This window comes from Apis mellifera, linkage group LG6 (genome assembly GCF_003254395.2).
Source record: "Apis mellifera strain DH4 linkage group LG6, Amel_HAv3.1, whole genome shotgun sequence".
NCBI lineage: Eukaryota > Metazoa > Arthropoda > Insecta > Hymenoptera > Apidae > Apis > Apis mellifera.
Window position 1 is genome coordinate 5850522 of NC_037643.1, and position 1032408 is coordinate 6882929.

The 1032408-nt window shown below is 35.2% G+C and overlaps 25 protein-coding genes, 9 long non-coding RNA genes, 1 other non-coding gene and 1 pseudogene across 64 annotated transcripts; 16 read left to right on the forward strand and 20 right to left on the reverse strand.

The window, feature by feature from the left end:
* Nucleotides 1-15415: 15415 nt before the first annotated feature.
* Nucleotides 15416-519230, reverse strand: LOC408896 (semaphorin-2A). Of its 3 annotated transcripts, none has more exons than XM_016912661.2 (14): nucleotides 518488-519230; nucleotides 387912-388119; nucleotides 301384-301386; nucleotides 255562-255688; nucleotides 72200-72287; nucleotides 60363-60414; nucleotides 32612-32674; nucleotides 31007-31114; nucleotides 29479-29749; nucleotides 22343-22573; nucleotides 21761-22174; nucleotides 19967-20243; nucleotides 18134-18581; nucleotides 15416-16652 (listed from the first exon to the last, which is right to left on the reverse strand). In XM_016912661.2, the coding sequence occupies exons 3-14, from the start codon at nucleotides 301384-301386 to the stop codon at nucleotides 16578-16580; spliced, it is 2157 nt and encodes a 718-aa protein (XP_016768150.1). In that variant the 5' UTR covers nucleotides 387912-388119; nucleotides 518488-519230; the 3' UTR covers nucleotides 15416-16577. The 3 variants fall into 3 exon arrangements, with proteins under 3 accessions (XP_016768150.1, XP_006562541.1, XP_392426.3); XM_006562478.3 differs by lacking the exon at nucleotides 518488-519230 and adding an exon at nucleotides 413018-414019; XM_392426.6 differs by lacking the exons at nucleotides 255562-255688; nucleotides 301384-301386; nucleotides 387912-388119; nucleotides 518488-519230 and adding an exon at nucleotides 231831-233202.
* On the forward strand, nucleotides 275660-275732 carry Mir3734 (microRNA 3734). The gene has a single exon (NR_039523.1). It is a non-coding gene; the product is annotated as a microRNA 3734 (primary transcript).
* On the forward strand, nucleotides 280152-281703 carry LOC107964597. The gene is made up of 2 exons (XR_001703409.2): nucleotides 280152-280774; nucleotides 281037-281703. It is a non-coding gene; the product is annotated as an uncharacterized LOC107964597 (long non-coding RNA).
* LOC102655043 lies at nucleotides 365066-383268 on the forward strand. 2 transcript variants are annotated; one of them, XR_003304963.1, is made up of 4 exons: nucleotides 365066-368564; nucleotides 368643-368772; nucleotides 370423-371990; nucleotides 380319-383268. It is a non-coding gene; the product is annotated as an uncharacterized LOC102655043 (long non-coding RNA). The 2 variants fall into 2 exon arrangements; XR_003304964.1 differs by having other exon boundaries at nucleotides 371790-371990; nucleotides 380319-383266.
* On the forward strand, nucleotides 393595-398846 carry LOC113218882. Its single transcript, XR_003304965.1, has 2 exons — nucleotides 393595-396547; nucleotides 398043-398846. It is a non-coding gene; the product is annotated as an uncharacterized LOC113218882 (long non-coding RNA).
* Nucleotides 519231-580034: 60804 nt separating the features above from the next.
* Nucleotides 580035-585422, forward strand: LOC724260 (NAD kinase 2, mitochondrial-like). The gene is made up of 6 exons (XM_001120052.4): nucleotides 580035-580291; nucleotides 580993-581313; nucleotides 583768-583855; nucleotides 583950-584037; nucleotides 584415-584585; nucleotides 585196-585422. The coding sequence occupies exons 1-6, from the start codon at nucleotides 580035-580037 to the stop codon at nucleotides 585420-585422; spliced, it is 1152 nt and encodes a 383-aa protein (XP_001120052.1).
* Nucleotides 585423-595804: 10382 nt separating this feature from the next.
* LOC102654138 lies at nucleotides 595805-602740 on the reverse strand (annotated as a pseudogene).
* Nucleotides 602741-605168: 2428 nt separating this feature from the next.
* LOC724309 lies at nucleotides 605169-609678 on the forward strand. Its single transcript, XM_026441398.1, has 13 exons — nucleotides 605169-605599; nucleotides 605824-605908; nucleotides 605999-606111; nucleotides 606187-606241; nucleotides 606932-607032; nucleotides 607122-607271; nucleotides 607346-607394; nucleotides 607472-607611; nucleotides 607820-608057; nucleotides 608264-608326; nucleotides 608395-608619; nucleotides 608695-608745; nucleotides 609671-609678. The coding sequence occupies exons 1-13, from the start codon at nucleotides 605510-605512 to the stop codon at nucleotides 609676-609678; spliced, it is 1368 nt and encodes a 455-aa protein (XP_026297183.1). The 5' UTR covers nucleotides 605169-605509.
* LOC724390 lies at nucleotides 609139-612701 on the reverse strand. Its single transcript, XM_001120224.5, has 5 exons — nucleotides 612242-612701; nucleotides 611554-611840; nucleotides 610762-610964; nucleotides 610433-610673; nucleotides 609139-610266 (listed from the first exon to the last, which is right to left on the reverse strand). Exons 1-5 carry the CDS (start codon nucleotides 612371-612373, stop codon nucleotides 609693-609695), a joined length of 1437 nt encoding a protein of 478 aa, XP_001120224.2. The 5' UTR covers nucleotides 612374-612701; the 3' UTR covers nucleotides 609139-609692.
* A 902-nt stretch (nucleotides 612702-613603) lies between these two features.
* On the reverse strand, nucleotides 613604-624902 carry LOC100577552 (trithorax group protein osa). Of its 4 annotated transcripts, none has more exons than XM_006564066.3 (16): nucleotides 624796-624902; nucleotides 624384-624515; nucleotides 624180-624312; nucleotides 623955-624068; nucleotides 623750-623871; nucleotides 623481-623677; nucleotides 623247-623395; nucleotides 623105-623170; nucleotides 622874-623031; nucleotides 621832-622776; nucleotides 621535-621762; nucleotides 621399-621451; nucleotides 620079-620182; nucleotides 618508-618552; nucleotides 618203-618415; nucleotides 613604-614945 (listed from the first exon to the last, which is right to left on the reverse strand). In XM_006564066.3, the coding sequence occupies exons 2-16, from the start codon at nucleotides 624423-624425 to the stop codon at nucleotides 614677-614679; spliced, it is 2838 nt and encodes a 945-aa protein (XP_006564129.2). In that variant the 5' UTR covers nucleotides 624426-624515; nucleotides 624796-624902; the 3' UTR covers nucleotides 613604-614676. The 4 variants fall into 4 exon arrangements, with proteins under 4 accessions (XP_006564129.2, XP_026296920.1, XP_026296922.1 ...); XM_026441135.1 differs by having other exon boundaries at nucleotides 624659-624870; XM_026441137.1 differs by lacking the exon at nucleotides 623105-623170 and having other exon boundaries at nucleotides 622874-622968; nucleotides 624659-624871.
* Nucleotides 624903-626057: 1155 nt separating this feature from the next.
* LOC413971 (BTB/POZ domain-containing protein 1) lies at nucleotides 626058-629161 on the reverse strand. 2 transcript variants are annotated; one of them, XM_006564071.1, is made up of 6 exons: nucleotides 628349-629161; nucleotides 627473-628156; nucleotides 627164-627323; nucleotides 626924-627081; nucleotides 626614-626848; nucleotides 626058-626543 (listed from the first exon to the last, which is right to left on the reverse strand). In XM_006564071.1, the coding sequence occupies exons 1-6, from the start codon at nucleotides 628663-628665 to the stop codon at nucleotides 626382-626384; spliced, it is 1716 nt and encodes a 571-aa protein (XP_006564134.1). In that variant the 5' UTR covers nucleotides 628666-629161; the 3' UTR covers nucleotides 626058-626381. The 2 variants fall into 2 exon arrangements, with proteins under 2 accessions (XP_006564134.1, XP_006564133.1); XM_006564070.1 differs by having other exon boundaries at nucleotides 627473-628159.
* A 2009-nt stretch (nucleotides 629162-631170) lies between these two features.
* LOC724928 (tubulin-specific chaperone C) lies at nucleotides 631171-633629 on the reverse strand. The gene is made up of 3 exons (XM_003250367.4): nucleotides 633374-633629; nucleotides 632850-633066; nucleotides 631171-632536 (listed from the first exon to the last, which is right to left on the reverse strand). The coding sequence occupies exon 3, from the start codon at nucleotides 632386-632388 to the stop codon at nucleotides 631360-631362; it is 1029 nt and encodes a 342-aa protein (XP_003250415.1). The 5' UTR covers nucleotides 632389-632536; nucleotides 632850-633066; nucleotides 633374-633629; the 3' UTR covers nucleotides 631171-631359.
* A 2806-nt stretch (nucleotides 633630-636435) lies between these two features.
* LOC724976 (WD repeat-containing protein 26) lies at nucleotides 636436-642573 on the reverse strand. 2 transcript variants are annotated; one of them, XM_026441252.1, is made up of 11 exons: nucleotides 642111-642573; nucleotides 641522-642007; nucleotides 640768-640927; nucleotides 640496-640666; nucleotides 640033-640206; nucleotides 639230-639415; nucleotides 638891-639157; nucleotides 638664-638809; nucleotides 638371-638579; nucleotides 638097-638291; nucleotides 636436-637948 (listed from the first exon to the last, which is right to left on the reverse strand). In XM_026441252.1, exons 2-11 carry the CDS (start codon nucleotides 641752-641754, stop codon nucleotides 637893-637895), a joined length of 1797 nt encoding a protein of 598 aa, XP_026297037.1. In that variant the 5' UTR covers nucleotides 641755-642007; nucleotides 642111-642573; the 3' UTR covers nucleotides 636436-637892. The 2 variants fall into 2 exon arrangements, with proteins under 2 accessions (XP_026297037.1, XP_026297036.1); XM_026441251.1 differs by having other exon boundaries at nucleotides 641522-641758; nucleotides 642111-642558.
* An 845-nt stretch (nucleotides 642574-643418) lies between these two features.
* On the forward strand, nucleotides 643419-723876 carry LOC409898 (protein expanded-like). The gene is given in 16 exon segments (XM_026441439.1): nucleotides 643419-643498; nucleotides 643585-643894; nucleotides 666484-666535; nucleotides 682278-682930; nucleotides 687625-687754; nucleotides 687757-687852; nucleotides 697413-697512; nucleotides 708823-708902; nucleotides 715249-715328; nucleotides 718014-718254; nucleotides 719309-719584; nucleotides 719714-719879; nucleotides 720026-720331; nucleotides 720535-720813; nucleotides 721254-723100; nucleotides 723269-723876. Coding segments are annotated over 12 exon segments (3978 nt in total). The 5' UTR covers nucleotides 643419-643498; nucleotides 643585-643894; nucleotides 666484-666535; nucleotides 682278-682930; nucleotides 687625-687724; the 3' UTR covers nucleotides 723746-723876.
* Nucleotides 664339-669127, reverse strand: LOC107964603. Of its 3 annotated transcripts, XR_001703422.2 has the most exons (5): nucleotides 668552-669125; nucleotides 667760-668028; nucleotides 667059-667360; nucleotides 666741-666827; nucleotides 664339-666644 (listed from the first exon to the last, which is right to left on the reverse strand). It is a non-coding gene; the product is annotated as an uncharacterized LOC107964603 (long non-coding RNA). The 3 variants fall into 3 exon arrangements; XR_001703420.2 differs by having other exon boundaries at nucleotides 666741-667360; nucleotides 668552-669127; XR_001703423.2 differs by lacking the exon at nucleotides 666741-666827 and having other exon boundaries at nucleotides 668552-669123.
* On the reverse strand, nucleotides 671983-682372 carry LOC409899 (putative sodium-dependent multivitamin transporter). Of its 4 annotated transcripts, none has more exons than XM_016912674.2 (11): nucleotides 682211-682372; nucleotides 681528-681700; nucleotides 680893-681098; nucleotides 678576-679099; nucleotides 677953-678174; nucleotides 677489-677829; nucleotides 676619-676738; nucleotides 675393-675707; nucleotides 674434-674799; nucleotides 673462-673687; nucleotides 671983-673163 (listed from the first exon to the last, which is right to left on the reverse strand). In XM_016912674.2, the coding sequence occupies exons 4-11, from the start codon at nucleotides 678684-678686 to the stop codon at nucleotides 673128-673130; spliced, it is 1737 nt and encodes a 578-aa protein (XP_016768163.1). In that variant the 5' UTR covers nucleotides 678687-679099; nucleotides 680893-681098; nucleotides 681528-681700; nucleotides 682211-682372; the 3' UTR covers nucleotides 671983-673127. The 4 variants fall into 4 exon arrangements, with proteins under 4 accessions (XP_016768163.1, XP_016768164.1, XP_016768165.1 ...); XM_016912675.2 differs by having other exon boundaries at nucleotides 681524-681700; XM_016912676.2 differs by lacking the exons at nucleotides 680893-681098; nucleotides 681528-681700; nucleotides 682211-682372 and adding an exon at nucleotides 679704-680030.
* Nucleotides 723877-725793: 1917 nt separating the features above from the next.
* On the forward strand, nucleotides 725794-743870 carry LOC409897 (probable multidrug resistance-associated protein lethal(2)03659). 6 transcript variants are annotated; one of them, XM_006564073.3, is made up of 13 exons: nucleotides 725794-725979; nucleotides 726054-726193; nucleotides 738344-738493; nucleotides 738706-738957; nucleotides 739160-739415; nucleotides 739490-739664; nucleotides 739867-740023; nucleotides 740095-740297; nucleotides 740429-741752; nucleotides 741824-742038; nucleotides 742238-743316; nucleotides 743404-743511; nucleotides 743594-743626. In XM_006564073.3, the coding sequence occupies exons 3-13, from the start codon at nucleotides 738420-738422 to the stop codon at nucleotides 743624-743626; spliced, it is 3876 nt and encodes a 1291-aa protein (XP_006564136.1). In that variant the 5' UTR covers nucleotides 725794-725979; nucleotides 726054-726193; nucleotides 738344-738419. The 6 variants fall into 6 exon arrangements, with proteins under 6 accessions (XP_006564136.1, XP_006564137.1, XP_016768162.1 ...); XM_006564074.3 differs by lacking the exon at nucleotides 725794-725979 and adding an exon at nucleotides 728679-728785 and having other exon boundaries at nucleotides 725995-726193; XM_016912673.2 differs by lacking the exon at nucleotides 725794-725979 and adding an exon at nucleotides 732925-733152 and having other exon boundaries at nucleotides 725995-726193.
* A 729-nt stretch (nucleotides 743871-744599) lies between these two features.
* On the reverse strand, nucleotides 744600-757130 carry LOC409452 (maltase A2). Of its 2 annotated transcripts, none has more exons than XM_016912550.2 (9): nucleotides 756897-757130; nucleotides 756690-756738; nucleotides 755060-755163; nucleotides 753343-753553; nucleotides 751233-751369; nucleotides 747666-747859; nucleotides 746515-747502; nucleotides 746051-746319; nucleotides 744600-745876 (listed from the first exon to the last, which is right to left on the reverse strand). In XM_016912550.2, the coding sequence occupies exons 1-9, from the start codon at nucleotides 757116-757118 to the stop codon at nucleotides 745651-745653; spliced, it is 2400 nt and encodes a 799-aa protein (XP_016768039.1). In that variant the 5' UTR covers nucleotides 757119-757130; the 3' UTR covers nucleotides 744600-745650. The 2 variants fall into 2 exon arrangements, with proteins under 2 accessions (XP_016768039.1, XP_006564151.1); XM_006564088.3 differs by having other exon boundaries at nucleotides 745651-745876; nucleotides 757000-757107.
* Nucleotides 757131-761226: 4096 nt separating this feature from the next.
* Nucleotides 761227-763287, forward strand: LOC409451 (thioredoxin-2). Its single transcript, XM_003250360.4, has 4 exons — nucleotides 761227-761570; nucleotides 762596-762712; nucleotides 762781-762894; nucleotides 762982-763287. Exons 1-4 carry the CDS (start codon nucleotides 761547-761549, stop codon nucleotides 763042-763044), a joined length of 318 nt encoding a protein of 105 aa, XP_003250408.1. The 5' UTR covers nucleotides 761227-761546; the 3' UTR covers nucleotides 763045-763287.
* On the reverse strand, nucleotides 763124-769002 carry LOC725216 (DNA-directed RNA polymerase I subunit RPA1). The gene is made up of 5 exons (XM_001121092.5): nucleotides 768734-769002; nucleotides 764287-768641; nucleotides 764015-764170; nucleotides 763628-763931; nucleotides 763124-763547 (listed from the first exon to the last, which is right to left on the reverse strand). The coding sequence occupies exons 1-5, from the start codon at nucleotides 768915-768917 to the stop codon at nucleotides 763420-763422; spliced, it is 5127 nt and encodes a 1708-aa protein (XP_001121092.2). The 5' UTR covers nucleotides 768918-769002; the 3' UTR covers nucleotides 763124-763419.
* A 605-nt stretch (nucleotides 769003-769607) lies between these two features.
* LOC551431 (protein SHQ1 homolog) lies at nucleotides 769608-772579 on the forward strand. 2 transcript variants are annotated; one of them, XM_623824.6, is made up of 8 exons: nucleotides 769608-769820; nucleotides 769944-770084; nucleotides 770151-770532; nucleotides 770602-771006; nucleotides 771077-771200; nucleotides 771288-771603; nucleotides 771703-771750; nucleotides 772099-772579. In XM_623824.6, coding segments are annotated over exons 1-8 (1566 nt in total). In that variant the 5' UTR covers nucleotides 769608-769818; the 3' UTR covers nucleotides 772247-772579. The 2 variants fall into 2 exon arrangements, with proteins under 2 accessions (XP_623827.3, XP_006564149.1); XM_006564086.2 differs by lacking the exon at nucleotides 771703-771750.
* Nucleotides 772453-778442, reverse strand: LOC100577712. 3 transcript variants are annotated; one of them, XM_006564083.3, is made up of 8 exons: nucleotides 778422-778442; nucleotides 774945-775295; nucleotides 774441-774737; nucleotides 774107-774218; nucleotides 773409-773976; nucleotides 773098-773291; nucleotides 772808-772993; nucleotides 772453-772722 (listed from the first exon to the last, which is right to left on the reverse strand). In XM_006564083.3, the coding sequence occupies exons 2-8, from the start codon at nucleotides 775220-775222 to the stop codon at nucleotides 772540-772542; spliced, it is 1818 nt and encodes a 605-aa protein (XP_006564146.2). In that variant the 5' UTR covers nucleotides 775223-775295; nucleotides 778422-778442; the 3' UTR covers nucleotides 772453-772539. The 3 variants fall into 3 exon arrangements, with proteins under 3 accessions (XP_006564146.2, XP_016768033.1, XP_006564147.2); XM_016912544.2 differs by having other exon boundaries at nucleotides 772808-773020; XM_006564084.3 differs by having other exon boundaries at nucleotides 772545-772718; nucleotides 772808-773020.
* Nucleotides 776193-789448, forward strand: LOC100578434 (sushi, von Willebrand factor type A, EGF and pentraxin domain-containing protein 1). Of its 3 annotated transcripts, XM_006564081.3 has the most exons (33): nucleotides 776194-777059; nucleotides 777348-777635; nucleotides 777925-778180; nucleotides 778398-778592; nucleotides 779198-779362; nucleotides 780807-780989; nucleotides 781082-781294; nucleotides 781546-781746; nucleotides 781825-782073; nucleotides 782205-782453; nucleotides 782608-782823; nucleotides 782902-782996; nucleotides 783074-783338; nucleotides 783459-783671; nucleotides 783746-783907; nucleotides 784058-784354; nucleotides 784466-784608; nucleotides 784681-784780; nucleotides 784875-785088; nucleotides 785153-785310; nucleotides 785442-785530; nucleotides 785603-785712; nucleotides 785790-785962; nucleotides 786101-786315; nucleotides 786409-786616; nucleotides 786935-787108; nucleotides 787191-787282; nucleotides 787354-787490; nucleotides 787559-787833; nucleotides 788047-788453; nucleotides 788535-788688; nucleotides 788766-788954; nucleotides 789018-789448. In XM_006564081.3, exons 1-33 carry the CDS (start codon nucleotides 776760-776762, stop codon nucleotides 789185-789187), a joined length of 6555 nt encoding a protein of 2184 aa, XP_006564144.1. In that variant the 5' UTR covers nucleotides 776194-776759; the 3' UTR covers nucleotides 789188-789448. The 3 variants fall into 3 exon arrangements, with proteins under 3 accessions (XP_006564143.1, XP_006564144.1, XP_026297325.1); XM_006564080.3 differs by having other exon boundaries at nucleotides 776193-777059; nucleotides 787559-788453; XM_026441540.1 differs by lacking the exons at nucleotides 776194-777059; nucleotides 777925-778180 and having other exon boundaries at nucleotides 777498-777635; nucleotides 787559-788453.
* LOC102653636 lies at nucleotides 779378-780341 on the reverse strand. The gene is made up of 3 exons (XM_006564079.3): nucleotides 780145-780341; nucleotides 779948-780068; nucleotides 779378-779568 (listed from the first exon to the last, which is right to left on the reverse strand). Exons 1-3 carry the CDS (start codon nucleotides 780273-780275, stop codon nucleotides 779425-779427), a joined length of 396 nt encoding a protein of 131 aa, XP_006564142.1. The 5' UTR covers nucleotides 780276-780341; the 3' UTR covers nucleotides 779378-779424.
* A 169-nt stretch (nucleotides 789449-789617) lies between the features above and the next one.
* Nucleotides 789618-791536, reverse strand: LOC552645 (mesencephalic astrocyte-derived neurotrophic factor homolog). Its single transcript, XM_625020.6, has 5 exons — nucleotides 791344-791536; nucleotides 790914-791010; nucleotides 790706-790830; nucleotides 790445-790586; nucleotides 789618-790345 (listed from the first exon to the last, which is right to left on the reverse strand). Exons 2-5 carry the CDS (start codon nucleotides 790996-790998, stop codon nucleotides 790170-790172), a joined length of 528 nt encoding a protein of 175 aa, XP_625023.1. The 5' UTR covers nucleotides 790999-791010; nucleotides 791344-791536; the 3' UTR covers nucleotides 789618-790169.
* A 56-nt stretch (nucleotides 791537-791592) lies between these two features.
* Nucleotides 791593-793040, forward strand: LOC724399 (lethal(2)neighbour of Tid protein). The gene has a single exon (XM_001120233.4). It carries the CDS (start codon nucleotides 791714-791716, stop codon nucleotides 793022-793024), a length of 1311 nt encoding a protein of 436 aa, XP_001120233.1. The 5' UTR covers nucleotides 791593-791713; the 3' UTR covers nucleotides 793025-793040.
* Nucleotides 793041-793500: 460 nt separating this feature from the next.
* Nucleotides 793501-795923, forward strand: LOC412545 (zinc finger protein 277). The gene is made up of 8 exons (XM_006564089.3): nucleotides 793501-793795; nucleotides 793889-794111; nucleotides 794218-794395; nucleotides 794465-794667; nucleotides 794761-794923; nucleotides 795137-795346; nucleotides 795467-795609; nucleotides 795685-795923. Exons 1-8 carry the CDS (start codon nucleotides 793783-793785, stop codon nucleotides 795812-795814), a joined length of 1263 nt encoding a protein of 420 aa, XP_006564152.1. The 5' UTR covers nucleotides 793501-793782; the 3' UTR covers nucleotides 795815-795923.
* Nucleotides 795924-796692: 769 nt separating this feature from the next.
* LOC724323 (problable inactive peptidyl-prolyl cis-trans isomerase-like 6) lies at nucleotides 796693-799172 on the forward strand. The gene is made up of 10 exons (XM_026441547.1): nucleotides 796693-796949; nucleotides 797030-797218; nucleotides 797320-797382; nucleotides 797465-797612; nucleotides 797680-797866; nucleotides 798023-798173; nucleotides 798254-798437; nucleotides 798522-798712; nucleotides 798803-798948; nucleotides 799032-799172. The coding sequence occupies exons 1-10, from the start codon at nucleotides 796722-796724 to the stop codon at nucleotides 799150-799152; spliced, it is 1608 nt and encodes a 535-aa protein (XP_026297332.1). The 5' UTR covers nucleotides 796693-796721; the 3' UTR covers nucleotides 799153-799172.
* Nucleotides 799168-834614, reverse strand: LOC725405 (DNA repair endonuclease XPF). Of its 2 annotated transcripts, XM_026441546.1 has the most exons (23): nucleotides 833582-834614; nucleotides 810895-811392; nucleotides 810053-810733; nucleotides 804125-804209; nucleotides 803928-804055; nucleotides 803677-803793; nucleotides 803463-803605; nucleotides 803207-803282; nucleotides 802941-803120; nucleotides 802689-802869; nucleotides 802447-802599; nucleotides 802225-802338; nucleotides 802004-802152; nucleotides 801771-801925; nucleotides 801429-801651; nucleotides 801168-801333; nucleotides 800907-801074; nucleotides 800697-800834; nucleotides 800413-800631; nucleotides 800161-800334; nucleotides 799919-800059; nucleotides 799656-799847; nucleotides 799168-799576 (listed from the first exon to the last, which is right to left on the reverse strand). In XM_026441546.1, exons 4-23 carry the CDS (start codon nucleotides 804152-804154, stop codon nucleotides 799415-799417), a joined length of 3009 nt encoding a protein of 1002 aa, XP_026297331.1. In that variant the 5' UTR covers nucleotides 804155-804209; nucleotides 810053-810733; nucleotides 810895-811392; nucleotides 833582-834614; the 3' UTR covers nucleotides 799168-799414. The 2 variants fall into 2 exon arrangements, with proteins under 2 accessions (XP_026297331.1, XP_026297330.1); XM_026441545.1 differs by lacking the exons at nucleotides 804125-804209; nucleotides 810053-810733; nucleotides 810895-811392; nucleotides 833582-834614 and having other exon boundaries at nucleotides 803207-803391; nucleotides 803470-803605; nucleotides 803928-804001.
* On the forward strand, nucleotides 806707-1028936 carry LOC412917 (probable serine/threonine-protein kinase dyrk2). 4 transcript variants are annotated; one of them, XM_026441541.1, is made up of 13 exons: nucleotides 806707-807047; nucleotides 863724-865857; nucleotides 941763-941813; nucleotides 983998-984153; nucleotides 1016526-1016667; nucleotides 1017295-1017511; nucleotides 1019177-1019275; nucleotides 1019744-1019902; nucleotides 1020122-1020260; nucleotides 1020473-1020788; nucleotides 1020977-1021106; nucleotides 1021434-1021885; nucleotides 1026224-1028936. In XM_026441541.1, exons 2-13 carry the CDS (start codon nucleotides 864106-864108, stop codon nucleotides 1026277-1026279), a joined length of 3669 nt encoding a protein of 1222 aa, XP_026297326.1. In that variant the 5' UTR covers nucleotides 806707-807047; nucleotides 863724-864105; the 3' UTR covers nucleotides 1026280-1028936. The 4 variants fall into 4 exon arrangements, with proteins under 4 accessions (XP_026297326.1, XP_026297329.1, XP_026297328.1 ...); XM_026441542.1 differs by lacking the exon at nucleotides 806707-807047 and adding an exon at nucleotides 822364-822732; XM_026441544.1 differs by lacking the exon at nucleotides 941763-941813 and having other exon boundaries at nucleotides 806708-807047.
* LOC102654551 lies at nucleotides 870612-873063 on the forward strand. The gene is made up of 2 exons (XR_003304969.1): nucleotides 870612-870870; nucleotides 872754-873063. It is a non-coding gene; the product is annotated as an uncharacterized LOC102654551 (long non-coding RNA).
* LOC102654469 lies at nucleotides 877784-880290 on the reverse strand. Its single transcript, XR_409867.3, has 2 exons — nucleotides 880106-880290; nucleotides 877784-879119 (listed from the first exon to the last, which is right to left on the reverse strand). It is a non-coding gene; the product is annotated as an uncharacterized LOC102654469 (long non-coding RNA).
* Nucleotides 896599-901624, reverse strand: LOC100578667. The gene is made up of 5 exons (XR_001703248.2): nucleotides 900227-901624; nucleotides 898102-898866; nucleotides 897903-898040; nucleotides 897418-897724; nucleotides 896599-896985 (listed from the first exon to the last, which is right to left on the reverse strand). It is a non-coding gene; the product is annotated as an uncharacterized LOC100578667 (long non-coding RNA).
* LOC113218883 lies at nucleotides 967422-971669 on the reverse strand. Its single transcript, XR_003304970.1, has 3 exons — nucleotides 971117-971669; nucleotides 970284-970920; nucleotides 967422-970185 (listed from the first exon to the last, which is right to left on the reverse strand). It is a non-coding gene; the product is annotated as an uncharacterized LOC113218883 (long non-coding RNA).
* Nucleotides 1009603-1014993, reverse strand: LOC102655506. Of its 2 annotated transcripts, XR_003304968.1 has the most exons (4): nucleotides 1014343-1014989; nucleotides 1013069-1013612; nucleotides 1012217-1012589; nucleotides 1009603-1010957 (listed from the first exon to the last, which is right to left on the reverse strand). It is a non-coding gene; the product is annotated as an uncharacterized LOC102655506 (long non-coding RNA). The 2 variants fall into 2 exon arrangements; XR_003304967.1 differs by lacking the exon at nucleotides 1009603-1010957 and having other exon boundaries at nucleotides 1012058-1012589; nucleotides 1014343-1014993.
* A 227-nt stretch (nucleotides 1028937-1029163) lies between the features above and the next one.
* LOC551099 (coiled-coil domain-containing protein 43) lies at nucleotides 1029164-1030853 on the reverse strand. Its single transcript, XM_623497.5, has 3 exons — nucleotides 1030473-1030853; nucleotides 1029786-1030174; nucleotides 1029164-1029713 (listed from the first exon to the last, which is right to left on the reverse strand). Exons 1-3 carry the CDS (start codon nucleotides 1030635-1030637, stop codon nucleotides 1029641-1029643), a joined length of 627 nt encoding a protein of 208 aa, XP_623500.2. The 5' UTR covers nucleotides 1030638-1030853; the 3' UTR covers nucleotides 1029164-1029640.
* Nucleotides 1030854-1032408: the final 1555 nt, after the last annotated feature.

The window sequence follows — 1032408 nt, forward strand, 5'->3', positions numbered from 1 at the left end:
CTAAAATTCATGTAAAAATTTCTACATATAAATAAATAAAACTATATCTAAAAATAATATAATATTTCTTTCATATTTAAATTAATGCAAATACTGACTGACATGACTAGAATATTTTAATATTCAAAAATATTTACCAAAAAGTTTTAAAAAATCCTAAGCTCAACAAATATTATAAAATAATCGAATAAACTTTTCAACATTCAAGAAACAAAAATATTATTTCGTGAATCATATTGGAATAATTTCAAGGATTGAACAACAAAAAACTCGAGTAAAATTTTCTCTTATGGTTACCTGGCCACAAGGTATAAAAATAAGAAAATGCGTGAAAGATCACACTTATAAAAATAAGAAGAGGAAAAAGATGCGAGGATAATGCGATTGACCAGATCTTTCCCCTCTTCCGGCCGTTATGTGTCGCTTTGCCAAAACATTACAATTTCCAAACCGGCTCGCGAGAAAGAAAGGAATCACCTTGGCCTCGCTGGTTTCCTCAACTTCGTCCACCCTTTGGGAAATTACTTTTCCTCCAAGGACTACGCGCAGTAAGTAGGGAGAAGTATACAGCAGACGGATTTCAAACGACAGACATTTCTTGACAACGAATATGTTGAAGAAAGACGAGAGCCTAGGAAATTGATTGTTAATGGCTAATGGAGGAACGTACGAATTTTTTCTTTGTTTTTTTTAAGTGAAAATTAAACACTTTTTAATTGAGGAATTATTCATTGAAATTTTCAGGAGTTGAGAAACTGAAGAAATGGGAATATCACGTTCGATGAAAGAGAGAAGGGAATTAAAAAAAAGGGAACGAAAATAATATCTCGTTGAACACATATTTCATTTGGAAAATGTGAAATAAACTGTAATAACGAAAATCAATATGAATAATTAATTTTTCTTGTGGCAACAACGAATACAGTCACAAATCACGTTTTCAATATTTTACAAATTTTTTATATACTTTCCGATAAAATATGTGAAACTTTCTAATATTAAATTTTGTTACGCAAAAATAATGATTTGTGTTATTATTTTTATAATAGTCAGTTTATGGCATACAACATGTTTAACAAACTTTCCGGAATTTAATAGGGAATTTGAATTCATCAAACTTTCTCAAATATTCTATGACACAAAAAATTAATTCTTGTAAAATAATCGAAGCTTTCAAAATTGTTGATTTCTTGTCAATTTTGTCCTCAAGATATTTAAAAAATTGAAATTTTCACTAACGTACAGTTACAAGTAACTAACAGTTGTGTATTCAACAAATGAAGAAGAATCGTGTAATTATAAAAATTTTCAATTATAATATTACGAATAAATAATAATATGTAGCATTGAATATAAAATTATTTTCAATATTGTTCAAACTTGTTATCTAATTTACATAACGATTTGACAAAGTTTATTATTATTATATCTCTACTTTCTCCTTGTTATGAAAATTACCAATTTTGAGCACGTGCGTCATTCACCTATATTTCAATAGATTTATTACAACAATATTTTTTTATCCTATATTCCCCTCATTACTTGCACACTCAGACTAACTCAGCATGGAAAAGAGATGCTTTTCATCATATTAATTTATCCTTTTGTGCAATTAAATATTGAAGCAATGAAAGTGTATCATAAAGACATCAAGAATTATCATTGGACGTGATATCTGCTAAAATAATTGTACTAATTAAACACGGATTGATAATTGAATAAACGCCGAGTACACAAAACGTTACGCATTAACGCCACGTTGGAAACTACAAAATAAACTTTTATATTTTAAAGCAACTAACGATACGTTGTCGAGTGAATTACATTTATCAGATGAGGAATGGATTTATGGACTAGTTTAAAATTCGCCCGACACCGGTGCTATGGAATGTAACGTGAAACACCGGTAAATTTGTATTCGATTTTACCAAGGATTGCATAATTATTACCTATATAATTGCATTTATAAAATATGAACGAATTATTTCAACGAATTATCCGAAAAATTGATATTTTTAATAATATATCGATACGTCTGGAGTTATTTTCATGACTTTGTATAAATACATAATGAATTATGTGAACGATAAAATTACAATTATCGTGATGAACTGGTTTTCTTTATTATCTTTTAATGAAATATACACAATGAAAATTTGATAAATGCTTTTTGCACAGCAATTTCTCTTCAGAAATTGAAATTTAACGAGATCGAATTAATCTTGAATCGATTCCTAAGAAATAGTACAATATAATCAATGCTTTCTTCATGTAACACGAATGTGATATAATTTACATATATCATAAATTTCAAGTTGGACAACAAAATAAATTTACATACAATAATTTACAATATGTACGTGATCACGATTGTAAATTAAACGTTCTAATTTATTATAATTGAAGGGAAAAATCATTGAAAATTCTCAGTGGAATAATATATATATAGTTTTAAACGTGTCGTGGGATTATTGATTAATAATTAAATATTCTCGTACGATAGAAAACGACAGATAAGTTCGTTAAGCGGATTTCAGTCGTACAATACGGCTTTCCAAATCGTTGACTTATGTTAAAGGCAACTGTTTTCAGGATAAACTGCAGACATAGAATTTGCTCTTTTCTACAAATCTAGATCTCTGTATTCACTCTAATCAATAATTATCGCAGCTGTGCCCATTTGTAATATTTAATATTAAACAACAATCTCTCGAATGAAAATAATTTAATATATTTTATCAAATTTGTTTGAATTTCTGTTTCAAGTAATACTTATATTACTTAATTTTATTTGTTTATTCATCAGAATATAATCTTTCGCAATCAAAAATTTACAACTAATTTTTATTTTCTATCTCGACGAACCCACATTAAGCAGTTCCACTTCTCGAAATGAACCAACGATCAAAGAAATCGATGCTAAAAAAGACTTTGAAGGAACAGGAACGACCCTAATCCAAATTGGCCAGTTTTATTTAAGCGTTATTAACTCACGCACGAGGAGGATCGAATGAATATTCATACACGGCACGATACAATAAAAGGTTCGAGCAGAATACTCGAGAGATTCGAGACGAGCCATCAATTTCGAAGTTGCGTATTTGGACGAAGAAATTTGGATGGAGCACGAGGCTTGGTAACGAAACCCGCCTAATTAAAGCATCCGTTCAACCCTATGGATTATTTAAATCAATGTCATCCAGTGTCCTCCGTGGAGACTCGTTAGAAATACGGGCCAATTACCATTAAGAGGTCGGCCGATGGCCTGAAGGGGGAAGAAGACGTATTCCCATGCAGCAAAGGAGTCTAAAATTGCCGACGCACGGGTCCATCCCTTTCGGCAATAAACTCGAAAGTCTCGTAATAAGCCTTACCCCTCTAGTGTTGAGTTCCTCGAATTTCATAGCCGTATCCACTCGCAGGACAGAGAAGCGAAAATGCCGGAAGTTTACTCGGATTCTTCGTAATTAGTGCGAGAATAAGACGAAGGGAATTTTATTAATACCTCAGAACCGTAATTTCCACTTGAAATACGAAGCAATTTACCCCCTCGATATTTGTTTATAGTCGAGCAAAATTTATTTTCTTTTTTTTTTTTTAGAAGAATTTTGAGAAGATGTGTAGGGAATTATTTTGAAGAATATTTGCAATGGAATTACTATAGAAGATCTGTATAATTAAGACAACGAGAAAAATCTTCGTAATAAAATCACGTAATTTCTATTCTCATTCTTTCGATCGATCGAGTGATAGATTGGGGATTACGTGTCTTTCACATTCTAAAAAAAAAAAAAAAGAATCGCTATTCTACGTTTGATATCAGAAAAGAATCGTGCAATTTTCGACAATTTTCAAAGTATCGAATGAACGTTCGAAAAATGATATAAAAAGGAAGGTAGACAAATACTAAACAGGCATAACATGTGTACATGCGATGCATAACATTAATGGCCCGTTACACATAACTCCTTTACCCTACAATATCTGGTAGAAATTAGTGTCGCCCAGGATTCAGGGTTAAAGGGATTGCTAGACAACTGGTTAAAAGGATTATCCCCGCTATAACGTTACTCCGACCGACTAATGCTCTACACATTATTAAATCATTGCTCGAAACTGTTGCTGGAACTGGTATTCACCCTTGTAAAGACGGTATCCCTCCACTGCGGACTGGGGTAGGAGAGGGACACTAAGCATGAAAATGTGGAGAAATCTTCGGGAGTGGCTCTATAAGCACCCACGCAGAACACTCGTTCAAGTTCATCAATATTTAATGTGCGACTTGGAGAAGCCGTGGTAAGGGGTAAATGCAATTTCAATGGGGAAAAAAAGTAAGTTGGCAGACGAATTTTATTCTCTCCTCACGGATACTTCTCATTAACATTGATAAATTTTTTATAGGTTGAAATATCGTGATATAAAATAAATATCAGCATCCTTTTTAATAAATAAGATTTTTAATAAATGACGATTGGACAACGAAATGGATATTATCTGAGGACAGGATGAAAATATTGAAATTTGGAAGCGTATCATTGATACGAATGTGTAAGTATGAAATAATCTGTAGAAGAGATAATAGAAGAAGAAAAAAAATGTGCTATAGGTAATATGAATGGTCAAGAATTATGAAATATAAAAAAAAATATAATAATATTAGATAAAAATTACAGTGTACTTATACATAAAATGTTAACGTATAAGTTTTAATATTTATTAAAAATTGTTTTTAAATTTATTTAGGCGTTGTTTTGAAAAATATCACGATCCTGAATATCTCGATCAATTGTGTATATATTATTCATTGTTTCAGTTAGATGGAAATAATAACTCGTTACCACTGAAACTTCATATCTTAATTTTGTTCCTTGTGGCAATGTAAGCGCGTTACGTGCGAAGTAACTCAAATAATTAATTTCACGTTCCAGTAATTCTTGATACCGGTGTTCCCATGAACAACCTCACCGTGTTATATTCGCTTGCTTCGTGTAATTATTACTAGCGTATAAACGTAAAAACTTTATGCAAGAATTCGATTAATTTAAATATTAAACACTAACGCAAATGAATCGAATATAATTTTCTAATTTACGAATATTTATATACTCGTTTGATAATTGATGTTGAGTCTCTAATAAATAAATAACTACAATTTTTTTAAAGCTCAAGTTCAAAAATAGATATTATTAAATAGAACAAGACGACAAACGATTGATATGTATTTTTTCCGGGATTATATCAATCTTCCATTTTTATTTTCCTCATACATAAATAAAATAATTTATCGTATTTTGAAAATAAATAAATCTATATAATCTTTAAAGAAAAAGTTCTTATTTGCATAAAAAATTAATTTCTTGGGGATGCTTCATTACCCATTGTTCCTTTTAAAGCACAAAACTATATTTCCCTCACTTTGTAAAGCATAAGGTTGCTACTAATCATATTCTAAGCGACTGAAAAACTGAGAAGAAGTCATTTCGATGTAACAGTCTATAAAAGTTTCAAATTTTACTTGCACTTCCTTAACAGGTTAAGAATTTCTTGTACCTTCATTATCAAAGGGTTAAATATCTATCAACTATCTTCCTTGCTATCCCTAAATTCAGAATGTAATACCAAAGTGCATAAGGTACACTAACTCTCACACAACTAGATCTAACTCTATCAAAAGCTCAAACGAGGCTTTATCGAAGGAATAAATAAAACAATCAATATATCTTCATACATTTACACAAATTTAATTTTATCTCTAATTTCATTTGCGAATTAAAATACTTAATAAATAAGTCTCGATCCTCCTACTTTATATATTACCATGTTTCATGAAAATTTTAATTCCACGTTAAAATATTAAATCCGTTAAAACGATCATGCATTATATTTCTATCATACCCTACTTCGAATCAAAGAAATTATATATAATCTCATTCCCAGAAATGCACACTAGATGAATTCATCTTTTTCAATTAACAGAACTAATCACAATTAATATCACAATCTGCCATCTATCCCCTATTCCACGAATACCTTCAATCTCTGTATTTTTCCCAATTTGTAATTTTAAAGACTTAGAAATATAAAAAAATCGGGCAATTTCTCGAACCGCGACTTGGACAGGAATAAAATGTATCGACGAAATAATATCGGCGTTGGGAATGGAGAAGCGATGGAGAATCTGCGGGCGGAACGCGTGGCCGGCGTCAAGGGGGAAATATATTTTACCGTAGCTTAATCCGAATATAATTCGGCTTTATGGTGACATTTAGCCGTGGCTGCGGCTCGTTCAAGGGTGGCCGGCCTCCCATGTGCGCGGTTAATTGTTAGACGCGTGTGTTGGAGTCCAATTAAACCATTATGCGGGGAGGGGGGAGGAGGAACGCGAAAGGTGAGTCCACGGGGCGGAAGCCGGGAGAAATATAAAATCTCGGCGCTGCGCAATAATTCAGCTGGCGTCAGCTTCCCTTCCCCCGCTTTTAACCGGTTTTTACAGTTTCTCGCGTTTTACTTCCCCTCCCCGTTCGTCGCGAGCGGAGAATTCGCATTTGTCGCGAATCTCGATGGCTCGTTCTCGTTTCAAACTTCACGCCGGTGAATCCTGCCTGCCTACCCGTTTCACCCGTTGTCCTTTGTTCGAGATTCGTTCCCCGAGACTCTTGCGTGCCTCTTTATCCAACAGCGTTACGATTCCAGTGGTAAATTTAATTAATGGGATCGTTATTAATCCGTGACTGGATAAAATTTCTTTACAATCGTAACTGTAATTGAATACTATTGGTGAATCTGATCGATCAGATCGAATCGTTGGGTAAAATTAATTAACTTGATCGATATTTGATTGAAGTTATCTCGCAAAAACTTTAACACAAATTTAAGTTTTTACAACAGGATCTCTGTCGCAAGGGAAAACGATTTTATCTGTCGATTAAAGGGAAATTAAGAGAAGAATAGGGGGGAGAGAGAGAGAAAGAGAGAGAGATAAAATACGAGAGGGATAAAATGAGAAAATAGAAGCATCAGGTTTTAAAGAACGCCCTTTAAAAGAGATATCGATTATTAACGACGTGTTATCGGATCGATATCAGCGTTTCATCGTGGAACGGTTAGCAAAGATAACGCTGCGTCGCTTTTAACCCGTTAAAATTGTTCCTTTGTGCCCGTCGCGAACGCTAATTCGATGGAGTGTTGCAGGAAATCCTGTTACACGTTGCGCGTAATTGCGTTAGAGAATTTTTTTACTACGGCGATGATAGGTGGATTTAATCGAATGAAAAACTCTTAATAACGACATTTAAAGAGGTACAAAGAAGAAAAGCTTCTCTTCTGACGTGGCTGTTGAAAGCTTTTTAAATGTTATCCATTTGTGCGTTTTATATATATATATATATGTGTAAAAAGGAAAAAATTTTTTCAAAAAGACAATTAATTATGAAAATAAGAGATAAGAATAATATTCTACTACACTTCCGCGAATTTCTAAATGAAGATAATTCCATGGTTCAGGAAAATTAAAACGCATTATATATCTATAGTTAGCTGCCAAAAATATAAGAACGAGAAAAGGCAGCACAGTTCAAATAACTTGAAGACAATTCTGAATAAAAAAAGAAGCTATCGATCCTCTTCATTTTAAGTTTTAAGAAGCTTTTCGAATATAACTGTGCTGAAATAACATCATCCATAATTAAACTGCATGTATTTATGAAGAATTTAAAGTGTATATTATTATCATACTCGATGAAACAAATATTTCTCTCCATCTTTTAATCGCATTTTCAAAAATATCAATTCACGCTGAATGTAAATGGCGTAAATATTTTATCGAACTTGAACTTAAACCTCCAAAAATTTTTTCTCGATTGGTCGAACAATGCAAAAGGGAATACTGAGGAGGGGGAGAAGGGAAAGATCCGTAACAAGGGCGATAAAATACGATTCGATGTGAAATCGATGAAAGGTAATGGAAAGTGGTATACCCTCGACTTTTCATTCCTTCGGTATTCGAGTTCGATATCGCGTTCCATCATCGCCTGATTCCGCGCCTTGTTGACAATGTAAAATGTGGGGAGGAGGGGGGGAGGATCGAAACAACGTAAGGGCATGGGAAAACGCGATCCCTCCCCCCCAGGAAAAAGATAGGGAGCCAAGGTTGCAATAGGTGGCGCGGGGGGATGGCGGCAGTCGTCTGGGAATAAGTTATGAACTCTATGCATTTTAAATGACTAAATCTCTGGCCCGAACCTACTTCTTTGCCGGATTTTTCCACGGAGAAATGCATTATTGGCCTGACAATCTCTCCGGGTGTGTACGTGCAACGTTATCGCGCATCATAGAAATCTCTCGAAATCGCGTTACGAACCGCGTCCTCTCCCGGAACGTCCCTTCTTCCTGCTTCCCTCTCGCCCGCCGAAATTACTTTTCCCTTTTCCTATTGTCTTCTCGAAACTCTTCGCGTACGCCAAGCTCCCAATATTTCAAGGAAGACTTTCGAAAACGAGGAAACTGCACGCGACTTTCGAGAATAAGATGAACAACCGTATATCGTGTGTAATTGAAGTTTTTAATTTCGGTTCTCTAATTCTCCGCAATTTTTCTTTTTTGTCGAAACAAGTTTGATGATATCGGGAAATCTTTCTTGGGTTTTCGTCTGTGAATCGAGACTTTATGATTTCTTTTTGTAATTGAAGATGAATCGAAATATTTAATTTACCTTTAGAGGCAGAATTATTAAAAAGACGGATGAAAGTATGTACAAAAGAAATTTTAATAATTTTCAATAATTTTTTCATTAATGATACAACTTATCTAAAAAAATATATATTGTCACTTTAACAAGAAAAAACCACTGACACTTTATATCATCTTTACAGAGCAATCGCAACACAATCGAAACGAGGAAATACAAGAACAATTGGACGCGGCCTAAACCCGAAACCTTGATCAACAGTTCGAACGATCCAAACCACGATTTCCAATCTCTCTCTCTCTCTCATTAAGCTCCGCCAATAATCAACGAGGACTGGGCACATCATAACGTGAAACAATGCGAGAGTGAATCCTACTCCATCTCAATAAATTTCTCGCGATATTTTCCCCTGAAAAGTCGTCCCTCCAAAGATGAAAACCGAGTCTCGATGAAGAAAAGTCGCGGCTACAAGAACGACAGTGGTCGCAGAAGAGATAAGGAAGAGAAAAGGAAGGGAACGGAGTTGGTCGATGCACGAACCATGTTTCTATCATCTCCCGAAGCCGGCTTCCCCTCGTCAGTTTAAGTCGAATCAATTGGAAAAGTTCCATTTCCCCTCGTTTAAAACCACCGCGTTCCACCGAGATCGCCGCAGCTTTTCCTTTGGTTTAAAGTAGCGATAGATCAGAGAACGTTTCCGCGTGGAAGGCTGCGAAAGCCCGAAACTTCGTCGCTCCGGCATCCGGTTCCCGCCCGCTTCCTCCCCGCTCTGCTTTCCTTCTCTCTCGATGGAACCGCGGCCGTACCAGAAATTTCAACCAACTCGGACGATTGAACCTTCGTACACCAAATTTCTGCACCATATTTCCACGCGAGGAATCGTTGTTTTTCTTTTTTTCCTTGTTTAGGGACGAGGATTATTGGATAAAGGATTTAAGACGTATGTACATTAATGTACATTAATTACGTGATGAATATGTGTTAGAGAAAGTTAGAAGAATGAATTTTCTATCATTGTGAATAAGATAATTGAATAACATTGTTTGGAATCAAATGTGTAGAATATTGAATTTTTTCAGAATTTTTTGATATGAAATAAAAAAATAAAAAAATAAAAATAATATAAAAATTTGATAATCCATTTTAATCGTACAAATTACGTATATTATATTTACATATTGCGTCAAATAATTTTCATAATAAAAAGATGAACGGAGTGTCCGTTCCACTGTTTTTAATCGAAGAGGAAACCGTAATCTTATTCACGTTCAGAGGCAAGTATTACGCTTGATCCATATTACAGTACACCATTAGCCGAGGTTGAAACAAGATGACTTAATCCATTTGAAACCATGTGTCGTGACCTAGCCTAACCAGTGACGCATCATATGCGTCACGCGAAGGAATTATAATCGAGAAAAATATCTGTCTCTTTTTAATTATGGGTAAGTAATTAATGGGTTAAGTGAATGTGAGACGAATTTTAAAAAGGAATTTTATATTACTCATATTCCATTGAGGCGATAGATGTTGCGCGAACATAATTACACGTCGTCTCCCTCCACCTCCCCTTCCCCCTTGAAATTTAATAATCTCCATCAACATGTGAGCAGCTATAGTATTATTATTTCACTTTAACAAACGGTAACCAGAGTTCGTTTATTCGCTAAATGCGAAATCGGCTTTAAATGGTTTTATTGATCCCTTGGCACCCACGATGCATACGTGATATTACGTTGTAACGAGCTACGTGGGTGCCTTTAATTCTCGACGCAATTAGCTTTCAATTTCCTATATATACATATATATATATATATAGATATACATATATATATTTCCAAATATAATCGACACCATTACTACCCTGCGATGGACACTATGGAAAAGTCCGCCGTCGATTTAATTTCATGCCTGACTGACGTGCATATTCAACTCTGTCCCATGATGATTAATTATTTATAAGCTGTATATTTTAAATTTATTTATTACGTCACGTGTATTCGCGAGCCAATGCGTCGTGAAATTCTAACTTTATAAATTTATGATCCACTGATTATAACTTACAATCAGTATCATGACATATTGGATCAATCGATGTATCACGATTCTATTTATAAAAAAAAAAAAAAAAAATAATTTAATCATTCACGCGTCTATCTATGGAAACGTAAATAATATCGAAATGTCCTCTCTTTGAAACTTGATTTTTATCTGAAATAGGAAGTGTACTATTTCGCCACGGAAAAAAATAATGACGTAAATCAAGATGATAAAAGTGAGACATTCTATATTTTTGCGTTCATATTTCGAAGAACTAAGTGATATTATTTTATTCATTTTATATTCTACTTCGTAGATGTTGCAATTAATAAATCACACGTGCTATCATAAATGCATACATAGAAGAAGAATATAATATATAATTTAAAATATAATCGACTATTGGTTATAAAGAAAAAAACATTTTACAATATATTTTCGAAAGCTACTAAGTAATACCTATATGCATTTATATATACGACATATATATAGTTCGACATCTATTAATAGATGGAAACATTTCACTCACAAGTCACCGAAATAAAAAGCTCTATCTACTAAATATCCTCTTGGATTTGCATCCAACATTCCACCGTCATCGATCCCAAAGATCTCCAATTCTCATCACGGCGCCACTTTTCTGAAACTCTTCGGAACGGCCATCACAGCGATTTCCGCGATAGACCCATCCGATCGTTTCCCCTCACTCCCCGCGAGTGATTTGTGTCTTTCGAGGCGGCGTCTGACAAAACAAGTCGTTACGCCAATGTCGGCCGAGTCTGACCCGTGCCGGCCACTATCTACTGTCACTGGCGGCACTCGTAAAAGGGCGACGTTTATCTCGTGGCTCGGTGCTGCCAGTCGTCAAAAAGTTCAACTCGTTTCTCCCTTATCCCTGCCTGGCCATCGTTAAGCCATCTCTTCGTCCCTTTCCCCTCCTCCTCTCTCACGAGTATGCTCCAAGTATTTTCGCCACGAGGCGTTGCAAATCGCCGTGCGGAGAGACCTCTTCGTCTCTCCCCCTTGTTAAACGCCGCGGCAAGAAAAAGAGAGGTAATCGTACGCAAACTTTCGTACGAGGACGGGCCAGCTTTTTCCTCGACGCGTGAAACTAAGCGGTGGTTGAACGCCGCCAACTTTTCTCGGTGAATACTTTCTCGCCAAGAACGTTCCCGAGATATTTTCGACGAACACGGCGGACACGCCGAGGAACGGTCCGCCCTCGTAAACTACCTCTAGATGCGCGTCGAGAGACTGTGTGCATTTATCCAAAGTAAAAAGTTCACCGGGGGTAATTACATTGTACAGCGCGGCTGTGTTTAAGTTACCCGACGCGTAGAGATTATCTTTGCTCGATAATTACTCCTTAATCTTACGACATAATACTATCCCAATACTTGTTTTGAAGCTCATAATAAGTACATATTCGAGGATTAATTTACCGATTATTGTGTTCAACCTTACGATCCCTACGATCTTTCATTTCTCTTTTTTTTTTCTTTTTCCATATATATATATTTATATATCTCTTCGTTCTTTCTCACTCTCTCTCTCTCTCTCACGTCGTTCGCTCTATCTCTCTCACGCGCACAGTCCGCATCTCTTATCTATGTGACAGTACGCTATCTTTGTATGCCGGCGACGAGATGATAGATACAGAACAGAAAAATCGTCGAACGCGGCGGTTCCAAATCTCTGTACAAGAAAACTAAATGGTTCGCTCGCAATCCACGGTCACGATTAGTCCACGGTCCTCGTACTTCCGGTTCAAATAGAGGAAGGAGGAGGAACTGGCTCGCGGACCCTGGCGGCCGCGACGCGAACCACACGCAACAATACGAACGAGATTTATGTACAAACTTAAGGGCAAGAGCGAAACTATCACCGACGACACCGGTGCGTCGGTGTTTTCCTTTTTATTATTATTATTATTATTATTTATTATTATTATTATTATTCGTTTATCTCTATCCCCTTTCTCTTTTTATATTCACTTTATTATATTTACCTCTTTTTTTCTCTCTCTCTCTTTTCCTTTTACATTCTCGTCGTGCTTATTCTCGTTTTGCTTCATCCCGATCGTCGGTTCTTCGCCTTTGAGGGAACTTAAATCCGTACGTACACGCACACGCGCGCAAGTATACGCCCACGCTCACGCACAAACACACATAAAACATACGAAACGAAAGATGCGTCATCACCTTGCTACGGTCTATGTATTTTATAGCCTACACGTATGTATATACTGCAACGATGGCGAACTGGGTCTTCAGGAAACAGCGACCGTTCCACGAATTGTTTAATACAGCACCGGTTAGCATCCATCTCTGTTGTGTAGAAGCGATCGCGCGAGGGGGATATATATCACATCCCGCCCCTCGACGATCCCCCGTGTCCCTACCTGTTTAAAGTAATAAGGTACAAACTAATTCTACGTGTAAATATATGTATATATATATATATATATATATATATACGATACGATTTTGTAAAAAAGATTTAAAATACTACTGAAAGAGTGTCGTTTTAGGGAAAAGAGTGGAGGAGGAAGGGAGGGGGATCCGTGATAAGATAAAAAATAGAGAAGGTGAAAGGAAATTATCTCGCGCGAAGAATGGGGGAACGCTAATATATTCCTCGCGGTCTACGTTTGCGTCTTTCCGAATCAGAATTTTTATAAAAATACCATACGCTATTATGACGATCCTATATGTACACACAGACGTCCTCGGGCCGGAAGAGAAACGACTCTAATACGCGTTTAATACGTTGTTATAGATATACGAAGGGAGATGATCGGTGGATCGTGTTATTTCAACCCTTTGCGATTCGTTTTCGAACCGAATTCCATAGATTTTGGGTACACTATAGATACCCAATTACATTTGTTGTTTTAAAAATGTCTTAGAAAAAAAAAAAAATTGATATAAACCTTGAAATTAATCAGAGAATTAAATTCATAACGATACGAGAGGTTAATTAAAAAGAGATTCGTAATTCTTACAACTTAAATATATAGAATAATAATAAAAATATATTGATTAATAAACTCATAAAAAAAGTATCTCGATTATGGATAATTTTCAAACGAGGAATTTTAATCCTACCAGCATGAAAATATTGAAACCTCAAAGGGTTAATCGAACGACACGATCGAATAAAGGAACGAAAAGAAACGTGTGCCCGCCGACATTCTTCATCTTGTCGAAGCTGCACATTGCTCGAGGCGAGACATCCGAGCATCGATCCGCGATGATTTCGAAACTGTCTCGAATTTAACGATTTCTTGCTCGATCGAGACCCGATTCGATCTGGCAAAAATCGCAGGATTATTCTCTATTCTCTAGGCTCAGAGGTATATACGAAGATATTTTTCCTTTTCTTTTTCTTCATTCGAATCTTTTTCGCATCCAAGAAGATACTCGTGCAAAAACTCGAATGTAAAAATCGGATGCTGAATAGATTCGTACGAGAAATTTGTGTATATTTCTTCTATTTGTATTCTAAATGTATAAGAGTATGCTTTTTTCTTTCTTTCTTTTTTTCTTTTTTTTTTTTTTGTATATACTGTGTTTGTGTTCTATGTATCTCTGTATAAATTCGATGAGTGTATAAAGGATAAGGATGACAGGCCTTAAAGATCTCCATCACGCACCTGCGTAGCACCTTTAGAATTCTCGATGATGATTATGGTAACAGTTGGTATCGTTGGATGATCTAGTAAATGTCTGTAAATTCGAGTTTTATTATAGCGATTCTGGTGAAATTGAATCTTGTCCAGTTTTTAAAATTATCAAACTATATAAAATAATACCAAAAAGACTAAAGATTAAAAATAATTATTTAGACTAAATAAAATAATCAAATTTTGTTACGCATTCATAAATATTCTTAATTTTCTAAGTTTTCCAGTATTCGGGAAAAATTCTTGATTATTTACAACTATTTAGAAATGAAATATTTCGCTGATGTCGAAATATAACTAAAGATAAAGATTAAAAATAAACGAATAAAAAGAAAATGTTTAAAAAAAATGTACCACTTACCATTCTATAAATCAGAATTAATTCCCTCTATATAATCCTCGAGAAATGATAACAACTGATCCAATAATAAAACTAAATTCAACGTTCAAACTTTTAAGATATTCCATCAGAGTCGCTGAAATATAACTGCAATGCTATAAATCTATGGAGCGAGGAACAAAAGCGCATCGATCGATCGACGCATCTATCCTAAAGGAAAAAAAAAAAAAATAATAAAATAAAATAATAATAATAATAAAAAGAGGAAACACAGGAAACACAATCGATGAGGTTGAAAAAAAAAAAAAGAAACGAAGTCACGTCGAGTCAAGGCGAAGAAAGGAATCGTGCGGATCCGAAGACAGAGACGGCGGTGCACAACGCGAATTTGTTGATATGAAAAGCTGACAAGCTAATCCAGCAGCCGCTAAATAATCTCATGTGTAACCTGCGTGACGTTTTTCTTCAAAAAAGAAAAAAAAAACACGTCTCACTCTCTCTTTCTCTCTTTCTCTCTCTCTCTCTCAACCCTTTCTTCTCCATCATATCGAATCGATACAACACAACTCGCACAATACAAGATCAATCTTGACTCGGTTAAAACTACGTTCAAGCTCGAGCTTACGGTATATCTTATCCCTCTTCTCGTCGCCTGTTGTCTTTCTTTTTTTTTTTTGCTCCTGTATTTTGCAACCTCGCAAAAGTTAACCCGACAAAGCGACCAACCGAACCCGTTCGCTCGTTCGAGAAGCCTCTCCTCTCTTTCTCTCTCTCTTTCTCTCTCTCGTTTCGTCTCGTTCGTATCACAGATCTAAGGAAACAGGAGGATTGATTTCCGGTTTCTAAACGGGTTACTTTGCGGACGGACGCCACGATTCGAGCCTTATTTCAACCGAACAGCCTTCCGATCACCACGGCCGATCTTAACGATCTCTTAATTTTTTTCCCCGATCTCTTGTTCTTCCCTCTTCATCTCGGACAATCTCACACCGTGAGAAACGAAATTTTTAGGAACCGTGTGTGTATATTTATATATATATATATATATATATATGTATGTGTATATTATCGGCGAGCACAGTCCACGATTGCGTTTCCTCTTCCGGTCCGAGGCGCGTTTCCGTTCCTTCTCGTTCGCACTTTAAGCGCACTTCTCTCGAGACGATCCACGTCCTGGAATCGTATTCTCACTTCCTTTCACCGTGTCTTTCTATTTACACACGAATGAGGAGAAAATGTTCGTGAAGGAGGGTTCGATCCATCCGAAAAAAGAAAACGGAAAAACGGATTTTTATTTTAGGTATGCTCGGCCTTGCGTATATAATTACACCGGGATCTTGTTAAACGGCGTAATCGTTTAATAATTTTCGATGAATACCGCGCGTTTGGACAAAAACAACCTCGTTGCACTGGCAGAATTCGAATTAAATCTCTGTTGTGAGTATTCTCGGGTAAAATCCGGTTCGATTGGGTTTCGAAAGGGAGACGAGTGTCTGTCGAAAGAAACGTTCCAGGTGAGGGGATGATGAACAGTTGGAACGAGGCTCGTCCAACCGATCGAGGATGGACGTCGCGGTGATCGAGCTGTTTTCGGACGTTCGACTGCTTGATTCTCTCTTTTTTTTTTTTCTGTCTTCTTTACGAAGATTTCATTGGGACGAAAAATCGTCAGCGGCAAAAAGTACAAAGGCAGTGGTGTAACCGGTCAGAAGGAGAGTGAGGCTCGCCCAACTGATCGTGGATGGACCGCGATTCCTCGGCAGGACGCTCGTGCGTGGCAGTGTGTCCGGATCTCGGCTCGAAGAGGGCTCCAACGATCGGCTCCATCAGACCAAGGGGGTGCCGTACACCTCGTTTGTGTGCAGATTTTGATTGCTGTCGTTTTGCCTCGACGCGCATTGCTGGAACAGAGAAATGGACGGTGGTTTCCTCAAGCAGGCGATCGAGCGGACGTAGTTTATTTATAAATGGATGGCTTTTTAAAATTCTTTTAGTAAATTATCGTTAACGATTTAATATAATTCTTGATAATTGAGAAATATGAGAAACGATTTTCGCGTGGACAAAAAAAATTTTAAGAGGAACGAAATATATTTTTATGACGTAAGGAAATTTATTTAACGCGGACGATATTCGGCTAATTCAATTTTAATTCGATTGCACGAGAGGTTGTTTTATTGTATCGAAATTTACATGGTTGTTTGTGTATAAATATTGACTTCCACTTGATTCGTTACAATCACCTGTTGAGCTATAAATATATGGACATTTGATAAAATTGATAGAGAATATTTCATACAACATTTTGACGATATCGAATGATTAATAACCAGCGATACTAATAGCGATTATATCTGTATGTAATTTCATTGAAGGAAAACGTTGCACGTGTCTCTCAATACGTACAATCTGAAAAGTTATTTATTTTGAAAAATAAACTACTTTCAAAAGAAATTTTTATTCGCAATAATAATTAAAAGTTTTTCAATTGCTTATTTTATTTAAAAGAATATTTACACATACTTGATGCTACTTTCTCATACGTTTAATTAATAGATTGAATAAACTGTATAATAAGCTATTTTGCTTTAGATTATGGCTCCATGTATGGTACCATATTTATGCAGAGAAACATGAAAGAAACTCGAGTATTATATCTCTTTTTTTTAAATGGGAAAGATATACAGAATGGGGGAGATCTTTGACGGCTTTTATTTTCAATTTATATTTCAAGTTATATTAATCCTTTTGGATCGTAACCATCTGTAGTAAGGGAAAAGAATTTTTCATGTAGGAAGTAAATATTAGCCAACTACGCAGCTTTTGTATTTTTATAAATATAAAGGATGAATTCAATTTTGAAAGGTACGTTGCATTCAGAGTCAAATTACGTATTTACCAACGTTTATTTCTTCCTCAAACAAGTTTCCATCTTTTCTCCTGTTACCTTCTTTTACAAGTTTATTTTTTTCCTTCAGAATCTTTAATAAAAAAAAAAAGGAAACGGCAGAAAGAAAATCGATCCATTATTTTAAACGCTAGCGCGACATTTGCTTTAAATCGATGGATATCGAAAAAGAAAAAACGAGATTTTATTTTCCACCGAATAAAAAAACAGATCGATAAACTGAGGTTATATTTAATTTAACTGCAAATGATATTAAATGTACATTGAAAAATAAAAACGGGAGATTGATGATTATACTCGACACGTTTTAACGAATCGCGCAAATTTGATTTTCCAAACTACTGGAAATGTTTATCCCGGAAAATAATATGTTCTCTTAAATTAATAAAAACAAATTTGAAAAAAAAAAATCTGTTTATTTCGTCAAAAGTTTTACAAATATTGTACGAACAAAATGGGAATGTGCAAACTCACCGCTTGCTTCCTCTCCCAACTCTTCATTGCCGATTTATATTTCTCGAACTCGTGGCACCAGTCCGAGTATATCTTCTGATAGTCGTTGGACTTTGCAGGCGCCGAGCACCTGTGCGCGTCCACGGTGATGTTGTAGGAGCACAGTAGCGAGCCACCTAGCCAACAATCGTATCTTCCGGCGTCTTGTTCGTTCACGCCGACGATCACCAGCCCCTTCTCGGACGTCTCGATGAACTTGTCCCCCCCGGCGCCGTACTTGTAAGCTATCTGATATCTCCCTTTCTCCTTGCTGTAGTGGTACCACCTGACTTCCTGATTCGCCAACACTTCCGGCATCTTCACGAAGCAACCTAGATGCACCGACTGGCCCCAGGTGACTACCAGCTTCCGTTTGCCCACGCTACTGTCGCAAACGTCCGCCGTGCTGTTCGACACGTCTTGAAGGAGTCTGGAAAAAAGAATATAGCCATACGTTTAGTAAATGTGATTCTTCTTGCTAGTTTCTGATTATTAAATCTATGTTTATTGATTATTTTGTTGTATATTTTTTTAATATTGATTAGTAATAATAATTAATATGGATTTGAATAATTTTATCAGGTGTTTTGATTCATTCTTTTGTATTTTTTATGATTGCGTTCTTTCAGAATTAAGGAGAATCTGTGTTTTATCATTATTATATCTGAGAGTGATTTTATTGTATATATCGAAAAAAATTGCAATTCCTTTTTTTCATTCATAATCATCAAGCTATTTTATTAATCGTATTAAATTTCCTCAAAAAGTTTTTGATAAAAATTGAGGAATATTCGTTTAAATATGGTAATGGAATAAATTGAATCTTTGATTATTATTTGCAAGCGCAGCACGTATTGGTATAAATCCATTTCATTTCGCTATGCGATAGATATAATTATAGAAGAGAAATTTGTCTTTTGTATTATTATATGGGGGAGATGAATCGAATTGAATTAATATGAATATGTATTTAAATGTTTTATAAATAATATAATTGGATAAATGGATACATTGGAAAGAATTTTTAAAGCGATTTATGAAAATTTGAAGAAGAAGAACAGAAATAGATACCTTGAGTAAATCTCTCGAATTAAAATCGGATTAACCTAAGCGGGCCATTCGAGGCATTAAATTTCATCCAATGTGAAATATGAAATATTAGAAAAGAAGATAATATTAAATTTATAAAAGTTTTAATTGTATTAAATTTTATTCATTAACGTTTTATCATTCCATCATTCGGAATGATATAAATGAAGTAATAATTTCAGGAGGGGGAGTTTGAAAAAAATGTAAAAGATTCTTAAGATAATAAACTCGAAAAATAAAATTTCGTAATATTCTTCGCGAGCATTCATGGAGAGCTAAGCCTCTCGTAATTCATACAATTTTCACGTAAAAAAAACGAGCATTATCATTGAGCTTAACATTTTAATTCTAGAAGATTTATGACCTTCTCCAGATTCTTATTTTTACGTTATAATATTGCACAATTTTTCCTTTGTACGACAGTTCAACGCATCATTTGATTACTTTAAATTAACTCCAAAATTACCATTTATCAAAAAAGAATTAATTTTAATTTAATGATTGAACTTTAAAATTAAATTAACCCAATTTACGAGTGATCCAAATTACCTATAATTGAGAGTTAATTTCTCTGATTGCTTTTTAAGCTAACGTTGTACATATAAATCGAATTATTGATCGGTCAAGTTAAAAGTATCATAACATTTTGAATAATTATATTTATCTATACGTTATAATAATACTTTAATGAAGAGGAAAAAAAGAAAGAATGAAAATATAATTTACCCAGGCTCGTAAGGTTTACACGTGTTCGTGTCCTTGTCCCATCCGCAGTAAGGATCGTGAACGCAGCGAAGACAATTGTCGTATCTTCGTGTGCACATCACCAAATCGATCTGCTTTATTCGATGGTCGGAAGCTACGTAAAGAGCCTTGTGCTCCTTCGAGATTTCCATCGCCTGGATCGGCTCACCTGGTGTCACGTCAAAAACGTCCAACAGGATAGACTGGGACTCCCCATTATTGTCTATCCATTGAACAACTTTGTGCACGCGTCCATCACCTGCAACACGCAAAAGAAATGGATTTAACTTATATTCGTGGAAATATAGGTTAATAGAAAATTGTTCTATTAATAGAATCGAGAATAATTGACAGATAAGGTAAAACTTTTATTTTTAAATTAAATGTTATTATTATTTTTTGTAATTACTTTGTATTTCATTCTACATCATTGATATCTACATTGCAGATATAATTTAAGAATTAATTTTATGCAAATTAATAGTTTTGGGAATGTGTTTGAAGAAAAGAAGATCCATATTTTCTAATGGATTCTATAAAAAATTCATTATTTAAGAGAAGATGAATTTATAAGAAGATGAAAGTGTTAAAAATTAGATATAATTCTTATTTTTTCGTAATTAAGTATGCCAACGAAACTTTCTCATTTCGTTATAAAGTTCCATTAAAATTCAATCTTCGTACGAAACGTGTTAAATAGTTTGACGTAACTTTTTCACTCGGAAGTGAAAACTAAAAACTGAGTACTTTATCCTTAACACTGTACACGTATCAAGATAATTTTTTACAGATTTTTTTCCATACCATTGTACAGATTTTTCCCTATAAATTCTTCTTAATGATAAATAAAATAAAATTAAGGCTAATAAAATGTTATTTCATATCGGGGAAACAAGCATCATTCACGTCCAGAAAAAGACAAGATTTTATCAATGAAAAATCTGAATATGAGAAAAGATTGAAGATTTTTACTTTTAAGGAATATTAATTTGATATAATTTTCATAAAGAAATTTTATATTTTTTTTTCTACGAAACATTTATAGATTTTTCATCGAACTACATTTTTAATCTTATTTTTAAAAACTTCGCAAAATTTTCAAAGGAAAAAGTTGAGATACCTTATAAATAAAAGAGAGCGATCACGCTCACTTCGTATACAATTAGAAGATTGTATCTGCTATTGATCGATAATGAAAGTTTCAAAGTGTAGTTAGTCTCAGAGTTGTGACGTGTTTTCGCAACTCATTTCTTGTAGCTCATAGTTGTACAGGGGACTTCTGATTATATTAGTTTTTAGCGGTAATAGACACTCGACAGTTGGCCGGGAGACGAAAGCAGCGATTGCAATAGCAGATTGTACGAGTCAACTGCAAGAACTTTGAAGTTTCGCCCGTGATTATCTTGCCAAGTTTCACGACGACAAATCGACTGGCGGAGCGCAAAACGCATTCCAACATTGGTACGCGTCCCGAATTAAATTTCTTATCATAATTTCCCGGCTTAACCTGTACCTCTGTGACTGTAATATTATCGAGTCGGTCACAAAAAGAAAAAGAAAAAATAAAGAATTGTACTACAAAGTAAAAAAGAATCTACACAACTGGAAAAACGAATCTTGCGATACGTGAATGAAAAATTAAATTATAGTAATAAAATAACGGAGCAACGAATACAGACATCATTCTCTACTATTAATTCGATAGTTGGCAATAGTTCTTTTTTCTTCTTTTTCAAATTTAAAAATCATCCCTATTACTTTCTAGTTTCAACTTACTTGATCCAGCATAGTAGACAGTGTAATCCAAATCGAGGCCGACGAAATCGATACGCAGTTTGTCCACGACCAATCGTGTCAGCATCACGTCCCGTTTATAAAAGACGGGTTTTTCATTCTCGTGCGATATCGCCGAATCCATGAGGGGATGGGATCGAATGAAGTTGAGGACCGTGTCCGGGAACGTTTCAGTGTCGTTCACGCATTGACCGGGCCGCGGTTCAGGAACTTTGTTGGAGAGCACCGGAAGCCAGGCGCTGCTGCTCGTCGCCTGTTCTTTGAATTTTCCACGGAACGCCTCTTGAATCGCGTCGATATGGAACGAGCAAATCGCCGACCCCATCAATCCGTTCGTCGACGTGGTAAAAGTACCGTAAAAGTGAGTGTCGTCCCCTGGCACCTTGTAAATACTCTCTGAAAATAGACGTACATTCATCTTACAACGTTTGCATCGAAATTCGAAGGAATTAGAGAATTGAGATTTATATTACACGTAAAAAAAAAAAAAGTGGAATCGAAATAAAGAATGAGAAGATCACGATCATTGAAGTATGTTTCTTTTGATAATCGATTACGACTTACGTATTTCGTTGAAGTAGAATGGAAATTCGCCGGGTATCGAGCAATTCAACCTTGCCTTCAGATAAGTCGACCAATTCTGCGAGAGAATATTTTTCCCGCCTGTGTCCCTTTTGCAAACTCTCGCCACGCGGGAGTACACACTTTTCCCGCAATTTATGTATTCCACGGCCGTCTCGCGGAAAAAGAAGAACACGTGGCTGCCGATGTCGTAAGATCCCACGAAATTAGGTTCTGAAACAGTCACAAAGAATAAGAGTTATTCGATCAAGGAAACACTGTTATCCGAGAATTCTCGGGGAAAGTTCAACCAAGTGATAGCAAAGAGACGACGTTGCAAAACTGAATTGCAATTTCTTCGTTGTACGAAAATCTTTATTGTATTTCCATTTATTTTGTTTCAATTCTTTGAATAAACATTTTTTTTTTTTCAGAACAACGATTTTTGTCTCATTATACATATCAGTATGCCACAAGAATATTAAAGATGTATCGTAAAAATTTTATTAGGCACAATATAATTTAAAAAATGCGATTCACGGACAAGTTGATCAAAAACCATTATTCTTTCATATTAAAAAATTTGTTATATTTAATATGATATATGCATCATTTCAAATAAATCAAGATACTTTTAAAAATTACAATCAACTTCAAAAATCTATATTTTTTAAAATATGTTGTTAACAGAGGAAGGAAATGTAGAAATGTAGAAGAAAGATACTTGTTGTTAATTTATATCAAAATCAAGTGCATAAAATAGTGAAATAAATATATATTTATAACGTCGGAATATTAGGATGGAATTATGTTTAACGTAAGTATACCATGACAAATCTAATTCGAGTTTGAACATCGGTTTCCGGTCGTGGGGAAATTTATGGAAATACCAAGCGGGGCGTAAAAACGAAACTGAATTCCGTGTCAGATCCAGAGAAACAGTAATTTCGACGGAGACTACCGCTGTGCTAGGATTCTACCCTTGATGAAATTCCGCGAGAAGATTTCCTTCGAACGATTTCCTCTTTAAACACCGTCAGCCAAATAGGGATACAGATATTCGACGATGATCCACCGTTTGATTTTGCTAACAGATCAACATCAACTTATTAAAGATAATATAATTTTGTATGTATATAAAAATATCTTTTAAAAATGAATAAATAAATAAAATTCAAAGAAAAATTTGTTGTTTCATCTATCAGCATTAGTAGAATATTCGGATATATTTCTTTTAATTATTTTATATATTTAATAATATGTGAAACCCTTTATTTTCTGGACCCATAAATTTGTATAAATAAAGGAAACCGCAAAATTTAGTTGTATAAGTCGAAAATAAACTGAAACATTCCAAGAGAGGAAAAAGAAACTGATTCATTATGTAGTATTTCATATATATACATTAACAAGTGACATACCACACGTTTTTTCCGTGAATTTTCATTCAATCTACATGTATCATCGGTGGAACATGTTATCGCTTGTTTTACATCCGCTGAAAATTTCAATAGTTTGAATAGAAATTTCAACATTCACTGGAAACGGTACACGTTGTTGAATAAAGTCAATCATCTCGCTTAAACTATTGAATTTCGACTCATGACAGATCGAAAGATATTTTGCAATAAAATAGAAATTGAAAATTTTTAAAATAACGTAAAAAAAAAAAAATCGAAAGATGTATACCTATAAAAATAAAACAGAGATGGAACGTAAATTGAAAATAGTCATCATCCTGTTCCAACCATTGAATTTCAATTTGTCATATTATTTTCAGATTAAATGATATTTCATATGAAATAATAAAATGAAAATTTACTTAAATTTACTCGTATACTTTCTCCAAAGTAGAGTATAATATACAATATACTTGAAGGCTCAATAATTAGTTTTGATATTTTTACACGACATGGCGCGTCGAGTATCTTACGTCGAGTTCGAGGCGCTTGCTAGAGAAACAAAAGTTTAATCGCCGAAGAAATTATTACGAAAGGGTTACGATACGGTCAAAGCTCTCGAAAAACTTTGAAATTTCGAGGAACCAGCGGCATAACGAAGAGAAAAACTATAAAAACAGACGTACGAATGAAAAGGTTACGACGCGGCAAGTTTTACATTCGAAGAGGGAACGACTTTTCTAGTTTTTCATTTAACATTTCGTGGCGAAGCTTCCAACTTGAACGTATTTTTAACGAGCATCCATTTGTCGCTTTTATAATTTGTTACCGTAAAAAAAAAATCGCTTAACGATTCGCTCGTTATTGCTGGAGTATAATTTTATAGATTATGCTGGAGATTAAAGTACAGGAAACAAGATTTCCTTGTAATTTAAAAAAATAGTTAAATCATTCCTAAATTTTTAAATTATATTATTCTGACGAAAAAAAGTAAATAATTAAACACTATTGCCCTACACATTAAATAGATTTAATATTAAGAATAACTTTCTCAAACGAAATATTTTCCCTCCAATTAGCATAACATCTATTCCTCCTCCTCCTCCTCTCCACCAAAAAGAACGTCCAACGTGAAATACCTGCCCGTAAATTCCCCGAAAAATATCCGCCCACGCGTCGAATTTTATTCCTCCGATCAATTAGCCATGCATTCGAGTCACGCCTTCCTAATTGCCCCGTTTCACGATCCCCACGCGATACGAGCCGAGCAAGTAGTTTACCACGGACGTTTTTCGTCTAAAAACAACGATGCTCCCTTGCCGGAAATCGAATTTTTTCTTCCCCTCCGTGCTTAAATCGCGCTTTCTCTTTCTCTCTCTCTCTTTCTCGTCGATTTTACATTATGCGACCGTGAGGGGGGGTGGAGGCCGCAATCTCTTTCACAGTTCACCGATTAAATCGATTGTCTGACGCTTCGCCCGCTCCAAGTTTGATATATCGAGGAGCGGAAGTCGAAAAGAGAGGGAGAGAAAAAGAGAAAGAGAGAGAGAGACGATAGGGCAGAATGGGGGTGGAAGAGAAACGAAGCAGAGAAGGAAAAAGGAAATGTCTGGGATTCGGAGAGAAACACACAGAGCGAGTTTTGATTGGACTACTCGCCTCGTCGAGAGGGCGATACGGTGTATTGTACGGCGAGAGCGGAAACGGCGTTCTCACTCTCGATTTCGCGCGCCGCGCGAGGAATAATGAAATCACCCTTGGGGCCAGTTTCATAAAGTTTACAAGTGGCGTTGAGACGGCGGTGCGCGCGGGCAAATACGAAATTCTATTTTCCGCTGGTCTCTCGCTACCCATTACGGGCGACGCCTCGTTAATAAATATGCCAAATTACCCGCGGCCGGTTAATTTTCGGAAATGCTCGTCCTACCTCCGTCCTGTTCTCAATCCTAAGAGAGAGAAAATCTTAAACTTTACGCGCGGACGTTTATATAGGGAAAATTTGGTAAAGTTCGCTCCCGCGATTCGTTTTGACAATCCGTGTTTCCAAGTTTCGGGACAAGTTTATGGTAGTTGGACAGGTCTCGACGAAGACAAATGGGAAAGGGGGAAGAGGAGAATTTGATAGGGTTAATTGGACGTGACACGTTTCGTCTCGATTCTCTTCCGATGTTTGATCGTGTTAATCGAAGAAACGGAATATGAATCTGTGATTCTTGATGATTCTCTACAATATTTCGTCGCAGTTATAATGATTGATTTTCCTTGTAAAAAGTTTCACGTCACATTTCTGTATTCGTTTCTTTCGAATCATCTAACTCGTCCTATTTATCACACTACGATCAAGGAAAATATTAAATAAACTGTAACGCAAATCCAGCTCGTTCGTTTTAAACCGTGGATCTAAAATCCAAATGGCGGCTCTCAAACACTTTATACAACGAATTAAACGACGCCGAAGCGGTATAAAACCGCTGATCGCCGATTAAGCTGAATTTATAGCATAATTTAAAATTACGAACGAGAGAGCCAACCTATCCATTCCCATTTAATTATAAACAATCCTCGCGTAACGATCGGATTAACGAATCCAACAAACCAGGCTAATCTTCTCGGGATAAACAAACAAGGAACCGAAGGGAATTCTTCTCAGAATTCTGTCGAAGTACGGCGAAAGCAAAACAAATCACGATCGATCAGCATCGATAAAACTGGTCCCCGCTTATTCCTCGTTCAAACACCTCCGTCCACACTTTCCCCTTCGATCCCTATTTTCCGTTCTCCACCCGGTTTCCTTTATCACCCCGACCGCGAATCGCATCGATCTTCATTCCGCATACTTTGCCGCGTACGCGTGGAACGAGAGACGCTCGAGAGGGCGAGAGAGAAAGGATTAACAGAGAGGAACAACGAGCACGTGAACCTATCCGTCTCTCTGCCCCTCTCTCCTGCATTTAATCAACGCCTCTGTTAATAGACAAACTCGATGCGGGGAAATGGCTCTTGATGGCAGCGTCCCGCCCTCGAAAGCGGTGGTAAAAGAGCGCGAGGGGGCGAGGGAAGAGGGCTGTGAAAGGGATGGCTGCTTCAAATTAAACGATGAAACAAACGGCTAATCATGCATCTCGCCTCAGCTGATGCGGAGGGGATGGAGAAGTTCTCCTTCACCTTGTTTCACTTCCCCTTTCTCGAGACCTTGAGCGACCTTGGTGGGCGGGGAGGGAGAGAGAAGGTCGAATTTTACTCGCTGCCACCCTTGGCAAGATGGGGGCGGGAGGCAGCCGCCTCTAATGAGAAATATAAGGCAACTAGCAACTAGATGCTATTATTTCCCGGCTCGCCGCGAGAGACAAGATACACGGGGGTTGAAGTTGAAATTAATTGATAAGTTCGCGCGGGGATTTATGATTCGAAGGAGCAACGCGCGACGCAAATGAAATTGTTTCCGAATAATACGCGACTGAATTATTCTTAGCGGAACAATCGTTCATTCTCATTATTCGCTTTCACTTTCGTGTGAATGCGCATCCTTTGCATCGCGAGGAGCAGATTGAACCAACAACGATTTCGTGAAAATATTATCGAATAATTATGTCAAACTTATAATACGATTTTATTATATATATTTTCATGAATATTTCCTCGCATTTTATTAATTTATTCATTGATAATGATAATCGTATTTCATTCGGAAATAATTATTTGAGTAAAATGAAAGTTAAACTTGATTCTGTAGATACATTTGTCAATCGAAATAATGTGATATTTGATATTTAAGTAAGAATATCTAAATTTTAATATCCTGTTAAAATAATGCCAATTGCCTAAACGCTTCTTAAAAAATATTCCATTTCCTTCCCAGAATTATTAATAAAATTGCTTATTAATATTTATTTCCTTTCTTCATAATATTAAAGTTAATTGTATCAATTTATAGAATGAAAAAGATCATTAAATCAACGCTCAAGAGGTTAACGATGAGAACATCCGCATCAATGGAGAGGTTGATGACAGTTTAAAACCAGAATAACCCATGGAAGATCAGTCCAAAATCGAGGCGAAGTATTTCGCCATACCTTTGTACCTTTGCAAACACGAGCCTCCCCCACACCTTCGTGTAAATATAACGTCGTCATTACAACACACTTTCGCGATTACCCCCGCCGTGGTGTTGCCCGGGCATTGCAGAAACGTAATTCACAATCAAACGAGCCGAACAAACGTAATCCAAACAAATCAAAGCTGTTCAGACGCGTTTGAATCTGATTACCGCATTCCACGATCCGATACACGGAACACGTTCTAATCTACATTTTCCAATTTCCCCCGCCCGCTTTCGAATTCCAGCCGGTGTTCCACCGTTCGGTAACGAAAAAATCCAACGAATCGCAATAATCCACCCTCACCCTTCCAACGACCTGGCTGAAAACTGATTAAAGATCGGAATACACACAGGGCCGCCGCGTAAAGGGCCGCTCCTCTTTTCATTCCAACACTGGGTGAAAAGACAAGACCCCCCCCCCCCCCCACGAACGAGAATTTAGTCGGAAGGAAGAATTTTTCTCCGCTCGGGTGTTATTTTATCGCTATCTCACCGATTCTTGGAACCGAGACACCCTTGAACCCACACACCAGCCGATCGCGTTACCCCTCCCCTTCATCCCGTATAACCCCGTCCGTCCTCTTTATCGCGAGTTCCTCGTGAAAAGACGGAAAGAGCAGATTCAGACCGTTTCCGGAGAACAGAGACGCCGGCTGGTGGTATCGGCTTTATACGCTTACTATTTAACCAAGGTACACGTGTATTACACGCGTTTCTTGAGTCTCAAAGAGTCGTCTCCCTGTAACGAAGGTATTCTCTCTCTTTCTTTTTCCTTCTTCGTGTATTTCCAACGCGGGGAATCCGTATTCAGATTTTAATGAAAGTTTCTTTGTTGATGGGGCGAGCTGTAACAAGCGGCTTTAAGCGGTGAACGCTGACTTCTTCTTTGCCGGTCTGACGACCGTCACACGATCGATGAATATTCAACACGAGCGAGGAAGAATCGGTGGTATTTTCAATTTTACGGTTTTGTGCCGGTTGATGGAATTGCGTTCAAACAGGTAAGATCGGTTGAAGATAAGAATTTTAAATGGAAATTTATAGATGACCGGAAATGTAACTGATTTATTGCAGGCTTGGATTCAAGGAGAATCGTACTGTTAATGAAGATTTCGATTTTTCTTTTTCCTCGTCAAAAAAAAAAGATATACTTTCTATATGATAAACATAGAAATTAATTCGTAATAACGAAATTCATGCAATGATGATCTTAAAAATTCAAATAATAATAATTAGAATCGAACTGTTGCTACATAAGAAACAATTTTTCGAGACAGATACAACGTATAAAAGTTTCCCAATTGAGATATTTCGAGATCAGAGTCTCACGCAACAGTGAACCTATTTGCTACTAAGTTAAAAATGACTCGGCCAATAACGTTTTCTCAATAACGTTTTCCTCTACTCCAAAGAAAAATCTCGTTCTTCCTCAACTTCACAACGTTGAAAATATACCAATATACCTTCGAATATTGTAGCCGGATGGAAAACACGGTGAAATTTAAAGCGTTGTTACAACGATTCCATCTAGTTAGCTCTAGTATAAAAAGTTTCGAAGCACTAATTCTTTCTCCGAAGGGATATTGCCCCTCAGACTTAAAGTAGAGGAAGAAAGGGAAAGAAATTGCCGTTGCACTTACTGTCCAACCATTTCGAGTCGTACTTCAACGTCCTCTTGAAGCTGAACGCCTTCCGACCGGTCGTTAAATTGTACAGATCCGTGCGGAAGATTACGGTATCGGCTTTCGTGAATTCGGCGTTGGTTCCGGAATAAAGAGCTGGCAGGTCCCCAGGATTCCCCTTTTCCACCCACACGGCCGTCGAATTGTCCGCAGGATCGTAAGGACACTTGGCTATGCCCATTCCCACGCCTGGGACGAACTCGTGGCGAGGTAAATGGGTCAGATTGCTCTGTAACCGATATCCAACGTTTCGATAAAACATATAAAGCCTCGTAAACGAACACACAGTTCAGTTATTTTTATTATTCGCCGCGTTCCGTGTCGATTGCAATTCTAAAAGTGTTTCGTGGGATTCGTAAAATGATAACAATGTGTCAACCATGGGTTTTATTTTCTTTCGTTTTATTCCTTCGATGTTATTAACTTGATGGCGCGCAATTCAATTATTTGAATATCTTTTTATAAAATATTTTAGTTCAGAAAAATTATCAACAACATTTGAATATATATTGGACAAGATATATCTTTAATTCGAACTATTGTGATCTCTTATAATTGAATAATAATAAGTTATATAAATTGAATTATAAATTACGGTTGAAAAATGAATATAATTATATAATTTGGATAATTGTGGAATAATTATTAATTAAAATATACATTAAATTTTGTCATACTTGTGCTTTCGTGATAAAAATTACAAAAAGAAAAATTTGTGCAACATGTAAAATTCTAAAATTAAAAATTTAATATGCTCATAAAAGGAACACGTTCGTTGCACATGCATGGCGGAAAATTTGAGGTTAGAGTAGCACGTTTCTACGCAAAAGCTACACATTACCGAAACTCTATTACACGCACGGGAGTCGTAATCTTCGACAAAGCGAGACCAATATATTCTTTGACTTCATTACACGGGTACTTGAACGCACGATTCATTTACCTTGTTGCGTAACTGCACCACCGGTGAAATTGTGTTAGATTCCACGAGAGGAATTGATACCTAAATTGCACCAAGCACCAACGATACAGAGATTAGGGCCATTAAACGTTATCTATCTACTTTATACAATTTTCTCTTTCTATCTATAAATTTATAAATTTATTCCTTCTTGTATGAAATTTAACGAAAAGAATCAGTAAACATTTTTTTAAAAATATATATTAAATTTCAATTTTAAGACAACAAGCAAGTATCTACGAAGCACCATTCAAGTTAAGTCAAAACTGACTTGATAAACTTTACTTCGAAAAGAATTAAATTACTTTCTCTCTGAAATTATCCAAACCAATCGAAGAAAAACGTTAGAAATTTCGAAAACTCGCACGCTTATGCAAAGATTGGACGAGCCCTTGCAAAGTTTCCCTCGTGTGTTTACCAAAGGGCGTACGAAACGGTAAAAAAATCCCTCGACACGGAAACCAGCGAGGTTCGATTCGTGAAACAAACGGGGGAAATGAAGAACAAACACACGGAGATACTTACATAAATCACCCAATCCTTAGGCGAGTGGGCGTTCGTGCCGCACATGTACAGCCGATTTCCATCCCCCATTGGCTGGATCACCCTTATGTGATTCCGACAGTCGAAGTGCTGCGAAAGAAGGGGAAAGAAAATTGAATTTCCCACGGATACGTGCGAAGAAACGTGGCCACGGCCGCGTGGAGGGGAGGGGAGGAGGGGGCAAGTGTGCGTGGACACGGATTTTTCAGAAAATTATATAGAGCGGGATCGCGAGGCAAAGGGTTCCACCGTGGCCGATCACGTCGCGCCTCCCCGTATTTCGCCGCGAATTGGCGCGCGGGAAATAAATTGGTTTTGTCGTCACGTAGAGAGTATTTGCGTGGACCTTACACCTCGCCGATGCGTGCGCGATGAATACCGAATGAAGCCGCGATAAACGGCGGCGAATTGTCCGCCTTAAAATGCGATCGTTACGTCTGCAAGATGAACCGATAAAATGTGAAAGAGTATCATCGAATTAGGGATTAGAATTCCAATTTTCTTCCACTCGATTTTATTATTTTTAAGAGAGAGAAGAAAAGAGCGCAATAACTCTTACGAATTATTATCTAATTGTTTATTATGTGAGGATGATTACTTCAAGTAGGAGAAAGTGTACGTGTTTGTGAATGATATATGCACGAGAAATGTATACAAGACTTTATCTCGGAAACGGAAAAAATAAAAACAAACGGAAGACGATCGAATCGATATTTTTCTCGCTAGCTTATGGTTGCTACAGATGTCGCCGCTGTTAACAAATGACGGGTGAATTTCGCGCAATTTATCTTTCGAACTTTCCCTCGTCCGCATTACGAATTGTATAAAATAAACGACGTCACGCGCGCAAATATCGCGCGAAAAATTGCCAATTAGCGGGAGTGGGTGTTTCCCACCCCGGCTTGAAAATTATCGCTATATGGAAACATTATCACCGCCAAATTGGAAACGTCATCAGACGAACGAATCCGTTCTCAATTAAGGGAACGTCAACGCGGGCCGATCGATACTCCATAAAACGAATTCCTCTCGCGTGTGGAAACATTTCGATCTAAACTTGTTTCCCATTATTATTCCCGTTATGATAAAAGTTGCGTCGTTGACAGGTTTTAACGAATCTTTCCGATATCAAGTTTCGTTCAGACACGATTCCATAGGATTCAAAACACCCCCATTAAACCTTCTACTAGATTCCTCTTCATTTTATTTAACACGCAAAAAGGAGAAAGAAAGGATATTCGAGTAACTCGTACGCGATTCTTTTATTCTTCTACTCTATGGATTGTCTATGGATTAGTCGATATTTTATATCTTTTGACAAAGGAATGTGTCTCTTTTCTTTTTTTTCTCTTTATCTAAGGAAAGCTTAATTTGCTTCCCTTTTTTCCCGGATCGAGGCCGTTTTATCATAACGAAAGTTCATTCTTTCTCTCCCTATATGACGTCCCTATACTTGAGCTAATTACCATCTCCGCAGTTCCATTTTAAGTGACGCTTTAATTAGATTGCGCCGTTATTAAAATTCCGTTGAAAAGTGGCGCGAACCCGGCCCGGTAAATGCGATAATGAAATAAAGAAGTAATTCACCTCTGATTTCCCTTTGGACACACAATTTGCCACGTTGCTCGGCTCCAGATGAAGCGCGTCCCTCTGCAAGAAAAAAAAAAGGAAAGGGTTATTTCTTGCATTCTTGCGCCTCAACGTGTCAAGTATTGTAGACAAATTAACAAATTTGCATAATTGCTATTGTGAATTATACAGTTTGTCCTATTTTTTTTTTTTTTTAAGTCTAGATCAAAATATTAATTGTTACGTTATTGTTGTATTACAGATCGAAATCTCAGAAAATCATTCGAGACGTTAAAATTGTTCGAAACCTAGTGTCGATAAAAAGAATGTTCAGATCAACAATTAAACAGTTGCAACATTTAATTTGAATGATTAAAATCGTACAAGATTAAAACTTGCGATGTGGAAAATGGGGCAGGATCACAAATGGAGTACGATTAACGACGAATATTCCATGTTTCTTCCTTCATTTTCGAACAAGAAACAGGTGAAACAACTTTTTCCAAGAATATTATTTTGAATAGGAGCAAAAAGCTTCGAAAGTTATCAAAACTTGAACATCTAAACTTCAACCATATATTTCATTTCTATAAAAAAATAATATATAACTACCCCTATTGAAAGAACGATCGATAATGGAACTGTCATTTTCACTATGACAAACTTCTTTTCTTTTATTTACACTACGACAAACTTGCATCCAACAGATTTAAAATCTCAAAGAACAAAAATGATCAATAAGGTATTCACCGATCGAAATATAGATCAAAATTAATCCTTCCAGCTTCTACATGGTTGCTGAATGACTCGTCGCGAGAGAATTCTATTTCGAAGACGGCCGCCATAATTACGAGTCATTCTGGGACTGGGGCTCGAGATCTCTTTGGTTGGTGGCTCGAGTTCGTTCGTTTCACGTTCATTCGCCCTCAGCCACCGTCTCTCCTACTTTCCATACCTTTTCCTCACCTACGACGTTCTTGGTCCCGACCTTACACAACATGGAGAGGCGTTACGAGTGCATGCTCGACGTTTCGCGAGCGTGAAGAAGAGGCTGCACACTCGTGTCATTGTGCGGGTCGCGACGCCATGGCAGACGAACGCCTCGAGCTTTTCCAAAGCTCAACCCTTGCGAATGTGTCGGCCGGAATGGGGTCAACAGACGGAATTGAAAAAAAATGGGGAGGGGGAACGGTATCAAGTCTCGTGTCTTCACTTTTGAGAAGAGGAAGTGGCGGAGTCTTTGATGACTCCGGCCGATGGATTCGAGCAGAACGTTTCTTCGCTCGTTTCTGAATACGGTGATACAGGTTCGAACAGTGATTCCGATTCGTCGACCCAGTTTTAAGTAATAAGTGGTTTTGGAGAGGAAAAAGTAAAAGAATTATCCAATGTGATCGAGGCTTCGATAACGTGAGTTTGAATAAAATTCATTTCTTGAAAAATATTTGGATAAGGTTTATTTATTTATAATTAATTTTTAATTATCCAGGCCAATGAAAAAGAAGCTATTGACAATTTGAAGAAAATTGAAAACTAATTATTGGTTTCATTCATTGGTGTTAAAAAAAGAAAGTCAGTAATTAAAATTTTTGTTAGTGAGAAATAATGTAACGTATAATTTAATGATTTATTTTATTAAAAATATTTTCTGCGTGTAAGAGAGGATAGGATCAAATCTACATTATTATTATATTTTCCTTTAACTGCCTCTTATGAATTATTCATTTTATTTTTTGTTATTATCAAAAAATGTTAAGCACATGTCATATAATGGGAAATAATGATTCCCAATCGCTGAACAAACAAATAATTTAAATATAATTTGTTGAATGAGATTTTCCTTTCTCTAATTCACTTTATCGTAAGAATAGAAAGTAATATAATAAAAGTTATATGTAAAATAAATGAAATTCATACTTTGAATCATTACAGATTAATCGGATTTATATCTCTACATAGCCAAAATTCTAACTCTTATTAAATTTTAAAATTGAATTTCTAAATTAAGTCTTGAAACAAAATTATTAATACCATTCCGCTTGCACAATTTATTACAGCTGATGAATATCTAATAATAATTAAATAAGGCAAGATAATCCAGACACTTGGCAATCAGAGTAATTAGGTATCACGAAGATATGGAAGAGACCTTTAAGAACATCGTATTATCTTTGAAAGGTTGAGATTTTAGATGTCTATGTGTACATTGGAAAGACTAAGTACTGTCTGCGAATTTCTATGTGCGCGCATGTCGGTGACGATGAGTCTTCTCCAAGACGAAAAGTACATAGTCTACCGAGTTTAGAAAGAGCAAGTTTTAGCAAAGATCTCTTTCAAATTATTCTTTATACGTTCCTACATTCGCCCACCCCCACCAATCCTCCCTTTGCAATCATGGGACGAATTATTTATTTCTATATTTTAATAAATCACACTGTACGAAACATTTACACATCAAAATAATTGTAAATATACATTTACGACTTAACATTCAGTCAAGTAATATAAGAAAAAAGAAAATGAAATATATATTGAAATATTCAATATTTCTTTATTATTCTCTCTTTCAGAACGTTGTTCACGAAAGAAAGGAAAAAAAAAACGGATAAATCGTGATCCCTCGGCCATAGATTTCGACGCCTTCGAGAAATACAACCTCCCCCTATTGAGCTGAAGCCGGTTCGTGCGCCAGAGGTCGTAGACACGATCCGGAAAAGGAAGTGGTTCGTTTGCACGGTCAATCGTCCGAAACGCGTTGCCCTTAACGATCGATCTCCTGCGGACGTCGCGTGCCGTTCCCCGCTCCGGTGTCACGGCCAGAAACCGCGTTGATCCTCGAAATTGTCCTGGCCCAGGGACCAGGGGGAGGGGGGAAAGCCGAAACGCCGGTCGGCTGACAGTGATCTACGGCTAATAAATTAACGAAAGAATTGTTTTTGCTCGCGCACGCGACTGACCGTGCCGTGATATTTATTCGGACGATGCGGGGGACAGTAGCGGGAGCGTGCTCTCGAAAATCGGGGAAATTATATACAGCCTGATATTTTTAAAATCACCGATGATCAATTTTTTTCCCCTCGATCGTTCCTTTGGATCAACGATATGTAAGAGAGGGGATGTTGATTGTCTAGAGAAATACAACATCATTTTTCCAGTCGCTGAATAATTCGTAAAAAAAAAAAGGATGATTTAAATTACAAAATTAAAAAATAAGGGGAAAAAATATTCCGTTCCATTAACACGTTGGTTCAACGCGATAATATTATACGGAAGGAACTAAACGGTGGTGAAGGGTGGTGCATTGAAAGCAGCTTGACGTGGGAAAAGAAAATTATTTCGGTCGGAAAAATTACACGTTCCCGAAGTATGCGCGATAAATTGCTTTTTTGCGAGCTCGCATATGTTAGAGACAATATGTGGTATTTGATCTCGCGATAGGTTTTCGGCGAGCGTGGAAAATTATTTGTTCGGGGCGAAGGTAGAATGAATCGCCTCGAACGGGAATCGAATCGTCTGGCTCGCGGCAATGGCCGCGTAAAATGGAATTCCTGCGAGGAATTCTATTCTATGAGCTTTCGGAAGCCCCTCGAACTTTACGTATCCCGCGAGCGGGCCAGCGCGAATCTCGATTTTACGCGCCTCGATTCTCGAACCTCTCGATATTCACCGCGATTGCAAGCGATGGCGGGGAAACACGCCTGGGGAAAATTTTCCAACCGAGGACCAACTTGATGTTCTTCCTTCACTTCAGTGAAGGAAAATAATCCAAATTTATCTCGTTCGATTATCGGTCGTGTAATTTCCCCATTGATGAATTTGCATTCGTTTGAAATCTTATTATTTAACACGTTTTGATATGTACTTTTTAATTTTTCTTTTTTTTTTTTTCTTTAATTTTTTAATTCTCGTAATATCCTTTGATCTTCGAGCTTAGCTTTTTTAATAAGGGGATAATGGGTGAAAGTGTAATAGGTGAGTATAACCATTAACTGCTACGTTAGCTTTATTATTGAACTTTCCGCGAATGAAACGAGGTCGATTCAGGGTAGTTGAAAAAGCAAATTTACTTTTGATTTATGGGTGAGCTTTTTATATTCATGGCGTAATTTGGCGATTATTACGTTCCCGGAAATGAGGTGAATTAAATATATCTTTTAACTTCCTATTTTTACGAGATCTTCGAATTATTTTACACGCCCTTTGAGTGGAATTTGCGCTTCGATATCAAAAAGAAAATATATCATTTCTCGCGTAACTGAATTCGAACCGTGAAAAAATAAGTTTCTTAAAGTGGAAATAGAAATTTATAGATAATTAATACTCCTTCTCCGTTTTCCTTGACCCGCAATTGTTAAACGTACGATTCTTAAATATATCGTGAACATGCAATGCTTTCTGTCATATTTCTATTACTATAGAAATACATTAATTGAAACAGAGAACTTTTACCGTGTAATTTTTTACTTTCATGCCTGATAAAAACGTCCCTTTTCCCACTTAATTGTAAAGATTTTATCGTAGCGTCTTTGTAATAATTGTTTTGAAAAGGGGTTACAAAAGTAGTTCAAACTGTATTGTTTGAAAAAATAATTAAAAAAATATATTCGAACGAGCACGAAAATACTTCGACAAAAAGATATAAAACTATTAAAATTAACTCCCTCGATCGTCGTTTGATCGTGATAAATCATCAAATGCAACCAGAACAAAATGGATTAAACTAAGATCAAACGCGTATGTATTACGTATCATAAAGGGACCAATTCCTATCAACAATCACAACGATCCAACATATTCGTACAATCACGAGACGTTCGATCTCAACCGATCTCAACATCCACGACATCGAGTAATCACACGCGTACGTCCACAAACACGTTTGTCCGCAAATATTCGCACGCGTCTCTGTAACATACACACGTGGTATCCTCACGCGTATACGTGCGAATATATAATCGTGCACAAATACGAGCGTGCCATTATGCTAGGGATCACGCACGTGCACGTGGAACAAGGCTCATGAACGTGCACGCACACGAATGCTTAATTAACCTGCAAACCTGTCCTGTTTAAATAGAGAAGGAGCAAGAAGGAGCGTCACAGGATTGAGCTACGAACGAGTGTGGAATAGTTGGATGATCTTTGTTCTTTCCCATTTCGAATCGATAATTAACGAAATACGCTTGTAGAAAGATGTATAACAATTCCAATATTTGGAATATATATTATAATATTCTTAATAAAAAATTAAATCTTTTTTGTTGTAAATTTATATTCACTATATGATTATGATTAGTAATTTAACAAATTAATTAAATTATATAAAAATTGTAAATATTTCAAACAAAATAAATAAATAAAAATAAATAAGAAATAAACCTTGTCATTATCTTGTATTATAATTTATAACTATATTATATATGTATATCTTTAAGATGGATCAATTCAATTTGGTCCATACAAAATTAAATCCATTATTAGGATTTGTTCACAGTATATTTTCAACACAATTAAATTAAGGAAATGATACAAGATAATAATTTCAATTCAATAGAAATTGAATCAGAGTTGCAACAATTCAACAAAAATTTCAGTGCTTTTAATGCACTTCAATTATATTAAGAAATTAAAACAGACTCACGTGTCTCGAAGGGATGATGAAGCAGGGAACCAGATACGCACAACCAATCTCTCCATTATTTACTCTCACACACGCACTAACAAATGTTAATTTCTACTTAAATTTGTCTCACCGATCGGCAGTTATTATATATACACAGTGTCAAAATCGACAGCGAGAAACCGATCACCGCTCTGCGCCGCTTAGCGGTATCCGCGAATACTACTTTTCCACCATTTATCAAAGACAAAAATTAATTTTAAAAATTTCCAACTAAATGATGATAACCTTGAATAAATATTTATTTAAAAGAATATATAAATATATTCTTTCTAAAAACAAGAATTTTTTCAATTTCACTAAAGTTGGAAAAATAAATAAAAATTTTTTCACTCTCTGTACAATCATCTCGTCAAAGACATTCCAAATTTATTTCCACTAATTTTCATCAAAATCACTTTGTTTCTTTAAATGATAAACTTTCTAATCTAAATCTCATTGATACATTTTCCATTTGCAAAGAATAATTACAGAAAATTGAAAGAAAGAAAGCGAATAATTCTTGCGATATAAAATAATTAAAAGACAAACTACTGAGAGTGAAAAAAATAAGTATGTAAGCATCAAAATTTTATTACAGAAATTTCATTAAAAGCAGTAACGTTAAACGAAGGAAGACTACTAATCTACATAACTTCGAGAAACTTAACGTTTACGAAATATTTGTTAAAGGAGGAACGTTAGCAAGATGATAATTTTCAGATCTGGCCACGTATAAAGATAATCTACTTACGAACTGTGTACATATACATATATATATATATATATACGTAACATTCCCTCACTACAATTATTCTCGAAATACCAAGCACGTGGTTTGAGAACTAGTTTATCTCAAAGTCGCTGATATACGCCTCGCATTTCCTATGCAAAGCAACCGCTAAGTAATAACCGAATAGACACAGCATTGTCTTCTCGTTTGACATTTTCGAGTTTCCCTCAATTTAAATACTGTTCCCAACATTGATTTTCATCTACTATCATCTACTACTTTCGATATTCACCTTTCAACATCCCTCGCAAGAAAAATGTACGTACCATGAATACAATTAATTAATTTCCAGCAGCAACACATCCCCTCTTTACCCTCCCCTCGTTTATAGATGTGTGTACACACACGTTTCTCGAGGGATGAAAATCGTTTGCCTCGCGTAAACCCACCTCGGTGTCTCGTGAGCGCAACTATAACCGCACACACCCCTCTCCTAACTCCTAAAACATCCGTCTTTACCCCCCCGGTGGTGTCATCCACCTGCAAGTGAAGTTAAGCGTGCGCGCTTAGCCGATCAGAAGAAGGGGAGAGGGGGATGGAAACGAAAATCGTTTGCCTCTCGCGTAAATTCTACCGGTTCTGCCCCCGTTAAAATAATTTAACGATCCCAGCTTCGCAGGGGTACAGCTGCGCGTAGCCATTGATAACGACGTATTACTCGTTAAGCAGACGGGTACATTAAGGCCGCGATGTATACACACACACACGCACACGCACACGCGCACACACAGAGGCTCGTCTGTAATTAAAAGCGGAGCCATTCCCGGTATCCGCACTTAACTACAACTTAGCCAAGGATCTCCTCGTTACACTAATCATTACTATCCGTACGCGAGTTAGAAATACCGATGGGCTGTTGGAAAATGGAGGCAAGGGATCGAGGGATATGGAAGTATCTTTGAAAGGAAGAAGATAGAGAAGAGGAGGTTGGAGAGGAGGTTCTTCCTCCGTTGCCCCTTTTTTTTCTCCTTTCTTTCCTCCTTCCTTTTTTTTTCTCCTTCTTTCTTTCCCTCTTTTTTTTTATACACAGCGAAGGGTCGGGTGAAGCGAAACATGTTAATGGTATTGGCTACATGGAAGGGGCGCGACTAAGGGGAGTCCGTGCACCTAGTCCGGGCCAAGGATACCTGAATTAAAGTCATTAATCCAGTCGAAGGGTTCATTTTGTAGACTGTGTTTCTTCGTTGGGATGAGCATGAGAAAAGTCTGTTTGATTGTAATTAATATCGTGTAATGGAGTTCATGATCTATGAAAATATTGTTTCTCGAATCACAATCTTTGCTCAAATATTTTCTCTCAATGAAGAATTCTACGAAGTTATAAAAATTATTGAGCAGAAGAATCGCTCACTTAACAATGATAAGTCAATAGATACGTATATTCGAACGGAATGGATTACAGTTCTTTCGAGCTATAATTAAGCTATAATTTAAGTGAAATAAGAATAGGGGATGAAAATCAATGACGGGAATTAGTATTCGTTCGGTATCGATCTCGATCCAGCTGGTCACGTAAGCAGAGAAAAAAAAAGTCCACGCGAGGCGAAGCCGAGGCCGACGATTCGTCTAACGGTTCAATTTCAGATTACAACCCCCGATATCAGACCTCCTTCTACGTCGTTTTTCTAACGAACCTCTCGTATTACCAGGGACCCGTTAACGAGCTCGCGAAATGGGAACGCACCTTAATCTCGCTCGGTTTCTGATTAAAGGCTATGTTCTCCAGTCCTTAATTCACTAAAGAGCAGCAGAAAGTTCTCGAGCAAGCAGACGGAGACCAGGAGACGCGGAGAACTTCAGACTAAGAAAGAGGAAGGGAAACAGGAAAGATAGAGATAAAGAGAGGGAAGGGAAGGAGAGAACAGGTGCAAGTTACCAGGATAGTACGTATTACGGTTGCCTGTATGTCCGACCTAAAATGTATAGTTGCCTATAGGATCGGAAAAGGGAACGCGATAGTGGAATTAATGTTTTTATTCTTCTTAAAATGTTACTTTTAACGATTTTAAATAATTCCCTTAATGATTTGCACAACGCGTGGATATTCGAATTTTTGCATATCAAGAACGCAAATTTAAAAGTTTATTCGCGCATTTTTATATTATCAAAAATAATATTAAATATTTTTAATTGAAAGACGATCAGAAATTGATCAAACTTTGAAAAGATCTAATTTATTTATTCCTAAGAGGAATGATGGAACGAAGGAAACGATGAAATTATATTTCTTTTTCGGATGTAAGGTTAAGTCGGGTTGCCTATCTCAAAGGGCAGCGCATGCGCAACAATAATATCAACCGGTCAGATTGCATCGTTTTATCGCATTGGGTACGATGTCATTAAGTTGGCAGCAGCACCGGTGTGCCTGGCGGCGTGCAAACGTCTCGACTTCCATTACCGGCCACGATTATTAAACAGAAATATCTGCCGTCTCTCCGCGCGTCTGACCCAACCCTAAACTCTACAGAGGGTACCCAGTTTTCGCGAATTCGCTGCAGGCAGGAAAGTCGATGGGGATCGAGAGCTGAGCCACGGGGGTTCCCCAGCCACGTTTACACGCTCGGTAAGCAGTCTGCGAGGAAGCAGTCTGCCTGCCAGTCATCTTACAGACGATGAAAGTCGTTGACGCTTGCATTTTGAGTCGGCGCAACCACCCCCCATCGTGGCTCTATGCCGAAATGATGCGACACAGAGGCAGGCGATTTGCAAAGGCGCCAAATCTCGAGTTTAGGGATTTACGAGTGGAGGATATTCAGAGGAAAGGTTCAAACAATATTTTGTTGAGAATTGCATGGATTGTTATTAATTCTCTTTTCTTTCTTGCTTAGATTATTTGTTCAATTATTATAATTCTATGTATAATCAAGGTAAGAAAGAATATGGAATAAAATAGACGAGGATTCGAATTTCATATAATTGTAAAACTATAGAATTCTTGGATATTTATTAAAAAAGAGATAGGATAAATATCTTTTGAAATAAAATTATCCAAAAATTATTCATTCGTCAATGTTTAATTAATAAAAAAGTAGCAAGAGAAATATATCCAGATATAAAAGAAAAATCCTTTTAGAAGAAATAGAATTTCCACGTAAAAAAAAAAATCATTCCATTGTCATTAAAAACTTTTTACATTTTCCTAACGTAGAATCGAGTAACAAATTCTCAAATACCAGAAATAAAATTAAAAAAAAGAAAAAGAATATTGAAACAAAGAAAATCACTCATCGAAACACCATTTGTTCAACACCCTTTAAAAATCAAATAACCCAAACCCTATCTATTCAAATCGACAAAGCTCCAAAAACGAGTCAATCCTATATTTCCAACTCTCAACGATTCGTCGTCGGCCAAGTTTAAAAAAAAAAAAAAAGAATCTCTCTCGAATCCAGGGGAAACCAAGTCACACACTGGCGTCGAAGGCGATCGAAAAATCGGTCGTGGAATTTCGTTGAACTAGTTTTCGCGCAATCACGACCAGGATTGCGTCTTCTCTGTGTGCAGAGGATTGTCTCCAAAAAGATGCGACAGAGCGCAAGAAAAGCGGTCTGATTATGTAACAAAGACATGCGACGAGTTCGAAAGAATGTCCACACGTAATCATCTGCCGTGGCCCCAATTCGGACCGAAATCTCGCCGCTTTCTCGAATCGAGCTTCGAATCGTTTACGCTTCTTCCATTTCAAGGGGTGGGCGCATCACAGGCTGGCTTTAGAGTTTCGGCATCCGGGTTGATTAAGCTCCTGGCGAGGCGATGATGTCGCAGAACAGAACCCAGAAATTGTCATCTCGTCGTTAAACTACGAGGAACTCGTTGCTCTTTCGTCTTCTTCGCCCTCTGCTTTCTCTTTCTCTCTCTCTCTTTCTCTTCTGTTTCGACGGTTTAATCATCGTCGCGACAGTGTCGTGTCGTGTCGCGCATCTGCAAATTTCAGCAGGCCTAATAGAGAGCCGAGAATCGTTTGGTGAAAATCCTAAGACGCGTGCTGGCTTTTTGATTAATCTCGGTGAAACCTCGGCTCAGGTCTTGTTGTGGTCCCTTTACCAAGCCGAAATATCCCTTGATTGGCTTCCTTTTCAGAGAGGAAATTGATCGTAACGAGATCATCGCTCGAGGGACTGTTTTGCGTTTTGAAGGTTTGAAGTTTTGATGAGAGAGCGAATAATGGGTTGGTTGGACGGTCGGTAACGAGTGGATTAAATTTTCAGACGGTCCGGGGTTTATGGTTGCGACGTTCTCTGTTTTTCAGAGTAGTTGGATAAGATGGCGAGTGAATGAAAATTGAACACATTGATCTTACATTTACGATCTTAATGTTGTACATTATTTTTGGCATAGCAGTCCTGAAGAAAATCTTTGATTTCTCGTAGAGAATCATCTAATGCTAAATTTCGTTTTCTTAATATTGTGATTTAATTACAAATTTATCATTGTGAATTGCTCGATGCTTTCAGCATTATGATTTTTAAAAAATTCGCAATTCTGTTTAAAAAAGTGTATAACATTGATACTATCTCCGTGTTCCTCTTTTCGATCGTTGAAGAATGGAAAAATTGAAGATAAATTCGTCGATAAAACGCAACCCCCAACTATGTATAACTAAAAAAAAGAAGAAAACCAGAATTCAATTCCGTTCACGAAGAAGTGTGGCCGTCGTGAAATCGTAATGCCCTTTCCCCTCGTCTTGATAAATCATTCCACGGTTCGGGACGAGCTCATTTACACCCGAAACAGGTTACGATTCCATATAAAAGTGAAATCGAACTACATTTATGGTCAAGGGTGGGATGAAATATTTACGGTGGGCCGTCGCCTTTTTACAAAATGACATTTCGAACGGAAGTAAAAGAAAGTGGAGCATCAGTCTGTATATACACGGGGACCGTGTACAATTTACCGTGTTAAATTATTGAAAACGGCCAAGACCTCGTCGGTATCCTCGGGGGTATCGACACCCCCTAACCTTCGAAATTCGAGGCCTGTAATGGTACCTGGGAGGCATGGTTAAAAATTCATCGGGCCGAGCCACCGCGCCGCTTTTTATCTCATCAAATATTAATACGCGGCAGTGAGCCGTTAGAAGATAGAATCGTTCCTTGCTCCCACGTATATGCTATATATGATAATAACCATTTCCATGGGGAGATGGTAGTTAATACCGGGTGGTTCGAACAATTTCTATTCCACTATTCCTTTATTTTATTCTCAACATTCGTCCTCTCAATTGCGAACCGTGATCTTTATAAATCAGAACCTGTGTTCTAATATCACGATATTGATATCAATTTAATTTATGCACGAAATACGTGTAGAGGGAAAAAATATATATTTCAAATATCGGCTCATTTTTGGAAAATGCGATATTGTTTCAATTTTTTTCCTGCGAAGGAATGAATATCAGAGAAATTGATCTAAAAGTACCTGTTTTTCCCCCTTTTCAAAGGAACGTCTATCTAACTATCATCCGTTGACGGAAATTGTTAATCATTATTCCATCTCTCTTCTTTGCCAATATAAAAATAAAGCTTTAAAATTAAATAATCTCCTCTTTCTCTTCATCCTCGGGCAAACGATACTCCTATATATCCTGGCCATCGTATAACTAAACATTGGATCCCGTCATACGTAACTAGATCATAGAATCTAGGGAGAATTTTTACGAACGAGCACGACGAAACCGAAAAGTGCCTTTCGTTGTCGATCAACGCCGTAAGTCACTTTTTCTTAATGGAAACCCGTCAAACTCGCGCGCCCCTCTCGCGCTGATCCAGCGCGAAAGATAGAGATGGAAAGGAAGTGTATCAGGAAGAGGTGGAAAATGGAGAAACAGAGTGGATGTGAGTACACGCACATCGTGTGCGCACACCGAAGGGAGAAACAGGATAAGAGAATGGGTGTGATAGCAGGGGAGGGGAGGGGATGGTGGTAAAAGGAGCGAAAAACCGGGATTCAATCTGCATTCAATATTGATTTCAATCCGATATCGTGGATTCCAATTTTTGTGATTTACTTCTTACAACGCAGGAGCGAGAACTATCCGCGTACGTGAAAAAGGACGAGGCTTTTCGAAAGTCAACCCCGATGCATACCGATGTCATCCCCGTCATCGATCAAATGTTGATCCGTGAATAGATTCGGAGCATCGTGAGGGAATAGAATGGGGATGTTAGTTAACGATTGCACTGTGACTGTGAACTATGGATAATTTTTTTAGGAAAAGATAAAGCAAAATTAAGGGTACGTCCATGATGCAATAGATATTTTTAAGGATATATATTAGAATGAATATAGGGAAAATTAAGATATAATAAGAATTATTGTTTGCACGTACTATCATTTCAATTAATCGAATTTTATTTCACTAAGACATAAATTGATACTATCGAAGAGATTACGAGTTTATAATTTTAATATATAATGGTAATTATATATTAAATTTATATTAAGATGAAAATGAAGTTTAAGGAATATAGGCATATTAAATTATTTATACTCATTAATAAAAAAAGAAGTAAAAGTTGCATTTAACAAAAATACATATTCTACGTTCATTGTTCAAATATTAAGACTTTATGTTTTATGATGAGAATTAAGAAGATTGTAAGTAATGAAATTAAAAAAAAAAATTCAATTTTATCAAGTTATTAAATTGACTTTCCAAGTCTGAAACAGAAAAGAAAATTGTAATTTCTTCAACGAGATTCCCTTTATCGTTATAGTTCAACAATCTATGAAGCATATTTCAACTTCGTAATTTTGTTCTTATAAAACTGCGTACTTTTCAACCGAATAATCTCGCGCAAGAGTTTTTCAATAGGATCTTTAGAACATGGTTTTCCCTTCGTTCTTGGGAAATCCACGTCACTGTTACCATTCATCCAGTGTGATTCCGGATAATTTATCGAGATATATCGCGCGGACGGGTCCCCGTCATTGGCAAAATCAAGTTCGATAATTCGTTATCTATCTCCCCCTCCCACCCTCTAATGTTCTGGAACTTTGGTCGTTAGACGTTTCTTCTACCTCATTGACTTCCTATAATTGGTAGATGACACGAAGAATTTCATTCGCCTTTCGATCACGAAACATCAATCCTGAGAATGGTCATACGCTGGGTATATAAAGATTAAAATCTCCAACGTAATAAAAAATAATTCAACCATGAATAAGATAACTCCGATATCTCGATAAAATAATACAATCCAATCAGACGATTCTAAAATTCTAAAAAGAAATTTAATTTAAATGGATCAAAATATTCTCATTTCCCAAATTTCTCTCACACTCTTCCATCTCCTTGTCCGCATTAATGAAAAAACGAATTAAATATCGAGGAACGAGACGGTGTGAACGATGAATTTCCCAGAAAGCTCGATCCCAGCCCGTCAATAACCGCGGAACAATTACGGATTATCACGCTTCGGGTGGCGCTTAAGCGGGCCGCTGTCGTACGCGTCTTTTTTCCCTCCCTTCCCCACCCCTTCCACCCCCACCCCTCCGACTTTCGCGGTTTAGTAGCGGTCTGAAGCATTTTGCGCGGCGACGAGAGCGACGGCGACACAAGAGGAGGGGAAGGAGGGGGAGGCAGGGGTTGCGACGCGAGCAAGGGGTTGTATGGCTATTTGAACACTTTCGCCATAAATTCGCGCGAGAGGGTACTCGAGGCTCGTTCGCGGCCGCGCAATGCACCGATCCTTCTCCCTTTCCTATTCTCGTTTTGTCCTCGCCTCTCCTCTTCCCCCCTCCCCTCCTCGCATTCGCTGTGTTTGTACTTATGGTATAACGGTGGAATGGCGGTGTCGCGCCTTTCGGCCGATTCGAGGCTCGTTAGCGCGGCTCGAGTGGCCGTCGAGTTTGCTGCCGGTCTTCGAAAACGCGACGGAGCAATAATCTGGTGAACGGCGGCGACCGAGAGAGAGAGAGAGAGGGATCGAGATGGAAGGAGAGGACGAGAGACGAGATAAACGAGAGAAATAGAGGAGGGGGGGAGGTGGTAATTAAAAAAGTTAAGCCGTTAAGTAGCGATAGAATGGGGAAGTAGTGGCGCGAAGTGAAGGGCAAACACGGAAGGAGAAGTTGACTCGAGAAATAGCTGTGGATGTTGGACTAGAATGGAACAATTGTGGGGGAGGGGGATGAGGATATAAGCAGATATAAGGAGGGAGAAAAAGATGGACAAACTTGACAATCACTTCTTGGGATAATAGAACCGTTTTCATAAGCTCCAATTACCGACACCGTGGAGAACTATCTTAACGCGAGCTCCACCAGCTAGACTAGCAGTATCAACCACCACCCACCCCATCTGGCATTCTTTCTTTCTGTTTACAATTTCTATGTTTGCCCGGGAAGAAGGGTTTTGCTTGCCGCAAACTCGGCGTTCGTAGAAGAAATCTTGCTATTCTGCCCAGTCTTACATGCCCCTCCCCCTCTTTCTTTATCTATCTCTACGATGTTTTCTCTTCCCCCTTTATCCTCATCCCTTTTCTTTTTTATCGCCCTGGTCGAGACGTGGTGCGCCAGCCGCTACCAAGATCCTAGAAAACTTTCTAGACTTCCGATTTCTCGGTGTAGCGCGAGAAGAAAAATCTCCGCGAGGAAGGCGAGCCGGGCGACGATCAAACGAACGTCGCCGTGATTCCGTGTTTATCTTATATTTTTCCTCGAAAAGAGATAGATAATATAATGAAGTATAAAAATTGTCTCGATAAAATTTTCTTCCAATTCGTTCGAGAAATGATATAGCTAGAATGATATTATAAAGGTATCTGTGCTACTAAAGTTTAAAGAAATTTTTATCGAATGATTATTTGTCATTTTCGAATAAATTTTCTCCTAATGTACAGATTATTTTTGCGATACATTGAGAAATTTGAAACCGCGTAATGATCACCGCTCAAAGGAATTAATTTCTGCGGGAAACGAAAACGAAAAAACGGGAAATGAGAAGCGTAAATAAGTTCGTTTAAGAAGAAAAAAGAGGGAAGCCAGGATAAAGAGGATTCCGGGAACGGAATCGTGAGAATTTTTCATCGCAACTTTCGCGAAATTTTGTTTGTCTTTTCTCTTTCGCAATGCGGCCCAGTTGCCGCTGGCTTCGCCGTGATTATCCGCGGAACGGATTTAAAACTGCGTTAGCGCCGGCTCTACGAGCACTCGTGCACCACCGTAATCCATTTATTTACAAGTTTCCGAGAACAGCGTCGCAAGCGTGTCTAAATACCGGCAAGGTAAAAGAGAGGAAAGAGAAGGTTAGCGTAGGAAATCCTTCGAGGCTTCTTCTTTTTTCGAATTTATCGCTCGTGCATCTACGCGCAACACGAATGAAACGTATATCGTTGAAACTGAGACCCGTAAAGTTGAAAAGTATTTGTATACTTTAAAGATTTAGAGGTTTCAATGTTTACTACAAGTATACAGTCTTTGAGAAGAAAAAAAATTGATGTTACGTGCTGTATCTTCACTAGCGAATAATTATTATTTATCAATTTAATATTCTTAATAAAAAATTAAATCTTTTTCATTGTAAATTTATATTCATTATATGATTATGATTAGTAATATTAATTTAACAAATTAATTAAATTATATAAAAATTGTAAATATTTCAAATAAATAAAAATAAATAAGAAATAAATATTATTATTACCATTATCTTGTATTATAATTTATAACTATATTATGTATATCTTTAAGATGGATCAATTCAATTTGATCCATATAAAATTAAATCCATTATTAGGATTTTTTCACAGTATATTTCAACACAATTAAATTAAAAGTCAATTGAAATTTGAACATAATTTAAGGAAATAATACAAGATAATAATTTCAATTCAATAGAAATTGAATCAGAGTTGCAACAATTCAATAAAAATTTCAGTGCTTTTAATGCACCTCAAATATATTAAGAAATTAAAACAGACTCACGTGTCTCGAAGGGATGATGAAGCAGGGAACCAGATACGCACAACCAATCTCTCCATTATTTACTTTCACACACGCACTAACAAATATTAATTTTTACTTAAATTTGTCTCACCGATCGGCAGTTATTATATATACACAGTGTCAAAATCGCCAGCGAGAAACCGATCACAACCCTGCGCCGCTTAGCGGTATCCGCGAGTACTACTTTTCCACCACTTATCAAAGACAAAGATTAATTTTAAAAATTTCCAATTAAATGATGATAATCTTGAATAAATATTTATTTAAAAAAATATATAAATATATTCTTTCTAGAAACAAGAATTTTTTCAATTTCACTGAAGCTGGAAAAATAAATAAAAAATTTTCTTTTTACATTTTAATAAAATAGTTGTATTCATACGGATTGATTATATTAAAATATGTTTAAAATATTATTTTCTTAACTACTATTCCAAAAAAATATTATTTACAAAATCCTCTAAAGGAAATTCCTGAATTTACGAAATCAATAAATTTCAGAAAATAAGGCATAAATTCCACGAATTCGAAAGGAGAATGGACTTTTCCCTCGTTCGCACATTCGACAAGCAAGATTGTCACGAAAAAGGAGAAGAGAAAAAAAGGAACGATGTCTCGAATGCGATGACTAACGACGGAGAAGAGTCTCATCAAACTGAAATTTTGCCAGGATCTTATCCCAAATTCATCGTCGCAATAAACCCCGCGTTACACGGGCTTGTACACGACTAGTGCCTACTTCTCCGCCAAAAGAGGGGAGGGAGAGGTTGGTCGAAAAGGTGGCAGACGAGAAAAGGGAAAGGAGGAAAGTAGCACGAGGGTGAGCACGAGGCGTTAGGGATAAAAATTCCGAAGGCAAAGCAGGAGTCTCGAAGTTATACAGAGTGGCCCCGGCGCGAAATGTATATTTAATGCCATCATTCTAGAAAGTAACAGACCCACCCGTTTATATTTCAGTGCTTGGCAGAATTGTTTGCTACTTCTTCTTCCTCTGCCAACCCCTCGATATATTGCTATTTCATCTTGTACACGTACGAATGTAAAGGGAAGAGAGGAAAAGAAAAAAAAAGAAAAAAAGAAAAGAAAAGGAAAATATTCGTAGGTATTCTTCTTCTACGCCGGTATGTATTTTTTTTCTTCTCTTGAATTTTTCTTTTTCTTCTTTCTTCCAATTTCTCGTATAATTACAGAAGATTTCTTTTTTTTTTTTTTTTTTTGATAGTCTACACAGGCTTTTGACCTGTTGAAGAAAATTGACACTGTCCCAAAAGATGTTCGTTCTATATATTTTCCTCTTCTGGGCGCGATTGAAAGAAGAGTACACGGGATGAAAAGTATGGAAGATAGTTGGGTAAGACCTCTTAATTCTGCGTCGAGATAACGCTCTCGTCCTGCATCGTAATAAGGGCGGAATAAAAATAAGAGAGGGTGAATGAGAAGTTTTTAATCATACCCCCGTATTCCCTAGTCGTTGCTCTTTCTGAACGCTATATTTCTAGGTCAACGCGAAACTCGAGGAAAGAAAAATGATTATTTTGCAAACTCGTTGCCACGGTTTCCTTCTTCTGGAAACATCGTGTCTAGAACAACTTGAACCATTTCCCTTGATTAATGCAATACTAAAACACGTTCGATGTAATTTAGCTTAGTTTATTGTAACGTTTAACTTGAAGATTTAATAAAAGACAAAGGTGCATTGTGAAAAAGGAAAAGGTATAAGAAATTAAAAATGTTGGAAGAATTAATATCTCTAAAATTCTATGCTGTAGAGAGAGAGAGATTCTTTTCTATTCCACGTGAACTCGTCAGATAAATCATGATTAACGCGTCTGGTGCCGATGATACACGATATTCATCAGAGATACAATTTTCATTAAAACGAACAAGTGTACTCTTTAGCTTAAATCTGATATAAAATCATAGAGAGGTAACGTAACGAACGTGAGGAGTGACGTTAAATGTAGAGGATGGACCAACTTAATTATATTCGTCATTAGTGAATCCATGAAAATTTAGTTTATCACGAATGTGTCCTTTTGTCGCTTCACAGACGTTCCAAATGAATTTATACTAAAAAAAGAAGAAAAAAAAATTGTGAATCATTCTACGATTTTGCGAATCATTCTAATAACTTTTTTATTTTTTCGATAATCATTGAAAATTCAGATTATATCCTCGAAAGGAATCTTGTTTCGAGAAAATCAACGAATTGTAAATAATTGATTTTTGTTTTAGATAAACGTACGGTTCTAAATCACACACACATGTCGTTCCACGATAAAAATAATTTTAATCTTTTAATTCACGATAAAGATTATATATTAATAACTCTTTTGGAATTTCAGAATTTTTCCTTACCTCAAATTTCTAATTAAAGCAAATACATCTCGCGAAAACAATCATTAAGATCGATACACCCTTTTTACTCCTTTCTTCCATCGGTAAAATAACTTTCGGCCGGAAACGATCCTCTTGTCCTCCACGAGGAAATGAACAAATCAAATAATAGAAGACGATGAGATCGAAATAAACTCGAACCATTATTACCCGCGTTCCCGGGGCATAAAGGACGCATAAATCTGTCAGACTTGGCCAATACAATCCGGAGCCAGCGCCGGAAGCCGTACGCGGGCGCAAACCGGTATCTCATCCGCGGCTTTACAACCGTGTAAATTCCACGGAGAGCTTCTTAATACTTTACTGCCGTCATGTAAACGTAAAAACCGCCTCCGCGTCCAATCTTCCGGAGTTGCAGTCGTCGCTGGCTGCGCACCAGTTTCCTGACGCGATGCGGTTTTCACGGAACACGTTCGCCTCGATCCATCCCGATCTCCACTCGGGATTGGACGTTGTTTTATTGGGCGTACGGGTGTTTTATAGATTCCGATTTTCTCCGACTCCTCACTCGATCTTCGCCCTTTCCCTTCGTGGTTTTCCCCCTTTTTTCCATCTGTTTTTTCTTTTTTTTTTTTTTTGGCCAGCAACTTCTCTATTTTTCGATCGAATCTCGATCTCGTTTCTTCTTCCTTGTCTCGAGGAATCGAGTTTCTTTCTTCTCTCAAACTTTTTTGCTTATTTTTTTCTTTTTCTTGTAAAGGGGGAGAAGAGTTCTTCTTAGTATCCTTTGTCCTCGAGCAGAATATTTCGAGCACGCTGAGAAGGCAGGTTTCGATAAAGAATACGATTGGCTGATTTTGTCGTTCGATGTGCGTGTACGTCCGGAAACGACGATAAAGATACAAGGAGGTATCGAATCATTGGAAGGCTTCCTTTGATGCATCCTCTAAATCGCGCCCAATTCGATTCGTTTCAACGAGCGAGATAAGTTTCAAAAGGTTTTCTCGATTGATTAGAGAGAGAGTCGATATCGATCGAATAGTATATCCAATTTTAGAAATGATGACGTTATTATTGAATAATATTATTGTTGTATATTGTTATGATAATATCAATAAATTGATGTCTAATTTATACATACACATCGATTGTTCTTCGTGTTAAATTGTATTGGATATATTTGATCGATGAAATCACGATAATATTAGAATTATTATTTAAAACATGCGATAGAAAATTAACAGGAATTCAAAGTGGACGATCAAATAACTAATCGTCTTAATAAAAATCTATTAAAGATACGTAATATAAAAATATCTCGAATACGAAAAACTATAAACTCCTCATGAATCTCTCATACAACAGAAATAACTACCTTTCAACGTCTCGTAAAAAATTTACCACTCAATCTCGCACTTCACCAACACCTAAAATCGATAAAAAAAAAAAAAAGAAAAAAAGATACAAAACTTAGACGCGTCATTATTCCACAATCACCGAAGAAAGAGGGGAGAGAAAGAGAGAAAAAAATAAAACAACGAAAGATCGAAACTTGGACGATTCCTTTCCCAGACAATGACCCTACATCAATCTAATGCCTCGATCGATTCGGTTTCCACAACACCGAACTTCAGAAGTTCACTTGTGCGCTAATGGAAAATCCACGGCCGAGTAGTAAGAGTAGTAAGAAAATTGCCGGTTGCGGTTCATTTGTTCCACGTGTGTGTGTTTTTCGTAAGAGCGGCGCCAACGCTTGTGCAAGATGCACGAGCTCGAAGGCCGGGGGAGGGGGTGTCGTCCCCCGCCGTCCATTCCGAGCACCACGTGTTATAACTCGCCGGTACGGAACGTATGGGTCTGGCTCTCCCTCAGGACTGACGCACGGCCTCGAAACTTTTCTTCCCCCTTATGAAATTGTAACGCGGACACGGATTAGCATGGAGCCATTGTCTGGCCTTAGGGTGGAACGCGCGCGTTGTTCGCGTGACGTGTCGCGGGCTACGACACCATCGAATCGATCCGTGAATGCGCGAGATGGACTGTAGCATCGAATATATATATATTTTTTCCATTTACGTCACACATGAAAGGTTTGAACAGGGGTTTTCGATCGAATTCCTCTTTATCCTTCCTCGATAATTCTATTTCTACTTTGAAAAAGAAATCAATTAAATTCTATTTCTTACAGAATTAATTTCAACAACCCTAAAATCGTCCCCGAAGAGCGATCAACGCCCCCAACGAAAACAAGACACTCGCCCCTCGTCTTCCAAACGCCAATAATAAGACGTCCTACTTCAAATAGACGGGGAAACGAAAACACGAGGAGGCGTCTTTGATCAATTTCCCCATAGCGAATCTTCCAAGACCTACATGCGATCGCTATGCATGTATGCAAAATTGCGAAATCGCATCAGACCTTCTTATACGCTCCCTACATTCTCGTTTCCCTTTTTTCTCCCTTTTCTTCTTTTTTTTTTTCCGTCTCGCAGTTCACCGGTAACGGCCTCCCCCCTCCACCCCTTGGTTGGCTAGCGCGAAACACCCCTGGGGGTTTCGTCACAGGGGGATGGGCCAGGTTCTGCGGCCTGGCCGAGCCTGCGCTAACGTTTTACGGCTACGTTACCACGCCACGCGGGCAAAATCGAAATCCCATTCCCGTTAATTCTCCATGGAATCGAACTCTGCGGTGGCGACACCGGCCCCGCAATGGGATTTCATTGTAACCGGTGCCCGCCTGTTACAGCGACTGGCCAACTTTCGCGAAATTTTTCACGTTCACCCGATCCATGCCCTCGGCCAACCAGGGATCGAGTTAGTTAACCCCCTCCCTCTTCCTTGGATTTTTACTTTCTCCTCCGAGCGAGCTGTGCGAAGTAAGTTTTCGGATGGGGAGTTTCGATCTCCTCCTCCTCCTCCTCCACTGTTGTTTCGCTTCCTCGGATCTAAGTTCGTAATGGCACAAGGGAACACGGAAGTTTCGCGGAACGGATGGACCAAAACCCTCCACGGGACGGGGCAGTTTGCATTTATTAACGGGTAAAATTGAAATCGGAAATGGGAATTGGCGTAGAGGTATTCTATTGTTCGCTCGTGGGGCTCGAGACATTTTTGTAATTGAACGTGTCGCGCGAGGTTGATGGAAATTCGCTAAGATAAATGTCGTGTCTGTTATTCCATGATGATTCGTGTTATTATTTCTCTGTATCGCAATTGAGATTGGATCGAAATAATTAAAGAAAGTTAGAAAAAAGTTTGTATTATTGGATGAAAATGAAAATGAAAGTGGACGACGATATGGAGCATTGTTTCGAAGGATTTTGAAGATGAAAAAGAGAAAAGAAAAATAAAATGCCACGATAAATAGCGTTAATGTTTGGTCATGCCATGGCGGTGTCGCGGTGAACAAAGTCGAAACCACATTCGCTGGGAATTCTCCATGGAACTAAACTTTGCGGCAATGTCAACCTCTGCGATGGAATTTTATCGTTACCGTATCTAACCGTTCACCAACTTTGAACAAACATCGCGTTTTCTGGTTAAAGCAAGGATCATCTTAAACATCGAGTTCATTCATAAAACTTGTTTTTAATTGATCGATAATTCGTCGTTAAAATATTTTTGCGGATCGTTCGAAGGATCTGAATCTGAAAATTATTTTAAAATTCCGTCAATCAAGATCGTACAAATCGACGTAAATTCGTTATGAAATACGAGGTTTTATCGATCACGGAGGATAAAGCGGGATGGGAGGAAAATAATTTCGGTATGGCGTTATTCTTCCGCGCAATATCGCGCGAACACGCCACAATCCTGGCAAAGTGTCGGCCGACGTATCCAGACGACAAAGTGTGCAAAGGAACAAGAGGAGAGGAGCCGCGGTTATTGATGATAACTGAGAGCATGGAGCGTTATTAAATTTCGAGTGGATTGTAACCCTATAAATTGAAAAAACACCGACCAGAGAGAGAGAGAGAGAGAGAAATGGAACGAAAAATTCCTCAAGATCGTAAAGGATTTTCGAATTCCTTGAAATTCATTGTCGCGCAAAAAAAAAAAAAAAAAAAAAAGGGAAAAGGAAAGAGAAGAGAAGAGAAACTCCGATATCGAAGAGAAAAGAAAAACCGAAACGCAAAGAGGAAACGGAAATAAGGAGAGGAAAGGGGAGAAGAAAAATGAGGTAGACGCGGAGGCGGAGGGGAAGGTTGGAGAAAACAATTTTCGAGATATCGGACTCGTAGCCTCGAGTAGTAGCTTTTCACGTATCTTTACCTTCCACAGTCCATTGAAATCGGCCATTGAATTCCACCACCGGATTCCTCCTCCTCCTCCTCCTCCTCCTCCTCTTCCTCTTGGGAAGAGAAGGGGAGAGAGAGGAGTTTCGACCGGCGGGGAGGAAAAGAAAAAGTCTCCTTTCTCGATACTGGTTTCCACGGGCACGGGCACAAAGAACGGTGAAACGACGCTTCTCCTTCCTCCGTAGGGGAGGAAACGACAATTCGAAAACGCAATTATTCGGCTAGAACGTATCGTTGCCCGTGCCACCTGTCGCGAAACCGAAAACCACCCCAAATAGAGAACCCCAGAAGAAAAAAAGAGAGGAGGGGAGAAGAAAGAAATAACGTTAAAGGGTAGAGAAAAAGAAAGAAAGAGAGGGGGGACCCTCTCGATTTTTCCCCGTTCGTCTGTACGGCCAGATGTGACGATTGCGAGGACACGAAAAATAATTTAAAAGCGGAGAACAACGGCCGATCACCGGACGGTATATATACTAGGTGGAAAAAGGGTTGTTCATCGCTCTAGAATTTCGTTCTTTGGATGGAGCTTGCATGGCCATTGCCATCGCGGATCGTGTTTCCGGCACGGCCTTTTTTCTTTAATTATGATCGGCCGCCGGCCTGGTCCGCGAATGGTAAATTGAATCCACGTAAAACAGCCGCGTATCGTGTTTCTCGCGCCTGTCACACGCCGATGGTTCTTAATCCCAGCCCGCTTTGTGCGGGACGGGTTTGGAAATTGAAATTTTTCCAGGGGAAAATTGACGTGACGATTGGAAACGGCGAGTGACGGGGGAAATATTGTTTTACAAGATGATTATGTTACGATGGATATATATCGATCGTGGCTCGGGTGTATTTGTATTTCAATCCCGAAATGGCGGATAGAGATCTTTTCATAGGCTATAAAAGTTGTTTAACTTTTTTTCGGATACCCAACTTCGCAGCATATATATATATATATATATACGCTTCGATGAAATATCGATGAATTTCCCGAATTTTTCATACGCTTTTAGAAAATTCCGATACTTGTATTACCGTAAGATTTAATTTAAAATCGTAGATAGGAGATATAACGTAAAAAAGATAAATTAGATAAATTATCCGTGAAATTTTATTCATTTTTCCAAGAATAATTTTCAAATAATTTTGAAAATATCGAAAAGAACGATAAGAATATCGTTCACGAAATAATGCAATTCGACGCAACAACGAAACGGAACGAAGACGCTTCTCCAAGATAATTCAATAACGGTAAACAGTCCAATATCAATAACAATCGAGATGAAACGTCGTTTTGTGAGAAATCTATTCTCTCGGGCGTCGTCGACTCGGATTTCCCATCCCTCGAATCGAAAGTGAGACCGTTTGGTCGTTCGAGATAGACCCGATCCGAGTAGATGGACAAAAGGACAGGCGGAAACAAGAGGAAGAGGTCGAGAAACGAGCGGAATGAGAGTTAATGGGAATCTCGATGGAGACGTTTCGACGACGGAAAGAAGGCAAAAAAGACGCGCGAACGAGATTTCGGCCTTTCTGGAAAAAAAAAAAAAAAAAAACCATTGCAGCCTCACAAAACCATTGCAGTGGCGCCATCTCGAGACCCGCGCGATCAGGGTTGGACAGGGTTAAAAAGCAATTTTCCTTCCGGCGGGATCGGACTGCAGGTGACCACGGTTACTCTATCGCCTACCTCGGTTTCGACAAAGCAATTCCGATTCAATCTTCGTTCGAACGGACCGACGATCGTGTCCGTGGAAAACGAGCGGCGAGGCTTGGCCGCCGCTCAACAGGAAGCGCACCTGAGCGCGCGAAAAATTGAACGAGATGCGAACGGTTCCAGGCCGAACGAACGGGCGCGGACCCGATTTCAAAGCGGCGCGTAAAGGAGATTGCCACTGTTTCATTGGCGCAATTATGCTGGTTTAGGGCGCATTATTGCGCTCTTCTTTATTCTTGAGCGGAGATGGGAAAAATTTCAATTTCGTTAACTGGGAAGTTGGTTATTTGGGATCAGTTTTAGCGGGAGAAAATTTGGATTATCATGGATGTGCATAGATGGTAATTTTAAGCGATAATTTCTATTTCAATTGTAATTATACGGAGGATAAAGGTTTATTTTATAAAATATATGTCAAGATATTAAAAATTTTGTTTGTTTATTTACATCGAACGCAAATACGATCCAACAACACTCAACCGAATCAACTTTGCCAAAGTATCAAAATTCCCCTAAAAAAAAAAAATCCCTCTTCTTCCCAAACACACTAAACTTCCCTCTCATCGCGCATGTGATATCGGATATACAATGTAAAAAATCGAAAAAAAAAAAAGAAAAAATCACCATCTCCCTGGAAAAATAAAAAAAAAAAAAACAATTTTACAAAAATTTCATTCCATGACGTCCATTTTCCGAGCTGGCGTACATTAAACCGAATGTCGATTGTTTCGAACGTTTCGTTCGGGGACTCGCGTGTATTTATCCAACCGGAATGGAAGAAAAGCGTGGTGAAAGAGCGCGTGGAAAAATCGGGACACGCACCGTTCGTCTACAATGGATCGCTTAGAGGAGAGCGGAGTCGTCAGCTGTCGCGATGATGTAGGCGACGTTTCGACCGTTATGATTGACAGTTTTATGGGGAACACCGAAGAACGTTTTTCGGATTTACGAGCAGAATGAAGTTTTATCGTCATACACGGGGGAAGGAAGGGGTCAAGCGTTACACGACGTTTTTTTGATGCTAATCGAAGCGTGATGCCGCGACAGAAGGTGGTTTCGGTACGCTTGTTCGTTGTTTGTTCGAATTAGGAAAGTAAATATTTGATACAGAATGAATATTTTTTTAAAGAAATTAACGGAGTGTTTGTGGAATTTTAATTTATCGAAATATCGATTTCTTTTCTTTATTCTCCTTCTTAAAAATCTCTGTCCGATTCTTCTCCTCGAATAAAGTAAGAATCAAAAGATTTTTGTAATTATCGTTAAATTAATCGTTGATAAGAGATTCTAATCGAAACAACTCTATCAATTTTGTTGCAACAATATAAAGAGACGAATTATTAGAAGAAGTATCTACAAAAAAAAATATTCCAAAATATTAAAATTTATTCCCTCGAGAGGGGAGGGTTAGGCATGGTCGATTCGAGCAAAATGGCGCGCGAAGAATGTCTCGAATAAGATCCTGCATGTAGATTCACTTTTATTGCGCCAACTTGAATTCGAGGCGGACGAAGGTTATAAATGTAAATTACTACTTTTGTTGTTTCGTTGCCAGCTGTGCGATCCCTGCGTGTATCCATCAGGAACAACAGGGGGTAAAATGATGAGCAGTACAAAGGGATGAAGAGGTTCGTGAAAACGAACTTGATATCGTATTTGTTTTGAAAAAATGGCGCTATTCTTTCTTTAATTGATTCTTTGAGAATCGAAGATCAAATACGATTGGTTGCTTTCAATTTTTTATATTAGCATTGTCAATCAATCGCATTTTTGAGATTCGTTATTTGAAAAATTGAAAGTAACGCGGTAAATAATAAAGTAATTGTATGTTGATTATTTTTGTAAGATCGTTTAATCTTTAATTGTGGTATTTAAGTATACCTTTTTGTCGAAGAGTATCATTTTCGTTCGTAAGAAGAATTTTTTATAGGGCCCTTTTCATTTTCATAGCTACTATAGATAATACTTGATCACTCTAAGAGTGTTTTAAAGTTTTCACTGCAACTTACTTCCTTCCATCGTGAAACTTTTGAAACTGACTTTAAAAGTTATTAGACACTATGATCAGAAACTTTAATATCATATAAAATTCCAGAAATTGTCAATTATATTACCTGTAATAAACTATTCCAACGGAGGGGAGAGGATAATATTACAGTAAAAATGATCCATTTAAAAAATAATTCAACCGTGAATGAATCATTTACCAAAGTTAAAAAAAAAATAAGCAATCTTTGCAATCTATCTACTATCGAAATATGCATTAAATATTAATAATTTAATAAATTTGAAATTATCAGTATTATAATTTACGAAATAAAAATTATGCAATAAAAATATAATCTAATTTTTCAGAAAATCATAATTTTCATGAAAATTCCTTGCTATATATAATAAATACATAGAGCAATTTATTTTCAGCGGAAGATCTCTTTGAGGTAGTGAAATCTACTCTCAGAGTTTCAACAATTTTCCACGTTTTTAAATACAATTTCGCCTGAAAATATTTTTTTAACAACAGAATAATAAAGAACGTTAAATTCGAACATTTTACACATTTAAAGTTTTGCTCTATTTCATACCATCATAAAGTTTATACGCATTTAAAAAACGATGAAAACCATTAAAACTTTAAATATTCATTTCACCCTCTCAAAGTGAACAAAAATTTGCATACATAATCTCCCGTTATATTATTTAAAACAATGCTTTTAAAACTTGAATCTAATACTGAAGATATTTTTATCGCCAATTCTTTTACTTCACTTTCACAACACCCTTTTTTAATTAAATCTAATATTTTTCCCAAGATGTATATTGCAATATTAAAAATTCTACACAAAAATTCTTTTATCCTTTGAATAAAATTAATAAAATCGAATCTATCATAACAAATATAATAATAAGATCCAATTCATTCTCAAATATATAAACGAGACGCAAAAACTTGCTCGTTCCAAAACAAACAGATATAATTAAAGATTCTACAGAGAGGAGCAGCTATCGAATCAAAATATACAATCACTCACCTCGCAGTTAGAATGACTGATGTTGCTCAAATTCAGCCTGAACACTTTGTCCCTGTAACAAACAGAAGAAGAGAAGAAAAATGAAATGAAAATCGAACGAACAATACAAGAATTTAATTCGGGAAACCGAAACCCACTCGTGCCGTATAAATTTTCGTTCCACGAGAGAGGATACATTACACTTTACGCTCGCCTTATCTACACCCACGGTTATGTACGGCTTGTGCGGGGGCGTGTGCCACTTTGCTTACGGCGTTTTGCCCCATGGTGGAACGCCACGGAGAATTTCTACGAGCATCGAAAAAAGGGTGGAGCAACACCCTCACCCTTCCTCGTCTTACTCCCTCTCCAAGGACCCCTAACTTTCTTTCGTTCGTTTCCGTTCCATCGCTTGCTTTTTATTAGGATTTCCTCCTTTGAGGCACGATCCGGCTTGTTCGGAGGATATCGAAGGAAAGGAGAAAAAAAAGAAATACGCGTGCACGGCCGTGTAATAAAGAACGAAGGTAACGAGGGATTTCCTTGGCAACTTTTTCCCCTGTTCAGCGAATACGACTCGCTCCCTCGGCCGGATTGCGGGGTAGGGTTAGAAAGAGAGATAGAGAGAGAGAATCATTTCATTAGTTAGAATGTTTTGCTGATGGTATGCAACAGGCTAATGTCCGTTGAAATAGATAGAGTATCATGGAGTTTCTATCGATGGTTAATTATTTATTCGATTGACAATTGATTGAAATATTTTTGATTTGAATATTTTATTTTTATTTATTTTTAGGTATCAACGAAATTGTTATTATATATTTCTGAAAAGCTATAATATTTATCTCCTTGCTTCTCTTCTCTTTTTTAGATATTATTTGATAAATAATATTTTGCAAACTGAAGAAAGTAAAGTATCGATAAAATAATGTATATTTATTTTCGTCCACAGTGTGAATATTTGTAATTCGTTCGAATTGATGAGATAGCGGATAAATTATTTTCCTCATTTCCCTTTATAGAAGGGAATAAAAATGTCACGATCTAAGATAATGACAATAAAAAAAAAAAGAAAAAAGAAAAGAAACTCGTCGTCTCGATGATCTCACACCAACCTTTTCACATTTGTGTAGGTGTGAACGACGTGTTCCTTTGAACGACTCATCGCCAGGGAATTTAGAACGATCGAAGAGCAAGCTGGTTCGATTACACAGAGCTCGTAGGCGTGTTTAATCTTCCACCACGTTTTCCCGATCTTCTTCCTAAAGATCCTACGAATCATTCGAAACGAGGAAACTCTCAGCCGGTTGACCCAGAAATTGGAAACACGAAGGAAGAGCTTTGAGTTTCCTTCCTTTCCTCCATAACCACGATATTTCAGGGAAAAGGTGATCTCAGGAGGCCTATAGTTTATCAATTTCAAAGACGAAATAATTGATATTGTAAAAGGATCGTACGCTCAATCTATCAACATCGATTCGAATTTCGTTATTCAAAAATTAATATTTTTTTCATTTAAATAAAGCTGTATAACCAAATCCTAACAACAATTGAGGAATAAATAATTTTTTCCTTTCATATTAAAGCCACGATTCTGAGACTATTCCTTTTTTTGCACAAAATAATCGTGCACATAATCGAAAAAGATACACTAAGAATATTTTATCCAAACCAAATATAATCCTCACAAACGTTGCACTTGTTACACAAAGTCTCGATTCGTAACCAATACCTATCCTGTTACATTTAATCGACCAAACACGAAAACAAAAGTATTTTCAAACGGAATGGCACGACGTAGCAAATCGTATTCACCCAGTTTCGAAACGTTTCGCAACATTAGCATCGGCATGACTTTATTCCAATAACCATTCATCATTGAATTTCGATCGGGGAAAGAGAAACGCGCCCGTTCGAATGGAATGCGAGGCAAGGGAGGGGAGAAGGAAAGGGAAATAAAAGGAAAGGAGAAGAAGAGAAAGGAAGAAATAAGGGTGAGAAAGGCGAGCCGACGTCGTCGTCGTCGTCGGTTCACCCTTCGAGCTTTCCTTCCTCATTCATCCTGTGCACGCCGGCGTGAAAAAGTAAATAGCGACGTGGAAAAACAAATCCGCAGTTTGGAATCCCGGCCGCGTCGACTTCTTCCATCTTGGAGAAGAGGAGAGAAGAGGAGAGGAGAGGAAGCTTCTCGAAGGGCTGAGGAGGAGCGGAGCAGGTGAATGGGAAAGGCGGGTCGTGAGCTCGTTGTACGTGCGAGCTCGAGAACGAAGGGTGGGAAAAAAATTTGTACGGGGAGCAATTTGCGGAGTTGATCGATGGCGGCGGGTGGGCGAATGTGAAGTCATCGTGTTCTCGAATTAAAGAAAAAAAAAAAGAAAAACCGCCCAGTCAGCTTCGAAATCAGCCGGACATCATCCACTGATTCTTCCAGTGAACAATTTTCTAACCTTCCCTCCCCCTAAATTCTCTAAAGTAACTCTACTTTCAGGAATTTCGATGGAATCGTTGTTGGATACGATTCTTTTCGCTGGTTGAATTCTTTTTTTGGGAGGAGAGAGAGTTGTTATAGATTCAGTTGAATTGCATAGATTCGTACAATTGATAGAATTAATAGAAATTGTCAAGAGAGACAATATGATGGAAATATTGGCATGCATGAAATTTGTACGTCTATTTGTTTGTAGATTTGGAAAACTATTTGTTGTAGACAGGGAAGAGCAAATATTTTTATAAATTGTTGATTTTTAATTTTTCAAAAGTGAATGCTTGGAAATAAATATCGAGAATTTTTAGAATAACAGAAGGGAATGATAGGAAATTTTCTCTCTTAATTCTAAGCAAACGGAAATACGACAGGAATGATAATTTTTAATTCGCTTTAACTTGCCGCATTAAGTGATGAACGATAAAGGAATAAATATTTCAAGGTGGTTGGAAGAGGAGGGGCTAAGCAACGTACTCGACAAACTTGGAAATCTGTTAGATAGTAAATCAGAAAAGCGTCCCTGTCTGACTTGGTGTTGCGCGTGATAGACAGCACCGACCCGCGATGCATTATCCGACGCGTCGAGATCCACTTCCCATCTTCTCCCTTAAATTTTCGATGGTGAAACGCGTGTCAAGAAAGAGGGATCGTTGCTATTAACACCGAAAATTCTGCCAAGAATAATAACGTAATGCGTCGATTTTAGTAATTTTTAAGATACGAATCAGACAAATGTAATCGTATCCTTTATATCTTATTATGATGATGATTGTATATAAAAATGGCACCAAAAATTAAGCTTTTAAACTTTCGACGATGCAGAATCTTGTGTATTGCGTGAAATATATATTTTTTTTTAATAGGATTATACAAGTTTAAAATTGAAGAAAGATATTTTATTATAGAAAGGCTAAGAGTATGGAAGAAAATTTATGGAACGATGTAAAGTTACAAAAATCTCTTAAATGAATCAATTTCAATTTGAGAGTAAATCATATTACGCTTCGAATCGATTGATTTCAAACAGAAAACTTATAAAATTGTCATTAATTAAAAATGAAGAAAGCTCGACTCTTTATTGAATTCCCTTCCATGATATATTTCTCTCCTGATTTTCAAGTATACACATTGATTAATCTAATAACTTTTGCTTGCTTAAAAGAAGAAAGAAAGGAAAAAAAAAAACTTGGAATTCTGTGTTCATGACTGAAACGATCCAATATTCTTCGTCGTAACTTAAAATCGTATGGCATATTAAAACCCTCGAACTAAAAGACTTTTATCTCACGCAATCTGAATATATACGAAAAATTTAATTCAAACTACGAACAGAATGGAATAAATTTTAAAAGAGATTTACGTCTACAAAGTTACGTCACAATAATAATTCTCTTCCTTTAGCAATGACAAATATACAATAACGAATTCCATCGATAGATCTCGAATTTTTACACAAATATATTATATTTTTACGTGAATAAATACAGAGTGTTCAGAAAATTAGTGATTCTTCGAGCTAACGTAAAACGAAAATAAATCGATCCTGTTTCAAGTTATGAAACATGCGAAATATCCTAAAATTTTTTGCAAGCAATGCAAAAGAGAATTTATTACAGAAATATCGTAGAAGATCCGCGTTAATCTAAGTTAAGAATGTGAAATATTTAGAAGACAAGAAAGCGAAGAATATTTAATAGTTCATTGAAACGATCACCACGGTCCCTGACAATATATCGATCCCAATCGATTCGTAGGTGTATTACGGCGTATCAATTGCCGAAACGCTCGACTCCGATCATGCATGAAATCTAATCACATCCGTCGGATTTCGATTGATTCACTAAATGCGTTTACCGTGTTTCCAGAATCGCGCCGCGCCGTTGCCCGTTTAATTATGTAAAATATAGCAGCAGCATCGCTTAACGTTATGTACTTGGACGGTGAGAATTTTAAATCGATTAAAATCGATTCTATTTATGCTCGAACCTGTGTGCAAATATATACATTAATTATCATTTTTGTTATTAGAATTTTCATCTCGTCCTCGTTGATGATGAATTTATAGAAAAAAAATATATATGTATTGCCATAATACAATTAGTATAAACTGAAAATTTTTAAGAATAAAAATTTCCAAAGTAAGACTATTATTTTGTGAAAATTGTTAAATCATTCCCCCAATGATTCTACACCGTTTCGAGATAATAGGTATTTTTAAACCGATCCAAGAGGATCGGAATAAATTTCCATTTGTTTCAAATGTAAAATTGATTTCTAGAATATTATCAAGTCTTACTTTCTATTAAGAGGTGTTCCTCGTGTACTTCTAACTCGATACACTAATAAGATATGTTGAATTAGAATAGACGAACCGTGACGAGCCGGGGTGAATTGGACTCTATTCGATGAACGAAGCGCAATGCATCTCATTATTCGAACGACAAAGGAGTTTCAAATTAGCTGTGCGAAACGGAATTACGCGATCGTATCACGAAGTTTTATGAACAGAATACTTATGTATAAATATATATTTCTCATTCTTAACAATTTTTTAATAATAAAATATATTTGCAACGTGTTATACTGAATTTATAACATCCCTTGATAAATCAAAATCTCCCCCCTTTGAATATTAGATCTAGAAAATTAATCAATCACACTATATCTCTATCGATCATTTAATTTTTACGATTTCAATCTTCTGTAATAATGAAAATTTGCAATTATGGTAAAACGATCATAATGATCTTTGAAGTGCATTAACACCGCACCCAATGTACGTGGAAATATCATTAGCTATCACTAACGTTTATAGTCAAGAAAAATGGAACTAATCGATATCATCTTTCCACGGCACTCCAATATCGATAGTAGAAGCACACGGCAAGATATTCGCATAATTTCAACGTCCAATATCATTGATGATATGCAAAAAGGACATTTAAATTTATCGCGAAATATATCTTAAAGACGGGGGAAAAAATCAAAAACAAAAAATAATTAGGGACCTCGACTCTTTAAACTCTTTGTGTGTAATTAAAAAAAAGATAATTTATAGATCAGAAGATTTAGACAATCCATCTTTATTTCATTAATAATAATCTAGTTGAATTTATATTTAAACTTTTGATTTATTTTATCTTTCGATATGGTGATCCCTAGGAAAAACGTAAAACATAAAGGTGTAAAAATAACCAAATATTGTTATTATTAACCGACTATAAACCTGTAAAAAATTTATTGAAATTTTAAGCTTAAATGATACCTTCTTTCTTAAAAAGAAGAAAAATAAACATTGATTCAGATTCAAGAAATAAAGAAAAAAGAACAAAAATCCCCAGATAACAAATAATTTCCATAAAATCTCACGAAAAATAGGTTAAGGATCCACAAGTTCCACAGGTTGCCAACACGAAAGTGATTCAAAGATTTCCGTGTCACGGCACCGTTCCGCGAAGATAAGATTCGAGTGTTTTGTATCGCGATATCCAAACCTCGATACTCGACCATCTCCTTTCCTTTTTTCCTCTTCTCGGTTATCATAACTCGGCCAGAAGTCTGATAATTGGAAGCGTTCAATTAGCGTGCTTTAATTGTGGAACGAACCTCAATGTAGACGTCGATTCTCCAACTACAATTAATGGGTATCACCTTTCTAATTAACGATGCCTCGAACATGATATCGATCCTGTGTCGACGATACAACCGAGCAAAAAGAGATTCATAAAGGACAAAGGGTGGAAGAAGAACCACGATCGGATTAGAAACATGTAGTGGAGGACAACGATCCGAGCAATTTGAAACCAATGTGTCGATTACACATTTTTCTCTTTTCATTTATCTTTTTATTTTCTTTCCTTCTCTCTTTTTCTTTTTAACTATTTTTCAGCTTTATCCATCCTTCTTCGTTTATTCTTATTTTCCCTTCACATGCACTTCATATTACTATTGATTAAAAAACTTGAGTATACGTGTTCTGAAATTTTCATCGATTATTTTTATTAACGTAAATGATATATGCGTGTCAATATGAAGATATTGATTATTTAATTGCTTATAAACAGAAGCTGTTGATTCCTCACCATATTTATCAAGTTTGGAGAAAGTTAGATAAATATTGACCACTATTATTTGCATGAAAAAGTGAAATGCTTGTGATTCTTGCACTGCTAGGAAAAATTTATTATCGTGGACAACCAGAAAGGACCAGAAAGATCGAAGGCATTATCGAGCAATTTATTTTGACGTATTGATTTAACTCCATCACCCTTTAGCTCCATTATTCGCAATGAAAGCGTTTATCCCTTTTATTTTTCATTCCATCGACACGTTGTGTTGCCTTGTGTTTTTATGAAATTCGATCCGGCCGCGAAAACATTTCGTTTTCCTTTTTCGTTTCGATCCTGGCATTGGAAAGCTGATCATAATTCACGGAGAAAAAATTCTTTGATGGCGTCACAAAGAATTAATTAGTTAGAATGACATATAAATATTCTTCTTTCTTTAATTTTCATATAATGAAAAATCAATTATAAGATTTCCTTTTCCTATTACTTCATCACTTTATATATTAATCGTTCATTTTCACCTCGACATCACAGAAGCAATATTTCCTTAAATTCCAAACCGTGAAGAATTAAAAGATTCTTCAGATTCTTTCAGGTAAATCGTGTAAAAATATTCAACAAAAGAAGAACAATCAAAAAATGAATTTAATAACAATTTCACGTCGATCGCAATTATATCCAAAAAAAAAAAAAACGATCCATCGATCCAGCAGCCATCGATCCATCCCTCGAAATCCAATTAACCAGGTGGCGGACGATTAACAGTATCGCTCGATCAGAAATTGCGCTCAATTCACGTTTACAAAGCACGCTCTTGATTCGAATTCGCCAGGTAACGCGCCGCCGTTTTATCCATGGCCTTTTAATTAAACTACTGCCTCCTCCCCCTCCCACGATAGAAGAGGGGGGGGAAGGGACGATCGAGCCTTCCGTCTGAAATCGAGAGTCACATCATCGAAACGGCGCGTTCTCGAGGATTATAGAGCTTAATCGTTTCGCATCATTGGAAAAGGAATGTCGGGATCGTTTTCCTTTTTGCGCGAGAATTCTTATCGGAATTCGATATTGCGGAAGGGCGTTTGACTGCGTGTGCAGGTGGAGATATAGAAGGGAAACGGGGCCATGGAACGTAGCCAGGAAACAGGGAAACGAATTCGAATAGAACCGTTTCGTTCTCATCTTGCTCTCCCTCCCTCGTTAGAAAATACAATTTATCGTAAGTAGCGTTTCTTTTTTTTCTTCTTCTTCTTCTTTTTCTTCTTTTTTTATTTGTCTCGTTACGAAGAAATAAACGGAGGATTCGTTGTTTTAAGAAGATTATACGATCTCTTATTCGATTTTCTCTCACCCCTTATCCGATACGATACGATGAATCGTAACTTTGCAATCCCCTCTCGCAATTCTGTGTGTGAAATTATTATTGAGCTCGTTTGGAGATGTTTGAATCTTTGAATTTATCGCGTTTGATTGTGGATCATGTGTTAAATAAAATAGAATTTTAAATATAAAGATCGTTTAAATAATAAGAAAAATTATAAATGATTTATTTATTTCTTTTCTTTTAAATCTAACAACGTAACCTTACGTATCTAATTTTTAATAATATAAAATAGAATAGTTATATGGTTATCTGTATATATTCTGGCAATATCATACGCGTAAAGAAGGATTTATTGTGACGTTAAATTTGATAATTCGTTCGTCAATGCGTTTTGGAATTCAATATCTACCAGTTGTCCCGGAATTACCTATTAGATTAGCATAATGCTATTTTATTGAGCATCGCCAGGATTAAACCTTCATTATCCGGACTGTTTAGCAAATGAACCACGCAAGTATCGATAAATACCTTAAATATAAACAAAATAAATTGTCTCTATCCCAACGTTTATTCGTATTTGTAATCCGAAACGTAACACGAATCCGATAAAATGGTTCTAATAATAATAAAATAGCAAATCCAAATCGAGTATCTTATCGATCTGTTATTGTAAAGTGAAATGTCCTGCTGTTAATAAAAAAAAATAATAGGATATATCGTATTCTTTCTTTAAATTCAATTTCTAATTATCCCTATCTATAAAATTTCAAAATTATTTCTCTTATATTTCTTAAAGAAGAAATATTTTCACTAATTTTATATAAAATATGAAGAAAACATAATCTAGGATATATTCTTGCTTTATGTATGTTATGTATCCTCACCCTTTACTTGCTATTGTAAGCTGGATAAATCATTCATCACGTAAACGTGTATTTTGCAATTTGTAAACTAAAACGTGTATTTTTCTTAAGTATTGATCTATTGCTTCATGCAATTTTCTATGTGCATATGTATATTTGTCTATTTTTATTTTCAATCACTTGAAACTTTTTCTTTAATATATCTTTTTTTTAAAATTAAAGCAATCATTTTTAATGTGTAATTCCAAATATAATCCAAAATATATTTATGCACATATATTTCACATTTTTATGAATATAAATGTAATAAGCGGATTTATACATTTATAGGAAATTTAAATGTATAAAATATACATATCAAAAAATACAAAATATTTTCCATCAAATTCCACTTCTCTAACTATATTCATAAAACTCTTAATCTCTGTATAAATATTCTAATAATTAAAAAAAAAAAAAAAAAAAAAAAAAAAAAATAGAAGAGTAAAAATTTTATATATCCAATTTTATTTTGGATATTTTTTATTTTGTATTTTTAATATATATCCGTTATTTTCTTCAATATGTATAAGTAAAAGTATAGCTTGCAGATGCATAAATATATCCACAATCTGGAAATGACTACAATGTTTCATCCAATTGTCAGAACACAATTCACAGATATAATTTTTTCTGTCACGATAAATACGTTACACAATTCCTTACACTGTCATCTCGTACGAAACACTCTCCTTCTCTCTATCTCTCTCCTATAGAAACATCTCTCAGACGTTGCCCTCGTGGCCCTCTCCATTACCAGAGCCGCGTAGCATTTTGCTGGCATTTACCAAATTAAGAAGGGAGGCGCACAAAAGAAAACGTGAGTGAATAGCCGACCGGATAGTAAAGCAGGGAGGGGAGGAAGAAAAGGTTGGAACCGAATCAAGAAATAATACTTGCGTAGTAATGATGCAACGTTCCCTGTCAAAACCTCTCTATCCACCACTGCAGAGAAAACAACCCTCTGTTCCACCCTCTCCACGATGACCTTCATTGTAAAGGAGAAACGACAGCTCGCTACAAGGATATTAGATTACCACCCTAATGGGAGGGGATAATGCAAGACATTTTTATTTTGCCGTTTAAATTGGCAACGAGAAAAAACAGATTATGACTGGAACCAATAATAGATTTTTTTTTTTTGAAACACGCAATTTTAAAATTTTATTGTAATTGTTCTGTTCCAATATTTTCTTTTTTTTTTATTTCTTTAATCGAAATGATGTAATGTAATAAGAATACAACTTTAATTAAACAATGGTGACAGAGAATGAAGATTAATATATATTTGATTAATGACATAACGTAATGCATTATTAAAAATAATGCTCAATAAAGCTCGAAGGATTAATCAAATAATGAAATCTCGTTGGATTAATCAATGGAGAGGGTGTATCAAGAGGTATCGATTACACGTGTCGCTTATATATATTTTTTTTCATTCTTTCGATTGTCAGGATTAATCGAGAGCGTTCTTTAAAAAAGTTCCAAAGGAATTTAATTCGCTCCTTCGTCTCTCGTCCCATCGTTTCTATCGTGCCCCGAAGGTTTCAGTAAATTACCTTTCTGCAAATTGAAACGTTTAGCAAACGAAACCTGGTCATCCCCTTCGTGTACAGAGGAACGATTCGGTACATAAACCTGGATGTATATATATATGTATATGTATATATGTATGTATCATTTCAGTGCTCGAGCTAAGAGTGCATGCAAATATAACTGGTCTGATTAGCAGTACACGTGGGTGGAACTTGTGCAAATATATCGTAACAACGATACACGAAAGAAATAATTGATTAATATTTGTTTAAACAGAAATGTCTTCGTGTTTTCGATCGATCGAATTTTGACGTGTTAATTAAAGAATAGTAATAAGAGGCATAAAAATTTTACAATGAGAAATTAAAATTAATCTATATCTGTTTATTATTAATCATTTCTTTCAATTTTTTAAAAATCAATTTTATTCTTCTTTTATTTATTCTCAAATCGTAAATTAAAAAAATTTGTTTAGATATATACATATATATATATATATATCATTCTTTATAAGATCCTTGTAATTATTCTTCGTTATTATAATTAATTCAAAAGATTTCATAACATTAATTTTTATAATTCACTAATACTTTTTTTTTTACCTCTTCATTTCAGTTAATCTTTTAATGGGAATAATATTATTAATTAATTAAAATGGAACAGGTACGTTCCGTAAAATTTTACCAAAAAAAACTCATCATAGAAAAACCAAAAATTTGAAATATCTCGCTACTAATACCAAAAAAAAAAAAAAAAAATACACATACGTATATACAAAAAAGACGGGCGCAATACGGGGACACGTATTTCATCCAGACAAAAATTTTTACACGATCGCACAAACAACAGCCTACTTTTTCCTACCGAAAACGAGCAAACTTTGGATGGAAATAATCTAAAACAGGACACAGCCCACCCCCTTCTATTATTCCTAACTCACACAGAGACACAGTTCGAGCTCACGAAACATTTCACGCGTGACCCAGTTACCCCCTCGAACGTAACGTTACTTTTCATTTCAATCCAGGGATAAATAACGACGAAATTGTTCCCTCCATACTATTTCTATATAAGGGCCACGGAATAAAAATCGATCGATGAAATAAGAAATAAAAAAAATACACGTGCAAAATATAAAAGGAAATACACGAAACAGGGCGGAATGGATACGGAATGATAATTCGTCTGCAATCAGCGGGGGCGATAATTATCATCGCGAATCTCCGTGTAATGCACAGAGATGTATTTCAAAACACGGATTATCCGATCGTTCGACGTCACACCGAGAAATTTAATCAATCGACGCCCTTCCACCAACCCTTCTCCCTCTCTCTCTTTCTCGCCGCGCACCGTGTAGAATTTTAATCACGAGAATCATAAAAATCCGTTTCGTGGCACGTACACACTTCGTTCCACGAGTTCCGCTTCCGCCCCCGCTTTGATGAAGCGCAACTTTTTATCGCGAGGATTTCCATCGCGCGACATTTTATTATGCGAGAGAAATAGGGGGAGGGAAACGACGAATAAGAAGGAGTAATACTTACATCGCGCCCACGTATAGGGCGTCCCTCTTACTGTCCAGGTACAGGGTCCTGTAATACAGCATCCCGCAGCTGAACTCCCTCACGTGTTCTGCAAGCAAATGTAAACAAATAGATTAAACGAAGAACGAGGAGGAGGAGGAGGAGAAGAGGAATTCATTTCTCTTCCTTGACGTGGATCGTTAGATTTTCATTATGACTTTTATAATAACGGGTGAGGCCGTTTTGCGGTTGAGGGGTTCGTTTCATTCCTCGCCGTCTTCTTTCCGTGGCAAAACCGACTTATATCGCGGTCGTAAAACTCGTTAGAATTACGGGACACGTAACGACGATGGGTGACGTTTCGGCCGGGTGCCGTTTTTATTACAGGAAACGGGGATCATGTGAGCATCGACGAATGGATCTCAGATATTACGTACATTATTGATCGATGATTTAATCAAGGAGGTTATTACTTAATCTCAAAATTCGTATGTTTTGTTGATGAATCGAGAAACTTATTTTCTTGGTGACGCTTCGTAAGGAAATGTAACAAGACAGGTTTAGTTATTTTTATAAGTTATTTTTCTTCGAGCATCGCAAAAGACGTTAATAATTAAAAAATGTTAAATACACATCTTTCTTAAACGAATAAATAAAATTATTTGAAGAGGGAGCATTTGATTTATAACAGCAAGAGCCGAGAGATACTTTTTTTATCTCGCTTCGAAGAGCAATGTTACGAGACTCGCCCCATTCGTGATCGTAAAATCAGGACAGCATTAATTCACGAGTGTCGTGTCGCGGTGAGAATGCGCGCAGTGAAACTGAAAATTTCACAGGGATCCGAAAGCGAGCGGCGAAGAAATCGTTTCGACCATAAATACGTCTCCGTTCGATATTTAAATAACTCGTTTAATAAATATCGAACTAATCCCGAGCGATGCAAATACGTCGAGGAAGAGATGGAAGAAAAAAAATGTCTCCCTTCTCGAAGCCAAGAATAGATCCCGAGACGAATAATAAATCGTGGAGAATCGCAGCCACGAATTCAACCACGCGGAAAGCTTCGAATTATACGATGCTGAAAAATTGGATTCATCACTTTCCTCTCCCTCTTCTTTTTATAAAGAAAAATACCTGTAAGATTGGGCGGGAGTGCACGGCCATTTTTCACAACATTAAGTCAAGCCGGCAATCATTTAGGAGCTGCGCGCAGCGCGCGCTTTCCGAGAGGGAAGGGATAGAAATAGAAGTCGAGGGGTTCGTTCGCGCCATCCTCTCTCTCTCTCTCTCTCTCTCTCCTCTTCCCAACAACCCCTTTTCAACCCTCTATCTCGTAGCCAGACACTGATCTGCTTAACATATGAAAGAGAGCCGCCCTTTCCTAAATATACTCGTTCTCCACTCTAGACTAACAGAGAGCGAACAATGCTATTTTATGCAGTATCAGAAGAGGGGGGAGGCTGACATCGAGCGAAAGGGGTCCAACTGTCGTTGTTGTGCACCTCTCATCTTTCTCCCGCGTGTTTACATCGACTCTCTCTCTCTCTCTCCGTTATCTATCTCCCTCGACGAAATACTGGTATGTAACGACGCAGACCTCCGATTAATACGAGGCTAACTCGAATCGATGTCCCATTCGTGGTCACAATGGTAACAATGGCACTTTTAGTACGAGAGTAATAGGTCGCGTTATCGCGTGTCCACCACTTGGTCGATTACGATTTTTAATTCGAATCGTGAACATTCGGTTGTCACGGGGATTTGGGAGTAAATATTGGAAATATTGTACGCTTTGAAATGTTTTCATATTCGGATAATGGTCGTATATCAATCGTATTGTGAGAAACAACGTAGAATTAAATCGATGGATATCGAAAATTTCTCTAATTATTAATACTCTTGCCTCTAAATTGAATCTTAATTAAAATTCACCAATCATCTAATGTATAACATCAATAATCGATAGTCCATGCGTATAATAAAATAAATAACCGTGTCTATAAAATTCTGCAAAAAAAAAAAAAAGAACACGATTCGAATCATTCGATGCAACGTTATTTGCAATCTACATTCCGAAACGCAACATTTCGAGGCAGCCAGCCCAGTTCGTTAGATCGGGAAGCGGATAAACCGCGTGGCCCAGGAGCAGACTGTCCCCCAGGGAAGACTGAAAATTTATATTCCCTCGCAAATACGGCGGTTCGTTTTTCCGGCTCGTCAGCGCGGCCCGTTCGCCGCGTTCGTCGCGCGCATTATTCTGATTTTATTGCCGCAATAAAATCGTATCGCCTCGCCTCGTGCACGGAAGATGATGGCTGCACCTGCACCTCGTTCGATCAGTTGACATAACTGGCCGAGTTCGTTCGTTCGTTCGTTTCGGGTGCTTACTATTTTCGGCGCGACCGTATATAAATCCGTATAATCGGTGATCTTCCGCGGTTGATTCGGCAAAACTTTTCCTCGAGTTCGTCCAAGTTTGTTCAGCTACGTGTCGTGGGTAATTGCGGTTCACTCGGAACGAGTGCGTACATCGCTGTGGAAAATTAATTTTGCTCGCGCATAAAGAGGAGTCATGGCGAGGGACATCTATTTCCGTTCTCTCATTCAGAAACTTTATGGAGTTTATGGTCGAATGGAAAACAGCAGAAGTGAAAAATCCGAGTATTTCGTACTCCACGATTGTGAGTGAAAAGATTATTGTGTATCGTGTAATTTTAATTTCGTTTTTGATTTTTCGAGAGATTATTGGATGGAAATATTTGAACACATTTCGAGTCAAGGAATTGTACAAGTTATTCTTTCAATATTGGCTTCATTATTATCATCCAAAGTAATTTTAATACTTTTATAATGTTTTTTATGTATACAAATTTTCTTTTCTAGATCATATAATTTTTATCAGAATTTATTCTTCGAGGATAAAATATTCTTTTGTTCTGCAATTTATATTTGTAAATGATCTCTTAGAAGTTAAATATGATCTATTCGTCAAAATAATTGTTAATCACGCGTCTCTTTCTCTTTTGAGTCTTTCGTTGTTTGCGTATTTATCGAGACAATAACGCGTTAAAGCGACAAATCGTTAAATCACTAATTGCCAAATATTTGCCAACGCCTTTGCTTGTTGAAATTTCTATGACTATTTAGTAGGTTAATTCACTGAATATCTCTAATCATGCAATTATAATCCAAATTCAAAGCTTTAATGATTCTACTGTATACAAATCTTTCGATTAACACGGTGTATAAATTGAAACAAAACTATATTATATAGATATAGATGACAATTCAGAGAAAGATTAAAAAAAAGAAGAAAAGAAAGGAGGAAAAATATCGTTCTAACTAATTGGCACCGTAAAATATAAAATAAATTTCAAGAATTTCGTGGAAAATATTATTTCAAATTCAAATTGAAATCAAAACGAGAAACTAAAATAAATGTTTGAAATTTTACCTATGGAAATTATGAATATATGAAAAAAAAAAATGAAATGAAAAATAACAACTGGATAATTCCAATCATAAAATTCACAATTTTATAATTTATAATTAGATGAAATTAGAAAAAATTCAAACTTATTAAATAACAAATTACAAATATCTTTCTTATAAGAAGAAAATTAATAAAAATAAAAAAAAAAATTGTTTTATTTCGACATTAAACGTAAAAATTGAATTAACCAAATACTTAATCATCCTTTTTCAAAAAAATATCTTAACTACTTTAACTATCCACTGTTGATTTATTCCTAATAAAAATCATCACTCGAGAAATATAAACTAAAGTTGTTAAAATATTCGCTTGCCACTTTCTCTTTCCTTTCCATCCTATTTTAAAATACCAACCATCCAATTACATTCTCCAATAAACATTTTTCATCTTTCATAAAAGGGCAAAAATCATGAACGCGACAAGTATGATTCTTTTCCTTTCCCTCGTTTCAAATTCTCCTTATTAATTTAATTCTCTTTAAAGTTGCAGTTGACGATGTACCCTTTTCAAACTCCTTCCATCGCCCGCGCAATTCCCCCGTTAAAAACACCGTGGACGCGATTATTTACCGTAAATTGCCCTCGAACCAGTCGAAAAAGTTAGATATCCTCGCCCAGGATAACATCGTCCCTCCTCCTCGGTTGTTAACGCGTGGAGATAACGCTAAACGAGGCCGGGGACCGGAAGCTATCCATTTGAATTCGGTGGTTCCGGCACCGGGTTAATTCGCTCAAGCTGTATTTCTCAATTAACCGAGTCGATACTCTTCCATCCCCCACACTTTTTCGTACACTTCTCTCCTCGTGTTCGTTCGTTCTCGACTCGAAAGAAAGGGTGCTCGTGTTAACCACGACAAACGAGATGGTATCGTCGGAACAATTCATCCCTCCTCGACCTCGAAACGTCGACTCGTGTAATTTTTTATCATTACTCGATCCGTTTGGACATTCGTTACGTTCGTTGCGTACGTACAAGAGTTGGCGTGGCCAGGGATGATAAATGCTTTTAATGAATTGTTTTCCGAGTTTCCAGTGTTTCTCAACAACTATCTTCTCGATGAGAAAATTTTTCGAGAGATTTTGTCACAAGAAATATTTATTAGTGTTTTGGTATTGTTAATGTTAATTAAGAATACGTGGTATAGTCGAATATTGTTCGAGTTTCCTTTTCGAAAAGTCTTTCTACGAAATCCTCTTTTCTAATACATTGAAATACTATTAAAATTTTCCACGATAAATTCTTTCTAGATTTTTGAAAAAGTTCAAAATAGTCGGGATTTATTCGAACGAAAATTTAACCGGTTGAAAAAGAAAGAAGGAAAAAAAAAAAGAAGAGCGTCGAATGCAGAAGCATTCATATCCGAATGATTTCGCGCGTCAAAAAGATGGAAACTATTAAAGTCACTCGGACGTGGGGAAAAAAATTGTTTCATCGATTCATCTCTCTTTTTTCTCATCGTTAACAATACAAAAGAAAGGGAAAAAAAAAAGAAAAGAGAGAGAGAGGAGTGCACGCGTGTGCGAAATTTAAAAGGAAAAATTAAAAAGAAAAATTGGTGTCCAGGCTGCCTGAATTCTTTTCCAAGCTTTATTTTGGTACAGACTGGTCAGATGGAATATAGAAAATCCAAGTATGAACAATCAATATCCGCGAAAGAATGAGGAAGGGTAAAGTTTTTTTTTTCTCTCCCCCCCATTTCTCTCCAATTTCAAAGGATTCGATCCTCATGAGACATCATCGCGCGCGTATTTTACTTTTACCTTCGCTAACGCGTGAATAAATATTCAATGCGTTCGATACAGCGTGATTTATAGTAGATATATAGTGAATATCGCTCGAATATCTCGAAAAAAGATTTCAAACAATGATTTTAAGGAACAATGATTGTAAGGAAATGTATATTATGAATAATATTTTATAAATTTTAATTTTTTAAACGGCAAAACTCTTATTGCATCTCTTTATTTTCTATAAAATTGCTCTTGTCGAGAAATCTTTAGTTTGGAGGAGTTTCTATTGTAACTTTTATAAAATTTAAACTGCATGAAAGACAAGAAACACGCGATATTCGTTTATGCTTCTCTTTTTCCCAGATATTTGAGCGAGTCATAATAAAATAAAGTATACATTTTCAATACAGTAGCGCGTGAATACAAGCGGAACAGTATATTTATAAACAGAGGCTGATCATTGCTTGTTATCGCACAGAAATTCGAGTATTTCCTGCTTTAATTAAGAAAATCTCGGCCCTGCTTTCGACTCGAACGATTTTTCTTTATTTACAAACGAGAGAGAGAATTCTTCTTGAATTTTTTTTTATCAATTCAGATTTTATCATCGATACACTCGTATTTTGATTTGCTATTCTCTAAATGTCGAACACTTTGATTGGGGCATCGATAAGGAATAATCAATCACCTATATATTGCGGTTTCATTGGTATAATTACTAAATTTGTGTTAATTATTCCATGCAGAACATTGTGCTTTCCAATCAATATGTTTTTGTTGAAGGTTTACGAAAATGATATTAAATAAGTATTTAATATTTAATTATATTTATATAACAAAAATTATTTGATTATGATTGTGCAAAATATTGCTTTTATATAAGTTTAATATTTTTATACTTATTTAATGATCTTTTAAGAAACACTTTAATAATTAACAAATTATAACAATATATTAATATACGTGAAACCTAACTTAATTAAAACGATCATTAATTTTTAATATATAAATTTATAGATACAGGGGATCAAACTCAAAACAATTTCCTCGCATCCCATCTTTACATTTTTAAACTCAAATATAAATGAAGTAATGGGAGGAAAAATTTAGAATCGTTAAAGAATAGAGCGAACCGAGCTTGCTCGAAACAGTTTGAAGATCGTTGAAAAAAACAAAAAAAGAAAAAAAAAACGCTTGATCCACTTTCGAAAACATTTTTCGAAGGAGAAAAATTATCAGCGTTTCGTGGAAAAAAGTTGTTAACGGGTGGTGGAACGCGATCATGCGTTCGAAACGAAGTTACCACGATTTCACGGGGTGAATCTGGGTCATGCTCTTCCTTACGCGGCAGACCACGATATCGCGTTTAATTCCCGGAAGCGTCTATAAATTTCCCTCTGCACAATCTGCTGTTGCGCGCGACGCGCGCGCATTCTGGCGGCCGAAACGATTTCCGGAAAGCTTTCCTCGTGAATGATGGAAGCGAGATTGAATCTGGCAGAATTGTGGATTTTTTTTTCCTTTTCTGTTTTAAATGTATATTTGTACACACATTTTAAATATATTTGACACGGGAAAATTAACTCAGTGGTATGTATATTTTTTTAGAAGGAAAATTAGAATTTTATTTATGGATAACAATAAATATTATATATATATATAAATTTTCATTTTATTAAAACAACTTTCAATTTTTTTTAATAGTTAATTACAATACTCATATCCATCTTTTGTCCAATAAAATTATTCAAAACCATTATCATGGACAAGAAAACATTAAAAGAGAAAATTTAATTGAAATATCTTGTCGTTCGTTCAAATGTATCACAATATTTTTAAAAAAATTTTCGAGTATTTCTACGTCTAAATGAAATATAAAACAAATAATTAGACTATATATATATATATATATATATATATATATATATATATATAATAAATAATTCTTCTTTTCCTATTTTAAAATTTTAGTTTTGTCAAGCACATATATATATGCGTGGTATTAGAATAAAGGTACGATAAATCAGGAAAAAGGGGATGTGGAATTATACGTAATTCGTGAAACAATGTCGCGTACCAAATTGAATTCGATGAAACGAGGGGTTGGTGATGATAAAAAAAGATAGTCTCGAGGGGTGGGTGAACTGAAGATTTTCATAAGTTTCATTTCTCCATCTCGAAACGTCGCGACGTTTCGGAACGCCTCATTTCTTCGCGAACCGTTTTGGAATAAACGTCCCCCGGGGAGTGCTTCGAATTTAATAAATCGATTCTCGTAGCCCTCGAGTTATGGTCGGCATGATATTAAAATCGGTGGGGCGATACTTCCGTTAATAACCACTGCGGCCAGAAGCCGATGGAGAACGATTTATTTCCTTAATCCGCGTAGAAATAACTCTCTCCATCGTTCAAACGTAATTAGCTTCTGTTACTACGATCGATATCGAATTATACTGTTACTGAATTTGAAAATAATTCGGTTGTCTCGTGACTGAAAATTCTAATTTATCGAATGAAAGAAAAATCTCAAGAGTGATCTTGATTAAGATCATTTAATAATATTAATTAAATTGATAAGATTTAATTCTGAATTTTATTACTTATACTTATTGTGAAAGAAAATTGACTAGCGGTTTGTAATTTCTGATTTCTAATTAATTAAGATTGAATTAATAATATTACCTCGTTTATTCAAAGGATAAAAGAATCAATTCTTAATAGTAATTCTTTTTCACGATATCTTTTATTTTTTTCTTCCTAGTAAAACTTATTAAATCGATGATATTAGATTGAAGAATATTGCAATGTTTAATATCGTAAAAAAGAATTTCAAATCGAGAAACATACGCATTATTATTGTAATACTACTTTCCCAAAATCACCCGTGTTATTCATAAAACAGCTTAAATCCCCTCCAACGGAATTTTAAAAAAATCTACCGCCAAAAAAAGTCGAACGTATTCCCCATAATATAACCCATATTTCTCCTCCGTGCTCACATTTTCCCACCGTTATAGCCACACTAACAATCATCCACTCGTTTTCACCGCGTAACCATCAAATTCCTCGACTTATACACTCCGCCAACGATATATTATTATTTCACGTTTATTCCGCTTTATTACGTTGCTTCGCCTCGAATCTCGCGGGGAAAAATTGAAACTAATGCACCTTTAAAAGCGGCCGCACATGGAAACGTTTCGCGCATGCTCGCTAGATCCCCGTCATACAGATGCGAATGTTTCGGATACCTCTCGCCTACATTATTGCTCAAAGTATTCGAACGCTTATTCTACACGAAATGTAATTCGAATTTTATATAAAAAAACAGGAGGACGATCATTTTCTGTTTTACAATTGTTAATATCATTTATACGTAAAATATCACGTAAATATTTAATCTAATTCCACAAGATGGAAGCTCTTGCGCATGAGAAAACGTGTAAAGGAATTTTTATCATAGTAACAAAAAAATTGATCGAAAAATTAGTGCAAGCAACAATATTTAATCACTAAATACATCGAAGAAACACGATATTTAATTAAATTTTATATCGGTGAATGAATAATACGTGATTTATAAATAAATAATTTTGGATATGAAAAACAATCCTTAAAAAAACAATAAAAATCCTTTTTATTAATTTATATTGAATATTGTTATACAGTTAGATATTGGATAAGTAAATGTTATATTGAAATTTCGTAAATATACTTTCGAACAATAATACGCGCGCGCTCCATCGCCCGTGTTTATATACACGGCGCCTTATCGGCACGGAGACAGATCGCGTGTCGCTTTCGACGAGAACGGTTGCGACGCGAAATTTCTCTCGTTCGGCATTTCGAGTAAAATTCGCGTTCGATTTTTTAATATTTTTGGATATTCGATCGATATTTTCGGTGAATAAACGAACGACGTGTTATTTAGCCGCTGCTCTTTGTAAATGAGCGTTTATTCGATTTTTTATCGTACGTGCCGATTTCGTACGCGGTTTAAAAATACAAAATTTATTTCGAAATTACCGAGACATCGCGTTTAGGTAAAATGGAATACTTTTTTCCATTTTATACTTATTATAGTGGAAAGTGATTGAGATTCAATGTAACAAATCGATAGCATATAGCACGAATATCCGTTCTTTTTTAACAAAATTTGTATTATTCATTTCTTCATATTGTGTAAAAATTACACCCATATCTATCCACTTTATAAATTTGTTAAATACAAATGTTGATATTTCCAAATAAATCGCAATAGATTTTAAACCCTTCTTAAAAATATTAAAAATGAACGTGCTAAAAGCTATCGATGTTCATTGAATAATTAACATTATCCATTTTGAGATTATACCGAAAATTATCATTTTTTTTTTTTTTTTTAATATATTAAATACGCGCATCTACTTCCATAGTACATACATACGAGCTCCACATTCATAATTAATTCCTCGATACGTACACCATTAAATTCCATTAAATTCACTTTTCAAAATGCAAAATTACTCTTTTCCATCGAAACCTAACTCTCCAATATATACCAACGAACGTATAATCGACATTTTCCTAAATATAAAGACGTAATCTTTTATTACAATGTTTTTAAATTGTGATAATTCGTCTGGCGTAGCCAATTGTTAAGAAATAACGAACGACCATTCGTTGAATCCACAAGAAGGAAAGTAGAATAACATCGTAATAGAATATAAATCTCAAGATTCGTTACGGTTACACGATTGCACACATCGCTTATTGTTGTCGGACCCACTCGACGGCCTTTATCACCGCCATCTTATCGAGGAGTAACCGGATTTCGCGACACGTGCGCCAAGAATAAACCTAACCCCAGCACCGAGCACCCTTCCCATTCGTCTTTCTTCAAAATTCGAGACCATAACGAACGCTACAGCCGCGATTGAATAAAGTTAGGCGCCCTAACCCGGTCCCATAATGCCAGATTAGGTATGCGATCGTATTCTTTTTTTTCTTCTTCTCCTCTCCTTCTCTCTTTCTCCTTCTTTCACGTTCGCCTGGCTTCGTTCCAGCCGGCATATGGCCACCGAAGATTACGAGGGGTACCGTGTCCAATTTCCAACGTTATTATTATTTTAATCCCCAGAGTTCGGCAAGGTGTCTCCGCCCGATATAAAAATATTAGTCGAATGTGTACACGCGTGTGTAAAAATAATACTTTGAATTTTTTCAGATTCTTTGCGCGTTTTCGTGTTGGAAAAAGCGATGGAAAACAACGGGAGAAACGGGTGTGAACCCCGTGTTTCATTCATGCTCGTTAATAAACCAACCAATGTGGTATTATGCGTCGATGCATGATTGAAAGCTGTATATTTTTTTTTTTTTGTACATCGGAAAACCGACGATGCAACCATCTATCCGTTGAATAATTTTACGTTCGATCGTATTAGAAGGGAAATAATAAATCGTGGGTAATATTTACTTCGTTATTATTTAATCTCGAACGAAATATCGACGAGCTTGTGAGATTTTCTTTGAAAGAAAAATAGTCCATCGAAAATTATGCAATTTAAATAATTTAACGATAACTTCATCATCTATAATATTGTTTTTTTTTTTGCTTGTTTCAGTTCGAATTAATATTTATATGGCGAGGGCGTGCATATTTGGAATCGAAGCGACGTTACTCAACTCGAAGGTACTCGAATAATTGATGCTTCTCGACACGTTGCAATCAACCCGCTCGGACGAATGACCTCGTTCTTACGATATTCATTACGTATTAATTCATTTTCTCTGTATTTTGATTATAAATAATACAGAAGAAGCAGATAAGAAAATAGGATATAAGAATAAAGAATATAACAAATGAAGCTTGAACGAATAATTCCGAGTTGTTTGATCCGCGATACGCGTATTGCAATTTCTAAAAAAAAAAAAACTCGCACGAAATTTCGATTCTATCTTTAATTTTATCCCTCTCGGAAAATGACGAGCAAGGATAGATGAGGCGCGGGTAGTTTGCGCCAAGTTCAAATTAACTGAAATCGTAGGATGGATCGCGGGAGAACGATAAAAGATAAGGAAGAAGGGAGGAGGGGAGGAGGAGAGAGCCGAGGAGAAGTTCGGGCCTTCCGGTTATCTCCGATCGTTCGCGTCTGAGTTTGCAAACGTTCACGGCACTGCGACACTTCCTTCTGCAACGTGTGTTCGAGATCGTATCGGTGTAAATTATTCCGACGGTCGACGGTTGGAAAAGGATCGATTGAAACTTTCTTAAGGGAGGAAAACGCGGATTTTCCCGGCTGGAAATTTCACGCCTGATTCCGATCGAATTCACCTCGAACGTAATTATTGGAATTTAATTTATGGCGCGTTGTAAGAATATTTTTTTTTTTTTTTTTAAATTCCTTCGTAAATTTAGAAATCCAATTGAGAATTTATACAACGTCGTATGGCAATTTGAAAATAACCATAGTTTTCGTACTTCAGATGACAAATTTTATGGCAATTATATGGATATTATTACGTAGCTTTTATTATTTCGATATAGCATCTTAAAGTTTAAAAGTTTTCCCCTTAAAAGTTCGAAGAAACTAATATCCATAAAATTCTATAAAATTCGTTCATTTTAGAAATTCCAAATAAATATTCCTACATCGCACTACATTGCTTCGATCTAAATATCAAATTAAATTCACCAAACTTCCATCAAACTCCCTATAATTAATCCTGTCAACGGATCCAACTCTATTCTTCCATTCTTTATCACGAAAAGAAAAAAAAAGTAAAAAGAATAATCTCGCACGACATTACACAAATAGCATCCCCCTTCGCTTTAATGAACAATCTCAGAGGCGTCCTCCATATAAGCCGATTTAAATGAAACACCATATCACTTTTTGATCGGTGATAGTTCGATTCGTGGGATCTGGCCCTGCTGACGCGTTTCTAGGAGCTTTTATCCGGTCTGAAACGCAGCTCTCCTCCTCCTCCTCCTCCTCCTCCTTTCCTGTCCATCAGCAGTTTCAGGATCGAGGGTGTAGATCGCCGGCCAGATGTGAATGCGTACACCCTCGGCGTCTCTCCTCTCTATTCACGCCTCCTCACGGAATCGACATGTTTCCAAGTTGGCTACGTTGATTGCGGATCGGCCCGACCTCGACACGACAAAACACTCTTCATCGACGTACGACGGTGGTGGTGCGCATCCTCGGCTGAAGTTTCCAGCGCTCCCGGGGAATAGCGTGACATCGAGCAGGAGGAGGAGGATTCTCCTCTTTCGATTCGAATTAAAAAAAGAAGAAGAAGAAAGAGAAGTTTTAATTGGCGATGATTTATTTCGGTACATTTATCAACCGGTGGTGAAAAGACGAATACAAAGCAACCGTTTCTCTTCCACGTTCGAGTTTCGAGGAAACGAATGCATTGAATGCGCTCCATCTCCTCGACGTTCGAGTGTCTCTAATGAGAGGGAAAGTTATTTGATTACGAATGTCTGGGGTGTACTCGAAACGACGGTGGATCGAGAGGTAAAATATCGATTCACTTGGAGAGTTGGTGGAAACAATTTTATTGAGCTTCCAAATGGATGGAATTCCCAATTTTGCCATTCGTCTTCATGATGGTGAAATATCAAGATTGAGGTTTTGATCGTGTGTATATTCGTGTACATATGCGTGTACAAAGATCGGAGAAACGAAAAATCGACTGTCCGTTCTTTCTCGAAATTATTATTCTTAAAAATTGGACTGCATAGAAACGATTATACCTTTATATTTAAGAGAACCTTAATTCGCAATAACCATTTAACGAAATTGAAAGGTCTGACGATTACTTTCTACGAGACTTGGCCATCGAGTTGATCCGATTACCTAAAGGGGAGTCTTTAAATAAATAGGAAAAAATCTCCCCAAGGATCACACCTTGGTGGAATAAATCGAGATAAGAGTGGCCCTTCGACGTATCCCTACAATAAATTCGAAGGACAAGCGTTGAAAGGGGGACGCGCAATCTCGTCTTTCTTTTTTTTTTCCCCCAAGAAAACAGGAATAAAAGAAAGTAAGAATAAAACTTGCGTGGATGTATCGATAATGACACGTTAATTTTCAACTTCGTTTGCCTATCTGGCATACGATTATATATACGATTTGCGACACGAAACGGCGTAAATTTCAGTGTACCAAAGAGAGGGATTTATAAAAAAGTGAAAAAGGAACAAAAATTTGTGAAAAAGCGTCGTTATTAATTTTGTCGAGTGTACAATTTGTACTCTATGATGACTGGTCTTTCTTGACCTTAATAACAACAAGTTTTTATTTCTGTTACAGAAATACTCGATGGGATTATTTCTATTTGGTGCGCTATATGCAATTCTGCTAGCCGATCTCGCGTTTGCTTTTTAATACCATCGATTTGCTGATCTATGATAAACAAGAAGCGCGTAGAAATGATAGATTTTTTTTTTCTCGTTATTTAGAACAAAACGTGCATGCAATTTCGACAAAATTATTATAAAAATGAGCATAAATTAATAATTAAATCAACCGGTTAAATTGTCACGTAAAACAATAAATAAACGTCTTCATTCTTAAATCAAACGATAAGATTCTTAAATCAAATTTCTATGCACTACTTTGAACAATCTTTTCAAGACTTTCCAAAATTTATAAAAACAACGTCTCTCTAAAATTTCAGATATCACGTATTTATCGTAACGCGTTAATCATCCTTCCCATGAAACTTAGTGGCGAATCGATACTTCCGTTTTATTTACACACCGACAAAAATCTTCCGGGGGAAGAGAAGGAGGAGGAAGGAAGGAAGGGAAGAAAAAAGCGGCACGCAGACGAAGGCGCCACGATGCCAGGCGGCGAACGGGCCGCCTCGAACAAAGGAGTCACGAAGTTAAGCGGAAAAAAAGGAAAGGGGGAGGGGGAAAAAAAAAAAGGAGAGAAAGACGGAAACCTTTCGAGATAGGACGGAATTAAACAAAAGGAAAGAGAGGAAAAGCGGGGGGAAACAAGCTGGCAGGGTGGAGGGAGAACGAAACAGGGTGGAAAGCAGAGATGAAATGGGGCGAAGCGTGGCTGGTGCGCGGCGTACCGCCACGTCACTCCCTTCTCATTAATCAACCCCCTACCACCCTTCACCGTTAAACTATCTTTCTCTTGCGGAACCCCCGCCCCCCCTCTTTCTCTCTCTTTTCCTCCTCCCTCCCCCCTCTTCTCGGTTGCACTCTTGTTTTTCCGTCTCTCGGTTACCCTGTCGTTATCCTACCCGGATGAATTCGATTATTGGATATTTTAATCAAGGTAATAGGCTTACATCGGCCACGGGACACGGTTAAAGATTAATGGGGGAACACCTTTTTTCGCGAGGCATGTTACGTACGTACGTACACGGGAAGGAGGGGGAGGGAGGGAGGGAGGGCTGAACTGGAACTTGAACCTGTAATCTAACTACTTTCCATTAAAGTAGCGTGCAATTTATGGCACTTGTTACTTGTGAGAGAAACGAGATATCGATGCGATGGAAATGAAATCTTAAGTAATAAGTGTTATTGCTCGATAAATAGTTGATGAAAATTTGTGCGATATTTCGTTTTGGAAATTTTCAAACAATTGTTATATCTCGAAGATTGGGAAGATTTTTTTTTCATAATTCAAATTCTAACTTCGATTAGAATTTGAATTATGAAAAAGTGGTATATGGAAAATAAAATGTATGTATTATTATTTGTATTTTGTTTATTAATTAGTTTGAAGTTGTTTAGGGATTCTTTCATTAATTTGTCAAACGATTCATCGAAATTCTTACGTTAAACTCTCTTCAGTCAAATTAAATTACTTTTGGCCCACGTTTTTAATATTGGAAATATTTGGTGTCAAATTATGAAGTAATTTTTCTAATCAAATCGTTCGAAACTTTTCGAAACGAATCGAAGAAAAATTTATTGTGTTAGCCGAAGGACGGACTGTTCAACATTTCATGTTCTCTAGTTCTGTCCTACTTTCGACTTGTTCCCTCCGTCTCTAATTGTATTAGGGACTCGTTAAGTTAATGACGTGGCCACGCAAGATTTGGATCGAATTCGAATCCCTCTCTGTCGAACTTTCCCAACGAAGAAACGTTGGTTTCGGCTTCAGCAGTCGCCGCTGTCGACGCTGTAAACACGAGCAAACCCTTTCATAGTTTCCCACGAGAAACTATGAAACCACGGGCAAACTATTTAAGCCGGTGTCTATTATAATTTGCGAGGGCCTCGATGCGTCTAACTTTCAACAGAAAATTCATTTAGCTTTTGTTGAAAAGATTTTCTGTCGATAATTGAGAAAAATCTAATACAATAATAATATCCGAATACTGTCCTTTTTAGGATTAAGAGTCTAAATGTGACACAGATAATTCTTTCTAACTTTTTGTACAGATGTTTATATAGAATTCGAATAAATGATACATGAAAAGACAATTTTCTATCAACAAATGTTTTTTCTTTTTTACCTTTAATTATATTTCTATAAATTTGATTTTCCATAGAAATATAGGAAAAGGTAAAAACGAGATAGGAAGTGTACTGATGAATATATTCGTTTTAGGATGTGTCTCTAAGGGAGAATGTGCACGCCTCAAAAACTGCAAGTTCCAGTTCAGGAATTGGAGATAACTCTGCAACAGTTAAACAGGCAGAAAGCGCGACAGTTAACCGGCCACTGTTGTAATTGACTGACGTGTACGCGAAGTAGAGGATCATTATAGGATACAATGCACACTGTTACTAGAAACTGGGTCAGACATGTACAATTAAAAGCGGTGCTAAGCACGTTCTTGAAGAACTGGCATCAAACTGGCAAGCAGAAATGCTCGTGACATTTCGTTAAGCCTTCCAGAAAGTTGGTTTAACGTTGGTCCAATCTGGAATGCTGTTTGCACATCATTCTTGGACAATTTACTAATGTCGAGTGTTTCGCATGATGAAAAGAAACGATCACGAGCCGAGACGCGAGCGCATTTTGGAAAGTTAGACTGAACATCTTGCAAATACAAAAGATACGATGAACTAAATACTTAATTGACAATTGTCAGCAACGAGAGTCCAATTTTAGAAAATGATTTCTTAATTCGTTCACTCGTTGTTTCAAATTGATATCGATGCTTAACTTTTCACAAACGACGATAAATAATATTAATTACTTCATGTGTAGCGAAGAAAAGGCAGAAAAATAATAGAGCCTATCCTTAAAATACCCAATTCGATTCAGAATTTGTATCAAAGAGTTCATGTATCTGATTAAAAAAGGGGAGCAATCCTAGATAACGTTTCAATGAAGCCACAACCACCGTGTAATGGTTCGTCAACCGTGATCCGCGCTTTCGATCGGGTGGCGAAAATTCAATTTCGTTGGAACACGCGTTTCGAAGACTGAAACGTGCACGAAATCGTTGCGCAAAGTCGCGACACGTGAGGAACGTATATACACAGTCGCTTTCAAAAATAATCGCGCGCCTCGTGCAAATTTAATTTAAATTGCATCGTCGAGAAAAACGAAAAAGTTCTCAGGAAACAAAACGTGATAGCAATAAAACATCACAAGCTATAAAAATAGCTCCTGTTGCGAAGAAAAATTTCTGATCAAAGTTGCATGGGACGAAAAAGAAATCGAGGATTGATTTCTCGAGAAGATTTTCGAGAATAAATTTTCTTGCAAGCCGAACGGCTTGCATGAATAATTTTGCGTCCGACTGTATATGTACATTGATTCGTAACGGAACTTAGACACGCACATACATACATATACATACGCTTCCAGAAGGCAGTCAGCCCGATGACCCAAATTGCCTTCGGTTGATGCATGCGTTCCGTACACGAGGAGTTTGAAACGGGTCGTCGTGCAACTCAGACGATCTGATCCGAATAACGGGGCAACTTCTGGTATGTTAATCGTATCGCGCCCACCCTCTTGGAAAAGCGGCGAGGATAACGATGAATCGCGACACGCCAGAATTCCGGAAACGAGAACCGTGCGAATTTGGATTAAGCGCGATCGAGTTGAATTAGTCGGCCAGTTTGATTTTACAGAGCGGACAACGAATGAAATTTCCGCTCTTCGTCAATCTCGATGAAAGGAAAATTTCCAGAGAGCAAGATTTCCTAGTTGGAAAGGAAAATCTCTTTTCCTTTTTTTAGAGAAGGATAAATTTGAAATTACTTTCGAATTTATCGATCTACAATAAATTACCAGCTAATTGTTTTACAATTTTTTTGGTGACTTAAACGTGAAGAAAAGATTTTGAAACGAGACAATCAATTCAAGGTGTTAAATCGCGCGACGACTGTTTCACATCGCGAAAAAGCTTTAAAAGCTGTCCTTTTCAAAGAAAATCCGTGAAAAAATCGAGAATTTAAGATCTTATCGCAGTGGCGTAGAATGGGCGCGTTTAAATCCTCTACCCTATAATAATAATAATAAGAGTGGATCTTTAACAGGTGAGGATTAAGAGAAGGAAAGGAGAGGAGAGGGAGAAAAAGAGAGAAAAAGGTCGAGGCGAAAAGTGTTCGGCTACGTTTATACATCAGTCGGTTCATACACACGAGCCTGAAAAGGGGGAAACGAAAAGAGGATGAATAAAGGGTGAAATAAATTGCGTTATCTTTTCGTTCCACGCGTATAGCTTCCATCATATAGCGTAACACGTATATAATACATGGAATCTCGACCTACCATCGTTAATACCTCGGCTGCGTGCGCTACCGCGAAAGGTGCAGTCATTTTTAGAGAGCTCTCCAACTTCTTTCCATGGCAGCATTCTTGTCAAGATCTTATATATATATATATATATATATATATATATATATATATATATATATATATATATATACACACACGAAAACACGAGATCCGCTCGGGGGATGTTCTCTCTTTCTCCTCGACTCGATCCTTAAGGACCCTTCTTCCTGATTGACCCTTGGCATCTTCCTTTTTACCTTTCTCTCCTCTCCCCTTCTCTTTCCTCATCCTTTCTCATATTTTCAAACTTTCCAATCCTCCGCGTCCCTCATTTCCTGATCTCTGTTCCCTTCGCCGCCAATTTTCCACCGTGTACCTTTTACACGGATATCTCTCTAACGAGACAGGGATTGCCTTCTCGATTGCAATCGTTCTTACGAGAGAAGATCATCAATGATATTTCTCCTTTTCCTTTGATTTATTCCCTTTCGTTCCAGATAAACATTCATTTTATGAAATTTTAATTCAACTCAATGTCACTTTCATCTAAGCTTCCTTCAATCTAATATACAATCTTCTTTTTGATTACAGCTTCCAATAAAACGATTTACACTTCTGTTCGAGGGAACACGCAACGAAATGGTACATTTCTTTATCTAGATCGTCGAAAGGGTTATTTTCCTCGAGTCGGTGTTAAATCGTAGATCGACGTTTTCCGAGGAGACGAGCAAAAAGAGTCAAGGAGGAGATATAAGCAAAATGGAGAAAGAGGAATAGAGATAGGAAGAAGGAAGGGAGAGAGAGAGAGAGTCGAAGGGCATGATCTGCGGACCGGCGTTTATCATCGCTGGGGAATCTACTACTTCGGGGCTGTAATCACCACCTGCCCCTCTCTATCGTCTCTGTTCCTCGCTAATAACGAGTTACAACCCTTCCGCAGTCGAGAACGACGCGGAGAATGCGGAGGGGGAGGAGAATGGAAGGAGGCCAGTGGCCTATCCGGGGCCCAGGGGTGGGAGTAATTGCCAACGTAATCACACACGTTGCACAAACCAGCCCCTGTTTCACCCTTTCCTACGTCCACGCTGACCGAGGGTGAGGGCCACGCATCATCCCCTATCCTCCACCGTTTTCGAGGATGATCGAGGATAGAACGATAGGAAACGTCCCGCGAATTCCACCCCCCCTTCTGCATATCGGTATATAAATATCATTCCAGTAATTTGTAAGAAATATCTGTTTCGATATATTAGAATATATTTGCATCGTAAATAGTTTAACTTTCCAAAGATTTGATTTTAGATTTAGTTTGAGTTGAATTTTGAAGTTCACGTATAACGCCTAAGGGATGTGATATTGACTTAGTATTCAGCGCGTTAATAAGTTATTCGAAGTTACAATCTATCCATAAGATATCTGTAAATTAAATAACATTCCAATTTTGAATTGATCACAATCAATCTTTTCATAGATTGATGTTAATTAAATCGAATAAGAATTACGATTATTCTGTCTTCGAAGCCATAATTAATATCGAAACATTTATAACACGATATTTCAATTTCTAAAAAAAAAAATATTTCAAAAATCAACGAGAGGGCAAATACAATTACCGTATTCGTCTCTGGAAGAGAGGAGGGGGGACATCGCCAGAGATATTCGCAGTTTGCCGCCCGGTATTTTTTAATGGGGCGCCGGAATCACGGGGCGTTTTTTTCGCGTATCCCCGGGCGACGCCGTAAATCCCCGATTCCTTCCCCCCCACCCGAGCTGCTCGTCACCCCAGCCCGGTCTAGGGGGGCGAGGCACTCGTTGTCGGGCATAAATTATCGTCCCATTGTAAATTCCATTCGAATACACGAGCGCGGTACATGCACGGACGAGATTTCGACGGCGTGTATTATTTCGTTGCCTTCGACCCTTCGAGCGTCGCGTTCCACGATTGACGGAGCGGAGAGAGAATGGAGAGGTGTCTCGCGAGGATGGTAATTAAAGATTTCGGGGAGGGGAGGGAAGAAATTACAGGCTGGGCAAGACACGATACGCGCTAACGTCTGGCTAATGCGCTCTCGCTTTCCACTGCCGCCCACTCACCTTATAATAAGAAGGCGTTAACGCGAACGTGTTACAGCTTCGGTCACGCCGTGTATATGTGTATATGTGTATATATGTTTGCGGGGGAGGGTGGATTACAGCCGTGTTCATAAGTCAAACTATAGGATTCGGACGGTGGTGATTGATGTACGACGAGATACCGTTGTTGTGTTCCGTGTTATGGACGCTTCGAGACGAATTCGATCAATTTTGTCTCTGATAGGGGAATGCTGCGAACGAAGATGGAGGAATATTATTTTGATTTTTTTTTTAAACAATTCCCTCTTTCACCTGATTGAAGAAATTATCTTCGATGGTAGTTTTAAATCAATTAAAGAGTGAAGCCAAAAAAAGGGTTACGTAAATATTTAAAGGGAAATTTAAATCGATAAAAAAAAAAGGGGGGGATCATAACGCGAGAATAGGCAAAGCACTATCGCGCAAAGTCCAATTATACGAACTGTTTACCTCTCGACGGGATTCAGATAAACAGAATTCAACTATACACACACAGGTGACATCGCGAAACGATTCAACACACGGATGTACTCGGTGCACGTTCACCTCGACTCCTTTCCCCCGTCCCCGGCGGGCAAACACGCGCGTCTCGCTACCACGGTGCGTGTGCAGCCATTACGGTATTAAATTACATTGGCACTTGCGGGACAGATCCGGTGAACTTTGTGTGTAATCGCGTCGCGGAATTGGCCCATCGACGGTTAATAGCTTTCCCTATAAAGCATATCGCGATATGATTGCCGTGGATCGGGAATTGGGGAGGGAAGGGCATCGAAGTGGCGTCCCATGCCAGGTGGCAGTCGCGTGTTGACATGGCCGCTCGCACTCTAACTAACTCGCGCACGCCTGGAAAGGTAATCAAACAGTGGATGATTGTAATCCCTTTATAAAGCGGAAGCGATTCGGCCTCGGTTGATGAGAACGAGGCGATCGGTTTTGCGGCCAAGGGCCACTGGACAAACGCGGTGATTGACAGTGTAATGAAACATCGGCGGGATAATACGCCTGCCGGGGTGGGGGGCGATCGTACTTGTCACTTACGCTGCAATTGACAAAGCAATCTGTGCTCAAACGAATTTCGTCGCTCTCCTTTCTTTTCCTTTTTTCGCGTACCTTTCTCTCTCTCTCTCTCTCTTATAGTTTGTAGGATTGATTATCTTATTCGTTCTTAGATGGAGCAGGATGGTCTATGTTTCTTCAATTTTTTCGACGAATATTTTCATCTTCTTGAAATGAGTGTTGAATTAGTTTAATCTTCGAAACGATCTCGAGCAAGATGAAAATATCTTTAATTCTCCTTGCTTTTGCCTCGCATTAATTTACACCTGCTCTATTAACTGGATAATCGTTCTCTTTTATGGGTAAACGGCAACGGCATGCTTGAATGAACGTTCCCCGCCATACGATTATTTCTGTTTCCTTTAACGAACGCCGCGTAATTTAACTTCATAAAAGCGCCGACGTTCGGCGTTAATTTAATTACGGCGTTGCTTTACAAGAGTGTTCAGACGTCCACGGCACGGTGAATCATCGGGAAAGATTCGACAAAGGGTTCCGTGAACCTTGACCGTGTGCACGCGACATCGTCGTAATCCGGATCGAGGGAATTTTAAGCGACAAAGGGTAATCGAATAATTTTAATCCCTCGATCGATCTCTTTCAAAAGCTCTAGCAAAAGAAAGAGATAAACGAAGAAAAAGATGATCTAACACGTGTTTAAGCGTGTAATAGGAATTCTTTTGTTTTTAATTTCGAACCTTCGCGTTTGAAATCAATCATTTTTTTAATACTTTCCAAATTAAATATCACGTTATTTCTCGAGACGATATTTCACGCAAATAAAGTAAAAAACTTTTATTCTTTCGAAAGAACAATTCTAAATATCCCAAATGATCGTCGACCAATTTCATGCCTCTAATAGAACCGATTCTCATCGAACGAATTTGTAACTCGTCATCGACGAGACCGAGCGCATTCCTCTCTTCACTTTTCCCGCCCCCAAATTCTTCGCGGTGATCCGCGTGAACGCTCGAAACAACCGACGCTTGTAATTGGCCCGAAACTTACATAATCTGGATCGTTGAAATGAAATCGTGCACAATTGCCCGTTGCAACACGACACGGCTAACAATCGACCGTCGCCACACTGCGGTTCGAATTTGCGTTTCGGTCCATCACCGGTCCAGCCGCCGGCATAACTCTGAATTCGTAGTGTAAACTCGAAGAGGGGAGGGGGCAGGGATCGACCGCGGAAATAATCGTGATCCTCTTTATAAATTGATTCCGGTCGACGGTTTCCATTTATTTCTGAAATCTATTTAAATCTCGCGATCCCGCGATCCAGACTGGAAACGATCGAGACGCGATTTAGAGTGGTTGGAATCAATATGGCGATAAGTAGCGAGTGTGATCGAATTATATATCGATTATATACACAGAGTTGAATTTCTGAAAATTGATCTATCTTATCCACCGAATGAAATAAATAATACCGAATAGTTCGAGCAATGGTGTTGAAAATTAAATTAAATATTCTAGAGATAATTTTGAAAATAAGAGAAATATTCAATAAATGAGTAAACGAATAAACACACATTCTGATATAAAGTATCAATCCCTCGAATCAATTTTCCATGAAATTTTGACACGCGATACTTTATCAATCCTTCAACTCATTATTATGTATTGTTCATCAACCTATAAAAATTACAATTTAAAATGAACATCTTCCCTCTCCTCTCCAAAAAAAGAACAATTTCTCGAGTAACAATAAAAACAAAGAGGAGAAAGAAAAAAAGAAGAACGATCATCACGAATCGTGAATCCCGATCGCTTCTGAAAAGAATCGGCCCTTAAAACAATGAATCTCTCCAATGAATCTCAACCCTTACAACGCGTCTTTTTCTCTTTCCCACATTCACCAACTTCCTCCCGCGCAATTAAGCCCTCGAATGCGTCCAAACCGGGAAACGGATCAACGGAGTTAATCGTCGTCGTCGCCACGGCGAAAAGTCGCCAACCCGATCAACCTAACCTAACCTCCTACCAACAAACGCCACCACGCGAATAAATCGATCCTTTCATCCCTCAACGTAGAACAAACGCGAGCCTTCGCGACGACCGATGCCGGTGCCACCGTTCCTTGTCTTTCTCGTTACACGAACGAGAAAGAGAGAGGGAGGGAGAGAAGAAGGGAGAGGGAGAGAAACATCGTACATTACCTACTGCACGTAAATGCGTCTAAACAGATTGCAACCACGGAAGGGGTAATCAAACATCGGATAATTGTAATCCCCTTATAAAGCGATCCTAACAGGCCGATACTGCGGCCGGGATCGGGACGGACGTCTGGTGAAACTGAGGAGGCAGCCGCAGGCTGGAGAACTTGATTGACGGCCAGGGAGAAGCATGAACAGTCGGCTAATGAAACATCAGTATGCGCACACAATACCGTCGGAGCGGCAGGGTCGCCGCTCGCTATTACGCCGCCGTGTTTACACGTTGCAGAGCGGTGGACCCGGTTTCCAAGCAAGGAAGGGTTGGTGGAAGGCCGGTGACGAATGTGACTGGCCGCCCCGACCCGGGACAGGTTGCCACGGATCCCAGGGAATTCGCCAACGTTGGAAAAATTGATTTCGATCGGCGTTACTTCGAGCAATGATTTCACCATTTATATTCGTGTTTATTATAATCGATTTGAATCTTTTACTTCGATCGAAACTTTTTTTCCAACGTTATTAAATATTATTGCCATTGATAGACGCATAACAACGTGCTTTTCTTTTGAATTATATTAGAATGCTTGGAGGAAGATATTCCGTCTGGGTTGTTATATTTGGGTTGGAGAAGAGAGAGAGAGAGAGAGGGGAGGTGGTCTTTTGTTGGTGGGATTGTAGAACGCGGTCTGACCGATGAAACGAAGGAATGCTTTGATTCTGGAACAGTTTCATTCGACGGCTATACAATTATAGTTCCGGTCCGGGAAACTTGGAGTTTTCGAGATAGGATTAGCGGTGCCGAGCATCGATACATCGGAGAGGCCTGCGGCTTCCGTGTAATTGGATTCTAGGACGAATAATAAGATCCTTGCCAGATTTCGATTTTGAACGATAGTCTCGATATATTGTTGATCCTTGGAAGTAATTCAAATAGCAAAGCAACGAGTTATTTAACATCATCAATATCGATTCGTTTTCTAATTGAGATTAATCGATATACCCCTTAAAATTTTCATAGAATATTGAAATTGAAATTGTTCTTTTTAATTATAAATGGATAGTACGTGTTTCGAGAGGATTTGAGTTAGATGAAATTTCAATTTTGATAATCGAAAGCTTTACAAATAACTTGACAAACTTTGTCATAGTATTAACACGCACGATACTTTATTTTTCAATTTTCTCCAATATTTTAAAGATCTAACGCAAACATCTAACATCTAAACAAAGGCAAACCGATCATTCGATATTTTCAATTCAACCCCGATTACGATATTATCTCGCGATTTCTAACAAATCCTCTTGCTTTTCCAGGGATCACCGATATCGTGCTATTGACTTCATCATCCCGCCAGGAATCGGAAGTGGTCGGTTCCGGAATTATTATCACTATTATCATATATATTGGGTGGCGCGGTGCTAACGCATTTGATTTAGCGCTAATAAATAACCATTATTGTACGAGGTCGGAGTGGCGAATGCCGTATGCCAGCTTCCCCGGGGGGAGAGAAAATAGAATCGACAACGTAGTTTCCATTATTGAGCCTGATAAGGGGATGAGCATCGCGAGGGTCGCGGACAGGGTTGATTGCATCGTTATAACATCCAAGTCGCGAAACTTGGATTCCTCGATACAACGAATAATCAATCGACATCCCCGAGATTCAAGAATCAATCGAGATCCTCGAGAAACTTAAGCAAATCGAAAGGGATTGAATCAGAAGAATTGCAACTATCGGAAGAACCATAAAAATCCATAAAACTCTCATTCAACTTGGAAAAAAAGAAATTGCAATAATGTCTAATAATTGAGAAAATGGCTTGCCATCCCTTCAATAATCCTATCTTTAATTCGAAACAACAAAAATCAACATCCCTTCTCGATCCATCAAACTTCCAAACGATGAGATATTACGATGAAAATTTCTATGAATTATTCAACCAAAACGTTCCCGATAATTAGGAAGTTGGCACGTTTCGCGGTTCCGCAGCCGCCGCAAGATGTGACGGTTAATAATCATTGACCGAGAATCTCAGGTTGGAACGACAGGTAGCCTGTCCCGTCCTTGTCAAAACCACGAATAGCCAAGCTCGTGGTGGTTCCTTCCTCTATATATATATAATATATATATATATATATATACTCGTAGAAGGCGAGTGCGGCTTTCGCCGCATCTGCGGATACCCCAAAGGATCCACCGTCACGGCGTAGATGTCCCGCCACCAACTGCTGATACAATATACCACATCTGTCCTCCTGTTCTGCGGAATGTTTGCGGCGGATACGTTCGAATGCCACCACCTTTGACCCCTGGCGAATCTCCCTTCCCATCAAACCAGACTGTTCTACCAGATGATGTCTCGAGTTAACCTCTCGAAAGTTACTCACGTAACCTCCATGTTCCTTCCAGCTTAAAATTCGATGTACAATAATTAATTCCTCTTTCCTCTTTCTTCCTCGAAATTCTTCGAATCTATTCTCACGATTCACAACTGTAACATCGATATCTTGGACGATAATACTTGGACGAAGAGAGAGCAGATTTAGAAGAAGATGCTTCCTGTTTTCCTTTGTTCCCCATAGCAATATCCGTCTGAGAATTTTCCTCCTTTCGGGGTTACATGATTAGCGGCCGCTCGCTTTTCTCCGACTTTTCCCCGAGCATCGCGATAGCCGAGGTCAAACGCCGCCCCACCCGACGGCGGATAATTCAATCCGGGGACCTTCCTGCGGCTCGAAAGACCCCTATGACCGCCGCCGACCCTATATAATCCTGTCGACGTGTCGCCCTCCTCCGTCCTTTGTCTCTCTTTCCCCGGCCCCGGCCCGGGACAAGGTAGCAGTACAGGGCCGAACGAGGTTATCGAAGGTAACCATGCAGAGAGGCCAGGAGGTAACGGGACACCACGATCAGCCTGGCAGATTTCGCGTCGTGGATGCAATATCGTGCTTGGTTTACTAGGTGGACGCACAATGTGATCGGGAGAGGGAAGGGGAGGTAATGGCGGCGGGGGCCTGCCAACAAGATTGCCCCACGGGACGGTGGACAGAGGCCTGTCCGGAACACGCGTCGCTCGTGGAGAAGATGCTGCGACCGAGGCAGCCGCAGTTGCTCGTTTCAAACTGGCCATTCGATAATCGACCGGTGGGTGGCCTGGGGTTAAGGGTATCCCCGTATCGGTCGTAAAACGTTCTGGGATATTCCTCCTTCCGATCGACGTCAATTCCTTATGAAGGAATATATGGAGGGAAAGGGGTTGCCTGTTTAGGAAGGTAATGTAAGTAATTAATATAAGATAAATGATTTGTTTCTTTGCGTGTCTTCGAAGCGTGATTACGAATTTTCATGTAGAGATACATTGATACTTTTATTCAATATTAATCTCGATGAGAAAAAGAATTGGCATTATCTTTTTGTTTCGATAATGCGTCGATGTAGAATATGAGGATTCTATCACGATTCGAATGTTGTTCTTTCAATTGAAAAAAGGAAACGAAGAGGTGGGAGATTGCTTCGTTACGACAGAGATGATTTATTTCGGTATAAAGTCGAGGATTGTCCAGGTGGACGTCGTCGATATCACTGCAATGCCGGAATTTACGAGGTTGAGTTTCGCGGAGCGAAGGAAAAAACTCGACGACGTTTTATGCAAAGGCGTATTTTACACGCATCGTCGCGCATCGACGTATAATAAAGGTAAATCTTCTCTTTCGATACTTTCGACAAACCTTTACGCTCTCCCTCCCCCCCTTTTTTTACGATTCCTTTCCCGTATAACCTTTTTCCCGTCGAAGCTTTCGCGCGAAACTACTACACGTCCATCTTCCTACGAATCGAATGAATTAAACATGAACGATAAGTTCGGAACCGAATTACCCGCTCGAACCCGTCTCATCCTAACCCCTTTTCTCTTTAAACGTTGCACGAAACGTTGAACTTGGATCCTCGGACGATGAAACGATTCACGTGAAATTCGAATTAGATCTGAATTAAACATGATCGGCATGAATTAGGGCAGGCATCTCTTAGGAAAGCAGCCCTCGCGTCGCGGCGTATCGCTCGAACTCTCTGGTCTCTGCGGTCGAATCGATTATCCCTCCGATATCAGCCACTGGAACTTGTCGATTCCAGATACGGGCAGGAAATCTATTCACCGAGAATCGCGACTGTCTGACGTGGCGGGGTCAAATGCACGAGAAAAATTACGTCGAGTTTTTGATATCAGATGCGTTTGAAAGATGATGGGTCTGATTAGAAATGTGTATTAATTCTTAGGTAGGTTTTTTCTTGGGAACTTGTGGGTGGATAATGATTTTTGAAGGGAGAAAAGACATGGATTTAAATTCGGAGGATATGGGAAGCTTGGGATTAATTATATTGTTTATTTAAAATTTTTATAAATGAAGAAATTTTGGTCAAATTCCGGTGAATAAATTTTTGATCCGTTTCAGCGAAACCAGAATTACTGTTTCAACAGAATAAAAGAGAAATTAGACAGATAGATCGTCAGACATATATTATTATTTAACACAGTATTTTAAAATACTTTCTTACTTTTCTTAGTCGCCTAATTGTATATGTTCTGCTAATTAAAATTGGTCAAAGATGTCTTATAAACTTCACTGTCTCCTTTATAGCCTTAATATCTGTCAGAAACTTCACAAACTTCACATAAAATTCCATCATCTTCCCGATTTGAGGATCTAAAGATAAACAACTAACTATATCGCAAAGAAAAATTTCTGAATTTCTTTTTAAACGTTTGACACAAAGTGTATTGTATAATAGAATTCAATAACTAATTCAGAAATTTTTGACGACTCATAAGATTAAAATAAAAATTCAAAAATCGATCAATCTTCAGAAGCAACGAACGATGAACTATTAAAAGATAATAAAATACGGATTAAAGAAACGAAATCTTCCTCTCTCAAAAACTTTCTATCGCGACGAATATTTATTTAATATACGTAACCGTGCGCAGAAGATAAATAATCCTGTCCAGAAAGTGGAGAGAAAATGGATGGACTCGCGAAGAATAGGATTTTCTTGAAAGAAGGAAAAAGAGATATTGGAGCAGAAGGATTATTCGTATCGTTATTCGGGATGTATAGAAAACGTTTGGCGCATAGGATTTGTGGTAGGCGGAGGGGGGAGGTGGCCCTGCAAGCTTTGCAAATAATATATCGCGCCGCGAATTGAAATAAAAATCCACCGGTTGCTTTCGGTTTCTCGAAACTTACGATCCTATCTTACGTTCCCACGGTTTCTGAAAAAGACAGAGACAAGAGAATCCTATGCCAAATCTTTTCTTCTACCTCTAAACCTATCGTTTCGTGTTTTCAATCTTTTCGAGGAATCAGAGATGATTTCAGAGGCGTGAGAAAGTGACTAATATTTACTTTACCAAGAATTACCAAGAATATCGCATTCCGTTTATGTACATGGACAACACCTTTTTTGTTTGGATCAGGGAATAGAACACAAAATGTAAATTCTAAGAAAGACTAGTTCACGGAAGTATGAAATCACGAACGAGATAACAACACGTTCTCGAAACTACAAGGATAAACAGGGATAAACAAACAAGGTTAATTCTACATACTTGAATATTATCGTATGACGCAGTTATTAAAATTTATAGATATATAAAATATATAGAGATTGAACAAAATTTTGACGACAAAAATACAATTACTTTAAAAATACAATAACGTGATCAAAAAAGAAAAAGCTCGTCTCATTCGTACACCCCAATTCCATCTCACCACGTTAAATTACAACAAACTCGTACATTACACGTATACACACACACACACACAATACAATCTACGACAAAAAGAAATTTTCCACTCCCCCAAACACCATCCAACCCGACAATCGTCTTATTAATCCATCGATAAAATCACACATCATATCACAATTTGTTCTTACCATACTCCAGACAGCAATTCGATCCTTCCAACAGTTTACTACACTCTTATCCATTTTCCCATTTCCAGAGGTACTCGTGAAAGGTGTGTGTGCGTACGAAACTCGACGAATCCAATGCATTTTTATGGGATCAGGGGCACGAGAGTTTATTAGGGTAGCTAGCAGCCGTTCGTCTCGGTCTCACGATGTTATCTGTAACGCGAGTGTCGCTCTACTACGCCTCCCCGTCTAATATCTTGGCGATGCCGGTTGGCGAAAAGGAGGGGGAGAATGGAGAGAGAGAAGAGAAAGGAAAATAAAACGAGAGCGAGAATATGAAAACACTCGGCATAAATTGTTTCGCGACGACCTTACGCGAGTAGTATGACGAATAGCTGGTGTGTTACGTGCACGCGTTCCACGTCGCCGGATCGAGGAACGAAGTGGAAACGTAAATCAGCCCCCTTTCGTTCCGTTTTTCCTTTTTTTTTTCCTCCCTTTCCTTTTCTTTTTTTCTCCCTTTTTCCTTTTTCCTTATCGCGATGCCGTATGTTTCGGGCTCGATTGTACATGTAAATAGAAGGGTAAGTATCCGTTGAATAAATATAAGTGAGGGGATAGGTGATCGTTTGTTTCGAAGCATTTGGAAGAATTTTGGGATAATTGAAAGAATGATAATTTTAAAAAGAGGGAAAAAGTATTCGAATTATAATTTTAACAATTGTTCTCATTCGAACAAACTTACTTATCTTTTCAATTTAGGATAAGTATCAATTGCGTAGCTGCTGTGTACGATCTTTAGATTGCTTGAAAGGAAATTATTTTCAAACAACGAGTGTTTCTTCCCGTTATTAACAATTATAGTTACGATAATTTTGTTTTAAAAGCTTGCGACAAAAATATATTGCTTATGAAATACCTTGTATTTTCCATTTTGCAGAAACGTCTTATTAAGTCGAAACGAGGGACGAAGGGACGAAATGGCACGGGGACGTTGACCGTTGTATTAAAAATATCTCGAATCTCCATGCCCGGTTTCATTCGAAACAGCGTCGTCGGCGTAGCTATCGCGCAGACATGATCTCGTAAAAACGAAGCTAAAAACTTGAAGGGAGTGGGAGGAGGCGAAAAAAGAAAAAAAAAGGTAATACGAGGGATAATATCAGGATTCTGACAGTCGTGAATTTTGTTTTCTGCCACCCCTGCCTCCTCTTCCATCCCCTTGATTCGCCGAACTGGATGTTCCTTGCACGCTCTATTAAGACGGTACACGTTGAAAAAGGCTATCGCAGAAGCTGGTTCGAGCCCTTTCGAGCTCATCTTCTCGAGCTTCAGCACCGAAATTCGCAACGCTTTACGCCCTGTTCGCAAAATGTAACATGGGTATAACCGTTTCTAATTCTTTTTCTCTTCGGAGTGAAATTTCGACAAAGAATTCAGTATCTTTTATAATTTATAATTCATTGCAAAGTTAATTTTAGAATATTTATATTCTATTCCTATTTCGTATCCAATATTATTAAAATTATAATTAAAATAATAATATCTAATATTATTATTTTACTTCTCGTAGAATAAATAAATAAAGTTTTAAATTTTAAATTCATGATAATAATCTAATAATTCATACATACTCTTTCTATGAGATGAAAAAGTGCAAAATTTATGTTTCACCTCTTGAAATTTAAAAAAGAAAAACATTTCTACAATTTTAAAATTTGTGCATGACAGACTCCAAAAAAGAGGAAAAGAACAAGGAAAAAAAAAAAAGTTGAGAATAAATCTCAAAGAGAGATTCGGTACAAACGGCATCAAAACCAAATATTTCCAAAAAAACAAAAAATATCTCCCTCTTTCTTTCATCCTTCTCAAAGCACCTTCTCCCCCTCCCAAAAAATTACAACGTCCAACACTTTCATAAATACCATCCCCTCCCCCACCCATCATCCAACTTTTCTAATAACCCGCTCGAATACATTACCTAAACAACGTGGAGGAGGGGGAAAAAATTTGGCTTGGATATTGTTTCGCATAATTCACCTCCCTCCTCGCCTCGAGGAAACGAGAATCCATCGGGACAAAACGAATCCGTGTCCGGATAAATGGCGTCTTGCGGGTACTGTTTTAAAGGGTCGCGAATTCGAGACGACGATAAATCCCGGCCAACGATTAATTAACCGGGGGCCGAAGCCCTTGGCGCGTCGCGCCCGTTAAAGTACACTCCGTCCCACTTTTCGTAATGCCGGAAATAATTCACCGGAAGGAACGGTTTGGGATTTAGTCCAAGGTATGTCGGATGGATGGCGCATCGAAGAACGCCCCCGTACAATACCCCCGTATCTCCCCGTTCTACGTGCATGCCCTTTTCTGCGTGTGCACTCTGTCTCTCTCTCTGTCTCTCCTTCACTGTTTATTCGGTTTTTAGCCAGCCATGGCTGCGAGGAGTGCCGTGGGAGAGACTGCGGATGCAGCTGCAACCGGGCCACCCTCTGTCGTATATTTCAAGCTGATTCGCGCGGCCGACCGGGGACGTCGCTATTTCCCGGAGTACAAAACACAATGCAGTCGAAGACCTGCCTAATATTTCGCCAGGAGAGGCTACTCTCTCTCTCTCTCCCTTTTTTTTTATTTTTTGTTCGTTTGCTCTCGCATCGGGAAACGGAACGCACCATGCCCCTCGTTTTCGATACAACGAAGAGCGAAATGGAGAAACAAATTTAGGAGGGTTTTCCATAAAGGGTAATGGATGCTTCTTGGGTAATGTTCGATTTATTTTGGCGGGGAATGGAGATCGGATGGATCGAGGTATTTTGGAATCAAATGGTATGGTATGAATTATAGGTTTCGAGAAAAAAGAATTCTCGATGATCTTTTAGTTTAATTAATTTAAAAATTAATATTCCAAAATTTTAAAGTAGATCTCTAAATATTTCCTCCTTCCAATATATATATCCATTCTCAAAACATTAACTTCCATTTAATTAAAGTTCATCTTCTCGTGTTAAAGGGATAGAGAGAGAGAGAGAGAGAAAAAGATGTAATTTCACTTTGGATCGTGTTTTCCTCTCCCCCTCCAAGAAATATCCAATATCGAGGTTGGAGAAGTGAGGTGTACAAGCTCGAAGGAATAAACAGTAATTTAACCCCTTATTAAATTCAAATTAGACCGACACAAGGGCGAGGTGTAACACCGGCGGGGGTGGTTCGGTCTTCGGTTAACCCGCTTTCTCCGGGCAACGCAATCCATCAACTTCTGGCAGGTTTACGTCGCGCGTCAAGATTCCCTGGCGGCGGCTGCCAGCGTCGATCAGATAAAACGTAAGCGGCGCCCTGAATATGCATGCCCTTTTCGGCCCTTTTAATATCGTTAACCGATATATCACAAGATTGCCGGTTATCTAACTCGACCTCGAAATTTCCTATCGGGCCACGACCTGTCGAAAGATCATCGATCACCCAAATCCAAATCCGATCCGCGCGCGCCAGTCGAAAAATCCCGATAATAAATTTAATTTTCGATCGTGGAAATATGCAGCAAGATTGGGAGAGTAATTCGTGATTCGAGATTGAGATTTTTTTTTTTTGCACAAATTGCACGTAAATCGAAGGATTTAATATTTTCGAAAAATATTGACAAGAAAGTTCGATTGGATTTCGAAGGATTTTTAACTTTGATTCGTATAACAATTGACTTCTCTCGAGTTTTTCTTCATTGCATGAATTTTTATGAGTTGAAAAAAATATATATGGTCGTGAAATGAATAATAACAGCGTTCCTATTTTTTAAAACATTGTGCATACATATTTTGCACTCATATGGAAACATATGAAATTTGAAATTTAAGCCTCCAATTGGAAACAACGTAGAATGTAACAGAGGCTCGATTGAAAACTATAATAGGATTAATCTTTGCATACAGAAGTTTCTTTATCACTGAATTTCTCGAAAAAATCGAAGAGGAATTTTATGGATAAAAGGATCGTTTCGGTGAATCGATCTACCCAATCCTTCTGATTCTGTTCACGACGCAGAAGAACTTTCCAACAACCATGCTTCAACAAACTTCTTAAATCATAGTATCGTTTACGGGGGAATGGAGAGACGCGACACGGGCCAATAGAGTCGTGAAGTATTATCGTAAAGGAGGTTGATTGATTACACGCGACAAGGGGGCGATAATTTCGCGATAAATCTGAAATTAATCACGGTTGCCGGCCGCGCATGCAACCTCGCGGAACATATAATAATTATGTCCCGAACACGGTAATAGAATTAGCGGCGTGACTCGCGATCATCGTGATACCAGCCTCTCTCCTCCACATAAGAATACCTCCCTCCAATACCTGTAAACAATCCAATCAATGTTCAATCAATTACAAAACCACCATCCATACCGCCATCGTATCTGACCACTGTCAACAACGTGGGAGTGCCAATCTCCACCAAATCCACGAAATTTAAGTAATCATCAACGTCCTCAATCTCAATAATTGCCTATCATCGTCATCATCCAATCTTCCTTACCTCCTTCATCGTGTAAATTTTCTTTCCTTCAGAATTTACATCTCGTCGTCAAGTCTGTCGTGGTGCATGCATCGAGCGAAAACCCTCCCCTCTCTTATACGATTCGTACACGCACGCACGCACACCTCCAAGCGCGATCCCACGAGGATAACCCTGGCGCGGATGCTGCTGCAACCCTCGGCCATCTTTATTCCAGGACGGACAGGTCGAGAGGGTAGGCATCGGACCGTGGTAACTGGCAGCCCTAGAGGGAGCCGTTAAACCTCGTCCCCGGCCGGTCTACCTAGCCCACGTTTTCTCCTCTGATATACAACCAGCTCCGACCCAGCTCCGCCGAGTTCCGACACGGAGGAGTCGGAGGTGGAACGCTTGTCTCTCTCTCCACCCGCCACCCCGGAAACTCGCGGGCGAAAACTCGAATGAGAAGTAAAGGTCGACGGGACGGGGGGGGAAGAAACTCGACCGGCTGTCTTCGACGGTGAAATACGCCCGAAAATCTACTACTTTTCCAACGCGATACCTTCCAACACGAGGAGGGGAGGCAGATGTTCGAGGCAGAACGAACGGTTTGGAGGAGCAACTGGTCTCGCTTGCACAGTTTTTATTAGGCCATTGTCGAGAGACGTCGCGATTAATTTGATCGTCATATTCTTTCTTCTCCTCCTTTCTTTCTGGCTTACGTTTCGATTATTTTGAAAAATCATGTGAATATACGAGAGAATATAAGAAAGTAGAATGAGCAAGAAGTAAAAAAGTCAGTTAAAATTCAGTCAGTTTTCTTTTTCTAAAGAAAAGAAGAAGATAGGGATAACGAGCACGACGAAAATGGTGGAAATGATTCAATGGTGAATTCTTCGTTTCTGGACGGGGAGGGAGGGGGGATTTTTCCGAATAAGTCAACGCGCGGATCCAAAGTTATCCGAGTTGGTTGCTACCGTATTCGGCATTCCGTTCACAGAATCCAATAGCAGACACCTGGCTGACTCCCGAATATTCTGCGCTCGTGCACGTCCATCTAGTAGGTGATGCCTAGATCGACCCAACTGGGGCATAAATCATGGGTCAATGAACAAATATGTATGCAACACGTTCGCGTAAAAAGGAAACAGGAACAGGTGCATCACGTGTGGAGAATAGATCCAAGCGTTTCACTGTTATCAAACTATTCAAGATCCAAGTCTTTACTGAACGGTATTTAAATACATGTGCTTATTTCGTTAACTTATCGATATATTCGATTGTATTAAAATGTAATCCATCGTGACTCATAACAGTCCAGAAATTCACTAGTAAATCTCTTCCATTCATTTATTATTCATTCTCTCCATTGCAATGAAAAATTAATTATAATTGAATATATCACGTTCGATTGTTAATTCTTCAATTTCCACAATAATCTATCTCTAATAATTCCAAATTCAACTAGGAACAAATTCGAAAAGGATCGAAGGAAGCAGGGTCCAGTCGAAGGTAGCACAGGAGATAAAGAGGTATGCATAGGCGAGTGGACAGATAAACGAGCGGACGGGTAGCTTATCTATCGGGGCAAGGATGATCTCCGGTATCCTGAAGGAAATTCGCCTTCTCCTAGTCCCTCCACGACACTCCGCTCACCGAGTAAGATCGGATCCCTCCCCGCCGCTCGCGATATATCAAGACAGTTATCACCGAAATGAGATCATTTATTGCATTAAGACGACGTCGAGGCGTCGAGGACGAAAACGGAAAACTGGGGGTCGTGGCTCGGCTATATTGGAACTCGCAGATAAGAAGAGAAAGGCCTTAGCTCCTCTTTCCTTCGTCCCTCCTCTTTCTCGCGATTTCATCCTCTTTCCTGAACCACCCTCTTCGAGAATCTTACGCGAAACGTCCGCCCAATTTTCGATATCCTCCTTCCCCCCTCTTTTTTTTCTTCCTCCCCATCTCTCTCTCGAGGCCGCGCTCTTTAAGCTTAATTGCCGGTATTTATCAAACGACGAAATAAATAAGCTGCTTACGTTTCCTTTGACGTCGAGGAGAGAGAGAGCTCGGCTTATTTAGACGAGGGCGATAAATACATTAGACTTTCGTCGTTTATTAAGGATGAAGAGTGGAGGGGCAGGTTAATCCGCCCGAACACCTCTCCTACACGAGACACCCCTTCGAGGATGGGGAAGAGGGGAAGAGGGGAGTGTGATACGACCGGATTTTTCTACGGCGGTTTTCGTCTTTGTGACGGTTTACGGATTATCGGAAAATTGTTAGACACGGGTGCTCGTGTTTTCCGCTGTCTTTAACGTGCTTTTTCGATCCGGTTCGGGGTGTGATCTCCCGCGCAAAAAAGAGGGAGAGGGAGAAAAAAAAATTGAAAGGGAGTCGATAAAAGAGGAGTTTCGAAATTTATATACGTATATATAGATTTTAAATTTTGTCGAGTGGATGCACGTTAAGATATTTTCAATGCATCTAATGGAAAATAATAAAAAAAAAGATTGTTATACGATTAAATACTCCTATCATAATTTCAAAGTGGTGAAGTAACAAAATTTAAAATAATTTCATCGGAAACGAAGGAAAGCCGAAATATATTCCCTTCTTTATTCATCCAACATCCCACGAGGATACCACGGCTTTCATCCTCATGGTAATCGGCGCATTAAATCGCGGGGAACCGAAGGGTCGGGGGACTTTTCACAAAAGTCATCCCATTCGAATCCCGGAGATCGAACTTTCAACCTGTTCGCGCGCCGCGAAACTTGCCCAACACGAGAGGGGGGGAGAGGGAAGCAAGTTCTTGTAGACAGTGGCACGCACACACACGCGCGCGAAGAAAATCGAGCATTGTGCGCGTGTAAGAAGCCGAGAAGGATCCCAACCATGTCCCCGTCCAATGTCCCGAAGCTGCCCCCTTCCTTCCTTCCCTCTCCTCGAAGCAGCCGGCCCGTGAACGAACTGCAAGGGTGTAAATCTGAAAGTTGGCTAAACTGTCTACTCTCCCGGGTCTCGAGTCGGGTTTTGCACCCTCGTCGTCTCTTCCTTCCTCCATTCACCGCCGTTTGCCCCCGAGGCGTCGCCGCGATGTTCCTGCGACCACCCCTCCCAGTCCACTCCCCTCCCCTCAAAGCGTGCGCAAGAGAGGGCGAGAGAAACAACGCGAGAGTCCCTCTCCGTTGGTCGGAGGGGAAATTGGAACTTTTTTATTATACCGGTTCGTTTCCAATTTTACACGGGATCGCGTCCGCCAAGGGTGAAACACGTGCCATTCATCGTCGTTACCTCTGTAGGGGGAGGGGAGGAGTAGTCGTGCATCGATGACTCGGCGTCGACCGAGCGAAATAAGCCGCGACTGGCGAGGAGAGATTGCCGGCCAGATCGGCTGGGCTCCTGGGATAACCGTTATGCGTTTCTCGAGCGATCGTTTTCGAGTACGGGGGATGGAGCGAGGGGAGAAATGGTTTTCAGAGACGGAGGATGGAGGTTAGGTAATTGACGTTGAAATTGCCCGTTTCCTTGGCCTCGAATCTTTTTCGACTTGGTGCGTTATCGAAGGTGTGTTTGTGAATGAATGTTTTCCTTTTTGGATAGAAGTGGATGGAAAAACGTGCGCGTACGATGTTTAAATATTATAAAGATTTTGTGTAAGATGATGTGTAATTTATAATAAGCATAATTTTATTGCTTATTATCAAAGAATGTTCTGAGATGGAGAATTGATTCATTCAAAAGTTATCTTCTTCTGTCAAAATGCTCCTAAATCCAATTGATTTGTCATTGAAAATTAATGAAATTTTTCATCAAGATGAATACGAATATTTTATTTTGTTAAATTATTATGCAAGAATGATATTTATGGTTATTAAATTTGTTAGAAAAGAATTTGAAAGTAATAAGAGATATTTGTCTCTACGCAAGCAAAGATTCTACTTGGAAGGATTTTAATTAAAATTATCTTTTTGTCGTCGTTGAAACGAGAGTTGATACGAAATTAACATCGATATGTAATATTAATTGGATCATTTTGCGTAACAACATCACAACGGGAACAAGTACTCTGTTTGCAGTGTAAATATATACGATTACCGATCGATTCATTTTAATATAAAACGATTTTCATTCGTGTAATATCGCAGAGACGATAATGATATGCGTGAGCGGAATTTTCTATGGCTCCAGAAATATCATTCAGGAAATGGCGTTATTATTATAAAAATATCCACTTTACTTCTCTATCACGAATTCAAGTACAATATAACGCGAGTTAGTTATATTTGAAATATTCTCATTCCGCGTGACGCAATTGTACTTTCAAATTATTTATCTTCAAAACTTCGAAACTGAAATTATATAGATTTATGTAATATAAATCTCGAATTTAATGTATCCTGCATCTATCTGAATTTTTATCTTCAATTTATTTATTTTATTCGTTTACTTTATTTTGCAATATAATCTGTAAAACGTGAATGAATTATTCCTCTCATCTCAGAAAAGCATATATCTACATTCATTAATCCCACTAAAACATTGAAATAAATTACCAAACATTCTTACAATAAATACAATATATAGAAAAGTTAAAAATATATCTTACACATCATCATACATTTAAAAAAAAAAATCCCAAGAATTTCAAAAGATAAGACAATCCTACGCAACTTAACAATGCTTGTACCAACTCAAAATTTTTCAAATCGTTCCATTCCTTTCCCCTCCCCTCTATCGACTCTATCGCGTCAATCAACGATCGAAGAGAATCGCGACTTCCACTTCTCCATCGAAATGGCGAGGGGGAGAGGGAGGTCTAACGCGCCGCCGCCACGTCTGCGAAGTTTAATTATCCCGGCCGCAGGTGAGGGGTGCCATGGATCCACTTACAGCACTGGCCAGGTTACGATTGAGCAATTATACTTCTCCTCAGTGCGAGACGTATATCCAACGAGCTCACGAAATCCTCTTCCCCTTCATCCACACATCTACGTTATTACGAAGAAAATCAAATGAGAATCACGAACGAATAAACCCACCCCCGAACTGCATCGTCGTTTGAAGACTTCGAATAGAGTGGATCTCCTCCTCCAAGGTTTGCCACACTAATTCGCTTGAATTTTGATTTTCAATCAGACCACAGAAGGTGTGTGTGCGTATATATACATATATATATGTCTATCCATCTCTGTGGAGCTATAGTTATGCATAGATACGCAACGGTGGCCGTCTCGCGGAAGAGGAGACGGGGGTTGGAGACGCGCGTTGGGATTTAGCTTCCGTGTACAGCTGTACCGTGCCAGGGAGAGGGAGGGGGAAGGTTTGAATATGCATGATGCATGGGCATTAAAGCCTGCCTTCCTGCGCCTCGTCCACCACCCCCGCGCGCCACGTATGCAAATAGCGGGCCACCGACGGCACCGGTTCCGCCACCTCGAACGCCGCAGCCTGCCGATACCCGCGAAAACGCGAAATTGCGTGCGCGTGAATTTTTTTCTCTGATTTTTCTTCCTCTCCTTTTTTCCCCCATTCTTTTTTTTTTTTTTTAATTGTTGTTCTCTATCCATCTATCTATCTATCTATCTTTTTTTTTCCAGTCGTTCAATTCTGTCCCGCGCATCGTATTCCGGCCGCGAACGCAAAGCGTGTTCGGGTGGAACGGCGATTTGGGGGGGTAAGGGGTTGGGTTTTTTTCGAGCTTTTCGGGAAAATCCATGGGGATCGCGAAAAAAGGGGATGCAAATTAATATTAGCATGAATTACGATACGAATTGTTCTGGTGTGAATTTCGATGGATTGAACTGTGGATGGAATTTTGGAGCTGGTTCGAGCGTTGGTTTTTATCGTTTGTGGAAATGTTTGCGAAAAAATTGGAAATTTTCGGGGGTAATGAGGAGTATATTGAAAGAATTCTTATAATTCTTGTAAATTCTTATAATGCATTTTGAATTGAAATTTGGAAACGATTGTATCTTGTCAATTCACGAAAATTGAAACAATTTTTCCGAGCTCGATGTAAAATATTTTTGTTACTTGTTTAAATAAAACAATATCCTTTGGTATTTCGATTGAACATTTGCCGGGGATAATAGGGAATTTATTGCTGCAAGGGGAAACACGAATCAATAATAATTTCGCGGCGCAGATGTTATTATCCGCCTTGACCAGAATTTCGCGCTGATCTCCGTTAACTCGACGATCAAACGGTATTGTTTGCTTGTTGGAACGTTTTCTGGGATTATCCCTGTTAAATTTTTATTGCTGATCGTCTAAGTATTTCTCGTAATCAAAATATCCAACGAGGCAAACAAGATTTAAGAAAAAACCAAAGAGTTGGTTTGCAGTAATCGTGCAATTTAAATTTAAAAAATAATAGAAAATTTATAAATCACAATGATATTTTATGAATTTCGTATTGGAAATCTCTCAATTTCATACACAAAATGAAAAATGTTCGACCTACCAAATAAATTGCCGATCCCTTGTGATTCAAAACACTATTAAAGAAAAATGAAAGAAAGCTTTTCCACTAATAATATTCCAATCTAGATCAGCCACCTTAAAGAAGGGCACCATTCTAATTAATTTCGGCAAAAGCAAATAAAGGGAGAAGGGCCACGTAAGAAACTGCGTAATTGTTTGCAATCACGCCAATTGGTCCGAGGAATTCGAATCAGTCTTTGATATATATTAAAGAAGAACTACCCCAAAAAGAAGAAGAGAATCAAGAAAGAAGAGAGCCAAGAATATATATATATTTCCTCGCGCAATTATCTCAATAATTGAACAGAAGAAAGAAGAAATGGACGTGCATCGAAACGTGCTTCCTGAAATTAATTGACGGCCACCTAAGCCTCGATAAAATAACGCCGGCCAGCGGTATAATTGGAAGACTCTCCCTCCCCCTCTCTCGTTCGATTATTAATTCCGCGGCCACGGGACGGAAATGAAAACACAACTCGCGGGATACCACGACGAATTCAAACTCTGCCATCTTTCGAAACGATCATCATGGCGGATGCCAGCCGGAAACGCGTTGTTGTATCGTTATGCGGCGACACGCGTTAATTGGCTCGTTACCGACATTCGCCGAGCGGAGCAAATAATTTATTACGCGTGTATGATGTGACCGTGATTGGAATATAATGTTGATAATGGACGGATGATTATACCTGTCGTGGCCGGACGTGGTTTCGCGATTTCGCCAAGGAGCAAATTTCGATTCGTTTACTCAGATTCCTCCGTTTCTTTTTTTTATCCCCATTAATTGCAACTATATAAACCTGTACATATTTCCATTCAATCGATTTAATTCGCTTGGAAAAAAATTTAATAATCGAGCTTCACTTCGACGTGTTCACTTTTATAATTATTTATAATTATTCGATACGAATAAATTCGTTATATTCATTTTAACAAGTAATTACTCGAACTTAATCCAAAATTTTTTAACTTGGTCGACTCTTTTCAATGCCCAACTTTGTATCAATTTTCTATACGCGGCATTATATAATCGTTGCATTGAAAAGATTCGATAAAAATGTGAAGAGAATCTTCACGAACGAAAACAGTATTGCAAGTACAAGTATCGTAGTTGTAAATCATGGCGACGCGTATAATTATCCACGCATACAGAGATTATAAAAAGAAAAAAAACAAAAACTGGTACCCTGGACGGACACGTACGCCGATCACGTACAAAACCCGGTGTTTTCTCGCGTTTTCACGCCGCCCCGCGTAATATCCTCCCCCGGGTGGTGTACGATTATTGTTCTTCCACCGATGATGCAACGGCCGTACAGCGAAACGTCCGGCGGGAATGGGCACGCGTGTATGGATATCAGACGCACGTGTTTACCAGGGCGGCGTTTGTAATTACATTTCGGTTACACGTAGCTCGCTGATTTTCCGCTGACGCCGAACAGGCATGAACATAATTCGACAAAACGGATATTGATATCGCCGTACCACCGCTGTTCCGGACAAATGGCCGTGGCCCCCGTGTTGCCCGGACGCGAGATAAATTTTCAACCCCTCCCACCCCTCCCCTCCATCTCGATGGAAGGCCAAATTGCCCTGTAACGAGTCCCCGGCTGGTTTGCTTTCGCGCTTCGAAATCGCGCTCTTCTTCGACCAATTTTTTCCTTTCCTCTCCTTTGGAATAATCGTATATTACATCGCAATGATGAAGAACAAAAGTTATTTAATAAGAAGACTTGACTTGTTGACTCCTTATTTTTATCAGATTTCTATGCCTCAGAATTCATTAAGAGAATTTTAATTTTCAGAGAATGGAGAGGGATCAATCCACTAGCACAAGCTTGACTTCCTATGAGTCACAGTTCGGCGAATAAATTATTCGTCGGCGGGGGAGGAGAAAACGTTAGATCGAGAACGAGATCACAAGGCATTGGCGATCGCGAGGAAAAATTACAGGTACGAGACGAGGATATTATCCTATATTAAAGAGTTCGATTCGAGGAAGAAGAAAAAAATAATAATAATAATAATCGATAGATACAATCGTCTAAATGCCAGCCGTCACGTTTAATGAAACGTGACCCCGTCTAGGGTTTCGAAAAAAACAAAGCCGGTTGCTCCGAGCCACGCGTACAAAATATGAGTAATAGGAGAGAGAGAAACGGTTGGGGGTGATTTAGTATTAGGATTTATTAGGGCCGCTCGCCCTCGCCGCGGATACCTAGGCGAGGGTAAGACCTTATGATTTCTCCAGGGGACCCATACACACGACTTCGACTAATGCACCTGGCTATCTTTACTTTCTCGCAATTCTCCCCTCTCCTCGGTGTTGCGAGAAAAGATAAATTCGTATATATTTATATTTAACGGGGCCATGAACCGGCGGCTGTTATTGAAACGGAAAGAAGGGAAACGTTTTACAGATGGCGCCGAATTTAAAGGAATATTTCATTCTTATTTGAAACATTGCTCTATCAGAATTGTTTCTCATTATTAAAGAGTGTTATTGAAAACTGAAGGGAGCTTAAAATTTCCAAGCGTGCATTTTAATTACCGACAAGGGGAGTCCTATCTGGCCAACCATAGAGTCGAAGGAGTGGGCTCTGTCGGGAATTCCAAACTCACCTGAAAAGAAAAAGGAAAAATGAGTAAGTAAAAAATATGGAACAACAGTTAATAAATGGGATCGACACGACAAATTCGCGTTGAACGGCAATACGAGATAAGACTGGCTGTTATCATCCGAGGATATCGTAAACAGGGGTGTTTGCCGAAGGCTCGGCGGAAAGTGATACGTGACACGCATGCCAGTGAGGAGGTAAAGGCTGGATTCACGGATGGGCTTAAATTTCCATTAGTTACACGACAATGCCGGGCCCGACTACTCCGGACACATAAATGGGATCTAATGCGCTCACTGGAATTACCAAAAATGCAATGTCGACAAGGTTATGCGCGAACATTTCACACCATTGCCATTATTCAACGACACGGGGTGTACGAGTGGACGAGGAAGGGGATAGGGGAGGAAAAAAAAAAAAAAAAGGAAAAAGAAGTTTGATACGTATACGCGAAATTTAAATTTCGCTTTTGAAGTGATATCGAGGAAGGAAACCAGGGTAAAAAAAAAACTATTTTTCTAGCGCTTTGTTCGGTGAATAAAAGTTTTTTTTTTTTTTTAAATATTTTCAGGATGAAAAAGTAGAAGTTATTTACTTGTGTATGTAGGTTTCAAATATTGAAAAAAATATAGAAAACAGAGTATCGATTTTTTTTCTCCAATCATCAATTTCTCTGTTTAATCTTTATATTTCTCTGTTTCGTTGTAATAATTCTTTGCAAAAGTAACTGTTCTGATTTTATAATTAATTCGTGATTTGTACAGATATTGTATTTGAAATTACTGGATTATCCAAAGAGTAAGTAAATTGTTTATTACTGTTATTCATTTGACGATTTTTCTTTTTCTTTTGTTCTTCAAACGTTGGATATAAAGAATATTCTTGATAAATTTATCAATGTTTTGATATATTTAATTGTTGCAAAGCTAGCAGTAAACGATGCAAGTATCGTATATCAAGTTGCGCGACTTCAAGAGTCATATTGGTTCCCATAACAACAGAGTCGTCATAATCTACCCCTACAATTCAACTGACATCGGCATTGAATTACATCGGAAGCCGTTCTATTGATTTACATCGACTTGTAGTTATCGATATTGTATCGTGCAAACATCTAGTAGCACAATCAAGTCAATAGTCAATAAGTCTTGTTACCTGTCACAGGTATTAATATTCAAATTTGCGTACCACTGGATGATGGACACTCTTTGCTCAAGAGAATCGTGTCATCAAGAAATTCGTAATATTAATATAAATTTACAATTAATACAATAGATTCACAATTATTACAATTATATCAATTATATTGAAATTAATTCTTACAATATTGAGCAATGTCAAAGACACGTAAAAAGATATTCTAATAATAGAATATAATATTCCATAAAATAACCATATTGTTATAACATTTGAAAGAATTATATTTATTCAACAATTCCACTTCGTTGAAAGATAAAATCAATTCTCGAGACAACAGTCTACGACGTTTAAAATTACCAATAAAGGGGAATATAAAGAAAATCCTAGAGATTTTCATTTTTACAAATATCTATATATAACCCTTATCTCTATCGAGCAATTAAAAATTTTCTATTTTCAATATTTGCCAGTGATATAACACGCATAAACGTAAAAATGAGCTCGCGACTACGAAAGCGTTACGATAGCGTCTCTCTCGGAGGCCGAATAAGGAGTAACGAGTCGTTAAGTTTAATTAAAAAGAGAAATGGCGGGATAATGCGGCAAAGTGTCGGCGACGAAATGTGGCCAGTTTACGAGGTGGTTATAGCCTCGGAGATTTCATCGTGTGAACGCCTCGGTGTCAACCGTATATACCTTCCTCCAGGCGGCATTAATTTCGTGTATATCTTGGCCGTGTCGACTTGTTTCGAAAGTTTACATCGAGTATTACTTGTTATTACTTGTCACCGGGGCGAGCTTGACTTTGTTCAATTTCTGTGATCGGCTAAACCGCTCCGTTTCTAGTTGCCCGTTGCTGCAAGTTTCCGTAAAACACGGCGAAACTTTCGATTAAAACGGCACGAATCGTGTTGCAAGAGGAGGAATAATAGGGATGATCGTTTCCACGGATTGATTGATTTTACATTTAATCTTTTATTTTTTCAGCTAAAACTAAAAGAAGTATTGATCGATATTATTTTGGAAATAAATGGGAATAAAAAAATTATGATTCTATATATATACACGAAAAGAAAAAATTTATTCATATCATAAGAATATAATTCCAAAGGGGACGAACGAAAATTAATTTTCATCGAGAAGACATTTTCTTTTCCAACGCTTTGTTATTAGAATTGTCATCAAAATAATTAAACGAGAAGACACGTACACGTAAATTGTATATTTTTCTTTAAAACGAATTTAAATGACTCGAGAAATGTCAGAGGGTTGTTCTTTTTCTACAAAAGTCCATTTTCTCAGACAATGGACGCGAGGAAAAAAAAAAAAGAACGGTCAATAGAGAATCAGAATCTCTCCAGCCGAAGGGTAGTCAAAGTCTAAGGGTCACTTACTATCGGGACCCATCAATTTTCTTTCCAGAGAAAACTTCTATAACTCATCATCGACCGATTGCTTCTTCTCTCTCTTATCCACGACAAGGCTATAACGTATTGTTCGCCTTTTATTTCCCATAAAACTTCAAAACTCCATCCAAACATTACGACATACGAGAAGAATTCGTTAGTATCCATCGCTACAGAGGGGATAGAGAGTCTGTAAATGGCGAGTGGCGCAATATCGTTTGGGAAATATCGCATGCTGGAATCGTGTGCGAACGATATTCGATCGCCAACACGTGTCGTTATGCACGAACATTATCACGCCAAGATGCAAGCACACGGTTTTGCTTGTTGCAGTTATACAGTAAAGTCTTTGGTGAACCGTCCCTGCTGCAAACAGAATATCGGGACAGCACGTGGCGAGGCACGCAACAAATAGCCTCGAAAGCACGCATCCCCCCAGTACCAGTTACGCCTCGAGTGTGTATTCAACCCCTCCCCAGTTACCCTTCCATCACGAGTCGGACGCTAGACCGTGTACTTTTGCTCTAAGAAGTAAGTTTTTCTATGATAGATAATAATGGAATACCTCTTAATCGTTTTTGAATCACAATCTTTTGTAATGTTTAACTTGATTTAATTTACTTTAAGATGAGGATTTAAAAAAAAAATTATATATAAAATTATAGAAGTTGAAAATATAGTATACGTTTTCTTAAAGAAATAGGTATAATTTAGGAATTATTATTTTTTTTTCTGAACGATACATTGGATTCGAATTTATATATATGATGTTTCCTTATTATATTCTAATATTATCTTTTAAATGGAAGTAAAATTCTGTCACGAACAGGATCCGTGTTTTATTTAAACGAGTATCTACGGTTTATCGTTTGTCGAGTGTATCGATCCATTTGTCGAGGAGGATGATACTTTACCCCAATGTTATCGTATCTCTGTCGATCTTTTTCATTCTCCTTTTGTCTATCCTCCTCTCTGTTCTTAGTGGAACCAAGTTAGCGATTGCTCGTTGTTGTTCTTTGATTGTAAGTTTGTTTTCCTTTTTGCTGACTCGATGGAGCATACATACATCATATCCACGGGGAGAAAGAGTGAGAGTGAGAGAGAGAGAGATATCTTTGATACAATTTCTTCTTTCTTTTTTTTTTGTTTTATATTTTCGTTTTGAAACGAATATTGTGTGTGTAGAATACATGTGTCTGTTTTCTTTTGTAATTTCAACTCGTAGCGGCTGGTAATGACTGGAAATGGAATCGGTGATTGCGTTTTGGACGTCCGTTACATTTGCCTTTACGATTGGAAAAAATCGATGATTGTTCCAGTGAACACGTTCGACGCCCCTAGGCGACTTCGTAACTGGCCAATCGAATTCGTTTGAAATAAACCTGACCTGGTTTCAAAAAACCACGTTCCTCAAAATAGTACAGGGTAAAATTTATATACGAGGAAAAGGCACGAAATCATTTCTAATACGTATATTAGGATCATTTAAATAATTATAAAACTTCTTTAAGTAATCAGTGTCTTATCCTATTTTCTTCTTTCGTACTATCGGGATTAAAAATATATATGATATATAAACTTTTCAATTTAGTTACTTTATCTAAATCAATTTAAAATTTAAAACAATATATCATTAATAAACTCGTTATATAAGCACTATTGTTTCAAAAATAAATATATTTATCGTAGAATGTACTTTAAAACTTAAACTCTTTTTAATTAAATCCTATTAAAATTAAGAAAAATTTACAGCGCTGTAACTTCGAAGACAGTAACTTCCATTCAACGAGTGAAGAATGGTAGAAGCGTGGAACCTTCCTCTTTAAAACGCGCTTTCATTTATCCCGATACGACTTCCGGTTCCCGAGATATCACCGTGTAAAGAGAAAGGTAATTTTTAATCGTTTGTTTTAAATCTAATTAAACTGTATTAAAATTAGAAAAACTTTAAAGCGCTATAACTTCGAAGATAGTAACTTCCGGTGAACGAGTGAAGAATGATTAGAAGCAGGGAACCTTCCTCTTTAAAACGCGCTTTCATTTATCTCGATACGACTTCCGGTTGCCGAAATATAAACGTGTAAAGAGAAAGGTAATTTTTAATCATTTATTTCAAACCGAATGAAATTCTATTAAAATTAGAAAAACTTTGAACCGCTATAACTTCGAAGATAGTAACTTCCGGTGAACGAGTGAAGAACGATTAGAAGCGAGGAATCTTCCTCTTTAAAACGCGCTTTCATTTATCCCGATACGACTTCCGGTTCCCGAGATATAAAGAGAAAGGTAATTTTTAATCGTTTACCTTAAACCGAATGAAATTCTATTAAAATTAGAAAAACTTTGAACCGCTATAACTTCGAAGATAGTAACTTCCGGTGGACGAGTGAAGAACGATTAGAAGCGGGGAATCTTCCTCTTTAAAACGCGCTTTCATTTATCCCGATACGACTTCCGATTCCCGAAATATAAGGAGAAAAGTAATTTTTAATCGTTTACCTTAAACCGAATGAAATTCTATTAAAATTAGAAAAACTTTGAACCGCTATAACTTCGAAGATAGTAACTTCCGGTGGACGAGTGAAGAACGATTAGAAGCGGGGAACCTTCCTCTTTAAAACGCGCTTTCATTTATCCCGATACGACTTCCGGTTCCCGAGATATAAACGTTTAAAGAGAAAGGTAATTTTTAATCGTTTGTTTTAAATCTAATTAAACTGTATTAAAATTAGAAAAACTTTAAAGCGCTATAACTTCGAAGATAGTAACTTCCGGTGAACGAGTGAAGAACGATTAGAAGCGGGGAATCTTCCTCTTTAAAATGCGCTTTCATTTATCCCGATACGACTTCCGGTTGCCGAGATATCGTCGTGCAAAGAGAAAGGTAATTTTTGATCGTTTATTATCTCTGTCCTTTTCGCTTACTCGGATCTCTCGCTCGCGCCTCGTCTCACTGACCTATCCCAAATTACCAGATAAGCAACAGCTGCGATTCTTGGAAATAGCACTTCCAGGAAAGAAAAGTAGGTCAGTGGGTCGCGGGCCAATTCATAATTTCTTTCCAACGCGTTATACTTTAACTCCTTATATCTCGGCAACGGATTGAGATATCGGGATAAAACAAAAACGGATTTCAATGGTATGATTTCCTCTACATTCTAAGTGGATTTTGGTGACAAAATGTTTAATCTTTTTTATAGTTTTTTATACGAAAAATTGAAGTTTCATTTACGACTTTACGGGAATATACTGGTTTTATATAGCTGTGATATAAAGTATACAATATGGGTGCTTGAATACACGTTTAAACTAAATAAAAATTTATACTCTATATCGATATAAATATCTTTTAATTAAATAAAATCGATCGACTTTTCTATAGTCGATATTAAATTTATTTCATCTAATTGATCTTCAACAGTGTGATGATACATCGAAATCCGTAATTTATCGATTAAAAGAAGAAAAAAAAAATTGGAAAAAAGAAACAAGGAACAAACAGTCGTCGATATAGCTCGCTTCACATGATGTAAACCGTGAAAAATCCGTGTCCAACCTGTTCGACCTATTTCCGAGGGAATAAATTGCCGCTTTGCCGGTACACAGAGAGCTCGTTTCCAGCATTTTTCGCCAGAAAACCTGTTTATCGATTTATGCGCGCAAACGTTGCTATTAGAAATGTATTACCAGCCGGTTGTTTGCAATTTTATGGCAATCAGCGATGCTACAGATCTAGGATATATTTATCCTCCCATTTATCCTCTCCCCCTTTTTTTTCTCCTTTTCCTTTTTTCCCCTCTCCCCCTTGTTTATACGAGATATCCGCCACCTTTTCACCACAGGCAATAAGTTTTCCTCGTTGATGCATTCATGTTCGCGTGTAATATACCCTAACGTTTCCTGCAACAATATCGTTCCTACCGCTGGCCTCCAGTACTACTAATAGGAGTACAATTTCAGTATTTCTGTGCCTGGTTATGCCAGGACTCGGTAGTAAGTCGCGCGTTAACGAGGGTCGAAAACATGGGGATTTGGTTGCGTGGTGTCGCCCTTATCTCTCGGTCGTTGCCCTAATTTTCATGGATTAGAATAAAAAAAAAAAAAAAAAAATGGAGGAGAAGGAGAAAGGAAGGGGAAGGAGCGCGAGAGAGAAGGATGAAACAGGAAAGGAGGGTGGCTTACGTGTAACTGCACGCCGTCCACGTGCTCTTTTCATCCCTTCCTCTCGGGCTCGCGAGGCTTGCGAGCACAAAGGCTGCTCTCGAGGAAAAAAGCAATTTCAATATTTGGCACAAAAGAATTTTTTTTTTCCTCCCCCAGAATATCGATTCTTGAATATGTATTGGGAACGAGTCGAATGGGAATAAATTGGAAGACCAGCTATCCGCGGTGGAAAATAATTTTTATGAAACTATCTCGTGGATAATTCTATGAGGATGAACTTGATCGAAACGTTATGATCACGAAGAAGTGGAAAGATGGACAAATTTCAATCCTGTTTCCAAAGTTTACAACAGATTTCTAATCATGGAAATACTTTTAAATAGTTATATTATATTGTTTATTGAATTTAAATTTGTAATATTTATTTATAACTCTGAAAAGAGTTAGATATGTATGAAAGTAACGAAAAAATTAATAAAAAAGAATGAATAACGTTGTAAGTATAAAAATTATTTTATAACAAATTGATTTAATGTATCCATTACTTTATTAATAAAAATATTGTAATGTTAATATTAATATTAAAGTTTCTTGCGCAAGAAGGGACAATTTTTTGACGAAATGCACGAAGATAAACAAGAAGCTGAAACGTAACTGGTTCAGGTGACAAAAAGACAGGAGGACGAGGAACGAAAAACTGAAATGACGAGTACGAAACCGGGCAAAACGACAAAAGTTTACATATCTTTTTCCCGCCCGTCGAAGTCACCCTATTAAAATAAAGTTTATTGTCGGAAAAAATTAGAATTTACATCCCAGTTTCAGTTTATAACGAAGTTATAAACTAATAAAAGTGGAGTCATGGAGATGTCCAGAAAATGGGAAAACTTTTCCCCTCCCCCCGGCCGAAAAATGAAATCGAAAAATTCCCTTTAGAAATGTTCCCCCTCTCCCTTCCCTTCCTTCCTTTTTTTTTCTTTTTACAAAAGAAGAAAAAAAAATATCTACACGCATATCTCGGAATCGAATATAAGAATCGAAAAATTTAATCGAGATCCCTTCTTCGTTTCTTTCTCCGCAAAAAAAAAAAAAAAAAAAAGAAGAGGAAGAAAACAATCAACAGGACGAGCGAAAAAAACAAAGGCGAACTCTTCCAGATTCCTTCTAGAATTCCAGGGTAAAAAAGAATTTCATAAATTATCCAATTCCCGAGCGTAATTTCCACCGCATTCTATTACCCCGCCCTTCGCGGTAATAAAACTCGCGTTATCGAGCACACGCTTCCCGCTCCCCCTCCCCCATCTCCCCCTTTTTAATCTCCTCTCAATAACTCTCCTCGCTACGCAGCCAGGGCAAACTTTAAAACCAATATATCGAGCGCAAGTTTTCGGAATTCCCGATCGTATCGTCGCCTCCTTCGAGCCGAGCACGAGTGGCCCAATTTCTCCCCGTGGAACTTTAATGAAAAGAGTTCCAACTCGGTCGACAAGGAGGTAGATCTTCTCCGGCCAATCGAATTCTTGGCCGGATCGATATAGAACCCGGCGATAAACCGTCGCGGTTCTCTTCCTCTCTCTCTCTGTCTCTTCCTCTGTCTTTCCGTGGGGATCATCGTGCAACGTGTCACGAAAGGGGTGCGCGCAACCCCTGGCAGCGGCAAGACGATGGAAGAGGTTTATCGGATGGCCGACACGCGAGGGATCCTATATCGTCCTCCTATAACGCCTTCGTATCGGTTATCGCGTTGTAAACCTTATCTACAGCGCAACAGAGTATTACTCGTACGATTGAGCGCGTGAAACGCGGCATTGTTGTTGTTGTTGAAGGGTGATTGTGCGCCGAGGTGAATGGTGCAACAGCTTGTTAAGTCTGGCAGTAGGTGAATGGGAACGATGGGATCCATGGTGTGGTAATACGGTGTTCACGATGACGTGTAACGATATTGGAGGCGAGGAATTGAGAAATAATCGTTTTTTCTTCCGTTTCAGATTGATGAAAATCGCTTCTCAGGTGTATGGAATCGTATATGGAATTGTCCAGTGACAATGTGTAAATAAATCGAAGATTTCTGCGTAATTTCACGTAGAAATTCGCAAAATCTTTCTCTCTTTATTTATACAAGCGATTCGATTCATTCTTCCCTGCTCTATTCCACGGCATTAATGCAAATTGAAAAAAAGAATCGGCTAATTCAATAGCAGAATCGAGAAACCATTGGCGATATCATCCATCTATCCAGCCCCTCTTCCCCTCCCTCTTTCCTGGTTTTTCAGTCACAGGATTTTTCGAACAGCCTCCTGATCCTCGTATCTTCTTGTCGCCGAAAGTGTAAAAGTTTCGAAACGATCGCCGCGATATAAAACCGGATGGCGACGTCCTTGATAAATTCTTTTTCGAAAATGTCGAATTTCGACACGCAAATTTTTCCACGCTTGGAACACGTGATGTTTACGCAATCCCACGTAATTTCTAACCGATGTACGTATACAATGTCCGTTTGTAACGTCGTCTATAGTTCTAGAATCTAAATTGTAAATGAGTAGAGAGAGAGGAATAAATTTCAAGCGATTTGAAAAAGAAATTTAAAGATTCGTTGAATTTCTGTGTAAAGATTTCTTTGTAAAGAAGATTACATATACATATAATACACGAGTGGAAGAGGAAGAGGATTAATATTCGTTACACGAAGAAAGAATCGATTTACTTGAAAGGTTTAATCAACCGTATGGCGTTAAATCTATCGACGAGTCTGGAAAAAAGAAGGACGTCATCTTGCAGTTGAGAACATATGCAACCAGTGCAACCAGTGATTACCCATCGTAATTATGGAACGTTTCAACAGCCGTGAGTAACGTTACTTTCATTCGCGTCGTATTCAGAATAATCGAATGTTCCCTGTCAACATCGTGCACACCGGTTTCGAATAATTAGAAGCCGTTTAATTACCACTTTTTCCCTTTCTTTTCGCCTACGAAATTCACTTTCCATCGCGTGTTAAACTATTCGAAATAATCGTCGAGATAATTGGTCAAAGACGTTTGAGAGAATTTCGAGATCCACGAGCTCTTCGAATCGATAGCTCGTAATTTTAAAATTCCTTTCCAAGAAAAATCGTCAGATTTGAAAACTTTTTCATTTCTGTAATTAAAAAATATATTTATATATATTGACAAATATCTTAACACATGAATGTGGGGATGGATCGATTATTGTTCGAGGCACGTAAATCTAACACGAAAATGATCGTCTCTGTGAAGGATCTTTAATTAAACGTTTCATAAATCACGGCAGACCGCGGGGGGGATCGTTGAAACGCGGGGACAAATTAATAAGATTAATTGGTTGCCAGTTTGGGAAATGTTCGACGCGATCCCGCTTATTCGGACGTGGAATCGTTGGAGGGATGATATTACCCCTGCGAAGAATATTAATTTTTAGCCGGAGGCCCTTTGGAAAATATGTTTTTCTTTTCAGCTGAATGGGGCGGACCTTCGAAACGATCGGAGGAGGGATAAATCCCGTCGCGGACGGGAAACGCGAGAAGAGATTGATGGATTCGACCGATTTTAACGAGCGTTGCGCGACGATTAAGCCCCTGTCTCCGCTTTCGAAACCGTTATATCGGATATATTTGCATAGAGCGGCGTGGGTCACGAGGCACTCGTTGCTTCCTATGAGTATTGGATTAATTAAAGATCGAGGCTGAGGCGTGCCATTATTCTAGCCTATTACCAATTTTCCAATGCAACGTTATTGTAAAAATTAGAAGTATTTTAAATTTGGAAACAGGATTGGTATGGCTTGATTATTTGAAAAAAAATGAAAGTTGGAGAATAAAAATTTAATATTCGTTTCAAATCGAAGCCTTGAAGATGATAAGACATTTGTTCTCTGGCCTGATATTAAATTTATCTATCAAGTTTATCGAGTAACGACTTAATATTGATTAATAATGCACGAATTGGAAAAAGTGAATTCTATTTCTCTTCTCTCAATGAGAAAAGGATAAAATAATTACAGAAAACAATAATTAATTCTCTACGATTAAACAATCAATTTAAAAGGAAAAAAGCATAAACGCTTGAACGTGAATTTATTCGAGGAATTTATGGCCAGTGAAAGGGAAACTCGAAAGGGAAACTTCTTTTCGTGTTCCTTTTAGGTTCGATAGAAACTTGGGGTGTCGTATCTCGCATAGTATCCTCTTATCGATCAACGACCCCATATATAGGCAACCGGCATCGCTCTATCACGTCGCTGCTTCCACAGATAACGTCCCTGTATTACGACGGATGTCATTCTAAGCGTTAAACGAGTGCACGGCGATTAGTAATCAGAGACAAATGATAGTTGCCCCCGGAGCTTAGATACCGATCTATCTCTGACCCGAGTCAGCCGAAACAATAACTTCCTTCTGTTTGAAGAAGAAATTTCGATTAACAGGTAACCACGCGTTCCTCCTAATTACCTTCTCCAAAGATTATTTATCACTTATCCTTATTTTAACTATTCTTACTGTAAGAATGTTTCTTATTAAATCATTGTTTTAACGAATATTCTATTCCAGATTTGGAATTTAATGCATCAATACTTAAGATTCTAAATAATAACAAGGAAAGGAAACAACTGCAAATAATATCTCGTCCCTTAATTAATTAATTCTCGCGGGAGGAATTGTCAAAAAATCGTATAAAATTTAATATTTAATATCTTTCGATCCATTATTACAAATAAAAAGGAAAAAATAGCCCGAAACGCAGATGACAAACATTTTCCATTCGAATCGAACGTTTAAAACGTAAACGATTACGAGCAAGAACAATTACGAGGAACGAAAGGTGGGGTGGGAGGAGGACGAAAGGAAAAGCGGTCGCGATAAACGATATACAGTGCATCGATTCACCAGCCCGCATGCACCATCTCTCGCTCGATCTCTCCTCATTGTTCCTCAAAGCCCCTCCCTCCCCTCCTCCTCGCCAACACTTTTGTCGGCCGATGTACCTTTTTAACAGGGACACGCTACAATGTGACGCGTTCAGCCCGATATGCTCCAAACAATCTATTTGCCGGACCTATTGTGATCGAGGCCTCATTGTTCCTTGCAAACAGTGTGTTTTTCTGTACGCGCAAACGCGGCAGAAAGTCGAGGATACAACAACACGCAGGGATTTACACCGATCGTCCCAGCCCAAAAGTGGTCCCCGATATTTCCGGTTTGTATTTCCGCCACGGATCCACGCGTCACGGATCGTCGACGATCCTTCTCTCTCTCTCTCTCTCGTATTTCCACTTACGCACGCGCCGGGTGAGAGAGTATATAAAGGCCCGTCAAAGTCAAAACACAATTAACGTTGGAATTGAATAAAGCTTACTTAAACGAACGACACAATCGACCCGTTTCTATCTCGCGTAATTGGATCGATAATTGTATATATCGAGCGCGAAAAAAGCGGGCTACTACTCGCGTAATTATTCGCGTTCTCGAATCTCTGCGTTGTCTTGTTTCTACCTCAAACGTCCGTATCCGGACGACACCGTTCCTTTAATCGAATTTTCTCACGCAGTTACGCACGCCTCTCCATGGTGCTCGGCCAGGAGGAGTGGATATAGACGAGTGTTAATTGGTCGAATTCGAGAGAGATTCTTTTTTTTCTTTTTTTCTGGAATCGTTCGATTTTTGCGATTGACTTACTCGATTGACAGCGGGAATCGGGAATCATTGAATAATTGACGCGGGGAAAATGTGAGGAATAAGAGTGAGAGAGGAATTATTCGATGATAATAATTAAATGTAATAATTAAAATAATGACAAGTATATTTGTTTTTTTTTTTTTTTAGATCTTAATCAACGAGGTTTCGACGAAGTTTCGATTTTTAGATCGAGATATGAAAAAATTTCAATTTGAAATGAATGAGTGAAATAAAGATATTAATAATATTTTAAGAACACGGTTAAGAACGAAATCGAAAAAATGCAAAAGATTCGAACCTTTTGATCCAACGGTTTGACAAGATTACTACGAGGATCAAAGCCATCGTACTTTCTGTATAAATTATGCCGCATAAATGTTCTTATTATGCTCAGGCATCGGGCAATAATCGCGAATTTTGAATTGCAAACGCGAGACTCGACGAAATTCAATTTCAACTTGACTTGGCGAATGAATCTATAAAAAGTTTTGCTCTTCTTAAAGAAACTTATCTACTCCCTTTCAAGAATTAATGTCCAGAGTATGACAATTGCTGTTACTTCACCAATCTTTCTTCCTTCTCTTCGATAATTATTTCGATTTTATCCTCCCTTAAATTTTATCTCAAAGTCCAAAAAAGATATATATTAATTATTTTCTATTTTTCAGATGTATTTTACTCGTAAATTCAAATCGTATCAAATTAAATGATTAATTTATAATATAAATATCTGCTATTGTTCTAATTTATATCATCTGTGGAATATTTATACGCATACCAGAGATCGGTATTCCCAGTTCTAAAATATGCGGCACGCATTATATTTAAGCAGCCTCTATTATTGGCTGGTTCTACAACGAACCATATATATTTAGTTCGTTAACATTAGCAGACGGTTATAAAGTGTACGATCTGGCGTTAGCAACAACTTGGCACATTTTCAATTTGGCAACCCGTCAAAAGATATAGATTAACCATTTCCCGCAATTTATATTAATTCGGGAAATATGTTGAAATATTATTGGAGATATTGTCGCTCCCTTGAAACTCGAAACTCGGCATATTAAACGGCGATAAGTGAAACGCTTAGGAAATGCTTGTTATTACCATGTCACGAGGACATTATTTTTCTTCTTTCTTTTTTTTCCAAGTACACCGTGTAATACTTTTTTTTAAATTTAAGGAGGAATACGAAACCAAGTCGCGAAGTTGCTTAAGATTTCCGACGAAATGGTGGACTTACATCTAAAAAGTTTTCAAAGCACACTTCCCAACTTTTCAGCCCTCGTATAATCGTTTCTTGTACCATAATCGTAAAAGTATGTTACATCCGCGAAAAATTCCAAACCACTTCCACCTTGTAACATATCGTTCCATTTTTTTTTCCTTTTGATTTATCAAAATATTTTAATTTCTCGTTTTTCGAATCTTTGATTAATTGATATTAATATTTATTCTTTCTTGGTTATAAGTTGACAAGTACACTTTGATATAAAATTTATTAATCGAGATTGAGAGATTTTTTTAATGGCATTTTAAATATAACGTTTATTATGAATCGTATTAATATTGATTAATGGATTACCATTATTGAGTATTAATATTGGACGTTTAAATTAAGCTTAAAAAACGCTTCTCTATATGACTCTTATGCCATTAATTAATATTTCATTCTATATGAAAAAAAAAAAACATAATTCATATTATGTAAATAAGTTGAATAATGTAATACCAATAATGTTAACAAATTACAATATTATAATATATTTTTACTCGATTTTTCCAGACATGCATATACACGATCAATAATATTATCAATTTCGATAAGTATTGATATATATATATATATATAGACAAGTCTCTTAACATTGGCTATAAAAAAAAAGATATAGTTACATCTTCTCTCAAGGTTTCTCTTTGCATCGTTGAAGAGAGATAAGATAAAAAGCAAGCCCGTGTAAATAGTCATGGTACATAATCCTCGACAGGTCAAAGTACTGAACTTACGTAGAAAGGAATGCATGCAAGGCGTACATGGAATATTGGTCGTGTGCAAGCGTGTTTTAATAATTCAAAGAAGCCGCGGTTAATACCTGCATGACGTCACTTGGAAATCGATTCGATGAAACATGCATTACCCATGGGAGTGACGTCTGTTCAAATGAAACTTATGATAGGGCAGCGATGGCGGTCGTGCGTCGAACACGTTCGTTAAACTGTCGCCCGATCGAAATCGCGACCTAAAATAAAACTTTTACGAACGGGCGTGTGATTCGAGGAATGAGTCTGGTGGTAAACGAATACAACAGTGAATTAATCATCAATCATTCGTCATTCCTCGTCGAGATGCCTACACAATCGATAGAAGAAAGAAGCGTGATTTAATTTAAAAATCGATCGAAAATTTTTCGATTGATTTCGATTTGGGATAGAAAAATTTGTAAGATTTCTTTTTCATATTTTATATGTATTATATAATACAGCTACTTGAAAATTATAATTTCATAGAAAACATTTGATTAATTAGCATCGTTGTATCGTTCCAGAAACGATGAATCCAAAATTAAAATTAAGAAAAATTCAAATCGCTGTAACTTCGAAGATGGTAACTTCCGGTCAACGAGTGAAGAACGATTAGAAGCGCGGAAGCTTCCTCTTTAAAACGCGCTTTCATTTATCCCGATACGACTTCCGGTTGCCGAGATATCACCGTGTAAAGAGAAAGGTAATTTTTAATCGTTTGTTTCAAATCTAATTAAACTGTATTAAAATTAGAAAAACTTTAAAGCGCTATAACTTCGAAGATAATAACTTCCGGTCAACGGGTGAAAGATCGTTAGAAGCGCGGAACCTTGCCCTTTGAAACTGTCTTTCATTTATCCCGATACGACTTCCGGTTCCCGAGATATCGTCGTGTAAAGAGAAGGGTAATTTTTAATCGTTTATTATCGCCTTCTTTGTCTTTTACTCGGACCTCTCGCTCGCACCTCGCCTCACTGACCTATTCCAAATTGCAGACAAGCGGCAGACGCGATTCCTGGAAAAACGTAGTACGCATTTCTAGGAAAAAAAGGTAGGTCATGGACTCATTCATAATATCTGTAACCGCTACGGAGAAACTTTGAATCGTTATATCTCGGGAACGGATTGAGATATCGGGATAAAACAAAAAGGGATTTCAATGGCATGGTTTCCTCTATTTTCTGAGAGGATTTTGGCAACAAAATTTTTATTTCTTTTTGCATATTTTTTACGAGAAAGTCAAAGATTCTTTTGCGCGAATATAATCTACTGTTGTAGGAATATAATTCAGCATGTTTTACACAATGCAACATTTTCTAATATGTTTATTGACTTCTTTCAGTAAATGTGGTGCCATCTAGGAATGCAATTTAGAAATTCGATCACCAATATATATGGATGGAGATATAATTAGATGTAATAAATTTAATTTACCAACGAAATAATCGAAAAACATTTATGACGTGTTATTAATCGACGCATATATAGTTTTAAATCGCGTTAAATGTCACGTGATAAGGGAATAAATTGTTTTCAAAATTCTTAATGGCACAGCAATAATCGAATTGTAAGTTTTCGTTTTATATATAATACGGTAAGTCAGGAACTATCTCGTCAAACTTCGGCCTCGCTATCAAGAATGTCGAAAATTACACGGGGAACTTTCTTGGCGAACGTGTTAGACAACAAGATATTACGTGGGAGGAGCGAAGTGTAGAGGAACTAGGTGGCGAGAGAGAGGCAATTAATATGCACTGCTATTATGCTCCGCTTGTTTCGAGTATTACTCCGTTACTCGAAAATAAACGGTGGAACGCGATTGTAATTAAGAGTAAAAGTGGGTAGGATTGTTGGCACCGATTAAAAGTACGAATTGCAGCTTTACAAGTGCTTAAAAACTAGAGTTAGATTCATTTCAACATTGACAAACTGGGTGAAACCCATTCGTGTTTTTTTTTTTCACGTTATAGAAGTTTCATCGAAATACAATATTGTAAAATTGGATCTCTCTTCATGATTCTTATCGATAAAACTTTAACGTTGAATATAATTTATAGGCGAGACATTTATGAAAATAATTTTTAAAAATATTTAAACTTGAAACAATAATAATTGTATTGAAAAATTAATTTAAATGATTCCAATAAACCAGATGTGATTTATATTGGTTTATAGTTAGAAAATATGATAAATTTAATTATACTTGTTACGTTAAATTGTCTGGCTTATAATTACTCTTACGAAAAATTATAATTAAATTTAAATCATGCAAAGAATAATAATCATCACTTTCAATTATTATTCAGCTTTGTCTTCGTCCAGCGAGCGAGTTGAAAAAAGAAGAGGAAAAAAAAAAATCATAGCACGTCAAAGCGTAATGAAAAGCCAAACACGAAGATGATGTCGTCATAATATATATATAAGACAAGCCGACAGGTAAGCTTTAATCGTGGAGGCAAACATAACAAAGCCATCATAACAGGCGAAACATAAAATTGGCGGCGGCTGTAGGACGTGCAAAATATCGAGACCGGAGAAATTTATAACCGCAAAACGAACAACGTCTATTCTTCTCTCTCTCTCTCTCTCTTCCTCTCTTCCTCTCTCTCTCTAACCGTCTGTGGGTTCGTGGCCTATAGAAAATCGTTAATTGTCCGCGCGAACGCCAGCGTTAATTTGCTTTGATATACGAGCCAATTTATTTCCCGTAGACGAAAACGCAGATTTTTATGGCATTTTCTGCCCACGAGTCGAGACACGTTCTCTTCCCCTTCTCGCCTCGGGCAATTTTCGGACGAAAATGTGTGTGGAACGTATCGAAATGCTTTTAATTATATTTGCGACATAGAATGACAATTGATTTGATATCTTCATTACAAAAACATGGCAAAAAAGAAAATATTTCTTATATCCTTAAAATGATAATTATAAACAACTCAGAGAGAGAAAGAAAGAGAGAGAATACAAATGGATTCTCTGTTACATTTATCGAAAGATCAATCATAATTATACAAAGTTAAATAAAAACCTCATGGAAAGATGAAAGAAAAATTCGAGAGACGGATATATATATATATATACAACTAGTGAAAACGAGCGATCCTGTAAAAGGAAATAAAATCAGAAACACGTGACGCGACTCTCACATCTCAGAATTTCCACCCCCCTTTTTCACAAGTTCGCTTAAACGTATAAGGATTTATTTTCCGTCGCAATGCCTTTCGTTTCCCCGGCGTAAATTTAATACACGGCCAATGGCTCGAGGTAAGGGTATTATATAACGTTTCTCTAATTACTAGCATAAATCCAACGAAAGAATTTATCCCCTCCTTCTTCCGTCTATGTAGGGTGGCTCACGGGGCTATATTCGGGGGTATCGCCGAGGAGAAAGTTGGTTCGATATTTTCCACGCACATGCACGAAATATTTGTGCAGGTATGCGAATTTCATCCCCTCGCCGCAACCGGCGCGCCCCTACCCTCTCTCTCGTTCCCCCTCTCAAATCACCCCGTCCCTCTCTCCAGAACGCACTCCAGATTAACGTCGAAGTTCCAACGCGCGTGGTATTATCGGTCGTGCAACATGAACAATACAATGATAAAAGGAAAAAAAAAAAACAAAAAGAGAGAGAGAGAGAGAGTGGAAAAAAGTATGGAAAAAGCAAAAATTGTGCTCCCGATGCTTTACAACGGGGTAAAGAGTAATGGCGTGTGACGGGATTATGAGAGCGATGACGGTTTGGATTATCGATATGTTTCAACTGGAAAGATTTGATATTTTTTTGTACCGTGCGTTTGGAACGGTGGATGGCCGGGGAAATAATAATCTTCTGGTTGGGTATCGATAATTTGGGTCTCAGACAGCGAGGCATTTCAAGTGGGCAGCCGGTCTCTGAAATTCTTCCCCCTCTGCAGACCTGGCAGGGGTGGAAGCTGTCCCCCTCCCCTGAGTTCAGCTGAGAGACACTCACCCTCGCAGAGGAGTAGGACTCTTTAAACGGAAATAATATTGGCTCGAAAGGGCGGATATTTCATCGCGATTGTCTCGTGATATTGCTAATTAAACGAAAATGTGGGCATTGAAATTCGTTTATTCGCGATGACAAGGAGGGAGAAGGTTTGAATTAGGAAAGAATTTCTCAAGGAACTCCCTTTCGTTCTCTCGTAATTGTGAGAAGCAAAGAATGTTTGAAATTTGTATTTTTCATATCACGGATTTACAATACGATGAAAGATGATATAAAAAGTGATTTTAAACGTAGAATATATTTGAGATAGAGTACAGTTTGTACATTCAAACACGGACTGCAATTGCAAGAAGAAATTCGACTGTTTTTCGAGATATTCGGGAAACTGGGTTATGGAACAAGCTCGGTTCACAACCCGAGCATAATTAGACCGGCTATTATCCCTAAATGATCATGAGATTATTTTAGCCGAGAACGTTGCATGCTGAGAGAGGAGGAAGAGGGATAGATAAGGGGAAAGAAGCGAAATGCAAAAGTTTAAAGATAATTTAAAGATAATTCTACGTGCCAATATCTTAAAGATAATTCTGCGCGTGTTGGTAGAGTTCAATACGAATTTTTAAAATGAAGGAATCAATTGCTTTCAAGAGGAAATTAATGAAACTGAGAAGAAAAGAAAAATTCAGAAATTCATCTTTGATTTCCTAGTTGTTTAATAATTGCAAGAAACTTTATTCAAGTTTTATTCGAGAGAGAATCTTTCGTTTAACTGCTTGGCTTACAAAAAAAAATGTATTAATGCAAATATATGCATTGAATATTAAAAATATTGAGAATATAAAATAGAAAAATTTCTGTTCAAATTCTATTTCATTTTAAATTGTACACATATTAAAAGGATCAAATTATTTCTCTTTTAACAAAGATAATTCGTTTATAATTAACACGTAGATAGTTCTAAATAGGAAAAGGAAAGGGGGGGGGGAAAAAATCGGGAATAATCTAGCACCCAGTGAGCTTCGTAGTTGGCTAACTGTAGCCAGATATATCTGGCGGAATCAGCGGACGCAGGAAGGAAAAATATTCGCGAATCAGAGCGAATTTACAATTTTAATCAGGACGGAAGGTAAGTGAGTTTCCACCGCTGGGAAAGAATGGAAACGAAATTATATTATTACGAATTTGTTAACTCCTCCAGAACGAAATTATTTAATAATTAATTAATCAGGTAATTAAACTATAGCATAACTCGGAAAAATAACGCTTCGCTTCGATTCAAGTGTTCAATTCCGTTTCAAATATTTCGAATTCCCGTATTAATCAGTCGATCCGTTATTCCTCCAATTCTCTTACATTTATTTATTTATTTTTTACGATTTAATTGTAATCTTCCTATCGTTCAATCTCTTATGTGCAACGTGAACTTTTTTTTTAAATATCCATAGACTTATATTTGAAAATATTAATTTATTCCACATATTCATTGACACTGATGAGAATTAAATTAATAATTATTCAATCATGTGTAGAAAAAATAAAATTAAAAAAAAATAGTCAAAAGGCTGATAATTGATATCACTTGCTGTGTAAGAATTTTCTTATTTTTCCATCATCGTAAAAAAAAAAGAAAGATTTTTCTTGATACGTGTAATTAATTTAATATTTATTTTCAGAACCAGGGACACGACCAAAAAGAATCTCAGAATCCCAGGAATGCATATGTGATTAAGAGGGCACGTTTAAACCGATTCCAAGTTATTCAAGAGTACACCGACGTGTGAGAGATTTTACTGTTGTCTTTCCAAATAAGTAGAAGAGATATTCCATCTCTCTTTTGAATATAGCTGAATATATATCGTGAACGTAATATTCGCGATATCTTCGTTCAAGTTCAACGAACCAATTGTCGATGGTTCACGGATATTCGACTCCTCCTTTCGATAATTCATTCACTGGATATAAAATAAAAAAACGAAATAAGGAAGAACGATGGAAATGATCGTTTGAAACTTGTTTCTTTCTTTTCCTCAAAAATTTTTACGCGATGAACGAAGGATTTTTTTTGAAGAAAATTTTCACGAGATAGAAGTTTCCTTTCCTGTCCCTCATTTTCATATATATATACTCGTTTCATATTCTGGACACGGTGGCTGGCCACGTTGCCGAGGCTTCAAACGAAACGTTGTTAATTGATTTATTATTTAGCGCAGGGATATTATACAGAGACGAGTTTAACAAACGCACATCGTAATGAGGAAGTGATACATTTGTTATTTACGTAGCGTGTTACGTATCAAATTACGAAATAATCGACTAATTGTAAGTTGTCGATTTAATTCATCCCGGATACTCGAATTGTTGTTTAAATATTTGTTTATTTTTGTGCGTATAATTTACGATTCGAGCGTTCAAATTCATTTCCTTGGGAAACTAATTAAATGATGATGTTTGATTCGTTCTTTAAACAGTGATTATTTTGATTTAGATAGATTTTGCATAATATTTCGTGTACGACAAGTGTTCTTCAGAATTTTTTTTTTTTTTTTAAATATCTCATATAAATGAACGAAGTCTATATTATTCATGTACCTCTATAATATTCATTTCTACATATAGAGTAATATTTTTGGAATTTTAAAACCAATCGTAAACGAATCATATTCGATCGAAAAAATTTCATCGGGGATTAATGCTCGAGTTCAGAGGCCTGAATAGCTAGAGTTGTTCGTTTAAATGATCGTTTTATCAAATCGATTTATTCTTTATTCTCTCGTCAATGTTTCTTTTCATTTTGCAATATAAGTAAAATATTGGAAACGGTACAAAATCACAAATATCGAAATGTATTAAACAGTATTTTGAATTATTTTATTAATTAAACGTTTAGAGATAAGATAAATCCCGTGAATGAAAATTCATAAGAAACATCCAATTTCGTGGAGAGATCGAGAGGAGAGGCTGTAATGAGTGTACAACATTGTTGATAAACAAAAAGAAAAAGCTCGTAACAATTTATCGCGGGGCATGGTAAACGCCGGTTTTATCGACGCTCGCGTTCACGATGATCTTCGAGCATGGTTGTACGAGTTTCCAGGTGGTGGAAAATATGATACTAATAAAAATAATGGAACGAAGGTATCGCGATCAAGAGGGAATACGAGAGATAAATACTTTGCCCGTGAAACTGTGCACGGACGAGAAACGAGAAGCGTTTTTCCATTTTCTTTTTACGCGTAACAATTAACAAGAAGGACACCCTTAACTCGATTATTATCGCAGCGTCTAAATATTTTTATTTCAATTTTAACATCGTCGTCGATTGAAAAAAAAAATTCGAGAAGAAACAAAACGTAACAATTAACAAGAAGGACACTCGATTATTATCACAGCGTCTAAATATTTTTATTTCAATTTTAACATTGTCGTCGATTGAAAAAAAAAAAAAAATTCGAGAAGAAACAAAACGTAACAATTAACAAGAAGGATACTCGATTATTATCGCAGCGTCTAAATATTTTTATTTCAATTTTAACATCGTCGTCGATTGAAAAAAAAAGTAATATATTTTCGAGAAGAAACAAAAGGGATAAAAAAATTACACGTTACGATATATTATATCAATGGAAAGAAAATTAATTTTTCCTGCAAATACTATAATTCGCGTACGATTCAAGATCGAATTTTTTAAATGAAAAATTTCCAATCAACGATTCAATCGGCAAAATACGAACCGTTTGATGCATAAAATTAAATCCCGAGAAGAAGATAGATATATATTAAAAACACGGAACCGGAAATTCCGTAAATTAATTGAACCGCGAATATCGAATTACAAATATCGGGATTATATAGTCGGAAGTCGGAGAAAAAAAATTGTACGAATTGGCTCAGAATTCTCATAAACGGGGAAGGGGGGGGGGCGAAATTTTTTAATTACAATCGAAACAACGAACGACGGGGGAAAAATTGAATTAGCCCCCTCTGGTATTTGTCTCGTTTCACCAAGTCGACTCGTCGTCGGCTGTAAAAATCCATCGTGAATACGTTAATCACGTATTCGTGAACATAAATCAGATTGATTGAACGCTTTCGACGCGAGATTCGCAAGCGTTTACGTGACTTCATTAATCACTTGAACAAACTCGAATCGAATCGTGTGTTCTCTGATCGAGCTTAAATATTTCCAAAATCCTCCTCTCTCGTTTTCGAAACTCTTGCACAATAGAAAATGCAAATTACCGAGAAATCGTTGAATTAAATTGAGAGGCAAATCGTGATAGAAGGATAACGAAGAATAATCTTTAAATTGTAAGAGATTTTGATTTTTGTCTTTTATATCTGTAATTGATCTCGAATTTTTGAGACAAGATGCAAGATGAAAAAATGTTAAAGACGAAGAATTGTGGGAGTTGTAGATATAACTATGACACAAGTATCGAACGAAATTCTCTTTACTTGTTCAAGAATCGATTCGAATATTCTCGCATATTGGAAAAATATCCAGTTTTATTAGCAAAGAGAATATGAAATCGGATAGAAAATTTGTGACGGAAGGAACAAGTTTTCTGGGAGGGAATGAAAAGAAAATTTTCTAGACACTCGTTCCATTACGAATTGTTCCCTCATTCAAGATGATATTTCCTCGATATTCCTCCCCCCGAAACGATACGTTTAACAAACACTTCGGGAGCAGATACTTTGGAGCTGCGCAAGAGGTATGATTAAGCGTGCAAGTTTCTATAGTTTCCGTGTCGTGCAACGTATACAAGCAATGAATGTACTTATATGCAAACTAGTTTCTATACAAAATTATAGCTCGACGAGTATAAGTACGTATCATCACCGATGAACATTTCCACGAATTGTCTAGTTAGACACGCCTCTACTTTTCTTTATTCCTCGAGAATACTTTTCAAAAAAAGTTGTCACACGTCGAAAAGTACATAAATTACTATCATATACCGGAAAAAGAGAGAGAAACGTACGATCGAAACACAACAGATTTCCTTTCTACGATAATTTTTAGATTCGTTCCAAGATTTTTATCACTAGAGAGAAACGATCAAACCAACCCTCTTTCCCCCCTCAACTGGTCGGGCACAATGGCCCAAGGACACGCGTGCGAGGACGACGAAAAATCGGGGAAATTCGGGGCGTCGCTCACGATCGACATCAAAGGGAGATCGGCCAAGATTTGTGCGGATATCCGACATGGATTATGCAAGTCGGGCTGGCCGGTTGCGCGGATCCATCCGCGCATATATCAGCCATTGTGCATAGCTGCCCTCACCTCAGTTATCTTAATTACATCTGTAATGCACACCGCATAACAGCGGCCGCCAACGCGGTTCTCGCCCTCGCGTGTTCGCCGCGGCTTATTTGCCAACGCGCCCCCGTTAATTTCGGGAGGGGAGCAGGAGGAGGAGGTTGTTGAGGATACGCTTGCGCTGCAACGAAATGGAAATTTCCCAGCCGATTTGACGAACGAACGCATGAAAGGTAGCGAAAGTGAAAGAATCGAGGAGATTGGAATGGACGAAATTTTTGGATTGAAAAAGCAGATTGGAGAAGCGTTTGCGTTTAAGGAGTGAACGAAATTTGGACGAGTTAATGGGATCGTTTGAAATCTGATCTAAAAGAGGAGCAAACAAACGTCGTCCAACAATTTGGCTATCAATGGCCTCCTATTGACACTCTCCCGACCGACATTTCGATTCTCTTCTGTTCTCTCCAATTTCAATCCCCATTGTCCCATCCTCTTTGTTTCTTTTTTTAATACAATAATTCGTAGCATTCTTTAAAAGCTTAATTTGTCTGCATCTCATAATAATATTGATTAATTACCAATACGAATATTCATCATTCAATTCTTGTATATCGACAATACATTCGAATTAAATGCGTTACTCCATTCATCTTCGAAATATCTTCATTCGTTCTAAGCTGAAGAACTTGGATCAGTTTCGCGAACGATGGACAAGTATTGGAAAAGTAACGTGGATCGATCGACAGAGAAAAGTTAACAAGCGATTTCACGCTGCGACGCGTGTCGATCGACCGTTCGCATTTTTTTTTTCGCCTCGCGTTCTTTCCCTTGCCACCTCGAATACTGGCGGTGCTGATAAAAAAAAAGAAGAGAGAGGGAGGAGAAAAAAATAGAAACAGAAAGGTGTACCTCGCTCGTTATACGCTACACTTGCTCGTTTTTGTCGGACATCGCCGCGACACGTTGCAGAGAGGGCGGGAAAAAAAAAGGATTTCGATGAGCAAAACAAGTCGATGCCATAGTTGAATTGGATTCATTCCGTCTCTCTTCTTTCCGCCCTCTTCTCGCGCGAACACGTCGGATAGCTACACATCCTGTGAAGCCTAGTTCCAAAATATCGTGTTCCTTCTTCTCTCTCTCTCTTTCTCTCCGTTTTGCGGATTCGTGTAACGAGTTTGATTTATTAAATCGATTAGGAACGAACTGGAATTTGGAATTTGGCTCGTTTCGTGATTGCTTTTGATGAATATTGCTGTAATATTGCATGGAAGTATGTAAGAAGATTTTTGAAGATGATTGGAAAGTTTAAGAGTACAAGTTGCAATAATGAGTATAATATAACAGATATCTGATAGGTTTCCTTTTCGAAAAATTTGATTGGATTTTTATGAGGATGCAGATAAATATTAAAGGTAAAAGTTTTTATTCAAGAGTCACAATTAATCTAAATCTCTATCTTTCTTGTCGATTTTTCTCTTTTTAGAGTTCCAAAATCAATAAATTTATCCTCCTTGTAATAGATGCCGCTTATAATTAATTGTCGCGTTAAAAATAAATTATGGATTCGATTATTTCACACGCGAAACGATAATATATATTTCTTCTGAACGTGGCAAGGTCGTGGAACCTTTAAGCTTGATCTACGATCTTCCTAAATTTTATTTTTCGAAGGGAACATTTGGAAATCAGATAAACGGGCTCGCTCCCGGTACTTTCGGTCTGAATTGTCATTGTAATACGAAGAGGACAAAAGCGATTGTTCAACCGCATAAATTTTATCACCGTCAGAACGAGTGCGGGTGAAAATGATGAGAGAGAAAGAGAGAGAGAGAGAGTAGGGATAACTGGGACTGGAGAACGCACGATTCCGATTTACAAATGGAAACCTATTCCCCTGAACTGTACTGAATTTTCAATGAACATTTATTTTCACCCGCGGCAGCCACGGCTCGCCGTTGGTTGTAAATACATACCGTATTTTTTAATTTCGTTTACTTCTCCCGGCTGCAAATGTAAAAGTCGATACGCGAACACGGGGCCAGGTTTAATTGGATATATAATTAAAAATATCGGTTACCCGGGAAAATTTGTCGGAATACGAATAAACGAATAGATTAATTTACAAACGAGAAGATTTCCCGATTTGTTATTATTATTATTTTTTTTTCTTCTTTACACGTTTCTTTGAAACAACGAGAAGAATTAAAACGAAAGAACGAGATTTCGAAATTATCATTCGATTCAATTATTATATTTTATTAATTAAAAAAAACTTTCTCGTCTATTTTTCCACTCCAATATAATATCACCCTTTGGAACTATGAATATCAACGAAAGGAAAGATTTCAAAGCAATAATTGTGACAATTAAATAAATTTTACAAATTAAATTTACAAAATGAAACGAATTCCTCCAGAGATATGCTCCTTTGAATCGTTACAACAATTCTATTGTTATAACAATTGTTTGAAAATTTATAAATTTAAAAAATTCTATCTTTCGAACATTTTTTATATATATATGTAAATAGAAAAATGTCTGTAAATTTCGAATTCCGCGATCACTGATTTCCACGAATATTTACGCGAATCGATTAAAATGATATTCTCCGCACGATATTAAACCGCACGTATCGAGAACAGTTCTCTGTCCATTATTACTTCTCTGCCGCGAAACGAGACCTCCATTCCACGCATATGTTATCGATATAATTTCTTGCAATGCGACCCGACGCAATTTCGGAAATAGAGTGCATTGCATTTGCTCCCGTAAATGTACGGAAATGCACCGTTTAGCACGAATACCTGCAGGCTGTCTGTTGTAGTCATTACAGTAGCCACTGTTTCCAAAACACAGCGCGATATTATAATTGCAAAGGGGAAGGAGGGGGGAAGAGAGAAGAGGAGCCATGAAATACCTGTGTGATTCACTAGCGAAGACGTCACTTCGTTTAATGGAACGCGAAATTTCATCTTTCATCGATTAACTTCATAGAGAGATCGTAGAAAATTAAATGGAATTAAGTGAAAAATTATTCAGGCAAAATTGGAAGTAGAAAATGGAAACTTTGAGATTTTCAAATCGAATAATATATTTTTTTTTTTTTTGGAGATCGAGTACTTTCGAGTTTACTTTTTATTTCGTTCAATTTTGTAAAAAAATAGATAAATGAATAATAAAGAGATGCAGTTCAATTTTTTCAGATCTTACAGATTTCAGGAAAGCTAAATAAATCTCTGTCAAGAGAAGGGAAATAATTTAGATTCTCGTTAAAACTATATACAATTTGCTTGAACTAGTTAAAACCTCATTAGAACCGTTCCCAACAGTCAATTTCGCGATATTTTGAATATAACGACTTCCAAATTGTACATACCTAGGAAATTAGTAATTATCAATTCGCTTATTCATCATACGCTAAGTTTAAATCCAACTTCCTGGATTCCTGAAATATGGCACAGTGCACTCGTTATACGAGCACTGTCCAAATAGTTATATATTCGACGTTTAACTTTTCATATTTTCGCATGATCTACAATGTTCGAGAATATGGGTTAAAGAATTAAAGAAAAATGGAGGGAAAAAGAAGAAAAAGGACGATTGAGAAAAATTGAACGACGATAATAAAAATATTGTGTTAAAAATTCATCTTTAAAATCTGTTCTATTAATTGTAAAGAATATCGTTAGACTTTTTTATCATTTTCCTCGACTTAATTTATCACGTAAATATTTTCTTTTTGTTTAGAACGAATAAAAGGATTTCTCTTCCCCGTGAACAAGAAACACAGAAAATTGTACGCAACAGGATGCTCCAATATTCCAGAACTATTGGAAATCGGCCATTTGTTTTTGAACAATTAATACAACCATGTCGGTTCGATTAACCAACACCAGAGGTAATTATAGAGCAAAATTAATGGTAAACAAGAGTTGAATTTGTTGAGATAATCGGTATCAAAATTGTAACTCGATGGGAATATCGTTTACTCTACCAAACACTATCTATAATAACATCTAATTTCACGAAAAATTCCTTGTTACCCGAATCGCTATAATAATTTTTAATCTAATTAACATTCGTATTCTTCTAGCTATCTTTAACGTTTGAAAACGACTTTCGCATCATCGCATCTCTCATCCGGAAATATTCGAGAATTAAGCAAGTGTTAATTAAAAAAACACAAATGAATTAAATGCCGCTGCAATTGATCCGATAATCTTCGATATTTTTCTTCACGATTGTCGAGCAATTATCACCCTATTATTCCTCTTATTCGAAATGTTTAATACCATGTTTCGTTTAATTGTTCAAGGGGCGCAAGATAAAGGGAAATTACACGTTTGTTACCCCACTTTTTTTCTTTCTTTTTCTTTTCTTTTTATATCGAAGCTACATCTCCTTCTTTGTACTCTCTTCAGAAGTGGAATTACGGAAGAATCAAAAGTACAGGGATGAGGATAAATTATATGCAAATAGATGGAAGTGGAGGGCTGAAGAAGGGCTGTTTAGTTATAGTGAATATTTTACGTTTTCGTTATCACATACTCACTTTCCACTGAGCTGCTATCTCTCAGGGCGAAAGCTTACCTGAAAGAAGAGGAAAAACATTTTAATTCCTTCGTATATATAATTCTAGGATTATTCTCGACTCGAAGCAGTTTCAATTCATTCCTTTTTTTTCTGTACTTCGTGTGCACTTTTATTCAAAAGTCTTGAGATCGTTTTAATTATAATTATTGAAAGAATCCTTTCAATCTCTCTTTCTCTTTTATTCTACGATATTCTACATAAAATACAAATTAATATTATTGAAAGAAAAAGGATTCCATTCTATTTATTAAATATATTATTCACACTCAATTTGTATTTTTATAGAGAAATTTTTTCGTAGACAATGTAAATATAATTAATTAAGAAAGTTAATTAAGAAAAATTCTATCGTTCTATCTGTTTACAATATCCTCCTTTTTCTTTTAATATATTCAAAATCTAGCTTATTAACGATTTCAAAACAAGTCTACGATACACTGTTTCTATACAAGAATATACGAGGATAATCCAGTAGAAGCCAGTCTTACGTTCTCACGGCAGTGGGTCATATTGCAAATCGTTCCATTATAATGGAACGAAACGCAATTACCGTTATTGCCACTGTCAGATCCCGCAGAGAGAAAGATCAATGCTTGGAGAATCGTTCGAGACATGTGGCAGGGGATAATTGTCGAAAAGAGTCGGACGGATCCTTCGTTTCTTATATCGAATCGACCCTCCCTCTCTGCAAGCGACAACCTCTATTTAAACGATGATTAATCACTCTCACCCGACTCAAAAGCGAGTTAGACGATGTTATAAAATATATATCTCAATAAGGAATTTATTTAAAATTACGAATCGAAAGAAACGTGGGATAACAACTTTATATTTTACATCCTACATCGAAAATTGACCACCAAGTTTAAAGGGAGAAATCGATCGAGAAGTTGGATTCTCCTCTTCCAACTTGCCTCGTCATCTTTATTTCTTACTTATTTACTTTTCTTTTCCAGGAGGAATCGTCCCCTTACAACTTCCATCACCTCTCCGTACAATATTTGAATGGTCGAAAATGGGTGGCGGTAAATACAGTATAGTTTTCAGCTATAATAAACGTATTTCGTTTTCATCGCGTAGCAGCGAAACCCCATTAAAGTGAAACAAACGATAAAATCTACCTATCTGCCCGTAATGAACCCCCGGCTATCCTGGTCATCGTTGCAGCTATTTCCCCTTCGATTACGGCCGGCTGTGACCCGTATTCAGAGTTTTGATTGCATCTCTCCAAATTACTTTTTACAACCATCACGCGATCCATCAAATTTTTAATTATCGCCTCCCCTCCTCCTCCTCCTCCTCAACACAGCTCGTTACCGTGAAAGCGGCACACAAAGGGGGAGGGGGAGGTGGATGGATGGATGAGCGACAGGGAGACGTATTAGAGGAATGGAAACAAAAACGACGCGGGGGAAAAAAAGTGGAACACACATCCGGAGGAAAAATTTCGGTCGAATGGGGGAGGGAAAAACGAACGAACGAATAAAAAAAAAAAAACGGGCGAGCTCCACGTTATAAATGTTAATCTCACGATCCTTCAATTTCCACGGTTGATGGAACACCGAAAACGATAATCGGCGGGGAATCACAGTGCACGAAAACGTCGTTTCACCGCAATTACGCCGGATCGAAACCTCGTTTTGCATTAAATACCATTTTCAATGGGCCGTTGATGGATGCCATTCGGGTAAACACGAATTCCGCGAGCGTTTTAAATTTCGTGCCCGATTATTTTATAACCGGCGGTGATGGTGGTGGCCCCGCGCATCACCGCAGAACAATTTCCATCGAAAGTTTCGTGACGGGGCGCGAGCGATCCGGGAATGTATCGAATTTTCCACCGGAATTTTCAAGTTTCCTCGAGTATAAAGGTTGTTTTCCACTTCACGAGGATTTCCAGTGGTAATAATTTTATTTATCATTTAACGAATTATCGGATCTTTCTAACAGATTTCATTTTTAACAATTGTTAAACAATTTGTAATATTTTATCTATTACACATTTCAATCCATCTATTCGAAAATATAATATTCATGCAATTTTCGATAATTACGCGTGAAAAAATATAAACTCTATTCCCTTTTGTGTCAGGAATCTTGATCCCATGGTTCGTGATTCATCTTCCACGTCCGTGGAATTGTCAACAATTTCAGAAATATATCCAGACCGTACAATACAATAAAAATGGCCGGTGATTATTTCAAAGAAATAACTGGAACGTAACCGAGTATTCCTGGAGGTAATTTCAAATTTGATGCAACGTTAATCATCCATCGAAACTCCTTCCTCCTGATTTACACGCGCGTGTACGCCACACCCGCGATAATATTTATAATCGAGCTCGACGACTTTAACTGCGGGGACAATGAGGCGCCGCATAAAGGAGGTAAAAGCGCGGGAACGCTGCAATTGAAGTGAATGCGCGCCTGCATGAGATATGCGCGAGTGCGCGAGGCATCCAAAATATATATATATATACATATCGAATTATATATAATTCGAATGATCCTTGTGCAAGTTTCGTGTAGCGCTGTGTGCGGTTCGTCGAAATTGGAAATCGAAATTAGAGGAGGATTTGATTGGATTTGTTTACGGTTTGGTACGGAGGATGGAAACTTGTTCCGGTAAATTTGATAATATTTGGAAAATCGCGAGAGACATTGGAATTAATTTGTCGGTTGGGCATTTATTAAACATCGACCGGGGGGAATATAATCCGTTTTATTCGATATTATCTCGATTGTTTTAGATATGTAAAAATATAAAATCCCCCCCGGATTTTGTTTATTTCGTTTCATTTTTAATTGCATCGCGAATTAAACCCGACAAATTTCTTCTTTTATATTAATTCGTGATTTCGTGGCCCGAGATATCCGTTTATCTTTAAAGGGATCGCTCCAGGATTAATAAATCACGCAAAATAAACTTGTCATCAGGATTTCTTTTAAATATAAGAAAGTTCTCGTGTAAATCGTAAGATTCTTAGATATTGTATAAATTATTGAACATTATATACTTTGTAGAATTTTCAATGGAGGATAAGATGATTCGAAGAGGAATTTAAATATCCTCCTCTATGAGCAAGACACACCTATCCATGATACTTCCAACCAAGTATAACATTTCTAATGCAATTCGCATCTATGGTTTCTATCTGCTTATTAATAGCGACGTGTCTGCAACTCCAGTTTCTAATCTGAATACAATACAGAGGAATAGGATTGAATCGATCATCCGGAATTATTGATCATAATGCGTTTAAAACAACAAACCGTGTGTTAGAACGCTTTGAATTTCATTAAAATTTTTCGAATCGAAAAATCATACGGGGTTTATCTCACTCGAAAAACGTGGATACAAATTTTTCCGATCCATTTATCTCGAAAAAAAAAAAAGAGAGAAAAATCCAAACTCCCACGAAAAATATTAATCACGATTAATCGGTCCATTACACGCAGCGCTGAGCGGAATCATTTCAGGGTGTGAAATCACGCATTCCAGCAGCTAGAACTGTTATAAACCGACCACGGCAGAGTCATCGTGACGCAATTACCGTGTTCCTAGGCGTGGATACGTGGGTCATTATCGCGCCCCACTTCGTCCTAAAGGAAAAGTTTAATTTCGAGTTTGCCACGTGACAATGATGCATCTAACGTGCGGGCATATTACAACTCGTTAAGTTGATACGCCCTAGAAAACGGGGCCACCGATGAAAATTGAAACGCACTCGTGGATAAAATTATTTCTGGGAAATAAACGCGCGTGTGTGTGTACGTGTATGTGTGTGAAAGGTCGGTATCGAATAATTGATGCTTCGCTCCTATCCTCCTTGATTCCGTTCGAATCTATTTCCGAATGGAAACCGTGTTTTCCATACGTACGATTGAAACGTGTTCAATCAACCCATTTCTTCTTTTCTCTCAGATAAAACACAGTAGCGACCTGTTAAATTTCTCCTCGTTAATTCTTCTGCTCCAGAAAGATTCATTTAAACAAATTATTAGATTATATCTATTTTAACAGAGTTGAAAAATAGTTGAATTTCCTCTTTAAATCGATAATATTTTTGGCGAAATATATATAAACCGTTCGACAACATGGAGCTAAAAAAAATTCCATCACGAAGAAATTAAGGAACTCTAAACCGCGCGTCTCCACCACAGGCGAAAGCCTTTAATCCCGTGGAAGGGGGGGGGGTGGTTGTTCCTCGAAATTTCGAACGCCGCCATGCCTTTCCTTAATGCCGGAAGCCCGTGGCGGCCCGCTTCCTTTCACGCTCACGGGAACAATATGTAGGCAAAGTTTGGCCCGAAGTTGGACGATGCTCGGGCGGGCGTTTCTGAACAGGTGGGGGAGGGGGCCGAAAGGGGGCGGCTCGAGGGTACGCGGGTCTCAGGTTCTTGCCGCGGTTTAAGCAAGGCGTTAAATAGCTCGCAAGTTTGCCGCGAGCGGCAAAACAATGTGGCTCGGGAGTGTGAACCTGGCAGCCGTGCCTCGTCGAAAGTTGCGGGGGCCCACCTACGCGCCTCTCGAGTTCCTCCTCTCTGTCTCGTCCTCCACATGCATACGTGTAGAACGGTTGTAAGATCGGTTAACAGCTGAGATAAGCGTGGCTTCGAATGCCTGAACGATGATGGAAATATATCAAGAGGCAATGTATGCGGAGAGACAGATTTTCCTAGACTATAGATTAATCGTGTTGAGAAAATCAACGTTACAAGACGAGATGCTTTCGTTTCTTGCGAGTGTAACAGTCTTTTATAATTAGTTAGTTGTAAAAAAAGAAATATCAAAAAGTTTAAGCTTATTATTACTTTTATTTCCATATTCTTCTTTGAAGAAAAATTTAGAAATGGTGCTTGAAGTGGAAAAGTTTGACGACCGTTCCATACACTTGCTTCTGATTTACGTAGAATCACTTTTCCTCTAGTTTTCATAACGTAACTCTGGATGCCACTACAGTTACGTCAATGATGACGCCATTCACGATTACGTTATACCATGCAAGGTTTTTTTTCCAAGAAATAAGTTTCGTTCGATGTGCACGGATATATCGCGTGCCAGCCGCTGTTTCCTCGAACGTCAGCTCGATCGAAGCCCAACTACCTCCGTAGTTCCGTAGCCGGAAGCCGTGCCCCTTTGATTTCCCGCCGTTTTTATCCAACTCGATAGCGGATACATCGATGTTTCGCTTCCTCCCGCCAAGTTTCTGAGAAAAAGAGGCTGAAGAGAGTCGTTTCGAGAGTGGGTCTCTATACACTCGTAGAGAGATATATATCTGGAGAGTCTTAAAGCAGCGTGGCGATCGTTCCCCGAGGAAACGTAGATAAGTTTTTTCTTCCGGTTGTGTTTGATGCGGCGCGCGTGTCTCGAATCCGAATTCGAGCGATTTCATAAGATAACTGTTGCTCGGGAAAAGTGGCACGAATGTGAATAACGGAGAGGGGGAGAGAGGATGGTGCATGTAATTGCAGATGGAAACTGGTTTGTACCTCGAGTAACATCGTCCGAGTTCCGCGTAGGAAAACGTGATAAATTGCCACGTTTTAGCAAGTATTCTACGACGAAGGTTAATTCCCGGGCCGTGAGTGATTTATAATTTGAGAAGTTTCGCGAAACTTTCGTAGCGGGAAGGGACTCTAAAATCTTCGTGAAATGGATTCTAGAGACGGTTAGATTGAATGTTGAAACTGCAATAAACTGGTTATGTTTCCAAAGTACACCTTACGCCGAGTTTCGTGTATTTACAGAGTGTGCACGTCACGCACAGTATTTCAAGTATTTTCTGATAATTAAGAAGTAAAAAAAAAAGATACGATTGTCACGATTTCGAAATGTAATTATAATTTCCCATCAAAAAGATACTCAAAATCTAAGTAAAAAGTAAGTTTCTCTTCGTCATTCATTGGAAAATAATCGAACAATTTCTCCATTTCTCCATCTTTTCATCCCCAACCCCTACATTCTACATCTTTGAACGCCTAAGTAATATCTCCACCTAATCTAATCACCCCATAGATCGTTTCGATCGAGCCGAAAATTCCAAGGATCGCCGCCCGTCGCCGCGGTCGCATACGTTACGTGCATCAAAGGAAACAGGACACTTGGCGCGTCGGCCGCGGCATTGCCGGCTTCTCGACAAAATTATGATCCCGTTCGGTTTGCGCTGCCCCGCGGCATAACGTGATTGCATAACAATGAGCAGGATTCCGGGAATTGCTTTTACGTGTCTGGAATTATTGGGGGGGCCACAATGGTCCGCGAATGGCCGCATACCTGGTAGCCGGGCTACGACGATGGCGTGGTGAAAGGATGCGCAGAGAAGTGCGGAGGGGGAAGGGCGAACGAGGATGAGAGGAGCTCGTGCTACCTCCCCAAGTGCGTGTATGCGTGTAGGGCAGCGCAAGCGGCGGGCATTATGCGTCATTGGGTAATCTGGCGAACGATTCAATTGAAACGGGCGGCATGTCGAGCATGTGGACATAATGGAGCATCCGTCTCTGTACGATAAGCGCGTATCGAGCGTTCAAGCTCGGGGCCCTCGAGGTTCCGGCAGAGAGAGCGCGCGTATCGCGAAACCGATGATTTCGAGATTTGAGCATTCATGATCATCATCGTCGTCGTCGTCAGATCCTTTATCCTTTCGTTCAGGAACCAAATAGCTAGGAGTTACTTATCTCGGTTGACATCGTCTCGGGAAACATTCTGATGCGATGGCAATTTTAACCGAGTTATTAAGATTCTAGCTTGACGTGTATTATATCTCGGACAATTAGGCAGGTATTTCATGCGCGGATAGGGATTACATTGTTTTGCTCGTGGTACGATAATAATTAAATATGGTAATGATTCGTGTGGAAGTTGTCACGTTAATTTATCAGTGAAGTTGAATATATTTTAGTTGAGATTGGAATGGTGTTTTAGTATATTCTTTAAGGTATTCTGTTGGTTTCTCAATACCTTGTGTACAATAGTGAATTGAAAAATTCGATTCATAAGAAAGGGTACAAAATAGATTTCAGAGGAAATGTTTAAAAAGGAGAGCATTTGCCGGACGATTAGCTCACTCAATGGGGCTAATCCCTGAGCGTGATAATTCAACGCTTGTTGCCTGCAAAAACAATGTCCCATGTATGATTCAGTATGTCTCGTGATCGGTCACGAGCGTAATTCGCATTGTTCAAACTCAAGCAGTCAATCTGTGGAGGCTTGTTTGACTAACAGATTACCGTTCTAGCTGTTCTCTATATCAATCACAACGACCACTTATTCCAAATTATCATGACAATACGCCGTTTCCGATTCTTCGAACGAATTTTCCTGAGAAAAATTAAAAAAAATTTCAAATATTCGTTCGAATAAATTTAGAAAGAATTATAGAATCTTATAGAAAATTACAACGTAAGGACAAGTATGAATATTTTTTATTTTTTTTTTTTGTTTTATTTATTAGAAAGAAGATTAAGATCTGCATCTAAATAAAATGTATAAATATTTTTAAAATTTATTGATCTATCTCATGATTAATTCATGAATTTTATCGCGATAAAAAAACACGACAGTGCTATAAAATATACTCTTCTATTCTTCCTATTCTCCATTGACTTATTCCATAAAATACACAAACAATTTATTTCCCTCCTTTCCGCCCTTGCATTCTTCCGCTTTCCACACTTTTTCTATTCTCAATTCTTCAATTTCCCTTTTTCTATACCTTCGAAAATACACTTCTTCGAATTTAAACTCTAAATTCAAGATGTAACGAAAGATTTCCATTCAAGAATAGATCGTTTCATTTATATACTCCAGAACGGTTTAAACATAGATTTTCGATTTTACATCTCTCTCTCACTTTCCCTTTAACAATGCACGTTAAATTTATCGAACACATCTTTACACTTTATCCCTCCCTAATCAACCTGAAATAATATCCAAGACAATCAGAGATTTAACACGTTTTTCAATCTAATTTAACAGATCAAGATCTCGACAGTGGAAAATGGATTAATCATTCGATTTTTCTTTCAAGTTGGAATAATATTATCGCGAGACCAGTTTCCATTTTCGCAACAATCGTTCGAGCAGAGAAATAATCCTCCAACATTTCCGGTCAGAGAAGTTGGAGAATTGGTCCACCGATCGGTCGATTCTTGGAGGAGCCGATTCGAATGCATTCGTCTCGATACGGCGAATCATAAAACTTGGAGGGAAAGGAGGGGGCTACTTTGGTATTCGACAAGTTGTTTCTCCTCCCGTTGGCACGTCGGCTCGACCGTAGATTTTGGCACGTCGAATATCTTGTCCATGCCTTCGCTAACGTAACGAATTTCAATTTTTACTTGGAACCGCTTCACGTGTCGCGAGATACGAATTTATTGCGCCAAGTGGGACGTGAATTTTCTTGTTTTTCTTGGAACGAAAACGGGAATTTCGAAATTTAATTCGCTTCGAGTTTTGCTTAATGTAGATAAAGATCAGATGTAAAAATCCTTTCCATATCCCGTGATAGAAAATCCTAAGCGAATGTAAAATCCAATTGAGAGATCAGATCACCATCCTTTATTCACCAACCGGAATAATACTCGATCGAAAAAACCTAATTTCTTCAAAGAAAGATGGTTTCACTAAAAAAAACCGAGTAAAATTGCCAGACTTGACTCGCGATTGTTCGTTATCCGTTATAAAATTTCATTTTTTTTCTTTTCTTTTCGAGAAGTTGGAAAATTCGTGGCCGAATAAAGAGGCGGCCCCTCCCCCGAAGGTGCTCGTCGGCACGGAGTTGCGCTGTTGAAATTGAACTTCGCCGACCCTTTGGAGTGGCCGTAGTAACTATCGGAAATTGAACACGCATAGCGGCGCTGTCGTGGTGCACGTGCACGCACGCACACACACACACGCGCGCACACGTCATACACACGGGAGAAATGACGGAAGCCCCGCCACTCGTATCTAGCCGGCGGAAACGCAATTCTGCCGAAGCGGCGTCCAGCCCGAATTCACGGCCGATCAGGCCGTTTCGTGAAATCAATAACGCTTTAAATCGCGGCGATTAAAATCTTAGCGGGGGAGAGGGGGTGGGATTGGTTCCTTTTACGACGATTTTCCACCGGATGGAACCCTTTCCCCGAGATGGAAAGGGTTGTTTAATCGCTCCTTTCTCTCGTCGGATCGAAATGGTTATTCGATGAAATTTATTAAACTCGAGTAAGTTTTATTACGACCTCTTCCTTTTTTTCATCTTTCTTCAGCAATTTTCTCCCCGTTGGAATGTATAATCGTTGATCCTTTTTCTTCTTTCAGTTTGGAATCATAAGAGGGATTTATATAAGAATCTGTTTCTTTTTTTCTGGATTTGATTTTTATATCGTTTGTTCGATACAAAATTGTGTGACACTCTTGATACTTGTAACAAGCAAGTTTTTCATATATCGAGATGAAAATTTATTAAAAGTCACACAGATTTCATTTTCACGAGTCTTCCTCTGATAACCCGCCCATAAAAAGAAGCAGGAAATAGTCTTGGATAAAATATGACGGATCAATAATTCTCCTGCCCTGTTGCAGGGAGGTCAGAAATCAGCAAGATTTCAATCAAGAACCATTAGGGGTGGCCGGTTATGCCGGTAGGTCGAGGGGTTCGATGGGGTCAATAAAAACGGACGATCTGCGACAACGTGGCCATATTGCCGTTGTTATTCACCGTTTTCGAGGCCTCGACGAGCAGATATTTTCAAGCATTTTCCACGATCCTTCTCAAAACGAAGATCGTCGTATCCACTCACCATGGATTACGGTTGGTTTCGACTCTTGGAATTCGAGTAATTTAGATGGTTCAAGACTCGTTCCATTCTCAATGGAAGAATGATTCTGAGTGTTGAATGCCGCGCGATCCACGACACCTCAAGTGCTTGGCCAAGAAATTTCTCGCCAAGTCGTTGCCGTTCCTCCCAGAGTTCGATCGAATTCGTGAACGTGGCATCGAGATCAATCGAAGAAGATTGGAAGAAATTTTAAATAAATTTCGCCCTCTCGATATTTTTTTGAGAAAATTTTAAGTATATTCAAGCTTGAATCTGTACGAGGAGGATTCTTTTGGAGAAATGAAAATGTACTTGTAAATAGAATGAATATGTTCGATATTTGAATCTCGGTACAAAATGAAATTCGATACGAAAAATCGAATATTTAGGAAATTTAAATATGCACGTGTTTATTTTAAAATATTTAGTGAGGTAATGAACGCGTAAATATATATATACATATTTAAATATTCATTGCACGGAACGTAAAATATTTGATTGCAAGAAAAAAGGAATACAAATACATTTACAATAATTTGTAAATAAACAACGCGCAATAATAAAATATTAACAAAAGAGAATCGTATTTAATTACCATTGCCACGGGAAATATTCCACAACAGAATCATCTGGAAACAGAAGAATCTTAACAACAATTTCGCAAACTGAAATGAAAGGGGAAGAAAAAGAAGAAGAAGTGAAAAGAATCCTTGGAATCTTATTCAACGAGAGATCAAAGGTTCCAATTCAAACTGTTTTAAAAGGAGAGCCACTTCCAGTATCCATTACAGTAAGCGGATATCGTTTGAAGGGAAGTACCGCGAGGGGACAAAACTATCGGAGGAAAAACCTCCCCAAATAATGTCCAGAGAAAGAGAGCAGAGTGACAAACATCTCGAAACAGTCCTGACCCGCGCCATTTTCACGATTTACGGCCAATTGAAACGTGGATCTTGGTGAATATCAGGCAAAACTCAGGCTGGGAATCTCGGGAGACCGGTTTACATTCCCTCTCCGTCAAGAAACGGACTTCACCCCCGAAGGGTGAAGTCTGACAGCCACGCGCACGACACGTATCTATGTCTTCCCTCGAGAACACAGAGCAGAATTTCTAAAAAAAACCCTCACGTAATCGAATCGTTCAAAACAATTTATTTTCCTGGGCTATCTTTCCGGAATACTGAAACTGAAGATTAAATTAAACGCGGGAATTAGATTATTCCCGATCAGATTAAAACGGATGTTGTTCACTCGAATTCAACGAACAAATTAATTTCCTCCCCCGTATGAATCCATACATCGTTATTCATAAATTCGCTGTATCCTATATGGTTGCAGTCAATCGACAAGTTTCTTCCCTTCCATTGAAAACAATGTGCCAGAACCCGTGTGTTGATACACAGTGTTTATAATTCATTTATATACGAAAATTAATCGTGGCCAGAGATAACGTTATTTCCCTCGTTAAAAAAGAAGAAGACACAAAAATTCCTCCGTCAAAGCAGCTTCATTTTCATACTGACCTACAAAAGATGCAACGAATATTACGAATTTAACGAACACGATATATTTCGATTTTACGAGCTTTACGCATTTATTTCTATTTAATCGTGGATATACATATTTGCCCGGGGAAAAATTCAAACGAACCCCGCCGGCTATCCATGGGAGCGATTATTACAACCGATTACGGGCCGTAAGAAGAATTCTATATGACGAAATTAAATTACGTTTCCATCCGCGTGCCAGACTCGTCTCTTCCAAGATCCCTCCCTCGATCGAGGAGGGGATGCAGCTTGCGACCCTCGGTTCCGCGATGCTGGTCAAAAGGTCCTGGTGAACAGAGGGCAGTGGCCATAAGTCATCCACCTTCGATATTAGAGAGAAGGCGTAACCTTACGAGACCTGGTCGCTCCCCGATGTCCAGTTTCCCTATATTGATATCGACTGACCTCACACACGTAAATATATATATATATGTATGTATGTATGTATATACGCTTTCCCCAGGATGGGAAGAGAATACGAGGCGGGGTATTAGTTGGTGTCGTCGAGGCCCTGGAGAGCCATTTATCCGGCATTTGCGAGAGACAACAACGACGCGAGAAGAACGTCCGGCCATTGACTTTTATGGATAGCGCGTTTACCGGATACACACGCCGCGTGTATGGACTCTCGCAGGACACCTTCCGGTGAGAATGGCCCGGCCAGGTAGAAAATTGCGGCCCGCTCTTTGTTTACAGCGGCGGCGTCGTTGCGCAGGGCCCGAAGAGATCGTTTCGAACACCCTTGAGGGATTTTTATCCGTCGGTCTTTGCGCGCGTTTCGGCCGAGTATTCTCGACGCGATATAATTCCTTGCGTTTTCCTCGACGAGGAAGCGAGCGGAATGGGAATTACGAGAAGGGAGGGGCTGAGGGGTGAGGGCAGAGAATTTATTGGATGATAGGAGAATTATTTATTTATACGAAATTTTAATCGATTTGGAATTCGATTGATCGGAATTCGTATGGAAATAATTATTGTATTATTCGTTTCCCGAATTTTTTCGTATTTATTTTTCGTCAATGAACGAAAAAAAAAAGTTGTAGTAGGAATAAATTAATAGATTCTCGTTACACGCGGTTAATTTGATTCTGTTGTATCGTTTTTTTTTTTCTTTTTTATTATTCGTCGGATCACTCCACGCAAAACTTTGTTATTGACCTGTTGCTTTTGACCACACTTTTTTAACTTGATCCACGAGGGATCGTAAATGTATAAAAGTGTGTAATATTGTTACGCGCGAAAGGTTACACGTAACGCGGCGCGAGAAATAATAGTAATTAATCGTCATTGATATTCAAAACATTGAATTAACGCAGTCGTTCTCCGGACACGGAGCGGAACGAACGTGTTTCTCGACGCTCCTCGCAAGAATATTATATAATATAATAATTTTTAATTAATAATATATTAATATATTAATATTATATAATTTTTTGATATAATATACTATAATATTACTATAATATTATATTACAATACTGCATTATATGCCATTATATCATTGTACAATTGCAATATCGTTATCAATCCTGTTACAGTACAATACTGAATACTATTGTACTGACAGGCTATTCCATTATAGTATTATCGCACGTGAACATATCGTGTGCTCTCAAATTTTTCTACATATATCTTCCACGAAAAGAAAATCGAAAGGAATAAGAGAAGAATTAATCGCGCGACAAATTGCATTAACGAAACACGATCCAAATAGAGATAAATATCATTTCTCATTATTCAATATATGAAGTGAAGTTTCTCGTTGAGAAAAAACCTCCTCCACGCGATTTGATCAATATCGACAGCCTCTCCTTTGAGAAAAGTTTTCGAGTTCGCGGAATAGACTTATGAATAATTCCACGAAAAATCTATAAACGTCCGAATAAAAAGTTTGAAGCAGGAGGGCGAATGGATAACAAGGATCGTCCATCGAGAAGCGCATTGAACAGCGATTTTTAACCCTGCTATCAATACGAGGGAAAAAAAAGAAAGAAAGAAAGAAAGAAAGAAAATCATCATGGAAGCTATATGGTGGAATAACCAACGTGGAAACGAAATCTTTTCAATTATCGAAATCCCTGTGTTATAAACCTGTATTAAACGGAAGATTTCGTTCGATCGATCGAAAGATCGAGGTTTATATACACTATCGGAAGACCATCCAACGGAAATCCAATCTTTCTATCTCTCTGCTGCTACAAGAAACAGAGGTAAAAGGGGTTATTTGCTCTATAGAGATACCATTCTCGTTCCGGGAGACTATAAAACCTAAACAGAGATTTGAAGTTTGCGCAACGCCAATAATATCAGTAAGCTTGGAACGTGGCCATTTCTCTGTTACTCATGTTTAACGATCTAATTTCCTTTCTCTGTCTCTGAGAAATGTGACGAAAAATGGAAGAGGAAGCAACTTAATGAGAATATCAAGCGAATGAATGAATGAATATTAATTAGATCGAAACAAATAAAACATGATATTAAAATATTAAAAATTATATAAAATTTTATATTAAAAATTATTAAAAATATTATATAATATATAAATATATATAAATATATAATAATATAATATAATAATATATAAATATTATATAAATATTTATATTAAAAATTATATATTATTAAATATTAAAAATTACATAAACTATTAATTATTATCCCTGTTTAATTTCATTTCTTCGATTCGTTAAAAATCACCACGAAAAGCAATCCAATTGTCAACATAATAAAAATGAAAAATAACCTCGAAACCTTAAACGAACTTCAATTCGACGAATCCACGAATAAAAGAAATACCATCGCGCAAAGATGCGTCGAATCTCGTCGACCTCGTGAAAGATATCGAGGGATCGATAATCCTTTCGTGCACCGACCATGCAAAACTTGTAGTTCTTCCCGTAGGAACGCGTCAAAGCGGAATTCCGGGAGGAAAACTGGCGCGTGCCGTGTCTTCGCTGGTTGAGCAAAGTCCGAGACGAGTGGATCCGCGGGCAAGCGCGACGCGACGTCTACTTTACTCGTTCTACCGTAATAAGCTGACGGATTACGACCAGGTTTCCTTGGCACGATACCATGCCAGCTCTCGATCCCATTAATTTCACTTCGCATTAACCCGTAATGGTCTATCCAGACCGATGGGTGATTAACTTTCGAGATAACGAGCGGTGACGTTTCCACGATCATCGGGTTTGAGATAAGAAGCCGAGGGACGAGGGATGAATACAAAAGAAACGAGCAACTCTTGAGAGAGAATCCTTTCGGCGAGGAAAGGATGCGTAACACGTGAAGAGGAATTTCCATTTATGATAAGGAAGATTCGTGGAATTTTGTTACCATTTTTTTAAACCATATCTTGTTCAAGGAAGAAGATTTCGCATATTTGAATGTAATTGATCTGTACAGAATACTGTTTGAAATTAATTTTGGAATATAAATACATCAGCGAAAGTAGACCAAGTATTAAATAGCTCGATGTTAGCAGTCATTCGTCACGTTTCAGTTTAAATTATCCATCTTACACTTGATCTCTCATTAATAATAACATCTTGGTATCTCAATATTCAGATTTCTGAATTGAAATTTCAGAAAAGTACACTCTAAAATAAAGAAAATATATCAAAGTATACGCGTTGGATTCGAAGAGGGAACGATAAAGGAGCATGGAGTATCGTAAATCCACGGTTGAAATTGTACACCGGCATGGCGTAATGCGACGTAAATTAATGGTTTCTATATCTCGCTATTAAGGGAGGCACACTCTTTCCAAGAGTTGTTCGTGCTATCCACTCTTAATTATTGCATCCGTTCACGAAAGAGAGAGAGGAGCTACGCTCCCTTCTCGTTCGCGCAAAAGCGAACCTCTTCCCTTCTCCCATTCTACGACGAGCGGATGAAAACGGATTGCCTTTCGTCCGACCAGACTCACCAAAGTGATATTAATGGACCGTAAACGGCCAGGTTCGCGAGATGTTTCCACTTCCTCGTTGCGTGCACTTGAAGCGAACTTTGGACGGCCGAATTTTAGAAAACGGACTGCTCCACTTACTCCTCTTCTTCTTCTTGGCGTAGAGATATAAGAAATATCTTTCTCTCTTCAATATTATTCGATTCTGATTTACATCTATCCAGATTTCTCTCCCATTATCCCTCGATTTACGAATCCGTGATTAGATTTAACTTGAAATTGCAAGAATGCAAAGCCAATTTCTTCTTCGAGGATACAAAACCGATCCTCAAAGTTCAAGATACCGGTTTCCCTGTGCCATACACACACACAGAAGCCACGAAGCGACAGGGAAGTGCACGGTAGTAGAACAGGAACCGACGAGTATTTCATCGTTCGCTCGAGAAATGGCGTGATAACGTTCCTATGATTTCTCTTCCTCCACGTACATGTGTCTGCCGTCATCGTGCATGCACCTCCCTCTTCGTTATTTGTAGATTTCGTACGCAACGGGGATACACACGTGTGTGTGTATATATATATTGCTCCGTGTTAGTACGCTCGATCTTATCGTTGCATTCACACGAGCGCAATATTCGAAGGGAAAAGACGCGATACGTGGTGAATGGTTGGCACCAACTTTCGTAATCTCGTACCCGTGAGATCTCGTTTTCGATTCTTTTCGATGGGGGGGAGGGGGCGTTTGAAAGGGGACGAAATGCACGGGCGCAAAGTCTCGGAAGAAACTCTTTGATCGTAACTCGACAGTTTGTGGAGGGAGGATATTAGGCGCAATTTGAAGGGTCGAACGGTAATTTTAGCGACTTACTTGGACGAGCTTTCGGGGAAAGGTAGTTTTGGGAAAGGGGAGAGATAAAGCTTTCCGAGTGATTTTGTCGCGAAGGCGCGAAATTGTAGGATGAATGGCGCGTCTCTGGTTTCCCAAATGCGCGAAATTTTCGCTTTATGGTTCCCCCTTTGTCGAGACACTTTCAGCCGCTTAAAACCGGGATAACTTTTCTTGGGAATAGTTCTCTGTAACTTTAGTTCAAATTTGAGGTTAATTTTTATGGTTCGATGTATACATTTTTAATAAAAAATATTTTTTACGAGAAGAAGGGAATATTCTGAAGAAGAGTATCGTAACGATTTATACGGTAAAATAATTTTGTCCGAAAAAAGAAAAAAGAGGAGCGGAGAAAAATCCTCCAAAAGTATCGAGAAGGAAATGTCGGGCAGTTTTAAATTGTTCGTGACGGGGAATTGTCAAAAATTAAAATAAAATGAAAGAAAAAGAACAAAAATAAAGAATAAAAAAAAAATGGAGAATCGAAAGTTCTCGAAGCCGGTTTGTTAAACTTTCTTCTGAAACTTATTGCAAGAAAAATCAGGATTCGAGCTCTACTTTTAGCTTCGTAGAGTTATACTTTCTAGGATTAATAAAGAAAAGATCCGTAGCTCCGTATAATGAGGAAACTTTCCTTTCTAAAACCTGGAATCGTCAATTTCGGAATGGAACGAGTTAACTCTATTCTTCGGGTTCGACGAAACGCTGAATTTTCGAAAGCCAAGGAATACGTAGTATCATCACAGATAGAATCCAGCTTTCGAAAAGACCACCAAGGAAGAAAGTTCAACTTTCCACCTTACTCTCATCTCTTCCTCTCCCCTTTTTCCCCCCCTACCCGAAAGAATCAAGATTACCTTACCTCCAACCTTCCTATTTCGGATGATAATTCAAACGAAATGAAAAAGTTCCCGCGCGAATTTATACACCACGTGCATCTCAATCCTTCCACACTTTGTCTCTAATCTTTTCAAAAAATATTCAAACGAATCCAAAGACTATCTTTCTTAATAGTTTCTTAAGAAATACAATTAAATGAAAATATTTAGAAAGTATTATATATGTCGCCAAATTCGTGCATCTAAAACGTGCATCTCAATCCCTCCACACTTTCACTCCCTAATTTTTCCAAAAAATCTTCAAACGAATCCAGACTATCTTTCTTAATAGATTATCTTTCTTTCTAAATGAAACTATTTAGAAAGTATCATATACGTCGCCAAATTCGAAATTCGTGCATCTAAAATACATCTCAATCCCTCAGTCCCTAATCTTTCCAAAAAAATATTCAAACGAATCCAGACTATCTTTCTTAATAGTTAGTTTCTTAATTAAAAATTAAAACAAATAAAATAACTAAATGAAACTATTTAGAAAGTGTTATATACGTCGCCAAATTCGAAATTCGTGCATCTAAAATACATCTCAATCCCTCAGTCTCTAATCTTTCCAAAAAATATTCAAACGAATCCAGATTCTTTCTTAATAGTTAGTTTCTTAATTAAAACAAATACAACTAAATGAAACTATTTAGAAAGTGTTATATACGTCGTCAAATTCGAAATTCGTGCATCTAAAATACATCTCAATCCCTCAGTCCCTAATCTTTCCAAAAAAATATTCAAACGAATCCAGATTATCTTTCTTTCTAAATGAAACTATTTAGAAAGTGTTATATACATCGTCTAATTCAAAATTCAATTTTCAATTTCATTCCAGAGAGAGAGAGAGAGAAAAAAATCTTCTTCCAAATCCACCCCCTTTCGCGTTGAAAAACCAAAGAGCTACGCGGTTCCAAATCTTTCTCCCTTTCCCTCCCTCTCTTCATCTCCTAAGACTCGAAGAAAGAAAGAAAAAATGTCCGCGCGAATCCATATTCACGCCTCTTTCTCCGCTCGATGGAGCGTGCACGGCCGCCCCATTGTCGTCCGGACACAAAAGTTGGGATCGATCGGTTCCCGATGCATGCACGCGCGCACAGGCACACCACGTCCAGGCACAAAAGTGGGACAATATTGGCAAATGAGACGGTACATTTGCCAGGCATTGTCGGCAGGCGTCGGGGTGACCCACGGCCGCGCCGTAATTGCGAGCATTGTTTGATGCGCGGCCGGACCCGTTTCCAATCCAATCGGCCGCCGTCTTCTTCGCGGCCCTGCAAATTCATCCGCAATGTCCGACACGACACCATAGTTCCGTCCATGGAGGCAGAGTGCAAGAATTTTGTCATCCAAGGGGGAATGGAGGGAACGAATTTATCATTACGATTATACCGAACAGATATAATTTTTACAAGGATCGAATATATGTGATGTTCTAATTTAAATATTCGATATCCGAATGATATATAGAATTTCAATATTTTATTTTCGCTATCTTCGTTAATTTTAATAGGCGAATTCGAGTGTAAATTTAATAAGGCAATAAGGTTGATTGGAGGATATAATTTGATAATTTTACATCAAAATTTTCAACGTTATTGAATATTTTAGTAATCTTCCAATAATAAAACTCGAAATTTTGAAATCAATGTAAAATTAATAGAAAATAGATCTAAAATTTTCTTATTTATACCAAGTAACGAGAGCATATAGGTATTAATATAACGGGTTAAATTTATAATTAAAGTTAGATTGTTCCAAAATTAATCTTAACAAATCTCAAGAACGATCGATCCAATTGTTGTTGCATTTCAATGAAACAATATCCTCCACTCAACTAGAAGCCTCAAAAAGAAAAAAAAAAGACAATAGAAAGGGACGAAAGAGAAGTAGAAATAGCCATGGTCATTCAGGGAAAGAGAAAATTCAGGGAGTCAGGATGCAAGGCTGCTATTGTAGCATGCCATAAGCGGGGGAGGAACGATGATTTAGCTCGGTCGACGATCCGCGACGGATGAGTCACCTCGGTGGTAATGGGCTGTGAACGATTATTAGTAAGAGGCAATCTCTTCGATCCCTTCTTTCTCCGTTTTTTTTTCTTCTTCTTCTTCATCTTCTCCCTCCCTCTCCTTCTTTTTCATCTTTCACGTCTTCTTTCCTTTCAGCGTTACCCTTCGTCCTCACGGGCGCGAGCACGTACCGGCGATTCGAGCCTTCGTGGAAGGAGGAACAAGGGAATTAATCTTGCTCGAATAAGATTTGCTCTGGAAGCGTCGGGAAGAAGCTCTGCACCAAGCGTCTCGAGACTCCCAAGTAGAGGAGCCGTCGCTCGGAACCCACAGACTTTATTTTTCTTTTCTTTTTTTTCCCCCACGGATCGCTCATTTTCTTTCTTTCCGTCACGTCGACGTGCGCCCGATTCGTCATAATTAGCCGATGATTCTCCGAGTGTGGCCGCTTTCTTCTCTTCGAGGGAAGGGGAGATGATCCCTGTGACGATTCCGTTGGATTTGACGTGACGATGAGAGAGGAGAGATAGTTTGGAGGAAATGGAATTTTGACAAAGGTAATGCGATAGTGTAGTCGTATAATTTATAAAGGCGTCTTGAGAATTTTTTTCAATTTGGAATGGGATAGTAGATGGCGAAAAATTGCGATACTTTTCTGGTATGTTCAATTATTTTCAATGAAATGTGTGACGCGTGCATTCTTCAGATTCGATTATAAGTTTGGAACGGGATTAAAATTATTTTCGACAAATTGAAATATTTTTAGAAGGAAAATAATTTATAGATTAATTTTAGAGAAGGGAAAGAAGTAGAGAAAGTATTAAATGTTGTTTGGTAACAATTTTGGTTAAAATTTTCGTTACAAAAGAATTTTCATATGCCGAAAATAAATTTCCACGTGTCGTGGAACATTCCTTCGATCCAATTTATACAGCAATATCTTGAACCATATTTTCCCACGCACTATGTAAATTCCAAGTTTTGTTCCCTTGGATTTATCTTTTCGTGTATTATTATTATGTTGGCGTCACACTGCGTTTTCACAGATTAAGAATGAAACTCTTATCCCGTGTACAAATAAACCCATTAAAAACAGGGCACAATGCTTGGTATTATAAGATAAAGATCAAGTATAAAACTTTATTTATATAAAAATACGTAAACAGAGACTTATTCTCCGAATAACAAGTATCCGATTAACAGGAAACGTTATTAATTCAATAACAAAATAAGAAGAGCGACAAGAAATAAATAAAAACGAATTAAAACTATGTCAACAATTTATTACTGAACTCTTCGTTACCAAAAATACCAAGAATTGTAAGTTAAATCGAATTCCATTCCTATTCCTGTATCGATCTTTTATTATTCAAATTCAAAACGATTCATAGATTAATTAATTCATAATCGAATTCATTATCAACTTGCAAAAAATAATCAATCAATCCTTTAAATTATAAAAAGATCCAAATTCAAGATAATAAATAAGCTTACTATATATTTCAAATTATTTGTTCCAGGTACTCGAATCAAGTCGGATTAGAATTTCACGTAGAAAAAAGAATAAGAAAAGAAACGTTCCATTCGCAGAAAATTTTCCATCTTGTCGCGGCAAGGATTGTTCGACCGGAACGCTCCTCGTTCCTTTTCGTTTCCCGGAACAGGAGGGCCGTGATTAACTTCGACCGTTCCTCCTACCCTGGGTGATATAAACGCCGCGACGATATCGCGCCGAGAAATGGAATTCCACGCCGCTAACCCTTTTCGACGTCATACTCGCTTGATTTACTCGCGCGGTCCGCGGTTATCAGTTTCGCCTTCTGCCATCGCGTTCGGCAGATTTACACGCTCGACCGAGATCACACGTGTCTCAGGATCTACCCAGATATCCCAGATCTCGAGAGTCGATCGCGTGACTCGCCGATCTAAATCCCCATTTTGTGACCAGCGATCCTAGGTCAGGATACAGTGACTCAGAGATCGTTGAAATCGAGGTATCCAAGGTATTTCTTTACTTGAACTCTTTGCTATGATTTTCTTCATTTCTTTTGTAATTATTGTACTTTTCATCACTGTTTTGTACAATTTATTTAGAGATAGATAAGAAAGATCGGAAGCTTGAGTCAATATCACTGTGCCTAATGTTTTAAATTTTATTTTCTTCATACGTTATTGATATTTTGAAAAAATCTATCGATATTGAAATGATTCTAAAGTTATCGTCTCTTCATTCTTATCTACGTATAACTTAAGCCTTTTATCTTTCTTTCCAATCTCGTTCATTCTCAATTCTCCAATAATGATCTCTGCAATAATTAAATAACGTTTCAAACTATGTAATAGGCGTGTCACATAAGGAAGGAGGAAAAAACTGGAAGAGAGCATGATCCCTACGAGTCACGCAGAGCAACAGAGGACTCCCTCTTATCACGAAGTCGTTATCACGAGGTTGTTGTTCCTGCATTCACTGAAAGCGGAGTAAACAGGGTCGACAGGCAAAAGCGAAGCAACCAGTGACGCGTCGTCGTGACGACGCGATACGAAGGAGGCATCCGAGGGTTCAGGGTCTCTGAAGCAAACGAGGCAAACTGGTATCGGCCAGTCCATCTGTATTCACGACATTTCTGACCTTATCTCTCGCGTTTTCTCGGCCTTTCTTAAACGGACCACGCGAAGCTGCGTGGAATTCTCTCCCTCGTTTCTCCTTTTTTTTCCTTTCTCACTTTCCTACTGCACACTCTCGCATCAGCATCTCTGTTTTCCACTCTATCACTTCGTCACATCTCTCTCTCTTTCTCTCTCGACCCTTTTATCCTCTCGCTTTCTCTCTCTCTCGTTCCCTCCTCTTTCGCATCCGTCCACACTTTTACTCCCCGTAGCCTCTATGGAACGTGTGTACACCGGGAAAAAGGAAGGAAGAAAAACGAGCACGGGATGGAAAGTCTTGCCACTCATCCACGGCTAATCCTCCTTTTCTCTCTCTCTCTCTCTAGAAAGTCATCGTTTGCCCTGAATCTTCTTCTCTCGCGAATCCCAGTTTCCAAAAGAACTGGATTAAGCTCGAACTGAAGGGACTCTTCTCGAGAGAGTGTAGTGAAATTCGTGAAAGTCTTGACCGGTCACGAGATGTGACTTTTGTTATTATTCTCTTTGTGGAAATTCTTTTTGATAATTTGGAATTTTTATCTTCTAATAAAATGTAGATAATTATTTTCTCCTCTTTTTAAAAAGTGTTTGGTTTAATTAGGAGTGATATTTTTATTAATGCCAAATAGGTTCAAAATTTTTATACTTTTATAGATTTAAGCTAATTTTCCTTTCTATTTTTTTGTCATTTGGTCAATTAAAGGAGAACGTTTTGATTAATTCAAAGTTAGGTTATAAATTTATCTCCTTTTAAATATAAATCATCTGTTTCTCTTTTTTTATATAGAAATAAGTATTCGTATCACTTGACGGAATAAAAATTTGTGAAAGAGTTTATTTAGCGTCGAATTAGGTCGATTCTTTTTTCAGGAAAATTAAGTTAAAATTTCCACGAAGGCAGGAAGGGAAAAAAAACCAACTGCTCCCTGGTTGAACGTTCCCAGAACGGTACAAGAATATTCCTACAACTTATGTAGGACAATCTGGAATATTCAGCAGCGACTGACGAGGAGTTTATTAGCGGTATACAGAAGGCGCAAGCGTCGAGCATCTTCCTTTATGGAACCAGGATTACGAGAGATTACCAGGTGGATATAATCGCTTATGTTCTTCCCGGAGACTTAAATAATACTAAGCCACCGGTTACCATCGTGAGCTTTTTAAAAATTTATCTCCGGCCGGAACTTTTAACCGACGAACAGCGCATACAAATATTACACGATGTAATGCGAAAATTTTGATTTGAACGAAAATTGAATTCGATTAGATTTGTTAGTATTCGCGCTTTTGCTTCAAAATTTTAACAGAAAAATTGGAACAACGAAATGGATGATAATTTCTTAAATTTAAAATTACAAAACTTCACTTGTTTAACAACAATGATACGATGATATTTTTCTTTTTATAGAAATAGTAATTGAAAAGTTACCAGTGAACGACGAAAAGGTTCGTGTAAAATATTATACATTGCAAAATATATCTCATTTTTTCTCTCCCTCTCTCCTTTTTTTTTTATCGTTTCATATATAGATAAATTTACTCGCCAGACCCGATAGTTAAAAATTTTAAATGACGAAAAATAGTGACGGTATGAGTAAATCCAATATGAATCGCTAACGCTCCAATAATTTTCCATAAACAATTTTTCAACTCGCACATCGTCTGTCCAATTTTTTCCACATTTATTTTTCCCCCAGATATCTATTTAATCCGAGCCGAAACTAATATTTTCCAATATTTCATAAAGCCATGAAAACAAACCCCCCTTCCAAAAAACGGTTAAAAAAATCTCGTTACGAAAAAGTACTCAACAACTATACTTCAATTCAACAATTTCCAGCAGGAGAATCCCCCGAAAACTCACCCCCATCGTCACGAATCATCATCACGTAAAGAATAAGAGGAATATCGCGTTGGAATATCGAAGAGGGGGCCAGGAAATTCGACCACGAACCAATTTACCACTTGGCCAAATCTTGGCGAACGAGGGGGCCACTCGCGCGTCCATCCTTGGAGGCGAAAAATCTGTCGCCCTACTTTCGAGAGATCGAACGCTCTCTCAGGAGGTCGAGGGATGAAATTGCCTGCTCGAGAATTCCGCGATTAGACGGTTCGCACGGGGTTGGCCGATCTTCGATTCGATCCTTTTCCTCGCCTGGTGCTGACGGTGCTTAAGAACCCGATCTCTTTGTTCTCGTTCCGCTTCCCCCCCGTGGAGAGGGGGGCGAGCAGCGATGGTGGGATAAAGGAGGAGGGTGAGGAGGAGGGCGGGTAGCGTGTACCTGTGCTCCAGACCTCCCGTAAGCGGAGGAGAGATCCGGTCTGACCGGTACGTGTATTCTTAGTCGACCACATTGTCGAATCTGGCCATGGGCGATCGTCTTCTCGAAGAAACGGTGAATTCTCGCTACGTGAGATGCTCGTCTTGATCCCTCCTCGCTTCTCCCTTTTTCGTTTTCTTTCGAGAATAGTTCAAGAATAATTTCTATGATTTGGAAAGTTTCACGTTTGTTTCGTTATGTTAATGGATCCGATATTTGATTCAGAATCGTAGAAATTCGAAAAAGATGTAGGACGTTATAGGATTCGCTTCCTTCCTTCGAAAATCGCTGTAGGATTAATATATTTGTGGGAGTATTTTTGGAGAGTTGATGCAGAAAGTTCTTTCTTTCTTTTTTTTTATAAAAGAGAAACACGTAATCAAGATAAAAAATTATCTATGGGATGCTGTTACAACGAGTGCGAATTATTTTTGAAACTTAAAATTAGATGGTGGATTACGTATAATGGTATATTTTAGTTTCAGAGAAAAGAACTGGGAGAATATCGTGTATATTGCATGTTTGAAATGGAAGTTGAAAATGGAAGATAAAACTTGTAGGATATGAGCTGGTTATTTTCAAAAGAGCACGGTTTTTTAAAAATTCACTTTGATAGTATAAACGTGATCAAAGTGTGCGAAGATGTGAGGCGATAGATTATAAATAATTTAATTTTTAATAATTGTAAAAAATCCTCGATATTCTTGTATAAAATTGCAATCGAGAAGTTAACATTAAATTCTTCGTTATATATTTTTTTCAAAATATATAATGCTAAACTTTTGTATAAACTTTAACTCTGACTAAATTAGAATTATTTCAAATTCCTATTTATTACTTACACACAAGGAACACCAAATCCAAGACAGAAACGTCTCAACTTACCTGAAACAAAAAGATAAAATACAATTAGTATTAATATTACAACGAATTTCACAGAGATACGAAAAAATTTTCGTTAACAATTTACTTTACTAATACATTCAAAAGGAGAACAATTTATTATACTCAAGAACCAAAGGAAACATGTAAATTTTATCCAAGAATTATCGTGTGCCTTTTAATGAGTATACAACTTCCATTTGCATATCATTAACCGCTACAAATTTCACGATTAGCATAATGCGAAGGATGTTTCTCAAAGGCGGTGAACGCTTGATTGAGACGTTTAGTCGAAAATTGGCCGGTTTCGCAATGACAATCGTGAGACGAGGATGGCGAGCGGGATAACTGGTTTTATCATTTTCTTAGACGAACGTGGACGTGTCATTTCAACCGGTTATACCACGCCTCGATATCTTTATTCGCTCGATAAATGTCCCTTCTCTCTCTCTCTCTCTCGCTCCTCGTCACACTAATTTTAATGCACGATTACGAGATACACGGCGTTAAAATGCAATGGTGACATTGAATTAATTAATAACAGTTTCGTGTGAGCGTGTCAAAACGATAAATATCAGGTGTGAACTACACGTATATAACCAGGCGGCCATTAAATGTTTCTCGTTTATTAGCAACGTTTAAAGAACTTTCTAATATCGCATAACGATTTCGTGACAAATTAAATCATCCTTAACCGGAATAGCTCGACGATTAACGATAATCCTCCGCGTATTTACTAATAATGGATAATGGTTTCGAGGAAATAAATATTGTCCAAGTAATCTTGTTACGATGAAATAACAAACGTGACGCATCTCGAGTCGTAAATTCAGGATTATCAAATTTAAAACTTCTTTTCTCCCGTTCAAAATTTTTTTTAAATCGTAAAACGAATAAATGCTCTCCAATTGTGAGCATTGCCTTCGAAGAAAAGCGAGAGTTAATCACTTATCAATATAATACAACGAGATTAATTCATTTTCCTCCACGTTTTCCATAATATCCTCTTCTGCATATCTTTCTTCGGTGTAGGCCAACTTTATTCAGGATCGTTTTCCGGTTTCAATAAATAAATCGAAATGGATCATCCATTCCAGTTATCCGTTCGACGTGTTCCCTATCGATGGCTGCATTATGAACGACCGTAGTCACGCCAGTCGTCGGTTAGTAACAGATTTCACTCTCGTGCATTATCGAGTGGGCTCGTCGGAGGAAAGCGGAAGCGAAAAAGGGATGAGCATTGGCGCAAGACACGCAGACGATGAAAAAGATTGGGGGTTAACCTCGCGGTTGGCTTAATTATTCAGGCGAAGCGTGCGGTTGCATCGATGCCATCGATTCTCCACCAGATTTCGAGCCGATCTCCATTTCCTCGAACCTGGTCAACGACCAGCCACGTTCCAGCATTGTCGTTCGAACGGCGGAAAGTAAAGGTTAACGAAAGACTCGAGGCCTGTCATTCCATTCGATGCCTACCCATTTCGTTGAAGATGCCTCGCGATCGATAGTGGAACGCCAAGTTTATAGTTGTTTCATTCTATTGAAATTCGTAAACGATGAAATTGTTTCTAGATCGAATTATTATGAAAGATTGATTCAATGTGTTTGTTCTCCAGAATTGATTCCGCGTATATCAAAATAAATGCACAGCGAATCAACTCGAGGATATTTATCACGTATTCATCGATCTAATCTGATCAATTTCCACAGGTTTAACCGAAATTAAAAGAGCCAATCATTTACCTGGCCCCCTTGGCAATACTCACACGCAAGGAACAATCGATTTTCGATGATGGGGAGAGTGGGTCGAGAGGCGTCATCAGCGGTCAGAACTCGTCGCGCTTTGACGAGTTTCGAAGGAACGGAAGACGAGAGGTCGGCAATTTCGCCGCGCAAGAACGCAATTACGGATCACCCGACGAAACGTGGCTCGCAATCGGGGCTGAACCCCGTCGAGCCCCGCCAATTTTAACAGAGAGGCGCGGCGGCCTCTCTTTTCGCCGGGTCGTAGACGACATGCGGCTGCCTCCAACGGCCTGGCGGGAGGATTTAATTAAGGCGTTAATTGGAAAATGGCGAGACTTAATCGCCCCCCCTCCCTTCCGTTTCCTCCTCGTGAAAAGCTACGACGATAACGACGACCAACTTTCCACCCGCAACTTCTGACTCCTCTGCCTGATATCGCGTTATCTTTCCTATATCTTTGGCAATCGCATCTGTTCCCGATGGGTAGCCAATCTCGTAATGGTTTCTCTCGTTCATTTATTTAATCGTATTATTTTTATTATCTTGTTAACTATATCGGAATACAAATTTTCTTACAGCAGTTAAGGAGAATTTATCCAATTGATGGGCTCGAATCGATGAAGTCATACGTTTGAGAAGAAAATTGAGAATTTTAAACATTTGAACACTTTGGTTTGGATCGAAAAAAAGATGCATGCAATCATAATCGTTGGAATTGGATGCTTCGATGGATGACTCGACTAAATCGTGATTTTTTTTCACATTTACTTGAGAATTTTTCAGGATCCTCGAGGTTTATGCGAATCGAGCACACCTTTTAATTCTACTCGAGGACTTTCTCCCCCAAAATCGTAACCCTTGCGAGCCCTTATCTCAGTCACTCTCATTCCTTATATATATATCTCTCTTTTTCAAATGAGTCTGGCTCAGCTCGCAATATTCTTTTTAATCTCATTTGACAGCCAAATTGATATACCATCCTTTACATCGAAATTAATTTTCAAATTTCTTTCAGAACTTCAAGATTCAATACATCTCCATTACTGAATTTTATTGTCATTATCTGCTGTAAAAATGCTCCCTCTTTTAACAATATATTAAGAAAGAATAAATAACAATAATCACCAAGACACGCAATTTTTCCAAATCAAAGAAGAAGAAGAAAAAGGAGAATAAATCCCACAAATCTCGGTCCATTCCACCCTCGGCTCCACTCAATATTCCCCGCATATTCCCCTTCCCATCCCCTGTACACACGAACAGATTGGGCGAGCCTCGAACAAGATATCATATTCCGGGTGTGTACACTCGGTGATCAACGTCGCGACGCCAGGGATATTCTATTCTATTTCTGGCCGAGCATTTCGCCATCCTTCCCTTCTTATCTCCGATTGATAGGGTTCCCGCCGACAAAAAGGTTCGCGACGCAAGCGGACGCACGGATATCGCCGCCACCCGATAACGTCGCCCTCCTCCCCCCCTTTGATTGATACACGCGTGTTGAACACGTCGCGTGATTGATGCCACCAATCGACGTCAATACGCTGTCGAGTTATCTCCACTCGGCATCGAACGTGCGGAGATCTACTTAGATCTACTCGCGAGAAGGATCGAATTGCCCCCGAATCAAGGCACGAGGCTTTTATTTTTACCATTTGCACCATTTTTCTTTTCCATTGCGTATGCATCGTCGAGGAAATGAAGAAAAGAAAGAATTGGATGGCGGAGGATGCAAGAAATCGATTATGGAAACTGTGTTAACACGAGGTGTATCAAGTGTTTTGACATCCAATATTTCGTGTAAACGATGGGGGTGAAAGTTGGACGATTTGACGGGGGTGAGTTATTGGTGAGTTATATTATGGTATTTGGGATTTTTTAAATGGATCTTATCTAGGTTAATAATTTATATTTATATTATAGATAAATTAGAAAAAAGAAAGATATTCGTAGAGCACGATACAATAATTTGTTTGAGCATAGATATAAAAATATCAAACCGTACATTTATTTATTTATTATCTTTGATACTTGAGAATTGAGTTATTTTTAAATAAATTGTAGTTGTATAATAAGTGATTAAAATTTTCAATGTACGGTCTTTGAATTTTTCTATCCACGTGTATCGATTTTTCAACACATTCATTTATATTTGGCCCACGTTTCCCAACTTCATAGGTATTATATCTAAGTTGGAAGGGTTAGAAGTTAGAATATTAATTAACAATCCTAACGCGTGTAGCATAGACTATGGGCATCAGCGTGACACAGTCGAATTCAGCAAGGTCTAGACATCTGTTGCCACAGAGTTTAACACGATTTATGTATTTAAAACTTTCCTCGTAACCCTGAACTTACACCCCCCTTTTATATTATCCCTCTGTTTCTAATTCCACGTTAACGTAAACCGTTTAAAAAATCGAAATATTTCTACAATGGAAATTTAAGGAAAAATCGTAGCTTAGGATTTTTTTAATATTCCAAAAACGACGAATTTTAAATTATTCTAAAAAAATTCGATTCTGCACGAATTCATAAAACGTTTATCGATGTAAAGAATATAAAAATATCTTGTATATTCTTCTATATAGTTTATGCTATGTAACATTTTCTCGTGCATTCCATTTAAATTGAATAAAAAATATTCGAAAAGACGACAACCGAAATGAAATCTGAGCTTCCAAATAAAAAGATACGTATATCTTTCCATACATTAAAACTACCATCTGAAAACCCTCGTACAATTTTTATTCTTTCGATTAATATGAATGATTTGCCGTGCTTGTCTTTTCTTTTCGAAAAAATTGCACATTTGTTCATAACTTATTCACCAAAATATGATACACCTTTTGAGCACAAAAATTAGAATCCCTTATTTTAACGTTTCGATTTTCTTTAATCACAATTCTCAATTTATATCACGCGTTTAATCGATAAAATCAACAATCCATTAGCACATAAAGTGAGAATATAAATATTTATATATTCAATCTGATGAAAAACAAAAACCTATGAAATATTATAACCACTTACCACACACACACATACACGAATATTAAAAAATCATCAGAATCAAAAATTACAATCAAATTACAATCAACGCACCTAACCTGTCCGATTACCATTCTCCCATAAACCAATCAATTCCGCCATTCAGTCACTCGAACAATCACGAACCATCCACCAAACTCGTTTTCTTTCGAATCGTTCCCACAGGATCTCGACAGAGATCTCTCACACTTTTCGTATCCTTGGCACACATTTAATTGCCAATTATAATCCCCATTAATTAACCTCGAAATGGATCCCTTCTCGCCCCTCCCCTATTAACGAGGAGGCCCAATAACAGGGACTCGATTCATTTTATCCTACGCAATAATTCGGCCTCAAGCCTCGCCAGGATTATCGCAACACGGCTATTTTCGCCTATAAACATCCTTTCCTTAGTAATTGCTTCGTTGCCTCGCAGGAACAGCTGCGCTTCCGGGGGAGGAATCGACTTACGAATACGCGCCCCTCGAAAACTCACCCCCTCCTTTTTCGGTAAGCCTTTCGGCAAACGCGTTTGCTTTCTTTGGGACGCTTCTGGCGAACTGTTCTCGTTGTTTGGATTAATTAAAGGAGAAGGAGAAGGCTTGATTTTTACTAAGATCGAATTTTCAGAGAAATTTTCAGAGATCTCGAAACTTATTTTTTGTTGATTTTCTTCTTCTTCTTCTTTAAGAATTGGAATCATTTACATCCGGATCTCAAAGCGATCATCTTGAAAATACTCAGTGAAATTACGGTACACGTGCTTTGTACAAACTTTTTATTTTTATTAAACGAATAGGATGATTTTATGGTTCAATTTTCAGACGAAAGGAGCGACGATATTTCACATGGAAAAATGAAAACGGTCAATGTTACCGCCGATATTTTAAAATATTTAAACACTTTAACGATATATCGTTATCAAATATTACTCAAACACGATGGAGGCCAACGCGAATCCCTTTCGAAATAATTAAAAAGCTATCACTCGAAAAATTTCGATTTTCATTCAACCCCATACACGCGATATAATCCTTCTTTACCCGTTCAACAACGCGCCATTTTCGATATTCGAGGCCGTATGTATATATGTATGAGAGTGAATTTTACACAGGCATTAAAGGTTCTCAACAACATCAACGTTGTTTACTTGTTGTAAACAGTCAAGCGCGTGTATATTTTTCCCGGAAAAAGATTTGAACGGGAAAAAAAGGGGGGATTGGATAATTCGCTGGGATTTATTAGCGTTTACCAATCTCGATCATGACACGTATTTCACTCCCTCCTGACGGATTATCGCGCGACTTTAAATCACCAACTTGGCACGCGGATTACATTTACGAAAGACTAATTCATCCGACTTAATATACGGTTTCGGATCAATCGTCGAATTCGAAACATTCCGCCGTCAACGAATGATTCGGATTGAGTCGCAATGGAAATCGTGTTCAATGATAATTGAATTTAAGATTTATTAAATTATCGATTGGTTCGCACGAATTCGTATCCTCTCTATGAATGTTGATATTATTAGAATTATAAAAATGAATTGGATCAGAGGAACAATGAGTACGAATTTGTTTAAGATTCATCAAGAAACAAATTGCACGATTTTAAACAACTTTTGGGTCATTTATCAAAGAATTAATCTTCAAAATTTCTTACAAATAATATATTAAGATACTCAAGTATTTTTAAAAAGAAATCTAATCACAATAATCGTTTTCTGAAAATTAATAAAGGAAGAATGTTAAGCCATCGTATGCCTTGCATATTTTAAATCCAATTCGTTCGACATCCCTGAAATTTCCCCTCTGATAAGGGACGATGTCGATTGGTCGATTATCAAAGAAAAGAATGGACGAGCGAAAGACAAACGTTTCGCTCTTTCCAATTCGAATCTGCTCTTCAATTCGAAGATTTCAACCGGCCATTCCAGACAAAAGGGGCAACGCGACCACCGCCACTCTGGAAATGGGACCTTTCACGAATTTTCACGAGCGATTGATCGTTTTTATAATACGTAATCATATGGAATGCGGGGGGGGCCTCTGCTCGCCGATGAACCAGAACGGGGTTCGTTATCGATTCGTCTCGTCTGATGCACGGCCAACACTTTAAACCTTGCTAAAAAAAGCGTCTCTGTTAAAATACGGTGGAGTTTTTTTTCCTCTCAGAAGCTTATTTCAAAGACTAGACTATCAATCTGTTTATTTAGATGCAATTTCTTGGTAAAGAAAAATTATTCTCGTTTGCTCGTGAGTTATTAATCACTCATAGCGTGTCATTTTAAATATATTTGCAATTAGGATATTTAACAAATGCATTTTCATCCATTTAAATGAAATATGGAGACTGTATTAAATGGAAACTAAAATTAAAATCATGTTGAAAACTATCGTCACAAGATTCTACTTTCAATACATTTCAATATTCCCTTCAGTATGCCATTCATTATCATAAACAACAATTTCTCGCGCTTACTTTTATTTATATAAAAACTCTCGTTAAAAGCGTCGAACGCAACTCGAATCTTTCGTAACGAAGCTGATCTCGATACGTAATTGACTTCAATTACTCTCAATTCCAAGGGAAACGTTAACCTGGATCGCCTCGAGTTGGCAGCGTTTCGCTAAGAAACCTCTTATCGAAAGAAATCCTTACTATGAATTCTTTCGATCCTCTCAATTTGCATATACACACACTCTTTCTTTCTCTCGAATCAATAAAGAAATTTCCTTCGAAGAAGGGAGAATCTTCTGCAGAATATTTCCCGAAAACCTCCCATTTCGACGGTAAATTATTTATAAACTCGAGTCGAGAGACGAGAACTGTGTTAAAAGTCTCTTCTTCCCGATTCACGCGGAGAGTTTTTTGTCCACGCGCCCCAATTAAAACGGCAAACGAAGAAGTTTCTCCCGCCACGTTGAATCGACATTTAAACATCTAAATGAAAATGAAAACGGCGTCGACCCGTCATCGCGAAACGATCGAATTATTTTAATTGCGGTGTAATCGGACCTCGGTAACAAAGTTTAAAATTGGCGCGCATGCGCGCGCATCGAGGCGGATAACGCGGGCGCGACGAAATTCCCCGACGATAAAAGCGAGCCGCGAAGCATCGATTTTCAAAGGCAAATTGAGCTTTGTGCAGCGCCAGTGAATCGCGCCAACGGGACAAGGGATGGAAAAACAACACGTTCTTGCGCTCTAACGAGATTTCTCGACGCGTTGTTTCAATTTTAAAATGGGACGTTCCTCTTTTTTTTTTCCCTTGTTTGTCTTTTTAAACGACGCGACTTTGATTCCCATTACTTTCTCCTTCTGTTTTTAGATCGATCGATATTTATCAGACCTTCAAAGGTGGATAACATTTTCGCACCCGACGCCATCCCAATCAATTTCCACTTCTTAACACGCTCTTCCAGTTCATCCTTTGTGAAAAAAAACAAATTCTAACCAGGATGATACACACAGCCAAACGTCCAACGAAATCATCTTCCGCCCATAGCAGTTTTATCAGCTCGACGAACAGGAAATTTTTCGATCGCTTTGTGCCCGAAACCCCGTCGAACGCCGAAAGCTTCTAGAGAGTTTGCCACGGTGAAAACTGACCGAACCGTTATGTGTTTAAAATAAAAACGAAAAAAAAAAAAAAAGGAGGGGGAGAAAAAAAAAACAAACGAAAATCCCGCGATTTGTAGCGCGGCTAGTGAAAAAAAAAAAAAAGAAAAAAGAGGGTACGCGCTGATCCTACAACCCCGTGTTTATCGACACCGTACAACGGCAGAGCGCGTAACCGTTGTATAAAATGGAACACTATCAATTCGGGTATCAAGCGGCGCGATCGGCGATGACAGTGCAAATATTTAATTACACGGCCGTGTGGAGCCGCATCGTCGTCCAACCTTGTTTCAAATAACCGGCCATTCATCTCGTCGAGATTCTCCCTCTCCCCCTCTTTCCAACATAATGGAATATGCGAGAGTTTGTCCTCCTGCGCTTTGCTCCTCGCGCCTTTCGTTTCGCGAGTGGATTCCCCGTAAGTGGATTTCGAACTCGAGCGCTGATCATCGAGCCGGAACGAGTGAGAGTGGTATATGTCGGCGTTGAAAAAGCGTGGCTGAACATTTGTATCGGTGTGAAAGTGATGATTAAATTACTCACTTTTCACGGATTACACGATTCAGATTGTATGGAGAGAGAGTACGCAAAGTTGTAGTCGAAATGAATTTTCCCATCGATTAAATCAAGAACGATCAAATGATTATTTGAATTAATATTTTCTATGACAATTATAAGCAATTGAGAAAAAGTGTAAGTGTATAATTATAATAATTCTCTGGATGATTTTTCTTTTAAATTAACAAATAGTTCATACAGAAGAAGGATTGAATAAAATATTTGCTTTTATAAATACGTAATAATGTACGAGATGCACGTATTATTAATCGATCGATACTTGATAAATTTATTCATCATTTATTTTATATCAACGATTCAAAATATGTATCACGTGTATTATAAGAACCGTTCGCATAATTGAATCGCCAATTTATAATTATTCAAATACACATAATACGGGGAATTTAATTAACATTTCTAAAATTTTCTTCTGTATAAACGCATATATTCCATCGTATCACACGTATCATTCCTTTCCACACCCCTCCCCTCTTTCTCTCTATCTTCAATAATATTCGCATAACGTTAATAATACGTTAATAATTTCAAGTATCGTCGATAAAGAACTCACCAACGAACGACGACTCGTATTAACGACTCGTACCTGGGCAACCATACCGAATATTCGCCAAATTTATGACACACATCATAAACAAAGCCGAATTGACGACCAACGCGGACAATCGGACACGCCAGACAGACGGATGGCGCGGCGCAAGGCAGATTCGTAAACCAACTCGAAACCAACAACTGTTGGTTCAATAAACTTCTAACAGACAATTCTGAATCCTCCCCCCGTCTCGATACAGGTAAATCTGGCCTCCGTTCGGTTTGATATACAAGACCAGGGGGCCCCATACAGATGACCCCGCAAGTACCCGTCAAGCGCGGCTAAGCTTTGGATCCGTGTCAGCTCGGACAAAGAGAACATCGAGATCTATGATACGGACGAGCGCATGCATGGTTCCATTGCTGCTCGATCCAGACGATCGTGCAACAATTCCATACAGATAACTCTCCATTCAACTCTAACAAAAATGCCATCGCGCGTTGAATGTACTTTCCGATCGGTCCAGAGTCCATCGTCCCGTTTGGTTTCATCCAAATCTGCTCCGTAAATTTAATAAGCAACATTTGAATACTGATTGAAACTTGTGATATTCAAATATCAGACAATGAATAGTCAAATATTAACTCTTCTTCTTCTTTTTTTCGATCGAGTGAAACGTTATTAAGTATTCCTTTATCGAGGTACGAGTTCGTAGTTTTCTTTACTGGTATTAAAAATTTCAAATATTTTGGTGATTTTGCTTTTAAGGACTCCATATTTTTATTTTATATTTGCAGGACGATTTTTAGAATATTACGCTGAGGATTAATGCAAGCAATAAAATTTCAATACGAAGATTGAGCATAGCAGTTGAGTTTATCGAAGGAGGAATATTCTTATTGTTTTGGAATCAAAGTAAAATATTATTGACGAATGGATCGGACACGCAACAGGGAAGAATAGAATCTGAAAGAGTGATACGAAACATTTTCATTCGAGGTTTCGTTTTCGAGAAAATCTATCTCGAAAATTGGTGAGATACGTTTGCGGCTGACAACAACAAGTACGACTTGTCATGTCATGCACCGCCACTGATTGTTTCTGTCCACTGCTAGTGGTCGCGAACAAATTGACAGTACCATGATATCTCGAATATTTGTGCATACTATATTTATAACGAGTGAAAAAGGAAAGGAGGGAGGGAAGAAAAAATAGAAAATATCGAATTTATGGAAACCGTATTCCAACGTCGTTGGAAATATTATTGGAACAAGCTCTTAGTAAACTGCATTAGAAATACAAGTAGCTTAAAAATAACTTTATCTTTGGAAATATATCTCCAAAGATAAGTGACAATCTCGAAAAAGGTACAAAAAAAAAACGATCTATCGAAAACGATATCTACGTTGGAGACAGAAATTATCATTTTTTTGCTGTGATGGAGTGATCGACATGTTTCGCACAGCTTAAAGTGGTTTCGAAGCTGTGATATTTCAAGTATCGAAACAGAAAGGAATAGCTTGATAGATTTGATGGCAAGTCTGGGAAAGCTTTTAATGCTAAATCGGATCAAGTTTCCAAGAATCCAAGTAACGGAAATTCTATCTATTAATATTTTTCCTCTGCCCTTTCTTCTTCTTCTCTTTTAGAAAATTTTTAGAAAATTCCCAACAACTTTTTCCACGGTCCATTAAGAGAGTTTGCGTGACAAGCAAGCGAACCTCGCTGCTACATATGTTCCTTGAACGGAATATGAATATTTATATATTTACAGCGCGATGCTTTCGCTTGAATCGTTATAAATATTCAAGCTCGGGGAACCTATCGAACTTGGAAAACCGTCTAAATGACGAATGGCGACGGGATAACGTGATTAAAAATCAATATTCCACCTTCCACGAAAACTACATTTTAAACAAACGTTTCGTTTAACGAATTATTAATCTTGAAAAAGATTACTACGCAAAGGTTTTCTTTGAAAAGATCTTTCTTTGGAAGATCGAGGAAAATCAAGGGCGGCGTATCAGCATCCAACGGCAACGCGACACTCTCCAGGCCGATAATATCTCGCGAGAGGAGGGGGGGGGAGGAGGGCAACATTTGCGCGAGATTATGACGAATTGTCGGAATTTCATCGTTGGCCCGCTCGGCGAACGATAACTAATAGGTTGTTGGCCGCGCGGCCGAACGGAATTGAAATTAATGATTTAATAATGCCGGCCGATGTAATTATTTATATGAATGCACTTTGATGGAGTGCTTGTCAGCCGGAGCTGAATAATTCGCGATTGAAATGTGGTCGGGCGGCACGGTCGCATAAATTGTCGCGGAATCAACAATATATTCATCGGAGCCCGGTGCAGCTGTACTGTTTGCGCAATAACGTCAATATGTGCTCGCTAGTGAGAACCCTGTGTGCGAAGGATTGAGCGTAACAAAGAAGGGGGAGGGGAGGGAAAAAGAGGAGGGAGAAACAACCAAAAAAAAAAAAATAAAAAAATAAAAAAAGACACGGTGGAAAAAAAAGAAAGGAGAGACAAGCAAAGCCTACCAAGATCGGTATAAAGTTTTATTCAACCGCATAAATAACTGGTAAAATGAGATCCTTGCCCGGATGCTCTGTTCCTGCGCATTGAAATGTTTGCTCAACTTTGCCGCGACAATAATTTTTCTTCCTCCTCCCCTTCCTTCGTTTCCTTTTCTCCTCTTTCTCTCTTTCTCATTCGGCGAGGTGGTACGTTTTTCGAGTTATTTGCTGCAACAACAGCAAATCGGGGATAGGGAATTAACAGTGGCGCTTGTTTGGGAATATTCGGGTGATAGATGCAAGTGTGCAAAACGTCAATTATGGATTGTCGAATTGTTTCGAATTCGACAAACGATTCGATTAATCATCGTGATCATCCCCCCCCCGGATAATGTAACGTTTCGAGCCTCTAACGATAGGATAGAACAGTTTAAATCAAGCAGATCGATTACCAAAGTTTCCTCTCCATCTCTTTAATTCCACTTTTTCCCAGTCTATAGTCGATCTACGATAATTGTAATTGAAATTACAACGTAAATCTCGAAATCAATCCATTTTATTATATTCGAAAACGGGGTGAAGAGATAAATATCGCATCTCCCCCCTTAACCCCGTCCGCCCAATTAATAATCGCTCCCTCTCCTCGCCCTCTAACACTCGCCTGCATCCAATAAATTCAAGCTCTCGACGAGGTGTATAGCTCTCTCTCGGTTGACCGATCTCGGTATAAAATCTTCGTCGAATTTGCAAGCAGTCAGCGCATCGTTGCGAACGGGCTGAGAAGAGGAGGGAGAGGGGACAGGTTTCCCTTAATTAATGAAATTAATGACCGTAACCGTTGCCGGCGCGTATGCACGTTGGACGTAGACTAATCTACACGGGCGGAGGTACACACGGGTCCGTTGATCTAGTGCGAGAGAAACCTAAGGCGTATCTGTATGTAAGACGGACAATGAATAGACGCGGCCACGATTCGACAGAGAGAGAGAGAGAGAGAGGTGGTTTACGTAACTAAGGGAGTAGTCGAAGCGGTTCGATCACGTTAAGTACCGTGGATCCTGGCAACTGACGTAATAGTCACCGGAACGTTGTTACGATCGGGGTCGTTAAGATCGACGTTTCGAACCTCCTAATCTAACTACGATATCCACATTGGGATTAGGAATTTCCGTGCTTCTTCTTGTCCAGATATCGTACTCTTATGATTTATCTGAACCGATAAAACGAAAGGATATTGGAAGACGTTGTTGCACGAGTTGTTGGACAGTTTTGATTTAAAACGTTTCTTTTTTCGAAGCGAATGAAGACGAAGATAAGATATTGGAAGAAAGGAAGAGATTTAGAAATTTAGGGGAAACTAAAAACTTTAATTCACGAAACACGCTTCTACTATTTCTTCCCTTATGAATATAATAATAATTCTCGCCATACAGGTTTCCCTTAATTAATGAGAATTAGAATTAGAGCGTTACTTGATCCTTGATGATAAATTGCCGCTTCGATTTCATTCTCCCTCGCTCAAGAATTTAATCTACGCGAATTTGTCAGCAAGAAAAGTCAACGAATTTTCGAAACGTATCGATGAATCCCTGATAGATCCCTTCTTCTCCCCGAAAACGAAATACTTGTTGACGACAGAGAAGGTTGACCGGCAGTAACCTGGATTTGCGAAAAGATTGCGAAAAGATTGTACGGTCCAGCGATCCGGAAAGAACAAACGGTGTTCGGTGAACCGTGCCTCAAACCCCATCTTCCTCGTTTTTCCACGATTTTTACTTCTAACCCGTGCCACACACAATTCTTTTCTTTTCATTCCACGACTCGTGCTTCCAGGAAACGCGGCTCGAGAGAACCGGCTGTGCCAGAGATGGATAGATAGAGAGAGAGAGGAAGAGGAGAGGAAGAGGAGAAGGAGGGGGATCTGTCTGATAGCGTCGATACAATTATCGCGGTATGCACCGCCGACTACGCCGACACGACCACCCCTCCACGTCCCGACGAATACGCGCTAATGACGCAATGATGATGCAAATCTCGGGAGATACGGGAGCGTTCCAGCGGCCAAAAGCCATTGGAATCGGGTTCGTTAACGCGTCGATACGCGCAACGTTTCCAGTTAATGCTATATGCTTGATAATAGTTGGGCGGGAAGTTACACCCAGGTTAAAGACGCTTGCGGTTCGATTGATCGTCAGAGTATTCGCTTGAAAACTTGTGAGTACAACTTGGGGAACGTTTCGTCTTCTTAAATCCTCTTTTAACTGTTTCGTATATATATAAATGTATATTGGGTGGGTGAATGATTAGAAATATTGATTACTTCGTTTCGCATCGAAATTTGTGATTAACTGCGATCATCAATCCTGGAAGAAAATTAAAGTATGATGATTGATCGTTTAACGCGATGGTGTTCTATCATAGAATCTGTCTGTTATTGGAAAAATGTAATTCTCCAAAGTATTTGTCTTTTTCTTTTTTTTTCTTTTTTTCTAGAAATGAATAATGGTATTATAAACATAAACATATTACATTATTATTGTTTTACTATTTCTTTCTTCGATTATGTCAATTATCGCGATACATACAGTTATATTTTCCATCCATTTATTTATTAGGAAAAGTTGATCCATCATCATACGCTATCGACAAGTAAAACCCATTACGAAGCAAGACTACAAATTTAACTCGTTCGATATCATCCCCCCTTTTTTACTAATATTATAATTCTTTTAATAACTAAGAAATCTTCAAGCTTACCTAATTCAATATAAGAAACTAAAATAAATCGAATTCAAATCATTTACGTGTCGAATAAAGCCTCAATTTTCACATTCACTTCAACTTCATTCTAGAACTCTTGGAAAGGACAAGAATTTCATCCCCCTCGTCAATAAAAACGAGTGTGAAACGCGTATGAACCAACTTTCCCTTCTCATTGTTCGTAACAGTTGCGCGCCCCACGTTTTTTTGGAAACTGCATGTGTCCCGTGATCGTGGCGAGCGAATATTCCCGGAGGAGTCCTTCGTCAGGACTTTCCTCTTTCGCGGTAAACCGGAGGGCTCCCTGCACGATTCCCAGATCGCATTTCGCAGAGGGGGGGGGGGGGGGCTAAGCGTAATCGATCACCGTGAGAATTCATGTTCTGTTGACCTCCCCCGCCCGATTCCACGTTGAATCCACGGAATCTAAAGCTACAGAAATGTAGCTTTGGCGTCGTACCTCCCCTCCCCTCCCCTCGGCCGGGTGTATCGCGCACCAAAAAAGTTAAAAGCTATCCTGACGGATACACGGGGATCGCAGACAGGCGATAAAGCCTTCGATTAACCCGGCTAATAGAAGTTTCACCCGTGTTGAGCGCAATTGGATTGGAGAGGAATCTTTCTCTGCACTTTGCTTTTTCTCGAGCAATCAGCTGGATCCGAGGATCTAATTAAGGTAAGCAAGTGCGGATGATGCTTGTTGATTTTGTTGATCGAAGAGAAACATAAATGGGACGTAGAATTTGTTACGTGAAGCTAGTAGCTAGTATCTTATTCTAGTCACGGATAAAGTCGTTGAAATAAGGATTTAATTCTTCTTTATCGTGTGAATTCGAGATCTATAAAAATCTTTATACTGTAAAATTCGTATTTTATCATTGCATTATGAGATTCCTAAATCTCGTAATTTCACTCGCAATTCGCAATAATTCTAGAAACGTTTCACGAGTGGTGCAGAGCTAAGCCTGGCCGAGCAAAAGAAAAAGAGAAAAAAAGAGGGGAGAAACTTGTATGCCTGTACACATATTTGCAGAGAGCTAAGCCTGGCAAATTTTTGCCAAGGAATTTCTGCGAGAGAAGGAAAGAAAAAAAAGAGGGAGGGGGAGGAACTTCCATGCCTGTACACATATTTGCAAAGTGGAGCACGGCACGCGAGGTGGCCACTTCCGGTCGATGGTATCGAGAGAAGTGTTACATCGCCGGGAGAATGATTTCCTTATCCAATCTCGTTGTTTAACGAGCATCATGCGAGAGTTAAAAAAGAAAAAAATTACATATATAATCTTGTCTATGTTCGAAGGACTTCCTGTTGTAAAAGAGGATCGATCGTGTAAAAAAAGTATATAAGCACGAATTGCAAAGCTCGATCGACACGGTTTTTTCAACTGCACCCGCTTTCTTCCAACTGTTTATACTCATTGCAAACATTTTTTACGCCGTTTGCTTGCTTGTACAATCACGCCACGCTGAAGGAACAAGGTTTTCTTTCTCCCGTTCGTTCGCACGTAATTATCACCCGTTTTTATCGAGGGAAGAAAATTAAGTGTAAAAAACTGGCGAATAACTCTAGAGCTAAAGTAGTTTGTTGAACGATACGAGATATTAAAAACGCTGTTTAATACTTCTTTCCTTAATTTCCACCGTCTCCAAGATTATATTGTAATTTAAAATAATGGAGATGAATGGAGATAAACCATTTTCCTTTCGAGCAAAGTATTACTCTCTTTCACGAATATTTCTTCGCGGGAGAGGAGAAAGCAACGAGGAATTAAAAAGTACGTTCCGATTATTCGAAAAATTTTCCCCAAGTATATTCTAACTCCATTCTAATTCCATTAAATCGTAACCATAAAGGAACAACTTAATCGTCTTCCCTTAAAAAAGAAAAGATACGATCCTTTCTGATTACATATCCAACCAACAAAAACGAATATCGTATATAGAAGCGTGCAAGTGGCGAAAGGGATCCGCGCTCGAAACAACCATAAGCCTCTGTCGAAAGAGGAAAGGAGTGGGGAAAGGATGGATAGAGAATACGGCATAAAAATCTCTAGAAAATAAAAATCGGCCCGCGGAAAGCGTATCGAATTTTTCCTGCAAACAGGAGGGAGCAATGGCACGGAAAAGGTAATGCAATCGAAATACGCTGCAAACAGCGGCACATACACACACACACACATATATATATATATGTATATACAGGGAGGGAGGGTTGGCATGAACCGAGAATTGGCATGGAGAGAAAGAGGGATAGGCGATCGGCCGCGCGTCGAATACAAAATCGCTATCCGCGCATACGTTATACGCACGAGTGGGTATATTTATCGCGCTACCGATCGTATGCTCGTGCAAGCTTTTCGAGATTTTCCAAAATCCCGACAACATCTACCCGCCACTCGCCTCCGATACGGCGAATTGTTCAAACGCCCGGGGCCAATCTCGATAAATGTTGTTCCACCGATTCTCGACTCGTCCGAAATCCTCTTCGTTTCTATATAAGCGAGAGGAGGAGCAGTGGAGGAGGAGGAAAAAAGGGCAAAACGGGCAGGGCAAACAGGTCGAGCTTGTCCCATTATCCGCGTGATGTATTCATTCGAAATGAACGAAATTGGAAGCGACAGCATGATCGTGTAAAAGAAATTTGATATTATCCGAGCGGAGGAGGAAATCGTTGGGTAAAGTAAAGTAAAGTAAAGTGATTACTTCTGTTTCTTCTCCTTTCCCCTTTCTTCCCTCGTTACTTGATATACACGAGTAAGAAGAAGAATACGAGAAGAAATATACGCTATATTTTTTTGAACAAATTCTTCTCTGCACTTGGTAAATAAATAAAGATACCGAGTATTTCCTTTCGTCGCAATTTTTGACCTCGATTCAAAGAAAGATCTATTTTACATAATAACGAGCAACTGCAACGTCCAACTTTTCGCTTCGTGAATCACGGTCGGAGAAAAGAAAGAAAAAGAGAAGAGGAGAATCCCCCCTGCCCCGCAGAAGGATTTTCCAGTTGATCTCGATTTAGCCATTCCGAACCGCACAATCACAGGAGTCAACCTGCATTATTATATACTCGGCGAATTACGAGGCATTATTTTTGGACCGGCTAAGATTCTTTCGTCCAACTTTTTTCCACGATCCTTCCTTTTCAGATCCCAAGCGGGACGTTTTCTGGCGCCGATCCAAAAATGCTTGCCCGTCCTCTAAGACCTCTGCCCTTTCCTCTCCTTTAACTTCTCTCCACCGATCCAGGCTTTGCTTTCCTTCCTTCCTTCCTTCCCTCGTCGAGGAGAGAGAGAGAGAAGAAAAAAGAAGAAGAATAGGGGAAAGAAAAAAAAAAGAGAGAGAAATCCAGGCAAGACCGAGATTCTGAAATTCGTTCGTCCATACAAACGCATCGCGGAATTCATCTTTTGAAAAGTTGCAAAGAAAAATTCCGCCCCGAGCGATGTATCGCTCGGACTGAGGCGAATAGAGAGAGGAGAGAAAGAGAGAAAGATTGCCGCTCGATTCAGAACCGCGATACGGTTCCACTCTAATCAGGATTTATTCGCAAATGAGGGCAAACACAATACGGCGAGCGTGCTAAAGGAGCGCTTTCTTTCTCTCTCTCTCTCTCTCTTTTTTTTCTTCGCGAACGCGCATTACCGCGAATGAAAAAGAGTCTCCGCGTTAATTAAGTGAATGGGGAGCCTGTATTAGACGAATCTCTCGAGGAAGTCTTTCGATGATTCTTTTCGATGATCGTGAGTTGATTCGCGGGCAATTTATTATTCATCTTTCCATTCCCTCTATTTTCCCTGTGCACAGTTGTGCGCACAATGGTGGAGAAGATACCAGCATCCGGTAGAAAATTGTGGTAAATTGGATTTCTCGAATAACTGTGCGTCACGCGATTTTAAACGTCGATAATTCTTCCATTGAGAAGTCTAGATCGCGGTTTCCAATGGGAAGATATTTTATATATAGATATATTTTTTTTTATCGAGCATATTAATTAAACGCGCGTGATATCGATTTCGTTTGAATTTGGTCGTTAAAATTTCAATTATTCACTTTATTGGCTATAGATATATTATTTCTGAATTATTCTCAATAATATTTACGTACGTTGAAATAAGGGTAGGTTGGAATAATAAAATATATACGTATATAATAATAAAACGAAAATATTATCGGGGTAATGAAAATATTATTAAATATGAATATTACCAGGTAATGAAAATATTATTTCCCCTAATGAAATATCAGAAAAGTTTAAAGGTTAAATAAAAAGGGATAAAATACGCGTGTTTGACTATCGATAAGATTATTTTCAAAGACGTGTGTAATTTATCACAATTTCAAAAGTCAAAGTTTAAAACAATTTCAACGAATCGTTATTATCGGAATAAAAAATTTATTAAAAGGAATATCTAAAAAAGGAAAAAAGAATTTCGCCTCCACGTTTCATTTACATCGCTGGGATATTCAAACCCAACAAACTATCCCCCTATCGATCTTTAACACTGCTTTCACGCGACCATCATCTCCTAATCCCATCACTTAAAACCATTTTACCCGTGAAATCGATTCGAAAAACATCGCCTCGCCTCGGATCGATGGGGGATACTCCATTAAAAACGTTGAATTCGGAGCGGAGAACTCCGCTCTGCCCTCTGTAATTCCAAAATCCGTCATACAACGTCAATTACAAAGGGTGGATCGATCCTTCCTTCGAAGGGAAAAATCGAAAAAAAAGGATGGACGACAGTGTCAAAGAACCGACCGACTCGTTAAGGAAAATTTATCCTCGAAGAAAATCAACCGAAAAGACGACTAAAGAAGAACGTACATATAACGGGACACAAAGTGTGGAGGAGCCAGGTATATAAAGACTGATATCGACGGTCAGGCAACGTCCACACGTTCTGTAACGCGTATACCCCATTACGATATCTAATACTGGCTACCAGCAGTCGTCAACCGTATCTCGTTTCTCGCCCCATTGCATGGAGCACGAATGTAGAACGGTGAAAAGAGACGCGTCGTAGGTTGTCGATAACGTTGCGGGAAGAGACGAGCCGAGAGGAGGGGAAAAAAGAAGAAACATCGGGGGAGGGAGGAAGCATTCGAAGGAGGTTATATCTGTATAAACGTCCAACACGTTTTTGGAAGGTATTTGACATCTTCGTCGAGAATGTTCAAAGGGATGATTGGATTCGATTTTGTGATACGTTGAAAATAATCGATATTTGTTGGGAATATTTGCGTAGGTTCGAGAGAATTTTAATTAACAACCGTTGTGCGTGCAATAACTCTTTCGAACAGATTTATGCAAATTTTAAAATTATGTGTTTTTTCACCTCGCAGAGAGGAAAAGTGAAACCGTCGAAACTATTTATATTATATTTATTCCAAACACGATGTTAATACATGTGTTCATGAATATTCAGATTCAGTATTATAAATTTCAATTTGGTTAAAAATATGAAATCAAAAAATAATACGACTTTTAAAAAGGTGTCGGGTAACAAAATTTTCACGAGATAAAACGTCGCTCTAGTAACCTCGAAATAAGGACAGCGTGTAATATCTCGTTCGTCTCATATTATTGATACCCAACGATATCGATAATTTGAAAAGTATCTAAAAAAGTCTTCAACCTATCAATCCAAATCAATAAAAAATCAAATAAAAATACTTCGTGAAAGAAAATTCGATGGATACAATCTCCAACGCGCTGCACAATCGCTCAACAATCCCTCTGTCCGTCTTCGATGAAACTTCGTACAAATATAAATCTCCTTCTACGGGTAAAATCATTTAATAAAGGTATCGTCGCGAATCATAAAGAGAAGAAGAAGAAGAAGAAAAAAGAAAAAAGAAAAACAACTTTACAGTGCTGCAACGAGAGAGAGAGAGAAGGAACTTATCGTCCCCAAAGAGGCGAGACTCGGCTTTCTTTCACGGTAAATCACGGTAGCGCGCTTTTCATCGTGTCCCCAGCACCACCACGGTGAAGAATAGTTAAGATTCGAAGCTCGGTTCGATGGCGAATTCATAAATCCCCGGTTCTCTTCGTTTCGAGTCTGCAAAAACAGGAGGAGGATCCTCCTCTTCTCGAGACCTGGCGAAGCGAGAGATGAGACGACAGGGGAGAGATATTCCGGCGACAAGTTGCGCCGGAAGATGGGAAAAAACGAGGAAGAGAAAACGCGGATGGAAGACGACCAAGGCAGCCAACTTTTTATATACGTAAACGCTCGTCCTCCTGTTATTACGTCTCTCCAACTTTGTGTCGCCCCACCGCAATATACAATTATACAAATAATTTGAAAGCAAAGGCCGAGATGTTCGGGCGTGTTTCATTCTCCTTCGTGCAACTCGACGCATCCAACCCTCTTGTTCTTCTCGAGAGCTTCTCCTCTCTTTCGAAACAAGATCCCATCCTGTCCATCTCGTTCTTTCGAATTCCAAGGGATAAAAAAAAGAAAAATAGCGAGAAAAGTTCGAAGAGGTGAAGCCTCGAATGCTCTTTTATTTTTGTTGCCAACGGTTATGCAACATTTTCGTCCCATTTCCTCGCTCCTTAACGGCCGTAATTAACGATATCACTCTCCGTTTCCTTCTACAAGTAGAATTTCCACGCTCTTTCGACCTGGTTCTCGAGGAGGAGTTAATGATCGATCGAGATCGATGGAGAAAGAAAAGAATTGATCGAGTCATTTATATTCGTTTTCGTTCAAATAAAAATATTCTTTACTTCTCTTTGTAGCTAAACATTTACTAAACTTCTATTTCTTGCGTCGTCGAAAAATTATTCTAATCCAAACTAGATTTAAATTCTTGAAACGTTTGCTGACGAAGGATTAATCAGTGAAAAATAATTGATCCGCGCATCATCAAATGCACCCCCTTTCCGAGTTACAGATTTGGAAAAGTGGAAATTGTGCAGGAGGGAGGATAAATAGGAAAATGAAGTGTAAACACGGGATTACAATGGTGTGTATTTATCTTTCCTAGGAAAACTATCGATCCCCCTACGAAGCCTGGCACACGGTCTCTTTCAATGGCAGCTCGTATCGACATCTCTGCTCCCCTGACGATGGACTCGGAACCTTCCCCTCCTCCCCCGCCATAGAAACGCAGATTAAGTATCCACGATAAGAGGACATCGAGGGTAAAATCCGAGTATACGGGACACGTGTACAAGTGTTCTCTGTTCTGTAGCTTGTGTCAATATGTAGCTGTTCGAAAGCTTGGTATCATATTTTATATCTTCCTTCCCATAAAGTTACGGTGTGAATCTGAGCGAAGTAAAATCTCTCGAGGATACAGCGAGTCCAATTGCTCGAAAAAATACTCTCGAGAAGGTATTTTATTTTTTTATTTTTTATTCCACGTTGTTCTAGCGTTATTCTACTTATGATACATTTTACGCAGACAAGAATCAAGTGATTTTGAAAATTTATCAGATGTGATTCCATTGTGTGTAGCTTAGGAGGACGGTCATCTATTAATAAATGAAAATAAAAATACGTACGAGTAATTTTTATCATGTGACAATAACATAATAATCGATAAGATTTATAAATTTATCTGACTATATAATCCACGTATGTTCCACGAAATAACATACAACCGGATTGTTGTTTTTTTTTTTTAAACAATAGCCACCAGCGCAACACTCAGTTATAACCCCGAAAAACACATCGAATATATATATTTGTTCAAAATGTTACAATTTGTTGGAAAACCCTCCCTCTATTATTTCCGCGTTCTACATTCCCTACTTTCCATGTACAATCTAGATAGAAGTTTATACGTAAAAAAAAAAAAATGTTCACTAATCAAAATCGAACGAAAAACATATCAAATACACAGGCACATACTTGTTCTCCATTATTTGCTTTCCATGCGTCCAAACGGAATCGAAACTTTGTAAACACATCCCTAATCGAAATCTAATAGAAAATCCTAGAATCGTCCAATTCAAACGTGCTAAAAATATAATTATCCGAACAACAATCGACTCACTTTCAATTTAAACCTTTCCCTCACCGACTATATTTCTTCACTAAAAAATTTCTAACTTTACAGGTGATAATACCAGTTAAACTAATTGCCATCCACATTTCGAGCGTTAAACAATGCGCCGATCGATGGCCGAGGAGAAGAAGCGTGCCGAGTGGACCTCGAGCGAAAGGAAAAAGAAAATAATAGACGGAGGAAAGGAGGCTAGCTGGAGGGCAAGCAAGGAGGAGTACAAGGGAATCGTTAACCGGCGTATAATCGTTAGCTTTGAGTCGAGGTTCGAGGGTGGGTTAAAAAAGAGATTGCAGCGGAGGATGGTCTTCTCTCCTGTGCGAGTGCCTTGCGAGGCTTTCACAAAGCCTCGATACACACGATCGGCCCCCGCTTATCCGCAGCGTATCGATGCACCTGCACAGGGAGAAAAATTCAATAAAGGGAGCGCACGGACCATCGACCGAGGGTCGGGGAAAAAGGATCGAGGAAGGGCGAGAAGAGCGAGTCGATTGGGTGCAGTTTCCGGTCGTCTTGGAGCGAGATGGCCGAGCGAAGATGGAAGATTAATGGGGGTGGTAAACGTTGCGATTGGGAAAAAAGGTGATGCGATATCGACGAGAAGATTTTTAATTGAACACACGAAGTCCAGCATTTCGTTTATATTCTCGAGTTTAAAGTTAAAAGTTTGAGCTTATCAAAAGCGAAAGATCAAATCTCAAACATTTATTACAGCATCCTCTTCGATCGAATAACAAGTTTATATTCGTGATAAAAATCAGATATAATTGCACAACAAATTATCTCGGAACTTTCCCTCGTTCCAAGGGTTGAATCGATACGTGGATAAAATAACTGGATCCTTTGTCGCGTGGGCCAGTCATTAATCGGCACACGTTACTGGAACACGTCCTGGTAATCTGTGTATTTTCTTGCCCGTGGCCACATGCCGGCCCAGCACAAGCTTTAGGGAGGTGTCACGCTCGTACGAGGTTACCCCGCAGTGACGATAATTGGCGGGGTTTGATCAGAAAAACGAAGCGCCACATCAGCCCTCCTTTGACGTGGACATATGGTTTCGGGTTTAGGAACAATAGCTCGAACGGCAATTAACGTTATTAAGGGTTACCGGTTGGAACGCAATTGGAACGCAGAGTGCTTTGTTTCTTTTTTTCGTCCGTTCTTTTTGGTTTTTCGGTTCGAACGACGATGAAACAGGTTGACGTTTCGGGAACAAGAATTTTTATATTTCAATCAAGACGTGTTCGGATGAGATTCTTGAGATAATGGTTAATTATATTAATGGTAGAAGAGGATTTATTATTTTTCGTTTAATTTTTTAAAAACGCGTGTTAGATTCGTTAACGGATCTAAAGCATCGAAATTAATGGACGTAAATTAAATAAGCAGCTTTGCGTTTATTTAAAAAAAAACACGGATATTACATCCCTCCAATTCATAAAGCGTTTTCGTATTTATAATTTATCTCTCTCTTCGCGCGATTTTACTACAAAGCGTTTATTTCTCGCTTTTTATTAAATTTATCAAATTCAGCCGCGAATATTTTTCAAAACTGGATAATAATAAAACATTCGGATTTAATATATTTCAATTTTTCGATCCATTTCTCTTCCCCGGCACGATTATATTTCGTTCAAAAAAAAAAAATCTCGTCAAATAAAACCGCGTTAATAAAAAAAAATATTCCACAGGGAAAAAGACGCGGACAAGGATCTGAAAATTTCTAAACGGGGATTCGCGACGCATTTCGAGGCCGAAATGGGCATCGACCCCTCTTACGTGCCGCCATCTCCAAGAGTCCGGAGATCTCTCCCCCACAAAGGAGAAAATCTCTGAAAAGGGTTGAAATATCGCGGGCGCATACGCCATTCAAACTGACGTAAATCCAAACGGTTTACCTTCTCCTCGTGTAATGCCACCTATCGATACACGCCACTTTCGCGTGAACAGAGGGCGGGGAATCAAGAGCTATGTACTCTGCCTCTTCTCCTCGAAATCTGAACAAATTGACGCGGCCGCTTATTGAACTCGACCGCAGAATTTCTCGATCGCACGAAACAACGAAAATACGCCAGTCTACGTTCTACGTTCCTCTCTTTGTCGCTACGCTACGTTAATTAATAAACCGACCTTTCGTTTCTACAGCGCTGATTGACGTTGAATAATTTTTTTTCGAAACCTTCCTCCACAAAGGAAGAAGAAATTTTTTCAAAAAGAGGAATTCGATAATATTTCCAGAGTTTTATCCGAGGAGAAAAATTTATTTTGGGATCAATTCCAATTTATAATATTTCATTGGAATCAGAGATATTCGAGTTCTAAAATATTAATGCTTTGCAGAATCAAATTCTTGACGATCAAATTTTTCTCTGAATGAAAGAAGAAAAAGGAAGGGATACGAACAGAGCGATATCTTAAAGATAGAGACTCTTGGATTCATTTGGAACTCGTAAATAATCCTGTCGCGGTTTAGCAACATTCTCTCGAGATCAAAGAAGCTGTGCCCTGTAACGCGAAACACGTGTTCGTAGAGTAGTTAACGAAGCAGCCGTGGATCGCTCGTTATTTTCTCGATCGAAGGAACACGAAGGTTAAAAATATACGACGGATGAATAATACGATCGATCGCGCGGGCTTTCCAAAAATTGATTGAAACTTTTAATTTCCACGTGACGGGGATTTTCCACAAATTCCCCATAAACGGGCTCGATTTTAATTTGCCGATTTTCGCCGAATCGAAATCCTTTCTAGCGTGTAATAGAGTTTGGAGCATTCGTTGCTGCAGATTTCGATGGAGCGATACACGCGGATTAATTGATGTTTAAAACCGTTTCGACCGTGTGTAATAAATTGTAATAATTAAGTTTCGTATGCATTGCACGAAATAACGTCAAATCCCGTGAAATTAATAAATAATGTAAAAACAAAGGTAAACGTTTTTGATGAATAATGTTTAATCTAAATGATGAATTTTATTTTCCAAATTTCCGATTAATATTTTTTAGATTGTTAAATCTCGATTCATCACTCTTCTTATCGTTATTTTTCCCTTTGTCGAAAAGAAAATAGAGAATTTCTATTAATAAGTATATATTTTTTAATCAATACACAATTTGAATATATCTCTCTCGATAAAAATTTTACGAAGATTTGAACAATATTTAAAAAAACTTATCTCTGTTATAAATTTCACAGAATATCCAATCGAATGAATTTTCAGTAAAATTCTCACCAGCAATAATAATTTTCACGGTACACGATTGTTCCGCATAGTTTCAATTTTATTTTTGATTCAAAGAAAATTTAGCAATAAAAAAAAAATAAATAAATAAATGAAACTCCGTTTAAATTAAAAAAAAAAAAAAAATGTTAACAATACAAAAATTTCTACTTTCCAATCCATTCCGATCTCTAATCACACCTTGCAACGAACTCGATCAATTTCCCTCGACAAAAGCAATTTTAATTTTTCCGATTTTCGAAAAATCGAGCAAATTCCAAACTTCTTTTTATCGATTCGTCAGAACACTGTCTGTGAAAATTAATATGCATTTTCAGAGGGTCGACGAACGACCAGTTCAAACAAAGAGGGAGAGAAAGAGAAAGAGTTTCCTGTCGAGCGGAAATATCGATATGACGGAGAATCTCGGATGATCGAGCAACGTAATTAAGGATTAATTGGAGTTCTTCGATATGCGATTATCCCCTCGTCTTCTTAATAAACGTCATACACGTCGCGATGCCTTTGGCGACTTTGCAAGTTTCCCGTTGATCGGTTTTCAAGAAGTTCCCGGAACTTCTCTATTATTCACGTTCCCGCGATCCGAAAGACGAGGCGAGAATACAGCATACTCGACGTCTGTCGGCGAGTGTGTGACGCGGGCGGCATCGGGAATCAGTCGAAAATGATGACGGGGGCCGTTTAATTGAAATTACAAGTATTTCGAGAGGAAGCTTAATCGAGAGATTTTTCCAATTTCTACGAACGGAATCCATAGGGAATATAATTAATAAATTTAGATCACAGAGGGATTTCTTTAAAATTGAAAAGTCGAGGAATTATTAAGATTCGTAAAATATTTAAGATCCTTATTTCTGTAAATATCACGGGAGAAATGTTAATCGTGTAATTCTGGCATTTTTACGAGAGTAAAAGAAATTTAATATTGTAAATTTGATCGTGGATGATTCTATTGTTGGATTTGGAAGAGAAGTTAAGAATATTATATTCCACGAGAAAAGAAAAAGGAAAAGGAAAAAACTAACATCTCGTGGGACAAATTTAATCTTGGAAATCCAAATTTATAAATAATTCCGTATATCAAAAATTCGATAAAATAAAAATTAATTTCATTCCTCCTGAAAACTGATCGAGGAACAATTTCTCCGAGGAGGATAACTCCGAATCGAAAGGTTGCTTAATAAATAAACGCGGGCCATCGATAAATTAACCGGCGTCGAATTGCCTTCCTTTCTTTCTTCCTTCCTTTCGACGAGAATTCCTGACCGTAACACACGCCCTTCTCACTTTCGCGCCCCGATTGCACGCAATATTTATAGCACGCGTTCGTAATCGAGCGTTCTCCTACCGAATCCCGTGGCCTTATATTGCCGTTCGCTGATTTGTGACAGCCACGATTCTTCCGGCCAATCCGCCTCCAATATTGCGCCGGCGCCCTCTTAAATCAGACCAACTTCCCGGATATTTCGAACGCTCTTGCTAATCATCGTCAACGACCCTTCTCGCGCGACCATTCTCCAGGGGACAAGCAATTTTTACGGATTTTTCACGGATTTTGATTTTCACAAACTTACAAACTGTTGGAAAGGATAGAGATAATTTAAAGCTACTTTAATTGTATCGAAATGGCAATTAAAATTCGAGGAAATTTTAGAATAATAATAAGAAGAAGAGAAGAAGAGACGTGTGTATTTTTGCACGAATGATTTTTCTGAATGATTGTATCTTTGGAATAACGTATGATTCATGTATCTGAGTAATGATTCGACTTGATGAATAATAAATGATAATCGATAGTGTTGGAAGAAAATGATCGAAGCTATAAGAAGGATAAAATTTAAAATCAATCATCCCGATTCCTTTTTGATAGTTTCTCGATTTAATATCGTATTGAAAGAAAATATACGATTAAATTATTCCAAGGGATGATTAAAACTTTTCTCCGCCCGATTTATTATTTATAAAATTAAAAAACTCTAATTTTTAATCACTTCCTCCTTATTAGTCGTCCCTTGTTTTCTCGTTCATCCACAAGTTGCAAGAAGCGAGATCATTAAGGCTTTCTATTTTCCAGATAACTTTTTCAGCCAATCAAGCTTAACGATCCTCCACGATTCTAAATAGAGGAAATCTATTTCCATTGGTTTTATCACGCGATTAATTGATCGGCACAGCCTCCATCTGTCCAGCATTCTGTTTGTGGCGTGGTTGATGGCAACTCTCAACACAATACGGATGACCCAATGTCTTCCCCTCAGGCTGATTCATTTGCAGCTCGGATCCAGTCCCTCCCTCCCTCTTCCTCTTTCTTACCCACGCACGCACACCAATTCTCCTTCCACCGTTTCATCGAATTATGTATTATATATGTAATTATATATTATATTAATTACTCGTTCAGATATATACCGTTTGATATGCAAATTATCATTCGAGATGAAGATTTGCATAATGTTTAAGGAACATAAGATATTGATTTTCTTGGAGGAACGAAAAAAGTTCTCCCTCGCCTTTAATCGACCTCACATCGAAATCACACGAATCATTTTCCCTTTATATTATAATTTTCTTCCATGTATTTCTCATCCATAATCTCTCAACTTGTATTTTAACGAAAATTTCCAAGTTTCATAGGAAAGAAAGAAAGAACCAATCTCCTTCTTTCCAAACCCTCGAATTTAATTAACCACGAAACTAAACACGAACTACCACCAGTTTCGAAACGAAAAGAAAAAGAAATGGCGGGCCCCAAAAATTTTTCCCGAACCCAGCGAGAGGGAAAAGAAAGGAATACAATTTGGAAAGAAGAGGGAAACAGTTTGCTCGCAGTGTTAATTGCGAGCGTAAATAAACTATATCAGCCGGGTCGAGGCCAGCCTCCTCCCTTCCCTCCCCCGCTAGTTAACAAAAATGCAAGGCCAGCTGGCGGGAGTTGAAAGAACGATGTCGAGCCCCCCCCCGACGCACACGGGTTGCGTGCGCGAGGTGGATCGTCGCGGGGGATGAAAAGGGTATCCTCGTTACGGGAAAAAGCGTGGGCGCAACCCTTCCCCATCAGAAAATTCGACGGCCTTACGGGGGTGTCGGGGCTACTAATTATGCGTGCGCCGATACGCGCTGTTTACTCACTGAAAATGCGGACGGGCTCGGGACGCGTGCACGATTCGCTTTGAAACTGTCTGCAGGGGGGTGGGCTTACCTGAAACAAAAGGAGAACAGTTTGTTAGTCAAACAGCATAATTACTAATCGAGTTGGGTGCTAAATAAAGGAGCCATGAATCTTTCACGACACGCAAATATCCTTTCATTTCAGCTCTCTCTCTCTCTCTCTGTCTTTGGTTATTCTTTTTTTTTTTTTTATTCTCGATGCAGTATAATTCGGAGAGAGAGTTACGCGATTTAATTTTGAATCGAGATGGTGGGTTTATTTTTTTAAATATGGTAATGTGGAGGGATCAGTTTTGAAAGAAATATAACAGGTATGTATATGCACTTTTTCTGAAGTTTCTTTTTTTTTCAGCCAAGTGATAATTTTTGTGTATTGATTGCGTAAATTATTGTGTTTTGTCTGGTGAACAACTTGTGTTTTACTCTCTCGTGAAAAGGAATTAAAGAAGATGAGAAAATCTTTTCACTGCGAGAAAAAAATTAATTAAGTGCAACGTGCATTCACGTGTTTCTAAAATAATTTCGAAAATCTAAGAGATATTGAAAATAAATTTTAACCATATATTCTACATAAAAAATTTTCAAAAATAAACGCAACGATAACAACATTACAAACATTACGAACAATCGAATATTCTTTAATCAGTCGCACTTATTTCACGGCGCATTGTTCCATTAACATTCAAACGAGAAATTTGAATTGCAAAATGCGGCGACGTCCCGCAAATCACCATACTTTAACCGACTCAAAGAGTGTAAAAATTAAAAAAAAGAGAGAGAGAGAGAAAAAAAGAAGCTCCATTGTGCCGGACGAATAGCAGGCCTGAAAATGAAATACGTTGGGATTCGGATTCGGATGAGGAGAAAGTCAATGCGTGTTGATTATAGTAATGGCGTGGGTGGAGGATTTACACGGCGCCCAGCTATCCGGAAACGTTGGCAAACCCCGGGCCGGGATCCGCGCGATTTCCGTCCCATCGTCCGTGTACGCGCAATTATGTTCATATAAATTTTAAATCAGATGCGTAACACGCGATGCCCCGTTATTAGGAGTCAATTTTCATGGACGCGGGCATAAATCGTGTTCACGGGAGGCCGCGTTCCCGATAAAAACCAAATGGAACGTCGAATCGATCGGTCCGCCTGTCTGGAAACGGTTTAAACGGTGCCCCTTTTACACCGATTCCCTTTGTCGATGAAACGTAAAACGATCTCGACTCGGCCCATCGAGTCGAGGAGAAGTTAAATTGCGCTCGGTTATGATGATTGAAAAAAATGGCCATGCAATTTTCGAATTCTTCCTTCCAGAGAAGATTCCATCCCGTTCCCGTTGATTCGTTTCGAATAGAGAAAAGATAAAGCAACTTTTTTCTTCGTTTCTTTATTTTCGACAATTTTTATATCGAGTTAAATCATAATTGCAACGATGATAACATTGGAAGATATCCAGCTTTTTATCCAACGAAACTTATCGCTTGAGGGAGGAATTTTTCGTTTCTTTATTTTCCTTTCTGTTTTTCGAAAATTTTTATATCAAATTGCAACGATGATAAATTTGGAATCCAGCATGCTTTTTACCCAACAAAACTCATCGATTGAGAGAGGATTTTTATTAAATAGGAAAAACGATACGAATAATCGTGATCTGAAAATGCATGGATCAATTAAAAAATTGATTCGTCCATATTTCATTAATTTTTACTCTATTCGTTTCATCAAATTTCTCAAATAATCCCTAAATCTTCAAAAAGACTATTCTTGCACACTCGCAAAAATGCTCGTTTCGATATTCCTTCTTCTCCTTCTTCTTTTTCTTCTTCTTTTTTTTAAACTCATTTCGATTAAAATGGACTTCGATCAGAGGCAAACTCGAGTGTAATGCGGTGCAAATCTGGCGAGATAAAATGGAAGCCGAGAGTAGGTTGATGAGTTGTCGTATTAGGTCGAACGATCGCGGTTCAATCGAGAGATCTTCTTTCCATTCGCATCCCCCCGGTCGTCGAGTATTAACCGAGATTGCAAAAAAGAAGCAGGGCCCTGCCATCGACAGCAGCCATCCGTTTTAATTTTCTTTCTTAAGCAACCAGGGGGTGAAGAACGAGGGTGAACCACTCCTGTTAGCTCGCCACCATGCTGTATACGATCTGCCTTTAATTATCTTATCAATTTGTCGTCGAGGATTTTCACCGACGTCTGCGATTTATAATTATTTTCCATCCGGATGATATCAAACTTCACTTGATAATTTATACACATTTGCTGAACGTAGCGAGTGCTTTCTTTTTTTAGAAAAGAAACTTTCTTCAGTTCCTCCAATTTTTGTACAAAATTTTCTCGTCCAAACTTTGCCTCTGATCGAAGAGTTCTCGAACTAACTTGCTCAAATTTGTTGGCATTGGCAAGTAATAAGGTTAATGTTACAAGTTATTGGTTAATTTGTCATTATTATTGGAGTCATTAGCGAACGAGTTATAACTGGAGATTACAAGATTTATCGAAACTATCGTAAGCATTCGATAAACAATAAGCGATAAATCTTTGGAGGAGGAAGAAGAAGGAGAAGAAGAAGAAAGGTTCGATCGATATTCACAAGTTTGCATTAAGAGTCGAATCGTGACACGCCACCCTTCCTCGTTTCATCCCTTCTCGAATATTCTGTTGTTCTTCTCCCCCTCCTCACATCCAATATGCAATAATGTACGAGGAACAATTTTAATTCGCTCGTAAAGTAAACGCGAGTATTATGATTCTACGCTTTCCTTAAAAAAAAAAAAAAGGGAAAGAAAAAAGAGGCGCAAGTAAAAGGTTAATATCTCAAAATGTATTTACACCGATACACCGTGGATTGTGTGCGCGCGAAAGCGATAAAAACCACAACAGCGTCGCTCGTTATAACAAACCTCCTCGATGATAATGGAAAAGCCGCGTTATTTAATTAGGTTAATGGGCACGATAGAAATAAAAAGTATCGAAATGATACCTCAACGATAAAATCCGAAATAAAAATTACGAGTCGAATAATTAATTTCTCCTCCTCTTCAAATATCTCCCCTTTCTTTTTTTCCTACAACGAGACGTACGAGGTTGAGAAATCTTTCAATTTTGAACTCGTCTCAAATTTTATTTATCATCCCAGAAATAGTCGAACCGTTGAATTTTCTTCGCCTATTTCCCAAATTTTCCTCGATCATCAGAGGCAATTTTTATTTTTCCACCCCCTTTAAATTAAATTACAAAGAGATTAAAAACTCCCAGTTGAAAATGTAACTCGGTAATTTGACAGGTGTAGATTAAACAGCATCCATGCTTTAATTCCCGAAGTGTCCATTAATGTTTCATCGACGCCTCTTCTCTTTGGAAACGCTTTCTCCCGCGTCTAATAATTAAACTCGTACGAAAACATTTAAACGAATTATTCATTCGCGAAACTCGGTTCAAAAACAGTGGATGGCTGTTCGACTTGTTCCCTTGTTGTGTCTGGAGGGAAAGAGAGGGAGGGGAGAAAGAGAGAGGGGAAAGTCTCGTTTAATTAGGTTAACACGGTGAATAATAGAACAGCTTGACTCGTCTCAAAGGATCATAAACGTTCGACGGTCGTCGGTTGATTCGGCCAATTTATTTTCGACTTCGAACGCCCTAGTTTGCCTAGGTCCGCTTCCGCCATCGTTGTTTACCGAAGTAATCAACGGTGGCACACAGGAGAAATTAATTTCGTGGGATTGAATCTCATATCCGTTTGGATTGTAATTTTTTCTCCGTTCTTCCTCTTCTTTTTCTTTCTTTTTTTTTTTCTAGGCAGTTAAGGAAATTAAGTATAATTAGTATAGTCGAATCTTTATTCATTTTTCGCATCGACGTTTCTTCTTGAGATTTTTGGCAACGAATTTCGAAGCAGAAAAATGTTTAGATTTTAAAGAAGGGACTTTAAAGTTAAATACGTGGAAATATTATAAACAACACAATTTTGAATGGGTGAAAATTTATCAAATTCGCCGTGTTTGTTAGATTTACAAACAACTTGAACAAAATGAAAAATGAAAAAAAAAAGAAAAAAAAATAAGCTTTTTATAGCACTAAAATAAATACAGTATTTAATAAATGTAGATATGAAATAAAATAAATAAAATAAAATTGTTACAGCATTTAATTACTTTTACTTTTTAATAAATATTTTTTTCAACTCGTAACTTATATATATAAAAAAAAAAAAAATTGTAAAATAATCTACATGGAATTATATCGAATCAACGGAATCTGTACCATAAAAGTATAATGGTATTATATCAATATTTCAAAAAAAAAAATATATGAATTTACAATATAAAAACTCTTAATGGAAAATTAAATTAAATAAAAAAAATTTTAATCGATTTAACTATCTATTTACCGATATTTAAAAATCTACATTAAATATAAAATAAATAATCGCGTGCTTTAATATTTTTAATTTTTCTTTTTTAATCCAATTTTAATCCAATGAAAAATTGAAAGAAATTCTACGCGCATACGAATGTAATATAAATTATCCTGAAATCACCGTGATAAAATTCAATTACACAGAATCCGAATAATCATTTTATAAGGGAAGCAAGATCATTCCATAAGAGTCGATCCAACTCTCCACGATATTGATAAATCTCGTATAAAATAAACGTCGATTCTCGATCTCGAAATCACATGTACGAAAGCATGTCGCGCGCGGAAATTATCGCGGATCAAGAGCAAAGGCGGCCAAGCAACTTGAGACTTATCCAAGGATTTCCCGGTTTACCGTGTACATTCGAGATCGATGCTCATGGACCAGAAACGCGCGCGATGTGTGTCACTGTTTCGACAACGGCGAACTAGTTAACAGCTGCGCCACGAGTATAAACATAAACCCTAGTTAACGCTCGTGCATAAGCTCTGGTTAAGCCGTGGGTTGATCGTTTGTTTAGCTATGCGCAGTCTATATTTAATGCTTTGCCTTGGCGTGTCGCTCGTACGAAAACACCTCGGCATAATCAAAATGTTGGGCGCCTGACCCCTTATACCCTCCACCTTGTCAGATCTTGACGCGACATTTTCCTTCGCGATTCCTCCCCGATCCTTATTATCTTTGAACGAAATGAGACAAATTTACCATTAGTATAATTTGCAAAAAAAGAAAAGATTTTTATAAATCTTATACTAAATATTTTTATACGATATCCTCAACGATGCAACCATCTTTCCATATTCCAAATTGATTTCGTTTAAGAAACTCTTTCTACTTCATCACTATTTTTATCCAACTTTATCCACATACACACACACGGTCAATTTACCGCAACGAAGAAGAAACACGATCGAAAACGTAGCTGATCGAATACGTCGTTAACCGGGCACCCCGTTAACGAAGCCCGGCGGACACGAAAGAAGTCGGCTAACTAGCCGAAGAACAGCGAAACGGGGAGGGGAACGGAGGAAAGCGCAAAACAAACTTGAAAGCAACGTACGAGCGTTGCATTTCTTCCGCGTCGAAACAATTCCTGGATTCGGTCGGACGCGCGATTGAAATCCACCGGACCGAAGATCCTTCCCTCCTCCCTTTGGAAGATTTATGGATCCTGATTTCCACCGTGACGGGCGAGAGTTCGAGCGAGAAAAATTGTCGAGATAAAAAGAAGGAAATAAGCTGATTAAGATACTAGAAAAGTGCCTCGTTAATATTTAACTTCCTATAATAATTAATTTGGAATCGATCTTGGAATCGAGTTAAATTTTCCTCGAGGAAAATCGTGCGGTATTTGAGCAGGGGAAAAAAATTTCGTCCACGAAAACGAATCTGAAGATACGAAGGAGACGCTACGGCCGTGATAAGAGGCGAATATCGGCGCGTGAACATTGCTAGATGGCCCGTGAGCCATCGTGATACATACATGCAACTACTATCGGCCCACTCCAGCCCCCTTTGCAGCGCATGCGAGCCCTCCATAAATATCCTGTTAAACGGCCTCGATTTACTGTTCAATAATGGTCGAATACCAGTCGGCTGCATGTTCGTTCGTTGATAGTCCGCGCCATTATACGCGCGGGCCGGCCTGTTCCGCGTAAGAAGACCCTCATTGTTGGCCGCAGATAGCGAGCCGCAGCTTTACGAGGCGACGTAACGGAACGCGGATGTGGACGTGTCACCGGAAATGGACTCCTCGCCGTAAGCCATTTGACGGCCGGCCAAGGATTACTTTTCAAGATTTTAATCTGATCGCATTTGATTGATGTTTCAGTCTCGTTTAAATGTTTAGATGTATATCGTTACTTTTTTCATTTTTTTTGGATAATATTTTTACGAAAAAAATTAGTTAGTTAAATTTGTTGAACGATAGATGTTTCTCGAGATGAGAGAAATTTCTCATATATCATAATGAATTTAATATTTTTAATTTTTTTTATAAAAAGATACATTTATTTCGGTTGTTAAATGTTTTTCGCAGAGTGGGAACCTCCTTGTATCCAATTCAAATAATAAATCAAATAAAAATGAAATAACTTCAAGTTTTTTTTTGCAGGGGAGAAGAAAAAATTGATTTACCGGATTCTTTGATCTAAGTAATTGAAGTGCAGGAATATCGAAGAAATCTTTCGATACAATTGAACATCTAAGTACCACGAACTATTGGAAAGCAATCCCAGACGCAGATATTAAACGACGATACTACTTCGGAATATATTACAATCCAGATATTTGAATAATTAGAATAACAACTGCGTGGAAGGAATTAAATAACAATTATACAAATATTCTTCAAGATTGTGTACATTTTATCGTTCCACTTAAGAAATTTATCCGAAAAATTTGAAATTCTAAGAGAAGGAAGAAAAGAAGAAGGAAGGAAGAGAAGAAACAAAATTCTAATACTTCTCTTTCTCTTCGAGAAGGATTAAAAAAATTAAAACTAAGCTAACTAACTAAATAATGCATAACTATATAAAATACATACAACTTAGCTTAGCTTCAATGTTGACTCAAATTCGATAAATTGTACAAACAACTCTGCAAATTAAACGGTTGAATGGAACGAAACAAAATGTTTCTTCGATATCACATTTACACGTATCGAATATAACGATCCAATTAACCAGGTTTGCAACAACTTTCTAAAAAAAAAAAACTCTGCTTCACTATTCTTCTCCCGTCAATTCCAAAGAACCGTACCTGAATCATCGTACCTGGCCCCCCGTAGACAACTGCCTCGTCCGACAATAAATTCCAGCTTTCTCTCGCGATGAGAAAACCGCAAATAAAACCGGGACGCGAATAAATAAGACGTCAAACGATTCAGAGATCGGTCGTCAACAACCGAGGTTCCAAGCCTCGACCGCAACGAGATTGACGAGGCTGACGAGGTTGCGGACGAGGCCTGGCGTCGTCGTGGCCATCGACTACGAGTAGGAGAGAGGCGGTTACGAGGCTCTGGCAATCCGGATAAGGTAGAGAGAAGTGGAGGAGAGGAGGAGAAAGGGCCAAAGCCACCGCAGCTCACCTTGTTTTCCAAGAAGACAACAACTTAATTAGGCCGATACTCTCCGCCTGTTTCGACTCTCTCTATTCCAACTTCATGAATATGAATGGCGACCGTCGCGCATCTATGTATATATGGACGTCTTTCGTCACCCTAACGAAACATCTTCGCCCCAAAAGGGCGAGACAAAACGTGGCCAAAGGTCCTTTTAATCGTGGTGTGTCGAGAATTATCGGTTGCATCAATCGAATATAAGTTTGGTAGATTTAATCTTACATTGCACGAGGAATATTTTTCGTGGAGTAAACTCGTTTGAAAGATGGGAAGAGGAATATATTTATTTGCAACTGGTATGTACGTTTTGTTTCTCAATGTTGCAGTACATGTAAGATTTCTTGGAGCATGTACTGCATGTATACGAGCGAATATGATTTGGTTAATTTTTTAGGGAGAACGAAAGATTCTGGTACAAGTTCAAATACGATGATCTGAGTATATCTGAAATAGATTGGACCTAGCAGAATCTAAATATTGTTTCTATTATTGGAATTTATGTTACGTTGGATAAAATTTTTATATCCACACGATATAGAAAAATTACTTTTATTTTTTATTCTTGGTGAACATGTGAGTATATGGATTCGAAGGAATATGGAAAAATTTAAAGATCCTGGCTCTGATCTAACGATTAGGCTTGCTCCTTTTCTCACCACGTATTCTCTTCCATATCCAAACAGTGTTTTAATCAAGATCGAAGTTGATGTACAATACTATCGATACAACAACACTTTGCAAGTAAAATTACACGTATTCCCCGTTTTTCGACCGTTTTTCGTCGGGTTAAAAAATTTACAGATACGCGCAGACTTGGAAACGTTCACGATAGATTTGACAAAATAAAAAAGAATTATTATTTACGCGGAAATATAACGTATAACGCGTCCCGTTTGAAAGAGAAAACGTGCGTTTCGACAAAAAAAAAAAAAAAATGCCTCGATTTCAATGGACCAACCAGGTTGCTTTTATCCACATCAGTTTTGTATTTCCACCCGCGAGAAATGTAATCCGTGAGAACGATGTGTGTTGAAAACCGATTGTAGCCACCGAGCCACGCCATTCCGCGCGCGGAATTGGATGTTAATCGAGCAACAACAACTCGAAAAATTAAATTGTATATCGCGAGCAATTTTAATATCCCGATCTTACCCGCAAAATTCTCGATTTAACGGATAAACGCTTTGCATATCTATACCTCCCCCCTCCTCCTCCACTCATTTTTCCGATACTAATTACCGGGATACCGATAAAGATTCGAATATACAGATTTAATTCGTACGAAATAGCACGATAATTGTTTCCTTTTTCTCTCCGCTCCTTTCATCGAAGCAAACAAATATTTTCGATTGTTTCAGGATCGCTGAAGGTATGGAATTTCTTGTAAATCGACCTTTTAATATTCATTCTTAAAATAAACCCATGGAGGAAGCAGCCAATGAAATAATTAAACATATAACATTCAATTCACTCTCGTTCGAGACGTTCCTTTCTTTTCTTTCATCTTCAATGATCGATGAATCTGAATACTCGCGAGGGAAACAGAGGATTCCTTTGGTGCAACAAGAAGACGAGAATCGATAGAAGAGTCGATAAACCTGCAGTCGAGTAAGCCGTGAAATCCGTGGCCCAACCGACTTGCGCGGAAAATTATGTTTCGCAAACGGGGCAAACTTTGCACTCAATCGATAAGCCGGAATGCTTCTCCTCCAACTAAATTCGGAATTCGAAATGCGCCTCTTTCTCTCTTCTTGTCTCTCTATCTCTCTCCACGGATATATCCACACACACACACACATACTCTGAGAAAGCAGGGAGTTTCTCGAAATCGTTTCTGGAGATCTATCGGCTAATCGCAGCGCGATCCGTTCGTGTCACGGCTGTCTCCTTCGATTCGATAAGAAACTCGGATAAAGAGCTCTGGGCGAAATCTATCAGGATCGTTGACAGCTCTCGATTGACCCACATTCTTCCAGAGAGAGAAAAAAAAAGGAAAAGGCGGCGTCAGCCGTTGTATCTGCTTCCTCGAAATGCGTGCAAGCGTTCTCGTGGCTTCAAACCCGTTGTTCCCTCATCGAAAGAATTTTCTTTCCCTCGATTTGAAATCTGATCCGACTTATTTTATTAAGGGAAACTTTGAGACTCATTTTTAATCTCGACCCCCTTGAGAATAAGGATCGGTTCGCCGATTTGTCGAAGTTTTTGATAATTGATCGAGGAAAGAAGAATTCTTTTCCTTTCACGGAACTTGGGAATCGAAGGTTCCTTCGAGTTTTTTAACCCGGTGATTAATAGCCTCGGCTAAGAAGTCAAGGTAACGGGGCGAACTTTGATTTTTTGAAAAAGCTTTCGTCCCACTTTGGCAGAGATCTTATTATTCCCGGAAATGAAACTCGAGTCCAATTCTTTTTCTTTTCTTTTTAAATATCAATGCCTCGTCAAGGTAACTCAATAATGATATCAGAATTAAAAAAATCCTTCTTCGTCGCATATTCATAATTAAACTTCGTGCGATTATTAAAATAAAATAAAGTTACCATTCTATAATCTTCGTTGAACATCTAATCCTCCGAATCCTATACCAGATATAATTTTTTAACAACTTAAAACACAAGACTCGATTGACTTTATAAATGATACTAAATTGATCAATCAAACAATCATTTTCTATTTACTCTACAATGTGATAATAAATCTTAGAAGTTGATTCACACGACCGATTAAAGACAAATTAATAAAAATAAAGTTGCCAATATTGTAAAGACTACGAAACAGACTCAAGACTTAAGACATATTAGAAGACGAAAAATTCGGCCACGCGTTTCGTAATCACGGAATTATTCCGTGGAATCCAGGTGACTACGTTTAACGACGAAAGCCGTTACGGAGGGCAAACGGATGATAGATCGGCAGCATGTGAAGTCCATTATTCAAGGATGGAGTTTTCGACGGGGGCATTTTTGTTCCGGGGTGAAAGGTACGAGGTCTTATCGAGGGGTTCCGTAGAATTATGATCGTGCTATTATCGGGAAAATTATATGGACCGATTAAAGTCAGAATGATGTAAGTCGTGTTCCCAGAATTTTTCCCAGAATGGCCAACTTCTTCCTTTTTCTTCTTTTTTTTTTTTTTTTCACGGACGGGGAACGAATTTTTAGGTCACTCGGATCGCATCGACTCGAGAGACGAATAACGAGGTAAAAAGGTTAACCCCGCGCACGTGTGAATCTTCCAATGGAACAGGGATTCTCAATCCGGCGATAATAATTTAGAACAACAAGTTGTGAAGAATTTTCTATATTGATTTCTAGATCATATCGCGATTATATCTATTTTATTAATGCTTTCGAATCGTGAGAGCCGAGATTCAATTATTGGGTTGTGTTTACGTAACAATGTTGACGCGAGGATATTAAAAATATGTTTCGAGAGAGGAAAAAAACCAACTAAATTTCGTTCTTCTTCCCCTTAGACTTTCTATTTTATTAAAAGAAAAAAAAAATCCCTTCCCTGGTTACAAAATTTCGAGGAAAATTTATCGCCGCTAATCCCAAGAAATTCGAATAACTCGAAGCAGCAACTTTTACTTAAATATATTTTCCAAGGATACGTAAACTTAAGAAATTTCATAGTTTCTCGCGAACAAATGAAATTCCCTCTTGAAAATCCAACGGGATAAGGGGAGCTGCTGGTCCAGGACTTCCGGTAACGCTTTCGACATTACCCGTGCGAGGTTTCTGTCTCGTAAAAGGATTGTTTGTAGTCGGTTGAAAGCTTTTGCATTATTATGTGAGCAAACTTAGTCGAGAGCAAGAACGTGTTTCGTTTCGAACTTCGAGTCGCGTGAACGAGAGACTTTGTGCCGTGACCGCAAAAGGGAGATTGCCTCTTTCTCTCCCTCTTCTCTCTCTCGCTTCCGCTCGACTTCAGAAAATCGTGGCGGAAGGCGGCTTTTGCGCCTGTATGCACACACACACACATATATATATATACACGGTCCAGGAACAGATTGGAAATCTGTTAAGTGGCGAGTTTGCTTTAGAAATTAGTGGCCCATTCGTCGAGTGGAAGTCTAACGGAACCGAGTCTCCTCGCTATGGAGACTGGGAATATCAATACTCGTCGATAAACTGAATTTATGTCAGCTGCGCGAAAAAAAGAAAGGATAGAAATTAACGGTCTAATCTTTTCCTTAAAAAAAGAAAGGTGTGCTTAAACACCTTCGAGCCACAATATTTTTTTTTAGATTAAGATCAAGATCCTCCTACGTAAACGTTCGTTCAGTTCCTCCTCATCGTCCACCGCGTGCTACTATTCATCCTCGAGTGCTCTTACTTTCGCGTACGTACTTCTGAACCACCACTCATACAACATACACGCACGTATATCCCTAGAATCCTTCTTTTACAGGCAACGTAATCGAAAAAACAACTCCATTACGAGAATCTCCTCGGTGCGTTTTTGAAAACTGTACAACTTGGCTCGCTTTTTCATTCCTCGACGGGATTCCGACGAAACATGGACGATATAATTATAACAAAAAAAGAAAGAAACACGTGATTATAGCTTCTGTAATTTTTCTTTCTTTTTTTTTTAGAAATAATATTGGAGAACATCTTTAATATCAGACAGATTATACGTCAGGAATGTACACGTAGGATTATTGCCGCTTCTCATTCGCGAGATACGTTCCCAGGAAAATATCCGAAACGAAAAGATGCTCGATCGTTCGCGCTCGATATTTCCCATTCACGGAAGGGAACTGGAAAACATCCTATTTCCGAGGATGGATACCAGACGAGTTATTATTAAAAGGGCTGCCGTTAGTATCTATCCCGACGTGTGCAAGGCTATTTCTGTAAGGGAGGAGGAGGAGGAGGAGGGAGTCTGGTCCTCCCCAAGAGCGAATACGAGCAAACGGAAACGCCATCGGCGTATGGGATCGGTTTAAAACGAAGAAGAAGCTTTAATCGCGAAAAAGAAACTTTTCAAAAAGCAAAATAACAAGAACGAAAGAAGGAAAAAAATAAAATTTCCTTTAAATTTGTTAATTATCGAACGATAATTATTTTTTAAATCTTGTTTCGAATAAAAATTGGGAAATTTTTTTCGCAACGAATCAACGCGTGAAAAATTCTCGTTGAGAGGAAATTTCTATAAACATTTTGCGATCGGCGTGGGTGTTCCATTACACGGCTCCGCGTCGTTGAATCTGCTGTTCCTTATCTCCTCGCCACGGAGAATTACTCGGTTCGTAAATTATCGCGCCACGGGATGCCATCTCGAGGATCGATGCTAATCTTTGTCGGCGTTTTCACGCTCTTGATACGGTGAGAAACGTGAGAACGATTAACTGGCCGCGATTTATTCCACGTCAAACCACGCTCCCGATGGATTTTGAGCGCGTGTATATATTTTGTGTCGGCAAGATTAAAAGGGATGGAAAAAAGAGTGAATTTGGTAAATGAATTGAAATGTATATAACGATTATTAGAATGATAAGTTTCGATTCTAAGGTTAGAAATATAAGTCGATGATAAACGAGGATCTAACTGGAGTTTGGAAATCTTTTGAACGAAAGATAAATTTTTAATTTCATTTTTAATTAATCGAAAGAGCGTTAATTAATTTGATAAATCAATCGTATTTTTTTCTTCTTGCAGAAATTTTCGCCAATTGTCGAGTATATAACTTCTTTCATTCTTCGCCTCATAAATTTCCTTGGCAATTAAAAACGATAAGATCTCTTGGAAAAGGTGAACTCGAACTCGATGAAAAAAAAACAGTTTCAGTTTCAGTTTCGAAGGAAAGAAAAAACCATAAGAAATTTCAATTACTCGACAAAATTCTTCCCTCTGAATTTCTACCTCGATGCGGTGCCATTCGTCCCAATTTTTTTTCAAAAAAAAAAAAAGAATCCAGAGTTGCAAGCTAACCTCTCGCAAGAAGAACGAGAAGAGGTTCGTTTTCGCCGAATTCTCGAAGGACTCGTCACATTCATCCCTGCCTGCAATGCAACATCGACCAACAAAAGCAGGGCTTGTTTCGGGATTTAACGATGATCGCGACTGGGTTACCATTGGAGGACACGAAACGTGCAAGTAATCGAGAAAAAAAAAGAAAAGAAGAGAAAAAAGAGGGGAGAGGGAAGGAGGAAAGAGAGGAAAATAGGTCGCTTTGTAGTGGGTACTTCATGTACGAGGCCAGCCATTTCAAGTGGCCGGAACGCGTTTAAAGCTTTTTACCATGTTGTTACTCGATCCCCTCCCTCTTTTCCCTCCCCTGTTTTTCCATAGGCAGCAACGCGAACAAGAGAAATGATTCCGCGGTATTAAAACGGTCGCCGAAAAGAAAAAAAGGAAAAAAGAAAAAAAAAAAGGACGAGAAAAGGTGTGCGCCGCTTGCCTCGACGAAACGCGGCCGAAATGATAGGCGGCTGGAGGGAAATTTCGTTCGTTTCCGTCGTCGAAACGCGCGACAGAGAAACGGAGGGAGAAGGACGGAGAAGAATCTCTGTACACGGCGTACAGTCGGTCGCAAAAGTTTTCGATTCACGAATTTTCGAGCACGAATGGATCGCGTCTCTAAAACGTATATTATCGTTTTGACGTGATGATCTATTCTGTGGACGATTATTGCAATTATCTCGTTATATTTCCGATTTTAAATTAGAAAGAAATTAAAAGTCAAGTTAAAACGATGATTTTATACTTCATATTACGTGATATCAAATGGCGAAGGAAATATTTCGCGTAGCCATATCTCGCGATAAATAACAAGAAATTATTTTTATTAATGGAATATAATGTAGTTTAAGGATATTATATATCGTTGTCATTACTAATTTTGTAATTTCTCGATTTCAGATTCGATGGGAAAGAAATATGTGCTTTTCAACGAATGGAAAAATATATATTTCTTTCGCAAAGAATAATCGTTCCACGAGTACAACTCTCTGTTAATCTCTGTTAAAAATTTCGCGTTCGACTGTACGTACTCGTGCGGTGTACGTCGGTGTACAGTGTTAAATACGTCTATTTAATGGAATTTTAATGTTACTCGCTTTGAAGGATCCGACCACATCCGAATCGTTTCTATTCCATCCCTCTGTTATCCCCCGTGCTTGCTTGGATTTTCCTTGGTTTAGGCGATTGTCGCTCGCCTAAACCGAGATTTTTATTAATTAATTTTGAAAAGAAGTTTATTTGCGTGCAATATTCGTTAACGATCCTCCCATTCTTCCGTCTCATTATTACGCATCGAGCGGATGTGTTTCAACGTTTTTAGAACTCTTTGTACTTTTTTTTTTCGCTTCCTTTCTTCTTCTTCCTCCTCCTCCTCCTCTTCTACTTTTTCCCTTTTCTTTTAATTTTTTCGCGTGTTTGATTTTTTGCAGTGTTTCCAGAGAGACGCGTAAAGGCCTTTGTAAATATAATTAATTTATATGCGTGGACGTTTCATTGTTTTTGCACGCCAGCCACCGCAAGACCGATTTAATTTAAGTCCCCCCGTTGTTTAGAGCCCTGTTGAATTTAATCACGCTGACGTCAACTGCCTTCTTTCGTTATTCCATTTTTCGGGAAATAATATGCATACGAGGGATCCTGTGGGAATTTCGACCTGTGTGTGTGTGTGTGTGTCGGCCACGAATATTCGAAATCCTTCTCGTCGAGGAAAATTGGAATTAAAAGCTCTTTCACTTTCACGCGTGGAACACGCGATAATTATTCTTACAAAGGTGCATTAAAGTGTTCTCCATTACGGTACAATTACTCATTTTTCTTATTAGGTGTAAGAGGTGTATATACTAAGAGATGTATAATGAAATGCAAATTATCTCTCGATGGATTGAAATAATAGTAATTTTAAAAAATTAAAAAAAGAAAGACGATTATTCATAAATCATCCTTTAACTTTCCAATATTTTCTCCATATTAATAGCTCTTCTCTATACAATTTTCATCGTTTGTCTCAGCCAATTCCATAATCCAAATTTTGCAAATTATCTCTCGATGGATTGAAATAATAGTAATTTTAAAAAATTAAAAAAAGAAATACGTAGCTTTAATTGTATTCGAAATAATTTTTTATTCCACCGATTATTTATAAATCGTCCTTTAACTTTCCAATATTTTCTCCATATTTATAGCTTTTCTCTGTATAATTTTCATCGTTTGTCTCAGCCAATCTTATTCTAATTCAATTTTTTTTAACAGTAACAAAATATCCCCTTCAAATTCTTGACGAGACGAAAGTCCAAGAATAATCTACAGCCAATAATTTTTAACGAGTTTCCTAAACATCTCTCCTCTCCCCCGACAACAAATTTTAATCGTGCCCAGTGGAGGGCAAGGTTGACACGAAACGTCTCAATCCCCGAATATGCGTATCACTAAATTACCAGAGTCTCGGATCCCGTTTTCTTGCGCCCGTTCTTAGCGCTCGGTGCTCGTAAATCCGGGCCCGTGTCGACGATTTCGCGCTTTGCCGCAGAACCGTGGATAAAACGTTTGTAACCGTGTGTCTCCGCGGGGCTGACACACGGCTGCCAACATTTTCAGCCCGGCTTACACGTACTCGAGAAAACGTTATGGCAATCGCATGTAACTTGTAGCCAAGTTACACGGTTCATATATTATACGGTGGAACGGCTCACGCTCGCCGTGTGCCGAACGTGTCACGCTGGTAATCTCGCGATGCGAGAGAAAATAAAGAATCGTGCATCGAGGCTGTGCGCGTTTTGAAGGAAAAAATCTTGAGATTTTTAGGGGAAGAATTTAAAGAATGCAAGACGAGAGAGAATCGTTTAATAAGAATATAACGATCTCGTAATTTGAAAAAAATCTTTACGAGGGAGAAAAAAATTACGATTATGATCTCGAATAACAACAATATCCATTTCTGGAAGATGATCGTTCATGATTCATAATTCTGATTTTCTGGGCGAACAAATGAACCGTAAATTTGAAGAAAAATATATTTATTTACTGGGATAAATTTTTCCTCGAGCTTTTTTTTCTAAATGGATGGGATTCACGATCGATTTGCAGCAAATTTATCGCTATTTTGGAATTTTGGAATTTTTAGGGGAAGAATTTAAAGAATGCAAGACGAGAGAGAATTATTTAATAGAATATTCGTAATTTGAAAAATTTTTAAAGGTAGATAAAATAAATTATAATAAAATTACGATTATGATCTCGAATAACAACAATATCCATTTCTGGAAGATGATCGTTCATGATTCATAATTCTGATTTTCTGGGCGAACAAATGAACCGTAAATTTGAAGAAAAATATATTTATTTTTCCTCGAGTTCCTTTTTTTCCAAATGGACGGGATTCACGATCGATTTGCAGCAAATTTATCGCTATTTCGGAAGACAATCCAAAGCGAGGGGAAATTTATTGAAAAGTGCGTATATATCTGACAATTGCACGGATTTGCAAGCGTCGCGACGCCTCATTTGAATACGCTCGCCGGATTTCGAAACGGTTCGACCGTGTCGTACGTGCGTGGAACGTGGTTGCGAGCTACACGGAATATCGAGAGAAACGTCTCGAAACGGAAGCCAGCCGCCAGAAGCCAGTGGTTGGAGAGGGATGGTGGAACGCGATGCTCGTCACCATTCAATGCGATATCAGGACGCCAATTCGTTTTCGAAGGTAATTTAATCCCTCGTCAATTAACTCGATATTACTCGAAAGCGTTGATTTTGCCGCTATCCCTTCGCGCTTGACGTTAATGCGAGCTCGTCATCCAACAGCTAGATTTTCTCTCACCGTCGAGAAATTTTGCAACTACTTACTCGACATACTCGTTGTATCGATTATCTTATTATAATTCTTTTATTATACATAATTCTTATTTTATTCCCTATCTAATTATACAATTCTTTTATTTTATTATAATTTTATTATAATAAATAAAACGTAAAAATGATATTTCCACGGTATATAATATCTTTTGTTTAATTGTCGTTGAATTTTTAAACGACTAAGAAGACAATACGATACGATATTTATTGTAATGATGTTGGCTAATAATAATAAATATCCTCTAACATATATAAATATATATATAAAACCGAAGAAATCATTTACAACATCATTAGAACGTGTGTTTTTCTCCGTAGAATAAATATGCACTTCGAGGATAAAACATTAACGCATTAATAATAAAATACACGATTTCGATTCTCCAACTGATTCTCATCGAACGCCATTTCTCTTTAGAGGCGACATTATTCAAATTACTGTCGAACAAATATATATATATCGATTCTTTTAGCTTGGAATCATTGGAAAGATTGGAAATACCTGACGAACGCAAGCTTTTTCTCTCCCTGTTGAGACGCGATTGTTGTTTCAAAAACTGGGCGAGCAATGATTCCTCGAGGAAAACAAGGGGTACCATTGTTGTACGCTCGGGACGAAGTTGGCCGAGGCGAGGCGGAATTACACCGCGGGGAAATCGATTGGAACGAGATCGAGGTGGAGGCGTGCATCTTCCAGCAGGATCGTTAAAATAATCGAACAGAGAATTCTCTTTCTTTCGATCCGGGTCCGATAATCGCCGACCGGCCGGAAGGAAGTTGTTCCTCGAGCAGAGCAAGGCGAAAGTTTAACGAGCAATTGCTCGTTTTCACGCCTGCCAACTGCATCAGGAATTTTTTTTTTTTTACCAGACTCTTACAATTCTACAGATAGCGGTTGTAAGAAACGTTACTCTGTTTTTCCAGATCCTTAAATGGCAGTCTTCCAACAACGACAAATGAGGGAGCAGATAACTTGAGGATTTATAATTTTTACTCCGAAAATGTTGTTGCAATCTACATCTATGTTTTGTTATATCTTTAAAAAATTGGATTAGAATTAGATTTCATCAAAATTTTCGAGAGAAGAATTGATTCTGGTTAAAGAATTTTGGAATTCTATCACGTTTCAATACATTTCTTTTTCATATCGAGATTGTAAGAAAATTTTCATCTGTTATTTCTCAAATAATCTGGATTTTTATTCTAGGAAGCAGTAAGTGCAAGTTAATACTTCGGGTATCCGACGAATTCGGTGGAATTGCAAATAAATCGGGAAGAAGTTTAAAATAAATTAAGCGGATCCGGTACAAATCGTGAATATTTTCATCATATTCAGCATTTTGTTACGTTTAATACAAGTATATATATATTGGAGAAGGAAAAAGAGCAAAGCAGGATTCGGAAACGAGTAACAACTTTTCATCGGTGTAAATGTGTGAAACAAACGTCGCGTTTGATTTTACACGGGGCCGACAAAACGGTTTTCGAGATCGTGCCAGTATTTTTCGCGATATTCACAACACGCTCGACTTTTGCGGAATCTGATACACAGCCGCAGGAAAATGATTCGAAATTTAATTAAAACCGCTATTTACTCGCTGCATCAAGCATGAAAGGGAGAAGCGGAAACCGGTGAATATTGCAATAAAATTTCATCCCCTTGAATTTCTCCTCTCTTTATCATTAGCCAAAATTAAGACTTTTAATACATCCACTATTTCTTCTTGCGTTCGATCGAATTCTTCTCATTAATGCATCATCGACGAATCGAAAACGTATTTTTGAAAATTTTAAATCTTCTTCTATTCTCTCCACAACTATATACGTTAAAAAATAGGATAAGTAAAAGTATATCTTGATTTTGTTAAAAATTGTATTCGATATCGAATTAATTTTATTCGAAAATTACAAGATTTTCGAACGAAAGAGAATTATTTACGAAATATTTCTAGGACATCGAGATTGATAATTGACAATTCTCTGTAGCTGTTGTTCATTCTATGATACTCGAGTAGCATTCGTAACAGGAAATACGAGATTAACGCAACACGCTCCCCGTTTATTCGCGATGATAATCAATCTGATTGCATTAATCTATTAACCGTTTCGACGTGAGCAAATTACATGCAAACGCTTAATGCTCGCGCGAATAATGCGTTAAATTATCATAAATAAACGACCGCATTTTAACGCCAGACGGCTGGCAATTTGTATCCCCCGGACAGAGAGTTTACGTGTTACAAATGTTTCGCGTAATTCCCCGCACAACGTTTTATAATTTACACGTTCCAATTTTTCCTCCGTTCGAGATTAATCTCCAAAAATGGTAGCTCGATTTGGAAAAATTTGGAAAAATTAAATAACATTTTTGTAAATTTTAGTTAACTCAAATTTGTCACTCGATGAAATATCCGTTAAGAATCTCTCGATAAGATTTGTTATTTTTATTCCTTTGAAAAGAAATTGTATGATAGATATTTTCCTTTGTTAAAATTTCATCTTGGAAGAAATGGAAGGATGGAAAAGTGTCAGCACGATGTTTTGCATAATTCGATGTATCGCATTTTTTTTTTCCTTTTTTTTTTTTGATATCCATTTTTCATTTCAGTTGACACGCTAAAAATATCATCCACCGGGATGAATGAATCGCGTTGCATTCGCGTTTAAACGGTTTAAAACGCCACGCGTCGCGCCAAATGGCAATACTTGTTTGTTTACCGTGCACATACCGCTCATATAAACAGAAACATCTAAAAAATGTTACAATTTTTCCCTCGACAAAGAATACCAGTTTCATCTCGGGCGCGCAGAATTCTCCTTTAAAAAAAAATTGATCGCGCCGTTTTCTCAAATTAATGTCAATTTTATTCCAGATTCTCTTCAACGAACTTTATATTACCAACTTCTGGAAACCAAGAAAACCGCTCATTTCCCTCTTAACCGAACCGTACATAAAATAATTAATCCACGTCTCCAAATCCCACGAATAAAGAAAACTACTCCTCTTATTTTCGAACCGACACACAACCAACTGTTCCGTAATAACGAAACAATTCTCGTTCCAGGTGATATCGTTTCATTTACCTTAAAAAGGGAACAAAAGAAGAATGGCGCGGATCACGGCGATTAACACATCCACCGACGCACACCGTTTCTATTCCCGGCCGAGACGAGACGAAAAGGCGGGAATAGATGCGGCCATTAAGGCCCCTTTTTACCCCCTTCTGTGCAGCTACGTGCCTTTTCCAAAGAAGGGGCGTCGCGTTCCACTACACACGGAATAACTACGATATAAACCCGTTTCATTCGTATGGAGTTGTTCGCCTATTGTGTACGCCATCGAAGTTCACCAACGAGTGAAAAGAGAGCGAGTGGAGAGAGAGAGGAGAGTAACGAAGAAATGTGTGAGTATATATAGAGAGAGAGAAAGGGAAGAAGAATGGCGAGAGAGAGCGAAAGATCGGTTGGAGAGGGTGGTTTAACGCGACACCACCCCCAAACAATTAAATACCGACTTGGTAGCTGCTTACCGGCCAAATTTATTTCCGTGCCAGCCTGCTAATTATCCGCTCGCCTTATTTCGTTTCGAACATCCTCCGATGCCGGATGCAATCGCTTCGAGAAAGCTTAAAACCGCTGCGTTCACGGTTTCGCTCCCTCGAAATTGTCGCCCCGCCTTCTTCTTCTTTCGCTTCTTCGTTCCTTTACTTGCGTCGACAAAAATTAATAGCAAGAATCTCTCTATCTTTCTTTTTCGAGATCCAAGCAACCCTTTCGATGCTTATTTTTTCTGGGTTTTTAAAAGGTGATAATACCGATTTTGATATTTTAGATAAGAGAAGGGAAGCGCTGAGAAGGCAGGTATTTATTAAAAGAGGGAGGGTGGACGAGTAACTCGCTTCGAGTAAGCTGATAAAACTTTCCTCGTTGTTTCTTTTTTCGAGAGAAAAAGAAGAAGTGGATCTTGTTCGTTAATGATATTTCCACTCCTCCCTCCCCCTCGTCAATTCTAAGAATAATTACTCGTTATCTTGGAATCGTTTAACGAAGCATTTTTATCGCCAGATCCTTCGATGCAATTTTACATTTTATGTGTATGCATATCAAAAACAGCATTTTCACAAGAGAAAATTAACAAACGTTAGAATGCAAACGATTCCTTAAACGATTCCAACGATATCATCGCACGTTCTATCCAGAGTTAATCTGCACGTAGTTTCGAATCGTTTTCATGTCTTGTTTCACAGTTCCGAAAGCAACGGTCGATCGAAATATAACCAAGAATTCCACCAGCTGCACGGAGGTGGAATTATTCCCACGAGTGTGTCCTATCTGGAGGATAATAGGAAACGCTAGTTGCCAACCCGATAAAATGCTATTCTATATTTGGCCTGTTGCTCGCGATTTCCAAAGAATTTCTCCATCTCGAAGAGGCGGCAAAATTTGAAAGAATACAGAGAGTGTTAAATTCGAAGTCCAATTGATCTACGAATTTTACAAGTATCCTAAAATAATTTCCAATTTTAAATATTCCACGATCATTATACTAATGGAAAAATTTTATTAGGTTTTTACAACACTTCCTTTCGACGATTCCTCTCGAAAAAGGACGCGTGATTGTTATCCAAAATTGTCCATAAACAGGACTCAATCCGAAACGAGGAATAATTTTCTCCGTTAAACGAGGTAATTATTTAAACATACTTCTTTGTCGCAAAACAGCCGTGAAATCGTATCGATTTTTAACGTTGCAGAATTTTCTGCCGGAATATCAATCGTTGGCAAAAATACCGTCAGAAATTTTATCATCGTATCATCGTATCACGGAAAAGTGTAACGAAATTTCGTGTATATATATACACACATACAAACACGTGAGTGTAATATCGGAACGAGAGAGTAGAAATTCGAGACGCAAAATGAATACGCAACATTCGCGTCCGGCGAACATATGTTTCGAGCGTGTGTAACACGGCTAGCGATCATTAAAAAATTAATTTTTCCTGGGCCGAACCGGCAGAGCGAGGAGAATGCGAGGCACGCGGTCTCCGGGGATCCAATCTCACGGCCAATGACAGCTGCTCGTAGGAAGAACGGTGTGCACATCCGGCGCGCGCTACAAACTCCATTCTTTTTCTTTCCTTCCCTTTTTTCCCTTTCGAAAAATGAATTCTCATCCTTCGTTTTAATTCGATCTTATCGCGAGAAAGAAAGGAATATAGGAAAAAGGAAAAGAAGATTAAAGAAGGGAGGAAATATATTCTAATTGCAATTATTGATATGTTTGTAATCAATTTCGCGTTCAATAGTGAAGTATTGGAGGAATAAAACACGAGGTTATGTAATTAGAAAGTTTATCAAAAGCGGGTTGGAGGATTATAAAGGCCTTATAAGAATTTCTGGGATACAGTTTCGTTGGTGAAAATTATACAAATGCGTGTACGTCAAATATACGTACGAATACATACGTACGCTTGGGAAATTTCTTGCTCAAACAAGTTTCCTTCTATACGTGTATCTAAATGTGGATCTAGAATCTATTTGAAATTGAAATGAACTCATTACAACTGTATTTTACACCGATCAACGTATGACGTAACCCGTTAATAAGTTAATCAAACCTTCGCGGTTGAACCAATCTTACGTAATCTTGATTTTTATTAAACTATTGAAATAAAATTGAAAAACTAATTCTTAACTTGAAGCATACGACGCTTCGAATCTAAGCAAGTCTAAACATTGAGAAGAAAACCAGGTTACGTTTAATTAAAACTAATTAAAAGCACTTTACTTTAATCTCGAATGCTCGCCTAATGTAAGTTTTCATCAGAAATAAAAGAAAGTGGGAAGCAACGAACGTCTGGATCATTTCACCGAAATTACAGAGAGACAAAAAAGAAAGAAAATAAATAAAATACGTATCAACAAGGGGGGCGTAAAATTTTTGTAAAAACTTGCCGATCGGTTTTCCATATCGCGCGAACGTTGCGAAATTAACGAAATTATCGTTCCTCGGAACAAATGGAATGGCCGAATTAATTAATCAAATTGAATCGTTGGCGCAAACAATTAATAAATTTATCGATCGTTCGAGCCATTTACATTCGCCCTCCCAGCCCTTTGAATCATTCATACGGCGGAACCGTGTCCTCGCCGCAGCGCCCACGTGCGCGCGATACGCCTGTATAAATAACATCGCGAACGTGGAAATAATTCAGCCTAAACTGCGTCGACTATTACAGCCGCGCGTCGAAGGTGGTGAGCCGTGCGTGAACAACTTTTCCACGCGCCGTTAACTCTTAATGAAATTCTAACAAAGTTCTCGCAAGTTCGTCAAAACGCGGTACAAAAATCTTCAAATCATCAAACCGTTGTTGCGTCGAAGATGAGCCATCCAATTGCATTGTTTATTTATTCAATTTCGATAATTTCGGAATTAAGAATAATTAAAATGATTTCTGTATCATTCTTAATTTTCTGCATCGAGGAAGAAGCTAAACACGATCTCTGTTACTCTCGATTAATATTACATTTAGTATCAAATATGATACTAAATTTAAAGAGAAATTCGAAATGAAAAAATATTAGAAACGAAGGATGACTGACTTTGCCTAAATTCTGCTCTAAAATCTGCCAACAGTGGACACGATCCAAAGTGTCTGTCCAAGTTTCGAAGAAGCCACGATAACAAATCCTGCGGAGCATTAACGATACAATCGTTGCAACTAATCGCTTTGTAACGCGTTCGTAACATCGGGCAAGCGGAAACAGGCGAGGAGCAAACGTTGGGAAGGAAGGAGGAGGAGATCGGTTTTGGCCGAGGTGCGAGCGGAGGAAGAAGCGCGCCGGAAGGAGCCGTGCCCTGTCCCAGTGGGTCGAGAGCCCTGGAAAGAGGCGAGGCAGGCCAACAAACGGTGCCAAGTGCCAACTCCTCTTGTTAGGGAACAATTAAGAAATGCAGCGCGCTGCAACTAGCGTCGCGCGAAAGAGGAGCAGCGAGTTTTCGCGCGAGTTTCGCGCACGTACCGAGCTGCTCCCCCCCCTCGTCCCTTCCACGGCTCGTTCCGTTAAAAGCTGCCGGCAATTAGAACTATTAGCAGCGGGGGAAGATAATGAACCAGCGGTTTCGCGGTCGAGCCGCGTTCCTTTCCTCCGTGAAAAATTATATACTCTTGCTCCTGTGTCGCCCGATTTTATATTTTTATCGACGATCCTTTTCGAGAAAAATTAAATTTCATCCGTCCTCGTTTGTCCAGATTGTTTTGTTCGCAGGATTTTTATTAAGAGAATCTCTCTTCGCAAAAATAAATACTTTTTCTAATTTTTCTCTAGGATAATAAAAATATATATATATTCTTATTCCCAACCTAATTGCCAAACACGATTTTTTATTTCTGCCGACACCGATCCCCTCGATGAAACCTCGGCCGCCGAACACATTATTATTATCTCCCTCTAACAGCTTCGTTCCAAATTCGAGCGCCCACTTCTTCTTCTCTCTCTCTCTATCATTAACCTCAAGTACAAATTACCTATCCTCCCGCGATATGCGCACGAAAGCAATCTGCGATGCCCGTAAAGTTTCGCACGAAGCCCCCGCCGAACGTGTTGTACACACTTTTTTCCCCCCCGACTACCCAACCAGGGAGGGGGTGTCTCGACATGTTCCCAACACGTTCCCCGATATCAGATTTGATGGGGCCACGCGGTCGTGTTACACAGGTCGTTACTGCGGCCCGATCCTGGCCCTCTTTCGTTACACCCATTACGAGGCATTAACCGGCCCTGTCCACCATCATCCCCCCAAGCGGTTATAACACACTTCTTCTTCGATTTTTCCGACTGCCCTTCGACTCGAAACGAAATTTCGTGATTTCGCGATGAGTGAATGTTGTGCAAGGAAATTAATCGATAATCGACAAATGAGAGTGAATAATGAGACGACCAATAGAAAATAGAATCGTGCTGGTTTGAAAATAACCTTAATGTTCCTCTCGTTAAAAAATAAATCGATTGACGAAAGAATGCAAAAGGAAAGGAAATTGAGTTCCAAGCGAATATACGATACTCGAAACGCATTAGGGGGAAAGGATGACGGAGAAGGACGTACCTGGAACGTAGCAGGAATAATTAACCTACCACGACGAGTGTTTCGTGTTCAAGGAACCCTCCCTTTCGACGACTTCATTCCTCCGTGCAGTAATAATCGACTGGAAAGTTAATATCGGGACGCGTACACAGCTTGTGTTAAGGAAGAATTGCGAAAACTTTTCTTCCCCTTTTCCTTCTCTTTCCCGCGCGTCAAGGGTTGAACGAACTTGAACGGTCGGAAAAACGCGAGATAGTTTCCTTTCTTTGCACGCACGCACTCCATATGATTACAGCTGTCGGTACATTAAGATGTTAATAACACGTGTTACGCCCCTTTTTATGATCTCTTCTTCATCGAACACGTTGTGTGCTTATGCCGGAGTGAGATAATCAAAGGGATCGAGCGATGAGAGGCGAGCGGGATTTAAATTCACGATATAATGCGGATCATTTACTTATTTCGATGGATATTTTTCTTTTCTTATTAAGAGATTAAAAGAAATCATGCATTTTCAATTTTCTTTCTAGTGTGAAATGAAATTTAAAAAAAAACCAATCATCCTTTCTCTCGTCCTCAATCGTTCATCTGCAGAATAATCACGAGATATTTCGTTATTCTATACGATTAACTTTCAAACAATACTGCAATACATAATTTCTCTTAAATCTATATTAGCGATCCTCCTATTAACCTTTCCAAACTCTATTAATGCGTGCTTCTAAATCAACATCGAACCTTTCACAATCTTTTACTAGATCAAAATCTACATAAGCTAAGAGATGAGAAGAAAATGATACTTTCTCTTAGAATAAAGAAATTGGAAAGCGATTGAAAGTTTAAAAGAGAATCGGACAGATAACCTTCTTCCCCCAATTTCTCATCTCTAAACGACTGTTTAACAAATTATTCTTTTTCTCATCGATACAGTTCCTCTGCAGCCTTCTAATCGGCGCAATTTCAACGTCCAGCACGAGCGAACGAGTAAACGCGTCGTCGAGACGCACGCGATTCCCGGATGAACGCGCACGCGATTACTCAGGAATCGGTTAAACAGCTATGACGACGAGAGAACAGAAGGGTGGGAAGGAGTTGCTTAGAGTGGCCGCTAAGTGTACGCGATGCTTAAACCCCACCCCCCCCTTCTTCTCTTTCTCTCGCCGATCCTGCGGTAATTGCGCGCGAATTCCGCGACGTCGCCGCGTCTGCTCGCTTTTTATTGCCGGTCGTTAGTGTAATTAGGTCCCGGGCTCGTGAGCCGCCGTACGTAATCAGGGACAGACGTATACGGGAAACGGAAGCACACCCGTCGCGACACAACCGGTGAGAACCGTATATATATATGTATATATACATATACGCATGTATATGTACACGTTCGTTACGTAAAGTTAATTTACACGCTGCGTGCGCTTGAAATTTTTCTGATAAGGGAAAAACCGGGGTGGCCCTTTTTAATTGGCTTCTTCAGAGACGGTGGAAATTAAGAATGTGAATGGGAGGAATGTGCGTTGTATTATATAAAGATTTCTTTTGTTGAGTAAAGAAGTAAAAATGAAATTTTCATTAATGGAAAGAAAATATTCGGTTTCATATACGTTCTTCTTGAAACGAATCAATCTTAAATTCAATCCAGAAGAGTAAATCTACACTCGAGGAGGGATCGAAAGGGGCAATCGGCGGTCCAAAATGGAGACGAGTGGATGAACGTGGGTCGATCGAATCGGATGTGTCGATCTGAGAATACCGAGGACAGGGGTGAGAAGATACGTCCGTATCGCGTGTTGATAGCGGTTGTAACAATTTATTCAGTCGAGCGACACGGGCGAAGGGAGCGCGGCTGATCCCTTGCGAGGAAGGACCCCGCCTTCCCCGCTCCAATATCTCCGCTCGAGATAAAGCGCGAGATTCAATTTTACCTTTCTCTTGTATTAACGCCGCGCCACGAAGGAAGGGCGGACAAGATCTGAGATCCCTGCACCCGGCCTGATATCGGCTGTCGGGAGGACGCGAGATAATTTCGAACACGTGAAAAGATTTTTAAAGAGGTTTCTTCGAGAAGAATTCCAATCCCAGGTGATTGACTCTTTATTAACCACGTTAATCGATTATTTGAATCGTCGAGGGTTAACGTGCCTCGATAAAAGAAAATTGAAAATGGCTGGTTGCTTGATATTAAGATGGGATTTTATATATTGGAACATTGCTTGTAACGATGTTTGAAAATTCTATAGATGTACGATAACGTATTTTCCTTTCCTGCATACATTCTTGTGGAAAAGAGGGCGAGAAGGGGAAGGAGAAATTTTTCTTTCATAAAATTGAAATATATCGACGGTGTGTCCGAAAAATTGGCCGATTTTTCCAGTTTCGACGAGACGCGCACAATCGAAATAACGTCTCGTTATTTTCCAGATCCACGAAGCCTCCTTCTCTCCTTTTCTCCCTCGCGAAATAATAAACAGATGTGATTTGCATCCGGGGAAAACTGTGTCGAGCACACCCCCTCCCCATTACAGAGCCGCCTATTTTCCACGGCCACGGTTCATCGAGGAATACAACCGGCCGATAGAATCAAAGCCCTCTCTGTGAATCGTTTTCAGGAGAAAGAGAGATTCTTCTCCCTCTCTCTCTCCTTTCCTTTTAGCCGATGGCAGAGGCAAAAATTTCATTAAAATTCCACTCGTCCGTGGTGGATCCTCGATGCGCGTTTTCCCTTCCGTAAAAGCCCAACTGTGGAATAGAAGGAGGAGGAGGGAACGGGTTACGCAATCCGATGCTCCTCTTTTTTCCTCCCCTTCTTCTCCCTTCTCCTTTCTGCACGCTCATTACACCTTACACCAAGTGGAGTGCGATAACGCGCGTTCCGTCTAAACATCCGGAACACTAGCTCGCCACGTTATATCCTCATTATCCTTTTTATCGCCGGGACACCGCTTCCTTCTCTCTCCTTCGAGTGGCTCCTTGACCGATTCACTTTACACGCCGCGGTGTAATACGAAAAATCGTTTCCCTATCGAAAGAAAAAGGATGGCCTCGATCTACTCGTTTCACGGGACAGGAAGCTTAATATCTCGCGGGACGAAGGAGGAAAAAGAAGCTCGTCCCCGATATCCGATAAGCAAGCCGTGGTGTTGTTTGGACGAGGTAATAAGGGAGAATCGAAAGGTTTAATTCGACAGCGGCGAATACAAAAGGGGACGAGGTTTCTTTGTGGGTTAATTAAAATTCTCGTGCCGCTCGCTCCGGTTGAATGTTAATTAGGGGAAATTATTTTTTAATTGCCGGCCCGGCTCGAATTAGGAGGATTGCCCCGGAGCAAATCTCCCGTTTAATTTAACCAGATGGTTTTCGAAACCACCGCCGCGTGAACTTTGTTTTCCACTTCGGGGGAAGTTGTGTTTAAAATCGTTGTGGAAATCGTTTTGTGGATTTTTAACCGTAATATCTTCACTTTCGCATCTTTTTTTGCGTACAATCTTTATTTTTCTTTCAGAAGATGAAGGAATTCGATCAGAGATACATCTTTTTCAAAATGTGAATTCAATAAGATAGGAATAGTTATGAACAAGAAACGAATGCCTATTTTTCTCAAGCAAATAGAATAAAGACAAATTGATAATATTCTATTCGAGACATCTTTCTCAGAAAGAAAACCTCGTTCCATCTTGGTCCCCAACCCTCAAACCCTTTCGCCAACTTTCGCGACACACCGCCCCCTTTTTGTCCCCGCGGATTTCGACAACTTCCGGGAGGAAAAAACCCGCGCCGCGCCGAACTTGGCGCAGAAAAGAGAACGTCGCTAAATACCCTAAAGAACCATCTATCCATCCACCCTCCTCCTCCACCCTTTTCCACCCCATTTCTCGGTAAAACTAAAAATCTTCCTGCTCATCAAGCAGGTCGAACGAGTCGAACGAGGAGCAAGAAAAGTTGAAGCTAATGATCTCTCGGATGAATACGTGTGGGGCCGGGCAACCGGGCAACTCTTTCAATGGGATATCTCAGAAGGAGGCGGTGGCTGGAACAGGGTTTCAAAGGGGATAATTCGACCGCGATAGGGGCGGCCGGCGCCCAAAAGCTTCGACGAGGAGCCGTGTGTTCCAACTTCCGGCCTGCAAAGTCAATGTCTCGGCATTGATGGGGGAGGAGGAGGAAGAGAGAGGGTGAGAGACCGCAGGAATGCGCGGTCTTTCGAATACCGCATGGCGGATGAGTCCCTGCTATCATCCTTCATTAGCAAGTCGGTCTTCGCAGCGAGCATTCGAGAGAGGGTTACGAAGACGAGGGGGATGAAGAAGGAGGGAGGGAAGGACACAGCCGATGTGCTAGCTTTTAATCTTGGAAATCTTTAGGACGTTTGACGACGGCCAAAGGGAAACTCTCTCGTCGGTCGGTTTCCCTCTTCCCTCCAGACTTCTCGAACCTCCCCCTCCCTCCGATAATTCCGTTTCTCTCTCTCTCTGTCTCTTCCTCACTTCCTTTCTCTCTCTCTCTCTCTGCTCGGCTACTTAAGCAAACATCATTCGTAGATTTCTAGGCGGAGGAAAAGAAAGTATCCCGGCGAGCTCCTCGAGTTTACGGTCGAATTAAGGATTTACGCGGGGTAAAATTCAACGGTTGGGGTTCAAATCTTGCGCGAGTGTCGGGTGAAAAGGGAGGAGAGGAATGGAGAAGGAGAATAGGGAAGAAGGAGAGAGAGAGAGAGTGGCTCTCTTGCGTGAGGAGCAATTATCGAAGTCGGGGATCAGTTTTTCCAGTTTATAAAATTTTTCGGGACGCCAAAGTTCGCGACACGGTTCGTTAAATGGAACGATTATGAAAATTTCCATTCGGTCTAGCAAGTTGGCGCGTTCCAATCCTTCGATTCGACAATCGGTTTATTTTCGAAAATTAAAAAAAAACTCGAGTTTCCCTTCTTTGAAAGAGTCCACGTTGATTGTAAACTAATTATAATCTTATAATTAGATCTAGATCAGAGGAAAATTTCTGTACTATTTACTCGTGTCGTTTAAATTCCTTTTTGTCAAATTCAGAATATTAAAACGTTTCTTTGCGATTCGAATATAATAATATCAGGGTTGAGATAAGTCGTGCAACTTATCTTCAGCTAGGAGAATAAATTTATTTTTTCACTTCTCTTACGTTTTTCTAAAATACACAGATATAAAGTTTCTTGCATACACATTATAAATATTCAATCGAAAAGATAATATTGGAAAACTCGAACGATATTCCAGTTTCTTTATATTTATTTTTTAACGAAACAAGAAACCGCTAATCGAAGAAAGAAAGGAAAAAACCTTGTTCCCCGAGGTTAGACGCGTGAATTTCATTACGTATATCTTACGTATATACACACAGATACCCGTTATACGTCAAATGTGCGTGCAAATTAGATCAATGGATCAGTTTGAGAAGCTCGTCGAAATTAATATCCGTTCTGTTAGTTGCCAGAGAGACACGATACCGGCGGCTTACGATTCATGATCCGTATCGTGGCGTACAGTCGCAGCCACAAGTGTGGATTAAATTAACGTACATACGGTAGGATAACAGAGAGTCGTGATCTGCGGTTTTGCGATACCAGTTCCAGTTTTTCACCCTCGATTAAGAAAAAGTAGACGTGCCGCGAATCGCCAATTTCCTGCTCGAAAAAGCTGCTCGTGTAAAGCGTACTCATAATTGTAAAAAAAAAAAAGAAAAAAGAAAAAAACGAGGTTACGGTTTAAAAATAACTCCCCCCTGTAAATTATACGCGTTCCTCGGCCGAACGAAAATTCTCCATACTCCTCCGCTTTTACGTACATTTCGTTATAAAATTTAGCCGATCGATCGAAGCCTTGCATTCGAAAAATAAAATTCGTCAAACGTTTCGTCAAAATAAAACGATAGATGTGCGCAACGGTTAACCGGTTACGACGGCGTTATCATTATCGATTCGTCTGCGAAAATCGGCACGTAACGGCTCCCCTTATCCCCTATCTCGCGTTACAATAACTCGTGTTCAGCAATACGCCGCTTCCACGGTATTTACGGTATCTTCGGTTACGGTTTAGCAGCACGCAGCGTGTATCATACTTCGAACGCAGGTTCCGATTAGACGAGAAGGCGTGAGTATACACGCGTGTAGTATATATCGAGCTGGGGAATACACATGGTTGCGAGGAACGAACCTGACGTCCATTTCCTGCCCGTGTGCACCGATAATGAAACAAACCCCTCCCGCGCTAGAAACAACCGTCGGCGATAAAGCAAGCAGCGTGGAATCAACGCACGAACAAATGGGGAACAGATGGGTGGGGAGAATTTTCGTTTCGCCGTACAAACTCGCACGCGAGAGGGGCCAGAAACCTCGACGAGGTTTCTCCCTCCTCGGCATCAGCAATTTCCCGTGGAAACGAGATGAAAAAATGGCGCGCGAATTCGCATAACAAGGCAGACAACCGCGCAATTAAAATTACGTTCGCGCGACCAAAGAAAGCGAAACGTAACCAAAAAAAAAAAAAAGGGGAGAGAAAAACGAGAATTTCGCGTCCCATCCCTCTACTTGGTCACTTGGGAGCGCGAGTTGAAAAATTTCTTCTTTGCGGAAACCACCTTCGTTCCACCGTCGCTCCTCCACGCGAGAACGTGTAACACGTCGCCACCCCTCTGCCCTTTTTTTTTCGGCACACACGCATTTTCCAAACACGAGTTTTACGCATATATATATAAAGAGTGATACACGTACGTAGGAAGAAAGAGAAGAAGAGTGGATCGGTGTTGGTCGGTTCTCGACTGAGGCAGCCAAGCAACCAGCCAGCCAGCCAGCCGGCTGGCCGACCAACCAACCATTCCACATTCCATTCGACGGTTCTCTCTTTCCCTCCCCTGTGAACGTAATGAAGTCAGTCCCGGCGTTCTAAGCCCCGGTAATATCGTGTGGCAGGGCCCTCCCCGAGATAATATTAGTGATGTATGCTAACGGGCTTTTCGGTGCCGGGCTACGTCGTTTTTACGTCCCTTTCGTACCTCGGTGTCCTCCTAAATGATTTACCGGGAAAAAGAGAGCGCACGAAGGTCGGTCACTATCTCCCTCCCCCCCTTCCGGTCAAAAGAAAAAACTTGGTTTTTTAATCCCCCGTTCCGTGCATCCCCCGTGTGTACCGGTGGCGAAAACTGTTCCCTTTCTTTCCCCTCCTCCTCCACTCCTCCCCCTTTTTTATCCCTTTTTTCACGCGCGAGAATTCCGCGAGTAAACCATGGAACCACCGGCTGCGGGGACTTCGTTAACCTTCAGCCACCAAGGGTGTCTGCGAGGTGGCCTTTTACAGGCCAACCGGACTCCAACGAGGAATGTTTGAAAGTTGGCGATTTATACGGGTTGCGGGTCATATTGTTCCGCGTTGGGGCGGCGGTTGGTATTTAGAAACGGCCGACAGAGGCGAAACTCGTAATATTAATTAATGAAAGGGGTATTTACGCGGCATTTACGACACATTGTTCCGAGGGAGATTTCCTCGGTGACGAGTGGACCCGAAATCGTCGCCCCACGGTAATTAATGAAAAGTGCATTTATATACGAATCGGATTTTGTCGTGAAATTAACGCTCGAGTTAAAAATTCTACGAGACGAATTTCTACGAGACGATAGGAGGGAGGAGGAAATGTTGGAGAGGTACAGGAAGGTACGTTGTAGGTCCTGTGGATTTGGAAGGGAGGGAGGGAGAAAAGTGTGCGGCTTACTGATGAATTCTGAACACGAGTCGGTAAACAGTGATGCTTGAACTGAAACTTTAACTCTCTACTTTCTGTAGAGCCAAGGGATTTTTCCAACTTGGTGGAAAAATTACGAGTATTACGTTTCACGTTGACGTCGCCACGATTTTTATCATTGTACACCTCGATTGTTCCCCAAATTCAATTTTTCGTTTGTTTGCAAGGTCCCCGTTTTGAAGGATCTACTTCTTCGAGGGTGGGTTTAATGCGATTTAACACGTTCTACGAGGTCATAGGAAATCACGTACTACACGGTGGAGGAAGTTTCCGTCACGTGCCGATAAATTCGTTAAAACAAAGATTTGGAATTTCCAAGCCAATTGTTGGCTACGAGTTAAACATTTTTCCGAGTCGATAAAACGACTTTTTCCCCAACTTTAACTCAACGCGAATTCGTTATTTCGGATTGAATTAGCGCGAGTTTCAATCGTCTGTTTAGATACTTTAAATACGTGCTTCCAAACGTGCTTTCCAATTGAATCTTTACTTAGAGAATTAAAATTTTAAATCAACCGTTAGAGCGGAATTCAATTTTTTGCGTAGTTAATATGCACGATCTATATATTGTATTTTTATCACTAGTAACCTTATTTTTAATCTTATTGTTAATCTACGATCCGTTGCATAAATTGTTGCATAATAAATGGCCTTTTCGAGGCCTTGCTTCAGTCATTATCAATCAATAAAATACATTCAACGATTCTCTTTATAACTTTGATAATATTTCTTCGAGCGACTACTTTTACTTACTTTTTTTTAACAAAAATGCAAATGCCAGACCAGTTTTCTTTGTGAATTTGAAATTTTGAAGCCAGAAATAAGAGAATAAATAAAACGATGCATCTTTGCACGATTGAAATAAAAGAAACTTGATAAGATGGAAAGCGAAGATGCATCATCTTATTTAAATTTTAATCTTTAATTACACTTAATAATAAATGTAATTTTATTCTAATAAATCAATTGTACGATATATAATATCGTAATACGCAATATATTTTAAACTCTAAACTATAAATATAAGAAACGAATTCTAAGAAATTCTCCTTCTGAATATCTCGCTACACACGTGGCGAAAATTCCGAGAACCTTATGTACAAAAACGCTAAGCCTCGCAATAATATTATTCTTCGCAAAACAGTTCGATACGTCGAACTTGTCGTCGCACGAGTCGCAATATACGTCGCAATTTTATCCGTGTAAACACAGGATCATTTCTTCGAAAATAACTTAACCGTTATCCGAGCTAACAACACAAATCTTATCTCTATCTACGCGCGGCCGATAAAATGGTATGAAAAGCCATCATGGAGGATTCCTACCTTTATGATGCCTGAGGTGAGAGCGTCCGCAGCAAGGTTGCTCGTAGTACGCGTGGCCGGGATGCGCACCGGCAGGCCGACTTGCATGGCTCGATCCCAGGAACAGACCCAAGACAGCTGCTAGAACAGCTGCTCTGACCAGCACCAACATGGCATCCGGTAATCTTCGTCGTTCCATCCTCGGACACGATTCACGGTAAGGGGCACACGCAAACACGGCACGGATCGTACGAGCTAACGCTAATCAACCAGAAACATTACACCGAGACGCGCACGTGTATCGGTTGAAAATTCTCGTGGATCGCGAGAGAGAAGCGAACAAGGTCAATGTCGATTGAAAATGTACGATTCGACCTGGCCTTGGCTAACAGCACGCCATACTCTGTGTTCACGGTGTGGTTGTTGCCCTTTGCCGTTGGCAACGCGCTGACGTTCACCGATGCTATGAGTCTCGTTTTCACTATCCGTCTCACTCTTACGCACGCCAGATATAACACGTCCGACAAGGTAGAATCTCGACCGCGTGCTTCCTTCTCTCTCTCTCTCTCTTTTCCTCCACACGGTCGTTTCGCCGGTTCTCGTCCACTAGCTTCACCACTCTGCCTTTCGAGGACAAAGGAATTCTTCCTGTGCTTCTCTTTTCTTCGAAAGAAAAAAAGGCGCTCGTGTCCTTATAGTCCTCGCAGTCGCAGGTAGAGGGCCTTGAGATAGGCTCGTTCGGCAAGCACCAAATATGGCTAACAATGTCGTTAAATATAATTGCACGATCCTTCACTTTCGCTGTTTTATATTTTCTGTTTTCTCCTCTTCACTTTTGCCACCCATACGAGCGAGATCGCGTCATAAAGGAACGAACAACTTCTAGAAAGGTCGCGAATGAAAACAGAATATAAGTGAATCGACATTCAAGGCTTTTATCTATGGCAAACGTTTAAAAATTCAACAATCCCTCCATGTCATTGACGTCCATGATACATTTTCGTTCGCGCCATATTACGTCACCGTTGGGATATATAATCGTGGCGATCGTTGAACCGACAAGAATATAAGAACGAAATACATGTACGTGAGTTAGGAGAAGAAACAACCGAGGAAATCGTGGGCAACTAAATATAAAGAGCACGTCTCGCGACGTCACATCTGTTGCTCGGCCCACGATCGAGTTGCGAGATTTTACTTCACATTCAAGCCAATTTTTCGCTAATCCCGTGACATCACGATTGTCTGAGCAAGTATCACAACATTGTTTCGTATTCCACTGTTGAAACAAGACAAAACACGCGGTTCACAACTTTCTTATAAAACGGATAGCACGAACGACACGAACTGCATAAACCTCCCTCTATGGAGGCCGCGGCACGACTGTACTCTCGTATACGAGTTGCCGCGTTCACAGGCGTCGGCAGCGCTCGGCAAACTTCGGCAATGTTCGACTGCTCGTGCCCGCGACTCTATGATCCACGCCAGTTTCTTCCAATCGGAATCACTCATCGTTTACTGGTTTGAACGAATGTCCGAAGAAGCGTCACCCCTGATATTTCTCTTAACCCTCACCCTAGGGGTTCTTTTTATAGCTCATATGAAAAATTTTCTACGTGGAGTCAATATGGACAATGAAACGGCTGTTCAGAGTTGGATTCTCTGGAGTAGCGACTTTCACTGTGAAGATTTGAATTATGAACTGTTCCCTAGTTAGTTTCCCTAGTTACTTTTTTATTTGCCTTCTGTTGGGGATTTTCTCTATGCTAAAGATTCCGAATTTCCCTAGTTACTTTGTTTATCTATCTTTTGTTGCAGATTTTCTCTGTGTTAAAGATTCCGAATCCTTGATATTCGTATTTTTAATTTTTCTTTTTTTTTTTTTTATATTCGAGTAATTTGTTTAAACGTTGAAAGCACCGGACATTTACTTACGATTAATGGTCGGTATGTAAAGACGATTGTAATCTATCGATCGTTTTTAACAGTATAACATGACGCAAACGCTATTATAAAGTTATTTTTATTTCCATGAAATTTAAATACTTACATAACCTTCGCTATAACAACGAAATTTATTCGTGCTATTTCTAAAGTACCTTAAAGTTTAAAGTTTAGACTGTTGACATACAATTGGAAATCACCTTATAGATAAACGGAAACTTCTAGCGAGTAAAGTTTTAGGAGAATAATTAAAACTCGCTTAATTATTGACAGCATTACAATTAAATATCTAAAATATACACAGTATATTCTTAGGCATAGTAGTTTCCTAAAGTTAAATAAAATGTTGGCAACTCTAAGATTCAGTTAAATAGAACGTGAAATGGGACGTTTCCATGTACAATAAATTAACAAGTCGGTGTATTTCTTCGATTTCACTATGATTTAGAATCATCTTTACTATTATTCAAATATCCTAATCGAGGAAGACAAAACATTGAAAAGAGAATATTTTAATTTTCCTGTACAAGTATTTCCTGTTGGTAACAAGTGAAAAGCATTAAGAATGATACAAATAAATTCATGTAGATTTCATTATTTTTCTTTATTTATCAAGTAATGAAATTTTGAAAGTGGAGCATAGACTGTGTAAAAGCAAGAAGAGATAATCTTGATGATAACAAAGGGAAAGGTTTTGAATAATGCTGCTTTGTGGTTTTCTTGGAATTCTTCTGTTACGTCCATTTAAATTTCTCTAAGAAGAAAAATCTTTCGACAGACTTATTTAAAACGTTAATATGGATCTATTTTTCTAATTAATAATGCGATAAAATTTATAAAAATTAGTAAAATCAGATAGAATACTTTTTCTACGACTCGAGATAAGACAAAAATCAACAGTGATGACGAAATTGAATAACAGAATCGTATTTCCCATGAACTATACTCAAACTCCACACCTTTTTCAAGCAATATCTTGAACAAACGAATTTTATTCTACGCGTTGTGACTTATCTTATGACATTCCCCCGATTATCTACGATTCTCATACAATCTAAAATAATATTTCAACCTATGGATCTCAAATATTAGGTCACGATAAATTTTTAATGTATCGAGCAAAGATAGCCGAATCACCGGAAATATATCTTGCCCAAATATATACACAATTTCCTTAATATTACACAATGATAACATCATAAAACCAAGTTTTTATTCATATACAATTGAAATAAAATATATACATATGCAAGTATCGGGGAAAAGAAACTGAAAAGAGAAAAATATCGTCTGATTCTCGAACCTTGGATCAAAAATCAAAATCCTTTTTGCCCCTCTCATGACGATCGGGGCCGGCACTCGAGTTTAACGAAATCAATGCATCGAAACACGTCGTATTTCCCGGAGGGGGCGAAACAACGAAACTCAAAGCCCTTCGAAAAGAGGCTTGCCACGCCATCGAGGACGGCGTCATCATCGACGAATATATAGCCCGAAGGAGATGTGTTCATCCGTCACGAGCGGAGAAGAAGTAGCGGATTGTATGAATAAGTCGATATGCTAATGCGAAAACCCTCCAAGTTAGCTGAGCCAAGGCTGAGCTTACGGGGAGGGGGAGGAAAGTTGCAAGGCGTATCCGGGTATACATGCAAAAGTCTGTAGCCCGACCGAAGCCAAGCGCGAAAGAGGAAAGAGACAATTCCACGGTATCGTCCACGGTGCAGCCATCGTCGTGCAGCACCGTCATACTCGATACAAGGACGCAGCTCCCTTTGTTGTTTCCACGGAGGAGAAGGGAGCTGGCGAAAAAAGGAAGTCGTAAGAATTTTAGAACAAAGGAAGAGAGACGAGTCCTTGCCTTTTCTTAATTCATCTCCCTTCCCCCTCTTGCCTTTTCTAGCCGCGAACGAGGAGCACCGCACGACCAACAAATCTGGCCCGTCCCATTTCATTGAAATAGTTTAGAATTGCATGAGCCACCCCCTCTGTCCCTTCATCGTTTCTTACCAACGAATCTCACCCCTTGTGTGGCGAAAGAAGCGGCAAATCGTTGGAAAAAAAGTGTAAATTGTTCGTATATATTTGGTTAACATCTGAAATATAAATCCGTACGACACAGCCAGAATCTTGGAAAAATCGTGAGAAATCCAGGAGGAAATGAAAAATTTGTCCCTGAATCTTCCAGATTTAACTTCTCAAAGGCAAGAGTTTCGAAATTTTTATTTTAAGTATTGTACGTATATCATAATATCTTCTCCTTTAGATAAATCTATATAAATTTATTTTATTTATATTCCACGTATAAAATTCATTATGTGGAAACTGGTTCCAAATTTCAACGAGATTACAGATAAAGTGACGAGGATTGTGTAGAGCAAACGGAATGTGAGAACACATAGTATATATAATAGGTCTTGTCACGTTTGCATGAGTGGCACATCCATGAGATGAAAGGCATTCTAACTTGGGAACTTCTTAGGAATGATGGGATAAGAAAGAAGGCATTATTATGTCGGCTGTATTTCGCGGCATTCATAGCTGGACAGTGTTTCGTGATCGTCTGACGGGGAGAGGCCTTGGTGAATTTCCTGGCGCCTGGTTAAATTTCACCAAGTTTCCCATAGAAGTTCTGACTTATGGAACGGTCTGAATGGACCTCCGTGCAAGGCAGAAACACGCGATACGGGGGAATGAGGAGCTGATAAGTTTCGGTAAAGTTAAGTTACCGTTTAATGTTTCGTGTTTGATTTATAGACGTGTGAAATCCAGTTAATAGGATTTCGTCCCTACGAGGAGGGAGGAACGACGTTTCGTACACGAGTGGGAGTATATTTACCTTTATGCCAATAGTCAAAGTTTTCCACGTTATCCTGACTCTAGTCATTTTTTCCGCCGATACGATTCTAAATTCGGATAAAATGTGGATCGATAACGGATGCATCAATCGGATGATTTCATTGGATCTGAGAATAATTTGATTGCGAATTTTTAATTTTTACGAAAAGATATTTTGGTATGTGGATGTATTATAGAAGAATCCGTATTCAATTATTAATTAAATTTCACATTTTGCATTTTCGAATGCTAAATATTCTGATTATTCCGATGATTTTATTATAATTTTTTGTTAAATATCCATACGAGAAGATTGACACATCGATTTACGTATTAAATTTCCTTTATTATTATCCAATTTTATACCCGGGAGCAGATTTTATAACAGTTGAGCAATAGATGATATTAGTACGAATCGAAACGGAGAAAATTTCACCTGTAATACCTGAAAGTCCCGTGACGCGAACTAAAAAGTACGAAATTGTGTGAAAAACTTTCCTAATAAATACAAAGCAAATATATATACGTATATATATACACATGAAATTATACACGCGGTCGAATGAAAATTATTTCTTGCTTCGTGGGAAATATGCGAAAAAGCCAATATGCAAAGTTAAACAAATTTCCATTGGAAAAAGGAGAGAGAGAGAGAGAGAGAGAGAGAGAAAAAAAGAAAAACTGATACCGAGTTCATAAGTGATCGGATGAAATAATAACGGTATTACGGTATTGACTTAAAAATCATAAACACACGGTTTTTAATCGAAAACCATTTTTCGAAAGCAGTACAAGTAACAAGAATCACCGTTTGTGTTTGCATTTCAATTCCATCCGAGAGATTAAACGTCAAGTTTCGAGAAGAACACGAGTGAAAAGTTAACCGCGTACTCGTATAATCGTGCTCGAATAAAACGATCTCGTCCCACGGTTCGAGTCCGTATTTTCACTGGAAATATTTTTACGTTATTTCCATATTCTTTCCCGCCCCCGTTTCCTCTCTTTCTTTTTTTCTTCTTCTTTCTTTCTCTTTTTTTTTTTACGATTCTTTGACAGTCGGAAGACCATAAAATCCGAGGGTATTAAACGACTTCTCGAGCATCGCGAGGACAGATCAATCGAAAGAGGAGGGTGGCCGATCGCTTATGCCTCTTCTACGTGTTCCTCCGCGTCCAACATCCCTTCGTTTATCTCCGCCTCGACAGGAGTAAATGGTCGGTTTGTCGTAAAAAAAGAAAAAAAAAAAGGCGTTCGCCGCGATGAGTCCTCGCGAGATATTAAATATTCAAGAACGTCCAACGTTATCCTCTTATTCCTTACACTTGGCCGTGTTTGAAAACGCGCCACGCCTCGTTGCTCTCGAAACGCGGAATCCCTTTTCAGTGCGTGCGATTCGGGAATATTTGTCACCGTCGAAGATCAACAAAATCCAAGACGGGGGAGCGAAGGGATGGAAAGATGGAAAAGATGGAAGAGGCGAGTGGATCTCTTCCTTTTAAGTAGTCAGAAAATTTTCCTACTTTCACGCTTGTTTTAAAACGCATGCTCCACCCTTAAATGCTGCAACGTGACACTCTAATTTCCCTCAGTTTCCTGGGGGTGTAATATTTCTCAATGAAAATAAAAATGATTTAGCCGGGAGCCGGGAAACGGATCCCTTGCCCTAATTGAACAAACAGCACGCGCACTAGTGAGAGAGAAAGTGCGAAATAGAGAGAGAGAGACTGTTGACTTGAAAGAAAAAAATCCAACAATTATCCCCTTATTTCCTTTTAATCGTTGGACGTTGTTACCCGTCACAACGGGATGAAATATTATAACCACGTTCTCTTTGAAACCGGTGCTAAGAAACGCGATTCACGGGGATCATTAGATCGTCATTACAGAGAGTCTAATTGCGACAAACTAAACTGCGTCCCAATTGCTTCTCATGGCATCGATCCACCATGGGCTGGAAACTTGCCGTGCACGCTATCCATGCGACTTGCCAACTTAATTGGCGCTCGCCTCGACTCCTGCCTTTTTATTATTCCCGCGCGTCTCTCGGCCGGGAATGTACTCGCGTTTCATTCGACCGGAATAATCGAGGCCCCGTGATACACCTGTCACGATAACCACGACTTCCAATCCCCCTTTCCTTTCGAAAGAAGATCAAGAAATACAGGCCGACCTGCTAAATTATACCCGATATCCGCGATAACCCTCACTTATCCAGCGGAAAACACACGGTGCGAGCATCCAGATCTCATCATCGGAAGGAAGTCGAAGGATGTCGAAGGAACGGAGAGAATTCCGACCGATTCCTCGCCTACTACTGGTTCCGGATAATGTCTTACTTTGCGAGGGCCGGCGCCGTGGTGTTCTTTTATTCGGCCAAATCCACTTAGATCCTCCGCGCCTCCTTTCTGGTGGCGGCCCGATCAAATTAGAACATCAAAGCGAGGGACGCAATTTCGAAAAGGTACACCGAAAGGATGATCTCATTTAATTTCCTCCCTTCGAACACAACGGCTGCAAACAGAATGATATTTCCGCCCTCCCGTCTCCCCGTTTTTCTTCCTCGGATATTATCGGATCGGAAGATTTACGGAAGGGGGAGTGCGAATAATCTTTCGCATATAGGGGATAATTTTGAATAATTTTTCGGATACACCTTTTTAAATTTATTTTAAATCATCTATGGGAAATGAATAGTTTAAATTATTTTGAAGTTTGGTTCCTTTGTGTATTATAATTTCGTGAGAATTAAAGAAAAGATTCGAAGATTTGTCGAAAAATAAGGTAAATTTAGTTAATTTTAGTTATAATTTTACGAATTCTCACAATTATCGTAACAGTCCGAGTTTGAATAGTTTCCAAACGTTCTTGACATCGTGTTTCAAATTACTTTAAGTGGTATTACATAAGAAATAACCTTCTAAAGTAAGTTGGAAAGACTTTAATGACCATATATTTGTGATTCATTCTCAATTGAATTCTCGTCCCATTCTCCAGACGGCCTTGAAGAGAAGCACGTTTAAAAACCTGAAGCTATTTTCACAGAAGAATTACCCCCGTCACCGTATTACAATCATATTCTTCCTTTGTCGCAATAAAAAAATCGTGAGAACGAGACTTCAGAATGACTTGGCTTAAAAAAGACGAAAACACAAAAATTTATAAAAATAGTTACAATAATAGTCATTCACTCTCCAGATACCACCCCATTAAATCTAAATAAACTTTCCTGGACGATGTTGCGCTTCATTCTTCATTCAAAAGAAGAAACGTCCGATTGCCGATACGTAATTGACTTTATCCAGGGGAGGAAAAATACATTTCGCGGTTTGAATAATCGCCTCGACCTCTCTCCTTCCCCCTAACAGGCTGTGATATTCAAAAATCCGCGCGAATAATCAATCCAAACGATCGATCGACTGCGAGGGAAATTACTTTCCGATAGGAGGAGGAGGAAGAACCTCCCCCATAAACGAATCACGATCAAAGGGAAGCGGTGAACAGAGGCGCACGAAATTGTGCCAAGGCTCGATGAACGAACGAGCGAGTGTACAGGTCCGTCCAATAACGACAAAAGGATCCGCCATCCTTGCTCGAGCACTCTCGCCGGAATCGTATCGCGTTGCGGCTTAATCCGAGGCGTGGAGGGCCTCGATAGTTAAGACGTTCGTCGCGACGCCCGTCCAAGGATTCGAAGGGGAGGGGTGTACTCTTCGTTAGGTCGAAGAGGGCCGAAGGCGGGAGGAGCACGGGAAGGGAGGTGTGCTGTAATCATCAAAGTGACCCACACCCCGTTAAACGGCTCACGCCTCGATCACAGACGAGGTGCTGTAGCCGCCGAGTGATACCAAGGCTGCCGGCCTAGGGTGTCACGGTGGATTTAATTAATGCAATTTAGCATCCATCCATCATCTCCCGCGTTTTTGCGTTAACGAGGGCTCGCCGCCGTCCCTCTCCCGCCGCCACGGGGCACTTTGACGACGGCCAAGCCTCTCGATTGTATCGACACCTGGACCACCCTCTTCTCTTCCTCTCCTCCAGCGGTTCCACCTTCCTCCGGGGAGGCTTTACGGTCACCCGCCCGTATTAAACCCTCTCTCTCTCTCTCTCTGTCTACGATGCAAGGCGTGCGTTAACCTAGTCTCTTCTCCACGTTTCATCGCAATGAGTGTGTGTGTGTGTGTGTGTGAGGGTTAGGGGAGGAGGGGGCGACAGCTGCCGATACATCCTCCATGAGACGCGATGGACGTGCAGGGATAATAAGAAAAATATTAGACAAGGCTTTTCCCTCTGTTCTTGCACGGATTCACGGATCGGGAGAGGTCAGGATATTCGTTTATACAGGCGGATGCGGGGTGGAGGAGGAGTCTAAAGGAGATGGATCACGCGCCAACTCTCGATAAAATGAACGACGAGGGTGGGAGAGGGGGAGGTTTCCCCCAGTTTTCAACAACGTTCCTTCCTGTTTGGAACGTTGCTCTCCTTCCCGGATAGCGGTTTCATAAAGCCGAGGCTCGTGTGAAAGTTTTCGCTGTGAATTTAGACGCCGGGACCGGTGTCTTGAGCGGAAAATCTGATTTATGAACGAGTTTATTGGAAAATGTAATCGATGCCGGCGACGAGGTGCCGTTTAGACCGGGCATGGATTTTTCCAGTTTCTTTAGTGGGGCGTTATCGGGTTTGTTGAGAAATTGATTGGAGTTTATGTGGTAGTTTTTGAAAAATTGAAAGGGATAAAGGATTATCTTCGATTTTTTTTTCTTTATTGGAAAAGATGTCGTCATTTTAATGAAACTTCCTGCACGATAATTAATCTTTGATAATGAAATGAGTATTAAATTTTTCTAGATACTGAAAATAAAATGTTTTCTATTGGATAGAAGATTGTAGAATGTATTTATTATGGATCTAAAATTAAGAAAGTATTATTTCATTTGTCCCAATACCTAAATAAAATAGCTGTTAATTTGGATCTGGATAAAGTTTCACAACGATTCAATTGAAAATATAATTTCAAAAATAAGCCACAAATCATCACGAAGTAAATAGTAAAACAACGTGCCAATACTGTCTTGATTGTTTCTAAATAATTAAAAAATAATCTCAATCTCGTAAGTATTGATTAGAATAAAAGAAATACGATAATGTCAATCTTTCGATCGAATCCTATTTCCCTAACATAAGAAATTCAATTTCTAGGACTCAATACATTCGATACAAGACATGCAACTACACGCGTACTATCGATCTCGAAAACAATTCGTCCAAGCGCATTTACTTTCTCTTTCCCGACCGAAATGCCAGAAGGCAGTGCAAAACGTTCAATCCGAATCGTTTTGTAACCACGTCAAGAAGGAATCATGCAGAAGATCGATCAAGAGGCAAAACTGGGGCGTGTAAAGCGTGGATGGATCCAGCTATCCTATTTGTTCTTCGCGGCAACGAAAAGAGTGAAATGGAAGCCGAAACGATGTAATCGCGAGAGGTGAGCAGAATCGTTCTGGATAAGGCGAACGAGAGGGAATCTTCTTCTTCTTTTCTTCTAGATCCGGCAAACCTTGGAAATGACCGCGATCTCGCGCAATAAGAGAGCTTCTGAGCTTGTGAATTATAGCAGATGAGATGTAGTTACCGAAATAACGTCGACGAGGGATAGCTAATGTCATACGTTTCAACTGCAGAAACCGCGAGTTTGAAGTGATAAAGTGCAGTTTCATCCAAGAGAAATCCAATTATTTTCATCGAGTTTCTTTTCTGTTAACTTGTAAGTTAAGATTGATAGAAATTTGGACTTCTTTTCCACTGATAGCTCTTAATATTTAAAGAAGTTTAAGCTGAAAATTACAAATATTGAAATTAAATTGAAATATTCGTTTGATCTCGGTTAAATTTAGATATAATTTGATATTATTGTAATTATTTTATCAAGAATATCAAACACGCTGTTAATTTAAACATTTTCCCCTCCCCCCAAATTTACTAGATTATAATTCAGAAGGAATTTATCATCATATGTGATGGGAAGACACAAAATATTAAAACTTAACCAACATTAAAAACTTTGGTTATTCATCCGTTTACTGACACTCGTGTAATATGCTCGTAACTAAAACGAAAAGCAAAACTGAACTTGGATGAAAAATTTCCATCTCGAGATTCGTAATCCGAGGATTGACAGAGGGCAAATTAACTATCCCCGTTTCATGCTGCCACAATTTCCACAGAAAATAGCTGTCACGGAATAAGTAGCGGTTGCACAGAAATCGATAATATCGCATTGAATGACAGGCTAATCGAGATTGCCTGACAAGAACGAAGAATAATCATAAATTGTTATTTTGAGAAAGATAACCATAGATTATTTTTAATGTAATTTCATGATTAAAATTAAGAATTATTTCAAGGTTAGAATCTCGAAAAAACACATTTTTATTCTTTTTCTAGAAAAGGAAGAAACAATTATATTATAATATAATATAAATCAATCGTTATACGATGTTGATTTAAATCTACACTTTGAAATATTAATCACTCGTAATAAATAATCGTATTCTTTACCACAAGCACAAGAAACAAAATTCGTCCGCCATTGAACACTGTCCACCGTGAACACAAAGCAATCAAGTTTTTCCTCTTGAAAAATTCTATTTGATGACAACGTGATGTTTCATAAGAACCGGCCAAATAATCACGATGTTCGTAAAAAGCAGATTTACGAACGCGCAGTAGCTATCGAGACGTTTCTACCCCCACCATTTTTATCCCAATCGATAATCGCATCGATATCGACCGAATCGATACTCGTCATTTTTCACGAGAATCGAATCAGTAATGGCGTCAACGACAGTGTTAAGTAACGTTTAGTGAACGTGGTGTGTACATTTTTCATGGCAATATGCTTACCGCGATGGGTTAACGATCGGTTGGAATGAATACGGCTTAATTGGTGGGCGAGGCCTCGCTAATTATATAGCTGATTGTCGATGCGCCCATCGGCAGACCGCCATCTGCATTACCAGTGATTACAGTGAAATGTCCATTCGAAACGATCAAGCCGTTCTCCCCACCGTGTATTTCGTCTCTACCCTTGATCGTGCGAGCAATCCGGATTGATTATACATTCTGTTTCAACGGATTCGGCCAGTAGTGCATTTTTCACGAGCAGTTAACCGAAGTAATTAGTCACCGGGCCGGCAAGCAACCGGAATAAACGGCCTAACCTAAAAAGCGTTTTGCGCTGACGGGACGGATCGATGCGTGCCACTGTGATAACCACCAGGCTTTTCCGGCTCTCCAGACGTCAATTACCCGAGTTTAACGAGAAAACGAAAAATCGTGAGTATAACAAAGATCGAAGAAAAGATTTATCTTATTTTTCTTTTTCTTTTTCGATGTATTGGGAATATGTATGTATGTGTAATGTATGTATGTATGTATGTGATATATGTATGTATGATTTTCGAGCTCTTCGATTAGAAGTAAGGAATAGAATGAAGTGAGGTTAGGAGTGAAGTTGTTCCATATTTCGAAATCGAATTATATCGAAACATATTCGACAAAGCTAATTATAATATAAATACGCGGAGATAATTTTCCACTCGATGTTGTTACATCTCATGAATATCTTTAAACAAAACAAACGAAAACACTCGATTGTACGATAATCCATTTATTTACGTATCGGTGACTAACGAACGGATAAAAATTAAATTTTCGTAGATAAAGTTGTTATTGAAATCCTGCAAGTCTGGTCGTACGATCCGTTTGTTCTAATGCAGGAACATTAATTCTCAGTCGCATTGTCGCAGCCGCACGCACACACACGCTCGTAACAATTGCTTTTAATTGCATCGACCGTCCGGTTAATTGTCTAGACAACGGAGCTTGATTGAAGGCGGTACGGTAAAACGAACAGAGACGGTAATGATTCTCAAACTTTCCTTCGCTCTCCACGTCCGTTGTAATATCATTAAGGACATCGATATTGAATAATTTATAACGAAAAAAAAATTTTCCTTTCGTTTCCATCAATATTTCTTCGAAATAGTCCCGTTCATCTCGTATTGTCATCCGACGTACACTCAAGCTCAAAAGTCTTGAGATATCTTTTCCAAAAATACTTTTATATATCATTATTAGATTTATATAAATTTTTAGATAATTGTTGTTAGATATATTTTTTAGCAAAGAAAAAAAATAATTAATTGGTATTTTGATACCATGAATTGTGGTATTTTTAATTAATTAAGAATAGATAATTTTTTCCAAATTTTTTAAAAGAGAAACAGTTTGTTTCAAGTGGATATTCAAATTAAAAATGATTTTTTCTTTTTTCTTTCTTTTTTTTTTTTTGTAACAATTCAATCGATATTCTTCCACGAAAGTTTCGTTCAATTCAACGCTTCACCGAAATCAATTTAGCTCGAGATATTCGGTATATAAAATATACCCCACCCCCGCTCGGAATCCGGAACAATAACTCGACATTATACAAATCAAACGGTGATATTCATGAGGCAGAAAGTCAGAGGGTTGAGATATAATTGCATTAGCCGTACATCCCGAACTACATCAAGGCCCTCTCCACCGAAACCCTTCGCCGTTTCGATTCCTGCCGGATAATCAGTCGCGTTTTACGCGTTTCCACCCCGGTGGCTGGCAAAATTGCGTTACCTCGCGCGTCTACGGCTGAAAATCCCGCAGTAAGATGCGAGAGCGCCCCGATGTAAAACAAAAATATCGGCGGAAAGTGCTGTAAACTTCAATTTAAGTAAGCTCTCACCCCCGGTGACAAATTGAATTTCGACGGTAAAAGAGAAACTGAGTGACAGAAAAATCGATAAGTGGAAATGGAACGCGTTACCTGAAAAATGTAAGCGGAAAAATATGTAAACGTACGTACGTACACAAAGAAATATCACGCGAGTTGGAAATTATTCCCCCTCTCTCTCTCTCTCTCTCTCCGTTTACTTTTCGATTATCGCTGGTCGAAATGATATTTTCCACTTGATTTCGAAGTTGTGCCAACTTTATATCATCGAGGAAACTATATATAAAAAAAGTAAGTTTTTAAAAAGGAAGCTAACGTGAGAGGTTTCTAAAAATGGCAAAGCGATTCATACCGAGTTCCGTCGAATCAACTGGCCATTTACTTCAGCCAGACGATCGTTCCACGGGTTTCGTAGTCGAATTGCCCCTAAGCACGAACCGATAAACAGGACAGAATGCTGAAACTCGTTCGAAATTCTTGGAAAAACCGTCGACGAATCGGCGAACAATCGTTCTCCGCGATGAGCGAACAACTTGCCAGACATACATCGAGTCTCGTTTAATAATTCGAATCTCAAAAGCGTTCTCTTATAATTAATACTTTTTTGAGATTGCGAAGAATTCTCTTAATTCAATTCAGATGTATCCTATGAATAAAAGAAGCTCGAAATATGGAATAAAATTGATCGACAAAAATATATAGATTAAGACGGATCACAAATCGAATTTAGACTTGAAGATATCGATGTACACTTTTCAACGAAAAGAAATACGAATATACCCGCATCTATCCAATCCAAAACACTTTACTTTACATAACGCATTTCTTTCACTCGTCATTCAACAACATCGTATCGAGAATCAAACATCATTCGCAGGATTAATCGAAAGAAAAGAATACATTTTCGACTCGTCTTATCGGGCCGTGGAAACGTTTTACGAGCGGGTGGAAGATCGGATTGAGCTCGAAGTTGGGGGGCAGGGGAAGCGAAAAGTAGAAGCGTCGTGGGTGGATAGGACACGGCGGATGACGGGCACGCCTTTCAGTTTTGCGAGGCGAGGGGAAATTGAAACAGCTAACCGCGTTCGTGTCGGCGGAGGGTGGAAACAAGAGGAGAGGGAGGCCTGTATCGAAGAGAGACGGAGAGATAATAGAAGGGGAGGGAGGAGACGGATAAAGAGACGGACAGGGTGGAAATCTGGGCGAGAAGGAGAAAGGAAACGTCGCGGAGGGGGGAGATTCAATCAAACGAACGCATATAAATGAGTCGTTTCAGGGTAAAACTGAATTATACGCCCACGTTGGTATAACCAACGTGCACACGATCCCCTGGACGTGTACGTGCAAAGGAAGGATCGCGAATAAAACATATATATATATATTCCTGGACCCCTTACGACGAAAGATTCGTTTGGATAGCGCGTTTGAATGGGTTGGCGAGAAAGGGGGATTCTATAAAGTGGGCAAAGGGAGATCCTTATCCTTCGAAGTCGAGGAGAAGAAGCTGTTCCCCGAGCGGCGCGAGTTTCGAAAACGGCAAGGACGACTCCCCCAAGACCGGATGTATCGGTTCTTTCTCCTTCTCCCCCCTCTTTTTCTTCCTTTCGTATCGTCGTTTGCATGATAACGAGCGTTCAAAGGGACCGGTGGAAAGGGGCCAGTTCCGGGAAATCGTTGCCGGCCGACTTCGGTCGCGTGCGAGCTCGCGTAATCGCGAGAAGCTGTGCGTGACGACGCGTTATTTTTTTTTACAGGGTGTATATGTATATATATATATATATCGTTTGATGTCGGTGTCCCTCCGGTATCGACGTCCACTTTTTCAAACGCTATCTACAGCCTCGTTCCAGGTGAAATATTTCTGTACGGAATTCGGAATGCGTTACTCGTCCTTTTCGAAGAACTTGGCGTGATGCTCGCGGAATAATTTTTATGCTCCTTCACTCCGTAATAACCATCGTATATTAGTCTAATGGATCCTCATCCCTCGATAAGATAAAAAAGAATCTTACTTTATCTTAATTGTAATAATATTTTTAATACTCGTAAAGCTAAACAATTGCACGTTTTCCAGTTGAACAGACGAACTTTTCGTTTCGTTGATATCACAGGGTTTATCGAAAACGGCACAATAAAAATTCCTCGAAATGGAAAAGTTTGGGGTGAACGATATCATCCCCCTCCCGAGCTGATCAATCAGCTGGCCGGTAATCTGTTCGCGGGAAGCAAAGCTCGACAGTCATCAGCGTCACGCGATAAGAGGGTTGACAAGGGAGGAGGAAAAAATGTTCATCCGGCGCCGAGATGGACGTTTCCTCGAGTAAGGGGGGGCGGGGTTCTCTGGCTAGGAAATTAAATAACCAAACTTTTCCAGAAAGAGATTCCCCGACCGAGAGAACTCCCACCCCTTCTGTGGAGGGTGGGTAGTAGATGGTAGATGGATAGAGAGGGGAGAGTAGAGAGGTGGACGAAGGTGGTAGTTGTGAAGTGACTGGAAAGAATCAAAAGAACAAACGGTGGCAACTGAGGGGGAGGGGGTTGAAGCTCGGCATTAAGCCTCGCAAGAACTCTAAGACAAACGCGACCATGTCCGCCATTTTCTGCCCTCTCGTACACGACGTCGGAGAGTTGGCCTCGCTTCAACGAATTTTCGAACTTTCCACACGGAACGGCGTCTTTCCGTTCAACGCTCGCCATTCTTCTCCGTCCTTCTGGCGGCCTCCATCCTGAATAGTTGGGAAGAGTTTTTTTCTTCCTTCCTCCCTGCTTCTCCTCTTATCCTCTCTCCCCCTTGGAACTCGATTCTTTGTCGGCCAAGTTTCCTTCTCGTTATGCCAATGACCGGATATCGCCGCGTAGGGAAATTTAAAAGTTGGTTGGCTGACCTGGTAACGCGGTCAGTCGGGTACAACTTGGAGCGGAAATAAGATGAAAATTTGGTTGATAGTGAAATATGAATTTTGATAGGTTTTCGTTACGCTTTTTTTTCTTTTTTCGATTGATTTCGTTAAACATCGTTCGAATTTCCGGCTATGTAATTTTTACACGTGTCCTCTCAGTATTCAACTTGACTTCGAAAGTCAAATCGAAAATTTACCTCCCCTTTTCGAAAAGTTTTTGTATGCCGATATGCATGACGGGTGTTTAACTTTTCAAAAACCGAATGATTAGTCAGACAGCGGGTGGTTTTTCGGCTTCTGTTTGACCTGTGAAAAAATTGTAGCGACTTGTAGCACGCGTCGTTAAAAAATCAGGAGAACGAATTTTCACCAATTTTAGAATATCGATTAACTCGTCGTTGCCTTTCATTTCAAGGATCACGGGGTTTCTGTCGAAGAGAAATTTGAAACAGAATTAATAAATTAAAATTAATCATACCAGATCTGGAATACATTTTCATTTCTTTTTATACTGCGATCTATCAAAAAGTTTGAAACTTTTAGATGGTAGGATATCATCTAAATTTGAAAATTTTCTTCTTCTACAAATTCTTTTACCCTTTTAATAAAATAACCATACAATTTTGACTTCCAAATTTTAATTATTACTTATTAAATTCCTAAATAAATCGAATATAATTGCGAAATAAAAGAAGATCTCTTATACTTCCCTTCTTGGAACTACGAGATCTTGAGCAAAGAATGGATGAAAGAACACGTTTCTAAAATCACATCGAACACAAAATTAAAATTTACACATCCACTTACATATCCAGCCCTGAAAATTCTCTCGAAAATAATTTTATTTACAACAAAGAATTAAGCCCTTTCTAAAAATCGCCCTTCCTACGAGAGTTTCGCGCGAGCATATACAACTTCTCGAAGGGGGTTAAACGAAATTTTGGTATTAATGCAAGCGAACAGAGGGAGGAGGAAATTCAGATATGTTTGGATATCGAGTGCTTCCACATAAGCGAAGCTACCTTCAGCAAGCGTCGTCAGCAATCAGTAAACACAATAAAGGAACAACTGCTTTGAGCCCTGTAGACGCTGATAATTGGACGAGGCTTTTGCAATACAGGCTTTAACAGATCCCTCCTCGTTCGTTCCCCGTGCAGGCGTTGTCCAGAGGTGTCCAGAATAGCTCGAGGTAACGAGGCAATCTAGAAATGCGATTTGGCTTAACGACAAAAGCGATTTCCAATCACCAGGAACAACAGGAGGGAAGGCAACTTGCATAACCTCGCACCTGGCACGATTTCGACGAATTCGGGGGAAAGGAGGGGGGGGAAAAATTACACGGGAACTTCTAATCCACCGATTGAAACGCGAAACCAAATTGATTTCTTTTTTCCCCCCCGATAGATTAGGCTTTGGATCGAGTGAAGTTCCGGATAGACACGACGACTTTGTTGTTAGATAGACAGATGGAAGTATTTCTTTGATTTCAATAATTCTTTCACGATTTCTCTCTAAAATTGTACGTTCATTTATTTCAAATTAATTGTCAAATATTTATCATATACACGTTTCAAAAGTTCGAAAAAACAGTATCGAAGAGAATCGAGTGAAAGATCATAAACAAAATTCGAAAAGAAACTATTTCTCTAAAGAAAGAATATTTTCATAATCTGGTCACGTTGCTTGGTCTCTTCTCTCGTAAGAATTCGTAATTTATTTAAATATCGGTTGAGACAACAACAGCAAAAGATATTTCTTAATGGATCCATTTAATGGACGGCAATAAAGGAATTCCTTCGCCCTTGTATTTCTCGTGTATCGCAAAGTGCGTTATTGCGATAATTCGAGACTCTTCGAGCCTTTCGTTACGTCGTGTTATTATCAAGAACGAATGCACTTTACGACTGCGCCGATAAGAAGCAGCATAAGAGAGAGAGAGACCAGCGTTGGCAAGAGGACAGCCCTGGCTTCTTGCCTCGCTGGCGAAAAAACGAATCGGAGGACATGCACCTTGCATTTGCGCATACAATCTGCAGTTGGTTTTACGGTGTGCACTGGCCCCGTCAAATTTATGAGACTCTCCGCGGCGAAATTCCCTTCCCACCCTTCTAACTCCACCCTCTTCCCACCAAACTCCTCGTCTTTCGATCGATAATCTTCTAATAACAATTCATAATCCATGAGAAACATAGAGATTTTTCTCTCATCATCATTTTCTTTATTTCTTTAAATTAAGACAAATTAAAGATTCTCGACTTTAGAAACGAATAATTAAGATAATCATAGATAAATAAGTTAATCATCGTTGGATGAAAAATATCGATCGACGATCTTCTAATACATTACTATCCAATAACAATTCACAATCCACGAGAAAGAGACAAATTAAAGATTCTCGACTTTAGAAACGAATAATTAGGATAATCATAGATAAATAAGTTAATCATCGTTGGAAATGAAAAATAAATTTTAAACGGATTGTCCGGATAGAGAAATATTCGTACGCACAAAAGAATGGAGGACAACAATGGGGCCTAGTTTCCATTTCCCCGTTTAAAGCCTGCCATTAAAATTATCTTCCATCTTCGCAACTGTCTCTCCTCTCCGCTTACTGAACGCATAACGTTCGGTATATAACAGGTATATAGAGGTATCACGAGGGACAAGGGTTGCTGAGATTCAGTTTTCCCGGATGATGGATGTCGATGCTTCCTGCGTGTCGAGGATTCCTCGAAAAAAAAAAAAAAGAAAAAAAAGACGAATGAAAAGACTGGGATAGGATGGCGGAAATACTGGTACTGGATCATGTGTTGATCGGATGCGAGGAAGAAAAGTGGCAGCGAGCGAGAAATGGGAAATGGGGACGCGAATAAGAAGCGAGATTTCATCGTGCGCTTGCATCATCGGTCGGCGTAACGCGCCTCGACAAGCAGAGGCGGACGAGACGGCAATTTTTCACGGACGGGGCCGGCGGAAACCGGAAACGGGATTGGCCGAACACGCGGAACGAAGCTGTTCCACGCGGACGATTGTCTACCGAACGCGGGAAAAAATTGCGGATCTTAGGGACAGAAAGTGATTAGATTCGTCCCTTCTTTGTATATTTTTTTTTCTTCTCTCTCTTTGCTGTCATTTTTCATTTTTAATTACGCCTCTGTCTGGAAAGATACGAATCATTCGACGTTCGAGTACGAATCATTAAGACCTCATGAATTAAGACGATGTGTGAAACAGGTCAGTTTTTTAATTAAAATTCAGCGGTGAGAGAAATGCACAAGGATGCAAGAGTTATTAGCAAAAATTGTTATTATTACATGATTGTTTGATTGTTGGAATTCTGAATGATTTTTTTAAATCGACGAAAAAATAATTAAAAGAATACTTATTTTATCTTTTGTCTAAAAAAGTTAAGAAGGGGTGGAGTCGAAAGATTGGTTAATATCGTTGCATGTAATAAGAGCGTCGATTTTTCTTGATCTCGTTCTTGATGCCATATCTTGTCCACGATTAATTGTCCAGGGATTAAATTGTTTCGAGAGGATCGAGCGAGTGATCTTCACTCGCAGATATCGAAAACAGGAGGGAGATTCAATTTTGAATCTCCATGGAAAGTTTTAATAAAGCGACAACAACGGAACTTCCGCGGGAAGTTTGTCTTTGATGGAGTAGAAAACAAGAGGTTCGATATTTGTATTCCGCGAGAACCGTGAGCAATGTTTCTTCTTGACACGGTAGAATTTCTATTTTCGAGCCGGGGATTGAAAGCAAATTGGTGTTTCGCGTTGAATTAAATTAACATTTTCGCGATATGTACGGCGAACTTTGATGGTTGTAATGCGCATTCTCTGACAGAGAATGGATGAAACGAGACATTAATGGATATTCCATCTTTATTTAGCCGTTCATAATTCGGTTTAGAGAATCATCAACTCCGATAACTCTTGGTAACGTAAAAAGTAAAAAGAAGCATTGCTGGGGAATAATATGTCGTACGTCGTAGACATATCGAGACTTTAGTTTATTATTTATAAAATACTATGATCAAGATTTACAATTGACTTTCCAAAAAGAAAATTTCAAATCGAGAAGATTTAGAATAATATACAAACAGAATGATAAACAATTAAATTACCAAACCTTGCTGTATGCTTCTCGAAATAAATATTCATCGTCGTTTAAAATTAATCTAAAATCTAAAACTGGAATATAACAATAAGCGCGTGGAGAATGATGAAGAATTTCCATTAAAACGCGCCACCTCCTCGTAAACTCTATCCGTTCCATTTCGAGCAAGAATCCGAAGAGTGTCGACGCAATACGATAAAAGAAAAAAAAACCTACTATCCTTTAATTAATTTCTCCAATCCTCGCGTAAAGCGAGGGTAATAGTAGTCAAAGGACAAAGAGTTATAAACGTTCTGTGTTTCGAAAACGAATGAAACCAGTTTAAAGAAATATCAAGGAACTATATTCACAATTCAGAAGAAGAACAAGAAGCGTACTCGACAAGCGTAACGACAAAGCGATTAACTCGCTCGAAAGAGTTAAAAAAAAAAAAGAAAGAAAAAAAAACAAACAAGTAAATAAAGTCAAAGGGATATCGGAGGGGGTTTAAGAGAGAACGCAACGTGAAAAGTTCGATGAAAGGAAATATAGAGGTATTAAAGGAAGAGGATGGAGGAGGGAGGGGGAAGAGGATGCGGCAATAATGGTAACACCGCAAAGAATAGTTTCTCTGGATCCATAAAGAAATGCAGAAGCGGGACCGGAAGAGAAAGGGAAGTATCAAAAAGGAAGTAGATATGGATGCTTGGTAACCGAAGAGAAAAAGAGAACGAGAGAGAGAGAGAGGGAGAGAAGAGGAGTGGGGAGGGCGTACGTATTACGTCAAAGGCTACATCGTCGGAAACGGAAGTGAGGTGATGCTTATTCAGTCGGAAGTTGCAACGGAGCTTGCTGGCTTTCACAGAGAGGAGGGGCTCCGGCGGTGGAGAGAAGCGAGGAGACAGGAAGGAAAAGAGAGAGGGGGGGGCTATAGAGGAGGACCTATCGGCCGGAAGGCGTAGATACTCTATCTATCGTGGTCGCGATAGATAATTCTCTGGAAAACTCGATAAAACGAGTTTCGACTGTCGCTTGTTCATCGGCCGAGCACGAACATCGAAAACCCTCCACGCCACACGATCCATCCCTCCCCCTCCCTGATTTTTCTAATTATAATTGGCCATGTACTCGATTTTTCAGATATATATTTCTCATTCGATTTTATTCTAGTCTTTGGATTAATCGAATCGAAGATTTAAGGGGGAGATGTGATTATTAAAGTGATAAAGATACAGTTTTATATAAAGTTTTAAAGGATTTTAATGCTACTATATTGGACGTGATCGACATTCCACGAATAAATTTATATGTAGTTTGACTATCATTGACTCGTCGACGATTTTTATTTCTCGAGTCGATCCATTCCTCCCCCTCTCTGGTTTTTCTAATTATAATTGGCCATGTACTCGATTTTTCAGATATGTGTTTCTCATTCGATTTTATTCCAGTCTTTGGATTAATCGAATCGAAGATTTAAGGGGGAGATATGGTTATTAAAGTGATAAAGATACAGTTTTATATAAAGTTTTAAAGGATTTTAATGCTACTATATTGGACGTGATCGACATTCCACGAATAAATTTATATGTAGTTTGACCATCATTGATTCGTCGACGATTTTTATTTCTCGAGTCGATCCATTTCTCTCCCTCTCTGATTTTTCTAATTATAATTGTACTCGATTTTTCAGATATGTATTTCTCATTCGATTTTATTCCAATCTTTGGATTAATCGAATCGAAGATTTAAGGGGGAGATATGGTTATTAAAGTGATAAAGATACAGTTTTAAAGATTCGAATGGTATCTATATTCCATTATTAAGGATTTTAATGCTACTATATTGGACGTGATCGACATTCCACGAATAAATTTATATGTAGTTTGACCATCATTGACTCGTCGACGATTTTTATTTCTCGAGTCAATCCATCCCCCTCCCTGATTTTTCTAATTATAATTGGCCATGTACTCGATTTTTCAGATATGTATTTCTCATTCGATTTTATTCCAATCTTTGATTAATCGAATCGAAGTTCGATTTAAGGGGGAGATTATTATAGTATCTATATTCCATTATTAAGGATTTTAATGCTATATTGGACGTGATCGACATTCCACGAATAAATATATATATATATAGTTTGACTCATTTCGTCGACGATTTTTATTTCTGGAGTCGAAGAACCGATATCCACCAACATTCGAATATAAATAATAATTATAAGTAAATAGGCTGAGGCTGTCTATTTCGTGGCCAAATATCGACGATACTCGAACATGTTGGCTATGATACAGATAGATAGAATAACGTTAAACATCTCAACGGACAGAGATTGAAATTTCCGATAGTCATGGAACGAAACGAGTAGACGGCGCGAAAGAGACGTTTCACTGGCTGACGGAGGCGCCAAACTTGTGTGGCGTGGCGAAGCGTGATTAATATCGAGATACGATTTATTCATGAGGGATCGTTTTGTTATGCCGATCGAATTTATGGTTAAATCGTGTGGCGTTCACGTGTCTCGTCGAAATCGAGAGAATATATAGCTTAAAGATCGCATTACAAACGTGACTTAACGTAGCTTCTTGTCGCGAGAAGATAAATGTTTTATCGTTGTTTTTCTTCTTTATATATTCGATGTCTTTTTATTAATAAGTCGTATAATTTTAGAGAACTCACGATATGAGAGTCTTGGCACGATTCGCGTATTGGAAATTTAATGAATTTAAATGTATGCATGACATCGTTTCAAAGATAACATTGGTGAAAATTTTTATTGCATTGCGAAAGATTCTTTTAAAGGGAAGGAATTTGAAAATTCGTTTATCGGGACGATGTTATCGATAAAGAGTGATTTCCAGCTATTGTAGACGTATATAATAAATCTCACGTTGGTGTTCAATACATTAAACAGAAATTTATCATCGTCACTGGAACACTGTCAGTGACGCCGCCCAAAGGTACGCGTCAGAGACAGGAATGATAATGACTTTTCGCTCTATACTTTTCAGACAGGGATAATGGCGTTTCCCCGATTGTGCGATAAAAATTACGTAAATCGAACGAGATTGTTCGAGTATTGACGCATTGTATTATTAAATCTTTCCCTTTTTTTTAAATCAACTCAATTACGAAGTGGATATATTTTAAGTTACGAAATAAACGAGAGGAATTTGAATAAAAATTGGGGACGACTTACCTTCGTGTAATTTCTCCAGAGTTCCGGCCGAAACTCCGACAAATAGGAAGACGAGCCAGAGTAGACCAGCCATTCTTCTCAGCCACGTTCGATTCCTTGACGTATCCATCGTGCTAACACTCAAACACTGAAACAGAATTGAATTTTTCCATGTAGAAAGAAAGGAGGATCTTTGAATCCAGTAGATATCGATATTTTCTTGCGAAATATCTTACAACTTTACAAATTAGAACAAGATTAAAAAAAACTTTTCTTCAACTATTCGAATACTTCAAGCTGTCGTCAATTTTTTAATAACAATAATAATATATTTAACGACCAAAATTCCGAGAATTCGAGAGAATCTTTCGAAAAAGAGAGAGAGAAAACGAAAGAGTCGGCAATCGGCCAAGACCCACCCTCCTCGACGCAGTTAAGACACCGTCCGTGAAATCACAATTCATCGGTTCCGAACGGTGTCAAAACCCCTCCCCTCCCTCTTTTCCCCAAACTTTTTCCCACCACACCCTCCCAGATCGAGGTAACGGCAATAATGACAAACGATACGAGCGCTAGGTTGTTAACATCGCTTGGCCCCCCTTGGCAAAATATGTTTTTATCGATGCCCACCACCCAACACCGGAAAGGGATGCACGTGGAAACTTTCCCTCCCACCCTCTCTTCCTCTTCTTCGAACGAGTTGCGGTATCAATAACCAGTTTTCGTTTCGGCGAAAAAGCGAGCCGAGTGTGTCTCTCTCTTGAACCGCGAACCGGATATCCTTCGAGGTGGGTGGAGGAGGGGAGGAGATCTGAAGGATATTTCTTATTGGCCAACTTGCGGATGTTTCTTGCGCCGACCAACGAAAGAAAATAACGAATGGTACTAATAGAGCCGTTCTCGGTCGCCGGCAAACTTTTCCCTCCCCCTCCCTCCTCCCTCGACGAACTCTCGTATCGTGGGGACGAACCCGCCCCTCGTAAATCAAAACTTTCTCACCTAAACGCCGCGCCCCGCCAAAGGGGATTATTCGTGCTCGTCGAACCTGGGGGAAGAGGGGAGGAGGGTATATTTACCCCACCAACCTGAGCTTTTCTTTCTTTCTCTTCTTTTGCTTCTATTTCGTCCGTTTTATTATTCATTCGACGAGCAATATTTTCTTCTGAAGTTTCTTTCTTTTTTTCTTTTTTTTGTTCTTTTTAAATTGACAGGGTAGTTGATTGAAAATGATGACGATGATGGATGGATCCACGATTCTGTGACATTTTACTTAAATGATATTTATTTGATGAGAAAATTGAAAGGGTCGTTCTAGGTTTCTAATTTTTCATTGGTGGGAGAATGATAAATTTTTTGGTTGTAATTGAATAGTATATTGAAACGAAATATAGGTTATATTACTTTTCTATTCTTAAATTCGTAACACTAAGTTATGTAATTATTATTTTGGAGAGAAATTTGATACTTTCTGTTCATTGAAGAGGGGAAATTTTAATTTGAAACAGGAAAGAAGTTAATCAATTTAATTTTAGAAATTCATAATTTATATATTTCGTTAAAAACGATTGTTAAAGATATTTTTAGTTACAATATTTATTCGTTCGTTGTCTCGTCGAAGCTACAAGCATGACAAAATTAAGTTTCAAACTTGGCGCGACAATGTAGCTCGTTTTTAGTTGCTCATCAGATCTGATTCAGGTCTGAATCAGAAATCCTCTTCTCCGCCACTGGCGTTTACCTCAATTTCAAAATACGCCCCTACTCGACAGTCTAAGAAGCAGTCTACAGGCAAAATTCGCACGTGCAACTTGAAAGCGAGAAAATGCGCCACTTGCGAATTTTTTATTTAGCTTCTTCTTCTTTTTTCAATACCAATAATATCTTTAGATTTCACCCGATGATTTCGAACAACAACGATTATCGAATAATGCAAAGTTGGATGGACAACATATTCAAAAAATAGAGTAAATTAGATTGGAATTGTTCGAGAGATAAAATTCGATTGTTCAAGGATTTTAAAAAGGAATATGATGAAGGCGAATAAAATTTAAAGATAAGAATAATTAAATTCTAAATATAACATCATTATCGGAACCGCCATTTTTTGACGTCAAAAAGTAGACGAAGTGGACGACTAATGAACGTAGAAATATGGAAGAAGGGAGGAGTACGCATCGAATTCATTATTATTAATTATAACTAGCCCGGAGATGGTAATTACTCTACTTCCTGAAGGTGAAATCGGAGTAATTGCATGCGGCGAGAGAAGAAGGTGAGGATGGAGAAGGATGAAGAGAATGTCCACAGCATCGCTGAATAGATGAAGTAACGTTTCACACGTTTCTCTCAGAATCGGGAAACTCGATTGCACTTTGAAATCCTGATGCAGACTCAGCGTACTAAAACCGATCCGCACGATCGATTCAACTTAACATCATTTATGGAATTTCTACAACTTGGAACTCATCCTTGAAACTGTGACTTTTTTAATTTTCGTGGAACAAAACCGTGTATTTTTACTTGACAATCATGACATTAATCTGAAGAATGAAAGAATCTTTATGTAATAAGCTCGATTGAATACATTTTAAAGATTTGTATTTTGAATTATTTCAAAAGATTTATTGAATATATAAATAATTTAATTAAGAAATAAGAAAAGCAAGTAATGTAAGAATTCCTTACAAGGAATTAAAGTGGTGATGATTTCATTGTCGAAAATGAAAATTGAATTCTTTATCTTTCATTTCAGCAACTCCTGAAATGTCGGTATATCTTGTCGTCGTTTTATTGCATTCCAATGAGAAATATGCCACCGGTATTACATACATCTCTATATTCCTAATTCTATTAAAATTCTATTTAAATTCTTCAAATTTCTATAATATCCGAGTGGATTAATATTAGAAAAATCGGCAAATAAAGAAGTAAATTAATAACGACGATAATTGTTCTCGATAATGTTTTACAAAAATTTCCAAGAACTATAAAAATGTTTTCGAATGTTTTCAAGAAAATCAGTGTCATAACGAAAAGCAGTACCGGTCACTCTGCCCTTCTCGACTTGAAAGCACGTCTCTCTCTCTGGGAATGAACTTACGTTAATTGATTAATCGAATCAGTACTTTGGCGGTAGCAAAGTAATTGGAAAAGGATGCGAGCCTCGAAGGCAGTCTAGCTCGAAGTAGCAGCCACTTAGCTACATTGCAACAGGCATTAACGATAACCAAGTTAACGAGAGCTCGATTAAACCGATTTAGAGACGAAAGGACGAACGGCCTAACGTCCGCCGATCCTCCAGACTCTGCCTTTAATCTTGCTCCATTGGCCTTCGCGTATAATCTCGTTGCTTAATTTTTATTTGCCTCATGACTATTCAAAAGACACTAAAATTTCAATATTATAGATATATCTGAGTACGTATATTATCTTACAATTCTTCTAATTGTATCCTACAAACATTTAGATGTTTAAATCGACCAAAAAATTATCACGTATTTATATTTATATGAACCCATCGATATTTTTTATACGTAAAATAAAAGTAGAACACGCATAGTGTTATTTGCAAGACGAAACAAATCTATGTATATATCTAGATTCAATTTTAATATCGATCCTCCGCATCTCCCGATGGTCCTTTTTCCGCCCTTTAACGCATCTCTGCGGACCTTCTCCCCCCATAAAGAAATGCCACCCCTGACGATTTTCTTCCTTGCAACGTACAGAGGACTAGATGATCCGTGACCGTTGGCACGGCCATCAAAGGCCAGTTGTCCACGGGCATGCCCTACAATTTTAATTTGCCCGAGCGACTTTGACTCTCTTTCTGGCGGAAGGAAGGCGGAAGGGCAAGAAGAGGGACCTCTCGGATTTCAATTTCGCCACGAAGAATCCCCCCCCTCGACCCTCCGGGATAGTATAGAAATGCGGGACAAGAGGGAACCTCCTCGAGTGCACTCAAAGTTGAAGGACGCTCAGGATCAATATTTATAATCCCGATTCTGGACCGGCCTGTGCAGGATCCGTGTCTGGGAAGACGAGATTCGTTCGTTTCCTTCCGGCCAAGTTAAATTATCGCATGGAGAAACTATTTATCCCGCGACAGTCTTTGTGGCTAATGAAGAGATTTGCAGGGAGGGGAGGGTGAAATGGTTAATTACCGTTTTATCAAAGGAACAGTTTTCATTTCCGTGATTTTCCGACCGAGGCTTTAAAATGGGGAGGATTTCTGCTGATATTTAAGAAATTAATTAGCGGAAAAATGCTAGCTTCGCCGACGAATTCTTAAATTAATATCTGGCGCGAATTTTTTAGTCGAGGAATTTTTTTTAGAGGGGCAGTTTTTATGACGTTTGTTGTTCAATCCATGTTGCTTAGTATCTCGTGTCAAAGAAATAAAGAAGTTGCGCGATGCTCTTTGTTGGATTAAAAAGAGCGTTTTCGCGAGGTGAAACGTTTAATATTTAAATTATTTTTGCAACACGCGAAAGCGACATACGAAATATGATAATATCGTAATCCACGTTCTTTCTTTCTTGAATTTTTGTTGTTTCATTCTATTCATTTCTTATTCTCTTCGAAGTCTAATAAAAAAAAACGCTGCACTTCTTCAACTATTCGTCTTACAATTTAATTTAGAGGCGTGCAAAAAATCGATCAAATAAATAGTTTAATACACGAACGAAATTTACAATAGCTTCTTTGATAAAATTAACAATACAATTTTATCCACTCGCAATAAAGAAGAATTTGGAGCAATCGACCCGACTATTTCAACTTCTGCATCTTCGAAAAATTACCAACAAACGAAATTTATTAGAAAGATAAATTCGCTCGCTAAAAAAAAAACTCTTCTCCGCCCCAGTTGTTCTATTTATTCTAGCAAAATGCCATTTCCATCCCGGCTTATTAACCCGAAGATCCAAATTCTGCTTTTCGCATCGAGGCCCCGCCTCGTTAACCCGATTGCATCGAGTGGCGTGAGAGATCAACGTCTCCACGGCCGAATTCGTCCTTTGTGCAATTCACCGATTGTCGAGTAAGACGTTCCAGTCCGATCGGTGGATTGCAATCAGTATGTTGGGTTGCGGTTCCAGCGGTTCCACCTTGGAGCGGAAGCTCTCTTGGGGGGGTGGAGGTGGCAAGGTGCGCGCGCGCGCGCGCCACGTTTAAAAGAACGTAAAAGGACAAGGCTGGCAGTTAAGTGACTCTTTGAAGTTTCTGAAAGCTGTGCGGTTACGCTCGACGTACACGGACTTTCATGGGGCGTGAGGTGAAAAGTGCATAAAAAGCAAAGTAGTGGGAAAGCATCTCCTCGAGGATAGACAATTTGCCGTCCCTGTTACGATTTTATCGAAGCCGGCAACCATTTTGTTACGGGTATTGTGTCTCTCGGAATTTTTGTCTTTCCTTCCCTTCGACGGAAATTTTCTCGAGGCGAACTCTTTTTTTTTTTTTTTATCTTGCGTACGATGAAGAACGAGGAAATTCATTTTATTCGAGTTATTTTATCAAGCTTTTTTTTTGCAATGAAATTATTTTGTTCGCGTTTGAAATAGGAACGAGATGGAATGGAAATTTTATATATAGGGGAATGATATTATTTTATTATAATCGTTTGAAACGAATCTGTAATAATTTTGTTTTATAGGTAAATATCTTTCTAGGCTTGAATTTTTGTCGGTAAATAATGATTAGCGTGTCTTGGGTTAATTAACTGTTAATGACGAGTATGACGGGCGCAAACATAACTGTGGGGATATAACGTATAAACATGCCGCAAAGGATGAAATACAGTTATGTTGAGATAAATTATTTATCTGCAGCCTGGCTGAGGTTTATTAGCTTAATACAAGATTAATGAAAGTTATCTGTACGTGGCATTAATAATATCCCGAATTTATTGCTAATTATTGCTAATCTTCGTTATGATCATCGTGTACAAACTAAATAAAGTAAAGTAAAGACAAATTTTAGATATTAAAAAGGGGAAAAAGAATATCAAAATAACAAGACATTTATTTTAATCTAATTTCAAACCACTCGTCTTCCTCTTAAGTCCATTTCAATCACTAGATTATAGGCAATTAAAAAGAGAAAACATTGAGAGATTTGATACAATACCGAGATTTTATCTTCCAAAGTATTATGCCATGTCATTATCGAATCTCTTTACAAGGGATTTCTTACGAAGTGGGAGCATCGAGGAAAAGTCTCGGATTTCGAGCGAACAAAAAAACAACTTTTGTTTGTAAGGATTTTGAAGCACGTGATTCGTCGTTAAACGAAGGGTCGTCGTCTTTTTCCCTGAAATCGCAACGAACCAGCTCTCCTTATTACAACGATTCGAGGGTGTGGTTGAAATCTCGAGGAACACAAGGGCTCCTTTCTTCTTTTTATCCCTCGTCTTCGACAAATATATATATAAACCACCTTAAAAATCTCGCTGACACGTTCAAATTATCCCCAAATTATTTACAACAAGCTGAACCCTGTATAAACTCAAACAAATTACGAATTACTTGAAGAAATGAAAGTGAAAGTGCAAATACAAGTTCATCAATCTCTTCAAACTGTATAATAATCTAACCTCGATGCGATACGCAAATTCATTAAGCAAAAACAGGCGTAACAGGTGAGAAACGATCTCTATTTCCTCCTCCTCGAAACGTGGAGGATCGATCAGGAACCCCTTCTCCACCCCTCGACGGGACAACTCGCGCTGTTCGACAAGTTCGCGGTAAGGCTGTTAGCGGTGAATTTTCACTCGGCGTGGCTAATGCCGGGGTAACGGCGGTGCTCTTACACTGTCAAAGGCCCACGGCATTTTCAGTTTTCAGCCACGCGCGACGACGTGATAATCGAGTGTGCTACGCTTTTAGCCATAATGGGCAGGTACACGCGCCCCCAGCACCGCCGCTGCAAAGAGAGCGGCGGCCCTCGAGAGAGAGAGAGAGAGAGAGAGAGAGGGTGGAGGCGCGTTGGAGGAAGGGGTTGGTGTACAAGTGCGCGGTAACCGAGTTAGTTACTCGGTAGATTGCGTTCACCGGTTTGGTGACGAGATTTTATGACGATCCAACGTGGCGAGCTGTGTCACCTTCAGAGACACAGCCACGACGCCTCGAGCCTCGAATCGGGGGATGGAATTAATTTTGGGAATCGAATCTGTCCGTCTGATTCTATTCTCCTTGCACGATCGGTGTTTTATATTGGATGCAGCGGCTGAGGAGAGTTTGCAGTTTGGGGAACTTAATTTTAACGGTCCACGGGCGATAATTGCGAGTTGGGGGGAGGGGGTTGTTCTGTAACTAAAATAGTTTCGAGAGGGAGGAGTTTTACGCGTTGTGAATATTTCGCGAGAGTTGACGATGTCAAAGCAATGCAGTTCTGGTGGGCGAATTTTGAGCGGTTATAATATTCTGCTCCCATTTATTTTTGGTTATCGGATATTTTATTTGAGCGTAGATATAAATGTGGTAAATGTATTCGTGAGATGTAGACTTTTCGAGTGCAAATAATATGGATTATGAAATTGCCAACGCATTTTCAGATAGATAGTTTAAAATATGTATACTTATTGGATAGATGATCTAATTGTGCTAATATTGGTGAATTTTCTCTATTTAAATCTTCTTTCGAATAATTTTTTTATTTACCTTTGATTCGACGTCGAAAATCAAGTTAATCTTTCCCTGCAATTGCAATTTTTTTTCTCGAGCGTTATTGTTGGAAAAAAAAGAAAAAAGAAATGCTAATTTCCATATAGCAGGTTATTATAATCCATGAAAATTGAGAAACACGAGAAACTATCGAAAACGCGGACGAGCAACGGGTATTTATCCACGTCGTAACTTCACAATCCATTTATATAACGAACATACCCAATTTAATGACTCGCAGAGGCGTTTACGTTTATTAAAAGCCAGGGAAGAGATGATAAACCATTAATTTCAATTTATATAGGAAGTTTCGCTTCCATTTGTCTGGTAACATCTGTCGTTTCTCTCGAAAATACTACTAATCCGCAGACATTTCTGAACATCTGCTACGGACACCAAGACTTTTCAACTATTGAAAATGCTCTTCAACTTGCAATCGTTAATCTCCACTCTATCATCGTACCTAAATGGCGCGAACTTTAAACTTTATGTCGTTCCACTGTTTTGTTATTGCGTTGGAAAAAGTATATATATGTATCGAAAGGGAGAGGAATATTTGGAAGAAAAAAGTGTCCATTTGTAATGATTTATGATATCACGAAGATGGCAAAAGAGAAGAAGAATTTCTTCCTTTCTTTCCTTGTAACTTTGCACCAAGTAGTTGTTATTTCTTCTAACTCTTCTGACTCTTGTTACGATATTAATAACAATTTTAAATCTAAATTGAATCGAGGCAATTGTTTAGAATATCTTTTAAACTACTTTTCTATCGATACAAATATAATATCAATAAGCGATGATTTAAATGAGAAAAATAATATTTTTATAAAAATTTCGTTCAACTGTATCCACTTTGCCTGATAAGAAATGAGACAAAAGGATCGGTGGTTCTTTTCATTAAATCAACGAGGAAACTGAAGGAGATAGGCAATATAAAAAATAATTATACTCGTAATCTTCCCCCCCATTCCTCAAGAAATGCAGGAGAGGAAAGAAAAGGAACAGAGATATCGTATTTCATCAACAAACAATTAAAAGAATTTAATATCGAGAACGGCGGATGACCGATCGCAAGGGAGATCGCAAATGAGTTTCCGCTCCTTCGAGTGGTTTCTCCCCTGGAACGGGGCAACGAAATTACAATACGCAAATAGTCACGCGTAATTGCCAATATCGGAGCCAACCCCGGTATTTTTTAAATGGAAAAATATTACGATAGCCTTTTATAATTGAATATCCCGCGAATGTTCGAGAATCAATCGATGGAATACATTTTCGAAGCGGACGAGTAACAATTGAATTTAGAATTTTTCCCTCTCCTCCGTTCTATTTTTTTTTTCTTCCTCCACTCGTACGCGTCAACGATTATTAAATTCTCTTAAACAATTCTCGGATTCTCTCGAATATTCACAACACACACACATACGTTCTTTTCTTTCTCGTACCATCCCTCGTTTCTATTTTCTCTTCTTCTTCTTCTTCTTTTTCGTTCCCTCTCCTTCTTTCTTTTTCCTCTTCTTTTCGTCAGACTGATTCCACTGACAATATAATTTGATTGCTTCCGCGCAAGAGGGTGGTTAATCCTCGCGGGTCAGTGAAAAAGCGGTTTAATCCGCTGGTGTCCAAAATTGCACGATAAAGACACAAGGGAGGGGGAATGAAAGAGGGATGATGGACAATGCTGATCGAGAATTTCAAGTTTTGATGTTTCGAAAATCTTGAAACTCCGTCTGATAGGATTCTATTATTGATACTCGAGAAAATAATATTTGGCAAGCATTGAGAGGAACTAGGAGAATAAAATAAATTTCCGTAAAATTTTTATCCTATCGTTCATCCCTTTTTTGAAAAAAGATCATTAGTCATCGATGCAAAGGTTTGGAGAAAAAATTTTCCATGAAATTTTAATAAGAAGTCTGCAAATTTATCGATAATAAATTTTTAATCGTTATAAATAAATTTTTCACTATTTTATTCCATTAACAACTTCTTCTTTCTTCACTCCTTGAAATTTAAATTAATTATTACTTTGTACTAATAATACTGCATTAAACTGTTACTCTTAATTCCATCATAATCTCGGCTGCAACTTTGCATAATTCAATCATCGTGTTCTAAATAAATCAAGTTGGAAAGTCATACGCACTATATAATCTGATACGTGCATTAACCAGATTTACACGTCTCACGTCTGCGATTTATAGTAGCCGTAGTAGTTTTACTCCCAACAACGCGAGCCGGTTCGCGTGATCTAATTATGCAATCATCACCTATAAACAAATTTCTCCGAGCGAGCCGGCAATAAGCGCAACAAGGCGAAACTTCATCCCGATAACTCACTTTATGGAAACGGACAGCAACGTTATTAAAAGTTCGTGGGACGAGTCGGTCGCGAATAAACGCGACCACGCTCGTCCCACGATTTATTATTATTCGAAATCTATTCCCAATGATAAACAAGGATTTATCTTGACGCTCATATCCTCTTATAGAAGAATCTTTTTACGAATCTTCTCCCCTAGCTTCCATTAGAAACAGTTCATTTGTAACGTTCTATTAATTTAAGGAAAAATTTAAAAGTTAACGCAAATTGTAGATATACGAACAAAATTTCTCTCTCGAACCAATAAATATACTCAGAGATGACAGAACAAAAAGAAGGAAATCCATCTCGTCGTAAGAATCTCCATGGAAAATGGATGGAGAGGGGATGATGACGAGGACAAAGGGTGTTGGAAGCTTCTCAAAGGAGCGAGACCCATCTCTCAAAGGGTTGTTAGGGGATAACAGGATAACGGAGCAAAGGTATGTATCGAGGTAAAGGGATCGTAGGTTCCACCCTCCTCCCCTCCCCGATGTCAGACGATGCATTAACGCGATTAATTTGCAAAAACTCGATTCCTTCGATTCCTTTTCCCTTTCCATCCACGTTCGCGACTACGTCCTTCCCTCCAAGAAGACTCTCTCTTCTCTCAGTTTCTACGTTGCCTTACGACCTGCCCCCCTTTCTTCGCAACCCCTTCCATTTTCCGGCTCGTCGCTTCGATTCTGCTTCGTTAGCGGAAGACCCTTCATAGAGGATCGAACGTACTTTAAAAATATTAAAAGTGTACGCTCGCTGCTTGAACGGCCTGCCTGTCCTTTGTTACTCGCTGATAAGCAGCTCTTCCATCCCTGGAAAGTAAGTTTTCCTCCTCCTTTCCTTTTTTTTCTCAACGATCGCATCTTCGTTACGTGCATCTTCGTAGCATCCCCTTTTCTTTTAATTCGTTCTTTTCAGAAAAGATATCGACATTTTCATTTTTAAAAAAAAGATTGTTAAATTAATCTGATTATTGTCCGTGATGATTGATGATCACGGATCATTTCTGGAAGTTGAATTGAAAAATATATCGGTCGAATCTGCAGATTGATTATCAATCTGGGCAATCGAACAAGCGCACGCCGATCGAATTAGCTCCTTCGGATTGCCGCTTGGGATTTGGGGGTAGGGAGGCGTTTTGCCTCGTGGCCACGTGGTGGAGGATATTCGTTTATCATTCATGGAAGGCCTCCCGACCCGTGTACATATTTGATCGGGTCGAAGAACGCCCGTCAAAATTGCCGTCTAATTTCGGTCGGTTAGCTAATAGGTGTTTAAACATTCATGGAGGAATTTTGATGCGGTTGTTGCACACGTGAAACATATCCTAACCGGTTTTCCAACTGGTTGGAATTGCCAGGTGAAATTGAATTTCAATATTCTATGAAATCTATGATCGTGGAGAGATCGGTCGCGATACAATATACCTGGGACCGTTTATCGCCAGCTCGATCGACTGGTGATGATCACTTTCCAAAACGTTCCAACAACGATGCGTGACAAGTTTTAGAGTCGCGCAGTTAATTGATCGCTTGCCACGGATTGGAGAGAGATAGGGGAGAAATGGTTGGAGAATTGGGTCAATATTGTCACTAATAATCAGGCTTGAAATTGTTAAGAAGGTTAACGCGCCGGTAAAGGAGATTAACTATTAAAAGCGTAATTGGTAATTATTGGTAAGGTAATTGTTAGTCAGGCTTTGGTAAATATGAATTAACGATGGATGGTTGTTCCGACAGGAAAATTAGGATTAGATCGTATTTATCCTGATGATATTGTAAAGAATATTGGAATATTATCAAGTTATCGTATGTTTCTTAATCTACATTCCGCCATATTATAATGTAATATTAATCCTTACGATGCGTGTCATTTCTTTTATCGCACCAAGCTGCATTTTAAAATAACGTTAGCAAACCATTTTATCATCGAAAATGATTTCCACGCGACTTCTACATTGCTCCCTTAAATAATTATCTTAAATAGATTAACTCAAAATCTCTTTCTCGATTAATAACTTCCATTTTCCTCGAAAGGAAGAAGAAGAAAAAGAAAAAAATAATTCAACGCGTTATCACGTCTAAATTATATTCAACGCGGAGGGTTGGTGGATCCCTCGTCGGAAAAATAATACGGGACAAAAGCCGCGGAGGACCAGAGCCGAACGAGAGCGCATAAAAAAAAAGAAAAAAAAAGAAAAACGAACGAGGCGGATCTCGATTCGACCCCGTCGTGTCATCCCCATTATTCCTTTCCGGCGGGAAAATAATTCCGCGTTAATTTATGAAAACGAGTCGACGCGCGTCAGTCCGCCGACACCCAATATTCCTCCCTCCCCCTCCCCCGCTTTATCTCCAATTTCACTCGGGCTTCGAGTGGGCGGCCTCGTATCGCGGCTTCAACGTCGACGCCTCCGCCTGTTTTTCACAAAAAAAGGTGGAAGCAACCGGGGACGGTAACGATTCCGTTAACTGGGTCGTTTTACCGCTGCGTCTCCGCGCCCGATTTATGCCCTGTTACGTTTTAAACTTTACGCCGGCGATAACGTTGCGCTACGTGGAGGGCGGAAGTAGGGCGATACCGGAAACGATTCTCGGGAGGGAAGGGGGCGAGCGCTGTGGTGATGCGCTTTTGGAAATTGGATTCTATCGGTATGAATTGTAACGACGCTTTTCGTCCGCGTTACAGTTTGCGTGAGATAAAAGGAAGAAGAAGAAGAAGAGAGAGAGAAAAAAAAGAGAATTTTATTCCACGAAATGAAAAACAATTTCTTTTTTTGAATGAAGAAATTAAATATATTTTGGTATATTTGTCGTGAACGAATGTTTATTTAATTTAGTTTTCTTGAGGAATGAGAATCGGTAAAATTGAGAGACAGTTACAGATTCTACATTTTTAAATGTTTTAATAATTTTTATGAAACAAAAAGAAAATAAAAATATCTATATTTCGTACCATACACATATTAATGCCGTTAAATATGTTTATGAATTTCCATAAGGAAGTAAAACTTAATGGCGTCGTACATACACCGTATAAATACGTAATTTCCCATCATTCGAACCGTCTCTCCACCTCCAACCCTCTTTCCCTCAAACATCCGCGCAATTCCGCGACATCTGTAACGCTCGTCGTGCTGCAGTCTCGAGCAGCTATTGTCGCCAATAGTCGGATAATACCGCAACGGCGTCATCGCGAGCGTTTCGTGTATACGAGAAAAGAAATCCTTGGGATTTTAAACGGCGCGATAACGGAAGGGAACGACGATCTCTGGAAAGTTTACGTCTGGGATGGTAACGTCGACGGCTTCGTTCCGGAAGTCGGTGGAAAGAGGGGCGCGCAGTCAACAGGGCTGTAAACTTATCGGCCTTGTTGTCTGCCCGAAAAAATTACATTTCTCCTTTGAGAGTTTGTTGAAAATTTATTTAATCGTTAGAGAAGGAATTGTTTATTGAACATATAATCCAAGGAAAATAACGTGACTTTTTGTAATTAATTTTACAGTACAGAAATTTTTAATACATATTCCAATGTAATTTATAAATATTAATATCATATTTATAACTAATTATTAATTCATCGACGAAGAATTGAAGATTCTTAAAATATTTTCTTTTAAAGAAAGGGAAATTGATGGCTCTCGTTTCGATATGAAATTATGTAATAATTTTTCAATTATTTGGAGATAATGAAAAGTCGAATTTTTCCACCCAATCCACGCGCGAGCTTCGTAAATCTTTTTACACCGGCCAGCTTTATTTCGCATTTATCGTTGCCTCGTATAATTCGTCAATGATGCAGTAAACAGAGAACGAAATAAAATGGCCAGCCACTTCTTTCTATCATCGTCGCACGAAACATCTTCGATTCTACGTACGTAGAAAAATATAAGATTCATGAATTATTTTTTTCACTTGAAAAAAAGTTCCTAAAATAAATGAAAACTAATATTTCAAACTTTGCTTTTTCAGAAATAGAATACGATCTTTGTCAAAAGTCGTTCCAAATACCACTGCAAACATCCTAAAGTGATACACTCCCTCCGTCAAAAGAAATCCACCCCCTTAAAGTAGAAAAACGTTTTGTACATATAAGTATTACAACTATAACTGAGTGATGGTCGAAAAATCTCTTTCATAAAATGTCCATCGTGTCCATTCGCTGTTGATCGAATTCAGGGTTTCTGAATAGCCCAACCCCTCACGTGCCCGGCGGCAGTCAAATCTGATGGCATGATTCATCCCTCGACTTGTTATTTTCGCATTTACTTGCTCGTCCTCCATCCTTCCGATTTCTTCTCGCCGTATTGTATAATACGAGACGAATATCAAGATATTGAAATGATGGAGTATTCAAGATATTCGCGCGATAATGTCTTTGTTTATGAACGACTAGAAAACTATCGATCAATTTGCGTGGCTGGTTAATTTGACGGAGTGGCAGCCGACGAATTTTTGCATTTCTCTCGTAAACAAGCTAGTGATAGATAGACTTGACGATATTGTTCCGGCCTGAAATTCTCCCCGCCGACTCTTGCTCGATTCATCATTTAATCGTGTGCGTCACCACGTTTCGTTTCGTTTCCTCTTCAGTAGAGGACGCGATTGTTTCGAGATATCAGTTTTATAAATTTTCTATGGGATGGAAAATCTTTTCAAAATTTCATGTATCTGATACACGATGCATTATATTTGAAAATTATAAACGGAGAATAAAATAAAATACTCGACAATTTATGAAGCATAAAGTATATATAAAATTTTGGAATTTTGATTGAATTGAAAATTTAAATTTTCAAATATATATTTGTCAACGTAGAGTTACAGAACAATACGATTTTTTTACAGAACTTTTGTTTGCTCGAACTTTTTTTTTTTAATGTTGTAAAATAAAAGAAATGGAACGGAATATAATCCAAAATTCAAATGAACGAATTTACAATAAAATTATCAAAAATTTATATATTGTAGTTAAAAGCATATATAGAATTTTTTTTTATAGAAAGATCTTCTATAAAATATCGATATATTGATAATGCACAGCAAGAGTAACAAATTAAAGATGTCGCAATTTTCAATGTTACCAATCAAATGCCAGCTAACATCCAAGAATTTTTCTCTTTCCATTAAAACGATCCACTGTGCATAATGGACGAAAAGATTGTCCTCGAGCTAGTGGTAAAAACTTGAGGGAAAAGTCTTTTGTAAACTAAGCTCGCCTCTTTTCCACGATTAAAAGAAACAATGAAACGATCGAAGGGAAGGGAACCATCCTGTCCCTTTCACGAAAAGATTTCAAACGAAAGGTAAATCGACCTCTCTCTTTTTCCAAAAAAAAAAAAAAGGAAACTCTTCTCTTTCGCGCATCTCATTTCCCTCGCGTCGACTTTTATACGCGTCACCCCTAATTGCGCCATCCTATCCTATCCTCCCTCAAATTACCCCTCCCTCCTCGCCAAATCCATTAGACGATAAAACGGACAATACATTTTTAATTAGCCCGGCCCATCCTTGTCCAACTTCTATCCCTCTTGGATCTTATTATTCAATGAATTGTTAATTCGACGTCTGTTACGTCGAAAGAATAATTCGTTAAGGGCGGCGGGAATCACGAGCGTCCCTCCAAAGTTCGAGGAGGAAGAGGAGGAAGAGGAAGAGGAGGGAGGGAAGTGCGGAAAATAGTTCTTCCCCGAAGTGAAAATGAAGTTCAAAGGCTTTAACGCCACCCCCCTGGAACTTGTTCCTTCCCCGCGAGTTTTCGTTTTGTCTTCGTTTCCTTTCGTCGGGATACTTCTTCTCCCGTGCAGCCAACCTCAACTTCTCCCATCGTTACGAACTTTTTCCTCACGATCTTTCCCCCAAAAAATGGGAAACGTGCGTTCTTCCATCGATGAAACATGAATACTTTTTAACTCTGACCAAGAAAAGCATATTCTTTTACGTCTGAAGAGTGTCGAGTAGATGTAGATGATCCAAGTTAATTATACGTGGATGAAATTGAAATTTCTTAAAGATACTTCGAAGAGAAAAATATACGATATATTAAAATAAACGAAAATTGTGTACAATCTTTCTCTAAACCGAAAGGAAGCCGTCCAATCTCATCGCGCGTAACGAAGAGAAGAAGATCGCCGCGTCCGTTATCGATTTCTCGAAAGATTTCATACTCTTTATTGTCAGCCACGCACGGATAGGATTCCCGTGGATCGCAATCCCGTCTTATTTCTCCGTGGAGAGGAGGAGGGGGAGGAGGAAGTTCGAGGAAGACGTAAGTCGACTCTACTTCGAGAGTCCAATAAAAGCGCAGCGCGTGTAATTTTCAGAATAATTGAAAATATGGGGGCAGGCCTGATCCCAAACAGGATCAGTGCCGATCCTGATTCGAACGCATAACTTTCGACTAAAGGTCTCCATTTCCGTTTTATCGGCGCATGTGTAAGAGAGAGAGAGAGCGAAGTGACAGAGTTATGGATTTTGATTTCGATGTTGGGCAAACACATTGATTTCTCCTCGAGGATAACGTGTCACTCAGCTCGCGATTCGTGGAACTGTTTAGATAAACAGTTAGAGACTGGCCATTATCGATTCTTGCCCCGTAATTTGTATCGTATTTGGAATTGGTGAGAAGAATGAAAGCACGATTCTCTCTATATTTTTAATTTAAATGGAAATTTGAACGGATGTAAATTAGAATCTCGCAATTGCACGGGATCATGAAAGATTTGTAAGCGAGAGATGTTGAATCTGATTGAAAAAGAATTTTTATATCAAAGACAAATAATATATCGAAGTTTAAGTTTCTCTCTATAAGCGAGGGGAGGAGAATAATTCGATCTTTGATCGAAAAACGAAATTCCAAAAACGGAATTTGAAATTCACGCTGTTCATCAGCATAAGGAGCAGAGTTTAATAACCGGCCAGTAATTCACGATAATTTTCACTTCACCCCGGGATGAAGTTTAACCGAGACTTCACGCTCGAATTTTCTCTCCTTGCAGAGAGATAACAATCGGGTCATTACACGGTGTAAGATCGTTCTCTAGGAGAGAGTCTGGGAAACCTTAACCGCGGAAAAATTCTCGGGACGATTGCTAATCAGGAAGCAGAAGGGTGGAAAGCGGAGGAAGAAGGGGGAGGAGCAAGCTTGCTCGCTTAGATACCCAACGTGAAATCCCAACGGGGCGTAAAGTAAGCCGGAACAGCGCCCAGCTTCCCAAGATCATCTCGCCTAGGATCGCCCCTTGGACGCTTTGCTTATTAATTGTAATTAAATTCGGGGAACCGTAGGCAGCTTTGATTATTTCTTTAAATAATATTCAGATTTCGAGACGGTGTTAACGAAGCAAACACATTGTTGGAGATCGAGTATTAATTAAAATTAAATTAGATATTCATTTTCTTCTTCTTTTATATCATTAACAGAGAAAAATTTATTTGATTTCTTTGCAGTCCTAAAAAAATTAAAAATCTTGCGTGAAACGTGAATTATTCGCGAATCATCGAGTTCAAGAGGTTTTTTTTTTTTCCTCTCGCCATTCCCCCTTCCAGTCTCGCCAATTTCGTAGCGACCGCGATACGCAGGTAGCCTAAACCCATCCAAAACAAGCGGCAATCACGATTGCGGTTAATAATTCGGGGCCGCAAACGGTGGAAGCGAGATCGAGGCGAGCGTGGCCGCGACGTGAAACCGCGGACCCGGTAAAATCCGGACGTTTCCAACGAGCGAAATATTCTTGCAGTGAAACGGCTCACGCGAAAATAACTTTCGACGAATTAATTCGACGAAAGCGTTCATTAAGTTCCTTTCTTTTTCTCTTCCTCTTCCTGGCAAATCTTCCAGAACTGAATCGTTTCTCAAGGAGCTGAGAATAGAATGATTATTTCGATTCGTAATAATTATATATCAGAGAGGATAATTTGAAATTGGTGGATTTTTCGTGGATGAATACATTGGAAGAGGAAATTTTAATTGCATCTAAAAAATAAATCGTGGTGGTGGTTATTAATAAATCGCGTTAAATCTGATTTAATCGGCGAGAGAGTTAAATATCGTTGACTCGGCGGTATCGGGTATCGTAATAAAAAAATTTCGAGAGGGAGATAAATTCCCGTTGTCTGTCGATAGTTGAGAGTTGAAATTCGTTCCCCGATAAAGGAAACAAATGTGGCAATCTGGAAATGCAAGCCCCCCCCTCCCCCCATTTGTATTATTTAAAGGGATGAATTTTTCATCCGCAAAGAAATATGGACGTTTAAGCAACTTTATCGAACGGATATTATTAAGTTCAATGTTGAATCGATTTTCGTGCTTCTCTTTCGAGCCAAAACTTTCACCGTTATAGCAGAGTTATAGTCAATTCCATTATTGCTGTTATATTATTCAGCCGGTGAACGTTTCCCCGATACTTCGATACATTAGTAACTTCTTCTCACGGGATATTATATTTATTAAACCAACCGAAACTGTTACGTTTTTTCCTTCTTTTTTTTTTTTCTAAGAGGAAATTTTATTATTTACCAAACAAAAATAATTCACACAGATAACAATATCAATCCAATCCTTTTTTCCTTTAACAATTAGAGAGATATATATATATACATCATCTATATACAAATTTCCAAAAATTTCTTCACAAATCAATCTCGATAAACGTATGAATCAGGAATAATCATTTTTTCTCCATAGCTTCAATCGAAAGTATTGAGCGCGGTTTGAAATTCCTCTCTGGAGAAAACTCTGGTTCTGATATAACGAGGAGGGGAAGGGAGGGGGAATTCAATCCTTTTTTCCTTTAACAATTAGAGAGATATATATATACATCGCCTATATACAAATTTCCAAAAATTTCTTCACAAATCAATCTCGATAAACGTATGAATCAGGAATAATCATTTTTTCTCCACAGTTGAATATTCCAATCGAAAGTATTGAGCGCGGTTTGAAATTCCTCTCTCGAGAAAACTTTGGTTCTGATATAACGAGGAGGGGAAGGGAGGGGGAATTCAATCCTTTTTTCCTTTAACAATTAGAGAGATATATATATATACATCGCCTATATACAAATTTCCAAAAATTTCTTCACAAATCAATCTCGATAAACGTATGAATCAGGAATAATCATTCTTTCTCCACAGTTGAATATTTCAATCGAAAGTATTGAGCGCGGTTTGAAATTCCTCTCTCGAGAAAACTCTGGTTCTGATATAACGAGGAGGGGAAGGGAGGGGGAATTGAACAGCGGAGCACCGTCTCTCCAACGGGGGGCTTACGATAATGCACGATTCGTATAAATAAAAGTTTGAATTAAAACTTGGGCGGGCAAGTTTTGGAGGGGAGGCGCGGGTGTGAAGCACGCGAGCCGACCCTCGGCTTCGGTTTGCGGTTTCATACTCGGCGGCCGCCGGCTGGATTATCGTGAGTAATGTACCAGACACACGGACGCTTTATGAAAATTCGAGATTGTCCCGGCCGAGCGAAGGTTTTGCCGGGGGACCCATCCTTTCCCTCCCTCCCCGTTCCACGAAACTTGGCCGGTGGGGGCTGAAGTCGGCCGCTTTCTTCTCACTAAATAACAGCCCACGCGGCCTCGGGTTCGTTGATTGTTTCTTTCACGATTACGTTTCCACCGATTCGAAGAAAACTCGAGATTAATATTTGCTCGGCTATCGTAATTTTAATAAAAGATAAGCGACTCTGCGCTGTCATTGGAAATGCCTTTAGGAAAAAGGAAAGAATGGAGAATTTAATTGATTTATTTGCAAGAAACTTGACGAGATCGAAGAGGAGAGGAGAAAAAAAATTATAAGGAAAGAGAAGATTATTTGATCTCCTTCAAGAATATCGCCCTTTCAGTTATCAGAAGACAGCGTTATCCAGGCTTGAAAAAAGAAACGCGATAAGAAGGAAAGGCGTGCGTCAAATGGCGGAGGCGCGAAAATCGGATTTGAGATTCGCTTAGTGCCAGTGTTCAAAATCATTGAACGTAATTAACAGGGCGGTCGAAGAGAGAGAGAGAGAGAGAGAGAGCTGAGTGGAGTACAGGATTCTCTCCCGGCCTGCTCCGTTCCTCTGTCTGCACCTCTCAATGGGGTGGCAGAAAGGTTAATGCAGTTAGCCGGTCCCCCTTTTGGTGGCCCTTGGTTTCGCACGGGAGGACGTTAGCGCTCCTCCTCCCGGCGAGACAGGCGCCAGGGCCGAGCGTTTTAGTAAAATGGCCTGAAAATGCAATTATCGGCTATAGGTGCGCGGTAATGAATTGCCGACGTTATCCATATAGACGCCTCCTCCTATAGAGGCCGGGAAGGCGGGCTGATCGCGATCGAAGAAGGTGACAATCGTTTCTCCCCAGTTTCGGACTCTTTCGTGGCGAGTGGAATGAATTTCTGATCGATTGAAATCGCGAATGCTTCTAAATTATGGACTATTTCTTACTGTTTTATACGTACAAGTGAACGATTTAGATACGATTTCTGTATCTTGTTGCTTGTTTGAATTAATTTATTTGGTAAATTTCATTGAAAGATTACGCATTAGGAAGAAGATGTTGTTAGATTAGGAAAAAGAAAATAGATATTGTAAAATTGTGTATGAAATCGTTAGTAACAGTGAACAGGTGACGAGGAATTTAAATAATAAATTGAGAATTGAAATAAAAAGGATTCATTCAATTGGATGGATTCGGTAGATTTCATTCTGAATTTTCAATATTAGATGAAAAAAGATCCAGGCGGTGGTAGAATATTAGATTCGAAAACGTCAGAGATGATCGAGAATTTGTGAAATTCTATAGAGATAACTTCGGTCTCGAGGAATTCGATAGAGATTATTCTGAAACTCTTGAAACTCGGAAAGAGACTAGCCCGAATTCGAGGAACTTGACAGAAGTGACTTTGATCCCACACAATTGAACAGAAATCATCTTGGACGCGAGGAATTCGATGGAGAAGACTTTGAGCGTGCAAGATGTGATAGATTTGATCTTGAACTCGGTATTCGATTCAGGGAATCGTGAATCGGATCACAGAGATCCTGGGAAACTTAGATTTTTTAAAATCAAACTTTTAAACTTTATACTCGCGTTCGAAAATTTTTAATTTTTTCGAAACTCAAAATGTATCAAGAATACTAGAAATTCCAAAAGAAAAAAAAAACAATTATTTGAAAAGAATCGAAATATACTTAAATATATCGAACATGAATCTTTGATATTCTCGAAAAATTCAAACCGCTATAACTTCGAAGATATTAATTTTCGATCAGTGAATCGAAGACTGTTGGAAGCGCAAATCTTGCCCTTTAAAACGCGCTTTCATTTATCCCGATACGACTTCCGGTTCCCGAGATATCATCGTGTAAAGAAAAGAATAATTTTTAATCGTTTACCTTAAACCGAATGAAATTCTATTAAAATTAGAAAAACTTTGAACTATAATTCCGAAGATAATGACTTCCGGTTAACGGGTAAGCGATCGTTGGAAGCGCGGGACCTTGCCCTTTAAAACGCGCTTTCATTTATCCCGATACGACTTCCGGTTGCCGAGATATCGTCGTGTAAAGGAAAAGGTAATTTTTGATCGTTTATTATTTGTATCCTTGTCACTTACTCGGACCTCTCTCTCGCGCTCGTCTCACTGACCTATCCCAAATTGCAGACATGCAGCAGACGCGATTCCTGGAAAAATGCAGTATGCATTTCTAGGAAAAGAAGGTAGGTCATGGTTCGTATCTGCGCTACGTTAAGCGCTATTGAAACTTTGAATCCTTATATCTCGGGAACGGATCGAGATATCGGGATAAAACAAAAAGGGAATTAAACGGCATGGTTTCCTCTATTTTCTGAGAGGGTTTCGATGACAATATTTTTAATTTCTTTCCATGTTTTTTACGCGAGAAATCGAAGTTCTATTCGTGACTTTACGCGAGTGCAATGATTCGTTCCTGTTTTAGGATATGTTTTACGTACTATGACATATATTTCTGTAAATATGCAATTGTTTGATATTTTCCATTCGTGTTACGTTAATTTGTTACAAATCTCTTATACTTTTCTAACTTTTGTAGATATAATTTATATCGGAGAATTTACGTGAAAAATTTGGAGAACGCGAAAGAACGTTCAAGATTGATGAGTTCCCTCGGAAATTGTGTTTGGCCCGTTTAATAAGCGAAAATGTGAAATCGCAAGGGGTAGTACGGGCGACGAGGCAAGCGGTTATAATGCTGTGTAGTTTCGGGGAATTAATTTACGGATTAATAAGGAACTCCAGGGACGTTAGGCATTTACGTTGATAATTTGGGTAGCATCTGGCTCCGACAACTCCAAGAATTCTGGACTTCGCCCTCCTCCCTAAAGGCATCGCTGATACTTTCGGATTAAAAAGATCTTTTCCTGCTTTCCCTTTGCTGTTAATCGACCCATCTGAATTGTTTAATACGCCCAAAATGTTCGCAATTATATTTATTCTTCCGTGTGCTCAGAAATGCATTTTAATTGTCAAACAGACTTCTGAAGAAGCTAGAACCTGAAACCTGTCTACATAAATTTATCACTTTTTTATCATTTCGTAATATTGAATTATGATTTGAGACACTTTCGCATACTATATTCATAATTTTTTTTTTAGAAGATCGTGAATAAATATTAGAATTTAGATGCATCAATATATAACAGAACAGAAACAGTTAAATCAGTATAATTAATCAATCGAAAAATTCGAAACTTTTTTTCGCTTCAAAGCATCCAAACGTTACAAAACTTTGATTTTCATTCATTACATCTTCGACGTTCCATTCCATTTCTTTCCACAACTTTCTTTTCATTGTATAAATCAACGAAAACTTTGCTCCTTAATGAATCATCAATCAAGCGAGTATTTATTGCAACAATTAGAAAAGTCGAAGCGGAAACGGATAAAGTTAACAAGAAGAACGAAATCAAAGAACGAAACTCTCCGAGGGAGAGATTGACTTAACATCAACAAATCCCTCGTTTCCCGAGAAGCCATTCCACAACGGAACGATTCTCGTCACAGAGAGCGAGCTGGTTGAATCCACATCCGATCTTGACGGCCGTTTCCGTTCCTGTAAATGGAGAGCACTGTTTACGTTTCGACGTTTTCATAATAATCCATCATGCAACGTCTTAACGAACTAACGAGGGTACAAAAGCTCGGGTATCCGACCTCGTTTACCCGGATTTGTTGCTTGATCTCCGTATCTCTGCCGGCCTCTCTTGCGGAATCACAGCGTGAAAGCTCGGTGAATAGAAGGAGAGGCATCCTGTACCCGGGGCAGAGGGTGGAAAGCTACGAGTGAAATTTGAATAGGGGAAGGGAGGGTGAAGACTTGTTGAGAGAGAGATTTCTGGCATGGTCTGCTACTTGCTTTGTTACTTTGGAGATTCAGATACGATTCTCTTGTGCAATTGAATTAATATTATTATTATCATTGAATGTCGTGAGTTTGAAATATACACCACTGGTTTCTTTTCATCGATTAATTTTGCAAAATATATACGTTTCTCGTTACGATTAATATTTTATTGATGAATCTTGGAAAGGGAAGAAAGACGTCTCCTCCATTTCTCTCTTCCTCGATCCAATCCAGTTATCTCCCCTCATCGTCCCTTAATTTCACGTTATATCATCGCGTTCGATAACTGCGTATGAGCGAACATGGTGCCATATTATCTCTCGTATATTTCACCCCTTGTTATCGCGCCATTGGCCCCTGAAACATTTCGTCCACGCTCGTAATCTCCTCCTCGAAACCTAGAGACGTCTCTTTCCTCTCTTTCATAGGTGGTTCCTTTAATTAAAGCCCATCCCAGCCCATCCTGTTTATACCTCGAGCCTTAAATACCCCGAGCTTAAATCACGTTATAAGAATTCATAGGGCAATCGCGGTCTCGTCGATCGAGAGAGAAAGTTTCGCTCCACGTGTAATCGTCGAAGAAAATGTTGCCAGGTCCGCGGAGAGAAATGAATTTGTCCCCTCCCTGCTCACCTCCCCGCTAATAACGCAGATTTACGGGATAGAAACTTGGTCGATAACTTTACGCGGTTGGAATAAATTCTCGCGTGTCCTCGTGATTCACGGCACGATTCTCAATCGGGATTAACTTTGCAAATGTTCACGGCTATTGCTCGGCCGAATTTTTACAAGTTTCCATCCAGATATTTGCCGATGAAACCGAGGAAACGTTCTTCATGATTCCAATTGGCTCGTTTATTATTTAAATCAGATGAAATTATGAATTCCATTATGTACATCGAACTATATTGGATTTTTGCTTCGACTTTAAATTAATAATTTTTTAATCCTTTTTTATACCATTGAATGGAGAATAAGTAAAATGTAAAAGAAAAATATGATGTCTGTATTTTTGAGATTGGATATATATAAAAAAAGAACAAATTATAATCTAATAATCTAGCCAAAATCTTTCTAAGATTAATTAGACGAGACTTGCGAAGGAAAAAGAAAGAAATGCTATTTTTTTTTGATTAAGACACGACTATAATTGATATTCTCTAACAAAACTTACTTTCCAGGTGTCCATCTATCGACATAACCCGCGAGAATCGCAATTTCCTTCGTACGTAAATTCGAAAAGGTACATCGCGCGCCATCTATCGTCGAATCTCGAGGCGCGAAGTCAGGTGAAGTCCCTAATGACGGCCGATTCACGGCACGGTTAAATCGTTTAACGCGGCTTTACATCATAATGGTGGGATATAACTGGCGGCACAGTTGCGCGACAACCGTGGCGGGGATTAAAACAGCGTGATATCCGCGGAAATCAACAAGCTGTCGGGCACAGGTGACAATACGAGTGGCTCGTGTTCATTGTTAGAAACTGAACGCGATAAAAATCGTGGCGGCAAAAAACGCGGGCACCGGCGAGACAATAGCACGAAAATTCAGCCTCCCTTCCTCTCTCCCTCTCTTCTGTGTAATAAACCCGGTTACAATTCTGCGTGAACTTCCCGTGACTTTTTTCCACCGCCTGTGTTGACCATCTACACCGTCGCGCGATCATTTTTATGCCTGTTGAAATCGCATTTTTTATCCCCGCTCGTAAAGGGAACCACGTGTAACAATTTTGCCGGAAATTTCAATCGTCAACCAGTTTTTCGGAAGAATTTCTGGTAAATTATTTATCTTCTCTCTTCACGCGGAGATTGCGGCTGCTTGTTCCATCGTGTGAGAGGTATTTTTTTTTTCTTTTTTATATAATATTAATTTGCAATTTCGTGGAAATTTATTGGAACGTTGATTTTAATGATATGTTTCTTTTGGATTTTTTTTATTTAATTCTTGACAAAATTGCTCGCTGATTGAAAACATTTTATGATTTCGACTATAATCACAGATTGGACAATATCGATAATGATCAATCGTTCGAACAAGCGAACTTAAATTCCAATATGTACAAATTTCTAATAAAAAATTCTAAATTTAAAAAATCTCAGATTGCAGGAATCGGATCGATTATGACGCTTTTGGTAACAATTTATCTTCGCGAAAATAATAAGAAGTTTTGAGAAATCAAAGGAAGAGACGAGATCTTTCAGATTCAGAAACGAAAAAAAAAAGAAGGAAGGAGGAGGGGGTTTATCGTTGCTGAGATTAAAATAAACTTTATTTAACGTTATGTTGTATCCATTCACGGGGGAGCGGGCTTACACCGGGAACTGTCTTCGTCGTTGGATAAAACTTGTTAGAAGGGAATGAAAGAGCGACAAAATAAAACCAATTATTTTGAAAATGCGCCAGCCTCGTCGGGACACTGTTATTTCGCTCGGAGCGTATCTGCATAAATGCATAATGATTCTATTATTTTATAATTTCCCGGTCCTCGGCCCCGGCTGCACACCGAGAAACTCAATTTGTAGAATTATATGTAAATTGCGTATGAAGTTATATTGTTCGCGCATTCGCAAGTCGAAGCATGATTACTTTTAACTTTGGCGTTCCTTCCTGCACGATGGAGAACGTTAAGTACAAAGTGTTATATACGTGAAAACGTCACTCGCTGCGAGGAAAGTGGAATTTTTCACGTTATGATCTAAATGATCTATTTAAAATTGGTGAAATTGATCGATGGTTCAATGAAAGAATAAATAAGGGATATGGATATTTGGTTTATTTTTTCTTTGCATTATTTATGGTAATATTAAATTAGAAATAGAAAATATAATAATGTTAAAATAAAATTCAATTATATATGCATTTTAGGATTGGACGAACTTGGTATTCAAAATTTTAAATTTTCTAGATATTGATAAACAAGGATATGATTTAATTCTACATCTTAGTTAAACCTATCTTGGTTCTTTCACGAGTGTATTCTTTAATATGTCCTTAAAATAATCAATGGAAGTAAAATTTTTTTCAATTTTCAGAATAATCCCAATTTTTGTCATGGAACAATTACCTGGAATGTAAGACGAAAGATTCATAGCCATACCGTATCTTTGCACCTTACATTGTTTTCCTCAACCTGTCGCAGTAAATGTCACTCTCTATTTCAGTCGAAACAATGAATCGTGGCCGAATAGAACAAAAACACACAGCCCATTGAACACGTCCCAGTATTGTCGGCGAATACGAATTCTAGGAGGAAAAAATGGCGGTTGGGGGCACGGTTGTACATTTTGCTGTGCGGTCAAGTCAGTCATTCATTCATTTGCACCCCTCGAGCTTCCATCCCTTCTTGTCTACCCCCCATTCATCTTTCGCAACCACGCGTCTATGCACACTGTCCTCGCCTCCTTCCTCCATCTTAATTTCCTCCCATTATCCTCTCGAGATATTTCAATTTATTTTCTTTTTTTTCGCAATTTATTTCAAAGGAAGCGGCGAAGAAACGTGAAACATGTATCAAATATCTCCTCCTTTTTTTTTTAGAATATTTTTATTAATTGTATCATTTTTTAACAGGATGTTGCGCGTAATTTTTCTTCATAAATTTATCTGAAACTGAAAACTCCAGCAAATGCCACGAAAGAACGATACAGATCGACACGGTTCCCCGATAATTCGATCCCGTGTGATAAATTTAACCAAACACATGCCACAACACCATGCAAAACCCATGCCGTGTATCATTTCGCTCTACCTTTCCTTTCCCACACGCGCACAATTTGCATTCGACGGTCCCCTCTTTTTTTCCAATTCTTATTCCGTATTCGCGCCAGATCTCTTCCAGATCCTTATCGACCCCTTTGTCCCTTCGAAGATGCAACGTAGTTGTACTTGCTCCTGTATAAATTCCGCGTTAATGGTCCTTTCTGTTCCTGCGACTTCCAGGTATGTTGAAACAACCGATTGTCAAAGTGTTGCGAGCTAACAAGACTCCTTGACCATAATTTCGAATAATAAGGAGTGTGTAAGGTAAGGTTAAGAATTTTAATAAGAACGTGAGAATATTTTATAATATATCTTTATTTATATTCTCGACGTGGAAAACAATAATTGAATTTCTAATAATATTATAATACGATAAAAATTATTTCAATGCTCTCGGTTTTCTTTTTTCTCGCCATTAGGAAAACGATCGTGATTCCTATTAATTCTCGCTCGGTGTATCTTCAATTTTCAAAGTTTTCACAGTGTCCTCGGTATTAAGGATGGAACAAAGCCGTTCTACACGCGTCAGGTTTGAAATCTTCTTCCGCTAAATCCTGTTGGATCCGTTCCAATCCCCGGCGACCCTCTTCAACCCAGCCTCCAATTCTGGTCCTTCTCTTATTCGCGCGAAATTAATAAAACATCGACACACGCTTTGCTTCTTCGCGCGTTAGAACTCGTAGAAATTCACGAGGATCGAAGGAACGATGGACGACGTTTAATCATTGGATTGTTAAAATTATCTCGAGCTCCAACGGCCCTTTCAAGTTGTTTCAAGCGGTCTCTCGTCTCGGGGATAGTTTCTCTGATTTTAATTCGATATCGATGCAACACTCGATGATAATTGATAACTACTGGAGGTATCTTGGAGAAGTGGAAAGCCTTCGCCCGATTTGTTTCGTTTCGAGATTTCTTTCGGTTTATTTCACCTCTGCCTCCCTTCCTTCTGAACTTCGCTCGTAACTTAATTGTTGTCCGCGGAAAGAGGAGGAGGAGGGAACTTCTCGAGAACAGGATGATTCGATTCTTTTCTTCTTTTTTTCCTTGGAGATGAAATTCGATCGAATCTATGAATATCTATATGGGTAATTAACCGGTTGTCGTTTCTGTATCGATAATAAATGTCCATGCTTTGAATAATAAATTGAGAAGAGAGAGAGATTGAAGATTGTTATCTTGTCGTTCGAAAAAACGAATTCGATGGATCAATTTCTTGATGCAATTAAATGGGAATTAATTAATGTCAGAGTTGAATTGAAATTCTGATTTCGAAGAATTTTTGAAAATTCTCGCGCAGTTGCAGGTAGAAGGAGCTTTTAAAAAAAATTAATATTGATATTCATACGCATTTTCAGTCTGAAAAAAAGTCTCCACTAACTAATTGTACAATTAAAGTCAACAAAAATTCCATTTTTAATTAAATTTTCCGAGTATGTATACAGTACATGTATGGAACAATTTTTTTTAAATATCACTTGGAGGAGATGAAATGAATGTTTAAAATTTCAGTACTTTTTTCTTTTCGTTCTTTTTTTAAAAATGTAACTTTGTAATGACACGAGATAGAGAAAATTTTCAAATCGTATAAAATATCACCCTGTTATAAAAAATATTTCCAGATAAAAATAAATATTTATTTAAAGGAAACATCGAAGGTGGATCTCACCCTCTCAAAGACTTGTGTGAAAAAGAAAAAAAATAATTTCTCTTCACGTATATTCTCCATTATACTTTCCACACAGGGAAACTTTTATTATAAAATCAGAATTTTCGGGTTAAGTGAATTTCCTTGTAAGATAATGTACGAAGACTTTTATAACTGATAAAGGAAATGCCTTAACTCGTAAAAATTACGAAACTTTGAGAATATAAAGAAGGGTATATAACATAATTTTTATCCAAATTCAAGATATGGATCCTCGAAAATTTTACTATTATATTTTTAAATTACGTCCACGAAATCATAAAAGATTTAAATCAAGTAACAAAATAATTTTTAAAAAAATATTAACAAAATTTCTTCTTCAAATTTTAAACTATTCCTCTTCCTATTTTCACAATTACTTTCACTCCAATTTCTCTCAAAAAGCTTCTCCATCCATCCATTCATTTAAAAAAAAAAAGTGCAAAATCTTGAGTAAATTTTCAATTAACGTGTACACGTGCAAGAACAACGTACCGAAAGCCGAGACACGAAACTCCAACAAAGAGCAGACAAGTCAATTATAACAAATCTTCGAATCTCGCCACCAGTCCCGATACGTACACCACGTTTAAGACAATCCGCGCATCCGTGGCACGAAGTTCGTCGTGTCTGCTGCTAATTGGCATAATTCCGCGCCGACGTCGATGAATCATGTTCGCGAGGGGGTGCGACGACTGGTGCCGCCTCGAAATGGTAATGCACCACAACTTCTATTTCCGATATAGGGAGCCAGACACTTTGTGGCAATAGTGGATGACACATTTACCTGTTATTCCACGTGTGCAGATTCACGCACGAACGAATTCACGATGCAATTCTCTATAATTCATCCTTTGGTGATACGTATATTTTGGGGAACAAGTTTTGGAGAGAAAGAAGGATTGATTCGTAACAAGTTTGTAAAATTTCAATATTGCTCTAAGAATGAAGAATATCTTGGAAAATATTAATATTTTAAATATATAATTATATAATTATGAGTTTTTATTTTCTTTTATAGTATTGCAGTTGATAAGAAACTGTTCGACAAACGCGGTGATAATAATTCCATTGATTATCGTTAAAGGTTTACCTGGAATACCGTAATTTGGTTTACGATTTATATTAAAATAATACGGTTGTAACTTGATAATACCATTACGTCAGAGATTGTCTCGAGAAGCGTACGTTACATTAACAGTGTAAGAGGTTACACATGGGAAATGCTGTTGCGTTATGCCACTGCTAAGTGCCGTAACACCTAATATACAACAAAGAGAAATTCTAATAAGGCCTCGCGTCACCGTTAAAGCGAATGCCATTTACACTGCGCGAGAAAGATAGCAGACCGGAAATTCCTATTGCGTTTATTAGAAAATGCGATTATTTCTGTAATAACAAAAATCAATTGTTGCCAATAAGGGAATGGATAATTATGGATATTATCAATAACTCGTAAAATAGCAACATTCTTGAGCAGTGAAGAAAACAAGGATATTCAGATTTGATATTCTATTCCAAGATTTCTGCTTGATTAAAAATTAATTACAAATTCTTTATCCACATCGTTTAATTTCAAGTTTTTTATTAGAAGTTTATTAGAACAATCGATTTCACACGAACGATATTCAATTTGATTAATCCTTATAATTTCTTGAATTCACGTCTAACTTTAAAAATATTGAGAACAAATAATAATCCTATATTTTAAGCGAATTTCTCTTCATACACAATGATCTACGAATAGTCTGGATGTATCGACACGTGTAGTTCACATTCGACATTTGCCTTCCTCGGGGAAAAGACAATTTTGGCGATGACGCGTTCGCTCAAACTTTAGGCCTTCCCCACATCGGTGCGGAACTGGGCCAATAACCAGTGATCGGTAAAAATAGAAATCGGCCACCGTGACATTGTTGACAGACAGGTTGAGCGAGCATCCGTTGAAAAATAAAAACCTTAGAAATCGCGGATCTATCGATGCGCGATGCCGTGCCAAGTTATTTTCGCGTGTGTGTTACCGGAAATAAATATTTATCGACACGTGGAATTACTGATAACTGATACGTGTATACGACAAGAATATAATTTATTCGTTCTCGAGTTAATTTCGTAGAAATATTTCGTGAAATAATATAATATTATCATTGTAGCCATCATGTCATTAATTATAAGTATTCTCGAAGTCATGACTGATCAAAGGAGCTAAATTGCTCAAAAGGAGAAGTTTTGAGTTGACATTATAACCGACGAAAAGAGATAAATAAGAGTAATAAAATTAATTTAATAAATCTTCCTTTTCAGAAATTCACATTCGCAAACTTTGCGAGTGATAATTGTTTAAAATCGTCCGATTCGTCCCGATTTTCGAAATTCAATAGACTTCGCCGCCATATCATAGGCCGATATTCCATTCGAGCAAGATTACTCGAGGCAATTTAAAATGAAATGCCGCGAATTTATGGACTCGTGAATCCGGCGGGATTCTCCCTCGCGGATTTCCACACCTCGGGGGATCGCCGATTCGCTGACACCGTGAAGAGGGTGGAGAAGGAAGGAAGGCGGCCGTGTCCCGCAAATGCCGGAATTCACTTCGAAGGGGGCATAATACCCGAAATTTCGGAATTAGCACTGGCGGCTGCGTTACCGCACAATGGAATACATTAAACGGTATGCGCGTACCGAAAGCTAATAAAGTCTGTTACCGCTTATTACACCTCGGGATACGCGTGTGCCGATCGATACACGCGTGCAACCCATTCCAGATAATCTGTATCGTTTTTCAAATTTTATTTCAACGATTGATTTTTTAGGCGAATCTGGAGACGAAGGTATAGACGTGAGAGTTGGTACGGACACAAAAATGTTTATCGAGTAATTTATCTTGGATGAAGCGAGATGGAGAATGAGACAAATTATATTTTCATAATTCCAATAATTTCTTATTATTTACTAAGTAGCAATCAATATTACGTGCATAATTTATTTCACAATCCACTTCAAATTAACGATAATCATTCACAATTATATCCAGAATTAAATTAAAAAAAAGAAATTAACCCCTGGAATATACGAATTCTAAAACAATTTTCCAAGAATCAGAGGAAAATTTCTTCTTCGAAAAGAAGAGGCCTCGATTGAAAATAAGAAAAAAGAAATTAACCTTGCATCATCCAGAGATACGAATTCCAAAACAATTTTCCAAGAATCAGAGGAAAATTTCTTCTTCGAAAAGAAGAGGCCTTGGATTCGATTGAAAATAAGAAAAAAGAAATTAATCCCTCGAATGCATTCATCCAGAGATACGAATTCCAAAACAATTTTCCAAGAATCAGAAGAAAATTTCTCGAGAAAAGAAGAGGCCTCGATTGAAAATAAGAAAAAAGAAATTAATCCCTCGAATGCATTCATCCAGAGATACGAATTCCAAAACAATTTTCCAAGAATCAGAAGAAAATTTCTCGAGAAAAAGATTCGATTGAAAAGAAATTAACCTGTCGAAAGATACGAATTCCAAAACACAACATTTCCAAGAATCAGAGGAAAATTTCCCGCGTTCCTCGAGAAGAAGAGGCCTCGGATTCGATTGAAAATAAGAAGAAAAAAAAAATCGTCCCGTAACCCGGCTTATCGTAACAATTTGTCGATAATCAGCGCCGCTCTAGCGTGATATCGAAAATCCCATCGCCGCCCTGTTCTTCACCCGTAAGAAGGTATTTCCGATAAAGCTTGGCCAACCGTTTTCCAACCCCTCCCCTGCTACCCCGTACTCGTCCTCCCCGCCGGTCACGCCCACGTACACGTGTCCAGGCTGCGAAAGGAGCGGAGACGAATACTCGTGGATGGAAAAGAAGGAACTGGTGGGGGAAGGAGGGTTGGATTCTTGTGAGAGCAAATCTTTGTCGTAGGAAATCGAGCGTCATGCTCGAGCGAAAGCTTTCGAGCACGTCGCCACCGGCTGATTCCGGCCGATCCGTGTCAAACACTAAGTGCGGTCCCTCCGTTGGAAACGATTTAAGGTTATCGTCCCTTGGCCAACGTATCACGTCCTTCGCCCTCCTCCCTGTCTCGTAACCAGCATAATAACGAGCTTTGTAAATGTTGCACAGTGGAAACTGGTGGGGGATATTGCGTGGAAGATGAAGGGTTGATTGTTTCATCGGCTCATCTGTTGTTCGAAGGATCGATGCTTCATTTGATATTGTTAGAAAGAAATTATTCTAGTTTGTTGGAGATTGATGAGTTTAATTAGATCTGTAATTAATATTCTTTTTCTAGAGAAGCAATAATTGGAAAGTAACAAACAATTTTTGAACGTTCATTTATTCCATTCTATTTTCAGATAAATTGATATACATGCAAAGAATTAGAATTAAATTTGCCACGAAAGAATACGACGAAACAGGGTATAGTTCGAAAGGTATATTAAATATCCTATGAATCAAAAGATTATATTAATTAAAGTATACAATTAACAAATTAACAAGACAGGTAATTCGTCGGTGAAAACGTTTGCACCTTGGTTTTCGGCAATTCCTCTTATTTCCTCCTCTTTTGCCACCAGACGTAGGCAAAGGAAAAAAAGATTTAAGCGGTCGGGGGATACGCAAACAAATCGTGTGTGTGTGTGTGTGTGTGTGTGTGTCAGGAGCGCGCGCACGTTGCTCGATGCGCCGCATCCGGCACCCTGGAATTAATGCACCGAGTGCTTTTACAAATCCCGACAAAGAGGGCTGCGGTAACAATAAGCCGCGGGGTAAGTGCTTACAAACACCGGGAAGGGAAGTCGAGCTCTTCCCACCTCTTTCCCTGACCCTCTTTCTCTTTCTCGTCCTGTCCTCTCGATCCTTATCCCTCTCTTTCTTTCTCTTTCTATCTTCATCCGGTTCTTGCCGACCCTCACCTGAGACGGAAACTTTGCGTCGTGCGAGCACCCATTTCCTTTTAATTTTTACCGTTTCTTATTTTTTTTTTATAAAGAAGAATATTCAGCAAATCACAATCATAATTTTTTTACCAGTCAATTTGTTGAATATTAAAGAAATGGGTATATAATTTATAATTTGAATTGTTTCATCGTTGTACATTGTTATGTATTATGAGGATAGTGAATTTTGAATAGTTATTGAGGTCTAGAAAGGGTTGAATTATTTTATTTGATTTCGGTGAATGAAATTTGAAAAATTGATTCTCATCGTTGTTTTGATTCAAAGAAATTATTATATTATATTATAAATTTTCTAAAAGTATTTTAATTCCAGGGAGAGGGGGAATATTTTCTGAAGAAAGATATCTATGGATAATAAAAAAAAAAAAAGGAAGAAAAGTTGTATTTATATAAATATAATATTAATCTTAAAGCTTAAGAGAAAACTTAATATATGTAATAATGATGATTTATGGAAGAATTGAAGTAATTATAAAAGCAATTATACTTGCTGATTAATATTTTGATTTCTATTAATATGAATATATATATATATATAATTGTTACATGTTTTATACATGTAATAATACAATGTAATATCATGAAATAAATTATCATCATCGAGTTATTCGTTTGTATAAATGCCGAATTAAAATATTAATATGATTACATTGTATGTGCATTACCGTTATGAATAATGAAAATGAGATTTCCTAGAAACGCATTCGGTTTCGCAGAAATGAGATAAATTATTCGAATTGTGATTAATAAATATCTTGCAAATTCTGCCTCTACGTTGAAACGAAAAGTTGTTTGAATAATTGCACAGAGTTTGTGTTTTGATTATTTGTAAGCAAACTCGATTTCCGAAACAAAACATCGGATTAGCTGTCCATCAAACACGTTTATACATACATCAAGTATCGAATCGACATTAATCGTTTAATTCTGAATTTTTAAAGACGTGACAAGGATTGAAAGCAAAGCATCTGTTATCTTTTGATATAAATTGTCCCAAATTTCATTAGAAATCTTATTAAATCGATCTTTCTAAATTTGAAAATAGCATAAAAAGTAAGTGGCCTACATGGGTGATCATATTCATATTACTCAAAGTTTAAAGATAGAAAATTGAAGCGTAAGTTGATTAGTAAGATCAAGAACTTAAATTAATTTAAATATCTCTAGAAAGACTTCTAAAAATTTCCTAAAAGTCATATTTAATTCCAGGGGGAGGATATTTTCTAAAGGAAGATATCTATGAATAATAAAAAAAGAAGAAGAAAAATTCTATTTACATAAATATAATATTAATCTTAAACTGAAGCTTAACAGCAACAAATGAGAGATAAAATAAATATTCTCTTCGACGTAAAAATCTAACATCACAAACAATTCGAATCATCCCTCGAATAAATTAAAAAAACTCCATCTTCACCTTATCCTTTCTCTCTTCGTACAAGACAACGATCCAGTTCAATTATACAATAATTTTTCGCATTCTCACTGTCCAGCCACTCCTCCAATCCGATAATTATTCCCTCGCCGATGATCTCTCCATTTCCCTTGATTCTCGCCTCCACCAAGAACCGAGGAATTAATTTAAAGCTGGAAAAGGTGAGAGGATCCTGCGGTGTCAGAGCAGGCGAACTCGATGGGCGCAGAAATATTTCAAAACAGTGATCGTATTATGAATGTTGATTAAATCAAAGGATAACCCAATTATCGCAACGATATTTCTTTGCGCGATATAATACACTGGAGGAATTGGTTAAAGGAAGAGGAGGAAGGAGATACCATCGATCTGTCGTTGAACACCGTGGAGTAAAGCGGGATCATGCTCCCTTTCTTCGTTCTTCTATTTGGGGGACATCTGCTCGATGATAAATTCCTCGGTCTCCCAGGTTTGCCAGGCTGAAAATATGACCTACTTAATTCACAGGGTATGCAAAGCAGGAATTCATGCGTGTATCTCGTGTGTGAAGAGGGAATGACGATGATATTTTTTTCGAGGGAAGAGTTGTTGGAGAAATAGAAATTGAGAACGGTTGATTGTTAGTTTGCAGGAAATATATCAATGTTTTTTTTTCTTTTTTTTTTTTTTTTACGACGAGGGAGTTGATATTTCGTCACGATGGTTCTTAACGCTTTTAACCTTATTATTTTATACACCGAGAGAATTAAGTTTAAAGTTGGCCAACTTTAATGCTATAACGGCAGAAAGTTGCGAAATAATCGTAATTATTCTCCACGGCCGGTTCGTACTTCTTTATATATATATATAAAGTCACGTGACTTTATGAAGCAATATCATTAGCATTTCGGAGATACGATTATTATGGGAATAAATATGGAAATTTTTTTCCTTAAAAGTTTCGCGTTGATTGGGGATAAATTTCCTGGAGGACTTGATGGAAAGAAAATATAAAAATTTATAAACACGATCATTTACCTTTTAATCTTTCGATTTTAATCTTTAGATTTTAAAAGGTAGTTTTTTTACCAAATTAAAACGATCGTGCTTTTAAGATATCTTTAAATATCCAACGATCAGAGAAGCAACGATAATGTTCAATTTTATATATAAATTTCAATTGCACTTTGTCCCATCCCTTTACAAATCGAAAAAATAAACAGTAACTCGAACAGTACATTTAATTAAAATTCTGAATTATTTCTGAATTTATAGTTGGGATGCGCTTGAAATTACCCGGGCACGTGGCTTATTAATGGTCTCGATGAAAAACGTTTTAATATATGCCAGTGAAGGCTGGCTTTTCTGTATATTAATTTTACGCTAGCATCTTTTTTCCTCGATGTTCCGAGACGCTCTGTATTTATCAAGTCTGTGAGAAAAATATCGCCAAGTAGCTGATAATCACGTTGAGCGTGTCGACGTGTTAAATCTCGATGTCCAAAAAAAAAGAAATTAGTAAACATGACTTCAACTCAGCTTCTTTTTTCAAGCCATTCCTTCCTCTAAAATATCTAAGAAAAAGAAAACAATATTTATTATAATTTTAACAAAATACAAAATCCAAGATTACAGATCCATATTAACTTGAAAGAATGGATAGAAATTAAAAGAATTGTTGAATCAGCAAACGAATTACTCAAAGAAAAGGAAGAAGAAGGCCATCACGTGCATCAAAGAGAACGACTAATTCATTAGAGATCATACAACAAATTCACGCTTCATCCCTCTCGGTTGCTGGATATCTCGGATTAATCGCGTCTTATCAGATTAATTCAGCAACAGGGACGAAAACATTCTTGCCCGATAGGCAATTAGGAAGAGTATTCCGATGCTTTCGAGCGGAACGTTGTAACGATAGTCGGAGGCAGGCTCGACGGGTGTCATTAATCCCCCTGGTGGCTCGTCCGTCTTAATTAGCACATCGACCAGCGGCCGGAACGACACGCGAGCACCGCTTTTCCGGGGATGCGCGTGCACAATTTTCGCCCCCTCCCCCGCGAGGAAAAGACAAAAGCTTTGTTTCCCTTTTTTCCCCCCTCCCTCCCCTTTTTCTTTTCCCTTTCTCCATCGCTGCTACCCCTCCCCATCGCGTTTCACCCTCCAATGACTGGCCGTGTTCATCTTGCTATTATTCGACGCATTGTATTTCTGAAAAAAATGTAAAATTCCTGACGAAATTATTTTATGGGACGGTGGCAACGAGTTTGAGGAGTTGAAGGTATTTTCGAAAGAGGAATTAAAAAATTCTTACTTCTTGAATTGAACTGGGATGATTAAATTTGGATTGAAGATTTATAACAGGTATTTATTAACGTTCGAAGATATTTAAATATATTCTCGCGTTTACCGTGTGTCCATCTCTCTATTATTGGCGCTAGATTTATTTTAAATTAACAGCAAGGAAACAAGGAACGCAACGTAATGAAAATATGATTGTTCAATCATGTATAATTCCCTTCGATAAAATAATCACGAAGAGGAAACTAAATGCATTTCATACGTCTAAGCATTATAAAATTAAACGATTCATACATATTGCATTTATTCGGTAAATTAGTTTCACGAAATTCTATATTTGTTCCATATCATCTCTATTTTCAATTAATTAGATATATATATCGAGCTGATCGTTAATTATTGATAAATTCTATTTCTCTCGAAATTTTCGACAGCTGTTTATTTTGCGAGAAACGTTTGAAAATCGAGTAAAAAAATTTTAAATATCCAATTAAAAGGAAGAAAGTTCGAGCTATAATAATGTACAATATATTTGTACATTTTTAAAGAATTGATGCATAAACATACCGGTTAAGATATATTTGTTAAGTTATAAACCAATGAAACGGAAGTAGAAGTGATGGAGATATCTCGCTTTACGAATGAGAATATACGTTCTATACTTTCACGAATATAATACTCTAAATATAATATTCTACCACGTATTATATTTCATTACGTGTAACAATATATTTCTCTATAAATTATTCTTGTTAGCCTCTCATCTTATACATCTTGTAAATATTATACATAAAGATTCAACGCTACGGTACAATATTCCATTCGTAACTGTTTCACAAACTCTGTACAATACTTAAAAACTCGACGTTAAAAAGAATATTCTATTAGGGATAATTTTACAATCACTCAAACCCTTACGATACAAAAAAATTCATTTCGCGAACGAATAATTAATCACACGAATCCTTTTCAAACCGCAGAAAAAGGAAAAAAAAAGAAGGAAAGAAATCGCCATCGATCGATCGTTACGTAAGACAGGAAGGGATACACACCGACACGAGAAATATTCCATTATCGAATTCGCACGCAGCAAAGCTCGTTGAAGCGTGACGGGGCGTGCAACCGCGCGGATTTACTTGCGGCCGAATTGTTACGCCGACCGGAAACCCGGGTGGCGGGCCTTCGAAATTGCACGCGCGCCCGTTTTCGATCCTTTTCGAAAGAATATGTGCGCGGTGCCCCGAAAACCGAGTGTCGCGAGTGGACCAGCGAACCTAAGCGGTTTTGCATCGTTCGAGCGTAGCCGCGCGTGAAAACGCGAGCCCCGCCAATTAGGCCGCGTTTTCAATCGGCCGAGTGCGTATTTATTAAAACCCAACGTTCAATTAGATTGAAAATGGCGAAAGAGATATTGTCGAAGATTATGTTAATCTCTTCTTCGCGATCGAATGTCGATCGAATATACGCGATCGATCGTCGATTTTGGCCAACGGCCACTGAATATACGCGATTTTGCTCCATAATTATCGAATACGCATTATCAATCGTCGATTTTGATTAAGAACCATCGAATATACGCGATTGATCATCGATTTTGTTCCATAATTATCGAATAGTATTATCAATCGTCGATTTTAGTCAACCAATCCACCGAATTTTGGCCAACAGCCATTGAATAGCTCCATAATTATAGAATAAGTATTATCAATCATCGATTTTAGTCGACCAATCCACCGAATATACGCCGATTTTAGTAGATGATCGTCGATTTTGGCCAACAGCCATCGAATATACGCGATTGATCATCGATTTTGCTCCATAATTATCGAATAGGTATTATCAATCGTTGATTTTAGTCAACCAATCCATCGAATATATGCCGATTTTAGTAGGTGATCGTCGATTTTGATCAACAGCCACTAAATATACGCGATTTTGCTCCATAATTATCGAATACACATTATCAATCGTCGATTTTGATTAAGAACCATCGAATATACGCGATTGATCATCGATTTTGTTCCATAATTATCGAATAGTATTATCAATCGTCGATTTTAGTCAACCGATCCACCGAATATACACCGATTTTAGTAGGTGATTGTCGATTTTGGCCAACAGTCATTGAATAGCTCCATAATTATAGAATAGGTATTATCAATCATCGATTTTAGTCGACCAATCCATCGAATATACACCGATTTTAGTAGATGATCGTCGATTTTGGTCAACAACCATCGAATATACGCGATCGATCATCGATTTTGCTGCATAATTATCGAATACCATTACCAATCGTCGATTTTGTTCAACAACTATCGAATATACGCGATTGAACATCGATTTTGCTCCATAATTATCGAATAGGTATTATCAATCGTCGATTTTAGTCAACCAATCTACCGAATATACGCCGATTTTAGTAGATGATCGTCGATTTTGGTCAACAACCATCGAATATACGCGATTGATCATCGATTTTGCTGCATAATTATCGAATACGCATTATCAATCGTCGATTTTGATTAATAACCATCGAATATACGTGATTGAACATCGATTTTGCTCCATAATTATCGAATAGTATTATCAATCGTTGATTTTAGTCAACCGATCCATCGAATATACGTCGATTTTAATAGATGATTATCGATTTTGGCCAACAGCCATCGAATATACGCGATTGATCATCGATTTTGCTGCATAATTATCGAATACGCATTATCAATCGTCGATTTTGTTCAACAATCATCGAACATATGCGATCGATTGCCGATTTTAGTCGACAGTCATCGAATACACCGTGATTAATCGCCGATTTTCGATCCATAACTATCGAGTACGCATTATCAATCGGCATTTTTGATCGATAATTACCGGATACACGTGATTAATCGCCGATTTCGATCCGTAACTATTGAGCACGCATTATCAATCGGCGATTTCAATCGATAGTTAACGGATAACCGCGATTAATCATCCGTTTCGATGCATAATTATCGTGTACGCGTTACGAATCGTGGATTTTAGAAAGAGAACGACCGATATAAACACGATATAAACACAATCGATTGTCGACTTTGTATTATAGTTCGTAACTTCCAAATAAACACACGAGCGATCGTCGAATTCAGTATACGTACGAACGTCGATGCGAGCGGGTTAAATGTATAAATTGTTTGTCGGATCGATTTGTTCACGGTTTGCATTGTGAAGCGTTCTTAAATGAGAAACGAGCCTCCCTCGTTAATTGGTACAGGCGAGCGTTTCCGGTCGATAACGTATCGCGATCGGGCCGTGCCGCATCTATGAAAATTCGTGTTCTTTTTTTTTTCTTCTTCTCTCTCTCTCTCTCTCTCTCTACTTTCGATTGCTTTTCTCTTCGTGTAGCGAGGGCAGCGTTTGATAATTCACTCGTTAACGATGGAAAAAAAAAAAAAAAAAGGAAAAACGATTGTTCCAGGGCGAAAATGGGTTAGAACGAGCAAATAGTTCGCGGGGGAAGCGAGGATTTCAATTGTTTGACGCGATTCCGCGTTTCGAATAAATTGACGGATTTTTCTGTAAGTGTTGTTACGAAAACGCGAATTTTGATTGCTCCAGCTTGCTTTAACGAACCGGGACCAGTGACCTGGTCAGAATTTCGTGAACGCCAATTAGGATGAAAGTTAGAATTATATATAATTGATTTATCGAATTTTAAGAAATTTTCGAGGGAAGATTATTTTTATATATATATATATTTATAATGCAGTCGATAAATTACGGTTCATAAATAAGAATATCCATGGAATGGTATGGTGAGAGTTCACCGGAATTTTGTAAATTTGCCAAACCGCAGAAATGTAGGTTGCTTAACTCGATAAATTAACTTCGATATTTTCTGAATCAATATTTTCTCGAAACGGGGCAAACTATTCAAAATTATTTTTTCCCATTATTTCCTCGAAATTTTCATTAATTATCGTCTGTAATATTGGATTAGTTTTTACAAAGAAATCAAGTTTGAAATTACACGTGATCTTATTACGTAAGCTTGTTTCAAATTAAACTTTGTTTCGAGATAATTTATTTTACAAGTTTATTTTCGGTATATTAATAATTTTCATTGAATTTTCTTTACGTTTCAGTTACGAAACAAAGGTTCGTGATTCTTCATCAGTGGTATTCAATCGTATTATTCCTTTGACACGACTGGATTACACTTACTTTCATTTCATTCTAGAACTAATAAGAAGAAACAATAATCAATTTCCGGTATTAACAGGAACAAGAATGACCTAGTAAATCCCTTTCCTTTGTACAACCATGTAACGAATTAAACAAGTTAGCTGTAACAGGCAATGTTCGAGATATCCTGCCCGAGGCAAGTTACGTTTCTTGTACAATTCTAACAACTTGAATCTCAACTTGCTCCATGATACTAAACATAATAATACAATTATTTAGTTACAGTAAAAAAATATAGTATGCCTGAAACGAGAAGAGAGAAAATACCTTTTCTTTTTCGTCTAATGGAAAAGTTTCAATTAAGATTTTCTAAATTATAAAATAACGGATAAATAATTGTTTCTAACTTATATATATATATTTCTTATTTAAAATGCGACGTGGAAAATTGATATTTAAGACGCTTAAATAATCAATAAAACTGAAAAAGAAAAGGAAGCAAATCAAAGAAAATCTTTCTCACCGATTTTATTTCATTTTATTTCAGCTCGTCCCTTAAATCGAAAACATTCTGCATACGGTATGACGTTATTAATAATAATTATTCACATTAAATTGATCTTTTCCATCTCCTTCAACCATTCCTACCATTTCTCGAATGTCAATGCACTCTCGAGCGCATTCTGGAAGCGCGAGTATCATCAAGAGACGTGAGATTCTCGTGATTTCTTTTTCTCTTTTTTTTTTATCTCCGTTTAATCAGTCGGCTCGCTTTCAAAGTCGATACGAAACGATGGAAGAACGATTCCAAGAAGCGGCGTAATCGCACGCGAGCCGTGCGTGCACGAAGTGCAAAACGACTCGCGATATCGGGAGATGGCCGGCAATCGGAAGGGAGTCTCGTCGAGTCACGATAGAACTTTTTCCGCTTTTTTCATTTATTCGTTCAAGTATTTCGATCGAGAATTCCAGACCGCATCTAATAATAATAATAATAATAATAATAAGCTTTATGGATATATACGATAACAGTCGGCGGATAAAGCCTCACGCGAGGCACTGTCTGTAAAACGATGCAGAATTATTTTCAATCGCGTGAACGAAATGTGACGAATGTATATATCGATGGGTGAAAAGGGGAGATCAAATAGAAAAGCTCGTAGTTTTCTCTTCTCTTCTCGCGTGAAAATTGGCAAAAAATTAACGATACTTGTGTTACTCTTTTACAACGTGTTATTTTTTTTTTGCTCTCTTTCTTTTTCGAGAAACGTTGACCGATGTAAAAATTGAAACGGAAAAATTAACGAAGAATATATATCCTTTTTTTTTTTTCGCCTGTAAGTTAACGAACGAAAGTTACGTAACGAGGCGTACAGTTGCTCGGCCGAATTTAACTTTATTAGCGAACACTAGCTACCTCCCTCCTCACCCTCTGTACACTCGTTATATTCTTGTTGTCCGTGTATTAAACCTTTATCGGTCGATTGAACCACTGTTTTACAGACGCAAGCCGTATGATGAATGAACACAACACGATACATCGTCGATACATCGATTTATCGACGTGGCTTGTATTATTATATTAACAATTTCGAGTTGCCTCGCCTGGCCAAGCATTCGAGTATTATTCAATTATCGAATTCGAGGATGAAAGAGGATGAATTTTCCGTTCCACGTGTTCGAAATTAACATTATTTGTACGATAAAATCGATACCTTTATGATGTACAATTTTATTAACAACTTTACCCTTTCTGTAACACAGAAAAAGGACAACAAACAAGAGGAAGCATCCTTGATCTTTTCCACCCCATCCGTCGAAGCGAACGAGCGTCTTATTGGACGCCAATAACAATATGTCCAAGATATATCGCAATTATGGGAAAGGTCCGGATAAAGGGGGGGTCGGTGTTCGAGATGGATGAGAATCAGAGGCACGCCGGGGCGCAAAGACGGCGTTTAATTTCCGAGGGTAGCGCGTGTTGCACACCAACCGCCGAGAATTAATATAGATGGATATGAGTTATCTGCGAAACGGACCAGGCCCGGTGTATGCCGGTGACGTGTATGACTCTCGTGATGGGGATCACAAAGTCCTGACAGGAGATTCGGCTGGCCAGGACGATAGATATCAACCGGTTTTAACGTAACTGTCGAGTGGACGCTTTCAGATCTCTGAAACTGACACTGATGGCTTATCCGTCCTCGTCGAACCGCGGTTAACACGCATCCTCCAAGATGCGCCCCTCTCCGATACTTGGCGAAAACTTGAAGTGGCTTGCAATTCGTTTTCGAAATTTTTCTATTGATTATCAATCGGTGTTATGAAGATATAAAAAAATATGATACCGTTATCGATGAAAATGTTAGAGATCTTTATCGGATGAGATCGAATTATTACGAAGTTTTACGAATATATTCGAAATGATTCGAACCAATAGAATTCTATTCAATTTTCATTCGCGTAGCTCTTTGCACGATCGTAAATTAAGGCGGCCACTGGTTTTGTAATAGAGAATTTGGATTCAGAAATTTAAAGACGCAAGGGTGAACAAATGTATTGATATTTTATTCGAAGTTAAGGAAATTACATTTATTTAAATACAAAATTTATTATTATATTACGTTTTTACAAAATTCAAACGAACTTCATTTAAACGTTCAGTTTCGGATTTTACACGAGTTCGAGGAAGAATATCCGCATTATCATCTGAAACTGATTACCCTTTAATTTGCAGATCCGTAAATAGAAGCTGGCAAATACAAACCGTTTACCAGCCTACAACCGGTGAGGCAGAGTCTAAGATTAACTACCCATCCAAACCCATCCTTGACCCGCCCCTGCCAATCCTTTTCCCCATTACTTCCCAATAAACTTCCACTCCACCGTTGGTATTCATATATGCAGCCAGGCCGCGAGTGCACAGACCTCAGATTGCCTCCGCGTCTTCTCTGATCCGGGGGAGGTTGTGGAGAGAGGGAGGGGGTGGTTGATCGCAATATCGTCAGGGTCAATCTGCGGATCTCCGTCAAACGGAAAGCAAATCAAATTCCCCGGGATGCAAAGCATGCACGCGCCAATTAGAGTATTTCGCCGGGAATCCCCCGCTTTGATCAACCGGCACCGGCCACCTGAGTAATCCCCCCCTCCCACCCTCCTCTGTAACCGACGAATTCGGGCCCGGTTGATTATTATCAATCATCGGCGCGTACGAAAATCGCGAGACAGGATCAGCCAGTTTCCTCTATCTCTGTCAATTACTTCTGTGAGAATGTTTACACGCGTGGTTGATGACGATTTGGAGGAGGAGACGGAGGAAATCGATAACCGGTTCGGGGGTGGAAGGGGATGGAAAAGGATTAAGATCGTACGATTATTCTCCTTGATTTTTTACGTATTTTCGATATACAGGTAAACAATTATTAATTCTTGCCAAGTTTCGTTTAAGTAACTGTATTATTATTTATTTCAGATATTCAAGACAAAGTGAAAATTTGTAGAAAAGATGGTTTGAAGCTTAATTATCCAAAGAAGAGAATTAGAAACTTGATTCCTTCCATTCCTGTAAAGATAAATTTACAATTTGAAATTAATATTTCTTTTTCCAATTCGAATGATGTAGTTCTTTCTTTTTTGTAACCATTTTGTAATTTGAGAGGAAAGGAAGTAACAAGTATATATGTTATAGTTATTGATACAATACGTCTATTAATATCAGTAATGATCAATCCATTTATCGATATTGCGCACGTAAAATATATATGAGACGATATATTTGCGAAAACGTATCCAGCAATACATTAATTTCCATCGATCAATTTAATCGTATTTCTTTGGTTAATTCATTTAAAACGATCGATATATCGTAATTATCAAAGGTTGTAACCGCCGTACAACGCATGCATTGTTCTGGTCAGTGTATCGTGTTACGGTGGTCACTAGCCGCACTGAGTTATGTTGATCAGATAACCGAGGGGAACGTAATACCATTTGTTAGGGGTTCAACGCGTTCCCTGATAAAATTCATTTCTGCGGACGGTATTTGAAAAGTTAATCTTCGACGGCCTTTCGATAACCTATTCATCGAATGCGTGAAAACTAAAGTGGAAAATTTCGTTTCGCGATAATCGTTTACCTGAACATTGTAATTTCTCCTGTGGAATCATCTGAAACTGCGTCTCGAATACTCACCATCTGAAACAAATACAAAATGATTGTCAAATTAATTAAATTTATTAAAATTAGATAATATGGAGATTATAGATTATGGAGGAATTACGTGAAATTGGGTAACGAAAGATTTCCACGTCGTTATATACATCTATTCTCACATTTCTATAATTAATTAATTAGATTCGTACGAAGAGTCATAGTGGAAATTATTTTTAGAGAAATTCATATTTACAACATTCTTCTTTTTATATCTTTTCATACCACTATGATTCTCCAGTCTTTCATATATTAATTTCTTATCATAATATTTTTAATACTTTCGTTCATCATTTAACAATCCAATCAAATGAACGTTATATTTGATAAAATATAAAGGGATCTAATATAAAGATATCTCGTAGAATAATCTTTTGATATACCTAAAAATTCAGGTTAGAAAAAAATACATTCTTATACTTTACTATCATTTACAAAAAAACATTGCTTCCAATCAAACAATTTTCTCACCGAAATTTTCGAGATTTTATATTAAGATCCAAAAACATCTCTGTTTAAATCGAGCAATAACGCAATAAAGATCCGTGAATTGATTCGTGAATTTCACAGTTGTCGATCGTCGTCCCATCCAGAGGAGCCAATCGTCTGTTATCTCCATCTCATCGCTGGCACGATCTTCAGACGCGCGGAAATAAAAAGAGATTCTCTCCGCGGAGAGACGGAGCCACGTTAAGGGAGGAAAGAGATGCCGCCCCTAATAGAGACGGAGAGCCAATCTACCCTCTCGAAGCGCATATACCGCGGCCTCCTCTAATCTACAGGAGAACCCTTTCAGGTTTTTGGATAGAGGAGGGCAAACATCGTCGTCCCCTCGGCGTCCCCGCCCCCGTTATCCGGCGGGGATCGTTCGTCGTCGTCGGCGAATGGGCCAATGGCGGCGCGTTCCGCTCGATCTCGCGCGGCCGGAAAGTTTCGCCTTGTAGCCGAAATTAAACCGCGACGATGAAGGCCCCGCCGAGACTTTAACGACGGGTGAAAGCGGGTGTACTCGAGCGGACCGGAATTTTCACGCTGAGGGCGAGCCGACCGCGGTGTTATCCACCACTCCTCGTTGGATCCGGTTATTTTGCTTACGACGGGGCTGCTTGCATTCGTGAATACGCGGCGAGGTGGTAGAGGTGAGCAAGGTTTGGCAAGTATGTTTGGAATACTGGAGTTGTTTGATCGAGTTTTTTTTTCTTTTTTGAGGAGGAGGAGGAGGAGGAGGAGGGTGGGTTAGAGATTTTGCGAGGGTTGCGTGTACTTTGTGGATGATCCTTTTGGACGAGCAGTGTTTTTTTTTTTTTTTGGAGAATCGATGATATTTGGAAAATTATTTTAAGCTTCTATAAGCTTCTTCCTTTTTCCTCGTTTCATAATTCAGTTTATTGAAAAGTTTATCGAGATCAACGCGAATAACGGAAATAGTTTAATCCTTATTTTTCCAAACTTGTAAATTTAATAAATGAATCTTTTATATTTGTCTCGGCCTCCGGAATCAAAGATGTTTCATGAATAAATTAATCCAATATTTCGAAGTGAAATAAAATTACCAAAGTTCGAATTTAAATTCTGAAAATATCGAGTTATCCGAGAATTGAATTTCTCATTGGAAATAACTTCTCAGAAAATATTTCCAGAATAAATAATAAATAATATCTGTAATAACAATATCGTCATTTACATTACATCATTTTTTTTCTCCAACGAAGTTTCCTTAAAAGCCGAAATAATTTCTTAATCATCCCTCGATGCACACCGTTAATCCCAACCCTTCTCTTTATTTCACGTCCCATCAAACATTTCCATCAACGGCGGCCTCCGCAAGATGAACTTCGGCCTCGAGTTTCTGCTCTGTTCCCCGTTACTCTACTTTAGCGCCGATAGAACGCGTCGCTCAACCACTTCCGATTAAACGCAAAATCGACGAGAACGAAAGGTAACGAAACAATAATTCGTGCCTCGAAGGGAGGAGGTTCGACAACAACGACAAGAAATTCTTTCTCCTCCCCTGCAGAAACGCTCTTATCGTTATTACGTCGTTTGACGGCTACAATACCCCGCCTCACGGACAGAGATAGAGATAGAGAAGGAAGCACGATAAAGAGAGAGGAAGGAAGAGGAATTGCATTCTGGACTGTGAACGCTAGATATAACGGGAAGCAAAAGTGCGCGAGAGAACGAGTCCTTTTTCGCAGTTTATTCTTCTCGAAGTCGGTTGAAGAAGGGAGGAGGAGGGGTACCACCGTCGCGAGTACCATCGAGTCAATAGATAGAGGACCTCTCCCGTTATTCCTCTCGTGGCGTGTTTCTCGAAGGGCGAGGCGTGGCATAAAGGCAACGATGAATAATTATCGCGAGTGCTTCGAGCAAAACAAACAACTAACCGCGCTCGACTTCACGGCTAAGTGGCGTATTTAACAAACAACCGGCCCTCCCCTCCCTGAATACGCTTTGGAAGTCACGGTGTGTGTGTGTGTGTGTGTGCACGCACGAACCGAAAACGGAAAGGGGGGTCCTTCCTTCCTTCCTCCACCTCCTCCTCCTTCTCGCGTGTACCCACCTGATTAACGGATACTCCCAGGAGGACGAAATAAATATGAGGGGCCGTTTGATTCGCTTGCCATTGTTCTCGAACAAACGCTTGTCGGAACACGCTTGACGTTTTGGATTGTCGATGCAGCATTGTGCCGGACCGAACGATTCTGTCAGCGATGCAGGCCAGTTTTGGTTCACTGGTGAAGAGGAAATGGGAGGAGGAGGAGGAGGAGATGCGTTATGTTAGACGTGCGTCATTACGATTTCCTGTTCTAATAATAAACGTATGTATAAACGTATGTATAAAAGTTTTTCTTTTTTAGAAGAAAGAAAATTATCCGAACTTTGTTTCGCGTGTCCGCGTACAAAATTTCGAATTCCATTTTGAATGTTTCGTTGCTGATATTTTTGTGTTTATTGAAAATCAATATCAGTTACCGATTATCAAAAGAGTTGAAATAAATTGAAATTTGAAATGTTGAATAATTGAAGCTTGTTCTCGTCTTAAGAATATTCAAATTCGATATTAATTATTACTAAATTGTTTTCAATGATTCCTTTTAATTATACGTGAATGAAATAATGCTTAATCATTAATATTATTTTTATTATTGAATCTCGATTGAGATGATTTTTAAAAGAGTAGATTTTTACAAGCAACGGAGATTAAAGAAAAATCTTTGTGGAAAAAGTATTCAATTATTCAATCCATTAAGGGGAAACCGAGTGAGAAACCAATCCGTTATTCGGTAATTTTTCTAAATCTATCTAGAAAAGAAAAACAAACGTTCTTTTAATTGGTTTAACTAAAATTTAAATTCCAAAACTTGATTTACCACTCGATTTGACCTAAATTTGAAAATACACATTCGCATTAGAAATGTAAATGGGACGGAAAACGTACGACCTTTTGAACCATCGGCGCACGCAGACAGCCGAAAGTTACATAAAATATCGCAGTTCAATATAAGTCGGTCAATTTCCCGCTTCCCCCCTGAAAATTTGAAGAACTATCCTCCATTGAATATAAATCACATGTTGCCCCTCCCGTCCACTCTCCACCCCCTCGATTTTCGTATTCTCCTCTCAGGATATTCCAATTTTTACTCGTCGGATATGCATTCGACGAGCACAGCTCCCATCTATGCCACTTCTACGTACACCATTTACATCGCGGCCTACATCCATTGTCAATTGTGACCAACAGGGGCAATTTCCAATAGAGGGTTTGCGGAAAGTCGAAGTGCTCCCATTCTCGAAAGAATCGAAGAAGAAGAAGGAGGAAAGGAAATGAAATACTTGTATCTTGAATAACGTGTTTATTCGACTCGGTTGTATTTTGATTTTTTTCTTTTTTTCAAAATATATAAAGAATAGTATAAATTATTCTGATAATCGTTATACGTATTTTAAATATTTCAATGGTATTTCAATTTTGAATATTGCACCTAATAGATTATAGATTCGCTAATAGATATTTGGAACGATGTTTAATTATATATATGGATAAATGTGTATCGCGCATTGCGGTTAATTGAATCGTTTAACGATTCAATAAATGTTATCAATGATTTTCCAAAGACTCAAAGAATCGATATCCCACCGTGTATAATTAAAATGTCTTTTAATCAAGAAAAAATCTCGAGCACGTTCTCAGCTATAAATACAAATAGGGCGGTGTTCAACACCCTTCTCCGATGGATGAAAATAACCTTACTATAAAAAGTAACTTCTTATCCAACAAGCTGAAACCATTGATTAACAATTAGTTCCAAGTATAAAATAGCGATGACGAACATTTATTTTATAAAAATCTTCCCAACAATCAACCAATCCACTCTCCTGCTACATTAAATCCCAAATTCCTCTTTCAAAACTTTTCAAACCTCCAAAGAAATATATATATATATATACACATCTCCTTCAGGGAAAAGCAAAAGATCATAAAAACGTGGATCCTTCTTCAGGGTTATCCCCATAAAATTTTATTCGACCTGCCTACACCGCACCTCCATTAGCCAGGTTCGCGCCCCCTGTACGCAGTGCACCCTTTCACGCTTTTCCCACCTGTCTCTGCAATACGAGGCACGAACAAAGGGATGGCCACCACCGAAGGGTGGCGTAGGTGGTCGCTATTTTTTCCCTTAAACCGTACATTGTACCATACATTGTATTCCCACATTACGGGATAATACGTGAAGGGAGAGTTCAACCCCTCTCTCCTCCTCTGTAATGCGTGTTTTAAAACGCGCGCCCTGTAAGAATGGAAGGAAAGGCTCGAGAGGGAGGAAACGGACAGGGCGAAGATGGGCTCTGGAAGGAAAGGGTGAGCTGGGATAGAAAGGGGCTGGATGTTAAGGGCGCGACCCGACCTGACTCTGAACCTTGTGCATCCCCTTTTGTGTCGTTGGGATGAAATACGGTGGTGGAGGTTCTGATAAGAGTCTATGGGTTTGTATAAGAGTAACATTGGTCGTTTGCGATTGATATTCTTGCGTTAGATATTTTTAGGTATTTTTGTGAATAAAAAGCAATTGAGAATCTATTCTTGTCAATAATATAGTTTATCACGTATCAGTGAGTGATAGAAATATTACAAATATTATAATGTTACATTATATGGTTTACAAATGTATCATCGCGTAATCGAGGAAGGTATAAATTGAAATGGATGATGTTTTCCAATAATTAATTCAGTAAAAATATACGCGCGTTGAATAACGTTTATTTCTGGTATCGTATGTGCTATAATTGATACAGTGCTTTCAATTTCAACGAATCGATTGTTCATCGGGCTGTTTGATGACCGTACGCAATGATACATTTCTTCGGATACTTTTTTAGCCTAAACTGGAGCATCAGCTGGAAATACGTACGTGGATTCTATTATTCGTGGATTCTCGTGTTCGAAGGGGGCTCGTTATTTTTGCGCATGTCGATAATGTCTGCGCATCGAGCAACTCGACACCACCCAAGTTTTCCATATAGTATATAACGCCTTTGTCTTGTAATGTCAAAGTTAAAATCCAATTGTAATCGAACATAATATATTATTGGAAAGAATGTTATATACATAGATTCTAGCGATAGTTTAAATGTCTGTAAAAGAAAGATGAGATAAGAATGAAATAATCGTGGAATAACATTTTTTCCTCGAAGCTTTCGAAAGAAAATAAAATATACACGTGTCTGATCAATCGTTAACTATTCTACTATATAAATATCCAATTAAATACTAATTATTCAACGTGCTCTATATATTCTAATCTGATAGATGACTATCTCTATTGGCTATTCGGTAATTTATACATTTCATAAATTTTCAAAATTAATTTTTCAAACTCCAAATTCATCCTCCAAAAATAATCTAATTAATTCCTCAAGAACAAAGTCCCTATAATATTATTTTATAATTATATATATTATCCACGATCCATAATCATTTCAAATCTTTGGATGCAGGATCGGTGCAGCGGCCGAAAAGTGGCAAGTGGCGAAATTACAAGCGATGAGAAGGGCCAGTTTGCAAGAAGGGGTGGCTCGAGAGGAGGGAAAGTTAGCGACACGTCCAAACTTATCTCCCCCTCTGTTTAATTTAACGTAGCTTCGAGTTAGCCGTTAACGCGGATCCGATGAAACTCGGCCGACAAGCGCAGTTTCCTGGACCATTCCATCTCTCCTTTCCACTTCCTCCTCCTCCTCTTCTTCTTCTTCTTCTTCTTCTTCTTCTTCTTACATCCTTGTCGTTGCCAACGATACGAGCTTCGCGAGTTGGTTCGCGTTACAGTAATGCGATACATCGCTGCAATATCCTATCCTGGAATACAACGTAAGGCAAGTCGTTTCGCGCCATTTACCCTCTAATTTGTAGCTGGTACGGCTCCGAGCGTGTCGACTCGAAAAAGGGGTCGAGCACGAAATTTAAATGGAAAGGTGTTCTTTTTTTTTTATTTAAGAAAGGAGATTTTTTTAATGCATTCGATAATATTGAAGAATTAATTGTGGAAGTGTAATAAATATTGGAGGAATTGGAGGTGGAATGAGTTAATTGTAAAGAAATTTGGTGTTAATAATAATATGCATTGAGATATATCGAGGGTTTTTTTTTTGTAATTTGGTAAAATAATGTATAAAGTTTTTAGATTTTCACGCTCTATTGCACTTTTATAAAATAATGTTTCCAAGGGGAATTATATGAAAAAATGAATGTTTGAGAGTGGAAAAAATTAATCATCGAAAAATTATATTTGTACATATACATTTTTTTAAAATCTGGATTTTCATATAAGCTGATGTTCAAATACTCTCGTGACCTATATATATATATTTGAATCTAATTAAAGTTTCAAAATTTTCAAAAAGTTCTATTGTACGAAGAATTTAAGAAGGAAAAGAAACAAGTTAACAAATCAAATACATATATAATATGTTATAACATAAGCTTGTATAAATCTTCACATGATCTCTCAATGGCAATAGAGCTGGTCCATGGAGAATGCAAAAAAAGAAAAAAAAAAAAATCAGGAAAAAATTACGTAGATAAAAATTTTGATTGTACTCGAAATTTCTCAGAAGATGTATTCCATACGTGATACGACGAGGCGAATTTCCATATTCGCGTGCAAGCACGAACTTGCGTTTTGCGTCTGCATAAATTTATTTAAGGGGAAAGCGGCGTAGAATATTTGATACAAGGTATACATGTTGCCATAATTACTAGTTCCGATCTCGGTTGATCGAGCCAGTTGTATCTTTCTCTTGTAATTTAACCGATAATATTAGTAAATATAACAAATTATAAATTTTAAATAGGGCAATTTTATTAAAGTTTCATACAAATTTCTCAAACGTACTCGAATATTTTTATACAATAATAAAAATTCAATACAAAATTATCTGATTTCTCGATCCCATTTTCAGTGCATCATTCGCTATATATATTTCCTCCAATACCTTCCTCGCCCAATTTTACAATTTTCTGCGTTCAATTACACAGGTAAAGCATCCATTCCCATCGAGATACCCGAATAAAGGAAAGGGGATCGCTCGCCAGTCAACGATATCTGCAACGATCGAATAAAAAACCGACAAAATTTGCCTAGTAGAGAGAAAGAGAGAGGGGAAAAAAAGTATAAAAATGCTCTTTGAAGGCACGCGTACACGAACCAATGTTCCGCTGATTTCCGCATGGACTACGAAAACACGTCTCCTCGGCCTGCTACAACCGATTCCACTTGAACGATCGCCTGTGAACACCATACCGTGTCTGTACATCATTTCACTCGTGATTTTACAAACGTTGTGAACCTGTAGAATGGTTTAGAACGAGGGAAAGAGGGGAGGAAAAATTAAATAGAAAAAGGAGAAATCGCACAGGTAACTGATTCGCATTCCCGTGGAGGCAAATGGCGCCAAACCAACCCAGACTCCACGGATGAACGCGTTTTCCATCCATCCATTTTTCTTGTTTCCTCGAAACTTTCACGCTCGAGGATTTTATTTTAAATATATATATATATTTCGTGCACGAGAGGAAATACATCTCGATGGTCTTGGTTGAAGGTACGTGTAGGGAAATGTACGTAATGTTCTCTGCATACCGTTCCTCGATTAAATTAACGGATTATTTCATTCCAGGAGGATGGAACGATTCAGCGTGTAACGTTGGATAACGTTCTTGCGCGGGCCGAGGATCGCGTTTCGACGCTTCGTTATCGCGAATTCTCTCGGATCTCGATGTCCTCCATTGCTTAGGGGGGAGGAGAGGAGGGGGACACCTATTACCTGTTATTGTAATCGCGATTTGCCGATCGTTGCCCCGCCACTCGGTGATTAAGTTAGAGAGGATTGATTCCTTTGTCGATGGATTCTATTGCTTGAGGTTTAATGATCAAAGCGGGGGCGGCTTTTCGTTTGGAAAACGCATTCCTGTTTGAGGTTGAGGTATATATACGTATATATATACATACATACACACGTCTTCATTGGGGAATGATCGAGTTACGATTTAGTTAGCCGTTACGGATATTAAGCATCCTTCCATCGATCGATATCGGTGGAGATAATTTGATATCGTGGTAAGAATAATCAGAATTTCATTTATAATTTGTAAAAATCATTTGCAGAACCACGTTCGTCCATATCCAAAGGGAAAAAGGAGGAGAAATGATTGTCAAGTAGCGGGGGTTCAAACAACTTGCGAGAAATATGTCGAGTGATGAAAGATTGTGCAAACTGGGCAAAGCATTTTAAGAAGACTTACTGTATCCGACTTACACGAGGATGGGAAAGGAGATGAAAGAGGTAGGAGGAGAGAGGGAGGGATTGGTTGGAGTAAAGCAGAAGTGGAAGGTCTTAAGAAAACTCGCAATATTTACCCAACGGAAATCAGGCACGACGTAAAAATACAAATCGCCCTAATCATTATTTACTTTACTTTACCGACCACCCCCAATCCGATCCCCGCCTCGACTTGCTTCCCCCGACGCGAAAAGGAAATTTTTCGTTCGTCGATTCGGAAAATCTCACTGTTAGACGGATCGAAAAGCTTGATTGAAAGGAAATTACACTGTTGATTTCGGTTTTATTTATATCTCGAATATTAGAATAGAATATTAGTACAAGGAACATTTAATTTAAAAAAGAAAGAGAAAGGAAGGAGATAAACAATTTCAAATAATTTCGATCATCCAGGTTTTATGAAAGATGAATCGAATTTAAGTTTACTCGATCGGATGAAAATAAACAATTTCGTTTCTGTTTTGGATAAATATTCAACCGCGTACTAAAATTAAAATCCCTTTTTAAAATTTCGATTACTATTAAAGTCGATCGATCCTTAACTTCTTTTTTTATTCCAGACAATTCTTCAATTTTTCATTACCACGGACGGCATAAATTATAATTTCCGGGATATTAATTATTCGCATCGATCCAATATTTATCAGCCATTAACGAACGATGGAATTCTCCGACGTCCTCTTTCCCGATAAATTAAGCTTTCATAATACTTATCTGAGACGGAAATTCCGGTCTGATAAGCATGGTCGGCGTCGACCAAGGTAAAAAAGAAATTCAATTAGGTCTACATATCTCGAATACGTTCTTCTTTCTCTTCGATCCAGGAGATCCTCGGACTCCAGGGCCTTCGCTTAATCCAAGATAATCGGGGAAAAGGGCAAATCTCGATGGTAATTGCGAAATCTGGGCAAAGTGGAGAAGAGAAAAGGGCGAATCGAGCAAGGATAATTAGTTAATCTTCAAAAATTCGAGAGATTCGATTCTGTACATTGAGCACAGATCATCGAGGCGTTCAGAAAATATGAGGTTTTCTTTTTCTTTTTGAAAAGAGAATTAATAGGACACATAATTTATAATCAATAACACCAGAAATAAATTAGGAATCAATGTTCGTTTATTTTCTTTAACAATTTGTCCAAAATTTTATCATACAATCAACATTTTCATTCACGGAAAAATTTAAATGGACAGCTGAATATTTAATTATACGCAATTGCGTGTTTACAAAAAACATTTGAAGTTTATGTATATTGAAGAAAAACAAATAAATACCAACTAATATAATATAATAAATAATAGTGTTACTGCTGATAACATTCTATAACAAAAAATCAACAACTCATTTCATACACACTTTAACATCATCATTATTCTAATCTCAAATTTTTCTTCAAATTTCCAGAACACACACTCTCCTTAATTCAATCACATCTGGATCACACTGAAGCTCGCGCATAACGAAATTAATAAAAAGATTTCCATTACCATTCTCGTTGCACGATCGAAACGAGAGCAGCCTGCGCTCCTGAGGAGGAGAGAAGGAAAAATAAAGAGGGGTCGGAGAGCGAATGGCTCATTGGCCACGCGTTCGCCTGACTACGTTACCTCGCGGCGAGGGCCATTTCTTCTCGCTTCGACCCTCGAACGAGGGCGGAATTCACGGCCTGCAATCACGGCGCAGCGGTGTCGGATCGGATGGAGAGAGGAAATTTCGAAAGAGAGAGAAAAAATCGAAAGAGAAGAAATATCTCGGTGTCCCTTAGCCGCGATATCCGGGAAATTGAATAGTGTCCGCGAGATTGAAAGAGGAAATTCGACGAGTTTCGAGTTTGCTGCCGCGTCACCCCCCCTCGACACGAATTTTATTTCCCTTTCCTCTCGCGATCGTGACTCGCTCTTCCTCTAACTTTCTTATTCCCGCGATGTATTGTCGATGGATATGGAAAGAGTGGGGAAATTTTGCGCAAAGAATCGGTGAATCTTTGATGAGAAATCAAATGTGTTAATTTAGGAGAATTTAACGGTAAGCTTTATTCGATTTGATTAATATATGTATATATGTATGTATAGGAAATGTAATTTTGCGTGTTTGTGGATGCATTTGAGGTCGCGTTGAAAGTTCTCTCTTCTCTTTTCCCTTCCTTTTCTTATTATAGAAGCTTTCTTCCGTCTCTTTGAAAGTAGTAAAAATTTATAATTCTCCTTTGACCTACTTGCATATTACAGATTAAGCTTATTTTAGATTCCATTTTAAGAAACTAAATTTTTCAAAGGTAGAAATAAGTTACAAACGGGAAAGATATGCTTCGAGGAAGAAGAAAAATAAGATAAGAAATTTTTCTTCTGGTTTCTTCTTCTTCTTTTTTCTTTTTCGAGACGCAATTACAATTGAATATGCATAAATTCTAAAAATATATAAAAATATATACGATTTTCAATATAAAAATTTCTAATAAATTGAAATATCATTTCTGAAAAATTAATTAACAAACAAATTCATTATTCACTCGATAAATGGTAGATTACAAGCGGGGAAATTTTCGAGAATTATCGAGAAATTCGTTTGAAAACGACGAGGGTGCATCGTTCCGACTATCACTAATTATCCGCATTATCTATGCACGGCCAGCAAACGTCGAAAGCACATGTGACGTGGTACTTCACGTGCCATCCACTCGACATGTCGCTGGTTGTTCACGCAACCATCATTGCATAGAAGTTTCCAAAGTATGCACCATAACCGCCGGCTATCGTCTCCGATTGTCCATCCAGAGTTCGATATACAATTACGTTTGCTCGAGAACGACGATTTAATCGACTTCTTCTCCCTTCCTTCTTGTTACGAGCAACTGTGGACGAGGTATCGCATCTTTTTTATTTATTATAAAACATTTGAGTAATAACATTTTGAATTTCTTTTCATAGATCATTCCTTTCTAACGATGTTATTTAAGTGAGAATAATAAGTAGATAAAAATAGAAATAAATAAATTTTTTTCAAGGATAAATTGTTTGAAAAGTAAAAGAAATTATATACACATATTCAATGACAATCTCTAAAAATGCAATAATTTGATCAATCTATGTTCCTTTCCTTTCTCCAATTTTCGAGAAATTAATTAATTATCCACGACTTGTGAAACACTTGTGTAACAAGACATCCTATCCCGTTTCTGGGCAAAACATTAATCGGAGGAGCGAGGAGTGTTCGCGGGTGGATGTAGCACGATGTCGGGGCGGTCGTCGATCGGCAATAAAAAGGATGTATCGTTCGTGTAATCGTAACGAACGAGGGCAATTAAGAGGGACGGGGGAGGGACGGTTTGCTGAGGCGGCGGACGATTCGAGAAACCGCCATGGAAGGAAACTGCACCGCCGTTATCGGGAAACAGGATTATTCGACAGTTCTGATTACGTAGCCGTGTCCCGCGTCCGTTCCACCTCTAAATGTAATTAGCTGTGGACCGCGAAAATTATCTCAAAGTTATCGGATCGTGTTAAGTCTCGCCTCCCTCGTGGCAAACTCTCAGGATCAAAGGTAAAAGGAAAGCTTTCGAATAAATCGATCGATTAACTTTTTTTCTCGTATTTCGAAGTTGCTTGTGAAATTCGTTTCGAATGATTGAAACTGGATCAAGATTCAAGATTTTTTCCTTTTCTCGTTGGATTAGAAATTTCGATAAATGAATGATGAATGGAATTATCGATCGAATACATTCGTATATTCGTCATATCATCAAAAGTACGAGAAGAAAAAGAGCGGGTCGATTCCTTGAGCGATTCGAAGAACGTGGCGTAACGAACGGCTCATATTTTATCGGAATGGGAGTATAATTAGTTGGAATAACCGAAGATATAGCGACACCATTACGCAAGCGGCGCAATAAATGTAAATCAGGCGTCCGCGGAACCGGCAATAATTCCCGGCCCAAAAACAGTGGCGCGTCAACCGGCTCTCTATTATCGTGCTGCTTCCTCCGGGAAAAGGATATAAAGCTCCAAGGGCCCGGAAATAATCGGTAGACTCGTCTGCGGTTAAACCCAACAACCCTGAGATCTTATATTGATGCGAAAAATGAGCTACGATCCTTTCTTTCTTCTCCTTTTTTTGGAAATTTAAAAAGAGAAGAATTTCACGAGTTTATTTCAAAAATAATACGATCGATTGGAAAATTGACGTGAAAAAGATATTGTATATAAGATGATAAATTTATAACAATTTGGAAATGATGGATCATTGATCACGAGTGAAATAACACGTTATGGAAGGAACGGTAAATTAAAACTTAAAACTCCTCGACGTATACAATTCCTCTGAAAAACGTTTTCCTTCCCGTTTACCTTTCACCCCGCGAAAAGGAAACACCCAACACGTTTCTGGCCGCAAAGAGAGGCCCTCTCGTCAAACAGCGCCACATCAAAGCGGAGCAGGGACGACTTTCTTGAAAAAAGGGGGAAAAGAAAAAAAAAAAGAAGGCGAAACGATTTAGATGTTAATCGAGCCAATTCAACATCCCCCTCTCGAATTTTCGAGCTTCGAAATGCCTTCCTCGAGAGAGGAATTCCGGACATCCTTCGACTCCTTCCGTGATGGTGGATCATTTGAGCCAGGAGGTTGGCAACATCGGTGACATTCGCGTTCCCTTTGTCATCGCGGACATTAGAACGTGGCGACTCGAGGAGAAGAAGGAGAGGGGGGGCCACTCTGGAGATTTCGGTGCCAGGATCGGGGGCTGTTTAAGGTTCAACCGCTTTATATACCGGTGCCACAACGCAATGGTCGTCGTTATGGCCGAGCACCATGGCCATAAAGCGAGCGAGACGTTGATCGCACAAAGAGGAAACGCTATTTCGCCACCCTTAACCCCCTGTTGCTTACTTTTTCCCCAGGCTGTACACCACGCCCTACACACTAAGGTAACGCGCTCCTTTTTACGCGTTTCCATCTCTCTCCACTTCGACTCGTGCCATCCTTACCAACTGTCTCTCCTTCTTTTCTCCTTTTTTTTAACTTGTCCACACAACATATTGGCCTTCGTACGTTCGGCTGATTTTATTTTCTTCAAGGTGTCGAGATTGAGAGAAGATTTGTTTAGTTTATGGTAGTCTGAAGTTTGATCCAATCAGAAAATGGATAAAGATGGATAATGGTATTTGAAGAAATTGTGAAATGGTTATCAAGCCTGTACTTGTTCATGGATCATTAATTGCGTTACTCTTTTGGCTGGCGTCACGAAGAGATTCACCAAATAGAGCAATGGGAGGTTGAAGGAAGGAGATTGGGAAACGACGTGGCACTCGTAGACGTATAAAATCTTTGGCTTGGATCTTTTATGAATCTCATATAAAGGGATGGGTCTAACTGTTTGTTCCATGAACTATTATTATAATGTACTACTATTATAATGTTTCTCTTCTTCGTGGCAAATGACGTAATATTACTTTTTCTTACTCATTTTATAAATAAATGAGTAGTGAAAGAGAAATCTATCCATTCCTACATTTTTCTATAATTAAGAAATAACAATTAAATTGATCCCCTAAAACGTGGATCAATTTAATTATTATAATTAATTGTAACAAATTGTAGATTGATATATCAATTATTCCGTATTTAAAAGAATAACGTATTTAACCAGTGAGCAATAGCAACAAGAAAATAGAAATGACTCGAAACGATATTTTTCCAAGAAACGTATTCCTCTCGAAATAAATCCCCTGCCCCCCTTTAATTTAGACCACTCTTCCGCCAACTTTCGAATCACTTTACCTTTAAAATTTCTACCTTCTAACCGTTTGAAGAGAGCAAAGTTTCCAGAGAGAAAAATAATGTCACGAGTGACGGTAATATTCAAGCCAAGATAAAGAGAATTTTTCCTACCCTCCTTTTGACCCATATCCGATCCGAGTAGATACTAACTAAATACGTCAGAATTGTAGATCAAAAGTGTTCAAGCCCCAACCAGCTTCACTCGCTCACTGACCAACCAAAGATTTAAAAAGAAAAATACCTTATTCCTCGCAAATTCCAAATCCCATTGCACTTTCATCATTCGATAATCTCATTCGAATAAAATTTTCCACGGCCGAAAGAAGAAGAGGAATCTTCTCGGCGAGGATCCGATCGACGTCCCGGCCAAGGATGGAACAGGAAGTGCGGCGGCACGCCGTTACACGTGAAATACGATATTCATCGTGGTTTCATCGTGAAACCTATTCGACTGCACGGGATCCCGCGTAAGCCGCGTGTCGGTGAGGGAGGGGAGAGGGGCGAGATTTCGCGTAACAGCGCGGAAATATAACACCTTCATCGTCGGTGACGCGGTAATGCTTGCGCCGTAACGTTCACCCATATTTCAGGCTCGAGCGCATTGAATGCAGTTACACGGAAGGCTGGAACACTGCGTGAACGTGCAGGTTTATTCGCTGCTGTAAATCTTGGCAAATCCTCGAAGAATATGGCCGAATTCCATCCGATTTCGGGGGTGAGGGTGAAGAAGGGAGGAGGGTAACGTTTGACGTTTCTATTTTGAAAGGGAGGAAGGATAGAGGAAATCGCAGAGGCGATTTTTTTTAATGGAGTTTCTGGATTCGTGGAAATAAAATCGGGAATTTTACGTATTTTTCGGGACGAAGAATTTTAAAATGAACGACGTGATTGTAGTTTTAATGGAAAATGGACACGCTGGGAATTCTTTAATGGTATTCAGGTACATTCAACAGGCAGTTGATATTTTATTTATATATTTTTTTCACGAAGAATTCAGTTCTTTCAATATTGATTACGATTTCCAGGCGATTTTTCACAGCGATAATAAAGTTAAATTGGTTTTTCTTTCTTTGCGTTGCTTAAAAATTATCCTGCATCCAGTATATTTTTGCGATGTGCATATCAAATGAGCTAAAGATACAACAATACCTTCGCCTATAAATTCTTCAACGTCGCGATGTGTAACGCGTGTACACGTGTACAAACACACCGTATATACATCGTCCACAACGTAACCATAAACATAATTCATTAGCAGAGTGTCAAGATCTGGACCAAGATGTTGAAATTTTGCGAAACTCACAACCCTGTTTTCGAAACGAAATTTCGAGAACTGAAAAAGCTTGAAAAATCGAAAGAAAAAAGAATTTAAAATCATTAAAATCCTGTACTGTAATTCTAAAAAAGGACGAGGAGGATATACAACCCCATAATGGCGGCCGTTTTGTCGCAATCATCGAGCCGCGACACTGCATGCGACAAGCCGTCGTCACACCCCCGTCCTTTCACCGCTGAGCCACCCCTCACAGACCTCGCCCACCCCTTCTGCCCGACAATCATCGCCACCCCTTCTTCCGTGGCATCGAGAATCCCTCGTGGCTGCCACTTGACACTAGACGCTCTTCTGTCTAGTGGGGTGGCTGCAATGTTCAAAAAAAATCTCCCAGTGTGCACGATGCACCGCACAACATCGTCGAACCAGCCGGATGTGAGCGCGCGAACCAGACGACGCTTCAGACACCTTTGACCCTGGCTGTCTATAACTGTCGAACGCTTTGATCGCTCGTCCTTGGATCTGAGAAAGGGATGGAGAATGAAGGTGAAGGACGTAGATTGGAGGATAATCGATAGATTGATTATCTCGGATTGATGTTTTAATCTTTTCTCCATTTCTGAGTTGACGAGTTTTAAATGTAATTAATCAACGATTTGTTAGACAAGTTGCCATTCAATATTTAACATTCGTGGAGAAGAATATATTAAATAAAATTCCGTATGAAGGAATATAATTCCTCTTAATTTTCTCTTGCTGGAACTGCAATGAAGATGGAAAAATTTCTATACATAATTCTTCTTTCCCTAGAAAACGATGATTTATCCCGATGAACGAATCACATCCAAGATACAATAATTTCTGAATAGGCCACGAAGCGATTTAATAGCTGAATAAATCGAAAACGTTGAATAAAGAGGGGGAGTATCACGTGAGAGGGAAAGAAAAAACTTTTTCCTTTTTTTTTTTTCTTCAGAGAAGACCTCTTACCCTCGATTTTCCTATCCGTAGACGATCGTCGATCGAGGAATTCCCTATTCCTGGGTGAGGCGAGAGCTGGATATATAGGATTCGAGACGTAAAAGCGTCTCTCTTCCCTCCTCCTCCTCCCTCTCTCTCCTCCATTAATAGTATGCATTTATTCGGAGACGCGGAATTAGACCAGGGATTGCGGCCGCAAGCACAAGTGGGCGCTCGCCGTTTGAAAATCGCTGGGCAAGACGCTTTTGAATTATTCAATCTTCCATCGATGGAAAGGCGTCGCCATCTACTTCGCCCTCTTCCTTCTTTTCCTTCTCGCCCTTCCCATCCATGACCGCTTTCTCGCCCTCCTTCAACCCCCTCCCCTCCACCCCTTGGTGTTGCCAAGCTCGGTTGCTCGACTCTCGCGGAAACGATGAACCTAATATTCGAGGAGACTGTCCTCTCTTTTTTTTCCCCGAAAGGGATACTTTTTTTCGTTGGTTCTTTGATAAGAATTAAACTTCTTAAAGATCGAATTCGTATTTTGGATCAAAAATAATGTCATCGAGGAATTTTTAAAACTTCAATTAATCACAAGAATATGTACTTAAAGTTGCAACAAAAGTTGCAGCAATGTGGAAAATTTTATTATAACTATCTATTGCATTATTATTGCGTTCCCAATTGGAATTAAATTTCAAAAGTGTGTTCAAAAGTTTGCATGGATGGAAAATACAGATGCATCCTGTCAATGTTTTAAAAAATAAGAACACTGTTATTATTTATTTCACTAACCACATTTTCATTTTTCAAGTGGACTAACGTATATATATTTTTTTTCTTCATGAAGTAGAGGGATAATTTATTAGATGTATCTTTTGACAATTTTTTTTTTTTTTTGAGTTTAACTTTAGAAATGGATAACTTTTGTAATCTGTTGTATTTTTAACCGAGCGGAAAATTATATTCCACGTTTTCCTCAGAATTTTCAACGAGTCATGCTCTCGCATTTATATGTGTATTTGAATAAATGCTAACGTTGAAAGCTCTTTAAGAAGGAAGTTAGGATTACGGAGGGGGGAAAAACGGTTTTCAAAGCGGCATCAAATTTTAGAATAAACTCCCACGTTTGTTTACGTGCTCGGCACGTTTAAGAAAATTTCAAATGTGGTAAGTGAAAGAACATTTGTACGGGCGCATAAATCATGCACGTAATCGTGTTAGGCAAATTTTTTTTGAATTCGTAATTTTCCGTGCATTCATGCACACAGGACACCGAAACGATCTCGGTAAATTCATAAAATATTTTGCAACCCCACCAGTGAAACAACAGTCTTGCAAGAGAATGGCCAACGTGACGTTCGTACTAATGCTCCCCTCCCTCCACGTTAGAGTGAAATGTATTAAATCTCTCGTGCACGAACTTGTATCGAGACAATCTTTCTTTTTTTTTCTTTTTTTTGAATTCTAGAAAATTTTAAATTCTTATGTCTCTTCCATTGTTTTCACATTTTAATAAATTTATATTAAGTTGAAGGATAACAGAATAAGAGATTCTTGTATTTGATGTATGTAAAATTTTAATAAAAGCACGTTAGAATATTATTCTTTCCTTGAAGACTAAAATTGACAAGGATCATTTTTTATAACGAATCTCGAATCATTTTTAAATAATTCAACGTGGACTATAATGAAACTGGTATTCTGAGGTTAGCTACCAGCTTTTAATATTAAGTTTCTCATCCCCCAAAGGAGGACAAAAACTTCCTTGACTTCGGCGTTAAAGGTCAGATTTTTAACTTTATGGATCGTAAAAGTCAGAACTTCTTTTACATCGAGTTTTCGAGATTTAAATCCAAGTTTAAAGCTTTCAACAAATATTACTTCTTTCTTTTTTTTTCTTCGGTTTTCCATTCGTCTTCTGAACCACTATTTCCCATTTTTTTTTCGAGTTACAACCCTTTCCTTTCGAATCATTTATAAAACTTCGAAGCAATTATCTCACGTTAGAGAAAAATATAATTTTACAGGAAGCTCCTATTCTTCTCTAAAATATAATTGGACGATTTCTCTCTATTCTCCATTACGAAAGCATGCAGAGCATGCAGAAAAAAAGTAAAAGAAAAAAGATGTCATAAAAAGCCATCGACCGAGGTGAAATGCCGAGGAGAGATACGAATCTATCGATTCTACATGTGCAGACGCAGGGAGCAATAAACCCTTCCACATAAATTACAGAACGACAGACTCCACGTCTGCGGGACTATTCTTGTCTCACCGTGAGGAAGATGCTTCAATAACATATTTCACCAGTGACCAGCTCGATAAATGCCGCATCCTCGTCGCTCCCGATATTTATTCGTTACTCGATATAAATCACCATTGTGTGCAAGAAGTTGATGAAGATTCACACCGATAATATCGGCACGTCGCTAATTCTACCTTTCGAATTTTTTTCCCTATCCACCCAAGTTCATATTCATCTTGCTTTCATTTGTCTCTTAACACGATATAATAAAATAGAATAAAATTAGAATCAATTTTTATTCGAGTTTTAAAACAATCGAGAATTTAATTCGATATTTCTAAACAAAAGTTTTTTTAGATACGACGCTTTAAACCATTCGTATTAAAATTTATATCTCTTAGCCCTATTCTTTCTCGCCTACCCTTCCCTTAATAAAGTCGTCATTTTTTTTTCCATCGCTAGATTCTTCCAAGCAAATGCGCATCGCGCCTGTATCTAACACGTGTGTGTGTACGGGGGCAGAAGCGTGCACGGGGGAGGGTATCAACGGGTCCCATCTATGCGTGAAAAATGATGGTGATATATCAGACCGACGTCATTAATCATGGGCCGTGAGCGGTGTGTCGTTCCGCGAAATCCTTGGAGCGGAACCGGCGATGCGATGGGAAAAATCATATCCACGCCGATCTTCGAAAAACCGTCAGATTTCCCCGGACGAGGAAGAAAGAACGCCGGATGTTAAACACGAATCGACGCGAGTTTCTCCACGCGATAATCGAATCGTGAACAAGGGGTGAGAAAAAAATATGTTTGAAGAGGAGGAGATCGATGAGATTTTTCAGAATGATTTTTCCTTTGTTCAAAAATCGTGGAGGTGTTTTTTGAAAGATGATAAATTTGAAAGTTCCTTTCGAGAGACTGATGCTGGATTTTATGGCATTATGGAGAGAATATACGGGAGGCGAATAGCGATGAACGCTATGTTTTCAAGGATATTTTACTTGAATGAGGATATGAAGGGGATGAAGAGACGGACGAGGTATATATTTTAAAGAAATTGGAAATATTTTAATCGAAATTAATACATATTATCTTAAAAGATTATTCGATAGATTTTTTTAGGGATTTGAAAAAGCTGGATATTTTTTCCCTCCCCCCTTTTTTTCGAATTTAAATAGTTCGAAGAACGTTTCATCAAACGCGTATCTGCATTTTCATATATAGATATTTTTTTCGCGAGAGCTTCGCGCACCAACGCACAAAATCAATTTCACAAGATTATCTTCGGTTTTTATTAATGTCCCGGCGCGGACATTGGTTTTCCAAGGGGGTGGAGATATCAGTTGACCAGGGAAAATGGGAAACTATTCTATTAATTTTTCTACATCCACTGAAACAATTTCATTTCCAATTTCAATTCCATTTGGAAAACCGTATGCTATTTTCCGCTCGTTATAAAAACATGCTCAGCCCTGCTGCAATTTATATAATAAATATATTGGTACACACTTACCAATCGCGGTTCGAGGATGGAACACTGGTTATCTCACTCGTTCTCATATTTTGGAACGAGTTGGAAATAAGAAATAATCATTTGCTTATAATAAGTCGTGCTTGGAAATTATTCTTGTAATTACGTTTCGATGAAATTGTACAAATTTGCATAAGCGCAAAAATATACTCAATTTCATGATTTCTCATCCTTCATTACTCGACTTGTAGCTTATTATTTCGTTATCATTTAAAAAAGTGTGTTTTCGATCATTCGCATTACAGTGTAAAGATGTAATGAAACGCGTATTGTATAAAAATAATACGAATACCAGTATTATCCTCGCGACTCGTTAATATCTATTTATCGTTATCACCAATACTGTGCTAATGCTAACTCCGATAATATAAAACGGACATCGGTGTATTTTTCGATTTGCAAAAGGCAAAAACACAAATCGATTTAACGAATAAATGTTTGGTGGCCATGCCGTCCTATCCCGTTAAAAGGATAAATATTTATTCCAAACAAGAGCCGCACAAGCGCGTGGTAATAATAAACAATTAAGCGTAACATTTATAACTGTTTGCGAGCGTTAAATATACAGACTGCTGCTTCTATTGAAATCTCGTTACTCGAACTTTTGTTAAGCCCCCCCTCTGTCAACTGTTTCCAGATAGATATCTCGTCGTCGTCGTCGTCGAGATGACGCGTCACGTGAAATTGTCAAACGAAAACGCCCGCCGCTACATTTCATTAACCGCAATGCATCGCAATTAATGCCGGCCGCTTAACTATTAACGAGACTTGCTTTCGAGTATTAATACAAATTACGGGAAATAATCTCCTCCGTCGATAAACCGCGTACTGCGCACGCGCCGTGGATCGGCGCGCGCCTCGAACGATCAATTCGGCGAGATAATTTGTCCGCGGGGCGGAGGCGCGGCAAATTACGCACGATTTTCCGGCGATCGAACGTGAAAACGGAAACAATGCAATGCAACGAGAGAAATTGTTGGTAGCCGACGTCTCGTTTCGAAGAAAGAAAAGAGTAACGAATGGAAACAACCGCGAAAAACGTATTTTATCCTATACGCGAAAGACGAACCATGCGATGACGTTTCACGATTTTATATTGTACGTCGTTAATGATACGATGCGTGTTCAAAATACGCGAGATCGTTTGTGCATACACGAGAGAAACTGTGAAAGAGAAGAGACAAAAAAAAGGAGAATGGGGAAATGAAGGAGAAAATGATGGAGGCGTGAAACAGAGCGAAACAAAGAACGAAAAGAGGGAAGGAGATGGAGGACAATGGAGGAGAAGAGAGGATAGACAGACGCGTTGATATCATTATAAACGAGCAGACAACCGGATCTCCACTCAATTTGTTTGAGACCCCTACCATGTAGGATGGGGAACACCCTAAAAAGCTTGGTTCCTCTACCTCCCTTTTTCGACACAGCTCATTTTGTCATCTTAACACGTTCTCTGATCGAATCCTTTCGATCATTCCTGAGCAGGCCAATAATATAATAAGAACCGCTGCTTCCCTATCGGATCTTTCTCAGATCGCGAATTCTTTGATGTATATTTGGGTGGTCTGTGAAACGTTATTCTCGTCGCCACTTAAAAATCGTGATTTGCACATTCGACCCTCGATACCAGCTGCCGATCTTGCGATCTTTTCCTTCCTACTGTCACTGGTCTCGAGGATATTTAAAGGCATGATTCGTCGCGCTGTGAGATCTTTCGTTCTATCCGGAAACTGATAATGAATAATCCTGTTCGAAGAGAGATGAGATCGCGTTTTCAAGTGATGACGTTGAAAATAAGATTATCGCATTATCATTGTATTGGAGTAAGAGTGAAAGAAAACGTAACAATGATTTTAAGTTTTACAACAATGGCAAGTTGCCAAAATTGAATCGCTTGAAGAACAATAAATCTCATATCAATTCTTATTCTTATATAATTTAATAATTTAATATTTGTGCACGCGGTTTATGACAATCTTTCTCTTAACGTCTATACATCCCCCTCAAAACTCCTCTTTTATTGCTCAATTCAACACATCGCGCTTGAAATACATTAATAAAACGTACTCACTCGCTCATCACGCGAAACTAACGAATTCCCTTTTCGTACACTTGACGCACGTTAAACTCTTTACTCGAGCTTCATTTTCGATTTTCTAAAAACCGATTAGAAAGGCAAACCGTACCACGAACCGCATCACGATTAGAGAAATGGATTCCATCCCTCGAAGAAGAATTCCATCAAGAAGGGGAACCAGGGCTATTTCGAAGACAGCACGCCACGATAATGATCGCCGTGCACCTTCTCCCGCGCGCGGAATACAACATCCCCCTCCCCTCCCCAGGAAAAAGAGTAAGGTGGAACGGGATGGGCGGTGTAAAAACGGGGTAAATAAGGGGTATCCCGGCCGTTTGTTATCAGATGCCGGTCATGTAAACCGATTCTGGAGATAAAAGTGCGGCGTCCACCAGGCCGGCGTCGTTCAAAGTCCGCGCGGACACGGTGTTGCACACGTACCCTAGAAGGGGGAGGGGAGAGGAGGTTTAACTGCAGGTGCACAAACACCGACACGTAACGTCAGCTCGCGTAACACGAAATGAATGATGACTCATGCGGCACGCGAGCGATTTCACGTCGTGTTCCCGTATTCTTTGCCAACAGGGGGGGGTAAGTGGGGAATAATACGCCGTCATTTGGCCTACGTGCAACAGGGATCTGTGCCCTGTACCCCAATCGATACGTTCTTTCGCGTCGCGTGTACAACCAAGAAGTCATCCAACTGCTATTCGTGGGGATTTTACGTTCCAATGTTTTCCATTGTCCGTTGTAATTGTAATAATATTCAGTGAGATCGTAGAAAATGATAGAATGTTTAAACTGTCCTATAGATAAGTATCCGTATTTTTTATTTTTCAATCGTAAAACGATATCACGAGCTTCACTTTTCAATTGGATCATCGATTTTAAAATGATTCTACCGTGTCAAAGAGTATGATTATTTTATATTTCGTTTCAGATGAAATATTGAATATCCGTTTTAATGTCTATTGAATTATCTTATCATAGAATTCGAAGAAGTATGAGATATTGTTTTTAAAAATTAATATCTATCGTTTTTCATCACCATTTTTCCCATCCTTCCCTCCTCTGCTTTCCCTCTTGTTTCTCTCCTAATCTTCATCATCTTGATCGATCGTTTTCTTCCTTTCCATGGAACGGGATCGTCGAGGCTCACGGTTTTCCACGAAGCCATCGGTCTACGTCGCTCGTCACGTGAACATACCGCAACGCGGCCACGCCGATTGTAATTATCACGTTTAATACCTGATTTCTGACTCGACACGGAGGCCGGTCGAGGCCCCGCGCCGCAACCATCACGAAGAGACGCGCATGATTGACGCGCCGACGCTATATACCCTCCCCCCCCCGTGGATCGTGTTACACCTACGCCCGTTGCTCGAGAGTTTCGACGCATCTTCGTGGGATTTGCGGCAAGCCAGCGAGTAATCTGTCATTCAAAGTATTTGTAGAAACGCCGGCGCCGGTATTCTCGCCACACACCGTTGTCTACAGCAGCGCGTGCATTGCGGGGGATCGTTAAATCGTCGAGATCTGACGTTGCGGGAACGTTGCAGGTACGTTCGATATATTTTAAGCTTTAAAATTTATCGAATATCGTTTAAATATAATAATAATCCGTTTAAAAATCCTGATTTCGAGTCAAGTTTCAAGGATGGGAATAAGTCATGCAAATTGGAATGAATTTTCATAAGAAGAAGAGAAAATATATAATCGTGATATAATTTAATCTCAGCTACTTTCTTTTTTAAAGTCTTGCATAACCTGCGACATTCAAAGACCTGTTTTTCAAACGAGAATATATTATTCTTAAGAGATGTTCGAAATGTCGAGGTAAGGATATTACATATTCGATTCTTAATTAAAGAATTATTCTATTCCTATTTCCCAATCCCCCACCAAAAATTTCAGCAAACAGATGTAAAGATCGACGAGCAACATCATTGAACGAAATCCTTTGTCAACGAACAATTAAATCGATGGAAGTCGAAGATGATTCCTCCTCACGAAGAGGAGATCCCGTTACAAGACGTTACACCCGGGTTTTACCGATAATCTTTCGCCATCTTCGCGCGCATGTCGCCGCGTAATGTCATCACAATGTATAGCCGACACCAGGGGAGGGTAATTAATTACGAGAGCGTTGCCCGACACCGCAACCCAATTAACGTGGCTTCGAAGCAAGTGCTCGTGAGCGAGGCACAATGTAAAAAAAAAAAAAAGGGAAAAAAAAAATGGGATAGAAAATGCCTAATGAATGGACGAACGACAATGCACGCTCACTCTAAATTGCAACTCGTTGTGCATTGATCAACCGGTGTTAACCCGGAAAACGGAACGTGGAGGGATCAATTGCCTATCTTCCCCGTCCCAGATTTCCTCCTCCCTGATTTCTGTTCGATGGAAAAATTTTTCGAACGAATTGTTTAATTAACGCCAAGTTCCTTCATTCCAATTTTCATGATCTAATTTTAACAAATTTACAGATGGATCGTGGCAAATATATGAAGTAAGTAAGATAATTCTCGGGACAGAATTTGTGAAACGAACGAGTTACTTGTTTGCAATTGAACGTTGTGAAAAAGCGTAGAGACGAGAATCTCGCGACAAATGTTATTTAAACTGAGGAATTTTATAAAATTTTCAACAAAAAGGTGATTTACAAATAGTAATAATGAAAATCTGCAGAACAATGGCATTTTTTATCCCAATTAAATAACGAAAGATCGCACAATCGGCCAAAAGGAACGGTTGCGAGCAGCTCGAGCAAACGATCCCGATTAAAAGCGGAAAGGGAAGGATCATAGTTCCGATATAGGGAGGGAGAGGCCTTCTTATTGCTATTAACGGAGAAAAGGATCAAAAGGAAGGAGGAGTCGTTTGATGTCGCTATCGGATAAAGGATGAAAGAAAAAAAAAAAAAAGGGCGTTCTTTTGATACGGCGTCGCTTAATTACTCGCTCGAAATAATAACTTGGCCAATTAAGCGAGAAATAGGGAGAAGGGTGCGTCCTTCAAGGATTTATCGCTCGACGATAAATTTTAAACCGTGCATCTGTAATCGATCACGTATCGAAATACGCACGTTCCTTTCTTTCGTGAGAAAAAGAGAAAAAATTTAGAAAATTTATTTCTCTTTATCTCCAATCGAATCGTTCCTCCCAGAAGAAGATTTTTCGCGTAAAAGATATCGCAAAAAGTGTATCCAACTCCGAGGGTTGGATCGGTTAAATAATAATTGGCCTCCGCTGTCAGTCGTCTCACGTGCTAAACTTTATTGGAATTGGATCCGTAATCTCGGCACATTTCCCCAGATGCGGAGAGGGCTCTGTCCCCCGCCTAGCTTCTCCACCCCTTCTCGTAATGCAACATTACTCGAGAGAGAAACGAGTAGGCAGGCTAAAGGATAGATCCTAATCCTAGACGGCCTATCCTTGGACCTATCCGCGATACCTTTGCGTCCTCGTCTCGGTTGCTGTTCGAGCTCACTTGCGATAGCAAGAGGGGAAGTTGCTCGATTTCGACTTAACGTCACGTTACCTGTCGCATTAACCTTTCCTTTCGTACGGATGGGACGGCCTCCCCTTCCCATCATCGATTGTTTCGGGGTTCGTAGCTTCCTTTTAGCCATTTTATAGGAAGAGAGGAGGGAGAAGGAGGGTAAATCGCTCGTACGAAACGAGATTTTACAAGGTGTCGCCAGAGGATTTTTTCTTTTTCTTTTTTCCAAAGCTTCGAGGATTGCAGAAGGTTTATTATCGTGCAATAAGGGGGTGGAAAGGGGCTGTTCCAGATTTTTTCTCTTTGCCAGGGAAAAGGATTTGGTTTATGGGCGGTTAATTTAATTTTAGAAAAGTTAGTTTTGAAGTTGCAAGCACGCTCCTCTCCTTACAAGGATGGGAAAGGAGCAACAGGTTTTATTTGGACGTAAAAATTTAATTTTTATTATATTAAGTGTACAACGTAATCTGTGTGCCGGTTTCCGGCAGCCAAAGAGAATAATGGAACGCGTTTCCCTCGTAAGCGTTTATACATAATATATGAATAATAAGTACGGTAATTATTTACCTGTTATTACTTCCTCCACGCAAATACGAATCCCTCTTCGTCGCAGTAATTAAATAATTTTATCAGGCGAGCATTCATTCGTTCCACAATCTACGCATTCGCCATAAATTTACGTCTATCGTTCTTGATCCTTCTAAACTCTTCGCTGCCAGATCCATTGGATTTTCGAAAGGAATGAAAAATCAGAAAGGGAAGGGGAGGGGAGGCTATTTAACTCGAATAATCATATATAATTTCGCCAAATTCATCATCGATCCGAAAGTGTCCGTGGCACACGTGGTTGCGCGAACGAACACGTCCGACAAGGTTCGGTTAATGGGGATTTGCCCGGGTAAATTGCTGGCAGCAATTACCGAATACCGACTCGGATAATCCCTTCCTAGAACGCCTTGGACCCCCGCCCTCGATACTACTCGCTCTGTACTACTACTTAGTTTACAGGGAAAACCACCCTTCCTTGATCCCGTCCCCCGCGTGTCACGTGCACGCGCTCGCATCACGCACGTGCGCTTTCCTCCAGAAAGAAAGCTCTCGATTCGAAGGACAGGGCCCTATCGTCGTCGATTGATGGAATTAATGGAAGAATGATTGCCTCCTCGCAATTTTTGATCAGCGTTAAAATATTGTTTTTTTCTTTTTTAAATTGGATATATTGCTTTAAATTGGAAATAAATTTCTCTCGAAACTGTAATTCGTTTGTTTCAGCGTGACGAAGAGATGATATATTTTATTATCGATCGTTGAATTAAGAAAATTATATAGAACATTGAAAATATTATTTATATTATTAGCAAACGAAATTTAATAATGTACGTATCTGAAACAAAACATTACTCATTCATTTTTTACAATTTCAAATAGACGAAAGTTCAGCGTGATGAAGAGATGATATATTTTATTATCGATCGTTGAATTAAGAAAATTATTTAATTTTATAGAAGATTGAAAATATTATTTATATTATTGGCAAACGAAATCTAATAATGTACGTATCTGAAACAAAACATTACTCATTCATTTTTTACAATTTCAAATAGACGAAAATTCAGCGTGATGAAGAGATGATATATTTTATTATCGATCGTTGAATTAAGAAAATTATTTAATTTTATATAACATTTTATAGAAAATATTACTTATATTATTGGCAAACGAAATATACGTATCTAATAATGTACGTATTATCTGAAACAAAACATTACTCATTCATTATTTACAATTTCAAATAGACGACAAAAATTCAACCGTATAAATATTTTCATTCGAATATGCTTGCGGGAAGGAAAGAGAGCGCACGAACAAAACAAAATTCCCCTTCCGAGCGTTTCTCGGAACGATATAAGAACTTTAGAAGCTGACTCACACGAGACCTTGTACACCAGTCTAACACGTATCGTCGAACGGAACGGAAGAGAACGTATCTCCTCTTCTTTAGAAAAATAAAATATCCATCGAGGAGAAGCCTATCAACAAGACGCGGAAACTCGAGGAAATTTGGATATTGGAGAAAGTCGTCGTCGTCGGCCAACTTGGATGGAAACTACCAGGGTCCAGGAAATCTTGTTCCCGGATATAATTTAGCGGGTTGCCGTCTGTCCAAACAAACCGCCATCCCGCCGAGTTTGCTCAGTGTCCACGCTCTGTAATTCGAAACGACGACGAGGAGGAGGGGTGAGGAAGGTTGGAGACGTTCAATTTTCGCAAAGGAGGCCGGCCAAGTTGTTCTCGCGGCCGAGATCAACGTCTTGATACGTAATATCAAGGAGAGGGAGAGGGGAAGGGGATGTTGGGAAAGAGGAGACCAGTGTATTTCCTGCGCCAAAGCCTCGAAGGAGAGCAAGGTAATAAACGATGCACTGTGCACAGCTTAAACGGGGCTTTATGAAATCCCAAGCCGTGATTAATAATTTTCCTCCCTCTCCATCGAACCACCCCTTGCCCAGTACCCTCGTTAGGCACATATCTCCCATCCTTAAAGCCTCGCCGCCGTTGGCTTATGCATCGAGGTCTCCACGGTGACTAGCTACCTTTCTCCTTCCATCATTCATCTTCCTCCTTATCGCTCCCGTTCCCCTCCCTCTTCTCTTCCCTTCCTCGTCCTGCGGATCCACGTTGCAACGTTCTATGCAACGATCCTCGGATTATTAATCTCCGCGCCCTCTTTTTGCCGTGACACCTTTTTTTCCCCCCTCCTCCCCCCCACGGGAGGGCTATGAAACCGAGGAGGAATTAGGCGTGGGATTGATTGAGAAGCCAGTGATTCCAGTGAATTAAAACGTGATTTGTGGAAAATTTTCGCGTGGCAATTTTTAAGAATACGATCTCGATCGAAGTAGATGTATAGAAATCGTTTCTCATTGTTTCTTTTTTCTGGAAAGTTTTAACGCGGAATAAATTCTTTTTTCAGAAACCAGTGACTGTGATTGTGAGAGGATCAATCCAAATGGCGAAGAATTGCGAGTGAAGGAAATTATCTACCGTGCTGCTTCTTAATTAAATCAAGTCTGGACATTGTCCAAATTGTTCGTAAGTAATTATCGAATTGTTTAATTGGAGAGAATCCTTTCTAAGTTTTAGAGATATAAGATATTTAGATACGTAGATATTTTATTGAATCGTTATTTTGTTACAAATCTATGGGAAACAGGAAACCGCGTTAGGAATGAATCGATGATAATCGATTGTTTTATCTAAACTGGTGATCACGAAATCCAATCCGCGTAACGCGTTTCTAACGAACGAACGGTGAAACGTCGGTAAGAAAAAGACAAATGCGACGAAGAAGCGTAGGTAACGTCATTACTGCGACCTTTCACGCGTGAAACAGGATTATTCTCGTTTGCAAGCTCATTAGGGCGATGTTCGTGGGGCCACGACGCATTAAACAGATAATACACTAGACGCGTTTCTATGTTTTATTATCCCGTAACATGATGCAATAAGAATAGGACAATTTTTAGCGGCAATAGGGATTAATCAGGACAGAAGTGACAGAAGGTAAGGTGACAAATATTTTTGTATATCCGGTGGAATTTATATTGGATCGGATTTTTAGAGTTTTTTTTTTTCTTTTTTTAACAACGTAGTTATTCTTGACGAATATGATATATTATTATTCGTGATATGTAAAATTTTATCTTGTATATCAGATTTTAAAAGTTTTTAATTTGGAAATTATAAATGTAAAGGGTTTTCATTCAATGCTACGTTGTATTTTAAATTTTATTAATCGTTAAAATCGAAATTAAACGTAGTTTCTTTATTTTTCTCGAAAAAGTTTCTTTGTCAGGGAATCAACTAACGCGTTCCAAAAAAAAAACTATCTACTATTGAAAAATAAATCACGATTAAATTATTCCCCTTTTTTTATCGAACAAGCTGTCACTTTTTTTTGTTTTTCTTTTTTAATTAACCCGTATTTCCCGAGACGAATTTAGTAACGAGTAACGAAAAAAAAAAAAAAAAAAAACTAGCGCAAATATAGCCAGTTTACCGATACCGATATTTTCATACAAAAACTTTTATCGCGGTTAAACGTCAAACGATACGCCTCGTTCTTCTCGTTCTCGTTTACAAGCCGAATCGATAGCGCTAACTGTTTTAAACGCGGACATAGACTTGCCGGCTGACTTCACGTTGCCTGTTTTCTATGTCAACACGGCAATATTGAAGCAGGTCGTTCCCGCTGTTGCCACACACGTCAGTCACAGCTCCACCGGCGGATAATTAACCCTGCGGTTTACATTACGACACCTCTATCGTCTCTCGCGTCACCCTTCTTCGCCGTCCACTTTTTCAGGGATCGAGAACAGGGGCGTGCATCCACGAGGTCGACGCAATAATAATTCGTGAACACTTTGATATAATTTCGACTCTCGATCACGTTAATCGGATTCCTTTCCCTCGGAGAGATTAAATGGAGAGATTTTTGCGATAATTTTGTATTTCGTTTCAATTAACATTCGTCGTATGAATTAACGTGATCAAAGAGTTGCAAGTATATATATATATGTATGTATATAATATTATAATTCTATTGCAAGATTCTTCTTCTGTTTAAGAATAATAATAATAATAACGAAAAAGGGGGAAGGAAAGAAGAAAGGCAATTTCAAGAATCCTCTACTTATCTCCGCCACGGTTGACACGGTTTCAATCTAAAATTCTCCCAACTCCCGCCCCGTTCCACCGAATTTAATCTCAACCGGCGAGAGATTCGAGGCACCAAAAACTCCCGAGCGCCGTTCAACTTTCTCCCAAATCCTTCCACCGCCGCCTACTAATTTCCAACTCGTTCGAACACGTGGCGAACTGTCGTACACCGACAGTTAGCTAAAACAGTTGTCGTCCGTTCCCATCCGATGATCCGCATCTGCGTCTGACTGCCGCCTATTGCCGCCTCTGTCCCCTCCTCCCGCGAAACAAAGGAAGGAAAAAAAAAAAAAGAAAGAAAGAAAGAAAAAGGAAAAAGAAAATCGCGGTTGCGCATAGCGGAACTTTGCTCGCTTCGAAGTTAGGGGATGAAAGTCTGCCAATGGCAGACGACACGCGGTGCCTCTTGCTGATGGATTCTCCCTCCCTCTCTCTCTCTCTCTCTCTTTCCTCCACGCCCTCTGATTACCCTCGTATCCTGTCCCCTTGGTCCGATCGTGTCCAACCCCCGATCGGAGGAAAAAAAAGTGGGATCTCTCTCTTTCTCACGCATGGAAATTGACGAGATTCCAGAGTTGAATGAAAATCTCGTAAATTTTTTGATTGATGAGATAATGGAGGATAATAATTGGAAACAGTGAATTTATTATCAAAGTTTCAAAGAAGAGATAACTCTTTTAACGATACAATCTTATCAATAAATAATTGATATACGAGACGAGATATTATTAGAAATTAGTAAAAAGTGAATACATTGAATTTCACGATTCGAATTATTTTTTGATTGATGAGATAATGGAGAATAATAATTCGAAACAGTGAGTTTATTATCAAAGGTTCAAAGAAGAGGGAGATAACTCTTTTATTGATACAATCTTATCAATAAATAATCGATATAGACGAGATATTATTAGGAATTAGTAAAAAGTGAATACATTGAATTTCATGATTCGAATCATTTTTTGATTGATGAGATAATGGAGGATAATAATTCGAAACAGTGAGTTTATTATCAAAGGTTCAAAGAAGAGGGAGATAACTCTTTTATCGATACAATCTTATCAATAAATAATCGATATAGACGAGATATTATTAGGAATTAGTAAAAAGTGAATATATTGAATTTCACGATTCGAATTATTTTTTGATTGATGAGATAATGGAGAATAATAATTCGAAACAGTGAGTTTATTATCAAACGTTCAAAGAAGAGGGAGATAACTCTTTTATCGATACAATCTTATCAATAAATAATCGATATAGACGAGATATTATTAGGAATTAGTAAAAAGTGGATACATTGAATTTCACGATTCGAATCATTCCGTGTAAGGCTTAATTTGTACCGAATTCCATTACGAATCCGTGTTTCGATATTCCATTCCACGCGATATAAAGATACGAAAAAAAAAAAGAAAAAAGAAAGCAGCGTGGATGTAATTGGCAACGCGGATACGAATACGAAAGGAGAAGAGGTGAAAAGAGCAACGCGCAGGAACATTTCAAAGGGCAGGCCGATAAATTATCCGCGCGCAAATTGGATCCGCCAATCTTTTCGGCTGCGTATCGAGCGCAGGATCAACTTTTAATTAAAGCCAGGATCAAGCCGGATTTAAGATATTTATTTTATATTTCAACATCCCTCCGTGAAACCCGTCGTCGCTAGCCCAATTTTCGACCGACCCTCTCTTCTCGTTTTCCACCACCGCCACCACCAGTCTCGATTCAACCCTTTACAACCTGATTCTTCAATCTCGCAGAGCTAGGTAAAGGATTTCACTAGACGCGCGATTTCACACGCGGAATGCCGAGCGAGGGAAACGGGTCGAGGTTACTCTGCCTATCTCAGAGTCCTGGCAATATTCAACGCGGCGCGCGGGAAAGTTTCCACTCCAATCTTACGGGAATGCACGTCCGCACTTGTCGCGAATATAAAGCGCGCGAGAATTTGTCGCAATACATAAGGCTTCGATGGCCTTTCGAATCTCGACGGATTTTTACGGGAGAGGAAAAGTGGAAGGCGATAAGGGACTATACTTGTTCCCTTTGTTGAGATTTTTCTTTTTAATTTATCGTGAACAGAAATGAAAATTGTTATTAATATTTGTGAAAAAGAATAAGAATAGTAAGAGGATTGATATTTTAAGAATGATTTTTTTTTGAACTTTGAGAGGCTGTGACACGAGATATAATGAAATAGAATAAATCAATCACGATGGAATAACTATTCAATATATACTTCGATTCCAATCGAAGATTATATATATAAAATGCGAATATTTCGGGCAAAGATCGAGGGATAATAACTATTCTCAAGTTTTTGATTCGCGGCATTGAATACCCGGCGAGACATGCTTCAACAGGTATCCATATTCTCCTCGAATCTGTAGAGTTGGCCGAGCAGAAGGGCGACGCCATCATCCCTCCTTTCCAATTCTCCACGGAGCACACTTTCCAATCCGACGCGACGCGCGGGAAGAGAGGAGGGGTGGCGGCAGCGAAAAGAGTTAGATGGAGTTAGAGATGTGGATGTGGTAGGACGAAAGGAAATAGAGAGAGAGAGAGAGAGAGAGACTCTCCTTATATAACGCGACCAGATTGAAGGAATGGAACAGAGGCTGGATGAACGTAATGGCGGAACGGGGAATACGATTGTCGGGCCAGCGTTCCGGAAGAAAAGTGCCTTACAAAAGTAAGAGCGGGGAGGGGCAGGGGTTTGAGCTTCCAGGTCGTGAGTTCCTTCTGGAAACGGGACGAGAGAAAGGAAGCTAGCATTCTTTCTGTCGCGATAGAAGAGGAGAACGGCGTGGTCGATGACGAAGGTCCACTTCCTCTTTCCCTTCCTCTCTCCCTTCTTTCCTCCACGTATTCCTCTATCGAGAGGATCGCAAACGAATGGAAAATACATGTAGATGCCCCGGATTCTTCCTTCCTTCGAACGAGCAAACGCCTCCTCCTTGCACCACCTCCCCTCTCCCCTTCGTCCCTCGCCCTTTTGTATTCCTGGCGCGTATCACTTAAGGGTCAGGCACCCTCGAAATAGATCCGTTTCAACGAAATAACACGCGTAGCCACGGACACCCTTCCACGCATACCAAATGCCCTCCTCTTCGACCGATCAGAAACCATCGATAGAATCCACGTTCTCGAAATATCCGATCGGGGTGGCGAGGGGAAGCGGAACCTATTTTATGCGCGTGTGTGTCTCCAGCCTTTCCCGATCTCTCGCCAAGTGCAAGGAACCTCTTCTTTCCATTAGACCGCCATTCGTGTGTATAAAGGCACGGTAGCAGGCTTCTTCTTTCCATCACGGTTACCGTGGAATTTTTATATCGGCGATGAAGGATCGTGGACGTAGTACATATACCCTTGGACGGTGGATGGGATCGAGGGTTACGAGTAAGGTTTCAATTGCTGGATAAAATGTTGAATGGAAGTAGTCGTTCTCGAAGTGGAAAGAATACGAATTTCTCTACTCGCGTTTTGGAAATGAAATTCCTTTCTTTCCTATTTTCGTGGGAATGGAGATAGATTTTCGAGATAGATTTATCTATTGGAAATAAATAGTATAATTGCATTCCCAATCATTCGAATACATGCGTGTACATAATCCTTCTCGAACGTAATCTAAATCGTCAATTCGCGTATGCAGATTGAGAGAAAAGGGATCGAGATTAACGCGAGGGTTGCGTGATCGGTGCACAGCCACAGTAGTCATGAGAAATATGAGAAATAGTCGGAATCGTTAATCCGTCGCTAGGATAATCGATGAATAAAAACGGCAAGACGGTGCTCGCTCATGACAAATAAGCTCTGATTTAATTTTCGCTCGAACTCGTTGCTCGTAGATTAGCCCTGAAGGAAGAAAAAAAGAAAGAGGAAAAAAAGGGACAAAGAGGTAGAAAAACAAAGAGAAACGACAGAGGAGAAGGGAAAAAGTGAGAAAGAGAGAGAGAAATAGAGCGGAAATAAGGGAAGAGAAGACAAGAAGATCGAAGAGAGAGAGAGAGAGAACGAATGGGGTAGGTATGGTTATTAATTAATCCCGACTCTCTCTCTGCTCCAGATGCCCGGCACGGCAGCTGCAAAATAAAGCTCCCAGCATAAAGAGCTTTACTTCCTGCGGGCATGAAACAATTATCGCCATCCGCCGTTGGCACAAAGAAGAAGCAGAAGAAGGAGAAGGGACGAGGCAAAGGGGTGGCTGCGTGATTACACGGGGAGTCCGGCTTCGCGGCGATCAAAGGGGATCCCGGGACCGGTGTGGTCGTCGCTAATCGTAAGCTTTTACGTAATAGCCACCCCCTCCTCCTACGTCAACCCCTGGAAACCACCGTCGATCGGTTTCGTCTAGTTTTTACAAGGGGTTACCTCGTCGAAAAAGATAAATTCGAAACTCTCTCTTTTGCGAAACTCTTCTCTCCTCTCGTCTTACCACCCTCGTCGGGGATGATTAAGGATTTTAAAGCTGGAACGTGAACGGTGGCAACGTTCTTCGCCATTCTCGATTGAATAAATTCTGTCTCCATTTATTTATTTACATTCTTCAAGTGTCTTTGATTGAATTCCTTGGATGTATAGTTTTCTTTTTTAATTGGTTGAGATTATTGTTTGAGAATTAGGGGAAAGAAAATTTGAAAGGCAAAGTATTATCTGTTCTTTTCTTTCTTTTTTTTTCTTTTATTATGAAAATAACATTTTATTTTTTATCGTAGAGATATGTATAAATTGCATTGAATCGAGGAAAATTTCTACTAATTTAGAGGGAAACGGGGAGTGAGAATGTTATTGGATACGTTTTGGCGCCATCTAAATTCGTAAGGGTGTATTTTTCCGTACTGTACCCAAATCGATTAATCTTCCTTTCCAACAGATGGCGCTGTTAAGAGCGACCCCTAACAGCCGCTAACAGGCAAGGGATGAAGAAAACTAACCGACGGAAAGTGATTTTACCGACGCTTTTATCTAACCAGGATTAAACCCCCAACTATGCCTGGCTCGTCATAATCTCTTTCTACTTGTCCAATTACACTAATCTAATTGTACCAATGTTTCTCTCGCATGCATTTTGATCTTCGAATTGCAATTGGTTAAAAAAAAGGAAAAATATGCAAACAATGGTACGCACTTTATCATTTTTTTTTTCTATTTTCCATTCGATATTGATTTATAAATTAGTATATTTGTACAAAAAGTATAAATTACTAAATTAATATAAATTAATATTTGCACACATATTCGAATTATTTTTATATTTATCAATTCGAAATCGATGTAATCATATCATGATACGTTAATTTTTGTACGATTTCGATATTTGAGGCTAATCTCGAGAAACGAAGTAAGAGACTTGTTTCTTTCCATTTCGAAATAGGACACGCGTCCGTTAAACCATCCCCTGGGAGGACTATTGCAATCTGAGACGTGACCCTTTAAAACTGACATTTCTCCAGACCACTTTAAAACATCCATTCCACGTTGTATTGTGTTTTTAAAATATTCGTGGAATCTGTTTTTGTTATGGGGAATATATCGTGAAAAATATTTGGAACATCAGACGCATATCTTATCACAGCACGTTTTAATTTATTACATTTATATTCGATTCCACTTGAAAAATGAAATGGTTGCAAAAATTGAAACGATATTAAAAGTATTGTATTATGATAAACGCATAAAAGAAAAATGTTTTCGGGGAAAATGAAAAAAAAAATAAACAAATGAATATATATATATATTTTTTAAATCGATTCGATGTTATTAAAATTTATTTCCTTGGTTCGAAATGTGTTTATAAAAATAAGCAAATAATGCGAACAAAACATGCATGCAAATATAAATAAAACGTGCAAAAAAAATCGCATAACTATGAATAAAATGTATTACAAAATTTTGCAACTGTGTATCGTGTAAAAAAAATATCGTGCGAAAACCCACTAAATGAAAATAACTTTACTAAATCAAGCATCAAAAAAAAAAAAAAAATGAATCGTTATTTCTCGTCATTTCCTCGTGTTATTTCCATTTCCATAATTACAATCAGCAATCGTCAAATTTGTCATAAACCAACATTGCCAATCACAAGAAAAAAAAAAAAATACCTAAACCGACCCAGTTATTTCTCGATCTTTCTCGCAATTTCCGTTTCCATTAATTATCAATTAATAACCAACGCCGCCAAGCAAACGATTTCTCCGATATCGTTTATCAAAGAATCCTTTATCCCTCCTAGATTTCCTTCCATACAATTTCCATTTCCATAATTTACAACGATCGACAAAATTTATCATAAATATACGATCCTCTATTCATGATCCAGTAAAAAAGAGAAGAGGATCGTTTCGTTTCACGATCTTCACGCGAATCGTGACGACGAAAAAACATTTCAAGATCGTTGTTAATATTCGTCAAAAAACGTCAAATTTTAGATCCAGGTCGAGATCCAGCCGATGATGTGTCCATTTGGACACGGTTGGTGGTTTCCAGAACGAGGCGCGTCGGCGTAGGCGAACAACGGTTAATCAGGCCGAGTAAACAGCTGGCGCTGATTGTGCCACACGTAGTAGTATATGGGAAATAGGCGGCGGCACACAAAGCGTGAGGAATCTACGAGGGTGGGCCATCGATCGTCCCAAAAGCTGGTGTTATTCGGCCAGGAGGAAAGTGCTCGTTCAAGACCGCAAACCGAGCCCAGGGACCCTTGGCGCGGACAACGAATCACGCGTCGAGGGTAAATTCAACCCCCCTCCTCCCCTCGAATTCAGGTAAAATCGATGCCGCCGTTACCTTAACCCCTTGTTTCAATTATTTCCCATTGATCGCCCGCCACACGCGAAGCTTTAAGTTAGGGTGGATCGATGGCGCGAGCCTTCGCTTCATTTTTTTCGACTCTCTGATCCTTTTTCTTCTTCTTTATATATATCGTTGGAAACAAGGAAGCAATTCTTCAGGTTTTTCTTTTGGAAAAACAATGGGAAAAATGAAGTGAAAAAGTGCAACTTTCGAATTCGTTGTGTTATTCAATTCTTGTAAAATTGATTCGCGAATGAAATATCGAATTTTTACAGATAATCTATTAGGATTAATGTAATGATTTAGATATACGTCTTAGATATAATTTAGATATTAAAGAAGCATATATTCATGGAAAAGATATTACACTTAATTCGTAGAAATTATTTGCATAATTAATCTTAATTTTTAACATTTTTTCTTTTTTTAGAATTACGTTACTCCTCAATTGAACAGATGCTCGTGTATAAACAGTTAAATATAAAAAATATATATATATATATACAGAATTTGTATAAGCAAATTAAAGGTAAAGGAAAAGGATCGGTATTTTTGTTTCGCAAGATACACAGTTGAAATCTTCTTTCGACCGTGCTTATTCACGTTCTCAAGTTAAGAGAAACTTCCTTAAATTCAATTCGAAACATTTCAAAGCAAATCCTCCTTGGTAATTCTAGTGAAAAGTACCACTACGAGGGGGCAGATACCTGTAACCGTGGCTTCGATTCATCTCTCGAATAAACTGAAAAAGCCCCTCTCCTCTCCCCCCATCCTTGACCCTTGGAAGGCGTTCGTTAATATCGAATTATTTCCCCGCCCCCTCCTTAAAATAAAGAAACTTTATCAAATTTAATTGCGGATACTTTGCTCTCCTCTCGACCTTTGAGCGATTAAAAAAAAAAGAAAAGGAAAAGAAAGAAGAGAGAAACAAAAAGTACGAAGAATCCTCCTCCTATATATATATATATATATATATACAGTCGAGGCCTTAATAAATTGCGAAGACTTCTCCAACGGTATTTACCTTCCCACTAATCCCTCGAACGTTGTCACTTCTTAAAGGATCCAGGGAAATCTCTTAAATGCTTTAAATGGGTGCAAAGAGAAGGCGGAATAAGGAAGTTATCGGCTTAAGGCGAGTAGCGAGCGAACGACAGCCAACAGGCGAATAAAACCGATAGAGCTGACCACACCGCTGCCATTTTCCCCCCACTCCATTTTCGTCGATTGCTTTTTTCCCCTTTTTTCTTTTTCTTTCTTTCTTTCTTTCTTTCTTTCTTTCTTTTTTTTTTATTATCGCGACATCGAGATAGAGTTTGTTTTTCTTCGTGAATTTCAATTTCAACATTCTCCTCCCCTTCTGTTCAACTTTCGAAATTGAGCGAGAGAGAGAGAGAGAGAGAGTACACGGTTGTCCGAATTTTCGTTACAACGCAAACGTTTAAACTTCTCGAACGGTATTCCAATTCGGAATAACGTGAATTGAGAATTTCAATTGGCCGAGAAGTCAACGAAGTGTGTTCCTATTTCCTGCCATTTATTTTATGACTATAATATACGTACGATATATTTTAATTCGAGTGGAATAAAGGCTTGTCGTTTTCTTTTTCTTTTTCTTTTTTTTTTTAGGGAATATTTTATTCACCTTTGATTGCTCAAAGTTGGAAAAGTTAAATTGCGAATTTGGATCGATCGAAAGAGTCAATGGTATTATTATTATTATTATTATTAATGTGCTCATTAACATATTTCTCTCTTTCTCTCTTTGCTATCCATTTGGTCGTGAAATATCGATAGTTGGCATGTGGAAGAAAAGAGGAGAATTTTAAAAAGGAAGTTCTATTCGGAATAGTGCTGGCTCATTTTGAGATCAAAGATATGCCAGACAATAGAGAACTACTGTACATGTACTGGATGGGTCATTTGAACTGTATTGCTTGATGGGGAGGGTAGCTTTGTTGCGTATTCAGAAAAATAAAGGAATATCTGTTCTTTAATGAGTCCCTTTGAATAAAGAACATAGAGAATGATTAAATTCGAAATCCATTATTCGCTCAAGATGGAATATATCATATTCTAAATCTTTCGTTTAAATTTTATACGAATTGTGCTCGAATAACAAAAATTTTGTTATTTCACAGAAAGAAACCATTCCCTTCATTTACGACGAATAAATAAAAATATGAGAGAAATGAGGAAATGATTGCGTGCACAATGATAAATAAATTTATATCATTTAGAAGAAATGAAAATTATCAAAATCAGAATCATAATAATTTTTGCAGAAGAAGTATTCAACTCTAAGGAATTGTACACTCGAACATCTAAAATCGATGGAGCTCATTTCAATTAAGGAAGGCAATAAACTAACAGATGTAGAAATTAGGGAATTCGGTGTAATGGATTATCGAGCTATGCCTGGAATAATGTTCGTTTTTATCGGTTGATGGAGGCTAGGCGTGGCTCCCTGACGATCCTCGTTAATCTTTCACGCGTAGCTTCTTCGATTCTATGCTACAAAATCTTATTGCGAGCATCGAAACATCGTTTATGTATTTATCTATCTTTTCTGAATAATAGATGAATTATTTTTGATGAGATCAGAAGTTTAATACTCATATATCAAACAATTTATAAATGTGGATACAATCCTCTTGCAGAATATTCGATTTATAAGAATTTTATAACTTTCGAAATTATTTTCAAAATCTTCAATACTAGAAACTAATAAAATAAAATCTTACAAATGAATTATCACACATCTAAAATACATATGCTGTATGAAGATGATTAAAATTGAAGTTAAAAATAGTTGAGAATAATTAAAAATTTCTGGATCCTCGTATCTTATCACTTTCGTTTAACGACGCCAATATCAACTCGCCAAGGGGGAAAAAAAAAAATCTCTTCTCCGGATGATAAAATGTTTCCGTGGAATTTTGAGCAAGAGTACCGTCAAATAATGCGGTCGTCCCGAGGATTTGCGTTTGAGTTTCACGAGAGACGCGACAAGAGACGGAGAAAGAGGCGTCCAGGTACAGTTCCAACCTGGTTGTTTTTCAGCCCCGCATTTCCATACCGTCTGCAGGAGGCCTGTATGGAAATTCGACGCGGCGGGCACGCCTTCCGCGTACCAATATTGAGTTCGAACGAATACTGATGGCCGCATGCATTATCCTTCACCAATGGATAAACGGGGCTACAAGGAAACGAGGAACGTTGAAGCGAGGCTGTCTAGCCCGTGATCTGCTACGAATTAATACGATTAAAGTTTGCCTATTTGCTGGAAAAGCCGAATTTTTTCCAGATGAAACGGAGAGAAGGTGGAAGAATTAGACAAGGTAAGGAAAGGAATAGAAATTTTTAAATTATTCGTGTGGAGAAATGTGAATGACTTTTGAAAGTTTCCAGAATTAGAATTCTCAGATGTAAATTGTGTATTCAGGTGTCACTTCAAGAAATATATTGATATTGTATAGGAAAAAAATAGTAATTATCCGATTGAAATTCTTAGAAGAGATTTTTCTTTCACAGTCCCTAAAAAAATTTGAAATCTTTTTGTTCTTCTTTCTTTTTTTGTTTTTTTTTTTTAATATTTATTATCAAAGTAAAAGCAAAGTCACAAAAATCATAAAAATCCGCTGACAGAAAGGAACAAACGAGACTTCATAAGTCATTCAAAACGCAATTTCCCTTGATGTAACGCAATTTCCAATAGTAATTTATCATGCAAATGGCAATACACACGCTTGTTTCCAGCTTGTTTTCAAGTCTAAACAATCGTGTTTCATCGATTCGCGATAAACGTCTACGCGTTACAAGATGAATGCATCTGTTTTCATCGAGAGAGTGGTATAGAGTGGCGATGAAAACAAATTGTTACACGCTTTTCCTCACGGGAAGAAAATCTATTGACAGTGGTGTATCGTTTATCTATGTATTCTCGACGAGACGAGATGATAGAGAGAGAGAGAGAAAGAGAGTGGAGAAATTTTTGAGATAAATTGTGATCGACTGCTGCCATTCCCGTTTATTCCCGCCTCATTTTTTTGCTCTTCCCTCTTCTATTTTTTTCTCCTTTTCTTTCTTTCTATCGTTTCTTTTTTTTCCTTTTTTCCGTTTTTTTTTTCATCGAAAACAGCGTTATGGTAAACATCGAGAGGATGAGAAAGTTAATTTCTCGTTTGCACGGGGGAAAAATGAAATACAAAATGGGACCGCTTCGAAGCCAACTATTACAACTCGACGAAAAGGTAATCATCACGTTAATCGTACAGAGGGGAAACAAATAGCTAAAGGCAGTTTTGGCAATTTTTTTTTTGTTGTTGTTGTTGTTGTTGCATTTTTACGCGTACAGTTACACGACAGAACGTGTGTATTAAAAAAAAAAAAGAAAAAAAAAAGAAAAAAAAATTGATGATACGAGATATATGATATGAAATATCGTTCAAATTTAATACTTTATATTCTTTTCCTCTCTTCTATTTTAATTACAAATTTTTTGACCCATCTCTCTTTTCACCCTTTTGCTTTTACTCTCTTCAAACAAGCTTTGTAGGTGTATTCAAAAGTGATACGCGTTACACGTTCTTTGCAAATGTAGAGATATAAATCCAATATGTACATGACTTTCTTGTTTCAAAATGTAATATGCGATATATATAAAAATATATATATATACATCAGATTCTTCGTGATATTCTCTGTTATAGATTTCTTTTGTTTTGTTTCGTATTTTTTATTTGCCTACAGTTTCGCGTATATTTTCTTTTATCAAGAATTCCACATATATATTTTCGTGAAATTTATTCAAACATGTTTTTCGCTTGATCCTTCCTATGTTCGAAATCATCGTAACAATAGGTGGAACAGGTTTCGAAAACAGCGGCAATTTTATTAAATTAAAAAATTGTACGGATAAAAATAAAAATTCTTTTAGGGATGGAATTATCCATACGGATAAATCGGAAATTTTGCAATCGCCATTACAAAGCTTTTACATCGTTCTTCGTAACGTGTGAAATGAATGACGATTATTATAACATTCTTGTATCCTGGAACGTTATAATTTCCAAGGATTCAACGAATGTATCGTCTTTTATTTGAAATTTGTACAAATTTATAATAAAAATCGATGAGTTTGTTTTTTTTTTAAATATTCCAAGCTTTCAAAAGTAGTTCAATGAATTCTAAATGCGGATTAAATAAAAGTATCATGTAAAATTATTTTAGATAAATCGAGCAGAATTCGAATTTTTATTGAAGAAACAATTTTTCTTAATTGTATAAATAAATTAAATTCGCAACAACGATGAATAATATGTGTATCCATATATGCTCACGTTATAATTACAGGTGCTTTTCATAAATCATCCTCAGCTCCGTGAAGGATCAGAATGATAGGTCGTGCGCAAAGATTCTCGTGGTGAGCGGAGCATTTCGCACAATGGCCGACGAATGTCTAAAAAGCGGCCTGTTAATGGTCAAAGGTGCACCGGTGGTCGGAAAGGGTTGGTCTCGAGGACGTTTTCACCGGTCTGCCGACGCACAGGCACGCCAACAAAAGTCGAAAAGGTGAGTGGAAGATTCCCTTCTCCTGGCGCTCTGTTCCGCCAGGTCTCTTCCGCCCCCTCCTTTTTTTCTTTCCAGTTCCTCCAGTTGCTCTCTTCCCGGGGATTTCCCTCCTCCTCTTCGAGGAGGCTGCGCTACGAGTCTCGCTCAACCGAACTGCAATGGAATTTGCTTAAGGGTTGAGAGGAGGAAATGGAGGAGGGTTCGAGGAGTAAGAAAAAAAAGAGTGGAAACGTCGGTGGAAACTGAAAGGGAAGTAGAAGTGGGTGCAAGGTAAAATAATGAGCGATTAAGAGGGGAAAGCACGAAGGAGAAGAAGCATTGCGATTGCGTAGAAAGGATGTATCTGGTAGCAAATGGGATGAAATATGTCGATTTGAATAAAGTCGATACCGGGAGCAGAATAATATTTATTCAAGTGGAAGCCGTATCTTTTATTCTTTTTATTTTTAATCCGTGGTCTTGATAGATTCCTTTGTGGAAATAATAAACGAATATCTTAAATCAGCAACGAATCATTGCGCTCGCGTAAAATCATGAATAGAATTCCGATTTCTCGTGTAAAAAACATGGAAAGAAATTAAAAATATTGTCATCAAAACCCTCTCAGAAAATAGAGGAAACCATGCCGTTTAATTCCCTTTTTGTTTTATCCCGATATCTCGATCCGTTCCCGAGATATAACGATTCAAAGTTTCAATAGCGCTTAACGTAGGCGCAGATACGAACCATGACCTACCTTCTTTTCCTAGAAATGCATACTGCATTTTTCCAGGAATCGCGTCTGCTGCATGTCTGCAATTTGGGATAGGTCAGTGAGACGAGCGCGAGAGAGAGGTCCGAGTAAGTGACAAGGACACAAATAATAAACGATCAAAAATTACCTTTTCCTTTACACGACGATATCTCGGCAACCGGAAGTCGTATCGGGATAAACGAAAGCGCGTTTTAAAGGGCAAGGTCTCGTGCTTCCAACGATCGCTTACCCGTTAACCGGAAGTCACTATCTTCGGAATTATAACGATTCAAAGTTTTTCTAATTTTAATAGAATTTCATTCGGTTTAAGGTAAACGATTAAAAATTACTCTTTTCTTTAGACGATGATATCTCGGGAACCGGAAGTCGTATCGGGATAAATGAAAGCGCGTTTTAAAGCGAAAGATTTCACGCTTCTAATGATCTTTGATCCATCAATCTACGATCGCTATCTCCGAAGTTATAGCAATGTGAACATTTTCTAATTTTAATTGGATCATACGTGATATTCGAATCTCGAAAAACTCGGATGAAATGTACGACGTATTAAATACGATTCCAGTGCTAATATCGAGCGAAAACCTCCACAAAGGATACAGATGCGGCGGAGCCAGCGATAAACTCGTGGGCAAGATAGAAGAGAGGCACGTAGGATACAATTAGAGCGGATAACAAAGGAAGTAAGATTAATGGGCGGGTAAAAGGGCGTGAAGGAGAGCAGGACACACGCGGCCGCGAGGAATAAAAAGAAAAGACGCGCGAGGAGGAGGAGGGTACGGAATGAGCCGATACAGAGAGAAAACTTTTCAACGTGTGTGTGTGTGTGTATGTGTGCGCGGGGCCCGATGTGTGCCTCCACTCCGCGGTGAGATGAAAGCAAACGGAAGGGCGTAAATGTAAATTGGTACATTCCTACGGCGTTCTTAATTAACTTCTTTGCAATTATCATGACGGGGTGTTCCGCGCCGCGTGAGCGTGTCTGCAGTCCGCTTCGTGCTTGTCTCTCGGCGTGGAATACACGAGAAAGAGAGAGAAACAGAGAGAGAGAGAGAGAGAGAGATGTAAAAAGAAAAAAAAGAAGGAAAAGTAGATTCTTTCTTGTTCGGGCGAGCCAGAGAATTCCCTCAAAGGCGTGCTTTTCTCTCTCACGGGCCACGAGCGCCCTTTACAGGGGGTGTTTAAAAACCGCGTGTACTTTGTACGCAAGAATTGCATTCATTCGGCACTTCTCAAACGCTACCTGACTACGGATACGTGGTGAAGTGGGAACCGGGCTCTTAATGCAATTTTGGAAAGCGTTTGTTGCCACGAGACTTTGAACGGTCTCACGCACGAGTGCGTAAGGCCCGTGCTCCACGCGTTTCCGCGTCTGCTCACCCTCGCGCCCCTAGAACAACTTGATTTTCTTGGCAGGCAAGCGGACAAAAGTAAACCGGCTATTTACAACTCGTGGAGAATATCGTACAGGAGGATTTTCGGGGAAAATTTTATTTTCTTCTTGGATTAGCTTGAATTTTTTTTTTGTATTAGACTATTCTAATGGATGTCACTTGACGGCATAACATTTTTATTAATATGATTAATATCAGTTGTTCTAAATTATTTATATAACAAGGATGTGTCTAATTTTTGTGCAACGAATAATCATATAATTTTGATATCTTTATCTTATTTCCTCTGATTTTTTTATTTATTTATTGTTTAATCAGAGAGAGAAAGCAATTCAACGATTATCAAGCAATCGAAATTCGAATTCTACGATTTTCAATATGTTTATCAGATTGATTATCAGAATTATCGTCCGAAATCCATGACGCTCGATCAATATCAACGAGGACAGATCAAAGGATACAATGTGCTAGGTTCAACCAATAATCGTCACCTCGGATGGATATCGGATTTACGGCAATGTTCTCAGCCCGCCCACACTTCTCAGTACCAACACGCAACGTGCATTAGTACGCAAGTGCGTTATGCTCTTGACATGTTCATTTGGGCGGTGTGCATATGCATATGTGTACGGATGCATCCACCCTTTAACGATGGGAATGGTGAATGCATAAACAAGAGGAAATTTAGGATATTACTTGCACTTCAAAGTGCAACCCAGCCCAAACCTCGAGTAATACATTTCCATTTGTACGATGTAATATCGATGATCATGATTATCGCGTGTCATTACTATCGATTAAAATTATCTTCCCATTCACCTTGTGCACGCCCACGATATCGGATTAAATTTCGAGGGAGGGAGGGAGGGAGCTGCCGTGCTATCCAAATCGAAATAAAGTTATAATTATACGTATCTATCCCAATGAGACGCGAATATTGCATCAGATACACCTTTGTAAAATTTCGTTTGATCGTTAATGAGATATTTTTTTCCCTCGTCGTCGTATATCGATCGTCGTATCATTTGCCATACTACTCGATAAATTTCTCTCGACAAATCTCAAAATTGTACGAATTTTTCGCGACATCATTTCAAACACGGATGACAACAATAAGACACCCTTGAAACAATAATCAAGAATAATCAAGATTGGCCCTTGTTGCGACCCTTCGTATGGGGGCGCGAACACCTTTATCGGGACGTATTCGCGCAAAAATTAATTGTGGAGCAATGCGGATACGAATATTTTACCAAGCTTTCAACGCGCGCGTAGGAAGCGTGGGTAGAAAAGCCATTATCGTCTACCCTCTAGCGCGAGTTAATGAACGAACCGGCGCGCGGCGTCCAGTGCAAAATTCAAAGGTTCTCGCTCGCAAACTCCAATATACCGTAACGTATTTCTACGCGTCCGTTGTGTTTTTATTGGGGGTGGGAGGGCGCGCGATCGAACGTCTAACTACGAGCGAAAAGATTTAAATGGCTGTGGATAACACGATACACTGTGATTTTAATTTAGAAAAAAAGGGAGAAAGGAAGGGATACTCGTTTTCGAAAATTCAGAGAAACATGAGAAAGAAAGAGAAATTTGAATCATAAATATTTACGAAAATATATTAATATCTTTTTCCCTTATTATTTTCAATAAGATTTTTAAGACTTAAGATTTCATTTTCACGATCATTGGATTGAAAAATTTTGCAATTAATGAAGTGAAGAAATGACGTTGATAAGTGAATTTTTTCTACGCTTTTGAAATTAGATCTAATTAAAAAAAAAAGAAGAATATACAGGAATAATTTTAATTTTAGATGACGAATTTTTTTTCAAGATGATATACATAAACCATTTCTTTCTTAAATATATATTTTCTACAACATTTATAATTGAGCCAGAAATTTGATAAATTTACAAGTGAATATGTACCCATAAGAAATCTTCAAAAAGGTTAAGTTAATCTTCGCAAGATTCGCAAGTGTTCGAGGTTCCAACGATCAACGTGGGGATCGTTTCGGTCCAATAGACGGGGTCCAGGGATTAAAATGCAGCATTTGTAAGAGCGAGAGGCAAACAGAGCGGTCTCTGTGATGCTTATCAGCCCGATATACTGGACGTATTTATTAGCGAACGTGGGCAAACAGCAGGGTTTCCGCAATCTTGGAGTTTGTTTTACGTGGACAGGGCAAATAATTCATTAGGAGCATAAACCTCGCATCAGGCTGCAATTCAATTTACGACGGGACCTTGTCCAACTGCACATCCAACTCTACACATGATATTGACCACGGACAAGGTGTGGGCTACGAGAGGGGGATTTCAAAATTAACATTCTCTGTGGACACGTCGAAACGGATTAAAATACCTTCCCGTATCCCCGGGAAAAATGGAATTATTATTGAATCGTGATAACGAATTTTATTATCTGGGGAATTTGAAAGCATTTCATCCCGCGATACTGTTTATTTATTTTTTTTATTAACCCTTCAGACAGGCTTTTTAATTGATTTTCACATGTAAAATTATTCGAATAATTATCAACAGTGTAATATAAATATATCTGTTTTAGAATCTTTATCATCCTCCATCATCCCCTTGAAATAAAAAATTAAAAGTTGCGTTCCAAAGATCAATTCCATCCCCTCAGAAGAGATTCAAGAAGAAATCCCCATCCACGATTCGATATATATATATTATATATGCATAAATCATCGTCGAAAATCATCAAACATCTCAATCTTCAAAGATGATAAAGAATACATAGAAGAAGAAGAAGAAAAAACTTTTCTCCTTTCTCGAATTGATTTCCAAGTGATCGAAAAAGGGCAAAGAAAGGGAAGTTGGACAAACGACTGAAACAATCAGGCTGATCAAATTCCACGGTCTACCCCGTATTGACCAGTGTCGAAGTGCATGCGTGCACAGGTGTGTCGTCGAGGGGTAGGGGGCAGGGGACAGTTCGCCAAATATACGCGGGTTTGTGCGTATATGCGGGGAGGGGAGGGGTGTGCGCGTCTGCAGATTAATGGATAGCGGCGCGCGATTGGTTACAATGCCGATCTCGTCGTGCGAGCCCTCTCTGTGCACAGAGAGTGCACAGGCCGCGTAACATAATATCGGCGGATTGGCATTTTGCTTTCGCCACGATTAACATTGCACCACGGCCGAGGAATTTCGAATTTTACAGGGACGATTTCGTGCGGTTTCCTCGTCGCTATGAGCTATGCATATATATATATATATACGTGTACGGTTTGTCCGCTGCCGATTTGCGGCACGAAATTTACCGCATCGTGTGACAATATTATCGAATCGTGTGTTAAAGAGGGTGGACGATATCGTTTGGATTATCGAGATTGCGGGAATAGTGCAAATAGATACGATTGTCTCGATAAGGGTATCGATATTTTCGGAATGACAAGAGGGTTGATGGATGGAAACAACGGGGAGGAAGGGGTTAATTTTTCGCGTGGGATTAATTCAAAAGAGGGAAGTTTTTAATTTTCTTTTAGATAAGCAAGAATTTGTAAGCATTCGAATATATTGAAGGAAATCCACTCAAGTTTTAAACTTAACCTCGTTTTAAACTTTCAGGGAAATCTTGCGGATTGAGTAGCAGAGATTTCAGTGCGGCGGAGTTTGATCAACGGGGCGGAAAATTCAATTCTGCAACGATATTTTGGAAAATACGAGGCGACCTTACATTCATTTCGAGAAATAATGTTTCGTTAATTTCGTTAAAACGTTTATTGTATTAATCTTTGGTCGTCTCGCCGGTGGTATAGTTGACGGAGAGATGAAACTCGAGGCAAACAAAGTAAGTAAATCAAAGGGTGAATCAAAGGGAGGATCAAAGAGTCGAGATCTTTCTATCTTCGAATTTAAAAGTTTCTCTCGATATGGATATTCGTTCGTTTTGATAAATTAATCGGATAGATTTATAGATATAATTCTTTGGAAATGGAGCAAGATGGCGCGAGACAATGTGACAAATTATAAATATTAATTTTTGTAAATATGATTGAATGAAAAAATGAAAAATCTCTTTTTCGATCTTTTCTATTTTTAAGATTGTATCTAATTAAAAACATACACACAAACGTGTATGATTTTACACAAATATAATCCTCCAAACTTCTTATTCTACATTTATACAGCTACCTGTAGGTTTTATAAATACTTTTTATTATTATTCTATCTTCTATGATAAAAGAAACGACAAAGCTTTCTTAATTCTTAATTCTTTTAATATTTTTCGATTGAAGCTTGAGAAAAGGAATTCTTTTAACAGAGTGCAACGTCGTTAAATAAAGGAAAAAAGATCGCAATTAAGCAATGAAATTCATAAATTTTACTCGTGATCAAGAAATATCTTCCCTCCCTTAACAAGACTTTTCTAATTCTTGAATTACGATGTAAGTCGAGAGGAAATGAGCACGTGCACACCGTGACGTATTATCTTATAGCTTATTGAAACTTTGCTAGTAATCGTGTTACGAAGTTGGTACTGCGATCCTCAAGTATCAATAATTTCCCTCCAAGTTTATAACATCGTAAATACAATAGAATCGCGAGAAAAATTCAAAAAAAATATCTATCCATCGAAGAATAAATTTCGAAAAAGTTGATCAATTCCTAATATTCATCCATAAAAACAGGAATTAAAACCATCCATCCGTTTCAAAGACCGTGAGGAAAAATCTGTCGAAACTGTGGCAGCATTATCGTAACAACGCTGTTGAAAACAAATATGAATCTCATTTCGATCCGAAACTTCAGCTTTCAGTTAACCAAGATCCCCTTTATCGACGGGCCGATCATCCAACACCTCCGAAAATTAAAACAATACCTACTTGACGACACCCGTTCCACGTCACGCGTGCGTTTATCCATTGTCCGTTCACGCCGAGGTTAGTTTGAATACGATACCACCGGGGGTTGCACGACATATCAGGTGAAACCGCGCCACGTTCCAACTAGGTAATTCGACAGACATTCGAGTCCGGCCGCATCTCACGTTACCCGCTACGCTCGAACGACCAATCATATAGAACGCTGACTGACACCTCCATGCGATAACTTTCCCCTACTATGTTAAATAACTGATGCCCTCCTTGCATATTTTACGCTCCGGGCTGGCCGATCGCTTTTCGATAAACGTGCTAATATTATTGCGAGCCACGTATATCGCGTCCATCCGATTTAATTTCGGGGAAAGAAGAAAGAAGAAATAAAGCGATTTAGTTATCCTTGCTTGGAATCGGAGTTTAATTTCGGATGATTACGTTCCTCCTTCGATTTTTATAGATACGTGAAGACGTGAATATTTCTTTCCTCCTTTTTTTAATAAAAATTGTCTCGATCGAGAAATGAAATTTTGTTTTAAATTTACGCGATTTGAAAAATAACATTCTTTTTTAATTACTTCGTTTTACCATTTCTAAAATTCTCTTTATTTTATCGTAGGATAAATTTGTATCCTTATCTATCTTCGAATAGTTTATAGCTATTTTTTATATATTTTTTTAGAACGAATCTTTCACATTCATGGTATGGATAAAAGAAGATAATAATCTCATTTCTTTTTTTTTCCTCTCCCCGTCGAGTAATAGAACGCGTTTTTAACGTTTGAAGTTTCGTAAACGATCCCGCGCCGATCGGAATTGAAATTCAAATTAGACCTATGACGCAGAACGGCAGGGACTTGGGAACGAAATTTACGACGCTTCTACGTCCCGACTATTTTTTCTTCCTTTTTTCTCTCTCCTCTCTTTCTCTCCCTCTCCCTTTACATTAGACCGGCCAAGCGTGATAATAATTCAGGAGCGAAGCGAAGTTCCCGCGTGAAAACTCGATATTCGCGCCACGATTCCGCGACGAGTTTCCGCGAAAACTTTTTCCGTCGAAGGTGTCTTCGACCGGAAGTGGGGGGAGGGAGATCCGGCTTCTTTACCTCCCCATTCACCTGAAATAATGACTTTGCCCATAATAAGTGTGTATGGGATATATATATTGGAAAGAGAAAAAAGGAAGGAAAGAAATAGTTGGTTCTATTATTTTTAGAAATTTCTTTCAATCCCGGCAGGAATTTATTTCGATTCGAGTAAGCAGGCTAATTTTTGAAATTGATTTATGAATAGTGAGTATAATAGCATGTGATAAAACGTATCAGGATTCCATTAGAATAATACATTTTTAACAGACATTTAATTCCAGACTTGGCTTAATACTTGTTTTTGTCGAATCTGGAGATAGAATTGATGATATAATTCATTCCCTTTGTCGCTGTGAAAAAACAATCTTCGTCATCAATTAATCGAAGAGAAGAGCTTTTACACAATACGTGTAATTTAAAAAAAGAAATATTTGAAATCATATTGTATAAAAATATTTTTCCTATCTTCGACATATTTTTATCGTATTACATCTACAATCCACTATAAGTTATCATTGTAACAAAGAGAAGAATAAAAGAAAGAAACGTTATCGACATTTTCATTTTCGTTGCTTCACATACTAAAATACTAAAATTCACGCAGGGCAACGTTCAACGTTCCGCGTTCGCAGCCGTGACAAATGCGATTCACGTCACGAAGAACGCGATTCGTGCATAAAGGGAATAATTTATATGGACGATCATCATCGACGGAACACACTTCTGCTTCCCGTTTCACGGTAATTTCGAAATCATAATCGGACGAGGAGGTCCGATATGACGAGCAAGGGAGAAGGAGGAGGAGGAGGAGGTGGAGGGCGACGAGGTTGGTAAGGGCGAGAGAGCGAGCGCGATTATTATTCATAGGTCGCATTAAAGGTAAATAATTCGCAGCGACGGATTACAAATAAAATTCATTTCCCTGTTAAATCCACTGTACTAAATCAATTATGTCGTCCGCCCGATGAGAGAGCGAGCAACGATCGGTGGCGCATTAACCAAATGAAAATTCAAACCGTGCCCCGCCTGGGATAAAATTTAATTCTTTCCGTTTTTTATCCCATTCGTGGCTGTAATGATACGAATACAAGGCAGACAGAGAGAGAGAGAGAGAGAGATTTACAAAATTTGTAAATTATGGAATAATTCGTTGTTTCATCAACGAATGATTTTACGAGGTCGAAAAACGCAAGGTTCGAAGAGTAACTGTGCGTAATTTTTGTTGTATTTTCAAAAGTCTGGAGGTAGAAGTATATATTGTTATAAATTTTTTATAAATCGTGTAATCTTGTTTATTGAACTTTTTCCAAAATGAAGTTTCTGATTAATTTGCAACATTGTGAGAAATAAGATGACAAATTAGAAGATTCTATTGTTTTGAGAAGAAAGATATTTTTCTATATCTATGATAATAATTTTCAATTTTTTAAGCAGCATTGGTAAATTTAAAAATATATCATTGTGATTCCATCTTTCAAAATATTTATTCGAAATGATCGTTCGAGCAAATCGATGGTAATTTTTTTCAGATTTCTAAGGAAACGTGAAATTTTAAAAAAAGAGAGAAAATTGCTCGCTTCGTTCGTTTCTCGAATGTAATAAAAATTTGTTTACTTTCGTTTCAGAATACGCGTAGCAGTTCTTTTGTGTATTGATCCTCTACCGATCGAAGTAATTCATATTAATATACTTGCTTGAAATTTTCCAATAGAATTGTTTACAAAAAAAAAACATCTATTATTCGTTCACTTAACGATATGAAACGCGCTACGATAATTTTATTTTGACCAATTTAATTTATTAATCGTAAGAATAATTTATTAGCATAAATATTCAACTCTCCGCCGCTTTCCAATTTCGATCATACACATTCATATATTTTAAAATACCCTTGAAATAGAAATTCAAGTAAAAAAAGTATCTGTTTCGCGATCAGAAAACGGCATTTTAAACGAGGGAACGAATTTTCTTAATCACCACGAATTCCATTCAGTGACTACAAGTACAAAAAACACGGTTTTACAACTCTGTTGCAAAAGGGGAAGTTTGCGACAATATGCGACGGGTAAACGATGAATTAGAGGGGATGGAGAGGTTTATTCATTTTCTCTGATGAATTCTGCATGCACGATGAACTTCTCCCCGTGATAAACTTCCTACGTGACTGAATGCAAGTTGATGGGCGCGTAAGGTCTCCCGAGGGGGGAAGCGGGAGTCTCTGGCATGACAGAGATTGTCATACAAATTAATTCAAATATTTGAGGTTGCCTGCTTTAATTCTTTGCTTTACCTTGTTCCTACGATCCCCCTGTATTCAAACCTATGGGAAAACGAATCCGAATTCACAAAACTCTCTTGATTCAGCCTCATATATATATTGACAAGACGAAGAGGAATATTTGTCAATCTTTGATGATTCATGGAAATTTATTTCATTTGGAGACTTATATATACAACTAGATAGATTTCTCTTAACTAAAATCTTATAATTTGTACAAGCGTCTTTCGCATTATTTATTCCACGTATAATAATAATAAAAAAAGAAACATTCCTTCGAAGAGAAACGTCGATGCACAAGCTTCTTCTTTTTGCGAAAAGAAGAACATGTCAAAGTTGTTTCACGTATCAATGCGTAACACGAAGGAGAATGAAAACACGTCGGTGCTTGACAAAGTTTCGAGAGGAGAAATACGAGGGATCTCTTCAGCAATCTTTTTTTCCTCTCCTGAAGAGAGGAGAACTGTGAAGGATGGCGTTTCGTTACTCGAGCGACGATTCACGCTGTCACGAATTATGAAAAAAAAAAAAAAAGAAAAGGAAGAAAGCTTGGCGGTTTCCATCCTGAAGAAAGAGGATGAAGAGGAAAAAAAAAGGAGCAAACGATAATAAAGGCACGAGGCGTTCCCGCCATGATTTTCATAGCATTATGCTCTTATTCTGCTTGAGGAGGGGAGGAAGAAAAGTGAATAAAGCCTTGGATATCCATCCCCTTGCTCATTGGAACCGAAGTCGGATTCTACTTATTAAAAAATAATATTCCCGAGACTTATTTCGGGAAGGAAGAGGAAGTCTGGCTGGGGTGGCGCTTGTAAAGCACGTACAGAAGAATTCGATAATTAACGTCGTCGTCGTCGTCGTCGTCTCTTGGCAACTCGAAAGATTCGAAACCGCAACTGATTTAGAAATGAACGAACTAGATTAGCGTTGCTATTAAAAGGATGTGTAATTACTTGATCATCTTCGAAGAGTTTAATCATTTGTCTGATCTGGAAATTTTAAGATTTTCGAGATCCTCCTTCAGTTTTATATATATATATATATATATACAGGATGAATCTGGAGCAACTTATTTAATTGATACAATTTTTAAAAATAGGAAAGGATTCTATTTCATCTACGTCATTGCTTCACAGTTTTCGACGCTTAATCAAAGTAGTTTTTACGAGATAAGTTTCATAACGACTACACTGGATTGACTGTGATTCGCATCATCACCTGGTCAGACAAGTTGTGGTCCAACGACCATGAAGTTGGCCAAGGCACACTGACTTCCGCTCGTTCCCATGTTGCCTCGGCGAAAGTGACCACCGACTAACCGCAGAACGGGTGGACACGCGGTTCAGAAAGCTACTTGCTCGCAGTGAGATGGGCAAAACCTCTCTGAACACTATGTGCGCTTCGAGGAAGTCGAAAATAATTAAACTGCAGCGAAGAGCCGCCCTGATGCTTGCAACTTTGTTAAATCGTGGAAATAATTAATTTTCTCTTTTACGAAGGAGATTATAATTGAAAAAATTCTTTTCATCCTGAAAAATATTGCTTCGCTTTCGTATAACCGTAATATTATTTATTACAACTTGAGAATGGAGAATAAATGGATAAATAGATTACGAGCAACAAATTTCTTCTCTGAAAAAAATAAAAAGAGAGAAAAAGAAAATTCATTATTTCGGAAACGTGAATTGAAAGAGAAAAATTCAGGAAATCTTAAGAAATTCTATCGAGGGGCCTCCTCCCATCGTTGCGCCGTCTCGCAAGTAGAAAGGGTCTGTGTTTAGCCAGACGTCTGGCTAGTATACATTATTACCGACCTTCCTTTCACGCGCGAGGGCGGCCGAATCGAACCTCTATCAGTATCACTTCCATCCACTTCGATCGCTCCTCAACGAAATTTCCATCAACCAGCCCAACAAACGATCTTTCAAAGTCCAAGAAAAAAAAAAACCAAACTATCCTAAAAAAAAAAAAAAAAAAAAAAGAAAGGAGAAGAGAGAAGAATGGAGAGAATACTTCGCTCGAAGCAGGAGGGAATGGAGGGAATGGAAAGAAAAGATCGCGCGACTTTCACGAGACGATGGTGCATTCTCGCGCACGCCTCCTCGCGGATGAGCAACGTTGATAGGTTGATGGAATTCCACGATGATTTGAAATACCGATAAAAGGGAGCGCAAATGCGCGCCAGCGTAGAGTAGTGGGTGGCAAAGTAGAATGGAGGCGGCGAGAATAAAGAAAGAGGTGGATGGAAGAGAGAGAGAGGGAAATTCCTCCGCTCGCAATTTTGCCAGGCGATGCAGTTATGTATTCGCACAGTCATCCACCACAACCGACCGGCACAACAATGAACGTCGCCTCAAAACGTCTATCTATCTCGAACTGGCCCGGCCATGGTCGCGAAGATGTACGAGGCGTTGAGGGTAAAAATCGAAAAAATTTTTAAAAAAACTGATGGGATGGGAATATCTCGAATGGATCGTTTCCTCCTGTGGAATGGAATGGAAAACGGAACTTTGGACGAAAATCGATGAGGGCGGACGTGGAATAATTGCGAGGGGGTGAGAAAAATCGTGGAAACGATGTATCTGGGTTACGTAAAGAAAGAAAGAAGGCGGGCAAATGAAACGAGCTACTACCCCCGGCGGAAAGAAAAAATGTTAAGGACGATAATTAGTGTAATTATTACGTGGAGTAATATTCCTGTAATTTTAACGAGACCAATTGACTGGGATGTTAAAGAGGGGATGGAAGAAGAGAAGGAGGAGGAGGAGGAGGAGTGTTCTCGACGCAATGAAATCACCGGCATCGAATCGGTCGAGGATTTTTTAAAGGGTGAAGGGAAAAATTGCTGCGAAATTGTATAATTCCAGAGCAATTTCCCGGCACGATAATTACAAATGCATCGTGCCCTCCCTCCCCCTCCCCCTCCCCCTCCCTGGTGGCGATCCTTACGGTAATGGCCACGGAACGGTGTAAAATTGTAAAATTGCGTCGAGGATGAAATGTACGCAACTTGGGGAAAAAACGCTCGTTTTTGTCTATCATCAAACGATTAACCATATTTATTCGATTATAAAAAGTTGGTTTGATAATGATTCGAGTAGAAAAGAAGGTATTATAAAATTATTTTCACTTCCTCTTCCTTTCTAACTTGTACAATTAAATATTATAATTTATATAGTATCATTCTTCATCGATGAATGCAATGGATAAAAAGAAGAAAAACCAAAATAAAATATTTACTTCTCCTTTGAATGAACAAAACTTTTAGAAATGTAAAAATATACGGAAAGAATTAGAAAAAAAGAAAGAGAGAGAATATTTCACGACGCGTAAAAATCTCTCTCCACGTTTTTATCAATTTGCGAATACTTTCGCAAAGGAGGAATCGTTAATCGCATAATTTGCGTTAAACGATCGAGATCGATAATTACGATGGAAAGCAAACAGGACGAGTTAACGAGGGTGGAAAGGCGGCCATAATGGGTCGTCGTTCAAAGGGGCGGCGGGCACGGGATGAAAAATATTGAAACGCCACGTAAAAAACACGCGGGAAAGGGCATCGATGGCGGCTTCGAAAAAAACGATGGAACAAACGATGGTGGCGGTGGAAGGAAGGAGAGAGAGAAAAATCCGTCGTACGAGGAGAAAATATTTGTCGGCGGTGCTAATAAGTCGAGAAAGCCTTCGTAAAGAGCCCATCCCACTTAAATGTTACCCCTTACCCTTACATACGTATCTCGCATCCTTCTTCCTCCTCCCTAAGTCTCCATAGTTTCATTTCTGCTCGTTCAACGTTTACCTATTGCGACAGAAGAAATTCTGTTCGTCGCGCGTTTAAATAAATAAAGAGGGATTTCTCTTGTTCGCGATTGAAGAAAAGAGATAAACTTTCTTCCTCGGGAATTTTTCTGATTTACTTTTCTTTTTCAGGGGAGGAGAATTACGTTGGATTCGAAGCGAGTACGAGTTTGTAAATTACTTGTAAAACTTTCTTGGGATCGCTGTTATCTTAGAGGATAAGTATATGAAGGTATCTTCTGTCCGGACGTAAAATATCGAATTGTTGAAAATTGGAAGGAAATGTTTCTTGTTTTTCATTTCTGCCGAATTACATAACGTATCGATTTTCAGATGGAGAAGTTGTAATTAGACATAATTAATTAACAGTACTTCGAGAAAACGTTGTGAAATCATTACATTAAATTCAATACAGTACAACAATAAATAAATACAGATACAGCTTTTTAACTGTTTTCTATTGATCTTGGCATCTCTTCGTTATTTCACAAAATAATACCTTTCACTTTTTATAAAAATTCAAGTATATCCTCCTGTTTCTATTTTTACACAACAAATCTTCAAATCCAAGCTTCAAGAATCTGCTAAATAAGAATTAAATTTCGATGCCAGGTCAATTATTATAACAATTTCACGATCGAGAATCACCTAAGTGAACGTAATGGCCACCGAATATCGATTTACAATTCCATGCACGATGCCTCTCCCTCCTCCTCTCCCCCCTCATAACTTACTCGGCCCGCGAGAGATCGTCGTAATTAATTCGAATTCCACAACGTGCAAAACCGCGGCTTCCGCTTCCCGCGGAACAACGGGGGACCACCGTTTGTTTGCGCATCGACACGCATCCGAGAATCGCACGTTTAATTCGCGATCCGTTCCGGGCCGGATCTTCGTTCTACTTTTCCGACTCGGCCGCGAAACGAAAAAAAAAAAAAAAAAAAACGATGAGATCTGCTCGCCGCAATCGCGCGCGAGTCATTGAAATTCCCAATTTCCGAGCCGCGACGCATCGCTGCCCAGTTACTCGCCAGCGTCCAGTTTCATGCTTCACACGCGCTCTCATCAAATATAAAATCCCCTCCTCCCCACCGTAGAAAAGAGAGGATTGGAATAAAGGCCGATCCTCTGAATTCGAGGTATGCGACAACGGTCAGGTGGCGATCACGATCATAAAAGATGTACATTAACAGCGCTCGAATCCATCGTTCGGTTCAGTCCATTGTAATCCATTTAATCTTTTTTTTTTTTAAGGCGATTTAAATGGAGATGATCGATTTTTCTTTTTCTTTTTTTTTTTCAAACGCGATGTTTGGACAATTCGATACGTATATGATGGAAAATTTAACGTGATTAAATTATCTTTTCAAAAATAATATAGAGATAATATAAAGATATAAAGATATATAAGGATATATATAAAGATAATATAAAGATAATAAAGATATAAGGGATATAATAATATAAAGATATAAGGGATTGTATAAAGGGTAAAAATAAGGAAACGAAATGATACGAATCAATGTGCAGGATATTTTTATTTCTAATTTATATTTATTATTGTTACAGATTCCATCGACAAGTATGAATTTAAAACAGTTAGAAAATTTCCTCTTCGAAGAATCGAAAATGAATCGTTTCTCTCGTTCAACCAAATCGATTTGAAGGAGCCATTTCTAAAATTCTAGGATACTACTACGTTGCATTTAAAACGTAAACTTCTATCGAGCGTTCGATGGTAACGGCTAGAGTCCATCCAGGGCCTCCAGGTCCAGTTTCGACCGATCAAAAATTCAACGCTGATTCAACTTTCACCGCATAAGAGATGGAGACTTTGCTTTAAACCGACCCCTTATGCAATTTGCAGGGACTTGTCCACGAGAGGGTTCACGAGAGCAAATCGACTTTTGGCAACGGCGGAAGGAAGAGGAGGAATCGAGGGCCGGGAAGGAAGGAGAAGCAAGGGTGTGGGGAGGGGGCGGGGGTAAATAAAGAAAGAGGGAAATCGGCAAACAAGGGAATCTGTAGTTGGAAAAGTGTCAGCTTGTTGATCTTGACGGGAACGTGTTCCAGGAGAGTAGCGAGGCTTAATTGGTGACTTGGGAGATCGCTCTTTGGGGGAGGGAGTAGCTTCTCGAGGCTGAAAATATTGTCTCTCAGTTTTCTCCGGGTTTGTTTAAATTAACGACACCTTTCTATTACGGGGGCTATTAAGCAAGTCGCTCTTTCTTCAACTGTCAAGGTATAGATTTATTTATTCTTGAAGAGAGATCGTTTAGTTGTTGAATTTATATTTATGTTTATTCCCATTCATTGGAAAATATAAAATGTATGGCAGTTTCTTGGAATTATTGCAATTATACATATTGATACATCTGTATCAATTGATTCAGAGATTGATTCCATATTATTTAAAAAAACTAATACTCAAAATTACCAAATTATATTATTATTTTCGATGATTCTTAACATTCGACAAGTAATTGTTCAAATAAATTTTAAACATTTCTGTATAATACAGAAATATTTAAATATCTGGAAAAAGGAAAAGCAATCCCTTCGAGCTAAATTTCAAGAAATCTCCCACAGATTTATTTATCACGAGTTCGTTAACGTCATTTCTTTTTCTATATATTAACGCTTCACGAACAGATCCCTGCTCCGCAAAAAGGAGCCATCCAAGATCCAAATTTCAAGAGAGAGCTGCCACATTTATTTATCCGTTCGTTCGTTAACGCCGAGTCCTTCCCATTTTTTATTCCGCGCCGATGCTTCATGCAAGTGTCGTTACTTCCCCCCCGGACAATTCACCGAAACGATATTTCAACCTCGCGATATAACGCTGAGCGTACACTTTGTCACCCCTTTGAAACGCGACTAGCCGGTGAATGAACGGGCAGGGGGAGCGTGGAAAAAAAAAGGAGGAGGAAAAAAAAAAAGGAAAAAAAAAGTTATCAGCCCCCACCGAATTACCAATGATCCAGGGGGGACCCTTCTCCTTCGACAACGGTTATTTATTATTCGACAACGTTTCGAAAACGTTTCCGCGCGCGTCGTTCCCTCGATTATTTTAAACACACGCGCGGAACACGCGTACACGAAATGCGTGAACTCGCGGAACTGCGCCCTGTCCCGGAACAAAGCATTGATTTATCGACGCGTTTATTCGCGGGGAACGCGGCGCGAATAAATCGGCGGGTGCATATTATTTTCGAAAAGTCAATCGATCGAGAGCGTGGCCGATTGGTGGGGAATGGATTCCGCAAATTTATTTTCCAGTTTTTTTCGTGATTTTTTTTCTCTCTCTCTCCCTCTCGAAGAGCAAAAACGCGGGCCGCAAAAATGATATCGGATGGAGCGAATCGAAAGTAATTTTTGCTGAAGCTTCAAGTGTTTCCAATTATTGTTTGAAATTATTATTTACGCGTTAATTGTTATTTACAATATATTATAGTCTCCTATTATTCCAAACAACTATTCCAAAAAACTTTCAAAGAATTATTGAAAATACTTTTTCGAATACGTCGAAAAGTATTCGAGAAAGTGTTTCCAATTATTGTTTGAAATTATTATTTGAACGATATTTAATTGTTATTTGCAATATATTAGTCTCTTATTATTCCAAACAACTATTCCAAAAAACTTTCAAAGAATTATTGAAAATACTTTTTCCAATACGTCGAAAAATATTCCAAGTATTGTTTGAACGATATTTAATTGTTATTTACAATATATTAGTCTCCTATTATTCCAAACAACTATTCCAAAAAATTTTCAAAGAATTATTGAAAATACTTTTTCGAAAAGTATTCGAGAGAGAGAAATGTCTTTTATAACGTGATTACTTCTAATTTTAATAAAAATTATTAAAACTGTTGAAATAATTTTGAAATGTTAATTAACAGTCGAGATATAGGAACGAGTGGATATTCGGCATTTCCCTCCGGCTATGAGTATTCGAAGATTATTTTTCCAAACCGATAATAAGGGGTGGGCGAAAAGAGAGGGGGAGACTGGGGAAGGGATTTGAGCGGAGGTGGCAGTGAGGCGTGATATTGATACTACTCCGTCTCTTGAAGGGTGACGTCTCGTCCCTTTTCTCCACGCTTCGTCCCTTCCTTTCCCTCCCGAACGAACACCCCCAACGATTGCGGTGCTCGTGTCTCATACAGCGGATATCCCTCCTCTCTATACCTTTAAAGCCGGTGGCGCGCAGCAGTGAGCGGGCAGGATTTTTACGATAACAGATTACAGGATCCGGACCGGGTGGCGTGAGTGAAAGGAATCTAGGAGCTATCGTTCCGAAAGTCACTCGAGCCAGACCCCTTATTTTCACTGGACTGGCTTATTTTCGAATGGAGGGATCGATACCGCGATCCACGCGCTATCCAATTGGATTCTCTCGCATTGATTTTGTAATTGGAAAAAAATTTAATCGAGGGAAAATGTTTGTGTTTTGTTGAGATAATTGTAAATTCTGAGATAAGGGTAATGTTTAAAAATCAGGAAAATTTGTAGATCAGAATTTTAAATCAAACTTTATCTCCTTCGTTTATTTAAATTGTGACAATTTTTAATTAAAGTCTGATCAATTTCGTTTCAATAATAATACAATTCAATGTATTCAATTAAATAACATGAATGTATTACATTATGTGTACTTGTTTTCAGAAAAATCAAATACATTAATATGATCCCTCGACTGATTTCCAAAAAAACGCAAGCTACAAACGATGGCACGATTCCTCATTCCCAAAATTTAGATACAGATTCTCAGAGTAATTAACTGTCTCGTCATCCGATGAAGCCGAAATCGACGAGGTATCACGACGTTATCACTCAAATTTCACCTTTCAGTTGCAGCTGGATAGGAAAAGAAAGAAAAAAAGAAACGAAAGCCAAACAAAGTCTGTTATGGATTTAATTTTGAATCCCGTCGAATCGTACACCGTGCAACGCCGGGCCAAACAGAAGAAGGAAGAAAGACTGAGAGAGCACGAAAGAGAGAGAAAGAGAAAGAGAGAAAGGGGTGGAAAACTTTCATAATCGCGGTTCGCTTTATCGGACTTCAAAACTTTCAGAGCTGTTTCTGGATTACGGAAGCCTGATAAAGGGCCGTAGAGGGGAGAGGGAAACAGATCATCTTTACCTCCCTCCCCCCATGGAATTCGGATTTGCGGCGAAGTTGTATTTGCGAGTCGTCGACCCTGAAGAAAATTCATGTGGAAAAGCGCGTTGATTGGAAAATCCCGGGAACAAAGGTGTATTCTCTGAAGGCTTCAACTTCTGAATGATGATCCCTTATGAAGTTTGAGGTAATATTATATCACAGACAGATATCGCGTGTCGTAAACTTTGATGTGTACAATGATACGGTAGTAGTTTTGTCTGGATCTTTAACACAACTTTTTCTCTACCTGTAGGGGGAATATATATTGTTGGCTGTTTGAATTGAGATCAAAAATGACGAGGAAAAAAGAAATAATTGGTATTTTCGAAAAATAAACGGATGAATGGCTGATTTGTATCGCAGAATTCTTGTTAGAAAATTATTTTAATTCGATCATTAATACATTTTCTTCTTTTTAGAAATTGGAAATTAACGAGAAAGATTTTCCATCGTAATTATTCCATCCAGATGATATAAAATTATTATTCATCATGTCAAAATTACTTAATTCTAAGTATTCAAAGGATGAATTATTATTATAAATTTATACGTGTATATATATTATACATTTTGATACGTAGGATGATGAAGATGATAAATTTAGAACTAATTCATATTAGTTTTGATTACAATTTCGAAGATTAACGCAACATCGTTTAATGTAATTTATGCGAGGATAAAATAAACTAAGCTTCTGCAAACAGCTTACAAAGTATCAAATTCAGAGAAACAGGTACGTGAATAAGATTCTAAAATGTAACTACCTTGAGGAAGATCAAAGCAAAACGGTACGCAATCGAAATTACTTACTCGTGTCTACGGATTTTATTAAATGAATAATTCAATAAGAGATGCAAATATGAAGTACATATATTTATACAGGCTTCCTTTCAATAGTATCACCATTTTATAAATTCCAGAAAATTCAAATTACGTAAAATATCAATAAAAAAAAAAAGAAAAAATGAAATCTTATTTTAATCAAATATAATTATTCACAAATCTTAGAAGATTCGAATTAAATAATATATTAATCTTTAAAACGAAGCCTATATAAAATTTGCTCGCAGCGAAATTTCCTCCATTTTAATTTTTCCGAAGAATTGAACACAAAGAGTCGAATATATGTAATAATACATGAATGCATTTTCAGAATTTATCGCCAAGCTACGAAGAAATATACGATTCTTGGAAAATTAAATTATCTGCTTTAACGAAATCCTTCAGAAACATTATCCATCTTAATCAACACTAATTAATAAGAATATCCCACTTATCCATAAATATCTAAATACAACAAGCGAGACAACGAGTGAAAAACGATGATCCCCTCGACGATTTACGACGAATTTCCAGAATTTTAGGATCGCGCAGAAACGGTACAATTCCCCCTCCCCCGGGTGTTTCGAAAATTAAATTACACGATGGTACGCTCGATGCAATAAAGTGGAATCTTCCCTCGCAGGGCAGCGAGTACGTCTTTGCTCGTTTACATGTGCTTTCTCGCAGCCGTGGTCCGTCCACATGGGGCTGCACTGATATACGGCCAGAAAATGCGGCTCTGAATGTTATTTACGGCTTCGTAGGCGCGTTAAGGCGTCCGTGTACACCCCCACGCTCGCGTTTAATAAGTTAATTTAGAGGCTCGCGTCTCTACGACTTAATTGCACGCACGTATGAGCTACGCCCTCTGCCCGCCTGTAATCTCCATAAGAAAAGAAGCCCTTGGTGTATCCAGAGCTATTCTCTTCTCTTCTCGACCATTTCTTCTTTGTCAGTTCGTTGGCAGAGATTCAATAGGAAAATGAGATTAAAATTTCGATCGAGTACAAATTGAAACATTGAATTTCACGTGTGTTTCTTTTTTAAAGTGGAAGATCGAATTTGTAATATAATGTTTGATATGGTGGTATATTCCAAGATGTAATTTTCAATTCGAGGAAATAAGAGGATACTTATTATTTCAAAACGATGAAAGGAAGATGATATAATTAAATGTAAAATTTAGTATGAAAAATGTAGAGATTCAGTTTTGTCAAATTTCCTGCGAGTAAAACAAATATGAATTGAAAATTTGTGGTATAGAAATACGGAGCATACGTTACATAATGCGTATTAAATGTTAAATTACCGATTCTTTTACATCGCATATGTAACCGATCCCGATATAAATTCGATATAATATAACTCGTAAAATATTCACAATTAATTTGTCACGACGATTAGAGGTACAATGTACCGGATATTTAATACGGCTCGAAATGACGAAGATAATCGAATCTGTTTGCATAAATTACCGACGAGCTTAATAATCGAGTTCGATGCACCGGTATAATTAACATATTCCAGTCCAGTTCCAAATTAAAGAAAGAAAAAAAAAGAAGGAATTTCGTTTCTTCATTTTTACACGAACGATATTTACAGTGATATATCGATATTCGATATCAACTGTCAAACGTGGAACGATCACAATTTCACGTGACTTGAACGAAGAGAGAACTGGAGCAATCCCTTCTTCCATGAAGAAATTGCTGCAACGAAGAAATATTAGGTTGTCCCAAAAATTCTTTTTATTTTTACCTTTTTCATTGTTTTACACACTTGTTCTTTCAGGATTACTCACACGATAATTTAAACAAAAGACGTCCAAAGCATCAGAGTTTCATCCATGCTATTCTTTTTGAAGAAACCAATATTTTTTTTACAAAATAAAAATAGTTTATAATCCAATCAACTTAAAATTCGTTCTATATTATCATTAATTGATAAATTAAACAATCTAACTTGATCTAATTTATTTAATATAGATTGAATATTTTAGCTGTAAAAATAAATTGTGCGTTATGTTCTCGAATCAGAATCGTCGAACAGCACGTGCAAGAAGTGAACGAAACATTTTTTGGGACAAGGAAAATATTGCAATAAACAAGCGGCAAAGCTGTCTAACGCGCATTCTTCGGATTCCCGAAATTGCAATTCCATGATAGAATTTCGGGCGTTTTCGTCGACCAGTTGGTAAACTGGGTTCGGAAATACGCGAACCGAGGTTTGGGGTTGTATTGATCGGTGCTGGCTGCGCGGGCTAGTGACTGAAACAGTGGGCACCTCTAGTCACCGAACTTGTTACTTTGTAAACGAAATTTCGACAGTACGCATAATCGACCATTTTCATAACGTATCAATGTCTTTTCCGGGTTTTTTTATTTCTTTTTTCTTTTTTTTTTTTTTCAATGAACGAAAACGATCATACAATTACGATGAATTTGTGGCATAGAAAATTTGGATATTTGTAATTTAAATCATTCATAGATCGTTTTCGAAGGAAAATTCAAAGATTTTTATTTTTTTAAAACATTTGACGAGGAGAATCTTTGATATTGATATTCTTTTATTGAATTTTTCTAGGTTTTATTGAGAAACTGTAAAAAGAATAACAGTAATATAAACCACGAATGGATTGAGATCTCTCTTGAGAGAGTTAATTAATTAATTAATTAACCAATCATCTCGAGGATGGTTCATATATTCGTCTCATAAATTGAAATTAAAAAAGAGAATTAAATTGGAAAACTTGGTATATCTGTCTAAATAAATATTGCACACAAATTGCAACTTAATAAAAAGACACAGATAGATACAATATTGTATCTTTTACATGAATCAAAAAAAAAAAAAAAAAAAGACATAGAATTCAAAGGCAAAATTGACAAATCCATCTTTCTAATTTTTCACCACGATTTCAACTACGATTTAAAAAAAAGACAATTTTTCCACGATATAACAACGTTACTTTACACTATCCTTTGCACAAAGGATTATCTCGGCGTATTGAATTTTAAAATCGCTATCCTTATCAATCCTTCCCAATTCTCTTCTCTTCCAACAAACACTTCAAACTCGCAAAATCACGCAAACAGCTTCAAAGCTCCCCCGCAAAAAAAGGAAGGAACTCTTAACGTGCCATTACCAGGACTCAAAAAAACAATATAGATAAGATAAAATTTTCCAAACTGTTGCCAAAGATGAAATGCAAGCGATTCGAAACGAAATCGACAAATCGTAGCAGACCGTGCCAGAGATATCACTGCGAAGATGATACCGTGCGATTAAGTAATCTGTAACAGTTTACTCTGCTCGTGTCACGTCCACCTGTAATCGAATTAAAATCGAAACGAGGAACATTAAGAGGAAAAAAGAGGAGAGAGAGAAAGGGGGAAGAAACCGCGAACGGAGAAATACAGTGTCGGTGAAAGATTACACGTTCCATGATAGTCTGGCGAGGGTGGAAATGGGGAAGGCGGGTGGCGCGATAACCCGTGATTACCAGAAACGCGAGGGTAGAAAAGAATCGGATCGATGCTCGTCGTCGTCGTCGTCGTCGTCGTCGTCGTCGTCGGTTGAGCCAATTAATCTGTGAAGTTCGCGCAAGATTGCTCCATTCAGGTTTACATCTGGATGGAGAGAAAAGAAGAGGATGCTTTCCTCCCTCGTTTTCCTCCTCCAAGTTTTCGCGTATATCATAGTTATATTATAGGGAAAAGTATTTCAAGAGGTGCGATTTATTTTCTTCTTCTTCTTCTTCTTTGCTTCTTTAGTGTATCGTGTATCGTTTTTTTTTTCTTTTTTTTAGGGGGAGAATTTTATATGGATTCGATTAAAATTCGTAGTGAATGAGATCGCTGGATATCGCGCACGTGAGAGTTGAATTTATAATAAAACGAGTTTATAATGGATCATCCTTTGAATGAAAAATCATAAAGGTAAGGACATATTTATGCAAAAAGCTTCTCCATAATAAAGATACCGCTCCCCTTTATTTTTATGCGTGCGAGCTTCGTGAAAGATACATACAATTTTCGTTCTTTATTTTATTGCATCACTTTGGCGTAATTCAAAAATTTTCCAGAGAATGGATCTCTGTATAAAATTCTCTTCGCAACAAGAAAATTGGAAGCTTTATTGTTGCGCATATGTGTACAAGTTTCTTTTCTTGCTTTAAAAATTGAATATTAAATAACGAAATAATAATTACGTACAATCTTTAATTAAAAAACTTGTACATTTATAAAAAAAAGAACTTAGATTTGTAGACATTTTATCTCCTCGAAACTTGCCGCAATTTCTTTAAAAAAAACTCCAATTCCGCGATCCCTTATTTATCAAAAACTCGTGTCACGTTGAATATTTTATTTCCTTACACGTTGCGAAGTAGAAAAGTCTGAAAAGGATCGAGCAAGAGAAGAAACGGGAACGAAATGCAGAGAGAGAGAGAGAGAGAGAGAGAGAGCGAATCGACAGGATTGCAGCCCGATGCATTGCCTGCAGTGCAGATAAGGGCCTCTGGTCCCTCGAGAATATCACGTCAGTGTCAGTGTCTCCTGTATGCACTCATACTTTTGCGCCAATAAAACAATAATATATCGTGCGAGGCTCAACTTACACATACGCGATTCGTAATAAAGGTACTTATAAACAGTTGATAACAGCCGAGTCGTTCATAAATATTCCATTTATTATAACGCGGAAATCATGAATTTTTCATCGCATCTTTTAAAAGATATATGGATATATTTGTATTTTCTTCGCGACATCTAATTTCTACGTAGAGTGGTATTGGCCGATGGTATGGAAATTGTTATAATTAATCAATATTCAAATTCTTACACGGGAAGAGAGTGGCGTGAGAATATTTTCTACAGCTTCTATCCCCTCGCTTATTTACTATTTTCAAACCGAAGGTGGTTTCGCGGTGAATCTATTTGTGCCATGAATATTTAAAACAAACGGGGCGAGCGATAAAATAACATCGTTTAAAAGTTTAATAAACCAATTGTGTTTTAATTTCAATTGATTTTTGGATTAAACCGGGAACGCAACTCGAACACAATGCCGATAACGTGCAATTTGTTCGAATTAATTTTCTCTCCCCCATATTACCAACAGAACCGGCCAATTATGCGCTATCATTTCAATTAATCACAAAATTCGATTTCATTCGTTCGTCGTGCGAAAAATAAAAAAATAAAAAAAGGATAATTTTTTCGCCAAACCGACGAATACTTTTCGAGAAAATACACACGTTACGACTCGCCAATAATAAATAATATACACACAAAAACATATTCGAAACGTATCGTTCGTAATTCGACGAATTCCCGAAAATTAAATCCGGCAATATAAACACGCGTTACGCGTTATCGCTCGTGGAGCGATGAGTCACGTATAAACAAAGCGTGTCGTTCACAATTTTCGAGACGCAATTTCTTCAATCGTCGTTCGACAAGCATCGGGTTAAGACGCGAGATTTCAAGATTCCGGCGATTAATTATTGCCGTTTCCAATGATTTCATCCGAAGATAATTCCACCCCCGCATCTCGAGCATCTAATGGCAACGATAATTTCTCCTCAGCCGAGAAGGAATCGAATCATCCCATCCGTCGACACCAAGGATCTTTAATCCAGCTTTTATCGCGGCCATCGTGGATACGTGATCACGGACAAGAGATTTACCTCGAAGCGCTTCACCGTACGTGGGAATCCGTGACGATGATGGTGGTGCTGGCCAACCCCTATTCCGTGGAATCGGTAAGCTTTGGAACATCGGCGCAGTTACTTTTACCTTTACGCCACGGTCAACGTACGGTTAAGATGGTTTTAAACGAGTCGCGTTACAACACGAGCCGGTTCAGTGTTCGAAAGCTGAAAGAGGAGGCAATGAAAGCGGAAGCGATGTCACCGAGGAAGAGGAGACGCGCGCGCGACGTCGTCGAAATAATGGCTCCTTTGAAACACGATTGCCTTTTCCCTTTAACGACGCCTACGTGTCAATGGGTCGGTCATGCTGCACCTGAGACCGATTACGACTTCTCTTTCGCGTGTGTGCACGCGTGTGTGTGTGTTTGTGCGCGAGTGTACCATCATAGAGGACGTAATGCAACACCGGGGGCGCACGAATGCGTTTACAACGATAGGTATGCGATATCGGTATCGATTTGCTCGAAATCAAAGACTCGAGAAACGAGGATTTGGTGGGGTTGGGAGAAATACATGAGTCGGTTTAGAAAGTTGGAAATGGATTAGAGAGCATTAGGCCATTATTTTATTTCTTTTACTTTTTTTTTTTTTTTACGAATGGAAAATGAGTGGATGATTATTGATGATTCTTCTTGAAAGAATAATCAATCTATTTGTAATCTTTTGGATCAATTTTTTGGAGAAATTTTATAGGGATGGAATTGGCGAACGTTTAGGGTATAAAATTTTATAGGTAATAGATAATGATAGGTCGTTTTGTAAGGAACTTTTCAACCTGACTCGATATCAAAATTTTATTTTTGTATCGGAACCCATATATTGACAGCAGCTTGGAAACTTTAACATCGTATGGAATGGTTCAATATAAGGATGGTAGTTAGCCTAAATCGAATGCTAGAATCGTGTGGGTCTGTGTCTTTGGACTCGGTATACTAGCAAGATTCTATAGACTCGGAGTGATTCAATATAAATTCCATCACAAGTGAGCCAAGGCAGTCTTGATCACGAATCTTGGCAATAATAGTTCGGAATCGTAGTTGCACAAATCACAAGTCTCGATGTTAAAAATTCCACACAGTTATAAAATTAACACAAGTTATAAGTCTTTATATAAACTTCAAATATTCACTGCATACAAGACTAAATTTTCACGAATGTAATTTAAACAAAAGATTCGCCTCGTTCCTCGAATATTGTACTCGTTTCTCGAAAAACTGTTGAAAAGAAATTTACATTTGCCAGAAGCGTGGAGACATCCTTCATGGACGAGATGGAATAAAGTATTGATAGAGAACGTTCCAAGAATTGCAGACGGCAAAAAAGGAAAAAGAAATCGTATATACTGTGTGCAAATTGAACGTGGCTACTCTGGGGGAAAATAAATCCTTTCGATGTCCAAAGTGAGGAAGACACGCGTACGTAGTAATAAAAATCATCTTATCTGTAAGTATATAATTTCCAAAATTTTAAGAATTCTACAGTTCATAAGAAAAATAAAATAATATCCTCCCTAATTTTTCTCCAATTGATTCCAATTTTTTTTATATTGTGCAGTGCGAGCTTATCTTCAAATTCATCGAACAATCTCACAGAGTATACCTTCCTTACAATTTCCTTACTCAATAGAATCTCCTCCCTTTCCATTCCAACACGATACACAAATTCCACATCCCTCCTGCAAAATTTCACAAAGATGTAAAAAAGTATTCGTCCGAGCGTCTCAAGTCCAACCACTATTCTTCCTTCGCTCTCCAGCCGGGAAACGCAACGACGAGCATCGGCGGGCCGCGTCGCGGATTAAGGGCGCGCGTCAGGGTTAAATGTAAAGCGCAAACGACACGAGAGACCGGCGGAAAACTCTGGCAAGTGGAGCGTAACGGCGAGGACAAGTTTCGTAGCCTCCTCTCGTACGGATAAATATTAAATCTGCGCCTTGGGGATATTCGCCAAAGTCTGCCAAGTGGCCTGGCCCTCTCCGCTTTCCCTTCCTCCTCCTTCCTGTTGCGAGGAAAAAAGAAAAAGGAGAAGGAGGAAGAAGAAGAAGAAGAGGAGGAAGGAGGAGAAAAAAAACACGCAACTCGACGCTCATATGCAAAAAGCAGAACAGTGTCTGGGATAACGGGGGAACATTAAAGTGGGCAGGGCAGAGCAGAGCCGCTACACGGAATGAATATTTAAAGGAAACCTCAGTTCTAGCAAGGTTCTCTGCAAAGACCTGGGAGACATCGTGGTCTGCGCACGTGAGGCGCAGCCAGAGGAAGAAGGTTGGTGGAAGAAGTTGGTCTGGTCGTAGTGGTGGTGGTTACGTACAATTTTCATGTCCATCGAGGAGGGACCGAGTTCCTCGAGTTCCTGGGCCTCGAGTTCTTCTTCGTCGTCGTTCACGGCGAGATGCCTCGCCACGTTAATCGACTAACCTCCCTCCCTCCCTCTCTGAAAAAGTTCCCAACTCAGTTCCCCACGAGTTTTTCCGGCCCCTCGCGATCCTCTCCACTCCCCCCTTATCGAATTTCACCGATGTGATATATGTAAAACCATTTCTGCCGCGTACGCGCGCTATAAAGCGGCGAGGGTGCGTAAAAGTTATCGAGGCCTGGCCAGGAGAGGGACTCTCTCTCTCTCTCTTTCTCTCTCTAAGTTGGCCCGGTTTCGGCATGTTCCAGCCACTGTGACAATGCTTAACGTATGGCCGGGGACGGAAGATGTATTGCCGGGATGGGGAAAGCGGATGCGTTTTCGAGCTTCGATATCGGGTAGGGTAGGAATAGGTACGGGAAGGGTACTTGCTACTCTTCTTACCTTCAGTGCGTATAATCACTACGAAATTAAGATTAATCTCCATTCAAAATATTTTCCAAATTATTAACCAATTTCAACCTTCAAATCTTTATCTTTCGCGTGACAATCTTTAAAATTCTTTTTAAAGAATTTTAAAGATTGTCACGCGAATTAAGAAATTATCCGTTGAGAAAAGAATTAAAATTCAAAATATCTTCCAATAAAAATAATATTCCGATATTCGATCGAAATGGGGAAAGGGTTTCATACGTACAACATACATTTCGCAAAATTGCCAAGTATTAGCCCAGTTACCTTCATTTCTCAAGAGGAGAAAAGGAAGGAAGGGGAGGAAAAAACAAGCACGTCGTAAACCTAACAACCAAGCGCCAACACCCCCCTTCCTCGTGCCTCACATTCACCCGTTTCAACTTTGCGGAATTCAGGCCGACGACCCGCCATGGCCCCGCGTTATCGCGTCGATATTGCCGATCATTTCCCGGGAATTAATGCAACGCTATCGTCCTCCCCTCCTCCCCTCCCCACCCCCGTAATAATGGTAATGAGCGCGCTCTATGTCTCCTCGCGCGCGCATTCGTAGAAATGCCGTGGAAAAAGGCAGAGGGCAATTGCGTCTCGCGGAACGGCCATGCCAGGCCAGGCCGATTACCCTGGAAATAGGTAGTTCGGTTTTGCAAACGCGAGGCTGTTCGTTGTCCACGTTGTGGAAAATTGCGACGCGTAAATCGCCATCTTTTTTTCCACCCCGATACAGTCTCGCTCTTCAGACTCTTCCTTCCAATTGGGCAATCTCTTTGCGAAACGACTGTTTGACGACGACGACGATGGGTGAATAGGGGCAGTTTTCGAGTTTTGTTCCGTCGCGTGCCCCTTTTCAACCCGACCAAAACCTTGGTTACAAGCTTTGATGTCGTTGGCGATATCGGGATTGCGACGGGGCCATGGACGTCTCTGAGAGTGGAAATTCAGACAGATTTCAGTTCGGTTACGAATATTATATAAGGAAAGGAATCGTGATTAATTGGAAGATTGATGCCTGTCGAAGATGGAAATATAAATCGTGGAATCGTTTCGTTCTTCGAAGACGCAAATTATTTTTCGCCTGAATAATATATCGAAGAATAATAAACGAGAGGAAGTTTATAAGTTCGATTTACAAGGTGCATATCATACGCGATTGAAAGTAGGTTGTTAAACGTACGTCGTTGTTGGCCGAGAATGCTACGAATTGCCAGGAGAAATTTTCAAGTTTACGATGGAGCGTAAACTTGAAAACTTGTTTAGATTAATGCCGCAAGTTTGTATCGCGGAATGTAATTTGATGGACGAAAAGTATTTCATATTGGATGCACGCGAGGAGGGAATATGCTCGCGGCAGTGCATGAAAAGGGTTGGTTCGGGGAAAGGAGGAGGGGAGAAAGTTTTCGTTCGGTGAAAAGCCAGTGAGATTAAAAGGGCGAAAAGTTGAGGAAGCCGAAGAAACGAATAAAGAAAGAAAAGAAACTGGGGGAGGAAGGGAGGAGGAGGGCGGAGAACTGGGCGGAACAGGCCATACATGGTTGCAAATGAGGCCGCAGATGCTCAGAGTGATAACGGATGATGGAAAGCAGTTCGTGAAAAGAGCCATCACGGTGCCTATTCACAATACCGAAGAATACCGGTGATGTTGAAGCAGCGAGAAGCCGCTACTTATGGCGAATAAACATCTTGCCGGGAGATAAAAGAAGAAATACGTGGAACGAAAAGAGGAGACCGCTTCGTGCCCTGATCGAAATCAAATTAAATTTCTAATATATGCTCTTCGAGTTTCTGTTCCCTTTCTCTCTTCCACATTCGATATAAAGAAGTTTCAAGAAAATAATTATACATTCCTTGATTCAGAGGTGCACAAGATATCGTCAGATTTAAAGTCGAACGCATGGAGAGTAGAAAATATATCGAATCCATCAGGTTTTGTATATTTTCTAATCGTGCATCTTTTTCTCAATCAAGTTCTATAAAATGTTTGAATAATTCTGAACAACCTTGCCTTTCGAATCTCGTTTGGATATTTGATTTTTCGAAGGATGAAACATGGATTTTATCTTTCACAAATGATACGGGAATAATTTCGAACAATCTTTTTCGAATTCTATTTGAGGGACAAATAATGCACGAAATAATAAGATCTCGATAATACTATTCGTCTTACGATTTAACGCGATAGATTTCAAATTCGCAAGGTTTTTGTCGATGACGGTTCTACAATCCCCGAGTAATCCCTGGCGATCCTGTGTCTCGAACCCTGGGCTCCATCCTGGTTAGTGGTCGAAGTATCCGATCCTTGGGGGTAGTAGTTTGAGCCCAGGTTCTACGCATCGAGGGTCTTAGCGGTCGTGGTGTAGGAGTACTGTAGGCGTATTCCAAAGGTTTTATCGAACAAGGTCTCACGATCTTAGGGTAAGCAGTGGTAAGTTTCACTGGTTTCGAGGATTTACCGAGCTTCTCGGTCCAACAACAGGGGGAGGGGGGTGTTTCGAGGCACGTGTAGTATATTGATCGAGTCTGGTGGAGTCTCTTTGTATCTAAATAAATAAAAAAAAAAAAAAAAGAAATAAAAATTCCAATGCGTATTGTGATTCAAAGCAGTCGCGTTTGCTCGAACCATTACAACAAGTCAGTGTATTTGTATTGTATCGGCATAACATCGATCGAGTCTTGTTTTTATTACATGAAAAGGTATAATCAAAAGAATATGTAATAAACGAAACCAAGTTTCTGTTATCACGTGTATATTCTTTCTAATTTTTTCGATGCACAGAGATCGATCATGGGACGTGAATTTCGTTTGCTTGTTAGTTAAATCGATTTACGTAATCGTTGTTTATCAAAATTTTCGCGAACGGATAATAGAATTATCGGGGAACGAAACAAGACGAAACGAAAGTTGATTCCTTTTTTTTGAACGTTTTACGCAGAAAATTTTTACACTATATGTGTTCGTTTCATCATGGTATAAATGTGATTTTCAAAGTTCAATTTATAATACCTCGAATACACGAACCCGTCGTATAAAAGCAAAGATTAAATCGTACCACGAAGAAAGCTATAATTCGAACTGTAACCGAACCGCGACCGCAAATACTGCGCCTCGCCTTCTTTTCACGAACGAGGTGAAAAGATCGTATCGACGATTTTCGATTGTCGGCTGCTTCGCAACCCTTCAATAACGAGTACTAAAAAATATCGATCAGAAGCAAACGAAACGTCCTTAAAAATTATATCATATCGTATATACATGAATAAATACAAATACCGTATAATAAATATTTTCACAATCGAATCAAGGATACTCCACCATAGTCTAATCCATATTGGGATACTGAAAAAGAAAATATTTCTTTCACCACGCGTATCAAAAAAAATTTCACTAGCAAATATTCGAATTAAGTGAAAGGATATCTCGACAGTACACGTTTCATCACGTCCTAAAATGTCCATCCGGGCAACGATCGTTGGATTAGCAATAAGGGAGAGAGAGAGTGAATTGGAGGATTTGCCGTTCGAGTCGTAATTGAAAGCTGGCGTGAGCCTCAAGGCGCGGAACGTTTAATAGGCAAAGTTAGTCGCGTTTCTATGCAAATTAAATGCTTATAGCTATCGAGAGGTAGGCCGTGCGGAGGGAAGGGAGGAGAACGACGACGGCGACGACGACGATGGTGGCCGTCCCCTTCCCTCCCTCCCTGTTGTTTATCTACGGGGGGGTGGTTCTTGGTCGACTCGTAACGCAAGTAGTTAGTGCCTGTGGGCTGCGACGAACGGCCAACGTGTGCGGAATAACGATAAGCTCCTAATGCCGCCGAACAGGGGCCATATTTATGTGTCTCGCATGTTCCACGTTTTTCTTCGTCCCGTTATTGCCACTGAAAGCGATCCACAGTTTCGGAAAGGGAGAGGGAGAAGGGATCCCCCGCCGCTTTAACATGCGCGTCACAACCTTGAAAATATCGAATAGAATCTAACAAACTGGGATCAGCCTCCGAGATAAGGAGGAGGCTTACACGCATTCGTGATTTGTATTTTATTAACACGCACGGATGAATTTTGAACGCTCCCCGTCATTAATCCGACCTAACGCCCACCTCCACAGGGAAAATTCCCATCCCCAAGTTTCCCCTCAAGTTATGCCGCGCACATGTTCGAGATAAATCCGCCAGAAGTGGTAAAAATAAATGATCGTATCGATTCGAATCGAGCGGACGTAACTTATACGCGTAATAAAAGAAATTGAATCGAATCAGATCTCGCGGCAGCGACAAAGGGACGACGCATTCCTGCGCTATCGCGAGCCACGGGTCACGAGCGTTATATTTTTTCTCGAAGATATCGCCTCTATCGTTGGAAGAAGAAAAAGAAAGAAAGAGAGAGAGAGAGAGTTGCACGCGTGCAGTCGCCCCGTATCTGCAAATCCAAGGAACCCTCGCGTTAGTCACGATTAACGCATGAACACCCCCAGACACGCGTGTCACACGACACCGGAGAACGACGTGGAGGAGGAGGACGACGAAGAAGACACGAGAGAAAGGCGTAACCCCATCCGGCGGAGGGGTCGTCTGTGCAGAGGCCGCTGTGTTTACACTTAACTTTATTGCTTTCCGGCCAAATGCGTGCGGCTGAGTCAGCTTGGAATTAAACCACCCCTCCCATCCCTTTCGTGAGGCGCGGCTATCAGTTGTCGTCGATCAGCTCGGATGCGGATGAAGGAGAGGAACCTTGGAAGGTGCAACCGAGGGAAGGGCGGAAGAAAGAAGCTTCCCTCCCACGATGGATGCTAAGGAGCTGGCTGCGACTTGTTTAAGGGCTCGTACAGCTCGATATCTCGAGGTACGCCCCTTCGAACGTGCTGGTCGGCGAGCGATATCACCGGAAAGGATAAGAATCTCGTCCGAGTTCCGCTCTTTCGATCGATAGACACCGGATCGTAAGTGTGCACGTGCGAGGAACGAATGATCTTCGAAGACTTCTTGGAAGATTTGAAGAGACTCGAGATTATATAAGAATATACTTCGTGAAAATATTTAAATTAGTGCGAATATGGCGAGAAAGGCGAGTCGGATCTGTGTAAGTTGGGGGAAAAGGGATGACCAGGGCGGAGAAACTTGTGCAATTGTTAGAATCCAGACGCGCGGTAAACTGCGTTTTATATATATATAGGTAGCCAATTCGCAGGCCATTACGACCGAAATTTCTGTTTGATGCGGGGAAAATTTGTTAAGTTGTAAGGGGATTCTAATCGATTACGAGTTTAACGATGTTGAGAAGTAGAGGTAGTAATAATTAAACCAACCTGTCTCGTGGTTTGACAAACTTGGACAATTCTTCGTGGATAAATCGGGTACAAATTTTATCGTAAAGATATTATTGATATTTAATAAGATAGGAGGTTAGAGAAGCTACGTTTGATATCGGGTAAACGGATATATCCAGTTGGAAGTGTTGAACACGTACTAGTACAATATTCCATTCGAAAACAGGAAACCTGTGTAATAATCTCGAGGTTTATGCGAGCCAGATTGCCCGTTTCGTCACGTCGATGACGCGAATGCAAGACGGTCCTTCTATTATTGATAGCTGGCAGATGATAACGCGCACGTCTAACCCCTCAGCCTGCCATAAACGGCTGTGATAACCGTGCAAATCCCATGGAACGATCGCTCGTTCTATTGCTGACAATTACACAATCGCGTTACATAGGAGGGGAATTGCAATAGCACAGAAACCAGTGCTATAGCCTTTCATTATCCTCGTTTCGTTTCTAATTTTCCTCTACGCGCCAAATCATCGAATCGTTTCGTCATCTGGATCTGAATTTTCGATAAAAATTACGCGAAATGAGGAGCGAAGTGAAAGTGAGATCAGATTTAAATAATCTCCTTTAAAATATCGATCGGAAAGGTTCACGATCATAGTAATCACGAATAATTTCTCGCGGAATATGGATTTTACGTAGTTGCAAAATTGAGGCGCTTATTTAATCCTTGATTTCAACCATAACCGTTAACGCGATAGGATGAAATAAATTCGTGCTAATTGTAAGTTAAATTGCGCGTAAATTATCGAGAGCCGCTTTACACGTGATGCAATTTGGCGCAAAATGGAGAGGATATTATTATATCCGGCAATCCGCTCCGCATTGCAAATTTTCCAAATATGCATCAACTATCGTTCCCAGAGAGTTTTCCAACTTTCTTCGCCGCGAGAAAAAAAAGTAATATCGTATAGTTATATCGTAAATTAATCGCGGAATGAAAAAAAAAAAAAAAAAAATATGCATTCCACTTTCTCCATCCTTTTTCCATCCTCGTCATACCTTTTCACGCTCAATCCTTTATAATCCTTGTCGTTGCTTTTTCATCCTCCGGCCACAACTTCTCTTTCCCTTTTACTTTTGTTTCTCTCCTTTAATTTTCTTTCGCGATAACTAACCAAATCTCTTAGTGGTTTTTTTTTTATTCACAGAGCTTATCCGTTATCTCTTTTTCTTACTAAACATCGATTGTGTGCATTCATATATATTTATATTTATTCACGGGGAACAAGAGATAATCGCTCAGTTTCAATCGTTTCGATAATATCGAATCTATAAAGTTACTTTATGGAAGTTCTTTATCGAAAGATTTATATGATCTTCGATTGCTTTAATTCGTCTTTGTCGTCCATTGATATTAGTTTATTGATATGAATATTCAAAAAAGTATAAAGCTTGCACGTTTTATTACAAATTATTATCACAGCCTCGTTCGTTAAAATTATATTAATATTTTATAGAGAATTCTAAAACGTATATTTTCTTTTAATGTAAATTAGAATAGTAGAATTTGTTAAGGCGATTTTTTCTTCTTCTACCACATTTCTAATAAACGTGGCTCGCTACAAACTTGAGAAATTCTAAGACCAGCGAGATAAAAGTTGCAGTCCAGTTTCTTTTTAAAGAAAATCGGCAGGATGGAAGGCAGCGAGGCATCGTGTATAATAATGAAGAAATAAATTGGCAAAAGTGCGTGCAACAGCGGCCAGTTACGAAGGGAGGAAGGGTCGATGGAAAAAAAGAAGAGGAAGAAGAAGAAGAAGAAGAAAAAAGGAGAAGCACGCGGGCCACGAAAAAGGGTAGGCGGAACATCCGAGGCTGGGAAAATGCGCGCGTGCGTTTTTTCCACGCGCCTGGGTGTATATAGAGAGACGGGGAATCTCATTTGGGCTTTTTTACCGGCGATCGGTTAAACAGCGCGTTCGAGACCGTTCAATCGAACAGGATCGGGCAGAAGGGAAGTTTCAACGGCTGTGGCCACCACGCGAAAAATACTTTCTCCCGCGAGCGTTCTCTCTTTTCTGTACCCAGCCTCGAAACCTACCGATTGCTTTCATCGGCCGATTTCATCGTTAAAGGGGGGGGAAAGCGAATGTATCGAAGCCAAGGGGATGAGGATCGGTCAGCGAGCGATAATTTTCCTCGGCAGCGTATCTAAATTGAAATCGTTGTCGAGATTATTACTCGTCGAGAATTCGATCCCCTTTCTCGCCGATCGGCCGTCACTAATTACGTTTTTATTACGGGTTTGTTATTTCATTGATAATAACGATGACGATGACGACGATGAAGAGATGTACACGAAAGGAAAAATTAGTAGGAAAGGAAGGAATAAAAGCTTCTCTCGATAGAGATGGAATCGTAAATGCTTTCATCGATGAAAAGTGGTTTCGAGAACGCTTTTTAACACATTGAGATCGAGTTATATCGAGAATGTAATCTTGAAAAAAATTGTTCCACGCCATCCACAGTTTTTTCACGCGCAAATTTTAATCTCTTCGATTCGATTCCTCGAATCATCTCGCTTTCTTCCACCCCTTCGAGAATCTCTTCGATATATCGAGATGAAATAATTTAAAGATCGAGTAAAAATTTTCCTGGCAATCTTTTACATTTCGAAACTTTATTTCTCGTTCTCCCTCGTTCTCCCTCTTATCCACCCAACAATATTTTTTCGCGGTAAATATTGCGCGCATATATTTTCTCGGGGAAAACCCGGGTTTGTTAGCACAGCTACCGGGGATACCTGAGATAACGTGCCTATATCTCGGGAAGCATACATAAAGAATTACTTGATTCTCACGGAGAGCGACTTTTTCCCTGCTCCTCTTTTTATTTCCCTATCTGACACGCGTTTCACGGAGGCAGGCCAGGAATCGCTATTTTTAAAACGACGGGCAAACAGGGTTAGCGGCGTGGTGAATAAGAAAAACTTTAAAAAAAAAAAAAAATCTTGTATCTTTTAGCATCCGACAAGCCCAAAAATTATTCGAATTACGTTGAAGGAGAAAGGAAGAAGGGAGGAAAATTACGTAAACGTCATCGAATAGAATGATGAAACATTTGACATTCATCAAGAAGATATTGTGAAGTTTATTCATAGAGAATTTTTTTTTTATTATTAAAAAGTGTTCAAACAAAAGTGTATTGCGTGTAAAGTTTTATTAATTATATAGTTTCAAGAAGTCAGAGTTTTATATTAAAAAGTAGAAGTTAAAATTTGTTATAACGCTTCGATCACTCTTCTTTTCTCTCTCTCTTTTTTTCTGTATAAAATTTACACATTACAATTTGTAATTGTCGAGAGAATAATTTAGCAAAACGACGTGTAACAAATAAAAATCATTCGAATCGTTAATCGAGCGAAAGAAAATTATTGTAATTTGAAAATCGTGAAACGATTAAAATGTATTATAATTAAAATATAAGTATCGGGCGCGAAACTTAATCGAACTAACTTTTCAAATCGATCATTGGCAAACTTATCAATCACGAGAGAAATTTAATCGAAACGGTTCATAATTACAAACTTCGAATCAAATCAAAGAGAAAATTTTCGCATTAACCTATATATATATATTATATATATAAAACTGCATCGATCGAAAAGTGTATTTCGATATTAATGTAAAACTTAATAACTCGTGAAGCTAAAGAATTCGAATTTAATACAAAGTTGTGTCTGAAGCGGGGATCAATAGATCTTTCAACAGCGTTTCCAATTCATCTTGACAAGGAGAACGAGGAACGATATTTCCTCGCTCTTTCGTATCGCGTAAAGGAAGCATCTTCACTCGATCGGGAAATACTAAGTAACAGTAATGCTACGAAACGTAAAGGAAGCCCTTTTGTATGCAAATACACGCGACTACAACTGGTAACAAGAGGTTGGGGGAGGAGGGATGCGTAATGCGACCCGTTGCATTTCTCTCGTATCCTCCTCCTCCTCCTCCTCCTCCTCCTCCTCCTCCTCCTCCTCCTTCGCTTCTTGTTCACTTTCCACCACCACCCTCTCGATCTCGTCATCCAACGATCTCGATTCAATTCGCCTCGCGATAAAATCGTTCGTTTTTCTAAACGTCCGTTTTCGTGAGGGCAAACCCGGGGGCTTGGTTCTCGAGATCTCTGTGGAAAAAGGGGCTCGGCTATAAGGGGACGTCAAGCATCCTTGAAAATCCTTCGAGAGGTCTATTTTGTCGAATTTAATAATCCCAGTTTTTTTTTTCTTCTTCTTCCTTTTCTCTTTCTCTCTTCGGATGAAGAAGAGACGAAAGAAAATTACGGGGGTGGAAAAATAAGCGTGTTGTTAATTGCGAGATGTAAATTAGAATTGGCATTGTCTATAATCGATTGAATGTGAACGAGAGGAATTGAATTAGATACGTCGCGAAGCTAAAAATGGGATAAAATTAAAAAAATATATTTAAAAATTGAAATTGACGCTTTAATTATTATACCTCGGTTCAACGATCCAACTTTTTTTTCGATATAATTTTTTCCCTGAATTGAATTTCGTCGGAATTAGGAGTCTCTCGATTTCGTTTATTTTTATACGAATGAATTTTTCATTTCAATTTGTCGAATATAATGAGGGAGTTGAAATATGAAATGACCGATCGATTTTTCGAAGAAAAGAAAATTTTTAAATCTCTACGATATTTATATTTAATTAATCTTAATCTTATTTTCGATTAAAAATTATCTATTTTCAGGAATCAGGAATTATATTAAGTGGAAATTGTTTAGAAATTAAATATAGACAGGAAGGAGTGAAATATGAAGTAAGTATGGAAACAGTTCCGAAAACTGTTTAAAATCCTTTTTCGTAAAATTATGGATAATGAATGAATTATGAAAATCATATGGACTTAAATGTTGCGCGACGTAAAACAGTAGGCACGTTTATTGTGAAGAAAAGCAACGCTACATATCCATAGAGTCGCTAAAAACTGTGTCAGCAAACAACAAGGAGAAATTGTGCGGAACAAGAAGGAACAAACATTTCAACGAGCATAGCTCGAAAACCGCCCCTTTTAGAAGCATCAACCCCTTTTAATCCGAATAAAAACGCCGTATTGTTCGACCTAAAAACCAATAGCTACGCGACATAGGCGAAACATGTTAGGGAAGCCCGAAATTAAACGAGTTTTCGAAAAGATGCGAAAACGCGGGACGATGCTTAATTAAAAATGCGACGATTCTTTAAATGAAAATTTCGAATGATAATTTTTTTAGATAAACTTGTTTGTTGTTACAGTGAATACAAAAGTGTTTGCACAATTCTTATAACCGTGTAGAAATATTATTAAAGAGTATAAAATATTCTTGAATTTAATTAACTAATGTATAAAAATTGTAATTGTGCAAATATTTTTTTTATTTCCATTCCATTAGAACAACAATATTAACAGATATTGAAATGAATTCACTGTAATTCAATTTATCTTATGATTCATATTAATTCAAAAATATTGCCTCTGAATTTAATTCATCGATCCCTTCTTTTCCTTTTTTTCTCGCTTGTTTAAAATTTTACTCCCCTGCCGATTTGTATACCAATATAAATTTTTTTCAATTTTACATTTCATTTACTTCAATTTCAAAATTTACGACCTCTCACCCTCGACTTTGTACATAATCATTTTACACACACGTTCAATAAATAACGAAGTAAAATTCGATAAACTGTACTGTAAACTCTCAATGCTACAAAAATGAAAAAATTTAATGTATCATATTTAAAGAGAGGGGAGGAGGGGAGAGCAAAGATTAAAAGTCCCATTATAGATATTTACATAAATGATTAATGCTGTTCGATAAATTAGATACGCGCCCGATATTCGCCTATATACAACGAAATATATTTCCATTCGTGAAATAGAATAACCGTTTCCAACCGTGGAACGGTTAAACCTAATCGATACCGATAAATGCCGAGATTCGCCGAAAATTCAGATTTCGAAATCGTTTCGTAAAAAAAAAAAAAAAAAAAAAGTTTTTATCGCGCGGCTGGAGGACAGGATATTTTTTTTTCTTTTTTTTTTTTTTTTCCCCTCCCCCCGAACAGGAAAAATAGTTTCCATTGGGTGGACGGGGGAAGAGATTAAAACCGCAGGCTTTAATATTCATCAATTCGAAAATATAAAAATCGGTGAAACGATGGAAGTAATATCGGGGCGTGTATAACGCGATAAACGACGCACCAACTATTCCACGAGCGGGGACGGAAATGAAATTTCAAGGGGGAGACGGGGGGAGGGGGTGTGAGAGAGGAGGAGACGAGAAGTTGGAGACACCGGGCTGGATTTTAGCTTTTTCCAACATCCTGTCCCGGAATTTTCGGAACAGCTGGAGAAACTTGTGTCAAAACATAGGTATTGTAAACGTTCTCCCGTATAAAACATCAGAGAAGAGGAGGAAATTATACATACATACTTTATTGATAAATCACCAAACGTGATACGAACGTGTGTGATTTAATTAAATAAATTTCTCGATACTCGCTGTTTAAGATTATATCTCAGCGTAATACGTTTCCATTTAACAACAACGCCTAACAGATTAAAACAAAATAGTTCTGTTTCGATCCTCTATTCCAATATACAAATCGCATATATATACAAGTAAATGGGTTAATTTTAATCAAAAGCGGTTCGCAAGAGAGATTTATAGGAAACCGATAAATTCCCTCCAAAAAAAAAAAAAAAAGAAGAAGAAACGAGATCGATCGATTTAACAACGACACATGTCTCACTCATGTCTCGCACATGGCGAGTAAAAAGATGAAAAAGAAAGAGAGAGAGAGAGAGAGAGACGTAAATTGAAAGAAGGAAAGAAGGGATCCATCCCTCCTGTAGAGACCTGTGCTCGTTCCATGATTTATAACCGATTGCTCGTCGCCAATCGGAGGAATTCGTTTTTCGAAGGATCCACACACACACACACACACACACACACACATGTATACTTGCTCGTCGAGGAGGTGGTATCAATTAAAATTGGTCACGGAACGAGAGAGAGATCCGGTTGTCATCGAGAAGGATGGAAGGGGGGGCCATCGATCGGGCGGATCGGTCGTAAAATAAAGATTTGGCCAAGAGGGTGGCTCGTGGTCTTTACGGAGGGGTTACTTCGCCCCCAATGCTAACCCTGCGGCGCGCGCGCGCGCGCGTGTGTGTGTGTGTATCCGCACACTTCCAGCCGGTGCACACACGTATACCGGTTTCGATACCGTAGGGGCGGATCGGCCGTACTCGGCCTGAATACTGATTCTCCACGGGCGCATACATTACCGGGCGCGGATAAAAGATATTTGCATTTTGATGGACCGTGCCGAGTGCATTTGACGTTTCATATATGCATTCCGTCGAGTACGCGCAACACATCGGTGTCTGGGAGGCGGAGAGTGTGAAAAAAAAAAAAGAAAAAAAGAGAAAAGAAATCATCACCCTTGCCCTCGATCATCACCGAGGGGATGTATATTTGTATTATTTATTTCATCGAGACTTGAGGAATGCTCGTTTTCGAGGATACCTTTTGAATACTTTTCGTGCGTGATAAAGAAGTGCGAAAGTTTTTCTTTTGATCGACGTTTTTAAGATCAACTTAAACGAGTATTATATATTACGAGATCTTGGATGCAGGATTTCTCGTGTGCTTGTAAAGGTTTATACTTGTTTAACGACAAAACATTCGTGGACGGAAAAGAGAGTAAAGAATACGAAGAAGTTTTAGTTAATATAATTAACGGATTTCCACTCTCAACTTTCTACTCTTCTTTCCACTCTTTAAAGCGTATGACAAACAATTTATTTCAAATTATTATTCGACAAGAAAATAACAAATTTCGAAATATAAAAGAATAATCTAATTGAACAATCGATCCCACTAATTTCTTATTTTTTTCAATTTCACTGAAACCTCGAAATGGAAACAAATTACCGAATTATATTTATAAATCATCATCAAATTTCCTCCCGCAGGACGTTCCATGCGAAACCATACGAACCATAAATCGAAGTGAAACGTCGAATTAACGAAATTAAGGGGGAGGTGGAAAATCAAAGATGCACAATTTTTCTCTCTCCTCTTCGAGTGAACGTTTCCACTAACGTTATTGTATCGGTTTACAATATTGCCACGATGGTGCATAGCGCAGCACAGCTCGTCCGCCGATGGGATTCGTTTCGTTTCGTATCTCGTTGATCGTCAACTTTCGCCGCGTATAAACACACAGGTCTGTGTACTACAAATGGCGGGGGTGATGAATGTTTGCCATGAGCATCGGAATACGAATGTTGCCTAGAAATTATTCATGGTCGCCGATATTAAAAGCTGGCTCGGTAGGAATCAATTGCAAAGGGGTGGTGAGGGGGGGGAGGGGACGTCGATATTCGTTCCGGCTTGATACAGGAATAAACGGCGAGACTGTGGTCACAATGGGACGAAGAATGTGGGAAATTGAAAAATCGATCATCGATAAACGTAACGTAAACGCAGTCGTCCTGGTATGAATGAAAAAGCACGAGCTTTTTCCCCCCCCTTTCTTTTTTTTTCTCCTTTTTCTTTTTTTTTTTTTTTTTTTTTTTTTTTTTTTGGTTTTCCGATGGAATCTTCGATATCGAATGAAGGCCCGAATTTGTTCAATTTCTCCGGAAATAAAGGTGACGCGCGGCATGAAAAGTTTCTGCGAACTTATTATATCGAGAGATAAAGTTACTTTTCAACCTTCCAACTTTAATGTGTTCGAATTAAATTTCTTCGAGAATCATACTTTTCACATTAGTAGATAGTAGAGTAACGATTATGATATTTTTCAAGAAAGTTAAAAGAAACGGCCTCTAGAACCGTTTAAAAAAAAATCATTTTAAAATTGAAGTTTTAATCGACAATTCTCAAAATATACAAAAGCACGACTTTTTATCAGAGCATTTGATATCTGTTGCTGTTTCTAACCAAAATATTATGCTTCTTGTTTAAACGATAATTGGAATAATTTATACGCGTGATTTATTCGAGAACGAGATAAATATTTCGAGAAATATGAATGTTATATCTCCTGCGATTATTTTTTTTTTTACTATAACCAAGTATTATCATAAATATAACCGATATTTCGTTAATTCGAGGATCATTAGCGTTGCGATAGGATTTTCCTTAAGAGCCAATTATCGTTAAGAGCACGCGTCTTTAAAAAAAAAATTTAATATTTCACTCACCGTAAACAGTTGCACTACTCGGGTCGACCACGCGGACAAATTTCGAAATCTTGCTTCTTTGCGGTGGCCTTCCAGGATTTTGCACAGTCTCTTTAAACGGCCCGTTCCTTCACTTCATGTCACGGTAATTGCTGTCACAGAACACTCTTATAACCGAGTTGCATCTTCCTGACTTCCGACCGGCGACCTCGGTCCAGGGTTATCATTTCTGCAAATAAGAGAGAGGATAATATCTCCCCTGAAGATTCCGTTACAACGAATTAAAAAAGGGAGCAATTAAAAGGGAAAGGTAAACGGATCGCTGAATAAAAATCTAATTGAAAAATGAAGTTTTTAAGTTGAGTTAGATTATACAATTTTAAAATAAATTTCAATCAGATTACATATCTTCATCTCTTACTACATATCCAAGACAAGAATCGAAGAAATCAACATTTCTAAGTGTGAAGAATAATAAAAAATGTAATAAGGAAAAATATTGATGATGACACGACTCGTGCTGAGCGCGCAGGTGAAAGAAAAATTGGATATTTGAAAAAAATCCTACTATTTCTTGGAAAAGTTCACGTATATTCATCCATATTAAAAAAGAAACAGAATGTAAAACATTTCGTCTAAACTCTACACAAATAACAATTTCACAACTCTTTGCATAAAGCTAACCACAACTTCTTCCACAGGTGCATACACGTTATCAACCATTTATGAGGGAGTCGAATCGAAACTTGGGCCACGAGAATTACTTCTTCTACGTGTTGCGAGGTGAGGGGAGGAGGGAGATCAAATTCGAGTAAAAGTTGGGAACGCTTGAAAAGCTTTATAACTTCATGACAATCTTAAATCGACAGAACTATCGTGTCCTGCAGCGGTGAAGAGTAGTTGGATATAAGGAAATAGGAAGAGAACGTGCGGAAGAGATGGCCAAGGGGATGGACGAGTGAAGGAAGTAGTTAAGTATATTATAGCGTGGGTGACTACGCTTTGACACTATCCATTGTCTTTTTTCATGAGTTCGCATGCTCTCCCCTCCCCCCAGCGAATCGATTTCGTGAGGGAAGGCTAGGATAAAGGGATGGACGAGAATTACGTGGGGTGGACCACGTAACGTGGCAACTCTGTTTATTTTCGCAAAAAGTTACGTGGATTGAATTTTTAGAAAAAAATGGATTGTTGGAATATTATGATATTTTTTATCATATGCAACGAGATGGGAAATTGGACAGGATAAATGTTTGTTTTTTTACGACGGATTTCTAAAATTTCTGGATACAAAATGAGTAAATAAGGTAATGAAAAATAATTAAATAATTAATTAAAGTAATAATCAAAATAATTCTTCTGATTAACTTTATAAATTTTTGAATACGAATATATTTCACGATAATCTCGATTACATTTGATAGAGAAATGTTTTTCGATTTAACTGTGGTGGAACGGTTCCAGAGATTATAGGAAGAATTATTTGCAACTGGATGATAATATACAAAAGCATACTGTTTTTTGATTATTTTATAGATCCCGACGGATTATTTCACAGGTATCGATAATTCACAATATTTGTACGATCATGGATGGATACACAGACGTAGAAGAAATATAAAAATATTCGAAGCTTTCCCCAATCGTATCCAACGAAAACTAGCGTCATTAATTAATAGAAATAAGACTTAAAGTACGTATAATTTTATAATTCGTCCTAAACATATATCCTCGCAAAGAGAAATAGCCTCTATTCGGTTAAAACGATTCTCATTATCCTTCCTTACATTAAAAATTCCATCTGTAAAATAACAATGAACAATTAACGTCTCGATTACGAGGCCAGACGATATTTCTCTTTTTTTCCCTCGCCGTCAAAAGAGCACGCACACCCTCGCGAAAAAGTTTCTCTGCGCGACCGGTTTGGGAACCTCTGCCCTGTCTGCCGCCCTCACGCCGTGCTCACGCCATTAAAACTGTACGTGCGAGCACACGCGTCCGTCTGAAACGCTCCAAAATAATGAATACTTAAACGCGCGAGAGATGTCCCTTCCTCCCTCTCTCTCGTTCCTCGTCGCGAAGAACTAACTTTTTATCCGGGGAGGAGAGGGAGGAGGGGGTACGATCACCGGTCCGAAATCTGTCTGCCAAAAGAATCGACAGGCCGCGTTAATTTAATGAAAAATTCACGATCGAGCGACGATCATGGCTCGATCCGCGAGCGACGAAGAAGCGGCGAGGAAAAAAAAAGGAAGAGGAGGAGGAAGAAGAGAGGGGGGAAAAAAAGAGAGAGGAGAAAAGCAACGTGTAGAATTAATGACGGCGTTCTACCCCCTCGTCGTCTACATCCCTCCACCCTTTTTCCGTGCGAACCCTTCGGCCGGTATTCCGCCGAAGGCGCAACGTATCGGTAGACAAAGGGACCTGTCTCGAATAACGTTAAAACAGTGCAAGCAACCTGGGTGTAGGTAACAATCGGAAAGGAGGAGAGAGCGTCGCGGGTCCTCAGGGGGTGGAAAATACCTACGCACACCCAGCCTGCCTGTTTCTCGCCTGTCTCGAATCGAAGAGTCGCGTCGGGGGTCGCGATGCTGCCACCCCTCTCCCCCCTCTCTCTTTCTCTCTCTCACGCACTCGAGACTCGTCCGTTCTCCCTCTCCGTCCCGCCAATCGAGTTCCACCAGGCTTCCACCCCTCGAAAAAAAAAGGAAAGAAAGAAAGGAAAAAAAAAGAGAACTCGGCTTGCATTTCAGTAAAGAGCCAACCCATCCGCGTGCATGGACAATGGGACGAGACGCCCCGCTAGACGGTCGACAACGCCCTTTCTTTTTTCGACACACGCGTTCGTCTGCGTGAACGTGTGCGTCGCCGACGGGGGAGTGTACAGTGTCTTCTCTCTCTCTCTCTGTCTCCTTTCCCCTCTCCTCGACTCCCTTCCCTCTCCTCTCCCTCTTTCCCTTCCAACGTGAGTTCTCCTCACGTGTGTCTGACTTCCTTTTTAAGAGAGCTACAACGACGTCTCGCCCCCTTCCCCTTTCCTATTCGCGTGCTTTCCGGCACAGAAAACAATTTTCTGCGCGCCACCCTACCGCGCGGGGGCGGGTGTACCCCCCGCTACTCCCGCCGTAACTACACATCAACATCGCCCGTGTAAATTATACACGGAACCACCGATTTCTGACTTAATGACGCGAGCTGTCGCTCCCCTTCCTCCTCCCTCCCCACTCCTCGTTTACTTCTAATTACCGGCAATTAGTCTCCCCTTGGCGTGGATCATCGGGAAATTCGAAGCGATATCGTTCTTTTTCTTCCTCTTTTTTTTTTTTTAAATCTCGAGAAACGCGTACCTCGTTTCGTTTCGAGTTTTATTATTCATTCATTCATTCATTTATTTATTTATTTATAAAAAGAGATGGAACGAAATCACTCTCGACGCGTGTCACAATTCACATTCATCGCGATTCCGTATTTCAGCAAACTGGTACTCGAGTCGATTCTTTGATGAACGGGGAAGAGAAGAGTGTGAGTGAGACGAGGTTTCGCCCGAAGGAGTTGAAATGGAAAAATCACGAAGCACCGCCGTTGTACAAATTATGAACTCAACAATGGGCGGAACGTTACACTCCCTCGCCGCTCTCGAATTTCACGCTCGGCTCGGGTGTTTCTTATTCCTCGCGCCACGTCTCGAGACATTCGAAGGCCTTGTTCGAGCGCATTTACCGAGAGTGCCCCGTGCACAGCTTCCGGCGGTGAGCAGCCGCGGAGGGAAGCCTCTGAATTTCTTTTGTTTCCCGTGCCGCGGCGCAACTCCTTCCTTCCCTCCTCCCCTCCTTGGCTGGAGAAGGGTGGTGGTTGCTCGTTAAAAAACGAAAGGGGCCCGCTCGTTTGTCCGCGCTTTATTTTCATTTCATTCCTTCCTTCACCCCCGTTTTCTCGCGCCCCTCGAAAAATAATATGCCACCGTTTACCGACAATATTATGTCTGGATACGTGGACACGTGGGAGGAGGGTTGGAAACGGTTGGACGGAGGTAAAGAGGTAAACAACGTAACGGACGTCCAGGATTTTCACTGTGAAATTTCTCCTTTCCTTCAGTGTCTGCCGATGAAACAAAACTCTGTCGCTGAGGGGTTGAGGAGGGCTACCGAGTTCTCTTATCGCACGTTTTTCCCGCTTTTCCGCTCTGCGAATTTTCGCTGCCAAAACGGCCTTCGATTGAATGAAGTCTGGACTCGCGAGAGAGAGAGAGAGAGAGAGAGAAGATTTCGAATTTTTGAACAATTCGAGATGGCGATGTTTTGGAATGTCGACGATTTTAAAATTTTTTGAAACTTGTAATGAAATATCTTCGTGTTAAAACTGTAAAAAATTATTAAAAATAAGATCTTCCATATATAAAAAAATATAGGAAGAGAGAATTAAATATTAAGAGATTAAACAAAATCACGCGACTCGAGAGTCGTTTCAATTATCAATCCGTTAAGATAAGCAAAAAATTTCCATTCATTATAAATCGATTCACTCCTCATTCAAAAATCCATTGAGCGCGGCAATAATTGCTCCGAAATGAAATCGATATAACGCGAAAGAGACGGTCTCGATAAAGAAAATATCCAAGGGTATGAATGATCGAATGTGGATTCGAAGATCGAGTGGAAGGTCGTATAAGTACGACGAATACCCCATTCATCGGTTTCTTCTCGCAATAGAGCGGGTCTTTTCGCTTTATGAATGGCGCGGTATAAGAGGAGAGGCCGCCATTGTCGACGGGTCCCACAATGTAAAGTAATGAGTTGCTTGATTCAACACAAAAAGAGGGGAAGAGTGGAGAGACGTATCAAGGGTAAATATAATCTCAAAGAACTGTACGCAATCATCCTTCTTTCGAATATAACGATATTACATGCGCGTTCTGTTTGAAGATTACGATTGATTTTGCTTATCAACGAATATGGTTTCATTCAGCGATTACGTAGCGTGGAAATTAATATTTTCATGAGAAAAAGAAGATGGACAAAATGATCTACGATATATTTAAAAAAATCATCGATGAGGATATCTTAAAGTGCGAATGAAGAATGAAAGAAATCTCTTTATTGGCTCTCTTACAAATTCATTGTATGTAAGATATGAAATCTTAATTAACGTGTCAGCTCTTGCAACGTGTCCTATCATATCACATACGATTGTCAGTGTTCACGATTCTGGTGACCTCGATATCCACTTCCTTAGTTCCGATCTTCTCGATTATAACTTCTAGGATACAAGTACACCCATATTGGATCTCACGATTCCGATATTGTCGGTACAGTTTCCTCTCGCGCCCTGGAGAGTTTTCGATATTGAGTGCCACGACATAGACGTCTTCAATTTGGACTTTACACGAACAATGTAGAATCTTGAATACAGTTTCTACAGTTTCTACGGTATTCCACCAGTATTTGTTCTCATAATTTTGACATTACTCGATCCCAATACTGTTCCCAATACTACTCCACATGATTGTCCCCATAATCAATTGAATATTGCCAATCTAAACTGTTAAACGCGAAACGATAAATCTTCATTCTTCATTTTCAGATTTTCAAGATATTATCTCTTCCGTGTGATAATAATAATAACATTGCACAAATCGATGGAATACGATTTTAAATTTAAATCCGCGAATATTATTTATATATTCGAGAAAGAAGTATAATTAAAAGTAAAAAGAAATCATCCTCCAATCATTACCATCTCTTTTTCCATCAATCAAAACTTTCTCGATCAATCGTGAAATACCCAGGATGTATTAACGATTCCGCCGTAGTTGAAACGCCATTGTTCGCGTGGATCTATCACCGGGGATTTGGTGGTTCTCGGCCAGGGTATCGCTATAATACCACATCGCCCTCGCGTTCACCTCCTGCTGCCCCTTAACAAGAGTTCAATTAGTTCCGACTTAACGGCTCTCAGTTCCGGTGACTCGTGACTGGAATCTTGGACAATTATTCGTCGGGCGGAAACTGTGTAGCACGAATTTTCACCCCCCCCGGCGTATAAATCTTCCGCACGCCCGAGGAGGAGTCTTTTCCTCGGACGTGAAATTGTCCCTAGGTAGGCGAAGCCCCACCTAGGATGGCCATAATTTTCTCCCTATGATTCACGATTCGTCATATCAGCATATTGATTTATTCCATCCTTTATTCTAATCATTTTTCGTATTTTCAGGATTTTTGGAACACGCGATAAAATCCTAACATCATATTCTTACAATCGCCAATGCTTCGAATAATTTTTTGAAATGTTCACAGCGAAAGAAATGTCGACAACGACTGCTCCATACATCAGAAATTCTATATCATCATCGAATGTATATCGATATTTTATCAAACTTGGAACATGCACCCTTAACATTTTCTTAATAACTTGAACAACAACCCTCCCTATAGAATATTTACTATTTTTGTAGTAATTTAGTATTGGTTCCAGGTTTCCACACGAAACGATCGGCTGTTTTTCGAGATTTCGAAACGAGTTAGGGAGCAGAGATCGAAAATCGAAGAGGCAAGTGGAAGGATCCGAGAGGCGGGTAATGTGTTTTGCGGGGAGGGGTGGCAGAGGGAGCTATACGGAAGTGTCTAGGAAATGAAATACGTTGCGTGCGTAAACGAGCTGTCAGAGCTTCTCTCGAGTAAATAACTAACTTTCTTGGCTCGGCTCTTGGTGCCGAGCCTTAAACCGTCGTCACGAGAGGGAGAGGGTTCTCGTAACGTGCTCTCGATGTCCTCTCCCACCCCCTTCTAAGCTAAGAAAGCTAACTGCGCTGATTACGAAGCGTCTACGACTTTGCTGATTAGAATCGTCGAGCAAAGTTATAATCGGCACGCGATATTTGCACAATCGGATTTACAAACAACGGTAATTACAAACGGGTGGTGAAGGGGGAGGTTTGATGGAGATGTAACTAGCCGGGGTTCTTGTTCTATTCTAACAAGGGAAGGGAAGGGAAAATTTATATATACGGAAATTGTTACACGAGCACGACATTCTATTCATCGATTCGAAGGAATTTAGATAATTTCGAAGGAATTCCGTGAAATGAGAATAATTGAATAATATTTAACGGAGTGGATCGATGAATGGATGGTTTATTCATGGTTCGAGGTTAGTTAGAACAGAATGGAATTATCGATCCCGTCGAAAAAGGAATGTTTCTTCAATTTTAAAATTAAAACAAAAAGTTGATTATGAATTATGAATCTATTAAGTAATTATTTGTTTACGAAATATCTAAAGATAAATTAAATGGGACGATTCTAATTACGAATTATGCACGAAAGTTATGTTTTTTTAAATGAAATAAAGAATTAAATAATTAAAATAATTCGTACCGCGTAATTAAATGAGATTTGATATATTCATTTTTCAGGCAAAATAAGATGCAACGTCGTTTTTATGGAGAGAATATTTCTGACAGAATGAGTATTTTATGAAGAAACTCGGAGAAGGGCGGGAGAAGAGTCAACGATTTTTCTAGTGGCAATAAAGGGACTCTCTGAGTCAAGCAAGACAAAGATTTATGACGAGAACGTGATCTTATTTTGCCCGAGTCTCCGGCGAAAATTGTCCATAATGGGGAAAATGAAACGCGAGTGGGAAAGCTTGTTATCGAGCTTAATCAATCGAAATATCGCTCGCTTTGACCGATTCAAATTAACAGCCCCTCCCCCCTTCAATCCGGATAATGAAGGAGAAACACGTGTCTCACGTTTCATACTTTTAAATGCTTTTCCATGTAAACAGAAAATTCGAGATCGATCGAACTTTTCTAAGTAAAGATTTCGATGTAATTTTTAATTTATTTATTTATTTTTTTTTTGTCCTTATTGATTGATGTCCACTTGAAAATAATTAAAGATTAAACTCGCAACGATAAAATAACTTTTATCTTGTAAAATATCATTAAATATTGATAATTAGAAAAATACATGCTTAGAAGAGAGAAATAAACAGGGATTCTTTGCATATTTTTTCAAGAATCAAAACTATATTATTCAACGTGTCATGGAATACTATTAGAAAATAATAATCCCTTCTCGTTCTCGATCAATCAAGATCACCCAAGAATCAATCAATTACAAAACAATCGTTTAGAAATAATTTTTATTTTCGTTGAATCATATCAATATATTCTAATACTTTCGATATTTTCAGGTCTCTAAACAAGATTAATAAAGAGAATCAAAGAGATCCAGAACAGGATATATTAACTCACCCTTTGATGAATGTATATTTTGGTACACATGGATTTTAGGATATGGTAATCTCCGGAATGGCGTTCGATTCGATCGTAACGTAGGATTGCCATGACATAAACGCACAAAAAAGAATAATTAATATCGCGTCCACGTTATTATCCAAAGCTTTGTAGAAGCTTCTATTTTTTTTCCCCTATTGGAGCGGTTTTAATAACTGCTTTTGAGGGTACGCCATGTCCCACGGCTACGGATAAACGTATTTTAATACACTTTTATGTTTCAATATGTGGATAAAGTCGAGGGCAAAGGTTCGCAACCTGTAATTCTTGCTATTCTGAAATGGAGAACTTCTTCTCATCCGATCCTCTAAAATGATAGAATATTATGATAACATTGGGACAATCTGCGATTAAACAGGTAATTTTTAAAATTACTTCCATCCTTTATAGATATCCATCTCAAATAATAACTCTTCCTTCCATCTTATCAATCTTAGACTCCTCTTTATCTTCTTTGCATCGACGAAATAACTTATTTTGGTAATAATAAAATTGCCAAACGTTATTTCGACGATCATTCTTGGAAATTTCACTTAATTTCGAAGCTCCAGTAAAATAATGGATATCGGTTCGACAATTATTCTTCGAATACTTGGTCTCAACAACTTCGAACCTCTTTCCACGAATCGCGACCCGACAAAATCGTATTCTTTCGACCCGAAGAGCTTTTAAATATATATATACCAAGCTGGCGGGTGGTAATCCATTCCAGGACGCTTGATACCAGGAATCATAACTTTGAAACCTCTCTTAATTCGTCGCTTTGCTCCCTATCGCGGCCCCCTCCCCTTATTTTCGAACGTCGGGATCCCCAAACTTTGACCCGGCTCAATGAAAAGAAATTGTCCGGCGCGCGCGTGGCGAAAGGATTTGTTAATTTAATGATTCTGCCTCGAGTGACGGCGGCAGACGGCGAAAGTTTTCTCGAAGGAATCTCGTGCCAAAAGTTTCGTCGGTCCGGCACCGATAAGAAGCAAGCCGAAGCTAAAATTGGATTCATAGTTTACAGAGACCGCGTTTCCTTCCAACTTAACTTTTCCATTTAAAGGTCGCCCCCTCCTTTTCCTTTCACGGGCTAATTCCTTTCTAAAAAAAAAAAAAAAAAAAGAAGAAGAAAACCGTCGATCTCCTTCGAGCTTAACTCGATCTCGTCGAATTGCTTAGAGAATTAACCTCTCTCTTTCTCTGTCTCTCTTTCGAAGCGAAAGAGACTTGGCGAGATGTAAATGTTACGAAACGGCGAGGTAGATTCGTGTAATTCGCAAATCTGTTTAATGGAATTTTCGAAAGAGGGGGAGAAGAAACTCGTTGAGTAAATAACCGTATCGATTTTTTGGATGTTGCTTGCTAGAATGAATCTTTAAAAGAGGAAAGAAACATCGACAACTTTGAGAATTTATAAGAGACAGACTTTTATTCTCGATGGAGCGAACGACACTTTTCTTTTAATTAAAAAAAAAAAAAAAGAGAAGGGATACTTGATATCTAATTAATCCGGCCACAATTATCAAATGGAGTTGTACTCTAGAAAATTTCGAATTCCATGAGCGTCGCAAATTTTTTAATTTCCCTCGAGCATCCTGAAGTTGATAATTCTACGAAAAAAAATTGTACGAGGAGAAAAAAATTCGATCTGAAAAATTTCCCCTATAAATCCCGCTACCAACTAACGTTGGACTAACAGTTCCACCGATCTATAAGCTCCCCTCCACTGTTCCAATACTACTAACTCGTAACACCCTCTGTTGCACATCTGACAGACCAATCAATAACGATGAAAAATTCAGAGGAGATTCCGTTCTCCCTGTCATTGCGTTTCACGCATAATATATATATATATATATATATTCCAGCAATAAGAATCCACAAAGGAGTTTTTTAAAAGAGGATGAAACGAGCGAGTAATGAAATGAAACACACGGCACGAAGATGAGGATGAAAGACGATATCTGTCTCTTGGAGACAAAAATAAAAAAAAAGAGAAGGAAAGTAAAAGGAGAGGAAGTCGATACGCGATAAGAGATTGGGCGTAGATTTAGCAGACGCGAGATTGTAAGCGCACGGGGGAGGAGGAGAAGAGAAGGAGTCTATGCGCGTTTATGGGGGGGTGGAAGACGATGAATCCTCGGCGAGGATGGAAGGGCGGCTTATGGATTCTCCCCCTTCCCCTTGGTCCGAACTTTTGCGCGGTAACCCTCGGTATAAAAGGCTGGATGGTGTCGGGACAGTTAGGTCGTCGACGTGACCCGAGAGCTCGCCTGGAACAACCTCCATTTGTACGGGGAATTACATCCGCGTATATGAAGAAACTCGTATCTTTATATACCCCGAGCCCAAGGAAGGAAGTTGGCAAGGGATGGCCCCGAGATAAGCGAGATCAGAGATAAGGGATAAAAAATTGAAGCGATGGATTTAATAAGAGATTTCTCTCCCGCGAAAGTGTTAAGAGAGAAAAAAAAAGAGTGTGTGAGGATGGGTATCACGAATCGATTAATTGTAAAATAGGATAATTAAGAATTTTGTTTTGCGTGACTGTAATAATTCAATGATTAATTACGTACGATAATTGAATTCGATATATAGATAAAAAGGAACGTCGTGGAACACGTTTTTTGATTGGAAAGATATGATAAAAAAAAAAAAAAAAAAGAGAGATGTAAAGAGAACGGGTGAAGTTGTTACCGTGCAATGTAGAGATAGATATTTATGCGAGATTTATCTATATGAAAAATTGTTCACGATAAATTGCGTATCTGTACAACGCAGGGCGAGACAAGTTGCTAATCGTTCTGGCAAAATTTAAGGTATCGCGATATAATTGTATTATTAATTATTTATATCTCGTTTTTTTCAGGATGAATTTTTAACAAAGTATTGAGCAACGTGTTTATACACTTTTTCGTTTGGACAGAAATACAATATTATTTAACATGTTTAATTATTTATATATAGTAACTTCAATTTTTGAATTTTATATTTGATTTAATTTACATAGTATTAAATTATAATTTTATAAATAAAACATCATTTCCAAGATTATGAAAATTTGTAAAATTATCGATTAGTTATCAATTGGTAATCAAAAAGATCGAGTTGATTAGCGTAAAAGATCAATTTGTCTTCCAATCCCCAAAACAATGGAAGGAAAAAACCGCATTCGAAACATACGCGGACAGATTAAATAAACACGGACAAACTGGGTTAAAAATTCAATCGGGGAGGTTGCAAAATTTTTTACCCCGAAAATTTTTATCCATTCATATAAAAATATTTTAAAAAACATGCAGTTAGATAGAGATATGTTTAAAAAAAAAGAAAATCGATCGTATCGCGTTTTATATTGGCCAGCTAGCTTTTGCTATTTCGATTAAATAATTGTTTAATTTGACATTTTATCGCATCACACTTTTATGTAACCGAACCGCAACACGTGAAAACACGCGTCCCGCGTATTTTTTTCGTCACGCTGATTTTATATAAACGAGATTGTGCGATCTCCCTTTCCCGTTTCAAATAGAGGAAGCCTTTGAAAAATATTTTAAAATGCTCGGGTTTTTAAAGTACAGATCAGCACAACGAGATTTTTACGATTAAAAAAAAATCTCTTAGAAAGACTGAGTGAAATATTATAATATCCGAATCTAACAAACACGAATCTCGAATGTATCATCGAATTATTGATAAGCGGTGTTTAACGTAGTGTTGTATTAAAGTATGCAGAGCCGGCTTGACGCGCAATATCATCGAAATAATTCAAAACGGTACGGTACGGAAAATGATGTCCATAATCAGAGAATAGAGCGATCCGGTACGCCGGTGTTACGTAGGATTGATCACTTGCAGCGTGATATTGCGCGCTTATTTAGCATCCATCACCATTTGTTTTCTTTCGGTATAATTCAACAAACTGGCGTGTAGCTTGATAATAGTTACCAAATCGATGCACGTTATGCACGTTATCGTCCATTTGCACGAATGCCTGTTAACGCAGATTCTATTAGTTTGGCAGCTGGAAATTGTCCCCCATTACCGATCCTGCAAACGTTTTATTGTTAAATTTATTCAAGGATAATATAATGCATTCTCGTCTATAAAACGCACGCGTTGCAGAAAGGAAAATACGATGTCGATGTTTGTAGAATTTTTAAAGGAATATCCAAGCATCGTTCGATTATTGCATCAATTACATTATTAAAAAATCCTAGTCCCCTATTTTCCCAAGATTCTCGTATTTCGAAGGAATACAACCTTTCCACCGAATGAATGAAAAAAAAAATAATATCCACCTCCTCTATCGAGGTTCAACAGGCTCGAAAAACGTCGATGTGTATATTTGATCGATGATCCAAGGTGGCTGCATGATATATAAAAGCAGTGGATGGATAAAAAGAGAGTCGCGACTTCCTGAACCGGGCTTAACCCTTCGGCTCTTACAACCCTTTGTATCCAGCATGATTTTTAACGACCACTTTTGTCTTGCCACGCGAAAAATATAAGCGATTTATGAACGAGAAAGAGAGAAATATTGTAAAAAACAGGCGAGAGAGATCAACACGGATATATATATATATATATATATATATATATATATATATATATATATATATATATATATATATATATATATATATATATATATATATATATACATATAAAACATTTATTTGCATGGACAATACGTATGGCAAACAAACACGAGCCTTCGATAAACTTGGTTGCGCGTTATCCGGCCATATAACTATGGCTGCTGTCCATCACGGTTGACAGCATTATTCGCTCGTCCCCCGATACAACCGATATCGCTTCCATCTTTCGCGCCGCAATCGTCACCACCCATTGTTAATTATCAATCTATCATCGATCGTGCGAGATTCGAAGAATATCTGGGGGATCGAATAATTGAGAGAGCTGTGGATAGGATTTTTGGTGATGGTGGTGGTGTAAAAGGTGGCGGGAATGACGAGGTAAACAAAAGGGGGGAGGAACGTGGAGGGGGATGGTCGGTCGAGCGACGAGGAGAGAACTTCCATCGATTCGAATTCGGGAAAAGAAAGAAAGAAGGATGAAAAAAAAAGGAGATCGAAAAAATAGAATCGGATAAACGCAATAAGAAGGATCGAGCGTGGAAATAAAATCTCCAACCCCAGTCCAATTTTCCATTGTGAGCCCTTCAGAGCTCGCCGACCAGCACATGGCGTTGACATACGCTCGTAAACAATATCGGCTCCCGTCGCCGCCCCCATTCATCTTTCCAAACACAATTAGATCCTTTTCGGCCCGGTCAAAAACTTCGATCTTCATATATGAAGTGATATATGAAGTCTTTGTTGCGTGTGCGGGCATTAACCGTCTAATATACTGTTCGATATTGTTTCGCGGTGTTGAAATATAGGGCGAAGGGAAAAAGAGAAGGAAAGGGCGGAAGAGTTCCTTTATATTTCTTCGTAAAATTCCTCTAATATCGAATTGTTGAATATCTACTCGAAAATATGCAACTATTTATGAAGATCGAATTTAGGAGAATTGAAAATTTAATCTTTTTTTAGATCATTCATTTTTACTTTTATTTTCCAGAAAGAAGAGAGAAAAAAAAATATTCATGATACTAAGACATTTGTCTTGATATCTGTGACCACGAATCCTCTAAGATGCATCTTGAAAGTTGACCTATATCCCCCTAAGATGTTTGTAAGTCCAAGACCAAGATTCATCCGAGACATTTCCACGATGACACAGATCTGGAAACGCCATTATTTTACAGTATCAATCATAGAGAGCAATAAACGGGAAGATGGGGGTCCGTACAGGTTGCTAAGATACAGAGGCGGTTAATGGCACTATTACGTCTAGGCTGGCCAAACTCGAACGAAGCGGGGGCCCCCAAGGGGGCGGGCTGTAGAAGGGTGGCAAAAGGGGTGGATGATGTCGTCGCAACGTGCTACCAGCTGTGACTTATGACGTATCACGGCGAACGAACAACGTGCACCCCGTTGCTCCGCTTCAAAACTGAGCCTCGCGCGTTCAATAAGCCATGATTTATCGAGATACGCATTACGCGAGGCCTTTAAAACGTTTTTGCAGTGATAATGCGCCTACCAAGTGGTACGAAACGTCGCGATAAAGTTGCGAACACAGAAAATTATCCGACTGTATCGTGGAGTTAGTATTTCAAATAACCATGTATGACGAGTTAAAATTGTTTCTTCTGGATTTCAATTGTATTCAATTATATTTATTCTCGCATCGAATTGTCGAAATGGCTACCATTATATTTTATGAATTTATGGTGAATCTCGATCTTGGAATAGAGAATCAAAAAGAAATTATAAAGCTTGGAAACTTTTAATGCCGTCCAAATTTAAAAGATTAAGAGGTATTTTCTGATCTCATCCACACTGAAAATCATTATACATTTACGGAGGAACAACAAGATTGATCGTATTAATTAAATGAAAAGTTTCTCAGAAAGTGCGACTGATCGTTTCGATTTTTTTGAGACGACTCGTAATTTTTTCCTCCCCATTGTTCCATGTTCATTGAAAGAATACCTCAACGAGAGATTCTCGAGAAACTTTCACGTTTCACGTTCACTTTGATCACTTTGAACGCGATAAATTCTAATGGGACACATAGGACACATAGGAATTACGTGCTACGAAGAATCTGGTCAACGAGATTTCGGACTTCGAAGAATTCGTCGCGCAAATTTACGAGGCGACGTTAATGCACATACTTTAATTATGAGATGTATGTATATGAGAGAACGTTGAGAAACGTTGTGACGATTAAGCAACCCGTATTTCGTTATTACGATCCTAATGCGAAGAAACGTAGCGAGTTATACGAGTTCAGAGCTTGCATTACGTGAAAATCCCGCGATGAACCATGATAATAGGCAAGATTAATTATCATCCATTGCCCCCTCGCGGTTGAAATAAATGTTACGTGTGCGCATTTGATCAAATGATATTAATTTTCTATTCGAAAACGAGGGGATATATACTTAATTCTAAACGATAAATATTTTACAATTTAGACGACCGATTTACGACGTAAATGTAAAAGAATCGTGGAGAAAATCTCTTTGACAAGTCATGAAACTTTGAACTTGGAATATAATTTGAGATTAAATATTAAATGAAATTTTATACGATATTTTTCGTGCAACTTTTCAATACTTTTGTGATAATTCAAAAAATTTTTTTAAAAGAATTGAAGTGCATTCAAATGTTGCATTGAAAATGGATATATTGGATAATAGAAGAAAATTTGAACGACTAATTCAGATCACTGAAAGATGCAGATTTCATATGCAAATCATATTTGCCATAAAATTAAGTTTCGAAATACGATCGACTTTAATTTTTGAAGGAAGATAAAAAAGAATACTGAATAAAAGTCTACAAAAAGAAGCCTCGAAATTTTGAAATAATTTTAAAAAATTATCTGCGACATCATCGTGAAAAATTTAACGATCGAACAAATCAGCTTAAATAATACGAGGAAAGGATTACTCGGAACTAGCAAATTGCGAAAAAGAATTTTCTCCCTATATATTTCGTTCCATCCTAATAGGCATACACGTTCAAGACGGATAGCCTTGCACAGAGTAGAGTCGAGAGACATTTTCATTACGCCATATCATCTGGCGGCGCTCCCTGATCCGATTATACCAGTTCTCGCAGACGAATCGAATCACGAACAGAAATAAATTCGAGCGATCGTTACGATCGTCTTTGCGAAGAAGCGGGCGAAGAACGATGAAATGAAAGGAAGAAAGAAAGAAAAAAAAAATGAAAAAAAGAAAAAAATGAAAAAAAAAAAAACGGCAGCGAATATTATCGGCAGATTAAATCGCCGTTCATTTGCACGTCTGCTACTTGAAAAGTAATTACCTCGTTGTCATCGACAGACCACCATTGAGCCACGGGGAGGCTCAACAGCTGCGAGGGTGAACCTCTTCATTATTTTCCAATACCTCTGCACTCGAGCCCGTTATCTCCGTGGACATAAGTGGCGGCTTTATGTACGGACGAATGGGTAAGAGTTTCGAGAAATTAGCCGGACAATTATCTATTATATTCCCGTGAAGCTGAGACTCTATTCACCCACGACTCCTCAACTTCGACGTCTCTATTCCTCGTGTAATTAATAAGTTTTGATATAATATATAAATAACTTATCATTTATAGTTTTAACATTTAGATTTTGTTTGACGAATGGATCATCTCAAGACGTGTTAATTTTAGATCAAAATCAAAGTTTAATCTAGTTTAGTTTAACCTAACTTGATAATTTTTAAAATAGTAAATTAGTCTTTTTATCAAAATTAATCAAAGTTCGATAAATTCAATATATTTCGTCAAAATTACGATAAAAAATTTTTATTACTTAATCGTATCTTTGGATTCTTCCTATTGACAGATTAGAGGATTATTCTTTTATCTAATCTTTTCAGAAACCTTTTCAAACTCTTGTTCTTACAAATCTAACTTAACAAATTTTAAATTAACTTAGTTAAGCCGTGCATTTCGTCGTTGTTAAATATCTCCAAACAAACCCACAACAATTTGGACCGAACGATTCTAAGCATGATCACGAAGAAGCCAATATATTACGAGAAGCATACCCGATGGAATTTTAATATAAAGCCAGCGGGTTATAAACTGTAACTCGGGATTATCATCCGACCCGTTAATTCGAAAATATGGAGCGAAGGAACAGAGTATGGATGGAGGGGACACGACCTCCTTCGTACGAGCTCCTCTCGTTTTTCGCCTACGCTCGCAATAATCCCTCAGCAGGGATTATACGCGATATGTCCGTGTAAATCGCAACGTTTCTACTGTTCCCAAACGGCTCGTACCTTACTCGCCATCCTTCGTCTTCTCTCTTACGTTTTATCCCTCTCCCTCTCGCTCCAGCCCCAGTGTCCCTTCCCCTCTCTCTCTCTTTCTCTATCTCTATCCCCCTTTGCCCTTCCTCTTATTTAGCAAAGCTTGTCGAGCTTTCTCCCGTTGCTGAGTAAACGCTTCAAACATGCACACTTTGAAGTCGCTTGCCGGTTAAATAGCCCAACGGCCAAAGCGGCCGCACACCACCATGTTTTGATTCGAAACACCCTCGAACTGTATTTAGAAGTGATTGCGTGTTTGAGCGCCTCAGATTGCCGACTTCCCGATTATTATTACCACGTTTAAATAGAACACCGATAGAGCGTGGGAGGTGTAGGAAGTGAAAGGGTAAACGTGACCTATCGCTCGAACCTTATTGTTGCTACTACTTAACTACCGGAACGAAATAATGCAATTTCAAGAGAGAGAAAGAGAGAATTGTTATAATGTCGATTGCAATGTAAAAAATACTGGATACTGTCATTCGTTTTTGTCGAAGTTAATACATAGCAGAAAGAGAGAGATATATATTAAATGAGATTATTGATTTGTCATAGTTGAAGAGAGATTTGAAGAGAGAGATATTGTAATGCAATTTAAAAAATGGAAGTAAATTTGAATTTAAAAAATGGAGAAAGAATAGTGTGTCTTATTTTTCAAAATCTATAAAGAATATTGAGATGGAAATATGAATGATGATTAAGAAGAAAAAAAAAAAAATTTCTATCGAATCGAATATAGTAAAGTAACTAATTCAGCGGATAGAAGGGTGAACTGGTTTTCGTGCAATCGGCAAAGTTAAGCTACAGTGAGCATGGTTTAGTTTACGTGCTATAGAATTACATGGGTGACTATTTGGAAACTCTGTGTACCATTTAGTGGGCGGATCGAGATCCACCGTAAACTCTGTATTCTCGACTAAAACATCAAAGATAATTGATATCGATTTATTCAACAACACGGGAGGAAAATATGTTTCGAACGTGTAGAACGTTTCGCAAAAATGTTAAGATCGCTAAAAAAAAAGATAGCGATAAATTTTAAAATAAATTTTAAATAAGAAAAGGTAATAATTTTTTGCGACATATGATATATAATAATTCATAGATATAGACGCATTATCAATTTCTAAATATCTTTGAGAAAATCTCAAGATATCCTACAATAAATAAACATATAAAACAGTCATCAAATTTCATCGGAAAATTGTGGAAAATGATTATCGTTAACGAAGAACAATAAAATAAACAGTTTCGCGAAACATTAAATGATCTATCAATCTGATAATATAAAATAATATTTACATTATCAAATATTGCACGAGTTTATAATTTAATTCGGTGAAAATATCATTTACTTTTGCGAATGATTGTACAATCATACGTACCAGAGATTAATCCATAACACGTTTTTCGAAATCCTCGTTACAATATTAATACATTGCGAAGATAATGAAGCACATCGTGAGATAAGATCGAATGACGATGATGCATCCCAGCATAGCAGGACTATTGCATTCGAATTGCAATCACTGGCCCTTTATGCGTCCACTGATGCGATTAGATGAGGGCGAATAAAGTTGTTTTGCATAGAGTATTTCAATTGCGAGGGGCGAACCTCTTTGTGGGCAAGAGTTTATCGTGTAACCACAGAACGAGATGGCATTGCGAGTTTTATGAACACTGAAATTTCAGCATTCATGCTCAAAGTACAATTGTATATTTCGAGATAGGTGAGTATTTCGAAATAAGTAAACATAAAGGACATTTAGATTATTGGATTGTATTAATTATTCGCATCCTGTATATCTGAAATTGCGTTATAATTAATTTATAATTCAGATATCATTTAATTGATATTCGCAGTAAACAATCATTTCCATTTACCGCGTGCAAATGAATTTGTTATTAAATAACACGGTATAGAAAATTCAGCATTTTCAGTAACCGATTTTGTTTGACAGATAAATAAATAAATGAACTACAGTACAGAAAAATTTGTGGATAAATCGAAGGAAAATTTCTCTTACGGATAAAAGAAACGTTAAAAGAGGTGCTCGAAGATCACGTTCCGTTCAATGAAACAGGCTGTATTAACCCTTTCCTGCCATATTATCACTTGACCTCGTTTGGCGGTGCAGAGAAGAAAATCAATGACGCTGAAAACAGATAATTTTCGTTCTTCCGTTTAAAATGGGAGTTGGAGCGCGTTCAACGCCATTTAATTCGTATTTATTACGATTTATCGAGCATATTTTTTTCTTGCGTGTTTATCACTCGTCTGTCTATATCGTCCGCGAGTAAAAAGTTTTCTCGTTTGATTCATTCGTCTTTTATTATAACCCATTGAAGCGTGATTGCAACGAAAAGTTGTATGTATTCGATATGAAAATTATACATACATATATATATATAATGAATTAAATAATTCAAAACTTCCAATATTTCAATGCATAAAATATCCAAATGTTTCTCGTGGAAAATGTTATTATAGAGTATAAACACAGGTGCTAATAAATATTTTAAATATCATTAAAATGTGAAACAGTCCTGGGGATACAATTTATTAAAAACTTTTTCTTTTATATATATTATGCATTTGTATGAATTGGAATTGTCATAAATTTGCGAAGATTATGAAATTTATTTTCGAAAGATAATTATATTCAACAAAATAACTTACATCCCCGAATTCAGTAGCGCGTGTACACGTATAATAATTACAGTATAATCAATACGATGAGAAACAAAGTTCCGCTAAGAGCATTAAATATCCAATCGCGAACTTCTAAAATCTGTTTCCACTTGATCGAATTAGTCGTCTCGTTACGTGAAAATGTAATTTCCCTGGCCGAAGTTTCGCACGATTCGATACAGCGAAATTAAAAGTCGAATACTTATTTTTATTTCACTGCAAAATAACAAACTGATTGTAATTCAATACTACGGGAAACAATTATTATTATTTAAATACTCGCGGAATATATAATTTGTGACGAGAATGAATTATGAAACGAAAATAACAATAAGAAATATTGCTCGTTTAATTAAATTAAAATATTTGCAGAAAGAATCGTGTATTTACAACAAATTTCTAAGATGCACAAAATACAATACAATACATAAAAGCATGGTAATAGGTAAATATTACCTATCTAACATTATTTTTAGCTTTTTGTACACATTATATAACTTTTATATAAATTTAAAAATCCCTGTCAAAAAGGTATCTCTACAATTCCTCGAATTTATTCTTTTCAATAATAAGAACATCAGTGTAAAAAAGAAAAGCGTTATAAATAATTTTAATAAATCTATATCCTCGCAAAAAGCTTTAAAGGAGAGAACTGCTCGCATCTTTTCCCGAGACGTGATCGCCAGAATTTGTAGAAACGAATACGCGAAAAGTTGGTCTTTTCTCGATCTGAGGAAGGCACGAAAAGCAATTTGAAACGAGATCGAAACGAAGCCTTGATTACCAGCTTGACTAACGAGACTTCGTCCTTACTGGGAACGGTTCGTTCGTTCGTTCGTACCTACCCATCTCCAGAGAATCGATTTAGCAAGGCAATGCTGCTTCGCCGATTCCTCGACAACGAGGGATCGATTTCACGTTAGAAAATCGATTTCACATTTATCCAGAATAATCAAATTCTGTACCGAGATCTCGAAATTAATAGCTTTTTTTTTTCTAGGAACAATTTTCTCCAGCGTGAAAATTTTTATCCCTCCGTTTGACAGAAACTTCTTGCAATCACGATATTAAAAAAATATATACATATATCGGACAATCATAGCAAGGAATTGGATCGAGGAATTGGAGATTCCATATTTGGGATAAAAATAAAAAAATGTAATGTACGATTGTATTGTTGTTTATTGTCATCAATTGTTGGAGATCGTTATCGATTACACATTGTTCATAATGTTTCAAGATAATGTAGAGTTGAAATGTTTGCGGCCACTTGAAAGATGATCTCCCTTCTATTTGACGATGAATGCTACTTTTCTTCTGATCGATTTGATTCTTCGACTCTTTGTTTCGCATCATGTGGGGAAAAAAATTTTTTTAAAAGATAGATGTTCATTACCAGTCTCTGAAAAGCTCCCAGCAGAAAAATAGCTTTATTGCTGTTGTAAACGGAATATTATTTTTGAAACATTGGCCGGTGGTAAAAGTGGTTTCCAACGGTTCTCTTGATTGGCAATTAACTTGCATCGGAGAATCCATGATTTCTTGAACATCATTCAGCCATCATCTTGAAAAAAATCTAAAAAAAAAAAAAAAAAAAAGAAGAAGAAAGAAAGAAAGAGAAAATTAAAAAATAAAAATTAGAAAAAAATAAATAAAGGGGAATACGAAGAAGTTAATAACAAACCCCATTGTCGACTTTCGTGTAATCGGCGAAGCGGAAATTCGTTTCGAGAATTCGACGGCGAGGTTATCGATACCAATCGATACGTTTCCACCACGAGGAGAGAACAACTCGAGAGGAGAAACACTTGAAGATTTTCAAACGAATTCGCCCGACTCCCGTAACTCACTTACCAAGTCCAGGGTTCGATTAAACGAAATATCAAGGAACGTTTGCACGAGTATGCGTTTGAGTTACGGAATTGGGGGAAAATTCCCCTTCCCTATTAGAAAACTAACGAATATGATTCCCCTCCCCTCCCCTCTCACCCTCGAAAAGAGTTTCCTCCGCTCCATGAAAAGTTTCGTTCGACTCTTAATTGAATTCGTTTCACGGATTCGTATAAATATTGTTCCACCGATCCCGAACACGAGAAATATTTTCATATCTTGGATGGATATTCGCATAATTCTCGTTTTTTCCTTTCTCGAAATGACACGTTCTCATTATACATTGTTATAAAAACCACAGAAGAGAGAAAGAGAGAGAGAGAGAGATTTCCGGGGGAGGGGAAAAAAGTTTGTAACTTTTTGTCGTTAGTTGGCTCGTACGCGCCATCGTAATGTACATTGATATTGCATGTATAATGCAATGGTGCATGGCAGGTGTGTGTATCGATTACTTCGAACACTCGGCCCCCGCGATATTGAAGTAAAAGGATTATGCATATCAATGGCGCCAATATTCGGTTAGCCGGGTATTCTGACCTATGCGCGGGTCCGAATTCATGGATGAATCGGAAAGGGCTGTGAAAGGTACAAAATAGAGCAAAATTTCGGATTCTCTGATTATACGATGAACGATTTGAAAACGAGATCCACTATTTCCACTATATTCGAACACGGTGTGGTTACCGTGATGCCGTTTTGTAGACGACTTGCTACGCTCAACACTGTGAATCATATGTAGCAGCATCGATACGTTGTACTACTTAGAATTAAATATTTTAATTACGGATGCAATATCATTCTTATCATATTATATTAAAATATTGTTCAAATAATTAACAATTAATATCACACTAGATTGTCAGATCTCGAAAGATCAAACTCTTCTAATTCATTAACAAAAATGTTTCTAAACGATGAATCATTTTTGGAAAATTTGAACAAATTTTAAGAGCCATGGAATTTTAACGTCGTAGAAAATTGTAAAACTGTCGTAAGCTGTTAATCTTCTTTCAAAAAAGGAACTCGACGATTTGAACGCAAATTAGAAAAAAAAAAGAAGAGAGGGGGTTGGAGAAGAATAAAAGAAAATACACGAAGCAAAACAGTGATTAAATAGCGAATGGAGGGAACAGAGGGAGCCCCGTTTAAAGGATGTTGCGCCGAATAATGGAAAGTCTGTCGACGTTAAAGCGATCGACGGAATAAATAACTGATGGTGAACGTACAAAGCGGGTTGCTGCGCGACTTCACATGTCCTAGTGCAAAGGTATACGCGGTCGCGCAAGGACGCGAGGCTAAAAGGTAGTCACCGTCGGGATATATTCTTCTTTCCCCTCCCCCCACTTTTAGTATTCCATTCTCGGCGCAGGTTGTATGAAAAGGTTCGATGCACGGGATGGTGGGGCCATTTAATACATAGGTACATATGTCAAGCAATAAGCGAAGTAGATACACTGAAATCTCATATTCGCCCCGGAGCATCTCCACCCTTTCCGTTACTAGAAAGGATATCATTTCAATAGATGCTGCTACTCGCCGCTCTGTTCATTCCCTGACAATCTCGTCCACGAATATCGCCCCGTTACTACGTAAAATCAAACGAGAAACCTAGGCCATCGTTTTATATTCCTGGCCCATGTTGATGAATCATCCCTCTCCTTTTGTTATAGATGTGTAATATTGATAATATTCATTGGAATTTCATAGGATTATTAAAATATTATACGTTCAAATATTATTGTATAAATAAATGTTATCGTTACGAAAATTTTTTTATACGTTTGTGAAATGAAATAATATATATTTTAATATCTTCATATAAATAACGCGCGATTTTTAAATAATCCTTTCGTATATAAAATAAGAAATGATGTGTAAATATATTAATAGAATATATTATAAAAAAATGACATAATGAGGTAAAAATAAATTAACTCTTTTTTAATGAAGAGTTCTATCCATCTTGTTCATATAGTTAAATAAATTTAAAATTCTTAGCTCCTAATAGTTAGTGTTCCCAATATGATTAAATGCTAGAAAATTTTGAAGGAATAAATAATTAAAATCTAATTTCAGAGTCGCGAGAGTTTGTGAAATTATTTACACAAATAGCCCCATAAATGTGTGCATAACTCGTAACATAATCACGTAATACAAAGATATTTAAATAATGCATATGAAACGATTTAAAAGAATGCCACGTTTATTCATTTCACGTGAAATAAATATTCAAAGGAACACTTTCCTTTTCAGTTATCCGCTCACAAAAGAATCTCAGTCTGTCCCAGTTTTCAAAATCGCTCTTCACTAAAATCTAATCCACTCTGTCCGTAAGCGATGGAGATTCGAGATACAAAGATACAAAAGAAGAATGCAGAAATGAAAAAGACAAAAGGAAAGGAAAATGAAAAAAACGATACACATCGGAGAAGTAAACCAGAAGAGACTAATTCTGGTGGAAAAAAGTGAGAAATGCAAACGTGTCGCCGTAGGCGCACTGCGACAATCTTGAGTAAACACGCTGGTTATAGATAAAAGCTTTCAGTTTTCCCGGATGTTTTTAAATATGGGTTAGTCTCAAGCACACGTCACAGGAATAAAAGGCAAGAGACACGTCGTCCTTGTTATATTCGTGAATATATCGCTCGAGACAGATCAGACATGAAAGATCACGTGTCTGGGAAAATTAGATTTTCCGAAAATAAATTACTGTTTTCAGTATGAAACTTTATATTTATTATTTCTATTTATTATATCTATTTAAGCGAAAATATTATCGTATAACGAAATATTATAAGGTATAAAGATCTCAATTTTCGAACAGCTTAATAAAAACTGTATAATATCTATCTATAAATAATAATATGGAAATTTTATTATAATATGGAATATTAAAATATTTGTACAAGATACTTTGCAGCTAAATTTTCATTAGGAAATTTATAAATATATATAAATAAACATATTCATTTATGGAATTTAATTAAAAAAATTCTACGAGCAATGAAAAATAATTTTAACATTGAATAATAATTTTAAAAAATTCAATAAATCTGCTGCAATCTAATGCAATTATGCAAAAATTTTTGTTTAAAATTATAACACATTCCTTTAATAATTAAAATCCATTTTATACGGTACGTTAAAAAGATTATACATCAAATGTAGTGTTGGAAATCCTAAATGTGTGATCTCTTAATTATCTCTAGTATTCTGTACTTTACGCGTTAAAATGTTTCTCATTTAACCCCGTACAGAAGAATTATTCGAGCTAAATCTCTCCAACTTGTTTCACGAAGAAACGAAAGTGGACGTTAAAAGGGACTACGCTTAATTAGAAATTTCCATACCTTGAAGATGTGGTATTCAGTAACGTGTCCCGACTTCTGGCGGCTTCACTTAATTATACAACGTTTGTGAACTACTGACGGTGGTATGATTAATTAATTATGTAACGTAATCAAGAGAACGCGTTTACGCGCCAAAGCCCACTTCACTCGTGTACACTATCGATACTATATCGGATACACCGTCAACGTTTTCGATATATCGATGTCATACTAGCATAGCGTCGCGAGCCACGTTGCATCATTAAGAAACTGCACGTTCGAAATTCCCGCCACGCTCTCACGCGGTTATTTCTAACCGGCTGTCACGTAAACATCACACTCTTTATTCAACGAACACATTCACACTTAAATTAATGCAACCTCATTTCAATATCACGCGACACGCGTCCTATGCAAGTACGAGAAGGAAAAAATCCCTCCAGTCGATAGTCGCGACACTCGATCGATCGTCAATATCACGAATCAGCAGCGATCCTCGTAAAGAACGTCAATTTTATGTCTGTTCCGTACTCGCTGCGCATCAGATTCATACTCCATCCACGATTTTTTCTACAGATCCGTAATTTTCGTTCACACGGGACGTCATAAATCTTCTAGCTAAACTGCTTTAAAACCGTAATAGCGTCGTCGAAACAGCAGCTTGCACGAGTACCGCGAATCACACTGAACTTAACCTCAATTCGGATTCGTTCGAGAACACACATTCGATGTTCAGCAAATTTACTGGCTATAATGTCGCGAATATTCTCATGCCGATGATATTTCGTGATGACACGATGTACACATGTGGCCGTGTCGAAAGTGGGCCACTCGTTAAATTTGATCGGAAAAGCGATACACATAAACTCGCGCACTATTACTCGTCTCTTGATAAATCTTTTTCAATCGTTGTTTAAACACAGATGTAAAAATTTCACGACTTCCGCACAACTCGTCGAACGAGGAAAAAGCAAAAGACACGGAGAGAAAAGGCGCGGAAACTCTCCTCTCGCGAAACGGCCCGGTGACTGAATCGAGCAGTGGACGAGGGACGAGCGACGAGGAAAACAGGCGAGTCCGTTGAACGGGTGGGGGTAACGGGAAAGGGTAGTTGAAGATACACCCATGCTGCGCGCATGCGCATCGCGTTTCGTATCTTCTTTCCTTGTCTACCTGTCCTTTACATTCTCGTTCTCGCTCCGATTTACGCAGTTTCGCTCGTTTCCTCGCTTCGCCTCGCTCGCACTCTTCTCGTCGTTTCTTCCCGGATGATCTTTTCTCTCTCTCTCTTTAACTCTCTTCGTAGGTACATAGGAGTTCCTTAGGCTTGCTACGTGCCTTTATTACTGGCCATTATTTCTCCAGAATGCTGTTAACCGTAACACTACGAAATGATAAATTAATTTGTTCTCTTACCGGTCGAGGCGGGAAAGTGTATCACGCCAATGAGGGCTCTGCGCACGTTTTCATAGACAGGGAAAGTTATAAGATGTGCGGGAAGATGCAGTCGCGAGAAGGCTCGATATTGCCTGGTTAAGACTGAAATATTCCGTACCTATAGTGGATAGGTCGATTTTTCACCTTTATAGATGAAAATTCTACTGGTAAATCTCGATTATATTCGTTTTCGTTTTTAGACAAAAAGCGGGAAATTTGAAAATGAAGATTTGTCGTGTAGAATCGATATCTTTAATTCTTTAAATTGTACATATGAATTGATGGCTGTACATTCAAGATTAATTAACGTTTACACGAGACTATTAAAAACGTTCTGAAAAAGTAAAAAAGTTTTGCCTGGAAGAAAATAGGTTATTTAAACGAACTACCGCTTTTTTCCAAGGTAAATAAAGATAAGCAAACTTGAAACAAAATAGCTAAAGAAAAATGAAAATACCTACCTTCCTACCTATCCCGCTCTTGTTTATTAAAAATGGAAACTAGAACTGATTAAATTAAATTATACGATATAAAAATAATATAGTATAATTAGTAATTGTATTTGCAACGTAATGTATTCTATTCAATATCATAATATATTTAATATCTGTAACAAATTAATAAGAATAGTAAAATAATATTTCATAATATATTAGAGTAGATATTATAACTATAAAAGTATAAAAAAAATATTCTTTCCGATTAACGGTTATATAACGAAGTTAAATAATTTCCACGCGATTAATCAACAAAGAAACTATCTTAATATCTATTTTCTACAACACGTATTTACAACCAAGTCTCTACTATTACAACGATTACCATTATAAAATCTCCATAACAAAATACAAATACCATCCATCGTGATAAAATCCTAATTGATTCGACGACGGTATATATATATCCCCTTCCAACATTTTTTCCAACATAAGAGTACACATTTAATATCATATTCAACATATCCCCCATTAATAAGCACGAGCTTATTAAAACGTTAGCAGCGTGTTATAATAACGAAATAAACTCGACTCGCGTAATCTTTATTACGCTCGATTAAATCGCGCTTTCTATCAATAAATGAAGCCGATCAGATCAATTCATTTGCCTCATCCCCCCGTGATATCGATCAGTTTGTGACTCGGTAAATTGCACGGTACACCCGTGATCCCCGTATATAACGCGCCCAGTTTGTAGCAACAACCGGCTCGTTACCAACATGTCGAGCCAAAGCCCCGACAATAGGGCCTCATCCGACTGCGCCTCTCTATGCTACACCCGAGGCTCTTGTCCGCCTCGTATATATGAGCGTGATAATCGTAATACAACGGATGAAAGACCGGACGCATAATAGCGACAGGGCTGAGAGCGTTAGTCGCGGTTGACGGAACGTTATAGCGCGCCGAACGTTCCCGCCCCATCCTTGGTTGTAATCGATGGCTCGTGACACGATCGCGTTATCCCTTTTTCGTATATCGCGTAATCTGCACACACCGCAAATGTAGGAAATCGGTATCGTGAGGTTTTATTGCGGTATACCCGGTGCATATACGCAGTTTCGAGCGGAAGGTAAATTCGACCGCGTACGCTCACTGCGAATCGTTCGATTCGTCGTAGGATAAATCCTGTCGATCCAACTCCCCCCGCTGGATGCTCCCTCGACGTATTTCGTATATATATATTTACACCACGCGGGGCGAGGTGTATCCGTGGTCGAGTACTCGCTCTCGTTATCATTGGGCCAACAAGGGAACAAGCGATGTCTTTGGGGTAAGTGGTCAGAAAATCATTTACGTTAATGAGGTGGTCCGGCCACGGTACACATCTGGCCGGGGCTGCAGGTAATCTATCCTGTGACGGGGGATTTGGTATGGCGTAAATATTTCGCGGATTCGCTAGCTTTTGTTACGATAAATTGGATTCTCTTCTCTGTCTTTTTTTTTTTAGAATTAAATGTTTTTAAATCGTGATTTTATCTCCATCGGATTTAAATGAAGATGAAGATTAGTTGGTGATTATTAGTTTAATGTGTTCGTAGAAATTTGATTTCATCGTTAAATAATAAAATTCTCGTTCGTTTATTCTCCACAATTTCGTGTCTTTTCTATAATATTTACCGTATATATCGAAAGGTATTTTACGATATTTTACCACACATAGGCGAAAAAATAAATTTCTCCTTCGTCCGTAGAAACGAGGACAGAGTTCCATTCTGTGGCAGGAAGTATTTTGGATTTTATTTTCGTCTTTTCAATTTCTATTCCCGCCCCACCTCTCACAACTCTCCTACAAATCCATCGTGGCGCACAGCCAGTCCAACGATGAATCCTCCTATCAGAGATAAAACCATTCCCATCCGGTCTTTGTCCCGATACAAACGACATACGTGTACAGTTTCGATGGCCACGACGAATATAACGTGCAAAACGAAGAAACTCGACTTTCAATTAAACTCCAGTTCAATTACACTTGTCCTACACGGATCCCTCTATCTCTGATTGCCCGTTCGCGCGAGCACCGCAAGCGCTTTTCATCGTTCTTCAATGAAATAATGCGGTTAACCCCTTCCTTCGTGCGATCCATCTATATATAATAGCCGTGTACCGTGTTCCTTATAGATTCGAGCACTTCGTGTAACGCGTTATCATTCGACGATTCAGTGAAATTTCTATTTAAAACAGTCTCGAATTATCGTTTCGCGCGCTCACACGATTCGATCGTGCGAATGTCGAGAAACGATTAAATTATGCTTCGAAATCGTCCCGTTTATTCAACGCTTTCGCGTATATTTCCTCGAATTTATTACACGAGAATTTAATCTATTTTAATTCGAGTAATTAATCGAAGCGTAATCTTCAATGTATCGTGCCACGATATATTTTATAAGATTTTTGATTGAAGTTCGTGACTTAAATTTCTGCGATAAAAAGAATTGTATCGATTTAACGATAATACCTGTCCTACCCAAATTTATGCAGCGTAAAAAATGGAAACGAAATTGCAATCGAAGCGGAGGAACGCACCCTCCTTTGCACACTCTCGCCGAAACCAGCTGTACCGGACCCACAAACCGCAAACCTATCTGCACGATTTAATGCCGCTTGTCAGGAGTTTACGACTTCTGCCGGCCTCCACGGACGAATGGCCCCCTCCCTTTCCCGTGCCTTAACCCCTCGATCTTACCCCTTGGTCGCTGATTAGGTAAATAGCCCGAAGGTTCGACCCTTGGACCGCCGTATCCGTCACGATGGGTCACGAAGAGGAATATGATTGCATATGTATTGGCGGTGAATCTGGTAAACCGATAGCCTCTTCTTCCTTAGGGACGTATCAGAATGGGAGAAAAAAAAAAAAAAAAAAAAAAGGAATGAGCATGGGATCTGAAATAACGATTTCCAATTTTTCCGACACAAACCTCTTTACCCCCCTCCCCCCAAAACCCTCGTGAAATATGAACTGAAACGGTACGTAAAACAATTCTGCTTTTATCGTTTGATCGAATCGAATCTTATTTATTCGGATTGTAAAGAGATGCTTATTTTTTTATGAACGAGATAAAGCGTACATCAATCGTAACTTAAATTTGGTAATTCTTTAGGGGTAAAAAAATCAGTTTAATAACAAGATTGTTAGATATTCGAGAATACGTTTCTTCTGGATACGAATAAATGTATTGATTATAAATAATTAAATAAATAAATATATAAACGTGTACAATAATGATATTGAAGAAAACAAATTCACAAATCAATGCGTTGGATTAATCTTAAAATAAAAATGAATAATAAATGATAAACATTGTTATTATTACGTATTTACACGATATAAAAATCTGTCATTTATTCAACAACGGAACAACAGGGGAAAAAATCGATCTTCGAACGCTTCCTGCACAACGTCTGGTAATTTTTAACTCGAGGAAAAGCGTACCAGGTCGGACAAACGCAATTACCCACAACGAAAGGCTATAAGAATGTTGGCTTCACAGCTCATGAAACTCCATTTTTCTAATAAAAAAAAAAAAAAGAAGAAGGAAGGGATAAAAAAAAACCAGGTTCTCGTCCAGGAGACGGTCTGACATCTTTCTTTCTCTTCGGTCAAGCACCGGCTCCTTCCGCATCCCCTTTTTCCTAGCCGCCAACCCTCGGTGGTGTCGGTATTTATAGTGCGGAGGAACCGCAGAACACCGAGAAAGCAGCTCAGCGGGGTAGAAACCACCCCAAAATCCATGAGCCATTTCTTCTGGGCAACGTACAATGTAGTTCAGTTTCTGTCGAGCGTGGCGCGCATTATTGTGGAACTGGACACGCGGTATAGCCGCGGCTAAAAGCCTTAATCGTGGTCATTGTTTCTGTTCTCCATCAAAGAAAAAAAAAAAAAAAAAGAAAAAGAAGAAGAAGAAAAGGGAGAGAAGGGAATCCATCCCCCGTGACTCTGCAATATCGCAGACAAGAAGATAACAATAGCCACGCACGTTAAAAGAAACGAGATTGTGTGGTCATATGGTTTGAGAGATTAAAGACAATTATAAAAATAGAATGGTCGGAAAGTATCACATTTACTTGAATAAGTAATCAGAGAGAATTTTGGAGAGGAACAAATTACTAATGAACAATATTTGGTAAGTATACATACATTCTGTTATTTCTAAAATCAATTATACAATTTTATGTATGTGCAACCACTTCTTTATCCTTAAAGTATTCTCAAAGACATTTTCAAAGATAAAAAAAGAAATGGACTAATAAAATTAAACAAAATTATAATTAAAATACTTACAATTTGTTTCTTTTCAGAAAAAAATTCACTCAACCCAAGGATTAATATCATCTTCAAGTATAATCATTGAACCATTGGTTTTCTTTTGAATATTATTTCAAACAAGGAACACGAATATCGAACTTAATTCCATTCAAACAAATGAAACAAATCTCTCGTTTCCTGCTAAACTTCTTCTCGCCTGTCACATCTTCTTGTTTCCGTCGTCGTAACCCTTTAACCGGTAAAGGGCGTCGTGTCGATGCCCCACGACGCGTTAGATCGCCCCAAAGTCGTAGATCATGCAAGGGGGCCACCAACTTTCTACCGTTAAAAACTTTCACGCAGCTCGAGCTAAACTCTTCGAAACTCTTGCAGCTTCGAAAGTCTCTATCTTTGATAAATGTTCGAGCATGGTTTACATGCTTTGTATCGTGCGTTTGGAATGCAACGCTGTTTAGATGCAGGGGAACAGGGTTTTTGTTTTTGGCAGGAAAACCGGAAAAAAGGGAAAGAAAAAAGAAAGATAAAAAAAAAAAATTACCGCGAAATCGTCTCAGTTTTACACACGCGCAAACGAAACCCCCTCGAGTCCCGAATTTCGTTTACACGTTAACCCGGAAACAGATGACTGCGATAGTTTTCGAAGAGATTTTTCGGATTGGTTTTCAGCTTGCCTCGCGGTCGAAATTATTTTGCGTTCACCGTGTAAAACTCGTGTTTCCTTTCCCCCGTCCATTTTTCCCCTGTATTTACCCCAACACTTTTTCCCTCACTCCTTCTCTCCGACATACGATGGAATTTTATCGATACACCATGGGTATAGAACTGGTATTCGTCCCCCTTTTAATCCGAAATATCGAATTTTCTCGGCCGTCGGAGAAGCGCCATTTCCTTTTCCATTATTTTCGCGGGCATACCACCGGTTAATATTGGAATCCTTCCAAGTATTTCACAATTCAAATGGCATCTTAGGCCCTCTACTTTCCTGCGTCCTATATAAATGGTGTTTTGCATATCTCTAATTGCACTTTCATTTACAGGGAAACGTTGGAATGCCTTTAATGAATTAGTCCATCCATTATAGAAAACGAAAACGAGCAAAGAATAATTTTTGCCGCGACACTTTTTTGTCAATGATAACTAGAAAATAAACGACGCGGAAATGCAAACAAAATATTAAAGACTTACCTTAATTCACTTTACTTCATCTCGAACTTTTCTTTTAAAAAGGTAAATCAACCCTTGATTATAAAATTTTAATTCTTATTGTAACGTTATTATAATACGATAATAAATATTTTCAGCCAATATATTTAAAGAATACATTAAATGAGAGATCAAATGAATACTGTTACATTCAACAACAGCCGAGCTATTAAATCTATCAAATCGTTCAAAATAATCGAAGAATATTTTTCCTACCGCAAATCCTTCAACTACGACAAGTTCCCTAAAAATTTCTGTACGAAGATCGAAACGTCGCCCTCGAGTTTCCAGGAAATATGTTCGTCGTCAATACACTCGTCGTTGCTACTCCTCCCTCTCCCGTTTTTAAAATAGATTTGCATAAACGCAATAAGGAGTGGTCGTGAAGAGCGAGCAAATAAATATCAACGAAAGAACCGGTTGGAAAGGTTGGAGAGACGCATGCCCTGAAATTATGCACAAGCAACGAAAAATCGTCCCTAGCCAAGTATACATATTTTCGTGCCACTTTTCTCTTTTTACCAAACCGATATTGCTCCCTTTGGAGGAGGCGAGGTTTGACACAAGTAATACTCCACTCCCTGTATACATACACGTACACGTCTTTTTTAACGAGCAACGAAAGTAACCAAGATACGACGTCACGATACGCTTGGCCACGTATTGTGCCCCGATATTCATTCGGGGTGGCGTGTAACACACGTGAATCCAAGGGCGCGCGACAGTGGTGGGATGGCTCCAGACCACGTTCTCTCCCTCTTTCTCTCGTGCATACCCCCGTGGTACATGATCCCGTGGCCGGAGGAGTAGGTTGGCCGAACTAACAGGCCTTGGGCTATCGTACCGGCCAGCCACTCGAGACGGCTGTTAGCATGTTGGCTTAAGTGCCTACAAGGATTAACAAGCCAGCCAGTTTTTGTCCGGCTACTTATTATTTTTCTCCGCCCGCGCACTGTTCCAGGGATGAATCTTAATTATGGCCGGCCGCCTTTGTCGTGCACCATCGTTTCAATACGAAGAGTATCGTTCGAAACAATTTTCTTCCTCGTTCGATGAACCATCGTTCGATTCGAAGTTGAGATGTGAATAGCAATATAAATAGGAGGATAAATTTTTTTTATCTAAATAAGAAAATGACAATATGATAACAGTCTTGAGTGAATCGTTGATCACGATTATGTCGATAGCCATATTCAAATACTTGGAATAATAAATTATTCCAGCAACTTATTGAAAATTTTCAGTATATATATATAATTATTCCACACATTGTGAATACAAGAAAGCATTGGGCTCAATTATTTCCCAATCTCCATCATCGATCTATCTCTCGATCTCTCCTTCCCTTCCCTGCCCAACATATCACGAAACTTTTCCACTTAAGAAAATTGGTTGATAGTTAGAAGACAAAACGCCATTTAGGACAGCGTTTTTTTTCAGAATACAGGAAGAAGGAGGGTGAGAATAGGAGACAGCGAAGACGGGGGATCGAGGAAAAAGAAGAAGAAGAAGAAGAGGAAGATAAAGAAAAAGGAAACGTTGTTCAGGTGTACGATCGTTCGACACGCGGAAAAATGTAGAAGCTAGAGTGGATGGGCTGTCGGGTTACCGATGTTCCCTTCGGGACTCGTCAAACGTACGGGAAGATGGCAAACCTACTTTTCCACAACCCCGTGGATGTGGATGTCTCCACGTTCCCCCTAGGGCCAGTGATAAAAACCGAGACCAGTCAGCATTCGACAATGAACGCGCCTTACCTCCCGACCCACCCCTCTGTCCGAGTGAAAGGGCCCGGGGGTGGAGGGGGTGTACGGCGACAACTCGTAAACTCCCGTCAATTGTCGCCGATTCGTGAAACAAGGGATAGGGAGGGAGGGAGGGAGGGAAATGACAAAATCGAAAGTTGGGACCTCGACTATATTTGCCAGGGATCGCCGATGCAGCGAGAAGGGTGGGACGCATAAAGCGAGTGAATGGGTGGGGAGGGAAATTCTTGCCGGATCCCGGTTCCCAGGGATCCCCGGCGGTTCACCCTTTCATACACCCGACGCGACTACTTCCCAAAGATTTCAGCCCACAAAAGATTCCGCTCTCCCATTCAAACGTTACAAAAGACGATTCGCGACCATCCCCTCCCCCTCCGCGCTGTTAGCTTCGTTCCAAAACGAAACGCAAATCGTCGTCGAATTAGAAAATATTGTACGTGATTTTAGGATCCCGGGATGGTGTCCAATTGTGAAATCGAAAATGGTAGAGCTATTAGATATATATAGATCAGTAGAAATTTTTTTTTTATTGAAAGCAAGAACAAAAATTGTTGAGATGTATTTTATAATTTCAGGGATAAGACATGTTTTGAAGAGAAATTAATTTTATTCTTAACGAAAAGTGATATCAGAAATTTATATCAGAAATTTTAAAGAGTTTCCAATTATTAAACGTAGAAAATAAGACGCGAGCATCGTTTCGATGAAAACTGTATAGAATATAGAAACACAGTTGAAATGACGTTCGATCGTGGGACGAACACGGCGGCAACATCGGTGAAAGAGAAGAAACGTAATTTTCCACGAGATCGAGTCGTTAGACACGCGAAATGTTCGCGTTTTTTTCCGCTGACGATTCGTCCCACTCTCCCACCTTCGTCTATCACAATTCGTTTAATCAACGAACAATGGTGGTTCGAAAACGAATTGTCATGCAGGCGAAAGCGCCCGTTTGACGCTATCGAAACATTTCAGAACGGTAGCAGCAACAATCGTGTACTCAGCGGCAGAGCAAACATGACGGATTAGAGAGGCATTGTTGTAAGGAATTCGGGGATGAGATCGCCTCGTTCACTCCGCTCCAAAGATGGGATGGGAATCAAAGAGAGAGAGAGAGAGAGAGAAAGGAAGAGTTAGTCCAAAGAGAAGCGGATGGGAAGGCAGTTTGGGATTTTGATTGAGGTCGGAAGTGCGTCGAAGGGATGAACCAATATCCATTGTTGGGATTGTGGAAGTTCGATACCGTAGTAGGTTTGCCGATCACAGGTTGCTTTGCGCACACAACCGAAAACCTGCAGAAAACGTATTTACTTCGCGCATTTATTTGTCGTAGAAAATTACGTAGAAAGAATGACGGTGGATTATCGATCGCGAAACGACCAAGCTTTTACGAATAAAATAATAATACGCCGTATATTTACGTCGATATACAAACACGTTACGGGATGGACGCGAAAGAGTAAATGGAAATTCTCCGCTTCGAAAAACCGGTTTCGGTTAAACAATCGTATCGGCCGGGAACAATATTTAATTAATACCGCATTCCTCCCCGTCATCGATCTTTTTTTTCCCTCCCTTTTTGCGTTTACATTAAATCGCCAACGCGAAAGAATATAAATGACGTAAATCATGTTAAAATAAGATTATTGTTTCATATCGATACAATTTTCATCGATTCCAGGTTTTCTAGGTTTCTTTATTTCTCTTGCTTGAACACTGAACTGGTATTGCAATAAGAAATATCTGTAATTTACGAAATAAGTGAATTAATTTTATAACTTTTATTCGTTCATTCATTAATGAAATGAAATAAAAAAAAAGAAATTAATGATTCTTTTAACATATCGTCAAAAACATTAAATTTGATTGTTGTCATAGGATAAAATCTTCTTAATATTTATTAAGAATATCATTTTAATTACTCAATTTATTCCTCCACGCAAATTCCACCGACTTTTAATTCTATTAACGCGATCAGATTCAACTAATCTATACATTATTCAGCTTTTAAAATCTTTACTTCTGTTTCTTCTTTTCCATTCTCCAGGTATTTATTCCGAATACTCTGCTCTACGCGAGTTAATCCACGATACTCCGTTATCCACGGTAAGGGTAATTAAAACGTTATACGATCACGGTCTCGATGGTAAGATTAAAAGCACAAAATCCTGGAGCGAAGATACCACGGTATCTTACACTAATGCGTCCCGAAACTCACGCTACGCTAATATTCTTGTACGCCATACATTTCACCGTACACCGATAATCCTCAAGATAAATAGGTAATTAATCGAGGTTGCCTTCTATCACGCGACGTAGCGTTGCGCACGCTTAATGCCTCGGGTCAAAGCACGCCGATCGACGCCCACTGCTAACGTATTCACCCTATAAATAGCAACGCGAAAAGTGTTTCTCTCGAAACAATATTAACAACACACTGTGGAATCTCTCTTTCGAGTACACTCCTCGAGTAAAAAAGTTCGCATCCCCCGCTCGAGGAAAAATCTTTATTCATTTCGTGAGTATTGAATGTTCATTGAAAAAGAAAATTTAATCGATTATTATTTTTCTTTTTGTATTTCTGTAGCTGGTATAAATAACCAAAATATACAAATTTGATGCTTCGATGTGAACAGAGTAAATGGTAAATAGAAATCGTAGAATGATACGAGGAGATTGAGATTGAAAATTTGTAAAATATAATTGGTTGTATACTGAGTTGAATATTGATAGAGAATATTGTATCAATATTTAATAATGTATCATAAATAATTTATTAATTTATTGAATTAAAATCCGTATTTTCGATTTGAACGCGATAAAGAAGGATGCATGTAATATGAATTTTACAATTTTCAGATGATGATTTAAGAGATTGAATTTTTTAGAGGAATCTTAGAATTTTCAAATATCGAATTTGTATCGCTCTTGCACAATTATACGGCTGTTTAAAGAAATAGAAATACGGTGAAGAGTAATTGTGATTATTTCTTATTAAACTTTTTTATTACTACTTAACACTAAACTTACTTATTTATACGTATTTCAATTAAATATTAAACTTAATAAATTACAAACTCAGTTTCCCAAGTTTATAAAATAACGAAATTAAAACTGTTAAGAATTAGGACGACAAATTTAATATTCGTTGGACAATTTTCAGAGCAACTACGAACTGGCCAACTACGAGGTAAATCACTATATCTATAAACGAAGAATCCATTCGTAAAACGAGACGATAATATAAATCTCGATAGCTTCGATCATTTCACCGAACTAATATTTTATAATGCAGACACCGTTTTTTTCTTTTATTATACATTTATACTCGATAATAAATATTCCATCGATTTTCTTTAGCAATCATACCTAAAAAAAAAGAAAAACTCACTCTTACGTTTTTCTCCCGTTAACTAAATACCTTTCTTCGTTCCTTTTCCTTCCTTCTCTCTCTCACGAGGACACACCTTTATCCAAGCCAACGCCTTCTCGCCGTTCCAAAGGCCATCGCCATCGGAAGAGCAAAACAAAAACACGATTTAAAATTGCGACGCGACTTCCTTCCGACCAGCTTCCCTTCCCCGACATAAACGCAATGCCGATACATCACGCTTAAATTAAATTCGCTTTTTCCCTCTTTTCGAACGAGGGAAAAGAAAAAAGAAGAAACGTGACGAAGGAGAAGGAAGCACGCTCCTCCCTCCGGATACGCGGCCTCATCGGCGGCGCGACTGCGTGCTAATCGCGCGATTGGATCCGAATCTCTGTGGAGGACGAACGAAATGGGGCGTTAAACCGACCGTAAGTTAGCACCGTCTCGGCAGAAATTCGGAAATAAATCGTGACCCGATTTAATTAAGTTGGACCGTATAAGGAGAGCGCCTTGCCTGGACAAAAAGCCAAGGAAGAGGACTGTGACCGTGAGAAGGGAGACGAAAGGTTATCGAAACTCGTGGAGGACTCTTGGAGTGGAAACTTTCTCGATCGATTTTGCTGAAACTCCATTTCCGTATTCCTCTTCGTGGACGGATGAGCTCGAGGGGGGAGGAGTATTGTATCGAGAAAGCTTCGTTCGCTTGTTTCTTCACGTTTGAAAAATGTTTTGGTCGGATGTGATAAGTGAGAAGGGGTCGAGTGGAATAGAGATCTTCTTAATATTCGCGATTAATTAATGGACGAAGGGAGACGAAGAAGAAAAAAAAAGAAAAAGAGGAGAAGTTGGAGAATGAAAAGAGGATCTTAGTTATAATTTATTTAAATGAATATTAATCATTCTGGAAAACGTAAGATCCGTTTGAAACGTCTGACGAGTTTATATTCTAAAAATATGTCAGTATGGTTAATTAGTTAAGATGTTGAACGTTAGGAACGATGATTTGAAGAAATTGTATCGTTACGCGAGAAACATTCGAAGTTCTCGGCTCGTTCGTGATTTTCATTCCACGAACACAAGGGGCGAGAGAGGTAAGTAAGGGAGAGTTTTTAATTAGAAATGAAGAAATGTTTGATGGCATGCGGCATAGATTTTGAAACAGTGGCTAGTAGGTCGATAATATTCAACGCGAGAAAGTGAGCAGACAGATTTCAAGTCTCGATAAACAACTATCAAGTGCTTAGCATCAAACTGGTAATTTATTACAAACTACGGTATAATGTTCGTGCAGAGGTTAAAGTAAGTCTATAACGTGCCGCCACTTATTCATTATCAGCAATTTCGAGATTTATGCGAACTAATAACATGCGTGCTCCGAGCACTTAATTTGGAGCCAATTTATACGTCTCTTTTTCTTTTTCTTTCTTTTTTTTTTAAACAATTAAATTAATACCAATTAAAAATATTCGCTCGTTAAATACAAATTAAATACGAGCATGGTTACTTGATGAATTAACTATAATAAAAATTCTGCTAAACTAACCACGATTACACCCTGCGAGTAAAATGTTCGCTTCGAAATTGAACCATCTAAAAATATTAAGAATTCGAGAGATAAAAAATTCGAAATTTAAATTCCTCATAATTACAATAATATTTGGAATTTGATAAAAAATCGAAAACCAATATATATATATCAAAATTCAATACCCTTGGAAATGGAAATTTCTCCTCTCCCGAGAAGGTGGTCGGTGGTCTTTAGAAATTACAGCTCTTCGATCAAGTGATAAGCGGTGGAAAACTCAGCGAAATATGAAAATTATAGTAAAATCGATTCGCCCTTTCTTTCGGAAGTGGGGAAGGGGCGCGAAAAATTACAATGGAACAATTGAGCGGGGAAAGGAGGTGTTGCGACGAGGCCCGAGATTCACGGCGCGCCTTCATCATTCCGCTCAATGACGCGTCAAACGCAATCAGAGTGGAGATTACCCGGACGAGGCCTGGGGCTTCGCACTTCCCATAACCATATCCTACCGATAATCCAACCAATTATTGTAGTTCGTGCGAGAGCGCGAAGGAAGGTTGGATAGACAACGTCTGAGGCATTATTTCCGCTTTGTCGGGCACGCTGGTGTCTTCCTTTCGTGGCACTTAACGCGAAATCTCGTTGGTAAGTAGATCTCTCCCTCTTCGTCTCCCCGCCCTCATTGTCTCTGTCTCTGCCTTCCCGTCTTCCCTTGCGAAATACGCCCGCGAAAGGGAAGACGCACGAATCTCCTATCGATCCAACGTGTATACCGTATTAACCAATTTATACAGTTCGTTAAGACGAGTGTCGTATCCTAGATTGAGTGGGTAACAGGCTTATTGCCAGTTCCGTTAATTGTTAAACGTGACGAATGGAAAGGAAATGGATACAGAACATTGATTATTTTTTTTTAAAGATATTTCTATTTTCTCCCAGTCCAGGCTTCTATCTTCTCGTTTTTAATTTCAACTCGATGAATGAGCGTTAAATCGACTATTCTGTGTTTCTGTATAAAAATATGTCGTCTAAAAATATTCCACGAATGTTTTAACTTATACATATTCGTATTCGATTAATGTCTGAAACGAAATTAAACCGCACTTTTTTTAATCAAGTCGTTTCAAAATATTTCTTCGAATATAAGATGTACTTCTTTCCTTCGTTCTCTCATAACGAGGTTATATCGTTACACTCTGCTCTATTTTAGCAGGAGAATTCATCAGATGGATAGAAATTTCTTTTTTTTTTTTGCGAAAATTTTGGCCGGAGAGAGAAAAAAAAATAGGGTAATCGTCCCTCCATATATCTAATTTCACGGCTCAAAAATCCATCGCCACTTCTCTCGAGTGGAAAATTCAAACGAATAAAAAACGAGCCCGCCAAATTTGGTAAAATTTTTTTTAAAAATTTCGACCTCGCTGATGACCGTCCAATAATAGCCATTTGATATCCCAGCCGAAAATCCTTTTATCCCTCCCCCTTTTCCTTTTTTTCCTTCTCGCGACTCTAATATAAATGTAGGAAATTAGATTTATCGACGAGGTCGTGTGATCATTTCGTCGAGCTGTTTTCAATCCCGACCAGAAACCGGCGTAACCGTGTTAGCCAAGCTGATTTCTCTTCTTCTCTTCTGGGGGCCTAATTGATCAACCCCCGCCGGTTGATTGTGCTCTTCTTCCTTGCTCAATGTGTTGCCGCACTGGTTTCTCATTTTCAGGATCCACTTCCCATCCTTCCGTTATGTTTTTATTCCACCTCGCTAATTTCACCGGAAATTATTCGCCTCTCCTCCACATCTTTCTCCATGATTTCCATTTAATCCTTCACGTAGATGATACAATGATTATCGTACGTTGAATAATCTAATTTTTTTTGAGAATTTGTGAGTTCAACAATTTTTCTTTATCTTCTTAAGATATTAATAAGAACCAAGTGAGTGAGTAAATTTTAGAATGTTTAGAATACTTCTTGTTTTAAGGATAAGTTTTCAAGTATGATTAAAGGAGAGGAGCTTCCTCCTCTCGTGTTGTTCACGACTTTCAGAACAGAGCTAGTCACTTCGTCTCAAATTTGTGCCCGAAAAGGAGCAATTAATTTCAAAGAAATTCCATTAACGATGTTATTGTACAGAATAAAAGAACTCGCACGTTCTTCTATTCGTCTTCTGGATACAAGAAATTGGATATTGGATATAAGAAATGCTAGAAAGTTTAATTCGAATCGTTTGATTAAACCTACTCCTCGACTACGATGTTACTTCGACGGTAAAAATTTTCCAATTTCATTCTTTTCCTCTTCAGAGGAAAAAAGGAAAAGAAAACATTTATACCCTGTACTGTATGTGTCATTTAACTTTAAAATTACACGGTTTAACAGGTGACAAAAGGACGAGGCAGCTATCAAACGGGTTCGTTAAGAGGAACTTGGCCTCGGCCAGGTGAAGCTCGGTGATTCGAGGCGGGCAAATCGTTGGCGGTGTGAAAGAAGAAAGCCGCCAGCTTCGGAAGGTTAGTGGAAACTAACTCTCGTGGACAACCGAGCCAGGTCGAATTCAATCGTGGCCGGATTCGGGCGGAGTAATATCGTTGCGGAGTTCGGAATCGCGTTAACGATCGGCCTCCTTGTCGTTTCTTGCTGGTAACGACCGGATTGTTAGACCGAATGGGATCGATCGACAGGATCGGCTAATTAAATTGAACCTTTCCCTCCGTCCCACCCCTTTTTTCCTCGACATCCCGTGCTCCACCTATCGCGGTAATTAAAAGGAACTTCCTATAATTTCCATCGTAACCCCATCCGACGCCCCAGACGTCCGATTTCGCCCGAGCCCTGTCTCGCCCCTCCTTCCAGTTTGTTCTTCAACTTGCTAAAATTCACAAAAGGCGCAGGCCAGAGAAATTCTCATCTTTGAGTCAAAATTTTCTTTTTTCAAGATAAATAGGGAGATTAGGTGAATTTGAATTTGCTTTATATTATGTATAGGTACAATTTGGTGAATTGAAATTCCTTCTTCGAGAAGCGAGAGAAAATGTTTGAGATGAGAATATTTGATGGGATTGACAAAATACTTTCTTGTAAGAAAAGAATATAAAAGGAAAAATGGAGAACGTAGTAAAGTTAGCGTCTACGTGAAAAAATTAATGAACAAGCAATCGTGACTCGTAACCAAAATTTCTTCTGGCCAATCTTCACTGCATTGTCGTAAAAAAAAACTGTTCGACTTGCGTTTCACAAGAACTCGTCCGCAGGATGAGCTTGTTTCGTGTGTCCTGGTTCGCGTGCAGGCGTTCAATCTGTCACGTAATACAATATATATTTGGGCAAAACCTCGAGAAACCTCTTGCTTGCTTGGAATGTATCGTGTTGCACACTCCTCTAAAATCTCTCGAGATCTGGTCTGATGTTTTTTTAGAGGGATTTCGTATACGATTACTTTCATACAGAAATTTCGTTGCTTATGACGGACATGGAGTAATTGGGATTTTTTTTTCCTTTTTTCATTTTATTCAGAAGTAGTTACTTTTGTTAATTACTTTTCTGAAGTTCGAATTTAGTAATTTTAATAATCAAACGATATGGATTATTAATTTCTGAGAAGATGAAGAGCATTAGAGACAGAGAGACACGTATAAATCTTGCTATATTCTAGCTAATACATAACATATTAATTTGTACGATGTATCATTTATTTATAACGATTATTTATAAATATATTTTTATTATATTGTCTCTTCCAAGTGAAATTTTTATTCGACGATGTTAGAAAGAAAGCAATGGGGAAAGAAAGGGAAGAAAAATAGGAAAGAGAAAGAGAAAAAGAAAGGAAGCCATTAGAAGTACTACCCTACCTTTTCTCCCGTTCATTACCGAGTTCAAGAGTTATTAAGCTAGAGCAGAAATGAGCTCGCCTAACATAAAATTTTTATGCTCCACTTTCTTACTTCTCCGCCTCTTCTGTAACTTCAATCAAAGCTCTTAACTGTAAATTGTTCCTTCATCTTAACTACTTGCAAATTTTTTACAAATATTAAAATACATCAAAATCCTTCCTCCAAACAGCAACTTCCTCCAAACAGTAATTCTTGACTGTTATACTCGTTATACGGATGTAACTGTATATACCGCATTGAATAATTATTGAAATTCTATTTTTTAAATGGAATACGTGATATACGCCTTTAAGAGAAACTTAATGCATTCTGTCAAGCACGTGGACTGTAACGTTTTGCCGTCGTATTGCGAATGATCTGTAGGGTGTTGTACCTAGCAAGCATTGTTGGAAACTGGACCTAAGGGTTATAACTCGGAACTGGTGGTTATGTGCGCCACGTCAAGGGTTTATGACATATCACCGGTGTTGATATGTCATCAAGCGAGAAGCACTCGCAATGTTACGTCAAACAATTTCTGAATTAAGATTTTTTTTTCTCTTTATTTCCTATATCTTGAAATTATCTGTAATAATTTTGAAAATCGATAAGGATAAGCGATAACAAGTGGTACGAAGAATATCTATCTAATTTCTTTAATAACAATGGAAAATTGGAAAATTAACACATGTTATCGTTCTCAAGTTACGTAAAAACTGTCGTTTGACAGCCAATATCTGCACAATTATCAAAACCAATGGATAATTGTGGATAATTGTAGAAAAAAATTGTGAAACCATCCGAGCGAAACGAGAAACAATTTGCAAGCGTTCACAATCACGATTTCCATCCACGGTGTGGCGAAATTTAGGGGCGATTCTCCGCGTGGCCTGACTAATGTGTAATGGCTATCTTTGATAATCATTGCCACAGAAACGATAGTGTACGATTTCCGTGTCCGTGTCGAGACAAGAAAATTAATTATTCACCGGATCTAATTTCACTCTATGGGGGCAAATGGAGCCGATCGTGCGGATTTGAGAAATCGATTCCCTGAAATACATCCACCGTCGTTTCATAATATCACTGGTAACGGCCGAGATGCAAAGCTTACTAAGCAGATTTTCCTGTCTGAGCCATAGACTAGTATTGTTAACATTATGAGGGCCATAGTCGTTTCGCCTGTTTTCTAGACATCAGTTGGACTCTGTATCTCTCCTTATCGCGTACAACAAATTTCTTTTTCGTATTCGTATCGGAAATATACACGTTTCGATAGTTTCGAAGCAAGTTTACGTGCAAAATAATTATTCTTTTCTGGATAATTTTATTGATTAGTTAGATTGAATTTGTGTGTTGGAGATATTTTTATAAATATATATCTTATTGTTATATTTTTCTTATTTAAGACCAACGTTAGATTCATATCGTATACGTAAATGTTCGACATGTAATATATTTTGTTGTATAAATATAAGTGAGTTGATGTAATCAGTGACTTGAAAAAATACAATTGTAATTAATAGTAAGTTTAATTTTCCTCATGAATCCAAAACTGTCGATCTTCAATGCGATTCCTTCGAAAGCAATAATTTCAATTGTTTGATTTTGATTCGATTAAGTTTTATATTTCAAGACAAATCGCTCGTTACTATTATTATATCATTTAAACTGTTTAACGAAAAAAAAAAATGATTGAATGAAATAAAAATATTTCTTTAACGTGTTCATCGTTAAGCATAGCGATTCATTTAACGATAATATCACGTAATTAAATTCGTAAGTGGAAACGTTCTATAGAGGAACAGTCTGTCTGGTAGAATTATACGTTTATAAAGGGATTCATAAGAGAAATGGTTTTTTAAAAAAAAAAGGATTTATTAACTCTTCCAAATTAAGCTCTTCCGTGTAAAACATCGTTTTTTTTTTTTTTTTTTTACGTTTCGTCGTAATAAAGTCTGAAAATTCGCGCAATAATTCCTTCGTTGATACACCTATATTTATTTTATTCAAATATTTCACATATTTAAATCTGAAAAGAGTTATTACTTCGTTTATAATAAAAAAAAAAAAAAAAAAGAAAAACAAGAACGGGATTTCATTATGGCTTGATGAAAAAAAAAAAAAAGAGAAAAGACATACAATAGTGACTTTCATAAAGTCTTTAATTAAGATTCACGTTTAATAATAATAAACAAAAAAAAGAAACCTTTCAATTTATTATTACAATATCGCATTACATAAAAAAAAAACCCATTCTTCCAGACACGTTATTTTTCTCGGTTACAAATTTAATCCCCGCCACGCATACTCCATTATTCACAGTCGAAGAAAGGGGAACGATCCATCTCCGAGTCCTTTTTATCAACTTTCATTTTACAATTCCGCTTTTATTCTCCCTCTCCCTCGTGCCATGATTTTTCTTTCTCTTTCTCTCTCTGTCTCTCTCTGTCTCTCTCTCTCGTCAGCCGCTTTTCTCCACGTTCCGCGCATGGAGCAAAATCTCGTCGAGCATAATCACGTATAATCGTTCACGTGTGAAGTCCACGGGAGTGCAACATGTACGCATCGATGCTCGACTGCGTGGAACTCCCAATAGATATGCGGCCCGGTATCCGAGACGCTACTCGAAAATGCTATTCCATTCGAAGGTTATTCATGCGCTGCTAAATCAGTAATCGAGCGTGCGCTAGAGAATTGAAATATGAGAGCGTAATGCGCGTAAAGAGGAATAGACCATGCGCGATTTAATACCAACTTGCTTCACCATTCGTTCTAGCTCCGTCCTTAGAGTTCTTCTACACGGGACGGTAGAATACGATTATTCTGCTAATTGCGGTGGAAATTGGAAATTTTTACGTTGAGAATTTTCACGTCCGCTCTAATTGACGATCTATTATTATCCGTGAATTTAATTGATTATATCTTGTCTCGAAGATTCGTCTCGTAATTCTTAAGGATTAGATTCTGAAGATCGTCTAGGGTTCACTAGGAATACCCTAGAATCGAATTAGATGGACTTTGCCTGGCTGATCTGAATACGATCAACAGTAAGGGCAATTTTATTGATTGCAATACAATTGAAACGGAATTTAAATATTTTATTTGAATAATTTAGAAGAGATGATGAATTTTTGATAAATTTTCATCGATTTTTGCAAATAAACAACGCACATATTTAAGGTAGAATGTTACAGGTATATCTGGATTATTAACGTGTATACTTACGAGTAAGAGACACTATCTACCAAGTAAGAGACACGGAGAAACTCATTTTAAAGTGTAGAAACTTTATAACTATGTTATAACGACCACGATTAAGAGGCACAGATTGTAGAACACGAGTTCTACGCGATCATCACAGAAACCTTGGACAGTAGAACTAGCCGCAGACCATGGTGTCGTGGGACAAGTCGCGGCATGCCACAATGCCGTGAGACCTAGATCAATACGATTTAACGGACACAAAACCCATCCTGGACCACAACAAGATCGTGGGACTCGATCTCGATCGCCTTGAATTCACAGCTGTGAAGATTAAGAGGGAAATTATGAGACTTACATGTTCAGAGTTCCAATAGCCTCCTTAAAATACACAACGAACAAACTGTTGAGACCAGTCTAGAATTGTAAAAAATACTCGAAAAATTGTACGATCTTGATTCATTCGTTATCCTTCCTTGATCTTTATATCGGGATCTTGACAATAGATCAAGAACCAGAATCCTGAATACTTCGTGATCTTTCTTTTTCCTCGTCATATATCATCTATAACTTTATTCCATCTAAAAAATAAAATTCCTTTACAATAAATAGTTATAACTTCGTATAATAATTCGCAACTCAACGCAATCCATCTAATCATAGATACGGATAAAGAATGATTCTTTACAATGATTCTCTACAGAAATAAACATTCACTATTTTTTCACGCAATAATCTCACACTCTCTTATATATCCTTCTTATATCCATCATCAAAGGGATTTTGAAACGACAGATTCAATGATACGTATTCGAGAAGAGGGAAAGAGAAAGAGGAGGCGTCGAAACAGAGGCGAAAGTTCGATGACTTCTAAACTAAGCGATTATACGTGGAGCCGCGTGTATAACTATAGCAAACAAACCGTTGGAGTGTAAACTCTTGATGACTTTGGGCGCACGCTCGCGGCGTGATTACATTTTACACGAGTGGAGTGCACGTGAAACGTGATTAAATTCATCGTTACCTCCTTCGCGGATTCCTTACCAACTTACGTTTAATCGATTTCGAGTATAATTAGCGAAAGGGCGCGTCTACGCCTGATGATAATAATAATAATAATGGGAGGAGGAATTGTAATACCCCCCATCCCTTCAAGGGGGGTTGGAAACGGGGTTGGAACAATAACAAAGACGCGATAGACAGGTTCTAACGAGGAAATCTGGTAACGTGGGCGATGTTAATTAGCATGCCCGAGTGTCGTCTCATTCTACACGTCGCTGTTTCCACAATTCCTAATTCCATCTGCTCTAATCCTCCGACGCGTAACCCACATCCAATTAGTTTGAGATTTGTGCGGCGCCAGATTTGAATATATATTACGTGTGTGGAAAAATAATGGCATCGAGATGATTACTTTATTCGTTTTTCCTTCGTCTGAAAATTATTTATTTCTATGATCGAATTCGATTGAATAATTTCTCAAAATCGATCGATCCAAGTTTTATTTATTTCATGAAAATATCGTTAGTTGAAAATTGATGAAGATCGATAAAGATCTTCTATCTTTTGGATTATTCGTATTCTAGTTGCTGAATACTTAAATGAATTTATAAATAATTAATCTTAAGATCGTCGAAATTTATACTATTCGAGGCTATGCGCTTGAAAATTTCCAAGAACTTCGAGATTTCCCTATTAATAGTTTAAGCTAAACTTTCAGTCATTAAACAGCTATTAAGCTTTTAACATGCGTCATAAGAGTCTTTTTTCCGATATTTGTTTCCCTCCCTTAAAGTCAAATTTATCGTACAATTAGCTAAACTATCCTCGCGCTATTATTATGCATTTAATCTAAGTTAATTAAAATTAATTTATCGCGCACTGAAGGTAACTCCGTGAGACTACGTTTATTACGAAGCACGTAAGCATATACACTCACGAGTACTTTATGCATCATGCGGTTAGTATCGCGCTTTTTTAAAAAATTTACATCGTGATAACCCCGCAGGAATGATTATAAAAAAATTCGTATAATTATTCTCACGCTCGGTATCTTGATAAATTCGAAATAAATGTATTTCGAGAAACTATTGTAATTTATATTTTGATACGTAATTTTTTATCATATTTTTTCAACTACAATATACGAGAGTAGTATAGCATTGATCTGCGCCTAGAAATGATACAGTCATCGTGTCCTCAACTACTGGCAAGTGGTATAGCTCAACGAATAGGTCATCGATCTCGAATGTATTAAGACAAGTTTGCTAGCCAACTCTAGTAACAAAATTTTCATTCGTTCTCACATTTTCTTTACTTTTTATATTTACATAATATTTAAACACATTATTCTAACATTTCTAACATTGAAATGAAAAACAAAAAAAAATTACAATACTCTATCATTGATCTATAATGTATTTCTTCTTCTTTTCTTTTATTTTAGGACTACATCATATTTTATGCATACATTCTGTCTCAACATAATAATTAGATACCCTATATATTCCTCAATCCCTTAGAATTAAGTAAACTGTTAAAAAATGATAATTGGCTGAAAATATGGATGATTTAAAAGGTAAGTACAATAAGGTAAGTATGAAAGGTAAGTATAAAAGGCAAATAGAAAAAGACTATAAATTATATATGCCACCTCTTTCAATTATCCTAATAAAAATAGTAATAAGAAAAATATCAGCTTTGAAATTTTAGAAAAAATAAATACGACCTCCTATTAAATTATATTCTCCTAATACAAGATTAAATATTCGAATAAAAATTTTTGCTTCTCAAAAATTGGATTTTGTATTAGGAGAACATAACGTGATAGGAGGTCGCTCGAGAAATATTTCCAAGAATTTTAACAGTTCTTGGAAATGATGTCATATTCCTCGAACTTCTAAAATTTTTGGAAATGACATCATATTCTTAGACTTATCGAAACTTTTTAACGAACGAAATTTACAACTAATTTTTCGATTCTGTTTTAGGACAATATAAGTTGATAGAAGATTGCTCAGACATCAATCACTGTGAGAACAAGATCGATCAGCAACATGAATCTCAAGTTGACACATTCATCAGCAGCCCTTACATCGCTACCATCATTTCAACGGGATGCAGTATCTTTAAGATGAAACTACGTCAAGACAACGTATAATCAAGACCATTTCAAAATATATATATAAATACTGTATATATAAATGTAATATTATATACAATGTATTGTTAATAAATCTGTATACAATATACTAATATAATATGTAATATAGTCATATATGTAATGTAATTTTAATACTTAATAAAAAAATATATATAGCACATATTTTCTACTTTCTTTTTATTTCTTTTCCTACCCACATTTCCTAACAATATATCCAGCTTACAAACAATCTGAAATAATAAAAGATAAATATAATTGCAAGTCGAACAAATTATATAAATATTCTTAAATAAAATGATAGAAAAATATCATGTTGAAAATGTATATAAATTTGAGCTTGAAAGTTTTTTATTGGTCAACCTACTAAAAAAATGAGAGCGCCAGACTATAGCCCTTTCGAAACCATTCAACTTTTATTTGAAACATTTTTTAATATTCTGAATAATAAACGAGATATTTAAAAAAAGGTATTGCTGCCGAAAATCCCGGGACCGAAGAAAAATTTTTGGCCAAAAATTCGATTTTGTATTAGGAGAACATGATACGAGAGGAGGTCTACCTCCTGATACTTTCTAATTTTTGCTATATCTCTTAAACTAATGGTTTTTTGCTATAAGTGGGTTAATACTTTTTTGTAGCAAATTTAACGCTCCATCGATTGGTGCATTAAAAAATACACGTTATCAGTAAAAAAAATAAATTTGAGCTTGAAAGTTTTTTATTGGTCAACCTACTAAAAAAATGAGAGCGCCAGACTATAGCCCTTTCGAAACCATTCAACTTTTATTTGAAACATTTTTTAATATTCTGAACAATAAACGAGATATTTAAAAAAAATGCTGCCGAAAATCCCGGGACCGAAGAAAAATTTTTGGCCAAAAATTCGATTTTGTATTAGGAGAACATGATACGAGAGGAGGTCTACCTCCTGATACTTTCTAATTTTTGCTATATCTCTTAAACTAATGGTTTTTTGCTATAAGTGGGTTAATACTTTTTTGTAGCAAATTTAACGCTCCATCGATTGGTGCATTAAAAAATACACGTTATCAGTAAAAAAAATAAATTTGAGCTTGAAAGTTTTTTATTGGTCAACCTACTAAAAAAATGAGAGCGCCAGACTATAGCCCTTTCGAAACCATTCAACTTTTATTTGAAACATTTTTTAATATTCTGAATAATAAACGAGATATTTAAAAAAAGGTATTGCTGCCGAAAATCCCGGGACCGAAGAAAAATTTTTGGCCAAAAATTCGATTTTGTATTAGGAGAACATGATACGAGAGGAGGTCTACCTCCTGATACTTTCTAATTTTTGCTATATCTCTTAAACTAATGGTTTTTTGCTATAAGTGGGTTAATACTTTTTTGTAGCAAATTTAACGCTCCATCGATTGGTGCATTAAAAAATACACGTTATCAGTAAAAAAATAAATTTGAGCTTGAAAGTTTTTTATTGGTCAACCTACTAAAAAAATGAGAGCGCCAGACTATAGCCCTTTCGAAACCATTCAACTTTTATTTGAAACATTTTTTAATATTCTGAAAATAAACGAGATATTTAAAAAAAATTGCTGCCGAAAATCCCGGGACCGAAGAAAAATTTTTGGCCAAAAATTCGATTTTGTATTAGGAGAACATGATACGAGAGGAGGTCTACCTCCTGATACTTTCTAATTTTTGCTATATCTCTTAAACTAATGGTTTTTTGCTATAAGTGGGTTAATACTTTTTTGTAGCAAATTTAACGCTCCATCGATTGGTGCATTAAAAAATACACGTTATCAGTAAAAAAAATAAATTTGAGCTTGAAAGTTTTTTATTGGTCAACCTACTAAAAAAATGAGAGCGCCAGACTATAGCCCTTTCGAAACCATTCAACTTTTATTTGAAACATTTTTTAATATTCTGAATAATAAACGAGATATTTAAAAAAAGGTATTGCTGCCGAAAATCCCGGGACCGAAGAAAAATTTTTGGCCAAAAATTCGATTTTGTATTAGGAGAACATGATACGAGAGGAGGTCTACCTCCTGATACTTTCTAATTTTTGCTATATCTCTTAAACTAATGGTTTTTTGCTATAAGTGGGTTAATACTTTTTTGTAGCAAATTTAACGCTCCATCGATTGGTGCATTAAAAAATACACGTTATCAGTAAAAAAATAAATTTGAGCTTGAAAGTTTTTTATTGGTCAACCTACTAAAAAAATGAGAGCGCCAGACTATAGCCCTTTCGAAACCATTCAACTTTTATTTGAAACATTTTTTAATATTCTGAATAATAAACGAGATATTTAAAAAAAGGTATGCTGCCGAAAATCCCGGGACCGAAGAAAAATTTTTGGCCAAAAATTCGATTTTGTATTAGGAGAACATGATACGAGAGGAGGTCTACCTCCTGATACTTTCTAATTTTTGCTATATCTCTTAAACTAATGGTTTTTTGCTATAAGTGGGTTAATACTTTTTTGTAGCAAATTTAACGCTCCATCGATTGGTGCATTAAAAAATACACGTTATCAGTAAAAAAAATAAATTTGAGCTTGAAAGTTTTTTATTGGTCAACCTACTAAAAAAATGAGAGCGCCAGACTATAGCCCTTTCGAAACCATTCAACTTTTATTTGAAACATTTTTTAATATTCTGAATAATAAACGAGATATTTAAAAAAAGGTATTGCTGCCGAAAATCCCGGGACCGAAGAAAAATTTTTGGCCAAAAATTCGATTTTGTATTAGGAGAACATGATACGAGAGGAGGTCTACCTCCTGATACTTTCTAATTTTTGCTATATCTCTTAAACTAATGGTTTTTTGCTATAAGTGGGTTAATACTTTTTTGTAGCAAATTTAACGCTCCATCGATTGGTGCATTAAAAAATACACGTTATCAGTAAAAAAAATAAATTTGAGCTTGAAAGTTTTTTATTGGTCAACCTACTAAAAAAATGAGAGCGCCAGACTATAGCCCTTTCGAAACCATTCAACTTTTATTTGAAACATTTTTTAATATTCTGAATAATAAACGAGATATTTAAAAAAAGTATGCTGCCGAAAATCCCGGGACCGAAGAAAAATTTTTGGCCAAAAATTCGATTTTGTATTAGGAGAACATGATACGAGAGGAGGTCTACCTCCTGATACTTTCTAATTTTTGCTATATCTCTTAAACTAATGGTTTTTTGCTATAAGTGGGTTAATACTTTTTTGTAGCAAATTTAACGCTCCATCGATTGGTGCATTAAAAAATACACGTTATCAGTAAAAAAAATAAATTTGAGCTTGAAAGTTTTTTATTGGTCAACCTACTAAAAAAATGAGAGCGCCAGACTATAGCCCTTTCGAAACCATTCAACTTTTATTTGAAACATTTTTTAATATTCTGAATAATAAACGAGATATTTAAAAAAGGTATTGCTGCCGAAAATCCCGGGACCGAAGAAAAATTTTTGGCCAAAAATTCGATTTTGTATTAGGAGAACATGATACGAGAGGAGGTCTACCTCCTGATACTTTCTAATTTTTGCTATATCTCTTAAACTAATGGTTTTTTGCTATAAGTGGGTTAATACTTTTTTGTAGCAAATTTAACGCTCCATCGATTGGTGCATTAAAAAATACACGTTATCAGTAAAAAAAATAAATTTGAGCTTGAAAGTTTTTTATTGGTCAACCTACTAAAAAATGAGAGCGCCAGACTATAGCCCTTTCGAAACCATTCAACTTTTATTTGAAACATTTTTTAATATTCTGAATAATAAACGAGATATTTAAAAAAAGGTATTGCTGCCGAAAATCCCGGGACCGAAGAAAAATTTTTGGCCAAAAATTCGATTTTGTATTAGGAGAACATGATACGAGAGGAGGTCTACCTCCTGATACTTTCTAATTTTTGCTATATCTCTTAAACTAATGGTTTTTTGCTATAAGTGGGTTAATACTTTTTTGTAGCAAATTTAACGCTCCATCGATTGGTGCATTAAAAAATACACGTTATCAGTAAAAAAAATAAATTTGAGCTTGAAAGTTTTTTATTGGTCAACCTACTAAAAAAATGAGAGCGCCAGACTATAGCCCTTTCGAAACCATTCAACTTTTATTTGAAACATTTTTTAATATTCTGAATAATAAACGAGATATTTAAAAAAAGGTATTGCTGCCGAAAATCCCGGGACCGAAGAAAAATTTTTGGCCAAAAATTCGATTTTGTATTAGGAGAACATGATACGAGAGGAGGTCTACCTCCTGATACTTTCTAATTTTTGCTATATCTCTTAAACTAATGGTTTTTTGCTATAAGTGGGTTAATACTTTTTTGTAGCAAATTTAACGCTCCATCGATTGGTGCATTAAAAAATACACGTTATCAGTAAAAAAAATAAATTTGAGCTTGAAAGTTTTTTATTGGTCAACCTACTAAAAAAATGAGAGCGCCAGACTATAGCCCTTTCGAAACCATTCAACTTTTATTTGAAACATTTTTTAATATTCTGAATAATAAACGAGATATTTAAAAAAAGGTATTGCTGCCGAAAATCCCGGGACCGAAGAAAAATTTTTGGCCAAAAATTCGATTTTGTATTAGGAGAACATGATACGAGAGGAGGTCTACCTCCTGATACTTTCTAATTTTTGCTATATCTCTTAAACTAATGGTTTTTGCTATAAGTGGGTTAATACTTTTTTGTAGCAAATTTAACGCTCCATCGATTGGTGCATTAAAAAATACACGTTATCAGTAAAAAAAATAAATTTGAGCTTGAAAGTTTTTTATTGGTCAACCTACTAAAAAAATGAGAGCGCCAGACTATAGCCCTTTCGAAACCATTCAACTTTTATTTGAAACATTTTTTAATATTCTGAATAATAAACGAGATATTTAAAAAAAGGTATTGCTGCCGAAAATCCCGGGACCGAAGAAAAATTTTTGGCCAAAAATTCGATTTTGTATTAGGAGAACATGATACGAGAGGAGGTCTACCTCCTGATACTTTCTAATTTTTGCTATATCTCTTAAACTAATGGTTTTTTGCTATAAGTGGGTTAATACTTTTTTGTAGCAAATTTAACGCTCCATCGATTGGTGCATTAAAAAATACACGTTATCAGTAAAAAAAATAAATTTGAGCTTGAAAGTTTTTTATTGGTCAACCTACTAAAAAATGAGAGCGCCAGACTATAGCCCTTTCGAAACCATTCAACTTTTATTTGAAACATTTTTTAATATTCTGAAAATAAACGAGATATTTAAAAAAAATGCTGCCGAAAATCCCGGGACCGAAGAAAAATTTTTGGCCAAAAATTCGATTTTGTATTAGGAGAACATGATACGAGAGGAGGTCTACCTCCTGATACTTTCTAATTTTTGCTATATCTCTTAAACTAATGGTTTTTTGCTATAAGTGGGTTAATACTTTTTTGTAGCAAATTTAACGCTCCATCGATTGGTGCATTAAAAAATACACGTTATCAGTAAAAAAATAAATTTGAGCTTGAAAGTTTTTATTGGTCAACCTACTAAAAAAATGAGAGCGCCAGACTATAGCCCTTTCGAAACCATTCAACTTTTATTTGAAACATTTTTTAATATTCTGAATAATAAACGAGATATTTAAAAAAAGGTATTGCTGCCGAAAATCCCGGGACCGAAGAAAAATTTTTGGCCAAAAATTCGATTTTGTATTAGGAGAACATGATACGAGAGGAGGTCTACCTCCTGATACTTTCTAATTTTTGCTATATCTCTTAAACTAATGGTTTTTTGCTATAAGTGGGTTAATACTTTTTGTAGCAAATTTAACGCTCCATCGATTGGTGCATTAAAAATACACGTTATCAGTAAAAAAAATAAATTTGAGCTTGAAAGTTTTTTATTGGTCAACCTACTAAAAAAATGAGAGCGCCAGACTATAGCCCTTTCGAAACCATTCAACTTTTATTTGAAACATTTTTTAATATTCTGAATAATAAACGAGACATTTAAAAAAAGGTATTGCTGCCGAAAATCCCGGGACCGAAGAAAAATTTTTGGCCAAAAATTCGATTTTGTATTAGGAGAATATAATTTGATAGGAGGTAATTTGTTGGAGTAATTTTTGCAACAATAGGAATGATGAGATATGAATTAAACAATCCAAATTTTTTATCCATTTTGTCGATTTTGTAACAAGAGAATATAATTTAAAAATAACTTCTACTTATTTTGTCAAATTTTAATCTTTTTTTTACTTTTTTACCAATTTTTTGCAAAGCTACTTAAATCACATCATAGTTATGTTTTCAATTTTCCGTAAGGATTTTTCATTAACAAGGAAGATCAATTTTCTTGACTCATTAATCGTGCACATTACTATCGTATTCTCTGCGATACTTCTCTTCCTCTTAACGAGAAACTGCTTAAATTCTACCCTCCACTCCTCCAACCAGATGGCACAGAGGATAAAACTCGACCAATATGCAAATCGAATGTTAAGCAACGATCCCTCTCCAAGTTAATTTTCCTTTTTCGAGGTGTATACATCGAGGTTTGCCGATTAAAACCGTGAGGAGGCCACTTGTCGATGCGAAAAGTGCATCGGCACGAAACGTGCGGATGCGTACGAATGCAAGGGGAATCAACCCTTCTCGAGAAGGAAGGTAGTGGTAGAGTAGGGATGCAAGGAGGCCGATGTATCCTCGATGGAGAACGTGGACCACTTAGCAGACTGGCTATGGGCCAGCTGCAATCCTTGCACAGCGAACTGCGAGCTTCCTGCATTTTAAACGCACCTCGCCGACTCCGCCATTAATAGATTATGGAGGACGTTATTCGTCTCTTCACTCCGCTGCTGACTCGTGTTTTGTTCCAACCCGTGCGATTCGAAGTATTGGGAAAAGATTTGTCCAGATTCCTTGTTATTCCTTATTATAATTAAAAATAGAATATTTTTCAAGGGAGTTGTCGGAATAGGGATTAGGTTAGGTTGGAATAAAGGTTAGGTCAGGTTAAAAATTAATGAAACAACGTGGTAATATATAAAAACGATTTATTGATATATATATTTTTTTACAATAAAATATACAATAATTTTACATAAATATATAACAATATTCTTAATCTTCGATACAAACTTTTATTATAAAGTTACATATATTTGTCTTATATATATTACAATCCTTGTAATCCAATTTTTCGCTTCTCGAACTTCTCCATGGCGCTCTATGGTTTATTTATGCACTCGTAGCCCCGTGTAGGTGGAGGATATAGTTAATGCAATATTAAAGGGCGGGTATAACGTGGCCGTTATTCGCATCGAGAGGAGCGGTTAGTTTTTCCCACTTCCAAGGGCCCTATAAATTTTCGATGAACGGCCTCGCAACACATGCTTAATGTCCGTTAAAAAAAATGACATACCGCCTCACCTGTTGCGCACCGGAATAGGAACCGTCCACCATTTTACTTAATCCTACGGCTAAAGAGCTCGGGGGAAGGTCTTCGTGTTCGGGAACGCGGCCCATTTAATAATATTCCACGGCAATCTGCGGCGCAATGTATCACGGGCTTTGTCCTTCGCGATCTGATTAGCGGGATAAACGTCTCCCTTATGTTCCTGCTGGTTCTAGGTGGCGCAGTTTATCATGGTGGTGCTGCGATAAAAGAAAAGAGGATAAAAAAGATAATTTGGTGATATTTTTTCTTTTTTTCATTTTAATTTCAATTAAAAGGAGGAATTGGGAGGAATTGGAGAGAGAGGGATTATGTTGTTGTGAAGGGATGGGGAGGAAGGAAGGTGGAATTTTATTGCTGCTTTTAAGAGGTCACTGTTTCAAAAGCATCCTTATCATGATAAATTTAATCATGATACGCGATACAATATCCGCGTTAGTATCGTTAGTTAATTGATAGTGTTATTCCAATTTTCCTGTCGTGTATCAACAATTGTATTTGTACTATTATATTAATCGAATGTTACTCATGCTTGTATAAATTATACTCGTTCATTAGTGTAATAGCCCAAATTTCCATCCATGAGAAAATTAATCGCCGTATTCGTAAAGCGATTATATTATGGCATTATTAATCACATTGTCATTGTCAAGGAAGCTCGCGTATCTTTTCACAATATTTAAAACCTTATTAAATATCATCTTATTTATGGTATATTCTTCTCCAGTTCTCCATGACTTATAAAAAGTATAAGAAAAATCTTTTTTGCGAGAATAAATTAAAATCCAATTAATTATTAATTACCATCTAGAAGAAAGCTTGGATGAAAAAGGGAGAAAATGAGAAATAACTCGCAGAATATATTCTTCTGTTAAAAAAAAAAGTCCAAAACGTGAAAAAAATGAAGAGATCGAATCACATTCGAGATCCAATCTACTCGATCTACGATGCAGTGATTCTGATTCGTCGCGTGAGCAGCTTTTATTAAAACAGACGTTAAAGAGGCGAATCTTCCCGTTGAATAAACTTAAGCCGCGCCTATTACGTGACAATCGTGCACCACCTGGTCCCAATCGGACCGAGCTTCACCGATCCCTCCGCTCGTTTTTTCAGCTCGAGACGAAGGATAGAAAAGGAAAAAAGAGGGAAGGGAAGGGAAAGAAAGGGAAGGGAAGGGAAGGGAAAAGAGCGAGGAAGCCTGCTTCATCGCGGTTCCGCGTTTTCCCTTCCATCATCCTCTTTTCCATCCTGCTTTCCTTTGAGTCAACACGCGCCACGAGATCCCCTCCCCTCCCCCTTCAATCAGCCTCTTCCATATTTATGCCCCGGATGGCATTCCTCGCGGAAAATTTTCCTCCCGTAGTTCAAAACGGACTACATTATCATAATCTGTCGGATGGCACACCGACACCGCCTCGAGGACTCGGTGGCTTTAACGTAATTATTAATCAGAATCCAAGATGATGACGCTGCGGGGAGTAACGCACTTCCTTCTATCTCCGCCGATAATTTCATGGTTTCGATTGCAATTCGTATTTCGCAATATTTAGTTCCTGTATGTTTTATGTGTATCTCTTTTTTTTTTTTATGAAAGAGATAATTAGATTAAATGTTAGTTTGTTTAGTCTACTTACTTTAAAATCAAGTTTTTCGGAGAATACGTTAGTTGAATTGATTCGGATCTGATCTTTTTTCTTCTTAATCGTGAATATTTATACATACAGCTTCACGATTCCTAGGACGAGGAAAAGTTTGATCAGGTAAAATGTTTAACTTGAACTTGTAAGTTTGGATAACTCGGCCAAATAATGGTAAGTCTCACTGGAAGAATCGGGCAATCTTCAATCTTTACGATGCTCGAGTAGAATAAATTTTGGTTAAGTAGATACTCGAGTGGAAAGGAATTGTTCAACGATTTTTTTTATAAAATTTTCGGTGGGAAAATTCGTTCGTTCAATTTACGATTTTATGAAAAATTTCACCGGGCCAGTTATAAAATTTTATCTCCCTTATCTCCCGCGCGCGCAGACTTTTCACAGTTTTCCTCGCCTCCTGGCCTCCGCCACAACCACTTTTGCACACCGGCCGCGCTTTCTTTCGTATCTCGTAGCCACGTTCCTTCTGCTTACATTCCGCAAAAACTTTTCAGAATGCAATTACGCCGTCCATCCTCTAACGCTCTTATCGGACAACATATTTCCCCAAAACAAAGGGAATTCTTTCGTATTACAAAGTTCCGGAGTTTTGCATAGCGGTGGCAAGCAAATAGAAAAACCCGCAAACGGGATGCGAAAATCAGAATTGAAAATGAAACGATCGAAATATACGAGAATTTAACACCCAGAATAATCTGATCTTGCAAACATTCTTTCACAAATTTCTTTCAATTCTCCAAAAAAAAAAAGACGAATAAAAATTTTCTTTCCCTAAAAATTCTTCCTTCTTCGACTCGATTCTTCGAACAAATTGTATCCTATAAAAACAGATAAAAATAAAGAAGTGAACGATTTATATGTACTTGAAAAACAAAAAAACAAAAAAATCCATAAATAGAGGGTAGATGAGACGACTTATTATCGGATATACGAGACGTTTACCCGTGTAGCTAACATGGTAAGGCGAAGGGGGCACGAGATTACGCTGGTTGAGCTAATAAACGCGACCACGTCGTCCGATGCCTTTCGCGTCTCCCCCCCTCTTTCATTGTTATTATCTTAATACGATAGTGTAAGGACTAAAGCACCGTCTGACCTGCTCTCAGTTTAACGAGATTAGCATAATACCGCGAAGCCCTTCTCAGAAGTCTGGGGGGGCCCCTCGAACTCTGTCTCTCCCTCCCCCGCCAATCGCCACCCTTCCTCCACCACCGCCGTGGTGAAGTTTCCACCGTGACTCCGCCACTCCAGAAGGGTTGCGCGCACAACGTTTCTGTTTCACCTGGTGCTCGTTGAAGTTGCAGCGACGCGGATAGACGGATGGATGGGCGGCGGTCGGGCTTCATCGCGGCAAAAGATATTCGCGGGGCGGCTAGAGGAGAGAGGGGGCACGAACTGACATTAAACACTCCGCCCGTTTTTACACAGACGAGAGAGAGAGAGAGAGGGAAAGACTACCGGTTAAACCGGTGCTCGGTATTTAATTGCAGTTCTCAACTGTCGCTGCCAAGTTTACGCCCTCGAGCTAGACGTGGATTGGAGGTTAGGTTAGGTTAGGTTAGGTTAGGTTAGGTTCTTTTCTTTTTGCGGATCCGTACAGTAGAGTTAAAATCGAGGATCTTGTTATTGATGTTCGTACAATCATTTTCACGTTGCTTGTTGTATTTTACGTGGGTGGAGTGTCGTTCGAGTATATTCAGTTTTGGAAATAAAGAAACGATTACAATATTATTTATCTTTTGATTGAATTGATTGAGTTTATATTAAATGCTTCGAAATTATTAAATTTTTGTTAGCTATATTAAACTAGAATCGGAATCTTTTATTTTCGTCGTTTCAAATTTTGCAAAAATAGCTTCCAACCAAAGGAAAATTCGGTTACTTTTCAGTACAGATACAGGTATCAGAGGTAATTAAATTTGACCAGGTATATCTGATATATAGGAGACGAGTTCGATTACCATTTAGGAAGTGCACACGCGACCCAATTTGGGTTACCTTCGTCACGTGTCATCTTAATTCCCTCTGATCTATTCTAATCCTTCCAGAGATGCTACTGCTTGGATCGTATCGATCTGCTTAATCTCGAAAAACACGATACGGTTTCCTAGAAATCGAATCGAATCTCTGTCTTCGATCAACGGGGAAGGAAAGATTAGATTATCGCGAATTTCAATAAAATACGATCTCGAATTTTAATAAAAGTAGTAAGAGACAAGGAAAGAGAAAGGGGAAAAAATTAAATCAAAGGACGATCGACAAACAATTAGAGACTCGAACTAAATTTATCGTCGAGCTTGAGAACGAAATTGAAAGGAAGTTTAATCATCGAAAGTGCATATCATTACAAGATCCGTTAATTCCATTAATCCGAATAGATAGAGCATGATGGGAGGAAGGAGGGGAGGAGGAATGCTCGTTTGAAGTCGTTACATCAACCGATTCTGGACGGAAGCATCGACTGGCATGGTGGTCCCTGGACAAGCGTATTTAAGCGGATACGCGGAAATAATGCATGGAAACAGTGCGCGAGGCAGAAATTCTGTGGAGCCTGGTCATGAAATATATTCTCCGAGTGGCAGACCATTCCATTGTCTAAATTATTCATGGTTTGTGGGACACTTTCCTGAAATTAGCATGCCCGCCCCATAATGTTAATGAATTTTTCAAAATAAGGGAGGGAGAAAGAGCGGAATGGAACTAATTTCGGGAGGGAGGAGGGATGGTCACATCACGCAGGCGCGGGTAATTATAACATCCCCATGGCGCCACCATGGGGAGGAGGGAAGAGTTATGGATATAAACTTTACGAGATTTCTTCTTAAGATTAACTCGAACTTTTCATCAGGGACCTGACGTTTCCGTATTGGTCGGTTAATAATTAACCGGGCTATTGTTCCAGAGTATTTCGTTCGGGGATAATAAAGAGGATCCCTCCCTCCCCATTTTACGACTTTCACGGCAGCGGGGGAGATAGTAAGGTAGCGTCGTTGATTAAAAGGTGTAAAAATGTATGTGTACACATCCCTCCCTCGCAAAGAAGCGATGAAAGTTTGATTATCAAAAATTACGATTTTACTTAGGATAAAGGATATAAAAAAAAAAAAGGGGGGGGGAGAATAAAACGAAGAGAGATTTCAATGTGTAAATACGAATGGAACGAAACGAGCAAAAAATCTCGCCTCGAATTTTTCAGATTTAATAACTGGCAAATACACGTATAATTTCCGAGGCGAAATTAATTTTTCAGTCGCCGTAAGTACTTTTTTAAAATATCTATAATATGATTCAATATATAAAAAAAATATATATATATTTCAAAAGAAGCAAAAAAGAGAATATTCGAATTTAGTATTCGAAATACTAAATGTCATCTGTTCACCACCACTATCGATTCAAGAGACCACCAACTTTCCCCCTCAAATATATCACTCGCAATTACGAAACAACTTGTTAACCCTTATAAATTCCATAATCCAATTAACGTCTTTGAGAGTCTCGGCACAAAGGCTCTTTTCACGGCGGCGGCCGCACAATTAGAACTCGTGCGCGTTAACGAAAAGGATGCACGGGGCCATTCATCAACGAGCGGGATCCACGTTGAACGGGATTTCTGGGATAACGCGTGGAAGCCTCGCGAAATAAAGGAGGGAGGAGGGCAGAGGTGAAATTTTCATCGTCGACTTAGAGGGAACCACCACCGGCTTACGACCTTCCTTCCCCCCTGAAACTTTTAGCGGCCGTGAACAAGTTGCACGGTATTATCTTCCCCACCCTGAAAAACCCGCTTCTTACACGTCCGCCGTAATCTAACGCCGTAATAATTGATCGCCGTCGGAGGATAATCGAGGTGAGTTGAACAAAAGCGACGCGGATTCCCCCGTCGGGGAATCTTGGCCACGGTAAAAAAACCATGTAACACGGGTGAATCTCGTTCGTCGAGGGGAGGAAGGGGGTAAATGGGACGGCAATTTGTTCTCCAACGTTCTAGTCATTAACCTAACCGAGAGCAAGAGCAACCTTTCTTCGTTCGTCCACGGTATTAATAATTTTGTCGGATTTGGAACGAACAAAGTGTCGTTTCGATCCGTGTGATTTGATTATCGATTTCGTGTGGTATCTCTTTTATTGTACTTGTCAATTATACTATTCTCTCTCCCTTTTTTTCTTGTAAATTCTTTCTGCATTAATAATTTATAACTATAGTGTATTTACATCATTTTTGCGAAGACACGAACATGAGATACATTTATTAATTGGTGAACGTATGTAATTGTACGTAATTGCTTTATTCACGAAGGTGAAAATCTCTGTCATTTGTTTTTCGTTGAACAATAACCAACCCACCACCAGAGGGCTCTTCGAGATCTTGCAATGCGCGTGCTGAAAATTGCATCGGCTTAATTACGGCCCGTTTTCCAAAATGTATCCCAGACTCGCGGCCAACAGAAGGAAAAGGGGAGAGTCTCGAAAGTTTCGAGCCCACTTGTAATGTATGTAAACTGCCGCCGCGCAGTTTGTTAACTTAATGGTGGGACGGCGACAACTTGCAACGATTTAACCCACTATTAGTCTGTTTACGAGAAACCAGCCCTGTAATTCCAAAAATCCGAAAAATCCCTCTCCCCGTTTTTCTCTCTCTTCCTTTCTTCTCTTCTTTTTCTATCTTTTCAGAATCATCCTCGAAGTCCTGGTGATTAAGGGATACGCCTCCGGGATACGCGCATTCGAAGAGGAAGCGAATAATAAATGCGAGCAAATGAAAGGCGACCGAGGGTGAAAAGGAGAAAAGAAAGAAGACGAGAAACGCTGTTAATTACTGTTCACGTTCGCTCTTCCCTCTTCCTCTAATCCCGGGCAAATTCCCTATTTACGAATTTTTGCCCTCGAATCAGTAACGCGTTTTCTTCTTATTTATCTCTTCTTCGAATAATTTTCCCAATTAACCTGCCTCGGTGCTCGAACGGAGGGGGAGGAGACAGGGAAAGAAGAGGATGTTTTTCCGAGTTGAGGAGGGTAGGATGATGATTTTATTCGTTTCTTTTCTTTTTTCTCTCTCTCCTTCTTCTTTTTCTTTTTTTTTTTTCTATTAAGGGCGCCGTACTAATCTAAATCGTCCCTCGTTCTCGAGAGCGAGATTAAATTTCCGGGGTTAATCGTCTCGACGGACTCTTAATTCGTCGCCTTGATTCGTCGTTCGTCCAGAACGCGTTTCCAAGAAGATCTTGGCGGCGAATCTCTCTTCCCCTCCTTGTTTAGTAACGAGCGAGCGAACTAGGACGTAAATAATTGTGTAAAAGTCGCGAGAGAGGGACTTGGATCCGTCGACCGGATCGTTTAGCAGGGATCTCTGGGAGGAAAACAGAAGGATCGGTTATATCGTTTCGAGAGAATCTGAACAGGAGGAGGAGGAGGCGATAATATTGGCGAAAGTAGCAAGATTTATGATTTTGTTCGTCGTTTCGACATTTTCACGATCTTCTTTCCCGATTTTCATCGAACGATTTCGATCATCGGCCGTAATAATAATAATAATTTCCAATTATTTTCATCGATTGTGCATCATCGATCGTGCGCGACCAACTCTTTTAGAAAACGTTTAGTTCGAAGGGAATTGAAGAGAGAATGAAATTAATGGTTGTGTTGAACTATTGAGGTTGAAATATCGAGGAAGTGGATTGGATTGATCGGGAAATTTCTGTCTTTTCTCTCGAAAGAAAGAAATCAATCGAAGAAATCTTTATCTATCTCTTGGTTCTCGTTCTTTTCCTGTTAATTAAACAAGATACAAAATTCCTGGAATAAAAATACATTTCAATATATATATAATCGCTATAATAATTAAAAATAATATCCTTTTCATATAAATTCCAGTTATATCATTCTCATCGACCAAAAAAAAAATTTATATTCCAACAATGTTACAATGTCTGCAATGTAACATTTCTAATTTCAATCTGATTAAAAATTTGTATTATAAATATATTATTGTATTATATATATAATAATCGAGCATTTTCCATTTTGTCGCAATAAATACTCGCATAAAATTCTTCTCTGTGGAAAGGAGAAGGAAAAAGGAATTTTTCACGAGACGAGTCGACTTCGTACGATTCGCCATCTCTTTCCACGAGGTGCTCGTCCTCCCCCTCGAGGAAAAATTTCATTCAACGTCCTCGAATAACATGTTTCCTCCCATTCGTCCCTCCTCTTTCATTCTACAGGCGTACAATACAACCAAGAAGATAGACACTTCGCGAGCACACACTCACACAGGGAACTCACCGTGGAAATTTACTGATTTTTCGAACGGTCGAAAAATCTTTTGAGCCCCATTTCGATATCCCATTTCCCTCCCCTCGCACGAGAAATTTAACGCATCATTTCACGTACGAGCATCGCTGTGAATAAAGATTGTGCCAAGGGAAAGAATATTCCCCTCTCTTTGACAGTGACAGTCGATTTAAGGATTTGCCTTGTGGACGCAGACGCGCAAGGGGAGAAGAAACTTATCGAAGAAGAAACAGATACTCTCGAGAGGAGGGAAAAAGGAAAGAGAAAGAGAAAGAGAAAGAGAGAGAGAGAGAACAGAGAGTTTCTTCCCTTTCTTCCATTAGAGGGAGAGGAGGATACACTTGATTTCAAGTGCCATTCAGGACTAACAAAAGCCGTTTCACGTAAAGTTTTCCCAAACGAGTGGGTTAAGGTCACTTTACCTGTCTTCCTCGAGTGTCTAATATCGAATGATTCTCGTGATTGCTTCGGTATTTATTACTTTGGGATATTCGTGATAAATATAGTGAACGTGGATTGTATATTATTAATTCGCAGGAAATTATATTAAGGTGAGGCAAAATTGTGACGAGAAGCATATTTAAAATTTTATTTAATAAACGAAAAATCATAAAAGAAGAATTAATTGTATTGGGAGGGAGATTAAAAAATTGTTGAAAATATATTTGCAAATATAAATAAAAAAACGTGTTAAAAAATTGTGTAATTGGAAAAAGAAAGAAAAGAATGGAAATTAAAAGAATAAAATTATAGATATGTTACACTGCAAGAAATAAAAATATTATATGGAATTACAAATAAAATAATATAAAATTTGTCGCATTTATTTTTATATATTCGACTTTCGAAATTAGAATTCTAAGAGAGAAATTGTTTTTACAAAATGATACAACGAGATAATTATGAAAGTATTAAATTGATTAATAAAGTAACTAAGTGCATATATTAAATACACTTTATTTTAACTTTTATCATTCACAAACTCTCTTTGTTAAAAAGAATTATTCCTTTCGAGAAAATAATCAAAATTCGTACATAGCACCGGAGAATAAATTAAAAAAAAAAAAAGAAAGAAAAACTATTCTGAAAAAAAAGGAGCAACAATACCGTAAGCTTCGAAATTTCCTCGAGTATCTAACGGCCGACAACCCAACACTTGTATAAACGTATATAAAACGTGCCATCATCGCGACAATAGCAGCACGCTCGAGCTTACGCGTCAACTAGAAAATCGTTTCTCGTTCAATCGTTTCTCGTTTCCCTGCTCGGTGAAAAATGTAAAAACCTTGGATGGAATGAACGAGCGGGAAGTTACTGTATATACGGCCGCTCGATATACTTCGCTTCTGCATTACCGGGTAGTTTCTGGCGAGTGTTCCACCAAGTGGCGCGACACCGACTCCCACTTTCTATTCATCAATTATTTATCCCGAAAAGGGCGGCGGCAATGTCTCTCGAGCAACGTCTGCGAACGGCCGCGCGGGCATATGACACATAGTCGAGAACGACGGGAACGAGTTCAGTTTCATCGAGTCATTTCCATCCCGTCTTCACGAAAACAACCCCCGTAACACGACCACCGACAACGTTTAACCCATTTCCTCGTTTTCTGTTCGCGAACAGCTGCCAAATCTTCGGAAAAAAAATCGAATGCAATTTTAAATAATATTAAACGCATATTAAATAAATTGGTCAAAATCTTTTCAGATATTTCGATTGTATTAATATATATATGTGTGTGTAATTTTATGTAGATTAAGTAGATGGACTTGTGTATTATAAGAAATGATGAAGAGAAAACATCTGGAGGAGTAAAATATTCGTATCGTTTCTCCAGTCATATCATATTTCTTCCGGACATGATAAACACGATCTTCGATATCAAATTACTATATCAAGGATCGTATAAACGTATCTTGTATCGTTTAAACCTACAAATTTTTAAATTACTTTTAAATTTGAAATAACATAAAGATGAAAAAATGATAAACATCTAGACTTGTAATAAGTATCGTATTATTTTTCGAATAATATCATGTTTCTCATAACAATAATAATAATTCAATATATTCATGCTATTAAATTTCCAAATAATCAAAAACATAACTAATCGCTACTAAATCGATCCACAATCCACAAATCCTCGAATTAAAATTGAATTTGAATAACTTTTTCTCTTTTTGAAATAGAAAAAAAAAAAAAGAAAAGAGAGAAAGAACGAAAACGATACACTGTCTAGCTGCTCAGAGAGACGAATGTGCGTACGTTTACCCATCCAAACGATCCGCCCCAAAACGATCCGCACCCTCCGCAAGGTAGACGACACACACCCCCGTGATTTCCGGGAACGAAAGTGAAAATCGATCGGCATCCGCCACGCGTCTGCGTGTTTATTGGCCCACTTTCCTCTTTTCTTTCCTCTTTCTTCCCGTTTCTTTCTTTTTTTTTTCTTTCCCCATCCCTTTCGGTTTTTTTTCAAACCCTCGTCGAGGATGACGTATCACGTGCCCCGGATAATCGACAAGGTGGCAACTCCAGGCGAGAACTCGAGCTCCCCTCTCCCCAAATCTTCAAATCATCCCCCGAAAAAGCGCGATTCGCTTCGAAACCCGTGATCCTCCGATTTTTTTTCGTGTAAACTCGAGCAAACTTAGAGATTTAAGCTTCGTGGATCTCTTTTCAAAAAATTTCTCGTGTTTCAGTTTTTTATCATTCGTCAAGCACAACATATGAATTCTTAATTTTGCATTATCGCTAAAATTTAAATTTCAAGTCTTTAAATTTTTGTTTTAAAAAGAAAGAGAGAGAGAAAAAAAGAAAACGTTGAAAAGTGTTACTTAATTTTTTGATCCGCAGTAACGAAGACCGATGGCTTGGCCCGGAATCGAGTGAAACGAGGGGGGTTGGAAGAGTGTGTAAGTCGAGCTAGGCCATTCATCCTGATTAGATGCGGTCTCCCACGGGGACAGGCGAATCTCTGGGCGAACGTGCGCCGAGTTATTTGCAGACTGGTGGAAAAAAGAAGGAAAGGGTAACAACCTGTCTCCCTCTGATGCACTCTCTCTTTGCCGTGCACAAAGAGGGGGTGGGCCCCGTCCAGTTTTTCGGCAGCGATCAAACAAAATGGACAAGGTAATATTCGCTGGATTGTGCGTGTACCATGGTTCTTTCCCTTTCTTTTTTTCTTTTTTTTTTTTTCTCGTATGCGCAGTTTCGACGTCGGTCGCTTCGAGAGATCGCGAGCGTAGATTCGTCTAGATGGTCAAAATGGAGATGAGGGCGGGGTATCATTCGTGAGGAGGTTGGACCAATTTAACGTTGAATGTAACTGAGGTTGTTTGGACTATACACGGAGATCGTAATTGTTGTAAGTGTTATGAATGCATGGAATATACAATTGGATGAACGCTTGGATATGGATACTGGACTAATCTAAATCATTATGGTATCTTGGTAATTGGAGATTTTGAATTCACAAAAGAGAAACCTTTCTTATGTTCTTTCTACGATATAAAAATTCATATCAACATTTTATAAGCATCGAAAACCCATTCAAACATTATATTCGCACACCTAATGGACAAATATAGCATCAATGAGGCACGAATGAATTTAATATTTTACGAACGTTAATGTATTTTGTAAATAAAAGATCGATCGAAGTCGTTTCCCAGCCAACGAGTTGTTAAAAATTCCTCGAGCTCCAATTCTTAATAAAAAAGCAAAAGATTCGTTCGTACAAAATATCGAAGGGAAAGAAAGAATCTTCAAGAATTTACGATTTACCGATATCAACACAGTTTCGTTTCCAGCTTCATTTGCCGTTCTCGTCTCGTCGTATGGTCAAAGCGTGCATACACAACACATTGGCTCGCATCAATTTTCGATTCGATTCAACAAGCGAACGTATTTGCAACAAAGCCTCGGCCCATTACGGCCGTAATTAAATATCGCCGCATCGCGCCGCGCGCCATCTGGCGGCGCCTCGCTTCGATCCCTTCGCTTCGAAAAGCGCGACAAGGGAGTAACGACGTTTCGCCGCGACAAAGATGTCTCAAAGTAACCTCGGCCCGACTTGTTACCTCGACGAAGGTACAAAAGGGTTCCTCCTTCCCTCCCCCTCTTGTTCCCAGAATCCCTGTGCTCGGTCCTCCCTCCCCTCTCCCCCGTCTATATAGTCCGCTCGTTCATACCGGAAACTCTTGAAAAACAATAACGCTGTCGTTGACTCTGAATTTTCCGCGGTAGCGACTCCCCGTTATTTCGTCCCCGCGAGCGTCACCGGGGTGGTTAGGTGGGTAGATTTTCGACCGTATTATTTCCCCTGCGGCACTTTTCCCTTCCACTCCCCCGCCCCCTACTACCACCACATCGCCTGTGGCCGCATCATGCCGTTTGGAACTCGGAGAGAAAGAAGGAAGCGCGTGTGGGAGGAGGGGGATTTTCCCTCGTCGAGTCGAAAAGTTGGGGCGAAAAGTCTGTTTGAAAAAAATTGTTGTTACTTTGTTTCGAGTAAGTGATATAAAACCGATGACGATGATCAAGCAACTCCTTTCGTAGTCTAGTTCAAAAGTAGCGCGTCACATATATAAAAGATTTAAGAGGAGAATAAGAAATCGATAAATAAGAGGGTGAATTTTTTTTGGAAGAATTTCATGAACACAATAAAAAACTTCAAATATATTATGCATCCGTATCGTGCAAATGAACTTAATAAATGATCTTTGTTTTCTTGATAATAAGATAGATCCGCAACTATGTCTCGATGTTTATTTTTAATAAAAAAAAAATAACGAAAGTTTTCTTCGTTTGGCCTCAAACGAAGTAGGAGTAAGAGAGGCGCGGAATGTCTCGACGAAAAAAAGAAGCTTGAAGGAAGAAGCTGGCCGCCCAATTCGAGCAACGTTAACTTTTGGCACTTTCAACTTTGATAGGATTCCCCTCCTTTCTTCTTGCACACGATCTTCCTGGATATTGTATTCGGTGAAAATTGCGTCTTACCACCGCCCCTCTATTACAATCCGTTCAACCAGACCTTCACACGTATATAACGCTCACAGAAGTGTAGAAGTTTCGACACTTTCGCGCGGGGATAATCCGCGTATAAGTGAATTTTCCATAATTGTGAGATATTACCCTCCACTTGTGGGTGGGTGACTACGGCGTTAAGAAGGTGGACGACAAGTTTTGAGGAGAGGAGAGGGGTTGGTTATTGTTCAGCGCCGTGATTGTTTAATTTACCTCGCGTTTTCGAAAATTCGAATGTTGATTCTGCAAGTTTGGAAATTATCGAGGGACGCGGAAACGGGGTCGAAGTGAAATTAGAAGCGAAGAATAGGGGCTAATGGCAAATAAGAGATTCGTAAGGTGAAATGATCTCGAATTTGATGGAATTTGGCTGCGATTTACTACGTGGATTGTTAGCTTCGTTTCGTTAGAATCATGTACGTATTCTCGAAGAAGTTTGGTGAATTTCTAAAGGGGAAAAATTATAAGGGTTTGTGATGGAGAAAAAGAGAAGAATTGGGAATTTGTATCAATTAATACAACAATAAATGAAATAATAATAATATGTGAAAAATGAGATACACGAAAAAGATAAATATGATAAATATGCTAATAGTATATGATAATGATATATGAAATATAATACACGAAAAATTATACAATTGTTGTGAAAAGTTGTGAATAATAAAAGTTACAGTAATCGTATGTTCTGATAAAAACACGAATAATGATTTCTGAAAAGCTTATAATCCTTCATTAAAAAAGAGAGAGAGAGAAAGAATCAACAAATTAAAACAAGGATATATGATTTTAAATGAAATTCGAATTATAATGGAGCTATTTGAATAATTGGCGGGCATATCTGTAAAAGTTTCGTGTTTAACATTTATAACTCGAAAGCATTTGAAATCACGCGAAATGAAAATTTTCGAATTACTCATTGATTACAAGTATATCATTTGCAAAAATGTGATTCATGAATGCTAATTAAAAGTGTACACGAGTGTACGTACTTGATTCATAAATGTGTCCGCCGCTTAATTTGCCAGAAACGAATCGCAACGATATTCGCGCACACCGATTCCACCCGATATAATCCTAATTTGCATATATAAATTCGTAACATCGAACGATGTAGTTTCATTTTAATCAAAGAATCGCGATTCGACAGGGGGCTGTTGCTGCTGGATTGCACCAACTGCAACCCGATACCCATCAAACTTTTATACACGCGTTCCGTAATCCAATCAATCCGAATATTTGCGATTAAGATTATTCATAATTTAAATTAATTAATCGTAAAAGAGAGAAAAAGTAAACGTTCTTTTATTTATTCATTTTTTTCTCTCTCTCTCATTTTCATCATTTTATGAAGTTCAAGTTGAAATAATCTTCTAAATTGTTTTTATATAAACACTACTATCTATCATTATTCTATTCTACATTATGTATTATCAGTTTCAGAATCACGATTCATCCATCGTCCACGAATTCAGCCAACTGTTCAAACGCATAAATACTTCGAGAGACCGTAGCTAATGCCTGTCTGAACGATGCAAAATTTTGCTCCAACACAAAAGCGAAACACTGTGCCCCGTACTAAAAGCCATGAAAAGCCACCCCAGAGATGGGATCAAGTTCAATACGAATCAAAGTCAATTTCCAATGTGGAAATGTGAAATTTCGAATATTGCTTGGAAAATAATAATTTTATACGCGAAAAAGTCACGAGAATTCGCAAGTTTTGCAGAAAATATTTTTCGAGAAGAAGAATGGGAAAAAGATATTTTAAATTTTAATTCTTAAATTAAAATTATATATATTCGACACTTTAATGCAATTTTAATTTATGAAAATTTATGAAAAATTGAAATTTACAAAAATTTAGAAAATCCACGTATAGACATTTGATGAATTTAATTGTTTATAACTATTTAAAATTAATATCTCATTAATACAATATTCGATTCCATTCTTTTTCTTATTTCATCGATAATATACTATCCTATTCTTCAGGATACCTACTCTACAGCAGATTAAAAAATAAATATCACACAAAAAAGAATTGTAAAATTGAATAAACTATTATCTACAAAAAAATCTTAAAAAATCCAAACACTCTATTTCTGAATAAACATCCTTCCCCAATACAAATTTACCAATTTATTTGAACGTATTCGCGAGCCGCTCGATCCCATCCCTACGCGCCGTCCCCGCACCATCGACTCGCTTTCGTATTTTACATATCAGCCTGGCATTTTCTCGAATATTTAATATCAACCGTGTCCCCGGTACGCGTGCACGTACTCGGATAATATGCGCACCGGCAGTAAATCGCCAGGAACGAGCTTATCACGCTCAAATCGGGCGTAACTTTCCCCGGTAAATTCCAACGCCGATTCCAACGTGGAACCGGTGACGTGACGACGGTCGCTCCTCTCTCTCTCTCTCTCTCTCTCTCTCGCTTTCCCGTCCACCTTAAATCCGGTTTAAGAGCTTCCGGAAACTCGAGACTCGTTCACAGAAACTTTCATCATTAAGTAAACGGTGGGACTGGGATTTTCATGCCGATTCCCTTCCTCCTGACGGACCTCCATCCATCCATCCACCGTGTTCGCGTCTCGCTTCCTTTGGCGTCGTTCAGATATCCTTCATCCGGCAAATCGTCCCTGCTAACTGGTCTTCTCGCGCGGAGTAGGAAGTCCTCGTCGCGAGTTAGACACGTTAAATTAAATTTCGTTCGACGAATTTTTCATCATCGAATATGTAAAATGTTCGTCGTGATTCAATCTCGAGGAAAAAAAAAAAAAGAAGGAACATCGAATAATAAATCCATATAAAGTTGAAGCTACCGTCTCCTCAATTTCTTCTTCGACAAATCTTCCAAGAATCTTTCGCGAAACAAACGTTGAATAAAACAGTACGAAGTAACCGAAGTCAACGTCGCGTCAAACCAACTGTCGCACACCGATAAACAGAGGCAAGCCGTCGTCGATCGTGAACGAGCGCAGTACCCGCCGCTAATCGGATCATCGTTTCATCCCTGGCCCGGACAGGTGGAGAATCGGCTTTTCGGTTTTTTCGCGCCGGCCAAAAAATTTGCCTCCCCCGATTATACACTCTCTCTTTCTCTCTCTCGCTCTCACCCTCTCTCTCCTCGGATTACACACGGACGCCACCGGTGACAGGGACGGCTAATGTTTCCCGACGAAACGGGTTTAAAAATGCAGCGGGACGTAAATGTCGAGACTACGCCCTGGCGATGGAAAAGAGGACGCGGTTGTACAGAAAAGTTCGGTTCGAGGGGGAGAAGGGAGAGAGTGGAGGGTGGTTGGTTCCGTTCTGTTCGCCTCGTGTTCGCGGCGCGGACCCAGCGCGCGCGCGGGCAATAAATTTGTTTCAAAAAGCGCTTTTGTAGCGTTGTGCGCGCTTCGTGTGCGTGGCACGCGCGGTAAAAAACGAGCGGCGCGCTAAATCTCGGCGTAAAAAAGGAAAAAAATAGGAAAATCGAGGGAGAGATAGAGATGTAAAGAGATGGAAGAGAGGAGGAGGAGGACCGTATGGGAATTTTCGGCCAATATCGAAATTAATACTCCCCTCCTCTCCAATATGAAAATTCCTTCTTGGAGGAGGATTATATTTCTTCATATCGTCGATATTATATTCTTAGCATAACTATAATAATTCCACTAATCACGCTTCAACAAATTCGAAAATTAACAACCAGCTGAATATGTTTCACTAACATATTATATATATTCTCTCACGAGAACGCAGTACATTTTCGAAGAAAAAGAATCAGAATTCGGGTCAAAGAAGGAAACTTTTCCAAACAGTTCTCGACGATCTTCCACACAACGTTGTCTCGAGAACGTTTAATAAACGTTTTCCGCCTGTTTCGCGGATGTTCCTCCCCCTCCCTCTAATCCCCTCCCCTATCCCTCTCCTCCCATTGGTAGGTGTAGCCGCGATCGTTGCGGTGAAAAATGCGCTCGTGCTCGTCATCGTGCACGAACGCTCGTTACCCGTACGTCTGGCTTCGTCTGGGAGAGGGCCGCAAGCACAAATTGAGGAAACGGGTAGAGACACGTTTGCAGGCTTGAGGCGGACGCTCCGTGCGAGCTCACCTTCCGGTCGACTGGACTCTCGTTTGTACCGGGGTGGCCGAGGCAACGGTGTGCAAGCAAAAGGACACGTATACACCATTCCTTTGTGTATATATATATATATATATATATATATATATATATATAGACGTGGAAATACGTGGATTCTAACTGTCGCTTTGGGCACGAAGGAAAAGGGGTATTAAGGTGCACCCCGCATAGCAGCCCTTTCCAAGACCTTTGCGCACAGCGACGGGGAATTAGAGCGTGAACGTATCGTCCGTCTTGAGAGAGCCGTTGGGGACGTTGATGAGCGGGAGCGTGGGATAACGCTTGGGATAACCAGTGCGAAAACTGGAACGATTTCGTGGAAATTTGATTAAAATCGAAAGTCGAAAGTCTGTCGAGACACCAGTTCGGAACCGTGAATCGTTGCTCGTTCTTTTGGGAAGAGAAGAATATACACGTTGGATTTCGAGGTTAATTAATTATTTTAAAAGACTAGTACTAGCGAAGGTGAAGATCGATACGTAGGATCGTTCGTTTAGAAGAACTTGACTTGCATTATATCTCGAGTCACTATGATAGATAAGCGTTTAAATATTGTATAGGCTGTGCGGAGGATAAACACAATCGTTTTCGATTAACATCCGGGCTTAGAGAGATTGTCAGACAAATTTATTTTAAAATATCTTCTAGATTAAACGTGTCTTTCATTTGTCAAATAAATTTTACTCCTTCTTTTCTTCTCGCAATCGATACACCACTATTAACACGCTTACATACAAAGGAGAGATTAATGATACCTTAAGACGGTGAAGAAAAATTTCAGAGAATTTTAGAATTGAATATTTCATTCTCACGTATGTTCCATGGTAATTGAATCGAAGGGATAATTTGTTCTTCTAGATTATTTCATTACTATAGAAAAAATATAATTAAGTCGAGTATAAAAGCTGAAACGAGATTCGTGTTTCGTTTAACTCGGTACGCAGAATGAGAGTCGCCCATTGTGTACAAACACGTATGGACGTAACGTTTGCATCTGAATATGGGAGGCCCAGCTTAAGAAGAATATTTGAAATTTCTGTAGCCGTGTAAAAAGGATGCGAACAAAGCAACTTTATGCATGCACATCGTTACGATATTTCTGATATTCCTTTCGCCCGCCTCGATCCCATAGAAACTGGGAATTGGGGCGTGAACACGTTTGCACGCCCTCCAAGAATAAGGGAGAGAATACGACGGAGACGAAGGAATGGGTTAGGCGGTAATCTAGCTAGGTTTCAACTCAGAGCCGAGTGACACAGAGAAAACGTGGAATTGTCTCTTTTGAAAAATACTCTCTTTCCCGGACAGATATTTCAGAGTAGAGTTTCCGGCCGACCGATTATGAAGTGGATATGATATCGTTTTCGATCGAATCAGAAGATTGCCACGCGTTTTAAATAAAGCGTGGCGAATTACTTCGAGACTGAATGGAGAGAAGAAGAGTAACGTGTGTACATTTCGATGAATGGAGAGAATAATGGTAAAAACTATTATAATTTTATAATTTAATAATTTATAATTATTTAATTAATTTAATATTTTATAATTTAATAATTTATAATTTTTTCACAAGTGAATGTGACGTGAAGAATAGCTGAAAGGAAATTGGACTGGTTTAAAATATTTTAGATTGCCTTTCTATAAATCGCTAATACTTTATCCTAAAGACCGATCATTAGATTAATTTACTTACTATTATTATATAACGAGATCAAAAAAGAAAGAAAAAAACAAAGTGTTAAAATTATATCTCTTCAATCTACTTGTATACGATTTTTAATTCAACGATTCAATATCCGCGACATTCCGATTCGATAAACCCGGTGTGAAAATTTTGCCAGCTTCGTGTTTTCATATACTATCTACGAGCCGCTTCTACAGCTTCCAGTTTTCTGAACCGAAAGAAATTGGATCGAACAACTGCCATATGTTGTTCGGGGCAAGAAATCGGGAAATTGGAGGGAGCGAAAGACAATACGGTGGCAGAACGGTGGATGGCTCGTCGCGCCACCGTTAAAAGATAGAACTGGAAAGGAAAAATAAGGCGAGGAGGAGGTCGTGGAAAGCAAAAAGGGGAAGGGAATCTTCGCCCGTACGTGCCTCGCGTCCATCCATCACGGGCTGACAACTCGCCTAATCTGACCTGCCACTTCTCCATCACCTCGCGTTTAGATTATCTCTACACACATACACACACACACACACACACACATCTCGTTCTTTCCCGAGTCCAAGCAACTCATTTTTCCACCTTTCGTTATTTCGAGAACAACGAAGATTTCGAATTCGACGCGAGGATTATGCATTGAAGGGTGAATGAATCGTCGAATGTTTTTTTGGGATAAAGAAATTTGTATACGACAATAGAAAGTTTATAAGAAAATATTATTATTAGCATATAAAGATGTATAAGAACGTAACATCGAATCAATTTATTTAAGCAGAAAAATTGATGGTAGAATATTAAAAAAAATAATCGATATTTATATAATTTTTAATCATTTTCTCCGATTTTAAATATTTATTGTTACGTTTGCTCAGAAATAGAGATATAAAACGTATAACGTGATTACGCGAAACAGGAGAAACAAATTTTAGCCGAATGCAAATAGAATTATGAACGTAATTCATTTGTACGGTATAAATAGCGGAATGAAAGCGTTAGGAAGCCCAATGGGGACGACACGAGTCCAAACTTTTCTGTTTCCAAGTGGGAACGGATTTAGCTCGTAAATACGGCTTACGAGCTCAAAATGTGAGATAATAAGATGTCCTAGTTAATTCCTCGAAATAAATAGATACAAACGCTTCCCGAACTTTTCAAAACCTTGTTCAATTTCAATATCTAACTATAATATATATATCTAATAATTGTAAAATAACTAAAAAAAATAATTGTAAAATTGGATGCCTCGCAACGTGTTCTATATTCTTTGGAACATTTAGAATTAAGAGATTATCTTTTGATTCATTTGATACATTTTAAATTTCAGAGAAACCATTTCTTTTAATTCGAAAAAATAAAAATAAAAATAAAAATAACACGGATTACAATGGATCCATCTTGAAACAAATTACGTTTCGCTTTTTGAAACTTTTTGAAACAGAGAATATGTTCTTCTCAATAAAAAAATTGAAAAAGCTTAACAGATTCAGTTTCAGGAAAAGATATTAAACGCGTTTACTTATATAACAGATGGAGAAGACATAACAGATATTCAGTTGCTAGAAATAAAAGAGGAAGTAACGAGCGGTGATAGCCGAGAAGAAGAGCAAAGGGAGGTTATCGTCTGGTATTCCAAACAGTCGAGAGGAAAGGAAATTATACTTTTATTGGCCGCGATTAAAATAGAATTTTCTTGGTCTTAGAATGGAATCAAACAGGGGGGAGGGAGGCGGATGTTGTTTGTAAATATATAAAGGAATGGGTACGGTTAATAACGTTTCCTCGGTTTGAAAGGGCGATTATTAAAAATGCAATTTCACGTCGGAGGCGGATGCTCGTTAATCGCCTTCCCAACAATTTTCCAGATTTAAGTCGCCGGTTTACTTTAACAGCCGTTTGCTTTAAAAGCGAATTTTAATTAATTCCGCCGGTTCCACCACCGTATCACGATCCCTGGGATTCGTTCATTATTATTTGGATTGTTTCGATTAAAATGCTTCTTTTGATACAGCAAATCGTAAAAAAAAAATATATATATATATTGATATTAAATTTCAAAATTTCAAGACATTTTAATTTATTTCAATTCATCCATTTTGTTGCAAAATTTTCACAATGCAAGCGTTTTTTTTAATTTTAAAATACACTATATATATAGATAAATAATTTGAAAACTTTATATTATCACCGATATTACCGACATTTTCACGACTGTAAACCTTAAACTGTTTTACATCCCGACTTAATTGCGTGCTTTATACGGCCATGTTTATCATTCCATCCACTCTTCCCTCCCCATAATAACGCAAGAAAAGGCACGAGAGAAATTCGATTCACGTGGTTACGAAGAGCGGAGCAGTCAAGCTCTGGCTTTGAGATTGTTTGTACCTACATACGCGGAGAATCCGTGTTTTCTGCACGGAGCCAAGCTTGTGCAGAACCCTTACAAATAGGGTAGAATGATGGATATGATAAGCCGTCTAGATAGCGGACGAGGGTTGTTTTCGATACATCAACCCTGGTTAACCTTCGCGATTTGCTTGAAGAAGAGTTTATATAAGAAAGATGTGAGTGAGAAGGATGAACGAGAACAAGTTCGATTAAATAATTATAATTAAGAATACTTTGAATCGCTATAAACTTCCAAGATGAACAACGAACGAAGGATCATTATAGAGGAATGGATTTTCTTCTTCGAAACGATTTCTCGAGATATCGTATATCGTGTAAAGAAATGGACTCCTAGAAAATATGTAGGTTACCAGATCACTAGGGCTCTGTGCTATGAAAACTTTGAGCTATTATATCTCGGTAACTGGTTAAACAGAAAACGAGAAAAAGGGGTTGAATAGCAATTTTTTTTTTTAATTTAATTTCGTACTTTTCACTGCAAAAATATTTATAACGTTGTAATATAGCTTTAATATATATTCAGCATAATACGTTTTACTTATAAAAAAAAATTTGTAATATTACATTACTATTCTTACCAACTTCAACATATTCCTATCGACAAAGTGTCTTTGAAATTTTTGCCACACAATTTCGAAAGAGAAATTCATATATCCTAATAAAAGGTACGCGAAATGTATGCTGCACGTAAAAAAAATTATAACACGAGATATTTCATTCATACCAATTCACCTACATCATGAAATGGAAATATCTCGTTCATAATTACGAAAATAGTTGACCTACATTCGATCTTCCTCGAAACTTTATATAAGATGAACCGATAATCAGTCCACGAGAATCGCGTTCGTTTAAGGAAGATCGCGCTTAAAAAATGGGAGGAGAATCTGATTAAACTCTTTTTTTTCTCTCTCTCTATCTTTCCCATTTCAATCAACGACCTCTTTCAACTTCTTTACACACGTTTCTCTCGCGCGCACGCACGTGCTAAATTGAATTTGCGACCGCAAAAGCGCGACGAGGTTTTCCACCGATATTCGCGCCAATTCAAAGAAAGTACACGAGGAAAGGGACGTGATCGAAATTCGATAACTCGCGACCCCGTGTCGCGTTTCTTTGTCAAGTTCCGCCAAGGGGCTGGGCCTTCCCCCTTTTCCAAGTAGTACGAAAGTGGAACGACAAGCGTTTACCAAGAAACGAAATAAACATTTCGAAGAAATTTCACTCGGCTTTTATGAAAAAAAAAACCGTGGAAATTGTCTCTGCTCCACCCTTTCGTATCAATTGTGAACATTAATTAAATATTGATAATTGGGAATAACGATGACGATTATTCGTAAGATGCTTTCTCACTTTCTCTGTAAAAATTTCGACGATTCAGAATACAAAGTATGTTTTAATATTCGAGAAATTTTAAATCACATTTTAAAATCGATCATATACTTATGAGTATTACGAGATTATTTATAAATTTCTGGAAAAAGTTAAAAGTTGAAACTATCTAATTATATTCAACTACATAAAACTGCATTGATTTCTAACTTCGCTAGAATAATTCACAATAAAATTCCCGACACAATTAAAGAATCAAATCTCACGATTTTAAAAAATTTATACCTCTTCAATCGATCACCAAATACCTAATAATTTGTCACACTAGGAATTCGCCACGACACTTGGACCAATCCTCCAAGAAAAGATCGAGGGAAATCTTTCTTCTTTCCAAGAATGTGATCAAGGGATTTTCGATCACACGGCCCCCTTCTTCCCCTCCTGTTGTCGATCCAACGTGGAATAAAATTCCGGCAGGCATTCATACTTTCGGGATATTCTCCCGCGTCCAACCATTTTTCTCGGATCCCCTCGCAAGAGAGGGGAGAGGGGGCAGTGTATGTAAATCCCATGTCAGATGCGCGCGGTTGTACCGTGGTGGTCTGGCGACGGGCACAGACAAAGACAATGCGCACACCATCGTCCCTGGTCGTCTGCTAGTGTAAAGAATTTCCCTTATTCCCTCCTCCCTCCGCCTTATCTCCGTTGCTCTACCTTTCCCTCTCCCCCTTTCCTCCCCGATACTCCACACCTCGTTGCACCTCGAAGATTCTCCAGCAGCCGGAAGAAGACAGACACGTCAAGAAGAAAGTCAGAATCTTATTTCCCAGGATGTTCCTTCTCCAAGCTCCTTTTCTTCTTAGCCTCCTCCTCCTCCTCCTCCTCCTATCTCGCATCACCGGCGAGATCAAAACTGCAAGAGGACAAGGAGAGGGGAGGAAGAGAGAGAGGGGGTCTTGACAGTCTTTGCGGCGTGGGAGGATCACGCGTGGCCAGGATGGCAGACGTCTCGTGAGAATCCTGTTTCCGAAATGCGGCTAGGATCGTTTCTCATCCGTGGAACGGGAGGAGCGTGGAGGAGTGGAGTGGAAGCGGAAACGAGGGGATACGATGCCCTGTATAAAACCCGTCCACCACCTATTACGAGTGGAATTGGTTTGCTCGATCGAATGTGTATTACTCTACATCTGGTGAAACGAATATATACGATGGAAAGGGGAATGTTGAGGAGAGAAGATTTCTGAATTTTGAAGATATGAAAATAGAAAATTATTTACAATATCTGTTTCTTCGAAATATTGATAGATTATAGATATTTACTTGGAGGTATTGTATCGTAATCGAGATGTGTATTGTTTTCAATGTGATTCTTAGATGAGTGTATAAACAATAATTAGAGGAAGGAAAGATTGAATGATATTGTATATCTTATTTGCTTTAGTTGTGCAATTATATCTGTTTTTAAGAGAATTAATATTATGGAATATATTGTGTGACTTGTGTATCGATGCAATGAAATTTTAATATGAAATATATTGTTTCAGATAAACTTCAAAAATTAGGATTTTATTACATCGACGAAGTAAATAGATTAATTGATTAAATTTCAAATTAGATAAATATTTCATAAATCGCGCAATTTTTTTTCTTCCGTTTAATTTTTGAGATTAATCTCCTCCGTAATTTTCCTCCAGCAACACGATACAAAGATAAAAATAATAAAACTGGAGAGAAAATTCGTCGTGAACTCGATAATTGCAGCCCTTAAAAAAATCCTTGAGGAGCGATTTTATACTTGCACAAGATTTAATTAACCGGAATATTAAGGTTCTCTAGCGAGCGGGAGTATATTAAAGAAAATTATATCTCTTAGTCGCCGTGCATAAAGCGTTTTAAGTAAGCCCTCTCGTATTAAAGAATGGCTTCTGTATTTCTTTCTAACCGGCCATGGAACACATCGTAAACGTAATTTAATTTTCTCGTGAAATTCCACCGTCCCTTGGCTGGTGAAAATCGAAACCGCGCATTTTCAGCCGCATAAGTATAGCGTTTTCATAATTAAGAAACGTGATCAAGAGGTTATTATTTATGTGACACTTCATTCACGAGTCTCCCTCGTTCCATATTTTAAAAAAGCTTTTAAAATATGATTTTCTTGATCTTTCTGATATACCGAATTTTTCTTTGTATTATTTGAAGTAATTCATTCTCTTTTTGGGACGATTTTTTATCGACGATTCGATTTATTAATAATTCCTTAATAAATATTAGTTTGACTTGGTCGAATTTTGGTAATTGTTTAGAAATTATTTTGTAGCGAATTAATATATTAATAATTGAAATATTAAAAATTAATATATGAAATAAGATATTAATTATATAATATTCCCAGTATAATAAATTTATGAATCATGGTTACAAAATAATTCATAAACGATTAACGAATTTCTAGGATATTCAAATACATTATTACAAAATTAATATTTAATAGATTATAAATGGATATTATTAAATCATAAAATTACTAATAGAAGATACAATTGTTTCGTTGTTGAAATACACAACGTTGTAATGCTTCGTGTATATATCCTCTTCTTTTTGTCAAAATTCAATCGTAACTAAGATTTTTAACGCTCCAATGAATCTCACGATCTCCATCGAATATTAATTGCCAATTAAATGGGGACCATTAAGTAACGCAATTATATGATAATATAATAACGATAAGTTCTCTCTCTCTGTAACACTAATTAATTTTAATTAACTTCCACTTAATTTATTCGTTCGACTTTTGATATCATGATTTCGAATATCATCGAATCAGGAAACAGGAGAATAACTTTATCCAATATATTTCTAATTTTAATCAAATATTTATATCTCATCTTTTGTAAAATATTAATCTTAATATTCATATGTCCGATTAATACGTATTCTTTGATTAAATATCAATACGTATATTGCCAAATGATTTTTCCAACATCGTGACATCTTTATTTAAACAGATCTTTTTGAAAAAAACATTTCTCATTCGTCCAACTGTTGCTCTATATACACACAATTTCTGATAATAATAATAATAATTTATTAAAATAGATTATTCAAAAATTATGTACAAATATAAATTCAATCGATCTATCCCGTAAACCGTTTGATCACAAGGAATTGTCCGCAAATTAAACGATGTTCAATCATTGAATGAATCGTCGAAGCTGATTAATAGAGCGAATTTACCGGTAGATCGGGGCTGCACGAGCAACGGCGTAACACATTTCACGAAGGCCTCCCGTAGGCAAGACGTTGCCCTCGGTGTATCTGATCACACATTAATCCAGGACAAGCCGCGAGAGAGGCAGCAATTCGGCAAGTTAATTAAACCAATTAATATTCCGAGTTACCGGAATGACGACCGATCGCTATCGGCCAACCGTTTCCGATATCTCAGACCAATCGTGTCCTGTAGATTTCCCGAACGTGGTCTGCCTTTAAATAATTGTTACTCCGTTATCCTTTCTTATAATACGACGAGTATTAAAGGAAATATATGTGTGAACAATCGTTCAATTTCCTTCTTTTAAAAAGAATGAAATTTTAATCAACAACATTAAGATATTTTAAGAATATTATCTTTCTCGATGAAATCTTTCCATCGAGGATGTAAAAATGAATCAATCATATTTTCATCGAATATATTTATTTGATATTGTAACCAGATTCTCACACAACAGGTTTCGAACAGATTAATATAACGAAATGATGAAATAGAGGATAGTAGATAATAAAAATAAATTAGGGGAAAAAGTGGGTTCCAATGGCGAAGAACATACCAACAAACGGTTATATCCGCAACGAATCAAATTTACCTCGGAGTTAGTTCACGCTCCATCACCTCGCATTTATCATCCGTCATCACAGGACGGAAGAGGCCAATTGTACCGTATTAAAAATCAATGTGTAACCCATAAAGAACGATTTGCCATTTTTAGACGAGGAAAAAAAAAAAGAACGATGTAACGATTTATCGAGGAATCGCGGTATCGATCCGCGACAGCCTTTTCTCTCGACAGATCAAACGGGCGGGCAACAACTAGAAACCGAGGGAGGGGGAGAGAGGGGGGGTTTTAATTGCATTCGAGTCTGGATACCAGCGTTCACCAATTGCCGGTTTTGCACGGGTCAGATAAAATCCCTCTCGTTTTAATTATTTTTCGCTAACGATTTGCGCCCCGGTAATACACCGTACGCTCGCACGAAACCGCTAATAAATTAATAATAATCCACGAGACAGAACCGCGCAAACGAGATTACCCGCCTTTTTCCCCTCCAACAATCTTTCCCTCTCTCTCCCTCTCTTCTTTTTTTTTCTTCTTTTTCATCTCGTGGGTCGATTTCAGCAGCGCGAGAGAATCAGCCATTAGTACGAGATTTCGTTACTCAGCCTCGCTCTCGCCGATATTAAACTACGCGTGTACTTTAATAGAGTTGGAGGAGAGGTTGAATTATCGAGCTTGCCAAACGATTGATTAACTTTGCACGATTCCTGCTAAAGCGTTTAGCAGACCAATTCATTTCTTCCTTGGCAATTATCGAGCGGGGTCGATGCATAATCCCGTGTGTCGAGGTTCTTGCTTCTCGAAGCGGGGCAAACAAACCAGCTCGGCAATTCGTCGAAAATTATGGTAGATGGTGTGCTGATAACGACGATTGTAATCGATTATTCTGTTGTCTACGGTTGGCATGGTTGGTGAAGAGGAGAGAGAGAGAGAGAATTTTTGGATTTATCATTCCGGAACGTAGGAAACGAAAAATGTTGAAGCTCGATCGGGAAAAATGAAATAGCGGTATGAACGTTATGAACGTGGGCAGAACATCGATATACCGATCGTATAAACCGCTATCCAGGCAGTCATGGAAATTCAGCGCATCTTTCAATATCCGGATCTATTTAACTTGGACCATTCCTATCCGAGCTAACATAAATTTGAAATTATCGGCCACCGCTTTCTGCGACCAGTTCAAACTGGCGAACCTTAAATATACGTTTGAATTGGGGGAGGAGGGGGATGCAATAACGGCCAGAATGAGAGGAACGCAAATAAAATTTTGTTATGGAATCGCGGTTGAAGGCATTAGCTTGAAATATCTGAAATACACGAAGAAAAAAAATTTTTGCTTCCTTCTTTTTTCTTTCTTTCTTTTTTTTTTTTTTACGATAGAATCCGATATTTCAGTATAAATATATCCTCGATATTATCGTAAATCACAATTTCTCTCATCTTTGTACATTTTTCGCGTGTATCTGAATTCCTCAAACGTATGATAAATATCTAATTACTTCAATAAATATCCTTGAATCAATTCTCATCCACTTAAGATGAGGACTCCTTTGCGACCCAAGATAAAAGAATATAACATTCAATTATATCACGAAATAAACACCTCCATCGACAAGTGGTACAACAATAAAAAAAAAAAAGAACGAAATTAAAAGAGACTCAATTCGACTCACGGTTATTCAAGGCCCTCGTTAAGCTCCTCCATGTATATGATAAAATTAATTCGGAAAAGTTGACGGACCCCCGCACGTTTTGCAATTTCGTCTGTTTGCCCGGCAAACGCAATAAGCCCCGTTTCGGGGTCCGCGACTCGGAAACGGCCGATTAATAAATATCCCCGCGTAATTAATTGGATTGCAATCAGACAGGACGAACGTGCGTTATTAAATTTTCACCGGCCATATATACCACCACCTCCTCGTGGATCGTTCTCCCGCAATTTCGTCGGACGTTTGCACGCTTAATAATTTACGAGCCTCAACGTCCTATTAATGTATTTCTTTCATGACACGGCATACCCGGGGCGCACACAGGCTATAATTGCGCGGCTAACGTTAACGGCCGTCTCGTTGTTGCACAAAGGGCCGTTGCACACCGTGCAGGGCAAACAGTACGAGCAACCGTTTTCCACCGAACCTCTCTCTCTCTCTCTCTCCCTCCCCATTCCAAATCCAGGCAATTAAGTACACGTTCGATCCAATTCCTCCATCGAAATTCGAAAGAAAATCGCGCTCGTCGATTTTCAATCTTGGGCTCCTTCCCGAAGGAGGGAGAATGATCGTTTATTTTTAAAAATTATGAGAGAAAATTGCATTAAATCTTAAGCAGAGTTCGATGAACGGAGTGAATTATTAAATTTAAAAAGCTTAGATTCTCAAAAACAGTAGAATCGATTTTACAAATCGAGACACATGGAAGAAATTCTCAACGATCATTCTCCATTATTCGAAGAACATAATCAGATAATCGTGGAATTGTTTCACTGGCTCGTTAAAATATAAAGCGAACGGAAAAAGGAAAAGAATAAAGGATCTACGATTCCATTTTTTTCCAATTTGATATTGCGTGTCGTTAAAAACTCCGTGCATCTAACTAATTATCCGTGAGAAGGGGAGGCGGTTTAATCGATATTCGTCGCGCTCGTGGACGATACTTCAAGAACCTCCGTCATCGCACCAATGGGGGTGCGATCCGCCATTGTTGCGCGAACAGAAGAATTTCTCGTCGAGCTTTGTATAACGAGGAGGAAACAAATGGGGAAAATGGAGAATTTTTGCAATTTCGACGTCGGCGTTACGCGGCAACCATCGTCAAGGGGACGACAAGTGCAGGTAACGGCCTCGCCAGCGCCCTCTACTTTCCTCGTATTTTCTTTCTAATCGGCGGATGGTCGCCATGGCTCACGACTAAACGTTCCGTCCCGGATTCAGCGCTTAATTAGCCGGAAAATTAATTGGTTGAAATTTGAATACTTATAAAAGTAAAGCTTAAGTTAACGCGTTTGTTTAAAGTTATTTCAATTAGACGCGGAATACAATAATATCGAAATATAATTTCGCAGGTTTAAGATCTATTATTATCATTCATTTTTTAGAAATGAATGTATATTCTTTCGAGAATACGCTCGACTTAAAGCATCTCCACGACGAAATCTCTTCGAATAATCATCGATAAAATATATCGAAATTAAGGAATTTCGCTACGACGTAAAGTTAAAAACTGGTAAAAAGCAAAAGGGAAGGTAGTGTCCGATTCATCGAAGCGACAAATCGAACTTTCCTGAGTAGTTGCCGAACTTGAACCATTCGTAAACGTCGAGGAACAAAAGGAAGAAGAAGAAGAAGGGAAAAAAAAGAAAAAAAAATGAGCGGAGAGTAAAACGCAAAGGAGAGAGAGCTTCGAAAACCGATAAAAGGGGGAAGACGAAATGAAACACGATGGAAATCGAAATCGCGATAAATTAACTTTCAACCGGTTAAAATGCTTTCACGATCAGAACGCAACAGATAACGAGCAATCGAAACTTTTCATCGTCAAACAATTGACAAAAGGCTTCCGTTACAGCCAGTCGAGGACCATCCGAATCAAATCTTTCGAGATGGATAAATTTCTCGCCGAGGTCCGTCCTCATCTCCTAATAAAAATCCCTCTCGTCGTAATTTAACACTTGGATAGATCGATTAAGATCGATATAAGGAAGGATAAAAAAAGAAAATAGAATTCCATTCCTGAGGAAATTTCTATTTCGTTCTATCAGGGAAGATTTAATCCAGTTATCGATTATTTCCATCGATTTTATCAGTGATTAATAAATAAACATATATCTAACATTTTAATGCTATTTATATGAACGGACAGAGTACATTTTTTTTTATATTTAATTCTTTTCAGAAAAATATAAAATGAAAGAATTTCTTTTCATTTAATGTCAAGAAAAATCTATCTCCATTATTAAAAAAATATTATCCTTATTAATTATCACAAATTACGATTAATTTTGATTCGAGCATAAGGATACTTTCTCGTTTCATTCGTTAACCAAAGAGTCGAATAATAAAATGAAGAATGAAGAAAAAAAATAGAATCCAACCTACAGCGGAAACAGGTAAAGACACGCCAGGGAGGAGGAAGAGAAACGAGGGGGGGGTAAACGGTGGAATTGTTCGATTCCCGTAATTTCCATATATCTTTCGCCGATAAACGTCAAGCCATCGGGACAAACGAGGCCTAGGCTTTCTTTATCTGGGTCAATGAAAGGGAGGGTTACTCTTTGGAAGGAAAAGCCGATAGTTCGATAAGTCTCACGGCAACGAACGCGCTTTAACGAAACGTTGGCACGCAATCATAAGCTCTCGCTTTCTCTCCCCTTTTCTTTTTCCTTCCTCTTCCTCCTATTCCGCTCTCGTCGATCTATCCTTCTCGCTTTCGGCCCAACTTTTATGAGGTTCGATCGGGCGAACCCAATCGGTGTGCGCACCGTTTGATTTAGCGCCGTCCCATTTATGCAGGTATTAAAGTGGCGTACGTAGCACCCTCGATCGATGTACCTCCACACAAGTGTCGTGATAACACAACTCGCGTATCATTTCCAAATAAATAGGCGCCCCTCCAACGTCGATATTTTCACCGTATTTTTTTTTCTTTCGTCTAAAAATACGTTGCTCGTACGCCAAAATCGAAGGATATTGTTGTACTGTCGATCGCGAGAAAAAGGAATAAAAATTACGACGAGTACGAGAGACTGGAAAAACTGGATGTGGTAAATAAGGAATGTTTCAAATTCGAATAGCAAGTGTTATCGAGAAATCGCTAGAATCGTTAGAAAGTAAGGTGGTTGTATTTTATTGTAGAAAATTACGTTGCTGGAACGTAGCAATTTATTGTATTTAATCGTTAAATGGATAAAGGGGGCGAGCGAGGGGAATTTTTTGATTAAAATTCTTTCGTTTCCCTTCCCGTTTATAAATATTTTCGTTCGTCTTTCGTCGTGCGCGATTTGTAAAAAAAAAAAAAAAAAATGTTTAAAAAAAAAAAAGTGAAATTTTAACCGATGCACGGCCGCGAAACTGTGAATACGGCACTTTCATGGAAAAATAATCAGAAGAATTTTTCAGCTTCGACGTGGAAAAACAGTGGAGTGGACTGTCAGAACGAATAACGAATATTTTTGGATGGTGGTACAAAGCTTTCGCACATTTTACGTGTTTGGTTTGCTATATTCGTAATGCAGTTACACTTATTCGAGAATTGATTTGAATTTGGAAATAGTAAGTATTTCTTTTTTTTTTTTTGTTTAATTTATTATACGTGTCATTTAAAAATATATATATATTTGTATATTTAAATAAAGTTATTACGCGTCTAAAATTTTTTCTAAAATTCTATACGCGTATCCTATTAATTTAAGGATAATTCGAAAATGCAATCTCAAAAATAAACGTCACGTCAGTGGTAATAACCCGCATTGGACCGGCGTGTGATTCAGGGAAAATATACTGTCGGACTAATCAGGCCAAATCTCGATATCATTCAAAATGTTGAAATTTATGGTTATGAAGTTAAAAAACATTTTTTATGATATCGTATAAAAACCGTACAGTTTTAAGTAAAATCGAGCGGATTGCAAATATTCATATTCCTGTTTTTAACATAATAATAAAATGTAAAATGCTTTTTTCGATAATTCAAAACTTTTTGATAATATTAACATCAATACACGTCATTTCCATTTAATATTGCAACTAAAAAGAATTAACATTTCTTTTTTTCCTTTTTTTTTTTTATCAATCCCGTTTTTATCGTTAAAATGCTCGTTGTTAAATTTTAAAATACGCGAGATATATATACATCATCGTTACAACTTAACGTATTCTTCGCTAAAAAATTAATAACAATTTTCAACGTGTATATAAGTAATGCACGAATGAAGAAAACAAGAAACAAGCTGTTGAAAACAATTAAAACCTAATTATAAGATAATAATATATTGATATTCCAATAAACGAAAAAAAAAAAGAAGTCATTCACCACGCAGCATTTGATTTACAAAAGGATATACAGAATTATTGACAAAATACTGAAAAATCAAGCGTCGAGTAATATTGATACAACTAGATACAACTAGTGGTTACCATCTTCCATTTTATCGCGATCCATCAAAACTAACGATTAATTTCTCCGTGACAAACTGCGATCGTTCAATTTCAAAAACGTACGAAATCGCGACACCGGTCATTTTTTTTTCTTTCTTTCTTTCTTTCTTTCTTTTTTCATCCCCCCCTCCGATGAAATAGAACCGATAGCAAAGCTAGGAGGAAAAGTTGCACGCGGCGTAATAATGCCATCAATCAGAAAAGTGATCCTTCCGAGCAAATGGTTCCCGGCTCCGCGTGGCGGGGGAGGGGAAGGGGATGCATTTAAAGGCGCATAATCCTGTGATTAACGTCGGCCATTTCGCGCACCAGCCAAGAACGATAAAGTTTCGCGAAAACATCGAGGCATAATTTCGAAGCGTTATTCCATTCGGGCCGGAAGCGAAATACGAATTAAACGGACGCGCCACGGATGAACTCGTAAAACGGCGGAGCTTGTTCCACGCTGGAGGAAACATCTCCTTCGAATAAATTTGAATCTCGTTCGAAATGCCACTCGGTATCGGATCTGAAACTGTCATGCGGAGTAGCATGCGATGGAATCGAATTTTGCGATTGAATTTAATTCGAAACGAAAATGGTGAAAAAATTTATTTGACGACAGCCCTGTTTTTCCTTCCATTCGAGGGGGAGGGATTTTAAACGGACGATTTAATTTCGTTTTGATTGTGCGCTTTTGTACGATAGAAATGTCAAATTATCGAATCAAATTTGTATCACGAAAGAGCACAATATTTGGAAATGTATAATCGGAAAATTCATTTTGTAAAAATCGATTAGGAAAAAAATAATATTAAATTAAATTATTTTACGAGATGTATATATATATTATGAAATCGTGTATGAGAATTGGAATAGTTTACTTTCAAGAGATAAGCAAGAAAATTTAATTCCAAACGAACGAAGAATTTCTAGCGAAGTATTCGAGTTTCGAGCAATATTGGAAAGTTCAAGTCTTCAAGGATCGTCTTACACACATTTTCAAAGCTTTTCTTTTTTTCTTTTTCGAAATACAAAGGATTGAAATTTGATCAGTGAATGTTCGAATCCACTCGCGGTTTAATCCCATCACTAATCGAATACATTTATGCCAACAGAATGCGATCGAACAACTGCAGTCGAATTCGATAGTCGACAATTTCCGCACTTTTCGAGTGGAATGCGAGTCGATAGGGCGCCAAAAATGTATCGTGCACACCAAACGGAACAAACTGGTCGCGTGTTTACGCGAAGCTTTAGTAGAAAATTTAATATTTTTTTTTCTTTTTTTTTTTTTTTTTCATTGAATGATAACACGGTAGCTAGCGACAACTTCAATGCGCTCGTGAAACGTGCGAGATAAACGAACAAAATACAAGCTCTGAGGTAATGGTAGAACGATGTAAACAATTTTTTGAGCATAAAAAGGCAATTTGTGAAAAGATGATTTAAAATCTTGGAGATTTTTTATTACACCACCTTTAGAATTTATCATCGAATTTATATATAATATATACACTACTATTTTTCTTCATTATCTTTGAAACTAATTTTCAATACGAATTTTCAATAATAATACATCATTTACAAAAGATTGATCGATAATTACTTTAATAAAGGATAAATTTATTTGTGCGTAACATCTATTATTTTTTAAAAAATATCCTAATTTAATATCCAAATCTAAATAATAATAAAAAAAAAAGAAAAATTGCAATGATGAAGAAATGATACAATTTCGAACATTCACCGAAAAATCTTTCGTCCCCAAATCTTTCTCCATTTCACTTTTGATTACATTCCATGAAAGTTCAAATCTCAATCCCTCGATGAAATGAAAATTAAAAAAAGAAAAAAAGAAAAAAATTACGTTTCCATCACGCGATTTGAATAAAACAGAGGTCGAGCACGATGAAAAGGTGATTATTCGAGCCGATATATCCAGGAATTTGTTATTAATATCCGTTATGCAAGACGGCTCGAGTGCTTCGAGTTCGATTAAATTACATTTGACGGGGAATAATGAACACGCGTCGATTCATTTTATCTTCCACACACACACACACACACACATACGTACGCGCACACGCACGTACGATGACCCAAATAACACGCGTAACGATCCACCACGTTTGCATCGGTGGATATCGGTGTGTCCGTTCGTGATGACACGTATCGGAGAGAAAAAAAGGAAAAAAAAGAAATTAAAAAAACGCGTAGGTGGAAGAAAAAGAGAAAGAGAGATCGATCAACGCAACGTGGAACGTGCCACGGTAAACACATCTGAAAGCTTGAAAAATTCACGTCCCAGTTACGAACGGGTCCGCGAGAGATCGTTTAGAAGCCTCGTTGCTCACGCATTGTTTGCAATGGCGCATCGCGAATTTAACCGCGAGAACGCGTTGTGTACACAGGAGGCTCGAAAACAGCACGCGCCTCGAATATCCACGCTTGAAATATTCAGCCGTAAAACTCGCCGCGAATGCTTCTGACGATTACATTCACCGATCATCGCTTTTATACGCTACAAACCGGATGAAAACCTGCGTGCCCGGGCTTAAATTATTTCGTCTTTGTCGTGTACGCGTATATCTCTTTTCCTTTTTTTTCTTTTTTTTACTCCTGATCCCACGATTTTCTCGCCTCGTTATATCACGGATTGATTAATTAGACGAAATTGTATCCCGTCCAATTGTTATTATATTATATCAAAAGGAATTATTAATAGAGGAGTTGTTGAAAAGGAAGGAAGGAAGGAAGGAAAACTGGATCTTCGTGATGCGAACTCTTTACGAATTTTTGATCCATCCACAGATCGAGGGATATTATTTACTGTTCGAAATTCGATCACCGGAAAGATAAACCTACATTTCTTCTATTTTAAAAAATACGCATCTCGAGACTCACTATGATCCCTCGTCACATCCCTCAAATGGATCAACTCGTTCCCCTTACTTCCCAGCAAACCAGAAATCCTAAAAAGCAAAGACCATGTACTGACACCAGTGCCGAGAAGAATAACAGGAAGAAACGAAAAAATAACGAAAAAAAGAAGTACAGGATATCTCGTCATTAAATTTGAATATTCCCCATCCCTGTTTGCTCGTAGCACGGACCAAGTTCAAGCTTGGATGCATCCGCTTGGTCGGGAATTAACTTCGTCCTCTGAAGTGTTATCGAGCGTCGCGTGCGCACCACGCCATCTCTCAAAAGCGAGGGGGGTTTCCCCGCTTTTTATCCGCGGTAATGGTAGTGAAGAGTTGCGGCGGGAATGATGATGGCGGTAGCGGCGTTCGACGACGGTGGCGACGATGGGCGGCGGTGGGAAAGGCTGATATCGGCGGTGAATGCTGGCGGCGTTGGAATTTTTCCTTACCCCCTCCCCCTCCTCCCCATCACCGTGGGAAAAAGTAAAGAGCAAAAGCAAACAGGGCCACGGTCTACCCTATGCGCCACCCCCTCCTCCTCCGCCACGTGAAGATAGGAGAGAGAAGGAAAGGGGAAGGGATGGAACGGGGGATAGATCCCTTCGCCCCTCCACAGCTCTCCCGCCCCCGGCGCATCGGAATCTGTGCCAATGGATGCTGCTGCCCCGTTTAGCTGGTCTTATTTCGCCGGGAACGGGCGGAAAATGCGAAAAATTCCTATTAAAGGATTCCAATAGGGTGGCGCGGGTGGCCGGCGCATAAAACATAATATTATTTTCGGAAGGGCGGGGGCGCGAGAATTCAATTTAGCCGCACGATACGTAATATAATGCTCGCCTGGCCAGCTGCCGTGTCCCGTCGGATTTCCTTCCTACGTCTTCATTTCGGATTCTTGGGCCCCTTGCAATATAATAGTTGAATTTTTTTTTTTTTTCGAAAAATTCGGGGGCTTTTAATTTTTAATCTCGATCAGTGGGAAAGAGAGAAGACTGCTCTGCCAAGTATTCGATATTTCGTTCGTCGATTATCCGTCTTTCGTTCGGTGATCGAAGCTCGGAGAAGGGAACAAATTTTCCTTTACTTTATCGAAAAGCGCAAAGAGGATTGAATTGAATATACGTATTTCTCAGAAGAGAAATTTTAATCGGATCAGTTTACAGCAAATTACCTCTACCTTCGATCATTATTGATTTCGTTGATCCGAGGGCGCGATAGAGGAGCGCGAATTATCGAAAACTTGAAAAAGAAGGGACGGGTTTAAACTTGTATCTTTGAATAAACTTGTAACAAAACAACAGGATTTAATCCGGATTAATTCAAATCTCTCTCGCGCGTAAAGAGAAGCAATCACGTCGAGCAATCACATTGCACGCGGCGATGAATCCACTTAGATAGATCGGCATCGATGAGGAGAACTCGAAAGAAGAATCGGCCCTGCTTTAATCCAGAAAGGATTCAATCGAAGTTCGAGGGTAAACGCGAAAGGGCCGTTTAATGCCAACCGAGCCTCTCTCGATTACTCTCCCTTCTTCTTCGCCTCTTTCGCTTCATTCCAATGTTCTTCGAAATTGCCCAATTCTTCTTTTTCGCCAGAATTTCCCAACGTTTCGACGAGAAAAAAATTTGGTCAAAAAGTTAGAATAAAGATCGACGAGAAGATGTTACGTAAAATCAATTTCACTGATGTAAAATATAAATTATTCATAACTATCGTTGATATCCAGATCCAAACTGTAAAATTCTTTGTCGAAGCCAAAGAATGTACGAACGAAAACCTTAATATCTTTCTGCCATATCCTGTGTCCACGAATCGATCCCCGATTCGTCGAAACGATAGCACAGTTGGCAAACCTGGGGCTCGCCATAGGTTGGCCGCTGTGCGGAAAGCCTGATATCCGGCTCACAGTTATACCTGTGACCATATACACGCGTGCCTTTAACGTGACGTTCGCCCGGAGCAAGAGAGGTGGATTTGACGTTTAGCGACCGAACGACCACCATCTGTGGTCGCTGCGGCGTATACGGCCACGAGCTGGCGCACTCCGCTTAAATAACGCCCGCCTAATAATTTCGAAATTATCTAATGCGCGTTGTCCGATCATTCGTTGCTGCTGGAATTACTACGCCAACCGTTCTCGTAGATCCCGTTTTATCGTTGCTACAACAGTGTTTGCGAAATGTGTTCAAACGTTTATTTCGAACGTTTATCGCGACTCCAATTCGTTAATCGTCAATCGAATAATAATTCTCGATGTACAACGTAAATTATCCACCGATGATTGGACACGAAAATCGAATTTACATTATTCGTGGGATTATTATTCAATCAAAAATCGAGTAACGAAAGAAAATTTCACGAAATTCGAGTCCGAATTTCGAGAATGGAATATAAAAGAGAATAATCTGGCATTATTTCTATGAAACTTTAACTATCGAGTATTTTATTGATGAGAGGAGAATACAGGGGATTCCTTGTTTCGAATTCTATCGAGACCTCGACATCAAGAGGACTAAGGGAAGCTTAAACGTCCGATAGGGCATTAATAACGCGCTCTATCGCAACGCATCGTAAATTTCGATACGGAGTCATAAAGTCTGAAGCGGCTTAACTTGCACGGATACCGCATTATGTATTATTTACACGATTCTGGGCCAGGAAGCGAGATGAAGTAACGGCAAGTTCGAGGGCCGGGCAAACGTACTACTGGGAATCGAAGCCATTAAACCTTCCAACTAACCGACCCTGTGCGGCTTACGCACCGCTAAATAATTCCGTAGAACATCTAAAGACTCCCCCGGATCGAGAGCGGTCCGCGGTTATCAAGACGAGGATCTTTGAAGCGTTTCAAGGCCGCTCTTCCTTTTGGGGGATATTGTCGCACCCTCGCGGCTAATCTTTCATTTTCCCGTCCCATTTGCTCGGCCAATTCTCCTTGGGAACACGTACACGAATTCGACGAAAGCCTATCAAATATCGATAAGCTCCGTTTTCAGTATATTTCAATCCGCTTCGATAATTCGATATTTCGCGTTTACGTTAAATAAGAATTTTCTTCAGGGAATGATTGATCTGATTTTTGAATCTCTCGTCCGTTTATTTTTCTTTCGAATTCTTTCGATTAATCGAGTTTGCAAAAGCTAGCCTTGCGAATTATAATTTCAAACGCGTGCCAAAAATTGAAATTAATCGTCCACATTGGACGAATAATAAAAAAAAAAACCTGGTCTATCGATAATCTCGGTTAGAAATATATCACGCGAATCGGGGAGGGACGATAATCCATCAAAACACGGGTATAATGGTTAAAAGGTTAATTTCTCACGGGTAATTGGCGCCGAGACAGGCGCAAACAGGCAAACATTTAATTTCGCGTCGACCCCGATTCCGAGTCCATTAAAATGCCTTTATCGAGCCCAGGCCTCGGCGCGGTTTATCGGATAAACGTTCAACTCGTGCAGAAACGTGAAATTGTCTACAGACAGTATGCAGGCCAAGTGCCAAGACTGCTGTGATTCGGAGGAGATGATGCTGGTGATCGCGAGGTGTAGGAAAACTGGTCCCAAGGTGGATAGAAGGGGAAGGAAGGTAAGGATGTATCACGACGAAAGACGTATCCAAGTCTATTATTTTCAATGGAGAGCTCATTTCTTCCCTGGCTTCCCTTTGTATCGCCCTCCCTTATTTCTTTTCTTCTCTCTTCTCCTTTTTGAAACAAGACTCTTTTTTCTGATTCGATTTCTCCTCGCCACTACTGTCTACTTAGCCCCTTTTTCCTTACCAAATTGTTCCTTTCGAATCGATTCCACGATGAAAAGTTCTTGTCGAAAGAAATCGTATCTTCGAGATGGTTAAAGCAATGTTCTACTTGATATTTCGAATATTTTGAAATTATTCTTAATCATAAATTATCCTTTCATTCGTCCAATTAATTGATACATCTAGAAAAAAATTCACAAGATTCGTGCTAGACTTCGTCTACAAGATATTTGTTCGTATCTAGAAGGTATTTTAAAATTTCTGAAATGAAAATATTCTAAATGCCCACGAAATTTAAATTGAAAAATTGGAATAAAATAAAATGAGATACGTCACTTCTCCCTTCTGATTTTCTAAACTACCAATTCCTATCACAAAAAGTGTAATGAATATAAAACTTGCTACTCGTAAGAATTTCTTTCCATTTTTGATATTAAACAGATACAATAAGAGAGAGGAGGAAGGAAATCGAGCAAGCAATTTGACGTAAGATTCGTTGGACCAACTGGCCGAAAAATGGCAAATGTGGCCAAACTTGTAACGAAGTTTTTTAAATTTCTCGTATCAACTTTCGAGCATGGTGCTTTATATTGGCGAGAAGGTTAACTAAATCGATATAGTTCCATCCCTGGGATGGAAAAAAAAGGAGAGGGGAATGGAACACGGAAGAAGTCGATTTAAGTTACCAAAGTTCGCCTCAATTACCAAAGAGTAAAGCTCGATGAAACGTAATTTCCTGAGACTCGATGGTTTACGACAAAAAAAAAAAAGTATCGTGAAATAAAATATAAGACGAAATAAATTTTTATCATACATCCTTTTTCTATACCTGTGTGTACGCGTTTTTATTAAATTTATACCATAAAGTCATAAGAAAATATCTCTTCCTCGAATAATAATTCTCGAGTAATAATTCGACTTAAAAGAGTCCATCTCTTCCATTGGAAGAATTACTCTACGTAATATAAAAGCAATGCAAGAATGGAAACAGTGATGGAATGGATCATTGTTTGAAATATTCATATTCGCGAGAAGCATCCCCGGAATGGGATATTCCTTTGAGAATAATCGTGCAACCGCGTGAAAAAGAGAATATCGTCTTTTTAAACTCCCTCTCCCTCCCTCCCTCCCTTTAAACGTTCTCTGACCGTGAAATGCCCCTTACACTTTGTGCGGATAAGCGAGAAGAAGAAGACTAACGAGAAATTCCTGCGAATTCCAATTTTTACTGTCAAGCCCGTGAAAAACTTATCTGTGAATATTCACGTGAAAAAAAATTTTTTTTTTTTTCTTTTGGAATATTCACTCCACTTCTCCGTCCATAGTTGGGATCGTTTAAAAATCTTCTTAAATGTCGTTTCATTCACGCAAAAGGGGGGGGGCGACGGTTCACAATCCTGTTGCACTTTAACAGTTATTTTGCTCCTCAATTTCGACTGAATATCCTTTATGCACCGTTTCAACGGGCATCGACGCGAACGAATCCAACTTCCGCCTGTATGCGATACTTTTATGCAAGATTTTGCTATACACCCACTATAGAGCCCATAGAGCTTCCTCTCCGCGTCTGCTAACCGTGAATTTTTCAAAACGGTTTCGCCCATCTTTGTGCACGCGAATCCAGTTTTTAAATATCGTCAAGTATCTTTTAACGAAAAGAGAAAAAAAGACTGCATAGTACAGTCTTTTATAAACATGGTTTACATAATACGATTGAAAATGGAGCAAGCTGAGTATTATTTCGAATAAGTTATGCGATTTTTATTTTATTTTATTATTGATTTTTTTTTTTTTATTTATGGTATAGACGAGGATGTGCGTGGAATTTGAATTTTTAAACGTATTTGGAGGCAGGCCGGCGTATAATTGATGTAACGTAATGATAGGCGAGAATTTATAAACCGATGTTTTCGATTATCCGATTCGGTTTACTGTTCCCTAACCGAATTAGATTTTAAGTAGATTAAAGGATAATCGATAATAATGCCAGCCTGTGGAATTTAATTATCGATGATTGCTATTCACAATACTAATTTATAGTTGACACAATTTAATATTAACGCATGTTAAAATCAGAATACTGCTGCGGAATTAACTATTATGACGCGAATTACCACGTGATCAAATAAAAATTATATCTTATTGTGTTGATATTTTTATTCAACAATCTTTACCCACAAGTTCTCTAATACTTATAAAATAATTTTTGATGAAAAAGTATGAAACAAATTTGAATACAAACTATAAAAGCAAATATTTCTTTCACCAATGAAATATAATCTATGTACATTTTTCCAATTCATTTTAATATATACTTCTTGACAAAAGAAATAAATTAATCATTCCCAAATTTCTTTCTATTTTTCATCTTTTTGATCTCCTATCTCCTGCATGTATCAGTTTTAACTCTTGCTTTTCATCTCAGGAAATGAGATGATATAAATAAATTCGCAAAAGATTAATCCGTTTCCCATCTTTTATCGTTTAGATAAGAATTGTATAATGTACATGGTACATTCATAGCAAAACAATCGTATCGTACGTGCCTTGTATAAATGGAAAGTGGTTTGAAATAAGAGTAAATCGTGGAAAAACTGCGAGGACATTAGCGACGACGAGCAAAGGATACGAATATTGGTTTCTTTCCAGATTTGAAGAAATCGGCGAGATGCAGCTTTTACTTGACCGGAAAGGAATATCGACTTCCGATAAAAGGAAATCGTGCTTTGAGAGTCTTTCGCCTCGACGTAAACGATTCCAACTATCACCATTGAAGCAAGCTTTTTCCCGAAATATTCTTGTCTGTTTTCCTCTGATACAAATGTAACTACGTAATTTGATACTATTACAGTTTTATAGGAATTGCACGTTATCTCGCTTGTAATTTAATTTATCCCGTGTCCAAGATTACTCCAATATCTTTCCTCAAAGTTATCATTTATTTAAAGAAAAAAAAACCTAATTTTTATTCTTTGAATCTATCTGCTATTATTTTTGCAACTTTGTCTCTCTGATAATTTTGAAATTTCTTAACAAGAAAACTGATGGTTTTCAATGTTTGAGAATTTGTAATATTTTGTGAAATAAAAATAAATAATAATAATAATCACTTTATATCCTTGTAGGAGGATTTCTTGGATCAAATTCATCACTATTACCAATCACATAGAATCGAAATTATTTTCCTTCCACTGGAACCAGAATTATTGAATGAAATTCTAACAAAGTTCTTTCCAGAGGAAATCGACAATTTTGATTTCCTTTTATAATTAAATATCACCAAACTCTATATGTATATCAGAGAGACTTTTTCCCTTCCAAAAAAAAAAAAAAAAAAAAAAAGGAAACAAAATTTTCCCAACACTCATTCATCACGTAATTTCGATCTCGATAGGAAGTTAGAGCTTAACGATTTCAACAAGTGAAATACATCACAATTTGAGCCTCGTGGCATACGCTGGCCACCCACCGCTTTTCGTCTCCGCCTCCGCCCTTTCGTGTTTTACAATTACGGTAGTTTTATGAGTTTCAGCCGCACCCGTTCCCAGTAGACTTCTGCCAACTTGTGATTGCGCAAGTTTCTGGTTTACGAGTACGGGCTTATCTCTCCGTGATTCTCCTTTCGCAATCATTATTGCACGTGCGTGAGTGCACGTTCATCGTTTTATGTAAATCGGAAATCTCCTCTCACCCCCTCCGCTGGACTTTATTATTTTTTCAAATTTTCAAACATACTCCCAATATTTTTCTCTTTTTTTTCCTCTCAATTTAGTACGCCGCGATTGAAATTGTGCATATTTAATCCATCTTTCGCGATGAAATTTTTAATTAAAAAAATTTTAATTTTAATAACGTTCGTATCAATGATAATATTGAAATTTTTCATAATTCTTCACAGTTTCCTTTTCTCGGCCTGTTCAAATATCATAATGTCCACGTAACCGTTAATCTTGCTCGAAACACGACAGCACCTCTCGCGAAACTTTTATTATTAACGTGAGCCATCCAAGTTATTCGTAAACGATTTTCATTACAGACATATATTAATATTTAAACGATTTTAAAATACCTCAGTGGATTAACTGTGCAATTTTTTCTTACATACATAATTTAAAATAATTTTTATGAATTTTTCAATTATTACAGACAAGAGAACTAACGATTCGTATCAGAAATGAAAAAAAAACTAAATTTACTTTAGTATTCTTCCTCGTCCCAGCTAATAACTCCAACGCCAAACAATACCGTAATACATATATCGAGGAACATATCCAAGAACTTCGAAAACCGAGAATTAAATTTCAATCTCCATCCCGACGATTTCTCTCATCGACGTCTAGACCTGTCGTCATTGGTGCTCGAACACGATTGTTATATCGCGACTTTCCCTCTTCCATCGTCCGGAGGCAAAATATATATATATACACGAGAACATGAGAGAGGAGAGAGAGAGAGATTTGTTCGAGAGGAGCCGAATCTTTCGTGCCTCGCCGACAAATTACTCGAGCGTCGATCGCTGGGCTCTTTGTTCCCACGTCGATGATCCCGACGTCGGCCACCGACTAACGAAGCACCGGCGGCATAATGAGGTGTGACACGAGAAGGTGGTGGTACAAGCATATACAGGCATCCCGCTTTCGAGGAAGGGAGAGAAAGTGGAGGGCCGCTCTCAGACACCCCACGGCAGACGTCTGACGGGGGTGGTTTCGACGGGGGCGTATTTCCATTCTGGCGCAGCCAGACCGCCACCTCTCCCTCCCCTCGAGGCCGCAACAAGGCAAAACACGCCGGGCAGGCGTGTTGCCCGCGTAAACAAGATTGCGCGCTCGTACACGCGCGCAAAATCCCGGATCGAATTAGCCCGTCGAAGAGAGAAGCGGGAAAGAAGGTTAGAAAATTCAAGGTTATCGAGAAATAACGAGAAGGAAGAGGAGGAGGAGGATCCTCTCGTGGGGATTATTATGATTTTGAAGTATCGATGAGGTAACGGTATTCGATTAATACGCGAGGATAATTTCGAGGAGGGGGTTGTTAAATTTTAATATCGGGAATTTCGCGCGAGGCGAGGTAGAATATAGGGGGAGGGTAATTATAAAAATCGAGGGATTAAATATCGGGGTGGTTATCACGTGGCGTGTCAAAGTTTCGTGTATTTTGTTTCAAAGTGTGTAGTATTTATCTTGGTGTTATTTAAATTATTTTTTACAACAATTTCACGTTTATACCGCGGTAAAATCAATTTGTTCCATTGTTGAGGCAATTACTAATTTAACGATTAATACATGCGATGGCCAATCATGTGGCCAGAAATTACTCTTTCTGCCATTATCGTGCCCCGAACTGATGATTAGTTTATTTGAGCAGGTAATTATTAATTATTAGAGGTAATTAATTTTCAACGTGCGAGCGTGGATTAACATATTTGTGTATATACATGAATCCACCCCCGATGAAACGATTTTTGTTTCCGCTTTCAAAATTTTTTGCTTCGTTTGTACACGTATGCAAAATTTGGAAAAAAAAACTGAATTTTCCATACATCATCCAACGAACTCTATAAAAAACAACTAACTATTTTTTAGCAAATCGCTCGAAATTCTCAAAAAAATATACGAAAGCATCGCCCTCGTGTCCAACACGAGAAATATTCTCAAGAACAGGATGATCTTTCAACTATAAGCTCGAAACAACTTGTCCCCTCCCCTCTTGTCGCTACGTAGACACACAATTTCCAAAAGAGAGCCGAGGAAGAGAAAAAGGAAGAGAGAGGGTGAGATTCTTAAACAAGTCGTTGGTGTGGAGAAACGAGGAACAGTCTGTTCGACCGTTCCTTTCCTTCCCAGACTTGGTGGCACACTGGGAAGCCCCGAGGGTACGAAACGACTCGACACACATACATACACACAGCTTTAACACACTCTGCATCGATACCTTTCGATAACATCAACCTTCCGCCACCCTCGGCGTTACTCACCGGTGCCACTTGTCTCGCCCTCCCTTCCCTCCAATTCTCTCAAATCCTTTATCCCTGTGTCGTCGCGATTCCCCGATAAGAACGACCGATACTTGATCGATGCGATCGTTTGTCGGGACGTTTAATTAAGCGAACGGAATTTTCGAAGAGGGAGGATTTGTATGAGAAGTTTTTATAATAATAATCGCGGCGAAAGGAACGCATCGAGTGGACGAGTTTAATTCGAAGAATAATTGTTTGGAGGAATTGAATGTTTGATTATAAATACTATCTATCCCACACGATAAACGTGACAAATCTGAATATATAATTACACGCAATATCTTAGAAATTTGGTATCCATTTGGTTGAGATCGTTTATTCGGACGAAGAAGGGATTCTTTTGTGTGCCAATTCGTTAAATTTTCTATCCACTTCGTCCCAACATCTCTGTGTATATATATATAAAGAACAAGGAGCATCAACCCCGGTTAGCAATGAAAGTTTGAGCAAGAAACTTCCTTAGCTTCCGTCGCATCGAGCTGCAAACATTTTCTCGTCAAATGGAATTATCCGCCGCATCCGGACAGTTTCTCGATTTGCGTTGCTCCCCCAGACTTGGCTCCGGACACCTGAGACAAGGGAGCACACCTCGAGAAAATGCCAAGATACCTTTTCATTCCGCTAATGTGTCCGCGCGAACGCCGTAAACTCGATTTCATGTTTGCACCGAAGAACGGACACGGAGTGGAGAATGGCGGAGAAACGAACGCTTTTCCTTCGAATGATTGCAATCGAAACGAAATGCGAATTTTTATCGGTCGAAGCGAATTAATTTTCATATTTTCCGTGATTTCGAGAAACCGTTGGAAAGTTGTATATTCATTTGGAAGGGAAGATACAAATAAAGAATAATATTCGTCAATCAATCTCAAGAATCTACCTAATAAAGAATATTTTATTTTCGTGAAATTCGCTCCTCCCTTCTCTCCCAAAAAAATTTCAATCCCCGTTAAGATCGTTCACCGAATTCAACGACGCGAAAATTGGATAAATTCGAAAAAGAGAGAGAGAGAGAGAATCTATCGGAGCGGAGCTAGTTTTCAATTTCTTTTGCAGGATAAACGCAAAAATTGGGGAGGGGAGGTTGAGCGTGGGGGGTGAGAGTTGAAAAAAAAAAAAAGAGCCAGGCAGACGCGATTAATAAAAGTGGAAAGCTATTGCGGCCTCGGTCGGAAATACACGGGATCCAATCCTTCCGGTTTACCACGTTTCCACGTGGCGCAAAACAAGGACTTTGAATTGCAGCCTGTGCACCGGGGGCAGCTGAGCGTGACAAGAGCGAGAGTTTGCATTTGTCCCGCGGAATCGTGGACACGGGGGAGGGGAAGGGAGGGGGGAATTGTCTATCGATTGCTAGTAAAATTGACGACATCGCATCTCGTAAAATCAAGCCTGCGAGAGTTTTACGAGCGGACAAAATAATTGGGAACCGTGAAGGGTGAGATCGATGGCGATACGAAGGGAGGAAAGGGGAGGAGGAGGAGCCTATAACGAGGACCGCTTCATGGAATCCCATGCTCGATCTGTTATACTGTATCCGCGCCGTGTTACGCCTCGTCGTGTATCTGTATCGCGATCCCACACGACGACTGTTCCGGGTGAACGACGAATATTTGTACACACGATCGTCGCGCGTCACTTGCCGGCACTGTGTACCGGCACTCGTACGTAGAATCGAATCGCGCGTTAATTGAAAAACTTTCCTGGAATAATCGCGCTTCTTCGATACGTTTCTACGTATGTGTTTTGTCGATTTTAGAATTTTCTTCACACGTGAATTAAGTAAATAAGAAAGCGTTATATAATTTCGTATAATCGCGAGGAAAAAGTATCTGTTTGATCTTAGTCCTCTCTCTATAAAAATTTGTAGAAATTTTTATAAATGTCGTATCAATGAACGCAGAACAATCGTAGAAAAATTGTATCTGATCGATTCAATCAATTCTTTCTACTACAAAAAGAAAAAAAAATCGAAAGGATTTCTCGAAATTCTATCTCCAATATTTCTTTCTTTCGAGAAACAATTTTAATCGTCTTCAAAATAATTAACCCGAGTTTAAACAACTTCGAGTAAAATTAAATCGAGGAGGAACGTGTGCAGCGCGCGTGTTTCGACGAAACACGTTAAATCGATCAATATCGGCATCGAGAAGTTGTTTCAAACGGTACCAACAACGCTTTATCCCATCAACAGAGAACTATCGCGATATAATTTTTTTTTTCTTGCAAATGAATTCTCTCCTCTCGTCTCATAATTACACCACGAAAATTAGAAATATTATATTTTACGTCCCTCCCCTCTCCTCCTCCTCCCCCATTTCTACTTTTCTCATTCGTAACTCGTTCATTGCGAGGCCAAGTGGCGAAAGGTTGGCTTTAGTTTTGTACGTCGTTTGGTGCGTGTTAATTAAAAACTTCCGACTATCTGAACTTCCCTCATCCCTCTCCCTCCACGTTTGTTCCCTTTCTCTCCGCTTCCTTTCGCCGTTATTTGTCAAATTGCGAGGAGGCGACATTTATAAATCGGTAATTTAATTCATCGACCAAGGATGGCGTAGAGAGAGATGCACCTGAGAAGAGCTTGCAGTAATGAGACGCTTTAATTAACGCACCTTTGCACGATTGTCGCGACGCCCTTCATCCCAGAAAATACCTTTTGATCCGAGTCCCGCGAAATCGATCGAACGAGTATCGACCTTGGTCGATTAATTCTCGAAATCCGTCTTTTCTTTCGAAGAGGAGAGGGGGCAATAAACTTTAATTCACTCTCCGTTTCGATTAATGGAGAGTTTGAACGAACGACTCGAATTCGATTGAATGGGGAATTTCAATGGTTGTTCGAATAACGGGGTATGAATTTGGTTTGGATCGCGAATAATTTCCGAAACAAAAAGTTTAGATGTGTACGCGTGGTTTTATGATTAATTATGACAGATGATCAATATTTAAGGGAAAAAGATCGTCGCGTTTAATTTATAGTGGCGAATAGAAAATTTAATTATATAATTTATATAATTCCTATACTCTTCTTTCTCGAATATTCCAATATTCTTTGTTACAAATCCTGTTAAATATAATTCACTACGTACGATTCATACAGGAAATTTCTTCTTCTTTAATAATATGACGTAATTAATACAATTATAATTATTCTCTAATATATAATAATATAATTAATTAATAATAATTGACGGGACAGAATTTCACGAGTTGAAATTAACTCATTAAACTCAAAGTTGAGAGGAATAATTTCACATTTATATATAATAATAATACATAAATATAAATTAACTAAGAATGCATTTTTTTTTTACACAAACTGCCTTCCTTTTCACGACACTTTTTCTTTTACATTCGCTCGAATACTCGATAAAAAAGCACAATTCGATACAACTACCCTATAAAGATCACAGAAATATCACCATTATTAAATTAGACGAATTTCTCTTCTCCGGCGAATAAAAAGAAAAAGAAAAAAAACAACACGGATGGAATTTTCATTGAACGAGACACATCCCTTCCCCCCTCCTCCCTCTAGACCATACGGCGGAAACGAAGTAAAACGAAGTATTCGTGACACAATGGGAGCCAACAGGTGTTAAACGTCAGAAACGAAGAGAGCTAATTTTTTAAAGCTGTTCACACAATAAATTTCGCATTACGAGTCTCGTTATGACGGCTGACGACGCCGAGTCGTTACGAGCGGCTTTCCAGGGGCAACGAGAGGGGCTGCGAGACAGTGCATTCTACAGGTAGACAGACTTGTTCACGCGACACATGTCGGCCATAACACCGGGAACGATGGCATTACGATAACGCGTGTACGTCCGCGTATCTGCCGCGCAGAATCGGCCATTGTCGTCGTTTTTACTATCTTTTCACGACTGCACGGCACAAGAGGTAAAGTTTAAAGGAACGAAGAGAGAAATGAGGAATATACGGTCGGATTATCCACGTGACATGCATTCGACTTTTTTTTTTTTTTATTTCTCGAATTATATTTCGTTTTTACTTTATCTTCGTTCCAAGATATATTCTTGTAACTCTGAGAAAGCTGCGTTTGCTCGATAAGAGAATTTTTATTTTATTATTCTATCTCAGAGAATGTACAATATATATGTATTTAAAAATTTGGAATTGGAATAATATCTATCTTATTCGTGTTTAAAGGAAATTGAAGAATAAATAAGAGTCGAAGGATATAATTAAGTGACGTTGGAACAATAATTATTATATTCCAACAAATGTGTCCAGGTTGGGAACGAATTGGACAGGAGCAAAGAACGACTCGTTTTCATATATGACCACGAGCCACGCCAGCGAAGGCAGCTGACGCCTAGGTACGGACATCGTTATCTGCCACTACGTTATTAGCTAACTCCAAATTAGTACATAATTAGTAGTTACAGGCCGGCGATATTAAACTGCAATCTACTTGGTGAAGTAAATTCGCTGATGCCGGCACTGCTCTGTTTAAACATGATCACATAATTACGGGTACACAACGGTTGAAATTGAGTCGTTAAACAAGCTACGCTCGATGCGCAAGAAGGAAATTGTAAAATTAAGAATATTATATCTCTCTGGTGTTTATGACTCGATCTCCCTATCTCCCTATTTTATATTTTATCGAGAAATAAGAAGAAAGAGAGGATCGAAAGAATGGAAAAAAAATTAATTAATCAAAAATCGAGATTACCCGATTGAAATTCTGAATAATCCCTTTCTCCCTTTCTATCTATCTCTCTTTCTCTCCCTCGCTCGCTTTGAATTGCCTCTCGATTCGAAAGCACGGTAATCCTACCCTTGCTAAAACTATTCAAACATTGAATGAATAACGCGCGCGTATCGCTTTTGAACATGCACACACCTCTAATAAGGGTGAAGTCTCTCTCTCTCTCTCTCTCTCCAAAAACAAAACTCGGTCATTGGGGATTTTGATGGATTCGAAAGGTGAGCGGACGAAGAAGAGATTCGCCACCCGATTGGTCGGTTTAACCGCAGCCAAGAAATTCGCAGGAAGAATCGAAGAATTCTTCCTTCCTCTTTCACCACGACGTTTTTTAAAAGTCGCTCCAACCTCGAGGAATCCTCCTCCTTTTCATTTCTGAACGAACGATAGCAACGAAAGATCCGGGTCGCGCGTAAATTTCCGGAATCTTAGCTGATTTATTGCCGTCTGAAATATAGGTTGGCAGGGGAGAGAGAGAGAGACGATGCCAGTTTGCCAGGTCGTGGCACAGTTTATTCAGTATCGGTGGCACTACCCGATTGGAGAGCTGGTTATTTCTCGAAACGTTTTCGTTGCAAATGTTTGAGCAATGAGTAGTTTAAAATTTTACACGTGGATGATGCGGTATTCATTAATTTTCCATCGGAGTTTTAATTCTGTTTGATCAACAGATTTGAAAATATGTTTATCAGAAGCTTCTGAGATTGGAATTTTAATTTCGAATCCAGAATTACAGAGATTTCTATTTGAATCTCCTTCAAAGATTCAAGATTTCTAAAATTCAAAGTAACAATTTCTCAAATTTAGAAACATCGAATCCTAAATTTTCGATTCTAAATCAAAATCCTCAGATCTTAGATTTCAGATACGAATGATAAATTCCTGGATCATTAATCTTGAATCCCGAATTCGTTATCCAAACTTAAAATTCTAATTTAAGATATCGAATTATAATTTCTTCTTGAAACTCGATAAACAGATTTCTATCAGAAGATGTCAATTGATGGCCAATTTACGTCTACTCAAATCACTATTGAAATCCTTTTGAAAAAAAATTCGAAATCAAAGCAATATAATTTTTAAGATGATTCAAATACCTGATTGATTGAATCGCAAGATCTTCTATTGTTGCAGGCAATGATCCAAATTTCCAAACTTCGAACTGATCCACATTATCTTTCACAGTTTCAGGGTCGAAACGATTTAAGTTTCCAACATCTCATGTGATTGTTTCTGTAATTTTAACGCTGTCACTGATCATTGATCCAGCACTTCAGAATCGGATCGAGAGTTGTTTCCATATGTTGATTGTATCGCTTTTAACACGAATCTTATTATTGGAACAATTTTAATAAGAATCTTATTTACAAAATAATTCGATAAAGCAATTTACTGTAATCGATGAAAGAGCATAAATGTTTTCTTTCTGAAGATTAGATAATTTTTTTAACGCAGAAATAACATTTTCATTGTATAATACAGGAATAACGAAGAGACGCGATTAATTTCTATCCCTAATCCCGTGAAAAACGTCGTCACGGATCGTTATTAATCATTTCGACAATCCGTTTCGTAAAGCGATGCAGCTGATTTCTATCGAAGATTCGCTCGGTGTTTTTGCAAGGGGTGAAATCTCATGCCCGGAGCTGCGCTGTAGGTGTAAAGAGGAAGTCTACGAGGCGTAGACCTGGCTAAGGATTTGTTACGCAAACATCATCGTGACGTTACGATAACAAATCACTACGTGTTGACTTCCACCCGCCCATCGAATCCTGCGGCGTTGAGCCCCTTGTTTCTGTTTTCCCTACGAATCAGATTTCCAGGATTCCGGATAAAGCTTTTCGACGGTGTGCGGATAACTTTTTCTATTTTTTTTTTCTTTTTTTTTTTTTACTTTTCTTTTTTTCTCTCTTTTCTTCTCCGCCCCCGTTGTAAAGGGGGTTTTCCACTTTTTCCTTTTCGGTTTCTGTTTTTACAGTCCAGTCTTTCATTTTTCTTTCCCCCATCCGCATTCACGTTTTTCCTTCTTTTGCCTTCATTGTTTTTTCAATACTCTTTTGCCATACGTTTCTCCGTTAGTTTCTCGTTTTCAAAACTCGTTCTCATATTTCCTCCCTCGTTGAGTTGCGCGCAATATTATACAAAATTTCTATCTTAAAATTACGCGATAATAATAATAATAATATTTAGCGTAGCGATCATTTTGTCGCTCGTAAATATCTGGGAGAAAAATTTTTCGAAAATTTCTGGATAGATCATTAAATGAAATAAATTCTTTACTTGGAAAATTTTTTCGTTTTCTCAATTTTTTTTTTTAAAGATAAATCCATGAAATTCATAAAAATTGCAGGTATCGATCACGAATTTGAGAAAAAAATTTCCAAAAACAGAGAAGAATTCTTAAAACAATTTACGATATCGTCGCGTTTATACATCGTGTTTTTCCCAGGATCGGGAAGCGGATAATTGGGAAAATGGAGGAAATATCTCGTTCTCTCATCCTTATGCATTATTTTTTTCCTTGATACCTACTTGCTCGTCTCTTGGTAATTGAAACGACTAAAGAAGCTTAACAGCGCGCTCAATATCCGCTTCGATCATTTTAATATCCAATTACAAACGCTCAGCGAGCTTATAATAACTCCAATCCAATAATAAGGATAAACAATCGATCGTTCTTTCTTTCTTTCTTTCCTATATAACACCCATCTCGTATCTTTTCTCTTTTTCACACCGCGAATCGACAAATTTCGTGAAGGCAAGAAAGAAAAAGAGAGAGAGACGTGTCAACCACGTGAAAACGACGACGACGACGTATCATCCAACGAATTCGATTTTTTGACGGTGACACTGATCGGGGCCGAGAGGTGGAAAGTTTGTGTCGTCCTTATATAAAAAAAGGAGGAGGAGGAAGAAGAGGAAGAAGAAAAAAAGAGCCTGGAAAAATTTCCAGCAACTGGAAACCACGGAGTAGTCGACGCACGTATTCCATCAAGAGGCGAGGGCCGGAAGAAGGTGGCTCGCATTGGGTCAAGATAAATGTACTTTGACTCGGATAAGCTCTTATTCCTTATATCGAAAGAGGGCCGCCACAGCTATACGTGTTACTATCCCTCGATCGAGGTTATTCGATCGCGGTTTAGATCGATGCCTCTTCTCCTTGATAACGTCCCGGGGATTTGCCTCGCACGGTCGATGGAATCGATTCAACACTCCTTAAGGGGAGTTATGGGGTATTGAAAAGCTGCGCCTATATAATACCCCCGGCTAAGGTAATTCTATTTGCATAACGGGAGCCGAATAAGCGAATCTGATCTCATCGAATTTTCTTGAATTTTTTTAGCGCAATTTTTAACGGCGAGACGAGGGAAATATTTTGGAAATTCGATTATTAATCATCTTAATGGGTGAAAATTTATATTAGATTCTTCAGAATTGGCGATTGTTAAGGTAAAGCGTTGATGTGTGTTCCAGAGCTCGATAGAGGACGCAATATTTATCGTAACGAAATTTAGGAAATTTTTCAATCTCGTCGCAAACACGGGTGAAAATCCAAAATGCAATTATCATAAATGGAATTCTATTTAAATTTGATTCTTAGCTGTCATTTTGCATGAAAATTATTAGTAGAATGTCGTTCGCGAATTAAATATCCCCTGACGCGTAAAAAATTTTATAAAACGTTAATGTCGAAATTCTCTCATCTTCCATCATCAAACGAAAAATATATTATGCCGTCTATTATTAAACAGTGCAAAATTTTCTTCTTTCAATCTCGACCGAAACGAAATTTATATGTATATACTATACTTCAATTCCTGTACATTTCAACTTTCATTTACACTTTCTTTTATTCGTTTGCTCTACTTTATAAATTTATCTCGCAAAATCAGATACGAATTCGAGTATGTTTAGCGTCACACACAACGTGTTGATCGTTCCGTGTTTCGAGCGACAATATTATCGCATTTGAATGTAATAATTTATAAGAGCTGGCTGGTGTACGAATCCGCGTATGAGTACATACGTGTGTTTCGTCGAATTACGAAAACAAATGCGGAACAATTCCTATCTGGCTGCGTACGAGTGTTATATAACACGACAAAGGAACATATATCTCGCAAATAATAATTCATTATTTTAATGGACGATGAAATGACGATGATGACACGCTTGCCTTGTCTTTATTTTCAAATACAAATTAAAATTTGGCGAAAAACAACGCCTTTTAAAAGCGAGAAAAAAAAAATTTTACGTAAGAAAGACATCGAACAAAGCATTGGCAGTTTCCAATCGATCCTCAACTTTGATCGATCACGTAGTAACGCGTGGCCATTGTATGTATTCGAGCTATTAAATCCTTATAATTCTCTCTCTTGTCTAACGTGTTTACCCGTTTAATCGTCGTGCAGATTGGTAAAAATAATGCATTAATAATATCCATCTCCTAATTGTACAATTATTTCGAAAAGTTTGATGAAAATGTTACTCGTATCGTGCATTTGCTGCTCTGCTTATACTTTGTCACACGAGCTAATTTATTAATTAATTATCAGCGAGATGAAGATAAATCATAAACTTCTCTTTCGTGAATTTAAAATTTTAAACTCTATGCGCGAAATCGATCGAATTAATTATTTATTTTCTCGTCGATTTAAGATTTAAGAAAAGTATTTATTATCTGGATTTATATAAGTATCCAGATTCAGAAATTAAGATTAAATATTGAATAGAGAAGAATTAATACTGCCAATAATTTTTAACAAAAATTTTGTAACAAATTCGTAATTGCGACGAAAGAAAGATGCGCGCTTTTCTTTTTCTTTCGCGTATATATATTTCGTTAAATAAAATTATTAATTAAATCTCCATCAGCCACGTCGACGTGTAATTATAATTTCAGAATATGAATTGCGGCCCGTTATCCGAGGGATAAAACACACCCTCGCCACGAACAACACACACACACATAGACACGCATACTTTCGGTATTTTTCAAGCATTATCGAGTGAAAGAAATGTAAAGTAATATGTACAAGATAAAGTCCTGGTGGACTGATTGCATATCGTTAGCCCGTGTCACGCCACATCGCGTTAACTCTAACATTTTGCACGAGTTTCCGTGTCCCCGTATCGATATCTCGCTCGTCACATCTCGATTTATCAGCTTCGCGCGAGATCGATACCGTATTAAAACACAATAAGATCGGAGAAGAGAGCCGTTTAATCATCCGTCGAGCGTCAAGAATCAACCGATCCAATTTCACAGCATCCAATTTTCACCCTTTTGTTTCTTCACTCGAACGCAAAAAAAGAATCCGATTCCGCACGCATCGATAAATCCTCGACGTGTATTCATCATACGTAATATATATATATATATATATATATATATATCTTGATCCTCGAAACGTGACTGCCAGTTATAGTTATCGTTTTCAATGATCACGAGAGACGAGTCTCGATATATTCAGCCCGACAATGTCGTATTCTTCCCGCCGACACAAGAGAAACTGCCGCCACAACGGTCGCCCATTTTCCTTATTCACCCGGCAACAGATAATATTTCTCATGTAGCTCACCGTGCGAGGACAGGTCCCGAGGACGATCGTCGTCGAAGTCAATAGGGAACAATGCAACCTCGTTTTTCTTCGGATTTCGCGCGAAATGAGAGGGGAAATGAGAGACGTTTCTTCTCTCTCGTTCGCGATTCCAGGATTACCTGGGCGGACAGGTGGAACGCGCGCGAGGCACGTGCCTCTGTATTTAATCATCCTTCCTTTTCCTTTCTTTTGCAAGATTCTCTTCGCTCTTTTGAACGGCTTTTGATTGTCAACATCGTTGACAAATGTTGCGGAGAAGAAAACTTGTTTTCCAAGACTTTTCAAGAATCTTTGAATACAATGGATGATTAATAGTATCGAATCGAATTATGAAATCAAGAGATTTGGAATTGTAATAAAAATAAGCTTCGTAAAGATCAAGTCCGGTCCGATATTCGTCGACTATAACGCGTATCATTCGCTCGAGCGTTCATCCCGGGATTGAGTTGTTTGCCTTGCATCTGACGTTGCGTCTTACTCGGCTGCGAAGATAGGAGGATAGGCCCTAGCACTCGAGGCGGAGGTTTGCCAGCTCCGCGCTGCATGTGACGTCTAACGTAACGCCAATAACTCACCTACCGCACGCCGGCCCTCTCCGGAGAAGAGGGAGAGAGAGAGAGAAAGTCCCAGCTCGCTTCTTCTCCCTTCAACCGCCTCTCTTTCCTCTCCACCAATTTTCCACCTTCCCCTTCCTCCTCCGTTTCCGGAGCTCCTTCGCCGCCAGCCAACCAACCCCTCATCCACCACCGTCACCTCGAGACTCCTTCAGAATAACCCTAGGCACCGTCAAGTTTGCGAAGGGATGAACGAGAAATTACGAGGGGGAGAGGTTTGCTCGAATTCCTTCTTCTTCTTCTCTTGCTTTCTCTTCCTCTTTCCTCTCGCGTCTGTCTGTCCGCAACGTCTGCCTCCTCCTCCTCGTTTCTCCTTTTTCGTCTTCGTCTTCCTCCCTCTCGAGAGGAACACCCCCTCCCAACGGGATCGGTAATTACTGGTGGACGACTCGTTGCGATCATTAATTTACCTTCAATTTCAGTGGCTTATAGCACTACTCGAGTTCGAGATGGGTGGATTTTCTCTTATGGATTCGCGGACGCATTATCTCAGAAGATGGAGGAGAAGAGGGGCTGGACCGAGACGGGTCGAGGAGGCTTCTTATCTCTTCTTGTAGTTATTTCGATTACGATTGACGATCGGCGGCTTCCAAGTTTCGAAAGTAAAATATTCGCGATTATTTATACCGGGGTGAATATCGATGAGGCATATCGATCTCGACGTGTTCACGCGGTGTTATGTATACGGGGGGGGATGGGTGAGTTTTAATTTAAAATCAGCGGATCGACCTCATTTCCTAAAAAAAAATCTCGGGTCGTGTTATCCTGAGAGGAACTAATAACCAACTTTCCTTCCTCCCCCCCTCTCCCCTTCTTTGACAACGTGGCGAATAAATTACGGTTTAAGGTACGAGATTTACCGAATTTACGAGATTTTCCTTTTTTCCTTTTCTGCCGAAAGTTTTTCATCAAAGTTCGAAATGCAATTTTTGTCGAAGAATATTCTTCTTCCCTTTTTTTTTTCTTTATCTTTCTCTGCGTTAATCTACGCCATGTAAAGATTTTGGCGAAAGCGTAACATATAAATATCGATCAATTAATAGATTGGGCCAGATAAATTTTAACGAGTATAAATAATTTTTGTGTTAAAATAAAGATATAATGAAAAAAAAGTATTATCGAGGTGAATTTAAAATCTCGTGTGATCCAGAAAATGATCGAAATTGGATTGTAGAAAAATTTCAAATATTGGTAAACTTCTAACAATCCATCTTAATTTATTCGAGATTCAAATGGATATAGAAGAATAATCCTTCATCTTGCAAAATTATCCTGTATCTATAAAACATTTTAAACGGTATTTTCGAACAATGAAAGGGGCAAAAATCAAGAAAATGAAGCAACTCGCTCCGCTCATCTTTTCTCAGAGCGTATCATTTAACGAGGTCAAAGAAAGTCTCCTTCATTTTCTTTGCCGCGCTCTTTTACAGACCCACCACCACCTCTTTCCAGAGACGCGCTCGTCGATTTCTCAGGTAATGACCAGTTCTTCCGTGTACTTTCACGGACGAGCAAAGTTTCTTTACTCCTCGTTGAATTCCCGGCGAAAGATAGGAAAGGAAAATATCTTGTTGTGCCTCGACCGACTATCCTTCTAGAAATCGGTGGATCAAGTATCTTTGAAGAGCGAGAAACGTTCAACTGCCACGATCAAAAGAGGGTAGAACGATTTAATTTCGTCGATCGTTCGAAATATCGTGAAAAAAGTGAAGAATCGTATCGTGAACGTATAAAATTATAATTGAAGACCAGCAATGAGATGTTAACTGGTATATTAGCAACACCTAATATTAAGTAGTACAAGTATCTCGTTGGCACGACATGGCATCCCAAGTACCTCGAATTGAGGAATAAAATAGCGAGAACAAAAATTATAATTCAAGAATCATCGAGAAGTATTTAAATGAATGATGAAATTAATCGCATTTCCAAGTCGTATTAATTTTCCGATAGAGAACCTAATTGATAAGATGCTTCCATTCTTTATATAGAAATATAGAAACAGAACACTTTTCCAGCAAAAATAAATACAGATAAACGAGTGAATCGAAATGAATGGAATACGTCCAATAAATTCTTTGAATGAAATTTTCTCGTCATCATCATTCCTCGAACTCGCATTTCGATTTATAAATTAATCATCAACGGAGGAAAATAAAATCTGAATTACAGGAAAGAATTGAAAAAAATTGCTGGAAACGTTAGGGGAAATTTCGATTAAACGAGAAACGCGGTGGAAACGCGATTCGAAAAAGAAAAAGAAAGAGAGAAAAAAGACATTACACCCCTCTGTCTCGACTGAATTTCCATCCACATCGGATTGTACCGTTTCAGAGAGAGGGAAAAAAAAAAAAAAAAAGAAAAATCCCCGCTAATTACCGATCCGGCAACTGCTCAAATGCGCCGTTAACTAATCGACGTTCCAGGGAATTCACGCATTCGTGGAGATTGTCCGCCCATTTTCGTCAGTTTTTACGAGTGTCTGGAACAGATGCTCTTGCGGCGTAATTATTCACGTGCAAACATTCGAGAGAGCCGGTTCTCGCCCAACTGACAGTCGCTTTATTTCATCCACCGCTTCGACAAATCGAGTTAATCCCGTTGCCGTTGAGCCACCGTACGGCGGGAAAACAACAACTGGGATCCCGTATCCCCGTAAAACGCGCGTTTTCAACTGTGCAATGTAAGAACACTCGTCACTGCGAATGGGATTTAAACCAAGTGGAGTGACATTCTTATGGAGTGTCGTATATACGATTCGAATATTACAATTATTCTTGTTAATAATTGTTTAATAATTTGTTCATTAATAATAATGATACTTTAAAGTATATATATATATATATATATGGTTCGAGAAATATAAAAGTTATATTTTTTTTTGAAAAAAAAATAGGATCCGAGTCGTTAAATTTTACAAGTAATCGTACAAGAAATATGAACGCTGAATCCCCGCGAACAAATGACAATTTTAAAAAATTTATTACTATTATCACCATTGGGTGTCGTTCATCTCTTGTTATTTATTTCGAAAATAAAAAAGAAATATAGGGATATAAAAAAAAGGGGAGGGAGGGAAAAAGAAAAAATGTAAAAAAATCCACGAGCAATATTCTTCGCGAGCGAGTAATTTGAAAATTTACCATTATTGCTACTGTGATAACCATCATATTTATTAACCCTCCTCCCCCTCTCCCCCGTTATTTATTCCGAAGATTAAAAAGAGAAATTTACCAGAAATGAAAAACGCTGAATATTATAAAAAAATCGAAAAGTTTATGGTGGTTGAAAATGGTGGAAATGGAACCATGGTGATGTAAATTCGAAACGCCGTTGAAAAATGGACGCCACGAGGCATGTTTTCGCGTGTATACGTGTGTGTGTGTGCGTGTATACGCGTGGTTTCTCGTGGATCACGAGGAATACGAGGGGAGAGAGGGAACAGAGGACGAGCAGGGGGATAGAAAAATGGTAGCGCGAAAGGAGGCGAGAGCTTAATTCTCCTCGGTTCTTGCCCCGAAGCACCGACCTACTTCTTCCTTCACGGCAGGCATCAAAGATTTTTTTAAACGAGCTCTACGTATTTCCTCGCGCGACGACGAAGCGCAAATTGTTAACTCGTTCTAAAGTGGAGCACTTTCATTTCCATTTTCTTCTTCTTTTTTCTTTTCCCCCTTTTTTTTTTCTTTTTAGTTGATTTATCCGCGATGTCGCGTTAATCTTCCCTTCATCCATCCGCCCTTCTCTCTCTGTATCTATGTATCTCTATCTCTCTGTATCGCTTCTCATTAAAGGGAAACTGAAATTGGAGCGACGTTGTTTAACGTCGGATCAAACGAGTGCGAGGATAATTTTCAGGCGAATCGAATTACGAAAAGGGGAAAGGAATAGATTTGAAGAAAAATAATACGCGGCATATGATATGATTTGAGAATAAATTGGACGCCTTTTAAATTCGTATATTTTAAACGAGGAAAGGAATTTGGTAAATTTATTTTTATTTTGATGTTATGAATATCAGATTGATATAAGGAACATATATATATATCGAATATTTTTACACACTTTTCATTTCCTTGATAATATTTATTCGTTCTTTAATTTTAATAATGAAAAATCCTGTCTTTAAAATAGCCAATCTAAAAAATATTAAAGAAATCTGCATCACAGGATTAGATTTAATTAATTGACGATATTTTTTAACTGATCAATAAAAGCTAAAAGAATCAGCTGATTCACATTAAATGATATTTATTCGTTCTTTAATTTTAATAATAAAAAATCCTAGTTTTAAAAAAGCCAATCTGAAAAAGATTAAAGAAGTCTGCATCATAGGATTATATCTAATTAATTGACGATATTTTTTAACCGATCAATAAGAGCTAAGAGAATCAACTGATTCACAGGATCGATCTGATCGCGAGTACGAAATAGGGAGGAAGATATAACGATTAACGAGCTTTAATCTAACGAGGAAAACAACGATCCATCCAGGAAGTAGAAAGGCGTGGTCAGATAAAATGACCTCGATTCTTACTTTTACACACAGCCTTCTCTCGTTATCGCTCTTAATACCAATACGATTAACAGAAACCAATCGATCTTTATCTTTGTTACGATGTTATTTTTATTCGAAGAGAGAGAAAGAGAGAGAGAGATATTAATTCTGCAAATAATTATTCGAATAATTTCGATAACACCCAATAATCATCATGTTTAAAATTATTCACGACACGTCGTAATTCCAACACTTTGTGCATCGTCGTTATCAAAAATATCGATAATGATTGAATTAACCATACTGAATATTATTTATAAATATTAACAAGCATCGAATATCGGTATTCATTTCAATAAAAAAAATTTTAACAAAATCTCCAACGACACGTTAATGTATCAACGATATACACGTCCATTATTGCTCCAATATATTCCACATAAGAGGAAAACGTTCTAAATTTTAACTTCGAAATCAAACTTAACTTTGCCGAACTTTAAACTACATCCACCTAAACATTAAACATATCAACTAAATTGGAACTTGCTAACGAACCGGCAATATACACCCGCTTAAATTTCTATTAATTATTTACATGTGAATAATAACGAAGGGGAGAGGATGGAAATTCCGTCTTAAATCGCTACACCAGGAAATTACACCAGCCATTCGCCAATTCCACTTCAATCACTTCCTCAAAATTTATAAAACGTGTATCATTTTAAACCCGAAATTTCGAAACGAAATAATTCTCTCCACATGCAAATCCCAATTGCGAGGAGAGAAATCTCCTCGAGAAATGTATCATAGAAATGATTCTCTTTATATTCGTGAGATTTCTTTGGTTGTGGAAAAAAATGAAACGTCGAGAAATCGTGTTGTCGTTTTTGCTCGCGCTTTCGAAAACTCGCCCCCGAAATCGGAATTATATTGGCCGGAATGTCGAGAGGGACCACGTCACGTTGGATCGCTTTAATCACACGCGACGGCTCACAAAGGATCCCCTCCCTTGTAAGCCCCTCTTTGATCACGAGCATCGAGCCCTTGAATCATCGAGGAAATACGTGGAAAGGATACGTGCAATGTCTTCTCCATGCTACGCGTAAAGACACGCCAACAGGGTGGAATTAATACGTGGAAAGGAAAACGATATTGCTAATTCGATCAATTCCATTCGGTGAGTTGATTAATGAGAATAATTTGGACGATTGAATATATTAGATATAGAATGAAATAAGACTTTATTCAGGCATCTTGGAATATTTCGAAAAACCGGACAGACACGCATGCGAAGAAAGATCACTTTCACGAATCATTTACGAATGTTTAAATAATTTCAATTTTTACTACGTTAGAACATTAATCAAAATAAAATTGAATTTCATCGATCGATATTTGCAATCTCGTAAGTGGGGCCCGAATTGAAAACAACGATATCATAGAAATTTCACGATAATTTATCACTGCGCTACGAATATCATAAACGCGATAAAAGTTTCTCGGGGAGGAATTATGTGTATAAGAAATAAGACCATAAAGCAGAATTTAAGTCGCGAAAAAACGTATATATAAAAGTGGAGAGGGGGAAAAAGTAAGAAAAATGTGCAACAGAGTGGAAGCTAAATTGGCGACATACATTTTCTTCAACCTGTGAAACGAAATTCTCGTCGTCGTCGTCGCCCAGGATTTATGACTCGTATGACAGCCTATGACCCACCCCCTTTGATCAAATCTGATCCGTTCAACAATTTTATCCCCGTGGCGTGGCCGAAATTCGGTCAAAGAGGAATCGATTATTACACCACAAGGAAGAATCTTTCATTCCGTTCGAAAGAATGAGAATGAAAAGGCGAGCTAGATATTTTATCTACTACTCGATTTCGATCGCCTCGTTTTAATCCGAAATTGTACGATGATCCAAACTTATCTTCGAGCAAGATATTAATAATCCGGAAGAAGCTGAGAGAGCAATGATCGTTGCATCAAGCAGCACCCCTCCATCCGGCTATTAAGAAGGGCAAATAACAATGGCACGGAGTGAAAGATCGACCCGTAGGACCTTCGATGGATAAAGAATCCTGGAGCATCGAGATATGGAGGAAAAGTCTCTATCCTATAAATATAACGTTCTTTTCGAAACGGCGTGTCGAGGGTGGATTAAACTAATAATCGTTAGAGTTAAAGATGAGAAGAGATTGAAAAGAAGAAAAAAACAAAATTGTGAAACAATCACAATTTCCTGTACAGAAAAATCATTGAAATAATTTTTATTTAAAATAGGATATATTCAATTCGTGAAACCATCGATTTAATCAATTCAAATGAAACTTGCCAATTTTAATATTCTAAACTTGTACAAATGACATACATTATGTCATATGAAAAAGAAAAGTATAAAACTTCCTCTATTCACGTTCCTCGAATAAAATTTTGAAGATCATTCGAATACTTTAAAAATTATATTTTTATTTCGATATATCTAATCAAATCATCGTATAATTTATTACATCCTTATATAATTATCATATTATCGTTCAATTTAACTAAAACTACTTATCTTTCGATAACAAGTTCAGCTACTTCGTTAATAAAAAGAAAAAGAACCTAGAAAGACAATAGATAATAAGAGACGACGAATCCAAAGCGAGGATGGCCACCATAACGCCGATAACTCAGGAACCGGGTCAAATCTCGAGACCCTGTATGCGTCTGACATTAATGCGTGGTACAGAGATCCGTTAGGAAGATTCATAGCGCGAGTCGAAAGGGGGAAAGGCGAAAAAGAACGGTGGAACTCGATCGCGTTTCGGGGTCAAAATCGATAAGAATCGGAGGCTCGTCGGAGGAGGGGGTAGTGCGGCTAAGAGAGATGAGAAAGAAAAGGGGACGAGAAGGATGGTGGAGGATCGAGGATATTCCCTCGAGTTAGCCGCACACCGAAATACGATAACATCTTAACTGCCTTAGCTCCACGCATTGGTTTTTCGTTCAACCCTCACTGGTCGGCCAAGAAATTGTTGCTCCGCAATCGAATTTTCCTCCCTCTACACGGGGAAAAATTAACGATTGGAGAATAGGAAGGAGAAATATTGAGAATATATTTAAAAAGGAATTATTAATTATCTTTGTGGTTTGTTTGTTTATTTCACGAGAGAAATTGAGGGAATTGAGAGAATTCTTCAGGATCAAATTATTTCTGATGACAATTTTTTTTCAATTATATCATTACTGATTAAATATTACTAAACATGATGCCGTTTCTCGAATAAAATTTTAAAGATCATTCGAATATTTTAAAAATTATATTTTTATTTCGATATAACGAAATTATCTAATTCAATATATAATTTTGAAAGTATATTAAATCTACATATAAAACAAAAATAAATGTTCTGATTGCCTTGAACATTGCTGTTTTCAATTAATTATTATTTTCAAAGGTTTCAATCCGCGTATAATATAAATACAAACAAACGTAAAGAGAGAAAGAAAGAAATTTTAAAGCAGATTACAATTAAAAACAGATATCTCATCGTATATATTTCTCCTTGGCTTATCCAGATTTATGTTTCAACCCCCAATTCTCGCGCGAAATAGCCAGAGGAACGGAATAAAATTAGCGCAGAGAGTTTTCTCTTTCCTAATTCAACAACCTTCCTACTCCATTTTCGATCATCGTAAATTCGTCGTTTCGGCGAAAATACAACACGTATTTCATCTCTCGGTTGAACTTGTTTCAAAGAAGGCGTTTCCTGGTGTATCCTGATATATATATATATATATTTATAAAGAAGCGGCGAGGATACGAAAAGAGCATCGAGTATCGAGAGACCGTCACGTATCTTTCTGTCACGAAAACTTGTCCATCCGGCGGCAAGAAACGGCGAGAGAAAGAAAAAAAGAATTTATCGCGGAGGGATACGTCTATGCATCCGTTTCCCTCCCACAAAGAAGATTGTCAAACGTGGAGGGAAAGGGTTGGCACGTTTCTCGTCGTGAAAGACGAGACGGGTCCGCACGCGTTTCCGACTTCCGGTTTCCGATGGTGGAAATAAAAGAAGCTCGTTCGGGAAGCAGAAAAGCAGGATCCTCCGCGGATCGCAAAGTACAAGAATTGGTTTCTTTCTTCGCGGAGGAAAGGAAAGGAAATTGTGAGAGAATCGAAGGAGCAAGGGGAAAATGTAATTGATGGGAAAATTTATATGAAATATTGGATCGGTGCAGGTGTCTCGTATCTCTTAAATAAGAAAGTTCAACTTACTCGCGAATCACGACATTTCAAAGAAATGTATATTTTAATATATAAGAGGGATGAAAAATATTATTTTAATGCAATCGAATATATTAAATATCGATTTAACCTGCACGAATTTAAATATCGCGATTAAAAATTAAAAATTTTGACCTCACGCGTGAAAATTCTAAAATTAAATATGATTATATTATTGATAAGAACAAAAGTAACAAATAACAATAATTAAACTGATCAAAACTTGTTAAGATAAAGTGTATATTTTGATTTTAAAGATAGAAAGAAAAACAGATTGAAAGAGCACGCGTTATGTTTTTTTGTGTTCTTGGAAAAAAAAAAAATTAAAATAAACTTCCAACAATTGTACCTCCAAGAACTCTCATTGGATATTTCTGATCAAATCTATCGAGAGAAAATTGGAAGAAAAAGTAGGAAAAAGAGAAAGAGAGAGGAAAAATAGAGAAGAGATAGAGATCCATTAAAAAGAGCGAATAAAGTAAATTAGTACGGTTAAAAGAGACCTAAAATGTTGGGAAAATATTTCATTAAATAACTCAATTCACTAATGAAATTTATATTTCATTGGACAAGAATACTCTTCTTTTAATTCAATTTCTTCCATTTTTTTTTTCCATTCATTCAACGAAACGAAGAAAAAAAAAGAGAAGATAGAAATATAACCATTCTTTCAACGAAATGAGATTTATTATATATAATGGACTAAGATTTACGAATCCCAAGAAAGAGAGTTAATGCAGGTGATTCATATTCTTCTTCCTCGTCTCAAGAAAATAAAGAAATCAACCGGCAGATGGAGAAGAAATGGTGTTAAATCACTCGTTTCTATCTAATAGATTTCCGAGAGAAAAGAGATTTCGTAACAAAAAATATCTGTATATAAAAGGGGGAAGGGGAGGAGAAAGATATCTTCTAAATCTATTTATATAGAATTGACGCTGATCGAATAAATCTACTCTCATTTCCTCCACTTGCTCGATAAAAATTATTTATCGACTCCTCAATTTCCTTTCGACCAATTATTATTATTTCTCAACTTTTCGTCTTTCTAACCAAATTATCACGTGCCTATCGTCACACAATTTCTTCGAATCTTTTAACGAACTCGTGATTTCTCCAACTGAATTCTGAACTAATAAATTCATTTCAAACATTCGAAACCGTGTTAACTCATTGTCGGATCCAATGAAACCTATCCTCGATTCCGTAGAATTTCAACGATCATTCTCCCATCATTAATGATACATTTGAACCTATCAGTTTCATCCTATCTCTCTCTAAGGATGCATTGAGATTTCTCGAATCAAAGCTGAACAAAATAACGAAATTCGCAGCGAGGAAGGATTGAAAGAAAAAAGAAAGCGCGAAAAGATCCTCGATTCGGACGGAAAAAAATATCAATGCAGCAACAACGCGTTGCAGCGGAAGTCCGCGCGTCCGGATGCAACAAAGCGGAAGTGTAGAATGGAAAAAATGGCGGAGAACGGGAGAGTTACAACGCATTCCGTACGCAGCAACGCTCCTCCCTATAGGTCGTGTCTCTTTTGAAAGTTTCATGAGGTTCGCGCCAATTGGGGGGAGGGGAGGGAAGGAAGCTTTTTATTCGCGAGAGGAACGCTTTGCATTTTTACGACGGGGGAGAGGTAAGGTTACGTGTAAGGGCCCTGCGAGGGCTCTCCTTGCGCGTCACAAGAAACCGAATGGTGGGAGGAGGGGCGAACATCTACCGTGTCAATATTCCCCGATGATACGCTCACCGGACATATCCCCGAGAAATGAAGTCTGGAAAACTCTATCCACGTGGAAAATTTCGCGTGAAATATTCAATTGGAATGGATGAGGTGTGTGTACAGCGTTGAGATAAGGGAATGCAAAATTGACGAGTTTTTATGGAAGAAATAATTGTACTGTAATATTACGATAAAATATGTTGTTGAAATTGTTATACTTTAGAGAATTTAGAGGAAACGATTTCGAAAAAAGTAAGTACTTCAGTAGAAAAGAAAGAAATACAAGTATAATCTTCTCCTGTATCTATAAATTTGCATGCTATAAATAATATTGAAAATTTGATTTAAATATATATATATAAATTCCTAGAAAACTTCACTAGAAAAGAAAGAAATACGAGTATAATCTTCTCCTGTATATATCTCCTATAAATTTGCATGCTATATAAATAATATTGAAAATTTAATTTAAATATAAATTCCACGAATGAACTTATCTTTTTTTCTTTTTTTTTTTTAATTATCCCTTTTGGATTATTTGTGAAGCGAGTCAAATAGAGAATTATTTGCGGATTCAATTTTGTAGACGTGATGAAATGGATATATACGTTAAAAAATTGTATTAATAATAAAAAATTCGCTGTGTTAATCGTGCTATAATTTTAGAATCCTTTTGTTCGTACGATTACAAAACATATGTGCTGAAAACACAGGCAAATTTTTTTAATCATACAACATCAGCGTCCATCAGATCCGTTCGTGCCCCTTGAGGATAAAACCTGTTGAAGCATACATCGTGGACATCTCTTTCAAAATTGTACAAGTTTTTCAATTAACCAATTCAAATATTAACACGTGCTTCGTTCTATCAACATCGTGTTACAAATTTATAAATGCAATTTCGCAAACCAATTATTTAACCAGGGGCGATTTCTAATTTTCCTCCACTTACTCCTTCCGTTGCATTAATTTATTATTAAAAAAAAAATTTTGTTTGATTATATATCCAATTCACAACTCGTATACAACAATATCGAATCCATATCTAAAATATATTTCTAAAAAAAAAAAGAAAAAAAGACTTTGTTCCAATAGTTAAGCTGCTCGAGTTTCAATTTTCCAAAAAGATTGGAGACGAGCCACACCAACTTCCCAGATAACTGACTTCTCCCCCCTCGACTTTTCTTTTTCTTTTCTGTAACCGATATCTATATAGTTATAAACGATGGAGAGGGATAGTTGAATATTTAATAAAATCTGGAGATCCTCTTCGCGGCTCTTCTTTAATCTTTAATCTATTCGGCCGCACCGATAGCCAGGGGCCTTCTCGGCCGTATTCCTGGAATTCTTCCAATCTCACCGGAATATTTCCCTCTTTCTCCAAGCTTTCTAACTAACTTTATTTCCCATCCTTACCCCCTCGAGTCGACCTTGAGTATCCGGATCTCCTATTCTTACCTCGAAGAATTCGTATTCCACGAGACTCTCTCCTCCTCTCCGTCCCTTCTTCCTTTTCTCATCCACGAGAGAAAGAAACGAGAAGGAAAACGAGACGGAAAGTTGCGATAAGTCGATCCGTCAGGTGCGACCCCGAAAAGAAAGCTTTCAATGGAAAACGGTCTCGGCTAAGAACGCAGATTCCCGGACCTCTCCGGGGATCGGCCAACTTTTCGCTAACTTTTTCGCGGAGACCGAGGAAGAGGAGGAAGAGGAAAAGAAGGAGGAAGAGGAGGTGCCGCCCCCTAAGAGTTCTCGAAACTCGTTCCCCTTCAAACCAGTCACCCGCAAACACGAGCAACCTCCTCTCGTCGGCTGTTCCTCCTCCACGTGGAAGAAGAGCGTTGGAGGAGGAAGAGGCTTGGAGAAAATAGGCGATTCTTCGACGGGAGTTTCACATTTGGTAACTGTGTACTGTAGCAAGCAACTCTTAACCCCGATCGAAAAAGCCGAATTTGTTTGGAAGAAGTTCGTTGAAGGAAGGAAAGAAGGAGAAGAACACGTTTGTTCCAGTGTGCATCAAAAATGTAAGGAAATGATGTAAGGATATTCGAGATGATTCGAGAAGAGAATGAGATAGTGAAAATATTGAAATTAAGTAGAAGCTATTTTTCTTTCAACCTTGCTCTTTCCTTCCGTAATTAAAAATTTCAATGAGGTAAAATATAACGATACTTTATTCTTATTTCTAAAATTTCTGTGTGAATGATTATAAGTAATTATATAAGAATAATCGTCCCAAAAATTCTACGATCTCATTCGTTTTGATTCTCTTGGGTTCACAATTCTATTCAACGAATAATCGTTATTTCTTTTTAACGAAATCTTACCGACCTAAAAATCACGAATTTCTTTCAAATTTGACGAAAAATTTCGGGATCACGCTGGATCGACCGACTCGCCACCCCCGAGTAAAAATTAAGCGCTGCCATTATCGCAGAATTAAATGTATCCCAGTATTTAAATTTATTTAAAACTGCGCGAATTCACCACGATCTATCCTCCCCTTTCTCTCCCCCCCAACCTCTCTTTTGAAAGCAAAGAAAGGTCAGTCGCGGAATTATATTCGCGCGGTGTATCTCGGCACATAGTGGTGAAAAGCAAATTTTCGCGCTACAAAGGAACATTTCACGTCAAAAGGAAAGTAAGCGATCAAATAAGCCCGTGAATTTCAGCAGGCGTCTATGCAGCCGTGCAACCAGTTATATCGAGAGTTGAAAAGGTACAAAGAGGAAGGTGAAGTGGCGAGAAAGAATGGCCGGGGAAAACGATGAGAGAATGAGAGAGAAAGAAAGAGAGAGAGAAGGATTCATCGATTCTCAAAACGTGCATCGATATATCCTGGAAGACGTTTTACCCGGCGTGTAAACGGTGTTCTCTTTCGCGGATCCACTTTTTTCGGGGGTTGCTCGTAAAACAGTGAAAAATTTATCGTTCCCTAAGACGACGCTTACGTACGAAAAACTCGATCGATGCATATTTAAAGGCTCGATCATCCCTTCGATTTGAATTCTGATCAACGATTCTGACAGAACGATCGAGATAAATTTTTGAATATATAAGGTAAAGCATCTCTGTGAGGGGAGGGAAAGGTACCGTGCGTGTGTACATAAACCACGCGTGCTTGTCGATCGAATACGATGTTCAAATATTTTGGGCGCGCGTGTATCTTTATATCCTGGCGAAATTTATTTTGATAGAGATGATAGATAGAGATTTTGCTGGATAACGTAAATTTCGTAGAAATTTAATTCGGCTTAACGACGCCACCAAGTCAATATTTACTTTGCTCTGTTTAATAACTTAAACACGAGTCGATGCTTTCCTTTATAAAGACAAAAAAAGGGAAACACGAATATCTGAACTAGAATGTAATCACGTTATATTCGTCGTTAATTTATTCGATGGCTAAAAATAATTCGATCTTTTCTGGAGAAAAGAAAATTATATCATTTGAAGGATACGATTTCAATTATGCCTACTTTATTCGATCTCAAAAAAATTAGATCTAAATCAGATTTAAAAATTTCACTTTCGTGACGATATTATATATTAGAGATAACAAACTATCTTCGATCGAATTATATGCAGGCATAGATGATCGTAGTGTATACGTAGCAATTAATTTAGTACTACCTTTGACGTAGTTAACTCTTACCTCAAAGACAACTCTCTCTACTGCTACATTATGTATACGTGTGTACACCGGTCATTTTAATCAATCTCGAACTAAATTAAATTGAAAATAAATGGGTAAGTAGTAACAGGATTTAATTACAAGAAATCCTCTTTGTATAAATTAAAAAAATTTTCTATCAATTCGTTCTCAAATCGTTCGATCAAAACGAAGAATGAAAACACGAATTATACGCACGTGATGATACTTTAATAATCAATTAATCCTTATCGGACTTTAACTTTTCTTTTCAAATTTTATTAAATATCGAAAAATTCAAAAAGAATTTTTATTTAACCAATTGAATTTCTATTGTAAATCCTACTCATTTTAATCAACACGATTAATATTAATAATCATTGAAATGATTTATACAAAGAGGATATAACATTACATAAAAATTTAATACCCTGTTACTTGACAAACTTTCGAGTAATCGCGCAGAGATAACTAAACAACGAATTTCTTGAAACGAAAAGCAAAAAGTATTTAAAAGAAGAAAGAATAAAATCAAGTATTCGTCTCTTCGTTTGCAAGATTTCTAACAGAATACGCTAGAAAAATTTTAAATATCCAAGCACGTAATAACATCCGTACGTACAATCCTCCCCCAATCGTTCGATCTTCCTACGAATCACGATGAATCGTTAATCATGAATTCCCATCCCGTATGAATATTTGCTTCTAATTACCGTGGTACGAAGGGGGGCGCGTATGTATCTATTGAAAACGGGTCGGGTATCTCGCGGAACGATTCGCTTCGAACGTTATACACAATCGACGGCGGTGGTCCGTTCGAATACCGTGCACGCACGTATGGGGATGACGACGATGATGATGATGATGCCCGATGGAAAACAATAAAGATGCCATACTACGCCGAAGGGTGGTATGGAGGAGGAAGCCTCCCAGCATTCGTAATTTCCGATGACGCGATAATGCTGACCACCATGCCGGCTAAAACAATTTATAAGTCCGTATCTCGACAGGTCACTTTAAATTATGAACCTCTTTATTACCCTGGAAGACGGTGTAAACGCGCTGAGTCGTTGTTGTAAAATCCTCTCCTCTCTCTCTTCCCTCTTCCCACAGATTTTGCTCGCGTATGCACGAATTTCGCACGAGCACGAAATTCCGGGGATTAATAGACGTATAATATAAATCGTTAACGCGTTGTTAGTTTGGGCAAAATGAAATTTCGATCGAATCGAAAGTGGCAATGATATGACTTATGCACGACACACGTACAGGGTTGAGTTTCCTCTTTGGAAATTGTGTACGAATTGTGTATGAATTATATCGTGATTGAGTAGATTCTTGTGTATGGAGCGTGAATGTAAATTTATTCAGCCTCCTTCACGATACTCATACATGTTGAAATAGACGACTGTTCGATAATTGTGGATAAAAAGGGAAGAGGAAAGAGTGAATCTTTTTTATACTTAGGTAATATCAATGATTTTTAATATCTATCGCGTTAATTTTCATAAATTCCATAATTCGAGTTAGTTTTGAAGAATGTTGAGTCGTGACGAAGGGACAACAGTGTTAGAAAATTGTTACACATTTGTCTGACCGCGTAACAAAGCAATATTATTTAGACTGTCAATTTAATTAATGAACTTGATGTTTATTGGTATTGATCTTGGAATAGGAATATTGGACACGTATACAACACGAGTGATAATTTCACAATTTGTGTCGAATATAATAACAATAATTTTCATTTCCTATTGCTAATACGTGTAAATACGTTATTGAATACGTTGATTAAATACAATTGCTCGTAATACCAAGTAATTATAATATAATCACGCGACGAGTAGATTTTAGAAATTTTCCACGGGAAACGATAAACGATGATTCGACAAGAGTTTCGACCCTTGAGCGAAGCGACACTTGAAAATAATAGAAAGCTCAATTAGGATTCAATCGGATAATTAGCCACTACAAAAATCTTATTAATATTAATAAATATCCCATTTCAAATGGAATATTTCACCGTCCCATTTTACCTTACCCTATTATTAATCCTATTTCAAAAATTCGCGTCCACGTTACAAGAATAATAAAATAATATCTCGTCAATGATGAAGATAACTGATTTCTTTCTTTCAACAAACTTTTATCAACCGAAAAAATTTCCCATTTTCTTACAACCAGCTACATTCATCGTACGATAAGCTGATTAAACAAGATTAAGGATCGGATTGAGCGATATAAATATTATTATCCACGAGCTTGACGGCTCTTTTCCTAATCCGCAGCATGGCGAAGGCGGTGAAAGAGCCACAAGACATCATCTCAACCCTCTGGAAACGATCTTGCCCGTTTAATGGGCCAATTAACCCCCTTACCCCTTCCTTAGTGAACGCTCGCCAATCACTGTCAATGAACAACCGATCAAGGCTTAAACCTAATAATTATTATATTTCGATATTTGACGAAATTAAAAGGAGCAACACCCGTTCGTCCAACGAACGAACGCGTTATGGGCCGCGGGCAAACCGATAGAAAGACTATGGCGAATCGATGTGTACGGAGTGTCGTGGTAACATTAGCGAGGCATGAAAATTAAATTCCGCGTAACGATGTCGACAAAAACAGCGTTTTCAGCCCGAAGCAACAGTAGCCGTTCATCGATTCGTCCATTATCCGAATTTCAATTAGCCCGTCTCCCTCTCTCTCTTTCTCTCTCTCTCTCTCTCCGTGCCGAGGTACGATAATAACATGCTACTACCTGCGTGTCCCGAAGGTATGGAGAGGGGAAAAAAATGGAAAAAAAAAAAAGAGTGGAAAAAATTGCTCCGCGTGTCGTTGAAAAAACAAATGCTTCGTGTGTGTGGACTCGTTAATATCTTCGAGAAAAAGAAAAAAAAAAAAAGAACGCGTATCTATTTTCGTGAAATTGCAAACGTTGTTCGATTAATCCAAGAGATAATTATAAAGAGGAATATAATGGTAATAAAGGTGGATCGATGGAGTTTCATTCAAGATCCACTGTGGTGTGTAAGAAGGAAGCCGAGGTGTGGAAAGTGTTCCTTCATCGGAGAGAAAGCGAAGAGAAAGAGTTATGAATAACAATTTCTTTACGGGCTTTATCGGCAAATAGAATGTTTCTCGATGGGGGCCAATATTTCTCGATCAAACATTCCTTGGATATTCGTTAATTAAAAATATGTCATTATGGTACACACGCGATGTTTTCCAGAAACGATGTTTTATTTGTACATTGGCGAAGATATTTTATCGAGAGACCGTGTTTGTTCTTCCTTTAAAATAGTAAGAGGATACGATAAGAGAGAAGATAGTTTCATTAAAATGCAAATTCCTCGAATACGGCACAATTTTACGATAGTAATTTTAAATAAAGAAGAAAAAATTTCGTTTCTTACGACGAAATTATATAAATATTGTAAATCTAGATCTAATATTTTCGTTCGACTCACCACTGACGCGTTGAACAGCGGTTCCGGGGGCGCAATGATCCTTGTAATCCTTTCGCGTTGTATACGTGATCTTTAAAGTTTCCACTCGTAGTTTCCCATTACACGCAAAGTTTCGTCAATTCACACGCGTCCCGCGAATATATCATCGAATCGGAGTTAACCGAGTTTCTCTAAAACGTAACAAATTATATTTCTGCGTTTTCGAATACATGAACGAGCTAACTTTTTAACGATACGTTGTTATATCCACGAGAAGAAGAAAAAGAGAGAGAGATTATTCACAAGCAACTACGACTTTAACTTCGAAAAATCTGGCAAAGAAATTGTCAATATATTTACCAACACGTTTCTATTACCAACTACTAATTTATCAAATACATATGGAAACTCCGATTGTAGACTCGTGACAATTAAATATTTTACCATTTTAAATTTTCGATCACATTCTTACACATTTCACGTACTTGGACGTTCCCCTAATTCACCAATATCGTTAACTTTTTTCTTTTTTTAAAGCGTTTGATTCGCGCCAAAACGAGAGTGATTTTCACCGAAGGAAAAAATTTCGCGAACACACTTTTTTTTCCCCTCCCCCTGCCTCGAACGAATGGCACGAGGAGACGATAAATCACAGGTAGAACTGCTCGCCGAACTAATATTGCTGACGAGATATACTCGAACGATATACTTCAACAACGAACGAGTCGCAAAGAGATCCAAAACATCCGCACGCTTCCCGTCGACTGAAAGAGTGGCGAACCGTCTACGGCTCTTGAGGCAAATAGTGCGCATGCGACATAAACAAACCGTAAAGGAAAACTTGGCATACCGGGTGGGAGTTGCGGGCCCCGACGTATCTAACGAGACAATTGTGAAATGTGATAATAATGTGCACAGAATTGGACAATATTATATTATGTAATCGTATATCCATTATCCCCTATTATATATTATATATATGTATGTGTGTGTGTGTGTATATATAACAAGAATTTGTGTTTCTCGTCGCAAATATGAGATTCCAGCGTGGAACATTAATGAACGTATAGGAATAAAAGATATTTAACGATGAAAATATAAAGTGTATTAATAAAGGAGGAAATTAAATATTCAGGCTGAGAAATTGAAGGTAAAATTTAATCGCGAAACGTTATAAACATGGGCGTGCAATTGAACGGCAAATTTAATTAGCGTTAATTTAAATAGCATAATCATATTAATTACGTATATAGTAACTATGGAATCAGAAATTACGCTCTTATCGTGATTACGCGCTATAAGAGTTTACCGTGTTCGTAAATCATCGTAAAATTAATTACTGAAAAACGTATTAATGTAAATATTTCGTCGGTTGGGTTAATTAATGAATGAAATATTCGGCGAGCAAGAATGATTTTTTTGTCACGCGTTCAATTTTAGAAACGCATAATCATCTGGATGTTTTTCCATTTTAATGACGATACCACGATATATTTATTTGTTAAACAATTTATATATAAATCGATACGCGAATCGGGCGATGATTATTCCCAACGATTTTTAATTTTAACGTGTATTAAACTTTACGCTTTTCACTTCTTCCATAAACGTGTCATTATTGTATTTTATCCTTGCGCATATACAGTATGCGTTTAGCATATATTTAACATAATAAATAGCGAGCATATAAATTGTTAATACACCGAATCGATATATTAAACAAGATATTCAACGAAATAAAGAGGATTTAAATATTAATTTTAGCAAGCTACCTTGTAACACGTATATTGCCTGATATAACTCTTTCCTATACTACTGAGAAATCCCGATACACCCGCATCACCTGGATATATCTCTGTTTAATAATCACTTTTTATCCCAATTAAAACGTATCGTATTTAATGTTGCATAATATTAAATACGCGTAATACGATGAATAAATAAAACGTCAAACGCGGAAATAAAAAGTTGTTCGATTTCGCAAAGAACTATTGTACTAACGAGTCACTAACACGTTATAATTATTTCCATTTTACTATTTTACAAAAGTATCACAAATTTTTCAATCTGATTATAAATCTGTTATAAATAGAATTAAAAATTTAAAAATATCGAGCGATATTTTAAAATAAGTAAAAAAAAAAAAAATAACTATTAAAATTATATAAAATACAAATCGATACATTGCATATCGGATCTTCTTATATCAATTTAAAATCGTAAAAAAAAAAAAAAAAAATGTAATTTTGTTTCAATCTCTGATATATCTCCCCTATATATTCCAACGTCTGCCCATTTCTCCAAGCCTTTCCTTTGTATTTCCCCCCGTTTCTTTTCCCCCGTTCTGCCGTTTCTTTTCAATTTTTCACCTTAAATGTCCTCCCGTAGATCTCACTTGGCATTTTCATTTCTTCTTTCGTCAACGCTTACCCCCTCCCACCAATTGCCGAAGCGGTGGTTCGGTGAAAAGAGCTATGTCTCTGACCGACATAAATCCGAAATAATTTAACTTGCAAGTGGCTGGAGAACGGCTTGACAGCCTCGTAAAAAATGGAACGCGCGCGAATGGTAATGACTCGCCCTGTGATTGGCCATTAAGCTTAACATCATTACGCGACATGTATTTCCACGCTCCCCGTTCCCCAGGAACACAGCCATTGTAGAACGTAGAATAAAGGGATTTCAATGTACATTCTCACGATTTCATTCTCAAAGAGTAAAATTTTTCTTTTTTTTTTTTTATAACGCGTGTATAATTAATTTGTAATTGGTCACTGGATGAAGAGAGCAAAATTCTAGAAGAATAACAGTTTTAGAAATACTATATATGAGGAGAACGTGAAGAAACGTGAAGATATAATATAAGAGCAAAAGGGATTTTATACAACGAATAAAAAAGTAAAGGCTTACTAAACAAATTACGCGTGTAGAAACAGAAGCCAAAAATATAGAGATGAAATTCGTTCCGTCTAAATTCGTTTCATTTTTAATTTATATTCCACTTATCACATCCTCCCCTTATATTCTTTATCTCGTTATATACTCTTCTTTTATTCACGTTTTCATATACCTTTTTTATTCTATTTTAATCGTATCCTTTATACTCCTACTCGCGAATTACATTCGCGTTTTAAATACGAAATCAAACAACTCGATTCTTCGAATTTTCCGCTGCGAAACTGAAGAAAGGATTGCAAACAATTTCGAATATTTTGCAAGGCGTGCGAAACATTCGGTAACGCATTCTGGTTGCAAACGGCGGCGCATACTTGGCGTCTGCATTTCGCGACGGCCGCGAAATCGTTGAAATATTTTGCGCGATAGACACTTCCTTTCTTTCCCTTTTTCATTCTGCATCATCAAAAAAACGAAAACAAACAGACAAAGAACAAAAGAAAAATCGAATCAACCCCTTCCTTCCCTCCATCGATATATTTCTCCCGGAGAGAGATTGCAGAAATTATTCGCGTTGAAATTATTCGTCCGTTATCTAAATTTATTTTATTAAAAAACGCTATTTGCAATTCTTACGATTGCTTATCGGTCTACACGCGACGTGCTGGAAAATATAATTCGGCCAGCTATCTCGCTCCGCCACAGGGTTTTAAATGGAATTCAGTCGGTTATATCATATGGGGCCTGCTGGGATGAGTTTTATCGTTCCAATATAGCTATAATAAGAGCGTGGCGTGATAGATGAATCATCGCAATTGTTAACTCGTTGCTCTCGGCTGCCACGCACCGCCCCCGCCCCGCACCTGGCATCGATCCCTCATTTTTCCCGACCCGATCTCTCTCGGGGGTATCCCGAATTCGATCGAAAATCCCAAATATCGCGCAACACGGCGGTGATAGCTTCGCTAGTTATTTGGAAATAAATCCTCTGGTTACTTGAAAATTTGCTATATCGAGTTCTGATGGCCTTTTTTTTTTTTTCGAATATTCCACCGCGCGAATTTATACATAGAGGGATTATAAAATAATATCGATATAACATATTCGGATTTTTATATATCTTTCGATGCATTTTTTTCTCCCTCAATAATTTTAACGTCATTCGTTTGTGCGAATTATTATTCTTTCTCTCTTTTAAATGAAATTCTTTTTTTTACACCGATCAATTTAAAATTTCTCTTCTGAAATAGTTTATTAAAGAAACGAAGAATACCGCCCCTCTTCGAGTTCTCGATAATTTACCGTTCAATGTGATATAATGTATTTGGCTTATATAGTTAAATAGGAAACGAGTTACACTTATATCGGAATAATCTTGGAACATTTTTGACTCGTCGATATTCGTGCACGCAACCGAACCGTATGTGTAATTTTATATCCGTTAATACATCGATACGGGAACAAGCGGTTTGATTGAACGAACCACCCCCTTACAGAGAAATGAACATATGATCATCACGATTTGTTTATCCCATCTCGAATTTACGTAATTAAATATCGATTCGTTAGCCCGTGATTGGCCGTTTAAACAAACACAAGCGATAAAACGGTTGTTCAGGCGCGAATGAAGTTAAATAAATGTGAAAACACTTCTAACAGCGACGGGGAAACGGAGGGGGTGGGATGGGCAACGCAACGAAGGTAAACACGAAGAAAATCCATTGGAAAAATCAACGTAACGTCGTCGATGCAGGGTTGCTCGTTACCCTCCTACTACAGAATTGTTTATATTCCATAACTAGGGACGAGATTCCTCGACAAGAAATGTTAGCGTACAACTTCGATAAACATAGTTGTTCCTGAATTATAATTGAATAGTTTAAACTTTGATATCCTCTTTCCCCCCCCCTTTACACTTGAACCACCCTCTTTTATTTTCCCGAATTTCTCCTTGTTTTTCTTTCTTCGTCACTCAAATCAACCTTCTCTCGTTAATAATAGAAAAAAGAAATTCTTATACAGCTATAGGAAAATTGTGCAATCTTAAAATCTAACAATTATTTTATTTAATTGCTTCCTAAAATATCCATCTCTCCTACTCTATCCTACTCTATCCTACTCTTATTTTTCATAAAAATAATACACACTGAAGAAGAAAAAAAAGGATGAATATCTAACTATTTATATTGATTTACTTGATAAATCATTGCTCACTTAGAAATATTTAATCTACGATACGATGAAGGAGACTATATATCGATTTGACACAATTTCAAAAGGGAAAAATAATTGTCCCGCTTCATGCATATATCGAATCCGTGTACACACACACGGTTGTTAAAGTCGTTAGCTACGCGTCTTAATCGAGTTATTCGGTTACATTGGGCAACGTTGGTGTCTTCATTCAATTACAACTTAGACGGATCCACGCGATCTATACATGCCTAGTTTACGACAGGCGGATTAGCATGCAAATTCGATGCATTGAATTTCATAGTTTCGACAGCTGTAACAACCGAATAGATTCGTTGTGACGTGCCGAGGTCGTGGCCTCGACTCGTCGTCGTCGTCGTCGTCGTCGTCGTCGTCGTCGTCGTCGTCGTCGTCGTCGTCGTCGTCGTCATCGCTTCTCTCTCTCTCCCTCCCTCTCAACCACCGTCTGTTCCTGATAAGCGAATTGTTTAGTCGGTCCAAAGCCGCTACTAAGTAAGGGATTAATCAAATTCGGCTGCAATACCGGTGTCGGGATTGCTTCGCGGTTTCCAACAAAAGCAAGAATTACCGAAGACGCCATGACGAGGATTCGTAACTTTTAACTTGGTTTACGTGATCGTGAGTTTAAACGTTTTATTGAAAGAGCGTAAGAACAGAGAGCAACAGTTGTGATACTCAGATATATATAAAATATAATTTTGACATTTAAATGGGACGATTATCGAAAGTTTTACTAACCAATTCCGTATTATTTCTCGTATACGAGTTCACAAAACGAGTTACAATATCTCACGATAGCATGAAAATTATATTTCTGCTGAAAATAAAAGTGAAATAATAATTTTTCCGAAAATATATAAGAATCAAAGTAATCACTGATCTCTAATTAAAAAAAGAAAAGTCATTAAAAACCACTACAAGTAGCATATACGTATATTCGAAACGGAATCGGATCACGAAACATGGCATGTATCTAAAGCCGGCGATCGATTTAGAGCGGTAAACCGGTTCATAACATTAGCATTCGCAGCCAAGAAGTTCAGCTACCGTTTCCTGCGGCGCTCTGGCTACCGTGTAACCGTGTGAAAATTGATATCGGCCACGAGTAACTTCGGTATCTTACATGCGTTCAACTAGGCGTATGCATGTTCTCGTGCCAGCCTCGTCGCTATATAATCGTCTCTCTAAGCAGGTATTATCGCTTCCATGACGGGGGGGCTAGTAGCATGTCGCAATTTTTTCCTTCCCTTCCAGTTTGCAGCACGTTGCAGCGCCTACAATCTTCACACGCTGTCGAGCACCTATCTTTTGCACGAATCTACGATGTTCTCGTTGCAATTGCGTGATTATCGCGCTTTCCAAAAATTCGATTGCACACACGGAAGAACGTTATATAATAAAAAAGAAACACGAATGAAGAAGAGGTGAGAAAATATGTTCGAAAGATCTCACCTGCGTTATGGAAATTCATACCGCATTATTTCTTTTTACAACAAAAGAAGGATAACAATTGAAGAATTTCTTCGCATTTTTCCATTCTCTTGATAATTAATATGAACTAATCCAGTAGACAAGTCCATTGCTGTATTTCTTGCTGTACAATTGCAATCACCCCTTCTCGATCGAGCATCAAAAAGGCGGTGGCAAGGTTGGAAGAACGGGTATTAAAGCTCGTACGGCTCGATTTTCGCGGCACGAGTTATATGCTCACGTTCACGTTGGCATGCAAGGGTGGTGCAAGGGCCGCTCGTATATTTCGCAAGCGCCAGCTTTCGTGCCGTTACATTCGTGGTTGCGAAGCTGGATAGCTGTTGGTTCCAGAGAAAATAGCCGCTTGCCTGTCTCTGACCGGACGGAATACACACGGGGCTCTCTCTCTCCGTTTCTTATCCCAGCCGCAATCTATTCGCGCCGTGGCCCACTTTCTTACACTATCCTTCACCATCTCCCTTCCACCCCTTTATCTTCGTTTCCAAGCCTCCTCTCCCCTTCCCCTTTCCCTTCCCTTGCCTCACTTTACACGCTTTATTATTATATCGCCCTTTGTTTCACCGCTGAACTCTCAACTGGATGGCGGTAGCGATATTTGCTTGTCGGCGATATTGTGTGCAGCGTGTAACAGTGCCGAATCTTGCTGCTTTCAATCGTTTTTGGAAATCGTTTATACTTGGATTTTGATTATCGAAATATTATGACACGATGTTTCGTTTGAAAGAAAATTTATGTATAAATGAAACTTTCGAGAGATCGTATATGATCCAGATGATTGTATCTTGATGTGTAACTTGATTCATCTTCGATATTCTTTCCGTGGAACGATATCGGTTTCGTAACGAAGCTATGCAGATTGCATCGAGCGCTATTCCTAGAAGAAATGACAAAGAGCAATATCTGTGGCGGTGACTTCGGCCCCAAAGGACAAAGGATTGTTCTCCGTGCTTGAAATTCAAATTTTAATAGGGTTCCAAACCGTGGTGGTGGTGTAAGGGAAGATAGGGAAGCGCAATCATTATTTCTCGAAAGAATTTCGTTTCAAGGGATGGATAAGTTGAAACTGCAATGGGGAGGAATAAACACGGCAAAACGTTTCATTTCCATCGACGATGAAAATTCCTTGCTTCCATAAACATTACTCTTACTCTACCGTTCCCTCGGATAGTTCGAAATCCTTGAGCAAGTTTCAAGTTCTTTTCTAGAGATACTGCGGAGATCTCGTTTTTTTTTTTAAAGGTTTCTTTATTAATTTCAGAGCGAAATAATTCTCGTATTTTACGATATTAACTAAAAAAAGTTCTTCGTCGAATGCAGTACGAAATTTTCCAAATATAACTTTTTGTGATTTCATTTATAATTCTATGGTGTTGTTCAACAGCGATATTTAAAAATTTAATAATTTCGTAGAAATGGGGAATAAGAAAGAAATATATCTTGAAAGATAATACGCAAAATATTAACGGAAATTTTATACATGAAATTCAGAGCGTATCAAAATTCTAATGGCTTGTAAATTCTTATCAAGAGCCATGTTCTTATCAAGAGTACCATTTATTCACGCTGGCCCACTTTCGCCTCCCATTGTCTTGACGTTCCTCTCTTCGTGTAAATACCTGCATAATTCCTGTATCTAACATATTTGAGTTCGCAACACCATTTACAAAATAATACGAATCGTTTTTAAATTATGTAAAAGCATTTCATTAGAATGATGCTTGAATTTTATGTGATATTATTCTTTCTTCTAAATTTGTAAGCTGTAATGATTTTCACAGGGTTTGCAATTATTTGCAATCATTTTCATATTCAACAAACTCAGAATTCTACGATTTTCTTCTCGTTTAATATTATTCCTTTTTCTTCCAACACGGATTAAAATTAATTCCTTTCTTTAATTTTAAAAATATGTGTCAAAATCCAAAGATGTTCGTATCTTATTATCTCATAATTTCACATTGTTATTAAAATCGTTCCTCTTGAATGGATATTCTACATCGATCAGGTAACAATTATTGATCTAAATTTGTTCCATATTAAAAAGAAAAAAATTTCAATGTTCAGCATCTACTTTATACACGTTTCATTCAATTTTGAATCGGGGAGTAAGAATGAGGGAGCAGAGGCACGTATATTTTTGCGTGTTGTATTTTACAAATATTAGCCTGGAAACTTGTCAGACTTCCAGCTGTGTCTAACCGGTCAGACTGTACGCAGCCAACGCTCTTCTTGCCGGAGGCGCAATTTATTCACGCTGGCCCAGTTCTTCTTCTTCCATTTTCTCCTATTTCTCCTCTTGCTAGCTGGAAGCAGTTCTGCGGAGTCTATACATTCTACGTCATTCCTCTTCCACCTCCCTGGCACTTTGTTTTTCACCATAGTTAGACGCAATCTTTCGGTTGAAACGATACACAAGCGAACGATCATTATGGACTAACGAGAGCGAATCGGCGTAATTTTTTTAAGCGAAATATTCGATCCTTGGAGAGAAGAAAAAAATGTATAATGCACGGATATTTTATTTGGAATTAATGGAATTTTTAAAAAAAATCTAGATATTGTCTACACCGAATATCATAAAAATATGGAAAAATCCAAATATATTAAATATACCGATTGTACATTTTTCTCGAGAATATTGAAAATCCTAATATTAATAAATACTGGCTACAGAAGAGTTAATTCGAAATAAAATATTAGAAACATCGAGGAATCGAATAACAAAAAAGAAGAAAATCAAATCTAAATATTATATTAAAAATAATATATTCCATAAATTCGCGTCGTCTTTCCTTTACCGTATTCCTTGCTTGAAAATGCGAACGTTTGTGGGAGAAAATACTACAAACCGTGAAAGAGTCATGCAAAAATGCCTGCATTCTATATGGCCGGACGAAATTACAAAATAAAGTAATTATAAAAAAGTTGGCAGACAAAAGAATTGTACGGAGTTTCGTTCTGCTTGACGAACTGCAATCTATTTATATGATTATCTTCTTTCGTCTCTTCCTCGTTTCCCATCCCTACCCTATTTCTTCATTTGTAATTCCAGCCGTCCACAGCAGGGGAGGCAATGCATGCAACGCGAAATGTAATTTCCAGGTAAACTAGCCGGAAAGCTCCCCCTCCCCCTCCCCCCGCGAATGACCACGGTTTTAATATGTAGAATATAAAGTTCCAATGAAAAGTTAAGAATACGAAGGAGATTAATCTGAAATTTCACGTTTTCAAAGCAAAATTATTACGAGATTATCCGCGCCGTTGTTTTCTCTTATCGTTGATGACGCCTCGCTTGTAATATTTCTTATCATTATTATTAAAAAATTAAATATCTGCATTAAGCTATCGAAATGTATGATACTTTTTATAGAAGAAAGAAAAAAAATGATTATAAAACGATCGAAAGATGTTAAAGTATATCTACATTACTACCAGTAATAAAAATTGTAAGAAAAGCTCAAGTGCGAAAATATATATATATGTGAAATGAAAGTAGCTTTCCATTAAAATTCGCTTTAAAAGTGATTATGCAAGAGAAGCGCACTTAATGAACGAAAAATTAAATAGCAACCAACAACCTCTAACTCCACTTTCTGATGTTACAACATTATAATGAATTTTGAATGTTTGGGGGCCATTTATTTAATTAAAAACTTTACGCGAAATTCTACTTCATTCTCTCCCTTCCTTGTTAATTTTTTAATTCAATTTTAAACCGCACACTCGATAAAAATATATAACATTCGTGTAACAGAAGAGGGGAAAAAAAAAAAAGAAAATCTCGATTCAATGAAGAGGATTAATTTTTAACGCGTTTAAAAATATTATTCCACCGTCGTTGAATATTATTTATCGCGAAAATTTTTAACCTATGAACCTACGAAATTTTCCATCGACTCGCAGACTTTGTCCTCTGAATTTTTTTTCTTTTCTTTTTTCTTTTTTTTCTTCTTCTTTTTCTTTTTCAACCTGTCAAACTTTTGCGCGCCGGTAAAAATCGTTTCTCGTACTTGTCAAATCCAAGTCTCCCTGGAATATTGCGGGCCGGGATAAACGAAAGGAAGACGATCAAAGTCGTGTCTGTTAAGTTTCACGATGGAGTCAATTAAAAGTTGGGGAAACTTGGAGTCTTCTCTCGTCGTCGTGCATACGAATCCTCGTCAGCGTAGCACGCGGGAATTTTTCACTCCACCGGATATTACATCCGTCCGTGAATCGAAAAATTCTTTCCAACACGAATCACGATATTTCCGATATTAAACGTTTACTATTTTACAAAATATATATCTAAATATAATAAGCCGAAAATCCGAAATTATCTTCCGTTATCAATATATCGATATATCGTGTTACAATCGTCGTAGTATCATCGTATACGTTAATGAAAATTATTAAATTGCAATATAGTGAAATATATTAGTTGTCTAACTTCGAATCACGCTTCTTTTCACAACGAATATTTTAAGACCGACTAATAATATTAACTAAATCTATTTTTCTTTTTTTTTTTGCACTCAAAATATCATGCATAGACAATTTTCTATAATGACTGAATTATTATACAATAAATTATGGTCTTCGAAAACAAGAAAAAGGATACAAGTTAATTTTGAAAAATATCGTATCCCTCTCTTTCTACGATAAATTACAACGAAACGAGCAATCTTTACGTAAAAAAGAACATCATTAAAACCACTCACGAGAATTTTCAATACACGAATGAAATTAAAATAGAATACGTATTCCCGGGGGAGACGGAGGAAAAGGCCGAGAGAATATTTAAGCCGGTAAGACCCACACCCCCCCGCCGCCGCCATCCTATCATCCATCCGACTCTGAAACCCGACTCGCTATATCCACTCACCGTCTGGGAATTTCATCTTAAAACCGGGAAATGCAGTTGCAGATGCAGGAAAAGACCGATCCTCGAGGAAAGACACCGATACTCGAAGGGGAGAGGAGAGTGAAACGAGCGTAAGAGTCGGTCTTTCCCCCCTCGAACAGGAGGACGTTGAAAAGGGACAGGAAAACGAGATATCCGACGAATTTAATAATTTTCCCATCCACGACCCGTGGGTATCTGGCTATCCGTTTTTACCACCCCATCATCCACCCACACACTGGACAAGCTTTCACTCGCCAAAACGAGCATCATACGTGCAAATTGCAATACGCCCCGGTGCTCTTTATTAAGTTCCTCTCAGTCGAGCTGATATACACGAGGATACACACAAGGCTACCTTCCCCGATGGTAACCGTACGTATCCATACGGATTTCGCGACGAAAACAACGCGTGCTCGAAACCCTTTAACGTCAACTAACGGCTCGAAGCTTGTGGTGTGCGTGCACAACGAGTAAAAGAGGGGGAAGGGGTGAAACGACGGGTTTCGACGACGTTTTAAGGGTTTATATATATATATATATACACGTATCCTCGAGAGATGCGAGAGGACGTACTTTGCGTACGGGATGTATCAAGCGCGGCTCAATCTCATTACTTGCCCTTATGCGTATTATAATTAAACGGAGAGGGTCGATTCGTTAAAATTATTCACCGTTTTATTATACGGGCCGGTGAAAAGTGGCCGGCTTCGAGCGGAACAGGTAAACGAGGCGAATTTACTCTCGCGGGTGTGCCGTCAATTATGCAACGAACACGCTAACGGATGAAGATTTTCGTGCCTTTGTGAGAGGCGCGGTTATTAGAGAGAGGCGGATAATGAGTACGGTACGTGTCGATTCGGTGGTTTATTTGATAACGACGTTTTCTTTCCCTCCTTCTGCTCGCGTTAATTCCGTTTCTGCGAATTTAACCTCGTTCCTTTTAACGTTTCTTCTTTCTTTCTTTATTTTTTTTAAAGTTTTCAAAATTTCGAAATAGAGAAGGGAATAAGAAATTTTTCGAAATTAACACGATACCAACTCGATTTCGAATCGAGTAACGTAACTCTTGCGCGCCAAATATTATTCACACGTCTAAGAGGAGCTTCCCCCCCTCCTTTAGCCCAATTAACACAAGCCTATTCCATTATTCAATTCGTAAGAATGCAATTGAGCTAATGAGCGCGGGTCGAAATCGGATTTCGGACCGGTTTGGCGGCTATCATTTGTTCAATTATGCACCCGCCCTTATCTTTCTCTTATCCGATAAAATAGTGGGAGTGGACAATTTCGTCTTTGGGGGGGGGAGGGAGGGAAGGTCGTGGAGATCTGTGTGTGTACGCACACGTCGACTACCTGGTAAAGTCCTTAATTAAAGCTTTCCCCGGTGGGCGAAATCGCTCAAGAGTCGGATTAGTCCCGCGAAATCCCCATTAAACTTAAAATGAATTTCCACTCGTGGCTCGTGGATACGCGGAGGCCAACTATATACCACATATACGCCATACCAGGACACTTGCACCCTGTGTATACCTGTGTAAACCAGCTTATCCAACGTCTATACATACATACAAATATACATATATACAACCCTTTCGTCGTATTCCACTCTACGAGGCCGTGTTTGTACTTGTCCATACCTTCTAACCGAAAGCCCTAAATAAAACCGTGGATATCTGTATGCGGTGAACGTTGCTACTGTCGTTCGCGCTGATTGCCGTGTCCCGTCCAACAGTCCAAGGGGTCCAGGGGAGGGGGAGGGGGAGGTGGGTCGCAGGGACTCGCGACTGGACTCGACTGTTTTCCGTGGATGGGGGAGGGGAATGGTTTGTATGTTCCTGCTGGCCGTTCGGGGGTGGCTTGCAAACAAACCGCGTTCTGTTATTTGATTCTGCACGGCCATGCACGCCGCCATTTCGGGACCTGGGACCAACTTTTTGAATGTGTATACCTCGGCCGCGAATAACGACAAATCCACGCCTATTCCGCGTTTATTCCTCGATCGATCGCAGGGAGACGGAGGATTGGTGATCGGTGAGAGTGGCAATCGTGTTTTCACGGGGTAATTTTATTTATATCGGTTATCACGCGTTCGATTTCGATTTCGAGAAACAAGTTGGGACGATATTTCTGTTCGATCTAAATACGAATACGCGTGAAAGGATGATTAATATAGTTTTATTATTAACGATTGAGAGTCGGAGATGATCACGTATGGAGAGATAGGTTGTGTAATAGAGCTGAATATATTTGGAGAGCATTGAAATATAATTAGTTTTCCATTTTGGAAGAAGAGAGATGTTAAATTTTTCGTGGATTGACTTGAGAAAAATTGTAGAAGAATGTTTTCTGATTTTGTCCAAATTAAGAATTAATTCTGCCAAAAATATTCTGCTTCGAAATGAGACGAATAACAAATCTATTATGAGCTTGACGATTTTTTTTTAATGTTAAAGTGATAAATTTATTTTAATAAGCCAATTAGATTAAATGTAACAAACTCTATTTTCATTAATCGGAAAATTTTATGTAAATACATTTTGAATCGTCGTGATATTAAATGGGGAAAATTTAATCGCGACTCTCAATCGTTATACAGATATAATAGTTTGAATTTATTATAGTTCTAAAATGGATTTCATAACCTGATACGATAAACTTGAATTAATAGTGACAAGCGTATGCTTACTGATGGCGTAGAATTTAATATACGAAACTGGATGGTTCTAATCGTAAAACCAAGCATTAAACCAGCACGCGACAAAATTGTGCCTTTCATGACTGTCGGTGTATAAATTTTATATTTTTTGCGCACGCTCATAAAAGCTTCGTAAAGTTCTATTCTGTATCGGTTATACGCTGTCCTTTTTTATGCCGCTCGTAAATTCGCTAAGATTTCACGCATGCATACGCATCCACACGTGTGTACAATTGCGAGTTGAAATCACGAAAGTTTCGAATATTTCCTTTCATCGATATTTTTTTTTTAATCTAAAAAATCGAAACAAACCAACGAACTTTTAAACCGATTCCTTCACGCCCGTTAACCTGACAAAATTTGAAAATTTGTTCTTTATAATCAATTAAAAAGACATTCATCGATTTGCCAAAAAAGTATCTAATTACGTTTATTATTTTTACACGGCGAAAATTGCGATTCTACGAATTTCAACACGCGAAACTTTCTTTACCATTCATTTATTCTTTATGAAGAATGTGCTAAGAGTCTAAAAATATAAAAAAAAATATCTAATATTACGTCTAAAGAAAGAATATCGCGATTAAAATTAAAAAAAAAAAAGGAAAAATAAAAAAAGAATAATGTATACTACAATCTTGATGACACAAGCAAATAGTTTTTGGTGGAGTCTAACTACATTCCCATTTATTCTCGAGCAATATACGAATTGTATCTAGAGATAATAAGGTATTATTAATGTCGTCACGCCACAGCTCTCTAATAACTTGCTAACTTTGCAAACTATTCTATTTCTTGTCATATATATATATATATACCTATACCATTTGTCCGATTTCGAAATGATAATTATTTTTGCAAGCTATATCTCGTACAAACTACATTGCAATCGAATATTTTAAAAATTATTTTTTAATTTAACGCGGAAACTCGCTTATTTTTCGACTATAATAATATCCTAAACTTTTAGAGAATGAAAATTTTCGCGGCGAGAATATCGTAATTTCTATACGTTAACTCGATATATTAACAAGAATGAATAAATTTTTTTAAATAAAAAGTAATTGAAACACATTAAATTAAGACGATGCATTTTATTAATACGCTTCACGAATAAGAAAAAAAAAAAAAAAAAAAGAATTTTGTCCCATATACGCAATTTTATACACGAAAAAAATCAGTTCGTGGATTACGTAAATGTCAAGTGATACTTTTCCCTTTGACGCGGTCATAAGCAGCGTAAGATACGTTTATGAGAAGAGGAACGCTTTAAGTAACTCGATAACTGGTTGCACCTGACAGATGAAGAGACTTGGTCTCTCTCATCCTACCTGAACAACCCCTGAAAGGCAAACTTAAGTTCCAAGAATGAGAAACTTTCGAGAGACGTCGCTTTGACTCGTTCCTCACTTTCTTCCGTTACCCCTTTCTCGCTATCCACGCATAAGTGCCGTTTCGAAACTTTTGCTTTTAATTGCCAATTTATATTCGCGAGAGATACATATTTCGAGTTATAACAGCTATTAGCTAACGATAAAAAGTTTCGCGTGATAAAAATGTATAGGTTGTGTTATAGGAATGTACGTATGTTATAGGAATGTATGTTATAGGTTAGGTTTTCGGCGGATTGTGAAAATATTTTTAGTAAATATTCTTTGGAAATGATATAGAATAAATGATCCCGTTATTAAAATAAATGAATAGAAAATAAATAATTTAGACTCGAAAGATTGTTAATTATATAATAAACGTATATATTAATCGAATAATATATACATGTATAGCTATGAAACGAAGTATGTAAATGAATAAAACACAAATAATTTAGACTCGAAAGGTTGTCAATTATATAATATAAGCGTACGTATTAATCGAATAATAAATATATTATACGAATAATAAATAATATATAGCTATAAAAAGAAATATGTACTCACATTTTACGCAGCAGCAAACAAACGCACCTCAAAAGAAACATGGCTTCCTAACACTACGATTATCGATAATTACGCGTCATAATTTCGATTATCGAATGACGGATGAGCAAAGAGAAATGCGCAGTAGTTCGGAAAAATAGAAATATATCGAAACGATATATATACGACACGAATGTAATATGACGCATATTTCCAATTTTTTAGAAAGATTATATTATGAAAAAATAAAAAAATATGTACTTTTACGTATATATATAGCTAATAAATCACCTATCTCAAGGAAAAATACTAAATTTCTAAACACGAATATCGATAGCTGCCACGTCACAATTTCGATTATCAAATAACGAAGGGAAAAGAAATGCGCAGTTCGACAACGAGTCGAAACATGTCGAAACATGTCGAGCATAACACGAACGCGTAGTCGCAATTTTTTTTGGGAAGGTTACAACGAAAAACTATCACGTACTTCGACCAAAACATTGAACAAGAAAGAGAAATATATACAAATATTACTAATAGACGCAGTATCGAAATATGTAGGTCGAAATACGTATTAGATTGAAATGCGTATTAAATCGAAATACGTATTATTGTAATTTAATTTAATAAAATCAAATTGATTCGTTTCAATATGGATAAAAAGATTATAAAAATCTAATCTAAGCAAATGTTTGTTAAATTTACTAACCTTGAAGAAAAGCTACGTCATCAGCTACGAATCGTCGTGGCATGTGCTTGCTACAAATCATTTTTCTTTCGATGTTATTCCAACAATCTGCACAAATAAAAATCAAAATTGTAAAATAAATGTATAAAAAGAACTATATTAAGATGAAGCAACAAGTGAATTCAAACCCAGATCCAATAAAGCTACTACGAAGTATCGATAACCTCACAATCAAATACACAAATGATCAAAAAAAAACACAAAAAACTCAAAGCACTAATTAATTTCACTATTATAATGATGTTAAATGAATTATTAAATAAACAAAACTGATTAATTTACAAAATTTGGTAACAAAATATGAATAAAATTATACGAATCACCGAAGCCGATGCGATACACGTCCTCTCGCGATGATTATCCACAGGAGAATGACGTCGCGCGCCACAGTTTACTTAGAAGCTTTCTGATTGGTCGACATTATAAGCCAATTCTTGAGTAGAAATCGCGCGAAAAATTAAAACGTTAAATAATATATTTTAAATATTTTAATTAAAAATATATTAAAAATAGATTATTAAAACTTATAAAATAATAATAAATAAAATAATAATTTCATTCTTACATTAAATACTTAATATTATTAGCAATAATAAATAAATAATTCCAAATTTTTAATAATATCTTATTTAAAAATTACTAAATATTTTCTTTATAATTTTATAAAATTATAATTTTTAGAAAAATAGTTTCTAAGTATTGTTCGTTGCTCAGAATATAATAAAATTGCAAAAATAAAAAGACATAATAAATTATCGTAACAATCGATCATATTATATCTCGTAATATCAATGTTCAACAAACAGATTTATAATTAACACTATTCAAAAAATTTAAAAGCGATTAATTCGTGAAAAATATAGAATAAACTTCGGCAAAATAGTATTTCACGAGCGAAAAATTTTTTTTAATTACAAAATTATCCGAGATATATGCTTTTTTAATTAGAAAAATTGCAAAATTCAACATGCGACCTTATTTCAAGTAAATCTAATTAAAGAATTCGTACACTGTACGGGAATATTCGTGCTTTGAACTCTTATCTTAGATCTGGCTAGTATTATTACCGCCCTTTCTTCTATAGGAGCATAAGTCGTCCAGTAAATTCCTTTTTACGACACCATCCTCGATTTTCTTCGTATAGGGGAAGGATGTACTATTCTCAGGGGCGATTTCGAGTCCTTCGTCCTTCGTTCCTCTTACAACTGACGTTGTAAAAGTGGCCCGGCCCACATTCAGCGTTGGAACACGTTGAGAAGTTGGCTGGAGAAAAATATCGTGCCAGAGGCATCGCTGACGAGTTATTACATATTAGGCAATAGAACCTTATTTCTTTAAGAAATATTTGTAGTGGCGCCACGTCGTCACCTTGTCTCGACATATTACGTAATATGATTCAAGTTATAATTCAAGAAGATTCGTCGACGTATATAGCATAAGATGAGAATCATTGTGGAGTAAGTAAGTCACGTACAAAACATTTTTAAAAAAAACTTGTAATACTTTAAAAAGGAACAGCCTCTTTGTATCTATTCCCCGATTTTGGTGATGTGTAGGATTTCTATTATCCTGTTTTGTACGTTGAAATAAAAAATATAAGGAACAATTTGAAACAAAGTTAAATTCTTAATAATTAATGTAGCATATTTTATTTTATTTTTTTGTTATTCAAATATGATATTCAACTCTGTGCATGATAAATCTGTTTAACGTGTTAATTTAATACAAATAATGTAGTATCGTTCGAGCATAATGAAGTTTATCCAAATATTTATTTCATTTATACATTTTGCTCAATATCGAACGATCAATGTTCGGCAATCAATTAAAATTTATTTAATTCTATAAACGAGATATTGCCAATATTAAAAAGTTTGTTTATCACTTTTGTTTTAAACAAAAATATGCTTAACAAAAACGAGATGATTGTCCTTTTGTTAAACATTTCAATATTAAATTGTTTTATTTCATTTAATTTACCTATTTATTTCCAATGAATGTTATAAATTCGTAATATGACTATGAAATTACTACTAAACTTTTAAGAATTAATTAATGTTTAATTAACTTAATAAACACTCACTTTTTCACAAGTATATTTTCATTTATTATTCATATATGCATGCATTGCAACAAATATGGATATCTTGATCCTTTCAAGTTTACCATATAAATTAATTTACATTAATTTACACGATACGAGAATTGTTTTATATCGATGGATGATTTATTAATTCTGCTACCCTTATACGAGGCTTTTCCCTTCCCGTCTCACGAATTCTCACAGTGATAAAATGAAATGACGAGGGTTCATGGCATTGATTAGACGATGAACATGCCGATAAGCCCCGAAAACACACAGAGCCACGGTTCAGATTCACCTAATTATGGTAATGAACTAAATGGATATGTCGACAACCCTGCTCCCATGAAATGATTATGTAGATTCGACAGAACTGTTAATCATAATTCCATCCGTCCTGTAAATAATTTTCACGTATCTTATTATAAAAAAAAAAGAACTTTTCAACGAAAGAAGAATTTGAAACAGTATAGAAAATGAAATACAAATGAAAGGAAAATTCAAAAGCTGCTTCTTAAACATTTTCATATCCATCCAAATTATAGTAGAGTATTATTATTCATAATACAATATCACGCAATCAAGTCTTAACTAACTTATGGATCCAATTATTTTTGAAAATAGATTATTCGACACGATCTCCTCCTCCATTTATTCCATCGTGTCTCCAATAACCAATAAAAAAATCAAAATACACACAGCTTCATTTCCAAATGGGGGTTGAACTTGTTGAATACGATAAACGTTCCATAAACATTCGAAGAATCCGCCCACCGTGGTGAAACGTTCTCCGGCCAAAGTGATACAGCAAGGAGCGGCATTAAACCCGGCCTGGCAATCGTTCAGCCAGTTCAATTCGAAAAACTCCTTGGTAGGTATCTACCAAGATGCTGGAGAGAGATTCGAGGGGTTTGCTCGCAACGTGGCCAATTAAACGAGAAAACAATCGGAGGGAAAGACTTTTTCTCCCCCGATCCCGACCCACCTTTATCCCACCAGATCCTGGAATGGACTTCCTGGACGAGGAACACTGTGCCTGTTCCATGGCGCGCACAACCCGCCCATAAAATACATCTCTGGAGCGCGGCCGTCGGTGGAATCCAAACGGCGCATTTGCGCAATGGAACGTGCAACCAGTGCACGACGACGAGTGCTCCCTCGTATATACACAATGGGCGGGAGGGAGAGGGGGCGAGCGGAGCTGTTCGAGCAGAAGAGAGACGACCGCACGAGGCCAAATGTTTCCGCAGTGCGTACCGGCCGTGCCGCGGCTTCCATTTATGGGATTGCATGAAAAATTCCGCACGCATATTCCGCGATGTTTCGTTTCCTTTTTTTTCTTTTTTTTTCTTTTTTTTTTTTTTACCAGGGCCCTCCCCAAGCCTTGTTATCGTCGGTCGGCCGTCTCTAAACCGATTGCGCATTCAACCGTGCAACTCTCCGCGCCTCCTCCACACTTACCACACACAACCCAGTGTCTAAACTTTCATCCATCTTCCACACGGGGGGATATATAACACGAACCATTCCACTTGAAATGATATAGAAAACGCGTCTGAATCCAGATTTCTTCCTTCCTTCCTTCCTTCCTTTGATGTGCCGAGGATTCTTTAATGATATGGGGAGAATTTGATTCCAAGGATTTCTGATTTTACGCTATGAAATTTCCCCACGACGAAGGGATGATGGCAGAGATGATTCCGGCTAGATTTTACGCTATATAGGATATTCTACCTCCTTTTCAAGGAGAATGATAAAGTATTAACGTAATTCAAAACGGTTCGTGGTTTATGGAATGTTAATAATAATTCATTTCTCTCTCTATTAGTAAATTTTAATTTGCATAAAATGAATTGGAAGATAATTGTGAGAAATTAGTATCAGTAATTTATTATAAAATTTGTATTCGACGCTTTCAATATTTCTCATCTCGCATCCTTTGTCGCCGTCCCTCGAATTGTCCTCCAGTTTTATATTCCCATCCCCCGCTCGTACAACCCCTCTGCCGAACTCTGCATTCCATCCAGGCTTGGTTTCACGCTCAAGTACCATAGCCTTCCTTCCCTTTACCAACATCCAACTAATTTAGTTGTACAAATAGCGTCGCCGCGGCATCGTTTGATCAAACGCGCCATTAAGCGAAATAATGAAGCTAATACCACGTAAACGGGGTAAACGTCGAATCTAAGCTTTCTTTGTACGGCGTTTAAAGGTATGTGTATATATTTTTTTTAATAATTTTTTAACGATAACTTCAACGCACATTTTTGTATCGATCGTATCGAAACGTTGTGGAAAATTGAAATGATCCAGGATTAAATTAAGGATAACAGGGTATTCAGCGTAATGTAATAACCCGGGTGTCATACATATTATAATATTGCAGTGGCGATAATCTGCATTAAAATATCTTGTTAATAAATTATATTGTGGATTAAAATCTCATCGTTACACGCCGGTTTGATTTATCGCGTGATATTAAATCGACCGATAAATTTATTCGAAACACGCGTGTTTGTACGCAGAAATTTGATCCCGATGCGAAAATTTAACAATCGGCCAGGTTTTATTTTGTTTATTTTATTTCATTCTACTTTTTTTAGACAACCGTATATTTGAACGTTTGTAGAAGAAAAAAAAGAGAGAGAAAGAAATAACGAATAAAAAAGAGAGCTATTACGCGTTCGTATAATAGCTAAAGTATATTCATCTTGAAAGAAAATTCTTCAATGAAAGCAAATTATTTCCTTTCCATCTATCGAAAATTTTACAAATTTTTCTTTTATTTAAATTAATTATCGATTTCGTGCGACATAAAATTATTTAATATTTGAACGACAATAAAGATAATCTTAACAATTTTATTTACGGGGGCGGGGAGGGGTGGAATTTCGCGAGCCATTGCGCAAATCATATCACACGTTTCATTATCATCCGCGAATTGGCAACTCCCAGTTGCAGTTGGCCCACTAACTTCCGCAATTCTGGCTATTCAAAACGATCGTTCACGTTTATAGGAATGCCGGTGATGTAAAATGTCGATGGTGTCACTTTGGGATTGGCGTTGAATGGACTAAAGCTACACAAACGAGCTGGAATCCATGCACCGTGGATTCAACGATCCACGAATCCCTTTGTCCCTGATTGATAGACGAAGGTAACGCAAATAGGGTTGCTGGTAATGTTGTCGCTACTCACCACACTGCACTTGAAAGTGCTATTTCAATTTCATACCCCCACACCATCGCCGATCGTTGAAAGTGACCGACCAATCCGATGTGCAAAGCGGATACGAGCCGTCCTGCTTTCCCTTGTTCTCGAATCGGGTCGCGCTGAAATTTGATTAAAATCTGTTGATTTAACGCGCAAGATTACGTCGAAGGAAATATTAAATGCATGGATACACCGTGATTGATACAATTGAAATTAGTGTAGACAATTGGACTGTGTTATGGAGAATTATAAAGATTATTGATCGGAGCAATTGATCGGAGTAAGAAATTTTTAAATCCACACGCGTTGCACTATCGATAAGCAAATATAAAATGAATATTACTACGAAAATACGTGCTCTTCAACTATCAACTTTGTACACGATTCATAAAAGAGGAGGCAAAATGATCGAATCGCATCCATGTACGATGCTTCCTACACGAGTACAATAATATAGGAAGACCGTATGCCGTGTTACGTTCTCTCTCATTGTATCGTTCCACCCCCTCGCCGGTTATACTCGACGAATAATCCTCAACAACGTAATCCCATTAATAACCGCCATAAATATTCATTCGTTCGTTGATTTACGAGTTGACTGGAGGTACACGCACGATAATGTAGCCTTCCTGCTACCAAAAAATTGTTAATATCGCCCACCCTCCTCCATACGTAATTACTATACTTTACTTTCTTGAGAAGGAAAGAAAAAGAAAAGGAAGAAAGGAGGGTCGGCCCTCCAATAATCGTGGATCGTGGATCCATTTTTTAATAACCCATTTTCGGGGAATAAGAGCTTTTAAAGAGGGGTGAAAGTTCGGTTGCAATATCTTTCTACCAATCCTCTGATATATACGAAGCCTCGTTTACAACCCCCTTAAATCTTAATTACGACCGAGTTTAATACCTAATTTTTAATACGCCTTCACACTTTTGGTATAATAAAAAGGGAGGCGTTCAATTTTTGTCCATTGTATATCATGTAAAAATCGAATCAAATGTTCGCTATGTCGTGGGATAAATGATAAATGAAAATTTGAACGGAAAGAGGAAAAATTAATTTCAAATTATACGAGAATATATTATAATATTTCGAATGAAATAATATTTTAGTTTTAGTTTTCCAATTTGTGTAAATATTTTTGGAGGATTTTATTTTATTTTTTTTTATTAAATCTAGATTTGTTGAAAAAATTGTCGAAACGATGAATAACGTATTAATAAATATTAGAATATTTTTGTACACGGTAAAATTTTCACATCTGTGACACTTGAAATATTCTCGTGACACGTTGTTGTATCGTGATATGCAGATTGACAAACACTGATTTAAAAGATTGAAATGGAAAAATGTTCGAAACGAAAATTTCGTTACGAAATTTGCGAATTTTGACTCGATATCATCGGGACAAATTATCGATCAAACGACGCAAAAGAGATAGGGGGGGGAAGAAATTCCGATGCGGATCATTTTTTTTGTTCGCAAAAAAATACGTTAAAAAAATTACACAAATCCAATCGTAAATTTTGTTAAAAAAACGATCCTAGAAACTCGGATTGAAAGTTTGAGGAAACGAAATTTCGCACGATCCAAATGTAAACACGCGCGATACACGATCAATAATAGAAACTCCGATTCAATAATAGAAACAAAACATTCGTTACAAAGTAAGTACGATCGACACACAATAACAAATCCTCGTGCGAGAAACTGTTGTTATGAAATTCTCGACGCGCCGTCCTCTCCTCGAATTTATTAATCGATCGACGCTTGACGCGTTCGCATCGTGTGTCGTCCGTCGAGTCGAAACGAAATGATAATAATAATCGTCGTGTAACCCGATTATTCATAAAACACGAAGAGGGGGCGGAGGGTAATAAGCCGGAATCGCGTATTCAATCTGGAAATAGAAATAGTCCATTAATTGGCGGGTAATCAAAGCGGGAATCAAAGGCGTGCCATTTTCGGCCCGGGCGGAATTTCGTTGTGTATTTGAACCGGCACCATCCATCAAACACGAACAAAGCGGCTGATGAATCGTTCGATCCGGGAAATTTTTAGTCCGTGGCCGTGCACTCGACGCACCTCGTTATTCTTCCATCCACCAAACCGTATTGTTATTAATGTCGTCGTGTCTGCTCCCATGCAAATTACAATCATGGATCATCATTGCGGGAGAAGGTCGAAATCATCATCCTCGATCTCGTCGATTGGATCGAGAATGGAAGTTTTTTAACGATTGTGGCCAACGCGTGCGCTTGGAGGAGAGTATTTCAAGGGAGATGATACGAAAGTTGCGTTGAAAAATGGAAGAGGGAATTGCGGCGTAAAAGGCAGGGGTCACGACGTGAAATAGATTAATGCTTGGTATAATATGAAATAGATTGATGCTGTGAAAAAAAAAAGAAATAAACGTAAGGATGTACCTTAATCCGTATTATATTTAAAAATGTAAGTCGCTGCGAGTTTATTTTCGAATGTTAATCACGTTAAATCCTAACGATGCATTGTATAACGATAATTCGTTCATATGTTCGTATAAATAGATGGTAATTCGAAACGGTGTGAAATGATCAATTAATCAAAATATGTAAATTCAACTATCAGATTTAACACCCACGATGAACGTATAATAATATATACACGCGTATATAAAAGAGATAATAAATTCACAATATACGTATAATCAAGAAGAAAAGAAGAGAAAGAAATAAAATCACATTATTCCTTTACTTAACCTTTCTACTTCGATCCTAATGTGTTATGTATTTATCTTTCAGGAAAAGAGAAAGATTCACGGATCATCGTTGACCATTTCTCTCCACTTTTAACCCGATATACATACCCCTCCTCCATCCATCCACAACTTCCCATATCGCTCACGAGCATCAATTTATCAAGTTTATGCAAGAGCCTTAAGATAGAGAGCGCCTAACAAGTTGACTGCGCCTAATATGAACTTAGACGAGGCGCCTAAGTGCACTCTCCACCCGCCTCTCCCCAAATTCGAGCCGATATGAAAGTCATCCCCTAATCGAATCACTCGTGTAACCAAATATTCCACCCCCCATATTCCGATATTCATCCGACCGAGCCCAATTCCTTTTAATCCTCTCCCCAATTTCTCTCCACGCGAAAAGACCTTTAAAGATTAATTTTCTCCAAGCGTCGAACAAACTTTCGTTGACCGCACACGCGCGTACAGAGGGAAGCGATCTCATTTCACGGAAACGATCGACGAGAAATTTATCCGTGGGCGGAGAGGAATAAATTGCGCCTGCGAAAAACGAACACGGACAATTTTTCCGGGATGGATGGAAACGAGGTTGGTTGTACAGTGTTATACGTAGGTTATACGTAGGGACGTATTAAAAGTGTCAGACACCCTCTCTGTGGTGTCTGGGTCGTGGATGGAGGGATAAAAAATGGGAAGGCGGAATCAGAAAGGAGTCCATAACTGGAAATATCTAGGCTGGCTAGGCGTAACGGAAATTTAAAGCCACTTTCGAGGCCGCGAACGTGTCGTCGTATATTTTAAATTTTATCGTGTACACGGCCACCCCCCGTCAAACGCGACGCGCGTCGAAAAATTGTTCCAACTTTGACAGGGAACGTCCTGTCCAGCGGTTCGAAAAAAAAAAAAGAAGGTGAAAAATTTCTAAAAGTGTAAAACCTTTGATTTCGAGCGGAAAAATCGGAATAAGGCTACGAGTCGAGAGAAATTCTCCTTTTTTTGAGAACATTCAATTTCGATTATATATTCGTAGATTTTCTCGCATAATTGTACTTTTGATCCATTCTTTAAGAATTCAAGTAAAAGGAAGGAAGATAAGTTGAGAGACAAGAATAAAAGGAGAGTGGAAAAATTGAAAGGGAGGAAGTAAAATTGCATTCGTTCGATTAACGCGAATTAACCGAAGATTATCGGAGAGATGGAGCGCGAGTTAACAAGGAACGGGAAATAATCAGGGTTAATGCAGTTTCCACGGTCAGATTATGTCGTAGTTATATTCACAAATAGGTCGGGTACATAACGTCGTTGTTCGGCTAAGTGGATAGAAGATCTTGATGCGGGGATCGTAACGGAAGACAGATAATCTGTGGCGCCCTTCGTTAACCCAGTACGTCGTAATAGGACGCTTCGAGTAATGAGAGCCTAAGTACCGTTACTCGATAGTTCAGACGAGCGTCGTTTGCCATAAGGGTTGTTAGCATCGTTTGATTATCGCCCTTCAGCGCCGCGAGATATTTCGTTTGTCGAAAACTTCGTCTTCGAACCACTCAAAAATTAATACGAACAAAATGATCGTGATTTTTAAAATTGTTGCATAATTTATATTTTATTATTCTAATCTAATCGGCATCCTGTCTTTGATCGTTGTATTTATTTAAGTTTCAAAATCTCCCTTTAAAAATAGTAAAAAAAACTTTCGATCCTTGTCACGAAACGATTGGACGACGAAGAGACAAATTAGACAAAACGTATTAACAATTTATCAACAAAGGCGCGCAAGCGTGTGGGAAAGCAAGCCCGATTCGAAATTAATTACACAGCCCGAGGCGATTTTCTTTAGCGCCACTAATAGAGGAAGAGGGGGGGAGAGGGTTGGCAATTTGACGTGATGAGAGCGGCAGGATTCCTTTCTTCTCGGATTCCTTTGAGGGAAGGACGCAGGACCAAGTCCTTTAACGGTTGCCCTAACAGGTGATTCCGCCTCCTCGAAGGATTCAATCTCTTTCAACCACGGAGCCGCGTTAACGTTCATTTCCCCTCGATCTTCACGACCTCTCCCTTTATACCTCTTTCGCCGCTCCCCTTCCCCTGACTTTTATTAATTACGTAACGATGGAATTCGTTGGCCGAAACTCCATTATTATGAATACTAGACTAGGCCTCGATCTCTAAGAAGATTAAAGAAAATATACTTGACAATAAAAATCAATGAGGAATCTGAGTACATAAGTATAGAGACTCATTTGATATTATTATCATTTAATACTCCAAAAATTATTTCCAGAGATTATCGCTCGAGAAAGAAGAAAGAAATTCGTTCCCCCATCACGCACAAAACATTCCATCCAACAGTGGAAGAACGCGGACAAAAGTCGGCTAGGCTTCTTTCCGAGTAGTCGAGGCCGCAATTACAACCCCTGGGTGATGGGTTATTCACTGCGGCTGTGCACACTCTATCCGTACACTTATCGCATCATGGTCATGAAGTCCACAATCCAGTGTCGTCGCCTGTCTTTTTTTCCCCTTCCTCCCCCGAATTCAAAGACGGCGAGCCTCCTCAGACAGGGCTTGGAGAAAAATTTCCGTGGTGGGGGATTTGAAAAAGAGTTGTCGGGCGAAAGGGATGCCCTCTCCTACTCTTGATGACGAGGGTGTGAATAAGTATGTCTCGAGTGGCTCGAGTATCAGTCCGGTTTAGCGCCATGGGCGAAAATTAATCTCCTGTGCGTGTATCTCTTTCGTGGCCGTGTATCTCTTCCTCTTCCTAGGAACGCGTTGGATATATATGTATATGTGTGTGTGTGTGTGTACAGTGGATCGTTGGAGGCGTACGTGTTTCCGGGCGTATAAGCGGTCTCGTCGGAGCAGAAGATCACAGGGATCAGGGGGAGGCATCAGGGTGGTGGAAAATAGTCGAATAAGTGGGTGAATTGCTTGGCTTCGAATTTTCACCAGACGAGATATTTCGAAAGAGATTGTTGAACGAATTTTTTGAGATGTATGTATGAAAAAAATATTATTTGTGAATACGTTAAATGATGGTGAAAGATATAAAGTATATATATATTTCAATATGTATTGTGATATTCGAGGGATCGTAAAAATTGTTTTGTATAATATTGGTTCAGAAAAGTAGTTGGAGATTGATCTAATTTTCATTCAATATTCGAGATGCTTTGCGACAAGATTAAGTTTAAATCTGGATATACTCTTGAATGCTATATTTGTTCTTTTTAGAATATCGATCGAAAGATGTTTCACGTGTGGAAATAAAGTTTTTATTAAATATTTATTTATAAAATACAAACAAATCGTGTATCGTGTGTGCGAGTTAAATAAATTGATACAACTTGATAAATTTATTTTATATTCCATGTGATAAATAAGTGATAAATAAAGGAAAATAAAATGTGTAATAAATTTATGTTTGTTCGTCGTTTTTTTGCCATCTTTTTTTCGAGGAAGTATAGTCTTTTTTCTTTTTTTTTTTTTCAAGAATAATCGTAAGAACAAATATTTTTTCATGTTTTCGTTTTTTTATTTTTATGCACCAACTTCTCGAATATTGAATGGAGAAATATTTGTTAAAAAATATATATATATATAAATAAAAAAAAAGGAAAGAGAGTGATTATTTGGGAGGCACGGTTGCAAGTGAAATATTTGTATAAATGAATTCTAGGAATGCTGGCGGAATTTCGGGCGCAAAGAGATGCACGTGTGTATGGAATACCTTTAAAGACGTAACGTGATAAAGGAATTAAAGCCGGCGACTAGATGGAAATATAGAAAATTTTAAATGGAATTAAAATTCACATTTATTCATTATACAACGTAATCTCATTTCATTCGAATTTATCTTCAAAAAATATACCTGTATTTCCTTTCTTTTCATTCCAATGACAGAACGAAACACTTTCGATTTACGAAATTATCCTTGCAAAGATATCTCGTGTTGAATTAACGCGTTCATTGCAAAGAAATAAATTTAAAAATCAAACGAGATTAAAGTGTGTATTATTTACGAAATATATATTTTAAAAATACATTTAATAACCTTTGACGTCAAAAAACAAATTTTCCTATTACCATAAAATCGCGTCCATTTTTCGAAATTTATACACCCCCGTTTATAAATTATAACGATATAAATATGCGTGCAAGAATGCAAAATAGATCGGCAAATTTTCGAAATAACGTGAAACGTAATACATTCGTAAAATACATTGGATATTTCTGAAAAGTAACGTTATTATAACAAATTATTAAAATTATAATTTTCGAAGAACGAATAATTTCCAATTGTAATTGTAATATCTAGCTCGAAACGATTCGAAAATATCATCAAGTGGATCGAGTTTATAAATGCAAATGATTTTCCGGGGATGGAAATTTTAAAATATTATAGATTACAATAAATCCGTGGTAGGCTTAGATAAAGGGCTAATTATTTCTCGCTCAATAGGACCGTCAAGTAGTACAAACCTGTGATCTACAAGCCAGTGGACAGATCCGGGATCCTATTACACGGCAGGCCTCTAATTGTCCTCGCAATTCAAATGGACTGATGTACGTACCCTAAAATAGGAGTACAGGACGTGAAATTGATTAACCGGTTAGACAAGGTACATCGTACCATGCTAAAACGTACGTAAAGCTACGTGTTCCTATATTCCTTCCTTCTGTTTCCCTCGTTCCATTTCTATTGAAATCGCGGTTCAATTGACAAAGACTCATTCCGTTTCTAATGATAAAGAAAAAGTAGATGTTTCAAAAAAAAAATACCAAAAAAAAATGAAACGATTACGATTGGAACGATGGAATTTCGGTATTTGTTGAATAATTAAAATATTTTATCTTATCATAAAAACTTACAACTTATAATAACTTTCCTTAAATTAATTTTAAGGAAAATTATTAATCTTTAGTAACGATTTAAATAAAGAAATTACAACAAGAACCGAAGATCGGATGATTGGCAATTGGAAAATGGCGTGTCAAAATCTGGCAATTCCAAAAATGAAATAAAATAAAAAAACTGAATTCATTTTCAATCCAATTTTCATCCACTATTATAATTAATTATTTGCTGAAATTTTCAGGTACCAAATTTTCTACGAGTTTCACGGAATTTCAATCGCCCGAGCGAAATTTATTTCCAAGCGACATTTATTTCCAAGATGAAAAACCCTATTTCGAGATACACGCACAATACGCGCTTATAACTCGAGGATAATCTCATCGATCCGAAAAGGAGGTACGCTTTGAATCGGCTTTCTAATTCAAATTTCGATCAGCACATTTCAGGATTACGGATCCCCTTACGGAAATGAAATATTCGGATTCGATTTTGCGAAATCTCCCCTCCCCTCGGCCATTCTCGAGATTGCTCGAGATAGCGAGATGTGTATTCTTAGAGGAGGCGTCGTAAACGGTGGCGTAAACGGGCTAGAAAGCCGGTGTCAACACACACACACAGCGCGAAGGAAAGCCGCTGGGTCGGCTGTTGATTTAGGACCGGTAGACGACAAACTTCCAGCAAGGGGGGAGGGGAGAGGAAGAGAAGGAGGGAGGTTGACCCTTGCGATGCGTTATGTAAGATCAATATTTTTTTTCTCTTCTTTCTTTCTTTTTTTTTTTTTTCACTTCGATAGCAATGTTTTCTCACGCGTCGAGGGATTAGCGGTTGCACGAAGAAGGGGTTGTTTCAAATCGGTGCAAGGATTTAACGGTGTAAAACCTTTGTAGGAAGGGGTGGGGAAGGGGGAGTAATCGTCTCCGCCCGCTCTGTGTTTGTTCCACGTTTGTTGCACAGGATGGGATCGCCACGCCATCGGCGAAAAGTTTTTTGATCAAAGTATCGTCGAAATGTTGTGTAATAATTTTTCAAATGTAAAACGTGCATGTTGTGGTAAAAATTTATTGTCGAAGAAAAGAAAGGAAATATTGGAAAGTGTTATTTCAGATTTATTATATTTAATTCTGAATGGGATAAAAATTTGAATAGGAACGATTTGATTATGGTGATAAAAATTGTTGAGATTAATTGAGATGAATTTTGAGCTTATTATTTACGTTGGAACGGGAAAATAAGTATTTACAGAATGGCTATTTGTAGTTCGGTATTTCATTTCGATGTAAAAATAAATTCCACAAATAGATTCTACATCTTCTCGATATTTTCCATTTTCAGAAAGAGATTGATTTCCCCGTAGTATGTTCCCCTGTTTTAACTTCGATATGACTCTTGGGTCATTTTTGTCCCGATCGTGTCCCATCTCTTCTTTCTTTTTTTCAAATATTTTTCTAACTTTTCCTCGGATACGAAAGTAAATTTTTTATTATTATTAATAACGCGTCATTTTTCCAAGGATTCGTCCTTTTGAAAGTTGGGGAAACTTTGGAGAAGAATAAAAGCGTAGAGAAGAGAAAAAAGAAACCGGATATCACACGATTTTAATTTCCCTACAGTGTCGTGGATATTTAATATTCAGAATTGACTTGACTTTCCTCTTTCGATTCGTCCCTCGTATTGGAATCAATCGATGGAATCTTGATTAACTTTAGCTTTTTCCAACATTCCATAGTTTCGAATGATATCATGTTAATGCGAAAATACTAGCCTTAATCGAAATACAATCCATATAACAAAAATAATTCTATAATCGTATTGAACAAACGATTTTAATCCAATTAAATATTACATTAATTGTAATATAACTTTTATAATTAAACACGAAACCTTAATTTTCACGAATGTGTAAACTGTCAAATACTTTCACGAGTTTAAAAAGGTTAAACTATTAAATTTGAGGCATTATATTATAATTGTACACTTATAAACCACAGGTGATGGGAAGTTTCAGGAAAGCTTGAAAGGCCCGCGGGATTCGAACTTCCGGATGGAAGGGTGGAAAGGTGATGGAATCCGCTACACTTCTATCTCTCACAGGACTGGAGGATGATGTCTGACGGTTCAAAGGTTATTGGTCCAACCCCGAAACTCGTGGCGATGGATCATTTACCAAACGAATCATCGGAGAATACGCCACGGACATGGCGGGATGACGCTTAAACCACCCCCGAGTCGAGGGATCAACTACTTGATAATCATTGAAATTACATTTCGAAGTACAGTTGATCCAATTCGATGTATTAATAACACGTTTCTAATTTTTCCATTATCAATATCCTCGATACGAATGATTCAGGAAAATAATATTATTCTTAAGAATCTGAAAATTTAATCGAGCTTTGAATCTTCGATAATTCTGCTTGTTTATAAATAACAAAATTTAACTCCCCCCCCCCCCGTAGAAAACCTCAAAGCTGGCAGTAAGAATAAAATATTGACCGAGTAAGGACAAATCGCGAAGAGGGATAAATTCGAACGGAGAGGAGACGTTAGGAATTTTTTAAAGTTCCCGTAGGAGAACTGTTGTATTTTCAAAGAAAAGCAACGTTGGGGAACTAAGAAGAGGAACCGCCTGGCTCTTTGCATTTTTCAATTTCCATCAGGCCCAAGGCTGCTTTATCGCCGGTTAAGCTCTCTCTCTTCTCTTTTCTTTCTTTCTTTTTCTTTTTCTCCTTTTTCACGGAGGACAATCACCGCGAAACATCTGCGGCACAACGAAGGCGGCGAGCCACGAAAGGATTTATGCACGGTTGTGCAATTTGATTTCGTCCCACGTTTAAGTAGCGCACGGAAATAGATGTCATTCTTGTCGATATGAGGTGTCGTCCTTGTCGATCAATAACGTTATTCCCGATGGAGGGTGTACGCGCGTTCAATTCCAGATACAGCGCATCGGGGACTATGTAATTCGGCATTGGTTGCCGATCGAAATCGTGTAAACGTCGATCACCAATCTTCCGCCAAATCTTGGAGCGGATTAGAATTTTGCATTTCAACTCGATCGTGTATTATTATTACGGTTCGTGTATCAAAAAGTCTCGACAGTAGATTTAATTAAAGAGATATAAAATAAATAATCCTTACAGAAGTTGATCCCATTGGAGAATTTACGTTGCGAAAATTACATTACACGAAAATTCCAACAAGTTGTTTCGAAATGAAACTTGACGAGCGGAGAGATAAAGTACAACAGCAAACAATATCATTGGGGATGAAATCCGAACTCGATTGAATTTTGCTCGTCGAAAAAATATTCAATTTCATCCCCTTTAAACAGATTTTAAAAATTGTTAAATCCCACATAACTCGTTCTTAAATAAAATTATCTCCCTCCTTCCCTGTCATAATTATTACCAATACAGTAATTAACTCGATGAAATATTCGAAAAACCGAAATGAATAAAAAACATCCCCTTTCCATTCCCCTTTGAACCGTAAACGAGCGTATAATCCCCGTCTCGAATTAATTAATCCCCCTTCCTTCCTGTTAAGAAGCTTCATTATCGGCGAACAATCACCCTCTCCCTCCCCTTCCTCGTCTGGAACCGTCTCGCGCAGATACGCGATGCATTAAGCAATTTGGCTACACTCGCCTCGAAGAAGCCGCGGAACTCTCCTCGAGCACCCTTGTCCCGATTTCCGTGGGGTTGGTCGATTCCTTCCCTCTTCGAGCCGGTGCAAGGGGCGTTGCGCAACCTAGGTGGATGGATCGTCAAAATTTTGGCCGGGCGACAGGTGGCCAAAGGGTGGTCGAAGGGAGAAGAAAAGGAGCGCCTCGAAATCTTTGCGCACCCTGGTACAAAAGGGGGAGGCTTAAACCTGCCGCTGGCATTTAATGGCGTCTGTAAGTTATACCTCGATGGTGAGGAAGGGAAGGGGAGGAAGGAATTGTAAGGGTGGAGTTGTGGATGCGAAGATTGTAAAGATGGAGGACAAGGAGGGAGAATGGATGGGGTGGAGAAGAAGGGAGAGTGGAAGGAAGAGACACAGTTGGCGGCTCCCACACAAATTACCTAAGAAAGCGAGCTCTTCGAGTATCAGTTAGGGTTTAGTCCTCAATCTCTAGACCGTGGCGCAAGGCTCCTTTTCCTTCGGAAAAGGGATAAATTTCGTAACCTGTCGGGTTAAATCTTCCGGCCGAACCGCAAACCTTGGAAACACTTGCCACGTTCTATCACCGATACCTCCCTGTTTCCTTCTGTTGCTTCTTCTTCTTCTTATTTTTTTCTCTTTCTTTTCCAGAAACTTGGAATCGAAATCTCCCTGATCGAATTACGAGCGAGGAAGGGGAAAACGAGGGGTCCACTAACCTTTCGGGAAATGGTTCGACCCTCCTGGTCATCGAGAAATGAACGGTATTTCATTAGAAAGGTTAGAATCCAGAGGTCCAATCTTGTTACGATTCTTGGGATTGATATCTGAATCGAAGAAAAAATGGCAAAGCGATCTTCGGATTAAATTTTGGAGCAGCTAAATCTTTTTTATTTAAAAGTGACGTGATTTTATTGGACGAGGAAAAGGAATATTTGAGTCGTAAAAATATACGATTAAATTATTTTGAAATCATTGTATTGCCTGTAAAAGTTGATTCGTCTTTTTCAAAATATATCATTCTTTTCCTCGAGAATGCGAAATATCATTCGAGGGGAAGATGATAACTTGATCTTGCGTCAAGTTTCGCATAACAATTTAATCTCTTATCCAGGTATAACAACTCATCTTCTTCTCTGTGCCGATCAAATAAAGAAATAATACGTAACAACTGTCACGTTATCTCGAACGATTTCATTGATTTGTCACCACTCGAATCCAGTGGTGGAAAGGCAAGCAAGAAGGATCCTTGGACGATCACGTCCGGCTCGAATTTCGAGCTTTCTCCACTCGAGGGATGGGCCGCCGCTGATCAGCGGGATAAAGGACGTCCAAGTAAACAGGAAGAAAGTGCTTTTGTGGGGGCGAATAAAAGCACCACGCCGCTCCCATTCTTTCCTCTCCTCTCCTCTGTGGAAGATGCGCAACCATGGAGATTACCAGTTTTATTTCATATATATAATGCCACGTATGCGAGTGATCCATACGTGGTTCCCAAAGGCATGTACGAGTGTTCTTTTTCAGATCGATCAACCAGATGCTTTCAGCATCTTCTTCTTCTTCTGTAAAGAGCGTGAGCTTGAAAGGAATTCCTGGTTAAAGGCTACTTTTCATACTTTTTTTCTTCTTCTTCTTTCTTCTTTTAAACAGATGTGAAATGAAATTAATTTTTACCACATCGTTTGATATCTTTTTCGATAAAAATATGGAGTAATTTTCTGATATTTTTGAAAATTCGATATAACAGTGATATAAATTTATCCGTACTTATATTTCTGTTTAATTGAATATGTATACAGATTTGTATTTCGATCTCGAGAGAGTTGAGGAAAAATCGAAAATCGCGATAATAAAACCAATAACTTTGGTCCATCTAACGCAGGAAAGGTCACTCTCGGATCCACTCCTCCGATTCCCTGAATCTCTCCCATTTGGTTTTATCGTTCTCGTGCCTTTAAGCTCATCTGGTAAGTGGCGGGGCCCGCCACTCCGCCGTAGCACGCGAAAAACGTGGTCGAACGAGGCTTTCCATTCGATTCGATCAACAAGCTCGACCGTCAACCTCGTCCCTTTTACGACAAAAGGACGCGTGGCAGCAGAGGGAAACCCTGACTTCCGGTTCCCTTCCTATTCCCCCCATCCTTCTGCCGAGCCATCACTCCTTTTGTTCCTCGAATTCCATGATTTTCGAAGCTCGACGTTTAACCGCGGAGGAAACGAGTCGCCAAACGATCTTGGATAAAGATGACGCCTCCAGTTTTCGTTTAGAATGGAAAATTGGAACGTAGTATTGGTTAAGATGGCTTGTGCAGAGATTAGAAAGAGAAATCTCTCTTTCTTTCTGGGGAAAAAGAAAGAAGAAGAAGGAGGAGAATCAAATGTCGAGAGCGAGATCGAAGAGAAGAATTCTTTTTCGAATTATTTCAAATGATTCTCGAAATAATTATCCAAAAGAGTGGCGAACGATTATTAACCGAATTATCAGGCCGAATTATCGAATTACCGTTGCGGGGAGGAATGCAATTTAAAACGTCAATAATTAACGGCCACGTTCTGGACGGGCTTTTCGAGAGAGATTTCGTTGGAAATGAAGGAAACGTGACCCTTCAACCCCTTGCGCGCGAGTGTCGAAATAAAATTACGGAAATGGGGGATAAAAAAAGGGGGAAAGAGGAAGAAGAGGAGAGAAAAAAATAGAGGCGGAAACGTTTCGAAACGCTCGCGTCATCGACGTGGCGTCTGCGACCACGGTTAAAACCCGTTGGCAAACACTTTTAATCATTCCCAACACGGTTCCACGAGAGAACGGCATATCGTCGTATTAACACCCGTAATTGAATTAAAAAAATTTTAAATAATACCAGACGAGGGAAATCTTGCGCCACTCAACGATTCCTTCTTTTTTTCCCTTCCTTCGATCCTCGACGTTTCAACGACCAATCCGCTCGAAAAGGAAAGAGAGGAACGCAATCATTTCGTTTGCTGAACCGACATCAAGTCGGTGAAAAAAGGGTAATGAGAGAGAGGGAGAGGGAGAGAGATAAGGTGTTACTCCCTTCCTACGGAGTAATGAAGCGGATATGCAAAACTACGTTTGGACTTTCCTCCAACGTCCATCCCTCATCTCCTTGTTTTTCCCTTTATCCAACTGTCTCTTTCGCTTCCCCGTTTCATCCACCAACTCTCAAGACCAACTCTCCTCGGTCTCCTCTCGCCTTTTCGAAAGAACGAGAGGGAGGGAGAGAGTTTTCTTCGTCTCGCGCGAAGAAAACGAAGAATTGCACAGGCTTCCTCCCGGCCCTTTTCGCCTCTCCACCGGCCGGAACACCGGGATAAAAGAGGCGTAATGCCTCGCTATTTGCATATTAAATTTGCCCCTTCATCCGTGCCGCTCTATTCAAATGATTATTCTTCATCGCTCGCTCTGGACTCTGAGGAGGGAGAGGAGGAAGGCGAGAGGATGCCAATCTCTCTCTCTCTTTCTCTTATTTTCTCTCTCTCTCTGTCTGGTAGATTTTAACGTTACGATCAGAGGCAGCGAGCTCGACACCTCGACCTCTCATCGAGTAATCGCGCGGAAAGGGAAAATTTTACGTCCGATTTACGGGGGAAATTCGCAATAAAATGGGAATCCGAACACGGGAGGTTCTTACGTTCCGGTTGTATTAGACCGTATTCGACTAACATTTGCACGGATCCTCTGTTTCCTGTGGAGAATCTGGATCTCGTTCTTGTGCAAATTTGCCCCTGGACGAAAGATTAAATGATCTTGGATAATTTATATGCAAAAACAATGTAAAAGCAAATACCGCTTTGTCGAAATTTCTTGGATGTTTCAATTGCAATCGTAAACTACTTGCATCGTTATACATCAATTTTATATATAGAACAGATTTAGAAGAAGAAGATTGAATTTAGAATTTGGTAAGACGGATCAATTGTAATATATTTTGTAACTTCACTTTCGATTCGCAAAAAATGAAGAGATTTGTAATGAAAAATTCTGATTTAATAATTTTCAGAGATCATCCGATAAGCCACAATTTTCGACGAATAATTCACCTATGTTAAACCGATTCATCGAGACGTAAAAGTGACGTTCATTTAAACGTTGCATATTGGACAAAGCAATGGTGCAAATGGTCGAATTTGAAAATCAAAATCGAGGGATATAAAAAGGAACGCGTGTAAAAGCTTGGTACATACATACCGAATCGAGGAAACTTTTGCTACAAAATGGATTGGATATTTATGCAAATTGTCGTCACAAGCTATGAAAGTGGCGGTGCTTTTGCTGCGGGGGCCGACGGAATCTAGGTTAACGACAGTGGTATTAGACCGCCCGAGTCAGACGCGATATCCGGTTAATCTCGTGTCGTTGCCCCCATTGTGCTCACGAGTCGTATTTACATTACACCCATGTGTTATTAAATATCGTGTGTAAATTCTGCCCGCATAAACAACGTTTTCGTGGCTTCACGCCTACGTATTTCGAATTTCTTATTTCCACGTAGCTTGATAATTGCTCGACAATTATTCAAAGAAGGGATATCTTCTCAATTTGATCGTCTCAATTTAAATAGATATAATTCGATTGAAATTTAATTTGAGGGAACGTATCACACAAAAACTATCGACAAAATTTATAATAAATCTTCCATCGATAATCATAGCCAACCTATCTTTCAGACTCGTATAATACGTCGAATATTTTCAAAGAAAAATTTCTTCCTTCCCCAAAACTCTTCGATCTTCGATTAAAAATCGCAGAAAACTGTGAAATCTCGAAAATGCGTTTCCTCTCGTTTCTTTTCTCGCAACTTTCGAATTACCGCGCGCTTGTCAAAACGCGAGAGAGGGGTTTGAGAAGGGAAAATGGGGAGGGAAAACCCGAAGCGGAGGGATGTTAAGTCGTTCGTGCGGTCGAGTAATGCGATAAGATCACGCGATAACGTTGCAGCCATTCTTCTTTCGACCATCGTCTTCCAACCTTCTTAGATAGGTAGACGTTGTCGACGACGTCATCGTTCTGAACAACCCCTTCTTGCTCTCAAGAAAGAACAAAGGCCGTTATCGATGCGTCGCGTACCGTGAAACCGTCTCCATTGGCTATCACAATAAGATCACTCCTACAGGAATCCTAATGAAATCCCACTGAAAATCCCACTGATCGACCTATCAAAGTAACTCTAGTCGAGCCTCGTGTTTTCGGCGTTGATCTCTTCCTCTCTTCCTGTGGATAGGAAGAGGTTCTGGTCAAGTGATTTCCGATTTGGGAATGGAAAAGTGTTTCCGCACGATCTCGGTTTTATTTGATTTTTATCGAGTGTGTTGCGTAGGTAAATTTGATTTTTATGGGTGGGCGAGGGTTCGTTTCAGCTCGAGGGAAGGTTTAAATAGTTTCATAGATATTTTGTAAATTTGGAATTTTACGAATTATCGAGTCATTCTGTGAGCTACGTTTTGAATGCGTTTGATTGAAACGATAATAATATTCTTATCGATGTCGGTGATTAGTCTCTCTTTTTGTAAGAAAAGAAAATATTTTTTTTTAAGAATTTATAAACGAATTTTGGCAACGATGATCGTTTGATTTCGATTTAAATTTTAAAACGAGATTATTTATAAAATCATGGTATAATTATCGTTGTACATGTTACGAAATTCATAAAATTCTAAATATTATTTTCAGTAAATTTGTTGGTTTTTAGCCGATCACAATTTCTATCAATTGTATTTTTCAATTGTATTTCGTGTCCTGGGAAAATAAATCAATCGATCCCTGTCCTCCTCCTCCCCTCTCCCTTCCAAAATATGCAAATTTCATTAGCAAACACGAGAATAAGTTTAAATTCGTTTACAAAAAAAAAAGTCTAGTTCGAAAGCAATAATCCAATCGAAACTCATAATCGAATAAATTCATCGAGTTATTCGATCAAATCCGAATCATTCCGTAAAAATACACCAAATTTCCCCCCCCCCTCCCCAATTAATCAAACAAATATATCGTCAAAAGAGTCGACAATTTTATTTTCACTTTTTTTCCCCGCAGATTGAAATAACCGGATAACCTCTTGCGCGTGGAAATCAGGCAGCCGGCGGCAAGAAGCGTCGATATAAATTTCCAAAGCGTGTGCAACGACCGCGCCCCCGGTAATCCTATTGCACAATCCTGGCAATACCTTCTTCTTAGGACAAGAAAGCGCGGTGTGGTACCTGCTGGCCGACCACCCACCGGCTGCATCCTATGAAATGTAACAACCGTGAACTGTTGCGGGGTAACGGTATTAAATTTCCAGGGATTTCATTTATCAGCGTACGAGGAGGATATAATAGGAAGTGTAACGAACTGGACCATTGCACATTGTTCCTGCTTGTGATAATGCGTTAAGAAAGTCGGCCATTTTGAATAAGTCTAACGATGGTCGATCGATCGAGGGATCTCGATTCAATAAATTTATTTAATTTATTTAATTCCTCGATCGTGGACTTGCATTATGATAATTCGAGTGTAAATATATATTGCAATGTTATTATTATTGTTTATGTGTCAGAGATAATAAGAAGAGATTGATATTAATATAGGTGGTGTAATAAAGATGAAGCAATTGTGTACAATATCGTCTGAGGAATTCATCTTTTCAATATTAATTATTTAATATCCAATACGCGTTAAATTTCTTTACATGAAATTATTATTATTGGAAATAAACGTGATGAGTTGAATCGTTCGATGCAAAATGTGCATAATTTTAATTGTGCAACGTTTCATAAAGCTCATAAAGCTTTTTATGTAAGCTATTATCCTCGAAACTATTAGCATAATTCCTTTCTTTTAAATCATTTAAAAGGAAGAAGAAATTGTTGGAGTAAATTTCATAGATGAAAAGGATTATTCATTCGCTTTTATTATTATTTTTGATGTTCGATAGTCTGAATAGCCTTTATACAAAAAGATCGTGTTTAAAATATCGCCAACTTCCTCCTTTCTTTCTTTATCATTCGTCACGATTGTTCATAATCGTTCATACCGTAAAACGATACTTTTTACATCGTTTTTACATCGAAACTCCCCCCGTATTTTTTCACGAAACGGTACTTTATGCGTCGTTCGCGTGCACATTCGCGTAAGAAGATTGAAATCGGCCCGATAAATCAGCCGCTTTACTCGAAGGATCACGCTGAATTTCACTGGAGAAAGGAAAGTTTTAAAATCGCTCGTATCGCAATTGGGAAAAGGCCAAATTGTATTTAGCCCACAGGAAATTGTCGAATGGTTACAACCCTCTCTTTGCCAAACACCCAGCTACCGATCCGCTAATTGAATGTACGTGTTACATCTGGGAGAGGGATTGCATTTTCTCGCATTACCACGACAAAAAAAAAAGACACGAACATCTATCTTCGCCTTTCCTAGTCCTACGACTTCCAATTCGAAACTCTTCCCTCGTATTCATCCAATCTTCGCCTTTCCTAGTCCTACGACTTCCAATTCAAAATTCTTCCCTCGTATTCAACCTGTCGACAAAACGCAACAAATCTACGATTACAAATCTTTTGAACTTTATAACTTCTCGAAAAAAAGAAACAAAAAGAAGAACAGAAGAACGTCTTCGTCTCCGATCTTCGATCCGTGGAACGATGAAGGTGGGATGGCGATACGTGGCGCACGTGTCCCCCGGATAAAATCTGCCCGATCCAGGCAGACCGCCGCTTTTCGCAGCGAGCATCGATCACGTGCACGCCTAATAGCAGCACGTGTTGGTGATTACGCTCGAAGGACCGTGGGCTAGATCGGGTCTAGGTAATTGCCTGAGCATCGAGCACTGCCCCACCACCCCTCCGTACCAACAAACCCCCGGTACACACCAGAATCAACCCCGCGATGTAGCATCGACCATCGATGGGTGCAGGGCCGGTGCGCGATTGATTGGTTAACATGTCCGGCCTGCCCCCCGGTCTGCCCTTGATTATCTATCTCTCCACCCTGACTGCACTCACCTCGGCCCATCCTTTCTCCCCTCCCCCCTTTCCCCGCGACGTATCATTCAAATTGCGGTATTAAATCCCGTCCCTCGATCAACTCTTTTTCCCCAAAAACTGTTTCCGTCCTGAGCCTAGCCGCCAGCCAACGGATGGAAATTGCACGTGCATTTTGTTACGCGGCGCAGAGAATCCTCCTCCTCTCGTTTCTATATCGATTTGCGCGAGCTGTCTTCCTTCCTCTCGATTCGTCGCCGCGTTTTAATCATTCGTGAGGAAAGGATGGAAGGAATTTTTACAGGGCGATTTGGAGTAAGGATTTGGAAAAAAGAAATTGTATAATTATTAGCATAGGATATTCGAGCAACCTGTTACGTGAAAATAAATACAGCGAGGAAAATGATAGGTATTACGTTCTAATTGACTGTTTTATCTCGATTACTTATTGATTATTAACGAGTGATAGTGATATCTTGCTTATATAAAATTTAAAAGAAACTTTGATCGACAGAAATAAATGATAGCGTTGCCTGTATCAAGAAGAAAGAGATTCTTCCACAAACAAAATTTGAAACGAGACACGAACAAATGTTACGTAACAAATTAAACGAATTTTGAAACGATTACGATCTCCTTCTCTCCAAAAAAAAGGAAAAAACAAGCATAAACACATTTCAACCTGTGTGCGTAAAAGTTGAATACCCTGAAATTGTTTGCCGGCGGCTAAGACCTATCCTTTCCTATGGTGGTGAGCGTGAAACGAAGAATGGAAAAAAAAAAAAAAGGAGGAAGAAGAACCACGTAGACAGACTTACGTGTCCCCAGGTGTGCGCCCATGCTGAAAACCGTTATGCGAAAGGTAACTGAAAACGGCACGCAAGGGGCCCCCTTGTGGTGTCTCTTTCCTTTTTTTTTTCTCGCTAGAAGAAAGAAAGGAGGCGCGACATCCTCCTCCCTCGCCCCTCCTCTCGCCCGTTTTATTTTTTTCGGCTCGCAAAGGGAAGCATTTTTGCACGCAGCCTGAACACGTAGGCGTAAGGGGGTAGGTGTCTATTAAGGCACAAGAGTGACATAATACTCGCCACTTAAAAAAAGGGTTGCCGTGTGACCAGACAGCGAGAGGGTGTCTGGTGTCTCAAGAGCCCCACTCCTATCCATCCCGTGTATCCATCCGTCCTCCCTTGCGTGCAAGACAAATGCGTACGCCCTCCGGCGTATCCACCCACACGGGCATCGTATATCCACGCGTGTATCGGCACGTACACGCTTCCGTGAGATATATCAGATCGATCGGTCGTTGATTTGATCGAGGTTTAAACTGGAGGAACGATAGGCTCCTTTTCTTTTTTAAAACTCTTTTAAAACTTTCTCTTTTTTTTTTCCAGTTTAAACATTCCCTTTCCTTCGTATTGTCGAGAACGAGATTCTTTCTTTTTTTTTTGAGGTTTAAAGAAGATTTATGTGGATTTTGAAATAAGATTGCATAATTGTTTTTTTTTCAAAATTTATGTGCATTGGAAAAAGATGGAGAAATGAAAGGTAAGATAAATTATATTTTGTATATATTTTTTTTAATAATGAAATTGAAGAATATCGAATCGAGGTTTGAGAAGAGAGATTGCGGGACAGATTATTAATTTTTGGAGTAAAAAATTAGGAATTTTAATCTTAAAATACGATATCGATGAATGAAAAGAAGGAAGAGATAAAATAAAAGGAAATATCGATTGCGATTATAACACTGACCTTGGAATGAACGTAATATTGGGAAAAATTCTCCGTTACATTGCCTGATTTTGTATTAATAATTATGAGTTATTATTATAATTCGTTCCTTTTCAAAGGAATACACTTTCGCGTCAGGGTTGACGAGTTTGAATAAAATATCAGTAAATTTCGTGTTTATTTCACAGCGTGTATATTTATTTCACAAATTTTAGGATGTGATGTAAAAGCATTAATAACACCTTTCTCATGTGTAACATTAACATATCACTTTCAAATGGTAGAATTTCTCTCCAGTTTTTGGCATTCGGCATTAATGGCCGAATCCTCTCCAGAGAAAAATTATACTTTTTTTTCAACGTAATTAAACTCATAAATAATTCTTCTTCGTGTAAAATATTTCGGAGATACTTGAAAATCGAGATACCGATAATTGTTTAAAAAATTCCCAAATTTAAACGTTCGATCCGAAATATAACCAACAATACAAAATATAATACGAAATCATCGTATTCGACACGCGCGATCCCGCAACCAACTCCATTCCAATTCCGGTTGAATTACACCCACGTTACACCCATTATACCCTTCATAAAAATATATATATAAGCAAGGATTCTCACGTTTCGGATGCAAAATTTTCGGGGGATGAAATTTAGCCGGATGCTGCCCCGCCCACTCGAGACGTTTCATTCCGTGGATGAAAAGCGGCCACGGATTACCTTTACAAAATACATTCGGGGGGATTCTCAACGTTTTCGTTGGAAGGTTGCTCGATCCTTTCTTTCTTTTTTCCTCTCCCTTCCCTGTGTGTGGAATACAATTTTATGGCTCGTCTTTTGAAAAAAAAAAAAAGGAAGTCTCCAATCCCCTCTCCGTCGTTGTCTCGAGAAGGACGAGCGAGAAGACGATCGAATGGAAGGGTGGAAAAGAAAATGAAGAAGGGGAGGCAAGAAGTCTGCTTCTTTCCACGATGCGTGAAACGCGTCATCCTCCTCCCCCTGGAAGAGGAACTAACCAACCTTGAGTTAGCCCATCTCGAAGGGTGCAAATGTAGCGGCGGATAGATTCGCAAATATTACGAGAGAGATAGAAAGACGGGAAAGGAGAGAAATTTCTACGAAATTTTTAACCTCCAGACATCCATCACTATATATACGCGACAGCTAACCACCCCCTCAACCCCTGCCAGACTGCACTGAGCTTTTCTACGTACGTTTCGAGCCACGATTCGTCAAGTGATGATCCGTCATACTCGTCTCGCGCGATGCATCAAATTATTGTACACGTTATATACGTATAAGATACATACATAGAAGTGAGTCTGAAAAGTTTCCAATTCGTAAGGGGAAATAATAATGAACGAAACGATAATTGATAAATTTAATTTAACAATTTGAATTTTAATATTCAATAACTCGAAAAAATATTCGAAACAAGAAAAGGAGGAAGAGATTAATAAAATCAGAAATCGAAGTAGAAACAACGTGGAATATTAAATGATTGCAAGAATCGCGATAAGAACAAAAGAGAGAAGAAGAAAAAAAAAAGAAGAAAAGAAAAATTCCTGAACGACGGCTAATTCGAATTCACGCGTCCTCTCTTCCCTCCCCTCATCGCAGAGAGAGCGGAAAGAGTCGCAGTTTCAATTTCTCTATTAAAAGGGTAACTCACTTTCGCAGAGGCGCGGGAAGAGAGGGAGGGAAAAACGAGCAACGAACGAGCAACGCGAGGAAAACACGAACGGGGCAACTGTTAGGACGCAGCGGCGTCGAATTAAACGTGAAAAGCCGTAAATTATAATCCGGCTGGCTCTGAGAGCGGCGAGCCGCCCGTGTTTTTCATCGGGGGTCGGATTATCCGCGGGGTAAACAATGCAAAATTATAACGAACGTGGACCAAAAAAAAGAAAGAAAGAAGGAAAAAAGAGTGCAATGTTCCTCGATACTGGGAAAAAGCAGTGGGAATCGGAATCTCTTTGCACGGAGATCCAAGAGCAGACTATGTCTATGCATGTTGGTATTGTTGGACGAAGAGGAAGGCTTCGTTTTCGATGTAAATTTTTTAAATGGCCGGCCGGATCCGCGTGTTATCGGCCGGTTTAATTAGAGGAGAGGACCATTATTTTTCCCGCGCGAGCGAAAAAAACGGTAAACGGTCTCGAGCCGCGAAACCGTTTAACCTCCCTTCAATGATTTATTTCCTTTTCCAATTTGCGCGACAATGCGCATTGTGAAGCGCGCGCCCTTTGTGCCGCGAGAAATTGCGGCCACGTAACGTGGAAAAGAAAAAAATTTACAATGCAAACGACGAGGAAGGAGGGAAAGAAAGGCGGAGAAAATGTAAACGGACCTGCGAAGCGTTCAAAACTCGCTCGTTTCGATCGCGAGAAGATACCTTTCTCAACCGAATCGTGATTAATTAAGGAAGAATTCTTTTATTGGATCCTGAACGAATGGGAATATTATTGAATTTTGTTGTATTATCTCATCCGTTTCGAAATAATCGTTGAACAGCGTTATATTTCCCATTCAACGAACGAATGTTACGTACATATTCGTGTCGACGTTGTTGGCGGAAGTTGTAGATTTATTTTTTGATATTAAAAATGCGAGGGGGAGAAAAAAAAATGTGTATGTTGGGGAAATGTTACTCGAAATATGGTAGAAATATCGGTATCGATGTAACGATGGTGCATATTTATTTGAAAGATCGCGTTGAGGGATGCGTCACTCGAGGAAACCGCATCGCGTTTGAGGAATCGCGAACTTGACGTCTCTTGCCTGTTGCGTTCCCCGTAGAGAGAAAATTTTTCCCTCGGAATTATTCTTCGAGCTCGTCGCGCGCTTTTCGCGCATCGATCCATCAACATTCTACATTCTCATTTTCTTTAAGAATTTATTTAAGAATTATTATAAAAGAGAGAGAAAATGCATCAAAAACATTCCGAAACATTAACAAAATCGAGAAATGTATTTCAATGAGTTTATTGTAATTTATCATAGAATAATATGAAACGAATAATATATACACATATTTTATTTTCCATCGAATATAAAGTATCTGTATTGCAAAATAATCAATTAGAATAATTCAATTTCTTCGTTATCGTCACGATTTACCTCGAATCTCGATTTTCAAATCTCCTTTCGTTTCATCCTCTCTCTTTCAGCGCACAAAATGGCGGGGAGGAGAATCGGGAAGCATTAATCCGCAGCATTCGCGGAGACGGTAATGCTAATTCGAGCGTTTTTTTTCCAAACGTATTCGTATCACGTACCACCACATACATCGAGTCATCACGCCCTCTCCCCTCCCCCGATATTTGCCAAATATTCATAGAATCCTCTCTTTTAAGCCCACGAACGTATAAACATTCGTATATAATATTTGCCGAACGTGCTACGAAAATATGCAATACATGTATACATACACGCATACACGATTTTTGGCGGCTCGCGTTTGTTTCCAGGCTGGGCGGCGAAATATCGGGCGGACAAGCGGCCACGATCATGCTCGTACACGCGCGCTCGCGAGCGTAAAAATACACCGCGCGATAACTGCGCCACACGATAACAGTCGCGAATGTTTCTCTCATAACCAAACTTTCGGCCTCCCCTCGACTCGGCAATGACAACTAACCCCGGAAATTTCCAAATTTCACAAGTTCCAAAGTAAAAACATCCTTCGACATCCAGACCTCCTCCACCCCCGAAAATGTGACTTACTTGACTACGGCCATCGTCGCTAACTGTCCATGTGAATCACGCCAACTGGCCATTCCTCGATCACCGTCCTACGCAGAGGATCGTGGACATTTGTGTAAATTTCGATCCAAATGGTTAAACGCGGTATTTCCGTGGGTTTTCCTTTTCCTTCCTTCCTTCCTTCCTCCTCCTCCTCCTCTTCCTTCTCGTTCATATTTCTGATAACGTACTCGATTCGTTCCTTTCTCTTTCTCTCCGTTCCGAGGGAGAAAGTTTGTTTGAAACAATAGGGAAACAAAAAAATGGGCTTAAGTAAAGTAAGATATAATATATTCTGTGTATAGGAGGGGGGAAAAAGCGAGGTGAGAATTTGGTGAGGATAGAAAAAGAAGTTTTGAGCGGAGGGGAACAATTTTTTCGATGATCCGTGACAAAGAAAAGAAAATTTGTCCCGATTGGAAAAGATTCTCGTTTCATTATTCAAACGCCGAATTTCAAACGTGCAATCCGTTCGTTGTGTCATCTCGTTGAAATTATTGGAATTTGATTCGATTTTTCTCGATGATCTCGGATCATAAAGAAAAGAAAGAAAGAAAGAAGCTGATTGCAGATTGGAATTCGCGCCGTCCGCGAGAAAATACGAAATAAGAGTATTCTGCGCAACGGGAAAAAAAAAAAAAGTCATTGGCATAATTTGCACGATGATTGCCCGATAACAACAGGACTCGTTTAAACTCGATCATTTCGGGATCCCCCACTCGTATCGGAATCACCATCTCTAACCGAATTACACACCGCATAAACATTTGCAGAGCATGCTACCCATTTTACTGGACGCAATATGAGTTCGCACAAGGACAGTATAATCGTCGTAAATTGATAATATAATGCGCTAAAAAGCGAGGCAACGATATTCGACAATCAAAGCGAATCCAATCCATTGAACATTCTCCAGTACCGATTCATTCTCGATCGTCCATCGATTAATTTATTTACCAAATTATCGGAATCTGTTCGTGTCCCTTGGCCCGGTAATATTGGTAATACGCCAATAATATTGGTAATAATATTGGTATAATCCTCCGTCCATTCCAATAATCGTGCCCCACCACGTTCCACGCGAATAAAACTTTGTAAACTTGTGTATTGGCGTGTAGATTTGACCTCTGCCTGTTGCCTGATGGATTCCAGTGGAATTCAATGTAAGAAAGAATCGGAGGAATCGCAACATATCGTCACGAACGACTCAGAAAACAATAAAAACGAGGACAGCCAAGACGTTGACACGGTGTGTCAACCGTCGAATCCGAAGAGTTTCAACAATCCGGGACAACAATCGAAGAAGAGCGTCCAGCTTAGGGAGTGCGTAACGCCCGAGCGTATGAGGGACTACAAGCCCTGCTATACCGAGAGAAAAGAATTCACGGACAACAGAGAAGTAGAGAACAGAGATAATAGAGATCCGATTTACGATAATTATGGTGGGAATGGTGTGACTCACATCGATACGCACAAGAACTGCAAAAGTGGAATAAATATCAACATCGTCTCTCAACAACCCTGCGAGAACATCAAATTGGAAAAACCCTTGTACACCGTTTCGTTTAAAAAGTGCTGCGATAAGTTAGTACTTGATTTATTTTTATCATATACGAATAATGTTATCAGAGCAGAATCTTTGGAAGGATTGGAAGAAAGATTTTAACACGAATTTATACTTAGATGTATTTGAAAATTTGACAATTAATAGAAGAAGAAATACAGTAATTATCATCACTGATAGTAATTAATATTGAAAATTAAAATTGTTATTAATGGATTCTTCTGTAAATATTGTTTTTCTTGAGTTGAGTATGTATAAACATATTTATTATTCCGTGTATAAAATTCCTTATCTTCCAGTTCTTTCAATTCCGTCTGGAACATAAATTATTCTTCCACGTTTTTATTGAAATTATTTTTTTTTTTTGTTTTTCGATAAATTGTTTCACTAGTTTCTAATAACGTTTGTCGGAACGTTTTCAACGCGTACGAGATCGATGACCCAAACGTAGAATCATGCGATACCTCCTCGCAATAGCTGAAGGCCTATATCTGGGTCATCAACTGAAATCAATGGTATCGGGCAATTCTCGAATTGTGATAAAAAAAAAATCATTGCTCAGAGAAATGCATCGTGATATTAGCGTTTAAAAAACGTATAAATCGTACATTTTAAAAATATGTTGAAACAATTTAGATTCTCCTAAATTGTTAAAAAATATGAAAAATATTTTTTATATTTCGATATCATCAATTAAAAGATATCGCTATAAAAGATTTAACAAGACAACTAAACGTGGTGTCAATTTCTTTCTAATAATACAGAGAAATTTTCATTTTCCTTTCCATCATCCTTGCGACAATAAAAATTATTCTAATCTATGATCAAAAGTTATATCAGCTTTAAAGATTTTCTTAATCTTTATGCAACTTAAAACGTTACACAAAGATTAAAAAAAGATTATAAATTAGAAATCTGACCGATCTTGTCCATCCTTTCAAACAAACTTATCCAATTATGACAATTCTCTAATCTTCGTTATAACGAGAAAAAAAGAAGAAGAAAAAAAAAGAAATTACAAATTATCACATTATCTTATCTTATCCTCGTGATCATCACGTTCGTGACAGGGAGCCGGAATTAAAATCGAGCAAACGAAGAGTGGTTCACGCTATGTGCGGGGGCAAAACGAAAAACTGTGGCAACAGGATGGAGGGGAAGAATTTCCGGTGCACCTTCGAGAACTGTTGCGGCAAGTGCGAGTCGTACATCATGGAGATGCAAAACAACGATTGCAACTCGTGCAACTCGTGCAACGATTGCAACTCGGCGTGGCAAAACAACGAGGAGGACTGTTGCTGCCCCCGCGAGTTGGAGGTGGTCGAGGACTACCAGAACCCTAGCAAACAATGCCTGCAACACGTCCATTTCGGTAGCTGCCCGAAAGCGCAGAATTGCGCCAGGTCGGACCACTCCACGTGCTCGTTCTGCTCGAGGAAGTGCACCCCGTCCAAGGCGAGCCTGTTCGTGGAGATCGGGGAGAGCGTGGGGAACGTGTGCAATCTGAACTCGGCCCAGGCGTTCCGCTGCGACTCGATGGAATTGATCGACGATTGCATGAGGAGCGAGCATTGTTCCGTGAAGAGGAACAAGTCGGATTGTTTCAGGACCAAGCACAAGTGTAAGAAGAACGAGGCCAAGTTCAACCCGAATTGCCAGGGTAGGCCCGCCCCCATGGAGCGCAGCTACTCGGACGGCATGCCGCGTATGAATCTGTACGTCGACAATTGCACGGTCGAAACACAGGAAGGCTGGACCGAGATGAGGAACACACGCTCAATCACCTTCGAGGAGATGCCTGCCCGCAAGTGAGTCGGTTTTCTTAAAAATAAAACTTTTCTTTCTTTTTTGTGATAGGATAATCTTGAACGTACATATTCCACTTTTATCTTAACGCATTTTAGAAAATAATTTATTGATATTCCGTAAGATTTATTTAAAGAGTTAACAGAATTATCTCGAAACTTATTCCGTTATATTTAATTGCTTTTCAATTTGAAAGAAAATATAATGTTGAATATAACGATTCGTGCACGATGTAACATATACAATACATAACGTGATGTAAAAAGAAAAAAAGACGTATCGTGAAACGTTACTTGGCATTTGTCTCTCCTCGTTCCTTATTTGAAATGTTAAATTAATAAAAAAAAAAAAAAAGAAAGAAATAATTAAAACAAATAACGTTACGAAAAACTTTGTAGAATATCGACAGGAAGCGATCCGTACTTGAAGAAGCAAGAGCAATGTAGCAAGCATTGCGAGCACAGAGAGCATAGCTCGTTAACGGGGGACTCACGAAAGGGAAAGATTTGGACGCATCTGCACGACACGTACAAGTCTTTTGTGAATAAGGCGACGACGGGTATCGGTCAGATCGTAAAACAAACTTCCAACAAATTCAAACGATCGAAGACACTGCCGAAGGATAATCATTTGTGCAGTAAATGCGCGAGCAATATTATATACATGGACCAATTCAGTCAGTCGGAAAAATGCAATAAATGCGCGTACGATTCTTGTTGGCAAGACGTAGATATAGGCCAAGATTCGAACAAGTGCGAGCATTGCTGTAGAAGCATGTGTTGCGATGGACTTCCCGATTGTCAAACGCCCATGTGCCAAAGTACGTTTCCATTTTAATATCAAAGATAATTGAGAGATATGTGTATTATGGGTACCCATAAGCGAATAAGAAAATTAACCGTTTCAAACCACTCGTTTCGTTATCTTCATTTATCTTTCGCCATGTGTATATTTCTTTGTATTCCTTTTTCTATTAAAAAAATGTGCCAGGTACGGAGGAAAAGTATGGAACGAATGGGTGAATTTATTTATTTTCAAAATTTTTATTTTAAACCATCCTTCCTTAGATATCGTAAATTTTCTTTCGTCGAATTTGAACTTCGATCGACGATATCGCCTTCTTCCGAGGATTGATCGAGTCCATCGTTTTGTTTCGAAATGACAGAAAACTTCTTCTTCTTCCTCTTTTTTTTTCCTTTTTTTTTTGTTCACAGGTAGGAATAATAATGATAATAATAATAATGGATAAATGGATAACGAGAAGAATGAAAACAAAAAAAAAAAAAGGATCGACAATTTATGGGTACCCTTAATATTTTAACAACACCCTCACACTGCACGTGCAAGAATATTCCGTGACGGTTTTTCTGTTAATTTTTAAATATTTCACATATGAATTGTTGTGAAACACCTCGCAGTTTCCTTAGTTTTGGAAAATTTTTTTTTTTTTTAGGATACACGTAAAGAATTTGTAACCACTCGTTGCAGTTCGAAGAGAAAGGAAGGAATCACATGGAATCGGCCAGAGTTGCAGTGTGGGGGTTTAATTAACGCCTAAAAATGCGGTGAAACATATAACAAATATATATATAAATATATATAGATATATATATATATACGAATATATACATCAAAATATTTTGTAACTTTATGACATGAAATAAATACTTTCCTTTCCCCAACGTATATTTTAAATATCTTTTCGATATCCCTCCTGTGGGATAGTCACAATCGCATCGCCAATATCGATCCCCCTCTTTATTCCGCGAACAGGATCACGATCGTTCGACGATATAAAGATCGAGATAATTGTTTTCCAGATAATTATCCCAAACCTGAATGCGAGGAAACACAGGCTAACACAGATAATTACGTATGCGGAGGGATGCGAGACAATTTCTACGCTTGCGACAACGACCCACTTCCCGAACAATTGTTGGGCCTGCTCAAATGCAACAGATCCCGCACGAAGGGGGGCGGGGATTCGTTCAATCAGAGGAAGAAGCAGAACAGTAGTAACCCGGGTCGATCGTCCAACAACCGCGGCAACAGCGGCCAGAGAAATGCAACGAAACAAATCGTGATCAGAAGATCGAACCCGCCCCAGACGAACCCGCCCCAGACGAACCAGCCCCAGACGAACCAGCCCCAGACGAACCAGCCCCAAACGGTCGTGGCGCAACCGGCCGGCAGGCCTATCACCCGCGTGGACGTGAGCGTGCAAACGAGTTTCGTCGACACCACGATCGACCCCCTCGAACCCTACACCACCATCTACCCGCCCTCGTTGGACACTACGTATCACAGGATAACGATAAGCCCTGACCAAACGGGGATATCCATCACGACCGGGTTGGAGAAAAGTCAGGAGATAGAGTCGATCGAGGACGTATCGGACGAGTATCCCAGGCCCCCGTTCGTCAGGAGGCCCATCGAGGCTTTGATCGAGGAGATCGAAGACGTCGACGAGTCCACCGTGTACCGCCCCTTGCCCGATCCAAGGAGGAGGATGCTGCCGCCCCAGATAGAGCCGGTCGACGAGACGACCATGTATCGCGCCCTGCCGCCCAGGGAGGAGCCCAGTCCCCCCGTTACCCCCGAGCCGAGGCCGGTGAGAAGAAGAGTGGTGCCCAGCCCTCCGAGCCTGCCGAGCCCCGAGAGGGCAGAGTGGACGCCGAGATACGTGTCCACGCCTATACGCACGCCACCCCCCCGCAGAATAGTGCCGAGCCCCCCACCCGCGGAATGGACGCCCCCCAGGTATCCACCGCGCACCCCGCCCAGACCCGTCAGGCCGCCCGACGTGAGGACCCCGCCGCCGCCTCCCAGGAAGCCCGTGGCGAGGCCTGAAACGCCGAGGACCCCCCCGGAACTCATCCCCCCGCACGTACCCCCTGCCAGGGCCGTCCAATGCGCCCTGGTGAAAGAGATTCGAGTGATATGCACCCCGAGCCTGAGGGACGTGACAGGTAGGATAGGGGACGTGTGCGCCTGCCCCTCGAAAGAGAAGGTGCCACCCCCCCCAACTTTGCCCAAGGTCGTCACGAAAGAGCCTGGACCAGCGCCCAAGCCTGAACCCCCTCCACCGCCCCCCAAACCCGAAACGCCTCCGCCGCCCAGACCTGAAACGCCCCCGCCTGAAACACCTCCACCGGCCGAGGTGCCTAGTCCCGAGGTAGCCCCGCCGGAGGAAGTAGCGGAGCCTGCCGCCGTCGAGGAGGTGGTGGCCCAGGTTGAGGCGCCCCCCGCCGAGGAGGCGGCCGAGGTTGCGCCTGCCGAGGCCGCGCCGGAGGCGCCTGCCGCCGAGGAAGCGGGCGCCGCGGAGGAATCGCCGGCCGAGGAAGCCTCTCCCGCTGGGGGGGCGGGAGGTGGCGGGACGGAAAGAGGCGGGAAGGAGACGGGAGGAGGCGAGTCGGAGACGGGCGAGGAGAGCTCTATAACGGATGCGCCGGAGGAAGTGGCCAGCGCCACGACGGAGGAGGATCTGGTCGAGTCGACCGAGAGCGAGAGCGAGAGGGGGAAGAAGGAGGTTGCCGCGAGGAAGGAGGTGGCCCCCGTCTCGCCCAAGGAGGTTGCGGAAACGGAGGTTGCCCCTGGGCCCCCTGCGATGCTGCCTAGGATCCAGGTGCACACGAAAATACCGATTGAATTGGCGAGAGAGTTGGAGGGGGCCCGGACCCAAGTCAACGTGCAGATGCAAACGTCGAACACGATCCTGACCCAAATCCTGTCCGAGTTTCAAACGGGCACCCAAAAGAGGCAGCTGATGATGAGCATCAAGCTGCACTCGGACGTGAACGACGAGGAGGAGGACGAGGATGAATTTGATATCGAAGTAAGGGTCGAATTATTTGAATCATTGGCTGTAATAATTGCTCGCCTCATCGAGCGATTGTGATTAATTTTTTAAATTCATCGAGAGTTAGATGGAAAGAAGGAATGAAAAATGATTCCAGGAGCTGCCCGTTCGAAGACAATTGTTCGTGGATGACGAGGACGAGGAAGATGAACAGATGAGAGAGATAGAGCCTCGACCAGTGAGGCGACCGTATTCCTATCCACCGTCGGAAAGGGTTTATACACCTCGACACGATGTTTCCACGAACACGAGTAAGGGAAAGTTACATGTCTAGAGAAATGTATTTCGCGTTACAAAAGTTCTTTCAGTCTTCTCTCTTTGAGGAAGCCAACGTATCCTCCCCATCGAGAGAATCCTTTCTTTTAGGTATCCATGTTCGTCCAGCAAGCTCTCTGTCACGAATATTGTATGAAAGAATCAATGTTGTGTTTATTCCATTGATTATACTATTAGTTTGCTCATAGTGGAAGGTTATAGAAGGGAATATAGTAGAGAATTAATGGAGAGGGAGGGTGGATCATTTTTGGATTGCAATTATTTTTATTCATAATTATCGGAGAAAATTTTTAATTTTCTAAAGAGAATGTTTAATGAAATAGCGAAGAAATATTTGATTAAAGATTTTTAAAAATATTATGTTCACATTTCCTTGTAAACGTATCAAAATTTGGTGAATTTTATTGGACAATGTATATCAGTATTTTTTCAATTTTTCAAGGGAGAAAGATTGCAAGTTGTCATTGTCGTAAAAAGGAGGAAAGTTTCATAATACTTGAAATTTCTCTAATGCTAGAATTTTAATAAAACTTGTTAAAAATAATAATTGGGAATGATAATGAGTTTCTAATTTTCAGATGCAAGTTATACATTTTGCCAACCTTGCGGAAAATGGAAATGATGCCTTCGATAATGGTAAGAAATCTTTTTCGAAAAGATATGTAATATCCAATTTAAATTTTAATTATAACATAGACAACAATATATTATACGTTCGTTTAATTTTCTCTAATTTTTTTTTCACGAATTATAAATTATTTATTCATCTTCACATTTACGATTCACACACAATCATACACGATATATCGTACAATTATTTGATGGAAAAAGCCGCAATAAATATTCTATCTTCACTTCGTAAAAACGAAACAATATTCCATATTGAACATACTTCAGTTCGTTATTGATAAATGACATAAATACCCATAACCTGTAAACACGATGTAACACATTTCCAAATTAAAAGTGCGATCCCTCATTTCCACTCAACGTTCTCACAAAACCACATTACACGAACAAGAAAAGAACGAAGAGAAAAAGGGAACCGTGACCATTGGCGAAACCAACACGAATGATCATAAAATGGTTACTTAACCAAATATGCATCCCAACAAATTCTTCATTCTCTCAAAGAAACTTTTCTACATAAAAAACAACCTGCGCTTATAATTTTCACTCGAACTCTTCCTATCCCCCACCGATAGATCGCAAACCTGTAAAACAACAACAAGTTATCGTAACAGAGATTATATTATACCTCTCGGACAAAGAGACTAACGTAACGAAGTCGCGATGGAGTTACACGTTAACCCGTTCGAGAATCCGACGACCGTCATATCTCTCATGAAGAAGGCAGGCAACATTCCAATCCTGATAAACTCGGATAAGGACGATTGCGCGGAACCGTATTGCGTGATAACGGTGCCGGACAACAAAAATGCCTTGATCCAATCGATCGTGAAAACGGACAACGTGCACATCACCACGGAAATATACTCGAAGACGAAACTACCCTCGATCTTCGCCCACTGCAAATTGCCGAAACCACAGCTGGAGAACGAATGCGTGATACTTCACGCGGCGAGATCGAAGGCCGTCAACATACCGAGCGATTCCGAGCTGGTGAACAGCACCGGCTGCGACGACGATGGGAAACAATTTCGCAAGATCGCTTGTATCGCGCCCCAGATATACAAGATCATGTGCAAAAATTCCTGCCCCAACTTGATACTGACGCAATTTTCCCAATCTTCGCAAACCGTAAGGAGGACCAGGTCGATGAACGACAAATTCGACTCGGACGACGATATGCCGTTAAGAGATTCGGATCTCTCGATACACGAGAAGGTATTAGTGACGAGGAACGAGGTGAATGAAGTGCCGCCGAGAAATGAGGTGCCGAGGAGGAACGACGTACCGCCGCCGAAGAAGGAGGTATTGCCGAGAAACGACGTGCCCCCTAGGATCGACGTGCCGCCTAGGATCGACGTGCCGCCTAGGAACGACGTGCCGCCTAGAAACGACGTGCCCCCTAGAAACGACGTGCCGCCTAGAAACGACGTACCCCCTAGAAACGACGTGCCGCCTAGAAACGACGTGCCGCCTAGAAACGACGTGCCGTACAGGAACGAGGTGGCGCCTAGGAACGACGTGGCGCCTAGGAACGACGTGGTGCCTAAGAACGACGTGGTGTACAGGAATGATATACCGTTGAAAAAGGAGATATCGCCGAAGAACGAATTGGTGGCGAAGAACGAGATAGTGGCGAAAAACGAGATAAAGTTGAACGATAAAATGTTCATAAACGACGAAACTCTAATAAGGAAGAACACGACTGTGAAGTTGGTGAACGGTAACGACGTGGCGCCAATGATAATTACGAATGACGAGGAGGCAAAATTGATGGACGAAGAGGAGGATGCGATAGAGGAATACCCGGATGTGATAGAAGAGGTGGTGGACGAGCGGGTAGAGAGCACGCAGACAGAGCCCATCCCGACCAGGGACATAGCCATCGACTCGAGGGAGATGAGGAACGAGATAGAGAGATACGTGGCGAAGTACAAACAGTATAGGGATATATTCGAGATGGGGACGATGGGTACGGGGCATTCGTTAATGTGGCTCGACAAACCTAAGAGGCCTCCCAAGGAATGCAGACTGCTTTGCCCGCAAACGGGCAGATACATCTGCTCGGGGATAAGCGATCTGGCCCTACCTTGCGAGGTGTGCGATCCGCGGAGTCGATGCTATCGAAACGATCTGGAACAATTTGCGAGAGCCAACGGGAACGAATATTGGTCGACGAGCGCTTACTCGTTTCAATTCGAACATTACCTTCGGAGTTGTTGCTATCGTAACAATATATACAATTGTTACAATAAAGCGATCAATTGCTACAGGTCTTACAACAATATGCACTGCTGTGCCAGGACACAATCGAACCATTTATCCAATTATTGTTATACTTACAACTCTTGGGGATACTCTTGATATATACATATATATATGATGCATTAAATCGTTGTAACATTTTGGTATTAAAACTAATCTTAAACTTACGATGTCTTTCGGCCCTCTGTTGTACATAACGTTTCGAAATATATTAAACAAATGTGACATTAAATAAAGGAATTATTCATTTTAAATAAAGGAAAGTATAAATATGCATATGTGGTTTTTACTCTAAATTCTTTCTTTTTCTTTTAATATATTTCTTTTATATTTTTATAGTTTAGTAAATGTCAACTCGATGTGTGTAGACGTGTATCACATGATTCGAAAGATCTGGAATAATAAAAAAATTATTCTCCATGGATTTATTTTAAAGAAAGAAATTAAGGATAAATCGTTCGTGGATAAAAAATAAAAATTTGTGATTTTTAAACGATTGTTCATCGATGTACAGAAAGTAATTACAATAGTACAATCAAACGACGGTTAATAAATATGTCACTTGTTAATATTTTTATTTACATTAGTCGTCTACTTTCATGGTTAAAAATTCTTGGTGCAAAAATGAGTGTAATTTTTGCGTGACACGAGCCGAAAATCATCTTTTTTTCAAAATTTCACGAGATAAGACGATAAAACGAGAGAAACGATCTAGATCTGTTTTAGATTATTCAATAATTGTTATAATATATATTAATGTAAAATTAAAAAAAAATCATAACGAATGTATAATTTCAAGGATCTCGTTTAACGATATAAAATGATTTTACAATCCGAATTACCTTTTTATTTTGTATTCTTGATCGTGCAGAGGAAAAGATGGTATTTCGATCCCTTGTTGGTAAGTTGGCTCTCGTAATTTTCATATTTATAACAAACCTAACACCTAATTGCAAATGGTGCAACGTAGTTCGTATATTAATTATTTAAAGAAAAAAAAGGAAATAATTAATAAAATCGTAACGAATATAAATAATTTAACCTTAACTTTAATTCATAAATAAATTCACCTACCGTTACGAATTTATAAATTATTTAATCGTATATATTTTTTAATTATCGATATTTTACACATTTATTTGATATTTTTCAATTAAAAAAAATATACTGACCCCATAAAATAATAATCAAAAATAAATAAAGAATACGAACATATTTTCCAATCTCGTGGTCGTATATCGCAAATCACGAGAGAAAAAAGAATCATCCGTACGATTCTTCTGAAGAATAAAAATTTAAGAATCATTTCCTAATAATTTTTATTAAAATAATTTCACATTTATTAATTAAATTAAATTCGTTCGTTTCCTTTCATCCTTCTCAAACTGACTTACCAAAATCCTATCAATCCTAGGCAAAAATTTCGAACAATTTAAATTACTTGAGGAATCGGAGTTTGGATCAGGCCCTCTTCTTTTAATAATCCTCGAAAACGAGTGGACGGAAGAGGTTGGAGGTTAAAAGTTGGCCGAGCAAATTTCCTCGCCGCGGGCGGCGTATCATCATCGAGTGGCCCTGGTGGTCAAGCCTCAACCTTGCTCAACAACCTTGCTGTCGAGAGAAAGAGCGAAGTTCGTCGCGAAGTTCGCCGTCGCCGGCGTAGCGAACAAGAAGGCTCGAGTTGGAGCGAGTTAGCCCCTTCGAGCTAAAAACCTGCGTACGACGTGTAATTACTGTGGTGGGTGGTGGCTCGTTGTCATGTCGTGATAAAAAAAAATTTTTAGGGAAATACAATTATCGTGTCGACAAGCGTTGCCGACCTTGCCCTTTTAACAAGGCAATTTTAAAGGCCGTTGCATATGCATATGAAATTTAGAAAATTGCTAAAGGAAATTAACCTAAAGGTGAAAACTTGTGAGGAGGAGTGAAGTTCGAAAAGAGGGAGGGGAGGAAAAAAAAAAGGAGAGAGTAGATGCGCGCGTGTTTATAGCGAGCAACCCCCTGTTGTAAACGAGTAATTATAATTACGGAGGATAATTTTAATATATGGTCTATTATTGTATTACGTTTGTAGATATGGTACAAACTTTAAATATATAACTTTTCGTTCCACATTTCGTTCCACTTGAACAATGGAAAATGGATGTTAAATCTCTGATTCGAATTTGAATTGAAAGGTACATATATATCGTTACAAAAAAAGTAGATGAATTTTGTTGTAAGAATTATTATTTCTAGAAACTTTTTCAATTGTTGAATAATATTGACACCGATTTTCGACGAAATTTGTGAGGAAAAGATATTTGACACTTTTCTTTTTTATCGATCCACTTTGAAATCAGCCTTGGAACAATTTATTCCAATTTTTAACTTTCCGAATTTTCTTTCCCGATATTAATCAGAAACAAATTACCTTAGCGACTCGATTATTTCGCAAATATTTACAGATTACGAAAGGGAGAAATAAATCCCCAAAGAAATCTCTCGTACCTTCAACGATATATCATCCCAGCTCATACATGAATCCAACGGACGGCACGAATTTGAGCAAAGTTCGAAACGGCAAGTGTTCGCCCGTGGCTCGTAAAATATAAAATCGCTCGGATATTTCGCGACAACGGGTCTTAAGAGAACATTTCGCTATCGTAAATGGCTTTCGCCGGTCAGTTATCCACGAGACGGAAAACTTCCACCACGAGTTTACCACGAGCTTCTTATTCTTCTTCTTCTTCTTCTTCTATCCTCTCTTCTTCAATTGCGGAGGAAAAACCTCGTACAAAATGCGCCATCGAGAAATACACGCGTCACAATTTTTTCCCTTCTTTCTCTTCCCTTTTTTTCTTTCTCCAAAACGACACGTGGCGATGGTGAACAACGTATGGATACCTGTGTATATTCTGAGAAAATTTGAGGGGAGGGGAGAAAAATGCCACGAAGCTGTAATAAAAAACGTTGGCTTTCAAGGAAACTCGAGAACTCTTCGAGATCCCCCTTCCTCGGCTAAAATCTTTGGCGGTCGTTGTTGTCGAGAATATTTCGTGGCCGAGGAGACATCCCCCGTACGAGCGAGCTTAAGGGAAGATCGTGATACCTTAAGTGGCTTTAATGGTCAGTGTCCATTGAGACGAAAATTTCCGCGGAACTTTGGTCCCCAAGTTTGCCGGAAGCCAGGGCGCAGAAGACACGGAGGCCTCTCGGTTACCGGCCTCTGAGTGCCAAGTATCGCTCAGGACACGTGAGTAATCCTGAAGAACACGTTTCCCTGATGCAACCGCGTCATCAGTTTTAGATGCCTCTGTTCTCCGGCTGCCAAGTTGCGAAGCCGCAGGGACGGGATGCGATTTGCGAAGTTCGAGGAAGAGGAAGACGTTGTTGTTTGAAAAGTTGTCGAAAAGATACGATGAAAGATCGTTGTCTTGTCGTATTATTTGGAGAGAATTATAAAAATTTTTTGGATTAATATTGATTAATATCGTATGATGTATATTTAGAATAGAATTATTATTATTATTTATGTGATTAAAAAATAATCGCCACGGAATATGGATTTATCAAGCTTTTCCATCCTCGATGATTAAGATGAGAAAATAATATTTCGATCTAGATGACGTGAAAGTAAATTAAGAAAGATAGATCTATCAAATTTCCCCTTTTCTAAATCTTGCTTCGAAATGAAGATGTATAAATGAAATTTAATAAATGAGATTTTAACGTCACAATAATTATAAACAAACGTTACATCGTGAAATTAAAAATAATAATTCGAAAAAAAAAAGGATATATAGATACATAAATTGTGCAAATTAATCATCCCATCAAATCGAATTACGTTATCAAAATATAAATCTTCGGGGAGCAATAAACCGCTATCTCGCGGATTAATCGAGTAATAATTATAGAACGATTTGGAACGAAAATTTCCAAGTTAATAAACAAGAGAGGGAGGGGGGGAGGGAACTCGTTAACAATTCGTTAAAATAAAGTGAAACTTGGACGGTGTGTTTAAATATTACACGATACGCCGGGATGTTTGGTTTGAAAGCAACGAGAACCGAACAATCTCTTGGTTCAATATTTAATATCATAACGGAACCAAACTAATTTCCCCCGTTTAATTAGTATTGATCCGAGGTGACTGTGAGCCGCGCAACGCTTCCTCCATAAGTCCTTTTTTTTAACCCCCCTTCCCCTCCCCTCCACCCGTTATAATATAACCCCTAAATCGTCTAACCTTAAAACTCGTTTCTCATTTCGAGAAAGATTTCCCTTCTCTTCTTTTCCTTTCTCTTTCTCTCTTTTTTTTTCGAACCCCAGTTCGTTATTAATCACCATGAGATTCCTGAATCACGTGAACAACACGAGGCCTTGTCGGCCTCGAAGGATCTTGTGCGTGTCGAAATTGACCTCGTTGGAGTACCTGCGATCCCAGAATGCCGATCTGGACGTGGATCAAATATTGTCGAGGATGAAGGGGGAGGGCCTGAATCCGGATGATATCCTCGCCGAGCATCAACGACAGATTGCTTGCGAGCAAAATCTGATATCGGTCCTCAACAAGCTCGACATCAGTTTTCGTATCACGAAAAGGTATCGGCAAGAGGAGAGTTATTACGTAATATACTTTAATGCCCGATGAAACAGCTGGCTGCGCTTGTGTACAGCGACAAACGTAAGAAGAGAGAAAGATATATATATATATATATGTAAGATGGAACGTTACCCGGAAATGTTTCCTCCACTTCTCCTCCTCCTCCCACCCCGTTCTTACACGTTCTCCATCTTTTTATTTTTACATCTTCTTTTCGGCGAAATTAATCTCTCGGGTGTTAATTAAGGACAGCCAAGTTTAAGTAGATTTGTTATCTCCTATCTCTCCGTAAAATAAAAAAAGGGATGTAATTGGGAAAATATTCACGTTTCTTGGCCTCTCTCTCTCTTTTATCGTCTTTGGTAAAATTAATTCGGTAATTAACGCGTTGTTAACTCTGTGACAATTAATTAAGTCTCAAAATTAGAAAAGAAAAATTTTAATCTTCGCCTCAATAAACAATATATTTTATTAGAATATTCGAATATTATTCTCAATTAATTAAATAAACTTCTAAGAAATATATATAAAGAGGCTAATAATAATTATCCTTTAAAATGATAATCTTCTTTTCTTCCTCTTCTTCAAATTCACGACAAAACTTATTATATCTTTATTATTCTAACTTGTTCGTTTAATAACTTTCTTTCATTCTTCTTCTTCTTTATTCTAATACTTCTTCACTGTATCTTTTCCACAGAATGGGAACCGCGTCGAGATACGTGAATTGGGCAGACTTGGTGGTGACGATAGGCGGGGACGACATGTTCCTTCTAGCCTCGAAATTAATTACGAACAACACGAAGCCTGTGTGCGGGATCAATCCAAATATCTCGAAGAAGAACACTTTCACGGTCCCCTCGAAATACGTGGCAGATATCGAGAGCATGTTCGAGAAACTGTACAGAGGAGACTACGATACATTGATGAGGAGTCGTATAAAAACGATAATGGTCGGGGAGGGACTTTTCAGGCGGCCGTTTCATATACACGAGAAGAGTAGCCGGGATAGAAGACCCAAGTAGGTTATACTCGTGGATGGAAGAGAAAAACTTATTTCTCCACCGATCCAACTTTGTCCTTGATCAAAAATCAATATGCGCATTTTTATTATTCCTCGAATAGGAAAATTCATCCCTTTTTTCATATCGTGCATTTTCCTTCTTGCTTTGAGACAATCTCAGAAATTCGAATTCGTCCAATTGAATCGATTCAATATAGTTAAAATCATAGATCCATAGTTCGAACAATTAAAGAGGAATTCCATATTGATCCATCGTTTCGTCAAATCAAATCAAAGAAGAAAAGAAAAGAATGGAATCTGTCTGGATACTTGTTACTCTGCTCCAACGATAAAATTATAATTTCATGATATTATTAGCGAGAGAGAGAGAGAGAGAATTTAATATATTTTCTTATTTTCATCGACTCAGCTAGAGCATTTCGAGTTTCTACTTCCGGTTCCATTTCAAAGATTAAACTTTACGTTGCTTCAGCGGTTCTCCAAGACTTTAAATTACATCGGTAAAAACGATAAAAATTCCCCGGGCAAAGTATCCCTCCCTTCGTCCCTATCCCGGGACGAATCGCATAACGGGGCAATCTATTCTCTTAAGTTTTAAGCAGAGGTGTACGTATCGCCGATTCTGAATTTTCATAAAGGCCGTAATGCGTCTTCATTTCACGGCCCGGTCCTCTCCAACGAGCAGTTTCGAGTTATAACCTCTTGCACGCCCGGAACTTCGGCAGTTATAACTTGTAAATTACAATAACCGTGCAGCTACGACTCGTGCAAAGAAGTCTTAACTTTTTAATTATATATTAAGGAAATTTTACGAGAAATCGTAATTTATATACATATATATATATGTATGTATAAAAAAAAGAAAAAGGAGGGAACGAGAATTGGATTTCTTTTTGTTTGGAGGAAGAAGAGGGGCGAATTGTACATTAGTTTTTTATTTTGTTATACTATTCGCTGATGACATTTTGCCTGCTTGATAATTTTTTTTAAATCTTACTCGAGGAATGATAATTTACAGAAGAAAGTATATTTGTTAATTGATGTAAACAAATTGTTCAAAGAATGTGGAAATTTTAAAGTGAGTTGATTTTCCAAAGAAAATCGTAATTTACAAAAATTAAAAAAAAAAGGAAGAAGTTATTTTTAAGTTTAAAATTAAGTTTTGTCCTTTTGATTTATATGACTGTTGCATATTAATATTTGAAACAAAGTTTGTAAATTGCAATCTATAGAAAAGTCACCACGAAAAGAAAAAGAGCCAAGTGATTTGGTTTTTATTTAAATAATTTATAGAAGGAAGAAAAACAATTTTGCTTTCAATCATACTTTCCATTGTGATTCCGATGTAATCGTTATCGTATATATTTGATAATTGAATTTATCTATTATCAAACATAAATTACAATATAACGAATCCTCACTACGTGCAATGGCAGATAATTTACGAGGAACCATGATTTATAGAAAAACAAATTTATCAAAGAAAAATTGCGCGCGATTGTTACCGTGATAAATGTGATACATCAAAACATAGTTATCGATTGGCCAAGAAAAAATCTTCTAGCTTTATTCTATAGCCTAATAAATATACATATAATATCCAATACTTGGTTTGAATATCGATTACTCGCGTGCGTTATCTTAATCGAATTATTTCCGGTCAAAGCTTTTATTTGATTATCATCCATTATGTATTTAATCTAGCAGAACATTGGTCATACCTTTGGTAGAAAATTTTACGAAATTTAACGAATAAATATTAACAATAATTTATTATGGAATTTTCATTATATATGCACATATATATTTTTTTCAATTTTCACAACATTTTTCTCACTACTAATTCTTCCTTTTATTTCTACATCTTTAATAATATAATATCTTTTCTTCTGTAAAAACAATGTTGAAAACAATAAGTTTAAAATTATTTATTTAAAGAAAGATTTCATAAAATGGAAATGGCATTGATTCACTTACAAAAAAACTTATCGATCAATCTCGAAATATTCTCTCTGATATTTATAATCAATTTTATTATTATTATTATTATCAATTAATATTATCATCAATTATCAATTATTCATTTTACACGGGTCAAACCATTTACATCGATATTAATATAATTATATCATTGGCGCAATTTCGTTACTCCTTTGTTGTTCTTCGTTACTCCCCCCCCCCATCCCTCCTCGTTCCCTTTTCCTCCTTCATTCTTCCTCGTTAATGTCATTAAAATTAAATACTCATTTCTCTCGAGCACAGTTGCTTCGCACAGTTATTCTTATTCCTTGAACGAAACTCATTCTCTTCGCCACCTTCGTTTCCACGGTAAATGGAAGAAAGGAAAAGAAAAAAAAAAAGAGAAAGAAGAAAAAAGGAACGAATGTAAAACATCTCGAACCATTGATCAATCTCATTAATTGCTTTAATTAAAGTTAATTGAATTCTCAGAGTTCTTACACAATCGATACAAAGGAAAATAGAGGACTCGGACTTTCAACCCCGTGAGAGGATCTTGCCTTGGCTGGCGTTAAACGAAGTTAGTTTCACGATAAATTTAAAAAGGAAATACTACACGGTGTATAAATATTGAACAATTTTTTCAAGATTAATGCGCTCCCGATGTAATTCAGGTGTTTATAGGGGAATTTTTGGCAGCGAGGCCGATTACATTATTACTCGATATCGAGGAACAAAAATCGTACAAAATTCGATGTTCAGGTACGTAAATGAAAGAAAATTAATTAATTTTCCTGGATAAAACGTAATATTATATTGTGAATTATTTAACGAACTTTTGATTTCTTTTTCTTTTTGCGTTTTTTTTAGTTGATTTCGTAGAATAATTTTGAAGAATCGAATATTTGTTAAAAAAAAAAATTAAAGCAAGCTCCAATCTCTATATAATTTTTCTATAAGAGGAAAGTTAATAGAAAAAGAAAATAACATTTGGAATATTTAAAAGTTTAATTTTATGAACTTCTTTGAACGATTTCATTGATTCTTTCTAATTGAATTTTCTTCTGATTAATTTTATTTTTTTAAATAATAAAATGTTTTAACCGGTTTTATTCAAATTCCTTCTCTTTTTTTTTTAGGTATGTGCATTTGCACGGGCACGGGTTCTCGATTTTGGTATAAAACTATAAACATACAGTCGGCTGAAACTGTTGAAAAAATCGTGGAAATTGCAACCGGAGAAAAGCTAAGCCGCCAGGAAATTTACAAAATACTGAACAAATATCATCAGGCCCTCATCTATTCTGAAGGTAATATTGAATATTAGTTAATAACTAACTCGATGATAAGATTATAAGATGAAAATCAAATTTTGATTTGTCAAAATGATCAATTTAACATGTATATGAAATATATGTATATATTCAAATGAGTTTTACTATAAAATTTTTAATTCTAAAAATTTTCTTATTATCGAATAAAAAATATCGAATTTTAACAGCAAGATTTATCAATCAAATATACGTTTGATCCTTTCCTCGCACATAATGGAAATAATTGAATTTAATATACGAAATATTTACTAAACATTTAATTTCATTAAAATTAAAATATTTAATTAAATGAAATATCCTGTACAGAAAGAAGAGTTATTTTAATGGAGTTTCTATAATTTGCAATGTTTTCATTTATTTCCATTTTAATTAACTCGAGAATCCAATTAAAAGTATTTATAAAATCGAATTTATGAAACGATATTGCGCGATATTTATAGAAATTTGAGAATTGTATTTGTTTTAGAGAAAATTTTCCGCCTTGATTCGAGAAAATGTTAAGGAAAATTTAAAAGGAGAAATTCAATCGCTTCGAATTAAAAAAAATATAGATATCGAGAAAAATAATTTCAACAATGCTTTTCAGAGGATTTAAACATGACGTACATGATCCGCGAGATGTATCACAATTCACGTTGCGAGAGAAACAATTGCCCTAGCAAACAAAAATGCAACAAACTCTCCGTCAAGTCTTTTGGCTTTGACGCTGGCATCATGATAGACGGAAGCATCTCTATGCCTTTCAACGATGGGGTTGTCGCCACTTTCGAAATCAAACCTGAATATTCCTTGAAAACTATCGTTCTCACGTGACTCAATCACCCCTTAATTAATCGAACGAAGCATATTTAAAATTGCAATAATTTCGTAAAAATTAATCAAATTATAAATGTGGAGTATTTGTAAAAATTTGTGAATCTACGATTGTTATAATAAATTCTTTTTTACTTCATCCTCCAAATTTTTATCATTCACTTCAACAGATTATATTAATCTACAATCTACTTCTTCTCGTAAAGAGAAAAGAGAAAAAGGGAGACCTTTCTCTCTTTTTTTTTTACGATCTTCCGGTTCACCCGTTAACGCAGCCCGATTTCTTATTTATCTCTAATGACGGAGGCGTAGGACAAAGTAACAAGTAATTGCGCGCATTTGTTCCGAAAATGAAGGAAGTCTGAGGGCGAAAGATAGGAAGAGCCGGTTATTTTCCACGGCAAAGGGCAACCTGCTCTTTTTCTTTTTACAACAGGGAGGGAGAGTGAAAATACCTTTCCAGCTCCGTTTTCCGTTTCCTTGGAAGGAAGGAAGGAGGGAAGGAAGGAAGGAAGGCAGCCACGTCCAGACTTCCATTAACCCCGTAATTTCGGTTTCGGCTGAACCGCAGACACCCCTCCTTCACAAACCTTCGAGATCAGGTGTTCATACTTGCCGCTTGTGTGTACGAGTAAACATGCAGAGATACTTACACAATCCTCAAGGTATACAAGGATGGTTTACTTGCTGCTGCTACTCGTCCAATATATGTGTTCTTCGGTTTCGGTGTTTACCATTAAATTAATGATATTGGATTAACGCGAAATTTGGGGAGGGTTTGAATTCGACGAGCTCGTTTCTTTGACCGATGAATTATGCCAAGTTGAAATTTGATCTTAGAAAATGAATTCTCAGAAGAAGGGAAAATTTCGAGGCTCGTCGAAAGATTAAAAATTCCAAAATTAGAAAATGGAGAAGGAAAGATGTATCTAAACGGAAGTAAAGAGATACTGATGGCTCTGTTCCAAACTCCAGTGTAATACAGTATACAGTTTCAGTGATGCAATTCACAGAAGAAGACGACGATAAAAATAATTGAAGAGATTGCAAAAGTATGGAGAATAAAAGTCATTTTCTTCTTTCTTATTTAATTCCTTCAAATTTGCTGATAATAATTTTACTGCATATTTCAATTGCATTATATCAATTGTTAATAATCGAGAGAGATTGAAATAAAATCTAATAAATCCTGAAGTTTTGAAGTGAATTGTTTCTGAAACGCAAATTATACGTGGCTGAGACAGTGAATAAAGTAACCTACCACGGACATTTTCGGGATGGGCACGTAAAGCAAGCGTTGTAAAAGAGTGGAAAGGGTGTAAAGGTAGGCTTTTATGCGTATGCGGACAGGGTGTGCCAAGAACTTTACTGTTATTAAAATTGAACATCCAAAAAATTCCCATCCCGCGCAACTTGCGACGATAAATTCTTTGCGATATTAAAGTGCACACGTGCTCTTAGGAGGATATTTCGTTGGAGTGATTGGACAATCCAATTAAAAAAATCTATTTTACAACTAAAACTATAGAAAATCGTGTACAACCATGTTGAAAGGAATCAAGAAATTTGATATATCCAATTTGAAAACGCAAAATTACTCTTCAATACGCAATCCACATTTAGTTTTAAGGTTAATTTAAACGAAGGATAATCTACGAAAATCTCTGATTGCAGCACGATCTGATAATTTCATTTCTAGAAAATGGAGGATGAAAGAGGCGTAAGAAAGAGGCGTCGAGGATGTAATTAGGATAAATTTGGAAAAAGGGAAAAATTCGTACGATCGTTAAGTTATTGAAATAGATTCTGAATCGGGTGTCTGAGGGGCCAAGAGCCAGTCTCATTAATCCCTGCGAAAGACCCAATCCGTAAGAACAATGGAGATCCGCCCCAGACGGACTCATCGAGGACAAACAAACGTACAGCCGACCAAGAACAACGGACGACATCGGCCAATCCTTTGTACTTCGTAATTGAACGCCGTTGTCTTCTCGGCACAAGTTTTAGACGCTTCCAATCCTGTAAAGATTCGGCTAAGGGGAGGATCTCGACATTCCAGAGTGAAATTTTATATTGTTGAGAGGACTATTCGTAATCCTTTTCCTTTTTTTTTTCCTTTTTTGCTTGTTAGTTGCTCGAGAGAATAAGAAGATTTGTAAAAAAAAGTTTAGCTGTTATATATAAATATAACGTTTAGAGGGATTAAGAAACGAATCAGTCTCTCTCTTTTCTAATCTTCAATTTTCTTTCAGAAAAACTGAGTAAGAAGAAAAGGGGAGAAACTTTATCCATGAAGTACCAATGAACGTAAAAAAAAAAAGGAGGAAGAAGAGAAAAAGAAAATTAGTTTAGCTGTTATATATAAATATAATATTTAGAAGGATTAAGAAACAAATCAGTCTCTCCCTTTTCTAATCTTCAATTTTCTTTCAGAAAAACTGAGTAAGAAGAGAAGGGGAGAAACTTTATCCATGAAGTACCAATGAACGTAAAAAAAAAAAGGAGGAAGAAGAGAAAAAGGAAATTAGTTTAGCTGTTATATATAAATATGATATTTAAAAGAATTAAGAAACGAATCAATCTCTCCTTTTTCTAATCTTCAACTTTCTTTCAGACGAAGGGAAAGCTGAGTAAGAAGAGAAGGGGAGAAACTTTATCCATGAAGTACGAATGTAAAAAAAAAAAGGAGGAAGAAGAGAAAAAGGAAATTAGTTTAGCTGTTATATATAAATATAATATTTAGAAGGATTAAGAAACGAATCAGTCTCCCTTTTCTAATCTTCAACTTTCTTTCAGACGAAAGGAAAACTGAGTAAGAAGAAAGAGAGGAGAAACTTTATCCATGAAGTACGAATGAATGTAAAAAAAAAGGAGGAAGAAGAGAAAAAGGAAATTAAAATTTCAACACGTTTTAAAGTAAACGAGATGTGAAGGCATTATTTTCTCACGGTTTGAATATATATTTAATTGGGAACACCGAATAATATAATATCCAAAGTTTGTCGAAGAGAGGACGAAAATGGTCTTAAAGTGCACTCGTTGATCGCCCTCTCGACATTCCTGCACCGCATTAATGAAGCAGTATCGTATCTCGAGCATTTCGAGAAACTTTCTGGAAACTCTAATAACTGAAACGGAATTTAATAAAGCACAGTGCGAACGGCGTAATTGACATTTCGCATTCTATTTGCGTACGTCGGACGGAACATTCGACCCGAATGAACTGTACCCTCACCTCACTGCAAATTCCCCGTTTTATCTTTGTTTCGTCTTTCCCTCGAATTTATCTCCTTCTCTTTCTCTCTTCCCCTTCATTATAATCGTCAAATTTGATATTGTAGACTAATATGAATAATAATAAATCAAATTATAGAAGAATAAAATTTTGCCCCTTTCAAAATATGATCGGTTATTTCGTTAGTCGAAACAGATACGTGGAAATTTTTCTCACTGTTATAATGAAATTCCAAAGGATCTTTGGAAGAAGATGATGAGTGAAATTGTGCGTGAGTAAAACATAAACATTTTTTATTTAGTTTATCTATTCTACTCGAATAGTAGAATTGAATTCAATGGAAATTATAAATCTAATTGGACATCCAATGAAATCTCTGAGTTCCATTGAATTTTTGAATCTCTAATTAGAGAGATCCAATCGAAATCTTGATGATGTCAAATCCTTGAACCCGTTCCAACTTTCTTTTGAATCTAGAAAAACTCTCGACCTTAAAAATCTTCAATCTCTGTTAGAAAATGATCTGGCACATTCATATACATTCGATAGACAAAGGAACTTTTCAACGTTTTAATATGAAAAATATTGAACATAATCTCGAACAGAGTTTAGCGTACTTTAAAGTTATAAAAAAAAGCACGTTCAACTCGAAAGTTAAAAGGATCAACCTAAAATTCATAATCTTGCCTCGGATAAATTTCTTCTATCTCCAATTCTCCTGACATACTTTTCTCTCCCCCAAAGTGTGTTACATCACCCTTTAATCAACCCTTTAATTTCTACCCTCTAAACGTCAAAAACATCCCTTGAAATAGATCCTCTATAACAAAAGTTATAAATCTGTTCGCAGATCCCGATTCCTCGACCCCTCCCTCATTGTTCAAGAACAATTGATCAACTCTTGATCCAGTTACGCCTTGATTTCAATTTCTATCTCCTCGGTTAACCTGTCCACCGATACCGATACCTTCGAGAACCGGTTAAACGGACGTTTCGAAACCACATAAATTCTTCTTCCTCAATGATAACCAACCGGTTGGCCCGGAGAGTTCTCTTATCCGGAGATTTACTTCCTTTCCCTCCTCCCCGCCCCCTCCCCGGATAGGTAATAGTGGCCCCGCGAAATTTATTTGCGGATTCGTGGCGAAACGTTAATTCGAAAGGGTCGGAAGGAGGAGAAGGGTGGAAGGTGAAACTCGAGAGTCGAAGGAGGAGGGGGAATGAGAACGATGGAAGAGAAGGATGGAGGGAAGGACAGAAACAAAGAATGGTAGGCGGTAAAAAAAACGGAAAAAGGACCGACGGAAAAGGGGGATTTCGCTAATGTCATTTTTTTCAGGGCAATGGAAAATTCTTTCCTCTTTAGCGTTTTAATCCGCCTGCGTGCCTGTGTAATTTGATTCATTCCGCTTCTTCTTCTTCTCCTCCTCCTCCTCTTCTTTCCCACGGATGATGGCTTTGCACGAAAATTTGATGGTTACGGTAATCGGGGGGCAAAGGAGGAGGAGGAGGTGGATGGATAAAGGGAAATTGGAGCCGTCGCTGTTGGCAAGGAAACAAAAGCTAAACGAATCCCGATATTTGCTGCAACAACGCCCCTCCTTCACGTCTGATAACGGCATTCGATGATGCCACTTACTTGGAGGATTATGTATTTTAATGATCGGCCGGAATTTCGTATATTGGAAAACGAACGAAAAATATTATTTTAGTTTCTTAATATGGAGAAATTTTCTTTAAATGAAACATATTAGAAATTGTATTTAATAATCCTCTTTTAATGGATATATACAGGATTTTAAAATTCTTTTCCCTTTAAACGATACTTTTTATCATTGTTTATGTATGATTCTTTAACAGGATTATTTTATACACGTTTGTTAAAATAGTGATAAGGCAAGGGAAAAATATTTCGATCCAATTTGCTGAATGTATTAATTAAAATCCAATAGAGCGTTTGGACACGTTTCAATTCGGGTGATCTCGTGAAATCTCACGAGACAGATTATATACGCGCATATATATATATATATAATCCTCTCGCTTTTGCGAGACTCAGTGATTGCACAGCAAATCGTGGAAAGGAGGATACGAGGTTAACAGTCTGAAGAGATAGCTGCGAGATCGGGGAAAAAGATACGGTGGGTAAAGAGGAAAGAAAGAGAAAGGGAGGAGGCGAGGCTCATTTCCCTTTCGCGGCGCCGATCGATGAATTTTGAAGGCAAATCGTGGAGAGCGAATCGAACGAGGTCAAACGATATCCACCTCTTCTTTCACCCTTCGTTTCTTTCCCGAACCGCCGCCATTACCATTACCGCGTTTTACCATTTCTCGATCTCCCCCTCCCCTCCTTGTATTAGTATCGACTGCCCTCCGATTTTCGAACAGTAGACGACGAACTCTCTCGAGATTTTATCGAGGCGGAGACGTTCGATCGGGCGGAAGGAACCGGAGATTGTCACGCAAATGAATTTGAAGTATTGCCATTTTACATTTCCACCTTCCTCTCCCTCTCTTCTTCTTTCTGATTTTCCATTATCTTACCTTTCGTCTCGCCACCACCACCACCACCATCTTCTCCATAAACGATCACCCACCCGATTTCTCTCTCTCTCTCAAACACGCATCCTCCCCGTTGCACCGTCATTTGTTTCTCGTTCCCTTTCTTTTTATCAAATCCCCTATCTTCGCCCCTACCGACCAAACCAGGTGTATCCCTTCTCGCCCATTTCTCTTTCGTTCTCGCCCATCATTTCACCCCCACCCCCCTCCAAACGTTTCCCCAACGTTTTCCTCGCTCGTTTTCGCCGCCTCGTACAGGTGCGCCGCCACCTCCCTCCCCGTTGCACACCCTCGTGTCGCTTACCCTCGTGCTCACCCCCTTCCACGATCGATGCACCTGGCCGCATTTGCAAGTTTCGACTGAACGGAATCGGTGGAGACGACAAATCGAATGGAAATCGGAAATCGCAATAAGAAAGGGACAAAAGTAACGCGATTCCTAGGGGAGGGAAGGGGAAGGGGTGGCGATAGACCATTTTGTTTTGCTGCCTTATCGAAGCGACGGGGTATTCGAGGTTTGCCGAGGAACAGCGGCGGGAATATGGATCGCGTCAACCGTCTTCTTTTCTTCTTCTTTCTTTTTTTTATTATTTTTTTTTTCCTTTCTCGAGAGACAGAGACGGGGAAGGAATATCGGGCGACCGAGTTTTGAGAATAAAATCGAGCAGAATCGTGGTTTTGAAAAAGATATGAAATGGAAGGAAGAATCGTTTCTTCGATTAATGAAGAGTGGAACTAGGATTTTTTTAGGTAAAATTATTAGTTATATATTATCCTATCTCTTTTTAATCCTTTAACGATATTTATTTAATTTCTAATTTCAATAAAATCAAATACTGAATGAAAGGACGATTGGAAAAATATAATTTTAAATTTAATTGCATAAAAGATTATTATGCGCTAATCTCCTTTCGATCAACTTTTTATTTCTATATTATCGTTATGACATTTCACAAATCATTTCGAAAACTGATTATATCGAGAAAAGAAAGTTCGAATTTCTCGGCACTTGTACGTAATAATAACGGAAACAAGAATGACGTTCAAGCGTCCTCGAGAAATCAATTTATAAGCGGTTACCATCTTCGTGGCGGGGGCTTGCCTCTGCCTTGAAATAACTCGATTCATTTCAGACTTGCGTATTAAAACTTCTTTCGATTCTACGGAGTACAATAATATTATCAGTTAAGTCCACCTTCCTGTCCACGCAGAAAATTTCCAGTAAAAGATTTCAAAGGATAAAGGAGATACTTGTTCCAGAGAGAGAGAGAGAGAGAGAGAGAACGATCGGAAGAATACGATCGTTTTTTAAATTATTGGGAAAGATATTTTTCTTCTACGTTTTCTTAGATGTCTTTCCTATCTCTTGATCTGTTTGCTTATAAGGATTGATAAAAGGTTTATCGATGAAAGAAATATAAGATTATCTTAGACGATAAAATTATCATTCAATTTCTTCTTTTAATGTTTCTTCCCATTTCTTTACTTTTGTTCAATCATGGGATTGTTAATAATCACGACTCAAACTTTCTAACCAATATCATAATTTTAATTCCCAACACATTCGATACAACATATTTCCTATGCATCGAAATGAGAATTTTTTTTACAATCGAAGAAATATTTAAAATAAACATTCGAAACAAACTATCCTTAAACATCCCCTTTCTTTCACTAAGGAAAATTCTCAACCTATTCGATTTATTCATATCGTTTCTTTTTCTTCAGAAGAAAACTGATGCTCTCCAAGACGATTTTATTTCAATTTCATAAACATATATCGAAAATTCAAATCTTTCTTCCAACTAACCAATATATATATATATACACAAACATAGCTTTTTCCAAGCAATTTCATTTGCAAATAAATAAATAAATTCTTCTACTTTCTTCTTAAATAAATCACCAATCTTAATTTTCTAATCCAAAACATTCTCTGTCAAACAAATACGTTCCTTCTTATTTCAACATTCTCCCTCCCTCCCTTCTTTCCTTCCCCAATACGAAAATATAAATCGCAGACAAATTCTAGCTGCAAAATCGTCGTCACGCTTCGCAGGGAAGGTGAGCTAACGCTTCTCTCTCCTCGAAACAGAAGCGGTGGCCGAGCAATCGTTCCAACCACATAAATATTATATTCCCCGATAATACCGGCCGCTATAAAACTCGGCATTAATCACCGAACAAGAAATACCACCCTCCTCGCCGGCGTAGACACAAAACGACCACTTATCCCCGCCGGGTTTTCTACGTTTTCGAAGCCCGCGGCTGTTCCGAACCTCGTAAATCGTCGTTGCGCGGGAGACGAACGGGGCGCAAAAAGGAAAAGGAGAAAAACTCGGGGCCAGTGAAAGGGAGGGAGCAGCAGGAGAACGAGAATAAAAAAAGGGAAAGCCGAAGATAGGAAGGGGGAGGTTTGATAAAGGGAGGTGAAGTGGTCGAGGGATGTGAAAACGTGAGAGAGGGAGGAGAGGACCGTAAGTAGAAGCTTGAAGCTCTTTCGAGAAACGAAATGGGAAGAAGATCGCGGAAACGCGGTCAAAGGAGGGAGCGGAGGCTCCTTCGAGAAAATGGGGAAGTGTAGAAGGTAATGGGGAGGGAAGGGGGAGGAGGAAGCTAGCCTGTTTTGAAAAAAAAACGTTCACGAAATAAATTGACAGAGGTCTATTTACACGTCGGAGGGGAAATTGTGGGTCGGAAAAACGGTGAATAGGGAAAATAAAAGGGGAGGGGAGGGGGTTAGGTGTAACAAGGGTTAAGTTGTGTTTAATTAATGATTGATTGAAAGGCCAAAGAAAAATATTGCCTTGCACGCGCCTGCCAATCGACGCTGTCGATTATAAAAGAACTCTCATAAAGAATGGAGTTTTTTATGTCGTTGATTAACTTTTTAATCATCGGCATCTTTTTTTTTTAATTAGATTTGAAACACTTATTGTTTTGAACGGAGGAAAATAAACGTATTTTCAAAATAAATATAATTTAGCTTTAAAAAAAATACGATTAAAATTAATCAAACTTTAAACCTCTATAACTCCGAAGATAATAACTTCCGGTCAGCGAGTAAACGATCGTTAGAAGGGTGGATTCTTTCCCTTTAAAACGCCTTTTCGTTTATCCCGATACGACTTCCGGTTCCCGAGTTATGATCGTGTAAAGAGAAGTTAATTTTTAATCATTTGCCTTAAATCTAATCAAATTCTATTAAAATTAGGGAAACTTTGAACCGTTATAACCTCGAGAATAATGACTTCCGGTTGATGGGTGAAAGATCATTAGAAGCGCGGAATCTTCCTCTTTAAGACGGTTTTTCGTTTATCCCGATACGACTTTCGGTTGCCGAGATATCGTCGTGTGAAGAAAAGGGTAATTTTTGATCGTTTATTATCTGTGTCCTTGTCACTTACTCGGACCTCTCGCTCGCGCCTCGTCTCACTGACCTATCCCAAATTGCAGACATGCAGTGAGACGCGATTCTTGGAAATAGTACGCACTTCCAGGAAAGAAATGTGGGTCACTGGGTCGCGGATTCATTCATAATCTCTTAGCATTGTATTCAACGTAGACACTTTAAACGCTTGTATCTCAGCAACGAGTCGAGATATCGGGATAAAACAAAAAGGGATTTCAATGGGATGCTTTCCTCCATTTCCTGAATGGGTTTTGATCGCAAAATTGTTCAATTCTTTTCGTGAAAAATTGAAGGTTTTACACGAATATTTAATACAATATAATCTGTTTTTATGATATTAGATATATAGATACATAATTTAATATTACTTTACATAATATAGTATTTCTTTTCATATTAATTCATATTTTTTTTATATATATTATTTAAATTCCATTGACTTGTCTTGACTCTTAATCAATCGATCCTCCAAAATTGTTTCACGAATATGTTATACAATCGGTATTGTATTTCTCTTTTATTTTATTTTCCTCGTTTCCAATTAGAAGAAAAATATATTAAAGAGAGTGTATGAAGAGTTTTGATGTGGAAAACACATAGTTGGGGACAGCGTAGAAAAATAAGGATAATAAACATTAAAGTTTCAAAAGGAAATACTAACAAAGGTATACTTTGCGTCTCGAGGAATAAAAGTTACTTTCCATTTGTTGATCTTACTTCCTTCAATAATGTACCTAAAGATTACGAAACCAAGAAAATCCAGAATATCCCTTACTTCCTCTTTACATAAACAAACGAAAGAATTTTTATTTTCCCGTAAAAATTTTCGAATAAAGACAAAAATTAAATTTGGAATTTTAATAAGAAACGATTTGTATATATATATTCCACTTGTACTTTACTTACACAATATCTTTTATTACAGATAAACGTTACAAATATATAACGTTTGATTAAATATTTATGTATTTGTGTATAAATAAACACAACTGTAAAGATCCTTCTTCGATCTCGATATTATTATCGAATAATTCAGATAATAGGTTGACCCTTTATCACTGTAATTTTTGTAGCGTGTTCATCATATTGACTATCAAACTTTTAGTTGCCTCATAGGATGCGCTCATAATGCTGCCAATCCTGTGAGAAATGCCTTCTGTTAGTGTGCTGTAAGTCTGTGAAATAAATCGTTCACCTTTATAAGAAAACCTTCGACATAAAGGGAAAACCTTCGCCTATTAATCTACGATCTCAACATCTAAAAGTGCCGATCGAGTACGTGTCACCCGTGTTTTTATTACGTAATAAATTATCAAGGAGCAATCTGTCACACTTACTTCTTCTCGACTGAGAAAGAAAGATTCCTCGATTCCGTTATACCTAAAACATCGAGAACATCGAAGATCGACCAGATTGCCAACAAGCCGAAAAATATTTTCATTTCGTTTTGCATATTGCATTTATTTTACATTACACTTGCCATAAAGTTGTAAAATTGTCAATTGAATTGGCACTAAAATTTTTTTATTTCCTTTTTAAATTTAATGTGAAATGAAATCCTGTTCAAATATTTGATTTATAATAATTCAAATAATTGAGATAAATGTAACAACGCTGTAATTTGGTCTGAACATCGAAATTAATCATTCGTAGTCTTTTATTTCAAAATAGTTAATTTCTCGAATTCTTTGTTCATTTTTTTTTTTCTAAATCAATACACGATATTGCTATGATACATTGTGCGAAGAAGAAAATAATTTTTCCTTTTTATCTTTTACTATTTATTTGATTGTATCGTTTGCACGTTAATTAAAAAAGAAAAACTAAATTTAATTGATTAGACATATATATCTAATTGTTATTTCTATTTGTTATTTATTTATTTTTTTTTTATTTGCGTGCTCGAAAAACTCGTAACGTTTCCGTGCTTTTTCCATTAAACCTCTTATATAACAATAATTTCAATCATTCGTCAAATATTAAAATATCTCATCACGAAGATTACCATTCACGCAAACTTTGACCTACTACTGTTGATTTGTTACGATTTAAATGTATATGAACAATCAACATGAAAATTTCCCCAGACCGCGTATGTATTTAAAAAAAATAAATAAAAAAAAAAAAAATAAAAAATAAAAACGAAATAAAATAAATCGTTTTTATTTGCAATAAATTTCACTCGTGTTATCCATAAAACGCGCAAAGTTTTAAACATCGAGTATCAATTTTATCAAACAATCCATCTATCGTTTTAGCATTTGGATGGGATACAGTAAGCCTTCACAAATAGGCAAACACGTGTTAGCCATAAACGTATGAATACACAAAGCAAACGTCGATTGCTTGCAAACATATACCATAGGCCATATGAGATACATTCATTCAACATACGATAATTGCAAGCTAGCTAATCAAATAATTAATTATTATTATATTAAGTGTCAATGCAAACGGAACAAATTTCCTATGGAATTTGCAATCGAATTTTCATTGTGTTTTAAATTTAATTTTCTGTAATCTTTTTTTTTTCCATCGATCCTCTAAATCAAATACTATTTTTACACAGTAAAAATATTATTTTTTAATTATTGATATTATATAATTATTGACTTACCTATGTTAAAGAAGAATTGATAAAGAAAAAATTCTGTTCTCAATCTGAAGAAGAAGAAAAAGACATCACCAAGATCCATATTTCTGAAAAATAAAAGTTTCGAAAATAAGTTAAAAAAAATAACAATGGAGAAAATGCAAACTTGTAATATCTCGAATAATCTAAACATCCAACGATTCCATACGTAATTATTATCAGAGTCTCATGAAATTAGACAAGTTGAAAATATTTGACATCGTTCAACTTTCTATTTCATGAAATTCTCCAAGGATAAAAATTACAAATCGAAAAGCGGATCAAATAAAACGATTAATTATAAAAAATCCTTTTGAAAAGATCAAAGATATACTCGACCTTAAATAAAATTTATATTAACAGTTGAATAAAAGAAACGTGTATCAACACGTTCTGCAGTTCAATTTATCTTTTTCATGGATGGAATGGTGAAGGCCTGTAAGAACAAAAAAAGTCGTGGCGTGGATTACAGGTGCAGAACATCGTCGTAGATAATCTCGACACGGGTTGGGAAATTCCTACGGGAAATACAATGCATTGGAACAAAAAAAAAAGAAAAAAAAAGAAAAGTTCACGTCATGAATAACGGAGTCGCGATATAAATAACGAGGCAGTGCTAATTTAGATCCCTGAAGCGGATAGAGCCGATATCAAAGGTATTTGGCTGGTTGGAGGCGGGACGTGCCGTTTCACCCATCGTGCTTTCGTCGATGTGGATCAAACAGGATTATATTTCCTCTCTTTCTTTCTTTCTTTCTTTTGGCGAATCATCGAAATCGTCTTTGTGTGTTATACCCTCGTTTATCGCGGCTGGATATGCCGCATTCCCCACCAGGGGAGGGAAAGAAGTAAAATCATGCACCTGGAAAACTGAAACTTACGATTTATTACGATCGAGATTAACCGGTACGAGGCAACGGTGATTAACGCGAGGGAGATTTGTTGGGCGTGTGAATTTGGAAATTTCGAAATAATGGATTTTGTTCAATCCATGGTTTGTATATCGTTATTGGAAGAAATATTGGAATGCAATTAAATATTTTAAGATGGGGAATATCTCATTTAGACGATATATGATTATTTTGAGTCTGAAAGTTTTCGAGGATAAAATAAAAATTTGGAATATTTTCCTTTGGATTTGGACAAGTGAATTTTAACTTAATAAAAATATGGGTAGATTAATTATTTTTGTAATATAATAATGTAATTGTTAATTATTGATTTTGAAATTGATGGAAATAGCTATACGTATGGCTCTTTTGTTAATTTAATAATTATGTTTAATATGTATCAACATAATTATTTGAAAATTTATCGAAATGTATCCATTATCTTATCACGTTGTCAAAATATAATGCTGTAAAAGAAAGTCGAATTTTATTTACTTAATTTAATAAAGATCAATATTAATAATCAAATTGTTAAATGTTTATCAGAATAATAAATATTCTTACCCAAGATGATTTCTCAACTATTGGTCCGATTTTTATTTTAATTATTTGATATACGTTCAACCAGCACAGAAGTTATCAGGAATAATGTATCCTTAATTAAAATTATCAGACATTGAATATATGGAATAGATTGAAATAATTTCCTGCTTGAAAGATCCTCGATGAGTTTTACCTCAGCCAGCCAGCAACGACCTGCAATAAAAAAATCAATGTTAATATCATTTATTATATATCCACAAATGTGAGAGACGAAATTCTCTTGGCAAAATATGTGAATTAAAATAAAAAAAAAAAAAATTGAAATATCAAAAAAACAGAGGAGGAGTAGATTAATTGCTGGAATAGAACAACGTCGCTGCGAATTAATTACGGAAATATAATCCGGCGTGACTTAATTAGCCAGCTGAAACCAGTCAGAGAAGGGAATGAAAGTAAAAAGAGTGGAAATCTGGTGAGAAAGCAGCGTTCCAACGATGCAGCTGTGCGACAGCTGAAATTAATCAATGTAATACGTTGCGTCCAATCATTCGATATTTCTAATTGGAGAGCTCGGTGGAAAAACGAGACGATAATTTCTCAAAACATAATTGAATAGACAAATATACATACTTCATTCATTCGACTTTAATATTCGAAGAAATAGATTTCTTTTTTCTCATTGAATCCTAATTATAATTAAAAATTTATTAATTGTAAATCTTAAATTAATTAAAGAAAATTAAACACTTTACTTTATAACAGTCAGAGAAACTTTTAAATTTTAATCCAACTCCAAGCACAGTTTATAGATATTTAATATTATTGCAGTAGAAGAATGATAATAAAATAATTCAGAATTATAGAATTGAAACGTTTGAAAATCCTCCTAAAATAATTCAGAATTATAGAATTGAAACATTTGGAAATCCTTCTAAAATAATTCAGAATTATAAAATTGAAAGAAAATTCTCCAATACATTCTTTATTAATTTGTTAATTATTGATAACCAAATGAATACTTTTCTTACCTTTGATCTTACCTTTCCAATATTTCCTTACCAAGAGTTATCCACGAAGATCGTGATACCAAAAAGGGCGGTTAAGGAGAAGGGCAATGTCTTGGAGAATTCCATATATCGGCAACGAGATATTGGCCAGCATCGATTTTTCCACGTAATTCTCGCCCGCGTTCCAATCGCGATAACGTTTGCCCACAGCAACCGCGCTCTTCGATTTGTCTTCCACTTTGTTGTAAACCTCGTTGCAGAAACAGTGGGCGGCTATCGAGGCAACGTTTGCTTTCCTTTCTCTCCGATTTCGATCGATGGAATCCGTGAATATTAAATAGAGATGATCGTTCATTTGACGATGAAAGTGAACATGAAAGAATAGATATTAAGAGTATTATTAGCACGTTGAAATTGTGGATAATAAATTTTTCTTTAAATGTCTCGTTCAATATTTGAAATAAGAGATAATTATTTTTCTCTAACGGTCTGAGTGATGATGGACGAATCGAAGTATTTTTTGGATGAAACAATTTTGAAACTTTTTTAAGAATAGTAAAAATAATAAATGTTTGAAATCTCGCCTGTAAAGCCATTCGCTTTATTACGAAAATGAGGGGGAAAAAGGAACAACGAATCGTTAAAGGGATTTATGAAATGCAACAGTCAGACAAGTTCGCGTGACTCGAAAGCAAAAATTAATTTTCTCGAACGAAATTACCTGATACGACTAAATTGTTGCTTATATGAGAGCGCCTCCACAAATTTCCTCGTGCTCCTCTTTTTTCCTTCTGTAAATACCAACGTGCCGCCGGAAATACTCCGAATTCTGCGTCGAATCAGTTCACGGCCAGCGTGTTACCTCGTGAAATGAGTATTCCGCATTCTGAAACCGATAATAAAATAAATTAGAACGAAAAAAGAAGAAAATGGAACGAACGATATTAAACGAGAACAATATTAATTTATGAAATAAATTATATTATAATAGTATAAATTCTGATTCTAGTTCTATATTTAAAAAAATTTAATCTATCTAAAAAAATAAAAATATCTATATCTCTTTGAAAATTTTAATTTATCAAGAGAAAAGAAATTGTTGAAAGTAAAAAATATTTGAGAGACGTTTACGTATTTAATAATATCCGTAAATTTTTAAATTTATATTTTTGTATAATAATTAATTTTTGTTCAAGTTAGAAAAATAAAGTATGCAAAAATCGATATTAGCTGGAAGAAAAATTGGAAGAAACGATGATCCATCTTCGAGACAAGTGATTGCACGAAATGCTGGATCACCCGTCACAGGCAATTTGTAAGACGATTTGCACGACAAATTCGCTATTGTTCCAGGTTTCATTCGATTGGATCGAGATGCATTGTTCCCTCGCACGAATAAAATATTCACAAATGTTTTTTTTTTTAGATCGCGTGTTTCTTCCTTTAAAATTAAATTGAAGGAAAAATACGAAAAGAAAGCATCGTTAAACTGGCGTATAATACAATATGATTTAACTGGCGATATTTAAAATTTTATCAATTTAAACTACAGTCAAATATAATATTGGATTATTCATATACAGAAAAATTGAACGAATAATCCAAATAATATATTGAGGGATATAATAATTAATCAATTAATTCATGAAATACTAGTGAATTATATATATTTAATCCTGTTTAATTAATTACATTTTAATTTCGATGAAGCGAACAAATATTCCCGAATTTAAAATCAATTTTACGAAAATCTATGCTATTATTTGAGTCAGAAATTATTGGTAAACGGTATAGGATCGGTATATATTCGATATTGTATATTGAACTGATCGATCCCATTTGTATTGTAATACATTTCATTAAATGAATTTCTCTGTATTTCATAAAAAATTCAGTATTTCAATAAATGAATTCACGAGATTCGATATTCGTATAAGAAATACACATTGTTAAATGAATTACATACATCATCGAGTAATCTTTAATCCTCTACGCTAAATATATTTACTTATTTTTAATTCTTCAGATTTAAATCATCCGACCAATTTATATTTCCGCGTTAAATCTTTAATTAATTCCTGTTAAATCTTGATTTAACGAAAGACAAATTACTTTTCCTCCCACGTTTAGTTTATACAATTGCTCGTGCAACATGCAATTGTTTCATATATATATATATATATACATCTCTCATATTTATACAAAATAAACGATTCGAAAAATTGTAAAACCAAGTTAATTTCTCGTCAAATAATAAAGAAACATAGATTTCTCAATTCTTCCTTTATCATTAATAGAACGAAATGAAAAAGGAAAAGTTTAATTGTAAAATAAATTATTGATCAAGAAATTATATTTACACATTCTTTTTTAAACGCAAATCTTCTCAATTTTTTCTAACAACAAAAATGTTACCTTAATTATTTCTTCTTTTTTTCAACAATTCAAGGATCGTCGATTCAAACTTTTCATCGATCTGATTAGATCTAAAAATGAACTCACCCGAGACTCACCTATCGCGTACCATTTCATCATCGAACGCAGCCAGTTCCGTTGAAAACGTAATTTTCCCGACAGGTGTAAGTCAGAATACCGGTGTTTCTAGAAACTTTATCCCCGTGACGCTTGGAGCAAGGTTCACCGCAACCATCCAGTTTGTAACTTCCACCTTCAGGCTGCTCGCAGGAAGGACGCAGCCGTTTTCCGGTCCCCTACGATGTCCGGCCACGAATAATTAACGGTGTCGTAATTAAACGAGCGCAAATAAGAGAATAATTGAATTCGTTACGGTCGGTGATTGTTTCCTTAACCGTTTTCTTACTTAAGTTTCGCAATTGCCTCGTTTTCCGCCTCGTGATTTTTTCTTTTTTCTTTTTTTTTTTTTTTTTTCCATACCTCGAGGGATATTTCACGAAGGGATCTCGCTTAATATATATTCTTTCTTTTTCTTTTCTTTTCGTTAAATATTTTCTTCTACGATTTCTTGTATATTTTTGCGTTGAATTAACTTACTTTCTCGCAGTCGTGCTCGAAACATCGCTACAATCGAATTTATCGTCGCACCTCCTCGTCTCCTGGTAAACATTTTCTGTTTCCACGACTTGGAAAACTTGGTTTTTCCTGTTTTTTTTTTTTTTGAAATGACAACAAACGTTGATTACACGTTTGAAGACACGGTGTTTCGTCTCGAATCTTGTGAAAAGAATTTTGAACAATTTTGTTGGAAAATTTCTTATCTTATGAAAAAACTTGTTCTACTTTTATCTAATAATTTCGATAATTGAAATATCAAATAAACTTTTCATTTTCTAACAATAATTCACGATATCATTTTCTATGTTAAAATCTATCTTAAAATTTAAAATAAATAATTGTAATAAAAAAAAGTTTCAAAAATAATACTCATACGAGAACAATTCCGTTTACTCCTTAAATTATAGTCTCTAAACTTTCGTAACTAATTTTTTCTACCATTTTATACGATCCAGAAACATCCACTTCGTTCAATATTCTTATTTCAATAATTTTCAATAAGATTCACTTTTTCCATCGAGTTTTCACTCGAATACCCCAATTAAAGAAATTCCGAACCAACGAATTTCTCCAACAAAAATTTCCTATAACAAAAAATTAAAAGAAGAGAGATATTTCACGTGTCGGAAACGAAGGTAACGGATTCGCGGTCAAATTGCAAGCGTGCAACCAGGAGCTTCGTGTTCGTCGTGTAGAGTAGAGTTTCCCGCCGGTAATCTTGGCCGGGCACGTTTGTCACTTTTAATTAACTGAAATTCATTTGGACAATTTGTATCGTCGAATATATTTCATATAGGCGGAAACCGGAAACTGGCCCCCGATCCTTGGGAATCGGGTTTCCCAAAACGGCAACATTGATACCGTATCGCGTTTAATCGCTGCCCGTTTTATTGTTCATCTATTTACCGTCCCGCGCCACTGTTCATTATTCCAGCGATCCCTTCCAGTGACAAACGATTCGTTTAATGCAAAAATTGGCTCGATTGTTATCCGCGCATTTGCGGAGAGATTGCTTTTATCTTGCATCAGATTGATTTTATTTGAAATTAAAAATCATGCACGGAATATTCATTTTACACGAAATGAATGTTAATTATTATTTCCTGTCCTGAATTTTAGGATAAATTATAACATAATTATTACTTAATTATGAGAAGGAATTGGAGAAAAAAGAGTAGTATATTTTTGTATGATTCGAATAGAATACACGGTTGAATTATTGTCAAGATTTCTTTCATTTTTAGATTAATTATATTCTTTAGATGAGCAAGAAATCGTGTGGTGATTTTACAAGCCTTGTCTCTGTTTTAATAATTTTTGTTTAAAAGATTCTGCTGCAATTATCAAAATGAAAGGGAAATATAGAAACGTTGAAATACATCTTCATTCATTCGTAAGATAAAATGTTCAAGAAGACATTGACGCAATATCCAATATTCATTTCATGCAAATTATAGAATATATATATATAGGATAGATACGTGGCCATTTATTATACTTGAACTATTCAGACAGACTTATCAACCTGTCAAACTATAGACCAACCAACATTTTTCATTTTACGGTTAATCAGAAATTAAAATCTATCGTATATTGCGCACTCTTGCCACATCTTTTTTTTCTTCGATTCGATAATTTCTCTTTTGTACAAGATAAAATTTAATTATTTTGCCAATCGTCATATAACAATTTTTTCTTCTTTTTCAGGAAGAATACGTCTCAATACACGATATATTAAATAACCAATAAATTATGGGGGGAGAAAAAATTCTCTTCAAAACGAAACAAACACTTCAATATTTTCACGGTTTAACGGTAAATCAAACGGTCGTTCGTCTTTGGAGGATGGGAACTAAAAGAGGATCGCTATGTCGATGTTTCATCCCATTTCTGCAGTGGAGATAATATAACAATAACCGATTGCGGAGGATTCATCTACTAGGAATATGGAAACAGATGTTTATCGCAATGTTCCAGCATTTCCAGGGAAGTTATTAATTTCTGAATGAAATTGTTTGACGATAATACGAAATTTGTTGCGCAAGACGGATTGCGATTGCGTAATTCTCCACGCAAATCTCTATCTCCATTACACCACGTGTGCACTTGTGTCTATCCGTGAAGGGATTTGCGCTCATTGTGTTTGTTTGCCATAATGATTGCCATAAGCTTGAATACACGATCATCATAATGATTGTGTATATTCTTGTACGCGGATAGAATGTTTCAATGTCTTCTTTTTTCACAAATAAATTGGATATTAGTTAGTACAAAGAAATTGTAAAAGGAAAGAAAATTTAATCTTTTCGGAATTGAAGATACTCTTTTTTAGAAATATTTCGTAAAGTTTTCTTGATATATTGCGTTAAAATTTTAAGCTTATTTCATCATCGAAAATGAATATATTTATTTATTTAATAAATAATTGAAATATTAGAATACTGAATATTATTTTTTAAAAACCTAATTTATCATTTTAAATCAAATAATTGGATGATGGGCTTCAAGAAATTAATTAACATGCTATCAAAATCTCTGATTTGATAAACTAGAAGCTAAAATCTTGGTTAACATAAAGTTAATATAAAAATTTATATTCGAATTGAACGCAGTCACAATTGTATTTTGTACGAAACAAAAGAGAATTTTATTTTGCTTAACGGGCAACGATTAAAAAATAGAAAACGTTTAAAAAGTCGTAAATGACAGAAGGCCTCCTACTTTTTGAGACTGGTTTCTAAATTTAATCAGTGGATAAAAAAAAAAAAAGAAAATGGACCCGACACTTCAAAAGCACGGAGCTAAGCACATATACAAAGTACCGGAAGGACTACGAGAATTGTGCAGCGACATTTCACGGGAAGTAAGTTTAATATTTTATTGCCAAATGTTAAAGTTGTCACACATGCCTTCGTATAATTCAAAAAATCGTCTATTTCTCAAATTATATATAACACATCTTGCCTGGATAACCTTTCAAAACCATTCATTTTATTTCATTTCATATTCATTTTATCCACGCAACAAATTTCAATCGTCAATTTCTAATTTTCCAATTTTCTATTAATTCTATGATTAAAATCACAGGTTCTTCGCTCGCAACCGATCAACATTCTCGCCTTTATCGCCGAATACGTGGACACTCTTCTGATCACGCGCGAGAATACAAAAAGTACTGCTTCCTTTTGCTCTCTTCTTTTTTTTTTTTTAAAAATATTCAACGCATTCAGAACGAGTTATTAAATTCTCTCCATCCTTTCAGTTGCAGTCAAAGTCGTAAACAATATTCTACTCGGAAGCGAGGCAATTCTGAGCATACTTTACCGGGCTGGTTTCAGTTTGGAGCAAGTGGCGGTCGCCGCTCCACGGATTCAAGTAAATTTTATTTTTCTCGCGTGCGCCTAAACGTATAAATTTTTTTCCTAATTCTCGTCACATTTTTTTTTCCAGAAAGTATTCCGCTCGTACCTGGACGCGATGGATTTGCGACCGTTGATATGCGACGGTAAGGGAGGGAGGGGAAGGTCGTAAATGAATCGTAAAAATAAGAGAAAGGAGCTGGCAAGCGTTATTATTTTTAAACGGGCCGCCTTTACGACCGGCCTCGGGGGAAAAATATTATAAAATAGGAGGCGATACGAGTCGTGTTATCGATGGAAATTATTCCTCAACGTGGTTTTAGTCGGGATGATTAATGAGAATGCGTGCAAAGCCGGGAAATAAGTTGGCAATTGATCTTTGGCAGAAATTATTTTCCTGTTATGTTTAATATTATCCGTATATGTAAATATCGATGGACTTGTATATTTTTGTGGAAAGAATTAAATGATTCTTTTCGTAGAATTAATTTCTAAGAGCTTTGAATTTTTTTTTTTAGGAAGAAGGTTTAAATATATTTTTAATTTCTCAATTTGAAATAAATGTTTGTAGCATAATAGTATTTTTTAAGAATTAAATTATGGTGGACGTATTGAAGGAAGGAAATTTTTGATGTTAGAAATTAATGAATTTTGAAACATTATTCTTTTGAAACGAGACTTTTATAATTTTAACAAATTATTATACTATGTCAACTTGTATAGCATAACTTCTCGATGAAAATAATGATTGTTACAAAAGATAGCAACAAGTTAAAACTATAATTTTTTTAGAACTACACGCGATTTATAAAAAAATAATCTTTTCAATCGTTTAGAAGCAATTTGCGAGGAGAAATCCAAGATATCGATTCGAAATATTTTAGAAGCAACAGGAGCAACGCCCGAAGAAGCGGAGCAAGCTTCCGTAATAATACAAGTCGGTATTTCAAATTAAAGAAAAAAGATATTTCTATATATAACAAAATTAAATCTCTTAAATCCTCGAATATAAATCATCGAGATCAGGCTGCGTTCCGTGGCCACTACGAAAGGATGTCTTTAAGCGAGGCTCAAGGAAAGATTCAATGGCAAAGAGCGGTGGTGAACACATTGGATATTCTGAAGAAGGCTGGTGCTACGCAAGTGGAAATCGGTAAAGCCGCAAGACACGTGAAAGTAATGATTTCTTTATTTAAACATCGCGTGTTTGCATCTAATTGTTAAACCAACTTTGTTATTATATTAATCAGTTTGCCTATCGGGGATACTACAACAGAAGGAATCAGAAGATCGACCCTCGTAAGACGTGAATACGTTATAAATTTTGAAAGATTCATTGAATAAGAAAGTTTGAGATGGCTTGTTGATGCTCGCAGTGGAAGACGAGCCTCTCAAGAAGGATGAACGTATACTGGAGCCTGTGGAGGCTTTCCAAGCGGTCGCCTGGATGGACGTGATGTACGAAGATTCTGGATTAGAAATGCAAAAGGCCCACGAAGCTGCTAGAATTATTCAAGTAATGCTGGCGATCATTCGAACTTTAGATTAGAAAAATGGAAAAGAAGAATTTTTATTCTTTTTCAACGATCTTCGAAAAAAAAAAAAAGAAACGCAACTGCTATTAATTTCTAAAAATTAATTGTGAAATAACTTCTCGTGAACAATTAATCGAATGGATTTAATCCCTTTTTTTTTTTTTTTTAAGACGAGATTTGTTTTCATAGAACGCTTATAAAAAATATCGTGCAAGAAAACGAAAGTACGATTTGCAACAAATGGAGACGACGTCAACAATGGTCGCTGATGCCGTTGTCGACAAAGTGCATCAGAAGATTTTTGAAAAGATAACCGCCCGCAAAGATATCCCCGAAGAGTATGGCACTCGGGAGGAGATGATGTATATGAGTACGAAATTTCAAGTAGCTTTCAAAGAGCAAATGAAGATGTCACGTTTAGTAAAAAGTATTACACTTCAGTATTCACTTTTAGATAAAAATAATTTGAATTTAAACTATATTTATACATCACAATTTTTAAAAAAAAAAAAACCTACATAAAAGCCATTTTATATTTTCGATTATTAGAATTAAATGAAAAGGACAAAAATTACATCTAAAATCAATCAATGCATAATGATAACGATAATGCAATTTCTTACTCTCAATTAGAATTGCCGGATGACGAAGAGGAAGGGGAGGGCGAAGAGGAAGAAGAAGAAGGAGAGGAAGAAGGTGAGTGTAATTACTACTTTTCGAAAAAACGAATATTCCAATAAATAATTCAAAACTGTTATTTTTAGAACAAAACATAGAGATAATTAGACCTAAATACCGTCCGAACCCGATCGAACCAAAGATAAAAATCAAAAATCCCCCGATTTACGTGGAAGAATCATTGACAGAGGACGAGGATATTGCCCCGTCAGAGATCACCGAAAAATCAACCACGGAACCATTGACCACCAGCCCGGAATTGCAATCGGAACTGGAAACGGATCGTCCAGATTTACCCGAGGATGAGAAAAGTATAATAATAATAATAATAATTTTTCATTATTATTATTAACATCGTGCTTCACGATGAGATGGTTATATAACAGTGTTCGAGCTGGAAGAGGATGAAAAAGAAAAGGGAAGCAGCAAGAAAGAGGAAGGAGGAGGAGGAGGAGGAGGAGGAGGAGGAGGAGGAGAGGAGGAGGAAGAAGAGACGACGGGAGGAAGAACGACGGGAGGAGGAACGACGGGAGGAGGAACGACGGGAGGAGGAACGACGGGAGGAGGAACGACGGGAGGAGGAACGACGGGAGGAGAAACAACAGGAGGAGGAACGACGGGAGGAGGAACGACGGGAGGAGAAACAACAGGAGGAGGGAAGACGGAGGATGAGACGGAGGATGAGACGGAGGATGAGACGGAGGAAAAGGAGCAATACGATGCGACGAAAGACGAATAGAAAGAGATGGAAAAGGAGCCAAATGATGGCCAAGAGGATGGCGCGGTACACGTTAGCGCGCGTTCTTAGCTACGGGAATGATATAAACGCGCTCGTTTATTAACTTTATTAAAGCAATATACTTCCAAAATAAGTTTATCAAGTTTATTAGCGCAATATACTTTAAAAAATAAGCTTTCGGCGCGCGAAATTAAACTTCTTTTCTTTCTTTCTTTTTTTTTTTTTTTTTTTATTTCATCCGAATTATTCTGTGCACGCTGTCTTTTCTTAAAGAGAAAGAGAGAAAAAAAAAAAAAAAGATAATAAAACAAGAATTAAAACGGAAAATTCGTTTTGCTGAAAACATTTATAGCAGAGTTTTTAAGAAAAAATTTTTTTTTCACATATACAAAGCGTCTATATAATTATATAATTTTTGTGCCTCTTCTACTACTCGAATTTCTTCTTCGTCCTTTTTTTTTTCCCTCCCCCACCCCCTACCCCTCTGTCTTTTCTCTTTCTCAAAAATCGTAATCGATAAAAAAAAATGCTATAAATTCATCTATCAACTAGGTAATTGTGTATGAAAAAAAAGAATATATAATAAACATTTGAACTAAAACAATATAAATACAAAAACTTAGTAATGTAGATATTTCCTCGAATTTAAAATGTATGTCTCCAAGGTGTACCTTTAGCTGAACAATAATTACCAGTTTTTATCAAACGGGACTTCAAGTTTTTAAATTGATTCGCGTCCCCCTCCTTGAACAACTGACCGCAATCGCCGTATCTGCACGGCGGTTTCCTAATAGAGGCGCCCCGAAAACGGGGATTATCGTTGCCCGAATTATATTTGCTCCCCCCTCCTTGTTTCCCGTTCTCATCGAGTTGACACGTCTCCGAGCTGAATGATTTATCGCATTCGTCCCTCCGTTCATCAGTGAATTCGACCCCGTTGAAATACGCCTTGTGCTTGCACTTCTTATTAGTCTTGTACTTCTCCACCAAAATGCACAACGAGTCCTTGTGATTGATCGTTGCCACGGAATCGTCCAATTCCTCGTCGTTCTGCTCCTGCATAGCCAACATCTTCTCCGAATCTTTTCCATGACAATTATTGCAAGTCGATTCCCGGATAGTGGTGTGATCGTTTCGATTGCAACCTCTCGAGTTATTCGAGTTATTCGAGGAGCAGAGGCAGGTGTCCGACGCGAGACGCTTTTCTTTCGAGGAGTGTCTATATTTTTGAAAAACAGATATCGAAAGATTTTCATTCTAATTTTCCTAAAAGTTTGTTCTAGAAATAAATAATAATAAAATATAATAATAATATAATAATAATAATAAATAATAATAATGTTAGTTTTATAAATAATAGAATGAATCTCTCTCTTTCTTTCTACCTGTTGTACTCGTCGCAACGATGATGACAATGGTCGTGGGAGTGGCAACAATGACGATTCTGGCGACAGCAATCTCGATGAGGCTGTAGAAGATTTAGGGTCGAATGTTTCTCGCAATTGCAAGCGTGAGAAATACTCGATGACGATGGGTTGTTCTTCTGCGGAGTGAATCGCAAATTTCGATGGAACCCTTTGCAACCCCTCCCCTCGCCGTTACAATCGTGCTCGTCCCGGTTGCAATCTGAAAAGAAACGATGTACGATGATTATAAAATTCGAATAAAATTCACGAGGATGATTTAATTAATTCGACATCGAGGAGGGACTGACTTCGTTTCTCTTCTTTGGGCGGGCCATTATTAGATTTAACGTTGTTCGTTTCGTTTTGATCTCGATCGTAAAGAAGATTAACGGAATCCAATTTCGATGGGATTTCTTTCGAGTTACGTTTTTGCAAATAGGAGAATGCGCCGTGAAAATGATTAGAATTTCGAGACTCCGTTGCGGGATTTTTCATTGGCTTCGAGTCGCAACTGAAAATAAATGTAAGTATGATAATAGATCGATATTATTATATAATGGTTTATTTTTACGAAAGAAATACGATTAATAAAACGAGAGAAACAAGCATTGCAAAAGGTTTAAATCACATTTTCTCTCGTATTATTATTATTATTAATGAATATTAAATTTTTGAGAATGGATATTATCATTTATAATAATTTCCAACTTAATTTAACTTAATAATATTTACGAATTACGTGTATAGTTGAGTTTTTAATGTTTCAGAAAATTGTTTAAAATTTTTGGAAAGAACACGAGAAATTACGATTAATTTAACGTATTATCACGGCTTAAAGTTTCGAACGTAGATATTTCGAAGGAAAACCTTTATCTCTAATTATTCCAAATTATGAACATATATTCGTGAAACCATTGTAATTTATTTCAGGATATCTCTCTAAATGCGTGTGCATATAATCAAGTACTGGAATTCAATTTAAATTCCATTTTCTCGATACAATCGCAATATGTTTTTCCATAATTCTTGCCTTGCGATTGCCAATATCCTTTTGAATTAAACACGCGATAATCAATTTTCTTGCGCAAAATGTACCGTACCTTTCCACTTGTTCCAATTTGGAGAATTCGTTTTTCTGCGTGATTTCGTTATGCTCTTTACTTGGAACGATGTCGAGCGTGTCCCCAACATTACACTGCTCGTTACGTTTACGACAACAACTGCATATTATCGGCTTTTGGAATAAATTTTCCTTGGTCGAGCCATTTTCCCCGCACTCGTCGTTCCAATACGTTTTCACTTGGTTCGGCCTCGACTTCGAAGAATTCCTCGTTAACAGTAAATTCTCTTGATCATTCGAATCCTCATTCCCGCTAAGACTTTCAGTCTGATCCCACATATTGGTAGAAGAAATTTATAATAATAAAAAAATATTCATTACTTATTTATTTAGTACAATCATTTTTGTTTTTTAATCTATTTCATCATTGAAAAAAATGTCTCATTTTTTGAGAAAAATAAATAGAGGAATTAGTTATTCAACAGAAACAATTGCAATAATTAGATGAAAAAAAATTTTAGCAAAATTGAAATGAAGAAAATCATCAAAATTAGAAACCTTAATGTCAAGAAACATTACATGCAACAGATACGCTTCGATGGATTTTTACTGAATCTATCAAAATTAAATTTGAATTTATAAATTTATCACAAAATCCATCTGATACGAAATAAATATTTTTTTTTAGAAAATAAGTTATAAAATGTGTCGATGAAAACCATTTTTACCTTATCGAACTTCGTTGCCTCTTCCGTGTTGCAATACAGGCCAAAATTTTTCGGAAATTTACGCCGAGCTCGACGAAAAGCCATCGCGGCTGCGACCAACTGATGAGACGAGGACGGACAAACCTGAGACATGGCTAAGAAGTCGTATAAATCGAGTCGAATATTCTCCGGATTTAAAAAAAATAATTCAATTTGTCATTCGGAGTGATTGGTTAAGTTTCCTATAGGTAAAGGGCAATTGAACGTTGAAGTGAGCTACACTCTTTCACTAATAATTTACGAAGAAATCGAATTCGATTCTCCTATCGATGCTATTGATTCGAAACTAGTGAAAAATACAATAACAAGTAACAATTAATAACTAACGATAGTCTTCGCTTTAAAATCCCATAGAACATTGTGAATGATATCATTACAATTAGTAAGGTTTTTTTGTTACAGATTAAATATATTTTATATATTTTAATTCGTTCGATTAAATGTTGAAATTAAATTTTCAATTAAAATTTCTCGAAAATTTTACAATAATTATATTTTTACCACTCTGGGATTAAATCTTAAATTTAAATAAACGTGTATTCTATTATTCTTATAAAACATCTTAGAGTTTTCTGTGTTAATTGGCTACTTTAAGATATTCTATTCTAATCGTTTTTAGCACGTTGTTCTTATATAACGATATACAATTCAGATACCGTACAAATTCATTGGATTTGTATTACAGAACAGAATTTCGTTTAACAAATCTAAACCGACATCCTTCGTATCGTATGGAAACGTTTAACTTTGATTAAATAATAACAAAAATGAAATTGTTTTATTCACCGATTGTATTTAACAATAAATTTAATTTTTATTAAACTATATTTATATAAAACTTTAAACTAACTTTAAATGAATAATCGTAAAACAACACTTATTACTTCTTCAAAATATAATATCGAATAATTGTTAACTTTTTAATTATGAAATAAATTTGAAATAAATATAATTAAAGTATTCTCTGATACTGGTAATCTTAGAAGAAAAAAAAAATTATAATTAATTGCACAAAAATGGAGAAAAAATGTAATTCAAGAAGGAATCTTGAAATCGATAATTAACAGTTTTCTATTATCAGAATTTTAATTAATGTTGAAATAATTGGAAAATATTTTGTCACCGTAAAAGTTAGTCAAAGTTTTTTAATACGATCGAATGAAATAATTTTAAATTGGTTATCGATATAAAAACAGATAAATACACAAATAATTACACTACGATATAAATATTAATATGTTGTACAAATAGGCAGAGAAAAATGTTAAAGATATCATGGACATTATGATCAAATTGATGATTGAATTAAATTAATGCCCGAGATATCATCGAAGTTAAATTAATTTATTTCAAAAAATTGTTCCATCGGAAAATATATTTCTATAACTAAACCATAAAAATAATAATTTAACCCAAAGAGAAGGATTCCATACATCAGTCAAAATTCAACAGATTTCGAGCTCAACGACTCGTTTTTTTATCATAACAGTAAAATATCGTACTGTATCAAGAATCATCTCTTCGTGACAACTAATCCTAATAACTTATTCATTAAATCAAAAAAATATTATATTATAACAACGATTAATTAATTTACACTTTTCACAGATATATATGAGAATCACGACAATTTTTTACACGGAAAATTCCGGAGATTTTGATATTAATGTTTCATAAAATTATAGGTGACGATTTAATCACCTTATTAATTTTAAACAGTTTGTATACAAACTCGCATACAATCGTATGTATACTATTTATAGATGAATATACAATACGGATAAAGTATGCCGATAACAAAAAAAAAAAAAAAAAAAAATAGACGCCTATATGATAAGTTCGAGACAGGATTATATACTATGGATATAAAATATTATATTTCTAATATCTTCATATGATTATATGTGCGTGAATACTAAAAGCATTTCTTGGAACTAATTAGAATCATTTTTCGTTATACGCACCAGCATCGCACCTGATATATTTTCATTCTTTTTCACAAGTTGAATAATGAGTTTCTTCCATTACGTGTTAATTATGTATTACCGAAATTTTATCTTATGTATCTTACTCACTCATAACACAGCATTTGTAAATTTATTATTATTCGCTATCTTTGAGACGTTCATTATAAATAATTCATAACATATACACAATTTTTACAAAACAGCATCTTCGCAGCGACACATTTGCAACAAATAGTTAAATTATAATTAATTGTATCACAAGGAACAATTCAATGAAGATAACATAATGCAATACCATCCATTTCCTCATGTTCTTTAGAATTTAATATTCGCAATAAATGGATTAGTTAAAATCGGTGTAAAATCGGACGGACTGCATCAGCCATCTTTAAGGTACTAACGTAAGAACTTCAGTTTCATCATATAAGATTAATTCATCCATGGTGGGCAAGAAGTTGGTGGTTGATATGTTTGAGAAATTGGCACCTGATAATGCTGCACTGTTTGAGGTGGATGCTGCGGTCGCTGCTGATGATGCGGCGGTGGTGGTGGCGGTGGATTGCAAATGGATTGCATCAATGGGTGTGAATTATAAGGAGGAGGTTTTGTCGTATATGGTGGCATTTGATTATATTCGATATTCAACGGATGTTCCAATATCGCATTTTGTACGGGTGAACGATTACCTTCAACGTGCCCTAAATAAAAATCAACATAAAAATTCATTATGTTATATTTATATTCATATTTACAATTAACTTATAAAAATCCAAAGTTTGAGCAAAATTGCAAATTAATAAAAAACTACTTAAAAATTGGAAAATATATAATTACATTAAATAGTATATAATTTCGATTAACAAATATTTTATTTGAAAATCTTTATTTTTTTTCAAACAATATTAAAAATCTTTCTAAATACTTATTAGAAATAATCTTATATTTTATATTTTATTATGTATATTAAAATTACATTAAGTTAATTATGTGAATTTTATTTATAAATATATAAATATATATATATATATATAATTATTATATATATATATATATATAAATAATATTTATATATATATAAATAATATAATATATATATAAATATATATATAAAGAGTATTCCAAAATTAACGCAAGATTTGAATTAAATATAAAAGAGAGTTTTTAGTCTTTAGATATTTATCTTTTAAGTAAATCATAAAATATATAGGATAGGGTTATTTATGGAATAACCCATCAGGCCTCCATGGCTTTGCTGGCATATACGCACCCCTTTGTCAAAATTTTTCATGACCTTTCTGCATAATTGTAGCTGAATTTCGTTGATGCAGCGTTTAATTTTTTCTTGTAATGCATATGTGGTTGTGGGATTGTTGACATAGACCTTTGACTTCAAATAACCTCCATAAAAAGAAATCTAATGGTGTTAAATTATATGATCTAAGAGGCCAATTCTGATCACCGAAACGAGAAAATATACGATCAGGAAATATCTTATCCAGTAAATTGTTTCATTGGCTGTACGGCATGTGGCATCGTCTTGTTAAAACCACATATTGGCCACATCAATATCATCCAATTTCGGCAGAAAGAACTGTGTTATCATGTCGCGATATCGAGCACCATTAACAGTTGCTACTTGACCAGCCTCATTCTCAAAAAAGTATGGTCCGATGATGCCTCCTGCCCAAAATCCGTACCAAACAGGGTCACGTTGTGGGTGCATTTGTTTTTCGCTATCACACGTAGATTCTCCGAACACGGCGATTAACAAAATCATCGAGGTGGAAATGTGTGTGAATATTTTGTATAAAATTTTCGAAGTGCGGCCACCAAACTTTCATTATTTTTAAAATATTGTTCAATAACGAAGACACGTTATTGTATCGTATAACACTCCATTTTTACTAAACTTTCAAACTGTTCTTTTTCAAGGTTGCCAACAACTTAATGCAAAAATGGCGGCAAATTCAAATTCAAATTCTTGCGTTAACTTTAGGATATTCTATATATATATATATATATATATATATATATATATAAAGAGTATTCCAAAATTAACGCAAGATTTGAATTAAATATAAAAGAGAGTTTTTAGTCTTTAGATATTTATTTTTTAAGTGAATCATAAAGTACATAGGATAGGGTTATTTATGGAATAACCCATCAGGCCGCCACGGCTTTGCTGGCATATACGCACCCTTTTGTCAAAATTTTTCGTGACCCTTCTGCATAATTGTAGCTGAATTTCGTTGATGCAGTGTTTAATTTTTTCTTGTAATGCATATGTGGTTGTGGGATTGTTGACATAGACCTTTGATTTCAAATAACCCCATAAAAAGAAATCTAATGATGTTAAATTACATGATCTAAGGGGCCAATTCTGATCATCGAAACGAGAGAGTACACGATCAGGAAATATCTCATGCAGTAAATTGTTTCATTGGCTATACGGTATGTGGCATCGTCTTGTTAAAACCACATATTGGCCACATCAATATCATCCAATTTCGGCAGAAAGAACTGTGTTATCATGTCGCGATATCGAGCACCATTAACAGTTGCTACTTGACCAGCCTCATTCTCAAAAAAGTATGGTCCGATGATGCCTCCTGTCCAAAATCCGCACCAAACAGGGTCACGTTATGGGTGCATTTGTTTTTCGCTATCACACGTAGATTCTCCGAACACGGCGATTAACAAAATCATCGAGGTGGAAATGTGTGTGAATATTTTGTATAAAATTTTCGAACTGCGGCCACTAAACTTTCACTATTTTTAAAATATTGTTCAATAACGAAGACACGTTGTTGCATCGTATAACACTCCATTTTTACTAAACTTTCAAACTGTTCTTTTTCAGGATTGCCAACAACTTAATGCAAAAATGGCGGCAAATTCAAATTCAAATTCTTGCGTTAATTTTAGGATATTCTATATATATACATATATATGTATATAAAGAGTATATATGTGTACATAAAGAGTATTCCAAAATTAACGCAAAATTTAAATTAAATATAAAAGAGAGTTTTTAGTCTTTAGATATTTATTTTTTAAGTGAATCATAAAGTACATAGGATAGGGTTATTTATGGAATAACCCATCAGGCCGCCACGGCTTTGCTGGCATATACGCACCCTTTTGTCAAAATTTTTCGTGACCCTTCTGCATAATTGTAGCTGAATTTCGTTGATGCAGTGTTTAATTTTTTCTTGTAATGCATATGTGGTTGTGGGATTGTTGACATAGACCTTTGATTTCAAATAACCCCATAAGAAGAAATCTAATGGTGTTAAATTACATGATCTAAGGGGCCAATTCTGATCACCGAAACGAGAGAGTACACGATCAGGAAATATCTCATGCAGTAAATTGTTTCATTGGCTATACGGTATGTGGCATCGTCTTATTAAAACCACATATTGGCCACATCAATATCATCCAATTTCGGCAGAAAGAACTGTGTTATCATGTCGCGATATCGAGCAACATTAACAGTTGCTACTTGACCAGCCTCATTCTCAAAAAAGTATGGTCCGATGATGCCTCCTGCCCAAAATCCGCACCAAACAGGGTCACGTTGTGGATGCATTTGTTTTTCGCTATCACACGTAGATTCTCCGAACACGGCGATTAACAAAATCATCGAGGTGGAAATGTGTGTGAATATTTTGTATAAAATTTTCGAACTGCGGCCACCAAACTTTCATTATTTTTAAAATATTGTTCAATAACGAAGACACGTTATTGTATCGTATAACACTCCATTTTTACTAAACTTTCAAACTGTTCTTTTTCAAGGTTGCCAACAACTTAATGCAAAAATGGCGGCAAATTCAAATTCAAATTCTTGCGTTAACTTTAGGATATTCTATATATATATATATATATATATATATATATATATATATATATATATAAACTATATACTATTATCGATATTTATTATGAATACCTCTAGGTCTAATTTGTGGTGGTGGCATATTTGTTGGAGGTAATGTAGGACACATTCCTTGATGCTCTCCATCCCTTGGCATTGGTGGTGGTCTACCCCATGGAACTCTAACATGTGTTTGCCAAGGTGCTTGTGGTAAAAGTGAAGGGGGTAAAGGTGGACCACCTCCAGGATGTATGTTTACTGAATCTCCCATTGGATTTTGCTCATTTCCTATTACATAAATATATACACATAATGTAATCTGTTTCTCAATTTATAAAAAAACATAAAAACAACTGCATCAGAACAAATTTTTAATATACCTGTATTCATGGCAGCACTTTTTTGATCCAAGTTGCGTTTTTCACCTAAATAATGAAAATTCATGAAATGAAATAAAGTACATAAAATGGTATAAAACAACTATATATAAAATGTATTATAAAATTAAATATGGTAAATAACATAATGAAATATTGAAGTATAATTATTAATTCGTTAAATTTAAAAAAAAATCAATAAACAAAATAGAAATAAAATTATATTTTTTTTATATATAAAATTTATAAATATTTTTAAATATTTAATAATTAAAAATATTATTTGTGTTATTGAAAATATTATTATAGTCTTCTAATGACATTATTTTGTGTTTTAATCAATACAACATAGTAATTTTTTAAATATATTATAAAATTATAAAATAACAACAATATTTCATGTCATTGACCGTTTCTTATTAAAAAGAAAAAATAACAGTTATAATGCTAAATGCATCTGAAAACATGTAATAAATATATATTCATTAAATCAGCTATCATATCACGATTAATATAATATTTCTTCAGTTAATGTTTGTTTAATCTGTAAAATAAAATGTTATTAAAAATTGATTTTCATTTATTATTCAAACTCCAATTTCTTGTCATTTAGAATATTACTGGATTCACTGCAAAATAAATAATAAAATTAATCATATATAGTTGTTTAGCAAATCCCAAAATGTTTTGATTTCATAGGATTGTTTTGATTCTGTAAATTTTATATAATTTTATATATTATATATATATAATATAAAAAAAACTACATTAAATAATTCATAAATTATGAATCATCAATGTCAATATAACATTATACTGCTACTCCATGTATTCACATGCTCAGCTTCAGAGATCTGATTCCAAGATACATATCTTTGACATTTCATTTTATTAAACTTAAAATAGTAATATTAAAACATAGAACGCATTTCAACAGAATACGAACGATAATAATTATAGTTAATATTCATTAAAAGTAATCACTGAAATATAAAATCACATTATTACAGAGATCTGAAAATATAAAAATATACTTTAATTCAATAATAAAAACATATGAAGAAGCATTAAAATTAGGATGCTTAACTATTTTAATTATGTAATATAATATAGCGAAAGTCTTGTTAATTCTAAATAATAACAAATAAAGACAAATGGAAAGCAATCTAGCTGTAATATCACGTAAACGTCGTGGATAATTCTGGACATCTATCTGCAAAGTATCTGAATGAGTACATGAAGAAGCAAGTTGCTAACAATAAGACATGGATTAAGAATAAAGAGAAATTTGTACTGTTTAGTAAAAAATATATTTACAATAAATAATGTACTACAAGCTAAGAGTATTGAGAAACAATGCTAGATACCCATCTGAAATAAAAATATATATATACTATCGAATTGTAAATATATTATGATTAAATAGCATATTTTAAATTAAAATAAATATCTTTTCCATTACATAAGAAATAATTGTTTAATTAATTTTTATATTTATTAATATACATTATATTTGTATTAATTTTCAAAAGGTATCCAGCACTCTTTCATCATAAATACTCTTAGTTACAGACCTGGATGTGGAGGTGGCATTAGCAGCTTGTTTCGATCTCCATGAGGTAGACCCGCAGCTGTTGATGATGGACCATGTAAGACTTGCTGCTGTCGATCACCTTCTCTGCTTGAACAATTCAGTTTCAAATTATTAATTCACAATCAATAATTGTAAAGTAAACATTTCAAAACTTAAGCAAATATCACCTGATGCTCAGCCATGGATATTTCTGAAATGTTAAAAGCATCTAATATTTCCAGGTCATTGTATCACCAATATTACCAAACTTTTGTATAAAAAGAACTTATAATAATTCAGTTATAATGTAATAATACAAAATATTATAATATTATAATTAAATCCAATTATATTTTATGTATAATATATATATATAATATATAATTATATTTTCTAATTTTATTTTATTTTAATTAAAATTAATAATAGCCATTGATAACGAAATAACATATAATTTTTAATAATTATACACATAATGATAATAAAAAATTTTAATTTTTTTTATAAAAAAAAACTTATCTAATGAAATGTATAAATATATATAAATATTTTTTTTCAATATAATATTCTGTAAAAAAATTATTTATATATTCACAATCATTTACTTTAAACATCCTGATTATTCAAACATATTACTTTAATTTCATTATATTGATTCTTATTTTATTTTAATTTTATATTTTTCTATATAAATAAAACAGGTATTTCAAAATAGTTTGATTGTGAATATGTAAAATTTTAATTACCACATTATAACTTGCAAGAATTGAAATTGATGTTCCTTACTTCATAAAATTAAATGTTTTTTTTTCTTTTTTTTTTTAATAATAATAAATTGATGAGTAAGGAACAGCTAAAAAAATTCCTGCTTATTTGATTGAATTTGATACATCTTGATCAAAGCAGGTTTCTGAAAAAAATTTTATTTTATTGAAATGCACGTATTTAAGCTTACTATAATATAAAATAAATTGACTAAAATTTATAATTTTCATATCTAAGCAATGAGAAAAATTATTAGGCAGCTTTCACAAAATAAAAGATTCTGTTACAGTTAGTAATAACATACAATTGCAAACATTAGCAATTGTATATATAATATTCGCGTATACTTATATATATTTTAATATTATATTTCTTTTTAAGCTTTAATATCAATTAGACATTATAAATAAATATATTTATTTTGTATTTTAAATATCAAGGTTCATTAAACCTGCTTTATTCACCTAATAAATTTTAATTTTCTCGCATATTGCAAGAAAATTTTACTTCATGCACATAGAAAAACTATATTAATAGAAATAATGATTTTACTTACCCTGTTCCATGACGTTGAGCAGGCAAAGGACCACACTGATAGGGTGATGACTCCTATTATTCATAAGAGAATTTATTTAAATTTATAATATTTTAAATATAATAGCAAATATAAAAAATATATTTTAAAAACTAACCGGATTTGTTTCAACATCTGAAAATCTTCTTTTTACACCATGAGATTTTTGTTCAGGAGAATCAGGCTTTTGCTCAAATTGTTGAGGTGGTGATTGAACTGTATAATGTACTTGTGGAGGCATATGACCATTCTGATATTGCATATGCTGAGCATGATATTGTATCTGCGCTTGAACTTGTGGTGGAGGTACATTATGTAAAGGTATATTTGCAGGTGGCATTTGAACCTGTAATATTTTTATATTATTATCAAATTATATTTTAATTTATAAAAAATATATAAATATTCTCATTACCTGCAATTGACCCTGAGATTGCAACATCTGTTGTGGTTGTTGTGCTTGATATAACCATGGAGCATTCTGTGAAGGAGGTGCTTGCGTCGGCGGCGGAATACTAGTAAGAACGTTCATAGAACTTGGTATTTGAGCAGCAGGTGGTGGTACAATTTGTGGAGGTGGTACTGGTTGAGGTTGTGATCCTTGATCCACTGGTCCTTCTTGTTGATGTTGAACTTCACCTCCAGGAGGAAGAGGATGTTGTTGAGGATGTTGAGGCGATTGAGCATTAGGGACTAAAAAAGTTTGTGTAGACGGAGGAGGTACTTGTAAATGAAATTGAGGAGCATGACCTTCAAATTGTGGAGGTAACATATGCTGAGCCACAGCTTGAGATTGTTCATGGTTTTGTTGTAACTGTGGTGGAACAATGTGCTCTCCAGGTTGTAACACAAATTGTGTTTGAGATTGTGATGCAGGTGCCTGCACTTGCTGATATTGTATTTGATAAGTTTGTGGTACTGGAGGTGGTGGTTGATTCGGAGGAAAGTTTGGCGGAGGAAAATGAAGATGCAATAACGGTGGAGGTGGTTGTTGAGTTATATTAATTGGTGTTGCTGGAGGTGGTTGTTGTAAATTCACGTTGACAGCTTCGATTATTCCTTGTGGTGGTGTAGAAGGCCTTTGTACATTTGGTTGTGTATAAACATAAGAAACTGCACCACTAACTGGTGCACTACTACTTGTAATAAAGTTTTGTTGAGCTGGACTCTGTGGTGGTGGCTGACTCATAACATACATTTGGGCTACAGGTTGCGGTGATGATTGTGATCCAGGTTGAATTCCTTGAATTTGTAGTGGTTGTCCTGGATGAATTTGATATTGTACTTGACTTACTGTTGATGGAGGACCAATTAATTGCACTTGACCAACAGGTGGAGGTGGCATAAATGTTTGTATCTCCTTCATACAAAACATTTAATTATAGAAAAAATATTATATTTAATTAAAATTAATTTAATTAAATAATTATTGAATTATATTTATAAATTTATTTTACCTGTGCTTGTGGTGGTGGTACCAATGGTCCTGAATGAGGAGGTATATGTACTCCAGGTGGAGGAACTGTTATTCCAGATCCTGGTGCACCAGTTACTGTAGCAGTGAGAATGGTTGCTGGCAATGTTACTACATTACTTTGAGGATGTTGTATGATATCTGTTAAGAATGATTTGCAACAGTTACAGACAGAATTTCTAACAGCCATGAACTATTAGTGTATGTGCTCTACCTTGATGTTGTATAGTAACAACATTAGGCTGTCCCAAAGTACCAATGTTCATGGTTTGAAATTGTGCTATAAAAGATGAAAGTGGTAACAAATGAAAGTATATAATTAGACTTAATATTTATGAAATGTAATTAATTCATACTTTGTGGTATTTGCGACTGTTCTATAACTTGCTGTGATTGTACTGGTGGTGGCTGTTGCTGTATATATGATTGTAATTCAGATTGCATTGTCTGAATTAAATTAATTGCTAACTGTTTTGCATTTTGTAATGCTTCTGGTTTTGGATGCCTATATAAAACATATAATAATATTATATTATAATAAACTGTATTATAAAAATTTTCATTCAATAAAAAAATATATATAATCTTACTCTATGTACAAATGCAATGGTTCTGGAGATTCAGTGCCTAAAATGGGATCAATGAATTGTGATCCTCTACCTTTTAAAGTTATATTTGCACCTGTTTCACTTCTAATATATAATAAATTTGCTCCACCTGCACCTATGATTCTGCCTCTTAAATCAAATCCTTCTGGAGCATTTTCTATTCCAACACAAATTTTTTCCTGTAGAAATTATTGATACAATAAAAAATATAAATTATAATATGTATAGTTTTAAACAAAAATATTACATACCACAGATGTTACATTGGAATGTAAACTCATAAGAGGTGGTGGTGCATTAGTAAATCTACTTGGTCTATTTAAAGAACTTTGATGTTCTGTTTTAATAATTTCATTAATTTTTTGTATAGCAGCTGTAAAAAAATTAAAATAAATATTCTTCAATACTTACAATATTTACAAAAAAACAATATAAAAAAAAAAAAGAACAACATACAATCCACATTATGTTTTGCGTGTCCTTGTATATAAAGATATAAAGGTCGTTCATTAGGACAACGTAACTTTTCCTGCTCTGTCATAAAACGTCCACGTGTTGAAACAGTAGCACCTAAAAAATATGGAATATGTTGATGTAAATAATTGTTATATAAATACAAATAATATATATTAAATTAAAAAAGAATTATAGAAAATATAACAAAATATTATGAAAACATACCTGAATAGGAATTAATTTCATCTTGTATGTAACCTTTTGTAAGCAATGTACGAGCACTAGGTGGTATTTCATTAATTTCAAATTCTGATGTATATGTTTCCCCATTTTTAAAAGTTGCATTTGAAGCTGTTAACTATTTTTTGTAGAGTATTAAGAAAAGAACATATAAATATACATCAACATCAAATTATTTCATAAACATACCTTATTATTTGAATCTGAACCTCTCAATTTTCCTTTAGCCATGGAGATGAAATATATAGATCTTTGACAAATATATTTTTTTTCATAACGTCAAAGCATACACACGATTAACACTATTCAAATATTTTTTCGCTGTATCAAGAAAAAGAAATTAATATAATTTTATTATAATATCTTACTTTCTATCTACAATATATCATAAATTTTAGGTTATAACTAATAGTAATAAATCTCCAATTAAACGACAATGACATGAACTTTATTCCTATACATACCTAATTATTTAATAAATTAATAATGAGTTACAATTTCAATCACGATAAATACACAATCGAAATTAATAATGTATTAAATGGTTAATATTTAAAGATTTCACAAAAATTATTAATCGGTATTATAAATCATTTACTACCATTTTTTAAGACTATCGTTGTGTGTGACGCTCTGACAGTGACAGACTTGCGCGTATTAGATGAAGATGCCATGTTAATTTTACATATATAAAAAAACAAAAGATTATATAACGAAACAAGTAATGATTTTGATTTTTTCACACTTTTTGATTTTAATATTTATTTTCATTTTTATACATTGTTTTATATATACATATATATATGTATATATATATATAATACACACGATATCATAAAATTATCGCTATAAAATTTTAATTGTTATACAACGTTTGAAAAAATTTTATAATAAATTATTTTTTATTACGTATATAATTGAAGTTACAAATAAACTAATATTTTTTTATATTATATTAAAAAATTTTTAAATTACATTCTGAAAATTAAAGTTGAATTACAATTAAAAATTTTTTAAAAATAGTATGTACATTTATATTAAAACGAAATAATGACGTTTTAATAAAATTAAATAAAAATTTTTAAATTTTTAAAATTCATTTATTTAATTTCTTACTAATAATATATGCACTTTTTTATTTTATAATTAAAATATAAATTATTAATAATCAATAAAAATATCAAGTCATGCATATTTTCTTTATTGTGCAAATATAAATAAATCATATTTGACTAGTTTGCGCAATTAATCAATACATAAAACAAATTTGAAAAATTTATCATTAATATTGTAATAAAAAATTCTTTTAATATTATATTTATAGTTTATTCTAAATAACTTCTAAATAATTCTAGAAAAATAATGATATATTGCTATTGTATAGATGTATACATAATATATAATATGTAAATATGTAGTTTTCTACCAAAATTTATAGATATTTTACAATAATTTTTCTAAAAAATATTTGTTAAGTTTTCAATTGTATTATATTATTTTTCATGCAGAATATTAACAATTTTGAAATATTTAATTTTATTTTTTAATATTTTATATATTAGAAAGAAAAAAATTATTAGACAGAATAATTTTTTATAAACAATGACAATGAGACCACTATTTTTTCACGCAAATTTGTAAATATTATATGTAAATATACCACTCATGTACATATTATTTTAAGAAATAGAAAAATAGATTGTCCTTAGTCATAAATATTAATATTTATAAGTTATTCAATATATAGTTACCTTCTTCAAGCTTCTTTAAAACTTATTTGTTTTTAAAATTTTTGAAACCTTTATTTATGCTAAGGTTTGACAGGAAATTAAGTTTTACTTTTGAAGAAATTGACTATTAAAATAACTAAAAATAAGTAATTCATTTTAATTTTAATTTTACATCAATAACACGAATCAGTCTCTTCTCCTAATAAGGCCTTTGAAATCTTTTCAATACTTTCAAATAGATACAAGAGATACAAGATATAAAAGATTATTTTTCATTTATAATACAAACAAAGTTTAAAACTTTTTCAAACATATTCAGTTTTTAAAGAATTAATAAGATACATAATTAACAAAGAAACTGATATATAACATTTACATTATATTATAATTTAATGTAGTAAATTTTGAAAGACAATGAAACTGATAAATGGAATGTCATCATTATGTACATGAGTTCTTAAGTATAAAATATAAGCTCAGGAATTTGCCCTTCATCAGAAGACGTCCCATTATTATCTCCTGTTTCAATACTAAATTCAAATTTAACTTTCCCGTTTCCTGAATCACTATCTACCATAGCTGTTTTTAAGCCCTTACTTCCATAATGTGAATAAGGACCCTAAAACAAGTATAAAATAATAACAAAAATTAAATACATAAATAAACTAAAATCATATAATAATCCAAACCTTAAAAGTTGCTGATGCAGTATAAATCGTATTTGGTAGAATTTCCGCTAATTCTTTAAACATTAAGCGATAAGTATATTTTGAACCATCACAACTAAAATTTGTTGAATTTGTAGCAATCACTTTTCCAGAAGCAGTATGTATTAATTCAATTAATACTTCATATATTGCTGGGCCATGTATGCTACCATAGACTCCATAGCCAATAAGAAATATGCGTCGATCAACACTAAATCTAATAAAAAAAAAAAATTATATTATATAAAATATTATAAACATGGAACTTTTTACATTTTATCTTCACAATCACCTTATACGGTCACTTGTTCCATTATATCCCCACCCACTTTTAGTATGTTGAAATCTACATACAGTTTGTTCTTTACCAGTCATACAACAACGTGGCATTGTTTGAAATCCTACTACTGGTTTTGGATTTAATATAAAGTATGAAAACAAAGAAAGAACCTAAAATATATGATTTCTGAATAAATAATTTTATAAATATACATATAAGATATATACTGAATAATACAATTAATACTAAAACCTCTGAATAATTAAGAAGTCCAGATTGTGCTGGACCAGCTGTAAATTCTTCCTTTGACATCAAAGGAAAACGAATCAATGAAAAAGCATTACCCAAGACAAAACGTTGGTTTTCTGGAGTAACTGGTAAACGATGTCTTATACATTCTGCTTCTGACCATCTGTTTGAAATGAAAAATGAATTATACATATATAAGTTAAATATTATGTATTTTTTATATATAATATTCATATATAAAATTCATATATTTTATATATTTTATATATTTCATGAAAAATAATATCATATTAAAATATTATATTTATATACCTTAGAACTGCTTGAAATATTTTAGATTCTCTAACACGAAGAGTGTCTCTTTCCAAAACAATTTTCAATGTATCAATATCAATATCTGTGAATCCATCAGCATTCAAAGCTTCTGTAGTAAATCTGTCTATAGTATCCAAACATACTGCAGCCAATTGTGGCTCATCAAAAAGACGAGCTTGTGTTAGAAGAAGAAAGGCATTATCACTGGTTAAATTATTTTTCAAATAATCCACACAATGTTTTTCTAAAGCAGACACTGCATATTTTTTAGCTGTATATAATGTTGTCATTACAGTTTCTGGATCTATTTGTATTTCATCTGTATATAAAAAAAGAAGTACTGCCAAAAAAGCAGCAGGTTCTACATCAGGTACTTCTATTTCTGAAGAAGCTGTAGCAAGTGTTCCATTAAACATTGCATCAAAAACTGCACTTCCAGAAGACAAGACTAGTTTATGAGCTGGTATACGCTGCTTTTGTGCTCCTCTTCCTACTATGAAGCTCACATCTGATAATATTTCATTATTGAAAAGAAAAACAATTCTTTCACGCATTGTTGCCTTTGTACCTTGCCAATTATAAGCTACTGTTGCTTGACCATTTGTAGATGTATTTTCCAAAGCAACAGTATCTTGAGATCTTCCTTCTAAATGTAATGTATTTGCTACATTTGTTGGAGGCCTACTAAAAAATTTATTAAAAATATATCAATAGAATTATAAAAATAATATATATATAAACATGTATTTAAATTGTAATTATAATCAAAAATTTATTTTTTTTTTTACTTTTATTAAATATACAATTAATAAACAGTTATTAAAACAATAATAACAATTATTAATAATATTAATATACAATTTAAATACTTACTTATCACCATTTGAAGGTGAAGATTCTCCTCTTGCTGTTGATGAAGTTGGTTGATCTTCATCGCAAACAAAATTGAGCGCACGTCTGGCACGTGAAAGAATAACATTGCTAATGGGTTGAATATTTCGTACAGGTTCTGAAGACGAATCTCCAGATATAGTAAAATTCACATTTTGCTGCAGTTCATCACCATCTTCTTGACCTAAGCGTAAATTATGCAGTCTCGACACAACAGTTGGCACATCGCTCAAGGAAGCTTCCGAAGACATTTTTACACAATCAAATACAATATTTTTTGACGTATTGCTCTTTTTCATTAAATTATTGCAAATCGTGTCAACAAAAGCGGCACGATTGCTTGCATTACTTTATTCGTTTTGTTGAGTTCATTTAATATTCTGCACGTACGAATATTAAACAATTCAACGTAGTAAAACTAAAATAAATTGATGAAAGATATAAATTTCATTTTAAAAGGAATCTTTTCACCTGTTTTAGCAGCAGGTGCCACTCGAAATATCTACATGCGTGTATTTTCGTAAATGGTACTCAAAATGTTTTCTGAAATTAATTGTTCTTGCCATAGAGTATATATATTGTAGTTATTACCATAGACAAGAAATAAAATACAATACATTAATATATAATGATTCTGTATCACAAAATTTGATTAAATTTTAATTTAAGATACTAAAAAATTTTAATTTTCTTATGCTTTTGTATTTTATAAAATCTAAAAATAACATTATTGAAATTTAAAAATTATATGTTTCACGTTTTTTCATGAATTATAAACACCATATTGGATTTTCCTAACTCAATTAAATGGTAGTCATCAATGCGCGCTAAATTTAAATTAATTTTCGGTTAAAAAATTATTAGATAATGATTATTTTATAAATGAAATATAATAGGATAGACTTTGAATATCATTCAGCATTTGCATCCACAAATAAGGTAGAACAATCTTTTCATTTTCTAGGATTTTGTATTAACCAAAATATATTAATTGTTTAAAAAAATATAAACTTTATAACGTAAAATTAACAACACGTAAAAAGATCGTTTCGTTTTCTAGAAACGATTATTATTGTTTTTTGCGTGATATTTAAAATTCTGTCATTATATATATCCTTGTTCATTTTGCATATATTCTACACTTTGCATATATTACAAACTTTTTCGTAAAAAAGTTTCTTATAAAAAAGTCTTATTCGATACATGATATAGTTAATTTATATGATTGTGATAGTGATCACTATTTATGTAGTTTTTGATCACTTTTCAATTTCAATCATACTGGACAAATTTTCTGACATTATTCTTCTGTAGTTTATAAAAATCATTTGTTTAAATCTTATCGTCAATTGATGTCTTGCATCGAAACAATCATCATATATTAGAGTGCATTAGATTTTACGAAATCATTATCCTTGAAATATTTATGAAAAAGATAATATTTAAATTTTTTTATCATAAATTAAAACATTATAGTTTTGAAGTGAAAACATATTCATTCAGTATTTCATTTGTGATCATGAATCAAGAGTAAATAGATGAATAAAATTAGAAAACGAATAAATAACGAGAAGACAGAAATAAGATAAAAATTAGGAAATCAATAGCCATTTCTTTAATAAATGAAACAATATAAAAAAAAGAAAATAAGTAATAAAAATAAGGAATTGATCGTGTATACTATCTTACCTAAAATTAACAATTATCATTTCATTTAAAAAATAGAATAGAAAATAATAATTGAAGAACTTTTAAGTGTTTTTAGAAATATGTGTTTAATTTTCGTATTTAAGAAATGGTATTCAATTTCTTCCTTTTATTATATTATTTTTGGCATTTGAGAGATAGTACTGATAATTCATTCTCACTCTATTATCTTTTCCTTATTGTTTGTTATTCTTTTAAATTTGTTTTATTTGTGATTCTGAAGATAGCATTGATTCAATAATTTTTCTTTATTTCTATTCTTCTTTTATTTATTTGTTTTCCTTCTATAAAATCAAACTCTCATATAATGTAATATATATAATATAAATTGTAGAATAAAATTTCTTATTTTTATAATAAAGTTATAAATATAAATTTAATGTTTTTATATATATATATACATATAAGAAATATAAAAGAAAATATTTCATAACAAATTTTTTCTAAAAATATTTTAAGAAATTTAACTTGATTAAAAATCATTCAAAGATTTAAATAATTAGTTTTTTTTTTTTTTAATTCTAAATTCTATTTAAAAGTGGAATAAATTTGTTCTTTCTTTGTCTATAATTATTTATATTAAAATAATTTTAGCAATATTATTAATTACAATTTTTAACTAATATTTTATTGCTATAATTATATGTTTAAATTCATGCATGTGTTTAGGAACTATTATTATAAATAATAACACTATAATATTTTGTATCATATTTTATATTTAATTTTATAAATAAAAAATAATAAAATATTTTTAATATTTTTAAAATTATCAAAATAAATAAAATATTTTTACAATTATTACTATTAATTTTTTCCAATTTTTTAAAAATATTTTTATCTAAAATTAACTATTGTTAATTATTATTTGTTTTAATTATATATGTATATAATTCAATAATTATATATTATTATATAAATTACATTACAATATATATATTATAATGTACAATAAATATACATATATATTTCCTCTTAGATTCAAACTTTTCAAACTTTCTAAATTAGGCCATATAGATATGAGAATATCATACAACTTATGTACCATCAATTAATTACGTCTGACTTAGGATATACTAAAAATTGTTAAGACGTAATTCATAAACAGCAAGTTTATTAAACATTTTGTAAGTATACAAAACACTTACATATAGTATAATTTTTGTGAAAAAGCAGAATATGGACATAAAGAATTTATATATATAACAAAATAAGTATCTAATATTGAAAGAATGATATTTTTAGAACTGATTTTTAGACATTATGATTTATTTTATTTGTATTTATTAATCCCAACTTTTTACACGCAATTCAGGATCTAAAATGCTCCAATTTGGTGAATGCTTTTCATTAGATAACCAATTAAAGTCATCAACACAATTCCAATTATTTATTTTTGGATCAAGTCCAGCTAAATTAAAGTGATTTGCTTGATCTTCATAAGACCAATTATAAGGTGCTACACGTATTTTTGTACAATCTTCTATAATTGACCTACTTGTAACATGTATATAAATAGTACAATCTATTGAAGAATGTAGTCGAAGTTGTTGACATGCAAAAGCAAATACACATTCATTACAATCATGTGCAAATACAGATGATGTTACTGGTCCAACTAATACAGTACACTGTTTTAAGTTTACCATGTGTAAAGTACTAGGTGTGCCATAAATTCGTATTGTACATCGAATTAAATCAGAAAGTAAAATATCATTTTTATTCACATTTTCAGCATCCAAAACTAATTGTTCATTAACTTTTCCCAATAACATACATGCACTATCTCCATATTTACTTGATAATTTATGATTCTGCTTTGCAGAACCATTTACAATTCCTTCTGAAATTTTTAAATCTTTTAAACCATCTGTCATATCATGTGTCTTGTCAGATGTCTTTTTCACAACTCTTCGATTTTTGAAACCAAATTTCTTCTTAGGTAATAATTTTATTTCTAAATCAGAAGCTTCAGTTTCTAATAATTGTAAGTTTTCTTGTGCTCTTCTAATATCATAAACTTTTAAAAACATTTTTGATTGAGATAAATAATTCTTAAGCATTTGAATTTCCTTATTTATTTTATCAAATATTCCAGGAAGAGCTGATATGGGAGCATTAGATGCATCATCTAACATATCTTTAATTTGTTTACATGATGAATAAAATGTATCTTTAAAATAACTGCTTTGTTCAGATTCAACAGCTAAAGATTGCCTTTCTTCTCTTCGTCTTTCAATAACATTTTTTCTTTCACGATCTCTTTTAGTAATACGATCTGGTAAACTACCTTCTATTAAAGGAGGAGAATCCATATTGCACTTTCAATATTGTTTTTTCTTTTTTAAATTATATTTTGTATAACATTCAACTTTGAATATTTATTATTTTCAATGAAAAATTTATCTTCATTAATAGGTTATTTTAATAAATTTAAAATATTTAAAGGCTTTTACATAAAAACTGAAAAATATAAAAAAATATTCACAATTAATTTATGTTAATAAACATATAATTATCATATAAAATAGCACTTAACATATATTTAATATTTATTTAACATATCAAGTTAATAGAATGTAAATATAAATAAAAATTATTGACATAATTTCAATATATTTTATTAAATAATTTATCAAAATAATATACAACTTTTTAAAAAATATAAAAATAATAAATTTAAAAATAATTTTATAAAATGTTAAGCATGAACAAACCTGTTAAATACATTCTATATATGATATTTATATCATATTATATCAAAGTATACAAATACCTGTCTTTAAAAATCAATCTGTGAAGAATATGTTAAACCATCACTACCTATTAAAATTGATGAAAGTTTTACAAACTTCATAAAATTTAACTTTCATTTTGTTGCTGCCACAGTGTGAGATCCGTTAATTTGGTGTTTTCGTTATATATTTTTTCTTCCAGTTTGTAATAACCTTCTAATAGCATTGGAAATTTTTTATAAACATAATATCTGCAATCTAATATTTATGACATTCATTTCAATAATTTTCTAAAGGCATTTATAAAAATTTAATTAATTGTAAATTGTATATATAATACATTATTTTATAATAATATGAATAAAGTTTCAATAAAATGCACAAAAATTATATTATGATCATTCATAATGTTTTTCGTATGTCTTTTTTATATGTTTTCTTATGTTTTTTTATAATAGTTGTTATTATTTGTTACAATATCTAATTGTATTTCAAGTGTAAATAACCTATAGCGTTGAAAATATTACAAAATATATAGCTTATTTACCGGTAACATATAACTTACCTTGATACGTATGTAAAAATTTCCAAACTGTTGAAAATCCAAGAAAACATATAATTTCAGCACAAATAATTATTTTTGTTATATTTTTCTTCTTTGGATACTTGTGAAGCATACTAGCTAACTATACGATTTCCTAAAATGGAAATTATCAATACGGCAAAGAACGATGTATTTCTCGAGGTATCGAGGGATAGTTATTTCGATAGGAACAACTAAAGCAATCTTACATGTTTTACCCTCGTTATGCAACACTCGAAACAACAATTATTCTATTCGATATATTTTTTCGATATAAATAGCGGAAAATTTAAAGATACGTAAATACCTATTATATTAATAATATATAGATGATAATAAAACAAATGTTAAAATAATTATTTATAAGAAAATTATTTTTTATAATAACTGTCTTTTATTATGCGATAGGTATAAAGCTATATGCCAATTTTATATTGATATATTAAAGAATTTTATTATAATCAAATATACAGCAAGAGACATATAAGATCGCAATCTAAAATATCTCCATTATTTTTAGCGGTATGAAAAATATTTAAAGGAGGAATGTTTAATTTAAAGAGACAAATAATACAATAATTAGTTTTTGATGCCATAAGAAATAGGTTTAATTATAAATAAAATATATTTAGGACGGAAAAATTTAAAATATAATATAGTTTTTGTCTTATAAATATAACTTTATATATATTTGAACTTTAAAATACATAAATTTACTTTAAAATATTTAAATTTAAGAAATAGAGAAAAATACAAATATATAATTTTTATGATTATTTGCTCCTTATTTGATTATCGATTAAAATTTCTTCAAATCCTCCTTTAAAAATTTTTGTTCATTACCAAAAATAGTGTTCCTATCTTAAGTGACTTGTCTTATTTAACTAATAGTAGTAATTCTACTTATTTTTTATATCTGTTTGTCTAATAATAACGATATCATGAAATCGACCGTAAACTTATCAACAAAGGATAATTTACAATATAAAATATTGTTAATTCTTATATTTGTAATGAAATAAGTATAATAGGAAAATTGACAGCATGTAAAATTTATTTCGCCTTATTTAGGCCTTTTAAAAAAAAATGTTTTATTTTAAACGGATATTAAATATATGTATATGGTATATTTTTAAATTTAATATCGTGTATCATACATAGTTTATTCTTTATATTTCACTATGAAAATATATAAATAAATTTGAAAACATTAATTGAGAATAATATATTATAATAAACTTTTTTCATAACATAACATTTTATGTATAAAATAGCGATATAATTTGATAGTGTACAGATTATGTTTGAAAGTGCAGAGCATTGTATCTATGGAAATAGCCTAATTTAAAGACTGTAGAAGAATATTTATTGTACAGCTTTTCATATATAAGCATAGACAAAGTAGTGGGAAATGTGTTTTTAAAAAAATCATTAAAAGTGCACCTGCAATTAGTATTTGTTATATATATAGCAATAAAAAAATAATTGTCAAGATAACTTTTCTTATGATTTGTACAGGAAATGATGTAATTTCTTTTTATTTAATCTTCTTATATATCAAGTATTCAAAGTTAAGCACAAATTCTGTATCAAAATTTTGTTTACTTTTAACATTATTAATGCAAAATTATGATATTAACCTATTATTAAATTTATTACAATTTTTTAAATCTATAATAGTAATTAATGGAGTAATATCTTAGTAAAATAACTTGTTATACGATGTAGTTTATATTTTAAAAGATTATGAAGTACATATTTGTTTCTAAAAATAAGAAATGTCTGTTATTCGAAAAATAGAAAATATTCGTTATTATACATACTATGCATAAACAAATTCTTATTCACATATCTATCCGACTCTTTAAAGTCTAGTTTATTTAAAATACTTTGGATAAATTATAAGTAACACAAACAATTAATTCACACATTATTGGTCTCAAATCATACAATTAACATCTAATATTACGCACTTTAATATAACATATCTATATTAGATATTTTAAGAACAAACACACACTGCTATTATAACAAACGGCAGTTTTTTGCATAAAACCATATATTTATCATTTTATATACATACGAAATAAGAAACTAAAATCTAAAAATTTAAGAAATACAGGATAATAATGTACATAAAGTTTTGTCAACAAGTTTTCTTGATAAAATAAATTGATTGTAAATCTAAATGTAATAGCTGTTTTAACAAACAATTTCCATTGCACTGCAAAAACGCAAATTTGTATGAAGATATTATTAGTTTATACTTATGTGTTATTATTTTACTTAATTTTGTTAAAATTTCAATACCTGGTCCAACACAAGATAATACTATTCAAAAAATAGTTATTTTTAATTATTCATTTTATATTTTCTATTATAAATTAAATCTTAAAAAAACTTTTTTTTTTACATTGCAAGATTCTATGAAACATTTTTGCCCCTTATTTACATAAAATAATTTAAATGATTAACTTTTTATACAAATTTCTATATTTAATTTGTCAAACATGGCATATCTGGTATATCAAGTGTCATAAATATAGAAAAGAAGAATTTTAATAACTTCTTTATTTAGAAAAGCTATATTTATAGAAATATTTGACAACAAATATAAAAATATTTAATCATTAGAGACAATTTATTATCACTTTATAAATATTGCAAATAACTGAAAAGAAAAAATATTATTTATGACTGAGATTTATATTAAATTTGAATGTTATTTATAATTAACTTTTAAGTGAAATTAATTATTATTTATTTCATATTGCAAATTATATCAAATTATAAAAAAATTCTGAAAACTTTCAATTAGTGCTTATAAAGTGCTAAGGCACCACAGGTAAATGCAAATGATAATAGTGATTAGTATTACATTATCTTACTACAATTTTAGGGGCGTAAACTACAGACATTTCCTTCGCATGTAAACTTCTCTTGTAATGTAAACATTTTTATATTATCTGTTATGAATGCATTTGTACGCATATACTCTACATCTTCTGATACTGTGAGACCTCCAGTTTGGTTTTTATTATTTATCAAATTTATATTTATTCAACAAAGGAAAAACAAAAAAAAATGTAATTTGTATTTCATATGTTTTTTTTTATATTTATTCATGAAGAAGTCACTTAAGAAAAATAACCAGTACAATTTGCTATGAATAAAACAAAAATTTACATGTCATGTAAAAGCATAAAAACATAAAAGATAATAAAAATGCTATAATGTTTAATATATTCGAAACAACAATTATTCATAGCAATTTAGTTTTGATTTTTGATTATAATTTAAAAACATTATTTTAACTATAAAAAACAATTATCATTTCTTTGCAATAATAAAATTTAAAATACTAGTAATGAATGAAATGCGGCATATAGAGATACTTGAGCTATATTAAGGAACTAATGCTTTAAAATAAATGTTCAAAATTTATGTATACCGATGTTATATTAAAATTTTTATGAACGTGAAAATATTAAGGCAAATGTAATATTTATAAATTTTTTGATACTCAGTACATATATTTTAATAATATAAAATCACAGTACTGAATAAAGGTACTAATATCAGGATTCATGCTCAACTTTCAAATCCAGTTTATTTTATTTATATTAAAATCGTTAAATTTGTGAATTTCCGATTAATCTCGCATCAAACTGTACGTCTCATAACAGAGTTCAAATTTTTTATAAATTTTATAATTTATCTCACTTAGTCTCATTAAATTATTTACTGAAATTAAATTTCTCTTCATATATTTATATAATTTCTACATTTTTTATCATGTTTTACGACATCTGTATACAATTTGAAACATACAATATTAATGTAAGATGGCAGTTACATATATAGTGAAAAACGAGAATAGTATCACCTTCATCAATGATTAAAAAAATTAATTAGAAATTCATTAAGCATGAAATCGTTATTTACAACTTTTTTATTTTTAGAAAGATTAAATTTGACACAGTTCTGTCAAAACAAGATTTTTTTATAATGATCTCGCAAAATCACAAATTTTATCTTGTTGCAACGTTTTTTACTTTGTTTAATGCTTGTTATTGCACGTTAATTTTTCTTTTTACATCAATGCTACGACGGAATTTGATGAATTTCTATTTTGTCATAACTTATATTTACCAAGATATTATGCTGTTCTTCGTTTTTAAGAGTTTACATTATTATTTTATATTGATAAATCGTTCAAATTTAATTTTGACAAACAAATAAATCATAAGATTTCATATAAAATCTGTTAATAAGGAAAAAATTGATTTTCAAATAACACCTGATCATTAGTTGTTTAATCAATCAGCAGATGATGCTAACACATCTCTCATTTACTCTCAATAGTAGTCATTTACGCAGACTTACAGTAATGAGGCATAAAGAGATAGCTGCTGGGGGCAGGAAAGAGTCAATATGACGATCAATATGACAGTCTTTTGAACACCATGAGGTCATGGGAACACTGATATACTGTAGTACGCTACGATACCATTTCATGCCATCCACTACCATTTGAGGAGTTGCTTTCTAATGGAACTAAAATTTAAATAAACAATTTATATAAATTCATAAAATATTTATGATATTTAAGAAAAATATTTTTATTTTTATATTTATAAAAATTTTATTAAATTTACATATTTTTATATATTTTTGTATATTTAAAAAAGTTTAATAAACTTACCAGTCTTGTCACTATCAACTTTTTCTGGAGATGATGATCTCGGTCCCCATATTCTCACTGTACAGTCATCTGATACTGAAGCCATCATTTGATGATATACAGGATTCCATGAAACACAATTTACTGTTCTACTATGTCCTGTTAGAATTGCTATAGGTAATTCTCTTTTGATATGCCATACATATACTTTAGTATCTATAATAGAATTTATTAATATGATTATAAATTTGTATATAATTTTTAATTTTAAAACTATTTTTGTCAAATAAATTACCTTCACTACCAGATGCAATAAAATCTTGATTTACACCACCAAAACAACTATGAATTGTAAAATGTCCTTGAGTAACTCCTTGAAAACGTCTTACTAAACATCTATCTTGTAAATCCCAAAGATGTACACCCTGATTGGCTACATTAAGAAGCGCAAGTCGATCTGCTTTATTTACACTAAAGGACATCAGAGGATGATCTTCTTGTAATCTATAATATTAAATAGTTTATTGAATATAATATAATTTTCATATTATATAAAAAAATTATATATAATTATATATAAAATTTTACATTGTAAAGTCACATAATTCATCAAAATTATATCCCCGAATTCGATGATGCGAATCAGCAGCAAGAACCGTTTTTCCATCATTTTTACACCATAAACATTTTACTCTAACTCCTTCCCATGATTCTGAGACATTTCCTTCTATATCCTAAAATTTTATATTCAAATATTTAATATTCTATTTATTTCATTATATTGAAAATTATTATATTAAAAAATGATATGTTACAAATTGATAAAACTGCCCGCGAAGTCCTCCTGCTACAAATTTACGTGAATCAGGATACCAAGCACAAGCTGTAAGTGAATCATCAGTACTTTGAGTTACTGTTGCACGTAATTCATAATCAGGTGGGTCAATACTCCAAAGCCAAAGCTCTGGGCAATCTTCAGGACCACATGCAATTAAAAGACTACTATCAGGACTCCAAGCAATTAATGCTACTCCATAAGTATGACCTTCTAATGTTTTTCTATGAGTTACTCTCAATGTTTCCTGTCATTAATAGAAAATTATTAATTATCTAATAAAAAATTATTATTTCATTGCAATTAATAATTTACATACTGGATCAACATCCCAAATAATTACTGTCATATCCTTAGAACCTGTAGCAAGTTTACGACCGTCAGGAGAAAATTTACAATACCACACTTCATCACAATGATTATTGAGCACCTGAATAGTATGGCACGGGAATTGTTCTTTACTACAGCTGTGATCCACAAGCAGCGACACATTTTCTAAACTTGTCTAATTTATAACAAACATTAATCATAATTATATTAGATAATAGAATAGTTGACTATATAATATGAATTTAATAATAATTTAAAAAAATTAATAAAATAGTTTATTTATAGTTTTATTAATATTCAAAAATATTTAATTAATATTCAAAAATTAATGATATATATATATATAGAAAAATATAAATAGAATTAATATATAGAAATATATTTATATATTCATCTTTAGAAGACTAATTTTTTTAGAGATGTGAAAGAGTGAGATTATTTTATCATTTTATATCATTATTTTGCTGTCTCACTTTCCTTTCCTTTTAAAATTTAATATAAATTTTAATTGTTTATATAATTTAATAAATATATCTCAATCAATTTTTGTTTGTTAATTTTTATATTTATTTTAAATTGGTCTTGATCTTCTAAAAATATGCAATGAATATATCAATATTTTATATATATTTTTATACAATTATATCATTTTATTACTTAAATATGTATATATTATAAATAACGTATCTTATAATAACAAATATAAAGTAATATAATTAAAATAATAAAATGATATAATATTATGTAAGAATATAAAGAAAGTTTTAGAAGTTATAATGCAAATATTTTTACCTGAGTATGTGTTACATGGTATGTACACTGTTGATTTTGCATTTCCACAGCTTGGCACAAAAGAGAATGAAGGCGTCGTGGTGGTAACATAATGGAGGGTGGCAGATATTTCTGTAGTCTGTCCATTAAAGCAGCCCTCGAGACTGCACCTTTGCCATCCCAGCCTGCACGTGTCTGTTAACAAGTGTCTATTTGCTAGTGATCAAATTTTCAGTAACAGGTTAGTTTCAGAATATTTTTATATCTATACAAAATTCAATATCTTTGAATGTTTATTAGTATATAAATAATATTGCAATAAAATATTTAATATCTATTTCATTATATACATGTTTATATATATGTTTAGATTGGAATTAAAAAAATGTATAATAAAATGTATATAATATATATACATGTATATATGTATATACATGTATATATATATATGTAATGTATATATATATGTAAATATATATAATACCTGTAATTCATCACGTCCACTGCACATCATAAATGCAGACAACTGATGCACACGACCTGTATTATGCCCTAAAGGTGTGAGTTCGTTGCGTAAAACATGCAATGCTTCCATTACTAGTCCTTCTTCCAAATATTCTAAATATTTTTGTTCCAGTAATAAGAATTTCATCTCCTATAAATGAAAAATATTAATGAAATATATATGTGTGTGTGTGTATATATATATATATATATATATATAATTATACTTGAAAGACTCAATTTGATATTTACTATTAAACTTTGATTAGCTCCATTTAAAAATGTTTTAAGTTCACTAAGGTCGTGTTCTGCCTTTGTCCAGTCTCCATCCATAACATGTTGTCTAAATTTTGCAGCAGCTGGATGATCTAGACGACAACCTGATTCTTGCATGAGAAGATCAGCTGTACGACTGAAAAAGATGTTTCATAGTTTTAATTCAATAGAGAATATAGAGAAAGATTATTTAATTTTATTATAATTTTACTTAAAATTTAAGAAAACTTTGTAAATATCTATAATTTTTTTATATACAATCTGAATTAAACATAATAAAACAATAAAGATAATGATGATGCTAATAACAATAATCTATTAGGGATAAACTTATGTTCATCATGATGTATTTGCTTCTTTTTTAATGCCTACATTATAAAGCAAATATAACTTGCAGATACTGCTGACTATATTTCAAGGTTCTATAATTAGCTTTCTCCCACCACAGAGTATGCAGTCCAGATAGGTTGTGATACAATACTTCTGATAAATGCATGCATACAAAGAAAATTGAACAAACAAAGAAAATCTTCAAGATCTATTATAATAAAAGAAAAAATCTACTAAATTTAATCACTTTAACATAAATTTAACTCTTGATATTCACTTGATATTCAGCATATTTATAAATCCTAATCGTAATATATAAAAAATATATACTTTGTTTCTTTAAAATGATTCTTTATTACTAAAATTCAGCTAAATAAGAATCAAATTATGAGATACATACTTAAGTCCAACTGTCTTCAAATGTTGTCCAATGAGTCTCACAATATCTTGATTGGTTTTGTCCATTATTTTCGGCGGTCCCAAATTCTGATTTGTTTCCCCATTAACACCATTGATGTCATTATCCGATTCTGGTATCATGTTGCCATTTGCATGAGGTCCACCAGAGTCAGCTGTAGAGCCATTCTGCTGTAGCCCGGAGGAAATGCCACCGTTTGATGTCTGCTGTTGCATTATGCTGTCATGCACACGGAAATGTTACCCGTGATGGCAATAGTAGTCCAGAATATTAACAAGCATGTGTACTAATTGGTACATTCTATCTTGACTTAAGTATCTCTTCTTTTTTTTATTGCAAAAACTTTAAAATGCTATGTTTGTGTATAAAAGATCTATGACTATTCGATGGAAGGATTTCAAGAAATAAGAAAACCGCTTGATAGACAGCACATATGAAAGGAATCCGACGTCGATACGTCTTGAGATTCTGCAAGGAAGAAGATACACGTGAGAGCGTCATTACGAAGGGGGTAAGCCCCTTCGTTTGTTGACTACGCGCTCGCGATGATCTAGGGCCCTGATTGCGTTACCGATAGTTTTCCATCTCAGGATCGGTGTGGTGCTCGTCCGCTGGTCGTAGAGTAGTCGGGAGAGAACTACGAGACCTTTTGCACGGTGGCGGAGCGAGTCCACCGTCGTCTGACTCGCTGCTCGAGGCCAGGCTTATGCGCGTACCGCCCCGTTTTTCACACGATTATTGTCCCTAAGATCGTTGGTGGGGCTGGGGCTGGAGCACGCACGCAGCCACGGTTGCGTTGTACAGAAAACTCGTAGCCTCCCCCCTTTTTTTCCGCTTGTCTTCCTGACTAATACGTATGCCGTTTATCCCGTCGGACTTGCTGCCCGACGATGAGAAAACGAAGAAAAACAGAATTCTTGCACGCCTGCCAAAACGGATACGAACAATGACTGCTACACAGCTGATACTTGTTTAGATCGTCGTTTACGTCACACTGTGATCTTTGCAGATAGTTCCGCTGACCATGGCGCCCGCTATGTCCGCTCAGAAACGTTGATTTTCTAAGCTTATAAAATCTTTACTTACAATTATTACTGTAAGATGGCAGCACGTACCTGTTAAAATATTATGTAGCGGGTAATTTAATTTATTTTTAAGAAATTTTATTCGAAAAAAATTTTAATTATCAATTTAATTATTTATATGCAAAAAATTAAATGTATTAATCATTTATTATTGTTTAATTTTTATTAATTCATTGCATATTGTAATCCTTTTTTTATTTAGATAAATAAAGATAAATATATATATTTATTTTTATTTTCTAATAGAGATTAAAAGAAATTTTACAATTTATTTGAATAATTTAAAAATCTTAATTTAAATTTATTGATTATTATAAAAATGAATCTATTATTAATTTATTATTAAACAGATATATTATAATAAATTTTAAATTAATTAATTATAATAATAATAAATTAGAGATTTCAATTATGTTTCTTTTTTACTAATATATAAAATATATATATATATATATAATAAAAAATAAATATAATAAAACATTTATATAAAATTATTATTAATTATTTATATTAAATGTTCTAATTTACGTGGTAATAAAAATTATAAAATGTTATAAATATTAAAATAAATTTGATATATATATATAATAATTTTAACTAATTTATTTAAAAAAAATTATTTTTACAATAAATTTAATCTATACACATAAAAAATTATATAAATCTTCGAAATTTAAATACGATTTTTATATAATTTTTATATATTATATATTATATTATCGGCAAATTTCAATAATTTATATAATTCGTGAGTTTTATAAGTTGATTCCATTGTGAGGTTAGTTTGTCGATTATGGGAAGTCGGCGTGTGCCGCCAGTCAGTCAGTCGCCGGCCGCCGGTGCAGTATGTTGTGTTGGTGTTTTACTGCATCTTGTAAGTTTCGTATCACAAAACTGTGTCCTAAATTTCTGTAAGGTTACATCAATCATAATTACTAATAAAGTTAATAAATTTTATAGGAATTAAAATGTAGTAACGTTAGAATAGTTTTTCTGCGATTCGATTAACGTGTGAAAAAGAAAGAAGAATTCGTTTTATTCGCATCGAAGTTCACGTGAGATTACTGAATTTCGTGTATGCGGCGGCAAACGTGCGATTTGTGTTGTGCTGTGCATTTTATAGTATCTTTACACAAAAGTGTTTATTCATTACGACCACCTGTTACGCGTCTAAAACAGGCTTCTTTGTGTTACGTTGGATTAACCGGATTACGTGCATCATCGGAATGTTCTTTATGCCCAGATAAATCATTAGGAACGGAAAGAACAGGTAATCATTTTCTCATATTTTATGTTTAAATCATAAAATTAAATGTTTTGTAATTTTTATTATGATATAATCTCATATTTAAATATTTAAATATATGATGATCTTTTCGAATCCTTAATTGGCAGCATGTTTAAATATTAGGACGCCATTTCAAAAGCGCGGGTAATGAAACTGGAATAATTTTAAAACATAATTTGTATAGGACGTATCAATTTTGATGTATGTTTCTTGTTTATTAATGAAATGAAAAATTAAATAATTATTTTCTAAATTTGAATATTTGAGTATATACAATATTTGCAAATATTATATAATTCTTTTTATATTTATTTATAAAATTTGATCATTATTTTATTCGTTTTTTTAATTAAGTAAATCAATACGATTCAACAATTTTCAAAATTTACAAACTTATTTGATCATATTAGATCAGATTTTAAAATAATAATTTTATTGTAAAACAAATTGTAAAAAATATACACACGTGTGATATTCATAAAGAACTTTCTATAGCCTATTTATATATATATGTATTTATAAATATATAAGTTTATATATGCATATTTTGATGACTGCAACAATATTATCTGAATAAAATGAATAAAATAATTGTAATGCAAAAAAGATTTACAAGAATTAATAATATAATAATGACAATTATTTCTGAAGCTTTAAATTAATAATTTAAAAATTCAAATTTTTATTTTAAATATTCGAATTTAAAAATATAAAAATTATGAATTATATTTAAAAAATTAAAGTATTTATAAATATCGTATTCAAAAATGATTTAAATTATTAAAGGAAAAAAATTCTAAATTATTAATTCTTGAAATTAAATGGATAAAAATATATAATAAAATTTTTAAATTTATATTAATTAATGATATCAGAAATTTATATATAATTTTAATTATTTAATTAGCATAATTAGCTAATCGTTAAGATGATTAAATCAAAAATGATTTAGCTTTAGTTTCCAAGTTTTTTTAATTAATAATATACATTAAAATTATCAAATTTTTATGATTCAAATAATATTCGAAATACTTTAAAACATCTTGAACCTATCGCTAGTTTACGGGACGGGAAGAGGTTGTTCATGGGAGAGGGCACATTCCACTGTGAATGCGCATGCGCACATTCTGACTCGCGGCACCCGCGCATTCGACCGCGTGTAGCCAGTCATATTGTTGAGGTTAACTTCTTTTAGTTTATATCTGGAAAAAGTAATCTCGATACAAAACGTGAATCGTATCTGAACATATCTTTGGGAAATTAGGTAAGCATATGTATTTTTCGATAATAATTTTCACGAAATGAAACTTATAAGTTTCTTATTTTTGAATTATGATATTAAGTCTGTAATATCATGTATTTATTACAATTAAAAATAAATAATTTTTTTCTTATTAAAAATGAACGATATATATATTATTCACGAATGCGTATTTTTATTTTATTTTTAATTTTTGTAAAATAATTTTTTTTATAATTTTAAATAACAATTAACATTGATGAAATACAATTATAAAATAAATTTAATATTGAAAGATATTATATTGAATATGATTTTGATTATAATTTTTTTTATTATATATATATATATATATATATATATTTTAAAAACATATATATATATAATAATTCTATTATATTTTCAAAATTATTAATTATTTTTCTTTCTTATTTTTTATATTAATTAATTTCTCTTTCAAATAGTAGTTTTAAAACTGATTTTATTTTATTTTTCATACTACATATGTACAAGTTGAAAATATTTATCTTTTTGATATGATTTAATCTCTTTGTACAATCATTATAGTAAAATACTTGATTGTAGACATAGAACGGTTTTTCAACGCGGCATTCTTTTCAACTTTGGTTCGCCATATTGAATGTTAATACGTAGGAAACGGTAGCCGTGACTATCACCATAAATTATATATAGTTGAAAGTAGTTTAAACGCAATAAAACATTCGTCGTTAATTCTTTTTAATAAAATATTATATATTACATATCTATTTATTTAATATTGTATATTTTTGATTAGAATAAAGATAATAATTGTAATCGACAATATTTATTAGTATTGTCGAATCGTAACATTTCAACTATTACATTCTATATCGTATCGTCATTTCTTTCGTATATCGATATAGATACGTAAGAAAAAAGGGAAACGTGAATATATATATTCCTTTCATTTAATGCAAAACCGCAGAACGCGGTATGTGTTGACCAAGTGTTCACGATATCGTAATTCACGTTATTATACTACCCATGTCGAGCAACCACGTTAGTTTTGTATCTTTCGCACCACTCTCTTCTTGTTGCTTTGTGCCTTTTATGTGTTTATCCTGCGTAAATATTACCCGTGCAAAATATTTTTCGAGGCTACGTTGGAGGCCGTTGTGTGCTAGGGCAAATAATATTCAGGCACCTCTTTAGCCGACATTCGAGAGGTCGTCCAAACACTTTTTCACCTCGTACCAAAGCTGTTCGAACTATTCCAAGTATTCATGAGTTCGAAATCTTAACTTCGAAACGCATTTTATTGGATTCAATTTTTTATTATTTCAAAAAAGTTTCTCCAAATTTAAATAATCTAATAATTTTTTTTTTAATTATTTGAACGAATTCGATTCTTTTATAAGTTTTAGGTTAGGTTATTTATAATTTTGTATAACGAGAGAAGAAAATTTTGTTGTGCTTATATAAATTTAAAGAATTTTAAACTTGTATTTAAAATTTTGTCGACAATTTATACATGTAATTTCATAGAAAAATTCGAACATTCAAAATATAATCAGAAAATATATTTTTTTTTCTATTTCTTCTTAGAAAAATAACAATTCTGTCTAATATAGCAGCTCGTTGAAATCTCATCTCGATTTTACGAGCAGTTTAGCCTGGAATTTATCATTTCTAGGATCCACTTAAAGTTCCAATCTGACGATGTTTCCCGGAACGTGTGTATAATAATCATGTCTGTGATTCTTTCAACATATTTTCACTTCTTCCAATTCTATTCGAAAAGAAAGTAATGATACGCTAGTCGATACTACGGTCGAAGAACAAGAGAAATTCTTTGTCCCGGAAAAAATTAGCTTGTCCATCGAGATCATAAATTTCTTCGAAACCAAACGATAATGATCATCATTCGAGAAAGCCTCGAAGGAAAACGAAGGAATGATTCTTTTTTCTTTTAGTTTCTAAATTTTTCTTTCTTTCTTTCTTTCTTTCTTTCTTTCATTTTTTTTTTTTTCACAATTATTAGAATGGTATGGAAAGGCCGAACCGAAAGTGGCCAAGAATTCCGAGCTATTTTTCTCGAGGAAATCACAAAGAATGTGGCCGAAGGTAAAACGCGCAGGTGTTCGTGCTTCCCATCTCTCTTTCTCTTCCAGGTCCAGGTCAATTCTCCTTCATTCCTTTCATTTTCTCTCTTCTTCTTTCTTCCACGCAACCTTCCCTTCAGTTGTAAAAATTGTCTACGAAGGTCTAAATATTCGGAGGATACCGTGGGGTGATTATAATTCTTGGGCTGAAGTTGCCTCGGAACAGTGGAATGCCGAGGGGCGGCTAAGACAAAGCGCCATCTTTTGCTTCGCCCTTTATCTCTTCAGCACTGAAGATTAGTATCTATAGTCGGACGACAGATGGTGGTCGGTAGCTACACAATCCAGATTCTATATAAAGTCTGAAACCAGCGGTCTGAACTTCTTATTCTCTTTCTTTCCTTCCTCCTTTCTTCCTTCTTTCCCTTTTCTTCATTGTTTCTCTGTCTATGCTTTTTCTCTCTCTCTCTCTTTTTTATACATTTTTTTCTTCTCTTATATTTTAATAATCGATATCCAAAGATACAGAAGAACAAACGTATATACGTCGATATGAATTCACGAATCAAAATGCGAAATTAATTATATCCAAATTACGAATACCAAATTTTTATCGTGCTTATCATACAATATTATCCCGTGATTATTGCTTTTATTCGCGGATACTACAGGATTAGTGATCCGAAAAAAAAAAAAAAGAAAAAGAGAGAAAAAGAGGAAAAGGCTCGTTCGAAAATTTATGAGAGAGCGCCGTGAGCTATTATTGCTCAATAAGACGCTTAAATATCTGATAACAGTACCGGTAATCAGTGTCGAAGGGAACGGAATCGGGGCGATGTTTTCGAGTTTCGAAGCGTTTGAGATTGCAAGCAAGAAGGGCATTTTTGGTGGTACCGTGGTACTAACGGCTTTTGCGAATTTTCAGCCACGGGACAGCTGATGTATTCTGGCTTAACACATGCTTTCGGAGGCAGTTTGGGGGCTCGATCGGGAAACGTAATCATCGAGGGGAATATTGGGCCGGGCTAATCGGCCTGGACCGATCCTCAACCTCCTCTCTTTCCCGTAATAAACTCCGTTCCCGAGAAACTCGCGATGGCTACGAAAGGCGCGCGCGTATCGGGGTGTCTGCGATTATCATAATTATATCTCGATGCGATGAGTCATACTCGGCATAGGTGTGCGCACACAGAGGACGAGAAAGAGCGAAGAAACGAAGGATCGTTTCGTATCCGATGCTGTTGCTTGCACCGTTTCGAATCGCTTACACGAAACCAGTACGATCGTTCGTGCATTCTTTCATTCTCTCTCGCTGGCTGCCAGTATAACAGAAACGCGATCACGTACTACACACAAGGTGATACGATAGAATTTTGATCATTGGATGTCTGGATATTGGATGAAAATTACTGTTACTGGATGGAATAGTGTAGAAGAATTGGTTAAAATTAAAAAAATCAACTTTTCAAAGGTAAATATTTTATATTCGAAATTGAATCGAGGAGAAAATTTTTTTAGGATGAAAAAGATTGTTATGCGTTTGAGTTTGTGCTTGGAAAGCATCTTATCTCGAGTACGACGAGTTAGATTTATTTTAGAAATTTCTTTATCGCGACTGAAAAATGTGGAATCTCGTCGAGGAAAGGAAGAAAGATATTAATAAATTTCATAGAACGAGACGAGATATTTAGCTAATTGAAATTATTTTCGAAGAAGCAAAGAGAGAAAAAAAAAAACTTTATATTCGTGTAAATAAGTATATTCCTCTTGAATTTTTTGAATATATTTCGAAAATCACGAAATGAGAGTCGAAACGAAGGTAAACACTCGGAATACCTTATTATCTGATACTGAGCAATGAAATGTTAATTTACAAGCTTAACATTTCGGCTAAAAAAAAAAAGATGTCTGTTTCTTCATTATTCGACTCCTATTTTTTAAATGTAAATATTAATAAATATTTCATTACTTTTTACAAAAAGTCGATCGTTTCAGATAAAAATTAAAATAATAAAAACGAATATGTTGTACAATTTTTATCATCTCTCGTATCTTTGTTCCCGCTATGAAACGATCGACAATCGTTTGATATTCATGATGAAATGTAAAACAGCATTACACGTAGTACGTTCTATGTACGGAGTAGAATTTACAGATCGCCGTGTTCGACCTGCATAATCCTTGTGCACGATCCATAATGCATCGATGAGCACCGCCTGCCTGATCACAATTTATAATTTATTGCCAAGTTACGAACCATCTCCTGCAGCTTTTTCTCTCTTGCCTTCCCGGGCACGTTGATTGTTGTTGGAAGTCTGGTAGTTAGCAGCTTCTCTCTCTCTGCAGAGCATGCTGTGGAATTCCGTTGATTTAAATGGCGCTCAAGGTAACCGCTTCGATTGAATTTACGTCCGTGGCTTTTCTCCACGTCTTGTTATTTACACGAGAATATTACGAACGCGGAATTTCTTCGCGCTTCTCGTTTAACATAGAAACGGGCATAATTCTTTGTCGTTTTAAAAACAGTTAGAGAGATTAGAACGCTTCGTATAATTACGATTTTCCATTTTAATATATATATATATATAAAATATTCTCAAGGATTCGAAACCAATAATGAAAGAACCATTTGGATTAAAATTTTTAAATAGTTTTTTCAATTTTCTATTCAATACTTGAATTTTCAAGTGATGAATAGCAGGTTAAGAAATCGGATCGATTTGAGTTTAAATACGTTTCAAATTGACCGAAAATCTTCTATATATATATGTGTATACACATAGTTCGAGTCGAATTAAAATTCTTCTACTCATCTCTCGAATAACTCTCGCATCTATCATACACGAAACGCGCGCAAGGTAAATTATAATTTACGTTCCCCATCGAGCAACTTTTTCACTTTTTATTATCGAATAATTTACATAATCCGAAATGCATCGAATAATAACTCGGGTATATCCCGCATATATAATGCGATATATTCGATCGTATAAAATCCATTCAAAGTTACACGTTTCGGGTGGCGTGAACTTTACGCGGCGAGAAACCTTCGGGTATCCCAATCCCAATATTTTTCGGTACCCGCATGGAGCTGCATTGCATTGCATAGCGTTCGCCCGCGCCGCGTTTGTCGCGCATATTTCCATTTCGCGCATAAATATCGAACGGCGTCGAGTAAAAAAAAAAAAAAAAAAAATAGCGCTTTACGCGCGATGTGAATACGCTTCGCGGAAAGTTCGCGCGGAATAATTGGTCGTACACGCGGTGGAATAACTTACAAACACCTCTTCCCCCTCCCCCTCCTCCTCCTCCTCCTCTTCCTCTTCTCTCTCCCCGCCTGATAAGGCGATTTCTCAGGAGCCCATCGCGAAGGCATCTCTCAATTTATGTGGTACCATCATTGATATTCCGTGGAGAGCACGACTCCTCTCGGGTAAAGTTAGGGGAGAACGTGCCATAGAAAGGAATTTATGCGAAGGGCTTGCGGTGTTCCGACCTTCACGGTCACGTTGCAGCCGGACCTCAAACCGCACGAAGGTTATTCCGAACAATTCCACGTCTTGTCTCCGAGTCGCAAGGACCGGGTCACATATAGAATAGAACAAACACTATTGTGAACCCGCCTTTGGAGCACGCGCGCGTGCGCCGCGATTTTTATCGCGGTTCGGCGATACAAAAATTCCAATGGCTATTTAAAGCCTCTCTCTCTCTCTCTCTCTCTACTCTATTGTTCGAAATAATTTTCTTTTTCTTCGAACGGATGAAATATCGTCTTTTTTTATTCGTAGGTCGTAAATCGAAGGGAAAAGAAAGAGATCTTCGAGTGTGATCTTTGGAGAATTCACTGGAGAAAAAAAAATCTAGAATTATATAATAATTTTAACAAAAGATAAGGTGTAATTAAATTTATTACAAGATCTGAATCTATCTATTTTAAGAAGAGTAGAAAGATGTGCCGGTTCGGATGGCTCGGTTGAAAATCGACGAGGTCCAAACCCCCTCCCTTTCCCTCCCCCTTCCTTTTTCTCGTCTCTCTTCTCCCGATTACAATTTCAGATCGATTCATACATCAATGAGCGGACATAAATCGCTTTTACCGTAAACAGTGAACAATGGACATCGCGATAAAAATAATCCTGAGAGAAGGTTGGGGAGGCAAGAGAGCGCGGTCCGTTGTGCTCGCGCGCTTCGTATCCGTGCACATACATACACGCGCGCGCGTACGCGTACATACACAAAAGCTAAGGCATCTCCTCTCTGAAAGGTATACGCGTCTTTCTCGGTAGAAATGGCAAGGAACGCGAGAACTACTCGTTATGCATCCGAGTAGTGTGGATAGGGGAGGGCCTCGTACGATCGGGCCTCGGAATCGTCGTGGATTCTGTTTCTTCGTTCTGCTCTCGACGGAGGAAAAGAAACCCGCTGGCAAGCCCGATCGTGGCTCGAACGGGTGTGAATGCCCGTACGTGCCAGAAACGAATAATGAAGCCGCGGTACGATCCACGATAAAACCTGATGCCGTTGGAACGCCACTCACGTACGAATCCTTTACCTTGTACCCGATTTGCGAGCGAGCTGGTCAACATTGCCGTGCCTACGAGCCACGTTGCCCCGAGACTCGAATCGTTCGACTCGCTCCCCTTCGTAGTGTGTGTCTCTTCTCTACACCGGCTAAACCATATAAACTTTCACGCGTATACTATACGGTGTTTCCGTTTATTTTTTTTTTTTCCTCCTCCTCCTGGTTCCTTTTTTGGTTAGAGATGCGAGGGAATTTTGAAATAAGATATCTATTAAAATTAAGAGTAATCAAAATTGATAAAAAGAAAAAGTTAATTGAAATTTTGTAGGATAATATATTGGTTGTCAATCTATTTTTATATTATGGTAATCTTGAATTATTATGTTCTTTTTGCTTTTTAATGAAGTTAAGAAGAAAAAGTCTATATTGTATTTATATAATACTTGTTTGCTTAAAACATATCGACGAAATTTGGGGAAAAAGTTGTAAACAACATTCTACACACGATATGTTGAATTGTACAATTTTTTCCCATTAAAAGTGATTCAATCCTTCTTACATAATACATTTTGTCAAGTTTGTTTTCATAGCTATTCTTTTTTCCCTTGAAAAAAATTTTCATTGCCGCCTTTTTTATTCGTACATCGTAATTATTCGATATTTCCTGATTCTGTTTTTATAAAATAAGACATTCTCTTGAGAAATAAATAATAATATATCTTTTTAACATTTTGTCGTAGCAATTACGGTATTATTGAAATCAACTTTATTCTTACGTGGAATTCGTTTGTTAAATAAGGAGAGAAATCTGTGTATAATGTTTGGCAAGGAATTAAAAAAAAAATCAGTAGGATTTTGCGCGAAGAAACCTTGAAACTTCGACGAGTGATGAATAAAAGTAATTAAATATGTATAATGCAATGCCTTTATTTCGCGGAGATTTGAAGAAGCAGATTGAAAATTTGAGAACTGGAAGAATATTGAGAATTTTAATCTTACACGATATCTATGTGACAAGTATGTATAATATTTACAATGGTAAGAAAGGTGTGACACCCTGGTATTTTTTCTTTTTAGAGGCTATCGACTCTTATCGAGTCGTGTATGCGACTTTACGACTAATGCTTCTAAAATGTAGCAATGGTGAAAATTCGTTTGAAATTTATATAAATTTAAAGAAGAAAAATTTATTCTATTTTTAAGAGAAACGAGACAATGTGTAAAATTTTGTTGATCTCTGCAAACCAATCATTTATTCACTCGTAGAAGATTTAATATTTTCAGATATCCTGTTTATTTCAATATCGAATCTCGAGGACCTAGAACGTTTGAATTTTATATTTATGCGTTTATTGTAATATCAGAGAACATGAAGATCTCGAGAACGAGTTAATACGTATCCAATTACGCTCTCGTTCGTTCCCTTTCTCAAACACGATCGCCAGATACGGTTCGTAAAATGTTAAAATTGCTTCAAAATTAGCCAACTAACGCCCAAGTTTGGCTTGACAAAACGTGAGATACGATCGCGTGGCGTTAAGCCGCGTATTCACGGGTCGCACAACTGGTTCATGAATGTTTACGAGCTACTTGATCGGTCGATGGAGACGCGAACGATGCAACGCTGGCAAATGATCGTCAACATTTGTACGTGTTTCCAAATGGTGTCCACATATACTCCTCCACATTACATGAATCAAACCATGATATTTCTTATTTGTGTGCGCTCGAACGAGGAAGACGAAATAAACGAGAGACAAAAAATAAACAAAAAAATTAAAGAGCGCGAAGAATTTTTTATTTCTTCTGATGAAGAAACAAAGAAAAGTAGATCAGAAGATACTTCTCCTCGTGCAATCTCTACGCCTCTTCGCATTGTCAGGAGAAAAAGGATGATTTATCGAATAAATTTCCACGCGTTACACGCCCCGTTACGTTTCCGCTTTGCTTTCTCCCGTGGCCTTTTTTTTCCCCCTTCTTTTTCTTTTACAAAAAATATCCTCGTCCCTCCACCCGGAATTCGAGCATCCGGCAATACCGGATCGGCTCCCTCGTGGGCCGATACGGGCCTGTCTTCGAATTCAACCAACGTAGACCGGCCACGTCCGCAATGTCCACCCACGTAGCGGCAGAAAAGAAGGGAGGAGAAGGGGAGAGGAGGAGGGGTTGATTGTGCGTCTCCTATCTGCCCCTGAAAATTCATTGCCCCTTGCGCCGTTTTCCACCCGGCGGGGTTATTAACGGCGCACTCGGAGCGCCCTACGGAGTCGCGAGTTATACGATGGAATTTATACGTACTTAAACGCGCTATTATCGTCCTTTGCACGAGATCGCGTGGGCGCGCGTGACAGTAACTGCTGGACTTGCGGGGAAGACGTAACACACTGTGCATTCGAAAGTCCATGCCATCCTCCAGACTCCTTTTTTCTTCTCTCTCTCTTTCTCTTTCTCTTTCTCTCTTCCAGTTTCGCGCGAAAACCTCGCGTGCACCGATAAAACTAACGAGATTCGAGAAGAATCTCTTCTGGATGAAATTAATATAGTAGCTTTGAATAAATTGTAAATTTTAATCGCGTTATTAATCTTTTAATTCGTTCTTAAGAAATTTTTTTTCTTTCTTAGAAATATTCGTCCCTCGGAGATGGTAATATTGAAATGTATAAATCAAGAAAATATTGGACGTCTTTTTTTTTTTACGATGTATGATTAATAACGTGTGGTTAAATGGCAGTGTAGCAGCGAGCTCTTGCTTTGAGCGTAATCATAGGTATATCCATTTCTTTTTTTTTTTTTATTCGATCAACATCTATAACGTTAACCAGTTTTTATCGGTGTTTTATTAAAATGAATTTTTTTTTAATTTTTATGATCGGTAAATGATGGGACAGGAGAGGTTTAAAATTGTACCAAATATAGATATAGACGGCGCCAGAAACGCTGTTAGAAAATTAAAAGATCTCGGCTGTAAGATCTATGAAATATTCATGCGTGATATTCGTAACGTATCGTGAGTATCGAGAAACTTGGGTAGCCGGTGAAAGTACAGAAAGACTCCAACATGCCATTCTATACATGTATACGCATATCCTTTAAAATAATAATATGACATATAGTGTGTCAATGCACCATAGAATATCTTTTGCGTGCCAAGTGAAAAATTGGCATAAATGCCAAACATCTTTCCTAAATATCTTCTTTTAGAAACACAATCGGTTAGGAAATAACAATTTGTGATGAATGATTTCGAGATTGCGAAGATTACAATTACGCAATTTGAAGAAACATATTTACCTCTTTGTGAAACACGCGTATATGTATTTGCAAATTGCGTGTAAAAAAAAATCTTAATTCTGGATTTTGTTGACGAAAACATCCGGGAAACATCGGGTCTTTCGGTGTATTAATCCGAACCTGGGTACAGGGTGCAGTATGCACTCGGAATGCAGCTCTCAAAGTGGGCTGCTCTTGGCTATCGGCGTGCATCGTGGAACTTGGCTACCTGGTGAAAGTACCTCCACCTTCGCAGCGTTCTGTATGCATGTACATCGATGCACGTACAAGAATTGCTCGCACACATTCAACACGGCTCGTACGTATACTTGGGTTGCGTGTACGGGCACGAGGTGAGATACTGCCAGATAGCGTGGCACGTAGTGTCAATGTACTCCATTGTGTCATCCGTCACGGCCTGTGAGATAACGTGGTTCCGTAGCGATGGCTATGACCCGACCTATCCGTTCAACCAAATAAACAATCCTCCTACGAATTGGGAAAGAACGACCACGTGCCATTCGTTCTTGAAACTTTATACAAAATCGATAAGATGGGAGCAAGTTAAAGAGAGATCGATAAACATAATTCTATATAATTATAAACGAAATTCCAGTTTCTATGTTGTACATAAATCGATCGAGCATGTTACATTCCCGTACAAATATTTTTATCGAGATTATCGAGATTAGGAACGATTACACGTGGAAACTGTTACGCCGAGATTCCACGTACATGGATCTAACGAACGAACGTTTCTTTTTAACCAGGTTGAATGCGCGCATTTACACCGAAGAAGGCGCTCTATGGTCTAATTAACATCGTGGTTGAAGGCGCGATTATCTCGCGCCATCCACGATAGGTTATATCTATCTGTCGATTTATCGGCGTCTACTTAACGCGCCTGCGCGTGCACGTCCCTGTGTGCACGTGTACGACGCCTACGCATACAACCTTTCGCCGGGTAATGTACGCGTATGCGCGCCACTTATACGCCCGGCCAAGCATAATCGGGCATAATTCCCTTATATATTTTATACGACAGGCGTGTACACCACAACTGTGGGCCATTACGTGACTTATGCAATTTCTTGATCTTTAGTTATCTTTACGCATTCCAGCTTCCTAGGCGTGGACCGAGTTGTCCGCGTCTCCTACGCTTTTGTTCCATCATTTATGGTGGCGGTGTGTGCACCTTATTGGCGCCATTACTCTGTAATTAGCGTTCCTTAACGTTGCACGTTAAAGGTATATACCTTTTTGTTTATACAGGCCCGGGTTTGATTAACTTGCTCGCGGGTTATAATGGACGTTTACCATGCACTACCACTTATGGAATCCTCCCATTTATTTACAGAACCATTTTACGAAGCTTCTGTAACTCGTCGTTCTATTTTCTCTTTCTTTGTTTTTAATTAACGTTGGTAAACGTTAACCCTAATGCATCGATACCACCGCGTTTACGTTTATGAACGAATACCTCCGATTTAAACTCCACATTTTTATTTCCCTCCCTAATTCCATTTATACTACTTTTCGAGCAAATTAGCAAATAGAACTCTATTTTATTCGAGTTTTCACCTCGAAATATGTGGAGAATATGATACAAATCGTTAAATTGACAGATCGTTTCGTTTCACCATGATGCACTATAATGATTGGTCGTATCTTTTGAGTTCCAATAATTGAAAGGTATGGAGAGAATAGAACAGGGAAGGGAGGGATAGAGGATGCCAGGATGGAGGAATACGTTTTTTTGTCCGAAAGCACGTAACGCTGGCTGGTTGGGAAGGCGAGGGGGCAAGGCGACACGACCCCGGGCCCCTTGAGGAATTCGGCCCTTGTATCGAATTGACCTGCGTGCCTGCGGTTTCTTCCTGGCGTCGCGCTGTCGTCTGGCTCATTTTTTCATGTTCGTGCTTTCGCATCTCTGTTATTATAACTCGAATGGCACGAACGTCGTTATACGTTAACCGTATGGCTGCCGTATCCGGGAACTATCAAACTAACGACGCCTCGCCTGCGGCCGACCGGCCCAAAAATAGTCGGGGCCCCGCCGTATAATTACGATCACGGACTCCAGGATGTAGCCAGGCCGATTTAATTCGACTCTCTTCTCTCTCTCTCTGTTCTCGCCTGCGGGACACCAATCGACATATATATATATACACATATATATCCCGTGCGGAACACATTCAACGATTCCCGTGGGTTCGTTTAATTCGTAATCTGAACTTCGTAAAACTCGTTCGTTTCCCTGAAATCTGGTACGCGCGGTATTCTTTTTAATGGGGATGGGAGAATTCTAGGCAGGTTTTCGCTTAGAATCTTAACTGAGAATCACGTTTAATTGTACGCTCGGCCGATTGTACTTCGATAAAACGTGTCGATGGAAATTGTTTTCTAGGAAACCCGATTCGTTGGTTCAACAATGCCAGGTGAGCTATCGGTAATTCATGGTAATCGAGGGTAACAAGGTGTATACGAAATAACTATTATTTATACCGTTAAATTAAAGAGAATGGAAGGGATTGAAATATTACGCAGTTAAATTCTATTATACATTTGAAAATTCTTGATGATTTTTTAATTCACGTCTATCACTCTGAATAACCAAGCTTTCGTCATCGCTTATCATGCATCATCATCCAACCTTCTTAACTTCCAATTTTAAAAATAAATTTATTTCATTTATAATAAAATTCAAAGCCGCATCGTTAACTATCGTACACGCGTGTGCACTATATATAAATACAGATATAACGAGGAAATATTCGCCGTTGATGGAAACATTTTATTTATTTATGAAGCAATTTCTCGAGTAACAAAACGAATGAACTTGGCGAAATTTTATAACCCCGACAGGTAATCGCATCTTCTTCGGTCATTGTCTCGCCGAGATTCCTCTCCGATGAAATACGGTTATCGTACTGTCACGTGGCGTGAAGACGTTCCTCCATCCTCCGTTTAACCGTAAATTTCGAACGAGTGTTACCAACCCACCAGCCATTTAAAATATTATCACCAACTATGCGCGCGGAGCTAGATTAACACGGTAATTAAGACGCACACTGTAACGTTAATTTCCCTATTAGACGTGCATTACGCCGGCTAATTGAAGTATTATCCATCCCTGGAATTCGAATGCGTGCATCTTCTCTCCTCCGTTCCGTTTAATCGCCACGATAAAATTTCCTTTTCCCGCGTTTAGTTCGAAACCTCGTCCTAATAGATCGAGTTTAGTTTACCTCTCTCTCTCTCTCTCCTCTCTCGTGTACTTTTGATACACGAGCCTGACCGTGTTTTACGTCTTTCAAAGTCTTTTTAAAACGATGAACGGCCCTATCCGTTTCACGAGGCTGCATTAGGCTCGCCGAATACCATTCGCCTCGTGTCGCAGATTACGCAGAGTCCATTTGTGCGTTTAACACGACGCTGTTACTAAATTCCTGCTGATGTGTCTGATCACCGTATATGGTTTGTACCACCGGTATGCGCCGCGTGGAAAATGGATGAAGTAACCGTTGCTTTCACGCTTTCTTTTTGTCGCGATATCCTTTGATTCACGTCCCTCCCTCCTCGCCCTCCTCTATGTTCTCTCCATTAGGGGCACGATAGGAGCGCGATATAAAGTATGGCTGGCATTAGGTAGTAAACGAATCACTTATCAATTGTACCCGTTATCATTTCTTCGCGACGTGGTGAATTATTTTCTGCCTCCTATGCATTCTTTTTTTTCTTTTTTTTTTTCATGTTAGAAAGCATATGATAAACGTGTTTTTTTTTTTTCGTTAATAACATCCAACGTATATTTTATTCCTCAATTTTTTTAAAAAATGGTAAAACCATCGGATGTTATTTCATATTTTTAATATTTCTAATTAAATATTTAGTTATTAATTAGAAATATTTGCGGTATATTTATAAAACTAAATTACGTATTACGGAAAAATCTTTGATCGTACGTTTACATGTTAAAAGTATAAAGTGGTATGGAAAATTATTTAGATATATTTCTAAATATTTTCTATGCATTAAAGTTATTAATACCAACATTCTACCGTGGAGTACCCGTTCCTTCTCTTCCCACGTATTAAATAGCGTTTAAACAGTTTTTAACGAGTGCATTCTGCAATCCGTGCATTCGCGTGCATCCGCACCATTAGGGGAGCCTGTCCGTTGCCCTTTCTTTTTCTTTCTTTCTTTTTTTCCCCCCCTCCGATGCTCTTAAATATTTATCCAACGTTAATTACATTATCGTATAGCTTAATAAATTTGGAAGGACGTTAATATATTTCTTCTCGAGCTTAAATTCTTTTTTAAATTCATATTTACAACTCTCCCTCTCTCTCTTGGTCTAACTTAACTAATATTTAAATGTAATTTTCATTTAAAAAGTAAAACCTCTGTTTCATTGCACATTTGCACGTTCCATAAGACGGAGTGAATGTTTTCTATTGTCATAAATGAGTGGCGCCTGTGGCAATAACTATGGCCGATTACGGCAACAGTTATCAGTTTGTGCTTGTTAGCAAGCACCGTAGGTTTAATGATACTTTACATCGTGATGACGTGTTCCTGATTTGTCCTTGATATCCAAGCTTGCGACCAACTCTTCTTGGCGATGGAAGAAAAAAAAAAAGGTGCAACTTCCCCATTGATGCTTTCTTTTTACAAATTATTATTATTATTATTATAATTCGCATATTTTCTTTTACGTATTAAAAGGAGTAGATTTTTTTCTCTTTAATTATATTAGAGTTTTATATCGTTTTGGCATTTGTTTTCAAAAGTATTGGCTATTAACATTTCATACACGCGGGGATATAACGCGCCTGTTACACGCACGGTACCGTTAACGGCAAGCGTTCTAAAACATATTTGATTTCATTACGTTTACGTTTCTTTTCACTTCTGATCAGAAAAAAAGTAAAGTGTGAATTATAGCGAAATATACTTTGGATGTAATTGCCCGCTCGACCAACCAAGATTTAAATGAAACGCGCGAATGACCGGAAGTCATTAAGTTCATTCCACATTTATTTTTATACACATAGTTTTTAAGTGTTCTATTAATAATAGTTTAAATATCTTTTAGATAAACAATTTTTTCGTTTCAAACATTCCAAGAATTTTCCAAAATAATAATATTGTATTTATATATAAAATTCAAGCTTCAGTTATAATTCTTTCTTTTTTAGTTTTACAAACTTCGAGAGATAAAAATCGTCCCAAAGGATAATTATATATAATTATCAAGAATTCTTCATCTACCTCAAATTCGAAAAAAATACGATCTAACTAACGTCGTTAAATTATATCGATTTAATTAATCTGGCAATTAGAAGGGAAAGAAACTTGGAAGATAAAATAAATTTTCCAAATTGTGATTGATTTTCCTCGTGAATAGATCGCTTCGTATTCTCTCGCAATAGCATTTCCCTACCGTTATACAAGTGAAACACGTCCGTGGAATATAAATGAGGCTAGCGATCATGTGGCAAACATCGTGTACGATTGGTACACGAAATTCTTTGGACTTCGAAATTCTTGAGGAAACGCCTTTACGGGTACGCTCGTGAATGCTCTTACATAATGTCTTATGTACTCCTCTGGCACGATCGAATCGAATGGTCTACTACGGAATGGAATGGAATGGAACGGAATGGAATGGAATGGAATGGAATGAAATGAAATGAAATGAAATCGCTTGGAATGGGGCCACTCACTCTCGGCTCTAAGCCATTCGATCACCCGTATCGCTAGAAAAGGACTGGTAAGTGCTCCCTAAAAGGGAGAGAGAGAGAGAAAAAAAGCAAAAAGGGAGGGGAAAAAATGAGAGAGAGAGAGAAAAAATCTTTCTCTCCTTACGGCCATTTGGTGAACCGTGTAATTTGGCTACTCGAAGTGATTGGATTGTCGACCACGCTCGATTTCTCGGGTTCAAACAATTTATACGTTATTTAAATGTTAGATAATCATTTTTTAATCCGATCCACGCGAATGTTTCTCTCTTAATTGGAATTTACCAACGTGTAATTTCCTTTTTTATTCCAATCGAATATTGCGCCACTCGTGGTTTCTGAATGAATCGATCGACGTTTCTCATTGATTTCTTGCATGCGATAAGAACGTGAAGTAAAAATTTTATCCACATACATTATTGTAAGTACAATTTTTACTACACGTAACTTTTCCAATTTCACTTTCTCTAATCTCATCTTTTATCTTTCAACAGATCTGTTGGATTATACACGTGTGCATATAAATTATTCTTATTTATCCAATTCCAACGATAAGATTCAATACTTATTATCATTCACGATTGGCAAACACAAATATTAATAAATTAAATATCGACAAAGAAGTGAAGACTGTCAAAGAAGAGCCTTCCTTCATCTTTAACGATCAATGCAACTCTGTTGGCACGATTTTTCAAATCGACATTTTTCGAGTCGATCGACAAACGTCCCTGGAAACGATTGAATGAAAGAGAAGTTGTCGCTGGTCGGGCAGAAGACGCTGCCCCTGCGTGTAAACGGGGAAAGATGGGGAACGTACGCGCGCTTGTTACGCTGCGATGATAAATCAGCGTTTTGCCGCGTTTACGGTGCATCGCGGTGCACAGGGATGAAAGGAGCAACAAACGGCTTGTGTTGAAAGTATGGCCAAACCGGCTCGCGTGACACGATGAATCGTGTGCCTACGAAGGCACTGGTTGAATCTACTATGACGGTAAACGTCCAGCCATTTACTGGCGGATTGGCGCGAATGCTGATGGTAGAATCTGTGCGCATCGTTGATTTAATCGGAATAAAAATAATCTGCATTCATTCAATAATACAAATATTTGCAAAAATATATTATTTTTTTTGAATAAAGGAAATTTCATTTATTCATTTGGCAAATATTGGCACTTTAAAAAAAGAAAAGTATCGATTGATTACATCAGCCATCTTTTTTTTGTTAAAGGATTATCCGAGAGATGGAATCAAAATAAAGTAGAAGCGACGAAGAAATATTCTTAAGGAATGAAGTATTGCATCGTTTCAAATCATTTCTTTTTAAATCGAGAAACGTGAGAATAATCTCCACGGATTCTTACAAATGTGAGAACGATATCGAATGGATACGCGGCTTAAAGTTAGCCACGCATCCCCGTATCCAACAAATTGACGGACAAAATGAAGCGTGCGTTTGACGGTGATTTATCGTGCCATTGTGAGAACGTCGAACGCTTCGAACGTCGGATGACGTCGTAACTTATTCTCTTCGAATGCGTCCAAGGCGTGTACGCGTTGATTCTTGAATCGCGAACGGGGGTGAAGCGCAGAAAGTGCGACGAGGGAGATTATAAATCGAGCGTGGGCCACGTGGAAAAAGTAAATCGACCGGGTAAAATGTGGGGAGAAGCAGGGAGGAGGGTTTGATAAGTTCATCCTGTACGCTTTTCCTCGACGAAAAGGTATTGAATTTTCTTTGTAAAAGATGAAGATAAGAATTCGAATCGAAGGGAACAAGAATTGAATTACGTTCTTTCGATTTTATAATTATTATTGTTTCTAAAAAGAGTGAAAGATGATTGTGTTCATATCAGAAACGAAAAATTGTTAATTAATGAATATTTAGAAAAATGAAATTGAAAGTTTCATTTTTATTTAAAAGAAATGACGAAAATGTTCTAAGTTTCAATTATATTGAATTGTAAGCTCAGAGCCTTAAACTTAGAGAAAGAGAAACTATTTCAAAAAATAAACTGGAACGAAGAATTTTCAACTTTCCTCCAAATAAAAAACGATGTCACGTGGCATGCGACATGTACCTTTAGATTTACATTAATTTTTAAATGAAGCCCAACATTTCAAGGCTGAGGTATAAATAGGCAAATAATTTAATTACCGTACACGGTGAGAGTAAATATAGCAATGAGATTGGGAGCATCACGATTGCACGCGAACTTGCGTTCGAAATGTAATTAAGCATAAAACACGCAAAGACTGTGAATGTGTCAAGTTTGCAGGAGAATAATTTATCGTGGCTGTCCCGTTTCCTTTGCCCGGGCATAAAACGCGATCGAAGACGTATTTCTTAATTTGGTTTGTAATTTGCGATTTAAAATTCCCCGGCGCTTGGCCGGCATATTATAAATACCGATAAACGTGTGTTTCGAATTACGTCATAGGGTCGATCGATGGAAAAAAGAAGGAAGTATCGAGAGTCGCCGCAGGTGATCGTCGCCTCGAACACGAGAGAAATTGCGTAATCGACGAGTTTTCATTCTCGTGTGCGTCAAACATTCTTTGCTTACGCTTTAATACCGATCTACTTATATTTTACTTTTCTTTCAATCTGTTTTAATTATGCCGAAAATTTCTTCAACTGTACAAGTTTAAATAAATCGATTATTATCGATCGACGAATCCTTCATTATTTAAAACGAATAAAAATGAATCGAAGTATATTTTAATGATTGAATAAAAAATAAATTGTGACATCAAAGAATCGAGAAATATTTTGTGTTATCAACAATAAGTAGTGTTATCAATAATAACTTCGACCCATGTACATTTTAAAAATGTACATACTTTTTTAAACCTCGATTTCTATACGACAGAATTTTTGTAATCATAATTGTAACATTAGTATCCTTTGAGCAACGGAAGCAGGTTTGACCAGTTTGACTATCTAGAACTCATCACACTTTCATTCTCTTCTTCTCTTTTCTTTTTTTTTTTTTTTTGTCCCTCGTTCCCCCCATGAACGTTTCGCAGCGGCGACTTAAGCTCCAGAAAATCGTCGAAATAGTCGATTAAACTTTCAGACAGCGAAGAAGGGTTTTCGAAGGAAGGTTAAGGTATACCGCAGGAGTGGGAGATGAAAGGGTTGCGTAGCGCGGAAGCTCGCCATTATATTCACATTATAATCCCATCAGGGGACTCCTCTGCCTAACTGGACAGCTACGAATAATACGACGTACACGCCTCTACCTTCCACGTCTATTCGACTGTCCTCGGCTTTCTCCATCCCGCTTACCTCATCTATCCCTTACGAGCTTCGTTATTAATTTTGTATTAAACGAAATTTTATATTCGTCGTAAAAAAATATGTATAGCAACGTGCACTGAATTTAATCTTACGAGAAATTTCTAATATTTAATATATTTATTACATTACGTTATTTATTTTTCAATTTTGCGACAAATTGGAATAAGAGAATGAAATTATATTACTGCTTTAAATTATTTTGTCGTATTAAAATTGGGATATATTAATCTTTTATTGCCAAAGATATAAGAGGATACAAAGTATATAAAGCAAAAAGAAAATCGAGGCCAATTTATTTATAAATATCTGTTTCACATCATTAAATTCTTTCGCATTCTCAATCGTATTTTTAACAACAATCTATATTTTTCCGCAGATTTAATTCAAGCGTCAGATAGATCTACGAAATAATTATCCATAATTATTCATATATGGAAGAAAAATATTTTGTAAAATATTTTTATGTAAATTTTACGAAAGCTTTACGAGAGTTGAAAATATTGGTATAACAATTCTACGGGTCGAGGCAAGCGAGTTGTGTTAAAGCCCCGGCAGGCATCGAAATTCCACACCGCTTATCTAATCCGAAATCACGGGCAATCAGGGGGAAAAGAAACGGTGGAGGGCCCCGTGTAACCTTCCGTTTCTCTTGTCATCGTGACTGTCGGCGCGCGAGAGAACGCGACGTGGCCGGCAAAGTGGTGAAAGCCACGACTCACGACGGCGATAACCTACTCCAGTGCGGCTACCCAGTTGCAGCTGCCTGCTCGCAAAACGAGGAATCCCAGTTACGCGCTCTCGTACGAAGGAAGGAACGCCGGCTGAAACTGTATAGAACGCTCTTGTGGAGAGATACCAGCGTGTGCACGCTGTGGTGATTTACTTCCGCTGGAGGCACGCGGTTCAACCGAGTCCATACACGTACACGCACGCATACGCAAACAGTGGGGCGAGGAAAGAGGAACGAGGACAAAGAAAGAAGGGAAGACGAGGATGGGACGAAGAAAAAGATGAAAGTGGAGAAGGAACGAGAGGAAGAGATAGGGATGGATAAAAAGACGAGTAATAAAGAGTAAGAGATAAAGAAGAGACTAACGAACATGAAGAAGAGTATGTAGAAGTATATCGTGTATAGAGAGACTAGAATGAAACGAATAAGGAGATAAAGGAATGGAATGGTGGAGGAATGATTACGAGGGGAAAGCGGATGAAAGAGAAAAGAGAGAGAGAGAGAGAGAGGAATGATGCAGACACAACTCCTCGCCTCTCCTTGGTTGCTTCACTGTGATTCCTTCTCTTTTTCTATGTATACGTCTCCCTCTTTCATCTTTCTTCGTCTTCCTCTTCCTCTTTGTCTCGCTTGTGATCCGTTCGTCTTCTTTCTCCGATGCAGAAAAAGCCCGTTCTTAGCCTCTCTGTCCCTCTCTCGCTCTGTTCGGCCAATTCCTCGTATTATACCAGGTTGCGGCGTGGAATGCGGGCGTCCTTCGTTCGCTTCGAGCAGCGTCCAACCGATGAGCCCCGCTAGCGTTATCCTTCGCCGGTCCTTCGCATGCGCTCCTTAGGGCTCGGTAAAATTAACCTGGAATACTCGACCGAGACGCCCGCCTCACTCTCTTCTCTCTCTCTCTCCCTCCCTCTCTTTCTCTCTTTCTCTTTCTCTCTCTGCTTCAGATTCGTTAAACTCGCTCACGCGGCTTGCACCAACGGCATGCCATACTGCGCGTGTGTGCCCCCACCGTCTATGTAAGTCGTATATACGCGCATACAAGCGCATGCACAGCGGTCGCGTAACAGAGTCACGGTGTATAGAGACGGTGATCGGCATACTTGGCGCGGGTTTCTCGGGCTTATTGACGATGAAATTAAGGCGATTTGTCGAAGTAGAGCGGTTTTATTGAGAGTTCGCGCTCCTTTCAGATTGTGGATAGTGGGAGAGAACAAGCGCGAACACATGCACGTACATACACGCAAATACACAGTGCGTTCTTCTTCGATGTCGATATCGTTCGCCAATTCATTTTTCTTTTCGCATATCGAAACTTTATATACTTATCAAGAGAATTTGTGTACGCCGTTTCTCCTATTATTTCTAATGATATTTTGCAGGATATTTTTTCGTACTCGCAATCAGAAGATCGTAGCGCGAAAAATTATCGTCCTCTTTGTTGGGGATATTGCGGCAAAATTCAATGTTGCGGAAAGCAACGTGCTTTTGCACAATCTTACCGCATCCATCTTATTTGAACGCGAGTACGATTATTGTTCTTTTCAAATTTTTTATATCATTCTTTTGCATCCACACATATACAAGTATTCGCGTACGTTCGATTCCTGGTATTTGGTGCGGAATCAAGCCGCTCGCACAGGTAGAATACTATAATCTAAAGGCTTATTTGTGTTGTTGCAGGTGCACCTGTGTGAAGCCGGAGGCGGAGGATTCGGAGAACGGGAGAATCTAGGTATGATTACTTTGTGGAATTTCAAGCGCAAGAATGTGGCTTTGAATGTATCTATGTAAATCATGTTCTCGGTCACATTCGAAGAATTGATTGATTGATTATTTTAATGCTAAAAAAAAAAAAAAAAAAACAAATTTTATTTTAAGGAAATCTGAGTAACTTCGCATAATAAAATATTAGCAAATACATCTTTGGATATACTTACAAATTTAAAATGAGAATCGTTTAAATAAGAATAACAAAGATAATGTATAAGATGATCATAGAAAATCGAATAAGTTGATAAAAACATCTGATTAAAAAATATAATAAAGTGAATTATTTGGTTAAAATAATTAATCAATATTTTTAACATAAGTTCAAGCATAAAAAGTGATTGACGCCAATAATAAATTGTATTTACTTATCCACAACAATTGCTTCAGACTTTTTTTTTTTTTTTTCAAATACCCGCTTCCTCATACTAATAATAATTCAAGATTGTATTACTATGAGACATCAATCACGCTTTAATGATACTTACTTGTCTATCTTTATCAAATGACAAGAATATCGTTTGAATAAAAATACATTGAATGTATTCGATCCTTCGTGTTTTTAACATGAGACTTGCATTCCTCAAAGTCTCTAGAAACGCATATATTTTCAAACGAACAGGTTTTATCTATATAGAGAATGTTGCATCGAATGATTGAAATACATGAATCACATCTTCATTCGAATTCAGATCAACGAACCTGCATCATTCGTCGATGGGGAAAATTGTACGGTGGAAGATATTTCTTACTTTCGCGTGATCGTTCCGTACCGCTTGATCGATGGTATCTATAATAAGAACATAAGATACAGCAGCCAAGTTTTACCGATGTTAAATGGTTAGTTTCGCCGATCATTTTGTTTCTTTGTTTCCATCCATTATACGGCGTAAAGTTTAAGTTTCAATTACGAAGTCGCGATCTGCACGCATAGTTACATACACGAGATGCATCGTAATTGGCTCGTAAATTCCACGTATACAAAATGTAGACGTGTACAAAATTGAGCAACTGATATTTATGCAATTAAAGATGTCTTTTAAGTATACTATATATAATTGAGAAAGTCGATCATGAATATTTCAAATTTTTAGTTTTTTAGTTTGTTTTTTTTTTTATATTTGTTCGAGAAGGAACAAGTATTTTCATCCAGAAAAATCTAGAGATATAAGTTACTATTTTCACTTACTATTATTTTGTACAGTTTCGATCTATATATTTCTCAAGCTGAAGATAATTTTTTTTTTGCTCTTGCTCGTTCTTTCTTTTTTTTTTTGTTGTAACATTGTACAATGAACTTTAGCGTTTCACTGCCATAATCATTATCATCGTATATTAAGAATAATCATGGGAACCACTGTTGTGCATATTTATGAATCTTCCATAATATTACTTGCTCTATATAGCAATTATCACAGGTTGATTTAGTTTATTACTTCATTGTTATGCTAATATCGCCTATAATAACCGTGTTCATTATTTGATAATCATATAAGGAGGAGGTTAGAAGTATATAATATACATATAATTATATACATTTATTCGATGATATCTAGGTCACTTATTTTTAAATTAATTGAACGAACTGGCATTAATAAGGAACTAATTAACAACTAATTAATTAATATAGTTGAATGACTTAATATTAACAAACTCTTATTATAACCTCAAAATATAACGATCATCGGTCTTATTTTATCCTAATTTTGACTCATATTTAACAATTTACTTTAAAAAACATCTCATAATTAAGATATTTTATATTTTTATAAAATATATTAATAATTATTATGTTTAAATTTATTGTATACATATAATCGTATTAATGACGATATACATCGAATAAAATAAAAAATTTCAAAAATTCAAGATAGATATAAGTCTTATAGATAGATATAAGTCTATAATCTATGTCAATAAAATAAACTTATTTTTATAGATTATTCAATATTTGTAAATTTATCGTAATATTGTAACTTACATAAAAAACAGGTTATGAGGCTCGTAAACCATAAAAACTAGGCTTTAATCATTCAAAGTATAGGAGTATTTTCAAGTAAGCAAATTGTCACGTGTACGCACATGCGAAAAATATATATATGTATAAATCCATGTGTTTATCTCATCGTTGGTAAAAAATATGGTTCAGCATAAATTTTGCAAAGAATACTTCCATCTTCCGATTCGATGTATTCATGTAAAAGAAAATATATTAAAAGCGCGTGCGCATGAGCATGCGCACGAAATAAAACTGCGCACAAAACTGCGCACAAACTAATGTTCTTTAGTTAACGCGCGCGCGTGAATAAACAAGTACGAAGTTTATTTTAATGGTGTTATGTACATTATACTACGTTGTTTGTTAGATATGTTATGGTTTGTATTTATGGTATGAGGAAACGAAACGATCGTATGTTGCTCGAAACTATGTACGAGTTCTGGCGAAGTCGAAAATATGCCCAGTGGCTATCACCCACGTTTACGCCATAGCTATAAAAGATTTCTGTATAATGGTGGTTACAGTCGTCGATCAGTATTTAACGATACGATCAGGATACCAATAAGGTATATTATAATTAAGAAATTTATCTTGGCAACTTGAAATGAAAAGACGATCACGTAATATGTCTTCATTGTAATTTCGATGTTATTTCTACACATAGAAAAGATAGAACTTGTTATATATTATATGTCATATATATTATATATATATGTTATATATTATATGTCAAATTTTCGTATTTTATGAATTTATTTATGTAAAATTTGAGTGATTTGTCTTTTTATTTTTATTTTTATTTATTTTTTTTTGAGGAAATAACTTTGATTAATCTTTTATTCTTGGAATTCACTATGGAATGTGTAATTGGAATTTTTCCAGAATATAATTCTCTGAATTAATTAAAATATTTCCACTATTTTAGATAGCATGTTATTAAATGAATTTTATTTTAGTATTTTAAATATTATATATTAAACATATTAATATTGTTTGATAATTAAGAAATATATATAATATTTTCAATTTTAAATTAAATAAAACATTTAAAGTTTAGATGCTATTCTAGACGACCATGACAGTGGAATATTCTGATGTTTTTTATAAGATTAATACTGCATCATATCCATCAATATTTTAATTATATACCTTTTACATAAATTATTTATAAATGCTTTTATAAAAAGAAACGGTATAATCACTATTTCATATATAATTTATTAGTGTGAACAAAAAAAAAATATTTACATATTATATTTAAATCTCTAATAATTCGTTTAATTCTCTCAAATAAAAAACAATCATAAGAAAATATTTCTAACATTAATAGGAATGCGTTTGCGTAATCAAAAGTTCGAAAGTTTCCTTATATATCTCGTATTTCTTTGAAATTTTTGTTTTATCGTTTCTCCTCTATCTTCTCTTCTTTTATATCTGGTAACACATCGTTGGCTTCTCTTAACAACGATAGTTTTTTTGTTTTTTTCTTCGAAAGTATATATACACTGCATTAAAACCCGATAATTGAAATAATTAAAATGGAACGGTAGTGCGCGAACAGGAACGTAATACGAAGCGCGAATTCGCGTATAATCCATCATTCGTGTATTCCGTATTCCACGTAGATGGTGTACGTGCTGAGAGAAAGACTCGTTTCGTCTGAGGAATGCACGGCATTATAATGAGAACGCGGCAAGACCACGGTGCAACTCCGCGACTCGATTATTTTGTTTAATTACAGGGAACATTAGACAAGTCACATCCGCGGCGTTACATGCTCCTCGGAATTCTTCTTGTGAAAAAAAGTATCGCGGCTCTATTGTTCGTCTATTGCCACATACATAGCTATGTAATTATTCATACTATTCATAATTATTCACACAATAATTTTTTATATTGCATCCTGATTATATTACAAAGGATGTATAAATGTCTTTTATGTATATTATCATTAATACGGATGACTATTAGATTCTGATTAACTGCTATTTGTCGTTTAGTGATTATAATTGTATATTCATTAAGTTATAATTATCCAATAATGACGTTCATGACTTCTGAATTTGTTTGAATAATTATGTATAGTTCATAATTCTGTATTGTCAATAGAATCCTTCAGTTGAATCAGTTCTTAATTGAAGCATTCAAAGAAAAAATAAATCACAAAATTTTTAATTTAATAGAAAAATTATTTGAATTACACAAAAGAAAATAAATTTGTACCATATTTTCTATCTTTTTTTTTTCTCTCTTCTTTTCTATTTATTCGAAGAAGAATAATTATAGCGAGTAAATTATGAATAATGATGAAACATTATCCGATAGAAAAATGCGCATATTAAATAAATTTTAAAATTTTAATTTTAATTTTCTCGGAAAAAGCTTTTATTGTAATATAAAAAATTACACTTTATCTTGCATTCTGTACAAATAAAAATAAAAAAAAAATTTGTTCCGAATGCAAATATAATACGTTGTTATCATGAGTATTGTGGATAGTCGTTGTAATTTTACGATTCTCAATAGCTTTTTCAACTGATATGCTTATCTTTTTTTTTAATTTTTTCTAGAATAGTTCAGTTTTTTAGAGTAGTTATCTAAGCTTCAAGAAGGCAAGAGAAGAAAGGGGAGGAAACAAAAAAAAAAAATTAACTGCATTCCTTATGAGCTCAATTAGCGGAAATTTCTAACTTTATGACAGAAAATACTAGTCGTTTCTTCATTTAAAAGCCCAATATATAGATAGATTATCGCTGCTTACTGGATGATAACAGTGCAAAACATAGATTCCATAAAATAATAGTGGTTGCCTCGATTGTTGATTCGATTAATATTTGCCGCATATTCATACTATGATTACATGGCTAAATGTATATTTAAATATTAAATATTACTCAAGGATAATTGATTTAGGATCCTATTATTTGTAATTGTTTTAAATGCTTAGATAAATTCAGAAATGAATTTCATTATTTATAGTTATAAGTCTTTCTATAATATATAATATAATTAAAAATATAATAATAATATTTAATCTTTTGATACTTAATTTTTAAAGTATTAATTCAGAAAGGGATAGAATTAATTAATTATTTCTGTAGTATTTATTTATACATTATTTATTATATGTTGAATATAAAATTTATTTATGTAACATTAACAATAAATTAAAATTATGATCAATTATGATGTTTTTTAATCAAACTTTGATACATCTTGTGATATTTTTTTTTAAAATATTTGATAAATTTTTATATATTTTAAACAAAAAATAAATTATATTATTTCACTATATTAAGTACGCATAGATAGTTAATAGATTAATTTCTTCAATACAGATATTCTAATGATTTAAAAAAAAATTAATTCATTTTTTGTATATATTTTTTATATCATATATGTTATCATATATGTAATATTTTTTAGTTCAATTTATTATATATAATTAATAATCATTTACAATGTTCTCATTATTCTGTGTAACTTTCCACTTCAAAATCGTCTTTACAGTTCACTGTTCTTACATAATTCTCTCAATGTTCCACGTTAAATTAGTGGTGAACAAGCAAAGCATATGAGAGATGCGCGAATTGCGCAATGTAATTACACGGTCGGACGAAAGACAGTAGTGGTTGCTCAACATGGATGGCGGCGACCATAAAGGCTTCGTTTCAACAAAAGTTCAACGAAATTCGAATGCCGCAAATATTTAAAACAGTGACAGTCGCGCGTTCAGACACAATTTGTTTAACTGCGTATCTATTCATATTTGCGAGTTTCTCGATTGATTAATAAAAATGTACAGAATTTTAATCATTAGTAAACCGCACGCTAACATTTACGAAGTGTTTCCATGTCGATTCTTACGCGTTTAACGTAAACGAACGACTACTGTCTTTAAGAACTGGCCCTATCAATGCATCAACGACAAGTGCTCATAAACATAGCCCTTGTTTGCTAACATTTGTTTAGTGGAAGTGCTTGACAAATGTTTGTCACGGATTGCCTGCTATTAACATTTCAAAAAGCTCACAAACATTTGCAAGCATTCTACGTGACCGGTGAATACGCGGCTTTAGTAGTCGAAACAAAGCTCGAGGTGGTCCACTCGGTCTCTCCGTACCGCGTTATTTCCTTACGTAAGCGCTGCACAGTGCACGGGTCGTTGCTTCGTTCTGTATGTCACCGTGTGCCGCGCACGGGAACACCAGTCTGACGGCATTCCATCGTGATTTGCGAACGTTTCGGTAAACGTTCAGCACACCCGTGGTTCGCGCGGTGTTTACGTCTGCTCCTCGTTGCAGAGGAGGAGAAGAGGTTGGCCGCCTTGTGGCGATAATCGGAATTCCGAAAGGAAAGCAAGTTACGCGTAATATCGGCCACGATTTCATCGAATCGTATTTCTCGAGAGATCTTCGATTACAATTTTTTCCTCTTGTTTTTTTATTACTTTTTTTATTTTAACAACAGAGTTGTTCAGTGTAAACGTCGTTCTGGCTGATTTACGCGACACGTGTCTTGTTCAACGGATTTGGACTCTGCTCCGCTTGTTTTTAGGTTAAGGCCAATTACGAGAATTCTTCGAGTGGCGCGTCTAACCGTTGTAAATAAACGATCGATAGGTTAGGTCTGTTTCCTTTTACGATTGGACATTAAAAATATGGTAATGGTGATGTTGGAAATCATGCGATGATGAAATAATACTACGAGAACCAACGTTTAGTTGAAAATTGCATAATGGAATTGTAACTTGTTAATCATTAAGAGACAATTTAAGTGTTCGTTATTTTAAAATTATGTATGAGTATAAAAAATTCCTTTGTAGCATATTTATTATATCATTCGTGACATGAATTAATTAATTAATATCAAGAAATCGTATCCAATATTACCGTGTTATGATATTCATTTGAATTCTTTAATTGTTGTTTGTGTAATTTCGATGCCAAAATCGGTGTGAAGAGATTAGGATCTATATCCTGTGGTTTTTCATTTAGAATTAGGTTTGAAATCCAACTGAAAATCCAACCTACTCCGAAACTTAAGACACTTCCCAAGGGACAGTACCACATATATGAAATGCGATACAGATAGAAATATGAGTCATTGTTACTTTGCCTGTAACAGAAAAACCGCATATATAATTTATTGCCTCTTAGAAACCAATTATGTTAAATTGTACTACGTAAAACAAGTATTAATTTTATGATTAAGAGAAGCATTAGCAATTTGATATAATAGATGTGCGTGTAATATTATAATAAAAACATAATATCATCTTTTTTAAAACATAATTGTGATTTGGAAAATATATATTTATTTATATATATGTTTTTTATTATATATTTACTTGATATATATGTTTGGATAATGATATAATTTTTTTTCATATTAAAATGTATCTTATCGTTATTCATTTTTTGAAAATCATTACTTTGATATTAATAATTATTGAATTAAAATAAATTATTAAATTATTGAACAATAACAATCGTATACAATATATATAGATTTTTTATATAATGAATTATGTTTTTAAAAATAATCAGTAAACGAAATATTTAAATATTATAATAATAACAAATAAATAAATATTAGCTTTTTGTAAAAAAATAGATTATAAATTAAAAATATCACATAAGTAAAAAATAAACTTATGTTATTAAAAAATTGATATTAATAATTCTTACAATATTATATCATTATGAAAACAATATATATGACTTTCTAAATGCTATTTCTCACTAAACGTCAAAAAAGATCTCCAATGATAAAAACTAAAAAACAGTTGCGTGTATCAGAGAATGTGCGTGAACGGAGACTGAAAATGTGCATGGTCAATAAATAGCAGGCGAATTCCTTACTGGTATTCAAAATGCAAATTCGACGATTCCTCGTAATCATAATGCGTGGCATTGCTACAGTTAGACGTGACATCCACCTTGTTCGGGATTGGTGGCTTTGGCTGACCGAAACCAATCCACAGGGAGAAAACGAGGCTAGTTAGTAGACCGACGATCGCTCCTCTCTGATTTCCCAATCTTGTAAACATGCCTAAAGTGAACATGCCGAATACAGGACCGCCCACCACACCAAAAATTGTGAGAGCTGCCTGAAGGAGTCCACCAAGAAAATGTCCCACAAATGCCAATCCTATACAACTAATACCAACTATAACGGCCAAAATCTTGCTGATGACGATTGATCCCGTTGCGGTAATCTCTTTATTCCTGAAATAATATTAATTATAATATTAATATAATTATATATCAGTTGATTATATAAATCTTATGCATTTAAATAATTAATTGATATATACTGAAATAACCAATAATAAATATTCTAATTAGATCTATAAAGTTTTCTTTCGCAAAGCTTAACAAATTACAAATTATAGGTTATGTTGATATATTCGTCCGTATAACGATACCAAATTTTATATTAATAAAAATTCTATCGTAATAATCATTGCAATCAATGATATTTAATATGATTTCTGAATATAAATCGTAATATTATCGCTAAAAATCTTTTAAATACATACAATTGTAAATTCTACAGCAAGAAGGATCCGTTTTTATGCTACAATATAATAATTAAAAAATTCGAGAATGTACTTCTATTCCTTTCGCTGCAGGATTCCCAATTACAGTACTACTTTCTATTCAAATTTTTTGTCGAGAGTATCATCCAAGATAATTAAAAGTTTAAACTTAAATCGAACGAAAGAATTTCTCCTTGGTCACCGTATATTAATATTAGAAATCTAATACGTAATGACACGTTGGTTGACGAAACATTTATTAAATTCTACGAGGCTCACCAAAGACGACATATAGGTTTGATAAAATCTTCCAGTATAACGGCGGCCAAGGAATTCACCGTGGCAGAGATGGTGCTAAGTCCAGCGCTGAAGATGCCTGCTATAAAAAGGCCGGGCACACCTGGATACGCGGAAAGCATGTCCATCACGTAAAGGGGCATTAATTGATCATAGGATCCGATCCTTCCGCTCTCGAGGGGGTCGCAGTTACGATACCGTGTGTATATCGCCAATCCAGTGAAACAGAGGCCCAAGGACATGAGGGAGGATAATGGCCAGCTTATCCAAATGGCAGATTGTGCGTGTTTCACGTTTCTGTGAAAAGTATGAAAGTATGAGGGAGATGATTTTACAGACGATTATTATTAAAGTCGAATCGGCAGCCGTGGCGGACGAGGAACGATTTATCGAACGATCGCTACCGGCGGTATGCATGCGAGATGCGTGGCTGAGATAAAGTCCGGAGGAAAATTCCTCCGTCTCTCTGTCGTCACGCTACGAAGAAGAGAATCACGATAATGCGCCTCGAGATGAATACAATGCCGCGGGATCGGGATACGCAATATTCGAGCCATCTAGAGAAATTTCATTCGAATGCTTGGTGGCCGTATCGTCGTCGATTTATCGAACGTTGATTTACGATTCAAGACCCGGGGAAGAAAGATCGGCCGATTCCACGATCGGTGCATGCCTATTTGCTCGTTTTACCGATGCTTTTGCTACTATAAAATGGATTAGTGGAACAGTAGGTTGAAGATACTTGAACATGATTAAATTTAAATAAGAGTAATCTGGTTTTCTTTTTTAGATTGCATGATTAATAACATTGGTTATGATATATTTATGCACTTGTACACGTACCGAAGAAAATTAATTACGTTTGGCATTAATTTTTAATAAATTCTTTTATACGAACTTCTCGAAATAATATTCATAATAGATTTATCTAAAATAATTATTAAATTATGATTTTCTACAACCATTAATTATTTTAATTCGTATTTTCTTTTTTCCTTTTACGAATAATTCTTTTTTAAATCGTGAAACCAGTCTACGTTATTCAAATTCATAAGCGCCGAGATGAAATTCTTGATATTTTTTTTTTTTTTTTAAATATTTGGAAACGTGTCAGCAAGATGTTAGTTAATTATGAAATGCGTGGACGTGTATAATCCCCGATATCACGAGATACGTATGTATCGTGTAGAAAGTCGGCGTATACTCACTTGATGGTTAACATTCTCTGAACTTGAACTTGGTTGGTTCCGTACAAGGAGAGGTAGGTGAAGAAACCGCCAAATGTCAAGCTCCACCAGGTGTGTCGCACAGTTGGGTCCATTGAAATGCTGAATGAATGCACATGCCATTGTCAGTATCGATACCGGGCCTGAATTCCTCGTAAAATAAACGTTTCATGCCTGGCATGATATTTGAAAGTGTGTTAACTGCTCATGGCAATTTACAATATAATGCCAAAGAGAAAATTTAAGTAGTTGCTAGCACACTATTACTCGTGTTATACAACGTAACGGTTCATATTATAATGATAGTTAAAGAACCATGCTCTGATTGTTTCGATAACCCTAAACAATACATAAAACATAATAATATCGTAATATGTGCTAGTCATTGATAAATCGAGAATTTAAGTGATAATTTATTCAGAGCTTTTAACAACTTATTTAATAACAAAAATTGACAGAAATAATATTGATCAGTAGATTAAATAATTCCTCCTGGATAAGTAGATCCAATTGCTCTATTTCTTTAATTATATTCAAATTCAAATTATTATTTTCTTTTATCCATTCATTAATAATATTAATATAGTAGCCTTCATGTAATAGGATCATAAGGTACATCATTAGAGAGCAGCATTGATTGATACAATGACATTTTCATATTTAACTGGAATATTCTACCTGGTTCAAAGCTAATGTATATTTCATGTAGATTTTAAGGTTCCAGACTCTTATGTAAAATTTGACCTCTGACCAAATTGACTTCTGACCTCTGACTTGGTGAAATCTACTATATGATTAATACGATCATGATTGGACTTTTTTTTTTTTTTTCCAAGAAAATAAACGGTTCACCTGTCAAATTCTATCCGTGATCCTTGTCGAGCAATCTCCCAAATTTTGTCAAGGCCTCCGACGTTCATGGCTGCGGTGATGATCACCAGGATAATAGCTATCAGCATCAACAGACTCTGAAATACATCGGTAATGAGAACCGCCTTGATACCGCCGATGGTCGAATAAAACGTGCAGACCAATCCTATGCCGATTACACTTGCGGTCATCGAGATACCTGTGGTTGCTTCCAGGGCAAGTGCCGGTGCGTACAGTACTACGCCGCTGTACAGAAGCAGTTGAAGTATGAAAGCAAAGCTTCCTGCCATTCTAGCCGCTTTCCCGAAACGTTTGTGCAAGTACTGAAAGATATATTCCCATAATTCTTATTAGTTACTTTTTTTTTTTATTTTAATATTAAATATTTTTCTTTTCTTTTATCGATTAACATGCGAAGCGAGCATGTTGCCTCGTAACTCACTTACCTCGAAGGCGCTGGCTTTTCCAATCTTGAAGAACACCGGCATGTAGAAGTAAACAACGAATGGTGTAGCAAGTCCGTAAGAAATATTGATCACCGCGTATTGGGTACCATAAACGTAATTTTCTGAACTCACTCCTAGCAAACTGACCGCGGATATATAGGAAACCGTTAAGCCTATCGCGACCGGTAACATTTGCATCGATCTGTCCGCCATGAAATATTCCTGTTGTGAACCATGTTGAAATTACGTGAAATTATTGGGCTATATAATACTTTCATCTTTTACTTCTTTTTTCAAGTCAGTCAATTTTTAACAGAAATTTATTTATTTTAACATTCAATTCATCTTATAAGGATATTCAATTTAAAGTGATATATATTCAGTAGAGATAAATTTTTAATAATTTCAAAAAGCTCTATGAGAGTAAAATTTTGTTGCTCGAATATATCCCAAAAGAGACGTACAAGTTTTTCTTTCTTTAAGATGTTTGCAATTGGAAAAGAATGTTGTGCAAAGTCAAATTTTGGAAAAAGATGAAATCTTTATAATTTTAATTCTTCCATTGAGTATATAGTCTATATTATTTCTAAAAAAATAAGAGAGGATCGTTTAAATTGACTTACCTCCATTGATTTCTGTTTTCCTCCGCTAAGCCAGTAATATACACCAATTCCTGAACTAATGATCATCGTTATTACGATCACCGCATAATCTGCGGCTACCAGGTTAGCCATGTTCCACTTTTAAACGATATTGTCAGGCTGAATTCGACAGGCACACTAGTGCTTGGCCGCGATCGTGCTCGATCGCGGCAGTTTATTTATTTAATGTATCGCTTAGTCGACAAACGTTGCCTCTTTAATCATTGTTGGCTTCAACACATTTAACATTGATGCCATTTACGTAATGATTCAAACAGCCATCTGTCTGGCGAATTATACCATTCCTTTTCCCTTTCTTTTTTTTTAATCGTATTCTATTACAATTAATAAGTCTGGTTACAATTGAATGTTTTCTTTTTTTTGAATTTTGACAATCGTTAAACTCATTCTGAAATTTGATTTCTACTCGTTCTTCGTTTGTAAACATCACTTGTGATAAATACACATTTATGTCCATACATCTCTGTTGATTTATTAATCATCACCTGTAATTGGATTTTTATTTCCTTATGTGAATATAGAATATTTCTGTTTTAATGGGAAAAATAGGAATTGATATATTTGTCATAAATATAAATTGGTAATAGTAAAATGGTATTATAAATGGTGCAGTGATATTTGAATAAAGGATACTTAATTTTCAAATGATTCTTTTGTGATTGTTAATCACAAGTTTTGATAATTTTACATATGTAAAAATAAAGAATATTATTTTTTAATAAAGATGTTTAAGATAAATGAATTTAAGATAAGTGAAAGATTAGATAATATCAAATAGTAATACTCACATTAGCTTTTGTATGTATATACAAATTCATTCTTAAGTCAGAATTTATAGAGAATTTTAATTATAAAAAGGACATTAAATACATATTGAACATTTGATCACTTATTTCATTTTTTATTTATCTATTAAAAAACCTATCACTGTGACAAAATCACGCAAGGAAATGAACATTTTAAATACTGTACGCGACAATTGTACGTACTGATGGACGTCGTGATAGTAACTAACAGAGATATATTAATAATTGTTTCAATTGCTACGATTAAAGAAATACCAACACTGAAATAAAGATGAATCCTTACCAGTGAAAATTACCAGTGTAAATTTATATTATTTGTTCAGGAGTGCAAATGCACGTTATTTTTGATTTTATATAAAATGTCATGTTTCTTACTATCACTAAAAAACTCCTTAAGTTATAATTTTATCTGGGATGTGAAACTCGCATTAAAGTTCCAGAACGACTAAATATTATGAGAAAGAGTTTGAGTATTTAGGATTAAGATGACAGATAAGAATGATAAGTATGATAAGTTAAAGAACAAAAAATTTTTATCGTTCAATTTCGATTCTTTAATTGTACACATTTAAGAAGTACTATATAAACAATGGCACTTGTCAATTATAATACATCGCGTGACTATTATTAAAACAGTCAATGATGTCTACACATTTCAACCATTAAAAAGAAAAATTTTTACAAAAAAATCTAATATTTATAAAGAAATAAATATTAATAAAATAATTATCATTAGATTAATCAAATTCAATATACAGAAAAAAATATTTTAATAAAAACTAAATCATATATATTATTATTAATCTTTCATTTAAAAATTTTGTTAATAATTTCACGTCCTCGTGCATTCAAATATTATGCTCTTGCAACTTAATTTTTCTACGAGCTTCATCCCTGATATCATTTTACTCATCTTTATCAATTTCTTGTCATATATATATGTAATTATCGATTATCTTGATAATATCATACATAATTTTGATTAGAAGTAGTATTTTAAATTAGAACTATATAAAATCCAAATAAAAATCTTTTTTAAATCAATTTCTATTTTGAAATTACAAATCAATAAGATACCTCTATTCTTTTATTAATCAATATAATAAACTTTTTGATGAGATCTTTCTTTTTCAATATCCTCCAATAGATATATCGTCCCGTTATAGAACTTTTCTTTCCACAAAGTGAAGGTGTACGAAAAGTTTCTAACTATAAACGCACAGTTACATTATAAAGATTACAGTTATAAAGTATACATCAAATATTAAGTGAAAGACCATAGATATCGGATCTCGTATAGGTCTGTGACAGTGTTTACGGTACTGGCGACAAGCGTTTCCTGCGTACTATCATAGAACGCGTTGTTTGCACGACAAGCGCTTCTTACGGAGCTACGGTTTATGCACGTTCGCGGCTATACAAACCTACGCGTTGAACGTGCACGTACGCACTTCCGCGTTCTCGTATCCTACCTGAGAGAGCGCGGGTGTCTCTTACGATTATCATCGAAATAAATTCCGCGGTAACCTATGGGTCTTCTTCTCCTTAGTGATCTCGCTTCTCTATTCGCATTAGAATATGCACAACATGTTGGAAGGAGAAAGAAACATGCGTGTGTATATAAAATGTGTTCATCCATTTAAATAGATCTATTTATATAGTTCGATGGAATCAACGTCTGTAAAAGAATATTATTTTTTTTAGAAATAAAGTTTTTTGTAAATTATATTTTTTAAATATTTTTGTATTAAGTACATAGATAGATATTCTAAGATGATGAGAGATATTCTAATGATTCATGATATTTAAGAAATTAGAAACAAATTAGAAAATAATTTTTTTTTCCAAAAATATATCTAAATGAAAGATTTAAAATGGAACGATAAATTTATAAGAAAAAGCACTTGATCAAATATATAATTCAACATTTTCTCCATTCAACTATCAGTAGAATTATTTCAATAATACATTGTAAGATAGAAATGATAGGTAATTCTAAGTTAATTGAATTGATAATTATGCTTTTAGAGAGAAAAAGTAATTCGAGATATCGCGTTCAATTCAGTCGCTGAGCAAACTTGTTTGTTCGACTAAACAATTTACCTACACATTAGCGATTCTACGGTGGTGCCTGTTAGCGCCAGCTCTTCGTCACGAGTTGCTCGTGTAATGCGTTAATGTGTGTAGAACGTACGCGTTACTGGCAAGATGCTAAACAATTACACGAAGTCCGATGGATTATTATTGCCCAAGCTATGAAACAGGTTGCATCTTTTTGGTCTTGTGTCAAAATAAAATTGATATACAATTATTATTATTTTATTATAATTATTTAAATATATTAATTTAATATTACTAATTACTATGATTATTTATACTATTAATATTTAATTATATCAGTATTTATTCAACAAAAATATGTGTGAATATGTTTATAATTTGATTGTTTTTGATTTTCAAAAAATAAATATATAAACATTTATATAATTTCAATTTCTAAATTAATTCAAATAATATAGTCTAATTTAGTCAATTCTAATTTAATCTTTGTTCTAATTTTAAAAAAATCAATTTAGTTAAATTAATTGGATATTCGAAAAGGTTAGGTTTGATTCCATTAGTACAATGAAACTAACACAATTAATTTAATCATATTGAATCGTAAATATTTCAATTATTATTGACGAAAAATTATAAATACTTATTATAATTTTTTTATAATAAATTAAATTCTCATTTAAAAGACTTCTGTATAAATAATCTCATTTAAAAATGCCAGTTAAGTAGTACCTATTTTAAAATTGTAGTCCTTAACCTATGTACACATATACATGCATCAAATGTTTTTACGTTACAGTCTTTAAGAAGTTGGCAATAATCCTCGGGTGATTTTAACATACAAATCAGCGCGGAAGATAGATTGCATTATCATTGCGTCTAGTGAAGAGAACGTGCAACCATTTCGGCAAATATTCATTCCACGGCAGTATTTTATTGGTCATGGACGAGGTGCGCCCGTGCTGCGCGTTTCTCGTGCGCATTCTTCGTTCCGTCAGAGGCGTCAGTGTCGCGGATCTACGCTTCGAATGGCGGGTTTGTTGCCGCGATCCCCGTCACGGCGATAATAAATTTTCCGTATCAAAGCGTCGTTAAGTGGGAATTATTTTGCAATTAAGAACAGGTTGTTCCACGGATCGAATCGATTACGATCTAATCATCCACCGTTGCCGTTGCAATTTGCCTCTGGGATTTATTCATAAAATCGTCGATTTATTCGTAAACGCGTAAGAAAGGCATTCCAGCGCGGCTTAACGAGAATGTTAAACCGCAAGGGCAGGAGATCAGGGACTTTACTAGAATGCGCGGCGAACTGCATGCACGCATGATGCATTTGTTGAATCGTGGGTGGAAGAAGAAGAAAAGAAAGGAAGAGTGGGAGAAAGAAAGATGAAGGCGCGTAGGACGAATACGGTGCATTCTTGATGTATTTTTTAACACACTAACTGCCGGGTGAGTTTCACATATTTTGTTTATGACGTAATTATTTATATTATTAAACATCTATATTAATAAAAAATTCATTGTTCAATATTAGAAAAATCAGTCAAAATGATAAGAAATTTTATTCGATATTCCTATTTATTTTTTGATATTGCTATGTACTGTAAAAGAATATTATAAATATTTTTTTCATATTTAAGATATAATCAATATAAATAATAAAATAGTTGTCAAATAGTAGTATATCAAATAGTATTAATGTTTTAAAAGTGTAAAAAAAGTAAAAAGGTTAAATAGAATACTAATAAGTTACTATTTATTAGAAGAGGTTAAATAGAATATTTCTATTGATACATTATTTATAATATATATTATTATGTACATATTATAATTCAATATAAATAATATTATATATTTTATGAATAATAATTCATTCAAATATTTTAATTAATTGTTGCATCATAGGTAATTTTTTATTTTAACGGTACCTATTAATTTCCAAAGGAATAGTCATTTACATGATTTTGTCCCCCTCTATGTATTATCGATACAAATGAAAAGAGTTCAGAAAAAAACCAATAGATTGCGCGTATGTAGTCAAGAATATAGTCAAGAAAAATAAGAACAGGGCTTAAGGTTGCTTAAATATCGCCATTTTAATTAATGGCTAATATTCATATTTGCGACTGTTCTTAAAATTTATTTTGTTTTATTCCCTGTTCTATTTTTCGATTTTATTTTGTAAGAATAGCAAATGATCGATCAAGCAGAAAGAAATAAAAATAGGAAACATTCCTTTTTTTTGATTTAATTATTAACTTTTATAGATTCAAATGACGTAAGAGATGGTTCTTGTGCTTGAGACATTAACCGCGAGATCGCGCATCACTTCATTACATATTTTCCCGCGCATTTTAGTAGTTTGCTAGTGGTATAGACGAACGAATTTGCACGTTACGTGAAAATTAATTTGCGATGAATGTTATGGTAAATTTTGTGTTTTGTGATTTTTATGAGCATTGTGACATTTAAACCAACAGTCGTTGTGAAATATCTATGCGATAAAACCCGTTTGCGTGTAGGCTGCGTTACAAAATATGATAGCAGTGTGAAGCGTGCTTCAGTTTGCTATGTGGAATGAAGAAAAAAAGATGGAGGCAAAGAAAAAAAAAAGGAAAGGAAAGAAAAATGAGAAATGGGGTTCTAAGTAAGTACGATAGCGTAACATACTGACCTTATATTTTCATTAGCATACAATCAAGTCTAGATAAAGTATATATATCGGCATATCAGAAATATATATAGCTACGCGATCAAATCGTTGATAAATGCGAATAACGGTCCATTAGAAGATGCTCCCGGAAAGCTATGCAATAAATAGAACGAAATGATCGATTGACTAATATTTATCTTCGATCGATGACTGTTTTCTGTTACACGTTACTAAGGGATTTTTAAAATTAAAAAAAAAAAAGAAAGAAATTAGAAATTTAAAAATTCTTTCGATTTCGTATTCTTCTCTCTCGATGTAAAATATTAGAATATTTGAACAATCAGTTTTATTATTACAATAAAATAATATTTCTCAGAATTTTTTTAATTTTAATATATAGAATACTTTTATATTTTTTCGAACACTGTCATTGAATCAAGCGCCATATAATCAGCATATAAATCCAGTTCGAATTAATTCATTCGCTCTCATTCGTATAACGGAAAATTCATGAAATTCTGCACAATTTCACAGGCGCCAGTTACTAATATAAATTCGGTATTTAGAATAACTCATTTTTATCAAATTCCCATAAATTTTTCAGAATAAAATTTTCATATGTAATGTCAAAAGTAAAAAATTGTTTCAATGAAAGTGCAATATCAAATTCTTGTTATATATTAATTAATATTATATTTCATCTTATGAAATTCAATAATAAAACTCAAAATTCATAATATTTTTGGACAACTATTCCAATTAGAGAGATTTATTCATATATTTATGCACAATTGACGAATATGACTAAAAATGACAGTCTGCTTGCTCTTTCGTTATCTTTTGGTCGGCCATTTTTAGAGATTCGTTCTCTTTCCCCTCCAGATAGGTAGGTTGCTAGGTAATTAGATTTGTACGCGCGGGCAACATCGGCGCTTGAGAAAAGGACGAGAAGTGGCGAGAGTGCGCAAGACACGGTTACTCATGCCACTGGAATGTAGTTCACATTGTTTATATACCGCCTCCTACGTGCATGCACGTCGCACTTCGTCGAACGATAAAACCAGTCGCCGGCGCTCCCGTCGTGTGGATATCGGCCTCCATGCGTGTGCACATGCTTCGTCGATCCGCCACTTTCATCCCTGCCGATCCGTGGAATCCTCGTTCTGTTTTCGAATTCGCTACGAGTGGCTGTGATGCCGATCGGGAGAAAAGGCATCCACCCGCCATTCAAGTATGTTCTTTCGATCCGATCGAGATCTGCATACTGATGGCCGAGGATGGGCTAATTGCCGGAGATCGGTACCGGCACAAAGGTCGCCGGTGTCGCTTGTAAAACATCCTAGATCGTTTGACGAGGCGGTAATAAAAGACTGGTAACGCGGATGGCATTCGTTATGGGTGGTTATTCCGAATGGAGGATTCTTACGAGTATTCGTCACCCAAGGCTGAGGAAAATAAATTTTTGAAACAGATAAATAGAAATAAATATTTTTTTCTTCTTTTAACGATACAGGCCTTTACAAATAAATTTTTTTTTAAAAGAAATATCATCCTAAAATATATATTTTAGAATCAATTAATACAAATACTGTTTTGAAATGGATATTTCGTTGAAGTCATCTTTTATTACATTTCGATTAAAAATTAATATTTATTGAAGATCATTTCAAATTCTCTTGAAGTAATCCACCGTGAAAAAAAGTCCTTTTATATCTGAATAGCATCGAGTCTTAGCGTCGTATCCACAAATAATACACCTCTACGGTTCATCCCCTATCGTTGTTCTCCGCTCTCCACGAGCACCTATCGAGATCCGCGCGCAAAAATTGATCCTCCGTGATTTTCCTTCGAAGTCTTCGGGGTCGGTGATCGCGAAGAGAATGCTATAAGGACACAGGTTGAACGGCTGCAAAATGCATTGGCTATCGGGGTCCAAGAAGGGACGAGAGATAGAGGACGAGAGAAAAAGAGGGATAAAGAGGGAGGGTAAGAGAGAAAAAGGAGGTTGGATCGGGGGGAGGGAGAAGGAGAGACCGGCTTTTATAATGGCGCGGCAGTTATACCGGTAAGCGAGTAAATGCATCAACGTGCTGCAAACCGAGAGGCACCTGAGAAAGAGAAATAGACAACACGAGCGCGTGTACGGGATAAAGAAGGGATCAAGGGTAAGGGGGTGGGTGTACGGAGGGGGAGAAGAGGAAAAGGGACAGAGAAAAGAGCCGGGCTCCTCGGGGTGTGGGCGGATTGCACGCGTCTCTCGGTAATGGATCCCATCGATCATCCCTTCGCGGGTAGAGAGATGGTTTCTCTTCCTTTCTTCTCTCTTTCTCTGCGGATCGTCCATTAGTCAATTTCGTCGATTACCGTGGCGACTTGGTCGAATCATGGGACGACCCCAAAATAGTCGTGTCGAGGACGCGGAGGAGAAAAGAAAACGCCGCCACAAAAAGCCACTTCGTTGCGCGGATTCATGGTGCAAAGTATGTCAAGAATCATTTATGTCCTTGATGATACGTATATGCGTTATATAAAAGAGTAAATTATCGGCGCAAGATACGTTCTTGCTTGCTACAGAGATTGAAATTTTTTTCCCCCGAACGTAAAGTATAAAGAAATCTTCCAAAATTTTTCACACATTTACCGGAATATAACGTAACAGAGATTCAGATTAATAATACGTGCAGGAAGGAAACTCGGTAGAAATCGATACAATTAATCGGTTCCAGCGGGTTTGAAATTCCATTCCGGAATCTGGATCTGATGCTCTGTCCGCGTTGCATTTTTCTTTTCTTTCGAGAGAGAACTTATTGTCCGGCCGATTTACGAGCCGGTGGTTGGCTGGCTCGGCGCGAGCGAGAGAACCATCCCGTTCCTCCATCCACGCGACCGCCTCTTGTTCCACAGAGATGAAAATGGAGTAATGCCGGGAGCGATTCTGTGATTTACCGTGGACCAACATCCAGAAAGAGATTCAACACACGTGTTGTGAACCGTGTGTGCACAGGCCTCCCTCTTCTTATTCCTCCTCTTCTTTCTCCTCCTCCTCCTCCTCTTCTTTCTGCTGTTCCTACCGGTTGGGATCTCTGGAAATGCCAGTGTGATTTGTGCGACCGGTTACCGTTTTCATTTGCATATCCCTATCGGCTCTTTCGTACATTGTTATCTTCGTTGCCACGTGATTCCCTGGTCTAATAGCCTGACACGAAGTAATCCCGGTAGTCCTCTCCACTCTATTTCGAGGAACGTTGTTTTGGGTCATCGGTCACGTTATTTGGATAATCGATTTTTTTTTTTTTTTTAAGATTCGTTGGTTCTTTGAATGTAGAATAGAGAGGATAGAATCGGTGTATAAATTCATTATATATTATCTTTTCCATCCCCTCCATTGGCTTAGAATTACAAGCCGATCTGCACACGTCTCAAATTTCGCGCGATATTTTTCATAAACATCCGTTGGATGTAGTTTATTTTTCAAACTTTCGTATTTCAGTTATAGTTTATGATACAAACGGTGTCCACGTTGAACCAGCTTTTCTTTCTTTCCCCGCTGGTGTGATTGCAGTGAGGACGCTGGGCGTAGCGGCGACGAAATGAAGCATGCAGCATGCGTGGTAGCGGTGTCACGGCTGCGCGGTCCTGCCTTCAACCCCTGGTGTCCGCCAGCCGCTACCTCGCCGTTCAAGCCCTTCCTGGTGATCCTCTTTACTTCGTCGTTGAGGTGAGTACATTTACATTATTAAAAAAAGGAGGGAGGAGGAGAATAATAATTCACGATGCATATCCAACTTGTTGTTGCAACAAGTACATTCATAATCTTCTTTCATCATCTCACACGCGCGCGATAATTCCGTCTATTTTCCATACAACGCCATTTCCATTTTGGAATTATATCTTCTAATGAAAAAGCAATAACGTTTGAAAGCTTCTTGCTATATGTTTAAACACGATCGAGAGTAATTTTTTTCATACAACGATTCCCATAATCGCCACTATCATTTTATACAGGGAATGTCTTCGAATCTTATCCTTTATGAATATTATTAATTCTCGTTTGAAGCGTTTATAGTGTACGAATCGCTTGTTTAAACTGCCTGTAACATGGTTTACGGCTGGATAGATGAGGGAAAATGAGACGGAATATAAAATGATACGATGTAATAACAATGATAAGAAACTTATTATTGATAATAATTAAAATAATTCGAAAATGTCTATGCTAGATTACCATGATTGATGTTATTCATAAATAAGTATAATTTTTATTCTTAATAAAAAAAAAGCTTACAATATTACACACGATCGAATTGAAAATCACGCGTATCGTGTATTAAAAGAAAAATCCGATCTGATTATTTCTTCTTTCCTTCCTAGATTACCATGATTGACGTTATTTATAAATAAGTACAATTTTTATTCTTAATAAAAAAAAAGCTTACAATATTATACATAATCGAATTGAAAATCACGCGTATCGTGTATACGAAATTAAAAGAAAAATTCGATCTGATTATGTCTTCTTTCCTTCCTTTCTTTTTTTTTTTCGACGTGTAACATGTACCATCATCCGGTTGAAACGGAAACGCGCAACATGGCCGCGAAATACCATACTTTATCGGGACATGTGCATCGCGATGTCGAGGGCACGCCTGGATTTTCTAATCGTGGAATGCGATTAGTTACATCCGTGGCGCGCGTGGGCGTGCGAGCGTGGAATAACCGATGCGAGAGAAACCCGCGTATAGTACAGCCGATATATTAAGGCGTGCGAAGGTACATGCACCTGCCTTGTCCTCCCTAAGAGTCATTTACAACCGCGGGAGTGAAGAGGAACGCCCGATACTATGTAGAATGGCTAATTGAAAAAGTCCCTGCCTCGGTTTATTTTGTGTAACAGAATATGTGTGTTGTACAGAATTATGTTTCACGCGTGAAAAGTAATTTTATTTCGTTACGTTTTTTGAAACGATCCTGAACACGATCGATTTATCTTTTAGTTTATTTTATTTTATTTCCTCGAAAAATCTCTCGATGCTAGAACGCTTATTAAACAAAAGGAATATTCTTATTGAAAATAATATTTATATCAAAATATGATTTTTTTTTTAGTAAACTTTTGGTAAAATTATCTTCTAAATTCTATTCTGTACAGCTCTTGTTTACAATGATGGAAAAATTTATCTCGAAATTCCAAGGAATGTTATATTGTATTCGGCACAAAAGTTATATCAAATGCGGTGTATAATTGTATTAAAAAATTGTTTACGCGATCTCGGCGGAAGGAATTCGGTTGGAAGGAAACTGGTTGGAAGAAAGGAACTCGTTTAGTTTCGCGATATTTTTCGTCGATTCACGGCGTAGAACGCGTGCCCTCGTAAATTTTTCAATGCTTCGCGGTGAAAAATGAGTGATCTCGTTTTCGAGGGCCGCGTTTTACACGAATTATACACGCGCGATTCATCATCGTTTCAACGCAGTTATGATCCCTATTAAAACAGTTGTTGCCGATTAAATCTGTCTGAATAAAGGCGCGTTTGACGGTGGATTTTTTAACTCGACGATTCGTAAGATACAAGATCTTGTATCGCCATGTTTAAGCGTCGACGTGACTAATGCTTGTCGCATATAAAACTTACAGGTGTAAATTTCATTTTTTTCTTTTCTTTTTTTATTTATCGTTGTATCGATCAATCGTCGATCGAATAAATATCGGAAAGTAACTACTCATTGTGGTTAAATTACACGGTGGTTTTTGCAACGATATTATTGACTGAATTATATTATCTGTAATGGTAAAAATAATCGTTTTTTTAAATATTGATTTTTATTTTTTTTTGACGAAAAAATACAGACTTCATTGATTAAATCTTGATCATGTTTGCTTCTGCAACTAGCTCGTTAATACGCAGGTTCATAAATGAAGAAGAAACAATTGTATTCGTACCATTTTCTCTTCACTTTTCATGCAACTATGTAAAAATATATTATCGATTCTATCTTTTCTTCTTTATAATATCAGTTTTTTCCTAATGCATAATATATTTGTAAAAAATTTTCAATAACAAACTTATAAGAAAATCTCTCTTTCTTTCTCGACTCCAATCAATTTCTTAAATCTCAATCATATAAATTTCATATAATCGAAAATATCAACAAAAGAGAATTTTAGAAAAAAAAATAAAATAGAATAAAATTTTAATCTTTTCGTTTCTTTGTGATCGAAAAATTTCACATTTATCTTCGTATCAATCATTCATTCCTAAAATTCACTCGATTTCCTCCAAGGAAGAACAAACAAAGCGTGAAATGAAACAGTTTTATTACGTTATCGACGTATTTTTTTTGTTTCTTTTTCGCGCCATGATCGAAAAGATATTAATAAATATTGGGAAACACTGGAATAGGGAGAATGTATGGCGAAGGCGGTGAGCGAGCGTTCGTTTTTCAATGGCAAGGTTTTTCCGCGAGCAACGTCGATTTGCCCCGTTCGAGGCTATTGCCTTCTCGCGTCGTTAGACAAACCATCTACACAACAACAGGAGCTCGTTACACACACACACGCTCGTGTAGAGTGTTCTGGCGCACCTTCTCACACGATACTATCTACCTAATTATAGCCAGGTTCATTTGTAACGACGAATCTGAATTCCCCGGTTGCCAAGGAAATTCCTCGTTCTGCCTGCGTGGCCCCGCGTTGGCCTGCTGTGAAATCAACGGGGCTGATGCATTCTTGCTTCGTTATACCGAATCGAAGTAAGAATGTTGCACTCGCGTGCAGGTTATCAAGTTTGTTCTACGGATGCGGTAATATATCTGTTAAGTGGGATAATATCTGATTAATAACTCGTTTTTAGAAAAATTTAGAAAACGGATGTTACAAATTATTTCATCGTTCAACGTAGCGATGGATAAGTGGATGTAATGTAAGAAACGTACGTTAGTGTATCTGTGAAAAATATTTGAAATAAAGGGTTCTTTTGATATTTTCTGCGAAATTAACGCATTTTTGCAACTATTGATAGAAATGTGTTATGGGTAAATGAAAATTAATGGCATAAAAAAAAGAATACATTTGGATATATTTTTGTATATTAATTCTATTCAATTTTTTGTTGCATTTGAATTTCTTTATAAAAAAAAAATTATTTGTAGTTAATTCAGAAACAAAAATTATATGATATATATTTAATAATACGATTCGTAAAAGAGAAAAATCTGAGGGATAATTAAAAACGTGAGAACAAGAGGAAAACAATAAGAAGAAGAAGAAGAAAGAAAGATATTAGTTTTCTTTTTCTCCCGCGTGTAATTAATCTATTAACTGTGAAGGAAAAATGAGTAAATTCATTATCTCTCGGATCGGAGGTAATTTGGATGTATTTCCGCCTCGTAATTTCCTGGCAACAACAGGGAACGAAAGGAAGAATAAACATTTTTCCGATCTGAAACGCTTACGTGTTCCTGAAATAGACTCATTGTTACAAAATACGATAAGAGATACAAGAGAATTAAAAACGTTTCATTCCACGTTATATTTCCTGCCTTTAACACCCATGTTTTCTACGGCGTATTTCTGAAATGGCCGTGTCGATTCCTATCTGGTCCCGGTTACGTTTGTACCGATACTAATTTATTACAATGGCAGAACGGTAGCATAATAATTATGTAGATAATTGAAATGCCGATTAGAAAAGTGGAATGGCCAGGTTTCTTTTCAAATGGAAAAATACGTCCATTGTTCATTTCATCCGTAAGATTTGTAGAATGTCTATGAGAAATATTGTTATTCGAGTTTACGGTCTTTTTTATTTCTCTTTTGATTTATTCTCTTCTTTTATCTCTCTCCTCTCTTCAAGATAGAAGTTGAATTTTGAACTTAATCCAACAAAATCTTTGTAAATATCCTTGCATTCCTTTGCAATATCAATATCGATTATTCACTAATATTCATAAAAAAAAAACTACAACTTAAAAATATTTTCTCGATACATAATTTTATTAAAATTAAAATCAACGTCCTTATTTTTTCCATAATTATTTTTTCCACAATTATATTTTTTTTTTTCCACAAAAACCAACGATGGCCAAGTATTTACGATGATGTAAAAATGACGTAAAAGTGTTCGAAAAAAAGAGAGGGAGGAAGAAGATCCATTCGGACGGATATTTTTGTCAATCTCGCGAATCTATCGCGTGGCCGTGTCCTGGCCATGGACAGAATCGTGAAACGCGGGCCCGATAGGATCGACCGTAAATCTGAGCCGACAGGCTGTTCCAGGGGATATTTTATGGTGGCCCGTAGAGATTTGGTGCGGACAAGATCGGCGCCGGAATGCGTCGAGCGACTCGAAATATTCGATACGGGGCGATAAATTGTTCCTCTGCCTCGGCGCGTGCATTCCATGCCGAGCATTTATGAGGGACCTTTCCCTTCGGGCCATCGCTTAAAATGCTACACAATTGTAATAACGTTTCCGCGTACGGTCTCTCGATACACCCTTGTGAAATTTCTTTCGAGATAAAAATACGAAACTTATATATATATATATAATTTTTCGAAACAAGGAATATCGATATTTCAAATTAATATTTTGAAAATTATTTAAAAATTGAGAAAAGATAAACAATTTTGTTAATTATAAATCTTATTATTTTTTTTAATATTATACTTCGTTATCAAAATTTTACTCGTTCGTTTATTATTTAAAAAGATCAAGATCTTTTACCATAGCGGATCTTCAACCGGTTTCTCCGAAGCTGGATAGCTCACGTTACATCAGATAACTTTCTAATCGTGTAAAATAATATAAGCTTTTATATATATTAGATGCATCGGAAATTCTTTCGATGTAATTAATGGAGGAAGAGGTATATCGTGGATGGAAGAAAAAACGTCTCGATGGTTGTGTAATACGTTGTGGATACGTTTATCAATGGAAAATAATTCCGTGTTACGATAGGTTGTATAAATTGGAATAATTTAAACCTGTCGTAAAATTGATTTTTCTTCGCTTCATTTCGTAATGGTCGCAATAATTTATAAAAAAATCATGTAAGTTTTTAAGTAATCGTATAGCACGCTCTTGGAAATTATTTAAATTTGAAAATTTTTACAATTTTGACGATTCTTTTATACTTGTGATATCTTTGATATCGTTCGTTTTAAGATATGTCTATTATTTCCTCCGATGACATACATCTTCTTCATCGTGTGCACATCCCTGCTCCGTTAAACAGCGCAAATTATTTTCGTTCAAACAATTTACTCCTTGATGCTTTCAACGAAAAAAACAAAAAAAGAGAAAAGAAAAAAAAAAGAAAGAAGAAGAAAAAAGGAGCCGAAAGAAAGGAGCAATTTTCATTCAAATGATTCGTTCTTTGATGCTTTCAACGAAAAACAAAAGGAAAAGAAAAAGAGGATCACCTCGTAAATACGAAACCAAAAAGCGTCAGAGACTCGATTCAGCTATAAAAGTGGCGAGATTTCAATAAACATCCTCGACGTTTGAGCATTTGCAATTTATGCAAATCGTGACGACAGCGAATCCGTCGATGCTTTTGTCTCGCGAACGAGGCAAGAATCGGTCCTGGATCCGCGCGTCCATTCATTCTAAAAAGCCACCACGAGACGGCCACGGAGAGAAGTCGTGGGGCTCCGTACGGTAGGAAGCGAAGGGAACGCCAGATGCGATTTGAATATCCGTGGGTGTCTCTCCTTCTCCATCCCTCTCCTTCTCTCTTTCTCGCGTCCTCCATCGCGCGAATTCGCGCTCACGCCTGTTACCATTTACCATCTCCGTATATGTAATTCATTGAGCGAAGAAGGAACAATAGGAACGGTTGCGCCGAGGACTTTTCATGATTATACGGTGCTCAAGCTGTGATTACCGTGTACCGATCCTTGCAGTGTGTGTACCTCCTCGTCACCGCCGCCACGCCGCGATCCTTTTTCTCGGCAACGGTAAGAAAAGAATTGCCGTTCCTCGCATCCGCGCATGCGCAACAACGAAACGTCTTATCATCGTAACGCCATCCAGTTGGGAATCTATTTCGAGCAGCGAATTATCGCGATCTCTCGTGACGGTAATTGCCCTAATACCCACCTTTGTTTCTCGATCATCGCGTGATAACGAACCTTGTCACGGCTACGGTATAAAAATATACACCATTTTCAATTACACGTTTATTATTCTTCCTCCAACTTGAAGCTCTGAAGTTTAAATATATATCTTTCAGATTTTTCATAAAGATCTATACATAAAGGTTATCTACTATCCTCCTCTCTCCTTCATCTTTGCTCAACTTAAATTGCCCGCTGTTGAACAAGCGTTGCGACATTTTTCCGTTTGTCTCTCTGAAAAGTCTCTCTCTCACGAGCGTATCAACGTCTCGTGTTAATGTAATAAACATTTCCACAACGATTCTGGCATAATTAAAACAAGTTATTCCATCGAGTTATTCCTTCTCGCTTCCGGTTAAAAAAAATATATTTAGAAGGAAGCTCTCGTTCGAACAATGTTGCATGCTCGATGCGTTTGCGGGGGGAAAAAAGAGCGAAGGAAAAATACGCCGCGATACGAAACGTTGGCGCATTCCTATACGCTTTGAAGCGTTAAAACACGTCGGATTCCAACGTTTCCTTCGTGTATCGTGCACACACGTAATATATAATAATTGGTTGCGTTTGGAAATTCTTCTAAAAATTTACGGAAATAAACGGAATTCCTTTTAAACGAGGATCGCGTTAGATCGAAGATAGGATCGGCCGAATGGTAATTAATTAAAAAACCAGATTTTGCCGGCGGGCTGATTTTATTCCGCGCGCGGAGAAGAATTAAAAATTAACAACATCTATATCTCTCGCTATATTTACTTTAAACCTCTCTCTTCGGAGAGTATTTTTGATTAAGTTCCGCGAGAGGATCGAATAAACTGTGCATTATTGGCAAATAGGTGGAAATATCAGATGAGATATTAAATGCATACATCATATGAATTATTATACCGTGGTATAATTGGAAATTCTTGCACGTGTGGCCAACTTATAGATACAGAGCGGTTTCCAACTTGCGTTCGTTAACTCGTTAATAACTCGTTCTCCTATTTTCCATATCTCTCGATCACGATGCGTATCAAATAATCATTTTATTAATATCATAAACATTTCTCGATATTTTTTTAATTATAATTTTATCCAATCGCCAAAAAATTCGCGCGATAAAATCTAAAACGTGTAATTCGATCGATTCGAAGAGATTCTTCTTCTTCCCTTAAATCTTTTCGCATGGCGAATTGTTTTCGTCATATTCACGGTAAGTGAATATCGCGTCAATCTGATCACGTAGATTCTTTGGTATGGCACCACCGTGTATAGCTGCGTCTGCGAGAGCTACACCACGGTTGTAACGAGTCTGGTATGTGGTACGCTTTCACCGTTTGCAATATTCATACATCCACGCATTGTTATTACATGCTACGCGCGATGCAGAATGCCTGCATGTCGCGAATCGAAGTGATAAAATTACCGAGTGGTGATGATGATTCTTTTTTTCCTTTCTTTTTATTCTCGAAGCCCAATCGTATGGTTCTTGCGTCGCCGCGTCCAACCGCGAAAACGTGTCCAACTTCTCGATTAATCCGGCATTCGAATCGTAAAAAGCGTCTTGAATAAAAGCGTGTAAGTAGGATATCTTGGTTAGATTTGTTGTTCTATTGGGATTTATATCGTTTGGATATTTTTTTGTATCGCATTCATATACGAGGATTATCCTCGTTCTTTTCATTTCAGAAAATTTGTAATTCGATCTACGTGTTGTTTTATTGTTACAAAGTAATATTTTATTATACAAGTTGTTATTATGAATTCGTTTATTCGGAAGAGAAAATAAGATCGAACGATCGATGATTTTCTGAAGTAAGTTTCTTCGTATTATTCGATGCGTGATTATTCAAAAAAAATATTTTTAAAATTATTCAATACATTTTTACATGCATAGCTATTTGGATCTAGGAATTAATTATTCATGAAAGAATTTCGTATTCTGAATTCAAGAAGAATTTGCATACATTTATTAATATTTAAGATTAATTTTATATCTCTCTTTTTCTCTCGTCTCTATCCTTTTAAATAGAATCGTTCCAAACATAGATGAACGTAAACGTCTCTCAAAAAGACGCATAAAATGGGTTAACGTTAATGTCGTTTACGCAAGGGATTCCGGTTTCTCTCTAGAATGTGGGTTACCGCAAGTTTAAATCTATCCGTGTATAAACGGTACATAAATTTCCATCTCGTTCCATTGCTCGATCTAACCGTGAATCGCGCAATGATACTAATTGATCCCTGGATTTTCAGATCGTCGAAGAATGTTTGTCTCTTATATTGATTAAAGTTTTTAAATAACCACGTTGTACTTCATAGAAAACTATTCCTATTTTAATATCTTAATATCGATGAAAAAGAATTAATCAAACACGTCTCAAAATTATCTTCTTGTATTCTTATTTCGACGTATTGATGTTGAGAAGATTGTTTCTTTCGAGGCAAACGAAAATTTCGAGGAATTAATTTTTTTAAAAAATTCGGAAACTTGATCTTACTTTCTGCTTCTCTCCACTTCTTACTCGTTTTCCTTTCTTTTATTTCGATATCTGTTGTGCGCCGATACGCGTTGGCGTCCACAAGTCCACCTTGAAACGAAATCATTTGTGCACAACCGTCTCACCGATGTAAATTTGTAATTACATAAAGGGGTCGGTGTCGGACAAGGGTTTCGAGAACGATACAATCTCATTACGCGTGCTCTATTACCGGTCACGTGCGTAATCGAAGGCGACGTCTCCTCGACGAAGGAAGGGGAGGAACCTTTTCCGTTTCGCGGTGAAGCGTTTGATCGCTCCTCGCACGATCGATAGCGTGTTCGATACGTTTTTTCGCTCGAAATCGTTTCATATCGACGTCTTTTTTTACGCGCGCACGATTTTATCGATTTAGATAAAATCTGATGAAATTATAACGAAATAACGAACGATGAAAAAACGAGTGTTAAAATGGAACTCTATTAACTCTGATTTCCCATTTATTAAATATAATCGATGAATTCAATTATACGAATTTCCGCTATGAATAAATAAAAAAGAAAAAATATTAAAGCGGTGGTAAAAAGAGTAACTTGACTTTTCGTCAAATTTATTATCATTCCTTAAAACATTTATCTTTTTCAAATACTTTTCTCGAAATTTAATATAACTTCGCTACATCATTTTTTCTTCTTTTTTCAGGCGAAGTCGAGAGTGAAGGAGGTGTACGCGCAGACATGCATGCTTCTCGGCCAGCAGGGCATGCGAGACTGCGAACTGTTCGGCCTGGCAATATTGTCCGGTGAGTAAACAATGAATAAACTTCTCTTTCTTCTATATTCATAAGGGAGAAGGATCCGAAAGCAGGTAGAAAATTCAAAAAAGAAAAAAATTCCAAAACGAATGGAAAACTTTAATCTCCGTAGAAATCTTTCTACCTGCCTTCGCTTTCTAAATTCTCTACCTGCTTCGTTTCGAACACCCTGTGTATACCTGCGCGCTCCCGTTTCCGCCGTTCTATCGTTTAACGGACGAAATGCGGTCGGACGGGACCGGTGAGCATCGTGAATGACTTGCGGGGTAGCTGTATCCGCCTCGAATTACGGCACGCCACTTTTTAACCTCCTACAGAGTGGATCGAATTACCGAAGCTCACGCGAGTCATTAGGTGTTGCGTTTCGCGAGAAGAGTGCGCGAACCTTCCCCCGAATCACGACCCACGTTTCTCCTCTGCCTTCGAGAGATCAATATTGTCTCTGTCGTCCACCATTTCCATGAATGCTCTTGATTTTTTTTTTTTTAATTTGAAAGAAACAACTCGTGAATTAGATTAGAACGAGTAATGAAAAATCTCTTGTTCGAAAATTTCGTTTGAGTATAATTGGTTTAATTGTCGGTCAGTTTTTCGGAATTCTCTTCTTCTTTGTAAACGATTCGAGGGAGGAAGAATTGAAGAAGCTGATTCAAAAACGAAAGGATAACGATAAGAAGAAGGATACTTTCACTGACCGTTCTGTTGGATAACTCCGAGAGACACTCTATCCGATGAGAATCCAAAAGACTGTCCCGACCGAGATTCACTCGACCGAGGAGAAAGTATTCTAGACGTGCTATCGATAGTTCTTGTAGAGAATCGCGTTTCAGGGAATTAAAATAAATAAAGTGACGAATAAATAATATAAACGAGAAGGATGAACGAATAAGACTCATAAGTATATTCTTTATTCCTTTTTAAATATAGATAAAATGAACAAGTTATGTAGGAATATTTTAAATTCTAATTGTTTCCAATATCGTTAAAAATTGTTCGTACGATTTAGATATATTTTTGTATATCTTTTTTGAAATTGATAATTATTAATCGATCGGTTCTGTAATTACGATGTTTCGTGTATTTTTTATTAAAATTGTAAAGAATTTTTACAAATAATATCGTAAAAAAAAATGTGTCGTTTTATATGGCAAAAGTGAAAGGAACCGAATGAAATGGAATGTGGAACCAGGCTGGGCGATGCAGAGGGTTAAAATTTATTACGTGTGAATAGTTGAAATTACCTGCTTTTTTAGTATCTAGATAAATATCGCCCCAGCTCTCGAGCTTCTCCTTTTTATCGAGAAGAAACAACCTCGACGCGTCGATACTTATTGTAAGATTTAAAAAAAAGGAAACTTCCCAAACAATTATACATTCGAAGTTTAATAAAAAAGAAAAAAATCTTCTTTATTTAGAACAAAGCTAGATAAAATCTCTTTCTCTCACTACTCGATCGAAATGATCGAACGCTAAATCACTTCGATCGAAGTGATACTTTCGAAAAATTTTGTCTCATTATTTTCTTCACGACGTGACTTAGAACTTCGTCAAAATTTGAAACGAATATACAAAAAAAAAAGAAAAATTCGCATTCGCGAGAAATCTTCTCTAGGAATAGCAGGTTAATATCGCGCAAAGAGAGTGGTTGCCGAGTAGTCCGTTGACTAATCTTGAGATCTTTCTGCATATAGCCGTGGTCTTCTTGCCCTCCCTCGCCCTCTGGCCCCGGACACCATCCACGGAGCTCCTTCCCTTCCCTTCACCGAATATACTCGGCTGTGCAGCGCCTGCTACCCTCTCGCTCTACTCTCTTGCCTTTCCACCAGTCATGACAAGCCGGTCCGACTGGTACCCCCACCAACGCGGCCGGACGGACCCTTCTTGGGCCTCGCAAGGGCCCTGCGGGACCCCTCCCTCCTACATTCCAGCGGGGCCCCATCACGGCGAGGCTGAGCTGGCGGGTTTTGAGGCGCGCGAGCCATGCCACGACAGGAAAAAAATGCATCTGAAAAACGAAAACAAGTAGAAAAAGGTGGCTCACACCCCTGCATGCGTGCGTCGGTTTGCGTGAACGTTGCCCGGACCCCGTACCGAGGCCTCCTCCTCCTCCTCCTTTCTCCTCCTTTCTTCCTTCCTTTCTTTTCGCTCCTCTACCTCCTCTGCGCGCCTCTTTACGCTCCTCTTCTTGCTCTACGCTCTCGCGTACGTGCCCGCAAACTGCTGCCTGCCTGTTCAACGCTTCTTCTTCGTTTCCTTCTTCTTCTTCTTCTTCTTCCTCCTCTCTGCTTCGTCCTTGCGTTTCTCTCGATTCGCGTCACATCTCCGCTCCCCCAAATACGTTTCCTTTCTAAGATCGTTTCCTCGAGCATGGCCCCCCTTTTCTCCCTACGTAAGTTTCCGCGTCGTTTCTTATGGTTTCTGCAATCAAGATTTTTTTCCACCCATCTTTTTCTTCCAGTTTGCTCGCTCCTCTTCCTCTTCTTCTCGTTCTCGTTGTCCTTTCCCTTCGTCTCTCCTGCTGTTGCTCCTGCTCCTCCTCCATCTCCGTCTTTTCGTACTTTTTGTGCCGGTTATTTCGTCTTCGTCTTGTCCCTGTATCCCCGACCCCCACATGCCCCTGGCGGTAAAATGACACGGACCAATCGCTGCTGCAATTTTGTAATCACCACCGTCTGCTCTTCGACGCTTCTTACTAAAAATAGATATCGAGAAAGATCGCTGCGGGCGAGCCGAGCGCGACCAGCCGCCGAAAAATTCTTTGGTTACAACCCCTCCGCCTGGCGAACGTGATCGAGCCGAGGTCCAAGGCTTTTTCGTATCTCCAAGGCCTTGCCAAGGATGTTCCTTCCAATTTTTTTATCCGTCGCGATAGAATATAGTTACACGATTATTGTAATAAAATTATTACACTTGGCGCAATCACGATGATTTTCTAAATTGTTTACAATTTTATTATTCACGGTTCGTCGAAGATATTTCTTTTTACCGTTACTTTCTTATCCTTCTTTTCTTTTCCATGGAAAACGATTTTATAACAGGAATTATTACGCAATAATTAAACTTCGCAAATCGTTGAACCCAATCCTCCCGTTCGAGAATCAAGGTCCCTCGTCAAGGCCTTGCCAAACGTATTTATTTCTTTTCACGCTTCTTTTCCTTCTTAAAATTTTTGCCGGTATAATCAGAACGTGAAATGCTCGGCCAACGAATCGAATATTTTATGATCTTCGTCGTATATATATATATATATAAAACGAAAGCAATCTTGGCAATTATGAATTTATATCGAACGATTCGCAAACATCGATGCGATATTGAATTAAAAAAAAAATATATTCTCCACCGATGAAAAAGATCAGTCGCGGATGTGTCGCGACTAATTTATTTGAAAGGTCAAATTTTTTGGGCGTCAACGCATGGTACGTGTGCGTGACCGAGGGTCGAGGTGCGTGTTGTTCGCAACAGAAGAAAAAAAAAAAAAAAAAGAAACCATCGAAAAGGGACATGAAAGTGCACGAGGGGTGAGAGGAAGACAGGCTTAACCGAATGCTGAAAAGAGCGAGAGAGAGAGATACGCAACCCTTGTCTCTCCCCCATTATATAAAAAAAAAAAGAAGAAGAAGAAGAAACGGAGAGAATGAATAACGAGACGAGAAGAAGAGACGCGTAGGGAACAGGCGACAAGCCTCTCTACGATCTATGCCAAAAATTCAAAGAGGGAGAGAAGGAAAAGAAAACGAAAAAGAAGAAGCTTTCATATAAATGAAAGAGATATAACAAGAGTTGGCTTCGCGATTGAGAAGGACAGAGGCGAGGGATATGAAAAAGGAAGAAGAAACGAAGAAGGAGGGGGACAAAAGGCGAAGAAAAAGAAGTGGCGGAGGATGAGACCGGAGGAAGAGTGACAGAGAGGGAGAGGGGAGGGAGCGAGAAGGGGAGAGAAAGAATGAGCCCGGGTAAGACGGTAGCCCGGTGATTTGTATAGGGCCTCTCGTATTCCACCTCCCGCCCAAGCGTCTCCGCCGCACGGCGACTCGGGACCCAGGAATGTGGAAGGAGGAGGACTCCGAGGACAGGAATCGTCGACGCTGGCGCGCGCGCGCGTGAGCGAACGAGCGAGCGGGGAACGGAGAGGAAGGGAAGGAGGGAGTGGAAGCGAAGGATGGTGGAGGAGGAGGAGGGAGGCCGGCGCAAGGGCCAGGCGCGGAGGACCCGGCAAAGAGGGATTCAGAGGCGGAAGGGCGGAGGGGGGTGGAGGGAGGGAAGGCAGAGAATGGGCCTTAGCAGGTCCGTTGGATATATATGCCTTGGATGAAGCTAAGGCTGCGTCACAACAGGGCTTCAACGTCCTTCCTTCCCCTCCATTACACATGCCGATCTTTCTCCTTCGCCGGCCTCCTCTCGTAAGCAGCACCTCCTGTGCACCATTTGCCGAACGTTAGCGGACCCCTTTTTTACTCCTCGTTTTTTTTTTTTTCTTTTCTTTTCGTTTCCTTCTCTTTTTTTCCCTTCCCCTTTGTTTCGTTGTTCTTTTTCGAATTCTTTTCTTTCTTTCTTTCTTCCTTTTTTTTCTCTTCTTGCGATCGATTTACGTCGTTCCGTTTATTTATATTCACTTTCATCGTCTTGTTTCTTTCTTTCTTTTTCTTTTTTATTTTCGTCTCGTTCGTTTAGCTTTATCTATTCGAGTAATAGGGAATTCGGAGGGAAAAGGGAAATTTCTGTACTCCCTCCCTTTCTCTCTTCAGCCCGTTTCCTTCCTGAACGCCCGTTCTTCTTCCATCCTCGTCGTACTTTCCTTCTTTTTGCATTTCTTACTCGGCCCGACCCCCTGCCATTCCTCTCTCTCTCTCTCCCTCTCTCTCTTTCTCTCTCTCCCTCTCCCGCCCGATCCATCCGTCTCGCTCCATCTCCCTGGAGTCTCCCTTCGGCTCTCCCTTTCTGCCACTCGTGGTCGTAACAACGGGGACACGTGTCCACGAAGCGAAGCCTCTCACATGAATGGGTCATTCATAAGGTGTAATGGCGTTTTATAAATTAAAACGCGTCGTCGTTTGATTTATATTACGCGATCCCTAATGAAGCCCCGTGCATGTCGAACGATCGAGGGCGAGGAGAGGAGGAGGAGGAGGAGGAGGAGGAGGAGGATAGGGGAGGAGGAGATGGCGCGGTACGGGAGGCAAGGGGACGGGGAGGATCGTGGAACCCATCCAGGAAGATGCCTCGCGATTTTAGAAGAGGGTTCCTCGCGATATATCCAGCGATGGCGATCTTCTTCTTAGCTAAACTCCTTCTTTTCCCTCCCCCCAACGTTTTATCTCCTTTCGGATCGACGAATTCATTCCCGCTACCGATCAATCCCGCGTTTCTTCTCTCCTCCTCTCTCCCCCTTCTTTTCACTTTCTCGTCCTCTTCTCTGCTCTCTCGCTCTGCTTTATTTTTTTTTCTTCTTTCCTTTTGACTCCCCCTCCCTCCCTTACTTTCTTCGCGGCAATCGACCGTCCTCGCGCTCTTTTTTTTTTCTTCTTTCTTTTCTCCTCCATTCGTGCACTCCTTTCCTCCTGCACCTTTCCTCCTCCCTTCCTCTCTCGCGGGCTGCCGAAAGGCACACACACCGTCGCCGTTCTCACTCGGACGTGTACGTGGCGTGTTTTGTTCGTCGGAATAATTTGATCGGGATGAAATATGCGATGAGCTCCAGATAGTGGCCTCCGGTGGAGGAGTGGTGGTGGCGTTGGTCGGTCGGTACAGTGTGATGGTGGTGCTAGTGGAAGCCACATTTTATCCCCCTCGGTCTGCGTTCAACGGAACTCCATCTATCTTCCGTAATGCAACGCGAGGCCCGCTTCGTTACGAACGATGTAATAACCTTAAGAAAACTCTGGATACGATTTCTGGATGCGTATCGAAGAGCCCCGTGTTACTCGATTCGTAAGTTAGCCCTCCTCTTCGAACGGATCTGGCAATCGAAGTCTTTCTTTTCCAGACTTATTTTATTGATTGTTTTATAGAATATCGAAATTTTTTAAACAATGTTCCATTCGTTCCAGATAGATTTTGATTTTTGCTTTCAAGAAATTATTATTTATTTTTGTTTTAGCGAATGAGAATTTTCAAGTAAATTTTACGAGATGTGTTTTAAGATTAGTAGAAAATATAAAAAATTATTATTGAAACGTAACTATATGAAAGGAAATATATTTCGATAAAAATTTGTTTGCAAGTTTTTGGTAAGAATGAGGTATAATAATAAAATTGCCTAAGGTGTGAATAAATATTTTTCTCGGTGTCACGGTGTATAATAATCCGTAATATATTCTTCGTTCCTATATCGGATATTTTATGGACCTGTGTAACTTGGGATTTATGTAGCGCATTCCTTTTGAAAGATGACGCGTCGTTTGACGATGGAATGCCACGATTAACGTCGAATACCACTCGTATGACTGTCTATACTGTCGAAACTCAAGTTGTTCAATCATCACAAAGAACGAAGAGGAGAGGAAAAAAAAAAGAAAGAAAGAAAAAGAAAAGGTTGCTCGTCTATCAGATTTGAGAACATTATTCCCCCTCAAAGAATACCAGGTACAATATACGAATCTTTATCGCGCAAGGAAAAAACGATCCATCAAATGGATATTGTATAGATTACACATCTGTGCATTCCTTTAAAAAGTCTTTGTACAGTTTTGATCTTCAAGGTTGAAAGATACGTATGAAAAAAAAAAATTTCAATGCGATTATGTATGGCGAAAGGCGTACAATAATATCTTTGATCTGAATGATGATCGCGCATAACGGCGCGTGTCATTCTTTTTATCATTTTAAAAATGACACGAAGTGGGCGAGATTCGTACAACGTTGAAAAATATCTGTTTAATAGTTCTACGAAGCCATTTTTCGAAGCCAACGCGCAATATTATTTCAAGTATACGCGAAAGATTTATTATATTTACGTCTTAATTAAATCGTTAGTGTCTTTGCTCGTTAACGATTCAATTATATAAATTTTAATAATCGTTATCCCCTATGCAAGAACAAAGATTGTAGAAAATTTTTTTTAATTCAGAAAAATAGAATCTATAATCTATGATGCGTAAATATTTCGACTTCAGAAATATATCCATTTATCTCATTCTTTTGCAAAAAAGTTTTCTTACTTCGCTAAATCATCCACGTAACTTGAATTCGAAGTGATAATTTTTTTATTTCTTTTACCATTCATTCCTGCTCAATTTGCTCCACGATCTTCCTAGATCAACGAACGATCTGCTTGGATCCAGATTCCGTGAAAAAAGATTGGCGTTTCGCCGGACAGGCTGTGGCAAAAGCGGCCACTACTACTATATATACATGGTGGAAGAGAGTTGCTCGTGTAAAATATAGCGAGTGCGAAGGTAGTGAGGAGGCCGGGGTCCTCTCTCGGCAATCAGGGGTGATTACGGGTGTAATTACGGTTACGGCGCATTGCTGCGCCACGAAAAGAGAGAGGGAACATTGTTTCTTTCTGGGAAACCGACAGGTTTATGGGGATCGTTCCTTCGCCGTTTTTTCTTGTCCTGATGCGCGCGCTCGCGAATCGTTGCCACGACCGAACAACCGCTCTTTTCCATCGCTCTTATTTTCTTCTTCTTCTTTTTTTCTTTCCACCTCGTTTGTCCCTCCACGCCAGAGAATCTCACCCTTGGAAAACCGCGCCGTGTTCTCTTTTATCGGATACCACATTTTCCGTGTGTGATCTATTTTTATCATTACGGATAATAATGAATTTTGATTGATATGTAATAGTTCGATTTTTTTGTTCTTGCGATTCTGATCATCTCTGTGTATAAGAAAAAACGACGAGTAACAATTCTTACAACATTTTCTACACGATTCGTCCATTTATCCGTTCGTTCGTGAAAGAATTCGATTTTCCACCGACTGGTTTGTCCAGAAATACCATTCCTCCCCTGCACCCTTAGACGAGTGGTGAGATTCCTTCGAAAACTTAAACGGGACAACGTTCCCTCCCCCTCTTCTCTTCTCTTCTCTTCGTAACCCTCTTTCCCTCGCATCTCGATCGTAAAAAAGTAACAACGTTGCCTATGCTCGTTCTGGGCGTGGCGGTCGGGCAAAAAGGAGAGATGGAGAAAGGAGAGTGGTAGTGAGGTAGAGAAAAATAGGAAGGAAGAGGAGGAAAAGAGGAAAGGGAGACGCGCGCTCGGAAGGGGAGGGGAGGAGAGACGAAGGAAGGGGAGAAAGGAATGGGTTCGAGGATGGAGAAAGAGAGAGAAGAAAAGGAGGAGGATAGTAAGATCTCTCGGGGCTCCTCGTGACTAGAGGGAATCTCTAGTGGGATAAGGTTGGCCGGCGGACCCCGTGGGCCCCCGATCGTTGGTTACACGAGGGCCAGGATTAGCCCTCGGGCAACATTCCCCGGTAATGGCCGGGTTATACCTCGGGTAACACAGGTGCCCTCGGCTACGGAGGGAGAGATCGCGCAACGAAAGAACTTCGGGGCTGACTTACGGCTCTCTCTCCCCCTCCTCCTCCCTGCCTCGATACATCCATCTATCTCTTGGTCCGACGATTCCTATGGGCCATCAAAAACGGGGAATGTTATACTAGTAGCCGTTGGAAAGAAAAAGGAGAGAAGGAGGAAAGAAAGAAGGTGTATTACGAAGGTGGTGGAACGAAGGGAACGGGATTTCTCTCTGCTTTCTCAGGCATGGAAGGAAGATTTTTTTATTTTTATGGAAGCGTCTCAATGGGAAACGTAATATAAGATTCCGGAAAGAAAATGATTAGAGAAGAAAGAAGATGATGTAATCGGAGGGAATGTTGCAATTACGATTAAGAAAGGTATGCTTGTTATCTTCAATCTCGTGAAGAGAAGAAAAATCCTTTTATTTTTTTTTTTTTTTTTCTCTCCTTTCTTTTTTTAACAGAGACAACAACTGTATTATGGAATAGTACATTACGTAAATGCCGCGGCATTCTTATGCTGTAAAATAAAGAAAAATCGGGGGAAGGGGAGGAGGAGGAGGAGGAGGAAGGAACGCAAACGTTCCTTTTGTTGTTGGCAGAGGTTGGCATCCTCGTAATAAAAGTGGTATTCGCAGTATTGTCGAAAGGCCTGGAACGACGATAATTCGAGGTACATTTTTCATGGGTTTCGGGCCGCCTTACAATGCCCGCTCGAACTTTTCTTTTTAATGACGCTGCTGACTCTCTCTCTCTCTCTCTCTCTCTGCCGGCCACAAGAAATACGATGTTCTGACCTTCTTAGGTCGCCACCCCCAACCTTCCTCCTCTCCTTCCTCTTTTCTTCGTCCTTCGATTCCTTCTCTTCCTTCTTCCCTTCCTTTCCGCCTTCCTCTTTCTCGTCCCTCTTCTGCTCTATTCTCTCCTTATCCTCCTCGCTGTTTTCCTCCTCCTCCTCCTCCTCCTCTTCTTCTTCTTCTTTCGAAGGAAAGGGAACAGAAAGGAAAGCGGGAGAGACGTCGGGGCCCGGGTTGGGGCCTCTCTTCGCCGCGGAGAGTGCATTACATCCCCCCGGCTCCTTCTTCTTTCATCCTTGGCCGGCTCCACCGCGGAATGTGGCTCGATCCGCTCCTTCGTGTCTGAAAGGCAGCATGCCACACGTGGCACCGGACGTCGACGAGGTGGACGGCTCAGTGTATCTCGGGCAAATCGAAATATGCTAAATACAGGGTGTCCAAGAATCCTCGACTTTCTACTCGCTCCGCTGTAGGGAGACCAAAAGAGAGGAAGAAGGAAGAAGAAGAGAAAGAGAGAGAACGCTCGTTGCACGATGGATATAGAAAGAGGAGGAAGAGAGGGGAAGAGTGGGGAGAAAGAGAGAGAGAGAGGGAGAGCCGAGGGAAGAATCGAGGCGCGGCTGTTCGAACACGAACGACACTACCCGGACCGGCTTCACGACGTGGAGTTTTATTGAGGAGCAGATGTTTGAAACGTAACCTATAATGATTCCACACTGTATATACGAAACGCTGCTTCAGGTATATATATATATATATATATACACGCTCCCTCGTACGGTTTATGGTTTTACCGATGAACCAGCATCACGATAACATATTTTATTGCGGCTCCGCCGATAATGGTAGTCGGAATCATCTAAACGGGATGAACAGTTTCGGTCACTGACATCCCCCTGGCCACATCCTTTTATAGATCGCGACAGGGTGAAATCGAAATTCCGTGAAAATTTGTCTCTTCATGCGAAACACTGTCAAATCCCTGTTCGATCAAAATCAGTCATCGAAGAATGAAATTTAGATTTCTTCGTATCTAGGTTAGGTTGAATCGTAATTCAACGTAGTATCACGCGTAGCGTGAACGAGGTTAACCTTCGCGTTAGCACATTCCATCCCACGTGATACATCTATAAGGCAAGATCTCTAATATCCAGAGTTATAACGATGGAGAAAAATTATTTCCACGGAAATATTCTATCGAATACGTTGCATCTATTATTGTTACGAGTTATATCAACTCTTCAACGATCTCTTCCTATCTCTTTCGTATCCTCGCAATGCGGGATAGCGCGTCCCAGGTTGTTGCAGATCGAGTTCCAGTTCGGAAAGCGCGTCGCGTTGTCGCGCCATGAGGGTCTGGCAGGCTCTGGAGTGTCTGGCCCCATGTGGGCAGGACAGGTTTGGGGGCCCTCTCATTCACGAACGTCTCCTCTCCGCCGACAATCTCTTTCATTGTTTCGCTCGTTTAGGGGTATCGGCATTTCGGACCATCAGCCGTGCAAAAAGTCGAGCGAGGAGAATGAGTCCCCGGGCTCCACGCAACGACCATATCGGGGCACCGTGGACGCGTATGCGCGGCCCTTGTACGGGCCCATTTGGCCCGATCCCAAGCCCCAGAACGTCGCGGAGGACCAACCTTGTACGCTCGCCCCGCGATTATAATAAAGGAACACCGTCGCTACCGATAAAATTAATTTGTCACCCGTTGCCATTTCGAGAAACTCTCCTGAGAGAAAATTTTAAGGGAACTATTTTATCGTTCTTTCTTTTTTATTTAATTGCGTTTATGTGGATTACGTATTTATATCGTACGAGGAAATTGATTAATAATGCGGATAGAATTTTGATGCTTTGAATTGATCTTGGAATTGGAAATAATTTGGAAAAGTATTTGGAGAAATGATATTTGTATCTTTTGTAATTATAACTTTTCATCGAAATGATAAACGCTAATAAGAGGAATCGAAAAAAAGAAGAACGAAACACTTGATTTAATTATCACGGATTATTAATAATTATTATTTCTGTGTTTCAGACGGCGAGTACCTGTTCGTCGATCCCGAGAATAAATTAAGCAAATACGCGCCGAAAAACTGGCGGAGCTCTCATACATACGTAAGTAGCGGATTTCTTAAAATATTTTCGTTTAAGAGAACGATTTTTGAACAATTCTTAGGTAGATCGTGAAAATATCGTCTATTTTCTCCCCCTCCTTCGCTGTTTGTCCTACGATTCTCTCGTATAATGCATACTCGAGGAATTCAAAGATTTAGATGTGTTATTGGGCTAAATGTGATACGTTCTTACGGAGCAATTATCCGTTTCGAAAAACCAGGCGAAGGTTTCACGAAAGAATAAAGAAGCTTATCCTTACAGAATGTTGTTTAATTCCTCGTTCCATGGGAACGATATCCCTATATCGTTCAATAAAAATCATCGTTTATTTAATTCTTTTTAATTAATCCTAGTGTCGTCTGCGCGAGTAATAATATTCCTTTCATTGTAACGTTCGATAACGTTTTTTATAGTCGTCGTTAATGTCTCCGTATATCGAAATAACGTAAGCTCGTAGTCTCTTCTAAAACGAGTTTCTTATCGTGCTCATCATTTTTTATTGGGAGCCGAAACGGGGCAGTCGAAGTACAATTTCAAAGATAGGGGACATGTTCGACGCGTTAGATAAATGTGAATTGCATTGACATAAAGAGTCTTTTTTTTTTTTTTTACTATCTCGTCGATGAAATATCGCGCCATAAATAAATATATATATCGAAATTTAGGGACGACAATTTATGAAATCCTGATATCAAAAACTCTTAAAAAAAAGTTCAACTTATTCAAGATCCTTTATTAATACATATTTCTCGTATGCTTTTGGTATTGGAAAAAAAAAGAAGTAATCGAAACTCGTAGTCATTAACCGAATAAAAATACCTCCGTAAAGTTTCATCAATCACAACACACCGGAACGTATACGTACGAAAAGAGAATATTTCTGAAATTAAACCGAGTAACAAACAAGAACATTTAATTTCCATTTTACGTAGCGTGATATTTACGAAATAACGAATCCCCAAGCGGGAGACCAAGCTCCAGGCCTCTTAAATAATTTTCACCAAATTTCGTACGATTGTTCTCCGCGAGAAGAAAAGAGAACGAGAGAATAAAAATATCTATATATATCGGTGTCCAAATATCGATTTCACCAAAAGGAGAGTAATAATCCCTTCCCCGCGAGACGAAACCTTGGAATATCACAATAATTTCTGAATTTATATTACGCAAATACCCAGCTGTGTGCGTGTGTATATACACTTTCTGGGTCGAGAGCTTCGAACGGTACGTCTCGCCATAAGGAATCGAAGAAAAAGGCAGATTCAAGAGCGAAAAAGAAGCGAGCACGCTCACGGCGAAAGGGCCTCCTCTCTCTTCCTCGGTCAAATTAGCATTTCCATCCGCGGGTGCACGATGCTCCGGCCCTGCCATTGCCCCGAGGATAGCGCTAAACGAGCGTACAACGGCAGTCCTCCTCAACACGGGTAGCTTCGCAATATACACTCGTGGTCGCCGCTGCTCCCTGCTTTCCTCCTCCTCCGAGTGTTGATGCATCGTAGAAGGGCAGAACGAAAATTGGTATGCAGAATTGGTCGATCTCATCGTGACGACTCGTTATTCTCTTTCCCTACGTACGAATTTCGACGACGAGCTGGGGAAGTCCTTTCAGAGGGTTCAGAACCGCAGGAATTTGTCAACAGCGTGTGCAACGCAGGGGAGGAGGGGAGTTTGGAAATTACGGATCGAAGGGCTGGTCGGAGAGAGAGAGAGAGAGAGAGGTGGGAAAGAGACAGAGCGCGCCGCCTCGTGCGATATCTTCGTATCTGCTCGGAGCGGTGGGACCCCCGTTTCGCTAATGACGGTCCACACCAATAACCAATAAATACTGGCCCGGTAAAACCGGGCTACCGGACTACGTGCTTATCTCGAACGAATATCGGCTGTAAGGATTTTTCTGCAGCCGTGCCAGAGAGAGGTCCTCGGCTATTAAAACTGGGCCCCTCCTCTATCGCCGCTCCAACTTTATACACGTGTACGTGTTTCTTCCGCGGTGGGGGAGTGACACGGGAGGGGAAGTTTGGAAAATTATTTACAATTGTTACGTTGATTGAAAAATTGAAAACTCTATTGTAATTCGAATAATTGAAATCAATGTTGTTGAAATTTTGTAAAGTGAAAGTAAATTATTTTTTTTAATGACGATAATAAAAGTACGAGATTTATTTATATAAATTATTTCGGTATATATTTGTCGGAGCTTGCAAAACAAGATTTTAAAAAATAAATAATTTACGAAATCAATATGAATCACAATGGAATTGAATCGAACTTGATGCTCAACTTTTTGGGTCGTGTCACGCTGTTGGAATGTGATGTGTGTACGTAGCTGACCGTGTCACACTTTCGATTTTCATCGTCGATGGCCGGCGACATTCATTGCCGTGTGCTTTCACGAGTCACTTGTCTCCATCGGGATACGTGTTTAATATGACGATTAAGTTTAAAAATAAACTTCGACGAAGTACGAAGTACGTTTCTATTCGCTACTTCTTTAAAAAATACTCGAACAATCCATTTAAAATAATCCTTTTTCCAAGATATCATCTCCACATCTTACGTCTCGCGGGGAGGAAAAAAAGAGAAGAAGGAAGGAAAATTGAGATGTTTCTTGAAATGGACGATTGACGATGATTGATTATTAATGGGCGAAAGATTTATCGATTATCCATATACGTGTGCGACGCGCGATGCATAGAAATACACGCATTAAGTACTTACAAGTGGGCGATTATCTGCGATGGCAGCACACAAAGTGGTAATAAGTGGCTAGGCGCCAAGTAACGGCAGTAGTCAACATCAACAATAAGCCCCGAGTACTACTGGACCACGTTAAACGCGACTGTATAATCAATTTCACGCTGTCCGTTAACGGTGAAAATTGCCTTATCTATTCAGCGTATTCATCTCGAACTCCCAATCCATTGCGATCCGTTCAATTCCTTCATGTTTCGCGTTACCGAACGAATCAAACGCAAGAACACGTTACAAAATCAATCAGTTTCAAGAGCTACGCTTTTACACGTTTCGACCGAGAAAGACGTAATAAAAAGTAAAAACGTCTCTCTTACGAAAGTTTGAAAACGAGTCCAAGTTTTATCAAGTTTTTATCCTCAAGATATACAATAAAAGCATCTCGAAATCTCGTTCCTATAATAATCATCGCACCTTTCACGTACGAGTTTCAATGTTTATCATCCACGTATATATATACACATACTTCTCTCCTTACGTTATATCGTATGCAAATCGTGGCTCCGTGTGTTTGTCCCGAACTCTCGATTTTAGCGGCGACTGTACCCGCGGGCCATCCGCCAGAACAGTCTGTGTGGTTGAAGAGGGATTACGAGGGGGAGGAGGGAGGAAGGACGAAGGAGAGACGAGAAAGACGTGTGGTGGACGTGGAACAGAAGTGGAAAGATGGGAGAGGCATACACCTGAGTGAGGTGGATTAATATTTATGGTTCGTAAAATATGCGGATGGAGCCGACGGTATAATTTGCTACGATTTGACCGGAGGGTCTAGGTCTAGACATAACCGAGAGAGAAACCCTTCTCGGTTTAATTTTCGGCTACCGAATTTGGAGCGGGGGGGTTTCGTTATTGGTACCTGTCTCCCTCCTCCCTTCCTTTTCGTCCTTCCTCTCATCTTCGTCCTCTGTCATCCTCTTCTTCCTTCTCTCTCTCTCTTCTTTTTACTCTCCTCTTCCTTTTTACACTCCCTATTTCTGCCTCCGTCGGATGATGTATCGGTCATCCAGGACCAACGCTACTTTCGAAGAGGGAAGAAGTAATGGTGTGAGGAGGGGGGAGTTGCTAATTTCTATCGGTGAAACCCACGAAATCCTTCCGATTGTTGAATTTCAATGGATTGGACGGCATCTACCGTTATGTGATGGATCGAATAGGTATGGGCGAAGGGAAATTAGGATCGGATCGATGGTTCGTATAATGAACTGTGGTTTACCCGTGTATTATAGAGAAATGGGAGGCTACCGTGGCGCGGTTTTATGGTTATTCTCGGTTTTTTTTTCTTTTTTCCTTTTTTTACGATTTCATCATCCGATTTTCATCGAAACGATTCTCCGAAGTAGATCATTTTCTATTATTTTTTTTATTATTTCTTCGATTTGATTTGATTTTCTCTTTTTCTCTTCTCCGTATTTTCCGTTCAATTTTTAAAATTCGTTCCAAAAATAATGTTACACAACGTTATATAATTTACTTTACATACGAGACGTTTAAACGGAGAATAAAATTAATTATCTTCAATATTGGATCTCAATGGAGTCCAATTGATAAAAATCAGGCAGATCTTTATTTAAATTTATATCTAATTTTTGGTTTTGAACGGAATATAGGTAGCTACCTTGCTTGAAAACGCGTGGGCCCGCACGCGTGGGGACATATTCACGCTTTTAGTGGTTTTCCGCCTACGATTTTTCTTCCGCCGCCAAAGTTAAGCTCGATTCCTACTACTAGTTTACAAGATTCGCTCCATGTCCCAATAATGATTACATCTGTGATCAAAAGTTTCTCCTTTTAATATCTCGAAATTTTTTCGCTACTCATTCGATTCGAAGCTTTCAAATTCTAGTTTTTCATTCTAGGGAAATTTTTTCGCTACTCGTTCGATTCTAATTTTTCGTTCTAGGGAGAACATTCTAGGGAAATTGTTTTCGCTACTCGTTCGATTCGAAGCTTTCAAATTCTAATTTTTCTAGAGAGAACATTCTAGGGAAATTGTTTCGCTACTCGTTCGATTCGAAGTTTTCAAATTCTAGTTTTTCATTCTAGGGAAATTTTTTTCGCTACTCGTTCGATTCTAATTTTTCGTTCTAGGGAGAACATTCTAGGGAAATTGTTTCTCTACTCGTTCGACTCGAAGCTTTCAAATTCTAATTTTTCGTTCTAGGGAGAACATTCTAGGGAATTTCGAATTATACTTATTATGAATTATCTACCTAAGAGAAGCATCGCTTAGATAGCGGTCATCGGATTCTCGATATCTTCGAATTTCTATACGCGTGTGATCTTGTAACAGACAACAGTTGTTAGTTGGAAACGGGTAAAATCCGAGAAGCGTTGCAGTGATGATTTACACCACGGCTGGTAATCTGAATGAACACAATTAACGTTAAATTACGTCGTGAACAAAACGGTACCCAACGATATCGAGTGTTATCGATTCAACGAGCGGATAATACGAGCGGTTTCTTTTGTTTGATTTAGTTGATGGACGCGTCGTGTCACGTTACTTATTCTAGTTCGCGCGGAAACAATTCAATTAACAAAACAGGTCATTGTCTTGCTTACCTGTAGTGGCCTAGAAGGTGTGTAGGACTTGGATTATGACTAATAGGATGTATTCTGTTCTTGATCTAACGTATTGATGTCAGAATCTTTTCTAGGATATGCGATCGGTAAATTATAACGATACAGAATCAAAATACCATTTGTGTTTATAGATTATTGGATACTTTGCATATTCGATGGCATAAGGACGATGTTACACGATACAGATTTGATAATTAAAAATTTTTCTATCGCTGATAATATTCCAATGAATATGCAAATTGATATTTAATATATTAAAAATTTATTGTGCTCGATATTTATATACTCGTATATCTATATCGTGTAAACCCAATAAATAATTTAATTGGAATAAATTTTTTAATTCGATTCCTTTGACACGAAGGGATCGTTTTATCGATCAAATTATTTACGAGGCATGCCAAGTATCTCTTTAATATTATTATTTTATATTTTATAAATATAAAATAAATTTGCAACGTCAAGTAACATTAAAAAGTTTTAAAATATTCCAATAAAATCTGTATGCGAAATAAAAAAAAAGTTCTACCTGAAACGTGTCTTTTATATTAGTCAACCGATTAAAAATTCATTTGCATAGTTAATTAATGGAGTAGAATAATGTCGACATAGCAGAAAAAAAAAAGAAGAAAAGTATCAGTTTGTATATCAGTTTGATCGAATTCCAATAAACTTGGTCGTATATTTATAGGCGACAGCGTATATTAAAATATTTTTTAATGCAATTATCAGCGTATATTTTATTTGCCTTAATTTCATCCAATCTCTTTACACCGTTTCATATTCCACCCTACCCGTAATCTCCTTTCATCGATTATCAGATAACATATTAATCGATATTTATATTTTCAATATTCGATATCTCGTATACGTAAGAATTAATCGATTAATTAGAACCATATAATCAATTTTTTTTACAATGATCCCATAATCTAATAAAATTTTTCGAGTAAAGGATAACATTCGATCAATATCGATTGATAATATCTTTTTTTTATTGCACAACTTTCAGGGCTTGGACAGCAGCGGAAGGCCAGCTTTCGTCCTCTACTTTCGCGTCCGCTACTACGTGGACACACCGTTGCTCCTAAGGTAACAAGATTTCTTAATAGGCAGTGGTCACATTTCTGCCCGATTACATAATTTCCACGATTCGTTTCCACTATCGATATTCCAACGTCACCTTTACACCCATTTTATACCCGTTGCTCAATCGCCTAACTCTAACTCGTTTCAACATCGGGCCAGCGGAGGAGAGGTAAGGGCGAAGAGAGAATAAAAACTCCGGTAGTCGGTTCGAGGCTGACAAATTATTCGCTCGAAAGAGGTTGGCCAGTCGTAGGAAGCTAAATTAGCTTCGAGGACGCTCCGGCCATCGGACAGGCTCTCCCCCAAATGGATCGCAGAATTAATCGGAGTAATTAGCGTTCCGCTTCAAATACTATCCCCTTCTATCACCGTACGTGGCCAAACCCTATTACCGATCTTCTATCTACCTTTTGCTCTATCTTTTTCCCTAGGTATCGCGATTATAAGGGTTCTTTTGTTATGTATAAGGATCGATAAACAGGCGATGGAACGAAGGATAGGATTTATAAATTGAAAAACAGGCAAGAAAGGAAAGAAAGAAGGAAAGAATTTGACAATGTTGAATTGATTGAATATGTATGGCGTGTATAATAGGATGTTTATTAAAAGAATAAAGATTAATTATTTATAAATCACAGAACAAGAAATCTATTTTAATAGATATAGCATATTATTTAATTTTAATATAAATTGTTGTAACATGATACTTATACGTCAGAGAATTGCAATTGTAAAGAAAGAAAAGAAAAAAGGGAAGAATTTGACAATGTTGAACTGATTGAATATATGTATGGCGTGTATAATAGGATGTTTATTAAAAGAATAAAGATTAATTATTTATAAATCACAGAACAAGAAATCTATTTTAACATAGATATAGCATGTTATTTAATTTTAATATAAATTGTTGTAACATGATACTTATACGTCAGAGAATTGCAATTGTAAAGAAAAAAAAGAAAGAAGGGAAGAATTTGACAATGTTGAACTGATTGAATATATGTATGGCGTGTATAATAGGATGTTTATTAAAAGAATAAAGATTAATTATTTATAAATCACAGAACAAGAAATCTATTTTAACATAGATGTAGCATATTATTTAATTTTAATATAAATTGTTGTAACATGATACTTATACGTCAGAGAATTGCAATTGTAAAGAAAGAAAAGAAAAAAGGGAAGAATTTGACAATGTTGAACTGATTGAATATATGTATGGCGTGTATAATAGGATGTTTATTAAAAGAATAAAGATTAATTATTTATAAATCACAGAACAAGAAATCTATTTTAATAGATATAGCATATTATTTAATTTTAATATAAATTGTTGTAACATGATACTTATACATCAGAGAATTGCAATTGTAAAGAAAGAAAAGAAAAAAGGGAAGAATTTGACAATGTTGAACTGATTGAATATATGTATGGCGTGTATAATAGGATGTTTATTAAAAGAATAAAGATTAATTATTTATAAATCACAGAACAAGAAATCTATTTTAATATAGATATAGCATACGTGTTATTTAATTTTAATATAAATTGTTGTAACATGATACTTATAGAGAATTGCAATTATAAAATTGAAAACATTTTACATTGAAATTTTCTTAAAAGTTAATGTTATTCTTGCAACAATCTTATACTGTCTTAAATCTAAAACACACCCTGTATACAAAAGGAAAAAACGCGCCCCCTCCAGAAAAGGAGGAAGATAGGTGGTGAATAAAGAATAAAAAAGAAAATAGAAGAGGGGTGGCTGGAAAGGTCTCACGAAACGAAATCTCGACTCCTGTCCGGTAGCTAAGTGCTACCTACTCTTGTAATTATAAATTATTACGTGGCGCGTGATAGATAGACCGTATGCATTAAATGAAAGCACTCGTCCCGGTAATTATACTGACCCGTAGTTGCTTTCTGATTTCCACCTGAAACCCGTGATTTACATCCAACCAAGCCGTGTTCACCGCACGTCCACGTCGACGAGGGTTTAATTCGTGAAAGGACCCGAACGACTCGAATCGATCTTTCGTTAATTCCTCTACACAATTTTCATTCATTTTTAATCTTGTCACCTATCGTACGATCTTCCATCCATTTGATCCATCTTTAAACTTCTTCAGAAATAAATTTATCGAAAAAAGGATAATTATTGCTTTACTCTTTTTTTTTTATAGAAATGTTGGTTATATCTCTCGTGTTAAAAAAAGAGTATACGTGTTAATTATAGTTTGTTGCCAATTTTCGTTCACGATATTTCGAATACTTCTTAATATTTTTTAGATTTATGAACATCGCTTCAGTTTCTTGTAAAATCAGGAGAGGAAAGTTACTTTTTCTACGAATTTATCTCATCGATTTGTTAACATTATCTAAAATATATATATACATCTTTTTCTCCTGTTTTGTTCTTCGATATGAATTTTTTATTATCTTTCTTCTGTTGAAATTTTCTTGAAAAATCTTAGACTCGTTATAATGGTCACTTTATATGCAAGACTTTATACAACTTTTTACCCCATGTTTACGCATCGTATAACTAGAACATCTTGGACCGTACAAATTAACAGGCAGAAACTTGTTCTCAATGTATGGGTCCTGGGCGCAAAAACTTGCTCGATATAACCTAACTTAATCATCGATAAAACGAAAACGAAACTAACCATTTGATTACCATTTTAGCGATGAAACGACGCGTCACCACTATTACCTGCAACTGCGCGACAATGTCGTCAGGCATGGCGGTGGGGTGGAGAGCCTCCATCCTCACCATCCCCTGCATGAACCTTCTATCGTTACGCCCCTGCTCACACTCGCGGGTCTTGCCCTACAAGCCGATCTTGGGGACTATTCCGAGGAACGGCATAGACCACACGCAGGACCAGTGGGATATTGCAAACCTACGGATTACCTTCCGCCTCACGTGAGTTTTTTAATCAGATTTTAATATTGAACGATATTAAATTGAACATCCGTGTACAAGTATTCACCTTGATTAAAATTTTCCATCTAACTTTTTGAACGTATCTGAGAAAATTCAAGTTTTATTATTATTCATCTTGGGATGAGTAAATTAATCCAAAGTGTAACTGTAAGTATCTACCTTGATTAAAATTTTCCATCTAACATTTTGAACGTATCTGAGAAAATTCAAGTTTTATTATTATTCCTCTTGAGATGATAAATTAATCCAAGATGTAACTGTAAGTATCAACCTTGATTAAATTCCATCTAATTTTTTGAATGTATCTGAGAAAATTCAAGTTTTATTATTATTCCTCTTGGGATGAGTAAATTAATCCAATTTTTAAATCCCTGCAAAATGAATGAAGTTGAAAGTGAAATGTAAACTTTTTAATTTTAAAACTTAAAATGTTGTATGTATTTGGAAAATGAGAAAATTCTAAATTTTAATTAAGAAAAGTTTATACAGCATGTTATATATTATTTAGTAATTAATTTTAATATTGAACAGTATTAAATTGAACATCCGTGTAACTGTAAGTATCTTGATTAAAGTTTTCCATAAAATTTGAATGTATCTGAGAAAATTCAAGTTTTATTATTATTCCTCTTGGGATGAGTAAATTAAATCCAATTTTTAAATCCCTGCAAAATGAATGAAGTTGAAAGTGAAATGCAAACTTTTTAATTTTAAAACTTAAAGTGTTGTATGTATTTGGAAAATGAGAAAATTTTAAATTTTAATTAAAGTTTATACAACATGTTATATATTATTTAGCAATTAACTAAATTACTGTATACTGCAATGTCAATTATTAAATCTCACTTCATTTTACTTCAATTTTGTTTTTAAAATTTATTCACTGGAATAATGTTGATATTAAGATAAAATAAAATATCACAAATCAAACACTTCAATTCCTACATACATGATCGTACGTGCGGATCGAGGAACGCAATTTGATCATAAATCATATCTGATGAATTTAACGCAATCGATAATTATTTACCAGATGTGTCTCGAGTCGAATGTGCTCGCCGTGCTGGCGGCACAGCACAGGGACAATCGGGGCCTCTCGAGGGAGGAGGCAGAGTTGCAATACATCCGGGAGGCGGTGCTGCTGGAGGCGCCGCTCAACGCTCACCTCTATCGGTTACGAAGAAGCAAGAACGAGGCAGGTCCTGGACGTATACTCCTCGCGATTTGCGCTCGTGGGGTGCGAGTCTACGCCGAGGAGGAGACACCGCGTGTCTTTGCCTGGAACAATATCGGCAAACTTTGCTTCGACGTTAGTTTTTTTTTGAAATATTACAATAGCTGATATTGTTTCTTTCCAATTTTTCTTATCACTCTGTATAAATTCTGATCTGAATGACGAAATTTTTCTTCTGATTCATTGCGTTTTATACAACAACAGCGCAAGAAGTTTGAGATACGCGCAGTCGACCAGCCGGACAAGCTCACCCTCTATAGCGGATGCGATGACAAAAGCAAACTGCTTCTGGGACTCTGTCGAGACACCCATCAGTTCTCCATGGCCATAGCACCTAGAGTGAACGAAGCGAAGAGGCGAGAAGAGGAAGGTTAGTTGAAATTATTATTTATTTATTTATTGAAATGAGTAAATTCTAACGATTTATCTACGTTCAAATTCTTCTTTGTTACTTGATATATAAAAAATGAAATCCGTTCAATTCAGAAGATAAAATTTTCTGTTTTTCATCTTCAGAGAGAAAAGTACTTCGCGACTGTTATATGTATCCTGCGCGATGCAAGCTGAGTTTAACAGCGCGAGGGGCGCGGGGTGACCAACGGATTTCCGTTATCTCGAGCACATCGTCTAACACAACTTCTGGAATTGTTAGCGATCGGGTTCATAGCGAGGACGAGCCGGATACGGCGCCCGCTTCGACCGAATGTCTGCCACGTCTTACTGAAAATACTTCACACTCCGGTGTTCAATGCGGTGTAAATGGATCGAATGCAGACGTCGAGGATCGTTCCATGCCGTCATCCCCGGTCTCCACTGTGGATGGTAAACTTATTTCTAGTCTGAAAATAATAGTATTATCTTTTGTATTTTTGTCGTGTTAATTGTTGATTAAAATTATAGGCAATGATAATCAATTTTTAAAGCAAATTTTGGATAATAAAATTCTATTTTATTTAATAATATATATAATAAATCATGATTTTTAATCGTGTGTAGTCTTGTAAATAACCGTTAATAATTTTTAGAAGTTGATGGTACGGATAGCACTCCTACAACGGTTGCGTTACGATTAGCATCGAGTGCAGCTACGGCGGCTGAAGGGTCACAATGTAGCAGCAGCTGCAGCACGGTCGTGGTTGTGAATACACCTGCTGGTGGACCGCCGCGAATGCGGCGCACATCCGCGACTTCCAGTTTGGAGCTTGGTTATTCGCATACGGCACAGAATTCAGCAGTTTCGTCAGAAACAGCTAGCTTTCCTGGCGCCATTTACGACAGGTGCAAGAAAGGCGGTAAATACGCAGGTAAGTTAATGAGTTTTCTACTTTTGCTGGAAAAAAAAAATAATATACAATTTAAGATGGAAAAATATAATGAAATCTAAATTAAAAGGATTAAAAAAGAAATAAAAAGCAATGATGATATATTTGTATACTAAAAATATAAAATGAAGGTAATTATTTATGGAATAATAATACTTTATATTTATAATTGTAATATTTTACTGATTTTTTATATCTTGTTTAAAAATATAAAATAATCTTAAAATAATCTTTGATTCTTCTTAATAATTCTGTTTTATAACTTATTTATTAATTAAAAAACAATTTAGCAAGATTATCTTTAAAATCTGATTCTTATTTTTATTATAAAATATACAAAAGAAGTTTATCATTGAATTATTATTAAATTTAATATTATTAAATTAAATATTACTTATATTACTTATATAATTCTTTTTCAGGCACTGATATTGCGAGTGAAACTAGTGGAGTCTATACACTCAGGAGTAGTGAAATGCAAGATGAAAGAATGGGAGATCTATATTCACCTACCGGTGATGTCAATGGATCTTCCACAGCGAGTGACGTGTGTGCCTTAAGTTCCGTGCAGTCTACAACCGATGAAGCTTCCGTAACATCCGGTTTTTATACCATACACAGTGGTCTTAGATCTGAAACTAGCGACGTTTACACGGAAGATGTGGGTACAGAAGATCAAGAACCTATTTACAGCGTCTGTAAAGGTGATGAAGATGTGAATAACATGATGTCTACAATCTCGGCAGTCCCTCTGGATCAGCAACTCGAAGATTCTAGATCACGTAGCAATAGTATACTTAGTGCAGGAAGCTTCAGAGGTGACGGCAGTGATCCTTCCAGTGTTGGACCTCTGTTATCAGCCGATGAACTTTCTGACTTGATTGTTGGACGTTATCCCCCTCGAAAAACTATTAGCAATTCTATGGACTCTGATTGCGATTACGTTACTATGCCTCCACCACCTCCACCACCTAGGACCGATAGCGACAGACAACTTCCTCCACCTCCTCCTTACCCAGTGAACATGGATTATGCAACAATAAATTCACCACGATCGAACATACCCGATATTGAAAGAGAACCTCCACCTCCACCACCGTACAATGCTACTCGCGGTGAATTTATACCTTTGCCACCACGAAGAACTGATCCACCACCACCGCCACCATATACTTCACCAAGAGAAAGAATTCAAATACCACCGCCTACACCTCCAAGAAACGATGCGGTGACACCTAGAGAACCTCCACCTCCACCACCTTATCCTGAAGTCTCGGAGGTCACTCGACAAGAAGCAATTTCCAAGTTATATCCAAGCGAAGAAATCGTGTCGAGGGTAACATCGACGAAAATACAAACGGGTCTAACAAATAGCAAAATGAATGCCACTTTGACGGCTTCAAAGACTACCAACACCACTCAAACGAACGACATTGCGTCGATCGCACCGAAACCACCACCCAGAATTCAACCACCCACTTATCCTGGTGACAAAATGAAACCCACGCCGGTTCATGCTCCCGTCGCAGCTCTCGTTGTTGGGCCAAACAATTATTTGGACGTTCACGCTTCACGGGGTGGTCCCGTTTTGTTACCTTATTTAACACCACCTCCACCTCCACCACCTCCTCCACCACCCATGATACATCCCAGACAGCCTCCACCTCCACCACCCAGCTTAGCTACGGTTTACACGAGTCAGGTTGCGAGATCGCAGATCGAACAATATAAACAACAACTATATTCAGACGTTGATTACGTAATGTTTCCTTTAAAAGATCCCGCAGTATCGAAACAAGAGTACATCGACGCAAAGCAAGGATCACTTTTGGCAGCCATGGCTGCTTATCCTCCCCCTCCTTATCCTTCGTTTAATAATAAATCATTGGTAATGTATCGTAGCACACCATACCTTCCTGGTTCCTCGTTTTCATCACCCACGAAATACGCTTCAAATCAAAATCTCAGTAGCAGCGACACGAGCTCTAACAATTACTTACCGCATAGTAACTTGAGTAGCCACTACGCTGCCAGTACAAGTTCGTTATATAGTGGAGCTACTTGTTCATCGGCAGGAAGTCAAAGTCTTAGACGTGAACCATCAGCTGCAGCTCATACTCATACGCTCCACGCTTTCTCCAGAACAAGAAGCGATGAGAATATATTAAAGTGTTTCGATTCATCTACTAATTCAAAGCTGCAGTCTCTGCCACAATTGAAACATCGCAGACTTCCGCCACCTCCACCGCCACCACCTTATGAAATTCAGGTAAATTAAATGTTATATATTAATATATAAGAATTATATATAAAAGAATGTTGCTATATCTGCATAACGCATATGTTGTTATATGTATAAAAATTTAATATACATACAAATTCTCTAATCAAGTATTTAAACCAAGTATTTTATTTTTACTATTTTATTTGTTTTTAGAATCTTGAAAAGAATCAACCACTTCCGTCCGCTTCTTCGTCATCTTCTTCACCGAAAAAGACATTAAAAACAAATACCGTGGAGGAACGTGAAGAAGGGAAAGAAGACGGAATGTTGGATATTCGAACACTTCGCGAGAAAAGCCGTAATTTAGATTTGCCACTAATATCAGCGTTGTGTAATGATCGATATCTATTGAAACAAACGAAAGCATTCGTTATGCCCAAGCATCCTGCTGAGCCGACTTCCTCGACGTCTTCAAAGAACGGCACGCGAAGCAGCAATGGCGGAACATCTAGTAGAAATAAATATCCAGTTAGCGGTCTTTCTACAACGCAAATCACTAAACCCCCGAGGAAATCATCGACGAGTACTCACAAACACCCCGCAGAGGTGAAGGGCAATGCTTATAAGATCACGAATTCGACAGGTGTGTCGGCTGTTAAAAAGGATCCGACAAGGGCGTCACATTCGTAACAGACAATAAAGAAAAAGAAATAGAGTTTATCAGTCTTGCGACGCTATGAAAATTTTATACCTCGATCAAAGTACATTCCACAAAGCTGTTCAAACGATTCCATAACTGTTATATAACTCTATCCATAAAATAACAGATAGCAGCGAAGAAAAGGTCTTAACACCTTAAGTACTTAAATAGTGTTTCTAAATAAACCGTGCTTCTTCAACTCAGGGTGCCATTTTATCGTTTACAATTCTTTTGCTCGTCGCAAATACTCAAGGAAGAAAAAGAAGTTCGATGATAAATTAAACCTTCAAAGTTTAAAACAGCAACGTCGAAGGTGACTGTTACGTAATATTTTTTTTCTTAAATAATTTCGTTCTTATGATCTCTCTGATACTTCTTGAAAATTGTATTTCTTCTTTGCAAACAAAGCTTTTCTTTCGTACGTAGAATAGTTGAAATACACCGATAATAAAAATGTTTATTAACTTTTTTATTTTTGCTCAAATAAGCGATTAGCGCGAAGTGAAAAAATTGAATGCGAAGTTTTGTAAATCTTGATAACGACAAAGCGTGACAAACGCACTTGCGTATAGTTATTTGATATTAGGACAACAATTTGTGTAAGTACTAATTACACAGATATTTTTATACTTTGAATGAAAGCAAGTATGAATATTGTAACTATTGAAATAGTACCTTTTTTTGATGTCTACAAAAATAATATTTATTACAATCCAGAAGATTCTTTGTTTTTTTTTCTATATTTTCTTTTTTTTTGTTTTTTTTTTCGTTTTTTTGTTTTTTTGTTTTTTTTGTTGTTTTTTTTTTGTTTTTTTTTTTTTTTTTAATTCAATCAATGCTCGCTTTATGATACTTTTTCTATCAAAGCGTTTTTAAACATTTGCGTGTACGTAACTGTAAGTGTAGTCATTTATTTAGAAAAGTTTAAGCATTAAATATATTCGATGAAAAAAATTTTTTTTCTTTTTTCAGTAATTGAACATTGTTATAAGAAAAACATTATACGAATTCTCGAATTTTGATAACTGAATATCACGAGAAATCTTTCTTACTAAAATTTATTACTGCACTACAGAATACGTAATAAAAAATAACATGTGACAATTAAAATGATATAAGATTTGCGCGAAAATGAATCTTTTGAACATTAATATTATAGATCTTAATGTAATGAATAATAATTTAGTTGTAACGTTGAATTATGTTAATTAATATTAGACATTAATATTACAACATGACCCATGTCTGTAAATAGTGAAATCATAGGACTTGTTGTAGTTGAAAACCTCATGTATGTACTACGCGTCACCTCAGCTACGAATAATAAACTTTTTTTATAATGAAGATCGTTACGAAAAAATATTTTTTGTTGACATGAAACCAAATAAATTTAAGATATTACATTTTCATATAATTTAAAAAACTGACCTGATACAATCCTAATATTCAAGAAATGAAAACGAATAAAAGTTTTGAATTATATGTATTATTATGCTTATAGTATAATTTTTAATAAATATATACATATTCTTTATCTAATATTAGCAAAACTTATATTTAAACTATCTTATGTACGATTCAAATACTGTCATAGATTAGATATATAATTGATTCGACATCTAGTAGACGTTTTGTTTCACGTTTAGAAAACATAATTCCCTAGTAATTACTATTTTGGTAAATTTTTACTATTTTTAACGTTACTGATTCAAAATATATTGCAACATTATAATTAAAATAGCTGAAATATAAATTATAGAATAAAATTTTTTATAATTTTATATTATTAATATTATAAATATAATTAAAAGGTCGATATTTCAGGACATATAATATATTTTATAAGATATCATATCTATTTTATATTTTGTCTATGGTGAAAGTGAATGCTTCTGAATTAACTGAGCTTTAACCGATTTCATAATTTTGTTCTGTGTTCATAGATAGCGTTGTAAGTTTATTTCTGCAATGTCAGCACAAAATTTCAAACGTTCGATTGACTTTCGTCCAAGATGTATTCTTCAGTTGATGAATCGTTGCCTTGAAGCGTACAAAGAAAATTGTAACAAATGTGTTATTTTTAACTTAAAAAATTTACAAAAAACTAACGTGTTATTTACTGAAGAAAGCACATGCGCGATAGTAGTTATAAATGGCCCTGCATGTTGGAACATGTTCGTGCTGAAAGATTAAATCAAATAATATTTCAAACGATAACAATAAAGTAAACGTTTTACCTTGATCAATACCGTACGCCAGTCAACGAACGCGCGACCAAGTATATATAACTGTTTGTAGCTTTTACTCGTTCTTCAGTTGGCAAAACGCTACTCACACAGTGTAACGCGGAAAATTTGGATGTCGGGTAGTGTTTCGAAACTATTGGACAACGTTATTCATTGAACAGACTTCGTGATATTACCAAACGTTAGTTTACTGTGAGTACTGTGTTATTTAATTATTTTAACGTAATATTGATATTAATTTTAGTCTTTTGTATTATATTCATAAAATTTAATACTTATTATAAATTAAAAATAATGTTACGTTCTATGTAATGTTACGAATTTAATATTTAATATATGCACTTTCAAATAATTAAATTATCTAAATCATCAAGTGAATAACTAACCTAGTATACGATTGACACAATTTTCTCAATAGCGTTGGTATATAAATCTAATGCATCAATTATTTTATGTCAATGATTTCTTAACCCTTTCAATATTACGTAAATTATATGTTTAATAGATTTTATTGCAGATACAATTAATTTACAAAATTCTTATTTACAACTTTTAAAATAATATTGTATATAATTTAGAAATACATTAATATAAAGTTAAATATGTTATCCATAATTATAAAAGTATATTGAAATTAATTGTTATATTTCTAAATTATCTTTGTTTTAATACAATTTCTTATTTGCAAGTACATATATTTTATGTTTATATGTTTAGTATTATATTTATTTTATATGAAATTCATATTAAGAAAAAAACAAAAGAAAAAAACATGATTTAAGTCTATTAACCTTTATTTAAACGATAATTGAAAGTGTCAAATATGATAATTTATTGCTTTGAGAAAAAAATATTTATGTCCAACAAATATTTCGATATAATTTCCTAACATTTTTATAATAGTTTCATAGTAATTTAAAATTACGAAAAATAATTATAAAACGCTTAAATTATAATATTATTTCCAGGAAGAAAGTTAGATACTTTGTACGTATTTTGAAAATATTTAAAAGATCAATTCTTAAATGGTTTTTGTTCCTCTTTTATTTTGCTATTTAATTTAAAATTATATTATGTACAAACAAACAAAAGAATTTTTCAAAAACAAGCTTTTCATATAATTAATTATAATCAAAAAATTTAAATTAATTACGTAATACTATCATCTATTCTGTTTGCATGCTCGAATGAATACAAAGGACAAAGAAAAAAGAGAAATTGAATTGCTTAGTTGGAGTATTCACTCTATCTTTTAATATCCTTGAAACTTCTACATATGGAGTTTAAAGATATTCCTTATTTATGTTTCATACATATTTTGTTAATCAAATGTGTCTGATATTAATACATTTATATATATATTTTTTTTATAAAAAAAAATTATAAATTCTATATATTGTTATAAAAAATTGTTTATAAAAAATAATTCTTCTTGAATTCAATATTTTTTTCTGCAGACATTCTCTATTTCTTTTCTGTTACTTGTTGTATTTAGTTTTTATGCAGTTTTCTTCAGTAAATAATCAATAATACATAATATATATTTATAATTATTTTTATTCTATGTAATTTTAATATTTATATTTAATTATGTGAAACATAGAATGCACTATATATACAGATTAATTATTTATTTATTATTAAAGTTAATAATAAAAAAGAATGAATCCAAAATATGATAATATAAAAAAAATTAAAAAAAAAAAAAAAAACTGATATCATATATTATGACTCAGTAAGCATGTAATATCGTTTCACGATAACATATTTTGCAATAATGATTCAATTTAAACAAAACAATGTGTTGATACTTTAAATATGATATAATTTTTATTGATTTTTTAAGATTGAGATTGATTCAGAGATTCTCAGATTTAGACAGGTTTAAATCTGATCACAGATTTTCTCACACCGTTATAATCTAATAATGAAGATAGCATACCAATTTGGATGTTCCGAGATTATTTGGTAACGGTACACGAAGTATATTTTCTTTTTCTATTCTTAAAAAAGACAATCTTTCCATTTGGCAATATCTTTTCTTCTTTTCAATCTTGTCTTCTTTTCAATGAAAATTTTTATTATTTCACAAAAAGTAAACATTTAAATTTTATATTAATAATTTTATATTTTATTTATAAAATACATAATTATACAAATATTATTATTAGTGCAGACAATGTAGATAATAATATATGTTTGCATTTACTTAGAAAATCACGAAGAAAGAAAAATAATTGTAGAGATAACACAAAATAGCAATGTTTGTATAATAGCAATGTAATCTATTTTATATATCAGTTATTTAAAAAAAAAAATTTTTTTAAAAATAAGAAATTAAATTTGTTTGATGAAACAATTATACACAATTATATCATACACAATTTTAAGATAAAAAAATATTACAAAATATTAAAATAAAATATTATAAAAAGTTAATTTATTATTGAGGATAAGAATATTACTTATATTTTTTCTTAAAAGAGAAAAAAAATTTTTTTTATTTGAAATTTTTCATCATCTTTTCCTTTAATTATAATTTAACTATTTCTTCATTTCTAAAATGGATTATTTATAAAATTAATTTTTGTTTATATGTTATTATGTATGTATTTATCTATCTTCTTACCAATTCATTTCTAAGCAATTTTCTATGTCGTAACTTTATAAATTGCAGTTCCCTTTCACGTGGAGACATCAAGTGAAACATTATGAAATGATTACAAGAAAATAATTTGTTTTACTAATCAAATTGTTGGTCAGCTGTGGGAAATATTAGGATTGGTAAGAAGAATTTTTAAATAACTAATATTTATTTATATTGAAGAAAAATTCGCAATAGATAATAGATATCTATATAAGGATCAATTTACAACAGGATTAATTAGGATCACTATTTTAATGATAGATTTTCTATTATATTTATCGATTGTTTTAAAGCAATATCTCAATAAGTTATCAAATATTTTTGGAACAATTATTAATGAAATTTTTACATTATATGGTTTATAAATTAATAAAATACTTAATATAATTAATTAAAACAAAAATCCTGGAATAAATTAAAAGACAATTTATTAATATAATCGGTTAAGTTGAATTTCTTAAAGTTTTATATAGTTTATGTATTATATATACTCACTTCAATCATGTAGATGATTAGAATTATAAAGGAATGTTAATCTTATCATCTTATAAAAGCTTATAATCTTATAAAAACTAATCATTAAATTAAATTTGATTTTATTTATAAATAATCCTTATATTGCATATTTTCTCTTTAAATAAATTATAGAGAAAATTTTTTTCATATTTCTATGCAAATAAGATGTATATATTTGAATATATATTTCATAATTTATAATAAATTTTATTTTTAAAAAAGAAAAGAAATAATTTAATATAAAAACAAATTTTCTCAAGAATTGTTCTGTTAAAAATATGGCATTTTCGAGTAGATTTTTGATTCTTTTTCATGTTAGTCATCGAGTTCAAGATATATAGTTTACGTACAAGATTCTAAAAAATTCAGAGCTAAAATTAGTGCAGCTTTTTTTTGTAGTGGAGTATGAAGTTCAGTTCTCTTCAAACTAAAATTAGTTAATTTTCACGCGAAATAATTCGCAGTAAAAAAAAATTTTCTTAACGTTCTTATTTTTTAAAAAATGAATCATATTATTCACTGAAAATGAATCCATAGAAACAAATACTTTTACCAATTGCCAAAGTGTGTAAAATGAATAAAGTATAACGGGAAAAAAGAAAAAAGTTGAGAAAATTCTAGTAGATAAACACTTCTTATACAGAATCCTTCTAATATTTTTCAAATTTATCATAATTCGCAGAATTTGACTTCCTATGTTAAAGTTATCGCAAAAGTTAAATCACTGCATCCGTATTTATCGATAAGAAAGAAACAATATAACAGTTTAAAGAGTGATATTCTCTTGTCTGTTTACCACGTGTAAACTATATATTTTTGCGACACTGTTGATCGAAGAATCGGTAAAGACTCGGTTGATATTTGCTTAGATATTCATCTACAGTAAAAGTGCGTTGACATGAGTTTCATTTGAAGCGTACGCTATAAATCTATCTTGCAATAAACACTGATAAAATTTCGATTAACCACTTGACGATGGGGTCTGTCTCAGTACAGATCATATACATATATATTTATATGTATGTCACATGATGCTGACATCCAAAAAAAAAAAATGTGAATCAACATTGTTTCTTTAATTTTTAGTAACACGATATTTCCATCATTATTCGCGTTTATATATAAGAAGATCATCACTTTTAATATATTAAGTTATCTCTCTTTGTTATAATTGATCACATATTCTTTGTTACATTCGTTTCGTGAATTTGGAATACGAAATATAAAGAAAAAGATTCGACCCGATCTTTAACCATTACGAATCGATGACGCGCAATCTAAAGAGTTTAAATTAAAGAGATGATAGGAAATGAAAAAACAAACGGAGATGTATCAAATTTCATTCTATCAACAGAAATATTGAATCATTTGATAAGCTGTCGATTTCTGTTAATTGTTCGTAGAAATATTCCTATCTCTTCACGATATAGAAAGTTGAATTAATTTTATTATACCTTTTTTAAAACATGATACTTTATTGCCTCCTTAAGTTATTTTAAACGAATCGATATTTCTTATTACTAATTTTTATCTATTTTAAAATGTGCTATGCTTTTTTATATTAGAGAGATTATCTTCCAGACTCGTTTTTTAAATTATTCACTCTATCATCAAAATTCAAATCAAAAATTCTTTTATGCAAAAAACAAGGAATGATACATTTTTGATAAAATCGATATTTCTCTAATCTGAATAGGAAAACGCAAATGAAAATTCTTCGAGACATGCACTTTGCTATCACTTCCTTCTTATGAGAATCACAAAGGATCTAGTCGAGTCGAAAATTAGAAATTTTTCTTCCCATGTTGTTCGTAATAACGATTTAAGATTCGAGAGATCGTTTATTCTCTTAAATGATGTTAATAAAGCGAATGATGTCTTAGATTCGACGCGTTGCTCGGTCACTCAATCGAGTTGCAATCTTGCGATGGTAATTTCCAGTGCAATGCTGTTTCATACAGAGCAATCGATAAGCGGTAATCTTATATGAAAATTGATGCGTATCACGGACACACGTGCCCCATTACAGTTTTGTTCAATTACTATCTTACGACTAGCACTTGCGTTTAGCGCAATTTTGTTGGTAATAATTGTCTCGTTCATCATTTTCAACGTATATATATTTTAATTGATATTTCCTTTTTTTTTTTTTTTTTTCTCTACCTTCTTGCGAACTCCGACTTTTATATTTCGATGCATTAATACGTTTAAACATTGAGATAATGTCGGTTGTAAAATCTTTTGGCATTGTAGATGCATTTATTTTTATACGGAACAAGTTTTTTTTTTTTTACAAGGCCACTTAATGCACGATACTTGTTACTTTGTTACTTAAATGGTGAAATATTTTCAAATGTTTCAAGTATATAAATTATAACTATTTTGTAAGAGGGATATGTAAAGATCTTTCTTCTTGCATTTAATAGGATATTTTTTATTCAATTCAATAAATTGTTTATTAACTAACAATTTTATTTGTTATATAAATCAGGGGAAGGTATGTAAATTTGAATAATTTATATAAAAACTTATTTATTATTCAATAATTAATACTAATTATTATACAAAATTTTTCTAAGCTTATTACAAATGGATTTATTAATCCTTTTACTGCAAAATCTTCAATTTTTGTATGTAATCTTTAATTATTGTTGCAGCACAGTCCATCTATTACACAACAAACATATCTCTTCATTTAAGGGGTTAATAAGAAAAGAAAAAAATTGTTGAAGTTCAAATTATTCTTTCCACTGTTCATCTTTGTTCCTATAGGGCACATTGACGATTGATATGTTATATGGAGTTATATATCTATATTTATTGGGGTAATAGAGCGTGCATGAGTCTCCAATCGAGTGGAATTTACCGTATGGAGTCACGTTTAAAGCGAATAAGAACTTGTATCGAAATTTATAGTTATTGATTACAGTTGACCCTTGAAAGCAGCAGCATGGGTCCACTTACACGCTTGCAATCTTTTCTCTGCGAAATTTCAAGAGTTGGTTATATTATATTTTATAAATTAATCTATTCTATATGGGTCAGCTGTTAGGTATACGATACCAAAGTGTGGCTGTGTAGTAACGTGATTTAAGTTTCAGATAATCATCAGAATTTATATAAGCTTTTTTTCCGTGGTAAGAATTACCCCAATTATTTATCGATCACTGAAATGATATTATAAAACATTTCTTCCAAAGAAACACATGGAAGTTTCAAAATGAGACACTGATATTATATTGCATAATGTTGGAATATTCCAACAAGAAAGATTTCCCAGAAAGATTTGGCCAGTTATAAAAATCTTCATGTTCTTATCTTACAAGAAAGTCATCTAATCCAAAAATTTTTACAAAATTATGTATAACAGGAATTATAGCAATTTCCTTTGGATTTTAAATTTAAAAAAAGAAATTAAATACAAAGTAAATTTATATAATTGATAATTTATATTTTAATAAAAATCAACTTCACATTATTGATGAATTTAGAATAAATATTCTAATATTATTTTATGACAATTGCATGAACGTATATGGATATATACATTATTCTTCTTAAAAGAGCTCCCAACAGAGAAGTTTTCATAATCTGTTATAACAAAATAACATTGTATTCGCATATCGTTTTTTTCTTAGGGTCAGTAGTTGAAAATAAAACAGTCAATATTTATTCGCGTTCATCTTATCACGGCATCGCGTATATATTAAATTGAATATTTACTCACATCGATAAAACGAGAAGGTATAAAATTTTCCAGATTGGCAAAGTTCGTTGTACACGACGATGCAATGATCATGAGGAAATAATTTTTGATTATGGATCGATAGATTATCCGAATCGGGTGGTATAAAACGCTTCGCTCACTTTCACGTGGATTAAACATTACTTTATTCACGCCTTTTATACGATCATCACTTGCTTCGTTCGACGATCGTTCACCTATGAAGGAGTACAGATACAACATGGCTATCCAAGTGTATAAGCCGTAAGTCAAAGTGTTCGTTAAATTTCCTGAAGAAGATTCTGAAAATCATTGATAATTCAGAGATCAAATATTTCTTCTATATTCTATTAAATTCTATTAAAAAATTTTAAATTTAATTGAGAATGATTCTAGTGTACCAGAAATATCGTTTATACGAGAATTTCCATAAGAAGAAATATTTGTAATGCTGAATCGATGGAGTTCTATAAAAAATTATATTTTAAGTAACAATATCATTTAAGAATTTTATATTTATTTATAAATATAGGATATATCTCGAAGTTAATTAAGAATTGTGTTATTTGGAAGACATAAAAGAATTCATGGTGCAAAATAAAAATTATTGGATCAATTGCATGATGTAATATTGAAAGGTATTTTAAAGGTATTTTATTTAAATAGAATTGAACATTTTTCAATGTGCCAATAAATAATCTTTTCATTTTCTATAAAAAAATATCAATATACTTAATATTAATTCAAAAGGCATTTTATTTCTTTTGCAATATTTATTGTGTTTATTCTTTCTTTGTTTTTCGTATCAGAATATAATAATATTATAAAGAAAGTGATGGATTGAAAGGGAAAAAACAGTATTCACGCAATTAGTTTTGTATGAACGAGTTTTTTTATTGTAATTTGTTAATTAACACTTTATTTCGATACGATACGACAACATGGATAATTGGCTGCAAGTTAACTAACAAACTGACTAACAGAGCTTATATGGCATAACATGGAAGTGAAAACTGGTACACGTACATGACAATGAAGTTTTGAAAGTCATCCTGATAATCGATAAATGCATGAACTCGAAATGGCAAAGTATAAGCTTTCGATGATTCATTAACATGCCCTGAAATGACATTACATAGATACAGAATGACTTACTTTCATTAACTTAAAATAATACCGCATTCGTCGATTCATTTTTGCGAATGCGTGTTTAATTTATTCAAGCATACTTTTTTATCTTAATGATGAATCTGTCTACTTCTTAATTTTATCTGTAAATTTTATTTATTTATTATATTTAATTAAGATTTGTTTGTAACAAATGAAGCAAATCAAGGTACATAATATGCCAAATTTCAATTGAACAATATTAAATTATTAAATTATTCTATAAATACATAATGAAAAAAAGAAACTCATAGGCAAAAATTATATTTAATTATTAGTTATCGAAAATGAAATATTTAAAATTGATGATTATTTTCCAATAGCAAAAAAAGACTTCCAAGAACTGGTTGCCTATGTATAGGTGTTTTTTTTTAGTGCAACACTAAAATACATTTCTTAAAATAGATAAATTTATTTTTGATGTCTTTATGTTTGTAAAATTAATTCTTCATAACTTGAAATAATTATATCTATTTCATTATAATTGTAACACCACTATTAAATCTCTATTTTATAATTGAAAACACATTTAAAAAAGAAAAATTATATTACATGTATAGGACACAATCAGTTCTTCAAATTTAAGAAATTGTTCAATTGGAAAAAAAAGAAAAATGTGATTAGTTTCAAACGAGTCAAAGGTATTAGAAAAGAATTTACAAAAATTTCAAATTACTTTATCTTCCAAATTTTTTTCACAAATTCTATGAATTTTTTTCCAAGCAACGTGATATTATTCTTTATCTTATTGTATTCTTATACACACTACAATATTATCACAAATCAAACAATCAATTTATCAACATCCAAATTTTAGTAACACATATCTGTACCAAACTTGAACAATTACAACATAGGTGCCAAATACCAGAGAATTGGTATCATCGTTGTCGTTGAAATGGCGTATCTGCCAAACTTGTTAATAATATGATATACAAGATATAAATTCATTCTCGAACTTGCTGTTAGCAACCTCTTCTTTCACAATAATGATCCACTTCCATCAATTTGTTGAATCGAAGTAGAAATAATAAGTGGCTATGATATTTTAGCTTCGAAATTTATAGATATCATAGAATAAAGAATGTCCTCCTCCAAAAGAACAATGTCCCTATAGTACTTGATTAGATGTGCATGGCATGGTTGCCTGCGTACAGGCTGTTACAGTATATTTTTGATTATTATTTATATTTTTAAATGTATTAAATATAAATTCCAAATCGAATATATTTTTTAACATATAACAGATTTAAATCATGAAGAAACTTTTCTATTTTCGATGATTATCAAATTTTCGTCTAGTAAAAATTTATCACGACTTTAATAATAGTACATTATACATTTTCCTTGTCTTATATTAATACGTAGACAAACAATTTGTTATCTACATTCAACTATGTATGTTTTTATCGTCTGTACAAATAGACACCATTATTATTAGAAAATTATACCTATTAAAAAATCTATTGAAATAAATCTTGTGCATTTTGTAACAAATTAGACAAGCTAGAATTGTTAATTAAAAAGTAATTATAGCATTTATCTTTAAACAAAATAATTTTTATGAAAGATATTTTCATTTATTTTCAATTTCATTTTTCTTTGTACTTAAAATAATAATTTAATTTTAATAAATTCCAGTAAATAACATTAAAAATAATTATCAGAGATATTTCTTTCAAATATTTTTCAAAATATTTTTTAAAAAAAATAAAAATTGGCAAGAAATAATAACAACATATTACGTTCATCGTAATACTTTGTCGTTTAATCGAGCTATGATTTTATAATCACCCTGTCATAACGTGTTTCATACCAGTGATCAATTAACGATTATTTCGTTGTATAATTGATGCTTGCCTGGGACACCAGTTTATCTTACAACTGACAATTTCGCATTCGATGCAATTTAAACTGCCCGATTACTCTGTAATTCGATTAATTGCTTACGTTATTCTTTTCAAAGTATTCATTCACGACATTTTTTTCTCGAGAGAAGCTATATTAAGCTATATAAATATTAAATAAATTTAAACGCACAAACTTGTGTTGTTCCTGTGCTATGAAACGATTAACAGTAAAATTTGATATTCGTTACGTATTAACGAAGAGAAACTTTGTTCTCACAATGAGCGGTGAATAGGAAAATTGGATTTATTCAGATTAGTCTCGGTCGTTCGAATTCGAAGGAAATTGAGGAAAGAGAATCTGTGATGAAAGGATATTAAACGCGTGATAAAACCTGTTATTCTGTGATACATGATACATATAATAGGAAATTTTATTCAAGAATAAAAATTTAGAAATTGCAAAATTATATTGTGAAGTATTAATTGCTAGAGATGAAAAAATAAAATTGAAATGTATTTTAAATTTATAAAGTGAAATTTTATTCAAATTATCTCTGTAAAAATATGAGATACTTCAAATTATTTATATCTATTTTATTTTATTTTTTAATTCATCAAGGAAAAATTCTATTAAATTCTCTTTTGAAGAAGTTAAATGAAGTTAATGTAATATTTTTCTCAACGAATCGAAATTAATTATACCCATATACGTATTTAAAATATCTTTAAAAGAAAAATTTCTCAGAATAATTGATTTGACGAACAGTCAAGGTTTCAAATGTTATCGTCATACAACTTCAACTTCCTCGTTCCCAATCAAAATTTCTTAATGCTTTGTTTCCAACGACAAGAAATAACATAATGTGATACGTTTGATTAGTAGTTCAAACGTTTAACTCTTGGATTCAGGTAATACTTTTTCAATGACGAATATGATTCACCATTTGTATCATTGTCTTTTTTAAAAACATTAAAAGACATAGACATTCCGTAATTTCAAGATAAATCCTCGATTATTTTGTGGAAAAAAATGATCACGTAACAAATTCGATAATTTGGTTGCAAAATGATTGATTACTGTCGATATGTAATAGGTGAGTTTATGAATTTACATTATTTTATGCTAATTTTCTTTACTTTAATTTAATAATAATAATTTTAACAATAAACTATAACAGATCTAGAATCATAGGAATTATGGACAAATAAATAATATTATACATTTTAGAAATCGTTTCTTAAAAGATGGAAATTGATAATTAAGATGTTTTCTGATTATTAAATATTCATAACTTTCTTTTCATTATATTTCATTTTAACATCTTCAAAGATTTTCATTCAGGATATTTAAAATATCCTGTCAATTTGTATGAAATCGCAATTAAAAAATGCAAAAAATAAATTCTATAGGCGGAAGTGTAAAATTATCATTTCAGACGAAGAATTCGTTGGTATCGAGCTCGAAACTAGTCATAAATATTGTCTTATGATTCGTGTGTACTGATATATGAGAATAAGTAATGATGATAGATGAATTGTGCAATTGTCACTATGATATATGATCCCTTGGTTACATATACATATGTGAAAAAATTAAAATTGTTCTCCGGACAAGAAAAAAAGGAAAATCAAAGTAAATATATGTCAAAAATTTGTGATAAAACTTATCTTGTATATATCATTATCAATGATTATGTTTCATTATAATTTTTTTTTTTTTTTGCTTTATTTTTCTTTTATTACATATTAATGGCAAATAATTAAAAAAAAAATTATAATTTATTAAAAAATGGTTCTTCCCCTTTTTATTCTACTGCAATGTTCAATAATCGATTTTCAAATTTATAATGTTTTTTTATAAGAATCAGTTTCCAATATAATTCTAAAAATAGTATACACATTTTTTATTCGTTAAAACATTTTGTTACACGTCGACGAGCTCTTTTCTGCGTATTTAACAGTCTTATTTTCCTCTTTTAGTCTTATTTTCTTTATTTTAACATAGGATAAATGCAAGTTGTTCAAATGTAATCATTGAATAGCATTGATGAAATGTTATGAGAAATTAAAAAATTGATATAATATACAATAAATATATAGAATATATATAAAATTTATATAAGCATAAATTTCGAATAATTTCTTATATTAAAATATTTTTACATCTTATAAGTTATGTAAATATTATTAAAAAATATAGAGACAAAGATTGTTTTAGTGTCTGATATTAATTGTCTATATTTTTTTATTTCATATCAAAAATTATTACATATATAAAATATATGTAGGAATAAATTAATATCTATAATATGAAAATATATTAATCATTAATAAAAAATGAATAAAAAAATTTGTTAGATTATAAAAATTATGCTAATGTAGTAAAATATGTATAAATATTTGACTTTCTTGATTTGACATTTGATTTTTCATTTCAGGAAATGAGATAAATACGATAAATGCGATATTTTCCATAATAGTCTGAGATGACCAAAAACGGTTGCACTTGCGAAAATGGATAAAAATCAGAGGAAAGAAGTGAATAATCCGCGTCAAAATGCCAACCCACTGTCCATTCTTACATTTTGGTAAGATAGATCAATATGTAAATATATAAACATATATTATACATATTATAAATTATTAATTATATAAATTTTAATTTATTTTGAATTAATTGTAATTTATTTATTATATTTTTACACTTATCATTACATCTATAATTATATTTTATCAATGTATTTTACTTTTCAATTTATTTATAATTGGATCATCATTGTAATCTTAATTAATTATATAGGTGGATCCTCAAGCTGTTCATTATTGGTTATAAAAAAGAATTGGAAGAAGATGATCTGTATTCGCCATTACGAGAAGACAGGAGTAATTATTTGGGGCAACGAATCGTGAAAAATTGGGAAAATGAGGTGAAACGATGTGAGAAGAAGAAAGACAATTCAAAACCGAGCTTATTTAGGGTACTCTACAAGTGCTTTGGTAGACTAGTCATGAACACTGGACTAGTGCTATTTGTTCTAGAATTCGGCATACGGTATAGTAACAAATATAACAATTTAATGGTAATTTGATGCATTGTGCAAAATAAAAAATATAAATCGTCTAATTATTTTTGGATATTATTAAACTCTTTTCCTTTGAAAAAAATATTGGAAAGATATCATATATTTTATATATAATATTGAAAACATAAGAAAAAACTAGAAAGAAAAAATTAAATTTGTATTTTATTCCAGACTCGTGCACCCGTTTTTACTCGCTAGATTATTACGTTACTTCTCAGGGAACAGAAAAGACTGGAGCAACGACATACAATATTATGCCGCGGGTTTTTGTATTTTACCTCTAATAGATATTATAATTCTTCATTGGGCCTTACAAAATCTTATGCACGTAGGAATGAAAGTCAGAGTGGCATGTTGTACTTTAATTTACAGAAAGATACTTAAACTATCCAATTCTGTTCTCGAAAATGAAACATCTGCTGGACAGGTACAGATTATTTTTTAAAAGTTTAATGCACAATTCTATTTATAATATATTATCACTTTTATTTTAATTTTTAGATGGTTAATTTCTTAAGCAATGACGTTAATAGGCTTGATTATTTCGTATTTGGTATTCATTATTTATGGATTGGTCCACTTCAAATCTTTGTAATAGCGTATCTTATCTTTCGTGAAATTGGATGGGGAGCTATTACAGGAATGACGACATTTTTATTATGCATACCTTTACAGAGTTAGTATTTAAAATAACTAATCGTTAAAATATTTTAAGATACATAATTATAATCATTTTTAGCTTTTATGTGAATATTAACCTTACATTAATAATTAACAAATAAAATATATAAATTTATAAGTCAAATTAATTTATCATTTCTATAGTTTATATCTGTTTTTATAGTTTTGCAATTTTTTTTTATCTTTTACTTTTTTAGTGTATCTTGGAAAAAAAGTATCGCGTTTAACTCTTGTGACAGCACAAAAAATTGATAATAGATTAAGCTTGATGAATCAGATTATAGCTGGAGTAGAAATAATTAAGATGTATGTTTGGGAAATACCATACTCGCTTCTTGTGGAAAAAGCTAGAAAGTAAGAAATAATTCTCATTTATCATGTTTTCATAAAATAAATAATTAATCAATTTGTGTTTTTTTTTTTAGGAAAGAAGTGGATGTAATGAAAAAATATTCGATCGTTGAACAAATTGGTTTAACGTTCGATATCTATGTTCCTCGAGTCTGTTTATTTATTACTATATTAACATATGTTTTACTTGGAAACAATATTGATGCTGAAAAAGTATTTATGACTTCGGCATTTTATACTGTTTTAAAAAGTTCTATGACTATTGGTTTTGCTTTAAGTAAGTTATTTTTTCATTGAAATATATTTTATACATATATTTATAATATTATATATAATTTTAATAAATAAATTACAAAAAATACAATTAATTGCTTCAAATATAATCATAATATTTTGATTATTTTGCAGGTGTTCATCAATTAGCGGAAGCATTAGTATCCATCAAGCGTTTGGAGAAATTCATGATGCATCCCGAAATATCTAAATCACAGAAAATTCAGAACCAAGTGGCCTCACAATCTATTCCCATTTACTTAAAAAACGTCACTGCCAGATGGGACGAATCTAGAGAGTATGATACTTTACGAAATATTGATCTATCTGTACAAGCTGGTAGTTTCATAGCTGTCATTGGTCAGATAGGTTCGGGAAAAAGTAGTTTATTACAAATTATACTTCGTGAATTGGCATTAAAAGACGGAGTTCTAGAAACCAATGGAAAAATAAGTTTCGCTGATCAACGACCATGGATTTTCGCTTCCTCCATCAGACAGAACATTCTATTTGGACAACCGTGGAACGAAATCCGTTACAACGAAGTAATTCGTGTTTGTCAATTAAAACGTGATATAGATATGTTTACGCATAAAGATAGAACTATGGTTGGAGAAAGGGGAATCAATCTAAGCGGTGGTCAAAGAGCTAGAATTAATTTAGCACGGGCATTGTATGCTGATGCCGATATTTATCTTCTAGATGATCCTTTATCAGCGGTCGACACACATGTCGGTAGTCGCATTGTGGACGAATGTATATGCGGTTTTCTTAAAGACAAAACTCGGATCCTAGTCACTCATCAGATACAGTACTTGAAAGTTGCCGATGAAATAATTGTAATGAACAATGGTAGTATTCAAGCAAAAGGTAGCTTTGAGGAGCTACAAAATATGAATTTAGATTTCATAAAGATCTTCCAAGAGGTTGAAGATAAGCAAGAATCTAACGAAGCTGAAATTAAAATTGAAAAGAGGAAAACAATGGAGGAAATAAAGAAAAGAGAAAATACAGACGCGACTGATGAACCGGTCGAAGTGTCAGAGATGAGAACGGTGGGAAAAATTTCTAGTAAAATTTTTTTTGCCTACTGGAAGGCTAGCAAAAATCCGTTTTTACTTCTTTTAATGATAATTCTATTTATATTAAGTCAAATAATGGCTAGCGGTAGTGATTATTTGCTCGCATTTTGGGTAAATTCAGAGGTGGCGTCGCGAATTTTAAAGGATAATGGTACGATTGTTTTCGAATGGGTTGGTCCGTTGTCTCGTGATGGAATTATTTATCTTTATAGTGGTTTAACCGTGGGCATCGTTTGTATCTATGTGGTTCAAACGTTCACTTATTATGGAGTTTGTATGCGATCTTCAAAAAATCTGCACGCACAAATGTTTCGTAGTATTGTACGTGCTGCAATGTATTTTTACAACACGAATCCTGCTGGCCGAATATTAAATAGGTATTAAATTTTATCATTTAATTTTATCTCATTTACGATAATATCATTGATAATATTATTTCTGTATTAAGGTTTTCCAAAGACATCGGTATTATTGATAAAAAACTACCTTTTACCATGTTCGATGTTATCATAATGTTCTTAAATTTTATTGGAACCATAGTAATCCTTGGTGAAGTGAATGCTTGGTTATTAATACCCACGGGCATCGTTATACTTCTTTTCTATTATATGCGAGTTGTGTATATTTCAACTAGTCGTGCAGTTAAACGTATGGAGGGTATAAGTAAGTAATTACATTATTAATCTCATGAATTTTTTATAAATTGTATTTTTTTTAATATTATCAATATTAATTCATATGTATTTTACTTTATTTAAATATTATTTTATCATTCTACTTAATTTTATTTATACATAAATAATTTATTAATATTCAATATTTACTTGAATATAATATTTAAAATAATAATGATATTTTTCAGCTCGATCACCAGTATTTGATCATGTGGGAGCAACTTTACAAGGTTTAACTACAATTAGAGCGTTCAAAGCTGAAAAAATAGTAACAATGGATTTTGATAATCATCAGGATCTTCATAGTTCCACGTGGTACATATTCATCTCTATTTCACGAGCTTTCGGTCTTTATATCGAAACATTTTGTTTGATTTACGTAGCAGTGATCACAATCATGTTTTTGATATTTGATAATCTTGCCACTGCTGGAAATATTGGTTTAGTAATCACACAAATTTCTTCAATTACTGGAATGTTACAATGGGGTATGAGACAAACCGCTGAATTGGAAAATCAAATTACTTCTGTCGAAAGAGTATTAGAATACAGTAATTTAGAAGAAGAACCATTTTTGGATAGTATACCGGAAAAGAAACCACCGGAAGAATGGCCTACGAAAGGTCTAGTTGAATTCAAAAATGTCAGATTAAAATATGGACCTAAAAGTCCTTATGTTTTAAATGGTATCAATTTTGTGATTAATCCCAAAGAAAAAGTAGGAGTTGTTGGAAGAACTGGTGCTGGAAAGACATCTTTAATTAGTGCTCTCTTTCGATTAGCATATATAGAAGGAGAAATTATTATAGATGGTGTGCCTACAGATACAATTGCATTGCATGACTTCCGTTCGAAAATCAGTATTATACCTCAAGAACCAGTTTTGTTTGGAGGCAGTCTTCGACGAAATTTAGATCCTTTTGATGAATATTCCGATAACACTTTATGGGAAGCTTTACAAGAAGTAGAATTAAAAGAAACGATCTCAGAAATGGCGGCAGGTTTAAACAGCAAAGTATCGGAAGAAGGATCAAATTTCAGTGTTGGACAACGTCAATTATTATGTCTTGTTCGAGCACTCGTTAGAAATAATAAAATTATGGTCCTTGATGAAGCTACTGCTAATGTTGATCCCCAAACTGATTCCTTGATTCAACAAACTGTCAGAAAGAAATTTATAGATTGCACTGTCTTCACTATAGCGCATAGATTAAATACTATAATGGATAGTGATAAAATACTTGTGATGAACCAAGGTTATTTAGTAGTAAGTCTTATTTTATTTTAATTTTTTATGAAAAAATATAATATATTTAAATATATTAGATATGCTATTTGATATCATTTTTTTTAGGAATTTGATCATCCATATATTTTACTGCAAAAGAAAGGATATTTTTACGATATGGTACAACAAACGGGTACTTCAATGGCAAATAGTTTAACAGAAATAGCAAAGAACGTAAGTGATAAAATATTTCTTATATAAGAAACAAAATTAAACCAAATTAAATAAAAAATATGTTTTTATATTGATGTTTCAGTGTTTTTACAAGAACAAAGAAGCGTCGTCTTGATGATGGCCCAAATTTTAGCAACGTTCAAGTTAAATAATATTTAAGCAAAAGTCTTTTTGTACGTCCAATTTATATTTTACTATTTCGACCTAATAGCTTTTGCTAAATATATTAAATGTTTTCGACGACACAAATTTTGAACGTATGGTGCTTATAAAGGTATTATCTAAATTAGTTTATTATAATAAAAATAATAATGATCTTTTATAACAAAAATATAATTTCAATAAAATTCTACGATAATTTTCTTTTTTTTTTATTTTCATGAATTCAAATTTGGCATCCTTATTAATAAAATAAATTATTAATAAAATATATACATAAATACGTATCATATTTTCCATATCTATATATATCATTTTTATATATATCGATTCTTAATATTTAAAATTTAATTTTTATGAAAGAAAATAAAATAAAAAAAAGGAGAAGTCTCCTCGTAATGAGCCCTGTTTAGTTAGACAAATTCATCCCTTTTCCTCTCCGAAGAAAGGATTGTAAGGAAAGAATTTAATGCCTCAAACACATGACTTTTCTTTGACCAATACACTCTCGTCCTAACTCGAAAAGGATCTGCCGAAGCTTCTTCTCCTTAAAAATCGAGAAAGACGACAAGAGGCTAGTAAACAATTATGTTACGACACTTTCTGTCCAATTGTCCAGGGACTTTCCTCAGAGCAAGTTGAGAGTCACTAACGGACTCCGATTGTGGCTCCGCGGTGTTGCACGAGGGAACTCCTCGAAGAGCTATGGTATGGAATTCTCTTATAAAGCAACGAAGGCTGAAACGACCACTTGCGAGAAAGGTATCAGTGGTACTCAACCATAAATATATTTCAAAATCCGAATTCGAATTCTTTATTTTTTAATTTTATTTTCTTATTTTCTATTATTTTTATCATTATATAATAATGATAAAAAGGTAAGTAAACAAGAACAAATAAATTATTAATTTTTATAATAAAATAAAAAATTTTCAGATAACATTTTTTTTATTTTCGAATATTAATATTCACATCAAAATTGAACTTTGTTAAAGTAAAAATTTTAATACATTAAATATTTGTTATATAGATAATAAATATTATAATTCTTGTTTAATACTATTAAGAAATTTGTACCAAAAATTCGACCAAATGTATAATTAAGTCACATATAACATATAAAATTGGCGCCATAACACACAACGTATCATATTGAATAAGAATAGAAAAAAGATATTTTTGTCTAAGCACCATTTAATTCACACATCAGTAAAATATCACTCGATTAGTACCAAAATGATTACAAAAGAAGTAAAAATGACACGTTGCGAACAGTTATTTTTACGTGATAAAATTCATTATAAAAATATTTGTTATATATTTCAAATTGATTTGAATTTTAAAATCCAATGACATTTTCTTGTCATTCTATAAAATATGAAAAATATTTTCGATTTTTATATTGAATTTCTATTATGACTGAGAATAATCGAACATGATTTTGTTATTAAAATGATTAAAAGATATACAAAATAGCTAAACAATCTCTCATTCTAAACTTTGATTATTAAAATGAACACAGGCAAACGTGAAATGATCTGTCTTTTCTTGGAATGTGAAATATGCGATCGTTCGTTGTGCTCTTTCATTATTATTATCTTATTAAAAGATTAAAATTAATAATATAGAATTTGATCTCTTCATGAGCTTTTGATTTTAATTTCTAAACACATTTTACCCGTGTATATGAAAATCGTTGAGACCGCACAAACTTTTGCTTTCTTTTCTGTTTCTTTTTCTATCGTATGTATCATTTTTTATAAATATAATAATAAATTCGTTCTTTTGGACATTGTGGTTCCTCATTGATTTATGATTAATAGGAACTTTTATATCTAAACATTCGTTGTACAATGTTCGCAACGATATTTGTCAAATAAAATATCACAAATTCACGCCGAACGTATTAATCAAAGACATTAATATCTTGATCGTATATATAAAATGAATGTTGTAAATCTTTAAATTCATAACAAATTTTCATTTATCAAGTTTTATGACAAAAGCCTCTCCCGGAGGTATAGTAAGTTCCTTGAAATATACGTCTTTATTTAATCTGTATAATGGCCCAACTACAACTTGACCACCGTAATAAAGAAAGGATAAATCCTTCATTTGTGACTTGTTACCTAGATTCGCTAAAAAGACATAAGAATTCCGTCTTGGATACCACCTTTCTATTACAATTATTTCATCATCTGCATACCTAAAAAAAAAATAATTAGTAAAAATTTTAATACAAAGTCAATAATTTTTAATTTTACAAAAAATTTTTATTTTACTAAATTTTACTCTTTTAAATATAAAAACCTCAAATGTAGAATTATAAAAAATTTTCAAAATTTCATTATAATATTTAATTTTTATAAATTTATATTACCTAATATCACAGTTCGCCAGCACCTGATTTTCTTTTAGCACCGCTTTTACATAAATTGGTGTTGTTTCTGATCTAAGAGTAATCATTTCAGCAATAGTTCCGAACAAACTTGTCTCTAATGGTTTTGTAGATTCCGGAAGCCAAGCCGTAACACCAATGGACGCAAATTTAATATCAGAATCGCCGATTCCATCCCAATACATGGGAGGCAAATTATGCACGTGAGCAAGATCTTTATGATCCTCGCATTCGCAATCCATAATACCTATCTAAATATTAATCAATTAAAATCTATAAAATATTACAAAGTAAATTTTATCATAATACACATGTATATATAATGAACCATATTCCACATGGTTATTCCTATAAAATAACATACGCTTCTAAATTCCTGGGATCCTTATGACATTTTATATATTATAGTAGAGTAGATATATTCGTGTTATATTCTATTTGTATACCTCATCACCGTAGAATATATTTGGTGTTCCCGGAAGCATCAACCCTAACAATGTAGCTGATAAAGTAGCATTCTTCACGCTAATGGTAGAAGCAATCCTTTTAGAATCCACGCTACCTATGGACCAGTGTACCCAAGAATAATCAGGTTTCTCGAACAATATACCTTTCGTGACATCCTCTATTTGTTTTTTTATCTCTTTCGTACCATTCGCGATATTTAAAGGAACATCTACGAGATCTACTTTCATTAAAATGGAATCTTTTGCCGCAACCGTTTTGGCAGCATTCAAAGCATCTATATGACAAATAAATATTCTTTCAGACCCTAGAATCGATTTCCAATACTTCAAGATGTCTGTAAAGGATTCTTCGTTGATATAATGTTCCAGTCCTTTTAAGTAGAAGCCATCGACTCCTCTTTTTAGCCAAACATTGATGGCTGTTGTAACAGGATTATCCGATATATTATTATAATTCTGATATGTGTTAGATCTCTCAAACATTTGGATATTCTGTATTGCTTGTTGCGGCATCGAGGGTATCGTTGGTATTATTTCCTGCAGAATTACGGTATCGGTAACATTTCTTCTTTCATGCACGGCTTTGTCTGTTTTATTTTGTTTTTCAAATGGCGTACTTTCGCTATATAGAGTCTTTATGAAGGGATACAACGGCAAATCTAATATCAGACTCATATTTTGACGATGAATCTCTCGCACAAGCTTAGAAAAATCATCCAATGTTCCTAATTGTTTGTTAAGATCTGTCAAATTTTCAATATTCCTGTAGTATTCGGGATAATGGGCTGCTGGGAAAATAGAATTTAGACGAATTCCACGCACGCCTAATTTCTTTAAATAATCCAAACGCATCGTTATGCCTCGAAGATCGCCTATACCATCCCCACCTTTCGAGGAATCTTGAAAAGATGCTGGAAATATTTCGTAGAAGACACTGCCTTGCCACCATTGAACTGCCGGATCACATCTGTTGAGATAAATATGAATTATTTTAAAGATATATTAATTTCTTGAATTTTATTTAGATATTCAATTCACAAAAAATCTAATAACTAAATATTGAGAATGTTTGAACATAATTATCAATATAATTTAATATTTTAAAAATAAAAATATAAATTAATACTTACTTTCTTGGCATTGTAGCAATTACACCAATAACCAATGCTGTACAACCAGCAAGAACTGACATCAGAGACCAGAAACAAGTCTTCCTAATGAGCGGCCAATTCCATTTCATGAAACGATAATCCTTCGATGGTTTTGGTACCATCAATTGAATCCCAACCAAAGGTGGTTTTCCGCCATTCTCCTGATTGTAAAACTAAACAGTTACAGTTTATGTTCATAACGATGTTAGAAAGCAGGCAAGCGATTAGTAACATAACATAAAATGGTCGGTTTCCTTCACCATGATCAAAACGCCCAATTATGCGATACCAGTCTTTTTTCTGGTTTGTAATATTGCCATTAGCATGATTGTGCATTGATATTGAAATACAACAGATACAAATCATAGTAGAACAATTATCTAGGTCATTCTAAAGAGTAGTTTCAATACTCCATTTCGTATCAACGATTTCTTTGTTTCAAATTTTCATTTCACTGAGATATAAATTTCAAAATTATTATTATTATTGTTAAGGGAAATTCGATATTGATGAATGTGTAGATGTGCAAATAATAACGGTAATATTAAATATATAAATTTTCTTGCTGCTTATGAATAATCCACCTAACATAATTTATGTTAATATATATTAGCCTATTTATACAAAAGTGTTGAAATACTATGATTTATGTTAACATATATTACCCTATTCATACGTTTGAGGGTTCTAAATTTTTAATAATACCGACAAATGTCGTAAATGGTTTTTAAATAGTTCGTTTCTATAATTCAAAGTTTCTATGATTAAATAACATTAAACATGCCAAAACTAATGCAATATCTGAATAGTTTGTTTCATAATCAAAAATGAAGTAATTAAAACATCAAGAAATTTTTAAATTCATTACACAAAAAAAGAAAATGATAAAATTTAAATCTTATTATATTCAAATTGAATGAGACTATCATTTATTAGAAGATATTAATGATGATCTCTAAATGTACAATTACGTCATTTATTTTTTATTACTGTAAAGATTTATTAAATACGAATGGACATATTGCGACAAGAATATTGCGTTAGCGACGTTTGGCAAAGAATTTCTCTTATGTGCCAAACTGATCAAAACATTTTAAATACAGAACTTATATGTTTAATTTTCAAATAATTTATTTTTATTTAATTAATAACTAAAATAAGGATAGATTCAATTAATTTTAAATATTAAAAAAGTTTTTTTTAAATTTAATTATAATATTTTTATTTTTTTTTTTTTAATATATCAAAAATAATAAAATAATTAAATATAATAAAGTATAATTTCTAAAAAATTATATAATCTAGATACTTCATACAATACATAAAATTTTTTATGATAGAAAATATCTATAATCCTATCATTAAAATCCTTATCAAAGAATTACACTGATAAGATTAAATGAAATTATTAATGAATTAGTAAAAAATATAAATAAAATTGTATAATAATTGATAACTGCAATAAAAAAGTTATATTTTACTAAATATTAAATTCTGAATTAAATGAAATCTGGAAAAAAGATAGGTAAGTAATAAAAGTAAACTTGAATAAAAAATCTAAGAGAGTAAGTTCCTCTTCTTTCATGAGTGAGCTATCATATTCAGTAAAGAAGAGTATCAATTTTCATATCACTTAAGCATATTAAAGGGCTTTATAGTATTAATTTCGCTAACCATACTAATTTATGGTATCTGTAATCCTACAACAGAAGCCAATATTTTTAAAATTATTTTATAAAATAATTCTATAAATTAATTTTTTAATTTTAACACTTATATAATGATGAAAATGAATGACAAAAGTAATATTTTATGATTATACTCATATATTATTCATTATTTTATTGAATAAATTTTAATTCTTTATTTTTTAATCATAAAAGATTGATAAAAATGATTATTCAAAAAATTTTATCAATATTAATATAAGTAATAAATTCCTTTAAAATTGTTAAAAATAAAAATAAAAGTTATGAAAAGAAATTAATAATTTCATTATTCTAATATACATGTTGTCAAAATATTATAGAATTTTTTTAAGTTTGAAATCATGAAAATCATTCTTACATATAAAATATAAATAAAATCTTTTTATTCCATTCTTTAATCCTTTTTTTATTTATATATTATTTCATATATTTATATATTATATATTATATATTATAGATAATTTAATAAATCTATTTTTAATTTGTACTATTATTATCTTCTTGATAGTGGATTAATAATTGCAATGAATGAATGAAAACATGCTTAATCACGATAACATTTCGTAATTAAAGATATATAGAATGACATATATCAAAAATAAAGGTATGAAATGCGTAGATGCAATTGAACTTGACATAATTAGAACGATGATAGAACAGGTGATCGGCCGTGATCAAAACAAAGCGTGCATTAGCAAACAAATTGCAAAAGTGAAGATAATTATCAACGAATATACAATAATATACACAACTCTTCTATTATTTGGACATTATAAAATATAATAAGCTAATAATGATATAATCTCGTCATTTTTATTTTTTATTAAATTTTTTTATTAAAAAACACGTATGTTATCCATATACAGAAACTCAGCATTTTAACGGAATAATCCATAAATATGCAAAAAGCGTAATGGTATAGCTATTTGCAACATACTCAAATAATATAATTAACTCTGCTGGCTCGATGTCGTATTTCATCACATTCATCTTTCCATGTATTGAGTGGCACGTGAGAATTTGTTAGATCCTTTTATGTAATTAAGAAATTTTCGAAAACGTCAAAATTTAGATAATATATGACTATATGTGAAATTTTTTTTTTTTTATAAATTAATGTGAATTATTAAAGTGAATATTTACATGAAAAAATTTAAATCGAGCCATAGAGGGTTAAAAAAAAACAATTTCATAAATAGTTATTTCTGATGTAATCAAAGTTATTGTTGGTGAAACAAATGCAACGAGATATGCATGAAACTAAAAATTCACTAGATGTAAGATCTTACTAATAATTGCAATACATTTATTTGCTTAATAAAAACCTGTATTTTTTTTTAAATTTACGCATTAATATTTTAAAAAGAATTTCATATAAAATTTAACAAAATCAAATTATTCATTAAAAATTATAATCATTAAAATCATCCAAAATATACTGAATAATAAAAAAAGAAATTCTTAATTAAAGTGGATAATATTCAAATAAAAAAATAAAATATAATAATCAAATAAAAAATTCTAATAAATATAAGTCTAAAAATTAATATTTTCAAGATTATAAACAATATTTTATTTTAGTTAAAGTCAGAGATTTATTAGTTTAAGTAATAAGAACAATAAATTTATTCAAAAAACAGAATTAGCTTGTCATTATTTTGCATGAAGAACTATTTTAATAAATATATCTCTAATATTTATAGTTTAAAGAATTTGCATTCATGGTTAATCTGTTTCACATAATCTCGCTATATCTGTTCCATCAGGTTCATTTAATCATTTTCCAGTATCACTACAAGAAAATTTCATTAATGAGAAAAATTTATTGAATGCTTACCAATGCTTGAGCATCAGGAGCAAGGTGTTGATAGGCTGTGTTTAACTGAGTCAGTAATTGTGCACAAACAGGTCCATTTGTGTCACTGCTGCTTCCACTGGTCGTCGATTCCACCATTGGATCCCGTGAACTTGGTTCTGCAATTAATTAACGATCAAATAAAATAATGTACGTGTTTTTCAATTGCGTGTCATTGATGTTTGGATCGCGTTTCAAAATTAAAAAGCTTCTCTCTTTGCACTTGTTTCACAATTGTTCGAGCCTATCAAGCCATCAACAATAAGCATTCATTTTACTCTGAGCACGAGACACGCTTCGAGGATCGAGACATCGTTAAGATCAATAAAATTCGTCACTCCAATTGAAGCCGGAACCCATTAAGGCATTTTATCATTTAAGTGCCGTGCATATTAACGCGACGCCATTATGTAAGAGTTGATGATGATTGAAGTACTACGCGATTCGCGCCACTTGATGAAAAGGAGTGTGAATTTGTGTTGTTTCATTGCGTGCACAGTCACAGAGTTAAATATTATTATTTTTAATTGAGAGAGGAACAGTGGTGAATTTTAGTTTGCTGATGTGCAACTCATAATTCTTATTATTACATTTCTGGCCATCAAATAAACACCATCCATCTAAAAACTTTAATATTTTAATTATATAGAATTTATATTGTATAAAAAAGAAATCATTTTTAATTATTTTAAATTATATAAACGAACATGTGCATTATTAATTTATTAATGGGTATTTATCTTTAAAAAATGCAAAAATTTATCAATAATTGTAATTAGATAGTTACTGATTCTTATGTAGTTGATAATAATGTTTTAACTTTTATCTTATAGAAATAAAAAAATAAATTAATTTAAATATCAATCATGATAAAAAATTTTTTCTTTCTAAATAGTAAAGGTAAATAATCTCTTTCGAAAAATTCAATATTTATTATATGTATATTTATTTGATATAAATTAAAAATCAATATATCTACTAATTCTTTTCAAATCAACAAAAAGGATCAATTAGATTTTGTTTTAATTAAATTAAATATATATTTAATTATATTATTTTAATTATTGAAGAAGAATTATATTATTTTAATTATTGAAATTCATAAAATTAATAAAATTTGAAACTGCATATAAAATAGGTATACATTTGTAGGAACATCTGTTCTAAATTAAACATTCTAGACCAAGAAAGATACACATATTGTGAACTTTAACCAAAATAGCTATCACTCATTATCACTTCATATATAATCATTTTTTAAATAATTTTTTAAAAGAAATACACATTAATTTCATTTTTCTATTTTATTAATATGTACTTATTTTAAATATTAAGAATAAATTTCAATTTTAAAATAAAACTTAGAAAATGAATTTTTCAATTTTATTAATTTTAATTAAAATATATTAATTTGAATGTTAAAGTTAATTCTAATTCTTTACATAAATATGAATTATTCATAAAACATGTGAATAGTATAATAATTTGTTATATAGAATTATTTTAATTTAAAGTAAACAATATATGTTAGTAATTTTTATAGAAATAAAAAATGTATATCTTTTTTAAATGCAAAATAATATAAAATTTCTTAAATCATGATATTTAAGAAATTCATCAATTTAATTTAAGTTTTCATTTATCATTATGCTAAATCCTTGAATGTAATCATTTTGATCATTCACTCTTATGGTAATTTTTATTATAGTATTTTTAGTCTTTAGACTCTGATGCTAAATACTCTTCATATTTTTCTTGTATTATTGTACACACAAAAGTTATGACTCATGAAATGATTATATATGAATTTTAATTCATGAATATGAAATATGATAGAATATAAAGAAGATATAAAGAAGATCAGTATATTTTATTATGATGAATCCTTCATAATGCTTAAAATCATTATTCAAATCTCATATATTCAATAAATAATTAAATAAAACGATGCTTAACAATTTCTTAATAAAACATAAAATTAAAAACATATTTAGAATATAGAATTATAATTTAATAAGAAAGACAAAATCTTAAAAAAACAATATGATACATATGATTAACTTAAAGTATACAACTATTGAAGAAAACCTACCATCATTCAGTGTTCTGCTTGAACTGTTCACTATGTTCATGAACTCATTAAGGCCATCTTCTTTATTAATGTTTTCAAGTGTTGGCGGTGGAATTGATTCCACGGGATTTCCTTCCAGAGAGACGAAGATCGCGCTTGATTCCAAAGCATTGTTCACTTGAGTGGTCGGCGGACTAGGAGTTAAAAGTGGACAATCCGACGCTTCTTCATCCTGGTAAATGACGTATCCAATTTGCATTATATCATTATTTTTTGAGGAAATTTTTTTTTTCTGATTTTCTTCATTTTAAAATATATGTACATATTCTTTTTTTGAAAAATAAAACAACAAAATAAATATATTTAATTTAATATATAAAGAGGAGTGATAAAAGTAATTATATTGAATATATAATCGAAAGAATAAAATAAATATGATAAATTAAATTATATATAAGTTTAATTAAATTTTAATTATTAAATTAATATTTAATAAATTATAAGATATTAAATGTCTATTTATAAATAATTTTTTTAATGTTTATGTATTTTGCGATAGTAATATTTCTTTTTAGATTGACTAGATTAATAATTGTATTAAATAAGTATTAAATAAATATGATGATGATGAAAATGATATAATAAAACAATGAATAGCTTGTTTATCTGTTATATTATCTGTTATTTATTTTGTTTAATATTATTTATAATTTATAATTCATAATTTAAAGGTAATTTTTTTTTATTTTATCATTTTATTATATTTATAATATATAATATCTGAACTTTAATTTAATTAATAAATTTAAATAATTTTAATTACCTTATAATTTATAATTTTATAATTTAATTAATCATGTTATTATTTACAAGTTGTATATGTACTTATATCTTTTAAATTGAGATTTAGATTGAGATTAGATTGAGAAACATAAGTAAATGATTCTGAGAATTATCTGAAGAAATGAGTTTATAATTTAATATTTACATAAAGAAAGGTTGAAATTATTCAAGCTGTAAAAATTACATGCATCATTTTAAAAATTAAATAACAAATTAGTAAAAATGTTTTAAATTTCATTATTCATCATCTTTATAATCTTCAATATATCTATCTTTATAATCTATAGCTATTAAAGCAGAATTTTTATTCATTTTTTCGAATTTATTTTTCATTAATAGATAAATGATACATTTGCTCATTTTTATGTAAATAAAAATTTGAATTTTATAAATCCAATTATTAAATCAAAAATATTTTATATATAACTATTTATAAATTATATTTTAACTCAATTATATTTTTTAATTCAATTTAAAATAACTAATATTATAACTCAATACTATCTGCTTATCACTTCTGTCGCTTATCTGAAATCAATGTCAATATCTAAACATATCTTTTATGAAAAAAAATAAAAAAACATAAGTTATTAAGTTATAAATTTATGTTATATATTGTAAAGTTTTAGAAAAGCATATATAATTTTAAAAAAAATTTTTAAAAAAGCATCTGAATTATCTTATCTTATCAAGATTAATGTAAATAATATATATAAATTACTTATAATTACAAAATTAAAAGAAGTTTATATTTCATGATTTATATGATGATATATTAAAAAAAATTTTGAAAGCTGTTAGGATATTAACATCACATGCTATTAAATGTATGAGAAAAGAGAAAAAAAAACAAAAGAATGAAAGACAAAAGCTACGTTATTTATATCGAACACACCTGTTGGTCTTGATTTATAATGAGTTGTCGCGAACTCGGTGAAGACGCAAGTTCAGTTGGTAAAACCACAGATAGAAGACCCTCAGGCTTCTGGATATTCATCTCTGTTGGACAAATATAGAAAAATCTAATTGCTTCATCATGTTGATTATTTTAAACACCGAAATTAGCGAATTTACATCAGACTTCATTAAATTTGTGAAAGAAAAAAAAAAAATATCAAAATACTTTAATTTCGCTCATCAGAAATTTTATTTACTTCGATTCAATACTTCACCATTCAATAATCCATAACTTTCTTTTTACATAATTTTATTCTTCATGGTTTTACCTTATTTAAATTTTTTCCTTATTGAATATTCTAAGACCGGAAAATATATAAAAAAATTGGAAACAAAAAAATAGCCACGTGGCATTATTATTTACTCGAGTTTTTGCCCGACTGCATTTAATGAGCGAAATTATGACTGAACGTTCTCTGCTGAAATACGATCTTATAGATGTATTCATGAGAATGGCGTACGAGTTGCACACAGGTTAGTATATGTCATATAATACGTTCGAACAAAACGCAATCCAAACGGTCGTCATATTTACGAACTGTAAGCCGATTGTAAGTACGACGACGACTATTGATCGAAAAATTCTATGAACTACGCGTTTGGCCAAGCTGCGATTTTCTCCCCTAATCCATTAAACGGGATCGTTGAAAAGGGCTGTCCAAATGATTCTTAGGTTTCGTCATTGTTTCGTTCCCGCGTTATCCGAATGGACAATTCGTTATTACGTCACATCTCAACGATGCGTTAGATCAGGTTAGATCACCAAGAAAAAATTTATGATTATGCTTATATTATTATATGATTGAATGTATGTATATAAACGCGATATTAAATGCACAAATTAATTACAATTGAATAATTTTATGAAACATATATATGTTATAAGAATGTAAAAACAAATATTTAGAAATTTTTGATGAATTGAAGAAATTGAGGAAAAATATGTGCGTACGTCTCAATTATCAGTTTTCTGCGCATATAAATATACTTAAATATATCTAAATAAAAGTATATATCTAAAAAATGTATGAAAAAATCTATTAAAATAAGATGCAATTGATTGTATAATATATTCAAACAATATATTAATTCAAACATTTATATTTTTGAATAAAAGGAATAAATAACAGAATTTTTGTCAATTTTGCGATAATTTAATTTAAAACGAATGTACTAATTGTAAAATAAACATTTATATAGAAGGTTTATATTTGTTTTGTAAATAATTATTACGAATTCTAATATTAATTATGAATAAATCTTAAAGAACTTCTTATAGTTACATTGTTAAATAAATAATATAATAATTAAAAAGACAAAAAGACAAAAAATGAATATGTAAATTTCAATAAAATATTATCATTTATATTTATCATTTAGAAATGATTACAGAAATGATTAAGTTTAGAAAAGAAAAAAAATTATTATCTACTATCACACATATTTTACATCAATCATGATCATATTTGTCATAATGAGATCATTTAAAATGTTTTCATTAAATTAACGATTAATTTTACATTACTTAATATTGAATAAATTATGATTTATTCGAAACAATAGCTTACCTATAATTCGGTTGGTTATCACGTGACAAAGACGACATCGGCAGAAAACCTAAAACACATAGGTATAAGAACCGTTCTCAAGAAAGCTTAACCCCTAAAAAATCACGAAACTAAAAAAGATTTTCTTTAAAACAAGTTGTATTTTAATTTATTTGTTTCGTCACTGTTCACTTTTCTATACTGTGATTTCCGTTGTGAAGAACCTACCAATAAAACAACGATAACAATAAAATCACTATCGAGAACAATGTTTGTGCTTTTGAATGTTGAAGACCATCTTGCAGTCTCCAGCCGTAAGAGAATCGCGTACCTTCGCGTATTATATTTAGCAACTCCGTTTCGTTCCGTTTTATCCCGTCGTGTCTCGCCTTTCTGATCGAGACGTTCGCGCCCTCCTCGAGTCTGCGCGCTTGCGATGTAATCCATCATATCAACTGTGACGATTAGAAGCTCAATAACCTTGATAATCCTAATTATATCGATGTTAATAACAATAATTATTATTATAAGATTATTTCAAAATATTAATTTAAAAAGCAAAATATCGCTTAAAATATTAAAAACAATTCATTTGAAATATTATCATCATAAAAAGTTAAACTATAAACTAAGCTATAAAAACCATACTATTATATATATATATATAAATTACTCCAAATTAATAATCATAATTATTATAATAATATATATATATATTATAATAATATTATAATAATTGTATTAACATTTCTTTTTATAGCCCCTTTCAGGATGTTAACATTCATTCACATGTGTTGAATGCTTAATATGATGGTAATATCATATTTGATAATATCGATTAAATTTCATCTATGATGGCAGCACAAGCGATATACAAAATAGACTTAATAATATAATGATTAAAAGTGAAATTAAATTTCAATAACAAAAACATATATTATTATAGAATATCTTATATTTATATAGATATTTCATCATTATATTTGTATACATATTTATATATTTTACAAATTTTTCATTTTATTATATATATTTTATTTTAATTATAAGAAATTTCTATTAATTATAAGAATTCTATTAAACAAGAATTAAAAATAAATTTTTATTTTGCAATAATTTTAACAAAATATTTTTAAAAAATTTAAAATTATCACTTATATTATATATAATTTATCTTATAATCAATTCTCATCTCGAATCGATTATGATTATGATAATTTATGAATATTAATTCATAAATTAATTGAAAATTAATTAATATATTATAGATTATATTTTTAATAAAATTTCTTTAAAAATTTTAATCTAACAATTCCTAAATTAGAAAAAGAATAAATTTAATAAATGAATCTTTTTAATATTTTTATTTTTTAATAAAAAATTCTAAAATTCCTTTTTATTTTTTTTTGCTAAGAAGCTTTCGTATATTTAAATCTCTTTACTGAGCGGACAATTGACATACAATACTGTTTGTAGTTACACATAAAAGCAAGTATAGACAAGAAAAGTACATAACGGAAAAAAAAAAAATATAGAGTAAAAATTATTAAATCACCATTTTTAAATGAAATAAAATAGAGAAGAAAAACAGAACATAAAAGAAGACTAAAGATAAAAACAAATAATTATCAGTCCCATCTTTTGAATAAATTTTTTCAAAAGTAAAATAAAATAAAATAAGAATTGAATATTAACGCCATCTTTCAAATGCATCTTTCTAAAAAACACTTAAGAAATGGCGCTGATTCTCAATTCTTATTCTACTTTATCTTGTCTTTGAAGAAATATCTGTGATATTTAAAAGATGGCGTTAGTGGTTAATTTTTATTCTAATTCTATTTTTATCCTTTTTTCTATGTTATATTTTCTTTGTCTATTTTATTTCATTTGCGGCACTCTAGAGATGGCGTTGATTTAGTAATTTTTATTCTATCTCTTTTTTGCACATTTTGATTTTATTTATATTTGCAAAATATATATACTCATAACTCAATATCTTATTAATTATATTCGTAGTAGAATAAAACATTTTAATGACTTTTATGAAAGAATATATTAAAGAATGTTTTTTTAAAATGTTAATTGATTCTAAATTCTTGACTCTGCCAACTTTAGTGATTAAATATAATTTCTGCACTCACCACTTTATTTTAAGTCGTAAACTATAGAGGGCACACGAAGCATTCTAATTTTTTACTCGATTGATATTTCAGAATATTGAACACGAGTTGAGATGTAAGATGTAAGTTTTATTATTTATTTATTATATTTTTTGTCAATCTTTATGTGATTTTATGTTTTATCATTTTCCTTATATTATTCTTTTATTATTTGTTATTATTTTTGCATTACAAAAAATACGGAAAAAAATTACATGTCATATATACATCTTCTGTACAACCTCCTTTTGCCAAAAAATGGAAGAGATAGAAATAAAAAATGCTCTATTTCAAATTTAAATTATATTTTATAATCTCTCAAGTTTGTATTTTATCTTTAAATTTATTCTGTAATATATACTTAAATATCTCTGATATAAAAGCAAATAATTACATAATTTTACATTCATATTTTTTAATTGTTTAGTATTAATCTAATCTAATTCTTGATATAATCTAATTCTAAGACTAAATCCACGATTAAATCGATAATACAATATTAAATGATATAAAGCTATTAATACTAAAATAATACTAAATGATAATGAAACTTGATAAAGCTTAATAAAGTACTCACATGGTATCTATACCTTTGCTTTTATAGAATATATAGTTCTATATATTCTTCTATGATATTTTTTATAAAATATTTAATTTAACATTATAACAATATATTTGCATATTAAATAAATAAAAAATTATTAAAATATAATTTATAATTTTTCAACTAAAAAAATTAAATATTAAATTTATTATTATTTATTATTTTTTAATAAGTTATTTATATATTTCATAATAATTATTGTTATTAAAGTCACAAAAATAATAATAATAATGCTTTGTATGAATTATTATAAATAAAAAAATACGTATAATGTTTAATTGATATTTATATTATTTTTTTAATTATTATATTTATTTAAATATATTTAAATTCTTAAATAATCCATTATAAACGTTGCTTTTAATATTGTGATAACAAGCTTATCTTTAATTATATTATATAAAATATGTATTATATAGAATTTACTATAGTATTATATATAAATCTTTAATCAATACATGGAAAGTTTGAATAATAAAAGTTTCAAAATCACAATTATTAATGTTATTTATTTATTAAGTAATAATTTTATAATTTTTTTTCAGTATCTACTTTTCGATATATAATTTATTTTAATTTAAAAATATTTTATAATTATACATCAAAAATAAAAAAATGTAATTATACATCAAATCTTACGTTAAATTATGTATAAACAGAAATATAAACAAAAGTATAATAAAATTTTTTATTGAAAATATTATGATAAAATTCAATTGAAAATAATATTTAACTATTTGTTTTAATATATCGTACTAAAAAATTAAATAAATTCATATTTTTTAATAAATATTTAATAAATTTGATTAAATATTATTATATTATGTTATTTAAGTAAAAAAATATTAAATATTAAAAGCATTATAAATTAGGAAATATGACGTATCATATCTAATTTAGATATAAAAGGAAGTTAATCTCGATCAATTTTTGCATTGTCATTCAGATATTACTGAATTCCTATTATTGGTTTGCTAAAAATACAGATTTTTATGAACAAATACAACTTTAAACATAATAATATTTCGAAAAGAATTAACAATGCATTTATAATTTATTTGAAAATGTCATTGTTAGAGGAAATATGATATCATTTGAATATTACTACTTTTCATAAATGAAATCATCTGGTATATTTATATATTATGTCATTTTTAAAGTAAAAAATAATAGTTTATAAAAATGAAATTATTTTTTTTATTTTTTATTATTTTACATTACAAATATTTTATATAGTTAGTCTAAGAGAATAATAAAAACTAATGTAAATGTATTAATCGATTTCTTTGAGACAGTATTCTATGTACTATAATATATAATAGCTAAGGTTACTTGTTTATAAGAATATTACTGAGAAAGCTTTCTAATACTATTCATTCCATGAATGTGATCAATGTTTTATAATGTTTTAAAATTATAAAAATATAAAATATATCTTTATATATCTTTAAATAAAATATTTTAATTTTAAAGATTTTTTTTTATAATCTATACAGTATTAAATTAATTATTTATTGCGTAAATATTATTCTACAATGTCGAAATATATGTAATATCTTATCATTAATAAAAAAAATTATTTAATCCTATTGTGTCGTAATAAGACAAGTGTTTAACAAAATAAAAAATATAAAAAATATATTTAATTGCGTAATATTTTGCAATTTTATATACACATATCTATAACTTTAAAAAATGAATATACATACATGAAAACAAATATCCTTCGAAAGTGTGCACTATATCATTACGATATATATATAAATATAATAATTAGGAAGTACAGTATAATCTAAGCATTCGAAAATGTTCGATCTTTGAAAGCTTTTCGATAAACCGCGAATAAAATAAATACGTATGTCTAGTATACACCTCACTTTACCTTCGCCATACTTGTATCGAGTGACATCATTCTATGGAACCCAAATTTAAGAAAGAGAAAGAAAGTAAACGTGAAGGAGAACACGTTCACTAAGTAAAGCGTAAGTCAGAGAAGGAAGAATAGAACTACTGAGGATTCAGAGCACAGCGCTCAGTCGTTAACGAAGCATCGAAATTGTTGGTTCGGTAGTACTTGTGGACAAGCTTAGAACGTAATTCCTAGAATAAATAAAAATGGTTTACCAAATTAAGAATGCCGTAAGTAATTAATAATATATTTATTATAAAATTTCATTGTATTTATAAATAAAAAAAATATACGTACATATTTGATTCATATATGTTGAATAATCATATTAATTTTTTAAATAAAAAAAGAGTTAAAATTATATTTTTAATTTAAAATGGAATTTATTTAAATTTATTAATTACGAAATATTTTTTACGAAATAATTGACCTTGAAATAATCGATTTCATCTTGCTTAGTTCAGTAACGAAATTTCCTCATATTGTGACGAAAAAATTTCGACCCGAAGCATGAACTATTGCATGAAGTACTTGCAATCGTAGAATTGTTTCGATATTCATTTATTTATTTTAAATATATAAAATACATATATGTAATAAATATTTTCGAACGTAGTGTTCATTTAATATTACATCAATCACAATTCCAATTACCACATAATATAGTTTGTAATATTGAATTCATTGTATCTATAAGGTATGCGATTCAAGCATGCTTCCATGATAGATAAATTTTATGGGCGGGATAATTTAATATGACAATAATTTGTTTATTAATTTTAAATTATGTAATTGATTTTTATAAATTATTTCATATCGAATTATATTAAGTAAATATTATTTTTTTTTATTAACTTTTATATTTTTGAGAAAAATTTATAAGTTTAAAAAATCGTGAATTAATAAAAAATATATATTTTTATATTTTTCTTATTCTAAATAATTTAATTTATATTTTTATAATTTTAATAATATATACTTTTATTATAAAATATTTTGTTTTTTTTACTTTACTAATATCAAATGATAACCAGAAGTAGATAACTATATTTAGGACAAATATAAAATGATATAAAATCATTATATATATAACAGTATAATTTATTGTATTTAATTACTTTTATCAATTATGGTAACAAAATATACTAAAACATAATTTTATTTCAAAATTTAATCAATATTTAATATTTATATTAATATGAATATATTATATTAATAATATTAATATTAATATTTACTTATATTATCTTTACAGAGTGATTTAAAAAATCAACTTGAAAAAGCTGGAAACCAATTGGTTGTAATTGATTTCTTTGCTATGTGGTGTGGTCCATGCAAAATGATTGGACCTAAAGTAGAAGAGTTATCAATGGTTAGATATTATCTTATTTTACATAAAAAAGATTTCTATTAAATAATTTTTACATCTTTTTATAATAGGAAATGGAAGATGTTATTTTTTTGAAAGTTGATGTAGATGAATGCGAAGATATTGCTGGTGAATATGAAATTACCAGTATGCCTACCTTTGTTTTTATCAAAAATAACAAAGTGGTATGTATAATTTTAAATTAATATAAATTTCATAAAAGTAAAAAAAAGTAATTAAGAGTTAATAATTCAATATATTCTATGTTTTAGCTGGAAAACTTTTCTGGTGCTAATTATGATAAACTTAAAAGCACAATTCAGAAGCACAAATAAATAAATAATTTTAATAATAAAAATATTTTTAAACAGAATTATCTATTAATTAATATTAATCAACAAAAATGATTAGCAGAAACTTCTTATACTCTTATATTCTTACCTTTCTTATTAAGAAATAAAGCCATTTATTATTCGCAAAATAAAGGTAAAAAAATACATAAATTTGTGTTAATACATTGTCAATTTTATTATACATATTTTGTTTGCAAAATAAAGTATAATCAGCTTATAAAAATATGCATCAATATTTTTTATCTTATTATTTAATATAAAAAATTAATTACTAAATTTATTTATATAATTACATATAATTACATTATTAAATAACACTATTGATATTTAATATACATTTTGATATTTAATATACATTTATACAATTGCATTATTTTCCGATTGTTTATGTATTTTTACTAATAATGAACATATTCCAGTACCAGATTTGCAAGGTTGACCTAACATTAATCGACTAGAAGGAGATTCCAAATTATCTCGTTTTCCTAAAAAATAAAAATAAAAAATATTAAATATGTAATTTTTCAATCAGTAAATAATTTCAACAATTTATTTTCTTTTTTACCTTGTAAAGCTGCATTTTTTAAGAAATTAAGTGAACTTTCAAAACTCATTTGTTGTAAAGGAGATGCTGATTCTTCCATTCCTTTACGACTAAGAGGTTGAAATCTACCATCAAAAGTCATATAATCTGCAATTAAAGACAGATGTCTAGAATCAACTGTAATTCCATACATCTTGAATACATCTCTCACTTCTTTTATAATAACTCTGTTAGCAGCTTCAATACCATATGTTTGAGAAATACTATAAATATCATTAGAATATAATTGATTCAAATTTAAAGATTTATCATATTTAAACATTTCCTATATTAAAAAAAATATATATAAGTAAAAATAATAAATAATATAATACAAAATTATGACCAATATAAAAATTTTTTACTTACTATAATATTAATACCATCAGTTTTAAGAATTGTTTCTCCATTATTATTTTGAAATGTAAAAGCACGTTTTATACAAGGTACTTCCCATAAAATAACTCTATTTGCAACATTTTTAATTATTGTTGGTAAATCTAATTTTAACATTTTAAGAGGTAACTGAAAAGTTATTATTATTATAAATATTAATATAATTATTTATATCATAATTTAAGAAAATATACTTATATATTAGATTAAATTTAAATAATATATATATGTAGTTTCTTATTTACCCAAAATGTTAATTTACACCATGAAAATTTTTCTTCATCATAATCATATTCTAATGCATTAACATACATATTTTTAATATTCTTCTTTCTATGTATATTATATATTTCATTTGTAATATATTCTGATTTTTCTTTTTCTATGTCATCATCATCTTCATCTTCTTTTTGTTCTTGGACTTCAATTCTTAACTTTTCTGTTTCATTTTCTATAATATCATCTTCTTTTTCATTTATGTCTTCCATTTCCTCTTCTTCTGGATCTTCATATTCTTGATTTTCTCTATGACGCGAAATTGTTCGTATTAAAGTTGCATCTGCATCCTCTGCTGCTGCTTCTTCATCTGAAGATTCATGCATTTCTCCTAAATTTGTTTGTGGTTTCAATATAGATTCTGTTCCTTGATCAGGTTCTATTTGATCTAATAAAACATCATCTTCATATATAGATTTTTTTTCCTCTTCAACATGTAATAAAGCACCTGTTATTTTAGCAACTTTTTTAATTTCTTTAAATATTTCTTTGAAAAAAATTTCTTCAGTTTTTTTTAATATCTCATGTGGTTGAACACAAAATTCTCCTTTATAAGATTTATGTGGAAGATAATTAATAGTTATAGTATATATTAATTGTCTTTTAGGCCATTGTTCCATTTTTCTATTAACAATAATATTATCTAAAACATTTGATAAAATACATTTAGTCAATTTTAATTTTAATTTATTTGATCGTTTTATTACATTTTTTAAATCTTTTCGAAATGGTATTTCCATACTAGGTGTTTTAATATTTTTTGATGCCATCATTAATATTTCTCGTAATCTAGGTATACCCAAAGTAACATTCATTTCTCCACGACCGGCGAAATGGAAAGTATTCAAAGTCATTTGTGTTGATGGCTCTCCTATTGATTGTGCTGCTAATAAACCTACTGGCTCACCAGGTGGACAAACAACTTTCATTACTTTCATAGATAAAAGATCTCTTAAATCTTTTTTCCTTATAATAAAATTTTTAGATTTATTAGTTAGATATTCATCTATTAAATTTTCTAATCGTTCAGAAAGTACACCAAAATCTATATCTTGCCTATATTTTGACATTACTGGATCAGGACATCTAATACATTTGTTATATATCCATTTTTTATCTTCTTCAGTAGTTCTTATCCATTTTCTCATATATGAAACAGCAGCTTTGCTTCTTCCACTTTGTTTATCGATTTCTTTATATTTTGAACTCTTAATATTCATATTTTCCATTGAAAATCTTGTAAATGGACTAATTCTTTTCTTTTGTAATGTATTTCCGTTTTTACTTTCCCATTTTTTAATTTTTTTCACCAATTTTAAAATTTTATCTGTATCTGAATCTTCTTTTAATTTTTTTATCATTTCTTCATTTATAATCGCATTTTTATTATCTATTAAAAAATTTAATTGTTCCTTTTTTAAAAATCGTGAACCCGGTATATCTAGTCCATCTTCTCCATAATAAATCTGTACTAAACTACCATCTGAATCTCGTACTGTTGAATCATAATTAATAACTAATCCTTCAAGATGTTTAATAAGACATCTTTGTAAATATCCTGATCTACTAGTTTTCACAGCAGTATCAATGAGACCTTCACGACCGGCCATGCAATGAAAAAAAAATTCTTGAGGTTTAATTCCTGTCATAAATCTACCATCAATAAAACCACCTGCTCTTGGTGTTGGATCATATGCAGGAAAACTTGGAAGACTTTTTCCACTGATCATTAAAGGTGGTCTTTTTCCTTCTAATTCAATTTGTCCAAGTAAACAAGATATTTGCATAGTATTTACAGTGGAACCTTTTGCACCAGATTGAACCATTAATTGTAAATTATTATCTGGAAATTTTTTCAAAAGACCAGCTGGTAAACATATTTTATTTATATCATTAGTATAAATATCTAATGCAGTTTTGTATTTTCGATCGACTTGAGCGCGAAATTTAGGATCATTCCAATAAGATTCTTCCATTTTAGATGTAACTATATTCATAGGTGTATCATTAGGTAATTCCAACACAGATTTTTGAATATTTTCACCAATTTTTCTACAATTAGAAATAATTTCTTTGCGTTTCTTATCTGCTTTTTTTAATAATAAAATATCTTCAATGCCAAGTGTAAATCCATTTCTTTGTAAAGCTGCTTGAAACAATTTACCAAAAGCACTTAATAATTTTGAAGAACATGTTCCTCCATATAATTCAAAAATGCAATGTACAAGACCAAATGGAGTTGCACCATAATGTGTTTTATCAAGTACACCACATAATAGTTCTCCATTTCGTATTATTACCTCAGCTTCTGACATTGTATTGGGATTTGAAAATTCAGTACCACATTTCCAATGTCTTGTTTTTTCAATTTGCCATTGTTTTACATTGATCTTGGCATTTGCTGTTAAATTAATACGCGCTTGATTTGGTGGAATAATATTAATGATAACAGTTGATATAATTTGTTTACCAGACCATAAAGCTATTGGTTTTATAATACTAGGAGGAAGAAGAATTATATTATCTTGTATTGTAGATAAAGCAGCATAAACTAATTGCATATAATCTTCGCGTGAAAAAAATGTTCCTCTTACTGTTAAACGGACACCAGAAATTATATGATCTTGAATAAGGCCACTTAATGGAGTACCATCTTTAGGTACAAGATATTGATTAGATACATTTGCTATATTATAACCTTCACTTCTGGCTAGCTCATTTTGAGGGTGATGAGCATTGATTTCATCACCATCAAAATCTGCATTATAACTTTTACAATTAGCATAATGTAAACGTAAAGTTTTTTCTCCTTTTAAAATACGTGCTTTGTGAGCCATAATACTAGGTTTATGCAAAGTTGGTTGACGATTTAATAACAGAATATCTCCATTCTGTAAATGTCTATGTACAATTTTAATGCCTTTAAAAAATTTATTTGCTTTATCACTTGTTGTTAAAAGACGTTTTGCAATAGCCTCTCTCTGAATAGCATCTGAAATAGAAATACGTTGTATACTTCCATCTTCATTTTCAATCATCACTGCTCCAGGATGAATATTAGGGCCATTCAAAACTAATTGTCTTAATTGTACAACATTCCAAGGTGTAACTGGTGTTGGATATGTTAGTTTCAATGCAAAGGCTTCAGGAATACCAATTTCATCTATGTTCAAATTAGGATCTGGAGTAATAACAGATCGAGCAGCAAAATTAACTCTTTTACCCATCATATGCATTCTAATAATTCCCTCTTTTTTTTCTATAACTTGTTTTAGTCCCTGACAATTTGCAGAATCTGTAGTTCTATTCATGTCACGATCCATTAAATGATCTACATTTACTTGCAAATTTTGCCAAGCATTATGTAATTTTTCAATTGCTGTATTACCTTTTATGTGATCATAAACAACTTTTCCCTCTTCTGGTAATTGTTCTGTATCACCATCTTGAATTGTTTGAATAATATTTCGAAGTACAAGACAATCTTGAATGATACTTTTATAAACTTGAGATTGTGGATGTTCTATCATTTGTCCATTAATAAAATTAACTGGTCTTACTATAGGTGGTAGAACTGGTATTACTTCAAAAAAAAATATATCAGTAGGATATTCAATATCTACCATTCCAAAGCAAGGTATAATAACCTTTAAAAAATTTTTTTCATTTTGCCAAAGTTTTCTAAGATAATCTTTAGATTGATCAGGCATTATCATTATAGTATCCAATTTATGTATTACACCACGTGATTGAATTGTTTCATTAGATAGATTAGATATTTTAGTTGTCATTATTTTATTTTTTAATGTTGTGATTTTTGATATAGGTTCTTCACAATATACACAAATTTTTGGTGTTGTATATTGTTTAAGAACATTTTCAACACAAGTATGCCATTGTGTATTAATATTTTTAGTGTTTATATCAGTTTCATCGTATTGTACAAAAGACTGATTAAATCTTTGCTTATTAAGAAGATTTTCAATATAATTATCAATAACATTTTGAACAGATTGTATATCAACATTATAAGGATTATCTGAATTAAAGACAACAATCATTACTTCTTGTTCTAAACTTTCAAGATCACTGAGATATCCTTGTTGAAGTAATTTCAATTTTGCAGAAAGTAATAATTTTACATAAGATGGAATTTGTAAATTGAAACAATTTAAACATGCTAATTTAATTAACATACATAATCCTTTATGAAATAATGGATTTATGACTGGCATAGGTAATTCTATATGTCCAAAGTGACCTGGACATTTGAATACATTGCATCCACATGTTCCACATGGATCTGAACTTTCTAAAAGAGGACCTAAATTAATAAAAATAAATATATATTAATATATTAATTCTTTTTTTTTTCTATTTTATATATATATATATAATATTTATTGAATTATTTACCTAATGCTGGATCATATAAACCTCCTTTTAGTGGATGTCCCAAAATATTAAATGATAAAGGTGTTCTTATTTTAGCAACACTTAAGTTTCTTATATCATTTGCAGTAAACATAGAAAACATTAAGCATTTTGGATCTAAATGTTTTGGAGTTAAACGTGGAGTATGATATTTATGCTGTACCATTTTGATAAATGTATTTTTATATTTTTTTTCTAAAACACAAATCTATTTTTTTTAAATTTCATAGAAATTTCATTAATTTTTTTTATTAGAAAAGAGATATTATCTATTCGCGTACAATAATTTTTCTTAAAAAAGATGATGATTTTAATAATCTATCTATTTTTTATTAATTTTATTAATATTTTTTAAAAAATTTCACTCAATGTAATTATTTATAAATTATTTATAAATAAGTTATAGGTTATAAAATTTTTGTCACATGGTCTATCAATTCCTAATACTTAAATATATACAATTGTCGAAAAAATTCCCTACATAAAATAAAATATCAATACTCGAAAACACTATGCGAGAAATAATGATATTAATATCTTTACAAATCACAGATTTATAAATTATTTACAGTATAAAACTAATATAAAAGTATCGTGTTGTTATGTTATCAATATCTGTGTCATAATTGTTAATCAAATCCAAATCCTCATTAATAATTTTAATTTTTTCATCCCTTATTATTTCTTTTTTTTATTATGTAAAAATACATATATATATATATATCGTCATATTCTATAAAAATTTTTTTTTTCCTATTTCTAACATAAGATATATATTAAAATATTTATTTAACTGATTTTCGATTCTCGATTAATTAAAAATCGATACATATATCGATATTTTATAACTATCGTTTGTAAAAGCAATCTATAGTATGTATGAGTTTATTTGGAACATCAGTGAAATAACGAGTGAATTGAAAGAATTTCAATAAAAAAAGATTTTATATAAAATTATATAAAAACTTTAGAAAATAAATTTAATTCTTATAATGCAATTATAAATATAAATCTTTTATACTATATAAATAACTGTGATATATAAAAAAGCATTTATTAATATAAATATGTATGTTTATTTTTATATTTATATTAATATTGTCTAATTTTATAATTTTACAAATATACAAAAAACATTATTACGTAAACAAAAAACAAAAATAATACATATTTTCTATTGTGCTGCAAATAGGTTAACTCCACGATTTGAAATAAGTCAAACTGATACAGAAGTTGCAATAACTATTCATGCTCCATATGCCAATATTAAAGATACAGAAGTTTATGTTGATGCAACAGATTTTAGATTTTATTCCACACCATATTATTTAAGGTTAGTATTAATGTTTAATAATTATATTATATTTTATTATTTTTTAATAAAATATTTTTATTTCAGGTTAAAATTACCAGGGGAAATAGAAGAAAATGATTCATCATTTGGTTCATATGATTGTGAGAAAGGAGATTTCACTTTAAAATTTACAAAAGTAATAAAAGGAGAATATTTTGAAAATTTAGATATGATAAGTACATTGTTAGCTCCACCAAAGAAAAAAGGTACAATTGTACCTAATATTGAAGTAATTGGAAATCCATCAGCAAATTCTGAAGATATTAATGATATATCAAATGAACCTGATTTTATATCAAATGATGAAAATACTAATGGAGATGAATGGTATATGCATCAAAATAATGTACAAACTGTATCTCTTTTACCAACTTCTCCTAAATATGGATTTGCAAATAAAATATCTGGAGCATTAGCTGCTTTTGAGGTATTTTTAATAATAAGAATTAAATGTGTATATATATATATATATATATATTTATTTTTTTAATTTTAGTCAGCATGGATTAAGGAAATAATAGATCTTCCAATGCCAGATTCCACACCTCAATCTGAGAGAAAAAAATTACGAGAAAAACGTGAAATTTCAGATTTTAATGAAGAACATTATTTGGCAGATCTTATGCAACCAGATTGTATAGAACCATATATTTCATTTATTACAGAATGGGATACTTTAAAGAAAGAGAATGTTTCTTTCAATGAAACTGAAGTAGATCTATTAAAAGAACTTCCAAATAAAGAATATTTATTAAATAATGAAGAAACACATAAATTGCTTTTAGGTTTAGTGGATATTTTATTTGCTAGCTGTTACAATCACAGAACAACATTGGGAGAAAATACTGTTGAAAGTAGTTGGACTATTAATAAATTAAGTTCTACTTTATCTTGGTTTGATGTATGTAAAATTTAAAAAAAACAAATCTTAATTTCTTTATATATATTATTTTATATATCCATATTTTTAGGATTTTTCTGATTCAGAAGAAGTTATAAAAACTTGTTTTAGAAGATCTATATGTTATCCACTTTTTAGAAATTGGAAACTATCTATAAAAATTTTTGAAGATATAAAAAAAGTAATTAAGTTAGGTAAGTAAAAAAATGAATATAGATAGATTATGTAAATTATTTTTTCTTTTTTATGTTTAATTTTGTATCATTAAATTAAATTTGTAGGTAAAAAATATATCATAAAATGTTTTTGTGAAATACATAACTTATTTAACAATTCATGTGAACCACGATATATATTAAATCAACTTTATATAAAAGATTACCTAATTTGGTTACAACAAATTAATGAATCTTTGATAGAATCATTAGAGTCTCTTATTATATTTTTACCTTCTAAAGAAGATATGCAACTTGATTTAACAGAATTAGAACAAGCAGCTTATTCTGTCCAAGAAGAAGATCTTATTATAGAGAATTCAATTCATGAAATAGTGGACCAAATGGATGAATTAACAGTTAATGACAATAACGAAGATAAGTAAGTGTAATATACAAAAATATCTTATAATTTTTATAAAATTTAAGGCTTTATTGAAAAATTTTATATGTCTCTATGTTATATGATTTTATTTTAAAGGCCAAAGACTATATACTACATTAAAGACAAACATTCTTTAAAGTATTTGTAAGTATTTTATTCGAATTGCTTTGAATATTGATGATTTTATTCCCTAATAAAGCTTTTTCATTTAAATCTCTCAATAAATGATATAAATATTTGTACATATTATATACATTTTTATCCGAAATATGCTAATGTAATGTACTAATTAAAATGCACTTTCCTTTGATAAATCACATAAATATGTTCAATAAATGTTGAACTGTTAACTTATCATCAATGATATGTAGCAGTAACAAATTATCATATTTGCACATTGCGCATGGATGATATGCACAGTAAAAAATATTTGAAATTTACTAATTTTATCTTTTTTTTTAATAATGAATATGTAAATTATGTTTTATATAGATTATCGAGTTCAAGCGACAGCAGCGATACCGATTCTGAAACCGATTCAGAAAGTAGCACTTCAAGTACCACTACCACAAGCAATAGTAATAGTTTAGATTCAGACGATGTAAGTGAATCAGAAGAAATTGTAAATGAGGGTATTTAACAGTACCATGTAAAATCTTATTATATGTCTATCTTAAAAGATCTGTTACAAAAATCTTTGTAAAAATAATGTTTTTGAATGTTTTTATTTTACTTATAATATATAAGTAAAATTTAAAAATTTTATAATTCTATATCTTTTATGTCTTCATAAAAATATTTATACGTAAAATTCTTTATAAGATATAAATAAGACTTCGTTTCATCTCTCTCTTATAATTATTATGTAATTATCTGTATAGACATGTACATATTATTTATGCAGTATTCGTGTAAATTCATGTGATTGACTTATTAAAGAATATAATAAATCCACGTTAATAATTTATTATAATGTTCGATTAATCTTCGTTGTATAAAATTATCTAAATCATCGTTATTTTTAATATTCATATCTGAATCAATTATATTGCTTGGTCTTAATAAGGTACTTTCATTATCAAAAGTATTACTAACATTATTTTCTGTATCATCTGCCTAGAAATATTTTTAAAAAACTTATTAATTATAAATGAAAATTATCAATAGAAAGTAATCAAATTAAATTAAATTTTCAAATTACCGTAACATAATCATAATCTGTAAATTCAATATTTTCATTTTTATTATTGAATTCATCGTCGTCAATAGTTTGCCAATAATCTGCGATTTCTCCATATACTCCTGGACTTTCATTTACGCTACTTACATATTCAGTTAATTTTTTATCATCTAACATTATTGAATCTGACGTTTTCAATACTGTTGGCTTATCGTTTTTAAAATTAAAAAAGGTCTGTGTCATTAGAAAAAATTTATTATATATATATATATATATATATATATATATATATTTTATTATCCATACTGTACCTTTTGATTAGAAGTTGAAGTCTTACTATTAAAATGATCATGGTAATCAGGACTTCCTGTTTTCAAAATTAAATGTGTATATTTTTTGAATGTTCCATTTTCTTCATGCAAATGCGGAGCGTACAATATAATACGTAAAGGTAAACTTTTGTCTTTTTGAATTTGTAACTCTTCGTACTTAGTACTTTTGTTTACTATTTAGTGAAAAATAAACATTTGTTTAAAAAAGTAAATTATACATATTTATACATTTTAATATGCAAAAAATATTTTTTAATCAATATATTAATATTTGATATTTAATAAAGTACCTTCTTCTTTCTCTATTTTTGTATCTCTTAATATATTTTCCGATTCAATTTGTTGTTCTTCAAGATGTCTTGATAAATCAGTATTTAAATCGTTCGTCTTGGGATACGAATGATTATTTCCATTTATATGTTTATTTGAAAAATTACAATCTTGTGTTTCTTTATAGGCTTGTGTCGTTTCGAAGTTCGATATTATACGTGTAGTTGATATCTGAGTTTGTTTTTGTTCATACGATATTTCAGAAGTTATTTTAACGTTCTTATCTGTTAAAAAATTGTTTTTTCCTACATTCTCATTTTTTTTCATATTTTCTGTCGTTTGAATTACTGGCACTTTAGTTGTAATATCATAAGTTGTAATTTTATAATTATTTGAATCGAAAGGAATGACAGTGCTCGTGTATTTATCATTTTCAATTCTTGTTGATTCTTCGACAGGCATAGTTGCGTCAGTAAATATTTCTGGTCTTATATCAAGATTTTTATTTATCTTCTTCTTTTCCGAATTTATAGTTTTTAAAAGATAATCTCTGTAATCTATCGATTCGCGTATTATTGACGATTGTTCCTATTCATCGGCAAACAAATATATAAGATTTTCTTAAATATATTTACACACTTCTTTTTATATATACAATTAAATTAAAAATATGTATATAGATTATAGAAGTATAAATATGTTTAAATTATCCGCTTACATAACAAGGACCACATGGATCATCTTTATATGTAGAAAGTATGGCTGCTTTAACATAAGGAAAGTATAGTATACTCCAAGGTACAATAATCTGATAAGTTATTTTTCCGCAACTGTGATAACGATAATTCATATTTTAATAAAACTATAAATATCGTATAAATAAAGTACGTATGTGTAAAGTACATAATCATTTTATAAGAGAAAAAAATAGACATTTCTTAATTTTTAAATATACACACACACACATATATATAAAATTGTGTCAAACTTACTTGTAAATTAATTATATTTCACGATTCGATATAATTTGAATTAAACGATTAAATGCTCACCGATCAATAATTATCACTTCATCTTTCGAAGCACGAAAACTTTTCCAAATACCCAATTCGAAAGTATCTTGAAGAAAAATAATCCCTTTCTTTTCCTTTGCAATATCACTAAATATCATTTTATCCAAGCTTAAAAAGTGTTCGGATTCCTGTATATTTTTAGATATTTCCAACCACGCTTTTATCTCCATACTATTTTCTGTGTCATCTTCCGGCAAATCTGACGGCCGCGCAACCATGAAGAGCAAAATATTTGAAAATCCAGACTTTTCTAACTGCTTCTTTAATAATTCCAACCTTGTATCAAATGATTTTTTAATAGATATCATATCAAAAAATATTATTTCCTATTCTAATATCAAATTATTTTTTATTTTAATTTTTAATTACTTCTCTTTCCCTCCCCCTCTTTCTTTCTCTTATAAATATTTAAAGTATTTGAGTTAACAGAATTGTTGCTAAATGGACCAAAAAATATCGATCATTATTTTAATTACGACTTACATGACGGCTTGCCTATAACTGTAATTCCACGAGGGATCCAAAAACGCGAACACGTTAACGTGCCCCAATTGATCTTTTCGTAAATTCGTGGCACGGCATTGCTCGATATATCCTCGATTCTCTTGCGATTCCTTCGATTGTCGGAAATGACGAAAAACATCGAGCAATCGCGGCATCCTTTCGTAATCCTTCCCTTCGTAAGTTTCGCAATTTCCAATTATTATCATCATCGTTGTTATCATCGTCGTCGTTATCGTGATTACAATCGAAATCCACATAATTTTCGTTCACTTTCTCCGCTCAGAATCCGTTCAGTCAGGATGAAAAATCAATTGGAGAAATGATCGATCGCTAAATATAAAATGTTTGCATGAGCAAGAGAAGAAAAAATTAAAATATCGATAATTATTTCGTAACACTTTGAAATAATAATCCGTGTAAACAACATAAAATTGTTAAACCGGTCGTGAAACTTGGCACGTCACGCCGATCTTTGGAAGATGTTTGTTATCTGAGCGTGGGGGCCGATAAATCGTTGGAAAATCGTTCACAATTAAGCTTGTGAAAATACTAAGAATTCTAAATCATTGTGCAATCATTGACGGCCGATGTGTGCGCGTGGCTTCTCGCGATTTATTATTAGCCAGAAAAAATAATTTACGTAGCATTGATGCGATATGTATGCGGGTCACACGGAAACTGTAAGCCTTTTTCTGACCTCACATGTTGCTGCCGCGTACCACTGTTCAACATTTCTCCTACACGTGACATAAACATGACACCCTTCCTCAAACATTATCACAAAGAGACACATGGAGGCTGATTTGTAAAGAAAGAACAGGCTGAAAATTTTATTCAATATTTTAATATACAATGACCATAAAAATATTTGTCCATGTATTTATTACAATATTTGTTAATTAGTTAGTATATATTCTATTGTATAATATATTGTATATATATTTCTTCTGTAAGAAATTATTAATATTTTTCGATCTTTTAAATTTTCTTTTGGTCTATCAATTATTTGTTAAAAGAAAAATTATTAAAATGACCAATGTTAAGAAATGTTTAAAGTGTTTAAAATACATTATGATTTATAATTATTCACAGAGCAGAGAAAGTTTTGTGTCGAATTTAAGTAAAATTGCAATCAGTAGCATTCTCAATACTCTTCAGTTTAATTCACTATCGTGATCTATTTTCTAATTTTTTTCATTATTTGTTTTAATATTTTCAATGTGAAACTGGTATGTGAGGCAATTCAATTGAATTTGTTAATAAATCAGTCGAGATCGGATAGATGTGAGTGTATGAACACGTGTGCATAGTACAAGTTGAACAGAGAGTCCCTTGTTCTCAACTTTTCAAAGCTCGGACACGATTTAGACAGTTCACACGATATTCCTCGAAGCAGTAACAGTACAGTTCAAAGTACCGACAGTCGATCTTTCGATCTTCTCATACGGTGTGTTTTAATAATAAAATTATCGATAAAAAATAAAATGTAAAATAGTAACTTTTTCGTTACGTTTGGTAAAATTTTTTTGTATTTGAAGCAATTTTTTATTTAAGCCCCGTACCATTACAATTAATATTTAATACATTAAGAAAAAAAAGATATATTTTTATGATATGTGCAAACGTCGAAGAAAAAGACTCTACAGAAAAATTAAGAGTAAGTTTAAAATATTATTGACGTGAAAAAATTTGATATTTCGGGACTGAAGCATTTTGTGAAACATGTCTCGAAAGTATCGGCAAATATAAATCCTACATTACGTGACGAGTTTTATATGAACGTTAATTGCAAACATGATCAGTTCAATCGCGAGAATATACACGTTAATTTGCTTGTTGATATATTTATTGACTACGATTGCATTTTTCGATGGAATTAACCGACTTGATAAGTTGAAAGAAACGTATTTTGAAGCGGCTGAAGAGAATGAAGAATGGACATCACTTCTTAGCTTCATTAACAAAAGAAGTGTAGATCGGCATAAATTAAATGCCAGCTTGGAGAATGTTGAGAACAAGTTCAGGAAAAAAGCCGACATTTTATCGCGTATTTTAAAAACCCACATCGATCTTTTAAGAAACGAAACTGATAAGGTAATAGAACATTAAATTCATAAAGCTTTTATCTTAACAAATTGAAAATAATAAATAGATATTTTTACAAATGTAAAATTTTATGAATGAGAATAATAATATATATTTAAAAATAATAAAAATTTGTATGAATAAATTTTGAATGTTTTTATTAGCAAAGAATTATGTATGCAAGTAAAAATTTATTAAATTTTTAATATTAATATTTAAACATTTTTCTTCATGATATTATTATTATATTTTCACACAATGAAGATTATTTTTTATTTAATTTAAAATTTTCCCTAGGTGGAATTAGTGTTTTTGGTCGATTCTTCAGGATCAGTTGGATCAAAGAATTTCCACAGTGAATTAAATTTCGTAAAACATGTTTTGTCCGATTTTCCTGTGATTCCTTCTGCAACGAGAATCGCGATTGTGACGTTTGGTGGAAGAAGACACATCAGACGCAATGTCGATCAAATATCTCGCACTAATGAAAATGATAACAAATGTTATTTGTTGAATAAGCAATTAACTAACATTAGTTACACTGGTGGTGGAACATACACGCGTGGCGCGCTTTTAGAAGCTTATGTAAGCGTTTTAAATTTCATTTTTTCTTCAAAATTTAGATCTTAGATATGAATGATAAAGAAAAAATATAATATCATAGTAATAAAGATAAAAAAATAAATGAAATAAATATTTATCCATTAAAATGTAACGATATTATTTATACTATTATTTTTATTTAAAAAATGAAAGAAACATAAGGTAAAATGTGCTAAATTCAAAATTGCATTAAAACAAAATTCAAACTACATCTTGAACACTTCTTGAAATTTTAATTTGAACTTTTAAATGTTTGATAAAATTATATTAGAGAATTCTCGAGAAAGCCCGATCGAATGCAAAAAAAGCAGTGTTTCTTATAACCGATGGATTTAGCAACGGTGGTGATCCACGACCTGCGGCGAATCTTTTAAAAGGTGCTGGTGCAACGATATTCACTTTTGGAATAAGAACAGGAAATGTTGATGAATTGCATGACATAGCCAGTTCTCCTAAAGACACGTATAGTTATTTTCTCGATAGTTTCACGGAATTCGAGGCATTGATACGACGAGCTTTACATCGTGGTAAGAAGAATCGTATCAAGAATTGTATAAACAATTTGAGCAGATATTTATCGAAATATATTTATAATAAATCAATCTTTATAATTGTCAATTCCTTTTAAAGGATTAATTTACTATTTTTTTTTTTCCATCACAATAAGCAAATGACTCGACCGTTTATATAAACGTATTTATTTATACAAATGAAATAAATTTCGTACCATTTCCGTTGTTACAGATTTAAAAACGGGCAAATACGTACCAGTGACGTTTCCAGATAATTGTAATCTTTTATGCAGGAATATCAGTGATGTCGGGAACGAAAAGTGTTGCGATAATTTCGCGACTTGCGCCTGCGGTACTGTGACCGGTCATTACGCTTGCATTTGCCCCACAGGCTATTTTGGTTCCGGTTTCAAAGATTCTTGCCATCGTGAGTTTACTCAAAACATTTTTCCATTGACTTCTAATCAATTTTCTATCTCTTTATGTGAAACTCAAAGAAATTTTGTTTAATAATAAATTTATTTTAATTAAATTATTCAAATTTATAAACTTTTAATTATATTTCAATCTATAATTGTTAATATCAATTACAATCAAATAATTTTTTTATATAAAATAATTTTAATTTTTCTATCATATATGATTATTATATATTACATAAAATTAAGAAAATATAAAATCTTATGCATTTAATAAAAATGCAAACAATAATATTGCAACAATAAACAATTGTATTAAAAATTTTAATTATTAAAATGCATTAAAAATTTTATTATCATTATAAATTCTTTTATCATTTATGAAATAAATAAGTATTATTTATAAAATTTAATATTATTTTTAAAAAAATATTCATGTTAAAAAAATTAATAAAATATCAAAATAAATTTAAGATGAATTATTGTTTTCTGAAGGAACCATTATTAAATCGATTATCTTGAATTCTATTCTAAATATTAATAAAATTTACTACTCTAGTTGCGTAATACTTATAAAATTCATAAATGCATAATTAATTTTTTTTTTTTTTAGCTTGCCCAAATGGTACGTACGCATCTGGAGAAATTTCTGGTGATTTTACGTCAATGTGCATATCGTGCCCTGACGTAAATCACGTGACTATAAAAGTACCTGCAACTTCAGTTGAACATTGTGTTTGTGCTTCCGGATTCACCACAGATGGAAATAAATGCGAGGGTAATTATAAAATAAAATTCAATCATTAGGAAATTCATTATTTCATTTATTAATTCTATATTTTACCAAAAGTATCCTATACCCGCACCAACAGTAGGCATATTTTTGGTTAATGGCGTTACATCCTTAAGAGGATCAGGATATTGTGATATATAAGTTCCATATTTTTCTAATTGGAATTTTGGTTTTATTACAAGCCAACCATACTAAAAGAATATTTTATTTATTGATAGAAAATTCATCATAAATTAAAAATTATGATATTATATTTTAGCAATAAAAGATTAGATAGAGAACATTTTGTTGTTGCTTTTACGAAGATGCATAATGAAATAAAGAAAAATGTATTTAAAATCTAAGTAATTTTGTTCAACAAAGAGTTATATTAATGAATATTAAATATTTAATATTATTATTATAATTTTTTCTTCTATTAAACATTATAGTTATTTTAACGAATAATAATTTATTTTCTAATTCTATTATTATTTCTTTTCTTTTCACCATAAAAAAAAAGACAAGATTTTCTTGGTTACTTACTAATTTTATAATTTAATGAAAATTATATTGAAATATAATTGTTACCTCGCTATTTGTAGTAATTGGAACTGGTAGACATGTTTTTCCCTCTTCTGAAACGAATGGTTCTGTGGCGATAATTATCTGCTTTTCTTCGCATAATTTCTCTATTTCTTTCTTTAGTTTTCTATAAAATCGATCATTAATAAGAATTTATTGAATTATTATTTAAAAATTTTATTAAATTATTTTCATGTACATACAATTTTTCATCCAATAACCATTCGTATTTCTGATACCATTTCATTCGTAAATGTCTTACTTTTTCCACTTCTTCGGTTAAATTTTTATAATTAGCTACAAAATCATGAGGTTTATTGCTTCGCGGATCCATCGTTTTCTTTTTATATCTTAAATAAACAATTAAATTCTTTAAAAATTATAAAAACATATTTGACTCGTTTGCAATGAAGTTGAAAATGATAAAATTATCGAATACTAAATTGTATTTTAAAAACAAAAACGAAGCAATTAAATTTTATAATATTGATATTCCTCAATATTGCATTAATATTATAATATACATAATACATTATATTATATTAATTTTTATTTTTTTAATTAACAACTTTAATATTTATAAATATTAAAAGATTAATTAAAATATCAATGATAAAATTTAATTTTTCTTTTACATTGAGGATCTCGTAGATATCGCTTAATATTTATATAATTCTATGATGTTAAAATTGTATCTGCGTTTAGCTTATATTTTTCTTCTTTGATTCTATCTCTTATTGTTCTTATTTTTATTATTATTAAATTTTATTATTATTATTAAATTTTTATTATTATTCAAATTAATATTTCAAAAATTATTTTATATTTTAAAGATTGATAACTTATCTTTTTTATTCTTTCACAGTTGTAACATGCCCCAAATTGAGACTTCCTGAAAACGGATATTTGGTGAAAGCAAGCGCGTGCAGTAACGTTATCCATGCCGCTTGTGGTATAAGATGCAGAATCGGTTTCTATCTCACAGGTGACAGTATCCGCCTTTGCGGAAAGGATGGTAACTGGTCTGGAAACGAGCCGAAATGTTTGCGTGAGTCTTCAAAATTATTTTTCTTTAAATAATTTGTAATTATTTGTTTGTGGTTATTTGAAAAGGAATAGATATATATTATGTTTGAATAGCCAAGACTTGTCCGGCACTTCGAGTCCCTGCACATGGACGGATACGTTGTCAAAACGATGAAGATCATCATTTGATCAAAGAAGATACGACAACATATCCAATCGATACACGTTGCCAATTCAAATGTGAAACTGGTTATCAACTTCGCGGAAGTAAAATCCGCAATTGCTTACCTCTGTCCCAATGGGATGGTCTTAAGGCTACGTGTAAAGGTATATTCTTTGTTGTATAGAAATATAAATTTAAGAATCCTCAAAATTTCAAAATCTCACATTCCAATGTCCTTTGAAATTCCCAAAATTTCTCAAGATTTAATAAGATTCAATTTCAAAATTCTTATAGCCTTAACAAACTAAGGTTTTATAATTCTAAAATTATAATTTATCAACAATTATGTGAAGTTTAAAAGTTTTATATCTCAAATATATCCTTACTTATATATATTTATGTATATAACTTATAGCAATAAAATGCGAACCTTTGAAGCAAGTTACAAATGGAGAAATTTTGCCCGAAAATTGTTCTGGTCCAGGAAAGGTTGCATTTGCAACCAATTGTACTATAACATGCAAAAAAGGTTTCGTGCTCGAGGGACCACATTCTAGATATTGCGGTGGTCGTTCTGGAGTCTGGACACAACGTCGAACTGTTAATCGTTGCGTAGGTAATACGATACATTCATCCATTATCTTAATTTGATTAAATTTTTCTAAATGATTACAATTTTTTTTCTTTTTTCAAGATAAAACACCACCTTCGATAACTTGTCCATCCGACATTATCGTTGAAAACGTCTCAGGGAAGAAATACGCTTATGTAAATTGGACAACGCCAAATGTGACCGACAATGTGGATAAAACACCCACATTATGGAGCAAACCATACATTAGTTTTCCTTGGAGAGTAAAAATTGGAATACGTACAGTGGTGTACATGGCGCAAGATTCATCCGGAAATAAAGCAAAATGTAAATTTAAAGTTAAAGTTCTTGGTAAGTTGAGTATTCTATAAAACAAGATTTCTTTTATAACAGCGATTTTTATAAAATCTCAGCGAGATTTCAATTATAATATGAACATTTCTGTAAATATAATGTATTATACGTAAAATAAATTTCTTCAGATACTGAACCACCAATGATCGAGAATTGCGTAGATCCTCCGATTTTATTTACGGACAATGGAATTGGAATAAATAACGTAAGTTGGGATGAGCCTGGTTTTCACGATAATTCCAAAACACCCGTACAAGTAGAGCAAAATTATCTTCCTGGTGAAAATATGTTTCCAATCGGTGTAACACAAGTGGTGTACAATGCTATTGATAAGTATGAGAATAAAGCATCTTGCGTGCTAAACATTACTATAAAAGGTATTACATTAAGTTCAATTAATTTAAATATATTTTATATGCTTTATAGATAATTTGATTTGATTAATATTAAGTAATTGATGTTATATTTATATATATATATAAAATTATAGAAAAATAATAAAATAAGAATAATAATTTTCTGTTCTTTCAGACGCCTGTGAAGAAATTCCAAAGGTGTTAAATGGTCATTCAAAGTGTCATTCATCATCGATAAATGAAACCAATGAGTGCTCTATAATTTGCAATGAGGGATATGGATTCGCAACTGAGGAATCAAATCTCAGCATTGTAGAAGATATATTATTATTAAAATGTAATAGAAGTATATCAAATTGGTTTGAAGATAGTTATATTCCTGATTGTTCAGGTATATGATTATTTTTTATGATTATTAATTTATTTATTCAAAAATTAACTAATATTTTATTTTTTGTTGTTATTACAGAATCGACAATTCCTAAAACTGTATCCCAAGAAGGAAGTATTATATTAGAAGGAAATGAAACTAATGTTTGCGATAATTTAACAACCCTTCGTGAAGTAAGTATTAATTCTTTATTAGTATAATTATATATTTGATCGTATAAAATATCGGTTTTTATCGTTATTTAAATTAGCTGAGTGAATATATTACTGCCGATTTAAGATCAATCTTACTCGACATTTGTGGAAATGATATCGAATGCAATCTTATTACGTTTGATCCTGAATGCGAAGGAAATATTCCATCATCGGATACAGTTTATTCCAATATGTTAAGAAAACGAAGAGGATTTAATTATGACAATATTAACAAAAAATCAGAACGAGATGCCAAAATGAAAAACAAAACGAAAATGAGAAAGAAAAAAGAGAAAATTGAGATTAAATTCAGATTTTTAGGCAAGTTGTCTTTTAAGTAATACTATTAATGAAAAGTATCGTTATAAAAGAAATTTTTGATAAAAATTTGAAGCATTTCTGCATTGATAATCTTTGAACATAATATATCGTTTAATGTAGGAAAAATAATCGACGAATATTTGGATAATCCACGAGAAGGTATACAGAAATTGAAAGAAAAACTGGAATCGTTGTCAAAATCTGGAAAGTTAAACTTGTTAAATAATAAAACCAATGAAGAAATTGCGAAACTTGCGTTAAATTTACATGTGATTTTTAAAAATTTTGAGGAAGTTTGTGATCCAGGAAGCGTCTTAAGGAAACACAATTGCGGTGAATATGAATTAAAATTTTCTTCATGTTGGAAATTATTGAAATCATTCTAATCATGTTTATTTAAATTTTAGTAAAATGCCCATTAGGTACATTTTTTTCTTCCTCGAATAAAAAATGCCAATCATGTTCTTTTGGAGAATATCAAAATTTAACTGGATCTTTAAAATGTAAACGTTGTCCTAAACATACTTCGACGAAAAAGGTTCATTCAAAATACTTACGAGATTGTATAAGTGAGTAATTAATCTACTTTTATTTTTTACAAATATTTTTTCTTCTCATTTGTTACAAAAATTATTTTTCATTAAAATTCAAATCTATTATAATTTTTTTATTATATAAATTTATTCACACAAATATTCATATATATTGTTTCCATTTAGACTTATGCAGGCCAGGATTTTATTCTCGAAAGAAACGTTATTTAAATATAGGATTGGCTCTTGAACCTTGCCTTATGTGCGAAATTGGATTTTATCAACCAGAATATGGTCAAACACACTGTCTATCATGTCCATCTGGTACCACTACCAAAAATCGTGGAACTAAAAGTATAAATGATTGTCTACCGTTTTACAAAATCGAAACTAATATTTGCGACTCAGACTCATGTTTAAATGGTGGAAAATGTGTACAAGAAGAGGATAGCTTTAGTTGCGAATGTCCTGACTATTACGTTGGTAATTATTTAATTTTGCATACGTAATTACAAGTTCTTCTTATTAAAAAATAGTCTAAAATATTATAATTATATATAAAATTGTGAATATTAAATATTAACATTATTATAGGTTCTAAGTGCGAAACATTTCGAAATCCTTGTGACTCTTGGCCTTGTTTGAACGAAGGTATATGTAACGTGGAAATTTATACAAACAGTACAATATTATACACTTGTACGTGCAAAAATGGATATTCAGGTAGCAATTGCGAGGTAAAGCAATTATTATTTATTAAAAATAAAAATAGTCTGGATAGAAATAAATTAATAGAATCTAAAATATAGCTATACATTGATGAATGTATCATTAATCCTTGCCAAAATAATGGCACATGTATAAGCACAGAAAATGATTACGCATGCGAATGTAAGAATGGTTTTGAAGGTATATTTAAAAATTATTTTACATGTGTTAGTAAATAATTAATTTAAAAAAAAGAAAACAGAATTTTTTTACAAAAAAATGTATTATTTCTCAGGAGAATTTTGCGAAATTGTTGTCGATTATTGTAATTCTTTACCATGTATGGAAGGATCAACTTGTCGCAATATTAACGAAACCTGGCAATGTTTTTGTAAACCTGGTTTTCTTGGTCGTTATTGTGATCTATTGCCTTGTGATTGGCTACCGTGCAATGAAAATTCATATTGTGTGAATATCGAGGAAGAAAATGCAACGAGAATGAGTTACAGGTGACTACAGATAATAAATTGTTTATTATTATTAAAAAAAAATTAATAATTTCTTCATCATTAGATGCGAATGTATTGATGGTTACACTGGAGAAAATTGTACTACAAAAATTGATCATTGTCAGAATCACTCGTGTTTAAACAATGGAAAATGTATTAATAATATTTTAAATTACACATGCATGTGTCCTATTTTATTCACAGGACGTCATTGCGAGATCGGAAAGTATAGTCTTAATGAATATTCTTTATCATTTTGTCTTTTTGCACAGATTTTAAAGATATTTAACAATTAAAAAACATTTTATGTTGATTGATAATTTTTTCTTAAATAACTTGCCGTTTCTTTATAGAATTGTCATCCGATTATGTGATACATTTCACCAAATCGGGAACTACAGATTATGTCAGTATGAAAGGTCCTACGAAAAATTTGTTGAAGGTAATAATCAATATTAGGCGATAATATAAATAGGATTAATAAATATAAATTAATTTATTTGTATTTTATTAGTTAACTGCGTGTTTGTGGCTGCAATCGAAGAATACATTCAATTATGGCACTGTGTTATCGTATGCTACATATTATTACGATAATGCATTCACTTTGATCGATTATAATGGGTAATAAAATATCTTTTCAATATATATTAAAATATCCTTGATTCATATAATAAAGTATTATTATCTTGACTTTTTAGATTAGTAATATATCTCAATGGCGAGAAAATAATAACTGATATTAAAGTAAATGATGGCCATTGGCATTTTGTTTGTTTCACTTGGGAAGCAGAAAATGGTTCTTGGAATATATTTATCGATGGAATTTTAAGAGACAATGGCATTTATTTAGCGAAAGAAACTTCCATCGAAGGTAATTAAACATTTTACATACTTTAAAAAATAATATTTTATTATTTAAAAATTGATATATATTTTTTTATATTATTATGTTCATTTTATTAACTATATTATATTAAAATGACAAAAAAGAAGTTTTTAAATTATATAGGTAATGGAACTTTTGTGATTGGACAAGAACAAGATCGTATTGGTGGAGGATTTTCAGAATTAGAATCCTTTTTGGGAAAATTGACGTTACTAGACATTTGGAGTACAGTTTTGGCAGCAAAAGATATCAAATATTTACTTAATACCTGCAAGAAATATCATGGTGACATAATTGCGTGGGCACAAGTGCAACAACACATTCATGGTGACGTTACAGTAATTATATTTATATTTTTTTTTTTTAAATAAATGCTTTATATTTTAATCAAAATTCTATGATAAATTTCATATTTTTTCTAATATTCTTAGATATTAAACAGTCCATTTTGTCGTGGCTGTCCTTTACCAGTTGTACCATTTAAAGGTAATATAAATGTTAGTGAAAATGCATCGAATATCACTTATTATTGCGATAATGGTTACGTAGTTCGATATCATGGTAAAGAATACCGATCTTTGAAAGTAAAATGTCTCAAGCAAGGACAATGGGAAGGATATTATACACCTATTTGTACTAGTAAGCTGATTAATATAATCTCTATAATTAATGATTTTTTTTTTATTATATATAACTTAAAAAAGGATATACTTTTTCAAGTATATGATGTTAATAAAAAAAAATTTCTTCATTGGAATGGACTTATATATATTTAATTAAAAAAAATTTTATGTCAAAATAAATTATGCTAGTTAAATGTAAAAAAAAATCTTTATTTTATCTTATAGTTAGGATAAAATAAAAAAATTGATTTGAAATTAATTATTAAATTAATATTTTAATTATTTTAATTAATAAATTTAAATATTTTAAAATCTTGATTAATTCATACTTAAGGAAGAAAATGCGGATTTCCGGGATATTTTCCACGAGGTCGCATACATGGTAAATCATATTTATTCGGAGATGAAATACATTATTCTTGTTTAATTGGTTATGAACTTCGAGGAAATCCTCGTAGAATCTGTAACGCTGATGGAAAATGGAGTGGCTTACCCCCAGTTTGCATAGGTAAAAATTGCGGTCTTATAATTACAAATTTTAATGTTTTAATAATTTTAATAACTAATATCTTGACAATTATCTATAACAGGAAAAACATGTAAAAATTTACTGGCTCCAGAACACGGAGATATCGATTATGTGATAGAAGAATACGAAAGAGATGATCTTTCTATATTACAGGTATGATTTATTTGTAAATACTGTGAGAATAAATAATTTTTTAATTAATTAAATGTTATTCACCCAAATAGGTAGGGCAACAAATCGAATTTAAATGCGATCTTGGGTATCGCTTAATAGGTGAAAAATTTTTAACATGTTTGGAATCTGGAGTATGGGATTATGAAAGACCTACTTGTGTAACTTATGGATGCCCAATACCAAAAGAGTAAGAAATATACTCTTTTTCAAATTATTATAATTTTGTAATAAATAAATAATCTATATTATTTATAGGATTAAAAATGGTTATATAATTTCTGAAAATTCGATTAATCTACATGAAACTTTTATTACAAAACTTAATTTACAATCGATAAATGATACATTCAAGAAAAATTATGATTTTAATGATATCGTTAGTTATTCTTGCCATCCAGGATATAAATTTCAGAATAATCATAATTTGTTAAATGAATTTAAACTTCAATGTTCAGAAAATGGTACTTGGATTGGATTTGTTCCTGACTGTGTGCCTTTAAATTGTCCTTGGCCCAAGAATATGAATAATGGTAAATTATTATTTAGAGCACGAAATAACGAAACTATTGAACTTTTAGAAAGAAAAACAGTATCTACTAATACGAATGCAGAAATATCATTAGAAGATGATATTATCAAAGAAAACCGAAATTTGATAAAACAATTTGTCATTGGTTCTGAAATATTAATAAAATGTGATGTAGGATATAAATTAATCGGCAATAAATCTAAAATTTGCACAGATAATGAAGAATGGTCATCTACGTTATCGTATTGTGAACTTCAAGAATGTCCATTTTTAAATCATCCACTTTTTCAAATCCTTAATAAAGAAATAGATCCAAATAATCATACTATTTGGAAAAATGGTCAAAATAAAATATTACATAATGACACTCATGAAAACTTCAAGCTCTTTGTGGAAGGGTATACTTATATGAAAAAAATTATTCTTAGTTGTAATAACAATGGAAAAATTAAATTTAATAATAAAAATATTCACAACTCTATTTCTAATTTAACTTGGATTTGTAATGAACATGCTAAATGGCAAATCATTGATACAGAATTAAATGATACTATCATTAAAATTTTATTTAATAATGGAATAGACAATATTTGTCAGACATTTATGTGTGCTTTAGTTACAGTAAGTAATGCAATTATTTTCTGAATTTAGATAAATTTGAAAATTAATATATTATTATTATAAAATTAATATTATTATTAGATTCCAGAATATAGTTATATAGTTGAGACAAATTATACAAGAACTGTTAATAGTACAATTACATTCAAATGTCATCAAGGCTATATTCTTGAAGGGAATGAAAAATCAGTTTGCTTTCCAAATAATACATGGTCTTCTATTCCTTTTTGTAAACGTAAACTATTCTAATTTTATTGCAAAATAATTATTTTTAAAAATTATTATTAATCAATAAACAAATATTTATTTTAGCTGTAATATGTGATAAACCTCCAAAAATTGCAAATGCAGTGATAATAGAAGATAATATTAAAATAAAAAATTTTACATTTGGTAATATAATTACGTATAAATGTTTACCTGGATATTTAATGTTTGGTCAATCTAATGTGAAATGTCTTGCAAATGGAAAATGGTCTAGAATATATAGCAGATGTTCAAGTTAGTATTAGCACATAATATTATATATATATATATTTTTTTTTGATTTGTTAATATTTATAGAACTTTCGTGTAACAAACCAAAACTTCCATTTGGTGCAACAATTCGTGGTCGTTCTTATTTGTATCAAGATCAATTGACATATGTGTGTCCTGGTGGTAAAAAATTGGGATTAATCACATGTCAGGCCAATGGATATTGGAGTGATCCACCAAATTGCAATGATAATTAACAAAAGAACATATTAATAAAAGTAATTATACGTATAAATTTTAATAAACCATCATAGCAAATTTATTTAATCATTTTTTTATTAAATAACGACAATTATTAAATCTTTCAAATTTTATAATTCTATTTCGATTTACGCATAAATATGTTTCCACAAAATAATGTTATTGTACAAGTGAAATTGTTCTATTAATGATGACTTTGAATATTATATATAATATATTTTATATGTACTTAAATATAATTTCAGATCAAATTAAAACTAACTTTGATTAATTATTATTAATAACTCTTTAATACTGAACATTTATGTTTTCTTAATAAGAAAAAACAATATATTATAGCATATAATGCTTAAAAAATATTGAGAATGTTATAGAATTAATAGTAATTTTTTTCAATATAATACAATACATAAAAAAAAATATAAATACATATAACACATTGATATATTGATAATTTATCACAAATACATATGTGATTATATAGTACACGGCTTCTTGATATAAATAGGATTTATACATGTATAAACGCACTGTATCAGAATAGTTGAGGAAGAGCAATGAAAGATAAAAACATGAAAATAATTTATTATATGAAAAATTTGAGTTATTTATATTTGTCTAATATTAGTATGATAAAAACGGAGCACCTTTATGATATTTAATTTGTATTAGCATGGCTACATTAAAAGGAATTATCCTTTTTTAACAAATTTTCATTGCTCAACATTAATTTTAGATTTATATCTAACATATTCCATAATTAACATAAAAAATTTAATGAAATATAATTTCATTCACTGAAATTTAAATGTTTATACTGGCTTTTAAAAATTTAATAAAACTAATTGTACAAAATTATTGATGTATATTCATTTAGAAGGAAAAAATATAAATACTATTAATCACTTAAAAAAAAAAAAAATACCTGAAAGCTTAGCCACACTAACATAATAATTTATCTATATTTTTGAACATTTTTCAGAGTTCTGATTTTGCACTATGAGAATATTTAGGTTTTAGTTCTTCAATTCGTTTAATAAAATCCGTTTTTTCTATGCAACCATCACATGTTTCATCCCAGTCACTTAAAATCTTCCTTAAATCACGTACTTTAAGTTTTTTCAAATCAACAGTATTAATATCAATTTGTTTTTCTAAAATTAAATAATAATATTACATTTTAAATATCAGAAAAACAATTCAATTCAATAACATGAATATTTAAACATAAAATTAATTAAAAATAAACATACCATATCTCAAATCACATATTTGAGAATCTTTTTTTTTCAATTTTTCACATATTTTATTTGCAGGCATGGACCAAGATATAGGTTTACTCAATTCACTTAAAATACCTGTGGCAGATTCTTCTAGTCCACCTAAATAATAACACTAAACAAGAACAAAAATTTAATTCATTTATACAACATAAACTATATATTATATCATAATATATCAAATATTGTTTCATTGATTTATTACATTAATTATAAATAAATATAAATACTTACAAATCTATTTTCCTTAGATTTAGTACCTTTACAAAATTCTTTAAATGCTGCTTCTATTTTTTTTGTATCTATTTTCACATCTTCACTTAAAGTATTAACAAATCTTTCCACAGTATTTATACATACTAAAATATTATGAAATTTAGAAAATCAATCAACTCAAATTAAATAAAAAATTAAAAAAAATAATAAAAAAAAAATAATTTACCTTCACATTCATCATTTTTCAAAGCTATGACAGTATATATTAATCCAATAACAATAGAAAGAGTTAATAACACTGAATTATTCATTTTATTTATTTTCTGTAAAATAATAATTTTCCAATTTTATTTTTTAATTTCGTAAAAGAATCTGACCTTATATAATTTAATAAAAAAGAGCTTATAAAGATTTATTATCAAATAAAATGAATTTTTTCTTACGAAATAATTAAATATACAGATTAAAAAAATTAGTTAAATATATTTTTTCTATTTAGATTTAATTATATAATCTTTTAAAAACAAATATTGACATAAAACTATTTTTATTTAAAAAATTTATTAATTTAGGAATGAAAAAATAATAGGAATAAATAAAAAAAAATAATACTATTTTTAATAGGTTAAAACATATAATAACGAAATGCAACTTACATATTATTGTGCTAATAAAGTAATTTTTATATCACGTACAATATATTCTTAAATTGTAAAATAAACACACTAAAACTTTTAATTCATTTACTTTTTATTATAATGAAATTCTTAATTTAACTACATAAATTTAATCCACGCTTTACTTTATACACGTTGGATTCTGTCAAAAGCCCGGAATCCCAGCTGGCGCATTCTGATTGGTTCTAATATACCATGACTCACATTTAATATCGTGCTTTGTGATTGGTTGATATGATTGTTAAAAAAGAAAAAGGAGGATTGACCGATAGAGAATATACATATAAAAAACATATATATATATATATATATATGCAAAAACGAAACTAAAAAAACATATGTATGCAATATGGCGCCACGTAAAGAATTTCGATTTAACCTCAACTCAATTAAAATATCAAAGAAAAATACTAAAAATTGGTACGAAAATTATTTAGATTGGCGAAAATTCATTTCGTTATTCACAGATCCAAAAAAATTATTTTTGATCGGAAGACTATTTATTATTTTGGAAATTATTGTGAATATATTAGTTATCGAAAAAGTACCATATACAGAAATCGACTGGAAAGCTTATATGCAAGAAGTTGAGGGCTTTTTGAATGGAACATTGGATTATTCAAGATTGAAAGGTGATACAGGACCATTAGTTTATCCTGCAGGATTTGTTTATATATTTTCTATATTATATTTTATTACGGATCATGGAACAAAGATAAAAATAGCACAATATTTCTTTGCAATTCTCTATATCGTGCTACTTATGTTAGTTTTCCGAATTTACGCGAAAACTAAAAAAGTTCCTCCATATATTTTGATAATTATGTGTTGTACATCTTATAGAGTTCATTCTATATTTGTTTTAAGACTTTTTAATGATCCATTTGCAATGATATTGTTATTTGCTAGTCTTAATGCATTTTTAGATGATCAATGGTATTTAGGTAGTATTTTTTACAGCATGGCTGTGTCTATAAAAATGAATATTTTGTTATTTGCACCAGCACTTTTCATAGCTTATATATGTAATTTAGGAATGATCAAAACAATAATGCATTTATTCATATGTGCCTTAATTCAATTAATTTTAGGTTTTCCTTTTCTCTTTCATAATCCATTTGCATATATAAAAGGTGCTTTTAATTTTGGAAGAATTTTTGAATTTAAATGGACTGTAAATTGGAAATTCTTACCAGAACATGTTTTTATTCATCCATATTTTCATATATCATTGTTAATCTTACATATATTAACTTTAATGTATTGTATACCAACATGGATAAAATATATGAAATCCTATGCAAAATTAAAGTATATGGAGAAAAATTTACAATCTCAACTAAAAAAGAAAGAAAAAATAGATATGTCTACAGTGAGTCAGTTGTTCATTTTTCCAATATTTGCTTCAAATTTTATTGGTATGACATTTAGTAGATCATTGCATTATCAATTTTATATATGGTATTATCATACATTGCCATATATTGCATGGTGTACAGATTACAAGACTGTAATAAAATTAACTATTTTGGGTATAATAGAATTATGTTGGAATATTTATCCGAGTACCATTTTTAGCAGTATTTCATTACATATATGTCATTTGATATTATTATTTGGTTTTATGAATAAGAAATGTACTAATGAAAAAAGAAAATAAAACTTTTGATACAATATATTTTTATATACTTTCTTTTTCATTTTTCCTAATATTGATTTAATTTAAAAAATTAAACACAGTTTTTACTTTCAACTTAGATTTAAAAGAAAAAAATGTTTTTGTTTTATTAAAATTTCATTATTGTAATTTAAATAAAATTAGACCTTAATTTAAAGAATTATTTTAATCATTATAATGTTAATTGCAAAACGGTAATATATATATGAATTAAAATATGAAAATTTTTTTTAATAAATATGTTAATTATATTAATTAATTAATTAAAGACGTACTTACTATAAATTACATATATAATTAATCAAATATTACAATTTTTATAATTAAATTATTTATCTTCATATATCTTTATATGTAAAAATGAGATCTTATATTTAATAAAATATGAAAATAGATGCATTTATTTCTTATGTAAATGTTCTAACAAAAAATAAAGTTCTAATTTTATTTAATAGAAACTTTTCATTTTGACAGAACGATGAAGACGTGATTGCATAAATTTAAAAAAAAACAATTTTTTATTAATAAATAATGGTATTCATTACTTCTTTGAAATTAATTCATTGAAAATATTATATTTATTTAAAAATTTTAATGAAAAACTATAAAATTCCTATCTTTATAATTGTATATTAAATCAATGTCTATAACCTATTATAAAAATACTTTTCGAAATAATCAAATTTCATAAATTTATTTATTCGAACATTTTTTTATAATATTTTATAATTGAAATAATTATGAATACTGAAGGTATGAATTATACATATTTATATTTCATTTTTTATAAAAAATTAGGTATGTATGAAAATTATTTACAAATAATTGTATAATATTATATTATAGAAAAATATAAAGATTTATTGTCTACGAATAGTATTTTTAATAAAAATTATACTGCATATAAATCTCAATTTATAGAGATTGATGATAAACCTTATGAAACAAAATGTGTTCTGTGTGATATAAAATTTATACTTCCTAAAAATGAAAAAGAATTCTTGACTCATTTATTTAAAAAACATCGACTTGTAATAGCAGATGTTTGGAATATTGCAAGTCTGAAAAGGTTTTATTTTATTATTATTATTATTATTATTTAATTTATACATGAAGTAATATATTTAATTTCTGTTAATAATTAAGTTTTTATTAAAAATTTTAATGATTTTCAGCTATGTACATTATTGGGGTGTTAAATTTAAAGAAGAGCCTTTGACTAAATTCTGTACAACAATGTTAATGGATTGCACTCCAGATGGAAAACCAAGCAAAAATGAAAGATATTTTTTACTTTCTGATTGCATATCGGAAGATAAAATTTTAAGAGATGAAATACATCAAGCAAAATTGGTATTAATCATCTATATTTTATGTAAATTTTGTTATAGATAATAATAAAATATTATTTTTAATTTTAAGGAATGGATTTTATCAGAACAAACAAGAGAAAGAACAGATACTAATTTTAAACGTGGTTGTATTTTTTGTCGAATGGAATTTTCAGGATTACGTATTACATATATAAAACATTTAGCTCAAAAACATAATTTATATCTTGGTAAACCAGATAATTTGGTATTTATAGATGAATTTTTGGATAAAATTCAAACAACTATTGACAAGTGAGATATATAAACATATTTTATATATTATATTTCATATTATTAAATAAATACCAAACTATATTATTAATAATACCAAACTTTTTTTTTCAGTTTGATATGCATATATTGTGAAAAATTATTTAAAGATCGAACAGTTTTAAAAGAACATATGCGAAAAAAACTACATAAAAGAATAAATCCTAATAATAAGGAATATGATAAATTTTATATAAATAATTACTTAGAACCTGGAAAATCATTAAAATCTAAACAAGTATTTTAAATATATTGCTATATTATATTAATATAATATAATATATTAATATAGTCGCAATTTTGATTAAAATTGATTTTTCAATGCAGAATTTTAACATAATTCGGCTATACTATATATATTATAAATATATTAATACAAATTATATTAATGAATCCTTTAATAGTAAATTTCTAGAAAATGCATAAATATTTTAATTTTTTTTATATTTAGAGTAATTATAAAGAAAATAATGTAGGAGATGAAAGTAGTGAAAATGAAGATGAAGATACATGGTCAGATTGGAAAGATGAAGACATTGGTATATCATGTCTGTTCTGTAATCACAGTGATAAGCATTTTCATCTTATTCTTGGACACATGAAAACAGAACATGATTTTGATTTTGAAATTGCATCAAAGGATTTAACATTTTATCAGAAAGTATGATATATTATATATATCATATATATATTATATATATATGATATATTATATATATAAAATTATAAAATGTTAAAAAAAAATTCAAATTCTTAAATTATTCTATTATTCTTAAAATAGGTAAAAGTAGTTAATTATATCAGAAGGCAAATTCATTTACAAAAATGTGTTTTTTGTGAAATGAAAGTAGATAATATTTTAGAACATATGAAAAAAGAAAATCATTTTAAAATACCTTCTCCAAAAACGTGGGATCAACCAGAGTTAGTATTTTATATAAAAATATAATCATAGTTCATTAAATTAGTTTTTTTTATATTAATAATATAAAATTTCAGGTTTTATTTTCCTATGCATGAGAATGAATCCTTTTTGTATAATTTAGACACAAGTAGTACTAGTGATGAAGAAAATGATTTTGAAAATATTACAGAAGCAACATATGAAACAGTAATAAAAACTAAGTAATAAAAACTTTCCAAAATATAAAAAAAATATTACAGATTTTATTATTTGTATTAAAGGATGAATTTAGTAATAATAATATTGTAAACATTAATTGAATTACATCCTAAAGTATCCTTTTGTAAAAAAAAATATTTATTATCTAAGTATTGATAAATATATTGATAAAATTTATAAAATTTCATTTACATTATAATATATATTACAATATTAACTATATATTAAATAAAATAAAAATAAATAAAATATAGGAAAAATATAAGCATTATAAGAAAAGCAATTTTTTATTCTGAAATAGATAATACTAATCATCTAAAAGAATCTGAAGAGAATAGTCTTAAATATTTATAAATTAGTTTCAAAATCAAATTTGGATTGATTTATATACTTTATAAAAATTTAGTCTAACATTTATCAAACATTTGGAATAATAATAAAACATAATAATATTAGTAAAAATTTCGAGTAAACTTATGTTACTTATATAATTAGAAATATTAAGTTTACATACATTAACTAGGTAATTAAGTAATGTCCATTTATTCTATTTGTAATCCATAATAACAATTCTTCGTTAAAATATTCTAATTTTTCCGCTAGCACAAACTGAAAATATTCATGAAAACTCATTTCTAATACGAAATTAATTTTGTTATAAGTTTCGAGTGTAAATATAAATAAAAATGAATTTTTCATTAAATTTAAATGTGCTTTTCATTTTTTTATATTAACTTTGCATACTTCAGTTAAGAAATACTATAATATATACATAATTTCATTATACAATAACAGAAGAAAACTCAAATTATAATTTAAATATATTCATTTTTATATTTTTTACCAATTTAATTTTAATTACTCTAATCTTTCAAATAATTTATTTAATAGAAATTAAAATTTAATCATAAAAATGATGCAGTGTAAAAATAAAAAAAGATTATCAAACAAATATTTTTTAAACTCTTTTAATAATGGTATTAAAATTAAAGTAGTAGGCATTATAAATACTATTGCTTTTCAGAAAGCACGAATATGTGCAGAAAAATTATATCAACACTTATCATTTAAATTTTCTGTACCACAAATTATAGAAATGTTTCAAGTAGAATGGCATGATTATATTCATAAATTAAAAAGAGTAATAATAAACTACTATTAAAAATATTTATTATATTATAATAATTTAATTATATTTTATGTGTATGTACATATTTTTAGCAAATTGGAGGTAAAATATGGTCATTAACACATACTGTTGCTGTTTTTATAAATGACGAATATCTTGGTAATGAAATAGAATTTTTTTATTATATAAGTCAAGATTATATCTTTACTTTACCTTTTGAAATAGAATATTATGAAAATCTTGCTATTGAATGCTGTAAACGATTTATGGAAAAATCTAAAGTAAATTGTTCATTATTAATTATAAAGAATTTTATTTGTTTATTTTGTATGATTGAATTTAGTGATATAAATTGTATACTAATATAATAATTAAACTTTAGAGGAAATATGTTTATTTCACGTTTTCCATAAATAATTCGTCTATTGGTTCATTCTTGTTTATGGTGAGAAATTCTGTATAATTTCTACAATTTGATCTTATAGAAAATTACAAAATAATCTTATAAAATAAATATACCATTCTAGCTATATTCTGATTTGTTACCATTAACTTGTCAACATTTTTTAAATCTTTGTACTGGATATGATGAATTGAAAGAATGTTATAAAGATGCTTATTATATAAATATGCATTTACATCGTATAGTAAAAAATGGATGGATTCAATGTGGAGGTATAATCAAATGTAATTTAAATTATTCTTTACTTTATTTAAATATTTGTCAAATATTGCTTTTTAGGATATGGAGATACTGAAAGTAATGAAAATACAGAAAGTGTTAAAATATCTGATGAATCTTATTGTATTCCTCATGATCGCAGAGGAGTTCTTTCATTGGCAAATAATGGAAAACATTGTAATGAATCACAATTTATTGTATGTTTAAAATCAAATCCTTGGATGGATCATTTTTATGTTGCTTTTGGGTAATTATATATTTATATATATATATATGTATTTAAAATTATAGTTTAAAAATTTAATTTTAAGTATTAATATAATTAATATAATTAACTAATATAATTAATATTTATAATATTTATTAAAATGTAAATGCAAAATAATTTATGATTTATACAAAGACAACTTATAGATGGTATTGGAACTTTAAAAGCATTAGAAAATATATCAACATTCTATGAACGTCCTATTGAACAAATAATAATTTCACAATGTGGAGAATATATTTTTGGTGATGAAATTAAAATGGAAACAGAATCAAAGATTTTCCTTGTTAGTATTATTGTAAAATTAATAAATTTATAAATATGTTAATATCATTGTATTGTAATCTAATTTAGTTTTTATTTTAGGAACGTCAACCAGTATGCATGGAAGGAGAATATGTAATCAATGACAATATGTTTGATTATTATTCTATTACACCATGGTTTGATAATATTGTAGATGAGATAGATGTTCGTGATACTGCATCGCTTTTGATAGCTGAACGATATTTAAATGGCCTTTATTGTCTTACAACTGATTATGAACCAGGTATTTACAGATAAAAAATTTTATCATATATATATATATATATATATATATATATATATTAATATGTTATATAATTTTTTATAGGGATGGATATGCATATTTATGAAAAAATTTATTTAACTGATATAGCAAGATATGATACAATAAAAGTCAAACTTCATGATTTATTATTGAATTTTCAACCAGAAACAATGACAGAACAGGAAAAAATAATATTTGTTTCAGAAATTTCTAAAATTATTTTAGCTTATATTTTTCGTTATGAATATAATGAAGTAAATTAATTTTAATTAAATATTAAAATTTTAGTTTATTTTAATCAAAATTTATTATTATATAATAAAATATATTTATAATTTATTTAGTTTTGCCTGCAACATATTTCATTGAATAGTCATGCAACAATACATAAAATACTAAAAATTGCGCATGACATAGCATTAAAGGCTATTAAAAAGGCTGAAGCAAAATCTATCATTTCTTTGGAATGTCATAGTTCAAAAATTACGAAGTATGTAATTTAATTTTTAATAATTTATTTTAAGAAATATCAGTTTTTATTCTAAACTATATTTTTATATTTTATGATTACAGGATATTTGAAGCAAAACATGTTACTAACATATTAGTCTCAGAAAATTGTATAACAATATTAGAAAAAATAATAAATAAAGCTATACTATGTTTAATAAGAACTTTCGAAATACAAGAATAAAAAACAAATATTTTTATTCATTATATTTTAAATTCATTATATTTATAATAAATTTACAATAGAAATTCAAATATATAATTAAAAATTGTATTTTTAATACAAAAAAATAATTTATTTTTTAAAAAATTTATACGTAATTTTTCTATATCATATTTTTTATATAATTATATACAGTATATGCAAATTTTAAATATAATACAAATATGACAAACAATTAATAGTTTGTAAAAAATGCATAATAATGAAATATTAGTTTAAAATATTACTGTTTAATTTTAGTAAACAATTTTTTTCCGCGACCTTTAGATCCAGATTTTTTAACACTTGTACTTGATTTTTCTTCAAATAGAGAAATTTTTTCATGAAATGCATTATATAACATTTGTGCTTCATTTTTATTTCCAAGTAATTCAGTAAATTCTTCCTAAAATATTAAAATATATTATTCTATATTTTATATTTACATTCTCAATAAATTTAAATTATGATTTTATATGACATACTTTAGAAAGTTTATTAAGATGATCTAATGATTGTCCTTTACTTAGTATTAAATGTAAATTTTTAGTAGTAACTCCAGGTAATTTTGAAACAAAATCTTGAATACGAGAATTATATTTATCTACTGGTATTTCTTTATTTTCTTCAACTCCAATCTGTGCAGCTTTTATTGGATCTGGTTGATCTTTTCCTCCCTACAAATTTATATTTAAGAAATAAATTTAATGTATTATTTTATTTAAATTTTTAAATTTTATTTTATTACCTTTAATTCCTCGAATAATTGAGCTGTTGCATGAGGACCAGGTGACCATACAAGTTTTAAACGAGGAAAATGTAAAGTCAAAAGTTGAAGTTTTGAAATAATGAACATATTTTGAACATCTTTACTAGCATAGTAATAACCCTATAATTAAAAATTTTTTATGAATTTCATAAAAATCATTTAACAAATTAGAAAATTTTAATAATTAGCATTTTATGGTATATAAAAATATAAATATGTACTTGAAAACAGAATGGTTTATTTGGATCAAATTCTATTAGAAGCATTGGTTTGTTATAATAGCGTGTCATAGCAATAGCTTGATTATACAATCTTCCACTATTTAAAGAACCAATTAAATCAGAGACACTTTTTCTTTCAACACAAATATCTGGTGATAAAATATAATCTCCCACCTAAAAAATCTGATTATTATTTGGAGTAGTTAAGATTATATTCTTTAAATCATTTAAATATTTAAATTTTTTTTATACTTGTAAAGTTACTGGTTCAATTTTCATGCCTCGTGTATATAGTATAGCGGGTAGTTCACTTCGAAATTCTCTCATATCAACTATTACAGTATTAGGAGCTTCAGATATTTTTGGTAATCCACCTTTACGTGTATTCACTTCACTGTCTACATCCGATTGTATTGCAAGACTTAAACAATCTTCAGTTTTTCCATCTTGATCTTCAGGAATAACCATTGTCTATAATACAAAAAATATCATAATATAATTCATATGAGAATTCATTTGAAATATAGTACACATACAGTTTTACTATTAATTAATGCATGAAATGCTTCTTTTTCTCGCCTTAATGAAGTAAGGTATTCTTGTTCTTCCACAGAACCTCCATAAATTAAGAAATATACCTTTAAATCTATTGATGGATTGTTATTTTGATAAACCTATTGACAGAATATAAATTTATGTAAATATAAATTGTTAATAATTATAATTTTTTTTAATTTTATACATACTTCAATTTGTCGTATAGCAGACAGATCTGCTACATACATAATAATATTACTTGGCATATGTTCTGTTAAAGCACGTTGTAATGCCATTGGATCACCATTTTTTTTTAAAGATTGTATCAGAATAATAGGCATATTTTCATTTATACTTGTTAAATCTAAATCTGCAATCTAATAATAATAATTTATATTGAATTGCATTAATTTTATATTATACATATAATAAAGTAATATAATACATAACAAAATATAATAAAATTTTACTTGTGAGCATTCTTCAAATAAAGTTTGATGTTTGATTTCTTCTTTGCTTACAGGATCAGATTGATTTTCCTCTTTAACTTTTTGAGATAATGTTAATACATAAGTATCTTGTTCTTCATTATTATCTTCAATTGTAGATGTGCTTTCTTTTTCTACACTTGTTTCACTTTTTTTAAAATAAAAAAAATAATAAGAATTAAAATGTTTTTCCATGTATTTATATTTATTCCTTTTGAATTAAAGATTTTATTTTTAATATACCTTATATTTTGCATTTCTTTATGAGAAAGTTTTTTCATTGCTTCATAAAGTAAATATTCATTGGCACCCATAGTTAAATAATTCCTTAGTTGATAACAAATATTACGATCATGTACCAAAATGAGGATTTTTTCAGAATTATTTTTTTTTTTATAATCATTCTGAATTTCAAGTAATACTTCTGTTAGTGCTATCCATTTTGGAGTACTTTCAGGTTTCAATTCTATATAAAAATCAATTTTTACATTATAAAATTTCAAATATATATATTATAAATATATTATAAATGTATATTACATATATGCATTATAGTCATAAATCTTTTTTAACAAACGAACTCACCATTTTTTTCATTATAAACTCTTTCTTTTGCATTTTTAAATAAAGCATCTACAGAATCCAACATCAACCATCCACTATTTTTTATAGCATATTCCATAGTACGTAAGCGATTTAACATTGAATAAAATGACACACTATCTTCATATGTTAAAGACCTTAAAAAATTATATTTTTATTTTTTTGTATAGAAAATAAATAAATTATTTATATTTTTTGATTTTTGAAATACTTACGCAAGAAGAGCACGTAATGTTTTTAAATCAGATAACAATTGCTTTGAAGTAGAACTAAGTTGATGCCAAATAGGATCTAATTGCAATTGTAATTGCTTATGAAACTTTTTTGTTATTGCATTTTCAACATTTAAATCATCTAAATCTAACTATAAAAATAAAATGTAAATAAATTTTTATCCTTTTTTTTTAATTGAACATTTTTAATAAAACATACTCACATATTTATTAAGTCTTTTTAATTCTTTTACAATATAATTCATTATATCAAATAAAGAAATTTGAATGTTTAACATTTTAGGTGTAATTTTTACATGTAGTTCGATAACATCAGGCTAAAAAAATTTGTTGACATAATTCTTTATAGTATAATTTATAATATATTATAAATTAATGTTATATTATAAATTAAAAATTATATATTAATAATTTTAAAATGTTACCTTATGTTTTTCTAAACTATTATTTATAAGAGTATGAAAACGTGGCCATAAATATAATTTTTTAACAAACAAAGCTTTCATTACTCGTTCTACTTGCATAAATCCAACAGTAAATGCCAATGCTGAATTAGTAAAGGCTTTGATAAAACCAGTCTATAAGAATTTATGAAAATTTTCTTAAAAAGAAATATTTTTTGTAATTTTAGAATTTTAATTTTATTAATTTTTATTTTTATATTTACTTTATTATTTTGTCTATATAAACGAAGAGCAAATGCTTCTTGATATGAATTTAAAATATTATGTGCTCTATATACAAGAATTCCAGTAACTAAATGTAATGGAATTCTTTTTTTTAATAAATCTACTACAAGAATTGGACCCGACATAAATAATACACCACCTTCCAGATACATTACTTCCCTATAAATATTAAGAAATAATAAACCAAAAATTATATTAAAATTTTGATCCAAACAGAAAATATTGTATACCTTTCATCAGAAGAACATTCAGAAGTTACAACACGAGGTAATTGTTTTAATCCATAATTTTTTAAAAGATCAATAAAATATTGTTCATCATGATTTGTAGTTCCTAAAACTATAATTAAGTTTCCAGGATCTATATAAGCTCTTAATATATTTGCAAATATTGTTTCTATACCAAGTCCCCTAAAATATAAGAAATATAATTATATATAATTAATATATAAAATATATTTTATATATATATAATACATAAATAATATAATAATTACTTTGCTATAATAACTAATCCATCTTCATGGAGTATTTCCAAAAATATTTGGTTTTCGTATTCCAACATGATTAATTAAAGAAATTATTATATCATTATATCAAAACACATATGTTAAAATAAAATATGAAAAAGTAAATCTAACAAATACCAAGTAATGTATGCAGAAAATGATGATTCTTGTTCCTGAAATAATAAAATTAATTATATCAAAAAGTTATATATAAATTATTGTTTTTAATATTTCTATATTTTAATATATACCTTATTATTATGAATGTCTGAATCTTTATTATATGATATGTTTTCTGTATCTATTGTTTGATATACTAAAAGAATATATTTACTATTTTTATGTGATGGATGTCCATAAATTCCTATACTAACTGGTCTTTTAAAACTTGAAAAAAATATTGTTATTAAGATTTATATATAGATTAATTTGTTCATAGAAATTTATGTTTAATATACCTATCTGGAATAAGAATAGTATCTTCTCCACATGTAGCAGAATGAAGACAATATTGATCTGGTTCATAAGTTGGTTTTGTTATTATTTGTGAAGCATATAAATCTGCATCTCCAATACTATGAAGTATAAAATAAAAATAAAAATTACATCAATAAAAAATTATATTTCTTTTTTTTATTTATAATATATTAGATTTTATATAAGATATAAATGATTAATTAATATTATATTATTTTAATAGTTTACTTACTCAGATTTTAATATTATTTTAATAAAACCTTCATAAGCTAAACTGTAATATTTGTATGAACCTCCTGGAACTTCATCAATTATATAATGTAATAATTTATCTTCATGTGATAATACATAGGATATTTGCTAAAATAAAATAAATTTATTATTTTAAAGAAATTCCAAATTATATATATATTAAACAAACATGCTTACCAAAATAAGAAAAATAAAAATATTCCTCATAGTATAATGAATTTTAACATGATCAACATGCAATAACCATAAACTTTATATTAATCTGTAAAAATTTCATGAATATTTTATTTAAATAATCTTTTTCGCATATAATATTTGTATTAAATTAAACATAATAGTTAATAAAGTTATAATTTATAATTAGATTTTATAAAATCACATAATAACTATATACATTTTATTATATAAAATCACATATATCAATTACATAATTATATTAAAAAAATTATAATTTATATATTTTAAATATTTTAAATTAATCTTCTTTTGTAAATTTTGTTATATACCTTTGGTTTTGTAAAAGATATTTGAGGTTAATATATTTCAAAATGATTTTTTCTAAATATTAATATTTTTTGTAAAAATAACATTATGTATATCTTTCTAAATAAATTATAGAATATTTTATAAGTGATAATTAAATAAAATTTATTTATATTATATATACAATTTTGTAATTAAAATTTCATAAAATTGCATTTATCAAATAAAGTTTAATAGATGTCACTTAAAATATTCACGTAAGTGAATTTTTTAATTTTTTTTATTTAAATTTAAATAATAACATGTGTTATTTAAATTTATTTAAATTAAACTATGCATATATTGATAGTCATATATATATTTTTCATTATTTTTATTATTTTTCTTTTTTTTTAAAATACAATTTATTTTTATATTTTGAACAAAATAATTTCAAATATTTTTATATATTAATAATATTTCTTATAAAATATAAAAATAAAAACAAACATTGATATACAATATAAGACATAAAAAAGGATAATTTTTATTTAAAATTAAAATAATAAATTAACATAATTTTTATGCAATATAATATTTATAACTTTAAAAGCTTTAGATTGTTCTATAAAAAAATAATTTTCTTAAATTTAAAAATTTGTTAAAATTGACATCTAGCAATTCTAGATATATCGATATAGAAAAGATAGAAATTAATACATTCAGAATTAAATTAATACATTAAATTAATAATTATAAATTTTTTGAAATAATTTTATAAGGAATTAAAAGTACGTAATAAAAATACAACCTGTATATACATATATATAATAAATTTTTGCTATGATACGTATCAAAGTACTTTTTTAAAAATCTCTTGCTATATACTAGGTATTTTCCGTAATCAAATATGATATCCTTTATTGATATCCTTATTATTAGGAAATGAGATTTGATAATTATTACTTTATAGTAAAAATTACTAATTTTAATTAATTTTTAGAAAAAAGGATTCGTTTATTTAAATGAAAGAAAATATATTGTGTTTCCTAATGAAATTCTTCTTCTTTATAATTTATTATTTAAATATATATAATAATATATACTATCGATATAGTTTTTATGTTATTTAAAAGTAAAAGTAATTGTAAAATATATGAAATTATAAAATTATGAATATTTATATAATGATATATAAAATTTTATAATTTATTATTGCACCAATCAAAAAATTAATAATTTTACTTATGCTTAGTTTCTATTTAGCAAGTGAAATAATTTGTACTATTTTCATGGTGGAAAAAATTCATATTTTATATGCATTTTTTATTGCATAAATAATATGTTATCAGAAGATATTAAAAGATTGTTATCATATATATGTTTTTTGTTATTAATGGTCCATCGAAATACAACGCGGTTACTTCAATTTTGCCAGTGCAATAGGATCGGCCGGTATATACTTTTTCCTACATCGATATAAGCTACCAGACCGGTAATAGTCTCTCTTTCTCACAGGGTGTAAACAGGCCTATGACGAGTCTGCAGGAAGGAAAAAGAGGGGGTGAGGTAACGCGAGTGAGAGTGTCGACTAAGGACTCCTGGGTAGTGATGTGTATGGCGCCTTATTATATAGCGATGGGAGCAATATCCTCTTGATCCATTTTCAATACTTTGATGATTTAAGATCAATTATGAATATAAATAATAATATTTTATAATAATAATAATAACATTTTAGGAATTTTTCATATCTTAATAAATCACTTGAGAATCATATTATTATATTTAAGTTATTTTGTAATATAAAAGTCACTTTATTAAAAAATATAATTATATAGTAATATGTATAAATAAATGTATATATTATATACATAGCAATATATATATATATATATATATATATATAATAGCAAATAAAGCTATTTTGATAATTATATGTGTAATAGTCATTTAATTTATCTATCATACACTGAATATTATAACTACTTCAAATTCTTAATAAATATTATTAATAATATATTTAAATTTCGCAAAAAATAAGATTCAGTTATCGAATACCTTGGAAATACAAATTCCTCGAGGATCAACCCTATCACTAGGCAGTATGCCTGTGTGTACGAATAAAGAAACTTAGGTACGCGGTGAATCGAGCCTAAGCATGCTGGAGTGGGGACAAGAGGGAAGGGAGAATGGCGGAGGGTCAAAAAATGTGTAGGTGCGCGCGCAGCTGCTTTGTCTCTGTATCGTTGTATGGTGGGGAGTTGGCCGGACCACGAGGGGCCACAGGGGTCCGTGAGCGGACCATGGCGGACCAAAGGCGACTGCATCCTTTCAGTCGGCCGCTGAACCCGCGCGCCGTGCGGTTGCTCGTGTGTGTATTGCACTTGACTTCGATTTATCGTGTAATATTCTTTTTTTTATTCTCTACCGCAGGACTACGCGTGTGAGGTTTTTTCTATTTGCCGGTTATCCATCCATATCTAAGGTAACCAGACAAAGAGAAACGACAAAGCTTCCTTTCAAAGACCTTTCCTGATAAACAGGATCACGGACACACGCTTACGGATTTTTTGGTGTACATCTCTAGATTGTTTTCGTGCGCGGGCGTAACGCCGACGTGAAGTTCTTCTGCATGGTAAGTATCAAAAGTGTTAATTATTTATAAAATTTATCACATACGAATATATTGTGTTTCTTTTATCGGTTTCGAAATGTCATAACTTCTTATTTGTTAAAAAGAGTATACAGTTCTTGCCCCGCGTTTCTTTTGTCTTGCTTTATAAAAGAATATTTCATTTTGCTTAGAAAATTCACTTCAATTCGATATTGCCAACGAATTCGTTTAAAAGAAAAAGAACGAACATTGGGCAAGGTTTTCACACGTGTATGCAAGTATATAGCTTCGGGATATGATAAAGTGACGTAATGATGAGGAAAAAAGAGAATTCGAGGTAGGTTAGGATTTCGATTGAAAAACACTGTACTGTTTTTACCGCGAAAATACAACTTATTTCTAATTTCGCATATTTGTTATAAGAATATAACATAACGAAACTAACGAAAGTGATATTAAGATGAAACAATATCGTATATTCTTTGTTTCATTTTCTGTTCTGTAATATACTTCTAGTTGATTATAATAAACATTATAATAAAAATAAGTCAGTTTTATAACAAAAATAATTAAAGAAAATAATTAAAAATATAAACTCTGAAGGAATAATAAATAATTTTATATAATTTACTAATAGAAAATAGAGAAAAAAAATCATATTATACAAAGAATAAAATGCAAACTAAACGACTTATAAAAAAGATATCTGTTTCAAACTAACATGTGTACTTAATAGTAAGGATTTAGTAAGTGTGTAATTTTATATATGCACTATCGAAAGTGAATATTGTTATACATATATTTGAAAAATGGATATACAATTAGTGCGCTTACGTGTATGCATAATATTGATAGTACTTTTAGCAATAAAAAAGTGTGAAACTGTATATACAATTATATCATATAATTATATTATATAATATAAGGTACTTGGCATAATATTCGAAATGTGTCTTCAATGCAATGAATATCCGTTTCTTTATCCGCTTATTCATGTTATTTTCTATAGAGAAAAGTTAAAAAGTCTTTTTTCGTTGACTAAATGGTGAAGAGATAATTTGAAACTTGAAAGAAATTATAAATTATATTTAATTTTAGTTACCAACAAAAATATTAAGATTTTATTGATAAATTAAATATGAAATATTGGAATATTTCCAAAAAAAAGAATATATTATTTTTTTATATTTCTTTTTCTTGATTGATAATTTGGAATAAGGATAAAATAATAAGGAGGAAAAAACTATTGTATTAAAAATTGTAGATATTTTTATGATAAAGTAATAAAAATTATAGAATTTTATAAAATTGATGAAAAGTTTTCATTAATATTAGACAAGTTCTTTTTTTTTTTTAACGGACCGCGGCAAAAATTTAAAGATATAGCAAAGAATAAAGAAATAAAAAAAAGAGAAAAAAATAATTGTAAATTATCGAATCTTAAATTTTTAATCAAAAAACGTAATGGAATAATTATATATTTTCTTTATGAATTATTATTTGAAAAAAAATCATAAGATCTTTATTATTGATAAATTGATATAAATACAAAAAATAAAATATAAAAACCATAATTATAAAAATTAAGATAATTTGAATAATAATTTAAAAAATTATTTAAGAAAAGTACAATAAATTTCATCTAATAATGGAAATGTTAATAAAATTTCTATTGTTTTCATTTGAATGAGAATACTTGGAGTAATTTTAAATATCCTTTACAATTTTATTTTAATAAAACATTATTGTAATTATTTGAACGTTAACATCGATTTCTTGTTTTACTACGACGAAATAAAAAATGTTTGAATAGTACAGATTTTTAATAGTGTACATAAATTCTTTTTTAAATTATTTAATGAAAGAAATAAACAATGATGAAATGCTATCCAACTATTTATATTTTAAAATATATTTGTATGAATGAACAGAATGACAGATACAATCTTGAATTTAAATGTAATTTAAGTAGAAATATTTTTATTACCCAATATTTATTTGAATATCGATTTATCCTTTTAATTTTTTCACTTTCCTTCATAACATTCTTCTTATTCTTTTCTTCCTTTTTTTTTTTGTATTTTCTAAACTTAATTTTAATAGAATAAAAATTATATTTTCTAATACAATAATAAAATATCGTCATCCACTCTTGTGAAAAGATTTGATAGAATTAATTTTCACGTTTCTTTCAATACAAGAATATTAATTGCGAGTAGAGCTTTTCGAAGAGCGCGATTGGTACACGCGATCTAAATTTAATGAAACTGCTCTCGAACGAAGAAGGATCTCGGAAGATCTCGATAGTGATCCGGAGTTTGATCTCAGGGCTAGCCATGAACAGCAACTCTCGAGTTGTGCCAACTCTCCAACACTAGTGTCGCAGTACGACAATCGATCTCTCGGCTAGAACACGTATACGGAACGCATTTTCAGGTCTCGTTAATCTTATCCGTCGCGTTCGATGGATCGGTAAATTTCTACATCGTTTTACACGGGGGTAGAAACGAATAATTGGTGTTATTAACCGGGGAGATTTATTGAACCTGATAAGTAAAAGAAGAGAGTTGAGCAAACAGTCGAACTATTCTAATATTAAGTATATTAATACAATAAAATATAATATTATTTCTTTTCCTTCCTCCCTTTTTTGTTCTTCCTAATATAATTTATAATTCTCACTTTTCCATCGTTTATTGAAATCATAAGAAGAGATTATTTTAATTTTAATTATCAAAAAATTTGAATACCAGCTTTGATGAATCATCTCATATATGTATATCATATAAATTCTTTTCTTAAAGATTTAATCTTCCAATTAAATAGTACAAAATATATATATATATAATCCCATTTATTAGGTTCACAGTACTGTAAAGAGATTTTATCGATAAATTGAGATGGAAACAACTTTTACTTTGATATTTCTCACGATAAAAATAATCGATTTCACAAAGATATGAAAGATTTAAAGATTCATCTTAACCGATAATTCTCAACATTTTTATAACATTTTTCATACATACCATTAAAATTCAGAGATTCCAATATCATTCAAATATCTTGCATCTTGTATCTTAGGGATTTTGTAGCAGTTAAGTTTGAAGATCTTTTTTTCCCCCTTTAAAAGATTCATTTTCTTCCAGTATTTAATCGAAAGGGGATATAATTATATTGTTATTAAAATTTCCATTTTTCTTATTTTTTTTTTGAATCATAGGATTTACAAGGGTGACTGCACCGATGACCTTATTTCCCGCCATCTCAGTTTTATGACTTTTCCTGTGTATACATAAGATATACGGAGAATTACGATCGGTCGGGTACTTTACTACTTTCAGGATTGTGCACGCTGATAAAAGACAAAGCCAATATTTAGATTCGTTATCGATTGAACCTTAAAACTTGCAGGATTCATAATCAGACCAACGCCATAGACTTTCGATCAGTTTTCTTACGCTCGAGCACGATCCTATTCGATCTTTCCAAGATTTTTCATCCAATGATAAAAATCGTATTCGAATTTTTCACATTTTTGTATTTATTCATTATATAGATAAGAAAATCCTAAAGATATATTTTAGGTTAAAGCGTTGTAAGTAATTTATCCTCCAATCATCTAATAGCTCAATACTTTGTTGGATGACCAACTATCATCACCTTTGAACTGCAGAGAAAGTGACAAGGAATCCTGTAAATCATGTTATCTATATCGATAACATGTTATGAAAAATATTTATTTTTAGTAGTTAGTTAATGAAATATCAAGTCTGAATTTAATATATTAATTCTTATTTGATTTCAAATTCGCAGTAAATAAAAAAAAAAAATAATAAACTTCAGTACAACGAATCATTTTATTACTTACATCCCTTTTTTTTCTAAATATTTCATATATTTCTTTTTAATATAATCATATTCAGAACAATGTACATTATTGTACATTATTTTGAATATATATTAATATATCTATTTTAATCAAAGTGCATTTTTATTCTTGTTACATTTGATATTCTTCAATTAAAATATTACCAAGAATTCAGAGAGGTAACGATATAAAATGCAGGACTTCTTTTTGATCGAGAAGTTTATCTTCTTCCTCAGACTTGTTTTTCAACTTTCAACCGCGTATTTTTTTTTTCTTTTCTTTTTTTCCTTCCTACCAGTGGTTCGTGTCAAGTCCTGCAACACTTTGCAAAAATAAATTATGTTCGTATAACGCAACGCGACTAGATCTTAAATCTTCGAGACCGGCCTTAAATCTCGATCGTCCCACATGTTTTGTTGTGTGCGTATATGTAGATGGATCCACGGAGGACCGGAACATGAACGAAAACTGGTGCTCGAATGAAAAAGGAATCGGTCCCTGGACAGGTCAGAAAAATTCGTCTCTTTGAATAATTTATTCGGGTTGAAAACGAAAATACAGGCGATATTCAAATTAACGTGAAAAAAAAGCTGACACATCTCTTTGTATTATAAAGAAATTAGCTCGGAGAAGGAAAGATGCTGCGAATGAAAAGATTTATTTTTAAATTAATTGTTATTTTTATTATTTTTGTAACACAATGCTATAAAAATCATATCGATTTTTTATTCTCTTCATTTTAAATATATAATAATTGACATTCTTTGTTAACGTTATCAAAGAGTTGTTATTTGGAGAGTTGTTTCATTTAGTTATCATCTATTTTTAATTTCTACAACTCTTCTCTTATTAACTTGAGAGATAACAATTTCATTATTATTAAAGTATTATTAAAAAAATATTGTAAAATATGTTTTCATTAATTGAAGATTAATTTTTGTATTAATCTTTAAATTTCTTTTATATAATAAATTATAACATGATATAAATGGAAAATATTTTAAATTCAGACATACAAAAGGACAATCTGATAAATCTTTGAAAGAAATAAAAAAAAAGAAGAGCGGATGAAGAGAAAAATAAATTACAAAGATATTTCGTATTCAGAAGGAAACAAATGGGGAAAGTCGACGGGCCTGTTCCATCTCGGATTTGTCAAGCCACAATACGTTGGCCCTTGCATTCAGCTTTGTGTGGGTCTTTAATTGGCCATATTTTTAACTCCGAGCTGGGACTGGCTCACAGCGATAATTTTTTCTTTCGTTCCCTGCACTTACTACGCGTTTCTGTTTCTTCATCGTGAAATTTACTGCCTCGCCTTGCATGCTTAAGTTCATAATAAACTGCGAAACAGCTGGAAATTTGTATAAATGGAAATCGATAGAAAAATATCTCTAGAGATAACATTAATTTTTTTTCTTCTAAATTTGCATATCTCTTTCTTCTTCTCCTTTTTTTTTTCTGTATCATAACACACGATTAATCTTAAACAATCTCATGATTTAAAAGATTTTTCAAGATCATAATACAAAAAAAAAAAAAGATCGTTCTTCCAAAGAATTCAATTCATTTTATAACATTGGATAATTGTACACACAATTTTTTAATAATTATTCTATCATTTCTGGGTCACCCTATAAACTTAAAAGAGATCATTCACGGAGATCAAGCTCGATATAACAAAGGGAAAGAAGAGAGAAATGAAAATAGCAGAAAACCGTGTTTGTCATTGAAAAGGTATAGGAACCGTGCCAAAAATTCTGAAACGGCGTGGCGTCTACTTAACCGCAGGCAGACAAGAGGGGCATTGTTCCCGCTTCGGTGAAATCAGTTCCGAGTGTACCGGTGTATCATTGTCAATTGTAAGAGGGTTTCTTTCTCGCATGAATCCACCACAGCACGGAAATCCATCTCCTACGATTTATCCCAGTTTCTCGTTAATCGTCAACTAGCCTGATAAAAAATCCTTGCCAAATATTTTCAATACGTATCTCGTTTCGATCTATTTCTCCACCTGCATCCCTTTCATCTTGCTACTATCTCTGCGCACTATTCCTTCCTATATATGACGTCATATAGCGGAGTCAATGACAGCGGACTCTCCTATCGGCTTATCGATGGTGTACGCATGGCGTCTCGTTAATACCCTCGCAACACGGGAATCGGAACAGGATCGACACGATGGGGGGGAAGAGATGCATGGTTGAGCAGTGGTGGGAGGACGAAGCGGGATATTGTCGAGGCGTAACAGATCAGAGTGAAAGTTGAGGCACGACTCGAGTAAGGAACGGAACGGCGGCTGCTCATCGACATCTTTCGTTCTTCTCTTTCTCTTTCGTTTCTTCTTTCCTCATTGCGGCGTACAATGCGAAGAAGAAGGGAAGAAGAGCCGGAATCACGAGTTGAACCGGAGCCCGAAACGATCGTGTGCACGCTTTCGTGCCTTTGACTTCTCTCGACGCAACGATTACGCGATTATATCACGGCGTGTCCCGTTTCTTTTAAAAAGGAAAACCTCCCCCTTCCCCCTGGCCCTCCCTAGTCTGTATGCATGCAATATCGAGAGCTTGTCTTTCTCGCTCTCTTTCTATGCCTATCGCTCTTTTGACGCGCTTTCTCTTTCTCGCTCCCTCCCTCTCTTCCTCAATCGACGTTACATCCTTTCGTCACGATTCGTGCTGACGTCCCATCGAGCGGGTAGTGTGCACTTCCGACCAACTGGTCAACCACTCCACACGCCACTTACGCACTTAGACCCGACGAAAGGGTCCTCACGGCTGTTTCAGTCTATTTTTATCATCGGCATTTCTCCCCGTGTGTATGTATCTCTGATATATACGCATATCATTTCACTTTTTGCTTATTTCAGATTCAGGATCAAGCCGTGAAACTTTGACTCTCTTTTTCATTTGTGCATCTGTTAATTGAATTAATTGAACTTTGATCTTGATTCAATATAGGCAAGAATTTTTGTATATGGAAGTCTTTCAAGTGATATTAATCAGAAATATCATTTTCTATCTTCAGTTTCACAATTAAATAAATTTTTTATAATATATATTTTAAGAAATGTTATTTTTATTCTTCAAAAAATCATATTTTGAAACCTAAAAATTCAAAATCTGAATATAATAATATAATCAAATTAACATTAATCAAAAAAAAATTTCATAAAATTTGATAAATTAAAAATATTTATAAGAAGACTGTTAATAAAGGAATGAACTTAACCTCAATTTTTGCGTTGAAAAAAGAAAAAGGGTATTTAAATGAAAGCATCCGGAAACAGCTAAATGTTTAGTAAAATATCAAATTTCACAACGTATATAATTGCTGAATCAGAAATTGTACAACTGTAAAGTCAATGACTCACTGTAACTACATTCAATTTTGACAGTGACGCGACGCTGGTTTCGTCTATATCAAATTGGATCCATTTATAGACTAGGGAGAAGACAAGATTTATTTCAACCTTTTCAAGATGTCGTGAATTTTGTGTTTGAACAGATGTCACATAGGCGATGTAAAATATTAGGTAGAAATATTTTTATCCTCCCAAAATCAAGTAATCGTGAATCATTCACATATATCTTACAAATTGATTAAAAATTAAAAAAATTAATTAATATGGTAACTTAATTTATGATATAATTAATTTATAGTAAATTATTTTTACATATACGATGTTCGGTTATTCTATAAAAAATTATATTCAAGAGTTTGTTTAAAAAAAATTTAATAATAAATTAATATTATTTTTTCAAGTGATAAATATACTTTTTAAAAAATTAATAATTAAACTAATTTTCAAACAGAATTATTTTTATAATATAAAGATTTTAATTTTAATCGTATATATAGTTCTATTGTTAAAAGAATTTAAAAGATTAAAAATATAATTCTAAAAAAATATATCAATTTGTAATATAAAAGAAATATAGTTAGAGAAAACAAAGATATATTCATAACCTCAAAGTTTCTGAAGTCTCCTACTTCCGGAACAAACACATGCACCATGCTATTCATTTAATTGATGTATCGAAGTTTTTTTCAAGCATATTTTTAAATATATTTTTCGAAAATTTTTTATAAATAATTATGTGAATAAAAATAATTCTCCAAACTTTGTGGTTTTTGTTAAAAGCTGCATCCTATAGATTAAAAATTCATATTTTAATTTATTATTGTTTAATATTTAATAATGGAATTTCGATACATTATCATAGACGATACGTATTACGAATCAAAAATAGCAACGTCAAACACATTTCTAGAGAAAGGGATAGTGTTTTATTTTATTACGGGAACACGGAACATTTAATCGTATAAAAGTTCTCATAAGTAAGTCGTGTTGCAGAGTGAAACAATGGTTGGTATTCGGAACGCGTGCATTTATTTAAATCGCGGAGAGCAAGTGTTGCTCCTTACGTACGGTCTGCGCAGCGAAGAGATTAAATATATCTGGCCTGGCCTAACCGTTCCTTCTATCCTCATTCCTTTCGAATGGTCAACTCACTGCTATGGTACTACGTACATACTTGTATCGAAATGGATTTTGGTATATACGTACTTCGATTTACAACTGAAATTCGTATTGCTCCACGAATAAAACTTCGACGAAAGATAAACGAACGATCATTCGATTGGATGCACAGTCGTTAAAACATCAATCATTTTCTTTTTGAAAGGTTATAGTAACAAAGTTTCTTCGATTCCTTCACAATTTTTCGTGTTACGACTTTCTGTTAAGCGGCCATTTGTAAATACTTCTTTCTCTCTAATATCGACCGCTCGATTGAGAGGAATTGTATCGATTCTTATCGATTCTCGAGAAAAGAACGATAAACGACATCTCGCGTCAATGTTTTGTGTGAAGTTTGGCATTAATCGAATTGACGAAGCGTGAATCGATTGTGAAATTTGTCGATTTCTCGATATAAAGTATGAAAATTTATTTCGATTCACGTTTCGTATAGGTTAGTTAGTAATTAAGTAAGACAATGTGAATAAATACATCGAAAATTTGCAATAAATAATTATTCGGAATTTGATAAGAATTATATTATTAGAATATATTAAAGTGATTGAAAATATTCAGTTAACTATTAGAAAAAAGTTATTAAATATTTTATTTTAGTTAGAGTTTAATTTTCAAGTCTTGAAATCTGCAGTAATATAAACTTATCGAGTTAACCTAACTTTACAAAAAATAAATCGTGCATCGCTTGTGAGTTCAGTTTACAAATTTATTATCAGTGTAAACAAATGTTTTTAAATAGAATTATCGGCATTTTATAAGTAAATCACATTGAATAATTAAAAATGAAATATCAAATATCGAATGGAATATTCATTAAAAGAAAATACTTTCACTCGCGAGACAACTTTAATGATATCATAAATTTATAGGGAATTTCACTTTTCATTGCCACTGTGATCGCGTTAATCGAGATTTATTAGACGCCTTTTATAGTTAGATCTTCTCCACCGTAGCCTGAAAAAATCAAAGTGATTAACGTGTATAGCATCGTTCATTAAATATCGAGTTAACCACGACGCGCTTGTCGATCGATTTAACAAGGCATAAATAAGATTAATCCGCCGATTTGACGGATGCGTTGTTAATTCGTTTAATTGCCGTTTATATCACGGTATAATATGTCCTTTTAACGTTCGAATATTTAGGTTGAGAGATTACGACCAATATTTTTATAGCTGGTCAATAAACTAAGAAAGAAGAAGCCATCAATAGTCATTTTACATACAAACGTATAATGGCCGATAAATTGGCTCTGATACTTCGTTCGTGATATTATACATAGTTCCATTTCGCAATTTCGTGCCTCGTCTTTGTCTTAATTCGAACAGATCGAGAAAACGTTTTCTTCCAAGACGAATGGATTCGTCATTGGAGAAATAGGGCCACCGATTGCTGCCGGATATCTAACCATAAGCGATTTACGAATCGCTTGAAAGTTATTAATAAATACATGTCGATATTGTATCTTTATGTAGAGGGTGTTGCAGAAACCGAGATTTCAAATTGGAGATTGGAGACAAGTTAAATGACAATAGAATATTTTCTTAAGTTACATATTCCACTAGACATCTATGGATTATGTTCTCCAAGAAGATCAAAGATTTACCATTATTATCAATTGAGGTTTAATATTTTCTAATTACATTATTTTTATTTTTTATCTTATTTCCAGTTATTTCTACAACTTCCAATGCTTATTTATTTTAATAATTGATATATTACATTACATACCCATGTTGTGCGAAGTTTCAACTTTAAAATGGACACGTTATTTGGAATATTAATCAATGAGGACTGCTGTTATCAAGGTTTGAGGTAATACCAATTTACCGTACAGATATACTTGTTATCGACTGTTTTATTAAACGGTGTGAACGTTGCCTTAAGTAACTTCGCGTTACGCAAACGACTTGCACTTTCGTATTGCTTTTTTCTTCCCACATCTCTCGTATACGAATACACCCACTAGTGTCTGCTCACTACACATCTCACTTTCTTGCTTTATAATACATTTCTCCTCGCCACTTTCCGCAAATCGACATTTGCGTTACTTATACCTACGCGAAAAGTTATTCTCGGCACGACTTTCCGAGTATTGATACGCAATATCACTGCTTGTACATAATAAATTTCTCAGAATTCGCGAATCTCGAATTAATCGAAGAAAGTCTTGTAATATCTAACGTTGTTTAATTATCTTCAATTATTTTAAAGAAAAAAGTGTAAGATTAGTTTGTTACGTGATAATACGTTTCACTAAATCTAGAAAATTAAACATAACCTATACACGTACGATGACACTGAAATATTTTCATATTTTGAAAATTTAATTTTATTTAATAGTTAAATCATGAAAAGAATTCATATATATTATACTCGGATTTGATATAAATAGAATATTTTTCTCTCTATTCTGTTTAATCAACAAGATATGTATTTAACGCGATAGATCTCACCAATTCCATTTCAAGTCGGATGAATGAAAGTGCAGCTAGTAGTGAAATCAATATTCCTCTTTCTCGACCAACACACTCTCGCGTTATACCTCAATACACTTTCGTCGAATCTTGTGTCGAGGAATGGTTGATTAGAATAGCATCCGCGTTTGCCTGAAACCGCGTGAAACGCGTTTCATTAAACCATCACGATCCTCTCGTTAACCTCTCCCATAAACGATCGACGTTATCGCGCAGACCTCGAGAACGGGATTCGAGATAGGCGCGAAAGAAACGGATGTCTCATCGGTTTTTTCACAGGAAAAGGATTTTTTTAACGCAAAGAAGTACAGTAACGGCTTTTATGCTAATTTTTAACTGTTTCGATGAAAAAATTTTATTTCTTCCTCCACTTACTTTTCTACATAATTTAATCGAAGCAGAGATTTATATCAACAGTTGTACTCTGATTAATTTTTATCAATAAATAAAACGAATAATATCATAAAAAAGATATTTATAATTAGATTCAAAAGAAATGATGCTTTTCCAAGGCAGCTCTCGGTATCATTTTACGATATAATTTCGTGGATGAAGGGTTGCGTCGACACGAAGAATTTTTTTTTCCACTGGTATCGTTTACTTCCCACGATTCCCCGCGACAGTCGGATATCTTCTATTCCCAGGTGGAAAGCTGGGAAGAGGCCAAATAAGTGGCAGGATCCGTTTCCAAAGGAGAAGCGAGAAGCAATTCAAGTGTTGAACTCAATTTTACCAGGTTCAGACTTTCTTTCGAATCCACTGTACCCTATTCTCTTGTTTTCATTTCGGACATTTTGATAATATCGTTAATTCGCTTTTCGACGCTGGTACGTACGTCGTTTTTTTTTTTTTTGCACCGTCACTCGTGCATGCACGACGGACGCGTCGTGTCTTGTTCGTTTTCTCGAATGACTGTACGTTTCGCGCGAACGTGCTCGATGAAATAACAAGGAAGTAAAAGATGGAGGGATGATAATTCGTGATACAAGAGATGATGATTTCGATGAAGAAGAATAAAAAGAAAAAAAAATTTAGCAATTTATAAACAAACAGTAACGACGTCTACAGAATACGCTTTTCCTTTCCTTATTTATCTTTTTCATTTATATTATTTTTCAATCGCGTTGTTCGTCATATTTATCTTCGATGCAATTGTTTTCAATTATAACATAACTGTTGCAATCCGATGTTAGCCGAATGATAATTCGTTTATTATTTTCGATAAAAACTTGTTTTAATTTTTATTATCATTATCTCTTTAGTTCATCAAAGATTATCTTATATTCTTGTATTAAATTTTTCTTTTACCAATGAATATATATATATAAAATATAATATATACAAAAATTACATAGATTGAATTTATATTTCATTTTTATAATAAATAGATTGTACTTATTTTGAATATTTTGTATTTTTTATATCATGCATAATGCATCAACAATTGCAATCTTTAATAATAAAAAAATATATAATTTCACTTCTATGCTCTAATAGGTTCTTTTCTTTTCTTTTCTTTTCTTTTTTTTTTCATCAATAATAACAGAATCCTGTTTTATTGTTTATGTGAAGAATTGCAAATGATTCAGAGTCATAACTTTATCAAAGTAAGAAAGAGAGATGGAAAATCAGGAAAGGTGTGTGAGTCACTTGCAACAACCTTCGCCGGTTACCGTTAACTTTTAGCACTGATGACGCGGTATCCGTGAACACGTGAGAAAACATTCTTTTCCGCGGTGAACCGCCATCGTCGGCACGTCGACCTGGCTCTTTTTTTTTTTTTTCCGTGGACGCGAGCCACGACTAATTTGCGCGCCTCTTAATTAAATCGGCCGCATGACCGTGGACGAATCAATCAAACCTTACCGGGATAACGATGAAACCGAATTAGGGAGAATACCAGTTTCTCAGAGTTGAACGGGGAACTGTTCGCGATTGACAGACCGATGAAATTCATTTGTTTTCAGCGTGGCATTCGTCGAGAGAAGAAAAATTGTGTGATATTAATTGGATATAGGATAGGATAGGATTGTGCAGAACATTTGGAGTTGATCTAATTTTGATATTATATGTGCTATACATTCTCTAGGAATGAAGGATAAATAAATTTGGAGATTATTATTTTCCTGAGATGAGAATGAATATTGGATAATGGAAAGATTTAAAGCATCAAAAGAAAAATTATTATTATGTTGTGAAAATGAGGGAGATGAGAATTGATGCATAAGGTAAAACTTTTTAAAAAGAGTAAAAGAGAGAGAGAGTTAATTACATATTATATATTATCATCTGTAGAATATTAATCATCTGTAGAAATTATTTTAAGAAAGTTTTAAAAAAAGTTGTTTGATCAAAGCTTTATTCTATTTTAATACTATAAATATTTTGTTGAAATTAATCTATGGAAATATTTCTGAAATAATAATGGTAAATTTTTAATACATTTGATTAAAATAAAACCAAATAAGAGAAATATAGAATACTATATTGAAAGTAAATTGCAAATTGAATTGATCATATTGTTTCTAAAATCATTCTGCAACAAGATGCAACTAGTTAAAGTAATAAGACTCTATGAAGGAAATAGTCTCTTAGATTGAATCTTGGAACCATTCAATTTTCCTAAGTTAGTTCTTTCCAAAGTAGTAAAAAGACACTTTCATACAAACAAATATTAACTCAATAGTTAAATAATTTATTTCAAATTTGTTCGATTAAAAATAATTTCAATTTCATTATTTGAAACATATTCTGTTTATTAAAAAATTCGCTAAGAAGAAAATAAAGAATAAGATGTTATTATTTTTCAAAAAAAACTTGTTTCAAATTCATTCGATTTTACATTTTTTCAATGCTTTCAGAATAACTTTGATCAGAACTCAACTTATTATAAAACTTATTATTAAAGAAAGAAATAAAATGCAAGATTATAAATAATAATACACGAGCATTCCTTAGAGAGGAAGCTATCTCGCATCCAATGTGCGTGTCATAATCAGGAAGAGTAACGCCTTGTATTGACAATCGTCGCGGCAGAGGCTACTTACTACTACGGAGGAGGAGGAGGAGGAGGAGGAGTAAATTGCGTAGGACGTGAGACACTCGTGGAAATAATTGAGTGCGTGTCGCTGGGCTTGATGAGCAATTACTTGAGGATCTCCGTGAATGAATCGTTCCCCATAAAAATGTTTCTCTCGTGGCCGGTTCAGTTTCAGATCGGCAACAGGAGAAAAGATAAGAAAAAAGAATTGAACAAAAGAAGAGAGATGAAGAGAAGATGGAAGATATTCAAGAGATGATGTTATCTTGACGTCCCAAAGAAGAAAAGAGGAGAGTAGGAATGAAATGAGAGGAGAGGAAAAAAAGATCGAGGAGGAAGAGAGAAAAGGCAAAGGCGATGAAGAAAATGTGTATAAAAGATAAAAGAAAGAAAGAAAAGGAAGAGAATTGAGAGAGAGAAAAAAAAAAAGGATATTAGCACAGCGTCGTATCGTGTATCACACTGGTTGGACGTCGACGAACGAAACCAGAAGAAATTACATGATCGTTTCACTTTCGCACGCGGAAGCCAATCTTGACGACGCGACACGGCGTCGCGACGTCCATGAACAAGAATACGCGACCGAAACAGCACAGGATCGGTTAACGGTAATGTTCGTTCATGCTGTTTCATCGTGACGTTGAGAAGTTGTGAATATCTTTTAATGAGAAATTTTTTTGTACATCTTTTTTTACTTTTATATTTTTTTGAAGAAGTTTGTTCAAGCGTAAAGCGTGCTGGAATTTTATTTTTTGAATATTACTTCACTGAAGTAACATTAAGTTAAAATTTAAAGATTAAAGATTTAGATGATTGTGATTGTTTGAATGTGTGATTTTATTTAGATTGAGTTATATAGATTGAGTTAATTTCTCACGTTATAATTTCATTGCATCATGGAATTAATCATTTATTGTATATAAATTATATTTATTGCGATAATAAATAAGGGAATATTATTACTCAATAGTAATAGTGTATTCTTCTTTTTTTTTTTTTTAAGTTGAAATAGTTTCTAATATATAATGTTTTTTGTCAACTAAATAAATAAAATTTTCACTTTCAACATTATGCAAAATTTAAAATGAATTGTTTCGTCGAAATAAATCATTATTTTATTGTTATTTAACAAACATCAGATAGAAAAAAAAATATTATTTAGCTGGAAAGAAAATTATATATGCATCCCCTTAATAAATAGTCGAATTATTGATATGTGAGAAATAATTTTTGCAGTAGTTGTTCCTGCAACCGAATCTTTCTTGCAGATTTATAACGATTTCATGGTGAAAGAGGAAACGCGAGCTTGCTCTCGCGAGCCAAAAGAGGATTTATAATAATTGCAAATGCGCGGCGAAAAAGCTCGAACGCCTACGCATGCGTGCAATGAACATGCTGCGCGACTTATATGCGCACGACAGAGATCGGAACGCGTTCCGCAACACGTGCACATCATCCCGGTGTCGTTGATTAATATTCGTTCGTTAAGAATTTTTCTTCCTTTTTACTTAATTCTTTCGTTTTCTTCCTGCATAATTTTAAACTATATCCACGGTATCCACGGTAGTTTGTGAATATTTGTGCTTCTCCGCTAGTGGATGGAAACATGTGATGAACGCGTGTTCGTAAATGTTCGTTAAAACGGTTGATAATTTGAAATTTGTGCTCATGTATAATATTCGATGAACAAGAAAGAATATAATCTTCAAAATTGTCATTCTGCTGGATCAACGACAGGTATTTACAGATATACCAGATTTGATGTATCCAGATTTGATGTGGTGAGTAATTTTTTGCAAAATCGATCATATTATATTAAATTGAGATTCTAAACGATCCTTTCTTTCTTTGTATTTTTCACTTATTATTCTCTCTTATACTATGATAAAAATACATTATATTAATACTTTTTTCAAAATATTTATATCACACATTGTGAATGACATCAAGTTTTGTAAACATTTTATAAAATTATATTTTTATTACGTGCTTTAAAGTTGTATGTCGTACAGGAAGAGGAAAAAGAAAAATGAAAAGAAAGTTAGGTTAGGTGAACAATATTCTGGCCATGAAGCGTATATCAATTTAATTAATATCATGTTTGAATTATAAATGAATAGCTTCTTTGTTTTACGTTTTTCGCGAGTCATAATCTATAATGCTTAATTAAAATAATATTCAAATGTGAGAATTATTCGAAAAATGGAGAATTTTTATTATTTTTTTTTTTTCGTTTAATAAATTTGTCGAATGTTGTTCAAAAATTTTTATTAAATTTTTTATAATCAAATTAGAAGAAATTATTTTATATATGTGAAAATAAGCTCTAATTATTAAATATTCGAAAAATAAAATATATAAAAAAAAATATATAAATTTGAAACTTTTTTTTTTATATGTTTAGTTGTAAAACGAAAAACGAGACTGGTTTTAATAAATGATTTTAATATTAGAGTTTCATGAATGATAATTGATAATTTTATAGGCTTCTTTCATAGGATACGTATATATTACTTGTCCTGTGGGTAGGTTTAATTCATTCTACTTTAAATTCCAGTCATAGGTCAGAGTTCAGTCGATTACAGTTCCTTTGATCATTGCGTCTACTGCGGAAAATGTTCTCACGAAACTGGTTCTATATATTTTATACCCCAGACTTCATTTTGGTTTTTGGATATTTTGCTTTGTTGATCCAATTCAGCGTATATATTTTTTATGCTTTTATAATCATAGAAATAAATTTATTATAGTAGTTTTTATGATATATATGATTTTTCAAAAAAACATATTTTATCATTTATTCTATTTAATGTTTAAATTTATTATTTAAAATTGTTTTAATTTTATATTTTTTATCTTGTTTTTATATATTCAATTTTCTATGAGGAATAGAATATTTTATAAAATATAAACTTTTAGATGTCAAAATCATAATAATAATTTAATAAACGAGAAATTATTTTTGATTCAAAAATAAATTTGCAAATTATTACGTTTATTATATATATTACGAAAATTCTTAAAAGAGTTCCTTTAGAAAATTAATATATGGCATGTATTATCAAGATACCAGGTGTTATTGTCCTTAATTTATTGTGAGAGGTTTCCGTCAGGTTGTAATTACCTGCATTTCAGACACGCGTGCCATGTACTTGATGTTTACAGAATTCAGATATGTGTGCTACTAAAAATTCACCGTTTGTAAAAGCCGACATTCTTTAAATCTTTTATAAATTTGAATCCGTCTTGAATATCATTTCACAACAAATTAAAATTCTAAAGTGAAACATTTCTCTTCTTGATCAAGAAAGCTAAATATTCATGGAAAACGTATTTAATGTATATATATTATTCAATGAAAGATTTTATAATTTCAGTTATTAACGATTGGCAATTAAAATCATAGATTCTTTCAATTTCAATTGAGTGACAAATCATTTTTCTTCAACGATTCTAAACAAAATCTCTCAAAATGCAAATAGCATTTATAAATGCATAATAATCAATTGCTCGTTAACACTGCCAATACAACCTCATCATTTAAGTTAAAACATACAAAAGTTATAATATCATCTTTAATTCCTATGAAATGATCAGAGTCCATCTAGTTGCTTCATCACAAAAGGAATGGAAATATTTGACTTCTGCCCTCGGTGTGCAGCGAGAGACCGAGAACACCGAATAAGATAGAATGAGATAACGATAGGGGGCAGGATCCTCTGGCCGCCGTATAGCTCGCGATATATTCACCGTGTGGACTCCCTCAAACATGTAACATACAGATGAACAAATACTTGTGCGGGAACACAGGTATTGGAACTCACACCAGGTTGTCCAGTCGATGGCCGGTTGATGGTGTGGCTCAGCCGCGCACGCACGTATATACCTGTGGCTCGCACGTGTTGTGCCAGGGCTTGACTTATGTGTGCAGCAGCTGCAGCGCAGCAGTGTCATTGACATCACGCGACGCACACTAGTTTCCACAAGGCAGGCGCGCTCGCTCACGAAGAAACTCACTGGCTCTTGTCCTCCTACCGATCGTACATTACACGCGAGGACGATTATAGCCCCGGCACGCCAACCGACCATGTGTGATGTTCGCTGTTCGCGCGAGAAGGATTCCCCTTTCTCTCTCCCTCCGTCTCTCCCGATAGCGCGATAGAGACAGACTGAGAATCCTGCGTGGCGAATTAAGCCCATTACCGGCCTCTGGTGACAAAAATGAGAAATAAGGCGGAGGCCTTAAGGAGGGGAACATCGTCGTCTCGAACCGTTTCTCCATCGATGCATATTCAAAGGGATACGTTTGGCCAAGCGTGTATTCGTTCCACGAATCTGTCGTGTCGATTCTTTTCCACCTGTACTCTTTCTACAGTGAGAAAATATCCGGATGACTGACTGGTTGAACCAGTAGCTACCGATAATTCCACACGTCGCGTCGTTCGAGAGAAACTTGTAGTTAACTCGGTGTGTCGGCGCGGCCAATTTTCGAGCAACGAAAATTGGAGCTCGCAGCCCGATAAAGGCAAGCGCGCGTGCTCGAAACGACGGCGGCGCACGTGCTCGTTCAACTTAACGAGGGAGGAAGCTCGTTTTATGCGTTTAAAAAAATACACATGATGGGAAAATTTGACTTTTCGTATTTGATTGGTATATAGGTGGGTAGGTTTTGTTTTTAAAAATAAATAGGGAGATTTTTTTACAATCTGGCAATATCTGGTAAAACTTATGAATTTATTATGCATCGTATGAAGAAACACACGCGTTCTCTTAAGGATGCGGGAAACCGATTTCGAAAGAATTCCACGCATTTCGATTCACGGTATTGGCTCGAGCTAAAGAATTTATAGACAGTAATTTTTCAAGTTGTTCCGCGGCGTTACTCTCGCAATTGTATTTCTCTTCCATTTGTTTGAAATTTAGTTGCGTCTACTTGCTTTTTACACCTCTTCCCTGTCTCCTCTTTCAAAGAGGAGATCCTTCTGCTCACTTTCTTTCCTCTCTTGCGTTGCCTGTCTTTTTTCATTCGCCGCTTCTCTTTGCACTTATCTTGCCTCTCTTCTTTCCTTCTTTCACATTCGTGAATAATCTCTTCTCGTTTTCCTCTTCCGTTCCTTTTGCTCCTTTATCTTTCTCGCTTCTCCTTCCTTCTCCTTCCCGCGCAGCGTAATCTCCATCCTCCTTCCCTTTTTTGTTCCTACTTTCATCTTTCCTTTTTTCTCTCTGCCTCTCCTTTCCCCCCTCTATCTTTTTCTTCTTCTGACGCGCATCTCGCTGCAATCCTCCTCGTCTATCGCAGTGGCACTCTCCTTCCTCCACCCTATTCCTCTTATTCTTATTCTTGAGCGGACCCTCATCTTTCTCCGTTCGTCGTCCCTCTCCTAACCTTGCTCCTGTTTTATCCTCTACCCGTGCACGCGGCCTCTTGTTCGCCTTCACCCTCCGCTTCTCGCCATCTCGTCGTCTTCTATCTTCCTTCCCAAGTCTATTCCCATTCGCCGACGGCTGCACAGCGGCGGCAGCACTGCCGGAACTGGTCCATCGAGGAAAGATTCTTTGAAGAGGCAGCCAACACCAGCAACGCCAGTGGCGGCCGCTGTTACCGCCGTCCCCATCGACCTCCAACTTTGCTTTAATCTTGCCGGGTATACTCCGAATTCCAGTTCTCTACTCTCTAATAGCCTGTATAATGTCCAGGACCAGGGTCTTTGACTTTGCGAACTTTGGGACGTAAACGTACGACGCCGTTAAAAGAAAATTAGCAATGGACCGTGAGAGGGCGTTCCTCTTGCTTTCTTACGGCATCCGGAGAGGTTGAAATATACGTAAGAGGTTAACACGTTTAAAAGAGATTTTAAATTCGGAAGATAAAGTTTTTATTAGATTATTTCTACATGTTCGAACGGTATATATATATTTATTCGATCGTGGAGAGAGTGGAGTGGGTGGCAATTGCGTCGTTTAATCGGCTATTGTTGTAGAAAGGGAGAAAGAAGGAATAAGTAAATCGTCGCACGAAATGTGTCCTGGAGAAAGTGTGAATTGTCAGTAAAGGTTGTTTTGTCTGCGATTTCCCATCAAGCCTTTCGACCGTTGGGTTAATCGAAGGTTAAATCTCGTAATCTAGTTAATTAGATACAATTATGTGGCGGGGTGAAAACGAGCGAGGCGCATAAACACGTATTACCGTCGCCTTTGTTTCGTCCACGGTTTATCGATTCTTACCAGCCGCGATGGTAACGCTGGATATGGTTATTCGTTTGAAAATTATAGAACCGGTTCCTCCGCACTTTTCTGTTTGCCATTGAAAGTTTATCGGATCCTTGATGCGCGGTGCATTGTCAGGTGGGCCAATGGCATCGTATCTTTGCCCAACGAGAGGCCGTTCGCCCGACGACGAGTGCAGGTCGTCTTTGCCACTATTTACGGGGGCCAATTTTGGAATATCGTTCGCAGCCAAGCGGGCCATTGTGCTGTTTCTAATCGAAAAAATGTTGGCTGCATAATTGCACTCTGTTCTATTTCCGATGTGTCGATGATAAGTAATGGAAGTGATGAGTTGATAACTCGTCGATTGACAAAGTGTTTCAAATTAAAGTCAAGAGATTATTTATACATATGTTCATATTAAAAATATCTCAAGAGCAATGAATTTTCGAGAAAAAGTCTCGTGGTTTCCTGCAGGAAATACAGTTATCTTATTCATTTTTTTATCTATAAGATGTTCTCAAGCTCATTCAATTTCCCTTTTTCAAATGGAAATCTATATCATTCTTATTCTATGGAGAAAAAGAATTTTTATATTAAATACTTTTTTCGAAAATACACTTTAGAAATGTTACAAAACAAGAATTACATTTGATAAATTATACATTACGAGATCCTCGTTTGAGGTTAGGTTGTCGGATTCTTATCTTTTCGCGTTTTTTTCGCAACTTCTTTGATACAGCAGTTCGAATACCTAACCTATTTTACAACCTGTACATTTCTTCCACCGATTATACACGTACATATGACGATACATTTGCGTTTCTTGATTGTGTGTATAATTGCTGGGAACGACAAAATGGTTGCGACGGATGCTATCGAAGTACTGTCTTACCACTGTCATTATATATGACAGCACTCTTTCAACTCTCCGGCTTCTCATTGCCCTGAATATCGTATCAAAGCGTTACAATTGGATCTAACACAAAAGCGACGCGTAACTGTGAATTTTAAGTATCCTTTTTCACGAATTTTTGAATCGCGGTGTCGCGTTGTTGCGATTCTCTCCTAACGCGCATGCGCATGCGCGTTATCGTGCAAAAAGGCGTTCGTCCATTCCATATACGACGGTTAAAAGTAATCGTCGATCGATCTATCGCATCCGAATGATCGGCATTACTGCTAATGGTCCATTAAATGCGTTCGAGCATCGAGGAAGAAAATGGACGCCGAGAAGAACGTACAAACGCATAAGAGAAAAACTTATTCGTACGGGGAAATAAAAACTTGACAAGAATTCTTAATATTACAGTGCGTGGCTATAGGATCAGCTGATCTGATTTTGATACCAAACGCGTTTGTTTTATTCAGAGTATTTATATATATGCATATATTCATGTGTACAGCTTTAAAAGTTAATAATTTAGTAATACTTTAAGTAATAATTAGTAATTTAGTAATAGTTAATAATTAGTAATAATTTAGAATGGAAATTAAAAAATTTATTCAGCGTATACACAACAATTAAACTTCAATTCTGAAGCGTTCTTTCTCTGCATAATTTATTCGTAATTCTATCTTCCCATCGTATCGTATTTTCAATTGTTCTCTTTTAATTTTCTTCCAAAAAATTTCCTTTCTACAACACGGTTTTCCAGGTATATTTTTCTCAATTCTTTCGGACGACGGTTCACCGATCGCGATTTTTCTTCAGACTCGCGCAACGGAACACGGTTATGCTCTGACGGAAATAACTTTCCACGCTAACTAAACCCGCATACGAAATTCTTGCCTAAATCTGCCGCTGGGGTAACACGTCCCTTTCACATTTTTTTCCTTCTCTCTCTCTTCCCAATTTTTCCTTTTTTCTTCTTTTTTTTTTCCTCCCAGTTATTCGCGTTACTTTCCAAGCGAAGGACTACGTTTCCAACGGTGCGGGACTTTATGCAACTTTTTCCATTGATTCTTCAGCGTACGTATTAAAGGAGAGTCGTGGTCGAACGTTGGCAATAAAAATAGCAAAAATCCCTGAATGAGTACCGTAGGGCGCCAGACGAATCGTGATTAATAATGTCGTGAATTTGAGCGATATTATTCACGGGGAGCATAAATCATACTTTTTTTCCCCTTCTGTTTTATTTTTATTTCTTCATCCTCTCGAACGATCATTGTCAACTTTTTAATATTTGTAATTGTTGTTAAAAAAAAAAGGGATTGTATTTTCGTTACTCGATTGCAATTATCCGTCCCAAATTTTTTTTAATCCTTTTATTCATTTTGATTATTCATTCGAATACGAATTAACTTGACTCTATATAATGGATTCGAAAAACATCTCTGGCCCAAGAAGAAATTCGTTTTTGCTTTACGACGACAGTGGAATTTCACGGGATGTTTATTGCACGTTCACCCTGAAGACAGTCGTAAACCTTACCCTCGGCATTTTGATTGATAATAACCTCGAGTAACGTATTGTGAGGGATAGATGTCTTCACGGTGTATCTGTTTCTCGATTCAATGTAAAATATCTAAAAATATCGATGATAAGTGTTCCCTTGGACGGTTGGATGTTTCTATTAGAAATTAATGGAGGATCCTGCCGGTAGATCAAACAGAAATAATGATGTTACTACCAGATGTTTGAGCCACAAGTTAAATAATTGAGAATTTCCAGAAAGCCAATTTGAAGTTTTCCAAGGCATTCGAGAGAGAGAGGCAGAGTTGGCTAAAATTTGTCTCGAATAATTATTTCAACGTAATCATACTATAAATTATTAATATATATATACGATATAATAATACATTTATTCTAACCCATACTTTTTCGACGAGATCATCGAAAATGAAATTTTAATCGATTTTGTAATTAAAAATTTCCTCTCTACTTTTTTTTATCATATTTTTCTCATGAACAATATTTTGTGCATCTATACGCACTTAATATCTCTCCTAGTGAATTATTTTTTTGTTGTACCACTTTTATTGACACCTTTCCTCTATCGAGTTTTGTCATCTTGACAACTTATTTAGACCCTGCGGCTCCAATTCCATCTTCAATCTCTCTCTCTCTTTCTCCTCTCGATGTGTCAACACGGGGGAAGAGCGTGGAAAGTGTATACAAGAATAGGGGCGATCAAATTTCGGAAGCAGGTGGTTAAAACGTTTTCAACCGGTAAGGGAATCTGGCTTCTCCACCTTCAAGCTCGTTCACTCAGCCAAGAGCAGTCAACACAAAGGCTTCTGGCCGGATTTGCCCGAGGTTTACACCGTCGGTCCGCTTTCTTTAGGCTCGTTTCACACCACACGATGAAGTCTTCTCTCTAGCCTCTTCCTTTATTTATTCCCTTTCGTTGATTTTTTTAACGCATTTCTTCTTTAATCACTTTGGATTTATAACGCTTATTGGAGATTACGATCTGCTTGAATTATTAAAAAAAAAAGGATATTTTACCTTGACATAGAAAAGCAACGGTTTATTATCGGAACGATTGTAACATTGTAAACAAGCCATGTTTCCATACGTTGAGGTAGCAACCTATATATTCATTTCACCGTGAACAATCGGAGATAATGATGGAAAAAGAGAGAAATGATTTAATAATAGCGATAAAGTGTTAATACGAATAATATAATTTCTAATATGATAATTGAATCGTAATTAATTGTCGTCCTAAATTTAACATAGATAATAGATAACAGCTTGATTTTAACAAATCAATGTGAGCAAAAATATTATAAGAATCGGAGATTTCTCGAATATTTCCATTATTTATACGCTTTATCGCATAATTTTGCTTTCACAAAAATTAGAAAAAAAAGAATATCATCAAAACAAGTCCAGAGATAATTTTCCATCTGCATCTGGAAGAATGATGGAGAAATGAAATAAATGGAGGATAATACGAGATTGAAAGAGTGAAGCAATAACTTTTTTAAATCTAATTCAAAATTTGCAACTAATCCAGCAAATAATATTGTTAATCTAGAAATTAAATAAAATAAAATTTTTATATTTTAAATCTAATAAATCTACATATTGCTGTTACTAAAGTTGATGAATGAGCTAAAGATGAAACAGGAGTTGGATCTATTATTGCTATTGGTAGTCAAGTTGAAAAAGGAAAGAAGAGTGAAAGAAAAAAAAAATTTGGAAAACTGGAATCTAGAAAAATCCCTCGTTAATTATACCTATCCTATAACGACCCCTCCCTCTTATAAACATTTCAACTATTCCCTGAAAAAGGGTCCTCTCTTTCGATCGTATCCCGGTTTATATCGAGAAATCGAAAAGGAATTCGATTGGATCAACCGTCCCCTCGATTTTATCATTGTCGTTTCGAATTCACAGAATCTTCATCAAGGATTATTTTAATTCTCCATCGAGATCGAAAGAGGGATCTCTTTATTGGCATCCATTGTCGAGGATAGGCTCCCAAAGGTAGCGTGATCTATAACTGTGGACAGCGGTTGGAAACGCACGAAGGATGAAACTGTCTGAGGCCGAAGGAAAGGCTACACTATACCGTTCACGAAGGTCAACTTCTGTCAGAGCTGAGGCAACCGCCGGCGTTACCTCTGTGTCTGCGGTTACACACAATGCAGATGCTGGCGTGTTAAAACGTGTCCCAACAGATCGATTCAAAGTTAATATCGTAGAAATTTATTTTACGACCCCTGATGCGATGTTTCGGCGATATCTTCTCGAGACGAAGTCTTTAATCAGCGTTCAAAGTTGCGATATCCATTGATATATATATATATATATATATATATATATATATATATATATATATATATATATATATATATATATATATATATATATATATATATATATATATATATTTATATATATATATATATATATATATAGTAAGTTGGTAGAACAGTTTATCCTGTTAATGGAAATTGTGCCAAAGTTCTATGGTTTACTTCGCGTTGTTCTCGTCTCGTTTCCTCCTTATTTTGAATAGTATTAAATTTTCATAAGTAAGCAATTTATAATCTTGCATCTTCCGTGAAAGTTATATATATATTATGATATATAGACGTTCAGGTTTAAACAGGATGCGAGATGAATATTTATAATGTTTAATTTCGACAAAGGATTCAATGTTTGTTCAAATGTTATATATTTGATTAGGAAATTGTATTATATTTCAAGGTTGATCAGATTTTGTTTTATGGGAATTTATATTTAATCGCGTCTTCACGATGGATATTGAAGTACACGAGTGTATCAAGATAATAAATTAAGTTAAGATATTTTGCAAGATGCAAAGTGATCAACACCTAATGTCGTACGACGTGTTTTTCAACGTAGGATAATAACAGGTATCCCATCATTTTAGGGAAAATTTAAATATTTTTAAGATGTAGATCGGATAAATGTAGCGAGGAAATTTATACCTTTATACGTGGAAATTAACGAGGTCATAATTATATTATGATCGTAATTAAGGAATTTTATTTTGATACTTTGTCAAAATATTTTTAAAAAATCAATTTTTTATCTGTCTATATGTCTGTTTATAATGCCATGCAATATTATTAAGATACGTTATCGTTACAAGACACGATATCTTTATGTCTCATTATTTCTTGTCCCGATATGAATGATAATAGTTAACTTATTGCGCATCGTGACTGTTTTTTAAACAGTAAATCTGGATCGAACGGTAAAGTATTGCAACGCAGCAACGTGGCCAAGATGATGATCGATGGCCGGTGGGTCTGTAATTTCAAAATGAAATCAAATTACCCGCGTTTTTTTTTCCCCCCCACCGGATCGGCAATATATTCCGCGTTTCCACCGAACCAGTTTTGCGTCGGGACACCGTAACTCGAGGTCGTTTCGTTTTGTCACGTAATCGTTATTGATTAATGAAAATTATAAGATCGCGGATTATTTGAAAATATACATCGGGGTTAAATTAAGTGACAACAAAGTCTAATTTCGATAAATTTTACTTTTTTTCGCTTGCTCGATATTATATTTTTATATTATATTCTAATTTTTATTTGAATTCGAAATCTTCGAGCATCTTCGGTTAAAATCGGGTAATGTCGGTTAAAGTCGGTTAAAGTCGGTTAAACTCGAGATCCCGAAAGTATACTATATATATGACTCATGACATTAAGATTGCCAATTTAATTTCATATATTCTAAAAGAAATTTTGTTGGTTTTTTTTTATTAAATTGAAAATATTTATTTAATAAAAATTTATATCTGTTTAATCCGTTGATAAATAAATAAATAAAAAGATAGAAAATTCTGATTTGCAATCATAATAAATCAAATCGTGATATTTATTTTAAAAATTTTCAATTTAGTAATCTTCTTAGTATTTTCATATTTCATTATCAATACTTCAAAAGGGAAAGAGGTTATGAAGTATTAGTTATAATGGAATAATATTTACCTGCGTGGATCGATTATGCAAGTGGAAGCACGTAATCGTCGTGTAGGTGACTATAGAGATTGAAAGTTCCTTGTCGTGGGTCAGTAGAGGAAAATCCATTGATACCTTTCACCAGTCATTGACACACTCGCATCAGATGTCGCACGTTCGTCGAATGAGCATTGGGCACGCGATCGCGTCAAGAAAGTAATCGTCGATAGTCGAGGCGAAATACAATTCGACGTGTGCCGTGAGAGGTCGCGAAATGCGCGATCTAGCATCGAGTCGCGTGTTTGAACCTGTCTTAACGAGACGTGAGAAGCGAAACGAGTTCTAAAATGGAACTGCATCTCGGAGTCAAGTTTTGTACGGTGCCGACAATTCAAAAAAGGGTAGCCTATGTTTAGCACCCTGTATTTTCTCCGCCTAGATTCTGACGTTGATGTCTCCTCTGTTTTTATGAAGACGAAAGTGGAAGTTGAAAGCATGATGGAAGGTCTTATATTACCAATTTTAAACATAACCTAAAATACAATACTACGCATAAGACGCGTATATCGAACGGATATAAAAATAGAACGAAAGTATATTTGTTTTCTCTGAAGAACGAAAACTTGAAATTCGTCGTTTCGAGGTTGGTACGAGGTATTTCCGGTATTGGAGGTTATGTCGATACACTCTATACACTTTTCCTACGTTAATGATACAAAAGTGAAATTAATTCACCGTGAATCAGAGTGAAATCTGGGATCGTGAAAATTAAACGACAGGTTACAAAGATGAATAGTCACGTAAAGTCGCGTGGGCGACGAATATAAGCGATGATCAACGATCGTCCTAGCGATTCAACGCGGTTAGAGAAGAAAGTTATAACCTAACCTTAATGACAGTTGTTGTAAAAATAAAACCGTTGAAAGGCCGTTGACACCATGATTGGTTCGACGAATCCGCGAATGTTGGTAACCTTGAATTTTGGCAAAATACTAAATTTGTCGCGAATTTAAATCCATTCTGAACGAAAAGGACGTAATGTAGATTTTACAGCTGTACGAGATATTTCATGATTATATATTTATTAAAAACAAGAAATTATAAGATTTTCTTTTCAACATCCTTGTTTAAAAGATAAAGAAAAATTTAATCGTTGATTATATTTATCTTTAAAACAATTATTTCCAATGTAATTCATATTTTAAGATATTAAAAATGAATTTTAAGTATCTCACTTATAATTCTAGGGACTTTTAACACCATAATTTTCATTTCTATTAAAAAATACTAAAATATGCAGAAGAATGATGCGTGTATACATCTTTTTGCACAAAAAGAAAAAATATTGCATGACAAAAGTTGCACGCCATAGAAATCAATAATTTGCTATTATTAATTTTTTTTTACATATTAAAAAGTCCCTTGAAAAGACAAACGTGGCCTTCGCGTCTTTCTAAAAAAAAGAAATTAATAACACTAAATTACATCTCTTTTTTCCACCGTGCAACTTTCGCATGGCACAACAATAATTGTTGCATGATTCATCCCGTATAACTTGCAATGTCCGAGTATCATCATCATCATCGTCTGATGTGCGCGATGCTGAAGATATCATCGCAGTGAAGAGTGCGGGGCTCTCTAGATTGTGTCACGGTGACACGAGGATACACAAGTCGACCAATAATCAATCAGTCAATCAGCCAGTCACTCGGTCGGATCATCGGTATGCGCCCGTTTGAGACTCGTTCAGCATTCACCGCGCGTAATTCACGGCGCCGAGAGACGCGCGATCACTTAATGTCCAAGTATGTTAATGGAGTGCGTTTCGAGTTCTCCTACGCTGTGTTGGCAGATTAGAGATGAATTGCCGTAATATGCCCTATTATATATGATACGTTTTCTACGATCGCAGACAGACATACGATGCCCGATGGTATTTAAAGCTGACACAATTTCTAACACGATAATCGTTCCTTTGAATCGTATTTAACCGCCTAATTAAAATTTACGACCGCGTTCCTCGCAATCGGATCTCCTCTGGAACGGAAGAGGATCCCTTCATTTCTTCCCTTAGATCATCTTTTCACCTCGTTGTATTGAGCATTACAATTTTACTCAGAGTTATATTGGATTTTGAAGGGAATCGAGCTTTACAAGATTTTATTTAAAATTTCTAATATTGATTAATTTATAGTATAAGAAGAAAAGAATAAGGATGCAATAAGAAATTTTTACAATATTTATCATATGCAAGATAATTTACAACTTGCCAAGTTCTTCAGAAGAAAACCAATAATAGAAAAAGAAACATCAAATGATAAATAGAATAGCTATAAGAATCCAATATTAAGAAGAAGACTATTTTTTCACCTCATTGTATTATTATAATTCTGCTCAAAAGCAGAGTTATATTAGATTCTGAAGGGAATCGAGCTTTACAAGATTTTATTTAAAATTTCTAATATTGATTAATTTGCAGTATAAGAAGAAAAGAATAAGAATGCAATAAGACATTTTTACAATATTTGTCCAACAATAAAAAAAAAACATCAAATGATAAATAGAATAGTTATAATAAGAATTCAAATTTTAAGAAGAAGACTATCATCTTTTCACCTCATTGTATTATTACAATTTTGCTCAAAAGCAGAGTTATATTGGATTCTGAAGGGAATTGAGCTTTAGATTTTATTTAAAATTTCTAATATTGATTAATTTATAGTATAAGAAAAGAAGAATAAGGATGCAATAAGAAATTTTTACAATATTTGTCACATGCAAGTTAATTAATATACAACTTGTCAAGTTCAGAAAAAGACCATCATCTTTTCATCTCATTGTATTATTACAGTTTTGCTCAAAAGCAGAGTTATATTGGATTCTGAAGAGAATTGAGCTTTACAAAATTTTATTTAAAATTTCTGGTACAATTGATTAATTTACAGTATAAGAATAAGGATGCAATAAGAAATTTTTATAATATTTGTTCAACAATAAAAAAAAACATCAAATGATAAATAGAATAGTTATAATAAGAATCCAAATTTTAAGAAGAAGACTATCATCTTTTCACCTCATTGTATTATTACAATTTTGTTCAAAAGCAGAGTTATATTGGATTCTGAAGGAAATTGAGCATGCTTTACAAGATTTTATTTAAAATTTCTAATATTGATTAATTTATAGTATAAGAAAAGAAGAATAAGGATGCAATAAGAAATTTTTACAATATTTGTCACATGCAAGTTAATTAATGATAATTTACAACTTGTCAAGTTCAGAAGAAGACTATCATCTTTTCATCTCATTGTATTATTACAATTTTGCTCAAAAGCAGGATTATATTGGATTCTGAAGGGAATTGAGTTTTACAAGATTTTATTTAAAATTTTTAATATTGATTAATTTGTAGTATAAGAATAAGAATGCAATAAGACATTTTTACTTGTCCAACAATAAAAAAAAAACATCAAATGATAAATAGTTATAATAACAATCCAACTATTAAGAAATGATAAATTTAAGAACTACTGAAAAAGTATATTAAGCAATGTATCTTGATCATTGCGGCTAACTATCCGCGTTTGTTTTCATTTGCATGATATTTCACAAGATGCGCCTATTAATAGGTGAGCGAGAGCGGTACCAGTGACTTTGTCTAAACGGGATCATCGACCAAGTTTCCCTCCGCACAAATGATGTCAGTAGAAAAAGATTTCATTGTTCGGTTTAAATTGGCTCCCCCTCGATTCTAGTTCGGATACAGATTGATGTATTTACAGGTGGATCGGTGTTGCAATTGCCCCTTTATATATATATATAAAATTGACCGCTCTCACTTGCATAACAACACGCGCATGCACACACAATTATGACGTAATTTATCAGTAGGGCAAAGTTATCCAAATCGTAATTCGGGTTAAGTAATATCGCGGCTCGTTTCACAATTATCGATCCCGTTCTGGAACTGCATCAAAACGGCGACGTATCGACGTATCCGTGTCCTCGTGGCGTGAAACTTCTCTATAAATTTCCCTTTCGCAAGTGAGCAACGCTGCGGAGAGCAACAGGTAATGCGGGGTTAACGCGCAATATATCGTTGATAATTATTCGAGCGAGCGTGGTAGTTTCTTTCACTGTTTAATCATCGTGAAATTGTAATAAATATTCCGATTCGTCGGCACTTTCGTCGAAACAATTATCCGAGGATAGAAATTTATCCAATTTAAAGAGAAATTTTCAATTTTGTATATTAACGATTGGATTGAAAAGAAAGGGAATGGATACTTTTTTTCTTTTTATTTAAAATTGAAAGAGGAATGCAGAACTCGTTTAGATAGATAATTCTAAGCAGATTGTTTTTGTTCGTTGAGTATTTGATTATTATTTTAAGATAATAGGAGAGAATTAAGAGATAACGATTAATTAAGGTGATGAAAGTTTCGTTAAAATACCTCTAAAAGTAGCTAGTAAATAGTCTTTAAAGAAGATACGTATGAGATGATTGAAGCCCGTTCGGTATACGTAGAATAATTGGAAAGTAAACTTTGTAACTGAAATGAGCTTTAATGGATATTTAATGGATATTTGCCAATTCTGTATGCTCTCGGAGTTATATTCTATTTCGCCATAAATTCTCCTCTTGCGATGAATGCAACAGTGTTAAAGAAATGAAATCAACGCCAGCTATATTCGAAAATGTGGCATCTTATTGTAGCGATGAATATCATTAAACAGTCTTTAGGTTTATGGTCGCAATTACCACGGGATAACTCTCGCATCCTCCGGCGTCCAATCTCGAAACAAACTCGATGCCTCGAGCTCGAATAACCTGGATCCCTCCGGATAAAAAGCAGATATCGTTCTATAAATCATCCATCGGCATTAAACTGTTGATTCATTGCCAATCGTATTTACATATTTTTCTTCATTCGTTAAAGCTTCTTTTCATTTTTATCATTGATTTTTTTTCTCTTCTCGATAAAGATTTGATTTAGGTGTCGAATTTTTAAATGAAAATCGTTACTTATTCCTTAGAAATATTTTCTTCTCGATTTCTTTGTCACTAGATAGAATAATAATGGAAGAAAATTATTATTTCTTCTTTGATTATTTTATAATTTGGTTTAAATATAATGATTCGAGTTTCTTTTTTTCTTGCTTTCTGATTAAAAATTTACTGCATAGTATATTTTTATTCTTCGAAACATTTATCGATCAGATCAACTTTGAGTATTTTTTGCTTAAAATTGTAATTTCTTTCACATATGAAATTTAGAAAGGCGATTTCTCTGCTTTCTTCAATTAAAAACAAATATATTATTTTAGAAAATTATTTAAACGCTGGAACAAATGGCGGTAACTGTGCATCAGATGGAATTTCATCCTCGAGGTCACTCGGTTTTCATAACATGGAATTGTAACCAAATGTCATCATGAAAAGTGATGCGCTTTCTGACAATTAATTCTGAAAAAAAATAATCTACAGAATAATCTTACGAAATATAATAACAGTTCATAATTTTTTTTAAAATTATAAAACGAGAACGTTGATCGAAATTTAATAAGAAAGTCATGAATTCTCGAGAAATTGTTAAGATTAACAAGTTAATTAATTATAATAAATACTCGATTTAATTCCATGGAACAATAATTCCAAAGGAATTAATTGTTTAATATTGAAAAGCTTGTAAAAAGAATTCTTAAATTTTTTTAAGAAAATAAAGAAATTTTCAAAGAAGAGGGAGTCGAGTTTACTTTCTGAACAGCTCGTATCTCATCACATGAAAGAGTAGACACGAAAGAGTTAAGAAACGGAAGTCAAACTGCAATTTAACGCGTCGAGAAATGAAACATTGTGCGCGGCACAAACAGGATCCCTCACGCACGCGGGCAAACGGTGTCCATTTGCGAACGGATATTTCCTTCAATTTGCAACCCGTATATTATTATCTGGTTGCATCGCGTTTCGGATCTCTTCGCCTCTAGAATAATTCCGAAATCCCATCCCATCCGCGCGAACCATAAAATATCCGGCTTGGGAAATCTTACGTCCATCGCTGTTCAAATTTCCAATCTCCACTCTACACGTGGCCGTCCCATGGATAGTCCGCAATTACGTCGCCGGTACACAACACCGGTTAGCTGCGGGGTTAATTGTGCGATCGAGATAAATATCGCGATCTTATCAACGATTAAGCCCCAAAGAGACTTTAACCTTTTTCCCCCGATACGCAATCTCTCGTTGGGCAAAATGGCCACTTAAACACAGTTTCCCTTCCCCCCTTCTCCTCGCTTCTATGAATTCTCCTTTACCCCCTGTTGCTTCTCCTTTAATCCATTCCAGCCCTCGTTTCGGCCGCCGCGCATTCTCCTCGCGGGATCGCATAAGAATTCACGGCGCATGCGCGCGCAGCCACGAGAGTTGCCTCGACACAATGACTGCGGCGACCAAGTTCGAGCTCGTATTTTCAGCCTCGGCAACAAGAAGGAGAAACGGATAGTTAGGAGCGAGGGGGGAGAAGACGAGAAGGAACAAGAGGGTGAAAAATAGAGTTAACCGAGGAGACGGAGTCGGAGAAACAAAATGTGGAGAAAAATAAGCACACACGTTGAGGTTAGAAAGGGGGAAGATGAGAAATGCGCGGTAGAAAGGGAAGAGGAGGGGGAAAAGGAGAGACGGACGGCGTGCGAAAGACGCAGAGCACGCGTATGCGCGAACGAAGGTGGTGGGGGGAAGGGAGAAACGGGAGAGTTGGTGGGGGTAGGGTGCGCGAAGGATATAGCCGAATGCATCTGACTAATCAGGGGCTAACGGCCGTGGCACGAGCAAATGGAAAAGCGGCCGTTGCCCCCCTCCCCCCGACGAAACGCGACAGTGATTTACAGGCCGGAAAATTAAAAGAAACGCGGCGTGAAGCGGGACAATTTAAACTCGTTTTAGACACGTTCCTCTCTGCGTCCTCTGTGCGCCGCCAGGAATGTAGATGCGCTTTTACGAAATTTCGTTTATTTATAGCCCGGCTACATACTTGGTCATCAACTTTCGTTCACAATGCAGCTGCTCTGGTAGTATAATGACACTACCGAGATTGGTCAAGTTTATGAGGATGATTCAATTGTTTTGAATGCCAGCCAGAATGCATAGTTTGGAACTTGTTCTATTCGGAGAATAGAATGATGGAAATTCTTTATTACGTATGCGTGAAAATTTGTAAATATTTATTTCTAAAAGAAAAAAGAAAAGGAATTAATATTTTAAAAAAAGTTTTGCGTGAAAAATGTTTTTCGCGAATGATAATAAGAAGAAAGATAAGTTTCCCCTTTCGGCCTGAATATCGTAACAGGGTTTCGTAAGAGCGAAATGATACGAAGTATGAAACGTGCAGACGTGACCAACGTTGTTTCATTAACGTTGTTGGTGGGTCCCTTTCTTTCTCTCACGCTGTCGTTTGATATAGTAATTCCTCCCCGATGCCGCGAGGACGTGGGAGTCGTGGAACGGGCGTCGTCCTCTGCAACGTGTACCAGGTTACGACTACCCTATCTAGTTGTGTTGGCCAGTCATGGGTCAGTGAATCTCAATTCCTAGTCACGAATCCGAATACCGGTGGGCGTGAGCGCTCCTTTAAGGCCGACTTGCGTTTATACTAACAGGAAGTTCCAATGCGTTTAAAATGCATTCATGGGGTGGAAAATCTTCAGAAAAATGCAACAAGTTTTTCAATTAACGAGAACCGCGTTCAATTTCCTTCCGTTCCACTTGTTAATCACGTATCCTGTTTTCTAGATAAAGATTACAATATACATATATTTATTCTTTTAACCAATTTTTATTATTAAAAGAAATATTAATAAAGAAAATTGGTCACTATATCGAATAAAAATTTTTATTTTAATAAAATTCTAAGAAAGACAGATTGTAAAATAAGTATTATAAATTTATATATAAGAAATAATGAAATTCAATTCTCGATGAATTTCTTTTGCTCGACCTTCACGTCTCAATTTTTATTTCCTTCGTATAATGATCCAAGGAGAATCTGACAGAATTTTTCTCCCCCTGGATCAATAACTACTTCCGAGTTCGATTCTACCATGTGGTTAGAACCAATTATAACGAACGATTCCCCTCTAAAATGCACGTTGAATGTTGCATCCGCTCTGCACGCAACAGTTCTCGCGTTTTACTTACCGGACCATGCACAACCCGACGTTTACGTCTTCAAGAGTAATTGTTGAAACTGGTGGATTATTGAGCGTTAGAGCGTGTTTCCAACTACGCGGGATCAAATGTGTAATGTATAAGCACGTATATTTTGCGAAAGATTCTCTTCATGCTATCGGCACGAAGAGAAAAGTGAAACGAAAAAGAGAAATGTAATGAGCAAATGTCATAATTAAATCTGGTGCGTTGGAAAATCTTGCCTCTTAATTCGAACTTTTTTTAATTCGTTTAATGGATACGAGAATAGTTTTATACGTTTAGTTAAACGATTGAGAACGTATTATTACGAGTAATAATAATCATCATTATTTCTTTTTATTTTTATTAAACAACTTTTTAATTAGAAATCGTATTATATTTTATAGTTAATTATCGAGATTGTAATGTAACATGATATCTATGCTGTTTGTTTGTTTAATTATTTAAAAATGAGTAATATTAAAATGAGATAAAATAAAAATATTATCGAAGTAACTACGAAATGAAGTAGAGTACGAAATTTTATCTCAATTTCTATAGATCAAGAATAATTTCGATTGAAAAATGATCCAATTCTTTCCTCGATCATTTTTTATTTTATATCAAATATTTAAATTTTAAATCGATTGATAATTCTGGAAGAAGACGTATTACTAAATTCGATTCATTGCCTTTCGAATTAGGAAATTAGGTTTTTGATTCCTCTTTGGATATTAATTGCAATTCGCTTTAATCAAGTACATTTTATTAAAAAAAATCAAAAAGCTCTTTACATTTTGATCGTTCCATATTCATGCTTTCTTTTGTTTCCATTATTATTTCGATAACAATTCTCTAAAAATATAAAATAAATCCTCATTTTCAAACTCGGCAAACATTATATCTCCATAAATCTGTGCGTTCAATCTGCATGAAAAGAATCGTGAAAGCTCATTAATAATCCTTTTTAACGAATGTTATTAGTCTCGGCAGAAGGGAAACGTTAATAAAAACCGTTTACCTTTCCTTTTCTATAACGTGTTATATTTCCCAACATACGAAAGAAAACTCACTGTTGGTTTTAATAACATTTTTTTCTTTCCTTTACCCGATTTCATAAACTTTTGTTGCGCTTTTGTCGAAACTGTTGGTGGCACTATGCGTGAACAAGAGTGGTTTCTCGATCTCGTTACGGATCAGCGTGATCCATGTGTAACGAGCTCTCCGCATGGAAAAGTCAGGAAAGAGTCAGAGACGAAGCAGCCGCTCAAGGGAAAGATCTTGATATTAGATTCGCGTTTCTGTGCGCTCGTTAGATGCGGCATACGCACGCTGCGTGTCTCCTCCTTGAATTCCGCCTCAACGCTCGCGCGACCGTGTATATCCTCTAACGATTTCTACGATTTTCAGTTTGTTTCAGAAATTAGGATCAGAGACTTAGAAATCTCTTGAACACCGTCAAAAAATTCCTTAATTTTTCCCCATTAATTGGATTTAACATAAAAATGAGAATATTTTTTTTTTCTTTTTTAATATTATTAAAGATTTAATTGTGTACGATTACATTTTTTTTATTAAAGATATATATAATTATTTATGGATTATATGGAAAGATGTATTTTAATAAAAAAAGGTATTGCGAGTAATGGCAAGGAAATTTGGTTGGTTGAACTTGAAATGGTATATTTATATTTGAGTGAATGCAACAATGAAGTTAGGATTCAGGGAAAATGTTGCCAGTGTTCTACATATTGTGAGAAAGGAAATTGTTCATCCTTCTCTTGAATTCGTTATTATTATTACGTATTGTGTCGTACTTGAGATAAATAACCTCTTTGCACGATATTAGGATATCCAGATATTAATTCACGTGGAAAGTTTTTAATTTCTTTTTCAATAGATAATAGATTTGAATAATGATAATTGATATGAAATTCTATAGGGATTTTTTTTATAATAAATTCTTTTTAATTAATAAGTTTTTTCTTTCCTCGAAATTGTGCAATTTTAAATACATAAACAAATCAAAATATTTTCCATACTTATAATATATTTCCTGGATTAAGTTAATGAAAAAGAAGAATAATTATAGTAATAATATTTCACGGCAGATAAAAGAATACCATTCAACATAATATATGTTCCATAAAACAATCTTACGAAAATTAATCTGTAAGATAAAATCGTTAAAATACCATAAATGCAAAATATTCAAAGGTACATTCATCTTCTTCCCTAGTCTTAATTTGTTTCACAAACGCACTAGTCGTTAACATATTTATGTACTAGCCAATATATCACTATTCCTTTACGCTTTCCACGTTCCGCAATTAGTATTCACTTTTAGACGTATAGTAAAATCGCCCGAGACTCCTCGAAGGCAAGTGAATAGCTGAAAAACAAAGAAGACATGCAACGCATTACGGAAGTGCTTAACATCGCGAGTATCCTGTTATAGGGGTACACGTTTTTCCTTCCTTCGTAACCCACGTGTCACGGTCACGCACGTCTTCGACATCGTTCCAACATTTTCCTTGCAACATGTTTTATAGCAATAATGGAAAATATATATTTTTCCCTGCGCTTAATCGTTCCACCCGAGAATCCTCTATGCGCTTGCGCAAGCGCATGCGCCCTATTAACGTTCTCTTTGAACGATCTATTACAGTAATATCGGTAATTCAATAAGATGAACCATAAAATCACAAGTAAATTGAATAGTGTATGTGCATCGTGTATGGGACTCGAATAACCTTATATCTTACGTTTTCACTGTCAAGAATAACCGGATATTCGATAAAACCGATTAATTTTTCCGAATTCCGAAAATAACCTAAAAAGGAACAAACGTGCGTTCTCTCTCTTCGTCCATCTTACGAAATGCTTATATACAAACGACTGCATAATTTTTACTTCCTCCTTAATATCCTTTTTCAACAAGGTTTTTCCTTCTCTGCAAAATGCAAGGGATAGCAATTTTACTCGGGTCACGCTTGACCAGCCTCGCGTCGGTTAAGCTAGACAGACTATATACCGCCATAATACTCTTCCAGCTCGGACAAGACTTCATAACCTCTATAACCAGCATAACCATCATGACCGTCGGAACGCTAGTATATAGAGAGTCACTTTTCGTATTATATAATACGTATAAACTGAACAACGGGCCAAGATGGATCGAAAGTGGTGTATCACGAGCAGGTGTTGCCCCCCAGGGATGTATCATCAAGGGTTATCCGCGAAATTTTTATACATCGCTCGATCGAAAGTGAATCTCGCGCTTAACCTAAAAACCGCGATTAAATGATGTTATACGCAAAATCACTGTTCAATATATTTTCTTCTACTTATCGTTCAATTAACGTGGTAACGTGACGATACAAAACTGATACGGCACGGATATACAGTTTCCCAAGATGAACAAAATTCGAGTATATCGGATAAGGATAGCATTGCGGTATAAATCTATAGTGTAATGTGGATCCGGAATGGAAAAAGGGCGGTTGTTGGCAAGTGTACCGGGATTGTATCGCGCGGTATATATAAGCACGTACGAGGGAAAGAGATGGAAGCGTGAACGCGCGAGTGAGAAAGAGGAGGAGAGCAGCGGCGGAGTAGGGAGAAGGGGGGAGGAATAAGATAGGAGAAAGAGATGGGCGATCCGGGCAAGAAGGAGAGAAATAATAAAATGGTGGAGCGTACACCCTGGCGGGAACTGGTAAAGACTCCTACGCGACAACGTGGACAAGACCGGGTTCACAATATATCGCACCTTCCAACCAGAGATAGCATATAAGGCGCTATTTCACGTACAAATACCCGTGGTGCACTTAGTACGGGCACAGGTACGGGCTCTCGAACACTGTGACGCCCACGCCTTCAGTTCACTCACCGAGCCATATGCAGTAACTATCTTTGCTCTCTCTAACGTATCCTCCAGAAATCCTCCGATTCTATGATACACTGTCTTTTATAGATCCTTCATTTATTTTACGGAAATTCGAATTGTGGTAATATATTTTATCGAAGTCGCTTATTATTTTACCATTATTTTAATAATCAACAATAGCTTTTCTTTGATTTTATTATCTAAATAGTTTGCCAGAAATCGATTCTGATCTATCGGAAACAATGTCGCGAGTAATCTCAGATAGACGAGAGAGTGGTGGACTGGATAAACGGTGCAGTAGTGGGAGATTGCTCGTCAATAGCCTTGAGCGGTCAATTGATTCCGGATAGAATTTCTACGTGGAACGAAAACCTTTTATATTTTGTCTCAGACTTAGATAAGGGTGATCGAAATTCTTTAAATACGATTTTATTAAAAATGAATATCATCTTATCTCTATTCTACGATGTAATAAAGGAGTAATCCAAAAGGATTAATATTAATTGCGAAATGCCGTCAGATCACCCGGTACATAACGATAGAGAAGACTCTCGAGTATACCGATCGCTGGTACACATAGTAGTGGATGGACAGTGGATGTGGACGTTCGATGTACAGGCATGGGGAACTTTATGTGAGGACGAAGCCTCGCATGACGGCAATGACCCAGGACTGGCCTTGCGTTTCTTTCATCTTTCCGCCTTCTCTGAATTACATTCGATTAAACCGTCACGTTACGACGTGTTCCGCTATAAAGCCATTATATCGTACAACTGTTAGAATAATCTTTTCTAATCGGTCTATCCTCAACCTCGTAAATATCTTTTATCAACGAAATTACAACCCCTCGAATCAAATATATTTTTAATTACACCAAATAAATATAGAAACACGTTGCATTATCCATTTTGTCGATCTCTCTGAACATTTGTAAATAAATTTCGTTTCAACGAACACAGTTTATGCCTGCAAAATTTCATTTCACTTTTTTCCATTTAATGACGACGAAATCGTTTCACAATTATCATCAGAAAGATCTCGCACAATTATCCGGAGAATCCTCGATATAATCGTAAATTTTATTTCAAATTAATAAACCGTTTCGAGAATTGTTACGTAATATTGTATTATCGACAAAGCGAATCTCTCGCTGCTCTCTTTTACTCGACGACGAATTCAATATCGCTTATCAGCCGGGGTCGTAAAGAAACGATAGATCTAAGAGTTTTTATCGAATCCAATAATGTCAACAGACTTCCATACAGCCTGTGCTTATCGCGAGCATTAATCGTATTCGGCCCGAACGAATATGGATGATGTATAATCGGACAAGAGCCAATGTGCTTTCCACATGGTACAACGATCGACGAAGAAATTTCCATTGTCCGGCTCTGAATACACGTGATTTTCGATCGCGATCCGAGCTGCGTGACGTCATCGAAAGATAATCGCCAATGCTCGAAGAAAGGGGGGCGCGCAAGTTTCTTTTTCCCTCGTTTTTTTCTTCTCCTCTTATGAATTACAATTTAATGGAGGCAGTGGCGTGCCGTGCCCCCCTTCCAAAGGATTATAGCTAAATGAACCGCTGCCTTTCGGGTCAACCAGATACCGATCTCGACTTTATGACCACAGTGTAATAAACCACTGCGACAGATCATAGAATAAGATTGCTGCGGTTACCTCGAGCCAAGTCCTAGTGCATTCGTACAATATGCAACTAATTACACCGGCGCGCATAGTGGTACCTGACAGCTCTATAGAACTCTTCCATTCCCGGCTGATTATTTTCACGTTTATCTCCAACTCTTGTGCACCTTTGTATATTAATCCGTCTTTTCGGGAGTATCTGTTTCGTCTTCTTCTAATTGATTATATGGATATACAGGGTGGCACAACAATTTTGAAAGAAAAAGAAATTAAAAGAGATTTTTTTCTTTGATCGTAAGAATAATAAGTATTGATATATAACAAATTTATAAAGGCTCTATTATGTACAATAATGAATGTGATCTTTTAAGAGAAATGATCCAAATGATTCAGGAGTTTAAATCTACAGAAACTTTGTGCAATGATCGATATGAGAATTGAATATAAATTTGGAACATTGACAGAGCTTTATTTCGGGTCCTTCTCCTCCATCTTAAACGGTTTTGCTTTCATTTCGTCCTCGTAGCATTTCTCTCAACGAAAAGAAATTATAGAACAATGATCGAATCTCCAAGCTTCCAACGATTTGCAAAGCGACGATCTCTTTTTCTTTTATATATAGGATGTTCCAGAATTAAGAATACAAATAGGAATTTATAATAAAAAAGTTTCTCTTATTCTTTTTATTTAATAAAAATATACGTTTGATGAATATTATATTATATCAAAATCCATCAGGAATTCTTCATTTTTCATTCTACGATTATTAAAAGACGATTCGCAAGATGACGCAATCTTGTACGAGCAACGAGCAAACCGTTCCCTCTTTGCTTTATCTGTACTACTCAACGCACGTTGTACTCAGCCGCAGAAATAAGCTGACACGACTACAAGTGTCGAGTGCGAACGTCTCTCTGGGCATGGATTAAAATTGATCGATCAAAATCTGTCTGTAACCAGACAGAGAGGAGGGAAAAAAAGAAACGAAAGGAGAAGGAAACGGACAGAAAAAGAGGGACGGAAATAGTTGGCCAAGAGTACGGACAATTTAACCGAGTAATTTGCGCTCCCGAGGTCGATGAAACCTTCGACCCCGCTTAAACGTTTCTCGGCCACTGAATGGAAGCTCCCGTTCATTACTGGTGTCGCTATTGCTATTGCTTAGGCGAGCGTGGGCCGATAGATCCGACCAGACAATAGCTAATCCATTCTTGTTTCTTGCTCTCTCGCGTACACGAAGTTGCAAAGGATCGGTTTTGTAACTTGTAATCCCTTCCAATCGTGGAATTAACAGGCGGCGTCATTTCATATTCGAAGAACAGGATGTGTAATACGCGGATTGTTATTATAATATAAGATTGGATCGTAAAAAAATGGAGAAAAATTTCATCGATGGATTGTTTTTTTTTTTAAAGTCTTTTTATAGTTAAATTTGTTTAAATCGTTTCTTCGTGTCTCGTAATTTAAACAACTCGAAAACATTTATTTTTAATTCTTAAGCGTAGGCGAGCATTGATGTAAAGGTAAAGTTTCGTTGAAAATGATGTATATTTAGGTGACTTCATTTTTAGTAGAATATTATGTAATGTTGGGAGAAATTTGAAACAGTCTGTTTGTAAAACATAAATTCAAATATGATACGCAAAATTGTCCGAATAATACTTTCTAAAAATAGATAAAATATATATTTCGCGAATAGTTGGATAATTTTTTGCAAGATTATTTTTTCTTATTTCAAAAATATTTGAAAGTGATAAAAACAGTACAGATACTCGTGCATCTGGTCTGCCCACGCTTGTCATCCGTGCACACCTGCGGTGCATTTTCTCCTGATATAATATTATTAATATAAAACACTTCTCCTATACTACGTTACTTTCTACTTATAAAATTCGAAATCATAATTTCAAATATTACGATATTAAAATATTATATATTTATCTATTATATACTTATTTAATACTTAATCGTTTTTAAACCTATCCACAAAATTTTTATCCTAATCACCAATCGAAACACTCGTTACATCCGACGTATATAATTGGTACCGTAAATTTCTCCAGGTCGCGTAGTAACAATCGAGTTTCGTGATGTTGGCCGACCTGTGAAGTCATTTCGGTGTCGCAGCACGTGGATTAGGTTATTTTCACGTAGGTGGCGCGCTAGATGAATACAATGGCAGTGCATTACAACGTGATTATCTAATCGTCTGATCGTTTGTCATACAAAATGTAGCGTATATAACCAAGATGTGCTTCTTCGATTGGATCGTTTTTATCGAATTATTAACATCGATGTTCTCGTTTCAATGATTTCAATAATTCTTTTAGATCGTCTCTCTTGATCTTCAATATCATCCAGAACAAATTGTGTAACCGTTGTCGGTAATTCGCAATCTCTTAGAAGAATGATACGTAATTCCTTGCATTCTTGGATTCTTGATATAAAGTTTCTGAGGAATTGTTTATAAATGTGTAATAAACGTAGCTTTACTATAAATATCATGGAATGTTGTGTATCATATGTTTGTCCATAGTGTGTTGAATGAAGTAATATGGACTTTTTGCTTTTTCTTTCTTGAGCAATATTAACACGTGGAAATTTTATATATTCTAGTAATTTTGAAAAATTAATCTTAAATTCTACTTTTATCAAACTCGATTAACTTTTTTATTATTAAGTTTATATTACGATGATCTTTATTTTTTAACAGTTCAGTTTCTAAAATTACGAATTCTTATAATTTGAATTCGTAGTCAATTTTCAGCGGCGTGACGAGATTCTCACTTACATTACCTGTGTCAGAATCGGCAGCAATATAATTAACACGCCAATCAGTAACAAAGGGTCAGCGTGCTATGCACGCTAACGATCTTCGAAGATCCGGTAATTAATGATCGCAGTCCATAAAATCCTTAATTATACAAAATTTTACGCTTTTGTTTATTCCTGGCACGCGTCCCTTCTTCCGTTTCTTTTCGTTCTCCTTATCTTCCCTATCCATCTTATATATTTCCTTCTCCCTCCCTCCTTTCAAGAATAAGAAATACAGTGAACTGTCTTCTCTATAATTTCTCTCGAAAATATTCCAAATGAGATTATTCGAATAATCGTTCCTCCATTGCAAAAAAGTATCCACTCTCTTTTTCTTCGACTAACTCTCGATAGTTTTATGTGTATTCGTACATAACAAGCTCCACTTTCCTGTCCTCACCCTTCGAAGTGTTTCTTCTTCGTTCCGCTCGTTTCTCATCGTAGCCAACCCGTGAAGAAATCGGCACACGTAATTGGCTTCACCGGCCGGCATATTTGGGCTTGGTTGCGTGTCCGTTTTAAAACCATCTCGCGGAATATCGCGTCGATGCATCATTATCGGTTGCTAGAAAGGCAGACGCTGCATCCATGATGCACGGATCCCTTTGAACGCATCGCGCCATCGTCGTGCAGTGGAAACGCGCTTTCATTCGCGCTTGCTTTCTTATCCCGATTTGTACACCGATCTGAAGGGAGAAATTATTATCGGATGATTTTTAAACCGTGGATTGTTTTCTCATCTCGACAAGAACATGTATACAAGGATGCAATAACAGAAGTATTTGCACAATCGTTTTATCCATGTTATAATATTTATATATTTAATTAATTAAGTCTAAACACGTTTAATCTATTATTATTATTATTACTTTCGTAAAAAAAAATTGTTTAGAAAATAAATATACATATTCTGTTTGTAACCATTGCTTATTATACTGTTTTATTTTTATTAGAAATATGTAGATAAAATTGAAAGGTTGAAGATAAATATTTCTTCATCCAAGAATTAAAATTAAGATTATTTTTATTTCTCGTTCTTCTTCTTTTCATTTTACGTTATCCAATAGATCTCGATGGAAAAAGAAAGAGCATTCCTGAGTCGTTGGAAACTATCTTGTAACGAAGTACTTCAGGTTATGTTACAATGTCTCGTCTGCATCTTTGGATTAGATGGATTAGACGCTTGTTTACATATATTTGTATCAATTTTATCGCAGGGGAGATAACCTGTGTTATCTTCTTCCTGGTCCGTACCACAGTTAATCTCTATATTTATTTGGAAAGATGTAAAAGGGATAAGCAAACGAATAATTATCTGCGATATCGTGTTTCCAATGTTTGCAATATATCCACCGAAGATGAGGAGGAACCGCCTACACAACCGTTACGTGATCGCAAGGAAAACAAGTTGAAAGGAAACGATTGGCAAAAGAAATTGTAGGGATTTGTTGGCAAATGGCAACGTGCAATCTGTTGTATGAATTATGGAATTTGAATTTATGATTCGAGAGGTAAACTAAAAAACTAAAAAGATTTTAAGCGGAAGTACGCGTTCAAAGTTTCAGACAATTTTAATTTAAAAGAAATTCTCCATCTAGAAAACTTCACAGTCTTTTTAATCCTGAATCCTGAGTCATTAAATAATCTATTTATGATTTGATCCAAATCAATATGATAAATTAATTTGTTTAAAATCTCGAATCAACAATCAAAAGTTTAAAATAGATTTGAATTTAATAATCAATCGAATGTTGATTGAGAAAAGAAAAAGAAACTTAAAAAAAATATCGAGAGAAACGATAATTCTCTCTAAAGAAGAAAAAAAAATATTCAGACTCTTTTAAAATATCACTCTCTCGAAAAATTGCCTTCCTGATATAATTAACGGGACATTACATTGAAAGGATTAAAAAAAAAAATACTGGATTAAGCGTGCCACTTTTGCCTCCGCGTCGTCCCACTAGACCAACTTTCCAGTTCTACGTAATACACGAGAATACTTGAGCCTCGAACACGAGGACGCATCAAAGAAGATGTAACTCAGATCTGCCAGTTTCGCTGGCTGACTTTCGCAACTTGCTGATCTTCTTACGTTACTTCCGTTTCAACCGTATTTACATTATGCTTTGTTCGAGAAACCTAAACTCCATAAGCAAGCCGCGTTAACCATGACGTTTTCACCGACCAACAAACGCGTTACTTATACATATACACGTCCTTCTTACGAGACATTCTACCATTTTTCAGCCTCTAACGGCTACGCCGGCATAATATACGCTCTGCTTAACGAAGAAGGATCTCTACCGTATCGTGCCTTGCTGCCTTCGAATTACGAATTATTCTTCGCGTTCAACATTTTCCTCGAAGAGAGCCGGGCAAATTAAAAATAATTCAAAGTTTGGAATTGGGTCCAGGGCACGAGAGAGAGTCGACGTAGCTAATTCTTACGTGTAATGTATGAGAACCGCTTGTTTTGCCAAGCAAACGATTCTATGAATTATTCTACAATAAGAAGAACAATTTTAAACAGTTTCTTCTTTTTTTCTTTATTCAATTGTCTTCGTATTAACAGGCTTATATTAAAAAAAAAATTGCAAATTAATAATCTATTCTTCACAAAAGCATTCTTAATATCCTAGTTTAATAAATTTTCATTCCAAAATAATCGATTGGGTACAAATGTTTATGTAGAAAATTTTCGAAATAATCGATCGGGGTACAAATGTTTATATAGAAAATTTCCAAAATAATCGATCGGAGTACAAATGTTTATATAGAAAATTTCCAAAATAATCGATCGGGGTACAAATGTTTATATAGAAAAATTTCAAAATAATCGATCGGGGTACAAATGTTTATAAAAAAAAAATTTCAAAATAATCAGGGTACAAATGTTTACATAGAAAATTTTCACGAATTTTCTATCGTTGTTTCGATATATATCCATAAGTATACCCATAGTTTCCGGCAAACGATCGGTCAAGTTCGGTGACGGGCGACGACGAGGGGGTGAAAGAGGGATGGTTGGCTCGCCTCTCTAAGTTATTGATTAGCGGATACATCGTTGCAAATTCTGGCCGGCACGGGGACCCCGCATAATAATCGCTGCGGCGTCTGGCCGCGATCATTCGTATGCGATAACGTTTCGAGCCGCGTTAAAACTGGGGGATGAAAATTAGAGCAGCCTGCAACCGCGAATTTTCGGTTAACGATCGGTTTCGCGTACGCGGCCTGGATGGTTACCGATCATGAAGCGTAACATTATGGTGTCTCGTTTCGATTTATTTTAGACAAGTTTGGGGACTTTTTTTTTTTTTGAAGGGGTTCCAATATCCGTGATTATTTCGGAATTCATTGAAAACGTAAGGGGATTTAAGATCTTGTTTGATCTCAAATCTATTATTTATTATTCGAAATATTATTTTGATCCTCGGTTGGATTTTGATTATTGATCGATAGATAATTTGTAATTGAATTTTATTATTGTATCCAATTAAAAATTGATCGTGAATTAAATAAATTACGGTGATTCGCCAACTGATCGTCGTCCACGTTAATTCTAAGAAGTAAATGATACACAGTCAGCATCTTTATATCTTAGATATTGGTATATCCATTCCATGGAATAGAGAAGAGATTTCCTGGAGATCTCGAGATTTCTTATAGGTATCCGCTTTGGTCGAATATTTTGGCCAGATATGATTCCAATTATTATTTAACTAATATTCGTTCTACATAATTAATAAAATCAGCTGATCAATTTAATAATAATATATAACTTGTACGAATAAATTCCAAGAAATCTCAATTTCACAAGAAAATTAATTTGCAAAGTGTATCTTAATACCAAATTAAATTCGTATTAATTCGATTCACAATTGTTCACTGTGAACAATTAATCGATATCCAAGGCGAAATTTCGGCCAAATATGGTATTGCATTTCAGATTATACAGGATCGATCGTGCGTATCGCATGGACAGATACACCGGCAAACGATAAAATACACGGAGAAGGTTTAATCTTTGATCAGGCTGCGCCATGCGAACCCATAGAACCCGTTAGAATCCCGCTAATAACGAATCACACGCGTGATGTACACGTGTGCATGTACACCGGGTAAACCGAGTATCGATTTCGCGAATTATTTTCTCCTTTTTGCCGAGGACGTTTACCTCCCCCGAGAGAAGGAGGAGGAGAAAGGGAGAGAAGGGGTTTCTCTGGGGGGATTCTCAGGCGTTGAAGCGAGAAACGGGTGCGTGGGGTCAAAGTACGTATCGCTGGTGAAAATCCATTAACGTGGCTCGGTTAAATGAAAAAAAAAATATTCGAATCCCCCCCGTAATTAACATTGTAATTAACGTTATTACTTCTCGCCTCCTCGACAAATGTTGAGCTTGAATAACGATTTCAACTCGTCCGTATCGATGATGAAGAGGCTGGATTGTATAAAATACAATTTGATCATCGAGAGAAAATATAAAATGAACGAGTAATATGTACTCGAAACAAAATTTCTTTTGGATCTATTTAACAATTTTTAAAATAAATGTATAATGGCTTCAGTTCTGAGAACAATGAGGGTGATAGAAAAGTAATTAAGTGATAACTCTCCTTATGAAATGAATAGAATTATCTTGTATCGTATTTTGATTTAGTCTCGAATTTTTCTACAATATAGAATTTTTAAAAAAATTCTTAGCAATTTTTAAAATGTATATATAATGGCTTCAATTCTGAGAACAATGAGGGTGATAGAAAAGTAATTAAGTGATAACTCTCCTGAATGAATGAATAGAATTGAATGAATAGAATGAAATGAATAGAATTATCTTGTATCGTATTTTGATTTAGTCTCGAATATTTCTACAATATAGAATTTTTAAAAAAATTCTTAAAAGAGATCCTTGGAAAGATCTGAAACTCTCATAGTTTCATGATAACTCTCCTTGTGAAATGAATAGGATTATCCTGTATCGTATCTTGATTTAGTTTCGAATATAGAATTTTTAAAAAAAATTCTTAAAAGAGATTTGAGACAATTTCGAGATTCAGGATGCATAATCTGGGATTTTGATTTAGTCTCAAATATTTCTACAATATAGAATTTTTAAAAAAATTCTTAAAAGAGATCCTTGGAAAGATTTGAAACTCTCATAGTTTCATGATAACTCTCCTTGTGAAATGAATAGAATTATCTTGATTTAGTCTCGAATATAGAATTTTTAAAAAAATTCTTAAAAGAGATTCGAGACAATTTTGAGATTCAGGGTGCATGATCTGGGAAAGTTAAAAGTTCCATCGCTCAATTAACCGTGTTCTGGACGTGGTTGCGCTGCCCACACGTTAGGATGAAACGTGTGCCGACTCATGGTCGACGTGCCACCTCTGCCAGGACCTTTCCCATACTGCAGCCATTACAACCACCATTGTCTCTCCGCTTGATCGGGAGGTGTTTTTCAGGTGGGTGAATTAACGAGAACTGGGATAATAATATTCAACGATTCAAGCTTCGATAGAACGTGTGCGATACGATAAAAGGATGCACAATGGTGAATTTTACCTGGAACCAATCTATTCTTCGTGCGATCTTTATGCACGATAAGATCGTGGCACGGTTTATTCGTATCAGTTACAACTCGTATAATTTGCTCGACGTTTCTCCGCCTCTGCTCTGTCGATAACCGTTTATCGATAGAGTATGGAATAGTTTAAATCGGATATTAGTGATATTCTTTTTTTCCTACGCTTTGATAGTTATTTTCACTTTTTAACGTGGTACTCCGATCCGACACGATTGTGAACGTTCCTTAAACGAAAAATGTAATTCGTTGTAAACTATTCTTAATGTAATAAAACAATTTATATTTATGTGATCGAAAGAAAAAAGAAATCGAACTTGTAATAATCGAGGAATATTTTTAAAATTAGAATCGAAAGTTAAATATCCAAGGGAAGGATCTGATCAATCTTCAATATCTAAGTATACGTGAAATTACTCAGGGGGGAGACGTATCGATCGAGAGCCCGCATATCTGGCCGCGTATTACACATTCATAGAGGCCGGCCGAGGAATTACCTCGAAAGCGCGCGACAATATCGTGTCACGCGTTCAACATAATCAATCGAGTTCCACGAGGTTCGCATCGCGTGACCCGAGTCAACCTTTGTCACAACGTGAGATGGTTGATGGGTTCCTCGACAAGCTTTCGCAAACGTTGCTTCTTCCAACCACCCCCTCCCCTTCTTCTTACGTCGAGAGCTTTTACCAGTTACTTATCTAATAATAGTCGAGTCGATTGTACAAGATGCATGTAGTACAATAATTTTCAAAATATTATTTCTCAGATTTCTTTTCTCGTCGCGTTAATTTAATAACAATCTTTTTTATTTATTATAATATTAAAATATGAGCATCAAAGGGGGTGGTTTCATTCATCCTCTCTCATTTATTATTAATTATATTATACGTGTTATTTATCTCTATTATTATTTATATATATTATATATCTATTATTATTTATATTATACGAAATTAATTATACGTGTTATCTTTATCTCTTAAGTTTCTAATCGAATCTTAGCGTGTATAATATTCGCACGAGACCGTCTTTCGATAATTTGCTTGGTTTAACGATCGTGGCTGTTTCATTAAGAAAGGGAAAAATACGGTTTTGTACGATGGAACTGGTCGGTTCTTGCGTGTTCATCGGCCGATCCACTTTCCATAGGGATACGTACACGACGTCACGGCTCGACGAGTTGGAAATTCCCTTGTTGCAGTTTATTCGAAACGAAAGTGCGACAAAGAGTTCTCGTGTCGGGTATTGAGTCATTCGTAAGCCAAATTAGATTGCGGATTTTTGCGCGGTTGAGAGTTGCGTTCAAATGTTTGACCAATGTCCAGAAAAATATATCGTGTTACTTGAAATAGAATAATTAAATATTAGTAAATTTCGAGTAAATTAGTGTGGTTTATTCGAGAAAAATTAATTTTTAAAAGATGACGTATAATGTAAATTTTCAAGTTTGCTTCAGTTTACAATTCAAAATATTTTAGATATTTTAGGTTGAATAATTCTCATTAAAAAAAAAATGTAAATATCGATATTTTAATGAAACATATGACACGTTGAAGAAAACCATCCTCTGTGCGATTAATTATTTTTTTTTTTTTTTTAAGCAAATTATCGATGAGTGCTGAGTTGTCACACACACTTTCGAATTTCAATTTAATGCTTGATGAAATTTTAAGAGGGGAAGAATTACATATCGTTACTTCGAAGCTTTGTTACAAGGGACACGCTTAAATGGAATCGAAGTAGAAAATTGAGTTTCTCAGTATGGTTCCACCGGCCTTGATCAAATTAAGCGGGGGCTGTTCCCACCCTTGTATTGTTGTAACGAACCTCTGCTCAGTTTCTAATTATCGTTCCAAACCCCGTGCACGTTTTAAAAGGAACGGTACGTTCGTTATACTTCAAAAGAGGTTTCGATTTAGAGGGTGTGAAAAGTGTGATTATTTGTCAATTTCCTCTTCATCCAAGTAAAGGTATTCGTGAAACGATCTTTGGAAATTTAGAAAACTATCGATTTATCGATAATATCTCTTCAATTCTATTCTCATTGTCCCTTATTATGATTAATAAAAATGGCAATATTCACTTGGATCCAAAGTCAACGACGCATTATTATACACAGATTACATTAATCTGAGCGAGAAGAAGAAGAATTTCATTTCAATTTAATATATTTCTCCATATATTTCAGTTCGAACAAAAAATCCCTAAACCTGGGATTTCTAGATACCCCTAGTTAATAGCAGTGCACTCTAGCGATTTCGATTCGTAACAATAGGATTAACATTGAATCATCTCCTATTTCATCTCATCCAAACTTCGATTCAACAAATAAACGTCAACATTTTTGTTTCATTTCAATTTAATATATTTCAGTTCGAACAAAAAATCCCTAAACCTGGGATTTCCAGATTTCTCTAGTTAATAGCAGTGCATTCTATTCGCAATAATAAGATTAACAGTCATATTTCCATCGAAGATATCTCCTGTCCCATTTCATTTCGTCCAAACTTCGATTCAATAAATAAACTTCAATATTTTTGTTTCATTTCAATTTAATATATTTCAGTTCGAACAAAAAAATTTCTAAAACAGAGATTTCCCTAGTTAATAGCAGTGCTCTCTAGCGATTTCGATTCGAAACGATAAGATTATACACAGATTACATTAATCTGAGCAAGAAGAAAAAGAATTTCACTTCAACTTAATATATTTCTCCATATATTTCGAACGAAAAATTCCCTAATCCTGGGATTTCCAGATTTCCCTAGTTAATAGCACTGCACTCTAGCGACTTCGATCCATCGAAGACATCTCCAGTCCCCCATTTCATCTCGTCCAAACTTCGACTCCACAAATAAGCATTATATCATTCTACTTATTTCTATGATTCTCTGATAGATATCCCGCGGATGTACAACGTCTGGTACAAATTTCTCTTCTAGAATTAACGAAATCGCGCGGGTACGGCTATCGCTAATCTTCCATCGAGCCCCCTGTTCGTGAAAGTAGGAGGAAATAAAACGAATCGCCGCCTGTTTCCGTGGTGCAACGGCACGGTGATTGCGCGGGGAGCACGTTGCAAGAAGCAAGCAAGTTTTCCTCGACCGTTGTTCACGTAACTCGTCGCCTTTCAAAATTAATCAGCCCCTCCCCCTTCGAAGGAAGAGCTTTCAAATTTCTTTCGCAACCGTGGTTGGTATTGGGCAAACGTGCGACGAGAAGAGAGTTTTATATATACATTTTCTCGTGCGCGCAATTAGTCACGGCCCAAGATTCTGGCCAATTACGTTAACCAGGTTGACCAGGGGATATATCCAGAGCGCGAATGCGCCTATTATCGTCCGCATACCGTCGCGGATATTTCAGATTTGGTTACTGCTCGCGTTGCACCGTCCATTATATTTTGATACCATCTTGATATTTTGATTATTGGAAAGGGAAGAGAATAACGAGTTGAGGAGGAAAAAAGGGAGGGGATTGGAATTAAAAGATTAAAGGTATCGATCGTGTGCTTCCTCTGAAAGATTCTCGAACATATATAGTATTAAGTATTTAATAGAATTCGAGGGGTTAATCTTCAATTATAATAAAATTTATCGATTTACAAATGGAAGATAATAATGGATATATATATAATGTGATCTTGAAAGCTGGATGAACCGAAAAATTAAACGTACAATGCACAGTTGGAAAGTAGACGGAAAAGAATAAATGTTTTAATCGCGATATTAATACATCCATCGTGTTCAATCCAATTATCAATATAAATTGCCACTCTTCTATTTCATTCAATGTATATAACTTGTTAAATGGTATCTGAAAACGGAGATAATTAACATAAATTAATTATTTCGTAAACATTCTAAAAACAATCATTTTTATGTACTTACTTATTTAAAAAAAAAAAATTAAATTCTCTTCGAAAGAATTATTATTTCATTCAATGCAAAATTTGTTAAATAGTATTAAAGAATATTATTTCATTCAATGCACAAAAATATAAAAATATAAAAAAATATAATAAATAAATTGTTAAATAGTATCTAAAAAGGAGATAATTAACATAAATTAATCGATATTTTGTAAATAGAACATTCTAGAAACAATCATTTTTATATTTACTACTTATTTAAAAAAAAAATAATAATTAAATTCTCTTCGAAAGAACATTTATTTATTTAAATGACGTACTTAAATACTCTCTTCTTCTCGTCCCCCATTTTCCCACTCTACGATCCCACCCACTTCGATTTTCAATCGTGTATTATCCGACGATTTTCCTCGAGCCACAACTCGAACGACGATGTTCAACGCATTTTCTCGCTTCTCCTTCACGCACTGAATGCTATACGGTTCTGCGGTTTCTAGGATGATCCGCATCGCGCCGTTGAAAAGAAAAGAAAAGAAAAAAAAAAAAAGAAAAAAGAAAGCAAAAAAATTCGGGGTCAAGTCGTCGACGGATTAATTAAACGCCCGTTGCTTTACCGCCGTGAGAATGTTGATTTTTTTTCCTTTTTTTTTTCTTTTCTTTTCGAGTGGCCACGCGGCAGAGATTTCTCCGTTTAAACGGATGCCGGTTAACGACTGCTGCATTAGAATTGCAAGCGAGATGCGGTCTCGAAGGTAGCGGATTTACTCGGAATTAAGCCGCAGAAAGTTGTGCGTGTTCGAAACGCGAAGTTGCAGCCGAGGAATTTCTCGCGATTCCTTCCAACCAGAATTTTCGTTGCATTTTTTTCTGCATTTTAATTCTTTATAAGATCGTATGATTTGGAAGCAATATTTATTACACGCACTGTCAAATTTTTGGATTGTACAATAATTGCCAAAAAATTAATTAATCGATCCAAAGTGAAATCAAAAATCAATATTAAATTTTCAATTATAAATTCAATCATTTTCAATATACACAAATGATATATTGTACGTCCAAGAATGTATTAAAGCACTTATAGCAGTTATATTAAAAATAGTGCTGTAAAAGTAATTAAAACAGATATATTCGTATGTAAAAAGCAATTAAGCCTTAAATTAATCGAAAAAAAAATAAAAAATTTTAATCACGATATTATTCAAAAAATAAATTCTAAATATTCAATGTGAAAAAGAATAGATAGAGACACTCCTGCGCACTTATCATTATTCCAATTTCTAATCCATTTATAAACGTTTTATCGTTCCATCTCGTTCAATGGATTGCATTGAAAGCAATATTATTCCTCTCGATATTCACTTTATGGGCCTAATTGGGCCAGGCGGCAGGGAATAAGCGTTGGAATGAGCCTCCATCCGCCTGATACATCCTTTATCCCATTAGGCGTCATTGTTGGTGCAACGGAGATACACGGGTTTCGCAATAATACAGTGAACTTTTCTGAACGCGCGGACGGCCTTGCCTTTTTACATCGGCAACGGCCTGCGTGTGGGTGTCACTTACTTTCCTGCCTTGAAAAACCTTTCACTGTTTTGTTGCACCTACATAGACACGCGGTAGACAGCCCGCGTGCCGTTGCCATAAAATCAGAGAAATCTTGGGAGCCGTGTAACTCGTTCCATATACCGTTGGACGAATTCTATTTTCTTGCTCCGACATTGCGTTTTATTCCACCTGGTATGCCCGGTATTACGATCGTGGGACACGAAAGGGAGAATACAGTACGGAGATATTTAATAGGAGGATGTTAAATTTTTGTTTGAGAAAGTTGAGAATATTTGAGTATTTTTGTTTAACGTTTGGATTAATATTTATATTAGTTAATGGTTGATTTTTTGGAAGTTGATGTAATTTTCTTTCTGAGATAGAGAAAATATAATATAATCGTTATATATTATCCAATCTTTTTTTCAAATCAAATTCTTCGCGAGAAAAAAATTCTGAAATCTAGTTATCCCTAAATTATTCCCTAGGCAACGTTCCTTATTTCGAACGATCGTCTCAATTCACGTAAGAAACTTTCCGTTTCGTTGCAGAAAAGTCCATAGAACGTATAAATGTCACGTCATTTTAAGCAAAGAAGGGTACGATCGTCGTTTGTTTGAAGTTTATATGTCCCGCCCAATAAAATCTCTAAATGACACCATGTTGCTATTACGTAATAGTAACCAGTGTATAATGTGGTATATAATATGCAACATTCAACTTCGATGAAATTACAAAACTGCTGATTATGCAATTTAGTGACCTTTTAATTATTCAACCAAGGAGAATTCCAATAATTTGGGGAAAAAAATCTGATAAAATTATTATTTTCTCCTTATTTTATTATTTGAATTATCGTATAATTCAATTCAAAAACTAAAAATATATTTTTAAATTATTTTTATCCTGTTTCAAAGATCCTTGGAGACCAACTATATTTGTTTTCCATTACATATATACTCTAAAATAATGTAAAATTTATTAATTAAAATCTCATTTATTTATTTATTCGTGTATGAATATATGAAACGACAATTACAATTATTATAAATTGTTGAAATGAATTGTTCATCGATCAGGATAATCGACGTTTTAATACAAACTCGTCTAAAATCGGAAATTTAATAATTACCATTCGAGACACGTGACTCGAATACTGTACTGGAAATTTGATGACCAACGTTTCTCCTATCGATACGACGATTTAACCATTAAAAGTGGCGAAATTTTTAAACAGCCTTTTCGTCCGCCTCCTTTTTTAAAAGTTCCTCTTTCAACGACGACACGATTGCATCGTTAACTCCTTGCCTTATGACGTTGATCCATACTAAATTGTGAAACTTTACGGACTAAATGCGGACGTTCCGCTTCAATTTTCAATTTTAAAATATAATTGGTTGTTAAATTTAAGAACCGTGGTATATATTTCAACACTTTTTATTTATTTTATCCAATAAATAAAATTATTCTTAATTCTATAATTATATAACAAAAATCGTGATTATAATAAATTTCGTTCAAAAATAATTTTAATACAAATTTCTTTCTACGTCAATTTCAATCCTTTATCATTTTTCCATGTCGTAAAATTATTAAATGAAGTAACATTTCTTTATACTTTTTATTATTTGATTCATCCCTTCAGAGTTGAATTTGGTATGAACTATTCCTGGAGATTTTTGAGCGGGGGTGTATGTCTGATTTTTAAACGGTTATCAGACACGGTCCTTGAGCCAATGTTAATCGCGTTAATTACGGTCCAGACTACGGTTAAGTAGGAAACGATTATACGTTTAGATTAATATTACAAACCAATTCAACCAGACGACCCTGATATTTCTCTTTCGTCTTGAGTCACACTTCCCCCTTTCACCCTTTTTTATGATTATTCACGAATTTGTTTTACTGTTTTTGTCCCCCAATGCTTCTTTTTTAAACGTAGCTGCATTGGTCTTTTTTTTAGTTGATGAGAGCATGTCGCTATAAATGACACACACTTTTACGATGTATATATCACTCGTACATGTCACCACGTGCAAATTACGAGTGTCTATCGATTTACAAATCCTTCGAATATTTTTTTTAATCGAATTGTATATTTCTCGATTTCGAAATTTAAAATAAAATTTATTAAAATATACTAACTTTTTTAATTTCCAAAAATTATAGTAATTGTATTATTTTCTCAGAAACCCAATAAAAGTGATATTTTCAAACGGAGAATTCTCAAAGATTTTCTCTCTTTTTAAAAAAAAAAAGATATATAGAATTTTCGAAGGATATTTAGATAGACATCCCGATACCTGGCCTTAGGTATCGGCCACAGAACGACCTTCATCCTTCACCGATCTCTCTCTCGTTCCATCTCGCTTCTCCCTTTCTCTCCTCTTGAAGATTTTCTCAAATCCATCTTTCGCGTATTTCACAACTCTTCCTTTCCATTCGAAAATTCCTTCCTCGTCCTTTTTTTTTATCCTCCCATCGTCATTTCGTTTCATTTTTTTTTTCACAGCCGTTGCCTCACGACGCTTCGCATTCGTATTTCGTAGACGTTTTTTTTCTCTTCTCTTTTCGTTTTTTTTTTCTTTTTTTCTTTTGAGTTGCTAGCCCCTATCCTGTTCCTACTTTCTGTTCCAGATTTCGTACGAACCGTGGTTGCACGGTACGAAAGGCACCGAGAGCGACGAGGATGATGTAGCCGTCCGGCGGCTGCCGATTCACGAGAATAAGCATCGAGAGGATGTACACGAACGAACAACGTGCACGAACAAACGAGAACGAGTTGTTTGTCGCGATTCCTCGAGCCGATTCCATTCGCGTAACGCGTTAGAGAATAGAAAAATCGTGACCAAGAAAGAATCATAACTGCCAGATATATAATTAAAAAAAAAAATCCTTCCGTTCCATCCTGAGAAAAAAAAGAAAAAGAGCAGAAAGAAGAAGGAAGGAAAAAAGTATCTCTCTCCGTTCTCACCCTCTTTCGAGATCAAAAAGACTGAATATCAAAGAGAGGATCAAGATGTTGGGAGTGAGTCAACCGGGAAACCCACCCTCGAGCCTGCGACACTCGGCGAGTTTCTCGTGTCTTCAACGGGGCACGGCGAGCGAGGGACACAGGGCGAGGACCTCGACTCTGCTCCAAACACAGCCGAGCCTCCAGCTGAGCAACAGCCATCACCAGGCGTACGCGCCCGGCCAGGCGACCTCGTCCCTCCTCCAACAGTCCTCCTCGGCCGTGGGGACCGTTCAACACCGCATCGAGGCGTTGGAAGCCAGCACCGTGCAAGACACCGGCAACGACTACGGTTTCGTCAAGCTACGCCCACGCCTGCGTAGCACCAACGCCACCCTCCACTACGAGGAGGAGCTGGCCGCTCAGAGGGGCGCTATATGGGACCGGGACGCGTCGGCGTTCAGCGACCGCGAGTGCGACGGCAATTACAGGGGGGACCCGCCCTCCCTCAAGCTCAAGGACAACAGGGAGCACTCGCCCAAGGGCGGGAAGAATCAGAACCCGCTCAGGGGCGCCCTCGTACTGTTCACCTCGACCTCGTCGTGGTGGAAGGCAAGGCAACGGGAGGATCAGCTGAACGGCGGCGTGGCGGCGGCGTTCGCCTCCTCGTCCGAGCGAAAGTGGTCCAGCACCTCGATGGCGTCCCCCTCGAACGAGAGAAAGTGGCCCTCGCTCGTCACCTCGCCCACCAACGATCGCAAATGGTCCCTTGCGGCCAACAACAACAGTAATAACAACAACAACAACAGCAACAACGCTTTGACGTCGCCGGGTAACGAGAGGAAGTGGACGAGATCGTCGGTCACGTCGAACTCGGGCGGGCAGCAGCAGGACAGGAAATGGCGGTCGCTCGGCGCCCTGTTGAGGGCCCCGACCGGGGCAGCGACGCCCGCCTCGCACGCCGTCCAACACTCCTTGTCCCACAACATGAGCGTCTCGATGATCGAGGACCACCACTTCAGGGAGGACGCCCGGGGCTCGGCATCGTGCAAGTCGACGCGTTACCAACAACCGGCGGCCACCTCGTACTCGGCCCGGGTGTCGCGCGTCACCCGGGACGTTTACAGGGAGAACGGGTCGGAGTTCGGGCAGGCGGGGGGCAGGTCGAAGGTGAGCCGTAGGCTGTATCAGGAGGATTGCTTGGACAGGGACGGGGCGGAGGAGAGATCTCACCAGGCGCCGAGGCAGCAACACCAGTTCGACGAGGAGTGCAGGGGAGGGCGCGCGAATCGGGAGAGTGCAATCTGCAAAACGGAGCAGCAGACGATGAACGAGACTGCGGGTGGCACGCGCGCTTCCACGACGAGATCGAGCCGGGCGCAAAGCTTCTATCTCCTCGACGATTTCCTGCGGCCCCAGCCCCAACAGAACAACGCCACTAATAATAACAATAACAACAACAACAACAAGTGCATGCTGAACGTTTACCTGTCGCCGTCGCACGCCGCGTCCAAGTCCACGTGTGGCGGCAACGATCTGCTGCACTCGGGCAGATCGGGCGACCAGGCGAAGCACCAGGTCCCCCCGCAGGCAGGGAGCGCCAACGTGACGAACATCACTCCGCCGCGGCGCCACAACTCCAGCTCGGACAGCCTCGAGGTCGCGACCAGTCCGCTTCCGCCGCCTGTCCCGCCCCCGCCACCTCAGGTCGCCGCGACCCGCGACAGGGAGAGGGCGGAGAATTTGAAAGAGAAGGACGTGTGCCAGTGCAAAGTGTGCTGGACCAATATGCAGCAGCAAAGATGTTTCGTAGAAGAGGTAAGTGCTCCGGAGGGGGAGGATCTCTCGAGGTGATTTCTCTGTCGCCTTCCTTTATCGATATGTATACAATTTGCGCGTCTACCCTCCCCCCATCGCGTTCATTCTTTGGTTATTCGAAGAGGATAACTAAGGAAGGAAGGTTTTTCCTTGTTTCGAAGGGAACGAGTCGATGAAGCGAGAGATAAATGGATTTAGGGGGGAAGAGACGTAGAGAAGGAAATATTAGGTCGAGGATTTCTTAATTTTGTACTTAAAATGTTAGTTTCTTGGCTTATCGGTAGATGGAGCCACTTGGTCAATGTTTGATAAATTATATACTTTCGTTCGAGTATAAGTGTTTTTATTTTTATAATTGTATTTAATTATTCGAGTATTCGAATAAAAATTCGTATCCTTTTCTGATTCTTTCAGACTTTTATAAATATGGTGTTATTACATTAATATTAAAAGATATATAATAAGTAATAGCTTATTGTATTATGATATAATATTTAGAATACGTAATAAAATTTGACAAGCAGTACGTTTCTTTGTTATTCAAAAATTGGCATGGAAGATATTTCTTGATTCAAAATTTCGTCCACGAATAAATAAAAATATCGAAGTGATAGTACGAGGCCAATACACTTCCGCTAAGAGGGAATTTCTCCGAGGAAATATTTTCAGTCAGTTTGGAATATGCGGTCGATAAATCAAGCGACCCATGCTTTTGCTTTTCAATTTTCCGCCGGCCAACGAACCTGTGCGTTTCGATCCCCGCGTTGCATTTACATAATTGATATCACGTTTTATCGATCTCTCGTTCGAAGTTTTCAAATTTTATCAACTCGATTGTTAAAGAGAATTGATATTATCGATATTAGGGAACAAACCGAACTAAGAAAATTATAATTATAAGGAAACGAGGAATTCGAACAGTTTATTTTTTTAATAGTTAAAGTTGTAAAGTATATTTTTATTTCAAAAGTAATAAGTTAAATCGAATATAAAAAAAAAATATTGGAATATTTAATACCATGTTAAAGAATATTCTATGCTACTATATTTATAACCCTAGATGGAAGTAGATATTGATCTAACTTTTTCCACTTATATGCGGAGAATATTATTTCTTTTATTCAAACTATTTCAAACACTTGTAATTTTCAATTACAATTACATTACGACAAAAATTGTTAAAATTCTATCTTTTAACCAATCGTTCGTGAAATCTCATTTCTAAAGAGATTAAAAAATTACACACGCATCAAGATACAAAACACTCTCACTTTTAAAATTTTCACAAATGAATAAATAATCTCGAACTCGCAATAATTATCCCAACGTTAATAACGCGTACCACCTGTCTAGACTCGTCATTAATTAAATTCGAACGGCGATTAATCGAGCGAATCTCAACATTTCGCAGAGAGGAAAGCGGGAATGATTTAACGATCGGATATATCGATGACGCCCGATTCAGCTTTGGGATCACTGATTTTACGAGTTCGCACGCTTCACGGGTCGAGCGATACCCCGTCGTTACGCTTGTTGCACGAGATAAGGGACACGTGCTGTTTAGCGGCAGGGTTGATTCACCGCTAATGTTCTCTAACCCAATTTGCAGAAAGCGCAATTGTTAATCGAACTGGTATCGTGGGAGGCGAAACAATTCTTTCTAATTTATTCTAAATTGTTCAATTTGATAAAAAGTGGTGATGTTCTAATTTTTAGAATATTGAAACGAATTGAAGAATTGTAATTATGGTGATATTTATCGTGAATTTTTATATCAAGTTTCAATGTAGATGAAAATTTTTGACACAAAATTGAAATCACGCGTGATAAGAATTGTTTTAGAATTAGAAATAAAAATGATTTAATAGGAATAAATTATACGATTAAAATATAATATTAATGATGATAGTTACCGTGAATTTTTATATTAAGTTTCAATGTAGATGAAAATTTTTGACACAAAATTGAAACGAGAAAAATCACGCGTGATAAGAATTGTTTTAGAATTGGAAATAAAAATGATTTAATAGGAATAAATTATACGATTAAAATATAATATTAATGATGATAGTTACCGTGAATTTTTATATTAAGTTTCAATGTAGATGAAAATTTTTGACACAAAATTGAAATCACGCGTGATAAGAATTGTTTTAGAATTGGAAATAAAAATGATTTAATAGGAATAAATTATACGATTAAAATATAATATTAATGATGATAGTTACCGTGAATTTTTATATTAAGTTTCAATGTAGATGAAAATTTTTGACACAAAATTGAAATTGGAAATAAAAATGATTTAATAGGAATAAATTATACGATTAATATATTAATGACGATAGTTACGTTATATTAACTCTAGATCACGAAAGTATAATCGTTACTTCAAGTTTGGAAATTATCCAATCCAGAGAATGTTTTCTCTCCGAAAGTCTATTGTGTGTGAAAGTGGACCGTTTCGTATGGGGCATGGAATCCTAACTAGTTACTCTAGGTATCTTTGATATCCAGCCTTTTAAGGAGATAGCTCGCGTTTAGGATACGCTTTCACAGTCGCTCGCTCTCGACTAGAATTATCACCGCGATTAAAGTGAATGAATTTTCTGCGAAAGTGTAAACAAGCGGATTCTCGCGAGATATATTACGAGAATAAAGATTAAAAAAAAAAAAAATCAAACGAGCTTAATAGCGGTTCAAAGTTCTTCTTCTCTTCTGGGAAGAAAGAAAAATGACAGATACAGGAAATTTTAAATTTAATCTTAACAACGGAATAAAATTAATCTCCACGGTCGTTTGAAAAAGGGAATCTTTAAATAAATCCTAATATATCCTCGAGTAATAACCTGTATCGCGTGTGCAATCGCGTGGCTTCTCTCGTCTCGTCTCAGTCGTGTTAACTGTATCGAATGTTTGAATTAGGTTGCCGCCCCTGACCCCTTATTTTCGGTATCGAACGAGAGAGAGCCCGTTATATTCTTGGGACGCAGTAGGGTACAGAGTGGCGGAGGAAGTCGTATTTCTATCCTTCCAGTATCTACTCTATTATTAGCAACCGCTGCAATGGCGGTGGACGCGGCTCCACACTGGATTTCCGTTCGATTTTAAAACGCTGCCGCATCCTCGTGGGCTTCTGTATCTCTCTTTCTCTCTTTTCTCCATCTCTCTCTTCACTCGTCCCTTCTTCTTGTCTTTTTCCTCCTCTACGTATGCCTCTCTAGCCCTTGTTGCGGATTTTCATCACGTAGCTGTGCGGTGGCGGAGTAATTTTTACCGTCAAACTCTCTCGAATGCACGAATTTGCACGGCCACGGTTTTATGGCTACGTGTATATATAAAGCTCGAGCGTAGGTGTAGGTGCGCAACACCTAAGTGGATCGAATAAATCGATCAGCTGGAATATCTTACTCGTGTTTTCCACAGGAATGAAAGGTAAATGGTTTCGAGGAGGGAGAGAGAGATGTAAAAAAGTGGAATCGCGTATGACGATGTGTTCGAGGGATTTTTTTTTTTTAAATTTTGTATCGTTACTAAACAAGAGAAGATATATTCGATTTACTTTCTTATAATACTTTCGTTTCACTTCGGTGTTGTTTCTTACCATGGACAAACAACGGTGTTCGAGGCGCCGACATTTAAATTACCCGCCCAGGTATTTTTATCCAACTGTTTCCAAGTTTCCACTCGAGACATTGTACACAGAGTGTTAATATATATATAATATCTTTTGATAGATCGATTCAAACAAGTAGAAAAATTGATATACAAAAAGATTAAGTAATTTTTCTATTATTTCTCTTTCCATCTGTGTCTCATTTACAAGCAAACATATAATTGCTCATAACTTGATTTTGTGTTTGATCTGGCTCGATAAATATACACTCATATCTTTACAAATAAAATTGTATTCCTCGGAATTATTTTCAAATTGTTTCTTCAAGATTCTTTCTCCCTTTAATTACACACGATCTCTCTCGCGTATCCTCGATATCTGGAAAAAAAAAGAAGAAAATTTAAATCAGCAGATATAACTTAAATTTCATTTCTCCAAGCTCTTTTGTTCTCAACTTTTGTTCGTGCTCTTTGTTCGTGACGATTTCACCGCCGATGCGTAACCACGAACCGTCTCCCCTTCGTCCCCTCCCCTCCATTCTCGTTTACCCTCTGTTCTATTCCTTCTTTCTTTCTTTCTTTCTTTCTTTCTTACACATATATATATGTATATATTTTTTTTCTCTCTCTCTCCCTTCCCCTTTCGGTGTAATATCAAGACATCCTAGGTCAGGGACGCATAACCCACGTATCCGGTTCAAGCGGCAGCTACTTCCAGCCGATGAAAGGTGCGTAGACCGGTGCTACTAATTCGCTATCCGACGCGTTGAATTACCGCGTTCCTTCATTTTCTCTTTTTTTTTCCTTTTTTCTTCCCATCGTTCGTTGAGAATGCGGCGTTAAATTCGCGTTATTTCACCTTTCTCATGGTACGCGTTTGAATCCGAATTACAAAGAGTGAATCGATGACTTTATGGAGTCAGGAAGAAGACACGTTTATTACAGATTAGAGATTTTTTTCAGAGACTTTGGATTGTTGGAATGAGATCTGATCTTGTGTCTCGGTTTTGCATTCAGGAAGAAAATGATTTTCTTTTTTTTTTATTAGGTAGGATTTTTTTGAAGAAATCAATTGTATTTAGAAGACCAATGAAAAAGGAGTATTATGTTTAATATAGAGGAAAATAAATTTTTAACAAGTTTAGAAATGGTTGGATTATCTTGATGATGAATAGTAATTCATTTTATTAAGAGTTTTCTTATTATTATTTTATTTAATTTATTATTTGTTTTGTGTGTGTTATTAAAAATATATTTTATAAGTATATAATATTAATAATTTGTAGGAAATAATTTTATGTAAATGTGTTATCAATTTTGCTTCTGAGATGTGTTCGCTTTCGTATCTCGACGATGAATAAAATGAAATGTACACAGAGGATATAAATTGTACGAGACTAGGTAAGTTTCTAAATTGAGAAATATTTATTTTGTTTGAAAACAATGTGAAATTTGGTTCCGAGAAGTATTACGTGGTGCCACTTATCCGCTAGATATTTATTTACTTTTAATAAGGAAGGAGTAATAATAGTACATTAAAACCAATGTAAAAGTTTAGGTACGTTAGTAACAAGTGTTTTAATTTTAAAAGGAAAAGGAAAGTTAAATATCGATATAAATGCTTTGAAAAAAATTTCAACATCTATCTTTTCTTCCATTAAAGATAATAAAATCGTTCGATAAAAGTGAGATTATCGTATTTAGAAATGAATTAATCCTTAAAATATATTTAATATTTATATTTATTTTCAGAGAAGGCGATTTATTTATTTATTTATTTATGTAGACGCGATTGTGTAAAATGCAGAAAAAATTTGAGAAATGATTCGTGTCAGTTGTAGACTTGTATTATCAAATTAGGTTGAAGTGAACTTGAATTTGATATGAGGTACGGAAATATAGACGTAACTGGATCTACCAAATTACATCGAGCTCCGTTTTAGTAGGTCACTGAGAAACTTGTAACTTCAACAAACAAAAGAGCTAACATAGATCTTGTATTATTCCAAAGAAATTATTTTTCCATAAAGTAAGCTAATAAAATTTGTTCGTAATTTATTTAAATATTTTCACTCGCATAATAAAACTTTAATTTGCGCCATCTCTGTAAATACATATCTATTTATATGTTTTTCAAATTTTATTTTTTTTATTTTCAATAATCTTTAATTTTTAAAGTCAGATATTGTCAATAAATTTCAATTTTCATCTTTATAAACAATGAAAATTTCTCTATATCAAAATAAATTTAAATTATAAAATTGAAAAATATATTATAGATTAAAATATATGTGTATTTAAGAAATTATAATGGAGAATCACAAAAAAATTATTCTATTAGATTCTAAGCATAATAATTTTATTAAAAATTAATTCTATTATTAATCATAATTTTTATTATAACTATTCTAATTGGACAAACAAAATTTTCCAAAACTTCTTTCTAAACTGGTTTTATCCATCGAAAACAATAAATATATATCTTCATCCCTGCTCCATCCCTCAATTATACCTTCAAATTGCCTCAAGGATAATTTCCATTGACCTTAAGCTATGAATACGTTTTCAAAATATTCAATTATCCTGAGCTATCCAGACTAGTCTTTCATTTTCTGTTCCTATGCAAGACTTAATAATTCTGTTTCCATTGTCCTTTAATCTTCTATCTTCAGACGAAGAAAGAAATTACTCTCTTTTTCTTCCTTTCAGTGCAAAGGTAATAATTTTCTTTACATCATTCTTTAATTCTTTTCTATCTTTTCTTTCTCAATCAAAAATTATTTTCTTCTAATAATACTAACATAACACTTGAGACATGCTATCTTACTTGAAAACATCTCAATCTACGACGTATTATCATTGTATTTCTTTTTTTATTGAGTCATATCTGATTTATTTTTACATGTCACAAAAGTTATTTTCAATGTTTTTACTATGAACAGCATAGAGAATAAAGAATAAAAAAAGATTAAAGAGAAAGAAGAAGAAAGAAATTAACTAACAAAAATTTTTAAATTAAACTCATCGTTTAAAAAAGTTTAAAACTTTAACCATTCTGTCTATGAAAATATTCAATTATAAAATCAGATATTCAATATTTTTTTTAGGTTTCATGATTAAACTTTTATCATTACAAAGTTTATGAATGATATTATAGTAGTAAAACTTTTAGGTATTAAAATTTTTCTTTCAAAATTAAATTTTTTAAGGATATAAAAAAATTCCTTATTATTATAGATATATGAAAGAATATTTATTTGCAATATATTTCATTCCATCACTAGCCACGTTTGACGATCCCGCTCAGTTGACTCACGATGACGTGCAAAAGCCAACGACAACTGAAGTCGAAGAAATGCTTGCGAGTACGAGAATGCGCTCAGGTATGCGGCAGTCGCGCGTTGAAAACATTCGCAACATGGAAGTCGACCGACTGAAGAAAGATTGTTATTTTAATCTGTTTAACTCTCTATCTTAACGTCACTCAATTCAAAAATTACGCATATATATCGTACGTTTAGACGGAACAATAATACAACTACAAAAATGTTAGAAGATGATTGGAAAATAAAAATGTTATTAATGAAATAAGAATTTTTTATTATAAAATATCATTATTTTTAACTATATCAATAATTTCATCATATTTCTTCATCGATATTTAATCTTCCATCTAACGGTACAAATCATTCACCATTAGATATTATTTTTATTTCAATAATAATTGCGAATGATCGCATCGAAATTAATTTAAAATCAAATCTCGCTCTTATCCGCACGACCGAAATTCCATTGGTTATCCATTGCGCATGCGTAATCGATTGCCCGCCAATATTATAGCAGTATTGCACACTAGTTTCTAGTGACTAGAGGGACAATAACGAACGTTCCGTTGTCTTCGAGAAAAATTCCCACGGTTGCGAAAGGGAACATCGTCGTCAATCACTCAGAGTGTACGCGTTTTCAATCGATCTTTGCTTTCACGATATGCTCGCAGCTGAGTAATCCCCCACGTTTCGTTCGAACATATATCAAAGCATAATATCTTCATGTAGGAGTTATCTCGCGAATATTTCTTACGCCGCGGGAGCACGTAACACGTTGCTTGGTATGAAATTGGACGTTTCTGGAAAATTATTAAGGACGATTTTTAGACGTATGTATATATAAATTGTAGGCAAAGAACAAATAAAGATGATTTTTTTATGTGCGTTATTCAGTTAAACTAGTTGAAGGCTCGATTTGATATTGAGGTTATGTTTGTTATTTATTTGCTTAAGAAATTAATAGATATTTTATTTTGTTGTTTGTTCGTAATGTTGTTTGATTGTTAAATTTTTTCTGAACAATTATAATTTATTTCATTGTATTGAAATTATTGAAAAATTGATCGAATATCGAAGCTGAATTTTTAGGTTGATAGATATATTTTATTCTGGAAATGTTTATTTTATAAATTTATACTTTTGTTAAATTTTTGTGAATAATAAATGTTATTTTCTGGTTATATTAAAGAATTATTACATGATAAAAATTCAACATGGAATAGATATTATACTCTGATGTTTTTTCGTTAGTGATTTTATTGTAGGTTATGTATCGATCCTTGAAATTTAATCCAATTATATTTATTTATAATATTTTTTATCCAATTGATTTTATTTATTAATTAAATAACTAATTTAATTTTTCTTCAATCATTCTTTATTTAATAGCAATTAAAATTTTATTACGTATAATAGCTTTTTATTATTGTTGATCGTGAATATCTCTTGGTAAATTATAAATTTATAATTAATTGTTTAATTATATTATTATCTGTAATCAGTTGTTTTAAATAAAGTTCTAATTTTTGATTTTCATTTGAATAATGTTAAATAAACTAAACAAATAAAATAATAAAAATAGTAATTAATTGATAAAATTTTACATTGTGTTTCTTTTTTTATTTATTAATAAAGAAAATATTCATAATATTAATAATTTATATTCAATACATCGCACAAACATAAATTCATTCATTTATTCAACCTAACCTGTTAAGATAGATTCATTGATATTCAAATAAAAAAGGAATATATTCAGTTATACATTATTATTGCATCTATAAAGTATTAGTCATCTAGAATATCGTTAAAAATAGTTTCACTTTCATTCAAATAATTATTATTGCTATTATTTTGTTATTAGTATCAATAAATTATGTCAGAAAAATATATATCATAATTGTTCAATATATTCTATTCTCTTTTTTCTATTTTCTTTTTTTCTATTCTCATATAACTACATTGAAATAAATAAATATTAAAATTTTTTAATTACAAATAAAAATTGATTTTTTCTAAACTATATATATATTGGAAAAACTAGTCTGTTTTACGAGTTATTCGATATATATGTTTAAAAAAAAGAAAAGAAAAGAAAATAATCATATTAAAAGATTATTATAGATGAAATAAATAAAGGTATGAGACATATAATTTTCCAGATCGAAGGAAATGTATTCTTAAAGACATCTATGAAGGGATTCACGGTTAAGATGGATTTTGAAACGTTCTGTAGGGCATAAACTAAAGGAAACAGGGACCATATAAGATAGAAGACATAAGATAGACCCCTGATGGCGATATCTCGCGGCGAGATCTTCAACCGGTCATGTCTGTCGTTGCGTCGAACCATGGTGATTTATCATTATTGAAATACGGACCATTTGAGCCATCGCTGCCCACTCTATGCTTATGCACTATGGTTTTCCATTTGAATAGTTCGTGGTTGGAAAGTTGACTTTGTGTTTCCGTTTTTCGTTACATTAGTTTCTTATTTTTTATTTTTAAAGAAATTAAATAAATTAAATATTATAGATCTACATAAATATTACATAATATGTGAATATTATTTATAAGTATAATATATTGATTAAGTATATTTAAAAATGTATATAAATAGTTTTAATTTTAAGATAAGAAATATAATTTTAAATTTTATTTAAATATCAAAAATTAAATATTCAACATAAATATAATATAACATAATACAATGTAAGAAAAAAAAAATCTTCTAAAATACAGCATAAATTTTGATTGCATGGATCATAAATTTTTTCCTGGCCAGACAGATGGTGTTTAACCATGAATTCAATTTTGCCCAAACCGGATCTTGAGCACGTGGTAATGTTCCGCTACAAGTAGATAACACGTTGAAACGCATTTCCTTTCGTGATCAAATCCCAATTCTTTGCTTTATATAATCAAAAAAAGACAAACAATTTTTGTATAAAAACTTGTGTTTAAATATGTGTTTAATTTTATATATTATTAACATGTACATAATAATAATGATTTAAAATAATAAAAAAAAACATAACCTAAAAAATGGCAAATATTTCTAAATAAATATGTCTAGAAAGTTTGATCTATATTAAACGAAGTTTTGTTTGAAAGTTTCTTCCTTTATCGTACAAAAGTTCGAAGAAGTTTCGTTAAGATTTTAAAAGTTTAGGAAACGAATAATCTGTGAATTAATGAGTTGATGGTGTTGTGTAAAATTTATTTCGAAGCTTGTGTATGAAAATCGCGATAATATGTGAATTTGCGTACCGATCGAAATATTCTTGAGGTTATCAGCCTGCAATGCATTGCAATGGGGTAGCGGATGTTTTTAGAAAATAGCTCAAGTAGGTAAGAAATAGGAAGGAATGTATACTACGAAACGTGAGGTAATTCTAATTTATCAAATAACCAATTTCTGTTGCTACGGATGAATTTACAATTTACCAGAACAATAAAAATATTATAAAATTATTATAATATTATAGAAATATTGACATTTAGAAATTAATTTGAAATAAAGAACTGTTTTATATAATAAACATTGTTAAAAAAAACAATTTTAAAACTTCCCTTGAAAATATTTAAGAATTAAATGTATGAAATTTTTTTAAAAGAAAAAGATTTAGCGATTATAATACAAGTCTGATTTTCATGTGTATAAGAAATGAAATTTGCACGCTCGTGTGAACAGTTGCTCAGTCGACAAACCATGCGGGGAAATATCCTTTTAAGATTTTTTTAAATTGCGGTCAGTGCGTTAATCATCTGATAAACGAGACTGGCCAAAGTTCCACTTGTTAAACCGCAAAAACCAGTGTCGTCCTTGTTAGACAGCAGGATCACGAAAGAAAAAAAAAATAAAAAGAAATGAGTTTAGCAGCGAGAAGGGCCACGAGTCAACAGGCTACGACTTGTTGAGACGTGTTTAAACTTGTCGCGAATATTGTCGTATCACAGATGGTTGAAATTTGTGGTTAGAAATCCCCATGTTATTAATATCTTGTTTCTTTAGAATTTGTTATCTTTTTTTTTAAACGCTATAAGAATATAATTTTTATATAGTTGAAATAATTTCTTAATAATTTTATTATATTAATTTGATTTAAATTAATATGAATATTTGGTTAGAGAAACAATATAGAATATTATTTTTATTGATGATAAGCATTAAACATTAGAAAATTAATTTAAAATTATTTCAAATAAAAATTTTTTCTGGAATTAATACAAAGGAATTTATAAAAGATTTTTTCTTTTTCTTAAATTGTATTTTTTTTTATTTTAATTTAAATTCTAAATACAAATAATTTTTATTCAATATAACGTGTGAATCATGTTATATATAATAAAATCAATATGTGGTGTTTCTTTATATATAATTATAACAATTCGATAATCAACAAATTACATATGTATAGTACAAAATACATATATAGTATAATAAATCGTAAATTATAAATAATTGATTAAATAATAAAATAGAGAATAATGACATTAATCATCATAAATTAAGGAATTTTTGGCTTTTTTCCAATAACGTATATTTACTTTATCTACTTCCTTTTTCACAGCTATAGATGTAGCAGATTCCTGTAATGCGACTATATTATCGACGCACAGATTTCTGTATTACCGACGTCACATATAATTTGCTTTTTAAACCGATAAGATGACACCACAAACAAGATATAAGAATAATTGTGACAGGATATTTTTTCGTATTATGATTTGGAGGTTATCTATTCTCATAGTATAAAAAACAAAGCCATAATAAATAATTTAATGTTAGGATTAAAACAAATTTACATTAATTTCATTAATAATAATTCGTTAATAAATATATTAATAATATATTTATATATTAAATTAATTTTTTTATATGTTGTAAAGAATTTGTATATATTTATATACTTCATTTTTTTTAGAATCATATATTTTTAAATGCATAAATAAAATATTCTAATATATAAGAAATAAATTTCCTCTTTTAAAAGAATAAACATCTTTATTCAGTTTATTATTACCGTACTTTGACAAATTGTAAAGCCTTGTCTTTATTTCCTTTAAGATTATATGCCGGGCCCACATGGCCATATAAAAAATCGAACGTACAGATCATACGAGTTTATCTAAATGGAAATCGTGTGAAAACATGCAAACAATTCATGGATCATGTTCGTATGCCCGCATGTTCGTGGAATTCCTAGCACGTGGTTGAATGTTGGAAGAAAAATGCTTTGTTTGCCCCATGAAAATATACTTCGTACTGAGTATTTATGTAAATCGATGATTCTACATTCCAGTTGATTTGCAATTGTATATTAATTATGATCGAATGTTTTTTTCTAATAAATTCTTGTTATTGATATTGAAAGAATCGTCGAATTTGAAATACATAAATACATGAAACATACCAATCGTATTTATCTTCTCGATTCTATCTTCATCTTTTTTTATTATATCCTATTGACCAATAGTAGCACGTGGAGCTTTTACATAAATTTTCATATATCCAATAATCAATATCTTAAATAACGTTCCAAAGATAATTTTAAAAATTTTAATCTTGATCATTTTCACGACTTCATTATATCTTTTTCCATCAAATATAATATATATAGTGGAAATAGCGTCCCTTGAGCGTCTAATATTTCGGATTTTACCTATAACTTTGACCCATGTTGCATTGTGAACTGGCCTTTAATCGTTATACCTGCCACGTACAATGCGTACCACGCACACCCTTGTTGTACAAACTAATGTACACGTAAACATGAGATGCCGTACCACTTAATCACCGTGTCAATCTATCCACTTGTATTGGGAATGCGGGTACAAATACGCAGTTTCTCAGGTGAGTATATGGGTATCACGGTAAGATTTAAATTTTGGTTACAATTTGCTATTAATTTCACTACCTTTACTCTTCCTATATTTCTCCTTTTCTATTTCTCTCCCTCTTTTTTTTGTTTCTCTTTGACATACGTTAAATATAGCATGAAATCACGAATGGATTAAGTATAATGAAAATTCGTATTGTAGACAGAGATATTATTCAGATATAAATTTGTGCAACATTTTGTTTTCAACGAGTTTATCTAATTTATGTAAAATTAGAAATAATTAATAAATATACAATTAATAAAAGATTCTTATCATTTTTGTTTATTATTATAATAAATGGTATAATCGTGACGATTATTCTTATTATTCTTCCTATCTTTCCATCATTATCATGGTAATATTTTCAGACTGTCTTATCAAACACTGTATTTTAGTGCCTCGTATTATGTTGTTACAGCCCACTCACAAAATCTCCGCCTATAAATTAAAACACCCGTTCATGAACAATACAATGCAAACGAGAAATAGGGCATTTAATACGTAATACTCAATTTTAAATTTCGCGCAAAACATCGAATTCAATTGTGATGATGTTCACGCGTAATAAACACATTTTGATCGAAAGAGCATTGAAGCAACGACATATTTGTTTCGACATGGTGCAATTAGTTCGAATAAATTATAATTTGTTGCAATTACATTGATCACAATCGTCACAATAACATATTTCAATTTTTTGCATCCCATTTCATTTCGAGGAGTGCAAACTGATTTTTCTATTAATCATGATCGTGATATTTTGAAACGAATATTAACTGACAGGTGAGGTTAACTTTTTTACCAATTCATTTTGAACGAAATTTAACTTTGAATTATTGTAATTGACGAATATAAATAAATTATAAAACTATATGAAATATAATTTTGTAATTGCATTAATATGTTTCATCAAATTGTAATTAATCATGTTAATTTATCTCGTATTAAAATAAAATTAAAAGTTTCAGAGAAAAATGATAATTGAAGAAAATAATATAATACAATAACTATAAAAAAGTAAAAATAGTGTTTAATTTTTCGATATATTGGATGTCTCGTGATAATTTTTAATTAGTGACATAAAATACATGAAATAGTAAAATATAAACGTGAAATTAAATTAATTATTATTTTGTTAATCACTTTAAATGCTATATATTATATATCATCAATAAATATATTGTCTTTGTAATTCTTTATATTTATTTAACCTAAAATGCACCAAAATATATTAATTTTTGTACAAATAAAATAATTCCTGAATTATTAGTGATAAGATATAAAAATTAAATTGATACTCAAGTGACCAATTTAGTTAGAAAAACGATGAACGAGATTTGTCGGATAAATGTATAACTACGTGACGACTAATATCTTGGGATTATAGTAATAATACGATTCAACTCGAGGTAATTTTATCTTACCTTTTCATTTCTCATTTTTTACTCGTCGTTCCTTGATAATCCTCTTATAGAAGCGTAAAAATGCTTCATGACGATCACAAATCAACGAGATTTTTTTGCGTAGATTGTTACATATCATGGAGTATAAGATATATAATTAATATATAAATTTGATTCAAAATATGTAATTATGTTTAAAATTATTTATAAATTTTGAAGAATTTATTATATAAAATTTGTTTTAATTATACAAATAGATTCTTTTCAATAAATAATTTTTTATCGTTAAAAAAAAATATATGCAAATATTATATGTATAATATTTTAAAAAAAAAATTTTAGAAAGATAATTTTGTTTCTAGAAATCTATTTTTAAATTAATAAGTATATATATAAAATCCTATTAAGTTGTATTGCTGTACTATTCGCGCCAGATATAATATCAAAATCTCAAACTATATAACACACCAGACGATATTTGGCAACTTGCATGCATTAAATGTCCCTATTACATTCGATATCATGGTTTAAATTACATATATGATTATAGAACATTCAAAATTATAATATATTAATATCTTTGCTCCTTTTTGTTTCTTATTTACATTTATATGTATGCTTGTATAAAATTGAAATTAAATTTTTCTACTGTAAAATATATTTCTACGTCAATAATATTTTAATTTTATTGCATGTAATCATATAATCGCAATCAAGTTTTTATTAAATTCATTTAATAAAAAATAAATATTTTTAATATTTTTAACGAAAAGAACATTACATATAAACAAATTTATTTAATCACTTTATTTTCGTAAATATATTATATATATTATTAACTGTAGTATGAATAAACTAACCTATTAAACTAATGCTACTTCTTAAAAATTAAATTCAATATATTCTTTAAATATTTAATTTATTCAATTTAAATTTATATATGTTTAACTTGTTGCACATAACCACTATAAACGAATTTATTCCTAACACAATTTCCTAAATGATTCGAATTATTCTTTTCAAACTCTAATAATATAACATTAAATTGAATAATTTCATTATTGTCCAATAGACACTCCAATATCTTCTGATTTAATTATAATTTTTAATTCACTTCTTGTTAATATAAAAATTTATTATTTTATATTATATTTTAATGTTTTACAAAAAACAGATAGATGCCTTCAAAAAAGCTGCACTGTTCGACGGTACAGTAAAGGAAACTGCTGCTTCGTATCTAACCTCACTTATCAGACAAAGCGTAAGTGACGCCATTTTCGAGATGATCTGGCCTAGAAATGTTGCTATCTCTCTCAGATGATAGTCCAATCCACTTCTCACATTGTAGTAGGTTCAGGTAACGAGTTACATTACATATGTATATGTGTATATATGTATTCCGTATCCTATGTTCGATCGTTTATATATTTACATGCATTTATGTATATACATGTGTCAGGACGGACCTATCTGTGATAGACATTCGATGTATCCTGCAAGTTTCTTAATTAATATTGTTTTTATGGAGTTAGGATCATAAAAGGTAAAATGTCACTTTATTGTTTAAAAATTAGAATTGATTTGGGATATATATTAGAGGTTATAGACGAGATTGTAGATTGCCCATACATATGCAAATCAATATTTTTGTGAGTTCAATTAAAAAAGTGGTTATGTTTAGATATTTGTTTTATTTTCTACATATTATACGATTATTGTTATAATATTATATAATCACAGTACGTAATTCTGTTTTTGTTCAGAGGAATATCTTTATTCGATTCGAATCGATATAATCGTAAAATTTCTTTCGTGATATCCGATTATAAACCAGTTAATATCCATTTTTTCTTTTGCTGAATTGAACGATTCTTAAAAAAACAAAGCAATCCATTATCTATAAAAAATGCAAATCATTTAATTATATCCCGAAAGAGAATATCGAACTACTATAATTCCATTGCTTCTTAATTTTTGCAAATTTACATTTCTGTCATTCGCGATCGAAATAATATGGTAATCGGACGAGGCAGATGCTCGTCCACAACCTGTTTATCAATAGTTTACCTGTTATACCGATAACAGTGTATCGGGCAATGTAAATTCATCGGTGGTCGGTGGAATTCGTACGGGTTTCAAGCATGGCACGGCCTATTCCTATATTTGCGATCATAATTACGAGGGTCGTGGCGGTGGCCACAGAGATGACGTCATTAATTTGCGTTCTTCTGGCCGGATTCCAATTCACCGCCTCGAATCTCATCGTCGCCGGCATCGTTCACGGTCCGGAAGGGCTCATTTATCCTTCGAGGAGGGATCTCACGACGAGAAAGACTCTCTAGAGTTTGGAAAAAGTGTCTCGACCAAGTTGTGACTGATTGTTAACCTTTTCAAGATATACAAGAACGGCATTACGTGAAATTTAGTAGTGATAGCTCGGAAAATAATTATTTCTTCATTATTGAAATATATGAAAAGAATAATTTTTTTTAAATTATTTATTATAGTACTACACACAACATACAATGAATATGCAGAAAATTAAGAGTAAAATTACTGACCTAAATATTTTCCTAATAAAGCTTTCCAATTTCATTTATCTTCGCTCAAAAAACATGGAATAAAATTCACTCTGATTGAAGATTTCGTTTATTTTTCTAAAATTAGATATCGAACCATTAATTAATTCGATTCAAACAGTTTCCCTTATTTTAACCAAATAATAATAATAATAATAATACTTTATAATTCAATCAGTTCAATATCTTTCAGTAAGTATTTCAAAAAAAAAAAGAAAAATCTGAATTATTCCAAAATAAATATTTTATTGATACTCGTTTGGAATTCGTTTAATTCATCCAACTCGTCGAAAGAAGGAAAAATTGTTCGTCTAACTGCAACGCTGTTCAAACATTTGTTCGCAAAATAGTTGCAAATCGTGGCTTCAACTTGAAATTTTCACCGTTTAACGGAGGATTTTCGAGAAAAGGCATCTTCCATAAGAGCCTCTGGATAGCATAATAGCATAAACGTAATCCAACTTCAACCGATCGTCTCAAAGAGAAATTGCACACTCGAAAGGAAAAGGACACGGTTGGTGAAGAGTTGCGTGAAGTTCATAGTTCAAGTTAATATAGCTTGGTCGGATGAAATATTCTTCCGTTATATATAAAGTCATCTCGGTTTTGTCATTTATTCAGGATTTTATCCACAGTGATTTCGTTCGTTCTTTTCAACCGTCTTATAATTCATTCTTTTTTATTGTTAATTTCACACACAAAGATCTTTTAATATCTCTCTGGTTTTAGTACAATTTTTATTTCTAATCTTTGCCTGTATTTTCTTTTAGTTCATCTATTTTAGATATTTTTTTTCTAATTTAATCGTTAATCATTTTCTTTGGTTCTGATATTCTTTATTTTTACAATCTCGTTTTAATTTCTAATTGTTTTTTTTTCCATTTCAATATTTTTATTATATAATAATCGTTGGAAGAACGAATCGTAAGAATAGTTTTGGAGAATAAAACGAGGGAACACGATTGAGGAGTTAATAATTTTCGAGGTTAGTTCTTCTTAGAAAGAAACTTGAGAAACTTTTATAGAACTTCGCCGAAATATTCAAATATCGAGTATTTCGTGTTCTTTGAACGTTTAACAACATTCACCAAAGTTCACGACACGGGGAACGCGTAGAAATCGATTTTCTTTCTTCCTGGAATCGTATTTGCATCGTTGCATAAAAATTGACGAGATCAGGATCAAAGAGAACCACGAGAATATCGATCCAACGAATTTTGATATCTACTTTTTAAATAATAATTTGAGATTTGATGATAATAAAAGGTGTTAAATTATTCTTATATTATGAATTAATTTTTTGATTCTTGTTTACTCTCAATCAAAAAATGATTTTAATAATTTTAATAATTTTTTTGTTTCTTTAGTTTGATACAACTTTAAGAAAAAATAGTTATAACTTTATCAAGCAGTTATCAAGAAACAAACAAAAGGAAAATGTATAGAAACTAAAAATAAAATTTCTCAGAATAGAAAAAGAGTAGAACTCGTACTCGTAATAAAATAAATCAAAAAGATGGTCGTAAAAAAGACCATTTTTCACAAAGGTCTGTGAAATCAATATCTGCAAAATTATTCGTTCGAATCACACAACAGATTTTCCTTTCCTTTGATAACTCAGTTTTTTTTGTCATAAATATTTTTCCCTTCAAAGAGTCCAAATGAACGAAACATCAAACTCTCGTCAAAATCTTCTTTAAAAAAAAAAATAAAGGAATCAGTTTTATATATCCTACTATTACAATCCGCTTTGTACCGGGGAAAATAAAATTAATATTTTTAAAAGTTTCCTTTTCTATTTCATCTTTCTAATTAAAAAAAATAAAAATTTTTGTAATAAATAAAAAAAAATAAAAAACACGATGAGACTTTTATCAATTTTTTATCGTATATATTTCACGATATATTTTTAAAACAATTCCCTATGGAACTCGAGTATTTCATAACAGACATCGTAGATACAATTTCTTTCCCTTCTTTCTTTCTTTCTCTAGAATCGTTTTATTCGAAACGCACGGTATTTTTTTGATATTTCCCCAATTGAAAAATAAAACTTTCCCATATCTTCCACGTATCGAAATTAATACACGTAACACACGAAGTTTTCCCAAATACTTTGATATTTCCAAAATTTTATTGCAAAATGGTATCTCAGACTTTTATCTCTCTAAAAAACTTCCATCATTTTATTCCTCCAAAACGTAATATTCAAAGGGACAAACTTTCAACAAGAAAAATAAAATTACGAAAGAATACTCTGAACCCAATCAATTGTAAATCAATTTACCAATCTTCCAAACAAAATGAATCTACACCCGCAATTCTAAATAATCCGTAAAATAAAAAGCAGAAACATACAAATACCAGCGATATAGCAAAGTAAACGATACATTCCTCGAAACAAACGGGACAAAAAAAAAGAAAGAAAAAGAGAAAGAGAGAGAACTTTCTCGAGAGAATCCAATACGATTCGAAATGCGGCAAAGGGTTTACATTACCCGGCCGGCCGAATGTAGACCACCGCCGAATGTTGTCCACGATTCGTGCGTGTAGAAATCAGGTGAGGCTTAGAAACAGGGCAGCTGGTTGAAGAAGAGGCGAGCGAAAGAGGTGGGCTCTGGCCGCCTCGACCGCGAAGGGTTGGCGGGGAGGAGGAGGAGGAGGAGGAGGAGGAGGTAAACGGTGGCTGCGAAAAGGAGCGGGAAAAGCGCGAGGAGGAAAGAGAGGGGGCGAGGAGGAGGCAGAGCGGGAAAAGGACGGGCAGAGGGTGTGGGCAGAGGGAAGGGTGGTGGAGGGTGGAGAAGGACCTGCGCGCGAATTTCCCGCGTTCGCTCAACCTCATATTGATCCCACCCCAGTTTAACTCCCCGCATCCTACCACCACCACCTACCAGGCTGGAGGGTCGAGGAGGAGAGGGGTGCAGGACAGGGTAGAGGAGGTGGGTGGTTTATCGGCGTATACACAGTACGAGGGAGAGGACGAGGCGGAGTAGAGAATCGGAGAGAAGCTCAGTGGGCTCCTCCGGGTGGTCCAGCGCGAAAAAAACTCCCGTTTCGAGAGACGTTTCGCCTCTCTCGCGTCCTTATCCGTCGCGAGATACATCGAAGTCAATTCGCGTTCATATATATATAGATATATCGATTGATCGTAACGATTGTTGGTGTTTTCCTCGTTGGTTTATTTTAATTAAATCATTGGTTACGATTGTTGGTGTTTTCCTCGTTGGTTTATTTTAATTAAATCATTGGTTACGATATCTGTATAACGTGGTTCTCTAGGTGTTCGGTTTGGAGAAAGAGTTTCTCGGGTGATTGGTGGATTGGTGGTTTTCTCGATGCGGTACTCGCGACACCCTACTACTACTCGCGTCGACCTTCGTGATTCTTGCCACCCCGACGTGTCGCCGCGTCATCGATCGTTTCGCGGCGGTGATCGAATCACGGCATACGAAGGATGTAAACCCTGTGATACTTTGACGAGAGGAATATAATAGAAGAGGAAGGAGGAAGAAGGGGGGAGGGGGGAGAAGGAAGCGAGAGGAAGAATCGTTGGATACACAGGAAGGATAGAGGTGAAGAAAGTGTTTTGTGCGCGATACGTTTTGCCCATTTTTCTGTGATTTTTTTCCCCCGTCTCTTTTATTCTCAAGATTCTCTGTTCCCCTCGAGGGGGGAGGAGGATCTTTCTCGTGATCAAGAGGATTAGATCGCGATCGTGGTGGATCGGCGAGGATAATAGAAGGAAGGATCACGTGAGATATCTTATCGCACTTTCTCTGGTTCTCACGCACCGTTGGTCTCGGGATATATAATATGATAAAGTAATGATCGAAGGAAATAAGAGAGAGAGAGAAAGAGGATCATGCGCGAGGCCGATGCGAGTATAGGCCTGGCGGTGTTCCTTGGAAAGTGCGTGAAACGATCTCTGGAAATTGTGTAACATCCCCCTTTTTTCTCCTCTTGGAGAGGATTCGCGTTTCCTCGTTTGCTCGCCTTCCTCGTTGCAGGCTGCAAACTAATCTTGCCAATCTTGTTGCCGTATATACGTGTCTGCTGTGTCGGGTTAAGGCTTGGTCCAGAGACCAATTGTCCGCAGACACGTGTCCGCGATTAATATAATTCTTCTTCTATAGTGTTTTAATATTCGTTTAATAGTTGCGAATAATCTAGAGTGAATTGTATTAATACTCGGTCACCATTGTGAGAGAGAGATTATTCTTTCATGCATTTGTTTACGGTATTGTTGTTGGATTAATTGTCCTTTTTTTTTTTGATTTTCTTTATCATACATTGGGTGTAATAGATATATGAATTTTTATTTGTTTAATGCACACAAGGAGTGAGTCGAATAAATTACGTAATCTTATATATATATTTGTGCTTGAAAACGTTACAACAACGATCAAGCACATCTTTTAACGATAAATTTCGCTATTTATTTAATATATTGTATATTATATGTGCAAAAAATTAACGAAATTTTCTATCAATTACAACGTCTTAACGATAATCAATTTGATAACATTGTAAACGATGTATAAATATTAGATAATTTCTATTACTGCATAATAAATTCATATTTTGCAGATATTTCGCGTAATTATATAGAAACGAATTAGTTAGTTTCAAATCGATGATGGAGAACGATCGAATTACGTTTCTAAGCGTTGAATTTCATTTTTTTCTATTATTAGTTTCATTCATTAAGAAACGTAATAAGAACAAGCGGAGAGAGTAGCTACTGGATCTCTATTATCCGAACAATTTGATTATTGGAGCTATCTTATCTTCTCCAATATATTTAGATAAATGGAATCCGACTCGTTATTCTATTATAATTTAGATATTAATAAGACAATAAGTCTTAGAATAACTTTGCAACGATTGTTGTACAATTTTTTTTTCTTTTTTCATATCAATGAAAATAGATCTATATTGTCTATTGAGCTACGAAGAAAGAAAAGCAAAATAACCTTGCTTTATTATTAAGAAGCATTGAATAAAACAGAATAAAAAAAGCTTTTTTCTTTTTTTTACATTTTTCTTGCAATTACTTCTTCCATAATTGGAAAATATGAATCCTTCTTAGAAACAGTATCTTCCATTTTGGAAATTGGATAATTCTTTTCTTGGATTCGTTATATTCCATATCACATTGTCGCAAATTGGATTCAAAAGAAAAATCCACTCTGATAGGAAGAAGGTATGAGTTTGCAACGAATAGGATCGTATCTACGGGGCAGAAATAAAACCGTGGTTATGAGTATCTCTATTCCGCATAGTCTATGCCTTTATTCTTTTTTCCTATATACTTTCCTACGTAGATATTACATACTTCATGGATCCAGAAAATAAGGAAAGAAAACAAAGTTAGCAAAGATGTCTACATAGTTACACATCTGCGGATAATATCTCGTCTAAGATTCGTTCTAAAATTTATTGTTAGTCAGAGACATCGCTTGCAGATATTCGGATATCCAAGTCAGAACACAGGTCTGCATTGTTCAATATACGCAGTGTATAAATTGTCTTGCATTGTTTTATTATCCACCGATACGTATCTAGAAACGATCATCTACAGGCACGAATCTGTGCACAAGATTTCTAGATATCTATAACGATTCTCCTATACGATATGATACGTAACATACACGTAGGGACAGTCTACGTTGTATTCAGATATACGAAATAGATCCTGTTTTATTATCCGCGAATATCCACAGATATCGTCTACAGATTCGCATTGACAAGATTCCTGGATCTATAATGTAAGAATTTCTATAAAATATAACAAATAATAGAGCATACTTTCATTTCATTTGTAAAATATCTTATAATGATAGAATATCGGAGAGAATTTTTTGAATATTGACGCAGTATAATAATTATTTAGAATGACAGTCGGAAGGGATACAATTTTTGTTAAAAAAATCACAAATAGGAATTTCATCCTTAAGTATACACATACGTACGTATATATATATACTTGTATATACTGATCAGACCGCGTATGTTCGCGGATATCGTACGCAAACCGTTATATCACATTTTATTATCAACAGACACGTGTTCACGGACAATCACGAGTCCAGACAAGCCTCTACTCTTCACGATTCTCCCGTCACACGCCTTTTCTACTCGCGTCGTCTCGTTCTGTATCTACTTAAACGCTTCTCTTTACGCCTCTTTCACGCCTCAATGTATAAAACAACATCGTGTAAAACTCGATATAAACTCGTTCAAACGACAATTATCCGATGGATATCGTACACAATCGTACAAACTCGATAAAAAACCCGATCCCAAAGGAACCTATAGAATACCCAGGATACTTAGAAACTAATAGAATCATTCGAACTCGATAGAAACGATCAAACTGTTAACCTCAAACATCGAACATTGTTCCTATTTGTATTCTCACGCGCAATGTTTAATCGACGGATGAAAAGACAAGTGAAATTCGCAAGTAAGGATCCTTCTCTCGTCGCGTGAAACGGGCTTCAACTCTCCACGCGTGTTCACGTATGCATACCGTGATCGTGGCGATTTGGCTTCTCGCGTGTGAGAACTTGACTCTCGCGCGTATCGGCGATCCTCCTCGATCGTTCATCAGGTGCCGGGCGTCGCGATGGAGCGTCGTCATCGTTCGGGCGTGCTCGGTTGTTAATCTCTTTTTTCCTCCTCTCCCTTCCCCCCCTTTATACCCTATCGGCCGGGGATAATAACGGTAGACGTGATCGGTTGTCGAGATCTGTAAGATCGTTTAACGTGACTGATCCTTGTCGGATGGAAAATAGATCTTGGATGGAAATGGAGTTTGCCTTTGCGTGAGAAATGTATACCGGGTGGACGAAATGTAAATACGATTATTTGACACGTATATCTATATTTCGTGTGGAAAAAAAAAATTAAATATTTTTTGAAGATGTTATTAATCAGTTGATCTTTATCTTTTTTCACGAAATGGAACCGTAATTTTCTTTTACGTGTGCATTAATTAATACAATTTTTTTAATGGAAAAAGAATTAGAAAATTAAAATTAGCTTCTGAACTAACGATTTATTGCTTTTTACGCAAAATTAATAAATTCCACGTTATAATAACCACTTTCTATCTTGCGAGCATTTATAAATATTCATTGAACGATAAACCAGACGAGTTTAGCAAAGTGAATAAGTTTGTTTTGTTCGTCCGAGTATATATGCTCGAAAGAAACAATGGAGATGCACGATGTAGGTTAGATTTGAGTGTACAATCGGCCGGTTGAATCTTTCAAGCTATATTGTGCTGCTTGTTGGGGGAAAGATGGAGTGCAGGATTAGATTGTTGAAGATGGATTTGTGGAAATTAGACGAGTCGGGATCCTGGGAATAGATTTGACGTGGTTCTCGAAGGGGAGTCGAATGTGCGGTATTAGATTGTGGAATTGATGGAAAAGGGTTGTGTGCGAAAGGATTTCGAGTCGGAAAAGTGTATATTGGTGGATGAATGCGATCGCTTTGGGCTATCGAGAAAAGGGGATACCTCCTTTTGATGGATACTCGGTTTGTCAAACTTTGATTTCTGTGTCGGTTTTTTGTAAAAAGTGTAAATCTTGATCTTGATGAAATTAATGATACGTGTAATTCGTTCGATGAAAATTTTATCTTTGAAATCGTTCATTCGTATTCTGTCTAGAATTTTGGACGAGTTTCGATCAGATATAAATCAAGTCTTTTAAAAAAGAAATATGATTGATTAATCGAAATCCTTCATAATCTAGGCCAATTATTTGGGATTTATCGAAGTATATTTATTTTATTTTTAACTACTACAATTATTTTCAAATTTAAGATAGTTTTAGTTGATGTAATTAAATATTCTTGATCACTATTCTTCTTTGATAATTTAATACACATATACAGTTGAAGTCTTTTAATTAAAATCCAAAAAAGTTTTGCATGTCGTTTTTTAAAAAAAAAATTAGGCAATTTTTATACAAATTAGTGTATGTTCTACAATTTCGTAAAGCATTTTTTTTTTAATCTGTATAAATTAAACTCGAGCAAATCAATTATTCCAAATTGATCAATTTTTATAAAATCTGACTATTCTATTAATTTATTTCCATAAAATTAAATATTAATACTCTTTGACTCCAATGATAAATAAAATAAATTATCATTAAACTCGAATTGACGCGTATTTTCGTGATATCCAAGAATCTTATATATCGAAAACAAATTTTCTAATGTAATACAAAAATATATATTATAATTTCATACTTCATCATCCATCTTCTGTGATTATGAATTATATATCACAACAACGACAGATACGAAATTTACAAAAAAGGAAAAAAAAGAAAAAAAACTTAGAAAAAAAGGGAAACCGTCATCGTAACAATAAAATTTATTTATCTTCCACGCAACAATGGTTTCATTCCGCTAGTCTGGTCTCGTTGCACGGCAATGAAACGGCCATTCTCTAGATCCCTCTGCCCATGAAAGCTTGTTAAAAGCACCAGCAGCGATCCACCGTTATCGTGAAACGTTCCTTCTTTTTCTTCTCCTTTATCTATACAAAGAATATTCAACACGGCGCGGAGGTTTGATCGAAATTTCTGAATTCGAATTCGAATTCCCGCTCGAGGAATCGAGAGGGGAAAATTTTTCGTTCGATCGAAAGGAAGATACGTTCGATTTAACGATCCATGACGCTGGATAATGGAGGAGACTCGCGAAATGGTTTTTCGGTTCTTCTGACCGGATAAACTCGATTCGTCGTTGCAATCATGCGCTTTTACTGTCGTGTAATGATATTCTCACTTTCCATGCAATGTCGCGTGATACGTTTACTTTAGAGTTAGTCAAAGTGTCTTCTTACGAGCACCGGCTATTTTTACGAGAAAATTGACGAAAAAAAGATCGACCGTCTTTGATGAACGTTTCGTGTACGTGAAATAATTTTTCTTCTTTTAGCAAAAAAAAATTCTTTCAAGGTGGTGAAAAAAAATTTCAATCTTTCGTTGTTCCATTTTTTCTTTGTATAGGAATATTTTTCATAAGGGGATAATAAAACGTGAACATTCTTTAAAAGTTTCGCTCCACCTTTTTTTGTATTGTTATAAATTTATATTCATTAAAGAAGAAAAAAGAAAATAGAATAAAATATACTGGAACTTTAAAGGTTGATTTTTTTAAATCGGTCTGAAATTAATTGTACACAAGACAAGTAAAGTTTCGTTAAAAATAAAATTTTCTTTTATATATTATACAAGTTTTTTTTTTTTAATTGAACCCATTAGGTAGAAAATATTTATGAATTTATTATATGTGAAATCACATAGCGGGGATCATAAATTCAGTAAAGAGTTAATATTTACACGGGTAAATGATGTTTCAAGATATTTCTGTGTATAATGATTTATAATGCAAAGCGATAAAAGTATGAGCGCGGGTATAATGCAATTCTACTAACTGACCATACGTCTGGCTAATTAGCAAGAAAAGATTTATATCTGCAATATATATATATATATATATATATATATATATATATATATATATATACAACTGTGCAGTTGTAAAAAGAAGATATTCGAAAGAACTAGTTTTTAATAGGTCTAGTGTATGAAAATAACAACAAATCGGCGTCATTAATGCTCATACAGTAGTAATCTATCTCTTTTTATGATTTACGATAGAATAATCGAATATATAAGAATATACAACGATGATAATTTTGCTAAAAAAAAAGAAAAAGAAATGAAATTTTATAAATAGACTTATAAAATGTGAAAGAATGGAATTATAAAAGAGATTCTATAGTGTTCAAATTATAATTTATCGATTCTGTTAGCGAGATAAAATTCTGCAAATCAGTTAACAAGATATTGTTTTATCCGGAACTGTCACGTCACGAACGATTTGTTTCTCGTGAAGTGGATATAAAGATTTCTCTTCGAATATTTAATATTAATTGTAAGAATGTTTATTTGATCTTTGTTTAAACCAATCCAATAAATCTCTGATCCATTCTTTGATATTATTTATCGTATGGATACTTTTTCTTTGTTTTATTATTATTCATTTTCGATACGAAACAAAATATTTTTTTCGAAAGAAATATGGCTTTTTTATGTCGCTCTTTTTTCCCATCAAAAAATATATCGCCAACTTTCACAATTTCATATTCGTGCAACAATAATTCTATCTACGTTAAAATTGGAAATATTTTTACATGACTATTTAAATTCAACTGGAATAATTTCATTGCGGGAGGCAGGAAATGTGAAATAATTTTAAATAAAAATGTATAGATATTTCCAAAATTGGAAAAAATAGATTTTTTGAAATTGAGAAACAATTGTATTTTTTCATTTTTTTCATACATCTGCAATAAATTCTTTTTTTTTAAATAGTACTTCGATACGAATATTTCATTGAAATATAAGAAAAGATTCAATAATACTTCAAATAACATAAATAAATAAAAATAGAATAATTATCCATCCTTTATTCCATTTATATCGTTTAAAATATTTCAATTTCTTGTTATCATCTTGCCTCAAATTTTCATCTTACTTCACAATTTTTCAAAATACCTTCTTCTTTTTCTCGTATCTCGTCGCAACATGTTGCAAAACTCGATTCTCAGTAAAAAAAGAATAATAACGATAAGAGGGAAAGGATAACGAGAGGAATGCAATATTTAAAGCGTCTTTCGATCCACGCTGATCCCCTTTTAATGAAATTCTAACGATCCCTCGACCTCTTTCGATCTTTCGTAACAAAACTCGTTCTCCTAGAGCCATTTTCCACATCAACGTACAGGCTTATCAATTTTATCGAAACAGAATATTTGGATCGCGGCAAAGTGTTTCATTGGATGTTCTTATTTCGGAACGTAGACGCAAGGTTTGCTCGATCGAATCGATTTGAGAGTTGGGGGCCATTGTGAGCGGAGATCCTACCCCGCTTTGAAACCTCAAACGCAAACAATTGCCGCCATTTCAAAGTCAACCGGTTACCAAACCAGAGGATTGGCTTCCTTTTGAGGGACGAAATTGTACTTCTTCAAAAGTCGTGCTTTGGAATTAGCAAGTACATTTTTGCAAGTAGTTTTCATATATGATTTTTTTTATATTGTTTATCGATAATACATTTTCGATATTAATTATCAAGTGGCATAGAGATAATAATGAATTGTGATTATCGAAAGCTCTACCAAAATCACTTAATTAGAATAATTATGAATTAGAATTAGGAGCAATTTTGATAATAAATTTCAAAAAATTCATCAACAAAGGATCCTGTTAACAAGTAGTTAATTATAGTAAGCTTTGAATATTTTGATAAGTGAACACGAATCGAGAATAACTTTCAACTCTCAAATATATTTTATGGAATTTTAAAATTAGATCTTCCATATTTTCAATTCCTTCTTTTAAACCACTCCAGTTTTGTATCGTATTCGATTTCTGTACCAGCTTCGGTCGTGTAAAACCTACGTGACCCAATTTTTCAGGAACGTAAATTCAGTTCCCTCTCAAACGATTGGAAAGGATTAGAAATCAAGTCTTAATGGAACGTCTTCGAAAAATTGCCATTTCTTCTTTTCTAACAAAGTTTCTTCGTCCAAAATCGGTAAGGCCGATCGCAAGGTCCGATCGTTGTTGCCGATCGAGTCACGACCGATCGATCGCCGATCGAGATCGAGCATAAATTCACCGGCAGCCCAGAGATTTGCTCGAGCATGGCCAATAAACACGCCTGTTTAATGATTTATCGCGATCTGACGCACATACGTACGTACGTTCTCTATCGATATATATATATATTCAGATCGTAATTTTTATCCACATTGCCCCGCGGATCACCATAGAGAGAAAGAGAGAGAGAGAGAACTCTTTCGAGAGAGAATTCTCTGAGTCATAGTTATGCACTCGAATGCACCAGGAACCGAACTCCACAGCTGTACGCTATCAAGACCACTGATTGGAGGAATTAATTTTTTTCGTCGTCCATGCGTCTCTGCGTAGCTCGAATGTAACGCGCGTTATATAGGTCAGTGCGAAATATTCCTTTAGGCGGTGTTAATTGGTGTTGGAAATGTTGATAAGTGTATATAAGTATATGTATTGAAATGCTCATTGATGAGTGAAATTACGAGGTAATTTCTTTTTTTTTAAATAAAGATCGAGAAAGATGCGTGTCGTTTTTATGCATATTTGAAAAAAATATTAATAAAAATCGGATACGATTTATTCAAAGAAACATGATATTTTTCAAAGAAACATGAATTTTTTTTTTAATAATCGAGAAAGATGCGTGTCGTTTTTATGCATATTTGAAAAAAATATTAATAAAAATCGGATACGATTTATTCAAAGAAATGATCGTTAATTGTTTATCGATGTTGGAAGAATTTTTTTTTTCCAATAACGTCGAAAGTGTTTCGGTGCACTTATTGCATCCTGTGCTCTACTTCGCCTTTGTCGATATTTATGATCTCTTCGAATGTCACGGAGTTATTTAAGCGACTTCGTTTAAACGAGGTTGATTATTTTCGCCTATCGATGAATAAATCTCTTGGATTTTTCTTAGTTCTTTGAAACTTTCTCTGGTTAAAGGTCGCGAAACGTTTTTAAATCTCGTGCCAAGCGTAACCCACCACGTTACAACGAAAATTATGCAGATATATCAATCCAAGAATTCAATCCAAGAAATAAAATCCCTCTTGATAATTCTGGAAGTATCTGGAGTTAAAAATTTGTACACTCGTTTTTACTAGTTAATTTATTACCCCGAAAATTTTCATACATTATTCATACACGATTTATTTTTAAATTTATTCGAAATCGTTTCAAGAATCTGAGTTTTGAAAATTTACTTTTTTAATAAAAAAATACGTAACGTAATAAGAAATTTGAGTTTCACGCTTGAAATTTTTACGATCTATTTAAGCTTTAAATTTTATGATTATTTATATATATTGCATTTATAACAACTTGTTTTAAAATATCAGTATACTTCATACACTTATTATACGTATATCTATAATACACGCAAGACCGATTCCTTCAATTTGCAAAAATTATTATTCACGATACACGGTTGGTAATACGAGCGTATCATAAATAAATGGACCGTAAAACCCATGAATCTATATTCCCTCAAGATCGTTGCATTTTAATGCGATCTTCGATGAACGTAGCCGAAATATTGAACTACGTGTAGATGCATAGACCAGTTTTACGAAAGTAGTGAGAAAATTATTCCCGATTTTTCAGACTATTTTCATATATTTATAACAAAGAGCAAGAAAATAATTTTTTATTAACTAACGAAAAATTGTATGAAGTTAACTTATTTCAATCAAACTATAATTTATAATTCACAATTAAGTTTACACTTCATCAAATTTCAAAAATATTTATTATATTTATATTATTATTTATATTATTATATTATTTATATTATAATTTAACAAACAAAACTTTTTCTTGTTTCTAGAATTGATCCTTCAAATATATTAACAGTGTGTTAAACTTACGAATAAAATATCATTCTATCTCTCTATATATATATATATTTATTGCTAATATCGTTAGACTTTTATTAAAACGCGTCCCGCGTTTTTTTCGACAGACCTCAATTTCGATCTTTTCCACCAGGCGTTCCACAGGTTGCGCAATGTAAATCAGGCCAACCTGCTGTCCAATATCGAGGTTCTGTCCACAGCGGGGAACACTTCCAGGCTATCTCTATTCACTCTTGACGAGCATCCGCGATAAAGTGCACGCGATACCAGCTCTTTTCCGCGCAATAAAGCGATTTTTGCGAGAAAGGGGTGGCGGATATTTCGCGTTCCTATCAGAGAATGTGCGAGGGAATGTGTGACGGCAAAATGTCGACCGACATGTCGCCTTCCCTTTTCGTCTTCTTTTTTTCTTTTTTTTTTTTTTTCGTTGTAACACGCCAACATAGAATAGAATTTTTGAGATTTATACACGGCCACGAATCGAAATTGTTGCATTGGGCAATGTGATAGGCAATCAAGTTCACGGGTCGGGCAATTTGTATTTGTACCGATAGCAATGTTACTTCGGCTGATTATCTTGATACTCTGTGTTATGTTTTAGCCGGTGAAAGCGGTAAATCGTCCGGTTTATGAAGGTTCGATAAAGAAAATTTCGATGGAAAAGTAATTTCGTAAAGTAACTTCTTACGACAGGGATTCTTGTTCGAGAGTGGTTGTACGAAATGGTGGAAATGTATTTTGTTTTATTCGTACTCGATCTTCTTTGATTTCATCTTATTACTTCGATTTTGTGGAATCTAGTATTTTTAAGAAATAAAAATGCTGTGCAATTAATATATTTGAGGGAACATGTTTGAGAAGTTTTTGAGAGACCAAAAGAATGAGAAAAGTTAATATGTAAAAATTTCGATTGAGGCTTATTTCTTGAGTTATAGGTAATTTAAGTTTAAGAAACAGATTATCAATCTGTTGAAAGTTGTAAAACATAAATATAAAAAAATATTTTTATTCGACTATCGAAGTCGATGAAAGTCGATATTTTTTTCAAATTAAGAATTAATTCTTCTTGGAAGATTAATTTTTAAAAGAAAATTCTTGGATCAATGATTCAAGCCTCTTTACCATCTATATTTTTTTTCCAAATTTTTCTCATATCTGTTATTTTAAGTTCTTATGAGCCAAATTCTTTTTTCTCTTTCTTCTCATTCTTTTTTCTTCTTTTTTCTTACCATGTGGCAAAAGATGGAAATGAATATAACGCAGAAAGCTCGTGAACCAGTTTGAATATCTTTCAACTGGGTTTCAGAAAGCGTTACTAACTTTCGTGGTGCAATCTTCGTTAAGCGAGCTTAATATCTCTTATGATATGTCAGCCATGTTTGAAGGAAGTATCTCTGTGCTTTAATGTATACAGGGTGAATTTTAAGAAACGTGAAATTCCATATCCAACTTATAATTTGCCACTTGTAAATTATTGAGTATCATTTATAAATTTATTGTCGCACGTTTATTATTATTCCAGAGAATTCTGATCACCTAAAAATATATAAAACAATATTAATAATATTTTAAAAAATAAATATTTTTTTAATATCAAAAAATTAAATGATGTAATCTTACGTAACGAAAAAATACAAAATTCTATTTAAAGAAAATGGATAAGCTCATAATCCATACATGACATAACATTTCCTAAAGATATGTTCACATTTACCTTTCTCCACTAACATTTTCGTTCAATTAGAATCAGAAAATAGTCTGTTTCAACTTGCATGCATCATTCTGTACATACATATATACATCATAATTATTGTATAGTTCCATTTGAATTACCTGACCGTTTCTTTGTACTCTGAAATGCAATATTACCATTTGATTTCCTGTATCCGGTGACTCACCCTATATATACTCACATATTTACACATAGATTCTTAGACCTTTTACGCGGACTGCATGCAATCCTCTCACGTGCCGCAAATGCTACAATTTTCTCTCGCGTGTTTGTTACGGGGCTTTGCTATCTGCCGATTTTTCATCGTTTTCTCTTAGTCTGTACCTTCGTCATACGTCTACGTGGACAAAATTGAGGATCCGGCACCTAAGATACTTTCTCTCCTTTTTCATCTTTATTACTGTCATTTCTTTCATTTTTTATTATTTTCCTTTCACCTTGTCTTTATTTTCCTTTGATTTTTTCCATTCATTTTTTTCTTTCTGCTTCCTTTGTTCTACTTACTTCTTTTTTAGTTTCTTCCTCGTTTATTTTATTATAAATTCCTTATTTTATTTTATTTTATCAATCTTATCTTTATTTCTATCACCTTAACTGTCTCACCATGATTTTCCATGAAATGAAAATATAGCGTAGTAACGAAAATGTTCCATGTAAATCTTCAAGTATTGCTGACATCCCCATCGTTGCAAGTAAAATGCATAGTTACACTGCTTGTGATTTATGATCATGCACACGTTTACACGCAGTTACATGGGACGACAACATCGTATTTCCGATAATTTGCCAAGCTGCGGATATCTTTATCGTTCGCACTCAGAATCATTTTCTCCGGGCACAGAACACGGAAGTGTTCGCATAATCGTCCAGTTTATTCAAATTTAATTGATCCTTACAGAAACTTCGATAGTGCAAAATTATTTCAGTGATTACAGGTTAGAATATTCTGAAAAACATAAATAGTATTAGAATATGCGTAATACATACGTATAATTCAAATTCAATGCTATAGTATCAAAAATTTTTTTGCAAATAATTAAAATTACCTAATAAAAAAAAAGATTTGCTTAAAATTAAGATCATAAAATCGATGAAGAATAACCTAATCGATAACTAATGAAAACATGTTTATATATCTATAAATATAGAAATATTACACACCAATTTACATTTATATCTTATATATTTTATTGTAATAAATATTTATTACAATTATTTTTCTAATTTTTTAATCTTTTTTAATTTTAAATTGCACTTCAGTCTTATATAATTTATTACATGGACACAAACTGTTAACCATTTCGCACATAAAATTATCTTTCTAATATCAATAAATCACCCTTATAGTATCACATCAATTCCGAAAGACATTTATGCGCTTCTAACGTCTCAAAGAAATGACACCACCAAAATATCGGTTAACAACGTAATCGTATCATAGCAAAACAAAGCTCCATTGTTCGTTATCAAGAATAGTGGTTTTTCGTGTCGTTCCTACGTCGTTTCTGCCCCATTGTGCAATTTCTTTCCCTCGACCTACTCGAGAGGCTAATCGCAGCTTGAGCCGTCATTTTCAGAATCACGTTCACTCTTTTATCAGTGACCGAATCGCGTCCGACTTTATCTTCACGGCATGCTTCGCCATTTTCCCGTCGACTAGTTTTGCGAAGGCGTCCAAACACGAGAACGAACTTATGACGCTGATTAATGGCGATTATTAAATTACAAATTGCGGGGGTAATCGGAGACAAACAATGAAAGTTCACCGGTTACGCTATAGACGATGATATCGTCAGGTGGAATCGATTTTGATCCGTTGCGCGCGATTAACCTCAAATTTGAGATACGTCGGTGGTGATTTTTCTTTTTGCAATATCACTTTCGTATCGTATGACACAATAGAATTTTAATTTGTGAGATATATATTTTGTTGTTTAATTAATATCTTTATTGGTTATTTTTGTATCAGTGTGTTTTATTGCTATATTAATATTAGTTACTAATTTTTAAAATATATTGAAAAAATCAGTTGCAATTTCTATTCTAATAAATTTGTATTCTAAGAAATTAAATTCTATTTTTTAAAGAATTATTAATTATTTATTTTTTCCTATAATTTTTTTCTATTAAAGATTGAAAAAATTTAATGCATTTATGGACGATTAAACAGGACGTTTATGTAAATTATCATGTATAAAGAATTATTAAAACTTTACTTCAAAATTAAATATCATGTTGATTAATTACTAACAATCGTTTTTATATAACTGAAAATTATAGAATATTTACTTTGAAATAATACTTACCAATTACTCTACTCCTACATAACCTATTTCTTATCCTTGTAAAATCTTGTAATAACGTAGCAACGCCCCAAAATATATTGGTTCTTTTAAAATTACTTTCAGAAACGTTTAAACTATTCCGGAATACCCATTCATCGTGTATCCATTCAAAATAACGAGTAATTTCAAAAAAGATAGATTATAACCGATGTAGTCTGAACCGTGGCGGCCTTTGATACTGATCTTGTAGAATAACGCTGCTTCCGAAATAGATGGGTATAAGAGGAAATAAGCTGGTCGACTTTGTTATTATTCGATTATTGGTGTTGCAGGTCTAATCTCGCCAGTAACCTCGCAGATCTTGTACTTAACACTTACATGGTGAAGGATACACGTTGAAAGAATCTGACCCTCATCCGGTAACCTTTCTTAAAGTCCACAGTGAAGAGTAGTTGGTTAATTTTGTTCGAGAAAACGAAGAAAAGAAAAGAGAAAAATGAAAGTATCCGCCCATCATTACCGATCCAACATTCTGTAATGACCGAATAGCCTCGATGATTGTAACTTTACCTCTTGACGTCTGGTGCACACATTCATATACACGTACAGAAAATGAAGCAAGTTTAATAGAAAATCCAGAAATTTCGTTCCCATTTCTGTTTATCGATATTGATATTAGGACAGATAGTGTCTCGATGTATGTTCGCAATTTCTCAAATAAGAAACTACAGAAATAAAAATTGGCGGGAAAAGAGGCTAAGAAATAAGAAACTAGAGAAATAAAAATTGGCGGGAAAAGAGGCTAGGAAGAAACTAGAGAAATAAAAATTGGCGGGAAAAGAGGCTAGGAAATAAGAAACTAGAGAAATAAAAATTGGCGGGAAAAGAGACTAGGAAATAAGAAACTAGAGAAATAAAAATTGGCGGGAAAAGAGGTTAAGAAAGATGGGAAGGTGATATTTGCGAATAAGGAGAAGGTTGAGGATATTTGAAATGTGTGTTTGGAAATTCTGTTGAATTAGATTTAGGAATATTTGAAAGGTATTCGAAGGAAGCGTTTGTGAATTAGTTGATTAGGTTTCGTAAAGTGGGTTATGTTGACAGGAATTTTGTGTGATTTCGTTGATTTAACTTGATTGCTTGTGTATTTTGAAAACGAAAATCGTAAGAAATAAATCGTAAGAAATAATAAAAAATAGATATTAATATGAATTTTGGAAGAATAATGTAGATAATATTAACAATTTATGGAAAATAAATATTTTAATTGTACATATTTATCGACTTTCTTTCAATGCTATTTCAATTAATGAGAATTAAATAAAAGATTGGATGAAAGAAAAAAATGAATAAAAAAGTCCCCTTAAGTTAAGCCAATTAGTAATTGGACAAAAAGAAGTGGTGTTTATTGAATTCTCTTTTAAGCTTTGATTGAATAAAAGCTTTCTATAATAAACTTTTTTTCTTTTATTTGAAGAATTACATTTAATTATTATTTAAATTAATTTTAAATTCAAAGTTCATTATAATTATAATATTAATTTACATAATACTTGTAATGTATAAGATTAAATTATCAAATTTAATTTAACTAAAATTTAATTAAATTTAATATTGATTATTTCATGTGTATTTATACATATATAAACAAAAGTTTCGTTATTAAATTTCAATTAAAAATCAGTAACTCTTTGTTCTTAAATTGACATTCAATTAAAAGAGAAAAAAGTTAAGTATAATTATTCTTTTTCCATGCAATTAATTATATTTCAAAAAGAATCCTTGATTTAATTTGAAAATTCTATGTTATTAAAAATGTTAATTATTAAAATTATTCTATAATTTTATTTCTACAATTTACAATGTGAAATATTATATTATACTAAAATAACATAACGATGAAAATAAGAAAGGAGAATAATTTATTCTTTCATTAATTAATTTTGCATATTTGTAAACGATTGGTTATTAAAAGAAAGAGAAAGGTCTCGATTTGTATTCTTTTGCGACACCAAGTTTCTCACTATTGAGTGAAAATTTTCTGTGCTTACCATCTAGTATTATACACAGTATAGCGTTCTTTTCAATGTGCACAATATGCGACGCACTTTTCATCGTATCTGTGTCGAAAGAAAAAAATGGCCCGGTAGCCAAGCGCACAGCCACCTAGTTTCCACGCCCTTTAATTACCGCTACACGATTGGTCGCACTACACGAGAAAATATCATTACAGTTGCTAGATTATCGTGTTATGGTCTTTGTTTGGTTATTCTCTTTCTCTTTCTGCGACAAAGATCACTAGAAGCATCGAGAGCGAAAGAAGCCATTGTCCAGTTTGAGATCCTTTGTTTGGAACATTCAAATTAATCTCTTCATCTTTAACGATCAATTCAGCTTCGTCATCCGGGATATCCTGTGATTTTCTTTTCCAATCGGTAATTATATTCCTCTCGAATGGAAAATATAGGCGTGATCTATCTTTAGGCGTTAACGCGAAGACAGATTGTATTTTAGTTTTTGTCTGTTCGAGATATTAATTTATACTTTACAGTCGTGCAGGTTATAAATACATGTGGTTTCGTTGTGGTTCGTTTCGCTGTGTTCGTTTTTTCGAATTATATAAATCATTTTTGAGGTGAGAAAATAATTTGTTTAGATATTAAAATAATTTCTTGTAAAATAGTTTTCGATAACGATTTTTTCATTCTTCGAATTTATCAAACCTAACCTAAAACAAGAAAATACATAATGTTATTTCTTTTCAATCCATTTGAAAGTGAAGAATATCAATTTCATTGAAACTTTACAAAAACTACCAGACATATTAGATTGTCGAAAATAGATGTTACTGATTCTCTGTGGGCGTTCTTCGTGTCTCCAGAATTGAATCGCTTTTCAATGGTACGTTAAAACGATTTAGAAATGCGGCTGAATCGCACAAAGAAAACCATGGTGCGTTGACCGTCCTTTCGAGGTTCAGATACTAGTGCCCTTGGAATTCCTTTCACGAATACCTGCATCAAACATAAAGCAAGATAAAATTCCATAAAGCCGGTATAAAATTTGTCTGCTGACTCGTTCACGAATAGGTAATTCGTGGAATAGGCGCTTTTAATTGCTATTTACTTCAAGGACAACAGTGAAGATCTTCACAGAAAATGATCAAATGAAAGCTTAAAATTGTTTGGTTCATTGATTTTCTTTAACTTTTATTAATGTTAGTTCAAATCAAATAAAGATTTTTCTTCTCAGTTGTCCTTCAGAGATGTTCTTTTTTATAATTTTCTTGTTACTGCATAGGTTATGTAAAAATATATCATAATTAACATATAAGTGGGAAATCACCACATTTGAATGCAAACTATAAATTTTTTCAGGTTATTTTTTTCTTATTTTTTTTCTAGCTTATCGTAGGTTACATAAACTATCTAAGAAATATTTGTAAGTTATTATATCTTATTAATAATAATTAAAAATATAGGATATTTTTAATAATTTTTAAATTAATTTATAAATAAAATATATTAAACAATGGATGGATGACAAGTAATCTATATTGATTATATTTTTCTTTGTTATAATTATAATCTAATATAGATTTCCTCTTATCTATTTTATTTTAATAGCTTATGAGCATTTTGCATTCCTTTTGCCTTAATTGCCTTTTATATTTTTATAATATATTATAATTTAGAAATTTATATTTTATTATTCTCTTGATAAATTTGTTTGAATACCTTAATTATTGCTTTTTTTTGTAAACAATATTAGTTAGTTCACGCTATATAACAAATCCTCAGATTCAAAGTAAAAATTAAGCCATGTAAATAAATGAAAATATTAATCCCTTTTGCTTTACATTTGCTGCTTTTGTAATTGCATTTCCAATATTCTATTCTAAAATTCCAAGTATTAAATTTATAATATGTTATAATATATTTTAAAATCAAGTATAAATTATTTTAATCAGTAGTTTGAATTATCAATTGCTTGTAATTATTTTTTATATGAATTTTGTGGTTTACAATTCATAGCAACATAAAGTAAGTATCGTTGCTTGTTTGGTTGACCAGTTTCATCTCTTTTTTTCTTCACATACATGAATCATGTAAAATCACTTGAATCTCCATCAATCATATGTAAAAAATATCCATCAATTGAAGCTTTCCATTTCAGCTTTTCTCTCATTCACTCACTACGATTTTACCACTTTCTCATCGATCAGTGAACAGTGTCATAACTCAGAGTCATCAATTTTAATTAAATAAAAAAAAAGAGAAGATATTGACATAATAAGAATATTAAAAAAGATTTGAATAACAATGATATATTTCATTATTTTGGAAGTCTATAGATTTGGGTACAATCGCTAGTTTCATATTGCTTAATCCAATTTGTATCCTAATTAATTAATATTGATAAGAGATAACAAACCGGTTTATTATTGAATATTAATAAGGATATTAATCTGATCAATTAATATCCTTATATCAATAATCAGTATTTTTAAAAAAAATAAGATTTTGAAGAAATTAAATAATTTTGAATGAAAATAATGAATTAATAATATTTTTTATCATTTTCTTTTTCAATCAAATTCATTATGAACATTTATGATTATTTATCACTTTGAATCATATCATCTGAGTCACATTTCTATTCATTTCAACCGAGTTGGACAATTAATTTGAAAATACTCTTACATTATTAATATACAAAATAACAATATTAATTTATTTAATGAATTAATTTTAAACTATATACAATACAACTTTTTTTGATACTATATTTGGTCATTCTAATTTTATCTTTTTATTATTACATATTGTTGTTAAGTTCTTCAAAAATTAATTTTCTATATAATTTTAAAAATATTACAAAACTGTAATCAATTGTCTAACTCTAAAATAATTGCACATATTTCAAGAAGGAATTTGATTAATTTCTAAAACTTGAAAAAAGATTCATACATTGATTTATCAAAACATCATAATAGAATCATTTATTGAAAACTCTTTCACAATTCTCTTCGGTATCCGGATTTCACGTTCAAACAAAGTCCCAAGATTTAATCGGAAGGAGGCACTTTAATAACGGACCGATTAAAATAGAATTTAAATTCTATCGTTCCTAGAGATTGTATCTCAGTCTGTGCGAATTTTTAGAATTTTTCAAGATTCGTGGTAACGAGGCACAGGGAATAGCTAGCCTTTTTTTCATTTCATCCCATCTTATCTTGGAGGATAATCTTGTCCATTTCGATACGGCGTGCACGAGTATAAAACGATGAAATACAACATGGTCCCCACGTTAAATCTCGAGGATCGTTCAACGATGCGTAACGAAGCGGTCTCACGCGATCTCGCGCCAACCAGAATCATAATCGCGATGACGAGGCGGATCTTGGATGCCTACTCGAGTTGCTATTGTTCAGGATGCGTGTAAGTCGCGTGCAGCCTGCGACGAGAGCGTAGAAAATGTATTTTCAAACGGCGACGATCGATGTCACGTAAAGCCGAGGAACGAGTTATAATTTGTTCAACGAATCACGTCAGAGTTAAGATAATTGAAACATTCACGTACAAATTACGTGATATCATAGATAGATACGGTTTTAGCTATTTCCAGACAAATATTAGTTAATTGAAAATCTTGATATAATTATTGAAAAATATTTTTAATAATTTTTTACCCGTATAATAAATGTAAAAATTCTAAAAGATTGTATAGCGTAAGATAGGTATCGATAAAATATTTTCAATAACAATTTTCTCAATTTTTATCGAATTCTCGTCTAAGTAACTATAATTTAGTAACTCTAGTCATTTTTCCCTTCAGGAAAGATTAACTTTTTGATAAATTTCTGCTTTCTTTTCCCGACAATTTGATATATCAAAAACCATATATAAATTTTCTCTCGGCCTAGTCCCAAATGGGACACGTACTATGAAATATCGAACTGACTACTCGTTGGACAGAATATAGCGAACCTGATTTTCTCGATTTACGTGACCGGGAGCATCACGTTTCTTTCCTTGCAGACCTCTGTACACCTTTCGAAGTGGCGAAATCTCGTAAACCATCCGATAAATCGAAAAACGATCGCGTGAGTGATATCGCAGAGATCGTGAACGAAGGGAGAAGGGGGGGCGAATATTTATAAAAAATAAAGTGTCTCTCCCGTCGCGAACGAGGACGAGGAGAGGAGAGGAGAAAGGCGTGATCGTTCCACACATCAGCGTCCCAGAAACAAAATAAAAATAGCGGGCATACTTGTGTGATGATTCGTTTCCACGACGGAACGAGAATTCATGGGTGAACCTACTAATACTATTGGGCTTCCATAATCCTGCCCTCCCTCCCTCCGCTTCTCGAGATATCCATGCGAAGGTAGAACGTAGGTTCGTGTTGGAAAGAGGAGAGGCCGACGAGATAAGGGGGGAAACGTGGCCGTGTGGAACGTGGACGGTTGCCGCCTCAAATGGAAGAGGCAGCGTTTTCGCTCAGCGTCACCCGTTATCCGGCCGATAAGTCAGGGAACTGAATTATCGTTCGATCGAGTGTTGACGAATAGAGAAGCGACAGTTCTCGCCCGATTCGATTCGATTCGAAGATCGTTTCGAAGAGATTTCGCTAGGCTGGAATTATTACTGTACTGGCTCGTGATCTCGAGCGACGACATGGATGCCCTGGAATTGCAAGCGGCCCTGGTCAAGCTGGATCCAGCTACCACGGTGACACCGATCGGCTCGAACGTGAAAATGCTGCCCGCCCGCCATCGTATCGCGTTCACGGTCGATTTGGACGAGAACGATCTGACGTTGGAGAACGCGGGCCAGAACGACGAACAGAAAGGGATGGCGACGGGCAACGTGGTCGCCACCACGGGTACGATGGCGGCGGCCGGGAACGCGGCTAGAAAGATGCACAACAATTGCTCGGCCCAGTTGACGGTTCCAAGCCATCAGAATCATCCGAACAACAGGCAGATAGAGGTGGCCAAGTGCGAGATGGCCGAGGTCAGGTGACGCCAGCCTTGCTTCGACCTAATCTTTTATCACACTTATCCACCGCACAGGGGCAGCAAGCATCATGCCAAGCATCACGCTAAGGAGAAGAGACATCATCATCATCATACTATGCATCATCAGCATCATAGATCTCATGTGGTGAGTCAGTGACGTTCTATTCGTGCCTCTGATCGTTGTCATCCGATCGTCGTTGTTGTTGAGATTAGTTAATCGGTAATTTCGAAAAGTTTTTTTTTTCTTCTTTTAACATTTGGGAAAGGATTACGATTTCGAACATGTCTCGATACTTGAAATGTTTTCGAGAGGTTGATGGATATGGATCTAAAAATCTCTATCAAGAGGTTGCTTTCGAGAAAAATTTTAATGCTTATCTTTCGAGGGGGTTTATTTTTAAGTATCGAATCGTGTTCAAAATTCGAAACCATTCGAAATTTTTCCAAGGCGCATCACTAGGTACATGTAGATCATTTATTTTTTTTTCGTTTCTTGATAGCTGTGTAGATAGATACATTATGTTCTTTGATCGAATGTTTCTTTTGCTGTTGGTGTTCTAACTACGATTCTTTTCGATTAGAATTTTTTTTTTTTTGCCTTGCTCGATAGTTGTTTGATTAATCACTTTATCACTTTTATATCGATTACAATTTTCTTTTTTTTTTTTTCCAATAACTGTTTCGCTTAATTAGAAAAATTTTTTGTCTCGATACAAATTTTCCTTAAAATGATCCATATTTATTAATATTTTTGTTGAATAAATTTCATTCCGTTTAAAATTCTAAAAATTTCTAAAGGATACACTTTCTCTAAGATTAAGTTCGTCCTTTTAAAAATTCTTTATTTACGAAGATGGATTGTAAATTTATTCATAAAAGATTTCGAGAAGGTAGGATTGAAATCATTTTTCGAAATTGATTCTTAGAAAACAATATTATCATTTTTGATAACGTGATTATTTTGCAATTCTGGTATTTGTATTTCTGTGTAAAATTGATTATGTGTTACCAAGGCATGCATAATGTATATCGTATATTGAAAAATCGTGTACAACATCCAACTACTGTACATAACTTTGAAATAGATAGAATACCGTTACCATAGTGTAACATGATAAATATTTTATCACTATTACGTTATACGCATGATCGTAGGTTGGATATTTTACCGTACACTTTTCTCATTTTTTTTTATAAAACTCTATTTCAAGAAGAAAAAAAAAAAAAAGAACGATGGGTTATTCAAAACTTAAAATTCCATTAGCATGACTCAATAGAAGTTGGTACAAAAATTCCGAGGAATTCAGAGTCAGAAATTCGACTAAAATTGTCGTAAATAGCTATTTTAATTTCGAATTTGAATAGATATAAAATTGCACGCGACTGTAGATGTCACTTGTATCAAGTTGTGGTGGCGCCACTTGATGCTTCAATTTGAGGCCTCGTTAGATTTCTTCCACTGGCACTGCTCGAGAGTAAAGCATGTAATGGGCCTATCGCGAGTCACTTAGCCGTTTTAACATCGAACTATCGTTGATGGCAGTCAAGTCATGAGCATTAATGGACGTATTTCCGGGACACGAGGTTGGCCAACAGCGTAAATAAGATGAGATAGAATGACCGTGCACCGTGACCTGAATTTCTTTAAGGGCATCGATTCAAAGAGGTAATCGTTCACGTACGTAAAGTACGTCTTGCCGATCAAGAACAGAGACGCACGAGTTATTTAAGAACGTTGAAAAGGAGCTTTTCACGAACGTATAAATAGTGAAAATAGTTCCGTGTCCAATCGAATTCGTGTTCGATACGATGTAAAAATAGTTGACAGGATTTCGTTACGAAACAAACGAGAGCGAAGAAAAAGTTAGGTTATGTTACCGAGATAAAATTATTGTACTGAATAATTGGATGAAATTTGTCGAATATTAGTTGAAAATTAATTATTTAAATAATATAATTATACAATATTAATATCAATTGATAATTATACAATTAAATAATTGATTATTTGATAAAATTACGAGTAAAATATCAGAATAAGATTACGAATAAAACCCACTCGAATAAATATTTTACAACCAATCGTAAACCAAGAAGAAAGATCGTTTAGATCGTATCGGAAGGAATAATTTACATTTATCGCGATTTATTCGTACCGCAAGATTATTAAAAAAAAAAGAAAAGAGACTAGAAGTTCTCTCTCTACTCACCAGACGATCGGCTATCACGCGAAACACGTATCGGTTGAACCATGCGTACACCGCCGGACTCGCCTGAAATCGAAACCCAGTTCTCTGTTAGGTCGCAAATATTGTTGCATTCGCTTTTGACAAGCAGCACCGTTAAACCTTCGCCGCTGCAACGCCAGCCATGATTCATATCTGCTCGACATTGAACCATTGGCGTAACGTTATACTCGTATTCCGGGTGTAGCTCGCGCGGGTTGTAGTTCCATAAAATATACAGAAAGTGGGATTGCTTCTGGTTCTTGTGATATACAGAAAATGTTCACATGCGAATATCCATGATTTTCAATGAGACATTTTTCATTCCCACTTGAGATATAACCTTGTTGAATTTTTTTTTTTTCTTTTTTGAAAATGAAAAATGTCTAACTTCTAATTCATCAAATTCTAACACAGAATTCTATTTCAAAATTTGTTTCTCATAAATATATAACATTTTAATATAATTTCTAATGAAGAGATATTGTAAAAAGGAGTCATATTTATTAACGTTTCAACGAGAGAGATCGAACATATTTATAAATCGTATTAATCGTTTCCCTGTTTATCTGAAAATTGAAAATATCAATGCACCACATTGATGAATTTTGAAACGAATCGATTTATGCTTTCCCCTGCGTGATTAAGTAACCTGTACAGCTGTATGTGAAATTGTTTTTCGGTGGATGGATATTTTATTGCTTAATGTACGAGGAAATATTTGATGCGACAATCGAAATGTATTTCGCGTTTGATTTATCCGATTGAAAATCAAAATCCTATGTAATTAACTCAAGAGGGAGAAACAACTAAAATCATCGTTATATTAAATCAAATTTCTTACAAAATAAAACGAGGACTTTTTGTCAATTTATTAATTGAACTCTTACAATTAATAAATCTAATCTATTTCCAACGATAAAGTTTCATTCACAAATGGAAAGCAACGATGTGCGAATTAACACGATCGTTTCAATAATATAAAACGCTTATAAATTTCATAACGATCATGGAAAGGAAATCCGATCTGATCCCTATCAACGTTTGCAAACGAGCAACGAGGGTAGTCGAATCGATCGAAAATTACCAGTCAAGAATTGGATCAGGCTTGTCGTGTCTGGAAGCACATGTAGTACACGAAGAGAGACAATACTGCTGTCTACACTGCTACACATTTTCTCTTGTACAGCTTCGACAAATCGATAGCGTGGACCCTGGTAACCCAGCCACCCCCATCACACCCCCGCCCTTTTACACCTATACATTCTCCCTTCTCCCCTCCTTCTCCGATTCCAATTTCTTTAAATTCAAAAATCTACAAGCAAGAATCTACGAAACTTGCTTCTACTTTTGATTGAAATGAAAAAGATTCTTCTTTCCAATCTACTCAAGAATCCACTTTCCAAAAATGAAGACGAGAAAAGTTGGCGTATTTTCTCATTTGCGAAGAGAATGCACTTTCTAAATGGAAACCAAAAACCGTGGACCGTAAAAAGTTGCTTTATATATACAGGGTGTTAATATATTCATGGAATATCTTTGGAGAATCGATTCTAGAGATTGAAACAAACAAAGCAATTTCGAGCGAGAAATTTGAACAACAACAGATATTGCGATATATAGAAGGTTAAAGGTCAACGATCGTATTGGAGAAAAGTGAAAGAAATAAAAAAAATGGATCCAATCTTGTCCATTCTCTGCACCGTTTCTTTGAACGGTAACAAGTTAGTGGCTGTATCTACTTCAAGTTCTCGATGGAATGCAAATTGATTTCTTTCCGGGTGCATCTGCTGCCGGAGATCGCGTGATCGAGTCTCTAATCATATGCGCACACGCGCTGCGCTTCCACTCCTTCTCTCTTTCGGTCGTGCATTGTTTGCGATATAAGGTGTAACGTGCTCGATCGAGAGTGCGAGCCCCGTACGTGACGAGAAGTCAAAATAGGGGGACAGATGCGCCCTATCCGGGCATTGATTGACACGATCTCGTATCCGACGATATAATCGTGGCTATAAAGTCTTTGGAGACAGTTGGGATGACAGAAATCTGAAAGTTAAACGCGTTATCTTTCCTCTAATTTAATTGCCACTTGGCGTCGAAATTGACACGATGGTAAAAAGCGGATAAGTTAAATTTGTTTCGTTAAAAATGAAGAATAATAATTTTTTTTTATAGAAATAATATCATCTCATATTTATTCTAACGTGATTAGATTGATATAATGATTGATCGATATTCAAATTTTATTGACGAGGTTAATTATAGAGTTAATATTTATTTTTCTTCGAATATAATATTATATGGAGTTCATCTTTTGGATTAATTTCACGTTTTCCAAAATCGATCACGAGAGAAGCTAAATGAACCTCAGATATGTCCATATTCAGGCCGGAAATGGGTTTATTAGCAAATAACCACGAAAGGAAATTCGAGGCCTATCACATGTAGATCTAAATTTCCGGAAATTGGTTATCGCATAATCGATGTAAGAATTAAAATTAACCGCTTCAATAAATAACTTTGATAAAATAATTTTCATATTTAACTCTAATTTATATTTAACTTTATTATTATTAACGTATAAAGATAGGTCGATAATTTAAAATACCATGCCAATAAATGTGTACGTGACTAGTTTTACCGGATTTCTTTTTTCCTTTAGTTACTAGGTAGGTTTAGTTACTAGATTTAGTTACTAAGTAGCTCATAAAAGTGGGACTGGATTCATCTAAATAAAGAAAGAAATAAGTAAGACTTGATTCGAGTTTTCCAAGCTCAATCTATCGATATTTTTGTACTCTCTTTTTCATTTATAAAAACAATAATTCCATTAAAATCTCTCATAATTATAAAATTCTATAAATTATTTTTATTTCGATATTTCGATATTCGATCGATCGTATATTTCGATCATTTACGTTATCAATCGTATAAATTATATCGATATTCTTTCTAAGAATATTTATAAACGAGAAAGACGAGATAATTAATTGATTCTGTAATAAAAAATGAGTCAATACTAACGAATTCCTCGAATTTATTTTATTTGCGCGTTTGGACGAGAAACGAACACGATTAAACGACGGGTCATCGCATTATCGAGGTGCACGCTTGTTTCCGCATTTATACTCGGCTGTTTTCGAGATTCTGAAAGTGTAGATGGGAACCGAGTTACTTTTTCCGTGTTTTTTATGCGAATCACGCATCACCAACACGATCACGAACTGCTAACATGTTCGTATTCCGGGTGCAACAAAAGTCCGTTTCCCTTGTTATTTGTACCCCGCGAACTAATGCGGGAAGTGCACATCGTGACGTGACGTGTGCGCATGCGCGCATATAGTTACCGACTTCGTCGTATCTGATCAGTGGCGCTGTGTTCCGTACACAACTACAATCGTAAATCATCATTTATTATTTTTAAAAATAAATTTATTGAGCTTATTAATGGCTAAAACGTTAAATAAAAAAATTAAAACATTATCATTTCATTGACAAGTGATACTGTAGTGATTCCTTTTACTTTTCAAAGAAAATAGATGTGTCGTAAAGTTAAACGTTTTCAAATAATTTCAATAAATACTTTCACGAATATAATGGCAATTTCTACGCATTATGATATAAAAAATTATATATTAGTATGAAAAAGAGTTTCAATTTCAATATAATACAATTCTTTTTAGATGTACTTTGAAATTTTGTGTTTCTAAAAAATTATTAAAAAATTTTTTGCATCCAGATTTTAGATATTTATCAGATATGATATTTAAATTTTTTTTTAAATTCTTTTTTTTGATTTGTTGCATTGTAATTTTTGATATTAGATTTTTATCTTCTCATTACGTATATATTCAACAATAGAATATTAATTATTAAACAAATATTATTTTTTGTGTATTACATTAACTCAAAGAACTAATGGTAGCAAAAGGGTTAACTGACACAACACAAACAATTCAAAACTTCAATAGAACTTCTTCCTTTACAATAGACACATTTCTTTCTTTACAGCAAACACTCTTCTTTCTTGACAATAATGCTACTGCAATTGTTACACGTATTTCTTCAAAGCACTTCCCTTTGATTTTCTTTTTTAGTCTTGCATACATATATACATACATACATTCTTGCTTTAGTCCCTGGTGAACAAGCATCTTGTTTTCTATAGCTTTTTATCATACTCAGAGTTTTCTGCTTGAAATACCACCAATTCTTTCATCTCTTGACCAAAAGAAATATCAGCTACAAGAAGCCTATTAGTGTGAAAACAAGAAAACAATGCAATTTGCCTTTTCTTTTTACATTTTGCTGAGAATAAATTTTACATTTTTTTTCTGCTCTCCATAATTTTAACATTATTCTCAATAACATTCTTCACAGGATATTTACATTTATACATTTATCCCTTGTGTAATTAATGTAATGAAAGCAATAATAATCTTTATTTCCATAACATCATTAGAACCAACAAATAATACACAGCTCACCATTTTCATAATTCATCCTTGTCATTTCCAATTTATTCTCCTACGTCGATGGATCATACCTTCGTATCGATTTAGATTAACAATAGAAACATGACAATGCGAATAGGTTATTAGTCAGAAAAATATGAAAAATCAGTTAATCCATCATTTCTTCCTCGTTTCTTTTTTTACCCATAAATCTGTAACGTAGTGTACAATATACACTTGGAATATATATCAATTCAAGGCATATTCACATTATTACCACGCATCATTCATACATGCCCCCATAAACCCCCTTCTTCATCTTCTGTTCTTCATTTCCCATTCTCCTCGTCGAGCAACGTTACCTCTCCGAGTCCACCCTTGACACGTGCTTTTTCACGTAATTTCGTTTCACCAGAGGTGGTATATCACCACTGTATACACATGCAAACACATAAATTTCGAGGGATCCGTTCGTTACTGTTATTTTCACGCTTGGCGGTCTTTGCGGCGCGAGTCGTACAAGCAGCCAACAGAGAATTTAAAACCGCATCCTTCGATACCGGATTTTAAATATAGCGAGCAAACTGCCGGAATTACCGTGCTCATTTATCACGGGATGAATCATTCAGTTCTATTATTGAATTTTTCCTCGGCCGAATGGAATAAAAATTGTGCAGAGGATGGGAAAAATTGGAGAAGGGATGAGATTTTATTTTTGACAGAGTAATTGGAAGCAAGGATGAAGGAAGATTGCATTAAAAAGAAAAAAAAAAGAATAAAGGTAAAGATTCTGTTGCAATCTGAAAATTATATACTTTTTGTCATATTTTGTAGTAATTAAAAAAGAAAAAAAAAGAGAAAAGGGAGATGGTATGGAACAATTGAAATTTGCAAGAACTCTTTGTGCAATTTTGAGATGCAGCAATGAACTTTGCAATCGCTGTTTTATATTAGTCCAATTTCGAATAATTTATAATTCAAACTCTGCTTTGTTCAATCATTGATGCATTCAGCCTGTCCCTTTTATGCTTTCATTATCTTCTTTTCGTTACACAATTAATCATCTGAATGAATACTATACAATTTCAAACAATTATACTTTTAACTGCATCAGCACACCGCCACTTTTACCATTCATACCATTTCACCACTTCAACGATTACTTTAACGTCGTACATCCTCCGAAGTAATTGCACTTCAACTTTTACCCTTAAAACACATAACATACGGTGTTATATGCACTTTTGCGCGCGCTCCAATTTCATTTCAAACAATTATTCCAATCATTTCATTTCTTTCCATCCAATTATCTTATCGATACTACGATAGTGAATTAAACCAATAAAGATAACCCGGTGAAGCATCAATTTCGCTATTGCTACTAGGATCATCACTTGAATTATTAAAACTTCCCTATAAATAATCTCACAAAGAAGCTAATTTATACGTCATTCACGCACACACATTTTATTACTGTGTGTGAGACTGTGTATATACTCTATTCTCTTCATTATTGTTAAATCAATTAAATAAAATAATCCCTGATCCCTTGTTTTTGGTAGTATCTTTATATAAAAAGAGGAGCTTAGGCTTTCAATCAGTGTTAGAACAGATGATTCAACAAGTGGAGAAATAAGCTAATGTTAATGATTATCTAATATTTGAAAAGAGAGTATAGAAATTGAGTAATGAGTAAAATTTCTCAATAGTAATTTTTTTAGACTAATGAAATTTATCAAATGTTAAAATATTTTATTTTTGTTTTGAATGAATACATAATTAGCTTAGTCTTTCAATCAGTGCTAGAATAGATGATTCAACAAAAGAGATATAAGTAGAGAAATAAGCTAATGTTAATGATTATTTAATATTTAAAAAGTAATGAGTAAAATTTCTCAATCTGTAGTAATTTTTTTCATCTTAGACTAATAAAGAAATTTATCAAATGTTAAAATATTTTATTTTTGTTTTGAATGAATAATATATTGATTTGAAAGAATATAATATTTATGTTTAAGAATCTATACTTATACATAGAATTTATTTATTTCAATTTGATTTAATCAATATATTATTTTATAATATTCTTCAAATAATAATTTATTTTGAAGAATTATTACCCAAACTCCATTTTTAATTCTCTCTTTCTTAAAGTAGTCAAGCATTAATTGCTTAATAATTTTTATCCTAACTTTTTTTTAAACAAACATAGATCAAATAAACCATCGATACAAGACTCGATGAAAGTTTGAAGAAAGCCTCTTATTTCTAATCGAACTACCTTGAATTATGAATGCTGCACTATGACGTTATATACTATCAAATCCGGATCAATCGACTTACGTTCGATTACGCTCGATTCCGAGATTTTCCTTGAGAAATTGGGTGAAGGGATTAAGAAGGATATTCCAAATCGATATATGGATTATCCGCGAATGTTCCTCTCATATAACACAGAATTTATATTTATAAATGTGGTTCACGATAATTGTTTCTTTCCCTTTGATCGAGTTGATGCAATAAATAAACGATTACGATTCTTTTACAATTAAAGAATGATTTTAATTGATCATTCTCCCTTCTCAAACTCAAGCACTTGAGAAGAAAGACGAAATTTCATCGATATATGGAATTAAACAACATGATCCAGAACTTAATTAATCAAACAATGGAAAAAAAAAATGTTTGTTCATTACACCTGATGACTGAATAATTAATAACCTTTAAAGATTAAAGGATATTAAAACGACACAGATTATTACAGTTCGCTTGCAACGATAAAAACAAGATTTTCAAAGGATTTTTTTCGATATCAAAAGAATCTTTCGAGTCACGCAAAAAAGAAGAAAAAAAACAATCGTACCACTTTCAATCGTACATCATCATTTCCATCATCCTCCGTTCGCCTTCCATAAATTTTCACATCCGGTTTTTACAATCGGCGCAACAGGATGTGCACGTGATGCTGCAGGAATTCGAAACCCTTCACGGCGGCAAAAGAAATGAATCGAGGTGTAATTTCCAGCTGCAATTTCGTCCCTTCAGGATCATTGGCATGCAACGAAACGGGGATTCCTCAAAGGAGAGGAAACGCTTGATAACATTTTCACGCGCGTGTACACGATGAGGAAGAGGAGAGGAGAGGATGAAAGGGGAGGAAAAATGGCACCTGGAACCTTGACCAACCACCGAGTTCTGCATCGATGGTTATATTTATTCGAGAAGCATAGCCAGCCTTCGAAGAGAAATTGGTATTAATAGATAGCCTGTGCTCGTAGACTTCGATTAATTTCAGGTCCCTCTCCCTCTCTTCGTCATTTTCCAAGGCATTCGTGAGTGCTATTCGACACAGAGGGATCGAGTATCCGACCCCCTTAATAAGGTGGTCCCTAATGAATATTAATTATATCTTCGTGTCGCTTATACGTACGTATATACACGCACGTTTAACGTGTATGCATCGTTGTAATTTGTCTTTTACGAGACCCGTTTAATGAGATACTCGAGAAATGTTTCAGTAGGGGATGATCGGTTCGGGCAGAGGCGATGATTTTTGCAGCGAATATCTTCTCGATTTTCTTCGACGTTATGCATTTCTTCTTTCTCGAGATTAAATAAATAATTTATCGTTCCTAGGTAACGATATTGCAATACTGCGATTGTTTAATTATTTTTCTTTAGAAGTAAAGAGAAAATACTTTTCTTAAAATTGTTCCTTCGAGAGGATTTCTTTCTTTCTTTGTAACGAAATTAGAGTTCGATATCGAAAGGGTTGACGTAAATGAAAATATATTTCGATCGCGAGGAAACTGAATTAAACAATATACAGTAGTTTTAATTAATTGAGTTGAATAACCAAATTAGTTTCATTTCAGAAATTATACACGAGTAATTCATTGACACGTGCTTATTAACTTTATTATTTTTCTTAACTGTAGAAATTTCTAAAAGGAACAATTTTAAAAAAAAAATTATCATTCAAAACATTTCAATTAATTCCATCAATCGTCTAGCTTTTTAATTACAACTCGGTATAAAACTCGTTAAAAAAAAAAGTCTACGTTTTACTTTTTATAAAAAAAAAAAACTAAATCTGTCAAAGCGTGAATAATCCTCCAACTAATAATAACCAACTCTGATAACAACAAATTAACGATCCTCTATAGCTTTTTTAATTTGAAAATTAGAAAAAAAAATTAGAAAAAAAAATTACTTATCGTGTTTTATCCCGATCTTCTTTATTTACAGACGAGGTATCCACTATCTCGTCTTGTAACGATATTTATTTCAATATTTGCCCGCCATTTTCTTTCCACGATAATAGATCCGGTGTCCAGGTGACTAACTGTAAAAGGAACGCGTTTATCAAGTGAATGTACCGCTCGTACATACGCTAATTCAAGAAAGTGATTTAGATTACGGTATAATACATAAAATAATGTTTCGGGCGACAACAACACGATCATCGTTCGGCCAGCCCACGCACACCTCCATGCGTTTATATCGAATGCATAAAGAAGATTAAGCAAACAGGATTGCACGAAGCCCGAAACCCCTGGGACCACGTGTTGCGGTTCCGAATTGAGAACTTCACGATTTTATCGAGACCACGCTGGGATGTACGAAAGTTTAGAATTATTGTTATTTTTGTTTCTGAATCTTTTCCTTTCTTTCTTAAAATTTTTTTAATATTTGAGATCGAGGGAAGGAAGAATTTCTATTTCATATTCGACGAATCTAAGAAAACGAGATTAATATTTAAAAAAAAAATTCATTGATCGAATGATGGAAAGAATGATAGAGATTAATTTTTAAAGTGTCGATACTTGATTCATTACGAGATAGCTGTTCTGAGTCTAAAAAAACAATATTTTTCTTTAAAAAAGAAATTCATTGATCGAATGATTGAAAGAATGATAGAGATTAATTTTTAAATAAAATATCGATACTTGATTCATTATAAGAAAGCTGTTCTGAGTCTATAAAAAAATGAGATTAATATTTTTCTTTAAAAAAAATCCATTGATCGAATAATTTGAAGAATGATAAAGATTAATTTTTAAATAAAGTATCGATACTTCATTCTGAGTCTAAGAAAACGAGATTAATATTTAAAAAAAAAAAATCCATTAATCGAATGATTCGAAGAATGATAGAAATTAATTTTTAAAATATCGATACTTGATTCTGAGTCTAAGAAAACGAGATTAATATTTAAAAAAAAAATTCATTGATCGAATGATGGAAAGAATGATAGATTAATTTTTAAATAAAGTATAGATACTTGATTCATTACAAGAAAGTTGTTCTGAGTCTAAAAAAACAATATTTTTTTTTAAAAAAAAATTCATTGATCGAATAATGGAAAGAATGATAGAGATTAATTTTTAAATAATCGATACTTGATTCATTACGAGAAAGCTGTTCTGAGTTTATAAAAAAATGAGATTAATATTTAAAAAAAAAAATCCATTAATCGAATGATTCGAAGAATGATAGAGATTAATTTTTAAAGTATCGATACTTGATTCTGAGTCTAAGAAAACGAGATTAATATTTAAAAAAAAAATTCATTGATCGAATGATGGAAAGAATGATAGAGATTAATTTTTAAATAAAGTATCGATAGATACTTGATTCATTCACGAGAAAGCTTTGTATTCATGTTTTTGTATACATTTTAAAATTCTTTGAAATATTTTTTAATCGCGCAAGTATGAGATATAAGATACAAGCGGAATATAAAATCGAAGAAAGAAGGAAAGAAGCAATCGTTGAGAGATAATTTATAGGAGAAGATTTTGTTGCAACGTTCAAAATGCCATCCGTTTGGCCTTCGTGTTTCAACTTTACAAATTAAGAGGTGTATATATATATATATATATATATACGCGGTATACATTTATGACCGGAGGAGGAAATAACGATCGAGCTTTGAAAGCTTCGTTTCCGGTGATGCGGTGTATAAAATTTTATTGGAATTTCCGTAAATTTTGCTAATTGAAATATGAAACGGATATATCTCGAGATCTCTCACCAATTTTCTCCCTCTTATGCGAATTTATTTATATCCTCGTAGTAAATTTGACAAATTATGAGTTTAACTTGAACATTTTTTTTTTTTTTTACAATATTCGTCTTTCCTTTTTTATAATGTAGAGTATCTTTCAATTATATTACGAATTTTTTAATAATTTAATCTTCTATAATTAAATACATTTCCTGATATTTAAATTTTTATTATACTCTTTTGTTTAAGTAGTATTAATAATTATTATAAGAAATATACGTTGAAATTAAAAGAGAAATAAATCTAATAAATAAGAAATAGATATAAAAGTTCTCAAGTTTTGAATGTATAATAATTAATAATAACGATATAAAAAAAATATAGAACAGCAAATTTTACATCTACAAGACTATTAATTAATATTAATATATTCGTAGAATTCTTTTGATTTTACGTAAATGTTAAGAAAAAAAAGACCCAAAAATTAAAGAAGATAAAAAAAGACGGAAATACAACATTGATGAACCGCCATCTTGCATCATCTCGTTTCATCTTAATCCAAACTTATTATCAATTGATTGTAATTTGACAAACGAATCTCGATCCCAATATCTTTCTACACTATAATCTCTGTGTTTGTTTTGGCTTTTAGAATCAATGTCTAAAGAGTGATTGGCTGACAAATATATTAACACCTTGTATATATGATCAAAGTAAGTAGTTAGATCTGTAAGGTTTCCACGATTGGTAACACAGTGTTGTTAGCACGCGCATTTGATCTTACGCGTGAGTTGTCACGTGTTTCTTCCGGATTAATTAATCCGGAAACAAAAGAAATATAAAACACAGATATTTATTTTCCACGAAACACGTCAGACACCGTGCAAAGGTTTCGTAAATCTATTCGTTACAATTGTCATCACAGTTGCATTTGAATAAAATTTGAGGAAAAATCATTTCGAAGGTAAATATCTATTCTTTGTGAATAAATGGATTCTTCCTTTTCTTGCTTTCAGTGTTGCAATAATTATTATACATAAAATATAATTTTGAAGAAAAATCATTTCAAAGATAAATATCTATTCTTTGTGAATAAATGGACTCCTCCTTTTCTTGCTTTCAGTGTTGCAATAATTATTATACATAAAATATAATTTTGAAGAAAAATCATTTCAAAGGTAAATATCTATTCTTTGTGAATAAATGGACTCTTCCTTTTCTTGCTTTCAGTATTGCAATAATTATTATACATAAAATAATTTTGAAGAAAAATCATTTCAAAAGTAAATATCTATTCTTTGTGAATAAATGGACTCTTCCTTTTCTTGCTTTCAGTGTTGCAATAATTATTATACATAAAATATAATTTTGAAGAAAAATCATTTCAAAGATACGTAAATATTTTTTATAAATAAATGGACTCTTCCTTTTCTTGCTTTCAGTGTTGCAATAATTATTATACATAAAATATAATTTTGCAACAATTTGCAAAAGGACAAAAGTAATGATTTCCCTGTTAATCGAGGTCGTCCTGAGAGTGTACAGATACTTCTGTGACTACGGTCAAGGTTGGAAACTATCAATATGGACACACTGTATATTTACCATACATTTAGCGTTGTTTACATAATTCACATTGATCTCGCCAGACCTTGACTAATTCAGAACATTTTCTTCGCTTTATGAACCTATATAATTCTATTTAAATAGTTCAAAGCGTAAATTTTCACTGACACGTGTCCACACATATATATATATACATATATATTTTCAGTGTGTTTCATATATTCGCAATAATTTTCCAAATGATAATTATACAAATCGTGTAAATTATTACACATCTGGAATAAAATCACAATTATTAAATTATGTATCTATTCTATATTAATTCCATACATAAGAATAATTGTGACAAAATATTTGACAGAAAGGGATTCTAAAGGCAGACTGAATCCCCTCAAGTTACGAAAATCTTCTTACAAGTAGTTCACCGTTAAAAAGAAACTGACTTCTTAAGTAGCAATCGAAAATTAAAGGATACTTTCTCGTTCACTGAACTCCTGACAATCTTTAAAAAGATTGCCAAGGATTATGTACAATTTTCGCATCATTTTTCAAAATTCTTTTAAAAAAAAAAACACAACAGAACAGCGATGCACAATCATTAATTTAAACTTAACAACATTTTATATTATAAGAAGCAACGAGAGGCGAACCTTGAATTGTAAAAGATTAACAATTTCGGTGACTCGTGATCGTTGAAACTATTTATACTTTATGGAAACATCGTATTGGCAAAGCTCCGTCTGTTCGCATAGCCATCGAACGCTATAACAAGGCAGGCATTGGTGTGCAGGCGTTCTTGAAGGCGACTTGTCTTCCGGGCTTGGTCACGGAACAAAGACACTGCGCAGATGTGGTGCTCTCCACGTTTCGGGCATTTATTTCCTTATCCCCTATTTAAATCGGCGCTCCGCATTTCCATGCAAAATAACGAACACGGTCCTGTTCCGTGTTCGGGACGTTGAACAAGCTTAGGAAAGCTTGGTCGAGCGAGGAAAAAAAATGTGATCGGAATAATTCCAAGGTGGCTGGCTTCTCTTTAAGAGATATTTCCTCTTTTTTATTTTAATATTTAAAGAACCGGCTCGTGAATATCCGTCATGTACAGGAGTAAATATAACTAACAGGATAAATAAAGATAAAGGTCGAAAAAAGAAGAAAAAATGGTACCCTCGTGGATGGAAGAATCTTTCGGTGAAATCCTTGGGTGAATATTTGCTCTTGACGATATCGGCAAATATTGTGAAAGATTTAAAAGTTTTAAAATTATTAGATTAGTTGCGCGCGCGTGATGATATTGATATGAATTTTTAATGAAACCTTCGATGATTTATTTTATTTCTTTCGAAAATTCTATCGACAAAGTTCGAAATTGAATTCCACGTCGATTCGTTCAATTTCTCTTCTTGATTCTTAATTTGTTTTTTTTTAATAAAATAATAAAAATCGATCTGAAGTTTTGCGCTACTTTGATTCTATGATAATGATTTTATAACTTAATATTTTTCATATTTGTCTCGATATCGTAGCATTATACTTTCACATATGAAGCTATACGCTCATATAAACTCTGTTTTAAAAAGTAAAAAAAAATATATATATTTATAGTATCTTATCTCGATATTGTAATTTAAAAGTCAAATTTATATCTCTTTGCATATATTCCCTGTTTTATTTTTATCGAGTGGGATGAATCGAAACTGTGCAGCTTGTTTGAATAGATAAAGCAAATCGAGGAAAAAGTACGTACTTTTAACCCGTTATCGAGAAGAAATTCTGTCACAATTTCTGATTTTGTGAGCGTATAAAAATTGACAATAAGAATCTATATATCGAGTATTACGAAAAAAAAGAGAGAGAGAGAAAAATGTTTATTAAAGCAATTTAATCTGGTTGTCGGTTAAATTGAGCCAGAGTATCACTCATTAAATTGTTTAAGTGGGAAAGAGGTAGCTAGCTGGTACCTTATAATAGCTTCCTACTGTGGTACAACCAATAACATTCTGTTGAAACATCATAACGCATTTATATATTGGACTTCCCAATAATATTTCATTAAAATATATTTGAAAGTAAACAGAAAAAAAAAAAAAGAAAAAAATACAATGGAAAGAAGTAAAAGTAAATTTCTACTTAAAGAATAGAAGTTTCGATAAACAATTTTATTCGTTAAATTGGAAAGGAATCTTGTTCGTATAATTTCATACAAACAATATAAACTTGCATCGATTGGAAAACAAGTAAAATTAACAAACAAGAGAAAAAGTACAATCATTTTTAAAGCTATATATATCTACAATCATGATCCAATTTATATTCGTATAAAAAGGATCGAAAATAAAGAAACTAAGTATTAATCGTAGTCGCTAGTGCGAGACGAGGGTGGCGATGAGAAAATCGGAAGCCGCGAAACAATAGCATTCCAACGACGCGACTCGGTCAGAAATTATAATGCGCTCCAAACGGGGAGCAAACGGTATGGCGCGAGACGAGACCGGCGGATGAGCGGCGATATTCGAGGAGCGCGGGCCACGCATATGCACGAACACGCGTGAACACCTCAGAATGCTCGCACACGCGACACGCACTCGCGATCAGTGGCTGGCCGACCATCTGTCCCGAAACACGCGGTTCCTCGCGTCTCGTGGAAACATCGAAACGCTAACCCCTCGTCGTCTCTTTCCGCCGGAATTCGTGTAAGTTCGGAAGCTATTCGCGTTACGCTCGGTCTCTTCGCTACAGTTTATCCTTCTTTTGCACGTTTCTTTTTTCGCTGGGTAGAGTAGATGTGGAACGTGCGGAGCGATGGAAAACAATATCTATACCTTTTCGCCGCACAATCACGAAGATTTGTACACTTTTACACATACACGACACGTTAAGTCGATACGATAGTGTTATTGGTTTTATTGTTATTGGCTAGGTGATTTCAATACGGTTTACGAGTGTTCCCTATTTATTTGTTTGTAAATGGGCATCGATATCACCTTCAATCCTACCTCTCGTGGATACAATTCGTGCAAGTTCGTACACGCGTTATAGATGTATCTAATAATGTGAATTCTCGATACAGTTTATCGATGCTTTTTTTTTTCTTTTTTTCGTTCGTTTTTGCATATATTATGGGCTTCGAATAGTGAATGGTGGATTTATTTATTCGAAGAGTAGCGAAATGCAACGAGGTGAATTTCTATTTATAGAGCTGCGTGCGTGAGGCTAAAAGGTTTCTCTTGGTCGAAAGAGCTGGGCATTTAACGCAATTCGCACAATAAGAGTAGGTAGATGGATCAATAAATTGATGGTTGTCCACGGTCAGGCACAAAGGAAATATCTCTAAAAATAGAAATTATTTTAAACAATTTGTTATTTAAATATATGAAATATACACGATTTCTTATTTGCAACAATTAAGTGATTCTAAGATTATTGTTTATAATGTAATTTATTTTTTTTGTTGCAATTAGAAATTCAAAAATTATCACAATGATTTTTTGTAAAAATTTAGAATCATAATTTAATGTTTCTTTCTGAAACTTTAAAAATATTTTCAAACAATTCTTACTTATCAAGAAATTGAAATTTTTTTTTTATCTTTTTCCTTTTTTCCTTCGTCGTTTCAACCATTATGGCAAACTTATTAAAGAACGAATTATTCTCCTTTTAATTCTAACCTGTGTAAAGTTTATATTCCATTATGCGCAAAAAAGAATAAATTACAAATATTTACGTAGCACTCGGTGATGATTAAGCAATGCTTTCGTTCTTCTTTTTTAAATCAAAGAAAGGTGTATATCATACACTGTTCAAGAAGTTAAGAATAAAGAAACGAACGAATATCGTGTTTGAACAGTTCATACGATTAAAAGCGATACGTGTTCGTATCTAATTTCAAATAGAAATAATATGTTGGTTTGCATAAAGACATAAACAAGATGATATCATCGTAAGAGAAAAATTCATTGTTCAATGAAATTTAATTTTTCGATTAACATAAACTTTTGTATTTTATAAATTGTCTTATATTGAATAAATTGCATATAATAACACTGTATTAAAATAAAACACACATACAAAAAAAAAAAAAAGAAATCATTATAAATGTTAAGGAAGAAGCATTAAACTATAATGATTCTAAACGATCTCATCTTTCTTTCTATTTTATCCAATTTTATGGATATTCAAATTCAATAATTATTTACATAAAAAATTTCCTCTCCGCCATCTTTTTCTCTTATCTTACGGATAATCTGTAAAGTAATATTGTTAATAACTAACATGACTCGAACGCCATCTTCGTGCAAGATCGTTACTTGGATAAAAAAGAGAGTTTAAGAGATATTTTTCTATACGTGAAACCGGTTGTGGAACCTCAAACAGAATCAAACTTGTTTTATTTTTCGTTCATTAGCACGCGATACTTAAACCATAGGGTTTCCTCAGCATAAAAGCGGCACAGTCCGATCCTAACTCAGACTAGTTACTCGTAGTTAATGATTCGCAACGTGAAATTAAGTGGTTGCAACAATGTTGCGGATCGAATTGTTTTTCTCTATCTCTCTCTCTCTCTCTCTTCGACCGATCGTAACTCCCATGATTTCCACGAGAATTAAACGTATATTTAACCACATCGTTGCACACTTTTGAAAACTCGACTTTTTACAAGTGTACGACATTTAATTCGAACGATATCGCGTTTTTCAAGCTTTTTATTCCCTTTTCGTATCTGCCACGAGATCCATCCTTTCACTCGAAACTATTGCTAACGTGTATGTTGTTTATCATACACGGTGTTTTATTAATTCGTAAGGAAACTCATTTGATTTTTAATTAGCCCGAGAAAGTTTTCTCTTTCGCGTATTCTTACTCTATTTTATTTAATTTTGTATTCCCATATCACTCCAAAGAAACCAATTTCAATCTATTAACGATAGATTCCTTTATTTATTTTTCAAAAAATTTTCATACTTTCCAACCGCCAAAAATTCCTTCATTTCCTACAAAAAAAAAAAAATTTATCAAACTTCGCAATCGATAATTTCACGGCGCATGGAAATTCCACCGACCCACGTTCATTAACTCGGCAACAATTTGAAAAATTCCTCTCGATTCCATACGCACCACCATCTTTGCATATTGGCATCGTCAAGCTTAGATTAGCCTCGAAATATTGGATTATGGTATATACATACGGTCGATGAGTGTACCGGCTGGAAGTGTGGTTTAATTTAATATAAGGGGCGAGGAAGTCTTTCACGGAATCAGGATATACCAGTGTCGCGCCAGTCTTTCGATTACGAGGAGATCGGCTGTTTCGAATTCGACATGTCGCGTTCTCTCGTTCTTCGTGTTTCGCGCTCGTTTACACGATAGTGGGGCCCGTTTTCCAATCAAATTTTTCTTATCGCTTTGTTATTATATTTTCATCGTGATTTGTAGGAAAAAAATGTATTAAAAGGAAATTTTAAAAGGAAATTTTTTCAATTGTGAAAAGTTAAATCATTCTCGGCTATAAAATTGAGTTAAAAGATTGTGCGATATTCTGAATAAAAAAATTTGTTGATTCAACGTTGTGTGTTGAAGATAGTTTGTTTAAGTGGTTTTGGATTTTCAATGAGTATAGTGTCGGATATTGACTTTATAAATATTGAATTGTTTTAAATGTTAGATTGAGTTTGATGGTTTTTCTTTGAGATTAGCAATTGTTAATTTTGGTAAAAAAATCGGTTGGAAGATAGATTTTGTTGGTGCAAGGAACGTTTTAATAGTCATGTCGACGTGCTCACTGATGCCGGTGTCGCTTCAGGACATTTTGGTAAATATCAATCATTATTTCACGCTTTCTAAATTTTTAATTAACTTACATTCAAAATTTGAAAGAAGATATTTCTCAAAAAAAAAAAAAAAAGAATGTAAATATTCTAATCTTTATTACTAACTTTTATAACTAACACAAGTTGAGAAAAAAAATTATTATTTAAGAAAGAATACAAAGTGTTGTTAATTTGAACGGGATAAAAATATTATTTACGTATATGAATTTATTTATTTCAATTATTTTGTTCGAATTTCTCTCTTGAATTTCAACAAAAAATTTATTAATAAATTTCTCAATCACAAGAAGAGAAAGCAGAAGTAGAAATCGAGATCTTTATATATTCATTAAGGAGGTTTAAAAGGAACGTTTAATAATTTTTTTTGCTAAAAACAACTATGATCAAAAGACATTAAGTATTCATTGAATACTATAGGAGAGTGACTAACGAATGTAATCATTAAATCTTTCTTAAGACTTATACTTAGTTGAAATACACAACTCTCTTGTATCTAATTTTCCTTTTATACAGTTGTAAAAGTGTAAAAATTGGATATTTTCTAGATTAGATTGTACATCAACACACAATATATTTCATATTGCAAAAATTTATGTCCTTGATAATAATCGAGTTAGAAAGTTACTGTAAAAAAATTTAATCAAAAAAAATTAACTATTGTATTAAATTCTTAATATAGCGAGGATCATAAACATTTTTATTGTACCAATGAGTAATTCACTTTATCATAATAATGTTAAAATTAAAAATTGTTTATTCAAACTGCCCATTATTATTATTTAAAATAATAACTTTCTTACATTTCAATAAAATACTCATTTCAAAAAAGAATTATTCATATGATTTTTCCATATTAAAATATATATATATACATTTGAAATAATACATTTCTTCAATAATTCTTCAAAAATCTATTCTTGTGTATGAAATTTCCTTCGCTCTTGTACCAACTTAAACTTAAAAATGCTTAATTTAAAATAATATTTTCTTACATTTCAATATAATACTCATTTCAAAAAAGAATCATTCATATGATTTTTCCATATTAAAATATATATATATACATTTAAAATAATATTAATTTCTTCAATAATTCTTCAAAAATCTATTCTTGTGTATGAAATTTCCTTCGCTCTTGTACCAACTTAAACTTTAAATGCTTAAACTAAAAATGCTTAATCCATCCATCAATCAATTATCCGATTAAAGGCACACGTTTGTCCATGCAATTATATTTCGAAGTTAAGACAACATCTTGGATGGAACTGGCCCCCTAAAAGTCGTTCAACATCTATAGAAAGTTGTAAGCTACTTATCGTCAACCTCTCAGGTGAATTACCTGAAAGCACGCGCATACAGCACCGAAGAAGACAGTGTGGCATATTTCACGTGAAGATTACACGGGGCTTGCAACATTGAGTGCTCGTTGAGCGTAGGATGAAAACAGCCGCTTGCTTAAGGAGAATGTCTGTACCATTAACACCACCTGACATCCGCGGCCTTGCTGTCTCTGGCATTATCAACTTCGCTCGATACCAGTCATTAACGTCATGCGCCGATTACCTCGATGATGATGATGATGATGACGAATACGGTTCATGAGAATCCTCGCGAGGAGGATTGAGAAAATAATAGAGAGATAATCCGAGTGATAATCTTGAACGAGTCAAATAAGTGCATAGAAGGATTAGGGATACTATGAATGGAATAATATCGAGATTTTAATTTTGGAAGGATCGAAGAAATGGAAATGGAATTTGATATTTCAATATTTTAGTAATTTATGAATACGAGAATTATGAAATTTGGAATGAATTTTGAAATTTTGAATAAAGATGAATAATATTTTATAATACTTGATTCTATTTTCGAGAAAATATAAGAAAAATATCATTGAGCTTCCTTTTGAAAATTTTTCCTATTATAAAGAATTTTGGTATTGATTTCGTTACATTTGATCGATCAAGCAAATCTTCAGGCAAGTTTAATATTAATTATGAGAGAGAGAAAAATTGTTAATGGCCTAAATAAGTTAATTAATTAGAATAGTTATCTGAGAAAGAAGAATCAAGACTTTCTTTTTTTTTTAGCTATTTAATGAACCAATTTTTTTTTCTCTTCATATAAAAACTTGTTAATAAACACATAGATGCATATATATACACATATTGCATTTGCAATTTTAAATTTATGAAACGTAAAAAGGATGAAAATAGTTTATATGAAAATTAATTAAATATCCCCGTTTTTCCACATCTTTTCCACTTTCAAAAATATCTTTTTCATTCATGCTAATATCCAGCTCGTTTTATTTGAATATTTATAATAAGTGCTTCTTCGTGTCTCGTATTACTATACCTGATATTTATGAGCACTTTCATAACGCTTAATAAATCATTTTAATCCGTTCTCTTAATAGCAGTAGCATGCGTTGAAAATTTCTAACGATGCTTTTTCTAAAAGTAAGATAACACTTGATATAACATTGAAACAGCTGTAAGTCGTAAAAACGAGATCAGGGTAGGTCAAGCATTTATGTAAATTTTGTTGTTCGTGCTTTTATTTTCAATTACTTTTTTATTTAATTCATTTTTGAACGAATCACTTTAATAAGTTTTGTTGTGTATTTTTCGAAATTGAAAGATGATTATTTATTATCAAGCGTTTCAAAATAATTAAATACTTATTTTATTAGTAAAATAAGTTAAATGTTATTGGTGTAATATGAAGATATTAAATTTTATTACAATTATAAAAGCATTTTATTCTATGTCATCAAATTATATAATATTACTTCATTATTTATCTATTCTAGATTTTATAAAAATATTTTTTAATAATAAGAATTGATTTTAAAGTAAATAAGCATGAGTGTTTATAATTTGAAAATCTATTGTCATTATCTCATTTTTTATTTTATTATAATATACTTCCATAATACTCTTTGTAATTATACTTTACAACTTGTACAGTATAATTAAAGATCAGGAAAGGTCAGTCCCAAATTAAGTTATTCAACCTTAATTATGCATTAATTAGCCGCAGTACAGAATAATATGTGTCCTTAAACTTTTTATCCATATTATACATTTCTTATATCTTTTTGTTTCATTATTTTTGATGAATTTCCTTTACTTAATATATATATAGGTAACTATAATTGGTTTTTTAAAAAAAGAAACGTAATTTTTCTAGAAGAATTCAAACTAAGAGCAAATTAATCTACAGGCTAATAATACTTTATTCTTTCTTTTAATCTCATGCCTCTCTATAAGAAATTTCATTATATTTTATGTCATTGTAAGTCTAATAATTCTAACCCCACATAATCGCTCATTTCTACTGCGAAATACCTGCGAGGTATCCACAATAATTTTCGCCAGCACACGATTCACTTTCTTTTCCCTTACATGGAAAAATGTCTTGATATTCTGCGTATAAAGTATTTCAATAAAATCGTATCAAATTTTAAAAATACGTACTATTCAATAAAGTGCATCATATTCGATACAAGTAAAAATATATTTTATGAAATATCATAAATATTCCTTAAGAAAAAAATTGACATCACTTTTTCCCTAGAGAAACATAACCTCTACGCTTCGTATATTATTTCCCTTCTCTTCGTTCTTTTTTCTTTTCCAGTGTGTTCTTTTTTCTTTCAAAATGTATTACGATTTTGTGCACGTGCAATCACGAGATGCTTATCACATATGTGTACAAACACAATTTATTTTCGTTCGAATCGTACAATAAGATTTGATCGCGTTCCACCATTTGTTGTTTCTCAGTCGGCAACACGTGTCCCACGGCGTATACGGTTTCGCGGTTAAAACTATTAGATCCGTGTCAAACCGGCCTCCGGATGCAAACCGGAGGCCTTCCAAGATACTAATCGAGGCTGTTTCGCGGTTAATTCTATTACATGCTTACGAACCATATAGCAGCTTCGTAGTTTCTCGAGCCAAAGCTTCGAATCTTCTGCGACGACGCGACTGCGCATGCACTTTATTGCACTTTTATCGACCGGCCATGCCGTCACACTTCAGGGGAATACGCAATCTCCTTCGTGCGAAAGAAATTTTCGGCTAGTCTAACTTTTTGGTCATCTATTCGTACGATCGGTTAATGTGAGACCCAAAAGGGAAAGATTACTTTTTCTTTTTACGTTCGCCAATTAAGATCGTCGGCTTTGATATTGGTTAAATGAGTTAATACGGGTTTGGAGGTTAGGTTTCTTCACTGCATTGTGTCCCTTAATTGTCGAGATACGGTCGAGACAAAGTTCACGTGCAAGGTAATAAGTTAATTAGTTTTGAAGAAGTTAGGAAAGTGAACGAGAATCAAAATTCTGTTTTCAGTGGTATATATAATATACATATTGTAAATTTCGTGTAAAAATTTTATAAAAAAATATTTTTGATCGTTGTAAAGTAAATTGGGAAATTCGTACACAATTTTTTTAAGTCACAAAAATTTCACTTTATGAAAGTAAATAATTTGATAAAATCTAAATAATCCAATATTACACGCTAACTTGAAACAAATATTCTTATGCAATAAACGAGTAACGTAATCAAACGAAAATTACACTCAGGATTAAAATTGTATTCGTTAATTTAAACGTTCCAGGAACTGTTCATATCAGCCAACCATGTCTTCCTGATTAGTAGTAAAATAATACCATAAGATTTAATTTACTCTGTATTAAAATTACAGGAAAAAAAAAAAAAGAAACAAAAAAAAAATTTCTAGAAATCAGTGAAAGCCATTATATTTCGTTCTATTTATTTTAAGTATCTAACCTAATCCTCAAACTTTCTTTTTCTTTGTACATTTTCCCTCGCTATCACTGTAACGAGGAAGCATTACGTGTGAGAATTTCACGTAATGTTAACGCATCGACCTGTTTTAATTGGAGATCATTTATCTAAAAGATTATATTGCTGATTATAGAATATATTAATGAACATTTACAAATTTTCTTCAATAATTAATATGATATTTATACATTAATATTTATTATTCATAAATTTATATATATTGTGCTTATATTCCTTCGAAATAATTCGCGTATAATATTGATTATATTTTGTAAGAATAATCAATTAGAACTATTATTCAAACAAATAGCGTCAATAGTAAAAAAATTGATTCGATCCAATAAAGTTAAACATTAATCATTTCTTCGATCACATAGGTGTGAATATACATGTCATTTCAAACAATAGAAATATGACTACTCACTTCAGTTCGAAGAATTTCATTGAGAACACACATTTTCATATATGAAAATAAACGTCTCAATTTTAACTCGTTTACTTTACAAAGGATATCCAATATTTATATTGAAATATTATAAGAAATACACTTTAAATTATATTCAACTGAAGATATCACCGATTTTGAACCATCGAATAGAGATCTGTCCGGATCCCTGATCGTAGAGATATTTTCGTTTCTGGCACGTTGCTACGTCGAAATTTAACGACAGCATTATGCAACCTGGGGAGACACAACCTCGAACACGTCCTCTCTGGTTCACCATAACGATTCTTAACTTCTCTGTGCGTCGATTATATTTAAAAAAAATTCTTCCAAAAAATAATCATCGATCGATCGATCGATCTACAAGTAAATAAATAAATAAGCTTTCTCTTCTCTCGTTAGCTTTCTTCCAATATTCAACTTTTCTCTCGATTAATCGCGCGAACACGCGACTTTTATCGCGCTCGCTCATCAAATTTAATCTTATTTTCAACTTTCTTCGCGAATTTAATCCTCGGTTATGGACGAACATTGTTTTAAATAATTAACCATGTAAATTGTAGCCATCCGATAAGAGTAAGTCGAGGTTATATCTTTAGTAAGTTTAAGGAAACTTAATTCGCGATTCTTTTCTTCTTCTTGAGCAAGATTTATGCCACGATACGTGTAGTAGCATCGGGAGTTTCGACATTTATAGCGAAATTCAGGTTCGCTGAGTAGCCCAAATTGGATGAGTCTACTCCACTCAGCCTAAATGAGACGAGATTGGGTCACGACGAAACCTTTACTTTTCTCTCTATTTTCTCTATAATATGTTTCACATGTTGGTCTTTTCGTCCTCCCAAAATTCGACAATCTTGTATTTGCTACAATGATTATGATAAAAATTGTAATAAGAAAAATAATTTCTCGTACTTTTTAATCAGTACCCTTAATTTCAAATATTACAGAATTCCACTTTACGTGACTTACATTTTTTTATCATTTCAATAAATTCATAGAAAGAACGGTTTTTAATTATTTTAACGACTTATTGATTTAGATAGAACGTTGATTGAGTCGATCACTCGTTACGAAAATTTCAAAGAAGGGCAGAAGAGCTTACTTTCATTGACTTTTATCAAAAGATACAGATTGGCGAGCTGCAGATAAATCTGCCAAGAGACAGATTGCATAAGCGTGCTATACGCATTAGAATGTGTGCAAATATTCGTACGGTTCCTCTTAGATGAAATCGAGTCATTGCACACGAAAACACGCCCGTTGCATAACCGCGCTGTACTCGATCAGCTGTTCTTTTTCAACTATATCTATGGAACTCTATACTAGTTTATCGAACTAATCTAAAATCTTGGACCATCGCTGAATAATACTTTTTTTTACATGAATCTTTATATGCAAATAAGAGTTATTTCATGCAGGATTGTAATTGCAAAATATAAATAAATATATGTAACATTTGATGGAAGAAGAGATGACAATTTATGGATCTGATTAACTCCTTCTGATTTTTATATTATAATTATTATTTTTTCAATTTTAAGATTACGTGGATTTCCTTTTTTAGTAGGTTGTTATTCTAAAGATTTAATTATTGAACATTTTTTTTTAAGAAAGATAATTTATTTTTACTGTATCTTATTCGAATGATTTTAATCATGACTAGAAAATATTTAATAGTAAATGTATTATTTATGAAAAAGAAGATAAAATTATATATGTATTTCAATATTATTAATAATAATTTTTTAGATTAATTCGATAAATATTCATGAATTAAAAATTTCAAATTTAAAAATAACGTTCCATCAAGAATTATTATTAAACGATTTTATTTTCCATGCATCTTTTATTATTAAAAATTTCTACAAATCTTAAACAATTTCTAATACGAATTATCTTTCGAAAAATATTTATTATATCTGAAATGCAACTCCTCCAAACTGTTACAATGTCTCGAGGCAAGACATTAAAAGGAAAATGTTCTGTGAGAAAGAGTCGATCAATTTCTTTCCTTCCTTCGAAATACACCTCGATCGAGCATCGATCGAAGGATCGCGGTTTGAGGGGGCACGATCGAGCGTGGTTCACTTATGTGCAATTCACCAGGTGTAATTCACGACGAGACAAAGAATGACTCGTCGATTATTGGTGCGTGACGCTATTAGAGTCACTACCTGTATGAGAATGGACCGTGCGAAAACGCGATGGGAAAAATCGTTAGTCATCGCTTTCGCTCTAATCGCGTACGCTTTTGGATGGGTTCGAACGGTTTCCCTGAAACAACTGACTTGCCTTACCGTGATTGAGAAATTGTAGAGCATAATTGTGAAAATAGCGTGCAATTAAAGTTGATTTGACGAGAGAAATTAATCTTTTTGAACGTGATAAGAATAAGAATCGAAGACGTTATTATATCATATTTGGGAAAATAATCCTCTTCAAATATCTATATTTAATTATTCTTTAACGAAACGTTTTAATGAGATGAATTTATCTTTCTTAAAATTAAAAAGAAACAATATATTTTCTCCATTTATTTTAAATGCAATTAAAATGTTTGTTGATTTAATGAGAGAATCTTTTTGATAAGAATAAGAATCGAAGACGATATTATATCATATTTGGGAAAATAATCCTCTTCAAATATCTATATTTAATTATTCTTTAACGAAACGTTTTAATGAGATGAATTTATCTTTCCAAAATTAAAAAGAAACAATATATTTTCTCCATTTATTTTAAATTAACATATGAAATGATATCATTCGAAAGCAAGATTCTTCAATTCTTTGTATCAAATTGTACATCGCGTGTGACGAGCAGCATGGAATATAATAGAAATTCGCCCACGCGCGGATATATCCATTTATAAAGAACTCGAGTATCTCCAATATTTTCCAAAACTCCATTTATCTTAACAATCATATTTAGTCGAACAGTCTGCTTCAAATTAAATTTACGCCGTCGATCGATGGCTAATCGCGAAAACAAAACTACGACACAATAATTCCGCGATTTCTCGACGATTTCGTAAGGAAAGAGTCGATGATAAAATATAGGATAAACCTTTCCTTCTTTGGCGAACGTGTCTCTCCATCTTTGTCCGTCGAACTTTATATATAATAAAGAGCGAAAAAGAGCGATCTTTGTATCTGCACGTGCGACGACGAGAAACAGGAGAAACGATTATCTCCGATTCAACGAATGTAAATTACAATTCGTTTTGGTTTTACAAGCGTGAACGAGCTCGGCGGCGATGATTAATCGGTTGCTCGTTTTAATTATTCGCCGGGAGCAGATTAATGCGCGATTTGGTCTAAAAAGTCGTATGTTTTCCACTCGTAAATCAACGTTTACGTCCCCCGGCGAGAGAAGATCTCGAACGCCCTTCGAAGTGAATAACTTTCGGATTTATTCCCGCGGTTTGACGTCAATTTGATTTAGATTTCGCGGAAACGCCGTTAGGAGAGCATTGTTTTCACTTTGCGGTGATTTATGGTTTTTTTTTTCTATGCAAATCACAGAAAGCTTTTTTCGTATATTTCGATTTCGAACTTGTATAAATATCTTTTCGATGTCATTCGTTCCTTTCTCTCGTGAATCTTTAATTATATAATATTCGTAATACTTGAAAAATGAAAGTATTTGTTGCACTATGCATTTTTTGTGATATTTTTAATAACGAATTATTATTTTATTCACGTCGATAATGTTATTGATCAATTAATATTGATGGATTAAAGTAGATTTATAAAAAGATTATGAACGGTAATTTCATTGCTTGTAACATCGTAATTAAAAAAATAATTAAGATAGATTTATCACGAAATTATTGTCTGCAATGATAATTTTCTGTAATAATTTAATTTTAAAAAAATCATAAAAAAATATGTGTATTAATTTCACAACAAATAACAAACAAATAATTCTTTTCATTCTTGATGAAACCAGACTTACAATCGAATCTGTGTAATAAACTTATTCTACATTTTTACAAAGAGATCCTAAATATATATTTTTAATATGAAAATAATTCCATTATTATTCACGAGACATGCTTCGAAATAGTCTTATTTTGACGATTAATATTTAACTTTCGTATATTCCCTTTTCACTTATTATATGACAGACAATCCAATTTATGGAAGCCCTATCTAAACGATGGTTTTTGGAAAAATTTCTCTTTCCACAGATCCTCCTCCAGATGTAAATTCAAAAAACTACTTTAATGTATTTTACGTAGCCGAGATATATATATTCAAAAGACAAGAAGTGCTTGATCCAACAATATCGTTCACACCTTTATTATTTTGGCTCAAACACGTGCTTTTTGACGCAAACACTGTTGATTCGAATACAAGAACGTGCACTGATATCTCTAAAAATAAACGCCCAATGTCTTCATCAAATTGCATAACACACGGATGCAAGAACATTCACGCCTAGTATAATTGATATTGGGGGCCTGTCGGAATTATCATTGTTTGTGCCAATAGAACTGGTGCAAAGGGTTAATTTTGAACGAAAAGCATGAGAATCGGATTCTATCCGAGACTGATTAACAAATTTATTCAAATAAACAAAAGTATTTGTACGACGAAATATAAATAGGAAATAATTTTAATTCTTTGATGAAGGAATAAAAATTTTATGATATGTCAATTAGTGAAAAAAAAATTTTATATTTTACTGACAGAAAGAAAAATCATCTATTTATACTATACTCCTTCCTCTTCTTCCTTTAAAATATATTAAATAAAATATCTGAACTCGAAAACAAAATAAATGTACATGTTCTTTCCTTATACGATTTTATAGAGTCGAACCAATAGATCACCAACATGTGTAAAAAAAAAAACTCATTTAGATGAAGAATGATAAAAAATAACGTGTGTAATTAGTTGTTTACCACGAAAGCCAATCCCTACACAACAAACAAATAGGAAACGCACGCTGTATGACCGAAGCCAATCCGCACTGGACGCATAATGAAGTTCCTGGTGAAATACTACGACTTCCTAACCGTCAAGTTTTCCACGGTGAGGCTTCAATTGCAGATGAAACTGTAGATTACACTTTAGCGTTCCAGTTGTGAATTGTTGGCACAAAGTGTCGGATCAACGCGATTGTTTAATAGTTTTCACGATGCCTCGTGCGATTTTCAAGTATTCGTGCCTCTTAAAAATTATTATTTCCTCTTATGTTGAAATATGTTCGTTTTTGTTTTATTATAATAGAAAACATTTTGTTATTTATAATCTAATTTAAAATTCTCAATTGAGTTAATTTGTTTTAAATCAAACTTCAGGTTTTTTGTTTCGAAAAATATTTAATCGAGGAGCTGCGAATACTTTTCTAATCCATTAAATATGTACACATAATTCATTCATATTGCATGTTGTAGAATAAATGGCATGGCTAATAAATTACAAAAGAGCTTGTTCATAATTGCATTTTATGCAACGGATAGTATTTAGAATAGATTTATAAAAGAATTGATAAAAATCTGATTAAATTAATATGATGAATCATATTTTTTGAATACGAACTTTTAATATAATTTAATCTGTTCCGTTTAAAATATTATTCTTAAGCACGTGTTAATTATAGTTCAATTTAATATTAATTTATATAAAATTATATATTTATTTAGCAAAACAATTGCTTATTTAATTAAAATAGAGAAATAATTAAAACATAAATCTCGGGAAAAAAGAATTTAAATATAGTTTTTATTTCTTATCGTTTTTCAAAAAAATCAAATCATTTTAATTTGAAAAATTATGCTAATTATCATGTTTTATTGATAAAAATACTAGCAGAACGTAAAAGAATGAAAAAATGCAATAAAAAAATGAAGTAGAATGAATTTTATTAGGAAAGAGTGACAGGCTGACATTATCGATAATTAGCCGTATAAGAAATGGCGGCTGATAATGGAGCATTCGCAATACGCGACGACCTTTCCGATATCCCCATGAAAGAATGGCATTATGTCGGAGAGGTTAGCCGTGAGAGAACACGCGTTCATCGGCATTATCGTATGTTACCATTAAACTTTTCTTTTTCTATATTATAAATGATAATTGAACAATTCTCTGAATTGACTGAGGCATGACATGACGCGAGGATATAATATAAATATTGTGATATGAAACCGGAAAAATTCGTGTGTTCAATGTTTATCAGGATTGGGAAATTATTCCTCGTAAAAGCGTGCAGATGCGTGGTAGAAGTTGTTAGAAAATGTTAACGAGTAATCAACGATTGTTGCTAATTGCTACTAGTTATTTACATAATTTATGAAATAGATTATTGTTTTACTGCTTTCGAAGTTATTTGTTTTTTTAAATAAATAATTAAGAAAATAATGTTTATAGAAAATTTAAATAAAAAAAAAATCATATAAAATAAAATATAGTAATACGTTAATTTAGATTAGATTAGATATCTACATCAATATTTTAGCAAATTATAAACTATATAACGATATAATATTTAATAATTACAATAGTTAATATTTCTTTCTAATACTATTTTTTTAGTAAAAATATGGAATTATTCCATTAATGAATATTAGCTAATACATATAAATTTATAATCGTATATTTATGTTATACGATTAATAGGTTATAAACGATTAAATATTGTATTATTTAGTTATATAAATTTATTAATTATACCTTTTTTTTCTATGTTTTCTAATACTATTTCTCATATTTTATCATTAAAATTTTCTTATTTATTAATTACAAAGCACATGCAATATGTTTATTAATATGCAATAACTTACTTGAATTTTTTTTTCCTGAAGTTTTCATTCTTCATCTTTTCAAATATGATATCACTATTATCAAAACTATCTTCAATATTATCCAACAATGTAAAAAACTAATAATATAACTATTATTAATTATCCAGTTTGCCAAATTTAGCAATCACGTAACACTTTTCACCAATCAAACGAAATGCAAATTTTCCAGTTTAACCGCCCATATAATCGTCACGTTTATTTAATTTTCACTTGAACAAAATTGTTATATTTTTCGTCTTTTTAACCAATTATATCGATTACAACAATATATTAAGAATAAAATTTTTATTAATTTTTATAAAACATAAAACGATGATATACAAAAATGGAGAATAAATGATACAAAAGACAAATATGGCGATTATGACGAACTATGATGGCGTTTTAATCGACTTTCAATATTCTTTAATAAATTTTTTACATAATTTGCAACAATCGAAATATTTCCTACATTTTTATCCGATTTTTAATTGTTTATTCATAAATAGTAACAAGAATAAAATTTTTAAATAAGATTTATTTTTTTTATATTCATTATATTCACAGGTTTCTATGTAAATGCAGCTATACTTTGATAAAGAATATATGTTTGATTCATTTGATTTCAATTTCGTTTATAGATTTTTTAAATAATTATAATAGATAAAAATTCTTGAAAAATAATAAATATAATTATCATTTTTTGAAGTAAGGGATTTTAAAAGCACAATCTTTTGAAAAATAAATTTTATATTTCTAATTACGTTTATATAACGTATTTTTAATTTTTTAAAAATATAATAATAATTAAATAAAATATAGATAAATGAAAAACATAACGAACATAAATCTACTAGAAAAAATATTTATATTCTTTAATAGTTTTAAATAAATTTTAAACAAACTTTATTGCCAAAAACGATCATATATGTATTAATTGCATTTTATCTTATTATAATATATTATAATAAATTTAAATATCAAATATTACTAACAATATTACTAATTAAATATTACTAAAAATTCCATAATAATTCTATTCTATTTCCCTTCTATTATAACTATATACTTAATGCTTATTTGACGCCATGTTCAGACGAATAAAATCTTGCAACTATCGATTATCATTCTAACCTTGTTTTCGCTTTGTAGTTCGTTCTTTTCTTTCCAAGTTAATTAGTCGATAATCGAATAAGGTAAGAATAGTTTATATGCTAACTTCATAATTAAAATAAACTTTCCTTGTTATCACGGTATGTATCAAATATTTTTAAACGTGTATCAAAGTGTTGTATATATGCTTGTTGAAAATATGCGCCAATCAGTCAGTCGATTCTAATCGTATTCTCAATTTGTTTCGTGACGGAGTTTTATCGAGACGTCCATTATTCTTCGATGACAGAAGCTCAAAAAATGGCGGAAAATGACAAAGACTGAATGAACTTTATCAAGTAAGCACAATATGAAATACAGTGACACGTCAATGTTTAATTTATCAGTCGTTGCCCTGTGGCCTTCTTTATGAAAATTATTCGACTGGAACGTAGCCAATAAAATAGACAAGTTTCATGGCCATCAAAACAAATATCAAGCACGACTGTCATGATTTGTGAAACAGAACGAACAATTCTTTGTTTTCTTTATTCTCGCGTGAACGTTGTCTTAGAATGGTGTTTAAGTGATTGTTATAACGTCGAAAAAATATTCGTTATAATTGAACAGTTCTCTCGTCTTCAGTAAGTCGACGGTGTATTGCATAGTGAAGTTATTTTATTAGAATTTTGCTATTTAATTAGACATGTTCTTTTTAGTAGTGGTTTTTAACGATATCACGAAATTATATTATGGCGTATGTAAAATAAATTGAGGTTATTTATTTTGTAATTAATGTATTGAACATATTAAATAGTATATAATAATATTATATTCAATAAATTTAAATATGTTAAAAAAATATTTCAATAAATATGAGAAATTTTAATTGTAATTGCTAATGGGTTAAATAAGAAGTTGAACAACTTAAATATTTACTTCGTAAATTTTTTTTTCTTTGAAATTTCTTTGAAATTTCATTAAAATTCTTATATATTTTTTGGATTTAAAAATATTGCCTAATAATAAATTTTATTTTCTTCTTTTTTACTTTGCGCTTTTTTCATTACGTATATACGTAGCTATTTGCTTTTTTCTTGTTCTAAAGTTGTCACTCTTTGTCACTATAGTATTATTCATTTTCACATCATAATTTGCTAATGTTTTGGCTCGCAAATGTCTTTAATATAATAAAAATAAGATATATATTTACAAGCAGTTAATAATGATGTTACGTATTTATTAGATTCACGATAGGCCAATCAATTAATAAATTTTATTTTTTTTGTTTCAGGTGAGTAGGCGCTCCAAAGAACGTGCATCTCTCTACCAAGAGACGGGGAGGGTGAGTTAAATTAAGTTGAAACTATAGTGACATTAATAGATAGCAAATGCTTTCGAATAGAAAATTTAGAGAAAGGGAATCCGCCATTTTTTTAAAGTCTAAGTAATTATCAAACAATTAATCAATCAAACTTTTCCATATTTTTTTTTTTTTTTTTGAAGAATTCGATTGATCGATTTTTAATTAAATATATATAATAAATAATATGTTTAAAAAATCGGATAAGAAGAAAAATAATTTTATTATATATTGATTTGAAATTTTCATTACAATATTGAGCATATAGATCTAGAAAATTTCCATTAAAAAATTCTAATAATTATGTAATAGAGATTTTGTAGATTTTATACGTTTTTACACTTTTGAACTCCCCGTATAAGGAGATATGCATAAACAACTATTAATTACTTTCTTTTACCGCACTCCTTTCATGATTTTCACAAAACAAAACAAGATATTTCCAAAGATTTTTATTTTACACAGTTACGTTATCTTTCTTCTGACATGTGTACACATAAATATACAATGTACGTACATGTACTACCTACGCAAGGAAATATCGATACAAGCCTGTTTGATTATCATGCATGTTACGTTACATGGGACAGGAAGGACCTTTTAATAATTTGTATCTTTGTGTTCATTCGACACGTATCCATTCATCGATACGGGGAAACATTTATCGAAACGTCGTGTTCGTATTTGCAAGACGAAATTGAATATAAATGGAAATACTCGATTAATTGGTTCTCTTTTTTTTTTTTATAATATATCCTTGCAATATTCGGAAGCAACGTTCCACAGAAATTAAAAGAGATAACGTTTCAATTAGAAAGCGGTGAATAATTTAAATTATGCATTTCCTTTTATTGGATATTGTATTGGGTGATATAATAATAATAGGAAATAATAATTTGAATTATAATTTGATTAAATATTTTAACATTTAACGATTCCTTCCCATTTTGTTGTTCCCATTTACATCATAAAAATTTATAAAATATACCGAATTTTTATCAAACTTTCTCTCTTAATACTATTCCATTCTCATCCTAATTTTGTTCTTTCGATTATCTTTTAATATTTTTAATTAAGAAAGAGAATCTATCCCCTTTCAATCCATTAATTTCCTTTCTCTATCCATTTACCACCTAAACCACAAACAACTTACCAATAAAAAAGAGATAAAAGAAAGGGAATGAAACAAAGAAGAGAGTATCGAAAAACTTTTGTCAATAAACCGAAAAGTGGAAAGAGTTTTTTTTTTTCTTCTTAGAAATATATACGTTTCGTACGTGGATCGTTTTCTCGATCATCCCCCCACCACCACCTCGAACGCAATACACGCGAAGAGGCGTTGTTGCCCGATTGAACTCTGAATAACGTAGGTGAATTTTAAAATCGGCGCGTCGTAATCCCGTCGTCGGGGGGTTATGGCTCGTGTTTATGGCGGTCACGTAATTTCGTTGCATCGCTACGCCGGAACGAGAGTGCCGCGCTAACGAAGACGAATCAATTATATAAACAACTGGGTCAGAAAAGTTCACGGACAATTTCGCCCGTGGGATTGTGAGTACAGTGGGATTATAGCAAGTAACCGGATCCCCGATAAATACGTGCCTAAATGAATCCGATTCCTCGAATTCTTTCTTCCTCTCGATGAACCATCTCTTCTGCGAAAGGCGAGCTTTGATCGATGTTTTTTTTTTGTCGAAACTTCTTTGTTAATTTCTTTCTTTCTTTTTTTTTGGAGGCTAAGGAAGTGAGATATATTATTTTTTTTTATGTATCTCATATATATAAGACGATATTTCTCGATCTTTTTTTTTTTATTACGCGTAGTGATGGGTTTGAGTATCTCGCGAACAAGAAAATTTGTTCGATTGGATTCGAATTTTGTATAAATATATTGGAGAATATGGAGGATAGAGAGAGATTCGAATCTTTTATGAACGATTGGAAATATTTGAAAATATTGTAAGTAGTTGAATCGATACTCGATAAGTTGGAAACTTTTATAAATGTTTTTATTAAAAATTCTCTTAATAAATTATAATTTACATAAAATATCATAATTATTTCTCGATTTACACAACATAACTTGGCTGTTATAAATGTTTCCTCTTATTTTATCGGTTTAAGTTTTACCACTTTATAATTCCGCTTGATATAGCATATAAGAAAAATGGTGTTTCGTACCTCTTCGAAATTTTCATCACGTTTTTCTCCACGATCAACGAATAGTTCGTAAATCATAGATATCGATAATAATGGAGCTCGATAAAAGGGAAAATAATTGGGACTTGAAACTTCTTAATGTTTCTCCCGGGTCTCTTTCTGAGCACTTCCTGTTTCCAAACTTACGATAAATCCTACCACCCTCTTATCTCCCTTTTTCTTGCCGATAGTTTTGAAAATATGCGAAAGATAAAGTCAGGTAGTCGACCCGAGGCTAGGCCAAAAATCTCTACTGTTCTTTTTCTTTGGCCCGTGACCAACTAAGCGATCCATCTAATGGAAAATCTTCTACGTGCTCCAGACGTTTAACCCATTTGACCTGAAGAGGTTTCGAGAGTTATCGAGAGAAGGACTATGCCCCAAGTTTGATTAAAATTTCATTCAATTTTCCTTGCTTGAATCGTTGTGTGTTGTGTCGAGGATATAAATCTTTCGTCTTCCTCCTTTCAGTCACCAGACATACAATAGATTGATATTTTTAAAACTTGGATAAAAGAAGTAATTAAATTTCTATATTTTTAAGAGATAAAAAATTCGAATAAATAATTGGAATATTCTTTCTCTCGAAATATGAAGAAATTTATTCCCCGAAGATATAATAATTAAAAAAAATAATATATTTTTCTCAAGATATTTAATTAACACAATTAACGTTTTACTTATTTGATAATTAATTAAATAATAACCTCTTTCTACAATTATTTATTCCTGAAAATATCTAATAAACGATCATAATCGAATAATTACACCATCACGAGATGTTGTAAAATTAGCGAATAAAGTGATCAAAGATTCATATTTAACACACGACACGTATTCTTACATAAATTAAAACTGCACGCAAGATTTTCACGCAACCTTTCCTATAAAATTAATTTTTTTTTTTTATCGATTAAAGAATCTAATCAAATTTAATCTCATCAGAATTAATCCTTCTCCTCTCTTCCTCGTTCAACACTTTGTTTGCTCTCCTCGGGAAAGGGGAGAAGAGGAGAGATGGACGCGTGATAATTTTTAAAAATTCAACAAACACGCGCAGACATTCTAATGTTCGTTTGGTGTAACTCGGCGAGGGAAGAAATGTAAAACAGGATGCGATGGAAGAATGGCACGAAGGTGGCGGTTATTGGTAAAACGAGATTTGATTTACCAATCGAAATCACGGTTTTCTTCGCGATCGATACGCGTTTGTAAACAAGCTGACGTAGATAGATTTGAACGGCAACGGGATGCCATGCAGTTTTTCATCGATTGTTTTTTAAAATAAACCGATAATAAGCGTGTCTGATTAAGGAACCTGTGTGCTGACGGTATCTCTGGCAGCCAGTCGCATTCCACAGTTTATTCTCACACCTATCAAATAGTGGCGCGCGAAAACATTTACGATTTCAATCGTGCAACAAAGAAAGTAGGGGAGAATGGCTTGCGTTTCTTCGACAAACGGTTGACAAATGAAAAGGAGAACAATTTGGAAAATAATCGTATTATGATATTAATTAATTCTTTAAACACCTTTGTTTTTTTTTTTTTTTTTTTTTTAATTTGTTTCCATCTCGAGCATAATAATATCGTGGAGATCAGTCTTCTATTTTTATTCTATCCACTTTTTTAAAATTATCTTTCAATTATTCAAAACTCGAAAGCAAAGTTCAATCATTCATTAGAATTGTTCGTGCTTTTTATTTTATTTAACGTGATAATGTAAATTTGATAGTTAGCTTATTAAATTCGTTTAATCAAATTCTGAATGTCTTCGTCGTTATGTGAAAATTGATAAATTTAATTTTTGTTGATACAATAAAATTGGATCGAAGATAGATGTGTAAATATGGAACTCTCTACCGTAATTACAGCTCTCTCTCTCTCTCTCTCTCGTACGAAACATTCTTCAAAAGAAACTTTTCCGCAACGCAGAATTACATTTCGTCTGTTTCACCGCGATCAAAAACACATATCTAAATCACCTAGGTTAAATTCACTCTGCTTTCTACTCCCAATTCCTCCGTATCGAACCGATATCAAGCCAATGTCGATTTAAAACGCTTAATAAATCCGCCTAGGTGAAACTTGAATTAAATTTTTAATCGTCCGTATTGTATACGCGTTTATTCGATTTCCTCAAACGTAATGGAACGACAAATCCTTCAATTATATATTCGACAAACGAAAACCGCTTTCAGTTCGGTATTCGATATGTACAATTTAAAATCTCTAGTTCCTCGTTTATATATCAGCAATCGTGAAACGAGGAATGGGGCCAGTGATGGGTTCGAGCTTCTCGCGAGTCGGATCAAACTTTGGATCGATCAAACTCGTACGATTTTATTCGAACGCTTTTACACATATTTTGAGGAGAATAAAAATAATGTTTTATCAAAATAATTCTCCGATCTTGCTTTCGAAATTATAATTATAATTTAATCCTACAAATTCTTTCTTCATATAAAGATCGTATCCTCAGAAATAAAAAAAAGTTCTTCGAAAAATATTATCAATAAAAAGAAAAGGAAAAGTAAAAGTTTTTAAAGTAAAATATTTCATTGAATTTTTAAATAGTTCAATAAATAAATTATAAGAACACGAGATCTATTGTATATTTTTTAATTCGAGCACCACAAAGATTCGATTCTTTTCAGTATCCAAATTTGCAAGATTCGTAACTCAAATGTTACAATTGCAATTTGAATAACGAAATAAAATTATTCAGAGCATCAGATTTAGAAAATAAAATTACTTTTACTAATCACGCCAAATTCCTTTCCTTTGAATGATGTTCGAATAAATTTGTTAAAATTGCACGATACATCTATAGAACTCGATCCCATCCGTAGCGATAAGAATGGCAATCGATCGTGCGAAAAGGAGGTGTGCCTTGGCTTGATTCGACGTCAATTATTCCTCGGCGTCAACCTATTAATTAACACCGTCCTGTCCTGTAACTTTCTCCACCGTGTCGTGATTGTTCTCGAAGAGAGGCTCTCGAAACCGCCACCCCCCTGCTGGACGGAAAACGGAACCCGTTCCGTAGAAAATGGGTCGTTGCACACCCGCGAATTAATTAGGGAACAACGTGGACGCCTAATTTGGCGAGGACGTTTAACGAGGGCCGTTTATAATCGGAGGAGGAACTCGTGGCAATCGAATGGATAGAATCTAACTCGATTGATCCTTTTCTATCTGAACAATGTATCGTTTTATCTCATCTCTCTCTTAGATTTACATTTTCGTTGCACGAATTAAAATTTTCTCTTCTTTTCTCGAATACTTGCGATACTTTATTCTTTTACATCTGCATCTGTGGTTATGTAAATTATGATAAAGCATGTTTGAAATTAATATTGAAATTATTATTCAATTATTGAATATATTTGAAATACAGCAATTTTTGTGTTTCTTTTAATTCTTAAAATGGGTCCAAATATTCCACGAATATTATTATATTTCATATGGAATGAATGATTTAAAGAATAATTTAATTTGTACAACGTTAAACAATTCAGTTGATCTTGAATTATCAAACCAGGATAGCACGTGAATTTTAGTATTTCCCAGCGACCTTTGGCAACGTCATCGGTGGCCTAGATCAGAAATTATTAGCACGGCTTTAACAATGCGACCAGGTGTAAAAGAATGAAGTGTTTTCAAAACCTGTGCGCCACGCAGATGAATATCTGTGCTGTGTTCGAAAAACACAAAGTCACAGTTCGCGATGGGAAAGATCATTTTCCACGTTTTTACATTCCCTTTCCATCGTTTGTTCTTGGCGAACTTTCGTCGCCTGACTTTCGTTGCAATGATATTTTTTTCGAAATAAATAATTTCGAATTACACGATGATTGATTTATAAAATCAAAAGACGAAACGTCTTTCTTTTTATTAAAATTAAAATTATTAAAATAGTAAAATGTAAGTAATTAAATGTAAAATTTATCTCGATAATAGTTTTATATTTGAATTATATTTTAAAGGAATCTTTCCAAAATTTCCTCAGCCAGAATTTTACTTTTGCATTAAACATTTCCTACACAAGAAATTCATAGAATCAACGAAATGATAAATTTTAATCAATTTGCAACAATTAATAAATTAAAAAGCTTCTTAAAATTTCATACAAAATTTCATAAACATTTCATACAAATTCATAGAATCAACGAAATGATAATTTTTAATCGATTTGCAACAATTAATAAACTAAAAAGCTTCTTAAAATATATGGAAAAGAATTCGCTATCCAAACATTAATTTTATTTAACATTCGTCGCGATTAAATGCTTTAATATTCAACGAAAGTCGGTTCGGTGAATTGCAGCAAATCGTTAAATAGTAAATTACACCTCTACTCGTCCATATAAATTCACTGGTTAACTGGGAATTCGCGTTGATTGGACGCGTGTCCCGCCGGGTTTTCGATGCCTTGCCATTAATGGAATTTGTAAGTTCAAGCTGAAGATGAAGAACAAAAATGGCTCCCTTGGATGAAAATTCTCTCCTGGTTAGAAAATTATTCAGATCGATCGTCGATCATCGATTCCCTTCATCAGATTGAAATTATCACATACTCTTTCCAAGATTTCTCGATCAATCTCGATATCGAAATTCTTTTACAAATTAAAACATCGAGAAGAAGAAGAATATAGAAGCTAAAATTCTCTCAAACAACAATTTATTATTTATTAAATTATTCAATTTCGAGTTAGTTGGCGATCAAGAGAATAAAATAAAAGTAATTTCGTTAAATGAATACGTTCACAGGAGTTGAAATAGAAAGAAGGTTTAACTGGAAAAGGAGAGTGAGCCTCGGACACCAGGGTTAAGAAACGAATAGAAGGCGGTTAAAGGTATTGATGATTCACGACGAGAATCTGTGGACTGTGGGTCTTTGAATTCGTTGTATATTATATGATACAATGCCAAGCGTGGGCCGAGAAGATTCGCAAATCTAGCATGCGTGGGCGGCGTGCGTGGATGCAATATTAATCACTCGTAAATGAGAATTTTGCTGGATTAGACGTTAACCTGCGAGGACTATGATCTACGAGCGTTTCGTCTTGCCTCCGCGCAAACTGTTTGATCTCTCTATCCTTGACTCAAAGTTTCGTTCCTTCTTCTAATTTCAAACTTCTTGCCAATCTCTCTTCCAAAAGCTTCTCTCTCTTCGATAACCGATCTTAATTTGTCGACGCTAGTGATAATATATCGATCCCGACGATTTATTAATATTCTTCTCTAAAAATTCTTGTTACTTTTCATTAATAAATGGAATTAATACTTGGAATTATTCAAGCAATTGTTTACAAAATTTATTTTAAAAATCCAATTCTTATTCTTTAGATTTCGATTTAAATTTTATTTGTTATTGAAATGTAATACTTGTTCGTTGGAACAAAGAGGGAAGCACGCTGAATTGACGACATTAGAGAAAAGAATCGCAGCAGGAAGTAGTTGGCATTTTGCGTCGCGAATGGAAAGATATCTGGTGGAAAAACAGATCCTATCGTTTCGCTTATCTTCAGCCCCGATAAAAGCGATCTTCTCTTCTTTGGTGGTCCCAATCTAAGGCCCAAGCTTCTCTCGAGTGGGCGCTAAACGTGTGAGTATTCACGCAAGAATGCAAGGATTCGCAAAGATAGGATTCGAAAGAACTTTCTTAGCTTTCTTAGCTCGTATCTTCAACTGCCAATCGATCTGTTTATCGAATGTTCACTGTGATTCAAACGCTGTTATATTTTTGATATATATTTGAGGAAATTTTGTATGATCTTTGGTTGGAATAAAAGAAATTCAAAAGAGCTTTCTTAGCTTGGAGTCGTATCTTTAGTTAGCAATCGATCTGTTTATCGAATGTAATTCAAACGCTGATGTATTTTTCGTATATCGTTGAAGAAATTTTGGTTGGGATAAAAGAGATTCGAAAGAGTCTTCTTAGCTTTCTTAGCTCGTGTCTTCAGCTGGCAATTGATCTGTTTATCGAATGTTCTCTGTGATTCAAATGCTGCTATATTTTTGATATATCGTTGAAGAAATTTTGGTTAGGATAAAAAAATTCGAAAGAGAAGATTTCGTTTCTTAAACTCGTATCTTCAGCTGGCAATCGATCTGTTCATCGAATGTTCTCTGTGATTCAAATGCTATATTTTGATATATCATTGAGGAAATTTTGTATGATCTTTGGTTGGAATAGAAGAGATTCGAAAGAGCTTTCTTAGCTTTCTTAGCTCTTCAGCTGGCAATCGATCTATTTATCGAATGTTCACTGTGATTGAAATGCTGCTATATTTTTGGTATATCGTTGAGGAAATTTTGTATGATCTTTGGTTGAAATAGAAGAGATTGAAAAGAGCTTTCTTAGCTTTCTTAGCTTCAAAGGCTGCTATATTTTTGATATATCGTTGAAGAAATTTTGGTTAGGATAAAAGAGATTCGAAAGAGGTTTCTTAGCTTGAAGTCGTATCTTCAATTGACAATCGATCTGTTCATCAATATATTTTTGATATATCGTTGAGGAAATTTTGATTGGGATAAAAGAGATTTTTTCTTAGAGAGAATTTGAACGAATATTTGAAGAAGTGATTCGTTTAATCGATAAAATTTTGAAAGTTTTCAATAAACGTTTAATCGTCCACCTTAATCACTATGGATTGATAATTCTTGCAACGGAATTAGAAATTACAAGTTTTTACAAATATTTTATTTTTCATTCGACGAATGAATATACGTGTATATTTTAAACCAAGTACAAGTTAGTCGATCGAGCAATGATTAACAGTTGCGATCATTATTGTATTATCATGCGTGTATGATTATTAAGAGTCAAATTGATAATTTATCTCGGTTCTCTCTATCTGTTTAATAAAACATTCGGGAAAACTATCCGTAGAATAATCTAATCACGTCGATGAATTAAAACTTTTTCAATGCAGTTTGAATCATCGCTGATTCGAATAATATATATTGACGCATTTATAGTTTTCCAATCTGTCGTTATTACGATTCACGAATAAATATATTTCAAAAATTTCAATATGACAACAAATTTCCCCCCACAAACGATGAAAGGCTTTTTTCGTCCCGAAAACTTGAAATTCCCACCACGAAATCCTTCCATTCTACGACCTTTCTAAGGTCTTCGAAAAATTACTTCGAAACGGGGACAAACTTCTACAAACCATCCCCGGTTTCATATCTTCTCCCTAATGCCATTATTTAATACCTCGGGGATCTTTTAGACGTCCCAGTTCGTCTTTTTACACCATTTTCAGAGAGAGAGGATCGATGCGGATTTATTAACCCCTCCAAGGGCAAATATTTGTAGCCGAGGGATCAAATATTTTTTCTTCGTGAAAATTTTATAGAGATATCGGGATTTCAATGAAATAAATAATATCGGAATTTTCTAAAATTTCTTTCAAATAGAAATATTCATAGATCCGTAAAAATTATATTCATTAAATAATTTAATTTTTTAGAAAAGATACCCAACTTAAATTTAATTTAATAGAATATCAACAATAATAAAATATATCCAAGCTATAACAGATTATTATATTTAAAAAAAATTTCAATTCCATTAAAAATTCTATAAAATAAATCCATCCTCCGAGGAGATCCTCCCACGGAATGAAAAAGAAAAAAAAGAAAAATGATAAATGAAACATCATACTTCATCCAAAGTGGCCAATAAATCTGGCCGGTGTATTCGTTCTCACGCGAATACGATCGCGTGTTAACCGTAACCCTTTCATCGAAGAAAACAGCTCCGCGATTGATCCACGTGAAAGAGAAAGAGAGAGAGAGAATACGATCGCGTGAACTTTGACCGCCCCCTACGGTCGTTGCACGACGTTCAATCCCCCTTTAATGAAAGAAGCAATTCGCGTTCACGTGGCAAACGTCGCTCAACACGTGCCACGCTCGACTCGTGCGTACATCGTTTGTATACACGTGTGTATGTGTGTGTGTGTGTGTATCGTGCACACGGATCGGTTCATTCACAAACGCGGAACTTCTTAAAGCAAGCGCGCTCCTCTCACCTGGTCGCCATGACAACGAGTATTTTCATTCATAACCGAGTAAGACGTCGAGGCGAGTCATCTGCAACAATAACAACGAAAGATGGACGAAAAGATCAAGCTTTGTCAACAAGAGGAGGATTATCGCGCTAATGCGAAAGTATTATTGCGCGTGTACGCAGGAGTTGAAACGTGACGGATTGGATAAGAATGATAAGAAGGCGATAAGAAATGCTTTGCTTTCGTTTTTCTGTTGTATTGTTGTAGCATTTAGAGTGGATAATGATAAAATTACGATTTAATTTAATTTCACAGAAGATTATGCGTATTTTCAATGGTTAAAGTATTAACACGAAAGTCTTAATGAGAATCTTTCAATTTCCAAACAATGGATCCATCCACTATTCACATTCTTTATGATTCTTTATAATTGATTATTGTAAGAAAAATGTCAAAGATTGTTGTATAAGGGATATAATTGATTATTGTAAGAAAAATGTCAAAGATTGTTGTATAAGGGATATAATTGATTATTGTAAGAAAAATGTCAAAGATTGTATAAGGGATAAAATTGATTATTGTAAGAAAAATGTCAAAAGATTGTTGTTATTAAGGGATTGTGAAAAGGGTCTGTTCCTAAAGAGGGTAAACTGAACCAAACAGTGTAATTCTTTCGCCAACAATTTAGCAGCCCGTTTACCTGCTCGAGTTTGGCCGTTAATGGTCGAAACGCATTAAACGTGACTCACTTCCGCTCCAGGCTAATGCACAATTGCCAGGAGTTTAATCGCGAGGAACGAGCCGGTCATTTCTCGCTAATCGGCACACGTGATCTCGTTCGTTTCCTCGACAGATTTCGATGACGTTCGAACCGGCTACCACCTTCCAACTCTTATCTCTGTCTACGTCCCACGCTTATCTGTCGCGCCGAGGATTACAACTGGAAATACTTTTTTCTTTTTTCTTTTGTAGACGTCACGTACGTGGATCTACGAAAAGATTGTGTGTCGTAGATTATTAGATTACTTCTTAAATTAGATAATTTACTTAGAATTCTTAATAATTTCTTAAATTAGATAATTTATTTAGAAATTCTGACGATTTAGTAGTAGGATAAAATATCTATTGGAATAATTAAAGTTAACGTTTTATAGATTGGAGGAAACGTAAGGAATATGTATAATGATGATTAAAGGAAATTTATAGTGTTTGAACATGGAGATTAGCATATTTTAATAAAGAGATATATAATGACAAATTGCGTAAAAGTGAGTGAACTTATTTGAAAAGTGAAAGCGAAAATGCACGGTACATGAATATGTATATATTTGATAAGGATAATTTAATTTAACGAATTGAGTGCAATGGATTATTATTGTGCAACATGCTGGAAGGAAACTTTACTTACTCAATTTTTAATGAATATTAAAGATCCTTGAAAGATCAAAATCAAAATATTATTATTAATAAACAAGCTATAAAAAAAAATTAATCAAGAAACTCTTCCTTTTTCTCAATAAGAATGAAAAATAAATGATATTTTAATTCTCTCCACCAGCTAATATAGCTGTTAACTTTTTCTTACAAACCTAACCTAACCTAATTCTAAATCGATTCTAAATCGTTCGATTCCGTCCTCGCAACGCTGGATAATGTGAATTGGAAAATGAAAGGAGTTACATTATTCTCCTCCGGCCAATCCCCAGAGAATTTCTTGACTCGTGGCGGAGGACGCGACGATTATCCCCCGATTATTACACAGATATTGTGGGAGGCGATACGGTTTGCAACATCCTTTGTGTTTCGCAGCCGACCCGTTTATTTATGAAACTTTATAGTAGTGTAACTTCATGGAATCTAATTTCTCCTCGGTGCTATCGACCGTGTTAACACAATGGAACTGGTTCCTCGTAAACTGGGACGTAACGTAACGTAAGTATCGAGCGATATTCCTCTCTTCTTTCTTATTTTTATTTTTTTAGAAAATTTGCAATATCCGTTTCGTTTTACGAAACGGGATAATGCGAATTCCGAGGGTATATTAACCCCTCGTGATAGGAGGAAAATGGAGCAACAGTGTTCGCTCCTCGAGAAAAGGAACTGTTGTGAAACGTCGGATTTAATGCACCGCTAATAAGTCGGAATGTATGTCTACGTTGATCTTAGAAAGTTGTGAAATTCTGGTTCAATATATATATATATATATTGTTGTGTTTGTTGTTTGTGGCTTTGCGTAATATCGTCATTAATTTTCATCGAGCATTTTAAGAGATGGATTTCGTAATTGTTGTTGAGATAAAGGAATCTTGATAGAATTGTTTTAATTTCATGTACCAGGATCGAACATGTTTTTATTTCTTCGAGTAACGAGCCTCTGTCGAATAATAGAATAATTCAATTTGTATTTAATATATCCAATTCTTATTAATATTTTAAACAATTATATAAAAATAAATCAAAAATATATAATTTTATTCTGCATTTAATTGATTAATTAATTAATCATCTTTTTATTAATAAAGACTCCTAGCATGCTCCATAATTAAACATCTTTGTTGAAAAAAAAAAGAGAAGAGAAAGAAAGATATCCGTCGAACGCGTGAGTTTCTCGTGTCGAGTCGCCGTTGAAACGCGTGTTAAAAAAAAAAATATACGCGTTTTTCCGTGTCTCATTGTTAGCCAGCCAGTTTGCCACGACACCATGACGAAGCATGGCCGATGAGAGTTCCTCCTCCTGCTTTGCTCCATTTCGCTCGAGGGCCTTTCATTTGCACGCCTCGTTTCTGCTCCTTTACACCCGGTGTTTTTACGCTTGGAACACAATTTCTTTGCGCGTATCGGCACGGCCACTTCTATTTCTAAACTTCTTCCCCTCCCTTCTTCCTCGAGAGAGAGAGAGAGAAAGAACACAGCCACCGAAAATGGCCACGCAGTCGCGCGGCTTTAAAAAAAGAGATCTGCAGAGAAGATCTGCTCTCGTTCCGTTCCGTTCCTGGGATTTATCTCGTTTGAAAATAAAGCAAAAGCGCGGAGGATGGAGATCTTCAGGGAAAATCGATATTTGAAAATTTAAGAAAAGTTAAGAAAAGAATCTTGAAAATGAGAAGAGATTTAATTTCGAGGAGAGATTAAAGGATCTGATGTGATGTTTTGAATAAAAAAGAGAAAGAGGAATTTATATAAAGAATAATAACGATATTTCTTTTATTATTTTTATGATTTAATTTATTAGTATAATGTTAAAATTAAAATTAAGTAGAAAGGGGAATGGAATTTGATTAAATTATAGAAATAACTAAGTTAAGGAAATTATTAATTTTTTTCGCTGCTTGACATTGAATTAAATCTACTCCATTCCGTAGGAAACGAAATAATCATCATAGAGATATTATTCCTCCTTTCCCCCTTCTTCCATTCCTTTTTCCTGGATGATGTTATTCCCTCCCCGATATTGCGTTATCTCGCTATTGTGTATTCGTTTAATTTATAATTAATAAATTATCCACAACTGGACGAAGGCTGATGGTTGAACGATCGAAGGGAAATGACGTGCAGAAGCACGTATTTTTATATTTCTTGTCTGCAAATTATAGTTTAACGGGCTATTATACTTGGGAAAATATACCAACGATTCGTTCTACCTTTGGTCACGGGGTAATATGTTCAACTCTGTTACGCTTTTTAAATGGTAAAATGGTTCACAGTTTCCCAGAATACGCTCCATATTTCCCAACCCTGATGCCCTGTCTGTTGTGAACACGTCGATGATCAGTGTCACCTCTTTCCATCCGTTTAATGATGATTTTGCACGATAATAAGGAGGAATATTTCGTAAAATTATTAATTAATTTAAACTATATTTAATCAATTGTTATCTTCGATTAATGTTTGAATTGAGATAAATTTTCTATTTCATTATCTTCTTTGTTTCGAGATTATAAGAATTCGACGTTATATAATTGTAATTTCTTTCTAAAAGAAAATAAACAAACAAAATTATTCACTAATTAAATATTATCCTGTCTAAAGTGAAACGAAATGAAATAGATTATATTATCAGCTTTCACGAATGATAAAGCACGTTCAAATCTTTTGTTGTTTCAAATCTTTCGAAATTTCCTAATGGAAACGCTGTCATTTCGTTAATCTTTTCGAACTGAAGTTTCTTAAGCCGAAGGAAAACACTTCCTTTTCTCCGAAATTGTTATTTAATAACAGATACTTAAATTATAATCTTCAACAATTAGTTAATTAATTATCCACAACAATATATCATATTTATAAAAATTTCGCAATAATTCGTAACGCAACGAGATTATGGGAATAACAATAGAAAGCGGATGATAATTCTCACGATTTTAAAGTAATTTCTCTAAATTTATTCCGCAAATTAAGCGGAAATAAGTGTTCGTTATTGGATGTGCTCTCGTTAAAGTTATGGATGAAAACACGAAATTCTCGTTTTCTCTCTGCCGTGAATTCGAATTCACGAACGAGCAGTAACGATGAAATTTCTGCCATTATCATTTTACGCGAATTCGCGGAAGCGAAACGAGGCGCGCCAAGCATCTTGGGTGCCAACCATCTTTCCTCTTACCTGGGGAAAAATTTCCTGTACATCCTTTTCTGGACAGTAATTTTCGTAGCTGAAAAGTAATTTTCTCTTTTTCAATTTTTTTATCTAATTTTGAACAAGAAACAATAATATCTCACGAAATCTTGTTTGCTCCACGTGACGTGGAAAGAGGAAGTCGTGGCGGGAAATTTGAAAGAAGAAAAAAAATATTGCTAGTCTTTTTATTGGTTATAATTATCATTTCTTCGTTTTATACACAGTGGTTATAAATAAGGTGTACTTGACACGATTCGAAAATTTCGAAATAATGTATATATAAATAGCATCTTATGATACGTGATAAATATATGACGCGTGATAAAAGTTAGATCGTGTTTTGAATAGATGGAAAATAGTTAAAATGAATATTTTCTATTACTATTTATATAAAAGTGATAGCTAAAAATATTTTTACGATCAAAGATATACTTTTTTTTTCAAATTGTTCGGATTTTATATTTATTATTATTATTTTAGTGTAATAAAAGGTGATTCAGAAAGGAATAAAGCATCGATTATTAAAATCTTATATTAATATATATAATAATAAAGATAAATTTCATTATTTCGAAACAACTTTGCAAAAATAAAACTTTCACGTGAAATAATTTTCTGACTTTTTCCAATCCAATTCTCTCTCTCTCTCTCTCTCTCTCATCGTTGCACTATATAATTTCCACTTTTATTTCCAAATAATAAAATTAACGTTAGACCGTAGGAGAAAGTAATTGTTATTTAATGCAACACCTTTTTCAAGATTTCACCTTCTGTGCGCGTGTATTATATAATTTTTATGCTGATCGTTCCGCTTCGCGTGTGATTCGGTGAAAATAGTCATCTTATCGATCTATATATCCTATAACTATAATTTCGATATGATGTATGATTTTCACCATTTTCAAAGGAAAGAAATAATAATCGAGGATTTTTCTTTTTTTTTTTTCTACGAATCCTTCGTAAAATAACGATTATTTTTCCGCGATGATTATTTTTTTTTTTCGAAAAAGGAGAGAAAAACAAGAATCGAAGAAGAAGAAGAGATAAAACAGATGTCGGATCTCGTTCGAAAACAAGAAAGGAGCATGCATGCATCGCTTTCTCCCATGATTTATTTACGTTTTACGCATTACTTTCGCGTGCGCGCCTCGTACTTGATGATGCATTATTGCCATTCACCTGGTATGCATCGGCTGCAGAATGCGTTTAGAAATGGCACGATCGCACAGCTGACCACGATAAAAGCTGGCCGGTCACTTGCACTTATTGCGTTTGGAATCATTGATGCACGACTATCTTCTACATCGATACCCTCGTTTTAATTATTTTAATTAATTAAACACACATTCGATAGTGCGAGTGCAAGCAGCCAACAGCGAGGAGAACTTGAATTAATCTTGGATAAAAGTGTTAAAAATAGGAAATATTTCGATAAGCAAATATTATTTGAGAATATTGAGAATTCGTTTTCTATTTCTACGATAATAATTAGTTGGATAAGAAAAGGGTATTTTTTATTCGGAATAAGAATAAAGAAGAAAAACAAATCGAGTAAAATAATTGAAGTAATTTATCTTTCGAATCAATCATTGTTCGAACAATAATAATAATAACTGAAGTAACATAGATCGAAATAAAATTTTAATTTCGACGGTGCCTACGAGAAGATTGAGAACCACTATTAATAACACTCTTCTAAATCAGTAATAAAACGTAATTGGATAAGAAAAGGGCACTTTTTATTCGAAATAAGAATAAATTGAATAAAATAATTAAAATAATTTTTCCTTCTAATCAATTGTTCGAACAATAATAATAATAACTGAAGTAGCATAGATCGAAATAAAATTTTAATTTCGACCTACGAGAAGATTGAGAACCACTGTTAATAACGCCTCGACATAATAATAAGAATAATAATAAGAATAAATCGACATAGTATAGATTGAAATAAAAATTTATTTCGATCAAAATTTTAATTTCAACAGTGCCTACGAGAAGATTGAGAACCACTGTTAATAACACTCTTCTAAATCAGCAATAAAACATAATTGTTTGGATAAGAAAAGGGCACTTTTTATTCGAAATAGAAATAAATCGAATAAAATAATTAAAATAATTTCTAATATCTTTCAAATCATTATTCAAATAATAATAATAATAATAACCGACATAACATAGATCGAAATAAAAACTTATTTCGATCAAAATTTTATTTTCGACCTACGAGAAGATTGAGAACCACTGTCGACAAAATTTGCGCTCTTGAAAATCGCCTATAATAAAACGATCACGCAATCTCTTTATCCTTCCTTTATCCAAAATTCTTATTGTTCATTGTTCCCTTTCCCGAAAATCGGCGTTTTATCTGTCTCTACAACGTTTCATCCGGTTTCCCGTCATCCGATAAAGAAAATCGTTTTCCCCGAATGTTTTCGGTTTTATCTTAATTGCGGAAAGTCGGGTTGTTTTTAAAAACCGCGGAAGTGTGTTTTACGGTTCCAGAGCGGAGAAAGGTTCCCTTTCTTTCTTTCTTTTCTTCTTTCCTTCTTTCCAGGGGGACATTGCATCGCGTTACATTGGCCTTAAAAGAGCTTTCCTTTCTTTTTCATCGCGCGAGAAATCACGCGGATGAATCACCCTCGTTTCGCGATTAACTGCGTTCCATTTTTCAACAATGTGTGCGTTCTACACACACGTGTGCGTGTTATCTCGTTGTGCTTTTTTTTTTTTTATTAAGCTGATGGGAAAGCAATGTCGATTGTGATTTTAAATCAATTCACGTTGTTACATCCGTTTCCGAATTGTAGGAGATGCTTTTATATTTACGTCTATGTTCTGTTGCATATAAACGTAGAATATTTTCCATTAAGCGAATCTACGAAGTGTTTATTCCTTTTGGGATGAATATATATTTCGAGGTGTTTATAGCTTTGGAGATGGCTTTAATTTTATAGCTTTAATTTTCAAAAAATTTGATGTCTATAAGTAGTAGTTGATTTCTTTAATATTATTAAGAAAAAGGAATATTTTCCTTAATATTTCATTTAATAAAATAAAATATTAATCGTTTCGCGAATGAAAATTTTGTCCAATTCAAGCTTCTTGATTTTATTACAAAAATTATACTCATTTTTATTTAAAAAAAAATACGTATTCTTTTACGAACAGAATTATAAAAATTCTTCTTTGAATTAGTCAATTTGAATTAGTCAGTAGAAGTTGCAGAATCTCTGTTACAGGTACTCATACGGATTTCCTACATGTGAGTGAGTCATTAATAGCAGTTGGTCACGTGTAAAATTGCGTGGCAGGTGAAATCATGACTATCTGTTTCACTTTGCGAACACATACAGAAATATTCTGTTTGCGAGATCGATCCTCGTCGTCCTCGATTAATTCGAGAAATGTTCGATCGATGATACGATGCCTGAAGAAAATGACCTTTCTCTTGATCCTACGTTCGTTCAATTTGCGAATATTATCGCCAATTAACCATCTATTATTACGGGCCCTTGCTTATTCCGAGAAGAGGTATCTATCGAAAGTGTCAAAGCATATCGTCTCTCTTCCTCGAAATAGCAATGCAAAAAGAGATCGTATTGTAAGATAACTTTCGTTTACCTTGCTGGAAACGAAAATGTGTGTTTGCGCTGTTTCGTCCAAATAAAATTGACGTAGTGGACGTGTTTTTTTTAAAGAAAAAAGAAGAAGAAGAAAACTTTCAGAGAACTTGATATATTCGCATTAAGAGAAATATCCCTTTTTTTAAACTCTCTCTTTAATAATAATGCTCTCTAGTATTTTTTTAAAAAAAAGGACAAATTCGTGAAATATATTTAATACATCACGAAGAAATACACGTGTGAATCGTTAAGAAAAACTGGAAACGCAGGAATATCGAAAAAACACCACATGGAGGCGAGGTCCCCAGGTTTTTCACCCCAACTCGACTCTAGTTTTTTTTTTTTCCTTCTTCTTCCTCCTCTTCTTCTTTTCCTTTTTGAAACGGAACACAGTCGCGTTTCTCGCAGTAATGCATCTGGCCAGTGACTCGTTCTTTGAAACACTCGCCCACCTTGTCATCATGATTGGAAACCCTTTCGTAGAATCAGGTCAGACAGCTGTCTGGCCAGGCAAGGAGCGCACCTCTCTGTGCTCTCTTCCTCCGTCGTTTCCTTCTTCTTCTTTTTTTTTTCTTTTTTTTCGTTTTTTTTTTTTCTTTTTTCCCTCTCCCTCAACACGGTTCTCTCGCCAACAAAGACGTGCTCGAATCTCGTGCACACATTGAAACACCCACGCGGCGGCATAATAGGATCCCCTTGTTGTTGTCCACTTACGTTGCCCAAAGTCTTCTAACATAAAAACCGACCTCTGAGGGAGAAATTAGAGGTCCAGAGATAATACTTTTCTACTTTTTTGTATTTATATATATATAAAAGTATCGATTTGTTGATTTAATGTCAGGACTCTTGATCGAAAATTTGAAAATTTAATTAGTTAGTTTTTTAGGAAATTATTTTTATTTCGATGCGATGTGTTATTATTCCATTGTGTTAAAATCGTTTCAGAATTTTCGATATTTTTTTTATATAAGATATACATTCTGTTGGAAAAATTTATCGACGAGATGATAAGTCTTATTAGTTACTTTATTACCATAAAAATCTCGACACAATATAATCATTATTGAAATGATTATCTTAAAAAATTCGATTTTTAACATAGGTTTTTCCTCGACTCTTATCGATAAAAATTATCGTTATTAACAATATAAATCTATTTAATTCGAAAGCCAAATGTTTATGTTTTTCGTCGTATGCGCGCGTTGAAGAATAAATCAATCACTGGAACAGTAATTCCTGACGAGCTGCATCCGTTGATAACGATTGTTAACGGGAATCTCAATGTGTTTAAACTTTGTTCTTGTGTTTCGCGCAATAAACTGTCGATGTAAGAATATTCGATAAAAAAAAAAAAGAAAACGCAGAGAACGATCTCTGCGTTTATAATTCATCGAATGTATCGGCGAAGAGCACAAACATCGTTTTATCTGGTGTCAATAACTCGGCGCAATAAAAAATATATCGTACGAATTATTATCCGTTTACGTGTAAATTTCAACAAACGTGGAGAAAGATTATCGAGAGACTTAACGCGCAGAGTAAATATTTGTAGGAAAAAATGCAAATATTCGTTAACTCGTTACAACAAATCAACGTATCACGATAGTGAGCAAATATGGAATTTTCATCGAATAAACAAAGATGATGTGTTTCGAAGTGTGATCGAAAAAAATTATCAAATCGATCAAAAGTTAACCGTATATTGTTCTCACAAATTCGAACAAATTATCGAATAAATTTCAATAATTGTACAATAATGGATCAACATTTAATTAAATTCACATCTCGTGAAATAAAGACAAGTATTTGAGAAATATTTACGTCTTGTTCGCAAGTTAAAATTGCAAATTTTTTTTCTCTCTTCATCTCTCTCATTCTTATCAATGCATTCAAAATTTGCATTCATTACGATATGCTCGTATTGACCCGCGTTTTCAATTGTTTGTACAAAGTGTGACGATATTACTGGCGCCAACAATTTTTAATCGGCGTTATTGTCAATGGTGAAACCGTGACGTTTCGGGAAAAAATTTGTGTCAGTGTGAAAATGTAGGCTCGTAAAAACGGATAGAAAATAGTTGATAAATATTTATAGCCGATAAGAAAGTGGGCTGTGCGCAGCTCCCAATTTTTTCCAACGATTTTATTCCTATTTCGCTTTGCTCGTTGTTTGTACCACGTTTTTCTATTCACGGAGGAATTAATTGCAAAAGTTGGAAATTTCGATTTCTGCGTTGTCTTTTAGCTTTTGATGACTTTTCGATCGGCGAGGGAACAAATGATGGATTAATGATAGATTATGAAGGAGGGGGTAATAATTGCGTAATCGAGGGAAAATTGAACGATTACGCGAGTCGTTATCTCCTCGAGTTGTTCAATAATTGCAAATACAGGTAGAGTATAAGGGCACGTGTGTGTGTGCATACTTGTTGCGTGTTCTTCTGTATTGTGTGTCAATGTGAAAGTTGCATCTATGAAAATATCGATTCGAAGAGCGTGTAAGAATATATTGGAGGATAAAATTAGGACGATTATTATTCTCGGATGTCTATTTGCAAAAAGAGAACAATTTTTTATTCTTAAATATATTAGCATTCTAATGTCGTGTGTTCATATTAAAGAAACGGTGATATAATATTCCTTATAAGTTTATAACAAATAAAATTTGATGATGTGATTAACATATATTTCATAATGGAATAAAATAATGAATTCTTGAATGAAGTGATTTTCAGAATAAGAAAAATAAAAATATGTGAACAAGGATTTGAAGAGTAGATGAGTTAAAGTAATATATGTAACAAATAATTTGGACGAAAAGTTTTGCATTTAATTTCTTTTAAATAGAAGAAATTTATTTATTTTTCACACGTATTAATACATAAATATTTTTCGTTTGGATACATATATATAAAAAACATTTTATAATTATAATTTTCATTATTCAAATATTCATAACATTCTTATTAATTATTATTATTATTATATTAAATTGTTGGAGTTTTAATTTATATAGTTTTCATAAAATTGAAGAATTATAATTCGTTTTAAATAATATCTTAGCCATTAATCTTGATTGTAATGTAAGTATTAGCTAAATAATTCGACGAGTTGTTCGACCAGTCGATACAGGTTTTTCGAGTTCTTGTTTATAATTATAATATTTAATACAAACATTAAATAATTGGTTAGAAATTAAAAGACTATTTAGATATTTATGTTAATGTACGCATACAAATGTAGAAATTAATATTAAGCGTTCTTTTTAAGCGTAAAATTTCTTTAGTTGAAATTCATTTGGTACGATTCGAAGCAGCTAGATATAATGTATATCTATTGCATACATTAGTAATAGCCAATTAATATAAATTTCTTTCTTCTACTTTATGTGACATAAATGATTATTTTAATTACATAACATTTCCATAATTTTATTTATCTTCTTTCTGCAAATATTATTATTATTATTAAAATTGTATATATTTGTAATCGATTGAAATATTGGACATGCTATGAAAATATGAAAAATTAATAATTATTTATACGTAATTTCTAAAAGATTGAAATAAATAATGCTTTATTGGGAATTTATTAAATTAATTAAATTATATACAAATAATAATTATAATTTAATACCGATTTAATTCCATTGAAGAAATTTGTCTGATAAAATATAATAAAAATTAAATTTCACTTTTCTTGCTTACCATTCTCTGTCCCATCCTTCGAATTACAATCTACAAACAATTCGACAATAATTTTTACAATTAAAATAATTACAAATGACAAAGAGTAATGAGAACACCAGACATAACAAGGAAAAAAACAAAAATAATCAAACTTACCCGAGTATCCTGAGTTCAAGTATTAAATTCCAACCTCCAAAAAAACTAAAAACATTGAAATCCATCAGAAAAATATTGTTACTTTCGATATATGTATATATCGATCTCCGAATGTCGATGATAAAAACATCCATGTTTACTGCCAATATATTTTCAAAACATTAGTATCGTTACTATTTCTACGCTGTATCCCCGCCTAAACGAGCGATGTCGGCAAGTGCAGAGGGAAGGAAGAAAACTTCGTCACCTGTCTCGTAACTAGAATCTGCCGGGCGATCGAGTTGTCTGCGGTTCTCTCTGTGCGGTCGTTGGATAACGTCCAGCTCGTATCACCTTCGGATACGAATGCGTGGCATAACTTTGACACATTGATCTTAAGCCGATAAAACGTGGCGAAGCAGCGTAACATGCGGTCACGCTCGATCCGAGAAACAAAAAAATATGTCCGCCGCTGTTCTTCCTGTTTCATGCGCGCTGGAGGCGCATGCGCCATTTGCGCGAGATCGTACGCTTGTGATGCTCGAAATTTTGAAACCGAAAAATGAATCTTTTTCGTGATTCTCTGTATTCAAAAGTAAAAAGAATGTTGTGACAAAGTGAATTTATTTTTATTTAATTGATAAGATTGATTAATATCACGATAGTTTTTACGAATGAAAATTATGGAATTGATGGAAGGCAAATATGATTATTCTTACCATTGGTCGATTACAAAACTAACTTTGAAGGATTTCAGAAATTTTTCAAGATTTTAATTATTGGTAATATTAAACGTAATTCTTAAAATTTTTAAAAAATAAGCATTTTGTGTTTCGAGAGGTTCGAAATCTTATAAAGTTTTGTATTTTGCAAATTTAAAATTGTATAGGTTATGTCGACCTATATCTAAACAATGTGTATTCTATATGGATATCGCAACATAGTGACGCAGTTTAGACTTTCCGTTGATCATTAAAGAAAAAACGAGTTATCCTTTGATACGTTATTTCCCTTTTTTTATCATGCATGTTTCGCAAATGTGGCATCAGTGGAAATTGTTACATTCCATGTTCTCGATTGTGGAATTGATATAATTAGCTGTTTTTGTGTGATAATTAATCTGGTTTTTTTATTCATAATACGAAAGAATAATTTTAATTCATTGTCGCCTTTGAAAATTGTCTATTTTAATCTTTGATAACGATTATATATCTTATCTTATTATATCTTTTATATTACAAATAATTACATATTATAAGTTTGTGAATATTGACGATACATTTATGAAGATAAATTTATTTCTATGATAAATAATACTTTCAAAATTTATTTATTGTTTCTATTAAAAATTCTATTTCTCAAGGTATTAATACAAAAATTATCTTACAATAGAATACATCAAAAGAATAATTTTCAAATTTTTTTTACAAGAATAAAAGAATTTTGAATCAAATATTTGAAAATTGAGGAAATCATGAAACATGAATAAAAATTATTTATTAATTTATAAATTTATTAATAATTTTCATTGAATAAGAGATAGATATATCTTTCTTGAATTTAAAATTAAATTTAATATTAATCAGATTAAATATTACCAATGATTTTTCATGAATGAATGAATGAGTCACATGTTTCCGTGAATTTAAACACGTAGTCGAATCTCGTAGTATTTTACTAGAAATGAAATTACTGATGAGATCGTCATCAATTATAAGAATTTTATATTGTATCGTCAATAAAAATTAATCTCGCAATGTCTATAAATATTTCTATTTAAAAAAATTTTTTCTTAATATAAATCGAAGCAAAGGTGGATAAACAGATTGATCAGATTCGAAACTTCCTTTACATCGTGTAATTAAAACCGGTAGATGACAGTGAAAGTACATTTACTTATGTTAAATGTTGCGTAATATCTAGTTTACGTACGCACATATAACGACATAATTGAGTTCTATTAATCTATTTTCTTTTGTATTTGTCTAAAGAAAATTTATCTTTTTAATCATCTTCATAATCAATTTATCTCTTTTAATCATACTTTATTTAATTTAAAATCTTTGTTATATTATATATTTTATCACAAATTTTATTAATTATAATTATTTTTATAACCTAACCTCACATTTTTGTAATTGAGAAATTGTTGAGAAAATGGCAGGATCGAAAAAAATAATATATCTATTAATAATATCTAAAAAAAGAAATGTAACATTGGACGATAAAAGAATTTAGAAATAAACTATCAAAATATTCCACAGATTGATTCACTTTTTATCGTAAAGCGACGTCACGAAATATCCGTTATTTTCTTCGCCTAAATCCCACAAGCAAACGCGATTTACGTCACGCTTTATTTATTTCATTTTAAATCATCTTTTTTTCGACGAAATCAATTCTACCAATTTTCTTCCGTATATTCTTTCATCGTATTACACTATACACATTTGTGGGATAAAACATGCATGCACGTATACACGCAAACATGAAAATTCAGCATACATGCATCAGTATCAGTGCACTGACACGCACTTTCGCATGTGAAGCTTTAAACGTGTGCACGCACACGTATATGCGTTCTTTGCGGCAACGATTGGCTCTGACTTCTATGGAGGGGATAAGGAAGGGTTCCGCGGTGGGGAGAGATGTGGCTACAATTCCACTCGGTTTCGCGTTGTGTGAGAGTGAGTGAAAACCAGTCAGTCAGTTAGGCGAGCAGGCAAGAGCATGTTCGGTACGGGAGGAACTCTGTTACGAGCACGTTTAAATGATTGTGTGATAGATGCGTGATTATAGATGTTGACGATCGAATATATTGTTAGTCCGTTGAAAGAAAAAGGAAACGAAACATCGTTATATCTAAAATTTGATCGGTAACGGTGCACTGCCATTCGTTCACTGCCGCGAAAACGAGAACTCGAATTTTTATACTCGTCGAATGCTTGTGTTCCCTCGGCATTTATTTTAATTATTTTGAGAAGCTTAACAATTTCGTGCGTCTATCGTAACATTGTAATAACCGATATAACCTAGTTCTGTTTTCATTTTTTCCTTTCGTGCCTACCGGTCTGCGTTTTAAAGCTTGTGTAAGACGATATCGATAGATCATAGTCGCGGACACCAATGGACGTTTCCCACGCTAGTGTCGTGCCGCCAGTTTTGTTACACGTGACAAGTGAACAGAGGCTTGCAGAAAAATGCCCAGCCAAACTACGACTATTCTTCTTAAGTGTTCCATGGTGGATGTGCCTGCCCTTAATCACGTAAAATTGAAATCTCTGTACGGAGTAAGTACTTTACTTTTTTTATCACATCTCGATACTTAAATGTTGTGCAATAGCGTGCATTTGATAAGGACCAAGTCTCTAGAACGAATAACGGTACACAGGCATCGTACACTTTGTATTTATTGGTGACCCAAGACCAAGTGATATATGGTCTTTGGAAAGAAGACCACATTCAAAAGATTTCTACCTGGTTCTATATATATATATATATATATATACATATCGAACATTTTTGTATCGCTTTTTGTTTCGATGGTAAGGTAGGGTTTTGTTTTGTTCGCTGCGAGAAGTTTAATGGATCCTTTCAAATCTTTCATCTTAATTTCTTTCTGCAATATAGAGAAAGTTTTTGATGCGATATTAATTATTCCTATGCGATGATTTATTACCGTGCATGTAATATGACATATTCTGATCTTCAAGATGAATATTCTTTACCCGAAGGAACATTATTTATATTTAGAGGTTATGTTATTTTTGTTATGCGCGATTCCGATATTCTTAACGAATCTAATAAGAATTTTTGTAACGCGTGAAATCGTAAATTATTTCTAAAATCTTTCGAAACCCTTTGTGTGTCAGAACCGGCTGTTTCCTCGCAAAGCCGCGTGCGTTGACCACGTAGTTGTAGTTCGTTGATCGAGTGGAACGAACGAATGGTCGGTTTGAAAAAATCACCTTTCAATGGTGTGCACGCGCAGTATAGCCGCAAGGGCTCGTGACAGGGTGAATAAAAGGGAAGGTCTGACTACAGTGTCTGGAGATGTTTGTGCCTCATTAACGTTAACCTCATTCGACGCAAATGCAGATGCATACACGAACCGAGAGGCGTCTGTCCAGGAATCTCACGCTTGTCTACTCATAATAGCGTACGCACGTGTATTCATGAACATGTATGTGTAAACTATACATAAGTTAAACGTGTAATAACGAATACAGTCTCACTGATGATGCACATATATATATATATATGATGATGCACAGTGCATTATTATAGTGTTTTCAGAAGCGTTAAGAGTTTAGATTATTTTAGGTTAGGAGAACATTTATATTTATTCTTGAGAAAAAATTGAAAAAAAGTCGTTGAAACATATGAGCATTTAAATTTTTTATCCTTTAAAAAAGAAAATAAGTACTCGGTTGACATTATTTTATTATTTGATCATAGTGAATGCGAGTCACGAGAAGGGAACCATATATGTTTGCGAGTGCATTTGTATAACGAAAGCGCAGTCTGATCGCACTGGTGCACATACGGTACCTTGTATTGACAAACGGACAATGGTCTCACATTTACAGTGCAAAACATTACTATACCGAGAAAAGTGTCAACCATATTGTTTATCATACTTCGATAAAATATGTAAAGTACACCTTAACGGTGTACTTTTGAAGAAACGACCGGGAAGAAAATATTAGGGTCAAAGAAAAAATATATAACAAGGATTCCCAGAATTTTTGTCATAGATTATTTCAATTATTGAAAATTTTAATCAATACATCGGTCATTTTTGTATACTTCGAAAATCGCTATTGTTTTTTTCTAAAAACAATTAACGAATTTAATTTTTCTCTGAAATATCCATTCCATTTATAAACAGTCGAGGTATATAAGTCATTATTCGTATCGATAGACACGATAATATTGACTTTTCTACACCAGACAAAGCCGATTGTCTTCGTTTCTTATTCGTAAAAATCTTTATTCGACTCCTACGGAAGGAAATATTTTTGCTCGGAAAACATACATTCAATTTACATATTAATAACTTGCATTATTATCTGATACAAAAGTAAAAAAATAATAAGTAATCTTTATTGATACATTAGTAATAACTTTCGTTATCGGATAACAGTCTGGCGATCGATATCATGTAACGTTATAAGCAACGTGACTCCGCTCTTACCAAGTAGCCTCTTACGTTTTCTTGTGCATCCACGCTCTAAATATAAACGGACACGAGCACACGAAGTGTTGTTTTAATTCACTGTCACTGCTGCAGGAGGGTAGAAAGACACGCGTGTGTGTGGGAAATAGAAACAAACGCGGCAAACTTCACGAAAGTGACGAAAAATTTAACGGTCGCACATGCGTGCAGAGTACATGTCAGTTTATATACGTACGTATATAACTTCGAGTAATTTTTTTAATTTATACATTTAGAAGCTTTAACATTGTTCATGATCGACAGATAAATAAATTAATCTATTACGAATAACACGATAAAGTGATCGATATTGTAGAAAAAACACAGTCATTGTGTCGTAATTGCAAATATTGAAATGATAAGATTCTTGTAAAACATTAACGTGAAAAAAAGCAATAAAGTAATGATATAAAATCAATTTGCACATTTCATTGTTATATTTTTCCAACTCGTTTCTCTGTAACGCGTAATTGTGTAATTTAGTAAACAATCGTGATACTGTATTTCGCGGTTGAACGCGTAACATAACCTTTTTCCGCGAAACGTTTACTTTTACACTATACTTTTCGCACGTGCAATCGATAAATGCTCTTTTTTTTCTTTTTCTTCTTTTTTTTCTTTTTTTTTTTTTTACTTTTATTATTATCTAACTGGAAATCCATTGGAGTGTGTTAGAAAAGTGTATGCTCGTCACGCGTCCTAGACACTATCTTGAACATCTCCGAACCATGGCGTCGAGGTGTAATATGATCTATCCGAGTTCGTAAGTAAACGAAAACGATCTTATTGCGTAGTGAAGCATTTTTTCGCCTGGGTTTCCATGGTACTATAGTGGAAAGACGTGTCTGTAAACAAATAATATCCGCCATTTTTTCATCCGCGAATACGAACGTTCGCTATGTGTTTATAGAATGGAATCAAACCATATAGAATAGATTCAAACCATAAATCGAGAATCAAAGATGGAAAATATTGAAAGATTCGCCCAAGGCGTGTACCGTTGCCCTCCAAATATTATTCTGGAATAGCCTGGGGATAGAAATTACACGTCTCGGGACCGGTATCGCTTTAATTCGATAACCTGTTTCCTTTTTATGCGTCGATTCTGCTCTCACAGAGACCAGGCTGGGATAACCGTTGCTGTTTCTGCTTCGTTTTTTTGTCCGACTTCGTATGTACTATATATGTAATATCTGTACACCTAAAACGAAGTGACCAGGTCGAGCTCGTGGCCGTGAAAGTTCTGTTTCACTTGTTTACAGGCCATCAGGGCCGTTTCTCGTAGCTTCCCCGCAACTTGGGTAGTTGTAAAGGGGTCTTTCGCCTGCCTCGAGGAAAAAGGGAGAAATTTTCGAAAGCGATGACAGATCTTTCCGAATCCATTGCACGCGCTCATCTCTGCTCTAATTTTCCAATCCGTTGTTGACGTGCTTTCTTGATGGTTTTTCTCCTTACACTGTATGCTTGATTAAAGAGCGATTTCAATTTCCTTTTACGCAAAAGTGGTAATGATAATGATGTCAATCGATACAGCATGAAGCGTTACAGTTTCCTTTTTTACAAAGAGAAGAAAAATTGACCTAGAAATCGTTTCTTTATTATTATTGTGTAATATTTTAAGATTTAAAGATTTTTCTTTCGATATTTCTATAAATAAGTCTAATAATAAGTTACTAATGATTATCTGAAATTATAGGTTAAGTTTTTATACAATCGAAGAATGTTAATTTTTTTTCACTTTTGATCGATTGGAATAAAAAATTAAAAGATATTTACACAGCGTGTTAGTCATTCATCTTGAAAGTACTTCAGAGAGTCAAACTCTACAAAAGAAATCCCATCTCTTTATTTCGATCTAACCCTTACTACGGTTCATTGTTTTTCTCGTCCCTACGGATCAAGTACTCTATTCCACCACCAGAGGGATGAGTGTCTGAATTTAAATGCGCGTTTTCAATTTCGCGCATGTAATATTAGATGACGACGCACATAACGGTGATAAAATTTAGTGGGTGTAATTTTCACAAATGGAAGAGTCGTGCAATCAGTAATACGATAAAGTTGTTTCAATGTTCTGGATGTGTTCTAAATGATTATGTGCTGAAAGAGAAGTAGCATCGTATTAAGGTATGGGATTATACATTTCGCGATTGATAACAACGAACGTTATTGCACGCTGTATACTTATAGACCAATCAGATGTTTATCAGACGAGTTAAACAATTTCCGATTAATAGTAACTAGCGGAGCAGGTTTCTCTTTGCCCTGGGCGACAGATCAGATCATCTCGCAGACAGTCTTATGTGAATGTTGTTCGTGCACTTAATGTGTTTCGTTCCATTCATACCGTCTACTTATGCTATTTAATTATTTAATTTTATAATATTTCTATATAATTTTATAATCTGTATGATATTTTATATTTTTTCTTGATTCTTCAAAAGTTACTGTACATGCTACATACACATGCGATCGATATGCACGCGAATTTGAAATTGCACGAAATTATTAAATATTCGATTATGACAGAGAAAATTGTACTTCTTAGAACAACGATTGGTGTTATAATAATAATCTCTTTCGTGCTTCGAGTAATTCATTTTTTTTTTTTTTTTAAAGTATCGAAATGGTAATTTTGAAATGTCAGAATGATGAATTTTAATTTTAATTTTAATTTGATTGAATTTTAATGTGAAATTTAAATGAATATATAAATAGGAAAGGTGAAATTAGAACGTGAAAAAGTGAAATTTACATGTTTTCTAATAAACATTTATTTCTTTCATTGAATTTATAATATTAAAATATAATCCTCTCTCGATAAAATGATTATCGCTTTCGATAATAACCAACAATTATCGTCAAAAGTATTCCTGATTGAAAATTTTCTTCATTTTCTTCGCGCTTTCAAGATAGCTATCTAAAATTCGTTAAAGCGTTGAGAAATTTTCGAACATAACCTCACTAAGTATCCTTGTCACAATGCTATATATTTCCCATTGATAACATTTCTCGCGATCTAGTCATTGCTTTTTTCGGCACGAAACAAACGTCACACTCAACGATTTAAAGTCGATTCGACATAACCTTTCTCCAGTCAGCAATAAAATAATTCGCCTGGCAAGCAAACACTTGACTCCTCCCTGTCCTTTGGCCGCAACAGACGTCGCCACTTGAGCACAGTCCCTTTTTTCCTTCTGCTGCGTGCGCGCGCCAGTCAAAGCAGTCAAACGACGCACTTCGTTCGTATATCTATACTTGTCGTTTGCTTCGTGTTCTCGCCACGTTAACCTCACTAGAGAGAACAGCCGGTCCTTCCTCGTTCTCTTTTCGCTCGAATTCAGCGTGTTTCTCGAGCAGGAGCACGCCTCGATACCATTGTCGGTCGATCGTCTCTCTTTCGGACCTGTTTCTGTACCTATTTCCACGATACAGAAGAGAAGAGCATCAATTGCGCACCCCGTGCACGGCATGCAATTAAGTTACGCAAAAATTGCGACCACTCGAGCAAAAAGGTAATACGGTTGACATTTTTTGCGAGGGGGACGCTGGTATATTGCGAAAAGCCTCCATCTTGTTTCCTTAACATTACAGGAGAAAAGGTAAATGAGCTCTTGTTTTTCAACCGAGACGAATCGCGTTCCACTTCAGTTTTCTTTTTTTCCTCTTTTTTTCGAAAATTTATCGATTCCTAGAAGAAAAATACTATAAAATACTCTGGTAGTATGTAGTTTCTTTACTATGTTTAGTTGAATTTCTTTATGGAAGTTTTTAGTGACTAGCCTGAAAGATTAGAAGCGAAGTGGTTTTGTGATTTCTTGGTTGGTATTCCGGTTTAAATTCTGTGAAGTTGGCTGCAAGAAATTCGATAGATTTGATATTTTCTAACATCATATAAATATGTAGATCATAGTCCTTTGTTATGAAATATTTCATATAAGAATTATTTAAATAATAGAAAGTAATGAAAAATATAATTAGCTAATAATTCTGGTAATTATTAAAAAGTATATATTTTTAAATTAGAATTTATCATTTTTAGCTATACAAAAGAAATAAAAATATAGAGTCTTTATAGAGAGAATCTAAAATCTGAAAGTTTTAAAAGTAGTAAATATCCTTTTTATACTATTCTATTTGCAAGATTCTATTTTTCATTTATTTTTATGAAAATAAAATATCATTTCGAAAACTTTTTCTTTTTATAAGAATATTCATCAATGTAACTTACCAAATTCTTTTTCTTTTTCTATCATTTTTTTTTTCGAGTCAATTATCGAGTCAAAGCACGTAAGTACATGCTGCTGGAACACGATCGTTAATTGGTCACGTGTATTAGACTCGGAAAAAATAACGTGTAGAATTTTTCGCAGCGTACCGGACGAGCCATATCATGTCGTAACATACTGAAATAGGTTAAGAGTTAACCATCTGTTGCTAATACCAGAAGCGGTTTCACCGATCAATGACCACTAGCTAATTAATACTTGTGAAAACGTCCCGACTAGGAAATCCTTCGTATACTTGCGTCAGTATTTGGCGAACATTCTGCTTAGAAACTAACTAAAGATTAAAAGATACAAAAAACTTTTACTTATTTTCAGAATATTGTTAATCCACGAACGTATAGAAATTCATTTTATCGTATATTTTAATAGCGTAAAAATAATTTTAATATATTTAATGTATTCTTTAATGCATTCTTAAAACTTTATTTTTTTATTTATGACATATTTTACAAAAAGGTAAAAATTAGGAGAATCCTATACATTTTGTGATTAAAGATTTTTTTGTTTTATTAGATAATGAATTAAAATTTCATTTTTTGATTAGATGAAACAATTAAGAAGAATAATCAATTGTTTCCTGAAAATAATATATTTTTAAAAAAATATAATAATGGTACGCAATAATATTCAGAGTTATTATTTATCGAGAGAAAATTGAATTTGAATTATTATTATCCACGATTATTTTGTAATGATCTGCTATTCCAAAACGTTATTTGGCAATTTAGGAAAAATAAGATTTTTTGCGCGTGTAAACTAGATATAATATGTATAATTAATAATTTGCGTATCATGGTTGTCATTAAGTAATTTTGCTTGGTTCGTCGACCAACAGGATAATTGACAACTGACCTCGATTTTAAGATTATTATTCTTTCTTGAATTCTAGGATATACATCAATTTCGTGGACCACTTATGAAATACTCAACGAATCATGAATTTACTCTCGAATTTATAAAAAACTTAATTTAAGAAAATTACCAGTTTTATATATATATAAATAATAGTTGGTTTTTTTTTATTAAAAATTTTTTTTTATAAAATATATTCAATATTTTTCATGGCCAAATATTTTAATTAAAAATAACTATACATGTAAAAGATAATAAAAAAAATCAACGATTTGAATAACATCGGTTATTTTTACATCGAGTCTACTTTGAAAGTCTAAAAGTTTCCTATATGAATGATGAATTCCATCACGAATCAGGTATCTAAAACCATGAATACAAAGCACGCATAAATGGCTATAAATCTTCGGTTTAAATTTGTTCCGATTCATTTCTTCTTAACTCGATTCGTTCTAACTGGATGTCTTGATGATCCGAATCACTTGATTCCACTTTCTTTTTTCAACTTGAATAGGTATAACATTTTTAAAAACCGTGACCAGTAGATCTTTCATCTTGATTTATTTATAATACTTATTTCTTTATTAATTTAAAAAATTTGTTTACCATGTTTTTTATCATTCTTCATTTTTGAAATTCGATATTTTTCAATAATAAAAAATTCTTTATATTCTTTTATTAAAAATACAATTTTTTTGCACATTTAGGCATCAAATTATTTACAGATATAACAAATAAAACGATGATTTTTTTGTCAAAGAATCAAAGTGACACAAAATATGGGTAAAGGATTGAGTCACTTTCAAATACTCTCACGATTCATTTCCATCGACCATAATTCCTCATAAACCGATTCGTTTCGAGCCGCGCAAATCGTTTTCCATCCAATTTCACAACTTCATTCTCATTTAGTATGCCACTGGCTTCACTTATGCTCACGCTTCAACACTTTAACGATCCAATAAAAACCTTTTTAAGGTTCCTCTATCGTGTATTTCCGCGGTGAAAAGACAATCGCGCGAAACAGTTAAGAACCGCGAGACAATAACTCACGCGTTTTATGGGTAGGCCGTTCCCACCAGGGAAAGTAAGTCAATCGACTGTTGATAAGTTAGGTCTCACAACAGGTCAACTAGCGGAAATAACGATTTTCTAAAAGTGAGGATCTTGTTTGCGCATCATAATCATATATTTTTCAACTCGATGCAATTTCAACATTTGCCATTCGATATTTTATTACATTATCTTGTATAAATACTGTAATAATTGTATCCTATTTATGTTAAAATATTGCAAATCATTTTAATCTAGTTACCGTACATCCTAACCTATATTTGTCAGAAAATTGAATTAAACTTTATTACAAAATTTTAAAATTTCCTATAATTTCCCTTTAATTGACTGAAATTAGAATCTTTTTCAACGTACGACGTCTACGTAGAATTTTCTTTCCTCTGTGAAAAGCGATCATCTGTTTATAATCAATAATCTCGATTCACAGTCGGGAACCTAACGTTTTATCGGAATAAATTCCGGTTAGAAAAGCGGAATATACTTGGTTTCGAGAAAACGACACATCCATCACGACGGGTGGTATTCTCGTATCCGCGAGATTGTAAATCGCTTTTACTTCACGGGCAGAAAAAACCGCCCGTTTTTGCTCGAGTTATTGGCAACTTATTATTACCTACGATGAATCGTGTAGCATGGACGATCCTGAAAGCGATCGAAATTACGCGTCTTTCGTGCACGAATGTGAAATGATAGTTTCTTCTACGATTGTTTTTTCTCCTTCAAAAGTGGAATTCATCGAGGTGTATGCCGTTTATCGAGAAAATATCTTGGCGAATTCTGGCACGATATCGAAGGCGCGTAATTTAAAAACGCGCTTGCGAAAGAACGTCAGAGATATAAAAATGCGGCGAGAATTCCATTGCAGTGAGTTGTGAATCGACTTGAGGAATTAGAATGAATTAATTTTAATGTATAATTTCGCGTTGTTTTTTTCCTCTCCTGTCAGTGTCATCGTCAGCGATATGAAAACATTCTTTATTGTATTACTTGCAGATTCTATTTATATTTTTCATTCTCAAGTCTTTCTTTATCCCTTATATCGTTTGTAGCGCTTATTATACGAACTTGTATATATAATCGTGTACAGTTATTTAATTATAGTTGAAAATAATTGATAGATGAAAAAAGAATATTACAAAAAAGAAAAAACTATTTATATTTTGTACTTTCTCTTTTTTCTTATATAGATTTTTTTTCATTTTTTAATGAACACGAACATAATATTTCTCTTTTTCAAATTTTCGCTGCATCATCTTATAAATATTATAAATTTTAAAACATTCATTATAACCATTATCCATTTGCTCAATCCCCTATTGGAACTAATGCAATTTTTTTTTTTTTTTTTTTTAGAATGAATGAAATTATTTTAGAAACACATATGTGAGTGATTATCTTCTGTAACCAGGCACACAATATTCAGAAGAAGAAAAAAAACGTCGTTCCGGTTATTAATCATTTGAAGACAGGTTGATTACAAAGCATCGAGTATTAACGTGTATTAAAAACGAAGTATAGTACCGGTTATTAAAGTTACATGGAACTACAGTAACCGAAGATTTAGATTGTTAACCCAATCCCTCCTAGTTACAGTGTGACTAATAGGTATGAAATTTGCACACAGTCAAGCCTCAAGTTAAAGGCGCCAAGTTGTTTGAATAGCGTAACAACTGCTTATTTATCTCCATGCAAAAGCCATTCTTGTATTAATCGATTTTCTTATATTTTCTTTAAAAATTATTTCCACGGGGGAATACATTAACACGTTCGTTATCACGCTTCGCGTATTCAACGGTATGCATAATTTTTCTACAAATAGATAAAAGTTAAACGCGCGTTTAAAGGCTAATACATAAACATAAGGATATAATAATAAGATAATATTGGAAATAAACGATATTGCAATTACTGAAAACATGCAAATGTTTTATAGCAAAATTACTCAAATTTATTACAAGGGAAATGGCATTTAATTTTATAATTAATGCCATGCGAATATTATAACCATTTTTTTTAATACATACATACAGTTCTCTCAATTCCAAAATCCATTTCTTCCAATTCATTTCGTCCTACCTGCGTGTTTATCCCATCTCAATCATCTCCTCCTTCTTCTTCTTTTCCTTTTTCTTCCGTTCAGCGATTCATCATGCTAATCTCTTATGCAAAATTTAAATTTCCAATCTTCTAATACATAGATATAAATTCACTGGATACATTTCCACGTGATCAATATTCTAAACAAAATTCGAATATCAAACGTCACTCTTCAAACCATCCACTTTCTTATCCCCTTCTTATACCCTTCTTATCCCAAAAATTCAAATTTCCCTGTCATCGTCCAACCAATTTATCCCCTAGCCTTACTATCCTCCCTATAAAATTCAGTGTCCACTTTCGTGCATGTGTAAAAGTTTCAAGAAAAAAGATCCTCTATCCGCGCCCAGAAAGAAAACTGCTCTGTTCTCTGACAGAGGAAATCCCATCCTTGGATTTCGTTTTATCGGTCCACCCACCCACCCATCCATTCCAGAACAAAAGTAACCAGTCGAAATAAACTTCTCTCTTTCTCTCTCTTAGGGAAGGGGATCGTTCATCTATGCTGAATCAGCCTCGAAGGGCAGCTGTGTGCATATCTCCTCTCTCTCTCTCTCTAGTCTTTGTATCTGCGCAGGTTGGCAGGTGTTGAGACGAGATACATCTGCTATCCTGCACGTGTCTCTCGAAGGGATTCCTTCTCTCTGCACGTTCAGGTATCCACGAACCTCTCCTCCTTCCTCTCCCTCCCCCCGTGGTCTCTTTCCTGGGAAGATTCTAGCGAGCTGCGCGCGCAGAAGTTATGCGCGCGCACACGTGCGCGCGCAAAAGCAGTGGAACCGGTGTGTGTGCTCTCGATCGCCAACACCGTACATGGTGTGTCGAAAAAAGAAAAATTCCACGATTTAAATCATTGGAGCGGACCGTTTGATAAATTTATTATCGCGCGTTTATTTTCTGGAAGACTCGTTCACATTTATTTGCGCAAGATCGTACGCGACGATGTGTTTGCAAGGTATGCGGTTAAAACGTGGATTGGGATTAATGGTTGGAAAGGAGGGATAAGAGAATTTTTGCGCGCGAATATTACGTTATAGGTTATGTTATAGGTTAAGTAAGTAGTGTATTTGGTTGGAAGATGTGTTTGCGTTTCTTTTTTGACGTTGACGATGACGTTTTGTAATATGAAAAAATTATTTATAACGTATCGTTGAATGATATAATATACGATGAACGATAAACGATTGGTTAAAATAATATTTTTGATTGTAGCGAAGATTGATTTGCTAGTGATACTTTTTAGAGCCTGTTTTGATAAAATGTTGCATAGCTGAGAAACGTAGTTAAAGCGTATAAATCTGGATTCATTTAAATATGATAAAATGTTGTCTTGAGTGAATTGTTTCAAGAATTATTTCATTTTTTGAGGTTATTTCGTTACGAACCTTGTTTATAAAGATTATTATTTAAAATAAAATCTCGAATTAATTCCTTGCTTGCTCTTGATCGAAATTTTAAGAGATTCGATCCAATATCAACGATACGTTCCAAATGCGTTTTAAAAAAAGTATTCTCCACGAATATGATATTCCGAATCTTCCATCTCTTTTCATCGCCACTCGATACATTCGTGATTGCAGGAGAAATCTCTCGAAATCTCGTGTTTTTTTCGACACACCTTATATACCAACAAGGGAACGAATCCAATCACCTGCTATCGCTTGTTGCGCGTGCGGCCAGGTGTCCCGAGAAAAATGGAAAAACGCAAGAAGCAAGGGAGATTAAGGCCTCTCGATCCTTCGCCAGGGCTAATGATAGGGTTTGCCACGATTTCAACCTCCTTTTTTTTCTCTCTCTCTCTCTCTCTCTCTTCCCCCCTCTTCTTTTTTCCCTCTTTTTCTTCTTTTATATATACATACATATACACAGATGATCATGCACTCAATGTGCTCTATGTGTTACCGGGTCTTTTCACTTTTTGTCCAGTGGCTGGCCGTGCATACATTGTACGCTCATCTGGTCGAAAGAATCTTCAACGAGAGATTGAATTCCTTTATGGTCTACTTGTAGCTCCTAGCGGTTTCACGGGTTAGAGAGAAATTATTGCTTTCGATCGAACGCATAACGTTGTTAAACGAAAAGCGTGTGAGAAAGTTATCTCTCTCTCTCTCTCTCTCTCTCTCTCTCTCTCTCTCTCTCTCTCTCTCTCTCTCTCTCTCTCTGGCGTGAAGAGTGGCTCAAAAAGTTTCTCTCGCGGGGATAATCGAGCATGTTAAACGTTTTTGAGATTGATTATACGTGCGTTGAGTGAAATTGGACAGTTTCTTTTTTTTTTTTCGAATTTTTAAAATTTTTTTCTCGATCAAATAGAAAATGAAATAAATGAAAGAAAGAGATTCTCTCTCTCTCTGTCTCTCTTGCTTCGATGAATAAATTCGATAAATAATATTTTTATTTAATTTCAATAACTTTGATATTGATTCTCTTATATTTATCGAGTTTTCTCCGGATTTCTTTTACTTTGAACATAAAAGGCGTCAGTGAAGTAGCGTTTAGAGTCGATAAATCTCAATTTATCGCAATTTATTTACATATACATAGTAGGATAATCGTCCGTATCCTAATCTAAAACTGATCGAGTCGAGTGATCGAGTTCAATTCAATCCAATTTAATTAATTAACGATGATGATGCGTCTTCTTCGATCCTAATATCTTCTATCACTCTCTCTCTTTCTCTCCCTCTCTCGACATTTCTCTTCATTATTATATATCTCTATGAAATATTATACTCGTTCAAAAAAAAGAAAATCGTAACACCTATTCAAAACCTTCGTTCCAATTTTAAAATTGAAAATATTAAATCTTCTCACTGGAAAGAAAAAAAAAAAAATCTCTCCCGCTAATTACACGTTAAAAATTTCTCTCGTCGAGCCGAGCGAAAAAGAGGAACAACGGCACACATAAGATTATAACACTGTTGTGTTTCACAATCCATTACGATGGGAATAAAATGTATACATTGCGAAACAAAACAAATACCGATACGATGATCCTCTCCAAGAAACAAAAAAAAAAGAAGAAAGAAAAAAAGGAATCTTTCCACATTGTCCATTGAATCGTCGATCGATTATCGATTGGTAAATATATAATACACGTTTTCTTATTCAATCCTCGTTCTCCTTTTCTCTTTTCTCTCTTTATTATCATCGATTTCCATGATTACTTTATTACATAATCTTCCACGTCTTTTTTTATCATTCCCTTTTTTTCTCTTTTCCTTTTCACGCCACTTTTATACGATCCATAGGATAAATAGCGTGATAAACAATGAGCATTACGATCGATAATCGATCGAATCGGATGAAGAAGAAAGTCGAACGGCAAAAATCAAAGAAAACTGTTTAATACTAGGAAAAAGGGATCCACTAAAATTCATTTTATCAATCGAATAACAAAAAGCAGATAGAAAAAAACCGAAAAGACTGTCTAATTAAAAAAAGAAGAAGGAAATTCGTTCAAGTACGTGCATATATACAATCGAGAGAAGAGAAAAGGGAACATCCTGTGCAAAGTACTGTATACAGTATATAATCGCGTTAATAACGGGCAGCAGGTGGTACGATCGATGATAATAATGGAAAAATGCAAATTAGTGTCTCACGCGACGCGAAAGTTGCATAATGCTTGACAAAGGTCAACGAGCGTAGCCTTGCGGTTTACATAAAACGTGTCTGAATCGGTTGGTGGACGCTTCGAGGAAAACAAAACCCGGCGGACTCGTTATTCCTTCCACAATTAAGACAGGTACAGTTTAAAAGGATGCGACGCGGTAAAATGTTCCTTTTTTTCCTTTTTTTTTTCCTCCTCGAATTAACGAAGATAATCACGAGGCTCGTCCCGCGAGGAAGAACAATAGCTCGTGAAAGCGATCCACGAAGGTTTGCCGAAGCGGGAACATCGATCGTGGAGGGTCATTAAAGGGGGATGATGACTTTCTTCGGGTGCAGTCGTCGGTGAAGCGGAGAATGTCTCATCGAAACACCATAAACCAGTTGTTGTGTACTGCGATAATACACGTAAATAGATATAAATACGCGCTAATAATAAAAAGACGTGGAATTATTATTCGTATGATGATTACTTTATTATTAATTCCATTACTCGCGATGGAAAATTCTCGTTTAATTTTTGAAAAAGGAAATATAATTTTACCGATGACGATGAACAAATGACGAGTATTTTTTTTTTTTTTTAGAGAAGTTAAAATATTCAGAACAACTTTCTGTCCTGTCCTTTCTTTTAATCTCGATTGCCTCGTGTCATTATTTTTTTCCTTCTTAATATCTTCTTAATTTCGTTTAAAATAATTATTAAAATATTAATTAAAATAACATCTTCTTAACATCTTCTTAACATCTTCTTAATCTTAAAATAATTCTACAATTGCAAATGCAAATTTTTTAAAAAATTCATCATTCATTGTCATTATTTTTTCCCTTCTTAACATCTTCTTAATCTCGTTTAAAATGATTTTACAATTGCAAATGCGAATTTTTTAAAAAATTCATCATTCATTGTCATTATTTTTTTTCCTTTTTAACATTTTCTTAATCTTAAAATAATTCTACAATTGCAAATGCGAATTTTTTAAAAAATTCATCGTTCATTATCATTATTTTTTCCCTTCTTAACATCTTCTTAATCTCGTTTAAAATGATTCTACAATTGCAAATGCGAATTTTTTTAAAAAATTCATCGAGGATGATTTCCAATTCTTGCTTGCTTGCTTTGAGTGGAGATGTTGGAGGAACATTGTCGAATTCTCTCGAAACAACGTGCGTTGATCCGTACGCAAGGTTAGGGCATCGATTCGACATTGATAATGAGGGAGGTACGCAGGTACAACGAACCCATTACCTTGCTTCCTGACGCGCCTAAGCTTGTTTAACGAAATAATCGTGTGGAAAGTTCAACTACTGTCTCTAATTTCCACAGTGGCCGATCATTCATCGCGATTTAAATGGCACGTTTGCACGAAACGACAATATTTCTTATATTTTATTGTAACAGCTCAAGGTTGCAAATGTTGATGACAAATTTTAGAATATTATTCTTATTCCAATTATTTCTAAAACGCAAAAGGTGATCGAATAAAATTATAATATCCATATTTATTATTAATTTTTCGAATTAATAATTGTATTACAGAAAACAATTATTATTACACAAAGTTGAGGCAAGAATTAATTAAGAACTCGTCTTTCATCAGATTCATCAACTTCCGACGCGATCGGCTTCTTCTCGCGGATAAACAATAAACAATTAAACGATAATAACCAGGCTGGAATGGTAACAGTAGCCGATCTTTTATCGTTTTGTTTCTATCCTTTCACGGTTATCTCCGCTTTATCGCGGCGTTTCTCCTATGCACAAGATAATTCTGGGTACAACCAGTCGCAAAAGTCCTCTTCCCTTACTCTACGATCGAAACCTCGATCCTCCATTTAATTCTCAACAAAATACCTCTTTTAATAATTTTCGTATAAAAATTATTACGAATAAATCTCAATCCTTCTTTGAAATAAGAAAGAATCTAATCGAAAAGAATACTTTTGATCGTAGAATTGCGCATCCTCGCACACACGCCAAACGTTTGTTGCATAGAAACCATCCTCCTCATCTCTTTGTCTCCTGTTACTAAATCGCTCGTTTGATATACCGAAGACAAGAAGACGCAAATGAGACGGTGGATAAATTAGAAGTGGCGACCCTTAATTAACAGAAATAACAGACCGAGCCATATGAAATATGCGCGCGTTAATTGACACAAAGCGAGGAGAAGGGAGGGAAGGATTAATGTAAACGTCGGTGGAGTATTTTCACTCGACTCCTTCGCGTTGGATGGATCGAAAGAAATATATACGATTTTAAACAACTACTCCTTTCGACCGAGTAAATTGAGTGGAATAATAGAGTGGAAATTGTAGTAGAAAGTTTTGGAAATTGAATCCATCCGAGAGAGAATGAAAATTGTTTCGCTATTTTAAAAAGAAAGAAAGTCGAAGAAGTTGCAGCTTTTACAAATACCTTATACTTTTTATATGTTTCTGATTATTTCTTTCGATGAAATTTAATTCTATTATTTGTATAAAGATGAAATTTTGAATTAATTTTTAAACATTATTGCACGATATAAAAATCGAGGATCAAAATTTATCCATTCCCTCGAACAAGGGACGGCTATTAATTTTTCCTCGATCTCCTCGATATTTCATCCGAGATTCAATGTCGGCGGGCATTGCAACCTCATTATCATAGAAAAAGAAAAAGGGAAGAGAGGAAAAAAAAGAGAAATACGCTCTCTTCGGGCATTGTTCTAACGCACCATCGATATTTCATTTCAGAGTCCTGGAACGCTGCACAAAGATGTCGGTGGTGCTGGTACCAAGGTCAGCGGAAAGACGGTCGGCGGTGTCGGCACTGCAACCCTTACCACGCTCTCTTCCATTAATAATACATCCAATACCAGCCGGAACAAGAACAATCCCGTATCCCAAGAGGTGAGTCGGATAGATCGACACGATCTTCGGATCGATCGTATTTTCCACGCATTTTCATTTTCCTTTGCCCCGAACATGCTCGATGAGATTCGTAAAATTTCATCGAGGATTTAATTTTTATGAAAATGTTTTATTTCACGTCCAATCTTTATTTATATTCTTTTTTTTTTTTTTTATTTACGATATATAATCATTGCTAAACGGTATCGAATTACAATAAATTATCCGATGCAACTATAGAGAGGTGGTGGTTTTAATTGCGATATGTGTGATCGGAATACACAATGGCATAATTCTGAATGGTATCTTACATAATGTCAGACGATACATACCGATCAAATATGAATAGATACGTTATTAAATACCAAACATTTATTCGATATCCCATTAAATACCAAATATTATCAGATATTGAAAAGGAATCGCTTTAATTGGCATCCTTTGACGATTGCTTTGACACACGCGCCAAACCAACACCTCTCGTTCAAGCATTCTTAATTCTTATCTCCAAGAGCAACATTTACGCCAGACGTGATGGATCTATAAAATTGAATAATACCTTAATTAATTAAATTTACGACTGCTTTTGGTGAACGTCCATACTTGCTAATTACGTTTCCTGCTTTAATTTAATTTTTTTCTTCCCCGTTTCAACGTTAAAAGAAACTTTTCCTTTTTTATTAAATTTAACTCGAGTATCAGATTTATCGATCTCCCTTGTTTTTTCACACTCGTTCTTCGGGACACGTAAATCGATATTTGTCAAAGAGCACGTACACAATTGTTGCTCGCGGTATATTAAATACTTACGCATAATGCGGTTATTAAAATTGATTGGCCATGAAAAAGTTGAGGGAACGAGTGGAAGCTCGATTAATCATCTTAATCGGGAGACAGACGGCCCGTATAAATGGGTGTGTGATAACCAATCGAAATATAATCGGAGAAGTTTATTATTTCCTATATATATATATACTTTCACAATGTAATTTCATTGCAACACGTTAAATTGAATTAATACAATTCGAGCTCTAATTTTTTTTCTTTCTTTTTCTTCTGATCGGATGAACAATCGGTGAAAGCTTTTGTATTTATATTTTTTTTTTTTCTTTATTCCTCGTGACACAGTTTCTTCCCTCTCCCCGCCTATTTATTCGATAATATTCGGTGGCGCACACAAGGTGATACGCGCAAAAATAATTACCCTCGACAGCAACAGAGCTCTCTCTCTCTCTCTCTCTCTCTCTCTCTCTCTCTCTCTCTCGTTGCCATGCACACGAGAATCGAGGTAACTCGCCTTGACTTCGTCCCTCCCTCCCCTCTTCTCCCTCTCCGCTCTCGGTTGAAAACTGGAACGAGGCAGAAATTCGACAACTTTCGATCGATCTCATCGTATTAATAATCGTCCGGTTTCGATACGAGGCGGCAATTAAGTAATATTCTCTCGTGCGATCATTTTCGCACTTCCATCGTAAAGGGAAAGGTTGAAAAAAAAAAAGAAAATTAGAGAGATTAAAGAGTATTATTAAATTTAACGAGAGTAATTTTTATTTATATTTTTTTTCTTTTTGTCATTGTTATTTCAAGATACGAGTCTGTTTAATCTAAATTTATTTTATTTGTTTCAAAGAAACTTTTAATTTATTCGTTTATTGGAATTGTTCATTGTTGGTCTATTTAGATTTCTAGATTTTTAGAATTTTTTTTAAGATAAGGGTTAGGTTTGTTCTCAACGAATTTACGGATAATTCTTGCTTCTTCTGTCCACATTCATTTTTGTCCACGATACAATATTTTAAGATCGTCCATTCTTCCCCAATAAATCACTAAAAATAGTTAAATAAACATTAATTTTTAAATTCGAAATTTTTAATTCATGAATATTTAATGATATAAATTTTCTTGATAGAATTTCAATAATAGATTTCTCAATGTAAACTTCATAAATAAACATTGATATAATAAACTTTTTATAAATTAAATTTATAAAAATTAAACTCCATAATTATTCCTATAACAATTATTTTAAATACTGTTAATTATTTTCTATAAATCTGTTTAAAAATTATTATTAACAATATCGAAATGCGTATAATTTTATCCTCTTTATCACAAACAACATTAACTATCAAATATTCCCTAGTCATTCCCTATTTAATTATTAATTATTATTAATTATTAATTATTATTAATTATTTATTTATTATTTATTAATTCCTAAAATTATTCGAAACGAATAAGAAACGGTAAAAATTGTTCCAATAATTAAATTAATTATTGAAAAATAATTCTCCTATTCAATTTCGTTACGACAATAAACGGAGTGAATTCTTATTCGCTTTTATCTGAAAATAAATTTAGAAAAAAATATTTATTAAGAATTCTCGACGTATGATAATTCGCACATAATTATTCTTCCGCGAATTCGCTAGTATCCCCGATAACATTTCACCTAGTGAATCACCGCCTTTCCTCGCGATATTTCATCCGGTTTTCATTTCATTCGATCGGCTAATCCTCGTGCACGTCGCCGCACATTATTACATATTTCTACGCGATGACCTCGTGCATGGAGCTATGGTTTCCAACTTCTGCTCCAGCGTCGCATCGCCGCCATTTTTTTCTTCTTCGTTCTCTTTCCCTCGCCTTATTTCTCCTTATTTCTTCGCGTATCGTCCTCCTCTTTTTTTTTATATTTTATTTTTATTTTTTTTTTTATACATATCGCGGCGTTATTATGCGGCAAAGATGATCGAATTTCGTTGCGTCGCGCTTGTTGCGCAATTGAAGCCGACGCACGACGCTGCAACCGCCTTCGAGAAGCGTAATTTTCAAGAATTATTGTTCGTTACGTGTTCTGTCAATGCAACGATACAAAAGCGAAATACACGATTTTTGCTCTCTTTGCTCTTTAACGATATTGCGTTTGTTTCATTTTTCTTTCCTTTATTTCTTCGTTTTTTTTTGACGTTTTGTTGTAATTGATTCGATACTTTAAGGATTTGTGATGAAATGTTCCGCTTAGATTCTAGAGAGGAAGTTTTCTTAGAGTAAATTCTAGGGATTCCTAGATCGAAGATTGGCAAGAAATGTTAATATTTGTTCCAAATTGATGTATATTCCATTTTCTATCAATGCAACATAATATCAATTATTGAAATAAGTTCGATAAAAATCAGTAAATGTATCAATTATTCGTTGTTTAATTCCAATATAAAAAGAACGAATTTTCATTATAATAACTTTTAATCCAATTCTTCCAATTGTGAAAATTAGATCTCACGAAGGAAGTTACTGATAAATCTAGATCTCTGTATCTCGTCGTTATAAAAATATGAATAAATTAATCATCACCTTCCATATCTTCCATCCTCGGATATTAATTATTTTGTACATTTCGTCATTCTCGCGAACAAAGAGATTAAGACGTAGAGAGAGAGTTGGATACGTTACGTGGGTAAATAATCCAACTATGGAGCTCGCAGTGTGCGGTTTAATCGGTCCTCCCCCCCCTCGGACTAATTCATACGTGAATTTAGAAAGTCCATTGCCGGGATTTGCATCTAATTGTTTCGCGGCTTGCGCAACTGCCGCGCGAAAGTCCCTAGTGTTCCTATATTTCTCTCTCTGTTTTTCTCCCTAGTTGTCGCTTTCGAGTGGAAAAGCTCGTAATTCGTAATGGAGAAGTAAATAAGGAGAAAAGGATATCATAATAAGCGAGATGTCGTTGGTGGGATTAGATAACTCATAACAGTTTTTGATTTACTTTACTTTACGTTATTTTACAGAGTTATTTATGATCGTAGATGGAAGAAATGAATCGTTAAAATTTTTACTTAAATTTTACGTAAACTATTGCTGGATGGACGAACTTGAAAAGTGGAACAAGGTTTTGAACTTTAGTTATTGCTAGTTACTTTTTTTTATAACTACGTTCTATTGTTTGTTTAATTAGACGGTCGCTTTCCTTTTTTGATTATTATATTAATATTCAAGGAACGCATGCGTGACCGTATTAATAACACGTATGAAACACACATGCATCATACTTTTGTGTATGTGAACTATATATTTTATGTATAGATTGTAAAAAAGAGATCGAGTTTTACCTTTGTATTTTCTTTTTCCAAGGAAAAAAATATGTATAAAGAATATGTAAATATCTTTCCTAGATTATCTTCAACTAAAAGTTTAAAAAAAATTAATGTATCTCCATGATATATAAAAAATGATTCTTACTTCTCGATATGGATCGAACGAGATTAAGTTAAATTTCTAGATCGCGTTTTTTTTCCTTTTCTTTTGATATCGAGAATTGTGCAGCGTGACGATGATAAGAACCGCGCATTTCCCACCGCAGATTGAGCAGATTACGTCGACGATGGAGAGGAATTAATCGGAAAGTTGTCTCCTTGAAACGTCGGCCGGCTGATCCGTCATGCGATTCTCTTTTGTCTATTCGTGGCCGTGTAGTTGGATCTGTACTTATATAAACGGGCAGAGATATTTTGTTTCTCGAGGTAATACAGAGGAGATGTATTATATTTGTGAGTTTACAATTCAATGTTTTTTTTCTCTCTCTCTCTTCTCTTTTTTTTTTACGTGGCCTATATCGATGGGGAAAAAGCGGATTTTTTCTTACAAAGAATTCTACTTTTGCCCGAGCCTGGGGCTTTAATAGTTTTGTAAACAGAATTAACATACATATTTATGCGCTTTCTACGTGCCATAGAGTTTTCAGACAGACAGGCACAATTCGATTATTTTACGAGGCACGCGATTTCACGAATTAAAAGAAAAAGGGGGAAGGAATGTTTATTTCCTTTATTTTCGAAAATCTATGCTCGAAAAATCGCGTCGATTCCCCGTTTTTTATATCGTAAATCGTATATCACTCGGCCATAAACGATGATCGATGCATCCACTTTCCAAACTTTCCAAACTCGAGACGTGCGTCGAAACCCACCGCTCGCCATTTTCTTTTTCCACTTTTATTTTATCCGATCCGTGTATATAATTCAAATAACAATGGATCACAAAATAATAGAAATTTTCAATATTTTCGTTGGACAAATTTGCTCCATTTATCATAGGATTTATAAAAGAATCATAACTTTTTTATTCAACCTTGATAAAACAATTTCGTCATTAATCGAATCGAATTATAATTAAAAAAGAAGATTGGAAAACGTCGATAACAAATTGTATCTTTAATGCAGAAAAAAAATTATTAATATTTTTATTATTTTTAATAATTTTAATGCATGCATTGTATATGAAAGTGTTATAAAATACTTTCTCTGAAATAAAGACGACAATTTTGTTTCTTTTTTTTTATTATTATTAATTAAAAGAAGAGTTAATATTTCAATATTCTGCAACAAATTTTTCGTTTAATACAATTTCGATTCCTCGAAACGTAATAACGTTACACATTTACGAAAGGTGGTTGAGAACCACTGCGTTAGATAATGAACGATACGAATATATATGCAACAAATGGGATAATTCGATTCAACGCCCGATTAGCTCGATTCGATGAATCATTGTGGAATTTTTATCCGGGGATTTCGAAATCTGTCGATCAAAGAAAGAGCGCGAGATATGTTTCATTCTTAACGACAAAGAGGAATATATTATGCAACGACGAAATGTCTTATTTAGCGTGTCAATGAACGGTGTCGTTATAATCCCTGGATTTAATCGATTTTACTTGGCACGCGTACTTACACGGACTAATTTTAGTATAATAATATATAATACCACGAATAACGAGATTGTAAACATTCCAGGGACGTTTCTTAAGTAAATAATACTAATAATAGACCGATAATGAATGAAATTAATCTCGTGATATCGATAAAAATAGACTGTCGATTATATACATACAGCATCTTTTTCTTTTATTCAACAGTTATAGTAGCAGAGTTAAAGAAGTTTCTCTGTCTATTTATAACAATAGTTTCATGAAGTATTAATGCGAAAGAAATTAATCAGTTTTCGATAAAATTGATAGAAATAATTTTCCAAATAATTTATAGTTCAAGTCTTAACAGTGAATCTGATTAATCACATTTTATTATTTTATTATATTATATTATTTAAATATGATTCTTCAAAAATAAATAAATAAATAAAAATATATCTGTTCCACACAATTACAGAAAAATAACTTATTCCTTTATTTTTTTTCAATTTTCAATATATTAAAATTTAATAAAGGTATGTAATTGTCTCGAAATTTTAAAGTGATATCTGTTCCACACAATTACAAAAAAATAATTTGTTTCTCCTTTCAAATATTTCTTTCAAATATTGTTCGATTAATTATCAACTATAAATAACAACTATTAATCATTTCAAAATATTAAAACCTTTCCCAAAACGAACTAATAACCAATGGAAGCTTGTTATAATTTTTTTAAAAATTTGTACATACATTCAATCAAACAAAATAATAATCGAATACGATATTTTATCGAGCAATTTTTATATCGTTCGTTCTCGTTCACGCTAAAAGCCACCAAATGATTTTTACTTTTCTTTCTTCTTCTTTTTTTTTTTTTTTAACCGACATTTATCAAGAAACACGGTTACGCTGGAAACGCGTAGACCGTGGAACAATTGTCGCGTTAATAGACTTGTTGTGTTACACGCAGTGTGTCATGAGCGTCCATGCAAGCATAAAGAAGGCTTCGCGCAAAGTATAAACGTGCTCGCGTTGTAACTCGATCGGTCGGCATTGTATCTCGGATTTCGCGATAGTATAAATATGCTACCTGCGGAGCGGGGTATGATGTTAACGATCCCGGGGAAAAGTAACGTAACGCCGAGCAATTCAGCGCCCCCGTAAATCTCAACTGAGGCGAGAATTTTTCGACACGACGAGAGGATATAAAAATAAATAATTTTTATACCGATCGCGAAATTTATAACAGCTTTTAACGGATTAACGATTCATAATCATTATAAAAGGAGGGAGGAGGAAAAAGTTATACATTTACAAAGTAAATTTTCGTGGAGGAGCAAAGGTTGCGTAGTTCAAAGTATCGTGAATAAAAAAAATGAAAGCTGAATCGTGTTAACCTCACGATTATGGTAATTTTCGAAATCAATTTCCTTTCGTTTTTACGAATTTAAAAAACGACTATTTCCTCTTTCTTTTTATTTATTTATTTATTTAGAAGAAGAGAAATTCAGAAGTCCAGTTCATCGAACTTTTTATTTATTTTCGTTCGAATAATGTTGTAATGTACGAACGATTACGAAAATCATTGGCTAATAATTTACCGCTTGCGCTCTTCTTCTTCTTCTTCTGTTGGTGTTGGATTTCTCTTTAAAGTAGTGCATAACTTTGAATACCGTTGAATAATCATGGCGTTAAAATTATATTGCCTCGTTATACACGTACGACGATACGACGACATACTTTTCGTTTGTTAAAACAAAAGGTTTCTCTCCGCGAGCATAACCTAAAACTCTCCTGTGTATTATTCATTAGACGCGAAGTTTGTAACGCGTGTAATCATAGTTTGCAATACAAGTGAGGATACGTCACGGGAAATTATTATACGAGAAGAGAAACGCGTCACAATTAATCCCTCGCCTGGATCGTGAATATCGATACAGGTATTAATCACGAAGCTTATAGACGTCGTAAAAATTTTGCGATATTACTTTTCTTCTTTTTTTTTTTCCTCCCTCCTCTTTCTCCCCGTGTGTGCAAGCTGGCTGGCTGTCAAGTAGCGCGTTAAAAATTATAGGGTCTCGCGTTAAAAAATGCCTCGTAATTGCTCATATGAAAGTATAATACTGACATAGAAAGTTAGAGCGCATATAGCGCTCGGTTATAATCGGCCGTCTAACTTTTCCTCTTTGTCTCGAGAGCCTCGAGGATTTTACGAGTTCTATCTCCTTCCGTTTCATTTATATGTTTCGATCCATTGGTTTGCTTGGTAAAAGTAACAAAATCTAGATATCGCGTTTCTTTTTTCAATCGATTGATTATATGCATAATTGATTATATGAACGTGAAGATTTGGATATTAAATACGTGTATTTGGATTTTTCAATTTTTGTTTTCTACGGAATTTATGATAAAATAGATTATGCATGGATGATTCAGAAAAAATGGGTGTAATAGAAATAATAAACGTGATAGAAAGACATGATGTATAAAGAATCTTTATATCGAATCTATGTGTTCTCAATGTGCGAAAATTGATGCTATAAATATTCTAAAGTTGCATGAACACGATGCGAAACATATATCACGACATCGTTTCAATTACTATGGTATACTAGAACCGACCCTGAATGTCATAACATTCATCGAAACCATTAAGAAGAATCCACTCTATACGACCACGCTATATTTCTTCCACTTGCAATAAATCACACACTGTGTAGAATCGTATACAAGGTTTTAAGGTTAATTTCCAATGTAAGAGATACGCCGCAGACGCACTCGGCACAGATACGGCAATTCTGTGCGATTTTCAAGCAGCGAGAGATTTCGACGAATAAGTAAATTGTACACGCGGAGTGTTATATACGTGTATATGGCGGTAAATCGTGTATCTTCGATAGACATTTCCTCTGGCAATGTTTGAAAATCACGGCCAACCGTCGCTGTTGATTAACCATTTTACCGTCGAAATTTCTAGGACCCTGAAAAGCAGCATAGCTGCTCGGCACAGGCGTTTTCTCTCTCCTAACCTATACACGCGATTGCGTATATACTTACGTGTTACACCGCCGCGCCACGCCACTGTACCGTTATCTCCATACGCACTTTGACTTTATGCGCCCGTGCATATGTGGGTCTCTCGCGCTTATAGCTATGCTAATGGAGATATCCATTTGTCCAACCGATTATAAGGCCGCGTACACAAATCGTCGGGCGAAAGTCGTCTCCACGGCACCTCCATTTAAGAGAACTTCGTATCTTGATTTCTGGTGTACATAGTACATAGTTCGAATGGATCGTTCAATTTGCGGTTTCCTTTATTTTATTTGACGGTTAGTTAAGCGTCAGTTGTTCGCGCGTGTCGCGGCGACAAATCGAGCGACACGGAGGCTTTCTTCGAGCGTAAATAGTTTCTGCGCATGCGTGATACTTTGTCACGTGACCTACACGATATATATATGTATGGCGAATTAACATCGAGCAGAGAATGATCGTGTAATTGTAATTATTTCAAAATTATTTATTGTTTTATTTCATTCTAATTTTTTTTTCTTTTTCTTTTTTACGTTCAAATTACAATATTCGTCATGCAATGTAATGGAATTATTACGCGGATTGAATTCGATTCTTAAAATTAATTGTTGTTGTTTTAAATATCGCGTGATACTTGCACGCATGGCAACAGTCGAACGATCTACGAAATAAAATTATACAACACTAGAAACACTGTTATTAACACTTGGTAATCAAATATTGATCTTTTGTTTCGATTTAAACAAGTCTTGAATTAGATACGAAGCTGTGTAATCAATCGTCGAACATTTGTTTGATCGTTGATAAATAATAAAATTGGGTTATTGTTAAATCGATAATGATTTATCGATATCTTTGTTATCCGAAAAATTTAACATGGAGATGATTTCGATGATAATTCGATGTTGAGAAATTTTTCTTTTTTTTTTTCCTTTTTCTTTTTTTTTTTTTTTATAGTCACAACGTAAGTATGATGACCAAGAATCGTAGTCATACAGAAAGACACGTGTGTCACGTAGTCTGTGATTCACTTAGACGGAAATAGATTTTGAAAGGGTCTTCGAAAGTTGATTTGTAGTTATGCATCATTGACTTCACTTAAATATGCATTACCTTATATTCGAATTATATCCTTTTCACTCTTTTGAATAGATTTCCTTATCATCACCGTGGATACACATAAACTCTATTTGAAATGGAGAATTTTGGGGAGATTATCGTGCAACAATTTCTTTTTTTTTACATTTTAAAATCTTGTTATCGTTTCTTTCTGAATTTATCCCAAAAGACAGCATTAAATACAGAAACAACAAAATAAATAAAATATAAGATGAAAAATTAAAAATAACTTTATTACAAAAAAATATTAAACATCTTCGTCTTTGATAACAAGTCCAATCAACCAATAAGATTTAGTTATAGCGTGTTCCATTACAAAAAAACGTCCAACAAAGTCGATCCTGCATCACACGCCCACTCGTAATTGCCTCGCAACAGTGTACTTGAAATCGAACGTACACATCTCGAGATTACCTTGGGACGTTGAAACTGGTCGCGTTTAGATATACGTGGCGGGGAGGGAGGGGAGGAGGAGCGGTTATTAATCGCGCGAACGATCGAAAATTATTAATCCGATAGAGACGTTTATCAGGAAATGCAATCGCGAGGTGGTTCACTTGTAATTGCTCGCGCGATGGACGTCATGCGGGATACGTAGATACAAATCACAATTACGCCTTTGTAAACTGCGTTTGATGCCGGTAAGTGGCATGTGTGGTCCGACTGACAAAAGGACAATGAACCGTGTTTAGTGGCCGTCCGGTGCGCCGAGATAACCAGTTTTGGTTATCTCGACGAAATTATTTCACGCAACTTTATTTTCAGTGTCTTTGAACTTTTTACGCGAGCGAGGCAGGAAACTCGTTAATCGCGTGAATATTTTTATTCTTAAATTCGATAGAAATTGTTTCTTTGAATTGTATTCGAATATTCTTGTAAGATAGTGGAAGTAAATAGGTATGCATTTTATCTTATTTTAAAGAATATATAAATTTTGTATTACGAAATATAGTGCGGAAGGTAGGGTAAATTATTGGAAACGTTTTGCTTGTTGTAGGTCTCGATCGAAAAAATTTACTTACAAAGTGTTAATGCATTATTCACCGCAGGTTTCATTACACGAAGATTTTCTTTCTCGAACGATATTCCATCTTGCAGAGTGGTCTATTCCATTAAATAATACGAAGTAACATCAGAGAAATAAAAGATGCATGAATCGTATCCCCTTTCTCTCGAAAGCGAGCCTTCCTTCTTATCCGATCAATTCGAGGCAAAGATTAAACCCGCATTCGCCTCTGAAATCCTTCACCCCTCTCTCCAGTTCCAGTTTAAAAACGGGGAGAAACAGAGACAGAGGCGGAAGAGTCAAAGAACCTACGGGTTCTCGCGTTTAATGAACGCCAAGTGCTCGAATAAATGACATCGATTCTCGTTCAACGTGCGCACACACCGGGTCAAGTGGTTCACAGTCCGAGAAAAGAAAGGAGAGTGGCCCGCTAATTAAAGGCGAGGAGGACCTCTGGTGGTCCGCGACCGTAGTGCCATCTATCGGCCGATACGGCTGAACGCCTCTCGAAATTGCATCTTCTTCCTATATCCACTTCCCTATCGTGTCTTTATTAAAACTCGTCCCATAAATCTTCGCCAGTTTGAACGTTGTTGCTTCATTATTCAGATAATTGCAGTTTTTGCGCGAATCTCGACTATGAGAAAGACCTCGCTGCCTGTACTTTCGTGATCGAAGTACGAGTTGGAAACCACGATGAAAGAAAAATCGTGTGTTAATTTCGCCCCACCTAGGATCATAGATGCGGTCGCACGCATGCGTCCCGTTACTCTTCACCGGTTCACAGGGTTAATATAGATCCATTTCGATAATTCCATGGCTGATCGTGGAGGCAGGTAATCCTGGAAACGTGAAATTAATACTTTCTTCACGTTTCCATGCCTACGAATAAGGAAAGTATAGTATATTGTTTGTGTGTATTACGATATTACATTTGTACGAATACAACGGGTGGATAAGTAGTTTGTGTATTCGAGTAGATTCGTATAACAGAATGTTATATATGATCGATTATATTCAAGTTATTATATTCGAGTAAATGGATTTAATTACGCATATAGTTAATTTCTTTTAAGGTTTATTTAATTAAATATCGGTGAAAATTTTGATCCCCACCGTACAGTAATCCTCTCGTATTCATTATTGAAATACGATATTAGAGATTGCTCGTTTTCGTTTCATTTTTTTAAATGGCAAATGGAAATAAATCTCGTATCGAGCGTGAATGAAATTGAGAGGGTACAAATTGATTAGATAAACGCAGCAAATGAAATGTTTTTATTGTTGGTTTTTTGTTGATGAAAGTATCGCCTCGTACGTATCGTATTTCCGATTAAAATGAGAGAAAACATAACACAAGATTGGATCGTATTTACATTATTTCATAAGTAAAGCGTAGTATAAATATAAGATTATTATTACTTGCTTAAATATTATTCGAATAAGTAAATCGCGTTTAATATCGAAGAAAATTTCAGCAATTTGATTAAGAAATTGTTATGAAACAAAAATATTAATCAATCTTACGATTTGTTGTAAAATTATTTATATTTCGTTCTAAATTTCTTCATTTTCAACTGAAATTTCATTAGAAGCACGATCTCTTCCTTCTTCCCTCTTATTGAAAAATCAACGACTCTTCTTCCTCTTATGTAACGATGCGTAGAAACTGCGCCAACGCTTGTTTCGTATCGACGCCACTTCCGGTAGCTTGTATCGGAAAAAAGAAAGAATGGACGAAGGAAAGAAAGGCCGTCACGTGACTTCCGTCGACTCGTTTGCCCGTTTACACGGCAAACAATGCGCATTTCTATACGCACATCTCGATGCATACGAAAGATGTGTTTACGGTCTGTGCCCGTCCAGGTGATCGGTCCGATGAAAACACGGTAATTTTCTTCATGTTTTGTCGATGAATATCGACGCGCAATAAATCATTTATCTAATTTTACGATCAATAAATTATCTCGATCTCAATCGTATTATGATTTTTAAGTAAATAAATCAATAGCAATAGATTTTTGTTTGAAAACTTTGGACAAAGGTGTGATTTTTATTTTTAAATTTTTTTAGAGAAAATTTAATTGATTCAACGTAATAATGTTTCATCCATTATTTTAGAAATATTTTCCATAAATGCAAAATTTACAAAAAGGCTACTGTTATCATTATCTTTCAATTGGCCTCGATTCTGATTGAAGATTGATATTTTTCTAATCAAAATGTAAACGAGAAGGAAAAATGGTAGATAATTTATTATATTTCTGAGAGCTCTGATAAAATATATTAATTTCGTTTACTTTTAAGAAATTTTCAATGAGATTCGATACTCACAATTACTACACAAGATATCATATGGTATCATTAATTGAATTTAACGATTTAGCGATTTGACAAATCTCCATATCGCTTTAATTTTATCGGCTAATTATCAAGAAGCGAAAAGTAAACGATAATCATCAATTTCATTTTATCCTTAATTCAAGCACCTTGAAACATATCCACGTGCCGATTAAAAAGTCACATTCTCTCGTCGAGCAATTTATTAAATGGTCGGATAAATAATATTCATCAACTATAAATCGTTTTAAAACGAATATATATTTTTAATTAGTGATAAGAAATATATAAATAGATACATTTTTTTCTGGAATTGCATTGGATCCATATATAAAACATTTAACCTATATGTTTCTGTACAAATTTGTTTACTTTTGTAAAAACTTTTTAATACTTCCTTTTATGAACAATTTAACCAAATTCCAATTGTACATACACAATTGTGAATATTAATATTTTTACAATCCTGGAAATCTAAAAAAATCCTTATTTTCCAAAATTCTTGCTTAAGCTTTCAAAATATACTTCAACGTATCATCGATTATTGTACTTCTTTCATCAAATACCAAATAAAATTTTTTTATACTCACATATATATAAAATTATGCCTCAATATACCTATAATCTACAAAATTTCAATTTGCATTTCAATTGTAATTTTTACAATCATTGCAAATTTCAATTTCAATTAATATTCCTCCTAATATTTGGAGGATTAAAAGTTAAAGTTCAAGTTGGAATTGAACACGGTTTAGAAACGAGGCATCCAAGTAGATCGAAGACGACGACGATCTCGAGAGAATAGCAAGCACGATTAACATTTTCCGGCTTCGAACAGCGCGAACGTCTTCTGTGTCAAGGTGATCAGCCTTGGTAATATATATATTTTTTCTTTTTCCAAAAATCGGCGACTCAGCGACTTTCGAGACACGTCCCACCAAACTGTGTGTTTTCTGCAACGTGGTGATGCACGGAAGTGGGTCAGTCAGCGAATTTCTTATCACTTTGCCGATTGTATTGTGAATTTCAATATTGTACGACACACAATTGGCACATAACCTTAATATCTTATAGATTGACAAATTATTATTATGATAAGATATTTTTTACAATTGAAATTAGTTTTTTTTTTTTAATTATAATTATTTAAAGTACTATTTAATTTTAGATGGCTGGTATTTATATTATTTTATGGCTCTATCTATATCATTGATGAAAGGAAAATTACCATTATGCTTCGTTTGCATACATATCATTATATACACACACGTATATATATATATATATATATACATGTATTGCTAATGATGAAATTAATTAAGAAACATTCATTAATTTAATCATTTCTGTATATATATTATAATCACGGTTGTTATAACAACTCTTGCTTTAACGTTCATGCAAAATATTGGTTGAAAACGTGAACACCAGGTCATTCTCTACATATATTATCACAGTCTGCATATATTATTGTCCAGGAAGTAAGGCTGGACAAGCCTTAAGAGAAAGAAAGAACGTTCGTTCGTTCGTTCGATTGTTACACGTGTCAACAGCGAGTAATATGGGGAGAGTAACAACGCACGTTGTAACACGTGTTCACAGACACGTGTGTTAAATGACGTGTGTTGGAAGAAATCCTCGTGCGATTTTTTTTTTCTTTTTTTTTTTCCGCCGCTACGAGAACGCGTCCGGTTGCCTCTCGAAATCCTCCGAACCCTTTGAAATTGAACTTGAAAGAAGTTTCCACTGGATGATTGGAGATATTGTACATGCGCATTATGCAAAACATTTATGGGATATTTTTCTCTCTTTCTTCCTTCCTTCCCTTCTCTTTGTTCGATCGAAAGGGATTGTGGGAAATTTTGTAGTTCTGGGGTGAGCCACGTGGCGCTAGTGTGCGATTCTTGAACAATGGAGGAGAAAGGGAAAGTTATGATGTCTATGGTTTATGTTGTGCGTGTTCGCATAAAATCGTCGTGCGAAACTTTTTGATTGCTTAAATAATATTGAATGTAAATAAAAAACGAAAAAAAGAAGGATATAAGGAATAAGGATAAGGGAATAAAACTGTTGCGAAAATCTATTGTGTTCGCCTATGCGTATGAGTAATACAGAAATAATCACGTTTAATCATATCTCTCCATATTTGCAAATGTAATCTTTAAAGATTGTAAGATGCAAACGAAAATAACGTGGAAAATACATGTATATATGCCTTTATTGCATAACGATTTGCATAAATTTTCGCAAAATAATAATTTCAATAGCATTCTCGATTCTTTATTGGCTAAGAAATGATTTCGTAGAAAGATTAACGTTTCCTCTCGTCGTCCTGAAAACATACGGTAACATCGGTGGAATTTAAAGTTTGTGATAAAATAAAATTTCACGAAATATCTTACACGAAGAATTTCATTTATACAATCGCTTACCGGTGATCGAATTCTTTTTTAAAATCAATCTGGAAATAGTTTGTTTACGGAAATATGCCAATTTACGAGATCATTAGCGAGCATATATTACGAATGCTTCTCGTGCTTGTCTCGGAATACTCGTGGAATTTTCAATACGACGCCGGTCAACGAGAGAGAATTTGTATTGGCAAGGTTCACGTACCGTTATTCGAGAAGGCCGTTGTAAAATTTTGAAGGGTCTTGCACGAAGGGGGATACATACTCTTGCATACTTCATTGAGATATTTCTGAAGCATACACACTCTTCTTCAAACGTGATATACAATTTTTGCAAAACAGGGAAAAAACTTTCTATCTATAATGAATATTCAACAGGTGTTTTGCGATAAATTAAACGAAATTATTTCAACAAACTACTCGTTGTATTTATTACGAATATTCGTATCTGTTAAAAATAAATCTTGCGATCAATGTTGGAAATAATGTGCTTCACAATAATTATTTCTGATGTTGTGCAACTCTCTATTGCAATAATCTCTATCTTATATCTTATATTTTATCTACATACAGATTTACAGATATCATAACTTCCACGATAATGGATCTATATATTAATCGCTTGAGATATTGTGAAAAGAAATTCAAACTATATATTTTATTTTAATTTATGATACGCGAGGAATTTAAATCGTGTCATAAAAACGGTAAATAAATTGTTAATTGAACTTCATCGATGCAAAAAAATAATAAAAATATGATACAGGTTTAAGTACACTCAAATATAAGACATAATTTAGAAATTTGAATTAAACAATTTTGACAATTTTATATTACTTTTCCAATTCATGGAATTTTTCTTATTATTCATCATCGAATACTTTATTCATATTATTCTGAGAAAATTTATCAGCATCGATAATTTTTCTAATAACATTCAATTGTACAAATGGAATCAAGATAAGGGAATATTCCCTAGGTGGACATCGAGATTCCCCCGATCTCGTTTCCAAGAGGAGAGACGCACAGAAAGGGCGGAAATTAATGAGTAATTAACGGAAATCGATCACGCGGGAGGAGAGAGTGAAAAGATTGATGCGAAACATAATCTGATTTTCTGATCCGATAGAATTTTTCTCACGTTCCTTCGTTCGATGGATCGAAACGGATGATTCGCGTTTGTAACAATTAATCCGATAAAGGTTCGTGTCTTGAAAAAGTGAAAGTTGGAGATCGGTCGGTAATTGTAAATTCGGTCGGTAAAAAACTGCTTTCGTTAATAATTATTTGCTCGCGAGATTAATATATTCGTCGTAATAAATTGGTCGGATTCATTGAATTTAATGGCTCTCTTCTTTCTTTTCTTCGTTATCCAGTCGAGAAAGAAAAATTTATTAGAGATTTAAATATATATTCCTGTGTAGATAAAGAAATGAAAATTATTATTTTTCTTTTTGGACAAACATTGTAACGATATTTATCTTTCTCCAGCAACGAGAATGTAAATGAGAATGTTTTTTTTTAAAATTTAGACTTTTCTCAATCATTATAATAATCGTTGCGCGGATTTAATGAGATAGTTTTAAGAGAGATCTTGGATAGATAAATAGGTTAATTCAAAAGAAACGTGTTCAACCTGATAATAGAATTAATACAACTCGGTTAAAACCGGTGTGATTTGCAATCGCTCGAAAACCGCAGACAGACAGCTGTATTATTCCCAATTAAACCTTTCGTCGCTCCATCGTGTCTCCCAGAACACTTAATGCACGAGACACATAAGCGGAACCCGTATAATCCAGCGTGTTATCGACTCTTCGATGCGCCATTGATGCTTATTACTTTATTTTTCTCTTTCAACGTAGCCAAAAAAAGAAAACTGAAATTCGAAGATACGTTAAAAAAAATTTTAACGCGACAAGAGATTATAAACAAAATCACATTATTGAAAATACAATCAAAACTTAACTCTACAAATATAAAACGAGAAAATTAATTTTTCCTCGTCTAATTAATCGTCAATGTCATTAAAAATTTTTAAGCTATTATCTTCATTATTCGTGATAACTGATTTTTTATTTATTTTATAAAAAAAAAATGTAATTGCTTTCAAACTTTCTCAAACATTGAATCCTTTTTTTAACGAGATCTCTGGCATGATAATTAAAAAAAAAAGATTCGTTTCACAAAACGAGAGCATGCGTTTCGATATTTAAAAGATCGTTTTCGAAAGAAAAACCGATTTTTCACGGTTGATCGAGAAGAAGGAAGATCGATAGCGATTCCACGACACGACGATAATTGATCCGGTGATTTGCGAGTTCTCCAACTGTGGTGTGGTGGTTGTGTGGATCGTGTTGGATCGTGGAAACGAGCGGGAAACTCGGCATTCGAATTCTCGTCGACGAAACGGAAATTGTGTCGGCGGCGGCGGCCTACGACGTGGACGACAAAGGCATCCGAGATGCGGCAGCCCGATTGAATTTCAATACGGTGGGTTTCACGTGTGTGTGCGAACGTGTGCGCGTTGGGCAATGAAAGGCTTCCACACGGGCTTGACGTTCGATTGTCTTTCCAGTTTCCATTGTCTTTGATCGAGCAACGCTTACGCGGATGGAGGAAGGGAGGGAGAGGGTATCGCGACGAACCGTGGAGGATTTTTCTTCCCTTCTTCTTCTTGTCTTACTTTTCCTCTGGACATCCACCGTGCTCGTTCCTTCTTTCTTTCGATCGGCCGTTGCGTATGATGAAGAAACGTGTAACGGAATTTTAATGCGTCACTCGATATGCATGTATAGATAAAATTGATGTTTAGAGAGAAAGGTAGGGGGTTTCGTGGGTTTGATGGGAACGATAGCCTGTTGTTAGATGATGGAACATTCTTGGAAGGATTATAATGATGATGATGATGTGCGCGCATTAAGTCGGTATCGGAGCGCTCCTTGTCACGGAGTTGTTCCAAGCTTTTTTTTCTTTCTATGCGAGTATCGAATATTAAATATTGGTAATTGATAATGCGATATTTGGATTTTGTAAAAATTTGTCAGACTAATTTTGTTGAAATATTCTTGGTAGAGTGACTTATACGTATATGCACTAGTTTTTAATTTTTATCACGATAATAAATAGTAGAGATTCGTAAATATTGATTTACACAGTAATTGTAAATCATTTTGGAAAGTATTCTAACAATATAATCTCGAAATGTTTATTTTTAGAGTAATTTTATTTAAAGTTTCTAGAAAATCCCTAGCAGTATATTCCTCCTTGTTATCTAGGGACATTCGCGTAGATACCTCGCGAGAGATTCTATCGCCAATTCTAAGAACAGGTGAGGTTAACGACGATAACTCGACGAAGCATTGACCACAGCTATTAAATCCTACAATGTAAACTGAACGCAACATAATACACTTGCGTATTTAACCTAACGAGAGAGAGGTCGAGTTCGAAGATATAGCCACAACGGTTTGTTGTATATACGCGCAGAAGGACGCACGCCCGTCATCGTACGATTCAGAGACCGATCGATATCGTCTCGAATAGAGGTCTCCCTCGATCGATCCCTCGCGCTTGTATACTGGAAAAGGAGAGGAGGATGCTTCTTCTTCTCCACGTTGGAACGTATACTAGAGAGATAGATAGAGAAGAGAATACCGGTCGCCTCTCCTAGTAGTCTCGCCATGTATGAGCATAAAGGTTTCGTTCGCCTTATTAAGGTTGGCGCACGCGCGATTCTTTGGTCCGGACCGGAGTATTGAAACGAAGAAAGATGGAAAACCGGAACTTCGAAACCAGTTTATTATTCGAAACGTGGGTTAGTCCTGCACAGTGAGGCCCAACAGGAGAAAGAAACCGGCCAGGCCGGCGTATTTTCTATCCGTCTTTTATGTGCGGGTACCGAGCGGATAATGCGGATCCCGCTTTTATCGACCATTTGATGCGCGTATATATACCTCGATGATGGAGAAGATATATATCTTTTCGGAAATCGATCGTTCCAATTTTCCAACGTTTTGTCATTTGTCCAGTTGAGACAGATATTATTTCTGCGTTCTAATTTCCGGAACAAGGAAATTGCTGCTTATTCTTGTGCAATAAATTTACGCTTCTGCCAAATTCTTGGACTTGTTCCAAAAATTTCAAATTCTGCTAAATAATACATTCAATGTAATATATATATATATGGATTGCAGTAAATTCAAAGTAAAACTGAAAAGAAAATGTAGTTGTATCAATCGTTTAATAATTATATATATATGGAGATAGGTGTTCGTTTAACTTGTTTATAACAATGATTCGAAAATTTTTTAATTTTCTTTTCTTCTCTGCAAAAAAGTTGGTTACTAATTTCTACAAACTTGATAAAACTTGAGTTTTTATATTCGTATTCTTCTTTTAATTTTAAATTAAAAACCGTCGACATTAAATAAAATGTAAAAATTATCTCGAAAAGGTTAACTCGTTGTCTTCCAGTCAACAAACTGGAATAAGAAGCGACCGACGCGATTGACGCACGAGGGCCAGTTCCGTTTTTGCATCGCGGCTGTTTAATATTTAACATGTGTTCGCACGCGCCACTATTTTCGTCTCGAATCCTTCGAATCGGTGTTTGTGTGCCCCGTTCACCACGCGGTGGACGCAGGAAAATCGTTTCTGTCTGCGTCGTTCGACCGTTGAGCAATCTGCATAATTTGCCGGAGCGTTGGCAAACAGAGCGAGCAACAATGCAAGATTAAGGTACGACAGGATGAGCCGCCTGACTGTCTAGCTGGCCGATTCACGCTTCGTCGTTTACCATTGTAACCTCCTAACAATTTCACGCACTTGTTGCTCTCCTCTCTCTCTCTCTCTCTCTCTCTCTCTATATCCTGGCTACTTCGTTCAATTACTTGCTTTGCGCAGTTCGTTTAACTATTCGCTCAGGTTATTGAATCGCGTGTCACGCCAAGATAGATCGCTAATGCGCGACACGTTTTTGTTAGCGCGCGTTATTTATTAGTGAAATTGATTATTTGATGTATTTTTGTCCATTATTTTCAAGTGTAATTTCATCTATAAAACGTTTTAATATTTCTCTTGTTCACGATTTTTTATTAGGTTATGTTAGGTACGGTCGATAAGGTAGGCTAATAAGTATTATTGCTTATTCTAGTAACATTGTTCCTAGGGAGCACTAATAAACAGAAGAATATATATATATATATATTGTGTAGAAAAATGATTTTACAGTAAAATTATTGAAATTCAACCTTAATAACGTAAAGTAGTGTGTGAAATCTTTCATTATTCCATTAGCATGGGTATTATATTTTTATTACATTCTATATCTCCAAAGATATACATCGGATATTTGAAAGTATATCGATGAATTTTTTTTCGAATCTTTTATGTCGTTTCAACGTGCTAAAGATGTAAATAAAATAAGTTTAGAATTATCTTGTAGTGAAATATTCTCGGTTTGAACAGGAAATAAATATTTTTAGATTTTTTTCCCTCCATATTGTTATTACTATCGTGTCACGTTTTCGCAAACAAATCACAAGCACGTAAAATATAATATATATATGGAACACTGTTCTCGAAACTCAGAAACGTACATTGTTGGAAAGCATAATTTCACACTATTTTTTCCAATGGTCACGCACCAAGTAGCGCGCGGAACACTTTACCTCAATCTTGTCTACAACTTGTATTTCCTCATGGAACAGGAGGCGCGCTTTCTATTACCGCAAACCCATCATGGAATACTTCCTTTCAATTACGATATATCCGACGTGCCGATTCGCGAAGCCTCAGGATTCACACTGAATCAAATATCGATAACTCGGTGTGAAATGAAACTCTCTCTCCATTTAGCCTTGCTTCGTTCGTGTATCATAATTGGAAGGGTTCACCGTGTAATCGACGTTTATATGTCCTTTTAACTGAAATGTGTTGAAACACTCGAGACAATCGTGAATTATACGCTCGAATCTTGGTAATTCGAGGTCTCTCGGAAGAAGAGTCGAGTTATGAATTATTTTTCTTTTTTTTTTTTCTCTCTCTCTCTTATCAAAATTTTCGACTAAAAGAAGATTAATAAATATGTATCAAACTTTGTATCAAGCTTTATTTTTTTTTTTTTTCAATTGTAAGAGATATTCGAGACAATTGAAGTTATTGTAGAAATTGAAAGATAATGTACAGGGTGATCATATTATCATAATTCCAAAATTGATATATCAGTATATGAAAAATTTGAAGATCACCTTTTTTTAAAAATAATTTAATTTTTATAATAAAGAGAGAGTCTTGAATTATATAAATTATATTCACAGATTTATATTAATTAGGCTTTTGAACTCTCCATATGATATTTTTTATTTATATTGTATGTAAATCCTCTCCACTAACATAAACATACATTTAAGAATCATCAATATATAATTATTTCAAATTGTAAAGATACTACAATAAAAATTATAAATTTCAATTTATAAATCCTAATTTGTAAAAGAAGAATTGAATTACAGATAATATATGTATATATAAAATAAATAACAAACATTTATATTTGGATTTGTAGAGGTTTATAATGTGAGATCTTACAAGGTTGATCTCAAACTGTTCCTAAAACAAGCGTCCTCGACGAATTCTAGTGGTCCCTAACAGTTTAGAACAATTAATCAGGCTAGCATTGAGTTGATGCATGGCCAAACTAGACTGTATGCATTCTCTCTTCTGTTGGCCAGTCTTTGACAAACTGCGTCCCTTTTATGACCCATTTTGCAGCTTTATTTTGGAATTAATCCTCCAAGTCACCTCTGGCTTAATTTTAACCTTTTATTAATGAAAATAACGTTCTAACAGGCTTTGTCACTAGAATGACGTGTCGACTAAAATTCCTAGTAGTTTGTTAGTGATTTTGAGGATGGCGAATTCGATATTGGTGAGCTTTTCTCAATTATTATTATTACACAAATAGTTTAATTATTAAAGATGTTAAATATAATAAACAAAAATAATAATAATTCCGTGTAACGATCTAGAAATTTTTAATAATTATTCTAGAGAATTCCTTTGCTTATATACATTGTATCGAAAGTGAAAATTATTATTGGATAATTAACTTCAAAATAATTTTTTAGACAAGAATTTTAACATCGTCATATGTAAATGGAAATAACTGTGTTGGTTGAGAATTACTTTTTGTCCAGTAATGAATAATAATTCATAAACTGTTGGACGATAAATTTCACTCTCAAAACATGTGAAAGATATTATTTCCATGATGATTTATTCTCAAATATATCCGCGTTTGAGTGAAATGGATATTTTTCACAAGGATACCGCATTAAATTACCCTCGGTAATTTTTTTTATCCTCGACTCAACAAGTAAACTCCATTAAATAGTCAAAAAGTACCGTTCAAAAGCAATAATTTCCTTCGATAATTTTCTATTCTGAAAAAAAAATATTAACACTTTTACATAGAATATTACGCAATAATATTCGCAAGAATATAATAAGACGAATCAAGTGTAAATTGAATTAATCAGGAAAGGTATTAAAAAAGAATATCCCTTGCGCCCCAAGAATTTTGAAGACGTTTTTAAAGTTAAAGGAACGTGGATTCTATCCGGGGAATACAAGAGTGGAGTAAATAAATTGTTCAGGAAAACGAAGCAAGAATAAGATGGGTTCAACGTTCGTTCTAAAGTTAAAAAATTCTATAAAATCTTTCCTCATCCGTGATGAAGAAAGTAAATTGCCTGTATTTGATCCTTGTATTTATGCATGGATTGATTTTAAAATTTAGTTCTTTGATATATCAAAAAATATATTTCTTTATTTTTAATCGATTATCGATAAGCAAAGTCTGTTGTAATTGATATAAAATTGATACAAAATTTGTGTCATTCGTAGTTTAACGCCATGTGGTAAGTAAAGTGATCGATTATGATATAATTTATCCTGCTTGTCATCCATCATGATGATGGTTCATTGATTTTGACATGTAAGAAAAAAAAACTTAAGTCTCTCTTACTATTCGTGTACGATAAATTCTATAATTTAATTCTATTTTTAAAAAATTATTTGCAAAATTATTTGAGAAATAAATATTAAACCAAAGTTCGATTTAATTTCTTTTATTCATTGCTTCGAATAATTATATATTTTGATTATTATTTTTAATATCCATTTAATGTTTTGCAATTTATTATAACTCAAATACATTTATACAATTTAAATATCCTCAGGAACGGATGAAATTTCAATTTAACACCTTTCAAATCCGTTTCAATGGGATATCCATTCGTTTTGCATATTGTTAACACCTTATTTTATGAAGTTACGCGATTAAAGTTTATAGTTTCGATTCAATGAGCACAGATAGATTGTTGATTTGCATAAATATTTCATTTAATTTCAACTCTTAACTTCAATACAAGCGAGAATTATTCTATATATATATATAAAATATAATATTTCTCATACGATGTTATAAAAGTGAATAGCTTAGATGACGCCCACTTAAATAGTTTTCTAGAAAAAGAATCGGTCTCTCAATGAAAAGTCTTTATAACTCGACACGGTATTGCGTTTTTTTTTTTTTTTTTCTTTTCTTTTTTGTTTGAGAATATATACATAATATTGCGCAAGAAATGAATAAGTTTGAGAAACAAGACTGTATAAAAATAGATTTTCTGAAATGAATGAATAGAAATAAACATTTTACATTTAAATGAAATTTTTAAATTGTACTTAATTGATTGCTTTTAATTTAATAAAGAAGTTTAGTATTTTAAATATATTAAAATCAAATCATTTTTTGATAACGTATACAAAAATTTTCTATCTATTTTCCTGTGCAGGAAGGAATAACAAAAAAGTAGTAAGTACATAATCATTTTCACTTGTTGAATTGCGTTCCATTTAAACGGAAAATAAATATTTTATTTACATCAAAATCGATAAATAATAAACATTGAAACATTAAATAAAACAATATTCTCAAACAATATTTGTTTATAAAAATATCTCTTCTTTATATCTATTTGTTTTATCTTATGGAAATATTTAAATTTTCCATCATCTCATATTCTCTCTGACATTTCCTAAAAGTTCATAGAATGAAAAAAAAAAAAACTTGGATTAATGATTCAACTTATTTCCAGTAATATTTATCCCAATTTATGAAAATATTAAAATTTTCTATATTCATTTCATATTTCAAATTTTCTTGGCATCTGGCAAAAGTTCACAGGATCAAGAAAAAAAAAAAGGGAGAGAATTGATACAATATGTCGAAACACAGGCGTTCATACTCGATGCATGTGATCGTGTTATTTTTCTAATTACCGCATATCGTCCCACCTGGCCAACTGTGTGCGGTGCACACAGGTTAATGAGCCTCTGCTCTCGGCTAGGTGACGTTTCTAATACGCTTCCGAGATACCTTGCACGCCCACGTGTCTCTAATCCCACGTAACTACGTGGGTATACACCTCTATCTGGTGTTCGAGAAATAACTTTTTCTTTTCTTTATTTGCTTATTTCACTTTCACGCGATGAATGGGCCGAAGTGAAAAGAATTTAAAAGGCTTTTATGGTCGATTAGGATGAATACTGTTGTTTCTTTCAAGTTAATTATTTTTCCTGCCTGTATATTTAATGATGTAAAAATGTACGGAAAGTTTAGACAATTCTCATTTAATATTTAATTGTTTTAAAAGTCAAAATGTGTAAGGAAAATATTTATTTATTTATTTATTTTTTTTAATTAACCAGTTAATTTTCTGCTAATAATATGTAATATTGAAAAATATGCATTGTCAAGATATTAAATAGATATTAATTTTATTTTTTTCAATAGAAAAATAAGTATCTATAGGTATACTTTCTTGTATGGCAATTATTGTAATTGAGAATTGAATTATCAATAGATTTAGAATGTTAATGCACTTCAATATCAATGAAGATTATTTGAATTCTAACATCTCATTAGTATTCTATAAAGAAGTTTCACCAAACGAGGGTGAAAGCTAGCACCAAAGTCTCTGCTTTCAAACTGTTGTGTGATTCGAATCCTTGAATAATTCTCCAATTAGCATGAAGCACAAAAAATCTGTATTTTTGATCGTTCCACGATTTTGTTACGTCGAGAAAAGATAAATATATATATATATTGCATTCGGTTTCTTCATATTTCCTTCGAGAGATTTTTTTCTAATCTGAGATTTCCGTGTTTCACTTATCGACATGTGTGAGAGAAACATTTGAATATGTTAATTTTCTATGATTAGAGATCATAATTTTTTTGCGTTGGTGTAGTTTTATTAACAAAAAGATAAATAAGATAGAGATGCCTCTTTTTTTCACTTAATTAAAAATAATTTATAAATTTACATTAAGCTTATTAATATAAGCTATTTGAATTATAGATTATCTGATAATTTGTGAAAGTGAAATTTATGGAATATTAAACTTGTAAGTAATAGCAGTTATATAGATCTTGAATTATAAAATAGTATAAAGAAAAGTTATTATTATGATAAATTAATATTATCTTCCTGCAAAAATAGTAGATAAATCATAATCTTGCATTTTAATAGATGACAATGACTCAGAGTGTGTAAAAGAATGATTTATCCTTGCCATAAATTAATATATTATTAGTAATTCTAATTCAAACTCTACAATTTCTAACCTGAAAGATACAACTTTTACAACACAAATATATATGTAAAAAGATATACATAAAATTCAAAATAAATACAAATGAATCAATTTTTCATCTCTAAAGAGATTTAACATATAATTTCAATACGAATTTTAACATTTAATAAATGTCAGATTAATCGTACAATAAGAAATGACAAATTTATCACGAAAAATTTGAATTTTTTACGTTTGGAACACCCTGTAGATAGATAAGTCGAGGCAGTTACGTCGTGTTCGAGATTCGCATTAGAAAGGCGCGTGGCAGCAGCCAAGAGATGTCACAAGGTAAACCGCATGCATAACTTGGATATAGGGAATTATTGTACGTATGTACGTAAGTACCTATCTCTTGAAGATCGAAACACACCGGTATCGTTCGTCTTGCAACGTCCTTGAGAAAAATCCGAGTTTGCAAATCGTGTCTTTCCTTCCTCCAAACTTCTTTCTATAATATTCCACTCTGTTGTACCATCTTTCACATGTGCTTTTCTATTTGTCCCTTGAAAAGAAAATGAAAATAGATTATTAGCCAAACATCAAGATGAATTATTATATACAATATTTTAAACTTATGAAGGAATGAATTCTTTTTTTTTAATCTTCAAAAAATATGAAGATAGTAAAAAAAGTATCTACATTTTTCATAATTTATATAGCTTATATTATTTACAAATAATATAATAATTTTCAGGAATAATTAATTAAATATTTTCAATATAGCTAAAATGACAATTAAATATTGTGAAAAATGTTTAGTGATTGACTGACAAAAGTCTGGACCGAGGAGAGAAAAGAAGAAGGTAGGAGGAGAGCACACGAATTACAATTTATACGAGCAATAGTCGGAAGAGATTACTCGTCTCTCTGGTTATTCCACACGTCTGCCTTTTATTTATGCAGCGACGCGAATCATGCGATTGCCGATAATAATTTTTCATCATACGAGATTGATGGAGCGTGGCACCATTGTAAAAACTGTGAAAAGTGTTGACTATTTTTATTTATTTATAATATTATTGGTAAAACGTTGAAGATTATCTTTCACGTGGTCGAATGATCCTTTCAGATATTTTATTTTATTATTATTATTATTATATTTATCATAGATCTCGATATTTATTCAAATGATAAAAATGAAATTTCATTAAGCACGACTGGTGCTTAAATCGGTAACTATTTATGTTGGTAGCAGTGGCTCGTAATTTACCCAAACCAGTAGTAACTCTTGGGCCAATGACCACTAGTTAGTTGCTTCCTATTAACACAAACGAGGAAACGCGGACAAGTCTAATCGAGCAACTCGAATTCCTTTAAATTACTCAAACACATCCTAAAAATTAAAATTACAGTTTCCAAGTATGTTTGATCAAGTTCCTGGTTCCCAACCAGTGAGTCTCGACTTCCTTAAGGATTATTTAAGTTTATTTTTGTAATATTTTAGCGTTTATTTATTGTTTCAATTGATATTAACTTTTTTGTCCTGTATTATTGATATAATACTGATTTTTTATAAAGAAAAGAAATATAGAATGATTCTCTCCTTAAAAAAAACTTAATCCATTGATTGTTGTAACTTATTGATTACGTTTTTAAATGTTCTTTTTTTTTTATTAATCTCATTAAGTTTATCTTTATATAAGAATCATAAATTATAAAAAAAAAAGTCAATGATTGAAAGAAGGTTGAGAAATACTGATCCAAGTAAACCGTATATCGTAATATATTAAAGAACCATAAAAAAGATCGAGCCTCTGGAACCTTAAAGTGAATATAAATCCAACATGGATGCTTCTCGGCGACGGCAGTTACACACGGTCCCATGACCCTTTAATAGAAATTTATGTCAACATTTTGCCTTTTCTTAATCGTCGTTAAGTTTAATCAATTGGCGGCGAATCGTTATGTCATGTCGAGTTGAATTCGAGCGCACGCTCGATTAACCGACGAAGAACTGTCTCTTGGAAATAGGAGCTCTCCTCTCTTTTCTTTGGACTTTCAATACGATACCACGAACATGATAATTTCTACGTTTCGATTCGCTCGCGTGATCGTAAATATGATCGAGATTGCATGTTGTGCGAGTTACGTTGAATTATTTACTAGTGGAATATTTGTGGAACTGAAGGATGAACTGAAACAGAATAAATTTTTATAGCTTTAGAAACGTTTCTTGAGAAATTCACAAATAAATTAGTTTTTGATTTTAGAAATTTTAAGATCGTTATCAATTTGAGCTGAATTTTTATGATTATTTCAATTTTTAAAAAGGAATTTATTGCAGGTGTTGTTTTTTCCCTCTTAATTGTGGATATTTTTTTAATAATGAAATTTCAACATTATTATCAAGTCAATTTTTTTTTCATTAGTTTTGTGAAATTCATTTTGTTCATCTTTAAACATGTTCAATATTCTAAATATTCTAAAAAATTCTAAAAAAAATTTATTAACATCTATGCGCATTTCTTTTGTAAAAATTAAAATAATGATCTAAATATTCCAAAAAACAAAGTTTTTCTTATGTTTAAAATAATGATATATGCAATATCCACACATTATTAAGATTAATTGGTTGCAAGTTATAAACTGTTTATAATATCCTATGAGTAATACCATAAATGAAGAAGAAGCTTCTTGTTCTTCCATGAATAAACTTCCTGGTCTCCCCAGAAATCAATAGTCAGTCTTCGACTTCCGATAATCTATTTCTCTTCGTTTCACTTTGATTTATGCTTCATTCATCGCGAGTTCCATCGAGCTAGTTAATGCGCAGAGAAGTCATTTTGATATTATCTTAGAACCGACTTCAGTCGGTTTAGCCTGATTTAATTAGTAGCGCACGTATTCCTCCAAGGCAAATGAGCACACACGATTCTGCGATTACAGGTTGTATCGATGAACTAGTTGCGAACAACAGAAGTTTATAAGATGCGATCAATGCAATGAAAAAGAAGAAAACTTCTCGAATCTCGTTCTTCTACGAATATTGCATTATGATTTATGAAAAACGATGCACTTTCGAACTTTTATATCTTGTTTTCACTTAACTCGGTTGAAAGTATAATGGATTCAACTCGATATCATTCGTAATTAATATATTCACTGCTTTAATCATGTACGATTAACATGCTTTCCACGAATTCTTTATAAAATTTATCTGAAAATTGATACGTAGTAATTGTATATCTATCTATATGTATTGTTAATTACATATATAATGCATAGAAGATAGAAATTATTTTGAATAAAAGTAAATAAAATCCATTTTATCTTACTATCTAATTAGTTTAAAGTAGTTTAAATCAAATCTAAAGTAAGTGTCTAGTAAAATATTTTCTATATTTGATATTTTTTCAATAATTGAAATATAACCTCAAATCAAACTGCAAGTATCAAAAGCTTGATAATTATTCACGTTAGCATTTCGATATTCGATTATATTAAAAATAGTAATTTTATAAAATAATAATATAACGTATAAAATAGAGAATTATTAGTCTTTGTTTATTGCAAGTCAAATATGAAATTAATTTTCGTTTATATTATATGAATCGCTATGTATTTTTAATATATACAATAATTTGTATGTATTATATTCTTAAAATCTCAACTTTCGTAAATTTCAAATTTCCGACAATTACAAATAAAAATTATAAATGGCCTTATACGAATCAAAATTATTTTTTCGAAGAACTTTTATTAAGAGATTTTCAGTATTTGCTTATTTCAATATAATTATATTATGATATTTTATTATCGATTAAAATACTATTTTTCAATTAAGATTACAAATTATTTTAAGTTTTTAAGTACGAGCATTAAAATAAACAAATAAGTAACTCGATTAATAAATTAGAACAAAATGGAAACACTCTAAACATGACTACCATTTCATTTAACCTCCATTCCTCGTCCAATATCTCCATAACACGATTGAACGATCCATCATATCGTTCGAGCTCGCAAATCAATCAATCAAGATTATAAAATCACTCTGAACCCACATATGTTTCTTTTTTTTTTCACATATGTATGAAGCAACACCTTGACTACGTTCTTGTGCTCGCCAGAGCGTGCAAAGAAACGAATTCGATTCCCAGGCTCGATCGATTTACGAACTCCTAACACGGGCGAGAAGCAATTCGAGAAAAAAGTACCAACTTACTAGTGGATTTTGCTTAAGGCAAACGCGAAATTCAGGACTCGTGAGGACAACGTTCGCAGAGAATTAATGGAAACGCACCCGTAGGTCGCGTGACTGTGCCCTATCCCCACCACTCGCCATTGTAATGGCGCGAAGAACGAACGAGACAAAGACAGCTGATTATCATTCAAACGGCACAGGCGAACGGTGACTGCCCTTGGCCATACGGAAAGGCGACGCTTCGCAAACGAAACGTTTTAATGCCTGAAAAAGGAGACATAATTGTCGGCTCGCTTCTCGCGGTGTCGTTAAACTCGTTGAACGTTGTTAAGGGTCAATAATCCAACGTTCGCTGCTGTCTAGCTTTGCATACTTGTTCATTCTTATTTTCAAATAGGTTATGTAAGTTACTTTTTCATTCGTTTTTCTTTTTATTATATTGTTATCATTTACTATTTTTATATTAACGATAATATTTAAGCAGCTTAGATGTTTTTTTTTAAAATTTACTGATTTTTATTGATAAATATTTGAGAACAGAGAAGAAGGGAACAAGAAACTATTTTTTTGTTCATTATTTTTTATGCAGTATATATGAGATTTATTGATCGTTAAATACTATTTAGTATATACTTTATGGCGAAGGTCGAATATGATTTCTTTCTAGAAGAAAAAGAGAGAAGATTGTGTGAATGTGTACATATATATATATATATATAGTTACTATTATCTTTCCGAGATAATGAGAAAATAAATTTCTAACGGTATTCCATATTTCATTTTGACATTAAAACGTATATTTTTATGCAAAAGAAATTTGATGACTAATTAATAATTTTATGATTGATTTATTATGATTCACGAAATTTCATGATTTGTAAATTATTATACGTATTATATCATATATGGTATACTTTTATGTTTACAAACACATTTAATGCTTGAAAGTACGCGTCTCTTATTTTTATCAGTAATATTTTTTCATTTACATCTTTGATTTTAAATAGAACAAGTCAACTAAATATTTTATTCTTGTAAGTATGAAATATGGATTTTTTTTTTTATCAAGAAAAATAACAATTCGTAAATAGTGCTTTTTTTCCATATCGAAGATAATCTAAATTCCTTCCTAAAAAGAGAATAATTTTTCTTCTTTAAATTATTTCAATTAATGATTGCAACGCATAACGAGTTTGCATGCGAATATTGTATTACGATCACGGGAACGGGGCAGTGGAACGTAATCACCGACCTGATCCTCGTTGTCGTCGACGGCCACCGATGGAATTTATTGCAGCCACCCCGTTACCCCACTTTCCCTCGAGAAACTCGGTGATTGTAAAATACTGCGACGAAAACGCGGCTTTCTTTGTCCCAGCTTGGATAAATAAATTTGAAAGTTGCGAATGGACCGATGTGGAAAAACATGTTCTTTTCCCTTTTTCCTTTTTTTTTTTTTTTTACGACGCGATGATGGAAAAGTTCTCCGATTCTGATTCGGTTGAAAAGTTTCGGAAATATAAATTATAATTACGATTCGGAAATGGATTTCAGCGAAAAAAAAAATTTTTATTCAATCGATATTTAATTGATCGAACACAAATATATTCACAATTGATTAAATTTACAGGAATTTTGTCACTTCAAAATAACCAAATCAACGATATAATGTGTATATAAATATTTTTGTTGTTATTATTATTATTATTATTATTATTATATCCATACGTTTATGGAAATAATTAACATTCAAAAATGCATAAAATGCATGCATATGCAAAAATATTCAAAGCAAAATATTAAGTATTTCATAAAAATATTCTGCAATTTAATTATTATATCGTATATATTTTTAAGTTATTACTTATCGAATTAAATCCTTACGAGTTTTTAATATTTCTTTTTTTCTTTTTTTTTTTTTTTCAGAAATTACTGTCATTCTTTCATCCCAAAACGACGCGAGTGGACAAGTCTGACAACAACAACACGACCAACTCCACCACCAACAATATTCACAACAACCTGCCGATACACGAGCCTATCAACGCCACATCTCACGATGTGTATCGTACGTACAATTTCGCATTTGCATGAAATTGAAGTGCTGCTATTTCACTTAACGATAGGGTGCCTGAAGGCGAATATAATAAATGATTCTCGAGCCCCCCCTCTTTCTCTCTCTCTTGTTCTTACGAATACCAATCCTTCTTCTTGGATCACATCCTGTGTATATCCTGTGCTTGGCAAAGTCAAGCCAAGTTTGCGCTTTACGAGGTTACGATTTGCGATTTACATGAATCCCATCGATTATACGAATAATATTCTTTTTTATTTATTTATTTATTTATTGATGAGAACCTTGACACGGTTTCGTAGATGGCATGCGTGTAAATATATATGATTCCTCATGAGTGTTCAAGGAAAATATTTTCCCATTATCTTCTCTCCCATTCCAAATTTTAACAATGAAAATTTACAATAATTATTTATGAGGAATAAATTAATATTAATTGAATTTTTTTCTTTAGAAAGCTAAAATTTCTAAATTCGTAGGAATATGTTTATTCTAAGGAAAAGAATTAAAAAAAAAAAGAGAAAGAAAGCTATAAGTAAAATTTCTTTTCTTATATTACTCTTATTTTTCTTTTCTTTTCTTTTTTACATTTTGTACTCATTTCACACTTTTGTGAAACAGCTGGGAGATTGCCAATGACAGCTCCAGAAGCACTCAAGTATTATGGCTCGAGGCTCACCGAATTTGAGCGCAACGAAATCGAGAAATACTCGGAGATTTGGTACCTCGGCCTGTCGGCCACGAAAATTCACGGCGAGGAGGGCTCATCCCAAAATGGTGGATACGACGACGAAAACGGTAGTTACAACAAGGTCTTCCACGATCATATCTCGTACAGGTGAGTTTTTCTCTTTTACTATTTTATTTCATAGTTTACCCATTCCTCAAAAGACTTTCCTCTTTAATGGCTTAACGCTTAATCTACGGTTTATTCTTCCCGATTTCACGATTTCCTATTATCGTTGCAATTCAATCAAATTTAGGAGCTATAAATATTTAATGAGTTTTGCATTCTTATTCTTATTTATTAATTGAACAAAGAAATAAAATATTATGTACATATTTTTTGTCGAAATTTTCATTCTCTATCTCCATTCAAAAATAAACATTTTTCTAAATTTTTCGCAAGATTTCTCTTTTGATTAATTCTATGGAGACGTATAATATTATCATTATAGAAAACTGAAGAAGGCTTTTCGTATTTAAATTTCTTTATATCTATTTTTTTTTAAGAAATATATAATATATATTTGAATATATGTTACACCTTAATAAGAAAAATGTTTATATCATTTTGAATTTTATTTTATTCACATGCATTATAGAAAATAAAATAATATAATTAATCTAAGAATCAAAAATCTTTTTCAAATATAATAAGCTATTTATCCAATATTTTTTTTACATATCTTTGCATTTTATTTCTATTTAATTCCATCCTCCTGAAATATGTTGCAATGAAATATGTTTTTTAAATATCTTAAAAAATAAAATTCAGATATATATTTCTATCTCTATACCTTTTGAACAGTCATATTATCTTATAGCTGCTTATAGCTAGTTTATTGTTGTGAGAATTCGAGTCAAGTAATATTTTTCTTAGAGTTAATCAAATAACTTGAATCTTGCGATGAAATTCGTTCGTTCGTGATGGTCGAAAATAATAAATCAAATCAGTTTTTGCGTATAATTTAAATCTTCCACCTTAATCTTTGTGTACGTTCAAGGTTGCACAACCAACTTTATGTTATAAATTGCAAGATAATACCTCAAAAACGAAGAGAAAAGCTTAAGACGATTCAACTAAAAAAATGGTAAATATTGCCTTTTAGTCATGTTTGTAGCACGCAATCGCGTTCACGTTGCTTTCGGCACGTTTGTTAATCAGAATGTAGAGTATCGGGGAGCATTCGTTCCACGCGAAACGAGATACGCCGTTCGAAAGAAACAAGCTTACAGGATTCGGCCATTTTGCAAGCAGAATGAACGCGCGCTCTCGTGGGAACGTCGACTAAAAATTGAAATCTGTGATTCTCCAATGTAAAGTACGTTTCGATGTATTTGATTATTGTTAAAAAATGCGAGATTTTACAATGCAACTTATACACACCATAAAATCATTATCGAAACAATAATATATTCGCTGTAATAATCACATTTTGCAATATTCATTTTTTCAAAATGACAACAATATACATATCATGATATACAATTTTAATAATTATAGGAAAATCAATATTAAATTAGAATCTTTGTTAAAAAAGATTATATTTATTTTATTTTTGAATCTATTAATTTTCATACAAATTTTATTTTAATTACGATCATCCAACGTGATCATTCGATTTTGATAAAAGAACGATAACAAAAAAGAAATACCTATACATTGCAGAGATATGAAAGAAATAGAAAGAAGAGAAATAAAAGAATCTGAATCCTTTGTAATATTAAATCGTTAAACTCGCAGAAATTCACGGTCGAAAACCGATAATTTTCTGTTCAGATACGAGATATTGGAGGTGATCGGGAAGGGAAGCTTCGGACAAGTGATCAGAGCGTTGGATCACAAGACGGGACAGTACATTGCCATCAAGATCATCAGGTAAGCGAGAACGTTTGAACGTAAACGTTGAATCACTTTAAATTACCATACAAACTCGCGTTTCGTGATCAAGGCGTGATCAGCTTTTATCGCAGCGCATCCTCCGCGCTTCCTTTCATGCGTATCCGGCTTTTCTTCGCTCTTCGCTTTTTAAACTAACTATGATTAAAGTCACCAGTTTGCTTCGTCCAAAACGAACGAGAAGAAAAATAAGCCGATGTTATTCGAATAAATTTATTTTTTTATTCCCTTGCATTCGTTTGACGACAACTTGTAATTGTTGATTGGGTATTCTTGAATTAAATTTGTAACTAAATATGGCAAACGATCGTTTTGCGTGAGATTTTTGAACGAGTGAATTTGCATTTAAATTGCATTTTTCAACTTGTCGATTATTTTTTATTATAACTTAGCTTTAAAACCGATGGCGTTAATTATTCCATTGCCATTTTTCTTTTTTTTTTACAGAAATAAAAAGAGATTCCATCATCAGGCGTTGGTCGAGGTGGAGATTTTGGAACATCTCAGGAAGAAAGATTTAGAAGCGAATGCGTCGCACAATGTGATACACATGCTAGAATACTTCTACTTCAGGAACCATTTGTGCATCACCTTTGAGTTAATGAGGTATATCCTCTCTCCTTTAATCTTCAAATGTATTTTCTTCCCTGTTGAAGACACCATTTTGGAAATGACAAATGTAGTGGATAGTCTAAGGATTGAATATATTGAAACTCTTGCTAACTTTTTTCAAAGAGAAAAAACAATTTTCATATTATAAAAATAAGGAAAGCAATTCAACAATTTTGAATACATGTAGTTATATTTGTCTGTTTCTGTTTTCAGTTTGAATTTATACGAGCTAATCAAAAAGAATAACTATAAGGGATTTAGTCTGAGCCTAATACGACGATTCGCCAATTCTTTAATTAGCTGCCTGAGACTGCTGTACCGAGAGAAGATAATTCATTGCGATTTGAAACCTGTAAGTATATTTGTGTATAAGAATAAAAATTGAAAAAAAAAAAGAAAATAACGACAACAAACAATTTCATCAATCAATCCAGTAAGTAATATTAATGAATTAAACTTGTGAATAAATAATGATCAAAGAAAGCAAAGAATGCAAAGAGTGTTGGAGTTAATGAACTCCATTTGAACTCGACTCCATTTTTTAATCCATCCTCGTGTTTGCAGGAAAACGTGCTTCTGAAACAGCGGGGTAGCAGCTCGATTAAGGTGATAGACTTCGGATCCTCGTGTTACAGCCATCAGCGTGTATATACATACCTTCAGTCCAGATTTTATCGTAGCCCGGAAGTGATTCTGGGCCTTCCATACGGTACACCGATCGACATGTGGAGTTTGGGCTGTATCCTGGCCGAACTCTACACAGGTTGCCCTTTGTTCCCGGGCGAGGATGAAATCGAACAACTTGCCTGCATTATGGAAGTTCTTGGCCTGCCACCGGAACATATTATTAATCACGCATCCCGTCGCAGGCTTTTCTTCGGTGAGTGGAAACGTGATGAAATTGATGTATTTTCACGATGTGTATTATATTGGAGAGTTGATAAATTATAGGGAGGAGGATTTTTTTTCTTTTTCCTTTTTCCTTTTTTTAGCGAAGAGGTGTATTATTGATAGAGGGTGTGGTAGTAGAGTGTATTGTTCTGGTGAAATAAAAGAAATCGGTTACAGATCCGAAGGGAAGTCCTCGATGCGTGACGAACAGTAAGGGCAAGAAGAGATGGGCTGGTAGCAGGAATCTTGCCATAGCTCTTCGTTGCACCGATACACTTTTCGTCGACTTTGTTCGCAGATGCCTCGAGTAAGTGTAACACACACACCTATCGTAACTTTAATAATTTTCCTCCACCAAGAAAAGAAAAATCTTTCACTATATTCAATATATATTTATACCAATTATTTCATCAATTTGATTAATCTAATTTCTAGATAAATTTAAAATTGAAAAGAATCCAACAGAGTCGAGTCCAATTTATTGAAGATGATCGGCGAGGAAAAGTGTTGACAAAGATGAAAAGAGAAATCCACAAAGTTTTTCACAAAGCGTGCCCATTATCACACGTTCTTCAAACATCGTCAACCTCTTGGTACAGAGAAACTCAAAGTTGTATGTCTTCTTTTCCGGCAGGTGGGATCCAAAGAAACGCATGACCCCCGACGAGGCGATGCGTCACGAGTGGCTGAACTCGTCCTCGTTTCACGTGAGCTCCTCGACGTCCACGATAGCCGCGTCGACGGTGAACGCGAACACGAACGCGAACGCGAACGCAACTAGCATGGAAACGTCGTCGCAATCCGCCCACGCTCAAACGGTGAGCGTGACGGTGAGCGCGCCGAGGCAACGGGCGACCACCGTCGAGGATCCCCCGTACACGATGTACCGTTTGTGCAAAGGTCGTAAGTACGTGCAGAGGATCAGCACGACCGAGAACACGGACAACGGGGGCCTCGTAGTGAAGAGCAAGCTGAACGGAAGCGCGAGCAGCCACGCGCTCGCGAGTAGCACGCAGACTACTACCTCGAGGCACGCCTCGACCGGCGATATCGTCGCGAGTCTGGACCCAAATCTCGACGATTCCGGTACGTTTTTACCGCCGATATTGTGAAATCGGTTTTGCGCTACCCACTTCTAGATGCTTTCGCGCGTACCGTGTCGCGATCGAACACCACCACTCGCTCTCCGATCTACACCGAGATGATATATATTTATATATATATGTATGTATATGTAAATATATATGTATCTATTATTACATATATATATATATATATATATTTATATATATATATATATATATATATATATATATATATATATATATATGTATGAGAAAAGGAAAGAAAAATATGTTTATACGTAATTAAGAATGACAAGCGTATATTAGCCCCTTTTTTTGTGGAACGAATAACAAGATTGGACGGTTGATTTGATTACGACAATAAAAGCAAATCATGTACACGTTGGCCAATCGTGCCAAGTTATCACACAAGACCAAAAAAATATATAAATATTATTAAATTCGGTTCACGAGTATCGAAAAACGATGATGATTTTTCTCGTTGAAGAAGTAAAGTAGTCAATCGAGAGGCCAAAAACTTGAGTAGGAATTTTTCATTTTATGATATCCGGTGTGCTCGAGGAGTGAGAGGAAAATAATCACTCTTGGGACATGATACACATGACATTCGAGGCATGTAGAATTGGCTGGCTGTGGATCCTGGCTCTCGATCGTTGTCGACGGCCAAAAGGCTGGTCTATAGTGTCTTTTTTTCCCTTTGCTAGTCTCTCAGCGTGTATCGAGCTACGCAAATACGAGGCCAAAAGAAAAAAAAAAGCAAATTTTTTTGACGAAGACGCGCGCGTGTCTCACGAAAACACAACAACGAGCATGATTTTTAATTAATAGGGGAAAACGGGGAACGCGGTTGTTTCTATCCTATGTTCTTAGCCGCCTAAAAAAAGAAAGAAAGAAAGAAAGAATGATCCCAGCGGCCCGACCGTCACTCAGGTAATAAACGACGCGCGTGCACCGATATCGTAGAAATCGATCGGAAATAGAATTCTCTTCCCTAAACCCGTTTGTCCATAAGACAACTCGTCCCTTAATTAATCTAAAAACACTTTCCTAAAGTGTTAGCGAGAATTTTACAACTTTTAGTCGACGATGCGTTTTTTTGCAAATCGCGTTAAGAAAGAAAGGATCGTTTGCAAAAAAAGTAAAAAAAGAAGAGAGAGCGAGAGAGAGAGAGAGAAAGAGAGAGAGAGTAACACTTCTTCCAACGATAACAAAGATCATTCAGTATAATATTGTTCACCGAAAGTTTTAATATGGACGAAACTCACTCCTCCAAACTCGTGCACAGTGTTGTTGTTGAAAACCCTGTGTTGAAACAATTCATAGAACGTATATATATATATATATATATATATATATATATATATATAAAATTACATTAGGCGCATACGATCGCCGCGATTAAGATAAGAAGTTGTAAGAAAAGTTCGATTCGCTACTATCGACAGGCGCAAATTAATGTTAACGATATATATATATATATATATATATATATATTTTATATATATATATGTATACTATACGTATACGAAGAGATATTGTACGAGGAGAGAATAGCGAAAAGGTGAATGCGTTCTTAACAACGATATTTCCGCGCGATTTTTCATCGAAGCATTATATATTCAGCATCGAATCGCGGTTGAAACGGTTGAGAAAGAAGTAGGAAAAAAGAAAAAGAAAAAAAGGAAAAAAAAAAAATAGGTAAAACCTGAGTCGTCTGAAACCCCGTGACAACAGGGTACCGATTAATAATGAAACGTCAAGGCAAACCTCGGTGAGAGAGGGAGAGAGTGTGTGAGAGAGGGAGAAAGAGAGAAAGAGAGAGAGAGAGACGATGCTCCTGGAGATGAAGCGTGTGCCCCAGTTTCACGAGGCCTGAGTAGTCTTATTGTGATATTAATCTACCACTGTCTTTTACGTAGATCTCTGATATTAAGAAGTAAACGATCGCTATAATTAATGATTATCTTTTTTTTTCATTCTATACTTCTTCTATCAATCATTATTTTCTTAATATTGATTTATCGCTCTCACTATTATAGCAAGATTATATAATTACGATATTAACGAAGTTATCCAATGAGTAATAACAGAGATAACATTATTATTATTATTATTATTATTATTTTTATTATTATTATTAATATTATTATTATTATTGTTGTTGTTATTATCATAAGGATTGTACAGATTTAACGAAGCCTTTGAAAATCCAACACAGCATACATTCGCTTCTTCATTAATATTTTTATTTCTTTTCATTTTTTTTCTTTCTTAGATTATACAATAGACGACTAAAAAAAAAAAAATTGTCAAATGCTTTGACAATTCTTTACTTTATATTTATTTTGGCTATCAATGGTAATGCATAACATCTTGAGCAGAATTTTATCTTTCTTTTTCTATTTCTAACCATTTTAATTTTCCCCAATTTATTATCTTGTTACGTTTAAAAAAAAAAACCTTGATTAGAAATTGCATCTGTTCGCTCATTGATCGATTCGTTTATAGGTTTATAAAAATATTAAGATCGAAGATTCGTATTTTACTTTTTCTTTAGTAATGTAAATGCGAAAAGGATTTGAAAGGAAGACTTCTGTACCGTGTATAATATACGTTGCCTCGATACACATACACACACATACATGCGCGCGAGAAGGAGAAGAAAAGAGTTTTCCCGCTCGGTGTTCAAAAATCACAATGAAAGTTCAACTAAAAGAAACGAGAGAGATATATATTAATAATAGCCTATGATAAATATCATTAGTATTATTCGTAACTGTTCGTTATTAGTGATTTTCGACCCATTCTTCCACGTATTATTATTATTATTATTATTATTATTATTATTATTATTATTATTATTATTTTTCGTTTGGATTGAAATCAAGATATTGATCGACTTAGAAGATATAACGAGGTTATAAAATTAATTAGACAGAAAATTGCAAATGTTTAAAACAGAAATTCAAATATTCAGGAGAGATAAATAATTGGAAATATGACGTCAATTTGAAATGATTAAAAATAATTAGATTCTTTTAAATATTTAAAATATTTAAAATAAAAAATTAAATCGTAATTAGTGATAATACAATTAAAAGTTGATTGACAGATTTTTCTATATTGATATATTTTTCAATAATCATGATTATGATTTTGATTACAGCTGATATATTTATTAATTTATATCCTCGATATATCTATCTGAATGAATTATATTGCCATGTAGTAAAAATCGCTTTTTATGGGAATATAAGCGTAAGTTGTCTTCGTAAATATTTCGTCGAAAGGCAACAATTTGGTAATCGTGTAAAATGCATGTACAGAATAATGAAAAAAAAAAAAAAAAGAAAGAAAGAAAGGCAAACGAAAAATATTCAATTGATGATAAATAAGTGATAAAGACTGAAGTAATAAAAAGTTATTTTTAAAATTTTATTTAAAAGCATATAAATTCAATCATTCATGAAATGTATTTATAAGATACATTTTTCTTGCATTGTACTTTTTTTTTTTTTATATTTCTAAAACTAAACGATTACAGCCCGAAATGCATTTTTTTATTTTTCCCGCGTTTTTTCTTGCATTAAAAAAAAAAAAAAGAATGATTCGATAATCGATCACAACTGATCGCAATAAGGCGATGACATTTCGATAATCGATCAACTGATCGTAATAAGGTGATGACATTGATTTTTTGATAAATAATTTTGCATATTTTTTGTGTAATTTTCATATTTAAATAATCAAAGTATATCTTTTATTCATTTAAACATGTCTAATTAATATTTTTAAGCATTTGTTTATTAGACTTTAGTTAAAATCTTGTACGTGGCATATAATGGAAGACAACTTACACTATGCAAAGAATAAATAGAATATATTATGAAAAATGTTAAAAAAAAATAATATAGGATAAGGTATTTGAAAGATATGTGAATATCTTTATTGTTCTCTAGTGTAGAATAGTGAAAATAATTTTTTCAGTCAAAATATATTTTATATGAAATAAAACATAAAAATTTCTAGAATGTTTAAATTACAAATTTAAAAATAAATCATAGTTGAGCTATAATGTAATAACATTATAAACAAATGTTAAAAAACCAAGAGAAAATTTGTAGTGGTAATTTTAGAGGTTAAAAGTATTCAAATATTTCTTATATACCTTATCCTATAGAAACAGAAATTCGTATTACATAATAAATGATATGTAATAATAAAATAGCATTAATTTTTTAACATATTTACTATGTCGAAAATATATTTTAAATATTTCGTAAAAATTCCGAAATTTTAAATTGATCAGAGCGCGTAACGAACGGTTCTAAATTCACAGGCGCCACCGGCAGAAAAAGAGAGAGCTGCCCACAGAAGCACTTTGTTCGACTATAGTCAGAGCGACGAGTCCAACATTTAAACGAGTGTAGTATCTAAACCACGTACATAGATCACACATAACCTCACATACATACAGACACAGAACAAATTTATAGCGAAACAAGAAATATCAAATTGTGTATAATAATTAACATTAATAATAAAACTCGTGTGCGTCCGTATGCATATGTGCGTGAGAACGAAAGAAGAAAAAGAAACAGAAATATCAGAAAGGAACACAGAGGGAAGATATATTAGATATGTCAGAGAGAATGTGTCCAGCGAGAATGCGTTACATTATCGCATATACATATATACATATACAATTTTACGTGTTAAGTAACCCACGCGGAAGCGAAAAAACGAGTTAAATATAGAATATTCATTTAGAAAATAGAGAAGACCGTTCGAACAACGTAGCTCCGATACATGGAGTCCCCTGTTTCCCATTACTCTTCCCTTTGGTACTGTTCTATTGTGTAAAGTCGTGTCGATTAAATCGTTTATAAAATTTTTCAATTAGAAAAAATTTAGAAAACTATCGGAAGAAATATTTTCCTTGATATATTAATTATAATTAAAGTCTTATATATATATATATTATAGTGACGATCTGATCATTTAATCTGTTTGACGAATTTATTGTTCAATGTGGTGAATACAAATAGACATTCGATAAACATTGTTACGCTATAACTATTGCTATTTAATAAGTAAGAATATATATACATATAGATGTCAAATGTCTAAAGTGTCCTAGAAGCAAAAAAAATTATAAGTGCTTAAATGAACAGCTTAATTTTACATCCAATACCAAACATTTAATTGAGAAACACTTTATTCTCGTTTTATATCGGTTTTTAAACGATTTAATCGAATCGATTGAACACATTTGACGCGAAAAATTTACGAGCACGAAAAACGTGAAATTGAATCGATAAATCTTTTTCTCTTTCATTATGGTTTTTCGTTTTCGCGAGTTATTCACGTCAATTGTACAATCCTCAAATTTTTTAGTTGTGTTCACTATATTGTATACAGTGGGATCAAATTACACGCGTTAGGATCGACTAATCTACGTAAACTGATCGTCTCACGTTTAATATGTCGCCGTGTATTCGCGCATGCGTACATGTCTTTCGTGAGGTGAGATTTGCCTAAAAAATTTAAATAAAAATTATTGAAGTATACTTTCTTTAGAAATAAACAAAAATTAAAAAAAGAAAAAAAAAGAAAGATATGGGACAAAGTGATGTTTAAATAATCAATTCATGTATCTTCTAAAACAAAATTTCTTATGTCAAATTCAATTGGATTGAGAAAGAATTATTACCGTCTCGTAATCCAAGTTTATCGGTTAATAATAGCCGGAATAGCATGGACATACAAGACAGTTACTTTCTAGTCCAAAAACATGTTACGAAAAAAGGGGGGATGGTCTAAAAAGGTCTAAACTCTACTAAAGAATGAAAAGGGAAGGCTCTCTTTCAGGCTTCAGCGTGGAATGCTCTTAGTGTATATCTGTTAGGACAACGTGTAACTAATTATCGAATTAATGACGTGATTAGATTTATCAAATTCAATTAGATAGTAACTGTGCATAAATGGCGAGATCGTTGCCATAGCCATGACCGCGACCGTCCCTTTTCCCCCTCCCTTCTGGACATAATATCGATCTATAATGTTCGATTAATTCATACAATTATCCTTGTGACGATTAATTGTTCTTGCTTAGTATATCTCAATAGGACAATCACAAATAATAATTTTGTATTAGTGTATTATTACCAAAATTATAGTTAAGCAGTTTATGAAATTTCAAATAGCGAATATTGTTTTTTTTTTTGTCAAAATCCAAACATTGAGGTTCTGTGCGCTGTTGCCGATTGAGAGACTATAACGGAATTTGTAAATTTTCTTCACATTGTATGTTTCCATCATTGTCAAGTTCTCTTTATATAATTAAATTTCATGTGGTTAATATAGATCGTATTTCTCAAAATAAAAGCATGTACAAAATGTAATAAGAAATATATCTTTGGTAATGACACAGATTTTCGCATGTTTGAGACAAAAATCGATAGTATAAATTCTAATCGTGATTTTCTTCATTAGCAATATATTAGCATATATTATTTTGAGTTATTATACTAATTAAACATATAAATAAGCATATTATATATATGAGAATTTTTTATTCGAAATGTAATGATGAGCTTCGTAAAATAAAAAATAAATAAAATGGAATAAAATCGGGAGGGGGAAAGGATATCTCACAGAATATAGAAGAAATATGGGAAGAAATGAGAGGAAGAGAGAGGAGAGAGAGAATGAGAGTGAGAGAGCAGGAATTGATAATAGTGGTTTGTAACCCGATGTTGAATAGCAGGAAAGACCTTATTATCGTGCAGTGTGAGTTCGTCAATTTCTGCTCAACTTAATTATAGTGAACGAAAAGAAGAATTGCTAATAATAAATGATTATAATAATGACATTAGTATATGTAACGATACAATACTGAAGCATCATCATCTTTTGTATCATTTGTTCGTTTGTTTTTATCTTACTGCGTTTGTCTTTCATTATTAATGCAATACCAAGATGACTCGGTTTCGACACGGTATCTTGTGTGTAAATATATACTAATAAAAAACACAAACATATAAAAATGACTTTATATTATATTGTAATCTTTATCCCATATAATATTTCTGAAATATAATAATAATAATTAAAATCTATGAAAATTATTTAAATAGTTTTAGAATGGTTTAAATGGTTTTATTTGATTTTTATTAATATTAAATACATAATTTACATAATAAAAAGAAATATATATATTTAGCATAATAATAAGTACAAATCATTTATTTATATTTAGGATCATTGCTTTACTTTGATTAGTATAATACCATTCTATATTGAAAAAAAAATGATGTAAATAAAACTAATATGATTATGAGTTGAATGAAGATCACACAGAGTCCACTCAATTTTAATTTAAAAAAAAGAATAAAAAAAGAATAAAAAAAAAAAGAAATAGAAAATTATTTTCGAAAAAATTTCATTGCTTCACAGAGATTTTCAACAGATAGAAGGCACAAGATGCAATGTTACATACATATACATATAATATTATTAACATTATTACAATTATACATACAATTAACTTCTTTTAGCAATACACATATGTTGTGATATTGTGTTTTTGTAAGATATGCATTCTACAGAGATAAATTTCTAATAAAGGATTAATAAATGATTTAAATAGATATTAGAATACATGCATAAGAATAAACTAAATGTATATGTATGTTGATTTGCATTTGATTATTTTAAATCTTGTGATAAAACTTAAAATCTTGTAATCCCAATGCTACCTTCTTCGTTCTCCCTTCTGTGTTTTTCGTTTTTCCTTCTTTTCCTCTCTTAATTGTTTCTGTTTTTCTCTAAAACAATATATTTATTAATAATATATACATAAATCTTCTTACATAAAGATTATTTTATTGAAAACATACCGATCTTCTTTATCTTTCTCCTTTTTTCTTTGACTTTCCAATTTAGCTTTTTCCCTTTTTTCTTTTTCTTGTTGTATTATTGCAGCTGCATTTGTATTTTTCTCTATTCCACAATCTCCACCACTTGCTCCATCTTCTTCTCCATCTCCTTCACTATTCTCTTCTTCTGACATTTGACTATATTGTGCAAGAATAGCTTCTCTTATTTTTTTTTCTTCATCTGTATAACTTCTTTGTGTTGTAGTTGGAAGAGATTGAGACTCCAACATTCGCGCTAATCTAACATCTACATCTTCTACTGGTACTTTTGGACCAGGCTTCTCCTTATTGGGTAGGCTTTCTTCCCAAACTTTTAAAATTTCCGTTACATGATTATTGATGTCATCTTCCTAAAAATAAACAAGATAAAAAATTATTATTTTAAAACGATAAGTGTTATTTTCATTCGATGACATTCGATAACGTATTGTACGACATTGCTAGGATGTTAAAGAATATAAAAAACAATAATATTATTTAAACATGCACACATTACAACGAAATGCATAATATATCAAGTTTGAGTAGATACATGCAAATTAATGAGAGAAAGAATAATAATAATTCTGCTGTTATTTTTGACCGGTTAATAAACATCGGCTACAAACAGCAAGCATATTCTAACCTCACAATCCCTGTGCTCCTCACCGTTATGCCCGTAAGTATGCCTTCAAGGGCTTCAATTTTTTCTTCTTCCGTTTCATCACCTTGTAAAATTCCTTTGATGTATGAGCCAAATATACCTTCGTCAGTTTTTAAATCTTGTAATTTCTTGCTAAGCCAATCATCGAAAGAATTCGTTGCAACTGCCATGTCCGGCTTTTTCAATTTTATAAATCTTTCAGTTGGTAACACGATCAAAATTCGAATGATTCTAACAGAATTTACAGATGATGTATGAATTTATAGATTCACTATTTTATAGAATTTAGTCCTGTTCTGAATTACCGATTAAGAAATCGAAAGTTTGATGCGCTCTCTGTGATTTACAATGATAAATTTAAGAATTCTATAACCTAATCATAGAATAAATATAGACTAGATCTGTCACATATGTGATTTTAAATCTTTGCATTATATAGTCCAAGGATTATGTATAATAAAATTTAAAGTATTTCAAATTGTGTATTTTGGATTTTTTTATTAGGAAAATATAATTAAACAAAAAGTGGCATGTGAAATTTTTTTAATTTTCAAAAACAAGAATTTTTATGAATATTTATCTATAAAATATTTACCATTTGCATATTTATCTGTTTAAACTGTCATATTATTTGAATTTTAAATCGTTTTTTCACTTTTTTTAATTCTACAGAGTTATCATTTGCATATTTATCACTGTTTTTGCTAATTTCTCGCTATAATGGTATTGTGATGAAATAAAATAAAAAAGAAAGAAAATAATAGAAAAATAATATAAAATTGATCATTAATATTATTTAATCAAATGTTAAAAATATTTCTTTAAAAGATGATAGACAAAAATTGGAAATTAATGCCATCTCTTGAATATTTTTAAAATTTATCATTTGAAAATATATCATTAGTATTCAGAAGATGGCGCTAACAGTCAATTTTATTTCTATTTTCTCTTGTTATTTGCTCTTCTAGTTTATATTTATGTTTTATTTACTGTATTCTATAGATGGCGCTGATTTAAATATTTTTAACTTTTTTGTCTTTATTTGCTTTCCTTCTCTTATTCTAAAAAAATTCAAACGCTCATGAAACGGTTTCGATATTTTAAAATCTTAATTATTCGAAATGGAATACTAAAAATTATTATATATCGAATAAATAAAAAAAAATGAAACTAATTAAAGTGTAAGTGACTTAAAATGTAATATCAATATTATTATATTACAGTATATCATATTAAAAACGAAAGGAAGAAAAATAACAAATGTGTTTCATAACAATTGTATTATTATTTATGTACAATGTATACATGGCATTACAGAAAATAAATTTATTAACCTAATATGTGATTATAATACACGAGTGTTATCAAGTTGAAATCGCTTGTTAAAATATTAATATGATAACTACAGTGATAGAAAAAGAATTACTTATTGGAAAAGTTTTTTAATTGATTAATTAAACATAGGACGTAATTTACTATAATACATTCATAAATACGTTAAATTGAAAAACTGATATTATAATTCGTTCATTATTTATGTTGTCAATGTATACATGTAACTAATACAATTTCAGCTATTTAAGTACAATATTTTTTTCTTGAATATTTCTAATCCTAAATATAAAAATTATTGATTATAATTTACATTAAATTAATATAAAGCATAAAAATATATTTGTTAATGTTTATGTACTTTCTTATATGTATCTTTTTATATATATATAAAAATATATATATAATATATATATATATACAAAGCGATTAATTAATAAAATTCTATTAAAATATTAGCGATTTCATATTGTAATGTGTTAAATTAATATAAATTTATATGTATATACGTGTGTATGCGCGAGCACGTAAATTTAAAAATTATTTTTTCATATGAAGATATTTATATGTTTGTATATAAAATAAATTCTATATATTGTAACTTGTATT

What these genes read in the sequence shown, in the direction of transcription:
- LOC551431 (XM_623824.6), top strand. An exon ending in AAAAAAAGTAATTAAGTTAG is followed by an intron (nt 771,201 to 771,287) that starts GTAAGTAAAAAA and finishes TTAAATTTGTAG; the next exon opens with GTAAAAAATATATCATAAAA. An exon ending in AATGACAATAACGAAGATAA is followed by an intron (nt 771,604 to 771,702) that starts GTAAGTGTAATA and finishes TTTATTTTAAAG; the next exon opens with GCCAAAGACTATATACTACA.
- LOC412545 (XM_006564089.3), top strand. An exon ending in AATATTGCAAGTCTGAAAAG is followed by an intron (nt 794,112 to 794,217) that starts GTTTTATTTTAT and finishes AATGATTTTCAG; the next exon opens with CTATGTACATTATTGGGGTG. An exon ending in ATTTAACATTTTATCAGAAA is followed by an intron (nt 795,347 to 795,466) that starts GTATGATATATT and finishes TTCTTAAAATAG; the next exon opens with GTAAAAGTAGTTAATTATAT.
- LOC724323 (XM_026441547.1), top strand. Translation starts at nt 796,722, where the DNA reads ATGATGCAGTGTAAAAATAAAAAAAGATTATCAAACAAATATTTTTTA. An exon ending in GATTTATGGAAAAATCTAAA is followed by an intron (nt 797,219 to 797,319) that starts GTAAATTGTTCA and finishes ATTAAACTTTAG; the next exon opens with AGGAAATATGTTTATTTCAC. An exon ending in CATTTTTATGTTGCTTTTGG is followed by an intron (nt 797,867 to 798,022) that starts GTAATTATATAT and finishes ATTTATACAAAG; the next exon opens with ACAACTTATAGATGGTATTG.
- LOC409451 (XM_003250360.4), top strand. Translation starts at nt 761,547, where the DNA reads ATGGTTTACCAAATTAAGAATGCC. An exon ending in TTTACCAAATTAAGAATGCC is followed by an intron (nt 761,571 to 762,595) that starts GTAAGTAATTAA and finishes TTATCTTTACAG; the next exon opens with AGTGATTTAAAAAATCAACT. An exon ending in TTATCAAAAATAACAAAGTG is followed by an intron (nt 762,895 to 762,981) that starts GTATGTATAATT and finishes TCTATGTTTTAG; the next exon opens with CTGGAAAACTTTTCTGGTGC.
- LOC552645 (XM_625020.6), bottom strand. Translation starts at nt 790,998, where the DNA reads ATGAATAATTCAGTGTTATTAACTCTTTCTATTGTTATTGGATTAATA. An exon ending in GAAAAATGATGAATGTGAAG is followed by an intron (nt 790,831 to 790,913) that starts GTAAATTATTTT and finishes ATAATATTTTAG; the next exon opens with TATGTATAAATACTGTGGAA. An exon ending in AATATGTGATTTGAGATATG is followed by an intron (nt 790,346 to 790,444) that starts GTATGTTTATTT and finishes ATTTAATTTTAG; the next exon opens with AAAAACAAATTGATATTAAT.
- LOC412917 (XM_026441541.1), top strand. Translation starts at nt 864,106, where the DNA reads ATGTTGGGAGTGAGTCAACCGGGAAACCCACCCTCGAGCCTGCGACAC. An exon ending in CACGATCATATCTCGTACAG is followed by an intron (nt 1,017,512 to 1,019,176) that starts GTGAGTTTTTCT and finishes TTTTCTGTTCAG; the next exon opens with ATACGAGATATTGGAGGTGA. An exon ending in ATTGCCATCAAGATCATCAG is followed by an intron (nt 1,019,276 to 1,019,743) that starts GTAAGCGAGAAC and finishes TTTTTTTTACAG; the next exon opens with AAATAAAAAGAGATTCCATC.
- LOC724260 (XM_001120052.4), top strand. Translation starts at nt 580,035, where the DNA reads ATGAGATTCCTGAATCACGTGAACAACACGAGGCCTTGTCGGCCTCGA. An exon ending in AGTTTTCGTATCACGAAAAG is followed by an intron (nt 580,292 to 580,992) that starts GTATCGGCAAGA and finishes TCTTTTCCACAG; the next exon opens with AATGGGAACCGCGTCGAGAT. An exon ending in GGCCCTCATCTATTCTGAAG is followed by an intron (nt 584,586 to 585,195) that starts GTAATATTGAAT and finishes AATGCTTTTCAG; the next exon opens with AGGATTTAAACATGACGTAC.
- LOC409452 (XM_016912550.2), bottom strand. Translation starts at nt 757,118, where the DNA reads ATGATGGATTACATCGCAAGCGCGCAGACTCGAGGAGGGCGCGAACGT. An exon ending in GATAACCAACCGAATTATAG is followed by an intron (nt 755,164 to 756,689) that starts GTAAGCTATTGT and finishes TTTGTCCAACAG; the next exon opens with AGATGAATATCCAGAAGCCT. An exon ending in AAGCAGAACACTGAATGATG is followed by an intron (nt 751,370 to 753,342) that starts GTAGGTTTTCTT and finishes AATTAATTGCAG; the next exon opens with AACCAAGTTCACGGGATCCA.
- LOC100577552 (XM_006564066.3), bottom strand. Translation starts at nt 624,425, where the DNA reads ATGGCTAAAGGAAAATTGAGAGGTTCAGATTCAAATAATAAG. An exon ending in GCTCAACGTCATGGAACAGG is followed by an intron (nt 620,183 to 621,398) that starts GTAAGTAAAATC and finishes TTGTTCAAGCAG; the next exon opens with AGAAGGTGATCGACAGCAGC. An exon ending in AATGCCACCTCCACATCCAG is followed by an intron (nt 618,553 to 620,078) that starts GTCTGTAACTAA and finishes TTCATTATTTAG; the next exon opens with GTGAAAAACGCAACTTGGAT.
- LOC413971 (XM_006564070.1), bottom strand. Translation starts at nt 628,665, where the DNA reads ATGAAAAAGAGCAATACGTCAAAAAATATTGTATTTGATTGTGTAAAA. An exon ending in ATATTTCAAGCAGTTCTAAG is followed by an intron (nt 627,324 to 627,472) that starts GTATATAAATAT and finishes CATTTCAAACAG; the next exon opens with ATGGTCAGAAGCAGAATGTA. An exon ending in GGAACAAGTGACCGTATAAG is followed by an intron (nt 626,849 to 626,923) that starts GTGATTGTGAAG and finishes TTTTTTTATTAG; the next exon opens with ATTTAGTGTTGATCGACGCA.
- LOC551099 (XM_623497.5), bottom strand. Translation starts at nt 1,030,637, where the DNA reads ATGGCAGTTGCAACGAATTCTTTCGATGATTGGCTTAGCAAGAAATTA. An exon ending in GCATACTTACGGGCATAACG is followed by an intron (nt 1,030,175 to 1,030,472) that starts GTGAGGAGCACA and finishes GTTTATTTTTAG; the next exon opens with GAAGATGACATCAATAATCA. An exon ending in GAGAAAGATAAAGAAGATCG is followed by an intron (nt 1,029,714 to 1,029,785) that starts GTATGTTTTCAA and finishes ATATTGTTTTAG; the next exon opens with AGAAAAACAGAAACAATTAA.
- LOC724390 (XM_001120224.5), bottom strand. Translation starts at nt 612,373, where the DNA reads ATGTCTCAGGTTTGTCCGTCCTCGTCTCATCAGTTGGTCGCAGCCGCG. An exon ending in GCCCAAAGAAGAGAAACGAA is followed by an intron (nt 610,674 to 610,761) that starts GTCAGTCCCTCC and finishes GTTTCTTTTCAG; the next exon opens with ATTGCAACCGGGACGAGCAC. An exon ending in CGTTGCGACGAGTACAACAG is followed by an intron (nt 610,267 to 610,432) that starts GTAGAAAGAAAG and finishes TCAAAAATATAG; the next exon opens with ACACTCCTCGAAAGAAAAGC.
- LOC724976 (XM_026441251.1), bottom strand. An exon ending in TTATTTGGGATGTTGATCCA is followed by an intron (nt 639,158 to 639,229) that starts GTATGTAAATTA and finishes TATTAATGACAG; the next exon opens with GAAACATTGAGAGTAACTCA. An exon ending in AGTTGATAGTGACAAGACTG is followed by an intron (nt 637,949 to 638,096) that starts GTAAGTTTATTA and finishes TTTAAATTTTAG; the next exon opens with TTCCATTAGAAAGCAACTCC.
- LOC102653636 (XM_006564079.3), bottom strand. Translation starts at nt 780,275, where the DNA reads ATGGATCCGCGAAGCAATAAACCTCATGATTTTGTAGCTAATTATAAA. An exon ending in TGGTTATTGGATGAAAAATT is followed by an intron (nt 780,069 to 780,144) that starts GTATGTACATGA and finishes TCGATTTTATAG; the next exon opens with AAAACTAAAGAAAGAAATAG. An exon ending in CAATTACTACAAATAGCGAG is followed by an intron (nt 779,569 to 779,947) that starts GTAACAATTATA and finishes ATATTCTTTTAG; the next exon opens with TATGGTTGGCTTGTAATAAA.
- LOC100577712 (XM_016912544.2), bottom strand. Translation starts at nt 775,222, where the DNA reads ATGTGGATTTCGATTGTAATCACGATAACGACGACGATGATAACAACG. An exon ending in GAAGTGATAATTATTGATCG is followed by an intron (nt 774,219 to 774,440) that starts GTGAGCATTTAA and finishes TCGTTATCACAG; the next exon opens with TTGCGGAAAAATAACTTATC. An exon ending in AAAAATAGAGAAAGAAGAAG is followed by an intron (nt 773,292 to 773,408) that starts GTACTTTATTAA and finishes TTCACTAAATAG; the next exon opens with TAAACAAAAGTACTAAGTAC.
- LOC725405 (XM_026441546.1), bottom strand. Translation starts at nt 804,154, where the DNA reads ATGAGGAATATTTTTATTTTTCTTATTTTG. An exon ending in AGTTTATAATGAAAAAAATG is followed by an intron (nt 801,652 to 801,770) that starts GTGAGTTCGTTT and finishes ATTTTTATATAG; the next exon opens with AATTGAAACCTGAAAGTACT. An exon ending in AAAGAAATGCAAAATATAAG is followed by an intron (nt 801,334 to 801,428) that starts GTATATTAAAAA and finishes TTTTAAAAAAAG; the next exon opens with TGAAACAAGTGTAGAAAAAG.
- LOC408896 (XM_392426.6), bottom strand. Translation starts at nt 232,008, where the DNA reads ATGGAACGACGAAGATTACCGGATGCCATGTTGGTGCTGGTCAGAGCA. An exon ending in TCACCTCAGGCATCATAAAG is followed by an intron (nt 72,288 to 231,830) that starts GTAGGAATCCTC and finishes ATTTGCTTGCAG; the next exon opens with AACACGTGAGGGAGTTCAGC. An exon ending in ATTCTACTTCAACGAAATAC is followed by an intron (nt 22,175 to 22,342) that starts GTAAGTCGTAAT and finishes GTCTATTTTCAG; the next exon opens with AGAGTATTTACAAGGTGCCA.
- LOC725216 (XM_001121092.5), bottom strand. Translation starts at nt 768,917, where the DNA reads ATGGTACAGCATAAATATCATACTCCACGTTTAACTCCAAAACATTTA. An exon ending in GGTGTAAATTAACATTTTGG is followed by an intron (nt 764,171 to 764,286) that starts GTAAATAAGAAA and finishes ATAACTTTTCAG; the next exon opens with TTACCTCTTAAAATGTTAAA. An exon ending in AAAAAATGCAGCTTTACAAG is followed by an intron (nt 763,548 to 763,627) that starts GTAAAAAAGAAA and finishes TTTATTTTTTAG; the next exon opens with GAAAACGAGATAATTTGGAA.
- LOC724309 (XM_026441398.1), top strand. Translation starts at nt 605,510, where the DNA reads ATGGACCCGACACTTCAAAAGCACGGAGCTAAGCACATATACAAAGTA. An exon ending in GATGTCACGTTTAGTAAAAA is followed by an intron (nt 608,058 to 608,263) that starts GTATTACACTTC and finishes ACTCTCAATTAG; the next exon opens with AATTGCCGGATGACGAAGAG. An exon ending in AGAAGAAGGAGAGGAAGAAG is followed by an intron (nt 608,327 to 608,394) that starts GTGAGTGTAATT and finishes TGTTATTTTTAG; the next exon opens with AACAAAACATAGAGATAATT.
- LOC409899 (XM_016912674.2), bottom strand. Translation starts at nt 678,686, where the DNA reads ATGGCTAACCTGGTAGCCGCAGATTATGCGGTGATCGTAATAACGATG. An exon ending in AATTTGCATTTTGAATACCA is followed by an intron (nt 673,688 to 674,433) that starts GTAAGGAATTCG and finishes TTTCTGTTACAG; the next exon opens with GCAAAGTAACAATGACTCAT. An exon ending in CAAATGAATATCATAACACG is followed by an intron (nt 673,164 to 673,461) that starts GTAATATTGGAT and finishes TACAACGGTTAG; the next exon opens with ACGCGCCACTCGAAGAATTC.
- LOC100578434 (XM_006564080.3), top strand. Translation starts at nt 776,760, where the DNA reads ATGATCAGTTCAATCGCGAGAATATACACGTTAATTTGCTTGTTGATA. An exon ending in ACGACGAGCTTTACATCGTG is followed by an intron (nt 778,181 to 778,397) that starts GTAAGAAGAATC and finishes CCGTTGTTACAG; the next exon opens with ATTTAAAAACGGGCAAATAC. An exon ending in AGATGGAAATAAATGCGAGG is followed by an intron (nt 779,363 to 780,806) that starts GTAATTATAAAA and finishes ATTCTTTCACAG; the next exon opens with TTGTAACATGCCCCAAATTG.
- LOC724928 (XM_003250367.4), bottom strand. Translation starts at nt 632,388, where the DNA reads ATGGATTCTCCTCCTTTAATAGAAGGTAGTTTACCAGATCGTATTACT.
- LOC409897 (XM_006564073.3), top strand. Translation starts at nt 738,420, where the DNA reads ATGGATAAAAATCAGAGGAAAGAAGTGAATAATCCGCGTCAAAATGCC. An exon ending in CTGTCCATTCTTACATTTTG is followed by an intron (nt 738,494 to 738,705) that starts GTAAGATAGATC and finishes TTAATTATATAG; the next exon opens with GTGGATCCTCAAGCTGTTCA. An exon ending in TGAACCAAGGTTATTTAGTA is followed by an intron (nt 743,317 to 743,403) that starts GTAAGTCTTATT and finishes CATTTTTTTTAG; the next exon opens with GAATTTGATCATCCATATAT.
- LOC724399 (XM_001120233.4), top strand. Translation starts at nt 791,714, where the DNA reads ATGGCGCCACGTAAAGAATTTCGATTTAACCTCAACTCAATTAAAATA.